At 34.5% G+C, this 1,033,269-nt stretch overlaps 85 protein-coding genes, 6 long non-coding RNA genes, 1 other non-coding gene and 2 pseudogenes across 254 annotated transcripts in view; 42 read left to right on the top strand and 52 right to left on the bottom strand.

Moving 5' to 3' along the window:
- Tlk (Tousled-like kinase) overlaps nt 1-23,245 on the bottom strand; it is a 43,305-nt gene extending 20,060 nt beyond the window's left edge. The window contains exons 1-3 of one of the 3 annotated variants that reach the window (XM_083047310.1): nt 22,149-23,245; nt 19,986-20,403; nt 16,070-16,155 (exon numbers count right to left, since the gene is read on the bottom strand). In XM_083047310.1, coding sequence (XP_082903436.1) covers nt 16,070-16,155; nt 19,986-20,016 — 117 coding nt within the window. In that variant the 5' untranslated portion in view covers nt 20,017-20,403; nt 22,149-23,245. The remainder of the gene's footprint in view (nt 1-16,069; nt 16,156-19,985; nt 20,404-22,148) is intronic. The other 2 variants (XM_083047311.1, XM_083047313.1) reach the window with 2 other exon arrangements.
- LOC145941271 (late secretory pathway protein AVL9 homolog) lies at nt 22,750-33,845 on the bottom strand. The gene is made up of 14 exons (XM_083047309.1): nt 33,734-33,845; nt 32,576-32,832; nt 32,089-32,153; nt 31,763-31,943; nt 31,503-31,690; nt 30,118-30,247; nt 29,825-30,022; nt 29,506-29,734; nt 29,229-29,418; nt 28,626-29,157; nt 28,409-28,543; nt 27,835-28,223; nt 27,623-27,711; nt 22,750-27,277 (listed from the first exon to the last, which is right to left on the bottom strand). Exons 2-14 carry the CDS (start codon nt 32,618-32,620, stop codon nt 27,069-27,071), a joined length of 2,580 nt encoding a protein of 859 aa, XP_082903435.1. The 5' UTR covers nt 32,621-32,832; nt 33,734-33,845; the 3' UTR covers nt 22,750-27,068.
- On the top strand, nt 33,145-38,229 carry LOC145941268 (VPS35 endosomal protein-sorting factor-like). The gene is made up of 18 exons (XM_083047297.1): nt 33,145-33,315; nt 33,472-33,559; nt 33,681-33,893; nt 33,966-34,125; nt 34,257-34,465; nt 34,560-34,690; nt 34,816-34,992; nt 35,064-35,408; nt 35,493-35,593; nt 35,680-35,861; nt 35,932-36,075; nt 36,173-36,336; nt 36,454-36,616; nt 36,703-36,895; nt 36,983-37,122; nt 37,184-37,345; nt 37,470-37,736; nt 37,823-38,229. Exons 1-18 carry the CDS (start codon nt 33,299-33,301, stop codon nt 37,907-37,909), a joined length of 2,943 nt encoding a protein of 980 aa, XP_082903423.1. The 5' UTR covers nt 33,145-33,298; the 3' UTR covers nt 37,910-38,229.
- A 152-nt stretch (nt 38,230-38,381) lies between these two features.
- Nucleotides 38,382-42,285, bottom strand: LOC145941274 (4-aminobutyrate aminotransferase, mitochondrial-like). Its single transcript, XM_083047321.1, has 10 exons — nt 42,156-42,285; nt 40,906-41,033; nt 40,469-40,636; nt 40,139-40,225; nt 39,857-40,052; nt 39,612-39,784; nt 39,349-39,489; nt 39,103-39,260; nt 38,754-39,022; nt 38,382-38,679 (listed from the first exon to the last, which is right to left on the bottom strand). The coding sequence occupies exons 1-10, from the start codon at nt 42,217-42,219 to the stop codon at nt 38,567-38,569; spliced, it is 1,497 nt and encodes a 498-aa protein (XP_082903447.1). The 5' UTR covers nt 42,220-42,285; the 3' UTR covers nt 38,382-38,566.
- A 408-nt stretch (nt 42,286-42,693) lies between these two features.
- Nucleotides 42,694-78,267, bottom strand: LOC145941269 (4-aminobutyrate aminotransferase, mitochondrial-like). Of its 15 annotated transcripts, none has more exons than XR_014426154.1 (19): nt 76,725-78,267; nt 70,877-71,097; nt 70,696-70,792; nt 70,558-70,608; nt 69,468-69,574; nt 69,253-69,369; nt 69,098-69,169; nt 68,089-68,283; nt 67,826-68,001; nt 67,656-67,729; nt 67,448-67,577; nt 67,139-67,360; nt 66,771-67,052; nt 66,511-66,567; nt 64,801-65,114; nt 64,458-64,710; nt 64,018-64,386; nt 48,582-48,803; nt 46,945-47,072 (listed from the first exon to the last, which is right to left on the bottom strand). XR_014426154.1 is itself a non-coding variant. In XM_083047301.1 (18 exons), exons 2-18 carry the CDS (start codon nt 70,946-70,948, stop codon nt 63,789-63,791), a joined length of 2,628 nt encoding a protein of 875 aa, XP_082903427.1. In that variant the 5' UTR covers nt 70,949-71,097; nt 76,725-78,265; the 3' UTR covers nt 58,713-63,788. The 15 variants fall into 15 exon arrangements, 8 of the variants coding, with proteins under 8 accessions (XP_082903433.1, XP_082903429.1, XP_082903430.1 ...); XR_014426153.1 differs by having other exon boundaries at nt 69,468-69,577; nt 76,725-78,266; XR_014426155.1 differs by lacking the exon at nt 48,582-48,803 and adding an exon at nt 45,091-45,258 and having other exon boundaries at nt 69,468-69,577; nt 70,558-70,792.
- On the top strand, nt 49,893-56,635 carry LOC145941280 (uncharacterized). The gene is made up of 9 exons (XM_083047330.1): nt 49,893-50,116; nt 53,112-53,177; nt 53,598-53,724; nt 53,861-53,991; nt 54,188-54,297; nt 54,373-54,518; nt 54,590-54,788; nt 54,870-54,986; nt 55,113-56,635. Exons 2-9 carry the CDS (start codon nt 53,118-53,120, stop codon nt 55,228-55,230), a joined length of 1,008 nt encoding a protein of 335 aa, XP_082903456.1. The 5' UTR covers nt 49,893-50,116; nt 53,112-53,117; the 3' UTR covers nt 55,231-56,635.
- Nucleotides 58,582-117,003, top strand: Mical-like (MICAL-like protein). 3 transcript variants are annotated; one of them, XM_083047294.1, is made up of 12 exons: nt 58,582-58,719; nt 98,438-98,692; nt 103,679-103,857; nt 106,939-107,027; nt 113,011-113,334; nt 113,429-114,756; nt 114,836-115,061; nt 115,463-115,804; nt 115,914-116,055; nt 116,133-116,361; nt 116,482-116,594; nt 116,667-117,003. In XM_083047294.1, exons 2-12 carry the CDS (start codon nt 98,541-98,543, stop codon nt 116,843-116,845), a joined length of 3,303 nt encoding a protein of 1,100 aa, XP_082903420.1. In that variant the 5' UTR covers nt 58,582-58,719; nt 98,438-98,540; the 3' UTR covers nt 116,846-117,003. The 3 variants fall into 3 exon arrangements, with proteins under 3 accessions (XP_082903420.1, XP_082903421.1, XP_082903422.1); XM_083047295.1 differs by lacking the exon at nt 58,582-58,719 and adding an exon at nt 90,327-90,781; XM_083047296.1 differs by lacking the exons at nt 58,582-58,719; nt 98,438-98,692; nt 103,679-103,857 and adding an exon at nt 109,871-109,924 and having other exon boundaries at nt 106,942-107,027.
- A 44-nt stretch (nt 117,004-117,047) lies between these two features.
- On the bottom strand, nt 117,048-118,477 carry LOC145941281 (protein-lysine N-methyltransferase EEF2KMT). The gene is made up of 5 exons (XM_083047331.1): nt 118,379-118,477; nt 118,169-118,312; nt 117,890-118,078; nt 117,279-117,777; nt 117,048-117,180 (listed from the first exon to the last, which is right to left on the bottom strand). Exons 1-5 carry the CDS (start codon nt 118,469-118,471, stop codon nt 117,074-117,076), a joined length of 1,032 nt encoding a protein of 343 aa, XP_082903457.1. The 5' UTR covers nt 118,472-118,477; the 3' UTR covers nt 117,048-117,073.
- Nucleotides 118,478-118,735: 258 nt separating this feature from the next.
- Nucleotides 118,736-121,537, top strand: LOC145941278 (uncharacterized). Its single transcript, XM_083047327.1, has 7 exons — nt 118,736-118,890; nt 119,390-119,787; nt 119,916-120,133; nt 120,217-120,272; nt 120,355-120,577; nt 120,650-120,858; nt 121,227-121,537. Exons 1-7 carry the CDS (start codon nt 118,817-118,819, stop codon nt 121,303-121,305), a joined length of 1,257 nt encoding a protein of 418 aa, XP_082903453.1. The 5' UTR covers nt 118,736-118,816; the 3' UTR covers nt 121,306-121,537.
- Nucleotides 121,538-121,902: 365 nt separating this feature from the next.
- Nucleotides 121,903-147,932, bottom strand: Centrocortin (cerebellar degeneration-related protein 2-like). Of its 3 annotated transcripts, none has more exons than XM_083047319.1 (7): nt 147,719-147,932; nt 127,076-127,188; nt 126,693-126,841; nt 125,905-126,091; nt 125,487-125,755; nt 125,164-125,317; nt 121,903-123,788 (listed from the first exon to the last, which is right to left on the bottom strand). In XM_083047319.1, exons 1-7 carry the CDS (start codon nt 147,789-147,791, stop codon nt 122,511-122,513), a joined length of 2,223 nt encoding a protein of 740 aa, XP_082903445.1. In that variant the 5' UTR covers nt 147,792-147,932; the 3' UTR covers nt 121,903-122,510. The 3 variants fall into 3 exon arrangements, with proteins under 3 accessions (XP_082903445.1, XP_082903444.1, XP_082903446.1); XM_083047318.1 differs by lacking the exon at nt 147,719-147,932 and adding an exon at nt 142,448-142,583; XM_083047320.1 differs by lacking the exon at nt 147,719-147,932 and adding an exon at nt 128,111-128,453.
- On the top strand, nt 127,063-147,838 carry LOC145941283 (uncharacterized). The gene is made up of 3 exons (XR_014426157.1): nt 127,063-127,200; nt 139,345-145,044; nt 147,708-147,838. It is a non-coding gene; the product is annotated as an uncharacterized LOC145941283 (long non-coding RNA).
- An 869-nt stretch (nt 147,933-148,801) lies between the features above and the next one.
- Nucleotides 148,802-162,997, bottom strand: Ip3k1 (inositol-trisphosphate 3-kinase-like protein). Of its 3 annotated transcripts, none has more exons than XM_083047324.1 (9): nt 162,857-162,997; nt 162,100-162,223; nt 161,682-161,841; nt 161,286-161,506; nt 154,277-155,080; nt 150,618-150,978; nt 150,313-150,521; nt 149,746-150,217; nt 148,802-149,602 (listed from the first exon to the last, which is right to left on the bottom strand). In XM_083047324.1, the coding sequence occupies exons 5-9, from the start codon at nt 154,306-154,308 to the stop codon at nt 149,399-149,401; spliced, it is 1,278 nt and encodes a 425-aa protein (XP_082903450.1). In that variant the 5' UTR covers nt 154,309-155,080; nt 161,286-161,506; nt 161,682-161,841; nt 162,100-162,223; nt 162,857-162,997; the 3' UTR covers nt 148,802-149,398. The 3 variants fall into 3 exon arrangements, with proteins under 3 accessions (XP_082903450.1, XP_082903448.1, XP_082903449.1); XM_083047322.1 differs by having other exon boundaries at nt 148,810-149,602; nt 150,618-150,962; XM_083047323.1 differs by lacking the exon at nt 161,682-161,841 and having other exon boundaries at nt 148,810-149,602; nt 150,618-150,962.
- An 85-nt stretch (nt 162,998-163,082) lies between these two features.
- On the top strand, nt 163,083-168,588 carry Ntf-2 (nuclear transport factor-2). 3 transcript variants are annotated; one of them, XR_014426156.1, is made up of 5 exons: nt 163,083-163,218; nt 163,319-163,390; nt 163,856-163,954; nt 165,437-165,641; nt 168,182-168,588. XR_014426156.1 is itself a non-coding variant. In XM_083047333.1 (5 exons), the coding sequence occupies exons 1-4, from the start codon at nt 163,111-163,113 to the stop codon at nt 164,546-164,548; spliced, it is 393 nt and encodes a 130-aa protein (XP_082903459.1). In that variant the 5' UTR covers nt 163,083-163,110; the 3' UTR covers nt 164,549-164,555; nt 165,437-166,093. The 3 variants fall into 3 exon arrangements, 2 of the variants coding, with proteins under 2 accessions (XP_082903459.1, XP_082903458.1); XM_083047333.1 differs by lacking the exon at nt 168,182-168,588 and adding an exon at nt 164,435-164,555 and having other exon boundaries at nt 165,437-166,093; XM_083047332.1 differs by lacking the exon at nt 168,182-168,588 and having other exon boundaries at nt 165,437-166,093.
- Nucleotides 163,973-170,054, bottom strand: Hpd (4-hydroxyphenylpyruvate dioxygenase). The gene is made up of 13 exons (XM_083047329.1): nt 169,940-170,054; nt 169,629-169,655; nt 169,479-169,541; nt 169,036-169,140; nt 168,752-168,877; nt 168,447-168,536; nt 168,238-168,338; nt 167,877-167,954; nt 167,418-167,652; nt 166,870-166,992; nt 166,673-166,789; nt 165,419-166,529; nt 163,973-164,792 (listed from the first exon to the last, which is right to left on the bottom strand). Exons 1-12 carry the CDS (start codon nt 169,940-169,942, stop codon nt 166,455-166,457), a joined length of 1,143 nt encoding a protein of 380 aa, XP_082903455.1. The 5' UTR covers nt 169,943-170,054; the 3' UTR covers nt 163,973-164,792; nt 165,419-166,454.
- A 1,200-nt stretch (nt 170,055-171,254) lies between these two features.
- On the bottom strand, nt 171,255-178,006 carry Hps4 (Hermansky-Pudlak syndrome 4 protein). Its single transcript, XM_083047308.1, has 12 exons — nt 177,560-178,006; nt 176,558-176,792; nt 176,240-176,470; nt 176,050-176,144; nt 175,829-175,898; nt 175,530-175,697; nt 175,017-175,417; nt 174,767-174,928; nt 174,366-174,685; nt 173,683-174,233; nt 173,183-173,409; nt 171,255-172,854 (listed from the first exon to the last, which is right to left on the bottom strand). The coding sequence occupies exons 1-12, from the start codon at nt 177,565-177,567 to the stop codon at nt 172,680-172,682; spliced, it is 2,643 nt and encodes an 880-aa protein (XP_082903434.1). The 5' UTR covers nt 177,568-178,006; the 3' UTR covers nt 171,255-172,679.
- Nucleotides 178,007-178,479: 473 nt separating this feature from the next.
- E(bx) (nucleosome-remodeling factor subunit NURF301 E(bx)) lies at nt 178,480-201,227 on the bottom strand. 3 transcript variants are annotated; one of them, XM_083047284.1, is made up of 24 exons: nt 198,784-201,227; nt 198,029-198,311; nt 197,489-197,697; nt 196,915-197,262; nt 195,566-196,711; nt 195,225-195,415; nt 193,573-195,040; nt 193,286-193,421; nt 191,957-192,258; nt 191,651-191,788; nt 191,319-191,429; nt 191,002-191,201; nt 190,595-190,819; nt 190,011-190,233; nt 189,394-189,693; nt 189,113-189,301; nt 188,695-188,904; nt 187,986-188,316; nt 185,616-185,820; nt 184,683-184,942; nt 184,188-184,355; nt 183,676-183,871; nt 183,362-183,446; nt 178,480-183,198 (listed from the first exon to the last, which is right to left on the bottom strand). In XM_083047284.1, the coding sequence occupies exons 1-24, from the start codon at nt 199,859-199,861 to the stop codon at nt 182,996-182,998; spliced, it is 8,205 nt and encodes a 2,734-aa protein (XP_082903410.1). In that variant the 5' UTR covers nt 199,862-201,227; the 3' UTR covers nt 178,480-182,995. The 3 variants fall into 3 exon arrangements, with proteins under 3 accessions (XP_082903410.1, XP_082903412.1, XP_082903413.1); XM_083047286.1 differs by having other exon boundaries at nt 191,319-191,426; XM_083047287.1 differs by having other exon boundaries at nt 191,957-192,225.
- On the top strand, nt 201,215-204,071 carry LOC145941277 (uncharacterized). Of its 2 annotated transcripts, none has more exons than XM_083047326.1 (4): nt 201,215-201,675; nt 202,716-203,018; nt 203,174-203,381; nt 203,611-204,071. In XM_083047326.1, exons 1-4 carry the CDS (start codon nt 201,247-201,249, stop codon nt 203,982-203,984), a joined length of 1,314 nt encoding a protein of 437 aa, XP_082903452.1. In that variant the 5' UTR covers nt 201,215-201,246; the 3' UTR covers nt 203,985-204,071. The 2 variants fall into 2 exon arrangements, with proteins under 2 accessions (XP_082903452.1, XP_082903451.1); XM_083047325.1 differs by having other exon boundaries at nt 201,215-201,690; nt 203,611-204,068.
- A 239-nt stretch (nt 204,072-204,310) lies between these two features.
- Nucleotides 204,311-239,410, bottom strand: Sdk (sidekick cell adhesion molecule). Of its 4 annotated transcripts, XM_083047288.1 has the most exons (35): nt 238,709-239,410; nt 238,223-238,608; nt 222,725-222,820; nt 221,512-221,691; nt 221,214-221,427; nt 220,790-220,963; nt 220,469-220,677; nt 220,054-220,204; nt 219,567-219,694; nt 218,884-218,994; nt 217,949-218,068; nt 217,588-217,743; nt 217,121-217,247; nt 216,641-216,942; nt 216,027-216,212; nt 215,560-215,865; nt 214,963-215,289; nt 214,517-214,713; nt 214,141-214,350; nt 213,580-213,834; nt 213,216-213,444; nt 212,793-213,095; nt 212,381-212,561; nt 211,883-212,098; nt 211,605-211,801; nt 211,019-211,215; nt 210,471-210,710; nt 210,072-210,269; nt 209,700-209,841; nt 209,102-209,380; nt 208,723-208,743; nt 207,385-207,542; nt 207,011-207,173; nt 206,551-206,873; nt 204,311-206,459 (listed from the first exon to the last, which is right to left on the bottom strand). In XM_083047288.1, the coding sequence occupies exons 2-35, from the start codon at nt 238,314-238,316 to the stop codon at nt 206,217-206,219; spliced, it is 6,633 nt and encodes a 2,210-aa protein (XP_082903414.1). In that variant the 5' UTR covers nt 238,317-238,608; nt 238,709-239,410; the 3' UTR covers nt 204,311-206,216. The 4 variants fall into 4 exon arrangements, with proteins under 4 accessions (XP_082903414.1, XP_082903415.1, XP_082903416.1 ...); XM_083047289.1 differs by lacking the exon at nt 208,723-208,743 and having other exon boundaries at nt 238,223-239,410; XM_083047290.1 differs by lacking the exon at nt 218,884-218,994 and having other exon boundaries at nt 238,223-239,410.
- A 638-nt stretch (nt 239,411-240,048) lies between these two features.
- On the top strand, nt 240,049-250,379 carry Mus101 (mutagen-sensitive 101). Of its 3 annotated transcripts, none has more exons than XM_083046378.1 (26): nt 240,049-240,364; nt 240,836-240,975; nt 241,150-241,282; nt 241,367-241,474; nt 241,647-241,853; nt 241,927-242,140; nt 242,520-242,657; nt 242,747-242,823; nt 242,907-243,076; nt 243,364-243,505; nt 243,792-243,918; nt 244,097-244,282; nt 244,644-244,825; nt 245,310-245,476; nt 245,906-246,111; nt 246,313-246,455; nt 246,706-246,930; nt 247,006-247,068; nt 247,260-247,459; nt 247,820-247,944; nt 248,038-248,102; nt 248,695-248,817; nt 248,890-249,090; nt 249,553-249,782; nt 249,852-249,915; nt 250,193-250,379. In XM_083046378.1, the coding sequence occupies exons 1-26, from the start codon at nt 240,254-240,256 to the stop codon at nt 250,349-250,351; spliced, it is 3,906 nt and encodes a 1,301-aa protein (XP_082902504.1). In that variant the 5' UTR covers nt 240,049-240,253; the 3' UTR covers nt 250,352-250,379. The 3 variants fall into 3 exon arrangements, with proteins under 3 accessions (XP_082902504.1, XP_082902503.1, XP_082902505.1); XM_083046377.1 differs by having other exon boundaries at nt 241,147-241,282; XM_083046379.1 differs by lacking the exon at nt 240,049-240,364 and having other exon boundaries at nt 240,863-240,971; nt 241,147-241,282.
- LOC145940990 (uncharacterized) lies at nt 250,034-259,584 on the bottom strand. The gene is made up of 13 exons (XM_083046716.1): nt 259,488-259,584; nt 258,607-259,178; nt 257,641-257,865; nt 257,261-257,535; nt 256,060-256,240; nt 255,210-255,373; nt 252,998-253,455; nt 252,587-252,825; nt 252,138-252,371; nt 251,735-252,015; nt 251,432-251,621; nt 250,930-251,090; nt 250,034-250,309 (listed from the first exon to the last, which is right to left on the bottom strand). Exons 1-12 carry the CDS (start codon nt 259,544-259,546, stop codon nt 250,933-250,935), a joined length of 3,036 nt encoding a protein of 1,011 aa, XP_082902842.1. The 5' UTR covers nt 259,547-259,584; the 3' UTR covers nt 250,034-250,309; nt 250,930-250,932.
- Nucleotides 259,585-262,331: 2,747 nt separating this feature from the next.
- Dom (domino helicase) lies at nt 262,332-294,999 on the bottom strand. Of its 9 annotated transcripts, none has more exons than XM_083046373.1 (34): nt 293,325-293,505; nt 291,477-291,679; nt 290,241-291,045; nt 289,133-289,264; nt 287,238-287,479; nt 286,672-286,998; nt 285,908-286,118; nt 285,056-285,279; nt 284,559-284,696; nt 284,348-284,435; nt 283,902-284,098; nt 283,630-283,728; nt 282,448-282,763; nt 281,959-282,133; nt 281,266-281,452; nt 280,948-281,084; nt 280,416-280,602; nt 279,986-280,319; nt 279,553-279,633; nt 278,637-278,897; nt 278,218-278,537; nt 277,676-277,968; nt 276,991-277,363; nt 276,489-276,685; nt 276,175-276,289; nt 275,514-275,873; nt 275,164-275,385; nt 269,112-269,147; nt 268,486-268,648; nt 267,730-268,217; nt 267,241-267,534; nt 266,243-267,058; nt 265,740-266,087; nt 262,332-265,437 (listed from the first exon to the last, which is right to left on the bottom strand). In XM_083046373.1, exons 2-34 carry the CDS (start codon nt 291,666-291,668, stop codon nt 265,021-265,023), a joined length of 8,775 nt encoding a protein of 2,924 aa, XP_082902499.1. In that variant the 5' UTR covers nt 291,669-291,679; nt 293,325-293,505; the 3' UTR covers nt 262,332-265,020. The 9 variants fall into 9 exon arrangements, with proteins under 9 accessions (XP_082902499.1, XP_082902501.1, XP_082902500.1 ...); XM_083046375.1 differs by having other exon boundaries at nt 266,243-267,040; XM_083046374.1 differs by having other exon boundaries at nt 267,250-267,534.
- Nucleotides 295,000-295,220: 221 nt separating this feature from the next.
- On the top strand, nt 295,221-298,064 carry Rad51d (Rad51 recombinase D). Of its 3 annotated transcripts, none has more exons than XM_083046382.1 (6): nt 295,221-295,350; nt 296,072-296,257; nt 296,510-296,619; nt 296,753-296,963; nt 297,310-297,486; nt 297,735-298,064. In XM_083046382.1, exons 2-6 carry the CDS (start codon nt 296,114-296,116, stop codon nt 298,056-298,058), a joined length of 966 nt encoding a protein of 321 aa, XP_082902508.1. In that variant the 5' UTR covers nt 295,221-295,350; nt 296,072-296,113; the 3' UTR covers nt 298,059-298,064. The 3 variants fall into 3 exon arrangements, with proteins under 3 accessions (XP_082902508.1, XP_082902506.1, XP_082902507.1); XM_083046380.1 differs by having other exon boundaries at nt 295,287-295,427; XM_083046381.1 differs by lacking the exon at nt 295,221-295,350 and adding an exon at nt 295,458-295,834.
- A 1,514-nt stretch (nt 298,065-299,578) lies between these two features.
- LOC145940154 (U6 small nuclear RNA (adenine-(43)-N(6))-methyltransferase) lies at nt 299,579-302,525 on the top strand. Of its 2 annotated transcripts, XM_083045055.1 has the most exons (7): nt 299,590-300,116; nt 300,393-300,609; nt 300,848-300,988; nt 301,098-301,455; nt 301,653-301,851; nt 301,950-302,111; nt 302,188-302,335. In XM_083045055.1, the coding sequence occupies exons 1-7, from the start codon at nt 300,012-300,014 to the stop codon at nt 302,200-302,202; spliced, it is 1,197 nt and encodes a 398-aa protein (XP_082901181.1). In that variant the 5' UTR covers nt 299,590-300,011; the 3' UTR covers nt 302,203-302,335. The 2 variants fall into 2 exon arrangements, with proteins under 2 accessions (XP_082901180.1, XP_082901181.1); XM_083045054.1 differs by having other exon boundaries at nt 299,579-300,116; nt 301,950-302,525.
- Nucleotides 302,526-302,603: 78 nt separating this feature from the next.
- Clu (clustered mitochondria protein homolog) lies at nt 302,604-317,357 on the bottom strand. Of its 4 annotated transcripts, XM_083045051.1 has the most exons (19): nt 315,942-316,512; nt 315,481-315,743; nt 315,246-315,397; nt 311,422-311,699; nt 310,649-311,071; nt 310,147-310,513; nt 309,209-309,345; nt 308,754-309,034; nt 308,539-308,665; nt 308,051-308,225; nt 307,749-307,951; nt 307,493-307,631; nt 307,081-307,286; nt 306,783-306,989; nt 306,541-306,639; nt 305,960-306,304; nt 305,408-305,680; nt 305,019-305,144; nt 302,604-304,912 (listed from the first exon to the last, which is right to left on the bottom strand). In XM_083045051.1, the coding sequence occupies exons 4-19, from the start codon at nt 311,497-311,499 to the stop codon at nt 304,256-304,258; spliced, it is 3,843 nt and encodes a 1,280-aa protein (XP_082901177.1). In that variant the 5' UTR covers nt 311,500-311,699; nt 315,246-315,397; nt 315,481-315,743; nt 315,942-316,512; the 3' UTR covers nt 302,604-304,255. The 4 variants fall into 4 exon arrangements, with proteins under 4 accessions (XP_082901177.1, XP_082901178.1, XP_082901179.1 ...); XM_083045052.1 differs by lacking the exons at nt 315,246-315,397; nt 315,481-315,743; nt 315,942-316,512 and adding exons at nt 312,827-313,687; nt 314,214-315,239; XM_083045053.1 differs by lacking the exons at nt 315,246-315,397; nt 315,481-315,743; nt 315,942-316,512 and adding exons at nt 312,827-313,687; nt 314,219-315,239.
- Nucleotides 317,358-317,725: 368 nt separating this feature from the next.
- Denr (density-regulated protein) lies at nt 317,726-319,058 on the top strand. The gene is made up of 5 exons (XM_083046342.1): nt 317,726-318,000; nt 318,261-318,345; nt 318,419-318,601; nt 318,687-318,826; nt 318,897-319,058. The coding sequence occupies exons 1-5, from the start codon at nt 317,899-317,901 to the stop codon at nt 318,939-318,941; spliced, it is 555 nt and encodes a 184-aa protein (XP_082902468.1). The 5' UTR covers nt 317,726-317,898; the 3' UTR covers nt 318,942-319,058.
- Nucleotides 318,969-320,448, bottom strand: Crcp (CGRP receptor component). The gene is made up of 4 exons (XM_083046343.1): nt 320,177-320,448; nt 319,592-319,725; nt 319,261-319,525; nt 318,969-319,168 (listed from the first exon to the last, which is right to left on the bottom strand). Exons 2-4 carry the CDS (start codon nt 319,597-319,599, stop codon nt 319,061-319,063), a joined length of 381 nt encoding a protein of 126 aa, XP_082902469.1. The 5' UTR covers nt 319,600-319,725; nt 320,177-320,448; the 3' UTR covers nt 318,969-319,060.
- A 163-nt stretch (nt 320,449-320,611) lies between these two features.
- On the bottom strand, nt 320,612-320,683 carry Trnaw-cca (transfer RNA tryptophan (anticodon CCA)). Its single transcript has one exon. It is a non-coding gene; the product is annotated as a tRNA-Trp (tRNA).
- Nucleotides 320,684-320,861: 178 nt separating this feature from the next.
- On the top strand, nt 320,862-328,179 carry Glu (structural maintenance of chromosomes 4-like protein gluon). 4 transcript variants are annotated; one of them, XM_083047061.1, is made up of 9 exons: nt 320,862-321,278; nt 321,718-321,964; nt 322,034-322,225; nt 322,318-322,497; nt 322,648-322,940; nt 323,046-323,325; nt 323,472-324,068; nt 324,639-326,927; nt 327,577-327,714. In XM_083047061.1, the coding sequence occupies exons 2-8, from the start codon at nt 321,719-321,721 to the stop codon at nt 326,925-326,927; spliced, it is 4,077 nt and encodes a 1,358-aa protein (XP_082903187.1). In that variant the 5' UTR covers nt 320,862-321,278; nt 321,718; the 3' UTR covers nt 327,577-327,714. The 4 variants fall into 4 exon arrangements, with proteins under 4 accessions (XP_082903187.1, XP_082903184.1, XP_082903185.1 ...); XM_083047058.1 differs by having other exon boundaries at nt 320,868-321,278; nt 324,639-326,923; nt 327,577-328,179; XM_083047059.1 differs by lacking the exon at nt 320,862-321,278 and adding an exon at nt 321,392-321,489 and having other exon boundaries at nt 324,639-326,923; nt 327,577-328,179.
- A 190-nt stretch (nt 328,180-328,369) lies between these two features.
- On the top strand, nt 328,370-337,338 carry LOC145941165 (putative inorganic phosphate cotransporter). The gene is made up of 7 exons (XM_083047083.1): nt 328,370-328,718; nt 332,179-332,312; nt 333,519-333,819; nt 334,141-334,397; nt 334,702-334,848; nt 335,360-335,731; nt 336,053-337,338. The coding sequence occupies exons 1-7, from the start codon at nt 328,460-328,462 to the stop codon at nt 336,227-336,229; spliced, it is 1,647 nt and encodes a 548-aa protein (XP_082903209.1). The 5' UTR covers nt 328,370-328,459; the 3' UTR covers nt 336,230-337,338.
- Nucleotides 329,231-334,267, bottom strand: LOC145941172 (uncharacterized). Its single transcript, XR_014426140.1, has 4 exons — nt 334,127-334,267; nt 333,510-333,801; nt 332,100-332,292; nt 329,231-329,960 (listed from the first exon to the last, which is right to left on the bottom strand). It is a non-coding gene; the product is annotated as an uncharacterized LOC145941172 (long non-coding RNA).
- Nucleotides 335,344-345,723, bottom strand: LOC145941168 (GPI alpha-1,4-mannosyltransferase I, stabilizing subunit). Of its 10 annotated transcripts, none has more exons than XM_083047094.1 (11): nt 345,458-345,723; nt 345,260-345,389; nt 342,861-344,776; nt 342,576-342,677; nt 341,471-342,503; nt 340,454-340,695; nt 340,159-340,302; nt 339,599-339,771; nt 339,331-339,437; nt 337,650-337,921; nt 335,344-336,545 (listed from the first exon to the last, which is right to left on the bottom strand). In XM_083047094.1, the coding sequence occupies exons 1-3, from the start codon at nt 345,589-345,591 to the stop codon at nt 344,321-344,323; spliced, it is 720 nt and encodes a 239-aa protein (XP_082903220.1). In that variant the 5' UTR covers nt 345,592-345,723; the 3' UTR covers nt 335,344-336,545; nt 337,650-337,921; nt 339,331-339,437; nt 339,599-339,771; nt 340,159-340,302; nt 340,454-340,695; nt 341,471-342,503; nt 342,576-342,677; nt 342,861-344,320. The 10 variants fall into 10 exon arrangements, with proteins under 10 accessions (XP_082903220.1, XP_082903216.1, XP_082903217.1 ...); XM_083047090.1 differs by having other exon boundaries at nt 340,159-340,695; nt 341,471-341,661; nt 342,052-342,503; XM_083047091.1 differs by having other exon boundaries at nt 340,159-340,695; nt 341,471-341,661; nt 342,372-342,503.
- On the top strand, nt 337,783-343,722 carry LOC145941166 (putative inorganic phosphate cotransporter). The gene is made up of 7 exons (XM_083047084.1): nt 337,783-337,927; nt 340,176-340,309; nt 340,378-340,678; nt 341,479-341,717; nt 342,048-342,197; nt 342,865-343,242; nt 343,510-343,722. Exons 1-7 carry the CDS (start codon nt 337,783-337,785, stop codon nt 343,720-343,722), a joined length of 1,560 nt encoding a protein of 519 aa, XP_082903210.1.
- Nucleotides 345,724-345,992: 269 nt separating the features above from the next.
- Fand (Pre-mRNA-splicing factor SYF1 fand) lies at nt 345,993-353,573 on the bottom strand. Its single transcript, XM_083047063.1, has 17 exons — nt 353,445-353,573; nt 351,250-351,394; nt 350,933-351,084; nt 350,664-350,812; nt 350,248-350,569; nt 349,780-350,079; nt 349,553-349,694; nt 349,272-349,423; nt 348,973-349,193; nt 348,676-348,838; nt 348,143-348,256; nt 347,886-348,048; nt 347,702-347,811; nt 347,323-347,526; nt 346,757-346,979; nt 346,539-346,685; nt 345,993-346,184 (listed from the first exon to the last, which is right to left on the bottom strand). The coding sequence occupies exons 3-17, from the start codon at nt 350,984-350,986 to the stop codon at nt 346,108-346,110; spliced, it is 2,541 nt and encodes an 846-aa protein (XP_082903189.1). The 5' UTR covers nt 350,987-351,084; nt 351,250-351,394; nt 353,445-353,573; the 3' UTR covers nt 345,993-346,107.
- Nucleotides 351,351-354,791, top strand: Non1 (nucleolar GTP-binding protein 1). The gene is made up of 9 exons (XM_083047080.1): nt 351,351-351,555; nt 351,672-351,946; nt 352,053-352,290; nt 352,363-352,605; nt 352,679-352,933; nt 353,020-353,304; nt 353,378-353,656; nt 353,847-353,990; nt 354,248-354,791. Exons 1-9 carry the CDS (start codon nt 351,508-351,510, stop codon nt 354,401-354,403), a joined length of 1,923 nt encoding a protein of 640 aa, XP_082903206.1. The 5' UTR covers nt 351,351-351,507; the 3' UTR covers nt 354,404-354,791.
- A 54-nt stretch (nt 354,792-354,845) lies between these two features.
- On the bottom strand, nt 354,846-357,168 carry LOC145941161 (fidgetin-like protein 1). Of its 4 annotated transcripts, XM_083047078.1 has the most exons (4): nt 357,101-357,138; nt 356,724-356,891; nt 356,219-356,640; nt 354,846-356,131 (listed from the first exon to the last, which is right to left on the bottom strand). In XM_083047078.1, coding segments are annotated over exons 1-4 (1,857 nt in total). In that variant the 5' UTR covers nt 357,103-357,138; the 3' UTR covers nt 354,846-354,866. The 4 variants fall into 4 exon arrangements, with proteins under 4 accessions (XP_082903204.1, XP_082903202.1, XP_082903203.1 ...); XM_083047076.1 differs by having other exon boundaries at nt 354,846-356,640; nt 357,039-357,168; XM_083047077.1 differs by having other exon boundaries at nt 354,846-356,640; nt 356,981-357,153.
- A 258-nt stretch (nt 357,169-357,426) lies between these two features.
- On the top strand, nt 357,427-362,207 carry LOC145941171 (uncharacterized). Its single transcript, XR_014426139.1, has 2 exons — nt 357,427-357,686; nt 362,017-362,207. It is a non-coding gene; the product is annotated as an uncharacterized LOC145941171 (long non-coding RNA).
- LOC145941164 (coatomer subunit delta-like) lies at nt 361,158-365,627 on the bottom strand (annotated as a pseudogene). The gene is made up of 6 exons (XR_014426138.1): nt 364,558-365,627; nt 364,056-364,279; nt 363,584-363,972; nt 363,329-363,499; nt 362,936-363,230; nt 361,158-362,842 (listed from the first exon to the last, which is right to left on the bottom strand). The product of XR_014426138.1 is annotated as a coatomer subunit delta-like (transcript).
- Nucleotides 365,628-365,794: 167 nt separating this feature from the next.
- Rae1 (ribonucleic acid export 1) lies at nt 365,795-367,916 on the top strand. 2 transcript variants are annotated; one of them, XM_083046415.1, is made up of 7 exons: nt 365,795-365,916; nt 366,034-366,334; nt 366,483-366,656; nt 366,741-366,812; nt 366,891-367,172; nt 367,275-367,469; nt 367,550-367,916. In XM_083046415.1, exons 2-7 carry the CDS (start codon nt 366,077-366,079, stop codon nt 367,634-367,636), a joined length of 1,068 nt encoding a protein of 355 aa, XP_082902541.1. In that variant the 5' UTR covers nt 365,795-365,916; nt 366,034-366,076; the 3' UTR covers nt 367,637-367,916. The 2 variants fall into 2 exon arrangements, with proteins under 2 accessions (XP_082902541.1, XP_082902542.1); XM_083046416.1 differs by having other exon boundaries at nt 365,818-366,334.
- Nucleotides 367,917-368,223: 307 nt separating this feature from the next.
- On the top strand, nt 368,224-375,459 carry Oseg6 (intraflagellar transport protein Oseg6). The gene is made up of 20 exons (XM_083046414.1): nt 368,224-368,520; nt 369,234-369,613; nt 369,707-369,917; nt 370,010-370,122; nt 370,216-370,633; nt 370,713-370,943; nt 371,029-371,151; nt 371,246-371,543; nt 371,656-371,854; nt 371,934-372,031; nt 372,105-372,387; nt 372,594-372,822; nt 372,904-373,156; nt 373,256-373,566; nt 373,646-373,795; nt 373,907-374,003; nt 374,096-374,302; nt 374,386-374,672; nt 374,760-374,836; nt 374,925-375,459. The coding sequence occupies exons 1-20, from the start codon at nt 368,506-368,508 to the stop codon at nt 375,040-375,042; spliced, it is 4,098 nt and encodes a 1,365-aa protein (XP_082902540.1). The 5' UTR covers nt 368,224-368,505; the 3' UTR covers nt 375,043-375,459.
- On the bottom strand, nt 374,490-376,514 carry LOC145940822 (uncharacterized). The gene is made up of 3 exons (XR_014426077.1): nt 375,991-376,514; nt 374,758-374,974; nt 374,490-374,629 (listed from the first exon to the last, which is right to left on the bottom strand). It is a non-coding gene; the product is annotated as an uncharacterized LOC145940822 (long non-coding RNA).
- Nucleotides 376,515-376,757: 243 nt separating this feature from the next.
- On the top strand, nt 376,758-380,745 carry Msbp (membrane steroid binding protein). Its single transcript, XM_083046417.1, has 3 exons — nt 376,758-377,446; nt 378,129-378,278; nt 378,694-380,745. The coding sequence occupies exons 1-3, from the start codon at nt 377,104-377,106 to the stop codon at nt 378,858-378,860; spliced, it is 660 nt and encodes a 219-aa protein (XP_082902543.1). The 5' UTR covers nt 376,758-377,103; the 3' UTR covers nt 378,861-380,745.
- Nucleotides 380,746-386,994: 6,249 nt separating this feature from the next.
- On the top strand, nt 386,995-405,732 carry LOC145940818 (histone lysine acetyltransferase CREBBP). Of its 7 annotated transcripts, XM_083046410.1 has the most exons (25): nt 386,995-387,134; nt 388,877-389,020; nt 391,188-391,396; nt 391,487-391,861; nt 391,949-392,237; nt 392,384-392,644; nt 392,812-393,129; nt 393,819-394,034; nt 394,249-394,612; nt 394,712-394,884; nt 395,091-396,910; nt 397,016-397,173; nt 398,377-398,490; nt 398,576-398,710; nt 398,944-399,420; nt 399,549-399,714; nt 399,964-400,140; nt 400,260-400,490; nt 400,569-400,799; nt 400,889-401,008; nt 401,101-401,402; nt 401,614-402,084; nt 402,258-402,564; nt 402,681-403,122; nt 403,216-405,732. In XM_083046410.1, the coding sequence occupies exons 1-25, from the start codon at nt 387,056-387,058 to the stop codon at nt 403,695-403,697; spliced, it is 8,061 nt and encodes a 2,686-aa protein (XP_082902536.1). In that variant the 5' UTR covers nt 386,995-387,055; the 3' UTR covers nt 403,698-405,732. The 7 variants fall into 7 exon arrangements, with proteins under 7 accessions (XP_082902536.1, XP_082902535.1, XP_082902533.1 ...); XM_083046409.1 differs by having other exon boundaries at nt 398,410-398,490; nt 402,681-405,732; XM_083046407.1 differs by having other exon boundaries at nt 402,261-402,564; nt 402,681-405,732.
- A 6,454-nt stretch (nt 405,733-412,186) lies between these two features.
- LOC145941088 (uncharacterized) lies at nt 412,187-445,490 on the top strand. Of its 4 annotated transcripts, XR_014426121.1 has the most exons (10): nt 412,187-412,282; nt 412,362-413,047; nt 413,510-413,638; nt 413,719-413,899; nt 413,974-414,255; nt 414,325-415,053; nt 415,135-415,277; nt 415,375-415,621; nt 419,320-419,999; nt 445,430-445,490. XR_014426121.1 is itself a non-coding variant. In XM_083046906.1 (9 exons), the coding sequence occupies exons 2-8, from the start codon at nt 412,967-412,969 to the stop codon at nt 415,618-415,620; spliced, it is 1,791 nt and encodes a 596-aa protein (XP_082903032.1). In that variant the 5' UTR covers nt 412,188-412,282; nt 412,362-412,966; the 3' UTR covers nt 415,621; nt 415,730-417,633. The 4 variants fall into 4 exon arrangements, 2 of the variants coding, with proteins under 2 accessions (XP_082903033.1, XP_082903032.1); XM_083046906.1 differs by lacking the exons at nt 419,320-419,999; nt 445,430-445,490 and adding an exon at nt 415,730-417,633 and having other exon boundaries at nt 412,188-412,282; XR_014426122.1 differs by lacking the exon at nt 412,187-412,282 and having other exon boundaries at nt 412,308-413,047.
- A 3,275-nt stretch (nt 445,491-448,765) lies between these two features.
- LOC145941087 (uncharacterized) lies at nt 448,766-482,914 on the top strand. Of its 6 annotated transcripts, none has more exons than XM_083046899.1 (10): nt 448,767-449,507; nt 453,002-453,230; nt 454,489-454,639; nt 456,300-456,386; nt 456,820-456,903; nt 457,416-457,451; nt 458,276-458,341; nt 478,171-478,231; nt 478,988-480,405; nt 480,691-482,914. In XM_083046899.1, the coding sequence occupies exons 1-10, from the start codon at nt 449,186-449,188 to the stop codon at nt 481,126-481,128; spliced, it is 2,892 nt and encodes a 963-aa protein (XP_082903025.1). In that variant the 5' UTR covers nt 448,767-449,185; the 3' UTR covers nt 481,129-482,914. The 6 variants fall into 6 exon arrangements, with proteins under 6 accessions (XP_082903026.1, XP_082903025.1, XP_082903031.1 ...); XM_083046905.1 differs by lacking the exon at nt 448,767-449,507 and adding an exon at nt 452,453-452,525; XM_083046900.1 differs by lacking the exon at nt 457,416-457,451 and having other exon boundaries at nt 448,766-449,507.
- Nucleotides 482,915-483,201: 287 nt separating this feature from the next.
- On the bottom strand, nt 483,202-486,390 carry Gcs2beta (glucosidase 2 subunit beta). The gene is made up of 2 exons (XM_083046908.1): nt 485,309-486,390; nt 483,202-485,132 (listed from the first exon to the last, which is right to left on the bottom strand). Exons 1-2 carry the CDS (start codon nt 486,234-486,236, stop codon nt 484,465-484,467), a joined length of 1,596 nt encoding a protein of 531 aa, XP_082903034.1. The 5' UTR covers nt 486,237-486,390; the 3' UTR covers nt 483,202-484,464.
- A 1,757-nt stretch (nt 486,391-488,147) lies between these two features.
- On the bottom strand, nt 488,148-490,283 carry LOC145940989 (anaphase-promoting complex subunit 2-like; annotated as a pseudogene). Its single transcript, XR_014426109.1, has 5 exons — nt 490,173-490,283; nt 489,439-489,620; nt 489,128-489,359; nt 488,894-489,040; nt 488,148-488,758 (listed from the first exon to the last, which is right to left on the bottom strand). The product of XR_014426109.1 is annotated as an anaphase-promoting complex subunit 2-like (transcript).
- Nucleotides 490,284-491,331: 1,048 nt separating this feature from the next.
- Rnf11 (Ring finger protein 11) lies at nt 491,332-494,198 on the top strand. Its single transcript, XM_083047098.1, has 2 exons — nt 491,332-491,813; nt 492,320-494,198. The coding sequence occupies exons 1-2, from the start codon at nt 491,682-491,684 to the stop codon at nt 492,701-492,703; spliced, it is 516 nt and encodes a 171-aa protein (XP_082903224.1). The 5' UTR covers nt 491,332-491,681; the 3' UTR covers nt 492,704-494,198.
- Nucleotides 494,199-494,337: 139 nt separating this feature from the next.
- Nucleotides 494,338-557,596, bottom strand: Lin (protein lines homolog). 2 transcript variants are annotated; one of them, XM_083047082.1, is made up of 4 exons: nt 557,148-557,596; nt 555,965-556,431; nt 555,631-555,675; nt 494,338-498,070 (listed from the first exon to the last, which is right to left on the bottom strand). In XM_083047082.1, the coding sequence occupies exon 4, from the start codon at nt 497,999-498,001 to the stop codon at nt 496,124-496,126; it is 1,878 nt and encodes a 625-aa protein (XP_082903208.1). In that variant the 5' UTR covers nt 498,002-498,070; nt 555,631-555,675; nt 555,965-556,431; nt 557,148-557,596; the 3' UTR covers nt 494,338-496,123. The 2 variants fall into 2 exon arrangements, with proteins under 2 accessions (XP_082903208.1, XP_082903207.1); XM_083047081.1 differs by lacking the exons at nt 555,631-555,675; nt 555,965-556,431; nt 557,148-557,596 and adding an exon at nt 498,408-499,324.
- Su(w[a]) (suppressor of white-apricot) lies at nt 499,702-505,268 on the top strand. 5 transcript variants are annotated; one of them, XM_083047070.1, is made up of 9 exons: nt 499,820-499,958; nt 500,196-500,317; nt 500,928-501,097; nt 501,197-501,399; nt 501,484-501,706; nt 501,970-502,049; nt 502,856-503,026; nt 503,135-504,435; nt 504,524-505,268. In XM_083047070.1, exons 3-9 carry the CDS (start codon nt 501,088-501,090, stop codon nt 504,681-504,683), a joined length of 2,148 nt encoding a protein of 715 aa, XP_082903196.1. In that variant the 5' UTR covers nt 499,820-499,958; nt 500,196-500,317; nt 500,928-501,087; the 3' UTR covers nt 504,684-505,268. The 5 variants fall into 5 exon arrangements, with proteins under 5 accessions (XP_082903193.1, XP_082903192.1, XP_082903196.1 ...); XM_083047067.1 differs by lacking the exon at nt 500,196-500,317 and having other exon boundaries at nt 499,702-499,958; nt 504,527-505,268; XM_083047066.1 differs by lacking the exon at nt 500,196-500,317 and having other exon boundaries at nt 499,704-499,958.
- Nucleotides 506,578-511,434, top strand: Miox (Myo-inositol oxygenase). The gene is made up of 6 exons (XM_083047085.1): nt 506,578-506,737; nt 508,715-508,895; nt 509,097-509,305; nt 509,809-509,945; nt 510,518-510,748; nt 510,936-511,434. Exons 1-6 carry the CDS (start codon nt 506,720-506,722, stop codon nt 511,042-511,044), a joined length of 885 nt encoding a protein of 294 aa, XP_082903211.1. The 5' UTR covers nt 506,578-506,719; the 3' UTR covers nt 511,045-511,434.
- Nucleotides 523,203-554,139, top strand: Mav (TGF-beta domain-containing family member maverick). The gene is made up of 3 exons (XM_083046104.1): nt 523,203-525,060; nt 543,363-543,483; nt 552,092-554,139. Exons 1-3 carry the CDS (start codon nt 523,942-523,944, stop codon nt 552,886-552,888), a joined length of 2,037 nt encoding a protein of 678 aa, XP_082902230.1. The 5' UTR covers nt 523,203-523,941; the 3' UTR covers nt 552,889-554,139.
- Nucleotides 557,597-557,675: 79 nt separating the features above from the next.
- On the top strand, nt 557,676-558,739 carry Rpl36 (ribosomal protein L36). The gene is made up of 4 exons (XM_083047099.1): nt 557,676-557,759; nt 557,950-558,076; nt 558,216-558,350; nt 558,588-558,739. Exons 2-4 carry the CDS (start codon nt 557,951-557,953, stop codon nt 558,675-558,677), a joined length of 351 nt encoding a protein of 116 aa, XP_082903225.1. The 5' UTR covers nt 557,676-557,759; nt 557,950; the 3' UTR covers nt 558,678-558,739.
- Nucleotides 558,740-558,863: 124 nt separating this feature from the next.
- Wdr24 (WD repeat domain 24) lies at nt 558,864-565,591 on the bottom strand. 3 transcript variants are annotated; one of them, XM_083047074.1, is made up of 13 exons: nt 565,564-565,591; nt 564,259-564,366; nt 563,913-564,029; nt 563,438-563,660; nt 563,039-563,252; nt 562,494-562,742; nt 562,252-562,412; nt 561,971-562,154; nt 561,711-561,879; nt 561,461-561,608; nt 560,784-561,288; nt 560,425-560,586; nt 558,864-560,079 (listed from the first exon to the last, which is right to left on the bottom strand). In XM_083047074.1, the coding sequence occupies exons 2-13, from the start codon at nt 564,353-564,355 to the stop codon at nt 559,951-559,953; spliced, it is 2,358 nt and encodes a 785-aa protein (XP_082903200.1). In that variant the 5' UTR covers nt 564,356-564,366; nt 565,564-565,591; the 3' UTR covers nt 558,864-559,950. The 3 variants fall into 3 exon arrangements, with proteins under 3 accessions (XP_082903200.1, XP_082903198.1, XP_082903199.1); XM_083047072.1 differs by lacking the exon at nt 565,564-565,591 and adding an exon at nt 565,147-565,174; XM_083047073.1 differs by lacking the exon at nt 565,564-565,591 and adding an exon at nt 564,529-564,593 and having other exon boundaries at nt 559,188-560,079; nt 564,259-564,454.
- L(3)80fg (dnaJ homolog subfamily C member 16 l(3)80Fg) lies at nt 565,334-569,830 on the top strand. The gene is made up of 12 exons (XM_083047071.1): nt 565,334-565,916; nt 566,015-566,081; nt 566,169-566,362; nt 566,439-566,719; nt 566,820-567,010; nt 567,095-567,429; nt 567,677-567,980; nt 568,080-568,228; nt 568,482-568,706; nt 568,847-569,060; nt 569,131-569,238; nt 569,326-569,830. The coding sequence occupies exons 1-12, from the start codon at nt 565,654-565,656 to the stop codon at nt 569,449-569,451; spliced, it is 2,457 nt and encodes an 818-aa protein (XP_082903197.1). The 5' UTR covers nt 565,334-565,653; the 3' UTR covers nt 569,452-569,830.
- A 2,347-nt stretch (nt 569,831-572,177) lies between these two features.
- Nucleotides 572,178-576,081, bottom strand: LOC145941155 (sorting nexin-25). The gene is made up of 11 exons (XM_083047062.1): nt 575,681-576,081; nt 575,272-575,582; nt 575,031-575,200; nt 574,552-574,946; nt 574,049-574,472; nt 573,653-573,954; nt 573,330-573,587; nt 573,118-573,251; nt 572,808-573,044; nt 572,340-572,622; nt 572,178-572,262 (listed from the first exon to the last, which is right to left on the bottom strand). The coding sequence occupies exons 1-11, from the start codon at nt 575,915-575,917 to the stop codon at nt 572,191-572,193; spliced, it is 2,823 nt and encodes a 940-aa protein (XP_082903188.1). The 5' UTR covers nt 575,918-576,081; the 3' UTR covers nt 572,178-572,190.
- A 503-nt stretch (nt 576,082-576,584) lies between these two features.
- Nucleotides 576,585-578,980, top strand: Rsf1 (Repressor splicing factor 1). Its single transcript, XM_083045630.1, has 3 exons — nt 576,585-576,805; nt 577,531-578,125; nt 578,812-578,980. Exons 2-3 carry the CDS (start codon nt 577,542-577,544, stop codon nt 578,837-578,839), a joined length of 612 nt encoding a protein of 203 aa, XP_082901756.1. The 5' UTR covers nt 576,585-576,805; nt 577,531-577,541; the 3' UTR covers nt 578,840-578,980.
- Nucleotides 578,981-581,601: 2,621 nt separating this feature from the next.
- Zw10 (Zeste-white 10 kinetochore protein) lies at nt 581,602-586,037 on the bottom strand. 2 transcript variants are annotated; one of them, XM_083045627.1, is made up of 10 exons: nt 585,636-586,037; nt 584,956-585,158; nt 584,062-584,866; nt 583,840-583,988; nt 583,669-583,769; nt 583,318-583,493; nt 583,037-583,243; nt 582,821-582,958; nt 582,613-582,746; nt 581,602-582,166 (listed from the first exon to the last, which is right to left on the bottom strand). In XM_083045627.1, the coding sequence occupies exons 1-10, from the start codon at nt 585,670-585,672 to the stop codon at nt 581,954-581,956; spliced, it is 2,163 nt and encodes a 720-aa protein (XP_082901753.1). In that variant the 5' UTR covers nt 585,673-586,037; the 3' UTR covers nt 581,602-581,953. The 2 variants fall into 2 exon arrangements, with proteins under 2 accessions (XP_082901753.1, XP_082901755.1); XM_083045629.1 differs by having other exon boundaries at nt 581,605-582,166; nt 584,500-584,866; nt 585,636-586,035.
- A 915-nt stretch (nt 586,038-586,952) lies between these two features.
- Cyck (cyclin K) lies at nt 586,953-589,376 on the top strand. Its single transcript, XM_083046152.1, has 8 exons — nt 586,953-587,120; nt 587,370-587,636; nt 587,756-587,887; nt 588,038-588,143; nt 588,246-588,303; nt 588,393-588,565; nt 588,642-588,788; nt 588,868-589,376. Exons 2-8 carry the CDS (start codon nt 587,418-587,420, stop codon nt 589,269-589,271), a joined length of 1,239 nt encoding a protein of 412 aa, XP_082902278.1. The 5' UTR covers nt 586,953-587,120; nt 587,370-587,417; the 3' UTR covers nt 589,272-589,376.
- Nucleotides 589,377-589,625: 249 nt separating this feature from the next.
- Psmg1 (Proteasome assembly chaperone 1) lies at nt 589,626-590,902 on the bottom strand. The gene is made up of 5 exons (XM_083046154.1): nt 590,627-590,902; nt 590,447-590,526; nt 590,196-590,356; nt 589,919-590,111; nt 589,626-589,812 (listed from the first exon to the last, which is right to left on the bottom strand). Exons 1-5 carry the CDS (start codon nt 590,722-590,724, stop codon nt 589,628-589,630), a joined length of 717 nt encoding a protein of 238 aa, XP_082902280.1. The 5' UTR covers nt 590,725-590,902; the 3' UTR covers nt 589,626-589,627.
- Nucleotides 590,903-591,801: 899 nt separating this feature from the next.
- On the bottom strand, nt 591,802-597,339 carry LOC145940472 (uncharacterized). 2 transcript variants are annotated; one of them, XM_083045661.1, is made up of 5 exons: nt 596,147-597,339; nt 594,840-595,007; nt 594,194-594,572; nt 592,350-592,530; nt 591,802-592,115 (listed from the first exon to the last, which is right to left on the bottom strand). In XM_083045661.1, exons 2-5 carry the CDS (start codon nt 594,886-594,888, stop codon nt 592,044-592,046), a joined length of 681 nt encoding a protein of 226 aa, XP_082901787.1. In that variant the 5' UTR covers nt 594,889-595,007; nt 596,147-597,339; the 3' UTR covers nt 591,802-592,043. The 2 variants fall into 2 exon arrangements, with proteins under 2 accessions (XP_082901787.1, XP_082901786.1); XM_083045660.1 differs by having other exon boundaries at nt 596,156-597,339.
- A 29-nt stretch (nt 597,340-597,368) lies between these two features.
- On the top strand, nt 597,369-600,408 carry LOC145940471 (juvenile hormone epoxide hydrolase 2-like). The gene is made up of 6 exons (XM_083045658.1): nt 597,369-597,633; nt 597,736-597,928; nt 598,945-599,293; nt 599,388-599,590; nt 599,695-599,935; nt 600,178-600,408. The coding sequence occupies exons 1-6, from the start codon at nt 597,451-597,453 to the stop codon at nt 600,401-600,403; spliced, it is 1,395 nt and encodes a 464-aa protein (XP_082901784.1). The 5' UTR covers nt 597,369-597,450; the 3' UTR covers nt 600,404-600,408.
- Nucleotides 598,841-601,216, bottom strand: LOC145940473 (uncharacterized). The gene is made up of 2 exons (XR_014426016.1): nt 600,908-601,216; nt 598,841-599,167 (listed from the first exon to the last, which is right to left on the bottom strand). It is a non-coding gene; the product is annotated as an uncharacterized LOC145940473 (long non-coding RNA).
- A 245-nt stretch (nt 601,217-601,461) lies between these two features.
- LOC145940407 (protein HID1) lies at nt 601,462-608,654 on the top strand. 2 transcript variants are annotated; one of them, XR_014426008.1, is made up of 13 exons: nt 601,462-601,635; nt 602,044-602,403; nt 602,544-602,597; nt 602,681-602,904; nt 603,094-603,335; nt 603,778-604,008; nt 604,375-604,500; nt 604,887-605,143; nt 605,431-605,674; nt 605,807-605,955; nt 606,022-606,191; nt 606,591-606,870; nt 607,271-608,654. XR_014426008.1 is itself a non-coding variant. In XM_083045522.1 (12 exons), the coding sequence occupies exons 1-12, from the start codon at nt 601,570-601,572 to the stop codon at nt 606,811-606,813; spliced, it is 2,346 nt and encodes a 781-aa protein (XP_082901648.1). In that variant the 5' UTR covers nt 601,462-601,569; the 3' UTR covers nt 606,814-608,654. The 2 variants fall into 2 exon arrangements, 1 of the variants encoding a protein (XP_082901648.1); XM_083045522.1 differs by having other exon boundaries at nt 606,591-608,654.
- A 150-nt stretch (nt 608,655-608,804) lies between these two features.
- On the bottom strand, nt 608,805-613,052 carry LOC145940410 (uncharacterized). 3 transcript variants are annotated; one of them, XM_083045525.1, is made up of 6 exons: nt 612,616-613,052; nt 611,700-611,923; nt 611,198-611,344; nt 610,571-610,817; nt 610,146-610,344; nt 608,805-609,996 (listed from the first exon to the last, which is right to left on the bottom strand). In XM_083045525.1, the coding sequence occupies exons 3-6, from the start codon at nt 611,283-611,285 to the stop codon at nt 609,646-609,648; spliced, it is 885 nt and encodes a 294-aa protein (XP_082901651.1). In that variant the 5' UTR covers nt 611,286-611,344; nt 611,700-611,923; nt 612,616-613,052; the 3' UTR covers nt 608,805-609,645. The 3 variants fall into 3 exon arrangements, with proteins under 3 accessions (XP_082901651.1, XP_082901650.1, XP_082901652.1); XM_083045524.1 differs by having other exon boundaries at nt 611,198-611,326; nt 612,616-613,050; XM_083045526.1 differs by having other exon boundaries at nt 611,198-611,326; nt 612,819-613,050.
- Nucleotides 613,053-613,127: 75 nt separating this feature from the next.
- Nucleotides 613,128-614,880, top strand: LOC145940408 (GTPase Era, mitochondrial). The gene is made up of 3 exons (XM_083045523.1): nt 613,128-613,675; nt 613,897-614,334; nt 614,451-614,880. The coding sequence occupies exons 1-3, from the start codon at nt 613,445-613,447 to the stop codon at nt 614,811-614,813; spliced, it is 1,032 nt and encodes a 343-aa protein (XP_082901649.1). The 5' UTR covers nt 613,128-613,444; the 3' UTR covers nt 614,814-614,880.
- Nucleotides 614,881-615,344: 464 nt separating this feature from the next.
- On the top strand, nt 615,345-622,287 carry Dnalig1 (DNA ligase 1). 2 transcript variants are annotated; one of them, XM_083046062.1, is made up of 17 exons: nt 615,345-615,431; nt 615,633-615,692; nt 615,871-615,954; nt 616,081-616,175; nt 616,257-616,561; nt 616,660-616,870; nt 617,014-617,137; nt 617,217-617,389; nt 617,539-617,762; nt 618,151-618,279; nt 618,334-618,473; nt 618,604-618,805; nt 618,951-619,157; nt 619,321-619,773; nt 619,944-620,141; nt 620,415-620,631; nt 622,154-622,287. In XM_083046062.1, the coding sequence occupies exons 1-16, from the start codon at nt 615,412-615,414 to the stop codon at nt 620,583-620,585; spliced, it is 2,796 nt and encodes a 931-aa protein (XP_082902188.1). In that variant the 5' UTR covers nt 615,345-615,411; the 3' UTR covers nt 620,586-620,631; nt 622,154-622,287. The 2 variants fall into 2 exon arrangements, with proteins under 2 accessions (XP_082902188.1, XP_082902187.1); XM_083046061.1 differs by lacking the exons at nt 615,345-615,431; nt 615,633-615,692 and having other exon boundaries at nt 615,710-615,954.
- On the top strand, nt 620,992-624,919 carry Tsp2a (tetraspanin 2A). The gene is made up of 5 exons (XM_083046075.1): nt 620,992-621,340; nt 622,154-622,351; nt 622,811-622,987; nt 623,114-623,299; nt 623,444-624,919. The coding sequence occupies exons 1-5, from the start codon at nt 621,254-621,256 to the stop codon at nt 623,546-623,548; spliced, it is 753 nt and encodes a 250-aa protein (XP_082902201.1). The 5' UTR covers nt 620,992-621,253; the 3' UTR covers nt 623,549-624,919.
- Nucleotides 624,920-625,001: 82 nt separating this feature from the next.
- Nucleotides 625,002-645,830, bottom strand: LOC145940662 (uncharacterized). Of its 3 annotated transcripts, none has more exons than XM_083046058.1 (10): nt 645,710-645,830; nt 633,222-633,303; nt 632,646-632,819; nt 631,250-631,488; nt 630,612-630,755; nt 628,252-628,636; nt 627,610-627,766; nt 626,820-627,417; nt 625,805-626,610; nt 625,002-625,711 (listed from the first exon to the last, which is right to left on the bottom strand). In XM_083046058.1, the coding sequence occupies exons 1-10, from the start codon at nt 645,716-645,718 to the stop codon at nt 625,384-625,386; spliced, it is 2,922 nt and encodes a 973-aa protein (XP_082902184.1). In that variant the 5' UTR covers nt 645,719-645,830; the 3' UTR covers nt 625,002-625,383. The 3 variants fall into 3 exon arrangements, with proteins under 3 accessions (XP_082902184.1, XP_082902183.1, XP_082902185.1); XM_083046057.1 differs by having other exon boundaries at nt 625,004-625,711; nt 631,250-631,491; XM_083046059.1 differs by lacking the exon at nt 645,710-645,830 and adding an exon at nt 644,754-644,917 and having other exon boundaries at nt 625,004-625,711; nt 631,250-631,491.
- On the bottom strand, nt 645,712-654,950 carry Dare (NADPH:adrenodoxin oxidoreductase, mitochondrial). 6 transcript variants are annotated; one of them, XM_083046067.1, is made up of 6 exons: nt 649,052-649,191; nt 647,534-647,708; nt 647,303-647,459; nt 646,504-647,178; nt 645,986-646,140; nt 645,712-645,879 (listed from the first exon to the last, which is right to left on the bottom strand). In XM_083046067.1, exons 2-6 carry the CDS (start codon nt 647,699-647,701, stop codon nt 645,712-645,714), a joined length of 1,323 nt encoding a protein of 440 aa, XP_082902193.1. In that variant the 5' UTR covers nt 647,702-647,708; nt 649,052-649,191. The 6 variants fall into 6 exon arrangements, with proteins under 6 accessions (XP_082902193.1, XP_082902192.1, XP_082902194.1 ...); XM_083046066.1 differs by lacking the exon at nt 649,052-649,191 and adding an exon at nt 648,248-648,339; XM_083046068.1 differs by lacking the exon at nt 649,052-649,191 and adding an exon at nt 648,117-648,248.
- Nucleotides 650,888-654,786, bottom strand: Aft (cap methyltransferase 2). The gene is made up of 3 exons (XM_083046063.1): nt 652,573-654,786; nt 651,921-652,467; nt 650,888-651,519 (listed from the first exon to the last, which is right to left on the bottom strand). Exons 1-3 carry the CDS (start codon nt 653,995-653,997, stop codon nt 651,425-651,427), a joined length of 2,067 nt encoding a protein of 688 aa, XP_082902189.1. The 5' UTR covers nt 653,998-654,786; the 3' UTR covers nt 650,888-651,424.
- A 2,024-nt stretch (nt 654,951-656,974) lies between the features above and the next one.
- LOC145940661 (uncharacterized) lies at nt 656,975-753,146 on the top strand. The gene is made up of 5 exons (XM_083046056.1): nt 656,975-657,149; nt 657,810-657,871; nt 741,724-741,972; nt 743,968-744,726; nt 747,191-753,146. Exons 4-5 carry the CDS (start codon nt 744,574-744,576, stop codon nt 750,620-750,622), a joined length of 3,585 nt encoding a protein of 1,194 aa, XP_082902182.1. The 5' UTR covers nt 656,975-657,149; nt 657,810-657,871; nt 741,724-741,972; nt 743,968-744,573; the 3' UTR covers nt 750,623-753,146.
- Nucleotides 657,707-668,211, bottom strand: Gasp (Chitin binding Peritrophin-A domain-containing protein Gasp). Of its 2 annotated transcripts, none has more exons than XM_083046072.1 (4): nt 668,035-668,211; nt 664,364-664,765; nt 663,215-663,428; nt 657,707-657,961 (listed from the first exon to the last, which is right to left on the bottom strand). In XM_083046072.1, exons 1-4 carry the CDS (start codon nt 668,072-668,074, stop codon nt 657,901-657,903), a joined length of 717 nt encoding a protein of 238 aa, XP_082902198.1. In that variant the 5' UTR covers nt 668,075-668,211; the 3' UTR covers nt 657,707-657,900. The 2 variants fall into 2 exon arrangements, with proteins under 2 accessions (XP_082902198.1, XP_082902197.1); XM_083046071.1 differs by lacking the exon at nt 657,707-657,961 and adding an exon at nt 660,184-661,407 and having other exon boundaries at nt 668,035-668,209.
- Nucleotides 687,763-691,247, bottom strand: LOC145940327 (uncharacterized). The gene is made up of 5 exons (XM_083045280.1): nt 690,869-691,247; nt 689,896-690,282; nt 689,430-689,572; nt 688,002-688,738; nt 687,763-687,841 (listed from the first exon to the last, which is right to left on the bottom strand). The coding sequence occupies exons 1-5, from the start codon at nt 691,020-691,022 to the stop codon at nt 687,838-687,840; spliced, it is 1,425 nt and encodes a 474-aa protein (XP_082901406.1). The 5' UTR covers nt 691,023-691,247; the 3' UTR covers nt 687,763-687,837.
- Nucleotides 704,073-714,976, top strand: LOC145940328 (protein obstructor-E). The gene is made up of 3 exons (XM_083045281.1): nt 704,073-704,267; nt 711,761-712,165; nt 713,225-714,976. Exons 1-3 carry the CDS (start codon nt 704,219-704,221, stop codon nt 713,533-713,535), a joined length of 765 nt encoding a protein of 254 aa, XP_082901407.1. The 5' UTR covers nt 704,073-704,218; the 3' UTR covers nt 713,536-714,976.
- On the bottom strand, nt 714,954-719,163 carry Cpap3-d (cuticular protein analogous to peritrophins 3-D). The gene is made up of 5 exons (XM_083045283.1): nt 719,024-719,163; nt 717,765-717,983; nt 716,676-716,943; nt 715,553-715,687; nt 714,954-715,312 (listed from the first exon to the last, which is right to left on the bottom strand). The coding sequence occupies exons 1-5, from the start codon at nt 719,076-719,078 to the stop codon at nt 715,297-715,299; spliced, it is 693 nt and encodes a 230-aa protein (XP_082901409.1). The 5' UTR covers nt 719,079-719,163; the 3' UTR covers nt 714,954-715,296.
- On the bottom strand, nt 720,683-724,399 carry LOC145940331 (protein obstructor-E). The gene is made up of 3 exons (XM_083045284.1): nt 724,117-724,399; nt 722,673-723,090; nt 720,683-722,278 (listed from the first exon to the last, which is right to left on the bottom strand). Exons 1-3 carry the CDS (start codon nt 724,370-724,372, stop codon nt 722,251-722,253), a joined length of 702 nt encoding a protein of 233 aa, XP_082901410.1. The 5' UTR covers nt 724,373-724,399; the 3' UTR covers nt 720,683-722,250.
- Nucleotides 726,388-729,996, bottom strand: LOC145940329 (protein obstructor-E). The gene is made up of 5 exons (XM_083045282.1): nt 729,805-729,996; nt 728,659-728,853; nt 728,000-728,184; nt 727,012-727,244; nt 726,388-726,574 (listed from the first exon to the last, which is right to left on the bottom strand). Exons 1-5 carry the CDS (start codon nt 729,851-729,853, stop codon nt 726,538-726,540), a joined length of 699 nt encoding a protein of 232 aa, XP_082901408.1. The 5' UTR covers nt 729,854-729,996; the 3' UTR covers nt 726,388-726,537.
- Nucleotides 731,291-735,245, bottom strand: Cpap3-b (cuticular protein analogous to peritrophins 3-B). The gene is made up of 4 exons (XM_083045417.1): nt 735,096-735,245; nt 733,381-733,698; nt 732,802-733,198; nt 731,291-732,449 (listed from the first exon to the last, which is right to left on the bottom strand). The coding sequence occupies exons 1-4, from the start codon at nt 735,130-735,132 to the stop codon at nt 732,332-732,334; spliced, it is 870 nt and encodes a 289-aa protein (XP_082901543.1). The 5' UTR covers nt 735,133-735,245; the 3' UTR covers nt 731,291-732,331.
- On the bottom strand, nt 737,075-744,300 carry LOC145940981 (sodium/potassium-transporting ATPase subunit alpha). Its single transcript, XM_083046689.1, has 10 exons — nt 744,205-744,300; nt 742,358-742,597; nt 741,711-742,023; nt 741,179-741,307; nt 740,490-740,896; nt 739,812-740,081; nt 739,176-739,490; nt 738,390-738,813; nt 737,917-738,205; nt 737,075-737,645 (listed from the first exon to the last, which is right to left on the bottom strand). Exons 1-10 carry the CDS (start codon nt 744,298-744,300, stop codon nt 737,075-737,077), a joined length of 3,054 nt encoding a protein of 1,017 aa, XP_082902815.1.
- Nucleotides 753,147-755,270: 2,124 nt separating the features above from the next.
- LOC145940667 (aquaporin AQPAn.G) lies at nt 755,271-763,245 on the bottom strand. Of its 2 annotated transcripts, XM_083046074.1 has the most exons (6): nt 762,926-763,245; nt 758,125-758,382; nt 757,102-757,386; nt 756,572-756,781; nt 755,568-755,607; nt 755,271-755,447 (listed from the first exon to the last, which is right to left on the bottom strand). In XM_083046074.1, the coding sequence occupies exons 2-5, from the start codon at nt 758,380-758,382 to the stop codon at nt 755,569-755,571; spliced, it is 792 nt and encodes a 263-aa protein (XP_082902200.1). In that variant the 5' UTR covers nt 762,926-763,245; the 3' UTR covers nt 755,271-755,447; nt 755,568. The 2 variants fall into 2 exon arrangements, with proteins under 2 accessions (XP_082902200.1, XP_082902199.1); XM_083046073.1 differs by lacking the exon at nt 755,568-755,607 and having other exon boundaries at nt 762,926-763,243.
- A 6,191-nt stretch (nt 763,246-769,436) lies between these two features.
- LOC145940959 (aquaporin AQPAn.G) lies at nt 769,437-800,274 on the top strand. Of its 3 annotated transcripts, XM_083046644.1 has the most exons (7): nt 769,437-769,764; nt 770,086-770,260; nt 772,177-772,303; nt 783,381-783,574; nt 797,254-797,397; nt 798,510-798,891; nt 800,172-800,274. In XM_083046644.1, the coding sequence occupies exons 2-7, from the start codon at nt 770,159-770,161 to the stop codon at nt 800,180-800,182; spliced, it is 960 nt and encodes a 319-aa protein (XP_082902770.1). In that variant the 5' UTR covers nt 769,437-769,764; nt 770,086-770,158; the 3' UTR covers nt 800,183-800,274. The 3 variants fall into 3 exon arrangements, with proteins under 3 accessions (XP_082902770.1, XP_082902769.1, XP_082902771.1); XM_083046643.1 differs by lacking the exon at nt 800,172-800,274 and having other exon boundaries at nt 769,446-769,764; nt 798,510-799,547; XM_083046645.1 differs by lacking the exons at nt 769,437-769,764; nt 770,086-770,260; nt 800,172-800,274 and adding an exon at nt 771,893-771,952 and having other exon boundaries at nt 798,510-799,544.
- A 426-nt stretch (nt 800,275-800,700) lies between these two features.
- Nucleotides 800,701-806,074, top strand: LOC145940957 (protein-lysine N-methyltransferase SMYD4). 2 transcript variants are annotated; one of them, XM_083046641.1, is made up of 7 exons: nt 800,701-801,144; nt 801,393-801,948; nt 802,285-802,607; nt 802,893-803,101; nt 803,315-803,439; nt 803,731-803,940; nt 804,209-806,074. In XM_083046641.1, the coding sequence occupies exons 1-7, from the start codon at nt 800,835-800,837 to the stop codon at nt 804,528-804,530; spliced, it is 2,055 nt and encodes a 684-aa protein (XP_082902767.1). In that variant the 5' UTR covers nt 800,701-800,834; the 3' UTR covers nt 804,531-806,074. The 2 variants fall into 2 exon arrangements, with proteins under 2 accessions (XP_082902767.1, XP_082902768.1); XM_083046642.1 differs by having other exon boundaries at nt 801,016-801,144; nt 801,379-801,948.
- LOC145940960 (RNA-binding protein 1-like) lies at nt 805,086-813,319 on the bottom strand. Of its 10 annotated transcripts, XR_014426097.1 has the most exons (8): nt 813,005-813,317; nt 811,844-812,059; nt 811,517-811,609; nt 810,156-810,203; nt 809,889-809,936; nt 807,121-808,249; nt 805,886-805,972; nt 805,086-805,542 (listed from the first exon to the last, which is right to left on the bottom strand). XR_014426097.1 is itself a non-coding variant. In XM_083046649.1 (7 exons), the coding sequence occupies exons 2-7, from the start codon at nt 812,050-812,052 to the stop codon at nt 805,539-805,541; spliced, it is 489 nt and encodes a 162-aa protein (XP_082902775.1). In that variant the 5' UTR covers nt 812,053-812,059; nt 813,005-813,315; the 3' UTR covers nt 805,086-805,538. The 10 variants fall into 10 exon arrangements, 8 of the variants coding, with proteins under 8 accessions (XP_082902775.1, XP_082902777.1, XP_082902779.1 ...); XM_083046649.1 differs by lacking the exon at nt 807,121-808,249 and having other exon boundaries at nt 813,005-813,315; XR_014426096.1 differs by lacking the exon at nt 805,086-805,542 and having other exon boundaries at nt 805,829-805,972.
- Nucleotides 813,320-814,046: 727 nt separating this feature from the next.
- On the bottom strand, nt 814,047-821,388 carry LOC145940962 (RNA-binding protein 1-like). Of its 8 annotated transcripts, XM_083046656.1 has the most exons (9): nt 821,035-821,166; nt 819,878-820,093; nt 819,450-819,542; nt 818,234-818,281; nt 817,987-818,034; nt 816,209-816,777; nt 815,765-816,067; nt 814,846-814,932; nt 814,047-814,497 (listed from the first exon to the last, which is right to left on the bottom strand). In XM_083046656.1, exons 2-6 carry the CDS (start codon nt 820,084-820,086, stop codon nt 816,693-816,695), a joined length of 483 nt encoding a protein of 160 aa, XP_082902782.1. In that variant the 5' UTR covers nt 820,087-820,093; nt 821,035-821,166; the 3' UTR covers nt 814,047-814,497; nt 814,846-814,932; nt 815,765-816,067; nt 816,209-816,692. The 8 variants fall into 8 exon arrangements, with proteins under 8 accessions (XP_082902782.1, XP_082902784.1, XP_082902781.1 ...); XM_083046658.1 differs by having other exon boundaries at nt 815,765-816,777; nt 821,161-821,388; XM_083046655.1 differs by having other exon boundaries at nt 815,765-816,777.
- Nucleotides 821,389-821,581: 193 nt separating this feature from the next.
- On the top strand, nt 821,582-823,062 carry LOC145940431 (uncharacterized). The gene is made up of 3 exons (XR_014426013.1): nt 821,582-821,735; nt 822,419-822,659; nt 822,924-823,062. It is a non-coding gene; the product is annotated as an uncharacterized LOC145940431 (long non-coding RNA).
- Nucleotides 822,164-823,619, bottom strand: Med18 (mediator complex subunit 18). Its single transcript, XM_083045582.1, has 3 exons — nt 823,336-823,619; nt 822,979-823,238; nt 822,164-822,842 (listed from the first exon to the last, which is right to left on the bottom strand). The coding sequence occupies exons 2-3, from the start codon at nt 823,182-823,184 to the stop codon at nt 822,383-822,385; spliced, it is 666 nt and encodes a 221-aa protein (XP_082901708.1). The 5' UTR covers nt 823,185-823,238; nt 823,336-823,619; the 3' UTR covers nt 822,164-822,382.
- A 317-nt stretch (nt 823,620-823,936) lies between these two features.
- Nucleotides 823,937-828,285, bottom strand: Usp30 (ubiquitin specific protease 30). 3 transcript variants are annotated; one of them, XM_083046145.1, is made up of 7 exons: nt 828,269-828,283; nt 827,389-827,892; nt 826,837-826,989; nt 826,448-826,611; nt 825,823-826,254; nt 825,386-825,721; nt 823,937-825,006 (listed from the first exon to the last, which is right to left on the bottom strand). In XM_083046145.1, the coding sequence occupies exons 2-7, from the start codon at nt 827,486-827,488 to the stop codon at nt 824,755-824,757; spliced, it is 1,437 nt and encodes a 478-aa protein (XP_082902271.1). In that variant the 5' UTR covers nt 827,489-827,892; nt 828,269-828,283; the 3' UTR covers nt 823,937-824,754. The 3 variants fall into 3 exon arrangements, with proteins under 3 accessions (XP_082902271.1, XP_082902270.1, XP_082902269.1); XM_083046144.1 differs by lacking the exon at nt 828,269-828,283 and adding an exon at nt 828,209-828,224; XM_083046143.1 differs by having other exon boundaries at nt 827,389-828,285.
- A 13,869-nt stretch (nt 828,286-842,154) lies between these two features.
- On the top strand, nt 842,155-892,863 carry Mhc (myosin heavy chain). 31 transcript variants are annotated; one of them, XM_083045864.1, is made up of 27 exons: nt 842,158-842,277; nt 845,147-845,543; nt 849,988-850,131; nt 851,826-851,982; nt 852,268-852,500; nt 852,936-852,999; nt 853,641-853,739; nt 855,730-855,833; nt 860,870-861,007; nt 861,459-861,728; nt 865,816-865,986; nt 869,642-869,821; nt 870,035-870,453; nt 872,148-872,265; nt 874,177-874,440; nt 877,660-877,869; nt 882,320-882,693; nt 882,940-883,168; nt 883,521-883,804; nt 884,952-885,030; nt 885,485-886,214; nt 886,485-886,846; nt 886,975-887,370; nt 887,468-887,812; nt 888,059-888,307; nt 888,872-888,936; nt 891,947-892,863. In XM_083045864.1, exons 2-26 carry the CDS (start codon nt 845,337-845,339, stop codon nt 888,908-888,910), a joined length of 5,865 nt encoding a protein of 1,954 aa, XP_082901990.1. In that variant the 5' UTR covers nt 842,158-842,277; nt 845,147-845,336; the 3' UTR covers nt 888,911-888,936; nt 891,947-892,863. The 31 variants fall into 31 exon arrangements, with proteins under 31 accessions (XP_082901989.1, XP_082901982.1, XP_082901983.1 ...); XM_083045863.1 differs by lacking the exons at nt 849,988-850,131; nt 855,730-855,833; nt 865,816-865,986; nt 872,148-872,265; nt 888,872-888,936 and adding exons at nt 849,776-849,919; nt 858,320-858,423; nt 867,465-867,635; nt 873,022-873,139 and having other exon boundaries at nt 842,155-842,277; XM_083045856.1 differs by lacking the exons at nt 855,730-855,833; nt 865,816-865,986; nt 872,148-872,265; nt 888,872-888,936 and adding exons at nt 858,320-858,423; nt 867,465-867,635; nt 873,022-873,139 and having other exon boundaries at nt 842,156-842,277.
- Nucleotides 892,592-898,041, bottom strand: Cyt-b5-r (Cytochrome b5-related). 9 transcript variants are annotated; one of them, XM_083045870.1, is made up of 6 exons: nt 897,922-898,041; nt 895,616-895,863; nt 894,920-895,187; nt 894,346-894,637; nt 893,873-894,088; nt 892,592-893,638 (listed from the first exon to the last, which is right to left on the bottom strand). In XM_083045870.1, the coding sequence occupies exons 2-6, from the start codon at nt 895,838-895,840 to the stop codon at nt 893,362-893,364; spliced, it is 1,278 nt and encodes a 425-aa protein (XP_082901996.1). In that variant the 5' UTR covers nt 895,841-895,863; nt 897,922-898,041; the 3' UTR covers nt 892,592-893,361. The 9 variants fall into 9 exon arrangements, with proteins under 9 accessions (XP_082901996.1, XP_082901995.1, XP_082901992.1 ...); XM_083045869.1 differs by having other exon boundaries at nt 897,813-898,026; XM_083045866.1 differs by lacking the exon at nt 897,922-898,041 and adding an exon at nt 897,080-897,226.
- Nucleotides 898,042-982,030: 83,989 nt separating this feature from the next.
- On the bottom strand, nt 982,031-994,018 carry Yellow-b (L-dopachrome tautomerase yellow-b). 3 transcript variants are annotated; one of them, XM_083046801.1, is made up of 6 exons: nt 992,428-994,018; nt 986,120-986,395; nt 985,353-985,765; nt 984,786-984,963; nt 983,731-983,942; nt 982,031-983,251 (listed from the first exon to the last, which is right to left on the bottom strand). In XM_083046801.1, the coding sequence occupies exons 2-6, from the start codon at nt 986,391-986,393 to the stop codon at nt 982,937-982,939; spliced, it is 1,392 nt and encodes a 463-aa protein (XP_082902927.1). In that variant the 5' UTR covers nt 986,394-986,395; nt 992,428-994,018; the 3' UTR covers nt 982,031-982,936. The 3 variants fall into 3 exon arrangements, with proteins under 3 accessions (XP_082902927.1, XP_082902930.1, XP_082902928.1); XM_083046804.1 differs by lacking the exon at nt 992,428-994,018 and adding an exon at nt 990,156-990,353 and having other exon boundaries at nt 986,120-986,428; XM_083046802.1 differs by lacking the exon at nt 992,428-994,018 and adding an exon at nt 990,156-990,350 and having other exon boundaries at nt 982,032-983,251.
- A 964-nt stretch (nt 994,019-994,982) lies between these two features.
- On the bottom strand, nt 994,983-1,010,953 carry Bugz (Bub3 interacting GLEBS and Zinc finger domain protein). 2 transcript variants are annotated; one of them, XR_014426112.1, is made up of 7 exons: nt 1,010,745-1,010,953; nt 1,009,399-1,009,525; nt 1,008,794-1,009,194; nt 1,008,108-1,008,468; nt 1,007,479-1,007,959; nt 1,006,282-1,006,363; nt 994,983-1,002,671 (listed from the first exon to the last, which is right to left on the bottom strand). XR_014426112.1 is itself a non-coding variant. In XM_083046799.1 (6 exons), exons 1-6 carry the CDS (start codon nt 1,010,783-1,010,785, stop codon nt 1,002,559-1,002,561), a joined length of 1,524 nt encoding a protein of 507 aa, XP_082902925.1. In that variant the 5' UTR covers nt 1,010,786-1,010,952; the 3' UTR covers nt 994,983-1,002,558. The 2 variants fall into 2 exon arrangements, 1 of the variants encoding a protein (XP_082902925.1); XM_083046799.1 differs by lacking the exon at nt 1,006,282-1,006,363 and having other exon boundaries at nt 1,010,745-1,010,952.
- A 184-nt stretch (nt 1,010,954-1,011,137) lies between these two features.
- On the bottom strand, nt 1,011,138-1,014,150 carry LOC145941033 (PR domain zinc finger protein 5). Its single transcript, XM_083046805.1, has 6 exons — nt 1,013,660-1,014,150; nt 1,012,844-1,013,036; nt 1,012,634-1,012,773; nt 1,012,381-1,012,543; nt 1,011,976-1,012,221; nt 1,011,138-1,011,732 (listed from the first exon to the last, which is right to left on the bottom strand). Exons 1-6 carry the CDS (start codon nt 1,013,737-1,013,739, stop codon nt 1,011,604-1,011,606), a joined length of 951 nt encoding a protein of 316 aa, XP_082902931.1. The 5' UTR covers nt 1,013,740-1,014,150; the 3' UTR covers nt 1,011,138-1,011,603.
- A 474-nt stretch (nt 1,014,151-1,014,624) lies between these two features.
- Nucleotides 1,014,625-1,018,543, bottom strand: Dx (deltex E3 ubiquitin ligase). Its single transcript, XM_083046800.1, has 6 exons — nt 1,017,997-1,018,543; nt 1,017,150-1,017,342; nt 1,016,797-1,017,066; nt 1,016,432-1,016,723; nt 1,015,874-1,016,192; nt 1,014,625-1,015,642 (listed from the first exon to the last, which is right to left on the bottom strand). Exons 1-6 carry the CDS (start codon nt 1,018,164-1,018,166, stop codon nt 1,015,291-1,015,293), a joined length of 1,596 nt encoding a protein of 531 aa, XP_082902926.1. The 5' UTR covers nt 1,018,167-1,018,543; the 3' UTR covers nt 1,014,625-1,015,290.
- Nucleotides 1,018,544-1,019,556: 1,013 nt separating this feature from the next.
- Nucleotides 1,019,557-1,031,076, top strand: LOC145940464 (ubiquitin-protein ligase E3B). Its single transcript, XM_083045650.1, has 16 exons — nt 1,019,557-1,019,723; nt 1,021,103-1,021,255; nt 1,021,335-1,021,662; nt 1,021,760-1,021,948; nt 1,022,032-1,022,223; nt 1,022,297-1,022,486; nt 1,022,715-1,022,957; nt 1,023,045-1,023,216; nt 1,023,292-1,023,410; nt 1,023,776-1,023,891; nt 1,024,004-1,024,206; nt 1,024,421-1,024,721; nt 1,025,036-1,025,428; nt 1,025,768-1,025,932; nt 1,026,081-1,026,192; nt 1,026,603-1,031,076. The coding sequence occupies exons 1-16, from the start codon at nt 1,019,557-1,019,559 to the stop codon at nt 1,026,773-1,026,775; spliced, it is 3,216 nt and encodes a 1,071-aa protein (XP_082901776.1). The 3' UTR covers nt 1,026,776-1,031,076.
- The last annotated feature ends 2,193 nt before the right edge of the window (nt 1,031,077-1,033,269 follow it).

The following is a 1,033,269-nucleotide window of genomic DNA, read 5'->3' as shown; positions in this document are numbered from 1 at the left end:
AAGCAGTGGTATCAACGCAGAGTACTAGCAACAAATTCAATTTCTTATTTAATTAGTTAGTACATTGTCTGTAGATTATATTTATACCCAAAACTGCCGAGCAACAAATTATTTTATCACTTTGATGGTATAAATTCGCGCGACTCATATGTTCCGCGGCGACAAAATCTCGTTTTTAATTAGTTTAAATCGAGCAACAAATTCAATTTCTTATTTATTTAGTTAGTACATTGTCTGTAGATTATATTTATACCCAAAACTGCCGAGCAACAAATTATTTTATCACTTTAATGATATAAATTCGCGAATTTATACCATTAAAGTGATAAAATAATTTGTTGCTCGGCTGTTTTGGGTATAAATATATTCTACAAACAATAAACTAACTAAATAAATAAGAAATTGAATTTGTTGCTCGATTTAAACTATTTAAAAGCGAGATTTTGCGCGACTTATATGTTCCGCGGCGACAAAGTCTCGCTTTTAAATAGTTTAAATCGAGCAACAAATTCAATTTCTTATTTATTTAGTTAGTACATTGTCTGTAGATTATATTTATACCCAAAACTGCCGAGCAACAAATTATTTTATCACTTTAATGATATAAATTCGCGCGACTCATATGTTCCGCGGCGACAAAGTCTCGTTTTTAATCAGTTTAAATAGAGCAACAAATTCAATTTCTTATTTATTTAGTTAGTACATTGTCTGTAGATTATATTTATACCCAAAACTGCCGAGCAACAAATTATTTTATCACTTTAATGATATAAATTCGCGCGACTCATATGTTCCGCGCCGACAAAGTCTCGTTTTTAATTAGTTTAAATCGAGCAACAAATTCAATTTCTTATTTATTTAGTTAGTATATTGTCTGTAGATTATATTTATACCCAAAACTGCCGAGCAACAAATTATTTTATCACTTTAATGGTATAAATTCGCGAATTTATATCATTAAAGTGATAAAATAATTTGTTGCTCGGCAGTTTTGGGTATAAATATAATCTACAGACAATGTACTAACTAAATAAATAAGAAATTGAATTTGTTGCTCGATTTAAACTAATTAAAAACGAGATTTTGTCGCCGCGGAACATATGAGTCGCGCGAATTTATACCATTAAAGTGATAAAATAATTTGTTGCTCGGCAGTTTTGGGTATAACTATAATCTACAGACAATGTACTAACTAAATAAATAAGAAATTGAATTTGTTGCTCGATTTAAACTAATTAAAAACGACACTTTGTCGCCGCGGAACATATGAGTCGCGCGAATTTATATCATTAAAGTGATAAAATAATTTGTTGCTCGGCAGTTTTGGGTATAAATATAATCTACAGACAATGTACTAACTAATTAAATAAGAAATTGAATTTGTTGCTCGATTTAAACTAATTAAAAACGAGATTTTGCGCGACTTATATGTTCCGCGGCGACAAAGTCTCGCTTTTAAATAGTTTAAATCGAGCAACAAATTCAATTTCTTATTTATTTAGTTAGTTTATTGTTTGTAGAATATATTTATACCCAAAACAGCCGAGCAACAAATTATTTTATCATTTTAATTATATATTTTCGCGCGACTTATGTTCCGCGGCGACAAAGTCTCGTTTTTAATTAGTTTAAATCGAGCAACAAATTCAATTTCTTATTTATTTAGTTAGTACATTGTTTGTAGATCATTTTAATACCAAAAACAGCCGAGCAACTAATTTTTTTATCAATTTTATGATATTTTTCCGCGCGACATATATGTTCCGCGGCGACAAAGTCTTTAATTAAATAGTTTAAATCGAGCAACAAATTCGGTTTTGCATTTATTTAGTTAGAATATTGTTTGTAGATCATCTTAATACCAAAAACAGCCGAGCAACTAATTTTTTTATTAATTTTATGATATATTTCCGCGCGACGTATGTGTTCCGTGGCGACAAAGCGTCGCGTTTTGATAGTTAAAATCGAGCAACAAATTCAGTTTTGCATTTATTTGGTTAGTACACTGTCTGTAGATTATTTTGATACCAAAAACGAAGGATCAACACATTTTTAGAGTTACTTTTACTTGACACGGCGCGGAGCATTCTATATATTTTTTTCATTATGGGGGGGGCTAGCTTAATGTCACTTTAAACGTTAATTCCTGCTAAACGGTTTGAGCGACAAAATCCGGACTACGGCAACAAATTAGCACATAATTAGCACTAAATTAATTGATAGGTGCGATTTTTTTTTCACTATGGGGGGGGCTAGCTTAATGTCAAGCCAGCCCCCCCACTTTGAACATTAATTCCTGCTAAACGGTTTGAGCGACAAAATCCGGACTACGGCAACAAATTAGCACATAATTAGCACTAAATTAATCGATAGGTGCGACTTTATTTGGCGTTGGTGGTGGGGCCAGCTTAATAGGGGTTTTTTTATCAGTGAAGATTTCAAATTCTTTCTGCTCCAATATCTCCTTCCTTCGAGCTATTCTACTTGAGATCTTTTAATAAATGTGTCGTCATCTGACTATGAGTGAAACATAATAGCATCAATGATACGACAAATTTGATTATAGAATAGAGAACTACCGAGCCATCTCTGACCAATTATATACAATGGGACAAGGGTATACCGGAATTTTCACGATGCGAGTCATTGAAAATTCGCAGTATCACTCCTTGAATCGTTAATGTATTGTATTATGTACGAGATACACCTAATATCAAGAAGTCGATATCGATACTTGGACGAGCATTCCTATCTGCCATATCGCTGACGGAACGGCGCGGCGCGCGGACGGAACGGAGCGAGATGACACGCGAGCGTTAACGAAACGTGGGGCTGAGGGGCCCAGGAGGGAAAGCCGCGACAAGTATTTTCGCTGTCTGCTTCGCTCCACTACTCAGGCGTCGATATATCAGCAGTCGGCGAAAGAAATTCAATGTGGCGGTAAAAGCGAACGGCGGTAATGCAGATTGCGGGGCTCTGGGCGTCTCCCGTTACCGTGTTGCACGATGCAACATCTCTCAAAGTGGCCTGTCGTCCTTTCGCCCCCGTTCGTTCGTTCGTTTCGGCCGTCTCTCTTGGTCGCCGCTTCGCTCGCCGCGAGGATACCTCGAACCGATTAACTCTCTCTCTCCGACTGCTCTCGGAAACCCGGGATCTTAGCATGCGAATTTTTAAGATATGGTCCAGGGATGCCTTGTGTCTGGTCCAGGGTCGTCATATAATTTATGATGACACGCGTCTCATTTCCAAATGCATCCCTGAAACTTTAGTTCGACGAGAATTTGATTCTCGCAGAACTCATGTACGAACGACTGTTGCAGTATTTCTGAATGATAGAATAGCCAGTATTCTCTAATAAAGACCGCTCTTTCAAGCACGACAACTACTCGATTTGAATCGTCAGGGGTGTCAGCAAAAAGGATTATTTTCCCAATATTCGTAGAAACTCGTAGTGAAATATTCGTAGCGTTACTCACAATATTTTCGATCGACTTGCGCAACAAAAGTCTTGTCGAGGCTTGAAATTTCTATTCTATTGAGACACTCGGTAGACACATTAGAAGGCGTTGCGCGGAAGGATGCGCGGCGATTCGTAAAAAGTCTGAGAGAGGCAACGATACCAGTTTCGAAGTTCCAAGAACCGATGGTCCGCCGTAACGATCATGGGGAAGACTGGAAAAACACTAACCGCTCTCACATACACGTATAAAGAAAAGAGAGAGAAAGATTTCTCAGGAAGGCACCGGGAGAGTTCGCTCGTCGCTTATACGCTGCCTGTATGTATTCGGCGTTCCCAAGGTTGGTAGGTAGGTATGTAGAAACCTTCCATACAATGCGCGTAGTGCCCACTTACTATCGAAAGGATCAATACGGGGGACATGCACCGAGTTGCTTGCTTGCTTGCTTGCTTGCCTGTCTGCCTGCGTTTATGAATCTCCCTCGCTTGCGAGACTGTAGGTCACGTAGCGCCTTTGTGGGATATACATTTCGAAGGAAGCGAGAATCCTTCTCGAGAGGGGAATATTATTTGAAATATATCGATTTGCAATTGACGCAGATACATTCATCATACGATTTTCGACCAGTGATTATCGAACATAATAAATGATGTAACAATGCTTTCTTTTCCCGGACACTTCCAAACGAAATATCGTATCCCTTGAAAGAGCGGTCTCGTTTTGATTAAAATTGAAAAATTGATTACTAAAGGGTTGATGAAAAATTCTATTCGAAATCATAAGTCCCGATATAAGATTAGAATATTTTTTCAGCTTCTCAAGGATCTATTCGCGCGACACGAAGCTTGATATTCGCGAACAGCCGTTTCTCTGGGTGTCGCGTCTTCGCGCTCTCAAAAAGCGAGAGCTCAGCCGAGTCGCGTTCAGCTATCGAGTTTCTTCGAAGTGCGGAACGGGGAACAAACGGAGGTCACCCTACCAGGGGTGTAGCATCGGGACAGTGCCCTTCACCCTCCTCGGTCAACCGCGTCCCGTAATCGGAGGAACTCGGCAGCACTCGTGTATTCTCGCAGGACTACAACACGACGAGAGAGAGCAGAAGGACGAGGAACGATCCGCAAATTCATACGCACCAGCGTTGCCAACCGTATAAGCTCTAGAGCTATATAGTATTTGCATTGCAATTACATCATGGCGAATGGAATCACGAGCGTTAAGAATGCAAATAGCGTGTGGAATTTTTAGAAAAATGTACAACTTGCTGATTTATCTTTTTACAGATAAAATATTTATCGAGATTCAAGGGGAGAAGTATATGAGTCATTGTACAAGTATATTCATATCTATGTTATTCTTAGAAAATAAGATATTAATTTCCGTGAAGAAAATAAAACACGAAAGCGTAATGGTCGAACGAGTTCCTCCGGTATATTTGCCGAGTCTTCTCGCGTCTCGCGTCCGATCCACTCTACACCGCGTGCCAAAACTCCCTGCCGGATAAACAGATTAATACGCGCGGTAACGGCGCGTATATTATCCGCAATGAATTTTGCTGGCCTTCGCCCGCGGAGGAGATTTCGACTCCCCTTCCTCTCGCTCTCTTTCTTTCTCCCTATCGATGCTCTCGCGCTGTGTCGCCCCGCCGTCCGCTTCATTGTTCAGTCGGCCAATCACGCCCACGGCTAAGAAGAGCTTGCGGCATCGCGCGTGGCGTTCGTGCATTCTCGCCCGACAGACGAGACGGCCCGATTAGGCCGAATTCGCACGAGTGTTCGCTACCGAGCACAAGCGAGGGGGTGGAGAGAGAAGGGGGTTAGAGAACGATGCACAAGGCAGAGCGAGAAAGATGCGAGCCGCGAACAATAAAGCGACGAAGAAGAAAGGGGAGAAGAGTCTTCTTTCGATGAGAGTCGAGATGCGACGACCTATCGAGGCAAAAATGCGCAGCGGGCAGAAAAGAATCGAGGGCAACTTTCAACCCCCCGGAAGTAGGCTATAGGAGAGAAGTGTCCACTCGATTTCCGCGTGTCCGCACGCGGGGGATGCAAGTAGCTCGTGAAAAGTATGTTTTCAGTGCCCTTTGGCGTGTCCCGGTGATTAATCGATCGCGGAAGGGAGGGGGAGAGGAATGTTTGCCTCCCGCACTCGGCTAAACGGTCGCGGGGTCAAATCGAAGCGCGGATCATTTCGCTTTATTACGATAAATTAAAATCTCGGACATGTTATTTCAGAAATTTCCATTTGCATTTCGTCAAATTATAATCTCGCGAAAATACAAGTTAATATCGTGGCGTAACTTCTTTAATCTTTAGAAAAACAACCCAAGTAAAGTTTGAGCGCGCGTTAATTACGCCGTGGAATATTACCGGTGTTTCTATACGAGCCAACGAAATGTCAACGTGTGCTAGAGGGATCTATCACAAAACTGGGGCAACGACGATATATCGAGAGAGAGAGAGGGGGGCAGGAAATCGCTAATCGGGCTTAATTAACCAAGGTTGCCGGTGCAACTGATCCTGCGCGGACGGTGAACCAGATACTCCGTTATCGTTGCGCGCCAGCGAACAAACGCAGGCATCCTGTCGCACAGCAGCTGAGCCGGGAACGCGAGAGAGGAGAGGCGCGAACCGTCGCCCTCGGCGGCTACGTCCCAAGTGGCGAATGAGTGGCGGGTGGTGGCGGCGCGCGGCAGGTGCAGCTGACGGCGCGGGCGGACGGAGAAGAAGAAGGGAGTGAAGAGAGAGAGAACGAGCGTGCTTTCGGTTCCTCCCGACACGAGACGACGCGACACGATCGTCGCCGCTCGACTGGACGGCGGGCGCGGAGTGTATATAAATAGGCGGCACGTCGACCGACCGTCTGGTCTCTCACCGGTGTTACGCTATTGCATGCACGCCACTCGTGCGGTACGCGCGCGAGAGGGGTGGTTTTCTCATATCGACTTGCGCCACGAGTCTCTGCATTACCGACTATGACGACAATGTTGTTACGCGGTGGACGGCCGGGGCCTTCGGGAGAACTCATCCACGGGAAGAAGGGAGAGGGGGGGGGGCGGTTTCCGGCCGGAGATACTCCCGGAAAGTTCGTACAACGCGTATCGCTTTCGGTAACGTCGCTTCCAATATTTGCTCTCGTCACACATTTTCCTCGGGCATCTTATAATCGGGCGATATATGAAATCAGTTTTGACGCGAGAAAGAGATTGCAAGGACGCGATGTCTATCAATAAAATCGTGCTATTCTTTTGACATTTTGCGAAATAGATTTTTTTTCAAGGTGAGATGCAATTTTGCGATCGAAAATCATAAAGATGTTTTGTTTTCACTTTGAGAAGCAACGAAAAAAAAATATCGCGGTTTAATAAAATATTAGCAATGCATTTTTCTCGTAGTTTGTCGCTGAAAAAAAATTTAGAAATTTTTTTAATTAATTTCTTTTTAGTGCACGCAATTTATTTCGTGTCGCGACAAAACTTTTCTCATTAATAAATATCGCGCAGAATACACAGTAATTTCTTTCGAAACCCTATTGGTCCAGCGGGAAACCTACGGCGACCAACAGTTTGCCGCAGAGAGCGCGTCACATCGATCGCAAAACCAGAAGCTTCTCACGGAATTCTCTAGCGCATTCACGAAAGAGCACCAAGCTCATTTCACTCACAAAATCAGCTGTTATTCTGTCAAAATAAGACAAACGTACAATTTTTCCCCATTCATAAAACCTAGCAATTAGTTCTAAATTATATATCAATACAACAGATCAGCTCAATTATACTCGAGAGAAATGAAGAATAAGCAAATCAAAGATAAATGAAAATTTGATAGAGTTTGTCATTAATTCAATTAGATAAATTATACCTATATATCAATTGTCAAAATTTTAAAAGAGGTCTTCGATTTAGGGTCGAAAAATTAGTGTCATCGCAAGATAATTAAATGTAATCGTAAGGGGATGAAAAGAGACGAAAGATGAGAGACAGGGAAAGAGAGTCGCGATTGACGAGCCCGATAATGCGCGGGGTCCAATTAGCGCGCGTAACGCTCGTGCCCAACTCGCGGCGACGCGACGCGAAGCGGCATTATTACGAATATGCGGAGGGACAACCACGGTACGCGCACACGCTGTTGCCAGATTTTTTTACATCACGTGTCTCCGCGTGCTCCGATTAATCGCGGAGAGCGACGCGGCATGGTGCTTGCTTGCTTGCTTGCTTGCTTACGTACGCCTTAAAAGCGCCCGAAGGCCATTACGTAAGCGTCGACTACGTTCTCGCCATGTCTCGTTCTCGCGATACCTCGTCATCGATCGGCGATTTCCATTTCTCGAGGTCTTGAAGTATTCTTGCTACGAAAAGACACAGAGAATTGGTCTCTCGCTCTCTCCTAGGGATAAATTTTCGCTTTCAAAGTGAATGTAGACCAGAATGTTGCTTATAAAGGTCTATTCATTCATGAACCGATATAAAAACGAGAAAGTTTCTAATAATTTTATTCAATCGTCTACCTCGATGCACGTGGCTCTTCGTGTCGAGGGAAAATAAATACGCCGTTAAATATTTCGTTGTATATAGAATCAACGGTAAAATTAACCGAGTGTACCACGTAGCTTAAAGGTAAAGGTCGATTCAATGTTATTACGACCGATGAAAATTGGTGTCGGAATCTTTCGTGGCAGATAATTTTTTTTTTTTCTATCCTTAACCGACAACACGCAACTCGAGTCGCGAAATCTCGCTTTCCGACGATGACCCGGCCATAGTGTTCGCAGCAAAGCGGAGCCTGGACATATCGTAGTGATTGGGATCAATACGTTTAACCACACTACCACGCAATAACACCCCTGCTCGTCCCCTTTCGCCTCCATCGACCTCACTCTCCTCCGTCCGTCTCGCCCTCCGCCTCTCGTTTCCGTTCCTTCCGTCCGCTTCGCCTTCGTCGACCTTGCGGCGAATTCTTTCGTGTACCGCGAAAACCCGCATTGAGAGAGAGAGTCGCGTCCAAGTAAATAGTACACGGTAAATAGTAATAAGTACACGGTTCCGTCTAGATTCTCTAAATGATTCTCGATCGTTTTAATGCATCTCGGATGAACATATGATCTGACAGGATATGTAAATGAATTCCGAAGCCAAAGTTAACACGTTGTTCTTAATCGGATGAGAATTTATGTTAAAGAAAAAATTTAAAATTTGCAGAATAGATGGACAAAAATTCCGTCTAACTATTTAGTATGAAAATACGAAATATGCTTGAGGGAGAGATTCCGTTGTTAGTAGGGAAATTGCGTTTCCCTCGTACCGCAGTCATAACACGACTTATAAATAGAGGATGCAAACGTGCAAAGATACGGAATAAGAATATCAATGGGGAATTCGTAACGTCGTTACTCGATTCATTTCAACGGATTCTCCGTTTATTCACGCAGTTGACTAAACTGATGTTGAATTAAAAATCAAAGTCAAATCGCGTCTACGCGATTAAATGATGACGCGATGACAATTGAAATGAATGCGATAACTTTCGATTTTCCGCGATTATGTCAGTTTTCAGCTTTACCTTTTGTATCTCGCTCTCTGTAAATCCGGATTTTCGGATCGCGCGCCGCGATAATTAACGCCATTAACGAGCAAACAGATAATGAGGATGTTAATTCGACTGGCATTTCAGCGACCGCGACTTATTATCCGAATTTCTTATTTACGACGATATCGAATCATCGATGTACACACTGCAACACATGGCGCGGGGCCCTCATTAATGAACGCGATTCTCTGATACGTTCTCCTAATCAGTGACTATCGTATATACTAGTCGTATTTCCGGTGCGATATATCGCTTGCCGTTTTGCTAGTCGATTAATAAAATTCCTGCGAGCGCGATTATCCGGGCTGAGTTTCGCGCGTAATTAATTGCGATTAATTCACGAGACGTTTAACTTCTGTCGTTTATTCAATTCTTCGATTTTAACGGCGGCTATAGAGAAAATATAATAACATAGTTTGCATCAAAGTGTCCATTCACACATATATATATATATACATATATATTTATAGATTAAATATGCATATATTAATTATATTTTTAATATACATATATGCAAATCGCTCTCAATAATTTTTTCATCGAAACAGAATGGAAATGGAAACATTCTGTTTCGATGGAAAAATCGAGAGATTGATTCTTAAAGTTTGAGAGAAAATCATCCGCGGGAGTATTTCAAGGCGATTGGAGCTGCCATATTGTTACTGGATGCATTTGCCAGAAGACACCGGGCCACAGGACGCTGATATAACACGCCGACTCTAGACGCTAACTTTATACCTATTAAGGTCTGAGATCGATAGCAAGTACGTACACTACGTATACGTACGACGCGCGTATATACTAAATACTGTATTGCATTCTACAGGGTGAACGAGTAGTTACAGCTAACTGGAAATCTTTAACGATGTATAGAATAGCGTATCTTTAAATGATTCCGATTTACAGCGAATGACGAGATACCTCGAAATACCAGGAGGAGACGCGTCTGCAAAATTACTGACGATCAAGTGACTTAATAAGTGAATAATCGAACCGATAAAAATCGTAAACTAGCATCGCATGTGCGTAACGTGAATTTGCTCGTACGAATAAAATACACATACATACATATGCATGTACGACGCAAGCAAGCTCTTAAATCATTTGCTATTATGCGATCATTGATATCACTATGCAACCGCCATGTATTGAAGGAGCGGCAACACAATGCGACGAAAGCTCGCTCGATCATTGCCAACCTGACAGTCTCGACTTCAGCAACTTCTTCTGTTTGTGCAGTTTTACTATTATTGTAAGAGCGTGTAAAATACAGCGAATTATTGAGTAAATTTCGAGCAAGTTTGGTGAATCTTTAACGGCTCCGATTGAATGAAATAATATCTCGTATATATTTCTTATGAATCTTATCGAATTAGTTGAAGGATTAAGACTTTTATAAAGATCTAGGCAGTGACCGAGCGAAACGTCAGTTTTGACAGTTGCACAATAGCGAAATGAAAGTATCATAATTAATTGATCGGAATGGACCGCAGATAGCGAAGCTCAGCGGGATTTAGACTCTTCATTGGATTACAATGGCACTTATTAAGAAAGTCGATAGTACCTACGTCGATAATTCTCGCCACCGTTATGACGTCCAGGACGAAAAAAAAAAGAAAAAAATAATCGTGAAAGCTATTATTGGACATCTGAGATATCTAAAATATTTCGACAATTTTGTGTTAGGTCATCGGATTTTATATATTTCAACTCTTAAAGTCAGGCTTTTGATTATTCGTACTTTTGCAATCTGTCTCGGCGCGAATCAAATCGGAGATTCGATTCAGAATCTAAAGGGTTAATTACAGACCGTTTGGATACAGGATACGGCGGACGAATGCTTCTACAGCGATATCTAACGCTGTAACTTACATGGAGAACGTCGGGTTTCTATGCGGACTTTGGGCAAATGGAATCGACAGGGAGTCGAAAGGGGGGAAGGGGGGAGAAAGGGGTTGGAAATGGATATATATACATATATACAGAGTGCTGGGCTCCTCTCGATCGATCCTCGAAGGATGTGGAGACCAACAGAGGTGACTCCAAAAGAGAGAGAGAGAGAGAGAGGGGGGGGAAGAAGAATGAGAGTATGCAGGGAAGAGGGGGAGGAATAGAAGAGAGGAGAGGAGAGGAGAGGAGAGAAGAAGAGAGCGAGAGAGCGAGAGACTCGTCGAGAAAATAACTAATAGGGGTGGGGTTGCAAGAGACGCTGCGGATGTGAGCGGATGTGGCGAGGAAGGCAGAGGGGAAGAGAGGGGAAACGGGAGGGATGAGTTAGATAAGGATGAGAATATTGGGCCAAGTGGAAGGGAAACGAAGGGATGATGCTCGCGCTTGGAAACTACCTATGCCGTCGTCACGCCGGTACGAACAGTACTGCAAAATGTCGGGTACCTACGGATTCCTTCCGTGCTCGCACGCATACATCGGGTGTCCCGGAAAGAGACACGACGTATATGAACCAAGATTCGATGTAGTTCGACGAACGGACAGAAATAGTTGGATATAGAACGATCGTGGCGTGTCATTCGACTCATTTCGAGACTACTGAATTAACGATATACGAAATTACAATCATTCTCGAAATAATACTAACAAATTCAAACATTCGCAGTTTTAAGCCTCGACCTGTCTTATCCAAATACTTTGGAAAGAATCGATCATGTTTCAATCAGCTTACGAACGATCTGCGAACAGTCGCGATTACGAGTCAACGCGATGAGACAATCGTATAACGAAGACGCTACGAAGGCTTGATTCGACATTGTATAAATAGCCACAAACCTTTGCGGCCTCTAGGGTCTCTACAAATAGGGGAGACTGCGTTGTATAAACGGTTAGTAGACAAGCAGTACTAGTAGAGGAGGGACAACGACTTAGGTCTCTCACTTCCAACGGGCAGGGACAGACAGGTATAAATCTTTGCCGTTGGACGGCGGCCGAGCGACCGATGCGTAATTTCTTTCCTCCTTTGCCTTTTATAGGAGACTGTTATGGTCAATATACAAAATACGAGGCAAAGATAAACGGGAACTTTCGCGATTAATAGATTTCGACCGAAAAACCGGTTTTTATGCCAATAAAAAGGGAACGCAACCGTTCCGATTAATTTCCAACTGCAGGTTCACATAAGGAGAACGATATTTCTGCGATATATATAGTTTAATATGGCTTCGAGATGCAATCTCGAGACGCGCATTCCCGTTGAGAGCATACGAGAACGGGAACAAGTCTCGATTTTTGCCACGACGCAAGAAACCGTGACATTCCTAACCGCGATGCAAGAAGCTCCGCCGAGTTTCGGTCGCACGCCGGTGCATGCTGCATCATCGCGCAGTCGCGTGGGTGTAGGTAGATGAAACTGCGTTTATGCGCGCACGCACATTTCATTTGTCCTTCGGCGAAAGGACGAAAAAGGACAACCGACCGTGAACAAAGAGATATATGCATACACGGGATACGAAGCGGATTCTGTTTCAACAATGCCGAAGGAGAAGCGGAAGGTAGCGAAATAAAGATAGTAGCAATTACATCTTATAAATCTAGCTTACGTTCCCTATTATCGCGAAAGTAACGTTCTCGTTTATTCCAACGCGAAGAAAATCGATGGCGATTCTGGACAAGTCGCGGGCGAAATATATTTGAGAGATACGTCGATACGTCTTACTTAAGGCGCAGCCACTTTACAAGTTTCATCAAGCGACTTTCACGCGTAGCGATCGTCGTCACATTTATCTCGGCGATCCTTGGACTAAAATTAGACATCGTGTATAAAATCAGGATCTCGAGAAGGGGAGGAGAGAGAATCATATCGTGTACAAAGTGCGGCCGAAAAAGGAACAAACGCCGATAGTAGGTCTGTTCGTGTTGACTCAACTGGCTGCACTAGTTCAGAGTCTATCTTTTTTCCTCGACATTGAAAGGAAAAAGATAACCTCTGAACTAGTGCAGCGAGTTCAGTCAACACGAACAGACCTAGTAACACGGCTGTAACTGTGAACACGGTTGGTAATACGTTGACACTGAGAGAACACGAGAGACAAAGAGGGAAAGAGAATATCAGACGTGACGTCGTCAACCATGTGAGAGCACCCTTAAGCCCTCCCTCTTACCCTCCCGCAGCGCGTCGGGCTCGCGCACTTGACTGCCGTGCTCTAAGTGAGAGCGCCACGTGACGTCGTCGCGCTCGACCCCAGCCGCCTGTGCTTCCGATAGCACGCGGGCCGATTGCACGGTGCGCCGCGATTGGCCACACCTTTTCGTGTCGGCCGCGCCGCTTCGGATGCGATGTAACGATAATAACGACGAGCGGAGGCTCTCGGTGACTCTCGACGAAGGCTCAAAGCCGGAACGGATGACGACGACGCGGTTGTGACGGATGCAAAATGTATACGTTACTCCGCTGGATCTTACGTGCGAGTGACCCGGCAACGTCGCTGATCGGATGTATACGGAGTGTCAGGGGAACCGATCCGCTTTTACTTCTTGCCCTTCTTCTCGACGAGTCCGAGAGATTCTTCTACTTTTCGCGCATTCAGAGAGACGTATAGGGACGTACGCGAATGCATCGATGCAACTATATAGGATGTGTATTATACTCCGCTAGAGTAGTTCTGCACGCATTTAACTCTCATCGATCCCGCATGATTCCATTTCTGGGACAACTAAGTATTATTATTGAAATCCCGTTCCCGATGTGATATATCTGATTTAGAAATAAGAGCCAATCACGATTGTGCCTGGCGTTCCAAAAATGGAGATGTACGGGGACGCGCGAACTATCGCGTATTTAATAATACCGCTAAAGCGTACACAGATGATGATATTCGCTTGTCAATACTTCTTTGTCGACGTTACGTCATCGTGAGACGCGAATACTCAACGTCTGAATAAATGCAAACGCGATCGATATAGGCGGATCGTTGTAAATATTGCATTATTCGCGGAGCAAGTTTTTACACCGAGCACGTAATGTATCCCCTCTGTGCAGGATATTTTTCCAAGTAGTTTCGAAGAAGTAATTTCGAACGAGCGAAAGCTCTACACGCTCGATATCGAGAAGATTTTTTTTTTTAATTCTATCGCGTTAAATCGATACAAGATTACGATTACCACTGTGTACGAGACGTATCTCCCTTCAGTTTGTATTATAGTTTATTCATTTGGGACACTCTGTATACATGATGTCGTAATTTGCCGAAAATAGAGTCGACGTGTACACAAATGAGTCGTCTCTTCGGGAGAAAAGAATTAGACTCGTAATGTGCGATCGATCCCTCGCGCGCAAAGATTGTATTATATAAATTAATTTGGCCGAGAATGTTTAAATTTAACAATGTCATGGAATAATGCAAATATCGTACCAATACGAGCAAAAACATCGATATCGACAAATAATTATTTCATTCAAACAATTGAATTTTTAGAATCATTTTTGGACATTTTTGTACATAAATACTTTGTAAAATTGTGTAATTAAATAATTAAATATAAAAGAGCAAGTTGCACACACGATTTGATGATAATCAAAATGATTTCGAAAGTTCAATCGTTTGGATAAAAGAATTGTTTATCAATGTCGTCGCGTTTTGGCTCGTATCGATCTTATCAATCCACATTTACGTTGCTTTCGAATCTACGAGAGAGTTACAAATTTGATTGTATCGATACCTTTTTCGGAGAGAGTTTATCGTTGTTCGAGAAGCGAGAGTTATTTTCAATCATTATCAAAGATAATATATGTCGTTTTCCAGTTTCGCTTTATCCTATATAACGGATAAACATTTCTCTGTCGCATAATTTTTCGATGAGCGGTAAAAACATCTTACAATTTTAATTATATTCCTTTTTAAAGAGAAAGGGAGAAAAAGAAAAACAAGAGCAATTACGTTGCGACAACATGCGTGACAATTTAAACGCCGCGGTTTCGTCATAAGAGCGTCGAGATTAGAGTTGATACATAGCCTACCCCGCGAATAAACGCGCGACAAAGCGATAAAGAAAATTTGCGGACGAAATCTAAAGCTCCAATGTGCGACAACTACTACACGATCACGTGCGTCAGCTAATTACTCGTTTCAGTTGACTTCGAAATCGATAAGACGATAGTATGTCAATAGAGTAAGCGATAATCTACTAAACGAATGTCGCTTAGCGGATGATCTGTCATCGCGTAATGTCCACTTGTTTAAAATCGCAAGATGCTTCCATTGAAAAAAAATGCTCATCGAGAAATCGTGCGGTAAAAAATATGCTCATTGCGAAATAAAACAATCGGTGATAACCATCGTGAAAAAAAAGATTAAAATTGCAAAAAGAACATACAATTTAAAGACGGTTGACATTAAAAAATTCGCGACGCGAAAGAATGACAAAATCAATGCTCGAAATAGACGAAACAATAATAAGGATAACGATCAAACACATGTTACAATAATCAGTAACAGTGGTTTGTGTCGGAACAATAGCCTTTCGCGCGTAATGTGTCATCGAATTCACGATGGCCGACCGATTTTTTTTCAAGCTCTCGAAACATACGAGACATGGTTCTCAAGATCACGATGATTGTCAAGATAAGATTACGACTGATTTAAAAAATTGATCAAATAAAGGGCACGAGTAGTCAAGCAGTTTAATATTAATTGCATATAAACATCACTCAGCATCCATCTCACAATTTCTTCGCGTTTACCTCGCATCGTATTTTTCTCAAAGTTGTTTTGTCGCAGTTTCGCATCGGAATTGTTTCTAGTCAACTTTTGCAAATAATGTTTTCCATATATATAACATATTAGTAATTAAATATACTATTTATTGTTTATGTATATGTATGTGTGTAGTGAGCAAGTTATTCGATCGTTTGATCCTCGCTATATTTTGTAATATCGACTCTCTTCGCGTTTGAGACGACGTCGACGACGACGAAACGATGAAAAGAAAAAATATTTTTGACCGGAGGTTGGGGGGAGGGGGATAAAAGAATAGAAGAGAGAGAAAGAAAGAACGCGTGCGCGTCTATAGAGAGCTCACCCTTGCTCCGAGAAAGCGGGCCTCCAATAATTCCTGCTTCCTTGGGTCCAGGGTGGCCTGAAAGTGCTCCATCTTGACGCCAGCGCCTGGAACAACAAGTCACAGCGAATTACACTCCGACCTTTTGCCCGTGGCGTTGGTGGAAAAACACGGAGGAATCTACCGATAAGAATTGGAGAAAGATATCCAAGGTCTAATATATCGCGTGTGCGGATGATGCGCCCGAGATGCTGATTGATTCGAAATTGATGCGATATTAGAATAAAGAGGAGAACGAGGAGATATGTGTGTGTAAAGAGCGAGAAAATCGAGTAAATCGAGAAAGAGATTAAGCAAGAATCGGTCGTGTGAAAAAAAAAAGAAAAAACGGAAAGAGAAACGGAATATCGCGAAAGCTTTTCCCGAGTATGCTTGGTAGCCGATATTAAATATCGGGTGGCGCTATTATATAGACATATATACGCCGTGTGCAATTGCAGGAAATCGCGATTTTTACTATTATCGTCTCTTCGCTCGATTCACACGAGATCAAAGAAGGAAAAAAAACTACTTGGCGAGAATTTCTCGAAGAGGAATGTCTTAATCACGATCGTGTTTTCCTTCCCTTCTTCGGATTATATCACAAAAGGGGATGATCTATATCTCTGTTGCGTATCCGAACAGAGGAAAGGAAGGGGGGAGAGATATTAATCCGTTCGATGTCCGATATTACGAATTCGAAATCCTCCTAAATGCTACAGGAAATTCGCGAATAGAGAATTATCTTCCGTCACCTTTGGAACCATAATTATCCATGTTTCGACGTGCGGTATCGCTGGCATCCCTGACTACTGCGACACTACTGGTATAAAGCTCACCGATGATCACCGCGCGCGCAATAAACTGGACATCCCACGGCTCGTAAACGGCGCAATCCGAGTGCTATAATTAGCGTTGCGGGGCCACGTTATGCTGGCCATTATCTATATTTCGATCAAACGGATTGGATTTAACTTGCGCCGGTCTTCTCCGCGAATAAACCACGCACCATTGTGCGATCTAGAGTCCGTCTCATAAAATAAATCGACTCGAATAAGCGATATATATATAATTCGCGCTTGAAATAAAGAGACTCGTCTCTCCTCTCTTTTATCCGCGAAATAAGATTATCCGAGAAAAGAAATTTCTCCTCGGGGGATTCAATTAACCTTTTATTCCACTTTTTTTCGAAGGACATAGTTTCTCGGAAATATAATAACTGTCGATTTTAAATGCCGCTCGCGCAAGCTTGCGACCCGTGGAAATTTACTATTTACGACTGAAACTTTGAGCAATAAATGGTATAAAATTCTTTAGAAAGTAGCTGGTTGCATATATACGTACATATCGCAGGATGCTCGCCCGCATGCGATGCATGGAAGGAAAAAAATATATACCGCGCGCGTCTACAAGTTTCCATCGGTCTCGTTTTTAACAGAGACTCTGTTATCAACGCGCACACGACCGAATGAGTCGCACTGCTCCGCCGTTACTTTCGAGAATCACTGCAATCCGTTAAAGACATTATACACGTTCACGACGCGTGACCGCGGCCGTTGCGGCGTTATATACCAACCACGTTCTTTTATATACCGACGGTTATCGATCTTTCCGTTCCACGGATGGGATCCGCGGGAATATTCGCGGTTCTCGCGGACAAATTGAGAAAGTGAGACGGGGAAAATTCGCGTCCCTCGCGGTGGGATGGACAATTAAAAGCCAGACTCGAAGATCGCGCGAAAAAAGAAAAGAACGATGCAACCAACTGCTTAATAAACCCGAGCGGGTGAAGGCGCGTGAAGAGCGCGCGCGAGTGCAGTAGCGCAGTCATTGAACTCGTCGTCGGCCACAATTTTCATGTAAAACGAGGGCAAGGCTATTTTATTCGTAGTGTGGCTGCCTGGGATAGAGGCGAATGGACTCGCCGTAAGAAGATAGATGCGGTTCGTTGAGGCGCGAGTTTAATTGTGCAACTCTCAAAACAATGCACTTTTACGACATAGCATGTAAGTGGCCGCCGCCGACTCGCATATACCTATGGGATAGTTGGAGGATACTCGGATCTCTTCGCGGGAAAAATTTACGCGTCGTTATTATCGCGGTTAATTTGACATTTCGCGTAAAAGAAGTCCCTTCTCGATCGATCCGAAGATTTCGATCCGTATTTTCGTTTTTAAATCCCCAAGAGAATTTTTTTTTGTTTTTCGATTCTTACGTGATGCCGATGTTACGTCGAAGAAGAAGTGTCACGACGAGCGCAGCTGGAATTTCATTCGTTCTACAAAAGGCGCGGAGAAAGCGAGGCGAGCTAGCAACAATGTAAGACGCGCGTTGCTCAGGATATTTCGCGGGCGGGCGAGCTTACACGAACATCGAGGAATTACATTATATTACATTACACATGCTTGCGCGAGCGCGCGCGCGCGCGCGTCTGTCAATCGTCGTCGCTGCATCTGTGCAGCTTCTGAAAAAGTATGTCATCGAATACTTGGATCTCTGTCAGCGAGATGCTGCGCTGCTGGTATCGAGAAAAACATCCACATTTCACGGCGGTGTATGTCGGACTTTTATAAGAACGCGATACCGAATATATTACGCCGGCTGCCAGAAGGGAGCGACTTTATCGTCGCTTTTATCACGACTAGCAGTATTTATAGAAAGATGACTAATTAGACATGATTTCGCAAGAATCTAATATACTTTAGCGTTCTTTATTTCGTATATATTTTCGTCGCGATGCAAGAAAATGTCGCATTTTATCGAGATCAATGAGCATGCAGCTTTTACGCAAGGTGCAAGATGCGAAAAAATAAAGCGTGTTGCGCTATAATTTTCGCTTTCCTACAAGTTTTTGTAAAAAAAAAAAATAAATAAATAAATAACAGGTACTTCGTTTCCGGGATACGGAGTACTTTTTCTCGACATATCGATACTTGCGCATTTTTCGCCGCGATAAAATCGAAAGCTATTAATCTATTGCATTAATTGTTTAACGTAATATTATCGGAAAGAGAGAGTTCAGAGTTCCCGCGAGGTTTATAGACTTAGCGGGGCTCTTATTCCGCAGAAAGTTCCTTCTGCAGGACTTTGCGCTACAAGATAAAATTATAAACTTGTGACAAACTCATCCAATTTGTGTGTCACGGATTGTAATCTTATAACAAACTTATATTTATTACATAGAATAAAACATGGCCGAATATACAGGAGAGCCATAACTGAGACCTTCAATATTATATCTCAGTGAATGAAATTCGGTATAACACGAGGTTTACTAAACTACGTTTAGCACGAATGAAACGTACAAAGATTAAAATGAAAAAATGAGAAATCTTTAAATAAAATCTCTTCACGGTCCATGTAAAACTATTTGTAAGAACGCGCGTCGTGTGTACATGTGTGTTTAACCTTCATAACAGTAAAAGATTTCAAAATTGTATTCTTCCCTAATATTTATGCGAAAGAGAAATATTCTCAAGGCTATTTACGCACATTTTCACGTTCGGGTAGATGGATATAAAAGTTAGCAGCGGTATATATTTATATTACGCTTTACGTACAAAGATAAGTTTTTGCCGCAAAGTTTTAGCATTAACATCTCGTATATTCATATTTATGAGATCATCTACATCTCGCAATAAGAGCGATCGATCAGTCGACACGTGTCGGCCAATTAATTCTCGCGTTTTACTCTTAATCATTGTATAAAACCGAAATAACATTAGTATTTTTGCATCAGAGTGTCGGAAAATTCCCAAATTATCGATTCGCGTGACATCTGTCACTCTCGATCGCTCAAATTGTTTATCTATCAATGTCCCTCGACATTTTTTTCTTTGCTAATTTTGAAAGAAGATAAATAATCGCTAAAAATGAGACACGATGATATGATACTCACCACCACCAGAGTTCCAGCAATTATCAGTCATCCCTGTTTATCCATCTGCAAAGTTGGCACTACATTATAATAATCACACTGATCCAACAACTCGCTCGAATGTCTCGCGACGCGGTGGTCCTTGACGGCGACGTTACGCACACCGGATACACTTTTCATGAGCCCTAGAGTGCCGCCCGACAAAACTCTCAGCTCCGCCGCATCGCTTTACACCAATGAGAGCACCTGTCTCATTATTGATCTCACACTACACACTCTCTCTCGATCGCGATGTACCGGGTGGGCCGCACCGCGGTAGCATCCGTGCAATTTTTCGCACTCCCGACTTCCGGGGAGGCTTCCAAGTTCTCCTCCTCGTCGTCGTCGAGCGCCCCGTGGATTCTCTCTCCTCTGCAACGACCCGATGTCACTCGCGCGTCTACAAAACCGCCGAGAGCGTTTAACCCACTTCTTTAATATATCGTAATGTCAGTTTCGTTAATTAATGTATCATCGAACTAATGGTTTAAAGTTTAAACGATTAGCGTTTCCCCTTAGGATTCGTTTCGGATTCATTCTCTCGTGTCTGAAGAAAAACTGGAGAATATGTCTTTTGTATGATGACATTAATATTATAATAAAATGAATAAAAGTCAAGAGCTGAAACGAATCAATCGATCTTTAAATTTAGTCTCGTCACGTAAGCTTTGTTTACTCGAATTCATTTACAACGGACGCGATTCAAGTAACGACCAACGTCTGAGAATACATGAATACGCGATTACAAGGCACAATGAAACCTGGGAGAAAATGGTCAGTAATGATCAACATGCATCGATGCACGCCAGCTTCGCGTCTTCGAGAATCTTTTATCTATCTAGGTTCGAATATACACACGCTGAATTGAATTTCTCTCGGGAATAATTTCTCCATTTGTTCATCTGGCGTAATATCGGACAGAAAGCCGCGAGATGGGAAAACTAATAGCCACGCGATACAAGTGTAAGTATATAACAGCAACGCGCATAATGGCGGCATGCCTAATAAATCAGGGATCCGATCCTGTCTGTATGCAAACTTCGAACCTTGAAAAATATCATGTACGACGTTATACTTTACTTTGTTTTCCGACGTTGCGATTTTCTTCTTCTCCACAGCGCGAGCATGCGTTTGTTTACTTAGAAAGTAAAAAGTACGATCGAAAAACAGACAACACACTCTGTTGTTAGTCGGTAGTTGGCGATTATCCGAATGAATCCTAAGGAGAGTCGCTGAAATGAGGTTATACGCCGACGTAAATCAAAGATGCCGGCTTCGACAGCTGTACGGATTTAAGCCCGAATTGCACGACGAATACATATGATTATTAATCGATTCGAGTTAATTTTCAAGTCGTATAGTATATTGTAGCGTAACAAAGAAAGTTAAAAGATGTCGGATAAAACTAACCTTTCGATGACTGAAATCTTATCTTCATCTCTATCCGTATTTTAAACACAATTAAAGATACACGTATCGAATTTTAAGAATTGTTGACAACTAACGATCGTATAATCGGAATATCCCGCGGTGATATCTCACTGTAAACTTGACGATGCGGTATCTATTATTATTTTCTTACAGTTCGTCGCGCCTGTTTGGCCCTTATTGATATCGGTGTCGACAAAATTACAGCGCAACAATACCGACCGCGTAGGTGCCGCTTTAGTCTCAAAGAGAGCAAATTGATCGAGACAGCGAAGCGTACAGTTGGCACAACCGGCCGTTTAATCCGCGGATCGATCCGATCCTCGGAATCGGTGAATTACATGTTACATGTTACGCCGTCGTGCGATTCGGGTCCCACCGCTGTCGCCGGCCGAGCGCGAATTATATCGGGTTGCGATTGGCTCGCGTGTATCCACGCGACGTGCTAGCGCGAGCAACACGCTCGCAAAAAAAATATAAAAAATAAAAAAAATAAAAAACTCGGTTCAGTAGACGCGCGAGAAGAAGCAAACGAAACGCGAAGGCGACAAGGCGATGGCTCGGATCGCCTTCTCTCCCTCCCGGCCGCCTCCCAGTCTCCTCGCGACGTCCAGCCGGAGACTTGGAGGTTACACACGACGAGTAATCGATTCATTCGCTGACAACGCACTCCTCGGGATCGTAGAGACAGACGATGTCTCGAGAGACGCGACTCACTTCTTTTTTTCCTTCTTCTCGTTCTTCCTTCTTCTTTCTTCCTTCTTCTTTCTTCCTTCTTCTCCGCTCCTTCTTCTCTCACGCTCGCGAAAACGACGCGATTACGAACAAACGCGCGGTAATAGGGGGTCGCCTCTCCGTGTTCGCTTCACCTCCGCACGACTTCCGTTTTCTTCCCCCGCGCGAGCGGTATGTCTCTTTCTCCGTCTTCCGCTCTGGTTCGCTTCACCGTGTGTCCCTCCCTCTCTCTCTCTCTCTCTCTCTCTCTCTCTGCCGATCTTCTCTTTCTCGCACGCGTGAAAGAACGCAAACGTACTTCCTAATACGTTTCTGTTTCTGTTTCTCTCTCTCTCTCTCTCTCTCTCTCTCTCTCTCTCTCTCTCTCTCTCTCTCTCTCGTGCGGTTGTTTCTCCTCCTCGCGCTCACGAGCGAAAACTGGTTGTGTTAGCGGCGACACGCGCTCGTGAAATTTCGTGACTCCGCCGAACAGCACGCGCCGTTCACCGCATCTCTCGTTGCATGATAGAACGCGTATATAATTTCCTTCCTTCTCTCGCGCTTTTTCTCTTTCCCTCTCTCTCTCTCTCTCTCTCTCTCTCTCTGTCTATCAATCGGTCTCTTACGATCTCTCTCGCTCCCTCTGGCTCCTCTCTCTCACGACATAGCGCGCTCGGTTTATCGGAAGAAAGAAGGAAAAACTCATCTGGAAGATGGCCGCCGCCCGCCAGTCACCGATTTATCCCTCTCTCTCATGGCGCACTTCTCTTTCGCGAAGAGAGCCACCCGGGGCTAATTCGCTAAACCGCGTTACACTCGTGGCCGTTAACTACGACACTACGAAACAACGGAAGGACGATTACAAGGAGAGATTAACGGCGATCGAACGACGGGCGCGACCGACTACAACGACGAAGACTACAACGAAGACACGACGAGCGAGAGACCCTAGAGATACCGGTACGCGGCCACACTCTCGCCCGACAGTACTCGTACTAAAAAGCTCACCTCGTAGGAACCGTAACGCACTCTCCTCTCGACGTACACAGAAGCGCAAACACACGCACATACACACGTATACAGAAGGGGCACTCGCGCTACACACGCGAGCGCGCGCGCACGCGGCCTCGTACGTGACACACTGCACCGCACGGCGCGGCGGCTCGGCGCGGAACGGAACGGAATCGGTCCGATATGCTGGGAGCTTGGGATACGATACGGTGGAGCGGTGCTTCCGCGCGGTGGACACGCGCGCGCCGCGGATACGACACGGGACTTTTAAAAACGGCGAGACGCGAGACTCACTTCGCGTCTCTCACTTTGAATAATATGTGTATCTATCTGTCTTTCTTTCTTTCTGTGTCCCTTTCTCGCTCTCACCTTCCTCGCGATCGCGATCGACACCTCCTCGTCGAGAGAGGAGGAGGAAACGCGGCCGGATATCTTTTTCGCGTCGCGACACTCGCGAAATTTTTAACGGCAACGACGACGACGACAACAGTGACGTAGCCAGTCACCACACACCATGGCGTTCGCACGGCCTCCTCTATCTATCTCGCTCCCGCAAGCCGAGCGGCACCTTACGGCGCTTCGGCTATTATCGGTGAGCTACGATGTTTATTCGGCGGCGCATCGGCCGACCAGTCACGGCTCGCGGCGAGATCATCCCCGGTTCTCGCTTTCGTTTCCCTATACTAGCTCTCTGCCGCCGTCCGCCACCCCGTTCCGCTCTCCGCGTCGAGCCGCGAGATTTTAAAGGTGCGTTCACAGCCGTTCGGCACGAGCGCGTTACATTAAATATAATATAATACAGTCATGCATGCAAAATATAAAAGATATCTACGTAAAATGATACGTCAAATTGTCGATCTGTCAAAATCACGTGGCACATATACTTTGATAAAAATATATAATATAATATAAATGTAAGTCTAATAAATATATACATAACACAACCCATATATACCTATTATATATAAAGAACTACGTGACACATTCAGAATTGGATATATTATTTCTTCTTAATATTTTGACAAATGACACGGTACTACGATTATACAATAGAGTATAATACAGTATAAGTAAAATGTTTCTGATTACGACGCTTTAACTCTTTACATCTTGACAAGCTGTACAAAAACTTGTGTTATAAATATAAAAAACATATTCAATTATCCAACAGGAAATTGGCCTTAAATAACTTTCTCTCGCGATAATGTAACATCTAAAGCTGTGCAAGCATCGTCGAATCATTTTATTATTTCATTCGTCTGTCACTTTTTTTGTTTCAATAAGTTTCAAGAGTTAAATAGCATTTACATTTTAGTTGTACATATAGAGCACATTACATATTTTACATTTGTAATTTTATAAAGAGAGAAAAAATCTTGAAAGAATTATAAAAAAATATTGAAAATAAAATTACGTTAGAAGTCTTGTGACAGTTAATGAAAAAGAATGTTTTATAATAAATAAAAGAATGTATATATACATAATGTGCGTATTATAAATATAATCCTAAATAAAAATATCTACATACATCTTTCACAATAAATATTTTTTACCTAAGTTTTTTATAGATATAATCAATGCGAGAGTAAAATTAATTGTCAAACTGTAAATCTATCTAAACATATATTATAAAAAAAAATCAATTTTTAAAAGAATGGAAAACTCATTATATAAAGTTAAACGTTTTTAATGCGCATTCTGTTGACTAGCTTGGTCATTTTTCCACTTAAACTTTTATCGCGCCATTTAAATTGCAAAATACATTTCGCCCATACATCGATTCTTTACCTAAAAATGTATACGTTCCACATTTGGCACACTATACTTATATAAATAAACATACTACAATATATGTATAAATGTCGAATTTTTAGAAAAAAATTGATATATAACATTCGAGTTGTAACAAACTAAAAAAAGAGAGAGAGAGAGAGAATATCACAAAGATATACTTAAAATAACTTAAACTAGATTATGGCATGTGAACTGTTTATTTTGAAAAAAATATTTTAGTTATATATCTTTAAATATATATTTAAGTAATATAAAATATCCACTCTTGATTGGATATTTAATCATTTTCGAAATAAACAGCTCAATATATAATTGCTACATATCGCTTTTTATTAAACAATGGTTGAAGACAAATCTAACATAGATCAAAACTTTATACTACTCCGTTGTAATGTGTATGTGTGTGTGTGAGTGATTATATAATTAATATATTAAATTTGTAAAATTATATTTATACGAAATTAAAAATATATACATATATATATATATTTTCTAATTCTAGAATTTTATATATATATAATCACTTTTCATTTATAACATTTTTAACAAAAGCTTCATGTTCATTTAGCGCCAAATGTGGCCGTTTGATTTTGAAATTTGTTTAACACAAAAGTAGTGTAAAAATAGAGTAAAGTATCATGCTCCAAAAAGGAGCGAATAAATTAATATCATTACATAATTGTTACAAACATTGTGTTTTTTTTATATATCTCTACGAATATTGTAACGAAGAAAAGAATTTCTTATCTTAATCGGATACGTATATTATCGTAACTGACTACACTAGTAGCGCTATAAATGCTCTACACGTGCTCTAAGTTTAATTAAAACGTAATTCTGCTACGACTAAAACAGCAGCTCTCTTCGTTCTACGAATGATCGTCCACGATCTTCGTAAAGTTAACAATTTATTCCGAATACAGAGGATACAGATTCAGTTTAACAACTATCCGTCCGGTTTGGATCTATTACTGGATCTATCGAATCGTATAGATATCTTCATGTCGTATACGAAACTAATACGTACGGTGTAATCTCGACAATAAATGGAGGTAGCAATATTGTCAATAACAGGATTAGCCCTAGTGAAATGAATTATGGAACAATGTACAATGTTTACGTTTATGTCGGATACCGGTTGTGTTCTAGTTCCGAACTTTCCATACGTTCTACGTATATATAATCCACACTATTCGCGACAATACAAAATACTGAAACCCTATAAATGGAAATGATTTATTACGATCGACAATCTGTGATTTGACATATGTCAAATATATGCCAAATTTTCCTCCCATGTTTCTTTATGCTTTTCCTACAGGAGATTATTATACTCCTCCTATCTGAGCAGTAAATTAAATAACACCGTTGAAATAGAACGCGAAGCGTGAAAAAAGGATTACTTTAATAATAATAATCGAGATGTACGCGTAAGTATAATGCTATTTTTATATGTACAAAGAATACAAGTACTTCTTAAGCGAGAGTATTCCTATATATAAACGCGAAACGAATAATATTTCCAGATACACGATTGCTCTTGTCAAGAGCGGGCAAGATTTACGATCGATACATTCTGTAAAAAAAATGCTTCGTTACTTAGTAAAGAATTATAATTAATTAAGAAATTTATATATATATATATAGCATTGCTTAATTATGCAATGTTGAAAACTATTGTAACGATTGTATCGTTTGTGCAATAAAAACTATATCACATATTTTATGGGCATATAAATCATATGGAAATTATATACAGAATATTCGAAAAAAAATTACAAAAGCTTACACTCGAGCAAGATATTTTAGCTTGCAATTTGCTTTAGTACTTTCCCACACAGCAGCTTATAGATCTAAAGAATCTCTCCTCCATAAAGATGCATATCACATTAATAAAGTCTATTGTACATATGCGGTTTTAGTCTCTCTTAGTTCTCGCTAAAACTGAGATCTTTTAAAAAATCCGATCATTTAACAAGTATGTCCTAAGTGTGTCTTGCAAGAAACTCTTTGTTTCAATTTTACGTATCTTTACGTTATGAATTATGCTTTTCACGGGTGCCCTTTACATTTTTAGTTTCGATCGTTCACGGTTCTTGTATTAATATATATTTTATATTAATCAAAATCTACGGCAATATCCGCGTTATTGGTAGTGGAGACGTTCATTTCCTCGTCTTCGATAGACTCTTTGTCCGTGGTGTTGGATACCGTGTGATGGTTGTTTGCCGTTTGATTGTCGATCTTTGCTTCATCGACCGGCTGAACTGTCGTTAGCGTGCTCCACCAGTTCGAGAATGCCCCTTTCGCTTGTGATAACGCTCCCCCTTTGTACATTATTAGTTTCAAAAGTAATATACGCACGCAAATAATATTCCGACCGCATTAGATTAATTTAGACACACACACAGACGCTCTGATAATATTTACGATTAAACAATTTCAATACAATAATTATAAATATTAAACAAATTTAAACAAGAGAATATAATACATCAACTTTTAATTATATTACCTTTCTTCCTAAACATATTAATGTCTAATTTTTTCAATGTATGAGAAAAATAATTGGATGTAAATGCATAATGTGTATATATATTTAAATACTTTCTATATATTATTGTATTTTTTTTAAACCAACTTGTATTTAAATCAGTAAATTGTGTACTTACCTACGGCTTTTCCGGTAGTCGCCACTGCGCGTCCAGTCGATGCCATTGCTTGATTCAACTTCCTTCCGCTTTCTGTATTTTGCATCGTACTGCAAAACATATGAAATAGATTTTTATTTTCCATATCTTACAATTAATTAGAAATAAAATAAGTATAGAGCACACATTGCAAATTGAAAATATTCTCATATTTTATATAAGATCTTACTTACTGTGACAAGCGTAGTTTCATATCTTGCACTGACAGCTGACCAGCAAAGGGATGACCAGGCTCGACATTGAGTATCTCCGATTTACTCGCGTTGCACCACGCCTTATAGTTGTTCGTAGCACGCCACGCGGACACAAACGCTGCGTTATAATGATCCGACTGACGGGTGTCCTGCTGCATAGAGGTACGCAGCATGCTCAACAGGTACACTCGAAACTGCGTTCTGATCCACTCGTCGCCACCTTCCCATCCTACTCCATCCAGAAAGATATCCTTCCGAGGTTCGGCCACGTGCCTCACAACGTAATCGGCGAATCTCAAGTCCTCGGTAGTAAGATGCAGCTGTCGTCTCAGTTCGGGATCAGTTGCCTCTATCCGCGTATTTTCAACCTTTAAGTAATACAAAAAATTACAAGTCAAAATCGTTTGTATTTAATTCATTAATATATAATTCAATAAAATAATTAATATAAAATAATAAAATAATTAATTATAATATATAAAATAATTTATATATAATAATTCAATTTCAATTAAAAAATATAAAATTTTTTATGTAATTCTTTTACGCTTACTTCAACTAGCACATCAATAAGCTGCTTCTTTTGTTTAAACAACACATTTGTAGCACCCACTATATATCCTCTAACATTCACATCTCCCAAGAGATCCAAATAAGGTAGAGACAGATAAGGCAAGCAGAGATATCCCTAGAACAAGTATATTTTTTTTACAATATGTAAAATACTCTGATATGTATAATAGATATAATAATGTCAAAAGCATTATTACCTTTGTAAATAACTCCAAAGGTAGGCCGCATAATTCAGGATTAATATGCGCGATTTGCGTGATGTTGTTCGTTAATCTCGCATCGGAGAGCGCATCGTTACTCGTGTCGCGCGGTAAACTATTATCCGTATCGCCCGTGTTCAACGTGATTGCGTTTACACTATGCACTCTGTGTACGTTTTCGTTCGCCTGTGGCGAGTATTTGGAGTTGCCCCCCTCCAAATAAGATTCCGTGCATTCTTGCGCCGACTCGATCTCGATGACCTTCATATTAAGATTTTCATTATCGTTGTTATTTTTCTGCAGAGTTGTATGTTGCAGCCCGTCCAAGCACTTGCCCTCCATGGATTCGATAGTCTTGTTATCGTTGATGCACAAGGAGTTTCTATTGCTATTATCATTACACTGCTCATGGTTCGCCTTAGATATATTATCTTTGACAATACAGGTGGACGATAAATTAGAATCGACATTGTTCGTCGAGATTTCTTCTTCGTCAAAAGTCGGGATTGGAGACATTGGCCTAGATGGTCTGAAAAGATAAAGGATTACTCAATCAATTGATCAATCTTGAGAGAAGATTTTTTACTTCAATTGTAATACCTGACACACGCTGCTTGTTGAAGACCATGCTCGATCATACCAGGATACAGTGACAATAGAGTCAATATCGTAGCGCACAATGGCTGTACAGGTGATTGATAAAAAACTATCCTTTTTTCAAGCAAGAGTAATTTAAATAAGAGCAATACTTTATGACGAAATTGTAGTATAAAATCTCTTGCAGACAAACCTATAAACAAAATGAATATCATAAGTAGTGTAGGTTATAACCTAAATTATATATAATTTCATTGATTAAAAATTTGTTTATAATTACCAACAAAAATTTGTGGCGGAATCTGACTATCGCCACTCATACATGAATTAAGGTGATGATAAGTATCCTCTAATAAGGACACTTTACTAAAATCTCCCTCATCAAAATATGCATGCGTTATTAGAGCCATTTTTACTTGAATGTGTCCATACAAAGGTAAAGTACTCAGCACGCACACTGATTTTTGAACGGTGCCTCTTGTTATATCAGAAGTACGATTTTTTAGTTTCTGTAACCATAATAAAAAGGAACTTCAACTCGATAATCAATTAAAATTAAAACTGAATTAGTTTTAGCACTCAAGATACATTTTACGTACCTCTACTGGTATTTGTCGAAAACACGAAATGCCATATATCGTGCGTTTTGGATCGTTGAGACTAGGTAAATGGAAATAGACTGTGTCTTCGTCGTAGTTGTGAGAACCATCGGGTAGGGCGAGCGTAGGCAGGTACTTCCATCCTAAGGGACATTCGTTAGGCGCGCCAGGCACCAAAGGTGGAAACGAGTATTCAACCTGAAAAGTAACGTTACGTTAGCGCGATAAGATGTGATTGAAAGGCAGAAACGAATGCGGAATTGGAAAGCAGGTTAATCGACAGATTGTTTTACCTGACAGCCTTTTTTGTGATGAAACCCGACGACGATGACGTGAAGAATCGGCCCGTTTGATTCCGCCATCCTTATTTCGTCTCCGATTGAAAACAACGCCACGGCACTTCCAAGTCCCAGATGCTTCTTCCTACGGACAATTCGCCGATTTCACATTTCAGAACTACAAAAAATATCTTTCTCGACAGAGACGAGCCGATGGAGCGGCAGACACGCGCGATTTGACATGGGCCACTACGTATACATATACACACACACATATATATATATCTCGTTATCGCATAGCGGAATGGTTACCAACGTAAGCGATGTAAACCAATTTCTGATACATATTTTCATATTGTTTGATTCAATTCTGAAAATATATCCCGATTTTATCCTATTTTAACTTTCATTTTTTTCAAAAGATCCATACATATATATATATTTTTTTTTTTTACATAAAAATTCTATGCTACGTGTATTTAATGTAAATCAACCTTAAGCTTATCTCATATTGGATACATTATCGATGTCAAATATACATATATGATGCAGTTATCTCGAGGGATACTATTTAAATAACTCCGATGAATCATCATCGTGCTCTAATCCCCTCATACTATTCTAAGCATGATTTAGAAATATGTACTAGAAGAGTAATATAGATGAATGATTGCAATATAGTTATAAAAATATATAATTTTTTACACTTATATCTTATTAATTAAGCCATAAAAGATTCATTTAAAAGTATCTGATTTAATAACAAAACACTCGGCATATTGCATACACTGTTGTCACTTATATATGTATGTGTGTATATATATATATATATATATATATATATACACAGGGAGTTTTTTATTACACGGTTCAAGGGTACTTATTACACAATCCATTAGATTTTTACTTTGAATATTTTACAAGTTTATGAATAATGCAAACAAATATTTTTATTTGCATGTGACGAATCCACGCCTCCGTCCCATTGCATCGCTCGAGATGTAACTCTGGTTTATTTATATATATATATATACATATATATATATATAATTATCCTTTTCTTTTACATTTACAGAGAAAAGGATAATTATATATATATATGTTTATATATATATAATTATCCTTTTCTCTTACATGTACATCTTTGCTTCGATAAGTCCATTCTCTCTTGATTCCTGTGTCCACATACGCATGGTGACTTTCGGGATAGAACTTTGAAGATCTTCCATTCTCTCTCTGTTCTCTTCTCAGTTTTACACTCTGTTCGGAGTGCAAAACTGTTTTACACTCTGTTCGGAGTGCAAAATTGTTCCGATCGGCCTCATAGCCGTTCTCCTTTCCCGTGAGTAAGGAGAATAGGAAAAAGGTGGGTGAAAAAAGTCGATTGGAAGACGCGCTACCTGCGTACGTTGAAGCCTCGAGTACCGTCCGGGCCAGCAGGCATGCGAACTACATTGCTAGGATAGTTGTTGCCATTTGGTGCGCTCGACTTTGACTGAATTCTGTTGACTTCCTGGATCATTTTTTCTTCCGGACTTTTTTCCTCTCCCAAAATCCTTCTCCGAGCCTCTGCATATTCTTGCTCTCTCTGAAATAATTTGTTATCTTTTTATGTGTTCAATAGGACAAGTAGTAACTTAAACGAAACAATGTCGCATACCTGTTTCAAAGTTTTGATAGGTTGCTTAGGTTTATCGTCATTTAGTGGCCCGTCACCACTTCCACGTGAATCTCTAGTTGGTCTCTTCAATATCTTTACCATGGGCTTTGGAGGTACATACTGAGATCTGATACCATCATCTCCCAAAATAATCATTCTCGTGTTTGTGTCGTTACTAGACCTGTACAAAAAGTTATTTCATAAGTAATAACATACGTATGATACATGGTATCAAATTGCATATTAGAAATATATATATAATGTTTAATGACTCTGACAAAAGAATAAAGCAAAAGAGAATGTAAAAAATGTTTGTCTAAGCCTACCTAGAAGATTCTATCTCTTCATCTACTGCGTCCAATTGAAGGGCCTCCAATCTTTTATCGAGAGTCTAAAATCCATTATGATTTTACGTTATTTTTTTGTATAACATGCAACAATAAATAATTTCCAAAAATAATGGAGCGATAAATTCGACTGAGAATGTATTGACTTATTAAGGAAAAAAATTGATTGTACGCAAGCTCAACAACTTTACATGTTCCAAACAAGAATGTATCCTTATGGTAATGTGAACTATTACTACTGCAATCTGCCAAAAAAATAAAATAAAATAAAATAAAATAAAATAAAAATACAAATATAATAGTGAAACGATAGAAGCATCTTAGTAGACAGGAAAGAATTTTCTCGTCGCGTTCCAAAAAACTTTGCACACGAAGGAATTCGCGCGTGCATGGATATAGGTTAACACGAGATTATATCGTTCGTCGTTTAATTTGGATAACGAAAATTCAGACGCAGGTATCTTACACTGGATTCTTCTATTTGCTCCCAGCTCTCGAGAACATCGTCCATGGCTGATGTGTCGCGAATTTCCTCGCGGAAATCTTCGAATTTCGCGAATCGTGCGCGATCAACAGCGTGCAGAGAGAACTGGAGAGAACGAAACTGCGATATTAAAATTGAGGACGGTGTCGGTGCTGCCTCAAACACATTTAAGGCCGAATTGGCGGTTCGTTAGAATTGTCTTTCGTTTCATATTTCGCGAGATATAACAGCTGTTCAATCTACAAATTGAAATTCACCGATTACGCCAATCTCCATTAATTATAGTTTAAAGATTTCGAGAGACGCGAAAGATATATATATATATATTCCGATGTTGAAAATAACTTTTTACGTTGCGTCATTAATTAAATAATTATATGAATGGAAGCTTATGAAATAACAGGGTTCGAAGAAATCTTTACAAGAGGTTTGTTCTTTTTAGCTGCACTGGTGCACTAGTAAGTTCATCAGTGCAGCTAAAAAGAACAAACCCAAGTTCCTTATTTAGGCAACCAATGAGCGCGACGAATGAGATGTATCATGTGATACTTTACGTGAAAACAGAGTCGAAAGTTATTTGACATTTGGCTCGACTCCGCGAGTGTATTTTCTAATGTCAAATTTGGAAGCCGCATAATGAATTGCGATACATTGTTATAACAGATTATATTGTCATTTAGAAAAAATATTTCAGGGAATTCAAATATGACAGAGATAGAGTGGTACAGGGCACAATTTATTTATATCAAAATATCTGTGTTGTTACTTTATATCATTTTGATATATTTAATCTCTTTGATCTCACAAAACACGAGCACAAGAACATGCATGAGTATGCTTTAATGATTTTTTATATTATAGAAAAATCTTTGTTATAGGATCTCAAAACCTATCAAGTATGGAACTGTAAAGTTTGCAAATCTAGAGGAAGTTATAGATCATCCTTTGAAACCAGTTGTAATCACTGTAAGATTTAATTTTAGTATTAGAATATATATATATATCTTTGCTTAAATGCATCTCTTTAATATTATAGATTAAATTATAATTTTTTAAGTAAGAATTTTGTGTTTCTTTTTTTATATAGTTAATTGATGGACGCAACTCAACTAGACGCAATGCATTACGAAGTACAAGTACCAGTTCCTCCACCGGAGTATCAACACCAACACACACACCGGTTCCTACGAATCCATTGAGCGATCCATTGCTAAGCCATCCTTCCTTGGATGGTTCTGATCCTCTTACACAGTTTGCTCGAGAAGAACTTGATCCTCTTTCCAAAATGGCTGCAGATGAAGTAATATATATAATCTTTTGATACTTCTATAAATATTTGATAATTTTTACATATTTATTATTTATGTTGTAGTGGGATTATTCTAATGTTGTACTTGTTAGTAAAAAACTGAAAGATACTGCAGAAGAATTGGTTGAACCATGGTCTGTTAGACGGTCTGCTATATTAAGTAAATACACAACTTCTGAAAAACTATCAATCGTTACTAGCTTCTTACCAGGTGGAGAAAAAGGTGCTTACTTTTTCAAGATAGTTTTAATTTAATTTTATGAGAAAAAACCTATATTATTTAATAATTAAATATAGAAATTTAAATGTACATTCTAATTTTTAATTTAAATATATAATAGTTTTTTATCACAGTTGTAGTGAAAGTCCAGCCAAGTGGCTCGATGGTTGACAAAGTAAAAACGCGATTGGAGCAATTGGATGATTTTGAGGAAAGTCCTGTACGACAAATGTTGGACTTATCACAGCAGCAGTATACTGCGCGAATCGAGCAATTAAATAATGAACTAGTACAAGCATGGCATTCCGATCAAAGAGTAAAGGCGCTCAAAATTGCAATACAGGTTCTTATTTCGTTATTTAACGTTTATAATATATATAAAGCTTATGAATAAGGGAATATATATCAAATGGAATTAATATCAAATGATTTTTTAGTGTGCCAAATTGTTAGTAGATACATCTGTAATGGCTTTCTATCCAAGCAAGTTTGTTCTCATCACTGATATATTGGATATCTTTGGAAAGCTTGTATATGAAAGATTGAAAATAAAGGCTGAGTACTACAAGTAATTATCATACAAAAAGATTCTTATTTTTTAAAGTTGCATGTATTTTATATTTTTTTTATTTCATTGTCGCACACATTATGTTAATGAATTTTGTTGCTAATGGTAACATTTTTTTTTCTCAGACCAGGAAGTAAAGTACCTACGAGTTTACCCGACAATTTTACGCCTGATATGGTTCCTGAGAATGCAAAGGAAACGTGTCGTAATTGGTTTTACAAGATAGCATCTATACGTGAACTAGTGCCTCGTTTGTATGTAGAAATGGCGATAATAAAATCTTACAGTTTTCTAACAACAAGGTAAGATTCTCTCACTTGTAATATCGTGAAAAAGTCTAAACTATTAAAATTACGATTATATTTTGTTTCAGCGAATTTAATACTGCTCTATTACGTATAACTCATATGATAAGAGGAATAGGAAATCCATTGATAGCGGTTTATGCGAGATGCTACTTGTGTCGCATGGGATTGGCATTGAACAAAACATCAGATTTTGAGTTTGTACGGGAGAATTTCTACGGCTTTCTTTTTACTTACCAGCAGCTATTTGGACCTGCTGTGAAGAATGAATTAACGAAGCAGAATCTCACTCTACATTCCTATTTGAATCTTTATTCGCCGGCGTTGGATTGGATCGTACAAGTTTTGGTGGTAACATCGCCTGAGAGTCTTCTCGAGGAAGTTTTGTCTCGCTGTAAAAAACAAGAGAATGGGTAAATAAAAATTTTAAATATTTTTTATTCATCCTTAAAATTTCGCTTTTAGTTGCCTTTATACATATATAAAACTTTTTTCAGATTATTATTATTGAATACAGTATTGACTGCATTTAAACCTACGTATATTGCCGCACGTGCTATGGACTTTGTAAATTTAATAGTAGCGAGCGAAGACGATGGTATTGAGATTAAAAGATTAAGCGATAAATATAACGATATATATATTTAATTGAAAAGGTGTTAATTTTTTTTCAACAATTGACAGGGTATCCTCAATATTTACTGTATAGAAGTTTAGGAGAGTGTCTTGTGCGAGAATCTCCTCCGAAAGAAGACTGTCAATCAGTGCTTAACATAATATGGAAATATATAACGGATCTCACAGACCCTAACAAGTTTATGCATTGCATCGAGATCTGGATTCAATTCACTGTTATACATTTTTCTGTAAGTTTATATAATAATGCTTTATTATTATATAATAATGCTAGATTATTATAATATGCATGTATTACAGGTAAATGAGCTCAATTTATTTTTTGGTAAAATAATAGATCATCTACGGCCAAACAAAGCTTTCGAAAACTATTATCCGCAATTGCAAAATATTGTTGAGAAGATAGTTAGTCACACGCAAGATTTTGAGTCACTGCTTGCTATGGTAACGTGTGCACTTTAATCATTCGTTTATATTATTCGTATTTATCAAACCATTTTAAAATATTGAATTAAAAATTTATTTCACATTTACATTTTAGGATAATTTTTTGCCTCTAATTGATTTGTTTCACAAGGAAAGTATTAAGGTTGAGGTTTGTAAAACTGTTATAGAAGGATTGAGTGCGCAGAATGGACCCATTACAGATCCTATTATTATAAACGCTCTCATGTTTATCGCAAGGATTATGCATGACTCTGTTAGGTATGTCAATTTATTTTTGTAAATTTTATTCTAATTGCTAAAATTTATTAAATAAATTTATTAAATTAAATTTCTATAAATTTTAATAAATAAATACAATTTAATAAATCTATGCAGTGCTTTGACTGTCGAAGATGAGAAACGACAGATTGGACAATTAATATGCGGCTTGGTGCAACGAGTAGATTATGGTCGTGATTTTGAGAAGCAGCTTAGCTTCTATGCAGAAGCTAGGGCGGCGTTTCCTAATCTTGACAGTGTTCATATACAACTTGTACAGGTATATATTTTACTAGATTGTCCTCTCTATTTTACATTTCTAATTTATATATTGATTATACAGTAATTTTCTGTATTTATGTTTAGTGTGTAAATAGATTATCAGTAGATACTAGAAAGATAGTACGCGGTCATCACACGAGGAGAACATCGGCGTTTGTACGTGCCTGTGCAGCGTTCTGTTTCATCACTATACCATCGTTAACTTTAGTCCACACGCGTCTTCAATTATATCTTTTATCCGGACAAGTCGCTCTCTTGAATCAATGTCTAGGTCAAGGTGCGAGACAAATTAATCTTTCTAATATTTAATATATTGCTTTCTTCATCTTTTGTTATCTTATGTATGTAAACGGGCATTTTTCAGCCGATGCCTGCTTCAAAGCCGCCTTGAGTTTAGTTCCCGAAATGCCAAAAACCATTGATATCGATGGAAGACAGAAAAGTTCGCAGCCATACTTGCTCTCATACTTGTCGAATTTCTTGTCAACATTGTTGGTAGTTCCGGTACGTACATCCACGTGTTATATGTTGATTTTATAATTGAGAGATTGCTCTGCTATATTAGGATAGCCCAGAGCACGGCGTCTTGTATTTAATGAGAGGTTTGCTAAATGCAGTTCAACGTTGTTTCGAAGAGAATACCTTAATCAAGCCATATTTGTATTTACGTGTACTTGATCTTCTCTCAACGGTAGCACAGGAAAATTATCCTTATCATATCGACAAGGTAATTTTATGCTTTTGTACATTTAAAGAGACAAGTAAATAATCGCAACATTTTATTTCTTCTAAAGTTAGAGAAATTAAAATGAGAAACTAATTGTAACACATTACATGATATGGCATTTTAGGTTGATTCAAATGATAAATTATATGGATCGGATCAGAAATTTATTGGCGAAGTCAATAAAATTTGTTCCAAGATCGTCGAGGAAATCTTAAATCATCTAAAGTATCTTGGATCCACAGAGCAATTCGATAAACAGTCGGCTCTGGCACTTGAGCTGTTTAATTGCTTTGTTATTCGTGCAGATTTACGAGATCCTGCATTGGCAAACATGGCTGTAAATTTGTGGAACTTATCACAACGACATGGTTCAGTGGATCCTAAAGTGACAGTAAATATATATTTGCAATAATCAGGATTTTATGCATAATTTTGTGCTACCGTGCGCTCTTTAATTATTTCGTGAATTTTTTTTAGATGAGAACGAAAGCTTACATGACACAGAAGAGTCATCATCGGGAATATGGGCATTTTGCTGAGATACTCAGGAAAATGTCAAGATGAGTGATATTGCAACTTATCGACAATAGAACACACTTTAAACATTTTTTATTAACAGTTTTTTTTCGAAAAACAATTTATTATTGTGCAATAAACTTTCTAGCTACCAAGTCGGTCAATAAAATAATTAATAATAACGTCAAATAAATAATAGCGAACAAAAACGAATAAGCTATAATAATTAAGTGTTAATTTACCATTATTTTATATTATCTTTTCTAAATTATAGCGAAATATTGTACAAAATATGAAATGTTTAAATAATCGACATAATTTATATTCTTACATAGTAAAAATATCGCTCAGTGAATTCCAGAATAATCAAAGAATACATTCTTGCTTAATTGTTGCATATTTTTTTGAAACATTTTATATGCATTGTATATGTATATGCATGGATTAATATGTCTGTGTGTGTCTGTATGTGTATCATACATACACACATACACATTAATAAAAAATAATTAAATTGATATAAGAGTCGTAGTATTATTAATTCATCACTTGTCATTTCTATATAAAGTTATTTTATGCTTCTAATTCATATAAGAATATAAAGTATATAAAACTAATAAATATTTTTGTACACATACATCGCAATACATCGATTCTAAAGATGTCTGATTTAAAGAACACAGTATACCGTTCAATTTACCTTTATTATTTTAGGACAGATCGAAGCGCATCCAAAAATATATCAGCATGATGCTCTGTAAAAGTTAATGCAGGCCTGAATCGCACAGCCTGATTGCCACATCCACCTGCTATGATACCTAAAAACATAAATACAAATATGAAAACCTAGGAGATATTCTTGACGTTTACATTTTACGTTACGATCACACACCTTTAGTTGCAAGTTTTTTGATGATTGTATCTCGCATTTCAGGAGAGGCGCAATTAAACGCTATGAAAGTTCCACGTCCACGCACTGCGCTAATGACACTGGAATGATCGTTTTGTACGTTTGTTAAATGCTTTAGAATATAATCACCAACGCGCGTAACTCTATCCAAGAGATTCTCCTTCTTGATGATCTCCAAGATCGCTTCGAGCAGTATCACTTTACTTGGATCGCCCATCCAAGTATTAAATATGCGATACGGTAATTTCGGCCTGCCATGTGCAGTGCACAATTAATTGTTAATAATTTTTTAATATTAATGTTTTTGACATGAAATTGACAAAAAATTTACTTCAAATCGTCCGAATGATAATAACCGCCTAATTGCATTTTCTTGCTAAAAGTCATCACGTCTGGTGGGCTATCTAATTTGAAATGTTCGTGACACCACATTTTTCCCGTTGGTCCACCACCAGTCTGGACTTCATCGATAAGCAATGCTGCTCCGTGCTGAAATATTTTAACGTAAAAAAATCAAAACATTCTTTTTAACGCAAGCTGATTGTGAGATATAATTGTCTAATGAGCTATACTTCACCATTTGCGTTATCCGTTGAAGTTCCTGAAAGAATTCCGGCGACGCGTGATTGTCACCACCTTCTGATTGAATGGGTTCGATTATCACACCAGCCACTGGTACCTTCTTTTCGTTTTTGTATTTTTCAAATAATTCTTCGACCTGAAATATTTGTTAAATTTGAAAGATCTTTTCTTATGTGTAAAAATTCATAAAGCTATTTAAAATAATTGTGATCAATTATAGATATATATATAATTATATAAAAATATATATAATTATACCTCTGCGAGGCAACGTTTATCTTCCTTCTGATTTTCTCGCACATTCTCATCCGAAGGATATTTGTATTCTGGAAAGGAGGCGATGGGCCAGTCGAAGGCTGGTACATCTATTTTGTGAATGTACTTGCTGTGAGTCGTAGAGAGACAAGCTAAAGTTCTTCCATGGAAACTACCTATCGATATGAAATAATTTATAAGTAACAAGACTTGCTCTTGCACAATTGATTGATTGATTTATATTGTACCTTTAAAGGACATAATGGAGTATCGTGGCGAACCAGGGATTTGATTGATCATACATGTCTCCAGCTCTTCTTTCGTGAATGGTTTACCTTGTCTTTGTTTCTGGGCATACCAAATAAAGATGTTTTTAAAAGCATTTTCATTAGAACAAGAACCGCACATCATTGTTGCAATGTGTGATAATCCTGGTGGAGCAACCTGTCGACAGTAATAATTTCGAACAATTAAAATCAAACAATTAAATGTACGGAAAATAAATTATAGTTGAAACGTTTATCAGATACCTCCTTTTTAAGTAGAATATTTCTTAATCTGTTAGGCCAATCTTTTCCCGGAAAGGATCCTAACGCAGGTCTATTTGCTATTATTTTCTGGAAAAAAAAAAGAAAAACAAGAATTAAATATTTTTTATATAGTTCTAACATTGACAAAATAATTTTTGTAAGATATTCTAAGAAAATTTAATTATTGAAAGCTTATCAAGTGTACTGTAAGAGTGATGTAGATTTATAATTTAAATGTGGTATTTTGTGGAAAAGATTAGCATGCTAATTGTACACGTATGTATGGAAAAAATCTCATGTTTTGCGATGGAGCGGTTTTATATTACTCACTTGATTAACGGGATCGGCAAGAGCCTTCAGCATCGCCGGATGATTGTATCCTAAGGGCATTGTCGAGATTTGCATATAAACGTCCAGCAACGCGTTTCCGTCTACATCTATTATGTAATTACCGGAAGAGTTCTCGTAGTCTGCGAAGAATTGTACGGAAGATGCTTGCTAAAGTCACAGATTTCAACATTGTAACTTATTTCATTTTTGCTGAACATATTTACAAAATATTATATATTATTATCAATGTATATATAAGCTTTAATTCTATATATATAGATATATTCAGCAATATTAAAATATATTTAAATCGCTATTCTGAAATAGCGATTTAAATATATTTTGAATAGAAATTCAAGGCTCAGCTTTAAAAGCATATTTATAAGTTAAATTATATGATTATATTTTATTGCTGTTTTAGATTAATAGTGACATACTTGCATCGTATTTAATTCTTGTAACAAGCTGCGCGATCGTGGACCCGGTATTTCCGTTGTAACCGCTGGCTTTTCTGGTTCTCTCGACACTGAACTACTCAAGCATCTCTTCCACGTTATTGCAACGCCTGTAGTGATATTATATATTCTTATTCTTTTTTAGCATCTACATTCTCTTATTTTTCTATATAAATGTATGTATTTCTCTCTATATTTTTGATCTTGCCATGTCTACACAGATTGCTGGATGTTTACATGCAGGACGACAATTTAACTCGCTGATTTGTTCAACAGCTCTGACGATTAGCTTTATTGACACCAGTTAAAAATGATTGGTTGACATATTACAGCAATTTTGCATTTTAACCCCTCGTGAATCATTTTGTTACAATGGTGTGAGATACAAGATACGAGCGACAATGTATAACACAAAATAAAAATAAGAAATGTAGAGATGATATAATATCTCTTTCTCTATGTCAAAGAATATTCAGAAATAAAAACTTTCAAATATTGAAATTATTTTAAAAGGAAGCAAATTTTCGATATTCAATGATATATTTGGTGTTCATTTATGTTACGTCGATCATAACAAAATCTATAAATACGAATATTTACGTATTAATATCTATTAATTCTATTAAGATAAAATCATTAATATTAAGCGTTAGAAGTTTATATTTTTAATTAAACTTTACTATAATAATCATCCATGAGTTTATTTATTACATCAATTAAAATTTTAATTTTTGGAGAATTCTGTTTGTTCTGTTTTTAGAATTCTGAAATTGCATATAGTGTAATTTAAAATTAGTATTGCAAAATTCAAGATTGACACGAAAATATCTACAAAATTAAATATTGTTTTTTATATAAATGAAATTTTAGATAAGATAACGATAAATACATCGAGATAAATGATACGCGCAAACATGTTATGTACTAAAGATATAATGTCAAAAATATCAAAGAGAGAGAGATACAACAAGAATCAATATATAATGATTCTGCTGATATTTTTAATATTTTGTGATCGCTGTTCTGCATATAGAACTTTAAAGCAACAAGTACCTGAAATTGAAATTTATATAATAAATTTTATAGATTTTGTTATGATTTATATTGTATAACATCCGCAATGTGTCAAGCGGCATCTCCATCTGATCAGCTTCTATGATCTCTGTGTCAATTTATATTAAAGTTCGATAACGGAAGGTACACGAATTAAATACCGTTATTAAAGTAAATACCGTTTAACAGCTGTCGAAGCGAAGTCCGTGCATTCAGTGCACGATGACACTTGTTAACGATCATCTTCGTTCGAGATGAGAGGATACAATGGCTATTCTCCGTGATGTTCTCTGCGAAAGAGATAATGTCGTACTGACCACTGATATGCACTGATAGCGCACGTTTACCTAACGCAAAGAGCTGACAATTCTGGAGAAGGGGGAACGAGAGTTTATAGCAGTTTCTGCTCAGAGAAAGTTCTGTTTTCGTATCGTTCCTCGACTTAAAATTGCAAATTAATTAAAATATCGAGTACTACAAGTATCGATGTACTCAGTTGATTTTAAAATGAAAATAAATATGTATTTACAATAATCAGAATTTAGATATTTTACATATGGTTTTGTTTCTGTGCTCTTATTTCTTTGTAAGATAAGAATAGAAAGACTTACAAGAGTCATCATCGGAAATATGGATATTTTAATAACACAGGATTTACGATATATTCAGGAAAATGTTGAGATAAATAATATTGGAATTTATCAGCAACACACAGAATATAGCTCAACACTTTTTATTGGCAGTTTTTCGGAAGACATTTTATGATTGCACAACAAATTATCCGGCTACGTCAAGTATCGATTAATGAAATAAATAAAAGCGAAAGAACAAAGTCGCGTATAAGTTGCGTATAAGTAATAATTAATTGTTAACTGTGCATAATTTTAAGCATCTTTTTTTAAATTACAGAAGTACTATATGAAGTACTGTAGTTACTGTACGAAATGTTTAAATAATCGATAACAATTTAGATCCTATACAATAAAAATATTAATCAATTCTAGAGTTGCCAGATAATACATTCTCACTGCAGTTTTGTACTACTTCATCATTTTTTTTTAAGTTATGTCAGCCTCATAATGCAACTGCCATATAAAAATAATGAATATCTTTTTAACTCCATACACATCGCGACACATCTCCGTAACCATTATTTAATACAAGACATCTGATTTGGAAGACATTTAATTTGGAAGACATTTGATTTGAAAGACACGAAGAATCGTAAAGTTTACCCTTATTCCTTTAGTACAGAACGAAGCGCATCCAAAAATATATCAGCATGACGTTCTGTGAAAGTTAACGCAGGCCTCAGTCGTATAGCTTGGTTACCACAACCACCTACCTGAATACCTAACAAGAATACAGAAAACTTGAATAAAATTCGAGTGATATTCTCAGTATTTACATTTTATGTTACGATATCACCTTACCTTTGGCTGTAAGTCTCTTAATGATGGTGTCTCGCATTTCAAGCGAAGTACAATTAAACGCTATAAAAGTTCCACGTCCACGTATCGAGTTAATTATACTGGAATGCTCCTTTTGTATATCCATCAAATGTTTTAAGATATAGTTGCCAACGTAAGTGACCTTATCCAAGAGATTCTCCTTCTTGATGATTTTCAAGATCGCTTCGAGCAGTATCAATTTACTTGGATCACCCATCCAAGTATTGAACACACGATACGATTGTTTCGGTCTGCAAAAAAAGCGCAACGAGCAATTAATCGTTAATGGTCTTTAATACGTTATCGTTTTTGTCATAAAAAATTTTTACTTGAAATCTTCCGAGTGAAAATAACCGCCTAATTGCATTTTCTTGCTAAAAGTCACCACGTCTGGTGAAGAATCTAAATTGAAATGCTCGTGACACCACATTTTTCCCGTTGGTCCGCCACCAGTCTGGACTTCATCGATAAGTAACGCTGCTCCATGCTAATAATATTTTAATGCAAGATCATAACATCCTTCTTAATGCAAGCTGAGAGATATAATTACCTCGTAAGCTGCTAATTTACCTTTCGTGTTATGCGTTGAAGTTCCTGAAAAAATTCCGGCGACGCGTGGTTGTCACCGCCTTCTGATTGAATAGGTTCGATTATCACACCAGCCACTGGTATCTTCTTTTCGTTTTTGTACTTTTCGAATAATTCTTCGATCTGAAATGTCCGTCAGAGTTTTAAAAATTTTCTCTCGCATACGATAAACTCAGAAAGATGCTTAAGAATTATGATTGAACGATACCTCTGCAAGGCAACGTTTATCTTCCCTCTCATTTTCTCGGACGTTATCTTCTAAAGGATATTTGTACTCTGGAAAGGAGGCGATAGGCCAGTCGAAAGCTGGTATATCAATTTTGTGAATGTATTTACTGTGAGTCGTTGAAAGACAGCCTAAGGTTCTTCCATGAAAACCACCTACCGATGTCAAATATTTCGTACAGAACATTTATAATTAGATCTAGATTTGCTCTATTAATATATCGCACCTTTAAAAGACATAATAGAGTATCGCGGCGAACCAGGAATTTGATTTATCATGCATGATTCTATCTCATCTTTTGTGAATGGCTTTCCTTGTCTTTGTTTCTCAGCGTACCAAATAAAGATATTTTTGAAAGCATTTTCATTAGAACAAGAACCGCACATCATTGTTGTGAGATGCGATAATCCGGATGGAGCAACCTGTTCAGAATAATAATTTCGATTCAAGCAGCGTGATTTAAGGTAAGTTATAGTTAAAATAGGTTTTTATTAGATACCTCCTTGTTGAGCAAAATATTTCGTAATCTGTTAGGCCAATCTTTTCCCGGAAAGACACCTAATGCAGGTCTGTTTGCTATAATTTTCTGAAAAGAAATATAACTGTCAAATATTTTTATATAGCTCGAATATCCTGTATATAACGCGAAATAACTCGTACATATATTTTTAAAAATATGATTCTTGAAAGATATTCTAAGAAATCTGGATTATTCAAGGAAGCTTATCAAGTTGTGTAAGCTATGCATTTAAGGTTTAAGTGATGTATCCTGTAAAAGAGATTAGCATGCAAATTGTGTATGTGGAAAAAATCCAGTGCTCCGCGCCAAAGCGGTTTTATATCACTCACTTGATTAACGGGATCGGCGAGAGCCTCCAACATCGCCGGATGATTGTACCCTAGAGGCATTGACGAGATTTGCATATAAACGTCCAGCAACGCGTTCCCGTCAACATCCATTATATAATTACCGGAGGATTTTTCGTAGTCTACGAAGAATTGTACGGAAGATGCTTGCTGAAGTCACAGATGTTAACAACATTGTAACGCGTCTCGTCTTTAGCGTACATATTTATGAAAGATTACGCATTATTTTCAATATTGTACATATGATCTTCAATTTTCGACATATTCAAGTAATATATGAATCACTGTTGAATTAAAATTTAGGACGAATTTGTTAGAAGGATAGTCGTAATAACATGCATATTATTTAAAATATATTATTTTAATTTTTAGAACACATTATTTCAAAACTTAATTAGGAATTAACGTTTTAATCAACTGATTTCTGTCAAAAAATATTAATAAAATGTTAATTTGCTAATTAAATTATAAAATAATAATACGTTAAAAATAGTTATATGTTGTATATAATATGTTATAACACCTTATCTTCGATTATAATAATTTTTGACAGAAATTAACAAGGCAAATATTCTAAGACTTATAGTTTTTTACATTTTAGAATTCCAATTTTGAATGTTATTCGCGAAAATTAATCAAACTATAAGTCGTAAAGCAATGGGCATATGGGCGGGTTTTCATTTTAAAGGTTTTTTCAAGGTCTACAAAACGAGCCCACAAAAAATGTTCTAGGCCTTATAGAGGCCTTAATTTTCGGTAGGCGCGTTTTGAAGTCTCTTCAAGGCCTACAAAACGAGCGTACAGAAAATGTTCTAGGACTTATACAGACCTTAATTTTTGCAATCAAAGTTTAAACGTTTTTTGCAAAAATTAAGGCCTCTATAAGTCCTAAAACATTTTCTGTAGGCTTATATATATGTATATAGAACATTTTTTGTAGGCTCGTTTTGTAGGCCTTTTTGACGTTAAATGTAAAATATCTTGTAAAATATTCAGTTTTCGGTAATCATACTTTAATACTTTTATGGACGGAATAAAGAGACAAATCATAATTGATGTAAAAAAGCACATGGTTGCTTTTAAGAAAAAGTACGCAGTTGCATGTTGCAAATTACATAAATTTTTTTAAAACAATTATTTACAAGAATATATGCATATGCTTATCATATAAGAATATGAAATTAGAAATAATAGGTTCCATTTAAGAAATTGAAGGTGATCTCTATTTGATATTCAAACGACTATCCAACGTCAAACCGATGTCACCATCTTATGTCCCCCTTAAGGTCAAAAAACTTTTGTATAAAACATTTTTCTCTATGACCGCTCCCTGCAAAGTTACGAGGGGTGATAGATTAAAATTGAACATTCCGTATGTATGTATATATATGTATATAGATAATCGTTTGAAGATCACATAGAAGTCACCTTCAATTTCTTAAATGGAACCTATTATTTCTAATTGCATATTCTTGTATATGTTGATAAGCATATACATATTTTTGTAGATAATTGTTTAAAAAATTTATGTAACTTGCAACATGCAACTGCATACTTTTTCTTAAAAGCATTGCAACTATGTGTTTTTTTTACATCAATTATGATTTGTCTCATTATTCCGTCCATAAAAGTATTAAAGTAAGATTACCGAAAATTGAATATTTTGCAAGATATTTTACATTTAATGTCAAAAAGGCCTACAAAACGGTGACACGATCTTCGATATATGCGAGTATCGACTTTACATCTTCTTTTTAATAATGGATAAATTATATGATTATTATATTATATATCCAATAGATTTTTTATTAAGTCAAGTCAGCATCTGAGACGTACTTGTATCGCATTCAATTCTTGAAGCAAGCTTCGCGACTGAGGACCCGGTATTTCCGTCGTAATTACCGGCCCTTCTGGTTCCCTCGACATTGAACCGGTTAAGCATCTATTCCACGTTGTTGCAACGCCTGCACAATAATAATATTATACCCTTATACTTAGACATGTATATTCTTATCTTTCTATAAATGTCTATATACATATGTATCTGTATAAATAAATTTCTCTCTTCGCTTTTGGATCTTGTGTTAGTGTGATATGGAAAATATTTATATAATAAAAACAATTTAACTGTAGCTAATACATTTCAACAGATATGATGTTTAGTTTCATCGACGCCAATTAAGAGAATGTCTAATATATCATTGTCATTTTAAATCACTTGTGGGTTATTAGGTCACAATGGTATAAGATACAGGATCCGGGTGTATGAAATAAAACCTAAATGAATAGAGAAAAAGTAGATTGTAATTCTTCCAATATCAAATAGATAAAATATTTGAAATATAAAAACTTTAAACATCAAAAATATATTTAAAAAACAGATTCTGTATGTTCAATGAAAAAATCGATTACAAGATCGATGTTTTCGAATAATAGCTTTGATTTGTTTTCTGGAAATAAAAATATTTTTTAAATATTTCTTTCTCTTTCTCTTCACATATACAACCGGTAACAAAAAATATTTTTATACATTCCATCTTATATTTGGAATAATTTTATACAAAACAGGAAAAAAATATAATTGCCAAGTATTTCTATCAGAATACATTGTGTATTTCTGTATCAAGCAAATGTCAATATATTCATTTTCACAACATGTTTACAATATGCTTATCTGTATATTCGTATTACATATATTGAATAAGATACTCTGCAGCATGTTCTTCGTGCAAAATTATTTGAGAAAATAAAGTGTGCAAACTTGTTTTTATCCATTTTATTTATATCTTGCTGACTTTAATTTGTTGTTGAAAATTCGAAACAGCTCGTTCGATACTCGTATATATTTATATGAATATATTTTGCTCATCAATATTTATTAATTCTATTATCAAGATTAATATGAATATATATCGTTAATTAAGTTTTGTTACAATAATCTATAAATTCATAAAACATCGATAGAACTTTCGATGAAATATATTTAAATTTCAATTTGAGGGGCAATTCTTCTTGCTAAAGAGAAAATTCATAATTTTAGAACACATTGTATAAAACCGATTTAAAATTAACATTGCGATATTCAAGATCGACACGAAAATATCTTCAGAAATAAGCGTTTTTTTTTAGCTGAGCGTCACTTAAAATTTCAGATAAGATAAGAGAGATGTCGAAATTAATGATACGTGTAAAAGATACATTGTCAACTCAGTACTCTGATTAAAGATGTAGGAATGAGTATGAGAGAAATTAATTCTATCAATCTCATTTATTACTTTTGGATCGTGCTTTTATATGTAGAGCTTTAAAATCTGCTAGCAGCTGAGCAGTTGGAGTCGGAACAAATTTATCGATTTTGTCGTGGACCATGCAGCATCCGCGACAGAGCGGCATGTTTCCCGATCGGTTCTCGTAGAGAGAGCAGATATGTGAGTTTATACAAACATTCGAGGGAAGAACGAACTGATAAATACCGTTTAGCAGTTGTCGAAGTGAGGTTCGCGCACTTAGCGCACCATGACACTTGTTAACGATCATCTCTGTCCAAAATAGGAGCACGGATACGAGGGCTGCTCTCCGCGACGTCGTCACTGCGGAAGGGATGGTACCGTACTGGCCGCTGATACGTGCTGATAGCGAGTGAAAAGAGAGAGCCGAGAATCCCGTTGAGGGCGCGAGTTACGCACGAATTGCTTCTGCTCAGAAAGATTTTTTATCCTATCATTGATAGAATTTGGAATTTATTGGAATGTCAAATGTCACAGAAATTCCTTCCGACACTTTATTAAAAAAAAAACAGATTTTTTAATGACAGATATTCAGCAGTACGTAAAAGTTTGAAGGCAAAAAAATGTCGACGTCTCTTCGCCAGAGAGACCTAACTGCGAAAGTATAGTTGCTGATTAATGCGAGATATCAAATTGTCGTCCTTGCTTACACAACTGTCTGTCTATCTGTTTGTCTGTCTGTTAAATCACCAAAAAATACCGTTGTGCTTCGTGTCAGGAATTGTACTGCATTTTCAGCGATTCCATTCGTGGCGCGGTCACGAGATTCGGTGAAAGTGAAAGTACAATTTCGGACTCTTTTTTCCTCATTGGACATTACCATTTAAATGTGTAACGAGCTAATCATTTCCGACTGTAAATTTTTTTTTCATTATTTATGTATATTATTATTTACGTATATCTATGTTTTTTTTTATGTTATCATAAATATTCATTTCATATTAAGTCACGCAGAATAATTAATTTGGCATTAATTAAAGACAAGAATCATTGTTAAATTTTGGCGATTTTAACTCTTTTTTTTCAATTGTTATACTAATAACATACATACATATATATGTACATATAAGCATGTATATATTATGTACATACGCTTGTGTGGGCATGTATTATTATTAATATATACAGTTGAAAGTACCATAGTGTTTGCAGTGCACTTGACCTCATTACAGATGACAGAAGGCAAACAATCGATTATAAGATCGCTGTCGTCTCGAGACGGAGAGTATAAATAAATCGGACAGGTTTTCGATGAAAGTAATGAATCGATCTGGTCGTCAATCAAGAGATACCTTATTCGACCTAAGAAAATATCTTTTCTCGAGTCTCCGACAGATTCGAGATGCAGGCGGTCGTTTCGTCAGGAAAAAATATTTTCTCGATCACCTGGACGAATTAGTAGATTGATTTTCCAGTTTCCGATGGGGATTCGTCCCCACTATAATGCGGGCCCACATCCGACTTACTTGGAAACCACGCCTCGAGACCTTTTGCCCACAAGGTGGAGAGGTGGCCGTGTTTTTGGGCAGCTCGAGCCGCGCGCAGCTCACGCGCGTATTGTCACTCGCGCGAACGCACTCGAGTGGGCCCGTTCGATCTCTCGACCGCGGAATCGTCTCTTCCCGGGTGACATCCGCGACAGAGAACGCTCTTTCGGAGCGACCGAACTTCGTCTACCTGAGCACCCTCGATCATCAGGCTGAGCACGTGCACTCAAGTGTGTGAGTATAATTGCTTTACGGTACACTTTGTGTGCATCGTCATTCGTAATTCCGTTAATGCGTTCCGGAACGACGAAATAGATATCGAGGGTACGATCTATCGTGGATCTGGGTCAATGTCGCATATAAATTCCCGAAATCTATGCAAAAATTCATGTCTAATTACCGATAATTACGTTGATTCCCTGTCGCATCTCCAGTTCCCGTAGATCCCTATCAAAACAATCATGCAGATGATGCAGATCGCGATATAAAATACTCTAAACTTATTGATTACCGCATTTCAACCTTTTACTTTTAGACGAATTCTTTTGTTTTGCCTTATCGCGATCTTGATGGAACAGAAAACTTTAATCTCATTTTTCCTTTCTCTTTCTCTGTCTGTTTTTCTTTTACCTTGCGATTTTCGTGATGCTGGTATTTCGAAACCGGCGGAACCGGAACGATAAATTCGATTTTTGACAATTAACGATTAGATATAGGCCACCGATCCGCGATTAATTTTTTTTTATTACTATCAATCTGTACGGTGCTGCGATTTATTTTTCGATTATCAAAGTACTGTTAAGTGTCCATTGTTCGGCAGTAGTTTTTTATTCATTGTCTATTGTCGTCTCACAGAATACCTTTCGTCCGTGTCTCTTCGAGACCTATCGTGAAATCAATAAGCGTTTTCATTTCTAATTCTCCTCCATATCCCCCTCTTTTTCTCTCTTGTTTAGCATAATAAAATTTATACTTATTTCAAGGAAGCGAAGCTTTTATAAATATTTATTCACGAGTTTATCGTCCGATAGAATAGACTGTACTTGAATGATCGATAATTTATGACTGCAACTTTCGAATCGGGCGATTGACCCAACATATGAAGAGGAATACGAGGATTCACGTGTATTAACATGTCGATAACTTATGCGCTCGTACTTATTATTAGCTTATCTTTACATTTCTTTTTCGTTCGCTTGACATATTTATGAATCGAGATAATATAAGACAGCCAATAAAAACGTCGTTAGGTCCGAAATATAAGTTCGGTTACGAGAGATCTTACATAGTTGGGATATAATTCAGCGGAGATAGCCAGAGAGCTATAATATAATTCCTATCCTATAATTCGAAAAAAGTCTAACGGAAGAACGGTTCGTTACTAGACGTCCTATAAATCCGTAAAAAAAGGTTTCATTGTAACGGGATGTTTGCGCACTTATGTCATATACTTGTGTATATATTTAACGCAAGATTTTTGAATAGATTCGCAAGTCCCTTTATGCGCGGTCATTCACTCCACGAAAGAATTTTAGCACGTTATTCGACTTGTGTTTCTTTCAAAAGTCAAAGCTCCATTTACCTCGGGTTTTACGATCGCGATTAGTATCGTTTCTTCTAAATCCGCCTACGGCATTTATGCGGCAAACGGTCCTCGATTTACGTTGGAGAAATTCCGACGATGAAGATCGCGAGGAACGACAAGAAGATCGTAGGAAGAAGTAAAGAACATTGTTGTCAGAACTAAACGGTCTTGGTGTTATTAGTGTCAGATTTATGCCTCCGATCGTCACCTTGCGACGTCGTTTTGAATTCCATTATCTTCGCCTATTCAAACGTAAATTTCTCGAGACGACCCTTGGAGCGAATCGCTCGTTTCGTTCTCCTTCGTTTATCATTGCGCTTTAATAGAAGCGAGATAAAAGCTTTGCTCTCGGCGAAGGTTAACCGGCTGCGGCTTAACAAATTTTTCGTTTTATTTGGATCACGAAACGAACATGTGTCCCATTGTGACTTGAAGAATCCTGTTGCTGCGGATCCACTTTCGACCTGTTTAAACCTACCTGTCTGAGCAGCAGATTTCGTTATACGATAAAAGACCTGAGGGACTCGAGACGGAGAGACAGGAACATCTATGTATGTGTAATGAATCGAGAGGGTTCGTAAAGTAACGCGATAATTAATGCTACATCAATCATACGCTACGCATTGATTATTCACACACGTTTGAGAGCACGCACAGTTATTTCGTCGAACTCAAAAAAATTGTAAATCAAGTACCGTTATTTTCTTTCTAAATCAAGTTTTGCATCTGTCGTGACTCTACAATATTATTTGTTGAAATTACGACCCACGAATTCGACGAATTGTAATCAGAAACTGATTGAGAATTGAGAATACGATATTTTCAATGATTCATATTAAAGTCTCACAATCAGCTTAATGGAGGCCATCTCTTTTAAGTCATCAGTACGTATCTGTCGCGTGCTAATCAGCTGTCAATGACACGTGTGCGCATGAATGTCAACGAATTCTCGTTCAGCCCGATGCGTTAATGGACATGTTAAGAATCGATTGACAACATTCATGAATTTTAATGTATAATCGACCAGAGAATAGATATCAAAAGTTTATTTAAAAATTGATGTGTGAGTGTCCTGCGAGATTGTATTAAAAGGACGTGTCAAACGATCCTTGGCGCCGATCCTATTCCATGCTACGTGTACCGCCTAATAATACGTGTGACACAAGTGTGTCGACGACACGTATACTTGTCATTATTGTCGTAACAACACAATACGCGCCTCGTTTTCTTACGCAAGAATTGGCTCCTACCAGCTGATTCAAGGACGTTCACCGCAATTTTCTCACCCCCGTCTTCCGAAACCGGAACTCGTTATTAAAGTTTTAAATATATACGCCTAAGTATAAATCCGAAATAGTGTTCTCGTGTTTCTTAAGTGCTCCTGAAAACTTTCCTCGACGATAATGAAGAGTGCGAGGCTTTATAATTCATCGAGTTAATTCAATAATTAATATTGCATTGTTTTGTTCGTTTTGCAATGGATTTATCTGTCGACAGCGTGAAGAAAAGTCCTCTAAATAACTTTTTCAAACTATATGCTATGAATATTGTATATACATATAAAGAAAATTGCTTCGAGCACAAATATTTATTATTAATGAGCAAGAATATTTTACTAATAATTGTAATATTTATTTTTTACAGGAAAAGATGATTACCAGGCATCGACAAAACGATATTCTGTTTGTGATATTATATCTCTTCATGCAAGTAAGATCGCTTCCCTTACAATAATTATACGAACAAGATTAAAATTGTAACAGGCTTTCCGTTTTCTTTATCACGAACGTCCGTATAATAACGAATTCAGACATTTTACGGACTTCCGTGCCTCACATAAATTTTTATTTATGCCAATGGCAACGAAAGTCCAACTCGTTTTTCGATACATATACCCGTTCGATAGCCTCGCACAGTTCTCCAATTTCACAACACTTTCCCGCGGACGTGCCCTTCTTAATACTTTACACGCGAGTAAAAGTAAACGCGAGGCCGCCCATTTAATGATGTTGTACGTGAAAGAAAGTGTATCGAAGAAAGGTGCAAAATACATGACAGTTTCATTCTCTTACGCAACATTTTTTGTCTCTTCCCTCTTTTAATCTTCTATCATTTGCGTGATTTAAAAAGGTGCCCGATGCGATCCACGGGCATGGAAGATTAATGGATCCGCCCTCGCGAAACGCAATGTGGAGGTTCGGCTATCCAAATCCCGTTAATTACAACGATAACGAGCTTTTTTGCGGAGGATACGCAGGTTCGTTTGCACAAATTCGTTTACGGGACCAGAGAACCCTCCTTAATTTACCATAACTTGCTGTAACTTTACTGTAACTTAATTTATTATAACTTGCTACACAATGTTGAAGATATTAATGGTAATTATTTTGTAGTCCACTGGCAACAGAACAAGGGTAAGTGCGGAGTGTGCGGTGATGCCTACCATTTAAGTCAACCGCGTCCGCACGAAGCCGGCGGCGAGTTTGCTAAAGGAATCATCGTCAGGCATTACACTGTTGGCCAAGTAATGTAATCTGCTAATTTCTGACACTTTCGTGCATGCGACACGTTTAAAGAAAAAAATCATTATATCTTACAACCGACATTATTACATTTTACAACTGACATCATTATTTTCTTCGCACACTTGCACGCAAGAAAAAAAAATTTCTAAAAAAATATTCTAATAACGCAGGTTTAAAATGACACAATTTGTGTAGGAAATTGATGTGGAAGTCGAGCTTACGGCCAATCATTACGGAAGATTCGAGATGTATCTCTGTCCTAACGACGATCCATCGCGCGAGGCGACTCAAGAGTGTTTCGACTCGTAAGTCTCTCTTTTTCGCGCCCATTTATTTCACAATCAGTATAATTACTTGAAAGCAATATATTTTAATTGCAGTTATCCCTTGTACGTATCTGGGACGCAAGACGTTCAATTCGAGATTCCACGCGATACCGGAAAGAAGGGCATTATCAGATACACGGTGACGTTACCGCCGTATTTGACGTGTTCGCAATGCGTCGTTCAATGGAATTATTTAACCGGTTAATTTTACATTATTTTTCTTTTTTCTCCCGTCGCGACTTTATTTCTCATTTCGTCTGTTGTTCCGTAGGCAATATGTGGGGCACGTGCGAAAATGGCACGGAAGCGGTCGGATGCGGAAGACCGGAAACGTTTCGCAATTGCGCCGACGTAAGGATCCTCACCAGCACCGGTGGGATACCGCCGCAATTTTTGTATCAAAATACTATTTACCAACTGTATTCCATAGCTCCGAAATTCACGAGCGCCCCGCTAGCTCGGCCACTTAGGTGAGAATCGATATATTAAGAACTGAAGAAACTTTCGCGCTCGTGCGGCATTCATGCACGATGGATATTTCACAATTTCAGGGTTCAAGTGTGCGAGCCAACCCCAGCTTATCGATACAGGCAAAATATGAGCAATTGGTGTCAAGTGAATTGCATACGTATTCCGTCAAATTGCCCGTCGGATGTCTGTCATTGTCTGTGAGTATTTAAATCGATCAATGCATACAAGTTTAAGTAATAAATTGCGTAATTCTTAATGCGATGTATCCGTGCATTCAATTTTTTCTAATTCTTATTTATCGATACCTATATATATGTTTACAGAAACACGTGCGACGCTATTGGAGATATCGCTTACAAACCCGGCGCTGATCAATATTGCCTTAGACGTTGCATGCGTTATCCATCGGATTGCCCGATTGATCGTTGCAACTGTTATTGAAACTATTGTAAACCGTAACCGCGGTATTGACATCCCACATGTAGCGTTAAATGTGAGATGTGAATACGCGTAACTGCGCCGAATAGAGATTAAAAAATATTCAATTATATAATATTCTGCATTTCACACCTTTCGACAATTTTGCGAAAAAAATTTTCCTATGAGAAAATTTCTCTTACCTTTTCGTAGACGTTCTTTCTCTGGAAAATTGAAAAACAAAATTGTTTCTACAAGCGTGTAATTATAAAATACCTTGTAAAATACAAAAAAAAAAAAAATGATAAGCTCTGAAACGTGAGAGAGGTAACAGGTGAGTGACAAGAAGCTGCGTAATGGCACTATGATATTTAATATTAGGACATTCTCTATTGACAGCTTAAAATTTTTTTTTACGCGTATATCACATATTATATACGTAACCATCAACGCATCTCCGCGATCTTACGTACGATATATTATTAATTAGTATGCAACTATGTTTTAACGAAACGACGGTTTTACCAATTTTTTAATTTGCGCTTCCAATCGCCACATAATGTGAATTCATATAATAATTAATCATACCAGTTGGAAAACGTATGCGTTCGTACGTTTTCGCAGCAATGTACTGTATATGTATATGTATATTTATATATGTATATTTATATATATTATAGAGACCTCACTATAATTAACACTTTACAAAACTATATACACTAAAGCCTTCTCTCTTATCGTTTACAACGCTATAGTAACATTTTTTTCTTTCCTCCTTTTCCTTCATATCTCTCTTCATATACAACATATTCTTTATATACATACATATATATACATACACACACACATATATATATATATATATACATATATATATATATTTATATTTATATCGTCACCAAAGTGCGTAATATTAGCGCGTCAAGTCAAAACTCGTGCTACGCCAAATTCTAGCGCGAGGTGTACAATAATACAAAGGTATCATCTGTTTGTTACTTATTGCTAATCGCTAAGCAACTAATTAACGTCCGCGGCCGGTTGCGGTTTAATTATTTGAATACTCTCCCTCCCCTTTTTTCTATATTTTTTTAATACGATTCTCCCATTCTATTATTAATCCTCTCATTCCCGCTTTAAACGTATAATGTTTGTACTATTTTATTACAAGTATATTACTTTTTGTTTCGTTGGATTATTTAATAATGAGGTAAAATAAAATACATTAAATTATTGTTTTTGTTTCAATAATATTTAAATAGAGTTCATAATAATTATAGATATCCACATACATATATTATACTGCAGTATTAAATCTAACAAAAAATATTTAAATGTTTTTAATAAAATTATTTCGAAGGAGTGAGAGGATTAATCGCGACACGCAGACAATCGCGTCGATTTTTTTTTTTTTTTTTCGATCATGGACGAACAGATTGAGAACGCTCTTGGTATGCGTCTATCGTTTCAATGAATATCGTCCTCAGGACGACGCGATTGCGAGAGTGAGCGAATGAATTGCACATTAACTTTTCGCGTTAGAATGTGTAAAGAAATTATTCAAGGTTAGAACAAGTCCTACTCAGGAAAATCATGGGAGAAATTTTTTTTATGATTTTGTGTAATATGCTATCTCACAGAACTGCGAAACGAAAGAGATAGAATCTCCGTATGTGTACTGTACATATTCTTTCGCACAATAACCTCGAATCATCGCGAATATAAAAAATGACGCAATTATTATCCTTGCACTCGAACACACAATTGATGAATTTACTCACCGATCGATGCAGCGCCGTTGTCTCCTCATTGTCGACAGCTCCATTTTTTCCGCGAGTGTCGCAAAATCGCGACTAATTAAAGCAGCTCCACGATCAGCCCACGATCACTTTATTACTCGCACTCCCGACTTACTCTATTTACGCGTCATACACTCGATAATGCACTTGGAACGAGTAAATAATACAATGCAATAGGAAATTGCTCGTCGCGTCGCGTCACTTTGCACAGTACTCTCGACATGACGGAAGTGTGCGATACATATATCGATATAAACAGTAGATCGAAACTCGCATTGGCAACTTCGCGTTGATACGTGGACGCAAAATTTCAGAAGCGCGATGAAAAGAGAAAGAAAAAAGAGAGAGAGAGAAAGAGAGAGAGATTAAATATATATAAAGAACATTAATATAATTATTATATAACGTTAATAACAGTTCAAACAAACTTTAATCGCAACACACAAATACGTGTATAACAATATAATCAGAAATATGAAATATTTGTTTAAATAAGGTTATGTATGTAACACACGTTTGTCAATCATTTTAATTTAAGTATGATAATGATCCACGTATCAACTCCAAACTGAATGTGCAATTATATTTTGATACTAGAATACGAAAGAGTATAAAGTTTTCTATTTTATTATAACTCCACTCACACACACAAACGATGTAATACGTGTCTATAATCTCTATACATATGTGCGCTCAGCTGTCTACGTCCCACTCCCGCGACGGTCGAAGGTCGAATCAGTCACTGGAGTGGGGGGGGGGGATCGTGCGCCGCTGCGTCGCGCACCGAGTCGGGAGTGGGGGAGTGGGGGAAGGATCGCGCGCGTCGACGCGGCGGTCACGTGGTCGAGAGGGTGGGGAGTGGGGATAGGGGGATCTGGCGTCGCAGTCGCGTCGAGTGGGGGGATCGTGCGTCGATATCGCTCTATACTTGTCCTTGCATGTTGTGTATTTTTTGCGGTCTAAAGTAAATCTTGCGTGTGCGGAGTGTGTCGGATCGAGCGATGCAACTGGCAATCAATCGTGGAATGTTATAATTAAAACGCGCTCGCTTCGATTAACAATATAATTCCCGATTTTCGTTACTGTCGCCGTCGTCGCCACAATCAGCGTGAATAGAGCGAAGTTGCCTTCGCGTCTCTTTTCGAGGAAGCGCAAACTTCTCGCGAAAGTTGCCCCCCCTGGATCGGATTACGTATACGTATCGTATGACGTCGCAGTCTTCGCGTCAGTTACTCGTTCAAATCGTGCATTGTGCGTGTCGGAAATGAAATCGGACGATCGAGCGATGATTTGAGAGTGATTATTGGGTACGCAATGGTGATTAATAGACACCTCGATATTCGTAAACGGTTTAGTGTAACGGACAGTCGTTTTATCGGTGCGTCGATCAATTTATGACTGTAATTGAGTGCGTCTTCACGATCGACCACGAAATGGAGGAGTCGAAACGGACGTTTATTCGTTCAAATTGTGCATTGTGCGTGTCGGAAATGGAATGGAAGGATCGAGTGATTATTAGCCGACGCAATCGCGATTAAGACACTTCTCGATATTCGTAAATGGTTTAGCGCAACGGACAGCCGTTTTATCAGTGCGTTGATGAATTTGTGACTGCAATTCAGTGCGTCTTCACGACATCGACAGCGACAACGAAATGGAGGAGTCAACGGACGAGAAAACGACGGCGTCGACGAAAAGGCGAAAGGATTGCTGCCCGGTGAGTGATTTCAATCATTATATCTGTGTTCATTCACTTTATCCTCGACGATTCGATGTCGTTGCGTTGTGCGATAGCGATGATATATACGCATCACGCCATTCTATGTAGGTGTGTGTTGCGTTACCGCATTTATTAAATAATTAAAAATATGATTCTGATTTAACTATCGCTCGATTGGCAGTGCAATTTAAACATGACATTCTGAATTCTAAAGCACATATTTTAATTATTCTCTATTTAATGTCGAATAATGTTACGAGAGAGAGAGAGAGAGAGAGAGAGAGAGAGAGAGAGAGAGAGAGAGAGAGAGAGAGAGAGAGAGAGAGAAAGTTGAAAATCCTAAGATTAATGAAAAATAAATCACAGTGTTTACGATCAGATTTATTCAAAACTGATCGCGATAGTAATTGCGATAATAAAATGGAATAATCGAAACGACATCGATTCGGTTCCAACGCGACAAGTTAATTAAGGAACAAGGGAGAGGAGTATAAATTTTGAAAATGATTTTTGTTTCTACGTAATTCGTTTTCATTTTTCTTGTCGCAAGTTTAACGACGCAACATATACTATTGTCACTAGCATTTTCATTTTAGGCTCTGTAAATATGGCACCATACGCGTTTTGTGCAAAATGTTTTTGTAAAAAAAACAGTAAATGTGTGAATCTCTCTTAAATTTTTATGCTCAATACATCGCGTGAGAAAAATACAATTTGCTTTTAATCGCGCGATTAAATCGAAATTTAAAATAAATTTAATTAACAAGAGATTCGAAAAAGTTCGAATAAAATTTTCAGATCTTTGGACCGATATATCTCAGATCCTTGCGTATATTCGTAAGAGAATTCGTTCTTTAAAATCAAGCATTCTGAACCAACAGATTCATACTAAAAGACATAGATGTAAAGTCCTTAAAATTCCGAATCCTCAGAATTAATTAGGGAACTCTTACGTCCATAGGTAATTAAATTCTAAGATGCCTGGGGATCTTAAATCTAGTACATAGATTCATACGCAAAATTTTTCACTCGCTTATCGATGGCATTTACATCTTTAGGCTGTGTGAAAATACACACTTGAACAATTGCTTCACGTTTATGCGAATATGCGAAAGTTCGCATTTTGGCGCAAAATAATATCGCACTCGACTAATTACAGAGATTCATGGCAAATGGAATAATTAAATGTTAATCCAGCGTAAAAGCAATGGTGCGCTGGGTTTTAATTGGTGCATATTGTTGTCTAAATTCCGTAAATTTTCGTTAGATCGGACAGATCCACGTTTAGAGATTTTTCTAATAATAAAAATATTCTCTACATTTTTTTTTACCAATTTATGGAAAATCGCGGTGTATTTTTTTTCTGAATAATAACAACAATTATTTTCGGGGGAATTGTAAATGAAAATTATTTTGCGACAGTTTTTTTTCCAACTTCGTAATAAATGCAATAAAAATATTATTGCGTTTATTACAAAAATGTTACTTACTCGTTATATCTAGATAAAAATATAATCCATAAATGTATGACGAAAATATATATAAATACTATTTTAACAATATATGTACAATTCTGTGAAAACATTCTATAAAACGAAACACTTTGAAACGTTGTATAAAGCAATGTTACAATATATATTGTATGTATATATATATCGTGGCACCGGATCTTACAGACTTTTTTAAAAAAGTGCAACTTGCAAAACACGAATAATTTATGCAAGTTTAATCTCTTTCATTACGTAATAATATTTTAGCAGTATACATTATATTTTAGAAAGATATTCTAGACTTTATTCATATAACTATAATCATTTTGCCTAGATACGCTAGTTATGCGAGCGCTAATCACATTTCGTTCGTTATATTATATAAGTGCCATCTCTGCCAGATTATAATTATGCTCGAAATAATTGTAACGTCCTTTTCTAACGCTGAAGAATTAATTGCAACCGCGGAATAGCAAAGGGATTGTTATCAATGTTTCAGAGTGTGTTTTATATTAAACATTATTATAATCTCTCTCGACATAACTTTTCCCGAGCTAAACCTGCAGTTCTGATAAATGGCATGCTAAAAGTGTAATCGATGTACACCAGGCGTCGCGGTTTAAAGTTATACAAAATGCGATATGTGAGGGATGCGCGCTCAAGATTGCAACGATCCATCGGCTCTCTTTTTAATTATGCTAAACGATCGTCGACGAATGGAGTCGAAATCCTCGTTTGATTATACAAATTGCAGTTAAACAGTGTACTAGTAATATATAATTAACATAATTATTAACGTTATTAACTTAAAAATATATATATATATATATCATTTATCTTACAATACGGGAAAATTGCCGTACAAATACGGGAAAATTTTCACCTCGCGATTCTAAGCACACAGAACACGAAGGGATACCTTGTGAAACTTGCGCGCGCCCCCGCGTTGTACGACAACAAGGTCTTTGGCTTGCGATGAATATTTATATCTTTCAAGACACGAGAAAAAGTGCGACGTATACGCGATGATATTGGAAATTATTTACACAGAATAGCGTCCTTAGGCGAGTAATATTTTTTTTTTGATTTGCTCCGTGGCTCGTTCACTGCTTAGATTTCGCGTTTTTTTCCCCAGCACACATCCGAGTTTTTTTTTTCCGAGTCCTCCGTGCGAGTCCTCTTAAAGTTTTCACCGTAGTGCAATTCTCATCAACTCGTACAAGAAAATTACGCGGGCGAATGGAAAGAAAGCAGTTCGGTGATTCGCTTATGCGATTGCGAACGAAATCGCGCGTACGGTAGTATTATTATTTTCATTTCCTCCTGTCGACAATCTCGCGCGGGACGTGTTTTACTCTAAATCTTATTATTGGCTAACCTATCATAAGAACGTTATGATACTTAAGTTGAGCTGCTGAATTAACAGTACGATCGTTTCATGAATACTTGTTTAGAGTCCTTATGATTACGCTCGCGTGTCCAGACCAGTCGTACGCGACTCGTTGCACTTAATTAATTACTTAAAATCGAGTATATTTCGTTTTCGAATGCTTCACGCGTTTGCTATTGCGTATAGAAAATAATTACAAAATCGATAATCGAAGAACTTTTACATTGAAATAAATTGAGATATAAAAATTTAATATTCAGTCAGAAAAAAAAACTATGGCAAGCATATTAAAATCCATCACGTATTCTGCATTCGTTCTTCCATCTCTTTTTTTTTCTTCTTTTTTAAACGCGGCATAATTGGGCGATCATTCTTCGTTTCCATTAGCTAAATTCGATTTTTCCCATTGCAGAAAACGAGGAATCGGCCGTCAGATAATCGTCATAAAGTTCGCGATTGAATATGAGACAAACGCGTGTTGTCAGTAATTAGTGTAATAATAATTCTTTCGTTCTAAATTTAAAACTAGACACGAAGAAACATCGAGGATTTATGTAACTTTTTTTTTTTTTTTAAATAGCCTTTCTCTCTTTCGGTTTGTAGCGTCGAATCAAAGTTCCTGGGGCAGTAACAGGACCAGAGATTCGATAGCGAAACGGACATTCCAAGAATTTAACACATGCTATTCTGAAAATTCGCACGGATATTATATTTTTATTTTTTTTTACTTATTTTTTTTTGTCAATTCGCGAGCGCGATTCGCTCAAGCGAGGATCAACGAGTGAAAACGCCGTAAGGTCGCCGCGATCGCTGTCGATTATTATCGATTAATCAATTCGACGCGATTACGACAAAGTGGCGTGTATATAACACGAAATATTTGTTATTTAGACACTTACGATATATCAGGTCACGATAAATTTGTCAATAGTTAATATCGAACGCTCGTAAGACACAATGTAAGACACGCTAAACTCTAGGCGGTTACTCTAACAATAAGTAAGACGAAAACGTGTACATCGATGCACTTAAATTATAGTTACGCGCCACGCATTGGGATGCAATATCAGTAGAATGTATATTTTTCTGAGGAGAATATTTGAAAATCGCGACATCTCTTTGTTACGAAATTCTTAATCAAAATCCGGTGAATTTGGGGTGGGCTAAACGAATCATGTTTTTTATATACTGTAACGCATAACGGGACATATCGAAACGTAACGTTTCGCGAACGCGTGATTCGCGAAGAAGCGAGTATCCGGGAAAAGCACGACCATGGAGAGCGGCCAAAGGGCTCAAGTTTGGCTAGCACCCTACGAGCGCGCGTTTACGCGAGATACTATGGATCGAAACGAGAATAACGAGTTCCCAATCCGCGCGCATTAGTTCATTTGCTAATTATCCCTGTCTGGCGATTGCCATTTACTCAACACAGAATGATACGATCTATTACGTATCTATCTACTTGTTGTGTCTCACGCGGCACATTTCTTCTATCAGATTCCCGATCTACGGTTTAAACTACGGTTTAATCTACAAACAACGTTAGAGACTACAATCTCTACTGTCTCTATAAACAACAGCGCCCGTCTCTCTTTAACGTTTTGACAAATAATTTTTACGCATTCCCTAATTTGGTTTGCGTAGGATGATAAATAGTAGTAGGTTAATAGAAGTCGGAAAAAGACGAAAGAGATTTAAATGGATTCATACATGTTTTATGAATCCTTGTGACTCTCCGAGCAAACGAATCGGATCGTTAAACTACAGATCGTTAGGCCATACGTGTAAATATTAATAGCGACTAGATGCCGATGTATCGTTCTGCGACGTATATATATTTTCGCGTCGAAATATATCTCGATTCTATCGAGCAAATTGCTCGCGATCCCTTTACTTTGCGGGCAAAACACCGTCATTTATCCATAGTTGCATAGCATTTGAGTGCTCGTTTGATTAGTTGATCCTTCAACACTTTCGCAAGCTTTATTCCAACAAAAAAAAGAAATACTTATCGTTTAATTAACGCGGTGATAATCGAAGCTTCGCCGCGTAACGAAACGGTCTGAACACGCGAGCTCGGTAAAGTGGATCAAAGTGAAAATCGAAATCGAATTTGTGTGAATTTGTTGTAAATGTAAAATGCAAAGATACTTTTTTTTTTTAATATCAACACGACACAAAAATTACAGGTAACCTAAAGTCGCATAGGTTTTTACATAGGGCGCATCCACTCTACAGTTTTCCCTGAAACAGACAGTGAGCTCCGTACGAATAAAAAAACATTATAACGTGAGATGAGATTTACGTGTGTGAGTACGGAGAGAATTTTTTTTTTTTAACGATGAATATATTCTCGAGGGGAGAGCAAGCGTAATCCTAAGGTTAGGTCGGATCAGGTCATCAGGTACTTACTCGTCCTCCCACGGGCATACTTCGTTAACATTATTGTCACTCTGCTCCCGAGGCGCCGCCTGCGCCGTCGCCGGTCGGTCTTCCTGTCGGGTGTCCGGTTCCCAGACAGGGACGACCTGCGCCTCGTCCGGCGGCTCCTCGGTCGTCGCCGGTTCCTCCTCGGTCACCGGCGACACGTCCGCTCCGGTGTCGGCCCGCGAGTCGACCTCGGCGACCATCTCCCCCGCGTCCTTCGCTGTGCAGCTCTCGCTCGCGTCTTCGTCGATGTTCTCCATCGTCGAGTTGTCGCTCGGTAGATCGCCCACGATCGCGCTTATGCTGATCAGAGGCGCCTTCGTGCTCGTCCTGAGAATAGAGGAAAATAGGGCTCTTTCGTTTTCGATATTTCATGATTCGTTGAAAATATTTAGTGTACGAATGTATGACGTATTAAAACTTACTTGGGACTCGGCTGGCTTTCTTTAACGACGACGGGTTCCGCGGGCGTCTCCTCCTCGGGCACGATTTTTTCCAGGAACGATCTCTCTTCCACCTTCTCGACGACCACATGGGAGTACTCGAATGATTGCTGGGGCGACGGATAGTTGCAGGATGACACGGACGCGCGACTCATCTCCGACAGCCTGATACGGCCGCTCGCCGAGCAGGTGGAATAGTTTCGCGTTATCGTGCCGGGGCCTGAAGTCGCTGTACCTGTACATTCCGAGAGAAACAGTTATAGTTTAATTAAGAATTTCCCTCAATCCTCCCTACCGCGGATGTCTGCCGAGATTGCGAACCGACCTATGCTACCGCTATGTTGCAAGCTACACGACTTGCGCAGCCGCTCGGAGACTTCCGCGATGGCGAGGCTGACGTCCGACGACGAGCTGCACGAGTCCAGCTGCGCCGAATTCTTGCGAGAGGCACGCGCTGCCTCGGCGGCGTGAGCTGTCATATGACCGCCGCTGTCCCACACGTGTCGGGCCTGATCAGCTGACGCTGTCCCTCCAGAGGCAGCGACGTCCGCACCGTGCTCGGTGCTCGGACCCGGCACGGATTCCCACGGGCATACGTCGTCCATAGGGCGAACCGCTGCTTCCGTCGCGCCAGCATCCCTGACAACAGGAACTTTATTATATTTAGTTTTCACCGTTTGCTCTCCGCGGTGTATTACACGTGTTTTTGCGTCTGTGCGTGTATCTGTCTGTATGTGTCTGTACGCGTGTTCTTTTTTTTTCTTTTTTTCTTTTTTCAACTCAATCGGTCGATACATGCATGCTGTGGTACCATTCAACGACTAGGAAAAGTATGGGTATCTCTATACATACGTGTGCGCCAGGTGTCCCGGAACTATCCTGTTGGAAAAATCCGTGGTCCGAGCAACGAGTGATAATTCCGGGACATCCTATGACGGATCTGGACGGTTCGCGTGTTTTCGTGGAGTTTGAATCCTCAGAGTCCTTGTGTCGCGCAAATTGTCGAATACAACGTAGCTTTTCGCGATTATGCGAAAAAAAATTCTTTTTTTACGGGATATTAAATAAATTATCAGAAAAGGAATTGTACGACATATATAAAGAGATGGATACATATCTTTCTCATTTTGTGCAGATTAATGTGCTTGACAAGTATCGCATGTGTTGCATAAAGTATATATTACAGATATAGGAACACAGAGAAATAAGTAAGTCTGATACGGACAACACAATATCAACATTAATTGTACAGAGTGTCTCAAAAAGAAAAACAATATATATTTTTTAAATTATTTTAATTATTTTCTTCAGCACGCGCGTATATATATTTCGAGAGAATAATTAACTACTATATATAATATATATTTTTATAGACAATATAATTTTATATATAATATAAAATTAAATATTCTCTCAAAATACATATACATACACATAGGGTATATATAGTAAATTATTTTCTCGAAAAAAAAAAATATATATATATATATCAGTGAATAATAATTTAATTATTTTCTTCAGCACGCACGCGTGTATATTTCGACAGAATAATTAACGCAGCCTTTTTGAAACACTCGGCGCAAATATAGGACAGTATTTGATAGTATTCAAAAACACTGAGATTTTTATGAAAGAGGATCTCAAAGACAACAGGGCATCGTAATATCGCCAATACAATTAGGGTACCAATGATACTGCTTTACACGCATATTTTAGTGAGCTTTCCATAAACGCATATGATTTCTTGGAGAGTGCGAAAGTTTTTCAAACACACACCGAGATAAGAGGATTTGCCAAAGAGTCTGGATGTACGAAGGTACGGAGTGGAGCGTGCGTGCGCTGGAGCGCGTTAATTAATCACTCGAGCCGCGTTCTTCCTCGTGTCATTCTCGAGATACGTGAAATCGGCATCCGGAGAGACGACAGAGCAAAGGAAGCGCGAACGCAGATTAAGAAGGCGCGCCTCGCGTTTGCCGCCCGCTCCCACACTTAATCGAGAGAGAGAACCGTGATATGCATCGGTCGTGTGACTTACTGAATACTACGTGGACTAGGCCTCGAAGGTATCTTTATGAGTCGTGGTAGATCTCCCCTGAAAATACGACGCGCACGGATAAGCCTATCGTATATCGGCCACGTCCCACCCGCGGTGTCGCGCGAACGAATAAGAGCATGCTAAAAAGCGCATATAGAGTATACCGCCGGAGAACGGCGCGAGGGACAGATACGCTCTCTCCTTTTTTTGTTTTTTTTTTCCGGGGACCGCTCTTCCGGGGTCCCCCAAGCACCGCGTACCTGTATGGGATGTCGGTGAGGTTCGATTGGCTGTGTGAGTGCGGCACTCGCGGCGCGGAGGATACGTCGCGGACGCCGCACACGGTGAGCTCGTGAGCGCTTCCGGATAAGCTCCGGTCGCTTCCCCTTCGTCTACCGCCGCCGCTTCCGCTTCCGCTAACGCCGCCGCCGCCCCCTGCCCCTCCCCCGCCGCTACCTATATTAGTGTGCTGTAAAGTGCTAGACGTCGGTGTCGAAGTGGAGGAAACTTTCTTCTTGGCTTGGCCGCCGAAGACGAAAAATCTGTGGAAAAGTCAAACGGAGATTTCGCTTTAGTTTCGAAACATTTTTATAAAACGTTTATATTATGCAATAACGAGAGAGCCTACCTCTTCTTTTGTAAAGGTTGCACACCAGCGGCTAAGAGATTACGGTATTGATCGGAGCGAATAAATCTAGGATAGCAGTCCTTCTTCAGGAGTAACGTATATACATGCTCCGCGGCGGAATCAAATGTAAATCTGCTCGGATTTTTCATCTCCTGGTGAACCTTCTCCATAGTTTTCCCGTCTATGTTGATTTCGCAGGGAGCTCCAGGCGCCAGGAATTCTCTGCTCGTTTAAACGCGTCATAGATAGATTACTTTTTTTTCTTTCAAACAAATTAAAGTATTAAATAATATGTAATAACGCGCGTACCTAAAAATTTCGTTGACTTTGTCAGGTATTTGTGCTTGGAAACTGTGCCTGAGATCTTTCACTGCCAGCCAAAATCTGATATTCTCGTGGCTGTACTCTTTTCTTAAATAATTTGTGAATTCTTGTAAACCTGTTGCGGGAGAACGTTGTTTATAAGATTCGCTAACGGGATGAAGACGATGTTGTATTAATACGATTAAAATTTTACCTGTAGAATCAGACATAAGTTCTTCCATCGACAGCGCCCATCGTTTAACACGTTTCTCCGTAGGAACTTCCACTCTGAACGCGCGATCAAGTTATTATATTATTATTATACAATAGATTCGCCAACGATATTAGATAACATACATATATATAGATGTCGACATTACTTACAAAGGGCTATTCGTTTGCCAAAACATATGATCGTCGGTGATCCATGGATTGGAAGGTTGCGGCTGTACGAACATCGGGTCGTATTCCATGTACGTGTTGAAGTATGATTTCAAATTTTCGACCGCAGTCGAAACCTTTATCCTCGTGCGTGTCAAACTGTTCCGTAAAAGGTCCACCTAAATGAAGAAGATTAACCCGCACGTGTGGTAGTTAAGTCGAGACTTTAAACAGGGATATAAAAATCTTAATCGACGCGTTCTCACCTCACGTTGCAAATCGGTAAGGGTGCGTTTCCGTGACGGTGGTCGTGGAAGTCCAGGACGAAAACGAGTAGGTACAGGCACGACTTCCAGGCTACTGAGACAACCGGGTGGCGGCCGATAGACCCTCCAAAATGCTCGTTCCTGCGAGTCGCTCACTATCTTGTCCCCCTTTTTGCGCTCCTTGGACAGGCGTATCTGAATCCACACAATCATTTCAAGGAGTCGCGTGATCGAATATGTGAAATTTCACATTACGTGGAACCGCATATATGTATGCGTGTATGTGTGTTACTATATAAAAGATACTAGAATACAGACTAATACTACCGTATTCCTTGTCAAAAGATAAACATCTTTTTTTTTTAACAGATTTTCCAGAAATGCATTGTTTTCGAAATATCTCACTTTAATATGCTAATATGTATTATACATATTAATTTTCGAGATATCTCACTTTTTAATATGCATATTGACAATGCATTTTTAATATGCATTTGCTATTTTTTGATTTTTTGTGTAAATAATTTTTTATTTAAAAATTTTGATAATTTTCTTATGATTATTCAATATTTATATTTTTATAATGACACTAACATTTGAAGAAATTTGATTTGAGTTGATATAAAATAAATAAAAGCAATAATAGCAGCAAAATGTGTTTTCTCGCTTTTATATAAAAATAGATGATAATGTCTATGTATAATGTAAATATTAAACTTAATTGCAACAGAATCAAAATTTTATACGAAGAATCATTTACAAGAATAATAAAAAAGCAACAGATGTACTATATTGTCATATTTTAAAAGTGAGATATTTATATGTAGATAAAAACGATGAATATTTCTGAAAATTTTGTCAAAGAAAAAAGATGCTTATTATTGATAAAAAATATGATAGTACTGCTTTGTATTCTATCTCTATAGGACACACTGGTGCGTGTATATATGTATATATGCGTGTATGTATTGATGAAAAATAATTGCGCGATAGCGACGGAGTTAGTCACCTGCTCTTCTGCTTGTAGTTGTATTATATCCCATTTGTTCTGCAAGTTCTTGCGCAGGCTGTTCAAAGCTTCCTAAAGACAGTACGGTTTTAATTTTACGAGTGTCCTTAAATGGATATGTCAATTGCTTGTTTTATTGCGATATCATTACGTACGATCTCATAGTCCTCGAGAGCGTGGCGTTGTTTGTTCTTCAGAGTTCGTTTAGCCAGATAGATCGCGTACTCGACATTGTCAGGGGTTCTGTGTTGCCACGGCCAATAATAGGGTGTCTACGCGCATCAATTTTGAAGATAAGCAATTAGATAATTCCGAACGAAAGAATTAAAAAATTTTTTTTTTTTCTTCATTCTCGGAAGCTGTATCTTACCTGAAATCTATACAGAGAGCTATCGTCCTTTACAGTGAGTGTCTTGGAGTCATTCACTGGGAAGAAGTAGCCATACTGGCATAGTTGATTAGCAATATGGACCGCCTCTACTGTCAAACATAATAATGCACTTTGATATCTGAAGAGACGCTTACATCGACAAAAGCCTCTAATTGTCGTTTAGGGTCGTGCAGGTTCTCTCAAACGATGCGACATTGCTCTGTGTGTCGTATTTCTAGTACAATCTGTCTGTTGCAATTCTTTCCAGCGAACGTATGTATATATATACGTCGATGTCCACGTATTAAATTATAGTTTTGCTATCTTTAGGAAATATAATTGTGCGCTGCTTTGACGTCGGTGCTCTCGTCGGGGAGGTAACATCAACTCGAAACATTTTTTTTACTTATCGAATAATGAATTCGGTTTCAATTAGATTTACCTGTCGCGTACGTAAATGTGTTCTCGGTATTTCCATAAATACTATCCGCGACTTCCTCAACTATCTCACCGAGAGTTACGAGGACATTAATTCTCGCTAAATTCACTCGAATTATACGTTCGCCTCGCGCGGCGAAACGGAACCGTAATCAAACGAAATTTACATTTCTTTATTTGCACGCGGATCGTCGCTCGCATCCGAAAAGAACCGCGAGAAATATTCAGTCCGTCGCGGAAGAACGCTTGGCGAATTTTCTCGCGTGTGTAAGATCATCGTTATATATATATTTTCGATAATCAACGATATATAAATAATTGATATTCGACTCGAACGAAAGAGTATACCATCTCCTGCGTATATTAGTGCAATGTGTTAATATGTAATCGATACTTGAAAGGCACCAAGCGGAAAGTATCGATGCAAATGCGGATCGGAAACGGCGAAGCGAGAGAGAGTATCGATGGTGTTGGTCGTTAGCGTATCCTCGGGCAAGAGCGGTTGCGGTTGCGCGTGTTGGCTGCGGCGTCGTGGCGAGACGAGTGACGAGTGTATACGAGCGAGCGAGCGAACGAGCGAGCGAGATAAAAGGGGAAAGGGGACAGCTGACACGATCACACAGCGCGGTAGTAGACACATACGAGCCCGTACCTGATTCTTCGATGGCAAGCCGCTCCATCAGCCACTCGATGAGGTCGTAACCTGCAACACGCAGGCAGCCTACTGTAGTGTCCTGGCCGTGATGGCCGGTTACGTTTACTCCACAACGCAGGTACCGATGGCACTCACCCATGAACGCTGAAGGGATCGAGGTGAGAAATTGTTTTTGGCTGCGCACGGGTACCCCGCTCTCAGGGTCTTGCATCTCCCGCACCAGCCCCTCCATCTGCGCGAGAAAGATCAACGCGACGATCGATTATTAGACGAGGGAAACATTTCGTTAGCTATGTGTCTTATCAAGGGATAATACCTTGTCGAAGGCGTAAGGCCTGTGAATGCGTGGCTCCTTCTCTTTCTGTTGTTGATTGCTAGAGGCCTCCATCGCGATCGAGGCGGCCCTCTGCGTCGCTGGCAGGAGCGGTGTCGATATCGATGGCGGAGGGGGCTGGGGAGCTGGGCCGGAGACGGGTCTACCCGAACTCCATGGGGCTCTGGCCCCATCCCATCACTCCAGTCACCCCCGCACGCCCACTGAAACATCCGGTAAATCGCCCTCTCTTTATCTCTTTTATATATATCATATGTATATAGACACGAGAGAAATTCATTATAAACTGCAATAAGTTTTTGCGTACAATATTTTTCATAAAAATCGTCAATTATTAGGGGGGATTTCAACGTCGATTTCTATTGCGTTTAGAGAGAACGCAACTCGTATATATAATTTTCAATTCACCTCTATATATAGCCTGTCATTTAATTATTCACGTTTCTCGTTTACGCATGTACAACCCACAATTAGTTGACGTAGAGAAGCGGTTTGTAAATAGAGTCTCGTTCTCTCGATTAAATAACAGTCAAACGGTGGTTTCTGAATTATTCCACATTACGGGTTGAAATGAAAAATAAAGTCTTACTCGAAGATGTAATGGATTATCTCACAGATTAATTTCTCTTTCCTATTTTCGAAACGCAATTTCACGGATACTTGTGTATCCGTTTAGTTTTATAGATATTTCTTCTGGATACGTTCTTATATAAAAATAACTACCTTCTCGTACATCTTTATAGTGTCGTCAATTTTTAATTCTTTGTCTTTTGATACACTTTATCGACGAGAATGTGCATTGGCTCTCATTATTTATGAAGGCATATCGGATTAAGAAAACTGGACAAAAATATCGAACATTTAATTATCAATAACAGAGACATTCGTATTAACACGTATATTAAGGCACGTTTACGTATTTATTTTTATACGTTTACGTATATAATTATTTTTACACGCGGTCGCTATTGATAACAATACATATTATATTTGCCGAATGTCGTTGGCATTGATTGATCGACAAGCAATTATTGATTGATGCGCGGTAATAAGAAACCATATGAGAATCTAGCATACCTATCTAAGTATAATACATTTTTCAACTCATCGATTTGCCTCTTTATTTTCGCCCGCGGCGAATCTGAGGCGCTAAATCTAGTGCATATACTCTCCGTACGTACGAAGCTCGCAAATGAATAAGGGCATTTTATCTTCGGAGAGAGATCATTTAGCTCGAATAAAAGAGAACCGGGCGCTGATGCATTGCACTTCCGCCTCTCAACTTCCGCCATTCCGCATCGTGTAACAAACTCCGGCAATAATAAACGACCGTCACGGAGAAACGGCAAAATGCGCCGGGTCGACGCTTATGAACGCTTCCCTTTCAGATTTCGCGGATGAAGATTTACTTTATTATCCGCGCGCGCCACGCCTTCTTTCTTACTTCTTAGTCGAAATAAAATATTTTCCCGACAATGCTTGTCCGTAAATTCGGAAGGTATTTCCGCTGAATATATATATCGGAGAATTCGCAAGACAAAATATAATCTGTTATTTACGTTCAATTTTTTTGCGCAACATTTTTCACACCCGAGAACCCCGAAGAAAATCGAGACAAAAAGAAGAAAAAAAAGCTCCTCCACGCAAAAACTCGTAGAAAAGATATGGTCAAGCACACTTAGCGTTAAAAAAGCGCGACGATACGGATCGTCCGAAAGTTTTCTCGGTAAAACGCGAACTGTTTGCGCGAAATCGGAATTTCGCTGAGTTAAAAATGACGCTATATCGCGTTACTGATGATATCGCGTTACTGATGCGCTCGCGTTACCGTCCGAACGAAATGCAAGGTCGACACGAATCGTCATCAAGGTCGCGACGTATCGATGGGAGAAAAAGCGAGTATTGTCTTGAAAATGGAGATCGGGCTTTGTGCATGTATGATCTGGAAGTCGGGCATCCGGATAAAGCCGCGTCGTCGATATATCGGTGTATCCCTGGGTTAACGAACCCGGACCCATTCGACTGGCGATAATGGGGTAGTGTTCTCGTCTAGGCTAAAGGCAGACGAGAACATAGGAAGAGAGAGAGAGAGAGAGAGACGAGAGAGGAAAGAAGAAATAAATACGCAATCATCCGGGTCATGCAAGATTATACCGAGAGATATTTCTGGTCCGATCGAAAGTTCTCTCTTATCTCGTATTTTAAATCTGTACCGTGTTTTACCCTTTCGTGTTTCTTTCTACGACGTCGAAGTCGAACGTCGAATCTTTTCATTTTGGACGAAGCAAGTTGTTAACTCGGCCGTTCTACGGCATCTGTTGCAAAACTTTCGTTCTCCCTGCTTCCTGTGAGCTTAAAATTGGAATCGATCGGAAAAGGAAGCCTCGATTCTCGATGCTCGGCGATCTTCAGGGAACCATAAACGAGAAATTCAAAGGCGGGTGCACTTTCAGGAAAGTACCTTTCGAGAAAGGAAAAGATAGAAAGGGGGGAAAACGGAAGAGGCCAAATTTTTCGATCAAAGAACGCTGGATATAGAAAGAAAGGAAATAGCGAGAATATCGGAACGAATCCCCAAATGATCTGAGGACAAGCAGATGCGTGGGCGGAAGCACGTTTCTCTCCTCCTCCCTTTTCCCTTCCTCTTTTCTGCAGCCTCGCCAAGCTTTCATCCTCCCTCTGCCTGCCAATTTACGTGCTAATCTGAAATCGATAAGTTCTACGGCACGTCCCGAGACTTTGGGACGTACGTTTGTTCGAATTATTCAGTGTGCGGAGTTATTAATGTCCTGCTCAATTACAGGCGAGCTTTCAGCGACTGGGGGAAATCAATTAAGCACGCGCGGGGGTGGCGGATGTCCTCGTCGCGTATCGTTAACCCTCGTCGCTATCGACTTGAGATTTCAATGGGGACGTCTCACTTTCTCATTTCATCCATAAAGAGTTTGCGTTAGGCGTCATTACGTACCGAAGTATCTGAATCTGAACTTTTACCGTATCATTATGTATCACACATTATATACCATTTTATTATATTTATCGAGTATTATATTATCAAGTTTATTATATTTAGCAGAGATAATTCATTATGTTTGATATATTTATTAATTATCTTGTCCGCGTTTGCATATTTATTTAGAAGATTCGTCTTTTCGTTCAAATTAATAATGCAATTTTTGCGTTATCTTGTATCATCGATAACTGACGCCAAAATGCGAAACTCAGTTTGCCATTTATTTAGCGATTAGAGCGTTGCTCTATCAGAGAAACATATTACTGGGCAACATGGGTTGATTGTGTATTCCATGTAAACAAGATGACATTTCAATATATACCGGATGGTTTAAATTAATTATGTTATTTTATATAGAATTTAATTAGAGTTATTTCGCAAATAGGTGAATTTAAATGAATGTGTGTGTGTATATCTATAGAAATAGGCGCGCAGTTATGTACGTGTATTATTTTTCTGCTGAATTATCTTTTTTTTATTAGATATTTTCTAAAGGAAAATTGATAGATTATGGAGCATTAATTTCTTTACATAAAATCTTTATAAATAATTAACAAACTTTTATATATGTATATATATTGTATATAAAATATCCACTTTAGCAAGTATGCTCAACTATCTAGATAGCATCTGGATAAAAATATTGGCAGTGACATTAGCTATTTCTTCGTGTTTCTTTTATGACAAAAATCGCCATCGTAACGAATATTATCGAATGTTGCCAACATTGGCAATGTATGAATATAAGTTGGCCATATGTGAAATTTATATACACGATATTACCGATAGCATATGTACATGTGTATGTCGTGTTCAGCCAGCTTTGAATGAATAAGAAACACCGACAGATTTCGATTGCAACTCGAAAAAGAGAGAGGCTTGCCTTTTTTTATTTTATATATGTATATCATATATATATTTGTTTGTTTACTTTAACAAACAAATATATTGTTTATTTTCTCACACATACATTTTGCGTTGTTTGTATTTTGTATTTTCACAATCGCCACATCCGCGAAACGATAAATGTCACTCGCTAGTTTTATACGGGCCATTTCGTATCGTGAGAAACGCTATTTGCGGAATCGCAAAGAAAATCCAGAAAAATCGTGCGTTGGACCAATCCCGAGAAGAGCTTGAATAAGTAATATCAATGGAAGAAATCACGGCCGTCATAAAATTCCGTGGGAAGCGACACTAAGCTCGCCTTTCTATGGGATTAACTCTCGCGGAATTCTCTCGGCAGGACTCGTTTCCCGAGAAGCTTTGTGCGGCTGATAACGAATTTCCTTGTTTCCTATTCAGACACGGGACATTCAGCAAACAGGGGGGGGGGGAAGGGAGAAGCGTGCGCGGCATTAACCCTTTTCAATTGAATGAGGAGACGACTTGTCTGAATTTCTCCAATTTTGGATCGAACTCTCGAATTCTTTTTTATCTCAGATTCGAGAATCGCTATATTTGACGAATAATTGAAATTATCGATTTTACATCGAATTGTCCATCAATTAGATCGTTGTAGATCGTTAAAACCATTTGGTTTATCGTGCATATAATTCCGAGAAAAACGCCGGTATAAAAATATACATTTAATCGCGATCGACAGTAGCTGACGATAACCGAAATAATAAAAATAAACACGGTTTGCGCGTCCTTTGTTTTCTTCCGGCTCTCCCGGAATATAATCGGTCAGTTTGTCTAGAAATGACGAAATCGGGGGCGAGTGTTACCCCGAAATAGCCCCTAAATTGATTGAATGGATGATTCCGCGGAGACGACACAATTTTAGTCGACGTCCCCGGGTCGCCGTGCCGTGCCGTGCCGTGCCGTGCCGTGCCGGCTAAATAAAATCAGGTAAAATCAGGAAGACAGTCGAAGGCGCCCAATCTCGCACCTCGCGGAACAATAGCTGCGATAGATTGAAATTTTAATGAAATTTTCCACACACTCTCTCCCTCTCTTTTTTTCTCTTTCTCCACTATTTTTCTCAGTGAAAGAAAGATCGAGCTGCTTTGGATCGATCGAAAGATTAAGATTTTACATATATCATTTAACAATCGCGTAATATTTTTTTCATTTCTGTTTCGCGCTATCGTGTCTTTGCGGTGTATATTTTCGTTCTAGAAATAAAGAGGAAATTGATTAAGCATTTAAAGGCCGAAAATGCGATGGGGACTGAAACTCGGTCGACCAACCCTTAATAACGGGCCGCGCGCTTAATCGGTTATGAATCATCAGCCCTTGAAAAGCCACGCACCAGACAGGTGGATTTCCAAAACTGAACGGGCGCGTTCAGTACTGCACGATAAGATGAATTCCAATTATCATCCCTCGAACGCGCGATCGACGTTATCGTACTGATATCATCAAATTAAAGTGCGCTCGCACGGCGAGTAGAGATCGACATCTGCCGCGGGATATCTGCCAATTTGATTGTCATACATTGCATCGGAATATCAATCGCGATCGAATCGCTTACGCAATACGTTAGCTTTAAATTCCTGGAGATACGATACAATGTAAATATGTAATACGTTTGGCATGTATATTAGTCACAGTGCATGCGTAATAAATATTAAAAAAGTATCGATATAAAACGATAGGAATTTTAATATCGGCAGGATCTTCCGCGATACTTTGCGTCATTTGACAATAAAATATTTCTCTCTAGAAAAGGTTACCAAACTATGTTTACGACACGTAAAGAAACGCGCTAATTGTAGTAGGCAATAATCGTCACAGTATTATTTGAAACACGCTCGACATATACTTCGTTAAAGATAAATTATCGTTAAAAGGACACTGATGTAAACGTACCTTAACATGTGCGGTAGAACATCCGAAAAATGTAACGGTCGCATGAGCACTATATATGTGTATCACCTTACACTATCACTGCATCGGCATTGCCAAGAATGCATCATTGTATTACTATATATCAGCGATTTCCGGAACCGCGCGGACCGGAATATCATCCATTAGTCGAAATTCCGGGGAAAAAATGGAGAGACACGTTTCTAAACTTGAATATTTTTTTCTCTAACGCACTCTACTATAAGAACGACCCGTCGACTATCGTTCAGTATGATTCATGATACAGGAACTATACGGAGAATTGATACTATACATTACCGACATCTCGATACGCTACATTTCATAGTGTTGGGCATCCTATTACAAAAGACGCACCCTACGTATATCTTTTTGGGCTCCGAGAGAGAAAGAAAGAGAGAGAGAGAGAAGACAATCGCTTAGCATTTTTCAACGGATGGATCATGTAAGAATCGCCACACTGCACACTCAATAACGTTCGTCTAATCCGCGAAGGGGTCTACTATAGCGAATCCTCTGGCGGGCTGCCGCGCAGAGAGCGCAAACATGACGAGAGCCTCCCGCGCCTAATGCTCACGAGTAGCCAAGCACGAGCCACCCCCTCCGGGAACGTGCACATGTCGCGATCGTGATACATCTCGCGCCTTTTCGCGGACGCGTGCGACGACGTTGCGCTAGGAGATATGACGTGGCCCGATCGAATGGTCCACTTTTCGCATCGCTAAGCCTCCACTCCCGGTGGTCGATATTTATTGCGCCTCGACCGAGGCTCGCTCGCGGCAGCTCCGAAGAAACCGACTCCGATCGTCTCGCGTCCCTCGGGCCAACTGTTAATCGGCCTCGAGGAGGAAGCGCTCTCTCTCTTTCTCTCTTCTGCTATTCCCTCCGCCGGCTAAATATCGCCTCTTCCTCCCCCTACTCTCCTCGACTCTCGATCGACCCACGCCGATTTAACGGTCGCCACGAAGGAGGGACGGTCGGAGTACGACGTTCCTGGTGGTGTCGTCTGTTCTCGAGAACGCGGACTCGCTCGTCGTCGTCCTCGTCGTCGTCCTCGTCGTCGTCCTCGTCGTCGTCCTCGTCGTCGTCGTCGTAGGCTACCTTCGTCGTCGAGCGATTCATACGGCGCGGAGAATATTCTCTCTCTCTCTTTCTTCCTTTCCCACGTACGAGAGGAAGGGAGAACGAAAACGTGGAGAAGAAGGTGCACGAGGGGTACCGATACGCGGCGCGTCCGCGAGGACTTTCTCCCTCCCTCACCCTTCCTTCGCGTTGTTCACCCCTCGTCGTTTCGTTCGGTGATCACCGCGGCACAAACGAAATGTCACAAACTTGTACTACTCACTCGACGAGTCAGGGCAGTGGAGCTTCATGAATGCGTTCCGCAATATGTATCAGGCCATCGGAACACGGCCGAGCTCGCGGCCCTTCTTCCGCAGCTTCGAGTCTAAAGCCACCGTCCGCACCGATACGCCGTTAAGGCAGCACCGCGCGCGCACGCACCACCAGCAGCAATACCGCCGCCGCCGCCACCACCACTATCATCATCAACCACCACCATCAGCATCGCCACCGTCGTCGTCGTCGTCGTCGTCGTCGTCGTCTTCGTCGAGTATATTTTCGCGGGGGTGGGAGAGACGAGACGAAGAGATGCAAATGTAAGGGAGAGAGACATAGGACGTTAAATAGTGGGGAGAATACGATCAAAGCGTTTGCGCGAAAGAGAGTCCGAGAGCGGCAACGGGGGCGACAAGAGGAGCGGTATACGTGGAAAACATGCGCGCGGGAAAGAGAAGAGTGCGAGAGGGAGAACTGGAGCGAGAAAAGGACCTGATGCAATGATGGAGGGGAATTCTGGTGGTGGTGCACCGGGTCCCTTCGCCGGTGCCGAGTATGTATACATATGTGTATGTATACATATGTGTATGTATACATACATATCATATATATCATATATATACATATATATTCGCACGGGACTTTATGTACGAGTATCTCCCTATATATATATATACATATGCGCGTGTGTGAAAGGACTGTGGTTGTCTCTCCTCCTCGCGCGCTCCCTTTCGGGTCCCTTCGAGGTGCGAGCCCCACGGCGCGCTTCTCTGATGTGTATACAAACGTACGCCGTGTGCGTGACGCATGTAACGTTAGTGCTAGGAACCGAACCGAAGGAGCATTAGAAGGGGAGACGGGTGAGATGATCGCGAAAATACGCTCTCTTCCCTCACATATATATTCTCGACGAAAAAACTCTTCTCGCTTGCCATCGATGATCGGTCGTAAAAACCACGGACATGTCGTCCTCGTAAGCGCTCGCCTCGACTCTTTCCCCCCTTCTGCCCGCATTCGGCCGCGCCCTCTCCGCTGGTCGCACCCCGGTCATCCCTGTTCGCCACCCACAGAGGGTTGCGCGCGGCCGATCGCTCGCGGAGATAGCCGAAGGCGAACGAGCACGGCCAGGGTAGGTAGGTAGGCGGCGGGTGACGGCTGAGGTCGTCGCGGACACGGTGGTTCGTTCGCAAGGGTGAGTTTCGAGTTCCATCGGTGGAGGCACAAGTTTCGATACGGTTCCTCGGTACTAAACTCTCTCTCTAGCTAGCTATTGTCTTTCCAGTCGTCGGACAGGCCCGGCGGCCAGAAAGAGACGGGCGAATATAAACTAGTATCGTAGTCGATACTGTCGGTTACAAGATGCACACACGAGTCGCGAACTTTGCCCGAAGCGCAGATAATGGAAAGCGAATCGCAAGTAGATCGACGTCGTATAGCGTCGACGTATATATATTACATACACGTATATGTACGCGCCTACGCAGTTTGCAAGTCTCTCTCTTTCTCTATACGTCTAATTTAATTGAATATTCCGGTCGTATCATCGAACTGTTGGAAACCCGACAGTTCAGCAGTTGCCCGAGACCCTCGACGAATACATAAGCACGAACATTATGTCCTTCTTGATGCCTCGCGCGCGTCTTTTCCCTCTCGCCCGACACCAATTTCACCGAGTCGTCTTTTCATTCCTCCTCCTTCTCATCCCTCTCATCCTGCCACGCTTCCCCGACGTTTGCCTCGTCGTCCGGATCGCGAACAGCGTATGTTTAATTCATGCGCCGGGTGTTATGCACGCGAGCCCGAGAGAAGAGCTCCCTGTTTTCTCGTCATCTTGTCCTTCGTGTTTTGATTTCCCCGCGCGATGAAGCTCGGCCGCTTCATTCGACCGTCTCTCTCTCTTCCTCATCTCCTCTTTTCCGTCTCTCATTTTTCCGCAACCTCCCTCCGGTCGACGAGATACATCATTGTGCCTCAACCGTTTCCATTTTCTCTGCCAGAGGAGAGTCTGAAATTACTGTGCGTGCATAGCAAAATCCTCGTTTTTTCCTCTCATTCGTAGAAAGGACTCCGAGGCTCGAGGAGGCTCCGAAATTTTCGTTGGACATTTCCGAGAACGAGGTTTGCCGCAATTTAGGGAACGCACGGACGGCGGGAATGTTCTTTGATGTTGAGATATTTCCTAGCGGGTCGGTTTCTCTCTCCAATCGCGTGACCGACTCGGAGCGGAAATGCTTGCGTGCTGCCGAATCGCGTATATGTATATAAATGCGAACCGGAATATGCATATAATTATACGGTGCGCGGCATTTGTGGATTATTTACAAGCACGCCAGCGGTGATGGTTACGCTTGTATTCGCAATCCTCTTTACAGCGCTCGTCGTGGCTGGAAACCACGACAAAGTTTTGAGCTCTCTCTCTCTCTCTCTCTCTCTCTCTCTCTCTCTCTCTTTCCGTTCACTGTTCGTTGTTTGAATGTGTTTTAATTGTGTACCGGGGTCGGTCGCTATAAAATATATCTGTAACAAGAAAATGTTCCTCGCCGCGCTATTAATTGCCGCTTTATTAATGGCCCGGCATTTTCGCGAAACTTTCGAGTTTCGGCTTTCCCAACTTCGTAACGATGCATATAATACATAATTTAAACGATGAGATAACTTTATGCATAATCGTCTATGCATTTGTTAGGGCAAGTATATATGAAGAAGTGGATTAAGTCTCGATAGATACGGTTAAAGTAACAATCCTAACTGTGTTTCAAAGTATATATATGTAAACTGCGACATATACTGTATTATCAATGAATATTATCAGTTTCAACTTAGGATTAGGAATATGTTGGTAACAGCGATGTCTCTTGTTGAATTACTTTTTAGTTTGGCGGAAGAGAGAACGAACCGGGAGAATACCGGATATACAGGGAGAACAAGAGTATATATGAGGACTAGAGGACTCATATCGCGAAATAATTTACGACGTATATATAGTCGCTCAGATAACACGTGCAATTCAATATTATCGATAGCGATGTTGCTTTATGGGAATCCCGTTATTGTCGAACGCTCTATTGTATTGTATATTAAAGCGTCGAATCGAAATTTTGCCGAGACGAAATTGGCTTATTAGAAAAGCGCACGATATCTCGTTTAAGACTCGAGGAAGTCCCGAACATGTGCCGTTCTCGTTAGAGAACGTCGCAATAGTAGTCTATTCGTGGCGATTGACATAGCAGCTCGACCAAACGAGATTCTTGCGCGGCTTCGCGAGTGATAATTTAGATCTTAATTAATGAATCCTTGCACGGTCCGCTGGAGCGATCGATCGTGATCTCTTGATAATCGCTGAGAATTAATTTTCCACCGGGTTGGGCTTCGGCTTGCACGAGTTGATCGATAACACGAGACCCGTATGTGAAATTCAGATTAACTTAGTGTAATTTAGCATAACTATTTACAGTCCCAATCTCTCTCTCTCTCTCTCTCTCTCTCTCTCTCTCTCTCTCTCTCTCTCTCTCTCTCTCTCTCTCTCTCTCTCTCTCTTTCTTTCTTTCTCTTTAGCTTTTAATTTCATAAATATATTGCAGAGAGAAAGCATAACAAAATATTACTTATCGAAAATAATAATCTCCGGCCTCTAATTGGTATTATTAACTCTTGTTTATCACGAACGCAGAAAAAAGAGCCGTTATGCTTTTTTGGGGGGGAATTGGTAGATTAAGGATTCTTCCGTCATCACATTCGAACATATCTTTCCATTTTGTCGTCATAGGAACAGTGACGAGGGGAGATTTCTCTCCGATTCGACTTACTTAAAGAATACTTAGCGATATCGCGCGCGTTGAGAAGAATGATATTATAATCACAATTTGTTGAAATCCGCGATCGACGCCTTATTCATATCGTTAATGCTGATCTTGCCGATTTCTTCCGCTCGCCTCCTTTTTATCGAAGAAACAAAATTTATTTAGCGAAATAAGTAATAAAAAAAATTTTAAGTGGCGTCTATTATTTTTTTATATACAAAAGTGAAATTCAGGAACTTTCTCGGTTATAAATCGAGTTGTAAACCTCGTAAAGTTCACTCGATCGCTCGCCTTTTTCGGGAGATCATAATTTCGTCGAGGTGAAACAAAATCGATGTCGTAATCGACCGTAAAATGTTCGCCGATCGCTAAAAAATCGTCACATAACGGGGCTCGAAATATGGTCGCGGTACGAGATGGCGAGGATCCGTTCGGGATCTTCTCGCGTTTGACCCATTTTTGCCGATGACGCTCGCGATTATTACTTCTTTGGAATTTAATTAATTTCTCGCTTCTTTTTTTTTTTTCGTCAACTTTTTCGACGGTTCTCAGCCTAATGCCTCTCGCTCTTTTCCTCCCCTTCTTCTTCTCTTTCCATCTTCCATCCTGATATCGCATTCGTGATTATCTCTCTTGATCGAAACAGAACTTTCATTCGATTAGCTGCACGAATTTGAGGAAAGGTGAAAGGCGTTTATGACGACGAGAGTATATATATACACGCTAATTGTCACGAACTCTCATTTGTTCGTTGTGCAATTGTCATTTATTACAATGGCCTCGTCGTCACCCTTCTTTTCTCTCTTTCGCGAAAGACAATGGCGGAGATAATTGACGATCTAAACTTACGACCTGCAAGAAACGTTTCTGAAATGTAATTGCATCCGTAGTTTCGTGCGCGAAATACACGAATAGCATTATGCATTGTTTCGCGCTCAAGTTTTACTTATTGTTAGTGTATCCCGCAATGTGCCCGCAAGCGTTACAGGAGCACTAATTAAATTTAAGTCATTATATCGTATCTCCGCTTGAAGGTGCAATATCATTTTCCCGCAAATAAATGTACCCCACAATGACACCGTGTATAACGATAGTCGGGAGATAGCCGTCGTTATACGGACACGCGGAAATGCAACAATGGCCTTTTGAATTTACTTCCGGAACGTACCGGACACACGGGATGAGCTTAGCAATTACAACGGAAAGAACAAAACGCATAAAAATAAAAAAAGAGAGAGATACACATCGCGAACGCGGGGTGAAAACACGACGAATAAATTTAGATATGCGAATGAATGGCGCACTTAAGGGAATATGTTTTTTTTTTTTCCTTTTTTCTCTTTTGTTTCAGTCCGGTATTGTTTAGTAGTCGCGCGATATCAAAGTCGAAATTATATTTTCGTACTTTTACAATCTAAAATTTCAACCTATCATATATCTACTTTAATACTTTAAGCAGATTACTACTCTCTTTTGAAATTATTTAATCTATAGTTTCGCCAAAAGAGCTTCTCTTTCGAACCTCCAAGTGGAAAATTATTCGTTTACCGCTCATACATGAGGTATAAATAAGGGGTTCAATTATCTTCTATCAATTAAACCTGTGGAAATTCTGTGAAATTCATAAACGAGTGAGATAATTGAGGCTGAAAATGAGAGGAAAGTTTGAACTCGGCAACTCGTGGCGGAATAAATCTCGAGAAAGATTTCGGAAATCTCGATAATGAAACGCGTCGGTCGAGAGAGGCGGACCCCGCCTGCGAATTAGAAAGCGACGCACGTGGTTGCACGTGATTTTTTTTGTCGTTATTAACGCACGTACATGTACACGCTCCGGTTTGCTCCATTTTGCCCGGCTCGGAGCGACCGACATAAAGATCGACCAGCGATAACGATCTTATTCGCCAGCCAGTCGACCGGTCGGTCACTTCCTCGGGTACGTTTACTCAGGCGGCCCTTAATAAATTATGCGCCAACTGGAACTGGATAGAATCGGGACAACTATATCGGGCTTATTAGCCTAGCGCGTTGGACGGACGCATGATCGATTAAATTGAGAAATATACTTGACAGCCAGCTTCATCCACTTTCGATTCTCGTTATATGCGTGAGCTTTGCCTCCGATTACGAATCGATGCTCTCTTAAATCCCCGGTGAACAAATGGCGAGTCCCTCCACCATCCACGGCTCTCTTTCTCTATCTGGGTCTGGAGATCTCGAGGAAAAGTACGCCTCGGCTTTCGCAGGCCTCGGAGGCCCGGAATAATGCATGTCTTTATCTATCGTGCTATAGTCTTACGCAACCCTGGCCGATTTATTCGTGGCTTTTCGTTTCGCCGCGATTAGGTTTATCAGATGAACGTCGCCGACAATGCCCGATCGTATTTCTCGGTCCTTAGTGGTCGCTATTTTCTTCACGTGTAAAGTGCATTCTATTACCGTTATAATCGCTATCGATAAGCCGCTTTTACACCGCCTATGATTCACGCGCGGTTAGATTTAATTAAGATTCGACGATACTCTCGCTTGCAAATTATTATTATGTAATTGTAGCTCGGTATGTTTTTATTTTTTCATTTTTTTTTTTTTTTTTTGTTTAAGCCGAATGGGTTCCGTAAAATCTTCAACATAAGTCGGGCTTATGTAGATTTTTATTCGGGATTAAAAAGGACAAGCGCGAAACATTATCTGGAACAGTGTGCACATTACGAGAGAATATGAGCAGCAGCGCACCGGGATTAATGTACTTGACGTTTGCAAGACTGTAACAACGTCAAAAACACACGTGGTGACTCTTATTACGACTACGATAGAGCAAGAAGGCCGCGTTACAGAGACTTGCACTACCTTTTACTATCGATTCTGTCGACGTTTCCGCGAAGCGTGTCTGCTCGTCTCTTCTGACCTTTGAGAACTTACATGCTAACAATACCTCAAGTTGTCGAGAGAATCTTAAAGAACGCAAGGCCCTCTCGTTTTTGAAAGACTTTGCGAAAGAGAAGAAGAACGAATGTTCTCGTCTCCTTCGCCATCCAAAAAAATCAATTGTTATATTAATAGTTTCTTATTAAACGTGGTTTATGCAGCTCTAAATTGTCTCAAATAATCATACATATAATAATTAATATATACAAATAAATAGAGAAAGAAAAAGATGAGCAGTGTGTATAAGTAAAGTATGATTGATAAAGATCTACTCAGTAAACGTTTAAATAATACTAATGTATACAAAGATTTTTGAATTAACTTTCTTGCATCAAATAGTCAATTTGTGCCAGTATTAGATGGCGGCATCACGTACTAGTAAGAGACTATAGAAGTTTGCCCTAAATTCCTTGATTGTGCGATCACCGCGAATCTTAGACGCGATGTTGCTTCAAATTGATCTTTCGGAAAATTCAGTGCGACTAGCAAAACCATTATAATTGATCAACATTGACTTTGATCTTCCTGGTTGTCACGCGAAATTCAATTTACCTGTAGATCCGGAGAGGCAAACGAGATTGAACGATATCATACAAGACAGATCAACAAAATAGATTCTCTTGACATCCGTTTTCAATTAATCGATGCTTGCGCGATAACAGAGTAATATAAATAAAACGTCATGTGTCGTTCACGTGTCTCTCCAAAGAGGAATATTACGAGTGCATTGCTAGAACGAGGTAGACGAAAGCTTTAGAAGTGTGTAAGTAAAAGATATTTACGCAACTTTAATTGATATAGTATGTATATATCTTTTTTTTTCTCTCGTTCATCTGCTTTTTTCTCCAAAAAATGTGCTTGCAATAAATTACTTTGAGAAAGATACACAACTTGAAATGTTGTTCATCGCGATGTTGAATTTAAAATAGAATTGATGTACATCCGGATGTCCGAATATAAATTGATAGCTTGAGTCTTTGCAGAATTTTAAGTCAGATTATCAGTAGTATTTTAAAAGAGAAATTTAATCGTTAATAAAGAGGCTAAATCTCTCTCTCTCTCTCTCTCTCTCCATCAAACTCGGTAAATTATCCCAGATAAATTAGTTTTATTTATCTGGCACACATGTATTTTTTTGATGCGCACGAATATATAACATAAACAAGAAATGTATGACCTTTTCTATATGCGACTGCATGATCTGCATATGAACAAATTACAATCCGTTTGTAAATTTTAACCGAGTCGGCTTTCGTTTAGCGATCCGTTCCTATTTATGACATGTTTTCTGATATTTTGTTTTTCACAGAGAAGAGGTGAGAAAGAGAAATCTTTTTTTTGATAAGGAAATATTTGAATACTGATTATGTAACTTGATTTTTTAAGTCAATTGTGTTTGATAAAAAAAATCTATATTGCAAAAATATGCAATTTGCGATTACCTTACTTATATCGGAGAATAATTAAAGAAATGGTATCGACCGACGACGACCGGATATTAATGAATCTGCTCAACTGGAAACATGTTATCTGCTTGGTTAATTGCTCTTATCGTCGATTACTTTTTAACGTTCCCGATATACTTGCGCACTTTCGAATCTTAGCAGAGAGAAATCAAAATGATCCATTTAATATTCTCTAAACTGATGTAGTACAACGGCAATTCTTATTAATTATCAAGAGATTATTTCTTCTTTGTACGAGAAACGCAGAATTGCTTTAAACATTTTTTTGACACTGAAAAGAGAAAGTTTGATACGGATGACTTGACGAGGAGTGATTTGGATTCCTCTAAATTTTACGTACACCTTGATATACGAAATCGATACGCGGTACGCGTACCAGAAACTACATGCCGAGCAACGAGCAGAGAATTGTTAGAACGCCTGAAATAGCTATGGGAGGCAGGAATTAGAACATCCGAGCACGAACGTATCGTATATAATCGATTTATGCCGGTCGTATAAAATCGAAAGACTCCGCGATAACGAACCGCGGTCGAATAATACGTATCGTATATATTATTATGCGTTTTTATTTTTTTTCTCTCTCGTTTAATTTATCAAAGCTACAAGATATTTCGAAGAGAATAACGCGATTACGACGAATTCGCATTTGTCTGCGAGCCATCCAGAAACGAACGTAATTAACGTCGAGTTGTCGACGGGGTTAAGTGGTCACGAACCTAGTAATGAGCGTCGACAAACGGGCAAATTACGGATGAGATATTCGAGCAATTGCAACGAATTACGAGCGTCATATGCGGACATGTGCTGATCCGAAGGGATCGGCAACGAGCGACCGAGTATCGCGTTGTGTCTTTGTATAGAAAAATTTCTGAATATAATTGAATAATCTAGTCCCCTAAAAAATCATGAATTCTCGTTGGAAAAAATTAAAAAAGATTGTATAAATTCAGATCAGAAATGTAATATTTTATATTAGAAACGCAATTTTTAAAATTTATAGCGAGAATATAAGCGAGAATCTCATTTGCTTTCTGTAATGGTTTTTTGTCAAAATTCTTTTCTGATTTTTATTCAACATTACAATTAGTAGAATATTTTAGATACTTTGTTCAGATAGAGATTTATAACAGTCCACAATTAGCATTGGTCGATATTTAATTTTCGTTATAGCTCCGGATTGAAATAAAGTCAAGAAATCACTTAAATATTCTGAATTCTTTATAGAGATAGGATCCGTTTTTTTTTTTTTTTAATAATATAAGAACAGACATTAAACATTTTTTAATCTTATACGATTAATAGCCATCCTTTATATCTAATCCGCGGCGGAAATTAAAATGCGAGAGAAAGTCAATACATCGTATAAACAAAGAAAGAAATATATACTTTTATTTTATTGAGATTTTATTTAATAGCTGATATACAAAAATGGGATTTCTTATCTGATTCCCCATAAAAGTATATCAATTTTATCTTAATCTAATCTAAACGAAAAAAATTGCGTCTATTTCTGTTTCGATTCTGTTTCGAGATTAAAAACCTGTATTTGGAATAAAAATAGGATTTCTAATTGTGATATCGTAATACGAAATATTTATTTGAGACAATTTTGGACACTTTAATCGAAATCTATGCTACGTCTATGCTCCGCAACGGAAAAATCTTGGAAAATTTCTATGCGAAGCATTATGTCGAAATCTGGGGCGCGATGCATGACAAGAGTCTCCTATTTTCCCGAGAAAACACACGGCGATCTCTCGTCCCTCCTTCGTTTCTCTACCGTTTTTCTACTTTAGCAGTGAGATTTTTAAAACCACTTTGCGCGGTCGTGTATCCGATCGCGGTCGCTTTCCTTCGCGTGCAACAAACAACGCACGGTTTATCGAAAGACACTATTCGCAGCGCAATAAATCACGCTGGATTTCCGGGTAACGACGTTTTCACGTTAACCTTGTTATCTTGTCCAAGGAGCTAATCGACCTCGTTTCGATTTAGTCTTTCTCTTAACATACTCTACCGATTACGGTCTCATGTTGCAAGAAAAAGAAAATCATTCTCTGTGTGAAAAGAGTTAGCATTGGCAGTATTAGGATCGAAAATCCGATCCAGTCCGCTCCTCGACAAGGTTAATCGCTTCCTGTGAGAACCCAAGAAATCGTCGAGAATCTCAGCAGAGTGCCAGAGGTAGCTGGGAATTAGAGCGACGTAGGGTCACTTTTATCGATCCCACCTGGTTGGAAGGTCTCTAAAGCCGGGTACTCACTGTGGCCTGCAACGTGCAACGCAATGGTTGCTGTAACCTAAAGAGTATTGTTAAACTCGAGTTTAAGACGTACTCATTAGGTTACAGCAACCGTTGCGTTGCACGTTGCAGGCCATAGTGAGTACCCGGCTTTAGGTTGATTTAGCGGCTCCGATTCGCTCGTGCGAATTTCAAGTGTACTCGCTCGACGAAGGTGCATCGACGAAGGTCGAAAGTCATAATATATCGTTTCGCCACCTTATATGCGCGCGAGGCGAAAGGTGACACGCGCGCGATGCTTCTGAAAGATCTATATACTGAATGATTTCTGCCGGCGAATCGGAGCCATGCGAGGTCATTGCGGTGATATTTCGGAGCCGACACTTAAACCGAGAATATAACGCGAGGGTAACTTTCCATTCGATCGTGCCTGACGGAACGCAACTGTCAAACGCATCAGCTGATCGCGCGCGATTACGATTATTACGATTATTACGAGCGAAGGAACGCGGGGGATCTACTGTTAAAATTGACCTCGATCCGCGTGCGATCGATGACGCGGAATTCTTATTAAGCAATTTTTACAACGACTAGTTCGACCCACGCTTGACATCGCGATAACGAGGTATCACGCGAGGTGAATCTTGATTGCGGTCAAGATCGCAGGAACCAGATTAGGTGTCCGCTATATGTTCGACTCCCGCATGCTCGCTACAAATGTATATCGATGATGGCGAAAGTGATTTGAATACAATAAACCCTCGTCCCGAAACTGGTTTCGCGTGTTCCTGTCGGAACTTTTCGTGCTTTTTGTGTAAAGGACCCTCTTCGTTCTCTCTATTTTCGCATATAAAAGCGCCGCTATACATTCGGAGCACCTGGTCGACACCGTAACAAGTTTCTGCCAGTTTACGCGAATACAAAAGCGCCTTCGATGTGGAAATCCGATCGGAGCAGCTGAAAAATTTCTGTTTCAAAGGCAGGTCAAAAATTCGCAACATCAAGCTATATAACGTCATTTTTATGTATAAGAGAGAAGTAGAGCATCGCGTTATACATCGTAAGTGTTACATCATTTGTATGAAAAAGGTAGTAGGCAATAAATGTGTATATACGCGTACACATATATACTCATCTCGTATCTTTGCGTAAGATAACGCGCGAAATACGAGTATTCATCGTGCATCGGACACCGGTAGATAGATATATATTATCACGAAGATGCGCGAGGTTTCCGATTCGCCGATAATCAAATATTTCCGAGAATCGAGACTCCGCGATATCGATATAATTGGAAAGTTTCGATTTAAATTAAAAATTCAACGTGAGCGGAAAATTCATAAAATCGAGTCCAAGTTAGATCGAACGAGCAAATTTCAATTAATAATGGATTCAATTAATTCAGTTATTCAATTGACAATACTAAAAAAAAATATATTACTTTGTACAAAAATAAAAAAAAATAATAAAATGAATACTTTCTCACGCTCGCGTTCACCGACACTTGTTTGCGCTCGCTCGCTTAATCCGGCTTCGAGAAAGACGCGAATCTATTTGAATGCAGCATCCAGAGATTAGCATATAGGCGCCTATTTATCTTTAATAATACATTGATAGAACTACTGGTCAGGCGAAACGAGCATGTCTCGCGAGAGTGCCTATTCCAGCGCTCGTCTCGCGAACGGGCAGGGCACTTTGCCCGCTTCGCCGCAACGTGAGAGCGAGAGCGAGAGCGAGTCGCGGCGCGCGCGAGAGGGACAGCTGACGCGAGGCGGCCGTGTAAAACCAAGCACGCCGCGCGCGGCGTCTCAGTCGCAGCACCGCGCGCGCGCCGTAATGTCGTGTGTTAAACACGCCGCGAGTACAACCTAAATCGCTAATCTTGTCGCGCGTTCGATCAACGAGAAGGTCGAACGTAGTACGGTCGTTTCCGAGGGTGTGACAGTCAATTCGCGCTCGAATACAGGAATACGGACGAGAACGTGTACCTATATCTTGTCGCGTCGCGTCGCGTCGCGCAATCGCGAGGTTGAGGTTAGGGGACGTCACCTGTTTGTAGTGTTGTAGTCTAGATTTACGCGTGCGCGACGACTCGAGTTAAAGTGTGCACACGCGGTTCGCGCGGCTGTCAATTTTCATATTCAGCTGGTGGTCAGAGATACTCGCTGGTGCGAGCCTAATGGCGTAACGGCGACACGGTCGTGGACAACGCGCAGCAGGGAAGAAGAAAGGAGCGGAGAGCGAGCAGGTTGCGCACAGTGACGTAAGGTAACGGATCTCCTCGCGAATGCGTAACTTTCGTTGAGATGGAAGGGGAGAGAGAGAGAGAGAGAGAGAGAGAGATGCCTCGCACGGATTGGCATTAAATTAATATGTAATCGGTTTGATATACTTTTCCCCCTTGATGCGCCAATTTCATGCATTTCGCAACCAAGTACAAGCGTCGATCGAAACGATATTTTTTTGCCAACTTTGCGATTACGTACGATACTTGATTTGTTTACATATTTTTTGACATACATGTTTGTTACGAAAAAGCGTCTTCGTATTACGCGTCTGTCCTTTATTTGTTAAAGGACAGACGGAAATTTCACAAATTTCAAATGTTGAAATTATTGCATACCTATATGTAGAAGTGAGAAAAGATGCGTAAAATTCAATGAAAGTCGATACTATTCACACGCACACACATACACGCGTGGATGCACTCTGGTGGAGAGCACAACTTGGAAGAGACGCGGCTGTCTTACTACCTGTTCTGTCGGGGCTCGTTCCCACGGTATCCTCGCCTTCACGCTTGTGTGCGTACGTGCTCGCGCGCACGTGTATATATAGATGCACGCGAGGGAACGAGGAACAAAAAGATAGAGACGTGCACCGCCGAAATATTGTTTCGGGCTTTCGTGTATTCGTGATGCTCGCGCGCGACCTTGCGTTTGTATACGTATAGATATGTATATGTGTGTTTGAAGAGAAGTACTAAATATACCGGTTCCTTTCTTTTTTTTCGTCTATGTAGACGCACTTTTACGATGCTTGTTTCCTTCTCTCGTTCTACGAGTCGTTAACATCTTTTTTTTCTCCTATTCGGTGATGCCGCGTCGCTTCTTCGCCTTGTTCCTAGAAACAGATCCACTCGTCTTTCCTTATTGTATTGTTGAATGTGTCTTTCTGCCTCTCGTATTCCTTTGGCAGAATTTCCCTCATCGATAAATCCATTAGCAGCCACTCCGAAGCACGTAATCGGTTTTCCGGGGAAATAAATCTTATCGAGCAGAGACACGGCCAACTGCGCGCGTATCAGTTCCATTACGATGTACCATACATATTCATACGTGTGCTCTATGCCAAGGAGTGTGTTTGTATGTACACAATCGTTTCTACAGCTAAAAGATTACCCGCGCGTCAAACAAACGAGGTCGCCGTCCTCGCGACGAATAAACGAGCGAGATGAGACATCCATCTGGGCGTTCGCGCGTTTCTCGCGAGATAAATCCCGTGAAAAAGATGCGACAATCTTTCCCTTTTCTCGACGTCGACGTAATTTAGAGATGAGAAATATTGCGAAAAATGTCGCAATATTTGTTTCTCGACAGACACAATTTTTTAAAATATATCTCTGCCCTTTTTCTATATATCGATATAGTGTCTTCTCGATTTATTCATTTTTTCTCAGAGAAATTATCTTGTAAATCTTGCTCTCGAGTTTGGAGAGAGCGAGCGCGATGGAGCGATATTTTATAAAGTCTCATCTATTTTGACTTTCGGCATCAGATAAGACTCGAGCCTCGCTATTTCAAGAAGTAATAGAAAAGGGGAAGATAACTTGCGATCTTCAATGAAGCGAGAAATCTTTTTTAACGTAACGAGAAGGCGCTGTATATATCTAGAGAATCCCTGCCGGGTTAAGAAAAGCGCGCTTGTGCAAAGAAACGCAAATTTAAGTACACTTCCTCCCCCTCGTGCGAGGTCAGTCTCGCTTTATCGAGACTTTTTCACGGTGACCGGTCGAATCTCGTTGGACGCGCATCGGAGCGGAGAAGAAGAGGAAGAAGAAGAAGAAATGGTGAGTCACGCCGGCTAAAAACCCGTCTAAGGCTCGTTTGCGCGAGCAAAAGGACGAGGAAATCCCGGCCAGCCCCGGTGAAAACGAGAGATAAAAGGCGCGCCCCGGAGGGCACCCTGCGGTTTACCATCTCTGCGACGGACAGGTTTGCGTATCTGCGTGAAACCGCGTGAGTCACCACTTCTAAAAGCGTTCGTTGATAAATCGTCCCTTTTACGGACAAGAGACCGCGATAATAGAGATCTTCAGGTTAGAGTTTGGAGCCTGCTGTGATTTTGGTCGCCATTCATACAAGTCTTTTCTCTATACAGCATTTTATTATATATATACCAGTTTCGGCGCTGAAATTTTCAACATTTCTGATCAATTCGTTTTCTTTTATTAAACAGAATCTTGACCAATTAGTACATAATCCAGACTTTAACTTAATTATGCGATAATACCGCACACAACACCCTGTTTTGATGATCTCGCGGGAAAACATTAGAACCAACGGAGCTAGATCTTTCGAAGGGGAGAAAAAACGGCTCTTCAAGCAACTCGACTCAAGGAGACTCGACAACGCCGCTTTCGGACAGGTAGTCTTTAACTTTGGCCGACGCGAAGGATCGGTACTCTTTGAGAGCTCTCCTCCACCACGTGTAAGACGCACAATCGCGTGACCACCTACCCGCTAACTTGAAATTACTTTCCTGGAAGGTAAAGATCGGCGTTCCCACCGACGTGCCCGATTGCCCCTCGCAATCATTTCGGCTCTCCGCCTCTCCCTCCGGGACCCCCTTCGCTCTTTTCGGCGAGTACGCCTTGGCCGAGTCGCAAGGTTACCCTTTCTCTCTCGTGAATTCAGCCTTGCAGCCTTTCGATCTTTTGGTCCGCGAGAGACATACACGAGAAAGTATAAAATCTTTTCTTTCGTACAACGAGGAGAAAAGTGTATGTAATCTCGGCGAACAATGGAGCATGAAGCATTTGACAGAATCAAGGTCCATTTTCTCCTGCACAATCCGGTGACTCGGGGAAGAGGGGAAAAAAGATGATCTCGCTGAATCTCGCGTGAGATTTCGCGAGAGAAATAGTAAACGAGCGCGTTACGCTTTCATAAAAGCACGCTTGTCGTAAAGTTGCTCCGGGATTTACGGTATATACGCGCGTCATCGTTAACGTTATATTATACGTTCATGCTACGTTGTTTTCATATCGTTTTAAATCTAACGATCGCGCATTACTCAGCTTTACGAGGGCGGATTTAACCGCGGTCTTCATCCGCCGCGCCGACCTTAATTAAGGCTCGTTGATGAAACGCTCGCGTAGCAGAGAATAAAAAGTGCGTTTCTTCGATCGATCATTTTCCCGAACTCTACTTTGGCCCATATTCTGGATCTTCTTTTTAGATAAAAGAAGATCCAGAATATGGGTCTTTGCATATGAGATGTAACGCAGGATCTTAATACGAATGAAATAAACCTTGGTGAAATCTCTTCTTCCGTGACTTCTCTTCGCAACATAATGAGATGCGTATATCGTTGTAACATTCGCACGTCGTTATCGTTTAATTCGCGCCGCGACACGGTAATAAATATTACGGATTGCGCGCAAAGCCGGCTTCAAGTGGAACTCTTCTCCATCGTTCTTTCTTTCTCTTCAACTATATTTCCAAGCGATAGCCGCTTTTAGCGATCGGGGCGATTGCGCACGCTCGTTAAAGTGCGATCCTTAATTACTGGAAACAAACACCGCGAGTTTATCAGCGAGTCAAGTATCGTGCGAGAACGCATTTTCAATCTTAAGGATCTGCATTCGGAGAGAGAAAGAGTGAGAGATCCTCCATATCGAACTTTTCAGGAATTAAAGGAATTTTAGATCCGCGACATTAAATCAGCGGACGTCAGGGAATTAAGTAAGAATAAAATTACTATATATTCATTACTTTTCATTCTGGAAAATATATGTTTACACGCTAGACCGGTCGATGAGCGTTCATTTTTTTTTAAAGCGCTTTAGATCGAATAGATTGATATATATCGGTTTCTCTAGTCGTGTAATTCAACGTAAATGGACGTTAACGACAAGGAGGTGGCGGCAGATGTGGAAAGTCTCTTCTCTCGACGCAATTCCTTCTAATAGTCTCCGACTCCCCTGGCGCTTTTCTCGAGGAACAGGACCGCGTCCGTGGGATTAATCATGAGCACGTTGAAATATTAACACGTAAACATCACGATATACGCTTGCTTAACTATACGCTTAAACGTTTCGTGCTGGATTCTACATAACAAATTAGCCATGCATATGAGCCGGAGATGTTTAACGTTTTATCTAGGCCGCGACTCTTTCGATAAATAATAAAAAAAAAGATCGTTAATAGTTTTTTTAAATATTTCCATAGAGTACGCGAGAGAGTCTACAAATCTCGAGAAGAGAAAATCAGTGTGTAAACAGTGTACGTCTGCACATTTTCTTCCGCAGGTCCTAGTTCCGCGAATGCTTTTGCGCGCGCGCTTTCGTGTCAAGTCACCTGAAACGTCAAGTGTCACTCGAGACTGCAATGCGACGGAGCGACTATTGAAACGTAAGCTTCCCGAGCTCTCTGTTTCGCTGCGCGGTTTGCGGAGAACCGCGAACAAGACTCGGCAATGTCAGACGCTCGTGGAACGCCAGAAAGATTCGTCCCTCTATAAGAGATTTTCTCGTAACGACGTCCGAGAAGTAGAGCGAATTAAGAAGCGCCGTTTATTATATTCTCGTCTCGACGTTAGGAGAGAGAGAGACCACCACCACCATTTTCTCCTCCTCGAGAGAAAGGACAAATCTCTCGCGTGTTCCCGGCCCGAGTCTACGATGATATTTAAAGCTATTTTTAGACCACCAGGATTTCGCGCGCCGTTACGTGTCCGTCGATCGAGGCACGTAGGGTGTTATCGGGTTACATCGGTCGGAAGTGACCCGCCGGTGTTGTCGCCGCGTTTCCTCGATTCTAGGACGCGACGCGGCTAACTGTAAAAATATCGAGGACGTCCTAATCGCCTCGTGAAACTCGCCGTGCGGAGAGGTTTCCCGCAGGTGTCTCGCAACGCCGCGGGCCGTCTTCCTCGTCGGCATGAATCTTTCATGAGGCCTCCTTCTCTCTCTCTTTTACTCGGGGCTCGCCTGCTGGGTCACATTAGATGCACCTTCACTTTTGCCGCGCGGCCAAAGGCAGTCGATGTCTTTGGAAACGACTCGCCGCGAAGAGTCTTGGTGTCTTTGGGGACTCCAACCTCCTCGCGGGCACGTTCAATATTCTCTTTTCTCTTACCGTGGCTGTACAGTAGATATCATCTCTTGAAATTGCGCAAGGATATTACCTGATCGAGTGTTTATTCGGTTTCGTGATCGAAGTCAATTTATTTAACGTTCGCTTAATAACGATTTTCACTTTTTATCCGTTGCGTTTTTTTTTTTTTTACTTTCACTCCAATTGTTTTCGCCAATTCTCATTCTCATTTTCCTAGAATGGCTCGTAGATAATTCTCCGCTCCGGTTCTCACCTGATGATGATTTTATGGCTGGCGTTAACGATAATCGTGACTCGAGAAAAATGCTGCTGAAGATGTTAATTGCCGCTAAATCAATTTCTGTCGCGCGCATAACTATGAAACGAAACCGTTGTTACCGTTTCTTCTAGAAGAAGGATCCTTAACGAAGGGGACTCGCGTTGAGACCCGCGAAAAGACAATGGTGTCGTTCATTCGCTTGTTCCCGCGCTTAAAAAAGAAACATCCTTTCCCTCCCTCCCTTTGTCTCTCTCACGGGTGTCTCTCACCTGTAAAACGGCCTTTACAACCTCGCGCTTGTTGTTGGCAAACGGTGAACAAGGCCGACCACTTTGCCGCATGTAACTTTTACTTATTTCTACGCACCTATGTTTCACTCACGGCCCGCTCTCGGCAGGATCATTAATCACGGTACGCAACGTTGCCGGGGATACCGTTGTAACCGCAGAACTTGACGACTCCTAAGCTAGGAGGACACGTCGATGCGCCGGGAAGCGCGACGGAAACTTTGAAAGCTTCCTCCCAGCTTAATTGTATCGCGAGTCTCGCATATAAAACCGCTCGTCGCGCGCAAAGAGCGCATCAATCTTTTTCTCCTCCGAGAACGGAAAGACGACAGCGTGAAACGTGGCTTACCTCTTTTTTTTATCGATTATAAAAACGCGACGATTTTTGTTCGCCGGTGAAAGCCGACGACGAGACACAAGTGTGTCGCAAGACAACCAAAAAAGAGAGAGACAAAAAGAAGCAGCGGGAATAAGCTACGTGTGTAGGTTTTGTTCGATGAGTGAAAAAAGTGTGTTGACAATAAAATAGGCCAGCCTTGTAAACAAGGCTTACGCTACAAGTACATACATAGAATTCGTCGTCGAATAGGCGAATAAAAACTGGAAGCTGATATGCGGTTTTACCGCGACGGAGACCCGTGGGATAGTTTGGCGAGTCTTTATCCGCGTTTAGTAGAAAACCGGTCCGGATTAGACTAATTGTAAATGCGGGAGCGCAATCAAGCACTTTCCCGTTAACTGCTTTATCCGTTCCACTTTTTTGCGTTTGCGCGCGATATATTGCAACTTTATATTGCATCTTGAAGTGATCTCGCTTAGACGTGTCGCTGATCTACTTTCGTATTTTACGTACATCAAGATGGAAAAAGGATCGTTTATATATAAATCTATGCATCGAGATAAATAGTGGAGATGAATTTCGAAGAAGCCGTAACTGGCCTTTTTCTCGTTCATCGATTCGTGGTATTCGGAAGTTTGCGAGGAAAAGGCGAAAAATAGAGCCAGCTTTTCGTACCGAATTGGTCGCGCGTGCCATCACCTCGTGTCTGTTCGCTTATTCGCGAAAAATTGCTCGTCAATTGATCGATTCGAAGCCGCGCGAGAAACGTCGTCGATAAATATTTCATGCCGTATCCTCGACACTTTCATCCACAATCAGATGAATCCCGAATCTATCGAAATATTATAACCGCGTATACCTATTCCTTCATCGATTCCGCGACATAGTTCGCGGATTCGTCTACGACGAGAGAGTAAGCGTAGAATAATAATGATACTAGAAAGAGAAGCCAGGGGAATAAGAAAGGAAAGGAGAGGTGGGAGGAAAGAGGGACATTGTGAATGCAGCGAGTTTATCGGGCAGAAGCCGCGTGCGGCTCTTCGTGGTTGACCCGAAGCCGAGCGTTAGCTCTTCGCAGCCTCCCAGCTTTCACGTTGCGCGAAATATCATTCTGGTCACCAACCGAGACGGTCAACGCGATCGGCGTTCGCGATTTACTACGGCTTGCTTTTCCCTTCCCTTCCCTTCTGGATTCGAGAACGCTGCGTTATGCGCAGCCCGTTACGACAAAACACACTCGATCATCCTGAGAGCGCCGCCGATTTGCGGTGACACTCTTCACTTTTTTTTTCTCTTGTTTTTTGTCTGTGTTTTCTCTCTCTCTCTCTCTCTCTCTCTCTCTCTCTCTCTCTCTCTCTCTCTCTCTCTCTCTCTCTCTCTCTCTCTCTGTCTCTGTCTCTGTCTCTGTCTCTGTCTCTGTCTCTGTCTCTGTCTCTGTCTCTGTCTCTGTCTCTGTCTCTCTCTCTCTCTCTCTCTCTCTCTTTCGACATTGTCCGCGCGAACAACAGTGACACATTTCGTCTATTTTCTCGAGGGATAATATCGAGGGAAAATACGGCCAATCGCGGGTCTATTTAACCTTCTACTGAATGTACACATTCTGATATTAATAAATTCCGATATCATGTTGATGTCGTTAATGAATAATGTTATGCATCAGCTGTAAATCACACTGAAGAAATTTTTGCTTTTGTTTTTCAGAAGTCAAATTAATTGAAGAGACGTCAACGATATAAAGGTCGGCGAAATTGAGGAAAAGGTGTTCGTGGTCGTCTTCTAGAGGAAGAAGGAAGCCGCGAGCGAGATGGGCGAGAGACGCGGTACGAAGGCCTTGGAGCTTTGGTGCCGCCGTATAACCGACGGTTATCCGGGTGTAAACGTGCAAAACATGACCACCTCCTGGAGAGACGGACTAGCCTTCTGCGCCATGATTCATCACTTTCGGCCGGATCTCATGTAAGTCTATCTAAGCGAGTATGTAATCGCAAGTCGTAACACGGTGAAAGATGTTACACGGATATAATGATGCGAAATTCTCGTTCTTCCGCACGTTTCATTTCGGTCGAAAAATCCGTGACGCTGCTTCCTCGTGTAATATGGAATTAAACCCTTATATGACCGATTGCGAGAACCGGTCGTTTTCTTGTGCTCTTAAAAGTGCGACTTAGTCCCCGATTCCTGGCGCGGCTCCAAATTGTCCTCGTTAAAGTCGACTGTCTCGTAAATTAAGTAATAGAGAAGTCGAGTCCGTGCACGAGTCTCATCGTTTCCACTCGGTTATGTGTGCTCCGTCTTAATTACGTTCGGTTTGTCTCGATTACTCGCCCCGAGAAGATTTGTGTGATGCGAAGAGTGTCGCGTATATCATCTTGGTATATAGTATTTTAAAAATTGGGCAGAATATTTACAGAGATTAAAAAAGTCAAAAATATATTCAGAAATCGAAATGTTCAAGGATTTTAAATGCGCGTCAGTATATACTCTCGCGAGAAATTATTAAAATATTTGGGAATCTCTGAGGATCTCTCAAAGAGATGCAAAAGATCCAGAAATTCCGAGGCATCTCCGATGGATTGTCCCCTTCATAGTAATCCCAGGATTTCGCGTCGTCGTCGCTCGGCGACGAAGGAAGGTCCTTCTAAAAATAGAAGTTCAGTGAATTGACGATCGATAAAGCAACAGCAGCCTGCACCCATCACACAGGAGGAGATGTGCGTCGGTATTTTATAGGTGATAACGGAACGTAACCGGAATTGTGTCGCGTTATGCAATATGAGGCCAGCGGCACTTTTCTGCCATCTTCATTTAAAGATTTTCCTCCTCGCTCCCTATCTAGTATTCTCAAACTTTATTTTTCTTCAAATTAAAATGCCGACAATCGTATATATTTTAATCTAATTCCATATTACGTAACGCGATCCAATTTATCCTGGAGTAGAATTTATTTTCCTTAATCTCTGGCAAGAGAGACGACAATGTCGCCGAGAGTTGCATTTCTTCATTTTCGAATAATATTTATTTCAGTTTCAATTTTAACAAATAACAAGTCGAGAGAGTCCAACTTTTAATATTCGAGAATTAATGAGGACATTCGTCTTTTTTTTCCTCCCGCATACATGTTCGGTTTTTTTTTCGGCGAATAATCGATAAACCAGGAATAAAAAGATGAGCAACATCGCGGAGATTTATTTGTCTTCAATTATTCATGAAGACTAACGACACACACATCTCGACTTTTCTTGGCGGGCGTTCAAATAAACATCCCTCTGATGGATCGAAAAACATCTGATAATTATTGCAATCGTTTGGCACTTTGACGCGGATAAACAACGCGCGCGGAATATTTGTTGGAAAAATTCGTCGTCGCGCGGATGCGCACTTATATAGAAAATCTTTGAAAGGAAAATAGCACGTGAGAGAGAATCGTGTGCGCGATTAATATTTCAATAATTTTACGAGGCGAAACATTGAGGCTAAAAGTTGATGTTGCGGCTTGGATCGTTGCCCGTCGAATCTCATACCGCAAATGAAAATGTTCTATTATAGAATGAGCGATGTTTCTTAAGAGAAACGTGCTCCTGTTCGTGCAGAGAAGAGAGTTCTGACTCTACTTTGTTGTTAAAAAAAAAAAAAAAGTTTTCTTTGTCCCGACTTTCTATCGACTCTATCTTACTCTCGCTCGATTGAGATCTAGTAAAATTAGAAAGGTGGAATTAGATTTTTCTTTTTTTCGCCGTTTGAGGCACGAAAACGTACGCCTTTATCTTTATTTCGATATCTCCGTAATTGAATGGAGAATTGTTCTTGACAAAAAAGTTATTTAAAAGGATAAGATGTAAATTTGTACACCTTTCAGAAAGTGTCTCAAAAGCAAGAGACGATTCTCTTTTCTCGTAAGAAAAAGATATTCCATTACAGATATCTGAATATGCGAAAATTTCCTTCAGAATCGGCGCTTTATAAGACTCAAGGTCTCGCGACGAAGGGAATTCGCTTTTTATCGCGGACGGAAGACGTCGTAGCGAGGCTATTCTTCATTTCTCCTTCTTATTGTTCTCGACTAGTCCGACAAAAATCTACTCGAACGTAACGGCGGAGGCAGTAAAACGGTGAGAAATTTTCTTTTTACTATCTTCCGTTTTTTTCGCGCTTGAAACGAAATTTTCTCCCTTCGCTTCTCGTCTCGTTCATCTCTCCCTCTCTCCACCAAAACAAACCGAGTTAATTCAATTTTCGACCAAGATTTCACGCTCGATGCCTGCGTAACACGTGTCTTGATTCAAGTAACGACTTATTAAAGTAGAAGCGTATATGATTGAAAATTACAGTCAGTCGATTTGCGACCTTTGTCATCGAATGATCGGGGCAGAAGAGTCGTAATAGAGTATCCCGGAAGAGAAAGAGTATCTTGTGAGAATATCTTGGGGATCTCTCGAACGAGTGAAAGTGAAACCGACAGGTGTGTCTCTCTAAGGAGAAGAAGAGAATCTCGCGGCAAAGGGCAGATTTTTTTCGCGCCTTTAACGAAATTCGTGGGATCACATTAATTCGCGACAGAAAATTTATCGGCATCTCTCGTTGGAAGCCGTGGCGTCGTAGATTTTTTTTCTTAATATTTGCACAACTGTGTTGTTTTTCCCTACCTTTTGACAGATATTCCGTCAGAAGAGACTCAGACTCGCGTCGCGAATTCACATTCGACGTCTCGTTCCCATGTTAGATCCCCATCGCGTTCCATAAGAAGAACGGAGATTTCGCGAAGGAAGTTTCTCGCCCGCGAGATGATATACGGCGATTAGCCGCCTCGAATGGTACGGATGAAATATCGCCAATAAGCCGAAAGACAGACGTAGTCAAACTCGCGTGGGTTTTTTGTGTCTGCGATAGCGAGAGGAAAGAGAGAGACAGCGAGAGGGGGGGATGGGAGGAGAGAATAAAAGCGGTGGGTGTGGCACCTCGGTCTCCGCTGGAATTCTGACTCATCGTGACCTCGTCCGGGACGACCGTCGTCGTCGTCGTCGTCGTCGTCATCGTCTATCAGATCCCAAATTTATCGCGCGAGTCCGGGCGTTATCGCGATTATTAAAAAAGGGAAGAAATATCGGAGAGAGGAAATAAGATATATATGTATATACTTTTTTCCGATATATCAATACGGCCGACCGAGGATAATCCGGTGAACTGTGAGATATATAGCTACGAATTTCGGCCTGCTTCGATTCCTTCGACAATCGTCTTTTCGCAGTGCTAGAACTTCCCCGAGATGTTTGCGCACGATGTATGCACACGAGGGATGAGGGAACGCGTCGATTTCACGCTCCACATATAAACCGCAACAAGGGGATTTAACATCCGCGCGGGTTGTTATCGCGCTATCAATCGAGCAGTCGAACAGGTGCTCGTCTTTCGACCTAGAATTTCAAGTATTACTCTCCAACCGCCGAGCAATATGCACCGATGCGGCTCATGCATATCGATTCGCCTAAAAGTGGAGCACTCGTAGTAGGCAGTCTCGAAAAAGTGTGCGTGCGCGTGTATGTGCATATACGACGGCACGCTATATAAAGGAGGGTGTTTAGCAGATTATAATTAAAGCGTGGAATAATCGATTGTGAAAGAAAAAAAAATCGCAGAAAAATCCACCGTGATGAAAGCGTGATATCATATATTATTCTCGGATTTTCTTTTCTAGTTAGCTCTTGCGACGACGCTTAAGCTCTCTTTTCAGGATACTTGATCCTAGAATCCACCTCCTTTGAGTCCGTCTGAATCCCCGGGATCCCTAGGATCTGCTGGGAAAGTTTAGTCGGCAATATCGCGATTTCATCTCGACAAGTTGTGGCGATTATTTACATTGACAACTCGTTAGTCTCGGTAGCAGCGGCGTCATCATCAGCTCTTGTTTTTGCAAGTCATAAAAAAATATATAGCGAAAAATTTACGTCAGAAGAAGGATAATGAAATGTTTTTTTATTTCCATTCAATCAAAATTTCATCGAGTTTCCATGTCTTCATAAATAATTTATGTTTCAATGAATCGTCTATCTCAGGGGCAGGTCGCTTGGCCCACACATCGTACGAGGGTAAATTATACATTTGCGGGACATTTTCAGTCATGCGGAAATTTAACCGCGCAACGTTATTCTACAACGACGACGCAACAATCCGATAGACTCGCCTATACGTATTTCCGGTATATTCCGTTGTATATACGGCATACACAATGACACGCTACACCGATTTCAATACACGCGACAAATAACATCGACGATTGCGGCAATCGTATATTTCAACGCATTGCAGTTTGATTTCTCACGATTTTTTTTGCGTCCGTACTCGGGACATTTTTTAATTCATTATTCAACCGAAATGACAAGCGATGCGCATTTTAGATTATTCATACAGATGTTGCAAAAATTACGAAACAAGAGTGTCCGAGTTTTATAAAGTATCATTTTTTTTCTATTTTAAAATTTCCTCGCGCATTCTCTCTTCAACATTCAGCGTCACATCCGTTGCCAGTTGGCATTATTTAAGAGAGATATAAGTGTGACGGATTTTTCGCGAATGTGTGTCTTGAATATTCCCTTGATAAAGACCGAGCGTACTTAACCCGCGTGGTCGTTTGCGAGTTACATATTCAGCGGTTAGCATTGTGCCGGTTATTTATGCCAGCTTTAATGAAAAAAGCGATTCACGCCCCCACGAATGAAGCCGACAGTGTGATTAATTCAAGGAATCCTTTTTACACACATTCGACGTTTCATCGGGTGGCCTTCGAAGCGAATAAATATGAAACGTGGCCGCGGGGTGGATATATGGAAAAATAACGTGAAGTAACGAAGATTGATATACACTACTTAATAAAGAATAAAGAAAGAAACGGATAACGGCAGGCTCGAGTCGTTTCATTTCTTTTTTTTTTTCTCTTTTTTGTTACAGTGACTTCAACGGCCTGAACAAGGACGATGTGTACAGAAACAACGAGCTGGCTTTTAGAACAGCCGAGCAGCATCTCGGGATTCCGGCCCTCTTGGACGCCGAGGATATGGCGTCTTGCACGGTTCCCGATCGATTGTCGATTCTCACCTACCTCTCGCAATTTTACCAAACCTTCGGAGGTGAGTCCTTTTGCGCGCAATCAGCCTGTCAGTAAGTGAAAAGAAAGCAATGTTTGTTTAGACGTCTCTCTCGTCGCGCGAGAAGTAAATTTAGACGCGTTGAAAGATTTAATTAAAATTCATTCTTCGCTTCATCCATTGTCTCGTCTCGTCGCTATATTAAACAGACATCGAATCCATTAGTGCGAGTTGCATTCGGCAGCCTCATATTTTTTTCCAGACCCTCTGACCCAAATAGGTCCATTGCGGATAGTCTCGGAGAATGCGCGATGATTCCGGTGCCAGTTTTTTTTTGTATCCAATCTATCGATCGATCGCTTTTTTCATCCCTCTTTCCTAAACAGCTCCATCGGATACAGAGTCTCAGCGAATCTTCCTTAAAGAAAAAAAACAAAAAAAACACGATTCAGCGCAATATTTCTTTTATCATTCAATGCGAATTTTGCGCGAGAAGTGATTTTTCGATAAAACTCTAATTTACATAATTCACTTTACTATAGAAAATTTATTTCCATATGATTTCGATCGAAGCGGTGCGATCGAGAGTAAAATCTCGTATAAATATCGGTTTACATTTATGATTACGTATATGTGTTTCTTCCTTCAACCCGATTTCGTGAAAACTGCGGGAAAAAGAGGAAAACGATTTATCAGCGCCACACATCACGTTCGCTTTCAGGTGGAAATCAGGCTAGTTCGATTGACAGGTGTATGACATTTCGAAACGTCGCAACACGTTAACACGTCTCGTGCACTCGACATCCGTTACTAAATAGACCGAATAGGTGACGCCGATCAGGCACGTGTCAGCGATTGGTTTCCCAGCTTTCTCCCGATGCATCTATCTCTATCTCCCTTTCTCTCTCGCAATTGTCCCTTCGATTAATATCTCGCGAGTGACATTTGTCGCGGAAGTTGCCCTACACGAGCACAAGGTTGATTGTCTGTCATTCGACAAGGTGAATTTCCGCATGCGAAATACAGATTGTCCCGCAACGATCTCGTTCGCTTTTTCGTTAACTTTGGACTCCCGAACAAATTTGGAACTAACTCTTCTTTCTCTTTAATATATTTTTGTTTATCTTTTCAAAATTCCTCCTGTCTAAATATGTATTTTCGCGATGACCCAGTTCTCCTTGGCACGACCGGTAGAACGTCTCGCAAAAAGCGAGAGAGGAAAGTTTCGCGCTACGACAGTCTATTTAATTTTTTGTTTTTATCCAGCCGCTCGGGGAGCCTCGCTGGTTATCAAGAGCGCAATTACCGCCTTCTCTGTCCGACCGCGAGGTTGGCTTTGAAAATTTGAGTAGCCACTTGTTGAGCACGCGCGCGTCGTGCAAGATTTGCATTCTTTTCCCGCGGCTTTTCCGCCATTCCCCATCTCGCGATCGAAAAACAGCTACTACTACTACCGCCTAGCTAGACGGCATCGACCCTTTGCGTTATCGTTTGCAACCACTTGTTGAACGAATTATCGCGCGTCGTCGTCGTCGTCGTTGTTGCAAAAATTTTTATCCAGCGAACGAATCAAATCCGTCTCACGAAAAAAAAACGCGAAAAGAATATTTAATTTTTCTTCTCAACGCGTATTTAAACGACATTAATCGTAATTATCGAAGAGGTGAAATTAAATTTCTCTCCCTCCTCGTGCAAAATTGACAATCCCGTTAAAGTTTCGTAATCTTTCCTCGGAGAGTTTGCGCGCGATATAAATAAGAATGTTGAAACTCTCTCGACGGCTAAACTTTAATAATAAATTCAAGTGTGTTTTACACACACACACACACACACACATCGCAATCTTCCTCCTTTTCCTCGCCTTTTCCGCGCTGAGAAAAGATTGCGGCGTGAATTATTCGATTTCTAGCTCTCGCTTTGAAACCCGGCGGCGTTTCGTTACGCAAAGCGTCGATTTTATAAGGCGTGCGATTTTTTTTCTCTCGGCACAATTTATCTCTTGCGATCGCACGCGTCATTCGCCCGGAGAATATATCATTCGCGAATCGCGGAGCTCGATTATATATAATAATATAGTAGATGCACGTAAGACGAAGCCGTAATCTATTAAAAGTCCACCCGCGTTCTCGACTCCTATATAATGTTATAGAATTCTCCGTAGATTAACCGTCCCGTTAACCTTTGAACGACGGTTAATCTCGATCTTGGGGCACGAGACCCTTTCTTCGGTCTCGGCCGTAAATGCCCGCACGGCTGCAAATTAACGCGCTTCGTGAGGACCTATCCCGTTTCTCAAATCACTACCTGCAACGAGGAAATTGCCACATTGCTCGCGGTAGTCGACGTCCTGTCCGCTTTATAGCTACATTAGGCCGCGCCACTCGAGATAGAGTCGACGCGATCTTCGTCTCCGGACGAACGATAGCGTCGCAGACCCGCATTAGTACAAGTAAGCGGAAGGTGGTTGGAGGGGTTTCACGTTTATCGTATCTACGAAGGGTGATGTCGACGTGTGTATGCGCTTTTTACACAGTACAGATATCATCCTTAACGGTGTATCGCGCAGTAATGGGGAAAGGATAAATGCACACTTGCTCGAGAAGTCTAGGGGAAAGAGAGAACAGGGAGATGAAATTATATTCTTCTTCATTTCTTCCTTTGGAAGTTTCACGTAGATTGATCGCGACGCGCGGTACATAAGTAAGCAATTTTATACGAACGAGTTGAACAACTTCTCTTCGTACTGCCTTGCAAAAGAGTCAATATTATTGTTCAAACAGAAATGTATTTCCGCTTCCATTCCGCTTGGACTAATACCAGCCCGATAATAGCGGTACCTTCAGCTTCTCGCGCATAAATATTCACGCCACAGAGGAAAGTTCCATAAACCACATCAGCATTTCATCGATCTGTAACTACGACGGGCAACAAGGGGAATTGCTTCCGCTTTAAGTTTCTTCCAAAGAAAGCAAGACGTTGCTTACATTTTAATAAATATATATATCTTTCCCGTAAAACTTTAACTATATTCTTCCCACCGGAAAGGTTATTCCTTCGATAATGAAACGAAAGAGGAAAATTAATGAATGAATGATTAATGGAATATATTGCGATTTGTTGCAGGATCGTCGCCAAGTCGTCTAGCAACGACCAGAACAACCGAGACCGCCGACGAGAGGATCGCCCCTGTTCCGGAATCTCCTAAACAAAAGGTAAGACATGATATTGTGGTAACAATATCAATCGATCGACCGGAGGCAGACACGCTTTTCGTAACTTTCTTTTGCCGGTTCCCTTCTCCCCCAATTTTTGTCAGTATAAAAGTCATATAATAATTTGTACACGGTAGAGTCGCGGGCTTGAAAATTTCCTCAAGCTTTCCCAGAAACGGAGAACCATCGTCTTGTAAAACGAGATTATCGAGTCACGCTCTAAAATTCATTTAATCATCTTTATACAAAAATACGAGAAATGTAATAACTTGTGCGAATCGCATTTTATCTCGTTGCACTTTTTATTTTTTCTCCGTCTTTCTTTTTTTTTTCGTGTCTATCTAATTAAACTATCACGAGACCATTTTTGTCGTTCACTTTGAGACTCGGGTTTGCAAAAGGTCGCGAAAACGCGCGGTTCAAGTAGAGCCGAGGTCAAGTAACAGCCTCCGTGTGTGTTTGGATCTTTTCTCGCAACAAAGAGAAGAATCTCTCGAGGAGAGTCGCTCGTTCGTTCACGGTTCACCTTGACACCCCGGTGTCATCCCGCGTTGCAACAACAAATATGCCGTCATATTGCGTTTGCGCAATCACGCAAACGCGCGCATTATCGACACATAGGCGTCCGTCTCCCCTTTTTTCTCATCCTTTACTTTTTTTTACATTCGCCCTTTTTCCATTATCTCTCGCTTGGCGACCGGTCGAAGATGAGTGCGTAGGCGAGACGAGAGATACGCATGTTAGTCACACATACATACATACATACATACGTGCACCCCGCACGAACGATCGATTATATTTTTGTGTCATCTGTACACATCTGTATTTACACAGAATCCATCAACTTTATGTGCGCTCGATAAAATTAATAACAATAAATGGACGTGATATGTTACGCAATGTGCGATCAAAAATGTGACGTTTGCCTTAACGAACATACATACATACATACATACATACACACACACATACGTACGTTCAATAGCTTGTGTGAGTGTGCTTTCTGCGAATGATTAATTAACGAAACGCTCATCGATGTTTTTCTCAAGATGTTACTCTTACAACACGTATAGATCTGTCCTCGTGCAATATGTAAACAGGTTTGTGTCGCGTTTTCATTTTCGTTGATCTCGCGCGATTAGAGTTACAGAGATGAGACTTTTTTACACCGGTCGTCGGATGAAATTTGCAAATCGCGGATCGTTACGGTCTCTTCCGCGTCGTAGAGAAAACGACTCGGGGAAACACGTCGCGAAGGTCACGAAGGCGAACCTCCCGACGCGAGGAAACGCGCGGTTGGCGTACATGCGGTTATCTGTCCCGAGGATCCATTTAGCCGGCGATTTTGCAGCCGACAATGACCGCTTCTGTCAGTCACTACGTGCCGCCTTCGTGATCTCGATTCCCGGACGCTTCCTCGTCTTCCCTGCTTACCGGTACTCCGCTAATGCTACCTAGACCGACACGGACGACGATCGTCCTTAATAAGCGGCCGGGAGAACGTTTGTATTCACCGATGGCGGTGCATAAAAGAGAGAGAGAGAGAGAGAGAATGCGCGTCGAAAAAGTCGGACGAATTGCGGAATTATTATTATTATTTAATTACACCTGTCTCTACTTGGCTCCTGAACAATGTTCATATCCGCTTCGTTTACTAATTGTTGAAATTTTATCATTAATGATTCTGACATAATTTTGAAACATTCTTTAAATAATAAGCTCATGTTAATTAGATTGATCGGGTCATTAGTTGTATGATACATTAGAATGAATAAAAATTATCATAGGACGAATTGCGAGAAAACACGTTGGATCAACTTCTTTACAAGTTTCGACAACACATACATACTGACACAATTATCCATTCGCTCATGGAAGGTACCTGTGTACCTTCGACGCTCTGGCTGGATAGTCGCGCACAAAGTTAACACGTTGTTCCGAAACTAGTTTGCTCGCGAATTTCTTCAAGATCCCGTGGATAGACTTCGTTGATCTTCTCCACGTTCTCTTCACGTTGTTTTCAAGCGACTCGCGGGTACAATCGACCCTCCACGGGGAACCTTACCGAAAGAACCTGAAAGTTATTGCTCGAGGCAGAAGTCACGCGCAAACCTAGATTAGATCCCGTTACTACAAAGCTGCGACAATCCCGCGACGGGGATAAGACTCCCTCCTGGCAAAGTTGTCTATATTTTCGTCGACGAAATTATTACGACGCTCCGCTAGCTAGGTCGAGATATCGTCGGACACGCTAATTACTCTTATCGCGAGCACGACTCGTTATCGAAGCTCGATTCGCCGCGACTCGAGAACTCGCTGGTCTTAGTCATACTTGGGCTGATTGACGAAAGGTCAAAACGTAGAGAGACACGTTGTTCGCCAACGTCGGCGGTATAACACTCGTTTTATACTCGAGTCGAAGAGGAACGAGAACGGATATACATGATGAATACGTATCGCGCGTGGGCCAAGTTTCGTCCATCATGGTTCGCATAATCGCCTGGTCGTAGTTTAAAGCTGCCACACGTGAGTCACGCGGCGAACCTACACGCACTCGTAGGCTTACGCACAACGACGGACGTCCATTTCGGTTGACGTTGGATCAACGAAAGGTCGAGTTGTCCCCAAAAGCCGCTCGGTGGGATTATCTAGAGTCACGTGAAAAAAAAGAGGAAAAAAAAAGAAGAAAGAGAAGGAAATAAAGCGAATGCACGCGGCGTAAATATATAATCTGTAGACAATTCGTCGAGTGAAATCTCCTCCGGAAATAGCCGGGAATAATCCTCGCGTATTGTCAATCTCTTCTCCCCCTTCCCCTCTCATCGTATCTTTTTGTTCTCCAGGAGGAAAGCTTGGACTTAATGGGGCAATATAAACCTGAAATATTCTGCTAGAAGGTAATTTCGCTTTGTCGTTATTGTTTTGCTTGCTTGTGGTTGTTGGGTAAGCTGCATGCTCGCATGTCTCGAACACACGCTATCCGTTCTACGCATAATCTTTCGATAACACGACGCGTGTGCTGTGATTTACGAAGAAAAAAATGAGACATCATTTAACGTTTTCCCGTTAACGACTATGTAAAAGTAGAACTAGCGCGCTTCGCGGTTGATTTCCGCGAGAGAATAAAGAATGAAGAAAAGAGAGTAAGTTTGTAAGACGCCAACCTGGGGATTCGAGGCTCGTTTCTTGCACGAAACGGCCGGGGAATGTCTTTTGTTACTTGTTACTCGTAGAAATTGTTACATTTCCTCGTGTCATGCTGGCTAACGACACCGAGGCGAACCGCCACGTCGTTATTATTCACCGTACGTTTTATGTATATTTTTTTTTATGATAATACGAGTCTTCGTCGTCGTGTCCAGTCGTTGTTGATTCGATCGAGGATAATAATTCTACGTCGCGACGTATTTTCCGGGCGGAATGGAAAGCGTTGCGAATTTACGACAGGCTGCAGAATCTTCCGAGGCAGCGAAAATTCCGTCACGACCTGGACTGGCTATCGAAATAGACGGCTCGGCCCGATTGTGTCTTTCCGGCGTGAAATACTTACTCTTGCACGTCGTGGTATCGCCTATACACCGGCTGAAAGAATCGACCCGGGACACGATCGATCAATCCTCCTGTCTCGCGCTCTTCCAGACGACACGTCGCCCATCGGTCTCGCCACGCTTCGCGCCCGGTATACCTTCGATAGAGGTAGTTGATCGAGTTTGACCAATAAACCCCGTCACCCGGAAGCGGCCGTCCGTCACTTGGTGGCATTTTTCGGAACCGATTGCGAGCAGGCGAGAGAAAGAGATATATATATATATATATATATATATATATATAGACTTTTGCATCTCTCGCGTGACTTTGATGCGCGTTTAAAGCGAGAGCTTATATTTGCCTTATTTAGTTTATATTTATTGAAGTTTATAATCGTATCTATACCACCGCGGCGTTACATAGTCCGGGTAAACGTCGAGGAAAGTAATAATTAATCATGTGCGGAGAGACTCGGTGGAGCGCGACGTTCTATTTATATGTCATTGCCACTCGTTGCGTGTACTCGACGTGTACATATGCATGCACGCAAGCACGCGTTAGCTCGCTTCGCTCGTTCGTTCACTCACGCAATAGAAATCGGACGCGCGGTCAGCAGCCTCTCTGTACCTCTCAGCTCGCTACGAGAGTTCCACACAGTCGAATCGTGACTGTAATTCTATTTCCTGTCCAGCAAGACTACGGTAAGAGAAAACGTACGACGAAAATTCGCGTTGCCTTTGATCTCTCTCTCTTTTTTTTTTTCTTTCTGATAGGGTGGAGACTTTATTAAGGAGTCGCGATCTCGCGATAGTTGTACGACGTTTGGAAATATTTTAGAAGATTGGCAAAGTGCGTCCTGGTTATTTTTATACGTCGCTTACGTTTAATAACATTTCGCGTTTATCGTCGATTGGATTAATTAATTGCGCGCTTAATGTCCCTCGACAAAATCGATACGTCAGATGTTTGTGCTCTCTCGCCGTATAATCGTTGGGAAACATCGCTCGCGAGAGAGAGCTCGACGCGATACGGCGCGTTTTCGTTCGTTTAATTAAATTAAATCGCGATTAATCAAACTACACAACAGTGATGATACTGTAACTCTCATTAATACGTTATATTTGCTATAGACGCTACGATAATTCCGATGCGCAGAGGAAGAGAAAGAGAGAGATCCGCATTGCGGTTCTATAATAGAAATCTCGCGACAAAGAGCGAATTCTTTTTTTTTCTTTTTTTCTTGTTGTACCAACCCGCGATCGATCGCCGCTTTATTTAACCGCCTATGTAAAACTCATGCACGTGGCATTCGATGAAAATTTAATGGAAATTGATTTTGCGGTTAGCAACCTATCATCCATGCCATTTTTCAGCGAGAAGGATTAGTATATACACCGATCTTTTACGAACCCGCGATACGACAAAAGGAACTCTCGGAGAGAGAGGGAGATATGGTTTGATTACATGAGTCATTGGTTTTTAATCAAATCAGTTTTCCGTCACAGAGCACACACCGTCTCATTTGCATACGTATATGCGATAAAAATAATCGGTGATGCGAATCCTCTTCGAGACGATCTCTCTGCGCGTCTGTAGAAATTTTTCCTCGACCCTGGTAGAGTCTCTTTACGATCGAACTTTTAACTTTTCCGAACGAAAAGAGCGAACGCTCGATTGAACGTCCATAAAACCGGCAAATCATCGTCCAACTTTTCTTCAACGTATTGTCGAATAGTTTGCGTTGATCATAGATTGCGAGGACTCAGAATTTCGCGAAGAATTCTTTTGTCGATCTTGTCGAGAAAAATCGAAAGAAAGAATTTCAGAAAAAAAGAAAATGTCGACGCTCATCTGATTTTTTCATAAAGAAGATTCCCGCTTGCAAAAAGCAACGTCCTCGTTACATTACATTACAGTCGTATGATATACACGTTTGACATATAGAAGTCGCAGCTATTCGATGTATTATTATTGAATTCACCGGGAACGTTAGATGCATGCCGCGATAATACCGCGGAGATGTATGGCCGACCGGGTATTGTGGAAATTCGCTGGCTGGTGTATAAAAGCCAGGGCGGCAAAAGGCCGACGCGAGGTGCTCGTCGATATCCAATGGCTCGTTACAAATGCGACCTACAATTTGTCAATATTTATCTTCGGCTATACGCGTGCTCTTCCAGCCGAGAGGGAAACAATATTTATAATGTCGAGATTTGGCGCTTTAACATTCAACACTTTCCTCAATTTTTATCGCGAGAATTGTTTCATTAACGTAGATGCACGTTAGGATTAATTTGACGCAATTATCTTTGATGAAAAAGAAAAAAAAATTGATGGTGACGGTGGGTGACAGCTGTCTGCATAAAATTGCTTTGTTAATTCGCTCGCTGGAGAACGAAATGAAAGGAAAATAATGGCGACAGTCTCGATATGTGTGTCCGACCTGATAACGCAGGTGGGGTCGCGTCTGGGGATGCGGAGGGATCCGTGCACCGCATGCGGGCTGCCGGTCTTCCTGGCGGAGAAGCTGCTGATAGCGCGCGCTCCTTATCACCGTACCTGCTTCCGGTGCGCACGCTGCAGCAACCAGCTGACGCCGGGCAACTATTACGAGACCGAGAAGGGCCAGTACTGCTGCGAGACGTGTCCGGACGAGGAGATATCCGCCAGCGTACGTTGCAAATACGTCGAGTCGACAACGATGTCGGACACGAAGAGCAAAGAGAGGAGCAGTGAACCGTCGAGGCCGCTCAGCGATGAGGAGAAAACGGAGAGAAAGGTCAGATATTTTGCTTTTTCTTCTCTTTTTGACAAGATCTTTTTTTTTTCTTTGCGCTCGGAATAAGCATATTAAGCAAACTTGTCGTACACAGGATGTGCAGAGTCTGTTGGATAAGGCTATGGTGCCCGATCTGATCTCCCACACATCGCAGATGCGCAAGAGTTTCATGGCCGGCCACCTTCTCTCCGAGAAGATCGACGAGTCCACCGCGAGAGACGCGAATACAAAGGATGTCGAGGTCGACTCCGATTATCGCGAGGAGGGGAAAAGCAGGATCGGCTCGGCATTCCCAGACGACGACGAGAATGAAGAGGAAGAGGAGGGGGAGGAAGAGGAAGATGAAGATGAAGAGGGGAAATCTCGTAGCTCCGCGACGGATTCCCCAGACGCGGAGGAGCTTAGCGTCGAGCGATGCAATGTACATAGCATGTTAAATAGCTTAGACATTAGGAGCGACGAGGATCAGCGATCGACTGCCATTTCATTCCATGACATAGATAAGGAGAGAAGAGATAAAGATACCAAAGAGTCGCCAGGACGCGCCAATGAACGAGCCAATCCCGAAATGAGACTGTCCTTGGTACAGAAGAGACTCCAAATGTTCGAGACTCGGGACCAAATAGATTATGCCGCGAAAATGGATCGAAGCAAAGCGGGAAGTCCGGTGGCTCAGGGCGATTCCTGGGACCTGGAACCAGACGTTCTTCGAGTGAATCAGGAAGAACGTTCGGAAAAGAGGCTCGAGGAAGACCCGATAATTAAGAGTACCGATGAACATAAAAACAGTTTTGAGAACATCGACAAACAACAAAAAGAAGAAGATTCGACGATTGCAAGTTTAGAGAAACGTAAGGTAAGTTTCTCGAAAGACGTTGTACGAGCGAATAACGAAGAACAACATATTATCGATAACGCGCGACTCGAAGAAAGCTCGAAAGTTGAAAGTATCGAGAGAGGAAAGGAGGGCCTCGCAAAAATCGAACCAAGAGAAGATAATGAAACAGAGAAATCTTATGAGAACGTGGGAAGCAGTGTGCTAACCGCGAGAGGCATCGATTTAAGCGACCACAAGGATTATCCGGAAGACCTAAATCCCTTCAAGAGCGATGAAGAGGATAGCATGACGGAAGGCAAAGTGCGGACCGCGATAGATAGCTCAAGGAACAGCAAAGTGTCGACTAATCCGTTCGATAGCGAGGACGAAGATGTCGGAGAACCCGAACCACCGAAACCAGCGGCTAGGAGTAAACTAGAAAATCGGGGAACCGTAACGGGAGCGTCTGTGACCAAGCGGATTCTGGCTGCGCCGCAAATCAATCTAAATCCATTTTGGAGCGACGAGGAAGAAGATAGCGACGAAGAGGGACGAGGTACAAAACAGCAAGGAAACGTGCCTGTACCGAAACCGCGCATTATCAAGTATGTCGTACCTTATTTGAATATTATTTATACCCTTTCAGCGAATACGAGCATTGCGAATAATTTTCCTATTATACAGGACAAGTTCCGAGGTAAGCGTCACACCACGAAGAGCCGATTTGAATCGTGGAAGCATGTACGCGTCCAATAGCTCTTTAACCAGCTCCGAATCGACTACAACTCCTAGCGGGACGTACAGGAAGAAGAAGCCCGCCCCCCAGCCACCGGCCGCGAAGGAACTGTTTCCGTCCGATCAGCGTGAATTGTCCATGCTCAAGTGTAACAATACACTATCTTCGTATCACGTACGTTTTAAAATACTTAATTTTTTAATTCGATTTATTTCTTCATCTCTATCTTATTTCTTTGATCTCTATTTTAAATAAAATTTGTATAAATCTCGGGAGGGAAAAAAGATTTTCATGTTAATCTTCCACATATTAAGATAGACTGCTTATGAGGCAGTGAAACCGGGAGTGAGGGCGTCCTCCTCTGAGGGAAAAAGATAGCATGAATTGACTTGGCTTGCTGTCTTTTTCTAGTGGACGTGGCTTATGACGTAATCTGCGCACCAGTATGCGCAGTATACCATTAGAAGAAGATAGAAAGCCAAGTTAATTCGTGCTATCTTTTTCCCTCAGGAGGACGCCCCTCACCACCTTATTAGCAGTCTAGCTTAATATGTCTATGATCTTCCATTATAAAGAATTCCTCATCGCCTCGCACGACGCCACGTGCTCGAAAAATCAAACCGGCACCTCCACCGCCAATGCCGACCAGTACACCTCGCAACATATCGATTGGTAATGCGCCAACTTTTGACGAATCTCCCATAATCAAGCCTCGCGGCGATGATCGCAGTCTAAACATGTGGGAAGATCAGAAAACGAACAAAGACGAGGCGAATCGAAATAGGCAGAGCTTGAGCGGCATCTCGTGCACCGACAGTTCCTCCTACACGTCCTCTTATACTGACAAAAGCATCCAAGGAAAATGGAAGAGGAAAAAGGGTCCCGCCCCACCGCGACCAATTCCACACAGGAGAAAGGTATAATTCTATTTTTTTTATCATACAACACGTGTTATATCAATGCAATTTCCGAGTTTCGATAATTAGATAAGATTCGTGATTTACATTAAGGTGATTTTATTTGCAGATCAAAGTAATATCTATGAAAGACGTGAAATTAGAATTAGATAAAATAGAATTGCAACAACAAGGTTTAGAAAGACAAGGTGTACGATTGGAACAATTGATACGAGATAAATCCGAATCCGGACCAGAAGGTAGAACAGAAGGTAAAAATCGTGTATATCATAATTGTGTATAAGCTACTATAAAGATGTAATTGATGATTAATCCGTTCAATTGACAGATTCATCGCTCGGGATAGATGTAGAGGAACTGGTTTTGGAATTGTTTGCATTAGTAAACGAGAAGAACGAACTGTTTAGGAGACAGGCCGAATTAATGCTATTAAGAAGACAGCAAAGATTAGAGGAGGAACATGCTGAAGTGGAATATCAAATACGATGTCTCATGTGCCAACCAGAAGCTACTAAAACGGACTTTGACAAACAGAGGGAAGAAGCATTGATACAAAGGTATTCTAGAAATATCTTATTTATGTAAAATATTCAAAAATATTTAAAAAATAAAGAATATTTAAATATTTAAAAGATGGCGCAATAAAAATGTACATAATGCTTTTCTTTGTATTGCAGATTAGTAGAAATTGTAGAGAGACGGAACGAAATTGTTGAATGCTTGGAGATGGATCGTCGAAGGGAGGTGGAGGAAGATAAGAGCATAAATAAACATATGGGTTTATTCGCTGGTAAGTGAACAAGATAATAGGTTTATTAATGTAAAATTTAGTAAGTTTTCGTATTCATAGTAATCTTTCTAGCGAGAAATAAGAATGAACTATCGGACAGAAATAACGATTCTTCCAACGCGGAAAAAACAAAAAGGGGGAAAACAAAGGAGAAATTAAAAAAATTAAAAAAAGTCGTGAAAAAAGACGCCGATAAAGATGTGGATGAGACTGAGGTAAAACTCAAACGCCATAAGAGAAAATGGTTTTGAGTCGTGTGACAGTGTTAACAGTTAACAGTTATAAAATTAGATATATACAAAATATATTTCATATTTAATACTTTTATACATATATTTTTAACATTTTGTTATTTATGTATGTAGGAATTTACGCTAAGATTATTAATAAATTCGCCCGTTTAATTGTCCTCCTAGTCTGATTATCTCCCAATTGTAAATAAATCGATAACATCAATCATTCGATATAAAATTGAGACGTCAAATTTTCCGAAAAATCTTCAATATTCGAACAGGCGAATTAATTGATTGTATCAACACTGTACATTTTGGTGCGATACACTCTTCGAAAGCAAGATTGTGATTTCCTAAAATGAAAAAGACTTTGATTTCTTTTGACATTAGATTCTCCTCGTGTAAAGTTCTCAATGAAGTTTTTTAATTTTTAGCATTAAAAAGATGATACCTAAATGCTTTAAAAACTGCGAAATAGTATCCTCATTGCGAACTGTGGCAGCGAAAACAGCATAATTATTTGACGTTAAAAGATGTTTTAATCCTAATGTCAATGAATCAAACGAATCGCTTTCGTAGAGAATATCGGCGGCAATAATTATGTCAGGCTGCGAGAAATTCTCTGTCACATATTTATCAATATCCTCCCATTTCAAATCTATTATTTGAATGTCAGTTTGTTCATATTTTAATTGCAATTTTAGCCTTAATGATTGATCGCACATGTTTGATAGTTTATGTTGTTTATTCAATGGAAAATTAAGTTTTACATTTTCACAAAGCATATCTAGTACTGTTGGATGACAATCAGAGAAAATATATTGCTTTGGAGAGCATACACTAATAATGCTCATACCAGTCAATCCAACTCCGCATCCAAGTTCTAATATATTCTTTTTATGAAACTGTTCTATATTTTCTGCACACCAATCGCTTAATACTACAGCACCCTATAATTATATCACAGTACATGCTATGCTTTAATTTTTAAATATATTTGTAAAGTAATTTATGAATCATAAATGTTATTTAAAGATTTCTGTCGAACAAGGAGATAAATACCTGCCAACTACATAAACCTGTAGTTCCTTTAGAAATCAGATTTGTACTTTCCTTTAACGTGATACAACTTAATGTTCCATTTTCTATTAAGAAATGGCGATAATGTTCAGATTCTTCATTTTGCAATGATATTAATCTACAATATGCTGTATATAAATCGTCATGAATTTCATTACCGCTTTCTTCTATCTGAATCATGTAATAGAAAATATTTTTGTATTTTATTAATTTATGCAATATTATACTATTCTATATGAAATTTACACAAAAAATATGTACTTTTGCCATAAATAATTTTAAAAATGCTTTTTGATATGACGTTTTCACTGGATATTGCTTAATCAAATCGCTATTTATTGTACTATCCAAGACTTGCTTCTGGATATCTAAATCGAAAGGATAATCCTTACTTTCATCTAGAGGCTGTAAAATATGTTTTCTTAAATTGTCAAATTGTCATTGTATAAAATTGTGTATTTATATACATACCATAAAGTTCATTTTAATTAACGCAGTACAGCAAAGAAACTGTTTCGTTAAATATTTCACGATGGAAATATCACGTTGCCTGTCACTATCCATCTTATAATTAATTTAAACTAAAAGTAAGACTGTATCAGCTGTCACACATTACTTTGCGACTTGTCAGATTAGTTGTTTGACATTTTTCTCGAATTGTCAATTGTCAATTGTCAACATTCATGGCGTGACCAGTTTCAGCGCCTCTACTCGGGTTTCGAGTGAACTAAAATCAGTCACGTGACGAGAACACTACGACGCTAATGAAAAATTCCCTAAATCGGCAGCCAATCAGCTTCCATTTAAACTGGGAGTCATATTCATATCCTAGTAACTGTAACCTGAAGTTGGAACTCTTCAATTCGGTTGATTCGCTTGTGTGTATCCGCGTAATCGAATTTTTACGGTATGGCTGATATGGGTTTAAGTTTAGATGACATTATTAAAAAGTCGAAATCATCAGGAGGCAGAGGCAGAGGAGGGTGAGACAAATTCATCTAATTGCCCGTCTGAATTAATTCTCTCTTTAGCTTTGCTCCGTTATAGATTTATAACCTTCACAATCGCGTTTTCCTCGGTCGAAAAAAATTGCCATCTCGTAACCCGAAATCTTGGCTCTCGGCACTTTTTCCCTTTGAATTAATCTATTTAATAATGTGTTAACGGAATCGGGGTTGAATAAATTGGCACGCATATAATGTACGACGTGTATTAAATAGCTTATGTCGTAAATACCTCAAAAGCAAAATCTGTGCTGATCGAACATCTTTGAATGATAGTATAATATTGTTTACATGGTTTGTATAATGATATGATATATTAATTGTATATATGTACGAATTTGTATAAAACACATGATCTTAACTTTGAATGAAATTCATGAAAATATGTTTATTGATCTTCTCGCTGTTTACTTTAATACTGCTGGAAGAAGTGAAATTCGGAGAGAAAAGCATCAATTTTATATTGTTGAATTTGCAGAATTCGCAGGGGATCCAACAGAGGCTCACGCGCGAATGGTCATATGAGAGGACGTGGCTCACACGTAGTTACGGATGCACGATTTAAAATAATACAGAAGAATCGTGAAAAGCTGACCGACGCCAGGGACAAGCTTGCGGAAATAGCAAAGCAGAGCGATGCCAGACTCAAGTTGGACAAGATTCGTGCGTCTCAGTATAAAAAGATGGATGTGCAGCTTTCCGGAATTTCGCGTAAAACCGGCCGAAATGGCAGGCTTTCGTTGTCGACGAACAAGGTACCGCCTCTGATGCCGCACGTATTACCACCAAATATACCGGCTCCCACGAGGGTGGTAGGCTACAGACCACCTGCTCTCTCCGAACCGCATTATTTAGGAGATATGGATTACACCGATGGTACGTGAACTAAAATATTAATATAATTTTAATGATGTATTTATATATCATACATAAATATTTTTATGATGTACTTTAGAAACATTCTATGTGAAAAACATATTAAAAATAGCAATTTACTTTTTCAGATTATCTAATGGATTCCCCTTCATTGAGAAGAACTGTGAGTAACGAATATGCACCAACACCACCACCTCCACCCCCTGTGTTCAATATTCCAACATCTCCGTACAGTTGGGTAAAGCCTACGAGCACTACGGTGACAAGAATTCCAGCTCGAAAATCTGATATAGAAAGAGAACGAGAAAGACAGAGAGATTATAAACTTGTTCCACGTTCTTCGATGGTAAGTAACTCTGCGGCAAAATCTTATAAGAGATTCTTGTAATTTGTGGCTAACTTTTATAATTTTTGGTCTTTTTATTATAGACTAAGACTGCTTCGCCTCCTTACAAGGAAGATTGGAGTTTTGGAACAAAGTCAAGGTAAATATTCCAGAATCATATATAATTTAAGGAACGATTATTGACAGATGTATTTATATGTTCTTTATAATTTTGGTTATAGAACAATTCTAGCGGAAGAACCCGCAGATTCCAAGTACTATGATTCCAGAAGTCTTCGAGACGTAGGAATTAAATCGCGTCTTGATTCATCTGTGAATAAATCGAGATTAATGGGCGCTTTATCGCGGCCGAAAGCAAGTTCGTCGAGTTTATCGACGCAATCAACGGGCTATCGAATTGTAGTATCCAATTTGCAAGCGAATGTCACGCAAGAGGATATCAAGGTGCAGTATAACAATTTTTTTTTAAATTGCTTGTGCTTGTTACAAAGTATCAATAAAAATTGCATTTTATAGGAATTATTTGAAGACGTTGGGGAACTGCTGGTATCGAGATTAGTTCGTCCAGGCACGGCAGAAGTAATTTATAAGACATTGAAGGATGCGACTAAGGCAGTTGAAACTTACCATAATCGACAGTTAGATGGCCATCCGATGAAATGCCTTCTTGTTAATCCACGACCAAAAAACAATCCAACAGGACCAGCAGTGCGATCTCTGACAGAGTGAGTAGCAAAATTTTTCCATATATATTAAAACCGCACAGTTTTTATGCCATACTCTATTCTGACATCTTACTGACAATGAATCGTGATGACGAAACCCGAAATGCAATATAAACTCATTTATTTCGGTGTCATATGAAATAATTTTTATAATTATTTGCATCTAGTGTTACAATTTATCGTGGCTGCAGTGACTAGTTTAAAGTTTTATAATGTATAAGAGAATAATCTTAAAATATTCATTTGAAAAGTCAATTGAAAAGCCATTTGAAAAGTCATTTGAAAAGCCATTTGAAAAGTCATTTGAAAAGTCATTTGAAAAGAGGCAAGAGAGCTCCCTTTTCTTCACGACAATTTCTTTCCTACAGATCAAGACGCAGCGTCAGCTCGAGCTATGTACAGCCGAGTTTAGGAGCGGTGCATCGCGCGTTATTTGACGATTCTTAATCGAATATATTACTGTATTAATGAATATACGAATGCTTTTGATATAAGAAATATTAAGAAGGGAAATGTCATACGTATATTTAAGACATGATCAATGCAGAATAATCTTAGAAAAAGGGAATAGAATGAAAACAGATGCAGATTACCTGCGCGCTTACACGTGCACGAATCCAATTCCCATCTGCAATTGTATCGATAAAATAAACTTGTACCATTCATTATCTTCAATCTATATACGATCTTTATGTTTGACACTGGAGCGCCCGCGGACTCATCTCCTTGTCACTTTTATATATTTTATATATTAATTTTCGTTTCTTCTTTTATAGCATATACAATGGCATTTCTTTTTTACAACTGTTATTTTAAGAGCGTACAGCATAATAGCATTTTTAAAAACATTGCATTAGATTACGGTTTAAATATTACAGGGATTTTGAAACCGTCGTTCGATAGTGATTGAAAATAAGAAAACAAAGTTTAATTTTATTTATATAGAAGCGAACACAAAAGAAATAAACTTTTGTTTCTCATTGACTGGGAATCATTGATTTTATAGGAATTATATATTCGATAGAGCGCAAAGCAGAACGCGACTTGTGATACGATAAAGAATTTATTTATATACGTACAACATCATCATCACAATATATTCATACCTACAAAATACAAAAGCTAAGACCGCGCGCATGCTGCTGCTGCTGACATGCACTAAGGGTCACCTCCTCTTCGTGGGGGAAGTAGGCATACGTTATCGCGAAGAGTGGTGTGAACAGTTTTAGTATCGGAAGTCGGATTTTGACACGAGGAGTAAAATGGCACATAAATAGGTTTCTTCTCTTCTCTGTAAACGTACGCACGGCACCATAAATAGCCATCGATAATCGCCATCTGTTCTTATGTAGGAAAAGGGATATACAATCAGGAGATATACGAAATGTCGAAACTTAAAGCTAACGCCGACGCGTCAATTAGTGCCTAAAAGTAATCATTGCCACGCTACACGTCCGCGTTTGTCGAATATTTACAAGTACAAAACAATACTGAATCTTCATCGTGGAATGAATAATGTGGACTAAACGCGCGGGCTCTATCCTAATTCGAGAGAGAAAGAGAGAGAGTGAGAGAAAGAGATATAATCAAAATTCAAATATAAAATTCTACATCTTGCTTTACTTCATTCTATCCGCTCATAGTCGTCCGATTTAACTCTTACGGTGGTGATGGTGATGATGATGATGATTGTTATTGTTGGTTCGAGACTTGTTGTTCGGTGTACGGAGAACTTCTGCGTAAGACATCTCCAGCCGCTTCAATCGCGCAACCTCTTCGGACGCCGTGCTAGGTTTAAAATCCCTGTACTCGTAATTGTTATGCTGCTGCTGCTCGCCCGAACCGCGCGCACATGTGTGCTGCTGCCTCCTATTGTTATCCCTCGACCGCGTCGTCGTCGAGTACGCGTTGTTCTGGCCGTTCCACGTCCCCGGGTGCTCGTGCTCGGCTGGATTGAACGGCTTGAACCTCCTTCGACCACCGCCGTTGGGTTTGGGCGGCACGAATTTCGGATTCGTCGTGGGGATGATGTCCGGCGTGACCGACCCATTGAAGAGCGCCCTTTTGACAGTGTTCTTCTTCGCCGAAGGCTTTTTGCGCATACGCAAGTTGACAGACACGTAGTCCATCCTGCAACCCGCGTCCTTGCCATCAGGCTGCTTCGCGCCGATGTTACCGGATTTGCTATTGGATTGTTGGCCGTTGCTGGGTGGACTGTTAGTCGATAGCACTCGACTGAAGACCGGTTCCGAGACCACCGATGACACCATGGAGGACATGACGCTCTGATTATCGTCCGTCGCCTCGCTCTGAAGATCCTCCTGGAACGTCTCGCACGTTGCCTGGGACGTGGTGGAGTCGTCCAACAACGGTAGTTTTTCACCCTCATCCTTTGCCTCGGCCGCCCGCTTCAAGACGCCAAAGATCTCGCTGAAGAGTTGACGATACTCGGGTGTTTTGCGGAACCTGCTCTCGAACGTGCTGTTGTCGTCGTAGATGCTAAACTTGCAGTCTTCGCCATCAGCGATAGAGCACAGGAACGAACCCGGCCTGCCGTCCGTCTGCGTCGCCTTGTTACTTGTCTCGTCTGAGAAACCCGAGGACGACGTCTCGGCTTCGGAGAAGTCTGTCGGGGTGGCCGAGAAGGGTTTCTTGCCGGAGTTCTCGGACACTTTGGCTCGCGAAGCAGCAACCTTGTTCGATTCCGGTCCTGCAGCAACGGCGCCTTCGGTGGGATAGAAATTATTGAACTCTCCGGACATCTCCAACTCCTCCTGCAACGACATGCACGTCGCGGGATTCGGCGCGTCCTTACGACGGGGTTGACAGTGTCTCTGCACCTCCAACAAAGCCTGATACTTCTCCACCAGGACTCGATAGGGATTCGCGCTCTCCAGCTCGTCTGTACATTCGTTCTTGCTGGCTGTATCCTGCATGCAAGGTAATTAATGTATGTGCAGTTGGAACTATGCTGAAGAATTTTTCTACGTGTTGCGTTTATCGGAATTTAATTGAAAATGTTATTCGAAAAACAAGGTAAAAGCGATCAGCATTCAAAAATTATTTGTCATTTAAAATCTGTTATAAATGTACTATTTTTGTACTATTTTATATCATTTATTTTATATGTACTATTTTATATTGTAAACAGAAAGAAACACACACACACACACGCATGCCAGATTTATAGGATATTAAAAACTACAACAAAGTTCCATGAGAAAAAATATTTTATTTAAAATCTTATAAATCTGGCACTTATACATTGTACACAAAAAGTAATCGGAGAAAGTAAATTCGACTAGAAACGCAGTGATTTCGATACAAAAGCTTTGTCATGCTCAAGACAGCGATAAGCACATATATTTACATTTGCTTACACTAGACTCGTAATGTTGCCAAAGTATTGTATATATCGAAAATTAAATATAGTCTTAATAATTTTTGATAATTTTTTAATAATTTTTAAATCGAGTAAGAAACTTGCCGCAGTGACATACTCGAGACATCATAAATGTCTTAATATTCGCCAGGGGAAGCAAATTAATAAAACTTTAATAATTTTTTCGTAATTGTAAAATCAAATTTCTTTAATAATTAAGTAAAATAAATAATATATTTTTTTCCTCTATATCACATAATACATGCATACTGCTATACGTAACGTGTTATTTTAAATATACATAAATAATCGTCAACATGATTATTTAAATAACTATTATGTAATAGCAAGGAACTACATAACTCTTTAAGAAATTGCAAACACCCTCCCTTCCATTGTTAAGATTGATCAATAAAATGTTTTACGTTCGATTAATAAAATTGCTTGCGCATTTAGCATGCTGCATTAAAGGATCTTCGATTTTCGATGTCTAAACAGCAAAAGCCTAAAAACAACCAGTGACATTCTACGGAAAATAAATGACGGTATTCGGAGAGGCGCGAGCGCAATCGAAATGATGAAGCGGGCGCTAACGTAGACAATCGTTTCGGAAAAATGAAACAACAACAACGGCACTCTTGTACAAGCGAATATCTTCCACAACAGCGAATTATACCATATACGAGCCGTCTTTGGCTCGTATTTCGCAAAGTTTGTCATTTCCTAAAGCAGACAAAAGAGAATTACTATGGGAGTTCTAAACAAGCGCTGAGAACCGGTTGAAAGAAGCGACATGGTAGCGATAGAAACACAAGGAGATTCATTATACATGCAGACACGGAGTTTACGGGAGAAAGAGAGAGATTCGCGAGAGTGAATCTCGAATACAAGAAAGAAAGGGAAGGGAAAGAGAGAAGAAATACCTGCACTGTCTGCTCAGAGTCGCGCTGATTCTCGCTGATCAACGATTCAGCCACGCTTATGTCATCGTACTCCTCCTGGTCCAGCATGATGGAGAGCTCGTCGTGCGTCCTCGTGTCCATACCGCGCAGACATCGTCCGCATAATTGACCTCGTCTATAAAGACAGATTGACAAAATCTTACATCAATGGATCGGGACGGATCAATTGTTTTTATTGAGATCGTCTTTCATCCTTTTTAAGGTGCGTATGATTTTATAGATGAACTCTATCTTTTAGTTAGATGCTTGGAGAACGAGCAATGTGTATAGAAAGAGAAGAGTACCTGACTTCCTCTAACGTGTTAATTTCGTCCTGCAGGCTCTTCACATCATGCGCCTTATTACGCAACTCCGTCAACTGTTCCTCCAGCGCGCTGTTCTCCTGCAACAAGGTGGTCAACTGCTGACTGAGCTCGGACACCTTCTTCTGCTCTCTGGCTCTTTGGCTGCGAGCGTCTTGCAGCTGTCTCAGCAACTCGGTCATCTCTGCGTCATTTGCCGCGGTCGCGTTGACAGTCTCTTGGGAGGACTTCGGCGAACTCGGGGCAGCTCTCTGAAGGAGAAAGCGTATCGCATTGTAAACCCTCTCGAGAAGCCGAAGACATAATCTACGATAGTCTACGATCGAACTAAGTGAGTAGCTTAAAATATACTTTTAAAACGCGATTCAAGATGAGCTGTGAAATATTTGCACGCTCTTACCTGTTTCTCGCTGCCACCTTGCGTATCCGAAGTTTCCCAATCGGTAGTCTCTTGTTGTTGCTGTTGCTGAGCATTATTATTCCTAGACGGGCTCGCAGTCCGCTGACGTAGCTGTCCGGCCAAGTCGTCAATCTTCTTTTGAAGTTCCTCGCATCTTATTTCCAGATTCTCAATAGTCACGGATTGGCTGGATGCGCAAATCGATTATTATCATTATCGTGAAATATTGCGGTTGCACAATCATTTCGACAACATATGTTCGAAGTGGCGCCTCGCTTGACAAGAAATGTGCAGCGAGGTGACACTTCGAGTCCGACTTAGTCGAGAATCACGTGAACGCATTTCATTTAATTTTAATACTGAGAAACAGAAAACTTATTCTCGGGAGAAATAGATTGCGTCGAAAGATTAGAATAATGTTAAATAGGAAAATAATACTTAATGACTCCGCATGGATTATAATTGTATCAGATGGTAATGAATTATGCATTTAGAAAGGTGAGCTTAGAACGGTTCACATGGCCGATACAATAAGAAACCGGTAAGATATAATAACAGATATCTCTCGCTGGTGCTTTTCAAGCGATATTTTCCACGGTACTTCCAGCAGAATATTTTATTCCGAGTTTCAAACAGTATCTCTTGAATAAGCGCGAGCAAAGTCATCAATTTTTTCCCCTCTTTTTTGCTACATAAAAGCGTTTCGCGCCTAAGAGAAGTTAAAAAACAAGAAACAAAAAAAACAGAAAAGCAAAACGAAGAGAGATATCGCGTTGTGAGATACCTACCTCTTGATCAATTTCTTATCGCTCGTGTTCTCGATCACCAGGTGATGATTCGCACGTTCCAGATCCTGCACGCTAACTTCCAGCTGCTCGTAGACTTTCAACCGTGTATTGTTTACCTCTCTCAGAGCGGCGGTCTGTTTTTTCATGTACTTCAAACAAATAAACAACGCATACATATTTATCGCATATTACCATAATTTCGAGATTGAACTTGACTTTGTCGCGGCTTGAATTCTCTTACCGATTCATAAAAAGTAACATACATAAACGAATATTAATGATTTAAATTAACAGAAACTATGCGGTTTGTGTGTTTCAGGTGATAATTAGTCTTCGAATTATTGTAACAACTACACACAAGTTACTGCGAGATGTATAGTCACCTCGATCTCCTGTGATTGCTCCTCCACGGTAGCTTGGTGCAGCTTGATGATGTTCTCCAGCTCTTTATTCCGCTCCAATAGAGTCTTGCCGAGCTCCGCCGCCAACTGAAGATCTGCGCACCAATGTAAGTCGTATTTTCATATGAATACTTCTTTTATCTCGGATCAGAAAATATTTTTAGCGCACGCAAACGAATCTTCTTTTATTCGATTTATCGGAAAAAAATCTCTATTCGAAAAAAAAAATCATAATGCGCTAAACAAGCTGATGATAAATTATGTATCGAAAAATTTCACGGTACATTTTATGCGCTTTCGGCTCATGTCCGTGAACTCGTTGGAAATAGGAAAGAAATACCTAATGTCGACAGAATCGAAATCGACTTGGCTTGGTTCGGAATGACAATGAATCGCGAAATGCTAAGCGCGACCGCGATAGCTGCAGGTTATTGTTGCTTTCCGAGCGAACGCTCCGGTTCGCACTCCCTCATTCTGACACCGGCCAAGGGCCAAGGACCTTCGTGGTGAGCAAACGACCGCGGTTACCGTTTACTCGCGTTTCGCTGCGAAGCGACCCGAGGAGAGTTCACAGAATCACGACGAGACGCATGACCACAGAATCGTGATGAGATATTTACAGATTCGATTGGCGACTCGAATCGATTGATTTGCGCGAGAAAATAGATTCGTAGATGTAGCTGTTTCTATCGTATGGGCAGAGTGAAGATATCTTTTATCTTTTATTCACACCAATCATAATTTATTACACGATAACGATATATTTTAATATTATCACTTATCTTATTATCTTTTAATATTATCCGGAAGATGATGAATTTTAATATTATCACTCATCTTTTTTTATTTTATTATCTTTTAATGTTATCACGAAGGCGATGTCTCATAATATTATCACTTGCTTCGCATTAAACATCATGTCACTTTCGCAACATCATCGATACGTTGACAGCACCGCGAATTCTCTACGCACGCGGATCCCTACGCACCTTTTTTTCCCCCCTCGCGCTTACTTACTACTTTCGGAAGAGGAGCCCTTAAGACTCTTGAGATACGCGAGCTCGATGGAATAATCCCAGCCCTCTAACGAGTTGGTTTGGGTCTGCGGGTCCCAGACCACATCCACGCTCTGGCCGCTCATGGCTCGCTCGTGATGGGCCTGCCAGCTCCTGGACTCGTTGCCCCTTTCGCGACACACGCGCAACCGGTTCCTTCGGAGGCGGCCGGTCTTCTGCGGTTCCGCGGTAGCAAACCCGACGCGAACGCGGTAATCCAACTCCCTCCTTCTCTCGCTCTCGTCTCCCTTTCTCTGCCATCCTCTCGCTTCTGGGCCCGACTTGTGCCCCGTTTCTCTCTCTCTCTCTCTCTCTCTCTCTCTCTCTCTCTCTCTCTCTCTCTCTCTCTCTCTCTCTCTCTTTATCTCCTGAAAGTTCTCATTTTACGTCGCCACTTTCCAGAAGTGCTTTTAAATTTCGGATAACGTGCCCGGTATGCGCGATGATGTAAATTGGACCACCTACGGTAGAGAGCATTGACCCCTCCTCGGGTGTTTGTGTGGAAAGTGGCGCTAAGTTTATCGTAAAAAAGAAGTTCATTCCTGATTACGCACTTTGACTTTGAAAAATAAATCAGTTCCTTTGGTCCCCTTTTTCAGGGGGCACTCGGTTCCCTGACGCGTTCTCCAGGTGTATGTACTCTCACTCCGATATGCGCGATCCTCTTCCTTTCCCTTATACGCCTTTCTACGTGGTTCATTTCCGTGGTTTGCGAGACGTGATAAGAGAAGGTGTCCCACTTGTGTGGATCCTTCATCGCACGTGTTGGAGAAAAGAGGGGCTGTAGGTAGGTTGACGATGAAGGGTGATTTGACGGGGAGAGAATCTTGATCGCTTGATAAAAATTCAGGGAGACGAAGTCTTTCGTTCTATATTCGCGTGCCTCGCGTATATTCGCGTTTTTCCACCGAGAGATCAAAATGCAACACCGCTAGATTTGCTTCGTTAAAAATAACTCGAAGGATCAAAGGTAAGGCGAAAAGGCCAAGACCAGCTATAGTCATTGTTTCATTGTTTTCGTGACTATAATATGAATTAATTGGAGTGCGCGCGTGGCTATTGATCAAATAACTGTGATTAAGCCTGGCAAGCTTGCTATATCAACGTTTAGTTACGTTGCGTTAATAGTTGACGAAACCTTGATCCACTTGAATATAATGGCGACAGTTGGATGCAACACCCGATACACATGTATAAAAGAGTTTCATTCGACATCACTTAACGCATTCGCTGTCCGCGATGAACATTGAGCATTAAACATAAGCATTCATACACGTGTTCATTGTGCACGTGCATATGCGATATAAAGCTTTCACCTGTTACACTGCAAGGTAGATTTTTTTACGTAAGATTGAATTTACAAAAATATATTGCACAATTTGTAAATTTGTATATATATAATAATTTTTATAATTATCTGGCATTCGAGTGGATCTCTGCAATTTATCGTTTTTAATCAATCTATAAATTCAGATTCGATTTCGCGCTGCAACGCGATTTCCGAAATCATAATGTAAAATATTGGCCCAGTGGCCTCGTTATCCGTACAGTCATGAAAGACGCACGTTATTATAAGACAATGTAATAACGAACAGACCAACATAAAATTCTATTCTTTTGCATTTGATGATTCGCCGTTACATCGACGTCTCGGTTTAATGACATGGTCAGTGATAAACCAACCGTTGCGAGGGGAAATACACGAGGTTTATTCCAAGTAAACCAACGATAAATTCGCGACGTGTTTTGTTAAAATTTAAGTTAAATTAGCGATTCGTAAAACGAGGTAGTTCTCGAGCGTTTAGGGAGACATGTCAGGTAAGGTAAACTAGACGTGAATCGAATACTAGTTTCAAATCATTTGCTATGTGTATTTTTGTTAATAGCATCACGAAATTCTTGATCTCTTTTTTAATCTTTAACAATCACCATTTCTCCTTTCTTCATCGAGTACAACGACGTACATTATAATTATGTATAAAATATAAATTAAAATATAAAGTTCTTTAAAAATCCATTAAAGATGAAATGTGAAGATTATAGTCTCAAGGCTTTTTAGAATAGAAAATATATTAAATATTTTTTACTATAAATTCTTATTAATTAATTTTGTCATATATTTGACATCCTTTTGGGTACAAAAGTAATTTTTATTCTATTAATGATCAAGAATTTATCTCTTAATATAAATACATACACGGGGAAAGTGATACGATAACATCGAAAAATCGATGCTTCGTCTAGAGAATCTTTATTCTGCCTTCCTTCACACTACTCTGTACATTAGTCACGAAATAAGCATCTCTCCTGTATTCGGGTTCGCGGGGTCACCGACGGAAGCGAGTAACAAGGCTCATCTTTTTCTCATCATTCGCGAGACTTCATTATCCGGCGTGACTTGGGGGGGACTCGATTCGCGGCGTAAATATCAGTCGCCAGCTGTCAGTGAATATCGCAGATGTTGCGATTAACCCCCGCGGTTTCGCGAATCGAAACGCGAATGAATCGCCAGGGACTTTTGCGATTGCTAACGATTCTCGATTTGTTACGTTCGTCGCCCATCGACGGTGAAAGTGGTTTTTACGTCGATCCTTGTAAAATACGAAGAGGATTGCATAATGGTATATTTAATATTTGAACGTCGTCGAGACGGTATAAATCATACGTTCGAGACGGAAGCGCGTTATCGTTATGAAAAAAAAAAAAAAAGATAAAAAGATCGATAAAAGAATCTCCTATACAAATTCAAATAAGAAGGATAAGTGCGAAACTCGTTCGACATCTCGAATATACAAAAAGGGATAACGAAACGTGACGTTTCGCGCCTGCACTTTTGCTATGCGCTCGAAAGGTCAAACCGATGCACCTGCGCTTAAATCCCAATAACAATAGGCGGTTTTGTTTCCCCTTCCTTTCTCTATACCCTTTTCTCTTCCCTTTCTCGCTCCTGGTCGGTGGTCGATGAAGAGATTAATAACGCGTTTCGCCGGAACCCATTCTCGGGAGAAAGTACGACGACGAGAGGGGTTTGGGTTTATTATTCCGAATGACGTCGGGGTCGTCGGGGTCGTATATTATTGCAGTCGAAATATCACGCCGATCGTTTTCCGTCTTTCAAACACTCTCCGAAACGGAGAGAGAGTATTTTGCGTCTTCGAAACTTTTGCAATTAGTCCGACCGTCTTCTAAAGATCATCGATTGTCAAATCAACCTTCGCCTACGCGTCTGGATTCAAGCGGAACGAAGATTAGGTCTCGTCCCACCTCGTGATAATCGATCTCTCTCTGACAGTGATGTAGATGACGTTCATTGCGTCTTCGAATGAAATGAAAGGAGCGAAGACTGGTAGGTGGCTCTCGAGAAGCAATGACAGTCGACAGGACCGATTCAATTATCTCTCGTAGCTGGAGGTAGGGAATCCGACCACTGTCGAGGATACACGCGATCGAGGGTTACTCCGGAGAGCTTTCCTCTCCGACTTTCGCGTTTCTCGGGTGATCGCTAATGCGACAATTAAACCGCGCGTCGAGCAGTAGTAGTAGTTGTGGTATAGTCTGACATGAGTGGGCGGAGGAAAGGCGAGCGTGACACGCGAGATTCCTGTCGAATGGCTGTCGCCGTTGAAACCCGGTGGCACAATACGCCATTCATGTGCAACATTCCCTCTTTTCCCTCGCTTTTTCGCCGGTAACCGACGCTTTGCGGCTCCAGTTAAAACGTCCCGCGGACCTCTCGCGGTTTCCCATCATTGTCTCGCGCCGAACATAAAATACTCGCGTCGTGTATTCGTGGATGAAAGCGCGCCGGAAGAAAGTATATATGTACTCGCCAAGGTGTGTAGGCTTTTAATAAATTGAAACGCTCGTAGCGAAACAGGTGGGGATTTTAAACTCAGCGATCTGTGGCGGATCCTTCCGTTCTCTCGGCCGTATATATTATGTATGTATTTGCGATTCGGGGAAACAAGAAATCCAAGGAATCGAAATAATGACATAACTGTGAATAATTTATTCGTAATTGCGTTTACATTAGTGCCGCGATAATACACGGGCGCGATAATAAAATATACCATGTCGGTTCAGCATGGAAGGAAAGGAATTCCAAAGAATCAACAAGCAAGCTGTCGGACTTGCACGATATCTATCTGTTGCGGTACGCAATTCCGTTGCACAAAACAGAAGCTACGAGAGGCGAATGGAAACTCGATATAGGCGAGAGTATCCGTCCTCTCTTGCGCTCTGCTCACATCAGTCTAACAGCACACACTTTCCAGCTCTCCGACTTGAGTTTCAGCCCGCGGCTAACACACAAATCGACGTTCTTCCGAGGTAAAATGTACCTTGGGAAAAGACAGGAGAGTCGCGAAGTTGCGAAAGCTTTTTCTCGAGCGAGCACCGATGAAGTGCAACCGGTTGAACTCTTTCGAACGCGTGTTGTTATTACTGTCGCAGGAAGTGGAGTGAAAGTATCCCAGGTACTTTCAATCATCGCCGAAAGAACGACCGACCTTGCCTATTTCGCACCATAATTATCGGTCATTATGCCATTATTAAGACGTAACGCCGGCGATATTACGCGTCAATCTTGGAATGATCCCAATCTCGCCTCGCCTCGTCTCGGCGAGCCTTAATATCGATATTACCGATCTAGAACGAGTTGTAACGCGCTAACCTGATTTTACGACGGAATTAACGGAGTTATTATAACAAAAGCAAAGAGACGCTAAATGGACGTTTAATCTCCTCTAATCTATATGTACATAGGAATAGAGATCTCGTAGCTTCTCTTCAAGGCCGCAACTGGTCTCGTTTCATCTCTGTTTCACCTTCGTTAATTAGGAAAAAGTGGCATCGCATTAGCAAGACGAGATAGCGACGAAAGCGAACGGAATTGTCGCGTGGTTTTTGCCCGGATTTTCACGACAGAATTTCACATGGCCTTTTTCTGCCGATGTATGTATGTATGTATGTACAAGCGTCATCGTCGACGTCGTCACTCCGAGAAACGTCAATTTCATTCGGTGCATGCGTGTGCCTAAATAAAGTTGCAGCGCGAAGCGATAAGATTTTATTTTTCCCAAAAATTAACGAGAAAAAGGGGAAGACCTCTCGGACGTTGCGATTCCGCTGTGCATACTAATGTGGGCATTCTGCGAGAAATTCCGGACTTTGTGAGCTTCGCCTTTATATACCTAATAGTATAGGAAGGAAGAAAATTATTATAGCGAGGAGATGAATATTTATGTTTTGCTCTGCGATATGAATCCTCTTGAATAAATTCACTTGTTAGATTTTGAAAAGTCATTTCGAGGACTCGAAATCCCTGGGAAAGGAGTTTGTGCGCTTGGAAAGGAAGCGGTAAACAATTCTGAAACGTAGTTTAGAGATAGACTCGCGGACGATATAAGGATAGGATGTTCAGTTGCCGTAAAATATAATCGTCGCGGATCATAACGATAGCTATCTAAATGCGATATGCTAACTTGATTTTCACGTCAGGCATTAACGTTCGCGCGCGGTAATTAATACGAGCGGATACCCTTGTTTTTTTTGCTTATAAACGTACACAGGATGTCCTCTTACTCGCTTGACATTCTCCGGGGCGAGATTGTTAGATTTGAAACGTACGATGTTGTAGCGGAAATCTTTAAAAAAAAAATCGACGCACTTTGCGTCGTTTTACGATAATAAGATTTTAATTTTTTTTGTTCCTTTTTTTACGAGAAAAAAAATTGCTTGAAAGAGAGGATAATGGGCGGAGTTCTCGAGCAATACCTCGCGCAATTTGGCGCCTCGTTACGGTTGGAGGTCGACGAAATGTCTCGCAATAAGGAGAGAGAGCCTCGTTAGCGGCGCCACATCCTCTTCGCACGAGGCATCTTCCCACGACACGTCTCGCGATTGCGAGAAATAATAACGTGCGTATAACGAGCTATCCATCTAGATCACGCGCGATTGTTTTCTATTTTCTTTCGCCTTTTTTTCCTCTCTCTCTCTCTCTCTCTCTCTCTCTCTTTCTTTCTCTCTCTTTCTTTCTCTCTCGTCAGTCTCTATTAACGCGACGTGTAACGTTCATCCATCGTTGACGCTGCCAGGAGGTCGATGGCGCGTAAAATCGAGTCAGTGTGCCAAACGTGATTTTCCAACTGGCTCCCGTCACTCAGGCTGAATTCTTCGCGCTCGGTCTTTTACTTTCACAAAAATTCACGCAAATCTGCGTGGGATGAGCGATCTCGTGCCGGCCAGATGGGGACCATATGGGCAAATCGAACGTCTTAGCGTTTTAAAGCTTAGAATCGATTAGAGTTTATATAGATCGAACGAGCATATTGTGCATACATCGAGACACTTACAGTTCCGAGATTTATGTACGATCGTAATATTGTGCTAATCTGTATCAAACGCATTTTTAAATCACGATCGAATGCTCCGATAATAGGCGAATCAATCACAAATTACCGTCATTTATTATTTACGAGGAAAAAATACGAATAATCATCAAGGAGATAGACATCAAATATACAATTTTAATTGTTGAATTATTTAGTAAATAGTAGATGCTAAATAGTGTTTTGCTTTTTACGGTCTTCGCCTTCGAGTAAGATTCTTCTCGTACATTTTAGATATTTGTCTCCGATATTAAATATTTTATTTGACGAGCAACGGTATCTGCATTTGAATGTTCGATGTTATCATCACGTACGACGGGAGAGGAGAATCGTGAGACTCGTCGCGTGCGTGGAAGTCGACGAAGATTATATACGCGAGTGACCGCGTTGCGTGCGAAGATTAAAAAATCACGGGTAACGAGGGAAACGGGCGTAACAATGCCCAGGGATTATTGAATATATGCGAATTACGGATGTCGAACTGCTTTTTGCACACGCGTAATCCGAGAATGTTTTCGATCGCATCAGCATTTGCGGATGAAAAAAATAGCTATGCACAGTAGATGAATGACCTTTGCGAGGAGTAATCGTCGCGATCGGCAAGGGATCAAGTAACGTCACTTCGATGATTTATTTAATTACGACGATATCGTGCGTGACGGGAAGGAGAGTCGAGAAAGAAGGACATTACCATTCCGTCCAACGCGTCAGCCTGGATTTTTTCGCGATTCTCGCACGAGCTGAAACGCGTCAGCTGATCGATTGACAGTTCGGCGACGCAATCCGGATCTGGCAAAGATTTCGACTGATTGTGAGCTGGATTAAAAAGAAACGCGCCGAGGCCAGGCTTCCTTATCCTTCCATCTTCAGGAATAATAAATCTTGTGAAAAAAAAAAATACGAAAGATATATAATATATTGTTAAATCCATTATTTATCCATCGCGTTACGATGCTCGATTTTCGTTGGCGCAACACAATCTTACGCGGTACGCCGAGCGTGACCTTCGTACACATATTACGAGATTTTTAATTCGTTCCACGTTCCTCGCGCTGACGTAATCGGCGAGATATGCGCGTGCCTCGCGATGGAAACACGAATATATGTGTATTCGGGGAGCCAGCAGGTAAAATTCCACATCTCTTCTTCATCGCGCGCAAAAGAAAAAATCCTTCGCTCGTCGACTCGGACACCCACGGGAATTAGGTATGTGGGAAGCGAGGAAAGCGCGCGTGCACCAGGGTACACCTCGGGAATGCAATAAGCCGCATACCGTACGCTCACCCAGTGAACGTCGTTCAATAGGTGAGAAAAAAGAAACACGCGCTCGCCTACACACGCGGATAACAGAATACACGGAGAGCAGTTATCGTATAAATAGTAACGAGGGAATTTTGCGCGCGATACGGCCGAGAAAAGAGAGAGATGCCGTGTGATGAATGACGAGCCGACTCCGTTCTCTTCCGCGAGAAGGATTCCGCGCGAGGTGGAATAATGGCATCGCCGCGGGTCGATGGAAGTGCACGGTCAACGAGAGAGGCAACCGGCCGGTGTATTTGGGTCAGAGATCGCGAGGGAGGCGAGGAGAGAGATATTCTAATGAGGCCACGCGTGTAAGAGGGTTTAAGGAAGAGATTCATTCGGAAGACGAACGGACATCCGAGTCGAAATCGCTCTCCATCTCTCGATCCAACATCTTTGATACGTCAGGTACAATCGGATCACTCTATTCGATCTATAGTTTCGGCGAAAGCTCTTTCTTTTAAACCTTCAGGTAGGAAACTTGGTTTATTAGCTGTTTGAGGAGTACAAAGTATATAGGAGAGCTCGATAATTCATATCATAAATTCAGAAATGAAAGAAAGTTGAGATTGAAAATAGGAGCAAAATTGCAACGCGGAGATTCACGTAGGATATTATCGTCGTAAAATAATTCTCGCACCGCGAGAAGAATCACGATGCTACGGAACATCCTCCTCTCGCCGGTTCCTTACTTATACGATAACATCGATGCTGGTTTATCGCACTTGTCGGCTTAAGAGACGAATAATTACGCGAGATATTGCGAGTTTTATACGCGCCAATCAACGGAACGCGCATCAATTCGCGCACCTGCATCGCACTTTCTATACCATTACGGTTTGTCTCACGAGCTTGACTTCCTCTCGCCAGGTTTAACCGCGTGCGTTATCTGCATTAAATAACTTTATCGGTATTGTAACGGTTACGTTATTCTGTGGCTGCGCGAGATACGGAGAGAGCTTTTTATACAGCCATTCCATCGATTAACAGACGATCGGCAACGTATATATATGTATATATACATCTATAATAAGCGAGAAGAGTATAGGATATCTCGAGTTGGGAACGACTCTCGAGTGTCGGAGCCTTTCCGTTCCAGGTCACGAAGATTCGCCGGCTATACATCTCTCTACGCGAGGATAGGCATCTCTCTACGAGGGGCCTCCTCTCTCGGTCATCCCGAATGCACCGCGTCGAGTGCGCGCTGCACCTTGTACCGTTACCGGGCGTATAATCGCTCGACCGTATAGCAACCTGGTCGACGATCGGATTCGTGCCGATCGTCGCTATTAAAATCCAGCAGGTTCCGAGGTATAATCGGTGGATCTCTATCTTTTCTTTCTTCCTTTTTTTTTGGATCGATACCGACAAAGTTTTTGTGTCGCTCGAGAATCAAAATGATCTTCGCACCAGTCAGTTCTCACGGATGAAATGTATCGCGCATGGGAGCCGGTCGGACTAATCGCCGCGAGATCGCCAAAGTGTTACACGGGATGAGAATCCGCGAGTTTTTAGCCGTTCGACCCCCGGGCAGGTCGAGAGCGTGAGCTTTGCACGAGACGGAATCGCGCGTGTTTCCTTAAAGCTAAACGCTTCGATTAATCGAGTCGTCCCGTCCACAGAACCGGTCGATGAGTCCTGAATGAACAAGTTTTCTTTCTGCAATTTATTCGATTTTTCGTGGACTTTAGTAGAACGCGAGAGAAATATTTCAATAGAAACACAGCGAAAAAATAAATAAGAATTCTTGTATAAAAACTCTTTAAGCTCCTCTATACTTATTTTGTATACTTATTTAACACCTGAATTTGTATTTATATATCAGAGCCTTTTCGATTTATTAATTTCAATAAATAAGAGTGTAATAAATACATCTCAACCGGTTTGGAATACCTTATCGGACGCGTTTCGAAAAAAATCACTAGTCAATACACTTAATAAACGCTCGTATAATCTTGATAATCCCGTAAATTAACGAGCGCGCGCTAGATAAACAGATATATAGATTGGTTTTAGAATCGACGAGTCTCTCCCTTTCTCCCTCTTCTTTCTCTTTCTCGCGCGCAAGACAGGAAGCAAACAACATTCACGAAGGAGAGATTCCCACCCTTCGCCTTCTATTGCCCCGAGGCAATAATTATAATCCAATCAGATTCTCGTCAAAGAAGCACGCGCGGGCGACTTTCCTCGTGATTAGACGAACATCGCCTCGCGCGTCCATTAATTGTGTCGCCCGACAAAACTCAATCGGCCGTTTTAATTAATGGTCGAACGATAAAGGGTGATTGCACTCTCGACCGACGAAATTAGCCGATATATAAATACATGTTCGGGACGTGGCTCACACGGGCACCGGTTCCGTTCTGTTTGGCCGCGAGGTGAAACGGAAGGTGCGCGACATTGGAAAGTTCGTGGACCGATGTACGATGCATTGCGTTAACGCAGCCGTGTTTTCTTCTCGCAAAACTCTCTCTCTGTCTCTCTTTCTCTCTGCGATTTCAATAACGCACGTCTAGACACCGGAATTCCGGTTTAACGCGCAGGTGTCGCGGTGAGACTTGAACCATACGTCTGAGAAACACGGATATATCTCTTTCGTATCGTTTATAATATGTTTATATTTCGAGAAGAGCCGTATGTACTTAATAGAAAGTAGAAATGTATTTCTTATTTTCCTTTTCTTTTTTAACAATCGAGTGGACAAGTGTCTACGACAAATTTTGAGATATGCTCCATGTATTTTCTAAGTTCACCTCAATCTTCATACAATACGTGCACGGTTCCGTTCTCGCATCAGCTTCCGCTGACAGTCGAAAGTATACATAACACGCAAGTCGATTTTGATCAACGATTGAAACCCTTTTCCAAACTAGATCGCCTGCCCCGTCCTTTCACCGCGCGGATAGCGCATGAAAGCCGTAATTCATTATCAACGTCGCTATCGATACCATTCAATTAATTATAATTCCAAATGCCGAAGGTGACGTACAATTTTGATACTTTCTATACAGTGAAAGGATTTGTCTGCTGCAAAACGTTCGTCAACGTTTGAAATGTTAAAAAAACAATTCGCTAATCTGTAACAGCCCCTTATTAGGGTGAAAACAGTCTTATCAGAGACCGCTTTCACTACAAGAACGGAACGGTTGAAACTAATGAAAACCGTCAAGCTACGGTAAATGGAATCGGACTTTTATGCGGATATTGAGAAATTAATTGGAAAACAAGGCAATTAATTCGGATAAAAGAGATAATCGGAAACGGGAAGAATCGGGCAGACATCACCATAGTTTGCTTTAACTCTCGTATCAGCTCTTGTTTTTTAATGACGATCTTGAAGTTACTCTATAATTTATGTTAAAATTGTATGTATGTACGAGAATAATTTTGGCGAAACAAGTTTCATCTCTATCTCTATCTCTCTTTTGCGCGCAAAAGTCAACAAAAGATATTGCAAAGCATAAATGCAATTCATAAGCAAGCGTGTATAATATTTTGATTGCAGGCGACGCGCGACGAGAAAGTTCGATTTCCTTTCTCGTGTCCCAGGATTCTTTCGCTATCCGGCAACAATAGAGTTATTCTTATAACCAATCTATTGAAATATCGACGGGGAAGGTGATCGAAACAACGATGCCATTACTAACGGAATAACGCTGATATTGGACGATATTGCCCTATTTAGAGGTATGTTCTCATCAAATATCTAGCGGCAAAGTGACTTGTTTACAGAGAGCGACTTATCTCAGTTCGATCGCGTATTTGATAGATGGAAATCAAATCAATTTACGATGATACGGACGTAATATATCGCTATTTTTATCTCTAAATTGCTATTTAAAAGGATCATCTATATTCCTGACGATTAAAGTGCAAAGTCGATTCGCCCATTATAAATGTATATCCGCGATAAGATAATTAAAATTCAAGTGAACAAAAAGTTAACGCGCGAATCATACGTTCTTTTCCTTTTCCAACTTGACCGCGTCTCGTTGGCATAATCGCCCATCTAAATATAGAACACCGCGTTAGAACAGAGAGAGAAGCGAAGGGGGGAAATACATTACACCAACGCGGTGCTTTCTCGCTTTTTGTTTCTCCGATACACTCTTCACCCCGAGACTATTATCGTTGGACTCGTTGGACGCCGGGTCAGAAACCACCGCGTTAAGGCGATCGATGCGCGATGTATATATGGGAAATAACAGGGAGGGTGTTTCATGGCAACCCATCCACCCGAGCCGGGGTTTCACCCTTCGGAAGGGGGAGCGATAATTATAATCCTTGAATTTCAAAGATCCGATCGATGCGTTCACTGTTCACTCTTATACTCTCTCCAGAGTACAACCCTATATCTATTTTTTTTCTTGTACAATATTTTTCTGGCGAATTTAGCGCGTTCTTGATTCCGCGACACCTTTTTCCGAAGGCGCTACAATTATCGATTAATCGTCTGTCACTACCGCGAGCGCTCAAGTCGGTCGCGCATTATCCGCTCGCGCCCCACATACACGTTGCATTTTTACGGTGTGCAAAACCGCCTGCATGCGCGAGTGCCCCGAGAGCGTGGATCGTAAATATGCGCAACCGTCCTTTCTTTGCCCGGCACGATATTAGGCACGCCAGTCTCTCTATCTCCTCGGGAAGTAGCAACCAGAACGCGACCGGCAAATGGCGCGAGTCGTTTGCATAAATCATCGTGCTTTATTTATTTTGTGTGCTCGCTCTCTATTATTGTATATGCGCTCTATTACGACGACCGATTTTTAATAGCTTTAATTATAGCCATGTGCAGAGACGAACGACCCCCTGAGCAAGATTCGACTCGAGGGCGATGATAATCGCGCGGCTTTTGCAAGATTATTAATTAACGAATCATCCCCGAATTTATTTCGAAATTTGCACAATCAATCTCTTCTATTTTTTATTTTTTTTATACCTCTTTGCGAGTCGCCAATCTCTTTCTGCTAAATTATGCGTTCAACCCTTCTGTCAATGAACAGATATCCAAAGCGGCTTTAAATATTAAATTATAATATTAATTTTTAAATATTGAAAATGTGTCGGAACTCTTCTGTCACAATGTGTCGGAAAAATGCGGTTGGTACCCGGGTATTCATTGATGGAAAGGTGAAAAACTATGCGTTGACAGAAGGGTTAACGCGGCGCCAGACTTGCTCGCAGACTCCACGATATGTAAACGCGTTTCATTTGCCGAGACTTGCTCTCTCTCTGCGCAGACTCCACGATCTAAAATATATTCCTGCCGATCAATATCCGCAAAACTCGCGTTTCCGGCGTTACATGCCGGTTTATCTCGTACACGCGTTAAATGCGTTGCACGGGAATCTCGATTCGTGGCGTAAAATTAAGCAGAGGAGCGTATCGTAATGATGCTTTGATGACTCGAAATGAAGGCTAATCACGTGCGCGAGCTTTACAAGCTAAATTACAAGTCTAATCTAAATTCGAGATGAAGGAAAAATTCTATTATACTCCGTCCCGATGATGGGAACACGTGTAGATCTCAAGTGCCCGGGAGCTATCGAAAAATCGCACGCCGACTGATTACGCCGGCAATTGGCGACGGAAATAACAGTAAGGTCGCACTCGCGACGATAAAATTTAATCGCGCATAATCGCCGCTTATCGCGCGCCTCTCTCTTTTTCTCCCATCCGTCTCTATCATCTGTCTTTTACCGGGACGCCATAATTAATCGCGGAATCAAAGGGCAAAAATGATATTAAGCGATATACGTCAAAAATAAAAGAATATAGAAATTTAAAAAAAATGATCTCGAGCACCTCGTCGATGTTCGAGATGCTCCGATGAAGACGCGACCACGAAGAAATACTTTCGAAAGCCCTTTCGATGCTTTCCACTCATGGTGCCCACCCGGACAACCGGGTGCGCGTACTCTGCGCGACAAATCGATGAGTCATGCTGTCTCGGCTACGGTCGTTTTGTCCTGATGTAACACGCGAGGCCGATCTTTCATGTTTCCAACGCGCAAAGAGAGACACGACTGGATTAATCGCGCTTTTAAAAATTTCGTGTGTTATAATCTCCGTTGCATAATTATTATCCGGCGCGGAAGATACTTTGTCACGTAATAATGCTGACTGTTTGTATAATATTCAGCTGATTTGCATTTGCATTGAAATTAAAAAAAAAAAGAAACGTTATCTACCGCGGACTTTGAGCTCGCGTCGATTACGAGGTCATTTCTTTACTAACGAGCGCCTTGTTTTCCAACGTCAATTATACACTTTCGGACGACTCTTATTCGCACAGCCTCTCTCATCGACCGGTCGCGCCTCGTCGGAAAGTCTCTAGATTGACCTCGAAAAGGACTCTCGTATAATTTTAACGCCCGTTGCACCTGCGCATCTTACGCTAGGCAGCTGCGGCCTTGACATCAACGAGATGCGCGAGGAACGACGCTTATTCCACCGGACTCGCGAATAATCGATGTCTCCTACCACACCGTCCTTGTTTTTCTCAACGCAGATGCAAATTTAGATTAATATCCGTGATATCGATCTCCTCCGCGAGTCCGGCGAGGGGGGATACGCGAATCTCGAGATGAGAGAACCGAGAGATTTACCCTGGAGCATGTTGTGGTCGGCGTCCTCGTCCGCGTGGAAGCGAACGCCGCCGATGGAGGATGACAGCAGGCTCATCTTCTCTCCGGCCGGCAACGACGACGACGACGATGACAGATCCGAAGGGGGACCAGGAGGGCCGCCTGGCCCGTGAGCTCGCGAGCACTATTGGCTCGCGCTCGCTTCGCGTCCTCTGGACGAGCCAATCCCGGCGAGCGAAGGCCTCGAGGAAACGAGGGGCCTCACTCACACGGGGCCTCGAGATAAGCCGCCGGCCATGGGCCGCCGACTCCGGAGAACGTCACTTTCTCCCGGCGGCGACTACTCTATACTCCCTGACACGCCACCTGCGAGCACGACGTGCGTGTTCCTTTCGCTTCCCGGGATCGTTTCGATTCTTCCCGCTGGACCAGGCGGCCGAGACGAGGATCCTTACGCTGGCCTCGCGTCGATCTTCCCTCGAAGGATCTTCTTTCTTCGCGCACCACGACGAGATGACGACGACGACAACGATGACTGGTATCTTGACAAACAATTCGCACGCGGTGTCGCTCCGGCCTTGTCACTCTGCCTGACTGACGGACACCGCGGGGACTGGCACTGCCCCGCGTCCAGGCAAACGTCCCGCACCGCGCGTTTTGCCGTAAGACACGCGACGGCGCATGACACGCGACGACGAGCGATCAATAACAGCCCGCGTCTGCGCCATCGCGATATAAGGTGGAGAACCTGGTCCCCGAGACTGATGGTCCCCGAGACGCAAGACTTGATAATCAAATCGGGGGGACCGATTAGCTTTTTGTGTCGAAATGTCTAATACGTAAGTGGATTCGTCTGGAAGAAGGTTTCTCGAATGACTGTGCAAAGTCCGAGGAAGTAGGCTACTCTAGGATGTACATATTATTATTGCGTTTTCTTCTTGCGCGGAGAAATTACGACGTTTCGTGCAATGAAGAACTCTCCTTTCGTTCATTCGCAGAGTGTCGATGAAGTAAGTGAGATATAGAAATGTAGAAGGCTGGACGTTACGTCGATTTGTTGTTATACGTCATATACACTTGGTTGTGGCATAATTAACGGCGATGTTACACGCGTAACTCCTCGTTACTTTGAAATATTTCTTCTCCCGTTACACGCTTTAATTCCCGTAACGTACGTAATCCAAAATCGGAGAAAGTCTACCTTATCATTGTTTACAATGTTTCGCACGCAAACACGTCGCACGTATATCGTCCTCTATTAAGTATATATAGATGCTCGTTTCTTCGCTCTAGTCTTCGCACCTGTACTTAACGTTGCGTAATAGCGAATCGTTCCTACTGTAATGTAAATTAAGATCCCAGCATCGAGCGTTTCGAGAAATCTCGATCACCGCGTTACAATGCAGAGAGAATAATCTATAGACTCTCTCATGTAAGGGCACCGAATTCCCATGCTCGGGAATGACGGAATCGACAGTTTTTTTCGTTATTCGCTGACATCGCTCGCACTTTGCGCGTGCATTCATGCGCGCGTGTCCGTTTCCGACCTGCTATAATACTCGGCGAATAATTCACCTGTCCCGTTACGCTAAACGGGATAAATCGTCTCATTATGCACCGGCGGATGTTTCGTCCGCGCCGCGCCTAATTCCGGAAGAACGTGGGGGGGCTCTTCTTTTTCCGCATTGTTAACGCAGGGAGCCGATTAATTTTCCGAGATTTATCTCGGGACATCTGTCAAACAAATAATATTTATCTCCGTCTCTTCACACATTTTTTTCCCCGAAAGTCCAACACCTGACGAGCAAACGTGGTCGCGGAGAACTGGATTTTCTTACGTGATTTCCTGAAAAATCGACTTTCCAACTCGACGGAAAAACGTGTATCGCCGCGACAGGTATAATTTTGCGCGTTAACGGTATACGCGCGATTTTATTCCCGTTTGGCGAGATAACCCATGATAACTTCGCGATAGCCGGGCTATCCGGTGATTAACTGCGCGGCCTATAAATAATTAGCGATCGTCATCGCGCGTGTGCGAACAAATGTGAAAAAGGAAATAAAAGAAAGAAGGAACCCGTCGCGATCCTTTAACGCCGAAGACTCGTCGGGCCTCTACGATGGGAACGGCAATTAATCGTCCCTCTACGAAAACCCGTTTTCAGCCTCCTCCGAACTCGACGCCGATGTATCAAAGTATACGCATATTTAAATTGCTTGACGTAAAAGAAATAAAAAAAATGTACGCAACGGTCCTTTAGATTGGAGACAAATTTGTGTGCGGTTATTTTCCATCGAGAAATTTGACATTTGGAATTTTTCGCGACGAGGAGAAAGGCGAATTCTACCGATTATCGGTCGACCTCCGGTAGGACGATCCGTAATTGGCATCCACATCCGTCGGCTTCAGAGAGCCGAAATCATTATCCCAGCCTAATTTCACCGCGATATTTTTCACGAGACGTTCCCTCTTCCGGTCAAACGGAACGAATGGAGCAAGTTTCCACGCAATCGTCTCTTCGATAAGAGTATCTCGCAGCTTCATTTTCTGCAGCTGGGCGGGAAGCTGAACCGGACACCGTAACTGATATTTACTCGCTCGCTGGTTCCTCTATAAGGTGATTACACGTTTTCGCAGGCGTATATCATTTTGCGATATATATAATGAAAAGGAGAGAGAAAGAAAGAGAGAGTCTCTTGTTTTACTCGAAAAAATTGCCAGTCTCCAAAAGTAATTGAATCTATATTATCTATAAATATTTATAATTATATTAGCTGTATATGTTTTATCGTAAAATATATTCTTTTCCCCGCGCACATCGATATTGGTAACATATAATCAGACGCGAATGGATGGACAATATTTCCTTCGAATCGAACGCACTCTACTTTCGCGATTTTCCAGGATTCCTCGCGCAAGAGGAATTCTTCTCCTTCAAGAGAAGACGTGACTCTTCGTCAAGATATACGAGAAAGAATGCGCGCTCTCTTCCTGTTATTAATAGAAATTACTATTCCGGAGGGGACTAATTCGATCGAAGCTCGATTTCGCATCTCGACCTCTCAGGATCGGATTAGACAAATTAGAATTGTGATAGAAATGAAAGGGAATTCCACTTATGAGATACGCTGTTTTATTTGTCTCGGAAATGATACTCTCCGCGAACCCCTCCCCCGAGATATTAGAAACTCGACGGAGCCAGAAGAGAATGGCGAGCAAAGATATCGTTTCTTTCGTCAACTCCCCGATAAGAAAACGGCAATAGGAGTCGATCGTCCACATTTCCATCTCGCGTTCGCGATATCGCGCGTAAGTGAATTAATCTTAATTCGCTCGTGCACTCGCAACCGCGGAAAAGTCGACCTTCTGCGGTTAGAAAACGATCATCGCGATTTCACACCGCGACCACCATCATCCATCCGTCCATCACGCGAGCCTTTACGCGAGATACTCGTCTCTCTCATCTCTCGATTCTGCTTCTCGTGACTGACAAGATCGGGCTGGATTTTTTTTTTTCAGCAGCGAGAATCCGCGCTCTGGAAAGTTTTCAATTTGCCCGGAGAAAATCGCCATCTCCTCCCGTTATATTTGCATTCGCGAGCGCGAGATACCCTCTCTAGTCGCCTCTTCTTCTTGGCGTTCCCTCCCGTTCGATGCGAGACTAATCGACATTTGCGAAGACTGCCTGGTCTAATGACTCGTTGCGAACCGATACCGTAATGTTGTTGTCGCGTCGTTTACCCGAGTAAAGCGCGAGTTTGTCTACTCGTCCGTATCGATACTCATCATCCGGAGATCGTCGCGTTCGATTATTCACGAGAAAAACGGAGAAGTTAGATAATAATTAAATGTAAAATTATTGACAGGATTAATCCAAACAAATAATGCACTTTTTATTTTATTTTATCTATGCATCGCGAACGGGATCCAAATCCATAAAGATGGTTCACACCGTGAAATCACGCGAACCCACGCATTCTAATCGATCTCCGCAAAACGAGGCGATTCGCGAAAGGCTAAACCGTATAGTCGATGAGAAAGTACGTATCAACAACGCGGTGAATTTCGATGAATCGACGAAACGAGGCAAAGCACTCGTTAACCGATCGCTGTCATTCGATCTGTCAATTACGCGGCTCGATACGTCGTATAATATGGGCGAAGTAATTTAAAGTCTGTTCGCGCAATTTCAAAACGGGAAAGAGATTGAATCGAAAGAGTGACATTTCGCATATTGCGAAAAGAACTTTTCCCGCAATATTTTATAATTTTAAATATGATTTTAAATAAGAGACATTACAAATATAAAGATATATTATAAAATAGAGATACTTTGAAATAAAATAAAGATATTGTATATGGAATGGAAAGAAAAAAGCATGAAAAAAGTGACCGCAAAACGAAATATGCTGTAGAATTTCCACTTTCACGCGCGATAATGCACGCGAGCGAAAATGAGAATTGTCGATGCGGGAAGAATCTCGGCTTTAATAACACCAGACGGTCTTACATAATCGCTCGTAAGCGGCATAATTTTCGCGACGTGTCCACGACGATGTCGAACGCGTGTAATGCGTTATACGTTGGATTTATTACACGCGTGTAATAAAGGAGATTTCGACCGATGCATATATATGTACCTCTCGCGACTTTAAATACCTCACCGACTCGTATAAGGATTCCCATAGATTTTATTTTTTTCTTTCTTTTTTGCTTAGGCGCGAAAAGGAAGAAAAAGGGGAAACCACATGTCTAGCTTGACCGGTCGTATCGCATCGCTGCGTTTACAACGTGAAATTCCTCGCGCGAACAACACAACGGATCCTCCTTCTGTTAATCAGGAAGAAAGTTAGGAGCCGAAGGAGGCATTCAATTCTTGTATATCTTGTAAACTCGTTTATCTATTTTTTTCTGATTAGGCGAGATCCTATCGTACAACTCTGGTGGATTCTAAACATACCGAGAGACAAAGCGGATACTGACAATGAGAGATTTATTTATTTAGTATTTTTCTCGGAAACGTGCTTGCTTTTCGTAAAACGCGTTAATAAATGAGCGAAGTTAATCTATTCATCGATATTCTCGTCGAGTATCATTAAAGTGTCACGAGTCGTTTGCGTGGTATCTTTCGTAACGAATATCGTATAAGCGGATACTCATAACTCGGATACACAATAACATTTCACCTTCGAAGAGAGAGACTCGCGATTGTTTTATAAACTCGAGACTTCGGTCTCGACTCGATGAAATATCGCTTAATATTTCATAAACGTTATACAGAGGAGACTCACCGCTTTGCGTCCAACTGTCGGTGTCGTGGCAGAGCGTGGACCAGTCGTCCTCCAGGTCCCGGGAAGTCGCCATGGCCGATAATCGAAGGTACCGTCGTCCTCGCGTCGACGCCACGTGCCTCTCTTCGAGATCGCGAAGAATTCGCAATCGGCGCACACAGGCACACCAGCCTATCTTCCAGCCTGTCTTCGGTGAGAGAGATCCTTATTGGAGTCCTGCACTACGCGTTCCTCATCGGAGAATCGCCAGCGATTTTACATACACATATATACGTGGATCGCATGGGTGGATTTGATCGGGAAATCGCGGGAGGGGACGATTTCTACTCGGATATCGACATAATCGCGCGAAAGATATTATACATCGGTACTCTCGGTTTACAGAATCGCGACAGGACACGAACCTAAGCCGGAGCACACACATATACTGGGCGTTAAAGTAAAACCGCCGCGACAAACCCGGTTCCACACGCACGATAAACATACACATGGATTTCTTCCACCTCTACTCACTGTCGCCTTTACCGCTACGAAGAGCCGCGCGATTTTCACGCTGTTTATTTTTAAAAGAGCGGTTAGCCTGGTATGCGTGTGTGCCAGTGATGTACATATATATATACTCCGAGAGACGCTTACTGATGTAACTCGTTACCGTTGTTTTTGTTTCGTAATGCACGATAAAGGTAAAGCTTTTTTTTTTGGCTCGTTCTCGACTTAGCTGCAATTATCGTTCTTGGAATAGATGCTGACAATTTTAATTAGCGATAATAGTCGATAATTGATAAGCATGCACTTGTTGACTCATTAATCTCATCATATTATTATTACTCTATTATATACAATTTCTCTTTTTCTCCTACAAATCATGAATAAATAATAAATAAAAAAAATGTGTCTTAATATATTGTGTGAATAATTCGCAAACGCAAAAATTGTACATATTAAAAATTGTAAAGACGCTTTAATTATACGACACTTTAATCATACAAATGTAACAATCCAATGTAACTATCGAATTTACGACTTTTTTAAGGATACGTTAATGTATCTAAAATAGAAAAACTAATTTACATAAATGTATACGAAGATTATTTATTCCTTACTACAAGTTCAAACACACGAAGCGATCGAGGACACGACGAGTACTCTAAAAAAAGTAAGAACGTATTATTATTGTTCGTATAATGTATATAAGCACTCCTCATAAATAAGTTTCGTCTAATTTACACGCGTTGGGGTTACTTATCGCTATCTTAAACGCTACTTTTGTACATTATACGATCGTTTGTACACAGAGTAAATGTGTTGCGAATTTCAAGATATGTCTCTTACAAAAATGCGCGCAAAATGCAATAGAAAGCAGTCTTTTATGTTAAAATACCAATATACATGTATATCGATGACATAAATAATGAACACGTCGGAAACTTGCTACAGGACCAGAAAGTGAGCGAAGCAAGTATTGGTACACCACTTTTTGACTGTCAACTTCTTACTTATATAAAATATACTCTTCTTTTCGAGTTTGATGACATTGATAACTATTGAATCGAAGACTATTTAGACAGAAAGAAAAATGACGGAATACAAATACTTTTTTCCCTCGTTACACGTACAAGAAATATTGTTTTATAGCGCAGAGAAATGTCTCTGAACTTTGCGGTGCAATTTATTCAGTATTTATGGAGAAAGACGAACTTCTTCCATGGTCGAAATTAAATTGTCCAATCCAAATAGGAAACCCTCTTCGTGGTTGCCTTCCTCCCAAGGACGCCTGTGCGTAAGCTTCCGTCCGTCCGGTACTTCGCGTGTCTTCGCGAAATCTATTAGCCAAACGCCCACCTTTTCGCCATCGTAGATCATAAAGATACTACTGCCGATTACCTGATGAAAGATACAATAATAATGTCATACATCATTACAATCAAGCATATATAATAAAATATTCTGAACCGAATAAACGTATAAAACTCAATGATGATCGATATTCAGAACTAAAGGAAAAAAAAAAAAAAACAATATAATACCTCATGGGTTTTAAAATACTCGGAGTCCTCGACCTTGATTCGTAAAGTTTTGAGGCGTTCAAGGATTTTCTGACGGGTGTCCTCGCGTCTACCAAGAAACAGTCTTATGGTATCGAGTACTTCCGAGTGCGACTTGACCTTTTTGAGATCGGTAATCGGCGGCGCACCCGGTAGTTTCATCGCCTCGATGCGAAAACCGTGGCTGCAGGTCGAGCTCTGTTGCTCGCGGAATTGCATATACCGTAACTTAGTTACGGCGCGTTGCTCGTGCTCCAACTCGGTCGGCGCCTCCGGATCAACGGCCATCATCTTCTCATAGAGATCCGGCCTGGCGGTGGTTTTGGATACCTCGGACTCGAGGAAGGTCCGCGTGCCCATCTTGATGTCCATCACGTGGGGATCGTTGAAACCGAACAGCAAATTCTGCAGTTCGATGAAGGTATCGCCATTGTATTCGACCTCTCGATAATATCTGCGAAGAGCGACGACGACACATTGAATCTCCCAATGTCTACGCTTTATTACTTACGTTACTTTAATAAAAAATAAAATGAGTTTCAGATATACCTCGGTATGCAATCCCGCAACGCTTCCTCTTTGCTCAGGATCTCATAAACGCTGCTCTCCGTATTTTCGATACCGCCAGTCTTCCTCTTCCAGACAGTGCCAGGCCCGGCGGGCGCGAAACCATCCGGATGGCCTGATAATTGAAACCAGGACTTTAATCGGTTCTTCAGCAGCACATCGCTCGCCGGCGCCGTCAAGTCCAGAGCATTCTGCAACAAAGTCGCAAAGTCGTTTTGAGCCAGTTTTCTATATGGAGAACGAATCCGTATAATGATAAACTAATCGAATCTATCGTATATACACACCAGGGCGAGAAATTTCAGAGAGAGATCGGCATCGTCCGGCATCGTCGCGTCGGACAGGACCAGGGGGAATTGTTCCATCTTCCGGATGGTGGCCGGATCATTGGGCAATTTGGTGAGCAAGTGGGACGATCTGGAGCCGGCGCTGCTGGAGCGGCTGTTATGAGAGCCCATCGGGGTGTTTCTTCGCCATTGACGGAAAGCGCTATAGGTGCTGCTGCTGCTGCTACTGCTGCTGCTGCTGCCGCTGCCGCCGTTGCTGGACCCATCCTTCTGCCGACGGTGATCCTTATTGCTGCTGCCCGTCGAATCATGATTACTCAATCGGGTCTGCTCCTTGCTCGAGGGCTGCAACCAGAGAGGTCTACTAAGAATTTAATCCAACCGGGACACAGTGAGTCGCATTACGTAGCCTCGAAATTTCAGTCGTCCGGAACCGGGAACTCGATATCCGCGACGAAACAATATCCATTGTCTCGAGGAGACAAGATCTCTTTGATCGCGATTAACGATTCCAAGACTGAATGCCCAAGTTATCCCGTCCGCTTTTCGATGAAGAAATCGCGAAGGTTGTTTATCATTATTCGCGTTAAGTCGCGTTATCGTCGCTCTTCGAGATGCGAATGCTCGATTTCGCGATACGCCGTTCATTTTAATCTCCCGCGACAAGGTCCGCGCCGGTAATTCGACCGTGATTTCGGCCTCCATCATCCGGTGTTTCACGAACGCAAATACCGATTAAACACGGGAGAAATTAATCGAACGGATTATTAGAGACGGTCGATCGTACCAGACAGTTGTGAACGAATCGCACAATTTTATCTCTCATTTATGCGCAAGAAGAGACACAACAAAGAAGAAGAATAAAAAGCATATGTGTTAAACGCAGCTGATATTCGCGCGTGCCTCGCGGAGAGATCGCAGGAAAATACTCGAAGAGCGCGATATCGCATATATGTATATTTCGCGGATCTCTCTCTCTCTCTCTTTCTCACGCTACCTATTGACGTCAGTCAGACTTTTTCGAGTTACACCGCGCGCGAGTTGCTTGTCGCCGCGGGGCCGAATCGCGGTCCCGGATAAAGTCAATCGCCCCGGGGAACCGATCGAAATGTCGAGGCTCTTATAATAACGAGATACGAGAGGGGGGGGACGAGAGATGCGGAGACGACTGCTAATTATACGAACCTGCGGATTTGACATTTCTCGCATGCAAATTACTGTTTAATTAATTACACCTCTTTTGATGGTTGGCGGGCGTTTTTCTATATTTACTTCGCGCATTTGCCGTTTCGAAATTCCAGGGAAAGAAAGAAACACCGAGAGAAATGCACTCTTCTTTTCTCGCCGTCAATTATAAAGTCTTCTTCTACCTTCGCCCGCGCTTTTTCACGACAGACTCGAACGAGAGACGTTAGACAGCTCTAAAGGTATACTATTCGATACAATGCAAAATTGGAATTGCATGATGTCTTTATCGCATTCGCACGCGAATGGAAAATTATCATAAATCATCGCAAATTACTCAAAGATTGCTCAGTAACTGAATGATGAGTCATGAAATTGTCTGCTCTACACGTATAGCGCGAAAATTTACGATCGATTCCACCCGCAAGAAAATAGATGAAACATCAGTAACGGCAAAGACATCGCGGAGGATGAAGAGAAAAATTAGTTGAAAAACGCGATTGTGCGTACGGTAAAACGAGGGTCTCTCGCGGACGGGACGCGCGTATAAATACATCTGCATCATTTCGCGAGGAAAAAAATACACGAGAGCGTTAATGAATGTTAATTGTGCTAACAATAAGTCGAGTCTCTCTCTCATCGCTCGCTCAAGTTTGGCCGAGACGGACACGCGCGCTCGCCTTAATCGCCCATTCATCGTGTCGCGAATCACCGTAATGCGGCTTTTGTGGCAAAAATAACTCGCATAAACACCACCGTATATATACATACATATGTATACGTGGCGTCTCCCCGAAAGAGCCTTTCGTCTCGCCTCTTTTCGCGAAGCCGCATACATCAGGTTCCACAGGCGCGCGACAGCAAAACAAGATATTATCGAAATCTTACGCACAGTCTACAGATCTACGTCAAACGCGGCTCTTTAATTTTCGGTCGTATACATGGAATTATCACGGGGCAATTTTCAGCGAAGCGAGACGTGATTCGTGGCGTTTCGCTCGGCGGTAACAAGTGTATCCGTGCTCGAAAACTGTGTCACCGTTGCGCCTCGAGCGATCTCTCGCAGTCGCGTACCGCAAGACCCCCGTAGGGTCATCAACGTCGAACCGGGTTTTCGAACCCTGGTGGTTGCGCACCCTTTCGAGCTCTCAAATCGAACGTCTGGTCGGGGACCACGATTTTCTCGCGTAATCGATCTGTCAATTCGAAACGAAGCGCGGAATCTGTACGGAATTTTGCCGGAGTTATCGCTAATGACGGAGTCGTTTTTTTTTATGTTTTTTGGTTTTTTTTTGCTCTCATGTGCGTCGTAGTAATAAAAAAAAGCCTTTTACATTTATCAAGGCGTCAATGTATCTTCGCATAACATAGTCGATCGTAGCGCTCGTGCGTCACATGTGTAATAACATGAAAAACATATTATTATTTTTTACACGTATATCTCTTCGTATCAAGGTCTATCAATGATTCATTACATCCGCCTGTGTCTTGCGATATCGTAAGATAAGACGAGAATTTCCTCGTAAAGGATAGTCGCGCGAAAAGAAGATCTTATTAGATTGTATGTATAGCGAGGAAAGTCGAAAGGCTTCGCGAAAAAAGGCGTACGTCACTGGCTCGAGCGACCTCCTGTTGCGCCAGTCTGTACACACACACACACACATACAAAGAACACACAAATATACACTTAAGTATGTCTCCTTCGCGTGGCAAAAAATTATTTTACGCGCAAACCATAATATTTATGATGATAAATTACCTCCATCGAAAATACAAACGTCTCATGATATTATCTGCCAGCTCTTTGACGAACAAAAACTCGGTAACCGATTACATAGACATTTTATTACAGACATTTCACGCTACGAATTCCGACCGACTTTTTGGGGAACCGAATTAAGCCGCTCCGATTACGCGCGAACGCGTTATCACGTCGACATATCTATATGTTTGTTTAGAACACCGTGCATGATATATATATGTTTGTTCGCGCGTCGAGCGAGATGAAATCGTGGACACGGAGCAATGGTAAGTGGGGTGGATACAACAGGTCAATGATCTTCCGTTGGAAACCGGGTAGTCGAACGATTCGAATCGGTGTTGGATGGCATCACGTTTGAATCTCGTCAACTTTCTATGTGTATACATGTGTCTGCGTATGTGTATGTGTGTATGACCAACGCACATATATACATACCGACGCGGCGAAATATTTCCCGGCACAAATATTTTGTTTAATGATGGGATTTCGCCGTGTCGCGATTTATAATTAATCCAAAGCATATATAAACAGCTGCGCTCGCGCGCGATGTAACGTCGTCGTATTCTCATATTTCACATTCCATTGATACTCGCAATCAATGGCCGAATTACGAATTAAACTGATGATATTCACGATGAACCTAGGTCTAGGTAATTCGCGTCCCCTTCTCCCTCTTCGAGAGAACGAAGGGGATCTTGGAGATGGGGCATACCTTGTGGAAGTGCGTCTGAAGAAGCCGCTCATACTGGTCGACCGCACGCAGGCAGAGCCTCGTGGTGAACGCTTCCATTCGGGCTGGCAGGGGCGCGTGGCACACGCTGCTTGACATTTTATTTACTCCGTTTAGGGGAACGAGGTGGCTTCACACTTGGCGGTTCACGATATTCGCGGATTACACTGGCAGTCAGTTCTAGCACTCTACCCTATCGCCGTGGCTCGAACGAACCTAACCTCCATCGAGCGTACCGTATACTCCTACTCGTCGCCGGCCGATGCCGATGACGAATGCGGCTCGAACGAGACCTACACCTACGCCCTACGCCCGCAGGCGTCCGATCCGCCGATTGGCCGCTCGCCACGTTCCTCTCCTTGTCGCTCCCGTTGCATTTTAATCACTCCCTCCTCGCTCTTCCGTTTCTTCTCTCGCTTCCGCCTTGTGTCGTCGCCGTCCTTCTTCTATACTAGAAATTCCTGCTCTCCTTCTCGCTTCCTCGCTTCTGCGCGCGACTAGTCGTCGTCGTCCGCTACTCGCTGCGTCGAGATCGGAGCAGCGCGTTGTGCGTTGTGCCTTCGCCTCTGACGTCACTACGCGATGCGTACACCGTGAGTAGCACTGAGCGACGAGAGAGCGCGAATGTAGTTTTATCGGTGCGCTCTCCCTCTCTCCGGCCGCCGAGTACCCGACGTAAGTTGCTGGCAATTTGCGTTTAGCAGGAGACTGCGGAATAAAGCGGACCCTCTTTTTCGGGCTCGAGGGATCCCTGTGTCAGTCGTCTTTGCGCTGAGAAAGCTCGTCCTAAAGACATTTATCAACATTAGCAAATATTCGATTTATATTATACTGATAATGAATAAAATAATTTTTAAAAAAATGAAATATATCAATTAGATATTTTTTTTACTATTTTTAAATGATATTAGAGGCTAATTATGTATTGTACATATAATATATATGATGTAATTATATTAGTTATTAAATGTAATATTAAACAATGTTCTTCTTTTATATCCATATAACTTTTATTACTATAATCTGAAAACTATAACGTAAAACTTTAGAGTTTTTTAAGAATGTTGTCTATTCGATATAATTATTATTTACTCAGAGTTGATATAAATAATTTTGAAATTAATTAATATATTCGTATACAATACTTTAAGTCGATATATCGACATTACTATATGCATTTTTATTTTCTATTCGGACAGTTTTATTTCATTTAAATATATCGATATATCAGGCTTCCACACAGACTCAAATCTTTTCTTCTTCTCCCTCAATTTTTGCATATAATTTCCTCATATTCTATAAATATGCATATATAATTGATATTACAATTTACAATCGATTTATATCTATGTTTCACCTAAGATTCCGCGTCATCTTGGCGAATTATTTAAATCGTGTTCCGGATTTCGATTCGCAAAAAAAATAGCTTTCTTCAGCACGTTTTTCCAAAATTCATTTCGACGAACTCGCAAATTTTCCGATCGATTCTTCCTCGAAATCCTATTGCGTTTCGTTTCGCGAAAAGCTGCTCGCATCTTTGCGTGATTAAGTCACCGGACCAGGATGTTTTTCCATGAATATGATGCCAGAAGTCTCCACCGGATCCATTTAACATTTTTCGAGTTTGACGCAAGCTCATTTTCATTCAAACTGGTAAGAACCGAGCTTTTCGGAATTTGTGCCGTGTGGGAGAATTTGCGTATCAACTGATTCACTTCCGGTTACGCACAATAATACATAATACGCCCGCGATCGCGGCGATGAATCAGGATAGAGATCCCATTAATTGTAAGAAAGACCCGCGTTCCCCGGAAACGCCAAGAAACGCGTCACGATGACGCGTGAAACGAAATGTCAATTTTTTTTTCCACATAAAATCTCGATGAATTTACGTCGACGTTATGCGTTCGAGAGACGATTATCCGTTTGTTACCTCGCTGCCGATGTAAACCTTTTTCAACAGCCCGTATATATAATATCCCGGTCGATCGATGCCGTTATCTCGCGTGATTCCTCGGCATCTGCGGTTGTGCGCTCGTTGTATACTCGCTGACGTAAATCGGAGAAGTTTATCACGGAGAAAGTCGACGTCCGACTATCTTTTCTTTTTTTTTGTAGGCTCGCCTTGCTTCGTAAATTTTGAGAAATCGGAGAATCACGACTCATAATTTCGCGTCTGCGAATTTCACCGGCGACGACGACTAATATAAGAGATGGATCCTGATCCTTATTTCGGACGTCGCGAGAAACGTGACGATCGCTTTTATTGTACAGGGGCAAGATTGACTGCGAAAATACGAGGTGCGAATGTGTTATTCGTGTCTTTTCCTCGCAGCGAGAACTCGTAAATTCAAACGAATATATGTATGCATATCGAAAAATCGCGTATCAAAATCGCGCGCGTCAGAGATATCTTAATATGACGCGCGAACGTTGCAAGAGTCGCGTTTATTAGAGTCGCATGTGTCAAGATGGATATACGAACAGCGAATGCGAATATTTGCTGTTAAAGTTGGAAGATTGCGAACGATTGCGAACGATTGCGAACGATTGCGAACGGGAGTTTTGTCGGCGTTTGATTCAATCCATTCGTTTCTCGTGTAGCGGTACATGAAGCAAAACTCTTGTGCAATATGGATGAGAAGGCAATGGGAATGTTCAATATACACGAACGCGAGAAGAAAAAACAAACACGAATATTCAAAATTTTGCATTCGTTGTTTCTTCGCTTACTTAGTGTACCTATATCCATCTTTACAAAATATCGATAGCTTCACACGTATATCCTTATTTTTACGAGAGGCTACTGACTTTATCAGATCACATCAGGAAATTCACATATTACGGACATAAGTTATTCCAGGATCGAAGAAAAAAAAATCGTCGAAGACGTGCTACGGTATAAAGTATATAAATAGATATAATATATAAACGCATCTATATTACTTGTTTACATCATTAATCGCGTTAATATCATATCCGCTTCTGTTGCGATTTATCGGTAGCTAAAGACGCGCGATTACATATATCCCGAGACTTAATTAAGAAAATCGCGTGTACAGTTTGCTTAATGACTCGCGAGTCATCTTTCGAGATACTTTTCGAATCTTGCATACGGGTCTACACAATATATGTGTATTTGTCACTCGTATTTCTTGACGCGTTAGCTGATACGCAAAATGCAAAACGCATTTGCGTGCGTGCGAAGTTGACGAAGCACGTCGACGACGAGTGTTTCGAGTCTTCGAGGCCTTCGTTAAAACGACATTTCGGTCCAAGATATAATTTAATAAAGCATCTTTAACGAGATTGCTCCCTCTCTTAGCGTTAATCGAGCGCGATTTCGCTCCTCGAATCGTCCTTGGACAAGTACACGCCCACACGCGAGCTACAATAACGCGATAACAACGATGTCGGATGTACCGTGTCGCGAAAATGTGCGCCGATTCATCTCCCGTGCGAAGCTGTCGTTCGATTTCGCGAGAGATTGTTATTTTTCGCGATATTAAAAAAAAAAGAAAAAAGATACGAGCTATTTTGGTGATCGAGATGTATCTTAGGCCGGTATTCATAGTCCGATCTTATATTTAAGATTGCCTTAAGTCCGAACTTGAGATGCCACGCAGCCATTTGATTGGTTGAATGGGATCTTAAGTCAACCTCTGACCAGACTTAAGATAATCTTAAATATAAGATCGGACTATGAATACCGGCCTTAGATCTTAGATATGTTTCTTCGAAAAATATCGCCCATTTCTCTCTCCGGTGCCGCAAGTAATGACGTCAAGCGACGAATTCGAATAATCTTTGTTAGGTATCGCGAAAACATCGGGCGAACGCTTGTTATTAAGACGAAATCCTTGAGGGATTAAGAATTTAGCATATCCTAGATTGCAAGAGAAGAATATCGCGTGAATATATACATAGTTTAAAAAAAAAAATTAATTAGGTCGACCGGAATTCATTCGCATCCACCATGACGACTGCTTCATTAATTAACCGCGATAATAATTATGATCGTGCATTGCCGACCTAGCGGATAGACCTCGTATATAGAGATGCTAGAGCCTGATATTTTTAATAGCTTTTTTTTTTTCGTCAAGTATACGCAAATATATATCGCGAAGCGAGGAGGAAACTTGTAATTTGTAAATGTGATGTTACGTGAACGGCGGCCAACCGTGAAGCACTCATTCTCTCTTCATTTTCGATAATTGTTATATCGCATTGTATGTTTACATATACGTGTCCGCGACAAATTTATCTTCCTTTCGCCTTCCTCTTGTTTTATCTAATCCGAACATACGACAACGGAAAACTGCGATAAAACATTTCCGCGCATAAATGTCGGTATTTCCGTTCTCGCGATGAGACTCTCTCTCTCTCTCTTTCTTTTTTTTCTTTCTCCCTCTCTCGCGCGTTAAAATGCGAGATTTTTATATTATAATAATATATGTTCTTTCTTGGACGGTCACGCCGACAAATGTAATATACGATTCCGAACGCGCCTATCGTTATTCTCTGCGCGTTAACGCATACGATTAGCAATTTAAAAAAGCTTCAATGTATAGTTGTATATCAAAGATGTTTAAAAATAAAGTCCGGTAATTTGCGAAACAGGTTCCGGAATCCTGCCGAGTCTGTTTGCAGGTTTTACCCTTCCACGTGTCGTTCTCCAGGATCAATTTGGCGAATTTTCGAGATCATAAAGACATAATAATAATAATAATACGGCCACTCTTGATTGCATTGAATGTGGACAACGCGACGCTGATTATTTACGATATTATTTATAGATACATGATACACGCACGCAGAAAAAATCGATAATCGGTATCACTGACAATTCTCTGTCGTCTCTGATAGATACGCGACTTTTCGATACCGCGTGTGACAAATACGCGAATGCGTCGGTGAAATAATAACGCGGCTGCGAGAAATAAAAGCATTCCTGCCCCGTTTTCGTCGCAGCAATTACATTCATTGACGTTGACCGGTTACCAGGTTTTCCTTATTTTTCACGACAATGTTCTATTGTTTCTTTCACCTTCCTTTTTTCACCTTCCATGTTTCACGAGCCGCCAAACGCGGCGATAAGCGGAATCCGTTTGACGATCGAAAGACCCGAACTGTTCTCGATGATGGCTTGAAAATTCACGCTCGTCGATGCTGAAGACACGAAGAGATGATACCGCGAAGGCGCTAACAAGAGCCGCTACTTGCCGTGCAAATAGATGTTACTAAACGTGGAAATTTTTGCAACGATCGCGTTCGGGTCGACGAACGGCTGCGTAAACTGCATCGCCGAAATTTTCAAGGAAATAGTTGATTGGTCACTTACTGTTTGCACCAGCAAACATTATACATAAATATTAAACAGTTTTATACATATATAAATAAATATAACATAAAAAACAATATAAAAATTATATTTATATATGCATAAACGTATAATTTTCGACTATGAGAAAAGGTTCCCGAAGAAAAAAAAACCAACCGAAAAACACTTCCGTCTCGATCTTTCTCTCTCTTTCTTTCGTTCGCTCGCAGTTCTCTCGTCGACGGTCCCACGCGTGCATGTACGCGTGCACAACAAGTGTGGTATGCGTGGCCGCGGAGGTCACCATTGACGCAAATCTATCCGAGTGTCACGTGAGCCCGGCCGCTGAAACACAATATATACACGCGATGGACGACACGGCACGACCGGTCGCACTACACCATTAAATCCATGCCTCTTCCATCCGTATGTATATATATATATTTATGCGGCTGCTAGCGATGGGGTCGAGCCGACATCGACAGATAAAAACCTTGAAAACCACGCTTCGGTGAAAACTATGACGTGCGTCGAAACAGGTTTCTCGTCTCTTGGAAGATATCCGAAGGGAGGAGAACTGCGAAAGATTTTACAAAGATATACTTTTGTGCGCTAATACTAGAAGACACTTTTCTGACATCTCTTCCTGATCATTTCCCGAAAGGAATCCCGCGAATTCCGCGTGACATCGACGAGGATATTGTTCCCATCGCTGCTCGACGAGGACGTTCGAGGTAGATAGATGAGGGAGGGAGAGGAAGGAGCGATAGATATTACTGCACTCCGCGGCCCACCCACGTTACGATATAATGGGCAATTAATGGCCGGTGGACCGGCCGATCCTCGCTGAATGCCAATCGGCTACGGGAAGCGCCACGCTTGAACGAAGCCTGTTTTGTTTAACCCTTCGCGCTCTCTGCCCGAACGTGCTCCATATGGCAACGCCAGAGAGGTCTCTTGGCTATAATTAGAACGCCACACTCGTGTAAAGCATTAAGACTTCTTTAATACCGTCAATTCTATTCTCGATGCGCCTTTCGTTCTTGACTCTATCAAATCGCGTCACTTATACGTACATTTTATTCTTTAGAAGAATTTTTTCGGATAATCGTGGTATTTTTAAAAAAAAAAGCGGGGGGAGAGAGACATCTCCTCGAAGAGGATGAGCTTTCTCTCTCTATGTGTGAAACACTCTATATATATAACGTCATTGCAGTAAGAACCTTGCACTAGCCTAGTTTCAATCCTATAAGATAAAACCGTGTATACGAAAGAGAGAAAAAGAGAGAGAGAGAGGAAGAAAAAATCTTCTACTTCTTATCACTTTTTAATTAGGTCAATGTCACCGCGCGACGATTCATTACTTTCTTTAAGTAGCCTCGTAATGTCGTGTTGTACTTGCTGACCTAAAAGTCGACCAATCGAAAATTTCCCGAACTGCTTCGACATTCTAGAAACTCATTTGTATGTTTAATACGTTTTTTACAATGCAGATAGATTATTATAATGTGCAGTTTAGATTTATATTCCTATAAAGCGCGCGCGTTTTAAATAAGAGGCTTAATTATCTATCAACTCGTTTGATGTCACCGCGTATTGGTATAATGCCAATTTATACTATTCGAGATATATACTTCTCTCGAGAAGAAAAAAAAAGGAGAAAAAACTTACGTTCTATTCATATCCTCGTCTGCTTGATTCGCTCATCACGATGGAACTCTATTAAAATTTCATCCTTTATAGCTCCAAGAAGAATGCTCAAGGCGAAAAACAGGCGCGATGCAACAATGCCTTCGGCATTAATGGTACAATGGTGTTGCAATGCCGTGGGATTATGCAATGATCAACGCTGTATACACGCAACTGTCGATGCACTATGCAGGCATAGTCGGCTGAAAACGAAACATTCCGTAGTAATTGATTGCAGCGAGCATAACAAAAAAATAAAAAAGGCGAGAGAGAGAGAGAGAGAGAGAGAGAGAGAGAGAGAGAGAGAGAAGGGAGAGAGAGATTTACTAATTAAGTCTAAAAAAAAATGTTTGCACGAAAATGCATATCGAGTCTTACGTTGTCGTTTTTCTTTTTCCTTTCAAAGAAACGCGATTTCGAATTGCATCAACATAGACAAGTCTGTTTGAAATGTCTGTCGCATCGCGGGATGAGTGTTACTCGCCCGCGTCTCGCTCATTGCAGAAATTAAGTCGTATTATCTTCAATCGTCGAACGCCTGCAAATAAAAACCGAGGACCGCGCGCGTGGCGAGAAGGGAGGGCCATTATCTTATTTATTCGTGCTTACGTGCGATTGTGCGATACGAAAGCATATGCGGCAGTAATATTTGTAATATGTACATATATATATGCGTACAAGCCGTTAGACGAAAATATAAAATGGCCTTTCGAGGCTAGAGTATAACGTACCGTTCGTTCAACTTGAAACTATGACGAGACATATTATTGTATTAATTGCACGTATATAAACATACCTGTCGTAGGATGAGAGAGGAGCGATGTAGAAATATGTATCTCCTTGCGTAGAACCTCGTTGTACGATTAGATTTTCGAAAATGAAGCGCAAGTGCGAGACTATACAAACACACAGCAGCGTCTCTGCGAAAGATAAATCATGGGTCGATAAGAATCGAGAGGGAAGCCCTCGCGAGAAGTTTAGTGCAATCGATAACAATCGAACGACTCGGATCGATTAGAATCGAATTTACTTCGACTCGAGAAGAGAGCCGAAAAATGGCGGGTGATTCAAACGCTAAATTTTCACGGAATATACATGTAAATATAATATAATAAAAGAGTAATATAATATAAAATATAATATAATAAAATAAATATAATATATAATGTAAAATAAAAATATTATATTATATTATATAAATATATAATAAAAGAGAAAAAAGAAAGAAAATAATAATACTTTTATATAAAACTCTATCAAAATAATAAAATGCAATATTGTCGCAATAGATAGTGATAAGCATATAGATTTATCTTCGTAGAAAAAGTTTCAACAGCGTAAATAATTATACATTATATATATAACCTATCGACATGTATAACCTATCGATACAATTCAATTCAATAGGTTATAATAGCAAGCTGAAATGTTGGATGCGGTTTTTCAGCGCGGAAGATTGCATTCTCTCTTTGCGGAGAGCAACGAGGGGAGAAAGAGAGAAAGTAATAAGTGCAATTAAAATATGAATAATAGGAATTTTCCACACAACTTACGTTTTACCTTCGAGAACCGTGCGGGATGTTCGATATATCGCATATCGCAGTGGCTTCCTGCTCCCTCGCGACCACGAGGGATGTCGAACGGCGCTGCCTCACGGTCGTAGGATCTATCGGAGTCGGCAGGACTCAGGCGAGTGTCGCGGACGAGGAAGAGAGAAAGAGGAGAGGACGAGGAAGGATCAGGAGCCGCGCTCCATTCTTGACGTTTCTTTTCCGTTGCCCTGCTACTGATCCACCGGTCGCAAACCATGGCGATGAACGTGCCGTACGAGGCGATCGGCAAGGGCTTCGTCCAGCAATATTACGCGCTCTTCGACGACCCGGCGCAGAGGCCGAACCTCATAAACATGTACAACGTAAGCGGTGCCGAAATTCCTTCCACCTTTCAGCCGCCTTCCTCGCGCGCGCGCAACCTCTCTCTTAACTTGCGCTCCGACTGACATAACCTTCTTGCAGACGGAGACGTCCTTTATGACGTTTGAGGGCCTGCAGATACAGGGCGCTATCAAAATAATGGAGAAGTTAACTGTGAGTAGATTAAAGTTCGCTCTTACGTCCAGAGAATCCGCATTTTCCATTTTATATATACATATGTATCTATATATTATTCCCCGCCTTTTCCTTCCCCCTCTTCCCCCTCTTTTATCTCTTGCCGCTTCTTAGGCATAGATTAGTTGCTGAATTTTTTTGTAGGCGAGTCAGCCTGTCCTTGTAACTGATTTATTTGTAAATAGAGATTACATCGTTTTGAGACTTTTTTAAATTAAAATAGGGAGATAAGCCAGATGGAGAACATAGATACAAAGCTAAAAATATACTTACGAAACTTATAATTTAAATACTTTAGACTTTGTGCTCTTACGTCTGCATATATTGTTAGACATGCTTTCGATCCCTCTACTTTGATCGCAGAGTTCTTTTATCCCTTCGTTGCTTTTATTGTAAAAAAATGATTTATTCTATTATATATTAACTTTTTCTTTTGTTTTGCAGAGTTTATCCTTTCAAAAAATAAATCGGATAATAACAGCAATCGATTCGCAACCCATGTTTGATGGTGGAGTTCTTATTAACGTATTAGGAAGGTTGCAGGTAAGAAAAGAATCGTAATGACAAATATTCTTTGATTTCTTATTAAGGGTTGTCTCCAATGCAAGAGATGCGAAACAAAGTATATGCAATCCAGAAAATTAATTGTGCAACAGACATAATATTAAGTATTGGAAAAAGTCCTATTCAAATCTTGTACATTTTCACATATGATATCTATGTTTAAACCAATTGGTTCAGTAATTTAATTCTCGTGCCTTTTCAATATTTAATATTTAATTTCTGTCAGCTTGATTCTAATATAAATAATTTTACGAAAAAAGAAAGTATTATTATATATACTAGATGTGATATAGAGTTATTGTAGAATTTTCTTGTATGAAAAATAGTGATTTTTGACTCAATTTATAGATAGATATTAAGTGTAGATTGTAAAGAGATGTAGAACAAAAGTCTATAAGCAATTTTTAGTTATTTCAAGTTATAAAGAATATTTAGTGATTATTGTTGGTGATCGGGCAGACTGACGAAGATCAGCCCCACGCGTACATCCAGACATTTGTCCTGAAGCCGATTGGTACCAGCTTTTATGTGCAGCACGACATCTTCAGACTCGCATTACACGACACAGTTTAGGCATCAGGTATCGCAAAATCTCCTTTGCGTTGCTCTGCGTATCGCATTGATAGGCAAGCTTTATTCAATATTTCCGATCGCAAGCATTCTGCAGAGATCGCTTTTCCGCATAATGTACAATATGAGTTGGCTGTTGTTGCGAATGTTAAGATGTATATCTTGTTCACCAACTTTTTCATTATTTACACAATTTCATGCATTACTTGTACAATTTGCTTTTACTTTATCCTGGGATAGCACGCAGCTGCAAACATGTTTACAAGATATTCTTACACACTAATCAAAATTTGCATTATGATTACAATATATGATTATTAATTGTAAGTAATAATCTGAAGTAGTTTTCTTATTCTTAAGTAGAGAGAAACATTATATTTTCCACAATTTATTTTTAATCAACATTTCTTAATTAAAGGAGATGTGCGTTATTTAATCTAAAATAATTGCCTTAAAATAACACGAAATAATTTTGTTATATTTTGTATGTTTTCAAAAGTGTATAGATTTGCATGAAAAATGTGTATCTAATTTTCGGAGGTCTCAGATAAGCGTGACCTGCCAGGTCACAAGCAGGCTCCTCCTTTATTCGTGTGCAAGCATATAGGTTTGAGGCCACTGCTCTAATTGTGATAGAAAGCAAGTGACTTAACATAGTATAAGATTAAATTGCTGAACAAATTGGAATAATAATGGTGCTGGACTGCAATGATTTACAAATTAATATTTGTCATTTTTACATCTTCTCTCAACTCATCGAATTGTATTTTATATTATTGCAGAACATCTAATCAGCACCTTAACATTAATGTTATTTAATCATCACATGTTCCGCAATATCTATCGTTATACGTATGTATAAAATATACTAACTTGCGTTTTTAATTATAGGCAGACGAAGACCCACCGCACGCCTTCTCACAGTGTTTTGTGTTGAAGCCGTTGGGAAACTCATACTACTGTCAGCACGATATCTTTCGCCTTGGCATTCATGATTCGGCATGAACGAGGATGATCGGGCTGGTTTCCGCGACAAGTGTGTGATCGACAGACGGGTTGCCGAGCGACGGAGACCCTGGAGATCGCGAGCTAATAAGTGAGCCATCTAATCTCATCGATAACCCTCTCTCATCACGATCACATACCTATCCCCATTCTTTCTAGATAATATCACGAGTTTTATATGAAGAATATCTTTCCGCATATATCTTGGCCACAAAAAAAAACAGAAAAGAAATCGGAAAACATCCAGATAACAGTTTAAGTAATTGCGTCGCTTTTCTTCGTACATATAAGTACGTTGTCTCGCGAAAACAAATCTACATTTCTTAGTTATACGTAACACAACACGCATACATACAGTACATATACATACGGTACATACACACATAGATGTCTCATTGATCGGCAGAGTTTGATTTTTGACGGCAGGTAATATATTTGCATCACTACGCTTCAAAATGTATTGTAACATATTTTACATTTAATGCTGTGTATTTTTGTAATACAAAAATGTTGGCCATTAAATATACAAGAATACGGAATTAATCGGACAAATTGATTATCTATTCCACAGACGCGAAAAAGTAAAACCTTGACATTTTTGTCGATCACGACAAAACACACAGCACTATTGTGATGTGCGCAAATTATTATCATTGATTGACTATACGTGGCAGGATATTTAGCTGTTGTGACCGTGCCGAATGAATTTTGAAGCGGAGAAGTAGCATAATACATTTTTAATGTGATATTTCATTATAGAAAATTATAAGAGTAGCTATATAATTATAAGTACCGAAAATACTCATTTTTCGCCTTTTTCTAGTATTACTTGCTGAGAGAGAGATAGAGAAATAAAGGTTTTATATATTATTAATTCTACAAATATATTAATAATGTTAATGTTTTATAAATTTCCACGTTTTGCCTGCTCCAATTCGATAGCTTCGAACAATGCTTGGAAATTGCCAGCGCCAAAACCCTGAAATGAGAAAGTCAATAAATTTTCAATTATTTAAATATTAACGAGTTTTTTTCCAAATTTAAATATTAATATATGAATATATGAAAACTTTTACAAATTTAGAGACAAAATATGCTTTATAAATCGTTTTCTATACATACATTATGATTGCGCCTCTGTATAACTTCTATGAACAGCGTCGGCCGGTCTTGCATATTTTTCGTAAATATTTGTAGAAGATAGCCGTTCTCGTCGTAATCTATTAATATCTTCAATTTCTACAATACGCGCAATGGAATTAGTAGTACACGTAGCGATTTAATGTATTACAGGTTCAGTCCGCTATTAATAAAGGTACCTGCAATATATCCAAGTCTTCCACGATTTTCGTGCCACTGGCGTTCAGGCGGTTTCTGAGCATTTCGTAGTAACTGTCGGGCACGTTAAGAAACTCCATTCCTCTGGCACGCAGATTCGTTATCTGCGAAATGAAATGATAAACTGTGAGCGACGTATTTTTTTAGAAAATATATTAATTCAGTAAATTAATTCACAATGAAAAAATTGATTGTTCGTTAATTTGGAAAATTTTATTATTATTAATAAAAACTATATATTATTATAAAATAAATATAGTTCCTAATTGCAAAACGTAGTAGTGTAGTAACAATATAATAATTTAGCTGCAATAAAAAATGGACTTTTATAAAATTGCTTATATGTAAATGGCTATATATTCTGATATACACTTGTCAATACTAGTCTATAGTTCACGTTGCACATGTTATTCTACATTTTCTGTACTAGCAATGTATATCGGAACATAGTATCTATTGCACAATTTCATCTCAGCTATGCATGTTATGCACAAAATGTGAATTTTTTTTAGAACGTTTAATTTTTTACCGCTGTAATAATGTTGCTCGTGTTGAGAGCTATGTGTTGTACGCCAGCACCGCTGTAATACTCGACGTACTCTTGGATCTGGGAACGTTTCTTTCCGGATGCGGGCTCGTTGATCGGCATCTTCACCGTCTCTTCCCAATTCGTCATCACGATGGATCGTAGTGCGGAATACTCCGTGTGCAACTGTGTGTCGTCCACCGACCAGAATCTGTGAAACTGCAAACACTCCTCGTACCTAAGAGACAGAGAAAGAGAGAAAGAGAAAGTCTTCATTATTTAATTTGATATTTTATGTTTAGCCGAAGTTTATCACGTATACTAATTTATTCTAATATATTTTATTAATTAACTTATTTGCGTAACACACACAAAAAAATAATTTAAAAAATACACGTTGAGTTATGACTTCTCGTTAGCATAAATGTGTTTACACGTTCAAGAGTAGATACATTTGCATACCATTTCGCAACGGATTCCATCTGTTTGTCGGGCTGATTACCCACCACGTGGTCCACAAAATCCAAATGTGTCTGTGGCCTACAATTATTTGACAGAAGTGTGTCAATATATAGAGAATAAACATGTTAGATTATATGATTATGGAAGCTACTTTCATCATGTTCTATAAATCTGTTATGTTTGTATATTGCAAAGATTGTTCTTAGGATATATATCTTGAAATATATAATATAGGATATTCTTTGAAATGTTTTGTGAAGTATATTAAAATATTATTTATTAAAATATTATTGAATCTTTTATAGGAAGGAATAATCCTAGTTTTACTTCTATGCGAGATTTGGCGATTTTGCATACGTACAAATGTCTGAGGAGAACATCTTCCGATGCCTTCACAAAACCTGGTAGAAAGAAGCCCTTGTACTTTGTCCGGTCGATGAGCGTGTGGAGTGTGTCGCCGTACTGTGATGAAAATGACGAAGTGAATTAAATGAACATCTAGAAGACGTCTGATATGGTTCTACGCAATAGAAAAGTATTTTTAAATGAACGTTTTTTTTTAATACTTACGGTTTTAACGGTAGCCATCCTGACGATGCCGTATTCATCACTTTCCTCCCATATATTGCGCACTATTTTGGCGCCTTTCTCTTTGGCTACCTACACGATATTAATTGATGAAGGCGATTGAGAGAAAGAAAAAAAAGAAAATGTGTGTTAATATTTATTAAAAATGACTATAATTTTGTTTGATAGGATTAAAATGTTTTTCTACTTAAATCTCTATTTTTCTTAATTCCAGAAAGAAGTATTTTATCTTGCAATATGAAAATTCTGCTCACATGGAGGAAACTTTGTTTTAATCTTTCTTTTACCTGCACGATTATATCGATGTCTTTGACGCTGAACGCTACATCCCGCACGCCGTCCCCGTGTCGAGAGAGATGTTTCGATATTTCTCCATCGTCAGGCTCATACGGAGACTCGAACACGAATATGATCTACGAATACGATTGAGTGATTAGAAGACTATGCGCCGCAAGATCAACGATTTCAAGCACTATTTCTTAAATAAATCATAAATTTTTTAATTAAGGTAAACCTGTTGAATGCTAACATTATGTTCTATTTCTTTGTTTGCACTTAAAGTTATACTCACTTTGTTCTGTTTCACGACATGCGCGGCTGTTTGTCTGGAACCAGTTTCCAAGCCACGATATCCCAATGGCTCGAATCCCATCCTGCATCGATAGAAACTGGCGGCCTGCAAGCAATTGTTTTATTTTCACGTGTACGTATAATCTATGTGATTATTATAATTTATTTTATACAAGATTTTTCAGTTTCTTTATATGTAAGAAATACTATAGAGATAAATTGAAGGCGAGAAAACAATAAGATAAAATTCGTGTAAGCATTCGTATGTCTAATATGATATCGCAATGAAATTCAAGAAGAGTAATTCAGGAAAAAATTTAATTGAATGTACGTTTATATAAATTTTTGTTATATTTTCGGATCACAAATCTTTATCCTTATAGCTCATATACCTCTCATACAAATGAAGAAATATCTTGTAGAAAATATTCTATGAAAATCTACCTGCTTTGCATTTCCGACCCAGAATCTTATGTGGTCGAAACTGAGGAATTTTCCCCCAACGGGCTGAAAAATGCAGACATCGGGTCACATACATATTAAACGTAATTCCAAACGAAAAGAAGCTGAACTCTTGTAAGAGATGACGCTTACCTGAGGCCCTTTATCGATGTAGCTGGTCTGAAAACAAGCGGAAAAAATTTACTGTTTTAGATGCATACATATAAATATTGAACAAATAACTATTTCAAGAAATAAATGTAACAATTACAAATTTTTTCTTTAAAGTATATCATAGAGTAGGAATAGATATCATAGAATAGAAGAAAAATGTTCATCCTCATATAAGTTACCATTGTTATACAATTTTTTATCAAATAATCAATTGTATATTTTATCTAATCACAATTATAAGTAAAATTGAAAAAAAACTTCCAGACGAAGGGGCAATTTCTTGATCTTACCATGATGCCTTCTTGGAATTGAAGAAAACGGTAAAAGGAATCCTCCTGATGATGACAGTGATTATTGCGGACTGCGTATCGAGTTCGCCTTTAAATATCAATCTGTGATCGGTAGAACCCACGTTGTCACGCGATTGGTTCATGATGGGGGCTTGTTTGCGCCTAGTTTTTTGCGGTTCATAAATCAGATCTGTGACGCGATAGTAGTTTTTTTTTAATTGGGTGTGTCGTAAAGCTGCCACACAACTCGAATGACATTCGCGCGCTAAGTGGGCTCGCCTTCCTAATGACGTTGAGCATAGTTTTCTGATTAAGATTCCTAAGGCATGTAAACAAGCTCTTTGAAAGTCTAATAGTATTGCATATGTATAAAGAAATGCTATTTATAAGATAAACATATTTCGACTAATCAAATATTACAACACTATGTAATATGAGCTCGCAAAAATATATCTCGATTTTAGTGAAATAATTTTTCATGATTTTTCAGTTTACGATGAATTTATGGAAACGTAGAGAGAGAATTGTGAAATTTTACGACGTTAACACTATAATTTTAAAGGATTGGATGTATAGAAACAGATTAAAGAAAGTTTTCCTATACATTTTTTTATATAAAAAATGCTATGACAATTTTTTTCCCAATTTATCGATATCGACTGCTTCAAAGAATTCAGCATATTAAAATAATTTTTCACATATCTCTCTCCACATCACAAACATATTTATGTCTGATTTTCCGTGTACACACCCTCTAATGCATTATGCATTTGTACTACGTAATATTAGATCGAAATATATGTTTTCTGCTGTTTACATTATATGCTTCAATGAGATGATTATATTAGCGCGATGATTACAATAAATATATAGTGCTTATGCCAGAGATATTCATTAAGATTTATCATATTTTTTATATAGTTTTCATTGCATTTATAATTTAAAATTATAAACTGAATATGTATTATAAAGCTCTCTCTCACAGGATTTTGTTTTGGGAGACTGAAATTCTAGACACGCGATTACATTAAAACAAATTCATATTTAAGCAACGGACTGTAATTTTATTTGCTTAATAAAACAGTGCTCTATAAGTTCTTTTGTGAAAGTATTAACAACTTAGTCGGTTAGATTTTGGATTTCGGTGGGGAGGAGGAGGAGGAGGAGGAGGAAGCCTGGTAGCTCCTCCAATCTCCAATGATTATGTCACTGGCTTTCAATATAATTTTAGTAACATAAATTAATAATTTCAAGTTAATAATGCTGCACGAAGGATCATAGAATGCGCTGGAAAATATAAGTTCAAGAAATGGACTTAAAAAACGATGAATCTTTATTATAGTTTTCCTTTCAAATAAAGGACAGACAAGGAAAACTATAAAATATAGAGAAAAAGTCACTGTGCAATGCGTGCGGTGATGCAATGCGATTCAATTTTGTGTGTGTGTGTGTGTGTGTGTGTGTGTGTGCTCGCCAAAAATGCAATATATTAACATAACGTTTAAATCGCAATATAAAAATTTGAACATAGCGCATTATTATTCGCATCATCGTTATTGCCAAAAACTTGTTTTGCGAATGATTATTGATATTTTGCGAGATCATCGACATTTTTATTCAAATATCGCGAGACGAATTTAACATCGAGACGTCGATGACGCAAAAAAATAGTGCATAAAATATTCTTACATTACAATTGACAACTCAGACGATTCTGACGAGTCTTATATATGTATATCACTATCGTTTTTTTTTTCTATCTATAAAAGCAATTCGAATGACTATAAATACTGGACGCGCAACATATTAACTGAATACTGATCTCCGTCTCTCTTTATCCTTTCGCGAATATATTTTTAACTATATTTTCGCTCTACGAAAACTGGACGCTTATCAATTAAAGTGCAAATAATTTAATGCATACAGATATGTATGTACAATGTATCAACTAGATATAGGATGTTTGAGAATTGATGGACAATGAAGATAGATGAAGCGTTATTTTTTGTGTAATAAAATTTTGCAAATGAAATTACTTAATAATATAATATTACTTATCTTTATTTCTAAAGCTCTTTATTCTGATTTTCTAGAAATTTTTGCTTTTTAATCATTTATATAGCTATTGAAATGCCTCAGAATACACATTTGTCGATCAAAAAAAGTATTCAAAACTGTCTTTCCCCCCAGTTTTAAACATGATAACGCTGTGCATCTACTTTCCGTCGATTCTAAGACATCTTATATACAATAACATATATAATACAAATAACGTTCGATATGATATCTATACAATTAATGAGATGGTAAAATATAAATCGGGAAGAGTCGACAATTATTATTATCGTAGAAAATTTCTCGACTCGTGCAGTAATAGGAATACTATAAGTACATATTGCAGCGATATATAAAAAAACCTATTCGATTATTCTCTCCTTCTCATAGCCAATTTTCTCGAAATTACACACTCGGCACGGTGGAAAATCACAGATTACAAAAATACCCGTAGAAAAATGTTCAGCATATCCTGTTAAAATTATCTTATCTCGATTTAACTGACGGAATGTTTTCCATTCTGCTTTCTTTATACAGAATACGAACTGGATTTAAATTCATCATTTTCTCTGCCGAGGACAAATAAGCGAAATTGTAAACGCGTATGTGTGTAAGTGTTTTTATACATCTATATGTTACTTTTCTCACTTTTTCTGAATATGGGAAGCGACGTACGTTCTTGGATTTACAGTAACACAATCCCGTGATCTCTTTCTAATCGGCGCTTCGCTTTGAGTGCCACGATCCCCATCAGATCCGCCGGAGTCGGAAGAACCGCAAAAGCGCCCGGTGCCACCGCTTGCTGATAAAACACTTCTATTCCTCCAGACTGGTTACCGTAAACCACCGTATCCTCCGTTCTGTTTAATAAAGAGATTTTTTTCTTAAATCACGGAGCATTCCTAATTAGATTTACGACCTTCCTCTACGATCATAAACTTTGCTTCACTTGCCGATATATAATTTTTTAATTTTGAATTTATAAATTTATTGTTGCGAAAGAATTGGCAAGTCTTATTAGAAGACATTTGTTTGATAAGAATAGTTCACAAAATTAGAACTGATTCATGAAAGAAACTAGATCAAATATGAGTGTGTTTTGAAAATCTAATATAAATTAAATAATATAAAATAAAAAATAATTTGATTTTTTTTTTATTCGCGAAGAATTGATGCAAACGTAATTACCTGACGATGATGTCCGTCAAATTGCTCGCTTGCGTAAATCTGTCGTGGAGGCAAGACACGATGTCCAACTCGGTAACGCCCCAGAGTCCGTAACGTTGCACTGTGTCCCATTGCGGGTCTACGTTTAGAATACTGTACAGTTCCTTGTTTTCTGTCGATGGCAATGGTTCCAAACATTGCTGTAGCCGCAACTCGAGTTTACCCAACGTGCTCACGCAGGTATGCCACTACATATCAAACGATTTATTATTCTTACAGTCACATCTTTGTATGTATAATATCGACATGAGTGAGAGAAGCGCGTTTGTTTCATATTATTTTTTTCTTTTTTATTATTATAAAGTTTTGTTTCTACTATATTATTATTTATTGAAAGTAATTCTTTTCACTCTCCGTTGCTTTATTCTTTAATGCATGCGTTACAAGCTGTAAACTGTCAATTCAGACTTTTCATCCCTAAATCTAATGAATTTCGTAATACGTATAATTTTCACACTTACCAGAGCGTGTATTAAATCCGGATTATTCGCGGTACCATTTTCCATCAACAGCACCAACACCATATTTTGATAGCCGCAGAGAAAAAGCTCGGTCTTCTCGAGGCAGTCGGCCGGATCGTCCTTGTTAACCCAGTCCTCATCCAGCTCGTCTTCGCCGTCACTGGCCTCCTTCTCGACCGATTCCAGCTTCTGTCTCATCAGCTGATTCATCGTCGTGGTCAACGTCGTTGTTGCATTGATGGCTGTGGCTGCACCGCCGGAGAATCCGGAGAGATCGCGGAATTCGCTCGGCGTGGTATCGCGGCTGCAAAAACCGCTGGTTCGTTCGTCGGCCAGCAGGCTCAGTTTCGACATCAGCGGTGTTAGTTGTAGACCATCCAGCTTCCGCCTTTGCGGGAAATCGAACGAGCTGCCGCCACATTCCGACGTCGACCTTCGCCGATCGTCGCCGTCTTGCACCTCAGCGACAATGTTAAGCGGTTTCAGCGGTAGACTCATCGATCTCTTGTACGTCTCCTGTTTGCTCTTGTCGTAGCCAGGATTGGTGCGTTCTAAACATTTAAAAGAAACATTTAAAACGTACATGGAAGATTTTTCTACTTAACGTATCTTTTTTTTTTTTTATATATTTTAGAGTTTCTTGGAAATACTTTGGTCTTTACAACACAATTTAAATCACGTACCTTCGCCAGCATCTTTGGAGATCGAGCTCGAGCTGCTATTTATCGACAATTTTGCACTCGTCAAGTCGCTCGATAGGTTCTTCAATTGCAGATTGTCATCGTTGTTGCAGCTTCCATGAATGCCGCTGCTGTTACCGTCATCGCGCAGCTCCTCGCAATGCGAAGCGATGTGTTGCTCGTATAACGACTGCGAGACCGGAAAACCGTCGCATCGGAAGACGGGGTAACAGGGATCGGTGATGGTGCGCGAGTATCGTTTATCGTTTCCGCTGAGTTTCCGCCGAGATGAATTCGGATCGCGGTCGTCAGGTGAAGTTTCGCTGTTACAGTAATAGAATTTAATAGAAGAAAATAAATTGTAAAAGTTATATTTAATAATATTCGGACTATTATTTAATTACATTTTGTCCAGCTCCGGTCGATAAGTTCTAGGAATACCGTTCAAGTGCGGCTTAACTGATGACGTCAGGTCTGGCAGGCTCACACTCTTCCGGTCGGGATCCTTTCTTTTCATCAGCTTCTTTTTCGAGGTAGCGTTTTTTAGTTTGTTCAGACGTTTGCATCTTTTATACGATCAAAATTGAATTACTATTTAACATGGAACATTTTTTTAGGCTTTTCACAATTTCTAGAGATGACTTAGAGATATACCTGAGCGCCTCTTTGACGACATCGGGAATATCATCGTCATCATTACTTTTCGACGAGCTTCGATGTTCGTCGTTCTCGCCACCGCTTTCGGACGAGCAGATGAGCATGGCGTTTCCGTGCAATACTCGGTCTACGTCCTTCAACGGCGTCGCGCAGACGCTGGGCGTCAGAGGATTGACGATGGTACCGCTAATCTTGGGACGCTCTGGTTTGACCTCCTGCTTGCGTCTGATCGGCGATTCATGATTGATCGCGAGCGGAACCGATGAAACGTATTGCAATGTCGGCGCGTAATTCGTGGAATCCAGTTCGCCTTCCTCGGGGACGGTGAATATTCGCGAGGTATCCCGTTTCATGGCGGACATGGTGGGCGGCTCCTTGACGCCGCTCTTAGATACGTTCTAAAAGTTTACCGAATTAAGCATTAATAGTGTCGATTACATCGTTTTAATCGATAAACCATCCAATTTAATTTAATTTTTGCATTTACGTCTTGCTATCGCGTCTATCTACCTTTCTCTGTAATATCTTCTTAGTCACTGTATCGAGACACGAATTGTAATATCGCTCGTTATTCGCTTCTTGCATCAGTTTCGTAAACTGTTTCCGTTCTATGTACACTTGTAACAATTGAACACCGATCGGCAAATGAAATTCTGTGGGTATCCTTTCTGCAGGAGCCTTTAAAAATTTGATGAATTATGAGTTTCTTGCAAACAGAAATGATAAAAGTTATAATGTACAGAGAATCATTATTCTATTTGATCAATTACATTTACATTTAGATAAATCTAATTAATAATGAAAAATACCTTTATCCTATAAGGATCAGTTATGACAATTTGTTTCGTTAAATCCGCTCCCAGTTGTGTTGAGACTATCCTGAAAGGAAGAAAATGAGAATAAAATAAATTAAAGAAAAGGCAAATAATTGACAATTGGCAATATTATTAGTACATAATAATAATTAACATTAAAATTTTAAGACAATATCTATGCATACAATTTTACTTGTAAATGTTTGTTTCATTACTTGTTATTGTAGAATAATGCCCCTCCTAAAATGCCGTTTATTTCTTGATAATGCTGCAACATTTGCATCCCTTCCAGAAATATGTTGCTGGCACTCTACGAGAAACACAATGTATGTTAGGATTATATTCACATTTTTATATTCACATTTTTGTATTCAATATCATCTATTTTATATTTTCTGTACTAACCTTTGGAAGTTTAATTACAGGAATGCTGGAAAATAGATTGGCACTGTGTTGAAGAATTGGCAGATAGGTCTCAAACATCTGATATAATTTCTCGGTAAATCTGTTGCAATCATTGTTGAGGGATTCCAGTATCTTTACGAGATCGCAATGGAAGAATTTCAATAACGATTCCAGAGTGTCGGCACGTCTTTCGAGTATCCAATCATGTATGTTTCTATCAGTCCCTACTGCCTAGAATAAACCAGCACAGACAATTTATGAGAATATAACAAAGATTTTGTAATAGCGATTTGATACTCCATAGCAATATGAACTCACCAGCACGTACTGCCCAAATTTCTTCAACACAAACTTTCCACCTTGCAATGTAATAGAACGTGGTACTGAGAACGATGTTGCCAGGAAGTGATATACGCCCATCAGCTGCCCTGCCAGAGCCAGTCTTTGCGTGAGAGATACCCAAGCCGGATGAAAATACATGACTGCATCGGCAGGATCATCCTCCTCTTTACAACACTTTGCAGTGTCGTAAATAAATACTATCATCATCTCTCTGAAAACAAAGGTATTATTTTGAATTCTATGATAAATAGATTATCATCATTTATAATATAATATATATATAATTAAATAATATAATTAAAAAATAATATAATTAAATATAAAATTACATAAACAATAAAACTCTCTTTACATAAAGCAAGTAAGAAGCTTTGATGAATTAGATTATTACGTAACTTTCAAAGAAAGACTTACTTTCTGTTCCTGATTATAAAATTTGTGATTACAAAGTTTATCCAAGCTTAATCTATCTAAATATTTTGGCAGCGATTGCAAATGTATCTTAAAGTCTTTCATTGTAACAAAATTGTTCTGCGTAACGCAGAGATTCTGCAAAGTTCTGCGAAACGTTTCAGTTTTGGCGCATGACTGAGTGAATCATATATAAGCAAATAATCGTCGTATTTAAGCGGTATCAGTAACCGATACAATATATATCCGGACAGATAAGATTAAGCTACAAGTAGGGTATATATCAGTAGCTCGCGAAGCGAGAGTCTGAGCCTGTCTGAGCTGTAGAAACGAGTTCCAGTGGTAGCTTAATCAAGACAATTTTGTTTACAAAACATTCTCTTTCGCGAAGATCCAAGGAGAATCATTATACGCAGTTGCATGCAATTACTAAGTCGGAGAAAAACGTAAACAGAGCGTTTATCGCGTACAGAGCTGCTGCATGTTTTCTACTGGCAAAGTGTATGTATGTGTGTATGTGTTGCATATATAAGTTTACTAGATAAGCCGGCAATTAAGCGATCGTACTTCGCCATGATGATCGTTAATCGCTGTACGTCGCGTTGCAAAGTACGTAGTTGTCTCTCGATAGGTCTCGCGCTGTCAAGTCCCCAGCTGCTCTTCTGTCAAACGTCAAATCGCCCGTTTGACATTAACGTGATCCTCGGTACTTGATCGCCGTACGATTAAGACACCTCGTAGAAGTACACCTTTGTCGCGTCGTCCATCGGTGAAAAGAAAAGTAGCGTGTCATTTTCTTTCCTTCCTTTTTGTTTTTAATCGTCACGAACGATTAAAAACGAAGCCGCTCCTTCCTCGCCGCCATCCCGATATTGATCTCTCGACGCGATTTCTAGGCGTACGTGTGTGTGTGTGTGTGTACACAAATTATATCGCAGGGTACATTTGCGCAATCTCCATTTCGCTTCCTTTCTTTTCCATGTGATACTTTGACAGATATTTTTGTGTGTGATATATTTATTAATAAATTACATCTTTACGCTTGAGTTATATAATAAGCACTTTACACACATATAATGTTCCTTTACGGACTTTTGTACGAAATGAATTTAGCGCCAATTTTCTCACTATCGATCACTCGTTATCGATTTTCTCACTATCGATTCTCACGTGACCCTCTGCCACTTCCGGGAAATATGAAATATTTTTTATTATTTGATATTTGTAATTTTTCTTTTCTCTCGTAATTCTTTATAATTCACGAGTCTCAAAATGAAGAAAATTAACGAGACTCGGAAATGACAAAAAAATATATTAAAACTAAACTAAAACTCTCTGTGTTTCCGTGTTGTACAGTATAATTTATTCGAATATCGGATTTCAGACAAATTTCATGCGATTGTAATACGAAAAATAAAAATTTACGGAAAATTTCGAATCTCCTTTCCTCTTTCACGTTTCATTAAAGTCATCTTGCCATTCAGTAGTTTTCTTTTTTTTATTTCCGAAGCAATTACAAATTAGAAAAAGTTAACATATATTTTCTCTTTCATTTTTTAATCGAATATACAGTACAATAAAAACAACAAAGTTTAATGGAAATTAGTACAAATATATTTCATTATAAACTGGAGAATAGATTATATTAGGTTCTCCCACAATATGCTTATACAATCACGCTTTGTTGTTATTGTTGTATTCTCTTTCTCTTTTCTCAACAAAAATGAAATATCTTATTACATGTTTAATCATATCGAACAGCAGAGAAAGAGAGCAAAATAGCGTATAGTCGATATGCAGAAAAAAAGAAAGAAAAAATACAGCTGCATCTTCTTCACCTGGTTTGTACACTATACATTCAGAGTGCGTTATTTTGACTCACGTAAACAAACGATCGGTGTATTACCGTTTATTTTGTAATAAATTCCATTTAAATTCACGAAGTGACGTATCTGAGCTGCGTTATTCATTATTTTACACTTAATTAAATGACAATTGCTGAGTTAATCGGGATAATCGTAACATCACAATCTTATATCTTACAAATAAAAAATGCTTTGTGCATAAATTCACATTATTAAATAATTTATATTTATATAAATTCATATGTTCATATTCATATCTTTAGAAGAATTTCCTGAGAGACTGAATTCTTAATCCTATCATAATATTTCAATATTATCAATTCTATCATTTCAGAAAAATGATAGAACTGATTGACACGTTAAGATTTTTACTATTTTCCAATGAGATTATAATGATCAAAAAAGTTGTTAAGCATTGATAATCGTTGAATGGATCATCATAAATTTTTGTTGACAAAATATTCGTTATCTTCATTGTAATTATTAAAGAATCACTATTTTGATTATCGTATGTCACAGTGTTACACAATATTGGCGTCACGATTTTTCCGATTAAATCTACAGATCTCGCTATAGAGAAGCTTGAAAAAAAATAATTGTAGACGACTTTCTCAAACTAAGATCGATAGCGGTATAACATTTCATTCAGGTCAATTTCCGATGCTTTGGATAGAAAATAGATTGGTACATCGATCCTAGAAATTATTTTTGCGTATCTGTAGCATAAAAAATTTCACATGACCTCAACAAAATTGTATATCATTATATTAATATAATGTTGTACAATTATATATATATATATATAAATATATAATACCTCGTTTTTTCTTTCTCAACGCTTTCGGAAATATCCTGCTAATTATACAATTTTGCGAGTCTAATTTACTGCAATTGTCAGTGTATAAACCTGGAGAGAGTTTGTAATCTATATACTATATATATGTTTGCATAATTACTCTCTCTTTCTATAATCGAACGTTAAAGATACATATAAAAAAGGAAAAACAGATCAGTGTGTGTCCCATCAGAATTAAAAATACTGTACAAGCGTTACACACACATACACACACACTCTGGCGAACAATTTACAACCTGTTTTCTTCTTTTCCTCTTGTTTTGAGCGCTTTTCATCTTCTCTTCACGTTTCACAAAGTAAACCATTTGCGATTTGCCGACGAGTCGATTTCGTTTACACGAAAAAATGCACGGCACAAATGTATAATACAATATACAGCGAACGTATTCACAAGATTCGTTCGGGGAACTCTTTCTAGAGTGGAAATTCGCATTTTCTAGGACCGATAATTTAATGTGTGCAGGATGATTTCAGTTTCTCCCCTATTAACTTTGTCGACTTATTCTACGAACAGACAATTAAAAGAATTTGAGTTTAAAGAATACTCTTTCTTAAAAAATTATAAACGATTATAGATCTTATAGACTTTGAAATTTATTAGAATTGTATATGTGTGATATGTATTTACTATTTTTCTTTTAATCAATATAAAAACTTAAAATAATTTTTGCTCTTCTATATTTTTCATATTTTTAGAAAGATATTTTTATTATAAATATAAAAGTACAAAATACGATAACTTTTTAATAAATATAAATACTTGAAATTATTTTCTCTTTCTTTCATATCTTTTAGAAACATTTTTATTCGATCTCATTTCTGTTTGTAGAATTTGTAAACAAGTTTATACGAGAAAAATTAGCATGCTTTGCAAGATACGTTGTTTTCGCTTTTCCGTTATTACATTATCCAAGTTTCGAAAGTATAGTGTATCTCCTAGTCCTTTAATCATCTAATACTTATGTATATACGCATATAGCTCTGCATATTTATATATATTTATATATTCGCCTTTTAACACGAAGGAATATTCGTGTATTGCTAACGCTCTCTCATATTCTTTTAAATCATACAGAATCGGAGTGTTCTTTTCAAACAAATCTTTACAACAGACGTTATTTCTTCCCTTCTTCTTTTCTTCTTCCTCCTCTATTTCTCTAATACAGCTAAAATATACAAAAACAATACTTTTTATTGTTTCATTGAAATAAACTCCTCTGTACTTTTCATTTGCTTTTTATTTTCTCCTTACTTGAAAATCAAAGAATTCTACAATTGCCTCTTCTCGAGAATCTTTCTTTTCTTCACATATGTGTAATTGTGTGTGTTGTGTATATATACATAGCAGACTTCTCTGCTCGTTTCTTACAATCTAAATGTCTAAATGTGAGTTGTCGATTATAAACAATTTCATAGAAAATTTATTTATGTGATTAAAATAACGCATAAGTAAATATAATCGTAATCGTTAGAGCTTTGTGAGCACGAGACGATAAATGAATTTGTACAATTTATATATTATGCGTGTAATTCTAAAAAATAGTCTTACAGCTATATGGTGACACAATTGTTTATCCCTTTCTTTTTCACACTGAGTACGCTATAAAAGAATAGCAGTGTGGCGGAGTCTTTTAAACCGTCTCGAGACTACTTCTCGAATAGTCGATTGTATTCCAGTTTTTTTCTTTTTCTTTGCATTTCGGACCATATTTCACTCGCGTGAAATCACGATCGCGTATTATATGTACAGACATAAATAATAGCGTAACGTGATGAATATCGCATGAATTCTGAGAACCACAACTTACAACTATTGCATAAACTCGAAATAAACATGTGACGTTTGCTCATCTATCTATGATATATGTGTATATATTATATATATATATATATATATATATATATATATATATATGTATATATAGAAAAAGATTTTAATATATAAAAAACACGAACTTGTCTATTGCACTTTTTTATAATTGAAATATAATGTGTGCAGATTAAATCAGTCCTGAATTCGAGCTATATTCTTAACTTAGATCGATCTCAAATTAATATATTAACAGTCTCTCTGTCTGTCTACATCCGAAGGGATCATTATATCGTATAAAAAGTACACTACACATATTGGCTACATTGAAGAAATTTATAGTAACAAAAATAAATAATTCTAGATGCAATTTAAAATAAACTTTCAGCATCACGATTTTATTTCGTTGGTGGTACTCGTTAAATTGGATAAATTCCTTAAATTAGATAAATTCGTAATTTAGCAATTACAATTTCAGATATCGCTTCATCATTTAAAGTTGATCTCTGAAAGTGATACAAACTTATTGTTAGCTAATTTCTTTTTTTAAATAAATTTTTCATTTTTCATAGAACATACAGAGAAAAAGTTATTATATAATAACGAGAATGAAGTAAATTTGTATTTCGTAAAATCCATTTTGTATTTTTATTTTGTGTTTAGCATTCACTATCTATATGACTCGTGAATATTCTTCTTGTATTCATGAGACATATGCGATAACTAAACAAAGACAAAAAACTAAACATTACTTTCTCTTCAAAGAGAAGCGTGATGCGAGTATTTAAAGTGTTGCAGAAACTGTAGGGAAGATTTGAAGAAAATACTATGCTCATCATCACAGCTGCAGAATTAAACCAAAGCGGATCTTACGATCTATCAAACCCTCTATTTCTATGGGTCAAAAAAATAATGAAGAATTAAAGAGGCTTTTTGTAATAAAAACAAGAGAATTATATTACATAATTATATTTTAATACGAAAAATAAAAGTTAAAAAAAAATAAAATAAATGTTATTTTATTAATTAAATTATATTCTATATGGCTTTCTTTCTGATTACTTAGTAGCAAATAGCGAAAAAATCTCGCAGATAAGATCTTACGGCATAAGCTGTAAGTTCTGGTTTAAAATTCACGCTTCTATAGCATAATTGGAACTCAGAATTCGCAAATTGCAAAAGATAAGGGAGGGGAGGGGGCAGGAAAGAAGGTAGAGGAAGGGGGAAAGGAGAATGTTCACACAACTATAATAAATATAGCGGAGACCGGTGCGTTCTCTACTTTTACATACTTAAGCCTACTCTGAGAGAGTTTCAGTTTTTCTATGTGTAGTGTACTGTACTGGCACAAACTATGTTCCGTTCTGTTTTGCGTGAAATGCACTGCACAGTAAATTAATTCTCGTGCACTTCCACTTTGAGTCGAATTTCACATACGACTACATCGGGTTTATGTATTTATTTTGATTGATTTACTTCCCTTCGGAAAATTTCTCTCTCAGACTCTTGATTTTGTGAACAAAGTAAGTTTCCAGGGACTCGGCGCATTTGAAGAATGGCGACTCCTTGGGATTATAATAGCGACAATTGTCGAATATTTTCGTCATATCGCCGATGAATTCGCTCAGTTTTTTATAGGATCGATCATTTATTCTTAATTCAATAGTTTGCAAGTCTGAAACAATGAATAATGCATATGAAAATAAATATATGTAAAAAAATTATATTATATTTGTAAATTTACACTATTTAGAATAAGATATATATTCAGAAAGCTGCTTTTATAGCAAAATGATTCGAAGAGAAATGAAGTTGTTGAAGTCATAGTCGATACTTACCCATTGGTTCTTTTATAACTTTATAATAATCTGGTGCTTCATTGGGATCCACTGGTTCCATGAAGGGCCATGCACTTTTATGAGCCTTAAATAAGTTAAATAATTGTAATGTAATTAAATAAGTTACATATATAGCGTGATTAAGTATTAATTCTATTGAGTTGATTTTTGAACTCTTAATCAAAGAGTTAAATAAAGATAGTATTTCTTGTACTTTATAAATATTCTATTTTATACTTATATAAGTTTATATAAAAAGCTTTTTTATAGTTTATAGAATTATCGATATTTCAATAAAGAGAGAGTATATATACCTGTATTTGTTTAATTAATTTTTTTAACAGATCGAGATCTTTTGCATTGAGGTTCTTCATATTGGCAAAGTTGACAGAGGAATTCCGTTGACAATTCGGACAGACATATTCGTCAATGTTGTCGGCCTCTGATTGAAGAATACCGACACATCGACCGTGGAACCAGTCTTGACATTTGTCACAACATATATAAAATCTTTAAACAAAGAAAAAGATACGTTACTACAAGTACTAAATATGCAATTAAATCGATTGTACAATTATATATAATTTTTATTAATTTTGCATAATATCGATTTATATTTAAAAAATATATATCAAAATCAATTATAAACAAAAATTAAAAACTAAATAGAGAAATTAATTTAAGTATAACATTAAATATGTATAATATGTATAATAAATGATTCAATAATTTAATTATATACTTAATTATAATATTTTTATTATTTTTATTTTTTGCATTACAATGTTAAATGTATAATTATGCTTTTACATTTTAATGTACTTACTGAGATTCGTCGTAAGGTTGCTTGCACAGGCAGTATAATTCCTGCGTGTCTCTCGCATGTCTGCATTCTGTACAAACGAATTCCGACAGAGATTTACTCATTTCCTCCGTTATGCCAACGCAGTCACCGTGGAACCAATTGTTGCACAAGTCACATCCCACATAAAATCTTTAAAGAGAATCAAATTATTTATAACTTTCACGAGAATATTTTATAACTGACATCAAAGTCTCGTCGATCAATCAAAAAATTAAAATACAATGTAATTATGTAAAAGACATATAATTAGAGAATTACTTTGCTTTCATTTTGCAGCATCAATTTATGAATTTATCAGTAATATCTCATAATTAAAATAAGAATTTCAGATTGCTTTTAACTAAAATATTAAAATATAATATAAAACGCGAAAATATAATACGCGATTCTAGAACACATAAAAATCAAACCGAATCTTGTACGACTTCGAGGTCTTGCTCGTCTTAAAGATCTTACTTGGTCTCGTCGTAGGGGGTTCTGCACAAGCAGTACAGTTTCTCTTTCTTGATGCGAGACGCGGATGTCGAACCGCCAGGTGGTGTCGTGCTGTTACCCTGGGTCTTGTGTTTCTTCGGTCTGCTACCACTCCGGCTGGACGGGCTGACCTGTTGCGCTACTTGAGCATTTGCTTTTCGCTTCGCGCTGCCTACCTTCACCTCGTCCTGCTTATGCCTCTCTGCTTTTGTCCTGGTAGCGAGTTCCGTCGACAGATCCTTCTGCAATATATTTATTGATGCATTATCGAAAAACGCTGATAATTACAATCCCTCAAAAATGATATAATTAAAGAGCTCATCTCTGAACTACATATTATTTAATCGAATTAAAGGAAAAAAACAGTGATTATACATACTCTTAAAAAAATATAACTTTTTATTATTTTAAAAATAAATGTTAATATGATTTAAATAAGTTCTTCATTAAGTTTTCTCTTCAGCAGTCGACTTTTTGCTGCCGCAATGTTATGAAGTGAGCTTTAGGCTTAAATGGCATTGCAAGCATTTTTTTAAATTGAGTATGTAGATTACACAACTAGAGTAAAATATAGAAAATGCTCGTAAAGATACGAGAGAATATTCGACTCAATAGAAATTGTACATGTGTTTGCGACGGTGTTAAGCTTAAACTTGATTAATATAGCAGGACTTGGTGTTATTTTATTATTATGTTATGTATTTTTTTCATTCTATTTGAAAATAATTATAATTTGATAATAATTTGACAATAATAGACAAAAGAGATAAAAGATATCTTTGTCCTTAATCAATCAAACGATTTTTAAAGCATTTGAAACATCAAGCATCTTCTATATAAAATTGTATATTATATTTCATAATTATATATTATATACTATTATTCTCTTGTAACACACTGACACGTCGTATTTACCTGTATATCGATTTGAAGCTCTTTCTCGAGTAAAGCTCTCTTCTTAAGAATATCCTTTTTAAGAAGTTCTTTATGCCGAAACAATAAAACCTGCATTCGAGAATGTACCTGTTGTTTCCTTCGCTGCTCTTGTGTATCTTTAAATTTCGCAGATCGATTTTTAGGAGATGACTCGTTATCTAATGCCTCCGATAGCTTCAGCACTCTGCAAGTAATGATTTAAAAATATATATGATACAGTTTAAAGTTTAAACGCATTGATAAGATACATCATTTTGAGATAATTTATTTGCAATATAAATTTCTCATTTGTTACCAAGAATATGCGACATATTTATTTCACATATATATTGTTTAACATATAACATATATAGAGAAGGAAGTGTATGTGTTTATCTTGAAATTTTCCGAACTTAAAAAAAAAAAAAACATTTATTATACATATACAAGACATTCATACACACACAAAATAAAAAACTTGATTGCAAAGTAATATCAATCCACATCAAAAGATTTATTAATGAATTATTTATAAATTATTCTTATAGATTTATTAATGAATTATTTATGAATTATTCTTATAGAGAGCGTGCACAAAATCAGATTGAGTTTAAGAAAAGTATGGGCGAGATAAATGTATGTATGTATGTATATATCTGTAATATCTTTTTATTGAATTATTTCATAAATATATATATATATATATATATATATATATATATATATAAAATATATATATATATATAATATATATAGAGATAATTCATATAGAAGGAATAGTCAATACAGAAAAAGAGTCATTTTATATGCCATCCTATTTTTTAAATTTTGAAGAAGATAAGCGAATGTTGAAAAAAGATGAGCAAAAATTTGAGAGACAAGCAGAGAGAAAATCAACTCAGTTACTGAGGATGAAAATTATGTGAAAAACGAAGGAAAATGGAAAATTACAGATATATATATATATATAAAATATGAAATGTGATGAGTTTCTTTAAAAATTTTGAAAAAAAAAAAAAAAAAAAAAATTATTTTTAAATTTAATATAGAAGAAGCTATGATTAAATATCATTATATTTTAAAATTTCATCATATAATTCAGACTTGATACCAAACTAATTCAAATATCGATAAAACGAAATTAAACACGAAAATGAAGCTTTATCATGCTTTCTATATTTTTAAGAACATTACATATATTTATTAATATTTAATAAAAAAATGAGAAATTTTTTTATCACAAATATCTGTATATCACAAAAGTATATTTAAATACAATTAATTATAAGTCCAATGTTCATTTTATACACATGTTATGATTTTAATTAATTTTCATTCGTAATAAAAAAATTTTACATACATAACATGACATGCTCACATGATTTCTACGATATTGGTTATTTGTATGAGTGAATGTCTGTGTGTGTGTGTGTGTGCAAAGAATGTTGAATTCAAATTGAATTATATTTAAAAATACTTTTGAATAAATAGACATTTAAAAAGATACACATTTGTGATACAAAATTTCTTATTTTTTAAATTAAATATATGTAATATTTTTAAAATATAGAGAGCATAATAAAGTTTTATTTTTATATTTCAATGTCGCGCACTTGCATGCGCACACACACATACATATAGATACACATATACAAATATTACAAAAATTGAAAATAAAAAAATATTTAATTTTTTTTAAATACTAGGAAAAGCAAAGCCAATAGACCCAAAACGCATATACGTCTATGAAAAAGCCAACAAAATTTTAATAACATAGTATAATATAATAGTACAACTTCGCTCTTATTTGAAAGATGAAAAAAAGAAAAAAACGAGAAAACATAAAAAAAGAAAATCAAAAACAGAATAATATATAATATGATTAATAATTTAATAATAACAATAATGGACAATGATGAGTATTTGAAATTACTGGTATATGTATTTTATATATTATATAAATTCCAGACCTATATACATGCAATTAAAAAATCTCGAAATATTTTTCTGTATTTAATGAATTTTTCTACCAGATTTGAATTTAATTGTTGATTAATTTGTAGAATAACATGAAAATTTCTATAATATATTTACATTCTATTATATTTTACATTGCTAAAAAACAAACATAAATTTCATCAAATTCCGATCTGATTCTCAAGTATTCTCTAATATATCTCTAATTAATTAAATATATTTTGAAAATTATAAAAAATATGAAATTATAATTATATATTTAAAAAATTAAGATATATGAAAAAATGACATCTCTCTTTCCATATTCATATAAAAGAGAAGATGCCAACACGAAGTTGCACTACTGTGTTATACTACGTTAACATTCCACCTATGTTTGTATGATAGGCTTACTTTGGGGTCGTATCGCGATTTTCCTGCTTCAGTGCTGGTCTCTTTCTGGGTGTCTCTACCCACTCTTTGTCGTCAGCGCCGCTAGACGATTGCATGTTCGTCGGCGTCGTCGTTGTCGTTGCCGAAGCTGGAATGTTCGACGAAGGTGCCGGTCGTTTGCGCGATGGCGGACGCGGTGTCGTTGTTGCGGATGAATTGTGATGAGTCTGATTGCTTGTTACAGAATTCTCCACGCCGCCCTTCATCTGCTTCTCTTGGTAACGTTGCAGTTGCAACAATTTCTCTTCTATCTCCGGATTGAGGTTCTCTTGTTTCAAGGCATTTTTAATCGCTACAATTACGAAAATATATATATAAATATGAATGCATCTAGACATATTTAGTAAATATTACTTATAAGAAATATTTGCAAGAATCTTGTTTCATAAGAAAAAATATAAAAATATATATAAAATATTTTTAAGAAAATTGCATTGTATAAGAAATGTTTCTTCAATTTTGTAATAGAGAAAACTTTTTTTTTTTAATCGTTTTATAAGCAATATTTTCAAAGATATATTTTGTATATAAAAAAGATACAGAAAGTTATTTATATATTTAAGAAACATATTTAAAAGAACTATTTTTCAACTCAAAAATATTGCAAAATATATATTTTGTATATTTTTGGTATCCTCTCCTTTAATTTTTATATACTAAATATACTAACTTTGTTGGATGTAGTCTGGCGTTAGTATGAATTTATTTGACGAGTCGCTTCCTTCTTTCTGCGATGAAGGTTGCTGTCCATTAGCTATATTTGTCTTTTGCGTATCGTCCTCCGTTGCGTTCGTCACGCGTCCCACTTGCTGAACGACAACTTTCGGTTTATCAGTCGATTTTGGTGTGGTTTCTGGAATGGTTTCGGTGGCTCCTTGCTCTATTAAAAAAGTTGTATATCGCAAAATATTAATAATTATTTTAACTTTTATTGTAAATATATCTCTCTAAGAATATTTCTATTACTAAATATTTATTAGAATATTATATAAATATCAACATACACACATGTATGTATACACATTTATCATTGCATATCTCATTATCTTAGGTAATTATAGAATATTAGAATAAAAAAAATGATGTACCAGTAGTAGGCGGTGGGGAAACTATAGATTGTTGCTGTTTCGAAGGCGATGTCGCGGAGGTATTTGTCGTCGACGTAACTTGCGAAGTCTGCTGTTGTTGCTGCTGGTTGTTGGAAGGTTGAACCGGCTGTACAGCCAAGTAAATCTTCGTAGGTCCTAAAACGCCTTGCTTGCCGGTTGTTGCTTGCGCTGAAAGCGATATAAAATTTTTAATTCAATATCTGGCGAAAATTTGCCAATAGATTTTTTTTTTTTTTTTTTTAATATCTTTAGACGCTAACCTTTGAGAAGTTGTTGTTTCACTTGCTGCTGCACCATATTTAATTGCTGCGGTGTGAAATCCGCGCTTTGCAAACCTTGTAGAACGATCCGCGGACCTTCGGTTGTCTGTATCACCTGCGCGGTCACACATTTGATAATCGTGCCGGGTGGTTGTCCCGCCAACAAGGAAGCCTCGATGCTTCCTGTAGCTGGGGAACTCTGAATGGTCGTCACCGGCGCAGTCGAGGTCACGGTAGTTGTCGTTGTGCTCGCATTTGTACTGGCGACGGATTGTGCCGTAACTGGCGAAGATTGCGTGACTAAAAAAGTATAAGTTTGTCTCGTCAGTACGTATACTACTTTAATACAGTAATATTATATGAAAGTAACATCACTATAATTCTCCGAGAAATATGTCCAATCAATAAAATATATAATCTATAGATTATTATATTGAAAATTTTGCTATTGACAATTCTGCCCCAGTTGATTAATTATTGATTGATTAATTATTAATTAAGTTTGCTCAAAATGCCTTTTAATCTAGAGTGTTTCTTCAAAAATGAATTTTTCGATGAATTTTCAGTTGATCTTTTCTTCATAAAAATGTGCAAATAATCATTAAAAAATTACTAACCTTGCTGCTTATTAGCAGGGACGGTACTTTTTACGATTATACCGCTGTTTGTCGAATTCAGATGTACAATTTGATTTCCAGTGGGCGTGCTACGTATGACCACCTGATGGCCTCCGATTGTTGTCAATTGGGCTTTACCCGTCGCTACTAATTGCTGGGCGAAGTTTGCATTCGTAACCACTATTTGATTGCCACTTATCACTTGTCCACCGGAAGATATTACCTATAATATTTTGTATATACAACATATATAATATAAAAATAAATGTGAATATTATAAATGTAATATTTGTTATAGTTAAGGCTCCTGGGTGCTCACCGCGGCCATATTGGATGACATGGTCAGAAAGGAGCCAGGAGCCTTAATTCTAGGATGTATACGATATTCAAAATCTCGTAGTATTTATTTATTTCAATATTTTCAATCAAATCTTTTCCAGGCAATTTCTAGAAAAATGTTATTTTCTTTTTTTTTCGACATTTGATTTAAATTTAGCGATATTGAATCTATTTTTCTCGCCAACTTTTATCATTAGGAAATTATATATTCAAGAATTAATTTTTAATGTCGAGTCAATCATTACCTGTGCGGTCTGTCCTGTATTGGCGACCACAATAGCATTCTTTGTCGGTGTACCGGGAGTTAAAGTCGCAGATTTCACACGTTGGACAGTTTGCACGACTTGCTGCGGCGATTGTTGCGTTTGTTGCGTCGTCGAATTCGCTGTTGCTTTTGCACTCGGACTAGTTTTAGTCGCAGAATTTTCGGAAATTGCCACCTTGGCAGAACTAACTGCAGTCGCAGCCTTCTGAAATATGTAATATCACTTATAATTTCCATTATATAGACATTAGTCAATATCAGTCGGGATTTTATTATATCGTGATTAATTAAATTATGTATATTTATGTTACACGTCTCATTTTCCCAATTTTCTATTTTACAAAGTGAAGAGAGGGTCACACAAATGTATTTTTTCAAATAAATTACCTGTGGAGTGCTCGTAGGCGTTGTCGAGTTTGATTGTGTAGATGGAGAACCCACTGCTTGGCCTACATTTAGTACGTGTAATTTCCCATCGGGCATTTGGATCAACTGCTGACCAGGCAACAAACCACGCACTTGTAACTTTCCGTCTGGCCCTCTAAGAATTTGTACTTTCTGTTGCACTGGCATAGGCGAATTAGTACCTAGAAAGATACGATTGAGAGATATATATTAGATTATATGATTGAAGATATATTAAAAATGGCAAAAATTTGTCATCGTTACATCAACTGCTTTAATAAAATAATAGATAAACTTACCTGTTTGTGTTATTTTAATCAGGGATGGGGATTGATTTAATGTCTGGGCTTGCGATGTTTTCGGTAAAATACTAGTTGGACCGGTCACTACTTTAGTGGTTCCATCAGCTGCTGAAATAAGGCGATAGATTAGTTCATATAGTTATGGGTGCTTTTCAGCAACGACACAGTGCGACACAGTGTGACACAGAGTATCATTCTATCTTCTTTCAATATCAGTGAATAACAAAGATAGAATGATACTCTGTGTCACACTGTGTCGCGCTGTGTCGTTGCTGGAAAGCACCCCTTATCATATAACATGCTCGGAAATGAGAATAAATGATATTTACATTTCGTCATGTAGATTCGCCGTGTACCGAGGAAAGTTTTATTCTGCGTGGGAGTGGTCAAAAGAGAAGTCAATTGTGACTTTGTGCTGTTCGGGTTCGCCGGAATCGCAACTTTTGACACTAATTTAACTGTACCATCTAAAAACAAAATTTCATCATTATAATGTTTTATTTTAATCGGTTTTATTTTTATTAATATTTTATTCCATTCTTCAAGTTATTCACCTTGCAAAAAACAAAATTTAAAAAATATCTCTATTTGTATTTTTCTATATCGACTCATAACATCTTCTGTAATCGACTTACCATGAGAAGAATTAGCTGTAACTTTGACGAGCTGGGTGGCAGGTGAGGTCGAGTTTGCAGGTTGATTCTTGAGGGTCTCCAGGGCACGCTTTTGTTGATGAGCCGCTCGTTGCATACGCAACTGTTGCTCCATCTTCTCCTTGATCTCTTCCGGCGTCGCTTTGCCGCTTACGAGTTGGTCGCCAGACAAGGTAGTCGTGCCACCGGTGGTGGCAACGGTGGTTCTACCACCGCTGACGACCACCGACTGCGGCGCTCCCGAGCGACTCCTAGTAATAATCTGGGCATTAGCCTTCTCTAACCTGGAGACAGGACAGACACACCAAGCGAAGGGTTAGTTCCCGGTGAGAAGAAAGCAAGCGGAGGGTTAAAGCGGTCAGAGCAAACATCCACATTTAGGACGAGATTCGGCGTCATCGTTGGCGAATTTAAAAGCGAAACAGAGACACGTTTCACACGAATTCCTTATCCTTGAAGGAAAATTTTTTTAAGTTTTTTCAATTTTTGGAGCTTTACATTAAATGATGAGAATTAATATTTAATCGCCAGTGAGAATAAAAATAAAAAAAATATATAAAATTCTTATTTTCGACCAATAACTGGCTTAAGTTGCAGATGTTCCTTTATTAATTAAAAAACACTACAGTATGTGACTAGATGTCCTAATGACATGTAAAGAATTTAATTTTGTAAAATTAGTATTTGTGACTTATGAATTATTAACAACACTTGAAAAGGACCAAAATTATGGTCGAAACGTAGTGTTTTTTAATTAATAAAGGAACATCTGCAACTTAAGCCAGTTATTGGTCGAAAATAAGAATTTTATATATATTTTTTACTTTACATTAAAGTTAGAAAATTAGAAGATTATTCTGTTGAAGGAAAAACTTGTATGTATAAATTTATATACATATTTTACCTTATCTTATTTTTATCTCTTATATTTAATAAAAATTTTTATAATTTCCAAAATTTAATAAAGCCAATATTTTTACTGTAATTACAAACTCTAATTATCATTTTAAAATTAATCTTATTAAAATATTCCTATTAATAATCCTAAGTTTCATTTCTATTTTATACTTATTCTTTTATTTGTATGCCTATTAAATTATTTTATTTCTGAATTTATTAATAACATAAGGATCATCGTTTAGTATTCATTGAATTAGAATTCGAGTAGGCTCGATAAAATCGGTCAATGGCATAGCAACTGCATAATAAGAACATTTCAGAGAGAGAATTTCACAAACATCTGTGACGCGAAATAACATGCAAATAATTTTCGTCGTCAGATACGCGCAGCAAATTTTAATCGTTATATACCTGTCACCATACTGCTTAATCTCCCACAACTCTAACTTATCCTCGTCGACCCATTCTTCGGTGACTTGTGGCTCGGTGCTCTGCGGAGATTCCGGACGCTTTCGTTTTCTTAGTCCACTCCTTATAGATGTAACCTCTGTAAAGAGAATGAATATATATATGTAGAGCAAATTAAATGACGTAAAAGGCGATATATTTAAAAAATTAAATTTTATTAGTCACAACTATCGACCAACAAATGTAAATTTTATAAGTATTTTATTAAGTAAATGATTTCTTATACAAACCTCTGACTTGCTTCGGAAGCTCGAGCGGTATTACGACCTTCCTGCGCAGATACTGCGTCCTGTCGAGAAACTGCCCGACGTGCCGATGCTTCAGTATCTCTAGCGACATAATTTCCGTGTCGGTAGTGATCTGATTCTTGCCATCGGTAGACAACGGCTTAGCCGCCATGTCGTCCCACCTGAGACACGCCCAGAGTACTCTCAGCTGAATTGCGGCAGCGGCCAGTGATTTTAAACCGACCGTTCTGTACAACCAGCAAGTCTTGAACAAGGGTCTGGGACATTGGTACGGCCACACCGACATATTCGCCTTGGCCTGATGATGAAATCCTTGTACGGGTGTTTTGCCGCCGACGCGAGACATTTTCCTCAGTTCGTGTTGAGGAAGCACTGTAATACTGCGATGCTTGTTCTTAGTGCAAAAGGTCGAACATAGCGGATACTTGACTGGGGTGCGTTTTTTCCTACGATCGGCCAACGAGATGGCCACCTTCTTCAAGTATATCTTGCCCTTCGTCGACATCGCCGTGTAAATTCGCTCGCTGCCATCGGCGTTTAGTTCCTTTGTAATCGCAGTCCGTTGCACTGTCCTTCCTCTACGGTTCACGATTATTATCGTTTTCGCACCGCTCTTATTTGTCGTAGTGGTCGTAACTTCCGACGAGACAGTCGTGGCATTACGATTCACGGTAGAATGTTCCTGCATTGCACCATCCGAGCCGCTCTTCGTCACTGTCTGTTGACTCGTCGTTATCGTCGTGGTAGTCGTGACGACGTTGCTGGTAGTCGTGACGATCGTCTCTCCCTTGTCGTTCTCGATTTTGATCTTTTTCAATGGCGGTGAAGTGACGTCTTTCGCTGCTTCCTCGTTGCAGTGAGTCGCCGACGCCACCGCGGACTCCAAATCTCGTCTGATCGCATCTTTCGTCTCGTCCGGATTTTCCGTCTTTATACTGATGATTTGCGATAAGGAAGAGGAAGGAGACGACTGTTGATTGTTGTTGAGAGCGTTTGCCTTGCGCGCCAGCACGATTAGCTCGCGCTTCAGACGCATCTTTTTAATGCACAGAGGCGAGTAGCAAGTATCGGCGATAGCCACGGCGATAACCTGCGCGGTGTTAGCTTGCGCGACGTTGTTCTTACCGCTGGCGTTGTTCATGTTGCAGTAGTGCGAATAACAGCTGATATTTTTGCAAAGCTTGGCGATATTCGCGTACTGCGTGCGCACCTGTTGGATACGCTTGCTGATTGCCGTCAACATTTCCTTCGTAGACGCAGAAACGACTGCTGTTGCTCTGCTTGCTTGCTGCTGTTTACCAACGGACGATGATAAGACAGAAGAACCATCTCCGGCACCGCCACCGCCATCCGCATCGCTCTCCTCGTGGTTTTCCGTATCGACTTCCGAAGAATCGCCGCCACCTCCGCCCTTTTGATTTGGCGTCTTGCTTGCTTCTTTCGCTTTTTCCTGCAAAACGATATATTTCGATATATTTACAAGCTGTAAAAATGATAATGTAGAATTTAAAATATCGACACTTTTGCCATTTATAGAATACAATACTGATTATCTTAAAATAAAATAATCATCACAAATCAAATGATAAAAATGATAAAAGATTGCATATTATTCAACAATGAGATATACTTACAGATTGTAGCAATCTTCTTTCTTCCAAAAGCTTCAAATGTGTTCTACGTGCTAAGAAATCGTCGACTCTTGTCTTTTTTGCAATTTTTGGATAAAGCAATCTTCCAGGACTGGTTAGCGCCTTAGTGATGTCAATCTCTTCAAATTCGGTAATCGGGGTAAAAACTTTTTCAATTTTCATGCCAGCTAAAACTAAAGAAGATTTTCTGTCATTAGTATTTTTTACAAATCAAATGTAAGTTTAAAATATTATTTATAATGTTACATTATATTTTCTCCAAAAGAAGAACTCTCTTTTAATTATATTCTAAATTTAAATCATCTACTAAATTTGATACGTACACGATAGATTCATCTTTGTTTCTTGTTTGATTGATTGGGATTCCGACTTTGCTAAAGAAGAATCAACACCATTTGTTGTAGGCTCCTTTTTTATATCTTCTGAATTGCATTCCTGTTTGATCGCATCATTTCCAGTATCTTCCTCCTTGATCTCTTGCTTTACAATGCCATTCTCCGTCTTGATCGGGCAGTATTCCTTAATCAGGAATTCATAGGTCGGTGGATCGAGCGCGAGAATCTTTAAACCGCCCTGATCTTTAATTTGCACCATGATCTTTTGAGGACCGGCTCGCAGGCCTAGCTTTGTCATCTCCGAGAATCTGTAACGACGACTGGCTGATACCCAAAGCCAGCCGCCCTGTCCATGAAGCCGATATTCTTCACCTTTTTGCTTCCACACTTGATGTTTCATGCCAAGAGTGTACTTGACGAAGTTGAAGAGCCGATTACGTTCCTCCTCGTCTTCCTTCTCCTTCTTTTCTTTCTTGTCTTGTCGCTTTTTCTCTTCGCGCTCAATTGCGGTCACTCGTTGCAGTTTCACATGACCAAGTTGATCGTGCCACACACTCCCGAACACAACGGATTTGATGCACGCTTGTAAAACAATGAGAGTACGTGCAAAGTCACGCGGATTTACACACGCGCTCACTGCCGCGGTCCACGGTTTGCGTAGCAACGGCCAATTTGAGTGCATGAACGGCGCCTGAATGTTGCTCTCGAGCTGCAGAATTGTCTGACGTAAAGTGCTGACCAACAGGGCACGGGTGCCCGTTAGACTACCCACCCATTTAAACTCTGACACCTGGGTGAGTGAGAATTTGTGCGACAAGTGTCGTTTCTTGTCACGTTCCTCGTTCCTCTGTGTTTTATTCAACGAGGTAGGATTGTTACTGTACTGATTGACATACGACTTAAAGTTGTTGTCCATGCCTAGTTTGAATAAATGAGTGCCGGATGCGATCTGATGTGCCTTCTGACGTGTTAATCTAGTACCGTCGCCCTCGGAATCCTTCAGACTTTTGTCCAGTTTCTCTAGCTCCTCCTTTGACAACGGTGCCATACTGCGTCTTTTCAAGTCATCCATGTTAAAGGTTCGTGGCTGTAGCGATCCGGTCTTTGACCTCGTGACGATGGTATGCTTCTTGCCTAAAAAAAATAAAAAAATAAAAAGATTATTATTATAAATATGTATATATAAATGTCATCATGTATATTATCAATCTATAAAATCTATACAATAAGTCAAAATGTATATAGAAATATTTGTTCTACAGAAAATAATGTTTATTATAAAAGAATAATAAAAAAAAGAGCTAGCTATTTTATTCCTATTGTTCTGTAAATTTTACCGTCTTTTCCGAGCTTCTCTTCTCCATCTAATGCCTCTTCATCGATGTCCTCGGACGATGACGTAGAAGTGCTAGTTTTTGCAGCAGTTTTATCCATATTCGTCACAGACGATGACGTATCAGCGTCGATTTCGACAGTTTCTCCAACCACTTCAGGTATTTGAGAAACTGACTCCTCACCGGATGCCTTGGTCTCACCCTGATTTGCCATACGCTCCTCGAGAGAGTCAGTATCTTCGTGCATTCTACGTATCATTTCCTCCGCCTCTTGCCTCTGTTTCTCCTTTTTTTCTTCCTCTTCTTTTTCCCGTTTTTCCTGCCGTTCTTTTTGCATCTTTTGTATAAGACCTGAAAAATATTTCAATCAAAACAGAACTGGTGATTATTACCGGATAAATTTAATATGTTAAAGATAGATATAAATAAATATAAATACTATATTTTAATATATATATTATAATGTTGAGTATTAATTAATTATGCAATAGAAACAAGATGATGTAAATTGTTATCCTTAACGCTTGATGTTGACAAAAAAGATTTGAAAAGTAATGTTAATTAGAAAGATTCTTACCGTTCTCTACTTCCAAGTATGATTTCTTGTTTCCTTTGAATTGATTAGTGATGGTTTCCGTGAGTTCCATTTGACGAACTATTTCATCCTTATAATCTGACAACTCGCGACAAAGCGCTACTTCCATTTCATTCGAATCTAACACAAGCATTAACTCTTCCAGTTGTAATGGTGTACTATAATACCAAATTTCACCATTTTCGCTTTCGCTAAAAAATAAAAAAAATTTTTCCCAATAAATAAAAATGCTTTATATGCTATGTATATATATTCATAAATTTTCTAGAATTTTTTCCAACTTAGATATTTACTTGTTATATTTTATCCCTCTAAAGATTTATAATTTTTTATTAAAACTAAAAACTCATAAAAAATATATATAATTCTAAATAATTTGTATAAAATGGAAAATTTGAAGTGTGTTTGAATATAAAATTACTGTCTGTATCCTTATATATGTTAATGCGATGAGTGAGGAATAATTATTTTGCAAGTCTTAATCAATCTAGATTTGATTTATAATATTGAAACGTGTCTTACACAAAAACTCTTCTTGCCAGGAACCAATATTTTCTGCCGTATCTGTCGAATCCTAAATGCTCCTGTCTACACAATGATCCGTTCTTCTCAACATCGGGAATACAATCCACGACGCCCATCACTTTGTGAGCTTTACACGTGCTACACTGCCAATCATCGGTAGGAACATCGACTAATGGGGGCTCTACGCATTCCAAGTGAAACACAGCCGGGCAAGTCTCACAACACAACAAATCTCCCAATCGATGGCACACTCTGCAGTGATCATCGTAATGCATACTCCCTGCAAAACATAGATATTGTCCCTTCTATTTTGTGTCTCTCGACAAAGTTTCTCTTAATTGTAAAGTTCGAGAATAAAAGAATAAATAAAAACTTGTACAGATTCTTTAAAATATTTATGCAGATACATATACAAATACTTAATAAAAAAAGTGTCTATCAAATATAGAAACTAAATTGTTTGCAAGCAACGATTTTTCAAAACTCTTTCTATTAGCAATATTAAACTTACATCAAATTTAAAAAAAAAACAAAAAATATACTTTATTGAGTATATTTTCAATATAAAAAGAAAGTAGAATTTACATTTAGTCTAATTTATTCTTGACTAAAAAGTATTACATAAAGTATAACAACTGTTACATCAGCATGGACATGGCATATTTTCTCCTGCTGATTCTGAATATAATTATGCCTCTACAAAAGCTACGAATAAAAACAATACATTACATGCAGAATGCATTTCACTTTACCTTCATGTAATAAATCTTCTCTCACAGGATTGCTGATTAAAAATTGATCTGTTAAAAATTGTAGGACCTTGATTCTATCCTCGATGGCAGTAAAAGGATATTCGGTTGTAGTTAATATCTGTAAAATATTCTGATCGAAACCCTTGTCGCTTTCTACATAAGAACGTAGCACCTCTGGCCACGTCATAGAGTCCACAAAGTACAAGCTAACGTTGACTGAATCTTTTTGATCCAGTGGACCAAAGTGCGTCTGCTGCGAGTCCTCCTCACGTAATAGCGCCTTGATCAGCATAATGTGAATCTCTGCCAACAAGTTAGTCTGATCCTCGCAAATGAGAGCGGCGCAAAAGTCCTCGAATCTGAAGGAGGACAGACGTACCAAAGTACGAAAGTGCCTGAGCACTTCGTAGACAGAAAGCAACGACATAATCAGTTCTTTAGGAACCAGCAGATCGTCCGAAGTCTTTGGTAATACCAACGGTGACAATTGTCTGTTCTGTAGCCACAATGGCTCCGGACTGGGTGGTCGCTGCTGACCGAGGAGGGTTTTCCTGGGTGTACCACTAGTGTTGCTGTAACTGGATAGGGAAAAGTCACTGTCGCTCGAGGGATCTGGTTCCTCTATACTCCCGGAGGACTCCACGTCGCTCGGGATCGGGTCTTCCTCCGGTTCGCTCTTGTCGCTGGACTCGTCCCCGAAATCCGAGCCGTAGTGATACTCGGAATCGTGATAATCCACGTTGGGATTGTATCCGCGACGTTGATAGGCACCACCTGCGGATCCGGAGTGACCGCCTTTGCGAGAGTGTCTCTCGCGGGGACCTCGCGACTTACGTTGGTTCCTTGTGCTGCGTTTATTGCTCTCCTCGCTCTCGATGGACGGCGACGTCGGTCTCGACGCCGTAGGCGTGCTCGGCTGCGAAGCCGGCGTCTCGGCGCCGCCACCTAGAATCCCCGATACCGTTTTGTTTTGCAAGTACTTGGGCTTCTTCATGAGATGATACTGGAACTTCTTCGGACGCTCCATCACCACGGACTTGGGCGGGCGCCCCCGCCTCTTCGAGCCCCTGCCCGTCATTATTGCTGTCAGACGCCGTGGTCCTCGGTTGCCCCTTGGATCACTGTCGTTAATGCCGGCACCGGCGCTGTCAATAACGCTTCGAAATTACGCGAGGGGGTCCTAAATAGGGGGAGGGGACCGCTGTTGGGGCCTGCCTGGCCCGTGCCACCTGCCTTCTCACCTCTTTACGTCTCTCTCGCCTCGCCTCTCCTCGCCTAGCCTTCTCACTCAGCACGTGGCGCGCGTGCTCGCACGCTTGTAAACAAACACAAGTGACATCGCCGCGGCAACGAACTGGATCCATCCATGATGTCCGATACACTCTGATCTTTGCGCCATTTCTCACGGCCCACGGTCGGTTCTGCGCGGTCACGTGATCAAACACAATCGCGGACTCGGGGTCCTCGCGTCGCGGTAAACTCCGCGTCTCGTCCGCTGGCTCGCCGTCCCGGACGCGTCTCTCTCTCTTACCCTCTCACGTTCGCCGCACCGCGTACGATCGCGAAAAAAACACTCGTCAAAATTCGATAGCGAGATCGGCGAGTGACGCGAACTGCGCCAGAAGAAGGGGTCACTAGCTGCGCGCGGCGGACGGAACCGACGTCGTTGAATGGCGGAGCGCCGAAGATGGCCGGAGAGAGCGGCCTCGCGATTGGCTCATCGCTCCGCCGCCATGTCGGCCGTACGAGGGCCAGGTACGACGTAAAAGGGCGATCCTGGCGCGTCCGCCTCGATCGCGTCGACCCGGGGATCGTCCGCGAGCGGCCCGGCCTCGGCGTAGCGACTCGCGTCGCGGAATAAAGCGCGGACTCCCGATTCGAGCGAGACGCTCGCGTGCTCCAATCGCCTTCACCGTAACTTCCTGCCCTCGTACCTGCTGTCAGATCGACGTTGCGCGATAGGTGGCGGCACTCGCGCGTTCGAAATAAAAGAGAGAAAAAACGCAGATCTAACCGCAAATTTATAAAACGTCGAGCGACTCGCGGGGATCCTCGAATTCGCGGCACTCGGGAGTCGGAGGTCGACGGGAGACTCGTCGGACGTCGCGTTTCGATCGACCGTACTGACACTTCTCGCCTCTCGGCTTTCCTCGTATACGTCCTTCCTCGTATACGCACTCCGACCGTTACCCGCGAGCCTTGTTACTTGTTAGACACGAGTCTGAGCTTGATACGTGCCAGAGGACACCACTGCCGAGCCGCCATTTTAGCTCCTCTCGATCGATAATCGTAACACGATTTTATTGCGCGTATCAATTGCGATGCACAATGACCTTGATAGTACGAATCACGTGAATCACAGGATTTTATTTATTTCGTTACGCGAATTGTTTCATCACACAAATTTCCAAAGCGTCTCATTTGTTCTCGAGATGCACTCGCGTTTTCCAGTTCGACTCGAAGATGGAAGAATTTCCTTACCGACAGAAGCGGTGGCGCCATCTAGCGGCGCGCGGTCTAACTGCGCACTATTCTGTCACCAGATGTCGCGCGAGAGAAACGTCGCTGTTGAGCCTGCGCCGTGGCGGGGAAAGAGTGTATGAGATCGTGGACGAGATTCACAGAAATTTTTCCATTTTCCGAGTGCGGAGGAGTAAAACAAATCGGTCTTCCAAGATGAGCAGCCCCTCGACGACGAACGAGATGTACGTGATGCGACCGATGGTGTCGACGACGACGTTATTCATGCAGGAGCAATTAATGTACAAAATGCAAAATTTTCACGCGGAGGAGTTCGCGTGTGTGAGCCAACAACGTGTCCTCAAGGATACCGTCGATACCAACAAGATGCCCGACGAACCCAACAGCGAGGTCGAGTCTTTCAAGAAGCAGGTTCTACGTCTGGAGGTTTCCGTTTCGTCCCTACGTCTCTTGACACCGCGATTACGGCAGCCTCTCGTCCGCGCGCGCTCGCTCGCGTCCGGAGCGCGTGGACACGCGCGAAAAATCGCGGCCGGCAACGATAGTGCGGACGAGACATGACGTGACTCCTCCCGAAAATTTCCGCGAGCACACTGATCCGCGATCGACCGGGAGTGGAGCGGGGGAGCGACGTGCTGCGGTTCCTCTCTCTCTCTCTCTCTCTCTCTCTTTCTTTCTTTCTCTCTCTCTCTCTTTTTCTGTCCTGGGGCTTGATCGATGTTCCTCCTGCCCCTCCCTGGGATTTTTTATTTTTTTTTCCTCGGACGAGCGAATATATGAAAATTGATCCGGAAAGAAAAGGCACGCCGTGTGGATCTCGTGGGGCGGAGAACTATTTAACTCGCGCGCGCGAGAGACGCGCAGCTCCCGATCGTTGACTGCGACTGTCAAAAGCGAAAAAATTTCGAGCAAAATCTTGCCGAGTGGCCGTTAGAAACGAGGAGGGTTAAATTTGCCGAGATGTGATAACCTTATTATGTTGTTACAATAATATTGAATTTGATTGAACTTTGTATCTTCATGATCGGCGTAAAAAACGTGTATGTGGCACATAATCGGCTTGCTAATATATGAATCAAAATATCGTTTGTTCAGAATTTATGCTCAGAATATATATCTTACATTTAACGATCCAAGTCTCTGACTGCTGAGATAAATTTGTGTAAGATAGTTTTCGGTGCTTAGTTATATGTACATAAATCTAGCATAAATATTAAATTAGTTTGACATTTTTTTATATATTTATTATATGATATCATCTATCTATATTATAGCACATTTCAATATTAATTTAATTATGATGTAGAATCTTTGGTTCTTTCAATATTTATATTTTGCATATCAGATTTGTCATATCGTAGAATAAATGTCAAACATATAAAATCTATGTAAATCCATGTTTTATGATGTGATATAAAAGAGCATGTATTTTATAATTAATATTCTTTTAGGGAAAAGAACCTTTACCGGAATACCATGAATTGGAGGCTAGACAGAGCAAAATTCTTAATCAACTGGCTGATCTCAAAAAACAAGTTTCTACATTGTGTCATTTTTTGAAACAATCAAATGACGCAACTAAATCGAATGAAAATGAAATAGAAGCTGCAACAGATTGTGCAGCACTTCCACAAGAACAAGTAAAAGAACTGACAGATTTTCAGAAACAAGTCTCTACATTGAGTCATTTTTTGAGACAATCGAGTGAAAATGATGGAGTAAAAGCTGCAACAGATCGTGTACCATCTACACAGGTATAAGAATTATATATATGCTATTTGAAAGCATTCTTAAGTTAATGTTATTGGATATTATATCATCTATGCTAAACTTAAATTTCTAAATAACTTATTGCTTATAAAAATATCGATTTAAAATCAATTATTAGATAATTTTCATACATTTGCAGAAATCAGTCATTGAAGTGGTAATGCATGCAAATCCAACTTGTCCACCATATGCAACACTCGCTTTGCAGAAGCTTTGGAAGGACGTTGATATTAGAGTGACATCATATAAGCATTCTTCTACATCTAAACCATTGATACAAGTTTCCCCTGAAAAAAATATTAATTCTGCTTTAACAATCATACATTTATCGTTGATATGGAAAGACAGTAAGACAAGATTAATTTTTTCGTCCATCTTAAAAAAAAGTTTTTTTTACAATAATAATGAATAATCTATTCGTTATCGAATAATTCAAAATATCAGGAAAATCGATTTTTCCTTTGTAACGAATTTTTAACTACTTTCCCATTATTTACTTAATACTAGTTAATAGAATTTTTACTTATTTATTTGAATATTTGATATTACTAAATGCTTTTTTTTTTCTTTTTTCAGCTAATGACTTGGAAATTGTTACAAGCCATACAAGTACCATAGTCGGCGAAGTTAATTTCCTTAGATACATGAGTAGGCTGATAAATATACACAACTATGAAAATATACACAAGGAGCCACACTTATTGGATACAGTACTCGACTGGTGTTATAAGACGCGCAAACATCTTGAAACAAATGGTACATACGATGGAGTAGAGTTTCGTCCCATAACTCGTCACATTGATGAATGGTCTAATCACAAGGAAGAACCTAATATCGCGGACATCGCACTATGGTCTCTGTTTAAACAGTTTCCCCTAAAGAACAAACCACAGATTCTTAATGAATGGTACGATTCGTGTGTAAAGACTTTTATGAATATAAATTTATAGATGCATGTAAATGTTACATTTAAATACTTTTATTTTTAAATGTTGCTACTTAAGAAATGATCATAAATAAATATTTTTTTGTATAAAAATAAGCAAATCTTAATTTATATCCTACATGCATCCATTTAGCATAGGTATTCTGTATTGTTTCGGGAGGTAACATATATTCCAGATTAATTTTTAAAAAATTAAGAATTACTAAATAATATAAAATTATATTTAAAAACTTGTTAAAATATATCGGTTTCTAAAGTTATGTTTAAATGTATAATTAAAGAAATTAGTCATAGAGAAATTAGTCAATATAAGTTTTTAATAATAAATCAGTTTGTCATTATTAAGTTCTTCCAAAACAGCATAAATCTTTATTAAAAAGATTAACAAGTTTTTAAAAATGTCCTGTATGATTAGACATTACAGTAGGATTTTTTACATCCTTTATTATAAATGCGCGCAAATGGAAGTGTATAAATGTTTTAAATTTGCACTAAACATATTCGCTGGCAGTGTTGCGGAAACATTTAAGCTTCCGTAAATACAGTATGGAAAAGGATTCGCTGCGTTACGTATCGTTTGTAAAAATTGTTTTTCAAGAAATTAATAAAATTATTATCTAAATAATTATAACGAGTATAAAACAAATGATTTTATCGGATATGCATTGATAATAGTCTTACTACAATGTAATTACTAATTAGATTAGGCTTCTCTTTGTTCTGTCTCTTATCCAAGTGTCATTATTCACAGTTGCAATAAATGCGACATTATGCAATTGTAATTATCAGTTCGATATCCGGCTTTGGACGTACATTAATAAAATGAGAATGTTTAAGAAGATATGTGATTATTGTAGATAGAATATATATATGTATAGTAGAAGCTCCATTTTTGCGTATCTCATATATTTACGATTTAATTTTTTTTAAGAAGGTCCGGTTGAGAACTAAAACTTCATTTATTTTTTTTTAATATAAAATAAGTGAAAAACTATAAACAATTCAAAACATCTTTTGTTCACATGTACTTCTTTCTTATTATATAAATTATATTTAATATTTTTATATGCTTCGCTCTTGAATCATCGCGTTTTCTATATTCGCGGCAGTTCGGTAGAATGTAAATCCCGCGAATATGGAGCTTTTACTATATATCACAAAACGCGAATACAATAGATATATTATATTTGCTGATTAGCAGCATTATATAAAATCTACACTATATTATAATGGAAAATATACAATATATTTACACGTGTCTGATGTAGCGTAAGTACATCAGCATAAGAACGGATTTATACAGAATATCCCATAATTCGCAGCCTTCAATTTAAAAATGTTTCACGGATTAATAAATTGATATGACAGGCTCGAATAATTGGAACATTGGGTTGATGAATTTTATTTCTTCTGAAAACAATATTGCAAACATCCGCGAATCGCATATCTGCGATAAATACCTTCGAACATCGTATCAGAAGAATGTAAGATTCACTTACGACTAAATTATATATGTAGTCGTGTATCTATAATCGCGTACCTGAGAAGCAGAACGGAGGAATTCAAAATTATTTGGAATTATGAGTTTAAATGTTTTATATCATGTGGAATCTTGTAGAATTGTATATAAATTTTCTAAGTTAAAACAAAAGAAAAATTTCTGGCTATTTTCTCGAATTGCTATGCGAAAATGTAAAGTTTTTTAGTATAATCACCTATCATTTAATAAAATCATATAACGTTAATACGTCCCATATGAACAACATTTAAGTTTTATTCTAACTGAATTTGTTTGCGATTATTCATTTAATGGATGATTTCTGCATCATTTGCAGATTTTTATTGAGAATTTTAAGCTTATACTCTGCTCCGCAGGCGCGAAAATTATGCAATATGTCCATATGAGATCTGTATATTATCTTTAAACTAATCAGAAAAAATAGAAAAGTATCTATTAAATGCACGAAATGTCTTATAAGAAATTATAAATAATAAGTATGTATATCAATATATCACAATATGAAGATGCCTCAAGCTTCCTATAATTCATTATAAGTTTGCTATAAGTCTATGTCGTTAGCACGTTGTGTATAAAACGCACATGTTCTCGACGTAAGTCTTTCGCTCTATATATATATGTAATGTAAAAAAGACTTCGCTCGTAGTATGACGCGATAATTTTGATATCGTTATTAATAAAAAAAAGTCTTTGTGTCTAGATAGAGTGTTAGTTTAATTACACGAACGACGAGAAACCGGGCAACGGCGCCCTCGATCTCGCCATATTATTCATGATGATCTGACCGCCATTCAGACTGACAACTGCGCTGCCTTCCGGTTCGGAGTCCGTGTACGACGAATAATTTCGGACGGGTTTCTGCCGCTTCCACGATTGTCTCAACGAGTCGTTCACGTTCGCGTAGTGATTCACGAAGGAATGCGGGTCGGATTGCACACTTTCGTTCTCGCTCTCAGAACCCTGCGATAAGTGAAAACATAGTTAATACAATAATAGATAATTTACAATTTAGAAATAAATGCAATCGTTTCTTTTTCTACGAAGAAATTACCTGAGAATCGGTAGAACTGATTTCGGAGGGCTTCTCCGTAACGCTGCTGTCGTCGGGATTCTCATCGTATCCCTTGAGACTTTCCTCGTCACTGTGATAAGCGACCAATGCAGGGGAGGGTCTAGGAGGTGATTTGCCCAGCATCGCCGGCGGCGGAGGATGCATAGCCTTCCGGGCCAATGTGTTCCTTTTACCTAGAGTACCGCTCGCCGCGTTGACGGTACCACCTAGGCCTTGACGCGATCTGTATAATTCCAGATCCGATTCTTGCCTGTCGTCCGCATCCATCGCCATTGACTCCTCCAGAGTCTTTTGCGCCTCTTCTGTAAGTATATTACAAATCTATAATTCTTCTATAATTATATTACATAAAGTTATACATTAATAGGTAAGTATGCAAATATACTAATCTTAATTTTTCATAATTAAAAATAGCTTCATATATATTAAATCGACTTACGTTTGTATTTGTAACTTTTACTCTTTACGCATAACACTGCTATGACCATAATGATGATTATAATTGACGTAGCTGCCAAAGTGACCATAAACCAAGTCTGTCTATAAAATGGTCTGTGTTGCAGATATGCATATTCCAAATACAATTTCGATGGCGTCAAAATCTGTCAAAATACAATTTCATTAGTAAAACATGTTAGCTATATGCATTGTTTTTTTTTTCACAAATAAATATAATGTATGCAAGTATAAATATTTAAATAATAAATAAATTTAATACAAATGGATAGATGTATGCAAATTACGATATTTTTTTTAGTAATACAAATATTTTAAATTACATTAACAATTATATTTCTATTTAATTTTTCTTACCGTGTCGGTGGAATATGCTGGATAACTGATTCCATAACGATTATATGATATCACTCTGAACAAGTACGATGTAGATGGCAACAAATTTTGATAGGATACAGTATATTCCATCAGTGGTCCATTACTACTACGAACTATTGTCTGCCAGCGCGAATCATCTACAATTACACACATAAATCGCATTATAATCTTTACATTAGTATTAGAAAGTACTTCTTAAGAGAAAGGAAAAAATGTTTTTTTATTTGGAAATACATATCATATTGTATATAATCACAAATCTCTTTATACTTATTTCTACAATGTTATTTTTCAATATATTCTTTGACCAATTTATATATTTAATTTTATCTCAACAAAAGTATTCAATATCGTATACTTTATAATAACTATATAAATCAAATCCTAGAGTATAAAATCCATTTTAGAATATATTAATCTGATGTTAAAGTAAATTCCCAATATATTATTTTAAAATAATTAAAATGACGTATTTTAACATATTTAACGTATTAACTAATTTTGTCATTTCTTTTCTTTTTTCAAACTTAATTTGTCAGAGAATACCTTTTCCAATTAATTACTTGAAAAAAAGTGATTTGATATTTTCTCTAAGAAAAAATTAATTTCAAATTGATAAAAAATCGTTTCACAAACAAATAACGCAGTAAGAATGGAATATATTCTTTACATCAAATGGTTTGGGGTTTATATTATTTTGATGAAAACTAATTTAACATTTTGAGTGCAATATACATCTATTATACATCTAATGCATTTGTTGTTTCTTGATTCTTAGGGAAGAATTATTTACACAAAGAATCAAAAAATGACAAATGTACACTGTAACAAGTTAGTAATATAGAACTATATACTTTACAATTAGTTGTATGGAATATCTTGTATATATATATATATACATTGCACGCAAAATGTTTGCAAAAACGCGAGATTAGTTGCAGGGGCTAAATAATGAAAACTGCGACACTATCAATCAATAACAACTAATACAACAAATCATCGTCAGTATAACGATCAATCACTGGATCGTTTCTTTCTCAGGACGATATGTGTTACAGCACTAGACGAAGTTAATATTCAATAAAATCTCGCACGAGAATATCTAAAATGGGATTTTTGGCGATGTCATGCTTTGACATTATCATGCAAATTGTTGCAAACGATCAAACGACTATACGACTGTATAGTAATATATAATATATATAACGAATTGTTGTCAAAAAGCGATATCATTTACGCTAACAAGGAACTCGCTATCAAAAACCATATCTAATGCAATGATTGACGCTCAACGTAATTACGTGCGTTGAAACTTACAATGCTGCCATTCTTCCTTCGCTACACATTTATAAAAAAGACGGTATTAGTGTTAGAAGAACAGATAATTGGTTCAACGAATATGCGAGAAATTATAACAATAATTTTACGCGAAATTTCTGTAAATTACTTTATAATATTATATATTCCCCTGTTTCTTCAAATTGTAACATCAACAGAAATTCTCTAAATTAATTTCAATAGTAAAACTAAATTAGTTACAATAAGAGAGATTAGTCAGCTTACTGATTTTCTGCCATTGCAATTTTAATAAACAATAGTATAAAATGATAAAAAGTTTGAATTTTGAACAGATTCTCTCTGTTATTACAAATATTATAACGACACGCTACAGAGTATAGAAAACAGATATACTTGCCTTTACGACGAGTCTCGATGTAATAACCAAGTATAGGTCCTTTCCCGGAAGCACCGTTGGTCCACTGTAGTTCTACACTGGAGACGGTCTTGGTCACGCCGAGTTTACTAGGTGCCATCGGCGAACCTTCTTGCGGACCGGTCGTAACATTGCCGGATATCGGCGGTCCAAAGTCAATCGTCTGCGCACGAACCATAAAGGTGTACGTCACTTCCTCCTCCAACGGTTGTATAAGGAGACTCGTCTCCGTCACTTTTTGCTTGACTTGTTTGCTGAAACCTTGGACAGAACACATCGGTTAGTGAGGGAATGGAGATGTGACAAATGTACCATAATATCGCTGTACTTCGTGTATGAATATTTCTCCAAAATAACATTATAGCGCATATATATTGTGTTTATTTATATATAATAATATATTCAATGTGTGTATACAAATATTAATATTTGTGTATTAAAATGCAAAATACGTCTTGTGACTTATAATGATATAATTTAAAAGATAATGATTCGCGAGAGAAGATCTGTTGGAAAAATTAAATTAAATTTTTTACACGAAGTACTGCAATTTTACCATCGGGATATTAATTTGTCTTACGATCATTTTGCTCCGCTGTTTCATACGTGACGATGTAACCAATTATCTCGCCATTGCGTAATTTTGGCGGGTCCCAAGACACGCGCAAGCTGGTCATGGTAATTTCAGTAAATTGCAAATTGTACGGCGGTCCCGGTATGTCCTGCATTTACATATTGCAATTTATTATACATAAAATGTTACAACAAAACTTCACAGTTTAAGATTGTACGTTTCAGATAGTTGTTATATGATTAATTATTGTTTTAGAGAGAGAGGGGGGGGGAAAGAGAGAGAATGCATAGTTTAAATATTGTTCCTTAAATATCTATTTTAACTTAAATTAAAACATTGCTATTCAAAGAATGATTCACAATATTTATAGAAAATTACCTGTTTCGTCCTTACGGTAATTGGCGGAGATCGTGGACCATCTCCGGCCGGATTAAACGCTAAGATTTGTATACGATATTCTGTATACTTGTCGAGGAAGACTAAGCTGTGCGCCAAACAGGACGCCGGGACTACCTCTATTTCTTCTTCCTGTTTCTTCTCTAAATTTTGAGGAGAGTCAGTTACTAAATAAAAAATCTGCAATAAAAATAGAAATGTCAAATACATATATACATATAGACTTATAAATCAATGAAACAAAAATCTATCAATATACAACAATTAATCTATTATACAATTTTATCCCAGAATAATGAGTTAAAAAATATGTCAATATACACCATCATGAATCTGTTGCTAACATAACTGGACGTGAAAAAAATTACTGAAAATAATTACTTTATATCCTAATAAATCGCCATTTTGCATATTGGCTTGGGGAGGCTTCCAACGTAAATGGACCTCGGTGGAGGAGATGGATTCGGCTATCAAATGTTGAGGCTCTCCTGTAGGAACTGCTTCTCCTACATATACAGTGACCGGTGGACTCGGTGGACCTTCACCTTCTGAATTAAACGGTAGCACTATAATCTCGTAATATCGATCCTCCGTTAAATCGCTTAAAACCATTTTAGTTTCCTGAAATAAAATATAGAAATAAATTAATCATCTATTTTGAAAAATGTGCAATCCATATTATATATATATATATAGTTGAATTTATATCCGTCTTGAATAACAAAACGATTGCGATATGCCAACATTTTGATAGCTAAATTTAAACGAATCTGTTGTTAATTAAAGAGTTAATTATTGTACGCATTTATTTATTATGTGAATTATTTAAGAATTACATGTTTTGCTTGAATATATTTTTGGATTGTGAAATTGTATAAAGACCATTCTGTATATATAATATATTACGTTTTAATGAAGATATATCTCACCTTAATTCCCAAGATCTCTTCTTTCGGTGTCGCCTGCAGTGGCGTCGGAAAATCTGATACCGGCTGATAAACGACACGATAACCACCTGTTTCGTAATCTCCGCTCCAATATACCTCGTCGATCATGTTCCAGTGAACTTCGACACTGGACGTTGTTATTGGTACGACTTTCAAACCAGTAACACCTTTGGACGGTGCTGTAAGTAAATGTGAAACAATGTTAATAAAAGATTAATTAAATCGAAAGAAAGATTTAATCAAAGAAAAGAATAAAAAATACCAAATGTATCGATACGATGTACCAAGTTAGTATAATATGCGCATCAAAAGGACATATTAAATCCATGATATGTATATTAAGCAAATGTGTGACGCTACAAACTTTCACATATTAAATAGATTATTTACTTAACTATTTTAGAAGAAAAAATTAACTGTTTTGTTTATTCTAAAAATTTTAATTTGGATTTTTATATTTCCAAATAATAGAACAAATATACAACTTTGACACAACAACCGAAAAATGCAAAAAAGTATACGGTGTAAATTATTTTGCCAATATCTTGCAATGCTGTTTAATACATACCTGCAGGCAAAGTTTGCACTTGAGCAGACTCGGTACTCCATTCTGAAGGACCTATGTCGTTGGTAGCCTGAATGCGAAACTGATAGCGTGTGTAAGGTTTCAAATTGTTAGCCGTGTAAGATGTCAGAGTTGGTTCTACTCTCTCCGGTATAGTTTGGAATGGTCCAGAATTTTCCGATTGTTGCACCGTATAATATCTGTCGGAGTAAAAAGAGAGAGAAATTAATATGCAATTTTTCAAGAGGCCTGAAATTGACACCTGCGAAAGATATTTGTACCTCAATGGTGCAAAACCGTCTCTGCCTGGTGTCCAGCTAAATGTTATCTGACGACTCTGGATTTGAGATTTGCTCACTTGCGGCATCGATGGTGCCTGCGGACGTTCCCTGTTGTTTGTGGTGAATACAAGCACGTAAGCTGTCTTACCCCAACCCAATCTTGTCTGCGCCGTCACAGAGAACATGTAATATTTCTCCGGTTCGAGACTGGTGGCTCTGCAAGCAACAATATCGCCATATTTAATTCGAGAATCTTTTTTATATTGTTTAATCGTTTATTTCTAATCTTAAAATAATAATATATGGTCATAAAATATGCGGGAAATCTTGTACATAAATTGTAAATTTCATAAATTTTGACTTTGAAATTCTAGATTTCTTATCTATAAATTGAAGATAAATGTATGTACAAAATATAATTTTTTTCATACAATATATTGAGTTTAAAATTCTCTTTACAAGTGTGAAACTGAATAAATAGGAAAAAATTCTTTGTACCTAAACGTTCTATCTGACGCCGGGAATTCTTTGGAAAATTGACGATCTTGGCTGTTGTTCAAATGAAACACAACCTTATACGCAAGAATTTCCCCATTGGGATCCTCTGGCGTATCCCAGATAATGCGTGCTGTGGAGAAGCTCACGTCAGGGAAAGACACGTTAGATGGTGGACCAGGAGCTGTGATATAGAAAATAGAACATTTTAGTATTACGATTATTATAGAAATTCTGTCCTTTTTAATTCTATTATGTTGCATTTCCTTGGCTTAAAACAAAATTTTTGTGTATTTATATATTATAATAATTATATATCGCAAAACACACAATATCAAGTGTCATATTCTACGTTACAATTATCCTGATTGTCTTTTGATAAAAAGAATTAAATTGCAATAGAAAACCATCTTACTGTCTTCGAAGGTCTGGACTCTCACGGGTGGAATGCTCAGGGCCCCGTCGCCGAGTCTCGTGTAAGCTAAAACTTGCACATGATATTGAACAAATTTGCGTAGCTCAGTTAGGGTAGTCGTAAAGGTGGTGTTGCTGGGAATATTCTTGTATTGGAAAGACGATCTGGTATTCGCGCCATAGTAGACTTTAAAGCCTTCGATCTGTCCATTTTGGTGTTCCACAGGAACGTCGCCCCATCGTACCAGAATGGTCGTAGAGGATGTCGCGTTCGCCTCTACGTTGATCGGTCCCAGAGAAGGAACTGAAAGATTAAGTTGACATTATATATCTTCGAATTTAAAAAAAAGTTTAGACTGATTTAATGCCACTTTTCACAAATTTAATTTTTCACCATAAATAAATTAATCATGGACAGTCTTACCTGATTCGCGAGTTCGTTCGATGGCCTTTGGACTCGCCGCTGAAGAGCCGACATCGTTGAATGCCTGCATCATTATCTCATAGTCGGCATATTCCTCCATATTCTCCAGAACGTATGAGTTTGCAGTAGGATCTTCGATAGCGACACTTTTCGAAATGTTTGAACGCACTTCCGTGTACGTAATGTTGTATCCGCGTGGATTTCCGTTCCACTCTATTTGTTGCAACGGCTACGCAGAAAATTATATATATGATTCTTATGTTCACATCTTAATTATTAAGATATTGTATTAAGACTTAATACAATATCTTTTCAGTAATAATGATTGATACAAAAGTTATATATCGTATAATGTATCACTTACGATCCATCTGACGCGTAATTCGGTGGCGTTCATCGCGCGAACTGTCACGTTCTTCGGAGGATAAGAGGGTGGTGCTTGAATCGTTTGGAATTCCTTGGTCGATTCGGAAGGCTGCGATGCACCAACAACGTTGTTCGCGATTAAACGAAGCTTGTATTGCATAAAGGGAGTCAAACCGTCGACAGTGACCGTACTAGCGTCAGGATCAGATACCTCGTAGATATTGTACCACGTCGAGTTTCGCGCCGTTTGTGCCTTCAAGGAATCGAGAAAAATTAATTTCTTTCTTTTAATTTATCTTTTATCTTTTATCAATCGCATAACTCTAACACGTTGAATATCTTCCTGTCTGATTGTTATCATAGAAACATATCTTATAAAATTAGAGCTATCAAAAATGAAGAACTTTTCAGATATTAAACAAATAAATAACGATATCGTCATACGACTTAAAATATCTTTAAAAAAACAAATTTCATGAAATGTTGAAGCAAAAAGATGTGGCAAATAATAATTTTCCTTGACATTTTGAAAACAAGAGTTAATTCTAAATAGACCAACCTGCACTGTCCATTTCGTGATAGATGAGTTGCCATCGAATCCCGGGGTGAATTGTAACACAACGGAGAATGCATCTATGTTGGACAATGCTAGTTTTGTAGGCGGTTCTGGTAGCACCGGTTCTACACCCGATTGTATGGTGGCTATTTTCGGTTTTCCTGGTCCAATTGATGTCCACGCAGTAACTTCAAATTTGTAATGGGTCAATGCCTAAAAGAAATAATAATAAATAAGTTAATTTTACTTCTTTTTAAATTTAATTTTTCTTGTTCTTTTCGCAATTTATTGTAATTCTTAGATTTGTTTTTTATTTTGTAATTAGATCTCTTTTTAAATTTAGAGTAATTTAATAATGTTGCTTGGAATCGATGGTTACCTGTAGATGCTTTACTTTTGTCGACAACACATCGGCTGTGAAGTTTTCGACACGCAAAGAATCCAGAACCTCTTTAATCATATATTTTAATTGGTAATGTGTCAATATGCCATTAGTCTCTTTAGGAGGACTCCATTTAACTGTCAGCGCGCGATCACTGATGTCTTCAAATTGTAAATTCTCCACTTCTTCAGGTACTAAAAAATAATTAATAACAAATATTTAAAAACAAACAACAATTGCATACGCATACAAGAATAATCCTTTTTTTATTCCTTTAATAAGTATTTGTATAAAAAGAAATTTCAAAGATAAAAAATATAATATATTCATTTTTTAAATTATAATTATTTTTAAATGTTAAACAATAATTATTAATCTGCTTGAATTAATTTCATAAGTCAAATAATTAGCTATTAATTAATTATATCGTAAAGTAAACGTACCATCTTCGCAAGTGCGTATTTCAACGGGCGAGCTCCTTTCACCATCACCCGGATCGGTGAAGCAAAGCACCGTAATATTATACAAGGTGTACTTCCTTAAACCTGTCATAATAGCGCTCTGTTCGGCGAGCGGATCAAATAAGCTGGGTGGCACGGTCATCGATTTATACTCAGTCGCTTCCGTAAAATCGCCACCGAACCAAGCTTGCAATTTGTATCCTTGATTTATTCCGTTTATCTTTTGCGGATTCGGTGGCTTCCACCAAACTTTCACCGCCGTTGAATTAACCGCTTCCGCTTTTATGTTTGTGGGTGGTGCTTCCGGAACTATATAGAATTATTTTTAACCAATTTATATTTATATAATATTTCTCTCTCTGAGAATACTTAAAAATTTTAATATTCTAATTGTAATTTATAATATTGTAATATTATATATCATTTAGTTTCGTATATATTACAATATAATAATTATATAAATTAAAGTGTCCCCCTCCTTAAATAAAATAATATTCCTGAATTATAATGGTCTAATTAGTTTTTAATGATAATTTAAAATCATATTATTAAACAATGCTTTGTATATCGATTAATTACCTCCTTCCTTGGTTTTGATCTGCAAACCCTTGGTGTATACGCCTACACCTTTGTCGTTGTAAGCCGCTATCTGTACCTCATAATCCTTCCACGTGATTAAATCGGTAATGAGATAATTTCTTTGCGCTTCATTGGTGATATTCTGCGTCGTCCACGGACTGTCATTGTAGCCGTGCAGCTTGTATCTCAGTATATATCCCAAAATATGACCGTTTCGATATTCGTCCAACGGAGGCTGCCACTGAGTTATTATTTCCGACGACGAACGTGCTGAACCAACGAAGCCGACCGGTGGACCGCTAGGAGCTGGTTATCAAAACACAATCAAATTAAATCGATATATATATATATATATATATATATATATTATAAAGAACCGATTCTTAGTTTATTTCGACGAAAATAAGATAGATATTACATCACTGTTTCCTATCGAATCGTGTCATTCTTTTCCTATAATCACTTACGTTCTTGGGGTAGGACGACGATGTTACTAGGTGCAGACGATGGACCTTCGCCGACGCTATTTTCAGCGCTGATGCGGAATTGATAAGCTGCCGCGGCTTTCAAATTATTCAATAATACCCATCGGCTTGTCGCCGACACATTGTCGCGTTCAGTGACCCAGTTTAATAACGGGCTGGTTATAGGTCCTATTTGTAATAAGATATTACATAATATCGATACATAATTATATAGAGTGATCCTTATAACGATCGCCACAGTTTTTGAGTACGATAATCTGACAAAAAGGGCAGAAATATCAGTTTCTTTTGTGGCGATCGTTACAAGAACCACCATGTATATAGCAAATAAAAATAAAAATAAAAATAAAAATAAAAATAAATATAAATATAAATAAAATGTGTCAATTAATTTATATTTATTCTATTTTATTTTCTATTCTTTTGCTATTATATTTATTCTATCGTAAATTTGTAGTCTCTATTTCTTGAATATCTAATAGCAAAATGTTTATAATTATGTAATGCTTGTCCATAAGAAATACATATTTTATAAATCAGAAAATATAAACATGACCACACTCTTGCATGTCATCTAAATTATTAATCACACTTACCTAAATCGGATACTTCTAGTCTCTGAATTATGAATTTCTTCGTGGGACTGTTACCGTCGAAACCGGGCACCCATGTGACGTTGATTGTGCGCGGTGAGATCCGCTCAACTCGAGTAGCCACAACGTTGATCGGCGCGAATGGCAATTCGATTACACTCAGACGAGCGGATCGCGTCTCGTTTCCGCCCGGAGACACCACAGAACACGTGTAGTCCCCCACGTCGGAAGCTCGAACGGCGACAATCTCAAGAGTCCCGTCCGGCCGCATTTTCACTCTCTGACTCGCTTGTGTGTTTATTACTCTGTAATAACAAATGTATCATTTTGAAATTTTTAAACGAAAGAGTTATGTAGAGAAAATCTCATTCATGTTTTGTAAAAAATTAATTCATGTGAGACTTCTCCTGATTTTCAAATTTATAAATCATATTAAAGTATTAATATTGTAAAAATATATAGTATTCCTCGTTATATACATACTGTCTGTTGTGAAACCATGCCATATCGTACACGACGCTCGGATCGTTCGAGATTTTACACTGTAATTCGGCAGTGTGTCCGAGAAGCACGGAAGTATCAACAGGTGGTTGGATAATTTGCGTCCGAACTATAGCAGAGAAAGATTATATATATAATAAATATATATACATACACAATATAGTTATAAATGGAGTTCAAACGAGAGTTTATCAACTTTTATTTTAAAAGAATTTTTATATAGGAAAATTTTCTTTATATATGAATACGTAAAAACTTATTATTAACAATTTAATAACATATAATAGCGTACAAAACTTAAATATTTAAATTTTAGGTATATACAATTATTACATTATTTAATAATATAATTATAATTTTAATTATAATAAATATAAAGATAATTTTTTGACATATATACAACGTGATGCAAGTCTCAAAACTATTTTAATAATTATATTAATAATTACCCATAACAGTCAAGTATGCCGATCCGTTGACAGAGCCAGCTTCATTCGCACGGATACAAGTATATTTTCCCGCGTCGTACGACTTTACCGCTGCGATTAAAAGATCACCATTGTCCAAGACTTGTACTCTCCCGGCGATCTCCACAGGTATCGTGTCTGTTGCAATTAGATTTTCATGTTACAATTTGTTGCAATATATAAATAGATGCTTCTTACAATAATATATAAGAACCAATCTCATTTATTTTAATTTTATAAAGAATAAATAATTTTTTAGCTACAGAATAATAATTTTATATCAAAATATAAAATAATGTATACATTATATAATAATTAATAATTAAATTTTTGATTTAATTACCATTATAATACCAGGTAATGTTTGGTTTAGGCGCCGCTACCGCGTAGCAAGTCAAAGTCGCATCTTTGCCGTCCAATACTGTTAAATCACGTGGACCGTTTTCCATAATCGGCCCAGATGCTGCAAATTACAGAAATTTCGTTATTAATGTCGAATCGATTTCCGATGTTTTCTCACAACGTGCAAATGAAAAAAGGGTGAACAATCGTCGCTTGCAATATGTATTAAACCCATCCGTAATTCTCACTCCTTTTCTATTTCTTTACACTGATTTTCGAAAACAAGCTTATTTCTTTAAAGCAAAACACAAACACATATTCAGTAGCAAAACTACGCAAACTGTGACTAAAAGTAAGTACAGGCTGATTGACGATAAATGCTATGTAAAATAATCACTATAAATGCTTAATATGATACTTATCATTTCAAACATCCATAACTCAAAATAGATATTATTGAAAAAATATATTTCTAATATATTTCTAATCTAATAACATATTTGGGGAGAACAAGACGTGCGTGTTGATGTTGCTTGCAATGTCGCAGATATATATGCGTGCCAATATGACTGTATTAAAACACAATAAGTCGTTTTATTTGATAATTCTTCTAAAGTATCATGTCATTCATAATTTAAAAAGAAAAACACTAAACTAATTAAGATCACTAAATTACTAATCACATAAAGAAAGAGCTATAGATTTTTTAAATGTTTTTCGTTAAAAAATTCAAAACTCTAAACAATTAAAATAATAACAAATCATCTAAAATATTGTTATATATCCTGTATGGTGCGTTTGTCTTATAAAAACATTTATTACTAGAAAAAGCAAAAAAATTGTGAAAAGTGAAATTTTATACGCAGTCTTCACAAGCATGTGCCGAGAAAAATAATGGGAAAGAAAAGTGAAGAAATTTCGCAGCAATGTTCTTACTGTCTGGATAATGAGAGAACATAAAACGGTGGTCAGACTGGCGAATTCTGACTACATTGTAACCAGCCGCCCAGCGGGCAACTCTGTTTCTCAATCCGCTTCCTAATCCTTCTGTGCCGCACACAAAAAACACGTCATATGTATTAACTTTGTTTGCGACATTATTTCGCGAAGCGTTCGCGAAAAACGCTATTCAAACATCTCTTTTTTTAATATTGCATTTATTAGTTAAAATATTTATATGCAACATATTTATATCACACTTCTAAATAGCTAAACAATTTCTATATATTAATAAATTTTATCTATATATTAATATGTTAAATAATTTATATGTTAATGAACAGAAAAAAGACAAGAATTCCATTTTTAATAACATATTCAAAATCACAAATTGTATATTTGCTAGCATTATTTATGATAGTTGGTCATCTTTTCTTAAAAAATCGTATAATGTATTGTTTATAAAAGTCTTGCGACTTACTAATAATAAGAAAAGAAAATTATAGGGTAGTATTTTACCTCTTATAAAACTATCAAATTTTTTTCATTAGTGTAAAAAAAATGATGCCAGAGCGGTTTAATCGCATGTTTCGCGAACAACTTTTGTGTACGGACTGAGTAATGCTTTTATTTGCTATTAAAATATCGCGATGCAATATCAAATTCTAGACTTTACTCACTTTTCGCCTTAAGCCATGTATAACTGGATGATTCTCCGGCATCGTTAGACGCGAGACATTGAAACATTCCCGAGTCATCCATAGTTAATTTTTTGATTGTCAACGAGCCATCCTCCTCCATTGTGTATCTGCAAAGCGCGCGCAACAAGTGTTCAATTAACATAATTGTCACCCTATAAATTTCGAATCTTTAAAAACAGATTTAAACATTTTTTTTAATTGTAAAATACTCTCTCTAAATATTTTAATCTTTTTTTGCTTTATAAAAATATCAATTTTAATATGTAATTCTTTTTTAATATTACGTAGGTATATATTTTAATTTGTAATAAACAAATTTATTAAAATAAAACCAGCTTATATAACCGGAAAACATATCTTTTATGTAAAAAATGGCTACTATTTCTTTACAGGAAAAAGTTAAAATGGGTAAAATACACATATTCACTTTCTTTCTCTTGAATTGTAAATATTTGCCAAGACATACCTGGTTCCCAGTAAATGATCGACGGGCTCGGCATTACGGAACCAACTGATTATAGGAGGCGGTACGCCGTTAGCGTCGCACGGTAACGTTACTGTGGATCCGTAATCGCTCAGGGTCTCCCTTTTTAATTCCGTTATAAACGTTGGTTTTTCTAAAAATATAGAAAAATATAGCGTGAATTTCATGCAAAAAAGAAGAAATTGATTGTGCTTGTTAAAATACTTTAATTCGTGACTCTGTATAATTTATCTTAAAAAAAAAAAAAAATTTTAACTGTGTAATTATAATTGATATAGTGTGATTAATAATGTTGTATTATTTTTTTTAAGATGTGATGAATTTATATTACGATCGCTATTTCATCAAATTATTTACACATTTATCACATTACTTATTTGCACTGGATTATACTTACCGTATACGACAACCTTGGCGCTCGCATTTACAGTCGGATAACCACCACTCCTCAAATCCACATGGCAAGAATAGATCCCCGTATAAGTTATGTTGGCTGAGATTAATGCGAGGGTTCTGTTCCACGAATCGTTAAAGCTATACGATATCCTAGAGTTCTCGATCGGAATGCCGTCCTTCATCCACAAGGTTCGTAACTCATGAAGTGACCTAAAATAGATGTAGTTTCGTTTAAATCTTTCCGAAATGCGCGATAAACATCAAAAAGAAAAAAATCGTACATATAGCATGATAAAGGTAATGCAGAAAGATTTTCAATTACCTGGCATTTGCGATGCAGTTTATGTACGTGACGTCTTGATCTTTGATTATCTGCGTGTCCTGCGGCTTGACGATTATGGTAGGGGCCACTTCCGCATATGGATCGCCGGTGACTTGCAACTTGAAAAACGGACTATTCTCCTCCTTGCCTAATTGGGTGTTGATAGCCTTCGCTCTGTGCACAATAAATCGTTAGAAAAACTCAAGTTTCAACTTGTCAGAGTTCATTAGAAATTTCTTAGCTCTCGAACTTTCTGCAACTGCAGATCATGAAGTGAAATCTTTAAATCTAATGATTTGCAAAATTTTCAAGTTTTAAAATTGAACAAAAAGAACATTCTTTCACCTATAATTTCGGAATAATTCTATGTATCGAGGAATAAATGAAGTGAGAGCCATTATTGACTGTAATAAATTATACGAACCTATAGGAACCTTCGTCGCTTTCCGAAGCATTTAATATTAGCAGCGTGTGATGGGTCGTTGCATACTTAATACCGTACAAAAGCGTCCCGTCCGAGGAGAACCACGTTACTTCCGGGGTAGGATGGCTCTCGATCGGGGGTAATTCCAGAATCGCAGCGCTACCCGACTCGACGGTCACCACTTTCTCCGTGAGATCATCAAACACTCCCATATCTAAGAACAGATTGAATATCGTCGTGATCAGTAATGTGAAAGAGTTTGCCAAATTAGATCTGTACGATTCGTCGAAATACTCACAGGCTACGGCGAAGGCGAGACGATCGCTGAATATGGACCCCACGTCGTTCGTCGCGACGCAGTGATACACTCCGGCATCCTCTCGTCGCGTACTCTGTATACGGAAGTAAGGCCCGGAAGTGAGCTCGTTGCTGAGGGGCACCCCGTCTTTGAACCATTTGTACTTTGGTTGAGGATTCCCTGTGGAAACGACGATATGAAATTTTGCTTCTTGCTACAAATAAATAATTTTTCTTTTAAGTTTAGATTAATCTAAAATTTAAATTTGCGTGAAGAATATCGAGATGTGTAGGATATTCTTTTGTCACTTTTTCGACAGATTCTTTATAATAAAATAGTTATTCGAGAACGCGGTTTTTCTTGTACTATCGCGAAGAAATGATTTAATATAAACGTGATTCTCATTCGCAAAGTCACGGACGACGATGTTGGACCGCGAGCCATCTAATATCATTAGTACAGGGTCATACGATCGAATTACTTGGTGCAGGGCATCGGCAAGGCTTCATCTGGTCACCGTCTCATCCGTTATTCGATATTTCTACAGGACAATGGAACGCCATACGTGGCGAACTTTATCCTCTCATTGTTGTGGTTCTTTTTTATATATATATTTCTTTCTTTCATTTCTTTCATATTACTTTAGTAATATTGAAATATTCTTAAATAACGAGATTCTGAGATGATTTTTTGATAATTTATATTTATATTAATCGATAACATGATGGAATAATTCAATGATAAAATTAGCAAATATTAATACCAAACAGAATGAAAATAATATCATTTTGTTATTTCTAAAATATATTTTCATTAAAGAAATAAAACTTGAACTCTTGCAGTATTTCTGAATCTCGTTGTCTAAAATTTTAATATAGAAATAGAACAGCAATTTATTTCGCAAGAAAAAAATCAAATGATAAAATTACACGTTTTCATTAAAGGAACACAAAATTTGAACTCTTGCAGTATTTTTAAATTTCGTTGTCTAAATTTTTAATATAGAAATAAAACAGCAATTTATTTTGCAAGAAAAAATCAAATGATAAGTTCAAAGATAGTGCTAGTGTAAAAGAATGTGCGATATTTTTTGAAGAAACAGAGTTGTTACTAAAATTTACTCGCAAACTAATTTTCGAAAACTTATTCTTACGTGAAGAAATCATCAAATACGTAGTTGGAGAAAATTTTCATGTTAGATTGCGATTTTTACCTCTTGCTTGGCATTGCAGAAACTTTGTGCGATTCTCGCTAAGTATATTGCCACTGCTGGAAGGCTGATTGGTGAAACGCGGCTCCTGAAGTGGTTCTGCGAACAAAAAGATGAGAAAGATGTTTCGGCGATTCTTCTTTTCTTTTTCAGATCAATCTCGTTGAAAAGTTCTCTTTTCAACGAGATTAATCTGAGATAAAGTTGCGCAAGATTTGTACAAGTCAAAAATTCGTGAAAATTTATATTTTGTAAATACAATAAATTATATACAAATATATTTTTTCTCATATGTGAATTCGGGTCGATCGTGTTATTACACGTGAATTCCGTATGGCTGACTGACATTGTGAGTCACTGCGGTTGCGATAACGTGAGACGTATAATAATTTACGGTGCTCCAAAAAGTCCGACGAATGAGAGGAAGGAATGCGAACGAACAACCGTGGATGCCGAGGTGCCGAGTCACATGCATGTATACCCTCCTCCTTGTATACCTACCGGACGTTCCACGCTCCGATGATCCTGGTGCAACGGGCGCACCGCCGGTGTGCCACAATCTCTCGTTTCCCGTGAAACGACTATTTAATCGAGGGACATTGCGAGCGAGTTAAAATCGAAAAGTGGAGCGTTTGAAGAGAAAAATATACTTAACAATTTTAAGGAAGTAAATATAATATGAATGTATATGCAATCAGAAATAGGATCTTTGAATATACACAAAGTATATTCAAAGATCCTATATCTGATTAATAATATATTAATAATAATTAAGATTAAAAATATAAAAATATTTGCGATACGTTTGTGCACAAATATACCTATAATACAAATTTACAATATCATAATTCTGCAGGTTTATTTAAAATACAATATAATTTATAAAATCGAGTATCTCCTGTAGAGAGAAAAAAATTCCTAGAATGTGTAAATAATGACGATTTACGGATCGATGGTTATCGCGAGCGATGAGTAGTTTTCCGCCCGTTGTTTACCTTTCAGTCAATAATTCATTCCGAGCCGATGCACACCGCATGATGCACTGGTCTCGCTTCTAATCGCGTGCATACATGGTGCACAATCAGTCACGCCGTATCGTTGGTGGATCGTCCTAAGAACCGACTATCGTGTGATTGTGTCGCACCTGAGTCGTTATAAATATCGATTCGGCTCGATAGGCACTATCGACGAAAGTACAGACTGCTGTTTATATAGTGACGCAATATTCTGTGGTCTTTGAACATCAACATTTAGTAATATGTTTCTTTTTTTAACCAGTCAATCGATTTTTCCTCCACGAAATATATTTCTGATTAACGAAAATGACGAATTTATCGCGTAAACTTAATTTCATCGATATAAATTGATAATCTTCGATTAATTCCAGAGATTTATTTGCATAAAATCGGCTCGTATATTTTGCTCGTATGCGTCTATCATTATTCAAATTTTCCTAAAAACAAGTTAAAATTTTTCTCTTACAATACTGTAATATCCACATCATTTTCTTTGGTACATATTCGTTAAGGAAAATTTCACATTACATTGTCCAAAGTACGTCCTGTGTAATTAGTCTCATGTTTCTCGCGTTCCTTCAGCTCGTTAGTATAATAGAACAATCTCGTCGTTTTTATTAAACGTAAAAGAACGAATTTTTTTCAGGAAGTGAACCAATTGTCCACCTTTATTTCGAGGACTTCTTTCGCGAGAAAAAAGAAAAAAAAACAAAAAACAAAGTACGTTTTATTTAATCTCGTCAACGCTCCAGGTATCTGGCTTGCAAGTGAAGAGTTCCAGTTCTCGAATCAGTTATCTCCTTATCTCGCGGTACCATGAGATTATGAGATGACACCATAACGCTAACAGGGCCCAGCAGAATGTGAACACGCGTGAAATGCGCGTGTAAAGGAGGTTGTTGAATACCAAAGCCACGACAATAAACTCTACATGTTATATATGTACTTCTCGTTTATTACCGTTGTGTATTTTAGGCTTGTCGCAGCAAGCGTTCTTCGTTTTGCCGGATAAAGGGTCTTTAAAACTAGAATAAACTAGAATAAACTAGAATATGAAGAACGCCTGGAATTTATGCATAAAGCACATTATACATTTTTTTTGTTAAGGTTTCGTTAAGCGCGAAGAAAAAGAAAAGTGTTAAATGTGAAAAACGGTACAAACGAGACTCTCATTTGCGGCTGACTAATTACCGCAAACGTAAGCTCCTGGAGTATTAACAAGTGCAGCTACCGCAACATGTATAACATCGCTTAGTACTTAGCGTTTTAGATGAGATCTAAAATGCTAAGTATTAATGTTTCGTGGATTTGTAATTCTCTGCACGCGTCCGAATAATCTTATCTCGTAGCTCGAATTTTAATGGTTAATAACAGTAATGAATCCTTTCTTTACTGTAAATTTTTTTTGATATTAAAATTTAGTTATTAAATAAATTGATTTCAATAACAATATTTTTTTAAATAAGATTTTAAATTAATAATTGTAAGGAAAACTAATCTTTGTCACGAGAGGACTGGATAATCCCTAATGAAAACTACCAAACCTGAACTTCATTGATGAATAATATGTTATACATCTTCCTTATAGCATATAAACGTTGATAATTTTAAATATACTATAATATATTTAATATAAAATATATACTGATAATCGATAAATTTATAATCATGATTAATATGCGAGAAAAAGGATGTATATCGATTTTAAAGAACACTAATAAAAAGTGCATTGCAATATGCTTTTATGTTTGATTTTTTAATAAATTTCTCATTTAAATAATTCTTTACTTATTTTTCTATTTTTGTAAAAAAAACTGTCTATAAAATATTAAGTAATACTCATGTTAATTAATTCTTTGTATAGTTTTATAATAATATTAAACTTACTAATTAAATTTAGCCATATTCTTGATCAGTTCTCTAAAATAATTAAAAGTCACGAAATAAAAGTATACAGATGATATAATTAAATTAAATCTTAATTATATAATATTTTATTAATATATTTTATAAATATTTAATGAAGCAGAATGTAGATTCAAATTAAATATTCCATTCTATGGATTATATGTAAAACGAAGGTTTAGACGTCGCTATAGTGACAATCATTGCGTGATTCGTTGAACATATGCTCATATCCACATATATACATGCAAGAAGAGTCCGCTAAAGAAACCCCTATTTTAAACGATGCAGCTGTCATCAAGGGTGAAACGGGGTGGCACGTTTACAGAGGGGCGTGAACGCGGTTCGCGAACGAAAGGCTTTTAGTTGTCTAGTAAATGAAGAAATTCTTCTTTCGCGCTCGTGACCCAGAATCCTCGGTCGGTCCATTCATCTTTTAAGCGACCGAGCCGGTAGAATTCGGTTGCTGACAACGCGTTGCGAAGGACGCATATATGACAAACGATATCCTTACGAGAGAGGAATAAAGCTGGCACGTTCTGCTTATTGTTAGCAGGAAAGTGGAATTTTGTGAAATAGATGTTTGTTGGAAATAATTTAAATGCTTGAAAATAAAGAATATATACAGAATAGTAAATTAAATTTTATATAAAAGAAAAAAATAAATATATAAAAATTAATTTAATATTATATAAATTATAAAAGTAAGAATTAAAAAATTATAAAAAGAAAATATTTTAATTTTTATATTTTATTATAATTATATATTATATTTTATAACGCAAAAAATGTTTTGTAAGTAATTTTTCAACTATAATTGAAGTGCAACGAAATATACGAAATATACGTTGAGAAATAGAGAGTTTAGAATACATTGAACCGTAAATTAAGTGTTATATAGTAAGAGAAATGAGTATAAATCACGTATTATGTAATAGGAGATGATTTTGATGCATGCAATTTTTTGTGAGTGATTTTTCAGCGCGCAACTGGAGCGCAACGAAATATGCATAGAAAGAGAGAGTTTGGGAATCAAGTGTAGTGTGTAAAATTAAAAATTTTGAAAATGAATCTGGCGCATTCGAATTCGAACGAAGGTATCCGGTAGATAAGGGGCGGGGCACCGCAAAATGTTGCGCATTGCGTCTTACTGCACGCAGCCACAGCTATATTGCAGCTGAGGGGTGCATAACTCCCTCTTCACTGCAGTCTGCAGGTGGTCAACCCCGAGTTCTTCTGGGACGCGTCACATTGCAGATGTTTTTCGGCGCCGCTTCACCTCTTATAGGAAGGGATTCTACCGGAAACTTTCTTTTCATTTTTTCCTAATTTCCAAATATAATTTCATGTTATGCCTTACTTTGCATAAAATAAAATTGTGTAAAATTCAAAATTTGGCAAGATAGTTTCCAAATTGCGATAAGCAGTTATGAAACAAAAAAAAATAAGTCCTTCGTAAAAACGATTTTGAGTAAGACGACTTTCTAAACCGTGATATATTTTTTTCTACTTTCAAGGAATATAAAACTCGACTCAATATGTTGCGTAAAAGGAAACCTTTTGTCGGACTCACCTTCGTGTTAAATCGATACTGAAATTATGCTCGCGTGTTCTGTCAAATAGTAAAGAAGGACAAACACGTGGATGTAAAAATATAATTACAATCATGCAAATCAAGGTAGAGACTTGCGAGTTTCTAATTAATCCCTAATCAACTATTATTCCAGCTACTATTATCCAAAGTTCGCTCAAGCGGCGATCAATCGATTTAAATGACATAACACGCGATAAGCCTTCCTCGTGCAACTTTCCAGACACAATTTACATATATAATATTAAGGAAAAAATACACGTAACGTTATTTCTTGTCAAGTTTCTCGAGTGAATTTTTCTTGACGAAGAATGTCTCGCCTTGTGAAGTTAACATTTTACAATAACAATTTAATTTTGATAAAGCTGAAATAAGCGTATTTTTATTTTTCCATGACACTCGTTATCTTTGCAACGTCTATCTACGAGACATCGCTCGATGGAATGTGCTCGAACAACTAGCTTGTGTACGAAAAGTCGGTGGCAGTTGAGACCAGGGATATTTGGCTGTTCGCCAATAGACCGAGACGCGAAACGAGCGAGTTTCACGGTCGAGATTGGAATTTAGAAAGAGCATTGGCACTTGCAGAAGGCGAGGCCGTGACCCCACATTAAATTAACCTTGCGCAAGTTTCCTCTCTTTTATATTTATTTCTACGTACACAACTCTCGAAATGCAATAAACGATAGAAAAACGTTTCATGATTTTTCAATAAATACCGTAAATACCGTAAACCCTCGCAAATTATGCAGAGTTCTAGCTTGCAGCATCTGTCACGCGTATCATTTACGAAATCCTTATTGCACACACTATTGTTCGCCGTTGTCGGGAAATTAGGACAACCGTAGCCTTCGAGACTGGTTGCGGTTATTTCCTTTGTTACATCGCGTAGAAAGGCTTACGGGGTTTTGCAGCGCGAAAAGAATCACGCGAGATTTCGCCGAGATTGCACCCATAAGGGTGCGAAAGTGGTTTTGATCGCGGCGTTGCATCTCAAGCTGCATCTCGAGAGATTTAGAACGTTGACGAGGAAAATATTTTTCCTACGAGCATTATGTTTATTTATCCCAAAGACGCCATAATACCCTACAATTTCGGAAGTGTCGTTCAAATAAATGCATTGCGTCGTTCATCACGTCTTTATCTAATCCTTTCTCTTTTCTCTTGTCTTTAGATTCCTTTAGTTTAAAAGTTTTCTTCAATTTTCTGGTAAAATAGTTTCATAAATCTGTTTTAAGAGATTTATCTTGAAAACGCATTTTGATCAAGAAATAAATGGCATTGTAGCATTTTACAATAAAAAAGTATATATATATTCTTTTTATAGAATAAATTAATAATTAATAAAAATTATATTTTATAAATACATATTAAAATGTAACAGACATAATATATTCATTAACATACTTTGTTCTCGTAAATTATTTGAAAATCGTGGATTCAAAACCAATATTGCATATACGATGCAATTAATATTGGATTAACTTTCATTAACAATGATAGCCGAATTGATCAATCCGAACATTGAAGAAAGAAGTGCACTTTCTCTTTTTTAAGAAAGTTTATCTGGAAATAACTATTCGCCGATGAACGTGCATTTACTAAAAAGTGCAGTCTGGATCGCATATGGTACCGGGCAAGAGCTAAGGCACGTAAACTCGCACGAAATTACTGCCACGTGTTGTCAGCGGGGTCGACGCACGTTCGGAACCTCGTAAAAAAAAAAAGGCGAAAATTGAGTTAGTTCGAGCATGCTCTATTGAGCGTAAACAGCCCGCGTCGGAGAATGCGGTCGACTTTAACGAGCCGTCAAAGAGATTTTCTAATCCAATGAAATTTTTTTTCAACCACGATCGTTTACTTGAATCCTGAACGAGTGACTTGTCTTCCCAGCATCTAATTTATAAGCGATAATGTGACAGAAACCGATATATGTAATTTGTGGGTGGATATATTATCGTGCGATATAAATAAATATACAATTCAGCTAATAGTTAAGGAAATAAAATATACATAAATAAAAAAAAATTCACTAAAATGTTTCTCAGAAGCCACTTTCTTAATCTCGTTTCGATCTAATACACAAAACAGGAAAAGAAATAATTGTTCTCTTCGGTATCTTATATTTTAAGCAATCTGCATAATCGCATGACGTTAATATCTGTTCTTCTTCGTAAGTATACACACCTTCGGTTCTCGTTGTCTAAGCTTTGTCTTCGCATTCTCCCATCCGTACGTCGGCGATTGCGGTGATTAATAGTTAAAGACGCATCGTTGCGAGAAATTGCAAGTCGCTCATATGCGAGTAGCGCGTTGGGCCTGTTCTGTTATCGCAACAACGGTGCTGGCCGAGCGTTTAAAAACCGCTTGTTCAACGAGGCACAACTCTGAATTAGCACACGCAGATTCCCACCGGAGATATATTCCCATAGACGGAATCCATTTATCTAGCCGTACTATATACATCCCGATTGTCGAGTTTCCTATCTCTCTTTGTTCATTCTAATCTAATTATTTCTCTTTTAAAACTTTATTCATTTATCGTCAATATTTGGTTATCGCTTTCATTATTTTATAAATATATATTTTTGTTATTTATAAATAATATATAAAATATATATTTTATATATTTTTATATATATTTTTAAATATATATAAAATATATATACTCTTTATACATTTATAAATATATACGTATGTCTCCTAATTTATTTTGAGTATGTCTAGAAGTGATTTCCTTCTTATTGTTTCCACATGAGAAAATCAATATTGTCGAAACATATATGTGGTAGGTAGATTGTTAAACAATATTTCATATCGATCGTCGTACATTTTCGAGAAATATTTTTCTCATCGTGCGCGGGAAAAAGAAAAAGAGAGAGCCATCGGCCCAAAATTTCCGATTGAAGAAAAGTTTCATAAGGATCACATCGCGCGCAAATGCAACTCGGATATCCTTCCACGTGCGTTAGTCAGGCGAGTGTTAAATTCACACGAGCTGATAAATTTACGCTGTAAAGTGCACCGCGACGCGCTGCACCGTAAAGTTTTCGGCGCGGATGCATTCCGTCCCTCGATCTTGTTATGCACGCGCGGATGCATCGAAGGATAGATAGAGGGGGATGGGGGTGGGCTCGAAGTTCAGTGAACAATCTGGAACAAAACGAACGGGGCAGCTGTGTCGAGAGCATGTGCGTCGCGGGGTTGTAAATGGGGTTTAAAACTTATGTGCAGTACAAGTGTGATGCACATAGGGATGCAAGGATGCTCTTTGAAGGGTGGTCCTTTAGCGAGTACCCCAATGGACATACTAGCGATGCGTTAATAACAATTGCCCAGCACCCCTTTTCGCAATCATGGAGGTAAAAATGTTTCAACCAGGCACAGACGGCACGGATCTATATTTTATCCTTTATTTATTTTATTTAATATTATATATATATATTTATATTATATATTTTTTTAATTGTATATATAATATATACATATATTATTTATTTTCCCCTCATTTTCTGCTTAACGCGGGATAAAAAATGAGAGACACACGCCCTTGTTCTTCATCCCGAATATTTAATTAACAATGCGGAAGATCTCCATTTATTTGCGCCTGATTAATGACGAGATAATAAAACAGCTGAGGTAAACTGTACTGAATTAAAGTAAACTAGTGGTTTGCGATACACGCAATGCACTCTTGAAAAAAACCATCCGTGTGTCACGAGGCCCAGTAACTTTATTTCTGGTCGTGCGTGCACTGAATGCACACGTGCAGTGTCGAGACAGACTCTACACTAGTGGCGGAGTATTATGCGGACGGTTTCTGTGCGTGGCTCATTTTACGGCCTTGAATAAATCCTGCTTTACCCTGTCATCGTGACTTGGCATTGCGTGAACGCATAACAACGTGGAGTAAAAACGCGTTTACGAGAATTGTACTTCACCCGCAGTGCGGGTTTCTTTTTTTCCGTCTCGCTGCGCCGTAAGAAATAAAATTGCAGCGGGTCAAAGTGTCCTTAATATGCACAATATTCTGCAAAATATTTGTACGTTGTATAATAATAGTTGTAACAAAAAGAAATTTAAATTATTACACGTGTTAAGACACTTTTAATAAGAGACATTCTACGCGATTCGCTGATAAATATTATATTGCTTTCAAGCGAGTTCAAATGATGGATGATTCTCTGTCTCGAGACAGAAATTTATTTATGATTTATTTATAATTTTATGCGTCGCATATTAGAGTATAATTTATTTCTTCAAAAGGTTTCTGTATTATATACATGTAAAATTTTAAATAGAATTCGATTTAATATTATGTCGTATTATGTCTACATATCAGTTATTCAAAAAATGATTTTCTACTATTACTATCTAAAATATTGAAATATTAACCCAAAATAAATTAACAAAAGAAGAGTCTTCGGATTGCAATGCAGACTTATGTTTAGATCAGATCGTGATCCCGAAGAGCGTTCAGAGCAATTTCTCACAGTTCTGTCTTTCGCGTGACGTTCTTCATCTCTCGCCCTTCGTCCTCTTTACGGATCTGATTCTCGTCGTAAGGGAAACTCGTCTCGCGAAAGGACGTAGAAAATCGCCCGAAGGGACGCCGGAGATCGCGAACGATTTAGACACAGATCGACATTGATTCCTCTCACACGAAACTCACAGGAAACCGCGGTCAGGAACAACAAAGGAAAGACGCGGAGAAAATCGAAGAGAAGAAAGGAACCGTGCGAACCTGAGAGGATACATCTCGACACACTGCAGCATCCTTGACAAATTTATTTACGCGATGATCTTGTATCTTTAAAAGATAGATTCTCATCAGAAAATATTAAAATATCTTGACATTCGCTTAAGATTCTCTTCGCGACTCAAAGTGCGAAGTGCAAAATAAATGAAAAGAAATGAAAAGCTTTGGTACCACCTGGTACCAGGTACACTGAGAGAATTTTCTTTTAAAATTTATCTTGAAAATCATGGAACAATCGTGGAACAATCTGGTATGGAAAGAATTTTATGAAAATTTCTCTGATTAATATTTATCACAATAAAAATAATAATATCTATCACAATAAAATATAAAACATGTTTGATTAATTTTATTAAACTGCATAGTAATCAGAGAAATTCTCATAAAATTCTTTCCATACCATATTGTTCCACGATTACCATGATTTTTAAGATAAACTCGGATAAATTTTAAAAGAAAATTCTCTCAATGTACCTGGTACCAGGTGGTACCAAAGCTTTTCATTTATTTTCATTTATTTTGCGCTTCGCACTTTGAGTCGCGAAGAGAATCTTGAGCGAACGTCAAGATATTTTTTCTGTGTACCAAAAGGAAAACTCAAGAAGCTACTAATAATATGCAGTTATTTCTCGAGATAAAGGTAACTCGGTGGCGCATCTCGAGGAGAGTCATCCGTTGCACAACTTATAAATAAAGCGTGACGCAACCATCGATGATTAATTCGTTCGAGGAATGCAGGATATATCGGAACCAGATTAAAGTTATGCGTCTCTAATGTCCTTTCGCGCTCGTGCTCAGGTGAGCGAGAATTTCCGTTACCGATATGGACCTTGAGCGAGAGTTGCGCAAAATGCAAGCCAGAGAGAGAAAGACACGTGCATGTGCAACGAGTTTACCCGATATTTTCACTTTCCACCGACAATTCTTCCGCGATGCGTGGTCAACGGTGGAACAAAGAAAACGCGGAAGAAATAAAACATAAAACGCACACATAAAGACGAAAAAGACGCGCGAGGAGAATCGCAAAGCGAGAATGCACTTGCTTCGATTCACGTTGGGAAATAATGCAAAGAACGACGAACAGAGACAGCCGTATATAATTTGCCTACCTCTGGGCGTGACAGAAACGTATGCCACGCGTTTCGCAATTTCTTTCCACCGCCTGCGCTCGACGAAGATATTACATTTATCGTGAGACGAAGAGTGTTCTCCATGCTGAAGAGTTATGAATTGAATTCATCTCTTGCATCTATATATACGGTTTTTTATTCCTCTCTGCATATCGTTACATTTTAAGCTATATTTTATGCACATCTGTGTCTAAATAAATAAAAAAAGAGAAAGAAAAGGCACAATATAAAATACTAATACATTTACGACTGCGCGAGTATGAAAGGAAAACGAGAAAGAAGCGAGTTTCTCCCGAGTCTCTTCGCACGGGTAATTTGCTGGGAACGTGATTACCGAGCTCGCTCTGGAGTAATCGGCGCGGCATCGGAATGAGCTCTTCAGGTATCTAACATTGGCGAGCAACCAAAAAAAACGAAACAATTTGCGGCAAAAGGGACAAAGATACTCGAGAGCTTCGTTGGCGAGAATTCAAGCTACAATTATTAGATTTAAAATTAAATATATTTGAGAAATTGTTGCAAATAGAAGGCAAATTTCGCGAAATATAGAAGCGAGAATATATTAAGCTTGCGTCTACTGTAAGTACTCTGCAGTAAGAAGTTCCTATTTATGACGCGATGCGGTTGAACTAAGGGAATAAAACCGAGAAGAACCTACGAAAGAAGATGAAGAAGGGAGAGGAGAGGACGAAGGAGAAGAAGAAGAAGAAGAACCCATGAAAGACGAGAAAGCCTTGTCGGGGGGGACGGTCAGTGGCCCCTGGTGCACCGGCTACGCCGCGTTCCGTGGCGTCGCTTCGCGTCGACGAGTTTCCATGGCGAATAATAATGGGAATTACATACACAGACTCATACACACATGGAGGACCTGGGGCCCGATGCTTTTTGTCGTTGCCGCGACTACGCGGTAACGAGGTCGAGACAATAGCGGTGAGAGCAAACAAACGCTTCTCCTGGCATTCCGAATGTTCCGCCTCTCCTTCGGAGAGAAGCCGACGAGGAAGGCCCGATGAAGAGTTTACCGCCGTGAATGACGGGAAACAAAACGGTGGGTCAGGAATTCAAAGGCCTTCCGGTTTGCGTGTCCGATATATTTCTTTTTCTCTCGTATGTTCCTTCTTTGTTCGCTTGTATATAAGCTTCTTTCGACATAGTTAAGTATATTTTCTATCGAGTGTCTTTGCGCAAAACTCTTTGACAAAATTGTTTTCCTTAAAAAAAATAAGGACGCATTTCTATGAAAATATAACAACGTGCACTTGATACTTTTTATTGCTCGTTTATATTCTTCCCGTCCCAATAAAATCACTCGAGCATACTATAATCGGCAAAAAGGAAGAAGGAAAGTAAGAAAAATATATAAGAAAGCAAAATGCGCGCGAGAGAAAGAGAGAGAAAGGAAGATATCAACGACGAGAAGAACAGGTAGATGATAACGATAATGAAGATGACACGGTAAAGATGGAGAAGTAAAAGCAAAACGGATGGTCGGCACATCCGGTCGCCCGAAGAACGGCGGCTCTGAGCTCTGAGAGGATAACGGCCTAAGGCCGCTCGAGACCGGTAAAGGCCGCGAATCATCTCCACCGGCTGTCGAGTTTTTGTTCGTCACCGCGACTCGCAGAAATCATTAACGTGCCGTCGACGACGTTGCGTCGAAAATGGTGTAGCGATAAAAATATTATACACGGTATCCCTCACTAAATGCATTTTTTTCACAAACCTTTCTTGTTCATTTTGAGTCGATTTTTCTTTTACAAAAATGTCAAAAACACACGTAAAAAGCGTTTCAGAGATAAAATTTTCAAAAAATCAAGCTTCAGAAAATGAAAATATATAGATAAATATAAAATAGATAGAAAATAGATAGAAAAAAAACGAAAAATAAAAAATAAAATATAAATGGAAAATAAAATAAATATAAAATAGATACATGAAAAAAATTGTTTCGGTTAATCTCAGTAGACTTTACTTTGATAAAATTTTAAAAAGCTTAGGAAAATGTGCAATATTATAAATTACGATGATGATCTTCAAGATTTTCGTTATGAAAGAAAATAAAGAGATTAGCTGGAAATCTGCAGTTAGTAAATGCAATTTTGCGTTTCTTTTTACCACTTTAGTCTCTTACGGAATTCGTCACGTTTCTTTTCGAGCACCTAATCTAGAGAGTTTGTTCTCTTCAAGGTTTGGGCTCAATAGCCTTACCTAGCCGAAGAAAGGTACTCGCGTTCGATACAGTGAGTAAAAGACTATAGAAAGGTGGAGGACTTATTCTACATGCGGGTGAGGGGGGCTGAGAGAAGGGACTTGTGTGGAGGATCAGGTAAAGACCCTTGTCCTCTATTGTACCTTGGACAAGCTGACGCTACAATGATAGATACCTTTCATAGTACACACGTACGTGTATACGGTTACCATTACTGGCAATAGCTTTTATTACTACCGGTTTCTACTTTCTGACTTTTATACACAGGTTACTGAATGTACGCATTTTTTATATACTTTTTTCAATTAAGTTCATTAGATAATAATGATGATATAATGGTATAATATAATAATATAATACAAAATACAATTAATATTTATTTTAATATTAATATTAATTATTTTTAATATTTTGTATTAATATTATTTTATTATTGTATTATATATCGTTGTGTTTTACACACGTTTCGAGGCATGTACATACAGAGCTACCTGCTAGAAATCCAAGTAGAACGGATATTTCGCGATTTTCTGCGGTTATCACGAGTGTCATCAAGCAAGACTGTCTACGGCGCGAGAATTTATATTCTGTCGACGAGACAGAAAAAATAGAATATACGATTCGACGAAAGAACGAAGGTCCTATATGTATCGCGGCTCTTATCACCCTTTATCTGTTGGGCGACCGGTATCAATGCTCGACGTTGTTTAAGGGAAATTTAATCAATGACGGTCTGTCCTCATTTTAAGACGTAGAAACGCGTGCCAGAAGCAAAATGAAGACATTGTTTTTTCTTCTTCTTTTTCTTTTGCTTCTGTATGTATCAAAGACAAACCGGAATGGCACGAGCGACTTTTAAATTCGGAACAAAAGAGATTCAAACAATTCAAAGTAGAAGATTCAAGTTCGACCAATTTGTACGCTTTGAATCTAAATCAATGATCAAACTGTTTGACAGAATCTCAATTGCCTTAAGATTTGGCTGTTCGACAATTCAGAACGTCAAGGAAAAGATGCAAAATATTTCTCGCGAATAGTAAGAACAGCTTCCGTTTGCTCTCTTCCACTTCGTTTAATTTTACTTTATTACTTTATCTTAATTATATTTATTAATACTTAATATTTTTCTCTATAATATATTTTTCTCTATATATAAAAATTCTCTATAATATTTGTTATATTTTATAATTCTCTCTCAGATGCCACGTTCAATCTACACTGAACAAAAAATTTGTTAACTTAACTAAACCTTTCAACTAAATTATTATTTTGTTAATTGAACATATATTGGTATTTAAGTCAAATATACGTCTTGTTAGATTTAATATGTTATATTTAATTTAAATATTTCTATATGTTTAATTAACAAAATAATATTTAGTTGAAAGGTTTAGTCAAGTTAACAAATTTTGTTTTCAGTGCAGCTTCGCGGAAATATATTTTGCATCTATTTATTAAATTTGTATTGTGCACATATGGTATATTATACTTTTTAAACGTGAGATAAAACGTGAAATATGAATGGAAAGGGTTAATTCGGAATTGTCCTCGTGCGGCACGTGCTCACAGCCATCCTCCCCGACAATCGAGACGAGAGGTCAACGGGTTTAACTTCGTTCGCACAATTGCTCCGGATTAACGTCGTAATAAATCTCAATTAGGGTCGCTCCTACGCCACACTCGACCGCTGCAGGGGAGATTTCGCAGATTTTCCCTCGACGTGCTGGTCCATCGGGGGTTTCTAATGACGTTTATTGAGAAGTAATCATCGTGCGAGTCACGTGCGACATAGCGTTCACACACAGCATTCATTAATGTGTTTACGTAAACTGGATTATCTCTTTTGTAAATAAATTCCATATATTCTCTTCAACAAATATTATTTCCTTAGGCTCGATTGCACCAACGTTATTTTGGCTTTAACGAGACTTAAATATATATCTATCTTTATCTTTCTTTCGAAATATATAGACACAAACACATATTTAAGTCTCGCTTAAAATCAAAATGATGTTGGTGCAATCAAGCTTTAATAAATAAGTTCCTTAATAAGTTTCCTTAATAAGAGAAATGATATAAATTATTATTTTTATATATAATAATATTTATTATAATTATTTTACGTTTAATAAAATATTTTTTAAATATTATAAATATTTTCAAATATATCTACTATAATAATATTCTAATAAATATTTTTATTAAATATTTTATTTAATTAAATGTAAAAAATTTTGATTATATTATTATTTAAATTATTTTTGCTGCATAAATTCGAGTTTTGAAGCAGCCTGTATATAAAGGATTTAAATGTAGTTACTTGAATTGTAAATCTCTTTAAATTTTCTCTTTTGTAACTCTCTTATTTTGTAAACATTAATCTCTTGTAATTTTGATTCGTATTACATTATTAGATGTTTGGGGAAATTTCATCAGTCATTGGTTTTATTTATACTATAGTATTATGACGCGTACGACACTTGAGAATCTTTCAAAGCGGATGCTGCACAAAGCAAAAGAGAGAGAAAAAATGATCCAAGACAGATGTTCGATCTCAAACTCTCAGGCCGGTGGATCTCTCGACCTTGCTTTCCCCTTCCTCTTTTCCCTTGTTTCTCGAATATTTTCCATTTCAATTTTCGCAGAAATTTTCAAAGATAGCTTCAGTAAAATAATATTTCATGTCGTTCGTCTATCACAATTTTCCTAATAATCATTGTGACGACGTTCAGAAGACGCAACAATCGCTTATGATCAGCGCAAATAAATTCGCATTTATCAAGACTTGAAATCTGATTCAAATCATATTGTATATATATATCGAAACGCTTTCGAACGCAGGTTATCGAAAGGATCCGCGAAATCAAATAAATCGTGCTCTCAGGACTCACCAGTAGCACAGATGCTGCCGATGATCCAGACGAGGCAGAGGCCGGTAAGAAGGCTGCGCGTCCTCGCGGAGGTCGCCGCCGGTCGCCGCTCCATCCTCTCGTTGACCTCACCTCCCCCCTTTATTCCTCTTTCTTCTCCGCCGTCTTCGCCTGCACCTTCTTCGTCACTGCCGCACGTAAGAGGCTCCGGAAGGAGCGCAACTTTACGAGTTACGCCAATCACGGCGAACCGCGGCGCGTCTTCGTTTCACGTACACTCGCGTCCCGCATTCCGCGCGATACCCGCTTCACCTATTCACCTCACCTCCCCCCCGCCCCGCTGCTGCCACCTTTTTCGTCGAACGTGTCGATCTCTGGTCGAAATATGCGCTCTGCCGTTCACCGTTCTAACGGAAGAATGTACAAACACGTATAACTATGGAAAAATCGTGCCGCACCACCCATAACTTGCTTGCACTTTTTTTTGTTCAAAAAAACAATATTCACGAATCCGCTGTGCATTCCTCGCAGGGCGACGCGGATCGTCTCGTGTTTTCCCCTCCTTTCTCTTTTCTCTCTTTCCCACGTACGTGAGAATCCACAGACACGAGAGGGATCTATCGATCGAGATGTCTTTTTCTCATTCACCTCCGATCGCCATTCACCATTCTTGTTCTCGGCGTTTAACCGACGCGGGATCAACGAGATCAACGATATTCCCAGAGTTCAATTCGCGTTTTCACTCGCGTCCTCTCGTGACGCGAATGACGCGATTCAAATACGCGGCTAACTTCACAGCGCGAACGTTACGTTAGACTTGGTCGAGTATAGAGTCTCGCGGGGAAGATTTCGCGAGAGATAAAACCGCACACCTCGTCACCGTCGCGATTTCTTCTTCGCCCCGCGGGAAGGTAAACGCTCGCACATTCACCTGGTAACACCTGGCAACACCTGGCGAACACAACACCGTTAAATCCCGCTTCGGCGGGGTCTCGTCGGAAGTTGGTCGTAACGCAGGGAACCCACGCGATCGTTCGAGCACCAGGTTCCGGGCGAGTTCGAGCTCTCTGTCCCCGCGTGCTGACAGGTATCGCCTGCGACCGACCCGAATCCACGACTCTCGTTGGTCGGCGCGATGCACCGCGTCGCTCGGCGAGCGTGTTCGGGACGACCTTGGAGCGTCAACTTGAAACCGCGTGCACGCGCATGCCCGTCCGAGAAGAGACTGACCGGCCAATCACCGCCGAGCGCCGCCTGCGCTCGCTCGGCCGCCTTCGGTCGCGCTCGGCCATGCTCGGTGACGCGTCGCCGAACGGCAGAGGGGGGAGAGAGCACGTCACTGCGAGGGCAGCCTGCAGGGTCATTTACACGCGGCGATCGCACGACCGACCAATGACATTTCGTTCTGGCTAGGGAAATTTCGTTAATTGACAAGATGATCAGACGAATCGTAGTTTTCAAAAAATCATGTCGCGACATATCACCTGTTGAATATATGAAAATTCGTACGGCGCGGAATTTTGCAATCGCATTCACGATTGTTTATAAAGAAAAGTGGTAAGTTATTTTTTATTGCTTTCGCTCACTACTTACGCTAGATTTCCAAAGAAACCGATGAGTGTAATTAAAATTAAAGTAAACTGTGTTTGTAGAAGAAAAATTTGTGAAATATATTTGATATTTGATGTGACTATTTACGGTATTTTGCAAAGATTTATAGCGATATATGTTTTGTAAAAGGAGTATTGTACAATTTTGTTCGTAATATATCTAAATACCTTGCCTAAGCAGTTTATACCCATCTATGTATTTTACATAATCTATGGTCCCGCCAATATGACCGATCTGTTTCCGCATCTGTTTTCTTTACATGTTGTGTGTCAAATGTGATAGACAAGAAAAGTGTCTCCTTTTTTGCAAATTTTTCGAATATTTGTGCAGTATGCTTGGAATGCTTCTCCAATTCGTGTATATTTTTCCGTTTTGTGTTTATTTTGTCTGCAAGCCGAGTCTCGGGTGTAATTTACGTTAAAACATAACTCAGAATTCAGAATGACGACACAGGAAAGTCAAGTCGACTGCGACGTAAACATTCATTTTGTCATTCCGAATCATAAGGAGTCTGAAAATGATTGTAGCGAGGAATTGTGGCTGGCCTTCAATGTTCGTATACATTTCTATTTTCCTCTAAATGTATTGTTTCTTTAGTATATCCTTATTTTTCTGAATATCGAAATAATAATGATACAGAAGCAAAATTTACATGCTCCAATATCTTTTGATTATAAGTTTGTTTCCTTTTTCATTTTTTCATAAATATAAATGTTTAATTGAAAGCTTAATTAAATGAACAATGATTTTTTATAAAAGTATGCAACAACATTTTTAAACATTTTGTATTGAACTGAAACAAAAAGAAACTTGAGCAATTTATTTGATTATGTGAGACTCTTTCTTAATTGTACCATTTTATTGTGAATTTTACTCTTACATTCCTTTCATTAATATTTATACTATTATCTAATCTATATCTTATGTAAGATTTTGTAAGTTTTTTTTCAATATCTAATAGTATACTCTAATGAATTACACAAACAATTGTTTAAACAAAAAGTTTTATTTTGTTTACATTAGAAATGTAGTGATCTTAGCTTGGAACCAAATTGGGTTACCGAGAAGATTTGTGACCAGATGAAACCATCAAAAAGTGATATATTTATTATAGAAGAATTCGATGGTTTTTTGTTTGAAAAGCTAAAAAATTTTAAATGTTCGTAAGTATGCAAATAGCTTATTTTTACTGTTATAAACAAAATTAAGATATATAATTACTTATTATTTGTATTTTATAATAAGAAATGTATACTTTATTTTGATGTTATATGAAATAATTCAAAAGAGCTAAACAAAAACATTTATATTGTTAATTTATATTTATATTTTAGCAGAATAGTATCGCCAAAGTGTCTGCTTATTTGTTTTCTAAATGGAGAACCAATTCCTGAAGGAAAGAGTCCTATATATACAACTGCTATGAGGGGAATGTGTATTTGCGCATCGGGTTTAAGTCCAGAAATTAAAGTACAACCATCGTAATAGTTTCTATGATATAAATTATAGTTATTTCACACAAAGTGTCATTTCATGTTTTAATTGTTTTTGCAGAATCGGATACAACAACGGGTTGAATATATGGGAGGCTTCTTCACAAAGCAATTAAGAAGTTCTGTCACACATTTAATAGCAGACTCTGTAATGTCTGCAAAATATGAAGTATGTATATATATATATATATATATATATATAATATACTTACAAAAAATATTCAGTTATTCAAATAATTTCTATTATGACACTACAATGCTATAATATATTACTTGCTTGAAATCGAATACATTATTTAGGAATCTACATCAATATCTATATAATCTCTGTTCTTTTCAAGGCTGCTATAGAAATGAAGATACCAGTTATGACAAAGGAATGGATAGAAGCTGTTTGGGAAGCAAATTTGAAAAATGTGATTCAGGCAAATGATACGATTTTTGATAAATACAAATGTCCAGTTTTTAAGAATCTAATAGTTACTTCGACAAATCTTTCCAAACGTCAGAAAGAAGAAATCAAACATTTGATACATAATCACGGAGGAGTAAGTTAACTCTTACGTAATTAACATCCGAAAAACATCAGCAAGTAATTTAAATTACATTTGTGTTTTGCAGACATTCATGGGTCCTCTTGATGGAACAAAAGTTCGAGTAGTTCTAGCTTCCGAGAATGGCCCAATAAGTGATAAGTTGAAGTATGCGATGGAAAATGATATCGCTTGTTTAAAACCTGATTGGGTGTATGAGAGTATTAAAGTAGAATACGCTCTACCTTTCCATAATTTTATTATTAAATCTGTGAAAGCATGTTCAACACCGGAAAAGCATGGTATGTAACATATTAATGAAGAGTTATTATAATTTGTGTTAAATGTATATAAGAGTAAAATCTCAATTTACAACTTACAAATCAATTGCGTTTTTTCTTTTTCTTTTTATTTCTGTTTTTTAAAAATTAATAATTTGTTACCTCATTAATGCAATGAATTTGTTTAGAATCAATGATATTATAATAACGTTAAGGCTGTGATGTCTTATTGAACAGTAAAAATATTTATAATTTTTTTTAATAATTATAAATAATTAGAAAAGAATGTATATTTTGAAGATTGTGTAGTATATTAATATAATAATTAATTTATATATTATTAGTTTTATATAAAGATAATGGATTACAATAAATTATATTTTCTTCATATATTTTTCAGCTCGAGAAACATTTACCTGTTCTGAAATCAGTTCTATAGCACATGATAAGTATCAGAATAATTACATAAACGAGAGTCATAATTCGACAACATCAAATTTCTCTATTGTGGACGCAGTACCTAATAATTTCTCTAACAGTAAGAGTATTAATTAATTTTCTTAATGTAATCCGTGTTTTTTTATATTGATTTCAAATCGAAGTATATTTGTGCTTTTTTCTATACAGATGCTATGTTAAACGTTTTGGATCGACTCACTTTTAATGAAGTAAAATCAGCTGGACCATTTCTGGATGGATGTAATGTAAATCTTTCTTTACAATCTTTTTTAATACATTACACTCTTTTTATTGTTTTAATTTTACAATTAATGCGTTGTTTTTGCAGATTTATCTCGCTGGATTTGCGGCAAATATCAAAGATAAATTGAATAGAATATTAAATGTAGGCGGTGCAACACGTTTCGATGACATATCGGATGCTGTAACACACGTAATTGTTGGCGACGAGAGTATAGCATCCGCGAAATTGAAAACAATGAAATTGAAAGGTTTATGGTACGATAACAAATAAAATTTTATTATTTATTTGCTCTTTAATTCGCGAATAAATTTTTATTTTCAATTTCTCTTAATTAAAAGATACACTTTTGAAAAAGAACATTTATTTCAGATCTAAATAAGAAGTCTGGCTTCTTAAATTTCACAAGTTGATTATTCATTACACACACACACACACACACTTTGAATAATAACTTATAATATATCAATATTTAAACCTTTTCTTTCGTATCAGTTAGTTTTTTTTTTTTATATTTACAATTGTTTTTATATCTTTTTTGTAGCCCTTATGTATTGAAGATAGAATGGCTAGAAGAGAGCATGAAACTGAAACGACCTGCACCGGAAGATCGCTTTTTGCTCGAAGTAAAAAGCGGAACACCTAAGAAAAATATTGAAACACCCGCTTCTCCGCTTAGTCAGAAGGTCAGTATAAACGTTTAATAGCAATTTAAAATTTATAATATTTTCAATTATCGAAAAATTTCTCATTAAAACTATTTTCTTCTCTCTGTAATTATTTTTTTGTGCCGAAAAAAAATTAACGAGAAATTATCTTCCAAATTATATGTGAATTATATAGTAAAACACACGATATTAATAAATATAATATATATACATAAGATTTTCGCTGTTGCTGTATTTTTTGCATTTTTTTGCATTGGTTGACATATTAACAAGGACTAATTTAAACGTTTGTGTGCTATTTTAGAATTTACAAATGTTGCAACAACCAAAGAGGCCACCTATACCACTTTTCAATTTGGAAAAAGAAGTTGCACTTTCGAATGAAAAACAGCAATCTGATCTCGTGCAGCAATATCTGCAAAAAACCAACGGTAATAATACAAACTGTCATTTGATGATATATTTGCGATACACATTACATGAATATTTCATATATATACTGCTAATTAATTAGAAAAGAATATAATTATTAGTAAGAAAATTTTTTCTGAAAATTGTATAGATGTTTATGGATATTTCTCATTATAATTGCAAATAATTGGATTACAGATTGCAGCGACGTGATGCAAGAATTCACAAAGCCTCATATATCTATTACGCAGGATAAAGATGCAACTAATTCAAATAATACCAGTGAAATTCGCTCATCGGATACCACGCAAAATAAAAGAACGGACGACGACAGCTCTGTGCCGCTTAGCCAAAGCTGCACAATAAACGAAAAGTTGCTCGGAGGTATGATCGAAGATTTTACTCTTATTTTCATATTTTAAAAAGCAAATAAAATGTTTATGTATGTCTATATATGTGTCGTATAAAGTGTGATTACATTCTTTAATAAAATATTGAAATTGATGCCTCTTAATGGCTATTGATCAAGAGATCACATCGAGAGATGAAATATTTAAGGATATTTTTTATAAGACAAAGTATATTTTTCTGAAAATAATTATATATTGTACAAATTCTTCATGTACCATTATATAGACCAATCTTTCTTAAAAAAACTAGCAACATCAAAGAGATACATTTTACAGATTTAACTATCATAATTATATATTGTGATAATACTTATTTATTACAATGGTTTGCGCAGGCTTGACATTTGTTGTGGCCGACTTCGATAATGAAGACAACAACGTGAAAGAAACGATCGAAATGTTGGGTGGACGCGTAGTTTCGAAAACATACAGCGGTATCCCGGATTACGGCGTCGTGCCTGTGCAAGGAGCACCATTGAAACACACAGTCAACGAAATCGTGACCGATTTGTTTATCGTATGTATCTTTTAATTTCTCTTTAAAAAAAGTTTCTTAATAGATTTTAGTTCTCTCTATAAAAGTTTTAAATATATATTTTTTTAGAAAGATATATATATAAATGAATATGTATATATATGATTATGTATATATATGTATATATATGAATATGTATATATATGAATATGCACTGGCGGATCCTGGGGGGGGGGGGACCCCTTCTTGCAAATTAAAAGAAACAGTTTTGCTGAATTCGTTTAAAAATTATAATAAATAAAGAAAAACAAACGTTAAAGAGCTATATCGACGTCGTTGATCCTGGAATAAAAGCTAATCATGAAACCAAAAATATTAAATAAAATAATTTTACAAAATCCCCCATTATTGACGTCAGGATCCGCTAGTGTATAAATCTATAATGCATTCTTCTTTTTACAATAGTAATATCTTATTAATAACTGATAATTAATATTAATATTGCTAATTTTCAATCTGTTAACAGGAAGATTGCATAAACCAGGAACGTGTCGTCGATGTTGAGTATTATCACAAGCCATTCTCTATTAGAAAACCTTGCAGTCCGCTGTCGGGATGCGTTATAACGATGAGCATGTATACTGGCACCGAACGAATATACCTTTCGACATTGGCTAAGAAACTTGGCGCCATGTAACGTATATTTATCAATTTATTATATGTATAACAAAAATTCCGAGATTAAATTTACTGAGATGGATTAGAATTCATGATTGGGTCTATTTTCACGAAAATAAAGTAAGTTCTTATTCTCATATTATTGTGCAAAATTTCAATATATTCGCGCCTGCTCCGCTACTCGCTGTAACAACTGTATTCTTAGTTATGCTACATTTGGGCCGTTGACTCAGTTGTATAGTATATATGGGTGAATGAAAAATATATTTACGAATCGATAGTCATCACAGCGAGTAACAATGATAAATTCAAACTCGGAATTTGATTGTATAACTAGTCACATCAAAATCATGTGTCAGACTCTAGTCATGCAGGATGAGTCGGAAAGTTGGGTGATTCTATGAGCAAGCAAGTCGAAAATAAATACTCTTTCGATATTTTCAGATGTCAAGATATGTTTGCACGAAAAGCCAACGCGGAGAAGAATACGCACGGCAGCACGCATTTGGTTTGTCCAACCCCGGAAGGAAATAAATACAACGCGGCCGTAAGATGGAAATTGCCGGCTGTCACCACCGATTGGCTGAAAAGCTGCGCTGATCAATTAACGCTCGTAGATGAAACTCCGTTTCTTGTCGGAGAAACAATAGGTAAATTGATTTATACATATATCAATATTTTACATGTGCTCTATTCTTTTTCTCTTTTTAAATTCCTTTTTTAAATTTTACCTTTCGAAATATCCAGTATAAAATACAAGCATCAGTTTTTAAACAGGTTTCTGATCTTCTTGATTTATGTTTCAATCTCTATTGTTGCGTTTGTATATAATTCTAATATATGTATTAAAGCGCCAGATAGATTGAATACTACCACCAACGAAACAAGTCTCAAACAAACTCCATCGAGTGATCACGAAAATAGAACAAATTTGCCAGAGGAGATCACAACACGGACTGTTCTTACACCGAAGCGTCATTTACCTCAAGTCAAGGTATGTGCAATATTATATATATTTGATATTTCACTTATAATATCTATATATTATAATATTTAACTTAATAATACTCTCCGATTATATATGTGTACATGTGCAATATAAATTAAATATATGAGGTCAATGCAAGTCAAGTATGCTTAAGAAAATTCGAAAAATTATTTATACTTTGTTTTTAAAGCGATCTGCTTCCATTTTGCTTCAACAGAATTCACATTTAGGATTGCAATTTTTTATAACATTACAGGAGATGATCACTGTCGAAACCACATTAGTAAACAAGAGACTCAGTCTCGTAATGAACCAGACACCGCATTCGCCGTTTCATGTGTCCACTCCAGACACTCCATATGGACAGGTTTTTAAAGCTGATCCTTCACCAGACACGCGAAAAGGATGGGTCAAATGGGTAGACAATTTTCCGGATTTGCAAGTGGCGGAACCGCCGTTAAAACGACGCGCACCTAGCACCGTGAGTATTACGATTTTCATGATCTCTGATTATGTATTCAAATTAGTAAGCTATAATGAAGAATTTCATTTGCAGCCGCTCTCAGATTTGAAGAGACAGCTATGGGACAAATTGAAGAACGCGGGTCAATCTGAAAAAGTAAGACATAAATATCTTTAAGAGTCGCACGTGCAATCTTGATGCAATATTTCATGTAGAAACAGAATAAATTTAACAGTGTAACAGATAGAATAAATCTAGTAGTAATGCAGTTAGTTTCTTAATATCGTATCATTTTTTTATCATAATATCAAGATTGCTTCGATTAATTTTATATATTTAATTACCAGAAAGATGCATCGAATGAATCCATAATGGAAGATCACAATATGAGATCGAATGATGATTCTCCTGCGAAAAAAGCTGAGGAAAGAGAAACTGATCAGGTTAATATAAATGCTGCCTCAACTCCTGAGCCCATAAACCGAAAACTCGACTTCAACGAAGAAAATAGTCCAACGTCAAATAAGTCGAGTAATGAAATAAACATGTAAGTTTCGATTTATTTTGAATAATTAGAATATAATGAGCGAGATAAAAAATAAGAGAAAACAAATAACATTAAGAAATAATAAATATAATGTATAACATATATATATATATATATATATATATATATAAATATATAATATTTATAATATTATATGAATATATATAAAAATATAATAATTATAATTATAATATATAAAATATTTCGAATGATATAGATTGGGAATACTCTTTTTTTGTGTATACTATAATATTATTAATTTTATTATTAATATTATATATTTTTAAATATATATAATTTTATACATAATAATTTATATTATTATATTGATGAAATTAAATTTGAATTTTATGTAAATAGGCAAATAGCGAAGTTGGATCAAATGCTTCAACAAACGTCGCGTAGTTCTGAAAATAGATACTCGATATCTGGAGAAAATGCAAATAAATACAACGTGGAAACTTCTGATGATGACATACAAAAATGTGAGTATTCATCAAATAATATCGGATACAGAATCGATTTCCAATTTCGTATTGTTTTCTGATCATCACTGATTAATCATTTTACAAATACAGGTATAATAAAAGATTCGCAACCTATCGACGCTATTGTATGGGAGGATCCGAATCATCCAAAGCGGGTATGTGGATTGATTACTTATATATAGTTTTTTCTAAGTAATTTCTATACAATAAAATAGAAGCTCTGTTCTTATCATATGCATTTAATTGCTTTTGCGCTTGAAATGGAATAAATATAAAATGTATGCCCTATAACACGATAAAGAATATAAAAGACCGAAGTATAAAAAAATATATAAATATGTACGACATGAAAAAGTAACACTTTAGACATTTGATGCAATAATAAAATTCTGTAAAAATTCGATTTGAGACAAATTAAAGTTGAATAGATTTTACTAATTACTGTAATATTATAGCACTAATACATGTTATACTGAGTTAATGAGTTTTAAACAATTTTTTAAAGTAATATCTTATTTTTTTAGAAAATGAAAATATGAGCTGTTTTATTGCAGGAAATTGTAAATAAACTGAAGCCATTAATTGATACAAACAATTTTGTTTTGTGGCCTATTTAGATTTTGTTATTATATAGACATTGTTGGATGCGATGAGCATCTAATTTACGTTCTTACGTGTCCTTTTTTTATTTTTATTCAATATTCTTTCATTTATCAATCTATATTTACACAGTATTCATATTTACAGCTAATTTTAAACAAACAAACAAGTGGAGATGTTCATGTCAATATGATCGAGGAACATGGTGAAGAAGATATCACTGAATATCAACCGGCAATAATACGACGGTTTATGCTCTCCGGTATAAAGGTATAACATATTCAAGGAGGTATGTAATTAGCTTCAATATATTGATTACTACACTTTAATGTATTTTAACAGGATAAGAAAGCATACGAACAAGTGATACTAGAACTCAGCGGAGACGTGTCGACGGATCCGAAATATGATAATAGCGCCACGCATCTCTTATGTATCAGGCTGTCCAGAAATGAGAAGATGCTTGGTAGCATAGCTGCCGGGAAATGGCTCTTACATTGCTCATATTTACGTGATTGCGAACAAGAAGGCAGATTCCTCGATGTTAGTATATTTGTTAGATATATATTTCACCGAAAAATGCTTAGTTATATATTTTTCGATCAATTTAGAATACATTTTTTTATGTAAATTGAAAATCGAAGGACATAATCATTTATTGCCAACTAAAGTATAATATCGTGTCTATCAATGCAGAATTAAATATACTAATAATCAAACGTCAGATATATTTATTTATATAGTGGAATAAACTTGTAATTGATTTTCGAGGAAAGAAAACGTTATTCAACGTTATGTTAAAATTAAATAGAGATATTTTTAATGATAACATTTAAAATCTATTGAACAAGGTAAAATTTAGACAACTGCGATTTTTTAATTGTTTAAGCAAAACGCTAATTTCGAATGTAGTACAATTAAATTTCTTAACTCATCGAGATCAAGCAAATTCTTTACATTCTCAACATTTTTGTCAATCAATTTCTATACTTATATGCGTATTAGGAGGAAAAATACGAATGGGGCAATCCAAAGAGCAAAGGTGCGATCCCGGAACCGAGCGGCGAGATCGAGCAAGCGATCGCAACCGCAGCTTATAAGTGGCGACTGAGATTGCAGAAGGAATCGAACGGCCCATTTTCCGACATGGTGGCACTGTTAATGGTTTCCGAGGACAAGTACGATCAATTCAAGAGACTGATCGAAGCTGGTGGCGGTTCGGTCACGCAAGCGAGGTGAATGTCTCGATCAACATTTAAAGAATTCTATTATACATTATCGTGACATCTTCGATTTGATTACAGGCCGCCCTATGATGCCAGTTCGTCTGGACGCAGGATCACGCACTGCTTCGTCAATGTAAAACAGGTAAACAACTTTTCTAAAGTAAACTCGAAGCAATATAGCTAAAAGTTAATGGCTTTTTTCTTTTTAGTAATATCTTTAGTATTTTTATAAAAAGTGAATATGTAATTTATGTGTAATGTATAATTCAAAAAAAATAATTTATGTATATGTATATGTATATACTGAAATTTGAATGTAGTGAGAAATACCTATTGCATTATGGTACATGTATATATTTATATATGTAACTGCTCATTTTTTGCGAAAAGAAGATATATTATTTTTATTATAAACACAGATGAATCAGCCTGTAGACTGGGCCATGTTGGCTAGCAAGGGTATCCTCTGCTTCTTGCCGCAGTACCTGAGTGATTATCTGATGGCGGTGGAGCCCCTCAATCCGCGGGACTGTGTACTTCCGGAATTCAAAAAATATCTAACGTTATTGCCTAAATAGTCCGATCAGGATTACAATCACAATTAAATTTATATAAGGGAAACGTCATCGTATAATATGTAGACCACAATATAGTGTACATAGTGAATTCAGTGGTGTAAAACTTGATACACACAACGCCAAATAGCTGAAATAAAGCTAACAAATATCTTTACAGAAAGTAATCAAATGACTGATCTGTAGATCGATTTATATATGTCTATTATTTTTATTATATTTACTGAATTTAATTTTTATTTTTCTAATTTTGTAAAAAGGATAATTGTTAAAAATTCTTATTTTTTAGAAAGCGAAAAGAATATATAAATAGAATTAAGAAAATTGTATATATATTATTAATGCCATTATTATATAAACTATATAAAACAATTTTATATATACTATTTTTGATTACGAAAAGTCGATTTGTGAAAGACATTCATATTCTTTGAGCAAAATATTCTTCCAATGTTCTCTCAAATAAAATATTCTTTAATTAGATTCAATATCGAAAAAAACATACATTAAATGATATATCATTAAAATGAGAGTATTACGAGAGAGTATGATTAATTTGTATGGCATAGTAATATAAATACCAATTATATCTTCTTCAAGTCCAGCAGGAATCCTGTGGGTGGCGTAGTGAACACATTTCGCGGATCCACGATAGACATCCACGAAGGATTCAATGAAACCTCGTAATCGCGTAGAATCGCTATCAACCCCACGGCGGTTTGTAAAATGCCTAATCGTATACCTAATAATCAAATGGAAAATTAATCTGGAGAAGATCGAGAATTTAATGGAAGGGCAGAAGCGAATTCAGAATTTTTTTGTAATAGAATATACAACAGGTAATTGAAATTATACGCCAATAGATCTCTTAATACATTTGTTTTATAAATAATATCAAAAATTTGTTTGATTGTATGTTTGTCAAATGTTTAATAATCATTTCTCTAATTTGTGTTTTGCAGAAGTAATAAATGAACAAATAGATCTATCGCCTGAGAGATATCGAAGAATATTCGCTGCAGCAAAAGTTCTACAGTCTATCAAATCCATTCCAAATCCGCCTGTAGCCAATGATTCACCAACCTATACAATTTCGTGGACCTTCGCCGAAAGGTAAGAAAGTGCAGGGTACAATCTCGTTCTTCCTCTTGTCGCTAAATCGTTCGGGATCGAAACGCTTAGGATCCGAGTAGTATCTGGGATCGCTCTGAATGCCACGTAATGCAACATATACCGCTGTGCCTTTCTCAATAGTTATCTTTGTATTGGGTAACTGTAATTTACTTTTGTCAATTGAGTGCTATTATTCTTTTCGTATAGACACTTTAATTTGATTAAAAAATCTATCATTGAAAGAAAAAGGATGATCAAATATCATGTACATACCGTGTAATCCTCTAAGGGAATTCTATCCAGAACTGGCGCTGGCGGATAAAGTCTTAATGTTTCGTTTATCACTTGATGTAGATATTTCATATTGTGGACCGCTTCATACGTGACACCATTTGCGGCTTGGATCTTCTCAAGGATTTCTTCTCTCACGCGTTTCTGCATTTCCGGATGTTTGGCCAACTCGCAGAGGGTATAGGTCATAGTGGTGATGCTAGTCTCGCGACCAGCCACGAAAAAGATCGCCGCTTGAGCAAAAAGGACGTCGCCCTCGAATCCTGAGAACAGCAGATCTTTATTTTGTGAGTATTAATTTTGAATTTATTTCATATCAAATTCAGATCACGGTTTTTTAACATTTAATTCATTATCGTCGAACATATACACTTTGAATACTCACGGAAATCTGAATCGTTTGAATTTTCATCTTTTAATTGCAAAAGAGAATCGATCAGATCTCCCCGTTTCGTCTTTGTTATGTTCCTATTGTCCATAGAATCCCAAAAGACCTTGCGGAAGTAATCCGTATAGTTGCCCAGCATCTTGCTGCCCACATACTTCCCAATTTCCGGCAAAAAGAACAGGAAAAAGAATTGCAAGGTCCTCAAGAAGGTCGGTTGAGCTGCCTTACGTGCTACATTAGTGAAAAAACAAAAGGAACATGTATGAAATAAGAAAGATTCATCGCGATACATTTGCTTTAGATATAATATAACGTGATATTTTTAAACTTGATATATATCTTGAAATTTTTCATTGAATTGTGGTTTTATAAAACCCGCTTTAAAAGATTTAAAATTCGCGAAAAGAACAGGATTCTCCATTTACATGTTTTTATATTTTACTTACAGTTTTCGAAAAACTCCGGCGCCGGTGTGTCGAAACAATTCGTCCGAATCCCAAACGCCACGGAGGATATCACAACGGTGGTGTATTTGTAGAACAACTCCTTGAGAGGCATCGACACGATCTTGGAATCGTTCGCGAACTGATCACGCAGATATTCCCTCATCATCTCCCCGGATTCTTGCATAAGCAAGAAGAGACTCTTTAGTTTACCGCTCGTAAATACCGGTGACATTTTTGTCCTGTATAGCAGAGTCTCTTGATAATTATACCGAAAAACGATTGCTTTTTTTAACTTGAGTTTGATATTAACGTGAATTTGAGAAAAGCAAAATAATAGGAATAATTTTAAACAAATAGCAAAATAAAATAATTAAATATTTTGAGTCTATGATGCAAGTACGTGTCGTTTACCTCAAGTGCTTCCATTCGGGATTCTTAACAGTGAAGAGACTCCAATTACTAACTTTGTCAGAGTTGCTTCTGCCATCGAAATGATGATTCGGGAACACATGAAAGTCCTTAATCATAATTTGCTTGATCAGTTCCGGATTTCTCACCAGTAAGAACGGCTTGTGTAGGATGTAGATTCCAATTACGTCATCCTCATCCGCGGCTTGCCGATGCAACTCGCCGAGGACCACTGCTGCTGGTTTGCGCATAAGCATCACATCCTTGAAGTGACCGAAGAACCAATGTGCAGGTAAGGTGCGCACACCACGTCTTTGCCAATAGGTGTGTTTCCATTTTAGCCACAGATAAAGCGTCGCCAAAAGTGAGGAGAATATTAAAAGTGTGTCCGAGAGAACGCAGTCGGTCAATATCGCCATTTTACACAAAATCGGTAAAACACTTTGTATAAATCTTGCGTGCTACTCGCTTTAGATGCTGCGTAAGACTAGATAAAGAAATTAAAAATATATACATGATCGTTACAGGTTTGCAATTTGACGAGTCATTTATCAATGATAACAATATTTTCTTCTCACATACTAGGTGTCACACAAAATTATAAAAGCATTGCGACAAAAATGAGCGAATGATTCAATCGTAGTTCATGATTGGGCGAACTTTGAACTCTCACATACAGAATTATAAAAAATATAAGAAACCTATAAGCAATTACACACCTTGAATAATTCTTTGCAAGCTTTTCTACTACAAGGTTTTTCTATACTGGAGTTTTTTCATTCTATATATATTTTATTTGATAATTCAATTTATGCATCTAATGATATGCAGATAGTAAAAGGAAAAAATATACATCTGAGTAGAAAAGAGGAATGCGCTTATAATGGCATTCATCAGTAATGGAGACAAACGTGTTGCTATAAAGACCATTTTTTTTAATCACCCGTTAAATAAGTCTCCCGTTTATATCGTAATAGCTTATTATGATGTCTTACTTATTTTGCATCCAATGGTTTTCAAGTAATCTCACTGCTTCAAGTGAACACGCTGCAATCATTCTTTCGTGAAAATAGATAATATTATCGAACCATTTTTTATCTAATCAAAAATGCTTGTGTTTTTCGAGATAAAAAGATTATATTATTTGTTTAGAATTGCTTTAAATCGCGTTTTAATATTTTAATTTCTCTGTCTATTTTCTCTCTCTCTATTTTTTCTATTTATTCTTTTATGATGATAAGTCATCGATCGTTTGCAGAGTAATAAAAGAGAGCGAAAATATAATAAAAAAAGTAATATAATATCAAAAAGTAAGACTGGAGAAAATGTGAGAAAGTTCTATACTCTAGATTTCTATACTCTTTACTTTATATACTTTTTATTAATATTATATCTTTTATACATTTTATGATTTTTTATAATTATGTTATATTTATTTATTTGAGTACATTGAAGTACGTATATAGTGTATATAACAAGTGCGCGCGATACAGTCGCTTTTAATCCACAATTATTAATAACAGATAACGATATTATATACATATTAATTAATTAATAACAAATAACGATATTATATACATAAAGCGCAATTCTTATAGATCATATTCGCTATAAAATTCGTATAAAATCGTAAGCTAGCAATTCCAGATTAAAAAAAGTATAGTGGAGAAACACTAATTCGGACTTACATCTATACAAAAATTATCTAAGCCTTTTACGATTACAATAGATTCGTAGATCAGAGGTAAAGGCGATTTCGAGAGTTGCAAAAAAATACTCTGCTCTAGAAACGTAGTTTTTTCGTAATAATAATGTGTTATATTTAATGGACTCAACTATTCTTTTAGCACTTGATACGATCTATCTTTCCACAGATTTAGACATAAAAAATGATTAAATATTATTTTGGAAACGTTGACGTTGAAGTAAACGAATTGTCCAATAAATATTCCAATAACATTTCAATCTTCCCGACTTTTTATAGCTAAATATATGTATTATAAAATTATACTAAAAATCAATCATCTTAAAAGAGATTTTTCTATCGAAATCATTTTACGCGACATTTTTACAGATGTCTTTATAATCCTGTTTTGCTATATAAGCTCCAACTTAGTCTGTATTTTTTTGGAAAGATTTATCCGATTCTTGTAATTCTTATCGATTAATTTTTATATAACTAAATGAAGAATTTTTATATTCGGCACACATGTTATATTTGCACGATCCTTCTGAAATGCAGCTTAATTCCATTACCTGCGGCCGTGAAAGTTGATCGTGAATCCAGAAAACTCTCGTTGTCTTTGGTTTGCCAGATCTCATAATCGTGCAATAGCAACGCTAAAACAATTTTAGCGTGTAACTGGCCCACTCTCATTCCTGCGAATCAATAAAGAATTGATTTCAATGACAAAACGATTATAAAATCCTAATTAAAACGATGATATTCGTATCTTATTAAATAGAAGATATAAACCGAAGTTCAAGTGAGATAATACTTTATTTAATTTTCTCTTTAAAAAATTTCAAATAAAATTTTAAAAGAAACGAACATATCATTAAACTAAAATAATTATAACATTCAAGATTATTGTTTTTGAACAATACAATCATTCGATCATATATATTCTAGTTTTTTTTATTCTGAAATGATTTTCTTTATCCTGAATCATTTTTATATTACAATTTAATAAATGAATCCATTATTGCATAATTAACTGATTGTGAATTTAGCTTTTATATATCGCAATAATTAATCGTGAGATTTTTTGTTATCGATGATAACAGTAGATTATAATCAAAAAGAATTGAGTAAGAATTTCATTTATATAATCAGTAAGAATTTAATTTATTTTAATATCAACTTTGATGTCATCTTAATGACTCATTAATTTTTTCTTTTTTACTATTAATATGTTATTTTTATTAAAATTTTGAACTAATATTAATTAATATTTTTGATGTATGTATAATATTTTTGATCTTAAGACCGTATATATATTTTTAAAACACACAAAGACTAAACTATTATATTTTCATCTTTTTAGATATTATCATCCGCCTACCTACGCACATCCTGGGACCAATTCCGAATGGCATATAAGCGTCGGTGATGTGATTACTTTCGGCGAATCTATCAGGATTGTATATTTCCGGTTCATCCCAGAATCTAGGATCTGTCCCGAATCCATATAAGGAGATGTATATCGGTGTACCTTTCTCAATGACGATATTGGTGTTAGGTATCTGGAATTTTATATTTTTGTTAATATTTAATTAAACTCATTAATGTGTGACGTGTTTAATTTTCGTCATAGTAAATTTTATAAGGAGCAAAATTACTTTATGTTCAAGTTTTCAGTATATTCAATCCTTAAATATGTAAAAATGTTTTAAAAGATTACCATATCTTGTTCAAAAATTTTCGTGTTCTTCAAAGAGATCAAAGAAATAGAGAAAGTGAAATTAACCGAATGCTAACACATTCTCTCTACTTTTCTTTTTACTTTAAATAATTTTATAATAGTTTTTATGCGGTAATTCTCTCCTTTTGTTACGCGAAATGTTGTAAATTGTTACACACGTTGCTTTAAATTCACTGTATTCATTTTTCTTGTCTGACGGTCTGTTATTTTACCGCAGCACGCATAATTTTGCGCGCAAAAGTTACGTTGACAAAAACCTCTGCACAAATAAGAATCACAGTAAATCGACGATAAGCTAGTTTTATTTGCATTTAAACGATTAATTTCCCAATCCAATTTTTCTTCTGAGTGCTAAAGATTTTTCGATATCAAGTCGTATGCAAATATAAGTATGACTTTGTATTAGAAAAAAATTGTATCTAAGGTATTTAAGATAATTATATATGATTTTTTCATGACATTGCAATTCTTTGAATGCATTTGAATATATTATATATATATGAATTTTAATATCATTTTAATATGAGCGAGTTATCCTGTTTACGTTTATTATATATAGATTTTAATATGAGCGAGTTATCCTGTTTACGTTTATTATATATAGATTTTAATATGAGCGAGTTATCCTGTTTACGTTTATTATATATAGATTTTGTAGTGCCATTTATATTTATATTTTAATATGACCTCAAAAAAGAAAAAATAAGTTTTAAGAAAAATTCTTCATTCGCGATGTTATACAAATTCGAAAATTTTGATATATTCCGGATCGAATTAAAAAAATATATCGTGAAATCACAATCAAATCTTTGACAATTTTATGATCGGTTTTTAGATATACCTTGTAATCTTGACGAGTGTATCTGTCGATTGTGGACACGGGTGGGTGCAGCCTCAGACCCTCGGCTATCGTTTGATCGAGATACTTCATGTCCTGAAATGCTTCGTACGTCCAGCCGTGCTTGTCGATTGCCCGGTTAATATCCTGCCTGGCTAATTTCTGATACTCGGGATGATTCGCCAGTTCCATCAGAGTGAAGGACATGCAGGTAGAACTCGACTCGAAGCCCGAGAAGAAAGTTCCGGACTGGTGCAGTAGATTTTCACCTTCGAATTCTGCGGTAAATATTTAATCTTTATCATTTCTCTTTATTCAATCTTTTATTATCATCTACGAGTACGTGACTTTAGATAATAAAATCGCGATTCAAAGCCACTTACTGTAATTGGGATTCTGTTTGTCATGCTTCAACTGAAGTAGAGAATCGATAAAATCGCCTCGTTTTTCGCCGGTCTTTTCGCGACTTTCTATAGCGTTCCAGAAGATTTTCTTTATGCAAGAGTAGTTTGCAAATATACTCGTACCAATTATTTCTACCAGTTCGGGTATGAAAAACACCGTCACGAGGGCGACCATCCTCCTGAATCCGTGAAAGAATTCGTAAACTGTAAAATCATCCTCGAGTTATTACAAATAAATCGATAATATTTAGAATCTTCGATCGCTATTGGAATATTAATTGATATTTAGTATGTATCTTGATAATCAGTGTCTTTATTTAAAATTTTATATATACATATATATATATATATATATATATATATATATAACTTGTATATTAATCTAGATTTCGCATTATATTTCGCTCGAATCGAAATCATTGAATTAATGCGAGATTATATAATTGAATTATATAAAGTTCGATGATTTTATTTCAACGTGCGATCACAGAAATGATATAAAACTCATATCAGACTATGCAATTTGAAAATTAAAGATTAAAATTTAACTAATCAGAACAAAAAAACATTTCTATGTCATGATTAATCAAACTTCAATCTCAATCTTCAATGCATATCTGATACAGACTTAAGTATATTTTCTTCCCCCCGACTTTTCTGACCTTACTGCTCTTCTACTATTGGTTTACAACGATTCCTATATCCCAATTGATAGACCTACCGCAAAGATAAATTATAAAAGGCTGATCAAGAATCCTAGGAGCCATATGTTCAAGAAATTTCAATGCAAAGTATACGAAACAAGTATATCATGTTGACTATTTTTACGTGGATCGTTATAGTGACAATACTTTGTTACTATAACGAGCGACTTGGTCCGCTTTTGCTATTAACTCGATCTTATTTATATGCATATAAATGATACGTTAAATTCAAAGGAGGTACCTTCCGTAGAGAATTCTTCATTCGGATAGTGGAAAGAGTCCATCTTGGTACCGAGTGCAATCGAAGCGATTAAATCGGTCGTATATTTGTAACTGAGTTCTTGGGCATCCACCAGTTTCACGCCATCGCAATCCGCTGGATGACTTTTGAGATAATCCATCATTGGCTCTCCGATCTCTGTCATCAGCGGAAACATCTGTTTCAGTTTGCTTCTGGTCAGTGTAGGCGTGATCTTGGTTCGCAAGTATTTCCAAGCCGGATTTTTCAGACCGAATAGATTCTTCATGCCGATGCTGTCCCTCTGATTAGAACTGGCAAAATGGCGATCGCAGAAATTGTCGAAATCGCGGATCAAAAACTGCTTTATGATGTCCGGATCGCGCAATAGCAGGCATGGCTTGTGAAAAATGTAGAAACCGACGAAGGGTGCATCCGTACGGGCCGCCTTATACAGCTGGCCGATGTGCCATCCCGGCGCGGAACGGAAGAGCACAGCATTCTTAAAATTGCCAAAGATCAGATCGCCCGTGAGAGATTCGACGCCGCGTCGTTTCCAGTAGCTTAATTTATACCTGTAGCAAAAATATACAATTTTTCATAAGCATCCGCGCGTGCAAATAATAAAAATTACTTAAAAATTAAAATTTTGCAATTAAAATATCTTGCAATATAAATACATATGTCAAAAAATACAATTAGAGATTTAATAGGTCTTGGGAGATGAGATTCGATATATAGTTAAAATTGTTAAATACACACATCTGACCAATAAATTAAAGTTAATTAATTATATTAAAATAAGTGAACAACTATATTAATCAATCTAATATTTTAAATATTATTTTAAATACTAATTTTATTATATTTTTCTTTATACTAACTTGGCATATATCCAGAAAAATATTGTTACTATAACGATCAACGCAAAAATAATCAGCATGATATACTTGTTTCGTTTGCATTGAAATTTCTTGATCATATGGCTGCTAGGATTCTCGATCAGTCTTTTATAATTTGCAGTAGGTCTATCAATTGGGATATAGGAATCGTTGTAAACCAATAGTAAATGAGCAGTCAGGTCAGAAAAGTCGTGGAGGGGGGGAGAAAATATACTTCAGCTACGTTCTTAAAAAGAGACAAAGATATAGTTTAATCGGCCGATTGAGTTAATCAGAGATGGTAAAACCGGCCCATAGAAAAGTTTTTTTTTGTTCTGATTAGTTAAATTTTAATCTTTAATCTTCAAATTGCGTAATTTGATATGAGTTTTATATAATTTCTATGATCGCACGTGGAGAAATAAAATCATCGAACTCTATATAATTCATTATATAATTTCGCATTCATTCAATGATTCCGATTCGCGTGAAATATAATGAAATCTAGATTAATATACAAGTATATATATATATATATATATATATATATATATAAAATTTTAAATATGTATATTAGGGTGGTCGTTATATGGGTTTTTTCAGAATTTTAATGTTGGATAGTCGTAAATCGGCTTTAAATGTGAAAAAAAAAAATCTCTAATTTTTTCAGATTTTTATTTTGTGTCCTGAGTCTCTCTGTTGGCACGTAATTTTCTTTTTCATTTAAAAAATATTTATTTAAGTTAGTTCTAGTCTAAAATAGCGACATTTTATGAAATACGTTTCATTGCCGTGAAAATAGTGAAACATTGTATATGAGGTATTTCACTCGAGTTGTGTGTTATACTACACACAAATCGAGTGAAAAAATTTAAATTATTATTTTACGGAGTAATCAATATATCGATTAATTTATTATTTTCCATTGATTTTTTTGAAGATATAATTTTTTTTGTATTCTTTTTTAATACAGCTTATTTTCTTGTATTGGTAGTCCTGATGATACATTGGGCTTTTGTTTTAGGTATTTCACATGAGAGCTTAATATCTTAACACCACAGTTCTGCAGCTGCTTCTGTCATCAATTTTTTTTTCTGTTATCAATTTTTTTCTAAAAAAAAAAAAAAATTATCGAAAATTTGCGCTTAATCATTGAGCACTGGAATGGAATTCCCTACACAAAGTGTCAAAGAAGTTTAAAGTTCAAGGAAGATTCAAAAAAATATAAGATACGTCGTTATATTGCTTGAAAAATGGATAAAAAATGATTAACTGAATTAAAAACACCCACGACTCGTGTGGAATAGCCCATATACTATCTTTTATGAAAAATTGAATAATTTTGTTCACTACTTTTGCAGCTGACTCCATCTAGAACTGAAGTAAATTAGTATTTTTTTCAAATTATTAAAAAATATATAAATAATATTTAAATAACATATAAATGAATAAATAAATGAATTGATATAAGAATATAACATAACACACAACTCGAGTGAAATACCCCGTATACAATTTCATGCTATACCTCACAGCAGCGAAACTTATTTAAATCAGGTTTGTTGATTCTATTTTTAATCTAAAAATTACTTAAATTGGTATTTTTTTAAATGGAAAAAATCCACGTGCAAACAGGGAGACTCAGAGCTGAAAATAAAAATCTGAAAAAATTAGAGAATTATTTTTTCTACATTTGGAGCTGATTTATGACCATCCAACATGATCTTCCATTTAACGACCACCCTAATGTATATACATATTTCTTATCTTAATCAAACACGTTTTCGTCGTTCTGGCTTCGGGTTCTTTTGCAATTGCTGTCTTACGTTTTGCACTTTGAGTCTTACAGTTAATCTTTCCGTAAAACGCGGATTTGCGTTAATCGGAGAAGAGAAAAGAATTGTGAAGTCTACAGGACGTAACATGATTTTTTATCATTATATTATTTTTATTTTTTATTATTATATGTTCTCATTAATTTATTTTCAATAAACTTGCGATTTAAACTAATATTTAAATGCAATATGTTCTTTAATCACCTCTAAATTATACTTGATTAATAATACAGCATACATAATGTATGCTGTATTATTAATTATATATTACAAATTTTTCCTTATATTACAAAAAATTTTGCCCGTCTCACAACACTGGTTTGTACCCGAGTGGTAAAGCTATACTTTAGTATTGGTACATGTGGTAACGCATAATTATAATTGTGAATTTACAACAATAATAGGGAACAGAGAAAAAAAAACATTAAAAACAAAAACAACAGACAAAATAAGTGATTTCAAGAATGGGCAATGCTAGCGAGAACAACAAAGAAATTTGATGATGTTTGTCAAAAGTCGTCAAATGATGACAAAGCACTGCAGGTAAAATCTCGGTATCAATCAAATACTACTAAAGGATCGAGATGTTATAATTGCAATAAATTCGGTCATTTTGCGAAAAACTGTCGCAGCAAAGGCAAACCGAAATCAGTTGCTCATGAGGCAAAGTCATCAAAACAGACTGAAGACTGAAGACACTACCTTCTTCACAGGTCTCACCGTAGGTAATTTAACTCTTCAGATTGGTATATTGACTCAGGTGCATCCGCACACATGTCTAAAACTTTGTGTGATTCGTTTTCGCCCAAAAACTCGTTTAATTCACAAGGTATTGTAGCTAACGAGAGAATATCAGTAGAAGCAATGGGCGACACACAGGTTGATATTCTTGCCAGTAATAGAATGAAGAGAATAAAATTAACGGATGTTCTTTATGTACCTAAATTATCTTCAAATCTGCTTTCAGTCAGTAAAATTCTAAACTCAGAATAAAAATCTCCATTTACAGCTGTTTTTCGTTGCTTGATGAGATTTATTTCAGCATTTATAATACACAAATTATACATACATATATACATACATGTCGCACACACGTACGTACAGGGAACATAAACAGTACTGTACATAAACAGGAAAATAAGAATACTTAAAAAAAGGTATTACGTGCCATATCCAAGATTATATCTTTTTTATTTAAATCTTAATTAAACAGAACGAGACATTTAATTGCAACACTTATTAATCATTTTTTTGCTTTTGCTTTTATGTGATATAAGGATTTTTTTTCGAGGACGTACATGTGATTATCATCTAAAACGGTTCACACTGTACGGAATAAAAACCCTGTATCGTATCGCATGTAACTTTACAATGATTCTAGTATAAACATTGCATTCGCAGAATAACTTCGCTATTCCTACGGGCAATCATAAATACAGAGATACAATTTAGTATAAGTCTCCAAGGGACGTCAAATAATATTCTAATTTCTCAGATCTCATTTAAACATAAAAAAGCGCTCTAAAATTTCTCAGATATACGGAGAAAACATTTTTTAAATAAACTAAAAAAAATTCTAGCTTTTTCATGTGTAAACATTCTTTAAAGATTTAAAGAACGTCTTAATTTTTTAGAGATCTTTTAATTATCGCAGATGTCCTAATCTTTTCCACCTTTGTATAGAAGACGTCATAATGTTTCAATTTTTTTAAAGCACCTAGCGACGTCTTAATTTTCTACCCGATTTTTTTAAATAATTTTTAAACATCTCTTGAAGATCGTTGGATTAGTTGTTTTGTAATATCGTAATTTCATTGACGATATATTAAGTATTTTTCTTTGTTATAATCTATTCCTCCATCCGAAAAAAAAGAAAAGAAAAAAACTATTATATATATATACATACATCACGTTAAAAGTGAATCATTAATTTTAAACAATTAATTTTTAAAGTTGTTCTTATGAACAAAATTAACGAGATCTTAATTTCTCTTTAATTATTAATAAAAATTAAATTCATTGAAACTATGCTCGTTTAAAGTACTCTCACGAGATTGAAATAAAGCGCTTTGTTTTAGTGTTCGAAGAAATTGTCACAGATAAGAGACGGCAAAATACTCTCACGCAATAGAAATAAAGCGCTTCGTTTTGGTGTTCGAAGAAATTGTCACAAATAAGAGACAGCAATCGGTTCAATAATTTATTTAATCCGCTGGCCGAATTCAATTGATTTTTGTTCGTAGTAAACATTGTAAAAGCTGTTCTACATACATTACTGAATTAGATTATTTTCATTTCGTCTGTTAAGTTCTCACTATGTGAAATATGCGAACGCTACATTGTATATGTAAGTTCATAATAACTTTAAAAATTAATTGTTTAAAATTAATGATTCACTTTTTTCAAACTTTCTAAGAATTTTTTGCTATAAAAATCGAAATTATTTGAATTTTTAGTCATGAAAATAATATTTCTTGCTATATTTACTCGCCGTTTAATGCTTTTTGCTCCAAAAAATTTCTCTGCGAAAAACATCGCACGTTGTACTAAAAAATTTTTAAAGATGGAAAAAAAGAACCTTATGTTCTCTTCGTGGTTTAGACATTTGTTTCATAATAAGTAAATAATAGTTTAACTTAATAATATTCACAATTGATACTAATTTTCGCAAGCGTTTGGACCGTATCAAGGCGTTTATAACATAAATTTGAAATAATATACACTACGCTTTCTTTCTCGTAATATAGTAATAATCCAACGTTGGTGGAAACTGATAAACAAATGTCTTTGGAGTAATATTTTACTTTTTGCTTTAATCAGTTTTTTCACGCTCTGCACCGAACATCGTTCGGTATTTATTTATTTTGCCATTGTTTCAATATATTATTAAAAAATCCTAAAAGTTTTAATTATTAATTCTTTGCAAAGGCAAAAATAAAATGGCGATATTAGAGCGATGTATGTACGAATAAACCGATTCTATCATCTCCATTTGTAATATAATTTTTACATTGTGACACAAAATGTAACATCAAGATACAGCTGTTTGCAGCAAATCTTGGAATGCTTTATATTATATTTTTAATGTGTGTACACGTTATATTATCAAACTTCATAGTCCTATCTATATTAAGATTATAATAATATTAAAAGGAAAAAAAAAAATAAAAAAAAACCAACTCGAAATTGTTCAATGTTTAATTGAATCGAGAAAATCAGAAACTTACATATATATCTAGATTAATAATTATTTAAAGAAAATAACATTTATTTTCTTTATCTCTTTCAATAATAGATAAGAATAAAATATTCTTGGTAAATTAATCTTTCTTTTTTACTAATAATCGACTCAAAATATTCAACAATATTATTCCTGGCAAACTAATATTTTCTATTTTGTCTATAATCGATTTAGCATATTTGAACTAATATTTTCATTTCTATTAGCAATCAATTGAAAAAAATGTTCAAACTATATTATATTTAAAATTAATATTTTTTTTTTTTGTTAATAACCACACGCAATATCGCAAAATATTTCATATTTAATTATTCTTTTTTATGCATATTCCAAATAAAAAGCTTCTAAGATAAATCTTTAAATCATAAATATCTGCAACATTTCTTAATACGTACGAAACCACACAATACACTTTCTGAATTTCCCAATTCAATTTAAAGGATCCAATTATGACACAAAGCTATTTTGGTAGTGTGTCCTGTTGAGACGGTTGCTGCTGCTGTTTCTGCATTTGCTGCGAATGCGTTATGGTTTGCAATCTCACTTGGCCAAGGCCGGGTGAAGAAGCTAGATTCGGGACGGCGGATGAAGAGGCGGAACCTACACCAGGACTGGCACCCGCACCGGTGGTAGAGCCAGAAGTAGCGGAAGCCGAGCCCGGACCCGGGCTGGAACCTGGACCAGGACTTCGTCTTACCGCACTGGCGATCGGTTTTCCTTGGATAGGCATAGCCTGCCGCAGTTGCGCATTGTTAGCAGTCACTACCTGGATGGTTTGTTTCAGAGATCCAGATGCGACTGGTATAACGCGAGTTGACAGCGGCGACTTAGCTAATACTATCGGATTAGCCTGAGACACTGTCTGTCCCGTCGAAACCTGCGATTATAATATTGTATCATTTTAAACAATTCGTCGTTTTTCATGGATCTCGCTCAGAGATGTTATAATCTTTGCTCTAAAATTTCGAAAATATTTAATATTTTTTCATCTTTTCTCAGATTCTAATAATAATCAAAATCTTCAGCGATAATTTACACGACAGATCTTCGAAGAATTTAAGAGTAACGAATCAGCAGGTTTACTAACAATTTTTTTTCGTGGCAACGGCACAAAATGGATTGCAATATTTAAAAATGATAGAAGAAAATGCTTTTTATTTCTGTAAGTATTTTACGTACGTGGGGAAATTGTTGCACCGCCGGAGGTTGCACTTGCTTTATCACTTGCTGGATCTGTTGCATTGATACGGGCAGCGATTTCGTCGGTTGCACGATCAATTGCGTCTGCATACCTCCCTTACCGAGCTGCGCAGCGACTTTCTGCCCAGCGAGTTTCCTTTGAGCGAGAATCTGTGGATGAAGTGCAAGCTGACGAATCTGTTGAGGCGTCCCAGTACGAACACCCGTTACGTTGGCTGCCTTGACGAGAGTCGCCACCGGAGTACCACTCGCAGAAGTACCCATTTGTTGTACCTGTAGACCGGCCTGAGCAAAGATCTGCGCCGGTGTGAGTCCTGTTGAAGGCATCTTCAACAAAATCGCAGTAGATTACTTTCGCGAGTTAAGCATATGAAAGAGTCGCTGCTCAACATGCAGAGTGAATAGACTGAACACTTTATAATCTTTTTGTCTTGAATTTTATATTCAAAAAATATATCTCTTTTGTATCGCGAGACACTCACCTGTCCAGCTGCCGCGGCCGCAGTCTTCGCTTGATGTAGCGCCTGTCGCTTGATCAAAGCCATTTCTGTCTCAGACACCGGTCTGGCCATTGTTTGTTTGCTCACACCGGTCTGCGCTGCCGCACCGCCTACCGCGGGGATACCCTGCTGTTTCATCAAAGCGGCCGCTGTCACAGTCCGCTGCTGCTGCTGTTGCACCGCCGCTGTTGCCGTGGTCGGTATCGCGACAGATAACTTTTGACCACCGGTATTTTGCGTCTGTAACACCTTATTGAGTTGTTGTTGACGCAGCAGTACTTGTTGATGTCTATAATACTGCAACTGCGCCGCCGTTGGAGTCTTGTTTCCCGTCGTAGCCATCGCGACGCCCACTAATCCAGCCTTTTGACCACCCGCTGCATTAGCGGAAGCTTGACCAGTGGATGGCAAACCGCCTGTGGCGATTCGTTGAGCGGCTTGTTGCAAACTCGCGACGTTCGCTGACGTTGTTCTTGTGTCCTGTATGATTACTTGTCCACTTCCACCAGGTCGAGCCTTCACCGTCGTAGTGACCACCGTCGTGGTTGCCACGTTGGTTAAATTTGCCGCAGCCTTCACGTTGGTCATAGCGCCAGCGCTGTTCACAGTTGGAATTGCTTGAGTCAGCTGATGCATTTGTGATCCAACAGAGTTCGTGGCCACTTGCTGTCCAGCCTGTTGTTGTTGAGTCTGCTGCTGCAGCTTGAGTTGCTGCTGCTGCTGCTGGGCAACTTGTTGTTGTTGCTGCTGTTGCAAGAGCCGCGCTGCGACCTGTTGTTGCTGTTCCGAAGTAAAAACCTACGAATTTAATTAACGAAACCTCCTTGGATGTGTTAGTATAGCAAATACAAAAGGTTAGTATTGATTCTATGTGTTTTGAGTTTGAAATTCGAAAATATTAGATGCTGCTATGTCGAATATATTGTTTTTCTTTGTCAATTCTGTTTAAAATTTATTATTTTTATATAAAAATATCTTACATTACTAACCGTATGCTTCATCTTTTCCTTAGCGATTCTCTCTGCGCGTCGCGAGGCAACTTCCACTGGGTCTATCGGATCGTCGATTTGTATACCGCAATCGACCAGGGCAGCCGCGATGGTGGGAGTCCTTAATAGCGGATTCACCAACAATGGTTTCACAGTAGGTGTTCGCTTATTGGACACAGACTTTATGGTCTCATATCTCTGGATGCCCATTGATGTGAACGAATTGTTCTTGTCCTGATTGTGTAACTGCGATGTCCTCATCGGTCTGTTGCTCTTACTCTGTTGCTAAAAGAAGTGAAATAAAAGATGTTGTAGTTCTGTTGTATATAATTATTTTTTATTTAATGTTTTTTTTAATCATGTAATTGATAAATGAGAAACAAAAAACAATCGTACAGATAAATCTTTTTGTAAGATTAATTTTGCAATTACACACACATTTTCCTTATCAATTTTATTGATGTTACAGTAAACACCTACCTCGGAGACTTGCGGCGTTTTGTAAATGCTTGTCTTCTGTTTCTTCTGCTTCTTCGGAGGACTATCGTACAGCAGCTTACCCTCTTCCCTCGGTATTATCACAGATTCGTATCTGCCTCTGCAGTGCTTGGGTGATCTATGCAATCGCGTACCGTTATTGACACTATCAGCCACCATGTCCCAATTAGGCGTATGACCCGGCGAGAGGATTACCGTGTTCAACGGTAAGCCCTGATAGCTTTGGATGGAATGCAGCAGACCCCATTCCTCGTAGATCAACCAGTCTATCGCATGATCCGGTTCCGGCGAGCTCTTCGTGACATGCGAGGAGTTCTTCAACATCGTCACCGGTGGACGTACGATCGCGCGATACTTGTGCAATTTCATGTCGCGGCGCATCTTCATCAACGCCGGTGACGGTCGATCAAAGAGAGATCTCGGCGCATACACGGACTCTTCCTTGTGTCGCATCTTGACCGGTCGACAACCTGTGAAGAAAGCAATTAGCAATTGAAAATTACAACTTTCGTTGATTTATTAAACAAATTATAAGGTAACAGCTTTGATTAAGTTTTCCTTGAATTTCACGTCTTGTCATTGGACTCATTTATATTTTTAATACTTTGTTTTTAACGCTGATAGATACAGATTTATATAATATGTAATGACAAAAATAATTTTTTATTTTAAAATGTTTCTAGAAAATAAATAATACTTGAGGTATCTACGATCTATCTATGAATAAAATAGACTCACCATCATCAGTACCGGCCTCGATCCTGCTTCTGTTCCGTTCCTTCTTCACATAAATTGGCGGTAGCTGAGCCTCTGTCATAGGTACATCCTCGTAAAGAAAGCTCATAGAGTAATCAATATATACATCATTATCCGTCGTAGGAGGAGTTGGGGGGCACCACATCTAAAAAAAGTAATTTAATCATATTCGTCTGAAAGCGAATTCAATAATATCTCCATTGTATTTCATTCTATTCAATTAGAGACAAAAATTTTATTTCCTCTACAAATCTTCATATATATAATCGTACACTATTTTTCTTTAATTTTCAAATGTATGTATATTATATTTATTTAGCAATATCTTTTTTCAACAAATAAATTGATTTTTTTTGTCTCTAAACAAAGTCGTGTTGAATTTCTTTCTTTCTCAATTTATATTTCAAAAATATTAATAAAACTTAATAATTAATAAAATATATCCATTATAATAAAAAAATAAGTTAGATATGTACAATTCATATTTAATAATCATATTTCTCATTTTTTGTTTAATCTTTAATACAACTTTATATAATAAGGCGTACAATTTAATTAACTGTTCTAAAAAATTCTTAATTGTTAAAAATTAATTGTTTTGAACTCACCGGCATTTGTTCCTTAGTATGTTCCGATAACCAAATCTGCAAGATATTAATCCTTTCAGTCATTAATAAACTTGCTTAGAAATTTTGTTTAAATCACGAACGAGACTGAAATTTTCTAACAATATACATATAATATATATATAAATATAATATAATAAATGATAATAGTTCTGTGAGACCCTACAGGACAGACTCGATGAGCAAATTTTTAACAAATGATAAAAATAGAAGAGAGAAAAAGAATACGCAAAAAAGCTATTCTCTCTTTCCCATATTTTCATTAATTTTCATATTTGAGGCATAATTCTCTACGATTGTAATATTCGAAGCATAAAAGTTTTCAAGTATATAATTATAATAAATTATATAATTTTCATATATATATATATATATATATATATATATATATATATTTACATTTGTAAAAATTCATCTTTAGTTACTTGGAAGTTCTTCAAGTTATATTCTTTTTCCAAAGAAATTTAATGTTAAATATAAAGCCGCAATAAAAAAATAATAAAGTTCTCCGAAATTTTTTTCGAAGAGAAATCAACCTCGAATTCAACCAAAAGATTCATAATAAGTTATATGTAGGACGCTGGTTATGGGATATCCTGTAGACGCTCAAAGGTTCTCGTTCCTCTCATCCTAAGAGAAAGAGTTCTTCACGATATATTCCTTTACTTCTATTATATTATTATCATATATATAGGATGAGATACATGTGATGTAGCGCATAGATAACGTATCTCACTCATGTGCCTGCTTATATCTTGCTGCGGACTCCAAGTTTGGAATGGCAAAGGCAGTGTTTTGGTGCCATTTTACGAACAATTTTATTTGGAGCTCTTTTCTTTTTCTACGCATTATACTAAGGTACATATTTCTTCTCGAAAAATGTGCGGTCATGATAGCCTTGCCACACCAAACCGATATCAAGAGAGAAAAAATTCTATTAAATCGCGATAAATATATAAACAAGCACACTGAGCTGAGAATGATTTGACACCAAAACGGAACTGAACCTTTGATCGACACAGACTTGGAAACGCATCAAGAAATAAGGGAACACATTTCTATATATAGATATATATATAGCAAGGAATATCTCGTTTATTTTTTTTTTTTTCTTCTTCGAACTCTCGCTCGATCATACAAAATACAGGCACGCAACTTAAATATTACAGTATGTGCATGTGTGTGTCAGGAGGAGGAAGAGGAGCAGGGGGAGGCAAGGTGGAAAGAGCAGAGGAAGGATATCTCCTTATGCATTCGATAATACGTAATATAATGTTCTGTGACTTACGTAGTTTAAGACGGCATGACTGAAATTTTTTTTCTCGCGAATAAACCAGCTAAACCACGCAACTCTGATCACTATTAATTAAATCCTCGTCATATATCAAAACTCTTCTTCATATTCAATCATTTAAATTCAGACTTAACCACCGAAACAACCAATTAAAGTAGAATCGAATCACGCACTTTATCTCGTACACTTCTTTATATCCTTTTTCCGTTTCTCGTCTGTGTATGTGTGTTTGTATGAATAGTTTCGTATGGCGCACTAAAGAATCGCTCGACTAACGTTTTACACTAGTTCGTTTCTCCCTAATATAATACATACGTCCGTTTCACTTGTCACACCGTTTTATATAAATCGTCATGCACGCGCGCCTAAAAATCCGCCTTTGCCGTCTGCACTTTTCTATTTTTTTTTTTCTTTTCTTCATTTTTTTTCTTAATTCAATACGATATATTCAGCGCAAATGAGAGGCGAACGCGAAACAGATCAGAGATTATAGAAAAGTGCAGTCAGAAGAAACAGATCCTACCTTTAAAAAAATTAAATAAAATACAATGAAATAAAATAAAATAAAATGAGATAAGAGAGTAGGCAGACGGGATCGGAGACACACAATTTACAACGCTACAAATATTACACATGTACCCGTGGTACAATCCGAAAAGGAAACGCATTGTTTATCGTAATCGTATTGTGATTATGTACAAAGATGCGTACTCGTGTCTCATGTTAGCGCTAAACGTGTTTATTTGTTTTCTCTTTTATTTTTAAGAGTCTCTCTCTCTCTCTCTTTTATTGTATGAAGCTTTTATCGCAATTATATATTTTATACTATAAATGTTGTCTCTCGATTATGCATTTCGTACAATTTTCTTTATTCGAAATTTTAGTCTCATTTTGAATTTTATTTGTTTATGTAATTTAATTTAATTTGATTGTATAGTTCATTTAGAGCCTTTTACTCATGTATATGTATATGTGTTTCTTGTATAGTTTTCTCTCTGATAAATATTGCCATGTTACTTTCAAAGTAAAAATCAAACAATCACTAAGCGCTAAGTATGAGATAAGTACGAACAAAAGACGCGTAATCAAGTCGCGCGTATAACGCGCAGGCGTCTCTAAGATGCCAGATCAAGATATTTTTCAAACATTTATCCCATGATATTTTGCATCTCTTATTAATCTCTCATAATAATCTTGAAAATAATTGGCGTTATTTTATAACATAAATAACAATAATTTACTTCTCTCTATATCCTTATTTTACTATTTGTTTCTCGCATTTTTATTTCTTTATAAGAGAAATGAGTTCTCCGACTAAAATTCGATAAAAAATATATATAATAACAAAAGAAATCTAAGAACTTTTTTGATGAAATTGAAAAATGCGTCGATTAGATTTCTCCAAACTATCACAAATTACGATTTTTTATATTTTTTTCTTACTTTTTATTTTTTTTATTTTTTACGAAACAACAACCGTTCCTTTCTTGAGTCATACAAAAGAAAAATATATAAAGAAAATATCCATCCGAATCTACAAGAAATGCACTTTCAATTTTATCTCGAGTCTCAAAAACGTAAATATACATACATATATGTATATATATATGAATATATATGTATATATATATGAATATATATGCATATATATATAAAAATTATCTTTTTATCTAAATATCTTTTTATATAACGCAAGAAATGCTGACAATTCCTCATATACATATATATCACATCAAAAGAGAATATTAATAAAAGAAGCATTAAGACGAGAAAATATCATGCGACAAATATTGAGCGCGAAACCGGCATCACACGCGCAATAAGCGGACTGAATAGTAGACAGTAGTAGCAATCGACTACATGACCGAGTAATCGAATAGTATTCCCGACTCGAAAGACACTCGGGTCTTCGACGACGACTACCCTATCGCGACAATACTTTAGCGAGGCTCAAGATATCGTGGCGTTCCTCGGTTTGTCAGAGCGCGTCGCCGCGACGGCGGAAGAGGAGGAGGACGAGGGAGAGATATGCGAGCGAAAGGACCTCTTCTGCATCCGTTCCCTGTCGCTCTCATTGTCGGAATTAGCCTCCTCGTTTTTCGCGCGTTTCGTTTCCCTGCGCAGTCTCCTGGTTTTGGCGTCGGACAGATCGCTTTCCTCGCGATCGGCCTCTTGATTCCTCAGCGATAATCGCGGTACGAGAAACTCCTTGTCCTGGCCCTTCGTCTCGCAATTAGCAGCAGACTTGGGCTGACTCGAAGTCTTGTTACTGTTATGATTTCTCATATCCATAGTGAGAATAGCCACAACCTTGGCGGTTCTCTGAGGTTTCTCATAGGGCGGCGATACCAAACTCGTGGGAGTTTCATTTTCGCTGCTCGTCGGCGAGATTCGCGACTGCTTGACGCTGGTTTTAAGCGCGGAAGCCGGGGGAGGAAACAACGATGACGACGCTGACTTCGTCGAGGTGGCCGAGGAATTTAAAGTCAATCCCGAGCGCGTCACTCTCGAAACTGGTTCGTTGTTGTAATTGGGCACGTTAGGTCGTGGAGTGTCTGGACGGCGTTTCGCCGAAACGACCGACGCCGTCTCCTTGGGATCCGGTTTCATTGGCGGTATCGATCTGCTGCGTCTGAATATCATCGGACTCACCAGGCCATTGTCCTGACACTGCTTCGAATTTCGCGTTACGTATTTCTCGCCCCGACTAGGCGAAACTCTCGCAGGAGTGTTCACAATTACCGCGGATTTTTTGACCGACCGCGGAAAAGGAGTATCGGGTCGTCGTTTCGGCACCAATTTCGAATTTGTCATCTCGTCACCGCCAGTTAAAGGTGGAGGAGGCGTCAACGGAGCTGCTATCGATCGCGTGATTCTGCTCTGTTCAGCGACTGAGTGCTGCGAAGCCGTCGAATCAATTTTTCGCGTTCCTTGACTCGTTTTCGTTTGCGACCCGCTTTTAATTTCCAATAACGACGAATCAACTTTGTCGACCTTGTCGTCTGCTAACCGCACATTACTCTCCTCGGAATGATTACTGATAACCGAAGGATTTTTTGAGCTACGAGTTATCACGCTACGCGGAATCGTGACTTCTAGTCTTCGTATCTTATATTTGCATTCGTTCGAACTGGCTTCACTTTTTACCGAGGAAGCGACTAGAGAGTCGGATACGTTCGATACCGGATCGCCTGTTCCCTTTTCCGTTTCTTGCAACGAGGCAACGCTTAAATTCTCGCGTGTATCACTCTTCAAATTGTGTCTCTGACTAGTATACTTTCGCGTTGAGGATACTATCGATTCGGCATTGTCATTAGCATCACCGCATGTGCCGTTTTTATCTTCATCCTCGACCTGGTTACTACGAGAATCATCGGCACTCGTTTTACAATTTCGTTGCGCGATTGAAACGCGAGATAACGCGACCGATTTGGGAATCTTATCAACAATCGCGTCAGGACTTGCGTTTCGTAACGTTTTCGATCGTAAGAGCGGAACCGAACGGCTCGAAGATGATTCGACGCTTCCCGATTCTCGCGACGTCGCGGCGGCTACCGGTTTTCCTCGCGCGTTGTTGCATAAAGAATTGGCTGACACGCCAAATTCGGACTTGGACTTGGTCGTCGACTCTTTTGAACGTTTCGAAGTCGCGTCCGGTTGTATCGCGCTCGGGGAGGACCGAGAATCTCTCGCGCTAACATTTACGTTAAGGTTCTCGGCATTCTCGTTGCGATTTACTTCGGGTTCGAACTTTTTATGAGTAGTGGACAACATTTTCTGCGAGCACCGCGTTACCTGAACAGAGCAGACGGTTATTAAATTAGTGCCGTTGACGATTTTCTCATCATTTTTCTCCTTGATACCTTTCTCCGCACTATCCGAATTCAATTCCGACGTTCTCGTTTGCTCCGATTGCGTTTTAACAACTGGCGTTATCGGATCTATGTGATCGTCGGCGGATCGCTCCACGTTAGAATTAGCAGTTCGTTGCTCGGCGCTATTCGAATCGATCGAGTCCGCATCATTTCTCGTCGAATCTCGCTCAACCTCCGCAACTTCGAAGATTTTCGCGTTCTGACAAGAACTGGCGGACTGAACCTTAGCGTTCATGTTAATACGTACGCTTCTCTTAGGACAGGCGTCCGACGACGGCGAGAATAGAGTTTCCTCGGATTTAGCGCGGTGAAATTTCTTACGCTGCCGACGACAATTTGGCTTTACACCGGGCAGAATGGGACTCACGTCCAGTGTCCACAAATTGATTTGGACGTTTCCGCGAGACCTAGTGCGAGGGCTATTCAGATCAAAGTGATTTCGACTGTAGGAACCGGATCCTGCTAAACGACCCTTTCGCCTCGAGAAACCTCCCCTTCGCTCGGAATAATCGCGATCGTTTGCCTTCCCGTCTTCGCTTTCCTCGCCGGCTTCTTCCTCTTCGTCGTCCTTCTCTTCCTTTTCCCCGCCCCCATTTCCCTCTCCCTCTTCCTCCTCATCCCCCTGACTCTGACTCTCCGTGTGACTCGATTCCTCGTCGAGACTATCCTCGACTATGTCCTCTTCTTGCGACTCCGAGTCTGATTCGGTGCTGGTGGTTTCGTTTTCGCTTTCGGACGAAGATTCGAGACGCGCGCGACCTACCCTACTACCGCCACGTCTACGCGAACTCCTTCTACTCGGTACCGCTAGCCTCTTACTGACTAATCGCTTAGAACTGCCGCTCTTAGTGGTGATGCTATTGACCTGATTCTGCGCATCCTCACGGCCGAACGTGAGCGGCTTCTCGTCGTCGTCGGCCAGCCGCATCCGCCGCTCTTCCTCCTCGCGCAGCGCCCGCAGCCGGTCCAATTCCCACTCCTTCTTCTGTTCCTCAAGCTCCCGTTCGGCCGCGGCTAGCTGTGCCGCGGAGAACGCGCCCTCTGCCTCCTCGACGAATTTCATAGCATATCGCTCAATTGGAGTAAGCTAAATCAAATATTATAGAGTCAAAGGGTTAATACACACAAGCATTAAAAATGGCAATAATCGACCAAATGAAACAAATAAAAGCGACTCGACTGACCCAGCGAGTCAACGAGAAACGTTTATCCTACCTGAGCAACTAGATTCTGAACCTCCTGCTCCGCTTTGCTGACCTGCGTCTCATCTTTGTCGGCGTCCTCCAGCGGAATGTTCTCGTCGAATTCGGCCAGATCAGCGACAGCTTCCGCTTTCGCGGTTCTTGCAGCTTGAACGTCGAGATCTTCCTCAGCGGCGGCAAGAGCATTTTCGAGAGCACCCATGGCAGCTTTCTCCTCTGTATGCTGATTCGACATGCCGCTCTGAAAGGGTCCTACTACCGCTTCCTTGCTCCAAGCTTTTTCTCGTTCTCGATTCTGTTCCAATACCTCAGCCATTCGGGTCGATGCATCGTTCTCCGATTGATCGATATTGAATAGATCTTGAATTGTGGACTGAAAATAATTTTATCATACAAAAGGTAAATGGGGAACAATTGCGAGTATTTCATTTTTATGTAATCGAAATATATTATTTTCAACATCGATACAGGATATCGAGAAACACATGTCAATCTTATTATTGTAATTCAAAGGTCAAAGTTTTTAAACTTATAATAAATATAAATTAACTTCAAAATTTCGCGTTTATTTTTAATATATTGAAATTGCTAGGTTTTGATTATAAATTTTTCTATATTAATAAATACGAAGAAACAATAATTCGTGCGTCGCAAATTCTTATTGAAGTACTTACACTTTTGAAGTATGCCGTAGTGAAGTTTCCGCCTTCAATCGCGAGATCGCCTAACAATCTCTTCTGATTCGCCTTCTTTAGAATGTTCTCCTCCACAGTCTTCTCACTGACTAATCTGAAATATAAATCGTTAAACTATATATTCGCTATCATATTGTTAATTAGAATTAAAAAATATATTTTTTCTAAATTTTTATTCTAATTGTTAATTATTCAATAATGCTAATAATACAATCAAATATATTTATATAAATAAAAATTATTAAAGTTATTAAAATTATTTCTTCATTATTGATATTAATTCGCGTATGTACCTGTAAATATGTACATCTCGCGTTTGTCCGATTCTGTGACATCTGTCCTGCGCCTGGGCGTCCATCGTGGGATTCCAGTCGCTGTCATAAAATATTACTGTGTCCGCTCCCGTAAGATTTACACCGACACCGCCAGATCTCGTTGACAGGATAAAGCAAAAAATTCGCTTATCACCATTAAACCTCTCCATCAGAATCTGCGTGTCAAATCGTTAGCATCATTAGCATCGTTAGCAATTCCATTCATCATTCTTTTAAACATTACAATATAAAATTTCACGACAAAAACATGTCTCATACGTTTTAAATTTCATATGCTTTTGTTATACTTTTAATTATCATCTATTTATATGTACAATATTTTTCTTTTTTAATTTATACGAAAGATTAATATGCTTTCAATGACTACTGTCCATTTAAAATCCCAAGTAAAATCAACATTTGAAAAATTTAGATGTGTGTTTATTATAGTATCTTGTTAATGACATAAATTGATCACTACCTGACGTTGATCCACTCTAGTGGTGCCGTCCAATCGTAGATATATGTGTCCGTGGAAATTCAGAAAAGCTTCGAGAACATCCAACATCCTAGTCATTTGCGTGAATATTAGAATCCGATGATTTCCAGACTTTAGCTTCTTCAATAAACGATCCAACGACTGTAGTTTGCCGCAATCGTACTGAATGAGTCTGGGATCGGGGAATTGTGTGAGCATGAGACTCGAGATCGTATGAAACGGTGCCAATTTCGGCGACAGTTGTCTTTGCAGTTCGGCCCGCAGCTGACGTTCGCCCCACAACTTGTGAGGCGGTGGATGGGACACGTGGAACCGAGGCGTCGGCGCGCGCACAGCAGGCACGTGGACCACAAATCTACGCATATAACAAGAAAATTTATCTTGTTGAGAAATTATATTAAGAAAATAACAAAATAGAATGTTTATTTCTCTATCAATTTAAAGCGGCTATTGACAGAATTTTAATTTGCAAGATATTTAAACCAGACTATTTAATATTAACAATTTAAAAACTTTGAGAAAAAAATATTTAATTAAGTTTTTGCCACAAAAATATTGATCAAAGAAAATCTGCCAAGCATTAATATTAATTTAAAAAGAATTGATTCAATAATATTTAATTTATAATTTATAATCAATATTAATTTAAATTGTATCGCATATTAACCTTTCAAAGACTTCCTTTAGCTCTTCAACAATCTGCTCTGTGCTCTGGATGGCTTCAGCGAGCGCCTCCGTGCGTGAAAAGAACTCCTTGCGAGTATGAATGTTCTTTTTAGCCGTCGCGCAATGCACCCAACCGTTGTGCCAGCGACAAGCCGTCGTAGGCTTGCCAATTCTCAAGGCCATGAAAAGATCTTCGCCGTAAAGTGGACATGCCGCGCATCTCCGCTCATTGATGTTTGCTGTAAGGTGCAGTTTGGCCTGTCTTCTCTGCCGTCTTTCTTCCTCCAGCTGCGGCTGTAAAGAGCAACCAGTAACGTTAAAGTTTCTATTATCTAGATACCACCTAAGGGAAAATAAATAAAATAATTTTAAAAAATCCATGAAGTAAAACTTTCATTATTCTTGAAAAACAAAAAAAAACTAAACAAAAAATCATTTAAAGGATAAAGTTGACGTGAGTACTCGAGAGTTAAATCACTGATTTTCTAGTCCTAAATTACTCTGAAAAAAATCAATATCTTATAAACATATGTATTTAATTACCAAATGAAATTCGGATTTGGGCTGTTCAGATTTGCTCTGTGCTTTATTGGCCTCCTTCTGAGTCTGTCTGGTGATGCGTATCGCTGACGCCTGTTGTTGACTGGTTTGCTGTTGGCTACTTCCACCCGATGGTGACTGCGAGGCAGTGACGTTCAGAGGAGGCACTCTCATAACGGGTCGCCCGCTCGGCGTCGTCACTACACCGCCGACAACCTTGTTCACTGTCGTGGCAGCTGAAGTGGATAGACCCATCAGCGATTTGGTATTCAGTACTGTGAAACGAGCAGGAGGTCCGCTGGAAGTCATGACTGGAAATGAAACTGTTGATACAAAACGTGTTATTCATTTTTTCCTTTTTTATCCATCTATCACTGCTATAATAATGGTTTAACAAGAATACGCGAATTGCGAAGACAAACCTGTATTGGTATTCTGTTGATTCGACGTTAAAAGGATATGTCCGCCGGTAGAGGTTCGAACCAGCTGTGCAAAACTAGTAGGCACCGCTATTCTCTGGACGGAATCGCCTTGCTTGACTGTGACGGTCTGCGTCGTTAGTCGTTGAATGCCATCTCTGAGGCTAGCGTTCCCCACTGTGATTCTTTGCGCGTTTGTTCCTGCCGTGGTGGACGTTACGGTGGTACTTTGCGTATTATGTCCCAACGTTGCCACGGGGATGGCTATTTTTAGGAAAATTTATATTAAATATACACATATGTTTTAAATTATAAAACATATATACATATATAATCGCGGATAAATTTGCTGCCGTTTACGTTAAAATTAATAACGATTATTCTTTCAATTTTTCAATCATCTTATTTTTAGCAAAATGTAAGAAAACATAATTAAAATATAAATATGAATATAAATGTATTCAGATATTTTGCGTTTAACTACAAGTGCTGGTTCTGAATAGTTGTATCCTTAGCTTTAGAATGCTTATAAATGGAAAGATTATAAACAAGCTGGTATAAGGAACTATTGATATAGCATCACTGCAAAAATGATTGCCTAGCGAGAAACAGCAGCAACCACTGATTAATGATGCACACAATAATCTTTTTCTTTTCGAATTATAAGCAATTAAAAGCTTTCCGTAAATTGTTTTATACAATCAATAAGATGTTTCGTGTAGAAAGTTGAATAAGAAAAATTAAATATTTTTTATAGAAATTGAAAAAAATACGTGATAAAATTTTTGAGAAATTTCAGATTGTTTACAAAATATAATTATAGGTGACATACTTCTAAGTTTGGAAAATGCCATATAATTTAAAGATAAGTTACTAAAAAAGTGAAAAAAAAATTAATAAAAAAACAAGAATTGCTTACCTTTCACGCTACCCTGATGTGGCACTAGTTGTACGGAATATCCTTGCAATTGTTGACCACCTGCGACTCTCAACGTAACACCTAAAAATAAGAATTATTGTATTTAGAAATAGAGAATAAGAAATCTAGAATAAGAATTATTTTCGCATTTTAAAACGAGAATATATATAATAGTTTATATATAGTATATTATATAAAGACACATACTATAAATATACAAGATTTTATTTTCACTATAGTATTAACGGACGTTTATTATTATCTTAGATATTATCTTTTTGTATTTCGACTGTTTTGATTATATTTTGACATTAATTTTTTGCATCATTTTTGCCTCGCAAAATAATTTTGCCGTTAATGATTCCGTGAAAATGTTAATGAGACCGCCAAAATGTTAATAGTGTAAGATATGATAGCACCGTCCTAAACTTACCTCGTCCCGAACCAGCCTGGCTCGTATTTAACGATTTTATCGAAAGGGACGTACCCACTCTTGGTGTGGGTAATATTCCAGCAAGATTCTTCAGCCTAGTTGGCGTTTGCTGCTGATGTGTATTCGACGGCTGCGTTGGCTTCGCTTGATTCGACAATCTAACATTTATCTTAAACCGGCCGGACGGACACCTCGGCATCGATTCTGGCTGGCTATCTATTTCCTCTATAAGCTTTCTGGGTGTTTGCAATCGCGTCACTTTGTGCGCAACAAATGCACTAAGCTTCAATTCCAGATCTAACAGCGAAAGGTTCAGGCTAGACAATTGGATGTGCTGTAAAAGTCAAATTACAATTTGCAAAAATCGAGTAATGGTTGTTTGAATTTCAATAATAAAACAAGCGAATTGTGAACACGGTTATTGTTTTACCTTGAAGGGATCGTAATCGAATACACTCCAAACCAACGAGGCGGTAAAAAACTCGAGTGCCTCCATTTGAAACGGCGAAACAGTCGGTCGTACCTCGAACAAGTTCGGATGGTTGCATACTTTTCGTAATTGCATTAACACATTAATTACACTCAATAGATTTCCGCTGGCGAGCGTTTCCTTCGTCCTTTAACAAAATACGAAATAAATTGTTGATAAAGATATAAACAGTAATTAATAATTTTAATATCCTTAAATAACAACATATAACTATATAACAAAAATTAATTTTTGTATATAACAGATTATTTTCTGTTATACAGAAGAATACAAATTATTTCTATGTATCTTGGATTTTTGGATATATTAATAATACATTTTTATTTACTCGTATTACATTTTACTGTATGATAAAAATACAATATTTTGTGGACAAACAAAATGAAAGGAATATTACTGCACTTTCAATTAGAAAAAAATTAAATATTTTTTTTACTTTGATCGCTTATATGGCATTAAAGAATTCACTTACTTAGCCCTCGACATAAAGTCATCGTACAAAAATCTCTGACGCTTTGACAAACGACACATGACCACATGTTCATATTTTTTTGGTAATTGTTTTTCCACCTCGGTTTTCAATCGTCGTAAGAGAAATGGCCGCAACACCTACGGAGTATGTTGTTTATATTAAATATTATCATAAAAAATTTAATGTATGTGATAATATATTTCTATGCTGAATAAAAATAATTTTCTTTTATAAAATCAAATTTCTTTAATAATGTTACAAATTAAATCAAAAAACATGAAAAAAAAAAAGAGAAAAGATCAAAAACTACGTACAGACCTTGTGCAGACGACGGATTATATTCTCGTTGTATTCGCTATTGCCTTCGATCATGCCTGTAACAGGATTGCTAAACCATTCCTTAAATTCACGATGAGATTGGAATACATTAGGCATAAGGAAGTGCATGAGAGACCACAGTTCCATTAAATTGTTTTGAAGAGGTGTGCCAGTAAGAAGTAACCTCCTACAATGAAAGCGATGCAATAATGCTTCAGATGAAACAATTTCTATTACTTTCAATCGAATGAGTTAGTGCAAGAGTGATTCAATTTATTTTCTAAAATCTCAAGCAAATAAAAATAAAATTAATTTTCTACAATTTATCTAATATTTAAATCTAATTTTTTCAATTTTAAAATTAACTTTTATGATGTCAGAAAAAAATAACTGGATTACTATTAAATCAAATATTTCCTGGCTGAAATCAAACTTATGCAAACAAACATATCGCTCTAATAATCATTATTGTTTTCTTAAAAATTTGGAAAAATCAGTAAAAATACTTCTTAAATAAGTGGATTAAATGACTGTTACTAAATTTTTCAATTAATAAACTCGATATATATAAATGTATTTGTTATTTTAAATTTTATCTCATTTTTTAACTGTATATGATTATCACAAATTATAAATTAAACTACCACCTTAATTAAATATGAAAAAATGTTATAATCTTAATAGATTAATTACCGTTGTGTCTGGAAGTTTAAAAGCAATTGCCATCTCTGTGATTTGAAGTTTTTAATATTCTGCGCCTCGTCCAAGATGAGATATTTCCACTTCTTTCGTCTAAAACTTTGGTGATCCTGTATCACTAATTTGTAAGATGTAATGCATATGTGGAAAGCGTTCGGTTTCGTCCAACCTGTAAACGCAGAAAAATAAATTTATACTTTATATAATATAAACAATTAGTTTACATTAAATATTATTGATTTAAATATTTAATTGTTTCTCCGGACAGGATTCGTATGTCAGAATGTCAGATTGACGTTTGACACGCGAGTTTTAATAGAGAATTTTACTATTTCGCTGTACTATAAAACAGATATCGGTCATATCGAACTAATGTCTGTTGTCGGCAGCGATTAATATCAATGAATCATAAGTCAAAGGTAAATAAAAATATAAAAATTTTATATGAAGAAAAGAAATCTTATATTTTATAGTGACATATACCTGTTCTTTTTTGTTTCCTTTCCTTTTGCGTCCCATAATACGTCAATATCTTGAATCCGGGACACCACTTTTTGCATTCCATTTCCCAATTGAGCATCACGGAAGTCGGTACAATTATAAGATGCGGTCCCCAGTTTCCCTTCTCGCAAGCCAAGTGCGCCAACAGTGCGATGGTTTGTATAGTTTTACCTAGACCCATCTCGTCTGCCAGAATGCCATTTAACTTTCTCTCGTACATAGTGACAAGCCAGTCCAATCCTATATGCTGATACTCGCGAAGGAAATGTTTCAAAAGGAAGGGTATCTTAGTGACAACCTGAAAAAATAAATATAATGTTAATGAATATACAAAAGATGATAAATAAGAACTAGATTCTATACAAGATGTAATTACAAAAAAGCCACAAACTTAATTTTATTAAGATTTTCTGAGCTATGTTGAGAGAATTTAACATTTATATGCATTTATTTCAATTTTTTAGTATCTATTTGCCCATTTATATTCTAATTAATAATTTGAAGTTTATTGCACAAAAATTGCTTCTTGTGTAATGAGATTGTGTAAAAAAGATTTATAATTCTGAAATTGTTGATATTTGGACATTTAAAAAAAATACAGTCAAAATCTATTTAAAAAATTGACGTAATATAGTGAGATAATCTATTAATAATCTTGTAGTGATTATTTTCTAAAATAAAATAGACATTTATTCATAAGAAAACGATCACTATTAATATTCCTTTCGTAAATAATAATGAGCAAAATTACTGCTTCATCACTTTGGATTGAAAGGATTATTTATCATTTTAATTTTTCGATACAGAGTAAAATAATTGAAATATAGGAACAATGTGCAAGATATATTCTTGTATAAATTATAAAACTCTTGGAATTAGTTTCACCCTGCTAAAAATTATTGAGATATTAACTATTTTTGTAAACAACTAAAAACAAACATTTCTGAAATAAGTTTTAGAAATATACATAAAAAATAAAATCTTATGTTTTATATAATTTCGAGTAGGCCACATTGTAATAAGCATAATTTTAGTTTTAGACTCCTTATTATTAAGATATCAAATGTTGAACAATGATATAAAATGTAAACCAATTTTTATCTATATTTTTGATAATAAGATTTAACGAAAAAAAAGTAAGAACATAAATTTAAAAAGACTTACACTAGTAGTAAGCAATGTGTTTCCCTTAGGCTGGATACTCTCGGCCAACGCGGCAACGTTATCCATCTCGTTACGAGCGTCCGAATGATCGTCTGCAATCTATAATCAAAAGTAATCACATGTCTTGCGAAAGAACTATAAGAAAACATTAGCATATATATAATAATAATAAAAAATTGATTTAAAAGAAATAACTCACTACAAATCCGCTAATTTGTAGAAGAAAAAATTAAAAATTTATATATATAACAAAAAAATCTTTCATAACTCACTCTGCTATCCGATTGTTTTTCAGATGGATCTTCAAGGAGAGATTGAAGTCCCACATCTGCTTCGGCATCGCTCCGAGTCCAAACCTCTTCCTCTCCATCGCTTTCGCGATCACTCTCTTCACTCTCGTTCTCGCTACTGCTCGTTTGGTCCTCGGTTTCCGGTGCCGCTTCCTTGTCGCTGTTCTCTTTATCCGTACCTAAAGGAAAATAAAAAATAGTATTTGATTATTAAATTCGATTTGTTTTTAAATGCTATATAATTATATAATTTTTAAAATCATCTCAGACAAATGCCTCAATTTACAGCACGGAGGGTAATCGAAATAAATGAAAACCAATATTTCGCACCGTCAGGATTGGTAGTATCATCACTGTGATAATTTATACAAATAAAAAACTATAATGACAAAGCTTTTATACGTATAATGTAGTACAATTATAATTACCTTCGGCCTCCACGTCCACGTCCATCAACATGTCCGACATATTTGCATATTTGGCTGCAAGTTCTTCAATAGACATTTCGTTGTCAGCCTAAATGAAGACGAGCATATTTTTATTCTACATCTAACAATCTGGCAAAAAAAGAATTACAATCGTCCATTTATTTCTTAATATTAGAACAATTAATGATTACAAATCAGAAAAACTGTATACCTTAAGCTCATCGAGTTCCCGTTTGTAATCGATCTCTCCCTCGAGCCTCTCCTCTTCCATAATAGTATCTTCTTCATCCGAGGATTCACCAGATGCTGCGACGAAATCTGCATCCGCATCAGCCGCTTCCTTGCTGTCCTATAATAAAAATTGTAAAATTTCTTTAATCTTTCCTGCAGCAAATTAACAATTAAAAAATTGCTATTTTAATCAATTTTTTTAAAGAGAATTTAATATTTTTATATTAAAATGTTATATTAATAGATCTATCCATTAAAGTAATTTAAAACAATTTTCCAAACTTTCATCTTTTTGAAATAATTTTATAGAAAAGACAAAATTATTATCGCATAGTGTTTCTATATCAGAATACATTGATGTTATTAGTATCAAATAAAAAAGTTTGCAACAATATCTTTTTCCTTTGTATAAAATTAATCTAAAAAAATGGAATATGCACAAATACTTTTTTTACCCATATCCAAATGTAAACATACATTTAGCTCAGCTTCGTTCGTTACGTTTTGCGGCGATGAACTTCTGTTGCAAACCTCCAAATAATCTGGCGGCAAGTCCTTCAGAAGATCCTCCAAAGGTATTTCCGATTCTCTCTTCAATAATTCCACTTCTTCCTTGTGATTAGTCGTTAATTTCATTTCCTCTTCGGCCTTAGCTATAGTCTCCTCATCATCGTCTGAACTCTGGTTTGGCTGAAATTCCTCTGTAAAGTGCAATACATATATTGTACAATCTAAAATAATTTATATAATATAATATTATAAAATCACACAGTAAATTCATAATAAAATTAAACTAAGATTTTAATTTAGTAAATAGTACATATAATTTGAAAGTAAAACAGTTTATACAACACAATTAAAAATAAAACCTATTATATAATTAAAATAATTTACACAATTCATTGTTATGGAATTATTATTATTATAGGAAAAAGATTGAGTTAAAATAATTTATATGCAATTCAGTACACAATTTAATTAAGTTAATTTATGCAACATATAAAATTCAAAAGCTAAACTCCGAAGTGTCTTTTATAAATTATAATAGTAAAAGCCATTAAATTAGGAATTTATACAATATTACTGCACAATTCTATAGAGTAATTATACAATATCATAGTTAAAAAGTTTTATGCTTTAAATTTTACTGTCATAAAATAACTTTATTAACAATAATTGCATTAAAATAAATGTCATTATTGTTATATTAATGTTATTATAGTCAATTATACATAATATTAATGCATTTTATTTATTATATACCATCAATAAAATCAATATAATTAACCAATAAAATTAATTATGCTTTATAATAGAAATTAAACATACCATCGGAATGACATTTTCCTTGTGGAACTGGCGAAGAAATGCGCGAACTATTTATGGAAGCTGGAATACTTTGTGGACCATCGGTCTTGTTGAGACCTTCTGTCAACCATGTGGAATATTTCTCTGTTTGACCCACGATGAAGTTCAAGTGCTGATCCAATGCCTTCTTTCGTTTTTCTTCCAGTCTTGTTTGCTGCTTATATTCCACCAACTGTCAACAAATTGTACAAGAATTTAATAATAATAAAGATATCAATGACAATGTAGAAGCAATGTCTTATATATTTCAATCACAATTTTGCATAATTATTTTTATAGAAATTCTATCTATATTTATCTATATATATCTATATTTATCTAATTTTATTATTGATAACTTTTATCTGCTCAAGTCTAAAAACATATGCGATATATCGTGTTTATACTATCGATTATAGGAATATAATTTAATAATAGATGTCCTGCACTAATTCTTTGGTTGAATTTAAGGAATCACACAACCATACACAATGCGCAGACTTTGCTGTTCCCACAACGAGCGCACGCTTCTGATAACGATACATCGAGAAGGTCGGCTTAATTAGTGTGGGGTAATAGGGAAGAGCAGAATCAAATCGCGTGCGCGATTTATTTTTATACGAGAAAAAGAATATGATAAAATAGTAATAAAATTTAAAATAAATTGAAACAATTTTTTCATGGATTTAAATCGATAAATTATGATAAATTAATTAAATATACATTTTAGCTTTCTTCTAACTCACCTTCTCGACATTCGTCCAAAAAGTTTTAATTTCTTTGGCGACGAAGCTAGCGATTTTCTTCAATCGAAGTTCTTGCGACTTCTCAGCCTTCTGCGCCTGAATCGCCTTCTCCTGAAAGTACTTTTGCACCATACGTGCACATTTCTTTGCCGCAGCCTTCTTCCATTTACGCTCCTGGGCAAAATCGGCAGCCAACCAGACCATCTCTTCTAGCAAATAATCCCAATGGGCTTTGGTTCGAGCCGGTTCCTGCACTTTGGGTAATCGTCGCTCTGACCATAATCCCTCACGTTGCAATTCAGCGATCCTCTGCATCACGTATGCTTCCTGCATTTCCAATAATCATGATCATTAGCATAAAATGTTCAATTTTGAATATAAAAATGATGCATCAAATAACAAAATAATAATTCAAAATAATTAATTTAAAGAATTTAAATAATAATTTAAGTTATTAAAATTTTTACATATTCAATAAGATGTTAATATCTTAATTGATTTATATATGCATTTTATACCGTGAAAAAATGGTATGCAGAATCAATTACTAAGAATATGACAATCACCTGTTTAGCCTTTTCCACAATTTGCTCCTGATTGTTCGTGATATCAGAAGAAGTAATTACGGTAGTAGGTGCAGACAACTTAACGAGCTTAACGACAGGTTGGGGGTTATTGAGCGCGACTGTCGTAGGCGTTTTCGGAGTGACGGTGGTGGTTATCGACGACGATGGCTTTTCCACCACCGGACTCGGTGCGGTGATCATAATCGCCGGCTTCGATGATTCCGCAACCACCGGTGTTCCACCTGTAACACGGTTGAAAAGATTGTTATGATATATATATATGACAAATTTTATATATAGATGTAACATAAATGGAAGAGCTGGCAAATGCGATATATAGCAGCGTATATAACACTGATGAATAGTAATTTAGTTGAAGAAGGGAAAAGTGAGTCATTGGTTTTTAGAAGCAATTAATTTCAACAATCAATGTGCCACTCTTTGCTAAAAATTTCAAGTTACAAGTAGAATAATATGGCGATTAAAAATCTTCTCTAAACACCCGCATTTTTCTATTTATTTACGAAATTATATTGATCTACAAGCTATCTTAATCCACCATTCATCACGTTTTCTCTTTAACATATTTACTCGCGTAAGATATATATTTTCAATGTGATAAATTTTTTTGTATTATCATATTTTCATAACTTTCTAATTTTTGTTTAATTAAATAATGATTGCTAAATATATATTTATAATATAAATGGATATTTATGATAGAAATATCCTATTACATAACTCAGACGTAATGAAACAACGTTTTATATTTCTTTTAGATGAGAATAAATACGTGAGTTTTAAAAATGTAAACTCAATAATTTAATATTTTTATCCAATAACTTTCCCTGCTTTAAGGTAATATTGCTAAATTAAAATAATATCTCTAAATCTCAGTACTAAATTATCCAAAGTATTATACACCTCACGCGTGTAATAGCGATAGTAATAAATTTTTGGCGACATTAAAGAGAGATTCCGCAGGCAAAAAAACGAGATGATATATATCTACAAGGTCAACAATAACTACCAAAGTAAGAAATAAAAACTGTCATGAAACACGCTAATTAAGATAAAATAAACTAATCGCTTCCATTTACATCTGAGAAAATATATGTGTATGTGTGTGATACAGAGACGATAGGGAATAGATGTACATTATTCTTACCAAGCTTAAAACAAAAACATGCGTTTGCGTTTGATAACAATCAGGTCGATCGCCACACAAAGCATTGTTGTAGATTTACATATAACATGTTATTTATTCTTGTCTAACTTATCCTGTATAATTGGCATAAAGTAACATACAGTGAAAAAACATATTGTTATATGTGATTTTGGATACATAAGTGTATTCAGATAAAACTTATAAATTTATTTAGTAGATATTCTGGTAAAGAGATTTTTTTACAAAACAATTATTCTTTTTTATATTTTACTTTTAACTAGCAACATTTCTTTCTATTGAGAGCTAAATATCAAAAGGTTTTATGATAAAAATAATTTAACAATATTAAAGAAAAGCTTCTAACAAAGATATATTAAGTTAATAGAAAAACCATTTGAGATTTTTCACATAAAAGAAGAATCGGTGATTACTTTCTGCCAATTCTTTTATATTGTGTACAATTGACTTATTCAAAGTGTGAATACAAATTTCTACCTTTCATATTTTTAATAGCAGTAGGCGATGTGTCTTTTTTGGCGAATGTCTCCCAATCATCATTCAAACGGTTCAAGAGTATAATACAGAAGTATAACGCAAGAAAATAATCGATTTTCAATGAGAACTCAAGGATATGGAGCAACTAACGGATTGCTCGAAAGCGAAACCAATATATGGAGCGACTTAAAAGACACGAAGAAACAAACGACAGGCGACCTGCGGTAATCACCTATAATGAGCGTAGGTGCTAGAGTAGAAGCGGATGGAGGGTGAACGGTGACTGACGGTGAAGACTGGATTGCCGCTCGGAAGGCAAATACCATGCCATGGCGGCCCCCTTGAGGCCTACCTGCTACTTGTCCTAGTGTGCAAATGATCATTTATTCGGTACACAATAACCGGATTTTTTTTATCCATGGTAATGAATAGTAGCTAAAGTATAACACGAATTAAGGAAACGCTTATTAAATAATTAATGTTTAAAAAATACTTTTTTAAGATAATGATAAAGATATCTTCGAACGGGGGAGGGGAGAAAGACTTGTAATTACATTAAAGACAAAGTCAAATAAGTCTGCAACAATATTCGTCAAATAAACGTCTTAAATTATATATGTTGAGAGAAAGAGCGAAAACTGATCAACAAACGCAAGTTTTTGCTATTAAAGTGCAGGAGATGTGTATGCTGTAATTAGTAACTACAAAACATTCATCAGGATTCGATTCACGATTTGGATCGATTTGTTCATAAGGATTAATGTGTGACATCTAATATGATTTTAATGAAATATAATCCTTCTTCTCTCCACGTGTCTCTACATTATATACTCTTTTAAAAATAGTATTTTATAAAAGTATAATAAATCCATTAATAGTTATTAACTGAAATTTTTTAAATAAAATAATTTTACTAATATCCTCTCTTTTTTAATTGTAAAAAAATGTCTAACATATTAAAATATTTTTCGAAAATTTGTGATATCTAATGAAATAGATAATCTAAACATCTAATAGTTATTATTTGTTTAATATTAGCATTGATCTTAGATTTTTAAAAGCTTTTAAAAAATAAAAGCAATTCTAATTTAACTAAAATTATTAATTAAACTGTCACGATTATTTAAAGGGAAAATTCAGCACCGTCTCAAATAGGGATCCGCCGCAAATAACAAATATATACAAAAGTAAAAGAATGATATCGTGTAACTTAATACACAAACGTAATGCCATTTTCGAAGAATGCATTAAGAATCGAAGAAAATAACGAGTCAATATTGCTCGAAATAAGAGCGAGGAATTAGATTTTCTTGCTGCTTTAATTATTAGACGATATTTACCTTGCTGGCTGAGCTGGGCTAAAGCCGCAGCAGGCAGGGTGGTGGCGAGCGCTATTGGCGTGACGCCGGCGCCGGAGATCTTAACTTCCGCGCTCTGATTCGGGATTTGTACCACCGTGGAACCGGCGGTAACTGTTGCAACGGTGGCGGTGACAGCAGCGGTGGTAGTAGTAATAGCAGTAGCGACGGTGGTGGCGGCAACAGTGGTGATAGCGGCCAACTGCGAGAAATCCGATGATAACGGCGCTGTCAGATCCTCGTCGTCGTCATCCGGATCGAGCGGATGCTGGCGTAAAAAGTGCAAATATTGCGGCGTCGGGGGCCGTTTCAGCCAATTGTGATAGTCCATCATGTTGCCGCCGATGTGCAAAAAGAATAACTCTGACGCATTATCTTTGTACTTCTCGCGTACGATACGCATCCGCCGTATCTTGTGCTCCATTATCCGTCTACAATAATCACTAGCGTCGAGTGCGACCGCCTTTTCTGTTGTCTCCGATAATTTCAATCGTTTTCTCGCCGGCGGCGACGGCGACGGCGATTGCACCCGCGTCTGTGGCGATGACGCCTGCGACGACATCGGTGTCACGAACATGTTGCCCATTGAGGTGCGTACGAGTTTCGGCGACGTCGCTAACACTACCTTGGTGGAGTTCTGTGGCCGCGACACGACCGACGGCGATGTGCCGGCAACACTGACATTCCCAGCCGCGTTACGCGGTGGCGTACCCGCAATGTTGACGATTCTTGTGACGCCGACTTGTTGCGTTCCGCTCGCATTAGTCGTGACGTTATTCGGTATGACCTATGAATAAAAATACGCAAGAATTAATAAATTAATAGTTAATACGATTACAGAGTAATCCATGATTATATTAACAATGCTCTTAATGAATAATAGAAATAATCAAGATTAAAATAATCTTGGATATATAATCATTGCTGAATATAATTATTTACTAATTAAATTAATGATTAGCTATTACAAATATTTTATTAAATAGTAATAATTAATAAATAATGTAGAAATAATACTAATTAACATAATTGTTGATTGTAATTAATTTATTAATTACTAATATATATAATAAAATTAAATAAAAAACATTCTGTATTTCATGAAAAGAAGATGCATTTGTTTTTTTATTTAAACAAATCTAAATTATAAATTATATAAATATATTTTTTTCACGCAACACATTTCAACTTGAGGAATGTGCAAGCATAGAGGCTCACCTGTGTAAGACCAGGAACTTGGCTTGTAATGACAAACTGTTGCCCGCTAGTAGAAAGCACATTGAGGCCTTGAGTAGCGAGAACCTGTTGCAGACTGACAGTCTGTTGAGCTGCACCTCCATTATTTCCGCCATTATTAGTTGCACCCCGATTAAGGGGTGGTAAAATAGGTGCACCTTGCTTATCACTCATTGCACGTTATGCTGAAAAAATAAAATGTTACACTGTACAATCATTCACAGTGACTTGCACCACATAAATATTCATGTCTTATTACGTACAAAGTATAAATATTAAAATATTAATCCTTTGAAAAAACTCTATTTATTTAAATAACATCAATATATATATATATATATATACTTTGTATATACTACAACAGAATTCATTAAAATATATATTATATTTTTAATATATTTTCAATATAAAGATTCTTTCTCGTGCATGTCTTTAAATATCTTTCAATACCATCGATACATAAACTCGCATGAAGCTTTTGTTATACTTGTATAATTTGATATAATTCTTGAAAATTTTCTGCTAAAAATCTTACTAACACATCTATGTTCTTAAAGGATTAATACTATATATAATTGTTTCTGTATTCTTCTTTCTTGAAAAAAAAAGAAAAAAAAAACCTGAAAAATAGAGTTTAAAAAAGTTTAAAATATAGAAGCAAATTTGAGAAAACAAAATTTAGAGATATTCAATGCATGTAATTTTTAAATATAAAATTATTAAATTTTAATAAGAAAACTGCTTGTACATGTATTTATTTAATTTTCTTCTTAATATGAAATGTTTGAATATGTTTTTAAACTATGAAAAATTACATCCAATAAGCTAAAAGATTATTAATTTAAAGAATTAAAACAAGAGTAAAAAAAATAGAAAAATGCTAGCAACAATAATCTGTTAATAACAAATATTTGAAATAATTTAATAAAAAATAGAATTGAATAAAATTTCATTAAATTTTAAACGATATATATCTTCAATCATTAAATGTATACTATCATAGACAAAAATATAATAAAGAAATAGGACATGTGTGCGTGTGTAAAATATTCAGATTACAAAATATACATTGAAAATATACCTAGATAAACATGTATATTAAACAGACAAGCAGTTCCGCAATGTAACAAAAGCTTTGATCTTTAAATAATGCATAGAATACACAAATTCTTATTTGATATCGTAAACTATCTAATAAACAAAAATAAACGGAAATATTCCAAAAGTAAATAAATAAAAAAAATAAAAAAAAAACAGTAACAATGATCTCCAATAAACGAGCTCATTCGTTTGTCGATGGACGGTAGTACCTCGATTGTTCGTAAATGCAAATCGAAGGAAAAAAAGCGGTGAATTTGGAGGAGTTGGGCACGGCCTCGTCGATTCGTTAAACAAAAAAAAAATTAAATAAATAAGAATAGATATTGCGCAGAACGCGACGAATACATACGCGAAAATCGGTGTCGCGCGTGACGACGGGATATCGGGGATCGGCGAGTGTCGGGAGAAGAGGTGTGTCATCGCGGGTGTCGCGAGATCCCAGACCGGCAAACGGGACGATAGTCCGAGATCTGGTGGCTACCCGCGAGCGTCGTGCGTCGAGGAAACGGTGAGCGCTATATCGAGGCGAGGGAGCCGGCGACGGAAACGCGGAGAGCGGAAAACGCAAGTCGGCTCGCGTCGACGAAGGCTGCAGACGCGCGAGGAGGCGACCTCGTCGACGGACGGGGAAGCCGCCCCGACGCGGGACAAGACGGCGCGGCGCGGCGATACAAAGGAAATCTCTCGTCCGCCATGTTGGCGTTGGCTCCGAGATGACCGCGGACTTACCATAATGTAATCACAAATTTCCGCGACGTAGGCGCGCCATCCACGGGAATGATCGTCACGTCCGCGATCCGCGTGGGTCAAATCGCAATTGGGTACCTCACGTAACATACGACGCATGAGATATATCTAATATTTTACGATACATCGTCACACCGCACGCCCAAGGACGCGTACGCACTTCTAAACATGGCGACCGCTGCGAGACAAATTTCAGCCGCGGCGAGAAGCGAGACGTTTCCCCCCAGTCGCGCCAAGATGGCGCCGCGCCGCTCTCCCATTGGTCGGCCGCGATCGCAGCGCGCGACAACGTGGCATCGACGGACGCGCGCGATTGGTCGGCCGGCTCGTACGTTCGAATCCATATATCCCCGAGAAGTTCAGCACCGCTCGAGAGAATTGTTCTTTGTAATTCAACTCTTTGCACTTTTTTTTATTTCTCCTCTCTCCTTCTCGCCGATTTTTTAATGTATTATCAATCTCGTTTTTAATTTATCCAGTTCCCGGAAGTTCACCTACGAGGAATAAATACTCATGGGGCCGTTTCACCATCTCCGATTAACTCAATCGACCGATTAAACATTAAACTATATCTTTGTCTTTCAGCTACGTTCTTAAAAAGAGACAAAGATATAGTTTAATCGGCCGATTGAGTTAATCAGAGATGGTGAAACCGGCCCATATTCGAGCACAATTAAGCTGATTATAAATAAAGCTCGTATCGGATTACGCATATTGAATATTAAAAATTGGAATTTGACTAATCAGAAGAAAGAGCTAAAATCTCTTTCTTTTGATTAGTCAAATTTAATATATTTTAAACTAACTAACTATAATTACATGCTGTATGCTGTGATAGATTTTATAGTAATTTATTAAATCGTGCAAAATGTAAAGTCTAAATAAGCTATAAATAAATTACTAGAAACGTTTGAGATTATGATTAATCAGGATAAACTTTTTGCTTCTCTTAACTGATTAAATTCCAATTTTTCAACCTTTCTATATTCTGTATAATTTTCTCTATAATAAACATATTTCGATGCTCTTTTCGTTGGCACCAAATTCCATTTTTTGCACTCGAAATGAACACGCATGCATTAATTAAGCATCTAATATGAAATATGAATATATACAGATATATTATATATTACAGATACATTATTTTCACTTTTATATAATTTCCTTCTCTCGCAAGAAATGTGAGAAAGAACATATCTTTTTAGCTTCGCTATATATATTATATATGGCTACATATGTATCTTCGAAATAAAATAATACATATTCAAAGATATTGAAGAAAATTGAGAAAAAAAAGAGGATGAGAAAGAGAGAAAAAAATGCTTGAAAATTCAAGTAACAGAATAAATCTCAGCATGGAAGACGATCGATAGAGCCGAACTGCACTCGCCACGTGGCGTAGAGAGAATCTCACGTTCTTTTGCCTTATTCAAATATTATATCCGATTCTTTTAACCACTCTGGCGCCATAAAATACAAGGAAGAAGAATAAGAAATATTATATCTCCTCGCGTACGTACCTGGTGCATCGAGCTCCGGGATCACTCTCTCGTCGGCGGTGTCGCGCGACTCATCGCCGGGGCTTCGGTGCCGACCTGTGTCTCGGGGGCGCCGTTCGATCGTCGAGCGCGCGCACGTGCGTCCTCCCTCGCGAGTGAGCACCGCGTGCCGCTGCCTCCTCGCGGCATCCTCGCGCGCGGTCACCCTCGTCGCCGCGGAAACGATCGTCATTTCGACGAAAACGATCGCGCTCCGGGATCTCTTCCGGGAATTGGAGGTAAAAGTATAGGCAGGAACGTCCAACGGATCTCCCTCTCTCTCGCTGGATCTCTCCCCCTCCGACGAACCTCGTCCACGGCAGAAGTGAAAGTGAACGAGTGCGCGACTTGGATCTCGATCGTCGTCGATGAACACCGGAAGAGCATCCCGGAATTTGCGTCTACGTGGTGCGCGCGTTTTTGAAATGCCGCGCAATAAAATATCGGTGCACCTGGAATTTATTATTAAGGTAGATCCGCATTCCGATATCGCCCGGCAACCAATAGGAACATTTGTTTCCTAGGAAGAAAAATGTCGACGAAAAAAGTTAAGTTACTAGATAAAGTTACTAGATTTTCTGAAAGTCACTAGGTTTCTCTAAAGTCGCTAGATTTACACTAGATTCTAAAGTCACTGGTGACTTTAGGTTTTTCGTTCGAGTGCATCATCTAGATGTTCGTACGTCATGACTGTTGATTTGAATAATTCGGAAAATAACATTTTTATATGTTGATTAATTTAACATTGCTGAGAAAGTTATTAAGTATTTTTTATCTGTTAATCTTACGTTTCATCTTCTCATAGCAGTAGTAAGCAAAGGTTTGAATCGTTTCTTTGTTGTTAAAAATCTGTTATTTTATATGTTGATTAATTTAACATTGCTGAGAAAGTTATTAAGTATTTTTTATCTGTTAATCTTACGTTTCATCTTCTCATAGCAGTAGTAAGCAAAGGTTTGAATCGTTTCTTTGTTGTTAAAAATCTGTTATTTTATAATATATGTAAATTTTTAATCGAACGCTCATACAGTACACTATCGTACAATTGTTGAAACTCTTCTCACACATATATATATATATATATATATATATATATATATATATATATATATATATAACACACAAATTCATTGTAAACTTTTTTAAAAAAGCAAAGTCTCTTCCGAACTTTAATTCTTTTTTATTTCTTAGATATTCAACGTATGTACATGCATACATTCAGAGGATTGAAGAATGACTGAATTGAAGGCGAGCATTCATCCGAGTTTGTCGGAAATGGTGACAGAGAAATTGCGACGAAGAAATGTAATTACAATCGTGGATTTTGTCACGACGGATCCGATTAAACTGGTGACCTTCACTGGTCTATCGCATACGGTATGTATTAGTTAAAATAAAAAGAATAAATGAAAATGTGTGTTGTGAGTATCGCATATGTTTAGATATTAAGAATCAAAATTTGAATGGAACACAATCTAGTTTAAAAATTAGTTTTTTTTATTGGTATTAATCCAATTAATTTTTTTCATTTACTTATAAACAAATAGAATAAACTAAAAAATTAAATTTTGATAGGAAATAGATTCACTCAATATTTACACATTCAGTATAATATTTTAACATTTGCAGGAGATATTGCAAATAAAGAAACACATATTGAAGAATCATGGTGGCACAAAAATGAATGCAATTGAGCTCCTCGAAATAGAACGCAGCTATATTTCGACCAACATAAAATGGTATTTTTAAAACACATTAACTCTTAATCAAAATAATTTCAATAAACACAAATATTTGCATGATGTGTCTAAGATTTCAAATGTTACAATATAGAAGATACAGATATTTAACATCTGATTTTCGTTAGAACAGTTTGGATGAGTTACTGAAAGATGGCCTGTATCCTGGACAGTTGTGCGAGCTATGCGGACCATCAGCTTCTGGAAAGACACAATTATGTTTGACAATAGCTGCTAATGTTGCTGTTCGATCAGACATCATTGTGTGGTACTTGGATACAAAAAGAGATTTTTCCAGACTTCGATACGAAGAGATTCTAAAAGCGAGAAACTGCAGGCAAGAGGTAATAACTTTAAATGTTAATCAAAACATCGACGCGTTAATAAATCGAATTAATGATTAGATCAGATTCTAACTCAAATTTGAATCGGATATAATTAGCTTATACATTAGAAAACCGATTATATGTCAGTACAATTAGAAAAAGAAATAATTTTCTAAGAAAAAAGAATAAGATTATATTTGTGTAGATTGTGAAAGCTTTATATATGATTATGTTTATTGTCTTTAAAATATTTTTATGCATTGATAAATTTCATACCGCATTATACGAATAAAATTTATCAAATCAATTTCTATTAACTTTGATTATTAAATTTTGGAAGCATAAATTTTGTATTTTTTCCCAGGTTATAGAAGACATACTGCAACGTACAAAAGTTTGTTTTATGAATTCGTCTGGTGAATTAATACGAGTTTTGCGCGAATTAATAACTATCTATAAAACGGAGCGGAATAATATGTCGCTCGAAGGAAGAAGATTTAATCTCGTGATTATTGATTCTTTACCAGCAGTTATCTTTAAGGTATTAATAGATAAATCTCTATCGATGATAATTTATAAAATACTTTGATTATATTTTATACACGTATTAATATAATATAATTAGAGAGAGTATCGTATTTAATATTATTAAGAAATAATATTTCTTACCAATTTTTATTATATATAATAATTAATTTATAATTAATTTTACATTAACTAGTATATAAAATTAGGAATTATATAAGCTTTCATTTTTTAACAATCAATTATTTTTTTATTTCTTTCAAGATAACGCGAGAAGCAGATCAGAGTGATCTTGAAACGACTTATGAGCTCGACGATTTGGCCGAGGCGTGTCGATTTCTCACGGCAGAATGTCAGGCAATCGTGATCACGGTGAACTCAGTTACTCAATGGAATTCCTCCGATCAAATAAACCCTTCCACCCTAACACCGGCATTAGGAAGACACTGGGCGAGGGTACCAGTCACGAGATTACTGATAACAAGACAACACGGTGAAACTCGAAGAATTACTGTTTGGAAAGATCTAAGATCAGAGAAATCGTTTTGCAGAGTGACGGTAAGCGATGTCGGGATCGCGCCGGCATAATAAGCCATCTATAAAGTCAATCGTTAAATATTCTGATTTATTGTTATTAAGTATTATATGTCATAAAACTTTGTTTATATTATTACACATTTATTTTGTTATACATTTCTCTTTTTAATCTTAACTTTTAAAGGATTAATAACAGTTAATAATGGAGCTACATTCAATTTTATTTCATCTATTCAATTCTTTTGTCCACTTTGAATATGAATGTTCGTATCAAAGTGGCTAGTGTATAACTTTTTGTTACACAATGAACTTTGATGGTTCTTATGTGCTCCATTTCCTCAATAAAATTGTAGAGCTTCTCACATTCACTTACGATCATATTTATTATAATTTATCAAGATTTATCTCATTTCTGTAATCATAAAAGATACAAAAAAGATTGATTTAGTAAACAAAATAGTATGATTAAAAATACAATTGAATACATACAGTTAAATGAATTGAAAATGAAATGTTTATAAAAAAATTTAATATTTAAAATATGTTTCTTACATGATTTAATTTTTTAGAATGGTTATTAATAAGATGCTTGCAGAGATTTATTATGCAAACATAATTTTCTAAAGATTTGTTAAATCCAATATATTTTCTCGTTTAAACAGCATTAACAGATAAGGCAATGTAATAATAGGTATAAGCAGTTTTCTATTAGTTTTTATTTTTTGCATTTTTGAGTTTTTTGTATGTTCAAATCTATTTTCTCCATAAAAAATAAATATTTCATCGCGGAAAATATAAAAATCATGGACGTAAGAATACCTGGACGGAACGTAAAGTACCCTTTTAGACGCGGGGAGTAGTTCCTGAGGAGTGACAGGTCTACGGTTGCGTCCATTTTAGATGCCTCAGATTTAGCGTCTATTTTCACGTCGCACGACGTTAATCGAGACACACAGATTTGTATAGACATCTGTGTTGAGACATTTATACACATTCACAACGATAACATTCCGTGAAATTATCCGCCGCCGCCATCTTAGATGCCTTATATCCGTGTCAATAGTTTATAGCATGGTCACAAAGTTTATAGTTTATAGCATGAACAGTGTTGCCAATTTCAAATCGCGTAACCATAGAATATATAATATATAATATTGGAGCGCGTGTCGATGTGCGCGGTGCGTTCGACTTTTAACCTTCAAGTGGCGCCGCGTCACGCGGTCGGAATTCGCGCGCGGAGTGGGGGGTTGGGGTGGGGGGTGAGAGTGGGGGGACGCGCGCGCCGGTGCGCGCGTCCCCCCACTCTCACCCCCCACCCCAACCCCCCACTCCGCGCGGCGCACAGGCGCGCGCGTCCCCCCACTTTTACCCCGTACCTCAGCCCCCCCACTCCGCGCGCCGAATTCCGACCGCGTGACGCGGCGCCACTTGATGGTTAAAAGTCGAACGCACCGCACACATCGACATCGACACGCGCTCTCTCTCTCACTCTCTCTCTCTCTCTCGTCCCGTGTTGCGCGTTGCGCATAGAACCAAGTATTATTCAAGTGAAGATATCTCTTTCTTCATTCTGTGCCTGATGTTCATTTTAGCGTGATAATTTTTTATTGGTGCTCCGATCCGCGATATGTAATGTCTGAAAATCTATTGGTTCAGTGGAATTAGTGATTAGCCAATCAGGACAAAAGTAACTAGAGCTTGTGGAGCTATCATTTCGCGTATCTTCTATTTGAATTATTCTTAGCCATGGACGTAAGAATACCTGGGACTCGATTCTTGAATTCAACAAATATGACGTCTTGTGCCTATATAATCATAATTGGACTAAAAATTGGTTGAAGGGACATTAAATATTCCCAAAATAAAAAAAAAATATGACGTCTTATTTTGAACCTGGCTCATGTGACTATTTGCGAACAAGATCAATTAGCTCAAATATGATCGAATGACAATTGTAATTAATCATATTCAACGAATAAGCAGGTCTTTTCGATTGATATCAGGATGAACGTGAAAAGATATATTCATCCGAGGAATAAATACAAGAAACCGCCAGACTACAAGCAACTCGCAGTCTTGTATCCAGAGTTTCGCGAAATTGCGATCATGGTATGCTACAATATCTTTTGCAATTCACAGAGTAATATTATGCAAGTGTAATAAATATAATATTAGTTCCGCGGCTTAATAAACAAGAAAGAAGGCAACATAAAATAATATGTGTGTGCGTCTAAATGATATATAAAAGTATAGAAGAAAAGAAATTTGTATATACATTAAAAATAATTTTTACATTTAAAGGAATATAAACACAATGCTCTTAAATGGAGCAGCGTGAATAGGATGCTTTCCTACAGCTTTCTATTAACATTCGCATTATTTTAGGACATTGTGGGAAAAGTCAGAATTGACTTTCAAAATAAGAAGAGCCTACGTGTACTTACAGAGACACTTTTGAAGCACGATTTTGGTCTACATGTGAACATTCCACCAAACAACCTGAACCCAGCAATCACTCTGCGCATGAATTACGTTCTATGGATAGAAGATTTGATAAGGCACTCCAAATTGGAAATTGATAAGATTACAGGCATTGATATTGGTAAATACAAAAGCTTCTTTGAAGCACTTTGTAAAACATAGTTGAAGCTTTCAAATATTATATTTATAAAGCAAATAAGAAATTATTAATATAAGAGTAATAAATGTCACAAAATCATAGCTGTAACAGATAGCTTTGTAACATCCTGCTTTTTAGAATGTAATGATAATATTTTAGTAAATGTCTTTTATTCTTGCAGTTTAATGAAATGTTTTTTTAATAATTTTATTTTAAATAGGAACAGGAGCAATTTGTATATATGCTCTGTTGCTGGCAAAAATCTATGGATGTCACGTAATTGGCACAGAAGTGGATAAGAAAAGTGCAGAGTATGCAGAGAAATGCATAACAAGAAACAACTTGCAAAATTTAATTAAAGGTAAGAACTATTAAAACTTTTTTCATTTAAAAAAAATAACGAGAAACATGCTTAAGATATTAAAACTAAAAACTTGAATCTATGTAACGAGATATTTTTTTTAATGTAGTAGTTACAGTAAATTCCGATAGAATTTTTAAGGACGCAATGGAAGATGATAAAATCTACGACTTTTCGATATGCAATCCGCCATTTTTCGAGAGCGAAGGCGATGCTGAAAGAATCGCAAAAGTTTTGCCACCGAGAAACGCGCCTAGTGGAAATGATAGCGAATTGAAAACCATAGGTGGTGAAGTAGCCTTTGTGACACAGATGATCGAGGAAAGTGTCGATTTAGGAAATCGAATAAAGATCTACAGTACGATGATTGGCAAGAAAGCCGATTTGTTCAGTCTTAAAAAATTAATAAGATCGAGAAATATAGAGAACATGACGTGGACGGAGTTCTGCCAAGGTCACACAACACGGTAAATATTATATAAATTAATAAATTTTTAAAATTTGGCTTATTCAATTTTATTATTAAAATTTTTTGTTTCGATACGTAAGTTATTAGAACAAGTTTACGTATAAGTTAATTTCTTAATTAATTATATTATTGTGTACTAAATTATTTAATAAATGAAGTATTGCTTATAGTGATTAAAATTACATTTGTTGATAGATGGGGTTTGGCTTGGAGCTTCTTACCGAAAAACATTGTGGACCTGAGTACCGCACCTGTTATCAGAAAAAGTGGAAAATCCATCGTACAGTCATTAAAGAAGGATTGTAAAACTTCGATAACATTTCCTATAAATGATAAATTTTCTTGTTTAGACGATTTAATCAGTTTTTTAAAAACGACGGCAGAAGAATTAAACGTAATTATTTCTTCTAGTGCTGAGTTTATTTATTACATAACTAATTAAAAGTTATATATAATTTAGTCAGTTTTAAATTAAATTTTGTATTGTTACAGATTAATTTAAAAGACCTATCCATTCCTGAAGACAATTTCGACAGTTGGTCCTGTCGAATAATTGCTAGAGAGAAATCGTGGGAGCATGCGCGCAGAAAACGACGTTTAGCGCAACAGATGAGGCTGAAAAGAATTAAGGATGAAGAATGTATCGAAACGAATGTAGGAAAAATTTCCAATTCTATACCTATCGTAAAAGAATCCAATGATATTGAGCAAGCTAATAAAAATTCTTTAGATGAAACGTCAATAGTTAGGACTGAAAACGAAGAAAGTTCTGATAAAAAAGTATTTAAACACGTTCCCTTGCTTACTTGTAAACTCTGGATAGAAGTTGGAAGTTCTGAATACGAAGAGACAATTGTTCAGGATGATGTATTCAGGATATGGATGATATTTGAAAATGGAAGCGGCGGTTTAAACGCATTACAGTCATTACGACAGTATTTGATAAACAAATTGGACGTAAGAGAAAAGATTCTTCCTAATTCACCAAAATCTGTTAAAAAAAAGAGAGACAGGAAAAGAAAAATTTCCAACAAAGGTGTCGCTATTCCATCGGAATAATTATAATCGGACGATAGCAAAGATCTGTTCGGATAATAAATAAAACGTGCAAAGTTTCAAAAATTTTTAAATTAAATCGACGCTGTATTATACATATAAAACGATTTATTTCATGCAACATGTTAAAGTCTGCTGTAACAGGATGATATATGTAAATCAAGTTTGTAACTTTTTTATTTGTGTATAATATAATAAACCTTATGATTATTATATTCTTTTTTTATAGTACAATTTCGCTAACAAGTTTTTGCAATATACTAATTTATTATGATTATTATTGCAATGCGAAAATGAATCTGTTCGAGGCAATAGTAATCGACGCGATCATACATCGCTTCGTTGACGATTGATCGGTCGTACTTTTACTATCTACAAAAAGAAAATATTGATGCTATCTCATCTCAGGCCTAAAATGTTTCGCTTAAAATCTACAAAGACTGAAACAAAATAATTGGCGCTATTTCGATAATTAAAAACCTCGCGTTTACCGCTACTATCACTATTGCATATTGAATTATCAATCGCTATATCGTTGATCAAACCGCGACAAGAGATTTCGACTCGGGCCGCGAATAGATCCGCGGAACAAGCGAGATGAACAAAAATTAATATTAACAGCACGGTAACAATTGTTTCTCGTTTACTTACGATTCTAATCGCGAAACTTGAAATCTACTACTATACGATCGCGGTGATTTGATTAACGATCAATTATTGTGTCCTTATGACGAACATGGGAGGTAATAATGCTATTCGTATTCTTATCATCACTGTCGAAACTGAGTGTTAAAGATATATATTGTAGTTGTATATTTTTTTTAAGAATAAAAACCTAATATAATTCAAAATATATTCGTACAAGAGGAAGCACTTTCACGCGATTGCTGTAATGAATGATGTAAGATGGTGGATTATACGCGTGGGTTTGGATATTAAGGTGCTTTCTTCTTTTTTATCGATGGCGACTAGACCAATGATGACAACGAAGGCCAAAACAACACATGGTGACACAAAAAGGATTAATAAAACACACGGTATACATAATAGAGAAAAAAGAAGACAATTTTCAAAATTTACTACGAATTCGATCGATTTCCCAACGTTACTAAATCGTTTCAACAAATTAACAGCTGGTAAGCGTTATATCACCTTCATTTATCGTTATATCACGTCATTGGGACGAATAACTTGAACCCTTAAAAAAAAATATATATATATATGTATATATATGATCGCGCACAAGTGTGAAGAAATCACATTGCTCTTTGATTTCGTGATGCGAAGACGGCACAATACCTCTTACATCTAAGACGCTCGCATCGAAGATTGCTTTTTAAGCGACATGGCACTTTCTTATCTTCTTATTGTTATATACATTTGGTATAACAAATAAGTGTGCGTTTTTCGCGTGAAAATTCAATCTTTCGCGCGAATGTGTAATGTATTCTTCTCTCTTTCTTCGTAAACACATCATCGACGACGACATTGTTTTGCATCTCGTCTCTTTTCGAGAGTCTCCAACTATTTAGACGATATAACGAAACAGTGCAAATATCAAATATATATACCGTATATATACATATACATATATATACATATATTATATATCGTATATATACCGTATATATATCGTACACATAACAATCCTCGCGCGAAATTGTTTCCACGAGGAGAGGGACTAGGGCTCAAAAAAAGAGAAAGGAAAGACTACTAGCGTTCGTCGTCGACAAGCGAAGAGTTCAGCTCTCCGCTGCTACGACCGGCTCCAAGCTACCGGCTTTGCTATTTTCCAGTTTCTTCATCTCTGCCTTTTGTTCGACCTTCTCGACTTTCTTCTCCGTCGTCGTGGATATTTTCTTGATCTCCTTGTCGTCTACCTTTTCGATCTTGACGACCTCGCCACCATCCAATTGCGACTGTTCCTTCTGTCGTTTTTCGATCTCCGCTTTGAAATTGTCGATGTCTTGTTGACTAATTTGCACGAAGAGGATGCCATTGATGACGTTGAGCATGTCTAACACCGAACCCATGCTAGGCGGCTGTACCTGAATCGGTGGCAAACTCACGCCCGACTTGCCCGTGTAGATCTCATTCATCTTCTTCTGCAATACAACCGCCTGCTGAGTCAGGTGACGTAAACAGTCGCTGCTTTCTTTCGTCTTCTCGTGCTCCTCGCCCAGCTGTTGCTTGTAGATCGCGTACGTCTCCTTCTCGTTGTTCAGTGCCGCCCGGAAGTCACCCATACACGACTGCGTGCGCGCCACCAAATGATACGACACCGCGACCTTGAGCGAACGCGAACCGTGATAACGTAAATTCAAAGCTAACGCGTGTTCCAGGAAGCGCAGTGACAGCTCATATTCGCCGACCGCGTGTAAGATCAACGAGATGTTGCTCTGAAATAATCAGACACATTGCAATTTAAATGTGTAAATTTAATTTATAAATTAATTAAGAGTTATACATTCTCTCATTCAACTGGGGCACAATTTTTAGACTTACATCGAGCAAGGCCACTTCCGGATGATCCTCGCCGCAAACTAATAACGCTAGATAACGTGCTCTGTACAGTAATCTTAATGATACAGATACTTGGCCATTGGCAAAGGAGTATAAGGCGAGATGTATCTATATAGAGAACAAAATATTATAAATTATTAATCATACATTATTATAAAGAATTGTTGTTGAATAATCATTATACTTTTTTATTTACTTATTAATATTTTAGTCTTAATATAAATTATTCTTTTATATACTTTATTTATATGCGTTATAATTTATTATAATATATTATTTCTATAATGTAATTTATATAAAACACATAAAGAGAATTATTCTTTCATTTTATGCTATCATCATTTGAATTATAAATGATTGGTATAACTTACGTATTCTGTGATGGTGTACGGATGATCAATACCATTGACCCTCTCTGACATAAGAACTGCCTTTTGCTGAGTAGCGAGTGCCTCCGCATGATCGCCCATTATATAATTCAGTCTCGCTAGCATTCTGAGACACTGTGCGATTTCGGGATGCATCGCGCCGTAAACATTATTCAGTAGATTCAGTGCCTCACTAATTAACTCATATCCATCTTTTAAGTATCCTTGCTGAATCTTGCTTTGGCCGGTTGTGTAAAAATTGTACGCATCGCTAGCCTGAAGAAAACCAAGTTTAAATCAACTCATTCTGTGTAAGCCATCATTTTTAACTTGAATAAAAATTATTCTTTAGGCTTTTTAATCTCCATAGAAAAATTCAACCGAATATTAGTTTGGATTTTAAAAAAATTTTCTTCTAGAATTAATATTTTTTAGCTATCTGAATTATTTCTATAATGAATTATTTCTCTATGAATCAATTACTTCCTCTAAAATTTCTAAATTATTAGATCTTTAATTAAATTGTCTTATTTTTACTCAAAATTGGCAACTTACTCTAGGATTGATATGCTTGACGACGGGAAAAATGTTCAGTATGTCATCTTCGAAAAATGTCGATCGGTTCTTGTTCTCGAAGTTGTACTCGCGCAGCAGTATCTGAATACCGGTCTTGATGCAAAAGCCACGCAGCAGCGAAATCTTTTGCAAATGAAAGTGCTCTATCGTGGCGTCCAGAGACTCCGGACTCGGCGTTTCCCAGTCATAATAGGCCTTCAAATCACCTTTAATTTGCTGCCACAATGATTTAGGCGTTAACGATGCCCACTCTACTTCTGATTGTTGCGGCCCGTTGATTCTACCTTTGCGTTTGTTGCGGCGTTTCGCAGTTTTGCTTTGAAGCTGATACAGAAAATTATATCTAATAATTTAATTATGTACAAAAAATTATAACTAATAGTTTAATTATGTAGAAAATATATAATCTTCTCTACAATAATTGTTTCTATACTCTTCATTATTTGTTGTTAACTTGTAATTAATAAAATTTTGATTCTATAAGTCGCGCGAGCGCGATTATTGTATCGTTAAAGAATTTCTTATTAATTATAAATGTAATTTAATTGCATATGACTAACTTCTTCTAGATTTTGTTGCGGATGTATTATTTGCGCCGAGGACAGGAAACAATTCAGAAAGTGGCTGACAGCTGCGGATAGACCCATCAGCTCCGTACCCTGCAAAATGGACATGTTTGTACAATTCTGCTCTACGATACATATTGAGAAGATGTAATTTTATTTTTGGTAAGATAGATAAAAACTAAATTTTGTATTTGAACAATTTAAGGTTGTATACATACACGCACATACACACACACCTGCATGTAAGATGTGAAAATGTGTTTGGCCGATCGAAGAAGCAGTTCGGATACAGCGATGCGATTAAGATACTGCAGCTGCGGCACTGCGGCTAACATGGCCGCTAATTTACCGAGATAGCGGACGTTGATGCCTCTACCATGAAGAGCCTCCACCAACGTACTACCATCCATCGCGGCCGCTGTGTGGTCCAAGCACTCTCGTATCTAAAATAAGAATTTAATTAGCAGAGAAAAATATAATTAAATATATTAAACCAATTGCAGGAACTTAAATACAACTTTGCAATGAACTTACGAACGTAGGCAGCTGCACTGTAAGCAAGAAATCCGCGGCGTCCTTCACTAATTGCTTCTGTTTTTTCAGTTCGACCCCATTGAAGTCCGGATGTTTAACGCCGGGCGAGAACACATCTGGATTGAATCTCACGTCGAACTCGGCATCTCGCAGACTGCCCACCGCCGCCGCGGCTCTTCGCACTATCTCCTTGGTGCTCTCCTCCACTATCGTTCAGAGGTAAAATTTTAGATTAAATTATTATTAATTAAGATTTTTTTTACAAAATCAATTCCTTTTTGTAACAATTTCTTTATCATTTTTATTATCAGATCTCTTCTTTTGTTCTAATATTCACATATTCACTATTAAATGAATAAAAGATAAATTTTTTCAATGTTAAAAAAGTTATTTTATATGTTCGAATACATACGTTCCTGTTTCTCGCCGCCTGTAATCGAATCAGTGATGCTCTCGACGATCTTCTTAGCTTCGTCAGCCTCTATCAGCGATTGGGCGCAGTCCTCCTTGTTACTATCCACAGTGACGATCGAATCCTCTTTTTTATCTTCCTAAAATAAGAATAGTCAATTCTATATCATTTCCTATAACTTTTATTTCAAATTGTCCGCAATATTTTAAGTAATAAATATAAAAATATAAAATATAACAAGTAGAGAAGTGTTTACTTTGGTAGTTGTTTCTTTTTCCTTCTGAGATCTTCTAGTTGATGTGAGCTGCTGAAGATGAACGGCCGCATGCTTGATGAATTGAACATATCTTGCCTCAACAAACGAGTCTATGAGCTCCTGACGCAGACAGGCCAGTCTGTGTTTATGCTCCACCGGAAAACCCAAGGCTCGCGCTTCCTTGCTTAGCTCCACACCTTCCACTGAATAAAAGAAATGAATTTTAAAAAGTAAAAATGAAGCACATACACACACAGTCCCTTTTGTAGGACCTTCGTAGAATCAGCTGTTCTTCGACTTACGTTTCAAAAAATTCACGTCGGGCGGAAAAGTCCTCAACAGGTCTAGCACATAATGTCGCGAATCGTTACCAATGATACCCTTGCATTCAACACTGCTGCAAAGTTCGATCTCTTCGCCAGCATCGTTGATCACTTTATGAGGAAGAATCTTTAGCTGTTGACCAGCTTTATTCAGCTAAATATTGAGCATCAAAGATACTTGAGTTTCAAAGTAACAACAGAATTATATTCATAGCAAAATTATAATGACAAAAGAAGTCGATCGAGATGATTTTCTTTAACAAAAATTAATTAATTTTGTATATATATATATTTAATTAAAAATAAGATTAATTAAAATTAGAGAACTTAATTAATGATTCTTTTATAACTTTTAAATTGTCAACACAAAAAAAGATAAGGAGAATCTATATTATTTCTATCTTTATTATTTCACTATTTGTTTTTATTATCACTATATAGATTCTGTTTATATAGTTTGTTCTTACCAATTCAAGATACTTGGGATGCGTGAGAACTGTCTTTCCAAAGTCGATAGACCCATAGACCACCGATTGTTCCTGTTCGCGTTCTAGTATACCTGGTATGATAGATTGCGCAGTGACGCGATAGCCTCTACGAGAGAAAGGTCACGAGAAACAAGCTATTAATTTAAGAAATCAATAGAAAAAAATAAAAAAAAAACGAAATCCAAGAAACGCACCTGTAATCGATGACAACAGTGCCGAGAGTATAAAGACCGGGCAAGTCCACGGCTGCATATACCCGGACACCTTGTAGATCGTTGCGAGGCGCGACAAAAGCTGCGGCGTCGCCACCCAACTCTTTATAATGATCGCGTACGTCAAAACCAAGCGAAAAGAAAATGTTATTCCAGATAAACATCTGCATTTTGGCTTCCTCGCCGGGATTGATCGCCATTACGTTGCCATCGATCACTGCCATCGCTCCACGAGTCGCTGCGGCCACAAAATCGCTGTGAACCTAAATCATTTTAAAGATAATTAAGAGAAAATTTATTATGTAAGAATTATTATTTATTATTAAAGTTATTATAGATAAAAATTAGGGTTATTATTAATACTATTATTTTCATTTTAATTTTATATTGTATTATTATGCTAATGTATTTCGTATATAATGTATGAGACAGCGTACCTTGAAAATAGCACGTTCCCGTAGCAATCTCTCAGGAAGATTTTTACGCGGCAATTCCCTCGTAGTTTGCAGTTCCTCGTTCCAGTCGCGAGTTTGTCCTGGGATGTGTTCTTCGTAGCCCAATTTGGAGGAGAAAGCTAGGATAAATAAAAGAGAATTGATTATCTGATTTATACAGGGTGTCCGGTAATAGTCGCATCAACCGTCGTGTGCAGGTAGAGCTAGTTAAACCGAGTAGAAAAGTCTTCTACCATTTTGCGATATTCTCAATAATAAGAGAGAAATAAATTAAAGAAAATCAGCCAATTCGCGCGATGATAAGCGTGCGGCGAGAAGAGACAGCCCACTCGGGGGTCCAGAGTTAGCGCTACTCGTATGGAGTTACTGTCTTTTGTAAAGCGCTCCTCCCCGCTTCATCGCGCGCTTAGCAACCGTGTAACATTATACTGTTTCTTTTCGCCGCATGCTTAGTAACGACATAAAACTGGACTGTCTCTTCTCGCCGTCGTCACGCGAATTGGCCGATCTTTATTAATTAATATCTCTCTTATTATTGAGAATATCGCAAAATGGTATAGGACTTTTCTACTCGGTTTAACTAGCTCTACCTGCACACGACGGTTGATGCGACTATTACCGGACACCCTGTATATATAATCACTAATCTATTTAATTTACGACGTCTCCTATAAACAATTATATCCATTAAGCTCTCCAGATAATTAATACTAATTGTTTAGTATATGTGTATATGTGTGTATAGTGTTTTATTTTAAACACAAATATAATACATAATCAGTTCTTATTATTAAGATTTTTTATCATAAAATGAGTACTATCTGTCCTAATATTTAGATATATTCAGGTTCTGATTATGGATTGCTCCTTTTTATTGTTGAATATTGTAGAAAGTTTTTTTATTTTAGTTTAGAACTTACTGTCTTCCGCGCGAATGGCGTCGATGGTGTGCTCGATTTGCGGTGCACTCCAGGCATATAGTTGATAAGGCGTTGCCACTCGCTCGAAAGGATGCCTTTGAGTCCTGCGTCGTTGCATAGCGGCGAATCCTCGTTTAAAGGCCGGACTAAGTTGATTTAACAGCTCAATCAAGCTGTGGCATAAGTGGCTAGGCGTAGCCGGTTTAGGATTAAACACTTCTTTGGTCGACTGATTAACAAAAAAACCTCTAGCGCATGCGGTCAAATAATACTGCTTGTCCTCCAATGTGACCACGTGCAGATATATCAGATCACCGTGAAGCTTTCTGTGACCAGGCGGTGGATTCCATCCTGACGTCGTAAGGACCTAAAAAAATGCAAAAAGTTTGAAAGTTTAGTTTGTCTCTCTTTCTTTCAAATAAGAGTTCAGTTTTTAATATTAAAAAACGTCACTAACTTTCATAAATTAAATTATTAATCAACGAATTAAAAAATTGCTAACTTTTAGACACGGCTGGCACTTCTGCTCCTTTATCTGCGGCTGGAGAGGAAACAAGGGCCTGTCCCTACAACCGGGTATGATGTAATCGGGCGGCGTGCAATCGACCGAATCCGCTCGGGTTTTCTTCTTCTCCAAGATATCGCCGTTCGTAACAGCATTGAGAAACGACAGACTGCTGCACTCGACGCCATTGTAAGCGTCTGCGGGATCCACAGACTTGAGAAGATCGCGCACGTGTCGCACGTGTATGCGCGCCTCCCGCATCGTATACGGCTCTTCCACTACCTTGATGATCGAACCGTCCTTCAGGCCCTCAATATTTTTCAGCTCGGCGAAGTTATCCAATGTGTTGCTATCCAGCTGCAGTGAAAAGCATGTGCGATGGCACGTGTCTTCACGGTCCATGAGTAGCTGATGGATTTCCTGTTAAAAAAAAGAAAAATATTAGTAAATTTTGAATAAAAATTTAAATATTAAATTTAAATATTAAATTTTTTTAATTTGATACCAATCAGAGTATATCTTAGGAATTTCGTTATAAATTTAATATAAATATAATGCAAAGTAATAAATATAAAATAATATAGTGACACAGACAAAATTAATTAATAAGATAAAACAGAATAAATAAAATTAAATTCAAAGGAAGACAATATCTTGGAAGACGATTCGTTAATAAAATAATTTATTATTAAATAAAATATAAATTATATTCTTCTCTATCAGACAATATATGGACGACAATATTTCATCATCGAGAGGCGAACAATTACCTGCACAAGCTCCATGCTGGAAACTTGTATGTCGAAAGGTTCAGAACCCGGGCTGACGATCTTGACGGTGAAGCCCATGTCCTGAATGAAGACGACCTCCTGCTCATTCGCGGGATCCTTCTCCTTATCAGCAACATCTGCTTCCTTCTCGTTCCCGTCATTATTCTTATTGTCCTTCTCCTTCTCGCTTTCCTTCGTCGCCTCGACTTCTCCCTTCTCCACAACGTTCTCGGCAGCAGAGCTCGTGCTTCCGCTCTCTTCTGCTTCCTGTTTCACTTCTGAAAATACAATACATCGTCTATAAGGAACAATTCAGCAAATATCAATTTAACATGCGCAAGAGTGATTTTATCGAAGTTTATATCTTTACAATCTAAAAGCATTATCAAAAAGTTACATGATAAAAAAACATGTTAAATTCAAATTTATAAATTTTCTAATATTGTAATTTCTTTCTAAACTTTTAAAATATAACATGTATAGATTCACACAAAAACTTCTATTCAATATGTTTCATGATAACGATTCATACATATGTACATAAAGAACATGTGATTTTAATTGCAAGATATAAATCGATTAAATCAGACTGAGAATAAATTACAGAATACATAAATTAGATTGAGAATAAATTACAGAATAATACATAAACTCGCTCTCGCCCTGACACTGAAAGAGAGTTGCGACGCGTTCACGAAAAAGATATAAATACATCGCAGTCTCCAAGTGGTCTCGGATGCGCTTTCAAAATGCACTCTCTCGGCACTCGCATTCACCAATGCGTTTACAAAATAAATAGTACGCGCCGAAATGTCGTCCTATTTATGGATATCGGGACACGTGTTTGCTTTATGCATCCATTTCGAAGCGGCAGAAAAGATTTGCGTCAGAAAGATGCCCATTGCATCATAGGAAACAATAATCTCATTGAACTTTCTTTTCTATTATTACAAAAATATTTAACATTCTCGATTTGACTCATTGATCAAAGTGCATCTTTTTCAAACAAAAAGTTCCTAAACTAACGTTTTACAATGCATAACAGAAGGAATGATTTTACAGATAATTGAAATTAAAATTTTGCATTTAGATAAGCCACATTTTGCAAATATATCGTAGACCTCGTACAATTGTAGACGATGGTCGATGAATCACGCAACTGATAAGAAAAACTGTCCTATAATTCGAGTGCCAAGAATTAAATAGAATTCGAGATAAAAATTTTCATTGCGAATAAAAAATTGTACAGTTTAGCTCCTTTTATGTGTTTGATAATATTTAGATCAGACAATAAATTAAGCGCTATCTTTGATGATTGGACAACATTTTAGAATTTTAAATATTTATGCATAAACATTTTTTTTTTCACGTTTTTTTTCAGTGACACATAAATCGTCTACTCAGCTGTTTTATCACCGTGTTATCGGTGTACCCTTCTACTGTCACTCTGTGTGGAATTATTGTACTCCTGTTACAACACGGGTATGTAATTGGATGTAGATAAGGCATCTTATCACAAAATAATGTGAGAAAGGTCTGTAAATACGGAGAGAAAAACCGCGACGATTATATATCGCAGAGAAGTCTAGTTGTGGAATAACATATATGTAGAGTGTTGTAGAAAAGTGCCACAAATTTTAAAATAATGCTTCCTTAGAAGTAACATTTATAATCGCGTTTATATATCAATCTTTCTATTTTTTTAAAACATAATAACTATAATTTTGCTGCAAATAAATAATGTTAGATATCTTGCTAAATAAAGACAAAGAATTAACTTCGCAGAAATTTTTGTAAAATCATGCACAAACGCCTTTCGATAAAAAAAAAAAAATAATAAGTTATTACACTTATCTATATTATTACCATATACTATATAAGTACTAAGTTTTGAAACAAAAAGTTATTAAGATAAGACGAAGGTAACTCGGCTCATAATGACTAACAAATGAAGTGAGTTAAAAACTCAACGAGCTCTATTAGGCTGTATCTACTATACAGTACAACGTTATTATTAATAATTATCGCAGATAGGCGCGATATTTGTGCATCTGTCGCTAAAGCGGAGCAAATTGATGAATGGCATCATCGGTTTCATTCACGCGGTAACGTGAAAACGACATTATATCATTAATAAAACGTTCGGTTGAAGAATTATCAATCTTCGCAAATCGTCGCGCTTTTCTTCTCGCCATTAAACCGCCGATTAATTTGATTAACGGGTACGATGAATCGCATCGATATGATATCGTATCATCCAATAACCCTGAAAGAAATGAAAAAGCGATCAATTATTCGCGTCCTTAAACGATTTTTGATGACAAATTTATCAATTTTTCTCGATAATTTTTTTTTTTAATTTAATAACATTTAAACATGCAGAGTACCAAAACTATCAGATAATACTTTGAAAATTTTTCGATAAATTTGAAATAAAAATTTAGAAATATATTCATATCAGAAAATTAAACTTAAATATATATATGTGTGTGTATTACTTAATTAAAGACTTTTTAAATATATAAAATAAATTAAAAATATATATAATATATTAAAAAATAGATAATCAATTTAAATATAGAAAGTTAAAGACTTTTCTAATTTTACATTTAACTTAAATATGTCTTTCACATCATTTTTAAATTTTACGACTATATAATCTATTCAAAATTCAAATTAAGTAACTAGAAAAATAGATATGAATATTAACGAGGACTCAAAGATAAATATGCGATAAAAGAATGACTATATAGTATTTACAGCTAAATATAGAGTGCAAGCGACGAGTTTACCGTACGAGAGTTATGCGGGTTCCCGACGCATCGGAGACACGTGAAGAGGATCGATTTAAACACGCGAGCTCAAAGGTGAAAGTACGAGCTGCAATCGTATTGCAATCGTCGCGCCAGTTAGCTGGACTCAATTGTCATCGAGGGATGTCTGTTTGACGTAGAATATCGTGTAAAACAGTATAATAGTCGGCGCCGATAACCCCCGTTATCGATAGGTCCTCCTTCATTGCGATTCCGCACCACAATTGTTTCCTCAAGACACGTGAATGAGAATGCGCTAATTGTATGACAAAGTCTTTTCCTCTTTCGCTTTTCATTAAACTTGTGAAAATATACAAATGATTATAGATAGATTGATCACTTTTTCGTCCAGTCAAGTTTCTCGAATGCTCCCGATTTTCTGATGCAACTCTTTATGTTAATATTTTATAATTTTTATATTTATGAAATTTTGTTATATATATGTATGTATCTATATTTATATATACACATATAATTATATAATATATATTATATATATTTACGTATATATAAAGACAGAATTTACAAGATTGAAAAGATATTATATTGAATTTGTTTTTATATATATTATAATAACGCAAATCATAAATTTTCAAGCCGATCATTGACACGTGCGTTTCATCTGTTCCATATCTGTTGAGGAAAGACATCCCGCGGAGAGAAAGTCTATACGAGTCTATATCCTTCGAAAATGCACATTTCTGTCAATCAAAGTCAATCCTTAGAAGAGAAACACGTGTTTCGTTATTTCATTTCTTCCCTCTATTGTATCAATAAAAGAAGAATAAAAAAACGATAGAAAGATGAGAGAAATTATTTGCGCTCTCACGCGAAATCGATTCCAGAGGATTGTTGAATCGCCTTGTAGTCAAGGACATCCCATTATTCATTTCAAAGATCGATCTTACGCTGAATTGAAGTATCTGCTGGCCTTCTTATTAGAATATTCTCTTATTCGTCTCGACCATACATTGACGTCACTCGCAAGTATTAATGTTGCAACATACATACGTCGTTGTTTATCCTAGAACGTTTATCCCGAAGTATTACGCTGAGATCGCGAGATGTCACATTCACCGATGAAAATAATTTTACGTCGATGTGTTGCATCATACATTATCATCCTAGACAACGATGTTGCGTCATACAGTCGCTGCTTCGCCCTAAAAATCGAGATTTATTTTTAAAATATCGACATTACACAAATGACAATTTTACATATCGATTAAGAAAAGGAGAAGAAAACCTGATCCAAATTTTCATCCGAGGCACGAGCATAACGAAATAGATTGTTACGTAAACGCGATCGGAGCACGTGTGTGCGTGCGTTTAATCTTCGTCTCGTGCAACGATCCATAGATAATCATAGTAACGAGTCCACAGATAACCATTGGCCCTTTCTTAAAAAGCTCGAAGAAACCTTGAAGAACGTTCTCAATATCTAGACACTTAATTATCACGTTGTGCTTCACGTTGTGGGATTATAACAATCAATTAACCAGGAAATTCCTGAAATTTTCACTTGTTTAAAGCATCTCTCGTTAATATTTCGAAATTTATATTAATTTTAAAGGCGATTTATGTTACTTATATTTATTACACAGATTTATTATTGCGTGACAATTGTAGAATCTACATATAAAAGCTGAGGAAAATTTAGTATCATTCTATCCACCAAAGTTATCTTGAAAAATATCTATAAAATACCTTGGTGCGATTCTAGGTCGAAGATCTCGATGAATCCTTCGCCGAGTATAAAATTTTGACAATATTTTAAATACACACTGAGATTATTCTCGAAAAATTCCGTGAATAGCTCGACATTTCGAAAGTGTTTCTCACTTGCATCTTAATGATCACTTCTCTCGACATTTGGATACTTTCACAAATTAGACAAGTTTGTCCTTCTATTAGTATCTCTTTCGAGAAGACTCTCGCGAGAAAACACTCGGAAAAATATATCTCGAATATTACGGTTAATAATTCATCAAAGATGGGAGCAAAATAGAAACAGACACGTTTAACATTCTATTCAGAGGGGGAAGGGGGAGGAGAGGAAAACATACTTTCGCACAAGAACTGGACAGACTGGTTGCACTTGAAAATCTCGATGAAATAATAGAGTAACGTGTTTGATTGACCTATGAGGCACAAAGAGCAAAGATTATCCCAATTAATCAATGAAACGCGTTACTCTACGAGTAGATCTTCGAACGCAACCCTGGAAAAGATTCGTCCGTTGGCGCCGCGTTGTGCGTCTTCTGCTAGACCCTTCTCCCACCCCCTTTTTGCCACCCCCACCGTCCATGGGCGACTCACATGACCCCGTGCGTGGAGATTCGCGCAATACGTGAGGTTACGTAACGCGCCTCGCGCTCTCCTCTCTCTCTCTCTTTATCCATCTATCTGTCTCTCTTCCTCTCTCTCTCTCTCTCTCATATCCCCTCGCTCGCTCGATCGAGGCCGGCTTTTGCGCTCGAGGAGCTCGATGAAGCGATGAAGGACGAAAGCGAGGAAGAATCTCGCCGAGACATCGTCGACGAGAGACGAGACTTGGACGCGACCTCGTCCTCGTCGGGGATTACATAACCGCGAGCGAATTGAAAAACGGGACAAATTTTATCACACGCGATTAACCTTAAAGAGGACCGCGGGCAGCCTCGTGCGCTCGTTATCGCGCGCGAGGATGCGTGTTGTCGATACTAACCGGTCGTCTTTGCAGCCTCGCGTTTCTGATCGCCATTCAGCAAAGGGATCGTTGAATCACCGGTGTCCCTCTCGGACGTGTCGATCTGCGCGCCGACTGCCATTTCCGCGACCATTTAGGCGACGACGATGACCGCGATGATGATGACAATGACGACGAAGAGGAAGAAAACGATGAAGCTAAGAACCGGGGTGCAGATGTATACGAGCGCTTTTTTATAGATCTTCTAGTTTTGCTTCCGCAGTTTACTCCTCTTCTTCGTTCGTCCTTTCGCCCTCTCTAGCTGCTCCTCGTTCCGATTTCTTCGATCACGCGCACGCACACCCTTTTGAATCGTCCGTTCGGTGCCGACCGAGACGGAGAGCGACGACGACGTCTGACTTTTTCACGGGGCGACGCACTACTCGAGCGCGCGCGGTCCCGCGGCCCGCACGTGTGTTTCGAACAGGGTACAAGGCGCGGCCGCGATTGGTCCGCCAAGACGAGCCGTGATTGGTCCGCCGAGGCGAGCCGCGATTGGTCCGTCAAGGCGGGCCGCGATTGGTCCGCCACGGCCAGTTATCCACGTGCCGCTCTAGGGAGTATTGGATGCTCCAGGCTCGAGCGCGGAATTATTTTACATAGAGGGTGAACAACATGTCGGGATCCGATCGATATATCGAAGGAGCAACAACATGGCGCGACCAATGAGAAATGAGATTCCTTTTGTGGATCAATAGAAACAAGAAGAGGTGGAATATCGCTATCTATGTTATTTTATTATCTATCGCCTTCAGAAAGCGCTTTCTTCTTGGCGGTTCCCTAACCTAAGAGCGCGCGATATATTCGATAGTGGATGACGGAGGTCTTGTGAAGCTAGAAGCGTCGCGTTTCCAGGACACAATAAAAAAAACTCATTAGCTATTCCTGGTGGAATCATCCTGATTCAACCGTGATCTAAGATTCGACGTTGCAAAGATGTTAGCAGAAGAACAACCGGAATTTCGATTAGGACCCGATCCTAATGTTACTTATCCTATTCAGGTCAAATATTGCGGAAATTGTTCGTTACCTATCGAGGTAAATTATAAACAATTTTTAATATTAATTAGTGTGTACGACAAACGAAAATATAGAAGTATATATACTTAATAATTAAAATTAATTTGTAACTGAACTTTGCTTTAGAACCCTTATTAAAAAAAGAGTCGTAATAAAGAATTATTTAGTTTTTAAAGCTGAGAATTTATTTTCAATGAAGACACATATGTTTTATAAAAGAAAAGAAATTGACACTGAAAGTTAATAATAATGTTTAATATTGAATCATTGATTTACAGTATTGCGAATATTATCCTGAGTATGACAAGTGCAAGCAATGGCTGGAGAGGAATCTACCTACTGAATTTGAAAAAATGAAATTAGGTAATTAGAAAACTGAGAAATATTTTTTAATAAATTTTGCGCTTTTTTAACTGAAGAATTGTGCTTTGAGCAGCTACAGAGGATGGCTCCGCAGAAGCTGGTGGAGGAGAGGATGAGAAGAAGCGGCAGAAGCGAGGTGGCAAGGGTATGTTGAAAACCAAAAAGAAAGAAGACATACCACGATTAATAACAGTTTCTAGAGCACCTAGAGGAAAGAAGAAATCTGTCACAGTTGTGACTGGCCTCAGCACTTTTGGTAATACTGTCGATTGATTAATTTTAATTATAAATACAAATAAATGAATCAAATGCTTATAATAAAAAATATTTTCAATTTACAGATATAGACCTGAAAATAGCAGCAAAGTTCTTTGGCAGTAAATTTGCTTGTGGGTCCAGTGTGACTGGGGATGATGAAATTGTCATACAGGGAGATGTCAAGGATGATCTCTTCGAAGTCATACCGGAAAAATGGCCACAAGTAAGTTATAAAAGAAAAAAGATATTAAATACAAAAATTTTTTAATGGAAAATTCTATAATTTTTTTTAGATTGATGAAGATTCTATAGATGACCTTGGAGATCAAAAGAGATAAGGCTACAGATATTATGTATTTACACAATTGTATTTAATATACTATTTCCAGTCATGTTTTATTATAAAATAAAATGTACATATAAAATATATTTAATAAGAGTTATGTTAAGATCTAGATTAAGTCTCTTCTTCTTTATATTCGTAATCTCCTCGTACATTTGCGACTATCTGCAACACAGTTTCAACTTCCTCTTCTGTTAGACGTTCCTCGCTTTCTTCTACCAACTGTGTTTAAAAATACAAAATAATTATTTCAAAATATCTAATTGTTAATCAAACTCGAAGACTCAAAGCTTAAAGAAAAAAAGATACCGTACCAATTGTATTTCGATTGGTCTAGTAGGACACAGGTTGAGAAGAGCAAGCTTTTCAGCTTTAGTCAATTTGATAGGCTCCATTGCTCTTAAAAACTCCCTGATTTTCTCTGGATTTTGCGTCTTGCACGGCATGTTTTCCAAGTACCTGATTGTCTGATAAGTGATGGTCGCCAATTGATTTGGTTTCTGTTTATAAGATTTTGTATTTCGCAAGATATCCAGAACCTCGTAATTGCTCAAAAGAGTATTCCAATTTCCTTTTATACTGTAAAATATAAAGATTATTTTTGGGATGGAGCAAAGAAATTTAACGAATATAAAGACAACTTACACTTTCATGTCGTATGTTTTCAGATGACAGAGTTTTAATGCCAATTTGATGTATCAATGTTTAGAATTTCCAAATTATGATGCTAAATTAATTATTTTCGAAGCGTCCACTACATTGACTTCATTCAATACAATCTGAAAATTAATGCATAGAAATTAATAAGAATGTAAAAAAGAATTAAAAGAACCTTATTAGATTTAAATATATATATATATATAAGATATTTAAAAGATCTAAATAAATGGCAAGGTGTCTTTCATTGTGTGTGATTTTTTATCATATTTAATTGAATATTTTTAAATGTTTAAAATTCTAACCTATTTAATCTCCTAACCCTACTCACCTAAATCACTAATGTACGAAAATTTACGTGCTGATACTATTTTAATTATATATTAATATTATTTTAATTATGTGAAGAAATAATAAAATAAAAACTAACAAATAATTAGAAATAATAAATTATAATTTTAAATAAATGAATAAAAATATTTATATGATAAAAATATATATTGAGACCAGACAAAGCACACCATGTGTAAATTTTTTATATCGATAATAATATTTATAAAAATATTTACTTACTTTATTAAGATTAATGCGTTGTATTAAAGACTATTTATTTTCAATTTTTTTGAATATCTTGAGAGAATACCTTTGTACCTTGAGAGAAATTGAGAGAGTGAATGCATCTAACCTAATCTCCTTTCTTTATTTAACATGTCAAAACGAATCTGCAATTATCAATATCACAAACTTAAATCATTCCTACTTATTCTTGTATATTGTGTAATTAAGTTCGAATGTGCATTTTTATATTTTTTTATTGCTATCATATATACTAATCCGAACTGAATGTATTTACATTTTAAGTGCAGAAAGTGCACGAGAAAGTGCAAGCTGAAAAAATTAATTCGTAATTACATTTGACATGAAAAAATTTAGTTTTTATTATATTTATTCAAAAATGGTAACAAACAATAATATGCTAAAATAAAATTGGAGGAAAAAAAAAAGCATTGACCCCGACGTGATTTGAACACGCAACCTTCTGATCTGGAGTCAGACGCGCTACCGTTGCGCCACGGAGTCATACGATTATGACAACCCATTTGCGCTCACTTCAGTCGTACTGCAATGCAGGTTAGGCAAGCTTCGTTTTCAACGGAGCGAAATATATACGAAAAGAATGCGAAAAGTATAATAATGGTCGATATTTCGAAAAATCAAACGGAGAAAGTTGTGAAAAATCTCGAAATAACGAGGGAGACCGTATCGCAGTTTGAATTTTTACATTCATAATATTTTGCGTCCACAACCTGTTCATTTCGCTGCCATTTTGAACGTTCAATTCGCATTCAACGTCTTTCTAAGCTCGATCTTTCGTGAATAATTTTTTATATCGCCGCGGAAAGACCGAGAAAGTTTGAAAAAGTGACAATTCTACAGGGATAGAAATTTCGAACGTAATCGAATCTTCAGATCGATTTAAAATTATCGCGCAATTCGAGATTAATAATGCGGATGATTCGTTGTTCGAGCGGGATTTTGAATTCGCGACGCTTCCCCTGCTCAACATAAATGGCGGGCATTGAAAAATATAGTAATTCGGTGTGATTAATTTTTATCATTCATTCGGCGATTACTCTCTTCATTCGGAATTATTGCAGCCCACGACACATATTAGGTATAAATTTATTGGTTAAAATTTATACTCTTGATACATTAAGGCGTAATAATATTTATATTGTCGTATATAACCTTATATCTCATTGTTTTCTGATGTTTAACGTAAAAAATTGCGATTACGAGTAAATATTCAGCTTGTTACTTGTTACATCTCTGTGCTATCTCTTGTCATCGCTCACGTGTCCTTTATTTGGCTCATATTTTTGAGTGTATGTAAATCAATTATGTGGTTAACCTGTTTTTGAACTATTTCAACTATTTTATGAGTGGAATATCTTAGCTACCCGGTACTAACTAATCTCTAAGAAGAAGGAGAATAAGAATATCTCTATGCTTAGATCAGTCAGGTCGATCCGATGATGAAAACGATCCTCGTCGACGATATTATTGATGAGCTAACCTCGAATTTCAAAGTGAGAATTATTGGCTTATTTCAGAATGGTCAGTAACTCGCAGGACAGAGTGGACACCTCTGCCGACGATATGGAAGTCGACGAACGAAATGCGGAACACAATATGGACGAGGAGGATGGTTTGAGAGTCGATGACGAGATATACATCCCACCGCCACTGAGAACTTTCAGCGAGGTTGATACGACTGGTCCTAGACTTATGATAACTAAGATCGTCAACGAGAATTTCAAAAGCTACGCTGGCACAACGATTATTGGTCCTTTTCACAAAGTAAATTTCAATGTTACGTATGCATACTTGTCTGTTTAATGTGGCATTTAAATTAATTTTCTTCTACAGAGCTTCTCGGCAATAGTAGGTCCTAATGGTAGCGGCAAGAGCAATGTAATAGATTCTATGCTGTTTGTGTTTGGCTATCGTGCCAGTAAGATCAGATCAAAGAAGATCTCTGTCTTAATACACAATTCCAACGAGCATTCAAATCTGAATAGTTGTACCGTCTCTGTACATTTTCAAAAAATTATCGACAAAGTAAGTACACAATTTTTTTTAGGTATAGAAATATATATAATAATGCTTTTGATAAAGTTATAAAATTATTTTTATTTAAATAATTTCTCAAGGAGCTCGGAGGAGATTATGAAGTCGTTCCAGATAGTGAGTTTTTCATATCTAGAACCGCATTTAAAGACAATTCATCATATTATGAGCTTAATAAGAAGAAAGTACAATTTAAAGAAATTGCCAAGGTTCTCAGGTCTCATGGAGTCGACTTGGATCATAATCGGTTTTTAATATTACAGGTAAAGCCATATATGTATATATATATTTTCTTTTTGTTCATTAAATTTCACTAATTATATACTTATAATCAACATAAAATTAATTATATAGGTATTGTATATTATATAATATTGTATATTAGTAAAAAATGTGAGAAATATTTTTTATAGGGCGAAGTAGAACAGATTGCAATGATGAAGCCTAAGGGACAAAATGAAAACGATACCGGAATGCTAGAATTTCTGGAAGACATTATTGGAACTTCTCGCTATAAGGAACCTCTGGCAAAATTAGCAGACAAGGTTGAAATGTTAACTGAGCGTAGAATAGAGAAGTTACATCGTCTCAGAGTTGTGCAAAAGGAAAAGGAGAGTCTGGAGGAGCCTATGCAAGAAGCGGTGCAGTACCTGAAGATGGAGAACTTAATAATCAGATTACAGCATCAACTTTACTACTGTAAAAGGTGAGCTAAATAAAATTTTATATTGTTTTACATTGTTTTACTATCAAAAATCTTTAAAATGTTATGGCTGCTGAGATGTTGAAAATTACGAATATTTTTTTTCAGGTCCGAAGCAGTAAAGGAACTTGCCGAGCATGATGCAAAACATTCTACTCTAGACAAGGAACACATCGCGCTGATGGACGAGATGAAGAATGTTCATGAACAGAAGGAGGAAAAGAACAAGGTTATTAAAGAGAAGAGCAAGAAATGGGACGCCTTACAGCGACAGAAGGATGAAGCTACAGCAAAGTTCGACAAAGTGCGCAAGCAGGATGAGTCGTTACACGCCGAACTGGTCGAAACGAATAAACGGCGGAAAGCCAACATAGCATCTGCCAAGACGGTAATTTTTTATACTATCTCTATTAAAACGAAAAATTACATTGCATTTATATATAAATTACAATAAATATTATAAAGCTATATATATCTTGTTTAAATTAAGATTGTATCAAATTATACATTTGACAATTGACACGACGATGATAGGAAAAAAGCAAGATGGAAGAACTGCTGAAGGTACCAGAGAAGAATGCAAAAGACATCAAAGAGTGCGAGAGTTTAATAGAGACACACGCGATCCAAAAAGAAAAAGAAGAGACCGCATTAGCGACTTTGATGGCGGGTCTGCGAATACAGACGGAGCCGTTGCTGAATGAGCGATCCGAGTTGGAAAAGGAGTTGATATGTCTTAGAAAAAACGTAGATCAGGCAAAAGGGGCATACGATATTGCGCAATCCGAGCTGGATCTTTATATGTCGGTGGAGAAGACTGAGAAAGAAAAGTTGGAAAGTCTCCAAGAATCCGTAGAGAGGACTGCGAACACTCTTAAGGAACGGCAGAAGCAGCTAGCATCATTCGAGCAGAGAATTCCGGCAACCGAAAACAGCTTGAAACAGGCGCAAGGCGAGTTGAACGAGACAAAAGCACGCGAAGTCGAGAAGACCGCTCAGTTAAGGAAGATGCGAATCACTTTCGAAGAGCAGCGTTCTGCCATGCAAGCCAGGAAATCGTCGAATCGTGTCCTGGATGCGTTGATGAAAGAGAAGCAAGAAGGACGGATACCTGGAATATTAGGAAGACTGGTAAATATCACAGATTTTTATGATATAATGAAACATAGTTGTATTAATTATCGAGATAACACAATCTTTTATATATATTAATTCACCAAATGTAGTTAAAAATCTCATTTAATTATCTCAAAATCTGGGATTGTATAATGTAGATATATTATAATTCACTGTACTTTTTCCATAATAAGATATAAATTGCTTCAATTTATTCGCTGTTGAGTGAATATATAGCAAAATTATAATTAATAATTTAAATTTTAGTGCTTTTATATTACATCTTTTACTTATGCTCTTAACTCTTTTCTCAATGCATAATTTTTCACTTTTTCATTAAAATATGAGTACAAACTATGTTTTTATTGCAGTGCGATAATTTTTTTATAGCAGCGCTACTGGGCATCGAATATTCCCGTCATATTTAAAATGTTTTTGAATATAATGGTCTTTTCTATTTTATTTTGGACACAAAAGTTTCGACATATTTTTAACATTTAAAGTTGTTTTGGATATCCGGATATCCATTCATTGATAGAAGGATAAAAAGAGTGTTTTCATACTAGTTTTTCTTTATTTATGTAGGGCGACTTGGGTGCCATTGACGCAAAATATGACATTGCCATATCAACAGCGTGCGGTCCGCTAGACAACATTGTCGTGGATACATTGACCACAGCGCAGGAATGTATTACATATCTGCGGCAACATAACATAGGACGCGCGACATTTATACCATTGGAGAAACAACAGCGATTCCTGGCCAAGTGCCACAGCAAGATCCAAACGCCGGAAAATGTGCATCGACTGTTCGATCTGATCAAGGTAGAGGATGAACGGGTGCTACCGGCGTTCTACTACGGTTTACAGGATACTTTGGTAGCGCAGGACTTGGAGCAAGCGACACGCATTGCCTATGGCAGGACGCGTTTTCGCGTGGTGACGTTGAAGGGCGAACTGATAGAATTGTCTGGTACGATGAGTGGTGGCGGACGCACAGTACTGCGAGGTCGAATGGGCCAGAAGGTGGTGAGAAGCGAACCGTCGAGCGCTGATATCGACAGACTGCAGTCACAGCTAGATGCCATATTCGAAGAGTGCAATAGTCTGAGGGCAAAGCAGCAGCCACTGGAGCAGCAGATCCATGTGTTGACGACCGCTTTGCGAGACATGAAAATCGACAAACAAAAATTTAGCATCGAGGTACAGACATTGAGGGAGCAGGAACCTTCGTTGCAAGCACAGCTTGAAGTACAGAAAAAGAAGACTGTCGATTCGAAATCGGATCCGAGAAAGGTTAAATATCTGCAGCAGACGCTGGACGCGACAAAGTTGCACCTGGACGAAGTCAAGGAGAGTTCCGCTTCGGTGGAAAGAGAGGTAGAGCATATTAACAGTAATATAGATGAGATTTCTGGCAATCGGGTGCGGGATCAGCAGAAAAAAATCGCACAGCTGACCAAATCGATAGACAAGGCCAAGGCGGAGATATGTCGTCTGCAGGTATCTATCAAGACAGCTGAGAGGAACGTCAAGAAGACGGAGAAACACATTGAAACGCTGGAGAACGATGTACACGCTTGCGAAGAGAGATTGAGAAACATTCAGAAAGAAAAATCTGAGCTGGAGGAACGTGCCAAAGTAATTTTGGATGAGTTAAAAGAGTTCAATGAGGCATTGACGAAGCGGGATGACGCCATGTCGTCCTTAAGAGACGAATTGAATGAGCTACAGGCGCGCGAGAATAAAATAAAAGCGACGAAGATTGACCTGGATCAAAAACTACACGAGACCAAAAAGTTGCTAAAAGAACTTCAACAGACAGTCCCCGAATACAATCGGAAGATAGCGAATCTAAAGTTACGAGCAATTCCCCGCGAGACTTTGGAGCCGCTTAAAGAATGGACAGAGGAGCAGATTGATCATTTCGACGCAAAGATGGTAGCGCAGAATCTACAGAAGGCTAAGAAGAGGCTACCCGAGCAAATACCTAATATGCAAATCATTGCGGACTATCAGGAAAAGGACGCATTGTACATACGTCGCGCCTCCGATTTGGAAGAAATGACCTTGATGCGCAACAAGATGCGTGATATCTATGAAACCGCTCGGCGACGTAGAATTCAGGAATTCCAGGATGGTTTCAGTCTGATCACCACGAAGTTAAAGGAAATGTATCAGATGATTACGTTGGGCGGCGATGCGGAGTTGGAGCTGGTGGACTCGTTGGATCCGTTCAGCGAGGGTATCGCATTCAGCGTGCGTCCGCCGAAGAAATCGTGGAAGAGCATCGGCAATCTCAGCGGTGGTGAAAAAACTCTGAGTTCATTGGCGCTGGTTTTCGCCCTCCACCACTACAAACCCACGCCGTTGTACTTCATGGACGAGATTGACGCGGCACTCGACTTCAAGAACGTCTCGATAGTTGGCAACTACATCAAAGAACGTACGAAGAACGCGCAGTTCATCGTTATCTCACTACGCTCGAATATGTTCGAATTGGCCGACTATCTAGTGGGTATCTATAAGACGTATAACTGTTCCAAGAGCATAACTCTCAATCTGGGTCGTTACTACCAAAACAACAACATCTTGCCGCCCACGCAACTCACCTCCAAGACCTACGCGTCACAGGTTACGCAGAGGTCACAGGAGAGACACTTGACACAATGCGTCCAGGTCGGTTCGCGCAAGGAGAACACTGCACCCGCGACGAATAACAATGCGAAAGAAACACAGTCAACTGAGGAGAAGACGTCAGCGAAGGACAATAAAGCGAAGAGAAGGTCACCAAACATGGAAAAGAGTCCGACCGCGAAGAATGGAAAGAAGACACCAAAAAAGGAACAACCGGAAGTCGATCGATTGAAGTAGGTATTGAAATGTTTCTTAAAAATTATAACAACTATCTTATAGCTATATTGCACTCTAAAAGATGAAAAATTATATAATTTATTTTTCTCGCGCTGTGCATAAAAATAAATTAGTTTCTTTACTTATGTGATACGTATTCATAGATGATACATCAAAACTTTTTTTAAAAATAATTTCTTTCATTAGTGAATTAGTAAATCATGCATGATTATTATTTTTTTTTAAAGAGAGATGATTGTATTATATCTTTATGTACTCGTTATATCTTTTATTATTATAATAAGTTAGTATTTTTTGTACAATGAAACAAGATATTAAATGAATATATATGTTCTGTATAAATTATGTAGAATATTTATCATTACAAAACAATTTCTCTCTATTCGAGATTCCATTTTATTTGATGTAAAATTATCTGACTATATTTTATACTTATTTTAAAATGTGATTTCTTTTCAAGATTATAATCAAAATAGTACTACATAAGAATATTATGTTGAGATTCTTTTTTAAAGTTAGAAAATATAAGTGCTTACTCTGGCAATTATTTGGAACATTAAAATTCCACATAGCAGAAAGATTTAAGGCGATTTTATTATTTATCTTTGTATTTTGCAATTGAAATTTATTGGATGTTAATTGTTCGCAGTCTTCCGGATTTAGCAGTGTGTCCGACACCACAAACACCAGCTCGGCGCTCCAGCAGACTTGCAAGGAAGAGTACGGAGACACCAGTGAGCGTCAACAAGGAACCGGTTAATAAGAAGCGAAAAATGACGAAATGATGACTGAATGATTTTGCGAATGAGAGTTGCCATCCTCAGAGGTTGGTGCGTACAAATGCGGGACGTTTCAAGTCGGAAACTAGCTTCAATTCTTCTTGTGTAAAAACGTTCGTATAACGTATATTATCACTAATTTATAAAACTATGTGTTCTGAAAACATATTTAATATTCTTTTTAAGAATATTAAATATATTTTCAGAACATATAGCTTTATAAATTAGTGATAAGATTGAGACAAACATTATATTAAACAAATATAATTAACATTTGATAATTATAGTTTTAGTTATAAATTTAATGTATAGTGAGACTTATATAGTTTTATATTGTAATGATATCACACATGCACATATGTAAATTGTCAGTTTCTCTTGTAATTGAAGATCTCTGCGAAACTATAAGATACTGAAAGTTATACATGTGTGTAATTATAAGATATAGAGTCTGTTTTATTTTTCTTGTAATTTTCCAGAGTAAATATATTATATATTTCACTTTGAAAAGTGTAACATACATGTTTAATTAAAAAGAACGGACTCATATATGAATACAAAGTGCAAAAATATTTTTATATGTTTATATATATATATATATATGTCACCAGTTGCTGTAATTAAAACAAATCTGTAACTGAGATATATTTTATTCTATTCTCTGCGCTATAAAAGCTATATAAGCGCCGCTATGATTCACGCGCTGATGAAAGGAAAAATCGAGTAAATCACCTGTCCTACCGAACGACGACGATGACGACGATAACGACGATGACGACGATAACGACGATGACGATGATGACGACAATGAGGAGAGGGAGAAGAAACGGGACAGAGAAGGAAGGGGCGCATAATATAAATATCATCACAACGTGTGAGATTAAGATTTTAATGGTACGAAGAGGAGACGCGACGCGCGAAATGACGGCTATCAAAAAGGACGATGCCGACACCATCGAAAAGACATCGCCGAAAATGTCCACCGCAGTGTCCCCGACTCTACAACAGAACTGTAAGAGAACCGCCAGTGCTCGTGCTATAATGTTGTGCGAATAATGTCGAATTTGATATTTGAACAAGAATTTAATCGGCGATGAAAGGATTCATAATTAAGGAATTTATTTCAAGTATTTTCAGATTAAGAATTTTCCGAATTTCTTCTGCGCACACACTTTTTTCCTACAAATTAATAAATTTTTTATTAATTAAAAGGATTATTCGAGCAAGAGTGATGCAGATCCGTGATTTATTACTAGGTACGAATTCGAAATTAAATTGTGAGTTACGGATTTGGACCACCCAGCATTTTTCGAATGGTTCTTTAGCGAATATGGGGATTTTAATCAAAATTTCATAAGCATCAATGTATTTTTTAACTTTGTATCGTCGAATTTAATTAACCGATTTCTAATTTTTTGACGTGATTTAGTGATCCATAGAACTTTGAACAATTATAATTGTTGGTGTCAAGTTAGTGATGGTGAAGAGTTTGAAGAGAATGCATAAAATTTATTTTTGTATTTCTTTCGATATAACATTTTACAAAAGTGCAATTAAGGAAGGAAATTTAAGAAGATTTAACTGATTGTGAATTTAGACCGGTTGTTTATCGTGTTTATGATGAAAATTTTAAAAATATATTTGTATGTAAATCAAATTACACACACACACACACATTGTCGAAGAGAAAGATTTGCAAGTTTGTTTTTTTTTCTTATTTTTTCTGTAACAGAGCTGTCACGTTTTAGCAAAACACAAAAGCACGGAAGCGTTTCGCCTACGACGCGATATAAGCAAGCACCTTGGAGATAACGTGATAATGATATATAATTTGCTTTTTAAATGCGTAAAAAATTATTTTCTTAAAAATACAATTGAACAATCAGCAAATACATATGTATTTTTAAAAGTGTTGATAGAGAAAAATAAAATAGTGATAATAATAATAAGAATCAAGCTTTAATAACAATTTCAAAAATAAGAATAACGATAAAAATATATAAAATAATATATTATTTTTTTAAATTAACGAGAAAGGACATTTGATAAAATAAAGGAAAGTTGAGTCTGAAATTTTTTTCTTAAAATTTAGTTTTTGAAGTTCTTCATAATTGATCCCCGATTGCATCGCAATCTGATCTTTCATTTTATAATCATCGAATGATGTAGAAAATATTTTCCAAGCTGTTTGATAACTCCTACTTATCATTGGTCGTCTTATCTGGGATTATCACGCGCGTAAACTTCACTTCCACTGCAATAAAAAATGATCGAATTGTATGGAGCTATCTCTCGCGAGATTCAGAAGCGCGCGATCGCTATGTATTATTTCACATTAATAAATAATCACATTATGAGACTTTTTTCTTATATACATATATCACACTGTGTGTGTATAAATTTCTATTAATCACATTATGAGAATCGCGTTGCGGTTTATCATCATAATTACCTCTGTATCTTATCGAATCGCATTTGAATTATCGAGCGATGTATGAATCGATATTATTTTTTTATTTAAAAATTTATATAAAAAATTTTGTGTCTATGAATCGAGTCTAACGATTCACATTTCTTGTCATTTCTAACAAATATAAGATAATTACTCATGCTGATAATATATATTTTCTTTGCAATTGTGTTGGATATAGCTGTGCAATGTCTCTCTTAAGATTTTATAAAACTTTGTATATTTATTCTACATCCTTATAGTTGCTTAATATTTTATTTGATGAAATTTACAATGACGCGATAAGAGCGAATTGATTAAAATAATTAAATCAAATTTTTATATTAATAAAAATAATAATATTAATTAAAATAAAAATATTTGTAATAAATCTCAAGATGATCTTTTCTCGAAGAAAGTATTTTTTTTTTTATATACACGGAATGTAAATTTTTTAAATATATTTAATATTTTTTGTTTCTGTATATCTCTCTAGGAAAAACTTATAATATAGCTTCTTACGCGTTATCCTCGCATTCTTTCTCTCTTCGCTTTTTTTATCTTATTATCTTGTCATCAGACATATCATTGATACATTAACACTCGCGTAATTGTACGTGTCCGATGCAATTACACGACGATTAACAATGACTTTTGTTACGGCGAATTAGCATACGGAAATTTTAATTTTAATTGAAATTGTGACACTCATAAACAAAATCTAAAGATGATACCAAAAGATGCAAGATAAAAAATTTGTTACAATACCTCTCTCCTTAATTAAAAAAAATTAATTATATGAGCTCACTTTTTTATCAGGTGCTAAATAATTGATATTGATAAATAATTAATATTGATAAGTAAGTAATTAATATTGATAAGTAATAGATATTGATAAGTAATTGATATTGATAAGTAATTGATATTGATACTATATGAATCTCTCGATGCTTATCTCTTCAATCGAAGAGATTAATATATTATACGTCATCGCAAATTGTTTTTATTTCATCGGAGAAATCTTCTATCTCTTCTAAATAATGTTAACAATTTATGTCCAAAACATGACCTTTTCATCGATCTTATTAATAATATAAATCGAGTCTTTAGGAAGTTGAAACTGTAGTAGTAAGAGGCTATAGATATTTCAATCCATTCTATTTGACTTGATATCATTCAGTTTATAGCTATATTTGTTTTTCTGTATATAAGATGCCATGTCATAGTTTGACAGTTACACACACATTGAAAGATAAATTAGCTGTGAGTCGAATGATACAGAGTCAAACCGAATGGATTTGTAGTATCTCTTTTTCCCTAATATCAGCATATCCTCTCAATTGACAATTAATATTCTTATTTATGTCTAGCTACGTCTCGATAATTGTCAGGATTGATCCCGACATTGCAATGACAGTCATTTTTATCTTAATGATATTCTAAATGTTAATATTAACACAAAAATAACGAGCTTTCGATTAGATTGAACTTCGTTTTATCGGTTTTGTCAGAATTTTACTCATTGTCAAGCAGTCAATAAAATTTACAAACAATCTTTGTGTGTGTACGTACGTTCTTAAGAAATTAGATTTTAGAAATTTTATAAAATTTTGTGAAATATAAAGTTATATAAAAATATTTGTAAATTATAGTATTTTGTCTATAAGTATATTATGTTTCATTTTCATTTATTTCTTAAATTAAAATAGAAAATCAAAGCAAAGAACTCAAACATAATCGAACTCTGTCGTAAGAATTATTTTTTTCGTATGATTAAATAAATTTTATTGATCTATTTAAAATCTATTTAAAATTTAAGAAATAAAAAAAATGACACTCTCTTAAGAGAGACAGAGCATTTTATATTATAAAGTTATGTGGTGTTCCTTTATACAGAGGCTGTAATAATAATAATAATAATAATAATAATAATAATAATTTTACCAAATATGAGCGATTAGAAATTCTCAAGACGATTTCACGAATGACTGATGCGTGAGATAAAAGGACGATCTCTCCGCAGGTATCCTCGGGATCAGACACGTACAGGCGCTGTTACTGTTCCTGGGCATGACCATGGGGTACAGTCTCAGGGTCGCGATGTCGGTGGCCATAGTAGCGATGACAGAGGCGAGTACTGCAAATCCAGATATCAAGGTAAATTATACAATTCTTTATTTTAAGCGTATCTTAAACAGTTCGGTGCTCAAACACCATATGAAACACTTGAGAGTACATTCTCGTTTAATTAAGCGTCAGATAAGCGTATCAAGCATGCTCATTATATAACAACAACGCGATGGACTCATTATTGTTGCTTGGGAAAAATCTACGCATGCAATATCGTATATCGTAATTCCTTTTGCACTTGCGAAATACCGTTTAAATTGCGATCTTGCGTTTGATATTCGATCGATTTACGTTATTGCGTGCCAAAATTGTTCCTTTTTTATTGTCTGATCTCTATTAGCGCTATTTAATAAACGCATTTAACGATTAAATTATAACTATAATATATTAAATATATATTTAATATGAAATATTGAATATCAAATTCAATATTGTATTTATAATATATGTCCAACTTTTCATATTTAATTTTACATTGCTGGATAATTTTTTACATATTATACATGATAATACATTATAGTATTATAGCATACATTTGAGACTATTTAAAACTGTTGAATTATTCAATGAAGCGGAACGGCTTGAATCGATAGATCAGTTTTTACTGATGCGCAGACTGTGTTCCATAAATTCGCGATCGTGTCGCCAGAAAAAAATCTGGAATCTATGTCAGGGCAAGGAAACTTTCCTCATGTTCGCGGAATCAGGGGAGTTAAAGTGCATCGGGTCGAACTGCGGCGCCTGGTGAGATGCTTTCCTCGTTGTATGTTAGACAAATCTCATTCGCGCGTAGTTAACGATTTACAATATTTTTCTATTGTCTCACCCGAGAATATAGCATAAGACTGATACGCTGATTCATTCTCGTTCGATTTCTTGAACGTAAATGCACAATGATCTCGAGTGCAGATAACTCTTATCGTTGTCTTTACAAGGTCACTAATGAAAATCAATGGATAATATCCTGTCAGATTATAATTACTGTCAGATCGCGATGTTGCAATAAGCTCTTCACCCGATTCATGTTACAATATTATATTATACATAATTATAATTTTGCGTTAGTGTTTTAATTTAATTTTATATATATATATATATATATATATATATATATATATATAGAATAAGCAACAGTCTAAACTCTAAAATAACTTTACGCTAGTTAAACTTTCACTATGTATGCCAAGAGATTTTATACGATTGTTATAAGAAACTATTGATTACCGTCATCAGATTTACGACTGGGATCTGGTACAGAGGAACTTGGTGCTCAGCTCATTCTTTTGGGGCTATGTGATAACGCAGGTGCCGAGCGGCTACATTGCCGGCATCTGGAGCGGCCAAAAGCTCCTTAGCATCGGGATGCTGGTGTGCGGCATCTTCAACGTTGTGATACCGAAGGTCGTCAGCTCGTGGGATTTGGCGGCCGTTCTGGTTTGCAGGGTGGGCATGGGTCTTACGCAAGCTTGTCTGTTACCTTGCGTTCATACCCTTCTCTCCAAATGGGCACCACCCTCTGAAAGAGCAAGACTAGGTGAGAATAAAATAGATTCAAAACTCGCGTCAGAGGAATTTCGATTTAATCCTAAGTTTTTATATATTGTCATAAATATATATGTACATATAATATTTAATATATAATATAAATATATAATATAAAATATATATTTATGTTATGCATGATTCTATTTAGTTTATTAAAATTTGTATTGAATTTTACATTGTCTCTTTCTCTTCATAAAATTTTTAAAAAACCAATCGAAAGACGAAAAATTTGATGGAAAGTCTACAATAATTAATTATTTTGCTTATAAGAAATGGTAAATATATTCGTTTTTTACTTTTTGATCGTCAGGAACTTTTGTTTATGCGGGTGCCCAATTCGGTACGGTAATCACATTGCCCATTTCCGGATTTCTCGCTGAATCGAGCATAGGTTGGCCTAGCATCTTTTACATATTTGGTGCATTAACGATCCTCTGGAGTATGGTTTTCTTCTACTTCGGGGCAGATTCACCAGCCGAACATCGTAGCATTTCCCAGAAAGAAAGAGAATATATAGAGGAAAGTTTGAGAACCACAGAAACAAAAGATGAAGATGAACCCAAACAGGTAAAAAAATAGCACACACACTTTATATATACTTATATACATATATATAACATTATAAATCTCAATAACTAATTTAGATATTACATATATATCTTATTTGCTTTTTTCCTGATTATTCTTAATATCGTGAATTAAAGTGAAATCTACTTTTTAATCTTAAGCTACCATTTTTTTATTATTGCATTGTAATAACATGAATCATTACATAAATTTTTTAGATTTATGTAATGATTCATTAATAAGCCACACATATACAGATAGAATAATACAACGCATTTATTTGCGATTCTATATCTTTTATTAGAAATTGCGTATACCATGGAAAGAAATATTCACCTCGGTACCCATGTGGGCTCTTACAATAGCCCATTGCAGTCAAAATTGGGGATATTGGACTCTACTGACGGAAATGCCTAGCTACATGGCGGGCGTAATGAAAGACATTAAAATGGTAAACCATAAAATTTTATAAAACAAGGAAAAGAGAAAGGAGATGTCTTCCTCTTAGTTTAAAAATTACGTACTGTTTCACGTTATTTTAATTTTGTTTTATTTTCGAAATTTATTTATTGCCATTATCACATCACATTTCAACATCTATTTAATCGAATAAAATGCATTTATGTCGAAGACATAGTATTCTTATAAGTTTTCTCATCTTTACGCTAATTCAACTGATCTTTTGAAAAAATATTATTCACTCAGTAATACAATCACATATTTCGATATGTAGAGCACGCAAAAATTCCTATTGCAATTCTCATTGCTCCACTTTTAAGTTTCAATGCGAATTTTCTCACGTTCTCGCGAAGTCAGCTGATTAATGTCTTAAAATATTTTGTTCTTGAAAATGATTGCGTTCGTCCTATTTTTTTTATAAATAGTTTCTTTTTGAATTTTATGGAAATAATTCTTGTAATTAATAAATTAATTAATTAACACGTACCTTTTCTTTTTCACAGAGCGGTGTATTTTCCGCGGTGCCGTACTTGGTCATGTGGATTCTCAGTTTTCCCATCAGCTGGCTGTCCGATTACGCGCTGAAGAAGGGCGCGTCCAGAGGCACGGTCAGAAAGGTTTGCAATACAGTGGCCCATTGGGGCCCAGCCATCGCCCTGGCGTGTATGAGTATCACTCCTGATAATTACACCTGGGCCGTCGTCATTCTTACCATAGCGGTGGGTCTGAACGCCGGATCTCTATGCGGTTATCAAATCAATCATATCGATCTCAGTCCGAATTTCGCCGGCACGATGATGTCCATCACCAATTGCGTTGCGACCATTACAGCCATTGTCGCGCCGCTGATATGCAGTCTGATCGTCACCGACCAGGTAATTATTCCTTCTCGTTTGCGTACTCAAGAATATTATACGCGAATAACAAGTTTCGTCTTATACATAAATGCTTTCAGTTTTAAAATTAAGTAAGTGTAATATGCATTTTCGACAAAATCTTTCAATTATCTATGAAGTGATAAAATTAGATATAAAGAAATTATTAAAATCAAGTAATTTTAATTTTTTAAATTTAGCTTGGTGTTTCTTAAGGTGAAAGTGAAGAGCGACATTTATAAATTCTAATAGTACATTTAAATTACTTAATTTCGGAAACGACGAGAAAAATCATTATCGGGAGATCTTCCATTTTTTCAGAGCAACGTGTATCAATGGAATATCGTATTCTATGTCTCGGCGGCGATCTTCTTTTTGGGTAATCTGATATTCGTGATATTCGGCAAGGGCGAAGTGCAATGGTGGAACGATCCTGAGGAGGTCCAAGCTCGACGGCAAAAACGGAACGGAGACATAGAAGATAAAAGACAAACTTGAAATTCATATAGATTGTGATGTAGACTGATAGGACTTTTATTTTTCAAACTTACCAGCGGGACTGTGTGATTTAAATCAGACTTGAGTTTGAAGTTATACACACATAGGACCAAAAAAACTGATCTATATTAAATTTGACTTTAAATGAATCTTCTGAGATCTCGAAGTTGCGATAGATCAGTCTGTTTGTCGTCGTTGCTGTATAAGTGTTGCAGTACATATTATTATTGCTCCATTCTGAAGTATGATGATTTTTTAACTCTGTTACATTAGTGCGCTCGTTATCTCCTTTTTCCACTGGAGGACAACCGTTAATCTGTGAGATTAGAATATATTTTTAATCACATTATTATATAATGAATTTCTATTTTCTATTTAAGTCGCGGTTTCAGATAAATACTACAGAATTTTGAACATTGTACATACACTTGCTCCATGCATACTAAACAAGATAAATTTTTCTTCAAATGGAATAAAATTTTTTGGATTACTGTAAAAATTTGAGAAACAAAATTTATCGCGAAACAGATATCTATATTATAATTATTAATTATAAGAATATTTGTTATAAAGTACAAATTTTTATATAATCAAATATATCTCTAAAATATCATTATATATGTATAATCAAAAAGTAAGGTGCCTTTAAAATAATAGACATAAAGGATAACTAATAATTTATCTTCGTTTTAATTTTAAATTTCATTAATCATATTGACCCTCTTTCTTTATCTCGGATTGTACGACGCGTATATAGATTTATATATATATATAACAATCATTTGTTATATATATATAACAATAGATACATTTTCTTCGATGAATTCACTTCGAATATTGAACGAATCTTTATCTAACAAAACGCATACACCATGCTCGCGAATCGCAAACGTTCGCATTAAACGTGTTATCTTTGTAGGACGAAAGACAAGAAAGTGATTATTTATCGAGGCACGATCTATTCCGATGCTCGTCACACAACTCCCGTATAAATGAAAGAACGTAATTAGGGCACAGAGTAGATATTATTAAATCACCTTTCTTTCAACGAATCTTGAATTATCTTTAAAAAAATGTATCCATTTTCAAGATAAATCATATTCAAATTCTGACAATAGTATATTTTCTAAATAAAAAGAAAATTATTCCTCTTTTTTCTTTAGAATATTTTTCTTTCCTTCTTGTTCTTATAATGTTCTCTATGTGTTATGATCATTTTAAAGATATATTTAATTTGTAACTTATAATTTGTAGCTTATAGCAATTAGTATATATAATTGATTCCTTCCAATTATAGTAAATGTGCCATAATTAAATGTTAATTTCGTCCGACATATAAGTTGAAGAAAAGACAGATTAAAGGAGGGAACATTGAGCAGATGTACAATTAATAATGCAAATTGATTACATCCTGTTATACCGTAGTGATTCCAATGCTCGAGGATAATGTAACAACGTGATGTACAGCGTCGTTCAAGTATGCGTTTGAGCGCGCAAAAGGGTGGGAGAATCTGTTTTCGGTGATGCAGTATAAAACTACGTGGATATGATCGATGGATTGTAGTCGTTTCTGTAATTTGTTCCCGTGTCTGCTTTCCGACGAGAGATTCACCGCAATGACGTCGTCTGTGCGGAAGAAGAGAGTTTCCATCGTCTCCCTCTCAGAGAAGATGAAGACTTCACTGAATAAACCTAAAGGTAATTTATTATAAACATATAATTAATGGTATATTTATACATTATAATTAATAGTACATTTAATATACACTATATATTTAAAAAAAAGAAAAAATATTTTGCAAATAAATCTGTTGAAAAAGAAATTTTAATGGAACTCTGAGTTATTAAAAAAGATGCTTTAATATTCTCTAATTTTGCAAGATATTTTATTTTTTATACAAAACATTGCTTTACCTAAAAAATAAAAATTATTGTTAAAATATGGGGAATAAACGACAACTCGTAACATTAAATTTAATTACATTTATAGATAAATTTAGGAGATAGATTTTTCCTTAAGAAAAATATGAAGACATCAATTAGTTTTCTAGTTATAAAACAATTTAAAAAAAAAGATTTTCTTACTAAATTTCAGCACATATATTGAATTCATATTTCTAATTAATTTTAAATAGACTTTAGTAGAATTTTAATTTGAATGTTAATTATAAATATTTGCAATGTTAAATATTACAATAATGAAGATTGCAATAAACGCGTGGGTTCTTTCTTTCTCAATATTTTCGAAAAACTTAACTTTAAATCTGTCATTATAATTAGAGTCAGAAATAGTAAAACATTCTGTATAATAAATAATACGTGATATCGTAAGATTTACAATAAAATGATTGAAAATTTAAATTAGAGTATCTATTCATAATTTTTATATATATATAAAATATATAAAACATTTAAAAATGATTTATAAAATATAAAAATATGAAAATAGCATATATATAAATAATACAGTAAATAAAAATTATAACATATAAAATTAAAATTCTGTTTTTTCTTTCATCACATATGGATATTATCTGCAAAATCTGATTAACATGACATATCATTTTTATAAATATGTAGCAGATTATTGGATAATAGCAGAGTATTATCGATTACACATTCGATAATGATAACGTTAGATAGAATTATTGAGAGAAAAAAACTCACAATCATTATTCGACAGTTAAATTGCAGATAATATCGATTACGGAATAATCATTGTGAATTATGTTGATGCGCGATGTATATTAACATCGAAACACGCGTGTGCTTCTTATCATTCATTAATATACAAAATTCATAAATATACAAAAAAAGTTTCAAAATTTATATTTATTATTTACTTTGCAATTTTTTGACATAAATATTTTATTTCATATTGGCACTTCAGATTTTTAAAACGAGTGATATAAAGAGTGTTATCAATATATCATTAATGATTGTGTGAGTGTATAAAGGGTGTAAATGAGTGATAAGAAGAGCAAACTTGGTTATTGATTTGAAATAAATAATATCAATCAAATTTAACGATAATAGTAATAATAACATTGCGCATCTCTTTTTATGATTTATTACAAAATTTAACAAAAAAATTATCTTACTTTTTCTTGCATTATACATTTAGAGTTTTCCGCATATCATTTTAATTTATTTTTTTGTATAATCCATCCTTCGTCAATTTTCTCCTGATCTGTATTTCGAAGCGAATCTGGAAGAAGACACATTTCACAAATGAAAGCAATATGTTATGCAATTATCGATTGAAATTAATTTACACTCTGCGCGTTCTTGGATTGAACGTGGAATAAAATAGAAGAGAATCATCGGATAGATGCGATTACTAAGATTTTATCGATCGCACTCGCATACCGGTGATTTCTCTGACGTAATAGGCAATTGTTGCTGGATTCCAAGTACAAACACCGAGCGTGCGAGCTGATCACTGACGCAGCGTGGTCTTGATGACAATGACATAATTTGTATTCGATTCCGCGTTTATACGTGATGTCCATGTAAACATAATTATCGGCATTACAATGAACCTATCATTATAAAAATTAAGAAATTACAACCAAAAAGAACTATAAACGTTTTTGTATTTTTCCATTAATTAAAAATTTTTTAAATTTAAAAATCTTTACGCGTTATTTATTATTATATTAAACTTATTATATTATATTAAAAATATAATATATAAAAGCAAAATGCAAATATTGATACAAAACTTTATTTAATAAAAAGTATAATGATTTTCAAGCCTTACGTGCAAAATTTTATTATTAAATATGTTGTATGTTATATTTTTCAAAAATAAATTATTTAGAGCCAACAAATTAATAATTTGAAAATACTTTTTAATAAAAAGAAACTAGTCTTTTGCACGTTCTCGTTCAGATAATTAGAGTATATATAATTATTATATCATGTACCATATAAATCCTTGCAGCATGGTACGGATGCAGACACACGCAGATGCTGCTCATGTGCTTCGGCTTCTTTTGCTGCTACGCCGTCCGGGTGACGACCTCGGTGACCCTGGAGGCGATGACCAATGCGGACAGCGCTAATCCCGACTTCGAGGTGCGTATAATAACGATATAATTACCTTCACAACGCTAATTCTAATAAACGTACGGATCTCTTTAAAGGAGTTTGACTGGAGCGAACCAGTCAAACACTTGATCCTTAGTTCCTTCTTCTGGGGCTACACTTGTACGCAAATACCTGCCAGCATTCTCGCTCAGCGATGGAGCGCTCAGGGATTATTCTCGATGACTCTTATCATCTCCGGTGTGCTGACCCTCTGCAGCCCGATCGCTACTCGTTACGGAGGTTGGCAGGCGATGATCGCCACCAGGGTGATCTGTGGCCTCGCTCAGGGTGCCGCTCTACCCTCTCTTCATACCCTGTTGTCCAAGTGGTCGCCACCGGAGGAGCGTGGTAGACTCGGTCAGTGACTATTTTATCTGGTAACGCATAACAAACATATATACTTTTAGTCTAATCCAAGCGAGTATATATATGTATAAGTATCATAAATGCCGAAAATTTTCAATATTTTGCGGAAATTACGTACTAGAGTACTTGACAAATTTTATTTGCATTTGTCTACCACACATTTTTTTTATTTAATATGAAATATAACAGAAATTGGAGACTTTTGTAAGATATTATCGCGTATTAAAATTGAAATCGATATTCTAACAAATTGCTCCAGAATTGTACGATGATTCTATTTCGATTTTTCTAATGATACTGTAGTATGCATATTCTAAATTGCTTTATGCCAAGTTTTATGCTAATGCTTTTTTAATTACGATTATATCATATAAAATTAGTAATTTTGATTTAGCATTCTTGGTTGATGAATTGTGATTTAATTAGCAGGCACGTTTGACGCAGATAAATAGAGAAAAAATTTTTTATCGCAGCCTGGCAATGTCGAATTGATTGAGCACGTCGAGATTGTTGTAGTTTTTTACAAAAGATCTTTTCTTTTCAAAATTAATATCACGTAGTAAAAATATTTCTGCAATTCAAGCAAATTATACACGTTTTTTTATTCTCTTTTCCCAGTTTTTTCATCGTTAAAATAAATCCTCGACATTCCCAGGTTTTCCAAAATAATCTTAATGAAAACAAATTTCATAAAAAGAAATATACTCGAAATTTTATGCAAGATTTAAAGAGATAATTGAAAATTTATTTTGATAGGTCATACTTGCAATATATTTTTCATACTTTTTCAGCAACATTCGTTTATTCCGGCGGTTGGATTGGAAACGTAGTATGTTTGCTAAGTACTGGCTTTCTCGCAGCATCATCCATCGGCTGGCCTAGCTGTTTTTTCGTTTGGGGAACTGTCAGCATTATAAGCGGCGCCGCTTTCTGCATATTTGGAAAGGATTCACCCTCTGAACATCCCAGGATACCTTTGGATGAAAAGGAGTACATTGAGATGAGTCTGGGAATAACAGAGATCGATGAGGTGACATATTCCTTCAACATTCTATATCAAAAAAAGAAGTAAATTCACGTCAATTTCATCACTTTAAACTTGTTGATTTTAAATTTAATTCAATTTTAAGAATCTTTTATGATTTAATTAAGAGAGAATAGTTTTAAATATATAAATTATAAATCGTTGTTGTAGATACTTGTGAGTGAATTTACATAAATAAATAAAAAAATACTTAGATTTTTTGATTTAAGGAAAATCTTAATTCTAACAATAAGTTTTTAAATTAAAACTTTCAAGCTTAAAGGAATTTTGCAATTGCGGGATGAATTTTTTCTATAATTTTTTTCTTTTTTTTAGAAACCTTCCACTCCATGGATATCCATATTCAAGAGTCCACCGGTTTGGGCATTATTAGCGACGCAATGCGCGCAATCCTGGGGATTCTGGATGCTGCTAACAGAAATCCCGTCCTATATGACTTCGATCATGCGTTTCGACATCAAGCAAGTGAGTTTTTTGTAATCTCGGATAGAATTTAAGTATTTGTTCTGTATATATATGCTGCGCTCTTACAAAATTTAAGAAAATAAACCTTGAAATTCGGTCGAGTCGCGCGCGTGTTTCGATTGCGAAAATCGCGCACGATGCGTTTGGAATATTAAATAATAGTTCAATGCATACGTCGATGATGGAAGAATGATTAATATGCCAAACTCGGGTCAATCCGAGGCTCTGGTCGGTGGATCATCACGGTCAGTGGATCATCACGGTCGTCGTGGACATTAGTTCCAATACCGTTGTCAAAATCAATGACTGTAAGAAAATAAAAAATAAAATTTAAAAAATTAACGAATCAATCAAATCGAATTTAGTGATATTGATTACATTTTAATTATATATTGTCATATATTTTAGTACATAAGATAAACTTCATGAAATATTTTTCAATTTCTCTTCAATTTCGATGTTGCAAAAAATCCTCTCTCGCTGTAAAAAAAATTTTAAATCTTAATGTTTATTAACATATATCAATTTATAACATAAATAACGCAACTTTAAATAATATCACTTTAAAATCAAAGCTAATGAATTAGAGTTAATTGTTATATCAATTAAATTTGAATATGAATTAATATTCTGCATTCTTCTTTTTTCTTATGCGATAATTACACAGAATGGTTTGATGACCGCATTACCGTACTTGACGGCGTGGATCGTCAGCTTCCCAATCAGCTACGTGTCTGATCTCTGCATCCGGAAAAACATCGTGACGACGGAGAGGTCACGGAAGATCTGCAACACGATCGGCCAGTGGACACCGGCGATCGCGTTGATCGGATTGGGATACACGAGACAGGACCAGCCGAAATTAGCTGTGAGCATCCTCGTCATCGCCGTATCCAGTAACATCGCCGCTTTCTGCGGCCACAACGTCAACCATATGGACCTCAGTCCGAACTTTGCCGGCACGCTTATGGGATTCACGAATGCCATCGCGTCTGCTTGTGGCATTCTCGCACCGTTAATCGCTGGTGTCATCGTCAAGGATTCGGTTCGTAAAATCTTTTATCTCTTATAATTATAGAGTTTAATAAATCCTTCTCTTAGAATTTATTATAGCTTATAAAAATATAGTATAAACATAAATCTCTTAATATTCGAACAACATATTCTAAATAGCTTCTTTTATAATGTAATATATAATCTTTATCCAAAATAAGTTTTATTATTATTTTGATTTCATTGTTCGTTGCTCTTTAATACATTCTCTTGCTTCATTAAAGCGTAATGAATTTAATCACTTCTTTTTCTTGTTTAGACTAACATTTTGCAATGGCGAAGTGTATTTTTCCTGTCGGCTGGAATATACACCTTGGGCAATCTAATCTTCATCATATTTGGCACTAGCAAGGTGCAAAAGTGGAATGACGAGATTAAAAGCAGGCGAGATAACATCGTACGTAAAATATCGATGACACCGGCAACTGTCGCGACGATATATGAGCAGAAAGACATCGAAAAGATTCCATGACTATAAAATTGCGCAACATATGACACTTGTTTTCCTTTTTATTTTTTAAACTGTGTTCATTTTAAGTGTGTGGATATGTGGTTTTGCGTGCTAACTTCTAAATGACTTTATCTAAATGACTAGGTGGAATACGATATCGTCTTGAAGATATGCATACGACTGTTCATTATATCTATTAAAGATTGACTTGACTAGAGGCTACATATCTGCATTGAGTTCAAAGATACAAATATATATAAAATGTAGATATATAAAGAATGTTGATCAAGTCAAATGTATAGATAAAATGTCCTTTAATTAAATTATTAATGATTAAATTCGAATAGACTTTGCAATGAAAATGCTGCAATTGAATTTAAACGGAACTTAGAATTTAATTTAGTTTAATTTAAATAAATTCAAATTTAATTTCTAATAATTTCTTATTTCTAATGAATTTAATCTCGAAACTATTTAACATTACAATTGAAAAATTTATAAGACTATATCTTTTTAAATTTTCATATAAAAACAATGGACATTTAATCTATTTGAAATAACCATTAATAAAAAATGTCTTTAGTTGTAAAATTATTTGTATATTAAATCTTAAGCTACCTCAGTCATTTTTTGGATGATTTTTCAATGTATTGGTCCGAATGGCACGCGCGATGAATATTGCGCCGATAACTGTTGCCAATAATGTGACATAAGTGACGAACGTCGAGAGGGATGAGTCTCCGACCGGGATCGGCCACACGTATGTACGATCGTTCGACATACGATACGGAATTTCACGCCATTTGACTGCCAGACTGACACATGGCTCACACAGATCCGTCTTGGACACTCTATGATCTCTGATCCTCTCCCGACATCCCAGTAGCAGCTTCGGTTCGGGCACTATCGCGTCGACGTAGCCACCGGTCTCATGGGCGTACCGATAACGCTGATGAAGCGGGATCATTAAATTTGACGATGACGAACTTACGGATGCACAAGCCGTCACGTTTTGTCGACCAGCCTTCTCAGTAAATAGCTCGACGTCAGTCTCACCTACGGAACAGATTGTACTCTGCAATGTTATCAATTAATACAATTAATTAATTGGGCCTTTCAAATAGCAAAGACATCTTTAGATTTTTTAATATAAATCAATAAGAAATATAATTATTAATATAAATTGTAAAAAACTAGTTGTCGAATTAATGTAATTAATATATATAGTTTACAAGATTTATATACACAATAATCAGAAATGGCCTAGTTTACATCGAGCACTTGATACGCGTATCAAATAGTAAATAACTAGTACATTGATTCAGTTATTGGCTGATCAGCTCAAATTCACTACTTGATAAGCGTATCAAGTGCTCGATGTAAACTAGGCCAATGTTATGATATATATTCTTTTGTATTCAAACCCAAAACTTATTATTTAGGAGACTTTAAACAATGTGCGACAATTTTAAATTTATGTAAATAAAATTAATATTTTAAGATTCAAAATTACAATTTTGTCTTCAAGTTAATTATTTAATATAATTAAGGCACATACCGCGCCCCTTCTTCTCAATTCAGCTATTTCATCAACATTGACATATAATGCTGATGGTAATTCCATGTAAATGGCAGCTTGACAGTTGTCATTGATAAGATCCTTGAAATACACACGATAAACCAATGTTCTGCAAAAGATAGAAAAATATTAGAATTCTACGAGATCATCGTTCACTCGTACTCCAACGTTCCTAACCTATGAAATCCGCGTCCTTCCACATCGAGCTCGATTTCAGCCTCGATTCCCTCGCAAATTCGTGCACATCGCATCCATAGAATCAATGCTGCGACAATTCGCGAGTAATTTGATCCAGATACGTGTACTGTCATTTTTGTACGTCTAACTCGCCGCTGGTTGCATGATTCTGATGTTTACACTTACACATCCACGTGAAATGTATCTATACCTATTTGATAGAGAGAGAAAGAGAGATTCAGGTCTATAACCCCCCACCCCCCCAAATGAATAATCTTGTAATTTTAAAGAGTACCTTGCAATAAGAAACAATAATATTATATATAAATCACATATTTTATTAAATATATAATTTACTATATATTTAATAGTAGAGTTTACTATATAATATATATATATATATATATAATTTCGTATTTTGTTACTTTTTAATTCTGCAAGTAAATCTTGCAAATGGCATAGACAAAAAATCTTCATATTTATAAAATACTTTAAAAATGATAAATATACTAATATAATTCTAGAAATATCTTGAAAAACTAAAAAATAGTATTTAATGATTTTAAAAAATACATTTTATATAACAAAATTTATATAACAAATAATTGTTATATAAATGTTGCTTAATTAGCATACTGCCTACTAAAATTTTAATTATCTTCATCTTCAACTGTTCTCAAACTACCAAATACTTGTGACGGTATAGTTCGTTTTTCAATTGGTACATCTAAAAATAAATAAGGCATTATTAAAAAATAATTTTGTGTATGTGTGTGTGTATGTGTATGGCGCATGTATATACATATGTGTATATCTGTGTGTAATTTTTATTTTCGCCACATTAAATTTTGATGACATACTTATTAATCTAATTGATTTTTTCTTAAAAAAAATTGTCGATATAGTAGCTTTTTAAGATTACTGAAGATAGTAATTCAACTTTAAAAGATAAAAAGAAAATCTTATTCTTCATCTGTTATTTAAATTTGAATTACAATTAAGAGATAATTTTAATTATAAAAGTATTTAAAGATAAATATATATTTCAATTTTAAAATTACTTTCAAACGTGTCAATTTACCTTCTTCTATTTCTTCATCATTTTCACTTTCGTCGTCTATGTCGATATCAATCTCATCTGGATTATTCACATAAGATTCTGGTTTACCATCTTTTTCTGTTACACCACGTACGAATTTAATACCTTTTTTGATATCAGCAGCATTATCTATAATTAAAAATTTGTTAAAATATCTTGTGTAAAAAATAAAAAAATATAGTACTAATTTCTAATTATACCTGTATGTGATGTAATTTTACTATCTAATAAACGCATAGCATCCATTGGAACATCTAATATTTGATTAGATGCATTATTCAACATTTGTGCAGACATCATGTTTACTTGAGTATTATACATAGCTTGCACACTACGCTTAATTCGAAGCATTTCACGCATTGTATCCTCATTTCCATGCCTAACTTCAAATTCTTTCCAAATTTGCCAGAAGTTTGATGTGACCTATAGTATTTTAATTCAATACATCAGAAGAATTATATGTATATAAATATGTGTGTGTGTGTGTGTGGATAATACAAATAGTGTCAATTTAATCTCATGTAAAGATATGTGATTACCTCCAAAATCACTAGTTATTAAAAAAATATTTCAGAAATTTGTTTTATTAAGATTATCGTCTTCTCAACAGCATAAGTTTCAACTGAAGTTTTGAAATGACTAGTAATTTCAAAGATAATTGCTTGTTATTATAAATATTATTTTAAATTAAAATAAATATATGTAACTGTATGTGTAATGATGTTAATTTCATTAAGATATATTATAAATATGTATCACATCATACCCTTGGATCACATATTTGACTACAATGTGCGTATACCGCTCTCGCTCTATCTACTTCTCCTAGTTTGGTCTCCATTTCTGCGAATCGTAAACACATTTCTCTAGTATTTTCATCATTTAAGACTTCTATGGCCTTTTCATATATCTGTCGAGTTTTCGGTACTCCATATATGTCTGCTGCTTTCTTTATATATATGTTGAACATCTATAAATGGAGAAATTAATTTTAAAGTTCGGAAATTAATATGTACATGAAAGCGATTAATAAAAAATTGCAAAATACATAAGTAGATAGCAGCACAAATTCATTTATATAAAAATTGTTTTAAGATTTTGCATAAATTATTAGCATATATATAAGATATATATATAAATATTACATCAAATTTCTCTTCCGGAAGAACAGCATTTGTCGCTCGTTCATATACAGACATAGCATGTCTCGCTAAACCATGTTCTTCTTCTAATTTTGCATACAATAAATATAAGGCTGTAATAAAGGAATTAGTTATTCTTTTTTTACATAATATTGATATAAGATAATCTATAAGACAAATTATATACCTTTGGCGAATTTTGGTGGACAATATTCTAAACATTGCTCAAACAAATCTCTGGTACGTTCTAATTTTGTACCGCCATAACGAATCAAAAATTTTGTGAGATATGTGTTCCAAATGTCATAAACATTAGGCCATTTAAACAATGCAATACCTTTTTCATATGCCTAAAATAAAATGAATTTTGTAAAATATTATTAGGTTTTATATAGTATATATATAATATATGTAATTAATGTATGTAAAAAATATGTAACATACTCTAAATGCTTCTTCAAAGTAGTTATTTTCTTCTAGAAATAGTCCATAATTAATGATAATTTGAGGAGTCGCAATTTTCAAGTCGATTATTTTATCATATACCGCTTTACAAGTCTATAATAAACATATGTAAAATTAAAAATATATCGACAACAATTTATAAATGTGTACATAAATGTATATACATATAAATGTGTACATAAATGTATATACATATAAATGTGTACATAAATGTATATACATATAAATGTGTACATAAATGTATATACATATAAATGTGTACCTAAATGTATATACATATAAATAAGTACATAAATGTATATACATATAAATGTGTACATAAATGTATATACATATAAATGCATATAATATATATACATATTCATATATGTACATATATATATATATTCGTATATGTACATACATATTCATATATATACATATTCATATACATATTCTGGACAACATAATTAAAAACTAAATGATATTGTAAGTCATGTACTCGTGTACACACACATATAATAATAATATACCTTAAATGTTCCAAAACTTTCTTCTAAATCTGCATACATAGACCATACTTTTAAAGATTTGTATAATCTCATTTGCACTGTTTCTGTTTCATCATGATATGCCACTTTTCTAGCTGGCATTGTAGTAGCACGATGCATGAGTTTTAGAGCTTCTTTACAATTTCTGTATATACATAAAGAACATTTATTTGAATTTAATTATACTTTGTTTTGATAAGCAATTTTTCACAACATTTAAGCCATTTGTATGTTGATTAGAAAACAAACATGTTAGTTAAAAGAGTAAATCAAACTTACTCATGTTTAATTTCTATTTCTGCCCATTCACACCATACTGAAGCAAGATCATCTACTTTAGTATATGGAACATGAGTCGCCTTTTCAAATACCACTCTAGCGTCTTCTATTTGTCCATTTTCCTCATAAAATTTACCAAATGCAACCCATAATGTATGTAATTTACCAACTGCCAATTGTGGTTGCACTGTCTGCACTGCTTCTGTATATGTATTAATTATCTATACAAAAATATATACTAATTAGTAATATAAAACAGATATTTATTCATCTATAAATTTTGTATGTTATTTTTTTACCTCATGTGGTTGTCCTTCATAAAGTTTAACTCTTTTATGCCACTCCGCTACATTATGTGGATTTTGTCGTAATAATACAGAATTAAGTAATAATAATCTTCTTTCCATAAGATGTTCCAATCGTGCCAATCTCAATTCTAATTTTATATCATCTAATACAAAAAATATAGTAAATAATTAAATTTATAATAAATATGTAAACATATATATTGTAAGTTATTAATAAATTAAAGTTATACATAAATAATTATTAGTAAATTAAACTAATATACATTAATTACCTTCTTCAGTGGGACTTTTTGCTGCTTCTTCTATAAGTTTTTTAAGACTAAGTTCTTCAAATTGTGCATAAGCATCAAAAACTTGAGTAAAATCTCTGACTGTAGTAACAGTTTGTATAGCTTCTTCATAAATATCTCTTGCCTAAATAATATTATATATACATTTTAATAAATAATATACTAAAATAAAGTGTGTTAACTATAAATATTTACAGCTGATAATATACCCTTTCAAAAAGACCACTTCGAACATAGTAATCTGCTAGTGAATTCCATAAAGGTCCCAATTGATCCGTATAACGTCTTAAACCACCTCTAATAATAGCATCTACGTTCAGAGACTTTATTTTAGCAGGATTTTTTGATATTAAATCACATAATTCATTCCATAATTGATGATTCGATTTTCCATGTTTTGATACAAAGTCATCTTGATTAACAATCTGTGCAAGTTTTATAGCAGCCTCATCAAGTCTACCAACTGATATCAGATATTCTATATATTCTTCTGTATCTTCTGGTGCCAACTGTACATACATATATATAAAATAAATAAAACTTTTGCAAAAAAAAAGTTCTTTTAAATCTCAAGTTTTTATACTAATAAAAAATTTGAAAAATATATAAGACATAGTATTAATAGTAATATAAGTTATTACAAACAAAATATTAGTATTATTAAATAATAATGTTACCTTTAGATATCTTCTAAAGACCCTAACAGCAGTCTCATAAACATTATGTTTCTTTAAGAAATTTATATATAATGGCCATATACGATGATGTTGTGTAATGGGAAGTGCTCTAAGAGAACGATCAAATACTTGACGTGTTCGTGTTATATAACATTGTTCAGTCATCAATGTACAATAGTCCATCCAGATGCGTGGCATTTTATGCATAAATACCAAAGCACGTTCAAATGCATTATTAACATCTTCGTACAATGGATCTGTTATACATCGATCTTTTAACTGGCTTACACGTTGTCGAAGATAATTATACCATAATTTATAACTGTAATAAATGATAAATATAATAAATAATATTTATAGTAATAAAGTAAATTGTACAAGCAATTACACACAATAACATAAATAAATTGCTTTACCTGCCTGGGAGTTCTTTCAATGCTCGTTCATACACCACATTTAAATTCTTATTCTTTGAATTTTTTAGGTGATCGATATAGCGTTGCCAATGTTTGACTGAATATGGATTTCGTAAAATTTCTTCCTCGTATGGTAAATCCTCCTCATTCTGTTTAACAAAATTTTTAATATTACATACATACACATATTCACACATATTTATGATTGTACATACACATTTTTTTGGTTATAAAAATAAAACATTTTAATAAATTATAATTATACTTACAAAGGCATATAAATTTGCTTCGTCGTGTGTGTCTTCAGAATGCACAAGTTCCATTTTCTTTTTTCTTTATTGAATTATCACGTTATTCGCAAATTCTGAAAATTTTTCAGCAAGAAACACAGTTATTAGCTTTCAACGCCGTTGAACCTAAAAGGCTCATTCAGACAGGACGCGTCAAGCGTCAAACAGCGAGCAGCAATCATTCAACAACCAATAAGCGAGGTAATATTAGCAATGGCGTAAAAAATATTGCCTCGCTTATTGGTTGCTGCTCGCTGCTTGACGCTTGACGCGTCCTGTCTGAATGAGCCTTTAAAGCGTAGTTTGCATGATGCATTAGCAGCTAGTAAAGTTGAAATATTTCAGGGTTGGCAGAAGAGATTTGGGTTGGTTGGCCTGGTGTATATTGTGTGTTCCGGATATTACTTTAGAACACGTGTTTGCATTTGCTTCTTGATATTTCTGAAAAGAGAAAAATGAATCGTGTATAATTGTATTTCCAGACAGAAATATCCATTAAAAAAAAGAAGAAGTGTTTTCCTAACGCTAAGGGCAATAAATTAAATATTTAAAAAATGGCTTTATATAATTTCAAGAAGATTGCGGTTGTGCCATCTGCGAAGGTAAATTTTATTGTGAAATCTGAGTATTATTGATCGCACGCATATTTTATATTTAATTTCTTGTATTTTCTTATAGTATTGAATATAATAATCGTATTTTGCATTTTTTCACACAGGACTTTATCAATATAATTTTATCAAAAACACAACGCAAGACACCGACAGTTGTTCACAAGCAATATAAAATCACGAGAATACGTGCATTTTATACGCGAAAGGTCAAATTTACTCAGCAGAATTTTCACGATAGATTATCGCAGATAATACAAGAATTTCCTAAGTTGGACGATGTTCATCCTTTCTATGCTGACTTAATGAATGTTTTGTACGATAAAGATCACTATAAGTTAGCTCTTGGACAGATAAATATCGCTAGGCATCTAATTGACAAGTAAAAGAAATATTTTATATATTATAAATATATATACACAATATACACACATATATGTATATATACATATACTATACAGTGGAACTAATAAGACTTATGATTTTAGTGTGGCAAAAGATTATGTTCGTCTATTAAAGTACGGAGACTCATTATATCGATGCAAGCAATTAAAGAAAGCTGCCCTAGGTCGAATGGCCACTATTATGAAAAGACAAGCGGCCAATTTAACATATCTTGAACAAGTTCGTCAACATTTAGCTCGATTACCAAGTATAGATCCTTACACACGCACGATAATTATATGCGGTTTTCCAAATGTTGGCAAAAGCAGCTTTATTAATAAAGTAAGTGACTGTTGTAATTATATTTCTTATGTAAGTAGTATTTTATATAATGTTATATGATTTAATTTATAGATTACTCGAGCAGATGTAGAAGTTCAACCATACGCGTTTACGACAAAATCCTTATATGTGGGACATACTGACTATAAATACTTGAGATGGCAAGTAATAGATACACCTGGAATATTGGATCATCCGTTGGAAGAGAGAAATGTTATAGAAATGCAAGCAGTGACCGCTCTTGCTCATTTGCGAGCTGCTATTCTTTACTTTTTCGATTTATCCGAACAATGTGGTCATAATTTAGAAGAACAAGTAAGTTGAAAGTCACAAGGTGATAATCATGATATCTTAACATAACGTTATAAGAATCGTTTTGTCCATATAGGTAAAATTGTTTGAATCCATAAAGCCTTTATTTACAAACAAACCCCTGATAATGGTGTTGAACAAAACGGATATTATACGTTTAAATGAGTTATCCCCGGAAAAGAGAGCTGTTTTAAAATCATTCGAAAACGATACAAACATGCCTATGCTAGAAATGAGTACTGTCACCGATGTCGGTGTGATGGAAGTAAAACTGGAGGCTTGTGAACGACTATTAGCCTTTAGAGTCGATCAAAAAATTAAAACTAAAAAGGTAATTTGTCTCGAAAAATCTTTCTTTGCATGTTAGAGAACTTTGATACACAATTTCGTAACACAATAATTTACAATAATTCATAGGTTGAAGGGCTTCTTAATCGATTACACATTGCTCAACCGAAAAAAATAGATCCCAATCGCGTCCCGTGTATACCAGAGAGTGTTTTAAAGAAAAGACAGATTGCCGCAGAGAAAACTGAGAGAAAACGCAAACTGGAGAGGGAAATAGAAGAAGAGATGGGAGACGATTATATGCTCGATCTGAAGAAGAATTACGATATCGAAGGAGATCAAAAATACGACATCATACCAGAGATTTGGGAGGGTCGTAATATAGCGGATTACATAGATCTTGATATATTCGAAGTCAGTCTAAACTTAATCTTATCAAGTTGTGTGAGTTGTGCAATTGCCATGATAAAACGTTCTTGTTTTTCAGAAATTGAATCAATTGGAAAGGGAAGAACAGTTGAGAGAAGGGGCCGGTATGTACGATTACAAGGTACCTGAATTGTCGGAAACGATGCGCGAGATTAGACAGCTGGCGAAACAGATTCGGGACAAGAAGATCATCATGAAGGACGAGGCGCGGATAATGAAAGCTTCCACGAAGCCAGTTATGCCGCGTACAGCCGCAGCCAAGGTCCGTGACCGATCGGTCGCGAAGCTGAAGGGGCAGATGGAAGATTTGGGTGTGGATATGGAAGACACTGAAAATGTAAGTGTAACATATATATATATATAGAATTTAAATAATTATAAAAAAAAATTATTTAAAATATATTGTACGTAGCGTTATTCAAATTATTATACACAATATTACATTGTTATCGATACTATTGTTTATGCGTATTTTCATATTATAGATTATATTATATACTATTTGTTGTACTTTTTTCTTTTTATAGGCACACTTTAAACGAACGAGAGCACGATCCAGATCGCGTTCAGAACCTGCTAGCAAACGCATGCGTTTGGAATCAATGTCACAATCACGTGCCCGTAGTATGTCAAGACCACCACGAGATGAAATGGGTGTTAAAGATGTAACGGTATGTTAAGAGAGATTTAAAAACATTTAATTGGACGATATATTGACCCTATTCATATTCTTAAAAACTTCAGACAATTAATCTTAAAATGAAAAAATTAAACTTATAGATTGATTTAATTCAATTTTTCTTAAAAAAGTGAAATAATCATTGTTTAGTTCAATCTTTTATTTTATAATTGCTTTCTAATTTATGTGAAATTTCTTGTTTATTATTTCATCTGCTATAAATAAAAACGTAATATTATTTATTTACAGATGAAGACCAAATTGAAGAATATAGCGCACAAGGCATTGAAGAAAAAGATAGCAAAGAAGGGTCTCAAAGGCGAAGCTGATCGTTTCATCGGCAATAAAATGCCGAAACACTTATTTTCCGGCAAAAGAGGAGTCGGCAAAACGGACAGAAGATAAAGTTAATTATTTGTATGTCACATATTGGCTCCTCTTTATATTGTATAAAAATTTATTCAAAAATAAAAGAATTTATCAATGCAGTTTTTAGTTCAGATAGATACTGATTGAAAGCATCGTCTTTGAAATGTTGCATGCACAGTTGGATATTGTTGTTCGCCGATGTGTAATTTATGATTATGATAAGATCAATATGATTATGATAATGAATTAATATATAATTATTAATCTATGAATTCATCTTAAATTAGAAAATGAGCAATTTCTTCAATTCTTTAATTTCTTCAAAACATGCCAGCCGAATTTCATTCATAGATTATAATTGTATTATTAATCATAAATTTCAACAAATCGTCTAGCAACAATATCAAAGAGTGTGCATATAACATAGCAATAACAAATCATGTAAGTTACTTGTATGAAATAAAATAGTACCTTATAATTGATTTGTTTGTTCATTGTATCACTTTACATAGTTTTGTGCAGTACCAGATCCATAAGTGCGATCCCACTCGATATAAATATTCAGATCCGACTGAGACACGCTAGGTCGCACGTTGATCAGCGCTTGCTCAAAATCACAACTCGTTATGTGCCTCACTTCTTCCATTCTGATATCTTCCAATTGACTGAAGGGGATACTTCGAATCGGCTCCATGCTCGCTTCCTTGCATAGATTCGTCATATCGGCGCCGGAATATCCTGCCGACTTTTCCGCGATCTTCACGATATCCGCTTCATCAAGATTGTGGCGCACCGATGATAATAAATTATTAATTATCTGCTTGCGTGCTTTGATTTCCGGCAGAGGAACGTACAGCCTCTTGACGAGACGCCGTCTCGCCGCCTCGTCTAATTCCTGAGGTCGATTGGTTGCGCCGACAATTAGAATGCGATCGTCGTCCGAAGTCGTCGCGCCGTCTAGCTGCACCAGAAACTCTGTCTTCAGTCTCCTGGAGGATTCATGCTCCGTTTCCGAACGTTGCGTCAACAGCGAGTCGATCTCGTCGATGAAGACAACGGACGGCTGATGAACCTTAGCCACCGCGAATAGCGCGCGAACCATCTTCTCGCCATCGCCAATCCATTTAGAGGTCAGGGAGCTCGCCGAAATCGAGAAGAACGTGGACTTGCTCTGTGAAGCTATGCATTTGCCGATGAGAGTCTTTCCTGTTCCAGGTGGACCAAAGAGTAAAATTCCCTTGGGCGGACGACGAAGACCAGTGAAGATGTCCGGTCTCAGCATAGGAAATACCACCACTTCTTTAATGATCTTCTTGATGTACTCGAGACCGGCGATATCGTCCCACGTTATCGTCTTATTTGACTCCATGATTTCGTTTCTAATCAACTCGATCATATTTGGATCGATATTCCTTAATCTCTCGTCCTCCACCTCTTCCGCATTTGTTTGGTTTTGCAGCGGATTATTGTAACTCTGCACCGACTTTTCTTTATCTCGCTTAAACGGACAGACGAACCGAGAATTGGCCGCCGGACGACCACCTAGAGTTTTTTTTGGCACCGACTTGTTCCTCTTCATTTCTTGAATATATAATTCGTCTCTGGCGCTCCTGAAAGAGTCGAAAGCGCTCTTCTCTGTTTTATTATCCTCATCGTTAAATTGTGAAGAAGCAGCTCGTTTTAATTTTGGTACATGTGGATTTGTCCATTCGTAGCCTTTAATTGTGTCCTTTGTATTATTACTGCTTAATATAAGTCTCCTTTCTACAAATTTATCCAAATTCTGATAAGAATGTTGCCTGTTTGATTGTATTTGTGATGCACTCTGTTTGTTATAACTTGTATGCTTACTAGAATTGTCATTTCCTTGGATATTTGTGAAATATGTTGATATATTTTGCTCACTGTTATTAGGCTTTAACAAAAGTTCTTTATTTGAGTTGTGACTAGAAGATGCTTGTAATTGTGAAGAAATTTTTCTTTCTTGTACATCTTTACTTCTTCTTGAATTATTTACTATTTTTTCTATGTCTCTATCATTATAAGATCTTTCTTTGCAAGATAAAGTATTAATTTTTTGACAAGTCAAAGGCTTTATAAGATTCAGTGTAACATTTTCATCCTTTAATTCCGATTTCCATTTTAACGCATGATTTTCTATATCTTGCAATTGAGATTTAATCTGTCTCCAGTAACTGTTTGTATCCATCATTAAAGTATGATAGTTTTCAAGGTCCTTTCGTAATAACACTGCTGCTGTATCCTCTGAATCACTGGAATATTTGAGAAAGAAATAAAAATGTTTTGTATGATAAATTTTTAATATGACAGAAAAAACTCACAATATTCAACTTACAATAATTTAGCTGTGATATTTTTCATAGCAAGAGATCTGCATTCAATGTCTGCGATATTAAAATCTTTATCTTGCTTTGAAAATTTCAGCGTATGAAATGCGGCCAAAATATTATTTTTTTCCGTCTTCGAGTTTTGTGTCGCATTATTAGAATTCATGTCTGGATCCCTAATAAATAAATTCAATAAATTTTAATGAAAAATATATTTAACAAAATATGTAGCTTGTCTCAAGATAAGCTTGGCCATTATTATTACTCAAGTTTCACATATTTAACGAATTTATTTAGGACTATAATTCAATATTCTTTTATACGTTTGACAATCAGCAACAATTATTCCTTGTCATAATATATAATATTGAATATTTAAATTTACATTCCCAAATACAGTATTATGATTTCGATAAACAAATTTCTTCAACGGAACTTTTGTGCGCATGCACGTAAATTCCATAAACATATAAAATACGTAGATGAGCTTCTTGACAAAATGCGAGACGGGCAATAAGCAAATCGACCAATCATAATCAAGCATCTCTTCGCTCTTCACTCCTACTGCACTCCATTTTTCTTCTCGAATAAAGAAAAAGTGCAAGAGAGTACAAGTAGGACGAGCAGATCAGCGAGTCGCGTATCGACGCTGCGATTGGACGCGGTATTTGGCGTTGACCAATCAGGACGAAGAACTCTTTAATCCTCGCGTTCCGATTGGTCGAGCAAAGCGTCTCTTCCGCTCGCAGTCTAGAGATGCGCTCGAGGGTTTCCGTACTACATAAATTCTTCTAGTTCGTGACGAAACATCTTTCATCATGGCACACGTCAGCACATCGCGCCCTCTGTTCGCCTCCTTCGTGTATTTGTATATGTAATATGGAGAGAGTGGATATACAGCGGTTCTCCCATGTGAGAGAGTACGCTCGAATTTCGATCACCAGGCGTTTCGGAATTAACTCGTTAAAATGGTGATTGATCAAGTTTCTCTGGATATCCGTCTACCGAATCCTCGCGAATCGAAATCTCCGGCGAAGGCGCGTCTTTGGTCGCTGAAGGATCGTCGACGGATCCGCGACGTCGCATAGATGTCATCCATTAATCCAGCCGAGCCTTATTTTTTTCGGCGTGAAAATGTGAAAATGTGAGATCACTATCCCGGAAGTGCCTAGTGATCTCGCAGTTTCACAGGGTGCCGTCACATGGGACGTAACTTGCGTAAGCGTAACCAGCGGATCGCCAATCACCGAGTTATTCCGATAGAACTCGACGAAGGGCTCTATCGGAATAACTCGGTGATTGGCGATCCGCTGATTACGCTTACGCAAGTTACGCCCCATGTGACGGCACCCTAACTCAGTCATATTAACGATAACGAAAGGGTGTGGTACATATTACGATACGTCTATCCCACTGATAACATATACATGTCAAGCATACACATTAAAGTTTGTTTAGAAGATTTATGTTACTTTTATCTTCTAAAAAAATATAATAAAAAAATATGGAAGAGGAGCAGTTTACAATGAATGAAAAATTGCGTATTTACAACGCTTTCAGCTAATTATAAAGCTTGAAACATTCTTTAAACAATTTTTATAGAAAAATATTTTTTATGCTCAAAAATTATATAAAGTTTGTTTAAAATTAAAAGTTTTTGTACGTTTTGAAAAAACTCATCGATAAAATTCTCCAGCGAAAATAAGATTTGTTAATTTAAAAATCAAACCTTTGCATTAAGCAATAAATCTACACATACATATATGTATATATGTATAATAACATTTAATAATAACAATAAGATTCTAAAAAAATGATTGACTTTTCACATTCTCATCTCACCTGACTTTGTTCGCCCAATTACGGTTGTGTCGAGTGAGGGTGCCGTCACATGGGACATAACTTGCGTAAGCGTAACCAGCGGATCGCCAATCACCGAGTTATTCCGATAGAGCTCGATGAAGGGCTCTATCGGAATAACTCGGTGATTGGCGATCCGCTGGTTACGCTTACGCAAGTTACGCCCCATGTGACGGCACCCTTAGAACAGCAAAAGAGCAAACCCTAAAATAAATTGAGTTATCGATAACTTTTATCTACTACAATATGAAGAGAGATGTAAGATATTGATAGAACATGCATATTACAATTATATAATTTATCTTTTTAAAAAAAATTAAACATTTTTGTTGATATTTTTCCGTGATAATATTCGATATTACTTTAATAAAACTATAAATATATAATAAAACTATAAATATATAAACTTCAATAAATTTTAATAGTATTAAATATATGATAAGATTGTAATGCAATTTATGCTTGAGCTAATAACATTCGATTTTGATTAGCCTTTCTCATTTTCAGCCTTTCACACACACACACACTTGCTTATACTTGTACCTGTCAAAAGACTTTTTAACATAAAGGAGCAAGATGGATTGTATATACACACATATACTTTGACAAAACTCATATATGCATTATTATATTTTTATTATTATTTTGTTATGTATTATATGACATAAATAATTTATATTACAGAATTTACTTCTATTTATATATTTTCCCATTTATATTTTCTCCGAGAAAATTTGTTTATTAAATAATTAAAATAATTATAAAATTTATATGATTATATTTATATTACTACATGTACATATATTACTATTTATATTATATTATAACATTTTATTATTATTATTTATATTATATATTTTATGTTAATGCATCGCATTTAAGCATCATATTAATATCTTAATATATTGCATTTTCAAATAATATTGCATATATAATAATAGTTAGATTTTATAATTGTATTGTATAGTTATGCAGATTTAGTTGTCTGATTCGGAAATCAAATAAAAGATGAGATGTTGTAACATTTCATTTTTAACTACGTAATTATATGCTGGCAATTCAAAAATATATTGTTTCTCGTGTCGGAAGTACACGCGAAATACATCTCCAAACCGGAATATATTAGTCTACAATAGCTGTGTTGCGCTATAAACCACCGACTAATTATCGGCTATTACGTCGGACTGATGGCGCGGTCCTCGTTGCATCATTAGTCTATTTGTACGATCGCTCGTAAAGTCAAAGAAAACTTTCAATGTGTGTGTAGGAGCAAGGAAGCCTGAGATTCAAGGTCGTGTAAAATATCTTGATGAAATGTTTATGTTCGTAAGTTCGTGTTACTTATTTCGATTGTGTCTAAGGCTAAAGCCTAATCTACAATGTGCTCTTGTCTTCTTGCTTTCTTGCTTCTTCGTGCTATGTTTTACCGACAATTTAGTGTTCGTCCACTTTTATCTCAGGCAACAGAAAGAGAAGAAACATCATCGTGAAAGGGCAAAGAACACGAAACAAAACGCAAAGAGCACATTGTAGATTGGGCTTAAGGGCGTTGAAAAGCGTTACAAACATTCATGAAACGAGAGATTATTTCTATTCTGTATCGTGACTATTTTTAATTCTTGTTTTAAGATAATAGCATAGCAGAAACTAATTTTAATATACATATATGTAAAAGATATATACAATATTTTATTTTGTAAATTACATAAATCATAAAAAACAAAAATAAAAATTTTATAATTTCAATTTAAATACAATTTCAAGTAATAATTACTAATACGAGCCTTTGGGCACTACTACATTTACTATTTATAGTATGCTTCTCGTATACTTTTCGCTTGATAAAGAATCTCTACTTTAACTAAAAAAAAAATTTAATTACATATTAAGTTACTTTTTTACAGTCGATTACACTTGACATTCATTGATGCTAACAAGGGGAAGCTCCGGATGTGTCCTCTCCGATTTTAATAAGCTTAATATATGTTACACTACTATCCTCCTACTAATCATAGTTAAAGCCATTCGATGCAACTCTCAAGCATTTGCTGGAAAAATTAATTTAAACTTCTTTTTTATTAATAAAAAAATTTTATTTTTACATATATTTCCATTCGTCCTCGGAATTATCAAAATTCTGGAAAGGTTTACAAACTTTTGGATGATAATTATCATAAAAACATTTAAAGCACAATATTTATTTACAATGTGAGCACATTGTATAAAACCGACATCGACTCCGGATTTGTTCTCTCCGATTTTAATAAGATTAATATATGTTACATTACTACCCTCCTACTAATCACTGTTAAAGCCATTCAATGCAACTTTCAAGCATTTGCGAGAAAAATTAATTTAAATTTATTTGACCTTTTACTTTTATTTACTTTTATTACTTTATAAAACTTTATTTTTTATTTTTATTTATTTATTTGTCATATAAATATGTAGTATACATATATACATATTTATATATGCATTGAAAAATTTTATAATATAAATCTTATTTTTTATGATAATAAGAATAAAAAATAGGAAGACACATCCCTGGTGAAAATAACTTTACAATTTTTTACACGAAATTATGTGAAAACTATGATTTTTTATTATATAATTACAAGTTTTTGAATTATTTCAAAGTGATTTTTACGTCAAATCTACGCGATTTGACGCGATTTGGTCCATGTTTGTAGTTTTTTATAAATTTACGTAAAAAGTTATAATTTTCTACGACCACATTACGTAATTTAGTTGTATAAAAGCGTAAATTTTTAGGTATTAAACTCAAATATTATATTGTTCACAGAAAACATGGAGAATAAGATACATAGCTGGAAGTGGCTATATTTTATACGAATGACCAACTCCAGTAATATAAAATGCCGATCGTGCCCAAAAATGTTTAAATTAAAAAAAGATTATACGCATCTCAAAGAACACATCAAAAATCACAAAGAAATATCAACAGAAAAAAAAGACATTTGGTTAAAATATTATAATGAAACTGACGAAGTGCAGAAATTACAATGCACATTCTGCAAAAAATCAGTTAACATTATTTTTAAGTTTGCAAATAATGCAATGCTACATTTGAAAGAAGACCACAAAATAAATAGTATCGAAGAAGAGCTAAATTACAAAATTATTCAACCGTATATAAAATTTCTAGACAATGGCAGCATTAAATGCTGCCATTGCTCGAATATATATAATGATCCAATAAAATTAAAGGATCATATTCATTTAATCGATGAAACAGTAGTAAGTAAATAAAGTCGTAAAGTCATAAGTTGTAAGAAATTAGCCAATCACAGTCGATTATTCTCCTCACATTCAACTGTGATTGGTCAATTTCTTACGACTTACGACTCTATTGTAGACCCCGCAGAAAGAAATAGGAAAACTTTCTTTTTACTAATTAAACCGTATAAAAACCAACAGAAAAACTCGGAACAAGAAGTTATAGAAGTTATAGAAATATCGTCAGATGACGAAGATGTACCAAACAACGATGGACCAAACACGACCAGAACAAACGACGTACCAAATGAAAATAACGAAAAACCATATCGTTCAAAATTACGTTCCTATAAAAAGGAAACAAACTTGGTACGTATTTAAAGTTCTAAATTTTCTTAAATTTCTTAAATTTTCTACAACCACATTACGTAATTTAGTTGTATAAAACGACTCTATTGTAGACAATTTGACGACAAAGAAATCGACCAATAAAATAATAATAAAAAAAAAAAAAAAAAAAAAAACAATTTATTTATTTAAAAAAAATTTATTTATTATATTTTTATTGATTATTTATTATATTTTTATTGATTATTTATTATATTTTTATTGATTATTTATTATATTTTTATTGATTATTTATTATAATTATTATTAATAAATTTTGGAGTTGGATATAATCTTGTAATTTGTGCAATAAATTCGTATTCTATACCTTGATTTTGGCATACGGCGTTTTAGATGTAAACGAAATGTGAAGTGGGAAGAAATCTGCGGGTGTAGAAGAAGGGGCCGAAAATTCCATCGAGCCAGATTTTGTTGAAGCATCGATCACCGGTAAGGACCAGACTAACGTGTTTCGTCGTCCCTCGTGCGTGTCCGTCGCATTCGCTAACAATACAGTTGCATCCGATAGATAGAGGAATGTTTATCTGGACGTCGTTCAATTCGAGATCAGCCTGCTCCAATTCGTACTCGATATTCACGTCGCATCCGCCCTCTCCGTTTTCAGAAGGCCAACAATTTACTGTTACAAACGATATTAATTAAATATATATACTCTTTGATTTTTACAAACTTAACAAAGTTGATTTATGGGTACAATTGATGAATCTCTTACTTGAAATTGGTAATGCTGTCTCGTCTTGGGCTTGGAAACACCATTTCAACACACCCACGTCAGTGTTTAACGGAAATGGTTTTGTGGCCCATGCGCTCTGAATAATTCCTTGTCCATTCCTTGTTTGGATGAGTCTGTAACTGAATGCCTCTCGTGTCCTTGTTCTCAACTTGCACGCGAATACGTTCCCATTTTTCGTCAGAGATGTGTAAAGTCACCGTGCAACTCGAAATTCTGTAAACCTCCGTCCCGACCGACACGTACGTTAAGTCTCTCCTCTTGCCTCAAGTGAACCCTTTTGATGAAAATGTGTTTGTTTAAATCAATTTGTTGCTGTGTATGAATATTTAAAATTTTTCTTTTATAAATGCATGCATTTATGAAATTACATACAATTCTGCGTTCATTATTTGAGGAGTGATTGGTGTCAATTTCGTTCCAGGAGCAGCAAGAGGTCCTGATACAACATTTTCACCCTCCTCCTTCAATTGATCAACAAAGGAATCAACATCTCAAGATTTGCTACCCAATTTCATTGCACCCGGTCCAGCGTTGACTGGTTTTCTGAAAAGAAATCAGATATAATACAGAGAATGAAAATAATTGCAGTATATAATTTACAGTCTGGTAAATTAGAATTGATCATACTGTTTGGGCTTATAGGAAGGTCTAATTGGTTCAGGCACAAAATTAGCTGTATCACCGACAGCAGGAGTAGCTGGGGTGCTACCACTTCCATATCCTCCACCAAATCCAGGACTTTTACTTCCACCCTTCTTGTTAGCTTCTATCATTCTTTGCCTCTGCAATTCCTTAGCTTTCTCGCGCATCTTATTTTTAGCTTCGCGTTCCTGCGTCATTCTTACTGCTTGATAAACCTTCTCCTCATGCGAATCCATTTCTACAAAAGTTCTGATTTGTGCTAAATTAACATTCTCCCTATAGCCTAGTGCAACTATCTCGTCAAATGCAAATATCAAATTGAACGCATTCTCCGCTATTTCAAGTTCGTCCATCGAGTTGCAATATTCTGGAATCTGAAGTTTTATTTTATGTAACGCTCTGGCATAACAAAACTTTTTGATGATTATTTGTGTCCACAATGGATCAATCTACTTACCACTCTCGCAAAGAGTCTCAAAGTTTCCAGATCCTCCAAAATATTGCTAGCCTTGGTTGTGATAAGCAGCATATATACTTTCTAGAGAGGCTGATAAACATATCTGACGGATTCAGTTTCCACGAATGTGTGCTGTTTACCCGAGCTCATCAGTTTTGGGAACGCAGCGAGTAGGCCTTCTATTCTCGCCTTTGTCATCTCGACGAACTGTCGAGAAATTATGGCTGGAAAAATGAACAATCGCGAGTGAGCTAATCTAGTTGCACTAGTAAAAAAAAATTTTTTTAATTATAATAAATAAATTCAGCATGACAGAAATTTTTTACACAAGTCTTGTATACACAATCAACACCATCCGACACTTTGTCTATTTCTTCGCGAATAGAAAGCAAAGAAACATCACGATATAATCATGTGATTATCATAATCGAGCTCCGGGCGATCTGCTATCGAAACGAGACACGTATACGGATACGTCGAGGATAGATATCGTTTCACTTACTCTTTCCGGCTTTGGTGCATACCGCAGCAGCGATGAGTACTTGGAAAGAGAAAAGATAACACTGAATATTCCGAATATATATATATTCGGTGACATTTGCGGGATAATCGCGGCTCGGCTGGATTAATGGATGACATCTGTGCGACGTTGCGGATCCGTCGACGATCCTTCGGCGACCAAAGACGCGCCTTCGCCGGAGATTTCGATTCGCGAGGATTCGGTAGACGGATATCCAGAGAAACTTGATCATTCACCATTTTAACGAGTTAATTCCGAAACGCCTGGTGATCGAAATTCGAGCGTACTCTCTCACATGGGAGAACCGCTGTATATCCACTCTCTCCACATCACATATACTAAAACACGAAGGAGGCTTCTTCTTCTTCTTCTTCTTATAAATTACTGGCAACAGGATGACAAAATGATCCATCCATCAAGCCATAAACTGGTAGAAATATATAAATCCAATGGCACAGCGTCCAAAATAAAAAGTCCTCACAAAAGTCCTAGTCCATCAGTCCATGACTTACAATCACAAAGGAGATACCAATTCAAGGAACAGGATCAAAGGTTCACAGCACAGTCCAACATCGTTCGACGCCGCCCTCTTAGATGTAGAAGAAGTTTCAGAAGATTTTCCCGCAATCAAATTTCTTTTTAAGCCCCTCGACTTAATATGCCGAGATGATGTGATCCCCAGAGCTCTCCTTACCAGCTTCATTCAAAGGTACAACACAGATTAGTCCTCTAACTTCTTGAGAAAGAGAATTTAATGCATCTAAAACCTCTTGAGGCTCAGAGTCAATGTCCATGCATTCATTACGCATCGGCCCAAAAATGCAAGTCACGGCAAACACCGAAGCAAAATGGCCGACACTCTCACGAAATTTTAACACGTGGCAATATATCCTCTTTTATCGATATAATTTCAATTCACAACAAACAGCTAATTCAGCTCGCGACACTATGAACAATAGATTCCATCAAAGGACGCGCAACTTCATCCAAAAATATCGCAGCGTCGATACGCGACTCGCTGATCTGCTCGTCCTACTTGTACTCTCTTGCACTTTTTGTTTATTCGAGAAGAAAAATGTAGTGCAGAAGGAGTGAAGAGCGAAGAGAGTAGCTTGGTGGCTGATTGGTCAATACGCAAACGTCACATCCAATCGCAATCGAGTTCGCAAACCCGTAGTGTGATACGGCCTTAATATTTGGAACAAAGTCAGTTCGTTAGCGCATGCGCAAAGCGCAAATTCGCACTTTGTTTAGTTACAATTCATGTGTCGCATACATAATTCGTATTTGTAATAAAATATTTGAGTGTTTATTCGGTATTTTCCATCTCTTTGGCATAATGTAATATTTTTTCACGTGTGATATGAATATTTAAACAATTATAGACATTTTGAAAGAGATAATTCGCGATAGAGAAGTTAACCTTTTTTCATGAACACGGTTCGAAATTATTTACAGAGAGATTGCGAGAAATAAGGAATAATAAGGGCGTTAATTAGAAATGTTCAATCAGAACAACACATTAAGGACGGGAACGTCGAATACGTCGAATCCCATGCAGGATTTCGAAGTAGTTTCGCCACCGGATGATTCCGTCTCCAGTCTAGCGTTCAGCCCGGCGTCCATCCAACAGAATTTTCTCGTAGCCGGTTCCTGGGATTGCAATGTTCGCTGTTGGGAAGTCGAGCAATCCGGCAAGACTGTACCGAAATCAATGCAAAGCATGGCAGCGCCAGTTTTGGCTGTATGCTGGAGCGATGTAAGTTTCTATTTCATCCTATATTCTAATGACATTGTGTGTATGTATAGTAAATCTTCGTACAATCCTAATAAAATAAGTCACCACGAGATATTTATATACTTTTTAAATTAATTTTTATACAACATCAAATTATATAAATTGTCAGGATGGAACTAAGGTGTTTATGGCAGGATGTGACAAAACGGCAAAGTGCTGGGATCTGGCCACAAATCAGAGCATGCAGGTGGCAGCGCATGATGCACCTATCAAAACGTGTCATTGGATAAAAGCATCTTCATATTCATGTCTAATGACTGGTTCCTGGGATAAAACACTAAGAGTAAATATTTATCAAATTTCTTTACTTGACAGTTCATTAATTTATATCTTTTAATATTTTTATTAAAAAATGTTAAATTTTCAGTTTTGGGATTTACGCAGTCCTAAACCTGCAATGACTATCAATCTACCTGAAAGATGTTACTGTGCTGATGTGGTAAGTAAGGCATATATATATATATGTACAATGAAATTTGTATAATATATAAAATTATTCACATTAATAATATCACAGGATTATCCAATGGCAGTTGTGGGAACAGCTGCACGTGGATTAATAGTCTACCAACTGGAAGGCAGTCCACGCGAATACAAACCAGTTGAGCTAAGCTTAAAGTACCAATATCGTTGCGTAGCAATTTTCAGAGATAAGAAAAAAGTTCCAACTGGTTTCGCGATTGGTAGCACAGAAGGACGTGTAGCAATTCATCATCTGAATCTTAGTACAAAGGAAAATTTTACATTTAAATGTCATAGAACTAACGGTACACCAAATGGATATCAAGATATTTATGCGGTTGGTAGATACTTTTTAAATTTTTTAATTTAAATTTATCTTATAGAAAAAGTTTAGTTTCTTCTAATTGTAATAATATTTTGTTTATCAATTTCTGCACAGGTTAATGACATTGCATTCCATCCAGTACACGGCACTGTAGCAACTGTAGGTGGTGATGGCACTTTTGGTTTCTGGGATAAAGATGCACGTACGAAGTTAAAGTCATCCGAAACAATGGAACAACCCATCACACGTTGTTGCTTTAATCACAATGGACAGATATTTGCATATGCTGTTTCTTACGATTGGTCAAAGGTATTATTATTAAAATACAATAATCGAAAAATTGCATATACTTGATATGATTATTGACAAGGTATATATTTATATTTTAGGGACACGAGTATTATAATCCAGCAAAAAAGAATCAAATCTTTTTGAGACCATGTTATGATGAATTAAAACCGAAAGCTTCGCCCTAGGCTTTGATTCTTAAGTAAAATTTTCACCAGACGATGTATGAATTCAAATATAATCATGAGGATTCACGCATTTTTTCAGTAAACACATAACATTTTATTGTTTTTTTTAATTGTTAAATAATTAACATTGCGTTACTCACATGATTTTATGTATTTATAAATTATATAGAGTAGTATACTATATGAAAAAAATTTTTTTTTCTAACTAATTTTTCATTAAGATATAAGATGATTAATTTCCAAAATATATATTGACAGGCATATTTTCTTTTGTAAAAACGCTAATATTGAAATACACAAATTTATTATATATATTTTAATAAACAAAAAGCTGTGCGCGCGCAATTGTTTACATTTAACATCCTCGATATCTTTTTACTCTTCTATGATTGAATAATATATTTCATAATTTCAAGATTTTTATAAATCTTTGTGTATTTCTAAAAAGTCTTGGAAAAGGATAATTTTTTTTACAAAACAATTTTATTTTTATGAATCTGTATTTCGGACATGCAATCCATTTTATGATAAAATTAACAATTTCGTTTATTAAATGCGAATTTGAACTGTTGTGTGTATTATGGTTTGTTCTTTTTAACTGAACTTTTTGCACTCTTCGTGTTTTCTCTCTTTCTCTCCAATATCTAAAAATATATCTATCTCATTTTTTTCTGTTCCATTTTAGCTAAAAAGAACAAACCTGCAAAGGTAAACAATATGGCCGGTGTACGAGGTACATTGGTACGAGGAGATGGCACTGTCTAATAAATCAATATTTCAGCTATGAACAACGTAATATTATATAGATATGTTATTTAAATACACAGATTAATTAATTTCTCCGTCAAAACCAAACTCTCCGCGTTATAATGTCGTCGGAGAAGGTAGGTTATGTGTCATTGACAGTTGCATTCTACATGTACACAATTGAAAAATTTGTGTTAAATTTAACAAATATCACATGTCCCAAACGGTCCACAGAAATTTTTGTGTTAATTTAACATAATACGGATATGTTAAATGATGACACGAATATTGTGTTAATATTTTAACATAAAATTAATGCAAACTTCAAGTAAACAAAATAAATTTTGTGTTAAATTAACATAGTTTTAATGTAAAAATTAACTAAAAAAATTGTTAATTTTACATTTTATCATCCCCACTTATATTATAAAGTAAAATTAACATTTTTTTTCTGTAAATTTTAACAGATAAATCTTGTCACTAATAATATCGAACATATTTATTGTGTAAAATTAAAAGTAAATACACATTGTGTTATTTTTACACTTTCAGTTATTTTAATAATTTAACATTTGAGTTCAATTAACACAACAGCAATATGTTAATTTAACACATGAATGTGTTAAATATTTAACACAAAAATTTTAACGGGGATCATTTTTAACAAGAAAATACAAATTTTCCAACTGTGTAATTGTTATAATAATAATATCAATGATAAAAGAGGAAAAGATTCGCATTGATTAATAAATCTATATGTCTGATCGTTTCTTTCAATCTATTTCGCTATGCGAACTTTATTCTGCTCTTTTCTGTCATAAGATATTTAATTTGATCTATTTAATGACAGGTTCTCTATCGACTAGATCAACCTCATAGCACCGGCAGTGTTTATATTTCTTGGCGTCCTGGAAATAGTACACATCTAGCCACAACAGGTTGTGATTGTACAGTTGCCATTTTTGATAGACAAGGAGATATTCAGGAACGAATACAAATTTCTGGATTATGCACTGGCTTTGGTTGGGACTCGGATGGAGATCTGTTGGCAATAATATCGCAGAATTCATCAGTTATAGTTTTATGGGATGCCACAACCGGCAAAAAGTCTCAGATAGACGCGGGTGTAAGAGATGGGCTGACCTGTATGATGTGGGCGAAGAAGAGCTGTTTGCTAGCAATAGGAACGCAGAAGGGAAATTTGGTGCTTTACGATCACATAAATGCAAAGTATGATTAGACTATCAACAAAATATTTATGTAATTTAAAAATTATAAAATGTTTAATTTTATTTAATTATTATTTTCTGTTACATAATGTAGACGGATACCTATCTTGGGAAAACATAAAAAGCGTATCTTATGTGGCGCATGGTCGATAGATGGTCTTCTCGCTTTGGCAAGTGAGGACAAGGTTTTAACCATTAGCACAAGCGAAGGAGATACTCGCCGAGAGATAGCTCTTCAGGGTGATCCATCTCATATACAATTTAGCGAAATGAAAATGGATCACAGGATAGGCGGAGAAAATACGGTATTTATGAACACTTATTGTCAAAAAATATTTGAAAAATATTCATATGAATTTGTTTATTTTATATATGTAAAAATATAAAATATTTTTAGGTGTCCCTTATTGTCAGCAAAACGACTTTGTTTTTATACAACATTTTGGACCCAGAGAATCCTATTGAATTGGCCTTTCAGAAACGTTATGGATCAATTGTAACTTACAAATGGTAACTATTTATAGAGTAATACTTGATTCACAATATACAATACTTCATTTTAATATACTGTATTGAATATGTACATACATTTCTACTTTACAGGTATGGTGATGGCTATATATTGGTAGGATTCGAAGCTGGCTTCTTTATAGCAATATCAACGCATATAAAGGAAGTTGGCCAAGAATTGTTTCAAATTAAGAACCATAGAGATTCTTTGACAGATATTGCATTGAGTCAAATGGCCGGAAAAGTAGCTACTTGCGGTGACAATACGTTAAAAGTACATAGTTTGCAAAATCTCGAGGAAACCGACACAATGATTTCAGTGGCCGGCGAAAATGGAATTAGCAGTATTGAATGGTCACCAGACGGAACAATGCTGGCAGTTGTGACTTACGTGGGCAATATATTGATATATTTGATAGAAATACCAAAATTAACCAGTGTTTGTGGTAACAGGATAGCATTGTTAACGAGTTTGATGGAAGTGGCTGTACATCTTTATGTATTGGACAAGGTATTAATAAGATTTTTGGTGACAAAAAAATTAAGTGATAAGGTAAAGTATTTTTCACTGAAATTAATTTTTTTTTTAGGAGAAACCAAGCCCGCAAATAATTAATACTATAATAGAACCAACCATATTAGCAGTGGGTCCAATACATTTAGCAGTAGGATTAAACAATAGAGCTCTTTTTTGGGATTTGTCTCTAAATCATTACGACAGGATACATTTTGAGAGAGATTATTTGGCGACGATAGATAGTATTCGTTTAAACGAGAGATATGTATCCACATTATTTGATGGAAAACTGCAGCTGCATTCGGTAACTATGAGTTTTGAATATAAAAGCATATATAAAAAATATATGAAATCCATAAAATGATTTTATTAATTTATATTATACACAGATTAAATCTGATGAAGCATTGATAAATAATGAGAAAGATACAAAAATGTTTCCAGATTCAAACTCTCATAGTAGAATAACATGTCACGCTCTCTGTCCGGATTTTTTGGTTTATGGTAACGATGTAAGTCAATTTGAGATTAAACTTTGAGATAATATTGAATAATTGGTTATAAATAAATGAATTAATGTGTACATCTGATTTCTTATACTTTTAGATGGGTCATATTGTATACTTTTATTTGGAAACATTTAATCAATGTACCGAATTTATGCATAACAATGGAATAAAGGAGTTATATTTGGATGCGAATGGAACACAATTGTGTTTTGTTGACAATAAGTCTGATGCTTACGTATTTGACCCGATAAATGAAGTGGCCATTGCAGTGCCTGATTGTCCTGATAACATTGACAGCATTCTCTGGGATCAAAATATATTCGAACGTGCTATGTTTGCTATATACAACAAAAGCATTATTGTAACATACAGTTTTGTAAAATATTTTGTTGAGGGTAAGCAAATGACATGATTATATGTATTATCACATATTATATATATATATATATATATATATATATTATAAAATTATATAAATTTAATTATCTATAATTATGTATATAACAGGTACTAAAGTAGTAAAAATAAATACCACAAAGTTGCCATCAGACTCAGTGCCTTTATTGATGTATTCTGGAGAAGTTACATTGAGTACAATAGGTAGCAAATTAATACAAATAACATTAGCCTCCCATGAAGAGGTAGGGAATATTGTGGAATTAAAAAAAATTAATGAAATTTTAAATAATCAAATTCTGTGCAGACGGTAAGTATTATACAAATTATAATTAAAAATAAAGAAACTTGTATGAAATATTTCAAAAAATTTATTTATTATATTTTAGATTTCAACAAGCTTGGAATACTTGCGAGAAATTAAACGAAAAAGATGCATGGCTAAAATTGGGCCAAAGTGCTATTGCAAATTTAAATGTCGAATTTGGTAAGAGATAGCAATATTTAATTTCATATTTTTATTAGGAACATTATAAAATATTTAAGTTATGTGTTTACAGCCATTCGTGTATATCGACAAATAGAAGATGCCTCAATGGTATGGACATTACAAAATATGGAAAATATAGATGAACTAGCATTATTATGTGGCCATGCTTGTATATTATTAGGAAATTATAACGAAGCTGAAAAATATTTTCTACAATCTTCCGAACCTGTGCAAGCCTTGTATCTAAGAAGAGATTTAATGCAGTGGGAACAAGCGTTGAGTCTAGCGCAGAAGTTAAAACCTGACGAAATTCCTTTTATTGCTAAAGAATACGCCCAACAGTTGGAATTTACGTAAGATTTACAAATACTATTAAATATATATGTCATTGTTTTAAGAAGTGATTAAAAACAAATAAGATTTTTCATAGCAATAATGCATAAGTATAACCATTTAGCTACTTATTTTTAAAAAGTATTTTAGAAACATGTATGTTATAATAATGTTTTTGTCATATACTGCAAATAATTATTCAACAAAAGCATCTTTTGTCCTATAGAGGAAACTACCCAAAAGCTTTGACAAACTACGAACGCGGTCTTATCGACTCCAATATTTCGTCTGTTTTGGCTGCGCAAAATCCTCATCATCGAAGTCAATGTCTAGCGGGAATAGCAAGAATGTCTATAAGATGCGGCGATAGTAGAAAAGGCGTTGGAATAGCCATGGATAATGAAAGTTCAAGATTACTAAGGAAGGAGTGTGCAGAGATTTTAGAATCGATGAAGGTATAGTCTTATATTTATATTAGTTAGATCTCATAAAGGTAATTATATCTTTTTATTGCATAAATTTACATATATTTTTAGCAATTCAGCGAAGCTGCACAATTATACGAAAAGGCTGAATATTTCGATAAAGCTGCCTCTGCATATATAAAGTTGAAAAATTGGCACAAAGTGGGACAACTCCTGCCGCAAATATCGTCGGCAAAAATTAACATACAATATGCAAAAGCCAAAGAGTCGGAAGGTAAATATGAGGAAGCTGCCAAAGCATATGAAACAGCAAAGGACTATGATAACATAATCAGAATTAATCTGGAACATTTAAATAATCCTGGTAAATACATTTTGTGTTTATTTCTCTACATATAAGATTTAATCTAATAAAAAAACATTAATATTTAAATAATAATACTTTATTATTCTATTTATACAGCTCGTAGCGTTGAAGTTGTTCAAGAAACTAAAAGTATAGAAGGTGCAAGAATGGTCGCAAGATATTTTCAAAAGATGAATGACTATAATTCAGCTATTAAATTCCTAATTTTATCGAATTGTCACGACGAAGCTTTTCAATTAGCTAACCAACATGGTAAAATGGAATTGTATGGAGAGATTTTGGTGAACACAATTGATGACACTAATGTTCGTAAAGAAGATTTTAGAAGTCTTGCTATGCATTTTGAATCGCAAAAAAACAATCTTCTAGCGGGAAAGTATTATTTCCACGCTAAAGAATATCAGAAGGTAAGTTTGCAATGTTTTATTTCTAATTATGTATAATTAATTAATGATATTTCAATGATTAAATAATTAATATTTTTAGGCTTTGCGACATTTATTAAAAGCTGCACAGTTGGTTCCAGATGATGACAGAGCGATCACTTATGCCATAGATACTATTGCATCCGCTAAGGATGATAAATTAGCTAATCAATTAATAGATTTCTTACTAGGTAGCGATGGATTACCAAAGGTTATTATTTATTTATATTTAAATAATCAGTTGAATATGAATATCTCAGGAATATGCTTATTTTTATAGCACTCTTTTTGAATTATAAATATAATTTATGTTTTTTACTAGGATCCAAAATATTTGTTTCGATTATACATGGCTAGAAAACAATATAAAGAAGCAGCTAAAACAGCGATTATAATTGCAAACGAGGAACAAATTAATGGTATATATTAATTAAAAATGTGTAATGCTAAATAATAATAATAATAATAATCTTTTTTCAATCTTTTTAATTTCTTTTTTTTTCAATTTCAGGCAACTACAGAAACGCTCACGATGTTCTATTTGGAATGTATCAAGAATTGAAGAGAAACAAAATCACGATACCTTTAGAGATGCAGTCTAATTTAAGACTTTTGCATTCTTATATTCTGGTGAGATTACACGTGAAAAGAAGCGATCATTTACGAGGTGCTCGGATGTTGATCAGAGTAGCTAACAATATATCAAAATTTCCCTCACGTTAGTACAAAAAAAAGTAATAGCAATTAACGCGAATTAATGCTCGACTTATATATGTGTAACATGTAATTTATATTCTTTAGATATCGTACCGATATTAACTTCAACTGTAATAGAATGCCACAGAGCGGGCTTGAAAAACGCAGCTTTTAATTTCGCCGCTATGCTGATGCGTCCCGAATATCGGGGACAGATAGATGCAAAGTACAGCAAAAAGATTGAAGCGATTGTGAGGAAAGCACCGAGAACGAAGGATATCGAAAATGACGATGAACCTTTGACACGATGTCCATACTGTAAGAGTAGAGTTCCCGAGACTAAAGTGACCTGTGATAAATGTAAAAACACCATACCTTTTTGTATTGCAACGGTAAAAACTTTTTTAATGCTATTTAAAAAATAAGAGAAATCTACAAATTTTATTTATTTTTATTTTCATTAATGTATTTACTTACAGGGACGGCATATTGTAGAGGATGATTTCACAGTATGTCCCCAGTGTGATTTCCCAGCCATCAGAAGTGAATTTCTAAGGTAAATATTGCGCATATATTGTATATGTAATAGTAAATAGTAAGAAAAGCACTCAAGTATCTATAATAATTTCTTATCTGTGCAATAGGATTATCGAATCTGAAGAAACTTGTCCAATGTGCTCCGAGAGAGTTAATCCTGAAATTGTATCGTCCATTACTGATATCCGTCCATATCTTGATTATCAAGAGGAAAAGAAGGCGTAATTTTTACATATTTAAACATGGAGAGTACATTTTTATTAATGTACGAGAAACAGCTTATAGTTTACACAAATTAGGGAACAAATATTATTTTATAGATATTTGCATCTACTTGTTGCACAAATCAAAGATGCATTATCGTATGCCTTAGACGAATATGATATAATCACGAGTGCAATTTAAATTTGCAAATAATAGGGATAGTAAATAGTAAATATTCCGATCGAGTTGGAAAAGACAAAGCGTCAGAATTCTCGATGCAACAGTGCCGTCCATTACAAGTACAATTACTCGAGTACAAGTAGATTACATTAGTAATATAAATATATATAAGAGAATCAGTGCTATTAGCTACGCAAGCTATGCATTTTAATATAGATAATTGCCACAAATAAAATGATTGACACGGACAAATATTAATATTTGTTGGTAATTAATGTTATTTGTAATCGTTACAGCTTCATTATCGTAAAAGTTTTCTACGAGAAATCTTAGAGATTAGATTAACAGATAAGAAGCTACATTCCGCGAGTTTCCCATTGCGTAAAACGAAAAAAGAAAGCTAGAACGAGCCATCATAATAATCATAACATATTCAGTCTGCTCGGTCTCGTAACATCGTGACTGCGATAATTAACCTAACCTAACCTAACCTAAGAGAACACGTGACTGCGTAGCATGACTTTGAAGAATCGACGTGTATGACTTTTACTTTTTCTTTTTTTGTCAAATAAACTCTTGGATAGATATTTCGCAATATAGACAAAGAGATTTAACGATAAACAGGATAATAAGAAAATAGGGGTGCAATTTTTATATTTTATTTTAAAATTCCAAGTCTAAAAACCAGAGAGCTCCGATCGACTCTCAAATAATCACAGCCATTTCTTTTTTACTTTCGCAAAATAACTGTTCTCGCTCTGGAGGAAAAAAAAAAGCTGCAAACGGTACCTTGGAATTGTTGGAAAAAGGCCAATAGACATAGCTGTATAAATATGCGTAAGTTTGTATGACGATTTGCAGCGAGTTTCTTCAAAAATTAATGAGCCACGATCGATTAAACTTATATACATATAGGTATGTAAATGCTTGACGCATAATTATATATATATATATATATATTTTGACATTAATTATATGTTAATTAATATTCAAGGACACGATGAATTTTAAGATATCAATTTTCTATTTAAACGTAACTTCATTTAGAGAAAGGTCTCATTATAATTATAGCTCGTCATTAATAAAATGCGCATTAACAAAATAACAAACATCAGACAAGCGACTGATGCGAAACCTATATCACGTAACATTTTTTTATACATGTCGATTTCTCGCATTATGTCAATAGATAACAATTGTACAGTGAAGTATCACGCGAGAAGGAGAGACAAACATTTTCATTCGGAAATAATTTCATTACATCGTTGATGCATTTCGATATCTTTTCGCATAGAGAAGGAGAAATGTTGAATCGAAAATTATTTAAATATTACACCGTTGACATTTCGATATATTTTTCTGTATAAAGAGAGAGAGAGAGAGAGAGAGAGAGGGGGGAGGGAGGAGGAGGGGGGAGAGCTTTAGTGCGAAGTTTGTCGCGAATCGCGAAAACTCGTCCTCCCAGAGTGCATTACGGCCCTGAAGACGCACCACCACGGTGCGGCCACGTAGAACGATATAGCTGGGTATAGCTGGAGGAGAATCTCGCGCCGCTGCGCGCTATTAAAATATACGACGCGACTCTACGTCGAGCTCGCGACCGGCACGCACGATCGGTATCGTTTTATTTATCGTGTCGCGCGCGCCAATAGTCGGCGTCGTCACTCGGCAGTGATTTCCCATCGTCGTTTTCGTTATTTCCGGTATTTCGAGGCCCGCGTCGTTGGCAACGCCTTTAATAATACGCCTTTTACGGTATATAGTCGAGGTCGGGGACACGATACGTAGAACCGAGGTGACCGAGAGTGTTGAATCGGCGCGCGCGAGACGTTCGCCTAACTCCTCGTTTTCTTCTCGATTCGCGGTCCCTTCTCGCCCGCTCGGCAGCGAGGTCTCGTCAAGATGGCCGAGAAGAGCGGCTCGCCGGCCGCCGCCACGGCTGGCACCCAGGAGCAGCAGCAGCAGCAGTCGCAGTTCCTGTCGAGCTTCGTCACCGAGATCGTCAAGAGCCCGGTGAACCTCGCCCTGGTGGGCGTGATCGCCATCCTCGTCTACAAGATCGTGAAGAGCCGCACGAGGACCGAGGAGCCCGTGCAGGAGGTGAAGAAGCTGCCGAAGCTGCGACGCGACTTCGCGATCGAGGAACTGACCAAGTATGACGGCAAAGGTCCGGATGGCCGGATACTGGTCGCCGTAAACGGCAGCGTTTACGATGTCACCAGAGGCGCCAAGTTTTACGGCCCTGGTGAGTTTTCAGACTTGGCTACGACGATGTAAAGTTTTTTCTTTCTTTTTTTTTCGGTCTCCGCGCTCCGGAGATTGTTGGACGATTCTACGAGCGATATCAATTTGATGAATCAAACCGATTCTCTCACTCTCCGGCGCTTTATTGTGTAGTTCGTTTTATTAGTTTGCGGCCCAAAGGAACGCCCGTTGATGATATCATCGCGTGGTGCGCGCGCAAAAATAAAATCGCGAAATCGCAACATCGTCACGACCAATTGTGCCTCTCTGTGTCGCGAGACTGCTTAGCTGATGACGATGATAGCTGCTTATCGCGTTGCCTGATGTATGTCGGGAAAGAAAGGCTCGCTTAAATACGTATAATGGGTGAATAAATGGTCCGAAACTATGAAATCCATTTTTTCCCTGAATCTTAAATAAATTGATCGAGTTTTAGAATGATAAAACTATTAGTAAATAAAAGATAATCGTGTAGTTGTATATAAAATCATTTTTAGATTATTTTGCACATATTTGATGCGGAAGGAGATTACGTATGTACATGTTAAAATTTTCTTTGCTTTTTAAATTGTTAATAATCTCTGATAAAAATAAAGGAAAGTCGATTGTACGCTCTTTATTTATGTAACTTTGTTAGTAATAATTTTTTGGAGAAATTGTGTGCTATCGTTTCTTTTGCATAGGTGGACCGTATGAAGCATTTGGTGGCCGAGATGCCAGTAGGGCACTGGCAAGGTTTGCAGTAGACGCAGCAACGGATAAATATGATGATTTAAGCGATTTGAATACTACAGAAATGAATTCTATCAACGAATGGGAAGAACAATTTAAAGGTGAGTGACTTGGCACATGCAGGCAGAAGTTACAATGATTTCTGATTTATGCATAATGTAAAAAGTAGATATGTACAAAAATAGACATTAATATTAATGTGCGCATTAATACAAATTTTTATGTTAATATGTTATCTACATCAATAAGCTACATGAGAGATAAATTAAAAAGAAACAAGTTTGCATGTAAATAATATTTTTTGTACTTGTCCATTTGAAATAGATTATATTTAAGTCAATGCACAAACGCTTTGAATCTCATGAATAATGAATGAGAGTACAGTTCAAGGATTTTTTATTACATATGTATCTTTGTTTGAGCTCGTCAAGATATAGGAGTTTAAATCTATCAAGTTATGATCAAATAATACATACATGTATGTAATTATCTATTCTTTTCTTCTTTTTGTTATAGAGAGGTACGATTACGTCGGAAAATTATTAAAGCCTGGCGAAGCACCCACAAATTATTCGGACGAGGAAGACGAGGGTAGCCAACAGGAAACTGAAGTAAAATCGGAAAATGAAACAGAAACAAAAACAGATAACAGTGAGACTGCGGGAAAGTCAAAGAGCGATTGACCACATGATTGTACATTGGAAGAAGCAGAACTTTTTCGGAAGCACATTACGCATACATTGTTGTTACAGAAATTTTTGAAATTATCGCTCATGAATATATTTCTGGACGTTCAACCGAATATTTTATTACTTCATAACGATAATCAGATAAAGAGGCGAAATACTGGCTTTTAATCGAGTTGGAAGTACATAAACATTTTGAAAAAAGCTGGTGATTATGATGCAAAGACTTTATTTGAACGTCTAACTTCTAATCAGACGTTCTCTCGTGTCTTTTAATGTTTTTATATATGTACAAAAGATTTTCTACAGATTGCTAAGCTGAATCAATGGCAAGTAACAATATAGTATATATTCCATTGTAGTTTTTCATTGAATTAGTTGTATCCTACTGTGCAACATGCAGTAACGATACACTTCGTACATGAATAGCAGTACGATAAAGTTTCTGACATGCATTTGGAATTTAGTTTTAAGTTTATCTATGAAATATCTTTACGCCGCATTTCCATGATTTAAAGAAATTTACAATACCGAATCGTCGGAAAGAGTGGAATTATACAAAAACATAAATTTTGAAACAATTCACTTGTTAATTATTTCCGATTAACGCTTATTAATCGGAAAGCGTTAATGGTTATATATTTATGTTTATATTTTTAATACAATCGAGCGATATGTAATTATTATGCATGGTATAAAATGTGGTATCCCAATACGGAAACCTTTTTCTCACTAACGTTGAATAAAAAGAACCATTTCAAATTGCATATTTTGTGCAAAACTTTTAATTGCTAAAACAGTACTAGGAGTCGGGTGTATAAAAATACATATAAAATCTAACGATTTATTTTACATGAAAATAATCAATATAAAAGTTTTGTAGATTTTAGCAGCATATAATTTTGTTATAGCGCTACAACAATACAGTGAACTGTATTTGTGTACTTCCGTGTAATGTTGCCTTTCGGTAGAAAGGCATAAATGCTACAGAGCATCAATTTATTAACGCTATTTGATGACTTTATTCATTACAATAAAATAAAAGCATGGTTTGGGTAAATAGTTACATCTAAATAAGTTTATGTGAACAAAAATAAATTAGAGCTATGTTATACACATATATATTTCCATACATCCATACACATATAAAGGGTTTGCATGCATTCCTTGTATAATTTAAAACTCTGTCAATGTATAAAAATCGAATTGTATTTTATATCTTGTTGGCATTTAAAAAATAAGAAAATTATTTATTGTATACCACACATTCTGTTAATTACATGAACATGGTTTATATAACTTAACATGATTAGATATAGTATCAATTATGGCAAATAAAGTTTTATTATTGTTTATATCAATTGAATAGCAAGAATGCACAGTTATATACATACATACAGTTGATTTCAATGTATATGAATATATAATGTATACTTCCATTTTTCAATTTATTATTCTAGATAGAAGACGTATCTTCCGTTGTGTGAAAAACATTAATGTATTATAAAGCGAAATGCACATGTTGATGATACTATCAGAAACAAATAGATTACAATTTTAATGAAACAAGTTGTGCTAGGAATGCAGAAAAATTGAATACTTGGAATAAAAATTGGAATGTCGTGATAGACTTATACATATTTCAATTCACACACATTATTCGAAGTAAATATAAATACTTTTTGACATTTTATAGTATAGCTCGTTTCTACCAAACAATGGCGCGAGAAAGTTTATTGTTATTTGATTTCTATTTTATCATCAAGACCTCAGAGATGAGATGTATAGGAATGGAAATCTATTTGATAACGTGCAAAGAATTACATTTTACATTTGATTCTATTTACTTAATAATGGTAATTATATGCTTTATTTGCGTTTATATTGCAATGTCATTTAACAATTTCTATTCTTATTCTAGTCCTATGTAACAAACATTATATATGCGATTACATATAATTAGATCATAAGATACTAATATAATGAACTTGCTGAAAAGATGCTCTTAAAATATCAACAATTTCACAATTTCTGGATATTACACAAGGCCATAATTATCTGAGCAAGCCATAAATCATAACGAGCAAGTATCACTGTTGAATAATCCAAAAATTAAAAATGTTTGTCAGTTTTTGAAACATTTATAGAAGTAGTATAGGATTGTTCAACTCGGGAGTATCCTCCACGACGGATATAGGAGAAAAAGAGAAAGAAAATGAACGGAGGCATGTTTGATTTACGAGTACGAGCTGGTTGGACGTTTATCTCGCCTCAGTAATGGTCTTTTTGGAATGCGCGACGCGCGCCTATCCGAGCTCGAGGATCGACCTTGCTTCTTCAACCCGATGTAGCGTAACGAATGCATCGTCAAGATTATGCGCCCCCCACGTCATCGTTTCATGTTATTAAATAAATATATCTTCGAATTCCCCTTGCGTGGCGAAGGATCGATGCTCGACAGACGAAGGCGAAGCGTTCTATTAATTAAAGCGCGGTGGCTAAAAACAGGAACGCATTATATAAGGGAGAATATTATTCCGAAAAGCTATATTTTTAGAGTCGTTATTTCATCTCACACAAAAGATACGCGCGTTTAGATACACAACTCGATTCTCGATATAGCTTCTGACAATGAGTACATTTTCTAAGAGATAAGATAAAAGAGCTTAGAATACATTTTCCTCAAAAACACACAAGGTTTTTATGTTATCTTATGTTATCCAATATCTTTGGATTTTTATGACGAGAGAGAAATATATATAGCATAATTATTTTTTTGACAGAATACGGAATAGATCGAGTTTTTAATAGAGAAATGTCATCCGAATGTTTTTATATTTATGTGTGAAATATTTTCAATTTTTAATAATTAGTTAAATATATATATTTATATCCCCCGCGCGTGCGCGAGAATATATTTTAATAGAAAATAATTGAAATATATATAATTCTAATCAATTTCTCACTGGATGCGCAAAATATGCACAATAATTTTCAGCAATTTAAACATTCGAGATGTTTCAATTTTTAAATCATTTTCAATTAAATAGATCGCCGAATTCTTTGATTTACGAGCCGATATAATAAAGATCAAGCTTTTTTGATATTTTCGAGATTACGTTTTATATAAAAATTTTGTTCGGAGATAGATGGCCAGACGCTTAAAACGTTTATCCAAAATTAGTTGAGTTGATGCTTAAAATATGTTTCAAACGATTCAAAATTATCTCTTCTCTTTCACACAAAACGTATAAGTTAATTTTAGTTTACTTTAAAACACAGAAAATTTCACTCAAAAATTTCAGTCAAATGCATTTCCTTTTCATTATTTTATAATTTTATACTAAAGATGGAATATAATGATATTATGTTTAATTATGCAAATATTTATGATTCGTTTGAGGAAATTGTAAAATCGTCGATTGGGTCTTGTTTATTTCGTGATTCGATGACAAAATGAAAAGGATGAACGTATCGGTATATAGACGTGATTACGAAAGCTTTACTTTTCTTATCGCATCACTAGTGATATCAACGGCACAATATTGCGTGAAAATAATATAGTGTATAGCCGTTCCTCTTTGTATGATATATATATGATCATGAATGCGATTCATTTGCATATATATGTATATATATAATGTAATTTTACCACATTTTTAGCTACTTTCTTTCTCATAATCAAAACTTGGGAATTATATATAATCTCTTGCGCTATTTATATGCACACTAAAAGATAGTTTTTTAAGATCTTTTATTTAGACAAAAAAATATCTTTTTATGTGAAGACCTGGCTGAATAGACAATACGATTCTCATATGAATTTAACTTTATTGCTTCTTTCATAAAAAATATATAATCATAAATTAATCTGTAGCAGAATGTTAAATGAGATTTTCTTTCGAAAACTTCGGACTTTGCATTTTTCTATTATTGTTTGTCAACATGTGCTCCATTTCGAAATCTAAAGTATAATATATGTAATAATCTTTAAAATTACGTTTCCCGAAAGTCCTCTCCGAGGAAAATTTTATTCTTCGATGGGGGAAAACTAATCGGAAAACGCTAAAAAAAAAAAAAGGTTTCAAAATCATCGATCGAGCGAGATCCTCGGAGAGGATGACGTTTCGTAACCTAAATAAAGACACGCGAATGCGTGCAACTACGACACCCTGTATGATAACTTAATGAAGTTTTTTCGTTAATGTCCAGCGGGGGGGAGGAGGAGGACAGTTGAAATGTTCTTTATGGCGCACTCCGCTCTTGCGTATGTATATAATATATACAAGTACATCGCGAACCTAAAGAGAGATGGGTCGTGCACGCGACACTAGACATAAATCGTAGACTGCGAAGCGACCGAGCGTGCTTAGCGAACGATCGATTACACTTTTCCTGAATTCGTGCGGCGTGAAGAGGCAGAGCAGCGAAAGAGAGAGATAGAGATAGAACGCTTTGCGTACATCGGCGACTCTCCTCCGCCTCCCAAGTGTTTGGAGCGGACAACGCAGGAGTTACGTAACTGTCATCTCTCGAATAATAAGAATAATAAATGATTATTATTTTCCCCTTCGCCCCTCGAGTCTCTCATTCCTACCAAGTATCCTACATCATTTAGCCATCGATCTATCTCTGTCCCATCGAGATTATCGCCAGGCAAAATCACGTGACAAAGAGAGAGAAAGGTCGATCTCTCTCTCGTTTTCAAGGATCGCCGCCGCGAGAGTCTCGGCGGGATCTTGATTTATGTATTTTTTTCTCTTTCTTACGAGAGGATCGAGCGACGAGAGCGCGGCGATTCTGTACAAAGTATATCGGTATACAAAGAGCCGCTGTCACACAGCACACCCGAGAAGCGGGTGGCTGCTGCCACGCCGTCATCCGCGATTCCCGTCCCATTTGCAGAGAGAGGCCCCTCTCCACCTTCCTCGCGAGCGTTCACCCGTTTCTCTTCCGCTCTCCTCGTCGCGGTCACCGACGAGGATAGGCCGGCGTCGCGCGCGAGACGAAGACACCGACAGCAGGTTGACGTGCGTCGGGTCGCGTGCCGTTCGCACCTCCCCGAAGACGAGCAACAACGTGCCCTCTTCCCCCCCGTCGACCGAAAGAGAGATCGCGCGACCATCTTGCGCGACGTCCAATATCGAATATATATATTCTTTCTTCCTTTAGGCGCTCTTACGAGGATCTCGAGAGATATCGTCTACTCTATCTTCCCGCTCGCGTGCCTCTCCATGCTTATATTAACTTTGGGAAAGAGAGGAAGCAAAGTCTCTCGCAAGGACGACACGACGTATCGCGGCGGCGAAAGTGATTTGATAAAAAAAAAAAATGACGCGTGCCATACATATATACTTTCGCGATGATACCAGAAACTATGTGTATGTACACAAATATGACATAACGTTTAGAACTGGGAAATTAATATATATGAATGAATATATAGGATGCATTTTTAAAAATCACTTTCATTTTTTTGATATTCTACCTTGAAATGTATTTAATATTATTTTAACTTTTAATGTTTGTTTTTTTATGTATAAAATGAAACAGTAGAATATATTTTAATCTTTTCTTTTTCTATTTATGTATAGGTGTATGTATTAATGGTAATGAGAAGAGGGTAACGTACTACAAATTCATTGATTGTAAAAGTATTTTTCATCATCGTAGGAGAATAACCTAAAAATAGAAAAAAATACTGATTAATGAATTTATTTTTTAGCTCTATCTTGTATATTCCTGGTATAGTCCTGATGATAAATGATAAAGTTAATTTTAGCATAAAACTCATTGTCAGATATTTCTATATTGATTTTGTTGTCAATTGTAATTATCTTGATTATATTATTGTATTTATATATAACTGCAAGTTATATGATATAACAAAGATGGATATGATAACTTTCATAATATTGATAATAAAGAATTACATGTAAATATACAAATACAACACAGTTTGCTCCAAAACTTTACTATGACAGTTTTATGTTTGTATTAAAAGTTAATTTGATAAACTTAATTGTTATAATGTAATGTGTGTTTTCTATATTTATATATATAAAATCTAAATCTCACATATTCATTCTCTTCTAAAATGACAGAAAATGAGTATATTCTTTGATAACGATGACAAACAAATGGAGCACAGACATGATACAAATTACAAAACTTGAATAACGCAATAGTTTAGTAAACAAATCAAGATTAAAGACAATTTTACCCTAGTGACAAATGCATGCAGTGGAGACTCGAAAACGATAAATACTTTTTTATGACATATACTTATTACTATTTTTTATGAAACTTCTCTTGAGATTACTTTTGAAAAAAAAATAGCAAAAACAAGAATGCATTCACACGATCCGAAATTATTTCGCTATAGCCGTCTCTCCACGTTTTTCATCTTGCCGTCACTCTTGCTCCGAAATACGTAAATAAATGTCTCATTCTCGGGCGATGGTATACAACGCGATCTCTTCAAGATGGTAAATGGCGCAAGATCCAGCCGATCCAGGGTTCCAGTCCTCGGATTCGCACAATTCAGCACCGTCGAGAGCCTTCTCCTCGGTGCGCCCGTCCGATCCGTCTCTAATCGGCGCGGCGCCATGATGAAGGATGAACGGCGAACGGCGTGACGGAAACGAACGATCCGCCTCGGCAGGCTTCGGGCCGCGACGTGACGGCAGCCGCGGCGTTCCTGCTGGCCGCGCGGCGGCCAATGAGGCGCGCCGCCGCGGCGTCACGTGACCGGCTCGGCCAATGAGCTTGGCGGTCTAGGCTCACGTCCGTGGTCGCCGAGTCAGTAGTCGGGCATATTCTGACAAGCGTAGAAAAAGTCGTCAACAGCGGCCGCCATTTTACGTTAGCGAACGTTAGCCGTGACTCGTGCGGTACGGTGGATCGTTTTCCCGTGCGAATTTCTGTAGCGAGCGCGCGTTGGTCGCCCCGGTGTCGATACGCGGGTACGCGTTCGCGTCCTTGGATCGCGTACGGATGTACGGGGATAAACGTTGCGATTCCCGCTGAATCGTTCGCGCGCCCCGTGTGTCGCAGTGTGCAGAGGCGAGAGAGAAGAGGAGAGAAGAGGAGGTGGTGGAGAAGGAGGAGAAGAAGAAGAAGAAGAAGATGGTGGTGCCAGAGGGCCTCGGGAGCGACATCGTCGCCGTGAGCTAGCGCCGTGCGCGCAGCCAGTCGTTTGACGAGTCGCCTCGCGGAGAGAGCACGTATACACGTATCGTCCTCGTCCGCGATATTGTGGTGTATCTTATTATTATTAACGAGAGTTACGGGGATACGGTGCGCGCGCGATCGGTCGGAGCGAGTGTCCCGCGCGCGATCCGATCGGGGTCTTCGTGTCGCCGCGAATCGAATCGAGTATCGAGTATCGAGACGACACGAGACGACACGAGACGAGTCGGGGACGGGACGGGACGTGTCGTGTCGATATACCGAGCCGAGAGACAGTCCGCGCATCGCGCGCTCATGCCGCTCATTCATCCTCTGGCGATCGGAGCGGCATAGTCACGACTCATCGTCCAGACTCGCTCGTGGTGGTGGTCGTCGTCCTCGTCGCCGTCGTCGTCGTCGTCGTCGTCGCCAGCGACGCGGCACGGCAGCCTTCTCGTCATCGGACAGAGAGCAGCAGCAACAGAAGAAGCAGAAGAAGCAGACATTACTTGGTCGTCGTCGTCGCTGTTGTGGTGTGTGTTTCCGCGTGCGTGCGTACGGACTCCGATCGCCGGGGTTCGACGTACCCCAACCCCCTACGATGCCCAATGGTTGACCGTGCACCGCGATATGCTACACGGGGACGCTTCACGCGCCGCGGTTCCCATTGTTATTGTTATGCTCGCGAATACGATTGCGGTTCGGTGAACTTGTTACGCGGCTCCATCGGCGGTAGGGAAGAGACGGCAGCGCTACTATTATTATTGACGACGATTATTATTACGCGAGAGTTTATTATAACGGCGGCAGCAACGACAGGGTCGAGGACGGCCCCCACGACCACCACCATCTTCTAGTAAGAGAGCAAACTAACGAGTCCCTGTTGCCGAGCGCCGTTGCTCTTTTTTGACGCGCGTTGCCGTCACTGACACACAGGGCGATCGGGGGGAAGCGAGCTTCGAGGGAAAAGGAAGAGGTTAGGTTTTATTACGGAAGAAAGATAACAGGCCCGCGGGGGAGCCATGGCCGACCACCTGGTGGACGGCCCTCCGCCGAAGCGGCCGAAGCTCGATCCGTTCCAGGGGCCCTCGGATACGACGGGTAAGCCATCAATTCGAGTATAATAAAGTATCATCTCGACGCAGAATCGCGCGATTTCCTTCATCCATCCCTCTCTCTCTCTCTCTCTCTTTCTCTCTCTCTCTCTCTCTCTCTCTCTCTCTCTCTCTCTCTCTCTCTCTCTCTCTCTCTCTATCTATCTATCTATCTATCTATCTATCTATCTCTCTCTCTCTATCTCTATCTCTGTTCGCGATTTCTCTCGTCCCGCATTTTCTCCAAGTTCCTCTGCAAACCGGAAACAACCCCCCGTGTCCCGTGACTAACTTCACCCCCCGCGGAAGGCTCTTCTTCCTTTTTTTCCTTCCTCTTCTCGCGAGACGCGCGCTAACGCGCCCGCGCCTCCTCTCGCGTGTTTGCACGCAGGCGGAGAAAAAAAGATCCTCCCCTCTCTCTTCCCCTCCTGTCCTGTCGCTGTCCGACCGATCGGTGCACTCGACGGCATTTTCGCGGCACGAACGGCTGGTCCTTGTTACGTCGCGACGAGACGTCCTTCTCCTTTAATTCCTCGCTTATTATGCGTCTCTATCCAGCACCGTCTTGGACGCGCCAGCCGATTCTCGCAACCTCTAAGCAAAATTGTATATATACGATACGGCACGCGAGAAGTGACGCGCGTCGTCGAGCGTCTTCGCGCGCGTTCCTGGTCCTGCGTGTCCCCGAAGATGCTCGGCGTGCAAAGATCGGACGCGAAAGTGGTAATTCATTTCTTTTTCTTCCCCTAGTAATTTTTTCCCAAGTACATTTTTTTTCAAGCCTCAGTGAAGGGTGCATTTTTACCTGACGCTGTGAAAAGACATGACCAAACTTAAAGATACCGAATATGTCGAATTTTGTCCTCTAAACGTTTTGGATTTCTCAGCGGTCAGATAAAAATTGCCCAAACTCTGTGTAATTTTTTGTGAAACATAAAGCAAGGAAAATTCGCGCGCATCTCAATGCGATGGTGTAAAAGCAAAGATTTGACATTTTGACATTTTTCTTTTTTGTTAGTAACGATTTCAACGCGCTGCGTGCCGAATTTTGTTCAGAGATTATTTCGATGTGTGCAAATATTAAATGTTCATGTTTTAGAAGAATAAATATATGTGATTCTCTCCGTCTTACTGCACCTATCATCTTTTTCTTCTTCTTATGTTTTGAATCGCGAGTGTACTATATCAATATATATACATATATACACGGTTTTGTACAATTTTCTAGATGTATTTAGATTTAAATATAGTTGTGATCCTGTAGAAAGAGTGCATGAGTGCATGACATGTTAAAGATTATATTTTGCTGGCATGAACAATGCGCTGTAATAGATCTCTTTACTATTTTTTTTTTTTTTCTCTGAACACATTTTAATCATCTCTTAACAATTTCCAAACTTTGAAAATAATGCACATAACGCTATATACATTATATTGACTATAATTACATTTTACTCAGATATAATATGTCAAGTATCAAAATTGCTTATTGTGAGGGTACTAAGTCGCAGAAACAAAATTGCAGAAACAGTTTGCTCCTTTAGTTTTCACAATCGCAAAAAAAAAAAAAAAAAAAAAAAAAGCATAAAGTTTTGACAGCGTAAAACCAGTCGTTGACTATGAAAAACTTAGCGAAAACTGCTTCTCAAACTGTTTCTATCACTTAGATACCGTAATCCAAAGAAAAAGAAGCCTAAACAATTTTTTCTCCTTTATTCTAAATTAAACAAAAAACTGTGATATACGTAGTGGGTATGGCGCCTTTAATGATGCACCATGCTTATACGAACTACGGGGGAGGTGGCAGTAACTTGCAACAAATACAGGGCCCATCGCAACAGCTACATCTGCAACAGCATCCACTTCAACAACATTGGAACAACCATAAAAGAAGTAAATATCATTATCAAATCAAAAGCGAAAGATTAAAAACAGAATAAAAAAAACAAACATTAAATTTAGCACTGCAAAAAAATCCGTTTGTCCGTCCAATCATCTCACATAGTGATACCATACATTTTCTCGTAAAGTTACTCGTCTCAGTCTCTGGTTTTCAGTGAAATTGATACATCTTCCAGTTGCCGGTACTTTCTCAGAGAGATGCGTGGTAGTTTTGGCATATTGTCACTATGGTTCAGTAACTTTAGTCTCTATTGTCTACATTTAGAGAAGAAAATTGAAAGAAATGGATGTCACACGGTAATTTATCTTTGAAAATATGGCAGAGCGCAATAGAGCAACACAATATGTGGATATGTAAACTTATCTTACTTTGAACACGGACTGATTCACTTTACATAGCAATGGAGAAAAATTGGATTGGTGTTGTTAAAGGTACATAAGATTCAGATATAAGCCAGTTCCCCTCTTTCTCTAATGAACGTCATGAGACATTTTATGTATAATTTGAATCAAACATAACATAACATAGACATGCGACACACACGCGCGGAGCTCGTAGACTTTTGCAGAAGAATTGCAAATGAAATTGCAGGTGAAATTAAAAATGCATATACCTATGTATATACATATACATATGTGTGTGTATATATATATATATGTATATATATATATGTATATGTATATATGTATACACATACACTCTATATTTATAGCGTAAAGTTTATAATACAAGTGATAAAATAATTTAATTGCGGGGGGCCGGTCTGAAAGAGAGAGAGAGAGAAGCCTATATATCGATAAAATTTTTTACAGATATTAAAAACGTAAAATATAGAATGAAAAACTGCGTGCACAAACACATTTTTTTTATGCAAGTCTCGAAATATTTTATTTTATTTAATTTTAGGGTGAAGAAAATAGGCGCTCTGTAATACATAGCGTCAAGAATATGATTCGCTTGAACAGATATTTTCTAGAGTGACTGATTTCTTCGCATGACTCTCTTCTATAAAGTTTGGCATCAGGTAGCTTCGCTGGTTGCTTGTTTAGTTTAGCACTAATTTATTGTGCCGAAAATTTTCATTCTGCTGTAGAATAAGGCTCCTTTACGTTATGCTCATGCAGTGTATGTCTCATGTCTTATTTTTCATGTTTGTTTACATCCATGTATACAGTTTTCTGTATTTTATTTTTGTTTTCTTTTTAATATAGGATTTTTCTGCATTTGTATTCTCCTACATAATATATATGTACACCCTTTTTTTCTCCGTCAATGTATGATCAGTCGTGGATAGATAGTAAGTAAGTTTTAAGAATTTCATTTACTAAGGCTCGATTGCACCAACGTCATTTTGGTTTTAAGCGAGACTTAAATATATGTTTGTCTTTATTTATTTAGAAAGAAAGATAAAGATAGATACATATTTGAGTCTCACTTAAAGCTAAAATAATGTTGGTGCAATCGAGCCTAAGAAATGTTATATGTGTGAATATTTTTCAAAGATATTAATAGCATATTAGAAGTGTTTCTTGTAATATATTATAGAAAACAAATTAAGCGCTTTCTTTTGATATATATGTCTCTATATACATGCATGTATGTATGTACATATACATATATTTACACTAGTGTTTGTATATATGTGTATACACATATATTTGCAATAGTAATATATGTACATGTATATAGGGATACAGTACTTACATTAGGCACATAATGATATATGCAACACATATATTTAAAATATCAAAAATATATATTGATACTCTGCTAAAATTTTGATGCTAAAAGCTATGGTGACGGCGCTAAAATCTTACCTTTGTAAAATTACTAATGATTTCTTGGTATCTACGGTACTTATATCATACTCATAATATTTGAGTCTGTAAACTGGTTATTTCAGAAAACACAGTACATAATGTATTTTTGTCAAGTTTGGTCTCAACAGTTTATGAAATATTAATGTGACTGTTTTAATGTGCAGTGATGAAGTATTAAAGTAATGCGAAAGTAAAATACAAAAGATACTGTACTTTATTTGCACAAGTGTTAAGGATGTACTTTTCTGAATAGCCAGTATCCATTACCACGATAGAAACGTGATGGATATTTTTTACAGAAATGTAATTCTTAATTTTCCTTTTCGTTCATTCTCAGATTACATTACAAACACAGAAATGTTTGATCTTGAAAATGATCTTCCTGATGACTTGCTGTCGTCTGGATCTTGGGGTTCTGCGACCGAGAGCACTAAACCACCGGCAACAGGTCCTGGTCCAGGGCAGCAAAATGGTGCTCTCGACTCAGAACTCAGGCAACATGTACAGCAACAGCAACAACTCTCTCATCATCTCATCCAACAGCAGGTACGTGTTACGTTACATTTACGATATATTTAGATATTTTAATTTCGTCCATGGCACGTTATATATATTTTACAAATAATCATTGAACAGGGCAACAAGAACCTGGTGGCGAATTCCTTGGTAATGGCTGCCGGTACACTAGGCAATAAAAGTCCAAATATGCAATCGCCACCGAATGTTTCCGTCTCCAAGGGAGTAGTCGATCCGCAAATGGTCGTGAGTCTCGGTAATCTGTCGAGCAGCATAGCCAGTTCATTGGCAAATAATCAAATGTCCATCGCAAATTCGATGGGCGGTCTACAATCATCCATGAGTATGGCCGGAAGTAACCCCGCGATGTCGATGCCGGGTGGCATGAATTCCGGATTAGTGATGACTAGTACTGCTAGCGGGAACAACAATATGGGGGGAATGGCCGGGGGAAGTTTGATAGTAACCAACAGTTTGAATAAACCTTTAAATACAGTACGTTTACGACTTTATAAGGAATGTTATAATAAAAATTAAAAGCTGGTAAAAGATATTTGATTAATGAAGAATAATTTCTTGAAGGTAACCATGATGAATCCTAATACTCAAGCGATACATCATCCAAGCGGACCTCATGGAGTCACGCCGATGCAAAATGGTCCCGGCATGATAAACACGAGGGCCGTGACGATGCAGCAGCAACAACAAGCGCATATGGTCGGTCCAGCAAGAGGACAGAGTCCTCACCAGCAAGTGCATCAAGTTGGTATCGTTGGTCCCGGTCAAGGCGGTCCCAGAATGCAGGCTCCTCCTAACATGACGAGTTTACCGAACATGGGACAAATAAATGCATCGAGCCCATACAGCTACGGTATACATTATATATTTTCTCTCGTCTTATGTATAAGAAGAAGTAAACTCGATAAATAGAAATAGATTTAAAACAGAGAAAGTGAAATTTATAATATACAGGTTCTGCAAATATTGGTGAGTTAAGAGTAGTTGATAATTTCGTAGGTGTTGTCAAGCCGCAACAAAAGGCTGTGGGAACAAACATGACCGCCATGCAAGCAGCAGCAGCCGCCAACAGATTCACCGGAACGGCCGGCCCTATTGGTACTACGAACGTTGTAGGCGGTCAGGAAGGTGGAACGGCAGCACAACAGACACAACCATCCGCACCGAGTCCGGCTCAACCTCAATCGGGAGGATCGTCTGGAGGAGGACAGCCAGGTCCACAGCAAAGTGCTCAAGGACAAATGGCTCCAACCCCAACGAGTAAGTGGGAGATGATTAAGTGGAAGATTATCGAGAGCTTTATTTCATATTATCAAAGTATAGGTAATTTTTTTTTTTTTTTTTTTTTTACAATTTGTAAGTCTTTTACTGCTTGTAATAATCTTACTGAACACAACCTTCAGTCGTTTTTTTTCTGGAACTTTTAGATCCAAAATCGACGCCCGATCCAGAAAAATGTAGACTTATTCAGCAACAATTGGTTTTACTTCTACATGCGCATAAATGTCAACGTCGCGAAACTCAAGCGAACGGCGAAATGAGACAGTGTACCTTGCCGGATTGTAAGACGATGAAAAATGTTCTGAATCACATGACGAATTGCCAAGCCGGAAAGAATTGTACTGTGCCACACTGTAGTATGTCCAGACAAATAATCAGTCATTGGAAACACTGCAATCGAGGTGACTGCCCGGTCTGTTTACCGATAAAACAGGCCAATAAAAACAGGACTAATTCTGCGCAAGGTAAAGAACTCGGCATTAATTTTATGTAAAATTAATTTTTATTAATTCAGCTGGTTTTGTAATATGTTGTGATTGAAATTATGATTTGCCGAACAAAAGATGTAATAGCCTCAAAACTAAATAATGGCTAGTTACTGAGTTGTAGCCAGTCAACTACCAGAATCTGAGTGTAAATCGGTAACTGTCTACTATTTAGTTTTGAGTCTGTCATTTCTTGTTCAGCATAATCTACAACATGTGAACCAGCTGATTTTCCCAAGATTCAATTTTATGTACGATTAGTACAGGGTTTTTGAACCTATATGAAATCCTAGATGAAATAGAATCTTGGTAAAATCGACTAGTTTTCTTATAGATTGTAGTTTTTGATCTGCTGAACGAAAATATAATAGACTCAAAGCTAAATAATAGATACACAGTTACTGATTTACAGCCAATCAAATACAAAAAACTCTGCGAGTTGTTTGACTGGCTGTGTCTCAATAACTGTTATTATTTAGTTTTGAGATTATTATTACATCTTTTGTTCAGGCAGATCATAAGATATGAGAAATCCAGCTGATTTTAACCTAAATCCATTTCACATAAGATTAGTGTGCGGGGGTCTTTTTTTATAAATTTTTTTAATAAACTTTTTATAAAAATATAACATTTCTTACGCGATAGTTTATTACATTTTTTTTTATTAGCTTCTCCTGCAATTCAACCAAATAATCAGCCAAATCCGAGTCCATCCGAGATGAGAAGGGCTTATGATGCTTTAGGAATTCAATGTCCGACAACAACACCGGGACTCTTACCCGGCCAAAGTGTTGGTAGAGGCGTTAGAATACCAGCGCCTGGCATGGCGGGTCCTCCAGGTACACTGGGAAATGTTAGATTAGCAGCGCAACCTCAAACACAGAGTGAGTTTACGATATTCTACTTAGAAAATTTGTCAATTCGGTTTTTTTCAAGCGTAAAATATTCTATTAAATTTATATATATATATATATATATATATATATATATGTAAAGATATTTTATTTATTTTTTTAGATTTTCTTAAAAACATTAAATATGTGACTTGTAGTCTAGATGTGAAAAGAAATGTGCGATGGCCGTTCATGTGTGTTCCAGCTGCACCGGGACAGTCCGTAGTCGGTGCTGGGCAACAAGTGGTCGCCCCGAACGTATCTCTTCCTTTAAATTCCGATCCTAGTACGGTCGGGGTAGCCGGTAATCAGACGGTATCGACGACTGGACCTACGTCCGCTGCGGCGGCGGCCGCTGCCAATATACAACAGTCCGTCAATATGCAAACATTGTTCGGACTAACCGAATCCGGACAACCCGGTGTAATAGGTGGAGAGAATAGATTAGCTAATCTGCAGATTCCAGCCGGTCTTCAGTCTGGTCAAGTCACAGCGGCACCAGTTCAAGGAACAAAGGAGTGGCATATGTCCGTCACTCCAGATCTCAGGAATCATCTTGTTCATAAATTGTAAGGGTTTTATTACACATATTTTATTATGCATATTTTCGTTTGCAATTCGTTTTTTCTCCTGGCAAGTAATAACATAATCGTTGTCTCTTCTCTCAGGGTGCAAGCAATATTTCCAACTCCTGATCCTCAGGCCATGCTCGACAAAAGAATGCACAATTTGGTCGCTTACGCAAGAAAAGTGGAAGGCGATATGTATGAAATGGCTAATTCGCGGTCAGAGTATTATCATTTGTTGGCTGAGAAAATCTACAAGATTCAAAAAGAACTAGGTAAGTGGCGCTATTTCAATGACTTTGAAAATTTTATTAATTTTTTAAATAATTTTTAAAATCAATTTTCAACTTAAAATTATATTATTTAGTTTGTCTTTTTTAATTTGAAATATTTATATTTTGTCAATTTTTCGATAAATAGGTACAATTTTTTTCAAGTTGAATATGCCGATGTTATAAAAAATCTTTCTCGAATCAAATAGATGAGAAACGACAGAAACGGAAGGAACAGCAACAACAACAACAATTGCAAGCGCAACAACAGCAGCAGCAACCGCAGCCAGCGGGTACATCCGGTCCTGGATTAAGGCCATGCGCACCTCCAAATGTAGCAAACGTAATACCAGGGACATCAAAACCTGTCGGAACGGTACCACCTAGTCTACGAAGTCACTCACCCAGTATGAGTCAGTTGGGAACGATACCTGCAATGGCCATCCAGCATAACAGAATGCAATTTCCTCAACAACAACAGCAGGCCCAGCAGCAGCAGCAGCAGCAGGCTCAACAACAACAACAACAGCAAGTACAAGCTCAGCAGCAGATACAGCAGCAGCAGCAAGGGATCCTAGTCGGTCCTCCTGGTCCCAGTCCGAATGGACAGTCCACATCCAACGCTAATATGGTGTCGAATCCCGGACTTAGTCCATTTGGACAACCTCAAATGTCTCAAGCTAACCTCACAACCACCACTGCATCTAATAATGCAACGACTAGTCAATTCCCGACGTCTAACGGTACGGCTTCCGGTTTACCCAACAGCTCCCCTATTCAGAATCAGCATCAGTTTCCCGATCTGATGAAAGTCAGACTAGCGCAAGCTCAGGCTCAAGCGGCGCAACAACAACAACAACAACAACAGCAGCAGCAGCAGAATCAGCAGCAGCAGCCACAACCGACGAGCACTCCGAATCAGGTTGGCACTCCGGCGACAATTCCACAAACACCATCACCATTCAGCGGAATGCAACAACCGAGCGCGCAACAACAGCAACAAAATCAGCAATTTCCTACCCGGCCATTGTCAGCTTCTACACCCAATGACAACGGTATCGCTACATCAACACCGCAGACGATACCACCACCTGCATCCAGCGGACCGAGCCCAACGGGCGGCGTGCCTGTAACGACGACGACGGGTACGACAAACGGACCTCAATCGACCACCTCCACGCCGAATACGCCGCTTGTACCGTCGTTAATGACACCAAATCAAACGGTCTCGTCCGCGTCCAACCAGACGCCACCTCATTCGGGCACGACGCCGTCCCCCGCCGGTCTTGCCAGTCTTGGCAAGGGTATGACCTCGCAGGAACGCGCTGCGTTGAACACTCCGCGCAACACGTCCATGTCTTCACAGATGGCCGCTATCACGGCAGCGCTGGATCGTGACAATTCTCCCAGTCCGCCGATGAACAACAACAAGGGCAAGCTAGATTCCAAGGACGAGACGACTATAAAGATGGAAATCAAACAGGAGCCGGAGGAGTCGCAGAATCACAGGATGGACGGTGGTAAGAGCGTGAACAATGAGATTAACATAAAAACGGAGATAAAGACCGAGCCGATGGAGGAAGGTTCGAATGAAGCGACTGTGAAGGAGGAACCCATTGGCATCAAAGAAGAGAGCATGACTCCCATCTCCGATCAGGACGCGACTACCTCCGACATTAAACCCATGGTGCCGGAACCGATTCAACCGAGCGGCACATCTACCGACAAGAAGAAGTGTCTGTTCAAGCCCGACGAGTTACGCCAGGCACTGATGCCGACGTTGGAGAAACTATATCGACAAGATCCTGAATCCATACCATTCCGACAGCCCGTGGATCCTCAGGCGTTGGGTATACCGGATTATCCGACCATCGTGAAGAAACCAATGGATCTGTCGACGATTAAGAAGAAACTCGACACGGAGAAGTACAGCGATCCGTGGGAGTACGTCGATGATGTGTGGATGATGTTCGACAACGCCTGGCTCTATAATCGCAAGACTTCTCGAGTCTATCGATACTGCACTAAGGTAACGTTTATCCATTGATTTAATATCTAACAGAATATACTTTCTATAATTTATGTATTTATGTATAATTCATACTATTCTCGGTTTTTTTTTCATTAAATACAGCTCTCGGAAGTATTTGAGCAAGAGATAGATCCTGTGATGCAGGCTTTGGGATACTGCTGCGGCAGGAAATATACATTCAACCCACAGGTGCTCTGTTGTTACGGCAAGCAACTCTGCACAATACCTAGGGATGCAAAGTATTACTCGTATCATAACAGGTCAGTATGCACTATAGTATATGCATTAATTTAGGTAGAATTTACTTAATTAACGAAAAAGATAAAATGTTATTTTAAAATGCTAATAGTTAAAAATGTTGATGTTGCATATGTTATAATGTTAATATTTAAAATATATATTTTAATTTTAAATTCAAATTTAATAATATTACTAAAGTTTAATAACAGTACTTTATATTAGTTTAATTAATTCAGATATATTAAATGTGCGTGAAAAAATATATTTTAAGTATTGCATTTAATTCTAAATTTGAAATATGTGCACAATGAGAACACATTTATAGTATTTCGAGATGTCTAGTAAATTAACAACTAAGTAAAGTTTTATTAAGTAGTGATTTTATAAATCTATTTAGTACCTATTTATATAAAGAGTAGAGAGAGAGTATATATAATTGCTATATATTCCGCGTATTCATTTTGTTTGGGCATTTTTTATTCAAGTGCCTTGTCGTTGAATACGCTAGATTAAATTGGCAGGTTAAATTAACCTGCTTTTGAAAATACGTGCAAAAGCAGGTCAGTCCCCTGACCTACACTTTTTTTTAAATAAAAATTTTATACAAATTATTTATGCAATTTTTTTTATATATATACTTTTAACTTACACTTAAAAGTTTATATATGAATCGCGCATATATTTAAGGGATATGTATTCTATTGAGAGTCATAATTGTAGCATTTAAAGCAAAAACTATGAGGAAAATTACTGTATTATGTCATATCTTATTGATTTCTGGGTGTTTTACATAGCCTTTCGGTATATGCGATTAAAAATTTAAAAAAATGACGTTTAGATACGCGTCTAACATTGGCACTGTTCTCTTCTTTGTATGTTACCTTCGCCCATGGGCTGCGCACGCGCACATAAATCCTTGTTTGCCGCTTTCTTCTTGTGTTGCCTGCGCCCTTGCTTCTTTTCGACTCTACTGCTGCGAAAAAATTGATACTTGGAAAATGCTAATTGAAAAAAAAAAAAAAAAAAAAAAAACGAACGATTCTTTGAAACGAAACTGAAATCGAAAAATGAAAACAATTGGCGATACCATTGCATGCATGTGTAATTGCGAAAAATCGAATATATACATATAAACACTTGCCGAAATTGGATACACCGAGTAAATTGGTCGTCGTTCATCGTTGTTCATGTGATAAAACGCACGCATGATGCCGATATAATAGCAGTCTAAAGGGAATTGGTCTTCTTTCCGACAGATACACCTTCTGTCAGAAATGTTTCAACGACATTCCTGGTGACACAGTGACGTTGGGAGACGATCCAACGCAACCTCAAACGTAAGTGTACAAAAAGATGAATGAATGTATTCTGTGTAATGTGTTATTCCAATTCATATGGCATTTTTATCTTCTTCTTTGACAGTGCCATCAAGAAGGAACAGTTCCAGGAGATGAAGAATGATCATTTAGAATTGGAACCTTTTGTGACCTGCACAGACTGTGGTAGGAGGGTACACCAAATTTGTGTACTCCATATGGAAACGATCTGGCCGTTAGGGTAAATAACGATAATAATACTTCAATTTCTTATTGAATAAGAATTGGAAGAATTAAAAAATTTACAAAACGAAGCTCTAACGCTCTGGGATTAGCGATAAGAAATTTAAATTTCGCAATTAGATCAAATTTATTCACATATTTATTATTCGTATTTTAATTCTAAAAAAAGTACAAATACTGCAAAGTATTTCGCACATTACTTAGAAAAGTTATTCTTTCCCTTTCACACAGGTTTACTTGTGATAATTGCTTAAAGAAGAAGGGACAGAAACGCAAAGAGAATAAGTTCAATGCTAAAAGATTGCCTGTAACGAAGCTCGGCACGTATATAGAGACGCGCGTGAATAATTTTCTGAAGAAGAAGGAAGCGGGTGCCGGCGAAGTCGCGATCAGAGTGGTCGCATCCAGCGACAAGGTGGTTGAGGTCAAGCCCGGTATGCGAAGTAGATTTGTCGAAAATGGCGACATGCCTGGCGAATTCCCTTATCGTGCGAAAGCGTTATTTGCATTCGAGGAGGTCGACGGCACAGACGTATGTTTTTTCGGTATGCACGTGCAAGAGTACGGAAGCGAATGCACGCCACCGAATACGAGACGGGTTTACATCGCTTATCTAGATTCTGTCCACTTCTTCCGGCCTAGACAATTTCGTACGGCTGTATATCACGAGATTCTTCTTGGGTATCTCGACTATGCAAAGCAGCTTGGGTAAGTTTGACAAAACAATTATATTAACTAGATATAATATACAATACTTTGTATCAGTACGATTGTAACGTTTTAATATCTTTAAATATGATTTTATATTTAAAAAATATGATGGGGCGTTTTTGCAGATACACTATGGCTCACATTTGGGCGTGTCCACCTTCCGAAGGGGACGATTACATCTTTCACTGCCATCCTGCAGAACAGAAAATACCAAAGCCTAAAAGATTACAAGAGTGGTATAAGAAAATGTTGGACAAGGGAATGGTCGAAAGAATCGTACTTGACTATAAGGTTGGTTAAAAAACGTATTTTTATTTTTTTATTTTATTTTTCAAGATATAGTCTCTGTGTTGCCAATAAGTGTCGCAGTATCATATTGGAGTCAAATGAGACTTAAATAAATGTCTACTGGATAAGCTAATGTTCTTGTTATTTAGAACAACGAACATAGGATTTGTAGACGACATTTTTTCTCCCAAATATTTTTTATTATTTATGCGCGTTGAGAGAAAGATATACAAATGAAATTTTTGTATGCAGGACATTTTGAAACAAGCCATGGAAGACAGACTTTCGTCCGCGGCGGATTTGCCATACTTTGAAGGTGACTTTTGGCCGAATGTGCTGGAAGAAAGTATTAAAGAATTGGATCAAGAAGAAGAAGAAAAGCGCAAGCAGGCTGAAGCGGCCGAAGCGGCTGCTGCTGCGGCAAACGCAGTAAGTTGTGGATGATAAATTTTTCGTTATTTATTTTCTCTACTAATTAGCATGTAATAACTATTTTTCTCGTCTTATATATTTTTCTTATATATTTTGCCGTTTTATTTCTTTTTTAGATATTTTCACTGTCTGAAGATTCGGAAACTCCGGACGGTAAGAAGAAAGGTCAGAAGAAAGCGAAGAAATCCAATAAATCCAAAGCGAATCAAAGGAAAAATAGCAAGAAATCGAATACGCCTCAGACTGGCAATGATCTTTCCGCAAAAATCTTTGCAACCATGGAAAAGCACAAGGAAGTATTCTTTGTAATAAGGTTGCACAGTGCTCAAAGCGCGGCTAGTTTAGCAGTAAGTTTGTTTTTATTATACTTTATGATCAAAAGTTTGTTACATGTGATTATTAATTTTTTATTTAAATATTTTTAGCCGATCCAAGATCCCGATCCCGTTATCAATTGCGATTTGATGGACGGTCGTGATGCGTTTTTGACAATGGCGAGAGAGAGGCATTATGAATTTTCATCACTGAGAAGAGCAAAGTTTAGTTCCATGTCCATGTTGTATGAATTGCATAATCAAGGCCAAGACAAGTTCGTTTACACTTGTAATAACTGCAAGAGTCATGTGGAGACCAGATACCATTGTACAGTTTGTGATGTACGTAGTAGATTATATATACTTTGAAAAAAATAATTTTACTTTTATTTAAATTTTCATATGTTTACTATAATTTTATTTAATTATAGGATTTCGATTTATGTGTGAGTTGTAAAGATAAAGATGGTCATCCGCATCCCATGGAGAAACTTGGCTTTGATTTGGATGACGGATCATCGCCGGCCGATGCTAAACAAACAAATCCACAAGTAATTTACGAGCTTATTCTACAAATATGTTATTATTACAATAAATCTGTTACATTCATACATTCATTCATTTTCTCTTTTTCATAATTTAGGAAGCCCGGAAATTGTCGATACAGAGGTGCATTCAATCATTGGTGCATGCCTGCCAATGCAGAGATGCCAATTGCCGTCTCCCGAGTTGTTGTAAGATGAAGAGAGTGGTGATGCACACGAAAAACTGCAAGAGAAAGACGAACGGTGGCTGTCCGATTTGCAAGCAACTGATCGCGCTATGTTGTTATCACGCGAAACACTGCCAAGAGACCAAGTGTCTTGTTCCATTCTGCTCCAACATTAAACACAAGATAAAGCAGCAGCAGCTACAACAACGATTACAACAGGCGCAACTACTCAGGTTAGTAGAGCATCTTCGTACATTATGACTCTAATGTGATATTACGATATTTTTAATAATTCATATCAACTGAAAAACAACTAATAACCTCAGTAAATTTTAAATAAAATGGAATTAATCTTTTAGTATCTTTAAATATATTTATCAAGCTTTTATTTATTGGAAATTTTCATATTAATGTATATATCGCATAAAAAAACTTTTTATGTAGGAGACGAATAACTGTGATGACAAGTACGAGACCGAGTGTACCTGTGGGGATGCAGGCCACTCAGCAAACTTCAAACGTCGCTATGGCGACCGGAGTTGCAATGAAGCCCGGCGTCAGCACTTCGAATCTACCGTCGCCACATCAGCAAGGCATTGGACTGAAGCCTGCCGGGCAGACACCTCCTGCTCATGTGTTACAAGTAGTGAAACAGGTGCAGGAGGAAGCTGCGAGGCAACAAGCACCGCACGTCGGATACGGCAAAGTGACACCAAGTGGTGGTGTTGGCGTCGGCGTCGGCGTTGGCGTCGGCGTCGGCGTCGGCGTCGGCGTTGGTGTCGGTGTCGGCGTCGGCGTCGGTGTCGGCGGTCAAACGGGCGGCGTAATGCCGCCACCGCAAATGCAACGGCCATTACCGGTCCAGATGCCGAATCCTGGCACGCATCTCATTCCGATGGATCAATGGACGGCAAGGTATATATTATATTCATTTATGTTATTTTTTTCATATACCATTGATTTTTTTTTTTTTTTATTACTTATTATTAAGTTTGTAATTAATACATTAATAAATTATTGAGTTTGACTAATAGGTTCTGTCAAATAAAGAATGTATCTTTCAACCGTCGCGCATGTTCTCTTCTTAGCAGGTATCAGTCGAACACGGTGATGCAACAAAATCCCAACTTGGCGCGACAGCAGACGCCACAGCAGCTGATGCAACAGCAGCAGTCGCATCAGGCCCAACCAGGTATGGGAATGAGTGCACAAATGCCGCGGCAACCGAGTGTGATCGGAGGTCAGGTTGGTCCGCAGACGACCAATATGCAGAAGCATGCACTGCAACAGCTGATGCAGACCCTCAGAAGTCCGCATACCCCCGAACAACAGAACCAAATACTCCAAATACTCAAAAGTAATCCGCCGTTGATGGCTGCGTTTATCAAGCAACGGGTAACTCTATTTTTTTTTTTTTTAAATAAATATTTCTATATTATAATGTGCACATATTTTATACTGCTATTATATTATCTTTTTAATAATATTATTTAATCTTCTTGAATAAAAAGGCGCTTGTTTCGCATCAGCAACAACCGGGTCAACATGGTGGGGGAGTCGGCGGTCCAATGGGGCCTAATCAACCTCAACAACAACCTGGTTTGCAGCATATGATGTCTCAACAGCAGCAGCCGCAGCCACAACAACAGCAGCAGCAACCGCAGCAGCAACAACAGCAGCAGCAAGGCAGGCTGCAGATACAGGCAATGCTGACGCAACAGGCGCAACAACAACAACAGCCGGTGCAGCAGCAGCAGGCGCAATGGTACAAGCAGCAGATGATGTTGCAGCAGCAGAGGCAACAACAACAACAACAGGCGGTCCAACAGCAGCAGCAGCAGCAGCAACAACAACAGCAGCAGCAGCAGCAGCAGCAGCAGCAACAACAACAGCCATTTACTCAACCACCAGCGCCGCCGTACGGTCAACAACGACCCATACGGCCGCTTCTTGGTAATCACTCGATCCCTCGTAATTACTTAGAGAACGGGGAGGCTGCATTACGCAACGTCTTTTCTCGACACCAACACTTGCCCAACTTCCCAGGTTATGGCGGTTTCAACGAACAAGGCTATGGTCAGCCGGGTCTGAAACCCACTCCGCCGCCTGCGCCCTCGCCGCAAGGCGTCATGGGGCCGCCGGGGATCTCCGTGCAGCAACAGCTGATGCAATCAGTCCGTTCGCCACCGCCTATCCGTTCTCCACAACCCAACCCTTCGCCGCGACCTGTTCCTTCTCCTCGTAATCAGCCAGTACCGTCGCCGCGATCGGGTCCCGTGCCGTCGCCGCATCACCATCCACCTCATGGCACGCCTACGCATTCGCCGGCACATGAACTCGGTGGCGGTCCTAGCGAGATGATGCTCTCGCAGTTGAGCGGTGGACCTGGTGCGCCTACCGGCCATCCCGCCGCTATGCCTCATCATCCCTCGCCGGCACCGGCGCCCACGAACGGTGGCGCAGACGTCAATGAGGTGACACCGATGACGCCGCAGGACCAACTCTCCAAGTTCGTCGAGGGCTTGTAGTGACTGTTACGGACGATCACATCGGTCGATTATGTAAGTGATTCCTTTAACTCTCCGCCGGCGGGGTCCGGGTCATTCGTGACCCATATCTTGATACTGTTTTATAAAGTTTATATATAATAATTGAAGCAAATATTTCGTGCGTATAGAATAACGCAACATAACTATTATTTATTTTTTTATTTATAATTAAAGTATTTTCTTTTTTATGCTTCAATCATATATAAATAATATAGCATTTTTTTTTTTTTTTTTTTTTAAGAAACAATTTAAACGTATAACATTAAAATTCAATATAAAATTTTATTCCGAAAAATATGTACAAAAGAATTTTCGCTAAGGGTCAAAATTGACTCATGATCCGCCGTGCGCGCGATTGTTAGAGAATTAAAAGGAGATGGCGGCGGAGTTTGGACGACTGCGATCGTCTACATCGCATGATTTATAAATAATACGAAACGTTTGGTAAATGATGAGGTCGCTAGATAATTAATTCTGATGCTGTTTTGTGCGCATACAGATAGAGACTGAGAAAGAGATAGTCTGTGCGTTGCGTCGAGTTTTCGTTGAGTGATCGAGCCACGTGTTTCGGCTTGGAATCCTCAGGACCGGAGAGAGCGAATTCCGATTTTGCGACCCTTGACTTCTGCTACGAGAGATTCGGCTCGGGTCGCGCGCGCAAGTATATCTTCTCTTTCGATCTTCTACGTTACGCGAGATATCGAGAGAAAAGAGAGACAACGCGACGTTGGTGCTTTTCAATATTACTCGGCCTGGCTCAGATAGACTCAAAATTGTTTTCGTCCTTGGTCAAGAAGGAAAGAGATAGAAAAATCGGTAAAACGATTATGTGGAACGAAAGACTAAAGCGAAACTATCGAGAGACTATTATTACGTATTTCCCCCTTCGTACCATCCGGAACCCCTTCGATACTATCACTCTTCCACGCTACTGCTCGTGCAGGATGAGTGAAATCGTACAAATATATATATATATACATGCATACATATATATATACATATATATATGTTGTGTATATTTAACGTTAATTAATTAATAATTAATAGTTCAAATACTATTAGATCATAATTAGTACGGTATAATTATATGCTAATTATTCTATAAATCGTATGTAAGTAATATATTCGTTTAAGGAAGGAAAATTTGTTATTAAGAGGATATCTAACTTAAGCGCCGCCGAAAAGGTTGTATCTTAGCGCCGTGAAATTTTATGAAAATTAGCAGAGAATCCACATTTTCTCGAGTGCTGACTAAATCGTTAGTCGTATTGAATGACGGCGATTCTCTGGATAGGATGTCGTTGCTCCTGTCTAGAGAATCAGCAATGACGAATTAATGCTGATGCAACCAAAAAATAGAAATTCACAACGGGCTGCTAGTGTGCGCAGGAGGGTTTATATAAAAACGCGTTAATTTTGATGAAGGAAAGGAGAATGAAGTCTTTTCCAGTTGAGGGTCTACAAGCATGTGTACAGTTCAATCAAAATGTAACTATGAATGCGTATTCGATATCGGGCCCTCAAATGTGAAAACCATGTAAATATTAGGTTATTATTACGATAACGACATTATTAATTTACCTGCCGAGTATCGATTAATTATTATTAATATTATTATATTATTATAATATATTATTATTATTATTATTAATATTAGTCTATTACTATGATCAATTCGTATATACATATATAGATATATTGTAATATTTGCATAGAATGAGAGAGGAATTCACACACGCGTTATTACTATACACACGGGTTGGCAAATGATCCGCGTACAAAACACACCGAACCACATTACATGACTATGCCAGTGTTGTATCATAGCAAAGAGTTCTAAGTGTAAGTTCCTCCTCTCTCCAAAAATCCGCGCACCCTCTTCCCCTTTTCATTTTTTTCTTTGCCACAACTATTTAAAATGACTTAAAATAATAAACGGGAATGCGTGAGCATATGTGGTTCAAAAGATCCGTGCCCTCGGATATTTTTGAAGTACATAATTTGTATATGTAGCTATCGTGTAAAATTAAGCCAAGTGATGATTAAAAAACAAAAACGTAATCGGAAGCAAGGAAAGATTACTACACATATGCACACACACATAAAACATATACACCGGCATAAAGTGAAGCTAAAATAATGTAAAAGAACAAAATTTATATAGCGATTGTGAGAACGATTGCGTTTTTCGAGACACAATTTCGCGAGCTAATTATAAATAAAAGAAATGTCATCGATAATCAAGCTCTAACCGAAAAATGCATGTACACACACACACACACACACATATGCGTGCGCACATCTTTACATACATATACGTTCGAATAAATTGTACATCGATGCGCTACGAATTCTCGTTTGAACTCTCAGCAGCTTCTTTGATCGTGTTTCTCTTTAAATTTAATTCTCACGAAACAAGATTAGAAAAAAAAGGAAATACGATCAAACTCGTTGGAACTTGATTAAGGTCAGCGGTCGACCTTGATTGGGTGTATCAATTTTTTCACGTATCGTTACACATGCAATCGAATCCTCTAAAATTCATTGAATGCCTGATGTCAATGTCGATCGTCCATCCGTCTTACCGCATTTTGTGAACGTTGATATTTCGCAGATTGCAACGCACATTGCGACACGATTCTTGCTTTTCGTTTCTGAGTATCGAGAAATCTTGATGAAGCGGTAAAAAAAGCTCGGGGCACATTCCTTCTTTTAGATTACGTTTCGTAGAAAGAGAGAGAGTGAGAGAGAAAAGCGCGCGTTTATATATATATATCATTTTGACGTTTTGCTTCTGTAAAACAAAGAAACGAGTTTCCTCCAGGATTCACAAGTTTGCTCCTTTTTCTCCTTTATTAATTGGACTCGCTTATTGTTATTTATTGGCTCGAGCTGCTAAGATCTCCAAGGTTCGAACGAAATCGTGAGCGCATTTGGTGTACGCTGTGCTTTTCTCTTTTCCTTCTTTTTTTCGGTTTATTTTTTTATTGAACAATAGCGAGAAATTAGCGAGGATTGCTAGCGAAAGAAACGGATAATCGAGTGTAGATTTAAATAAATGATTTTACTATATACATATATATATAGTAAAAGAAACGTATGTGAAGTAATCGTGTAAACGACAAAACCCAAAAAGTATTTGGCTTAGTATGGCTGTGTTTTTAGGGCAATGTTGTAAATCTGAAAATGGCGTGTACCTTCGTGCTAATTAAACTTTTAAGAGAGAGAGAGAGAGAGAGAGAGAGAGAGAGAGAGAGAGAGAGAGAGAGAGAGAGAGAGAGAGAATGAATGTTTGAATGCTGTGCGTATCAACGCGTGCCGTACCTGATTAATTGTTCGAAAATTAAATATACAGTCGGTCTCGCAATAAAAAAGAAAAATAAGAAAGAGGAAGAAATCGATCGTGTATAACTTCTTCTCGAGGATGACGTTTGTAACCGATATATTGTCGATATTCTTACTTTTTAAGCAAACAAGATCGGTTGCAATAAGTCTTTTGCGACATCACAGTACCAACAAATTGGTGCTTGCAATCAGACGGCATCGTAGAGATTCTCTCTTCCTTTCTCGTGTAGTTGTTTAAATATCCTGACATGCGAAAAGGGGAAAAAAAGGTAGCGCGTTGGTACGTGAAGTATTCGCAGCGAGATTTACTACACTTATAAAAAGTGAGGTGAATTGTGTATATATATACACATAATATATATATATATACATAAACATATTATGTATTACGATTTTTTTTTCTTTTTTATATTTATGAAACGTATTCGAGAGATGAGTGTGGGCCGCGGTCTGTATACGCGCGTCGACGATAACATTATGAATTAATTAATTATCCGATTTATAGACGATAAAACTACAGACAAACCTATTGGAATATAATAATTATTATTACAATATTATTATTGAAATATCGAATATATATATAGAGTACTACTTTTTATTATGACTTTTCGTAAATAGTGAATTAATTATCTAATTAAAGAGTAATGAGATGCATAATGTAACGTTTCTCCTCCGCCCCTTCCGCCCATCAAGAGAAACACCCTGAGCGAAAGAGAGGGAACTCTGTCTCTCTCTCTCTCTCTTTCTCTCTCTCTCTCTCTCTCTCTCTCTCTCTCTCTCTCTCTCTCTCTCTCTCTCTTTCTTTTTTTTCTTCCTCGTGTCGTGTTGCATTCTCGTCCTCTCTGATAGTGCATTCGTGATAAGAGTTGCACAATGACATGATGATGCGTGCGTTTCTTCCTTTTACTCGATGAAACTTCGCCCGTTTCCGCGATTGAATGACTCGAGATCGTGTTATATGATTTATGAAAAAAGAAACACCTTTACCTCCCGAAATGATGAGAAAAAGAACCGCAGAGTGACTTAGGAAAAACTTTAGTTACATTTATGTATATATATATATGTATATCATCGTCGTCCTTTTTTTTTTACCTATCGTTTTTAGCGTTAAAAATAATCACCGCCCGTCAGATTCCGAAACTTTTGCTATTCGTCGTTTTTTATAATTTTAGAAAAAGAAACGCAAAACGCGGATATCTTTTTTATGTAATATTTGCAACATAGATAAGTAATGTATGTTAATCGTGAATATAACGAGTATTGTTACATGATTATTAAAAGAAAGAGTTTCCAAAATACATTCCATTTTTTATTTTTTTGCCGGCTTATAGATTATATTGATGCGCAAAATGTGGAAGGGTGAAAGAGAGGATTATTTTTTTTAATAGCACTGTTTTATAACAGTCCTACATTCGTTAAAACTTTACATCGAAACCTACAATGCGATTTTGCAATTTTCTTTTTCCTCTATACGTTTGCATTCAACTAAAGTTTTTCTATATATACTCTGTTTTTCTACAAAGACGCGATCTGATTTATATTCTCACATAATTATCGAGATTACAATCCCAGCTATATCTTTAGTTCCGGTGGAATATTTTATTCCTCCTTTTGTAGTAATTAAATTCAAACTTACGAAAATCATATGGTAAATACGACGATGTTTTTTAATAGTGTCTCGCGAAAGAAATCTATCATAATTATATATGAAATATATCCACATATATGATCTCTTTCTCTTATCCACTCTCTGCCCGTTTATGCGAGAAAAATAATAAGAAAAATAATTAGAAAAATAATTTTTGTATTTTTTTTATAGAAAAAGTTAACTAGATTATACAAGTCTATTATATAATTACATATATATAATTTTATACATTTATATAAGATTATAAATAATTATATATAAAAAACTATTCTCTTTTCTCAAACTTTATTTATTTGTTTTTAAAAGATCATGCAAAAGTTATTCTTCTAAATTATTTTTCAATTCTTATTATTTTTCCTGTACATGCGGACAAAGATGATATAAGAGATAGAAAAATTATATATGTATATGAATTATTTCTCTCGGGGTGTATTGTTATTAGAAAAATTAGTAAGAAGTAGTATTGCAAAATTACTGGGACAAAATGACTATTATATCATAAAAAAAATTTATCATTTAGATGTATTATCTTGTGATTTATTTTAATTAAAAGAAAAGGTAGAGACGCAAAGATGTCTGTAACAAAGAGACTATACAAATTTCCACTCGATTTCCGTAGACTATAGCTTCATCCAAAACTCGAGCGCACTTTGGTCCTGGTCGTGCTTCTTATTCTTTAATTGCATCTTCGATTTAATCAAGGTTCCTCGAACTTTTCCGCCTTGCGGGCATTTTCTTGAAAAGCTTTCCACTGCCTCGTATGCGTACGAAAGTTCCATTTATTGCGGCAACGCGAGAGTACGAAACAAAAACGGGACCAAAGTTCGCTATATAAGTAATAAATATATCTCGCTAGCTCATTTTTCCATCATGCGAGCCTCGCTTTTCTTCCCTCAACTTTTCACATAGTTTGTAAAGATTTATAACACACGCGCCTCACATTCTAATTGCAGCGTGTAATTTATAATATAACGTAAGAGAGAGAGAGAGGGGAAGATATGCCGTGACGTAAGGGTTATACATATATGTGTATATATTTATACATAAATGCATTACCATTAACGCAACGTGAAAGAATCTGACGAAATAAAGTAAAATAAAATTTATGTATCATTATTCGAGAACACTGCGTGTGTACCTGTGCGTTTTCAGACACCTTTTTCACGAGATTGACATTTTTACTGTAGAAAGAGAGCGAGAAATTGAGAGATTTTGTGTGTATGTGTTTGTGTGTATGTGTGTGAGAGAGAGGAAGAGAGAGAGAAGCACACTTTGTAAAATGTGGATTTCCAAATAACAATTAATCCCTTTCACTACACATAGAAATATAGTAATTAATAAATATTGAATAAAGAATTATTGGATTTAATTATACATATATATAATATACAATCTCTCTCCTGCGTATATGTGTGTGATTACAAAAATACATCTATCGCTCGTTGTCGTTAAACAATCGTCCCTCGATGCGTGAGGTGATTTAAAAAGGAAGAAGACTAAAAGAGAAGTGTATAAAAAAAGAATCGATATTAGAAAAGGTACGCATTCTCTTCGAGAATGATCAAAGTCCGAAATGCTCGGGATTTCCTTTGTTTTATTTATATTATTTTCATATACACCCACTTACACACACGCATACACACAAACACATGCAACACACGAGTTTTTACATGGTATGATGACGAATGGCGCCAAAGAAGGGAGGAAGTTCAGAGTTCCTCGAACATGTGCATGCATTACATATGTAAACGATACATGTAACGATATTGTCACACACATACACCCTATGATCGTGAAGAGCATCACGGCGATACCTCTCTGACGGATGCGCTCAATGTATAAATATGTACGATAGATTAGAATTTGTAGTACAGTTTCTCAGTTATAGCGATAACGATGAACGAAGAAGGCTCTTTTTAGAAAGGGGCGTTTTTGGTATAATATAGGAATTGTACACGCATGCGGCGCGGATTAATCCCGCCGAATTTTGTATCGCGTTCTTTCTCGCGTGCGTTATTCCTGTGCGGAAAAAAATCCGCACGTTTTATTCCCCCCCCCTTTCCCCCCTCCCCCCCGAAAAGCGGCAAGTAAATTAATAAATCGGAGCGATTTGTATTAATCAACACACTGGCTACAGCTTATATATGCAATAATAATTTCTACGTTTCTCATCTGCGAGACAATGAAGTGGTTTCCTTTTTCGGGAATCTCGCGACGTCAATATAATAAAGAAGGAACCGCGAAGGGAGAATATAAAAATATTTAATATATATCAACAGATTATCCTGGCTTTTTCGTTATCGTGTCACTCGTTTTTCTCCCACGAAAAAGAAATCGATAGGCCACACGCATATTTTATCCTCTCACCAATTAAACGACATTGATTAAATAATGGCTAAGATACTTAGAACCTCTTACAATTAATTTGTTTTGCATGTGTATATATTTATTATTAGGCCTCCATGTTTTTTCCTTTCCTTTATGTTTTTCTTTTTGTGTATTTTTTATATATATATATATATATTCTCTTTTTTTATGTATATAAAATGTATGGAATAGAAAAGGATTATGAAATAAAAAATAAAAGGATTCTTTTGTATCTCTGTACCCTCTGCACATATAAAGACGTACCTTTAAACAATATATATACGAATCTTAACGTAATACATTTTTATTTTTTAAATCTTACCGATAATTTTCAATGACGCGCGCGGTTTGTTCTTATAATCGGTTGAATCAAAATGATTGATCGATATATCGATGTAATCGATATAATCGATATAATCGATATAAAATGTGTCGATTACAAAGTTATTATTTGTGCAAGAGGAAACGCTATTTTTCTGTACACTTTATTACAGTTGACGTTCGTTTAGGATGCCAGAGCGCTTATTCGCGATAAACGAGGACTGGATTTGAATATCGATCGACCTTTAGTCTATGGCGTTGACCGATTGAATTGCAAATTAAGCGCTATTCACCGTATTATGCGCACGGCTTTGCCCTTCCGAGAATGCATTGCGAATGTCCGCGTTTTCTCTTTAACGTTCGAGAAAAGGATTAATAAGACCTAATAATGCCGCATAATAATCCCGCGTATATATCCAGATGAAGCACTCTAAAAAAATCTGTAAATTTATAAAGCTTTCGAGCTCGCGCATTAACTTTTTCTCGAAATCACGAACGCTTTGCTTAGAGATAAGCTGACAATTTTATGTATAAAAATTTATATCGTTTGAAAAATGTTATATGTTTATAAAATAAATATCGCGCGGAGAAGAAGAGGAAATTCATCATTTTAATATCGTTATGATTGACGCTATAACTATATATGCGTTAAAAAATGTGTCGTGCATTTTCTTCCAAGACGCGCGATGAAATAGATTTAAACGCGCTATTCGAAATTTATCGAATATCGCGAGCGAACGCGTGCGATTAATCGAACGTGACGCGTGAACGATCGCGATGGCGGCGAAGCTGTTCAACGAGCGGAGGAAAGGAATCGACCGGATGCAGATGCGATGGCACGATATATATACATGTATATCGCAATTTGCTGCATTATCCCGTATGTATCCCATCCTCCTTAGCAAAACTCCTGTTGCAATCTTTTTTCCGTATTTATTTTGACAAAATTGTAATTAAAGGGGAATACTATAAGAGAGGTATCGAGAAAGAAATAGAGAGAGAGAGGCACGCCTAATTAAGGATTCGGATAGCTGCGGGCATGCATATACGTCAGTGCGCTGTCATCGGCGAAGGGCCCCGGAGAGGACACGTTGTTGTGTGTCACTCCTTGGCGCGCGTGGCCGCGAGGTAGTGGGGCGATAAACGAGGAGAAACGATGCCCGCATCTCTCTTTGTGTGCCGCCTGAGTGCGCGAGCGAGAGGTCCGCAGTGTCCCGTTGCCCGTTGCAACCTGGTCTCGTCTCTCTCGCGCTAATGGTGATTGATAACCAGAGAGAGAGAGAGAGAGAGAGAGTGAGAGGGATTGAAGGCTGAGGAAAGGAGAGGAACGGTATATATGTGTACGTGAGGGCAACCGCAGCTTCTGGAGTCTACTCCGTGCCGAGGCCAAAAATAGACGGATGGACGACGAGCGCGGCGTCATCGTCGGAGTCGTCGTCGTCGTCGCCAGTGGTGGTGGTGGTTCCTCGCGCGCGTTTCTCTCGGCGATGCCCTCGTACCGCTGAGAGCAGCGTAGATCCGCGATCGCTCCGAGCTGCCACCGTCTCCGGAGAGGGGAAGAGAGATGGAGGTACTCAAGACGTCCCAGGAAATCGTCCACGAAGGCTGGCTTATCAAATCGCCGCCCACGAAGCTCTGGAGAGCGGTTAGTATACGCGGTGTACATCCCTTCGTCGCTATTTATCTACGTACCAGGTCTCGCGAGATCTGGCCATTGTTTACGTTCGTCGTGGATTGTCAAGTTGACTCCCTGACTCCCTACCCTTTTGAGAAAAGTCGATTCTACATTCCGAAGTAGTTTGGCTCGTCTATAACTTCTTTTTCTGAACGTTCTTTAGTTTGACAGCTACAGTTTCATCTGTTACTTTTACGAAAAATATCTTGACCTAACCTAATTTCAAGAGAAGCTTTTGCGTGATTTCATCATATACTCTTTTAATTATTTTGAGACGCTTTCGAAAGATAATGCTCGCATTAAGTGCAATGTTTGCTTATTCGAATATTTATCTCAGTTTTAGAATTTATTAGGTATCGTAAGATAATATAGTTTGTATCGATATGAAAATGTAGACAATAGTTTGATCAAAGCTTTATATTTTTCTAATAGCGTTGGAGAAAGCGATGGTTTGCCCTTCGTCACAGTGGTGAATTGCCTGGACAATATTTTCTGGAATATTATACAGACAGACGCTGTCGTAAACTCAAGGGTCGAATTGATTTGGACCAATGTGAACAGGTATCGATCGTGTCACATCTTTGCATGTTTTATTCTTGCTAACCAAGTACTTATGTAGTAATAATAATAATCTATTACAGGTGGACGCGGGTCTTCGATTTGAAAATCGTAAACAGAAATATCAGTACATGTTTAACGTTAAGACACCTAAGCGGACTTATTATTTGGTAGCTGAGAACGAAGCAGATATGAACAAGTGGGTGGATGCGATATGCCAAGTTTGTGGTCTAAAAGCTTACACTCAGGACGAGGAACAACATAGTAAGGATCACATCTCGCGTTAGCCTTTTGTATATACGTTTTAATGATAACATGTTGTAAATTATTTTTTTTAGTGTTTCAATACGAGTCTCAAGAATCCCCGCCAACTTCGCCTACTAGCACGATCTCTGGTCCGTACATTCCTATTAGCGAGTGCATTTCCGGTCGTCGGCTTAACGATACCAGTTCTCTGAATTCAACGCTCGGACAGGGACCCGAGCATTATGATGCTCCGAGAAGATTGGCGCCTTCGCCGCCTCGATCACCCACGACGACGGACGCCGAGAGTGTCTTCACCGATGACGAATGGACAACGCCTGTGCCCGGCGTAAATTGGGACACGCTTCCCTCAACTGGTAAAAGTCTAATAATTAATGCGTAGTGCTTCAATTTATTTCTTTGTTAACAAATCGTCTCTGTAACAGGCGACTCGCGGCATCACGAGATCGGCTCGTGGAGCGTCAGGAAACGCTTCGGCAAGCTTAGGATTGTCGATTCGGCGGTGCCACCGGCTGTGGAGAAGTTACCAGTTCCGCCTAGGCCGCCAAAACCGCCTCATATGTTACCCGAGAATCCAGGTCATAATTATCTGAATCTAGACGGTGCTACCGAGAGCTCGAAACCGACCACTCCGGCGACGCCAGCGTCAACGTCTGCCGCTACGACGACGACGACTGCGGTAAGTGCTGTGACCGACGAGTCCTATGATTTTCCGCGATCTCATCAACCGCAAACGACGACCGAGAATAGCGTGGCGGTCGATCAATCGTCGAAACATTTTTATTCGAACGCCGCGCCGAGTACCGTCAACGATGAGACGACTACGCCCAACGTATTCCGCTACGATTTTCACGAGGACGAGCCGCCGAGTCCGCGCTCTGAAAGCTCCACCACGGCGACGTATTCGAATCTACCGAGTCCTCTCGTGCGAGATGGTTCAAGCGCTGTACCGACCACCATGGCGCCGCCTCCGCCGATGGTGTACAGAGAATTAAAACCTGGCCGAAAAACCAGCGATTCGATGTCTATTATCAGCAACGAGCCATCACCGGGGCCGATAGTACCGGATGTCAGCTCCGCCGAACATTCCCCGGCCGAACCGCCAAGCATCAACAGAAAGCTGAAACCATCTTTGAATAAATCGCCGGTGGAAGGTAGATTTCTTCGTACTCCTTCTGTCTCTCTCTTTCTACATTGATGTAAGAAAAATATAATCTTTAATTTTCTTCTCTCAGCACCTCATTTGCAATTAGCATCTCCTCCTGGCAGAGGAAGAATGCGAGCGGCGCCTAGTCCGACACCTCCATCGCATATGCATTCGACACGTCATCAGTCTACGTCGGATGAAGACAATAACGCATTCGAGGATAAAGAGGAGGTTCGTAAAACACTTTACAGTTCTGAGAACCGTGCATTATCTTAATCGTTGTATGTGATACGTAATTTTATTTCATTATGCGTAATTCGATTTCCAGATATACTATTACCAAGATAACAACACATTTATTCCGGCGTCCAATCGTCGCTTGGTGGTGCTGCAATATCTGGATCTCGACTTGGAGGCGACGGAGAGCTTCAGTTCTTCGACATTACCGCCCGCACAATCGCCGCCGAATACGACGGTGTACAAAACTGTGGATTTTCTGAAAACCGAGGCTTTCAATCGCACTCGGCAACGAGTAGAGGAGGAAAGAAAGTTGTGCTCCGACGAGTTAGCGTAAAGTATGAACATATTTTTTTTTGTATTTTATATATAAATAGATTACACAGATGTTAAATACATTTAACACACAAGAAGTTACATAATGAATTTTTTACTCTGTTATATAGATGAAAGCGGGTCACGTGAGACCTATTCTATTTTAAGCATTAGAATTAACATAGAATACAGTACTGTGCGAGGATATGTATTCCTCTCAATCGAAAGATTGCGATATCAAACGCAGTACTTACCAAAAAGACAGCGTTTACTGTTTTCGCAAAGTATGTCGTTTTATCGTTTAACTAGCGGCGGTTTGCTTTAAAAATTGGCTATGCGGTTAAAAGAGGCAATCGAATGTCGAAACACGTTGTATAGCAATATAAAATGGACCAAAAATATAATGTAAATAAGGAAAGTGAGAACAGCGAAGTGATAAGCAGAAGTGACACTTTTGCGTCAATTGTGACGCTGCATCGAGAAAAAAATTTTTACGAAAGAATTTTTTAATTAGATAAATAAAATATTCAAATCGTAAAGATTCTTATACTTTGATACAATTATAATTCTACATGGTTAGTTTATATTATAGGGTTAATGTGTGCAAGATATTTTTATTAGTGTTCGGAATTTTTAAGTGATTGAACAATTCGAATTTTAATAATGAACTTTAAATTATTCGGCTCGAATGCTGAAGAATTAAAAGATTTTCAGTTTTCGGAATTTTCGTACTATCATCGTACAACGAATAACTAAATTTGTAGTATTGCTTGTTTTAAGATATTCTATTTTTAGCTTTAGGTAAAATGATATATAGTATTTTTTTTTATCATATTGTTTGACGCAAACTGTTTTACGAAGGTGATTAGAGGTATTTTTAAAACGTATTACAGAAATAGTCGCTTACTGCATTAACAGGGTTATAAAACAATATCGGATTTTATAATACATGTTACATAGATCTTTTATCTTTTATCAAAAACTAGTCTGATATAATGACTATAGAAATTATTGCATGCCCCCTTTCCCTTGGTTACAATCTTGTAAAAATTGTTGAAATAAGAGTGATCTTGAATGTATATTGCCATTTTACAGGTTACGTTTTAATTTAATATTACGAAATATTTATAACTGATTTTCAATTATTATTTGACACTTTGCAATATATTGCACTTGTATAATCTGATAACGCAAGGATATAATTAAGGAAAAAGTGGGATATGAGAAAATATATGTTTTATATAGTTAATCTCTAATCATTTTGAACTGTACATTGTGCATGTTTATAATTGTATATGTATATACATATGTATATACATATATATATGTGTATACATATACACACGCGCCTCTATATGTGCAGATAGCGCAATTTTATTTTTATAATTGATGATAACGAATTGTAATTTAGAAAAAAATGGTTATTAAATCAGTTGGAATGGTGGAGTTATACAATCGTGTCCTTGAAAAAATATGTCGAACTACGATTATTATAGCTATGTTCATATTTCAGATTGAATTTTATATGTCGTAACACATATTACGCAGAATATGAAATGCATGAAATTTTCGAGATTCGAGGGCAATAACCATAATGTAGTTGTCGACAATAGTTGCTACATATTCTCATTTTTACATTTTTTATGTTAAATATATGTTCATCGAACTTAGAAAAAATTGATATGTTTTTAAAAGTCTTTCAAAGATAAGTGGCTTGTATGATTTATATATGATATTCTCCAAATCGCTCAAGCATTACCACAGTTATATTTTATTATGTCGGCGTTGTAATTGTATATTTCTTATTGTAAAAAAAAGAATTCGCGTGATCTAACTAAGCGATATTTTAGGAACATGTCCTGTAACATTTCATATCGACCAAATACTTGTGTGTGTCACTCTGTGGTACGAATTGTATCCCACCAATATTTTATACAATAGATTTAAATAATTGCTTTATCCTCTTTCTTCTTATGTATACGCATAAGAAGCGTATGCATACATCGCATATCATTAAAGAGAGATACAAACCAAATGTAAACACATTTTAATATTTTATTCCGCAATATGTGAAAGAAAAGAAAAATCTATTTTCTTATTATCAAAAGTATTTTCTCTTAAGATCTTTTTAAACGATCTATAATCGCAACAAAATTCAAGAATTCAAGTCGTTTATTTTGAAAGTTGTGTAAGTCCACTTTTTTGTTTTGAGAAGGATTTGCATTTCAATTTGTTCAAAAATATTGATAAGCAACTTTAAAAATCTTTCTTTGGACTTATGCCATTTTTAAAATAAATGGTTTATTTATAATTTTATGTTTGAATAATGTCATATGTTTTAATGTATATCTTACATATCCTATATATGCGTATACCTATATATGCGTATCCTATATATGCGTATACCTGATCTTACATATCTTAATATGTGTATATCTGATTTGATTTTTACATGTTTAAATGTTTTCTGCACATTACGTAATACAAAATTTATAAATAACTATCTTAAATTTTGTCGCAAATAATAGATCATCTAAAAAGGCTTTTAGAAGTATAAATCTAAATCTATGTATTATAAATTAACTAATTTAGTTGTAAACTTTGAAAATTTTATATTTTTTTTCTAGAGACAGAATTAGAAAATGACATTTCAATATAAAATTAATTTAATTAAAATACACACACACCAGCAAGGACATACAAGTTCATGTTTGAATGTAAAACCGAATAGATAAAACTTTGATACATGATATAATAGTGATTTAATAAGAGTCAGAAAACAAAGCGCAAACAAAAAAAATGTTTAAGAATGTTTTATTAAAGTATGTTTCTGCTCCCTTTTTGGCTCAATTTCAACAACTGTCAAAAATTACATATTATATAATTAAAGAGTTATAAAATTCCATATAGAAAAAGGTAGAAAAAAGCTTGCATATAGAAAAAATACATATTTAAAAAAAGAACATGCGTTTTGATCTTCAATGACTCTTACAATTAGCCACTTGTCGAAAGTATTTGAAAACATATCAATTAATTTGTTAAATATTAAAAACACAAACTTTTTTAAAAAATTTATATATATTTTGAATATTTTGAGATGTGGAAATTGAATCTGAAAAAAATTGTCATTCTCATCTCGCTTTTGTATAATCACGTTTGAACTTTGAACACAATAATTTCATATACATATCGTTGACATATACTTTTGCTTTCTCATAGAGGAAGCTTTGTTTTTTTATTACAGAGACTAATGTTGATACTTATAAATTATTAATTTGAATAAAAATTACTTATTGGAACAAAATGTGATTTTAACAAAAATTAAATATTAGAAAAAGAAATTAATTATGTACTTAAATAATTATAAAAAATGTGTTGTAATATAGTTATTAACATATTGTGCTAAACTAATACTTGAAGAGAAACAAAGACTCGTCGTGCTTTATTGTTTATAAAACGTAAATTTACTTTGGAAAATTTACAGCTATGTTGTGCACTCATAATGTTCAAACATGATTATTTGCAAAAAGGAAATGAGAGCGATGAACTTATTTAAACGATGATTCAATTTTTAGGTCCCGAAATATATACATAAATAAACTATATATACATACATAAATTTAAAAAATCGATAATTAACACATTGAATGTTTGCGACACATTGATTTATTATTATAATAATTTTTGTTAATTTTGTATATATATTTGCTTATTTTTGCAGAGAAGGGAAAGAAAAAGAAAAGATCGTAAGGATTATAAACAATATTCAATTGTTAACAACACAGACACCAACGATGTTATACGCACTGCATACCACTACGTACTGCGCGATTTTATCGCCCAAGCCGCCCAAGGTTAGGGAGGACGGTGACGTCAGCACCCCCACCACTACCCGCCGCCAGCGCCGCGGCGCTGCGCGAGCGGGGCGGTGGAGTGGGGGGCGATGGTGGGGAGTCGGTCGGCCGCGTTCGTGCGTCGTCGTCGTTATTCGCTCAACGACCGCCAAGTGCGCCGCGTGGTGTGTCTGCGTCGCTCTGTCTCGCTCGATCCCGCTTTCGTTTCGTCATCGTTCGCTCTTCGTTCGTTTCGTACTCCATATCGCGCCGTCGCGAAACGCGTCTTGTCTCCTTTTTCACGCACACAAAACGTCCGCACGACAGTCGCGCGTCGCGAGGCGACAAGTTCGCGTGTGTCTATCATCGTGTGGTTTTCAGTTACTATACATATCGTGTGAAACGTTTTTTGTGCTTCAAATTCTGCCGAAGGAAGTTCTTGTTTGGAGTGACGCTACTCGCGAGAGAGAGCGAGAGAGAAGGAAGGAGAGAGAAGTTGCTCGCAGATCTCGGAACATACGCAGCGTCGAAGGATATTCGCCGTGCTGAGATTCTTCAAATTCTCAAGGTACGTCTCGTACATTTTGTATACGAATCTGTGCGTGTGTATATATATGCGTACGTGTGTGCGTTGTATTTATCGAATCCCTTTTGGCCGCGTTTCCTCGCAGAGCGAAGCCGCCACCACCTGTTGGCCATGGAAAAGTGCAACGACTCGTGACCGTTGCCTCAAATCGTACCGGCTTGTTTAATCGCGGATATTTTTCATGCTGTTTTCATTGCGAATTCAATCTCATTTTCGCGTTTTCGATCCGAGTGTGTACGATTACAATCAATTTCCATGATTTCGGCTCGCGCAAGAATGAATTCGTTGGTTTGTCCCGGGTGTAAATAAGTGTTAAGGGTGCAAATCTTTTTGAACCTGGAATCCATTTCGGTGAAAATAGAGAGAGAGAGAGAGAGACGCCACGTTGATAACTAATAGATTTTTAAATGACATTTTTTTTACATATTTATTGAAAATTAAACGAAAAAAGATGATTTATTATTTATTTGAAATTTATTTCAACTTTTAAAAGTTTCTTATGGCGTTAAAAAAGTTTTACTTCCAATCTATTTATAACTATTAACAGAATTGATTCGATAAAAGCGACGCACATCGTACAAGACAAATATATATTTGGTATTTATATTATACTATATAAATATTTAATTTTATTATATTATATATAAATATATAAATATTTATTTAGTATTTATATTTATTAAATATATATATTTTATTTTTGTTTAATTTTTAAGCTTATGAAAACTATCTTTTTTAAACAAATGTGCGCTTTTTGCGCAGAATAAGAACTCGCAAAAATTGAATTTAATTATACTCGTTTTGATTAAAATGGATGTGAATACTGTTAAAAATCAATGATGACGAATATAAAAACATTCTTGTGTGCGGTGAATGTTATTAGACTCAACGTATCTATTTAATTTTCCGACCTATAAGATCTATCGAAGATTATCAGCTAAGAGAATAAGATACACAATCGACGAAGGAATTTCTCCTTTACCCCTCCCCTCATTAAATCGTATTTTATTTATACTTTATTCCGCATAATTGTCAGAGAATAACGGAGCTCCTCGAAAGCACTCGCGCATAAATTCTCGAAAATTATCCGGAAATGAATTAAACAGTCACAGGAATAACAACGTGTAATTATGAATTGCATGGCAGTAATATATTCTTTATAATACATGTACATATATTTTTCTACATATATTTATTGAAGCGTAACATTTTTATACTCCTTCAATTTAAATAGATCTTAGAAAAAAGAAAACGTAAACACATCGCTCGCGTTTGCTTTTATCTCGTTCGCCTCTTCGTGGAATTTTTCACTCGATATTTTCGACGAATCTCTCGTCCACGTTTCTCTCATCTGCGACATACACTGTAAAAAAATTTTGTGTAAAATTACAACTATTATAGTGGGTAATTTTAAGACCCACTATAATAGTTGTAAATTTTCACGCGTTTGTAAATTTGCAGTATATACAAGTAAAATTAATTCCTTCATTTGTAATTAAGCTGATTGCAAAAATAAATTTACAATATGTATGTAAAATTATAAAACGATAATATAAAAATATTTTTTATAATTGTATTATTAAACATATTATTAAACACAATATATTATTAAACATATTATTATTATACATATTATTAAACACGATATATAGAATATTACTGTTGTATTGAGTAATATTACAAAAATTTAGATAATTACATAAAATCTTTAAAATATCATATTATTTCGTAAGTTTCCATATAAAAGAAGATATATTTACATAATAAAAGACAAATCTACATAATTTTGTGGAATTACATAATTTCTGTATAATTACATGATTTCTTATATTTACAAGACTAATCATGTAATTTTTACACCTATTATTTGTGTAAATTTACTAAATTTTTTTACAGTGTATAAAATCTTCCGAAATATAAACAAAGTTAGATGCAGTTTTGCAAAGTTTACTCGACTAATTTGAATTAAATATAGCCAGCATCTTTCGCGTTTTTATTTTTCCCTCGCGATTATTATTTTTCGATATCGAAAATATTTTTCGCCGAAACACATAAAGATCGATTATTTTTCTCTTTGAGTCGTCGATTATAATTCTTCGAATATCATTTTCGAGATATTCCGGCCGATACGGGGGTCGTGTTTACAAAACACGACGCGTTGTAAAATTATGCTTCGTCGATTTCGCGTTGGCAAAAATGTTTTACACGATTGACCGCGAAGATTGTAATGAGGCCATTAAAATCGCGTCAACGATAAGGTTAATTCATCGCAGGCGGTGCGCGTTTTTTTACGAAAATATTTGCTTTCATCGCGACAAAATATATATCTGTAGATACGTCGATATAATTTCGTATCGCAAAACACGACACATCGTTCGACTATAAAGTTAATTATTATATCAATTAAAAGAATAAATATCGACGGCGATTTTAAAGAACACACGAGTGGGCGCAAAACTTCAACATTGTGAAATAAGAGCGAATATTTATAAACGTGCGCGTATAATTTCAACGGGTCGAATAAATTGTCGAATAAACGTCACAAAACGGAAGGCCTACATAAAGTACAGATAATTGTGGCACGTTAATCACGTATTACGGTAGGCATGGTTACAAGGTTACATGATCACTCCTACGTCTGATAATAATGAATCGTTACGAAATCAACGATTTGCTGGTATTGTTACTAATGCGCACAAGCATTTGTTGATCGCGCAGCTTTGATGCGCTGATTTTTATTATGACATAAATTCTGGACGTCATTTCAAGCATTAGAAAAAGACAGAAAGAGAGAGAAGAGGGGAGGCATTATTTGTATTTTAAATGTGCGGCATTATCAAATTTATATTTACAATCAGACACAATAATGTCGCGACTTCATACATTTTCTTTTTAATTGTACGAATTGTAGAGAATTGTTGAGAAAAAAAATAGTACATTGATACATGATGAGATTAAGTACATATTAGAGTTTACTTTATTTATCATATAAAGTATTTAATGACGTGCGCGATTTCAGTCAATTGATAAAGGAGGAAGATAAAAATTAAATGACAAAAAATCTGGCGCAATATTATTTCTACGAAAGACTTTGGAGCACGAGAGATTTAATTTTTTTTTTTTTTTTATTTCTCGCGTGGGGGTGAGATGAGTAAAATCCCGGACGTTGATGAAACGTGAAAGCGGTAGCCAACCGGCTCTTTTAGGTCTTCGGCATGGATGGCGCGGGTGTTCTCGTTGTGTTGCATCCGAACAATGAATTACGCAACGCATAGCGCGTTGGAAATACACGGCCACCTTCCTCTCTCTCTCTCTTTTCCTTTCTGTCTTGCGCGCGCTCCTCTCCTTTCTTTTTACAAACAAATACACAGGCATATACAGGCGCGGTTTCAAACCGATATTACATAGTATTACGCGCGCGCGTTGCATTAGCAGGCAGGAAACGCGAAGAAGAGTCGTTCTATATATCGCGTCGACCCGGTTTAGGCGCGCCCTGCGATATAAACCGAAGAGAGAAAAGCAGAACGCGCTTCTTCAAATGTCAGATATCGATGTCGGTGAACGGATACACATCTCTCTCTCTCGAGCGCAACAACGATATTCCACCGTGTACATATAGTCGCGTCGAGAATATGGTGGAACTCCGTTCCCTTAAACGTTCCTTCGGTACTTTGGATCGAATACTGATAAAATAGGATGCTCTGCAAACCTTTGGTATCGCAATACTGTCGTGGTTCGGTAGTATACAGAGTATCATTGAGATCTTGGATATTACGTAGCCTTGAGTACTGTAAGTCCCTTTTCCTACGAGATGCTTCGATATTATAAATTTTTATTTAACATTTTCTTGGACTTGACATTTTCTCATTTGCGCGAATTTGCGCATCTTCTATATCTTTAATTTTATACATTTTTATATATCTATATATGTGTTTTGCATTTCGTACACTGAGAGAATTTTCTCTTAGAATTTACCCTGAAAATCATGGTAATCGTGAGACAATATGATATGGAAAGAATTTTTTATGAGAATTTCTCTGATTAATATTTATCACAATAAAAATAATAATATCTATCACAATAAAATATAAAACATGTTTGATTAATTTTACTAAACTGCATAGTAAAATTTACTAACTATATAGTAAAATTAATCAAACATTTTTTATACTTTATTTTATTGTAATAGATATTATTATTTTTATTGTGATAAATATTAATCAAAGAAATTCTCATAAAATTCTTTCCATATCATATTGTCTCACGATTACCATGATTTTCAGGATAAATTCGAAGCGAAAATTCTTTTTGTGTAGATTTTTGGTACCGCAAATTAATATTGTGTCTAGCAATCTTTACTTTATAATAGAAAGATTTTAATATAATAGAAAAACTTTATAATAGAAAAACTTTATAATACATATTTATTTATATAAATATATTTAATCTCACAGATTTTTGAATTCAGTATGAATTCTATTCTTTAATTATATAATTTTTATTTCTATATATTTTTAATCTCTTGAAGTGAGTTTTTTGTATCGCAGATTTTGCGATCTTTGTTTCAGCATATTTTCATAAATATTTTCCAAATCTTTGTGAATTCTTATATCTACTATTTTTTGTATTTATATTTAATTTAATATTTTTTTATATTAAATTTTTTTTTACATATTTTGTATCTTATAATATCTCGGCATCACGAATTTTTACGCATTTATCTTTGCTTCAATAAAAGTTTATTTCTTAAATATTTTTAATCTTATAAATATTTGATATTACGAAATTATATTACAACGCTTTTCGCAAATTTAATATTAAAAAATTATTTCCAATATCTAAGAAATTCAGAATATAAGATCTCCGATAAATCAGAGAAATTCGCTATATGGATTTTATTATATATACATGCTGTCTGCCTCGTAGATTTCTGGCGCCGTTTACGCAGATTCCTGCGTATTTTAGATTCACGATAACATAAAGCTTTACGTATATAAATACAGATGCGCGAGTATGTCTAAACTTTATTCAGTAATCAACGTTCGAATTTAGAAGCAGGCAGTCGATATACAGATGAGAACATTGTCAATAATGATCATCATCTTGCGTACGTTTTTCGTGTGTCGTCGTGTCTTTAAAAAAAAATATTGTCCTTTCCGTATACCGTCATTTTTACTAATGAAGATAGAAGAATCAAGATCAAGTGCACGTTTTTCGCCAATTATGATTGATCATATTTTTGTCGCAACTATGAATTTTGCAAGATTTCCATTTACTTTTGCGGCAATAATTTAGCCTGAACATCAGGCAAGCTTTAATATCGTGCAATCGTGCATCGCTTCGTTCGATAACGATCATAATTGAGGAAATTAACGTCTCCATCGCGATTCAATAGCAAGTGAGAAACATGTTATTACATTGCAGTTGTATAATATACAAATTGCGGTTTAAAAAGAGCGTCGCGCAATTGAAAGTATTCACAATTGTCAATATATAAAGCTCGCAAAGTTTAGAATAAAAAAAACACAGTTGCGATGAACATAGAATTTTGTGCTGTCAACATAACATGAATTTTGTTTACCAAAAATTATTAAAATAATATTTTATGCATTTTGTTTCATAGAAAAATTGTATTTCAATTATTATTATTAATGCAACGAATTTTACTTTATTTTTTGGATGAAATAATGTTCATTCATATTTAATTTGAAAGCGCTGACTTTGACTCGTAACGCACATTTTTTCTCAAGATGCTATGTCGATGGCATTTTCCTCCGCCATGATTTCGTCTATCACAAATTGAAAGCATTAAAATCGTGATGATGATTTCGTCTAGGCACAAATTGACTCGTCTAAACGGCATTTATTTAATGAGCGTGCGCACTTTAGTAGGTAGGAGAAGCCTCGGAGATATCTAGATGGATTCATTGGAACGGCGTCATTAGCACGATGAGTAAAATAGAGCATCTGGTCTAAAGAAATTATCGTAAATCGCGATCGAACCGATTCAAAGATTTACTATGTTAATACAAACACGTACGCATACACGCGCATATACCCTCGTCTCGGTAGTACATGCTTTTCTTGTCGATCGAAACTGGTTCGCGGATAAGGTCTTTAACCTTACGCGTCGCTATAGGTTCGTTGCTAGAGGTAATTCTAGGCGAATGAAAGAAAGAAAAAGAGAGAATGAGAAAGAGAGAGAGGGGAAGGGAGAGCAATAGTACGGAAGATACCGATGATAATGATCGTGTATTCGTTGACGTACACGCACGTGCTTTTGTCAAGTTTGTCGTCATTGTCATCGGGACGCGAAAGTGCATGATTCTGGATAATCTTCATTTGCATCTTGAGACACGTGAAGATAAGAATCTATGGAATAAATAGGTCATAGAAACAACCAAGACTCTCATAGTATCACAGATTTCTAATATAGAGTTATATTGAAATATTAAATATTTGTATGATGTTGCATAATAATAAAGGATCTAACAAATCGAAATAAAAATAAAAACAAGAATAAAATAAAAATAAAAATAAGAATTTTTGATCGTGATGTTTGAATGATGCTTGATTCACACATAGATATAACGCGATTAAAATTAGATAAATAATAAAATAATATATAAATAAATAATACTTATTTTGTAAAATTCTGTAATATTTTACAAAACATTAAATATCAAAAAATAAAACTATATAATATTATATATTAGAAGAGATCAATTTTAATCAATTAAGTTTTGACATATGAGTCCATTTAGAAATATTTTTTTCAAGCTTTTCTTTAATTTTTATTTTTATTCCCTTTATCGCAGATTTATAAAAATAGTTTATAATAATGTACTATTGTTAATTTTTCTTACACAATGCTATATGTATGCATTACATTCTTTCTTTCTTTTTCTCTCAGATTACTTCAGAAACGTTTCCTAGTGCATTAATTATTGCGGGTCAAAAAAACTTTCTCGTCGTAGCTTCTCTTGTCGGAAGGGCATGATAATATCAGGGAAACGGCTTGCGTAAACTCAGAGGAGGTTTTCCTCTTTATTCATCTTACGAACTTAATTGTTTTCTTATTCTAATAATCGCAATTTTTAATTGCACGCATATGCGTTCTCGTGCAATTATCTCGATTATACAACATAATACAAAGTAATCTGTATAGAGATGTTCGCACACGATTATTCTCATATAAAAAATATCTCCCGCTATATGTTCTGATCTATTTATTATCGGTTGTTAATATTTCATTAATATATTAACTTTCAATTGATAATAAGTGAAGCCAACAAATAGTTGAATCTTAAATTTTGTATAACGACACAGTTTTTTTAGAATATTTTGTATTTTATGTGCTTTTATACATATATTAATTTTCACAGAAATTTTTATATACGTAAAATAAAACTACTAATTATAAAATAATAACTGAATTAATTAAACGTATAGCAATTAAGTTTTTAATTTATAACTATTATATTTTTACGATATCTTTTCACATTTGAATGTAATTAAAAATTATTTAATGAATTTTTTTTATCGTAAAATTCCGACAAACTTTGTGAGAAATATTAGATGGAACGTTCCGGGATTAACATCACAAGGGTCAGAAAAATCGAAATTAAAATAATCCACGCGATCGGTACCTCAGGCTTCGCTATCTAAATACGCACGCGAACGAGCTGAACGCAATGGGAGAAAGTTCTCTGGCGACGTTCAAACGCCGGAAATGTCGGTAGTTTAGGCGTAAGCCGGAGATTTCGAGAGATCGGTCTTCGTTTTCACTGACGGAAGACCTCGCACGCGCGCGCTTTATATCCCCTCCTTTTTGATGTCACAAGGATTCGTGGCCACTAAATTGCGGTGAAATCGTATTCGCGTGTAGGCGTTTCGACATTACGCGCATTAATCCCGCAAAATATGTCTTGTGGAACATAAAATCCAAGATTGAAACTCAATTGAATTTTTACTCAGAAAGATTAGAATTTAGAATATGCGAAAAAGTGACGATAGTTTTGAAGAATTTTATATAAGATTTCTTCCTTTTTTTAAAATTTAATTTTAATTTGAAAGTTTTAATTTTAGATCAAAAAATTTTGGAGTAAAAAACTTATTTTGAATTGCTCCAAAATATTTCAGATTTCTAGATTTATTTATCTTATTTTTAATTTTCATACACTGAATTTTTTTTATTTTACATATGTTTTATTGAATAAGGCAAGAATGAAAATAAGAGTAATTTGTAAAATTATTAAATAACTACTCTGGGAATTTCCTATATTTATCGAGGATACTTCTCAAATGAATTATGCATTGTGACAAGTGGATTTTAATTTTAAATACAAAAATTTGGAATAAAAAATTTGTTATTGAGTTGCTCCGAAATATTTAAGATTTTTAGATTTATTTATTTATTTATTTTTTTCATACATTGAATTCTTTTAATTTTACATATGTTTTATTGAATAAGACAGAATGAAAATAAGAGCAATTTGTAAGATTATTAAATAACTTCTCTGGGAATTTCCTATATTTATCGAGGATACTTCTCAAATGAATTATGCATTGTGACAAGTGGATTGATCACTTCGAGATAATGTAAACGAGCAGTTTCTCTTTTGAGATGTCTCTCTTTTTCTACAATGCTGCTCGCAATACAGCAATATATCATTGTAGCGCAACAGGGAAATAGGCAAATATACACGGATTAAGATCGTTAGTATGCACTAGACGTGATTTATTGCGTTATGCCTACTTCGATTTATCAGCCGTGACGTTGTAATAAGTTTGAATAGAATTAGAGTAAAAATCGAGTAATACTTATTTGTTATGATTACGCGCTGTCTATATATGATACAATTATGGTATCTATCAATAAAATATTCGAAGATATATGTATGTTGCAATCGCTTCTTGTGATATATCGCAGTCTTATTTTATTTCAGAATGTACAATATATAAATTTTAATTTACATTTTTGATCGCTATCATTTAATCAACATTTCACGCAGCGAATAACTTCCTCGTTTCATTCAATCAAATAATCCATAAAATAAATGTGATTTTTAATATCACTTCTTAATTAAAATTTATATTTGTAAATTAATACGTTGCCACAATCTATAATTTATTTGATTGGAAATAGGAGCACGCAACAAACACACACACACACACACACACACACGCGCACACATTATATGGTAGAGATCGCATTTGAAAGGATCGATAGAACATGCATGGCAGAGTTGAATGCAGTTTACGAATGCAGGATGCAGGGAGGTTAATATATGTTCAACGCTATACGCGATGTGTTACCGGTCGTATCTACATTTTTAACGCGATTCTGGGGCAACACGGTAGAGATTCGGGCGCATCGGAATCAAGCGTATTTCATTAGCGGATTTCATTAAGCTAATTAGGATCTTTCGTTACGCGTGTCCGTTTTGTAATTACGGCCGCGGAAACGCTTCGCGGAATCTATGGAAGCTGGAAATGTTGCGCATTCTATGACTTGAGTGCTCCACTTTTTGGGGCCTCGATATGCTTTGATGGAAAAAAAATCGCCTCGACGAGCACGTTTTATTTTTCTAATGCATCGCGATAAACAAATCTTTTAATTTTCTAGGATTACTGCCTGTATTATTATTTTCATCTCTGCTAGTCGCATCCATACACTGAGCGAATTTTCTCTTAGAATTTACCTTGAAAATCATGGTAATCGTGAGACAATATATGGTATGGAAAGAATTTTATGAGAATTTCTCTGATTAATATTTATCACAATAAAAATAATAATGTCTATCACAATAAAATATAAAACATGCTTGATTAATTTTATTAAACTGCATAGTAAAATTAATCAAACATATTTTATATTTTATTGTAATAGATATTATTTTTATTATAATAAATATTAATCAAAGAAATTCTCATAAAATTCTTTCCATACCATATTGTCCCACGATTACCATGATTTTCAGGATAAATTCGAAGAGAAAATTCTCTCTGTGTAGAAATATTAGATTCTTCAAAATTCTTACATATATATATTCATCTTTTTTTCTATTTGTAATTCTTTTACATGACAGTTTATTTAATTTAATACTTTACTCATATTATAATTAAAATTATTTTGATCGCTATATAGTTTCCAGATTATTCGAGAATTTTGGAAATAGATTTTAGACAATTAGTCGCGACATTTAGTCGAATTATCGCGACGCGGTGACAACTGTCTGGCAGCTCGTTTATTGTTGCTCGTTATTATTTCGCGCACGGATCGAAACATCGTTGTCATCGTGGTTTGCCGTCAATTTACATCGGTATATGCTCGCTACGCAGGTGCAGAGGCGCGACACATACTGGCAGGTGCGAGACAGACAAGTGATCTAACCCAAATTCTCCGTTGGCAATTACAGCCCGGTTTTCACCGTGACTCGCGGTTTCCCTCTCGCAGGCAAATAGACCGAAAAGATAACAGATAAAGAAGAATGCGACGACCGAAAAGCATCTTCTCACACAGACGTATGTGTAACAATGCAATTAACCGCACAATTAACCCGGCCATATCTCATCGCAACGTGGACAGAATCAGTTTTTCGCACGGACAATACAGATTCCCCGTAGATCTCACACATATCAGCTAATTTTATTTTTTACGTCTCGAAATTGAGATGGTTTAATTTTAATCGGGATAATCGCGGTTGTTTGTCCGTGTTTAGAAAGCGATTCGCTTATATACCTGCATCCCTGCCCATTTTCTCTCATAACAATATAGTGCTTTCGAGTGCTCTCGATGTCTTTGCAGACATGCTAAGACGTTCTCTAAAATAAACTGCCTCAATTTTATATATATATATATATATATATATATATATATAAAAGAAAAATTAATATAAATTATTTTATCATACACACATACACACAATTTATATACATATCTATTTTTAAATCTATCAAATACATAAAGTGTGCGCGCGTTACTTGTTCGAAAAATTATCAATGTTCTTATCAACGTTCATCTTTGAGCATTTACGAGAGGTATGGTTTCCTCGCAACTGCGTGCGATAATAACGCCATCATTTTCGCCTAACCGCTGCAATAACACGTTATAAATAACCGCGGCCAAACCGGTATTGAAGTTAGGTGGTGGCAACGACGTGGATCCTTCATCCCGAAAAAGCGATGATTTCAGTCAGAATTATACGCCAGAATTATTCGGTTGCGGATTCCGCGATGTTTGTTACGACTGCATTTCGTTCGCGATGTGCAAGATGCACATATATGTGTACGAGAGAGAAAAATAAAAAGAGAGAGAAAGAGACGGATTATGGTGAGAGATGGCGGATGTGATCGCGAATGCGATGTGCACTGGCCCGCTCCGACATGCTCTGCTTGTCTCCGCAAAACGCGACTCATTATGAAGCACCTCTCCTCTTTCATCTTTCTGTCTTTCTCTGTCTTGCTCCTCTGTAAATGTTACTTTGTCGATATCCTTCGCGTATATACGGAGCACAGTGTTGAATGTTATCGCATTTACGGTATTTTCTTCATTTTTTAATTTTCGTCTTCATTATATATTTATACTTATTTTATAAATATTATACACAGAGAGAATTTTCTCTTAAAATTTATCCTGCAAATCATGGTAATCGTGGGACCAAAGAATTTTATGAGAATTTCTTTGATTAATATTTATCACAATAAAAATAATATCTATCTATTACAATAAAATATAAAATATATTTTATATTAATTTTACTATGCAGTTTAGTAAAATTAGTCAAACATGTTTTATATTTTATTGTGATAGATATTATTATTTTTATTGTGATAAATATTAATTAGAAAAATTCTCATAAAATTCTTTTCATACCCTATTGTACCACGATTACCATGATTTTCAGGGTAAATTCTAAGAGAAAATTTTTTCAGGTAGAGATGGACATACTCTCTTTCTCTCTCAGATAGTTTTGACATGGTTTTTTAAATTAAAAAAAAATAAGAATATAAAGTTGACTCATGAAAAAATTAAATTCAAATACAATAATTCAAATAATTTTCGGAGAATTGAAAAATCACCGAGAAACTTTCTCAATTTTGTTTTTATCGAATATAAAATTGTCTCGTTTGCGAGTTTTATTACGCTAGTTTTTCACTCTCTATCTCTTTTTTTCGTATCTTTGTTGACTGAAATAATCGATATCGGAGATGAGTTTCCATGTTAAGTTAACATGTTTATAACAGATAAGAAGTTCTTGTATATTTTCTCTATAATTTGTCTTTTTTTCGATCTATTATTTCGACGATACTTAATGTCGATCACGAAAAATATTGCTAGGAATGCTTTTTTCTTTTCGAATCTCGTTAGATCTCGTGGGAGGTATTTCTTATCGGCCCGCAAATTTGCCGCGTGACTTTAGCAGATTTCCCACGAGAATCGATATGCTCTTGAAAAATAGAGAAGGAACAAAAGAAAAAAAAAACTACCTGAGATGGAAACATGACGGTCGAGCAGTTGGCGCCCGCTTTTCCGCAGGATGCTTTTCTTTTTCTCGCGGTTCGAGCTGCATAAATTCTGACACGTACGCCCGCGATCGTTAAACTGTAAGATGCAACGGGTTTTGTCGGCATCGTAGGAGGAAGCCCGACGAACCGGGCTTCCATTACCGTTGGAAGAGTATGGCTCAGGGCTGTATTACGCAAGAGAGCCGGTCCGACGAACCTGATGGTTCGATCCCTACGTGGATCTTTCCCCACTGTGAACGTGCTCGACCGGATCTCTCTCTCTCTCTTTCTTTCGATCACGGGATCGTAGCTCATTCGAGGGTTCGCCTTGAATTCGTCGAAAAATACCTGAACAAAATATCTATCGCGGTCAACGTGATAAAATTCATTACACACACAAAAAAATTACACACTTATTTTTAATAAGACATATAGAAAGAAATATTTAGATATTCAGATTTAAAATAAAGCTCCAATTGAATTAATATAATTTCTCCGCTTTCTATAATGTTCTTAACAAAATTAAGAAATAAATAAATATTAAAGTGTTTGAAATATTCTAATATTTTTATAAAGAAGTAAAGTTTTCATTCTCTATTCACGCGTCTCTTTTCTTCTGGTAAGATTCAAATAAAATATTTTTCATGAAAAAAAATGATGTTTTCGCGATTCCCTAAAATATTGGACAGAAAGTCGATGCACGCGCGTAAAAGTGGGGCGAATTATCGCTTCGAAGGGAAATGAGATAGTCGAAAAAAAAGAGGCGGAAAGAGGAGGAAAAGTCAGTATATCAGCCGGTCGGCTTGCTTCCCGGACATCGTCGGTGTATATAGTACGCCCACATTCCGATGAGACCGAGAAGCGAATCTTTTCATCTTCCTTACGTGTCTCTTGTATAGCCTGCCCCGATGTTTACCAAGGCGATCCCGCGTCGTGTTCTTTCTCGCAGGACATGTCCGCCTCGAGTTCCCTTTTGCGAAAGATCGAGGTGAGCAACGTGTGAAACGAATTAAAAATGCAGACGATTAATTTGCGGGTGTCTCGATATGCAGAAAATCTGTTGACCACGGCACTTTAACTCCGTTTGAACTGATAATATTATTAAGGAGCTGATTTATTATGAAATGATTTTCAAAATGTTCTAATAGACAAAACTTATCTTATTTTATTTTATTTAATTTTATTCTGTATTTTTCGATATATCCACAGATTTTATTTTAATATCATCTCTTTATTATTTAATTTTATTTCTGCGTACACAGTTGAAAAATTTGTGTTAAATTTAACAAATATCACCTGTCCCAAACGGTCCACAGAAATTTTTGTGTTAATTTAACATAATACGGATATGTTAAATGGTGACACGAATATTGTGTTAATATTTTAACATAAAATAAATGCAAACTTCAAATAAACTTAAAATAAATTTTGTGTAAAATTAACATAGTTTTAATGTAAAAATTAACTAAAAAAATTGTTAATTTTACATTTTATCACCCCCACTTATATTATAAAGTAAAATTAACATTTTTTTTCTGTAAATTTTAACAGATAAATCTTGTCACTAATAATACGGAACATATTTATTGTGTAAAATTAAAAATAGATATACATTGTGTTATTTTTACACTTTTTTTTAGTTGTTTTAATAATTTAACATTTGAGTCCAATTAACATAACAGCAATATGTTAAATTAACACATGAATGTGTTAAATATTTAACACAAAACTTTTAACGGGGACCGTTTTTAACAAGAAAACACAAATTTTCAAACTGTGTACATATGAGCTTTTGCATTAACTTTGATTTCGAAGTTTAAATCATAATGAAATTTGACCCAGCAGAAAAGATAGATCGTTTTAAACGTAAACATAGGAAAATAATAATGAAATATTAATTGGTCGAGACGTCGAGAGACCGTAATTCCGACCACGATCTCGTTGCGATCTCGAAGCAATCTCAAAGCCTGATTTACCCAGCATAATATCGAGACGTCACGCGTCTCTCGAAAGGCAGGCGTGTCGTGCCTTGGAAAGGAGGTCGACGTATTATCGATCGGTGAAATGACCGCATGATCATTATCAAATTTTGATTTAGCCGGATCTATATACAAATACATAGTACATGTCCCACGCGAGCTTTGCGGTGAATCCCGAGAGTGTCCCGAGAGAGCTAAAGTAATCGCTAAAAGCGGTTTACGCCGCTTACAATGGACAAGCGTTGTAAATTAATTGGCAGGGACGTATTTTACCACCGTGAAGAGGCCGGTCGTATACTATCGATTGGCGTGCAACACTGCAAAGGACGTCGACCTCGAAATTCTACCGACTAGCTAGAGTACACGAAGAAACGATCGATAGTCGTCTACCTTTCGAGCGTTGACGTTCTCGCTACTTCCGACGCCGTAATTGTCCTCTATATATAGTTCCGCGGACTCTAACTCGCGAAGATTTTCCATTCCATATAAAAAAAAAAACATTAATGCTAAATTCATTTTTTACTTAGGTAAACACGTTTCCTGAGCAATCTCAGATTCTAATCAAACTCTCATGCTTTTAATTAAGATTTAAAATTGAAATTTATTAATTAATTGATTTAACAGACATTATGAAACAATAATGAATTTAGTTATAATTAATTTTGTCGTTTAATTAATAATACATTAGCGACAAGTTAATAATCATTTTGGTAATAAATTGAAGTAGGTGTGTGTGTGTAATGTTTATTTCGCCCGCACCTCGCGATATGGCATTATTAATATTTTATATGTCAGTGCGATGCATCGTAGTCGTTATGGATTAATATGATCTTATATCTATGCGTTCCGAACGCGGAATGTCATCCTACGGGATATCTCTTGGTACGGATGGAAGCTCTCTCAGTTGGGTGCAACTTAGATCGGTAAGGTTCTTTTGCGCCGAAGATAGCCACCGCGAGTTTCAGGAGATTAATGACTTCCTTATGGCATTTATGTTCGTGCATATATTCACGCGCATCCCGACTTAAGTGAGGACTGTCCGATGCATCCGATGCATCTGATGCGTCCAAATGTTCGAAAGTGTTCGTAATAAAATCTATCTAAAATTCATTTTGATAGCAGTAGGATATAGTTCTAATATAGCAATAAAATTCTTCAAGGATATATATTCCAACAATGAGTTTCGAATTATTTTTATCGGTTCAATTCATTTTTTTATTTTTATTATGGAATATATTACCTACATAAAATTCTCAAGTTAAAATGTTATTTGATTTATAGCACATTTTGATATAATACACATTAGTAAATATAGAATGTATACTGTGCGTGCAAGATTATTCAAAATGATTAATTATTGAATTTTTCTAAGTTTCTTTCTCTCGTTCTCCCCATTGAGTTTTCAATTTTTATTAAATATAATATTTAACATTCAACGAACCGCTTGCGCCGTTGTTCTTAAACGAATTTTATTCATTCTTCATAAGCACAATTGATAAATCACGATCATGTGGTCCAGATGTGATTTATCATATCTCGTACAATGATATTCAACAATCATCTCCCTTCGCGTTTCTACGACCCAGGGGTCTCATCTAAATGTACCAATTATTCCTTATTTAGCATATAACAGTGGAAAGGCGTTTTCACCAGAGTCGTAGATTGCTGTTTTGTATGGCGATACGTAATGATCGCGCGGCGAGATTCTTCTCTCGTAGGTAGAAGGTTGTAAGACGAGGAAAAGATTGAGGTGGACGCGATAGCGAAATTCGCGCGCATTATCCAATCGTCGGGAGTGTTCTTGGCGGCGACTCCAAGTCGTGACCGATCCTCCGGTGGGAATCCGCCCTGAGATCAACTCTCATACGCCTCGAGAGAAGCTGTGTGTTTCCGTATCTCTCTCTCTTTCTCGCTTGCTAAGGCTTTTTCCTATTCCCTTCTCTCTGCTTCTCTCGGGATCCTTGCCGCCGTTTCTCTTTCTTTCTGCATCTCATCGCGTCTCTATCTCTCTCTTGCAATTTCTGCAGCCTATGGTACTAATAGTGCACCATCGACTCTCGGTGCACACAGCACGAAAGAAACGATCCCGTACAATTGGATTGCACACACTATGTAACACTATTCTCGCGTTATGGCACAGAATCGCCTTAACTGCATTTCACTCGATCCTGTTGTTTAAATTTTGACAGTCGAAAGTATGATGCAAAGCGAAAAAAAAATAGATTTTTTATGAGCGACAATATGACAATGAAAATCTATTTCTCTATACATGTATAATCACTAACTTATTAATATATAAATTAATACATAACATTTTTTAAACTTTGAAACTTTCATAAAATTTGCACAATTTTTATGCAGAGATTGTGTTATGAGATAGATCGAATATTTATGTAAGAGTATTAAAACAATGAGACATTCTTATACGCACTTTTATGATTTTTTATTGATACATTTATTGAAGTATCAAGTACACTGGTTATATATATATGCTTGCAACGCTATAACATCACGAAAATACATGTCAATGTTTCAGGATTAATTTAATAATTTTTCTACCGAGATTTTTGATTGCAGATGTTGTATTTTTATTATTCAATCTCTTATTCTACTTTTAATTATAATTAAAATTTATTTACTTTTACTATGGTTTAATTTAGTTTTTTAATGAGATTTTTTTTAAATATTGTTTTCCTGTTATGTTTGTGTATTCTTTTTCTGTATTATTGTTAATAATTAAAAGACAATTGTCTACATGGATATAGATATTCAGGATGTTACGTCATTGCAATTTGGCTTTAACGTAACTGAGAGGACGCGTTAAATAAATTGAGATTTTTTTCAATTGACATTAGTGGGCAGCCACTCGCTCGGCGTGAACAATCTTCCGAGGAATTTCGAGATTAGTAAAAAGTAAAGAAAGATAATAGTGACTTGCTTTGAGAGATTTGCTTTGAGAACGCATTGAGAGATCATAAAGAATCGAATCACTTAATTGCAAATTAGCATAAATCAGATAATAAGAGATATATAATTATAGATATATTTGAAAGAATAAAAATTATATATATAAATATATTAATAATAATTTTTACTAATTATTGCGAGAAGATTTTTTTTATTTTATTATAGTTTTTCGAACTTAGTAAATAATTAAGATTAGTGATTATACAAAAAATAAAGATAATATTTAAAAATTGTTTCCGCTCAATTCTCAGAGATACTTATAATTGTGAAATAATTATTGAATACGTTGGATCGCGCATACTCGCATGCGACAGAAAAGGCCTTTTTACATCATGCGATCTTTCGTGCTGTCGGAATATTTCCGCGGGCAATCACATCGAATTCCAATTGTACGATGCATCATTCTGACGTATGTCAGATAATTGCGTCCGTGATGCAATAATATGTACATATACATCGTACAGAATTGGTGAATGTGTTTCCTAATGTAAAGTGGCAATGCACACTTTTTTGATCGCTTAAATTATTAATTATTAATTTTATTCAATCATTCTTGAGAGATATATCAAGGATAAATCTTTATAAATTATAAAGAAAAACTTTACACATACACATACACAGGATGTTTAAAAAAATCACTGTTCTTCTTAATAACTATATAATTTTCAATTTCGAGATGATTTTTTTCTCAGCGAAAATGTGCGCAGGGAGATCATAATTTTTTGCAAATTTCCAATTTTTTTATTGATGCTGTGACATTTCCGCTAAAGAGAAATGATCCTTAAAATTGAGAGCATCTATTATTAAAAAAATATCCGACGATTTTGGGACACTCTGTATAATATATTCATTATCATAAAGTTAAATGACTTTATATATATACATTAAATTATATGTAATTATGTCTCTATATTATATTATTTAAATTAATTTTCTAGAGAATAAAGTAATGAATGAATATAGAATATAAAACACAATGGATTAAATCATCTATATATAAATATTTATTATATATAATTTTGTATATTATCTCAATGAGATTAATAAGTGGAAAGCTCAAATTTTTACAGACGTAACTTGTCTGTTTAAATTTTATCTCGCTTCCTCCTCGAAATTGTAGGTAAACAAGTTCGGAAGTCTCATTAATTGCCATCCTGTATTAGGGAAAGAGGGGAGGAGGGTAGGCTTTCGATGTCACGAGTAATCCCGAGCGTTCCGCTGGCGGAATTGGCGGCTCGTTGAAAGCAATTAACGTGTCAATTAGCCAAGTAGTAGGTGGTCGTTTGTGAATTCGAGCATTCTATCGTCGGCGACGGAAGTTAATCGTCACGTTTCGTCAGTTTTCCCATATTTCCTCTTTGACAATTTTGAGAAGAAATGCGCAGAGAAATAAATTTTACAATCAACTTACAAATTTTACAAATTTCTTTGCGTTGTAATTAAACTAACATTTGAACATTATTTTTTTATAAATATATTTGTTTGTTGCAATATTATACTATTTTATAACGTACAGTAAGAATTATTACATTAATTTTTATTACACTAAAACAGTAGTTGAATATTGTATATAATAATTGCAAAATAGTTTTTTTGTTCAATAGACTCTTGTTTGCTTCGCTATTAAATTTATTGAATTGATTATTCGTAATAAATTAAAGTGTACATCTAGTCTTTATTATTATACATATATTCTGCATCCCTCGGGTGCATTAGCGCATAATAAGCGCGCGATATCGATTCAATACATTCATCGGGTGTGTGAAGTTGGCACTCTTATGTTATGCTATCATAGTTCTGTTAAGAGTTCTGAGTTATTTAGAACCATAGGAAGAGTTCTTGATAATTTTTAGAAATAGTTCCGGTCATTACGATAACAAAAATCAGTTTCAAAAAATAGGGATGCCAACTTCACATTTTTTTATACATCGAGTTCTAATAGTTTTGAGCAGAGTTTTAAGGTTCTTTTAAATAGTTATATATAGTTCTTGATTATTTTTTGAAAGAGTTCTGCAATTTTTAGATAAAAAAACGTAATTTCAATATCGAAGATACTTCTCAAATATCTTCGATATTGAAAGTATATTTTTTTATCTCTATAAAAATTGCAAAACTCTTTCAAAAAATAATCAGGAACTATGTAACTATTAAACAATTTAAATTTACTCACCTCACGGTTGCTCCTTTGTTGCCCGATGCCTCCCCGGGCCTCCTTCTCGTACAAGTTTCGAAACACTTGCACTCGCGTTATTTTTTTTTCGTTCGCGACGCGCGGCGACGCCCGGGTTTTAGCTATCGCAATCTTCGACGCGTTTCGGTAAAACGCGAGACTCGCGAGAGCTGATTTTTCCGATGCTTTCCTCGCGTAGATTACGTGAGTCTTATTTCGATTCGAAACGGGACGATCCCTTATCTTATAAGATGCGCCGCCGCTGCTCATCGATTAACCATATCCTACCGGTTTTCCAAAGTACGGTCATACCTACGTAAAGTAACGGTCCATAACTGGCGACCACCGAGGGTTCGGTGACAATCCGAAGGACCGGTTGCTCGATTCTCGGTAATTCAACGTCAGGCTTTTATAGAAAAGGACATGCTATTGTAGATATACGGTCGATTTTAGTTTAACCCTTTCGGATCTGTATTTCTTTTGTGCTTTGGCTTGATATTTCATCACTAAATTATTATATTTATACATATAGACAGATATCTTTTGGAGGATTATATTTAATTAATGTTTTTTCTATATTTTTAAACACGCTCATTTTTTAATGTTTTACTCAGCGGCGATAATTAGTATTTTTTTAATCTTAAAGTCGAGTATGTACCTCACGTTATATATCATGTGTTTTTTTCGAAATTTTATATTATATACATTTTAATTGCAAATATATTATATATTATATGGCATTAAATTTATATATTTATTTGTTTGATTTTATTATGTGACATACTATTAACACACACTAAGACTATATAATTTTCTTTTTAATAAGAAAATGAAGTCTTATGCAATATTATATAAATTTAATATATTTATATAATTGTGTGTGTGAATATATAATTTAGTGTGTGTAATTCAATATATAATTTAAAAATTATATTTTATATAATTTAAGAAAGCCATATAAGCACATAGATTTTTAGAGATATCGCGATTAATTTTGTTACATTGTCTGATGTCTGTTTCTGCTTACGATTTACGATTGCATTTTAAGATTGCGGTTTTTTTTTTTTATTATCTGCTGTTTTGTATACCAAGAATGATGACCCTGAAATAAATAAGGGATCACCGGGGCGTGACGTAAATTTAATTTTCGTTGATTGATGCAAAACAAACGCAATGAGCCATGATAAATCGCGATAGGACCGTCCGATTAAATGCGGAAATCCGTGTGCATCTCGCAATCAATCTGTGGCAAATCAGTTTTTATTTGACAAAAAGAAAATCAGTTGACAGTCTAATAGAACACCTATGGTGTTTGATTGCAAGTTATATCGATAAATCGAAATGTCATTTTTGTCGACTCGAAGGTGGGTTTCATCTCCGAGGCGTCCAAGGACACTTGAATAACGAATGATTGTTTCATTCGCGATGTAATAAAAGACAACGTTTGATTCTTGAGATGCAACACGCTACTGATTACACTATACATTTGTATAAACAAACGCTTCGTACTATCCCGTATGTAACACGAGATCATTGAATGAATCACTGATGAGCGAGGCAATGGCAGTCAGTCGAACTGAAATTGTACGTATGCGCCGCTGCGAAATGCACAATTAGATCGTGTGTATTTCACGTTTACGTGCCAGATTCCCGCTTTGTCCAAACGAGAAATCCCGACACGCGTGTGCAAGTCGTTAATTTGAACGAAGAAAGGCACGAAAGAATGAACGAGGATGGACAACAGCTGATGTGAGTCACGCGGCTCGTGTTTATCTTTGTCGCATTGTCATCGTTGCAAATCATACTTTGTTTTTGCTTGTAAAACCGGATAGTACTCTCAGTCTTCGACTTGATTCTGAATAAATTAAATTTTTTATTTCTCTTATTAAATTATTAATTTCAGATCTTAATGGTATTATCGATATAAAATATCGCAAGATGAATTAAAATTTAATTAAAATGATCTAAATATAAATCTAAAATATATAATTATATAACTTTATATAGAATTATATAAATAACTTAAACAGATAATATAAAAAAACTTATTTATATTAAATATATATATATATAATTTTAAAGTTATATATTATGTATTACTTAAGTTATATTATCTCTTTTGATATAATATTTTATTTAGTATAATATAATACGAATTATAATTAATAATTACATTTAATCTATCATTTTTTATTATATTTTTTTGTCATATAAATTTCACAATAGATCAGTTAAATATGATAATTATGAAGCCATATAAGCACGACGCCTCGCGAATGGAAAAGATTTGATGATTGATGGTTATTGAGATTAATTTTATACATATCTATGTTTTCCAAAATTAAAAGAATCATCTGACAACTTTGTCATTTTGTATATTAATTACAGTGTTCATGTAAATCTTTAATTACGACACTAATGATGAACGTACGGCTAGAAATCGCTATTATATACTTTCCAAGTCTTGACGCATCGTTGTTAAAACGCTGAACTACCGATAAATTATTATATACCGATAAATCACGCGAAAAAAGAATGTTCAATAAAACGCGCCGATTCGCCTCATTTGTTTTCACTTGGTCTTAGGTCATTACACCAGTTTATCTCGTTTTCGCGCGTGATATCATGCGTGAGTGTGTGAGATATACAATAACGAGACAAATCAGTATATTAAAAAAAATTGGCGTGGACAGACACGTTATTCGAAATAAAAAAAAAAACAAACTCTCGTGATATAAATATTTTTTTCTGGGATTGTAATATTCATCATTGAGGAAAAAGATCTTCCTACGGAACATAAATGAGAATATACCTATACGAAAATCTTCTTTTTTTTTCGTTATATCGTGATTAGTAGGGACGGGTCCATTATTCGCGAAAATTACAGTCGCGATCTTTATTACGATGTAGAGAGAGATGGAACTAGATGGCAAGAAATGCAAAGAAATCCTGGAAAATCGGTCGCCTGTTTTTTTTTCTGATTAAAAGACCCTTTGAAGCGCTTGAAAAAAGGAAGAGGTGGAATAGTCGGATTACTATTTTTCGCTACTTTTTCATTCCCTATACGGGACGAGAATACACACGATGGCGCCCAGTTTCAAAGCAGACGGCGCTGGAAATAAGATGCGGGAGGAAAAGTTTTTGAAAAAAGAGACGAGAGAAAGAGCGAGAAATATAGGGAGAAGAGACATGTGAACTGAGAGTGAGAAACTGAAATGAGAGACACACTAATCTCGTGCACTACTTCCGGGCTCCCTCTTCGTAACAAGCCCACCTTCTCTCTGTCCGTTTTTTAAAGAAAATTTCCACGAGAGACGACCGCTAACAAAGCACCGAAAGAGTAACGCTATGTTCCGTAAAGTTAATCAACACGTTCGCAATTTTTTTTTTCACGTAGTAACACGAAAGAAGAAAAAAATAATATAGAAAATATCAGGAAAAATTTGTTCGATAAGAATTTACATGAAATAATGAGTCTTTTTTTTATTAGACTTTATTATAGAAAAAATATTATCGTAATCCGAACTGATAAATTTGTAACAATAAAATTATTAAAATTAAATAAGTTATAATGTTACGTTATTAATACAAGAGAGATAGTAATACTACTAAGTAATTGAAGTTATCAATGTTTTTCGCTGTTTAAATTTAATAATTTCTGTTTTTTTTTCTTGTAAGAATAAAGATTGTAAAGTTGAAGTAGGAGGTAAAAATTTAAAAACATTATATTTATATTTTAATTGGCAATTTACTAGTCATTTTATATTGTGAAAAACTTCGGTTTTAACTTTTAAAAAATCTTGGGGATTTATATTTTTACCATTGGTTCCTTTTTGTGAATATATCAAAAGTATATAAAAATATATTACATTTAATTATTCCGTGACATTTAATATCGAAATGAAATCCGTACTGCATTAATTAATACGATGTGGAATATTTCGGAAGCGTATGTCTGCATGCGTGCTCGCGTGCAAGTGTGCGTGCATTCTGACCCGATGCGTCGTGTCGGGGCTGCCATTGCGTTCGTTCACTCTTTATAAATAGAAGCTTTAAATTCTGTCGCGAGACTCGGGCGTGGCAGGCCACAAGAGGAGAGATCTACGATGATCCTAGTCATGAAATACATACATACATCATTCATCGCGATCCGCTCGTTCTTTCCTCTTGTCTCGCCTCGCCTCGTCTCGCGCGGTAATTTTCTTTTATCTTGTTATTTCACATAACATCCACCGTCGAAAATCTCATTAGCCCCATAAGTGGTATATGTATAAGTGGCGTAGTAATGTTTTACATTATCATCAACTCGCGATTAGTAGAAAGAAATATTCTGTTTTTTTTTCCCCTTTTTACTTATCACGAAATCCAGATTTTTAAAAATACATTTTAATAATTTTCTTAAAAGAAAGAAGAATACTTATAGTATATATAATTTTTATTTTATTCTTTAAAGCCACTCACCAGTCTCATTACATTAAAGCAATATTAATTATGAAATAAAATACAAGTTAAAAATATTTCTTTTATAATTATTTAATTGTACAATTTCATGTTTAATATTCGGTTTATAAATTTCGAAGATTGGCGCACGCACGCATACACAGTTGAAAAATTTGTGTTAAATTTAACAAATATCACATGTCCCAAACGGTCCACAGAAATTTTTGTGTTAATTTAACATAATACGGATATGTTAAATGATGACACGAATACTGTGTTAATATTTTAACATAAAATAAATGCAAACTTCAAGTAAACTTAAAATAAATTTTGTGTTAAATTAACATAGTTTTCATGTAAAAATTAACTAAAAACATTGTTAATTTTACATTTTATCATTCCCACTTATATTATAAAGTAAAATTAACATTTTTTTTCTGTAAATTTTAACAGATAAATCTTGTCACTAATAATATCGAACATATTTATTGTGTAAAATTAAAAGTAAATACACATTGTGTTATTTTTACACTTTTCTTCAGTTATTTTAATAATTTAACATTTGAGTTCAATTAACACAACAGCAATATGTTAATTTAACACATGAATGTGTTAAATATTTAACACAAAAATTTTAACGGGGACCGTTTTTAACAAGAAAACACAAATTTTCCAACTGTGTATACATACACATAAAAAACACACACAGAAGGTTTTGTAATCGCTTTAAATCGAATCCTGCGGTCGATTTAGCGTCTTTGAACCAAGCGGCTTTGAATTGGCACGTTTGAAATTTAAGCTGGGCATAACTTCTGACAAAAGTTCTTTGTCGCACGTATCGGTGTTGCATAAGTCAGGCAGGATTCGCGGAACGAGTAGATATAGTAAATTAAGCAATATTAATTATGAAATAAAATACAAGTTAAAAATATTTCTTTTATAATTTAATTGTACAATTTCATGTTTAATATTCGGTTTATAAATTTCGAAGATTGGCGCACGCACGCATATACCTACATACACATAAAAAACACACAGAAGGTTTTGTAATCGCTTTAAATCGAATCCTGCGGTCGATTTAGCGTCTTTGAATCAAGCGGCTTTGAATTGGCACGTTTGAAATTTAAGCTGGGCATAACTTCTGAGAAAAGTTCTTTGTCGCACGTATCGGTGTTGCATAAGTCAGGCAGGATTCGCGGAACGAGTAGATATAGTAAAGTTCACGATCGCTACGCAAGTAGGATATCATTCGTTGACCTCGACACTCGCATCGTTTCTACGTACTTATCTTTTTGTTATTTCTCGCCCGTGCACTTTCTATTTTAACAGACGTCTTCTCTTTACAGACATTCGCCGCACGTGTATACGAGAACCATACTGACATGCCGATCCTACTGTTGTAAGGTAAGATACGAATATTTTATTCAGCTGATGTACTTAATCCTAGCAGAACTGAAGAAGGCAATGAAAAAATTAAGAAATGTCCGGCTTTTTTGATTTCTAATTTTTATTCAATTTTTATTGTGATTTAAAGAGCTTATTAATATATTTATTTTTTGAAGAAATAATTAATTTTAATTTTGTTAAAATCTTTTTACGCACACATGTTTTTATGTCACTATTTTATTATCATTATATATTCTATTATACAAATAATATTATATGATTTTGAAAAAACTAGCTTGCTGAATGTATAATTTTTGCGATATCTTATCTTATAATTAATTCATTTATTTATACTTTATTTAGAATTTAGAATTTGGTTCTGCTATGATTGATATATAGTGAAAGATACGTGTATCTTTGTCAGAAATTATACCTTAAATTGTCTCGTAATCGATATAATCATTTGACGGTTTATCGGGGGAATATCGAGTGAGATTTATAGTAAAAAATTTAGAGAAAAAGCCTGGAAACATTTTTCCGAGCACGAAAACAAAAGTGCGCAGCAGGTGAAGAAAGTTCTCTTGTAAAAAAAATTCGCATTTTTTTGTTTTGCTCCGAAATGCATTGTGTCACAAGACCATACCGATTCATCGTATATTCTAACGTATATAGATTTTGTTATTTCACATTTTATCGCTTCTCAAAATGCCATCGTTATGAGAGAAAGAAAGGAATGGGGGGAATAAGAGAGAAAAGAGAAGAGAATCGATGACTCGTCGTCGCGGATGGTCGACTGTAATTGTTCCGAGAAACCGGAAGCGCGTAATTACTCCACGTATCGAATGGAAAATTGTGCGACTTTTGCATGCATTCCAGGATGCGTACCACCCGAACTTTTGCAGCGATTCCAGCCAAATTTACATTCCACGCGATTAAAAAAAAATGCGTTTTTATATTTGCGAGCCGACAACGGACGTGGTTATATTATATATCTCGGTGGAGATGATGATATGGATTTTCTAATGTATGGAATTAAATAACCACACGCTCTAAAGCACTTAAACAGCAACTATATTATTTTTTTATATCTCGTGATTAAATAAAATATATTTTCTTTAACATCTTTTAAATATAGAAGATAATTGTTTAAGTTGAAATTCACATTGATGTAATTATCATTTTAACTTACAATTTTATTTGCTATTTATCAGCGGTTTTAACTTAATAATTTTGATAACAAGTTTACATATACATATATGTATAATACTTATTAACAAATTCTCGATATAATTAAATTAGGAAAACAATTTAATGAGATAGTATATTAATTTAACAAATGGACATGATATGGTTAATAAGTCTGTTATCTTGCTGCGAAGCTGATTTACGATTGTTGAATTGAGTACGCCGATATCCGCTCCGATATTCTAACGTATAGATTTTCCCTCGAAGCCTCTCCTGGAGAATGTCAGAAAATTACGCCGATTGCATTCTCAAGCGTGACATTTGCATGCGCGATTCCTTAAATGCACGAGTTACGAAACTAATTCCGGGTAGTGCGCCTCAGTCCTGCAAGAGAAGCCGTGTCAAGGTCGCATCTGTTCTTATTATTGATAAAACTATTTCACGAACTACGCAATCAATTTCTCAGAATTATCATTCTCGCGAAGATCGTTTTCTAAAATTACAATAATTCAAAATTTGATAATTTTGAACATAGCATTTAGCGTTAAACGGTGAAATAAAATTTAATTTCTTTTTCTTTTATTCATTTTATTTTATATTGAATATCGAATGTCTATATATAACATAAAAATATAAAATATTACATATATTTTTACATCACAAAAAAATAAAACTCAGAACTAGAATTAATCTTTGTATTACTATCAATCAGAGAGAATCGAGCAAAATATAATCAAATCAACGATTATTACTATCAAATTAGCAATTTCAATTTACAGTTATTGAGTAATCAATAATCATAATTAAGGAACTAAGCGGAGCGGAAATAATTATATCGGTCGTAACTTAATGTATCATTTCAGTCATTAATCAGAAAATAATTATGCTCTTAATTATGATTGATGCAATAAATTAACGGAATGTTAAAAAACGATGTCGATGCCCTTTTATGCAATTCTTTTACAATTTATTACAAAAGTGTAAGATTTCTAATAATTTCGTGAAAAATAATTATTTATATCATAAAGTAAAAAGTAATCGAAAAAATAATTACTGCTTAATAAACTTATCGCGATTTTCGTGCTACCAAATTTCTTTACGATGTGGTGCAGTATTTTAAAATTCTACGTCAGAGCTTTTATTTTATTTTCTCCAAATTTAAGAAAGAAATTTAAAAAATCCCGGAGTGAATTCCGCAATTGTTTGACGCGCATAGATTTTCGACATCGCACTTTATTTGACGCACTTTAACGCCGCGTTAATATCCGACGACATACCTTAATAAGAACCGGCAGCACTAATTCTCGGCGGGCTTCCCTACGTTCTCCCGGTCCGTCGTCATCGTCAGCTGTGCGAAGGTCAGGGTCGCGTTTGCGCGCACGAGAGGGTGCAATCGATGCAACGCTACATCGAAGCCCCTCGCGGGATGTAGTTACCATGGCGACCGTCTCTCCTGACCCCTATTGCCTAGAAGAGTGAGGATGCTAGTCTGTCGACATACGAAGAGGGACTGAGAATTGGGTATTAGAGTTAGACGTGTGAGAGAGTGAGAAAAAAGGAGACAGAGAAAGACAGAGAGATGACAGAATGCGGCGACGCGTTTGAAGCATTCTGCGTCCTTTCGTTCTTTTTCCCGTCCACGATTCGTTAAAGGCGACATTCCGCACGAGGAGTTCCTTCCGTGTGTTCCTTTCCACTTGTGTCCCAACGCGCGATTTGTTTTCGGGAAAAATTCTCGGGTGCGAACTTTATCTCTGCGAATAGTGCACGCGTATAATTGTGTCCTCCAAGTGACGTTTTCTGCGTTTTTCTCCTTATATTTTGTGTGATGATAATTATATTAATCCGTGGTCAGTGGAGGAAATAAATGAAATAAAAGTATGTGTAGAATAAAAAATACACACACAATAATAATTTTAATTAATATTTTAAACCGCTAATGAATGCTAATAAATATTGTAATAAATTAAAATAAATAAAATTGATAACAAAAACTTCAAATAATCTGAATTAAACAACGCTTAATTACACTGTAATAATTAATAATTGTAATTCCTATCATATAAAACTAAATGTAAAAATGTAATATCTATCTCGCGCGTTTAGAATTCTTTCGAAATAATTTACAATGACAAGTTCTTTTTACGTGTATCTTCTCACGTTGAAAAATTATTAGAATCCAACTATTTTACTTTCCTCTAGAGACACGTACAATATATTCAATCGTCGTAAAAATAAATTATAGCATGCTAACCGCGCGGGGTATCATTCACATCGAATTAAGTTGCGCAAGGTCGCCGCGCGAGAGACGAAAGTAAGGTCAGCTGATTCCAAATCAATATCTCCCCGAATTGTGCCTGGTCGCATCAAGACAGCACCTTTGTCCTCTGATTCCATTCGCACGCAAAAGAGGCGGCAAGAGAACTGGAAAAAAAACTAAATATTTTTTTTATCGCGCATTAAATATCTGTCTATCTATCTACCCATCTATTTATTACGTCCGCGATCTCGAGACGAGATCTTGAGGAAAGATGGATGGCTGGAAGAGCTGGAAAAGATCGGAAAACTGGTTTTTCTCGGCGTGGTACCATCGCGCGAGAGAGTCCTACGCTGCAGCTTGGCTCTTCGGGGTGTTTCAGAGCAGTAGGACAATGTCGACGAGCACCGCCTCCAGCGGTGGAGGCGTCGGCGGTGCCCTCAGCCTGATGGGTTGCGTAAGGGAGGCCTCGCCACCCCCTCAGAACCACCATCCGCACCATCATTATCATCATCATCATCACCATCAGCAGCAGCAGCATCGCGCTTTCGGCGAGTTCCCGGCAGTCCAGCACAGCATCGATCCTGCGCCCAAAGGTCAGTACTAGAGAACTCTCGTCATACTTTAACGTTATGTATTTATATGCTGGAAATTAGTCTGGATAAAGTTTTAGGAATTATCGATTTAATTATAGAATATAATATAAATACATCACAATATTACATATAATAAATACATAATTTTCGTATATAATTCTAATGATATTAGAAAATTGCGAGGCGTCTTATTATTTTTATTTTCTTTGTGATTCCCAACTTTGTAAATGATTGATATACTAACATTATTTATTGATGATATTGCGATAACGCTTAGTGCTGTTAATAATGGAATATACATGCACAATATTTTTTTTTAATAGAATAAAATATATTAATAAAATTAAATGATTACCGAGCGTATTTTCCGATCATCTGTCGCATTATTAAGGGGAAAGAATTCTCTGGGAACTGCATTTCTGTTGGATTCCAGAAGATAGTCTAAATACGACGCTTGAGGCGACAGTCTTAGACGAGCTGCAAGAAAAATTGTTTTTCTTTCTTGAGAATCGGATTCTCTCGGCGTCGCCTTTATTCGAAATCGAGACGCATATTATATTTTCGAGACGTGTATTAAAATAAACGAGGAATATGTGATAAAACATATACGGATTTGTCACGTTTTCCACGCGGAGCTTAGACGATATCCTATAAAAATCCTGCATTTGAAAATAAAATTGTTTTTTTAACGTTGAATAGTATTCGCTACTCTCTCTTACATATATATAATTACGGTTTTATTAGTTTTATATATGTTATTTAATATATATTTTATTTACATTTTACACGCGTTATAGAGAGGAATTAACTTTGGAAGAAAAATTATAAATTTCGATCCAATAATTTTGCAAGTTGGCATCTCGTTCGATATAATTTGTAACTTGTTATATTATATATTTCCGGCGCGAGGATGTCCTCGTATCTCGAGCAAAGAAATAGTAATCGAGGACGTCGTTAACGGTAGTAAAGAAGCGTGTACGTTTAATTAAGAACGGGCAAAGATTAAAACAACGATGGTAGTTATGATTGTGACAGGCGACGAATCATATGATTTTTTTTTTTCTACAGTGCAGGTGCTCGGTGGCACCATTTTGTTCGGAAGATGTCCGTGTGTTATGTGTCATTACGGATGAATTTCCGGGTCAGACCAACAAATCTCTATGATTTAATTAATTCTCGGTAAATTGCAAAGCTCCGAAAAATCGGAGAAATTAACTCGGGAGCTAATTTCTTAATCTAGAATACAAAGAGCGAAGACAAATTTGAATTCTCAATCATTTAATGTTTATCTTGATCGAAATCCTTGTGTTTTAATACACTAACTTTTGAGAGAATTTAAACCTAATCTTTCTCGTAAAAATTTCATTTACTGCTGCATATTAAATATTGATTAGAGAAAAATCTATCGGATATATTAATAAGAAAAACAAAGTTTTATTTTATCTGATCTAATAAAAATCTTAATTTTTTAAAAAATGCTTTGTATAACTCAACTATTTGACATATTTATAACATGTAAAGAATTCTAATTTTTGTAATATAAATTATCTGTCGAATAATTTTGTTCTCATGAGAATCCACCGTTTTTCTACGTGTAGTATTTTTAGATGACAGGAATATCTTCGAGACATGTTGCATTAATCCTCGATATCGCACAAATAGACTGTTCTCGTTATGTGTGACAGGCTGCTGTGAACGAGCGACTCGGGTGTAGCATTATTTTTTTTTTTTTCGCGCTTCAACGATGTCAAAGCTGTCGCTGAAGCGTGTAAAGTGCAGTCGTATAGAAAGTGTCAAGTACACAGTAAAGATCACTTCCGATCAAGCATTTATTCTTCTCCCCTCTTGTCTCGTTAAAGCTGATATTTCATCGAGAGATGTACGTAGATCGACTTTAAGTAGCAGCATTATATGGTATCAAAATAAGATTGTGGTAGATCGACTTTAAGGACATCATCACGCTTTAAAATTGGATGCGCAATAATAGATTGGAATAGATCGACTTTAAATATTGATTGTTCTTTTCATATATTATTATATATAGTGTATAAAGTTAAATAATGTTCAGGATTTATTTGATTCTTTAAAAGTTAACAAATATTAATCATAAGAAGAGATGGTATCATAAATACATTAAAATTGTATATTCATAATTTTAATAAGATCGTTTATATTTTATTATCATAAAGATACTATCATAATTTATTACACGGAAACATTACGGGTCATACTTTTGTACAATTGTCTTCATAATTTTGCGAAGCGGTAATTTTTTTCATCATTACTTTTTTCATTTACTCTATCATTTTCATTCATTTATTTTCTTTTATATCAGTTCCTCATGATTTCTCTATATCAGTATTTATTATACATTTAGTTATTTAACTTTGCTGTAATTGCATATTTTATTCGAGCATTTGTTATCCATTTAATGCTGGTTTAATCCGCATAATCTGCATAAAATGCGGCACAGATATTTTTAAACGGCGATTGCATTTAATTTTCTGATACCTGTTACGTATTTCGTCGAGAGAATCTACCCATGTACTTGCTAAAGAATCTCAAATCCGTGTATTAACGTCAAAGATGTCGTGGCTCTCTCGAAAACTATCGGCGGATGCGTCACGTCAAGTGATAAAGTTAGTCTGCTCGTGAGAAATAAGGATGGAGACTGGTAAGAATGGTGGAGGGGTATATATTATATATATATATGTATAGGAGAAAGTCATTAGAGAAAGAGAGAGGTTTACATTGGCGCGACGCTAGGCCCATACCTTATAAGGAGAGGCTCTCCCAGCTCGTGATAAGTCGGTCGAGTTATCAAGGATTGAGTTTCTAATCTTATCGTCATGATGATATGTCACGTCATGACACCGTTTTCATGCATGTATATCGCATGCATTATCAAATTCATAAGGTCAGTCAAGTGTGTATAGTGTGAATGGAATATGTGAATTCCAAATTTCCAGCATACCTGTGAAAGGATGCCTTCTCTCGAGTCGCTCGAAGACTTTCTCGGTAAATATTGCTCGGTCGCATCTCGTAAGAATCATGAAATTGTCAATCTTGATTAAAATAATAATGCAGATATAGATTATAATATGTAATACGCAAGTGTTGCGATTTAATACCTTTTAACGCGCGCGGATGCTAAGTTACTTTATTATTCGTCTACACAATTAATTTCAAATATATTTCTATAATGTATATTAAATTTAATATAATTATAAAAATTAGTAAATTGTACATTAAATTAGTATATATTATATATATATTAATATAATATAGAATTATTATTTATTATTATTATACATATATTAATATATTAATCTAATATATTAATATATATTAAGAAATATTTTTATCGGCTCTCAGTATTTAATAACTAAATGTGATTCTTAAATTTTTTTAATAAAATAAAAAATATTAATATATATTATAATTGCACGAATTTTAAGTTATGTAATTTTTTTGCGAATGTTTTCTGTTTGCAGAACCAAAGAAGCGCCGTTTTCATCCCCTACGTGGTCTCCGAAAGATTTTTCGGCGAAAGAGTCGTGGTGCTGCCGACGCGCATCTCGTTTCCAATTCAAGTGATCGAGATGCGGAATTGGCGCGCCTCCCGCGGGAGGAGATCACGATGAGACATCCTGCAGGACGCCCCGAGGAAGCTCGGAGCAGAAGCGCCAGCGAGCTCCTCACCGACGTCTGCGACCGGGAAAGGTAAGAAACATCTTCTTTCGACCTCAGCAGAGTAGTTGTTTAGAACGTATTTAACCCTAGATTGTCAATGTATACATCAATATTACGTGTATATGAACATTTCAATGCAACGGTGTCTATTTTGTTAATTTTGTGTTAATTGTCATCTTTGAAAATAATTTTGACAAACATAGGTATAATGAAAATATAGTCATGTCAACAAACATTAATTACTGAGAGTAATTAATTAATCAGCTTATATTTCAATTGTAAAATTTAAAATAGAGAAACTGTCAAGAGTGCAATATTCTTTATCTAAGTTTGAAAATTAAACTAACAATATATTAGGCTGTAATCTTATACACACAAAAGTATTAGAACTTGCATTAGTTATAAGATATTATGTTTCTGTTGATAATAATAATTATTGATATATCTTTTTTAATATACGAAACTTTTCTTTTTAATCTATTTATTTTAATACTTTTTATGTACTCTAATTTATTTCTCTTATATAAAAATATTTTTTTTAAAAGATGGTGTATAATATAGTAATAATCAAATAATAATCTCGTCTCTCTCTTTAAAAGAAAAAATAATTTTATGCTCTTCTCGCAATACAAATCGAATCGTAGTTCGGTTCATCATTAATTTACGATCTTTTGACCTCATTTTCTTGTCCCGTTTTTATTTTTAGCTTTAGTACTTCATAATACTTCGTAGTTTACGTAATAGTACGTCTTAATATGAAAGTGCGTCTTATGTACAGCTATATAATTTCCGTTGCGCGATATATATTGTATCTGAATATTATACGATGATGACACGGTTTGCTTTTGTTCAAATGATATAGAACTTAAGCGTTTAAAACTTCACATAAATACAATTATCTGTCATTGTTGATTCGTGTTACTTGGTAAATCACTCATTGTTTTAATTAAATATTAGTGACAACGAATAAATTTTATGCTAAATGTCACGTCTGTTTTCTCGGTTTTCTCGATCAATGTAGAGTAATAGTTGCCGCATATAGAAAGATATGAAATATATCTTATGATTATATCTTTAATTATTATTATGTCTTTGTATTTCAGACTCCTTTTAGATTGATTTTACATTTTATTTATATTAAATTTGAAATATTTGTACACATTTTTTATATGTTTCATCGGTGTGCAAATCTCTCTAATTTAATTTAAAATAATACTTTAAAATAAATTTTTATTTTCATATATAAATAATGTTAAATAAAACTTTATATATTTTGTTGAACTTTTAGCGCATTTCTCCGGAGAGGAGGAATGGAGGATAACTTCGTCAAGTTACGAGGAGGCGCCGGCAAGTTGTCAGTGTCGCATGATAGCGTTTTCCCGGGAGAAGTTCCTTGTACTCGGCCTCTTTCCTCGCTGGCCAGCTTGACGACACTCGAGGTCAGTACTTTATTCTCGTATTCAGATGTCACAGATGTAATATTGTCGAGTTGCTTTTAGAGCGTATTTCTCAAGGAACTGGTACATATCTCACAGAGACCAGTAAATTATTTAAAGCGAAACGTGTGAAATAAATATCTTTTTTAGAAAAATATTAAAAATAAAATTTTTTAAATCCTCGCAAAAATTAAGACAAAATGGGAAAAAAGGATGTTACGATTTTTCCAAATTTTAAATCAATTTTTAAGTTTACATTATTTATGTTGCAATAGCGCAATTACAGATTTCACAGTTGTTATAAAAAATTAAAGCGATTATTTGAGCATTGATAGATTAATTTATACTTAAAAGTTACATTCAATCTTAATCATTCACATAAGGACATAAGGAATACACGAGGAGAGACTCGTAAAGTTTTCCTTTCCGTCAGCTAGTGAAACTCGCGACAACGCGAATAATTTTAAGAGCTCATTAATTGTGATGCAAGTGCACGGGAGAGTATGTATTTTCTAGTATCATTTACATATCCGCGAATTATATACACGAGCGTGTGTACATACACGGAGATTCGCGAGTCGTGTTCGCTACCGCGTGAAGCGTGAACAGCCGCAAAAACGACGATGCTTCTCTCTTTCTCTTGTCTCATCTCGCTGACATCTCGGGAGAGTCGCGCATTCTAAGCACGCGCGAATCGAATTACGCGATTACACATGTCCACGATTGACTCGTGACTTGTCTTCTGATTTTTTCAGGAGCGCGAATACGGTACGCACATGTACGTATATAGGTAGATCAATCACCGTTATCGCGGAGTTGCATAAAAATGACAACACGCCGCGCGGATATATAATTGACTAACGAGGCTAATTAACTCGACATTTCGCGTTTCTTCGAATGAGCGTGCGAATTACTTTTTCTTGTTCTTTCTCTCATCGCGCACACCGTTACTTTCCTCCATTTGATATTCCGTTTGCGTGAATGAGGATTATTAACTTTTTTCCTGTTTTTTTATGTATTCGATGTAGCACATATCGTTTATCATATAATAGTTACCTTAAAATATTATTAATTTTTGTATACTAATAATAGGAATGGTTTTTATATAAGAAATATATCTGATTTATAGATCTATTCGTATATAACAAATGTTGATTCTATTTTGCGAAATGTAATTTATTAATTTAATTAAATTCTATTTTGTATTCTTCAAACCTCTTATATATCGGCAAATTATATTTCATTTCTCGATGATGATTACAATTTATCTGATGTACATCTTCGTGATACAAGTATTAATTCGATTCTGGAAAGTATATATATAATTTATATTATAAGATAAATTCTATTTCGAAATTATATATTCCGACAAATTATATATCTTATGCTTCGATTAGTATCGGCGAGAATTACATCTCGGACGCATCTCAACTGCAATTATTTCAATTATTGCAATTATTGCAATCGATAATTATCGGATGACTCGTATCAGAATGCCACGAAATGTAGGACGATCCTTTCTATTTTCGAGAGAAAAAAAATGAGATGAGCACGTTCCGTCCTAATACTTGTGTGGAAAGTCTTCTCGAATAGTTTTCACGTTTCGTGGAAAATCTTGGCATGCAAAACTCAGTTTCATTTTACGAACGTTTTCTTTTTCCAGCGGAGACAGGCTAGGAAGAGTAACGAGATTATCGAACACAAGGAGTGCAATCATCACGCTGCACAAAGGCACCGGATATCCCTGCGGGTAAATTCGCGGAAGCTTTTAACATACTTTTTAAAACACGTAAATCGATGCTCGTAAAACCCGCGGCTGCTCTCGGACGCTTTTAACGATAAACATTTCACGCGCTAGACGCATAACAATCTTTATCGTCGTATTTTTTTTGTCAAAAACATATTTTCTACCTTTGATAGAGCACTAAAATAATAATGTGTTTTATACGTATATATGCTAAACACATAAAACAAAGAAATACTAAATATATTAAAAAAAGAAGATTTTCGTTTTTCAATATACGGCGGAAATTTTCCGTTCATCAGAAAGATAATAAAAAAATAGATTTCGCATCTTTTTCTCGAACTTATACATTTGTCAAATTATAATTTTGACAAATGACACGGTCGCGTATAACAACACGTGTGTAACTATTGATCGCTTACACGTGATTTGTTTGCAGGTACTCGAACAAATCAAGACGGTCATAGAGAACCGGAACCAACTAGCCTCCGCGACCTCGCCAGATACGGCCAGTATAGTGCCTGTAAGTATCTAGATTAATTCGTTAGATCAAAAGCGCAAGTCACAATCTTCGCCGACTTGTTGATCTCTTGAACGGCAGATATATACAGCTGGATTGTTTTTTTGTCGGGCAAATCTTTTACTTAAAAAAAATTTCTTTGCGTTCAGTCATTTTGTAAAAAGAAATTTTCTGTCACTATTATCGAGAGTTCCATCATTTACTATAAATTACAAAATCCTTCTTAACTTATTATTATGATTATATATTTAATGCTATTTGTGTTAGTTACCTAATTGCACATTTCTCTTATTATTTGTCAAATTATAAAGCTTGACGAAGAAACTTGATTATTTTTTTGGTCCGGCGACGAATGGCGCGAAAGAAAGTCGGCGCTCTTTAATAAAGACAGAAAGCACTTCGCGCAGTGATAGCCCCGATGCGCATAATTACCGCGCGTTTCACCCATTTTTCTAATATGTTGTATATACGCTCGGTGTGTATAAGTGACGTCACGTTTCGCTTTTGCGTTTCAGGCTGCTGGCGAGCGGTATCAGCAGGAAACCACCGAGGTGAGATAAAGTATAGTATAGCGCGAGAGCGTGCTTTTTCCTCGCGGTATCGGCGCGTTAGTGCGCGCGTCGAGCGCAGTTTCGATCCATCGTGGACTAGTATCGCCTCGTGCGTTACGATAGTGCTAGTTAGAGTGCCAATATATATCGCCCTCGATATCGTCGGCGATTGCGTTGCATATCGCCCGTATATATTCGCACTACTTATCTCGATATCCTTCAGTCCTTTTTTTCTTTTTTTTTAATTATGACGTATCGCTATAGCGATTTATCGCGGTGGGAAGACACGCGCGAGTGACAAGTAGTGTGTAATTTCTGTCAACATGAACCGCGATGCCGCAAGTCGCCCAAAATCGGTGCGGAAGATTCTTAATCGGGTATTGCTCGTGTCTTCGATCGTGTCAACCTTAAGGACCAGAATCGGGGTAAGAGATGGAAGAGTAGTGCCATCTCCTCTCTCGCTACTTCTTCCCTGTGAACTTTCTCCGTTCGCCAAAAAATCGCAATCTCGCCGCCGCGGTGACAGTCTGTCATCGACTTTCATTCCTTACGTCACAACGTCACAACATTCGCGCTTATAGTCTCTCGCGCGCGGTAAAAGTACACGCATACATACATATATTTCAGCTCATAAAATAATCCGTGAATAATTTACTGGTATCTCGCTCAGAAATTCGAGGCGCATTTTATGATTCGCTCGCGGTATCGAGATTAACTCGCTGACATTACTCATCGGGATCGAATGAAACACGCTTCGCTTTAACATACGATATTCCCATTGTGATATCATAGTGAATAATTAGAGCTTCGTTCTCTTTTTTTAGAATCGCTTTGCCGTGTTTGACAAGCATGGAGAGAGGAACAGCGCGGAGGACTGTCAGCAGGCAAAGGTGAGTACACGAAAGAAGTATTCCTTTGTATTTCTCTATCGTTTTCGCCTCACTGTACGTTATAAAAAAAAAAGAAAAGAAAAAGCATTCCTCGGACTAATGAGACTTAAATTAATCGGTAATCGAGAAATCAACCGAATTTCTGCAACAGATGGCGAATCCGATAAAGAGCCGTCAATTTCTTTTACCGCATGGGATAATATTTTGTGTATGCATTGCCAACGAATCGAAAACGTGAGAACAATCGCTTGCGTTGATTGCGAGATATGACTCACAGTCGAGTCGCATTATCACCTCGGATGCGGGTGCACTCGTCTTGTAACGGGAATTTTTTAAGGTCATCGCTCGACCGAAAAAAGCTGTAACATCCGCGCATACGCGCGAAATTGTGTCTACTGATACTTTTGTTCAACACGTTGAATACATAGGACGTCTCCGTTAAAGTCTGTCGTTAAAAAAAATAATGCGCGGCTTAGAGAACCGGAACACGCGTCATATATAGTTATTAAAATTCTGGGAAAGATAGGAGTGCGCGCTTTCACGGTCGTAATCGCGTTACAAAGAACAAAGATGTGGGTCCATCTGAAATGAGAAACTATTAATAGAAAGCTCTTTTTTATATTTTTTTTGTGCTCTTCGTGGCTGCATTAATATATTTCTTTCATTGTCCGCGCTTCTATAAAATCAGATTGGACCTATCGTTATTGTATTACGCGTATAAAATGTTCTCTATGATATTTTTTAAAATGTAATTATACATTTTATTATTGTTATTTTTACTTGAAATGAATACGTGTCATATAATTTATGAAAATTCTCCATATCGTTTTTTAAACGATCAGAGTATGATAATTTTATAGTCAATATATGAAAACTACATTTCTGCAATTTTTATAAAACTCCTTTTCGTATATCGATAGTAAAAATTGGTTGTTATATCTTAGGTAACATTGTTACATCAAAATTACAATGAAATGGTTAATGTTGCCCTGTTTGCGAAAATTAATTTGAACCGTAAATTATTATGTATATTAATAATAATTAATAACTAATAAGATAATTAGGATTGAATAATTAATAATCACGTTTATTACAATATTAATATCATTTTACTATTGATATACAACTCTCTTCAAAAGATTTTATTTTCCAATGTGAAGAAGCAAATTTATTTTTATTCATTTTTTAAAGAACAAAAAAAATGACCAAACGCGCAATGAATAAGGGGGAATAAGAGGGGATTGTATTCTGATATATATATATGTATCTATATAAATCCCCGAGTTTATCATCGTCTAACGGGAGATATTTTTGGATCGTGACACGTTTGCGGATCTGTCGTCACACAAGAGCGAACGTTTTATAAAATATAAGACAATGAAGATGGGAAGGACTTTGTGAGAGAGCGAAAAGAAATAGGGAAGGGAACCGACATGGGAATGTGTGTCCCTTTTACGGTATTCTATCGCGTTTGTTTCGACTACTCTCTCGTACGTTGCCTGCACCACCATTATTTCCATCTCGGTGATGAATCTTCGTCGGTGGCTATTATTACGGACTTGATGACGGACGACAACTGTTTAAAACAATATACTCGGTTTGTATTGTCCCGAGTCGCTCTTCGCAAAATCACGTTCTCCGTTGTCATCACTGACTCAGTTTTCGAGCTATGAAAAACACGCCTCGCGCTCTATTTTAGCTTCATTTGCTAACGCTGCATTGTTGTAAAGTTGTTAAAAAGTTAGTTTTTTTTTTCTAAGAAAAAGTTCATTATAACGAGCAATTAAATTGTTGGCAAAAAATTTTTCCTTATATGCGATTTTAGAATTTATCGATCAATTAAATTTTAAATGCCAAGTTTTTTGAAAGTAACATATCTATCATTAAAATAATTATTAAATAATCATCATTTTACATGAAATTCGAGAATCGCAATAAAATAGCATAAAAATGCCATTCTCTCTTTCTTTTCTTTTCGCGACTTAAAAAATATATATCTATTAAAAATAAGCACTAAACTCGCATAAAAATCAAGATTCGAATTAAAATTTAAATAGATTGGCTTGCAGTGAAAATGTGAACAAAAAACAAATTTAACATCAGAAAATCTTAAATCACTACAATAAACATTACAGTCGCATACATTTCATATTGGTCACAAATTGATCTAACGACGATGTATAAGAGATGGAAATGAGAAGACAATAGAATATATCAAAAGATGCAAGAGAAAGGGACGCGAACAATGTTTCGATAGTAAATGTATAGGAACAAGTATATAGAAGCGAGAGACGTGAGGTAGGAAGGGGCGCGGATACAAAGTTTACTGTTACTTGGCCCGTGGTCTGTGCACAGATCAACAGGCCGAACGTTCGGTCTCGCCTGCTGCTGTTGGTTTGTTGGCTCGCTTTCATTGTCATCGTTGGCAGATCGATGGACACGGACAGATTGACAGGATATGATGTAAATTTCTTGTATTCCAGAAAAAAATTTGCTACCCGATAGAAACGTATTAATGACATAGATCGAAGGTATTTAATGCCATCATTTATCAATTTGAAATCGATTTTTATTTCTTAATTAATAAATAATATCGATATGAGGTATTTTATTTATCTTTCACATACATTGTTTAATTTCTACGAGGAATTATCGTTCATTATTTGCAGTAAAATTTAAATAAACGTAAGAGAAGGTGATACTTCATATTTTTGGTTTTTTTTTTAAATTTAATTGCGAGAAAGATTTATATCAATCAAGATTTATAAAGTGTGCGTAATCTTTAAATCTTTTATCATTTGTTTGCAAAGCGTAACGTGTTGAGTAATAAACGCTGCTAGTATTCGATCGATTAGAATGAAGCTAATTAGTTGACAGAAAAACTGTTAGACAGAATCATCTTTGAGGATTCTTCTCTCTTTTTTTTTAAAGCAGCAGTCAACAATTTAGAAATAATCATTAATTGAAATGAGGGGAGAAGATGCCTTTTTCAAAGATGCTTTTTGTCGCATATTTTCTCTGTTATTATACAACTTTACATTTTCTATAGAGAAACTATGAATACTCTTGATCTAGATATATATATATACTATCTAATGTGATCGCGGTAATTGAAAATATTAATAAAGAAACGTTTTTGTCAATGAAATGAAAATCTCTCAATGAATTTTCTCAATGAAATGTCGGTAAAATGATTTGAGACTATGATTATACAAGGTGATCAGAGTTGTAGCTAGCAACTGTAGATGGCGAAACTCGTACGTTCATCAGTCGTCATAAATTTAAAATTAATTAAAATATTTGTGAAAGAGAGAGACGCGTTAATTCATCTTTATTGTTATTTATAATGTGCAGTGTTTCGCTTAGATAATCTCGAAATCAAAATAAAATATATGTAAATATATTTCAGATGAAGATAGTTCTGCTTGAAATTTAAGCTTGAAAGATGAAGTAGAGAATTTTAGATAACATTATAAGTTTTTATTTTATAAAATCAAGAATTTGTTAAATATATCATCTGATAGATAATTTTCTACTTCTTATATATGCTTATTATCTTCATAACTAAAAAAGCGCTATGATTTAAAAGTTAATTATTTAAAAAATTAAAATTTTATACAAATATGATACTTAAAATTCTCTAAAAATATATTTACATCGATGTAGACTAAATTTGTTAAATATTATCTTAAATGATGTGAGGAAAATAACATTTCTTTTATTTAACAATAAGATAAAGATGCAGATGATATATTTAAGATAAAAAAAAAGATGAAGCAACGCTGATAACGCGTCACTATTTTGACGCAAATATATTTTATATTTTTCTATTGAACTGTGTTATTGCTCTTACCACAATTTTAATTATTACGCGAAACAATATTAATTATTACAGATTGTATGCATTAATAATAATATTATAACAGTTATTGATCTCCGGGATTATCGGTTGTATAGTTTATTCATGATACTTTTTTTTTAAGAAGTATCTAAACAGACTTTCTAGACATTACGTGAAGCATCGTAATGCTAGCGATGATGTCTCGGGTGCATTCGAGCGTACTTGTGCAAGTAGAAAACGAATGGAGCAGTCTTGTTCTGCTGTCGATCAATGGATTAATGATTACACGCGCTTAATAATACATCAGATTCTTCTTCTTTTTTCTTTTTTTTTATAACTACTATCGTAAATTTATGTCTCCTTCGCCACAAGATTTGATTCAGAATATAACGATTTTTCGCTGGCATTTGTGAATATTTATATAGGTACATGTTATATATATATTTATAATTATATATATAATATATATATATATATAATTTATATCTATATTTTAGTATATTTTTTTATTTAAATTTAGGGAATGAGATATTATAATGAACAAAGGATGAATTAAATTTTGAAGAAAATATTTATTATTGAATATTTTTAAAAGTATAAAAATAATATTTAATTAACGATGGCACGCGATTCTATGTCGTTCAAGCAATGCATGAAATGACGCATAAATTTGTTAATCCAATGCAATGAAACATTTTATTCGAAAGATTTACAGTGACGCGTGCATCGTTTACCTTGTTTTGCTTCATATGTGCACATGAAGGGTACTACATGTATACGTACCTCGTTTTTATATTTCTCTCTTTGTTCAAATTATAGAGACAATTTTGAATAATTCGTCAGGAGATTTATAGAAGTTACATGGCCTCTAATCGCGGCTTGACATTTGCGACACGTACCCACCAGATTGTCAATCTAAGCCAGTTTGGTATTTGCTTGGCATTTGTTACATTGTGTGGTTTATTTTATAGCATGTCAGTAAGGCCGAGGAATCCTTACAAGTCCTTACGAAGGACTAAGGTGTATCTAGTTATCGCCTACTTGTCAAATATGATCTTAATTGATTGCTATAAATGTCTAAAATTAAAAAAAAAATTGGATATAAATTTATTACATATCAAAATTATTCGCTGAAATAATCTAATATTTAGAAAAACGTATACTTTACACTATAATTTATTGGAATTATATATTATCGGAAATAACGATCTTTTGGAAAATTGAATGGAAAAGAGTGTGAGTAAATGATTCTTTAAATTATCGATAACTTATCATTTTTTTTTTTAACAAAATAGCACTAATATATTTAGATTTTATTTGTTGCGTATTGTAGTAACTTTTTGCATACGTTTAGCGCGTACGTACTTTATTACCAATTTATATTAATTGGCGCGCATTATAAAATTTATAAATTTCTTAAGAAATAAAATTTATTAATTTCTTAAGAAATTTTCCACGGTAAAAAATAATACTCTCTGCTGAATTTTCTATCTAAGATTTCTAATATCGATAATGGATGCATCGCGGATTTGTTCTAATAAGCTAGTAGACTGTGATTTGTGTCGTCTACGCCTTTTTCGGTCACGATTCTTTTTTTATTTCGTGATGAAGGAGAAAAAAAGAGCACGCGATTGCTGCACGAAAGTGATGGCGTTTTCGCGATTGCAAATTATTGCGCCGCGACAATTGCACTATGAAAGGCCCTCATTTAACGTCGAGAAAGGAGGAGGAGCGGTTGTGGATGAATGGCGACGATGGAGAGAAAATAGATTGTTTCTCAGAATAAATATGCACTTGCAAATATCAATTGCAACAGGAATGACACGCGCATCGTGTAAGGCTTCGTATCAGCTTCTAACATTAGTTTAAATTTCGCTCGAGCGTAAAAACAAACGGTGACACAATTCTTTTTTCTAAATAGTCGAGAGATACGAAACTCGATCGGTTCTGATTTGCTTAAAAAAAAATCTGTTTTCGAGACAAGTCACAAATGTTAATAAACTACTGGAAATTAATAGGCGATATAAGTCCAGGTTTCTAATTAAGTTTCAATATTACGGTACATTATCTCGCCGCGTTAAATTACATTCGTGATAAGATATATATATAATAAATTTCGTAAAATGATTCGAGGCTTCAAAAGTTTCATTATATTGGTATCAATTTTTTATAACGAGATTCTTTTTACTCTCTTTTTCTCTTTCGTTATTGTATCGAACGCTATTAAGCGAAAGATAACGAATGGAAAAAGAGATTGGAGACACAGAGGAGCTTTCCTACTCTTGCTTCAACAGCCAACAGCTGGCAAGCAGAGAGATGGATAGCACCGTTAGCACGCGGCTCGTCCGATTCCTCATAGATCAGTCTTCTCGATCCTTGCCTTTCTTTACTTCTTGTCAGAGGCCATTAAAGTTTTCAGGGACGTACGGAATTTGATCCTCCGACGTCGAGAAATCACATTGAAATATAAGCATAATCAATATTAAGGATCAATATTGAAATAATCGACCAAACTAGCACAAATTTTTTACTTTATTAAAAGTTACGACGTTTCGACCATATGGTTGTGGTCCTTTTCAAGTACAGTTATAAATGTGAATAATAGATAAGCATGTTCAAAAGATTCGCTCACAAATTTATTGACAAGGTTTCTTACTGACTTAACGTTCTCGCCTTTAATATTGACAACATTTGTGAGCGAATCTTTTGAACATGCTTATCTATTATTCACATTTATAACTGTACTTGAAAAGGACCACAACCATATGGTCGAAACGTCGTAACTTTTAATAAAGTAAAAAATTTGTGCTAGTTTGGTCGATTATTTCAATATTGATCCTTTGATTAATTTACTAGCGATATTTAAAGAATTTATTGTATCAATATTAAGCTTCACGTTACTTATACATGAAATTGATTTTTTAAGAAAAATTTTTGCCACAACAAAAGCCACAAATGTTTTGTACTTTTATATTGAAATTAATAGCAATAGTTTGTTATATTAATTGAAATATTAAGATTTAAATTTCGAAAAAGACTACTTGGATTTAATCAAATAATAAGATAATACCATTTAACTGTTGACTAAAAAATTAATTCTGTGGAAACTACATTGTGAAAACTATGTATCATTATATATGTCACATAAAATATAATTACATGATATATTATATTCGTGGACTGAAAAGATTGAATCTGAATTAAATTGTGAAATAAGACTTAATTTTTATTATAAATTTCTTAAAATTATTTTATAAGTTTTGAGATATCAGTAATAGAAGCAATGTTCTGCTGAGATAATTTCTATTATTTAAAGAAGATAACATTTTTTTAGCTCAAACAAATATGGTGATAATATGTATTTTGATAATTCAAATAAAGATGAAGCAATTATTTTACCTAGATATTTTTACTCTAGATAGTAAAATACTTATTAAGAGCTAAGACAAAAAATCAATTTCATGTAAATCATTTTCCAATAAATTTCGGAGATGTAAATTTCTAAAAAAACGAGAAAAAATTGCATGCTATAAGTAACGGCGCGTCGTATCTCTGCATACGTTCCTGGGACCTCTCCACTACCTTGGTCTGATCGGCATTTGCCACTTCTACTGCCGTCCAGGTTCGGCGGGACGAGAAGTCAGGATCCGCGCGACTCGACTCGATTCAGTCGGTATCGTGCCGCGACGCGTTTTCCGCACGCGTGACAACGAGTAAAGATACGCGAGTAGTCTAGAAAATTATCGTATTCACCCCGTTCTCTGTTAAGTGAAGGGCTTCTCGTTATATAAATCTCGATTGATCGCACCGACCTTCGGCGGTGCGAGTCGTTCAGAATTATTGACCGCGGGAACGGAACCGTACGCTCCGCTTTTTCGATGTATCAACTTTGAATAAGTTAATTAATAATCCTAATAATTAATTATAAAGTGCTAAAAGTACTAAGGAAGAAAGAAATGTTAGTGCCAGAAGAGCAGATGTGCGCGTTTTCGTCGAATCGTTAATACTCCGAGAAGCGAAAAGTGTCTCGGGAAGGACTTTTATCGAAGTCCCACTACTCTTGGTATTTGACGTGTGTAAAATAATTAATTTGTGATTTTATACATATATACATATATGTATATGTGTTTCAGACATTTAAATGATATCTCAATTTTATTTTATCATCGAACTTAGCATGATCACCAATTAAAGCAATCGTGTCTCGAATAAATTATATATTTGTCTTTTCGTAAATTCGAAATTCAATTTTTCAACACACAACTTTCGATACTCAAGTTCCCTCAAGTTTGACATTAATGTTTGCACTTAAACATTTGTGGCTCTTACGATCATATTAATTTATATAAATTTGTCCCGATAGTACAAGGATTATTTTATTATAAACTAACATGATTATAATTTATGAATCATATTTATTAGATATTATACGCGAGCTGCAAATGAAATAGAGACTGCGTTTAAGATCATCTTTAGTGATCATCCTAGTGATCTCTAAACAACAACTCTCGTTGTCGTTACGAACGAACGATGAAAATTAGCATGTACTCCGCATTCTTGTACTTCCTCTTTTCTCGCGTCGCTAAGCGTACGCATTCATTGGAACAAACTCACGCTCTTTTTTTCTTCTCACTTACTATTACAGCAAAACTGATATTTCAATTGCAGGAATTGCAATCTCGCGTTTCCTGTACTATTGTTTAATCGATCGATCGAACACACTCGGGGGGGATATCTAGAATTTAATCGCCGCGTTTCTCATACGAAGCAGAACTCCTTCTTTTGCACTCTCACCCTGAAAAAATTCTAATGTAACTCAAACATTTTAATTTAAAAAAATTAAAATTAGTTTGGATTAAGTTAGAATTTTTTCGAGGATATAGAGATGCACAGGAGAGGCAGAGCCCCTCTTCCTTTTACGCTATACTTTGCAATAAAGTAAAACAATAGAAGACAAGTTTCTCTTTGCACTCAAAAAGTCGCATATCGAAATCTGTTTAAGAACTGGCAGAAATGAATGAAATGCATTAACGATAGTGTAACTCATACTGAAGACAAAAAAATAGCACAAATAATAAATATCAAAGAGGCGTGAATAATACGTAATACGAAAAACTAAACTAATATAATTAACAGGGTAGTTGTAAATATAATTAAAATACAATATTTTTAAGTATCGTATCTCAAAAATTAAAAGAATTTACAACGAAAATATGCGCGACTCATCTATCGACTATAATATATGAAAATCAAAGTGAATCGGTGTAATCTTTTCGCAAGTTTTATCAAAATATTATTAAAAGTAATGAATAAAGTTAAGTAATAAAAAAACTTAACGTTTTAATAATCACTTAACGTGATCAATTTTCTGCAAAAGATGTTAGGCAAAGAAAGGGTTCGTCAGAATAAATTTATTCTTTAGAGAAATTTATTCTTTAATTCTGATATTCTTTTATATTTATGATATAATGTAAATAGTGCTAAATTATAATTTAAAGTAATATAATAATTGCTTCACATTATACATAATATTAAGGGCAATGCAACGACAATGCAATGACCAGAAAAATCTGCAAAGTATCTTATATTGTTTTAACTTTTTGCATTTCTTATTAATTTACATTAACGAACTCTTGCTTTGTATGTATTTCTTTTTATCACTTTTTCATTTCGTGTTTGAAACGATCGTTGTTAACTCGTTAATTCTGTAATTTCTTACTTTTCTGGATTGAGAATTGCTATCATAAGTCTTCTCTGTATTCAATAATACACGTATCTTTCTCTTTTTCTTTCTTTCTGTGCATTGCAGATAAATTGCAATGCATATACATACATACGTCATATGCAAATTCAAAGTGTAATGCGGTTTTCTTATAATCTTTCTTTCGCCTTTCTACTCTGCGCAATCTCGCATTTATGAGGACTACATTTGAATAGTTCCGCACCCATCTCTTCACACTGTATCTCTCTTTCATAAAGATAATTGCAACCCAAGAACAGATTTATCTAAAATCTTTCACCGATCTGTTACATTATTTAAAATTTTTTCTAAGATATTACAATATTTAATATTGAATGAAAAATTAGATAATTGATAATACTATTTCATAAAGATTGTTTCAATATTTCATTGATAATACTATTTCATAGCTATTTCATAAATATATAATATAATTATTCATTAAATAATAATATTGAGTAAATATTAAAAAATAAGATTTAAAGATCTAACAAAAGTTTGCATATTAATTAAAAAGTTTTATTTATTGCTCGTTAATTAAAATTACAAACTTTTATGCAAATTTGAAGAAAGGAGGCAAACATTTTTAATTTGTTTCTTTTTTTTTTATCAAATATTCAGTACTATTTGATTAGTTTTTTCGATGTTTCTGTTACCATAATTACGAACTGTTAATCACGGTTGTTTGATGAATTTTTTCTCATTCTCGTAATTGTTTAGGTATGCGATTAGATTAGACGGAATCCATAAAACTCGACTCGGAATCGAGCCTATTAAGAAAGAACACTACCGATATTTTTTATCATCGCGTCGTTCGCAGTATTAATTAAAAAAATGTGTAAAATGAATTAATTATTGAATAGGTATAAGCTCGATTTGATCGAATCAATTTGTCTCTTCGCATTCAACATTCGTGATCGTACAATACAACAATTCGCCTTTGCTTATACAACGTTGTTTAATTGTTCGTTCGTTTGTGTTAGTCGTATCCGAATTAAACACCATGTCCGCAAGGTATATAACGAGCAGCGGTTCTGCTGGTATCTCACTCCGCGATCTATCATTTACTTTCTTTACGCGTACATACATGTGTCTCAAGGGCAGATGCAGTTGCAAATGCAGAATACAATGCTTTTCTCGAAAATCTCTCCTTATTCCGCGGTGTCTATTAAATCACGCGAATCTTTCACTTTCATCAGCTGATTCTCTTTAAATGTATGCTACTAACTGCAGCATCTGTATGTATATATACAGCAATATATTGCAAAATAATTTGACATTTCTATAACAAAGCTGTATATAAAATGACTGACTCAATTATATATGCATAATTTCCAATATATTTAAAATACACATGTTGCGTTGCGCGTTGGTGATAAAATAAAAGAGAGATCTCGCATAAATCGTCAATGGAACGTGTAAAAAAAGTATCGATGTACGGCGTTTGACGTATAAATCGAAGCTGGACAACACGAGATGAGATTTTCTTTTTCACAAGCGTGGTCGTAGTAATACAATATCTCGGATAACTTTCTCACAGCGCGCCATCACATCGCTGCTTCCATCACGGTCCTCTTCGGGATCTCTCGGTTTCTTCTTGGCCGCGTTTAATTTCTCCAAATCACGGACGCGAGTCTCGCGAACGCCTTCGATTTCTCGCCGATGATGAAAAGTATCGGAAAGCTGAATCTCTCTTGTGTATTCACTTTTTCCTCGTTCTCTTTCTCTGATTATCGTCGTCGAAAAAGCGACGAGAGAACAAACGACACTTCATTTTTTTTTTTTTCTCCTTTTCCCCGCTATCTGCTCGCTATCTGCTCGCTATCTCGGGCTAATATGTTTACGCGGCGAACGGATTTTAATTTCGTAAAAATGCAGGAGATTCGAAATGTAAATCACATGAACCGCGATGCGGTTATTTCGCATTGTTATCGCGATTGTGCGATCTGCAAGAGAGTCAGTCACTTTCTTCCTGCGGATACGCGTCTCGCGTGAAATACGCTCGTTGTTTATGCGCCGGAAAGGCTAACAAACCGGCCGGACCGCGTGTGAATTAAAAATCTGCCGGTTATGTTAAGCGGCTGTTTGAACGCGAGATTTTACGAGATTCGCCTTCGTTCAATAATCTCGTGCGTGATTCTGCGAGAAGTTCTTGAACTCTTGTAAATCTGATGTAATTTAAACTCTCTAATCTTTATCTCTGATATTTCAATCTGATATATTTTCTACATAAAATTTCTGTGAAGAGAGAATAATAAGATAAATAAATCTTAAGAAACAATAATTTTTTAATCTTGTAAATTTGCAAAAAAATGTTACACAATTAAATTGTCATATAATATTATGTTATATTTTAATTGACTATAAAGAACAGAATATATATGCATATATATTATGGAAGTTTAATTATATTAATATTTTCTTGCAAAACGTACGAAATTAAAAAAATTATTGTCTTAAGATTCATTTATCTTTTATCGATACAGTATTGATAATTTATCTACAGACATTGATTACTCTAAATTGATTTTCCAGATTGCATTACGATTTTTAAAATTAAATTGTTTAAAGATTAAAAATCATGCTTTATTATGGAATGACCCAACTTAATATATAGCTGTATATTTCTCAATATATTTCTGTATACATTTCTGAAAAGAAACACGTGAAATATGCATACATTTCTTGAGAATCTGAATATATAATTTATGCAAATGACGTTGTTCGATATTAATATATGTGTGTGTGAGATTTGGCAAATATATTTTATTGCGCATCCATATACGATACATCAAAGATACTTCAAGTGATACGTTATCAAAACGAGACTGATTTTCGAATAGAGATAACTGTGTTTTAGTATGTTATTTCTTTATTTTTAATTGCGATTTTATCGCAAATTAAATATTTGAATTTTGCGGATTAATTTTTACTGAAAATATTAATTTTTATATTAAATATTTTTAACATAGTTTTACAATTTATGAAATATAAAAAATTAAAAAAAGCATTGTCAATATATGCATATACGAAACTTTCGAGAATAACTTTACTATATAATATTATTTAATTTTTGAATTTATTATTATTACATATCAATAATTTTAATCATACACAATTAAGAAATACAAATAATTCTATCAAATTAATTAATTAAATAAATTTAAATAAAAGAAAATTAAAAGAATCGAGTTAGATGGAAATATTTTATAAAAGCAATCGTAATGTGTGCGTCATAAAAATTAACAGTTAATGAAACATGTCTTTCGGCGCGATTCAAAGAAACCATTTACTCCAACATTAAATCGACAAATCGAAGTAAAAGGAGAAATCATATACGTTTCATAGAAAATAAGTAGAAACTGTCAGGTTTATTAATGTCGCACTAATTTTGGTCAGTTAAGGAGCATGGTTAGAATGTTGATGGCAAAATGCGTCGTGAGAACTAGGTGGACCTTAAAACCGTATGTCACTTAGGAGCAAGTTCTCTTTCTTTCGAAACGGGTTTCTCGGAACGTGCTAGAAGCGTGACCGTGTCTGTAAAAGAGAAAAAGAAAATACCCATTTGGCGCAAGAATATGTAATCATCGTTTTTGTTTGCCTATAAATTATTATTATTATTTTATTTTCGGATGCATGTTACATTTGTAAAATCCACGGCAACTCACAATTTCCGACAAGCCGATTGAGAATCTCGGTAATTTATACCATATTACAATTTTTAATAGTATAATGTATAATTTCTAAACAGGGAGAAAAATGTTTGTATATCCGTAATTTCTTATTTCTTAAATTTGAATATTGATTTATTATTAGTTAATTATTAGTTATAATTTATTATTAGTTTATTATTATTATTATATAATAACTATGACAATCATACAATTGTAATAGTCATAAAAGTTGAAATAATAGAAGAGAAGTTCCGTATAATATTAATATTAATAATCGTAATGTTTGTCATTGTTTTAAACGTAAATTCGTGATTTAGAGTCTGCAGATTAAACATCCGACTTTTCAGTCTTTAACGCGCGTTTGTTTAACGACCTTTCGGCGCAATTGACCCGCATAGCTACATTTCCCTTCTATTTTACTATTCTCTTTTCTCCCCTCTCTTTCTCTCCCTCTTTGTCCCCTCTGATTTCGTATCAGCTGCCTTTTACAATGCCGCGGAAACGCGAGCGTTGCCTTTGCGCGTGTCGTGCTAGATTTCCAACATCCTCTTCTCTGTGACGCAAAATTGCGCGCACAATTCGTTGTACGCGCATTCATCAGTACGCTACTATTTCGCGAAACTGCGTGAAATATTGGCGAAATAGGGAAAGAAAAAAAAATTGAGTCGAAGAAATCATTCGATGCTTATCTTGGCCCGATTGCATTGCGATTTTTCATTTCGTTGACCAACTCGCGAGAAAACACGGCTATAACGATGTTGATGTTGTTGCTGGTCCTCCTTATTTCTGTCGTTTTATATATATTCCGAATAAATAAATGCCCGAATAATCTCGCTCTTGATGCGACTTTCACGTGGTTGTTGTTTAAAAAATTCAGTATCACTATCGCGCAATGAGATCTCTCGCGATTGCCGACTCGCGTGGTTCGTAATTATTTCTAACGATGCACAGACGGCGAGAGAGTACTATATATGTATCTATCTGAGCATTATTATTATCTCGTACTCGTTCCTGCAAATAATACATTTGTGCAATTAATAATGCATCGTACAACGGCGAGATGCGGCTCGCATCTGTCAAGTGCATTCGCAGCTGTGCGAGGCGATGCTGCGGTCGCAAATTGCAACCGCGATTGCACGGAGAAACCGAGTTCGAACTGGATCTGACATGGAAATAGAGGTCTCGATCAAGTCGGTAAACGAGAGAAAAAGTTACAAACTCGTCGGAGCGTAAAACGCAGTTTCTTTATCTTTTGCCTTTGGGCAAGTTAAGCTTCGAAAATTAATTTAGTTTTAGATTATTACGTTTGCGAACAACTTAAAGGAATTTTTTTTGAAGTGATTTTAATTTTCGAAAAACTTGTTTTTTGAAATTTAAGTGACTTTGCATTTTGGAAACATTGGCTGGCATTTACGACGAAAGAACTATGTAATAATTTTAAAAAATGAAATACACGCATACATTTTTTATTTTATTTATCTTTTTAATATATACAATGATAAAACAATACGAAAATATTTCATTGATATATATGTAAATTCGATATAAAAACTGATGTTACCAAGTAAAGGCACGGATGCTTAAAGGATTAACAGACATTGAATTACGCAATTGCCGTAATTATTGATTGCAACACTAAAACGGTTCTGCCTTGTTTAGTCCGTTTCCTTGGAGTTATCGACTCTACTTTCTCTCGACTACGTAAAAAATTATTGTATTCCGCAACATTCGTTAGTTATGACATGTACAGGCGCGTTACTACTGTCTCTGCTTAGAACTTAAATCGGTAAACTAAATGCTTATTGATAGATGTGACCAAATTTACAGAATACAATAATAGATAGCTTGATTATTTAGACGATAAAATTTATATTTGTATATACATGTGTTAAAACTGGATCTGAGATTTAGATTCATTTACATTCCCTTTATCTATATATTTAATTAACGTCACTATCGATATATTTTATAAGTAGTGCGTTGTCTTTTAAATATATGCTTGAAAGCTTTATATTTTAAAATTTTTATTTATGAATATAATAATATAAGATACTATCACGTTTATATTTTTATATGCAAATGATATCATCGATTTAAAAAAAAAAACAATTAAGTTTTCGATTCGCAAGAGATAAAGACACACTAATATCGCGAAAATAAATTTTAATTAAAGCGAGCTTATTGTTTCAAAAGCAGAGATATTCGGAATATAACTGACATCATATATCGAGGTCGAGGCGGTATTTTGATTTCTCTTTGTGTCACGTAGCGCGATGTTCTAACAAACGTAAATGTACGACGCGGTGTTTAACGATTGCGCGAAGAAGAATCACGATGGTGATTGAGCAAATATCGTGGGCGATTCGCGTGGGCCGATCCCTTGATCCGAAACGACGCACCATCTATCTCTTGGTACGAAATCAGCGAGGAAATGAAGAAATTGAAATTTGACTTCTTCTCACGCTCGCTCTCTCGTTGCCAAATCGAAACGCGCTAAATTGGTGCTCTTAATATCATTTAATGATGAAAAAAAGAAAAAAAAAATCCGCGTGACTTATTTAAGCCAAGCGGCGGGCTCTTTAATTGTTTTTGCAAATTGGAGAACGCATTTTAAAGTTAATTAGCGGCACTTTAAATTTCACGGAGTCGATAGCGACTTATACGAGGGAGGAGAAAGAGAGGGAAGAGAAAAGAAGAAGAAAAAGACAGTTATTTATACAATATTTTGAGGTCAGCGGGGAATGCACGACCTCAACGAAATCGACGTACCAATTTGACTTATGATCGCGAAGACGAAGACGGGGCGACACGAGAGAAAGAGACGATTGCGTGGGAAGCGATCGGGATCGCGCGGATCCTTGTAGGTCGAGGAAACGAGGACGAGGTGCTGGCTGGCCCGTGTGAGAAGTTCTGTGAAAGGGTGCGCGTTAATTGCGAGAGACAGGTAGCCCGGACGGTGATAGTGTTTATTCGTTAATGTACTTAGACAGGCTGTCGTTTGTGTATGTTTTCCCGGTTTCCCTCGAATCAATCCCGCGTAGCATTTGAGCATTCAGTGGAAAATCTCATTGACGATCAAACGGAAAAACCAATATCGAGATGGAGAATAAATTTACGGTACATAAATTTACACTAATCCGAGAATGGCGTTTCTATATTTCTTCCAAGACGCACGTGGAAAATTAAATTCTACGCGTTTAGAGAGTCAATCGAAATTACGAGTGAAACCGTAGGAGCTACGAATTTGGAATAAATCTGAAATAAAAATTGGCGTGATGTCACACTTTTTTAAGGCACGCATAGAAAATGTTATTGATACTTGAATGTACTGATCATTAAAATTGCTAAATATGTATATACATATATAATATATAATAAATTAACAGGAAATTTAATTGACATAAAAATTTAATCATATATATAATTATATATACAATTAAATTTTTGTGTTAATTAAATTTATATATATATTTTTTTAAAAATTAATTATTGCACAGAGAGAATTTTTTCTTAAAATTTACTATGAAAATCATGGTAATCGTGGGACAATATGGTATGGAAAGAATTTTAAATTTTACCATACTTTTAGTAAAACTAATCAAACATATTTTATATTTTATTGTGATAGATATTATTATTTTTTATTATGCTAAATATTAATCAGACAAATTCTCATAAAATTCTTTCCATATCATATTGTTCACGATTACTATGATTTTCAAGGTAAATTCTAAAAGAAAATTCTCTCTGTGTGCGAATACAAAAGTGAGAGATATCAGTTTGTTATAAATTTTGGCAATTGGGGAATTATCGTCACTCTGTTTTGACGATACACGTGTTTCCAGCCGAAAGCTTCGTATGAATCACAGAGGACAAATCTACCACGTGCACGTGTAATTACGTGAAGAGAAACCATTGCGATATCCAATTACACGTTTTATTACACGTCATCATGGTGATGTCGCATCGCGAGTCTAGCATATCGTCAAACATACGGGCGATAATCGAGCAGCTGAACTTGAATCCGGTGGAAAGGAGACGACTGATCAACAAGACCAGGCAGGAGAGCAATGCGCGATGCAAGAGCCTCCCGGATGGTATAGTGATGGAGTCGCAAGCACCTAAGATCAACATCGGTGTTTACGGCTGTAAGGATCGAAGTACCGAATTCAGGATACCAGATCATCCGATTGCAATGCGCAAGATCGAGATCGAGCGATCGAGATCGAAGATGGACACGCGACAGAGGCTTCTGACGCAGAAAAAAGAAGCTCTTCCCGCATGCCAGATAAAAATAGAAGCGCCTTCACAAGTGAAGAGAGAAGTGAGAATGGACCACTTGACCACAAACGAGGTAAATCGATAATATTCATCGCGATCGCGCGGTCGAAGCTCGCTGTACTCTTATAGAAAGATAATTGCAATTTACTGCTAATTGTAATTTATTTTGATTTTAACATTCACGTGATTGTGCGTAATTTCGTCGTTTTATTAGCTTTTTATATACTTTTAATTTTTATATAATTTAGTATTTATGAATCGATAATAGATATTTTTAACTGCTAGATACAAGATGTCTATATCATATTTGTAATGTAAAATATAATTGTTTTAGATTTGTTTTTTATATTTCGGGATTTTATTAAACACATCTCCTTTTAATCAAATCAAATACGAACAAAAACACATGATCGATCGATCGTGTACATACATACATGAAAACGCGGATAATAATTTAATCCGAATTGTATAAAAATTCAAGGGCAAGTTCAAGTGTCGATCGATAGTGTCTATCGGATCCTTTAAAAAGGATACGATCCTTACCAAGGGTGACAACCGAATAAGATCAACGCTGCCAATGAAGATGCTTCCGACAGATCAACAAATTATCAAGAAAGAGCACACTATTCAAATCGACTCCTGCACGATCGAGGTAATCGATCGAATAAATAAAAATCGCGGGATTTCTACCGCGATAAGCATATGTTTTTCATGCGTGCTTAATTAAGCGCGATTAATAACAATTATATAATCGATCTGTATATGTACCATCTATCTGCCTAAGGACAAGGTCGCGGACGCATCAACAGTGTCGATCAGACCATTGTACAAAATTGAAAATCGTCTCAGATTGAAGCAGCCAGATACGACGATGAACGTCAAAATTCTCCGAGCTACGAAGGAACAGATGATTGTCAAGGAACAGGACACGATCGAGGTAATCGATCGATCGATATCGCTCATGATCTCTTAAATATTAATATAACGAAGGGGGCAAATCAATTATCATTATCATTCTCTTCGAATCTTAAATATTCTAATGTTATAATTATGAGAAAAATTAATTAATAATTAGATGTTTGTCAAATTAATATAGATTCTGTCTTACATTTTTATGAAATAAAAATAATGCGAGTTTTTTCGAAATATTGTTTAAGGAATTAAAATACAGTCTCATTAATTTAATAATTGACGCTAAGAGCAAATGTGCTGATTGTTTATATTATATAATATTAAAAATAATTAGAATTATAAAGTAAGATTATTATATTGTTTGTATAATATATAGATTTAATTTTTATATCTTCTTTCTCATTCTCTATATCGTGTAATACTGTATGAGACATCGTGTTCAGCGTATCAAATAATTTTAAGGGGTTTAGGTTTAAGTTTTCATTGCCATCTCGTACTACGCCCGCATGATCGAATCGCGTGAATCGCGCGATCGCCTACAATTACTTCGGTTAAGAGAGGACGATCGATTCGAAAGAGAGCTCACCTACATCTCCCTTGCTCCCCCGTTATCATACTTTATCCCCTCGCGTGATAGTTCTCGCATTCGGGACCGAAAGCAAGTGACGACGCACCTGCGACCGGTTTCCGAAGCCGATCGCGGTTAAGTGGCCGCGCTCGACTCTTGCACGGTGGTCAATACCGTTAGAAAACGATTGGGCGACTTGCCTCGCTCTTTCTCGCAGCCTGGTCGTCGAAAATAACGTCAGTAACGGCGTCTGGAATTATGTTACATCGCATCGGGCGCCAAGTCTCTATCTCATCGCGTACGACGTAGATCGATCAATAAATCGAAAACGATGACTTTAAAAGTCTCTGGAGATGAGCGAGAGTTGGAAGGAACGTCTCTCTCTCTCTCGACATCCTCGGGAAATCCTTAAAGTTATCAAGATATATTTTGACAACAAAAAAATAAATTAAAACGAGTTCAAATAGAGAGTTTTTGATATTAATAAAATATGATTTGACAAAAGAAAATAGCTCTCAAAAAGAAAATATTAACAAGTTTTATTTTTTATATTTATTGAGTTTGTTATATTTATTTTATTTAAATTATGCATTATTTATTAAACACACACACACACACACGCTCATATATATTCTATAAGAATCTCCTTAGAAGATTCTCAGGTCTCACTTTTGAGCGATTTATGAGTTCTCAAAATTCTCAAAATCAGAACGATGCGAAAAATCACGGGTTAAGATTCGTTGGCATTGCATGATCTAATAATTATAAGCGCAATCAGATCGATTAGATAATAAATGTGATTTTCTTACGCAGATTACGAGATCAACGAAAAATACGGTTGACCGAACCGTTCTGGTGGCCAAGGAAGACTTACGTAAGTTTTATAATGTTTTTTGCACAGTGTTATTGCTTCACAACACTTTAAATTATACAACTAATCGCGGTTTACAATCTTACTTATCTAATTAATTATTTCATTAGCATTTAAATTTATTATAAAAAAATAAGAATTTTTAAATATATTTTTCTCACAAAAAAGTAATATTCAGAATTAAATTCCAATCTTTCTAAATCTTACGAAACAATCTGTCAAAATCTTTTGTTAATCTTACCGTACATATATTATTTATAACTACTCACTATTGAAATTTTTTATTTGTTATATTTATCTAGCAGTTGATTTATCTCTGTAAAAATAAAAAATTTGTTTATCAAGAGACGCGTCTCACCGACAAGTACATGAAGACAAATCGATTGTAATTTAGTTCTATTGATATCTACCGCTATTTTCTCTTTATCCGGAATTTTTTTTGTCAATCATATTTTTAATTAAAATATTCCTCTGCCTTTTATAAGAATCTCCGAATTACGTAGATTGGAGAAATCCTCCGACCTAAGAGAGGAGAGATTTCGAAATTCTTTGATGAGACAAGTAATCTCTAGCTTGTTCTCCATTCGATCTCGCTCGCACTATCATGACTTAGGAAAGATAAGCAGACCTTTTTGTATCACTAATGACTCCCGGTTGTTATATAAGCCATATTTATGCACTACATCTGTATCACGTTATACGATACTTGGCACAATGAATAGATTCAGTAAACGCAATTTTCTTTTTTATTTATAACAGCACAATTGGAAAGCGCGAGCTTGAACCACACGGCGGCGCATCACAGGATTTCCGTGCGTCCGAAGAACCGACGTCCACCACGTCGTACAGTACCGACGACGACGTCGTCCGACCTCGGCGTTTCCAATTCGTCATCGATACCACCGACCATTGTCGAGGATACCCTGGACAGTTTGGAACAACAGAAGCAGGAGCAGCAACTATCTCAATCGACGATCAGCAATAGTAATTCGTCACCGATAGAACCACCACCCAAGACTATTGGCGTAATCAGAAAGTCGTCAAGCCGATTGTCTCGCAACTCCGACATCTTTGAGGAGTTAGAGTCAAGGTTGCCGAGGAAGATGAGCGCGACCTCGTTGTCGCCAGACAGTCTGGACGTAACGACGATATCACGGAGCAGCGCGGAAATGCCTGTCACTGAAGAACAGCAGCAACCGGAGATCAAATGGATTAGTAGGAAACTGTCAAACCGGATATCCAAGCCCGACGTATTCGAGGAACTGGAGGCAAAATTGCCGCGCAGGAGATCTTCGTCGAATCGATTATCCAAATCGCCGGACAGCCTGGACTCTGCTCCCGGTTGCTGGTTCTCCAAATCCACCGAAGAGGTCTTCGACAAACTCGTGGAGTATGAAGAAATTGCGAAGCCGGTAATTTCGGTCAGACGAGCGCTGCTGAACCCCATCTCGAAGTCCACCGATCGCGTCTCCAAATCATCGGACAGTCTAGAGGCGATCGAACCGTTGGTAAGTGACGATTCGATCGAACGGCGACGAAACAGTTTTGATTTCCGAGCGCGCAAGAGCTCGAAATTAATATCTAAATCATCGGAGAACTTTGACGTGCTCGAGCAAAGCGGCTGCGTTGGAGAAGAGATCAGCCAGGAGCTGCTAAAGAGGAGTAGCGTGTCCGATATTAATCTGTCGCGCAGTCAAAGACTGTCGAAGAGCATTTCCAAGTCGTCCGAGAACTTTGAAAGGATTGACATGAGCGACATGAAGGATGACGTCGATATAGAAGTGCTGTTGGAAGATGATACGCCAAAAGCGGGTGGCGGACGGTCGACCAAGAGAATGTCCTCGGAAAGCTCGGACAATCTAGACGTGGAGGATAGGCTGGAGAATAGGAGAGTCAGAAGGACACCCAAGAGAATGCCGAGCACCAGCATAGTGGACATGATAGTTTCTGGGGACGATCACGAAAGGGAGAGGCGACCGACTCCTACTAGAAAACCGTCAAGGCTTCAAAAGTCTTCCGAAAGTTCGGAACTGGGTAGTACGGATACCCTGGACTCAGAGAGAAGAAACAAATCGTCGGAGAGCACCGAGACGCTGGACAGTCTGGAGAAAGACTTGGAACAGGATAGAAAAGACGAGGAGATTACGGATAACGTGGTGGACAAGCGTGAAAAAAATGTAAGATATGTGATTAAGATAAAGAAATATATAATTATATGTATAATATAATTATATAATTTATATATATAATATAAATGATAAAGATATCCTTCTATTCTATCTATAAGAAGAAATTACGTTATTCTTTAGCAGACTTAACATGATACTAAAGAAGAAATTTATTTAAATCGAGAGATGTTAGTTTATCTTATAGAAAGAATTATATAAATATATTAACTAGACTAGTATATTCTAGTATGTTTTCTTAATAACAAAAATATATATCCCGATGATCTCTTTCAGGATTCTTGGTCCAGCAGAAACGCGGCAGTGACCGATTCCGATCAAGCATCAATGGGAGATGACACTGAGGACTCCAAGTCGCTTATTTCTGCCGATAACAAATATTATTGGCGCCAGTCCTCTGAGCCAGTATCCAAGGAGAACTTGGGTATTCAGCAGTTATTAGCTATTACAATAATGACCAGGATGGCCGATAACGGTAACAATCAACGCGGTTCCGTCATTTATCCGAAGAAAAGACAGCAGATGAGTACATCACAACCGACATCGCCGGTAGCCAAACAAGAGGACACGAAAATGTTGTTCGATAATCTGCTAGTGAGCAGCAAAAACGATGAAGACCTGCAAAACATGCTCAACGGAAACATATCGGAAGTGTCAACCGACACTAAAAGTTTTAAGGAGAAACTAATCATGTTTGAGAAACTCGGGAAATAAACGCGCGACAATAGAACGATGTAAAATCGTTTCCACAATTTCTTTTTTGAATACCACTTTAATGGTGGTCGAAACTTAATGCAGAGAAAGAAGATACGGGAAACCTGAGAAGAGATAAACGATCTCGTTTAGTACTTGGTAAATGTACACATATTGTTGTAGTAGAGTACATCTAGTGGAATTATATTTGGATCACGAAGAAGTAGATAGAAAAGGAAATCAAAAATTCGATTGCAGATAATTATTTTTTGCAGAGAACTTAGTTTGGTCATCCAAAGTTATAGAATTGAAATAAAAAAAAATAATGAAAAATAGATTCGCATGATGAGCGTAATTATATGTATAAAAATAGTAAATTAAAATATATTCTATAAATACTGATTTAGAGAAGATAAATTTTTGAAGTATTAAATAAATTTTGTGAAGTATCAATGTGAATACTTGATATTTAAATTATGTCTAAATAATTTGCATGTTTTGTACATTAATTCGTGTAATTATAAATGTAATATAACGTCGCGGAATCTATGTAACTCCAAAAATCAAAATAGTATCAGTTCAGGTAGCTAATACCTGGATCTGCTTTGTCGTCGATGCATTTATGAGGGTAACAAAAATATCAACCCGGCGGCAATTTTCTCAATTTTCGCGCTCGGATTTTTCTACATCATTAAAAGATAATACTTTGTTGAGATTATATCTGATCGTGCATTAATGCTCATCACAAAGAAACGTATTCGCGAATGCACGCGAGCGCGCACACACACACACGCGCGCGCAGCACACATCCACACACATATATACATATGCATATTCTCGTAAAAAAGCTTTAGCGTTTATTCGCAGATAATTGTATAATACGACAGTTTAGCAATATATTATGTGATTCTCAGTATGTGACACATTTATAAATATCGTGTATTATCTCATATCGTGTAAATATGAAAAAATATGTGTGCGTTATCATTTTAATTATATCTTGCAGAAAAAATATATAAAACTATCTATGTACATACTATATACTATATATATATAAAGTATGCAAAGTGTATCGTAATTCGCTCTTCGAAGCGTTATTTCTTAATGCAAAATGAATCGGAAAGTTCCAAATCATTCTTTATCTGTGATATTTAACGATTAAGATGAATTATTAGAGGAATTGTATAATTATATATATAATTCTTTTATAATTCTTCTTTCGTTAAATATCGCAGAAAAAGAATGCTTCGGGACTTTTCGATTCATTTTTCATTAAGAAATAATTATTCGTGAGCAAGAATTATGATGCACTCTGTATATTAATGTTGATAATTGTAATAGAGTCACGGGGTATAATATAAGAAATGTTACGTGTGTGCAATTGTATTTTTTCGATGCTCGAAAACTGTTTATTCTATATAAAAGTATATATTATTCTTATACAAATTGCCTACGGGTTGCCTAAAACGTATAATCACGTTAAAATAGGCCTACAATTCTCTTGGTCGATAAAATGTCATTAAGTGATATTAAGAATGTTGGTCTCAATTTAATTAAATGCCTCTAGAGAATTGTTGAAAAGAGAAATAATGTATAAAGAAAAGAGAAATTGCGATATTTTGTCGATAGTTGAAATATGATTATATCCCCGAAACTCTCGTTTCAATGACCCAGAAAGCGCTGTATAATAGCGTCTAATTGTCTTATCACCGCCGAATTTTCACGAGAGAAAAATGATTTTTGTAACCTTTCAAGTGCCTTACCAAATCAATCGAAGAAACTGAATTAAACTATCGTCGAACATAGAGAACCCAGAAACGTTATATCGTCTCATCCTCCTTTTCCCCTTTAGTTATTTAGATAATAAATGTGCGTTTTTTTCGGAAGTTTTCCCGAAAGAGATGCAAAGATATTGTCTCTTAGAGTAAATAGATAAAAACTGGATTTAACTATCAAATCTCATTGTAATATTATGTAATAATATACAAGGAATAACAAGAGGAATTCCACACGCAGATACACATACGCATATACACAAAATTCACACAAAAACAAATCTCTTTTCATTGATGTAAATAAAGCTGCCATCACAAATTACAGTTACAACAGAATCTTTTTCTCTCTTTATTACATGTATACCCCATAGCATAGCGCACACTGTTAAAAAATTACAAAATATCCGACTTAAATGCTGGACACATGTAACTAATCGAATCCCAGAAATGGTGTATAATTTTTATCCCCTATTATCATTTCTCTCGAGATGCAAGTATGATATAAAGTATGTTTCATTTTATTTCAGGTTCAGAGATTCTGGCATTTAGCCTTGATCTCGATTTTATTTTTAAATCACATAGAAATCACTTCTTCGTGTACAAAAAGAGGAATGTGTAACAGTCAGTTTTAATATAATGACTTTGCGCGTAGTAAATGATCTCTTTATCGGAACGAGATTAACATTGCACGGTTATTATTAACGAACATCGTTCAATACTGAGTTGACGGACTTTCCGGATGCAAGGATGAATAATTGATTGCGATCGTAACGTTGTACTTCGTATATACAGCCGACGCATTCTAATTACACACGCACACAATATATTTCTTTTTCCGTTCAAAAAAATTATTTAAGCATTGTCTTTTAAATCATCTTATGTCATGTATTGCATCAGATTTCATCAAAAAATTCTTTTCGTCTTTCCTTTTTTTTTTTTATTAACATTTTCGACTAATGCATATGTAAATTCACATAATCCAAAGAAATATATACAGTGGGTTTATTTCTATTCTGATATATTAATAATTTCGACCCGTTTATAATTTAGAATATGTGAGAAAAAACGATAAGTATAAGAAAAAAACGATCAATTTTTTGATCAACACAATACACGACCAGACTCTGTTGACAATATGTTTTATCCTTAATATTACAATTTTATCTTCTTGAGTTAAAACAAAGTATTGATACTAAAATATTATACGCGATAGCACCTGAAAATTTTTACGAACTTTCTTATCACCTTTAGATGCTTACGTCAATTATCACTAGTTGTTATAGAAAAAAAAAGAAAAAAAGAAAAAAAACCGTGTGATGTATGTCTCAATTAAGGACGACTCAAAAATGTCTATTAAAATAAAGAGAAAAATTAAAATTATTATGTAAGTGCTATTATATAATATTACTATTGCAATTGTGGAAATTTTTGCGAAACGGTTTGTCCAACGTTGCTTTATCGATCCTTGCAACACGTCTCGCAATCCACGAAGAGCTAAAATGCTTGACAATTCACATGGTACGTGCGACTGATCACGTGCGCGAGCGCTTTAATTTTTTTTATACTAAACGGAGTAATAACTTTACAGTTCGTCGTGCTTGTCCGCGGCGTCCACCGAACTAGGATTACAGAGTGTCGGCGTGGAGAATTCCATCGCGTATTCGCAACGACTCGGTTCCGCCACCGAGATGAGCTTATTCTCTATCCCGCACGTCAGGGTGATAATCGTGGAACGCGCCGGACCGTTCCAGCAAGTGAGACCTCGATCGTACTTCATCTTGGTGTACTTGTTATCAGCTGGTCCCGCCCAGTCGTACCAGTGACCCAAATTGACGTCACTACCGCCGGATTTGGACTTCTGCGTCGTTTTGCCGAATAAACACAGCTTGTAGATGTATTCTAAATCGGTGTATTCGAAACACTCGCCGTCGAGCGACGCGAATTCTTCTTGTGGCCCGTAATCGCGATCCAGCTTTTCCTCCAGCTCTCCAATCTCTGACTGCAATTCGTTGACGGCTTTCACGGTTTCCTGAAAACGTTCGCGAGCACTATTGGCTTCATCAATAAGTGCTTGCGTTTCTTCGTCGTATTGTACTTCTGGTTCCTGGGGTTCCTTCTCCTGTTCCTCTTCAGGAGCAGCTCCTTCTTCTTCGTCGGTGATTTCTTCTTCTTCGTCTTCTTCCCTCTCGTGATCATCCAAAGGCTGTTGCTCATCAGTCTCCTTTTTATTATCTGCCGTTTTAAACATGCCTGCAATTATATAATAAGATTTCAAAACAAAGTTTACAGACTGTAAAAGAAAAAAAAAAGAAACAAATTTCAATGTTATCTGCCGCTTTAAACATATTTGCAATTTTATAAGATTTCAAAACAAAAAAGTTTACAGACTAAGAAAAAAACAAACTTGTTATCACAATGTTATCTACCTTGCTCCAACATTAAGAAAGGTTTTATGTTTGCCCATGCAGTATCCACAAATTCTTGCAGATTGACTTCCTTCTTATAATTGAGGAAGTATAGTGCTTCTTCCTCCGACACAACTCCATCCCTATTTTTATCAAACGTAGCCCTGGTTTGCAATTCCGCCAATGTTATCGTGTCACTTGAATCTGAATCCAGTACCTTAAAATAATCCTCCGCTTCTGAAATATTCAATTCCTCTTCTTCCTCTTCAGTCCTCTCCTCTGTTGCAACTTCTTGTTGCTCTGGTTCAACAGGTTTGTACTTTTCCAATGCCAAAGTCTCCCGTTCTTCTGCCTGCGTCTTCAATATCTCCTTCTCCTTCTTCATTAATTCCGCCTCCGCGTAGTTCGTCCTTAGCTTCGCCAGGCGCGACTGCTGCTCCGTTTTAATCATTTTACCCCTTGTGACTAATTCCAGGCGCAGCTTGTTACCATCTCGCGCCAACTGCTCCGCTTTCTGCTGCTCCAACCGGGCCTCCCGGCCCAACTCGCTGCAATTGTTGACACAGCGCGCCTTGGACGCGTATTCGTCGTTCGTGTCACAACAGTCGCATACGCCGTCATTTACCCACGATGACGGTATATAGACCGGCTTGTGTCCGGCGTTCTCGCAGTAGAACGAGCCGTTGGCACACGCTGCCGTCCCAGGTTCATCGCTGCTGTCCCCGCAGTCGCAGTAATCGTCATTGACCCACGTGAAGGGTATCAGCCGGCTACCGTCCAGACACTCGAAGTCGCGGTCCGGTCGATACAACGAGTTCTTCGCCACCGGGATACCGCGAATCTGAAACACCCCTGAGCCGGCTACGTGGCCCAGAGTGGCCAGGAGAAGGAGGAGGCTCGCCGACATCGCGAGCATTAGTTTACGCAATGCCTGATGATGATTATTCATCCTCTAACCCGCGAGAAGAAGTCTCTTTCTCTAAGTAACGTCGCTCACTCAAGAGGAGTCACAGAAGCGGAACCCTTCTTTTGAGGTTCGAGTACGAAACGTGACACGACACCCCGCACGTTCATTCCTTTGATTGTCCGTGAGATAACAGAATTAAGTATTGTCAACTGTCTAAACACAGTAATCCCAGACAGGGATTTATAGACATACACCTATCTAGGGAATTTTAAAAATCGCGATTTAATGTTGTCATCTTTTTCTCGATCTTATGGGCTACCGCACACAGTACGGCTGGTTAATTCTAGAATTTTTGAAAATATAACGCGAGTGATTAATTTTTTATAATTCCATTGTTCTGATATTTCTGATTATCTTATATTAGAAAATATATTGTTACCTGAAATAAATATTTTATTTATTAAATATTACTCGAAATAAATATTTTATATTTAATAAATATATTTTCTAAAATTCAATATATATATGAATATGTAATATAAATTCCACGCGCATGCGCGAGAAAGCCAATACACGATTTATTAAAATTATTATTGATTAATAATAATTACGTAAAAAATAATATAATAATGAATTTTATATTTTATTTATAATATAAATATATATCTATTATTTATTTTTATTATTTATATTTTTTTATTGTAATATATAATTTAATTTATTTTTATTTATGCAAGACCGTGATTACAATAAATTGTACAGATAACAGAAAAATATACATTTAATAATAATAAAACATCATTAATTCTATTAATTTCTTACTAATTCTATTTTTCATTTAACGGCTTGTCGATTAGCAATTTTTATTTATTTGATTTATAATCTCAGGACTCTTGCGCTTATTCAGTGGCAGAATCTGCGAGAAAAATCAGTTTTCATATATTTTTGTTATTAATTTACAGATAATTATTAATGCAATTAACGTGCAATAATACGAATCTTTTAATATCTTCGATAATTCATCTAAATTAATAGATTATATTTTGCGAAGAGATAAATAGTTAACGAGCAATAATATAATTGCGCTCGAAAAATCGTCTGAGTTAATAGGGGAACATATTTTGCGAAGAGGTATAGTGTAGCAATATGTGTCTTTTCAGGTCCGAAAAATCGTCTGAGCTAATAGGAATACATATTATGCAAAGAGGTAGATCGAAGTAACGTCGGTAATAAAGGTTGGTAAATTATCGACGTTATTTTCGATAAATTAGCAACCTTTATTACCGACGTTATTTTCGATAAATTAGCAACCTTTATTACCGACGTTACTTCGATCTACCTCTTTGCATAATATGTATTCCTATTAGCTCAGACGATTTTTCGGACCTGAAAAGACACATATTGCTACACTATACCTCTTCGCAAAATATGTTCCCCTATTAACTCAGACGATTTTTCGAGCGCAATTATATTATTGCTCGTTAACTATTTATCTCTTCGCAAAATATAATCTATTAATTTAGATGAATTATCGAAGATATTAAGACTCGTATTATTGCACGTTAATTGCATTAATAATTATCTGTAAATTAATAACAAAAATATATGAAAACTGATTTTTCTCGCAGATTCTGCCACTGAATAAGCGCAAGAGTCCTGAGATTATAAATCAAATAAATAAATAAAAATCGCTAATCGACAAGCCGTTAAATGAAAAATAGAATTAGTAAGAAATTAATAGAATTAATGATGTTTTATTATTATTAAATGTATATTTTTCTGTTTTCTGTACAATTTATTGTAATCACGGTCTTGCATAAATAAAAATAAATTAAATTATATATTACAAAAATATACTAAAAAAATATAAATAATAAAAATAAATAATATATATTTATATTATAAATAAAATATAAAATACATTATATTATTTTTTACGTATTATTAATCAATAATAATTTTAATAAATCGTGTATTGGCTTTCTCGCGCATGCGCGTGGAATTTATATTACATATTCATATATATATTGAATTTTAGAAAATATATTTATTAAATATAAAATATTTATTTCGAGTAATATTTAATAAATAAAATATTTATTTCAGGTAACAATATATTTTCTAATATAAGATAATCAGAAATATCAGAACAATGGAATTATAAAAAATTAGTCACTCGCGTTATATTTTCTAAAATTCTAGAATAATAATCTTAGAAAAAGATATTTAATTTTGAAAACAAGCAATAGAAATATTTTTCTTCCAATATAATACTTTATATTTAATAATATAATTTAATAATATAATATTTTATATAATATATTTATATAATATTATATATAATATAATATAATTTTATATTTATATGATCACACTTATATTTTGTATTTCTTAGATATTTTATGTATCTGTTTTGCTTGGATTCCAACTAAGATAATCGAGTTGAGTTGCAGCTTGATACTCCTTCACTAAATTGTGCGATACTCATTGACAAATAAATCCTGACTGCTGTACACCTTCACCAGGGTAGATATTATGTCAGACACTTTGCTGCGTTGTTTTAGCTGAAAATACAAATTCTATGTTTAATACTGACGCTATACAATACTGAGGCCAGCCAGTACAACACACAGCTGCTTTTATAACACGACTAATTTCGCGGTTTACTGGGATTAACGTTGACAGGATCCGGCATTCACCTTTTCCAATCCTCAGTCTCGCTGATCGTCCAACTGTTGTTTAATTGCACGTCCTTTACCAATTCGTCGGCCAATTTGCTCGGCGAATCTTCGAGCAGACAGTTAACGACAGAACGTACGATGTCCTCTCTGCTTTCCAAATAACTCCTGAAGAAATAAACGTATTCGACAAATCAATATAGATAACAAACGGACACATAATAATCTATATGCGATAAGCTGTAGAGATCTCACTTGATAGGTTCCATTGACAGCTTGACAGCTTCCAGAAGAACTCCCGTTAGATCGAGATACTTGACAATTTTTATTTTATCTTTTTATAGCGGCGATCTATATTCGGGGTGTTCACCCCGGTATGTAAGAGTCTCGTTTTAATTGCTTTCTGAAAATTTCTAAGATCCTTCCATTGAGCCGTTTCTCCCAGGCAAATTCAGATCATTCACCGCAGGTTGTGACTCGAGATATTCTGGAAAAAAGTATAGCATGCAAATACATGTTTTTATGAATAAAATTTATAAATATATATATATATTCGACATTTGTACCTATTATTATGTTGAATAGATGATCGATCCATATCTTGGTGTATGTTTCATACAGGAAATAGAAATAATTTCTGTTTAAATTTATTTATGGCACTATGGATTTCATCAGTTAGTGCAACCGTTTTCGAAAAACCACCAAAACAGATTCTTACCCGCTAAATTATGACAACAGTTTCGAGCCACTGTAAAAAATAAAACATTACATCATAGATATTACTATCATTATTATAATTATTATTATAAATTATATGAGATTAATAAAAAGAGAGATAAAAACGTTCACATACGTTTACTAATGAAATCTATTATGACTTGTCAAATGTTGTCGCATGTTTTTTGAATCAGATGATTCTTGATACAAATATAAATTAATGATATGTGAGTGCAATTTCCTACGAGTCTCTCCAATAATTTCAGATCAACTAGTTTTCTATTAATTGATATATCTGATTTAAGACATATATTTCTGTATATATCTCATAAGCATTAGATAAATCACAAAGTGATTATATTAAGATAAATATTTACCTTGAGAAGAGTTGTCTGAATTACAGAATACATTAAAGGCAATTTTATAGATCTGGTCTATAGTAATTCGTGACACAATAGTAATAATTGTTTCAACAATGTAGCTCTGACAATGAGCTTGAATTGTGCCTCCATATCATTTTTGGTGCTTTATGGATCCGTAGCCGCATACTTGTCCTTCTTATATATTCCAACATTTTTAGAACAGGTAGAAACTCCGTAAACATAATGTACAGATCATCCACAGCATGCTTGAACAATTCCCTGTTGGCTGTACTCTGTATTCTCGAACTTTTCCCAGAACGCTGATGCCACATGCCAATAGATGTATTGTTCTACAATTCTATGATGAATAATAATGTTCTCGACAAATTATGACAGCTTTAAAACTCTCTCATCTTCGGTAAGATTCGCAAACTCTTCCTCAGTGCCTTCTTCTTCAGTCTGCGAAAGAGAAAATAATAAATTTTCAAAATAAAAAAATAGAGAGAGAGAGTCATCAAATTATTCGGTCTTGTTATCAAACAGTAGTTGAGTGTTTGACGAATCCTTGATCAAGTGTTTGATGAAAACAATTGTGTCTAAATCCAGTGAAAAGAAAAGCGAAAATTGTTAATATATAATATTAATTACATGCAGCAGCTTCTCGAAAAAGCACGTTCTATGCGGACAAAATTAATAAATGCACCCTAATGACTTCTGCAGCCAGCGCGATTTCGCGACACGCGACGCGCGATATCCAATGAGCGTACAGCTTTCTCGAAAAAGCTGTACGCTCATTGGATATCGCGCGTCGCGTGTCGCGAAATCGCGCTGGCTGCAGAAGCCATAATGGCGTCAACGCGTCAACGCGTCCTGTGTGCAGTAGCCCTATGGCACAGTATATACAGTTATACTATAGTAGCGCAACTCGAAGCTAAACGAAGACTCTCTAGGGAATTTTTAAAATCGCGTCATCTTTTTCTCGATGGCATCGGCGCTTCCTAAAAAAATTCGTGCTTTAATCTAACCTAAAGGTCTGTTTGTTTCATGACATATATAAAATATCCTCGATTCATCTAACAATAAATTCAATTATATTTTGTGAAGTTATAATTATATAATTATTATATAATTATAATTTTATACATCGACAAAAACATTTCTTTTTTCTATATAATAAGTTTGGGATTTTTTAATTGCAATCCTGTATAAAGAAAGTCATGAAATGTCTGAGTAGTTGAAAATTTTATTAACACGTTCTTATATTTTTAAAAACGTCTTTTCATTTTTTAATGAATTTAAATTAGCGACAATAATTTCTAGTATATATATATATATAAATCGACCATTTTTTGCTATTATGCGCGGACGCTTCGCTTTCTTGTTTGCGCATCATGGCGACGCTCAGCTGGTAGTGACTAGTAACTTGTCTGACGATTTCCAGTGCGAAAGATATGTGACGGATGGCCGCGTCTAGTGCATCACGGCCGATATCTCGATCGTGTTAGCCGAGCTTGATATCTGTGTCGGATTTTGTGACGAATGTCATCGCATGACAGTGGACAATGGGCTACAAAGAGCGGCGATCTAGCCATTAAAATGGCAACGAGTGAACGGGCGTCAAACGTCGTTACGCTGCACAGGCTCCTGTAATTCTGCGCGGTGGGGAGATCGAGATCGAAAGATCTTGCACGAATGCGACACGAAGGCGACGAACAAAGCTGATAGCAAACATGGGCAATTGCTTGAAGCGCGCAGGCGGCAATCAACAGGACAATACGACTTTGCTGAGTAACAATCCCGAGCCCAACGTATCCACCAGTGGATCTTCGCAGGAGGGCCTTGGACCACCGATTCCCTACAACGTAATAATAAGCGTCGTCATTCGTGTATAGTCATTCTTATCAGCTGGGAAAACGCGTTGTTTCTTTTTCGGGCGAGCGTTTTCTTCAGCTTTGTTCTGTCGTTAGCGTTTTGTTTTTTTTTGCTTTGTCCTTGTTCGTTTCTTGATTCTCTTTCTAATCTGAAAATATGCGTTTACCTGATTTTAAACACAGATTCTAATAAAACGTAATACAACTGGAAGAATTAAGGCTCATATTTTGACATTTGTTGAATTAATTACGTTAATATAATTCAGTCTCTATATTTTCTTCATTTTATTGCTGTATTTTACTAATGATTTTGATTTTAACTGAAATAGAGTTAACGAATAGACATAGTTAAAGATTAACATGTTAATTCTTATTGATATGGAATAAAATAACAAGGTCTTGGAGCAAACATATATTTCTCTTCAAGTTTTAAAGATCTACATAAATAATATTGGAGATGAAATTGTTAGATTAATTGATTTTCTGATGTTTTACAGCAAGCAACTTATTATCCCTCAATTGCTACAAGGGAACGTCACTTGCAGTCCACCAACTTAAACATTGGTCGTGGAATCGGAGTCAATTTAGTGCAGAGTAGTGGCTCGGGTGGTTTGAGCGAAGAGGAACAACAGATGAGGATCGCCAAGCGTATTGGACTGATACAGCACCTGCCGATGCGAGAATACGATGGTGTGAAGAAGGGCGAGTGCGTGATATGCATGATGGAGCTGCTGGTAGGCGAAGAGGTTCGCTATCTACCCTGTATGCACACCTACCACGCGATCTGCATCGACGATTGGTTATTACGCTCGTTGACTTGTCCATCATGCATGGAGCCGGTGGATGCGGCGCTAATTAGCTCATATCATCCGACTACTTAATACCAGAGTGACTGAAATTTTATTTGGTTCGGTCGATCGGCGAATCGGAATTAAATTATCAGGCTAAACGTGAAGCAAGCGAGAAAGAGAAAGCGAGAGAAAGAGAAAGAAGGGAAAAAAAAACTCGCTACTTTTACTAGAGCATATTAAAGGCTTCAAGGTTAGTAGAGAGATCGTGTGTTAATGGCCTGACTATATTTCGCCGTTACACTCGATTTATACATGCGTGCTGTTTAATAATAATCTCTTTATCTCAATACACACCTATTACATCTGCAAAAGCGGATTTTTTTTAGATCGTTTCCTACGATATAAAGGAAAGTGAAAAAGTTTTATTTCAATTATATATATACATATATATATATAAATTCTATGGAAACACATCACATCCCAAAATACTTTTCCTCGTAGTGAATTAATCGCTTGTACATTAATTTCTTATATTAGACGAAGCAGAGAGAGAAAGAGAGAGGATTAAAGAAAGCAAATTGATATAAGAGTGCAATAAAGGAGTTCAGTGTGTGTGCGCATATACACATATACATATATATAAAATATATATACAGAATATCTTATTTTATTTTTGACAGTCAAATATCTGGAAATTACGAGGGGTTTTAGAAAAAAATATATGTTTTCAGATATTTGACTGTCAAAAATAAAATAAAACATCTTGTATGTGTATATAAATATATAAATATATATAAATGTGTATGTATGTATATGCATAGTAACAAGATAAGAAGTACGACAAGATATGCAAAAATTACATAGTATCCTTTGTATGTGCGATGCTACATCTTCATGTATATTTTGGTGCAAATATTTGACAAACTTATGTAAATTCTCTTCTTTTGTATATTGTATTCTTTTGATCGCATCGTTGAATCTGTCAGGTAAAATAAAATTAGTCGTAATAATTTTAAACTATTGATGTAAAACTTTGGATGCCTGCATACTACGTGTGTCTGCAGACACTACAAATGAACTTCTTATTTAACAAACTGCGAAAATTGTCGAACGAACGACAATCTGATATATTTTTGTGACAAAAAAAGGATCTTTCTAATAATATTCGCGATATTTTGATTTCTTTTATGCCTCGCCTATATGTCGTAATTAAAATCGCTTCTCTGCCGCTGTTGCGCGATCGACATTGAACATTTTTTTATTCAGATAACATGTACAGAGAAAAAATGCTTCATTGTATGCTATGGACAATTAGCGGTTTATTATAATTAATAATCTGGTAATATGTGTAGCAACGAATAAATCGGCGAAAGGAAGAAGCGGAAGGAAGAAGAGAAAGAAGTCACACACACACACATATACTTTTGAACTCGCCGTTAACAATGGGCTACGTAACTCAGATTCTGTTGTTGATTTAGTAGAGCTTGTTAAACTAACTTTTGCTGCAGTTATAATAAAGCAGTTGGACATTTCCTGTTTCGCTGAATAAAACTGTTTACAGATATGTACAGTCTTGCATATAGTACATCAGTCAGTGTATAAAAAAATGCGATAGTTTTAATCGATTTGGAGCAAGGCAACATTTTGCGAATGAAGGGAGAACGCAAATAAACGTTTAATTTATATAAAAGGAAAGGAAGAGTATGGTACCGCTAAGTTTTTTTTGTTTTAAATGTGACAAAATAAAATGCTGTGAAATAGTGATTTATTGACGAAGTACAGAAATATATAAATAATGATTTAATATGCAAATATAAATATTTAGTAAAAAAATTTTGTGTTTTTAAAAATTATCCATCTCGACAAAAAGTTTTTCGATCGTACTCCTATCGAACGCGTTTATTTAAATAATTAGAGCTATATTTGCAAATTCTAATTAGAGAGTAGCGTAATTTTATAAAGAAAATACGCCGAAAAACCGCTAACGTTACAAACTTAATTCTATTATATCTGATCTTTTTAAAATAAAAGAATCCGGACACTTTGTCCCGATAAGACAAGCGCGTTACATCGCTCTAATCAATGTATCAAATATTTGCATGATTAATCGCGGGGCATCAGTGACACAATCTGCCGGGCTATACATTATAATAGTAACTCTCGATAATGACAATTGTATTTAACTTGCGTTGAGAAAGATAACAATAAATTTTTGGTTCGAAAAAAATATCTTTGAAATCTCTTACAGTCGATTGATCTTTCCGCAAAAGTAAAGTGGAATTTTTAAGCCGCTGCTATATCGAAAACGATCCCGCACGATGTCCCGAAAATAGGTCGCACTTAATCACGAGATTGAATTAAACGACACCACATTATAAAAGTACAAATATGAGATTTTGTCTATTATACATACTTCTGTAACACTTACAGAAGGAAATCTGTTATCTGAGTACGTCGCGCGCGTTAATCGTTAATTGTTAATATATTTACTATTTACATACAAGTATTGGTTTATCAGAAAATCTCGAAATAATTTCTGATAATTGTTCGGTTCTTCTCTTCCATTTAGAAGAGGCTGGAAAAGAAAAATTAGTTTCTCGTCTGCAATTGAATAATTCTTAACGAAGAATATTCGTAATATCAAATGTTTGCCAATTAAATTTTACTAATTTTATCATGTTCTCGTGATTCTTTGATGTGATCTGATAAACGTGATTTGATAACAATGTAACATATTCTGTGTATTATATTTATTCTATTTATTGCGTTATACTTTTTTATGTAATATTAATTATAAGAAAAGATTTCTCTTTTTTTTAATTTCTTCGAAATTTGACGAAAAAAAAAAAATAAAATAAAGTTTCATTCAGAAAGATTGTATTACAAAATTGGCAAAGATGTGATTACGAGATATGTACATATTTCTCAAGAATTATTACCGAAATACGAAAAATAAAAATTACATTTACAGATGTGACTGGCAGCAAACTGTACAAATAGTTCGAAGTGTACATATAAATATTATCCTAGTGGTATACATCAACATGTGTCTTCGCGATGGTGCTTTGGCAGAGGTATACTTCATTAGCACCACACAAATGCAGTTTCGTTTTGAGATGATCGATACGAATTTCGCTATTAATAATTCTCTTTTTTTTGCGTACTAGTCCATGATGACGTAATAATTTCTCTCAAAACTTCACTGATTCGTAAACAAACGAAAGCATCACCTCCGTCTCGCAATTTCAATTACATTCGAAAATTTTGCTAAGGATTAATAAATAAAAAACGCGCTCGTCTCTCTGATCTCCTTTAGGGCTTCAAAGACGGTTGACGGCAAGTCGATTCAGTCACTTTTTTTTCTTTTGTTATGGGACGAAATGCGGCGATCTGTAGAGCTACACGCGAATATTTTACAGATGACAAAATCTAGCTAACATTCGGAAAGAGATTCGTACAATTTGTACATGTTTGATTGACCTCTGGCGGCTAATCGAATCTCTCGTTATCTTACATAACAGACGCGTTACCGTTTTCCACGTTACCCTCGTAAAACGATTCGCATTTCTCCAGCAAACGGAGAACCGGATTAATGTTGTACGGGAATAGCTCCTTGATCACTAATCGATTAAGCGTAAACCGTAGTCTTGTCAGTACCGTCATAGTGTCGTCTAGCTCGCGACCGCAACACTCGACGAACTCGCCCCAATTGCGCCTAATGTACTTGAGGAATCGCAACAGATACAACAGAAAGCAGGTCTCGTTGCTGACCAGCAGATCCAGCAACACATCCGGATCGTGCGACACGACGTGGATAAATTGCACAAAAGTCAACGTGGGTCTGAGGGGGCTGAGCATCGACCTGGAGACTGGACCGTTCTGCGGCGATCCACGGTAGAAGAGACCCACGGCGACGTCCAGGCAGCAGACCATACCCTCGATCAGAAAGTCGTCCTGGTCGTGTAACATCTGCACAACCCACTGAGACAGCGGCATCTCCGGATGGAAGGGCATCAGCGCCTTCACGCATTGATCCAGCTGACGCAGCACTTCCCGGATACTCCTGTCGATCACCGCCATATCCTCGTCAAGATCTTCGGCCTCGGAGCCCAGGGACGAGTCGCTGGAATCGCTGCGCGTCTCCCGCACCGTTACGGCGGCGCTCTTCAGCACCAGCAGAACCATCTTCTGCAACAGAGGACGATCACCGTCACCAGTGCCGCCACCGAAGCTGCCTGAACCGTGACGATAAGGTAATGAATCGAGCAGTCGATGATCCTTGACGACGCGCACGATCAGGGTCGCCAAGGAACATGGTTCGTCCGGCAACACGTCTTGGAGCGCTAGCGTGCTGCCGTAGCACAGCACCTCGTTGAACAAACCGAGCAGATGTCGCCAGATCACACCCGGCAGATTGCTGTTGAGCAACCACACGAGATCGTTCAGCTTCGAGTAGAAGGGCTTGGTGTCGATAACGGATAGATTAGCTTTGACCGAGATGATGGTTTCCCACAGATGCAGGAAGGTGATGACGACGGACGCGTGTTGCGGCGTATAAGTCCTGAGAATGGTTTTGAACTTGGACACGAGGATGGTCCACTTGGACTCGAGGGCCTTCACACACATTGCCTTGATTTCCGTGCTATCGAAGCTCTCTGGATCGGAAATGACGTGCGCGTTGCAGCCAGAAGGCAACACGGACGCGTCTGCTTCCTCCAGCGGGTGTATACTGCAGTCCTTGTGCTCGACTACCCTCTTGACCACGTCCAGGGTGAACAGCATCTGGCTAGTCGTCGAGTGCATGTCCACCAGAGATATCATGAGCCTCTCCAGCCAGGCAATCTCCACGTTATCCCTCGTGAGGATGAAGAACGACGCGAGCACGCGACTCCCGGCATACGATACGAATTTGTTGGACGTATAGGACAGATCGATGATCTGATCGATAATGCCGTGCTCGTTTCGCGCCAGAGCATCGCAAACGTCCACCACTCTCTGGCACATGACACCTCGGACATTCTGCTTGATCGCCAAGTCGAACAGCAACTGTAGAGCGCTCAGAAACTCCAGGGTCTGATCCATATGCCATTCTGACAGAACGGCAGCACGGATGCTACCATCAGCTTCTTCCACTGTAGTATTAATAAATGGTTTGCGCAGACTGCTCTCTGGGATGTGGCACAAACATCGCGTAAGCAGGCTACTTTGCAGTTGCTCGATTTCAATAAGCCTGTTCTTGGCGTCCTCGCAATTTTCAATGCGTTGTTTCTTCTTAACCGGTTCCTCCATTGTATCAACAGAAAGATAAAGATGACAACGTGCGGAAGCACCATCAACTTTTATCAAGTTAACTCTCTCATGTGGATGACGCCGTAGAGAGAAGAGCATCTGAGGAATACTAAGCGAGTCGTAGTCAGCCCATTGCAGTTACCAGGTACGTAAGGCCATCGGAAACACCTGTTGCAAAGAAATATATTGTATGTAATAAAATGTAAACGATTTTGTATAAGATTGTGTTGTTAAACAATAAAATTAGAATTTATTCATGATTTGCAACAATAGTATCATTATATAAGCAGTACTATGATTTTAATTTCTTCAAATAAATTTTTCTCTGTATTTCTTCATACAATTCTTTTATTACGTACTACAACACGAACTTAAACAATTGTACAAATGTTCTTGTACAAGTATTAACTAATTTAATACCGCTAACACGGCAGGATATAGTAGACGACGACTCTGTGTGTAATACCAGAAGCTGTCGAGAGATAAAGCCAACAGAGAAACTTACAGCATTAAATTCCCACCGAGGGGGGACGAACGAGAGTGTTTCCCAGTTTCCAAAACGACGTGCGAGTAAATAACATCCGCATTCGCGCGTTACGCATGCATTCCTCGGCGAAGGCTACGAAACCACGCTCCCGCCGAGTCGGGTCCCGCGGAATCGACGAAATCGATTCGCAGGTCGGCGTCGAACGAAACTCGCGGGACGATAAGGAAATCAGCGTCGCTGACCGAGGGAGAGCTCCGCGTCGGCCGAGAGATACGTGCTCCGAGGTGGCTCGGAACCCTGGACGGGAGCCCTCGTCGCGGCGTCCCTCGTTCGGCGAGGACTCTTCCGGGGCGAACGACGTCACTCGGTCGACCAGCCAGCCAGCCGCCGCCGACGAAATTCTTCCTCTTGACTAGGAGAAGTGACGGAGGCCCCAGGATGGGTCGCGCACTGCTTTCGCACGGCAGGGCAGCACACACGGCACAGCAGCCCGAGTCGAGTGGAGCAGCCACCACACACGCTCTGTTGCCACGTATACGACGTGCTACCGACGACGACGTAGGATACGGGAGCTGGTGCTTTCGGTGGCGAACGGCGTGGGCGACCAGGGGTCGACTTGGGCACCGTGGCCGATGTCGGGCGGCGAGACGTCAAGTCCACGGCCGCGTCGCACGGGATTCCGGTCTGTTAACGGGCATTCTCGGCCGGGCATCGTGCAGAGCCGCGTAACTCGGTAGCTACCCGTCGCGCATTCCATTACGTACTGAGGGGGGGCGGTACGCGCTTCTCTCCGCGCGAGCGAGCTGCGCGCGGACGCGCGCGACCAGCGAGAAATAATATCCGTTCGGCGCCTGTAATAACGCCCTTCTCGCCCGGATTTCAGTCGCCCGGATTGAAATGTCGTGCGATAAATATAAGCGCGCGATCATCGGCAACTCAGCATCGACCGGTCGCGACCCCCCGCGGCCGGCCCGGAAACCTCGAGGCGGCTAATTCGAATCCTCCCTTGCAATATTTTATTGATTATTCATTTTTCTTCTTATTATAGTTTTTTATATTATATAAAAAATTGTACAATAACAATATAATAATATAATATAATAATTATATTATTATATTATTTTTATTATTATTTTTTATATTATCTCTTATTATTATTAGATTTTTTGTGGATAGCATAAATAGCGAATAATTGATAAAAATACGAATACGCGAGTTATTATTAGCTCTGGTTTCTTTATTTAAGGAAAATCTGCAGTGCATCCGGATAGAAGCGACGCTGGCGCTGTGACGTCATCGGGCAACGCGCGGCTTCGCGTTTATCGGAGGGAAGTGATGTATGTGGTATGTGATCTCATCTCGCAGTCGGAAAATGGCGTCGTCGAAAAACCAACGGTGGATGGTAGACTCGGGCATTCTGCGTAAAAAGAATACCGACGAGGAACCGCAGGAGCTGTTGGTGTTTGGATATAGCTGCAAATTATTTCGCGATGATGACAAGGCGAAAATGATTGATCAGGGAAAACATTTGATACCATGGATGGGCGATAGCGCATTGAAGATAGACAGGTCCGTTTCTCTAACCTAGACAAATTTCTCATCTAGGATATTTGTTCTCATGCATACGTTTCTCCGATGAAAATGATTGACCTAGACAAAACAAAAAAAAAAAAATCAATTTGAACCAAAAGTCAACTAAGCGCCAAGTGCTACATTTAAAAGCGAAAAAAAAAGTCCCTCTTTCTCTCTCTCTTTCATCATTAATCTCTGGATAAGCAAACTGGAGACTGTTTAAGGCTTCCGCAGGTGTTGTCTCGGCTGTGAAAAAACGCGCAGTGTGGCAGCGCGATTTATGCGCTCTGCACGGGCGCAGAATCAGGTGCTCTCGTGACGCGGCGCTTATGGCTGGCCGTCTATGCAACAGCAAGGTGAGACACGGTGTAGAGAGACAAATGGCAGCTGACGGTTGTAGGTATTATACGACCGCTCAGCATGGTATGTATTAGAACATTAGACTCGGCTTTGTCTCAGGAAGCGCATAGGTCACTCTTACGTACTCACAAGTATGCGGTATAAATTTGTCGATGCTATCTATACACATATGTATACGCAAGTTTATTTGTATCGATAAAAAAAACTGGAGTAATATTGAACAATATTCATGTTTTATTGTATTATTGATTTTTATCATACTATATATATATATATATGTAAATGTAAAAAAAATCTGCATACGTTTAAAGATGTCAAATTTAAAGATTAATATAAATAATCATATATTAGAAACGATATACAAGATATTTTTAATATCGCAATATAATTTTTATATATCAAATATATATTGTTATTTATTTTAAAAGACAGCGACGGAAAAAAACATTGCGCAAGGTGTCCTCTACAACTCTATTTTATTTCAGAGAAATTACTTTGGTGGAGTTTACTCCTTGATTTAAATTTACAGATGCTGTGGCCAACTGTCTACATCAATCTAAAACACTATCATCTTCCTTCTCTAATGATTGTATTGTATGTGTATAGATACGATGGACGAGGGGCACTGGCTGACTTACGGATTCATGAACCACCACCAGGTGGTTTCGATCAACGAACGATACTTACCGAGGAAGAATTGAAAGTAGAGCAACTCTGTGACGAGGAACGCTATCAATCTCTCTACAACAATGATGCGGAAGAATCCATGTATCATGGTAACGTATCTTTTTTTTTAAATCGTTTTGATTACATTTTAATTGTTATGATAGTTTAATATATGTATATAATAAAAAAAACGTATCTATATATTGCAGAAGAGGAAATAAAAAGATTACATCAAGCATTGGATTCTGAATCTTCGTACAATCAAGTAGGATTTAATTATAATGAAGACGAGAACAATCAGAAGGCTTCTGGCGAGGACTCTCAAAGTCCAAAACAATCGGAGGACTCGCAAGAGGAAGATCAGGCGTTTGTGCCGCCTCCCGAGCTGGAAATTCCCGAAGGAATGACTGTGGTAAGATTCTATTTTACTTATCGATTACGTTTTTATATCAACATGATATGTTTAAATAAACATATGTTAATTTTATGTGTTTAGCCGGAAACACAGAAATTGAGTGCCATTATAACAAAAACGGCGCTGTTTATAAGTCAACACGGAAGCCAATTGGAAATCTTGATAAAGACGAAACAGGCAAATAATCCGCAGTTTGCGTTCCTATCGATAGACGAGCCGCTCCATCAATATTACAAGTTTGTCCTCGATGCTATCAAGAATGGAAAATATAATCCGGAAAAGCAACCTGAGAAAGAAGAAACCGGTACGCATTTTATTTTCTATAAAAGATGTGTCGTATAGTAATTACATTGAAGTTGACGTTATTGAGTTGAAGTAATTGAAGCGACATAAAGCAGGATTTGATTACCCACACCTACTTTGATTCTACTTAGTTTTTCTTGCCGTAAGTATTGTCATAAATTTTTGTTAATACTTTAATTGGTAATCAGTATGTATGTATAAATCTATTTTAATGATTCTAAGATGTATGCGATTCTTATTGTTATCTTTCTTTTTCACTGATAGAACCTGAGGAAGAATCAGACCAAGATGACGAATCGTACCTGCATCCAAGTCTTGCGTCGTCATTTACCAAGATTGAAGCGGTAAGTTTGCATACATGTGCGCAAATTATTTGCACGCTGTACATTAATCTGTTCTTAAAAATGCATAAGCGATTCCTGCGGAAGAATTTTGCGTTTGGAGTAGTTCGAAATGTGGAAGATCTTTGCTGGACCACACTGAATTACTTTTAGAATGATGCTCTCGAAATTCACGGATCAGAATAGGATGAAATGTTAATAGTACTCTGCAACACTAATTTATGTGTCAAATATTTCTGCTTCCAGGGCTGATTCTGGTATGCATTGGACATATGTATTCTCATACATTTTTATTTACTCATTTACTACACCATTTCTTAAAACGTTTAATTCCGCGCGCGTATAACTTGTCATTGACGACATATCAAAAATACAGTAAATACATATGTAATTAGTATTTTGTAAATGTGTTGTTTTAACAGAGAAATAATGGAGTGAATAGAATTTAATCAAATCAAATTTCTTTATGCATTATATAACACAGTATATAATATTAATATAATTATGATTATTATATATATAGCTAAAAATATTCATTAATGGCTGTTGTAATTGCCGTTTGTAATTTAGAAAAATAGGTGTTTTTTAATTAAATAGGTTTCACTATCTTTTACTGTCTATATATAAATTATTTAAAAAAATTATTTATAAAAATATATTTATATATATATATATATATATATATAACTTATAGATATCAAAAATGAATTATGTATCGGTTTTTATTTTGATAGGTATTGTACGAAAATAGATCTAGGATGAATTAAATGCAGAATTATTATAAAAACACAAACTTTTCATTTTTATAGGCGCCTAGCATACCGAGCATACAATACAAACCATCAGCGGATTGCGCGTATTCCATGCTCGTGAATAAGATTACGGGAAAACCACCGCCATCCAAGGTACCACAGATATTAGACCCAACGATGCAGCCAATGCCGCCGTCTGCTGGATACTATCATCCAATGCCACTGCAGGTACATATAATTTTGGCTTTTTTTGGATTATCTTAATAATATAAAATATGATTGATAAACTTTAGCGGAATATTCAGTTATTTTTTCATCATATAATTTTGTTTCCAGAGATATCCTCCTTATCCTACGCCTATGCAGTATTCGCATGGTCCAGTTATATATGGACCAAACGGACAGGTGCAATCGTCTTCGCAACTCGTCAACATGCCAACCATGTCAAACGACGCGGCTACGACACAAATCACACCAGCTAAAGAAACACCATCGCCCTTGGTACCGTACGGGATACCTACGCAAAAGCCACTCAGTAGACCCTCCTTTATTGTACCACCGGCGGACGTGCAAATAATCATCGACAAGATGGCGAGTTACGTGGCGAAAAACGGTCGTGATTTTGAGACAATCGTTAAAAACAAAGGAGATTCTAGATTCAACTTCTTAGAACTGTCACATCAGTATCACGGTTACTACGCGCACAAGCTCACAATGTATGAGGGTGCGATAAATCCGAAGGTGTTGACGGAAGAGGAACTGCTGCAGAAGCAAGAACCGCAGGAGGAAAAACAAAAAAAGCTAGAGGAACTGCAGAAGAAGCAGCAGCGAATGGAGGAGGTGCAGAAGCGGGTGAAGATGATACAGGCGAAGAAAAAGAATGGTGGCGACACAAAGACGAAGCAGAACACGGGATCCACAAAACAGATCACCACCGTATCGTTTTCTATCAAGAAGCCAAAAGACGGAGAGAGTACGGTGATCGAGAAGAGAAACGCGTTACCGTTGGAGGAGAGTGACGAAGAGATGGACGACGACAAGAAGGACGCGAATTCTAAACCCAGTTCACCTCAGAGTAGCATCGCCGACGTGAATGCTTCGATTCCCGCGATCGAAGACAAGGATCCACCGAAATCGGACAAAAGATCGAAGAGCGACGACAAAGAATTGGTGGATCTGACCGACGATATTCTCGAGGATTGTCAGAAGGAGATCAGGCACAAACAGGCGCAGGAAGACAGACTCAAGGACAAGTTGATGGCGGCTGCGCGAGATAAGCTACTATCCAAAGAACGACAGTTGCAACTGGAGAGGAAAAAGAAAGCGGCCATCTTTCTTAGTCATATCCAGGCACCGACATCCAAGACTGGTTCTACCACTATCACGGTGAATCAAAACTCTCGAAAAGATGACTCGGATGAGGTGACCTCCGTACCGTCGCCGCTTCTTGCCGACGAAAACAAAGATAGATCCTCGCAAGGTACGAAGACATGCGGGAATTCCTTGATGGATCGGCTAAAGAGCGCAGACTTGAGCGGCAAGAGATCGCGACAACGTTCCCGGAGTCGGAGCGGAAGTCGCACGGACCGGCACAAACTGCATAAAAAACACAAGAAGAAGAAAAGTTCTCATCGAAGGTATTTGAAGTTGTTTGATTTTTCACCTTTCAAACATGTTTAAAATTGTATTTCAGTTTTATCAGAAATTGTACGTGTATGATTTCAGCAGTTACGATAGCTCCAGCTCCTCGCGCTCGCATCGTTTCAAGAAGAGCAAGAAATCGTCCTCGCATAGATCGCGATCGCGCAGTCCCTCGCATAGACACCGACATAATATTCGACGGCGAGGGAGCAACACGAGCTACTCGGACTCGAGTTCGCCCTGATGACATCTCTCCGCTTGATTCAAATAAGTTTGTATCAAGCAATGTTGTATATACGTACACAAAATAAATATACATATTATAATTGCGTGCATATTGTGACGACAGCGAGACGACGCAAATTTGATATAGTTTTTGTCACAAAGTAAACACAAGGAAATTTATTTGCTTCTTGATTGCCATTCAACGTGTTTGTTACGAACTATACCTCTTATGCCATTTATATATATGTACATCTCTTTCCATCTCTCATTGATCATATCTTTGGCGATGTATCCTTTCGATGAAAATATCAATTATTTTCAATGTCGCTTATTTATCTATGTCTCAAATCAACTTATCATACTTTTTCATCTCCAAATTTCTCCTGAATTCCAAAGTACGTAATGTATAAAGGTTTCTTATTTTTTTTTTTTCCTAAACCAATGATTTTAACGCTTTGTATGACGTAAAATATGCATTAATATAGGAGGATAGATGCATAATTGTGACAAAGATATAATAAAATAGAAATTGTATATATTCAAAATTGCTATTCTAAATATGACACATTGTGAGAAAGACATAATAAAATAAGAATTATATGTATTCAAAATTGCTATTCTAAATTTGATACGTATGAAAAAGTATTAGATAGTTCTTACAAAAATTCTAGTCGTACACATTCAAACGTAAATTTTTCCTGATTGTAGTATAGAGCGATTATGCAATATCAAAAGGGTTATCAAATCGGACTTTTCCACGCATCATGCTTGTTTTGAATGTTACGTTTATGAAATATAAATATTGCTGTTTTACTTGCGTGAGCATTTACTACAACACTTATGTGCGATATCAAAGCATCAAAAGTAAAGTCTCTAAAGAGTGAAATACGTATTTCACGCGTAACATGTGTAGCAATTGAATCTATTTGCAGTGGAACGACGTCAATTATATTGTATATATTTGATATTATTTGCACGTTTTTTGTTGTTTTGCGGTTGTGCGCCAAGTATCAACAGATCATCGTGGCAAATCAGTTCAGTTTAACACGGTTAAGTGAACAATTACTATTATCGATGTAATAAATAGCAAATTTATGGATGGACGATTTAGAAGTCTATTTTTGAACACATGTTATTCTCAGCATCTCTCTATTTCTTTCGCTAAATGTATCTTATTTTATATATAATCAAAAACAAATCGTTTGACTTTTCTAAAAAAAATCATTAAAATTATCAAATTTTTGTTAATATTTTCTTCTAGAAATATTTTTAATTTTTATTTATTTATTGTTTAAGACTGTTTCATTATTGCAAGATAATTTTTCGCAATCAATAAACGAGTGAATAAAAATGCACAAGACCTTCATTGAAATTCGATTTATTGGAATAAAGAAATTTCAGTCGTAAACTTTTTTTCAAAGCGCTCATAGAGAGATACGCGCCACAATTTGGTATATAAAGAGTGTCATTCATAAATACGACGATAAGTAATAGCCTTCTATTTTAATACCAATCCAATTTCTGCATTATCACGATAATTATCATTATTTTTAATGTTTTTAATATGTGATAATATTTTAATTATTCATTTAAAAAACTAACTTTAATTTCAATTGAGATCAATTTCAGATTGCCAGATTGGCTAAGAGCTATACAGGAAATTCGGTGAAGACGTCAAAAAATGTTTTTTGACTCTTATGCATAATATATTATGTATTATAAATACAAGCTGTATTTATGTACCAGACTACTTTGTATAATACATAAGTCGAACAAATTCTGTATTGGATAAAAATATTGATAATAAATCGCTCATCTTATTTGCATTTGACAATGTATTTACAGTAGTATGAATTTGTAGCATAGAGAAGAGGAGGAAAGGGAAGATTGTGTATATGGTATAACTATGATGATTTGACATTTGTGCGTGTGACCAATGACCACCAGTCAGGCGATAAGGGGATCAAGGGTGAATTGTCTTCGACTTTATAAGTCAGTTGTAAGGATAGAAGCCGGCAGTTGTATTTTCATTAACAACCGATCAACAGCTACAGGATGACCGCTGCGACAGCTGTAAGTATCCTGATTGTACTTTTGATGGAATTTCGCGGCAAAAATTCAAGATTGTAATAAAAAACAATGTAATATCGCGATATTAAAAAACTTTTCTTTTAGATACATATATTGATTATTTTATAAATTAAACGAATATTTGCTCTTGTACAATTATCGTAATTATCTCGTTTTTTTAAATTTTATCGTATTGAAAATTTGAATCAATCTTATTGAATAAAAATTAGTTGGAATTATTTTTAAATATATATATAAGGTAAATACATATAATCTTTAATAATACAAAATTATTTAATGCCTCTTTAAAATACATTGTAAAATTTCTCCTCTTTTGGCTGTAATTTTAATTGTTTTTGCAAATATCGCATGAAATTCAAACATATGCTTCATGTGTCACATTTCGAAATTCTGGCTTTAATAAGAAAAAGAAAACTGATAAAATTATTGCAATACGTGATATGATATCAACATTTGTTCGATACCACGGTTTGTTCGCGTCACTAAATCATTATTTTTACATTCGATTGTACGTAAAATTTTCATAAACATATAATAGCTATATTGTTCCATTTTTTATGTAATAAATAATTAAGTGTTGACGCAGTATAATCGAAGCAAATTTCTTTTTCTTTTGATCTTTCCGTTCTATATTAATCGCTAACAATAAGAGAGATTAGAATTATAGAGATACATATATAATTAAAGCGCCTTTAAACAGATCAGACTTTATAGAAGCACATTTTAAACATTTTGAGATTTATAAAAAGAAAGCGAAAAAGGTTCGAAAAGAAAGTCTCTTTTTCTGAATTATCTATAATATCCCAGAAAACAATATGTTATCAAAAGGATTTCTAAAAAAGGTATCACATTTCTGAACCTGATAACTTAGAGGCTTCTGAAGGATCACAAAGAGATATCACGAAAATGATGTCTAAAAGGTTTCTCAAATCGGATGTCTTTAAGATATCTAAATTATGTCAACATATGGAGTTCTTATTTATGATATCTGAAAGAGATCTGACATATGTTAACATATGAGTTTCTTATATCTGATATTTAAAAAATAATATTGTAAGGGTGATTGTCCCAACTTCTTGATAAATTTTACCCGACAGATAGCATGTTCGTCTTTTTTTTAACTTATCTGAAAAGAGACGAAGATATGCTATCTGTCAGGTAAAATTTACCAACAAGTTGGAACAATCGGTTTTAAATATTTATATAGATAAACTTCGGACTTTTTGCGACATATATTTTATGATTTTTGTTACAAACGGAAATTATTACTTGATTATTATTAGACTTTGAGAAGATACACTAATAAGAATGTATGTTTTGTGCGTCATTTGAAAATATACAACAAATATTTCATAAAGCTATCACCTATGAACTTCTAAAATCATTAATCTAATCGATTACTCTAATCAATGTTGATTTTAATTCATTTATGAAAAACAGGAAAAGTATTTTAAATGACATTAATGTGAATAAGTTTTCATTTGTAGTAGGTATGGAAAATCACAATCACATATTTTCATATGATATATTACTATTTATTGATTGCACAATATGCTAATAAAGAATAAAATTGTAAATTTATTTTTTACATATGTAAAAATCAAAACTGTATAAATAGATATAAAAAGTTAATTTCCAAAGTGTAATTATGAAACAGAAAAAATATAGTTACATAAATAAGTATGGTTAATAAAATAAGTTTTAACACTTAAATTTTGCCAAATGACCAAACCACACACACATACATATCTGTAATTATTTTACAATACTCATATATGTGTATATATGTATATTGTAAAATATAATTAAAAATTAATTTATAAAATAAATTCTGTGACATATTTCGAAGATTTTTTTCGTACAATAACAATTTTTAGTAGGCAAGAATATATATAGAAAATAATTATAGATGTTGCAAAATTGTTTGATGGATTATTAAGAGCGATTAATTTGCTGCAGCAACAAAACCATGCTAAATTGCTGGATCCATCGGAACAGTTTCGGCCCGAGCCGATATATGCTGGAAAATTGCAGAGAGAGTTCCGCAATTTCGAGGAAGATTTCGAAGATCCTATCAAAGAACGTGTTCGCAAAACTTACGAGGCGATGCATTCCAATCAAACCGTCGAGTTTGTGAAATGTTAGTAAAAAAGTTATATCATCATCTTTACATTGGATTATAAATTGCATACTTTATTTGCCTTGAATGTTGATTAATGAATGTTCGCCTCTAAATAATTTGAACGATTGATTAATGTCTTGTAATTATTTATTGCTTCGAATATAATGAGAAAGACAGAAACAAGATAAAAGAATAGTAAAGTCATTACTCTTCTTATAGCTCGCATGAAAAATTGGCTGCAGTTTAACAAATTCAAGATGACGATAAAGGATGCCCTGTTGAAACTAAATGATCTCATAGACGAAAGCGATCCGGATACTAATCTGCCTAATATCGTTCATGCATTTCAAACTGCAGAGTCTATCAGGAAAGAACATCCAGATTTAGATTGGTTTCATCTCACCGGCTTAATTCATGATCTTGGAAAGGTAATGCAGACTATAAAATTAGAAAATGCACATTCTAACAAATATATAATTTGTCATAATAATAGATATCTCAAAAAGATAAAATGTCCTCTTAACAACTTTTAAATTTGAAATTGATCTTTCCTTTATGAAAATTTTCGAATTATAAGCGATTGAAAAAGGAAGATTATTTCGAAAACTTAATTATTCTTTCCCTTCAGATGAAAATAAGTAACAAATTCTTCAGCTATACTCTCAGGTGTAATTTATTATAAGAGAATTTTAATCTAAACAAGAACAAACACTGTGTGAAAAGTTGTAATAAATAATTGATATTCTCAAATTCAGATCGGGTGCAGAATCTATATTCTTAAAAATTAATGCATAAAGAAACATTATTCTCTTTGCATAATTTTAGAATAAACTATTAAACTTTTTATAAATTCGTTTAGAATAATATACGCTTGTCAAATCATCATTCTTTCAATATACAATCGGAGAGCAAGATTGATCATTCATTGCAGGTGATGGCGTTTCATGGGGAACCTCAATGGGCAGTAGTGGGTGACACATTCCCTGTCGGTTGTGCCTGGGGTGATTCTATCGCGTACAGAGCAACGAGTTTCGACAATAATCCCGATGGCAAAGACTCTCGCTACAAGTATGTTTTAATATTATGGGTATATGCTATGTATACATATATTATATATATATATATCACCTTGTTTAGAAATTCACTGCCAGTGCTGAAAATAGATCTTTACGTCACATATATAGATTTTCAGTACTGGCAATGAATTTCAAAACACAGCTCTTATTAAGTTGAAATCACGAGTCGTTTCTAATTGAAAACAATAACAAGTAAAGATAGTTGAATGATTTGTGAAATTCTTTCATTTCTTATATTTACTTTTTTTTTTATCGAAGTGTGCTCTTTTTCATTTCAATATTCTCACGCGTAGAATATGAATGAATTATTTTCTATTGTCAATTGTAAAAGAGATACGATTCGTTTGAAAGACATATATGAGTAAGAAAAATATATTTATCATAGAGCGTTTAAGGAGAAAAATTCTGAACTAAAGTAAAACTCTAGAGTCCACAGAATTTTAATTATTGAAAGAAAAGGCAGGAAATATATAGGATAATTTAAATATATGAAAACTAAATATATAGGATATAATTGTAATATAGGATAAAATCGTACTGCATTAACATTATTTTTTGTTGCAGTACAAAATATGGTATGTACAAACCCAAATGCGGAATATCTAATTTAACGATGTCGTGGGGCCACGACGAGTACTTGTATCGCTTACTTATACACAACAAGAGTAAATTGCCGGAGAAGGCTTTGGCTATGATCCGTTTTCATTCCTTTTACCCTTGGCATGCTAGCGGCGACTACATGTATTTCTGTACTCCGGAAGACACCGAGATGTTAAAATGGGTCATGGAATTCAAGTAAGTATCAAATATATCATGGCGATATGGAATGCAGTGAAATATAAGAAACATAAAAAGTTACTAATCAAAAAGTAATCCATAAAAGTTATTAATTACTATCTATATTTAATTTAAAGTAATTATTGAAAATCTAGAGAGGTAGGAGATCGGAGTAATTAATTTAAAATAATGAAAACTTTTGCAGTAAATTCGATCTTTATACTAAGAGTGACGGCGTACCCGATATTGAGCAATTGTGGCCTTACTATGAAAAATTGATCGATAAATATATTCCCGGGGTGATCGAGTGGTAAAGAGTTATATACCTTCTTGTTTCTATTATACATGTTTAGAATTAATTATTTTAAATGACGACGTTATACAAATAATATGAAATTATTTTAACGTTAAATATGTACATGATACAAAGAAGTTTATAACTTTTCTATTATTTTTTAATGAATAGATTTATGTTTTATTTTATATATTTTAATGAAATTAATATATAATTATGTCAGTGTTATTTACCGATAATATCATGTCACAATTATATACGCATATATTATGTAATAATACATATATATATTTTTCTTAATGTGAGATTTTAATTAAAAAGATCAATTAAAGTATAATGTAAACGTTTAGCCTATAAGCAAATCTAAACTATATTTAGAAATAAACAAATATATAAACATAAAGTCAAATCCAATCGTATATTTAATTTAAGAACTCGTTGAATCTTTCGATATATTTGAATTAACGAGACTACGAAGAAATGTATATGACATTATTCGATCATGAGTAAGTTACTGTATAATAGCTCGTTGCATTCTTCTGCGGAAGGAATTCTTCTCCATGCTTAATATGAGTTCCAAGATTCTGGTACACAGTTCGCAGAGCGAATTTTAAACTCACGCGTAATTCACTTCCGAAAATTCGTGTTCGAGTTTTTAGTTTCGTAAAATTGATTAGGCCTCCGCGCTGGCTGGCGCGATGATGAAGTTCGCGGTTATCTCGATTAGGTGAGTAATCCGTTGGTTAAATGATATGCGCGAAGGGGAGAGCTTGATTCACCCGGGTCAGGCAATACTTCGAACAAAGGATTTGTTCTCTCCAGGAACTGGTTTGTTCATTTTTATCAGTGTGTTCGCGCTCGCAAAATTATTCAATCATAATTCATTCATTAGCTTAATTAAATATGATATAAAATTAATTTGAGGATACATTATTTCGATCTGAGGCAACAAATTATTTTATTGTATATGATTATATGTAAATCGCTTGTTTTAGTAGTGGCCGTAATATAATTTGACGAACATGGTGATACATCTTGCTAAAAAAATCTGAAATAATATTATTTTTAACTAAGTTAAACTTGAAATTATATTTTTCAACTAGATCTCTCATGAGATATTTTACAGTTTTTTTTTTTAATTAACTTTAATTTTGCTTTCCGCATATAAAAACGAACTGTATTACTTTCGATGACTTTTTAGTTTATTCTTATTATAATTACAATCACTAGAGTGTTATCTAGAACGTTACAGTTAGCAAAGTCCTGGTGGTACAGTTAGCGACACAAGCTTTCCCGCTCGTTGTCACACTTATCACGTAATATGAATGCGATAAAAGCTAAAGTTTTGGCATACGCGGTTGTCTATCGATGTGTGAAGATGCCTGGGAAGTTTTCAATAAACCGGACACAATCTATTATGCTAAACGACACACCGATATACTGACAGTGTCACACTATACTATAATAGGGCGCAGCCTCTTTATCATATGTTTCCTCATATAGTCACATAATATAATAACTCATCTTGTAGTTATATTTTCGCGGTATTTGCTTTCGCATCCTGAGAATTTAATCGAGAAATTTTTAAATTGCGCGACATTGTATGTAATTAATAAAATACATGAAGGTAACATGGCGAAATGAAAACAACAACGCAGAAGTAAAAGGTTGTTTAGGTAACGTTTTAGAGATTGCAGATAATTATACAAAGCTGAAATTAACGTATAAACTAAAAGAATTATAGCTTAAGATCTTATATTACGAAGAGCCTTGGCTTACGAAAAAAGCCTTACATTCTCGTTACTTTTTAAAAAGGCGCACTTGTAATTATTTTTTAGTTCAATCGCAGTTTATTAATATATTTTTAGCAATTCTATAATTTATTTTTATATTTTAATTTTATATTTTAAACTGTTTTTAAATTCCGTTTTTTTACTTATTTTGATTATTGACTTTTTCTATTATTTTTTTATTTTTTGTTTATTATTATTTTTATTATTAGTTTAGTTTATTTTTTAATAGTTTTTAGTTTTAATTTTTCGTTTGTTAAAATGTGTGTTTAGGACTAATTATTATTTGATGAGAGGAAAGAGAGAAGCCTTTTATTAAAAGCGCCACTTGTAATTACAAGATACAATTCTTGTAAATATATGTCTTTTAAATCATTTATATATAAGCATTATATATCCATTTAAATCTATATGAGATAACCTTTGTGGACGAATATCTATATACAAAAATGCGTTTAATGCACGATAACCTTTTGATAAAAGTTATAAAAGAAATTAATTCAGGGGTTCTCTCTCGTAGAGTACCTGTGTGCGAATCTTGTTAACGAGTTGATCGATCGTAAACCGTTGTTTTGTATGGGATAATTGTCGGTTATGTTTAACAAGCGAGTGTGCACACATAAGATATATGCGAAACGTGCATTCTAATTTTATTGTTTTGCAATTATACCGTTGTCGATCTTTCGCAAGGCGTTTAAAAGCACACGTATGTGTAAAATTTTTATCTATCTTAATGTCATATATCATTTTATTTGGATCTCGAATTAATCTGTACTTAATACGTGTCAGAAATTGATCGTGAGAAGTCTATATCTGTGTGTGTTTAGAGGGAAGGGGTGTAATAAATATTTATTAACTGAGTGACATGTGTGATTCATGATTGCTTGGAAAAATTCATCCTAAATTAAAAAGTTTATCTTTCTTAATAATAGGAAGACATTTTTCATATTTATTGCGCATAATATATATTATTATAGAATTGTGAACTTTCATACTATGATATTCTCAGTTTGATCGATCTCTGGTCGCCGCGAAATTAGAGATCCGAACAACAGTTATATTATCTAATTAACGACTGTGCGTCTCGTTAACGAGGTGAAATTATTTCAGTATAAAGCTGCTGTGCGCGGCAATTATTATATATGAATCGACCCGCTTCGAGAGTAATTGTCGGTTTTTTGTTCTGCATTCACGATGTATATACATACTTTTGTAGAGGTCGCGAAGGGAGAAGGGATTTGGTCCCTTCACCAACCTGGGATATGTGCAATGTAATAAAAGACCAACAGGTCGCGTATAGCCATGTAATTACTCAACCTGAAATGAGGTTACATCGATCTTTCAATGCGTGGAGGCATCCTGGAGTCGCATTTTCATCATAATATATATAAGATGTAGGTAATAATCGCCAGACCTCTATATCGTACTGAATATCCTCTGTATAAGAGAAAAGATTTACGCGTAAATGAAGAAGATACGAGATCTATTTCGCTAATTTTTTTACATTAAATTTGCACTATATATTTTTTTATTTTTATTATACTCTATCACAACTTATATGTTCAAAATTTTTCTTAATTTTAATTTTGTTAAACTTTTTTATTGCACATTATAGATTTAACAAAAATTGGAATGGTTCTATGAGAGCTTATTGATGTGTTTGCGAAAAGATAATTTTTTTGTTTTACACTAATTAGTGTAGTAAACGATCACTGTTCATTTCGTTGCAAAAGACAAAAAAAATTCTAAAACTAATCGAAGAACACAAATCCTACACGAAATTAAAAATTTAGTTTTATGCATGTAATTTTTTTCAATTTTTTCAACATTTTAATAATCTTGACGTGCAAATAGCTTTTCCGATGATAGAGGAATGTAGAGATCGTAGCAACGAAATGTATACTCCTGCGTTTTCTCACGGCGGTCCCTTACTTCGAAGATGCGATCGGCCGGTCGAGTTCGTTACCATTCTCCGGCGAGAAAGGGCTTCTTTATTTTTAGTGATTCATCGAGGCATTTGCTGCCGCGGCGCTCCTTCATCTCTACCTTACAGGATTCCGATATTCGCAACTTCACATGATTTCCGCCTCGTGGCTTCGCCACGGCATTACTTCCTTTCATCAGGACCACCGCGCAATTCGTCCTCTTCGAGATCTCTCGACGGTACGATTCGATCTCTCTGGTCCTGATTAAGCTTGAACAACTTTCATCATTTCATTTTTCGAACTAGAGCAAAATTCAGTAATATAATTAAAGAATATTTTTTATTTTTTATATTTAATATTACATATCTTCATAATTACGTTGACTTGTAATTCTAATTGCAGGTGATAAACATAATTATAATACACGTTCTATCATTATGATTTGTATGCGTGTTTAAAGAGCTTTAAAATATAATCTCTCTCTCTCTTCTAAACTCTCGTGCCTCTTTCGGCAGAATTGCGATCTCCGCGTTTGGGGTTGATCAAGCGACCAGGAAGATAGGAATCGTGACGAAGCGATAAATCGTTCCCGAGGCGTTCTCCTACAGGTGACTTACCGAGAAGTTCAATTAGCGGCGATTCCGCGAGGAAGAACGAGCGAGCGCATATAAACGCGAGGCGCGTTGATTAGAATCGCGAAAGAAACCCCCTGCTAAGCAACGTTGGAGCTGCGTGTCGACGAAATTGGCTTAGTCAGCGGTCGTATTACAGGGCATTGCGGAACATTAACGGGACATTATTGTGGCAGCATCAACTCGCATCGCCATTCGCAGCTCTATATCCATGTGTGCGTTCTATGACAGAGAAAGAAAGAACGGGGTAGAACGCTATAGGTCACGTAGCTCGTGAATCATGCAACCTTACCTTTACCTGGTAAGCGATCGCGACTTCTGGGAAATATTGACTCTACATACGCAAACATAAACGCCTACGCGACCTCACGTAACCGAGACCCACACGCGGGACATTCAATTCTTCTTCTCTCTCTATCTCTCCCTCTCCTTCTCCTTCTCGTATAATATCCAGCAATCTCCAGATAGTCAACTCATGCCGAAGGTCGCGAAGGTCTTCGGTATAATGAGGTGCAGCGTAACTGATGCTGGGGCACTTGCTATGATATGGGATTAAAGTTCGTGGAAATGGCACAACAGAGATTCGTGAGATCTTAATTCAGAGTTTGCAGGAGAAAATTTGTGGATTATTAAGATTCGTAGGATTTACATCCAACTTTCAGTTTGAATTAAGTAATGAGAAGATTGAGCTACTGTTGTAAGCAATGTTGATCGATAATTTGCAATATGAAATCACTTTTCAAATTTTAAAATTATAGAAGAGCGATAAGGGAGAATAAAATAATCATCAATTATATATCGTTTGAGCGAAAAAATTAATTAAAAAAGCCATTGAAAAGGAAATCGAAATCATCTTGCACCATGACAACAGCTGGCCACACATTGCTTCCGCGACTAACAATGAGAACCAAGAATACCTTACTCGAGCTTGAATGAGAAGTCCGATCACACTCGGTATATATCCCTTCCGGTTTTCATCTATTTCGGTCAATGCAGAATTATCTCTCCGCTATGCGATTTAGAAACGAGGTCGAGGTACGAAAATGCTTTGACGAATTTATCGCATCGAAAGGTGTACTTTTCAACCGAGGAATCTGTTTGTTGCCTAAAAGATTTGTTGTCTAAAATTATAGCAAGCGAGGCAAAATATTTTGATTAAAAGTTTTCAAAAAACTCCAGGAACTTATGCACCGACCTAATATATGTATATATAATATTTTATACATATACACATATGTTAATAAATATGTATACAGATATGTAGTTACAAAATTTTGGGAAATGCAAATTTTTTGCACAGGTGTCGTAAATTCATACATAAAATTTGCAATGATCTTAATCTACAGATAATTTACGGCAATTTGCCATTTGTCGTCCACTTTCTACTTAACGGTACCGCGACTTAATAATCTGAGAATGTAACGTAAATAAGGCTCTTTTTGACTCGTCCTTGTTTGAAGAAATTCGAGATAATCGTCCCCGCTTCTTTTTCCGCAGCGCTTAACATGAAATATAATGCGATGATCGGAAGATAATGTGACAGGTGAAATTTGTGTCCCAGCTAATGTCAAAAAAAAAGGAGATCGAAACTGATATAAAAAATTTGAACATTTTGCCCGGAAGCACGGAACGAATTTTAGCAATTTTTACTTGCAATATCTACCGTTAATATATTTAATGTAAAAATTAATAATTTTTCGAAAAAGAAAATAGAGACATTCTTTATTTTCTTTTAGAAGAATTTATAAGTATAATATATTGTGATATATTGTAATATATAGCGTTATATATTTATCTTTATAATACGTGATTGTAAAGATAAATTATTTTATTATTATTTTTTACAGAAGATATCCCATTTTTTCGTGGCACTATTTTTTATGGTATTATATATCAAGTTCTCTCGTGGGTGATTAAGGTGTTTCTCTTGTCAGGGAATAATGTGTTTTAATTTAAGAGAAAGGTGAAAGGATATGCGGAATCAGGATGCGTACATATGGGGGTGGTGAAATATGACAGTTACAGTTCCACACATCGGGGCTGTTCTTCTTTGTCTACCTGAGAGCGCGATTACTCTTCACGTTCATTAGCCGTCCGTTCCAGGAATTCGTAGGTTTCTCCGTAAAATGCGTCATAGGATCAGTGAATTACCGTCGCGGGAGAAAATGTAACAACCCACATTTTTTCCTCATTTGCTTTTATTAATTTGACGGTTCCGGCAAAGCAGCTCTCCAGGATATTTTCCCATGAACTGGTTATATCTTTGTTGCAAATACATGGCGATAAGTCTCGTAGCTTTTTATTAGTTTAAATTTTTTCAAAAAAAAGAACAATGCGAGAATTATTCTACTAATAATTATTTTTTCAATTATTCTTCCTTTTATTTTTCTTGTACGGACAGAGATTGCTACAAAAGAAATAAAACATATATATATCTATATATATGTATATCGATTTTTTCTCGGTTTAATATATATTTGTATTTATATCTTTTTAAATTATCTCTCCATATCATCACGCCCATTACATTTATTGTATTCGTATTATACCTCTCTTATCATTTTCCAATTTAGATAATAGTGTAAATTAAAACATATAATTATAAGCATATCAATTCAGGTTTCATTAACTAATGCTTCCTCGGAAGTGCCTTTCGGGTATCGCCTCGGCTCTCCGTTTCATTATTTTAACATTCGCGTTACCGCAATTCGTGATAACACGTCACATTGCATATCAATCTTCCGCTCTCTCTCTCTCTCTCTATGTCTGCTTCCGAGAAACACTGTATCCTCTGCTGCGCAGACTGCATACCGGTGCAACGGGTGCGTAAATACGCCCCAGAGAAAAAGCAGTGAGTTATGACATATTTGTGGTCGAGGATCCCTCTTATCCACCTTGGATGGTGTAGATGAGAGGCCTTTCGGCCGAGCTCTTATGAAGACCCTACCACGCACTTTATGCGTCCCAGACGCCGCGCCGTGTAGTCGTGAGCATGTATTCTTGATGTCTTCCTTACGAGCGGAGCGTTGCCTTGTATTAAGACCACTCCCACAATGTTCGGCGCCGTTAGCCCGCAAACTATAAACGATGGGTATACGAGGTGTCCAGGTGTTACTCGTCACCGCAAGTCTTGTCTTGAACATCATTATACTTTCAATGTTATATTCGCGAGATTTCTTATACAAAAAACTGGAGATTTAGTCGATTTACTCTGTGTGCAATTTCGCATTTCGAGAGAAATAATAAATATAATAAGAAATAATAATAATATAATAAGTTATAATAATTAAAACGTGCGTCGATTAAACTTTAATGAGGCCATTGAAATAACTCAATAAATTTAAAATTTATGCAAACAAAAAATTCATCAATTCTTATTAAAATTGGAAATTTGTTAAATTTATTATGTCGTGATATTTTATGAGTGGCAATTAATTTTTTAACGATACTTCTCTCGTATATCTTGCATTGCATTTTCAATTTTTCCATCCCGCGGACAATTCGCTTGCAATCGTTATGAATTATATGTTCGTGACTGCATGCAGTACACGAATAAATTCTGACATCCTGAGAGAAAGAGGAGGCGGCCCAGGAGCAACGACTGAATAACTTTGGGGTAATTCATTTTTTATTTGTATATTATTTTTTATTAATCGCACATATACGCGTCTCAATCCTGTATTTATTTGGTTCGTTTATTTGGATGATTTCAACAAAAATGAGAGATAAGATTTTTATATTATCCTATAAAAACTTGCATTTAAAAAGAATAGTTTTTTGATGTAAAATTAAATATAAAATTCAATGCATAATAATTATAATTTTTTTAAATATCCATTATGTTTTTTTGTTTTATACATAAATAAAATTTTTAGCCTTATACTACTTCCTGGTATTCTTACTTTTTGTATGCATCTTTCATTGTCAGTCTCTTATGCAGCTCGATATGCATCCGATAGTGGACAGAGATTCTTCCTCGGAAAAGTATTATCAATTTAACATTTTCTCCCTTTTCTCTCTACAAACGCGAAACCGATGTATGTAAAATGAATAAATTCGGCGAAATCATCGGTTGCGATGATGAAAGTTTTATAGTCAATTCTCATCTGGGGATTTCCGGGAGGTGGCGATTGTCTTTCTCGCTTTTCGCGATATATTATCCATATTATCAGGAATCTCGCTAATGCATTTTCGAGATTAACGGATTATCACGCGAAAAGCGTTGTTCCACGAAAAAAGGCGAGGAACTCGCACGTGTGGTATTCGCGCGACCGTAGTGGCAGCTTCCCCGAAATCGATCGGCTTCCGGGAGGTGACTTCATTCGGGGATTCCGTCGCGGTCACGCTTTTATTTCGTTCGATTTCTGTGTATGTGTATATGTATGAGCGAGAGAAAGGAAGATAGAGAGAGGTGGAAAACACTACCTCGTCCAGGTAACAGCACCCTACTATTCGTTCCTCTATCACGTGCACACGTAAGAACTTCGATCCCTGTTACGAGGACGCGCGTAAAGCCCGAATCGTCACCTATTCAAGCCGATCGATAGACCAGTCGCTCCGTCCACATTTTTTTATGATTGATTTTCCCGCTGACTTTCTTGATGATTAACAACTTGGATTATTACGATGTACGATATCTATCTTACAAGCCAAAAATTCGCGAGAATTTATTTAAAACTTGGAGCGTAAAGTTTTGGAATTAATTTCTTTATTCGTTTAAAAAATATGAACATTAAAAGATGCATTTTCGTGAAAAGTCTTATATATACTATGTTTATGTATTGGAATAAAAATGCAGCTATTTCTCATCCGAGAAGTTGTTAATGTGAATCGTTTTAGGAGCGAAAGTTCTCATTTACTATTTTCGACATGAATTTCATTCTGAATTACATCATTTCCTGCATCTCACAGAGAAATCGTTATAATTCTAAAAAATTATTTCTTATCACACTACGTAATAATTGTAAATTCAAATTTCAAACTTTTGAATTATACATTTTCTTATTCTAAACACTCTAATAAAAATATTAAAATAGAATTATATATATAAGAAAATTTGTTATATAAGTAAATTACTATTTTTTGGTTTCAAAATTACTATTTTTTAATTTCAAAATAGCTCTCTAGAATAGTCTTTGTACATTGGATTTAGATCTCACTCGAAATACGAGGGAATCTAGACGTCGCAAGACGTCAACGATTATTCTCTTCTCTCGATGGAATATATTTTTCATAATTAATAAGAAAAACAGTTGTCAGCGCAGATAAGTGATGGGATTTGACGAAAGCCGAGAATGTGACACGATGCTCGTTATCACCGGAAGAAAAGCTAAGTGGGACGCTAACGAGAAAATCGAAGGCGCGGGGTTATGCGATTGGAATAATCGCGGGTCAGAAGTCACAATGCGGATGTATAATTTTTATTCCGTACCTCCGTGAACACGCGGACAAGATTTATATGTAAATACGAGGACGCATTACCCTGCGATTTTTCTACTTAAATTGTCGCGATTCCAATAAAATTTCTCATTTTTTCCACATCATCTTTTCTTTTCAAATATATCATGCTGAAGAAGATGAAAAATTTAAATCATATATATATTTATCAACTAGATTTTTTGTTCTTTCGTTCATATATTGTTTGCTGTGTTACGTTCCTGTATTGTCCAAGAATTCTGACAGAAATGAATTTAAAGAGCAACAAGAGATATAGCAAAGTATGCATTAGAAAAAATAAAAGATAGAAATTATAATATCGACCGCGTTCGATTGCCAGCTGATTGTTTTTGTGCCCGGTTGCGATCTGTGCATCGTTTAAAAAAAATCTCGTTTACGAATAAATGCGATGTCGCACTCTTGAGAAACTTAATACATGAAGCCTCGTCTCGCCGTCGAAGGATAAATCAACAGAAGGTCGCCGTCGAGACTCGATTACACCTCGCAATTAAACTTCAAACGGCAAAGATGAATTTAACGATTACAGGACGACAGGGGGAATGAAGGGGGTGGGCGACGAGTATTCGATCACTTTATACTTCGTCTCGTGCGTAATTGAACTTCAGACGCGTTGCACTCAAAGTACCGCGAGAAAGTCGTTCGCGCTCTCGGAGAAATCGAGACTCGATGAGAATCGAAATTTGACGGTGATCGACTCGATGGAAATCATGGAGATGAACATTGGTTACGAGAAAGTAGCGAAACCTTTCGCCTTTTTCTTGCGACAGAATGACCAGGAAGTTTGAATTATCCCATTAAATTTACATTTTAAAGTTAGATTTACTCTAGGCTTTTATAACATACAATTACGAATAGAATCTTTTAAATCTTGAACCCATACAAATTTTTATACATAAAAGTCAGTTTGAAATATATATAGATTTATATGAAAATAATCGCATGCAGTCTCGGAAATCAGAGGAGTCCAGATTTGTTTGTTTAATTACACTTTCTTAAACTGTATTTGAGAAGCTAACATTTTCTTTCATTAATATATAATTATTATATATTATATATATATATATAATTATTAAATATAATTAATATAATAGCGATATAATTTTGAGCGAAAACTTTTATGTCAGATGCAAATCTCGCGCGAAATAAATATTAAATGTAAGCTTAATATTAAGCATGTGCGACTCAGCTTGTGCGTATATTTTAGCAGATTTTAGCTCGATTCGTTTCTTCGAATCTAAAAACAAAAAGTTGCATGCACAGGTCGGAAAGACAAGTTGGCTGGAATCGTTCTTTCGAATCGCCATTCGCCGACTACTCGGTTTGGTACCTGAACAGCTGACCAGTGCATGAAATTCTGAGAAGTGCCAGCCCTTTACTTAACGCAAAAGGATGAGTTCGGAATTGTGTAAAAACGTGAAACACTCGAAATGCACACGGGAACAGAGGACTCCGTTAAATGTACGCCGAATTTCTCGAGGTATAAATTTGACGATCGAATCCTTTGTTGTAATTTTTAAAGAACTAATCACACTACACATACAGATGCACGAAAAATTATGTTTTTAATTTTAACGAAATTTTATCTAAAATTTTATCTGAAATTTAGACATTATTTTTGATTACGATACATATATACAAATGCCAATATATTATTGCTATGGAAAATATGTGTCATTTTTTCTTTTTGAGTGACATTTACAAATATTTCTATATCTTTCGTATTATTTTATAACGTGTATAACGAATTAAAGATTTTCTTTCTTTTATTTTAGAATCAATTTTTCTAAAAAAATAATGTACTTTTAATAAGCTATAATTTTACACGTAAAGATGTTTAATTAATTAACGTTTATATCAAATAAATTATCTTGTCACAATCGCATTATTTTTTTTGCATGCAATGATATTTCGTTTATTATAGATAGTGTATAGATGTAGATATCTTTTGCCAACTTTAAGACGATCGAATTCATAAAAATTGTATAACAATTTTAATTATAAGGATGATAATTGCTGTCATTTTCAAAAAAGTATATGAAAAAGTACGAATTTACATATGGACACACAATAAAACATTTTATCGAATTACATTCTTTTCTTTATAAAAACTTACAGATATAAAGTACGAATGTCTTTCGGAAGATTAAAGATTAGTACATGTTACGCGTATCATGTGTTTTACGTGGAAGAAGAATGTGCTGTTCCTATTTACCCCATTCGAGATGACAGCTTTGACGTTCGCGCTCAGACTTTCTCTCTCTCTCTCTCTCCCCTGTTTCCCTCTCACTCGCTCTCTTCTTCTGCGCACTGCGCGACTCGCCGCGGCGGGATATATACACACGCAATATCGCGGTGGCAACCAGTCGACGCGCGACACTCGTACGAGGTGGGTCTTGTCGCGCTCTCTTCTTGCGATTGAGGGGGAGAAAGAAAAAAGATAGCGATAAAGAAAGAGAGAGAAGTGAATCGTGAGAGAAGTGTTTTATCTTGTCTTGATATAAAATCATCGAGAGGAATCTCCGTGAATGTTATAATTGGAATTGATTACCTCGCCATTAAATCGTGGTCGCTTTTTGTTACGCGATGATTTCGTCGTTGTCGTTCGTCAATGGAAAGAAGAAGAGGTACGTCGCGACGAGATTTCCCCGTCGAGCATCCGGCTCGCGTACCGATTTTTTCATCGCGAAGAGCTCTTAGAATGCCACGTGCCGGCATCTGAGAGAGATCGATCGGAGAACCTCGCTCGATCCGCGAAACAAGACCAGACTTCCCTTTCTCTCTCGGAACGGTCTGAGCTCGTAGGCTCCAAACTTCTCGAGGACAACGCGCGAAGGAACGATGATTACAAGTGGAAGTAACCGGAATTAACTGGATTTTACAAATCGAGGATATTATATTTTGTCGAAGAGGATTTATCTTTCTTCGAAGATACCAAAGGCGAGCGAGGGCGAGAGTTACATCCGGTAGTTCGGTAGATGATATCGAACGACTGGTAGCGAAATAGAAAGAGAGAAAGAACGAGTGACAGAAAGTTAAGGACGCGTGCAAACCTCGCGCTCCTATAACAAGTTAGCCGGCGTGAGACCGGCCGCGAGAGACCGTGTCCCTGGCTATGGGCAAGCTCTTAATAATCCCGCCGAGTGATACTATTCGCGACAACGCAAGGGTGAATAGCGCGGAAGAGGAGAGAACGACGGCAACGGCGGCGATTGTCCAAGGGTCCAGCGCGACGAGTGGCGCGATCGCCGATAGCGCTGCCGCCGATCGCGATTACCGATTCCTTATCGCGTCGATCGGGCGCAACGATGGCGTGCCATCATCGAGGGGAAAGTGCCGCGAGCGTTCGGCAGTCGCGAGTCGCCCGATCTCGGAGATCGTTGACGGGCAAAGAATTCCGATAAGTGATCATCTGGTGAACGCGCGTCAAAAGCACCGGGACACCGGCGTCTCGAGTGTCAGGCGACTGCGCGAAAAAGATATCGCGCGGGATAATGTTATCGAACGGACTTGTTGCACCTCGAGCGACGTCGCGTCTTCGTTTCTCGCGTGGAGACGAGCTCGCGATCGAGCGATCCGCCGCCAAGATCTTATCGGACGTCATTCATCGTCGCTCGTCGAGCGACGAAATCGTCGACGAGCTGTCAGTGCGCCGATCGACGTCGCGGAAGACGTCGAGAAGGAAATATCGCCGAATATAGTGGATAATATTGCGATCGGACGGGAAGACCGAAATCGATTCGCCGGTTCGCTCCTCGGTGTCACGGACCAAGTTTCCAAGTGCGATGGACGTATCTTAGACAACGGTACCAGTAACGCGTCTAGACACGTGGACATTAATACGAAAAACAATAATATCTGCAATTTTGCTAGGCTGATTGGTCTCGTCAAGTCCTCGTGTATCTTCGTCGAGGAGATAGCACGTCGAAGAAATACGTCGTCGTTGTCGTCGCGATTCCCGGCGAGAACCGATCATCGACAAGTCTGGCGGATCAAGACGTATAGAGGATTGCCAAGAGCTTTTCTACTGGGACTACTCATGATGAGTTTGCTCTGCGACCTAGTGCTGGCCGCGCCGTCATCGTCGTCGTCGGCTTTGGACATCTTTGAAGATGGTATCGAAGAGGAGGAGCTGGTGATACCAAGAAACAAACTCGGCGAGGACGAGTTGGAGATTATCAGAAGGAGCATTGTGCAAGGTCTCGGACTTCAGAGAATACCCGATGCTTCGAAGGTGAGTCTTCATAATATTCAGCGAAAATAAAAAGCGTTATATTATAACTGCACTTTCTTGGAAAAAAGATTATAAGAATAATATAAATTTTATTTTTTATTATATTTATGTGTGAGAGAGCCTTTACATTTTGATATTGTTTTTATAATAATCTTTCCGAAAATTGTTTTATCAGTTAAAATATAGAGAGACAATTAAATCATATGATTACAAATAGAATATTTTTTAGTATACTATACTGCTAATTAAATAGCAGTATATTGGAAAACTTGATCAAAACTAAAAGTGCAATTATATATATATATATTTATTACGAAAATATATAACACGAAAAGATATCATAAATAAGTAGGAACAACTCGTATGTGTATTAGAATAAAAAACGATCGAATGCGCTGTCTTTCTTGTCTGAATCAAATCAAATCGATCACATAAAAAACAAGACCTCGCCTCATTTATATCGATGATCCCAGGCGGTGGGAAAAAAGTCGATAAATTCTAAATTATTACAGTGATGATAAGAGACGAGAACGCGGTGATGACGTTGCTCGTGCTTATTCGCGCCTTCGAGTTCGTTGGTCGAGAACAACATTGGTTGTTGAGATTACTCAAATATAAAAGTTAAATCAAAGTTAAGTCAAGTATAATAAATATTTATCTCTCGTTTCCGGGAAAAAATGCACTTTAAATATTAAATTATATTTAAAATATATATATATATATATATATCTCTTTACGTCTCTTGCGTAAATAGTATTATTATATTTAAATTGTCTGGATTGAATGAGCTAGACTTATTGTTATTAGCGATTCGCGCGTGCGCGCTTTATATATGTATATGTATATATATCGCCTTTTATATAGATTATAATTATATCTCTTATGATATAGATAAAGGAAGAGGGTTTTTTCTTGCTCAAAGTCAGCTTTAAGCGCAACGATGATCCGAAAATAAATCTTATATAAATTGTGAACGTGATGCACATGCAGTGTTTTGCTTCGAAATTCTTTAAGGGTAGGTGGTATAAATTCAGATGTCCTTGCGCGGCGATATTTGCACGTAAACACGAGTACTTAGTGCTCATCGATTATTCGCATGCACCGGATGTATTCCGGTATCTAGAGATAGCCGTGTATATCATAGGGTAAATCGCTCGAACGAGCGACCCGAGATCACGAGAATGATCTACGTCCACGAACGGACTTGAGCGAGGCTCGCCGAGCCTCCGAGGTTCGTTGACATCGGTTAGACTGAAAAAGGTTTGCACACGTAGGCTCTCACTCGCGTTCTATCCGAGCGATGAAAAAGCACGACAATGCCATTCCAGGGGAACACGTGACACGTCGCGTGGTCGGTCAGATCATTAGTCTCATAAATACTCGCACGAAATACCCCCGCGCGCTTGGAAAGCCGAGATTCTTAATCCCTCGACTGCTTCTCCGACTATACATTTTTATGACACGCTGAAGACCGCTTGATCTCGCGTGTCTCGGTTTAATTCGATTTTTATTACACTTTATTTCCCATGCGTTATATTGTTAATAATGTAGAAGAGATGTATGTACAAGTTCTGTTAAATTATCGTGAATGTTTAAAGATGCCATAGAAATATTATAATCTTAGAGAGGGAGAGAGAGAAAATATTGTTTAAAATATTGTATTAGTATAGATATGCTTTCGGAAAGTTGGCATTCTCTTCGCACAATAATATACGCGATAATATGTACCGTATATCCGCGGAAACGCGCGATCTGGCACATGTATGCACGCTATTTGCTATGTAGACGCGACTAATAATCACCGTCCCTTTGTCAAGTGCCGACCAAGGTAAATAGTCTTACGACTGAATGCAGTTCCTGTCGTAGATAACGTCGCCGTTGAATTATATGTGCGAGCGATTTTTATCTTCGCACCATGAACGACCTCATCTCGTCTCTATTGCGTACGGCAAGAGTCCCTCGATATTATATACGTGATGTACGCAACGCCGGTCGTAACTTACAAGTTGATTTACGTCTCATTAAAAAACTTGCCGTTGCCAGGGCTCATCTGTTTAAAGACGCGATTCGAAAAAGCGAATTAAGCATGCGTCCCGGGAGAGTTTGATCTTAAAACGTACGGAGTGTTTTATATAGATAGGGTATAAATCAATATATTGTCACATTCTTGTCTTTATTCTTTGTAAAAAAAAAAATACTTTTGGTAAAATTTCTTCAGAAATGTATCGTTTTCGAAATATCCCATTTCTTACATGCGTCGATACATTTGCTGTTTTCTTGATTTTTTCGTGTAAAAATTTTGCCAGTTCTACTGTAATTAAATTTAATATTTATGTTATGTACATCAAAGCCGAAAAGCACACTTTTCTCTGTCATAAAGAAATTTATTTTACAACTATTTAAATAAGATTTTTTAAAATGTTTTGTTATAAAAATAATTAGATTTAATTATAACAAAATTTTTGCACGAACACTTAAGAAACAGAAAATGTATTTTATAATATATTGATATCTTAAAAAATGTGAGAGAGTTTGAAAACGATGCATTTCCGGAAATTTATCAAAGGAGAAATGCTTTATATATTTTGAAATATAATAGTTTGTATTCTATCTATATAAAACATCTTGTATGCTGTCGCAAAATTACCAGTTGAATGAAAATAAAAGATATCATAACAATTAAAAAAAAATATGTCTTAAAAGATATTTTGTAAGGCTTTAGAGGATACATTTCGGAATAATGATTTTTAGAAGAATATAATTCCAATCTTATCATGAATCCCCATTCTTTAAATTTTGAAATTAAATACTTTAAAGTTAAATGCTTTAAGGTTAAATGCTTTAAGGTTAAATGCTATCTCGAAAAAAGAGATCGTTCAGGATATTATCTTGCGAATATTAATTAGCATGAAATACTGAAAAATTATGACATCTCCTTTTCAAAAAGATACATTTTCGGAACCTTATTCTTGCGATCTCAGGATTAAATACTTGGAAATGACAATCATTCGTCGAATGAATTATATTTCCAACGTATCATTTGTCTGATTCTTTTCTTTGGATGTTGATTTTTGAATTGCACGATAGCGTTTCGTCGAGAGGACATAATTCTAGGACATTGTCTCATATTCTTTTGATCTCGTGGACGACTCTCGCGTGTCTCGATTCGTTTCGAAATCTCTGTGAAATCGCGACCGAAGCGACGATTCGTCGGCTCGGCGAAAAGATACGCGTGTCCGCTAAAAGGAGCATAATGAGTTGTACAAAAGAGTAAAAGGGAGAGGGAGAAAGAAACCAGAAAAGAGCAGAGGTGAAACAAAGAAGGCAAACGGGGGCTCGACCTCTGTCAAGAGATTTCTTCGCTCTCTCTCTCTCGTCTCGTCTCTTCCACGTCGTTTCGCTCGAACGCTCGTCTCGAAGGGTCCGCTGCTGACGCATACGCGGCTTTTGTCCTGCAAATGCACCCGAACAACGCGCGTCGACATCGACGGCGGCGGCAAAAATGAAAAGAGAAGCCGAAGACGCGAGAAGTGTCATTACCTACTTACTTGGACGCAGGCAGGCAGACAGGCGCTTGGCATCTCTATGTCGCGTATATTATCGTGGATATATCCCATCGCGTAATTAAGTGTGTCAAGGAATACGCCTAGGCGTCTCCAGAGCTCGGATCGAGGACCGCATTCCAGGGAAGACATTCGCAGAGAGAGAGAGAGAGAGGGAAAGAGGGGATATCGTGGCAGGTATCCGCGAGAGAGGCGCAATTAACTAACGCTACTTTTCGTGCGGGGCTCGCGCGAATAATCAAGATAACGATAAATCAAGAATGCTCTTGGAGAATATTTTTTTATTCCGGTTCTGGACTTTCGAGCATCGCGGCATCTCGTTCTCTTTGACAGTGCAAATTAAACAATTTGATAAACACCGTCAAAATAACTCGAGACTTGCACTGTAATCAGTTTCACTTACTTTAATGTCGTCTAATTGGTTCTAATGTTGGCTAGGAATTTGTAGACTAGGTTCTAATGTTAGATAGAAATGAATGTAATAATACATTATAACAGATAGAGAACGATAGATTTAGATTTTAGAACAAAATTTCATTAATATGATAAAAACGGAATTGAACGATATTGAAAAATCGCAGACTTTTAGCTCCTTTTTGCATTCTATCTTTCAATTAATAATTAATATCGAACCGCCGACTTCCATGATTATATCTCCATGAAGAATATGGCTTTCTCACGTAGAGAGATTTAAAAAAAATTGAAGCTTTTTTTTGTTAACACTGTTATTATGCGGCATCGCGGAAAGTCGCGGTGATGACTTCAGTACATCATTGCGCTTAATGGCGTTTCTTCGTGCCAACCGCGGCATGCGGTAGCATGTGTTGACAGATCGTAGTATAAGTCCTCGCCTTCTGTGAAATTACCCCGCGAGGCGGCTTGTCATTATCCAATCCTGGGCGTTTTACTCGACCCGACCATTTCGTGCCGATGCTGCCGAACGCGTGCATTGAAAACGAAAGCGGCGCATCCCACCAAGTCTTTCCCTCTTTCACTAACACGCATATCTCTTATATCAGATGGATATGTGGATAATGGACGGCTTCAAAGTATTTTGTAGATAGGCGAATCCTTTCCCAGAAAATCGACGAGACGCGTACGTGAATATTAAAATTCTTTAATATATTAAATTACTATTTTTGATAGAAATTATTCTAAAAATATTTAATTATACATTTAGATTTGTTTGCTCTTATTATTTTGCTTTTATTATTTTTTCCAGAATAATTATCGTGTGTGTTACTTTATAAATATGGAATTAGCATCCTCGTCTTAAATATCATTTTTCTAATGGCTAGAAGCAATAAATATTCATGCTTAGAATACTAAATTAGTAACCAATTAGCATTTAATTATGCAATATATCCGAATCTGATTTTTTATGAATGTGGGGTGATTCAGATTAACGGATAAAATACGAAGCTCTGGCGCGACGTCTATTGACGTGCAACAGGTGTCACGCATCCACGTGGTTACACCGTCTTTAGATAGAATTAACTTGTTACTATCAGTTCTGACGTAAGCGATGCAAGAGTGTACGTATACGAATTTAAATTAATTCTGTTGAACAAAATTACCTAGTCAGTCGTGTCTATAGATAGATACATCGAAACATAGGCAGTTTATCTTGGATGTAGAAAGTATAAGATCGAAAATATGCAAATATTACGAAACGAGATATAATTCACACCTCAGAACGATTTTGCAACTTTATTAAAAGTTAAATTTTTGAATAATATAGAAAAGAAAGTCTAAAAATATTATTATTGATTATTAATCGTATATAAAATATATACATAATACATATTTTATAAGTAGTTATATACTTATATTAATTATTATATTAATTCTTAATTAAGATTTATTAAATCTGGAAGTTTGTTTTATGTGTATATAAGAAATATTTTAAGATACTTTTATCGTTGAAATAAACTCTCTTATACTACATCTAATAATAATAATAATATTAAAAGATAAATTGAAAGATTAAAAACAAAAAAATTTTTTCAAAGTTGTTTAATAAAAACGTAATATATGTGAAGTATTTAATCATTTGATTTCGGATCTCAAAATTATTAAGACCCTCGCAGATTATGTGTATTTGCGTTTTTTTTTTTTTGGGTGTGTGAAGTTGGCATCTCTATGTTATGCTATCATAGTTCTGTTAAGAGTTCTGAGTTATTTAGAACCATAGGAAGAGTTTTTGATAATTTTTAGAAATAGTTCCGGTTATTACGATAACGAAAATCAGTTTGAAAAAATAGGGGTACCATTGCAACTTCACATTTTTTTACACATCGAGTTCTAATAGTTTTGAGCAGAGTTTTAAGGTTCTTTTAAATAGTTATATAGATCCTGATTATTTTTTGAAAGAGTTGTGCAATTTTTAGATAAAAAAACGTACCTTCAATATCGAAGATATTTCTAAAATATCAAGTTCTCGTGAAAAACGCGTTAGAGTTCGTGATTTTCTAAATGTTTCGTAAAAGTGTGTTAATTTTAAAAAATCAATCTCTTCGAAACTATAATAGATAGAGCCATGCAGTTTTCACGTTTTTTCTTGTCTTATCGAGTACGATTCAGAACTCTAACGTCTTTCCCCAGAACTTGATATTTTGAAAATATCTTCGATATTGAAAGTATGTTTTTTTATCTCTATAAAAATTGCAAAACTTTCAAAAAATAATCAGGAACTATAAAACTATTAAACAATTCAAATTTACTCACCTCACAGTTGCTCCTTTGTCGCCCGATGCCTCCCCGGGCCTCCTTCTCGTACAAGTTTCGAAACACTTGCACTCGCGTTATTTTTTTTCGTTCGCGACGCGCGGCGACAAAGGGTTTTAGCTATCACAATCTTCGACGCGTTTCGGTAAAACGCGAGACTCGCGAGAGCTTATTCGCGCGCGAATAAAACCGAAGCTCCATTTTCGCGTCGCCGCTTTTTCCAAGACCCACTTTTCGCAGGGGCTTATCGAACGAAGATGATCAAGAGAGCGCATTGAAGTCGCCGAAGGACGCAAGCGAGACGAATATTGAGCGAGATTCACGGCCGACGAGATCAATCTCGCGCGTGCGATCGCGATTACGATATTAGTACGTGCGACGCGACCGGATTTATACGATAATTAACCACCAAAGACGCTAATCAATACACTCGTCTTTTCACGGACCAGCAAGAAGCGCGCGATCGTTCATCACGAAGAATCGAAGAAGAGCACTGGAGGTGGAGCTAGACTGGCACTGCCAGGTTCGGAACGCGCAACGATACGTCGCGCCGAGTCGTAGTGGTGGGGCATTGTAGGGCTCGCGACGTGGGAGCTCGGCGAATCACGTCGCGACTACATACCCTCACCAGGTCGTAGTGGTGGAGATATGTAATCGCGACGTGATTCGCTGAACCTCGCACGTACGTTGCGTCGCGAGCCCTACAATGCCCCACCACTACGACTTGTCGCGACGTGTCGTTGGTCGTTGCGCGTTCCGAACCTGGCAATGCCAGTCTAGCTCCACCTCCAGTGCTCTTCTTCGATTGTTCGTAATCAACGGTCGACGCGAAAATGGATGAGCTTCGATTTTATTCGCGCGCGAATAAGCTCTCGCGAGTCTCGCGTTTTACCGAAACGCGTCGAAGATTGTGATAGCTAAAACTCGGGCGTCGCCGCGCGTCGCGAACGAAAAAAAATAACGCGAGTGCAAGTGTTTCGAAACTTCTACGAGGAGGAGGCCCGTGGAAGCATCGGGCAACAAAGGAGCAACCGTGAGATGAGTAAATTTGAATTGTTTAATAGTTTTATAGTTCCTGATTATTTTTTGAAAGTTTTGCAATTTTTATAGAGATAAAAAACATACTTTCAATATCAAAGATACGTTTTTTATGTAAAAATTGCAGAATTCTTTCAAAAAATAATCAGGAACTATATAACTATTTAAAAGAACCTTAAAACTCTGCTCAAAACTATTGGAACTCGATATGTAAAAACATGTGAAGTTGGCACCCCTATTTGTTGAAACTGATTTTCGATATCGTAATGACCGGAACTATTTCTAAAAATTATCAAGAACTCTTCCTATGGTTCTAAATAACTCAGAACTCTTAACAGAACTATGATAGCATAACATAAAGGTGCCAACTTCACACACCCTTTTTTTTTATTTTATTGAAAAATTGTTTCGTTGACAAATCAGCACGAATAACGAATCATAAATGCAAATTTGAATGTTCTCGCTATACTACACGAACTGTATACGAATCGCGAATAGTGTGGCGCCAGTTTTACTGTGTAACATTCGCGAAGATTGATTTCGCGGCACGGCTTTTGCCCAAAATATACTGTAATTTAAAATAATATTTGGTGAGATAACAAAACCGTGAAGATTCAGTTAAAAATTGACGCGGTGCGACTGCTGTCAGCTGATCATCGGGGCATATTCGCTCTCTATTTTTATTATGCAGCCATATATAATATAATTAGCTACAGATTTAAAAAAAAAAATGTGAAAAACGAAACGCGCCTATAGGACACACGTGCGTGCGGGTGGTCTGTCTTGTTGCTTCACTTTCGCTTACGCATGCATAAGCATATGCGTGCTGCCGGGCTACGCCATTGCTCCAGTTGCTCTCGCAGAATAATAAATGAAACGAGCTCTCCACGTGCGCGACCGTACATACACGCATTTTTGCGTGCACATTTCGCTGCGCGAGTGCGTGCACAGCAGGCAGCAGCTCGTGTAAATGATATTTAATACACACAGCCAATCTCCAGTCCTCTCTCTCCGCGCGACACGTCTTCCTATTGTGAAACATGAAAGCCAAAAGACCGCAGTCAGCCACCATCTGTCGCACCGCGCAACTTGAAGAATTATGATGGAATGAGATAAACTCAAACTTTACTCCACGGTGTTCCAAACGTTTTACACTGTAATTCGATATGCGCGTGTATAATCGCAAAACAGGATAATTTCATTTTAAATCAATAAAAACTTAATTAATTGATTGCTGCATGATTTTTCATTTTGACAACTTTTTACGTACTTGTATAGCATATGCTTTCTACAGCACACACAATTTTTTTTTTTTTTAATTATTACCCTTAATTATAAGCAATTTTATGCGATACAATAAGATTCAATTTTTTAGACTTTTTTAAAAATATTTAAATATTTGTAGTTTATTACATAATAAAGATAGAGAGCTTGGGCTTAAGCAACATATTTTAAAACTTAAAAGTTAGGATTTTAAGCATGTATGATTTTTTAAATAAAATTTAAAATAGTGTATGATATAAATATTGTATGTCTTATATGTATAGTAGAAATGTTCTTTAGATATATACTAAATATTTTATTTTTTTTTATTAATCTGTTTTCACGCGTGTTATAATATTGTAATATTATAATAGTTTAAGTTATATGAATATATTACAAGAGATTGATATTAATAGAAGTGTGAGCGTATTTACGAGATATATTTATCCAAAGAAAAGTTCAATCGAGTCAAATGATTATATGTAAGAGATTTAATGTCAAGATATACTCGGCGCGTTTAGCATTAATTAAACGTTGAAATATTTTGCAAGGAAGTCTGGCTCTTTATACAAATACAAATGTTACACGTGACATTATCGAGAATTACACGACTCGAGATTCCGCTATCAAGGCTTACAACAATCCAGTAATCCTGCAAACGCATGTCAGAGATAGTTACTTCGTCTATGATTCCGTGAAAAGATTAACCTTTAAATATTACTCAACGTTAGCGTTCTCACGCCGTTGACATTGCATGCACGCGTGCAACGCGTGTATGCGCGCTTAGAAGAGAAAAAAAAAAAAAAAAAGAGAGAAACGTACCCATTTTATTTCATTTTGTCAAATACGGGCCGAAATAAGCCTAACAAGAACAATAGCAACGAGGTGCGAAACGTTTTACGAATTTCGGTGTGTCAACCGTGGGATGTCGTAATCGTGAACCGTAACTCTTTTTGTAACTTGTCGTCGACTTCTCGATGGGTGTTCCCCCCATTGCTGACGCAATCGCGTTATCCTAATAAGATATAGATTTGTAAGCAGCTTATTGAAAACAATTTGAATAAAGGAAACACAAAATAATATATAGAAGTTCTTTTGTGTGTCTAACAAAACGAGACGTCTTTATTAAGTACGTAACGCCAATTTCACAGGCGCGACTTACAGTTTTTATTTTTACACAGTGTCTTCTATGCCCGATTCTATAACACTTTGATTTTAATGCTTATCTGATTCTCGATTATCATTATAAAGCTTTCGATGCGTCCTTATCGCAGTTAACTTCTTAAAGTTCCTTCAATAATTTTTTATAATTCGGTTTTAATAATTCGGTATTTTACTATTATGTCAGCTGCTTACAGATCGTTCATATATTATAATTCCACGTGTCTCTCTCTCTCTCTAGAAATAGAAATAAATTACATATTTAATGTAACATGTTGTAATAAATTATGGGCGTGTAATGACAACGATTTCTTAAGGATTCGAAAGTCTCGACCATAATTTTGATTATAAATATAGAGACATGTTCGTATAAATAATATCAGATATCATATGTCAAAATCATCCATTTCGATCATTAGTTTGAACAAATTTTAATAAACGGATTCTCAATTTAAAATCACATCGTTCAAACATTTATCGTTTGACCTGAAATTCAATCTAGGATCTTCAACGGGAGACAAGAAAAGTGAATTTGCATTTCTATGTTTCTCAATGCTCAATCGGCAGGATTAATTTTTTCTCTCTCATCATCGATTATTAATTATATCGCTTTTGAACTACGAGTTTCACTCATGTTATCTGTCGAAGGTAGATGAATAGAAAGATTTATGATTGCAGGATGCATACATTGAAATTGATCCCAAATTCAATCCGATTCAATTATAAACAATTCTTAATTTTTTGTATTACCTAATTATTTAATTTTTTAATATTTTTTTATCAATATAGAAATATTTCGAATTTTATGTAGGTATATCAATTTGAAAAAGAGAGAAAGAGAGAGAAAAAGAGCTTATTTCTATAATTGCAATCACGTTTGACTTGTACTTATTATCATCATTTCAAATTATATTTCTTGCCAATCATTCATTCTCTGGAATTTTCATAATTATATGTTACGTGCCACGCTAAATTTTTCTGAACTTATCGAAATGACGACTACAAAAATAACAGTCGTGAATTTAAATGTCGCGGCATAAATAACGATCGGTTTCGTCGAATTATTTAAGTTTCGCTGTGCGTGTATCGCTTTCTCCAAAAATTCTTCGCGCTTACTATATAAAATTCCGGTTTACATCGGCGCGATTCGTCACAATGGTTGACGTAAGGACAACGTATCCCGGCCGATTCGAAAATATCCCCGAGTGATGATAGTAAGATTTCGTCGGCTGAATCGAAGAGCGATTTAGTCGCAGGTGAGATCCGAATGTCGCTGCGAAATTCCTAAATATTATTCCTTGTGAAATCCAAGCGAGATGGGACGGAAAAAAGTAGACCCTATTCGAGGGGGGTTCCGGATATAGATATTTTGAAAAGAGAGAGACCACCCGAAGAGAATCGCCCACACGAGAGAACACCTATCGTCATCATTGCGTAAACGCTGCATGTGCTTTTCGTTGACGAAGACTGACAGAGAAATTAGGATTGACTCGAAATCGATTAGTGCTCTGCCTTTTCGTGGAAATAATTCATTACGATTTTTTGTTCTATATCTCATTAGAAACAAAAACGGATCTTTAGCATCGTCGCTGAACAAACGACATTTTTGCATGCAATGCCTGGTAAAGCGCATAAAATAATTAATTATCTTGTTCTTAAATATATAAATACGACAGCATATGACAGTACTAGAAAACAGTATGGTGTTTCTACAAATATTAATATAGCGCTATATTGTATTATGAAATCTTCTTTGATCAATATATAATAATACTATTTAGATAGAGAAATCTATTCATATACATTTGTACGGGTTTACTGCATTATTTTTTATCGATAAATTCTAATGACTCAATGAAAATGTCGAAGCATCAATAATCGGGTTAATCGAATTGAAATAGAAAATGACTTCTCGCGAACTAAACTTTAGGGAATTAAATTTTTTATTTAATAGAATTTTATAATGCAATGATTTTATATATATATATATATATATATATATATATATGAATATAATTGACAAATGATGACAGTAAGAAAAAAAACTAAATTAGTAATAGAATCTGTCACTAAAAGGATTTTTTAGGCTGTATGATCTTCAGTTTATATAATCTTACAATACAATACTGTATATATGATTAATATGCTAATGAATAATAGTTGAAGCATATTCAAAGAAGAAAACAATATATCAATACAATAAATACATACTTGATTACGGAATGTCAAAAAATTACGCACATGAAAAAACTTTGATGAATTATTGTCAAGCGAGACTTACAATCAGATAAGATAACACGCGAATACAGAGATGAATTAATATATTAGCTATAAAAAAAACTTCAGCTTAGAACCATGAATAACAAGGGATCTCGTGCCCATTCTAAGAAAATACATATTTTTCAAGCATTTATTTATCGAAGAAGCAAACGCTTTATTAATTTTGTAGCTCAGAGGCAACACACCATCATTCAAATCAGCGAATGGATTAAAAGACAAATTTTACGATGTTTACCAGCTGAACGAGGCAATATCGCCACCGTTTCGAAGCCTCGAGGTAAAATCCGGTCGCAGAATCCTTGACGCAGTTCCGTGATTAAAGCAAGAGTACACAGAGAACCGCGGCAAATTAGTTAAGCTGGGAGATTAAATCTCGTGGGAACCGCTAATCGGATCTCTGGTACAGATTGTCTTCGCGATTTCGTTTTGCTTCGCTCCTTCACGGTGGCCGATCACAAGTAAACCGGTCGATCGCGTCGGCCGTTAATTGTTTCTAGTTATAAATTCCTTTTCTTACAACGTATATATCGTTTATCACAGTTCATCATGTCGTTTGCGATTTATGTTGTGTAATATATCCCATTATAGACGTCCTCGTGCATATGTTGTTGGAATTTACAAACGTCATATGCAATGTTGTTTGCAGGAAAAATTTAATTTTAGCGCATCATACAAACGTTGAATATAATACGTCCGGGTAATACCCATGGTAAATTTATTATACGTAAGACTATCATATTTAATAATGTAATATAGCTAAGAAAAATTGTGTGCACATATTATATTAGGAAGATAAATTTAAATGTAATTAAATAATATAAACTTGATAACAATTAGAAAAATTAATTTGAATAAATAAACTTGAAAATAATTAAAAAAGATATAGATACAGCGGAACGCATAAATTTTCGAAAGATAAAGCCTAGCATACAATATGAATACACACAATGTTTGTGAGAGTGAGTCGGATATTTATGGGATTTCTGGGACGATAATTCGGCGACATTTATTGTCGGATTTATCAGAAGCACTTGAGCAATTGCTATGTACTTCTCTCTCTTTTCCTCTATTCTAGATCTTTATATATAAATTAAATAGAACTCTCTGTACTTTTCAACTCGCGTCTTATTTTCAGCTTTAAGAGTATTAAGTTATCAGCAAAAAAGTTATCGGACGTTGAAAAAAAATTGTGAAATCTCTATCATATGACGACAATTCAAAATAATCCGGAACACACGTCACGAGATTCGTATGGAGTAAGATAATACTTAAAATAATTCAAGATAATACTTATATAATTGCACGAGGACAACTAAAATAATTGTGAAGTAATTCTTGCGAGAGAAGCATAAGTTTGACACTTTCGTTGCATCGCGAGAGATTAAATATATATAATATAAGATATATATTATATCTTAATCTCGATGGAGATTGAACGGGGAACAATACGGTATATCTATGAATTTAAGGATCCTCTAAAACCAGAAATCTATGAATTTGGAGAATGTCAAGAGATTTGTTCGCACCTCGACACAGAATCGTTTCGATATTTATCGAGACGGGCTCTGAGCTCTGACGAATAAATTTTCGACGCTTTACGGACGAATGAAGGCGGAGAAGAACTTTAACGAGCCTAAACCGTTATTTACAGCCTGGCTTACAATTAGTGCATCACACGAGAAACTTGCGCTACAATCTTTATTGTATGACGTCTTTCTCGATAACCCCGCGAATCTATCGATCGGTTCGACATTTGAGTTGTCATTCAAAGTGAATTAGCCTACAAATAGACATTTTTTTTTCTTCAAAAAGTTCTCGATTAAAATAGCCAACACACCGGTAATTTTATTTTACAATCATGTAAAATAATTAGTAGTTACTTTAGTTACTTTAACAATGCATCAGTATATTTTGTTGAATTAAATTTATTGTGCGAGAAGATAAATTCTCTCTATATAATATTTTATATTATTAAATATTTATAATCTAATATAAGAGGATAAATCGATGTGTATCGTCGAAATTCGAATTAAATATAAGTTAACATTGAGTTTCTCAGAAATCTCTTACGTGTTTCACTTTAATTCAACTCGCTAACAAAATATACCTAATTTCGATACAGTACAATAAGCCATAAGTTTGTCAGCTTGACGCCCTTGTTCATGAGAGAGAGAGAGAGAGAGGAAGAGAGCTTGCCTGAAAACCCGACGCCGAGAAAATGATACAAAGGCGAGCCGAAGCCGCTCCGCGACAACAAACGCCATGATCGCACGGTTTGAATCGACGCTAACGAGATTTATGATTGGCTTAAATTTTAAGAGAAAGCGACTTTCAACGACGACGACGACGACGACGTGCCGGAATCTTGTCTGGACGTACCTAGAAGCCTCAAAAATGCACGCGCCCAACGCATTAATCTCTGCACGGCTAAACGCGGTGCTGATGCATTCTACATCTTCGTGTTTATTCTCAAAACGCCGTCTCTCGTACGTACACGCGTGTTTCCCCGAGGCGCACACGCCTATATAAGAAATAAAAAAAAAAAAAAAATAGGAAGGGAATTGACGTTCATTATTGCGTCACATCGACTGCGTAAAGCGGACACGTGAGATTGCGTGAACAATTCTCACGCCTTTTTTTTTTTTTAACACGACGGAAAGCATCGGACGTCAGTAGCCGATAATGTGGAAGGACTCGCGATTAAATGAACGCTGATGAATCGAGATGAGATGAGGATAAGAATAATTTTTTACCTGCGATAATTGCAAATTAAAACTACAGACTGACGAGCGCGGATTAGACAAGCCGCATTTTCGATCTATATATATCGAAACTCTTTTGTCTCTTAAATTTTTATTTATAAAAAAGCGAATGTCACACTTTCTTTTATAAGATAAAAATTAATTTTTTATGCAAAATAAATATTTTTTGTTCGGTTTGTTCTTAGAAACCGTGGTGTTGTTTTCCGCGGATAGAATCATGCGAGGCCCCGCCTTCATGTTTTTTTACGATCATTAACAGTATAGTAACAGTATGTAGAAACAGTATAGATAATAGCTTAATAATTTTCGAACCGTAAGGCACATACGATATCTGCCGTGTCTCATTACAATTATCCGCTGCATTCGGAACGTTCGACGCGCCTCTGAAATATCCGACATCCGGATATCTGTCATTAATCAATCAGGAGGCCCCGCAATTGAAGACATCCGGGACATACTTGTTGCACACAAAATTGAGACCTGGCTCTTGCTCGGAGATCCCAGGACGAAAGCAGACGCTTTGCTCGCATCTCGAGATCCACGAGATTTTCTTGTATTTTGTGCGAGTAAAGTAAATAAATCCGATCCGTCAAAACGCGTTCGTGCACAATGTTCCATGTATTTCAAGTATTCTAAGTATGCTTCGCGAATATACTCTTCAAATTCTTTAGGTCTGTGCATAATACCAGCATAATCGAGAGATAAACATAGTATACAATATGCAAGATGATCAATTATTCGTTAAAATTTCAATAAGATATTCTTAGCTTTCTCTCTTTCTTTCTTTATTTTTTCGTGTTCTCTACTTAAAAAAAAATTGATCGAAAGTATACGCAGCTGCGAGCTGAAAGTCTTTTCTCGAAGATGAGCGCCTTAGAAACATTCTCTATTATATTGCAGAGACGTGAGAACTGGCATTGATAATTTGCACATTGATTGTTGCACAATGTCGAAGGGCTACCGTGAGGAATTAAATACTATTGCATAGCCATTAATATTGATATGCGAATATTTACGGTACAATATTGCAAGTTGCAATTCGCATTAAGTACACGCAACTTTTGCTTTCACGTAATCGGTGCATAAATAATTTACAATCTGTAGCTGAAATAACTTCGAAGCACTAGTAGTATTAAGAATTCGAATTATAAGCGATTAATAATGAAATATTTTTCGCGGGAAATACTAATACTCTGCGAAATAAATTTATCACTTGTAGAAATATTTATTATATCGAGTATTAAAATATTTGTAATGGAGATTGTATCATTCTTCAGCTCTCTCTAGAAATTTGTCACGAATAAAATGTAAAACTTTTTTACTTAAAGCGTTTTCGCACGATTCTTGACAGATACTTATTTCTTATTTAAAATGTATAGCTAGTAAGCAATTTTAAGAATGCGCTTTCTATGCACGATCATAAATTGTTTTATTTATTAGCATTTATAAAAAGATATGTGCAAAACTCACAACGTTCTCACATGATAAGTCTTTGAACTGTATAATTTCGAATTTTTACGGAGTAGAAGAAACGATAAATCATTCTGTAATAGTGATTTTTTAAATCATTGCGGTATATGTATATCGCGGTAATTTTACATGTCTACGTGAGTATTAGCATAAAATTTATAGCGATATCGAATGGTTACACCATCAAGAAACACACGATAGTATTTTTATTCTCAATTCGCGCATTTTTTCACATCATTATTTTTGTAGAAAAGATTTAAGCAATAACATATATATTGAAGCAATGCTTCTTTGTAAATTTTTTTGGGGGAGGACAAAATTAAAGAAATATTTTTATAACAGTTTTTTGTAACGTATTTACATATGTCACGCATTGACGAAGAGAGACGAGATACGCTCGATTAATATGCCGAACGTCATATGTAATTTACGATATATGATTTATATAATATTTATTATCTCTCTTTCTCTTTTTTTCTCATTGTTAGTAGACCGCGTTTTGCGCGAGTTGGTAGCCGCGATATTAGCATATAATACGCAAGATGTTCGATAGCGATAAAGATAACTCTCTTTTTCTTCTTTTCCCATGTCGCTGATTCACAGCGATATTCCTCGTAAACGAGATGTGTCGATCATGAAAATTAATTCGGCGATTTGTAATAATTGAAAAAAATTGAGGTCGTTAAAGAGAGGGAGAAGCCCCTGACCATTTCTCGGATTCATGACTCACTTCGCGGTGTAATTTACATCTACCTTCGCTCGCATCATCGCGAGCTACAAATTTGTTTTCTGCGCGTCAATTGCAACCGGAACCGACTACCGTCTGAGCACAGTTTAGCTGTTCTTAAAAGAGTAGTTAAGTAATTTTAAAGAGACTGCGGAGGCGCCGCATCGTGTCTCTTCTAGATCATGATGATTCATCGCGCGCGCGTCGTTCCCTGCTTGCTTCGATGCCGCTACTTCCGGTTGTCACCGCGATGACTATGCAATTCTGTGTTTGCCATCTCTCCGTGTTGGAGAGATTCTTTACGATATCATAATATTTATATTATTTACTAGAAGAGATTTGATTAAAGAGTAATTTAATTTAACGCACAAAAAATAATTTATTATATTGTATATAAATTATTTAAAAAAATATATTAATATTGCTTATAGTTGAAATGCACACAATTTTTTTAAATATTAACTTTTTTGAGTGAAGAATTATATATTTTAATTATGAGATCGTAATCGAAGAAACCTTTGATTTAAAATTACTTAAAAAATTTTTTTTGGACACCAAAGGTGTCTCTACCATTGATCTCAACTCTTGGAGTTGTACGAGAGGCTTACGAGAGAGTTCTCACACCCTCTAGTGGTCCATTATCCCTCGTCTGCTAGAACCGCGTCAATGGTCATGGTTTCAACAAGCTAATTTTACGAGCGCCGACTCGTCATCGTCTGGTCTTTCTCATGGTTATGGTGAGAAGAGAAAAGAGTATTCGCCAGTTTCATCGCCGTGAAACAGTAGCCGAGAGTGGACTCGAAGGAGCAGATGAGCGAGAAAATAATTAAAATAGAGAAAAGAAAAAATCTTGAAGAGAACGAGAAAGCAAGAGAAGAAACGAGGAAGAACTGAGCCGAGAAGCCGACATGACCCCAGAAAGTTAGATAAATTCGATGTCACATCTGTGCAGCATTATCGCTCTGAATTCGACCTCGTTGGATCTTAATTGAAAAATCGAATTAAGCTAATCGAAAGTTGAGGCAACAACACTCTGCCTTGCTATGTTTTTTTAAAATTGTTTTTTTTTAAATATTACGAAAATGCAGAGGACAGGGAGGGAAGAAGGGGGGACTTGAACGAGAGAATGTATAGATGCATGCTATAAATTATTTATCTGCGTAAAACTTTTAAGAAGAGTAAGAATGCATTTCCAAGATACTATATTTACCGTATATGTATATGCGTTATTATTCTGCCGCTATTATATACACGCAACGTTACATAAATGATTGAGTCTTTAAAGAAACCATTATGATGTTTTGTTTCCAGGCTAACGTGAGCCAGGCCGAGTATGAAAGAGCACATAGAGAGTACCTGAAACAAGTGCAGCTGTCGCACGACGGACAAGAGTCTAGAAGACGGCGGGATCTTCACGTATTTCAAAACGCAGGTATAGTCACTTCAATTTTTGCTAAAATCGTCAATTTAAAAGTCAGATTCGCCGAAATTTAGTTTTGCTGATGCAATTAAGAATTGAAAAATTACTTTTATATGTAGCAGAAGAGATATATTTATGGTATCTTAATTTGTACATCTGATCCTTCATTTATATTGTTAATTAATTAGTGCCAACATAACGAATAATTATATAATAGAAATTTATATTATGAACATTTTTTCAAGACGAAGATATAATTTCCAATCACGCGACTTTGATTGTTTTAATATTTCCTAAATTTATTAGATTTACTGAGAAAATAAGCTAAGTCTAGGAAATCGGCGATTTCGATTGATCGAATAACAATTCCGCGTTTTTCCGCTTCTACGAATTAATGTTTGCTCATAGACGAGCCGATTGCGTGCGAATGTACCGCATATACATATAATATACGAGTGAAAAACCTTGCGCGCACGCATATATACATTCGCAGTAGTAGTAGATCCAACAAAAATAAATGCGAAAAACGAAGTTGTACGGAGATGAGGGGGGTTGGAGAAGAGAGAAGAGGGAACGCAGTTATCCGGCGCTGCGACCTGTCGATACGTCACTTCGACGACGCGTACCTACTCGCGGTGGAACGCATTGAAGTCCCGCGTCGCGGTTTCACAGAAGCGGCGACGAGGATCGCGGAGCGAGAAGCTGGATCGATCGGTCGAACGGGCAATAAAAGTCGCGCTTCGAGGAAGAAAGGAAACGGCATCTCCTCGCCGAAGCGGGAGGGCAAAAAAAGGGGACGCGCGCGATCGGTTAATATTTATTTTTTCCAAGTCGACGAACTCTCCGAAGCTCCGAGAAACTTTTCCGCAAATTCGTGTCTCGCGCGTCTAAAGCACGATTTTACGAAACGAGGAGCCGCAGCTTGACATACCGCAATCGGTCGATCGATCGATTGATCGTGCACGATCCCTCACAGTAGGAGGAAAAAGAAGCTTGCCGGAAGCGAGATCTAAAAGCGTGTTTCTTCAAGGATTCTGGGAAAATATACGTGTGCTATTATTGGCCGTTTACCTAATTTCTCTCGCGGCATGGCTGATAGAGAAAAGATACTTCGCCGATCTATACTTGGCGAGGAGTGAAAGAATGAACGACGGCATAATTTTTTAATTAAAATGGATATAATTTTTTAATATCTTGCTGAAAGATTCCGTTGGCGGTCTTTCAGCAAGATATCTTGTAATTGAAGCTGCCGGTGGAGGAGGACGTAACATTTAGTGTGCTTTAAAGATTGTCAATCTTGATCAATCAAACTTGCCGAACTGATAATGTAATACATAATATTGAATTTGAATCACGTGTCATTTACGAATTATTTATTTTAGATTGATGTTGTGTGTTGATTTTTGAGATTAATTAAATTATAATTTTTCTTTCTTTATTACAAAGGCAGATAATGAGAAGAGGAATTTTCTCTTCAATAAGTTATTCCTATTAATATAAAATAAATTTTAATAATGTCTTTATTTTTGATTTCAAATGATCATCAATGGGAATTAAAAGAGCCAATCAAATTAATAAAACACATACGAGATAATGCATGATCTAATAATTCGCGGCGTATCTAAATTTAATTTTTCCAGATTAATCTTTCCAAGTCTTGTACAAGATTATCCTTGCATCGACCCGTTCTACTTATCCGACTTGCCTCCTATAAAGATAATAAGTCTCATTGTCAGTAATAAGACTCGACTTCGCTCCGTTCAATTGTGTCAAGCAATTAGCCGAGTCAGATTCATGAAATCTGAACAATACAAGAGCACCATATATACTGATCCGACAAATTAAGACGTGAGTCTCGCTAATGAATTTTGCGGCGACTCAAGACGGCGCGGGACTTCGCTCAATTACAGACACCCTGAAAATAATGGATCAAAGAGATAAAAGTCGGCAGATCTAGACAGAAAGACAGAAGTCGGCGACCACTACGGCTTTATGTTGGGTTTAGCTTTAACACACACACACACACACACACACATATATATGTACATCGAGTGTACTCGAGTTCGTCCATCGAGTTTGTCCATCGAGTTCGTCCACCGAGTCGAAACCAGTCTGAAGTGGGCACTCGTCTAAAGGTGCGCTACACTAGGCTAAAGGTGCGCGAAGCAAAAGAAGATAATTTCTTCTGGTGGCCTCTCTCTCTCCCTACCTCTCTTTTTCTTTCTCTTTCTCTCTTCCTGGAACGTGCGCGCCAAACTCCGTCGTACACACGGCTGTTATTATGAAATAGAAATTCCGACCGCGGCGGAATGCCGAGCGACGAGTTCCCGAATGCAATAAGAACAAATCGCAGAAACATACCGCGAGAAGTAGTCTGCCTTGCTTTATCCGCGAAACGCGGACGAAACCGTGAACGGTATCGTTGCGAGTATAACCGATACATGAAGGATCGTGAAAAGCCCTCCCGCTCGCGTCCTCTGGATCTCTTGAGGACCCCGCTCTTCGGGATTTATTTCAATTATCCGACCACCGAGGTACTCTCGCCGAGTACGCTCATTAGTCGTGGCTATTAGAAAGATGCGCAAAAAGCTCGTAAATGTAAAGAAAAAAAAATTCAAGTGAAGATTATAGGCTTTATACGATCAAGAAGTCATCTATAGAAATCATAAATTTGTGAGATTATCTCGCGTGTATCTTCTCATTTATCTTTCGTTATCGGTAAAATATATTCTATAGATGAGAGAGAGAAAGAGAAAGAGAGTTTTGCTTTCGAAATGTTAATGACATTGACGAAGTGGCCCCGGTTAAATATATGGTCACTGAGAGGTGCGAATGCAGCCAGTTATTTTGTCAAAATATTACGAAATGTCAAAACAACCCGGCTAATTTTAGATTTTCTAGCCTGAAAATATCATTGCTTTCTATTACATTCCTGCTATTTTTAAATATTACGTTTCGCTAACATGACAATACAATTAAGACAATTTTAGCTGTTAGTCTCATTTAGTCTAGTTCAGTTTTGATAGCATTTCAATTTTTTTATACGAAAAGAGCTAAGATTCTTATCAATCACAATAAATTGTTTGTCCAATTATTAATTGCAACATATTATATTTAGTTTATTCTATTTTTTGAGATTAATCAGAGCTTTTATAATAACAGATTTTATGGAAGAGACATAGAAGCAAGATCAAAGATCTGTTTCATAATTCTTCTGTACACCAGGAAACATTCTTTCTTTGATGCTAGCGTTAAAACTAGTAATGTTCAATCTAGATCTCAATTCCGAGCGAATCATCTCCCAATTATGCATCCTGAATTTAGCACGCGCGGTCCAAAGTTAACCCACTTTAACTCGGTGTGTTTATCGGATTCCGGGCGCGATTTTAGAGAAATTCCGCGGCTATATAGCGACGGTGGAGGGTCACCTGTGCGTATACATCGCGGCGTGCGCGGCGTTTATTTTCGGATGCGTGTGTCGAGTCATAAAGCCTATAATAAGCACGGCACGCGGACCAGCTGATTGACGGCCGCGCGCGTGGCGTTATATTTGGAGGAATATATTGCAAGGCGATTCCTCTGATTCCTCTCTCTCTCTCGCGCACGCTTTCGCTGTCGAATTCTCATCGAATGACGACGAGAGCATAACACCAGGCGCACCGCCTCCGTTCCGGGACACGCAGAAATTGTCCGGATTCCTGCGCGCTTTATACTGACCGGGTTATTTTACGCGCCGATTATACCTGGTCAATCGCCAAGCGAGAAACCGTCTTCGGGTGTATATTTTTGTCGATTCATTGTCGAGAGGCTGATTGAATGAACGGTCGATGCGTCATCCGCCCGTCGTACCAGGATGCGACAACAGGATTGAACTGTTCTGAACAGGAGGCGTGTGCTAAAATTGACGTACTCTCGGAAAAATGCGCGTGTAATCCTCCGGATATAGAAGTCCATTTTCTGAGGAATCATTTGCGGAATAGGTGCCTTGCATTCGCGCGTATTCTATAGTCGGACATTTCATATATACATTCGCGATTATTTGATATTTACGACTCTTCTCCGCACGCTTAATTTCATTAGCTGCCTCGATCGCGAAGAAAATAAAATAAAAAGAAAGAAATAAAGAGGAAAGAATTTTTTTATATTTTTATTTTCAATAGGCTTAAGAATCTCTATAATTTTTATTTCAAGGCGCGATAAATAATATGGAAGATAAAAAATGTGTTTTGTATATTTTTGTCATTTTACGATGATGAAATCTTAAAAGTCCAAAGATTTCTTGCGGGATAAAAATCGAAGAATATAAAAGAAAGATCCGTATTGCGATATTTCTTTTGTCTTAATTAAATGTAAATTAAAATGTTTAAATATTATAATAAAAAATATTTAAACGTAGATTTGCTGTGATAAATACTTATGCAGCATTTTTCCGGTCACATTATTTTGTTGTAGCAATAAATTTTCGACTTGCAAAAATTTTCCACTAGTTTTAACGTTTCTTGATAACATAACGTTACGAAGAAGATATTGTAAATGAGCGCCACATCTCGAATTAATGAGCGAATTGCTTACTTAACTGAATGAAGAATTACTTGATGTGTCTAATTAGCGGAGATAAATAGTAGACACGGTTAGTGACATTCGCTCTTTCTCAATTGAGCCATCATTCACACGACATGCATCACACAAACATGATACTTTAAAAGTATCTACATCTCTCTAAAAGTAGATTTTTCGTTCTGCCGTGCCTTGAGAAAACAAACCCGAACGATTTCATCGAAACGCGAGAGGGATGCACGTACGTTGAATTATTCGACGAACGTGTTCGTTAAGAAACATCTCTAAGGAAACATTTCAGTATGGAATGATAGATCGATTTGTCGATTGATATGTAACATAAATCCAATTAATTTTCCATTTACCGAAAGCATTTGATTTTGAAAGAGTAATGTATAAATTACAAATTTAAAAAAAATAAATTTTCAAACAATCTTACATTTCACACAAATGCTTCAAAATCAAATATTCTTTTAATTACACATTTTTCAGAGAAGTAATTCTAAAGAAAATAAAGTTCTTTCTACAATTTTTTTAAATAAATAAATAATGACATAGTTGAGTTATATTTTATGTTATAATTAACGTTAGGTAGATATTTTAATTTGCTGCAGTATACAGAATTTTAATTTGTTATAATTACAAAAATATAAAATCACAATCTTCTTCCACTTCTCTGTCTAGAATTCGTAAGTGAGAAAACATCTGGTAGTTTTAGTATATTATACGTGTGTATTAAATGTTTACAAAATCCGATTTTTCATTCGATAACGTGAGGAAATTTGCAGAAATAGACGTCGATCTATTTGCGGAACGGAGGATTAAAAAGTATTGTCCTCGTTCTCTAAAAATGTAGAGAATTCCGTGATGCCACGAAAAACAGACGGAAAAAAAGAGAGGAAGAATAAAAATGGTAACAGACAATTCTACCGAACATGTGAAACGACGCGGCGGTGTGTTGGCTCGTCGTCGGATAAATTATTCGAGGAACGTGATAACCGGTGACCGGGGGAAGAGTATGTATATCAGGCCCTAAAAGTCGAGCGGTGTCACGAATTTTCTTTATGCGCGATGCAGTCCCTGCTCCGCCCCTCTAATTGTGCGACACCATAAATAAGAGCGTTAATCAGTGACGCATTCTGAGTATGCGGCGAACCGTGTGAAAAGGTCTGTACTTTGTTTTTTACTACCTAATTTTTTAACATTTTTACATGCAAAAGAGAGTATATTATTATTAAATAATATATAATTTAATTATACTATATTACCATATGATTAAATCGAAAGAAACTATATATTTCTACAATCATATATCTCAGTTGTATACATTAATAAATTGTGCGTATATTATTGTTGAAATAAAAATGTGTACGTCGAGAAAAATTTTTTTAAAGTGTCGCCGATTATTTATTTTTGAAATTTCACAAAATGCGGATTTTGATGAATATAAACATTGTTTTCCACAAATCGTGCCAATTGTTTATTCTTGTGACTATTCAAAAAATTTCACGTGAAAAAAATTGTCAAGCTACACAATTTACCGTGTGTTTGAAATAAATAAATAGAACATACATTTCTGTAGATTCTTCGTTTTAATTTATATATATATATATTTTTTTTTACTATTGAGATAACACTCTTAATATATCACTAAAGTTATAAATTTAAATGAAAAACAGATAACCCCCAACAGATAATCACACTTATATTATTTCGGACGAAAGTGTGGCGTAATCATGCTATCGCGTCGCTTTAATTATAAATATATAGCACTTCCTTTTTCTCACAATGCACATGAGGCTCTTCCGTCCTTTATGACGCCTAAAATCCTTGTAATTATCGCGGCATCCGTAATACCGACACAAACCAATTAAACGTGCCGTGACAATAAGCTCGGAAAACGCGGTGTGTGATTGCCGGTGTACACGTACATATATCGTGGTGGATAATTAATGACTCCGCGAGAATTTTCCTAAGGAGTCGCCCGGCCCTCATAAATAAGATTTAATCAGTGCCTAGAGAGAGATAGAGAAAGAGCGACGAAAGAAAGGGGCGATGTGAGAGCCGGGTTTCTTTTTTCTCTTTTTCTCTCTGAAACATTTATCTTTTCCATCCTATTTTAGATTCTAGATTCGATTCTCGCATTCCTCGAATGTGACTTTTACAGCCGCCGAAATGCGAGCGATTTACAAATTCTAAATTCTTTTTTGGAGCAAATCTCATTAGTACGTTCGTTCGAAGATGTGTTTACAATATATCGGCTCGTGATTAATTTTTTCAACGATATATTTTAAGAAGAAATAAAATACGCGTTATAAATGAGGATATAGCATTTGGGATGAACTATCGTGTTATTGTGAAATTCATATTCGTAAAGGATTTTAAATTATTCTTGACGAAATTAAAGTTATTTCTCACATAAACGATCAGAAGCGAAGTTAATCAGGAACAGAAAAAAAATCAACAACTTCGATAAATAAATTTTATACTTAAAATACTTTTTTTTACATTATACGCGAACGTCAAAAAGGATTAAATTTGGGTTTTCTCTGTATCATCTCTAAAATATCTCTGCGTGATCGGCAATAGTGCTTCTTACATGGCCGATTTCGTCGGAAGGCCGAATACCGAATAGTTTGGTGACTCATTGTCAGATCGCGACCGTTTGTTTATATGCGCGACGAGTATTCCATCCGGTAGGCGATTTGCGAAAATATTCCTTGCCAATATACGTGGGCGATTATATCGCAGATATCCTAGAGCAGGAATGCGTCGTTGCAGAATGTGACGGGTGCATCTGCAGTCGCAAATACGCGTGAGAATTGTTACATGCTCGCGCGGTCGAGAATCGACGGGAATTCAACAGTTCCTGTCTTATTTAAGTAATACGGTTTTAAATAGCCCTGGCTCTTAACACAGCGTAATTTCTGTTTATTACTCCCTCATTAATTGCTTGATAGTCACGTTCCGAGTTAGTTTCAATTTAGTTCGAAGAATTTGTATAATCAATAATTATTTATTTCTTGTTATATTTATTATATGTAGAATTTGTATATAATATTATATATTAATACTATATATATATAGTATATTATATATATATATATATATATATATATATATATATATGTGTATTATTACACTATAGAGATCCTTTATACAGAGATTTTAATTTTATTGCAAAAATATTTATTAATCATTCTCACTTCAATCTGAAATTTAATATTAAAAAATAATTCGTGAATTATTCCCCCCCCCCCAAATTATATGACTGTATGAACGTAAAGTTTCTCCATAATTTCGATTTTGAAAAGTTTGGAAGAAAAATCTGGGACGATATTTGTAAGAATAAGTGTTACATCTTCTCGATTCGAATTTAGATTGGTTCATGTTTTTCTCTCTATCTTTTCTGGATTTTTATATGCAAGGGTCAAGGAAAGATTCGTTTCCGTTGTGGCGGTATAAACGGCATCAGACAATAGGCGAGATATAGAACTGTTGTTCGCTTTCTAAATTTACCGTCGATATAATCTGTAAATCTCAAGGTATAGAAAGAGCACAAACGTTGACAATCGCGACAAAAAGAAACTGAGTCACGCTTACGAGCAAAACTCTTGCGCAGCCTTCCGTATCATTGTTGCGAGAATTAAATTACAATCTAAATGCGGATCAAGAATGTTTTCTTCGTATCAATTAATAGACAATCTATTATCCTGTATGATTCATTTTAAATATTTTATAGCATTTTTTAAAAATTATGTTATGATGTAAAAGATATAAAATCTACTATTGTGATTGAGCAAAACTAAAATTTTATTCAGTGTCAATAAAAAATGTTCTAATGACTAATGTTCTTGTGTTCGAAAAAAATTATTCTTTGCTGAACTGCATAATTTGTAATTTTTATAGTATTTTTAATATGATATCGCTATTAAAATTCTCTAATAATCATACATATAAATTCGGTATTCAGCTTAAAGTAATCGCGTAATGACGCGAATAATTTTTCATTTACGTAATACTCGTGTATAATACATTAATGGATTTGCGTTTCTTGTTACAGAACATCCGGGGAACAGATCAAGCGTAAACTGGAAAGAAGGGAATCACCGTCATTTCCTGTACTTTCCTGTCACGGTTTCTCATGACACCGAAGACGTCACGGTCGATCACGCGTCTATGAGATTCCTTCTTCAAGGCGATCATAGACGCCCACGTGATCTGGAGGTGCTGGTTTATCTCCGCACACCGATCGCCCAGCGTCTTCTGCTGCGGCGCAAAATTTCTCAGAGACATACGACAGACTCCCGATGGCTCGAATTGGATTTCACCGAAGCTGTCGCTAGCTGGCTCGAGCAGAATCTAGATAACTACGGTCTCGAGCTGGAGTTCCTTCACGACGGCCGCCCGACTCGGCGCGATATCTCCTACACAACCCTGAACGTGTTCACCACCTTTGAATCGGGTGGCAGAAGAAAGAGATCCACCCCCGAGGAGCTGATGTCGCTGCATAAGGGGCGACGAAGCAAGTGCAAGGGCGACAATAACAAGAAGTGCTGCCGGCACGAATTGACAGTGATGTTCAAGGACTTGGAGGGCTTCGAATTCATTGTGTATCCGAAAGGTTTCGATGCCGGATACTGCAAGGGCCGTTGCCCGCCTCGCTACAATCCGGCGCATCATCATGCGCTATTACAAAGCCTGTTGTGGAAAGAGGACCGGAAGAGGGTACCCAAGCCGTGTTGCGCACCGAGCAAGCTCGATCAACTGATGATCGTTTACTTTGACGAAAACGATGCGACGCAGCTGAAGGTGTCCTACTGGAAGAGTATCCAGGTGCTAGAGTGCGCCTGCTCGTGAGGAAGAGGAAAAGAGCGAAACGGTCTATAATCTCTACTATAGAGTCTACACTCTACCATCACCGAGGACTCACCAAAGAATTGTCCGAATTACGGTTCGGTGGTGCCACATGTGGTTGCATCAAAATACATATATACATATACTAATAATTATTAATAAATATATTAAGTAAAGGCGAAAATATAAATATATTATAATAATTTGAGTAATTTTCGAATTTTTGTGTATCTTCGCGATATTCTTTCAGATTTTCGTTTTTTTTTTCTTTTTTTTTTTTTCTTTAGACTCGTACGATGATTCGAGGCATTACCGAACACGTCAGACTCTGTAACTCGTTTAGGGTCTCGCATTGACTGTGATACTAACGATATTTACTCATCATTATATTCCTTATTACGCAACGATCGCGTATTTTATATCATTAGCATATCTTTGCTATGTTTGGACCTGGTTTAAAAAAAGGAAAAGCAAATCGCTGTAACGAACTCTCATTGCATTTTTGCATGCTTAATATTGTTGACAATTATAACGATGACGACGATGTTGATCACGATAATCATGTTACTTCGTTTTTTGGGAGAGTGTCCTCTCCGTATGAAACGCCATCAATGTATATCTATAACGTCTTATATCTTATATAATATCTTTTATCTGTTAATTTATTAAAATCACGCAGATTTTTATGCGAAATAATTTGTAGATTACAAGTCGATGTCTATTAATATAAAATGTGACAGAGTTAAAATTCTTTATTCTACACCAAACCTATTTTATGTATTAAGGTTTTATTAGTTCCTATATAGTATTACGAATAAAATCTCGAGTATCCTTTAAACCTTTCAATTCTTCCGCGAATGTAACTTAACGAATGTTTGCGAATATATATGTCATGTTCTTTCAAAATTTCAATGTTTTGTACAAAATCTCCGAGTTAATTGATAACCGCCGTAAATAAACTCTATGCATGTTGTAAGCATTTCGAGCTCTCTATCTGTGAAATAATATTTATTTTAACTACGAAATATAACATATCGTGTATATTTATCGAGCGCGAAAAAAAATCCATAACAAATAATAATTTGTTATTTACGCGTGTTATTCAATATCAAATTGTGTAAAATTTGTAAAATTGATAATACATTCTATCCGTATTATATAATGCACTCTATTGTAAATTATAATCTAATTAACCACCAGCGGCGTTATATTATCGTCATTATTCCTCTGTCTTTTAATCGATTATCAACAAAATATCTGATGATGAAAATCTATTTATAGCAAAATCTTAAATATATATAATCTGTCAGTTTTTTCAATAAAACGTGTTTATTTTTTCTCTTCTACTTTGCAGTGGCATTTATAAATAAATTATAATTAAATATAAAATTATAATATTAATATAATTAATACAAAATTATAGTTAATTTAATACTCTTAGCAAAAACCATCAAAGGAAGTCATTACTTTCCACTTTTGCAAATTTTATCTTAAATTTGAAACTTTAATATCGATATCTCAGTAATTAAGTCTTAATTAAAGTGTGTGTGTATGTATATATGTATATATTTTATTATTTTATTGTAGATTTCTGTACAATAAAATAATAAAATATATACATATATATACACACACACACACACTTTAATTAAGACTTAATTACTGAAACATCGATATTAAAGTTTCAAATTTAAGATAAAATTTGGAAAATTGTGGAAAGTAATGACTTCCTTTGATGGTTTTTGCTAAGAATATTAAACTAATTATAATTTTGTATTAATTATATTAATATTATAAAATTAATATAACTAATATAAAATTATAATTAATTTAATATTCTTAGCAAAAACCACCAAAGGAAGTCATTACTTTCCACAATTTTCCAAATTTGATCTTAAATTTGAAACTTTAATATCGATATCTCAGTAATTAAGTCTTAATTAAAGTGTGTGTGTATGTATATTATGTATATATATTTTATTTTATTGTATATACTATTATTTTATTTTGTTATATTGCTTCTTTGTATTTAAAATTATAGAATTGTACAACTATAAAATCACACTTCGAGTCAAGTGTTACGATTTTATGAATAGGATATGTAAACGTGAAATTTACTGTCGGCGCAAAGGGTTATCTCGCCACGATAGTAATAAAGTTTCATTGAGTGTGACGCTGCTTACCCCGTTTGGGTTCGAAGGTTACCTTGTATGCATTATGCAACCACGCGCATTTATGCCGGGTAGTTATAAAAATACTATTCTTAAATCGGTGATATTTGTTTAGTCATCGTAACGATTAAGAAATGGAAAATGTGCGAATTCTTTATCTTTCTTTTTTAACAAACATACAACCGAAATGTCCCATAAATTTCACAAATTATAATCGTATTATTAATCATAATTAACAAATTGGTCAGCAGCAATATTCAAATGTGAATGCAGCATTCTAAGAAATGATTTAACTACCACTGTCTTGAACCAAGACCTACTGCATTTCCAAACATTTAATTTTTTCCTTAAATAAAAATATATAATATAAAAGGACAAATAATATATGAGATATAATAATTAACTTTATCATCTGTCTGTTTCGCCAATTTTCCTTTTATCAGAAAATAAATGTTTCGACATTTTATTGTCAATGAAGCAATCAGCTTCGCTCTTATAGACAATCTCCTTCAATGCCCTGTTCTATATTTTTCAGTTTCGTTTTAATATGTATATATACATGCAATACACTCACCGATACGATGCGCAACAACGGAGCTCTGTAGTACAAAATGTTGATCTACAACATATAAAAGACACAAATATTATATATATACAAATATACAAATGTTAGTTTTCAAAATAATTAATATTTGAAAAAGTCAATAAAGCGCAATTAAACTTTTATTCGTATCGTAAAATATATTTAATAAAATTACGTCTAATTTATTCTATCTAATTATAATAAAATTTAATATAATATTTTTTTTTATTTTTCTGTAAATTACTTTAAATATTCGTATTTATTTTTTTTCAAATTATTTTTTTAATTTTATTTCAAATTTATTCTTATATATAAATTTGCTTACCGCATGGTTGCTCTGCCGATGCCCGATGCCTCCCCTGGCCTCCTCCTTCTCCACGTCTTAATATAGCGTCTTTTTGGCACTTACACAGCACACGCGCGCGCATTAATGAGCAAAATAAAATAATCGCACGACAATTTGAACGACACTCCCGACGCGTAAATATACGTTAATCGTACGCGACTCTATACGGCACTTGCGATTTTAATCGCGCGATACTTTGTGCGGAACTCCCGACATTAATCGTACGTGCCTTTTCATACTTGGACACTCCCGCTTTTAATCGCATATTTTATGCGCTTTTGTTAATTATATGCGACGCATATTCGAGAGAACAGCACGCGACAATTATAATTATACGAAGCTACGATCCGCGAGGCGCGACGCAAGAAGTTTACGCGGGAATGCGAGATGTCGGCGCAGTGATGCCAACTGAGAAAATACGCGGCAAGTCGCCGCAGTGATGCCACCTGTAAAAATAATTAAGATTAGAATCTCTTGCGATTAATCGAATAATAGAGATTAGAGTCTTTCGCGATTAATCGAATAATAAATTATATAAATTATATATAAATTATATTTCGTCGAATAAAAATTAGATCTAAATATATATAAAATATGATAAAATATAATTTTCATATAAAAATAAGTTGCGTGTATTATTATGAGAATTTTATTATAATTTATTTATTAAAGATTAGTTAAAAGTTTTGAAAAATTAAATATCCAAGATCCATCCTATGCATTACATTATACATTTATATATAAAATGAATCATTATCGCGAAGATGAACGAGTAATCATTATAATCTTACAAGTAATAAATAATAAAAACGAAATAAGCTTTTCAGCTACGTTCTTAAAAAGAGACAAAGATATAGTTTAATCGGCCGATTGAGTTAATCGGAGATGGTGAAACCGGCCCTATGTCAATCGTCGATATAGAGGATAGACTGCGCCATCTGTCTTAAAAGAAATGATCGTCAGAAGTGAGAGAGATAGAACACGAAGACGCAGCTAATAGTTTCTATCCTTCTCTGTTGAATACCATCGCAAACAAGAGAAAATAGAAAGAGATGGAGATAGCCGTCTTCACGATCTACCTCTCTCACTTCTGACGACCAATTCTTTTAGAACGGATGGACTGTCCATGCTTTATGTCGATGGTTATAATCTTAATACTTACGACAAGATTATTGCTTGTCGTTTCCCGATGCCTCCCCGGGTCTCCTCTTCCCTCTTCCTTCTCCTCTTTTGTCCGTACTTATATATAGCGTCTTCTCGGCATACGCTCGCGAAAATACGACCAAGAATGAATCAACAAGAATGAATCAACAAGATAAAGTAATCGCACGACAATTTGAACGACACTCCCGACGTAAATATGTTAATCGTACGCGACTCATATACGGTGTGTACTTCCGATTTTAATCGCGTGATACTTTGTACAGAGCTCCCGACATCGCACGTCATTTATTTTCATACTTGGGCACTCCCGCTTTTAATCGTACGTATAGTTTATGCGCTTTTGTTAATTATATGCGACGTATATTTGAAAGAACAGCAACAATTATAATCGAACGGAGCTACGATCCGCGCACGCACGAAATTTACACAAAATGTCGCCGCAGTGATGCCAACTGTCTAATTGGAAATTATCGGTCTTTCGCGATTAATCGATCATTGAGAAGATCGATTAATCGCGAAGCGTCGACGTCACGTGATCAATTTTCGCTTGTATCTGAAAAGAGAGGTTAGCTTCCTTTCCAAGAGAGAACTTGCACAATTTATCGTGAAGGTTTGTGAGATATTGAATCCTAAAATATTCTTATAATCCGTGCAAAGTCGAATAAATCCGAATGATACACTTATTCTAGCAATTAAACTAGATTTGTAATTTGTGATATTAAAATGCAATTAATGATTGTTTAAAAATTTAATGTTACTTACAATAAGATAACCTATAAAAAGAATTGATGTTCATGCAGGATGGCTCCAAGATATGAATTGGCTGTTGGCCTCAACAGGGGTCACAAAACAACCAAGATTCGTGTGGCGAACAGCAAATCTGAAAAAGAGAAAACTGTCTGTATTCGGCCAGCCAGATTAAAAGGGGTTAGTACAGTGTAAATGTATAACTCGCATTTTTTTTGTTGTATGTTGTAATACTTTCAATATGTAGGTATTTTATAATCCATTAGATAAAAATCTCAATATTCTTTTGTGTGTACTAATTTAGTTTTTTTCATTTCAGAAACAAACCAAACACAGCAAATTCGTGAGAGATTTGATCCGTGAGGTCACGGGACATGCTCCTTATGAAAAGCGTGCTATGGAGTTGCTAAAAGTGTCAAAGGATAAGCGTGCTTTGAAATTTTTGAAGAGAAGAGTAAGTGTCTACAATTTTTTACTTTTTAGATAAGTAATTTTTAAGAACTTATGGAATGTCTTATTTTTCATGCAATTTTACTTTATAATCTGAATTATTTTAGAGATCGATATATAATAGTAGGAAAAAATATACATAAGAATCTTTATATAGATTTGAGATTTTTAGAAATTCTTTTTATATGAAAGAAATCTCCTATATATTTATATTCTTACAATTTTTTCTATTGTTTTCTAGTTGGGAACACACATCCGTGCTAAGAGGAAGCGAGAAGAGCTTGGAAATATCCTGGTACAGATGAGGAAAGCAGCAGCAGCGCATCATTAACTTTTCTTAAATATGTAAAATGCTATTCATTAAATAAATCAATATTTCAACAAAGAGATAAATTAGTTCAGGAAGATCAAAATCCTAAATATACTCCTTTTATCATCTTTAAACAAAATAAAATTTGATTGTAATTACTCATCTCGTTATTGCAATCTATCTTTTATCGTATGTATGTAAGAGTAAAAATATATAGGATGAGATAAATAGTAAAATTAATATTTTATAACTGAAACACAGAAATAGATATGACAAAGCTAAGAGGATCAATAATCTGATTATTATATCATATGTAAAAGTCTAATAATCCTGTTTTAAAAAAACCGATAAGAAACAATGAAAATAGATTATAATTTTATTTTATCATAAGCTATCATTTCAAACAAATATTTGCAAATAGATCACAAGATTACTAGTAAAATGTTATTGTCTTTGTATATACATACGAAGTATTCTAGATCCTCTGCGTAAAATCTTAATATTCTCTAATATATCCAAAGAATTTCATATACAATGAATCACTAGTGAATTATTAATTGAATTATATAATATATATGTCTGACAAAATCTTATATTAATTATAATACTTCATAGTATTATAATATATGTATATAACAATATTATTTGAATAAATAACATTGATATATAATGGTATAACATGGATATTATAATATACTTACATGACAATATTGAATACACCATTTACATTTGTTTAAATTACTTATTATAATTAATAACAGTAATATCTGCAGATGTGAACACTTGTGTCAATTCTGACATGATAATCTATCTAAAATCCAGTCTTATGTTCCTCCTGTACTCTCACTACAATCATATTAAATTATGAAGTCAAAAGCAGAAAATTGTTTAATTTTTTTTGTTATTGAATTAAATTAGTTCTTTTTTATGCTATATACTATTGGTATTTCGAAGTATGAATTAGTAAAATATAATATTGAAAACTTCTTTTCTTATTATTTAACATTAGTAAATGCATATTTTATTCAATTTACATGTTTCCTTTATTTCCAGCAAAAATTAATTTTATGAAAATCGATCAAGATTTATAGAGAACCGTAAAATATAAAAAAAAATCTGCAATATATTTTATCAATGTCTATATATCAAAAAGATACGAAAAAAATTGATTTATTTCAATGTCGCAAAAAATTTACATGAGATCCTGCCTCTGTCATAATTTAATATATTTTGTAGTAAGACACATTATTTACAGTAAATTACATATTACTATTAACAACAAATATAGAATTTTTTAATTGTATTCACACAAATGTCCACAACCAGCAGGACATTGTCGATTGCCATTAAACCACTCCCTCATATGATTTATATGGCCTCCATGTGCACAACCTTGACACCACACATATATTCCACGTACAACCTGTGTATAAAAAATTAAAAAATAATCGTATAATAATTCTTTATCACATCTCTTTTCCCCGAAGACGTTTTATTATTTGGTTAATATTTTGTATTAATAGATTGTTGCAATATAAACTATAAGAAATTTATAATTAAGATAATATAGACTTTTTTAAAATCAAATGTAAAGCTTGTTAGTATTCATATGATAAACCAATTAAATCATTAAAAAGGATTAAAGAAAGTACATAAATGACCATAATTGATATTGTACAAGAGAAACGAAATATTTAATGACAATAGCAAACAATAATAATCTTATATATTTCTGATTTATTTGTTTAAATTTCAAACATTCTCTCACCTGATTACAAACAGAACACAGAGCATGTTCGGATGTATGACAATGATCGCATAACCATGCGGAGCGTTGCAATTGTTTTGTGCATGCTGCACAAGATACGTGTATCTGGGTTGATTGTTGATTCAATTGCGATATAGAGGGAATCCATGCCAACTGTATTATCTATGCGAATAAAATTTTTTATAAAATAAAATAAAAACTCTTATGCCTAATTTAATTTTATTTAAATAAAGATTGTTAGTTATCAATGTGTATAATAAAATCGAAGGAACAAAATTTCAGATTTTAACTTGCATTTTCGCAAAGAACGTAAAAAATATCGTTTATTAAGAAATAATATCCTTCAAATATAAACAAACCTGCGTAGCTATATGCCAAAGCTTAAATTTGCCAAGCATGTCCAAGTACTCCAATATCCAATGTTCTTGTAAAGCTATCGGAAGCATCAAATTTTTCCTCTTTTCTCCCAGGGCAATGAGCATCGACACTGTTGTCTGTACGTCTCTCACTGCCGAATGATATTCCAATGCTTCAAGGATCACAGACGTAAAATCAAACAGCATTGGCTTAGGTAGAACTGGTACTACTAATTGAGGTTGATCCTCGATTATAACAGAAGCTGGATCTTCGCCGAGTTCAGGGGGATGATTAGGAAATTGTTCCGGCGGTGGAGATCGATCCTTTATCTCGTGCCGTAAGGGGAAAGCTTCTTTCTGCAATTCTTTGGTCCATTCGTCATCCTCCATACGCATAACAGTATGCCTATTTTCGCCAGGATGTTCTAATGACACAGGCTCATATTCAGTTTCCCCAAAGATAAAGTCACCTTTCGACGTTGAAGGTACATCACTGAGCAATGGTCTTCTGTAATTGTTATCAATTATCCTCCAGATAATATCGCAAAGTTACATTATAATTTTAACATAGAAATCAATTATTCTTAGAATATAAATAGAAAAAAATTAATTATAATAATATGACGATATACAATAAGGAACATTACTTTTCAACCTTGTAAATAACAATCATACAAAACCTTGGCAGGACAGTTGTTAAGTTAGTCGATGGTCCTGTGATATTTTGATTCTCCGGCGCGTCAGTTTCTGTTTCGGTTTCGTCATCGCCACCGCTGGCAGCGCCAGCCGGATTTTCCCCCTGAAGAGACTTTGCATCGTGTTCATGACCTAAGAAAAATAATAACTTATTATTGCAGTTAAACTCGTGACAATAGTATAATAATAAACTAATGTTATTAGTATTATATTTATCATATTTCTCTCACTCACTTGATTGTTTGCTTGCATTTGAGTGTTCCATACCAGAATTCTTTGCTGCTCCCGGTACTATGTTTGAAGTATTAGTTATATCCTCCTTGGGTGCCATCGGTGACATTTTTAAAAGCAACTCGAGAGGATCTCCATACATAATTTTCAGAACTTGCCATGCTATACCAAGCTGTAATAAGTGTATAAGATTGTTATTATCAAAAATATATTATTATTATATGTATATACATATACATGCAAGAATATAGATATATTATTACAGTTGTTTTGCCAAAACCGATTGCGACACGTGCATTGTGATCACAGATATCATTTAAATTCCCAGAAAGCAGATAACCTTCTGCAGCTATCTTGAACCAATTTGGTTGACGATTATTCAAAGTGAATCTATGTGTTACACTTGAAGCCACACAAAAAGTATCATCATTTGTTATAAGTGGTCTTCTATAAAGGAATAAAGAAAAAAATAATTTGATTCATTACTACTAACAAGAATTTATCTTATAAATATATTATCTTTTGATACAATATAATAATTTACCTCATTATGCTAGTCAGTTGTCTTGCGGTAGTCGCTGGTTCATACTTTACTTTACAAGCATATGTGATTTCGCCTTTTAAACCTAATGCAACACTTTGTGGATTTGCTTTACTGGCTGGTCTTACTGCATCGTCAAAAATATGATGGTACAAAGTGCAATCCTAAAATAATGAAAACAGAATTGATAATTGTATTGCGCATTCTAATTACAATAAAGTGTTATAAAAAATTAATAGTATTACTCTGCTTGTCGATAGAAATGACTGTGGATTGCCTCTCCATGCTACACCTGTGGGAACATCTTTATGCTCATTGAAACTTGCAAATGGAATGTACGGTCTGCGAATGTCCCATACATTTATACTGCAGTCAACCACTAAAGCACAACTTGCTATATGATACTTTTTCTGAGGTCTCCATTTTATGCGTCCCACTGATGCAATAGTGTGTATGGCATAATCACAACTTGGTTTACCTGATAGATCCCAAACCTGTAAAGTTAACACAAAGAATATACAATTATATATCATACATAAGAGTCTTTATGCTAATATAAAATGATATACAAATCAAAAAAGTTTTAATATATAAAAATTAAATATAAAGATCCAAATAAAAAGTAGGCTAATAAGAGCCAAGCAAAAGTAGATGCAATTAAATTATGTATTGAAATCTTCTTTAATTGTAATAAACGTTTACTTTGTTTTCTCAGCTCTTATTAGCCAAATTCCTATTTGAATTTTTATATAAATTTATATATATATATATATAATTTAAAATAATATACCTTAATAGTTTTATCTCTAGATGCAGTAGCGAGCCAAGTAGCTTCAGGATGCCAATCACAAGCAAATATCGGACCGCTGTGTGCAGTAAAATGTTGAAAATAACGATCTGGCTTTCTCATGTCCCATTGCTGTACATGTCCGTTTTCAGAGACAGCAGCAAAAGTGTGTGGTTGTTGTGGGCAAAATTGAACATCTCTCACTGATTCTGTATTACTAAACACATGAATGTATAAAAGTAATACAAAATTAGATATTAAATTAAATCAAATATTTCATCTATTATACACAATAGTGTAAAATAAAATTAAATATGCAAAATCTTAAAATCCAAAAAAGCATTTTACATATTATTTTTGACACTTACACTAACTATTTACATATACTATAATATAATTTACCTATAGAAGGTTTTGATGGCTTCTTTTATTCGTAAGTCAAAACATTTCATAGTACCATCTTGTGAGCCAGAGATCAACCACATAGGTTCTGTCATATGAAAGCTTACTTTATTCACAGTTCTTTTATGATCTATAAATACATGCTCCTGTTTTGATCGAGATTGCTTGTTTAAGTTCCAAACAACCACTGCACCATTTGTTGCTGCTGTTGCCAATATATGATCTATAAAATAAAATAATGTTGTAATATGAGGCAATCAATATAGTATGTTAATACAGAATGTTTTATATATATAATGTATAATATATAATACTAAAGATTAAATAAATTAAATATATAAGTAAAGTTGTGATATAAACGAGAAAAAATTCAGACATCTATTTTTTATAATATTATTATCAATTCTTTCTCTTAAAATATATATAATAAGTGTATAACATATATAAGTTTATATATATGATAAGATTAAATTACCATCATTGAGGTTCCAAGCAACATCATTGCAGGAAAAATTAAGGTTCAAATTTTTTCCAACCCGAAGATTGCAGGCTTCCTCAAACTTATCCTCCAGCAGAGTAAATATCTTAAAAACTGCAATACAATATTATATTATAATATAATTCTATATAATACAGTTATGTCAAGAAATATAAAATTTTATTTGACAGTATTTTATAAGATTCAAAAATTAAATAAGAATATAAACTATGTAAATTTATATGATTTTATTTAAAAATTATAATAAAGACTCTATTATATCATAACTATTAAAAATTAGAATATCCTCCAAAAAATAATATACTATGCTAAAAAAACACACCATTACGACCGGCTATCACAACCTGGCTATTTTCTTTATTAAGGGCTAAGGCATTTGCAGGTCCTTCTTGAGTAATGCATATAGTTTTTGATGTCATACTGCGTGTTTCTTTGAAGCAATTAAAATGAAATTATTGTCATAATAATTTATAAAACCATCAAAGTTCTAAATTCAATCTCTCGTATTCTTTTTCGTGCTATAAACACAATAATAAAACATACATATGTAAAATGTAAACACAGTTGTTTATATAGATATATTTGTGCATACAAGACGTGTCACATGTAAGGTGCCTTTTCATGCTGACGCTCGACGCTCATTTTTAGCGTCAAAAGACGTCACGTGACCAAAAATAAAGATACCAATTCGTCAATTTTGGTCACGTGACGTCTTTTGACGCTAAACATGTGCGTCGAGCGTCAGCATGAAAAGGCACCTTAAAGGCTCATTCAGACAGGACGCGTCAAGCGTCAAGCAGCGAGCAGCAACCAATAAGCGAGGCAATATTTTTTACGCCATTGCTAATATTACCTCGCTTATTGGTTGTTGAATGGTTGCTGCTCGCTGCTTGACGCTTGACGCGTCCTGTCTGAATGAGCCTTTAAGTTGTTTTCACGCCAGTGTCAACAGATGCTAGCGTCATTTTGTTTTTATCATGGATGTAGGAATAACTGGATGGAGCATATGAGAGGGGAAGTGAAGCCTGAGAAATGAGGGGAAATTGGATCAGCCATCTTGGTTGGCAAAATTTTCGTCTTTAATTTATCTTCGCAGATACTCTGTAGCCATCTGAAATGATCCGCGCAGCATCTTAAGATTAATTTAAGATAATTTTAAATATCAAATGACATTCAAAAATCATCTTATTCGTTTAATCACTTTAATCACCCGTAGTCGCCATCTTGGTTGGCAATTTTCCCCTCACTTCTCAGGCTTCATCCCCCTCGCCTAAAAAGGTACCTTACGCTCCATCCAGTTATTCCTACATCCATGGTTTTTATTGATGCTTGACGCTGAAATCCAGCGTCATGGCGTTAAGTGAAAATGCACCCTAAAGTCACAAATCGGATCACGTGATCAGTTAGACGCTAGCAGCAAATTGATAGTGAAATTGCACCCTAATGCTCCGGCTATAGATTTTATAGGTCTATGGAAGAAGATGTGAAACTTTCGCGGATACGTATCAACGCCCCACGTGACGACAAGTGGACGATGATCCGCGCAAAATATGCCCGCTAATTCCGAATGCGACAAGTACGCGAAAGCGACAGTCCGAATTAAATAAATCGATTCATACACACTCACGTAATATATATAATCACGAATAATCGGCTCTCGTGCACACAAGGAAGAGACCCCCCTCCCGTGGGAAGAATTATCGCTGCGTCACGGATAATGTTATTGATTGATTTTTTAATGACTCACGCGTCGACAAACAAACGACAACACCACCAGGGCAACTTTACGTGGGATAATAATATCGCTCTCTTAATGAGACACGCATTCTTGCTTCTGAGCCTTCTTGTCATTTTCCAATCAGCACCATCAGCCGTTGTCGCGGTTGAGTCCTTGGGGGATCCTTACAAGATCTTAGGCGTGTCAAAACATGCGACCGTACAGGACATTCGAAAGGCGTACAAGCACCTTGTCAAGGAATGGTGAGGAGTGACATTCTCTATTTTTAGATTAGAGACCATGCATGTACGCAACATTATAAAATGTTTCAATACACAAATATTCTGCATGTTTATTTTAGGCATCCGGATAAAACCGATCATCCTATGGCCGAGGATAAATTTGTAGAAATAACGAAAGCTTACGAGGTATGAATTGTCTGTCTTGTTTAAAATATTGCTCGACGCAAGAAGTAACATTGAAGGATTACTATTAATTGTATTGAATTATTGTAGCTTTTGACAGATCCAGAAAGAAGGAGGAAATTTGATAATCATGGAATCACAGAGGAAGGTATCCCTAGACAAAGAAGGGACAGTAATCACTTTAATGTTCTTGATCCATTGGAAGAACTATTCACTAGTAATTTTAAGTTCCATTATCAAAGTAGAGACATCACGCTGTTCCACAAAATGAGTATTACTTATCGGTTTGTATATTTTCTTGTGTGCAATAATTTATAATTATTATTGTGAATATTCCATTAAATGTCATATAAATTGCAGATCGTTCGAGAATGTGATAATACCCAAAACTTATCGTATGCCATATTTAATTTTATTTTATTCTGATTGGTGCTTTGCGTGTCTACAAGTGGAGCCCACTTGGAGACGATTAATCGATGAGTTGGAACCTTTGGGACTTGGCTTGGCTACAGCCCATGCCAAAAAAGAATCCACCTTGGCAAGAAGACTCGGCATTCACTCGCTTCCATGTCTTGTTGTTGTTCTAGATGGACGTACTAGCGTCTATAAAGAATCTTTATTTAGTATCCAAAAGATTGTTGGTATGCACATATTCTTCTTTTATGCTATATCTGGCATCACGTTCACTATCTCTGTTTCATAAATTCTTAGATTTCAGATTAATAAATAATTTATTTGCAGAATTTGTACGAAGTAGACTACCATATAAATTAATAAGTACTATTGATAATACCAATGTAGAAAATTTCCTATCGGGATGGACAGATAATAGAATTCGCGCATTGATATTTGAAAAGAGGGATTTTATTCGTTTGCGGTATTTACTGATGTCTTTTTACTACAGAGATCGAATAGCCTTCGGTTTTGTCCAGGTAAACATTAATTTTTGACATACATATATACATATCTTACATATATATTTTTTTTTAAATTTAATATGTTTATTATTCTTACAGGTTGGCATATCTGAAACTGAGAACATAACGTCGAAATACAAAATCTCGGGAGAATTAGATACTTTACTGCTTTTCAATGAGAACTCTGAGAAGCCTATGGCATCCATTAGTATGAAGGACATTTCCAGTGAGACCATGCATAATGTTATCGCCAATAATAAGTTTCTTGTATTGCCAAGACTTTCAAATCAAGCTATGCTGGACTCTATATGCCCGCCCGAATGGTTAAGGCCACAAAAGCGTTTATGCGCTGTTTTAATATCACAACAAAATAGTCCTCTGCACGATATGGCCAGGCACAAATTTAGACAAGTCGCATTAGAGTCTTCTTATAGGTAGGATTCCTTATAATTAATAATATAAATTTTTATTTTTTATTTCATATATATACATATTTGACCATAAAAAATTCTTTTTAATACATATTTATAATTTTTAAATAGTTTTTATACATTTTTAAATAGTTTTAACATCTAATAATATTAATTTATTTAAATACTAATAATATTAATTTACTTAAATACTTTTCTATATATGTGTGTATCTAGAATATTTTATTTATTAGTAATATATCATTTACAGCACGGACCGCGTTAGATACGCATATGTATTCAAAGATACGCAATCTGAATTTGTATCGGCATTAGCAGCCGGTGAAGGTAGTCCACTGGAACCTTTATTACATATTGTCATCATCTGGAGACGAGATGCTAATCACTTGAAATACGAATGGCTTCCTCATGGATGGGTCGAAGCCGCTCAGGATGATCGTATATGGAACGAGACACGTAGACATTTAGAAAAAACCATACAAAAATTATTACGCGCAACTGAAGCTTTACCTTATGCTGCTGTTGTAGGAGAACTAGCGGATGAACATGCACAGGTGTTTATTCTAATAATATATAATCTTTATATATTTTTCTCATTTGCAAATTGTTACATTCTTTATATACTGATACACCTTAATGTTCTTTTGTCACAGGGTACGGTAGACAGATTGATAGGAAGGGCGTTATTAGCAGTAGATTATATATCTGATAATCTGACAAAAGAACAAATTCTGCCTTTGATATCAGTCCTAGCAACTCTCATGCTAATTGGAGCTGCAGGGTACGGAATGTCATATCTAGTGTGAGTAGAATTAAATATAATATAATCTAATTTCAAAATGTTACAGCATAATATTAATTATTTGAAAATCAAATGCTAATATTAATGGATCATTAATAAACAAATAAAAAATGATAATTAATAATTCTTTTAAGCATGTACATTAAGCACATACATTAAAAATAACTTAATTACTTAAATAACACTTTGTATTATATTGATTTGTTAATAAATGTACATGTAATTTTATATATTTTTTACTTTTGATATGCAGCAAGCTAGAAGAGGCAAGTGTTCAGGCTGAACGTACCCAATGTAAAGATAATGCCAAATCACTTCCATTGCAACCGCAACTACGATTACATGAACTACGTGCGGAGAAATACAATGGATTGGTTCGACTTTTAAAACCAGGATGCAGAACTGTTATTCTGCTGGTTGATGCTCAAAGTCGATTAAAATTATTGCCAGCTTTTCATAAAGCTGTGTGGCCTTACAGGTATGTCACATTTTCTATTATTTAGTATTCTACATTATATAACACAACTATATAGCAAATTGTTTTATTTATTAAAATTAAAGATACAATAAACTGGGCAGAAAATATAATTAATATGATAAATTATTTTTCATTCTCAGAAAGAATAAAACACTCATGTTTGCACATATGTCATTAGAAAAGGGTCTCGATTGGTATAAGAAACTGTTGTCACTCACTTTATCTGAGCAGAAAGATTTAAACATAAATGCCAAGAATTGTGTAGGAACTGTCCTGTCTTTGAATGGACATCGAAAGTATTTCTGTATGTACCATGCTAAACATCCAGAATGTATAAAGAGTAAAGGCTCTAAGGTATGTATGGATACTTTAACAGCTAGTCATGAAAAATTGTTAATACATATATATTACATTATATACACAGCGTATTGAAAAGATGACCAAGCAGCTTGCCCAAACACCAGATGATCCGGAAGCTGGCGCTTTTATTGGTTTCGACAGTTCTAACGAATCCGATTTGTCACAAGATGAGGTATATAATAAAATACATGACTCTGATTTTTAACAATTTTTTCGACAATAATTGTATTTATATATATATATATATATGTTTTTGCAGGGTGGAAACAACGTTTTATATCAGGACAATCTTTTAGATGGTTTACCGATGTGGCTCGATAGATTATTTGAAGGATTAACGCATCGTTATTATATAAATTATTGGCCCGAGTTCACTGCCAAGTAAAGAAAGAAAGAGATAAAACGGTTCTTTTTTTTATGTGTAAAGGAAATTATGTCACCTAGGGACATATATCTTGGAAAACATGCTATCTACTTTTGTAATACTAGCAGGTATTTGTAAATTTGGCAGCTTGGTAATATTACTTTAGTCGTTGCTTGTTTATAATTTAATTAACTACATGTTTCGCGTAGTTGTTTAATTTTCACAAAAAAAAAAGATTCCTTTCAGACCTAATTTTTTTATATTTTTTTTTAAATAAATTTTTTACAAATAGTTTTAAATATTGAGAGATTCTATATATAATTTTTATTATATAATTATTCAATATACTTACAAAACTATATTTCAATAGGCGTATATTTTTGAGTGTTTATAGATGCATAATATACTTGTATCTTTTTTTTTTTTTTTTTTTTTGTAAATTGTGTTTCACATAGAAAACAAGAATCTTCAATTAATTAACCAAAGATTAATATGTGATGATTAAATAAATATACTGATTAATATATGCAAGATACTATGGATTTGATGAATCATATCTATTTATTCGTATATTATTTTATGAATATATATCAAAAATAGAAATATAGGAGGTATCACATCGTACTGATATATTTAAAAACATCTACTCAATCAAATTATATTTGTTTATTGTGCTCGTTTACTGAGTCTAGTTTATTATATGCAATACAATAACATACTATCTCTAAAGTCATAGAATAGAGATATAAGATTTCCAAGTGGAAAAAAATAGATGCAGTGATATAAAATGAGAAGCAGAACTGATATTAGAAGTTTATTCTTATTTGATTAAACGAAAAAATAAAAATGAATAAAAAGAGGATTAAAATGTCATTTTAAAAAACTGCAAGATATTACTTAAGTTCTACGAGAATGTTTGATATATATATATATAATTAAGTGGCCAAAAATTATTGAATCAAAAATAACATGCAAAAAGAGAGTTCCTAGGTTTCACACAATCTCCTCTACATCTATATTCTATATAAAAATGATAAAAAGAGCAAGGTTTGTCTAGTCAACACAGAATATCGCTATCAGGATATACTGTAATTTGAATGAATGCAATCTTATGTAAAGACAAAACATATTCATTATTTATTCTAAATATTGTTTATATATATTTACTGTTTCTTGCATTTTAATGTTTTTAGATTGATCTTTAAGTATTGTTAAAAAAAGTCAACTATAAAAAAGTTATATAGCAAAGAAAGAAATATATATTATCACCAGATAGTGACTCGATCTGGACATAGATCAACATTTTCTGTATACTACTTCGTCTGTTCCTATAACTATCAGAATACTCTTTTTCCTCGAAATTGCTTGTAATTATCTAGTCAAAACATTACTGAGAATTTAGCAATATTTATATTGCGCAGTACAAGTAAATAGAATATTTATATTTCCGCAGATAGGATAACAGAATCGTGATCGATCTATCGCGATTCTCTTTACGTTCGAAAATATTAATTTTACATATAAAATCGCTACTTTTAATGTCGTAAATAAAAAAAATCTGAATAAGTCCATATGTTTACATACCCTCTAAGAACTCGTATCTCTATCGCTTGTTCATACTATGTTTATCACAATGTTCTCTTATTGAATACATTTTTTCTCGAATCCGAATATATATTAATAGCACATATCTCTACTTACAGGATTTATATTTCATCTATATATAGTTACCCTAAAATCGATATTCGTAAAATCAAAACATATATTAGTGTGAGAATATATATGTAAAAAAAGAGATAATTGCCCTTATCAAGATTTATATACGTCCATTTTATTTCAAATTCTACTTTTGTGTCCACATTTATATCATCGGTTATTCAGTATTATTTAAATAATACGCATATAGTTAATATGTATTATTCTTAATAATATATATAGTTCTATACAATATTATTTAAATAATAAGTATTCAGCCAAATAATTTGTTTTAATTCACTCGCTGGTATTTATTGTCTTCAGGCTTTTTTTTTTTTTTTTTTGCAAAAGTAACAGGTATAAATATTTCGTATTACTTGTATAAGATATATGCCTGCTATGAGAAGCTATTAGAAAGTATATTGAATACATATTATAGAAACATGAGATATCGTGTGTTACACGAGATAATGCTGTTAAAAGTTATATGCGTTAACTCAATTGTTTATACTTTATATCCTTATATGACGATTAAAAGATGAAATAAATACATACAGTTTAATAACTTCTACCTTAATGATATTAATCTCTCATATTATTTTGCACGATTTTTCATATGAAGATTTACATTTAAGTAGACTTTTAACAATGCTCTCCTAGATACAGTGATATTATTAATTTTGCTTACTTAAAATAAAACTTTAGATTGTTAATTATTTTTCTTCAATATTTAATTATGCTTTCAAATTAGTTTTTCGAAATTTTAGAAATGTGTAATATATGCATAATATACATTTGTTGTATTTGTATTTATATGTCTTGTAAAGGCATTTTGATTGCGTGTGGAATAATAATAGATTTAGATTATATAAATAACGCGTTTAATTTATCGTATGTTGTCTGCATTATAAATATGTATATGTATCTTTCTCAATATTGATCATGCACTCAATCATTATCTAATTTATAAATAATTTTATTGCATCTAGAAATTAGGATAAAATCCTCTTTAAAAGGAGAGTAAAATGGGTAAAACTTACATAGTCAATATGTCACATTGATGATTTATTTCGTTAAAGAACATCGTTTATGCTGCAATTCTGGAAATACTTCGTACATTAATACTTCAAATATATCCTGTAAAAAAATATTCAAAATAGAAAAGCTGAGACATTTACACATACATTTAAAGATGTAAGAATCGATCGACTTACATAAAATAACTGTTTATTCAGATTCACATTTTGTAGAGAATCGAAAACTTTAGTCGCGCCGCGTTGAGCACTCTGCGCTCCGACTAGATTCGTCAATACTTCAGGTACGTTATTAAGAAATTGCCTACGTGCCTCGCCTCGTGTTTTTAGCTTCTCCTCGTCAGTTCGAAGAATCGTCTCTGACACAAGTTGACCATTCGGCCACCACGATTTCATAAACAATTGTATGTAGTAATGAAGCATCGGCTCGGAAAACACCCAAGCTACAATATCTCTGATTTGTCTGCGAATCAAATGAATATGCTCTATGATAAATATTGCTTTATAATAATTCAAGCACAAAATATTTAAAGAATTAAAATTTAATCTTTCTCTATAAAATATTAAAAAAATAAAATATTCCAATCTTATTCTGTGCAGATTTATAGTTTTATTTAATATAAAGAAAGTATTTTTTGTATACTTCACCTATTTATGGTGCGTCCATAAGTAATTTGTACGAAGGTAATGAGGGATCGTCTGAGCCAACGAAATACTCCTCGCAAATCGAAAACTTCTCCTAAAAGCGTGTACAATGGCTCGGCGATCGCATCCTTGCTAGCATTTAGATAGCTATCCGTGCTGGTACGGCCTGTCTCACTATCGTCCAACAACGAATAATCCTCTTCATCTTCTTTATCGCATAGCTCGTTACTACCGACAGATCTGCCATAGAAATGTATTCACACATCAACAAATAGATTAATAATCATGTAGCGAATTTAATGATATTCCATACGTTTTGAATAACGTAGACAAAGAAAAACGATATTTCTTGGGAGATGGTGCCACGGCTTTAAGATGCTCCGAACTTGGACTAAGAAAGGAGTATAGTGCCTCGCTTTGATTAAGCCTTTCATCCTCCAAGACAAACTGCAAGAATTAATAAACAATGATTAATATGTGTTTTTTCGTAACTAAAAAGAATGTAAGTTGCATCGAGACATTTACATTCAAATATTTTTGTATCTGCATCTTAGCTTTGTCGAGGGTGCTCTTATCAGATTTCCCGAAAAACTTTAAAGGCTGCGACGGTAAGTCCAAATTTTTAACATCAGAACATAACTGACGTAGTTTTCTACGGAGATCTTGAAAGTCTTGTAGCTTTCTTAACACCACCCATCCACTGGATATACTTTCGTCGTTGTCTTCATCTTCCGCCATGTGGACAACCAATACAAATTGCGGAGGATCCCCGTTATCAGGCATCTACTCAAGGCATAAAACCATTTCGTTTAAATATATACAGATAACAAATTTAGACAGAATCATACTTCTGCGTTTTGCACGTCGGCTCTCCAACGACCTAAATGCTCGGCCCACATTTCTGTATGATTTAAATGCGCTTCCAATTGTCGTTTCTCGCCTTGCAACCATTCGACCTCTTTCGCCAATATGCTCAGTACTTTGCTTTCGGGTTTCAGGGAAGATTTAAGCGCCTGTAAAGCTTGCATCTTGTTGTTCAATTTTTCCTGGAGTTGATCCAGTTTGCTGCGAGCGTAATTCGATCGTTCGCCAACGAGCAAAGTTGAAGAGTCCGATGTACCATCAACGATTCCATGATCTTCAGCTAAACCTGAAACATACGATATAAAAGTTTACAATTAATCACATCATAATTTTTATCTAGATAAAATCTAAAATTCTCTGGATTTTATATATACACTAACCTTCTGCTCTTTCATTGAGTAATGCTTCCTGCATGTTTTTATATTGCTCGCTAACAAGGAACGATGGATAATATTTGTCTTGGAGCGTCTTGACGACGCTATCTTGAACCTCGTAAAAAATACTAGGTCCAGTATCGCCCAACAGAAACCCTTCCATTCGCTTTCGGACATTCTTATCTACTTTAATCTCGGCGGTGGGTGATCTGATATAAGTATAAAAAATCTCAGCTCCCAGTTGATGCCAGTTGGATCGATCTGTAGTGCGTAACTCTTGCACCGCCGCCCAGTAACCGATCAATCCTTGACTAGCCACCTGTTCTAAAAATTGAGATAGATATCGTCGGCCAGTCACATTATCCAGAACTACTTGCAGCGGAAGTATCCTGCCTTCCGCAATTTCCGCGGCATCGCAGATCTCCATATCCTAAAAGATAAATAATACGTTTATTAATTAAATATATTAATTAAATAGAATTCGCGTAAGGGATATATTTCTATGTAACCTGTTGAGGATATCCGTCCCATCCCAACGTTTCCATGTGACATTCGCATGTCTTCTTGGCATATGTCAACTGATGAATGTATTTTTTAAGTTTTCTCGCTCGAAAAGCATCGGAATTTCCGAGCGTGTTATTCTCTGGATCCAAGCCTTGAGCTCGTTTAACGTTTTGCATCGTGGTGGCTTGCATGATTTCGGTAACGACGTTATATCTGATATGTTTGAGGACTTCTAAATCCTTAGTACTCTTGATCATATTAATAAAGTCATAGAAGGATTCTGCGTATTCATACGTTTTCCTGTGCATCGCTTCGGCGAGTTGCTGTTGATCGATATACGTTAAGATCTTTTGATTGATGTAATCGGGATCCGTGATTAAATCTATCGCCGGTTTTAGGACTGGAATATAAAAAAAGATAAATAAATATATATATAGTAAATTAAATATTGAATTATTTTCATACAAGAATGTTAATAAATTACTTTTGCATGTGAGAACTTCTCTTAAAAGAAACTTGACTGGGGAAAGAGAGTAACTGCGTGGTAACAAAAATAAGATGTAAAGTTCACTAATCTTCCTTAAATATTCCAATTCAGCTACAGGTGACATCAGATGTGCCGACAAAATAAATACAGGATCTTCTCCTTCCAACCTAAGTGCAACAAATAAATCAAATTGTTCATCTTATCTTATTCCTTAAATATGTCAGAAAAAGAGACTTACGAAGCTGCTTGAGCTATCCTGATCTTTTCGAAGTGAAAGGTAAGCTTGTTCACAATATTACAGACCACTAATTTAGTATGATCAACATGTAACAAGCGATCGTGGAGGCTCTGTATTGCACCCCATACATCCTGTTTCATATTATTTATCAACTGTTCCGAACCAAAGGCCAGATCATTCAACCAAGAACCGACAAAGTCCTGAAAGACTAGATCTAGAAGATTCTGTAAGGCACCATCCACCAAACGAGTAAAAATCACAGGATAACGTATATGCTTTTTGCTGGTGGATGATCTAGGCTCATATCCTTTCTGAAAAAAAAAAAAAATAAATAAACGACAATAATAATATCGTATTACAATGCTATTATAATACTATATCAATTGTGTCGCTTGAAAAACATATATACCATCAGCATGTTGTGGAAGGCATCCATCTCAGCCATAATTTTAATGGAACCAGAGCCAGTCTGGTGTTTGGGGGATAGGGCTATGTTAATCATTATCATAATTAACGGGCCGACAAGCAGACAGGAGCAAGTCAATATAACATAAAGAAAACAACATTGAACGCAGGTCCAGCCCGTAACAATTCCCAGACTCATAACGGCTAATGACATAAAGCAAATGACAACAAGGGAGACCATGTTTCTCTTTAGTAATATGATAATAATTTACAGCGAGACAAAAATATTTATATCAGCAAAGATATATTCACAATAACACTCTTTATTCTCGCCGCGTTAACGATACAAAACAATACCGAGTGCCTCGCCATTTTCAAATACCGGACACTCGAATAGTCATATAAATAAAATTAATAAAATATATAATAGACGAAAGAGTCTATTCCGAAAAGAGTGTATCAATATGGCCGCCAGAAAACTTGTCCAGAAACAACAGCCAATCAGAAACTCATATCTTATAGCACAAAGCGCCAATATTTTCTATATAATTTGCTCATCTTACATTTTTATTCAATCCAAGTCCATAGTCAAATATCTATGAATGGCGTTTATTGGCGTATAGGCAAATTCCCTAGGAAGCCTAACCAGCCATATAGATAAGAAGAAGAAGAATATCTATGAATGCTTGCCTGTGATTGGTCGATTTGTTTAGCCGATCTTATAATTACGGCGAAATTAAAATTTTTCGCATGCATGACCCTTTTTTTACGTAGTCTTAAAAATTTTTTTTTTCCAAATAATTTTTTTATTAATTTCTAAAATATTTAAAAAGAAATTCCAAGTTTCCGCTCGAGTTTCCACTCTGTTAACTCTTCGCCCGGCATCTCATGTACGCGGCGAGGAGGATCTTTTGGCGTCTGGGTTGGAGACACGAATACAGCCGACATGGTTTCTGTGGGCTGTGAACCCCGGTAGATTCGCTCCTATTGATTGCGCGACAGTGTGTGCACATTCTTCCGAGTAAATCGTATATCGCATAGCGGTTTTTTCTTTTTCTGTGTTCGCTTTCGAGAGCGATTACGACGATCGGTGACGCGCTGCGAGAAAATCTACGACAAGCGGGAACAAGTGAGTAATGTAGCGATAAAAATCTTTTCTCTGGACGGCCCTCGATAGCGTCCAAGCCGCCTGTGTGTTTATCTCGGTTTCTACTGATAATTTTGACAAATGATATTTCACGCCGTTTTTTGTGCCGCGAAACGATTTCGAATACTAGAATTATCACACGAAGTGCCTCCCCTTCGCGAGAACAATTTATTTGCATACAGCTTTGTCACGGAGATGAAAATACCGCCATAGCGTTGTTGTGATGTCGTATGTGACTTGTCATATATCTTCGTCGAGATCGTGGGAATTATTTCAGCTATTGTAAGATTAGGGACGCGTTTATTTCACTTAGCTTAGCGAAGTACAAATATCAGTTCTGTGACTGAAATGTAAATTATTTATCCTTGTAGATGGAAAATTTATTGAAATATGTATTATAAAGACAATAGATATTTCCTAGCTCTACCAAGCTTTGCAAAGAGTATACATTATAATCACAAATGATGACTTTTCGTTCTATTTATAACAAAGTTTGAGCAATATTTGTTATTTTATTTAAATAAAAATAAAATCTATATCATCTCTTAGGTTTTATTTGATTAATGTTAATTATTATAAAAATTATAATTAATGTAGATCAACTGAAATCATTAATTGGCTGAATAATTTTAGAAATTGAATAAAAATTTTTATATTTAAAAAATGGATGTATTATTACATGCGAATAAAATTATTCTATTCTTTAGGGAAGAGCAAGATGACGCCGGAAGGATATACACGTGTTTACGTGGGTGGATTGAATGAGAGCATCAAAAAGGAAGATCTGCAAATGGAGTTTGAGAAGTATGGCAAGCTGAACAAGGTGTGGGTAGCCTTCAATCCGCCAGGCTTTGCCTTTATCGAGTTCTTCAACATGAACGAGGCTGAATTAGCATGCTGCAATATGAACGGCATGGAAATCATGGGTGCAAAATTAAGAGTAGAGATTTCACGGGGTAGAGGTCGTGGCGGTGGGAGGGGTGGAGGTTCAGGTGGTTTCAGAGGAAATCGGGGAGTCGGTAGTAGAGAATTCGGTTCTCGAGGCGGTAATTCCGGTTATAGAGGCAATAACTACACAGATTATGGAGGCAGTTATTATGCAGGCAGGAGTGGCACAAATAGAGGCAGAGGCCGTTACGGAGAAGACTATATGTTCAATCGCAGCAGTGGGTATGTTACGCGAGACGGATATACGCAAGATGTCTATAGTGGTAGTAGCGGAGACACTGGTGCCGACTACTACACCGGGAAGGATACAAGTACAGCGAGGTATCGAAGCCGTTCCCCCGCTGGCCGTGGCAGGTATCACGATACCTATATATCATCTGATTTTAATCTCACATGACCATTATTAGCAGGATTATTAATTTGATTGTAATGATATTTGAGAATAATGTAAATTATATGCCTTGAAAGGCTTCTTACGATATATCATAATTCTACACAGTGCTATTTTCGCTCACGGGTAAATACAATCTGAAGATATTTGTATTTTCACATTTAAAAAATCGTATCATTTATAAGATTTTCAGAAAAGAAAGTTTTTTGAAGAGATGGCATCTTTACGAGGAGAAGTTTAAGAATATTAATAATTATAATAAACAACTATAAGAAAAAAACACAATCTGTTTACATGGAAATGTATCATAAGTAACGGACAAAAATTTGATTAAATATTCAAAACATTTATCTAGTTCAAGTAGAAAGACTGGATCAATTAATTTACAAAAAACAATTGGGATGCAATTCCATATATTATATATAATATTGCTTCATACCTATTATGAATCATAATCAAATGAATTGCAGAGGAATTTTATGAATTATAAAAAAAAAATGTTTTAAGTGTACGAGAGCCCATTGCTATCATTGAGTAAATTTCTTTAATTGCATGCATAAAAATATCAAGCTACTATTGGCTCTCTTAATGAGAGTTAAAAGGGAGCGGAAGTAATGTGACATCCTATTTTGCATTTCCATGTTCACAGTCATCGTCATCTACGTGAATGCACATAAAAGAACTACGCTGCGTCTTGCCAATCTGAACTGCGGGCCGATCAGCCACCCGCCTCGACGACTTCATTTCTGTCCAATCTACACACAGCGACCTGTATATAGACAAGAACTACCATTGCAGTTTGCGCTGTGCAATATTTTCCCTGCATTGTACCACTTCCATGCAACTTGTGGTCGCTGCTGAGATGCTATACTTTCTATGATTAACAGATCCGAGAGTTCCCTTAAATAAAAGCGCTCTTACACGAAGTGAGAAATGCGATAAAATATAGATCGCGGAATAACTTCGAATAATTAATATTTAAAAAAGTAATTAATATAGGGCTGTAATCTATAGAGAATATAACACTATCTACAATCACCGTTTTACGTTTAGCTGACACCTTATTAGGTTGTTTTAGATCTCTTTATATATTTTCGACATGCAGAATTTTTGTGGCTTTTGATTTGTGATTATACGAGATTTTTCGAGATTTGCTTATGTATATATAATACGTTTTATGTACGTATTACGTATTATGTATTACTTATATAATAGTCTTGATTTTACACTAAAAAATTATCTTGTAAAGTATTTTCACTGATTTATTTGGTTTAGCTTTCATTGTTTTCAATTTTCTGAAAGTTTAAGACTATAATATAGCGGTCCATAATCTTGTGAATATCATTCTCGTGTATTTAGATAAAAACGTGTTCTCGCTTACACTCTATGAATAGTAATGATTTTATATGGGAATTGGAAAGAAGAAATAGTAAATCGTGCGCAATACTAGCCGAATGCAAGTTGCTCGCATATAACAATTAATTTATTGCGCAAATGTATGAAAACAAAGCAGTTTTGCTTCAAAAATTTCGATGCACAAATGAGATCAAAATCATGCAAAGCGAAAGCGATGATATATCTTCTATATTTTGTTTTTATGCTGTATGTGCAGTACTGCATTTGGAAAGAGACACGTTCGAGCATTTGCTTTTATCATTACAGAAATGCTCATAAATAAGAAAGTGATAAAGTAATGGTAATGATATATATTACCTCCACTGTAAATGATATGGAATTGGAAATTAAGACATTAAATGATTTGCGCTCAGTACTGCCTGCCACCCTGCCTGCCTGTCTGCCTATCTATTTTTTCACAGTTTATCATGACTGGTATTATAATCCGACGTCGTTTTTATTTAAAACAAATTATTTTTATCAAATATGGTTGCTTATTTAATGGTTTTTACAGGTATTTCAAATTCATACAATATCAAGGCTTACAGGTAAATTTCAGTATTATTAGTATTATGTTTAATATTATTATGTGTTACTCTTTTTTTTTTAAATAGTGCTGACTTATTTTAATTTTTTAATTATAAAAAGCTTTTATACACCCACAAGTCTTTAGTATGTGTACATGTGTGTTTCATCACCCAAATTCTGAGTCGTGACAGAAAATGGAGTTATAAAAGGCAAAGAGGAAAAAAAGAGAAGGTATAGAAGAAAGGAAGAAGAAATTGAATTATATTGTTGTTTAACGTTTCTGATCTCTTTGCTGTCATCATTGAATTATGACATTAAAAACGAAAAATCGTATGAATCTTTGTCTTGTTAAATAATATGTCGAAATAATTTTTTTTTGACATTTACATTTGATAGTTTGAATTGATAAAATACATTAAAAAATTATCTTCTCGATTTGTAAATTAATAAATAGCTGTAAATCTTGCTTATATATAATATATAGTTGTCATTGAATCTATTTTCATTAAAAATGTAAGACGCATGCAAATGAATTTTATGCACACTAACTAATGCAAGATAACAAAAAGGAGAGATTTTGTCATTTTATCAATTGATACAATTGAATGCAAAATACAAAAAAAATTTATTATGCCATGTTTTATCAAAAAATTCAAATAAATTCTGAATAATTTAAATGTTTCTGACGTCATATATAATGTTTTTGAAAAATCTTAATTTAAAATCTCAATAAATTTTTTCTTTTTTTGTAAAATAATATAAATTCTTAATCTATTCTTGTAAAAAAAATAACATTATTATTGCAAAGAGAGAGGGTAAGATTATTCTTACTTTAATTTTTAAAATAAGTTTTAAAACAAATAACTTTTAAAGATTAATAAGAAGTAATAAATTAAGTATTTTTAAAGCAGCAATGCATCTCCGGTACTGTCGCGTTTCTCTTATTTAAGAACGATGTATATATAAGTTTTCGAAAATGAATTCAAAAACGAAAAAGTTCTATATATGAGAATATTATCTCGCATATAATGAATAGTTTTTTTAATAGTTAAACGTATTGAAATTAAAAGCTAATACTTCCATCAAATTTTTAATGAAGCGAATATCTCGAAATTTAAATTTGTTATTTCAATCCTGATATACGATTTAAACACAAGCAAGTTTACTGTAACTTAACAATAACGTAACAATAAACATATATTTGTGTTTCAACAAACAATTTAGCATTACGTCTAACATTAATTACAGAATTCTTTAATTTTAAAAATTAAAAACTGAATTTTCACACAATTTCTATAAATAAAAAATTTAATTGATTAGAATGTAATTTAAATTAGAGATTGAGCATTTATATTGTAACATATATATTTTAATTATTAATATTAAGTATATTTCGATATTTCATTCTTAATTCTATATTCTTCTGCTAATTTTGCTCTTTAAATTTATTTAAAATTAAGCAAAGAGATAAAATAATTATATTGATTATATTAATTCTATATTAAATTTAATTTACTTTCTAATATACTTAAATTTTAATTTTTTTATTAGTATAAAATATATTTATACAATTAATATTTCATTTATAGTATCAAAATAAAGTATTATAAAATTATCTAATGTACAATATATAATACAATTTATAATAGAATATTATAAAAATTATACTAAGTTATCACAACAAATATATATATATAGATATATTTTACTGCTTATTTTTAATAGATGTGTTTCTTACAATATTATTTAACATTATATGACTATCTTTTGAATAATGGCCGTTTGGAATTTTGAGATTTTATATGTTAAATTTGATGTTGAATGATACAAACTTAATTATTGATTATATTTTTATATTTGATATTTTTTTATCTTATAGAGGCTAAAAGATTAGATCTTCGATCAGTATTTTGAAATAACGCTCGAATCAGTTGTTTAACTTGTGGAGCAGTAAACTCCTGTGCCAATATTCCTTTACCATTTCCCCATCTAACTTTGATTTCTTTCAGTGATGTACCAAGTATCTTAATTAGTTCCAAAAATTTTCCCCATTTTTGTACATGCTGTTGTATCTGTTGATCCTATTAATGAATTATACATCTACTTCATTAAACAAAATTAACATTCTCATTTAATATCCGCAGATAGAGGAAGCAAGCTAATCTCTCAATCTATGTATTTTTTGACAATTGCTTGATGATGGTCCACAAAAATCTGGGATCGAAACGTTCAATAAACAATATTTGAAAAAAGAAAAAATAATTTCCATCTGATTCTCAATTAGCCCACTTTTCCTACCTGCGGATATTCAATATCAGAGCCTTCTATTTCATCTTTAATCTCATTTAACTTTTAACGTTTAACTTTTACAGGGACCAGTTGGAATACTGCTACCTTGAACAAGTTTTCATCTTAAATGTACTTTCATGATATTAAACAACAATAAAAATTTATATTGACTTAAATATTTTTCTTTTTTTTTTCTTTGTATCTTTATATTTTGTTATGTTATGTTCATTATACTTACAGGAAAGATCTGTGGTGTTCGTTTTACAACCATATTGAATAAAATTACCAATTCTGTCGCTACATCAGCTGGAATATCTTCAACAGTTATGACCTTTGTCACCAAATCGTCAATCATAGAATTCGTTATACATCCTGTGATATTAATATAAGAAATTAAAAAATATATATGTGTTGAAATATAATAATAAAACGAAAAATTCACTAACCAACAGCTTTGCAATATATATTTATAGGTAATACTTCTATCCAAACAGTCTTTAATAATTCCAGTTGTCTGATGCATTGTCTTAATGCACGCTCGGTGCTAGGATGTAACTCAGATGTTTGTCCCAATCCCGAAAAACCTATTCATAAATATAAAATATTTTTGTTATATTTGGTTAAATTTTTCATGTATAGCTAATAAGTTAATAATTATAAACCTGAGTCCTTGATGATGTCAAAGATTATATTCTTTTGATACTTCATGTGTTCTAAAAAATATTGTGAACCTACTTCTCGGAATATCGTGACTTGATCCGAGAATGTTAAATTCAATTTGTGTAGATTTTTCGGGAATTTGTCTCTATATTCGTGTGCCAATGTAAGTAGATGGTGGGCAAGGTACATACAATTATTATGAAACAGAGCTGAAAAATAATAATATAATTTTTATTTTATTTTTATGATAAAATTAGTTTATTTTGTTATGTAACTTTCTTACCAACTTGCTGCGGTATTGTTTCTAAAAATTTTTTATGATGTTCCGGCACCAAACCGACATACATTTCAAATATATTTCTACATGTATAAAATAATCTAATGGCGCAAGCATCTGAACTATTGCAAGCTTCATCTAATATTCTCCTTGTTAATTCCAGTATTTCTTGTACACTTTTGCTAAAATGCATTAATAATAATTATATTTAATTTTTTTATAAGATTATATATATTATGCTAGAAAAAATTAGCAGAATTTATAGAATTAATAAATTCAACGATATATAGAATTATGAGAAGCAAGAAGTCATATGAATACGAAGAAGTAAGAGATTTTAAATTAATTGTAATGTACCTGATTTGACACTTCGGTAAATGAAACGACATATCCCTTAATGTTTTTTCATTCAATACATAATTATTGTCGAATGCTTTATTCATAAGTATAGGTGATTCCTGCAAAAAAAGGATAATTAAAAATCAGATAAAGTCAGATACTTTGCTCTTCTCTTAATAAAATAAGTACCTGTGGCTCATATCGAACAGAATCATGCAGGTCTTTCTTCATTATATTTCTACCTTTGACTAATAAATCTTGACACATTCTATCGATGAAAAGTTTGTCAATATTGTTTGTGTATTCTGATAAAAAGAGCTGATCCTTAGAAAGAAATTCTGGAATTTTACATTGTTAAATTATTGGGTATTATAAAACAAATTATTTTATCTTGAAAATAAAGATAAATACCAATTTGTACTAAATAATCTTGAAATTCATTAATCGCTTCTATAACAGGCTCGAAATTCTTTAGATTTGCGTTAAAAGTTGGAATGATGTACGAGATACAATCTGTTGTTAAAGAATGTGATAATTGTTTCAGTAAATATGGTTGCATTCTTTTCAGAAATGTTTCGTTATCCGTAATTGTCAGATTCAGGTTTTGATGAAGGAATTTGAAGAGCAATTTCAAATTGCACAATACACTTTTGAAACATGGCTTCTTTTTTTTCTCCAATATTTCGATGGTAAATACTCTGTCCTCGATAACATACACTGAACAGTGATCATGAATGATGGGATTAATTATATGATTCATCAAATTCATTAAAAATGTTTGCAAGAAGTTCTCAAGATTATTGATGATATGCAATCCTTGTATTAGTTCCTGTATATTATCATATTCACTTTTGATAATAAGAGAAGTAACCATTTTGCCATCTTTCATGTCATTATTCCAACAAATGCAATCATGTAAGAGTCTGGACACTTCTATCGAGTACAAGCGGAAGAGATTGCAATATTCATCTTTGATAGCCGCATATATTTCAAGATCTTGCAGAAAACTATGAGGATTATCCAATAAAGATTGCATTTGCGACAGAGCCTTTGCAGTATCAATATATCGTTTTTCTTCTTGCATCTCTTTTATAGATTTTATATATTCATATAAGTTTATCAACTGATGGGACAGTTTCAAACTAATGTTTGACTCTTTCAATTTTTGAGAGAGAGTTTTCAATTCTTTTGTCAAACTAGGTAACTCTATTTTGACCTGTAAAAGCAATAAAATTTTGGTTTATTAAATCTGTTTTATATATTTTAATAAATATAGTAGATACTGATAATATAATGATTATATACTTGATCATTTATCCTGCTTTGCAAAATGTCCATCTCTTGCAGTAGCTGCTCAGTCTTTTTAACTAAATACTCATCTCTCGTCAATTTTGCATTGAATTCAATATAATTGTCATCCATAAAATCTTTAACTTCATATTCTAATTTTGTTATTTGTTTTTGTATTTCAGCAATGTTTTTTTGGAAATTTACCATTTCAAGTTTCCCTGTGTAGTAAAATATTATTTCACAATCATTACAATTATATATTTATTAATATTATAAGTAATATAAATATTATAATCATAGTTTGTTTGAGCATATATAATTTTTCTAAAAAAATATGAAAAAAATTGTAAATTTATTAAAAATTATATAATTGCAGACTTGATTGCTTACACTTTTGGGGGAATAATTATCATAACTCTAATGCTATAAACATTGCTATTCTAAATATTATATTGCATTGAGTAATAAATTGTTTTTATTTGTTTTAAAAAATTATATAAGTTATTTCTTATCTTTATTAGTTTAGAAAGTATAATTTGTTAAAATTTAGTTTTTGTAGAACTTTTAGAAATTGTCGTATATTATATACATGTGACATTTTCAATAAAAACACAAAGTAAAGCACTAATGACATTTTCACAAGTTTTTTGGCAATTTATTAAAATAATACACACATCATTATATGTAAACATTACCTGCTGTAGTCAGCACATCTGCTACGAACGATGTCATATTCGGTATATGAGAAATTCGATACAAATATCAAATATCAAACGCTTAAAAATGCGAAATAACCATAGGTTTCATGAATATGGACTAGTATATAATTGCTATATTTTTTATTAAGAAAAGGAGAAGGAACTGTCAATCTTTCCTGCATCAGCTGATAGGCCATAGAACACCAGACTTCAAAGTTTTTCCATCGACGAACAAATTTAAAATTGATAATAGCATGGACGTAAGAATACCTGGACGGAACGTAAAGTTTATAGTTTATAGCATGAACAGTGTTGCCAATTTCAAATCGCGCAACCATAGAATATATAATATATAATATTGGAGCGCGTGTCGATGTGCGCGGTGCGTTCGACTTTTAACCTTCAAGTGGCGCCGCGTCACGCGGTCGGAATTCGGCGCGCGGAGTGGGGGGCTGTGGTGGGGGGTGAGAGTGGGGGCTTGTGCGCGGCGCACCGGCGCGCGCGTCCCCCCACTCTCACCCCCCACCACAGCCCCCCACTCCGCGCGCCGAATTCCGACCGCGTGACGCGGCGCCACTTGATGATTAAAAGTCGAACGCACCGCGCACATCGACATCGACACGCGCTCTCTCTCTCTCTCTCTCTCTCTCTCTCTCTCTCTCTCTCTCTCTCTCTCTCTCTCGTCCCGTGTTGCGCGTTGCGCATAGAACCAAGTATTATTCAAGTGAAGATATCTCTCTCTTCATTCTGTGCCTGATGTTCATTTTAGCGTGATAATTTTTTATTGGTGCTCCGATCCGCGATATGTAATGTCTGAAAATCTATTGGTTCAGTGGAATTAGTGATTAGCCAATCAGGACAAAAGTAACTAGAGCTTGTGGAGCTCTATCATTTCGCGTATCTTCTATTTGAATTATTCTTAGCCATGGACGTAAGAATACCTGGACGGAACGTAAAGTACCCTTTTAGACGCGGGGAGTAGTTCCTGAGGGGTGACAGGTCTACGGTTGCGTCCATTTTAGATGCCTCAGATTTAGCGTCTATTTTCACGTCGCACGACGTTAATCGAGACACACAGATTTGTATAGACATCTGTGTTGAGACATTATACATATTCACAACGATAACATTCCGTGAAATTATCCGCCGCCGCCATCTTAGATGCCTCATATCCGTGTCAATAGACATTTCATTCCCTTCACTCTTTGTGCTTCACCCCCGCAGTATTGCGTTCCGTCCAGGTATTCTTACGTCCATGAAAACTCCCGTCTCATGATGACCAACCCTGAAAAATAAATTTTTAATCTAGTGTGCTTTGACTATAGTCAAAATGGAGTATCATAAGGGAAAATCATACATATGTACATGTGTATTTTTCTTTGCGTACATGTGTTTAATGCGCTATAATAATCAATTTAAATTGTGTGTTTAATTAGAAGAGGAAAGACAGTTATTTTATTAAATTAATAAAATATTTCTCGAGTAAGTGTACCAAAGAAATGCCGATATATGTCGGGTGTTGCTGAAGATTAAAGTGTATAAAGCGTTACACAATGTTACACACAAATTAACAAATTTAATATTAACAATATAAACAGTTCCAATTAATGTGTGTGTGTTTGTGTATCAACCGCAGCAATCACGATTTTACTTGCTATCGTTTTATATTATATAGAAGTCTGTGTTTTAAACGCTATTATATTTCGAATAACCCCAAATTATGTATTTCAGTGTATATCTATTAATATTGAATTCCTATACATTGGAAGTGGTTTAAGCATGCCTTGCTGGTACTATGAAAAGAAAGAGCTACGCAATACACCATCTATTCAGGATGCTATTGATTATGAGACGGAATGTAGATATCGAAAAGAAGGTGCACGTTTCATAATCGACACTGGCACAAAGATGGATTTAGGTTACAATACAATGGCAACTGGTGTCGTTTATTTCCATCGATTTTATATGTTCCATTCATTTAAAAATTTTCCACGATATGTAAGTACATATACAAGTGATGTGTGTGTATATATGCATACACATACACACATATATATGTTAACGATCTTAAAATATTGTATCGTGTATTAATTGTATTGTATTACTATAATATATAGGTAACAGCCTGTTGCTGTTTACTCTTAGCTGGCAAAGTTGAAGAAACTCCAAAAAAATGCAAGGATATTATACGGACAGCTAAGACTTTAGTGTCTGAACAAAAGTTTATGACATTCGGAGAAGATCCTAAAGTAAGTTATTTATCATAAAAAAATATTCCATTGTATCAGCAAGTATAAATATATTAAATTATAAATATATACATATATTAAATTATTATATATATTTTATTAATAGTACAATAATATAAATAATATATTATATATATTATTTGTTCACAGGAAGAAGTCTTGACTTTAGAAAGAATTTTATTGCAAACTATTAAATTCGATCTGCAAGTTGAACACCCATATAGTTATTTATTAAAATATGCAAAGTGTCTTAAAGGTAATCTATATTGTGTATATTATAGAGTTATACAGAACCCCTGTATTAATAGTGGATCTTGTTAATGAAATTGTGAATATTAAAACAATTTTTATTTCATAGGAGATAAAAACAAACTGCAAAAAATGGTTCAAATGGCTTGGACATTTGTTAATGATAGGTATGTAATAACTTTATAATGTGTGAATTATTACTTAGTATTCTAATATATACATATTTGAAGAATAATTTATATTATTTCTCTTTTAGTTTATGTACCACTCTGTCACTACAATGGGAACCAGAAATAATAGCTGTTGCTCTAATGTACTTGGCAGGAAAGCTAAGTAAATTTGAAGTGGTCGATTGGGTTGGCAGACAATCAAAGCATTTACGCTGGTGGGATATGTTTGTTGAAGATGTAACTATGGATCTTTTAGAAGGTAAATTGCAAAGTATTTTATACCTTATTATTATTTATTATAATCATATAGTCTAATATGTCATGTATATTTCTAGATATTTGTCATCAAGTTTTGGATTTATATTCGCAAGCTAATAACACAAAACCACCAGATTCGCCACCCATGATACCATCTAGCGAGGTGTGTAGAGAACGACCCGTTGCTACTACTACCACAGAATCTGCATCTAACACACCAAATGGTAAGTAGTAAATGTAATTATCAAGTTGATGTGTATTAGCACATATTTAAAAATTAATGAATGATTGACGATGCTATAGTGACGCCTGGAAAGTCTTCTAAGATAGAAACACCAGTGGTTTCTGCAAACGGATGTCCAACCACGGACATCGTGGAGACGATAAAACCAATAGATACTTCAACGGCACATTTTCCCACATATCCAACGAATTTCGCAGCATCTAATAATACAAACTATCCGCCAGCGTTTCCACCTACGAACGTTTCGGTTCCACCTCCTCCTGTGAATACAATGAATCATATTGTACCAACGATGCATCACATTGGATCCTCCGCTACCATTCGTCCTACGCCACCGCCTGCACCAGCTGCTAATCAAACTGCTTTCCAACCATATTCCTATCCGACAAATGCGTCATACTTCCCAGCGAATAATCCAATTCCACCAACTGCACCACATAGCTATTATCCACCGCAGCCATAACAAAAGGCAATATATCATGCATTCAATAAAGATTGTATCAACTTGAACATTATCTTAATTAATGAAAAAAAACTTAGCAGAATATATTATTAATTTAATTGTAAATTTTGTATATATGTTGTACTTTTATATTTACTGTTATCATACACATGTACTTATAAACTTTTTTTCTACTATAAACACTGTTTCCTCTATAATTTTTTTTCTGTTCTATCATTGATATATATCAAAGAAAATTAATATTTGGTTCATATTTAATTAAATTTTAAAAAAATTTATATTTGGTTCATATTTAATTAAATTTAAAATTTAAATTTAAAAATCATGTACAGGAAAAAATGACAAAATAGAACATTTTACATGTAAAGATTTCCTTTACTAAAGAAATTTTCTGTAGATTTTGGATGCTGTAATTTACAATCTATTTCATTAGTTAAAACCTGCAAAAGTGGTTCTGCACATTTGGAATCCAGTACAAAATTGTCAATATATAACACATATAATTTGGCTGATATGCCTGCAAGTTCAGCATAAGACAAAACTGAAACAAATAGATAATAAGTTTCATCAATTCTCATAGAATATCTCTTGTATCTGATATGTATCTTACATATATATTCTAAGTCAATATTAACATAAATACCAACCTCCTGCGCCGACTCCAAATACAATATTTGGTTGTTCTAATCGTTCAATTTTATACTTGGAAACATTTGCATTTTTGGTAGCCAATAATCTTAAAAATGATGGCGTTTCTGGAATATTTGTACTCTGAAACTGTGATACATGACGGCACACTATTGAAATTGTGCTCTCTGTGTTTAATAATAAGTCAGATATCTGTAAAAAATGTAGATACATATTCTTTAGTATTAAAATATTAAAATTAATATAGATGAACATTATAGCTAACAAATTACTTGCCTGGTTTACAAGTATCCCTGCATCTTTTGTATCAAACTGTTGTAAAATTATACACAGATATATTTGTTTATCAATGTGATAAATGACAGAAATTTTCTTATGATTTTCATTTTCAATGATGCATACTTCTGTATCATGACATAAGCATTGCTTTACAAAAGCTAAAACAAAATAATCAAGTTTAACAATTACAAGCATGTCTATAGATAATCTAAAACTAGATTACGTTAATATTGCAAAGAGATTATTACGAATTAATGGATCTCCCTCGATTATGATGAACTTTTGCATACGTTCTGGCTTATCTTTTAGCCAGCAAACGTGTAATTTCCTAAAACCAATAGTTTTGTATTATTTTATTTCGCAATAATAAGAACATAATGTATATTTGGATTATGATAATATGTCTGTATCATAAATTCTTAACTTACGGACGATGTTCTAAATTCTCAACTGGTTCATATTCGTCTTCGTCATCCCAAAATGCTCGTGATGATGGAAATATTACCTCCCCAAAGTGACTAACCATTTTAAATTAAACCTTTTATAGAAAAAAATAAAAATGCAGATGTCTAATTACAATTTATAACTATTGGTTAATCATAAAAATTTGTCTTATGCTTTTTTTTACGTTATTATGTATTTTATTTCATTTTTGTGTAGTCAGAGTCAGTCACAAGGAATAAACTATATATAGAGAATCAGGATTACCAAACTCTTATAAAATATCTAGACTGAGCAGTCATATAGGAACTATAATATTTTACTACGTTATGAAAATGCTTGACAGCTATAATTGTTTACAGTTTCCATATGAATATGCTTTGCTTCATTATATACAATATATATAATGAATTTCAAATATTGTTTTTTTTTTGTTTGCGTTCATTATATGAAAATGAAAGAGAACCTCGAAATAAATTTATATCCAAAGTTAGATATTATTATTCTCTCCATGTTTCATAAGAGGTTTTTTACTGAAGAAATTTAAATTTTTTAATTTTTAAGAATATATTATTATTAATAAAACTTTTTACTTCGAAAAACAATAGTAACATCACACATATAGCTTTGTGTATCGCACATAGTATAAGTGTGACTACACTAAAAGAAAAGTTTTTACATTTATCTTGACAATTAAGAAAATAAAAGATTTTATTTGAAAAAGAGAGATATTAATGTATATATATATATATATATATATATAGCCTTTTAAATTATATTTCTATAATAGTATATAAGGCGCACAAAATAAAATTATTATTGATATATTTTATATATATTATATTTCCAAAAATCTAACACAAATATATATATATAAAATCCATAAATATATATTTATATATTAATATATACACTTGTATTAATATTAAGTTGATATACATATATATATATATATTTAATGTATTTAAATAACATATTTATGCAGGAAGAGGCGATGCGAGTGTCAGATTTTTAAATATTATTAATATTATTATATTAGTATTATTAATTATGATTAATTAATTATAATTAAAATTTTAATTATCTTTTAATTAATTAGTATTAAATTTACTTTAAATAATTTTAAATAACTTTAAAAACGTTAAATAACTTTAAACGCCGATTTTTCTTATCGTTAGACAGTAAAATTTGTTAGAAAAATACTTTATCTTATAGACAGATTGCATTGTTTAGATATGTAATTTAAAGTGAATCGAGTTTACACTATACATAAAATATATAAATATGTATAACATTGTAATAAATATATACAAAATATAATAAATATAAATAGAAAATGTATGATAAAAAAGGATAGTTGATGTGATATACAGCTTGTAATAAAACAGTAGTATTGTCATGTAATTATATGGTTTGACGTTGTTGACGATTGCGATTAAACTCCACATTTTCATCCTTAGATTCTTGAGGCACAGTCTGACGAACAAACAATTAAATTAAAAGCAGTGTATCTAGTAAATTTAGTTGATAAGCATATTATTAATACATGTATGTATATGTATGTATAATGTATATGCGTATGTAATTATTATATACATATATATGCATATATACAATGCATCTCAGATCAGCAATATTTTCTTCGAATTCACACTTCTTTGTGATATTCGCAAATATTTTATACATTCATACTTTATACATTTTACTCACATAATAGCGTATCATTCTCATTGCCTGCCGTGTTCTGCGTCTTGCGAGCATATTATTGTACGCCTGTCTAGCATCCCAAATACTACCTGCTTCAATGTCGTTTGGAGTCATTATATATTGACGAAAACGTATCTGCCGATAGTATTCATGTGCGGCACGAAAGAGATGATACAAATTGATTCTAAAGATGACAGAAAGTTCCAACACTTAATTACATGTGAAGTGATTTTTACGTACATAGATAATCTAGTATAATATTGAAAGAATAAAAAATAAGTGCAAAAATATTGTCAATGTAGCACAGCTATGAAATGAATTTGATTAATTAAAAAAAAAAAAAGATAAAAAATATAATTTTTAAAACATGTAAAAAATGATTAAGAACATCATTCATCTTTATTAGAGATGTTTATGAGAAATTTTTCCTGCGTAAGAATAAATATCAAAATTAGAATTTTTTCTATCTCAAATAAAGCAATTTCATTTCCAAAGCAAATTCATCTGTAATTACGTACAAATTGTTTAATGTTACTGTCGAAATTACTGAACGATGAATAAGGGGTTGTTTTGATTCAGAACAGAATCAAAAGTATTTTTTATCTTGTTTTAATCCCAAAGGAAGATGTCCGGTTGTGTGAATTTATTTATTAAGATAACTCGGTTTACTCATCGATGATTGCAACGAGTAGAATGTACAAGTAGATATATAATTATTTAGCTGTGATTATCGATATTGATCGTTTTCCAAATTTACTTGAATATATCCGATTAAATAAATAATTTAACTAAACAGTTAGGACTATTCGAAATTATCGATAAATTGAAATATATAGTAGCAGCAAATTTTTGCTGAAATTCAATGCACGTTATTAATGAGAAAGATACGCAGTACTTTTACATCAGCTAAATTTCAAGATCACTGTGCAAAAGAAGATATTGTATCAGAAGATAACATTATGTTATTATCATGATTGAAGCATCAAGAATAGATATGAATTGAGCGAATAAATCGCAAATTCTTATCTTGAAATTAGCGCGTTTACTAAATTAATGATATAAAAAAAATAGAAATTAAATGCAAAGAAATTTGAATAATATTTATTAAAATGGAAATTTATATGATACACACGCATAACTTTAATTGGTACAGAAATGAATGTCACATCGATACCATGCACAGTAATAACTTTGATAAAGCAAGCTATTCAACTTGAAGAAGAAACATTTGACTTTAATAATTCAATAACTAAAATGTATTAAACATTCATTATAGGAAAATCAGATATATCATGATGAGAACTTTAAAGCATCTTCGGTCTACAAAGGTGATAAAAGCGTATCCAGTTTGATCTGAGATGAATTTGAATTGAATTTAAGATAGATAAAACATGTTTAAATCTTCATATCGTAATACAAGTAGAGCGAAATAATTGATTGCATGATAATCCACAGAAACAAATTTTTCGATTGCCAAAAATAATAGAATATATATAGTGTATGATTTAAGAGAGAGGCACGCAATGATATGATTATTATTAAATTAAGAGATTCGAGAAAACAAAAGAGTAAGGCAAATAAATTTTGAAAAGAAAAAACAATTATGCTAATTTTTTATAAGTACAAGTTATAAATATTTGTTCGAAAACAAATGTGTTTGGCGGATATCTTGTGAAACATGCGAAGTAAGTTTCCATAATTATCATTTTGCATATTTCACTTTTTTCTTAATTTTGTAATAACTTTATAATGACTCGCTATTTAAAATCTTACATGATTATTTTAATGTACATAATTAAAAAATATAATTTAAGCGTACATATTATATACACAAAGAATCGACTTACCTCATATAATTATGTTTGATACACACAATGATGACGATCATTAGTATAACTACTACTAGTGTATCCCGTACTATAGCTTGCGTTACAGATGTACGTTTTTTCCATATTTTATTTAAATCTTGTATGGAGACATTTATTTCCGGCAGAATATGATGAGTGCGATTTTCATACTCTATATTTGTAAGATTTAATAACATATTGTGTACGGTATTTAATTCTGTAATATTTTCCGTATTGTTTGCGGCATTTAATTTTGTATCATTTTCCCTATCGTATACAATACTTAATAAATCCATATCACATATCGCACTTAATGTAACTGTATTGTATTTTGTACTATTCGTTGATAATGTTTTCACACTTCTCATTCTTATAATGTCTAGAAAAAATAATTAAAAAGTTTAAAAAGATAATTAATAATGCAGTATATATTTATCATTAATTTTGTTGAGTAAAAATTTATTAAATAAACGTTTATTATTGGATATAAATTAAGATTATTAATAACAAATTAAGTTTGTTAATAAGTAAAAAATTATCATTAAAAATTGTAATTAGATCAATTTTTCAAGTACAAAACTTTGTTAATAAATTAATTTTGTTTATTAGTAAATTTAATTTTGAACAATATATAATATTATCTTACCAGGAAATATTCTTAAAATTATAAAGATGATAATCCACACTTTTTGCATTGTAATGTGTATTAAGTATAACTTAACTTTCTCTTTAAAAAAAACTTAAATGAAAGACAAATTTGTACTTTTTTTAAATTTGATTGTTATTGTTAGTATTGCGATACCATATCAATAGTCTGAAATTAAAGACATAATCGTTATATATTGAAATTGAATGCATAACAATTTTACAGTTCACACAAATTTTTTACGAAAAATGAATTAAGAGATATCTATCATAAAATATAAAATAATAAAATATAATAAAATATATATTAAAGAAAGAAATAAAATGCAATTAGGTTTAAACTGATATTCTCTCGATGTTTGGCATATAAAATTAATTTCCGGCTAAAATGATGCAGATGTTGAATGATAAATATTTAAAAATATTCAAATAAATGTACAAATAAATATTTAAATAAATATACAAATCAATTGAATGAAAATAATAATGTTCGCAAATTTTTCTTTTAAATATTATGAATTGGAAAACTTTAATTTCTATTTTATATTATTTTATATGCTATTCTTTAAGTTCTTTAGTGTTTTTTCAGACAATTGTTTATTTTTGTTATTTTACATAAATTTTTTGCGTCAGCCTTTCGATATTTTAATTACCAATATTGTATATTTCTCTCTTGGTGTTAAAAAAATGGCAAAACGAGATAAATTCTCGGTTATATGAAAAAATCAAGATGTTTATATTTTCTATACGAAGATCAAAAACTTCGTGCAATAGCACGTCATAAATTAATAATAATCCAATAATATAAATAAATTAATAATAATAGTAATGATCAATATATGCAAGATTAAAAAGAAAAAGACTTTATCAATATTATTTTACTTTTAAATTTAACTTTTAAATTTAATATTATTATATAGTTGATAATTATACTCTTTAAAGATAATCGATTCTCTATTACCAATTTTATCAAATTATATATTAACGTAGAGAAAATGTAAAATTACAACATTTAATAAACTTATCAAAAATATCATGAATGCAAAATAATACACGTATATTTATATAATGATGACTATCAATGTCGTTCAGGAAAAACAAGTATTTTATTGTAATCTGGATAGAATGCGGTGTTCGGAAACGAGTAGCAATTTTTTATCGCATGAAAAATTATAATAAATAACACGTGAATTCGCGGCATAAAAACTGAGGCACTCAAGTAAACACAAGGCAACATGTTTAACATATAAAAAAAAAATAATAAAACGTTATCCATCGAAGCGTTAAGATTTAATATCAATTATGCACATTTTATACCAAAGAAGATGCACTTGAGAGGTCCGTGTCCTTCGACTTATACAAGAAGAGAGCAATAACAGGCGTTCATTTGTAAACACGTGGAAAATCCTCGGTCTCAAATCGGCACATAAACTCTAACTGTGGCTCTATTAGTGGCGGAATTACTTTATCCTTAAACATGCTCAAATTTTGCTCTTACGTCCTGCTTGCACTCTTTATTTTGCGATAGATCTCGAAATTGTGCGAAGATTCGTTCCAGCTGTAAGCCGGATTTTCTTAGTTTGGACGCAAGGCTAAGTCGCTTTTCCGTTTCGCAATCCGATTTGGAAGCTAACTGATTCACTCCCGAATTTTTTTCAGCCAATATCCCGAGCGATACCTGAGTCAAGACTTGGCCCTCTATGTCGCCTATTGTTATTGTGTACAAAGCTGATGTCCTGCCGAATGCGGCATTCATTTGCGGATTCACAATCGTCCTCCTGATCAGTATTTTCTAATTTTTTTTTACGTTAGCGAACATTGAATAATTGATTACTTTACATTGTTAACATTTTTAAAAATACATGATTGCTTATGACCTCATAAATAGAAATTAAAAGGGATAAGATCTCTCTGAAAATCTTTTTTCCTTCCCTCCCTCCCTCTTTCTTTCTCTCTCTCTTCCAAATTATTCTTATATTTTTCATTCAATAAAACATTGAATGTTTTATTCAATAAACTTTAAATTTTGATATATATATTTTTAACGAAATTTACCATTATATATAAAATAAAATGTAAGTTAAAAAAGTAGAAGATACATTGCAATATATGTCGCTAAATGTGTACTAATTTACAAAATCAAAAGTCAGATAAAAATAGCAAGTTTAAGTCGCTTAGTCATTTTACGTGTATGATCACGTGATCACGTATAGTATAGTATAGTATAGGAACACTTTCTTAAACCATACTTTACTACAATGTATACTTAAGTACTTTATTATACTGTTTACTACACATGACGCAGCTGGAAAAGATATATAGTTCTGAAAACAGGTCCTCCCTCCTCTCTCTCTTTCATGTTTTCTATTCAGGCTTTCTCTATACGAGATATACATTTTGAAAAATTGAGTAAAAAAATGTTAATAATACGGAAATTAAGAATATGAAATGTTAAGAATAAGGTTGTTGAGGATACGGGGGCTTCTATCACTGAGTTGCACAATATTCGCAAGGCAAAGTACATCCATTACATATCAGTATATATTGAGATATCACACGAATGGTATCTCACGATTTTCCGACGTCGAAATTGAGTAAAGTTCGTCAGCGAAATGGATTATCCTCTAATAATTACGATTTCTGTCGGTTGCTGTTCAGTTGTCTACGCTTTAATAAGATACTATTCATCTAAAAGGACTAAACTGATAGAGTTATCGGAAACTTGGTGGACGCCCGGTACCGAAAACTCTGTCAGCAACGATGTCAGACCATACGGGATCATTTTCTCCGAAGAGGTAATTCGTTGTTAATCAATATTCGATTGGACACAATTACAAGCTGATTTAATAGGAAAGCTCGAATTAATTAAGCGATTAAACAGAAATTATTATTTCTAGCTAGTGAAAGATTTGAAGTATCGATTAATGCATACTAGATCTCTGACACTGCCATTGAAAGATGTTGCCTGGAATTATGGCACTAACACGAATGCTTTAAGCAAATTTTTAAATTACTGGGCAGATGATTACAATTTCCAGGAACGTCAAAAATTTATAAATCAGTATTCACATTTTAAAACTAATATCCAAGGTAAAGAATACACATAATTATTTTAATAGAAAAATTAAAGTAAATCATTCTTTTATATCAGTATTTTTTGTATAGCTTATTGTTTTCAAAATTTAATCTTGAAATAATGAAAATTAATAATTACTAATGTCTCGTATTCAAAATATTATTAAGATATAATATATATATTTTACATATATATTTAAAAAAAAAATATATATATAATATATATTTGAAAACTCTCCAAGAGTTGGTCTCTCTGAGATTTTATGTGGAAAATCAATGAGAAAATAATATCTATTCTAAATTGACTATTCTACTAAAGATATGTAATATAATAAATATATTCATTTGCATTTGGAATGTATTTTTTTAATATTGGCAATATTTAATTAAGAACAAAAAGCGCGCACGTAACATTATAAATATGATCGTACTACTATAAAAAAATATTATATAAAATAGATTTTAATTTTATTCAAATAAAATAATTTTAATTGCATGAAAATTATAGTGGAAAAATTCGAACACGAAAATATTAAAGCTAAAATATTCTCAAAGTTATATAAGCGTTTATTATAAAGATAAATGTCGTTCAATCGTAAGCAATTTAAATTCGTAAAGCAAAATGGACGGATTTTAAGGCCGTATATAATTATACATCTGCGTTAATTGTGCCAATTACATCATTAATTAATACAACTAATTTTGATTTCTCTATTGCATGACTAACGTTACAATTTTCAGTTCGTTATCAGTAAAAGCCGCGTAGCAATAAATTAGAATTTAAATCTTCTATGTACATACTGATAAAGAGAGAGAGAGAGAGAGAGCCTAGTGATATAAAGTTAATGACTATTCAAAGATCTAAGAAGGACATTCTATATATAAATACCTCGTCTTACTCATTCGTCTATTATCGCTACATCATGATTGTCTTTCAACATTTTATTGAACTTTGAACTATATAAATTATATTATAACTACATTAAATTATATATGTATAAATTACTATTATTCTGCATTTAATAAAACAGGATTGGATATACACTTCATTCGCGTAAAACCTAATAATGCGGGGGAAAAACGAGTTTTGCCGCTGCTACTCTTACACGGATGGCCCGGATCTATAATGGAATTTTATAAAATCATACCTTTATTGACGACACCGAGACCAGAGTACGATTTCGTATTTGAAGTGATAGCGCCTTCCTTGCCTGGATTCGGTTTCTCCGACGCAGCTACGATACCTGGCCTCTCCTACATACAAATGAGCATGGTTTTTAAAAATCTCATGTTAAGGCTCGGTTTCGATAAATTTTATATACAGGGCGGCGATTGGGGCGCGCTTATTATCACCGCTATGTCGACTCTGTTCCCCCAACAGTAAGATAACGAATTCTCTCAAATTTTATTCATTAACAATAATAAGCCCAAAGATTCCCAGCATCGATATATGAAAGTATTGTGTAATTTGTAGCGTGCTGGGTATGCATTCCAACATGTGCACGGCAATGAGACATGGAGCTATAATAAAACAAGCGGTGTGCCAGTATCTTTCTTCCTTTTTGCCTTGGACAAATAAAACACAACAAACCGAGAAAGAACGAATATTTTCATACAAAAGTGTCCTATTAGAAACTGGATACTTCCATATCCAAGCTACAAAACCGGATACAGTTGGTACGTATTGCAATGTAATTATACATACAAAAAAATAATTAATTTTTTATATATTTTGTTGAATAAAAATTATCTTTAACATTGTGTTTGTTATCGTGTTTCAGGGGTAGGTTTAAACGATTCACCAGCTGGTTTGGCAGCGTATATTATCGAGAAATTTTCGACCGGTACGAATCAATCTTATAAATCCAGGGAGGACGGTGGATTTTTGGATAAATTTACATATGACGAGTTGATTGATAATTTAATGATTTATTGGGCATCCGGTAGCATTACTACAGCGATGAGAATATACGCCGAAATGTTTACCAAGTCGAATTTACTATTGGGAAAACTCGTAAATTCGTACGTATAACAAATATGATTATTTTTCTCGCGATCATTTATTAATATAACAATCCTATAGTTTTTATATCGCTATATACTGATATCATTGTAACACGATGATCTCGTAATAAGCTGTAAATATTAAAATAAGTTATAGATATTAAAATTAAAAATATCAAAATTAATTAATAAATTAAAAGGAATAAATAATGAATTAAAATAATTAAATTATTAATATTAAAATTAAAATATTTTTACAGAACTGTGGTAAAAGTTCCCGCTGCGTGCGCGCAATTTCCTCAGGAAATTCAGGAGCAATCTCCAAAATTACTCAGAACGCGATACGTGAATCTTTTACGCGTTACTAAAATGCCTCGAGGTGGTCATTTTGCAGCATTTGAGGAGCCTGAATTGCTTGCAAATGATATATGGGCTTCTATTGATGAGATGGAAGTGTGGAACAAAAATCATAATAAAAATTTGTGATTTCATTTATCACGCATATACACTTCAAACTTGTATTTTCGGATTTTTGGAAAATTTTTAAAAAAGAATTAAAAGAGAAATGAATATAAGAGATTACTATATGTAATAAAAAAGAAGGAACAGCGTAGAGAAAATATCAGAGAAAAGTCTGTATCAAAAATTTATGCAATTTGCCATTCATGTTTTTCCATAGATAGATATATATGGATTTTCATAAGATATATATATATATATAAACTATATATATAATTATTCCTTATATATGTTAGTTGTTAAGCTTCTACTTTCTATTTTATAAAATAGCAACATGCGTATATCTTGTAGTATAGGTTATTAATGTAGTATAGGTTATCTAATGTTTTATATGCAGAATATAAAAATAATATACCTTTTTAGCAGGGAAAAATTATGCATATTTGATGAAAAACATGTGTATTAATAGAAAACTATGTTTCAATAATTGGAATCATAAACAAAAAACTGAATAAATAATGTTATACTTACATGCATTTTTGTAGTACATCTCATTTTGGTTTTGTATGATTTTGTATGATTTTGCTATTCTCTTCTCCAATTTTGTCTATATATTCTATCTCTAATATGATATACGTCTGAGATATATTTTATATATATATATATATATACACTTCAAAAGTTTTTTCGTATTATACACAGCACGTAACATTATAAACAGAATTCTGATAAAAATTATCAACTTGATAACGATAGAGAAAGTTAAAAATATGTATAAACTTGATAACGCGATAAGTCAAGAATGTACAAATCTTATTAGAGCGGGAAACGAGAAACCAGCCAACTAGCACTACGAACATAAACTATAAAAATACTAGTGCGTCTGTGGACACTATTTTTTGTACATACTAGAGTGTGTTCGGAAATCCTACCCCTAGAGTAACTAGCGTTTAATCGACCAATCAGATTCCACCCTTTCTCGTGTGACGTACGAGAGATAGAGACCCTCTAGGGTCTTCAATGAGAGATAACGCAATGTTGGCAGCTCTGCCTTTAGCTGTCAACAGCTACCTATCTGTCACAATACAAACATGGCGACGATGATGCCCGTTTAAAGAGATAGCGACGCGTTTTTACTACCCTTTTGCTACGACTTGAAACTTTATTGTTATCGGCGATAACGGAAGTGAATCATGGGCAATGCCGACACAAAGTTGAATTTCCGAAAGGCCGTGGTGCAATTAACGTCGAAAACTCAGGTAAACAAAAAAAAAGCTGCTTGTTTATCTGCCTGATCAGATGATCGGTTGACAGATCGATAGGGGAGCAAAGTTCTTTTAACGAAATTGTCGATCAAAGAGAGAATTGTCATGAATTCAGCTAAAAAGTCTACATTTTTATCATTACGTTTATATTAAGTTTGTGATTGAGCTTACGATTAAAAATACTAATTAGTGGAAATATATTACTATTTTCTTCTACAAGAAACAAAAAATTTAAGAGGGCATTCTCGAATATGGCTATTTATTATTAGTAATATATTAGAAAAGTTCTATTTCTCTCTTTTAAAATATTTAAATTATATATATATATATATATATAAAATTATATAATTTTTATTTAAAAATTACAACGTATCAATATTTATATCTATTGTATATTAATAGGTGATTGATACATCGGACGATATTTTCTGGGATCAGTTCTGGTCTGAAAATGTGACTAACGTTCAGGACATCTTTACTTTAATCCCAGCTCCTGAGATTCGTATATTAAGAGAAGAAGCGCCTTCTAATTTGGCCACTTTATGTTACAAAGCAGTTGAAAAATTAGTTCAGGCAGTGGACAGTAGCTGTAGAACTCAACGGGAACATCAAACCGTCTTGAACTGCTGTCGTTTGCTGACACGTGTATTACCTTACATATTTGAAGATCCTGATTGGAAAGGCTTCTTCTGGTCTAGTTTACCTGGCAAAGATGATGACGAGAGTTTGCCACTGGCACATTCTCTATTGAATGCGATTTCTGTAAGAAATAATTAAAGTAGATAATTGAATATTCTATAAAGTATATATATACTTAAAAATTAATTAATGATAAATTTGATTAATATTTTTTTACATGATATACGAAAACTTATCCTGAATAATGTATGTTTTTGTTTTAGGATTTGTTGTTTTGTCCTGATTTTACAGTAGCTGCAAATAGAAAATCAGGCCCGGTGAGTCTCTAATTAGTTGTTGGAGTTTCGATAATAAAAAGAAAAGGCGGAATGCATCGATTACGCACCGCTTATCTTTCCAGGACAAAGTCGACGAATTGCAATCGATAGATAGCTGTGAATATATATGGGAAGCGGGAGTGGGTTTCGCGTACTCGCCACCGAGATATCCTATTCTGGACTCTAATCGCACGGAATTGCTAAAACTCTTGTTGACATGCTTTAGCGAAACCATGTACAATCCGCCGATGGATTTGACAGTCACGCCGAATAAATGGATTCAACATTTGACCAGCAGTGAAAACAGGTAATTCATCTCTCTGATTAATTACTAATTATTACACTAATCACATAATATATTTAATGTACATACTCTTATTATCAGTTATATTTTTACTTACAATATATCATAGTTTATATTATATATATTTTTTATTGATATATATTTTTGTTAACAATTAACGATTATTTATCAACTTTACATGATTGTTCGCAGACACGCATTGCCGATGTTTACCTCGCTGTTAAATACGGTATGTGCGTACGATCCTGTTGGTTATGGGGTACCATACAATCATTTGCTGTTTACCGATTCGCTGGAACCGCTGGTCGATGTCGCGCTACAAATCCTGATTGTAACATTGGATCACGATACTACTGGCGGGGCACCATTAGAAGAGGGGGTAGTTGGAGACAATTTGTTCATTAATTATCTGAGTCGAATTCATCGCGATGAAGGTGAATTTTGTAATATTTTATCTAGTTTAATATATTTATATATTCTAGATTTTTTTTATTTGCTCCAATTCTTTGCTCAATTTAGAATCAGTTTTTCCATAGCAAAATTATTTTTCCACAACACTTTTAATATCCAGTTTTTCCAATATTTCTCTGTGAGATTAGACAGTGAATAGTTCTATACAAAATAATACATATCTGAAATTAAACGAGAAATAAAATGTTGATTTCTTATATTCTAAAGATTTTGTAATTTACATATATTACGTATTTTCACAAAGAAGATTTTTAATTATTCATAATTAAGAAAATTATTAAAATTTTGAAACTTATAAAGTATAATCAACTTTTAAATGGAGAACGAACTTGTACAAATGCAAAAAGATGCAGAGAGATTTGAGTGTATTATAAAAAAAAATGGAAATATTTTTTTCTTTTGTAGATTTCCAATTTGTCTTAAAGGGAATAACCAGACTGTTGAATAATCCACTGATGCAAACATATCTGCCAAATTCGACCAAGAAAGTGCATTTTCACCAAGAATTGCTGGTTTTCTTCTGGAAGATGTGCGACTACAACAAGAAGTTCTTATATTATGTATTAAAGAGCTCGGACGTTCTCGAAGTCCTCGTGCCGATTCTTTATCATTTAAACGATTCGCGCGCCGATCAATGTAAATTTTTATTCTCTATTTTTTTTCACTTATTTATTTACATCGATGATTCAATTCAATATCAAGGAATTTTAAAAATAATTTTATATGAAATATGTTTGTAAGAAATAATATTCTTTAAAGATAATATATATAATACGAACAATATCTTTGACAAGTATAGAGGCGTAATTAATTTGATTGTTTTTTTAAAGTTATATTTTAATTATAGATAAATAAAACATTAATGTTTTCTTTGGAGGAAATATTTTTAAAGTATCTGAAGATTGAATTGAAGCAGCAATTTGTTAATGTGAATTATATCATTTTTAATTTTTTTTAATTAGTTAACTAATTGTCTACTTCTTAGTTTTCCCAATTTTTCAGCACGAGTTGGTTTGATGCACATTGGTGTGTTTATCTTGCTTCTTTTGAGCGGAGAACGCAATTTTGGAGTGAGGTTGAATAAACCATACACAGCTACAGTGCCTATGGACATCCCAGTTTTTACAGGTATGACAACGTGTCATTCGTATTATATTATCTTCGATAATTTTAAGAAATAATCAGATTTTTTAATTGCTTTAGTGTAAAAATGCATAATAGTGTCTGATCATCTTTTCGATTGTAGTGTCAATCATTGTAAATATACATTCGTTTTTTAAATTTAATTTCTTTATCAAATTTTCATTATCTTTATATTAAGTTTTTAATTTTTTAGTTTTTTATATTTTACATATAGTTGAATGCATATACAATATATGAAGAACATATTTTTTAACATTTTTTGTTTCGAGAATAATTTTTTCACGCAATTTCTAGCTACAGTTTTGTAAATGAATTTTATAACGCATTTAAATTGTTAATGCCAAAGAATGCAATTTTTCTCTTTGTTTCAGGAACGCATGCTGACCTTTTAGTTACTGTATTCCACAAAATTATCACAACTGGTCATCAGAGACTGCAACCATTATTCGACTGTCTACTGACAATTCTAGTCAACGTTTCACCGTATCTCAAAACCTTATCCATGGTGGCCAGTACAAAACTGCTGCATCTCTTGGAAGCATTTAGTACGCCATGGTTCCTTTTCTCAGCACCCACCAATCACCACTTGGTGTTCTTTCTGCTCGAGATCTTTAACAATATTATCCAGGTAATGTGTTCGCATATAAAATGCTCTTTTACTAAACATATACAATCAATTTTTCTCAGTCGCATATAGAAAACGTTTCAAAATAAGTAAAATCGATATCATAGCTAAAATTTGGAACAAACCTTTCTTTTATTAAGTTTGCAATTCACTTCTCAACACACTAGCTTATAATTTTCATGTATTCTTACTATATGGAATATCAGTATATCAAGAAAGAAGGTGATGTGTATCGGAGTTCTGTATGGCATATTCTATTCTATCGTTTACGTTACTTTCTGGGTTTTCAGTATCAATTCGATGGGAACAGTAATTTAGTCTACACTATAATACGCAAGCGGCAAGTGTTTCACGCGCTCGCAAATCTACCCAGTGATTGCAACACGATCGCAAAGTCTCTCAGCAAGAGGCAACGTCGTCACATGCCTGCAAGTACGTCCAACGAGAACGTCAGCGAAACCACGATGGAAGGATCGCATCCTGCGCAACCCGCCGAACCTGGTACTTTGAAGGCGTCTCTATTGGAAACTCCTGGTGAATACTCTTCATTGTACCTAGTCTCGCAATTAAGTTCAAATGTTTTTCAGACTATTTACGATATATCATATATGTAAAATTTAAACCTTCAATCTTCATATATTATAATTTCAAACGTATTGATCGCAGGTATCGAGAACATGACGGAGAAAGAATCAGCGCATCCATTGAGCCCGTCAGCCAGCGTTGATATTGATAAATCTATCGGTAATCGATCGGAAAGCAAGACGGATATCGCGGAGGAATCGATGAATGCGACCAAAAATTCTGTGGTTCCGGTAAGAAATAGAGAAACAAAAATTAATATCGATAATGATATTAATAAAAGGTTGCTTGACGCGCAGAAGGGTGGCATCCGGGTGGCCGAACAAGCGAACGCTAATGTGGACAACATGAAACAATGGGTGCCGTCCAGCGACTGGGTCTGGCAATGGAAGAGCAAGCTTCCGTTGCAAACTATTATGCGACTGCTTCAAGTCCTTGTGCCGCAAGTCGAGAAGATCTGTATCGACAAGTGAGTATTTATTAATACCTTTTAATCATACACTTGACTTATTATCAATAACTATTTAATTTATTCTTTTATTTTCCTTTTTTATCTTGATACAATCTATTTAATTCAATAATAAAATATAGTCAAATCTGAATTATATATATATATATATATATATATATATATATATATATATGTATATATTATCTTAATTATTATCCTTTTACACAAATATGTCTCATATTCTTTTATCATATATTGCGAATAATTAAAACATTTGTAAATTAAATAAACATAAATCGAAAATTGTTTCAAAGTTTAAGTGCTTTCTCTCATTAATAGTTAGAGAATTTTCGGTCCAAGAAGCAACGCTTGTATCATTTTCACTTATATATTCTCTTTTATTGATCTTATTATTAGGGGACTGACAGACGAGAGCGAGATCTTGAAGTTCCTGCAACACGGCACCCTGGTCGGCCTATTACCAGTTCCGCATCCTATCCTCATCAGGCGGTATCAGGCTAACGCCGGTACGACTGCATGGTTTCGCACGTATATGTGGGGCGTTATATATCTAAGAAATGTTGAACCTCCTATATGGTACGACACGGATGTCAAGCTATTCGAGATCCAGAGGGTTTAGGTCAGCGAGAGATGCGTTTGCGCTCGAAATACTATTTTATTGGCAGTGCGCAGAAAGGTAAGTCTCGTCGAACTCATTATTATATTACGATACAGAGTCGTTCCTATAAACATTAATTAAATTTTCAAGAATAAAGAGTGTCACTCGCTTTTGTGTAAGAACTCGAAGAGATATCAATATAATTTTTTCTCATGCGTTTAAAATAAATGAGTTAAAGTAAAAAGATAAGTAGAAATTTAAAATATAAATTTCTTCGAGATCTTAGAAAAATATTTAGAGACCATTAGAATTTCAATTGATTGAAATTCAACTAATTTAAACTCTTTTGAAATTATTTAAATGATTGGATTTAAATAATCTCTAAAAAAATTGTAACAATTTTCTCAAATACATTTTTATATATAATAAACAAGAAACGGAAAGAATTAGAATTGTCAACTTGTGTTTATGCAAATAGACAACGAGATAAAGAGCGGCGAACATCAGTGCACGCTTCATCTCGTTTCTGATTACTTTTTACACGGCAAGAGTCTCCAAAGTACTTTCATCTTGATGTAACATATGTGAATCGCAAGATTGTAAGCGTATTTACAATCGACACATCATATGATTTATTCTTATTATTATATCCAGAAGACTGTAATTTCTCGTTTGTATCATAGTAATAATATGTACCGTTAGTTATAGTGTGGAAAAGACGTATATCGTCGGTCTTAAGGAAAAATACACTAATTAAATTAGTCTAGCAGATAATGAGAAAAGCGCGATGACTATAAATAAAAATTTATATTTTTAACTTTGCTTTTGCATTTGGCATTTTTAAATATATTTATATATATATGTATATACATTTCGCAATTATAAATTATTTATACTTTACATTCTCTACATGCTTTATCTCATTAATATTCTGAATGATGAGAAATGAATATTTAAAAAATATTTTATGATTATTTTCAAGAAAAGAATCTTCGATACGATTGTTCATTAAGACCAACGATATCGTAAGACTCAATTATCATTAACGGAGCTGGCTAATCCATATTTCGCGATGTGTACATAAAGTTACGTTTTACGGGGGAAAAAACTTTTATTCGCATTTGTGCACATCGTATATTCCGCTATGTACAACTGTAAAGATAAACTGATAAGATAAACGCGAAGATCACACGTTTATTTATAATTGAATGAATACTTGAACTTCACTTCGCTTTCGCGAAAAATATAATGTATCTGTAACCATAAGTTGAGCGAACACTTTCGGGTTTGCTCTTATTATACTCATTACGACACCACGTGGCCTTTCTTCTTTCTTTCACGAGCGCGAGTTTATTTTTAGAAGAATGTAAATAATAAGAGCAGGCCCAATGTGAAAAAGAAAAAATGATTTTTTTGAACTTTTTGAAACTTTGTGCGCGGCAAATCGACTTGCGATTTTCTTAAATTGTAACGCAGAAAACTGATTTTAAATCTATCTGCTCTTTCTAGTTGCACTCTCTTAGACATTCCATGATTCGAGATAAAATGAATGGATATTCAGGCATGCGAGATGATAAATCCAAGAAATGGCCATAAATATCATTTTAGGAAAAAAGAAGAAAATAGCAAGAGAAATAAAAATATTCGAATTTTTAGGATTTTTAGAATTTACTTTTAAATAATTTTAGATAGAAACAGGAAGTTGTTTTCTCAAGTGCAGTTAGAAAGGACTATGATTTTTGTACATTATAGTACAATTATGATTTGTAGTAACGAAAAACGTTCACAAAATACGAGATCTCACATCAGTATGTATTATATGTACTTGTCCTTAAATATATACAGAGTTATGACATAAAGAATCATTTACAGGCGTGCATACACACATTTTCTTTCTTTCTTTCTTCTCTTTCTTTCTCTCTCTCTCTCTCTCTCGCATTCTTGGGGGGAAAAAGAAATATAAAATCGTATTACATTTCACGCTCGTAGCTTGCTAACATTGTCATAAATTATCGCGAAACGCCGCATGCTTACGTATTGTTCGTCGTGAAGCCACGAGATTGAGATCGTACGTGTATATGATATTCGGTAACGTTCGTGCACGTTTGATGAACAGGTCGTTGAACACCTGCTTGAAAACTGAAACTTGTACGTCAAACGTGCCTATTATTAGCTGCTTATTGTAAGTAACGGCGATCGAGTCGTGCGTTTTGCAAACTCGATACGTCGACTCGAATCGCATGTTTAAATTTGTGCGCTTCTCTTCTTTCATATCGTGAGTGTCTGTGTGTCTGTGTATGTCTGTATGTCTGTACGTGAGTAACAAGAATAGTCCTCTCCATCCTATAGTATAAGTGACTCATGAAAGTAACGAGGTAATCGAACGTAATGATTCAGCGAATTCTTGGAATAATTATATGTATTTAAGGAAGTCTTAAGAACCGGAAGAATCAATAAAATCGATAAAATCAAATAAGATCGATCGAGTTTGCGCTGTGTGGCGCCAAGCTAAAGCTAAGCCAAATATATCACACAGTATCTCGTAGTATAAAAAGATTAAAATACAGTTTACCCGCACCAAACGTAATTAAATTCGGTGGTGGAGCGCGGCTCCTCTCCCCCACTATAATGCCCACTAGAAAATATAGCTACGCGAACTTCTTTTTCCGAATCTCTCGATCTCCCGTTGTGTTGTCGATGTGTTATCGTCGATTGCATTCCTATCACAGACGTGAAAATTAATCCTAATCCTAAAGAGAATCGATTTGCGCCGCCTCTTGCGAGTGTAAGCGGAGACACGAGAATGTCGCGAAGGAAGAAAGATATTTTGGACGAGTCCGTCCTTGAAGAATTTCACGCTGGTCCGGCGATTTCATCGCATACCTTGTCGTAACTGGGCGGCGGCGCCTCGTCCGAGAACGTAGGTGGCAGCGGCGGTATCAGGATGGCGATGTGATAAGGTGGCGGCGGTGGGTTCTGTCTCACTGCCGTCGTCGTTGTCATTCTGCCGACGACGGTCTCGCCGATACCGGACGCGTTCGTCAAGGCGGCCAGGTGGTCCTCCTGCATGCGAGCATTGTGCTCCGGTCGACTGCCGTGGTGATAATGGCTTTGATCGTGGCGCCGGCAGAAGATCGAGTACAGACATGCCGACAGCAGTAGTATCAGCAGCCCGCAGAACATGAGTATCTCCAAGCCTGGCCCCTGATTAACGCAGAAATAATTAATTAGCAAAAAAAGTAAAAAAATGGAAAAGAATTGTAAATCGCAAATTTCTTTAAAAAATTTACATAATAAAATTTCCTAATGAAGCTTTTCGAACTTATAAAATTCTTTTAATATAAGAAGCTTACCCTATAACCGAAGTAGAACTTAGCGGCCGCCACGAAACCCGTCGCTAAGACGAACGTGATCCAGACGGCACAACGCAGTCTGTAGCCAGCCAGTTCAGCGTCGCTGAATTCAAAGAAGCCCAGTAGATTTCTGTTGGTGCCGTTCGCACCAGTCGTGTTAGATAGAATCAGTTGATTGTTGCTGGCGTCGGTGACGTTGCTGCGAACAATGCGTTAAACCAGAGACGGTTTAATACAGCCAGCCATAATTTCATTAAAACTCAAAGGCAAAATCGAGGGCGAATCTCTTATAAGTGATCTTTCCGCTGATAGATATGTATAAGTGAGTCACCCTGTGTATAAGAAGAGCATGTTCCTCTCAGAATGTCTCCTCTCTTTCTCTCTCTTTTTCTTAGTGTAGACCTTTTTGTGTTTTCATTAATTACTTGGGGATGTTGTTCAGCTGAGCGAGTTGGGCGGCGCTGAGCGACGACGACGAACGGTTCTCGTTGTGGATTCGCGCGGATGACGTCGTCGTCGTGGTCGACCGGGCGACGATGCTTCGGCAGGAATTATTGGTATTACTAGGCCCGGCTGACGATGCGTTTCCGGCTGCGAAGTTACCTGTGAGGCCCTGAAATCGACGCACCGGAGTCACCATTTGCCTGAGCTCGCCGCCGCGCCGACATTGGCCTGTGAAGATTAGTAAAAATAAATGAAGCGATTGATAGAGAAATAAATCAGTATAGATATGCGATATTTTCTGAAATTTTTTCTTAGTTTTTCTTCAATTCGTTTATTCATTAAAGCTTATCTTTATTTAATTTATTGTATAAAATTATCTCAAAATGATTCCTAAATTGTTCCTGAATGCGATATGATGGGGATAAAAACCCTTAACATAATTAAAGTAAGATTTGTAATACACATATGTAAATCAGAATTATAATACATTATGATCGTATACTTTATCGTTAGCATCTCTTATCTTATACATATTCCTTTATTAGTATATTTTTGGTAACAGAGAATGTTGAATTTATACTGCTTTTTAGTTGTAATTATACACTTACTGCGTGTTTTGGGCACAGGTGTGGCGGGGTATCGGCGGCCGGTGAAGCCGTAGTACCTGCCCGCCGGTTTGTTGATCCAGAAGTGCATCAGGATATCGCTGTGCAGCGAGCTCAGAGATTCATCGTTGCCTAATAACAATCATAAACCTGATCATGTAGTCACAATACAGCTGTTTCATAGCTTTTATGGAAGAAGAGAGACAATTTGATAGAGACAATTTGATTAATTAGTGCACGATATTCCAAATTGTTGGCAAAGAAAGGAAATAGGATTTTTAAATTGCGAATCCTCTATTGACTCTCCTTGAATAAAATGATATCAAATATGAATATATAAGTGTCTTTTTATCCCTGCTATGCTCAGGAAAATCTTTGGGAAATATTTTAACAGACATGAACATTTTCTTTCCATCAAGACATCTCTTCTCCATCTTTATTTACATATGCCTAAAAATTATGATTTAGAAGAATTTTAGAATCAATTCTATATATAATTATTTACCCGGTGATGCTTTCGAACTAATACGCAGTTTATGCAAAATGCTTCTCCAAGATCTTCAATGCACTTTCCTGCATTTCGAGATTAGCTCCAGACCTCATTGCACATGTATCTCGAGTAGATGTGTTGTATTGGCCTCTTATATATACTGCTCATCGTCTTTTACGAGTGTTATCGTCATTCATTAGATCCATTTTTCATCTTAAGATTGTCACGCTTGTTGTTCTCTGAAAAACAAACCATTTGTTAAATAAAACAATAAAGTGACTGATGTTTTTTTCTCAAACTTGGAAGCAAAATTTCTGAATATTATATAGCCAAAAATAAAAAATAAAGTTAATGACTCGAAAAATATACATTATACATATTTATTTGATATATGAAGATATTGCAAAACATATTGTCATATCTAAGTTATTATATCCAAGTATTATTTCTATTTCAAATTTTCGTTTGATAAAATTTTACATTATATGTACATATATTCTTGTGGGAGAGAGAAAAATATTTCAAAAGAGAAAGATAAAATATAATGAAAAGATGTAGAAAAAGAAAAATAAATTTCTCAGCAGTTATATTTAAAATATAATTGCATATTTAAAAATGCTATCGAGATAAACAATATGCAGACATATTCAGAGAGAATAAAAGTTATAAGAGGAAAATATTAGAAAGTGCAAAGAGAAAGTAAAAAGAGAATATATGGACCTGATACCGTCTATTACTTGATCCGTTACTTTTCAGCCAAACTTTCTGCATTAAAAATAAAAATAATTCAGAGATCCTGACTGAAGAAAGAGAGAGAGAAGAAAAGGGAGAAAATTCCTCTATTAATAGAAAATATACAAAAAAAAATAAAAGCCGAGGAAGACACGCTTGCTTCGCTTTCTCGAAGAAAAAGCGTACACTTGTCACTCACTTGTGTATCTCATTCCTCATTCAACATTTCCTCTCCATCAACGTGTCACGGGAGAAATCAAACATCTTGTTTGTACATCGAACTCTTCGATCTACTTATCCGTTTGACATTTCGGAGACGCGACGAGATACGAGATGAAATCCGTGCTTATATACGCATATGTGTGTATATATATACATATATATATCTTTCTACGCTCTCACTTTTTCTCTCGTCCTGTCGAAACTGCACATCTTCGCCTCGTCCCCTTCGCCTCTCTTCCTCATCACCTTTTCGAGGACCGCGAGAGACCGCTCTTTTTCGTATAGTTTTTAAATTGGAAAAACACACTTGAGACGCAGACAGCCGCGGAGATGACGCGCGTCAATAATAGACACCTATTTCTCGCGCGAGACTTGACGCGAAGCAGAAGCTGCAGCAGACGCTTGTTCGCCGGCGACGGCGCGTAAGTGCGCGCGAGCACGAAACGTCACGATTTTGACGGCTGTGTATCGAAATGGGAATAAAAATTACAACAACATGGCGCGACCAATCGGACTCGTCCATTCTCGACGTGTCTGTTCCTTTTCGCTCGCGCTTCTTCGCCTTCCGGGATCCACGCGACATTCGAAAATATAAATAATATATCTATCTCTCGTTTTTCGAATGTCAAAATTTATGTAAATTGCAAGAAAAAAAAAAGAAACGAAAAAATTCAATGCCTTGTGCATTGTCATTAATTATTTTCTTCATATGAACGATAAGAAGTATATGGATGATGACATTAGGTTAGGTTAGGTTAATTTTGTGGAGGCATAAAAATTGCTCCCTAAAAAGGGGCTTCGAGAAAATGTTATTCACGATCGAGAGATATATGATTGGCACAGGTTCGCGATACTTGCGACGATGTTTTTCGAAAACTGTCGATGCTTCGAAGCTTGAGTCGCAAGAATTTATGCTGCATTCCAATGACAGTTTTACATCGATACGTCGAGAAGATCAGAAATCTCTGAAGATCGCCATCCTGGGTGCACCGAATGCTGGGAAAAGCACCCTCGTTAATCAACTTATTAAGAGATCGGTAAACAAGCATCACAAATTATATTTTTGTTATCTCTTTCTTTCTATTTGCACGAGGAAGATTTAAAGATTATCGGATCTTATCAGAATTTATTATAAAATAAAGTATATTGTTTCTATTTTTATCTTATATCTATTCGTCTATTTTATTTTTTATATTATCTATTATTATAATTTATAATTTCTCTGTATATCTCTTTTTCTTCATCTTTTTTTAAATAGATATGTCCTACATCTTCCAAAGTGCATACCACGCAGAAGAAAGCAGATGCAATTTATTGCGAAGGTGATACTCAATTAATATTTATGGATACACCTGGTGTGGTTTCCACGACTGAATCTAAACGATACAACTTATCCGGTACGTTTATAAACGATCCAAAAGATTCCTTGGCAGCAGTGGATATTGTGGGGCTTGTGCAAGATGCACAGAATGTATACACTAGAGACAAAATCAATCCAAATATATTGGAAATATTGACTGAGAAGATATTAAAAGAGACTCCCATGATTCTGATTTTTAATAAAGTGGATAAATTGAGAAAGAAACAGGTGCTACTGCAACTTGTGAACACTGTGGCCAAGAAGAAGGACTCTTTGAAGTTCTCCGATATATTTATGGTATCTGCTTTGACCGGAGATGGCATCGATGACTTGAGGGTAAATACATTTATAAATGATTAGATGCATATAATGTAACATAAACAATTATTTTTGGTAATCAACATGTTTTAATTACTTAAAAACTGTAAAATACAAACCATTGTGTTTTGCAGACTTATCTACTGGATTCGGCTAAGCCGCGAAGCTGGCAATATGAAGAATACATATACAGTGATCACAAGTGCGAGGATATAATACAGCAGACAGTGCGTGCGAAACTGATGGACATTCTACCACATGAGGTTCCATATTCCTTGAATGTGAAATTAGAACATTTTGAGCCAGGACCTGACGATAATATTATGGCAATGGTGATTATTGCATGTCCCAAAAAGAATATCGGTAGACTCTTATTGCGCAACAATAAAACATTTGGCAGTAGAATAAAACAAGTCGCTGTTATGTCAGAACAGGAATTGCGTCATGCCTTTCGAACACCAGTGAGATTGAGGCTAATCGTGAACTTCCCAACATAATTCAATCTGTATTTGTAAAATAAAGTTATTTGTAAAATAAAGTTGATAATTACAGAGTCGAATTAAAGTATAATTTTCATTAGCTTCATTTTTTCCATCTAAAAGAAGGTTTTTCCATTTTCTTTTTATGAAAAGCTTAATAGCTAGTGAATCAGATTAGTCTGAAACGAAATTTAATAAATAAATAATATTTATTAAAAATGATATCTATTAAATGATATTTATTAAAAATAATATCCATTTGTAAAGGGAATTCTTTAAATCACGGTATAAAGTTCTCATCATTTTTCTCGATTTTATGGTTAGGGAAAAAGAGCTAGACGGTGACTCTTTAGGGATATTTTAAAATCGCTATTTGATGTTGTCATCTTTTTCTCGATTTATGGCTAGGAAAAAAGAGCTAGACGACGACTCTCTAGGGAATTTTTAAAATCGCATTTTGATGTTGTGTAGTTTGCCATCTAGATATTATTTTTATCGTTTGTGGAGAAAGGTTATATTTTTTCGTGCCTTTTCCTTTCTATATTCGTTCAAAATTCTATGATGTAAGGTTATAAACGCGGGAAATCTGTCAAATGTGCGTAGAAACGGCGCGATAATGGCGCAGCGTCGTATAGAGTGAGTGAATAAGCGGAATAATTGTTTGAAAAAGAATCTAATAAAGTATTTCAACCATCAATAAGTCTAATAATCTAACATAATTCGTCCGATAATGTAAAACTCATAATTTCATTACATATAATTGACATATAATTTGACAATGTTTTCTTTTATACATGTGATCTCTCGAGTATAAATCATCATGTTTTTTAATTACAGCTCCTTCTTCACAAAGATATCGCCCAAGAAGGAGAACTCTAGCGAGGATAATTCAGAGAGGTACGTTACGTTGTAAGTCGTTAATAAGTCTGTCTCTAAGTAAATTCATTATGCTAAAAATCCTCGCAACTTGCTCGCGTTTGAGCTCGCTGACTTTACCAGTTCGACGTTTCGAGTTCACGAACGCGATAAATAGTCGATTTGTTGTCGTTTTTAATTGGATACATACAACCAACAGCAACAACTTATCCGACAAGGAGAAGAATCAGGATGCACCGGGAAGCGGCAAACGGAAGAGAGATAACAGCAATGGATTTGCTAGGTAATTAAGTCTAGCAGTTTTTTCTATTTGTTATTAATATTTCGCATTTTTAAAAGAGGATTATTTTATAATTTATCTTTCTATTTTCTTTCTTATTAATATTTTTTTAAATTGTTATTCTTACAGTTCTCCTCCTTCAAAGAAGGCGGACAACAAACTTACGAAGCCAAAAGCAATTTCCAAGACTCCTTCCCCAGGCACAAAGTCTCGTGCAAAGCTAGGTAATTATACTGCTGAGCTATTGTGTATTGAATATTAAGTATATTGTATATTGAATCCTATATATTCTTATTTTTTTTTAGAAACCACTCCAAAAAATAAGTCAAATAAACTTTCACCTGGAGCATCCAATAAAAAGAGAAAATTAACAAATACTCCGAAAAGGGAGAAGAAAGATGAAGCTAAAAATGTGAATGGAGCTGAGATAGTGAAAAATGCTGAAGTAGAAAATGATACAGCTGAAAGTGAACAAGAAAAAGAAGAATCTATTCCTTCAAAAACAAAATTTGCCTCTGATAAGACAACAAAAACGAAGAAAACTGTGAAAAAGAAACGAGCCAGAATAATTGAACCAGTTGATTCCAGTGACAATGAGGATCACCTACCGGTAAATTTGAATTATTCTAAGATTGATAGTTCTCTTGCAAAAGAATTTACATTTTTGATTAAATGTATGAGTTTATATCTAAAAATAATTATTTATAGTTACCTGAAAGTCCAAAAAAATCAGAAGTTAATGATGAAGAAAAAAAGATTGAAAGCACAGATGAGAGTAACGAAATAAAAAAAAATACATCAGATAATGAAACAAATCAAAATATTTTGGATAATAAGGAGAAGACTGAAAGTCCGAAGAAGGAGCCTACGCCAGAAAAGAAGCCACAGACTACTTCTAAAAAAATGCATAGCTTTTTTAGTAAGTATTAAAAAATATAAGTATTTTCAAAAGATTATTAATTAAAATTTGAAACAGTATATTTAAATAATGTAAAAGTATAATCTTATAAGCTTTATTAGAGTTTTATTATTAAATATTTATTTAAATCTATTGTTAAACAGCATCTAAGCAAAAAGATACAAAGGACAATAAAACAGGCGATGTAAAAAGTAGTAATCAATCTTATAATCCCAGCATATCTGGTTACCATCCGATAAACGATGCCTGCTGGAAACGAGGAGACAAGTAAGTTAGAATTATTATCGAAACAGAAAAAAGCTTGAGAATATTTAAAATTCTTTCTCTTTTTGAAATTTATTTACAGAACTCCATACAGCGCCTTCACGCGTACTTTGGAGCTTATCGAAGAGACGAGCGCGAGATTGAAGATAATAGAAATATTGTCAAATTACTTCCGATCTGTCATAGTCTTAAGCCCCGTAGATCTATTGCCAAGTGTGTATCTGTGCCTTAATCAGTTAGCACCAGCATACGAAGGTGAGTAACTATGAAACTATGTGCATTATTATATTTTTAAAGAAAGTAGTATTTTAATTTGTATAAAGAGAGATATAGTTATTTAAATTTTATTATTTACAATTTACATGATTAGAGATTATATAATGTTTAATGTTTATTTATCTTAGGAATTGAGCTTGGCGTCGCTGATACGAACTTAATGAAGGCGATAGCGCAATGCACTGGTAGGACATTGGCGCAAATTAAAGTCGATGTCCAGGAGGTTGGCGATTTGGGAATTGTGGCAGAAGGTAGCAGATCCAATCAGAGAACTATGTTTCAGCCTGCACCGTTGACAGTTTCCATTGTGTACTCCAAACTAAAGGAGATCGCACAGATGACGGGTCACGCGGTAATTCACACAACTATTATAATTAGATTTTATATTATTAGTAATATGGATATAAATTAGAAAAAAATTTGCAGAACAGTAATATATAATAAAACATTTTTTTAAAATAATTTAGGAAACTGATTTTTAAACTAAATTAATTTATTATATATATATATATATATATATATATATATATATATTTAACACATATAGAATTATATAATTTACATCTAAAAATTGAGAATTAAATATATTTAAATTTTAAATAAGAATGAAAAAGATTGATGTTTATATTTAGATTGAAATAAAAACTGAATAACACATTGAAGAATGTAAATTAGGATATTGATACAAAAGTAAAACTTTGCGTCATTTATACATAATAAAATTTGTTTTTTTTATACAGTCAGTGTTAAAAAAATTAGACAAGATTCAAACATTGTTTGTGGCATGTCGCAATACGGAAGCAAGATATCTTATTAGATCGTTGGCTGGAAAACTTCGCATCGGTTTGGCTGAACAATCTGTTTTGCAAGTAAGTCATTCGTGATATCGCTTTGATCGATATTATTAATCTACATTTTCTTAGGCATTGGCTCTAGCTTGTGCTAGGACACCGCCAGAACAGGATTATCCACCAGAAACCTTGAATGCGAGTAAGAAACTGTCGAGCGATCGGTTTAAAGAGAAATACGACGAAATAGCACTTATACTAAAAACAACATATTGGTAAGTTATTATTAATTTAATAGTTACTTTAAAATAAAATTTTATTTCTTTTTCATTTAAAAAAAAAAAAAAAATTTAATATTAATTTCTTATTTTATGGCTAATTGAAATGGCTTACATTTATTTGTAGTGAATGTCCGAATTACAATCTCATAATTCCCGTTTTACTGGAGTGTGGAGTCAATATCTTGCCAAGCAAGTGCAAGCTCACTCCTGGAATACCTTTGAAACCCATGTTGGCGCATCCTACCAAGGGTGTGCAAGAGGTCCTGACACGATTTGAGAATTTAAAATTCACATGCGAGTGGAAATACGATGGAGAGAGAGCACAGGTTCTTATTTACTTAGCTTTGCAAATTACACGATATATTAGATAATCGTATAATATATCATACGAAAAGAATATATTAGAATCTATTAATTGAAATTGCGACAATTTTAAGATTCAAGTCCAATTATAATATTACAATCCAACAGATACACGTCGCGGACAATGGCACCGTGAATATCTATAGTCGAAATCAGGAAAACAACACTAGCAAGTATCCGGACATCATTAAGCGATTCAAGAATACTCGCGGTGACTTGGTGAAGAGTTGCATACTTGATTGCGAGACGGTCGCCTGGGATAATGAGCAAAAACAGATTCTACCGTTCCAAATACTTAGCACGAGAAAGCGAAAGGTAATACAATTATTTTAATTACCAATTTAATTTAATTTTAATTTAATTTTAATTTAATTTTAATTATCAATTTAATGTAATTGTTAATATCGTAGTTTTAATAGATACTATTGTGATTGTAATTGCTGTAATTGCTCATTTCGAAATAATATTTTGTTCTTAGGATGCCAATGAGGAGGATATCAAGGTACAAGTATGCGTATTCATGTTCGATCTATTGTACTTAAACGACGAGCCGTTGGTGAAGGAACCTTTTGCAAAACGTCGCGAGTTGTTGAAGCAGCATTTCAAGGAGGTAGAAGGTGAATGGAAATTTGCTAACAGTATGGACACTACAACGATGGAGGAGGTCCAAGTCTTCTTGGACGAATCTGTGAAGGGAAATTGTGAGGGTCTAATGGTGAAGACACTGGAAGATGATGCAACCTACGAGATCGCGAAGCGATCGAGAAACTGGTTGAAGCTGAAAAAAGATTATTTGGACGGTGTGGGTGATACGCTCGACGTAATTGTAATCGGTGGTTACATCGGCAAAGGAAAGAGAACGGGCACTTATGGTGGCTTTCTTTTGGCTTGTTATGATCAGGAAAACGAGGAGTACCAGAGCATCTGTAAGGTAGGTTTTTATATTTTGTCGATGTTATGAAAGTGAAGAGGAGCGGCATGCAATTAATGAAAATTTTTCTTATGTTGAATAATTACATATTGTGTCATATTAATTTTTTTTTTTTTTTCATTTGATACCGTATTTTAGTATATTAATGTACATTGTTTCTTCATAAATAGATCGGCACAGGCTTTAAGGAGGAAGATCTTGAGAATCACACAAAGTTCTTCAAGGATCATGTGATATCCCAGACGAAATCGTACTACCGTTTTGACAGCAGCCATGAACCCGATCATTGGTTTGAACCGGTTCAAGTATGGGAGATTAAATGCGCCGATCTCTCCTTATCGCCGGTTCACAGGGCAGCTATCGGAATAGTGAGTTTCAAAAGTTTTAAATTCTCTAAATTGCATTGAACAAAATTAATATATCGCATGATAGAAATCATTTAACTTTAAAAGTCTCGATTTAATAAATGTTTTATTTGCATGGAAGAATTAACATTATTGCAGAATTTCGTTATTGCAAAATACATGTCCTTTTTCTATCAAATAAATTGAAATGATATCACGATAATCGTTTCTGCAATTAAATATCCTTTTAGTTAGAAATATGATATCGTTACATATTAAATTTACTGCTTTGTTTAGGTTGATCCGGAAAAGGGTATATCCTTGAGGTTTCCGCGATTTATTAGAATACGCGAGGATAAAAACTGTGAAGAAGCCACTTCCGCTCAGCAGGTGGCAGATATGTACAATAATCAAGAACAGATCAAAAATAAAACATCGACGAAAGCTACAGAGGAAGATTTCTATTAATTTTTTTAAATTTATTTATCTACATATTCAAATTAATCTGGTCTTGGTATGTATTTTTTATAATTATGATTTTATAAGGGCTATTATATAAATAAAATACATCATGGTATGACGTGGCATCAAAATTATGTGAATATGACTGTACAACATTTCATTATCTTATCTCATCTCTGATGTTCATTTCTAATGAAAATCTATTGAAGAATTATAATTTATATTCATATTTTATTTACATTTAAAAAATCTCATGTATATTAACAACGTTTTATTATTATTGCATTATACATCAATAACTTTGAAATGTTTTTGAATTAAACGAGTTTTGTAATTATAATCAAAATATTCATAAATAATTAAAAATTGATCGCATTAAGTAAACATCACATTAGCATTCTGTGCTGATTAACAATTAATAACAGTCTTTAATAATTTATACATTTATCTCGATACTGTGAAAGAAGTGATTCACCTCGGCATTCTTTATCTAGGGCTCTTATCCAGTTATCTTATATTTGTCATGATAAAGTAGCGACTAGGCGATACTCAGGGTACCTCGACGTTCACGATCGACTAATTACGTTTTTGTCTGATCGCGCTCTCAAAATAGCGTCTCGTTCATCGATAAGTGAATTCGTAACGGAGGATATTTTCCGCGAGGTGACAAGGAGATGGTCGTCAAAAATTCCGCATTGCTGCTGACGAAGCAGATCGGTTGCATCAAATTCACGATTTTTTGCTTGAACATAATAATATGGGTGGGTGCACGAAATTATCATGATTGCGTCGTCTTGTGAAGTTAACTATGTACTAGTGAAATCATATATGACTTATTTTAAGCGTGAAATTTGAAAAGAACAAATAAATGAAAAAGTTAAACGAGTGAGCAGTATTGTATATAAATAAATGCATTTATTTTGATAATTTTCAAAATAGAAGATTTGTTTTAATTTTATTCTACTTTTAAAAAAATGTTGCAATTGATTTGTTCATGAAATAGTTATTAAAAAAAGATTAGTTTTATTCCTTAATAATAAACAAGTTTTTTTGAGAGTTAAATACGTTCTATTATACTATTAGAAAGAAATTTAAATCAAGTTAAAATTGAATTCATGATTACAAAAATTAACTATGATTTCGCCAAATAAATAAATTATTATTAAATAAAGTAATATAAATTTAATATATACTTGTAGAAATAAAATTTATGTATTTATAAAAAAATATAATTTATATTTAAGTCTGGAATAATATTGTATATATGTATATGTATATATTAATATATATGTATAAATATTATATATATTAATATAAATGATTTTATAATATAAACTATTTTATTTCTCATCTTTAATTGTGATATAATTTTATAATTAGTTTAATAAATTTTAAAAGTCACATTGTCTTTGTGCTATCTTGTTATTGCATCAATATAGTTAAGAAACGAAAGATTTCTCAGAGAAAGAAAGCATTATCGTAACACATAATATGTTATTTTAATTAATACATCGCGTTAATTAGTACATGTATATATATTAATGAAATTTTTGTGTGTGTCTGTGTGTTTAAAGATCCTGGGTTGTGCAATGTTCGGCCTATCGATATGGATGAGATTCGAACCAATGTTTGAGGAATGGGTGGAATTTCTGGACATGTACGAATTCTACATTGGAATTTATGTACTAATTGCAACTTCAGTATTCGTCATGGCTGTTGCCTTTATTGGCTGTGGTGCTGCTCTTATGGAGAACGTAATGGCTTTAAACATTGTAAGAATGTTTATCGCGCACTTTAATCCAATTCTGATAGATATTATCTCTGAAGAAACTAATTTTCAAAATTGTTTGATTTCTTTTTAATTATTTGAAACTATTTCAATATTTTAAAATATTGTTATTGAAATTCTTTCAATTAATAATATAATACAACATTTGAAAATTATAGAAAATATTTTATAAATAATTTTGTAAATTAATTGTTGCAAATTAATAATCTTCATTGAAAATTTAATTCAAATGTTAATTTATAAAATACATTGCCTAGTGAAAATTGTTATTTTTGTTATTAAATAAAATTCAATATCTCTTCAGAAAATTAATTTTTCAAGATATTCTTTTGAGCAGCAATTCTTTTCTCGTCAAATTAAATTTTTAAAACTGAAACAGAAATATTTCTCTATTATTATTAGATTCTTGATAGATTTAACAAAAAAATTTTCGTGATTTTAGCACGTGGGCCTTCAAATAATTAGTTTCATCTGCGGTTTATCTGGGGCGGCGGTAATTCTTGACTACTCGACATACGACAGCAAGATTCAACCTATCATTGAACGATCCATGTATAATCTTATCAGGAATTCCCACCATGAAACGCCAAGCTTTATCTTAAAAATAATTCAGGAAACTGTAAGATGTACAAAATATCTCCGAAATTATATATATATATTTTTAAAATTTAAAATTGATTTTTTTTCAAGAAGTAAAAATAAAAGCACTGTAGAATTATGTATCTTTTTGATTAATGTTTAATAGGTCGGATGCTGCGGAGCTGACGGACCCAGGGATTATACGCAACTGCATAAACCGTTGCCCACCGAATGCAGGGATACTGTCACCGGAAATGCTTTCCATCACGGCTGCGTCGAGGAACTGTCCTGGTTCTTAGAAGCGAGATCGGGATGGCTCGCTGGTCTGGCGATGGCGTTGTGCATGCTTCACGTAAGAGAAGCTTTGATTCTTTACTTTTTTCTTTACTCTTTTCAAGAGGGAAGAGTATTACGCACATAATTTTATGATTTAACTATGAAAATATAATGATAATCTATCATCTTTTTCAAGTTATCTATTTCCTAATTATTGCAGGTGATTATAGCTGTATTAACGTTGACGCTTGTTCGAGCAATCAATAAAGAAAACGAGCAGAATCAAGAAAGAAAACAAGTCGGATCTGGATATTTTGTCCACTGAGGTAACATTAATAATTGGCGCCTGCCCTCCTCTACACACACAAAACACAAGCATTATATGTTAAACATACTTTGGATGCAATAGTACATCAGTTATTGCTAGTATTATTTTCGAATTTTTCTAAAAAAAAAATTTTCTAAAAAATTGTTTAATTTATATATTTCCTATGCCTTCAAGCGTTAGATGTTAAGAGCCACTTCGACTAACTTTGATTAACTTTAATCAACGATTAAACTATATCTTTGTCTCTTTTTAAAAACGTATCTGAAAAGAGACAAAGATAGTTTAATCGTCGATTAAAGTTAATCAGAGTTGGTCGAAGTGGCCCTAATTTATTGATTTATGAGAGGTGGCAGTAAAATTATTGTAATTGTATTTTTCATAAGAAAAGAGAAAAATTGTGTACATTCTGTGTTGAATTGCAAATTTTTCATCGAGCTTACATCTATTTCGAGAATGACATTTATCTGAAATATAGCGAATATGTACGTAGTTTTTAGTACGCTTGTAATTTTTTAATTTCTAGAGCTTTCAAGTTTTAAAGATGAGAATTTATTTTTAATCACATAAGAACTTTTTAATTATAATTTATTTTTAATTTTTTTAAAATAAATTCTTTCTTGATTCGAACTTCGATTTTTTCTAAAATAAACACAATATTCATATCACTAATTTATCACAAATTTTAATTGTTTTTAATTTGCGAAAATTTCATCCATTTTGCTTGAATATCACGTTTTGTATCATTTTATCTATATCATCTCATCGATCTTGATTATAATATCGTCTCATATCTATATCTATAATCATTCATTTAATCTTCTCATTTTGTAATTTTATATATATCTTATATTTACAAAATTTACGTTTATAATATAGTAGCTACTTTTAGAAAATAAAGTTGAAGTTCATTGAAAAGAATACGTTAAAATAGTGAAAAGCAGTGTAAAGCAATTGAATTGTTATTTCTAATAATTATAAAACAAATATAAATAATCGAATAATAATTTTCCAAGGATGAGATTAACTCTGATATTTCACGCACAAAAATTATTACACTAATGTATCATATTAATAAATCAACAAATAAAAGAAATATTGAACGTATAGAAAACATATCAAATGTAAAATACATAATTATTTAAAATTACATTTTAATAATTATAAATATTAAAAATTATCACGAATAAACATGAAATTTTTACATTTTATATAAACAATAGCGCATAATAAAAATTAGTGTTTTATTTTGTGCTGGACAAAATTTCAAATTTTTTTTCAATTCTCGCTAGATTATTTTAATTTCTCGTTTTCATAAACTTATATATTGAATTATTAATTTCCTAAACTTTTAAGTTATATTATACTTAATTAAGTTATATATATATATATATATATATATATTATTCATAAATGTATGTATGTGTGTGTGTGTGTGTGTGTGTGATATTACCAATAATATTTCGTGTTCAAAATTTAAATTTGTTGCAATACAATGAGAGAGTGGGAGATTTTACGTTTTTGTGTTATTTATTTACAAAATACGCAGTATACATACAATATACGATATACAATATTATAGTTAATAATTTATTTACAATAATTTTTGATGCGGTCCAATTAAAGAATAAATAAACTGAATAAATAAAATTGTACCATTTATGTTTACAATATTGCATTGTTCATAGAGTTTATTATAAGAACTAATATTATCATGTATGAAGAAAATTATTTAAAATTGTCAAATTTATCAAAATTAAAATTTAGTAGCAAAAGAACAAATCTACTTGGTGATAGCAATTGAACCGCAAAAGATTCGATGGTCAGATTGAAATCTAACCGAGGAAGGGGAAGGGCGGATAAGGCACTGGCGCTGGATAATAACCTGGATACGCCGGTACTGTTGGCTGTACTGGCACCGTGTTAGTGATATAGGTGGTGAGCTCCGTGGGTACAACCCTCGTGGAGAAGAGGGTGGTATAAGCGGTCTTAGCGCCGAAAGTGAGTTTTAATACCCGCGAATCGGATATGGTTGCAAGGGTCTGAGTGACCAGGGGCGCGCTCGTCACCGTGAACTGTGGCTGCTGCGGGAAGAGCGGTACTTGTGGCACCTGCGGTTGCAGCACCGGGCTCAGAGTAGATGTGCCGTATTCGTACGAGGTCCTGGAGGAAGCAGAAACGCGCAAAATATATGTAAGATGATAATAAATATATATAATTAATGCGTATAATTTATTAAATATATCTTATACCAACCTAGGTACAGTGCTAACTGGCCTGGACAACGTCGAGTAAATGGTATTTCCCGCGTTCACTACGGGAATCACATGCGATTCGTACATCGTTTCCAAGACGACCACCGGCCTAGATGTGGTGATGACTTGGGGTTGCGGCTGACCGAAATATTTTAGCAGGGCCAACTGTTGGGTCTGTTCCGGAGTAAGTTGGGGTTCGGTGCTGCTGCTGGTCGCAACGTCGCTCTTGACCTTGGACGGTATTGTGGACTTGAAGATGTCTAAATCGGAATCGGGATCGTTGCTAGGCGCCACCACTCTCTTGGGCACATCTTCGTCATCGCGATCGTCATCGCCGAAGTCGAGTTCGAGATGCAGTTCGCTACCGGCTTCGTCGAGCTTCGAGTTGAACTCGTTCAGCGTCTTGCTCGGGATGAACTGGTAGATCTCCATCGGCGGTAGCGTTTTCGTCGCCGTTACCACTCGGGCGATGTTGTACGTTTGCACCAGGGTCAAGCGGGTGGTACTGTTGCCACCATAGATCACCGGTAACATGTGCGTCTTCAGCAACGTCTGCGTTGTCGAGAACGTCTCCGTAAGCGTCTCTAACGGCGGCGTCGCCTGGTTGGCATCCAAGGAAATTGCTGGTAGCGTCGCGACGGACGAGTCGAGTGGCAGAGTCGACTCGTAGGCGGCCGCCGTGTTCGCCAGGATATTCTCGGTAAGCGGTTCGGTGGGTGAGATGGTACTGGTCGGCTCGGCCGTCGCGAAGGTCTTCTTGATGGTGGAGGTCACTGTGATGTAGCGGGTGTTCCGGAGTGTTCCCACCTAGAGACAGAATATTTTAGTTATTGCGGTAATAAGAAAACTCAAATGCACGCTTTGCTGATGTACAGCTATTTCAAGCAAAAAATTTAACAAATTAAAAACCATTTATTTTCGGCATAATCAACTTTATTTATAAAAATGAGATTTTATCAAATTTTTTGCTCAAATATTATAAATAAATATACCAAGGTAGAATCGAGAGAACGCACCTGGAAGGAGTACGGCGACTTGATAGTGGCGATCTCGAAATACACGTTATCGAGATCCGCCGCGGTGGAGATTTCCACATTGAGCGTCTCTATCGGGAGGATCTGTTCTGCAACGTGCTGCTGCTGATCCAGCTGCACACTGACGCTGGCCACATCCTCGCTCTCGCTGGGATCCAACTCGTCTTCCGCGAAGAACAATTCCTTCCTCTGGGCGACGTTGACGATGCCGCCGGAGGAGATCGCCGCGTTGCTCGTCGTCGCCGTCGTCTTGCTCTGCTCGTCCGCGATTACCACGAAAGACGACTCCGACGTATTCGCCTCGGTAGTCGAAGACGTTCGCAGATCCTCCTCGTCCGCCTGCTTACGGATCATGATCCTCGGCTTCGGCGTGGTCTTGTATGACCAGCGACCTTGCGTTCTCGGTAGCTTCATCTTCGGTATCGGAAGACTGGCCGTCGGTGACGGCTGCTGGTCGCTGCCCTTCGACTTGGTCGACTGCTTCGAGAACGAGCTGATGGGTTGACTGCTTGGACGGAAACCGCTTCGACGGCGACTGATCGGCGCCTCTGTAGTGCTGGTGGTGGTTATAGGACGATTCCTGAAGAGAAGTGAATTTCTTTATTGATGGAAATTGTACCAAGAATTGCTTCGCACGAAAATTTATCTTTGTATTTTACGGGATGATAAGACAATCGTGATGAAATATATGACTGTTTTTTTCGTAAGATATAATAAAATCACAAATTTTAATTAATCCTTCTTTTCTGATAGTCTCTCACGAGACACTCACTTATAATTTGGACGCGTCGTCGTCGCGCGATTTTTTCCGATCCTCGTTTGCTGTTGTGGTTCGTTGTTCTCGTAGTCATCGGGAATCTTGTTTCGGAATTTGGGTCTGGGCTGATTGTTGGAGAGCGAGTGTCTTCGCGTCGTTCGCACTGGGGTGCCTAATTCGATAAATCAAGTTTCTCAAATTAATCTTTTCAGCACTATGAGAGAATAGAAAATTCCTCAAACGATATAAGAAAATGTTATCACGAATAAAAAAATAATATAAATGTTATCACGAAATAATAAAAAATTAACACACAAAGAATCTTTTATGTGTGTCGTAAATTAATAAGACAACTAAAGCTTCTGATAAATATTTTTCATTAATTATGATATATTATTAATTAGATTATTATCTTGAAACTGAAATAAATTAAGACAAAATTAATAGAAAGAGAGTAAAATATTGAAAGTCTTTTGCGTCTAAAAATTCAAACATTTAATTATGAGAAAATTTTATTAAATATAAAACAACTATATAATTTATATATTTTGTAAAATTTATACTATGTGTATATATTAGACAGATTTAGATATAAGATATTGTTACGTGATAAATTTTCTAAAATTCATTAAAATTGATCCTAGCTGGAATACTCACCGGAGGGTTCGTTGAAGAGAGCTTCTAAGGGCAGCGAGGATTCTTCTTGCTGCTGATAAGCCGGAGTTGGCTCCAGCTGAGGCTTGAGCTTGCCATGCTGCGGGCCTATGGTCTTCAGGATGCGATTCGTGCTGGACGGGTGTATCTTATCTTCGATCACTGGCACGTACGGCTCCGTCAGGATTCTGGACGAGCTCTGCAGCACTTGAGCGTACTTGCCGTTGATGTAGGTGCCGATTACGCTGGTCTCGTGTACAGTGGTGAGACCATCCTTTATGACGGTGCCACCCAGCTTGGTCACCAGACCAGTCGGGTTCTCCTTGTCCCTTCGGGCGGTGGCGCGTGGCTTGTGATGAGCCTTCGACGAGGGTCGCAGGTTGATCAGCTACAGAAACCATAAAATGAACATGGATGAAACATGGTTGGTTCATCGTGAGATCTATTTAGATAATTATATACAGAAGTTAAAGATATATAATTCATAAACAATATTAATTTTAATTTGACAATAAGATACATTTTTTAAATTTTACTGTAGAAGACATTGAAAAAAAGAAAGGCAAAAGATATGATAAAAGTCATAAATATAGCAAAATATTTAAATTATAATTGAAGTAATAATTATATGCGTGAAATAATAATATAGTACAATAACAATAATTCTCTAAGCTTTCGATAAGATTAAGAAAATAAATAAGTATTAAATTATATAAATAATTATTTATTATATAATATTTATTATATAATATTTATTATATAATATTTATTATATAATATTTATTATATAAATAAAGAGAAGTATTAAATTTATACTATATTAGTGACAATTTCCAGTGTTTTTTAGCACAAAAAAGAAAGCTACCATGTGTAGAGTGTCGATTTTAGATTTCCCAATTTTTGTGATATTTTCCGACGCATATTTTTATGGAAATTATAGTTGGAAAAACAACGCGCGTTCGTCGTGCTTCGCGAGTGAAACCGATTTATCGGTGCGATCGGATCCGGACTTTCACGCCGATCGCCGTCTCTAAAACTTAGGAGGGGAGTAAAGGCAACCTGGAAAGGATCGGCTAGGAAATCGATTACTGCACGCGGAAAATTACGCCAACGCAATTATTCCGAACAATTTTGTGGTGGTTTCGCGAGAGTTATCGTGAAAGTTGCTTATAAAATGTAGGCAATTGCGCAATTTTATGGGAAAAACTACGAATAATTTTATATCACGATGGTTTTTCCATTCCGCTGGCCGGATAACCCATTTTCCATCAGGCATTCGATTAAAACGATCAACATTTCGCTAAACTCGTTTTAGCATGTAATAATCGTTCGTTAACAACGCGGTCCGGTTTGGCGACAATCACAGATATTGAAACCAGATCCTCGATTTTCGTATTCGCGACTCTCGTTCATGGGTGAAGATCAATGTCGCTTTTATAAACTGGATATTTGAATTTTTTGCTTTTGCGAATTAATCGCGAATTTCGCGAACGTGAGATCATTTCCATGATTGAATTCCAACAGAGGCAATAATGACGTGTTATATTTTTTATCTTAAATCGAGTTAAATATGTTTTCTATAAACTTGAATAGTATTATATGAAATATATATTATAAAATTCATAAAAAATATATCTTTCTAGAAATTTTATCTTATATATAATGCAATTATAAAATTTAAAATAGGTATATGACAATTATTATATAAGAAATGTAATTATGACATTTATAAAAAGAATGAAAAATTATATATATATGTAGATAAATTATAAGTATACAAAAGAATATATTATAAGTATACAAAAGATTATAAGTATACAAAAGAATATATTAAAGATTTTATCGCATTAAAAAAGTTGACGGTAGCTCTTTTAGAATTAAATAAATTTATAGCGAGAATTTCCGATGAGTCTATTGGTCAATTTATGGAATGACTAATGCATTAAAAATATCACTCTGTCTTTAAAATATCACTGATAATTTGAAAACAAATATTACCTACATTTATATAAAAAAAATATTGTATTATACATATTATAAATTAAATAATATATACATGAATTATAACAGGATCTTATTTTTTTCTTCGCTTATCCTATAGAGAAAGTAGAACCGAGATATTGATCGATCTAGTTTCAAGATATCAAAAAAGTCGAGAAAGCCATTAAAAAAACATAAAATATAAATGATTACGATAAGTGAATAGGATCTGTGAAAAATTAATACAAAAATAAGATAGAAGATAGTGTAAATGATGAAACAATTACATACTATGAAACATGTTTCTAGAGCGGAAAAATAATAGTGTGGCATTCATTTTTTCTAATATTAGAGTTATTTCTTCGATGTTATGTTTTACTTACCCTGTAGGTTTCATCGATCACTTCTGTCGGCTGTTTCGAGAGAAAATCGTATTCCGGTTCGGCGAGATTATTTTTCACACCTGGAGTTTCATCCTTGGCACGTATCTCAACGACTGACGACAATACTGGTGTCTTCGTTGTTGCCTGTTAATTTGAAACAATCCCGTTAAATATTCATTTTTTATCTATGTGTCCAAAATAATGCCTTTATTCACCCAGCTTTATCACATAAATAGATACATCTTACAGTTTGTTAATCGTTATATTATTCCATCATTCGGAAAGAGATTAAATTATTATATTAATATAATCATTTAATTTATTTCCAAGAATCAAACTGTTATACATACAGAATTATATGTATCGGATTTATAGTTACAATTTTAATATAATTATAATAATTTGTTAAAATATACACATATAATATATAATATATAATTTCTAATTTTACATATTATATATATTATATGTTAAAATTATTTGAAAAATATTTCTCACACACATAATTAAACTTAAAGAGACTAAAACTATTTAAAGAATAAATTTCATACATAAATTAGTAAACAAATTAGGTGTTACTGTAATAATGTACAATGTTACATATATCTCCTATATAGCGATATATCATTCTAATTTACCTGGTTCTTCGTCGCCTTCGCTGCAGTATTCTCGGACGGATTCACCACGTTCTGCTCGACCACGGAATTCACGACAATTTTTGTACCCTTTATCTGCTTCTTCGTCTCGCCATCCTGTGTCTCGACCTTGTGAGTCTTGCTGGGCTGGATGTTGGGGACATTTTTCTTGTGCTGCTGCTGTTCCGTTGGCTTCGTATGAATCGGTGGCGTGGAGGACGTGGTCTTCTTACCGGAGTCTCCTTCTGAAAACAAACGACACATTTGCATACTCGACGACTGTCGAGAATAAAAATCGCGATTCCGCGAGGAACCTCAAGGATGGGAAAAATGGGAGTAGCACTTCTTGATGGCCAATTTGTGCCGAACATTTTTCGCTAATTTTTTTTACCCTTTAGAAGATAATGAAAATGTATAAGATGCGAAAACGTATCTTTTCTTGATTCAATATTAATTATTTATATGATTTAAATTTAATTATATCAATTTTAATTATATTTTTTAATTGTAATACGTTGGGATCATATTATTTTAATTATACTGGTCAAAGGGTATATTATTTTATTTAATTTTAATTTTAATATCGACAAAATAAAATTTTGATTAATTTTTGGTTGCTATGACAGATTTTTGTCGTAATTATTTTATTTATAACATCTTCAAAGTATTTCTTTGCATTTAGAGAAAAAGGAACCACTATACTATACATTGAGTACGTAGTTTAAAAAGTCAAGGAGAGGTGATGACAGGAGAGTCATAACGAGTGAACAATGGGCATCATTCCGTATGTAGACGCGGACGACGATATGCAAAAGAGATTGGTCCCTGATACCTCGTCAAGGTCCACCTCGTGAGTGTACGGATTCTTCAGCGTTTCAAGGTTCCGTCGAATAATCAAACTTGCTGTGAATGAGCACAGCGTAACAAAAATTGTCGATTGCGATTAGAAAGTAATTCCTGGCTTTATTTTCATATTCACATGACACTTCATGGCTAGGGTCATTTGCGAATCCTCTTGTTGATTGCGCAATAGCTTTCGCGATATCTTATTCTCATTGCTTAAAGATTTCAACAAAGCTCTCTACTAAACGATGATTGTTAGCCGAATGAAACGAACATTTTATATTTAATGTAATTATGTTTATAAATAGATACAAATCATTTCTTTACGTTACTCGCACTTTGAAAAAAAAATTTGATACTATATATAATTATATTGACAGTTGAGAGAGAGAGAGAGATGAGAAAGAGAACAATATATTCAAAAATTAAAGTTTTAAATTATAATTTATAATTTTACTATTTATTATTAATTGTAATGTATTTTAGAAGTCCGATATAATTATTGAGATACGTGTGTATATATAATTAATTTCGGAAACTTTTAAAAAATTCTTACCTGGGGGAGCGCTTTGAGGACTGAAAACCATCACCGTGTTGCCGATTGTTGTGGTGAAATCCAGAAATCCGTAGACTGTCTGCGTGATGAAGTCATTATTCGTAGCTGCTGGTTCGATCGTTGCAGCTGGGTCCACCGAATAACTCTCGTAAATTTGTGCACCAGACACTGCAACTGCATAATCGCGATCTCACAAAATCCTTCTATTTCATCTTTCCATTTATATATAATTTCTTTACAAAAGAGAATCGCGATATAGAAATAAATATATAAAATAAATTATTATACACACAACTGCAAGTATATAAAATTATATTATAAAATAATATAAAGATATAAAGAAAAATATATTGCAAAAGAATTGGTTGATTTCTTCAAGAGATTAATTTTATGCCATTCATAATATAATTTAATTAAAAATTAATGAAATTGATAAAATTGTTATATCTTCTTTATCGATAAAATCTGTTTGCGACGTGGTTGATGAAAGATTTCTGGCTAGAATAAATCTTAAAGCGAAGAAGTTCTTTTTATCTAAAGTTCTGCATTTATTAGCAATAACATCACTTAACTCACCATACGCTAAAGCTACAGCAAACACGAAGTATCTCGATGTCATTGCGCTCAATCTGATCTCATCATATGGAATCTGGGAAATCTGAAAGTATAAATAAGAATAAAAAAAAACATACAAAAATTATCTTGTTATATACATTATCTCTTGTATGTGATAATCTTACATCTGATGTAGAATTTAATTTACATGTAGTCATTATTCAACTTCGATTTTTTCACGTTATGTACGTCATACGAATATAGTATTTATAATTTTTAACGCAACAAATACATAAATAAATAAATAAAAATATAACAAATATAAAAATAAAAGAAGAAACAGTGCAAAAATATTTTGTCATATTAGTCCGTGTAATATAACTTGATTTATGGAATTGTTATATTTGTCACACAATATGAAGTAATTTTTTTCTATGATCGTGGGAGAATCAAGCGACGATTCTCAGACGATTACGCAATTATTGCAGTTGTACGTGCAATCTACCATTTATAGCTATCTGCTCGAATGAATAAAAACCGCGTGTTGCATCAAACGCGCGAATATGACAAATTACTGTGTTATTTCGCGAAGCACCGTTATTTCCCTTCTCCCCTAATAATTAACAATCATATATAATATAAAGAAATATTCTGCTTCATTAAAAATGTCTTGTCTACTATCTCGCGCTTGTCTTCCGACGAGAATTGCTAATTATCTGTCTCCTATAATTATCTATCTCCTACGTGCCTATACGTGAGAGATCGTTCTCGGATTTACATAGAGTTACATCTCGATTTCTCTACGAAGTAAATATTCAAATGATAAAAAAATTGTCGTCACTCGCGCATTTTTTATACACGGATCCGGATATTTTATAATATCGAATAGTAATAGAAATAGCTATATAATAGCGTAATCATCTGGAAAAGTAATTTCCACGCGTTTTCCACGAGCGAAATGTTAACTTTGTCCTTGAATGTTTTCACATCGACTCGATAAGCATCGTAAATCATTGTTAATCATTTTTCTGCAGATAGATATATGCTAAATAATTTTTATTTAAAAAAATCTAAAGAAGAAAATTAAGTATTTTAAAAAGATAAATTATATAGAATTAAAAAAAATATACTGATATGGTATTTTTTAATTGTTTTATTCTTTCTACGATGTTAATCCTTTGTATAAAAGAGAGGGGGATTTTATTACTATAAAGCATTGACATTGTCAATCAATTCTGATTCACTGCAATTCAATGCCGACAAGTCAGAAGGACAAAAGGAGCGATACGGTTTCACGATATGCGTGAAGCAATCAAGTGTCGCAAGTATAAAAAAAATTTCCTTCTCGCTCGATCGCTATCTGTCTGAGCATGAAACATTATGAGGCATGAGCTCGTTCGGGAAACATCCCGTGTGAGACAAACGCAACAAGACAATGTTAACACAATCGCGGCGCGTAGAGCTGAAATCGAGTTGCGTAATCGAGTGGGTGGGTGTCCGTAATTGCTTAGCTCGAGACAATAGAAAAAGTCGCCTTCAGAGAAAGAATAAGAGAGAAAGAGAGAAGGAGACAAGATATGACTGGAATCTGTAATTGCAGATCGGATCGGTAGCTCAAACACGCAGTAGTGCGAGTTTCTCTAGTATTCCCGAGAGTCGCATGCCGCTAAAATGTGCGTCTTTACTACTGCCAATCGCTATACGAGGTATCTCGGACTTTCGTTTAATCGCAGCTTCCTAGAACAACTTGAGGAATTTTATTTAACAAAAATGTCGAAAGAGAATGCTATTTGCCTTTCTGTAATTAAGCTTCGAATTAAAATCCTATTAAAGTAAAGCTCGAAATTAATTGAGGAACATGATTTTATCATCGATTTTTTCTACTGAAGCTCAGTTCGCCAGGAATTTTTCGAATTCTAATCTTATTAATAATTTATATATATTTTTATTCGTGAAATTTTTTTGAAGGTTTTTTTCTTCCCGGAGAGGAAGAAAAAAACCTTATATATGCAGAATTGCAATCGAGAAATCCGATAAGCAGCATCACGGAATCTGCTCCTTTCACCCGTATTCTCTCACGACTGATTTACCGGTGAGTCGTATAATGATTGCGAGCTGTAACTGAAAAGAGCACGAACACACGACTCTTCTATCGTGAGGTACTTCTATAATGATAGGATACGCGGTGCATTACAGCATTATGAAGAATATGGATGAGAGTTCGCGGATTATTGCACAATCTGTCGATCGGCGAAACCGACTTCTCATTACAGGATTAATCGATATTAATTCACCGTGGCCACCCCCGTCGTATCGATATTTGTATATTGCGCGTGAAGGAAAAAATAATGAATAACGATATAAACAAAAATAACAAATGTGTAGAAAGCTTTTCTTTGCTTGAAAAAAAGAGTAGAGATAATATTGACAGTAATATGCAGAGCAATAAAATTTGTGTATTTTCAATCGAAAATGATGTTGATATTAAATTTTTGTTTGACTAATAAAAATAATTAATAATAATGTTAATAGCATTATAAATTTTAATATTGTTATTAGCGGATGAGATAAATTAATAATGTAATTCTATATTTTTCTGTGTATGTCTATTAACAATATAATAGAAAAATTTGTGCGGATTTTTTTTCTTTTATGAAAATAACAAAAGCCAAGACAAAGCGGTCAAAAATAATTAGCGCAGAAATTCAAGGCGTACAAGATAATAATGATAAGTCATTTCTCGAATCATGCGCGAAGGTAAAAAGGAGTGGCCCTATTCTTTCGTTCTATTCTACTATCATATACACATATATAAAATATATCTTATGTACACACACATATATATGCGCATACATGGGCGGAAAGTAATGACCTGAAAAAAAATGCTATGCTGCAACGCGTATTAAATCTCGCTCAAGCATTCTAGTGAACTCTTTTCCGCACATGCGATTCGTTTTTCTTACGTTTTTCAAGCTGTGTTTTCTTACGGAAAAAAATAGAAGTCAGTCTACTGGAGTAGTAGAATATACTGTATGTTTAAAAATAATATGTATCTAATAAATCAAACTTTTATATTTATTTCGCACAGCATGCGATTATCTAATATTTTACGACACTTTAATTTATTTTATCTTAATAAAAAAATTACAAATTATTATAAATATAAATGATAAACTGTCTAAAGCAAATTTGTAGCAAATGGATGCAGAATGTTTGCAATCAGAAGGCGGAGATGCGTTTTATTTCGTTGAGTTTCTGATTATGCGTCGTAAAAGTCGCGAAGTTTTGGCGAAAATTAATCACCGAATCAGTCGAAATGGCGCGTTGAAACCGACTAATTTATTACGTCCATGAGAGTAAATTTCATGGTCAAGAGTAATGATCGAGTCCGTCTCGAGAAAGATATGCTAAAAACCGGTCATCAACGAAGAACGGTATTCCTCGATCTCTCAAGATCACGGTCAGTTCCGAGACCCATGAGAGACCATCAACCGTACCCCGAAGATCAGCTGCCTTCGCATCTTTACGGTTTCATTTTCGATATTACTTTTCCCTGTGTTAATAATTGATACAGTTTCGTTGCTCCTCGAATCCTTAGATTCCCCTTTAACTTACTTTAGACTTTAATCTAAAATGAAAAATTTGTTTAATTCTTTTTCTTTCACACATGATCAATATTTTTTAGAATTAATCGATACATTTTTTGACGAGTGTCATTTTTTAATTTGCGATAAGGCATTTTTTATTTCCGATAAATGATCAATATAAATAAGATATCGATGTTTAATATATTTTTTCAATAAATATAGTTACGTAAAAAAAATAAAATCTAATGAAAGTTTATATATAAATATAAAGAGAGTTAATATACGAAGGAAAGATACGAATTTTCTCTATCTATGTTAATTTATTTAATATTATAGTCTTATTTGCGCAATGTCATGCATTTCAAAATCAAAAGAGAGTGGAAACTTTTCGTCGTCGATATATCATGGTACTTTTGTCGATTCGTCATAGTATATAAGAAGTTCGCTTCGCTTTCGAACGACTCTCTTCGTTTATCATTCAAACGACGACATATGCTAATCAGTATTCGTTCATCATTTCTCCTCTTTTGGAAACACCATTGTGCGATCATTGAACGATAATGTCGAAAGCGGTATGGGGAGGTATTTTAAGATTCCAAAAAACGCAAAAAAAATCATACGATGATACTTAACATAAGTAACAACGTTGAAGAACATTAGCATATTCGCGTCTTCTAACGCATAATGTATTCTTGAACATCATGATAGATTACATCCGCATATTTGTTCGTTTGAATTTGCGTAGCGGCCATGAACTTCGTGGATTCGCGAATGATCATGATAATAATTTTCTGCCAATAAAATAAAATTAATTGAATTAACTAAAATAGTTGAATTAAGTTTGAAGAAGTTTAAAAAAATCTACACTCTTGTGTTTGCTAGAACTAAGAGCATAATGAAAATTAACTGAAAGGTGATAAATATTTGCGACTTAGACATCTCAGTGGATGTCTCTGACATCCCCACGCGGTGATTAAGTTTGCAAAGTGGACGGTAATTTCGACGCGAAATTTACGTATGTCTGACGCAAGCTAGGCACAATCTACTTGTGCACGCGTCTCCTGAGGCAATCCTAGGCAACCCTAATCATAATCTAGCGGTTAGGCGAACTCTGAGAATTCTCGGAAAAGCACTTTCCCAGCAGCGTGTGACTTTATCACCTCTTCTTTTTCTTCCTCTTTTCTGTCAGATGAAAAAACTTAATTCTTGTATTTTACGCGAAACATCATTTTTCCTAGGAATAAAAAATGCTGCCGGTATTAATCCACCCGTTTGTATTCCCTCGAACTATGGTCAAGTTTCTTCGTTATATCCAGCATCCAGCCGTGTTTGCTTCGCGAATTTTTCTTTCCTTCGGGGGATAGATATATCCATTGCGATAAATCGTCGACAATTGAATCATAAGATTCTCATTTCGCTTGGAGTACAATTAAAATTAAATAAAGGGCCAGATTTCATATTGTGCGCTCTTAGAGTCGTGACAAATGGTGAACGTTGACCCTAACTTCTTTGCATATCTGGCAAGGGATCACGGTCGTTCGCGAAGTTTCGTTGGTTTTATTGTAGCGACTTTTCGCCTTAAAAATATCTGAGGACGGGCATTTTTATAATTGGACATCCCGCATCGCGCGACCTTCCAGCTGATTCCAGCTGCGAGATAAAGGAATCCAGAGCCCTTCTCTCGAAGATCTATGGTCTGTGTCTGCGGTTGCTAATTCATCGCCTGTTAATTTATTCTATACAATCCGCCTTCTATTATCTTCTCGATCGACTCTTTTTATGTCTCGAAGCTCGATGAGTGTTTCTTCAGTTGCAGCAAGATATCAATCATATTGTTTATAGCTGATGTAGTACCGAATTATTAAAAAATAATTGTTTAATATAGTTTTAAAAAATTAAAGATTGTCAATTATTAAAAATGACTATATTAAACTTTAATAGATTATAATATATTGTTATATTAAATAAAGATAAGTAAATTCTGATACTAATATTCAAAGGAAACATTAAAATTCGCTAACGAGGCGTGTTGCAAGTTTTAACACTTTCTTGCCCGTAAGTCTAATCGTCCGATATTCGCTTTGGAAATTTGCCGAGTTCACCGCAAAACCGCGTCGAATTGAATTCCGTCATTAGATTGCCGCACTTGCGAAATCTGTAAGAATCGTTTGCAAGAAAGAGAACGCGAAGCTCCAGCAACTAAGCTGGTTTTATATCGACTCCCTTGCGTGCATATCGAGCTCGCAAAACGGGAACGAGTTTATTTTTGCAGATGACACAAAGTGCTTAAACGCATTATGCGAAATCCTTGGAACACGATTTTATGTTTCTGGTTTCGGTTATTTGTTTATCGTTTATTGCAACGGAAGGAGTGTCGCCGAGTCTTTTACTTTTAAAATAACCCATACAGTTGTTCACCAAGCTATGAGAATTTTTGCAGTAAAGTAGTACTTTTTTTAAACAAAATAGAGAGCCAATGTACGTAAAAATATATACAGGGTGTCCTCTGAACTCAGTGTCAAAACTGATGCAGCAGCTTTAGCACATGAAAACAAATCGAAAATGTTAATAAACATATGTCCGAATCCGATGGTTTCAAAGTTATAGATTATAGTGTATTAAAGTTGCTTTCGTAAGACAATATAAATTGAAATAAATGTTATTTAATGTTCTTATTCTGTTTAAATCTTTACAAAAAGTGCTCAAAAATTCCTTTGTCGATTTCACACTTTTTAACACGAATTCATGAATTATTTCAAGCTTTTTGAAAAATGTTTGGAGTTTCGTAAATGACATTTTTCAAAAAACTCGAAATAATTTATTAATTTGTACTAGAAAGTGTGTCAAAGTCGACAGAGGAATTTTTGAGCATCTTTTGTGAAAATTTAAACAGAATAAAGAATATTAAATAACATTTATTTCAATTTATATTATCTTACGAAAGCAACTTTAATACTCTTCGGATTTGGACATATGTTTATTAACATTTTCGATTTGTTTTTTCATGTGCTAAAGCTGCTGTATCAGTTTTAGCACTTCAGAAGCAAAATAATAATTATAAATATAACATATAAGAGCTTAAAATGATATTAGATTCTTCGGCAAATTAGCAGTTAATCTTTCTTCAACAAAAAGGTCTCAATTTATTAAAATTTAATTTTTCATCAATTAAAGAATATGTTTTGTTATCTATTTACTATGTAACTTAGTTTATTAGAGCAGGATATCCCGCATGACGATGGTTCGTTAAAAAAAAGGAAAGAAAAAACGATGGAAATACATATGTATTGGATAATACAGCAAAGTTACGGTTTAGCAACACAAGGTGTATAAATTTTCCTGTAATTTATGGCAAAGCAGCGTTATTTCTTTTGATTGCTTCCTGATCGCGCAGCATTCGCAACCGATCGACCCAGATTTCTTTTCTTCTCACCCCGCGGATCTAAAGCGGATCCACGAGATACGGGAAGAACAAAGTCGGCAGGGTCGGAAGCGGAAGCTTGCGATTTCACACGGAAGCGCGTATTCTGCGCGAATTTATTTTACTTTCCATCCAGCGTAAGTGGATACGTAACATAATGTACGCGCATATAAAATGTACTTGCACGCTCCGGTTCCTGCGAGATCATCGCGCTGAAAATGCACTCACCGCAATCTACTAATCACACTTACCGTCTAAGTTTCATTTTTCGAAATAAAAGAATGCCCTTCAGCAATATTAACTGTAAAATTATAAGTTAGCTATAGTTAATTATAATTAATTATAGTTTCTCAGAGTTACACATGAAATAAGTTTTAGAATCATGAATTGTACGATTATGAATTATACGAATCTTCTTTAAAGCCAAGAGCTATTAATATTATAGATCTATAATTATAAATTATATAAAATAATATTATAGATCTATAATTTTTAAATTATATAAGTTTTTTTCACTCTCTCTCTCTCTTAGAAAATTTAATATATAATAAATTAAAATTAGAATGATCAGCCTTGATATAAATTATAGAAGATTTAAATTTACAATAAAATCACATCATAGATTATATGATAATGCATATATGAAAAAGAGAAAGAGAGAAAATAGAGAGAAAAAGAAAGGGAAGAGTTATAGTGTGTGTATGTGTAGCATGAAGTATTATCTTTGAAAAAAAGGGAATATTGCAGCGCGCTTTTGATCAAAATAAGCTAATGCTATTAAATTGTATAACAATCAGTTATAAAATTAATTAATAAATTTATCAACTCTATATAAAATTGCGCATTACGTTCAGGGTTAATAAAATTGCGAAATTCACTGTTCTATAATTATGCCCTTCGCGCCAATCATACGGTACATTAGCACGATTACGTTGAGTTGAGGCTGTGGCAAAAATATATCGAAGTGCGAGCAAAACGAGAGCGGTGAATGTGCTTTTGCACATATGTGCTGGTCACGCGTGGACCAACCATATAAAATCACGAGCGGACAAGCGGTTGCACGTGTCGGATCAGAATTATCTGCGCGAACTGGGGTCTCGTCGCACGTGACCGGGGACCTCGCTTAGAAAGCAAGCCTAGGGTTTCTCACAGGAATGCTCATTTAGCAATCATTCTACTCGTTGGCCCCGAAACGGTCGTCGCGATCGAGTAAGCGCGAGTAAGAGTTGAAAGAACGAAGTCGGGAATAACTACGAACCGCGAAGTATATTTCAAACTTTTTGTAGGACACCGGGTTCAAATTTAATCCACAAGTTATACATTGCAATCTATTTCCGCTTGTTATATTTAGAAATAATTTATTAATAATAATAATTAACAGCTCTATATATCTTCTATATGTTATTCTCTCAATATTCTATTCTATATAATTTATTAAATTTTATATTATCGTAATATATAAAATTTTATATAAAAGCTTTTGTTTATAGTTTAGTAAATTTATATGAAAATAATCTAAACTATATCCAGAAAAAATGTGAAATGTGTTGTTTAGAAGATCTATAAATTTTTCATCATAGAATTATAATTATTATTAATAAATAATATATTTACACTGAAAAAAAAAAACTTGTTAACTTGTCTAAATCATTCAACTAAATACTATTTTGTTAATTGAACATATGTAAATATTTAAGTCAAATACACGTTTTGTTAGATTTAATATGTTGTGTTTAATTTAAATATTTTTATATGTTCAATTAACAAAATAGTATTTAGTTGAACGATTTAGTTAAGTTAACAACTTTTTTTTTCAGTATATCTCATTTATCATATATGGAAATTACCATCAGCAATCATCATATTCAGACGCATTTAGAAATTTTAAATGGTAATAATTAAATAATTTAAAAATTGATTTTGAAATATTTTTATGGACAAGAGAAAGCTTTTTCACTTTTTCTTTAACAGTGATTTAGTTTGGGGGACTTAATAATAAAGTTATTTCATGTAGAGAAATTTGCGAAAGATTGTGAATTAAATTTTCTTATATATCAAATATGAAGGAAATTTATTCTGAAATATACTTCCGAGTGACTCTCTTTTTTTTAAGCATACTTCATGTACCGAGCACGTAATTTGTAACGCAATAATATAAGCGATATCCCAATTATACAAGCAGAAGTCAGTACAAGGATGCCGTAGGGAACGTATAGACGATGCAAACAGTTATACACTTTCACTTGAATCTCGTTCAGCTTTACAACTAAGATATACAGGGTGTTCGTGTAATCTTTTGTTGAGGTCACGATGCACGAAAAATAATAGCAAACTTTTGTGATTTTAATTATAAATGATAAATAAAATAATAATTAATATGTACAACAATTAATCAATTCCTAGAGTGCAATTCCTGACAATCCTTAATGCCCGATCATTTAACATTCGTTCGAATCTTGTTTTAAAGATTAGAAGATATTAAATATAATTTAATAATCATATGTATATAATATAAAAAAAAATATTGTAATATAATTAATTGCATCCTAATATCTTAGATTAGTTTATCTTTATGATGCGTAAGACTTAATTTTTCAATCAAGTTAGTCAGTTGGTCAATTGAACGCAGTTATGCAATATGGGAAACCAACCACCAATTTTTTCGATTTCGAGATTTTTATTGCAAATTGTGCCTGATACATTCAGGCACAATTTGCAATAAAAATCTCGAAATCGAAAAATTTGGTGGTTGGTTCCCCATATTGCATAACAGCGTCCAGTTTGTCTTGGGAGTTTTTCTTTCCCCCTGCAATGACAATTAAAGATTAACACGATTGAATTAAAGGTTGAAAATGACTGTCGAAATTTCGCTTCAGGTGATTTGTGATTTTGTTGTTGCCGGCAACAAGATTATTCATCGTTGTGCACATCGCCTTGGATGCAACTAAATTCCCAGGCGTATCGTGAGACAAGGATGACATTCACTCGTCTATTTACGATGCGCAAAGCGTTTATAAATTATATTTCTAAGATATATATATATATATATATGCGTGTCTTGCATAATCTTTTCACGTCGACGTTTATTTTTTTAATTAATAAAGCAAAACTAAATTTTAAGAATTACGCGTTTCAGGATACTATTCTTATATATATAGTATATAAAATAGAGAATACTTTTTTGATAAGATTCTCTCATCTTTTATGTGTATACTAGATCTTTCTTAATTAATTTTAAATGAAGCAGATGACATACGAGATGATATACGAGATTGGAAATTTATAGAACAGTTTTCAATATTATAAAGTTAATGAATATTAAATTATGTACTATAATTAAGATTTTGAAAAGTCTATTTTTACCGTGATTCTTTTGAACATTTAGAATTAAAAAATTAAACCACAAAAATATTCCTTTCTTAATCCGAGACGATTACGATTGAGAAAATAAAAAGACAAGTTTGAATTCATTTCATTGAATGTTAAAAAAGTGGACTAAACCACATTATTGCATGGATGCCCTCAATTCTATCGAAAGTTTTTATGAAACGCTAGAAATTCGTTTCAATCTTTCTCTTGCAACTGGATTCAAATCAGAAGATTTCGTCGCATCATCTCTCTTCCTGTAAATTAAGCGCAGATACGGACGAACATTCTCTCGCGAAGTCGCGCTTTCTCTCGTGTTCACCTATATGAAAGTGACACAATTCCTTATTCATTGATTGCTTTGATCGTTTGTTTGTTTTTAAACATCTCTTATGAATCAGAAGATACAAAATGTATATACATATATAGAATAATAAAATAAAATAAAAACTTTATTTTTTATTCCTGAATAATTTATGATTAAAGTTCCTCGATTTAAAAATATTATATTATGATAGATTAAAAATAAATAGAATTATGTTACAATTTAATCTTAAAAAATTTTATAAATAAAACATGAAAAAAACGTGCATTTTTTAATCCTGCATCATAAATACAATTATGAATTATTATATAAAAAGAAAACTATTCTAAAATATTTTCATTGAATTCATCTTAGGACTTTTCTCATAAACACTTCAAATAAAATTAATTATATTTATTCTGATTTCATGATTTTTTTATAGACGTGACTAGAGAAACAAAAGGAGAATTATTTCAGTAATTTCATTAACTTCATTAACTAAAATTAAATTGATGAGAGAACGATCAAAAATATATAACTTTTTATTTTAAATTTAGTAGCTTTATAGAAATGTTGTAAAACAATATTGCTATAAATATATCAATTAAATTGAGATCTTTTTGTGAGAGAATATAAATCAATAAAATTTTTATAAATCATAAAAGACAGAAAAAAATATTATTGGAAAGTATCTATGTTTAGCTCTTATTAAAAATCAAAATACTATTATATATTTCGCTAAACTATATATATATTTAGCTAAACACGTAGATTTAAAAAATGACAAGCACAAAAACTTTTGACACTTGTACTGTCACATGGGGCAGGATTGACAGGAATTGACATTGAGGAATATCCGTCTATTCTGTACATACCGGATCGCGCGGGACGGGCGATTATCCCGGGCTTGCGTGATTTAGGGATGCTGACAACTCACTGACAACTCGCGGTGCACGGCACTCGACATGCCAGCTCCCAGCTCACCTCAGACTGACTGCACGGGGCCCAAAGACCTGGGACCACCGTTGCGGGCCCTCGCGATCGCTGCTTGCTTTCACTTGGTGAGTACCGCAAGCAGTACCGACGCGTGAATCGCTGATCGTTGATAAAAGACACGGATTCGATACGGCTTAACGCGCGCTGCTACTCGCGCGATGCTTTGTACAAGATTCATATACCTCGTGAATCAAGTTTATATATGTTTATGTAGTAATGTTGTTCAGTTATGTCATAGATATTATATGTATTTAATTGTATGTAACATTCAAGTATTCTTGATATTTCCTATTCAATTTCTAGTTTTCGATACTGATATTTCATTGCTAAAAATATCTTGATATCTCGTAATAATTTCGTATTTTAATATTGACGTCTAATATATATAATCGAGAAATTATTTCTATTATTTTAGAAAGAACGTTGTAATATCTTCTACACAATTTTTTTGTATTATAAAAATAATACATATTATTATTGCATTATTATAGAGCATACACAATCGATGATTACTACGACATGTTGTAAGATGTGAAAATCTCCCATACGATTATATCGCGGGATTGAGGAGAATTGCGAATTTATTTTAAGAAGAAACTTTTCTTACCTTTCTATGATGAGATACGATTACACGCAATCCGCGTGTTACGTTTTAATGCAACGTGTATATATATTTAAGCTTTTCGTTAAAAGAAAAAAATATATATATACAAGCGCAATATTGCGCGCAATACGGTAAAAAAGTTGATATAAAATAATATCAACAATATAGATAAAAATAGAGAAATATTGTTGTGAAAAAAATTTCTAAAATATAAAAATATTTTAAAAAAACCTTTAACATGAATCCTCATCTTCGGTTGGAACGTCTTCACGATGTTGTTTCGGATTCCATCGACGCCAAAGTAATTCTCTAACTGTGAATTCGGAAAGTATTTCAGGGCTAGTCGTACTAGTATCCTGAGGCACCGATGATGGCCATAAAACTTGTGCGAAGAGTATCTCCTGTTGACCAAATAGTAATTAATTAGAAAATGAGTAAGAAAAATGACATGTGACTGTTTATTTATATCTTTAAATATTTTTTAAATAAATATGCAATTGCTTATACCTTGGCAGCGGTTTCGGAGAGCCTTTGCAATCCAAACAAACTGTCCCATGTGGATCGCATAGAAAGAGGTTCTATAATTAAGGAGTCCGCATCTGCTACTTCCACTATGACAATATAAGAAGCGTGAAAGAAAGGTGGTCCTTCTTTATACAGCACTGAAAAATTTAAGAATATATATCAGATAACAATATTAAATAAAGTTTTTTCTTTGAGCTATATATTATATAACTCAAAGAAAAACATTTATATTATATATATATATATATATAAAAGTGTGAATAAAAATCTTTTGAAAAAGATATTTGTAAAAATATTTATAACTAACCAAAATTTTGTATTCATACCTCTCTAATATAAAAATAATTAGCTATTTTTACAAGAACAAATAAAAAAAACCAACGAACTAACATTATACGTATATGATATTTTTAAGTAGGAAAAAATATCATATACGTATAGGAAAAATTTATAGGAAAAAAAAAACTATTCAAAAATATTTTCAAAGAATGAATACTAACAAAAGTCGCCACCGTATTTCAGGCCAGGCTTGACGACCCATCCTTTACTCCTGTAATAATGATAAACCACATATTTCTGTACGAAATCTGGCTTCTCCTTGCAAAAGTATAACCATGCATTATTAATGTCCAATAGACTGCCGTCAAAGTGAATCACTTGAAGGCAACCTAATCCAAAGAGAAGAAAAAAAGTCTCCTCGTAGGTGAGATGAAGAGCCTCTCGAATGGGGAAACCTTCGTTTTCGATTCTTGGTTTAATATGTTTTAAATAATTATCAGTATCCGAGTCACTGTCCGGCAAAACCAACAGCTTTCCGTGCTGATTATCATCCTCATTTGCACAATCGCTTTTGAAATCATAATAGCTTAATTCGCAAGGTTCTTCCTCCTCTTTTTTCTCTTCTGAGTAGTTTTTATCATTGTGAGTTTTTGGTGAACTTTTTGTATTGTCAGACTCTTGATTATTAACAATGACACAAACATCGTCTTCCTCCGCAGAGTCAAGAACAACCTCATCAATTTCTATGTCATTTATGACTTCATTTCTTTCTTTATTTTCATTGCAATTCAGTGGAATCTCAACGACGTCTCCAATATTTTCTTCCTTGCTATTCAAGATATTTTCTTCTTCACATTGTGCACTTGTTTTAGCATCTTCGATATCACAGATTTTCACTGTTTAATGATATATATCATTTTATATTTTCATTTTACCTTATATTGTATATTAATATAATTTACTATATTAATTTACAATCAAATTTTATGTATCATGAAATGTAATTATAATATTGCGTACCTTCATAGTTGGAAGAAGCAGAATTCAATTCCTTGACTTCATTCAGCCATTCTTGCCTATGAAGCCACTGTCTATTTCGAACTACTGGCGGTGTTCCATATCTTGCTTTACCAAAGGATGGATAACTGCGTGATAATGATCCTTTACCAAAGAATCCCTGCAAATAAAAATATTATTTCTTCATACACATTGTCACTTATATTAAAAATTAATATTAAAACTTGTCCTCACCATAGAATGCACTGCATTGATTTCTTTAGGTTCAATTATGCACGATCCCACGTCTGTGAGATGTGCTGTATACACTGGCCATTCCTGAGTTTTATCCAATGGAATGGGAAATGGAAACTGTGGGTTCAACTTTGTTCTTTTTTTCTTCTTTGGTTCTCGCAAATTCATGTTTTAACTGCATAAACAAAAACATAAAATTTTATAGTATACATTTGTTACAACTTCTAAACATATTGTGTAATATCTAGAGTAAATCCTGAAATCTTGAGCAGTGTTTCGATTCTTATTAACAATTGAAATTCAAATTAAGTTTGAATTAAAAATCAAGATTATAATTTTTTTAAAACGTTTTAAATAATCTAAAATACACTAAAATTAGATAATGTTGTTAGTATTATAAGTATGTTGCATATAATTATTTACATATAAAATATAAATCTAAAATACTAATAAAATATGTATATATATATTAATTTGTAATTACTTATAAAAAACCGAAAGTTATACAAATATACATCATTTTAACACCAAACATATATAATTAATTATAATTTTTCGTATATAGAGAGATAAGATACTTAACCTATAAAAATAGACAATATAACTTTTGTGCACAGTATTCCTCTTATATATGAATTAAAAATATATTTTAGATACAACATAGAACGAAAAAAATGTTTCTCTGCATAAAAATTTGTTTATATTATTGATTACCAGTCATTAAAAGATGTATTTTGTGTCAGCTAATGATCTTTTGACCGATGTTGTCCAAGTCAAGTCAGGTCATGTTAGGTTGGATAAGTTAGATAGTACACGCGCACACATCAGCATTTAATTGTATCATTTGATAGAATTTGTTTTCAATCCATTTACCTGATCTATTTCCCACAATTATAACAATAATTTACAGTAATAACAATGATAAAGTGCGACCTTAATATAAAATATATAATTATATTATAAATATACATATATTTAATTTTATATTCTACAAGATTCGAAGATACTTTGGAGAATTTCTCTTTCTTTTTGGTCAAACATAATCTATTTCTCTATTCATATCCCATTATAAATTCATACCCTAGTATACATATAAAAAAACAATATACATATTTTGTTATTATACGATAAATAATTCATAATATTCTGCAATAAAGAAATTGGAAGATTTAACATAATTTGAATAGGTTTATTAAAAAAAAAATAGCTTAATTAAAATTAACTTCAAGTTAAAAAAAAAAATTAAATTGATTGTATCCTTTACAATTTCAATTATATAATTAGGCCTACATAATTTTTATTATGTCGATTCTCCTAAAATATGAAAAAGCATATAAACGACATGACTTAACATGCCTTTAACATGTCATAACATATTCGACATATAAAAGAAATCTTACTCTTTTGAATAGTTTTTAAAAATAAAGACATATCCTGCATTCCTAATAATTATGCATACATTTGTATAATTTTCGGGATATTTATAAGTACATATGATAAAAAACATGTTTTTCATACCTAATTGTTCACACATCCTTTAAATATTTTTTAGATTGCTCATTTTGCAGCGATGTCGAGCATTTCCGTCACGTCGACAATCTTCTCCCGTGTCTTTCCTAGTTGTTTACCTCGCTCTTGTTCAACACGATCGATCTTTTGCCAATCCTGATAAGATACGATCTGGATTCCCTTGGAATTTAGGATCTCGCGCACACCGTTCGACCCCGCTTTATTCTCGCTCGGAGATGCCAGTTCTTTGCACACCAGATTGCCGACTTGGAAAGCGTTCGTCATGGTCGATAGGATAACGCCGACCGGTCCGGTGGCTGCCCATCCAGCGCTGTAAAGATTGCCGTCGACCTTACCGCCCACGTTCACCACTCGTCCCTTCCTCGCATCAAACGGAATCGAACTATCTATTTGAGCGGATTTGTAACCAATGCTACGCAGAGCTAGACCACATGGGATCGTCTCGAATTCGTTAGTCATCTCGGCTACCTGATCTTGAATCGTATCTCCTCGCAGATGACTCACTGCAAATCTGACGCTTTGCAGCTCATCGTTGCCGTGAAATTCGACGGGACTCCGCAGGAAGATCGGATTTAGCTCTTTAGCGTACGTCGAGTCGCTCACGGATTCGTCCAAAGACTTCAACATGAGCTCCGTCAGTCGTTTCCGCGGTCTGGCTAAGGTCGGTACGATATCTCGTACGCCCGCGAAGTCTTCCGCTCGCCAGAGTTTTTTGCAGTTCTCCAACTTGAGGAGCTCGCGCAGTTCCGCGATTGTAAACGCGGCCTGCAAAGGTCCTCTTCGCCCAACCATGGAGACTTTTCGCACTCTACTATGAGATAAACGTTCCAGGGCGTACGACGTGATGTCGGTGTTCTGAAATAATCGAAAGAGATAGTTTAATATTTCAGATTAAAAATTAGTTTCATCTTGCAATCGATAAAACTAAATAGATATTTTATATTAAAGTGTACAATTTAATTTTAGAATCTGTTTTTCATGTTATTATATTATCGTAATTAATCATAGAACTTCTAATTTAACAATAAATCATTAAGAATCGAGAGTTACCTTAAGCTTATCGATAGGTGTCAAAAGAATTCTCGTGATATCTATGGCTACGTTGCCTTGGCCTATGACAACCACTTCCTCTACGTCTAAATTAATGTTCAGATCCTTGTCGGTTGGCACACCATTATACCAACCAACGAAACGTCGACCTGATATCACATTGCTTAAGTGTTCACCCGGTATATTGAGCAGTCGGTCTTGTTGAGCGCCGTAAGTCTGTAATAGAAATAAAACAAAGAATTAATTAAATTAAGATATTACGCCAACTTATTATATAATTAATATAATTAATAAATATAGTATAAGATACGTACCAATAATATGGCATCATAAAAATCACGTAATTGATCAACGGTAACATCCGTGCCAACATTAACGTTACCTAGGAACTGAACACGTGGATTGTTCGCGGTTTTATGGAACGTATTAATGACATTCTTCACTTCTGGATGATCCGGAGCAACCCCGAAGCGCACAAGACCGAAGGGAACAGGCAGTTTCTCCAATATATCAACTTTCACGCCTGAACTCTATTAATCAAACAAATATTTCATGTAATTTTATTTTTTGTGGAATATTTGAAGTTTAATAAATTTATTTTTTAAACAATTTATATATATATTGTAATTGATTATAATTAATCTATTGTTATTACCTTCAACAACTGCTGGGCTGCGTAAAAACCTGCCGGACCCGAACCGACAATGCATACCTTCGGCATGTGTTGTCCAGTGGACAGGAAGCGAATGCAATTCCTGATAAGGTAACATTTCATCTTCACGTACGGTGGCGTCGATCTAAAACGTGGCCAGATTTTTTACACAGTTACAATACGCCTCTGCCAAGACTTCGCCGAGACCTCGCACAACGCCGCTTTGTTATTCCTATGAAGAAATCGCCCTTTTCTACAAAGCGAAATCTCGGTCACCACGTTCTATACATCAAACATGATCCCGAAACATCGATCATTTCGTTGTTACAAAACAAACGCGATCCACAAGTGTTGACCTTGACTCTGGAACTATTTATTAACCGGTATATTATTTATCGTTAAGTTATTATCGCGCGAATATCATTTTTCCAACACCGTATTATATTGCATATTTTACAAAATTTTGCATACATGTGTTATCCATAATAAGGATGAAATATTTACAATGTAAATGATATTTATAAATTTACAATTATTTATTTACAACTGTCTTCAAGCATATAATTTTCATTATAAATATAAATAAATTTATAATGAATATAAATATATTCATAAATATATTTATATTATATAATCACGTGTATAAAATTTCTTTGTTGCTACGTTTTATTACACTCTATCATATTAATGTGATGAGCGTATAGTTTGATCATCAGGTGATTAAGTTGTACTATCATGGAGAACTGGTCACATTCTAGAAAAAAATTGTGTTGTAAATAACCGAGTGTTAATAAGTACAGATAAGTGTATTTGATATGATTGGCAATTTTTTATTAAAGATCGAAATAATTTCCTGTTAATAAAAAAGTTAAATAGTCGTTAAAACTTGCAGACCTAAATATATTTAATGCAAAAACTTTAATAAAGAATTAAAGATTAAATATTGACTTCAAATTTGTTTTATATATATGCATGTTAACTTTTAAACAAAGAAAATTGTCATTTATATTAAATTTTAATAGTAAAGAAGACGTTTCACTTTTAACTCATAAATATGCTTGTGAATATCTTATAAATATTAATGAGAATTTGTAACACACTATTAAAATTAATGAAACTAATGTTTTCTTATTTTTATGTGTTTGTAAATCTTACCATATAAAAATGTTATAGGTAATATCGACCAGATTGTCATATTTTTTTGACGTATATTATTCGACGCCGTGAGTATTTCACGCAAATTACTCAATATTTTGTCATCACGTCTATACGTCTCCAATTTAATGCGATAGCCTTCGTTATCACGAATCTCTACAGTGATCTTATCAAAGAGACCACCTAGGACATATAAGAGTCCGACGTTCAACTGCGTTAGCAAAGAATAGCCGATGAGAAAGAGTGTTTGTCCGATCTGTAGCTGTCCTAATCGATCGTAAATTTCAGCAATCGTCCGATGACTATCGTAATCGCGAATGAATTGGAAACTCAGTATCTCGTGAGTTGGATCAATTTGCTGCTCTTTTATCATTTCTGCCGATGGAAAACACAAAGCTTGATAAAGCGCGGTAGAGCGCGTGTCTCGTAGTATATCGTCAATTTTGTTTAACATCTGCTGAATTCTCGAGTCACAAAAGTGCGAGCTGCGTACTTTGTTAAACGATCTTCCTCCTAGTATCTCTAAAGTTGGTGCCCGTAAATGCCACTACAAAAGGAAAATAATCATGTTGTAGATATATCCTTTTTTTCAGAAAATGCATGAAATAAAAATTTATCATCTTTTCAAGCAATAATATACAAATTTGCTTACGGTGTAAGATTTTTCCGCCGGCGATTCGATCTCCTTCGCTTTGTTACATATCTGCAATAAATGTTCTTGCGGTGTTAAATCTTGCTTCTTGCAACGTTCGTTGTAAGAATCGACACGCCATTTTTTATTTGTAAAGCAATTGTTGCTCTTCTCTAATATTTTCCGACCGACTATCTCGTTCGCGGAATCTATTCGACTCAATCTGCACGTGCTGAGATACCTCTTAACAACATCCCGCTTGATGTGTCTCAGCTCGAAGAGGATACTGCTGTATCTTTCCGCGCGAAACGTGCTTATGTTCTCTCTAATGACTTGGCATTGATAACGCTTGAAAAACTCGCTGCATTCTTGGAGTCTCCGCAGAAAAGCGTCCGGAATATCTCGCAAATCAAACATCGCTTTTGTAGGCGACACGTTGCTACAGTAATGCCTGAGTATATTCAAATATGGTGCTACGTAATCTCTGCCCTTGAAATTCGTACAGAGGACGTATATTTCTGAATTTCCAGCTTTGCTAGATGCCGGCTTCGTTGCGATGACGTGATGGAAGGAGCAGGAAAGCAGATACATCAAACATACGGATTGATGCTCGAACAGGGTGAAGAGCTTCAGAAGAAAATTACCGCCTTTCCGCAAGAGGTGCATACAGGCCACCGTTTCGCACAAGTGCAATTGCGCCACAGCGTTTTCTTGTTCTCCCGGTACATCTGTGCAATCTATACTTCCATCCGCAGTGACCAGCAGGATATCTCTGTCCAACTGTTTGAATCTTTCTACCAGGACGTCTAGATTTCTAAGATTCATGATATCGCCCGTATTGTCGGCGCCGAAGCACCAATGCTTCAGAGTATGCCTGATGAATCTGTCATCGGGTATCATCCTGTCGTATGAATGTCCCTCGCAGTAAGGATTCAACGTGGTGGCCAACCAATTCCATTTTACATCAGGTGCGTTCGTCTTCAACCAGTGATTCAGGGCGGCTACAAAGGCACCTGGTGCTTCGCACAGATGCACGGAAGTGAAACTGTTACCGTTCTCTTCGGAACGAATCTCGGGCAACGGAACCAGGTAAAAGTTAGAAGCAATCTCGTAGAATTTACACCAGGCTTGAGTCACGAGTTCTGCTTGTATGTTATTTTTCACAGTGTTCACGATGTCGCCTGCTTTGTTCATCTGTTTCGTATGCTGCTGCCACTCGCATAGATCGAAGTTGTTGAGGCGACTCTTCATTTCGTTTAGACTGGCCTTCAACTTTTGCAAATTTTCCAGCTGCCATGGCGGCTCCTTAAACATCGATGTGGGGTTGGGTAACGTATATGTCTCTATTTGTCCTTGTCTGTCCGAAATTAGGAAATACTTATCGAACAATGTGTTTATGTTATCATCAAGCAGTGGGTTTCCAGTAAAACTGTTTCCCTTCTTCATCGTTATGTAAAATGTGAAATTAATTCAGAAATATAACAGAATGATTGCAATGCACTTTGACCCTTGTTTATAATTATATAATTTTCTATAATATACATTCAGTCTTCTTCGTGCGGGTTATTATCCTTTCTTTTTTCGCTATCTTGATCCTGGAAGTTGCAGTTGTTTCATATCAAGGTTCAGTATACATTTGTTACAGTATGACATCAAAAGCTGGGAAGATATTTTGTTAAAATAACTCTGTATGTACAATATCCAGAAAATAACAATGACGTGCATGAAAACAGTGTTTTTCTATTCAAATGAAGTCATGTTAAACATACATGATAGAATTGATAGACTTATAAGGTTGATCAATATTATAATACATATAATACTAAATTCATTACGTAATTAATGTTAAAATTAATATATTTAACTGTACATTGTTCTCCTGTTGCATTTTTACACTTTCAATGTCTAAAATAAATGCGTTTATATGCATTTTTTACACCTCGTTTCTTTCCTTCTGCTTATTTTTTTATTAAAAAACCGATTATGCTCTTGTCTCGAATTCAACAGAATGCGAGAAGATACATTCTATCTCCAACAAGCTGATTTTGTGTTGAAAATAGAAAGAGAAAATAATGCACGCGTAGAGAGAAAATGCAACTAAAAGAGATCAGTTAAATCTCACGAAATCTCATTCAAGAGTCAGAAGAACCTGTTGCTCAAATCAAAGATTATTTAAAGGTTAATACCGGCGTTGTCTCGGCTGGCGAACGACAAGAAAATACGACTCACCGTATCAGGAAAGTGTCGCCATATAAGCGCAGAATATTTCTTCTAAACTAGGTCGGAATATTATCGTCTTCTACCTCGGATAAATATGCAAATACTGTATTATACACATACTATTTAAATAACTACATTTGTTATCGTCGCCATCATCTCACCGCGGCTACTTCACGATGTCAGACGTCACGAACTCTGACGTCAGCTGGAAGATGGTTGGTCAGAGTTCTCGCATGCGCAGTGGCGTTGGGATGCGTTCGTAAATTTACTCATCGGGTGAAGCAACGCTCTGTCGACCAATCAGAACAGAGGACCATTTGTTCCCTTCGAAGACGATTTCCGAACACGACCTCATATGCGCGGCCTTTTCCATGCAAGATGGCGACGATGATAAGATACGTGAATTTTACGCAGGTACGATTTAATCAAAAATATTAGCTAATTATGATAATGGCGCGCTAATTATGTTCGATAATCAATCTAATGAGATATATCTTTCGTTTGATATTACGTGTTTGCGTATAATTTTCGCGATCGTCGCGATAAATGTGGATATTCGAACGACAAGAATAGGGGGAGGGACGCGAATTTCTTCGTCTTTTGATATTAGTTTTCGGATATTTATATCGCGTGTTCCTAACAAATATGATTTCTAAAAGTATACTTTAATGCAATTGTCATATGTTTTGTTCATATTTTTCGTTTTGAATGCAAGATGCTTGTAGTATTATGAGATGTCGGTCGTCTCAATTGTCGGTTGTTTCAAAGAAACGTAGGCGCCTCTTGCGTGAAGGTAGAATCTATTTCTGAGGGCCATTCCACAATAGGTTGCAAATGCTCTCGTTGCCAGTTGATAATTGCGGATTGACCAATCGGATTGGTCAATCCGCAATTATCAACTGGCAACGAGAGCATTTGCAACCTATTGTGGAATGGCCCTGAGAATTCGAGAGCGGAAACCGGAAACTCGAGATCAAAATGGCGGCTCGAGTGCGGTTTGCGAGTTACGGAGTTCCGGTATATATTTCAAAATATCTCTTTAATTTTATAAGAATCGTGTATCTAACCTATTCTTGTAATATATATATGTATATATATCTTACAGGAATTTATAAATATTCTGTATCTATCAAAATATCGCGTCTGCAATGAATTATTTTCGCTGCTCAAAATTCAGCGCGTCGGTTTCGATGATACGCAAACGCGAAATATTAAATAAAAGATATATATATTTATTGCGTTTCTAAAAAATATGATTCGATGAAAGACATTAATATAGTGCCGGTTCGCGAATGCTTATAATATATATATTGTATATATAAGCATTCGCGAACCGGCACTATTAATGTCTTTCATCGAATATATATATATATATATATATATATATATATATATAGTTGACTGTAATGTATATTGTGTATTAAAAGTATTCGATTTGCGCAGGACGATCATTGTCGACAGAGCTTTTTTGGTAAGGAAGTGGGGCTTCTTGAAGATCTTGAGGACTTCACCAAAAGTGCCAGCGTGCCACTGCAAGGTGCGTAAAGATTATTTTGTAATTATGAATAAGTCTTAATTTGAAATTTAACACGAAGTTATACTTACTAAAATGAAGAAAGTTATCTAAGAAAGCTAATTAAAATAGCTATCAAATGAACAACACTGAGCATTATTCAATTTTTTAATTGACTTTAATAATTATCTTATTTTTTACCTAATTATATTTACTTACATTGATTTATTTCACGCATAATTATATTTTTTACTTAAAAAATTCTTAAGTCTTATACAAAAATTATATATTTAACTATTCAATTAAATTTCTATATATAATAATATATAATATTAATTATAAAAAATTCTTAAGTCTTATACAAAAATTATATACATATATAACTTTTTAATGAAATTTCTATATAATAATATATAATATTATTATATAGATAATTTAATTGCATTGATTACTATTAAAAATTATAATAATATATATAAATTAAAATTATATTTATTATATTACATTTTTTATCTTAAAAATGCTAATTAAATTTTAAAATAATATGTTATAAAAATTAAAATAGTATTATTTTATTTTATTTGTTACAGGTAGCATTGCTGATAAGCTGTGCGCGAGTTTGACTGCGATCGAGATTCTCGAGTGTCGAACGTTGATTCGTGCGATTAGTTTTCGTATCGTTATTTCTCATTGAGTAATGTACGCGAAATACGCGTGTGATTCACGCGTCGCGTCGGGAGTGCCGTGTAAAGTATCGGGCGATTGTAATTTTTCATGTTTTCGCGAGTGTCGTGAGTGCTACCATGGACCAAGAGAGGAGGAGGAGGTCCGGGGAGGCATCGGGCGACAGCGGGGCAACTGCGAGGTATGTAAAATACCTAAAAACATTTTTTTTAACTGCATTAAGATATTCGACCGTCGAGAGTCAGTAATTTGATAGTTTGTTCAAAATAAAATAAAATAAAATAATATGTTTTAAATAATATGTTATATAATACTTTAAACTCGATTAATATTTTTGATAGTTATCAGCTGATTTCTATCAAAAAATATTAATCGAATTTAAAGTATTATAACATATTATTTACAACTTATTACTATTTAATATTTTTAACATATTATTATTTTAAAATTTAATTAACAAATTAACGCTTTATTAATATTTTTTACAGAAATCAGTTGATTAAAGCGTTAATTTGCTAATTAAATTTTAAAACAATAATATGCAAAAAAAAAAAAATAGTAATATGTTGTAAATAATATATCTTATCAGCGATTAGGCTAATTATAATATATTTTAAAATTTTATATATATATGACTCTTAGTATTATATATAAGTACAATATTATTTAATTTGCTCTCAAATTGAACAAACAATTAAATTTAAGGATAATAAAAAATTCAACATACAACATATATTTTTTTTCGACTATATTTTGAATGTTTTTTGCGACTTGCGATCGAGTTATTTACATGGCGATCGGAACAACAACGATCTAATATAATTTTATGGAATATTTGCAGGAAGCTCATCGTTGATCTGGTGTTACCTTCCTGCAATGGCAGATGCGCTGTTTTCATCATTGGTAAGTGCAATGCTTGCATGCGAATGCTTCTATTTTCTGTAGCCCAGTTTGCGGAGGGCCTTCAGGTCCACGTTTTTGTAATAATCTTGGCTGAGAAATGCATAAAAATATTGAGCATGACTTAATCGTAACATATAAATTGCCTTCAATCGGAATTTTACGATCTTTGAATAATTTATTATGATTTTAATAATGTAATTAAAATTATAGATTATTACATAAATTTGCACATTAATTCTTTATAATTTCTTCTTTCTGGATAAATAAATTCATTGAATAATTTCAACTTTATAAATTGGGAATTTCAGTTGAAGGTTGTATCAAAAGTAAAATAATTTAGCTTTGTGAAGAGAAAGACAAGCAAATAATAATTTTGTCATATTAATTACATAAAATTTATCACAATTTTTTTTCTTTTTATATCGGATAAGATTTTACAAATATTTAATTCGCGAAATTTAATTTGTATTGTTTATTTCTTGATAAGATATTTTAATTTAAATAAAATATGAATAATAAAATATAAATAATAAAATATGAAAATATATAAGTAAAGTGAAAAATACTTATTACATACATACATATATACATTTCTTTTATTCAATCGTTGTTTTAATTATGATGATAAAGTTAATGTGATTTTAATGTGTGTTAAGATGCCATTTTCTAGTTTTTAAATAACATTGCATATGTTACGATTAAGTTACATATATTGTTTTAACATGCAACAGATAAGTACAGAGAATGTGCTAAGAGACTAGTACACTACTCACTACAAGAATTAAATGGAAATTAAGTGTTAATGATCATTGATCGATAGAGATCGATTAGGGAACAGGACAATCAAATAAAAATTGCCTATATTTTCACCACATATTTAGTACTAAACAACTATTTGATTCTTTCCTAATATATATGTAAATATAATTATAATATTAAACAAGTAGTATTAAATAAATAAATAAGTCTCAAGAAGAGATTATAAGTAATTTTAATATTAGATCTCAGAATCAAATATAATTTCTCTCTCGCGCTTTTATTATTTCATATAATTATATAGAATTATTAAATATTAAATATTATATTGGATTGAAATGTTATAAATGCATTTTTTAAATATTAGTATCAATTAGCATTAAATATGCGATGAAAATACGAGCAAAAATCTTGAAGAAATCTTTGAAGAATTTTCTTTTTTTATTGTACGAACTTTTCGCTTTACTTAAAGATACATGATAAAACGCCGATCGTGCTTACATATTGACGCCAAGAATCGGACGAATTTCCGAATTGCAAATCGTAAATTGAATACGAGTTTATAGACTCGATCTCACTTGACATAAAATCGAATACATTTTTTTTCTGTTTTAATCGTGCATCTTATATAAATGTCATATGAAATGAAAATTTTATTGAATTTTATTTCCTATGCTATACATGCAGAAAAATTAGCCTTTCTTCTAATCAGCGTGGTCCTTATAAAACTGAATTTTTAAGACTGAAAATTTTCAGGAAATACATTTGATTCATTATTTGATGTAAAAGTACATTATTGAGAAATGCATTCAAACTGTATGTTATTCAAATGAATTAATATATGAGAAATAATCAATACAAGATATATATAATTTTAGACGAGGTATAATCAGTAGAACATATTTTTAGAAAATTTTTGATCGCGCAAAGATGTATTTTTTATCCTCATTTATTTCATGTTTTTATCGTCACAAAATTATAAATTTTCAATCTCAATCTTTATGGTGAATAGAATTGAAAAAAAGACAAGATAGATTTAAAAATAGATAAAAGTATATATATAAAAAGTATTTATAAAAGAGAAGAGAGAACATTTTTAGAGAGAAAGAAAGAGAGAGAGGGAAAAAGAAGGAGAGAAAGAGAGAGAAAATAAATTTTTAGATTACAAAAAATTGCCGATGAGGCGTCACGATTAACATAGATTTTGTATATCAATCGTTTGAGCATTTCTCAGAAAATTTTCTGGAAATACGCTGTATTTTATTATATTAATCAAAACATTATTATTATTGATTATAATAAAATTACAACGTATTTGATCAAAGATTATATATATTAACACGCTGCAATTAATTTTGCGCGTTATATCAGCAACGATAGCAATTTGGGTGGGATTTTAATATATGTATATATATATTTGCATGTAAATCATGATTAATTATATACAGTATATATATTAGAAAAATTATAGGAAAAAGAAAATTATAATAATTTTGAGATTTTTTAGAAATCTTGCCAATTTTTCTAGAAAATGATTTTAATAATTAAAAATCGCATTATTAGGTTTTTAAACAACGATACATGTATTTATTGCAAAACGAGATTTACATATGACGAACAAAGAGTTTCACGTAATTTTACGAAATTCGCGATTACATTATTTGTTATGCTATAATCAATAATACCTTCGTCCTCTTCCTTCTATTCTAGTATAATTACAAAAATAACGATACGATCTGTGCATTAAGATTGCGTGATTAGGATGACAAAAGAGAATCACGCGAAAATTCTCAGGCACGAAATTTACGACAGTTTGATTACACCGCTCCTCTCGGAATCTTGCGAATTTTGTTTCGAGATTTCTGTTTCGAGATCGAGCCATATACTTATATATGGAACGCGAAGTAGAAAATCGGCAGGTTTTAATAACTCTTTTGAGGGCGGATTTCTTTTTTTTCTTTTGGCTCTTTTGGTTTTCGGCGCCGATTACTTCTTTTCCGGAAAAATCCTTTTTACGCAATTAACTGGATTTTCCTCCATTATGTATGTGTGAGTGTATGTATGATAGAGGAAATAGAGATATAGAGAGACAGAAAGAGAGAGAGGGATAGAGCGAGTGAGTGTAGAAGATAGAAAAAGAAAGAGAGGAAGAATATGAGAAAAGAAACAGAAATAAGAGATGAAGAAAAAAAAAATACTTTGATACAATTTATTGGTGTAAAATCGATATAAATTTAAATAATACAAAATAAATTAAAAAAGAGATAATCAAAAGATACAAATTTTTGCAAACGTTTTTATAACTAAATTATAAAATTAAAGTGACATTATAAAATTGAAAACTTATGTAATTTATATTAAATAATGGAGCACGATTTTGTTAATTTTTTAAAAATATTTAATTAGGATCTTCATTATTAAAAAGAAATATATTATAATTCAAGATTATTATATCTAAAAAGATCTCTGTTTTAATTCTGTATTTCTATAGATTTTATAATACCAATAACTTGCATTAAACAATAGAATTCAATACAATTAAATGAAAGTAACAAAGAGAAAGACAGAAAGAGAAAGAAAGGGAGAGACAGTGAATGAATGAAGGAGTGAGGTAAATTAGCATTTATTCCTGGAGGGGAGAGGAAGGCCTCGCGGGGCCTGCTGAGGGCCTGGGTTTTAGGGGTGCCTGGTTCGATGGTTTTCTGTGCTCGTTCTGGATGCCGGCTAGTAGCTCGCTCTTTCGGATGCTCTTCAGGTCCAGGTCGCCATAGTAATCCTCACTGCGAAGCAGAACCGAGAAAAACCCAAAAGTTAGGACATGCTCGGTGCGCGCTACTTGGCGTGCTTTTGTCATTATACTTGCAGATGAGATACACACGCATGCACATATAAAAAGGCTATATTTGCACTTATTGTTAGTCATGAATATTTGCAGAGTACACGGATTTTTTTTTTAATCTCTTGAATAAGATATTGGCAGAGCAAAGAGAAATCTATTTTTGTCATATTATTTAAGTTTATCCAAATTTTCATATAATTTAGTATTTCTCCTTAGATTGCCAAGCAATTAGAATAGAGTCCATCGAAATCGAATTTTGATATTTACATGTATCATAAATTCTTTGTAAATACGTGTAAATTACAGATATATTCTAAGCTTTTTAATATTTTTAGAAAAATAGAAATCTGAATATAAAGCAATAGTTGATATTATACCAAAATATTAGAAACAGTGAGAAAGTTAACATAGACATTAGCCACATGTTAGGAGATCATCAACATAATTATTAATATTAACACTGCACTAATTAGCAGACATAATCACTTGCTAATTCGCGATCAAACGTATTAAAAAAAAAAAAAAAAAAAAAAAAAATCGGCCTTTATAGGAAAACATTGATTCACGATGCGACTCTTCAATTTTTGTTGTATGACAGAAATTTCTCCGGTTAGATTACTTTTTATACAATAGTTACGCAAAACGTTATTAAGTACCGCGAAATCGTACTGCAATGCGAATATCTCTTTAATTACAGATCATCCGCGAAATGCAATTGCGCAATATTGTATCCGAAATTGTCTCGAATATAGTTCCATCCTCAGGAAAGCCTGAAATTTCTTGCTGACAACTATAATTACCGAGATAATCGAATTCGAATATTTTTATAATTATTTGTTACACAATATATTGCGCCTACAATTATTTATTACACAACGTACTCTGTTCATTTTGCATTCTCGCCGACTTTTCATAGCGCGTATTTTATCGCGACTTGGTAATTCAATAATAATTTTATCTAATTTTCGTTCTGATAGTGAAAAATAGTATGAAGAAACTATTTTCCATGAGACGAGTAAAAAATAAAAAATTGATTAAAAAGAAAATTAGATTAAAATAAAAATAAAATTTGTTATTTTCTTGTTAGAAGAAATTCAATTTTGAGGAAATTAAATCAGAAAAATGTTTATTGCAAGAAAAATTACTTCTATGAAGAATTTTTTTAATTCTAGTTTTAAGATAGAAATAGAAAATGCAATATTTTTAAAAAATTTTATATATATATTTTAAATATTTCTTAATTTTTTTAAGAGAATATTTTATATCTAGTTAACAATTTACAGCGATATTTTCAAACTTTATTTGCTCTTAAAGCTACGATTTCCATAGCGATCAAAACTTACAAGTAAAACTTTGGTTATTCATTGGCATTCATCATAATGTAAAATTAGAAATATAGACTCACATAATCTCACATGACTTGTATTAGAATTTAAAATGTTAAACATGATATAACAATAATCGTCTCGTCGAAAATAGGCTGTGCAGGAAGAAGCTAACTAGTTCGAGGAAAGATTATATTCATAAATACAAAATTAAGAATTTTTAAAAATATCTTTTAAAAAATATTATCTCTCTCTTGTCCCTAAAAAATCCCTAATAATTTACTCTTCGTAAAATATCTTATTGCTGGTTTTTTCAACAAGATTTTTTTATGCAAAATTTCGAAGTTTATCCTTTCTTGTATGTACAATTGGAGTACAGCGGCTCCATGGTAAGATCGTATATATATTAAAGACGATACTCACCATCCGGGAACGTCCTCGGGGTCCTCGCAGGCGCCGCTACCGTCGGCATCGCCGATCTTAAAGACGGTGCCGATCGGACAGCCGTATTCCCTAGCGATGCCCTCAAGGCATATGTAGTACTTTCTGCAGTCCTCTGGATGGGCGTGTCTGCTGAAACTGCCGGATGCACCACTCACTTCGCCCGCGGCCGGACACGTGAAACCTCCGGCGACCTCTGCGTAACGCAATAAATAGGGTACAGAATGTTGAAAGACACAGAAAGAGAGAAAGAGAAAGGGACAGAGCAAAGAGAGAAAGGCATCTTGTTTCTTCGTGTTACTGATCGGTCTAGAGTTAGCAGACGGAAAAAAAGAATATGAGATATACATGAAACATGTAGATAGGTGAATAAAGTATATATTTAAAATCAATATGTAGCAGTTCAATTGCCAAAAAGTGTAGAGAAAAACGAGCTCGTCTTTTATAATTAGTGTGTATAAATTTTTTCATAATATATAATTATATAATATATAATTTTATAATATAATTTTTTAGAATAATAGAAAGAATTACAGTTTATATTCTAATGAATATACATGTAAGTGAGAAAGTCAGAATAGTTTGAGAAGAGAAAACGTTCTCGTTTCTGAAATTATATAGTGAATTTATTGATCAGTTCAATAGCGAATTATAAATTGTAAATAAAAGGAAAATAAAATCGCGTAAAAGATTAGCGTAGGCAAGTAGAAAGGAGGGAGAAGGATTTGTAGCAGTTGTATTGTAGAAAGACTAGTTCGATATTATCACGTTCTATGCATGTTCTATTATCCGTGTCAAATCACGCGTGACTGGACCAGGAATCTACATACATAAGTCTGCCTTACAATGTTTGATCTAACATAGGATTTAATAAAAAAATTAAAACAATTTAAAAGAAATAAATCATAACAATTTTAGGCTCTCTCTTAATCAAGAAAATTTTAAACTACGAGAAACTAGAAATCCTGAATAAAATATATAGTTATTATATAAAAAAATACTATTGTCATTTGAATATAATATGTTTTCGTTCAAATTTTTCCTCCAACTGAATTTATTTGAAATTGATCGAAACTCTTTCGAGCTTTAATGAATTAATTAAGCAATTCGCAAAATGAAGACAATCGGTACCTTCGTTTCTGCATTCGGGCACCTGGTCGGCCCACATGCACACCCTAGCTTCACGATCGTAGGCCAGTCCGGGGCTGCACTGATAGCGGGACGCTTCGCCGTTCCAGCAGTTCCAGAAGACGTCGCATTTCTTCTCGTCGGCGAAGATGCCGTAGAGGCGAGAGCAATGCGGCGTGCTGATGGGTGGCTCGAGCTGCGTGCGTTCGCCGCAGTCTACGTTGTGCAGGTAGTCGCAGTTTTCGGTGAGGAACTTGCTGTCACTGGCATCAAACGCGAGACCGTTACCGCACGTCTTCAGTTCCCCCACGTTGTTGTCGCATTTCCAATATTTGTCGCACGATAAATGATGAGGATAGAACCCGAAGTCGTCCGGGCATTTGAAAGATTCCTGACCGCTCGTTCCTGAAATCATCGAGTAAAGATTATAAATGATAGGAAATATATATAGATTTTTAATCAAATTTCTTTGTGGACAATTCTGATTTTCTACTAGATTTCGTGTTAGATTTTTGTGAACAATCTGGTTTTGAAAGAGCTTTATTTACAATTACAATAACTTTTAACTAGTATCTAATTTATATATGTATGTCCTATAAGCTTTTATGATAATGAACATACATCCATACATTATAAATAAAATACATTATAAATTTTGTTATTAAATAAAATTATGAATATATATACATTATATATAATCTAAGTAATCAATAAATTAAATTTGGATTAATCAGCATTTTGAATGAAAAATTCTTGTTGTTATCATAATTAAATTTTTCATAAAAAAAATATAATAATTAATAGTCTCTTAATAACTATGTTTCTCAAAGAGAAACAAACAAAAAATGCACAGCCATATTTTTTCTTTGAATTTGAAGATATGACAGAAAATACAGAAAAAAATAAAAGATAATTTTGTTTTTCAATCTTTTTACTACGAAATTAGAAAGAATATTAGATTGTTTTCAAATCCACGTATTGCTACTTCAAGTTTCTCGGATTGCGGTTAAATGCAACTCTGATTTTAGCTAGATATCACCGTTCTCCGTAGGAAATTACAGGCTAAAATAAATTGTTGACCGCGAGAGAACCTTTTATTTCGGGATTTCCTCTTTCCATTCCGCCCTTCTAACAGGCGAGCAGCAAAAAACCGATCGACGTCATTACAAAAAATTGGGGAAAAATAGGGGGTAGATAAATAAAGTCTTCTCTTTTTCATCCCTCTTTTACGCGCGCACTGATCCGCATTATAATTAGGCGTCTTTCTTTTTCTCTCTCACGGACGCACGTGGCGAATATGACGACTGAATAAGTTAAGATGTCTTATGTAAGAGGCAGTACGGGACAGTAACTTTCGCCGGGCGCTTTCACTTTGGGCCCGCGGCCAGGCCCCGGCCGCAGCCGTTCGTAACTGGGACCTCCCAGCATCCCGTTCACCCGGTTCGCGTCGTAAGTCTCAGCAACGAGTCTGTACTTGAGTATGTCTGTGTGGAACCAGCTGTATTCACTTTCGTTTTCCATATAGGACCGGTCCCGAAAGCGACTTCGAAATATTCATGGATCAGAAAACTGCAGATCGCAGTTCTTACCCTCGCCCCCGGATTTCATTTGCGTTTGACTTGTTTTTGAAAATATGCGCGACATTAGAGTCTTATGTAATTACTCGTTTGTAAAGATTATGCAAAGTATCTCGAGAAATACATATAAAAATATTCGTATATAAAAAAAATCAAAGTTTTACGATTAGACCGAGAAATTATTTAATTATGCTTAATGATACTGATTTAGATAATATTGAATTTTATTTTTATTTTATGTGCGTTCATGAAATAAAGAATGTATCATATAAAGTTAGAGATATTTGATCTGCTTTTTTAATTATATTTTTGTTAAAAAAATAATAGATATTTAAATTTCTTTGAAAAGATTTCTAAACATTTTGAAGATAAAAAAAAAATATTTTGTTAATTCTTATATATATAATAATTCCATATGTCTCTCTGTGAAGTTGGTTGATTAAAAGATTCATTATGGATATATATATTTTCGTTATATATAATAATTGATTATGTGTTTGAACTATTATAGTAAATGTTTTATATATAGCACATTTATATATTGTATGAAAAAAGAAAGATTTCTTTTTAACACAAATATGAGATTTTAATATGAATTTCTTTACAATATTATTTTCATTGAAAGTAGTGTATTTCTCATAATTATATTAACATAGTTGTTCGATTGTATCATTAATTGTTCGTCATAGCATTTGCATACAAAAATTCTCCTTTTATCGTTTTATAGCATGAATCCGAGCTTTACATTTTATAATTAAACTGAATATTAAATATAAATATTTTTTTAATTATCTTTTAATAAATTTCTCGATTAAAATAATATTAGTATTTCTTCATTAAAAATTTGGCTTTCTTTTAAATTTTTCACGCGATTAGTCATGCGTGTGGAAAGTTCGATATTAGTTTATATTATCAGGAAAATATTGACATAATTTTTGTCGCGTCGAATCGCATCCTTGAACCTTCTTTTGATGAAGAGTGAATAAAAAAAAGGGTCAAGATCTGGGCCAAGGTTATACCGCAACGGCGAGAAAGCATGACTAAAATTTTCAAGCCAGAGGCGGATTTTAATTATCGCGTTGCTTAATTAACGCGGTTGCAAGGAGATTGATGCGTTGGAAAATTTATATATTTTATTCTTAGAGATAATTAAAGAATGTGTTATTTAGAAATATTAAATATTTTGAAGAAAAAAAATTTGAAACACAATACTATAAAAAATCTTGGAGTATTCATATAGTTAGAAAATATTTTTTATGCGATTTTGAGAAGAATAGTAATACAAAATTTTATTTAATTAAGATTGTAGTTTTGTATGAATAATTATTATATTGTCAATGAAATCTACTAGTTACTTCTCTGCATTTTCTTAAGACACACATAAATAAAAACTTAACGTATTATTGGCGCAATATATAACTGTATAAGTAGAAGACATTTTTAGGATTAGAATATTTTTAACTTAATATGATATAAAAAATATTTTCAGTCTAAAGAAGTGTATTTCATAATCTTCATAGTTTGATTTTAGTCATGCTTTCTCTCTATTAAGAATATCTATATGAATCTGTATAAATCTTCTATTTTAAAGTCCTTTTTTTCGAAAATTATGCGATTACTTTCAACAACCACATCAATTATTGATCGATATTTAAACGCGATCTAAAAATTATATTATAAAAATTAGATATAAAAATTATATCTAAAAAATTATATTATATTTAATTGTGGAAAATGATACAGCTATAATATTTTATTTTTAAATGGAAAACTCGCACATGTGACCACGCGGGGATGAATCAATTCGCGAAATCGAATTTTAAAAGTCCAAGAATTATTTCCGCGGATCCTTCGCCCTCCGGCGAGATTCTGGCTCAGGGGGACTTGGTCTCGATTAAATCCTGCTCTCGACGCACGTAGGGCTCACTGCTCTACTCTACACTACGCGCATGATCACACACTGAGATCCCGTCCACTTTCCATTAATTTCGTTTGAAGTTGAAAACATCTCATCTCACTCGCGACCTTCTGCATTAAACCGGCCCAGTTTAACTTCACCACCCTTGTTGCGGTGAATGGATTTTTTTATTTACGTACCGGCGATCAGTATGGCGGCTATTATGAAGTACGTCCTCATGGTTCCACGAAAAGGTCAACTGTGTGACGCGGAGGTGAACGAAAAATTAACGAGAAAAAAAAGGATCTACAGGCACACTTTTAAAGACACCGCCTCCGCTTTGCCGAGAGATAGAACTCTGTGTTTGGGCCCTGTCGTTCGCCACCTTTATATAAGTCATTGGTCACGTGTCTATATTCCTCTCCCCCCTTCTATAGTTACCACCTCTTCTTTCGGATACTTCGAGAAAAGGTACACCTCTCTACTTTTCTCGTATTTTTCTGTCTCCTTTCTCTCTCTCTCTTTCTCTCGTTTCTCTGTCTCACTTTGGGGCTTTCCGTCTTCTTTCCTTTTATAATGTTATCCCCTCTTTCATCTCTCTGTCTTTCGCTCTTTTCTTCTTTCTCTATGTTACGAGGCAATGAGATTCCGCATTGGGTGTCCGATGCGTTTCCATTCTTGTCAGCCTCGGTTGTTCTATTCAAATTCTTGAATGAAGGAATTCATTGCATGAAAAAGAGCGTGATTATAATAACGGTATTTCCAGAGAGAATACATTTTCAACAATAAGAGTCGAGATGAATAAAAGAGTTAAAAAAATATAAACCACATATATAAAATAATAATCTTAAATTATATAATTGTTACAACGAGAAAAAAGTTGAAAGATAGAAAGTGATAAAATAATAATTAGTTATAAAATATCATTTTTATCGGCGTGTAAAACTAGATTTGTTTCGGTTGCCGAGTTTGTTATGGTATTGAATTAAACTTTCCTCTACGCAATTTTAGATGGTTTATTTCTGCACCTTATTAAAAAACACTTTAAAACTATCTAACATCAGCAAAAATAATCACACATTAAGTAATGAGTTTTCTACTTACATATATAAAGTATATGAATTATTATCTAAGATGCCGGCTACATTCTTTTCTTACTATAGTGCAAAGCTGCTTTTATAAGAATAAAATAATACCATTTTAGATTATTATATAGTACTCTGGAATTTAATCTGTTATATAGAACAGAGTTTCAAGTAGTATATCTAGAGAAAGGGAAAGTAAAGAAAGAAAGATGTGGTCAGACGAAACGAAAGATGTGGTCAACTTCTCCTTTCTTTCTTTTATATAGACCTTTAAAAGGAAACCCGAAAAGAAAAGTTGTACTTTCCATAATACCATTTTACATATTTTCTTCCGTCAAAATATACATATACTCATTTTATTTTTAATAAATTTTATTATTGTTTTAACATATTCATTTTTTATATAAAAATTTTATTTACTATTTAAAAATCTTGCTTTTAAGAGTAATTAATATTTTAAAAGCATTATTATTATTAATATATATTAATATATTTTAATTTACTTACATATTATACAGTATACACATCATAATTATTTATTTGAATCTAATTGTAAGAAAGTAAGAAATTAAGGAAAATTGACCTAAAATTTCTTTTATTTTACACCTTAGCTTTCACGATGTTAAGTCTATTGAAAAATAAAATCACTTTTTTTTTTCGTCTATAAATGCCGAGTTTAAATCCCGAGACGCCGACGAATCCTGAAAAATTGCTAACTTTTAGTATCTTAATGCCTATGGGCCCCATTCGTTTTTTTTTCTTATCCACGTTATCTATCACGAGTCGCAAGACCAGTTTTGGTCGGCTGGTTTTCGCAATGATTTTGCCGAAGAATGTCTTATCCCTTTCGAGAGTCGCAAAATTCCGCGCTAAAAGAAACAGAACTGTTGGCCTTTTGAAATAAAAGGAAGGTTAAGCCAGTAAAAATCTTTTGCCTGATTTTGTCGTTTATATTCTCAAAAGTATCTCTTTGATACCTTTATTTTTCGAGGGATAAATCAGAATTTACTATTTTGAAATATTTTTCCGCATGTTCCTTAATTAAATTTCCGAAATCCTTGGAAAATCTTCGATAGACTTCAGTTTTAGGAGATATATATATATCGTCGATTACAGAAGCAGAAAGCTGCATATAATTTTATTTCTATAAGCGCAATACTTGTATTAACTATATTACACAAGAAAATGGGCGCGCGTTTGCATATCGATAAATTCGTCGAACTGCTTTCGTACGCGCCCGGCGTGTGCTGGTGGCCATGGTCGCGCGATTTGCAGAATACCGGTCGGCTCGTGGCTATAATAATAATTATACAGGACTACGATACGTGGCTATAATGACGATCGTAAGGCCACGATCGATTGCGGTGCGATATATTATAAAATAACGGGGAAGGCCGTGCTCGCGCGAGAGACCGGTGAGTCATCATCCCACTGAGACACCACCCTCTTCGGGATTCTCGTTCAAGTCCCACGTCCGTTATAAGGTCATTCGTTCGATTATATGCTCTTAATGCGTTTCCTTAATACGTTATCGTATCGATATGCGGCCTTAGTGCTATAAGAAGAAACATTGAAAATATAGCAAAGTAATTTTTTTCTCAAATATTTCTTTTACGAAAGAATATCTTTTAGAAATGGAAGAATTGTTGAATTTATAAGGGAAAAAATATTTATTTTCTATATCTTTCTTTTTTCAAATTAATACTTGCATAGAGATATTAATATTATGAATTACAAAAATTAATTTTAATTAATTATACATATATATAAATATTATTCGTAAAAATATAAATTTTAATGACAAATTATATTAATTTATGATACTTTAAATATATAATGTAAATATATATAACAACAAATATGTATATGTGAAATTCGCTTGACTGAAAGTAAGCTATACATGTTTAAATGTTTTCGTCACAAGTAATCACTCTCACCGACTCTCAAGAGTAAAAGTTTCAAATTTACATTAATATCGCGTGCATGCGACACGAGAGAAAAGAAATTTACCTAGATTTAATTCAGCTTTGTATACTTGATTTTGTTTTCTTGCTCAAACTTAATTCTCTTCTAAATACTATTTTTCTTAAACTTATCTCTTTAATTTTTAATATCTTTTTGATTTACATTTTTAATTTTGCTAAATTTAGAATATTAAAATAACATGTATCTTATAATACATCGATATTATAATGTTCTTTTTTTAAAAAAATAGCGAAATATCGCGTATTCTTTTAGACACCAATGAGTATAAAGTTGTTTTCTTGTGATGTAAAAAAAAATTGAATGCTTAGCTTTAAAAATAGAATACGATTAACTGCAAAAACGGATTGTGCAAGAACCATGCTTCGTATGAAAAAAAAAAAAACAGTTTTATGCGAATTCAATTTGTAATTCTCAAGGCGTAATTTTTTTTGAAAAAAAAAAAAAAATATTAAATGAACGGTAATATTGCAGCGACATGAGAAAACAGTGCGCGAATGCAAGAAGCCATGAAAAGGGCAAACAATTAAGTAAAATTCGACTCGCGACTTTTTCTTCGTTCTGTTGTTTCTTTGCCGATAAAATTGATTTATTATATTCTTCATATGGAACGTAGAAATCGCTTTACTTGTGTCTCGATCCCAATAAAATGGCCATTTGAGATTCGCCTTGGAACCCAAATGGTATAAATTCTGCTAGCGATTTTTTTTTTTATTTCTGTTTTTAATACAATTTTTTATACACATATATATGTTGTAATTTATTCAAAGCTATTTTTTTCTCTATTTACTATTTTGTAAAAAAATATCTTTTATAATTATTGGCTTTTTATTAACTTTTTTTACTTTCTCATACTTTTAGACATTTATTTTTATATTATATTAAAAACTTTTAATAAGATAGAGTTTTATAATTTAAAGTTTTTATTTTTTGAATGAAAAGTATAGAAATGAACTTATAAAGACTAATGGGATTAATATCTTTTCAGTTTATTGATTAAGATTTTTTTAGTAGTGTGATGAGCTCTAATAATTTAGGCATAATTAAGATCTCTTGATATAATTAATGGAAAATTTTAAATTATTTATCATTTATATGAATGATACATTTTATCTAAGATTTCTATTCGTGGAATTTATGCAGAATTTTAAAACTTTTTCTTCTAGTACTCTTTTAACTCGAACACTGTGAGATCACTGTGAGTTTTTGCAATATTACGAAAGGTCGCATATCGTATCGATAAATCGGATCGTGCTGTATTGATTTACACTTATACCATCCGTTTACATTTCCGGTATCTATTCGTCACGTAAGAAAGCAGTTTTGCAACGCATTTCGCCACTTTTCGCGACAATCTACAAGTTATTTCGTCATATATGAAAGTCTTTAGATAGGAAGAAAAGAGTTTAAAAAAACTGGAAATAAAATAACAATTATAGAAGATTTATATGGATTTGAGATTTTTGTTAGAGTTTTCTTACAAAAATCTTTTTAAGAGAGTTTGTCATAATTTCACGGAATTATTTAAAAAGAAAAATATAAAATCTAATTAAATTTAAAATAAATGTAAAATTTTATGTATATATTAAAAAAATATACTTTTAGTTTTGAAAAAATTATATATTAAATTTTTTTTGTAAAGTATGAATAATATATTATAATAAAAATTCTTATTGTCTCATTAAAATTCAGCACAACGATATTTATTTTATTTTATTCGCGAGATATTTTATTTTATAAATTTTTAAAGTTTAAAAATTTATTATGCTCTATTTCTTGAATACTATGCAACTATGTAATTGACAATCTGGAAATCTCTTAAGATGCCTTCGAGAATCGATCCGTGTGTTTCTTCTCGAGACCAAGGACGATTTCGATCCAAGGTAGACACGCATGTTAATACAAAACGCTTTCGACAACGACGACGACAACGGAACTTTCTCGCTCCGTTTAATCCAGTTTCTCGAATAAATCGTATCACCGCCACCGCTTGTCCGAGTGAGGTAACGAGCGTGCACGAGATTTATAAGTACGTTCAATGAATGGCTGCCGGCTATCGAGCAACTCTATCTAACAATAAGTAATAGATGGACGTGACGTCTGCGTGTTTTTCTCCGAGTGTATTTTAAATGTAAATTTATGACAATTTTTCGTGGTCGAATAAAAATACGGTCATAACAAAAATTAATATAACACACAACTCTATACAAAAAAATATTATGCTCAGTATTAAATATATTATTTACAACAATAAACTATACATAATTAAAAAAATAATAATTTAATTAATAAATAAAATTAAAACATTGGTAAATATATAATTCTTTTGATTGTAATTAATCGCGACGTAATTTTAATTATTATCGATGCTCAATTTTTTCCACATCATTAGCTTTCTTGTGTTATTTTCTTTAAGAAATTTGATTGTTAGTTAGTTGATTAAAATCTATAATATATAATGCATACAGTGCACATTCCATACATTTTTCATGTACATTATCATGCGGCACTTCCGGTAAAAGCGATTTGATTTCCAGCTACCCGAGCGAGTTTTCGCGGCGTCGAATAACTTTCACGTCTTACGAATTGTAAACAGTATACCTATTGTATTCCGAGTTAACAATTATTAGATCGCTAGTCTCGAAGATATTATCATATCAATGCAATTATCAAACTTACTTTTTATGCGTTTTGCACGATGATTCAAGTGACCGCAAATTGTCATTCTGTGTTGTCGCATTCTAAATGAATTAATTAACTAAAAAACCTTCATTTTTTCTCTAAATAAAATACAAAAGAAAACTCGCAATTCTTCGGAGTGGAAAACACGCAGCGCACATGCATTAAATAAAATACGAATCACGTAGGTATTATTATGATTGACGTCGGTGGGCCGTGAAGAAAATATTTCGTTACGACGAAAAAGGCGAACCCTTTTCCGCATAACGGTAACGTTGCGTCGAATACGGTAGTGTATTATTGCGGTACACTGATCGGTATTACGTGTTCAACGTGCCAAAGATGTTTATGCCACACCTCGATGCGATTAATATTCGGCTTGACCTCTCACCTTTTTTTTTTAGAAGACTTGTCGTCCTTCCGCAGGATCGCCATCCTCTTACTCCGTCCGTAGTCGTCGCTCTTTTCGTTATTTTTTTTTCGTCTTGCGAATTATCTTTCTCTCGTAAGAATCTCATTGAAGGTTCAGATTTTTTCATAATAGAATACGCTCGAGATTCTGATAATAGAACGTTTGATTATAACGTAATTGAAATGAAAGTGTTATGATGAAACTTAAATCAGAAATTGATTAAGTTAATTGCTGCGGTGATAAATCATTCGACGTGTTTACGAAACTGCTTTCTTCTGCGGCTATTTATCTTTATGAAGCATATTAAATTTGTTTTTTTTTTAATTTTTCTTTATTGCCTGCTTTTCTATATCTTTCTATATTTTTTTGTGTTATGTCTAAAATATTATAATTTTGTTTTCTCTTTCAATAAAATATATCTAATGAAATCATATGTTAACAAAGACTAAAAGATAAATCTTCGTCACTATAACCTGAGACACACGAAATAAATCGGCCCATTTTCGCGCAGATAGATAGATTTCGTGGTTTCTTCTTTTTTAATATGCTATGAAATTTAATTTCCGAATCTTCTCGCTTATTAGCGATTTCGTGCTCAGTGCGTTGGCGGCTTCTGCCGACATCAGGATGAGGTAATATCTCCTGGCTTGCATAATAGCGTCATTCCGGAGGAGAAGAGCTGGTCGATCGCGCTGCGCCAGTGTAGCTTTTATGATTTTATCTGCTGGTATCTGCCGCGGCATGTCTATCATATACGCGGGAGTGAAAGTGAGGCGCTCCTCGCTTTCGACGGATCCTCTGCAGCATTCATGTCTGCACCCTGCTCGCGCTGTCTCTAGAAGATCGCGTGACTCGCGGACGATGTCTAAAGAACGAATCGCGAATTATTTACTATTGGAGTACTTTAAAATAATTCTATTAGAAAGCTAATCGTGTGTGTGAAAAATATATATGTCATAAATTGTATTATAAATATATTTAAAACACAAAATATATAATATTCGCAGCAGTCAAAAGCAATTAAAAATGTGCCTTTAAAGAAATAAAAAATAAATGATTTTAATCCTCTTTTGGTTCTAAGAAATAATACATATATATATATACACTGAAAATTTTAAAGATTTTTTAGATTACTTACTGAAGGCGAAAAAAATTGTTTAAATCTGGACAAGAGTATTATTTATATAGCGAGTTAAATTGATCGATAAAATGAGATCATTGGATGTTGACGACTAGGAAATTTTATAAATATTTCAAAGAATATTAAGAAACTTGTGAAAGGTTGCTCAGGCACAATTATAGCTTCGGTCGGAAAATTAGGTCGAAGGATATTGAAGAGATCTTTACTTAATGTGAAAGGAGGGTAGGAAACCGGGCCCCGCTGTCTCACGCAATCACGATTCAAATTTATTTTTATTCATAAAATTAGACCGAGTGATTCCGAAATGATAATATAGAGCTGGAAATATTACAGCTGGAAAATCACAAATTGATTTTATTTATTAATAAATTTATATAAATTTAAGTTGAAAAATAAAAATATTGAAAGTTTAATCAGAATTAGAAACAATGCAGTATTATTTTTTAAAATAAATAAAATGTTATTTAATTTTTTCTCCTTCTTTCTGAAAGGTTTTTTAATAATTTTTTCATAATTTGTCTTAGTTTATTCAAATATTTTAATTAAAGATTTTTGAAGAAATACTTAAAGTGACGTTTGTTCAGTTGTGTGTGAACTTTATCATAGTGACGCAGAAATGAATATTAGCATATGAATGTGATTTTTTTATGTGCATAAATTGCATAATTTAATTGCCTGTTTTTTTTAAATACACATAAATTTGGACAAATTGTTTTATGCATGAGAAGAACTTCACATAATTATTTTTGCATTTTACAGTTACACAATGTCTTACGACAATTACGTAAATTCAATCGAAATAATTGTATAAATTTATGAATTTATGTTTTTATAAAATATAATTTTAATGAATATATTTCAAAGTTGTAACGCGACAGCAACATTTTTTATTAAAAAGATAGTATTACATTTTATATAGTTATATAGCTCAATATTTAAATATTGATATACAATATTTAAATTTTAACAAAATACTTGTAATATTTTTTTAGAAACAAACGTAATTGCTTTTATATAAGAATATATAGAATATGAAAGAATTTGATTCACATTCTTTTTACAATACAATGATCAATCATCATGCGTTTCTTGAGAAAAGTCTTTCAAAGAAGCTGTTTTTTAAAAAAAGCTCCCTCTTGCGCAATAATTTTTTAAAATCAATGAAATTAATTGCATTAATCGACTCATAGAAAGATCGATGCACTCTTTCTGTGACGAACAATTATACATTGCATTATGCCGATGTCTAAAAGGAGCTTGTCGCCGAGTGGATCGCGTCGGCGATGATATGGTGTGGGAGGTGGGAAAAAAGGCGCAGGTGGAGGAGAGTGTCGCGAGAGGTTGTTGACACCTTCCTCCTCGCGCATATATACATTTCTTCGTGCGTTTTGCCTCTCGCGTATCGCGGTACGTGCGCGATGCACCGCGAATGCCAATCAGCTGACTGCTCCTTCAAACGCGCGCGCGCACGCGAGACTTGCATTCCCTATTTCGCGTCGAACATGCGATCGGCCCGGGGAATTGCGCCCATAGATGAGATATCAATGATGCATCCGTCGCCGCTCCAAGGTCCTCACTTCCGTTCTTCTCATTTTTTCGACGCCGATGCATTTGCGTCAAGTACATTCACGAATGCGAATTTTCTCAAGTGAACGAGCTGATACGATCGCTGACTGAAAATCACAGCGAAAGAAACGCGATTGTAAGTCGCAAGACAAATAGTATAAAAGTTTACGAAAAAAATATTATATTATGATTCTAATTTTAAATTTAAATTTTAAATTTCAAAAATATTTTACGAAATATATTAATTTTATTCTGAATCTTTTGTTCAATTTTATAATGTATCGACAAAATTTATTCAATTTTACAGTATATGTATTTTCATTTTCTTATATAGTAGTTATAAAATCGTGTGAATAGTTCATAAAATAATAGTTAATAGATTATCTTTGCTAATTTTTCGTACGATGGCAAGCGTAAATTTTTCTAAAATTAGTTTATTCACCTGATTTCATCTACCTAAGTCTAGGTAGAGCAACGTGCTCGGTCGAAATTGACATCGTCGGTCATTCGTCGTTCCAAAGAAAGCGATTTCGAATTCAGCCAGATGTTCCTTTGTCAATCTTTTTCCTTTTTGCATGGATTCGTGACTCCTTTATTCAGCAACGCACCTCTCGAGAGCAGTTTTCTCTCTTCCTTGACGACTTGACGCGACATTGCGCGCCGCGACTTTTAAATGCCGCCTAGTTTTTTGGAGGTCTGGGCTCCGTTGGATTCCGTTTCGCATATGGGACAGACGACAGACAGATTGTCTCGAAGATTGGCACGTTGCTTATATCGTACGTGTATGACAAAGAGTGAAGATATTCGAATTACGAAATTTAATCAAATCAGCATTTTTTCAAATTAATATCGCGATTTTGGACTAAAATGTATTTTTGGGAAAATATTTAAAATATAATTGCGTATGTTTTAAAATATGAGTGCAAAAAGAAATTTTCTAATGTGATTAATGTAATTGAATTGATATCGTTAATATCGAAAGATTAAACAACGCAAAAGAAAATAATAAGAGCGTAAAAAAATAAAAAAGAAACCGACCTACAATACATTTGAAGAGCATCTCTGTAGTCAATATTGCTGGTGCATCTTACCGTGAATTTACAATATATACATCTGTGCAATAGACACAGTGGTTCTAGAATCATCGATTCTTTGAACAATCGCTTCTTTGGTTAATTTGAACTTTGTCTTGAAAAAAATATTTAGAAAAAGTAATTTTTAATTTTTCAATATTTAATATACCTATTTCTTCACACTCAAATCTTAAATTAAAATTTTATTAAAATATATAATTTATTTCAAATTAAATTTATATAATTAATTATCCATTATAGTTTTAATCTTAAAGCTCACTGTTTAAGTTCGTCCGCTAATTACGAAAAAAATTGACTTCTCAAAAAAATATTTTTGTTCAGGAAAATTAATTCTAAACTCATTAGAGACTCTGTCATTAAAGTAAATTTAAGGCTGTGGGTTACCGTGTATTCGCACGCGAGATGGGTATTATCACATAGCACCGTGAAACCGTTAGATCTCATATGTGGGTAGCGTTGAGACAACATCTTCCAAATGGAAAGGAGGATTTCTTGCGAGATGGATGCATCAACCGGTCGGTCGATCGTGCCGCAATCTCCCTCGTTGCATTCAGAACGGAACCGAGATATCGCCTGTTGTTTTCGGGATCACATCTCCTCGCCTCCTTTCGCCTCTTATTCCTCGCGGATTCTCGTAAGGATAATAACCGGATCTCACTTCAACATGTAATCTCTCCGTACTTTATAATTTCTAATCTCTTTCTGTAATGATTTATAAAGTATTTCTGAATAAGAAGCAATTATTATATAGAGGAAAATAAGAACGTATGCGACACCTTGTTTTGAAATAAAATTAATATATACTTATGGTAATTTTCTCAACATTTGATTTTATTATTCATGTGTGTTAAAATAGATTTATCTAATTAATTCATTTATATTCGAATTAATTTGTGTTTTGCGTTGCATCAAAAGTATATAAATGTATTAAGAAATTAGAGTCTAGATTAATGATAATGGTAGAGAAGCGAATCTCATTAATAAGATACACGAAAAAGGGGAAGAAATTTTGACAAAATCGTATTACAGACATTACAAAGATAATAAGGAAAGTCTCATGCAAGACTCCAGTCTCATTTTTCTCAAAACGAGTCTTCCTCGTTAGGCTCGTTTATATATACTCGAATGACCATAAATTGTACTCAATGACGGACACGTCATCATCTGAGGAAGGGGTGGCGTGGGGAGAAGGGGTGCAAGTGTGTTTAGCGGTAACGACGAGATCCGTTTTCCGTCGCCCACGTTGTAGTTGCGGCGCGGAAAAAAGCCGCCGAGAGAGGAGATGCATGCGAACCGGAATGCGGCACCGAAGCCCAAGGAGAACCACTTCTCGCCGCTGCACCCTACATATATTCGCCGGCTATCTCCTCGATTCACGAGCCTAACTGCAACCGGTCGACCGGTAACATTGTTGGCCGATGGCTATTCTCGCAAACGCGAAATCGCGGTAATTTCTTTTTCCTTCCTCTTCCCGTCAGCTTCTTTTCCTAGTACTGCGTTACTCAGAAGACTGATTCTTCTCTGATTAATTTGTTGCCATTTTCGTCAAATAGATTTATTTAATTAATATACACATTTAATTCGCTTAATTCACGTATTTAAACGGAATAATTAATTATGGGTATATTTTGGGTTAATTATGGGTTAATTATGGGTTAATTTTAAATATAAAAATATTCTTCTTTCGTTATTCACCTTTCTATGTTTGACAAGTTTTCCAACAAGTTTGTAATTCTTTCGTGACATTTGAAATTAAATGTTTGATCCTTGCACTCGCGGGCCTTCGTTCGCAATGTCGTAAGAAATTGCAGACGTAAGGCCCAGACACGCGCAAGCGAGCGTGCACGCGTAACTACACGAGTTTGCTTGTAATGCACCGAGGAGACGAGCCGTTCCTTCCGCGATCGAATGCTGCGCGAAACATGGGCAAAAGCTTTTCCAATTTTCTACTTTTCTTTTGCAATTACTAATTAAATTCTGCAATTTCTAATTTAATTCTGCTATTACTCAATAATTACGGTAGTACTCAAGTGTAATTCGCAAAAGATTCTCTGGAAACTTTATTAGTCTTTCACTTTGATTGCTTACTTATAGAAAATGACATTATTTTATACTTATTGATTATTTCCTTGGATGCTAATAACGCGTTCATTATATAATAATAAATTTTTCAATATATATATATATATATATATATATATATATTGAAAAATTTATTATTATTAGCACTTTTTCTTGCGTTGCTTCGAAGGTGGACGGAATGTACTTCCTTATACGGTGCATAATAACGTGCAGCTCGCTCGCGCGTCCGAATAAAAATTAAAAGGAAAACCTCGGAAGAAATACAAGCAATGCATTTACCAGGCATACATTTACATAGATGGAGAGGATTATGCACCGCGTCGTTCTTATTTTTGAACGAGTTTCTCGCTTTCTCCCTAACGCTATTTTATCGCGATACTTAGAAATTTCGCCGATGTGTGTGTGACACGCAAAACTATAACAAATAAGATAAATAGGTACTATCACCAAAGATTAGCTTTATTCTAATTTAGTTGAACTATTTTTCTCTTAGGTGACTAATTACGCCATTTAATTTCTTAACATTGCACTGTTTTGCTGAGACATGATAAATTATGCATTTGTGCAATGTAAAATTAATTAGAAGAATTTATATAAAAATATAAATAGAATTTATATGAAAATATAAATTTTTCGGTACATATGGGAATATTATATTTCTTTATATCTATATTACAGTATCTATAGTATATATTAAGAGCGCATAAAATAGATATTTGAAGTTTTTTTGCAATGTTTTTGAACTATATTTTGATCTCTTGGACTTCGATAGTCATATTTTTCTCTAATTATCGCGGAATTGGGATCACGGTTGTGCAAAGTCGCGAGGGTTCCGCGAACTACGTATTGCGCGTAAGTAAGTAGTAAGTACTATTTTGGATCAGACTTATAGTCGCGGGCCGCGCCCTAAACTATTCGCACTCGTCGTCGACGACGACAACAACAACGAAAAGCCGAAGAAAGCAGCCGTCCCGCAGTCGTGCTCGCACGGTGAAAGTCGTCCAAAATGTCATTGGAGTTTAACCTTTCTGCAAATATGTGCGCACGTTCGTTGATAAAGAGAAAAAGAAGGAAAGAGAGAGGGAGAAAGAAGGAGACATTGGGCGCGGTATAATCTGTCATTGCATAATTCACCTTCTGGCAGTTGAAACGCATTAGGATGATCGACGCCATTTAAGCGAGGCTGCAACCGCAGCCTTGATCGGCCGCTTGATCCTCAAATTTAGGGCAACGTTGATACGTTGATGGCCGCAAAAATTTCGCTTAAGTTAAAATTCGAATGAAAGTTGAATGTTCAAATACTAAACACAAAGCAAGCAAATGAAATATCTCGGTATTAAATATTCTTTCTATTAGTCAGTTTTCTTGTCAATGTGAAGACGATATTTCATTAACTAATATATGTTATTTTAATTTAATTGATTCGCGCTAATAGCGATAGTCTTACATGTGATATAGTTGGCTGTGTATTTTTTTAGACATACATTATCGCTTTTACAGAAATATTTTTTTACTCATTTTTTTTTATATTAAATCATGAAGATGTAATTTTAGGAAGATTAAAAAGAAGTCTTATTTTAAAATAGAGATCAACTGAATAAAACGGAGAATTTACTGATTATTTCTTCTATATCGCGTTATTAATATCATGAAATGCATTATCAAAAGATTTATCGAGAGACTGTAGCTTTCTTTCTGGCCGTCGTTCAGATATCACGGTGACGTCCTTTCTCGAGTCTAAAATTATACGCGTCGAGGACGGTTAAGTGCGTTCCGAGAAGTCTGAGAAGATGGCTTATATTCTTCGCTGCATAAAGAGCCCAGCCCCCAAAGACTTTGCTGGCAAGGACCCACCTGAGATCTCCCTTTGGTTGTTTTCCCCAAACCGGATTTTCAGGCCGCATTTTGTTCTCTGTTTCGTTTTTTGAACACTTATCTGTCTTGCAAAGTTGCAAAATCTTCGACAAGGTGACCCAGTTGTATCTTTGATTCAATCAGATAAAAAAAAAAATCGCCGAAAGGTTTTATTTTGATTTCTCGATTCGTGATTAGTTCATGGAAGAAAAAAAAATTTATAGGAAAATTAAAAATAAAATCTTTAGGAAAATTGAAAAATGTAAATTTGACAAGTTCTTGAAATAATCATACTACATATAACTGAATTGGTAATAATGGAATTCTGTATTTAATTTTACTTTATTATCTGAGTTAATTAATATTTTGCAGAAACTTGATCTATACACACACAAGTATTTTACTGAAAATAAATCGGTAATAGAAAATATATATTTTGAAGCAGCGGTTTAATAATAATACTTGTATGAAATATTGCATTCTCTCTTCTTTAAGAAAATGGTATTTTTTTATTTACATGACTTTTGCATATTAATAATAAGTTAATAATTATTTTAAAAAGTAATATATTTTAAAGAATATTTGATTAATTACTTTATTTATAATATTTAATATTGATAAACAATTTTTGATATTATTATTAAAGTTTTAAAAGGCAATAAGAATTTGTTTTATAATTTCTTATAAGAAATGAAAAAATGATAATATATCACAGTCAAAAGAAAAACATATGTTCTATATACATTCTAAACACTCATACATTTGATAATTCTATCTTAAAGCTATCTTACTAGGATCTTTCACTAGATCACCTTTCGCACTTCATTTTTTCTCGCAACGAAACTCGCGGATTTATGAAGATGTATAGTCAAGTGTATTGCAATAGGAATAATATACGTTCTCTTTCTCTTGGGTGCAGTCGACCTGTGGGAAAAGTATAACGAGAGAGACAGAGACAGAAAGTGACAGGTCGAAGAATTCGAGTCACACCTAGAGGACCTTCCCTGTCGACGCGAAAAAATTGTGGAACGCGATGACGAAACGTAGGCCGAGAATGCCTCCTCCGGGTTCCTCCTCCGTATTTTCTTCGTCTTCGACGTGTAATTTTATATTGTTGATCTCCCTCCCTCTCTCTTTCTCTCTCAAGATAAATTTTTTAAATATTTAATATCTAAAGGAATTAAAGTTCTGTGTGTAAGAAATAGTTAATTATGAAAAAGTGTCACACACATTTACGTGATATTTGTTAATTCGTGGATTTATACAAATTTTATTATCCGAATGAAGCATACTTTTAATAAATCGTTTATGTCACATGTACGCGATATACAACTTGTTATTTCGTTATACAATATTTAAACGTAAAACTTTCTGAAAGACAGTAAGTCTCGTTCTCATATACACGTTATGAAACTTTTCACCGACGCGTCGTTTCACGACATTTCATGAATGTTTCGCGGATTTTATATATTATCATTACATTATTCTTTGCATAACGATAACGTAATGAGATTTTTCGACGGCGTCATGTATTACCTGGGGGAAACTTGCATAATATTCTATTTATTGCACCGATTACAACGGGTATATAAATAGAATAAAGTCTTCGACTCGCACAATTCGCCATTATCGACACAGATGTGAAAAGGTCCAAGCGGAAAGGTCACCGAGACCTTTCGTTGAAATTGTTCGCTAATCGGTTCACTTGCATAATCGCGAAAGGAGAGCATCCGCGACAAAATTAGTCGTCTGCCTGGAAAATAATTGATAACTCTTCGTTTATTATTTTTATTCATTTTTAATTTTTCTCATTTATAATAATGCGAATTACAAGGTATTTGTAATATCTTGTCATTTATAAAAAATTATCAATGCAATGCAATAGTGTAATTCTCGACTTTAGATTCTAAAATGACGATAAGGAGGATTGAGAAATATAAGATCAAAAAAATATCTTTCTCACATGAAATAGAAAATTAATAAAAATTTCGTAAAACGACAAACTTTATTTTGCTGGAATATTGCATGACGCATGTTAACATTTAACCATGTGCTGCTTTGTCACCGAAAGGACATTGTCCTTTGACAGTCATTAAGATGAGAGAAAGGCGATTCCTCGGTGACGGAAATTTCGTAACGATGCACTCTGATTTTCTAGCAGACTAGTTGATAATTGTAACTATCATTTATCAACTATCATGACCTTATAACTTATTAAATTTTTATCAAAAAATCTCTCTTTTATTTATAATATTTTCTAATTAATTATTTATATTTTTTACTAATATAAATATTTAAAAAATCGCACTTGTACAATTATCCTTATACAGTTTTAGATGTTTATGCATCGGTATTTTCAAATTTTTATTTTTCATAAATTTTTATATTAAATATTTTAGAAACACATTATTTCACTTTTAAAAATTTTTTATAGTTTTCTGAATTCATGTTTATATTTCGAATATAAAGAAAATACATTTGTTCGCGCGCAATATACGGTGGCAGATTGGCACAGATTGGAGATTGACACGCGTTTGCATAGCACGTGGTAGCCCCGAGCGGAAGGCGTTCATCGTTGATCTTTCACGCGTGCCTAATCGCAGGGCTCGTTGACGGGTTTTTCTGAAAAGGTCGAGGCCGTCGTATAGCTCGCGTGGCCAGCTCGCAAATACTTTCCTTTCTAGACTCGGCGAGCCTTCCGTAATACGGGAATTATCTCTCTCTTTCTTTCTTTCCCTTAACGCTGTTGCCGCAAATTATTATTGCAATCATTTCACGAATGCGTGAACGTTTGTGATTCAATTCTTACCTTATTTGTTTTACATGTTATCACTTTATTGCTTCTTTCGCGATTGAATACTAATCAAATAGGTTTTACGCGACGAAGATAGAAACACGCAAGCATTTACTTCAAGTATATTTAAGTAGCTACATTTTGTACTTTTCGTTTTGCGTTCATCACATTTGAAATCGAGCGTTCCTTCGATCTCTCGCAGAATCGCAAATATAAACGGGCGTGGCAGTAGGAAAGCAGCACGACAGCAGCGGGAAAGTGATATCTTTTCGCCGTCTCATTCAGAAACGAATTAATTTTCTCGGTTACTCTTAAATTTTGAACAAAATATATTTTAATATTTAATTTTTTAATATTATAAAATATTTTAATATTTCGAGAATGGAATCGACTTATTTCGAATTTTTGAATGACAATATGATATTATTATCTATTTTTACTGTTAGAAAAATTTCTTTAATTTATTTTATAAACAATAATTTTCGAGCAATTTCTAAACACAAAATAGTATGTTTAATTAGCAAATTAATTCATATTTTTATATACTTAATCAATACTAATATGTGGAAGAATATTCTGAGAAAAATATTTTTTATATTTTACTTTTTCTTTTCATTTTTTACTCGTTCGAAATTTTTAAAAAACTCATAGTTATTTTCGCTATATCCTCACCAGGAATAGCGATTCTTTTATCATAATAAAAGATTTTTTTCTTAAATCGTAATGCTTTAATTGCATTGCCGGTGTTCGTTAGCCGTTTATGTATGCGATGACTTCCCCACTTCTCGTCACAATCGATCCGTCACGCTTTTCACATTTCACCGGGACCTTTTGCCGCTTCACATATCCCCTCAACGTAACACACACGTCGCGTATTATTACGTAATTATCAAGTTTTGCGCCACCGACTTCGAGTGAAACGTACGAGACTCTCCCTGGCCTCTACTTTCGATGCCCGATCATCCGTTTCTAAACGATTTCACGAATTTTGTTTGGTCAAAATCATCCGACATATTCAAATAATTTTTTTTTGTTAAAAAAGATTAATATCACAATTAACAACAAAATATTTCGAACTCTAACATTCTTCGAAATGTTTTAAGCGTAGAAACATTGACGACAAAAATCTTGCAGTTATATTATTTATATATTTACATGATTGACGTCTAATCTTACGACAGTTATATGATCATTATGTTACAGCTTTATGGCGTTGCCATTATATAACATCATCGCGTGATTACATAGTCATTTGTTTATATAATTGTTACACAGTAACTTGAATACATATGTTTCAATTTTATAACTTATTAAGTATATTGTGATACATATGTATGTGTGTGTGTGGATATTCGAAAAATATTATAAGATATCTGAAAAGTTCTTTTTTTTCTTGACGACATATTTTTCGTCATCGATTCTTCTGCGCGATCAAGCACGAAATTCCGATTGCGAAAAAAGACCTTAAGAAGATCGTTGCGGTTATAGTTCTCTCTTTAACGTGTCATCTTTTCTTCCGACAATGCTCCATTGAGAGGAGAGAAGAGAAATTGATCACGCAATAAATATTACTTTGAAGCATTGATCGTAACATCAACTGCTTAATTTTATTTTATTAAATATTATTAAATAAAATTACTAAATTAACTAGATATTTATTAAATATTTACTAAATATTATTAATTAAACTATTAAATAAAATTATAATATAGAATAATATAGAAAGATATAATGAGGTGTGTATGTGTGTGCAAAATTAATATTATTAACACATACGCCGATATTAATAAAAAATTATATCAACGAAAAATTAAAATTAACACATCTTAATCAGATTTGCAAAATATTTGCAAGTTATTATATTGCTTCAAGAACTTCTACTTTTCTCCTCGCAGTCATTTGAAGCCTTTGACATTAAAATCTTCGATGAAAATTGAAGATGTCGAATTCGAGACATTGAAATTCTTAAAGCTCAATTTGAAAAATTTTTATTATTTTAAAAGATTTCAGGTTTTTTAGAAATTTATATTTATATAAAAAATATCTCTACATCATGAGTTTCAAAAGCGAAGACTGGAATGCTTGAATAAGCATGATGTCGAAGTAATATATTAAACATATATTACAGATATATCGAATTATTAAATATGTCATATATTAAATTATATATGCTATTTAATTCTTAGTTCATAATCATAGACATTATTATTGATGATGTACATTAATAATCATATAACATGAAATAATGCTGAGATTGTGATAGTTTTTTTTTACGAAGGCGTGAAAATTAGGGCGAGCTACTCGACGTTAAAAACGTGTAGTATAGTCACGATCTAATAAATCTGTTAAACGGTGCAGAAGATCGTTTAGCGGATCGTTCGAAAAAATTGGAGAATATAATGTCTTGGCGCACTCTCTCTAGAAGTAGAAAAATGCATGTTCCAGTTACGTGCTGATATGTCGAGCAGTGGGAGCTCGTCAGCCATTTTAACGCCGCCGCAAGGTGTCAAACGTATGTGTACTCTGTAACGAAACATTTCTCTTCGTGAATTGATCACGCTCTAATTCCTCATAATGATCTTCTTCGAACGCTAGAAATGTATTCCTCCGACCTTCCCCCTCGTTCATCATTCTCTTCGACTCCGCTCTCCTTGTTCTTTGGGTAACTTGGAGAACATGGAGAACGCGTGCTGCAATCTGGTGACTTCGATATAAACCGTCAAAATTGCATGATTATTGCGAACAATTTACCATCGATGGCAATTTCCCATAAAAAGAATTTCTCGGTGAGACTCTTGAGGCGATTTAATTTTATGTTATTATTTTTTATTTACTCTTCTATTGAAATTTGATTTTCTATTCAAGTATCTTAAATTTAAATCAGATATTTTTTATTGACTTATATTTATCTAAGCACTAAATAGGATAATCGGGATTAAAATATAAAAATATATGACAGAGTCTATATTTATTTATAGCTTTAATTATAGGTTTAATCGAAAGTTATTTTAATAACTTTATTTATAGGATTAAGAAGTGAATGCAAAAATTGCAGAGTATAGAGATATTAAATATCGTTAATGATTTATTTCTTTATTTATCGTTTATTTATTTTATATTAAACGCTTCCATTATCTTTAAGAAATTGCTTATTGATAATTTTTGTCAGCTATTATTTGAACTCGGATTTTTAATTGAATATTGCACAGAAACTTATAGAAAATAATTAACATGTTGCTTTAGTAAAAATGTTATACTTTATTGAAGTTCGATCGATACGCATCCTTAGCGTGAATTCTATAGAGCTCGTTAATTAGCTGAAACAAAAAGAAACATATTTTCTCAATTTAAATCATTGTTTCAAATATCTATATATAACATATTATACTTCATTTTTGCTAGTATACGAGAGTTGTTAAGTATTTTAATATACATATTTTAATATACATATAATACATAAAAGAAGAGTGGTCATACCATTTGGCAATGCTGAAAGGCTTGCAGGAGTCCGACGGCTTATCATACGAGAAACCCGTTGAACATCTCACTATCTGAGGCTTATTATTTCTGCAAACTATAACATTGGTGCAGGCATCATTGAGTTTATGCACGTCGTCGTTATTACACGTAGCGTTCATCAGTTCGCTTGGTATCACCTGGAACAGAGTCCACGGATTTACCAGACTGGATGTTTCCGTCGCGACATGCATGGGCTGATTGTCTAATAATTGATCATCGAGTGATATCGCTTCCTGTTTGTTGTTTTTTTCTTTGTTGATCTCTAGCTGAGACGTTTGCGATCGCTGTTGCCAGGGATCGGTTTCCATCTTGCTCAGCCAAGGATTCCCGGGATACGAGGAGGGTGGTGGTGGATAAGGTTGCGGCTGAGGATAGATCGGCGGTTGAGATGGATAAGATGGTTGTTGAGAGGGGTAAGCAGATGGTTGAGAGGGATAAGTAGGTGGTTGAGAGGGATAAACAGGTGGTTGAGAGGGATAAGTAGGTGGTTGTGGAGGGTTGGTGGGAAGTGGTTGCGAAGATTGAGTTGGTGGTTGCGAAGGTTGAGTCGGTAGTTGCGAAGGTTGCGTCGGCGGTTGTGAAGGTTGAGTCGGTGGTTGCGAAGGTTGAGTCGGTGGTTGTGTAGGCTTCGGTGGTTTCGGGGTGGCTAAGCCTTTGCAGTCCACGTTGTATGTATAATCGCAAACGTTCAATATCTGACAGATAAAATTATAATTATGATACATTTTAGTTATTTTTCCCTCGATAAAAATAGATTTATTATATAGAAATTTATAATAAGTTTCTATATAATTTTCTATAAATACATATTTGTATGAAATATATAAATATATTTTGTATATATATACATATTAAAAATTTTTATATAAAAAACGTTTTAAATATATTTCAGTAATCTTTATTTTATTGAGCTTTAATATTTTTTCAAAATGTTTTGTATAGTTATATAAAATTTTAATAAATAATGAAACATGTAAAATATATTTTTCTTCGCATTTCGTAATTAAACTATTTTTTTAGAAATTGATGTAGCAGAAAGTATAAATAATGATCATCTAAAACTATGAGAAAATTTATAACTCGTTTATATATATATATATATATATATATATATATATAATAATAATAATAATGTATTAAAAGATATGATATTTAGACAGTTGTTATAATGTCGAAATAATAATCATAAAAAATCTAGCACCCATATTGAGCTTATATTTCTTTAGTAAAATTTTATGTTAAATAATTTTTTTTAATGTTTCAATATAAATAAAATTAGTAAGATTTTTTTCGCGAAATGTTATTTTAAGCAGCACGTTACAGTGTCATTTCGCGACTTAAAATTCCGCAAGTGTTCACGTCGCATTATTTAGAATGTATTCTTACGTCATTGTAGACCAGACCGTGAGGACACCAGAATTTGATGGGTTTGCCCGTGACGCACACGTAGAATTCCGAACAGTTAGTCGAGCTTCTGTAACGTCCGTTCGGATCCGGACAACGTTTCGATCCCGCTGGCAATGGCGGTTCTGCCAAATAATAGAATTATTTCTTTACTTTTCCAATTATTGTTATTATTAATTTACTGTTTCTTCTTTCTTTTTTTTCTCAATTGTAGCATTTAAATGAATTACAAGGCGATTACTGTAGAATTTTTAGCAAGAATATTAAAAAATTTGATATTTAAATTATTATTACGAACGATTGACATTATTTTTCCATTTTTTTATTTATCGCAAATAATTCTACTCTGAGAACTATTGATCTTAAGAATAGAATAGACAAAATCGCGAAAAAGACAATCAAAATTAGTGGTTGTAAATCATTTGTGATGATTATTGATCGCACTCACTCTGCGTGGCGGGCGGTCGATCGCCGCAATTGACGTTGGAAGCGAAATCGCAGTAACCGGTGACTTCGTTAAAGAGTAAACCATCCGGGCAGGTCTGTTCGACTACCACGTCGTCCCAACAATTCAGATAATTAGCACAGCTTTTCGGACTAGAGTACTGGCCTCTCGAGGCCAGACAGCCCGGTAGAGGTTTATGCGGTGGTGATGTCGTCGGCGGTGGTTGCGCCGGCGTCGAGATAGGACTCGGAAGTTCGTTCGTGTCTCCCGGATTGATTGGAAGTCCCGGGTATTGCCTGGCTTCGTCATGATTTACCGAGACATTCTTCCAGAGCTCTGAACGGCTGTCTAATTTCTGGATGTCAAAATTATCCCACAGAGTCTCTATTTCTGAAATTTGATGTGGTGCGCGAAACTTTTTCAACGACAGTCTGATAATAATTATATTAGCTTGTGCGGAAGATGAGAATTAAAAATTGGAGATTAATAATAAATAGTAAATTGAACGAGTTTTGCAAATATAAGGATAGTAAAGAAACAAGAAAATATAATATTTAATTTGTGAACACAGTAATAAATAGGTAAATAGCTATAAAAATGTTATCGTAATTAATTCTGCAAAAGCAGCATTTTAGCAAAATTAAGAAAATAAATTATATATCAATAAAAAATAATAATTATATGTATATATAATTCATATTTTTTTAATACACACGCAAATATAATTTACATACACAACTCTGAAAAATTAGAATAAAAATGAAATACTTGAGAGAGTAAAACAGAAAATGTATTTTAAAAAATACTTAAAACTGTTTATCCGCGAGTCATCTGAAAAGCATTCTTTATTACGTCTATATTATTAGGTCTTTGATATGTTAACGTTGACGTAACACATGTAATGTTACGTTATCGTTACCACAATCACGCAGGAAGCTCTCGCGAAACTTTCGACCCTGAAACCGTCAGCACTGACCTTCGGGCTGTTCGGCGAAGGCGAATTGTCTACCGATGAACGACGCCGGCGTCGTCTTCACCACCGTCGCCGTCGTGGACCTAACTCTCCTTCTGGCCGCGTTAACGAGTCCTAGAGTAAGGAGCACAACGACTAACGTCACGTTCACTTTCATCTTTCTTATAGTATAATATTCTTTCTTTGTTGCACCGACGAAAGTTGCGAGGGGTCGGCACCCTCCACCAGAATCAAAGAATACTTTTCTTGAAAATTATTTTTTCCGACTTTTATCTTCCTCGCGGATCCGAATCGAAGGATAATCGATACTGACAATCGACCGCGCGAGTCCTGACGCACGGTGGAGTCCCGATGCTGGATGGGCTGGACCTGGTCGCTTCCAGGGCCTTACATAGGGCAACCCCCACCGCCGCTACCACTCCGTAGGGTTCGTAGGACCTCAATTACAAGGTGGTGCCGCCGCGTAGGACCCTCTTCTTGTTGCTCAGGAAGTGCTCACAACCGTTGCTTTTGCACCGATCTTTCGTTCCTCCTTCTCTTCGTATCTCCCTCCTCTACTTCTTACTGGAGAACTCCTCATTGGACGAGATTTAGGATGCACCCGAAGGATGCATGCACATTCGCGATGATCATTCGTCCTGTCCCCGGAGCTGGTTTTTTTTTTTTTTCCTGTTGGTCCTTGCGGGTAGGATAGGTGCTGGATATTGTTACCGGACGCGAATTTAGGACTTTAACCCTTCCAACTCGGCTGTTTAATTCATTAAACATGCATTCCAAAAGCTCGGCCGAGGTTTTAAAAAATCTTTGTGACATATTGTCATGATGAGCTCAACAGTATTAAAAATAGCTCGATAGCTTGCTGGCCATTTGTTTTTTCAATTTATTAATCTTATTTCTTGGAAAATGAAGAAAGAATGAATATTAAGCGAAATTGAAGACCTTGTGGATACAATCATTGTCGACTTACTGAGGCTAACTCATTTGTCTTACTGATGAAAAGTTTTACGCGCAATTGCATAATCTTTTTTCTATAAATTGATTTTGATTCTTGAAACTTTATTTAGCAATGAATATTATCATTTTCCAAGGAATAATTATTATAAATATTTTAGCAAAACACTCTCTCAATTAATTATTATTTTCTAAATGATTTGACAATATGATATCATTGATTTCTATATAAAAAATCAATGACGCGGATTAGTTTCATTTGTCAATCGTAGCGATTTGACTGCGAGATTTTCTATGTGACCAAGTATCTTGCCGTTCAGAAGAGAAGCGGAAAAAATTCCACACCTGCGAAATTCGCAGAACAGAAAGAAAAGAAGGGATGAGGCGCCGGTATGCAAAGGTAGACGCACTCTCGAGAGGACTTGTTACGCACTCGTTACCCGAAAGTGTTCCGCGAGTGGGTCCTGCGTATGGATGCTGCGGGCCGCGTGGCATGTAGGAGGTCCCCATCGTCCCCCTTGGGAGGGCTCATCGTCCTTTTTATTATCCGTTTGGATAAGAGATTCGGCGTATTCGGCAATAAGGAAGAATCCGGTCGAACGGCGAGAACGGCGGGTGAAAAAAAGAAAGGGTAAAAAGATGATCGCATCCACGTAATCCTGGAATCCGAGTTCTCGAATCTCCTCCTTTGAATTTCACGTTGTATTTCCTGAGTCACGCGCGATGACCTCGCAGTTGCCTTCTTCAACATGTCAGCGAGATCTGCGATATTTGAGGACTCACGTAATCGTGCTTATCTTTTTTGTATGCATAACATCGAGACTTTTACGAGATTGGAAAAGAATTAAATGTTTCGTGCGCTTTTAATCTGGCTTAAATATTGATGGAGTTTTAATCGTCTTATTCATATGCTTTGATTAGAATATTATTTTACTTTATAAGCAGCATATACTTGAATACAATATTAATTTTAGTCAAATTCAGGCTTCAAAATTTAATAATGATCGAATATATCATAACTATTTTTCAAACAATCCAAGAATTAAATATACATATATTTAATAAGATTAATTTCTCTTTGTCATGTCAATCTTTAATGCTAACAAAATCTTGGTTAAGATACTTGTACACATATAGACTAATAATAATTATTATTCTAACTAATAATAATTTAGTTAGAATATAAATAATTTAATTTATTTAAAAACAGAAAATATTAACCCGATTTAATTTCCAATTAAATTAAAAAATTTGCATTAAAAGTTTTTTTTGAATTTTTTGGAGAATTATTTTATATCTTTTAATTTGAACAACTATTTTTTATTTATTTTGTTTTTTTATCTGTAGCATATTTTTACACGTATACTTGACTTATCATGAAATGATTTTATAAATTAAATGCTAAAACAATTTTATAAGTTATTTAAAAAGATGCATCTAATTTATAAATTATTGTTCAGCAATTTTTGAAATTGATAGAATTTTAATAAGAATCTAGATTTCTCACGATAGTCACTCGCAGAGACATACGACCTTGCGATCAAAGTCACACGAGAATGATACCCAATATAATCCTCTGTCTAATTCTGGCAGAGCTGATATTTACATCGCGCGTTCGACGAAGCGGTCACTTCTTCGCTTTTCGTTGTCTTCATTGTTCGCGTTCGGTCGAGTTCTCGTCGTTGTTTTATCTCGAGCGATAGTTTGGTTCAATATTAAACCGCAGGTCGACAGATTATAGGGGGATCTAGGATGGAATGTCGACAGGGGAGAGAAACGAGGCGGGAATTCCCGTCTGCTGAATCGCGAGATTGATTCAAATGAAAAAAGAAATGATTAATCCTTAACTAGGCCGTCATACAAAATGCAATGAGAAACGAATTATAAATTGCAAAACAAAATAAATTATGAATTATGAAAGTATTTCATTAAATTACTATCTATTCTAATTTAGATTTAATTTTCTTTTAATAATAATTATATTTAATAATAATAATATTATATAATAAATAATATTATTATTATAAGATATAATTCCTCTGTGCTTTAATTACTATGTTCTACTATCATGACCTAAAAATTATTTTTATCCTTGTCGAATGTTGTGAATAGCGTAATAATGTTTTTCGTATGCGATGCTGAATTTAATATTAAATCGCTTCCATTAAATTTAAAGTTATTTACACAATACGCCACTTAGTTAGGATCAAATACAAGGGCGATATTTTTACTGAGAACATACGTACACGCTTTCTTTTCGTAAGTTTTTTAGTATTAAAGGAGATATAAGAAATTTCTCATATTTTCATTACGATTTTTATTTAATTCAATTCTTTTTTTGTATTTTTTGTTTCTAAAAAAATGTTATATTTTTAATATTGCTATTTATTTAATTGATGGATTCGATAATGTTTAATTACAATACGAAATTTCAATTTATTGTTAATACAAATAGAAATACAATATATAAGAGAGATCTATATCTCATATTAATGAATGTAATAAAATTAATATATATTTTAAATCAATTTTCTAGTTTGAATAAATTTTTTAAATAAAAAACACATTTTATCTGCTAAATATGCTTAGCTTCGATAAATTCAAATAAAAATTTTAAGAAACTTTTGACGCCACAATATTTGTTTAAAAATAGCAAAATATTAATTTTTTCTAGAATTTTACTTAAGCTTCGAGCATTGAATTGAACTAGAGCTTTGTTTCGCTCGTGCCGAATGGGTTTTGCTTGTGCAATTAAACTAAAAAAACAGGTTGGGAAACACGGCGTGTATTAAAACAGGAAATATCCGAAATAACGTTAAAAATGCAGGCGCTGACACACAGAGTGTGTCTGACATAGGTGGTCTTTTACTACTCTTACGCGTTCATAATTCAGCGCTCAATGATAGAGCGCAAGCCGGAGGATTACAAGCACTTAGCGCAATCGTTTGGCGATAACTGCTTTAAACGGTGTTATTGCTATCGAAGTAAAACGCATGCTGGGCAATCGTCCACGCGATTACGCTGAATAATTTTCGCAATTTCTTACGGACTTTTTTGCGATAATTTCGATATAATGACGAATAAAAGTCTTACACAATTATCATTAGATTTTAAATTAAGCAGCATATTTTCAAAGATTTTAGAATGTAATTGTACATTAATTATATATATAAATATATATTGTACATACACAACCAAGAAAAATATCTTTCAATTAAAATATTTAAAATCAATGTTTAATTTTTTTCATAACAAAAATTGTATAATTTTCTCTATATAATTGATGCAGAGATTAAAAGACATATTACGCTAAAACTGATATATTTTTAGTATTAGTTTGTTTAATCGATAAGTAAATTTTACTGAGAAGATCAGTTTGAAATGCAAAAGATAGTAAATGAAGGATTGAAGGGAATGATTTCAAGGGATCGAAATGAGAGAAAAACACAGAGGCAATCTGGGAAGATCGTTTATTCTTTCCCTCGCAACCAGTTTTTTTGACTAATGTCGGGGCACAATGACGTCAAAATCTGTTCGGGGCCCGAGGGCCAAATTTGCATAAATAACACAAGTGGTAAAAAACGAACAGCGCGTTACAGGATTGAAGATAAATATCGTCCGTAGGTGGGATTTAAGTAATAAATTCGCGTAGCTCTCGTTATTTTTGTATGAGATGCGTATAGAATGACTTAAAAATCATTATCCTGGAAATGAGAGTTTTTAAAAAAACTTAATTTTATACATTTATATCATTTATATGATTCATTAAGTATTATCTTTTAAAATTGTTTTTTATATAATTTATCACATTTTTATATACTTTCTAATTATGTAAAAAGTATACCAATTGCTATAATTTTTAAATTACATGAGATAATTTTTTATTCTTTTGGAGACATGCGATTTATTTCTTTGGTTTTTTCTTCAATTCGCAAATTTTGTTTTTGATACATCCTGCATTGAAACGGCCCTTTATTTTGCATTTAGATATTTGTACCTCGCGAAGATTTCCGACGAAGAGACCGGCTCGTTAGAAGTATCCCTTTTAATTGCGATACGCACCCTCTTGTGTACGTGCTCAGGAGATATACGATCAAATAACGATGTATAGGCTACTGGCGGTGATGTAGGATGCACATTTTAAGATACGCACTACATCGTCGTAGCTTACGTGTCTCATCAACAACGAACACCTTTCACAGACTTTGTCATCAATTTTTGCACTTACGAACTTGTTATTGGCATATTGAATAATTATTTATCAGATATTTTCAAACTGGAAGATTAAGGAATTTTATTTTAAAAGCTGGAATAAATTTTGAAAATTTTCAATTCATAAAATAAAATAAAAAATAAATAAAAACCACAATAGAAAATTCACCAACTAAAAGAAAATTTCAAATAAATAAATATAAGTAAATAATATTGCGCCTAGAAATATTTTTAAAAAATTACAGAATTTTATTTTAAAATTATAATCTGAAATATTATAATTGTTTCAATAGCAATAATTTATGGTATTTCTTCTCTTTCGATGAAAGATATTTTTAGAATCAATCAATTTATATAGCAATATATAATATAGTGAAGTTTTTGGAATTAACTTTTTGTTAACAAAAATCATTATCTTGTATTACTTTGTATATTTCTTAATTTACAATTTTTTAATTATAACTTTCAAATTTAATCTTTGCAATATTATATAAATAATAATAATTTTCTCTATTTTCACTCATGATATAAAATATTTTTAGAGCAGGTCAATCTCACATAACTTAAGAAAATATGTTTCGCAATAATTGAAAATGCGCGTATATCTGTATAAATTATTTAAGAATAATCAATGTCCCACGTAATTCCCGATATGGGATATCCGCGGGCGTTTATTGGCTAAGAGCCCTAATGAATTGAGTACATTTCGAGGAAATCGTTGGAGGAAAAAGCGTGAAGGCAAAAGAGGGGAGGGGGAGAAGCGCGAGAGAACGACGATAAAACAATTAAAAAGGATCCAAAGAACGGGGCAGGATGAGACACAGCCGCGAGAGGGTCCGACAAAAAAGGACGATGCAACAGGAGAAAATAAAGGGGAAGAAGAACGCGGTGGACTCGAACGTGGGTCCAAGGACCAGAGGTCCTTGCTCTCCGGGTCATAGCGGCTTACAGACTCCTTGCAACATCTTCCTCGGGTCCCTTTCAGAGGCTCTCATGTCTGGCCTATTCGGATCCGCGAATCCATCAATATCAATATGGCCATATCGGGTTTATAATGGACAAGAGAATACTTGTAATGAATATTATTACGAATGTGCGACATAATTACATGATAATATTCATAAAAGAGAAGGATTACTGATGGATATAAATATTTACTGGATTGAAATATTTATTTCACATTGAAATTGTCCATCTATAAAAGCAATGACAATTTCTATAAAGAAAATGAGAGAGAGATTTAATTTATATTTTAATTTGAAAATATTTTAGATGGTTTTCTGGAATTTTGAAGTATTACATTTTTATCGTAATATTTTTAATATTTCTTAAATTTTGATCAAATCATGCTTCTACTTATTTTAAGAATTTAAATAATATTAAATTTGGATTTGATTCAAAATTTTGAATAATTTCATTTAAAAAATATAGAGGGTTAAAATAAATATTTTTGTAAGATTTATAGAAATATAAAACAATAATCCAAATTTTTAAAATTTTAACTTTAACATTATATTTCTCTTGGTTGAATGAGATTGTTAAATACACGAAAGCGTAGTGTAATTTTTTAGAAAGTAATTTAGTCCTGACATTTCATTTAATTTACATAATCGCTTAATGTATTATATATAAAATGTTTTATAACGAAAGATTTGCCGCGCCTCAATTAGAGATATTAGAAAGCACGAGACATTTCTTCGTTAATTACTTTCTCGTCGGGACCTAGAACATTTTACGTGATTACATGTGACTGTAACTTCTTCGCATTATGCGCAGTGTTTCGTAATTTTGCGTCGTAAAAAGTGTTCGCGGTTTTAAATAAGGTTTTAACCTTTGTGACACTGACATACAGAGTGCATATATTCTTAATTCGAAACTTAATGTCAAAAGTATACATATATGTATAAGCCTTAAATTAAAATTTTATAAAAGTAAATTCCACTTAAAATTAATTAAAGAATGTAGTTGCGTTAATATTTTAACTCAACAAAGTTTAGTTTGCAAAAAGCCTTTCTTTTTCAATTAGTTGTAATTCGAAAATTATTGATACCTTAACACATTCGCTGAGAAAAAATAAAAAATTGTTTCTGAATTTGTTTAAAAATAATATATATATGTGTATATATATTATCATTTATTTTATAATTTATATTTTACAATATTTTGTCTTTATGTTTTCTTTATAGTTATGTAAATTGGCTAGAAAATCTGCTTTTAAAGGAGGTTTGGAGAGAGAGATTCTGTATATATCTTGAAATAATATATTATAGTACTAGAACAACACAAGCGCGCGCTTAAACTCGATTAATATTTTTTCACAGAAATTAGCTGATTAAAGCGTTAATTTGCTAATTAAATTTTAAAATAATAATATGTTAAAAAATTAAAATAGTAATATGTTGTAAATAATATATTATAATACTTTATTTTCGATTAATATTTTTTGACAGAAATCTGCTGATAACTGTCAAAAATATTAATCGAGTTTAAAGTATTACAACATATTATTTAAAACTGATATTATTATTTTATTTAATTTTATTTTGAACAAACTATCAATTTGCTAACCCTCGCGATGACAGCCTCTCGATGCTACAAATATACCATACAACGCGAATCTTGACAGCCAATGAGCATCGTGGAAAAGCGACAACAATAAACTTCGATATATGCGAGTATCGACTTTACATATATTTTTTAGAAAAGGGGGGAATAATCTTTTTCTTTTTCTATGATTTATATTATAATTGTAATATTCTTGAAATGATTTTTGAGACTTTCTTACTTCGATATACTGTTAATTACGTAAGTACGGAAAAATAGAAATTTCTGTTGGCACTCATCGTGCTGTTGCTGCATCCAATCAATTACAGTGATGCGCAACGCGTTAATGCGATTGCATTGCAGAAAGTTTCACTGTCATGGAATTTTGAGGCCAAAGTGTGTGACTAATCTTTAAACTTATATTTTTTCAATTATATCGTCGTTAAGTCTTAATCGACGCATTTTAGTCTTATTTCTGTCTTATTTCTTTCATACACACAAATATACAATAGCTAATAAACACACGATAGCTTTATAAATATAATATATCAATTAATTCTTACTTAAGATTAAAAATTAAATTCCATTTTTTATCTAAAGTAAAATATTAATCAATATTAATTACAAAATTAAATACAATCTTAAATTGCATTTGGAAAACAATTGATTGTTTTAATAAAAATGAAAAATAAAATTAATTTTAAATTAAATCAATGCTTAATAGGAGAATAAAGAAAGATTTATATAACGAGTGTTATTATATTATAGTAAATTAGATAAATAATGTATCTATTTTTTAGTTAGATAAAATCTCTGTCAAGATGTAACCGGTTTTACTCCAGTGCAATACAGCTTGCCACTGCTTAGGCGTTGGGATATTTAAAATAATCTTGAGAGATATTAATTTGTGTAAGAATTCAGAAATAATATCATTTAAAATTTATAAGAATCCCGCTTTACGTTTTTATCATTATTAATCTATATTTAATATTTGATTCATTCGTATTGTAGAATAATGTATATTATATTTGACTCTAAGCATTGTCAAAATATTTTACGTACTATGATATATATATATATATATATATATATATATTTACGCGGAATATTGAATTATGCAAGTATTTTAAAATTAACACATTAATTATTTATTAGATGATTAATGTATCACGCTTATTACTTGATTCTGCGATTCGATCGTTATTTAGATCGTCGAAAAGTCAAACGCATTAGACGAAAGCATCAGACAAAATATATTTATCGCTCTAATTATTATTAAAGAAATAAATATCTTACATAAAGATCGCAACGAGAAACGATAACTTATAATTTGAATTCCTGTTACTTCGATTTTTATTTGATTAAATGACGATGAATTAATTAAATTACGCGAAAAATGCGTCGAGAAACCTATCGTCGCGATATATGTAGTCATATACGTATATTAATTACAAAAGTCAATTACTCATTAATAATATTATCAAAGCAAATACCTTTCCGATATTATTCGCGATCGCAAATGAAATTCGATGGAGCGTCTCGTACTTACAATTTTACTATTCGAGTCGGCGCGCGAATGTTTACAAAGCCGAAGCACGTCAACAATAGCGCGCTAGACGATACCAAGGTCGAATCATGTTATTGATAATTTGTTGCCGAAATATTTTACGCACTGTAACAGGGTGGGGATAGCGCGCTGGTGGAAGATAGTCTGCATGATACATTCCACGAGAAGGTAGTATAAATATCTATATATTATCGCATTATATCATGCGAAATGTGCGATCATTTTATATAATTATTTAAAATTAGCAATTATCAGTCCACGTGATTGATTAATGAGTAATTGACTTCTATAATTAATGTGCGACTACATACTATATCGCGGCGATAGGTAATTTTACTCGTATGATTATATTTATATAATTTAATTTTAATTTTAATTTTAATTTATATTATATATATATATATATCATATAAAATATTTCGACAATACTTATAGAGTCAAATATAATATTATACATATACATATCTTATGTTTTTATAATTTTTTTCACACGTTCTTCAAATTTATCTAATTTAAATTTGTTTAAATGTTAGATAATATGAATATGAAATTTAAAAAAGAAATTATATATATTATTATTATATGTAAAATAATTTTACTTATTTATTTATATTATTTTTTAAAATATATAACTTTGCTCTTTTTAAATTGATTTTTAATTAAATGTTTTCTTTTAATTTTTATAAATCTGTAGAGTTTAATTACGGGATTTAGAACACAAACGTCCGCGTGATCGTGTAATTTGATACAATTGACCTCTTCTTTTGCGAATTGAGGGTGGGATTGCGAGAGACTTGCGAAACTGTGGGTTCTCCATTGTTTTATTCTTATGTGTCTCGTTTCCTCTTGTGACTATTCCCACCGAGCATCGTGATAATTTTATCCAATAAACGTCCATTTTTGTCTCCTTTGTCGTTGCCTTCACTTGCATAATAATATCCGATGAAAATCCTTGAAAGATTATGCCAGATGCCTCGAGCGCTCCCTTATTCTTCCGGAAAGTGCCGTCGGTTTTGTTTAATGCAACACTTTTATGTCGTATATTCCGGGCGAGAAATCTAATAAACTATTGTCTCTAATATTAATCAGCATTAACTTTCATTCTGGCATTCCAGAGCCAAGAGCATCTTTTTTTGCGTTAATTAAGCGGCTTTCTATTTTCTAAAATTAGGAGATTCTCACTATTTGCAATTCAAACAATCGATCTGCACTCTGAATGCGCTGTAATTTAGCATTGGAAATATAGTTATTTAGTTAAGTTTTGAAATGAAGGAAAAATGTGCTTGACATTTTCAGAAAGAATTTCTCTCTAGCTCACTAGCGAAATTTCTGCATCATTGACTTTATTATAATAAAGCAGTGTTTCGATAAAAAAAACTTTATTTGTCCTCGAAACAAGTCGAATTCTTTCAATCTCAAATTTCCGTCGAAATTGGAATGTTGTTGCGAACAATCAGGATTCTTTAATGGTCAGGATCGATGCAACGGGTCTGGGCGCTTTTGCAGAAATTCGTGAATCGCGAGGAGTTGAATAAAAAGTGACAAGAAAATAACCGCGCGCGCTACTCCGTTATATTTCTTTCTACTTAATATTATAATTAATTATATTAGTATGTATATAATCTAAAACATTTTATAAATTTATGTGTGCTATAAATTCTGAAAAAGCAGAGTGAACAAAATTATGCTATTTGTATTGAAACATTTTGAAGTTAACCATTACATCTTGTTAGCTGATGTTCTTTATCGAAAGAATAGAATTATACATGTATAAATTACTATATTATTAGTTATATAAACGTATATTGTCACATCGACGTGACACATTTTGTATGAGAAGTAGGAGACTCATCGAGAATGTTTCTTCTTTATTTTCACCATCTCATCGCGTGAAGCTGGTCGGCTGGTCATCCGGAGAGGGAAAGAAACCGTGAAGGCCTCTTATGCACGCGAAATAAACGTTGTGGCTAACGGTGGCGCTTTAAGATAACGGAAACGATAGGCGCCACATCTTTTCGAGTGCTTTGATTCACAAAATATATCGCGATAATTATAACTCTAATGATAGTACGCGTCATTTGGGATAAAATCTCGATTTAATTTTCCGAGTATTGTTCGAAGTTTAGATGAAGAAAGTTTACGAAAACAATAGAAATTTAATCGTAATAACTGATGATTTAAAGTTATAATTTTAAAAAATTAAAAGTATAAAATTATATCGAAAAATAGTAATAATATTTAAAAAATATTATAAATTATAATAAAATATTATAGATTAAAAAATAAAATTTAAAAGTGGACTAAATTATTATAATATTATACAGTTCTTATAATTCTTACTCATTTTTCAAAATTTACATATATCTCTTCAAATATATATGTATATATATAATATAATTTATAGAGAAAAAATGATATAAAAACGTTTTCTTTCTCTCTTCTATATTGACAAATTAATTTTTTTCTGAATAATTTTTCCTTTTATTTATCCTTATAAATTAATTTGTACTGAATAGAATTTTCTATCAATTATCGAGCCAAATTTGTATCGTTCCTCGTGACGATCTCGTTTTCCTCGGAACAGAATTTCACTTTCCCTCTTCGGAAGCTTCTTGATAGTGGAATACTTCTTTTATCGTAAAAGAGTTTGCATTGCAAGTTGAAATCTCGCCATTAATTAGTTCTGCTTTGTTGAACCTGGCGATGTTTTTTTATTCGCGGGAAATTTATATCTAATGACTAATTAGACAGCTATAGAACATGCCAGCTATTGATACCAATTTGTAGTGTACCGATTTATTAATAATTGATTTATTCAAGTTAAAGCATGAAATTGAAATTATTATATTTTTAGGCGATGAAAGTTTATGATTTATAAATTTAACATTTTCTAATGTTCGTGGTTAAGTGTTGTAAACACTTGTGACATGGCATCTTCAAATATTTATTCCTAAAATGATAATTACTATTACTTATTATTAAGCTTAATGGAATTATATTATCATTTACAAATTTAGACAACTGATTAATAATTACCAAATAATTATAACTTAATATACAATTATAAATATGTAAATCTATAGATTAATCAATTAGATATACTATTTTTAATTAAATACAAAAAAGATTTCTTTTTTTTTCAATTTATTTATAGAAAAAAGTTAAAAAATATTTTTAAAGCTTTAAAACGACGATGTACGTGTATATATTGTATAGATATATCTCGAGCTATTAATGTTGCTTAATTAAGTTTCTATCGAATCCAAAACGACTTATATGATTATAACGACTTAAAGATTATTTTTGATACGACATTAGGTTTATTGACTAATGTATAATAGGGATCAATAAAATATTTTAATGAGTTTTAATTGCCAATGGCAATTTTGTAAAATATTTATTAATTTAAATGTTAGTGCACTCATATAGAAAACACATTTGCATTTTCTTAAAAACAAATAATATTTAAATATGATCGAAGCTTAATTCAATTATAAACGACGAATACCAATGCAAATTAAACGGTAAATAAAATCGTCAGTCGTGCAAGTGCCGTTATTCCCAAGGAAACATTATCCCATTGACATGGCAAACGAAGCGTTAAGCGCACGACTCTATTATAGTGGCCTTCCTCAGTACGTAATAAATCGCGGAGTGTAAATATGTTATTATTGTTATTACTATTATTATTATAAGGACGTGTGTCGCCTCTTCTGTGAGTCATGCGTAAGGAAATCCTTTCTAACGGGTGTGTTTTATGACGGTATCATCGGTCGAGTATCGCGGGCTATTAGCTAGAACTCTCGATAGACGAAACCAGGTGTGTTCTCCAGGTAGAACCTTCCTATGCGGCCCCGGAGATCGGCCAAAGACAAAGAGTGGGGAGCTCATATAAGACACCGGGCAAACGCCTCTCCCAGTGAGCAGTCTCGACACGAAAACTCATCAGCCGAGCTTCCTCGGCTCTCACACATCGAGAACGAGAGAATATATATTCTTTCCAGACATATATCGGGATATTTCGCTGACTAGGGATTGACACATTTCGAGTTAAATCCGTCGCACGACGTTTTCTCAGAATGTCACAGCAGATCTTTTCGCTCGTCCTCGTGTTCCTGGCTGCACAGGGTGAGTCTTTCTGCTTCTTCTTCTTCTACTTGTTTAGATTTTTCTTCGTCTCGGTTTTTTCTTATCTCGCTTCTGAGATTCTTAGAGATCGATCGATTGATTCGTATTGACTGTGCAGGATAATGTTTATGTTAATCTGTTTATTGATATTGAATATATATATATACACACACATATATTGATATACTTATATATACTTAATATATTTTTAGCAAGATAGATATTTTGGGAATTTTTCGAGTTTTCTGTTGTCTCTTAATATTTTTAATAAGTAGTCTTATCAGGTCAGATTTATTATATTTAATAAAAATTAAAATGTTTAATTTTTTTTGTATATGACTGATAATATAAATTAATATATATAAGTTAGTTAATATATTTTATTAATATATTATTTAAATTTTACATAGGGGAAATATGGGAGGGATATATTATGTGGATATATATTTATATAAGATAGTCCATATATAATCATAAGATTTTTTTTATAAGAAATGAGTTACATATAATAATTTTTCAAATTTTATTGCAACAACGTATTAGTAATAACGTATTAATAAATCTATTTAATTTTTGTGTAAAATATATATAAGTATTTAATTAAATATATATATTTTGTTGTTTTTTTTTTAAATAAGTGAATTATTCTTTTTGTGGATAGTGACAATCGTTTATTATTTTATAACGTATTAATATTCTTGATGATGATATCTGGATTTAAAATAATTTAATTGTTTGTGCAAAATACAATGTATACATGTATCCTATAAATATTTATTATTTGCCATAAAAGTAGATTGTGATAATTGTCGTACTTTCTCTAATTATGAGAGATTTATATTAATTATATGATAATAAATCATACATATGAATTTATACATACATGAAAATAAATCTTGATGATAATTAGTTAACTTTTATATTAAATAATTATATAAATATATAATGCAAATAATTATGTATATAAATATATAATGCAAATAATTATGTATATAAATATATAATGCAAATAATTATTTCGGAGCTATTATCAACGACAAATTAAATTTACTTAATAATAATTTATCTTGATAATGGCTTTCTAAAAATTAAAAGTTTTTATCAAGAAATATTTATAAATTATTTGTATAAATAAAACTATATCTTTTATTTCGATAATAAAATATTTAGTCAATAAAATATTCAGTAATATTATTTAAATAAATGAAGAATATATCGATCGATTTTAATAGGAGAATCGTCTTTGATCTTGATTTGATCTAGCAACCGTTCGGCTTTCACTTTCGAGATCGGCACGTATGTGGCTATATTTATAAATAATAAGAGACGTTCGATAAAAAAACCGAGTCGAGTTGAGCGAGCGAGGTGCGAGAATGAAAACGGTGAAATTTTCTCGCAGCCGTCGCCATTCGCAGTGAAACTGAAAAACAGTGCGAACCGTTCTACTTTCCTTCGTGAATCTTCGCAATGATCGCGGACATCGTATCGATTAAAGCAATCTTCTCGTGTCCTACGCGAAATCGATGATAATTTACAAGAGCAACTCATTCCGTTTTCACGCTCTAAATGGACGGATTATCTCGTTTCATTCTAATGATGCTTATTATAAATGATAAGCACGGTTGTTTATTTTTTACAATCAGAATTATTTCGTTTTTAGCTGTATATTATCATCGATGTACACAAATATAAGAATCCAAGTAATCACTGTATAATTATTCAGTAATCACAATCTTTGTGACAGTGAAAGAAATTAGAGAATGAATTTATTTTATGGGATAAAATTATATAATTTATTATTATTCCTATAAAAATGTGATAATAATAAATAAATTATCATCGATGTACACAAATATAAGAATCCAAGTAATCACTGTATAATTATTCAGTAATCACAATCTTTGTGACAGTGAAAGAAATTAGAGAATGAATTTATTTTATGGGATAAAATTATATAATTTATTATTATTCCTATAAAAATGTGATAATAATAAATAAATTATATTTCATTATGTAAATTAATACTATTCTCGCGATAGTAAAGGAAACTTTAATTATAAATTCGATTAGTTTCGCACATTAAAATTACATAACTACTAATCTGATAAAGAAGAATAGGTAGAATAGTCGTTGAGAATTAGATAATGAGTTTGATTACAATTTTCGTTGCACAATTCTCGCGACATTCGTAGCGCAGAATCTGTAATAAGCAGCAGGTCTTCTGCTCCGTAATTATTACACGCATCTTCGTAAGAACAATAGTGGCCATTCACCGGGTTTCACACATCTCGAGAACTTTCTCTCGTGTGTCAGGAGTGAAAATATGAAAGTAGCTCAGCCTGTGCAGTTCACTCTTTTTCTCTCTCTTTCCCTCTTTCTCTCTGTTTCTCTCTGTCTTTCTTTCGATTTCTTATAACGATATAATTATTTACGGACACCTTTTATAGTAAGAGTACGCTCTTTAAGTCTCATTATTCACTCAAATTTCTAAAGTCTTGATCTTCAAATGCAGAAGCGTGCCAAAGTATTCGCTCATTTTCTACTGAAGAAGAGAAACGATATTATTTCGATTGTTATACACGAATCAAATATTCTTATCTTTATTTTCTTACTGTACGAATTTTTATTTATAATTATATAGTTTCAAAAGTTTGTCAGTTTACTAAAATTGAATTAATAAAATCTCTTTTAATATTTTGATTTCTTTCTTTCTGTTCAATTTTTTTTTGACTATATTTTTTATCAATTTTTTAAATATAATTTCTTTATTATTCTATCTTTATTATTCTAATTTTGTTTCTATATTTTATTATTTTATCATAATTTAATATTTGAATTTTTCTCACATATTGTACTCGTTCTTACTGCTTTCTCTTCTCGTTTGAATGTAAAAAAAAAGAACTTTGCTTTATTGTATTATATTTGTTCGTGTATGACATTTAATTTATATTTTCTAATTATGTATAAAATCATTCAGCTTTGTCATTCTGACAAAATTTACAACACTATGATATTAGGTAATAATTATATTTTTCAATATTCTCTTTCTTTTATCGCGATTCGAATAGATTGTGGATATCGATAGCGGTGTTTTTGAAAAAATATAATCATCGATAACTCAGTTCTGCAATGCTTACGCAAGAGATTCTACTTTCTACGGCGACATTTGAAGATATTAATACTTTGAAACTAATCGGTTGTCACTGCGCGTAATATCTTTGCAGAGAAAAATTTATTCATTCGTTTATTTCTTCCTACTTCCTATGCCCGCTTTCGCGAAACGTTGGCCGGTTCCGGAAGTGACAGTATAATAACGAGAAGAACGCTGGGCGTTCCGCTTAGCTTAATTTATCGATCAAACGATGCAAAAACGAATGCAAGAAAGAAAAGGGGAAGAAGGTGTTATTAACACACTGCATTCTTGTGGCGGCGCAGTGGGCTTTTGTCAAAGAACATTGCACGTAGCAAAGCCTGAGTTAAGGTGGAATCTCGCCTCGGGCTCTACCGGTCTCGGGAAGAATCGAGAAGGCGGGCTTTATTCATTTATTCGTTAAGATTAAGAAAGAAAGAGAAAGAGAGACAGAGATAGAAAAAATTAATCAAATGCACATTTTTTTATTTAGTCTAAATAAATTTACGCGACATTCAGTCCGAACAGATAATTTATCTCTGAAAACTTTTTTTACTTCAAATCTAATACTTATCCATGGGAAATTTATCTGGAAAAAAAAAATATTAATGACAATATTTATAAATAAACTGAAATGTATCGAAAAAGAGAGATTGCAAAACAAAATTAGTGTAATTCAAAAATATTAATTTAAAATTTTTCCAAATCAATCATAGCCTACTTTTATTCTTCAATAATTTTTTGTTCCGAAAAAAAATTATTCTTTCTAAATGCAAGCAAGGAAATTATAAAGGAATTTTTTTTTGCAAACTAGAATATTATATCTATCTGATGCATTTTTATAATTTAACGTAATTTTTAAAAATCGATAAACTCTCACTGTTCCTCTTCTTCGCTACCAATAAATGACTATCATTATGATATGAGAATTTCTCCTGTTAAAAAGTCGATTCTTCGTAAATCTCGAAAGCGAGAAATTTCCCGAACTGTCATTTGTTCGAGGCTTCGTGTTTTCCGCGGAACGTGAACTCCTCGCGAAGGTGCAAAACGCACCGCATCGACCGCACCTGCTTTCAGTGACGAGGAGAGTAACGGCCGCCGAGCCATTACTACTCAAGACTACTTACTCTTTACGAGGAGTCATAAAGGAAGGGAAAGTAACCGCGTGTTAACTAAGCGTCTCGCTTGCATAATCCGCTACGACAACGTTCCAGGGATGTCTCCACCTTATTCGCGGTGCCGTGACGACCGCCCGCGCAAAATCGATTAATCGCGCCGGTTTCGCGAGACTAATCGGATTTATTTTTCTTCGCTCTTCATGCGCGAGATGCGCCCTTACGGGTGGTCACGGGTTCTTACTACTGGTTCTCGACTGCATTTGCATAATTCTTTAGGAATCGTATCAATGAATACATCGCAGTCATCAACATCATTGACTTAATGAGAATTTTATATAATGTATATGACATTTAAATTAATAATATAGAGAAATACAAATAGCATTTATATATATTAGAATATATATTAGAATATATTAGAAAATATGTTTTCATGAAATTGAAGAAACATATACATGTACTTAAAAAAAGTACATACAAATTTCTTAAACTATATTTAAGATTTAAATTTTTAGAATTTTGAAATTCAAAAAACAAAAAACTTACTGAAACCTGTAATTTGAAATTTTAAATAGAAAGAAACAAAATAAAAAAATATTTTTATACTTAAGTAGATTAAAAAGAAAATTTTTTAAAACACAGTTATGTCATTGAGTGCTATATTTGTCTATCCTAAATATTATTACGATATTCCTGTTGATAATTAAGGCCGCGATTTTACGCAATTCCTGCCTGGTGGAAAATCGCAATCTCTAGACATTCTTTCTCAAGACGGGCGAAGCTCGCTTCCCCACGAGATTATCCGTATCGTGAGATCAATCGTGCTTGGCTTTCCTTCCCTTATCCGTTCGGACCAGTTGGCTAACAGCGTGCAATCTTTTCGCGAATAAAGGCCTCGTAACATGAAAGCATATTTACAGTATATTAACCGTCACGATCACTGATATAATTATCTTCCAGATTGTCATATTGTTTGATAGAAATTGATCTTGGTTGTTTTATTTCTACGTTTTTGCAAATTCGAAAAATTTTTTTGGAGATCCAAGAAAAGAGTTCTATCTCATTTCTAAATACACATTTTGTATTAACTATATCAAAGGCTATCGTAACATACAATGATTTATTTCTAGCATTACATGATTAGAATTACTTTAAGAATGTAATCAAGATTGAGACGAAAATAAAGAATTTGAAACGTGATATCATTAAGAGTTCCTTGCGAAATGATCTTAGAGATACGATCGTGACTTCTCATCTCGCTTCGAGCACCGAGAAATAATACCTGTCGAAGATTTTGGTCGGTCGCTCTTTGAAGATATCTTATTTTCATCTCAATCTCGATCTACGGATTGAAATGGGGTGGTTAAACAAGAGTGAGGGCTTCATTTCGTTCCCGGATTAAATCTTTCGGGAATGAGTAGGTGGTATAATGTAGCATACTCAAGTGCTGAAAAAGGAAATAAGAGAAGAGAAAGAGAAATAGATAAGATTGAAATTCTTGGCACAAGGTCGATCATATTGAGACAATTAGGAATTCGTGCTTGTGTTTTATAAAACAAGATGAGTAGAATCAGTAGCCTTTTTTATTCGAGAATTTAAAATAAATTTTTGTTGCCGCAAGAATTTTTATGACATAATATCACTTCTTGTATTACAAAGATAACTTGAAAAAATTTGCTACTAAAATATTATATATAAATTAAAGATAAAAAATAGAAATTAAATTAAAGGAAAATTAAGAGAAGTTTATAACAGTTTCAACAAACTGAAAGAATTCGATTTTTTTAAAAATCGAGACATAAAATGATAGAATGACATTAGACGAATCAAATGGTCGATCAAATCTTTCGTGCACTCGAGGGGTCCAGAAAGGTGGAGCAGGGGTGTGGAACAGGACTGCCCCCGAAGGTTGCAAGTCAAGGCTAGGCACTTTCACTCGAGAGCCGTCTTGGGAGCGCGTTTCATGCCGGCTTCCCACCTTATTTTACTATTTGCTTTTCCGATGAACGTGCGCGGGCCGTCGAATCATTAGCGAAACGATCGGACGGATTATAGTAAACCGGTACCAATATTGTATGCATACCTTTGAACAGTTCTCGAATGAAAGTCGAACGGTGATTTTATTGCAATTTTTATTTTATTAAAAATAAAAATAGAATTAAAAATAGAAAAAAATAAATTATTTTTCTTCGATGCTTTTGGAATATTCTTTTTTGAAACTACAGATTGATCGAATAATTTGTATCAATCACGAACAATATTGAATCTTTTAAAACGCTTATATAAGTTAAAACATTCCTTCTAATTTTTTTAAACTTTACACATTTTTACTATCTCATAAAATGAGATAGTGAAAACAATATTGCCATATATTTTCGGAATAGAAATATCTCGAATAAAAATATCTAGAAAGAACGACGTCATCGGCATCTAGTCTTAACTTTCCACTTTCAATGTGTACAATCTTGTGCAAGGAGTCACGCATAATTACTTGCGAATCGGCGAAAGAAATTGATGACATCATATCTTGTTAGGAATATTAAGCATATTTCTTTGCGGAAGAGGGATATGCATTCTAAATATTTCGCATCGGTCAGTCGGATGATATCTTTGAACAACGATTTAATTCCGCGCGTGCAAGGATAGGCATCGTTTTACGTCATCTTGACTTTCGAATTGATTTGACAGATTTCGACTCCGAAACTGCACGCGTGGATAAAATCAACGATATACACAGGCATATCCTTGATATTCGTCTCTCCACTTAGTGTCCTTCGACGAGAACACGCGCAGATGAAAATTATGATTTCGATACGTCAATCTCGTGCTCAGATATTTCGTAATCGCCGCTCATTCAGATACGAACAAGAGGGAAAGGAGAAGATAATTAACGCGGATTGGAAGGGGATAATGACGCGATAAATTGATAGCAAAGCTCATTAAGAAAGATAATTAGTATTCTAGTTTGATTAACGTCGAGAAAGTAGAAAAGCAGATAGATAGAGGAAATATTTTTAATAGTCGGCCTAATTATCGTCCTTAATTAGACGCTGATATACATAAGAGAAAAAAAATGAATCTCCTGCATACGAAAAAATTCAGCGCGGTCAGAAATAATCATCCTAATTCTCCCGAATAATCTGGCTTCCTTACCGTCGTCCTGATCACTCCGGAGGATCCTATCCTGAGAAGAATGAAGGATAAAGAGGAATAGAGAAGGAGCGTTCACGTTTACGCGCTTACAGGCTCGCTGGGCCAGAAGCAGGAGGATCCGTGCCAGACCAAGTCGCGCGTGGTGGGCGACATCGAGTATTGCGATCGCTATTGGGAATGTGTGAACGGTCGACCGGAGCTGTTCGATTGTCCGAACGGTCTCGTGTTCGCCGGCAAGCACCGGGGTGTCACCGAGGGCTGCGATTATCCGTGGCGGGCCAACTACTGCGATGGCAAACGCCAAGCTAATCCGCCGATCCCGACCGAGCACTGCGACTGGCTGTACGGTATCTTCGGCCACGAGACCTCCTGCACTAGGTACTGGACCTGCTGGAACGGCACCGCCACCGAGCAGCTCTGCATAGGCGGTCTGCTTTACAACGAGAGAGCCAGATCTTGCGACTGGCCCGAAAACGTCGAGGGATGTCAGAAGCATCGTGAGTACCATCGTCGGATAGGGAATGGATTAGGAGATTGAGAGATTTATTAGAGTCGGCAGTCAGAGATTATTTGAACAATCATGAAGTGTTTTGAAAAATAAGTTTGCCAATTTTTAGCGAACAGTAGTTAATTCGTGAATTTTGAACTCTCGATTGGATTTTTCGATATTTTCTATCTATTCTTGCAACCGGAATTGACTGTGGAATTCGGCTTGAATTTTAATCGGAGCATCTCTGAAGATCTTCGGTGTATTTATCGATCGGTAGATTTAATCGAAGATCATTTTCACTTTCGAAAGTGGACAGACAAGACGCGCGTTTCCTCTTCGATCTCTTCCAGGAGTTAGTACTTCGAGGAAAAAGGGGCGAGGCAATTAGCATTTTATTAGCATAAGTGAATTCTCGTCGTGCCTTTCTTCCCCTCTTCGCTCTTAGAACTTCAGATGAAACGCTTATTATTAATTCGCGATAACTCTTTGATCTTTAATATCAAATATCGCCCGATGCATTGTGATCATAGGCGAGATTAAATCTCTTTATCAAAGTTGGAAACATGATAAAACATATTTTATAATTATATATTTTTTTTGATAATTGATATTCAATTAATAATTAGGAAAAAGTCTTAATGTTTTTGGGACTATTTTAGAAGTTTTAGAAATAATGTAGTAATAATTTCGATTTATATTTTTAAAGAAAAAGAGATCCACGTCTGTAGATGCGTGTTTACTCTGCATAATTAAATATCAAGTCAATCTATCATTAGCGGATCGAATCCGAACGAAAGTTTTCGACTTTCACCCGTTGACTACCGCGTCCAATTCGTAACGCAGAGATTCATTATAAAATCGCGTTTGATGAGAGTTCGCAATCTCGACATGCATATTTTTCAAATATCTTATCTTGAATTTTAAGCACAAAATATCATCGTCAGGCGTAGATGAAAATTTTTTACGTACAAACAACGTAATGAACCTTACATATCGCGATTATTATTTACGAGCCCCTCGAAGGCTAGGGACGTTGAGCTCGCCGTAAGACGCAGCCTGCTTACAGCTCTTTGCAACGACGACGCCAACGGCAATGTGCCTCTCGGCAAGTCGTGCAATCGTTATTGGCAGTGCCAGGGTGGTTATCCGCGGCTGCAGCGATGTCCAGCCATGCTGGTGTTTGACAGGCGGTCGCTGAGGTGCGTGGTGCCGCCGACGGAGGATTGCGATGTTCCTACGACGCCGCCGCCCACCGAGGGCGAATTGTCCGAGGGTCACAACGAACAGGAACCTGAGGAGGAGAATCTGCCACCTGGCGTGCCGCCTCTACCGGCAGGCGCGTTGCCGATTCATCTGCGCACTCGAGCCCGAAATTAAAAACGGTGATCCGGAACGATTCGGATCACGTCCAACCATCAGGAAGGACGAAGGAAATGTCAGAAGGTCCCTTGTGCGACGAGCGAGATCCCGGAGATCGAGCTCGTCGATCATCGATCGGTTGGGAGAAGTTCTCTAGTGATCTCGAGTCTCTCCAGAGATCTTTCCATCCCTTCTGTAATTCTATTATTTTAGAATTCATTGGTTGGTATCGAATTCGAGATTTTTAGAGGTCTATAGATTTTAATGTCTTGAAATTATTCTCGATATTGGAGAAGCTAATGTGTTCTGCGATTCTTTGAGAATGTCGATAAAGTTTTATTCTCTTTTGTAACGAATAAAAGTCTTATTTTATTTTATTTTATTTTTTTTTTATTTTATCTTTATCATAAAGATTTAATTTTTAATCATGAAATATAAATTCAAGCAGAAATGTTTGAGTGTAATTATGTTTCAGTTCTTTTTACAATTCTCTCTTTTTATGAAGAAGCAATTTATTATTTTAATTATTTTACAGTTGATGGTGAATATATTCGATGAAATAATTAAAAATATTATTAATTTAGGATATATGAGATAAGTAAAATAATTAAAAAAAACTCTTGAGAAACCGAATAACATTTTTCAGCTGTTTAATCGTGAAAGTTCTTAAAAATATATAAGTTAATGGAAATTAATATAAATCAATTCAAATACAAAATAAGAACTGATTTAAAAAATTTCAAAGGACATATATGTATAAGTCTTATGAGGGAATATAACATATGCATAAATGCAGGAAACTATTAGAAATAATAAACAATGTAGAATATCTCCAAGGATCGAGACTCGTCGATATCGATCAATCCGCCTATGTCTTTGACCGATCAAGTTCTCAGGCCTTCCGAAAATACAAAGAGATCCGTATTTTAATTAATAATAACGTTCATTATGAACATCTCGTTTTTCCGTCCCAGGATCGTTCACCATTCGCATTCTGTCACATTGATCGAGATGTAAATATCTTTCCCTCACTCTTCCCTTCCCCTCTCGTATAATCGTAAGACTTGTATCATTTATGTGTAGATCGATTGCAATAAATTGTATGTTGTATATTTTTATACACATGTTCAAATTTTATTCTACAAGTTGCCGGACTGTACTCGTACATTGTTCTATTTATCATAAATACACACACGTTGTATTATATACTATATGTATTACATATCGTACTTGCTCTTCACGCGCTATACATGAAATTAGTCCTCTTTAACATTTATTATTAATAATAATTTATGTTTCATACTTTCTATCTATTAGCAACGCTCAACAAAAATAGAACTTGGAAAAAATGTTTACTTTTTATTTCGCCTTGTTAATTAATTTCTTCTGATTATTTCTTCTGATTATTTTCTACTTATATAAATGTGCGGCTAATTAATAAATAATGTCTTGTGATTTATGTTTTTATAATTTTCTTTATTTTTATAATTAATTTTTTGTTTTTCTCATTTTTCTCTTAATCAATTTCGAAAAATTAATCTTGCCCTGTAATAACTCAATTTTTTGTTTAATATACAATTTGAATCTTGTATACATTTTAATTTTACATATAAATCTCGGGCTAATATTACGTTATATGTCTTTTATACATCAAGATGATTTTTAATTTTTAATTATTATCAAATGTATAGTTTTTTCTTATTTAATGTTCGTTATTTTTTTTCGTAATTTGTTGTTGATGTACGATACCAGGATTGATTGTCAGGAACGTTTCTATTCTTAAACACCGTTAGAACTGAAAAAAGACGTAAATATATATTTAGAAAATTAAGTTTTTTCTTCTACATATTTTTTTATATTCTCTTTAGTAAATTAAATTGTTTAGCAGTATTTCGCGCGCGCGCGCAATTTTGATAAATATTTAAATTGTTATCAAAAATGTTCTCTTGTGAAAAAGTTAACTAATAATATTTAAATTAATTAAAAATCGAGATAATTCAAGATCTTGTACTTTTAAAATGCAAAATATACAAACCAGTGAGGAACTTCATCTGGATCCAGGCAAGTTAAGCTCACTGAGTCGAATAGTTTTCCATCTCCGCAGGTGAGAAGTCGTGGATTACCGTCCACGCAGGTGATCAATCTTCCACAATCACCTGGTACAGAGAATCTAAAAATTGCAAACACGGATTTTTATGTTTCACATGGATAAATAGAGAGAACAAATTTTAATTTTTAATCTTTCCTATGTATATATTTAAATAGTGAAAAAAATACTCACTCTTTACTGCCTTAAAAAACTTTATAAATAATTAAATATATTTGCAACTCTAGAGTTAAAAAATAATAGTAAATTATAAAAAAAATGTCCCTACTTTTTTTATCTTACAATTAAACAATGTTCCTGCTAATTCTTAAAATACCCAGCATACGTTCTTATAATACCTAGCATTCATTAAAATACCCCAGACATCCCATTGAATCCGTTGGCATGAAATATAAAGATAAAAAAATAAAAATTAAAAATATATGGCAGTGTATGTCATTTTGTTAAATTGAGACAAGCATCAGTCGATTCCCGTTTAATTCCAAGAAAAAGCTAACAAGATACAGCTAATTATTATTGTTAGTTATTGTCTAAATATTGTCTAAACTACGTATTGTTATATATGTAGATAGAAAATTAAATATTTGAATAAAATACGTGATGTTGGCATTCATCACGTATGTTTCTCTCTCTCTCTTTTATTTCTCTTTCTCTTTCTCCCAGTCTCTTTTTGGAAGGCGACCGGTTCTTAAATCGAGATACTACGCATAAACGCGAACGATCTGACATTTAACGGCATTGACTCCTTTTACTCTTACAATCTTTTTCACATTACTAAAAAAAAGAAAGAAAAAGAGACGTAGCAAAAGATCGAGATAAAGAATTTTATTACATCCTGCGACCGTATAATAAAAAATTGCACACATAAATCGATAAACATGTAACCGGAAATTTACAGGAATCGTTCGTTGAAATCTGATATAAATGTTTTGAAAGAGAAAATAATGCTTGCCCGGGGTGCATTGGTCCCGATCCACCCAGCCAGTTTTATTTCTGCGTGATTTCTCGGAGAGAGAGAAGTGTGTGTATCTCGTATAATTAAATACATTACCTCGGATAGGGCCAGAACTTGGCAGCGGGGCTGTTGTGGGGTAGCTTATGCGGACACTTGAAGCCTACTATAGTCTCGGGGTTGCAGAAGGGGATGAGCTCGTCAGGCCAGACGCACGTGTGGGTCTTGGCGTTGTAGACCAGACCTGGATCGCAGGGAGTCTGATGTGGCTCACCATAAACGCACTTGATATAACTGGTGCTACAGCTGTCGCTGTCCGGATATATGCCGAATTGATACTCGCAACCCGGACTGCCAATAGGCGTGTCTGCAAAAAATTTGCCGATAGATCATTATTATCTGATAGGATTGAAAGCTGCAAGGTGGATTTGAAAATAAATTAAATGCATATTATTCAGTAAAAAAAGAAATTTTCTAAATTGTGTTACAATAATAAAAGTAAAAGATTCTAAAAAAGATTTTCTCTCTATCTCAAACATATTTCCAACATGTTAAATTAGCTCCATTATTAGTAGTTTTATTTAACATTATTCTACATTTATAATTACACTGGTGTTTTTTTAGTGGAATAAAATATATAAATATATGAGAATTAGGAATATGTAAAATTGGAAACTGGAAAGTCGCGCAATTATATCGAAACGTTGAGTTGATTGAGAGATATGCCATTCAAAGAGATTTGCTTGAAGGCGAAATTATGATGATTGGCGTTAACGCGACCTACTAAACCGCCGCCAAAATCGTTCGTTTCTCACGACTTTTACTTTCACAACAATGTTTCCTTCATACGAGAAATGCGTGATTTTTATTTTTACATATAATAAATTACACGGTTTGACGAAAAATTAATGATATGAAAAAATAATAATGTAAATAATGTTAATATTGTGGTAATTATAACAAATAAAATTGTATCAACTTTATTTTTTATTTTATTCAATTGTTATCTTATATTTTATTTTTTTGTCATTTTTATTTATACTATACTATATTGTGTATTATTATTTCAGACAACATTTCGATTACATCATTAATTTTTCTCTCAAACAAAGTAGATAAAAATTTAAATATCAATAAATAACGAATAAATAACGGATTCACGCGAATATCCAACAATGTAATACTTACAATCGGCCTTACGATTGCCGCAATCGACAGCCCAATTATAATTGCAATGATTGTGGACAGCACCGTGTCCGTTGAACAGAAGTCCGTTTTCGCAATACTCGTAGCTTAGGGTACCGTTCGTACATAAAAAGAAGGCCCCACAATCCTCAGGATGGGCGTAAGCATGAATCCCGTAAGGATCGGGACATGATGGGGCATTGAATAAAGTGACGCCCTGAACTGCAAAATAAAACAGAGTTTTTGCGTGACAAATAATTTTTAATTAATAATAAATTTTTATTTCTTAAAATGGTAATTTAGATAATGTTGATATTGAGTTGAATCTAATATTTTTTATGCTATATTGTTTATATTATTTAAAATATGATATAATTTATATTCATATATATTTTGATAGTATAAAAATAGAAAAACGAAACAGAAATATATTTTATTACAACATGCAGACAATACGTCAATAAGTATAGCAAAATTATATATTAAAACTATAATCAGTTTTTAAAAAAGATAATGCCTTGTTTCATGAACAATGATTTGTGTCGATAAGAAACTCGATCAAGTTTGGTTGATTCGATCGTTTTTGATTCAAAAATACTTGATTCGCATGAGGGCTTCGGGAATGTCCGCTTTTCCAAACTTTTCCAATAAAGTGAAGCGAAGTGTAACAAGCACCGCACTTGTCTCTCCGTACATTTAGAAATGCAGAAGAAATATGGCAAATAAAGTTCGCCACGCAGAACCGACTTACGAGAAAATTAGGTTTTTCTATAAAGTGCGAACAGTACAAAAATTCTCTGAATAATATTATATTAAAAAATAAACCGTCAAAAATAACTGATAAACGCGGATCAAGACACTCAAATATTAAAAATAATGTCTAATGTCTTTTTTTCGTAAAGAACTAAGTGGCAAAAAGAATTAATCGTCCTGCTCTACGGACAAAGCAACGTCCAGATTGCAGTCTCATTATATTTCTCATCGATCACATCTCCCTTAATGTCCGCCATTATGTCACACACGTCGATCTTAACATATGGTGCCTCGGCGGTGAAAGCCTTGCGAGTCGTGGGTGATGTCGCAATCCTTTAGAGTCCACGGGAAAGAAGAAGAAATCGTTTATGCCTGCGAAGAGGCAGTCTTCGATGCGCAGAGGAAGAAGATGAGCGCATCTGGGGCGGAGATGCGTAGCATCGGGACGTGAGGTGTAAGTAAGAGACGAGGTGAAGGTGAACCTTCGCGGATGATGGTGGTGGACTTACCACGTGCCAGGATCGCCAGGAGCAACGGCACGGTCACGCTCCTCGGATAGCTCATCTTCTTCCGGCACTCTCGTCGGCTTGACTGTGTCTCTGACTACTGACGGCGAAGTTGGCGATTGGCGCGCACTTTAGGTGTCGGCCTCGGTGTACCTCGGGGACGGTGTCTCTCGTCTCCCTTCACTCCCTTCACCGTGACTTGACCGAACCCCACCAGGATGTCCCCCCCGGTCTTGTCGTTGGTCTGCCTACGTGTCGGCCTGTCGATCAGCGGCGTCGTGCTTGACGAATTGTCTGGGAATTGCGGTTGCATTCTTCGGTAGCGATGTCTCTTAAAGTCGATAAATTGTGAAAATTGTTCGGGAAAAGGAAAAGTTTGGAAAGCTTTTTAGAATATACATGGAATCTATTTACGAATTTTATTAGCAAACAAATTCTGAAAGAGTATTATGAATTAGAATAATGAGAAGGCTGATTCTACGAAGATTATAGAGTAAAAGACAAGAGAAAAATTTGTCGCATCATTTAAAGCATTTTTAAGATGAAATTAATTTTATTGTCTTTTTATATATATTAATTCGGAATAATGTCGTACTAATTATAATAGACATACTATAATTATCCTACACACAAGAACTCTTAAAAGAACTTATATTTAAAAAGCTAAAAACTCTATCTTGCGTAATGATGATTGGACTAAGAAATGATCATTTTTCTAATCGTTCTAATCTCTTGCGACTATCGTAATGTATCGTGTATGTATAAATAATGTTAATATCGAAGCACGATCGGCGGTTTACACTCTCGAAATGTCTAAGGATGCAAGTCTCGAACGCGTATGATCTGCAACAACTATGTTGCACAAGTACGCTTATTATTTTTCCGCATACTTAATACCATGTAACATTTCTGCGTTCTCGGTGAAGAGAACGGCTGCGCAAATGTGGAATGGCTATCTTTCAACGCGTTTCGCGTCAACTGCGCAATTCGAGGAATCACATTCAACAACGTAATTATAATAGATGTACTTGAAAGATATTACTTTGATTGAAAGACTGTTAATTAAAAGACTACGATTATAGTAAAGTTTTTATTTCGGCCCAATTAATAATTGTCAAATTTAAATAACTATATATTTATGATTGTTTATTGAAATTATCATAATTATAGGAAGAGAGAGTATTTTCTTCAAATTCTTTTAAAATTTTAATTATCCAATTTCTCTTGCGCACGCGGCACTTTAGCTAGTATAACATATACTGACTGCGTCGTCGAAGAGAAAAGCGAGTTTCTTGCACAATACGATAATTTAGTAAGGACATGTTGCATTTAACGGTTAATGCCAAGGTACGATCCTTCTGCGGCCCGTGACATCATCGGCTGCAATGTAATACATACTCGCCTCTAAGTACATTGTAATCGATGAACACGTGTTATCGTATAACCGAAACGTGTACGCATTTAGGTAGACAGAGGTGTTCTTCATATATCATTAACGCAGTGCGAACACGTGATTTCCTGTGCGAACACCAAGGCATGTTAGTGCGGCCCCCGGGGTCTTACTGGCCTTACGCAAGACCCATCATGCTGGTCCCGAAGAGGAGGGACCAGATTGTCGGATAGTGAAAGCAGTCGAGGCGAACAAGTTGATAGATCGATCAGACATTCGAAGCGGATATGTTATGATGATAGTTAACAATTTCAGTGGCAATTGCTAACTTTCTACCAACAATTGTCCAAAATATATAATAGCAGAAACATGATCGATTATTTTAAACATAATTTGTGATATCTTGCTTTATTTCATTTGCACTTAAAACAAGAAAAGTATTTTATTTAAATTTTAAAAAAATTTTATGAAAATACTAGAAAATATAAGTAATTCCAGATTTATTTCAAACGAGTTTATTGCCCCACGAACTAAGTACAAATTAACAGTTGAGATGTATCTCGTCGAGCGCATCGCGGATTATGTAAAGAGAAAGGTTGCTATCAGACGGATAAGAAGAGAGGAGAAATTGTTTGTTAGGAAGTGTTAGCTAGGAAAACCATGTTGTTTTATTGTCTACCGTAAATCCACCAAATCGCGAAACATGTACAGCTTGCTCTGTATTTTCGGCATTTAGAAACAAATTCTTTAATAAAATACGACGAAAGTTAAGAGAGTTATATGTATTACCTATATCAAATAGTAGCTATAAAAAGATATGATATTATTTATAAGATGAAACTTTATGTAAATGAGATGCAATGCAATTTTATAACAGATAGGTTAACTAATTCTTATGCTGACATTTGATTTACCGAAGTGAAATCCCGTCGAAATGTATTCAAAGAGATGCGATTTCGCGAACGCATTTCGCGATGCATTCTGAAACATTGTGGGGTGAGGAGATTTTTGACGTCCAATCTCTCATGTCAGAGAAAGTCACGTTCATCGTAACACGCGATAAATATTAACGATCTAAATTACAGGTTACGAACGTACAGCAGTATAAGATGCATTTTATTATGAAAAACTTAACTCAATGTCGTTTAATTAACGCTTCTGAATTTCTGGATTTATTATTTGAATGAAGTATTTTCTTTTGATGTTCTTTTTATAATCTTATTTATTTTATATTTTATATATATTTTATATTTTTTGTCTTTAATATTTTACATTTTAATATGTATACTTACTGAAACATATATAGAGATTTTAAACTTCTAAATATTTTATTTAATAATTGAAATATTTTATTTGTTTGAAAATATTTTTTACAACAGTGCGAAGTACTTTTGAATATATTTTTGATTATAATAAATGATCTCGCGAGTTATTTAATCGCGGAATTACGAGTTTATGTATACGCATGTTTTTACAATAAAATTCTACCTCGCGCGCATATAATCGTTAATTACATAAAATTGGACCGGTTCAAAGGCGGAGAGTTTATCTAACACAAGTTGCCATATAGTCGATATTTTCTTTTCGTGGGTTAGCGACCGACGATTGCAATTTATATTGCGGATTTTCCGAAGGCAAATTCGCGTTTACGTAAAAGGAGAAAGGGGATAGTATATGTCGCGCGCGGACAGAGGACGAAAGCGCATACACTCTCTCGTAGGAACCACGTGGCGGCTTTTACGTAAGCGTGCATATCACATGCGTTTATTGTCCGCATTTAAAAAAGATGAGCGTTACACATGTAGCTGCAATTACTTGCGGCGCCTTCGGTTCGTCTCGTTTAGTTCTTCTGCTTGTAATAATCCTCGCTGAAATGTTGAATTGCATTTCGTCATGAGAGATACTCCAGTATTTTTCAAAATCAAAAAAGATAAAATAAGAATTATCATTAATTCTTTTCTAATAGCTTTTTAGATTTTTTAAATATTTTTCAAAAATTAGATTTCTGTTCATTTTAAATTTCTTAAAAATTAAAAATTTTTTTTAAATTGTTCTTTTTTCAATTAATTGTATATCTACATATTTTTTTTTGTTTTAACTGAGAATGAAATGACAAACAATGATTGCCCACATGGGCAATAATGATTATCAAAATCATGCAATTCTAAAATTAAACTCAAAATTATGTCAAGGAGAGAGAAAGGGAGGTCTAAAAAAAAAAAAAAGAAAAAAACAGAGAGAGAAAGAAAGGGATACACTCACCATCCCGGTACATTTTCCGGTTCAGTGCATCTGAAAATCTCCTCATTATACACAGTACCGGGGTCGCACTGGCCTTTTTGCGGCACCACGCCGTTCTTGCAGATGTAGAACTTGGCGCAGTCCTCAGGATGCGGATATGTAGGATGCGGCAGAATCCTACCGGACGGTCCAGCAACGTCACCGTCCGGGCAGACGAAGCCGTCATCTAGAACGTCACGTTTTACATTTTCGCACAGACGAGTGGCATCCACCGGCCAGACGCAACTCGACATTTTAGGCTCGTAGATCAGACCGGGTGGACAAGGTACCACTTGTGCTACTCCGTCGATGCAATTGACAAAGCGGTCGCACGCGGTCGGATCTTCGTGGTTAAAGATGCCGTTTGCACGCGGACAGCCCTTGCTAGGCTGTGGCTCCTCTGTAATAATCATTGTAATAATTATGTAATATGCATTATAATTATTTCATATATAATTTTTATACCAATTATATATATTAATTCTTATATATAATTGTTATAGTAGATTTTTATATTCTATATAGACAGACTTTAAGTTTGATTTAGAATTTATAATAAAAATAGAGTCTATAATATATACATTAATTATATAATAGAAATATTAATTTTTGCAATGAATATTTAACAAATTAAATTTAAATTTATTTTCTATTTAATTTTTCAATTAAAATTTCTTTGTGTTTTATTATGTGTGTATGTATATTTGTCCGTATGGATAAATATTATTTATCAAAAAGAGTGAAATTGATTTGACATGATTAATGTATCACCGTATCCGAGAAAGAATGTGATTGTTCGTTTGTTGAAAAACCGGTTCGCACCAAGTTCTATTTTCGTGGCACTATCTAATCGACCATTCTTTTGGTTTGCCGAACTGCAAGAGCACAGGATATACAAATAAAAGAAAATAAAATTAAATGTAACTTTAGCATTTATATTATACATATATGATTCGAAAAAGTTTCTCTGCCGAATATAAATTTTTTAAGCCCAAAATTTTTTAACTTAAATAATATCAACAATACATATCTCTTTAATTAAAAATACATATGTCTTTTTTTTAAATATATAAAATTTTTTTACGCATGAACATATTTAACTCTGTTGATAGTCTCGAAAAATCTAATTAATTTCCCTATTAATTTCTCCATCTGAAAGGAGAATCTTTAATAAGATAAAATTAAATATATATTGCGCGTAGAAGAATTATAATAATTTTAATTATTTTAATTACAATAAAGACCTAATAAGTCTGGGGAATGATTTGAAACTTTTTTATTTATTGCTATTTAGGCATAAGAAATATTTTATTTCGCGAAATAAGATTTTTCGTCTGCGATCCTATAAACTATAAAAAATAAAATATTAAATATATATTTTTTGCTTTCTGTTATTAATATTATTAGAAATAGATAAAAAACTTACGCAAATGTGTGCGATCGCCGCAAGGCACGTTCGCCGGAATGTCGCAGAATTCCTTCTTGGGATTATCATCCCTGAAGACGAGTCCGTCTTTACAAAGTTTCTCCTCGGGCTGATTGTCCACGCAGGCATAATAAAGATCGCATTGTTCCGGGTCGGGAAAGAAGCCCTTGGGCTCCGGACACCGGAACTGCGCCCAACTCAAGGTCGCGAGGGTCAAAAATGGCAGAAGAGAGCGAAAAATCATGCGCTTTCCCATCTTGGATATCCTGAAGGGAATCGCGAAGAAAAGTCAAAATTTTTCAAATCTCAATTTTAAAGTTCTGGTCCCAAAAAGACTTTTTTTTCTTCTCCTTTTTCTCTCTGCCCTTTTTGTCTGCTTCTTCGACTACGTCGACAGCAGCGCGTCGCGACGTTGATAAAATGTGACTGCGGGGCCCGAAACGGGTCCTGTTTCGTTCACTCGCAGCCTCACCACCACTTTAGCGGGTCCTTGTTGCTGCACATTTTCCGATCCTCCCTTCTCTTAACTTCGCCCCTCTTTTTGCCGAAAGTTCTCTTTCTCTCTCTTTCTCTTCTTGATCAGACCGCAATCTGACTGCCCTCTTTTCTCTCAATGCAAATGCATTCTAATGGGTGCGCGGACGCAAGTTTCATTGCACTATTATCGATACAGAAGAGATATAGATTTCAGGTACACTTCCGGCAACTTGTTGTTGCTGCTACTACCGTTTCGTGTTTTACAGTTCCCATCTAGTTTCAAACTTGCATTGCAAACGCGATCGCAGCATTACGTTTACGACTTAGGTGTTTAATTAATTCTAGATCGAACCGAGATATTTCCGAAAGCGGAACGAGAGAAATTTTTTCATGGATTCATTGAAACAATTATTCATTTGTTTCTTTAAGTGTTATTAAGATTATAAAAAGCGACCACACGCTAATTAATTGTCTCAAATTATCTTTCTGCATTTTGCAACGCTGGAAGCAAAACGAAAGAAATGATCTCGTGTATATTATAAATGTGTAGAAACAGATATGTATCAAACAATTATTTGTTCAAAGTGTTGTGCATCTCAATTATGTCCCAATTAATCATCACTTTCGTTAACAGAACGTGAGAATTATAATCTCATAAATTGCAAAATAATTAAAATAGGTATAAAAACGAGAGTAATATTAAAATTATTATTTAGTTTCACAAATAGCATCAAAATGTGCTGCTGTAATGTTAGTTTTATATTAGTCTTATGTTATTTAAGATCTTATCTATTAGAAAGGAAGGAAACACATATTGCGATTCACATAATCATGATAAAATTGAATATCGTTAAAAGTTGCGGAATCTTAGATTTGCAAGATATAGATTTAATTTTTAAAAATCTTCAGCAAGTGACATTTGTAATAAATGTTCATGAATTGGAAAGTTGAATGAAAAAATACCGTGCGTAATAATTCTCAACGTTCCTGTCATGCGAAAGAAAAAAATTAGTTTTTTACTGAAAAATAATAAATAAATTTTTTTAGTTTGATACGTGTTACGTGAATAAATAAATATTTATTTAAAGAGAACGTATTTTTATACAGTCAAATTTTAATCTGCATATGTATGCAGATGCAATATGAGAGAGAAGAAGAAAAAGAGAAAGACAGAGATAATGAATCGTAAAACAAGAAACAAGCAAGCAGTTCGGGAGAAAGTGATAGTCGGCCGATCTCGTAATGAGAACGATTCAAGGCCTTTACACGATGTTCCTCGAATGTCGGTTCGAGAACTTATCAAAACTGAAATCTTATTAATTAACTTCTCTGAAGAAGATTAAAACCACTTAGTCACATATACTGTGTATCAGTTAATTAATTTTAATAATCTTACAAATGAAGTATCTTTCTCTTTCTTCCTTTTTTTTTCCTTTTATCTGCCATTTAATATCAATTAAATTTTAATCAAAATTAATAATTTATAATGATTTGATATATATGGCTGAAATAAGTAATACTATTAATTAATATTTTGAATACTTTTATATGTTTTCCGTGAGAAAATATATTTTCAAATCACAATTACAAATCACAATTGATGTAATTTATAATTATTGATTTTTTTTCATTAACGACACATTAATCAAATCGAATTCAGGATTACCGATTTTCTTCATCAATTACATCAATTGATAGATATTTTATCGCGAAAAGAAATGATCTTAATTCGCCGCAGTTCGTTTTAATAGATTGGAAAAGGAGGATCGGGATTTGATTAAACAAAAAATAAAAGACATAAAAATAGAATGTATTCCAAAACATTCAAATGGCTAAACACACACAATGGGATTACTCGTTGAGTGAAGGGGGTAACACGTAATTAGAGCGAAACATGGGACGTCCCGATGCGGGACAGATGAGCACTTGATGACATCTTATGGCTTATGGCTTCTTGTCGTCGTCTTTGTACCAATCCTCGCTGTAAAACAAATAACAATTATTAAACTATTTAAGCCTTTAAATTAGGCATAACAATAATAAAGTTAATAATAAATCTAATTAATTCAAAGTTATACATATATAATTAAAATATCAAAAATTCAACAAAGTATAATAATAATATAGTTAATTTAAATAACTGTTTATATATATAATAAGATAAAGATTGAAAATAAAATCTCGAAATCTCGAAAACTATGAATTAAAAATTAAAAATTAATTAAGCTTATTAGCTATATCTAGAAAACATTAACAAGATTACGTACGTTTCGTTCTTATCGAATATTATTGAACGATTTCAGAATATATGGCAGTGCAATTAGGTATTTAACTTTTGCTAATAATTATTTACTATGTATCAATATATGAATAGAGGATAACGTAATAATAATATAACAAATGACGAACGACTCGTACCATCCGGGAACGTTTTCGGGCGCGTCACATCTCTGCTGCTCCTCGTTGTAGACGGTACCCTCGCTGCAGCCTTGCTCGCGCGGTGTCACACCGTTTAAGCATACGTAGAATTTTTGACAATCATCGGGATGCGCGAATTTAGGATGATCGACTAACATACCCCTGCTGTCCACCTGGCCCTCGCTCGGACACTCGAAACCGTCCTGCAGCTTCTTACCCACGACCCCGCAGCCCTGCATTATACAATTTAACTTTGTGTTAGCATCATTAATTAAAGTGTGCATCTTTTTAATCATTAAAATAATTAGATTTTATTTGTAGATTTTACGAGATAAATTTCTACTCGAATTTTCGTTACATTAGCATTAGATAATGCTTTGATCTTCTTTCTTTTTTCATTTTGATTTTTAATTATTTATTTTTATTATATGTAGTAATAGAACAATTTTAATATATTAAATACAGAATTAAAATTCTATCAATCTCACATCTTGTTAGCAGAAAAAAAAAGTTAACGTACTAAGATTTTATTATCCGTTCTTTTAAATATAATTCTTAAAATTAAAATTTAAAATACTAACTTTAGAATTACATTATTAAATTTTGATAATTGGGGGTAAAGAAACATTTGAGATTTGTCGGAGAATCTGTAAATGTAATTGAGAGAAAGTACATACTATCTACAGATGTATTAGAGAAATGCGATGTACTTTCTCCCAATTAAAGATTTAACGGATAAGTTTGCAGCTTGTTCGAGTTTTGAATATGTTCTTTCAAATTTCTGTCAAACAGAACTTTAACTTTTCATATCACGTTCTTATAAAAAATGTTAAAAATGTATTTAGAAAGTTTTCGCTCTCCTTTCTCTCTTTCTTCGAAATTTTCCATATATCAATTAACTTTGTAGATATCGTTAATACGTTTGTTTTTCATAATAGCTAAACACAGAAAATAAAAAAAATAAATATCTAACAAAAGGCCTTTTTACCTCGCGACCCGCGCTATCAGGCCAAACGCAAGTTCCACTGTACTCATCAAAGTGCAACCCAGTAGTACAGGTAATCTCGATCGCTTCTCCATCGATGCAATTGAAAAAGATATTGCACACACTCGGATCGGGATGCGCAAAGAAGCCGTTTCGTCGTGGACACTTTTTCGTCGGTTGTGGGGGTTCTATTAACGAGAATCATTAATTAAAAAATAATCCCAATTTTATTATGATGATATATAGAATTATATAAATTAAATTATATTTAATTTATTAACGTAAATATTATGTTTAACTTTTAAAGCCACGATGTGTAAAATGTGTAAAAAATGTCTGTTTATTTTAATAAATATATTAGAAAATATATAGATATAATAATAAATATATATGTAGATATAAAGTAAATATAAGGATTATTTTTGCAACATAATTAATAAAAGCACAAATTTAGAATATAAGACTAACAATAAGAGTGTTCGACGAGATAAAATTTAACCGAAAACAATTAAATTAAAATAATATTATTCTATATATCATAAATTAATAATTATTAAATATATTTCAAATTTTATTTAAAACGCTAGCAAATTTCGAACGGGCTATTTATTCATTCTCCTCCAAATATTTCTTTACGAAATATTATAATTTTATCGTCTTACGTAATTCGAGTCTATCGCCGCAGTCGACGTTAAATACATGGTCGCACTTGTTGACCTTGCGATTGAGAGGATCGAACACGAGACCATCTGGACACAATTTTTCCGTGGCGAAGCCGTCGTTGCATTTATAAAACTTGTCACATTGCTTGCTGTCCTCGTATTGGCCGTCCTTGCTGGGACAATTAAATGCAGCGTCTGTAACATTATGTAGATATTAAATTTTTACGATTTTTCTCTGGAAATCGCGCGGATTTGCTAAAGAGTGCCGGCACTTCCGGTAGTTGAAGGCATTCGAGCCTCCGTTCGATATCGAATTCTTGGATCGGCATTATTATATTTCGTCGTTATGTAATTTTGTCTCGGCCGCGCTCGACCGCACTTATGCAATCCACCGATTGAAAGAGAACTGACATTTACGCTTTAGAAAGTTCGCTCTCTCGCACTGTCTCCGCACTGTGAGTTCTAATTCTAATAGACATTTCTACCGAGCGTTGCTCTCTTTCGCATTCTTTCCTCTTTTCTTTCGATTCTATCAAGGAATAAATAATTCACTAACACATACATACATTTGATGTTTGAAATAATTCATAAAAATGTAAATAATAGATTTGAATATAATCTTTAAAGTATTCAGTCTTCTTCTTGCTTCCGAAATTATGTTATACTGCAATAATTATTATATTTTAAAAGTAAATAGAAATTCAGGGGAAAATGTCTAAAGAACAATATCTATTTTATAGAGTTTTACTTTTCCAAATTTAAAATTTTCTATAAAAAACATCAAATTATAATGAATAAAATAATTAATTCAATAATATTTTGTATCAATGTTAATATTCTGAATCAATAATATTTTATAATGATATTGTATATAATAGAATGATAATATAATAATGACAATGACATAGTGATAATGTAATAATAAAAAATAATATTTAAATAAATAGATGATATTGATATCATAATATATTTTACGAATAATTTTATAAATTTTAAAAATAATAATAATTAATTTTTTAACAACGCAAGAAATTATATAAGTTTATAATTTTTTTATAATAACGCGATGCAAAAATTAATTTTTATTATTTTTTTAGAAGGCTTTATTTGTTTCCCCCATTTGATAATTCAATAATCGATACTCACGTGTCAGCACGATCACGCTTAGCAACGTGACAATTCCGGTCGTGAACATTCTTCCGGTCTTATGCTTTTCTATCGCGAGATGATCCTAGACTGCACTGAGATTCACTATAACGGACGTACGAAAATATTAGGCTATCTAATTTTTGGCCCCTCTTTGGAATGACGTTGCTCTCGCGAAACTGCAGTTCTTCGGCTACTCGCCGGCTGGCTATACCCGATGGATCCCCACTATATTACAGACAAATCCCACTTTCGCCATCACATTTCATCGACGGACACTGGTCGAGAATGAAAATCGAGGAGACAAGAAAGGGAAGGGAAACGAGAGTGAGAGATAGAGAAAATATACTTTTAACTTTGCTCTCTCTCTCTCTCTTTTCGGCGCTCTCACCTCGACGTCCTTCGTCGCGTTTTTCTTCAAGGAGAAAAATGTAAATCGCAATACCCGACACTGACGGATAAACGGCCGGAAGTAGCGTTAAGTCAAATCCCAACGGAGAAAAAAAGCAATTTTGCCAATATTTCAATCACACTTTTTTACGAGCATCATATTAATTTTATACAAGTCAAATGGACAAGTAGAAAGAACTTTATTATACTCTAGTAAAAAAGTATCTTAGACAAGTAAGGATATATAGAAAATATATTTAATATTTGAAATAATATAGAAATAAAACAAAAAAGTTTTATCTTTTTAAAAATATCATTTTCCTGTAATTTCTGGAAAAATAAAAAACGCAAAATGAAGAAAAAACAGTCCTAATATTTGGAAAAAGCATTAATATTTGGAAATATCGTTTCCTCCCATTTCTAAATGACTTCGAAAGAAGATATTAACTACGCATCGTTGATTGTGGTTGACCAGGAAACAGCCTTTTGTTAGACTTTCTTCTCTTATAACTACCGTTTAACATTCACCTTCACTCTCGCTTTGATTGTTCTGAAAAAACTGAGACATTGTTATTATTGTCTGTTAGCCGAGATATTAATCGAAAATTGTTAGTGTTACACTAAAATATTAACAATAAATTAGAGCTATATGCATCTATGTGATGATATAAAATATTAAATCTTAAAAACATTTCATGTGTAAAATGTCAAAAAAGTAGAAAATTTTATGCAAAATTTTTTAAACATGTTTTACAAAATATATATTTCACATAAAAATATAAAATATTAAATATGCAATTTTAATTATTTGCTTATTTACATCTTTTTCATTACTTTTAATTAATGCCTACTTTCTTATTTATTAAAAAATTATATTAATGAAAAACAAACCAAACAATTTTGTTTTTCCTCTTTCTCTTTTCTCTCAATTATTAACATATAACTATCTATTTCCCATTGATTTACTATGAATCATATCAATTAGAAATATTATATACTTATTTTAATTATTTTATATGATAAGAATTAATGATTTTTGGTGGGATATATATCGTAACTACAATATTTTATTGCAACCATAATATTTATTGCAACTAATATTTTATTGCTACTGTAATATTTAATGTGTTTTGACATTGAATTACATTTTTTGAGATGTATAGCAATCTCCACTCTTTCTGTTTTGCTCTCTACAATGTTTTCCGATGTTTTTCCATGGAAAAATAAAAATTGTAATGAGATTCGCGCGATAATTGATTCGCTTAAAGTTCATGAGATTTTATTTTAATTATTTGCTAATGAAACAAGTAGTATAAAACTAAATTTTATTTTATAGAAAGTTAATAAAATAATATGTAATATATAATAATAAAATATACCGTTTAATATTTATTGTTATTATGTTTAATATATAGCTATTTATAAGTATTTCCTTGTCTATAGCATTTCGCTCGCAATTAATGTCAATGTTTTAACATGCTCTTCGGTTTACGTAAATGATTTTCATCTCACTATCCTTCGTGCTTACGAAAGCATTACGTTAGAGCTGGATTTCGGAAACGTTTCCAATGTGAGAAATGCAAGGAACGTCGGTCAATATCCCACTTTCACTGGTCACGCAAATTTAACATGCGATCGGAATTTATTTATTTACGGAAGAATTCTGAATTCCTTGATTTTATTATCTAGGCAAATGGATTTATTAGCGGAATATCGATTTTATGAAAGAAAGAAATAAAAAAATATTTTGAAATCGAAAAAGTAAATTGCTAGAGATATAAATATTACAAATATAATAACTTTTATAGACACATAAAAACATAATTATTTGCAAAATATAATTATAATTTTCATGTATAAAATTGATTCCAATAAGGACTTGAATAAATAATCTTTGTTACAATTATAATTGATATATCTTAAATTACTTGCAGTACGAAGATCATGATTTTCTTTTTAAATGAATTTTTCAAAAATTTAAGATTTATATAGGATTAAATATGTATATATTTTGAAAAAAGCGAATTTATATAATATAGTAAAGAGTTTAATAAGTTTATCGTACAATGAAGCGGTTTAAAGATAAAAGGACTTAAAGACCTATACAAATATAATCTAAGGACATAACACTCTACTCTTAGGTTGGCCTGCTGCCTTTTCTTCTACTTGGTCCACCAGTAGGTTTAGGCTTCGGCGGTGGATTCTCCAAGGCGTCTAGTTCTTCGTCAGTCAGTTGATCTTTATACCAGTCTTTGCTGTAATTGAATTATATATATGCTTATTTATTATATACGCCTATATATAATTAATTATATGCGCTTATATTTTTAGCAATAAGAAAATGAGAAATATATGATTAATTACAAGCTTAATTACAAAATTGAAGAATATATGAAATATGTTTGTTAATTGAATTAATTAACTATTTTGAAGAGTTTAATAGAGGTATAGCTTCAAGAGCGACAAAAATAGAGCGATTTTTTTATAGAGAAAGAAAGCTCATGCTTATATTTTGAGCTACTTTAAATTATATCACATAGTTTAGGATCATCTACTTTTGTTACTTTACATGAAAGTTAAATTCTGTAGAATATATAATTCAGATACCATTCGGGTATCTTCCTGGCCCAATCGCATTTCCCGGTGCGTTCGTCGAACGCCTGGCCGAGCTTGCATCCGCTTCGTCTCGGTATTTCACCGTTGATGCACACGTAGAAATACTGACAGTCCTCGGTATCGGGATAACGCGGATGCGTCGCGGCCACGCTGTCGTCGACCTTTGGACAGGTGAAGTTGAAGAGTTCGCGAGAACCGCAACCCTTCTTCTGCGCCTCGTCCGGCCAATTGCAAATGCCGGTTTTCTCGGAAAAGACCAGACCATCCGGACAAGTGATCATATTGAACTTGCCCTCCACGCAGTAGTAGAAGGTGTCGCAATTCCTAGGATCCTCGTGAGCGAAGTAACCGTGCATGCGGGGACAGTGTGCCGACGGTTGTGGCTTTTCTATGAGACGGATGAATATATAGAAATGGAGTAGTAGTTCTCTGGTAGAGATACATTTTTTTTAAGTAAGTATAATTACAAGTGAAAGTCAAATTTTTATAGCTTGTATATCAGCATTAAGTGTGTTGATCTATTTCGCGAATTACTATGTATTATAAAAAATAAAGTGGCTCGTAGCTTACGTAGCTTAAGCCTCTTCGAGCAATCGATACCGAAAGGCAGATCGCACTTCTCGTGTTGCGGGCTGAAGTCATTGAAGACGAGACCATCGGGGCAGAGTTTTTCCGTTATTTTGTTGTCTCTGCAGTCGTAATACTTGTCGCATTGTTCCGCATCAGGAAAATAACCATTGGGCTCAGGGCATTGATCTAGAAGCTCTTCATCGTCCTCGTATTCCTCCTCTACGGTTGGTTGCTTTTTCTTCGTCGTCGTTGCCAAAGCGGCTGTTCGGCGACTCTGCTCTGCAGCTTCTTGCTTTCTCGTCAGAGCAGTAACGGCCCCTGGAAAGAGAAAAGAAATGAACAAAAATATATAATATAAAAGATATCACAGAACAATGAAAAGTATTGTCGACTGAGGTGTTTAAAATTGTTTAAAATTATTTTTTAATGCTACTTTATATTAATATGCCGAAAAATTAGACTGTAATCCATGTGATTTACATTATTGTTTGAAATATTTATTAAATGTACTATTTTTATTGTAATTGAGGAAAACAAAAAACTTTTGAAAAAAGAAAAATATTATATATCTCTTAAAAACTAATGATACATATATAAAATTAGCAAAAGAAGATGATATAAAATTGAATCTGATTTTTGTCAAAACAAATCTATATAATCTATAGAATCGAACTATTATTGATCTAAAATTCTTCAAGATCTAAGTTCTTCAAACTCTTCGAATCTGTTGACTGCTTTGTGTCACAAGTTGTTCAATAAAAGAAAAATAAAGGGGAGTTAAGAAAGAAAAAAGAATGTGAATGTTAAGGTAGAGGGTCGACTGGTCTCTTGGCGCGTTTTCAAGGCGGCACATCGTCTGCGTCCCTGAAGAAATGCCGGTCGACCTCGCGAGCTCGAGCGAAGAAAGCGAGAAAGTGGTCGGGCTTCCATATGTACATTCAATCGCCCAGAACTTTAATGTCGCTCAATCGGTTCAGCTTGATAGCTTTCGAACGTATCTCTGGTAGATTTCGACTCGACAAACATTTTTAACCAAATAATAATAGTCAGTGAACAATTCTGAATAGACGCGTCTATTCTTGAAAATCTCTTTTCCTTCATATCTTTTTATTTTTAATTAAATTTCATAAAAAGATCTTAAAGCTGCTTTAAAGTTATTTTATCAATAATATAAAACACACCTAAATAAAATAAAAAACAAGAAGAAAGTATAAAAATAATATAAAATATAAATAGAAAATATTGTTTGCTGTTTTAATATAATATATAATATAATAATATATTTTATATATATTATTTATATTGTTTTCTGTTAACTGTTAATTTTTTATCGTAGTTTAAAATTTATATTTACCAGATATATAAATAAATATACGTGAAATAATTTATAAATTTTTATATATATGTTCTACATATGGCACATGCTAAAAAATTTCAAAATTAATTATTTTAAATTAAATATTTTAAAATTATTAAATAAGTAAAGATAAGACATGCAATCTCTTTTGCAGAGAGGTAAACAGATGTTATTGTAACATTTTTATGTACGCTTTCATAGCAAGAAAAAGGAATTTAAACAGTTACAAAAAAATTAGTTTTGTTTCGAATTTTAGCAATATATAATAAACAGTATATAAAGTTTTAGCAATATATAATATAATATCATAGTTCGATTTCACTTGAACCCGATGACATAAATCGTGATAAGAGCTCACCAAGACAAATCAAAAGAAAGAAGATCTTCGTCTTCATCCTGACGAAGGATGACGTTGATTAAGAGAAAGAGAAAGAGTGATGTCACTTTGTGTGATGATCCAGTCGTGGTAATGCGATTGAATTGATGACTAGAGACTACTGGGCCCACTCGGACAGCCGTCGGGGCCTTATATGCGGCCCCCACTTTACCCTCCATGAAGTTACAACACTTGGTGACTACATAGAATTCTATGGAGAACTGCCAATCTTTTATACGTACACATACATATACGTATATTTGCTAGTACATTAAACTCTGACACACTAATCACTTTTCAGATCATCTTGTGAGTTGTATATTATGTACAAATTATACATTGAAAGCATTGGCAAATATTTGATCGACTATATTTTTACTGACATCAAGTTTAATCAATAGTCATCTCAAAATAAACATTTATACATACACTGACTTTTGTATATCATACATCAACAAAGTGTATTCGTGAAATATTTCGCGAAATTGTGATGATATTGACAAAATCTTTATCGATAATTTTCAAATGTAATTAATAATATACATTTCTATAATATTACATGTATATAAATTAATTAGAATATATTTTATATATTTTTTATTTTGCTAAATTATTTTTAATTATATATACGTATTATATATGTAATTCGTACTTTTATATAGGAAAATATTCAGTTAAAAATTTTATTAAATCTAATTAAACATTGAAAAATATTAATTTGTGTACAATGCAAATTCACAAAGTAAAATGTAAACAACGCATATCACACGTGGAGAATACTCTATAGATTATATCTATATATAAACAGTATAATCTCGAAAAAGATAATCTTAGCATTCATTTGCCTCTAAGATATTTTTAGGATGCAAATGTCTCTCGAAAAAACGACATGAAATTCCAGTTTCTTCTCCTCTTGCTTTCAGTTTTCGTATTCATATTGTTACTTGTTATGTAGCAATTTTGAGATGAACGAATAATAATACTACTGAATCAATGATAATAACGTTTTTATTTATTGCTTTACAAATTAAGCTTTGTTTAAGAAGTTTTTATTCTTTTTTAAATTTATTTAAGCAATTTTTATTAACAATTAAGGTCGTAATTATCAATTCATTTGTTGTCAAATTTATTGAGCTTTTAATATCAATAGATGAATATAAGATAGACATAAAATATTAATCAATTAATTTTTTTCATTTTTAAATTATTTTCAAATGAAAAAATGGAATGAAAAATTATTCAAAAATATATTCTGAAATATATGTTTAGTAATTTAATAAGGCAATTCACTTAATTGCGTTAAATATTCGAGATATATTATTGTACATTTATGTATTGTAATGTATATTATTAATTATACATTTTGAAATTGTCGATAAAGATTTTGATTTTGTCAATATCATTATAATTTCACGAACACATTTTGTTGATGTATGATTATTATTTGCGGTAATTTATTTAGAAAGGTGAAGAGTTGCTTTCATCGTAATCTCGAGTATGATCACGACTATGGAAAATATAGAGTCGCGAAAGGTTGCCATTTAGAAACAATTATTTTTTTTGTTTGATGCATCTTGTCAGAGAATGTAATATTGCAACATCTTTCTTACATCTCTTTCAACAACATAAATAGATCTTATTCCTTAGATACTATTTATTTGAAAACAACTTGTAAAAACAAATATTTATATATCCAAAATATTATATTATATTATAATTGCATCAATATTTCAAAATTAAACAAATATTATTAAATTTGTACAGACAAAAAATTTTGCAAATTAAAAATTAAAACGTAACATTAAAAAATAATTCTGCCATTAATAATAATTACTTTTTTAATTATATTTATCTAAGGTTTCAGATCAATATGTTCGAATTTTTGAAAAGATTAGATTAATCGTTTCTTTACTCTTTTCAATCTCCATTTGTTTCTTATGCGGTATTTCTCTCTATCTCACCTAGTATGAGGTTTCTTTATCCCACCAGCCGTCCGGGTTTCTTCTGATCCACCACTTTCTCAGTTCCTCGTAAATCAGAATGATGATAGCGTATGGTATTCCGGGTAGCCACCACTCCAGTTTTAGAGGGTACGTCTTCAGGATGCGGTCCATGTAGGGCGCGTAACACACCAGGCAGGCCAAAATGATCTCAAGGAGCAGACCTAGATTCAGAGTCCAGTTGTTCATACCTTGGCGCAGCAATGAGTTGCGACGAGTCTTGCAGACCATCGCGTTTGTCAATTGGACGATCACGATGCTGACGAAGAAGGCGGTATGGCAGGTGTATTCGAGAATCTTGCGTTGCTCGTAGGTCCATTCTTGACCGAAACTGTCCTCCAGGTCGTTCACTGCTGGACTGTCCCACTGCGGTCTTAGACCCAGTAATCGTTTTGGTAGAAAACCATGTTCCGCCATTACCACGAAATAAGTGAAGAAACCCGCGCACGCCTCGATTACGCCAATCTGGCCGTATGCCATGAAAATCAAACGTCGGCTGACTAAATGATCGCTGTGAGGTATCCTAGGTTTTCTGAGAAATTAATAAGAAGAGAGAGAGAAGAGATAAAATTAGATAATTTAATATTTAGGTGTATCTTATTTGACATTTAATTTCAGAGACATTTTTATGTAATTTAAATCTTGAATTAAATTTTGATTAATTTAAATTTATTCTGAATTAAACGAAGAATAGAATTTTTAAGGAGTTTTGTAAAATCTTAAATGTTTATAACTTAAAAATACTACTAATTCTTTAATATCGAAATAAATTTTGTTTTTACATTTGATACATAATTTAATACCTCAACATAATGTCTGATTCAGACTTTTCGTAAGCTAAAGAAATCGCGGGCCACATATCCGTTCCCAGATCGATGCATAAGATACAAATCACGCCAAGTGGCAAGGGAATTCCGAAGACGACAAACGCTAGAAAAGGCGTTATTTCCGGCACGTTGCTCGCTAACGTGTACGCGATGCTCGATTTCAAATTGTCAAAGATCCGTCGGCCTTCTTCGATGCCTGTCACTATGGATGCGAAATTGTCATCCAATAATATCAAATCCGCCACCTGTTTGCTCACATCGGATCCTGACAATCACAATTAAAGTTAGATCACGTGAGATGGTGCGATTGTTGACTAGAATTAAAGAATTCAAACGCGTGATTCTCTTTGAACTCTGATAAATTTTCAATGATACTTTCTCGCATCTTAATAGAGACATTTTTATATCTTCTGTGCATCTATATTTTTATGAAAAATACAAATTAACACCTGCGATGCCCATGGCGATGCCGATGTCGGCCTTCTTCAGAGCCGGGGAATCGTTGACACCGTCACCGGTGACCGCAGTGATCAGATGCAATCGTTGACAGCTCTCAACGATCTGTAGTTTCTGCACTGGCGACGTTCTAGCGAAGACAATTTCCTGATATCTTTTGATCAGCTGGTCCAGCTGCTCCGGTAATAGATCTCGCAACTGGGAACCCGTCACTACGATGTGGCGTTTTCTGGAATCGTTGTTGGGACTGTCATTGTCATCGTGGTCTGTGATGATGCCAACGTACTTGGCGATTGCCTTGGCGGTGTCGGGATGATCGCCGGTCACCATCATGACCTTGATGCCGGCGCGACGACACTTGTACACGGCATCAGGAACAGTTGGCCGCGGTGGATCCATCATGGAGATCAGGCCGATCTAAAGAATGAAATACATTCCGTTAATTAAGAAAATTTAAATTAAAGATAAATTAGAATTTTTTTTTTCCAAGAATTAGATTAAAAATTTTTAGATAATATCAATATTCATACAAAAAAGTTTAATCCTCGAGATATTTTTAAGTACTAAAAACACTTCTGATCTTAAAAATCAGATTTCATTTCCTAAGATTTTTAAATATTCAGTCTTTCGGTTTGAAATATTTCTTGTTGCAAAAATAAGATTTTATTATTCAAAGACTTTTTATGTTTAGGTTTTATAATAAAAAATTGTTTCAAAATAAAAAATTTAAAGTCCACGCTTAGTAAATTTGTTAAAAGGATGCGAATTGAGATACATACTAATCTCAAGTTTTCAAGCGGAAAATTCGGAGTATCGGCTTCAAAGTGATAATCTACGGGAAAGATTTCGGTCGAGAGTTCGAGATCGGCAAAGCCGAGAACGCGTTCTCCATTGTTCGCCAGAATGTAGCAGGATTTTGTGTACGCTATTCTTGTCTCCTCGTCCAGAATCTTAGTTTCGTTACCGAATGCCACAGTTGAGCAACGCTCCAAAACTCGTTCGGGAGCACCTTTGAAACACACGAGATGTTTGCCGCGAAAGAAGTGCACGTTCGCTTGGAACTTGTCTGTCGAATTGAAGGGAATCTCCAATATCTAAAAATTCATTTAAGTCTCATATCATAAAAATATTAATAACCATATATATATAAATTTTTTATTTTAATTGCGTAGGATTTATTAGGATTAATTATAACTTAAAAATTCTAAATTAAAAATAAAATTTATTCAAATAAATCGAAAAGTCCAATTTAAAATCTCTTTGAATTAAATTGAAAATGAAAAATTAATAAAATCTATTGAATTACATTTAAAATTTAAAGAGCTGACATTTGTTATATATTTTAAAAATATTTACAATTATGATATTTTAAATAATAATTTCAATTTCTTGCGCAATCGATCGGGCATGTTCACCTTGACATAATCCTTCCTGAAGGAATTAGCTCCCCCTTTCACGAGGATCTCCATGCATCTCAGCAAAGCCGCGTCTGAAGCATCTCCCAGGATCTTCCTTTTATTCAACGCCAAAAATTTGTCTTCATTTGGCATCGGTGCCCATTGCGCGCGATTACAGAGACTCGTCACTCTGGCTAAATTCTCAAAACCCGGGCTGCTGGCATATTTCCGCCACGTGTCCGACGCCATCACCTCGCACAGCTGGCCGTCGTACCACACGTGTCGTACCTGAAGTCGCGCAATCGCATGATGAAAGAAATTCGATCGTACACTCGAAACATTAAAAGATGGATGTCGAGGCGAGAGAAACGTTGATTACATAAAGAATAACACACCGTGCAATCTTTACTCGTTGCAAAGAGAAACATATTCAAAATAAAATATAGATAAAACAAAACGCAGGACTAGTAAAAAATTGTGTCTACTGTATAAGAGTGCAGTAAAAAAAATAAATAAGACGTGAATGTGTGATAATTAATCTAATAGAATATTAATTGATTACAAATATAATAGAATAATTATATAACATAAATAAAATATATGTTAATCGTAATATGTAAATGATAAAGAATCACACATAGATATATTTCTGCAAAAGATTTTTTCAATATAAAAAAAAAAGAAAATCGATCGTACAGTCATCTTATTTTGCGTGAGGGTGCCGGTCTTGTCGCTGCAAATAACGGCGGTGCATCCCAGGGTTTCGATAGCCTCGAGATTCTTTACCAAGCAGTTCTTGTTGGCCATCCTCTTGGCGGTCAAGGTCAGACTGACCGTCATCGTGGCGATAATGCCCTCCGGCATGTTCGCCACGATGATGCCGATCAGAAACACGACCGAGTCGACCCAATTGTAATTCATTGCTACGGATATGGAGAAGAACGAAACCCCTAGAAAGACGGCCCAGCACGAGATTATTTTCATAAAACGATGAATCTCCTTGGAGAGCGGCGTAGGTCGAGATGATAGTCTCGAAGTTAGCTTGGCCACTCTTCCCATCACGGTATGATCGCCGCAAGCCACTACAACGCCTTTTCCGACACCTTAAATAAATGACGACTAACTTGACAATGGTGAAAATTTATTTGAATCGAATAAAAACTTTTAGCGGTGTAAAAATTGCCCAGCGAAATTTTTTAGATTAATTATTTAACACACTTCTTAAAATAAAATAAAAAATAAAACAATTTAATTGAATAAAAAATTTATCAACATTCTGTATATGCTTTGTGCTATATGTGCTTGTATATTTTTACAGATTCTCTTTTTTTCTCCTTAAATTGCATTTTATTTTAGTAAAAAGCTTTTATTTCTTTATACAGTACCTTCCACGATGTTTGTGGAGAAGAATACCATATTTTTCGCGTGAATAATATTTCCGGTTTGAGGAATATTAGCTGTTCGTATCAATGGTATCGATTCACCCGTAATCGATGCATTGTCGACCTTCAAACCTTCGTTAAAACGAAAAGTATTTAATTAATGAATTAAATAAATATTTAATTAAACGACAAAATTTAGAATTTTATGCTATATATACGGTATACTATATTAAAGCGAAATTCTAGAAGAGTTGGTTAATTCTTTTGTATTGCGATATTTTATCAATAATTAGAAGAATATATTAATTCTTTAAAAATTGAATTTCTTCAATAATATACAATTTCGCGTTTATATGTATATATGTTTTTTCCAAATAATACTTCTCTATCTTTTTTCGATAAAAGATTGAATAAAACGAGAAATCGACGCGAGTGTCGATCGAACGAGGAGAAAGGAGATTCTTGTTTTTTTATTCACAAGGAAACAAGAAGTCTCATGCTGTCTGTGTGGTGGCAGAATCTCACCTCATCTCACCTTGACATTCCAGGATTCTAATATCAGCGGGCACCCGGTCACCGGTCTCCAGCAGGACGATGTCCCCGACCACCAGCTCGGTCACTGATAGCTCCTTTTTCTCGCCGTCTCGCAAAACCTTGGCCCATTGCGGTACCATTTGCAAAAACGAGTCCATGATGCGTGAGCTCTTAAAGTCCTGATAATAACTAAACATGCCGGTAACCAGGATCAGCAGGATCAGGACCAGACCAAGCCAGAGATGATACTCGGACGCTTCACCGTAAGTTTCCAACTCCAGAAAATAATTGCCAAAGCATAAAGTCGCAGCCACCTTGAAATTTGTCACATTTTGATGAATCTTTGAAAGTCTTTCTTTAAACTTTAGATTTAATTTTTACATAAATAAGATTTTTACAAAATTAAGAAATATATTTATATAATAAGAATGCAAAAAAAAATAAAAGAATAGAGATGAGATATAAAGATTATTTCAAAAAATAAAAATTTCTGTGACTCTTAAACAATGCGCGAGACAAGGAAATTGCCAGAAATATATTTGCCAAAGATATTTTTTTTATTTCAATTTAATTTCTTTCTTCTAAATTTAATTTCTTCTAAAAATACGCGCTTGCATGAGATAGTTGAAAATTTCCGAAAATTGTCACCCATGTTAGCAAAGCGAATCCTCCGCAGCAGTGATGCAAAATCTTTAGGATCTCCGAGGGTCTCTTCGGCGGGGTCAGTGCATTTAGTCCTTGATCTCGCAAACGATCTTTCGCAATAATCGTTGATAAACCCTGTGTAGGATCCACTTGCAGACTTTCCAATAGATCCTCTGCTGGTTGAATATGCACGTTTGTGTCGATATCTCGGCGAAGAGCATCCAAATCGCGATTGTATTGTCGCTGCGATTTACATAAAAATCGCCACATATTTCAAACCGCGAGTAAAATCATGTATTAAAAATAAAATGTCTTTAAAATTTAATTAAATATAAAAGAGTACATATTGTCAAAATTAAAATATGCATCTTTAAAACGTGTAATGAAACAGACACGTGCGTGAAGTTAAATCGTAGCAAGCTTGATAATCGATTTGTCTTCAATTGCTATCTTCTGGAATCAATGAAAAGAAAAGAAAAAAAAAGAGAAAACCTTTTACTTTTTTCTATTTTATCATAAATTTGTTAAATAATTTAATCGATAACATAATGAAATGGACACTATTCTTATGCTTAAAAATACACAAAATGATACAAAATTAGCAGAATAAGAAATTATAGAAAAATTATTTTTATATAGATTAAAAATATTTTTATATTTTTATATTTTAACATTAACACACAATTATTCATTTAGTTGTCATAATTCTTATGAATAATAATTTATTCATTTTTATTTCGTTCAAATAATTTGAAGTGAGACACATTTACGATAGAAGTTAATTAATTTAATTAGGAGATTTTTTTTCATTATCTATGAAAATGTGCATTATTTATTGTATTCTATTCATTTATTCATGTTAGTTGCATAACAGTTATACAAAATATTGCGTCTTTTTTTCCTTAAAAAATAGATATCTTAAATTTAAATATAAGAATATATATATATAAGGCGATATATCTGCACACAGAGAAATTTTCTCTTAGAATACCTTAAAAATTACCTTAAAAATTATGATAATCGTGGGACAATATAGTATGGAAAAAATTTTATGAGAATTTCTCTGATTAATATTTATCACAATATAAATAATAATATCTATTACAATAAAATATAAAATATGTTTGATTAATTTTACTATGCAGTTTAGTAAAATTAAATATGTTTTATATTTTATTGTGATAGATATTATTATTTTTATTGTGATAAATATTAATCAAAGAAATTCTTATAAAATTCTTTCCATACCATGTTGTTCCACGATTATCACATGATTTTCAGGATAAATTCTAAGAGAAAATTCTCTCATTGTCAGTGTAGATATAAAAGATATATGTCGCTATTATATATATATATATATATATATATTACGTAAGATATAAATTATATAAAAATTTTTAGATTTATATCAAATAATAAGTAATTAAGAAATTAATATAATATATAAAATATTATTGTTATTTTAATAATTATTTAATATTTAAATTATTTAATATTTTAATAATTTCAATAATTAATAACTATACATAAATAATTAATAATCATATAAAAAATCTTTACTACATATTATACAATTCTCATTATTAAAATAAAAGAAAACAATTTTATTTCAGAAAGAACGTACAAATAAAATTCGTATGTGCATACGCGCAATAGCGCGAATACACTGGTCCGCTACAATCTTTCTATGCCACAAATAAGAGTATGATCGCGCCATCTCTTGTCAAATAAACTCACACTAATCGCCCTGCTCGATCGATCGGCGACAAACGTTTCCTATTTTATTGACCGCGCAAGTTTTTCGCTCCTCGCTATCCGGCGACGTTTGCGCGGCGCCACTGGGCAAAGACCCGCTGTCCAGAGTCAGACGGCGTCTTCTCTACGCAGCAGCAGCAGCAGGAGAGGCACGCGACTTTTGGCCAATCTGTTCCGCGATTGTCCGCCATTATATAGCGCCGTGGCAGCGATACTCGCTATACTCCGGTGAGAAGAAGTGCGCGACGCGACGCTTACCGACGCTCGGCGTCGTCGAGCGAGTCGAGCGAGCGAACGAGCGAGCTGGCTGGCGAGCGAACAAATCGGGGGAGTAACCAGCCGTGAGTTGCCCGCGCGAAAACAAGTACGCCAACGTTCCCCCGTGGCTTTTCCGAGTAGAGTTGCGAGCGCCGAGGGAAGGCGGGCCACGCCGTCGTCGAAGCGGAGGAGCCGCTGCTGAAAACATGGAGAATAGACCGTCGCCGCTGCGCTCGCGGCGCGTCTGCCGTTTTTGCCTGACGGAAGCAGAGCCGTTGAGCTTCATCTACGAGCGCGACCACAACAAGCCGTTCCAGGTGCCGCTCACGTTGCAGATCATGTCCTGCGTCGCCATCGAGGTGAGTGCCCCCCCCCTCCCCCTGCCCCCCCCTGATATATAATCTCCTCCGCGACATCGAGTCGATATCTCGATTTTTTATGACCGCGCTTTTTGCTGTCCCAAGTCTCTCATCCCTCTCCATCCTTATATCGAGAATTTCGAATTTAGAAGCGATGAATGAGAATGAGATAGGGGGTTATACGAGTCGAAGGGGGGTGTTTGTTGTGTTGGGAGGGAATAGAGGATTGAGACTGCGTGGTGACATCGGTAACGTGGACAGTAAAATTGCCGGCTGATCTGGCGTCTTGACGTCAGAGTTTACGAGGAGAGGACGCAACGCATGATCGACTCTTCCCGCGCTAAATTCTTTTTATCTCCTTTATCTGGATGTACTCTTATTTGTTCTTCTCTACCTTGCATTTAGAATTCTTCATGAAAGTTTACATTAGTAAGTAAACAGTTTAAAAGTAAAAATGTTTATTTTATTCAATGAAATTTTTATAATTTTTATAAACTAACCTTATTTCTCACTGGTCCTGTTAGTAAAGTATATTATTTTTATTATTCATGTGTTTTTTAATTCATTTTATTTAATGAATTTTTATAACTTTAAATTGAGCACCGATTTAATGATAAAATATATTTATTTATTCATATATTCATCGCTTTAATACTTTATCTAATAATTTGTTAATGAGATATTTTATTTATTCTTATAAGTAATTTAAACCATGCATATTTCTTACATTTTATTAATGTGTGTTTACTATTGTATATGTATCTGTTAATTGAATGCTGCAATCTCATTTATTCATATATTCATCACTTTATGATATATATTTTTTATATCGAAGTGTGGATATTGAAAATTTGCGCACAATAAATAGAAAATCATATTTACTTTATCTAATAATTTGTTAAAGAGATATTTTATTCATTCTTGTCTCTAATAATTTAAACCATGCATTTCTTACATTTTATTAATGTGTGTTTGCTATTGTATATGTATCTGTTAATTGAATGCTGCAATCTCATTTATTCATATATTCATCACTTTATGATATATATTTTTTATATCTAAGTGTGGATATTGAAAATTTGCGCAATAAATAGAAAATCATATTTACTTTATCTAATAATTTGTTAAAGAGATATTTTATTCATTCTTGTCTCTAATAATTTAAACCATGCATTTCTTACATTTTATTAATGTGTGTTTGCTTTGTATATGTATTTGTTAATTGAATGTTGCAATCTCATTTATTCATATATTCATCGCTTATGATATATATTTTTTATATCTAAGTGTGGATATTGAAAATTTGCGCACAATAAATAGAAAATCAAATTTACTTTATCTAATAATTTGTTAAAGAGATATTTTATTCTTTCTTATCTCTAATAATTTAAACCATGCATTTCTTACATTTTATTAATGTGTGTTTGCTATTGTATATGTATCTGTTAATTGAATGTTGCAATTTCATTTATCTCTATATCATTTTTTAACTGCTGTATATGTTATATATTTTACTATATTTGATTATTGATATACTATATTTGATTATTGAAATGATACTTGATCTTTAATATGATATTGATTTGATTTTTGATGTATAATTTAATGAAATCTCAATAATATAATTGATTTTTTAATTTTTATAATATTTGTATAAATTCTTATATTTTATATGATATATATGATGTGTAATTTATATATACATAATTTTTTAAGAATTACACATTCGTATATTCTATACATATTATTTATTTACAATTATAAAAAATTTTATCTAAATAAAAGTTTTATAAGGCAAATAGGAATTGTAGATGAAAAGAAATTATAACTATTATTTCTTTTCATCTACAATTCCTATTTGCCTTATAAAACTTTTATTTGATATACTAAATTTGTTTTTACACATAAAATTAATTAGATTTATTTTACTCCATTGATTTGAAAAGATATTTTATTTGGAAAAAATTGTAAGAGAAATAACATAATATGTATTATATCTAAACAAAGATCATTTTCTTATTTAATCATTAAAGAATAAAATAAATAATAAAATTTTTTATTTATTTTATTCTTGAATGATTAAATAAGAAAATGATCTTTGTTTAGATATAATACATATTATGTTATTTCTCTTACAATTTCTTCCAAATAAAGTATCTTTTCAAATCAATGGAGTGAGATAAATTTAATTAATTTTATGTGTGTATTATACACATATACAGTTTTAATATAATTCTGTACGTTTGTATATTATATATCACATAACTTTAAATTTATAAGCTTTACGAAATTGATATGCTCAGCAATGAAACCTCTCCTACATCTCCTGAAATTTATAAGCTTTACGAAATCGATCAGCAATGAAACCTCTCCTGCATCTCCAATGCCGAAGAAACTCCTTTCCGGATTCCCGACATATGAAGATCTCATCGTTAACGAACTTTCGCAAACTTATTTTCGACAGGTTTACGCCGCGGATGGGATGCCACAAATGATTTGCAGCATGTGTCGTTGGAATCTGGACCGCTCGTATAAATTCAAATTGCAATGCAAGAAGGCTGACGAAGCGTTGCGAGACTATCCTCTGTCTGGGGTATTGCCCAGACCCTTTCCACCCATCCCCAACGATCCACCGGTAGAGATCGGCACTAAGAGACCTGCTGAAACTAGATCGCCACATGACAGCGCCAAGAAGCCACGTTCTGATAACGATAACCAGAGAGAGACCAGAGAGAGACGCGAGACTAGAGAGAGGGAAAGAGAAAGAGAAAGGGAAAGACAGAATGAAAAGAAAGAGAAGTCTAACGAGCGTCATGATCTTTACGAAGAGGAACAGGACGGAGGCAGCGAGGGTGAGGAACAGGAAGAAGAAAGGGCAAACAATACCAAGGAAGAGAGGAAACTAGAGCCCGGAGAGATCAGAGTGCACGCGTGTGATCAGTGCGATCGCACATTCCCCCTGCGTCAAGCTCTGGCGTTGCACATTCAGCGCGCGCATCGCGATCGCAACTACAAGTGCACCGAGTGCGAACGGCACTTCTTCACCAAATATGACCTTGGCAAGCATATGAGTACACATTCGGAGGAGAAGCCGTTCTCGTGCTCGGTCTGCCAGAAGCAATTCTCGCGGCTGAACTTGCTGCAACGTCACGAGAAGGTGCATCGGGATGAGGCTCGCTACGCTTGCCAGCATTGCGATCGCGAATTCTTCACTACGGAGGAACTCGAGAAGCACGAGGATGCGATGCACAAAAAGGATAAACCGTTCCAATGCAACATCTGCAACAAGCGCTTCCAGTACAAACAGGGCTTGGAACGGCATGAGATGCAGCACAGTGAGGATAAGACATTCGTTTGCGACTACTGCAAGGAAGCCTTCCACACTAGCACTAAATTAGCTCGACATCTATCCACGCACGCCGGTCACCGGCCATTCATGTGTAAACTGTGCCCGCGCACGTTCTTGCTGTCGCATCATTTGACGAGACACATGCGCACCCACTCCGTCGAGAAACGTCACGTGTGTGAGGATTGCGGTAAGGCGTTTAAGCGTAAAGAGAGTTTGGAAGTGCATCAGCTGACGCACACGAAGCGCACGGGAATGGGTCTCACATGCGACGTCTGCCAGGAGTCCTGTCGTAATCGCGCCGACTATGTCACTCATATCAAGCAGCACATTGAGGCGGGCGAGAAGATGGGCCCGGACGGTCTGCAGCCCGACAACAAAAACAAGTCCATCGAGCTAGATTCGGAGGAAGAAGAGGACGAAGAAGAGGATCAGTACTCGGACGACGACTACACACCGCCGGCATATATTGCGAAGAAACTGCCGAAGCCGCCTAGACCTTCGGAGAGTGAAGAGGAGGAAGAAGAAGATGATGATAGAGAAGAGAAGGAAGAGAAACCCGAAAAGCAGGAGAAGGAAGAGCGCAAGGAACACCAGGTGGTCTACGTCCGCGGCAAGGACGGTAATATGGTGAAGAAGACCATCAAGACTTTGATGCCGATCCAACGTCGAGATATTCAAGAGCAAAAGACCGTGAAGCAGGGCGCTGCTACCGGTTCTCAGAGCAATTTGAAAGGTTCTTCGTCACAGAGCAAGGATGATAATGTCAAGAGCGGCCGCGTAGACGAGACCGAGGAGCAGGTGCAGAAGATCGTTGCCTCTGTATTTAAGGAACACAAGATTCCGTTGAAGCATCAGCAATCCCCCGGTCAGGATCAGTCTAAAGACGCATCATCACCAGTGACGAGATCGCAAACTGCATCTCAGGAGACTCGCAAGGATAACGATAAGACAGAGATTGTTACGTCTACTCCGAAAGCCGTTAATACGGTTAAAGTGATTAAAAGAATCGTGCTGAGGAAGCCAGCGGGAGGAAGCAGTAGTGAAGCAACACCGGTCAGCACATCCGGTATCAAGGATGGAGACACCAGCATAAGTGGCACTCCGGGCTCGCACAAAGTTAAGCGCGTGATTGTTCGTAGAATCATTCGGCAGGGCGATACTACCCGCGAAGTCATCATGAATCCGGACGGCACGGCGATAGATCCTGCAGAATTGGCGAAATTACCGACTGGCAACGTAGTGAAGAGAGTAGTGGTGAAGCGACCGTACGACAAAAATCAAAGCAGCTTGATGCAAGCGGTACTGCAATCCACGGAGCAACGTCAAAAAGCAGCCGATACCAGCATTCTGAACGAGAAATTTGAGCTGAAGACCTCCACCTCGCCCAGCAGCGGAGCTATAAGCACGCCGAAGAGCTCGATCTCTTCGCAGAAGACGCAGGTGATTTCCTCAGGTCAGGATCAGGAGACCAAGGAGAAACTGGAACAACTGGAGAAGCGAGTCGAGCAACAGAGGTTGAAAATCGAGGAGCTTCAAGCAAGGAAGGCGCAGCAAGATTACGAGGTGATTGATGAGATGTTGCCGGAACGGCACGATGAATCCGAAGATGAGCAGCAGCTGCCGCTCAAGAGGGTATTCGTGAAACGGAAGCAGAGCATATATGACGAGGAGCGAGAATACAATGACGATGTGGAAACAGAAACGACGAAGATTAATCCGACTCAAGAAGTAAAGAATGACGTTGAGCAAGAATCAATGAAGGATGAAGAGAAATCTACCGTAGAAGAGACATTGGAGAATGTTCAGAAGGAAATCCAAAACGCGTCGAAAACAACGACGACAATCACCACCAGCAGCAGCGGCAGCAGCAGCTTCAACACTACTACCACAAACAGCACACCGGCCTCGAAGAAGGGTCCGACGATTTCGAGCAACAAGGTATATTCGAACAAGCGTTACATGATCGTAAAACCTGGCGAAACGTCGGAAGTGGAGGAGATGAGTCGCGAATTGTGCAGCATCCTGGAGACTACCGACAACGTGGTGAAGATGCAAGAGACTGTGCTGAGCAACCTCACGCAAATTTCCGGCATCGCGGCATCAGATATAAACACATCAAATGTGCCTGCGAAGCTGGAGACAACCGACTCACCGATGGAGGTTGACGAGCAGATTGGCCAAGACTGCGATATGCAGATGGATTGTAACGAGGACAGTGTCAAGCAGGAGACTACGACGGAAGTTGAGGTCGCGCAGGAGGAAATTAAGTTGGATCCCGAAGTGGAAGAGCCTGTACAGGTGAGCATTACGCAAGGAGAGAATCAGTCTGAGCCGTCCGAGGGCGAACCTTTGTCGCTGGACACCCAGGATCTTTCCGAGACGATTTTCGAGTCGTCGAATGACGTGCTGGAGGTGCAGAAATCGACGAGCGATAACCTGAGCGATTCTGTTATTGAGCTGTCGCAAACCAACGACACCATCAATCTGACCGATGCCAACGACAGTCAGGACAGCCTGGAAGACAAACTTTCGCAAATGGAAGGTTAAGAGAGGTTTGATTCTCTATTTTACTCGTTTGTCTATTTCATTGAAATGCTGCGTCAAATAAAAAAATCGTACTCTTGAATTTGCTAGATGTCCGAAGTCTCTCGCATTATTGGTAATTAATTTTGATATTATCAATAAACAATCGCGTTGTTTAGTTTGTTTGAGTAACGTCAATATTAACATCTCGCGCGATTATGGCGCGTATTATTGCTGGATTGATGTTGTTTATATAATAGTTGTACCAACAAAATACAAAACAGATAATATAATATTGCAGTTATGAAGCAAGTAATATAACATTGCAATATAATTAATTTTGTATGCAAAAGACATCTTAAAATCACTTTATTAAAAAATAAAATTTTAAATTATTATGTTTAAAAATACTATTATTATTACGAAATTTTTTAGGCTCTCAATGTGAAATACAAATTTAAGTTTTAATGGGCTAGAAAGAGTACGTAATTAATTTAAAGAGATTTAATTTAATTGATATCGAACTAAGAAAAATTTGTACACAACTAATTAGTTTTAATGACAAATTAATTTTCTTTGAAATTGACGCATACCTGGCTCTTTCTAGCTCGTCGAAATTTCAATTATTATTATTATCTAATTATTAGATAAATATTGATTTTTTTAAATATATAGCAATTACAGCGTTATTACTTTATTATTACAAATTATATAATTTTATCTTTATAATTTAATATAATTTTCTCTCCGTGTCTGCAAAATGTTATGGAATATTGATATAACTTTACAATAAATAGAGTTCTAAGAATTATATTTAAATTTTTATAAAATTTTTTGAAGAATTAAAGTCATATTCGAGCTTACGAGAATCGCTTCACCTTCATGAAGTATAAAGTCTAAAGTTTTTAAGCAAAAAAATTAAAAATACTACAGAAAAATTTTGACAATCTTAATGGAATTGACACAATTATTATCTTTCATTCGCGATTACCGAAACGATCGAAACAATCAAATTATAAAAAGTGATATACATATGTATTTGATTTAAAGAAATACGAGATTCTTCTGTAAAAGTGTCTTTACATAATTGATTCGCTTTGTATACATATATAAAATATTAATATTATCTCCATGATGTTATCGAATATTATAAAATGTAATTATAAAATTATAAATTTAATTATAAAATTTTGTTATCAGTCCATCTTTTGCACGATGGAAAATTAGAATTAAAAATAAAACAGATGATTTAAAAAAAATTTTATAGACTCATAATAGACTTATAAAAATTTAAATATAATTTTCAGAAGTATTTATTGTAAAATTCGATATTCTCTAAAATTTTGCAGGAACTGAGAGAGAATTATAATAAATTATAAAAATAAAATTATATATTTTGTAATAATAATATTTAAAGTATTAATAGAAAAACATCATCAATAGAAATAATTATTATTATATAATTATATAGAAAAACTTAATGTTTCTCTAATAATTATGTAGTAATAATATTTTTTAAACAGTGATTTTTGCAGGCAAAATAAATTTTATTTATTACTTGCTTCGTAATTGCAATGTTATATATTTGTTTTATTTTTAATTCTCCATCGTGCACAGGATGGATTGATAGCAACGAAAATTTATAACTGGTAATTAAACATCAATATTTGAAAATCGAATTAATCAGGTGAAGATGCTTTTACAGAAGAATCTCATCTTGCATTTTTTTAATTCGAATAAATCACTTTATTCGAATGTATCACTTTTTATGATTTTGTTTCGATCGTTTCGATGATTGCGGCCGGAAGATAATATCGTGTCAATCCCATTAAGATTTACGTCAAAATTTTTCTGGCGCAGCGTGTTTTTTTTTTTTTTTTTTTTTTGCTTGAAAATTATAAAGAAAATTATAAGAAGGTAAAGCGATTCTTGTAAGTTTGAGTCATTTATTTCGAGAATGGCGAATGTGTTAATATTACTTTAATGGTTTGACGCATTAGCATGTCAGGGGATCTATTTTAGAATTCTATTTTATCTTTTTTCATAATTGTATAATTATTTTTCTAAAAGAATGGTTTGAAAAGAGAATTTCCACTCTTTTAATGCCTTCTTGATCTTGTCTCTTATTTATTTCTTAAACATATCTCGATTTTTCAAAATTGATTTATGCTGTTTTCGAAATAAAGAGATCTCTCTAGATTAAAAAGAACGCTGATCACACTTGTTAAGAGTGTTACCCTTTAATTCGGCACATTTGCAATGAGGAAATGTATATAAATATATAGACAGCCACTGGATGGTTTTATCGGTCCCCATTTTCGAAAACTAAAGTCATGAGAAATGTATACATTATATATACAATATTTCTTCTTTTTTGCACATTTGCCTTGGCTAACGAAGAAATCTCATGGTTCTTACATTCGACAAATTCGTCTTTGTTTTAGCATTAAAGTTCAGTATGCAACCAGTTGTATCAACCGGTTGTTGTTCGTCAATATTTTTTCCTTTAAATTGATTAAATCACTTTTTTTCTATCATTAAGAATGATCAATATATAATTCATTTATAATCCACAATATATAATTAAGATATCTATTATTAATAAATGAAAACGTGTTAGAATAATTTATATATAAAAGAAAAATATATTTCAGATCTAATTTTACTATAATTTCCAAAACACGGCGACAAAATTGCGCTAAGCAGATTTTAGTGCTGACTGAAATTAGTACGAATCGAAGACAATTGATTCACATTGTCTATTAGCATAATTAAACTGATCATTCTTTTTATTCCGTTATCTTTTTGAGTATTATAATCACAATCTTTTTTTGTAATACACGTTATTGATGCAAATCAGCACATTTATAACGTTGGGAACATAAAAGATAATGAAATATTAGATACATATGACGACAGTGTAATCATATATTCAGAATTATTTCGATAATTAGTTTTGAAAACGATAACATGTAGGTTATCCGATACTCTGTGCAAGATATTTGAAATGTATGAAATACAAAGTATATGGTGTGTAAATGTAAGAAGAGCCCTCGACGATTTGGTACGCCTGTCCTCCATCCTTTCTCTTTATCTTCGTTTAAATAATAAATATTCTAATAGGTAAGAGAATAAAAATAATTACGTATATATACACAGTATAATTATCTAATACATACATTATGATATTTTATTAGTTACAAGAAGATGAACATATAATTAGAAAAATTTATATAAAAAACAGACTTTATTCCGCACACATTACATATAATTCTTATATTTAGGATAATACATGTATTCTGGATCATTATTATTACATAAATATATAATCTATTAATTAATTACATATATATATATATGTATAAAATATGTTATGCAGTAACTATACTTTCATTTATGGAAGAAATGCATATTGTTGCGACTATATATTAAATATATATGTAGATGGATTAAGGATCACGTATGCGTGATCATGCTTGAAAATTAGTCATATTTTTACGATGCGCTTTTACGAGATTAGTGGCTTTTAACCAAATATTAGCTCTCATGCATGTAGCTTTGAAAGATTTAGAGAACATCCGCGGTGAACAATATTTTGAAAATTGATTATAAATTTGCGTGTAAACTTGCGCGAAATGGTTACGAACATGCATTTGCATTAATTTAACATTAAGCAAAATGATCGAAAAGTCACGCAAACGCATAAATTAATTAAATATATCAATGAAAATAGATATGGTTTATATATAAAAATATAATGAATAATTCCATTGAGGCGAATCTTTTTTATCCACACATTGTTTATTATTAAATATTTTTATATATGTGTGATTAAATTAATTATTATTAAACTATTAGAGAATCATTAATTATTACAACATTGCGTGGTCAGTCTCAATTAAACAAGAATAAAAATTATTAGAAATTAAATTAAAACTTGATGATTTTTACTGATGATGAGAGAGCAATAAATATTTAAAAACAAATTAAAATAAAAAGTTTGAAAACTTTTGACTTATGTTTATATCAATGAAGGGAGGCGCATATATACATTTACTGAAGTGCTCTGATTGTCATAATTAAACATAAAATCAAATATCAAAATATTAAAAATACAGTTAGCAAATTGCGTGATTTTTCAATTTTATTAATGAAGCGCGGTGGGAATTTAATCGAATGTTCCATTTAATTATCGAAATACATGCAATTGTAATATCAACTGCACACATCGCCCAATGTGGCATGAAATGTCGGTATTGTAAAATATTTTATAGCAAAAGATTTCTTTGGCTTTCTTCATATATTCATCTCTATTTTCATTCTTATACGATTCGAGAGACGATCTAAAAATTGTATTATATAATTAAATTGTAATTATATAATTTATATAACGACAATTTTTATGAATTAGTAATATTTTATAAAAAGAATTTTCGAAAAAAAAATTATATTTTACAGTCTATGTTTTTTAATTGAAATTAAATTAATGCTTTAATTTCAAGAGAACAAAAGGCTTGTTAACAAAGCCAATAAAAATGTGAAAATTTTATAAAAGAAATTTTACTTTTTATTTCAAGATTAATTGTGATTGTAATAAAATTGCATTTCTAGATCGTCTCTCTCCTTAGCAATCATTAGAAACCGACATTTTTCTAAATATATTTTTTAAAAAAACAATACAATTTTAAACTTCGGTTTTACCATTTGCGCTTCGTGCTTTTTACAATAAAAGCCGTCTAATAATTCTTATCATATTATCGATAAGACAATTGACGAACTGACAAGATTGTTAAAGTTGATTAGAGCATCAAGCGGGACTGACGTGTTTCCTGGCAGTAAGATTCTGCAGCTGCAAAACAAGGACATTTTGATGTTCGGTTTTCCCTTTTTTTCCATATATACGAAAGTGTTCTCTATTCTACAAACGAATTATTAAATCGTTTTCGTGTATGTCTGGGCATCTTCGTACCTTAAAGTCCGTTATGTCCGCTGTCAATATACTCGAACCTCTGTGGGACAGAGACGATCGTGTACTTAGAATGAAAATATTCTTTTATTCCGAAAAAAATTGTGCAACCCAGATTCAATAAGATAGTTGTGAGATTTTGTAAAGAATAAATAGAGAATAGTTAAAAAATAAGTGAGAAAATTCTATTTGAAAAAAGCAGATTTGACTCTTGTATTTCATCATTTCTTACAAAATTTGTGAATAATTATTGTTTTGACTTTAAGATTTTTTAATGATATGAAAAAGATTATAAAAAAAGTTAATAGATGAAAAAAGTTATATAAATATAATTTTTCCTCAAGATTTTTAAAATTTTAAAAATAAAATCTATCTATTTATCTATCGTATTTTGCCATTATGCATTACGAGGATACATGCGTTTGCTACATATAATATGTAATATAGATACATTCTGTCCCATAAAAAAATTAGAAAAATACTTGAGTTTTTAAGATTCCAGAGTTCCATTGATAATTAAAAAGAAAATTATAAATTATAGCAAATATCATTTATAACAAGTAGAAAGTTAATGCGTGCGTCAGAGCGATTTTTAAGCGAATTAAATCTTGTTAATGCATAGGAAGATGCCAGACTTACATTATAAATATATATTTATAAAATTAGAAAATTGTATTTTCAAACCATTTTTTCAGACATATTAAAAGTTAATCAAAAAAACATGACATTTAATTTTTACTAATTATCGGGAACTTTTTTATATTTCATATAAAGAAACTTATAATAAAGTAAATTTTACTAAGAAGAAAAAAATTAGAAAATTAAATAAAATTGAAAAATCTAATAAATTAAGAAATTTATCGAAAATGAATAATTTTGAAAATTAATGAATTCTCTTTTTTTCTTTGCTGAAAATTGAGAATTAATTACAACATCTTTGATTGGCAATTGAATGCTTTATATTCGTGTCTGAAAGTATGGTTTCACATTCTCGTGGTATAATATACCTCTTTCTCCTCGTTGGCAACGGAGGCATAAGTCCTGGTGGGAGCTTCCGGTTCCTTGGCGGGCCCAACTGCGTGCACATAAATTAGCGCGCCGGCGATGCCACCCATAATTGGGCCTACCCAGTAAACCCAATGATCATGGAAAGCGCCCATCACCACGGCACTGCCCAGTGAACGCGCCGGATTCATCCCGGCGCCTGTTCGTGGCACCTAATTATTATAAAAATATTGTTATAAAGTATAAAATAATTTAATTTTAACGAAAAAAGAAGAGGAAGAACTAATTCCCCCCATTATATGTATCTATTTTTTTAATATTGTTTTATTAATTACAAATTTTGCATTTTAAAATATATAACTTTAAAGTAAATTTTACATTAGTATTATTGTATAAAAATACAATTTTAGAATACACATTGAAGTGGAATATAATCTTGAATAATGTGAATTAAAATTTTGAGTTCAAAGATTTAGTTTAAAAATTAAAAAAAAAAAATAAAATGCGCGTTTATAATTATCGAAACACTTACGCCGACAATATGACCGACGGTGACCACCAGGCCGATTATAAGGGGTGCGATTCCCTTGCTGTCTGGTTTTCCGGCGTCGCACGCACCGCAGATCACCAGGACCAAGATCAACGCGAGAAAGAACTCCACACCGAGCCCTTGGACCGGGGTAATCCCGTGAGAGAGCTTTACTACACCCAGGGCGCTTTCCATCGTATCCGCCGAAAGGGCCCGCAGAATCGCCGAGCCTGCGATGGCACCCGCACATTGCGCAATGATATATAGAATGCCCCTGATGATTGGTACCTACCGAGAATGTATTAACCGAATGTATTAATCAGAATCTTATCAGTGTGATAGATAACAATTATTCAGAAAAAAAAAACTTGAACACAACATCAAGATTAAACGAATTAATGTAATAAGTATTCGATCGAAATTCAAGATTTGTCAGTGATATGATTATTAATTATTATTTTATCTAATGCATAATTTTTTCATGCAAATTAATTCTAGATTTATAAGAATTAATTAATTTGAACAGAAGATGATTGTCGTTTTTTAAAATTTTTTTATTTAGACGATTCCACTTTGTAGACGATCAATTTTCATCGTGTAATATCGAATTCCTCGGATGAGTATTAGTTTCATTTGTAGAATAAAATATAGCTGATTCTCGGTTACACCGAGATTTATATACATCAGATTTATAGCAACTTAAAACGCGTTCCAAAGATCCTAAATAAAACCATATTAAAAAAAAAACTCAAATTAAAAATAAATAATGATAATGAAGAGCAATCAATAGAAAACCGAAAAAAAGTTTTGACAATTCTCAATTTTATTAAATTATAATTTATTTTTAATGAATTATAAGTTAAGTATAAAATTTATTATTTTGATAATGATAATAATTGATTATTAATATATAGCATTTATGACAAATGTTTTAATATTTTGTATGTTTTGATATTTTATTTAGTTTTTATTAAGGGTTAAAAATTTTTATCAAAGTATACAAGTATATACGATGTATCACTTTACCTTGCCAATGATGATGAGACCACATGTGACCGCCGGATTGACGTGACCTCCGGAAACGTGACCTATCCCTTGAATGGCGCTCGCCACCACCAGACCGAAGGCCAGACCGATGGCGACAACATTTTCGGTTACCACGGCGCCGCAGCCAAAGAAGTTGAGCAGCAGGGTGCCGAGAAATTCTGCCAAAAGACCACGAGGGAGATCAGCCTTCTTGTCGGTGAGTTCATCAGCGCCCAGGGCGGTTTTTACATTCACCATCTGCGCGAAAAATTTAAGATCCTTAAGTAGAAAATAAATACAAAAATGAAGTATAAAGAAAAGGAAGTAGAAAGAGAGTATAAAAAGAAATTTCACAACAAAAACATACATAAAATCATTATCTCCACTGAAAAAAAAGATTATTTAATTCAACTAATATTTAGTTCAATACGTTCAAATAAATCATTTATTTGAAAGTAAATAATATTAATTTGATATGACAAATATTTATTTGATATAAGAAAATCCTTTTCAAAACAAATAAATATTTATTTGTTTCAAATAAATGATTTATTTGAACGTATTCAACTAAATATTAGTTGAATTAAATAATCTTTTTTTTCAGTGTTGAAGCAACCAAAGATTTTAATACAAATTTGAAATGGAAAAAATAGTAAATATTTGATTTTTATTATAGAAAATTGATACAACATATGCACAGAGATGTTCTCTTGCATGTTTATTTACTAAAAGTTATTACTAAAAAATTAATATATATCTTAATAATTTTTATTAAGATATATAATTGCTATCTATCTAGGTAGCACGAAAGATAAAATTGAAGATATTCTTTTTGGATAGATACTAAATGTTTCATTTATATGATCTTCTTTACGCAATATGAATGAATGAAAAGCATTCTGTACGGGAAGTGTTTGTTTTTCTTTCTTTACGGATTCGTATAAAATTTGATAGACTTTTATTTGTGTTGTGTAACACTTCCTTAGCGATGTTTAGCGGTTCCGTCGATCAACAGATCTAGCGGATCTAGATCGAGGACACGCGTTTTACGAGCATAGCCGCGACGAAAGTTTTGACAGGCTGCATTACGTATGCAGATCGTCACATCCTCGTCTCGAATTACTTGATCGTTTTAAAGCTCGTTGATTATCACCCACGCGCCTTAATTAAGATCAGCTTTCCTTCTGTTATCAAAACAGCGAAATCAAAATAAATTTATTGCTTAATGAAATATTTCTTATTTCAATAAACATTTCATTAAGCAACAAATTGTCATCGTAAACGATTACGTTTTCTTAAATATTACATAAAATCACGAACATATTATTTTAATCATATATTAATTAATTTATTCTAAAGAAAAACACTATTTTGTGTTTTACACATAATTTTGAGATATTAGTTTTTCTCATTTGGGGGGGATTCTTGTGCGCTCTTTTCTTAATATCTATCCGTGATTAAGCATCAGAGAGTTTCTCAAACAATCATTTGTTTTCCAAAAAATGCCATATGGCAGAGGGATTACGTAATTTCATGGTCGTCATTACTAAAGTCGTAAGCTGAGATGATCGGATCCTACATACATGATGTCACAGTTCCAAGATTGTTCCTCCTTCGCATATCCGTCCGTATATGTCATAAAATTATTTGTCGCTTTTATACGACTGATTTGCTAAATCGCGCGTTACGAAATCACGATAAATATTAAAGAAACCGGATTTATTTGTTGACTCATTGATGCGATTCGCGCGATCGATATTTTGTTTTCTCAACCCCTATGTGTATTTTCGCGAATGTTTAGATTGTAAACAGCAGTGAAGCTTAAATTAGGGACCTGCAGAAATTTTAAGGTCGAACAGTATTTTTACATAATTTATAGTAATAACAACATTGATTTTATTTAAGAAATATTTTGCAAAATTTATGATATTAGTAATTACTTTTAATATTTATTATATAAATATCATATAATATTAATTTTATAATCCTAAATTTATTAATATTAATATAATTGATATAAATGTTTATAGCAAATTATAATTGTAAAATTTTTTATATACAAGATATTTCAAAATTCGACATTTTAAAAAGAACAAATCTTTCAACATCAATTTTCAATCAAATTTTTTTTAGCTAGAAAGTTTGAATATTTTGAATTTATTTCTGAAATTTCCCCTAAAGTTTCATGGAATTTTCTGTCATTAACTTTGCATTTTGCTCATACAGCGTAATTGGCTAAATTAATGAATTCCGCCTGGCAATTTCGCGGGATCGTAAAAGTGGCAATGTTCGCACATTAATACAGTGGGCGACGTGTGTACGACACCGTCGGGAAATTCTGTGAAAGTACGACCTCCAATCTTTATTTCCATCGTTTATTTACCTTTGCTTCCATTTATCCGATTGCTTTTAACAGAATCGCCGCACTAATTTAACAAATGCAAGTGTTAATCGGGTTACAAATATCATTCCACGTTGTTGTTGAGAAATCGTCTCTGCTAATGTCTCAAACAATTATTTATTATTTGCTCTGGCAAATCTTTACGTTAGAATTACAAACGCTTTACAAGAACGTGAATCGTGAAAAGTCAAAAATTTGATAAATTTTTTTGAAAATTATTACTTAATTTCAAAAGCACAACCAAGCGTGCTCTTATTTATTTAATTTACGTAAATTATTACGTAATATTATTTTGCAACTATATTATTAGTTACATATGTTTCTTATTATATTATTATTATTTATTTATTTGATATCACATATTATATATCAACATATAATTTTGATATTTCGTAAATATCCGCGATGATTTTTTTAATTCGAGATATAATTTGTATTTAATCATAATGTATGATTATAATTACTTAATTAAAAATTATAACTTCTTGTTGTGTATGTATGAAATTATAATCGATCCAACATTCGTGACAAAATATTCAAACTTCTATAAAATAGCATTCTAATATTAATTATTTAAATTAATTTCTTAACAATTGTCAAGTGATTGCAATTAGAAATGGTGTAACATGAATAAATTGTGAATTGCAACAAAACCTTGAACTTTTACTAAAACACGCTTTTATATTCCTCTTTTTTTCTGTCATAAAAAAGTTTTTTATATTTCTATTAACGCCCTACTTGCTTTTCGCCTGCTTTGCTACATTCAGCAACGAAGAAAAGAAGGTCGTCCTTCGCGACGCGGTTATCGATATCGGTGTTCCACCTGGCAGCAATAAAACCCCCTCTTTCTATCTCACCTGAGAATCCACCTCGGGTTCCCTCCTCTACGATTGCCGTTGATCGTTCCGCGAAAGCAAAGACCGGTCGATTCGGAAACATAAATCGTCCGTTAGATCCTCGGCGATTTATCGCCGACCGTTAGAGAGATCGTTATCCCTATATGGTCTCTCAGGATTTTTCCTCTCCATTTATTTTATTTTTCTCATGTGGACACCGTACAACTTCTTCTCGATCCCTTTAAAGGATCGCTCGGCCATGTCGGACCGGCAATCCACTCGTTCTACTTTATAAGCCAATGGTTTTTTCAATGCATCGTTAATCGTCTCATAGGTTTAATTTAACTTACAATTAAATTAATTTAATGTTAGTTACATTTATATAAATCCCCATAGATATACAATTTAATATTCTTAAATTTTATTAAATTTTATTTAATTATAAAATACTTTTTAAAATTTTAAACAATTCTTAAGTTAGTCTTAATTAAGATAAAAATCTAAATTTATATATAATTTAATCATCATTGTGTATTATATAATTTTATTATACAAATTTTATTATATTTTTATCTTTTTATTTTGACTTTATTTTAATGATTGCATTTTTTAATCTAATTTAGATTACTATTCTAATTTAACTTCTATATACAATTTAATCCAAATGCTCATTTATTTCTTCAACATTTTGTATAATTTATATGTTAATAATTGCGTTGTCTGATAGAGATCAAACTTATTTAATTATTCATATTATAAAATAAGATTTTTAAAGAAAGAATATAATAATTTAATAATAATAATTTTCATATATTTATATCAATTAATATATTTAATATTTTCTTTCAAAATTAGGATCTTATTAATTGTATTTTAAATGTCGAGCATTGTGACACGTGTTTATTCATATCGTATATCGATGAAAAAAATATCGGGAGCGATGATCAAATCATCACGTGGTTTCTGCAAAAGCAGCACGCTATAAAGGCAAAAATAGTTCAAATGTTTGCATGAATGTCACGTATCTACTAAAAATAATCACAATTTGCATACGCATCTCGCATGCATCTCACATTAAATTGCTCTGATTCGAATCGTAAAAAGCTTGATTTCACATCTAACGCAACGCGATTGCATTTCAACCTTTTAACCGAGATAACAATCTAAACATGTTTATTTTGATTGGAAACTCTTTCCACGTGTTTGTTACCATTTACATTAAGCTTTTCCGACAGATTTTGCTATTTTATACATTTTTGAAACATTGAATACCGATTTATTATAGTAAATATTATTGAATTTTTAACATGTTATATTGTGGGTTTAATTTTAACAATCAGCTACGTTATTATTTTTTTTATTATATATTACCAAATCTATCGTAAGTGTATAATTAACAAGTAAAAATTATAAACAAGGTTAAGAATATTTTATTGAAAAATTATAAATATATACGCGAATATATATATATATATATATATATATATACAATATATTTAAGTAAATAAAATTAATGAGGTTTAAATTAATTTTAATAATGAGGTGAATAAAAGTCTTGACTCACCCCGAAATCTCGTAACTCTGACGTTGATACTAAATCCCTTCTAGTTCTGCCAACAGCTGCTCGCGAGCTTCTGAGAGTCCAGAATAGTTGAATGGTTCCTTGATAAATACTCAAAAGTTTGTTAATTATTACTTAATAAAATTTCTTTGAGAATTATTCAATAGTTATTTGAGATTCTTTCGAATACTCTTGAAGGGTTTTTCTAAAAGCCTTTCAAGCAGAGCTGATTTACGATGAAGCCGAGATGACTCCTTGAGAGCGACCGAACGACAACTGTCGCAAGTAAAGCTCTCAGGCCGGTCAGGCCTCACGTAGGTAGATATCTGTTCTGGTACTCTACCGGCTGGCTGGCTGACAGTAGAGTAGAAGGGATATCGCGGTTAAAAGTGGTAAATGCAGGCGCGTAAACAACGTAGATGAGTCCACGCGCGAAATGTACGCGGATATTGTGATGAATATAGAGCCTTACGGGTTAAATTCGAAAATGCACCATTGATAAGATTGTGATAAATATATCTTGACACACATTAACATTTTAATTTCGACTATGTGTGTGATTTTGAGATTTTATGAAAACAGTTTAAATCGAAAAATTCGGTATTTAAAGATGCAATTAAAAATTCTGCGAAACTATAAGTATTTAAAAAATTTAATGGAAAAAAAGAAAAATCTTCAAAGTCGAATTAAAAACTTTAATTATGTGCTTTCTCTTTTTCTTTGTTGTTTTAAACTTTCTAAAACATACTTGGATTTTTCTCAATTACTGTAAAAGTTAACTGTTTTAAAGAGAATGCATTAAGGACAATTTATTCCGTGCTTGTACTTGTTTCCGACTTACCTTTTGACCCCTGTGCTGCAATCTTTTCTCTCCAATCTTCTATGCAATGCGATTGCTTTAGGAAGTTAGAAAGCAGACAAGAAACTCGTTTGAGCGAGGATATCGTCTGAAATAATCGATAATCATTTCATTTAAACTGATAAAACTTTAGAATATTATTTCTACAAAAATATATTCTTATATAGATATATTAATGAAATTTTAATAATCTGTAAAAATAACCCATTCAGAATACAAGAGAAATATCGTGACGCAGTTTTTCTCGTAGAATAGTTTTTTCCCTTCGAACTTCTTTCGATTGTAGTTTTCCGAAACGTGTAATCGGAAATGGCAGTTTCCCGGTAGGAAAAGAAAAGTTTCAACGGTACTTCCTTGCAGAGCACGCGATGCATAACGAAGGGGGAATCATCTAACCGCAACGACTACTCTAAGGACGATGAATTCATTCTAGCCTTTGCCTTTGCGATTAAACGCGTTCTACGCGCGCGATTTATAATTTTTCTTTTCATTTATTTCAATAATTTTTCTTCATTTCGATTTAAACTATTTTAAAAACTGTCTACAATAAATTTATTTTACAAAAGTAACAAAATAATTCTTTTATGTTTCAATGATCTTTATTTATCTTTTTTTTTATTTTTATTTAGAAGTGTTCTTTCTTTTTATCTATTTTACTTCTCTTGTTTTAATTTTATTTTTTTATTTAGCTTGTATTTTTATTTATTACAAATATATTTTTATTTTTAATTATCTATTTTAATTTCTTTCTTTTGTTATTTTCTTGCAGATTATTTTTTATAAATCTTTAACTCTCAACGTGCTTGAATTTACTCTTCTAGATTTAATTGGTCGTATAATTTGCATAAAACATAAAATCTCAAATGAAAAAGATCCCAAATTAATATGAAGATTCGGCGGTAGTTGCGCGTTAATATCTTTAAATATGAAATATTGGTCCTGCCGTATAATATTGTATAATCTTATTTTTATCTTGTTGAACCCATGGCACAAGTAAGTCGAGTGTCATCACGACAATTGTATAAATCAGTCGACGACATTCAGAAAATGCGGAGGCGGAATCGGAGGCGAGCGACGCGAGAAAATGTTAAGTAGTCGTTCGATCAATTCGTGTAACCCGAAACGCGATTCATCACGCACAATCATGCCTATATTCAATGATGATGAGTCTAGCGCTCGCGGATATAATAAATGCATGCAGATAAAATGTGAAAAAATACTAGAAAATTACTGGATATTGAGCTTAATGAATTTTTCATATTATTGCACAATAAATTTATAAAATATTTATGACACTTCTAACAAATATTTTTTAAATTTATTTTGCAATTGGCGATTTTTAAATATCTATCTCAAAAAAATATATAGTTGCAAATAATAAAAATTAGAAATATTTAATAAAAAAAAAATAATGAGTTATATTTATATATAAAAAAAAGAATTTTTTTGCACACGATATTATATGATTAATGCAATACAAGTACGACAATAATGAAATATATTGCGTTTTATCTATTTATTTTTACTATATATCCTGATGCACAAGGCTACTAGCCAATTAACTTATCGGACGATTGGACTAATGACAGCTTTAGACAAAGTGTTCTTCTAGTGTAATGTTTTGTTTAGAGTAGAACTATAATTATACCACATGCTGGAAGTTATCATAATTGTGTAACAATGAGCATCCTTAGAACTACAAATGCTTACGGCGCATATATTGCGGAGGAGAATCCTATTATTAGAAGATTATTTTCATTGAAAATATAGCTGAGCTCTTGGCCACGTTGTTATTTGGATGACTGAATCGTTGTTTACGTAATTTAGGTACAGGTATGCATATTTATTGCATATTAGTTAATACTCATGCCTTTTACTGTAATGAAGACAATTAATATATAAGGAGAATAGTAAAAAAATATTGAAGAATTTTATTAGATAAGGGAACGAAAAATAACAACATATATACTCATAAAAAAAATAATTATAAGAAAAATATTATAAAAATAAATAATTTAAATTTTTTAAAGAATTCTTTGAGAAAGAAAAAGAATTAATTATATAAATATTACAAAAATTTATTAAAATTTAATTTAATAATTTTTTAATTAATTAATTTTATCAAAGAGAATTATTCATCATAAATTCATTGTACAGAGATAAATTTGCATTTGTTATAAATATAATATATTCGAATTTTAGAAAATTTTGAACAATATATAAGATGATAACGCGGGTTCAATGACATAGAGACAATCCTGATTTGTCTCGCCAAAAGCTGATGAATCATTTCGTTCTTTGAAACTGATTGTGAGTTATGCCACATAGCAGCACAACAGGATCGTCATTGCCAAGTCATTATCGCTTTTTTCACATGAAAACGCCGCGTGCTGTCAACTACCTCGTCGCTTTGTCCTTTTGTTTAAGAATATGCATGAGGCGTATCAACGTCTCCATATACATATTTAGCAGTAAAAAGTTATCTATTTAAAATATTCGTTATAACGATAACAAACGTTTAGAAGAAAAAAAAAACATTAAACTCTAACACTAATATTTAATTCTTATGTTGTAAGCCTTTCAGCTCATATTTAAAAATATTTGTATATTATCAAAATTATTTATTTATCTTTCTTTATATTATTATGTATTTTATTATTTAATTATGTATATATAGTTTAAGAAATAATATTAAAACTATATATACATAATTAAATAATAAAATACATAATAATATAAAGAAAGATAAATAAATAATTTTGATAATATACAAATATTTTTAAATATGAGCTGAAAGGCTTACAACATAAGAATTAAATATTAATGATACATTGATATTGTATATGTATATGATAAGAATAAAAGATAAAGCGACATTAAAAAATCTAGTAACTATGCTATAACGTGGATCATTATTAATTATTACGCATTATTGCCGATCATTAGCGCCCATAATCGCGTAGACGAACAGTTTTCTTGTTCCACTTTTATTTAACCTCGTCACATTGTTTAAGTTTCTAGATCGGCTCGGCGAAAAAAGTCGCCTTGATCGTAATAATAAGTCCAAGATCGACATTTTTTCGTGAATTAAGTCGTATTATAGTTTGTTATTCGTAGAGTGTGTCCCGTTACGAAATATTTAGAATAATATTTTATTAAAAAATCGTGAAATTTAAATAAATTTATTATCTTGCTAGTTTTGGTCGATCATTTCCACTACTCTTATTAAATAATATTTTATTAAATTTTATATCCATAATAGACAGAGAATAATAATCATACTTATTTTTAAATTTTTTGACATTTTTATTATATGCTTACAATCGTTTTTTTTTTTTATGAGCAAATTTGTGATTTATCTGTATAGTATTTTTTTCACATTTAGTGGACTTTAAATTCGTAAATTTGGGTATCTTGTGTATAACGTAATTAATTTTTTCCATTTATTTTATTTTTATATTTAGAAATTCTATGACTATTAAATCGCGTTTCTAATTCGGATGTTGACGCAGATTGATACAGGTACAGATTAATGCGGTACGAGAAACAGTTTCAGGTACTGTTTTATGTTAGATTTCAAGGAGACACCGGAAGAAAACCAGACATTTAAGCATATGTCAATTTTTGTTTTATCTCAAGTAATAGACGTACATAATCGATAGATCGATGCGCATTATTCTCTATTAATTGCATCAACAAGAGAAATCTAACTAATTTTAAAAATAAATTTTCCAATTAGAGCGGTACAGAGAGAGATTTGTTTTTCCAACAAAATTCATGTATTTTATTATAATATTTGAAGCTATATATGTAGATGGATTTAATTTTTATTTAAATGTGCCCGGAGAAACAATAATAAGATATTCTATACTAGAACGTTCGGTATTCTAGGATATGCATAAATAATTCCGCAAAAATATATAACTAAAACATTTTAACGTTAGATACTTTATGATATCGAAAATTCTAAATAATGTTATAATATAGTTTCAGAATTTGCATTATTAATTAAAAATTATAATTTTTATATCAAATATAATTTCTTTTTTATAATTTTTTTATTTGATGTTTTAAACGTTTCTTGTGCAATAGAGTGTCTCTAAATTTGTCTCTGAAAATCGACAAAATAAATCAATTTTAGCGAGTATTTAAAATTTTCTCTCGATAAAAAACTGACACATAGCATTTTTAATAAATTGATATATGCGATTATGCAAATTCTGCGACGCCGCACGTGGCAAGTCGATCGTTACGAACGGGCGAGTGCAAGAAACTGCAGATATGACGTTCCCCCATGTTCATCGCGTCCATCGGTTGACCTCACGTATGCTAATTGTTGCGGTTTTATCTGCACGCGAGCTTACCATCGTCGTAACATCAGTTAACTACTGCGAAATAGAACACTAGGAGGGATTGTGCCGAGACGGGGGGAGGATCGAGGAATTTGAAATAACAAATAACTTAAGCAAATTATCTGACCGGTTTTGGACATAAATTCCGTAAAAAATAGAATTTAAATAAATTTTAGCTTGGTATAATATCAACAATTATTTAATTAATTAATTTTCATTATTTACAAGGTATTACAAAGCGGATAAAATTGATAGTTTTGGAAGAAGACGTAATCCTCTATGCGCGTGAAATTAGATTAAATTATATTAAATTATAATTTAATAACTCAATTAAATTACATTACGATAATAACTAGTTAAATATTTTGATATAAGTACTTTGTAATATCGTAAATTACCATCAGTTAATTAATTTTTGCCATTTAAAAAATATTACAAAGCAGATTAAATTGGTAGTTTCGAAAAAAAGATGATGTAATCCTATGTGAAATTAGATCAAATTAAATTGAATTAGATTAACTTTATGACGCTATATAAATTAAATTATATTACGATAATAATTTGTAATTATTCGCAGATCAATCAAGATAGTTTCGCATAATAGCTATCCAAGATAATAATATATAGATAATAATAATAATACATAGATATTAAGACAGAATTCTAGTATTTTGTACAAGATTCTAGATAATATTTAGTTTTGTTTGAGCAAGTTGCTTCCGTATTATTAACAATGCGAGAATCGCGTAAAACTTTCGACCCAATTGCAAATAATATCACACACGAGATCTAATTGTAAGTAAGCTGCGGGAGAGTAATTGGTCGTTGCAAATGTTGACCGGAAGTCCTCGGTCAGAGATTCCCGGTGTAAAATCTCACTAACGAAATCTTATCAGCGGCCTTGGCAGTACCCACTGTATGTTTATATCGGTCGAAGATTTATATGAAAAGCTAAAGGTCATAAGATAAAAAGAGAAATGTAAACTAAAATCTTTAGTCCTGTCAAATCTCATCTGGATTTATAATTGTGAAAAAAGAAGATAAAATAATAAAAAAAGGAAAATAAAAAGAAAAAAAAGAAGGAATGAAGAAGAAAAAGAAAAAAATAGAAGAATAGAGAAAAAAAAGAAAAATTAAGAGTTGAGAAGATGAAAATAGAAAAAAAGAAGAGAAGAAATTATATAATTTATTTGATTACAAAAAGATGAAATTGTAACAATTTCGCAGAAAACTTTATTCGAACTAAAAATCATTATCCAATTCTCGAGAAGACAATATTACTCTTTCGCTTCAAATATTCGAAGATGATTTTTTTCGGCTTTCGATTTATATCGGCTTGCTCGGCTTGAGATTTTTATAAAACTGATTGTGTGACGACGACAACAATATCGAGGATGGCTGTAGCAGACCGATGCAACCGGAACGTGCAGAAGTATCAGCGTCACGCAACTCGACGAGGTCGCTGCCAAGGTCGTCGTATGCTCTGCTACCACCACCATCACCCTCACTGGATCGACGGGGGTAAATCGTGGTGAATCCTCCAGTGATCGTCCGCTGGTCGTCCGCTCGTCGTCTTCGCGGGGTTAGTCCTGGCGCTCGCAGGACGTGTGAGGGTGATCCAGCAAGTCTCGGTAGGTCCAAATCGATATTAGCCGATATTAGGCCAAAAATGAAAAAAGTCATAAGAAAAAATGTTTTATTTATCATGTCAACATTAATTTTAAGTAATCACTGTACACTGTTGAATTATTTTTTGATTGCTTAAACAATGCTAAATTATAAACTGAGTTTGATTATTGATATTTCTCTCGAACAATTATATATTTCACTAAAACTTTCATTTTCATGTTTATTTACTTATTTGGAAACAAGAAAAATATACATGTTTCATTAAAATTAAAAATTTGATTTTTTTTATTTTTGACCGGCCAAATATCGATTTGGACCCACAGTGTGGCAGATTGATGGCCGACGAGGGGGTCGCAGGTCCTGGCTCGCAGATTGCAGAGCCTGGCCGCCACTGGAATGCCGCGTTCCGACGAGAGGACCTCCTACTTGAACCTGTGGCGCGAGTTCCTCGTCTTCAACACGGCCGTCAAGAAGTTCGGCTTGAATCGCCGTCCGGGGGTGAGTCTCTTTTCTTGTTAATTTTTTGAGAGTTGATTCGTAAGAGCCTTAAAATTGACGATAGATCCTTTAATATTTGTCGCGTGTGAATGAGAAAAAATCTACGGTGTGTGATTTTTAAATTATGTTATATGAGTATCAACACAATTTTTAAAGCAACTGCAGTTTTTTTTAAATTTTAGCCTATAAGTTCACGAATAAAATAATTAAAGTCTTAAAATAATTGCGAATTAAATCTTAGGAATTATTTAAGAATTCGAAAGAAAAAAAAATTTTATTTTAAAGGATATGGTGTTTAAATATCTTTTGACATACGTTTGGCGCTAAATAAAACACAATTCTCTCAGTTCGTGGTAGTATATCGTAGATTATAATTTTGATATTAAAAGATATGGTTCGAAACACATATATTTTCAATTACACATGTTTACCATTGAATGTGTAATTATAAATATAACTTATCTCATATCTCGTCATATAAAATATTGCTTTTATCAGTTTTTTATTGTTACGCAGTTGGGTGCAATTTTCATTACTTTCGCAAACGAAAGATAAGTTACCCTTTTGTTCGAATACCGCTTTCGTAAGCTATGACGCTGCCGAGATAATTATGATGCAAAGATAAGAGCAATATATAAAGTATCTTATCATCATACCGGAATCGTGAGTCAGAATTTGTCGCAATATATGTGCAGAATTTGTCATATGCTTGATTATTTGCAGCCGCGAAGAGATTATAAAATAAGCCGAGGAAAGTATTTTCTTGGCAGACACTTATGCAAATTTTCAACGCAATTAGTGTAATTTTTAAGATTTACACATTTATGCAAATTTTTGATTTTCTATTTCTCATACATTTCATGATAGAAACGAAAATTTTTGAATTAGAATATACACGTTAATTAGATTTTCGCCAAGCAACTGATGAACTCTAAAGTCAGTCGAGTGTGGATAATAATTTTTGTGACAATAAAGTGGAATAAGGACAGTATATTTTATGAGGACAGCATAAAAAGTTTTTCCAATCATTATTCTTTATTAAATACTCTTTACTATTAATAATAATTAATTTTTATGTTAATTTTGCAAATTTTAAAAATTTCTTTTTATTAATTTATTAATAGAAAAAAAGAATAAAGGAAATTAATAATTTTATTTCATGGTAATACATCTATTGAAAAATAAAAGATAATAAACTCGTTGTCACTGAATTAATATGGAAAATTACTTTTCTTTTAAATATATAATTTATTTTTCTGTCTTCTTTCATTATAAAAAATCCTTCAATCTTTTATGACGAACTTATTGATATATGAGGATTGGATACATACAAGGTTGACAGAGGCGCTAATACGTCGAATTTGACGACGAATTAGCAACTATTCTAATATGCGATCGAGACCTCGATAAAGAATGCAGTTGCACCGCGAAAGACGCAACGAAATAGTCGAGATCGTCATTTTGATCGTTGTTTAAAATTCCGATTGTACATACGTGATAAGTCTAAGAAATAAGAAAAATTATATATATTATTATATATATATTTAAGAAATCTACGGTTTCTTGTTAATTATTTATACCGTTTTTGTATTTTTGTTTGCATCATTAATGTATTGTTCATATCCGTACAACATTTCGCATTGCAATATGGACGGCAATTTGAATATCATGAATCGCAGAAATGAAAGATTGGTAATGACATATGATATATATTAAGGGATAGTAATAGATAATATTTTCAAGTTTTTCTATACACACTCTACACATAGAATGTCTGTTTTAATTTTTGTTAAAGTGAGAAATGTTTATCCTTGTGAATAATGTTTGTAATCGGAAAAAGATAAGAAAAACGCTCGAGAACTGCTGACTCAAGAGAATTATGTATTAATAATATGTATTAAATCTTAAAATTCCAGAAACCTAGCGGGATGAATGTGTCTACGGTGTTTCCCGAAGGATACGTGGAAAATCAACGAATACAGCGTCATGGAACAGCGGCACCTAAGGAAGAGGAGGGACGCATTGATATGGAACGATATCAACGTAAGTACATTTTGATATTTAATTTTATATATTAGCTTTTCGAATATAAAAGATATAATTATCAGAGGAAAAATAAATAATATACATTTCTTAAAAAATAATAATTTAAATTTAATAATTTTTTTTTATTCTAACTTTTAATTTTTTTATTATGTTCGATTTTTATTTCACTTAAGTCACGTTCTGCAAAATTACGTATTAAAAAAAAATATCATTCCTAAATAAATAAATTATGAAATTATCTGGTATTACGCTTTTACATATCACTAAGTTTTGTCTGATGTATAAACCTATATAAAAAATTATATTTTTAAAAATATTACTTTATTTTATGTTTTATACAAAATAAGATACTAAGTCTGCGTTTAAATTAATACGAATATATGGATATGAATTTTGTTCATCTAATAGCTATAATATCTGACAGAATTTGAATATATGTTTTATTCTATTTTTCTTCAGAAAATTATATCATTTATTAAATTTCCGCGGAAATTTTTCGAATCGATTATGTGCATAACTTTATCAAACAAAAAGCGCATTTTCGTTGCAGAAATATCTTGTAAATGTTGTTTGATATCTGCATAAATGCTTCGCTGCATATCGTTATGCAATTATGAAAATAAATAAAACTAAATAACGTATTGTATCGCGTGTCATCATGTCGCGAGAAAGGGATCACGAGGCAATTCGCTGTTTAATTAATTTCTGCGATCATTTCTGCTGAGGAAATCCTAACATGCAGTATAATGATTGTAATGACATTTATTACAATCTTGCTGAAATCCTTAATTCTTGCAATTATATATCGAATTATGACATTAAAATAGGGACTCTATTTCTATAATTAATATTTAATGAAAAATATAATATCAAGTAATTTTAATATCAATCTTTTTTATAGTTATGCGTATTATTTCTCGAGAAGAGAAGTAACGATGTTATTACTTGTAAAATATACTTCGAATTTTTAATTACATTACAATTACACTTTTTTAACAATTTTTTTCTGAATTAATGGGATGAAATTTCAACATTTTCTTTTGCAATAATTTTAATTATTTATTATATGATTGCAATAAATTCCTATTTTATCGACGGAAAGGTATAACTAAAGATATATCAGCTTTACACGCGTTTAATTTTATATTGCTTTAAATCGCTCTCGATAGATTGCGACTCATGAAAGGAACGCGAAAACGTATAGGATATAAACGTATACTCTATTTGAAAATTGTTTAATATAATTTAGTATAATTTTGTTCCTTGTTTTTCTCAAAATGAAATCTTTAAATCATAATTTTTTAAGTAAAATAGTCTTTCTACAAGTTACAAATTTGCAGCGTTGAATAATAAAAAGCAAATTTAGATTTTTAATACAATGAATTAGAATATACAAGTAATTATTACATTCCCAAAATACATGGAGAATTCAGATTTTTTCTGGATTCTTTTATATTTTTTATTTAAAAAATTATTTTATGAAATTATTGCCTGTTATTTTCGAACAAAATTGACGGCTACAAAGCGAAAAATTCTGCATTGTATTGCGCATTGCATTCTAATTATCAATAATTATCTGTACTTATCGCGCATAAAATTTGCTTACTTCATATTTTGCAAACGTTACAATATAGGTATATATTTTTTATTTTACTTAAATTTTCCTCGAACTTTTAAAAATATGATAAATTTATTTGACTTAATGAAGATTTCTATTCTTTTTTTGAATATCATATAATTTCATTTTATACAAGATATATCGATCATTTCTAGTATTTTTAAAAAATTACAGATTGCTCATTTTACTTATATTATTAAAAATTTTATATTTCTTTCTCTTTTGTTTTCATCTCTCTCGAAATTTTTCAAAAAACAGAGATTATTTTTATTCGATGAAATAACCTCGGATCGAGTTGAACGGAAATAAGCGAATTGCATGGAATGGAAATTTTTGCATTCCATGGCTTTGTTGACGTGCCTCATTTTCTATTCGTCGACAATTATAGTCTTCTCGGCTGTATAACTCGCGGCGGCGGCTTCCGCGCGCGCGATTAGCATCTGCCGTTAATGTTATCCGTTCGAGAAATTGTGCCCTAACGATCTCCACATGATCGCCACAATAATGCGATGATCGACAATACGTGTTTACGAGTCGTTGATTCATCATTCAATCATTATGCGCAGAAAGAACGCGCTCTTTAATCGCGTATTGCACACCAGCTATTCTTCTCGCCGACATACTATTAATTATCTCTCTGAACAACCGACAGGAATATTCTTAGAACGTTACGCCGACAAAATTCTTTTTTTAATGAATTCGAAATTTTTTGCATTCTTGCGTAAGTTCGTATTACTTTGTTAATATAAAATTTAAAATCCTTAAAAATTTTCAAAATTAAATTAATTTTTTCAATGGACTCTCTCCTCGACTTATTGCGTTATACTTACCTTATTATTGATGTTTTCCCTATTCGCGCATAAACTTGAGTGATAGATGCGAAACTATAATTGTCGTGCAAAATTTATTTTACGAGTCTTCCGGGGATGCAATTAAGTTTTATGCATTTATGGCGAAACGAAGAGTCTCGCGACAATTCTCACCTTGAATTAAAATTTAAAATTTTTGTGAAATTGCGCACGAAAAATAAACTGTCGTTATTTAACAGCCGTCCCTGAAGCGTAATATTTGCTAATAACGTATACGTATAATAAATTTATAAATAAAATTAATTAAAATAATTTTTGTAATTTTAAAATTATGATAATATGTGTGACCTCCAATTTAAAAAAAAATTAATTGATACTAAGATTGTATTGTTTATTATTTAAAAGTATTGTAAAAGATAAGACTAATGTTTGTTCGAGTAAAAATTCTCATAAATCGTGACATCCAAGACAATTGTTTATTCAATCATTTTTTGTCATTACATTTTTCATGCTTTACTCAGTCTTTTATTATAAAAGTTGTATTATGACATATTAATTCTAGGATTCATATTTTAATGATGAATACTTTGAATATTCGTAATACTTTGAATATTCGTGCGTTTCTTTAGCAAAATTTGATTGAACATATCTTTTCATAATTTTTCAATATTAATAATTAGACGTAAAATTAAAATATATAAAAAGAAAGTTTGCTTTAAATCTTAAAAATTTGAACTTCTATCAAATTGTATTCTATATCTTATATATTGTCATGTACAAACTTATACCAAATATATTTAAATCAATAGTTAAATTAATTTTTCTTATCTTAAAATTTATATCGAATTTATTTTAAAATTACATTTAATTTAATACACATAATTTGCACGGTTTAACACATCACAATGTTTATTATTATACCATGCATAAAGCATGAGCTTGTATTAGTTACGTTAAGAAATCGAAGAAACATAAACATTATTTGTTTACAATGGATTGGAATTCGAATCGATCCGTCAACTACCGGGGTGGGACGTGACAAAACATTAGGGAATATGGAGAGGTTCATTCAGTTAGTTATCAACTTTCGTTTAAGAAGGATCTATAAGTAAAAATTGAAATTAATTCAACTACGGAGAACAACTCGCGCTACGTAAACTACGCGAGATGTACTTCGACTATATTAGCACGTATGAATGTGTGGTTCGTACTCTTATCTTTATATTATTATTAATATACACAATCTTTTTCTATTCTGACAATTTTATTGGAAGATTTTGTCATTCACGATCGATCTGATAGAATCGAGACATCTTTACCCAAGTCAAGATTATACGGATTTTGATGTTGACATCTACGCGATAAATGTTGTTTTTATTCTCAGGCACAATAAAACACGACATATTTAATTCACGACAACAATATTTATTGCATATCATAAATAATTAAATTGCTACCGGACTATTAAATATTCTTTCCTGCTTTAATTATATATCAGGATTTATGTATACATTTTCATATCTCAAAATTAATTTGAATATTATTGAACGTTATTATATATTAAAAATCGTATAAACATATCCGATATATCTTATGATAATTGCGTGCAAAGGGAAAAACTCGAAAGCAGTTATTAGAAAAGATCTTTCATCCGTCGTTAATTGTAAATTATATAAAGATCTATCTAATCACCTGAATGATTAAGAGTGATTATGAATGATTTTCCTTTAGATCGGTTGTACGTCATACTTTTGCAACGCTAATAAGTCGCGAAGAGTAATTGATCAGACTGGCCGACAGTCTGATTATGTGAGATACAATTTATAAATGTCGTGCGCAAAATATATGCGATCCGATTCAATTAATGAAACTTTTCCATATGGTATGCCGATGATTAATAATAATATACATAAATTGTTTATTGCCTTAAGCGAAACAAGTCGTTTTTATTCACACATATATATCGCATAACTCGCGTAAATACAAGCTATATTATCTCATCTGTACGTAGTTAACATACGTAGTTATCATACATTACTTAACATTCTCTTTCGAGAATTTTAAATAAATTAAAATAAAATATATCGTTTTAATAAGTATCCCTCAGGAAATATACTGAAGATACTCGAGTTGAATAAATCACCCTTATATATATTATTATAATTGCTTCCGAATTTAATGGATTTTTTTCCTTATTGTGTGTACGCGGTAAAATACATATACATTATTGAGAGTCTTGTTGTTAGAAGTTATTACGGAAGGAGTTAAATGGAAAACAATCAATGATCTCAGCTATGCTAAATCATTCTTCAATCGCGATGCCTTGTACCCGGGCATGTCATTAAAGCGTTGTAGTATATTTGCATTGAAATGTCATGATTTCCGATCCTGCTAATTCCCGAACGCGTATTGCATAATCGTGCGCGTTTTTCCGTTTCTCAGAAACAACGCGTAATCGTCCTTCATTCGCGCTATCGCGACGAATCTACCTAACTACTCGCTCGCCTAATTTTGCATATACGGTAGGACGATTAAATAGAATTAAACGGGTTACTATTTTTCATCATTTGGCTCATTAAAGAGATCTCTTTGCCGCGGAGATGCAATCACAGTTCTTCTATGTTACCACACTACTGCACTCGAGCGATCCATTATATGCGTAATAAATCTAAATGACTTATATTTCATAATTACTAATTATGAGAATAATCATTAAAGTAGCCAATGTCTATTAAATAATAATCCGCGTAATTATATTAATTAAGCATTTTAATTATTCAAAAATTTGCAATTTCTTGTTTATAATTAATAAGTGTTTTTTTATGTTTCTTAAATTGCAAATATTTCTTTTCATTTGATATATATAAAATCTCTTATGTTTATTGCAATTATTTTCTCTTCTATGAACAGGTTGTCTAATGAAATTAATTCATATTGAATTAATTAAAAATAATATTATTAAAGTTATAATAAAATAAAATTTTTTGATGAAATTAACATTAAATTAAAATAGAAATGTAAAATTTTCTTGTTAAGTTTTCTATCAAATTTATATTTTGTATTGTATTATATTTCTCATTACATTTTTATTATACTTATTATTATATTATTTTTTATTCTCTCTCTCTCTCTTTCCCGAATTATTTAATTTTATCTATTAAATTCCTGAGCTCAATAATATATAAATGAATATATGTTTTCGATTTCTAGAATGATTTCGATAATAATTTCGATATCAAATTCGCTTAAATAATGATATTGTTGAATAATGCAATAAAAGGATGAGAATTCTTCAATAATTGATAACATTTTTACATTTTTGAATGTCATTTAAATTTCGAGCCACACTTTCTTGACTTTAACAGCAATTTCCGCGAGATATCAAATGAAACATTAGATTCGCGTGTTCGCGATTGATATCTTCGATCAATCTTCAAACTAATGTGTGAGACTCAATATTTTATTTGTTTTATTATCATTTTAGTGTTACTATAATTTTTTAAATTATATTTCCGTTGTGTTAAAATACAGTTTAATCCTACATTTATTTCCAAAAAATTAATAACATAAGAAGTTAAAAGGAAATTTTCAGATTTTTCCGCTCTATTCGTATTATTTTTTCGCAATCGTATATACTACGCATAAACTGCGATAAAATAAAATACATTTGTGTAGTTCACACATTACAGAGTAAATATACTCTTCCGATATTGTACAACTATCTTCATTATGTTCCTATCACAATCAACATAGTATAAAGAAGATGTAATATAGCGTGTAACGTGCGCGCATTTGATGTGAATTCTTTTCGCGGGTTACGTATATGTAAGCAACACAACAGATGTAATTATTCTCTCGTTGCAAGAATGCAGCGACGACGAATGCACAACGCTAATTGCGGAAGCTATTTACAACCGAGTCGCTTTGCTACCGCGTAACGACCCAATTAATAGCGTTTAATTACCGTGTCTGTTGACACTGCGTTCTGACGAGAGGACTGAGAAAAGAGAGAGAACGCAACTTCTCGACGGCGTAATATTTATCTGCCTCAGGTAGCGTTGATAAACATTGATAACGCGCTGATGTAAAAATACGCGACTCTGCATGTCCTTTATTTTCAACAGGGCCATAAAAAGACACTAAAAGGAAAAGATGACTTTATTTTGTGGGTGGAATAAAAATTGGAAAATTTCTTTAGACAGCGTAAAAAATAATTATTTTATTTTTCTTAAATTATAAAGAAATTTGCACAATGTAGAATTCTCAAAATTTTTACGATTTTAATTTTTGTTGCATAAATATTTTTTTGATAAACTTTATATTCAAATTATTTATATCATATAAATATAATAAACAAAGGTGTGTAATGTAAAAAATTATTTCCATGCGTTCTAGCTTTTGACTTATCCAGTATATTTATTTTTTCTTTATCTCGAATGCGCCAAGGACATGATATCGACAAAGTTTGCAGGCATTTTTATATCGCTCCGTGCATTACAGCAACTCGTTGACTTAATGTACGTCACGTTGAATTGAATTTTTGTAACGAAAGAGATCGCCTCTCGTCACGCCCACGCGAGAGCGATTTTTCAACTCGGGCGTTAAAAGCGAGTCTTTTTATTCGACGAAAATGAAAGTGAAGAAAGAGAGAGAGAGAAGAATCGAATTGCACGAAATCGAATTGGACAGTTTACTGACACATCGTACTATTCATAATTTACTAACACACAGACAAGTCTCTATTTTTTAAATTAAAATATGCAAATTGATTTATTATTTTATATATTATATATATTTACACATATTAAACTGATTAATACTTGTATACAAAATTTGTGCTTTAGTTTTGATAATATTTTAACATGCAAATTGCTAATTCATTATCTCTCTTAATAACATTTGTATATATATATTTAATTTTTTTTGTTATTCTGTTTTTTTTTCTTTTGTTCTTCTCTTCTTATTATTTGCTCACACTTTTAATTTTTCAAATGCACTAATTCGTCTCGTAAAATAGCTAAAAAAAATTTCGATAAATAATTATAAAAATGAAAAATGGCTAATAGAAAATCGACGATGACGAATCTGGAGCGAATTGAAAGCTGCTTCTCTCGAACGTGTTTTCTATAAATTCTTATAATTATAATTTCAATGAAAATTATATAAGAATATAAATTACAAATTAGTATTGGCCGTTAAAGGTCATCTATCTGCTAAATGAGATTCGCGAATTCATGAATGACACTGTCCACACGCGCGTACGGGGCGACGCACGTGGGTTACACATGTCAAACGTTTTTGCATGGCACTTACGAATGTTGTTTTACCACGTACAACACGTATTATATATTTCTGCAGTTTTCGAACCATTGCTCGATAATGTAGCTTTCGATGATTAATTAGATAATTAGTGATAATTAATTAGAACAGATACGCGCCAACAGAACTTGTATTAAATAAATCTGAAATGCAAAAACGCATTTTTATCAAGAACTTGTTTAAACAACGTCGAAAGGACATCGTGAAAAAGTGTTGGAAAGATATTCTAGATTTGTTAAACAATTCTTAGACGACTTTGGACGCAAAAATTCCGAATCTAATAAAAAAGAAATCTATAAGTAATTTCATATATGTATAAATGTCCCATAAGCTTGAAATTTTGCAATAATTTTCTTGGTATATTAAGAAAATATTATAGAATTATATTATAATTATATTATATTCTGTAATTATGTGTCTCTACAACAGTATGTATATGTAGGATTATAATTTATTTAAAAACATTTTTTTACTTTTATAAAATACTATCAAATTATCTTAAATTTAATTATTTGTATTAATATCTTTCACAGTTTCTAACGATATTCCAACGACAATCTTTCACAATTTAATAATAGGACTTCTATAATAAAATTTCTTCGATATTGTAATTTATATTGAAATAATTGAATTAAGCTCTCCACCGCGTTGTCAGGGATACGCGATGATAAACCGAGAGTTTCGCTGACAGATCCTAATCCTGACAGATCGAGAACAAGAGAATTTCATTGTACGTTGTACCCCGAGCAATTCTCGACTTCTTCCTTCCTCAAGAAGCTTTCGCCGCACGTTCGGTGGGAGGCCCTGAAGAGGTGACAGGAGGGCGGCAGGGAGATCCGCGCGCGCGCCCGCGTTGTTTGGGAAGAGGGAGGACCCCGTGGTCGGCGAACGCAAGCGATATATGAAGGCGAAACTCGCGCGCACGTCGCCCAGAAACTCTCTCACGTGGTGTGCACTCGCGATAGCGCAGGAAGTGCCGGTCCTCCGCTCTCTTCGCATTGTTTTTTTTTTCACGCATAAACATATTTTGATTTTCCAAATTTTCTATCCCGTTTCTGATAGCGTCTGATAACGTTGGAAGTTAGTGACAAGTTGTCGAGGAGATTTCGGCCTAGGGAGATCGTCGAATGCGATCGAAATCGATTCATTTTCGACGTGTTCAACTTCCTTGAAGAGATTTAAAGGAAATTCGAAGGGGTGGTAGAGGGTGGTGAATTGTGTTGGAGAGAGAGAGAGAGAGAGCGAGAGCAATCATGAGCAAACAATGGAAAGGTATGTGGCAGAGAATTATTGAATGTCGACGAAGAGATTGAAAAAAGTTTGGGGGGAAACAGTATGTTGATGATTAAATATTCTTGTTAAATATTCTTTGCTTTTTATATCTTGAGAATTATATCGAGAGTTGTGAATGGAAAGAGATGGAAATTTACTAAGCAGAAAATTGACCACTACTTATCTTTATAATATCTCTATTAGAATTTTTCAGATTTATTATATCGTAAATTATCTTGTTTTTTTAATTGTAAGATATTTATCTTATTTTTCTAGATTTATTATATATCGTAAATTATCTTGTTTTTTTTAATGCGTTATTTTTTATACTATATTTTATTCATAAGCATTTCTCTTGGAATATAATCAAGAAGAGATAAGATTTCGCTAAGATATATAAGAATAAAATTTTTTTTAAGTCAGTGATTTGAAGAATTTAGCAAAATATATTTCTATTCTATATAAATAAAATATACATAAATACAAAATACTTGTTATACTAGATAAGTAATATTCGCATTTCTCTCAAAATGTACTAATGACGAATGTCAAGGAATGTCGTGGAATCAAAGTTTTTTAAAGTTTTTTAAAGTATTTTAAGGATGCGAAAAGATTTATTAACATAAACGGTGAAATTTTTATCCCGATCACACACATAGAAAAAAGGAGGAAGTAGTTGATCAATGAAAATGATAAGTGGAGGAATGCGATTCAAGGTAGTATTTGTCGTGACGATGCATGCAAACGAAGATATGCGTCGTTTGTTGACTGGCTAGTAAATTACATAGGCAAACCGCACGCTCTATTATTACGATACAAAAATATAATCCGTATACGAGGTGTCGTGAGAAAAAAAATACCCACTTTTGTTTGTTTAAATCTTATAAAATGATGATTGCTCTACGAACATTTCATCAGTTATATTACATGTTAAAATTTATACAGCGAAGTAAATGATGCTACCGATCAAATAAATAAAATTGAAAAATCAAATATTAAAAAATAGGATTAAAAAATTAGAGAAATACATATGTATATCGAATGTATAAAAATAAACTCTTTAAAAAATATATTTTTGAGATTAAGGACTAAAATCTAAAAACTCTATAAATAGATAAGTATTTAAAAAATATTAACATTTAACAATTAGAATTTAATAAAATGTATTATAACTTGTAGATGAATATTGTTTCAGCAATAGTCATCGATATATTTAAAAATGTTCTTCGGCACTCAAAGATATTCGGGAAATTACTCATGACAGTGAGGACACACTTAACTTGCATCTCTAATTTATATTGTACGTTTTTTGGATATATTATCACGTAAACGCCTTTTAATCGTGCCTTTTAATCACAACTGTGTAGTCCACTCCACCGCACTTCAATAGGCGATCAGACACATGTTTCTTACATATCGTTTGATATCATGATAAAAAATTATTATAAAAATCATGATAAAATGTTCCTCTGTCGTAATTATCTTTTCAATCTTTTTCACTCAAATTTTTTAATTTAATCACAAGTTAATATAAACTGAACTGTTTATGAAATAAATTAATAAACTTTAAATAAAAAAAAATTTAACTACGAAAATCTTGATTGATTAAATAGAGATTGAACTAGATAAACAAATTAATAAGTAAATTAAATATTTTTATAAATGTAGCGAAAGCTCTCGAACGACGTATAAATGACCACGTAATTAAGAGAAACACTTTCTTTAATATATTTTAGTGAGTTTCGACAGGTTCGCGATACAAAAAGAAATATACTTCGAAGCGTTCTAATCAGTCTCGCGATTAACAACAAACAAAAGGTACTAAATGAAATAATAGCAAAGAAACGATATCACTGAAATTATCTCTGCCATACGTGACTGCTGCTTATGGCGGACTGCCTATTGTTTCTTTGCCATTATTTCATTTAGTACCTTTTGTTTGTTGTTGATTAAGAACTTTCGCTACAATTGGTGTCCCACATTGGGAACAAATTAAGGTTTTTAGAAAAATAGGATCGCGAGTTAAATTCAATTCTTCGATATCTTTTTTTTGCAGGTGTCAAGGAGTTTGTCGGTCTGGAGGAAGTCACCAAGCTCGACTTCCTGGTGATGCTGTTTGCCGAGATTCTGGGCACGTTCCTGTTGGTCCTTCTAGGCTGCGCCTCCTGCATCACATGGTCATTGGACACGCCGCCGACTGTTTTGCACATTGCGTTCACTTTCGGTCTCGCCGTGGCAAGTTTGGCACAGGTAAGTGCTATTGTCCTAATTGTAAAAATATAAAATTTTATTTGAACATGTAAAATTGAATAATTAAAATTCAAGGCACAAAATTTTAAATTTGATATTCTTAAAATTATTTAAAATTTCTATGTTAAAGAGAAGTTTAAATTTAGAGCAATTTATGCAAATATAGAATTTGCTTGTCTATGATTTAATTAATTAGTTTTTGAAATAAATTAAAGTAAAATAAAATAGTAAATTTAAATGAAATAAGAATAATCAGATTTAAATTATTAAATTGAATTTTAATCCTGATTACGATAAACAACACAGACAAAACGATACATTATTTATAACAGACAGTTTTGAGAATATATTTCGCGATAAAAGAAAAATATTGATAGGTAAAAATATTTTTACGCAAATTTAGAAATGGAGGACACGAAATATCTATCTCATAAAAAAAATATGACGACTTCTTTTTTCTCCTGTTTTGGGGTGTTTCCCCTGTTTGGGTATAACTGCCGAAATAAATTCGCGAGTTTATATACTAGGAAATTGTGATATGAATATATAACGACACGCATACGAACTAAGATTTACTCGTCCAGAATATTTTATTATGCTCGCGCAAATTCTTATCTTAGCGATATCTCGTAAAAAGCGTGTTGATATATATGTGAGCATTCTTCCATTTTGCCTTCTCGAATATTTTCTACTCTCTTTTGATGCTTTATCTTATTATTTTATATTAGTAAATATAAGTAATTTAATATTTAATTTGTATTGATTAATAATTAATTTATTCGCATTTCTATACTTTCGGTATTTTCGTTGCACGCATGATAATTAATAATAGAAAATTTAATTTACAATTTTTACATAATTATATCAAATCCCTTGGGCAATGCAAAGTAATGCAATCTGCCCATTATTTGTATTTATACACAATTAATTAACTCACAATGCATAAATTTGTGAAAAGACAAATTCTCCCATTCAGTGAGGATTAATATATAAGATAAAGCGATAGTTTCGCAAAAATGTTCACGAACCAAAGGATTTTGCAAAGATTCTAAAAATTCCGAATAAAGAGGAATAGCATTATCCTCTCGACGATATTTTAACGATCCGCTCGGATATTTGCATTCAGCGAAGAGACGCACATACGAGACAGAAGTGCGTTTTGTCATCTCATCTGTTACGTCATGATTAATAATTAATTAATATCTTGTGTGAACCGTTTTTTATATAGCATCTCTCGCTCGTAATGCTCTTTGCGTCGCTAAATGAGCCATATCGATCACGATTACGTTTCGGATACTCGCTGAATGGATCGGAGACACGCGCTTCTTAAAAGATCGTGTGTTTGTAAAGATATGTATATGAATTCTATAGAACTTATAAAACGTGTGTGCCAACTTGTATTTTGTTGTTCCAACAGCAGTGAATAACAAATGCAGTAACTTACGTTCTTGTCGCTATCATAATTTTGCGATTGTAAATCTGTGAGATTGACAACTGCATCATCATTCATTCTTTCTACTTAAAATTGCACAATTTTATAATTGTGATTGGATTTTATTATTCTTATTTAAAATATCTGTTACGCACGAAATAGCCATATAATTGTAGATACTTTTTTTGAGGGACGCCCTGTCTTTCAAACAGACAGAACACTCTAGAGAGAGAGAGTGGGGAGTCCATTCACTTCGCTGAAGTTTTGCGACTCAGTCACCTAATCACTCTCACTCTCGTTTTGTGAATCGATTTTTTCCTTATGGAGAATAAGAAATTCAATTCGCCGCGCAACGACCCGTTTGACCTAACGCTTTCATTAATATATTTTAATTAAATATCTAAATAGTATTGAATAAAAAAGAGAGAGGATCGCGGTTTGTATTGTTTGATTCATTCGAGCATTCATAAAAAAATCGTGTAAGATATTTTAGCGTAAATAATTTCTCGTGTGAATCTACTTATCTAAAATGTATGAGATACGTTTCCAATCGAAATCACTGTTCCGCAAAAAGGAAGGATTAAAGGAAGAAGAAGATAAGATAACCAGCCGTAGAAGTGATTTTTAATCGTAATTTAATTGAGATAAAAGATTAAGATCAGATATCGTAGGATACTCGCCACATAGTTTCGATACGATCCGATATTCGCGCGTGATTAATTCTTATCAGTGGTGATCGCTTAAATTGCCTCATTACAAAATTGCACGATCGTCAAATTGTGAAAATCTCTCTTTCTTCCACGATACGTAATTTTCTGCAATTTTCTCCGTTTAGCATTTTATGCACACGTTGCTCTATTATCTTCTTTTATTTTCCTATTTTATCTTTCTACTACGAATCACGAAAGAGAAAGAAATAAATTTCTATGGATAGAATTTATAAATAGAAGAAGCATCCGGAATTAAAACTGAAAATTTTTGCCTTGCAAATTTTTGCAAATTTTCATTTTCCATTCATATTTCTAATATGAATATGCACTTTTTTGATAAATGATTGCGCCGCAAAAGGAATCGTTTGTGGAGACGGTTAAATAGATGAGAGGGGGGATCTCATCCTTTAAATCACGCTCGTCCTTTCGAATTCGCAAACTGACCTCGTCCTCGAAACAATTTATAGCGCACTGCTCTGTCGACACGCGAACTTTCGGCGAACGGCCGGTCGATTTGCGAAGAGCGGCCTCCTTTGTATCAATCAGAATTCGCGCGACGCGATCACGAGGAGATGAATGGTCCCCTCGTTGACCGGCTTGAACATTTTCGATGACTTCTATAGTCAAACGTTGGAAGTTTGGAACGAACTATCGAGCTTCGCACGTGAATAAGATAGAAAGGAAAGGAAAGGAAAATTAATTATAGTAAATAATTTTCATAATTAGTATTATATTAACGAACATTGCTATTTGGACGATATTATTTATGTTTAGTTCGCCAGTTCTTCTTTGAAAAGAATTTAAATCAAACATATACAGTTCATAAATATTCCATATTATGGAGTTCATATATTAATGGTATCTATAAAAATGGTTATTAATGGTTTTTTCAAAACAATATTGATACGAAATAAATCAACAAAATAATTAATAATATCGATCAAATATAAGTGAGCAAAATGTACACGTATCTGTGATGATTTCCATCTCATTTCATTAGAATGTCTATCGCGGTGATTACCATAATAATTAAACGCAAATTTAATTCACTCCATTTTTCGACATTAATATTCTCAAATAAGAAAAACTTAATTACTCATCTTATGTAATGATAATTTTTGCATTTCCAATCTGCGTTTTCCGTTTTCTGCACTTTTTTCTCGTGAAAGGATCGGATCGTGAACTTCGCGCTTAGTCGCGGTAAACACGTTTTAATTGAAGCGTACACGCGCGTGCACGACGTATACGTGTGGGCCGTCCGGGTCCAGTATAGTGGAAGGGTAAATAAGGCCGCCGGTTCGCCCAAGGGGGTCTAACTCCGTCCGGAGATGGTGCAACTGTGCCCCGGAGGCTTCTGACAACCTACTCGAGAGCTACGGAGCTGGGGAGCTCGAGAGACTAGCGTTCACTCTTATTCGCCCTTTTCATACTTCACTTTCCGACAGCCCGCGGCACGGATGTGAATGTCTCTGATGCTTTAGAGAAGTCGCGTAATTTTTACTTTTCTTTTTTTTTTTATTTTTTAAGGAGAGGGGGAGGAGAAGGGAAGGACAAATAACGAGATCTTAAATCAAAGAGATTAATTGTTTTCGGCTATCAAAATTTTGATTGAATAAATAATAATGGAAAGATAACAGAAGTCTAGTACTCTCTACAATCTTAAGCAATTAATAATGTCAAAGCGTTGATAACATTATATCTCTGATTATAATTACATATATTTATGATAATGATCATTTTTTTCAAATTTCTTATTCTAGCAATTCAAATTGTATCTTTGTTATTTCTTTAAATTTTTTAAAAAAGTGGTATTACATTTTTTAATTGTAGTACATTAATATTATTATACATGTATATAAAAATTATATTATTCATATTAAATTATAATTGTGTTTTTTATATGTCATTGCTTCTATTATTATCTATTTAATATACGTAATTTGTGCGATTATTACAGATTCAGAATTTTTAAAACTTGTCAGATATTTTTTTGGAGCTAATTTTATATTTTACCGCTTAAAAAAAATCTCTTTTGAAAAAAATTTTAAAATTAATTAAAATTATTCGTTTCTTTCACAAGTTAAAGATTATTATTATACGCATTTTTCCGCGAGATAATTCACATTTTCTTAGATAATTGTTCACGCTAGACATATCTTTTCTATCGTGGTAACAATTACGTTCATAAGATTGCAATTAATTGATATTTTGACATTAGAATTGAGACATCACGTGCGCGGTTTTTTTTTCCTCTATCCAATTATACCTCAATTGTAATATAATCGTTCATAAGCGTGTTTGACCACGCGTCATCTCGAAATTAAGACACGGTTCAATCGAAAATTCTTCGCTCGAGATCTAAGACACGTCTTCGACTCGACGGTCCCATTCAGGCGAAAATTGAATGCTAAGTCTCTCTTTAACGTCTCATTCGTCTAACGAACGGGCAATGATAAAGATATTGTCTCTGGTGTTGACGATCGCGCTTTATTGTGCCAGTTGCTTTGCACAGCCGGTGAGAGAAAGAGACGAACGCATCCCCGGATGACATCTGTAGTCGCATTATTTATAGATCCGACTATGTCCCTCTGTCCCGGGATAAAAGTCATAATTTATACAAGTGGGCACACACGATCGCGTCTCTCAATAAAGCCGCTATTGATAGGGAAATGTCAAGTGACTTTTCTCTCGATGATAGAGAAAGAAAAAGAGAGACTTGGGGACAAAGGAGATATTATACGAGTAACGGTGGAAAAATATTTGAGAGACTCCGCCGCGCGTGTTTATCTAGATGAAATAATTGTCCAAGATAATTATCGCGGATCTAGTGCGCGACAAGAGATGTCCTCATAACGGTTGCGCCAACATCACACTGGATGTTCTCACTATGCTCTTAGCGTGCCTGTGGTTATTAGGCAGATTACGCATTAATAAGAATTATTAAGAAATTTATAACCTTTTATTATAGTTTTTATACGCAGATAAAATTTAATAGAAATCTAATGTAATAGATTTAATAGAATTTAAATTTAAATATTGAATATATGCGATCTCTCTTAACACCAATCGAGTATGAATTTAACGTTAGCCTAAACTGCAATTTATGATTCACATAGAAATTTTTAATTAAATATTGACTTATAATATTAATACAAAGCGATACAAAGATTTTTTTCAATTTAAAGATAAATGTAACCTACGAGAATTAAAATAAGGTTTGCATCTTTTGATACGTCACTTTAATTCATACATTTAAATTTAATGAAGTATAAGTTTGAACATATTTTTAAACTCTCTCAAACTACTCAAACATTTCCTGTCGGTGTAAATTCATCTTAGATCGTTTGTTCGTGTACGTGCTGTTATTTTTTAATTTTTTAATAAATACTCGTAGAAGAGATGTTATTTCTTCGACGCGACACGACTACTGACAATGAGAGATCTCGAGATGCAGGCCCGACAAAAAGCACCAACACCGGACGCGCATGTCGCACTTTTCATTAGCTTGCGAAACCCGCAATTCGCCGCGATTAAAATCGTGCAACCTTGCGTCGTCGGCGACACAATCGTCTTTCTCTTCTCCCCTTCATCGTCTCAAATTTATTCAACAGACATTTTACGTCGATTCTTTTTCTTCTTTCTAAATTTTTCCACCTCTCTTATAAACCAAATCGAACCAATTATTATCAATTTTATTTGTCAAAACTTTAAAATCCTCTAATCTGATCTCAAGATAATTAAAATGTGATTTTAATTAGAACTTTAATTAAATTTAAAAACTTGTTTTCTAATCATGCATTGAAGCATTTTTATTATCTAATTTTAACTTAATAAGGAGGTTTATTAAGGTTCTTATAGTTTAAAAGGAATTATCTATATAGAAAAATTTCATTATCTATTAATATAATATTCTGTATATATAATTATAACATAACACTTATTACCAGTGGCATTTTGATTAGATCAATTTTAATCAATCTAAAAAAAAAGAATCTAAAATCTATTTAATACAATGATTAAGAATTGAGGAGGTTATTTGAATTCAATTTGGAACCTGGGCTTTGTAAAAAAACGAGTTCAAAGATAAAGAAGAGCAACTCGCGAGTCGAGCTTGCGCAAGTGTTATTATAAAAAAATCCTCCCGTGCACTTGCAACTTTGTGCAGTTCGGTCATTCCTCATCTCGTATTCTGTCATCTCTTTTTCGCGGGCCGGTTAAGGATGACGGTATTAAAAATAAAAAGAAAGGGAAATTTATAAGGGAGGAGGACGAAGAACTTGAAGCGAGATAGCGCAAAGAGCAAATGGGAAGGGCGCGAATAAGATGGAAAAGGAGAGAAAGGGAAGGAGAGAAGGGAGATGTAGATGTGCAAAGTCACAGTCGATCCTGTTTCGAATGCAAATCGCACGCATCTCGCCCTGCATTATACGCAAATGCGCGGCTCTTTAATATGCGAGAGCAAGAGGGGCGAGAGTGCAACGCTTACGCAACGCGAGATGCAACAAGAGATGATCGTTGGAGAACATCGGTTGTTGCGCTGTTCTCCAACGATCAAACTAGAGGGGAAGATCCTAGAAAGGTTTCAACCTTTCAAATTAATTCGTCAACAAGATCTTGAATAATAAATGTAAGCATGTCTGCGTGTTTGCATAACTTTCGAAATATAGAATGTTTCGAAAATTCTCATTCACGAAGTCTTTACAATTTCCAATTTGTCTTATTAATTTAATTATTTATCAGGTACTTTAATCAATAAAATTTAAATTAAAATTTTATCTACTTACATAAAACGTTGACTCCCACATGCATATTAAATTAATATATTATACACACGTTTTGGCAAAACATTTTTAAGTTTAAAGAATATTTTCCTAAACCGCGTATTTATGCAATATCTCAATAATTTAGATAACAACGAATGGGGTAAAAATATTAATTAGAATTTTATGATTGAAGACATTTTTTGTCAACTTAGGTATGAGTTTGTCATTCGGAGCGATGGCAGTTATACGAATTAATTACGTCTCACTTACAATTAGTTAAATTGATTATCACCGTCATTAAATTTCATATTCATTTAATTTGTCAACGTAATTAAATTAGTGAATGAAAAATATGAAATGGGAAGCGATAATTAAGTGAAGTAAAGGCAAGGGAGTGTCTTATTAATCATCCGCGCACGTGAGATAAACATCTGGGTTTGCTCGCGTAATCGCCACAAATGTCTTTGCTACCATCTCGCGTTTTACAATTAGATCACCCTGTCTCGCGATTTGCGAGCGCGAGATAAATGAGTGCACGACTAGAGCGCATTCTTACTCGTTCTACGTTTATGACGTTGAATTAATAATCGTTCCTCGCTGTACGACGAACGCTAATTGTTTCGTTGAAAGATATTTCTCTCTACTAGCATTTTGCTTCGCGTAGTCCCCTTCATCTCTTCTCGCGGTTTTACCAGTCCTACCAGTTTTGTGCAATATGTACCGCCTGACGTGCCGCATTGTTTTCTTTCGGAAGAATTTGCATAGAACTTGTGTGCTCGCCAATATTGATTTTAGAGCCGGGCCAAGGCTTTCGACAGTTTTTTTTTTTTTTTTTTTTTTTTTTTCGATACTTTATTTTCTCCCGAGCCTAAGATACTTACGTCATTTTTATGCGACTTCTTTAGTCAATTCAGAGCTTGCTATGTTTCCCGAAATTTTATGTGGGACGATTTTAGAAATATTACGAGCAACAATGAATTTATGTAAAATATACAAATACATTACATTGACGTTCTCGTGAATTAAGTGACATCTTTTAAAATTATTTTATAAAATTAATATTAAAAACAAGAAATTTGAATTCATATAATATAAAAATATAAGAATAGGTATAAAATAATATAAGAATATATAAAACAAAATATTTAAAAAATATAAAATATAAAATTAAGAAAAATAAGAAGAAGCTTAAATTTCGATAAAGTAATATTAATATTCGAAATTATACAAGCATATAATATTTTATGAAAGTATATACATATATAAGTTTCGCGTCTTATCTCTTGTTTTTTTTGTTACCCAAGATTTTATATAAAATAAAAAATAAGAAGTTGATAAAACAATTTTTAAAAAATAGCCAATCTATCTCTCTTTCTGAATGCGTATGGAATATCTATAAAAGAAAATTTATCTAAGACAAAATCGCTTCTGCGGTAAGAGTGGCGCGTATCCCTTGGCAAACATTAGAGTCATCCTGCTGGGGGCCTTTTCGGGACCCAAGAGGTACCGCTCCCTCGTGCACGCGCTGTTACGCAAGCAGGCCCACAGGCGAAAGATCATTGTCCTATGTCTTGTGCAGCTCGTGTGCGTCACGCAGCCCAATTATGTCTCTACACACAGGCCCGCATTGGAAAGGATAAGGACAGATTGATGGGCACTAGAGATTGCGATGGGCTCGATATTCTTCGGTCAAGTTCTTAAATTATTTAATCATGTTTGATGCATTATACTTGAAGAAATTTAAAGATGAAACATATAGATATGTGTCCCCATATAATTAAATTTTCAATTTATACCGCCAAATAATTAATTACTCTGCATAATGATTATTTAATTTAAAAATGTAAATTATTATGTGTGCATATTAATTATAAATTATAACGTAGCTAGAAATAAATTTGACAGATGCAGATTAGTAAAAAGATTAAATCTTTCCACGTTCTTGTTAATTAATATTTATTAATTAATTATAATATCAACAAGTTTCAATGTATTTCTAATTGCTGTGTTATATTTGGTGAATAGCGAAATTTCAATGCGTTTTATATAAATTGGAATAAACTCTAAAGATTAGGCTTTCTCTGGGGATTTTGCAAATCCGATCCTGCGTCTCCGCTCTGCAGGAGCGCCGCCGACAACGTGTACGAATTTGTAATGGCACGACGAGCCGAGACACCTTACGGTAATTACTGACAATACGTCGACAAAGCCCATTATTTAATGCTTGCTCACAGTTGTATTTAACGCTTGAACGAGTCGACGGACAATGACGGCTCGTCTCGAAAAGGAGGAGAGGCGTAATTTGCGTCACAAACTGCCCGCGTCTCGTTAATCCTGGATCCCGATATCCTTTTCGTTTTATTAGCGTGAAATACTTTCTCAACATCTTAATCCCATTTCTTCGCTATTATTCATTATTGCTTTAGGTTCCCACAAATCGCTTGTCACGATTTTCATCCGAGTTAAATGATTATTTCGACATTTGATTTACATTAATCGCTTCGAATATATCTTAATTGCTCTCCCTAACATTTTAATTATTTTTTAAATATATTTAGCTAGAAAATTAAATTTTTTATATATAGAACACAGCTAATTAAAATGATTTTATTTCGATATAAATTTTGTACACATGTGAAATTTGTCAAAAGATTGACCGATAATTATTATTCTCTATTTAGTCTTATAATCATATATTATATATGTCATCATATATTACATGTATTATAGAGATATATATGTATAATACTATATAATAATTAATTTATTATTAATTAACATTGCTAGTATTACATCACGGTTTTGTTATACTACCAAGTTTTCTTAAAAATAGCAAATAAAAGATTAAAAAAGGAAAGGTCGGCAGCTTTTGTAGGATTGGACACTTTTCTCATTTCGCACGCGTGTAATTTCGAAGGTTCACGGTTTTACTGCGATTTTTTACTGCCGAAACAAGAAAAGAAATCTTTGGTAGCCTTCGGCTTACTCAGTAATATATGGATAACAACAAAGATGATCCATCTGAAAAGACAGAAAAATGATTCAAGGCGATCAACTTTATCTATCGGGCGAATTCTAGAACAACTTGCTGCGCGTATATGCGATTCTTGCACCTGTTGCCGTTAATTCGAGATGAAGTTTCAGCAACGCGTATGACACGTGCACATTCGCTCGCGCGAAAAAGGAGCGCGGCACGTGTGCAGCAAACGTGCATCTTCAGGTTCGGATTTATTCTGTTCGTAATAAATTTTATTAATGAGGAACGAATTTATTTTTGGCAAAGTATATGACATATATTTTCTAAAATAATACATTATACAATAATTTATATTTTTAAATTAAATAATTATTATGCAAAATGTAATTGATGCATTAATATACTTATTGGCTATACATACGGGGTAAATTCAACTGCAATATATATTTTTAGCTTAAACATTTTTTTATTTCATTAATTTTTTTCTCCTTTATTTTATTGATCATTATTTATTATATAGAATATTCTCTTTGATAGGCGGTATATTGTTTCCTTCGAGTCCGTTCCTGCGCGTTTTGCACGCGGGAACGCGTATACGTGGCTTATGACTGCAGGCTGTGGGTCGTAAGACCCCGAAGGCGCGAAACGGCGAGATAATTCGAGATCGTACGATCTATCAGCGAACCGGAACGGATGTTGAAAATTAATTTTAATTTTAATTTTCTGTTCGGACGCTCGAAAGAACGAAATTGCGCGTAAGATTCACGAAGGACCCATCTCGCCAAAAAGAGAAACAAGCTTGTCACACTGTTTGTTTAATTTCATTCGAAGATAAAGATTTTTAAAAAATCTTCGAAATTAACACGCGAAGTCTGCGCTGACCCCGCGTCAACCTGAAGAAAAAAAAATACGACATTTCGGCCCGAAAATATCGCGATTGCTCCGAGATAGGATCGCGCGCGAGTCCCTAAAAAGGAGACTCCTGTCGAGATATCGCGCGCGGGCGTCCGCGGGGGCCCGTTTATTACTTTTCTCGGAACAATGTTGCGAACGAAGGCCGATGAGTCGCGGAAAGTATGCATAACTTTCCCCTTTAGAGCCTGCTCTTTATTATATACATATATGTATACTATATGGATCTCTTCTCCGAGACGGACATACGTCGCGCGAGCACGTGTCAATTAAAGTCCGTGCAACAGCCCGGGGATTTTTCATTTCACCTGGCAAGCCGCAAGGCCACGTCGCTCGGTTCTCTCCCTCCCCGAGAGATCGACACAAAAGAATCTGTCTCTCTCGATTGTCGATCTCGCCCGCTTCAATTGCCCGATTCAAAATTTCTTCGACCAAAAATCTTTCATTATGAAATCTGTCATTAAAGAGGCTCTCTCATTAAAATTATGATAGGTGTTTCAAGGATCCTTCTTCGTACATTCATTCGCGATATCTTTTTCCGCGATAAGATCGATTTTTACACGAAGTCTTCGATGAATTTTCGACGAATTTGACGATTGCGCATTTTGACCGGCAATTGCTCGTTCAGGAAAAAATCGATACGCGGATCGACGAAAATTGGCGAATTAACGAGCGCGAATTGACGAGAGACGAGAATCGAAGGGGAGAGATAAAGGGACAAAAGGAAAGAGAGAGAGAACACTTGCGTAATCCTGGTCGGCGCATATGTGTGCCGATCGCCCGCGGCGAGACGAGACCTTGCCGGCGTGCATGAGAACTGGGCCGCGATACGTCGGGCCCAACGAGAGCCCAGACTCTGAACCTAGACGAATCCTCCGACGCCGTGGAGTCTGCGCGAACTGGATTTCGCGTGCCGGATTAATTCGAATGATTCTGAGATCGAGATACGTGTGTCGTGTCAATGTGAGGAGAGGGGTACTTTATATCGATCGTGTCGAGATAATTATTGACATTACATATCTGATATGCATCGAATTTTATTTAAAAAAAAAAAACCTCTACGATTATATAATATATTTTATTATATATATATTTTTTATAAAATCTAATTAGTTTTATATACCGTAAAATAAGTTTAAAATAATTATATAAAATTTATTATTTTTTAAATAATCTAATTAATTTTATCGTACACACATAATAAAGCTAGTACAACTTATATCGTACACAATTTGATAGATATAATTATAATAGAAAATGTTTGCGCTAATATTATATTGGATCTATATTTACCAGCAGTTTGCAAAATGAGTTTACAAGCAATTTGCACAGTTGAATTAAATCGATTTACTTTCGTTTATCGCGGTCATCATCAGCTGTCGATGAACAACCATTACATGCAATGCTATTATGAATCAAACATTAACTGTTCTAGATGCACATTTGCCTCAATTTAGAAAATTATATATATTAACAAACGTCAAGCTATCATCGGTTTGTAAACACATAAAATTTATAAAATCACGACACATAAGAAATATTGTTAAAAATCTACATTAATTAAAATCGTAAAAAATAACAAATAAAATTGAAAAACAATATATATTGGAAAAAATTGTGAATAAAGTTATAAGATAAATAGAGTTGATTTGTATCATCTATAATTTATATCGCGTGCATTATTTCATACACGTGTGCATTTATAAATTGCATAATTGCGTATTTTGTAAATAATTTAAAAAATAGCTTTTTATGTTAATTTTAAAACTCTCTTTCATAAAATTAAATATCTTTCATAAATGAACTTGCTTTAACAAGTACAGATTAATAAATCTTTCAATTTATAAAATTATATAATCTTTGAAATTCAGTAATCTCTAATTATTTTTATATATTATTTATTTGATTGTCCAATTATTGTTCGCCTCATTATTTGAATCAATTTAAAAATAAAATATGTTGTATCACATTATTTGTATATTAGTAAAATATATATTTTCGTATAATATTCTTAGAGATGTTCTTTTAAAGTGAACACAGATGTCACCTATCCGCATTTATCTACGAGAAGGTCGAACGTTTCGCGAGATCGTTCCGAATCGTTTATGCGATCTCCACGTAATTACATGCCGGGTACGTAAGGGGAATTTACAAGCAGGCGTTACACGCAGTGACACGCTGCGAGATTGTCAAAACGCCTGCCGCGGCGGCGTTGATCGTTGGGAAATCGTTCGAGATAAATCCGAGAAACAAATTTCATCTCTCTTTCTCTCTCTTTCTCTTTGCGGTAGGCGTGGGACCGCATGATGATTACGAAACAGACTTTAGAAATATTCTCACGGCCCAGACTTTTATTAGTCACAAGTTCGCCGATCGAAACTCGAATCGTACTACGCGTTCTTCTAATAAGAAATATAATAATAACAGTAGAAATGTAACAACAAAAAAAAGTAATAAAATTTTGGAAATTTTGGAATTTTCACAAAAAACGTTTAAACTTTGAATTAAAAAATTAAGGCCTGTGTAAGTCGTAGAACATTCATTGAGGGCTCATTTTGTAAGTCTTGAAGAGACCTTTAAAACGCGCCCAAGACGAATGTTGTACGACTTACTCAAAAAATATTATTCGAGAGTTTAAAGTATTATAACATATTATTTATAACATTATTATTTTAAATTTTATAACATATTTTTATTTTAAAATTTAATTAGCTGGTTAACGCTTTAATCAGCTGATTTCTGTCAAAAAATATTAATGAAGTTTAAACAAACTTTATATAAAAATATTATTCTCTTTTATATAAAATTGAGGAGTGACTCTTGTGTTGTTTTAGTTATCATAAAAATTTATTAACGGTGCTTTATAATAATTTTTGAATTTCCAGGTTTTAGGTCCGATTTCCGGCTGTCACGTGAACCCGGCTGTGTCACTCGGTCTGATGGTTAGCGGAAATTGCAGTTTTCTTAAAACCGTTAGTTATGTGGTCTGTCAATGTTGCGGTGCTATTGCGGGAGCCGCTGTTCTTAAGGTAAGACTACAGATTTAATTAAAATTCATTTCAACGCTTATACTCCACTTTTTCTTTAAAGTTCAAAGAAAATTAATCTAAATTTAAATTAATTATTATCGGTTTTTATAAACTTCTTTGATTAAAAAGAAGAGAGAGAAAAAACTAAATTTGACACGCACCTTAAATTAATTTAATAATTATTTAATCGAGTGTTGAAGAGAAGAGATATCGATAAATCAAATTTTTTTATTGTCATTTTTAAGAGATTTAATCTTCTTAAAATTAATTGAAATTATCGCGAATTTATTGCTGGATCGCATTGTATAAGTAATATAATGTACTTGGGGAGGTCAGCGGATCATGTACTCGATATTTTCATTTGAACGTACCTTGCGTATACGCACGTACGTTCCCTTACATACGCGTGCAATCGTAATGATCGTCCGGCCGAAGCGTGAAATCGATCGTTGATAGGCTGTCATTTCGATTTGGCGCGGAGATACGTCTTGTCCGTATCAATTAAATCGCCGTTGAGCAAGGTCAAGATTCTCTCCTCCTTCATCATCAATCGCACGGATATACCCATTACATCAAAAACTAGTCGCGCAACCGATCAATGGTTGGGCCACGCATGAGAGAGCACGTGCGTGTATGCGATACTATTTTGCGTATTCTTTACCATTCATTAATTTGACCGAATAAGCCAATTAATTACTAAATTCCTCATCGTCATCTTAATGCTGTCAACGTTTTGTAACGTAGCTGAATATAGGAAAAATTATGAAATTCTCACGTATTCGTGTGTGTTACACCTATACATGCTGCGATTTAGCAGTAATTAAAAAATTGCTTTCCATATGGCTAGTAAAAAAATATTATCGGTTTACAATAAATGGTTTAAAATCACACTAAGAATATTATCCATAATGATAATAATGATAATAACCAATAATCTATAATATAATATAATCTTATATATGAGAGAGTCTTGGAAAAGAAAACTAATTAACTTGTAAATTTGATCAGTTAATTTTTTAAAGAAATTTATCATATATCGAGCAATTATAAATACCTTTCCTTCCTCGCAAAACCTCGAATTATCTAATCAAATCGCGTCGATTTCCGTCCAGCTGATAATACCCGGGACACAGTCCGCCAGCGGCCTCGGTGCCACCAATCTGGGTCATGGCATATCGGTGTCTCAGGGTGTCGTGATGGAGACCATCATCACATTCCTCCTAGTGCTCGTAGTCCACGCTGTGACGGATGCCAAGAGGTCCGACACGAAGGGCTGGGCCCCGTTGGCGATCGGTCTGACGATCTCGGCGGCCCATATGGCAGCTGTACCCATCACTGGTAGCAGCATGAACCCCGCCAGGACTCTGGGTCCGGCTGTGGTAGAGGACATGTATCAGAACGTATGGGTCTACTGGGTGGGTCCGCTTCTCGGTGGCTGCTTGGCCGGCGGTGTGTACAGGATGGGCCTGAGGGCCAACAGGGAGGACGACGAGGGTTCGTACGATTTTTGAAAGGGTTGCTTAAAGGGATCGTAAAACGTGAGACAGATCCTAATAATAATTTCGCGAAGAACTCGAAAGTCTCCCAGATGTAAATAAAGAGATAAAACTGTAGTAAAGATGATGATATTTTTATTATCTTTGTTCGTTGCAAACGTATGACAAAATTGTCTGTGAAAGGATAGAATTTTGCAGGGAATATATATTTGTAAGTAAGATATATATTGGATCCACTGCAGATTAAAGAGGATCGAAATGTTAGAAAAGTTCAGAAAACTGGGAGCTATGATATTTAAATCAAAACTGTTTGATAATATGTAAATGTATATGTGCTCAACATATGCACACATACACACGTACATACACACATTATGTGTCTTTTTTTAATGTTTTATTTTCTTGAAATGTATTAATCTTTATCTATTTATACATGAAGATCACTTCTCATCGCTTATCATTTATTGAATTGTATTTGTCTAATTGTTTTTTATCTTTAATATTTAGAATCTTTATAGCTGGTGGTATATAATAATGAATCGGAAAGCATAATCGAAAATATATCGACATTATTGTATAATACTGTATTGTGTTTTCTTATACAAAAATAGTTTTAGTTTATTATATTAATATTAATTGATAATGTTATATTATTAATGATATTTTTCATATTATATATATATTATATATATATATATATATATATATATATATATTATATATATATATTATATATATATATTATATATATATATATATATATATATATTACGGAAGATACTAAAAGATACACACATATATATTTATTATACAATAATATGTATGATATCGAATCGATGTCTTTCCTTAAAAAAAAAAAGAATCACCTTTTTAAGAAAGTAATTAAATGTATTCTCCTTAGAATGTGCATAGAACAAGAGATAATTTTTTCAGCTATAATTATCAGCTATTATTTTATCATAATTGAGGATCATTATCAATCGCGTAAATTTTATATTTGTCAGTTTGTATATCGCTTTCTACTGACTCTGAATTTTGTATATATTGTACTTAATAAGTTAGCTTATATCGAGAGATCAAATTTATTAGCTTTTATCGACCTATAATATAATTTAGCATTAATCTAGAAATTAATTAGCTCATAACACACAGATACGAATGAAAACATTAACAAATATATTCTTTTATCATCGGTATTATTCGCGTATTTTATGTTTGCTAAATCTTCCCTCTCTCGGTTCCTTCTTATGATAATAATAATAATTATTTAATTTCTAGAACATGTATAATACCAATACATCTTTGAAAATCTACAAGGATTGTAAATGTAACAACAAATGATCTAGTGGCAGATGATCTAGATACTCCAATCCGAACATAGGTAAATTTATATTGTCACTTACGAGAGATGCATTACAAGTACACTAAAACCAACTATCTCAAAATAGCGCACGCCAAAATAGTCGTGCATAGTTTTCGCTGCAGCCAGACACCACCAGAAGTTAGTGCCTTTGAGTTGTCGAGCGGCGACGTGCGACTCGAACGTGTTCTCCAATTAGTTAATCTAATTAATTTCTATTTAATTTCGTTTTTTAAAAGTATAATCGTTTGTACGATTATTTTTTGTCATCTGCTGAATGATTTTGCGGTGGAATTAATGTAAAAATTAATTATAACGGGAATTAATTCCAAAAGTATATCATATCGATGTTACTGAAATAATTTAATCGCTAATTAATATCAAAATATGTGTTTTAATTAATAATTCCAATCAACGACTGTTATATAATTTTGTATATTTAAAAAATAAATAAAAATACATAAATGTATATTACTATAAAATCATCTAAACACTAATACCGTTAACTACTATTATGTTTCATTAATTTTTAATTACTACACATTTTTAAATACTTACACACGTAAAAAAATACCTTTAAAATGTCGGAAAGAGAATTGGAACCGGAAATCGGCGGATTTTTCCGTTCGAATTTGCTGGCTGTGCAAAAGGCGATTCGCCAACAGGACTTCAAGAAATTCGTCGCTCTCGAATCGAATGCCGAGAGGGTGGCTTTCGTCCTGAGCTACCCTGAGGCTCACCAATTATCCTTGGCTGTGGAGAAGCCTATGCTTAAGGATAGCAGTGGTGCTATTCAACTGAAGGAGACTGCAAACAAGCATTTCGGTCGCAGCGAATTTGCAATGGCCTTGGAGACTTATTCGAGCGCGATTCTTTTAGCACCGTCAACAAGTAAATATTATGACGTCTATCATAATATTTATATATTATTTAATTCATATATATATATGCAATAAATTAATGTCTGCAATTAATTAACATAATGTTATAATGTTTGTTAGATTTTTTTCATTGTTTCTCCATAATGTCATTTATTTGAAAATTCTCAGAGTATATCGTAATTGTTCGATCGTTATGCTATCAATAATAATTACGTCGCTTAGTAATTATCTCGATTGAATGCAGGTGTAAATGTTTAGAATTAAGCGTCATCCTGGCGAATCGTTCAGCCACGTTGTATCACTTGGAACGTCACGAGCACGCGTTGGAGGACATGGAGGAGGCCTCACGACTCGGTTATCCAAAAGATCTCTTTTACAAACTCGAGGAACGACGGGCCAGATGCCTGCTGGCCCTGAAGAGACATGACGAGGCGGTCGAGGCGTTCAGACGGGCTCTCCGGACTCTGGACGATGCTAGGATACCGTTGGAGCGCAAGCAGAAGTTCGAGATGGACATCAGGATGATGCTCGCGGTGATGGACAAGGGTAAACGGCTCAACGAAACCGTCCCCAAGAATCTCCCGCGAGTTAATGGCAAGCAAAGTCTGTCCAGTCAGCGTTCCGAAGAGAATAGCGGCAAGTTTATTCCCGAGAAACAAAGGAATCCTCGGTATCCCGCTTGCAGTAGCGCGATGGAGATCAAGAACAACGGAGGTGATGCGGGTAGACACGCTGTGGCGATCAGAGAAATAACACCCGGAGAGATCTTAATCGTGGAACGACCACATTGCGCGTTTCTGCTGGCGGAGAACAAGTGGGTTCATATATTTTCTCTCCATTTATTTCGTTATTGTTAATGCTTCTATATTTATTATATTATATTGTATTATTATAATTTTATCACATCAACAGTTAAGGGTGCTGTATAAACTTCACATTAAGAATTCATATGAGAATCTAATTTATCACAAAAATGTTTTTTTTTCTAATTATGATTGCACTTTTTATTTTTTTTATAATTTTTTTTTTTTTTTTCATTTTAATTTTCTCTTTAATCAAGGTTTATTTATCATAAATCGAAATATATTTCGATTTGCATTTTAAGTGCACGAAATTAAACCGATTAAAATATATGATATTCAACTTACAGGTTCACACATTGCAACTTGTGCTTCGCGAGGATATTCGTGCCAATTCCAGCGGCTTGTTATACTTGCAGCTGCGTCGCGTACTGCAGTCGTCGTTGCAGAGATGCGGACGCCCAAGTGCATCTGCGGGAATGCAAGCTGCTACCGATCTTGTGGCATTCGAAGGCTTCGGTGACGTGTTTTCTAGCTCTAAGGGCGATCACGCAGAAATCCTTCGAGGAAATTATGAAGCTGAAGGACCAGCTCGTGGATTCCGGAAGAGCGTTGAACATCTCCGCGAAGAATCCGTATCGAGGAAATGATTACATGACTTTCTACAATTTAGGTTGACTAATGGAATAGAAGTATAAAAATTTATAATTTAAACAAAATTATAAAATAGTAGCATTTAATTTAAAAAAAATAACTTTTTAATTAGGTGAGCACTCATCACATTTTACATAAACAATTGCATTACGTGCAATTATTATTTACGTAACAATGTGCTAATGTTGCTAAATTTCTTATTTCGAATTATCGCATAAAATTAAATTATTTGTTAATGACAATTTTTGATATACATATAATCTTTTTATTTTTACACTGAAATTTTTTTTTGTATTTTGGATAGTGACCCATGAAGACAAAAGATTGCCAGAGGATATTTTTCATAGAGCTTATATGGCGGCCTGGTTGTTCAGACTGCTAAAAAACGGCGAGTACTTACCGGAAAGTGTGAAAACCGCTGATACGGCGGACAGCAGATTGTCCGAAGAAGAATTGTTCATCGCGGAGCTGCTGTTACATAATTTACAGTTGCTGCAATTCAACTCGCATGAGGTAATAAAACCTAATATATATTATAATTTTGCCGCGCATAAGTGCGATTAGTAGTTCATGTAATTGTTATCGAAAAAAAATTATTTTTATTTATATTTAAGCATTTTTCATATTAATTTTGCGTAATAGATTATAAAATTGTAATTAAATTAGCATTATTATATAATTTTCTCTCGCAATTACTGACTGCTGACTGTAGAGTTTGTTTTCTAGATTTCAGAACTTGTAAGACCGAAAGGGGAGAAGACACTCGCTAAGGCCAAAAGTATATTCATAGGGGGTGGTGTTTATCCTACGGTAGCGATGTTAAATCATTCGTGCAATCCTGGCGTCATACGGTAAATAATTTAATTAATGACTAATTAATGTCATGTGTTTTACATATCATTAAAATATTGTTATTATTAAAAGCTAAATTATTTTTCTAAAAATATCAATTTTTATATATATATATATGTATATAATTTATATAATTGAATCATGACTCTTTTAATTTTATTAAATATTGTTAACTTGAACTGATTTTTTTTAATTGAAAATATCTATTATAATTCTTCATTAATGAAAAAAATTATTTTATTATTAATAAAATAAATAATTTAAATTTGATGTGAAAAATTGATTATTAGATATTTTATCGGCACGACTATGATTGTTCGTGCCGCTCGTACAATCAGAGCAGGTGAAGAGATCTCTGAAAATTATGGTCCAATCTTTACAACTACGTCCGAGAATGAACGAAAACGAAAATTGAGAGTGCAATATTGGTTCGATTGCAATTGCGAAGCGTGCTCGGGACACTGGCCGCTTCTGGAAGAATTGGATCCTACAATACTCAGGTATTTAATCAATACAATCAGATGCTAATTAAGCTAAGATAATTAAAATTAAATGAAAAATTAATAATTTAATCGTGGTTATAATAATTATTAATAAAATTGTAGTAATAATTAATAAAATTATAATTATAAAGATACCGCGTGTTAATTTATAATGTATAATTTGTAAAAGTACATTAATATATTAAATTAATAAAATTATCAAGTTATTCATCCAAAAATATATTGATGACATCACATTAAATTGTACGGGTTTTGTTTTTTTCAGATTTAAATGCGAAACCGGACTGTCTTGCGGCAACGTGCTGCTGGTTAGAAACGACACGAACGAGTTTATGATCGGATGCGCGAAATGTGGCAAGAGCACGAACATATTAAAGGGCTTGAAAGCTCTCCAAGATACAGATGCACTTTTCAAAATTGCATCGATGAATCTTGAAGAGGGCAAAAACGAACTAGCATTAAAAGCTTACCTAGAGATCTTGAAGCTACTAGATGAAACCCTGGCGTTGCCTATCAGAGATTATCACATCTGCCAACAGGGAGTCAGATTATGCGCCCTTGCTTTAGGCAACACAGCTCGTATTTGATCATCATGGATTCCTAAAGAATCTATATATATTTTTATTGTAAATTTTTCCATGTGTTTTTTGAGTTCAAATTTTTATTATAAAACTATATAATCAAATATCCTATTAGCCTAATATATGTCTCTTAAAAAAATCTTCTCAAAGAATATAAAATAACTCATTTTTTCATTGTTCAGAATCTTGGCCTATAAAAGATTGAATTTGCATCAATAATTTTTTGATTGTTTAATATGAGAGGAAAAGTATATAAAACATTCAAATAATACTGTTTATTACTATATATATATATATATATATATATATATATATATATATATATATATATATATATAGTGTTCACTGCTAACTATATTATATCCATTACCGAAAAAAGAAAAGTTATTAGCATTGCAATTTTGTATTTGCATTATCTACAGATTTATTTGTGTCGCATCATAAATTCCAAAAACAAAATACAAAATGATTAATATATCAAAGCAAAACTAAATTTTCGCTCTCCTCGTATTTTCACCACATAATCGATAATTATTATTAATAATAATAATAATTAAGAACTTTAAATTATGATCGAATTTATTTTATAGATAGCACAGTTTGACACAATTAATCGATCAATTTGACGTACGCAATTGTTCGTGATATAATGTACGTAAATTATATATGTATGTGTAGATGTGCAATAGATAATTCGGCTGTGTATATGTGTTTATATGCTACATATATAGTAGTGAAATTGTATTAGAGGAATACAGCTTATATACTAAATCGCGTAATTCACAAAATTCATCCAGTGTCTTGTTTTGCTTTTTGTCACATTTTTATTATAATGTTCATTATCGATTCTGAACGCAAGTGCGCACGTGTGTGTGTGTGTGTGTGTGTGTGTGTGTGTGTGAGTAGTTAACAATTGATTTTTATATGACACTGTTTCTCTCGCTCTATACCTCTTTATTACTGCTTTCCGTCCGGTTGATCCATTTTTCTTTCTCTCTCTCGAACTTTTAGCATCTAACTGTAATTAGATAAAAAATAGAAAACTTAGAACTGCTTTTTCGTATCTTTTTTCTCTTTTTTCGTTCTTATTGCGAAAAAAAGATGTTGCTGCCTTCGCGATGAATTTTGATCACATGAATGTAGAACTGTCGCTGTATCACACAATGACAGGATTTTTTTATCCCTCTATCCAATCATCAATTCCATACAAAAGCCCTCATCCCTTCGAATACGTATTCGAGCGTTGTAATCTTTCTTTACTGTTGCATGAATTTTTTCTGGTTTTCTTGGTTTATGTTTATTGAAAAAAATAATTTTTTTTTTTTTTTTTTTTTAAATTAGCTGGATTAATATATTAATACCGTCTGTCGCGGGAGTCTGAACGAGAACGGCGATCACGGCTGCGACTCCGAGTCAAAGATCTCCTGCGCGGGCTGCGAGATCTCGATCTAAAAGATTAAAAACAGTTTAGATATCATTTTCATCTTAAGATGGCAAATGAGATTATTAGAACACGCTTCTCCGCCCCATTGCGACCTAGTAATAGCAAATCACCATATAATAATCGCTATAAAAACAAATAGTAATATATTAATATTATTATAAAATATTTAACAAAATTTATATTAATATAAAATAATTATAAAATGACAAATAAACAATCTTTAAAAATATAATTGATTGTAAACTAATTTTTCTATGATAAAGTGTAATATTTATAAATTTTTACAATTATATTAATAGTAATTATTTATATATAACAATTATTTTCATATACTGATCTTTCTTTGAAGAATTATTCACATTTATTAATTTTCATTACTGATTACTTTTATTTTAAATGTTGTTAAATTGCTAAAATAATCAATGAAAATTATTTAGTTATATTATTTGATATTATTCGAGTAAAATGTAATTCTATTGCAAAATGATTGTTTATTTATCGCTACACTTAAGCAATTAAAATTTCTAAAAAATTAATGTTGATTTCTGTTCGAAATGGAGCGGAACGACGTAATAGAACACAGATACGAAAAATTATCGCAAGGAAACTGCAAGAGAATTAGGATTATCTAATTTCTATTTTGCCTATATATATTTATATATAAAGGGTGATAATAAAAATTATATAGTTAGACAGGATTAATAATGAATTAATACAAAATGATGGCTCACCAATCGAATATGAAATTAATTAAAGAAAGTAGAGAATTAACTTTAGTAATCAAAATATTAAATATTTATCAGTAAATGTGACATCTCTCACTATATATGTATATATATAAAAGAGATGTAACAGATACATCGCGTTGGATTTATATTATATGTGTGTCGGCTTGGAGTTCTCAGATTCAATTAAACATTGATTATATTCATTTTTAAAAATTCGATTAAGAATAATTCGAAAACTTCATTTATTCAGCCTCAATAAAAGCATTAATTCTTCACCGAAGCAGACAGAATTCCTCACCGAAACAACAATAATAAATCCAAAATAATAGCTATATATATAATTGAGAAAATAAGAAAAAAATTAACAATAAAAAATAGAAATAGAGAGATAGAGATAAAAAATCTTTGAAAATCGGTGAAATACCAGGCAACTGTGAACATGTAGTGGTGGTTGGTTGGTGGGTGGTGGTGGGATGGTGTGTAGTAGGTGGTGATCAGTTCGTTTTTGCGTTCGCTCTCGAGAAGATCTCTCGGCAGCCAACTCTCGCGCGTTCAGTTGTCGTCGTGGCTAAACACATGTCCCTAAGTGATGGTCGACGAGTAGGAGCAGTAGCAGTAGTGGTAGTAGCAGTAGCAGTAATACTAGTAGTAGCAGTGGTGAAATAGAAACGTCGGTATCGAAACGACGTACAGTCGAGAAGACAGTCGTTCGTGGTCGAATGGAGAGACGCGTCGATGGATAGAATTACTGTGTAGAAAATCTTTTTTTTTTTTACATCGCGTGATTAATTCGTTCTAGATGGTGGCGGCCGATGAGTGGCGGTTTTCTCACGGTGGCGGATTTTTTTGTGGCGTTTAACTCGGTGCGTACCACTGCCCCCCCGGGCTAAAGCTGAGACGAAGAGTCGAAGAAGGTAGATCACAACAACACCCGGTGATCGGTCGATTGGTCGGTTGGTGGTTGGTAGTGGTGATGGTGGTAGTGATGGAAGAGTAATAGTAGTAATAGTAGTAGTACTAGTAGTAGTGGTGGTTATCGAAGGGGAGAATCTCGTAGTAGAGCGACGGACGGTTTGTTTTTGCGGTGCAACGATGGCGAACGGGGGGACAGCAACAAAAGAGGTGTTTTTTTTTCTTTTTTAAAGATGGCATATTCTCGGCACTGACGGTACTCCGGCAGCACGCGAACTGTTGTTTCAATTGTTGCATCATTGTGTGCTGTGTGCGCGTTGTTGCAACACCACAACGCACAACTTCGACGGGCGACGTGACGTGACGTGACGTGACAGACGTACGGACGGCTTCCTATATACTCGGTGACTTGGTGGTGACTGATGGTGACTTGGTTGATTGGGAAGTTAGTGGGCAGGCAGGCATATATATTTTTTGTTCAGTTTTGTTCGATTGGCGACGATTGCGAGATTGACAATTTTGCTTTTTTTTCGCGTACGAATACGCTTTTTCACGGTGGCTGTAGTAGTGGTAGTAGAAGAAGTAGCAGTAGTAGTAGTGGCGGGGAGACGAGCAGAGCTAGAAGCTGACGCTGGTAGAATCTGCAAACGTCAGTTTTAGCAATATAATAATCAACGTTATCATACTCCTGGCCACTATATCGGGTATTTTCTTTTTTTTTTTTTTTTACTTTTATCACTTTGAGAAAAAAGAGCTTTACGAATCGAGAATGAAATTGCATACACATGCTCGCCTTTCGCCGTTATCACCGATTAATTTTTGTTTCTCCTTTGTCCTAGACTGCCCACTCGAATGCATACGAAAAAAAAAAAGAAGAGAGGACCTCTCTGTGCTTCGTGCTCATCGACTCGGATCTATATGTGATGGATCTATATCGCTCCGGTATACACGTTCTCGTCGCAACGCACCGAGCATATGTTGATTTTTTTATCAAGTATAACTGCAATTTTGACAAAATAAATCATTACTGAAAATTTTGAAAATTCTTCTAAGAATCTAAGATCAGTGATTATACTTCAATTATAATTTCCTCTTTTATTTATACTACGATACGTGCACGACGAGAAGTGACAAAGACACGAAGTGTTTGTCTTATTCGGCTAACATCTCTCGGTATCAGAAGTCCCAAGTACAATAATCGCAAAAATATAAAATTTCAAAATAATTACTGTTCAATAGAATCAAAGTACTTCAGAGAGAAACTTTCAATATATATAATATATATATATAGTAATTATCAGACACCAAACAATAATTCAGAAATTAATTCAAGAATGGATTTATGAAACGTATTATTTTGCATTAGTGCTATTAAGAAACTATTATTCATTATTAGTTATTATTACTAGATAATAATTTTTAATCTTTTCGCAATTTTAATTCCTTTATCATGGTATGTATCATTGAAGTAAATGCAAATGCAACTTTTTATAAAACTGTCACTCTCGACTCTTTAGATACCGAAGAGATCCCTCCTTTCGAAGCACTTAACATTTATAATCGATAATGATGATACGGCAAATTTACGAAATGCAGAACTCTGCAAGTGCAAATTACATCTCTATTTCTCTCGAAGATATCACGCGCGCTGACGTTCCTGAGATTCTCTCGATTTCGACCCTTCCTGTGCTTTAGTCTATTACATTATTTCTAAATCTTCCTCGTTTTCATTTACCATCGCATAATTTGTTCACAATCCTATCCTATCCATCTAACACTCGATTGTTGATTAAATACTATTTATTTTTTTTAACATCAATAGTGTCTACAATCAACTACCTTCCCCCTTTCCAATAAATATCTCTTATTGTTAGCCTTTTAATTATAAGTTTCAAACTAAAAGAGAGAACGATGATGAAATTAATTATTTAGCGAAAATCAATTTTCAGAAATTCCAAGAAATTTTATTAAGTTATATAAAATGTAAATGCTATTTTTTCATAATCATTGATTTAGTTTACTCATTAATTCGTTTCAACATCGTACTCCAGATTGTACCTCTAAATGTTTTACCGATTATAGTAACTACATATCTTTAATGATACAAATAATGCGTGCAGTATTATATACATGTGTATGCTACGACGAATACAAACTCGCGAAATGTGTATACCTACTGGTTATCATCTGATTTCTTTTGCCAGATCCATCATGTAGAGTCTGAAAACTTTCACGAAGCGAGGTACGAAAAATAGGCAAATAGCGAGGAGAATCAATTACCTGGAGTAGCGATTACTCGACGATCTCCGCGGGCTTCTCGACCAGGATCTACAAAAGATTAAAAAGATATATGTCTACCAAGTGTTTTGCTGGTGGTGGCCTCACGTATTGAGTTGTTTTGTTTAATTTTTTTTTTTTTTTTTTTTTTAATAGTACCTGAAAACTGATTAACTTTAACAACAAAGAGAACAAAAAAAAGAGGTAGAAAAAGTGAGATGGCGGTTTTTTTTCGGGATGACGAGGGGAAGAGAAGCGGAAAAATCTTACCTCGGATGACGATCTAGGGATTTCCTATAGAGGCTGCACGATCTGGACCTAAAAATTTGTTAAAAAAAAGAAAGGAAAAAAAACATATATTTCACATGTGAATTCGATTTTTTGCTGAAGCGTACACCCAAGACATTGGGAAAGAGAGAAATAATAGGAGAGAGAAAAAATAAAAAAGCTAAATGATAATCAAAAATAAAAATCGTTATCTCGACTTCCATCGTGCTAAGATAAAAGATTGTAAAATATCTTTCAAAAAATTGAGTGTAATAATATAAGAAATATACGCTTTATATTTTGTAAATATATATAATTAATATATATAATTAATATAATTAATGCACACACATTATAGAAAAAAATTTATTATAGTTTATTAGCAATGGCAAAAAAAATCATAAATTAAAAAATTGAAATAATTCAAGAATAAGAGAAAAGATAACATTTAGATTATTTAGATAAATTTGTAAAAGTGAAAATATATATTTTATCATTTTTTATTATCATATATTTTTCTATTATGTTTCTAAAAATAGATTTAAAACAAGAACTTTGTTCTATGAGTGTAATAAGTGTATTAAGTTATTTAGACTTTGTTGGCATTTAAATTCTTTGCAGAAACAAAGAGTATTGCTGATATTTAATATTATAATTGTAAACAAAATTAATATTATTTGTGTTTAATACATTTAATAAATTCTTAAAAATGGAATAATTAAATTTGATTTATCTTCTCAATATCTTTTATCTTAGTACATTGGAACTAACAATAAGTTCTAGTGTCCCCAATATCTCTCTGTCCGCACAAACATGCAGTGTGGATTTAGCCACGCTGATTAATTCCCGGTATTGTCCTTCCACCATACTCATGCATACTTAACAATCTAATCCTGATGTATTTCTACACAACGTATTGCGCGACATATTTGAATCGGAATTATTGACTATTTTAAACTGCGAACTCGCGATCGTAAACGAGGAGGAAGATTAGCCAGACATATGACGTTCAAGACAGAAAGAAAAGAAAAAAAAAAAAAAAAAAAAACGAACACGATGTATAAATATATAATACTAAATATGTTTATCGGCATTCCTACACACAGAAACATAAGAAAGGAAAAATATCGAATATCATGGTAATTGTGCATAAAAATATTTAAAAAAAAAAAAAAAAAAAGAAAAAGAACCCGTGCTTTAAACGTTTCCTTGATAAAAGCGCCTATTAGAATAAGAAAGAGATGTTTATCTCCATCATGAATACCTATGTTGTCAAGGGACACCTAGTCAGTTTCTGTCGCAGCCCTAACACTTTTCTCGCTGTAAAGTTCGCGGATGCTATGAAACGGCGCAAGTTTCCTTACCTGGAATATCTAGGACCAGGTCTGCGACCACCACCGCCTCGTCGACTTCTCCCAGATGACATTTCTACTCGCACTCTGGTACCACACAAGTGTCTGAAAAAAAACATATACTTAATATTTTCACTCATCAGAGCTTTTTGAATAATAAATAATTATATAATTTATTCCATTGTTTATAATCTTGCTTAATGCTTACATCTCATTATTATTATATTTAATATAATTATTAGTATTGGTATAGTGTTATTATTGATTTAGTATTTATATTTTATTATAATTAATGATTTATATATAATCATAAAAAACTTGATTTATTAATTAACTTACATTCCATCGAGTCCTCTCACCGCATCTTCAGCATCTCGTGGGTCCTCAAATTCCACAAATGCAAAACCAGGTGGATTTCTTGCTACCCATACATTTCTCAGTGGACCATACTTACTGAACTTACCCTCTATTTCATGTTTGCTTGCACTACTACCCAGGTTACCAACATACACTTTACAGGACAGATCCCACTCACGATAGCGCGACATTTTTTACCTGAAAATTTATTATCAAGTACAACATAATCTAAAAATTCACAACATATGTCTGTACAATATATACAAATACAACATAAGACTGTATATAAAATAACTTCCTTTGATACAAAAAGTTATAGTTAACTTTTGGTCCAATTAGATAAACGTATCATATGTAGAATGAAAGAATTGAAAACTTACAATTTACTTGAAAATATTTAACAACAAAGTTTCTATTTATTATATTACTATAAATAAAACAAATATAACGTAATAATTTAACTTTAAAAGTGTAGGAATACCAAAAAACTGATACGAATATTTTCATTGATATTCTCATTAATATGTAATTAAAATAAGACAAGTCATTCATACTAATATATGCATGTAATTCGCAAGCTTATTCTCTAGCACGCTCATGCTCATTAAAATGCAATTAGAATAATCAAAATATTTTATTTATAAATAATGAATACTCCGTTGTTCTACGTGTTATCAACAAGCGCGATAATAATCGCTCTAGAAAAATTCTTAAGATAAGAATTCTACTATTCCGTTCAATCAATCGAAAGCCGCGCAATCGCGCTCAAATTCATCAATTATTATTGAGATTGGGAATTATAACGCCATGTCGTTTACATTGTCGAATATTCGTTTTTTTTTTATCTGCTCTGGCCCTTCTTTGAAAAGCGGTTTTTTCACAGATATACATGTAACGCTCGAAATTTCAACAAACATTTTTAGAATATTTAAAAAAAAAAAAATAAATTCTTTCCGAAACGATAATTTTCTTTTCCGTTATTTTGATTTATCAGTCATGAAGTGGCGAAATGGCGCACCTTTTCGTTACCGAAAGGACGCTTTGAGAAGACTCGAGGGTCTTTTCGCACCCGCAACTTTTCCCTGAACAAGTCAAACGGACGAATATAACCTACAAATATCTTCGAAAATGATAAATCCATACCTTTGCAAAAGTCGCCCCTTAAAAAAATCAGCACAAGCTGGTGATGTCTACCTCTACGACAATGCGTAGAATGCCAGCCACAGAACGGCAACAAAATGGCGTTTAACCAAACGAGACATCTAACCCACCTAACTCTACCTTAACCGTTCTCTCCCATTCGGCGCGGCCATAGACATATAAAATATAGACTAGAAACTATAACTGCAAGCGAGATGCGTCAGAATACGTACTCGACGAGTAGATTTTAGAACGTACCCCAAATACGAATGCGAGTCAAACAAAAGTTTGATATGAACACTATTTGATAACAAATTATTCTTAATAAATACTTAATTTTTTAAACTAATTATGACAAAAGTGGAGTTGAATCATATTTTTTTATTTTATATATATATATATATATAATATATATCTCAACTATTATATATATATATATATATATAATATATGTGTATATCTCAAACTATAATATATATATATATATATATATATATATATATATATATATATATATATATATCTCAAACTTTCACTTGATCTGTAATCTGTATCTATAAAAGGAAAAAATAATATATTTCATTTGCAATATATATATATAATTTATATAATTGCATATATATATATATTTATATATATGCTCCTCCCTCCTCTAAAGTATTTTAAAAATATTTAAAATACTTTAGAGGAGGGAGATAATATACAGACTACAAATGGCTGAATTTTGTCATATATTAGAAAATTGAATTTGCACTAACAACTTCTTGAATCTATAACACAAGAAAATTTATATAAAACATATATAAGCGTAAATTATTCATTGGTACTAATTGTATTATATTCATTGCCAATAAATAAGGAAGATGAAAATCATGTTCGCAATATTCAAAAAAAGCTACTGCAAATGCATTACAATTTTGCATTTTATAGATTTATTTGTGTTGTATCTTAAATTCCAAAAACAAAATATAAAATTATTACTACATCAAAAATAAATGTTTGTTCTCTTTTTTCATTATATAACCGATTATATAAATATCAATCATGATTTTCACAAAAGTAATGATCATATTTATTTTATAAATAGCATACTTTGACACACTTAATTATTCCATCAATCAGATGTATGCGCAATTGTTTGTAATGTACATAGATATTATATGTAAGTGTAGGTGTGTCACAGAAGATGTGCAATAGAATAATTCATCTGTGTATTTATAAGCTACGTATATATAATAGTGAAACTTACAAAAAAAAATTAGTTTATACATTAAACTCGTGTAATTCACAAAATCCGAATGTCTTTTGTTTTGCTTTTTTTATCATAGTCATTTATAGTCTCAAACGTGAGCGTATGTGTCTGTGTATATATGGATAATTAACAATTTTTGTTATGTACATACAAAACTGCCTCTCGCTCTACCTCTTATCTTTCTATCTTCCGTCCAGCACGTAAAAAATCGGTCCTTTCTCTGTCTCGAACTTTTAGCATCTAACTGTAATTAAGTAAAGAATATAAAGCTTAGAAAAAAATATTTATCTTTTTTTTTCTCTCTTTTCATTCTTATCGCAAGAGAGGACATTGCTGTCTTCGCGATGAATTTTGATAGAGAAAACGCGGAATTTTCGCCTGTCGCACAATGATAAAAAAATTTTTTTTCTATCTATCTATCCAATCATCAATTTCAAAGCCTTCGTTCCCTCAGGAAGTGCATTCGAGAGTTGTTATTTCTCTTTGCTGATGCATTAATTTTTTTTCTTAGTGGTTTCTGCGTTTTCTTTTTCGTTTTGTTTATCAGAGAAATATTTTTTTTTTTAATTAGCGAAATGAATATAATTAATACCGTCTGTCGCGGGAATCCGAACGCGAACGGCGATCTCGGCTGCGACTGCGAGTCAATGATCTCCTGCGAGGACTGCGAGACCTCGACCTAAAAAAATTAGACAGTTTAGATATTATGTTCATCTTGAAAAGGAATAGGCGAGACTATTAGAACTCGTCTCTCCGCCCCATTACGATTCGCGAATCATTACATAGTAATTGTTACATAAATAATAAGTAATTATATATATCATAGAAGTGTATTAATATCGTAGAAGCTTATGAATGCTTATTTATCGTTATAATTATGAAGCATTGGAATTTGTAAAATTATAGTGTCGTACTCTCTGTGCGAAACGGGGCGAAGTGGCGTGATAAAACACAAATATAAATAAAAATATCATCGCAAGACTGTAAAAAGAATTAAGATTATTTAATTTCTATATTGCTTATATATATATTAACAGTGATAGAGAAATTATCCAGTTAGATTAATAAAAATGAATACGAAATATTCATTAAATTGAATGCGAAACCAATCAAAGAAAGTAGAAGATTAACTTTAGTGATTAAGTTAAATCTTTTATCAGATAAATGTTATCTCTCAAAAAAAAAAGAAATATATATATATAACGCTTTATATTAAATATCAATATTAAATCTTATATTAAATATTATAATATAATCGATTGAAAGTTCTTCTGATTCGATTATATTTATTTATATAAAACTCTATTAAGAACAATTCAAAGGCTTCATTTATCCAGTCTCAATACAGCATTAATTCTTTATCGAATCAGACAGAACTCCTCGTCGAAATGACAACAATAAATCTAAAAGAATTGTATATAATTGTGAAAAAGAAGGAAAAACAAACAAAAACAGAAAGTAGAAATAGATAGAGATAGAGATAAAAAAATCTTTGAAAATCGGTGAAATACCAGACAACTGTGAATATGTAGTAGTAGTGGTTGGTGGGTGGTGATGGGATGGTGTGTAGTAGGTGATCATTTCGCTTTTTGTGAGTTCGTTCTCAAAGAGTCGAAGGTCGAGAAGATCTCTCGGCAGCAATTTTCACACGCTTAGTTGTCATCGTCGCTAAACATATGTCCCTAAGTGATGGTCGACGAGTAGGAGCAGTAGCAGTAGCGATAATACTAGTAGCAGTGGTGAAATAGAAACGTCGGTATCGAAATGATGTACAGTCGAGAAGACGGTCCTTCGCAGTCGAATGGAGAGACGCGCTGGATAGAATTACTGTGTAAAAATATCTTTTTTTTTTTTGACATCGCGCGATTAATTTGTTCAAGATAGTAGCGGTCAATGGATGGCGTTTTTCTCACGGTACCAAACTTTTTTGTGACGATTAACTCGATGCGTATTACCGTTCCCCCAGGCTAAAGTTGAGACGAAGACTCGAAGAAGGTGGATCACAATAACATCCGGCGATCGGTTGGTGGTAGTGATGGAAGAATAGTAGTAATAGTGGTGGTTATCGAATGGGAAAGTCTCGTAGTAGAACGACGAACGGTTTGGTTTCGATTCAAGACGGTTTGTTTTAGCGATGCAACGATGTCGAACGGGGTGACAGCAACAAAAGATGGCATTCTCGGTTTTGGCGATACTCCGGCAGCACGCATACTGTTGTTTCGCTCGTTGCGCTGTTGTGCGTGTCGCAACACCACAACGCAGAACATCGACGTACGGACGGCTTCCTATACTTGGTGACTTGGTGGTGACTGATGGTGACTTGGTTGGGAAGTTAGTGGGCAGGCAGGCATATATATACTTTTTTGTGTTCAGTTTTGTTCGATTGGCGACGATTGCGAGATTGGTAATTTTGCTTTTTTCACGTATGAATACGCTTTTTCACGGTGGCTGTAGTAGTAGTAGAAGTAGTAGTAGTAGTAGTGGCGGGGAGACGAGCAGAGCTAGGAGCTGACGCTGGTAGAATCTGCAAACGTCAGTTTTAGAAATATAATAATCAACGTTATCATACTCCTGGCCACTATATCGGATATTTTTCTCATTATTTTTTTGTTTTTCAAACTTTTATCACTTTGAAAAAAGAGCTTAATGAATTGAGAATAAAATTGCATACACATGCTCGCCTTTCGTCCTTATCACCGATTAATTTTTGTATTTTCTTTTATCCTAGACTGCCCACTCGAATGCATACGGAAAAAAAAGAAGAGAGGACCTCTGTGCATAATTCTCATTGACTCTACATCTATATCGTTTCGATATACATTACGTTCTCAAACCAATGCATCGAGCATATGTTGATTTTTTATCGAGTAAAACTGTGACTTTAACAAAGTAAATTAATACATTTTATAGATTCTCTAAAACAAAAATTTTAATATAAATTTCTTATTATTTTTAACTTTAAATATCAAAAAGATCCTTTTCCTCGAAGTACTTGAAGAATAAAATCGATACGACAAATTAGCAATAATTTATGCAAAATTCTGTAAATTCAATTCTGCTTCTTTCAAAGCTATCGCGCGCGCTATAAATCTCACGTATTTTTGGAAGTTTCGATCCTGATACACTCTCTGCTTTTATTTTATTAAATTATTTCTAAATCTCCCTTGTTGTTATCTATTATCGCACAGTTTGTTCATGGTCCTGTCTTCTTCCTGCACTCGATTATTAATTAAACACTAATTGTTTTTCGAATTTATCGCCTTTCGAATGCATACGATTCATTTCACGCAATTGATTATCATCTTAAGACATCTCTCAACCTTCCAAAGTTTCGATCACCTAAGAGAACGATGATAAAATTAATTAACGAGAATCAATTTCCATAAAAATGTTGTTAAAGTAGATAAAGTGTAAACTTTGTTTGTTTGTTTTTTTTTTTTTTTTTTTTCCACGATTAATTTGCTCATTAATTCATTTTTAACATCATCCTCTGGATGTTTCTTGAAATGCTTTTAACGACTATATAATAACTATCTATATATTTATCTTAAGTGATGTAGATAATGCACACATGCAATAGATACATATTTAAATATGCTATGACAAATACAAGCTCGCGAAATATGTATACCTACTGGTTGTTATCTGTCAGATCCATCACATAGATTCTGAAAATTTTTACGAAGCGAGGTACGAAAAAAAATCAAGCAGCGTGAAAAAGAGGATCAATTACCTGGAGTAGCGGTTGCTCGGCATTCTGCGCGAGCTTCTCGAGCAAGATCTACAAAAGATTAAAAAGAACTAATATACGTCTGCCAAGTAATTTGTCGGTAATGGCCTCACATATTGAGTTTTCATTTGTCTTAGTAGTTCCTAAAAACTGGTTAACTTTGACATCAAGGAAGATAGAAAGAGTAAAAAAAAAGCAAGGCGGATCTTTTTGCAATAGGGGGAGACTAGGAGAAGCAAGAAAATCTTACCTCGGATAACGACCCAGAGATTTCTTGCGGGGACTGCGCGATCGGGACCTACAAATTTGTTAAAAAAAACAGAGAAATATATAAAGAGAGAAATATACATAAATCCGATTGTTTGCTGAAGCATATACATGAGGACATTACAATGGGAAAGAAAGAAATAATGAAAGGAAGAGATTGAAAAAATAAGCGCTAAGTGATAACCCAAAACAGAGATATCCGATTGTTATATCCGACTTCCGTCGTAGTAAGATAAAAGACTACAAGGGATCTTTCAAAAATAGATAATCATATTGAGATAAAATATATGTATATAATATAGGCTACTAGCAGCATGAAAAGTTAGCAGAAAAATTGCTAGACAATTGAAATGATTCAATTAGAAATTTAGATAACAATAATTTAATTAAATTTTTAAAAAGTGAAAACTTATTCCTGTGTTTTTAAAAATTTAAAGCTTAAACTTTATTCTATTAGGAATGGTTTAAGTTAAATAAAATTTATAACGTTAACATTTAATTTCTTTAAACTTTAAATTATAACAGGACATACTTACTGACATCCAATATTATAATTGTAAATAAAATTAAAATTTGTATTTAATATATTTAATAAATCATTTAAAATAAATAATCTGATTTTCTTAGTGTCTTTTATATTAGTACGTCGGAATTAAGTCTTAATATCTTAATATATTCCTGTTCGCCAACATGCAATGTGGATTTAGCCATGCTCTGACTAATCCTCGGTATTAATCCTTCACCATTCTCATGCGAACTTAATCTAATTCTGGTATATCTCTATGAGACGTATCGCGCGATATAATTTAAATCAGAATTATCAATCATCTCAAACTGCAAATTCGTAATCACGAATAAGGATTAGTCAGACATACGACGATCAAGAGAAAAAGAGAAAGAGAAAGAAACACGATATATAAATATATAACCTAAATATGTTTATCAGCATTTCTACACACAGAACATGAGAAAGGAAAAATATTGAGTCTGGTAGTGATGTGCAAGAAAGTATTCTTTGAAAAAAAAAAAAAAAAAAATAACGCTTTGTTTCTCTGAGCGCGCTATTTTTGAGGTAAAAGAAAGATGTTCTTCTCCATCACGATACCTACGTTGGCGATGCCAAGATGTCAGTGTCTGTTGTAGCACTAACATATTTCTCGCTGTAAAATTTACAATTGTTACGTTGTGGGTTTCCTTACCTGGAATATCTAGGACCAGGTCTGCGACCACCACCGCCTCGTCGACTTCTCCCAGAAGACATTTCTACTCTCACTCTTGTACCACACAAGTGTCTGAAAGACAGAAAATAAAATATTAATATGTTCAGCTGTAAAAAAATTACAATTACACTATCTTGAATTATTTTTTTATTACTTTGTAAAGGCAAAAGGTATGAGGTAATTATATACCAATTGTATAAAGCAATAATTAGCAAATAAATATCTGATGCTCAATAATTATTACTTATCAGAGCTTTTTAAATGATAAGTAATTTTTTATGTTTATAATTTTACTTATCTTAGTGTTTATCTCTCATTATTACTATATAGTTATTGGTTTACATATATTATAAAAAGATTGCGTTTATTTTTCAACCATTATTATAAAAATTAATTTTTAGACTTACACTCCATCTAGTCCTCTCACTGCATCTTCAGCATCTCGTGGATCCTCAAATTCAACAAATGCGAAACCAGGTGGATTTCTGGCTACCCACACATTTCTCAGAGGGCCATATTTACTGAATTTACCCTCTAACTCATGTTTGCTAGCACTGCTACCCAAATTACCAACATAGACCTTACAAGACAGATCCCATTCACGATAGCGTGACATTTTCTACCTGTAAGTTCATTACAAAGTACAATATATTCTAAAAATTCATGACATTATTAATATATAATATATAATATACATGTACAATACATTCAAATACAATATAAGACTGCAATATTAAATATAAAATCTTTTTTTTTGTTTCAAAGAAGTTAATTTTATTTAAAGCTTATTTTTGGGAAAATTAGATAAATATGTAATATTATATATAGAATGATACATTTTTGAAAACTTTCAACTCTTTGCTTGGTAATATTTAATAGCGCAACACATTTTATCATACTATAATATGTAATCATATTATCATATAATCAAAATAATAATTCATAATTCAACAATAATATGAATACTTTTATCACCCTTATTACCAATTATAACTCGCTTCAAATATATACAATTCTAAAGCTTATGTTCCAAAGGTCATTAAAATAACTGGAATAATGAAAAAAACTCATTAATAAATAATGAACTCTGCGTTCTATTGCGTGCTATATTCAACAGGCGCGATAATAATGGTCTGGAAAGATTTTAAAGAAAAGAACTCTACCATTCCGTTCAATCAATTGAAAGCCGCGTAATCGGGTCCGAATTACCGAGAATGAAAATCGTTGAATAGGCGCCATATTGCACTTTACAATCTCCGTCTTTTTTTAAACTTCCTTTCCCTTCTCGTTATTTAAATTTTCACAAAAATAATCATCTCAAAATTTTGTCATCTTTAATTAAAATGTTTGATCCTCCCTCCCTCTCACGATAGCAATCTTTTTTCCCGCCATTTAGATTTATCAGCCGCGACAACGAAGACGTTTCTTTCCCGTTTCACTGAAACGACGCCATGGAAATTTCGGGAGTTTTCTTACAACCTCAAACTTTTCTTTTGACACTAAACGCACGAACACAACCTAACAATTGTTTCGCTTAACAATCTGTCAGTTAAACGACTCATACCTTTAAAAAGAGTTATTGTTTAAAGGGTTGAAAGGATTAGCTCGACCAGCTGTATCTTCTACCTGATGAAACAACACAAGAAAGCTCGCAAAATGGCGTTTGACGAACTACCTTACTCAACCTTACCTTAACTGTTCTCTTCCATTTTGGGTTGTGTTCAAAAATCTGACTGTCAGATACAGCACAATGGACCAATCAGGATAAAGAATTCTTCTTTTTGATTGGCTAACGAAATGCTACTATCTATACTGATAAATAAACTTTTGAACGTAATCCTGCTACACCAAAAATCAGATAAGACAAAAGCAGTGTTATCACGGAGCGGGGGAGAGAGCAAAGAGCGCGTGTCGATGTGCGCGGCGTGTTCGACTTTGAATCGACTTTGCGCTCTGCGCGCGTCGGAATTCGGCGCGCGGAGTGGGGAGAGAGAGTGGGGGCTGGGTGGTGGGGTGGGAGCCGGCGCGCGCATTCCCCCACTCCGCGGCCCCCACTCCGCGGCCCCCACTCCACGCGCCGAATTCCGACGCGAGACCGCGTGACACAGCGCCGCGCAGGTCAAAGTCGAAAGTCGAACGCGCCGCGCACATCGACACGCGCTCTCTCCCCCGCTCCTGCCTTCGTGTCTTATTTGATTTTTGGTGTAGCGGGATTACGTTCAAGTCTATTTACTTAAATTTAAATCAATCAATTAACTATGAAAGGTATTTAATAATGAATTATTTTTTTATAAATCGGTTCTTTTCTTAATGATTGTTGACCTATTGCGAACAAATTTTATGACATTTTTATGTTGAGAGAATTTTTAGATTGAATGCAAAAACATAATTTTAAAACATTGATATAAGATGATTCATCTATTATTTATTCACATATGAATTAATTAATGTTTCTGAATAGGTAATAAATTAAAGATTATGAAGATATAATTGAAGAATATAACCAAGGAATTTAAATACTTTCAACAGAAAATAAATAACTATATGATTTGACTTATGTCGCGTGCGCGCAATATTTCCGATTTTTATCTTGACATTATTTTTATAAATTTAACACTATTATTGTATTAGTTATGTAATATTAGGAATTTTAAAGAAACAAACTTGAAGAAAATTTAATTTGAATTGTGTAATTATATTTCTTTGCTTTTTATTATTCATTAATTTCTGAGATATTTATTTAAACAATATCCTATACCTAGTCAACTGTTTTGAGCTTATATTGATACTATGCAATTTATAAAAGATAAAATACTAATTTTTCATACTAAGTAGAGAAATCATAATGAATGAACATAGAGAGAATTTTAAATAAATTATACTCTATACTATAATATTAGAAAATCCTACGCCTAATGGACCAGTCTCTTATAATCTATCTTTTCCAGTTGCACCAAAGGCCGTAGCTGTTCAGCAAATACCCTCATGTCCTCTGCTATGGCGTCTTGTCCACTGGGAGCCAGTACACTCAGCTCCACCAAATAACTCTGCGATATCATTTCTGGTACGCCTTCTGGCACCTTACCTTGATTCACCTTGAAGATCTTCGACACCGTGATCTTCATTCTGCCTTTACGGAACATGTAACCACGAGTAACATATTCAAAATCCAGCTTGCAGCCCAGCTCGGTAAGAAACTCTACCACAGTATTGTTAGTGGCAATATCAATGCTACTGCGTACGACTGTTGGCCGAGATTTATCACCTAGTTCAGGTTGACCAATATATCGTAATTGCCATGGCATATCTGCATGAATTGGATCTAGAGCACGTCGTACTCGCAGTAGCAATGGTTGTTCCTGCGGTGAGCCTCTAAAAACCAAACAAATTCTTACAATTTGGAGCAAATTGATGTGTAATTATATTTTTCTCACAATTATCTTATTTTGTTAGAATTAGATCAGAGAAAAAGAGAGAAAGAACAGAAAAAGAGGAAATAGAAGTGTACCTTCGGATGCTAAAACACATCTCGTGATCATAGAAGGGTTCTGGTCCAGTGTCTACATTGTCGCATAAACCACGAAGTCTGTGCAATAATACTTCTACTGAAGTATCTAATACGGAGCCTTGCAGTAGATATTCCTGGTTGGGAATAATGTTGGATTTTAGAGCAGCACTCAAACTATCCATAGCTGTGCTGATTGGAGCAGTCATGCTGGCTTGAGGGTGAGGATTTTCACGAGAAGTAATCAATTCTTGGAGCTGATTCTGATAAAACAAGATATAATGAAATGCTTATAATAGGTGACATTATTAATAATATTTATAATATTTCTTTTATATGATTTTTTACATATACACGTACCTCTCCTCTTTTTATATATTATTTACAATACAATGAAACTTTTTCATATAATTTTTCTCAGTAAGCTGTGTTTCCTATATTTTTCGTCTAACCTCAATGAACTGTTTTTTCTTCTAATTTATAGATTTCTGTTTTCCGTTTTGAGACACAATATGACATTCTATAATTCTTTACATTTATTATCACTACTTCACATTTTTATCACTCGATCATGCATATGAATTATGATATGGAAGTCAAAGTACCCATATAATGTTTGTGATGAAGTTTGGAAATCACATAAAATAAAGTAAGGTTAAGTTTTAACTTGGATTAGACTTGATAGTTATATATTGGATTTATCTATATTTTTTCAATTTATAATAAAAAAATGAAGTATAACAGTTAAATAGAAAATCATAAATATTAAATATTTTTAATTAAATTTATTATTTTAATGAAAATATATTTTGCAAAAGGAAAATAATATTTTAAATTTTGAATAAGATTTATCTTTATATCTGGCATTTTTGTTATTTTATTTCAATTTGATACATTTTCTATAAGATTTTAAATTACATACATTACGTATTTTATATTAGTTCTTAAAGTAAATTTATTCTGGTAATTAGCATGTTCATTTATGCCAACCAGAAAGAAAACAATTCTTTAATATATACAAAAAATAAGATTTACAGTCTTTATAATTATAGTAATATTTTTAACAATTGCACATATTGCAAGAGCTTGAAGAGCTCTTTAAGATATAAACTATAATAAAAAATTACAAGATTTCCCTTATCTCTCTCAATAAATTTAATTCAAAGAGATTTTGTTCATTGGCACAATCCCAGTCCTCATTAAAATGAAGTTTAACGATGATGAATTGATCAAAAAACGATTTGTAAGAATTGACAGTCTCTTCCGATAGGAATATACTATCACTATGTATTAGAAGCAAGAAGTTTCTCTTTCACAAAACTAACTACACTGTTAGATTTGTCAGCATTTAATAATGGCAATTATTATCGCATCTGTTAAAATGCTTCTGAATTTTGGATTAATTGGATATACTTGATATATTTCGCCACTGCTATAAAATATCACCTAGGGACGCGCTTTATAGTCGCAGATTATAACAAAGTATTATCGCAATTACACGTCGCGAATATCGAGCGTTACTATAAACTAATTATGGAAAATTCGACAGTCTCTTGTATTTTGCAAATCTTATCCCTGTTCTTTTTCCAGCTACACTTTCTACACGCTTATTTGCAAATCTGTAATTCTACCTTCCATTTTACTTCCGTCAATGATCTTTATACTTTCAATACCGAAAGCGTGAGAGAGCGTGGCTAAAAAGAACGAGCTCTCATTACTGATCATCGACTCGCAATTATGTAATTCCTATAGATTGCCTATCACCTCGAAAATTTATTCCTAGCTAGGACAAACGCTGCTAATGCGCTCGTAAAAAAGCAGGTACGGGCTAGCAAGCAGCACCTGCGTTAGAGACACGCTCTCGACAACGATGTCGGACGTGTACAGCCACTGATCCGTTTTATTTCCGCGTCTAAAGCAAACAAAATGACCGGAATCCACCGGGCCGCGGTGTTCGATCACCGCGCATAATCGATACTTATGTTTACCCTGTATCGTCGTAAAACCACTATCGAGAAACTTCACATCACCCTATAAATATAAAGATTTTAAATTAAATTAATTGAATTATGTATTATCTATAGAAGTTTACGCTGAAGATTATACATACATATGAATTAACTACAGTTCCCAATTACAAATTTCAATTGAATCTTTTCAATTATCTTTTAATATTTTAATTTTAATTACATTATAATAATTTTATTATGATAAATGTTATTATAATAAATTTAATAATTTATTATAATAAATTGTATTGTAATAAATTTAATTTTATTATAATAATTGTAATTTGATAAACTAAGTATCTTACAGTTGTAATCAATAAAATGTTTATTTTTATTTTTTTAATTATAATAAATTCAATAAAATTTGTTTTTATTTATTATAAGAAAATTATCAAACTTACCTGTGCGCTTCTCTTTTTTGTTTCTGTGTAAGTGTAAGGATCTAGCACCAGAAGTTCGGGAAACGTAATCTGGTCGTCCCTTTTAATTGGCACGCCCGAGGAACTCCACGTAGTCCTCGGGATGTGCAAGCATAAGCACTTGGGCAATTTTCCGAGAGTGAGGGTCTTGACGGCGGCACAACGCGACGAGCATCCATCGCATTGCACGTCGCGTACCATCTCGCTGTCCACAAAACGTGACAGCAGCCACTCCAGAGTGTGGTGTTGCGGCATGAACGAGGTGAGCGGTGGTAACGGTAACGATAAGGTCTCGAGCTTGTCGTAACGTACCGAAGACTGAAAAAAAATCAGATTGATATTAAAATCTAGTACATAGAAATGTTTAATTCGATAATTTAAATTTGAAGGCAGAATTTATCTTGCACTTTTTTGTGTACCTTCCAGAAGCAGCTGCTGCACTGAACTTGGCTGGTGATCAGACCTGAGAACGGATGCGTCTCTACTGAGACCGAGGGAATGTTGACAAAGGGCATGGCACATAGAGATTTCCACGATCTGAAGGGACTCTTATAATCGCCATTGCTTTGAATGCTTCGCGACAGCAATTCTGAAGATCTGGCAAGGATCATACCGGGTCTGCACCCAATGCTCGGAGACATGCTGGATACAGACGAGGTCGAGGTCATCATTTGATTGTTACAGTTCTTGTCGAAGCCCTTTGGAGTATCGGTCTCAGTTTTCACCGATGCAATATCATTGCAGGATGCGCTTCTGAGATTTAGAATTTGAGATTCAGGAATGTCAGCCACTCCTCTCATGTTTGACTCCATATTCGGACTTGGCGGCAGCGCGTCAGACAAACAGCCTTTCTGAAAGCGCGACAATTAATGATTAATTAGTAGTAAGTCTAATAATTAGTAAGTTGAATCATAAGAGTCAACTTTTATCAATTATAAAAATCTTGGAGAAATATATAAAATTTTTTCTTTTAACTTTGTGACTTTCAATTGTCAAACAAATTATGTTACAGACAATACTGAAATATTGTTTAATATCACATACTCTATTTGCAGGCTGCATTTCAGCGTCTAATGCGCTAAGAACTACATGGAACAACTCGTGAGCATCTTGATGACCAGGCCCAAAATTCCACAGCGAACCGACAGAAGAAATGATTTCAACGGGTGTCACATTACCATACAAGTCATCCGCAAAACCATTAATCTCTGTAAGGTAAGTACAAGAAGTATAAAAAGATATAAAAGTGTAAAGAAATAACAGTAATATATATGAATAATTTCCAAAAATTTGATACGAAAAATGCTTTAAGATTAAAGATTTCAAAGCTGTCGCAAAATAAAAAATAGTTTTGAAAAAACTACGAGAACTTGCAGTTTAATATATTTAGGGATGGGATATTATAATTTTAATATCTGATCAAAATTTCATACTCTTGAGGACAGAAAATAGTGTATCAGCAAAATTTCTGTTCTTTTCCTGCTGTCTTTGAAGCCAGAAAATAAATGTGGGGCAAGCAGCCAGGGCTTGCAAGAGAGAATTCAGAAAACATGTATATCCCAAATTATTGATCCCGACAACTTGGCCTAGAACACAAATAATATTATAAGTATCAGAATGTTGGCTCTATTAAATACAAAAATATCTATAATTAGATAAAGTTAATTATAAAAAGTATTAAAAAATTTAAAAGATATATAAAATTGAGAGAAAACTACAATGAAATAAAAATACAAAATAAATAAATCTCTGATAAAAGATCTAGAAAAAACATTTTAACTTTACTGTTATTTTTAACACTGTAGCTAAAAAAGAGAGAAGATATAATTGACAATGCATAATTAATATTAGTCTCGTAATAATTTTATTGGAAATGAAAAAAATAAACACAAAAGAAAGAAAGAAAAAATTAGAGAGTATGACAAAGAAATAATCTTGATTTTTGCTTGATATAGATACTTGGAGTTTTGAGGCTCGGGCATTACCTTTTTTTCGGGGTTTCGGCGACGGGCCCCAGAGGACAAATAGGCCGACGGCGATGGCGAAACCGACGCCGGCGAACATCGCGATTCTCTCTACATCCATTACGTATGAAATCGCTTTCCAGACGGGGCGATCTTTTAACTTACATACATTACAGCTCGCGTAATTCCCTCTCCTATTTGCTCGAGCATGCTTCCGAAACGACCAACGCTGCCCGATGAAAACGCCGAGCGAAAAAGAAACTCGACGTGGACGGAATCTAACTTGGACGAGAAATTTCCAAGTGACGTTACTCCTTGGCGAGTCGCGCCGCTCGAGTATAAAGCGATTGAACGCGAGCGATTTCTAGGTTACCCTCGAATGACAAGTGTAACGTGACGAAAAATAGAGGGGAACGAATAGGAAAAAAAATAGAAGATAAATATTTATTAAATTCGGAAAGAATGTATGAGGCGCGTTTTTTTATTAACAGAGATCTCACGCGACCAAGTCCAAAGTATGCGCAGCTGCAACGAGAACGATAAAAAAGTGTATAAAAACGCATTTGTACTTGCAGTATCCTAAAACGAATAGAATGTTTCTTTCAATTGCACTACATAATTCTCTCTTTCTCTTGAAAAAAAATTGTTTATGATCAAATTTATATTATACTCGAATAATAAGTACATTTACATTTCGGCGCGTTAGAGAGATATAAAAATCGCGAGAGAAGAGTCAAAATTTCCAAGTGCAACAAGTGCAGTTAAAGAAGGCAAAGGCGTACAATAAATGCCTGTTGCACAGAATGAAGCGGGAATAATCCAACAATTTCTTTATTCTTACGAAAATAATTTTAAAAAACAGCTGTCAACGTCGCGTTGACAGCCATGAGCGCGTTTTTACTTGTCACTCGCGACATCATCTGTCCTTGTTTTCGAAACAAGAGATGCGTTCGAAAATTCTATCCGCAGGAGTAGCGTTTAATCGACCAATGAGGAGAAAAAAATCCTTGCTCCTGATTGCTCACCTAAACATCACTTTACCCTAGGATTTTCGAACGCACCCCAGAATGAGGCCGATATTACATTGGTCGTACGACAAACTTTTTAAGCTCATTGATTGGCTACAAAATAGAGACTTGAGAAATTTTCTATACTGCAGCCAATCAATGCGCTTAAAAAGTTTGTCGTACGACAAATGTAATATCGGCCTGAAATGAATGATCACGAGCGTCGAGTGGAACGATTTAAAAATTGTGACGTAACGAGTGTATATGGTTTGAAACTTTGCCCGTACAGTAGCACCCTCTTCAGAAATATCAGTGAATTAACGTATATATTTAAAATAAACACGCAGTGTGATGGCGAGTGAATTTACGGACGCAAAATTCGAAAATACAATTCTACAAGAAGAAAAAGGAGGCAAAAACAATAGGAAATAGGTACTATAGTTGTCTACGAGATATTGAGGTTATTGTTAGTTGCAAAATCGATGGAGAAGTGTCGATTAAATTATAACCTTTTTATATATCATGCGTTGCACTCTCTTTGTACATTTTGTACTATTCTCAATCTCGCACAATGTTTTTGAAAAAGAGGAGAGTATTGATATTCGATTTAGAGATACCGGAAAAGTAATTTCGCGTTCTCTGATATCTTTTATAATCCTATTATAATTTGTCGGATTACTGTGCACACACGTATATATATTGCGCATGTGCTATTACATTATTATTATGTTGCAAACGGAATCATTTTACTTATGATTGTGACATATAAAAAAGTTAATAATATAAGTGTGCAATAAATAAAAAAATTAAAGTTAATAATACTTAATATATTTCATAAAATTTTTAAAAATAATACTTCTGACAAATACAAGAGAAAATTGATAAAGATTGCGCAAGATTATTTCGTTAAATTACTGCAATAATTATATCCTATCGATGTCAAAATGTCGTATCTAAATATTTGATTTATATGTGACAGGATTATACGAGTGCAGAGAAAGATGCCACACGCCAAAGTGCATTGCTGACGAGTGCATCCGGTCTTCAACGCCCACACATGCACGAAAAATACGTCAGCGCATATCGATGACGACGAGGATGGCAGGAAGGTCGTGCGATTCATCTGCTTCCCCTTGCCCACAGGGCGAGGAAGAAAGGAAGGAGGGAAAGGAAGACGCATTTCGCGAGAGGGTGAAGGAAATTGCATCTCTCGACGATGACTGTATTTGACGTCATCCGCTCGTGAGGCGAATGCGTGTGCGTTATATGTAGATACGCAAATACGCATCGCGGGAACGCAAGAAATACACGAATAAGGCGACGCTCACATCGCGAGATCGGCGGTGATCTTCGAGAACAGAAACTAAAAGGTAAGTGGAATTTTTAAATAAAAAAAATTTGACACGTTTTGTCCTAAACATTTTTTACACGTTCTACGTTTTAATATAATTTTTATAACGAGAATTATTCAAAATGCGCCTGTAAAATTCACCCAAATTCATTTTGGGTAACAGGATAAGAGAGATAAACAAACGTTCATATAAATTTTCTTCATTATAATAAATAAATACATAAATAATACTATTTTTGGCGTGCTCGTTTCGGAGATTGTACTCAAATTTAATAAGACACATGAACAACTATATATATATGTTGTCGAGTTGCCTAAGCGTTTTATACATCATCATTAATTAGTCGGTATCAATAGAGTGATGATCGGAAAGGGGCGGTAGGAAAGAATAAATAATTTCAGCAGAGATCTTTCATAAGAAATAAAAATTCTTTCATTTTATATTAAAAAGAATATTATTAAATAGATTATATAAAGTTTATTTAAACTCGAATTATATTTTTTTTTAAATCAGCTTATTAAGATGTTAATTTGCTAACTAAATTTTAAAATAAAAATATGTTATAAGAATTAAAATAATAATGTTGTAAATAATATGTTATAATATAATATCTTATTTTCGATTAATATTTTTTGACAGGAATCAGCTGATAACTGTCAAAAAATATTAATAGAGTTTAAAGAACTATAACATATAATATTATTAACACTTTAATCAGCTGATTTCTGTCAAGAAATATTAATAAATCGTTACTTTGCTAATTAAATTTTAAAATAACAATATGTTAAAAATATTAAAATAGTAATATATTGTAAATGATATAATACTTATATATGTTATTATACTTATGTTATATGTTATAATACTTCATTTTCGATTGCTATTTTTTGACAGGAATCAACTGATAACTGTAAAAAATAATAAACAAATTTAAAATATTATAACATGTTATTTCAAACATATTATTATTTTAATTTTTATAACATCTTATTATTTTAAAACATAATTAGCAAATTAACGCCTCATATATTTTATAACACGAAATAAAATATTATATTTTATATAATAAAAATATAAAATTTTAAATATATTTTATTTAAAATACATAATATAAATCTGCGGTGTTCGCGGCGACTGAACAGAGTTCATGACGACATAGTGCCGATTTTTAATTTTTTAAAACGAGTGAAATATACATCACTTATATATTTCGATATTACAATGTCTGCGGATTATTTTTGTACAAAAAACATACGAGTGTACAAATTATTTTATTTAATATACGTAATATAAGTCTACGTTGTATAGGGTCCGTGGTTACAAAGAATCAATATTTAAAATTTTAAAAAAAGCCAAAAATTCATTGCTTGTATATTTCGATACTACACTGTTTGCAGATTATTTCTATATCTTAAACATGCGAGCGTACAAATTCTTTATTTAATATACGAAACAAAAGCACCATATAGGATCCGCGGCTATAAAGTATCGATTTTTAATATTATAAAGACAATCAAAGATTAGTCATTTGTTTTTTTTAATAGTACATTTTATTACTTTTATATCAAATAGATTCGAGCGTTCAAATATTTTTGTTTAATACACATAATATAATTCTTAATAGTTGTAATTTGCATACACTATGCTATTAAAAAAAACAAACAATTTATTTTTGGCCTTCTTTAGAATATTAAAAATCGATACTTTATAACCGCGGACCCTATAAAACGCAATCTTTCATTATGTGTATTAAATTGAAAAAGTTTGTACGCTCGATTTTTTTGGTATAAAAATAATCTGCAATGAGTATGCTACTGAAAAAAACAAACGATGAATTTTTGGCTCTTTTTAAAATATTAAAAATCAATAATTTATAACCGCGGATCCTATAAAACGCAATCTTTTATTATGTGTATTAAATTGAAAAAGTTTGTAGGCTCAAATCTGATTGATATAAAAGTAATCTGTGAAGAATATATTATTGAAAAAAAAAAACGATGAATTTTTGGCTCCTTTTAAAATGTTAAAAATAAATACTTTATAACCGCGGACTCTATAAGACGCAACTTTTATTATGTGTGTTGTGTTAAATTGAAGAAGTTTGTACGCTCGATTCTTTTTGGTATAAAAATAATCTGTAATGAATATACTACTGAAAAAAACAAACGATGAATTTTTGGCTCCTTTTAAAATATTAAAAATCGATAATTTATAGCCGCGGAACCTATAAACCGCAGATTTATATTATGAGTATTAAATTGAAAAAGTTTGTAGGTTTAAATCTGATTGATATAAAAGTAATTGGCAAAGAATATACTATTGAAAAAAACAAACGATGAATTTTTGGCTCTTATTAGAATATTAAATATCGATACTTTATAGCCGCGGGCACATTAAGACTCAGACATATATATTATATGTATTAAATAAAAAAATTTGTAGGCTTGAATCTATTTAATATAAATGAAGTTTGCATATAATGTACTATTAAGAAAAATAAGCGATTAATTTTTGGCTCTCTTTAGAATATCAAATATCGATATTTTATAGCCGCGGACCCTATATACCGCGAACTTATATTATGTATATTAAATGAAGAAATTTGTAGGTTTGAATCTATTTGATATAAAAGTAATCTGCATATAATGTACAATTAAAAAAAACAAAGGATTAATTTTTGGCTCTCTTTAGAATATTAAATATCGATATTTTATAGCCGCGGACCCTATATACCGCAGACTTATATTATGTATATTAAATAAAGGAATTTGTAGGCTCGTATTTGTTTGGTATAAAAATAATTTTTTTACAATATACTATCAAAATATACAAACGATGAATTTTTGGCTTCTCTAAATATAGTAATATACGTAATATAAAAATGCGCCGCATAGGATTCGCGGCGATATAGTATCGAGTCTTAATATTTTAAGACGAGCCAAAAATTAATCTTTTGTATATTTCGAAAGCACATTGTTTGTAGAATATTTTGGTACCAAGCACACACCAGCGCACAAATTTTTTTATTAATTATACTTAATATAAGGATGCGCCGCATAGGGTCCGTAACGACATAGTGTCGACTTTTAATATTTTAAAAGGAGCCAAAAATCCTTTTCTTATATATATCGATAGTACATTGTTTGAAGAATATTTTGATACCAAGCAGACACCAGCGTACAAATTATTTTATTATATATACATAATATAAGAATGCGCCGCATAGAGTCCGCGGCGACATAGTGTTGATTTTTAATATTTTAAGGCGAGCCAAAAATTCATCGCTCATATATATCGTTAGTACATTGTTTGCAGAATATTTTGGTACCACGCAGATACCAGCGTACAAATTTTTTTATTTAATATACATAATATAAGAATGCGCCGCATAGGGTTCGAGGCAACATAGTGTCGACTTTTAATATTTTAAGACAAGTCAAAATTCAATTACATTGTATTACGTTACATACGAATAAAATTGTTACCGTGTCCGGGGCTATTGATCTTACAGAAAAATATGACACGTTACCATTTGTAAAATGTTTCAAACAAATTATGAAATAATTTTTTTTGATACAATTGATTAAGTATAGACAGACTAATCTAAAGAGATAATGCTTCATCGATACTTTCGAATAAATAATTATTTCTCTCAAGCATCTCATTTATTCCCTTATATATATCTAAATAATAAATTTTTCCCCAAAATTCTACTCTTATTTTCATCAACGAGTCTTCGGTTGAGTGGCAAAAAAATGTTCCCCAATAACTCAACACCTGAATCAAGAGATATCATTTTACAAATCATTATTTTTATTTATTTCGAGAATTCTATTTTCGATGCTTATTTTTTTTTTTTCATGAGTCATCGAGCCTTATGTATGATTATATGGATTTTTATTGTGTCAAGTTTTCAATCTCTCTTTCACGTGATGCCATAATAACGCGCAGCAGAACAAATTTCGGGACTCGAGGCTTTGAAATTCGAAAAAGAAGAAAAAATGAAAAAGTAGCAGAAAAAGACGAATTATGTAATAAGTTCGTTCGGCCGGGTTCTTCATTCCAGATCCCACATAACACCCTCATTCGACTCGCTTCGTCGTCGCGTCTCTTGGTCCCACCTTCTTCGTCGTCATCGCGCACTATGCTACCTTAGTTCTTCATCGTCACCCCTCTTCGTCCTCTCATCGCTACAATTTGCCTCTGAGGCTGACAGCAGCTATTTTCGTTTCCCAGCGACAATATAGCAGTCACCGTTTAGGTCGCTCTTACTAACTAAGTCGAGCTTTGGCTCACCTCTCTTTTTCTACCCGATAAAAAATTTTTTTATATACATATAATCAGATATAACAATATAAAATTATATTGAAATATATAAAATTCCATATAAGTTATCTATAATTACTAGAACAATACAAGCGCGCGCCATTTGATTTTATGCAAAAAAGAATGATATTTTTATATAAAGTTTGTTTAAACTTTATTAATATTTTGTGACAGAAATCAGTTGATTAAAGCATTAATTTGCTAATTAAATTTTAAAATAAAAATATGATATAAAAATTAAAATAATAACGTTATAAATAACATGTTATAATAATACTTTAAACTCGAATAATATTTTTTGACAGAAATCGGCTGCAAACTGTCAAATCAGCTGAAAATTTATTATATAGAAATGAGATGCTTGAGAGAAATAATTATTTATTCGAAAGTATCGATGAAGCATTGTCTCTTTAGATTAATCTGTCTATACTTGATCAATTGTATCAATCAAATTTATTTCATAATTCGTTTGAAAAATTTAACAAATGCTAACGTGTCATATTTTTCTGTAAGATCGACAGCCCCGGACACGGTAACAATTTTATTCGTATGTAACGTAATACAATGTAATTTAATCGTATGACTTATCTTGTCGCCGTGTCGCTCGGATGCCAACAAAATTCACCCGCATAGCCGCATTCATTGAGCCGTCATCTTCCGACAGGATTAATTATCGCAGTTTCGCGAGACTCTCGTCCAAATATCTTCGCTCGAATTAGATCCCGGCGTCGGCTGAATTACCGAATATACACGCAAATTACACAACATTGTAACTCGTAATTATTATCGTGGCGGGACGTGGATGACGGATGCCAAAAGATCCTCTCGAAGAAGGAAAAGCGTCGACGTTTCGACGGCTTTTTGTGACGGCTAATTAATAATATCAATTGGTAGTACAGTCGCGAACTTCTCTCTAGTTAATTTCCGGTCAGGTGCGTCCTAAAAGAGAGAGAAGAGTGCAAACGAAGAAATTAATGCACACGCGGTTCCGGTGAACTTGCACTTGATTTTTTTCGTGGAGGAAAAAAGCTGGCGCGCATCGCATCTTTCAAACTTCTTATTAAACAAACAGCGAAAAGATTCATTAATCATATACCAATTTTATTATTATTAATTATTAATTAATTAATTATTAATTTTACTATATTTTAATTTTCGAAATCTGCAGATAATTTTTCTGTATAAGTACAAATTGATTCTCATTCCGCAAAGTGTATTTGTCATCGCTTGAGCTGTAAATATTCGCGTTCGCGAGATATCTTTCTGCTCTTTTCGCATGATTTTTTCGATCGAATAATCGCTTACGGTCCATTCGCTTTTTTCGCGTCGAATACATCAGCGACCGCGAAATTCCTCTTCTCAAAATTCCGTTTCGCGTCACAGGCGGCCTTGCTTTTCGATCACCGTTCACCGCACGACCATCCCTCATCCGGTGCCGTCGTCGCCTCGGTTGCCTCGGCGCCGATGTGATCGTTCCTGGCGCGAGATACCCACCAGGGTATAGAACAACAGCCGCGAAAACTTGGCATCGAAACGGAATACCAGCGGTATACCCGAGTACGTTCTATTCGTCGTCGTCATCTCCTGGGAGATGATGACTCGTCGCGGATCATCGTGTCGCGTTTCGAATGAATAACGATAGTCGGGGGAGTATCGATTTTGTATACCGCGATAGCGATAGCATGCATTCTCGAGCGAAGTTTTGGACCGAAAGCCGAGAGCCATGCCGGGCACTTCGCGGATGCTGCTGATCGAGCGATGGTATTCTTGGTTTTTCATAAACACTTTTATAGGTCGTTGTGCGAGTTTTCTCGTAGAAAGATCGGAAAGCTAAAGAAGTTTGAGCTTGAACAATTTTTTTTGTTCCAGTGAATATTGACATAAATTCAAATATATTTTTATGTGCTTCAGGAAGAACATTAAATTATATATTCCGACAGAGATTTTTTTTTTTAAATAGATATTTAATAGAAAAAATTATATTTGTTTATATATAATTTTTCTATTAAATATGTATTATTTAAAAAATGTACATATAATTTTTTATTAAATATCTATTATTTTAAAAAATATATATATAATTTTTTACTTATATATATTCTATACATATATTAAGCCTGTATATTTTGAGTTGACATTTTGATGTTTCTTTTGGATAGGATATTTAGGAATGAAAGGAATATAATTGAAAAGAATTGGAATTCGTAAAGACGCGTTGATCATCGTAGTTCGAATTTTGAATCTTACTTTTGTAAGTTCTCCAAGTAAGTGCGAATCGTTTAACAAGACATGGTACAACAATTTCTAATAATTTCCCAAGTCGTTTCGTTTCACGTTTATTAAATCGAGCTGCATCGTAAATTCTCAGACGCTCTCTTTTATTGGTGAGCGAGGCATTCGCTCGCTCAAGAGCTAAGATCATCAAACGCGAATATAGCGGAAATATATGAAACGCGTAATAAATTAGAGCTTGCATATGGAATGACTTGCGATTGACTAGTAAAACGGCTAGTAAAGCGCGTAAAACGTTAAGAGAATTAATCGTTTGAATCCGAAAACGTCGCGAGATTTCGCTCCTTTCAATTTAGATTTAATGAGATGAAATTCGACAATCGCGGAAAATAATAATAAAAATATTTTAGCGGTAATAAAAATACTTGTCGGTAAATGGGTCGTGTATACATATGTGTAATGCAAACTGGTCGAGGGAACACGTAATGCACTTAACATGCAATACTAACCGACCATTGTACCTCTTGTATTGCAGCCAAATCATTCTTCGCGATTATAAGAGTTTCTTTTGAAGAAACCATCTCATAGAGTAAGTTACTCTGTGCTCTCATTATGAATTCTTGAATTGCAATTTCAGTTAACGAACGAATGACTCGAAAACACTTGCAGAATTAATCAAAATATAATAAGAAAATAAAAAATATTTTTGCACACAATATAAAAAATAAGATATATTTTTGTATATATTACAAAATACATAAAAGAAAAATTGAAAAATAAAAATTATAATATTAGGTTTATTGTATATATCTATATGGCATCTTATATAATTTCTTAATTGCTGCATTTAAGAAATTCAGAAAACATTGTTAGGACTTTAAAATTTATATATATATTTAGTTTATTTTTTAAATAATTTTTACATTATATAAATTAAATTAAATAATTTTCCTCTATACATCGTGTACAAAAAAAGAATATCCGTTTCTATAGCTTTTATTGCTTTAGATTTATTTTGTCGGGTATTTATACGTTACAGAAGCTTTTAATATCTTCTGTCCGTAATTGAGAACGATCCAAAATTAAACGATGCAATAAATAAAGCACGGAGACATCTCAGATTAATGACGAATTATTTGAATTTAATTCAATGTATTCATCTGCGATAATTTTATGTATTTTCGCCCCCTTTTGGTGTATTTAAATTTACACAAAGTGTGCAGAAACAAAATAATAAATTAAATAAAATGTATATATATAATATATAAATTTTAAATAAATAAAAGTTGAAAGGATTTCTCTCACATATATTCAGATATTTTTATACAGTGTAAGAAGTTTGCATTTAAAAATCTGGTTAGAAATATTTGTTCTTTACAAATATAATTCGATATATATATAAATACAGTATGATTCAGACAATATACTATAAAGAAAAGAATGCGACTATCCAGAAATTTGGATACGCTCGTTGTTGTTACGTGTCGCTTGTATAATATCAAATTCATAATTGTCTCGACGATGACGATGACGGTAGGATGATGATGACTCAAGCTTCAAGGCTCACGTCGGTGAGGCGAGACGAGGCTCGTTTCGTTCGTGTTCCATCTCGACGTTGGCCCGGTTTATCTCCGCCGATCCCGAAATAATCTTAGATTCGGTCTCTTCTGCTCGCACTTCTCGCGCTTCAGGTCTCCGCCGAACGCGTGTGTGCACGCGTGTTTCGAGAACTTCCCCTCGTCTCTTTTTCTCTTCATCGTCTTCATCGCGCATACCTACGATCTTTGACTATAGAAGTGCGCACTGTTAGAACATCGGATCAGCGGCCAACATCCGCCGACGTCATTTGGACCGATCGCTTGTACTAGAGTAAAGTGAAGCAAATAGCCGAAAAATTACGAAAGATATCAAATAGAATGTGAAAAGTAGAGATTTATTTTAAATACACGTGATATACACTTTTAAATTTTCTGAAAAATAACTGTAAGAATTAAAAATATAAAAGTTAAGCAAAAAAATTCATTTCATCTGCTCGTTTATCAGAAATAACGTACCGGGAGATAAATAAAAGAGTACGAAAAGAGATAAAAAATATTAAAATAAAAAAATAGACTTAGACTTTCAGAATTAAATATTTTGATGATTCGGCGTCGAATTAAATTTTGATAAGATCCATCTAAAATTAATTTAAAAAATAAATATTGTTATTTATATAAATAATTATCATATATGTATCATATATTACTATAATTGAAAGAATAATTGTAAAAATAGTCGGTACTTTTGGGGTATTCTGTACAACTGGATCGTTTTACGAGCTCTGAGTCGTTTCCGCAATTTCGGTTTTCCGTTTCGTCTGTCGGGTATTTATTTAGCTTCGACCGCGAAAAAATGTATCGCGCTAATTTAACGGGTGGCCACCGTCCGCTCGAAACTTGCTGAGCCTGTGCCAAACATCGCGAGAACACTCATCGATAAATTGCACCTCACGCAAATTGCCGTTCGTGAGATGATTTAAGGTCTTAGTTATGCGAGACTCTAATTATGTTTATTTGCCAAGCGTGGATGATGCTATTTTTCATCATTATCAATTGAGTTTTGATACCAAAGTGGATTTTAACTAACAATAAATTTAAAAAAATACATGCGATGTATTTTTGTAACAAAAATTGTCACGAAAATCGTAAAACGGAATTGAATTAAATAAAGTACAGCATAGATTATAATTATCTTTCTTCGAAATATTTTCCACTCTTAAAAAAAAGATATGTCAAAAACAATATCCGAATGTATCAAAGTCGTCTTGAAAAATTCTTATGCTTAAACGATTTATTCGTTATGTCACTCAAGCCTGCGATTGGTGTCTTACTGTTTTTTGCTAGAAAATACGTAAGACGATGTGTGTGCTTTATTCGAAATAGAAACTTATGAATTCCTGTGCTATCTTTCGCTCGCTAATTTTGCACGTCTCCAGATAAGTCATGCGACAACGGGATGATTAAAGGGAGCCGGGGGTGGTTTAAAATTTTAAATGATTCAGAGGCTTCGATCTTTTCGCCTAGCCTCGCCTAACACATACGTTTGGCACGCACCGGCTGTTCGATCGTAACTATCGTGGTTCTCTTGGCACACTGACATGGGTCACCCACGCCCGTGGAATAAGTGCGTCCTAATGATGCGCGATCAACCGTAATAATTTTTACGTAATAATCGAGCGATGATAAGCACGTGAATGAAAATTTACGGACCAAATAAAAATACGTTCAGTATTTTATAAATTAATTTTCAAAAAATACTTCTTTAATTATAGTATATCTCTTTTAAATATGCTTGAGTTAACATTGTTTCAACGAGAAAAAGTATTTTATTTTTAAATACCTAAATTAAAATTCCAAAAATAAAGTTTCACTGAATTATACAATCTTTTAATCTTTTAACACTGAGCAACTTAGTTATGTATTTTATGTTTTACGACATGTTCTACTGGCTTTAGTAGATCATTACAAGTTGAAACGGATAAGACGAGTTTTCTCAATCGACTCTGTAACACATACTGTACGACACACGACATACTGTTTGGCCGAAGAATCATCATCCTCCGCGTATTTCTTCCTGTCATTAAAGAGGACTGGAAGAGGTCCAATTTCTCCGCGAGAAAATTGCATTGCTATATGTATTGCATTACGCTGACCTGTTGAAATCGTACGAATAAGAAAAATCTCGCAGCTCACCACGAATCAGCAAATACTAGGATTTTTTGTTGTACTAAAATTTATTAAATTTATTTAAATTTATTAGATAATGAAAGGATATGTTTCTTATTCTATAAAATATTTTAAAATTAAAGCAAAAGATAAGAATAAAATTCTAAAGAATCTGTGATTTTAGTGTAAAAGAACAAAATTATCAAATTTTTTTTCTTAAAAAATAGGAAAAACATTTTTAATGAAACAAACAGGATTTATATAAATATTAAAATATGATGTACATAAATAGAATAATATTTTATTATATTGACATTAATAGAAAACAATTATTTTGCCTATATCTTCGATAGTATATAGTAGTTTCTAAAAAATGATGATAATTTTAATATTAATATGACATATGAAAAAATAATTTTTCAATTGTATTATTTGACATTTTCTAATTTTCTAATCTCTATGAACATTGCAATAATATTATACATCAGCGGTGTCGATGAAAAATTCCATTCGTACTGCTAATGTTTGCTTCCCTGATATGTATTCCGTATGGCATCTATTTCGATGCACTTGGTATGCAACGAGAGCGTATTACGGCGATCGTCTCGATGACGAGATGGAATTCGTTTTACGGCGCTGTTCGGCAAGCGTAAATATTATTTCTACAGCGATTTCGAACGCGAAAGATCCGTGCGCCGCGCCTTCGTCTGACCATACGCTCGTCCGCGACCACTGCGCGTATACTGGAGCGCGTTTGGAGGCTCTCTCGGAAGGGAGAAGCGTGCCGTTTGATCTGTTCGATTGCGTATAAATAAAGATGCCATGCGCACCAAATTCTCATCCATCGATGATCTTTTGGTGTGTGTATATATGTATATATCAGCGATTTTTTAAAGAAAACAGAAAAGAAGAGCAAGATTGAAAATAATTAAGAAAAATTGTGTTATATAGGTGTTATGTTCTGTCGATTATATTGTATATTATCGATACAATTTATACATATATAATTAAATCCGACATATGCAATAAAAAAATATTTTAGGTAAGTATTAAATAGGTATTTTCAGATACTACACAAAGAAAATTTTCTCTTAGAATATACCCTGAAAATCATGGTGATCGTGGGACAATATAGTATGGAAAGAATTTTAAAAACATGTTTGATTAATTTTATCATACTTTTAGTAAATTTTACTATATTTTTAGTAAAATTAATCAAACATATTATATATTTTATTGTGATAAATATTATTATTTTTTATTGTGATAAATATTAATCAGAGAAATTTTCATAAAATTCTTTCTATACCATATTGTCCCACGATTACCATAATTTTCAGGGAAAATTCTAAGAGAAAATTCTCTCTGTGTATGATTAATAAAACAGGAAATATTTATATAAAGAATCGAAGATAGATTCTTCTAGTCTGATCTTATCGAAACAGAGGAAGAAAAAGAAAAAGAAAGAGAGAAAAAGCACTATATCCGTTCATCCTTTAAGGAATCGAAGATTCTTAGACTTGAGAAATTCGAAAAATTTTTAGGCATCGATAATTCAATCAAACTTAAAAAAACATATTTTTTATTCAAATTTTTAATTATTCAGAGAATAAATAATGGCGTAAGGAAGATATCGTGAGAGGTTGCTTAAAAAAATCAGCATTAAGTACAAGAATGATGCATGAGGCTAATATGAGAAAGATATATCCATCGATCATCTATCTATATTCCAATCAACTGTCCAATCTGTTTTGACATAACCGGACGTGAGCGAGCCATCGGTTACTGACGCGCACCCCGAATAACGTTCGCGACCACGTGCGCCCTCCACGTGGCGTATTCCTCCTTCCCCTTTTCTCTTCTTCTTACTTAATCACTCTCTTCCTCTTTTTCTCGACGATCACCGCGAAGGAACCGCGCGAGGTGAAGAAGCGAGCAAAATTCCGCCACCTCTTTCTTCCATTTCGAGGTCCGCGACGTTCGCCACGACCGGGGGTAGCCTCGGGGTACCAAGCGGGGGAAGTCTGAGATAGAGGGGACCGACAGGCATCAGCGTCTCGCTCCGATGTCTATTTTCATCTCACTCGGCGGCGTCGCGGCCACCCCTTGTCGCACCGCGTTCTCGGTATCATCGTCCGCCTAAAAAGGTAGATTGACCGTGGAAGTAACGCGATCCGCGATTGGTCGTCCAGGTCGACGAATCGGTCGTCTCGTTATACCTCAGGATCACGTTGCACGCGCTTATATTGGGAGCCCCCGCGCGTTTCCCCGACAGAACGGCTCTCTAACGTAAGTGCACCACGTCGTGTCCATCGCGCGACGCCTTGTTTCTTTTTTTTCACTTTTCTCTTTCCTCTTTCGATTAAGACAAAAAAGACGAAAGAAAAGAAAAAAAAACGGTGAAAAGAAACATCCGGATATATAACATCCGGGCGCATCAATACGCATCATCTATCGGATCGCACATTTACAGAGACCAACGAATACGCAGACACACGTGTGTACACGCCATAGAGGATATTGGTGATAAGGAATAGATTTATCGGCGATGTAGGGGGTGAAACTTAGGTCCAAAAAATTTTGTGGAACTCGCGAGACCGAGTTTGGGTGGTCAAGAAAGAATTCTTCAAGCTCTTCTTCGGTAGGATCGCGTGTGCGTCTGTGCCGAATCTGTCCTGGGAAGGAAGTCATCCCCAGGTGGGCGAAAAGTGATTGGCGAGGGTGATTTTCTAAGGGAGTGATCTTCTGTCTTCGATCTTCATCCTTAGTGACGTACTTGTGTGAGAATCCGACGAGGTGCGAGGGAGGATGTGCCAGGATCCTTTGGAGAAGCCCTTTATCTGTGTGTGTTTATGATCCTCCGAGACTGTCGGTGAACGGACATAGTGTGCGCTCCCTCTTCGTTTTTCTTCTTCTTTTTCTATAACTTCCGTCTTCTTTTTCCTCTGCCCCGATTCGATCAAATTGGAAGAAAGAGCGAGTTTCCGGTGTCGATTAAATCGATCTTCAATCGTGTTTTTTTCTTTCCTCTGGAGCAACGAGGTGTACACGTCAGGAATATATCATTGTGCGACTAAGTTTAAGTTCTAGGCATTCAACTCATTTTTTAATGAGTCATCGAAACGTATTCGCATTTGTGCTATTGTCTCAATCATATTTATACGATTTATAATTTATATGTAATATATAATATTATAAAAAAATATTTTTAAATCTCAATAGAGCAAGAGAATTAATTTTAATCGACACAGAATTAACTTTAATCAATATAGATATTGATTAAAAAAGCATTGATTTATTTAGAGCTGGTTTTCATAATTAATATTTGTTAGTTAACTTTACATTTGCAAATAAAAGTTCTATTTAATTTTCTTAGATATGATTCAACAAACTGTAAATTATAAAATACTTAATTAAATTTTTTTGTAAGTGATATCTTATTGTAATATTAAATAATTTCTTATGCGAATTATATTTCGCCGAAAAAATTGAGTAAAAAAGCAGAAAAAGTATATAGAAAAATCAATTTGATTATAATTATTTTTTTATCGATGAAAGAGTAATGAGATTAATTTTCTCTATACGAGTTAAATTTCTGCTTAGAAAATTTATTTTATATTAAAAATTGCAGATTTTTCTTCATCTATTAAATTTTAATGAATTCTTTATTATATTAGATAAAAAATTCAGTAATTCTAAATGTAAAGTTTGCATTTTCTTCTTTATTATATATATTTATATTTATTGTCTTCTTTATTATCATCTTTATTATTTATGTTTTTCTTTGTATTTATTCTCTTTTTAAAGCTATTGTTTCTTTCTTCTTATTAATATTGTGATTTATTATGATCGATATTTATGATCGACTTTATTTATCATTTAAAGTCGATTTTCCAACATTTATTAAGTCAATAAACTTATGAATGTCTTCTATATATATTACACATTCCTTATATTTGTTCAAAGGAACGAAAATATCAGAGATCTTGTAATGCGATATACATCGCTCTTTTTGGTCCGATCGCCAGTGCTGCTTCATGCCTGCTCTATTTTGTATTCTTATCTGATTATGCAATCCCCTATCGCGTTCTTCTTCACAACTCTTCTTCGTGATCCACACACAATCATCAAGTATTAGTGCCAGTGACATTGTAGCAACATCATATAAAATTGATCGGAGGTGAAGCGTATTGAATAAAATAAATTTGTATTATCATTAAAATTTTTTTTTTATATTTGAGTGAAATTAGAAAAGAGAACAATCGGCGGTTGTTGACGACAATCTTAAATAATTTTCAATTAATTTTTCGCATTACGAAACTACAAAACTTCTAGCATTAGACAATAGCTAAGAAATATTATATCACTCGATTAATTTTATTTTTTTTAAATCTTTTATTTAAAAACTAATTTTTTAAATATTATAAATAGGTTAAATAATAGAAGAAATACATCCAATTGTTAATAGATGTTAATATTGTTTTCGGATATTTTACATTATTAATAGAATACGTCTCGGATATTTTACATAATTATAAGTACTTCAACTAATCTGATAAGAATATTACTTTTTTAAAATAAATATATTGATGATCTATTATTTTTAAATTATAAATGTTTGAAATAAAAAGTTTTTGAGCTTTGAGGACAGACGTACAAATATATATATATATATATGTTTTTTATATATTTTATTATATTTTTTTAAATATTAAATAAATATTTAAACAGAGATTTTTTAATTTGAAAAAATAGCTATTAAAAAATTCAAAAACGTGACAAATATTTAACATTTTTATTTTAAGAAAATCAACTTCAAACTTAAAATATTTATGCGGAGTTCGGATGTATCAATGAGAGATCTGGGACATCTTATAAATATATTTTCTTGGCTATTGTTTATCGTTATTAAATTGACACACAAAAGTGTTTATATTTATTTAAAAAAAAAAAAAAAAAAATGAAGTTGAAAATTAGATTATACAGTTGGAATAAAAGTGATCTTTATTAATTGATTCCTAATTATATATTCTTGAAAGATATAAATGGAAAAATATATTAAATATTTTGCATGAATAACTAATTGTAGTTTCGTAAAGCGGACTTTGGGCAACCGAAAGCAATCGAGATTTTTTAATCGATTTTAATTGTTCCCCAGGGCCGCCCGGAACGTGCCGCCAGAAGTAGTCCGTCCGCCGCCGAACCAACAACAAGCCCCGTAGGCAAACGACAGGAAGAAGAGGTGCAGTCTTCCCCTCCTACCGAAAAAGAAGTGAGACCTCACGAGATAGCCCGTGAGTGCCACAGCATCAGTTTACCGCCAGTAGAGCCCAGAGGAAGCACCGAGGATGCCAGCCCCGAAGGCCCAGGAGGGAGAGGATCCCGATCCGACCCCATATCTCTTCGTCTCTCTCGAGCAGAAGAGAATCGACCAGACGAAACCCTATGATGCAAAGAAGGCGTGCTGGGTACCCGACGAGAAGGACGGCTACCTTCTCGGCGAGATCAAAGCCACCAAGGGCGATGTCGTCAGCGTCGGCTTACCTGGCGGCGAGGTATGTCTATTACTTGGGTGCAAATGACCCCTTTTCAGCTTTATTATCCTAGAATTATATATCGAGTTGTTCGGTAAATAATGCCCAACTAAGAGAGAGATTTGGTTTTTTTATGGAAAATCTTATATTTTATTTTTTTCTAAAGTAATTTTTTAAATTTTATATAGCAAATGTAATTTTTTAAACAAGAATTTAATAAGAAATTGAAATTAAAGAAGTCCGTCGTTATTGGAATAATCGAATGTTTAAGATATCTGAAAATATGATGAAATTGTTTTTAATATTAAGAATGCAAAAGATATCAATATTTGTTTCATGATATTACCAGAAGTGATTATACCGAGGGTTCAAAATTTCAGTATTTTGAAATCTTGGATATAATTAAATTGGATAAAATTAATTTTCTGCGGTCGCTTAAAAATAATTGGAACATAACGACATTTATGATTCTCTTATAATATCTACTATTAATATCTACTTTAATAATTTAAATATCTCACTCACAGTCAGATATAAGAGACTAAATAATTTTTCAATTTAAATTTTGAATGAAAATTGTTCAATTAAATATATAATAAAAATCATAACGTTGACTATATTTGCGAGTTTACTTATGATATATATATTAGAACTTTTTTATATTTTATACAATGAATGCATTCACATTTTATTACTCAATCTAAATATTTTGCTAATTCAATATTTTACTATATTCTAACATTTTAAAATTATATTTAAAAAAAATGCTTTATTGTTTTTATAATTTTTTTTCTACATTTTCAATAATTATTAATTAAATAGTACAATTACATTAGTACAATTACATTAATCATAAGTTAATTAATCTCGCGATTGAACGTGCCATATCGAAAGCGTAATCGGTCTGACCATACGTCTACCTTCTCTACTGTCCGTCATAGAATGGTTTTTTCTACTGTGCAACTTTCTTTAGCGAAGAAATTCGTTCTTTAACTTTTAAATATGTAACTGTAGCTTATTGTTTGAAAACGTTAACAAATTTTTGCACTAAAAATAAGTCTTATAATAAATATAAAAAAGAAAAATACAAATTTATTTTACATATCAGTAAAGACACATAAATCATTTCTATCTAAAAATATATAGATTTTAAATAATATAAAGACTCACTCGAAATATTTGCCAAATGTTATTGTAATTGCTGTCTCTTTCTCTCTCACTCTTTCGAACTAGACCTCGAAAGTGACGTAATACTTTTTGAGATTACGTCGGGCATCCGCCCGAGTTTTTGATTACGCACGAAGAAGGCGTCGGCGCGAAGACGCGTTCCGATTCCGCCGGATAAATCCGTTCGCTCGCATAAATTTTTAGGGAGGGAGAGGGAGGGGGAGGAGGGACCGTCTGTTTACAGAGCAATTTCCGCACAGCAATTTCTATCGATCGCCATGGAAGGATCGAGACGCGATCTCTGCCTTGGCGATTTTTTAGCCGACTCGGCCGACCGAGAAAGAGAGAGATAGAAAGAGAAAGAGAGAGGGAGTTTGCTCGCTTCTATATATATATAAAAAGAAGGGGGAGAAACGGGGATCTTGCTGGCGATCTATTTTCGGAGAACAGAATACCGGCCGCGAACCGCCGCCATCGAGCAGTCTCGACCTTCTGTCACTCGATCGCTCGAAGGCGTAGGCTTTCTCTTTGAACGAAAATAAAGTCCCTTTCCAGCTTGAAATCTGTCAAAAAATGCATTATGTAAAGGGCGATTTTCTGTCTCTCTCCTGCTTTGAAAATCCCCTGGTTGAAAATAAATAACGACAATATAAATCTGTCTTTGAAACAAGCCGGATAACACTTCCTTGTCTCTTCTCATGTAACGAGAAAGTATTTGTAATCAATTTTAAGAAAATTGGAATTTTCAAAATGATTTCAAGTATGTAATTAGATTAAAATTCTCATTTTATAGAGAATATTTAAGTGTATAAATTTTAATTTTGCATACAAAAATATATATAGCAATAGTAGATAGTGTCAACTGCTACTATGTGTCATATCGAATAACAAATATAGAATGAGTAGAAATATATTAATTAGCAAATATCATAAAATTAGAAAGAAGAAGTAAGAAAATTTAGAAATTTTTACTTTTTATTCTAGAGAAATTCTAATTAATTCTTATAAATCTCCGATTTTACAATTTAGTATTATAATTATTTTTGATCGAAAATTTTGTGACAAGTTTCTTTTATCCAAAAATCATAATAAATAAAGATTTCTGACAGCAAGTAGAAGGAAGATGTATGATCAATCTTATTGCTAGAATATTTCTCTTTTAATTCAAATTAATAAAAATTTTTCTCGATGAATTTTGATTAATCAATATATTATTCGATGACTGAAATGTTTTCTTATAATTTTCTTTATCACAAAAGTGAAAGCCGAAAATTGGAAAGTTTTTCGAAACTATCAGACTTTTATATGAATTTGCAATATTGCTTTAAAGAGAAAATTACAAACACAAAATAATAAGTTTGAAATTTATCAAATTTTATCCTTTCTTTCTCTCTTTCTTTTTCTTTTTACAATGTAGAATTTTGTAATACTATAGTTTTCAAAAGCGCTAAACTTTTGAAATAACTTAAAATTATATTATATTATCTACTCCTTCTCTCTCTCTATTCTCGCCTCTTATCTCTCATTTTTTCTTCTGCCAATGTATTCTGCGATTAAAAATTAAATAAACTTTGTGCCGGGTGTTATTACTGTTCCACTGATCGTATATCAATCGCGTAAGTTATTTCACTTACAATTATTGTCTATTAATCTTATTCGCGCTTGATTTCAAATGTCTCAAGCGCGACGTCGCGTTATGAGATCGCCGCACATTTTCCATACGATTTCGAGGAAAGTGCGCTATTTTCGCTCACGAAGGCCCGAATTCCGCACTCTCGAACAAACTCTCGGCCCCGTTATCCGTGTTCCCGTCAGTTACATAATGGTTCAGCAAACCCGTGCTGCCTCGAGCATCGCCTCGTTCCGACAGTAAGCCTAAACGCTATTGTTAGCACCGTCGTCGCTAGCGCCTAGCATAATAATAAGTCGAAACGCCACTTCTCGAAACGCGGGTCAACGTATTTTTAGAGCAGCAACGAGGCCCGCGAAAAGAGGAGAGAAAGAAAAAAAAGTGTCACCAGTAGTTGCCAAAAAGCCTTCTTACGTGATCGTCGAGAAAAAATGCTTCATCTCTTTCCGTTATGCTGATTTTTGTACCCCTTTATCTTTCCTTGTATTGTGATTAATCTGTTAAAAATTTTTTTCGATTCTAATCTCGTAGGAGTTCATTTTTTGGAGAGTAATAAAGTTATATTGATGTATCCGTTGATATTTAAAACATTTATGATAATAGGATAATATTATATAGTTACATTATTATTTTAATTTTCTCGGTACTGTTAATCTCATCGATAATTAAAAGTTGATAGTAGAGAAATAATTATATCCATTAAATATACAAGGATATGATTTCTTATATATAATTCATTGAGCTCTTTCATATATAAATTAATTATATAATTATATAAATCTTAATTTTTAAGCGTTAGAGAGTATGGTAGAACGTAAGTATATTAAAGATAACAATCATAGAAAAGATTTTTGTTGTAAAGTGTTGAACGCTGTTATATTTCGATACATGTTATAGATATTGTACATTTTTATAGCGTAAATAATTGCAGTAAAATAACACTTTAAAAAAATTTACACTACAGGATTGAACGAAGAGTCTCCGAGATAGATTATATACAATTATGAAGCAACTCAATTATTTAATTACAATGCGTTGATATAATACAATTTTAAATATTTTTATTTAATTTTTAACTTTTATTTGTGTGAAATTATCACACAAATATTTTCTATTTAATATTATAAATATTTTTTATTAAATTATATTGTATATTATAAACAATATCACATTTAACTTCTTTTTATCTTTATCTTCAAAAATTTAAATAATCGAGATGAAAAATTCGTTCTTCTTAATTTAAGATGAAAAATATATTTTTTGAGTAAAAGTAATATATTTCACATACAAGAACTTCGGAATGTTTTTTAATTTTTTTTTTTCGTACGTAACTCTGGGAAGATCGGTAAAATTATTAAATTCAACATGTGATTGCAAAATCGCTTAATCGATACGTGTAACAATGACGGAATGTGAAAAAGAAAGAAAAAAAAAAGACTTTGCAATGCTCGCGCAGACGAAACAGTTCCGCAAGGACCAGCTGTCCCAAGTGAATCCACCGAAATTCGAGAAAGCCGAAGACATGGCCGATCTGACCTACCTGAACGAGGCGGCGGTGTTGCACAACTTGAAGCAGCGTTACTACGCCAAATTAATCTACGTAAGTCGATTATCGTGATCTATCTCCACTAATCGGTCCTTTCTTTCTCTCTCGGGGCCCAATGACAGACCAGGGACTTCAAGAAGGACCAGCTGCAGCAGGTGAACCCGCCCAAGTATGAGAAAGCCGAGGACATGTCCAATCTGACCTACCTCAACGATGCTTCGGTTCTCCACAACTTGAAGCAACGTTACTACGCCCAACTCATCTACGTAAGGCAGTGACGGAGAGATGCTCGCCTTCTTTCCTCGCTTCCGAGGACGAAGAGAGCTTTGTCTAGCTTTGTCTGGTCTCGAGTGTTTTTCTTCTGTTTGCGAGCCGTCACAATCTCGCATTTTTCTTTCAGAATTTTGCCGAATGACGGCGTTTCGAAGGATCGACTCGTCGCTCAAAACGCCAAAACGCGTCAAGCGATGTTCCTAGGAGATCCTTCGAATTTTTATTTTATCGTCCATTCGCCATCCGCGATAAAGAGCTCGCCAGGATGAGTCCTTTAGGAACACGTCGTCGTAAAGCACGATGACGTGCCGCGACGTCTCCTAGTTTTTTTTATCTCCATCTTTTATCGATTTTTATCTTACAAGGACAATAATCCTTTTTCCATTCATTGTTTCAATTTCTCCATCAAAATCCCCATTATTGGAAAATGCATGATCTTTTTTTTACCTTTTATTTATTTTCCCTCAAGGACAATTCGTGTATACTCTATGCTTTAGTCACCGGAGGATGCATGAGTTTTTGTTTTAATGAGAGAATTACGTCGTTACAAAGCACAATGACGTGCCACGATGTTCTGTGATTTTTTCAATATTGAAATTTTTTCCTTGGATTGATAATGATATATATATTTCATAATTTGATCGTCAATTTGACATTTTTCTTATGTTAAAAAGATATGAAATAAGAAGTATCATTCTTATTTCATGTTTTGTCAATTGTTGCTGAAAAATAAATTCTTCACGACATTTTTTCCTTTTAATTCACACAAAATATGCGATATTTCTGTCGCTCTACGTCTATTTCTTCTCTTTATGAATGTTCTATCCACTGTGTTTAACTGAGTGCTCTCCAAGACCTCCAAAGTGCTCACAAAGCGAAGGTCCCCAAGGATGCTCTCGTTTCGAGACGCGAGTTGCATTCACTAAAAGGGAAGATGGACTGTTCCTATATCAACCTGTGTTTTTTTGTTTCTACTTTGATTATTTTATGTATCTTTCGCTAGTGTATCATCGATATTGTCTATTATTGATCTATTAAACTTCTCGATTTATATAATTAAAAAATATTATACGTATATTAAATTAATATAGATGTTCTCTAATTTTTTTTCCATTTAAATATCATATTATTAATAGATACTAATTTATTCATAATTTGGTAAATAAAAATTTGTCAATATAAAAATTTTCATACAGATTTTGAATGCAATAATCAGACATTATCGATATTATATTTTACAGACAAATCTCCGCTGTCCAAAATTTAAATAAATCTGAATTGTATTATTATAAATAATCCTCTATTTGATGTTAAATTTTATAATATTATTTTATTAAATTCGTTTAGATTTAAATCTATCTATAAATTTTTATAACACATTTGAGTTTTATATTTTATTAATTAGATCAAAAATTCATGCATAATTTGCGATAATTGAAACAATCTTTTTTATCGATTTTGGAATTTTGCGGACAGCAGAAATGTGTCAATGATTTTGTTGTGCACATTATCAGGATGTTATCCTTTTTTTCGCGACAGCGAGATGGATCGCACGCTCGGGATCGAGAGATCTTTGTTCTGGCAAACCGCAGGGATCGGTTGAGCCATGAAACGTTGTTCGAGGTCCCGAGCTGTCGCGTTCTACTGATAAATCTTTAAACGGATGTCGATCTCTCTACTTTTACAGACCTATTCCGGCCTGTTCTGCGTGGCTATCAATCCCTATAAAAGATACCCCGTGTACACCTCGAGGTGCGCCAAACTGTATCGCGGTAAGAGGCGTAGTGAGGTGCCGCCGCATATTTTCGCCATTTCCGATGGAGCTTACGTCAACATGCTTACCAGTACGTAAAAATATAATTATGCAAGACAATATTAATTGCAATAAATTCTCCAGTTGGAAAAAGTTGTATTAGTTTTGATATTTTTGATAAAAAATCGAGACTTTTAAATTTTACTTTAACGATTAAGCTAAATTAATTTATCTTTAAGTTGATTGATGGAATTATTATGTAAGAAGAGCGCTTTTTCTTAATTTTTAGAGACAGAATAATTTTTAAAAAAATGTCTATCAATTTTTGTGTCTATCGTGCGTTGTGTAAAATCTTTGTGTCTCTTACTCCCAACAGACAGCGAGAACCAGTCTATGTTGATCACTGGTGAGTCTGGTGCCGGAAAGACTGAGAACACGAAAAAGGTAATCGCGTACTTTGCCACCGTCGGTGCCTCGACCAAGAAAGAGAAGGAAGATCCGGGTCAGAAGAAGAAGGGCTCCCTGGAGGACCAGGTCGTACAAACCAATCCCGTCCTGGAGGCCTTCGGTAACGCCAAGACCGTCCGTAACGATAACTCCTCTCGTTTCGTAAGTGCTTCTATTTTAACGCTTAAATACGATGCGTCCAATAAGACAAAATAGCCATTACTATATTTGGCCAAGATAAACGATTGCGTATATGCAAGGAAGTCTATAAAAGCATCTTGGAAAATATAGATGAGATGAGAGGAAGAAGAAGCTGCTATATGGAAATTTTATTTTAAAACTCGGAAATTTAATATTCTTTTTTATTATTAAATTTAAAATTGAAATTGTCAATTAATTTCTTGTTTTGCTTTAATTATTAAATTTATTTTATGAAATAATTTTATGAGATAAATTTATTTTATGAAAAACACATAAGATTGGAAGTTGAGAAAGACACATTTTAATATGATTGATTTTTCTCGTCGAGTGTGATTGAGAGCTTAATAAAGTTTGATTATTTCAGCAGATTAATTAATTATATCTTTTCTTAAATAGGGTAAATTCATCCGTATTCACTTCGGTCCCTCTGGAAAACTGGCCGGTGCTGATATCGAGACTTGTAAGTATCGATTTATTTTCAAATATCGCGAGAAAGAAATTGCGGTTGTTAATTTTTGCGCAGTTAATCGCGATCGGTGTTTAGTAGTCACGTCAAGGTGACGGAGGAGGAACGCGTTTATTATCGTCACGACCTAACACATATGTAGAGATGCAGTTGGCTTCGATTTGCATGTGCATCATTCGAGCTGTTCTTCGATTGCATTCGGTTATTTTTGCACGACCGCTCCGATTCGTTTCATTTGGCATAAATTTCACTCGCGTCATCACATAACACAATTTCCTTACTCAATTTTGTGCTATAAACAACAATGTATCATGCTCATCTTTTTTTTTACACAACTGTGTTTGAGATGAATTTTTGTCGGCAGAAAAAAATAATTATATTATTTTTATTTATAAAGCAAGTCAAATTATTATATTAAATCAATTATTTTAATGTGACCAAATTTTCAATTATCATTGCTATTTTTAATGATGCGATTGAAATGAACTCTTTAAAACATTTTTTTAAATATGCAGTGCAGGCACTTTTATTATTCATCATAAAACTATTATATTAAAATTTATTCGATACTTTTGCTAAAATATTTTGTTCATGGTATACGCGATATATTTAAAATGATCTTTTTTTTTGTATAGATCTGCTGGAGAAGGCTCGTGTCATCTCTCAACAGACTCTGGAGCGTTCCTATCACATCTTCTACCAGATGATGTCCGGATCAGTCAAGGGACTGAAGGGTAAGTTCATTAATGTTTCCGCGAGAAAATAGAAATTCGAAATTTAAATAGGGTTCATGCGTCGATTTTTATAAATTATATTTTCCTTTTAAGAATCGTATTGATAAATTATCGCTGCCTCGAAAAATTAATTAAATCCACATACTTCTGAAATATAACGAAAAATTAATCAAACTAAATTAATTTTGGTTAATTAAATTAATTAATTTTAATTTAATTCAATCTAATTTATATATAAGAAATTAATCGCAAATTATTATACAAGGGAATAACGCTTTTGTGCTATAATATTAAAGACAACATAATTAAATCTAATAAATTATTTTCGAGATGAAAAATTAATTTTCTCGAGGTAGCGGTGATTTCTGGGACGGGTTTGCGATCGCTACCCCGATCCCGATAACGGGATTAGGTCAGGATGAGGCAGGTGCTGTGAAAGCTGGAGAGAGAAAAAGGATCCGCACGTAAATCTGAGGCGTGATATCGCCCGGAAGGTTGCCTTTCTTCCTCTCACGCATCTCAGTAAAGTTTCTCATTGCATTCAAATTATATGTCCCTCATTCCATGCAGACATATGCCTCCTCTCGAACAACGTCAGCGATTACTACTTCGTATCTCAGGGCAAGACAACGATCCCGAACGTCGACGACGGCGAGGAGTGTCTGCTGACTGACGTAAGGACCTGACGATGACGAATATCGCAGGGTTCTCGTCTCTCGTTTACTTTTGCCAACCTCTTGCCCCCCCCGCCCCATGTATATGATATCTTAGACTCGATTGCTAGTCAGTCGATAGTTTTCTTGAATTAACCGTATATGATTGCCTGAAACAACTGTAGCAGGCAATTAATAATACCTCTAAAACGAGGTCATCATGGGAGAGACGTGTTTATTGAAATCGACTTTCTTTCTCAATCAAATTTTAGATGGCGCAATTTAATGTTTACATATAAGATATTAAATTATTTTTTAATTATCATTAATTCTTATTAATGATTTTAAATAGAAACAGATTTTTATTCGACGTCTTAATAATTTTAAAGTGATACAAATTTTAATCGAGAAAAGAAGATCAATGACCTTAAATTGAAAAAAATTCTAATAATAACAATGAAGACTATAAAATTGATTGGTTTTTATTAGTATAATTTAAAGAAATTTTATTTGATTAAATGTTTTATTTGGAATAATCGTTTGCTTTTATTTTTCTTAAAAAAAAAATTAGATAAAATTATATTTTTTCAAGAAATTTGATGCCGACAAATACGTTTCTCTTGTGTATTAGTGTGCTGGTAGGCATCTTTGCTACGAGAGCTGGGACATCTTGTATATAATATTCTCCTAGCGCAATCCGCAGAAGGAGTAGCGACATTTTGCAGAGCTGTACTGTAGAAACATATTTTGAGAGAGTAATTTAGTATCGAGTTGATATCGTAGGCGAGAGAACCATCTCAAACTGTTTAGCTTTTTCTCAGAAGCTTTCAGAGAAAAAATGCGCGCATTAAAATAATTTACAGATAATTGATGTAGACACAATTTATAAATAATTAATAAAAAATTATATTAGAATAATTTACTAGAAATGTCTTAATGCGAGACAAAAGGCAAATTCTTAGATTTTTAACGAGTTTCTCTCGATTTTAAAGATTTAAATTCATGATTTAATTAAAAATACATGTTCTTATAAAATACTTAAAAAAAAAAATAATAAAATTTTGATGAAAAAATGCAAACGGTTCGGTGGTTTCCTCGTCGAGCTAATCCCTGATGAGTACAGGTAGCTCCATCTTAGAATTGTTTGTCTTCCCCGGTATGTCTGTCTTTTTGAGACGCAGTTGAGAGAACCTACGAACTCATAAGGGTTCACAGATTCCCTGTAGATAGGACCCCCCTTTGCCCCCTTCGATGTAGCACGATGGAAAGCCAGCAGGAAGCATGGTTCACCATCGGCTGTTCTAACCACCCGCATGTTTTCTCCGGTCATCCTGTAGAAATGGCGCTGCTGTCCAACAACGTCCGCGACTACTACTTTGTGTCGCAAGGCAAGACGACGATACCCGGTCTCGATGACGGCGAAGAGCTTTTGGTTACCGATGTAAGTGTAACGACCGGGCAGGATCAGCCGGCGTTAATGATCGCGTTGAGATAAAAGAAATTTTAATTGTTTTTATTTAGACTATTTATTTTTATAAACAATTCTATATTATTTAATAACGTAAAAAATATGTATTTCTTTCTAGTATATTTTTAAAGTTTTTCACAGAAGCTTTCTCTGTGAAAAAAACATCTTTTCTCTTGTCTATCGCTATAAGTAATTTTATCGTCATTTCTTAAAATGATTGGTTCTGTTAATCGTTTCACTTTCTACTCGAGATCCGACTCTTTAAACACCAAGTCCTTCGTACATATAATTGTCGCCTTTCCGTATGTGAGAAGTGATCGCTTCCGGGAAAGTATTGTCGCTTATTTGAGTACTACACTGAGCGATGATTCTTTTTCATACACTTTGAACCTTTTGCATCAGCTTTTGTTTGCATATTTTGTTTCTTGTGAAATGTTATTGTATTATTATCTCTCTCTCTCTCTCTTTTTATGTGCTATTCTCTCTATGTGTTATTCTCTTTGTATTTCTCTCTCTCTCTTTATGTGTTACCTGTATCTCTCTTTATGTGTTATCTGTACTCTCTCTCTCTCACTTAAATGTTTCTTTCTTTTTCTCACTTTCTTCCTTTCTTTATCTTTTTGCTTTTCTACATTTTCATTGCAGCTCTTCAATATGTCACATGATTAATACTAGATACATATTCTTACAGCATCACATACGGACATCTGTGTTAACTTCTCTTCTCTTTTCTCTCTCAATTTCTCTCTCTCTTTCTTCTTTATCGCTCTATCAGTCTTTCAGCGAATACTCGCCGCCAAAATAACCTTCTATGTCTTTTCTGCAAATCGTCGCGAGCACCGACGACTTTGATCATTTTTGTCAAAAGTATTTAAATTAATTAATTTTTTGATTATTCAATCAATAGTAAATTATTCGCTCAGTTTGTAATTTATAGCAAAATTAAAAATACAAATTTTTGCTAGTCAAATTAAGAAATATATTTTCTGAAAAAAAGAGGAGGATAAAATCTTGACGATGACAAAGCGACTCAAAGTGTCGACGGTGATCGCTTGCGATCGCTCGCTTGCCGATTATAAGATCGAGTGTTGAAAAAAGAAAATGTGACTAATACAGAACTGACCATGCTGAGCAACCGGATCAGCAACTACTCGTACATTAACCAGGGTAAGACCAGAATTCCGGGAATCAACGACGGTCTGGAGATGGATGCAACGGATGTAAGTCCAGCCCCCAGGGTGTCTCTGAGCCTCGGTAAAATTCAGACTCCCTTGGCATCTTGTGAAATTATTTAACAACATTAATTTACATTGTGGACCATGTTTTGCCACGGAAAAAATATAAAAAAGTCTTAGAAGAATAAATTCTGTTGAGATCTGTCAGACGATTAAAGTTGAATTTTATTTTTGTGATTATTTTTAATTAATAATATAGTTAAATATTTAATTAATATATTTTAATGAATTTATTTGATTAATATAAAGTTACAGTTGTGTTTTTTTAATTTTATTAAGTGACAATAGATACTCTTTTTTGTCCAGTTGGTTCACTTTCTGTAAAAAGAATTATTCTTCTGTTTTTCCATCTTTTTTTATTTTAAATAATAATAAGCAAAGTGGTGCTGAGGTTTGCCCGAGGATTCGCCACCCCCTCGCCCCCCGCCTGCGAAAGCTGCCTGCCGCCGCAATCGGGGTGCGGGGAGATTGGGGGCGCGAGGCTTTTTCATACTAAAGAAGTATTCTCTTTTGTCGAAATACGATAGTAACTGATCGCCCCGCTCCCCGATATGCCCACCTCAAATTTATCGTCCATCCCGTATATGTATGTGCCAGTTAGAAAATTAGGCTGTTAGAAACGCGCATTCGCAAATGCCAATGATAATCTCTTCGTTTTTCCTCCCTTTTGAGACTCAATTGTCTTCCAAATAATTTTTCTTAGAAGTGTCAAATTTTCTTTCTGTCGAATAGAATTTAAAATTCCTTTCTTAAAAATAAAAGAAGTAACTTTTAAGTAAAAATAATATTATAGAAAAGAAAGAAGATAAATTTCTCTCTGACATATTTTACAGATAAATTATCATCAAGAAAAGAAAAATTTTTCTTGTAAACTACTGCAATAATTAGTTTCTCAGAATTGCTATGTAAACTCTTTGTAGAGAAGAAAGATATTTTCGAGATAAGGCTTATTCTAAAAATTTATATTATTATTAGATATTTTTTAAATTTAAGATGACATTCTTAAATATCTTTCTGGAGATAATGTAGTCACACAAAAGCTTTGAGTCCCAAAAATTGACAGCATAATATTGATCAACAATCGAAGTTCGACGTCGCAAGTCGAAGGCCGCTATTAGATCAAGGACGAATCGATAATCAGATCCTCGAATCAGAAACGAAACTGAACGTCGAGATTAAAATAATTTTTGAAACTGCAATTTTGTTCTTCGAAATGCTTCGCAGACATATGTTTCTTGTCCAACAACATATACGACTATGCCAACGTATCTCAAGGAAAGATCACGATCCCCAACGTCGATGATGGCGAGGAATGTCTCCTGACGGATGTAAGTTTCCTTAGTTATCACCCCGGTTGTGGAGAAACGTTGCTCCCCCTCTCATGAAATTTCGACCCCGTATCTTTAGATTATTTGAATATATGAACCCGTCCCTTCTAGTACAGCGATGTCGATCACATCAAGAGATTTTATCAAATATTTAATTAGTAGATTAAAATTGAGATAATCTTATAATAAAAATTAATTATGAAATGATAATAGTTTAGTGGCGAAATAAAGATAATTGATCTTTTGATGATTGATGTCGCTGTTATTTTTCTGTCTCAGATTGGTTTATGATCTCAAAGAATACATATAACACGAATGATAATAAGCAACAATAGAGTACATTTTTTATATAATTTTTTATAAAATTATTTCTTTAATATTTTTACTCAATTCTCAAATTATTTTATTTTATTTACTATCGGATTAATCTTATGTTAAAAATTAATTATTAATTATTAATCAAAATTAATTATTTAATTGTCAATCGAAATTTACTTATTAATCTTTAATTTACTGTTTTTAGTGTTTCACATTTTTTTACTTTTATTTTTGTATACGTCAATATAAATAAATTTAAACAATTTATTTTAATCTATCAATTTTTGTAGATAAATCTAAAGATCCTATAAAAATTAATGTAATACTTTCAAAATATAATGTTGATACTTATATTATATTAATCTTTTTTTTATGAAAACATTATTATTATTTTATATATTATTATCATATATTATTTTAATATTAATTAAGAGTTGAAAATAAAAATTTTAAATATATAAAATTAATTAAATATTATATATATTACATGTTACGTGTGCAGATATACACTTATATATACATACACGTATTATATACATATTAAATACACGTATTGCATATATACATATATAAGTACACATAATTTTGATAGAGATATTGTTGCTTCATTATCGATTTTTATAACTATCACATCGTTCACACGACTACCATGTATATATTAGTATGATATTATCATCCATTTCCGGTAGTACTATTGTTCCCCCTTTGGTACCGAGACTCCAGTTCTTTCATCTGGAGAAACTTGTATTATCTTGAGAGAAATTCTTTTCTACCCCGATTGAGAGATTCAACGATACTTCGAACGTTACGTCTCAGTAGTTAATGACCCTGTTGATCTCCCTGGTAGTTACTTTCCCCCTGTTGAAAGTCCCTCTTCCCCAGGTTGAAACTTTGATAAATTTGGAAACGCAGCCTCGAGGAAGCGATTCTTCATCGATCGAGGGCGACGTCGAATAAAGAAGAACGATCCGAGTTGCCTCTCAGAAACAGAGGGGTTGAAATCGACGAGGAATCGTCCAGGCTGACCCTGAAGGGCGATCTTATTTCTCTTTAACAGAAAGGAGGCACTTTGCGACGAACGCGATCTAGAGATCCAGCTCGCAATCTCTCGTCGACTCTTCTTCAAATTTTCTTCTTCTTTTTCTTCTTCTTTTTCTTCTTCTTTTTCTTCTTTCTTTTCTTCTAGCAGAGTAGTCCTGAGAGCCTACATTGACACCTAGAGCTTAGAGAAAAGGGGCTATCGCCACGTAACACGAGCTTTGCTTTTGCTTTTCGCCGTTGCTGCAAAAACGCTTCCGACCAGTTTCACCAATAATCAGCTGATTTCAATCTTAGGTCCGATTGATTCTTCGCTTCCTTTCTGAATTAGAAATGAACGAGGAATTGATTGACCCACGATTGATTAAAGCTGAATTCTTACGGTCATTTTTTCGATCAATGTCCATTAAATTTAATTCTGGTTTAATTGATTAAAGTTCAATTAATCTAGAATTATATTGATCGTCGTTTAAGAGCTTAAAAGAACTCCTTTCTAAATCTTTTAAATATATAAGAGGGAAGTAAGTTCTTCAAGATCGATCGTCAAATAAATGACCTTAATTGATAATGTGATGAAATCGCGCTTAACGCTGCGCTCTAGCTTTCTTTCTCTCTTTCTCTCTTCTTTTTTTACACAACTTCCAACGTGCGAAGCCGAACGATGTATGTACAATGTAATAAATTACATCGATCGTTTGTCGTGCTTGGAAGTGTAACTATTTGTGTCGTCCTTGTGTGTTTTTACTAATTGTCGCTTTCGTCTATGTAAATTTATTGAAACTGATAATAAGAATCACGTCAGAGAGGTTTAAGGATTATCACCCCTTTTTTAATGATAATCATTTTTTTGAATTCAATACATGATAAAGAATCAAATTAAATTATTCCTTAAATCATTAAATGTATACATTTTATTATTTTTAAATTTCTAAAATATTTCAAATAGTATAAGAAATTTAGAAAAAGTATAAAGCACTTTCGAGAAATTTAGAACATCTTTTGCAAATCAATTCCTTCGTGATTTTAAACGATCTCTGATGTGAGAATGTTGGTAAAATAAAGATTTTAACGAAGCTTTTCTCTATAACAGCAAGCCTTCGACGTGTTGGGCTTCACCCAGGAAGAGAAGGATAACATCTACAAGATCGTCGCGGCTGTCATGCATATGGGTGGCATGAAGTTCAAGCAGAGGGGTCGTGAGGAACAGGCCGAAGCCGATGGCACTGAGGTGAGAACTTCGAATAGCTACTAGAAACTATAATTATAATATTATATTTATAATATAATGTTTTTTTTATTTTTCATTATTTTTGTCACTTTTATTAATAATATATAAGATTATTTCAACATAAAATAATTAAATTAAATTTTACACTTATATAATCTTTAAATCCCCGTCAATTTTAATGCATTACCTATATTTATTTCTTTGTTTTTGGAAATTTTTTAAAACAATTCACAATTTAGAACATCTTTTGTATTTTTGTGTGTCATCGATATTTCTTCAAATATTTGCTCTATACTTAAAATATTTCAAATATGTTTCTCTCTTAATTAAGAATTAAAATCTATTTCTCTCGAAAACTGAATACTATTGTTATATGATGTTTCTCCTCAGATTAATGAGATCAGAAAGAACATTGCGGGAAAGAAAAATAATGTCACGCTTCACATTACAGGAAGGTGAGCGCGTGGCCAAGCTGCTTGGTTGCGACTGTGCCGATCTTTACAAGAACTTGCTGAAGCCAAGGATCAAGGTCGGTAACGAGTTCGTCACCCAAGGTCGTAACAAGGATCAGGTAGCCTACTCTGTGGGTGCCATGTCGAAGGCGATGTTCGACAGATTGTTCAAGTGGCTGGTGAAGAAGTGTAACGAGACCCTGGACACCAAGCAGAAGAGGCAGCACTTTATCGGTGTACTGGATATCGCTGGTTTCGAGATCTTCGACGTAAGTTTCCAAGTCACGATTCACAAATATACAAACACATATATACTTATATATATCAACACGTGATTGTCGACAATTTTTGTGTAAAATTTTTAGCAATTGATATTTTGTCACCAATTATATATTTCGTGTATAGACATTAACACAATATTTTTAGTAAAATATTGCTGTTGTACAAGATATCTCGAAAATTTGTATAATAATATTTTCTATCGATATATAGTTGGCCGATTAAAGGAACGATTAAATCGTATAATTAATAATTATTCCGTACTAAGATAAATTTAATTTTAAAAAGAGATTGTGATCGAATTTTTTGCATTTTAATTATTAAATATTTAATGTCAAATATTTTGATAAAAAGTAAACATCGCTTATACTGCTTTTTCGGCGCACAATATCGAAAAGAAAAACAACAGCTTTATTTTCTTTATTTTTTAAATTGTCGACATGATCGTGATAATGAAATCGATCGCACAGAAAAAAATAACATCGAAGATGCAAAGAATTCACGCCTTCGATCTTCACACGAACTCACTTTCTCCTACGACAAAGTCGAAAATAGGAAAGAAAGAGACTCTCGAAATCGAGAGTCACGAGAAGTAAATCGGGATTCGCATGAATTTCGAATCAATCGTATCGAACCAGTTGTCGAAAGATTCTCCTTTAGAACCCATAATTATACCTCGGTATCTCGCAGTACAACGGCTTCGAGCAGCTCTGCATCAACTTTACCAACGAGAAGTTGCAGCAGTTTTTCAATCATCACATGTTCGTGCTCGAACAAGAGGAGTACAAGAAGGAGGGAATTATCTGGCAGTTCATTGACTTTGGCATGGACTTGCTAGCTTGTATCGAGCTGATCGAGAAGGTGAACGATCGGTCTGCCCTCCTTCCCCATGCCTTTCGCGATCTCTCTAAGAGATCTATAGATCTTTGTAGATCCCTAGTTAATCGCACGATAATCTTGTCGTTGACCATTAATTTCGATAAAGTATGAATTTCTCTGAGGATAATTTAAATCTTCATAGACTCCTGGATTCCCCGAATGTTCTTATTCTTTTGGAATGCTGTGACATGCGTTTAGATATCTCGTTATCAATTCTTGAATGGATTATCTAGAATAATATATTGACAATTTTTTAAATATTTTAATGGATAATTCCTTGAATGGATAATTCCTTGAATGCCCGACTTTTGTTAAATTGTAGTAAATCCCAGCGTGAATTTAGGCGTTACGTTAATCTCCTGAAGGAATTTATATTATCCGGAATGGACTCGAGAATGTTTATTGAATTATTTTGTGATTCCTTAGACGTTCATTGCCCCTTTTCAGGTGTGCTGTAAACCCAACATAAATTTTAATGTTTTGTTAATTTTTTGAATAGTTCTGTATCATCCTAAATTGCGTCTTTAATGATTATTTATTTTTATTATCATTATTCTAATTAGAATAGTATCATTTTTCGATAAAAAGAAACGCATGACTCCGAAAAATCCCTTCTAGTCGCCCCGAATTTTTCTTGAAATGCACGTCTCGATAGAATAGCAGAATTTCTCCGATTAGGAGCCCCAAATTTTTATTAAAATGTCATGATTTGATAGGAATTGCTTTATCGAAAAGCATACTCTTAGATTTTCCGAAGAACTCTCATTTTCTCTGGTCAAAGATTCGAAGAGAGGCAGCATCAGAGGTAAAGAGATTAATTTTTCACTCAACGAACGAAGGAATGTCCAATTGTCATTATTGTCATCACCGAAACAGTGGACTTCACGTAAAGTAGACATGGTGGTTTAAAGATGATTAATCCGTCTACCGCCTTATTTTCTTGAATCAACTACATACGATGTTCAACTGTCCATTGGCAAACAGGACAGTCAAGATTATTCAAAAACCCTCTTACGTTGGTTTCCTTCCTTGATATAATTGACACAGTTGATAATTAGTAGTTGTTGGAAGTAGACTAATATTGTTGGACCCCACAAATTTGGTACTTACAAAGATATATTCCCTTTGTGAGCAAACATTTTACGTCATCCGAATCACAAATCTATGTTCAGAATAATCGATGATACTTCTCAGTTTGTATAAAAATAAAAAAATGTATATTCCAACAATTCTTCCAGTGAAAATAATTTAATAGCATAAAGTTTTAATTAATTTTGTTGATTTAATATTATGAAATATTCTTTAGTATTTAATAATTTCAAATTTTAAATTTGACTTTGAATCACTTTCTTTGTGTTTTGTGGATGTTTATGCATAAATGTATCGATTGATATTCTGTACATTGAAATCGAGACACTCTAGCAACATACAAATTTTAATCCGAAAAAGCGACCTCGTGCTAGGTCGTAGTGAGATTGAATCAGTCCCATCGATAAACGGTGCGCTATACCACCGATTCGTATTATGACACCCTATGGATTTTCGTACTGAGACCTTGATCAGCCTGAAGTTTCGAATAAATCGAAATGGTAAAATATGAATATTTTACGTTTTACGAATCTGATTTCTTATCTCATAGAGTTCGACAATTTTAATAGAGAAAAGTTAAACACAATATATACCAATATAAAAATTCAATGATAAAAATAAAAATAGATAGAACAAAATTATTTTTTCAGTCTGAAATATCTTGATGAAAAAAAAGAGTAATTTTTACGCGCGTAAAAATATTTTTAAAAATTTGATCGAGAATATTTTTATATATACATATTAATCGTTTCGAGACGAAACTTGAGGTAACTTTACAATTTTGTAAACGTGTGTAAGAAACCCTTTGTAAGTTGATCCTCGCGTGTGTAAGAAAGAAACAGGACGGCAAAATCACGAAAGCACAAAAAAGATGTGCCAAGATGCGGAGGAAAAAAAGGGAAGAAAAATATAAAATGACATATACACATATGCATGCCTATTTCTTGCTCTCGAACAGTTCAACAGCTTCGAGCAGCTCTGCATCAACTTCACCAACGAGAAGCTGCAGCAGTTCTTCAATCACCACATGTTCGTCCTCGAACAAGAGGAGTACACGAAGGAGGGCATTGAGTGGGCCTTCATTGATTTTGGCATGGACTTGCTAGCTTGTATCGAGCTGATCGAGAAGGTACAATAAGACGACAAGCGACGGATCGATCCTGGCCAACAAAAACCCGACAGACGGGTGTTCGGCCGGAAGTAAAAAAAAAATAATTCAGAGCTGAATAATGAACGAAATAGAGGATTGAGTTATTATTAGGCAAGCGGAAGTCCCTGACTATTTATCACAGATCAGAGGAAACCGCCATACTAACGCTTATTCTCTTAAAATTCAACAAAGTGATCGTCCACTGTTCTTCTTTTTTTGTATGATCATCAGCCACTTCTATTCACTTTGATTTTCCTCATCAACCATTTCTCATCCCTTGATCCTCTTCTTCCTTTTTTTCTTGTCGTCTATGTCGTCGATTTCTGATTTCGGCCGCGTGTGTTGTTTCGATGAGCGCGCATTTTGCTTAGGCTAGTTCTATTTATACATCAAAAATCAAATTTATTTAAAAAATTTAATATACTGAGGTCGTATAATTAAATTTTTACCGAGGAAATATTGACTGTAAAGCTCAAGAAAGTATAATTTGCTCTTTGCACATACTTTTTTATTTATTCAATATAATTTTATGAAAATTTGTAAAAATTGCTAAGAATTGGAAATCTTAGAAATTGAATAAATATATATAAATTGTACGGAAATTAAATTATTTAAATTATATTGAAATGAAACTTATTTGATTTATCTAACAAATTTATTCGCAGAGATTAAAGTTAAATTGAATAAAATGCATATTTTATATTTTACAAACATAAAAAAAAAATCTACTTTCTTTTAAATTAGATTTCTCAGAACTTTGAGATAAATTGAAAACGCCAGACTCTATATACATATGACACAAACATTTATATAATTTTGTAAGAGCATTCGTCTCATTGATAATAATTTTTATCTCTTTCCTCTTTCCTCCACCCTTTACCTTTTTTCTGTTCGTTGCTGTCTATCCACGTATTCCTGTCGCACGCCTATGCACATACGTGCAATTGCAAAAACGACAGTTCAACGGCTTTGAGCAACTCTGCATCAACTTTACCAACGAGAAGTTGCAACAGTTCTTCAACCATCACATGTTCGTACTCGAGCAAGAGGAGTATAAGAAGGAAGGCATCGATTGGGTGTTCATTGACTTCGGCATGGACTTGCTAGCTTGTATCGAGCTGATCGAGAAGGTATTGTCAGTTCCCCGTGAATCAAGGTTTAAAGCGGCAATTCCCTAACAGCCGGTTCCATGGACGGCGAATGAGCGAGAGATATCAAACCAAGACTTGAACGAGGAGCCGATTTCTCGCAAGGAATAGAACCTGTCAATCGCTGAACCATTGATGTTGCTTCGCCATTGACTCTTTAGCTGATTTTTCATGCTTTCACGTCTGTCATAATCTTTCTTCGTCGGCTCTTCGATGATGACGAAGAAACGCCGATCGAACTTTCCAAGGTACTTAGTACGGGTACCTAAGCCACTTTTCCCCTTTCGTCTTTTCCTCGTGATGTCTCATTCCCGTAACGGCACTGATTCGTGTCCGTGAAGAATACTCCTTCAAGATCGTTCAACGATTATAAATATTGAACGGTAGTCAGGCATTCATTATGTCTTCTTCGACAATTCACTGGGTCCGGTTCGCAATCCTGAAGAAACTGGAACGAACCGTGAAGTGAAACTTTTTTTTGGTATAACATTAATCAATGGGTTTCGAAAAAATTAAATGCGAAGTTATCGCAAGACTGAAATTAGCGAGAAATTAGCTTTGCTAGAGAAGTGAAAAGTGAGAGTTAATTTATATAACATAATTAGTGATAATTAATGACCCAGTATAATTGCGTCCCTTACCTTGTTACAAAAGCACATAGAGTGTCAATCCCGAAACTCACCCTGGAAATTTGTCCAATTAATAAATTTAATTAATTGGATAAAATTAGCTAACACGACGAATGTCGATATCACGTTAATTTATCACGTAACGGCACAAGCGAGTGTCTTTTTTCATCGAGTCATGCGACGAACTTGAAAAACATTCATCTACTTCTATTCCTTCATTATTACATAATAATGTCAATTAAGATTTAAAAATTTTACGATTAATTATCTATATTTAAAATATTTAATTGAAGATGTTTTACATGTGTATAGTTGATGTACTTTTGGAGTTGTAAATAAGAGACTTCACTCTAACGTTTCACATGTGTATAGTATTTAATTGTGATATATATTACATGACATAATTTGGTAAATAATTTAAACATATATCGCTATTTAATTTTAAAAATATAATATATAAAAATTAATCTTTAAAATATCACAAAATCTCAATTTTCTTTAAAATATATTAATTTTTGAAAATCTTATAGTTCTCTGAAATTTTTCAATTTCGACGCACGTTCGAAGATAAATTGCAAAGGTACATAGAATACACCTTATCGATGCCTTTTTGACTCGGTGTCGATTAATCTCCTTTTAACCACCCTCCCCCTTATACCCTCCGTGATCGAGCGATGAAAGTTACGAGTCGAAGTCATCGGTCGAGCGTTCTCCTCCCGTGTCATCAAACAGCATTAATGACAGCTGTTCTTCCCTGTTTTTTTTTCTCTGTTCTTCGCTTAACCCTCCCGTTCGCATGGACTCCCGTTGCTGTACCACTCGGTCGAGCAGTTCAACAGCTTCGAGCAGCTGTGCATCAACTTCACCAACGAGAAATTGCAACAATTCTTCAACCACCATATGTTCATCCTCGAGCAAGAGGAGTACAAGCGCGAGGGCATTGAGTGGACATTCATTGACTTCGGCATGGATCTCCAACAGACTATCGATCTGCTCGAGAAGGTACCGCCAGGATAGGTCGACAGATCGCGCGAGCCTGAGAGGAGGCTCGTGATTTCTTCAAATCACACACGCATACATTTTCGCTCGAGCGGCATCTTCGCTTCCTCGTCTTGCTTGTCTGCTCGATTCACTTCCTGTTCCGTCACACTTTTACTCGAGCACTGTTGTTCGTCTCTCGTGGCATCAGTCGACAGGTGGAGCACGATTTGCCGGCGCCGGGAAAATTCGAACAAACGATCAGCTGTTTAATGTCAACATATATTACAAAATATAGTTTTTTAATTTTTTTTTAAATTGATCAATTGTGAAATGAATCTCATTCACTCGACGTCACCATCTTTCGACTGTGCCGCGAGAAGTTTCAGGATCAATCGAAGGACACGCCCGATTGGACACGGACGGTGTCCTGCGCACATCTTGTTTTTTGTTTCTGTGTTTTCTCTCTTCTTATTTTTCTTTCTTTCGCTATCTTTTTCTCTCTATCTCTTCGCTGTGTGCCTGTGTGCGGCGTGGTGCATGAACAAACTTGGATGCAGTACAACGGTTTCGAGCAGTTGTGCATCAACTTCACCAACGAGAAGCTACAGCAATACTTCAATCATCATATGTTTGTGCTCGAGCAAGAGGAGTACGAGCGCGAGGGTATTGCTTGGACCTTCATCGATTTCGGGATGGACTTGGAGCCGACGATCAATTTGATCGAGAAGGTAAACCGGTCCGCGCGGGACACGGACTCGAGTCTGGATCATCAGGCTGTTGATCCAATAACTTATCTAGCAAACTACCGCTTGAATCCAGCTTGGCCGTGATTGTTTGTCAACGTTGTGTTTTCTGCCAATGTTGTTTGCCTGTGTGTATTTAATTACGTACGTATCATCTTCTTTACATCAAGATATCACGGATCTAACGCGTAAAAATACGATTAGAAATCTTTCGTTAACTCCAGAAAATTATTATTTTTTCTTTTATTTATTATTATTTTTTTATCTTCTATTTAAGAATTTGTATAACGTTGAATGGTAATTTAGATTAGAAGAAATAAATTTACTTAATACGGTTAATGAAATAAATTAAATAGTTAAACGATTATCTAAATTAAATAAATTAAGAGTCTGTATTTTTTCCTTTGTTTAAATAAATTTTGTTCAAATTATAAGTTTGCTTATCAAGTTACAGCTAAAAAATATATGTATATGTATATAATATGTTTCTCTTAAAAAATTTTATATATAATTTAAATATCAGTATTCTCTCTCTCTCTCTCTTTACGATTGTACAAAATTGCGTGATAGATCCAGCACATCATATATATCGCTGTGTACAGTGGAGATTTCGATGTGTCGGGAAAAGATGATTGCACTTTCACAATGCAGAAACATTAATAGAAATGTTAGTGAAGTGCAAAAATCATTATCGAAACATCGCTCCAAAATATATCTTTATTGTAGAATTATAGATAACGCAGTACTAAGAGTAGCGTCGAAGTTTTTTGTCTTGTACGTAGTTTACAAGATTAATTATTAATCGGCAATTAATCCATATATGAATCCATATGTATATCTTACATATATATATCCATATATCTTACATACATATATCCATACATCTTCAAGAAAGCGATTGATTAACCGAGGTAAAAGTATATTAATGACACAGTATCAAGCAAGTAGATAACAAAGTATATCAAAGAGGCATTTAGTAATTTGTTTTCAGTAAAAGTTGAGCCACTAACGAGATTTGCTGCGTGAGATATATTTTACAAATATTTTGCAGACATTTCGAAAATATCCTCTTTTTTTATAATTAACTTTGGCGTTAAATTTACCACGATTTAATAGAAAAAACGTTTACACAATTAATTCGACGAGAAAGAAATTATTATTATTATTATTATTATTATTATTATTTATATATCTATTTGCGTAACGCTACTCTTGGAAAATGCGAATTTTTCAAGATATAGCGAATTCTAATACATTTCTTCGTTTCTTTCTTCGCGTATATAGCCTATGGGTATTCTCTCCATCCTTGAGGAAGAGTCTATGTTCCCCAAGGCCACAGACAAGACCTTTGAGGAAAAGCTGAACAACAACCATCTCGGCAAGAGTCCCAATTTCCTAAAACCCAAGCCGCCTAAACCAGGCCAGCAGGCAGCCCATTTCGCGATTGGCCATTACGCCGGCAACGTATGCGACGTTCTCTCTTATTTTTTACTTTATATAAAAAAATGTTTAACATACATATATAAAAAAAAGAGAGATTTACATTATTATCTTTGTTTAACACAAGTTAATTTTGTAAAAGAATTCTATAAAATCCTATAAAAAAATGTCATTAGACTCAGCAACAATCGTATCGATCTCGATATCGATGAAATAGAAAGTTTCTTCGGGCTTCAGGTACCATATAATATCACCGGCTGGCTGGAGAAGAACAAGGACCCGCTGAACGACACGGTGGTCGATCAGTATAAGAAGTCTACCAACAAACTGCTGATAGAAATCTTCGCCGACCATCCTGGTCAATCTGGTGATGCCGGCGGCGGCGGCGGCGGCAAGGGCGGACGTGGCAAAAAGGGTGGTGGTTTCTCTACCGTATCGTCCTCCTACAAGGAGCAGCTGAACAATCTGATGACTACCCTGCGTGCCACCCAACCCCACTTCGTCCGTTGCATCATCCCCAACGAGCTGAAGCAGGCTGGCGTGATCGACTCTCACTTGGTCATGCATCAGCTGACTTGTAACGGTGTGCTTGAAGGCATTCGTATCTGTCGCAAAGGTTTCCCCAACAGGATGGTGTATCCTGATTTCAAACTACGGTGAGAATCTCTTTTTTTCAATTAAAACATTTAAATTATCTTTGCGGAAAATCGAGAAAAATCGACGATTCGAGGAAGTGAATATCTTCTAGCGTTTAAAATATTTAAATGTCTTTTATATACTATTATATATGAGCGTTAAAAATATTAATTTAATATTTTTTATTGCATTATAGATATAATATTTGTAAAACTTCTTTAATTTTTTTTAAATAATTTAAAAATAGGATTTTAAATTTTATTTTAAGAAATTTAAAAAATAGTCATCCTCAGTTTCGTCGAGCATTTGCAATGATTTTTGATTTAGAAAAATCTGCTATTTGTACTTAATCATTTCCCTGGAATTTATATTACAGAAACTCAAATTATTGAGTTACAATCTTTTTCATTAGAAAGAAAGAAAGAGAAGAGAGATGAATCTAATTATCATTATTAGATTTACTATAAAATCTCTTCTTAAACATAATAGCAGATTTTTTGACAATTATTAGATAATTTTAAAAATATTTTTATTAGATGGCTTAGTGAGGTCCTTTATTTAATTATTATTAAATGATACAAAAATGGTAAGTTTCGAGATATTTTATGGAGAAATAATTACTTATGAAATATATTCAAAAGAGTTTAAAAGAAAAATTTTTATAATTTGAGTTCTCTGTAACGTGTCATAAATTTTTCGATTAACTTCCCCAAAAGCACCAGGAAAATTTCTTAAATCGGACGTACATAGTAACTGAATTTTTATGTTGTATACCCCATGTAGTTACATGATCCTAGCACCGGCCGCAATGGCGGCCCAAAGCGATCCGAAGGTCGCTGCGGCTAAGTGTTTCGAAGCGTGCGCTCTTGATCCGGACAGCTATAGGATCGGTCACACTAAGGCTAGTTGATGATAACCCCTTAGGAATGAATTTTTGACGATTCTGTCGTCCTGTTATTTTTAAACAATATTAGACTAGAGTCACTCCACATTCAAAGAATCAATAATAGATCTCTCCACGTGGATGGTCTGAAATTTCTCGCTTTAGAGCGTCGCAAAAATATTTTTAGCATCTATAAAATGTGTGTAATAAATGGCATATTAACTGTGATTTTCAACTCTGTTGGTTTCAAAATAGTAGCATAATAATTTTGCGACAATTTAAATCAAAAGCCAATATAAGTTGATTGATAAAATTATTAACTTTTTAAATATAGAGTTGGATCTTAACAGTAAAACTGTATAATAAAAATTTATAATCAAATCAAGATTAATTTTAAATTAGTGAGATTTAAAGATGATCCACGCTGGAATCTATAAATTCAGCACGTCGCCCCCTTCATTGAATGTGACATTATTATCATATTTGATCGTGTATTCGAATGCCACCCGATTGATCGTTCAGTTTTTTCCCGTGATTCGTCTGGTAAAAGCAGATTAAATCGATAAGATTTTTCCGAATCCATTGTTTGTTTGGTACCCGATTAGATTAGAGTATCAATGTTTTAGAAAATAATACTGGATGCTAAAGATGGACCTCGATCCCCTTAAAAACATAATTTGGCGATTAGAAAGAAACGAGAGCCGATTGGAACGACAAGAAGATGTATATAAAATCTATGAATATTCGTATCTAGAACCCCTGGTATTAATTAGTTTGCACGTTTGCCTTTTCCTCCCCCTCCCCTCTTGCCTTGTATACCCCGATACCTAGGTACAAGATCTTGGCTCCGGCGGCGGTCGACAAAGCGAAAGAACCTAAGGATGCGGCCGGCGCCGTTCTGGAATCTACCGGTCTCGACCCTGATATGTACCGTCTTGGACATACCAAGGCACGTTCTCCTCCCTTTTTCCTTGCCTCCAACAATCGCAATCGTCCGACGATTAACAACGACCATCTCGAAACGCGAGTTTGAACGCGATCGACGACGATCGACGATCAAGACTATTTTAATTCGGATCGTTTTAGAATATCTCAATAGTAAATATAATAATTGATTAAAATATAAATATCATCTGGCGTGATGTAATCTTGATTACACGAACATCGCGTCGATCGCAAATAATTGTCGTCTATTGTCATTCATAATGTACTCTTAACTCATGATACGTCAATGTTCCTGGATGGTAGAATGACGTAAAAATGACGATATTAAAGCGCGAGAATTCCGAGAGAAACACTATTTCAATATTTTGATTTCTTATATTATTATCTTTTTTATTTTTAAAAATAATTTATTTGAAGATACGATAGTGATGTTTTTTGTCGAGCTTTTAATTTATGTTAAAATTTTACAAATTCTCGAAAAAACTGGCGCTTTAATTCGTTAGAGATCAACACCGTGAGGATCTCCCTAATTAAAGTACCCTGGAAAGATATTATTCATTACCCTTTGCTTCTTGCCCTTTTCTCCTCTAAAATATATTCTCGATTCTACAGCAACGAGAACCATAATACAATAAGTCTTTAACCTGGCGTGGTTCTTTGTTTTCTGTCTGTTTTTTGTGAACACACACATGACACCATCAATATGTATGAATACACCAAACCACATATACTTGACAACGATGGTCGGCCACGAACGCAGATACAAAATTCTGTGCGCCAATGCCGTCCCAGAGCCTTGCGAGCCGCAAAAGGCCACCCAGATCATCTTGGACACGATCAATCTGGAGAGTGATCAGTACCGCTTGGGTCACACTAAGGTATCAGACACCTGTTGTGGTCCACGTTGTGACAAAAATGTCACGACGCACTATTGCAAACTTACGAGCAACTTACAAATGTCACGAAGACGCCCGCAGGATGTATCGGATATTCTGCGGATATCTTTTAGACTATAATCTGGTTCTTACATCGTCGACGATTTATTTGCCAACATTAAACCAATAGGTAAAATTAGATATTTAAATTTTTTAAATTAAAAAATTTGACAAATTGTAATTTGAAAATAAAAAATTCAACAGAGTACAGAAAAATATTTAAATCATTAAAATTTTAAAGTTAAAATAAAAGTAAATTTTAAGATTCGATGCTTCGAGATTCCAGGAATCTCAGAATATTTTCTATATTGATATTCTTTCATTTTGTTGTATTTATATTCTTTTCGAATAATTTATATGGACGTTGGCTATTAAATGTCGCCGAAAACTAATTTAATATTACGCGGCTTCGGCAATTAACCATCTTACAGCCTCATTCGAGTAACGACAAGCTAATGAGGAGCTCTATCATCAGTTACGCTAACAAAGGATACCTTTGCCAAATCAATTTTCAGCGTGGTATAATCCCTCAACAAGTGTGAAGCAATCTCTGTTCACCTCCTATCGTCGAATAACGATCCTCTTTCTAAGCTAAAAGTGGCATGGAAGGCCAGTTTGTGGAATTAATTAAGACGATGTACCATGATTATCTCTCTTTCAATAAGATATCATAAAATAAATAAAAATTAAATCATCTATCCGATGAGATTATTTAACTATAATATTTGTGTAACTATTTGTAAAATTTTTAGCTAAATCAATTTTTTGAATTTTAATTTAGATCATCACAAAAAAATTTCCGAAGAGATCTTTACTAGATTTCTTTAAATCGACTACTATAAATTTCATTGATTATTACAAATTATAGATCGGTTATTACTCATGATATAGGATCGATAATCGAGGTACATCATCTCGAAGGATCGTTACGTTGAACAATATCTCAATGTTTTATTTTCTTTTTATCTCTCAAAAAATAGGTATTCTTCCGTGCTGGAGTCCTGGGTCAGATGGAGGAACTTCGTGATGAGCGTCTCAGCAAGATCGTGTCTTGGATGCAGGCCTACATCAGAGGTTATTTGTCTCGTAAAGATTACAAGAAGCTCCAAGAGCAACGCATCGCCCTCCAGGTCGTCCAGAGAAACCTGAGGAAATACCTCCAACTCCGCACCTGGCCGTGGTGGAAGTTGTGGCAGAAGATCAAGCCTCTGCTCAATGTCACTCGTATCGAGGACGAGATGGCCGTAAGTGTTTCTTCGACATATCCTTTGCACATGAATTATTTAGCTCAAAGAAAATTATTATTAAGACATTGAGTTTGATTGATTTCTTTTGTTCAAATTTTTGCAATTTTTTGTCGTTAAAATACACCTATTTGATTCAATTTTTATTTATCTTATTCGGCTAAAAGAAATATTATATTGAAAAAACAAATTAATACTTGATTTAATTTGAGAAAAATCGAGTTCTCTTAAAAAAATCTCATAAAGAGTTTTTTCCAATGTATTTACGTAATTAATTAATTACGACAATACATTTTTTATAAACTTGATACTATATTATATCTAAGGCAATAAATAGCAACTAAGGTACTCGATCAGCACTTTAAGGATTACGAGAACGATAAAGATTTTAATTTTTTCTTATACATTGTTTTCTCGTTATATTAAATAGTTCAGAATAGATGCTATTTGTATTTTTTCTCATTCTCAGTTTTTAATATCTCTATTTTATTTTAATTTTATTTTTATATACAGTTCTCAATATATTCGCCTTGATTTAATTAATTTCAATTTAATAATTTAATTGTTTTTTTTTCAAGCATATTATTTATAAAGTTTCTTTTTGGATGCTTTAAGTGAATTTTACGAATTATGAACTTTTTCTCTAAATTATGCAATTCTTACTCTGAACTTTTTAATTATGTAGAGGAATGATAAATTATGGTTAATGGTTGTTAACATTCACTACTTCAGAGAAAGTATTGCAAAAGAGAAACGTTCGTTCTGCGAAAATCAATAATTCATTGAAGGCTGCTAGAGTTTGGCAAAATAAAGCTTCAACTTGATGCTGATTTACGACTGGAGTTTCGTGCTTAACTGTGCCACCTTGCGCTCCAATTCGTCCGTGGAATTTGTTTCTTCTTTTGCTCGGCTCATAACGACTCCAGTTTCCAGACGTACGCGTTTATTTATTCGCTGCCTGGTCTTCCCGTTTTCGCAGTTTGCCTTCTCGCGCAAACTCACGATCAGCTTCAAATAGGCATTTCTTCGAAATCGAATTTTTTTACATACTTCGTTTACTCTCGTAATACTTCGTAATTCGGATTTACAGCATACTTTTTTCTTTAAATTTTTTAAATTAAATTTATATTTATAAAACACGCGATATATTTGTCTTTTTTAATTTATTTTTTAGATGTAATTTTAGAAGAAAGGAAAAAAGTTGTGTCGAATTTAATATTCTGAGATTTATACTTAAAAAATTTTACATTTTTTAATATATATATATATTTTTAAAAAATTCAGAAAAAAATTGGCCACATAAATTCATCTTTTCTTATTTATTTGTTTAAAATTATTAATATGCCGTTATTTTTTTCGAGTTTTATTTATTTCTCAAAAATAATACTTGTTTTGATAAAAAAATAGCTTCTGTTAAATTTTTTTAGCGAATTTTATTTGGATGTCAAAGCGTATTATACTTATTTTATATTTCGCGAAATCTTGGCAACGAAAAATTTCTCTTCGATCTCGCAAAATCTGCAAAGAAATTTCAAGCCACCCTTTTGGAACATCGCTTCTAATTTTGTCAACCTTCTGGTTTTCCTCTACTTCTCCTCTTTGCGTTGTGTGCCGAACTGTTTATATTTTCAACTCTATAATCCCGAATTAACGAGAAGATTAGAAGAATCCGTGTAGGTTTTCGTTCTCCAGTTCAGTTCACTGATATCGCTAAGATCCCGAATTAGAAGCATAATAAAGGCAACCGGCGGTGAATCAACGTTCGATCATGTTACCGGAGCGGTTTCTTATTAATAGACACGGCTCTTCCGAAAAGAATTACACAATTATTCGTCCTTCAGAGACGAGACCTAGGATACACACGATCACCACATTGACTCCTCTGGAATGCCGTCGTTTCTAATTTCGTCTAAAGGTGCATTCGTTCTTATATCTCTATATATTTGAATGTCGATTCCTTTCCTCAAAATTGAATTTCAAGTCAATATTAAATTCAACATTTAGCTTAATATTTTGCTAATGAATTCTTCTGTGAATGAATTATATTATCGAATCTGTTTCGCTCTTTTTGGACTTTTACAAAAACGTTTAATTTTATTAATTTTTTAATAATTTAATTTAGATCTATTTTCATATAGAGTATATTAGTACATGTATATATTATTTATACAACAAGATTTTTGTAACAATTATATTTTTTTTTTAAATAAAATTTTTATTTTTAAAAACATTGACAGAATCTGAATAAAAATCTTGTGACAAAAGAAATTTGAAACAGAAAAGTTATTATAGAGACTCAAAGAACTTTTCAATTCTAAGTGAGCTCGAATGTACCTTCGGACATCTTCGCTCACACTCGGTGATCCACTTATCCACTTTACACCTTCTGGAGCCGCCAAAAAGGGGATGGCCGCTGGAGAGAGTGCGCGGCGGTCCTTTCAGATCGCTTCTAATTCCGTCCAAGACCGATCCCCTTCTCGACGTAACTTGTTCCCTTCCTCTCTTCTATCCTCACCCCTCAGAAATGGTATAGCGAATCGGTTATAAATATTTTTACGCGTCAGTGTGCGTGTGTATATGTGTGTGTGGCGAGGCGCCACTGGAGTGGGGACGCCCACGATCAGGATCGTCGCTCTGATCGCTCCTTACTCGCCGGCGGAAACGGTTACGGGTAGAGGGACACGGGTAGAAAAGTTGGGCTTCGACCGATGCCGGGACCAGTTGGACTCGCGACCTCGCGCCGACCCCTTCGAAATTACGCGAAGTCCATCCGACGACGAACAAAGAGGGAGGTAGCCTCGCACCCTCTCGCATGCCCCACATTCTTATTCGCATTTGTCGTATAAATTACACATAGGTGTGTCCGGGTCTGTCTCGATATCTCGAGATACGAAAGTAGGGACTCGCATCCGAGTCTCGCGTGCTGTTTTTCCTTTCGTTTGTTCGAGCAATCGAGCCTCGCCCTCAATCTAGATCACTCACTACGTTCGATCGATCGAATCTTGTCGGGGATCCTTCTTGCGCGACGAAGATCCCCGTATTTTTTTTCCCATTCCGTATCCCCGCGAGAATAAAAATCGAAATCGACTGTAAATCGCGTGTGCATTCCTCGGTTCATTTCTCCGAGGGTGATCAATTATGGGCGACACGGTGCTGATCGAGAAACCAAGCTCGCTGGTGAACGGCGGTACATACGAAGATAAAATGGCCTCGTTGCAGGCGCTGGAAGAGAAAGCCAGGAAGGCCCAGGAAGCTTTCGAGAAGGAGGAGAAGATGCGCAAGGAGCTGGAGGACTTGAACTCCAAGCTCCTCACCGAGAAGACCAACCTGCTGCGCCAACTGGAGGGTGAGAAGGGCTCGCTCTCCGATTACCAGGAGAAGTCCTTGAAATTGGGCGCGCAGAAAGCCGATCTCGAGTCACAGCTTCAGGTGAGAATAATTCGTATCGATTTTTAAATGAAAATTTCTCGAACAACAATTATTTATTCACTAGCAATTTTTTCACGAATTATCATTATTAAAATTTATTAACAATTGTAAACTCAAAAATCTTCTCTAAAAATTATTAACTTTAATTATATTGCAATTTTTAATTATTAACTTTAATTATATTACAAACTTGAAAAGCTTGCTATTATAACTGTCGTAAAAATTTGTGCAAAATTTTAATTTGCATAAATAAAAAATCGGAAAATATATTTTGAGAGAAATAATGATAGAGTTTTTAATACAATGAAATTTTTTCATTATGATATTTTTAGTTTTTGTAATTGATTATTATAATTTTCGACAATTGAAGACGATATATAGAAAATAAAATAATTTTTGCTTTTTTAATTTGTATAAAAAGATAACATTGTTGAAAATTATTAAAAATGATTTTATAATAATCATATTTTTGTTAATATATCGATAATGTATAATTATTATATATATAATAATTATTATATATAATAATTAGCATAGTTATAACTGTTAATTAAAATAGAAATTCTATATGGAAGAATTTGTCGAGAATAGCAAAAAGCGATGATTAGTTATAAAAATCACGAATAAAATTATTTTTGAGTTTATTCGCGAGTGGCGCAAGCTATAAGTTAGTTAATTGCGAAGGGCAGAAAGTAATATAATTAGCGGCATAATTAGCACAGTGGCGCAAGCTGCGAGTAAATTAATATCGAAGGGCGAGAAGCCATATAATTAGCATCATCGCACATAGATGACTATAATTCATTCAGTTGCATCTATTAAATTATATTCGATTAATAAATTTCAAATTAAATTAAAATACTAAACAGTATTATAATATTATAATAGTAATATTAATATTATATAGACAAAGTATGACGTTAATAAAAAAGAAATTTTATTAAAGAGAGGAACTCATAACTATATATATATGTATAGTTTAAAAATGTTTTCTGTTAAGAAAGATATATTAGGGAATTTCGAAACTTGATAAAAAGATTTCGTATATGTGTTCATATTCTTACGATTGAAATTTCTCCCTTTTTCTCCGCGGAATTCACAGTTGTATTAAATTACCGCGAGTCACTCGTAGATCCTTTCTAGAAGACGAAGAGCAGGAGAGATTTTTCAGAAGAACGTAGTTTAAATCGGGATGCCATTAATTGTCAGCGGGAGGGAGTGTTTTCGTGATTTAAATCGGCTCGAATTACGCGGCGGATTACGGTTTCCACAGGCGCGCGAGGCAGCGCGACAAAGTAGTGGAGGCGCGGAATTAGTCAGACGCGCTATTTTTCTTCGTGCTGAGCGCGACGCGTCATCCGGTTACGCGGACGCTTATATATATTCGGTCATATCGAGGCTGCTAAAATTATTATAAACGTACGTGAGCGTTTACGCGATTTTATTATATCTTTCCGTCATTTAACATCGCGTACAAACGACACTTGTCGAGAAACTTTAACAAATGTTCTTCCTTCTCACATCTTTCCGGAGATTTCAACGCTAACATTTTCAATCTCCTCCGAGATAGAGGAATTTTTTAATAAACGGTGAATCGCTCGTGATACATTTCTTTTGACTGTGAAGACTTTTTTAAAGGAGCTGATTAAAAATATTAATATTTAGAAAATTGTATAGAAAGTAAGTAGTGCAATTTTAAGTATAATAATCATATGGTTTTTTTTATTCTTTTGTGCGATGAAATTTACGACAAAATTTGAATTTTTGAAGGCACATGTCTGGTATTCATTTTTCTTTCTTTAATTGTCTGGTATTCATTTTTCTTTTGACTTAATTAATTCGCTATCTTAAATATCTCTCCTTGCAGTAATTAGAGCTCGAGCTTTAAATAATATATGATCATTTTGGGATTGGGTTCCCGAGAATTTCCTCGCATTACGTTCCACGATAATTTTATATATATTTTCCTCGCTGTTTCTCTTCGTTGTAAATACACGTTAGAGGAAGCTGAGAGAACGCCGAAATTTTGGACGATCGCGTCGGAGTGGAAACGCAGTATTTATATCCTATAGTAAGCACGCATACAAACGCGTGCTGGAGAAGAGGTCATAACTTCTTGAAGGCGTCGCTCGCAGAAAATAGACGAGTCGTGATCGTGACTAGAATTTCAGCTTCTCTCTCTCAATCTCTCTCTTTCCTTGTCTCTCTTTCTCTCCAGCCGGATTCCAGGCTGACTATTTTTAACGATGCCTTTTAAACATTCTCTTAAGAATCGCGGTTATTCCGACCCGTCATCGCCTGTCATCGCGACGCTCTTCGACGATTGTCGTTGTTTCTTAACATCTATCGTTCGTCGCTCTTCAACGAGTGATTTAATAATCCATCTCGATGAAATTAGATAGAAGAATATTTAAAAAATAGAATATTTTAAAATCACTAAAAATATTAAATAAGAAATGTGAGTCATAGTTATTTGCAGATACAATGTATATAAATATAGAAGTGATATCACAATATAATCATGATAATTGTTTATAAATTATAATATCTGATTATGTATTATAAATTATTAGAAAATTATAAAAGAATAATTTGTTTGTTAGAGATTTTTCTTACTCTATCCAGAGTATTTGGCATTTATCGATTCATCGATTATATTATTGAGATTATTATAAGCATTCTTTACCATTTATTTATGCTTAATCTCGATTTATTTGTCTCAGCTTATTTAATTTTTATTCTACTTTTTAAAATATTTTGTTAATTTATTTTTATTGTCATTACCAATTTAAATGTGGTTTTTGTTTCTTCGGCTCGTCTCTACTTCTATCAAATTACCATAACTGTCAAAAGCGGCTGTTTCACTTTCGTTAAGCGAGCTAATATCGCGATCGCGCGTGGCGCCTATTAAAAGCTCGTACATCGAGTTCATCGCGATTGACCTGGTCGATGTTGAGAGAGATTCTCTCGCGATCATAGAGGCGGAAGGCTACGACCGCGTTATGTTCGACACCATTTACGGTTAGGCGATGCAGGAAGAAGGAAGAGGGGAAAAGAACGAAGAGAGAAAGAGAGAGAGAGAGGACACGTGCAGCAAATTTAGCAGATCCCAGATTCCAGGTTATTAAAAGTGGGCGGCGGCTTTAAAAGCGCGCTGGAGAGTGGAGATGAGAGAAAACGAAGGAGGTAACAGGTGTACGGTATATTTATATGCATGTTACCTCGTGCATACGCGTGCGTCATAATCATGCAGCCGTATCTCCTTCACTGCCCGTGATCTCTTCATCATCGCCGACGAGGCCCGTGTCATCATCATCAATTTTTCCATCTTGCCTTCCACGTGGTCGATGCGTTGCACCAGATTATTTCTTAAGTAGAAGAAGAGATAATTTCTTTCGATATTGTGGCATCTTTTCTTTCTTTTTTTTTTCTTCCTTTGTCTTCTCCTTTATGAACTTCTTTGCCAGACTTAATTAATTAGTTAAAATGATTGTTTCTCTTTCCCAAAATGTATGTTTTAATTTTTCCTGAACATCGATTAAGAAGACATGAACATATGTTCTTCATTTCCCATCATCTTTTTTTTTTCTTATTCATCAGGTTTTTTTCTTGAAACGTCCGTACTTTGGCAAGAAATATGTAGAAGAAAGAAATTTGTGAGAAATACCAAATTTTTCTCTCGACAAATATAGACTCGGCTAGCCGAATCAGCTAACGGACTGAACGATGAAGAGATAAGCGCGATGAACGAGGAGATTGATCGCATCGCGTCGGCCGGGACGTCGTGCCAATATTCTTTGCCCCCGCATTAACTAATATTAGGCGTTTGTATGTGTATAAGCCCTGCAATTGCACGTCATTGCCAATTAATCGCGAACCCGTACACCCGAGCAAGAAAAATGCATTCTTGATGAAGGGGACTTGGCGCGCATCAAAGGATGTTCCAGCGAGATAAATCTTATATGTAAATCTGTCATCGACCTAAATACTGCTTTTGTAAAAAATCTTGTGATTATGTCATCTTAAAGAAATAAAATAAAATTCACTCTCTGATAGTCACATAATCTTTTTAAAGACATCATATCTATAATACTAATATTAACGAATAGAAATAAACTAAAACGTTAATGGAACATTAATAAATAGAATGGAATAATAATGTGTGCAAAGAATAATACTATAAAATAAAATTATTTTAAAAAATAAAGAAATAAAGTAGAATATTAAATAATAGAAGATGCGATATTAAAATATTAAAATATAAATATAATATATAAAATATAAATGAGATATTTACAAAATAAGTAAAATCGAATATATCTAAAAAAATAATTTAAAACCTGGAAATATAAGTACATAAAATCATACATATGTGTACACTAGACAATAATACATAAAAAATATTTAAAGAAATACTGTCAATTTATTTAAATATTTTTCACTTGCATAGGATCTCAGCGAGAGATTCAAGGAAGAGGAAGATGCGAGGAACAACCTCTTCCAGAACAAGAAAAAACTCGAACAGGAAGTGTCTGGCCTGAAGAAAGATATTGAGGATCTCGAACTAAACCTGCAAAAATCCGAACAAGATAAAGCGACGAAAGATCACCAGATCAGGAATCTAAACGACGAAATTTCCCATCAGGACGAGCTCATCAACAAGCTCAACAAAGAGAAGAAGAACCAGGGTGAAGTCAACCAGAAGACCGCCGAGGAGCTCCAGGCCGCCGAGGATAAGGTCAATCACCTCAACAAAGTCAAGCTCAAGCTCGAACAGACTCTTGACGAACTCGAGGACTCCCTCGAACGTGAGAAGAAATCACGGTAAGCGAATTCAATGCATTTGATAATCAAAAATCTCTCTACAGAATGTTCAAGAATCACTATAATTTATTTTAATTTTTTAATTCATTTTTTTCTTAAAGAAAATTTAATTAATAATCTATTTTTTACGCGCGCAAAATTAATTTTGTAATAATATATTACAAAATATTTTTAGAAAAAAAAACAAAAAATATTGCAGTGATAACAAAGATATTTATATAATTCGTTGAAATTTAATTTATGCAGTGCCGACGTCGAGAAGGCAAAGAGGAAGGTGGAAGGCGATCTGAAACTCACACAGGAAGCCGTCGCCGATCTTGAAAGAAATAAGAAGGAACTCGAACAGACTATCCAACGCAAAGACAAGGAACTCTCATCCTTGACCGCCAAGCTCGAGGACGAGCAATCCCTTGTCGGCAAACTGCAGAAGCAGATCAAGGAACTGCAGGCTCGAATTGAAGAACTTGAGGAAGAGGTATGCCAAGAAAAATGTACTTTACAACTTTCCAAAATTTTCAGCTTTGAAAAAAAAAAACGAAAAAGAAATATCTTAATTCACTGAATCTTTTTAAGTTTATATCTTTTAATTATTCTTGAAAAATTTTATAAAAATTAACATTCTCTAATTTATCAAATTTTTAATCCATGTAAAAAATACTTCGAAAAAAATTGAATTTTGAAGTTGATTACATCAAATTTTGGGAATTAGTTAAAAGATATTAATTAAAAAATAAATCAGATTTTTGTCTTTTATACGATGATTTGAGTATATCACTCTCGCCGTAACTATGGAAGTATAATAACGTCTGAGCATTTTTCTCTTCAAGATCGAGGCGGAACGCGGTGGACGTGCCAAGGCCGAGAAGCAGCGCAGCGATCTTGCTCGCGAGCTCGAGGAACTTGGTGAACGTCTGGAGGAAGCCGGCGGTGCTACTTCCGCTCAGATCGAGCTGAACAAGAAGCGCGAGGCTGAGCTGAGCAAGCTCCGCAGGGATCTTGAAGAGGCCAACATCCAGCACGAATCTTCCCTGGCCAGCCTGCGCAAGAAGCACAATGACGCTGTCGCCGAGATGGGCGAGCAGATCGACACCCTCAACAAGCTTAAGGCTAGGTGAGTTCATCAGACTTGATTCCCTTCCTTTCTTATGAAGAGAAATAATAGAATTTTTGAATTTTTTTATCTTTATCAATTTTTTTATCTTTATCAAAATTTTATTTCTAAATTTAAATTTGACGGGGAGAGAGATTGGGAACAACATGGTTTGATAACAATAATTATAATTTAAAGATTTTTTAATTTTTTCATTCGACAAATGATAATAAAATTTAGAATATTTTTATTGAGAGAAATTTATACCGCATCGTAAATGGTGAATGGAGCAGTTTTAATTTTTTGATATTGACGACTATTAGATCTTCGTTGAAAATAAAAATGTAAAAGCAAGAACGGAGGACTTTAACGTAATATTTGCGATAGAGCCGAAAAGGGTCGACACGACATCCACTCCGAGCTGAACAATTCGCGCGCTCTCACGGATCAAGTTTCGCGAGAGAAGGTATTTGAAAATGAGAAAGAGATATGAAGAGAATGTTCCTCGTGCATCTTGTCGAATTTTTAGATAATTTCTAATCTCGGACTTCTTGTACGCCCCCCTCGTGATAATTTTCTTGATTTATAAAACATATGTGATTATCCAAGTGGAATGCTATATTTTAGAAAGATATGTCTTGTTGCCCGAATTGTCATGTTGTGTCACGAATGCTGGATTAAATATTCAATGTCTATTAAAACATGCAAAAATATATTAAATTTCAGTTAACAATCAGATGAAAATAAAGGAATAAATAAAAATAAATTAAATTAAATTAAAGGGGAATAAATAAATTATGAAAATATAAATTCGTTATCTTTTTAATTAGACAAAAATATCTGTACGTCAAAAAACATTGCAGATATTTTCAAATAAATATATTTGCAAATATATTAGTAATTAATTTCTCGAATTTGGATTAAATTAATTAAAAATTTCAATTTTAATCCAATTTTAAATATTGAATTAAATTATGATTCTTATTTATTAGGTATTCATTTTTCATCACTGATCAGATTACTTATATATTTTATATCTTTGTTACGAAAAATAATGACGAATTACAATAAGATAATTTGATCTGGCATTCCGGAATGTGCAAATCGAAAATTTGCGTTATTGTCATTCATCTGTGATCCCTTCAATTGTTTCCGTGTCGATTGTCAGGGTCGAGAAGGAGAAGGTACAATACTACAGCGAGTGCAACGACTTGCGCACGTCTTGCGACCACTTGAGTAACGAGAAGGTAAGGGCTCGATCCCGTTAATAATATCCGGATTAACGCGACTAATAGCTTCCGCTAGGTGCAGAAACGCAGCCACGACAATCTACTTCCGGATCTATCTCTTTTCCCAAGATCATTCGTGAATCATTTATTTGACGAGTGACGAGTGAGTCGATAGTCCCCGCTTGCTCAGCATCGCTTGCGTATATGTGTGTAAAAGATGCGAGCTTGCCTTTCGTGTCTTATTCATCGTATTATCACGACTGAAAAAATAAGGAATTTTCGAAAAAAGACATTTTTTATATTAGAGAAAATTGATAGACTAGAGCGTTTTTTTTTTCTTTGAAAAATTTTTTCAGAGAAGAGTTTCTTTTTACTTTTGTAACTTATATAATCAAGACACTATCTAAAGGCGAGCTCGATGTAAAAAGATTTTAGCGATCGCTCGGGCGCTAAATTTTTTTTCGAAATCCAGGCTGCTCAAGAGAAGATTGTCAAGCAGCTGCAGCATCAGCTGAACGAGACCCAGGGCAAACTTGAAGAAGTGAACCGCACCCTGAATGACTTCGACGCCGCGAAGAAGAAGCTGTCGATCGAGAACAGCGATCTGCTGCGCCAGCTTGAGGAGGCCGAATCGCAGGTCAGCCAGCTGTCGAAGATCAAAATCTCTCTCACCACGCAATTGGAGGATACGAAGAGACTCGCGGACGAGGAGTCGCGCGAACGCGCCACTCTGCTCGGCAAGTTCCGCAATCTGGAACACGATCTGGACAACATCCGCGAACAGGTTGAGGAGGAGGCGGAGGGCAAGGCCGATCTTCAGCGTCAGCTCAGCAAGGCTAATGCCGAGGCGCAGCTGTGGCGCAACAAGTACGAATCCGAGGGCGTTGCCCGGGCTGAAGAGCTCGAAGAGGCAAAGAGGAAGCTGCAGGCTAGGCTTGCCGAGGCCGAAGAGACGATCGAGTCTCTCAATCAGAAGGTCATCGCTCTGGAGAAGACTAAGCAACGCCTGTCCACAGAAGTGGAGGACTTGCAGATCGAGGTGGATCGCGCAACTGCCATCGCCAACGCTGCCGAGAAGAAACAGAAGGCCTTCGACAAGATCATCGGCGAATGGAAGCTCAAAGTCGACGATCTCGCTGCCGAGCTCGACGCCAGCCAGAAGGAGTGTCGCAACTACAGCACCGAGCTCTTCAGACTCAGAGGTGAGAGGAATCGGATTCAATTTTTCGCTTCGAATTGTCAAGTTTGTCAAGATAAAAATATACGAAAGCTAAAATTCGAAAACTTTCTAAAAGATATAAATTAAAATTATTAATTTGCTATCTCTTTTCAAAGTTGAAATTTCCGAAATTTAAAGAAATACATTTTTTATTTATTGAAATAAATTCTTCTAATAATTGCATAATTTTTTATTTAAACTATATTAATTATACTATTTCACTTAATAACAAAATTAATTGTTGATTGAGTAGGCGCTTACGAGGAAGGTCAGGAACAGCTGGAGGCGGTACGTCGCGAGAACAAGAATCTCGCCGACGAGGTGAAAGACTTGCTGGACCAGATCGGCGAAGGTGGCCGCAACATTCACGAAATCGAAAAGGCCAGAAAGCGCTTGGAGGCTGAGAAGGACGAACTGCAGGCCGCTCTCGAGGAAGCTGAGGCCGCTCTTGAACAAGAAGAGAACAAAGTGCTGCGCAGTCAGCTCGAGCTCAGCCAGGTCAGACAGGAGATTGACCGCCGCATCCAGGAGAAGGAGGAAGAATTCGAGAACACCAGGAAGAATCACCAGCGCGCCCTCGACTCCATGCAAGCTTCCCTCGAAGCAGAAGCCAAGGTAAGCCGTGCTGAAAAATCTATCTCGATATTGTATTTACGCTCTTATGAAAGAATGATGTAATGATGAATAAATCATGAATTTAAAAATTTTGACGCTCTGATCTTACAATAAAATTCGATCCTCAGGGCAAAGCTGAGGCGCTGCGCATGAAGAAGAAGCTGGAGGCGGATATCAACGAGCTAGAGATCGCGCTGGACCACGCGAACAAGGCGAACGCCGAGGCACAGAAGAACATCAAGCGATACCAGCAGCAGCTCAAGGACGTGCAGACCGCTCTCGAGGAAGAACAGAGAGCGCGTGACGAGGCCCGAGAGCTCCTCGGCATCTCGGAGCGTCGCGCCAACGCTCTGCAGAACGAGCTCGAGGAAAGCCGCACCCTCCTTGAACAGGCAGACCGTGGTCGTCGCCAGGCTGAACAAGAGCTCGCCGACTGTCACGAACAGCTGAACGAATTGAGCGCCCAGAACGCTTCCATTTCTGGCGCCAAGAGGAAACTCGAGGCCGAATTGCAGACTCTCCACGTGAGTATTGCACGATTAATATCTATAATAATTTAATAACTTTTTTTTAAAGAAAATACACAGGTCGCATATTTATATGTATAATTTTTTCCGTTAGTCCGATCTGGATGAGCTGCTGAACGAGGCGAAGAATTCGGAGGAGAAGGCGAAGAAGGCAATGGTGGACGCGGCCAGGTTGGCGGACGAACTGCGCGCCGAGCAAGACCACGCTCAGACCCAGGAGAAGTTGCGCAAGGCTTTAGAGACGCAGATCAAGGAACTGCAGGTACGCCTGGACGAGGCCGAGGCAAATGCGCTCAAGGGCGGCAAGAAGGCCATCCAGAAACTGGAGCAACGCGTGCGCGAGCTGGAGAACGAGCTCGATGGCGAACAAAGGAGACACGCCGATGCTCAGAAGAATCTGCGCAAGTCCGAGCGTCGTATCAAGGAGCTGAGCTTCCAGGTAAAGTCTCGTCTTGGAATAAATATCATACTCGAGTTGTAGTTTATTAATATTTTACGATTAAAGAGAAAATTTAATTTGTATTGTCTGTTTTATATTCACGTAAATTAAATTAATATTTTATAGTCAAAAGAAATATTTTTATTCTTGTTATTAAATTATTAATCTTATTTCCAATTTTCTTTATCTCATTTTGTAAATCGAAATTTTTACTTAAGTAGCCGCGTTTGTCGTTCTCTTTTTCAGGCGGACGAGGACCGTAAGAACCACGAGCGCATGCAGGATCTAGTCGACAAGCTACAGCAGAAGATCAAGACATACAAGAGGCAGATCGAAGAGGCGGAGGAGATCGCCGCGTTGAATCTCGCCAAGTTCCGTAAGGCACAACAAGAGCTGGAGGAAGCTGAAGAAAGGGCGGACCTTGCCGAGCAAGCTATCACCAAGTTCCGCACCAAGGGACGTGGCGGAAGCGCCGCACGCGGACTCAGCCCAGTGGTAAGCTACCAGATCTCTTTATCGTTATCTTAGAAATCTTGAATCTTTAATGCTCGATATCGAAATGTATCTCTCTTTTTTTTTATTTTCTTATTCTTTAATAATATCAACGGAGTATTTGTCGAGTAGCGTTTGGTTTTAATTTGATCGATATTATTACGAAAAAAAAAAAAAAAACTTAAGGAAGAGCTCTTAGTTTTTTTATTTGAAATTATAATATATTTTAATCTTAATTATAAATTTTGCGATTTTACTTGAGTGATTTATTTCTTAATACATTGCAATCTCTTAGATATGAAATATATCGCATCTTATCAGATCGAAAATCATATCAGGCTTCGGCTAATTAAGCATTATGACAAAAGTAAACTTCGTAACTCGTGAAAATCATTAGAAATCATCAATCGCGCTTGCATTTGAGTAACACATTGATATCGCGCGTTTGGGAACTCGTTACGTAAATCGCAAGGAAATCGTTCAGGAATCCGAATAAGAGAGCGCGCTGCGAGGGTGTGAAATTTGCGGATGGTGTCTAATTAGCGATCTGTGTATTCCTGTGTGCAGCTGCAACAGAAACGTAAGGTGCCCTCCGCGTTGGAGTAAACGCACACACGTCGCGCTTGGTCCATGTAAGTCCGTGTAAGCACGTGTCGTGAGGCGCGTGCGTGAGGTGTGTGTGACGATTATCTTCTAGACAGAGAGAAATTAGAGATAGATACAGATTAGAAAAAGAATGGGATCAGGGGTTTACGAAACGCGAGAGGAACACGCGATGATTGATTATATGACTCCCCTTTCCCCTGCATCCATCAGTGTCACGTTTGCACCTGTGTAACGCACCGATAACGCTCTCTCGAGTGGTTCCGAGCTTGTTCTTCGTCATTAACTCTGTGTATCGCATCTCCTCGAACCTTCTCTCTTGTAGACACTGCGAATTAGTAGACGTCGGTGTATAGACGACGTTAGAACAATTTTCTCGAGCTCTATCAATAGCGATTGGAACCGGAAATTATTTCCCTCCACAGGTACAATCTGGTATCGCCGTGAAAAAAGTGACTTCTGAAATCATTCAATACATAAGAGAAAAAATATCCTTAATTGGTTATTCATTGAGCCTATTTATTAAATTGATAATTGAAGGGAGAGTTAATTAATTTACATAATAAATTCCTACAAATTATTTTCGATATTCTTGCCTTATTTTCTTGAATATGTATCCGATATTTTTACAGTTAATTTTTAATTTACGCAAAATTATTACACCGGTTTCAATCTCTGGCCTAGTAGTGTTTAGCGCATCTTTTGCACTTCTCTGTGATCTCGCGCAGGAATCAATCGCGAAATTTCACGTGGATGAGCATTATAACATATTATTATTTTAAAAATTAATTAGTAAATTAACTCTTTAATCAGCTGATTTCTGTCAAAAAATATTACTAAAGCGTTAATTTGCTAATTAAATTTCAAAGTAATAATATGTTATAAAAATTAAAATAGTAATATGTTGTAAATAATATATTATAATACTTTATTCTTGATTAATATTTTTTGACAGAAATCAGCTGATAACTGTCAAAATTATTAACCGAGTTTAAAGTACTTATTTCTATCAAAAAATGTTAATAAATCTTTTGTCAATAAAATCGTAATTAGTTTCGATGTTGTGATTATCTCGATTATCAAAAGATTCTTGTAGAAAATTCTATTTTTTTGATTGCACTTTCTGTTTTATTGTTAGATTTAAATATTGAATTTTTATGCATTGCATAATTAATTAATATATCTTAATTAATTAATATATCTTATGCATTGATTGCAATGCATGCATAAAAATATGTGAATTAATTATGCAATGTATAATAATTTATTATTTAAATCTTTAACAGAGAACAAAAAACAATATAATTTTCTACAAAAATCTTTCGATTAAAATATCTATAATACGCTTCCATTAGATTCGCGCGTCTTTGTACACATTCATCACGCTGCACGTCTCGCGCGAGACTGACCGCAAGACTCTGAGCAGCACTATCGCCAAGCGCAGCCCACACGTCCGCCACGCTGCGCGCCTCGCGCGAGACTGATTCTCGAGATATCGATTGCGAGTTGCGAGACTGATCGTCAGTCCGTCAGTCTCGCGCGAGGCGCGCAGCGTGGCAGACGTATAGGCTGCGCTTGGCGATACTGCTGCTCAACTGCTCACCAGAGTCTTGCGAGCAGTCTCGCCCGAGACGTGCAGCGTGATAATTGCATTGCAATTAATGCATAAGAAAAAATATATATTAATTAATTATGCAATGCATAAAAATTCAGTATTTAAATCTAAAACAGAAAGTGCGATCAAAAAAATAAAATTTTCTACAAGAATCTTTTGATAATCGAGATAATCACAACATCGAGACTAATTACGATTTTATTGATGAAAAGATTTATTAATATTTTTTAATAAAAATTAGCTACTTTAAACTTGGTTAATATTTTTGATAGTTATCAGCTGATTTTTGTCAAAAAATATTAATCGAGGATAAAGTATTATAACATATTATTTACAACATATTACTATTTAAATTTTTATAACATATTATTACTTTGAAATTTAATTAGCAAATTAATGCTTTAGTAATATTTTTTGACAGAAATCAGTTGATTAAAGAATTAATTTGCTAATTAAATTTTTAAATAATAATATGTTATAAAAAATAAAATAATTATATGTTTTAAATAATATATTATGGTACTTTAAACTTGATTAATATTTTTGACAGTTATCAGCTGATTCCTGTCAAAAAATATTTTTTTTTAAATATAATTCTTTTTAATACAAAACCGAAGAATGGCGCGCACGTAGCACGCGCTTGTGTTGTTCTAGTTTTTTTTTTTTTTTTCGAAAAAAGACATGTTAAGTCAATTCTCGCAAGTATTGTTGCCTCTTTCGAGAATCGACTTAACATGCCTTTTTTTAGAAAGAGATATTCCCTTATCTTATTCAAATTAAAGTATTTTGATTATATTTATAAATTCGTTCCCCTCTCTTCGAAGTGATTTATTTAATTTTCTTTTATCTTACAATGATATACGATGTTTGCTCTGGTTCGAGAGAAAAAAAAGAGAAGTATAAAGTCGTTTATTTTATTTTCTTTCAATCCGGAAAGATTTCTTCCTTTTTTTCCCCAACATACATTATCATATTATTGATTTTTGTTTTTAACAGTTCAGTATTAACAAGAACTGCAACTATATATATAAATCGTGATTTTCCGCAAAGAGATAATTGTAACTAATATCATGAGAGAGTTACATGTCTGAGATAAATCCTCTCTTTGTAAAAATAATTGCCAGACATCGTGCTGTTTATTCGTTAGCAAAATAGAGGTGTCACGACCCTTGTTACGTCATCTCGATTCTATTGACGCATTCGGGTGCAAATGTTTAAAAAAAAATAAGAAAAATTGGATCACGAGCAGGAACGACACAGAGAACGTGTCACTCGTCCTCTATCCCCACGCCTTATCGTATCAATGTTTTCTAAATCCGTGAGGAATTATACATTTTTATATTTATTAAAACCCGCAAATACACTCCTGCATATTTATAGTTATTTACAAGAGATTAACGTTTCGCGTGTTTGTCTTCTTTCAGCCACACCGACCTGCGTATAGACCCCTATTAGATGGTTCCGCATTCCCGCCACGCTTCGACCTGCAGCCCGATGGTGATCTGTAAAGCTTCTTCCGAGGAATTCGCGTAAATAATTATAACAAAAAGAATAAAAATTTAACAACAGAAAACTCAAGCAAAATAAAAGAAGGGTAAGAGGAGAAGAAGAAGGAGGAAGAACATCATCGTCCTCATCGAGTCCATCGTCGAACGAAGACACGAATATAAGCAACGAACCCGAGAGCTCGCTCGGAGCTCTCAACGGCATCGTCATCTCGCAATCGAGCGACCGATCCATTATCACATCCAGAGAATTCGCGATCATCTTTTTTGACAGTAATTTTTACGTGTTTGATCAATAAAGAGAAAGATAAAATAAAATTAACACTCGCTCGAGAAGATCAAAGGAAAAGATGGGGACGCGAGAGAGGGTATGTTTTGCTTCACCACGCGAGCTGACGATCGAGGAAGAGAGAGAGTGGCAGAATGAAAGCTACATCGAGCAAGAGGACATGCGAGCGGACGATGAAAGGGTGAGAGCCAGCGAGAGATATATTAATACACATATACACACATACACGCAGAAAAATAAAGAGGAAAAATAACAGAGCGATAAATACACATATACACATTTACGTCCTCGTGAAATGCACAACATAACAAGCAAAAGTGTTGAAGGTAAATGAGAAAAAAAAAATTAAAAAAATTATATATATAATAAATACTCGCGAGGAGAAACGCGAAATCGCGAAAAACGTTCAATCAACAGCGTATCATTACATGTGTCATCCAAATGATATCGTATCCTATAAACTTAATTGTAATTTATAAAGAGAGATAAAGTATGTATTTATTAAAGTAAATAAGCAATAAATAAAGATAAGAATTAAATCACCTCACTTATATAGAATTATTCGATCGTGAAAATTAGTAGAGATAAGAGTTTGCATTATACTGCATTGCACTATATATCATAAATGCAGAAGCATTATTTAATGTCAATCTAATTGTCAAGTTAATTTTTCGTACAATATAATTTACAGCAATACGAAACAATGATAAAAAGCAATTTTTTATTTTGAGCAAAATACATATCTTCTCTTGAATTCTTTCTCTTTTCGAAACAGAAAAATCTTTATTTATTTTTAAATTAATTAATTTTTTCCCCACATGTTATATTTAGATTAATTTTTAATTTAATTTTCAAAAATTTAATTTTAAAAAATTTAATCTTATAAAATCTTTTATTAACTTACGTTACGGTGAAGAAAATTTAATTTCAGCTTATTTCACTTATCATTATTCAACTGAGATGTTTATGTCAAAAAAGATTATGTGAAACAATATATAAGAAATTTCTTACAATCGAATGAACTATCTCCTGTCGCAGATAAGAATTATCTGTGATTCTTCTTTGCTTCGGTTCGCGTGAGTTGCCTGAATTGTCCCTTAAGGAGCTCCCACTGCGTCCATTTGTCCGAATTGACGTGAAATTCCTTGCACGTTTGCAGAAAAGCGGGCACGCATAGTTGCAGGTAATGATGGTCCACAGTGGGCAGCAGATGATGCAGCGTGTGCGAACCAAAGTTCGTGACCGCCAAGAAGGTCGAATCATCGATCACTTCGCGATCGCGCACTGCGTCCACCTCGAGCAGACCCCAGTCCAGATCATTCCTTCAGAATATTAGAAAAATTATGATATAATATAAATAATTAAAATTTTATAATTTAAATCTATAATTTAATTTGTTTTTAAATTAAAAAATATTGAACCCATATAAATTTAGTCAAAAGTTAAAAAAAAAATGTTTTTATTATTATTATTACTTATTTATAAGAAGAGCAATATAAGACTAATCAATAGAGCGGTTCAATAATTAATGAAGCGAGAAACAAATGATATATAACCTGTAGATATCACCGTCGTGGAAAATATCGGGATGATGATGGGCCGCGTTGAAACCAATTAAGCCAAACAGAGCGCTACTCATCAGCAGCATTACTAGCCATAGCTTGAATGCAACGAGAATCTTGGGCGCCAACAAACTCATCGACAAAGGCAGCAGAAACGGGATGAAGTCGCGAAATTCAAAGACTTGATATTCCTTGAATACCGAGTAGTATCTAGAAAATTAAAGCCTTTAGTGCAATATCGAGATCATAAACGGAGTTTTGAAATTTTATCAGATAAATTTTTAATATCGAAAAATATCGCAAGTATGCAGTTACATGTATAATAAAATTAAAATTAAATTCTAAATTAGAATCAGAATATTAAAATTGGAAAAAAATTAAATTAATGTAAAATTCAAAATCTAGATTTCAAGAAGAAATATAAATTAATTCTTTTTTTATTTCAACAAACATTAGTGGATTGTTACCGTTTGAAGCCTTCAGTGGTAAATAATAACATCCAGACGATAGGACTGATGATTTTGCTTAGTATTCCCGCAAAGTAGGATTTATCCTTATGAGGGATCCACTGAAGAAACGGTTCGACCACGTATATCTCATAATCCCACATAGTATTAGTATACATGTGGTGGCTCATTATGTGCGAGATGCGCCAATTCTTCGAGGATAATATACTGAGATCGAAATAGTACATGCGAAAGTTGTCTCTCATGTGGAAGTAATTGTGTGCAGCAACAGTCGTCCATGCCAGAAAAATGCCTGGAATTAATTATCGTCAAATATAATTAAAGAGATCAATATATAATTATTTAATATAATGAGAAAAATTAATATAACATTATACTAAAATTTATATACACATATACATATACGTATACTCACATTTATAACAATTATTTTAATATTTATCTTATGTAGAAGTTTTTATTAAATTTTAGTATTGCGTTTTACTCTTTGATTAACGAAAGATTTTAATCATATTACGTTTTTAATCATATTATATATGTTTTTAATATTATTTATGACTTCGAGGATGCTCACTGGCGAAAATGGCAATAGTGTAAGAATTGGCGAAGGCACCCGCGAGACTCAGTGCAAAAGTCGTGGCCATCAAAGAGTCGATGATGAGATTCGTCGTGGTGGATGGCCGATGAAAATCGACGCTCTTTAAAGCCTCGGCGGCCCGTCTCTTGAATGTACGATAAAAGCCATCCGATAAGAAGGTCAATGGTACAGATCGCGGTACCGTAGCTTCACGAATATAGAATTTCGGCAGTAGCCGCTCGGCCTTATCGGTGATGTGATGGACCTACAATGTTAAAAATGGGGAATCTCAATTAAAAGTACAACAGTAAATCGTGGATTTTTTTAAATATTATATATTATTTATAGAAACACGTAGTGTATATACATACATATATAATTATGATTATTAAAAAGTAATTATATAAAAAGGGAACACATAATAAAAATTAAATTAAATTTATATATTTAATATGTTAAGAAATAATAGAAACAAATCTAGTAGTTTTATTTTTTCAGAATATTCTTACAAGCTATCCTTCTTGTTATAAAAATAACAAAGTCAAACTAAATTTATTTAATTACAATTATTAAAATTAATCTTAAAAAAATTAATTTTTATTTTAAAATTTAATCAATTTAATTGAAGATTTTATTATTAATATATGCTACGATGTCGCTTTAAGATGAATAATTTTACTCGTGATTTATTACCTCGAACAATTCGGTAATGTCGGTTCCTTTTGTGAGCTGAATCCATTCTGCGCCACCCGGATGCGATTTTGCGAAATTCTCTAAATCATAGAGTTTATTTTCGATTCTCCACAATCCTTCTGCACCGTCGATTTTTCTCCTAGCCTCCAGAAAATTAGCCGCAGTTTTCGAATTTTCTCTCGCTGGTAGATAAGCTAATCCAGGCACTGTACTGGTTTTTGACATACTGAAAGTTTTCTTAATCTCGTCTATAAAAAAAACATACGAAAAAATTTGACACAGCAGATCTGTCAATATGTTATTAAAGTTTCCATCAAATTTTTTTTCAAGAAACCAAACTAGAAATTCTTCTTCAATTCACAGTCTTTAATTCAAATTCTTTTAATTTGAACTTTTTTTATTGAAATTTCAATTTTAATTTTTATTATGACACAATTTTAAATCATTTTCAACCAAAAAAATTCTTGTTTCTACTTTAACTCATACTTTTGAAAATGTTTTATTATTCTGTACGATAAAAGAAAATAAATATAGTTTCTAATATGTAATATGCAAATAAATGATATTTAAACATTATACATATGTAGTAATAATTATACATGTGTATATACATATATAATTATATAAATATTATACATATACATATAATTATATAAATAATAAATATATAAAATACGAACGTATATGTATAATGAATTAAACGGAGCGTGTCTGCTATCATTGTCTGCTGTATCAGGAATGGAGAGATAATTGATATTATATGACGTTGTGATAGTCATTCCTCATCCAACATGTTTCTAAGTATTCAGGTCGAATATTTATCGTCTATCAAATACTCGTATAACTTAATAGTAATATGCAGTAATGCGTTTCTGTCAATAATTAACAATTGCATCTAAGCGGATATTTAATTTTAAAAGTATTTAAAAAATCATAAAAAGGTAATAAAATTATTAATTTAATAATTGTTAATACACACTATTTAATGACTATCTGTCAACGAGTATCATTGTAAGATATCACACTAACGCGAAACTATTCCGATTATCATATAGTTGTCACAAAAAAGGGTACTTATTAATTTAATAATTGTTAATACACATTTAATAACTATCGGTTAAGGATGAGTCGTATGATATCACAATAACGCAAAACTGTCCAATTATTATAATTTATTATTATCACAGTTTGACCTCGCGGACCTTGCAAACAAAAGAAGAGTCTTATTTTTTTTCTTTTTTCGTACATTTGCCCGCACTTATTTATGATAACAAAACGCGTTTATCACCGTATATTTTACTCATTGCAAAATGCTTTGACGATATATCCATTTGATTTTAACGGATCCATGTTTCGAGTGTTGCGCGCATTACGTGATCTCTCGATCGAATAAATGATACTTTTTCACATTTTATCCTTCAATAATTCGAGACACGGTCGATGCAAGGATATCGAGATACGTACTATGGAAGGGATTGAATAATGAACGGAGAAGTGTTCTCTTTCGCATGCGTGCCTTTCACGGTAAACAACAATTATCATTGATAATGACGTCGTGTCTTGATATCATGATCGTGGTCCATGAATACGAGACTTTATAGTTCGACTCTGGTAGTCGCAATGGATGCGCCACATTTAAATAATGGTCGTATAATTTATGTTAATGATACAATAAAGTAGATTCTTATATATAAGAACCTCTATAGAGGTTTATATCTTTAAATAAATAAATAAGCTCTTCTTAATATCACATACATGATACTAGTATCATTACTTTTACATATCTAATACTTTTCTAAGAATAGTTTTTAAAAAACGACAATATTGCGGATGCCGGATAATAAATTTGATTAGTAATGTGAGATAAAACTTTTTCGTCGAAAATAAATATTTTCTTTAGAAAGAATTTGATTACAAATATACACAGTCAGAAAATATATCATTAAACTCTTAAAATTTTTTTAAAAATATTTTAAAAACTATTCTTCTTCCCAGCTATTATAAAATATATAAATAAAATTCAAAATAACAAAATGACAAATTATTCATTTGATATCTACTTTTCTGTATTATTTTATGTTTGTTATAATGTTTAAAAAAAAATAACAGCGAATATTTTCAGCTCGCACTGTATATCAGATACTTATATATCACCTCATCATAATAATCATTTATCAAATGAAAAAAGCACACTTACGTATGCGCGCAGGAATAAAAAACTTTAACGAGATGATGCAGGAAAATTCCTGTTTTTAACTTTTAACTGCGTCGATATTGCTTTTTTTTCGCCTTACAACAGCACATACTTAAATTGTAATAACGAATGAATTTTCACTGTCCTGAAGACGATGGCTCGTTCAAGCGTCGTGATACTAATTTCGTCGATTCTTTCGAAAGACTGAAGGAAACTGTTTTATTCGCTATCAGAGAAAGTGATAATTTTAATGTTTATATATTTATATATGCGTATGCGAGGCACGATAGCTGATTGGAGTCGGATTAAACATTGGATCTGCTCTTTAACCCTGAATTTAATCAGCAATTCATAAAGTATCAAGTTTATTATTTATGTATCGAGCGAATGCTTTTATACATTTTTAGTATCGACGACTCTCTACAGTTGTATGTTTCTATTTTTTATTTAAAAAATTGGCGGTTTAAAAAAATAAGAATATAGAAAAAATAGCGAAATAAACGTTGATACAAAAGAGAATTTATGATTAATCAAGAAGATTAAGATTATAATTCCTATCGCGCTCTTTCTGCACTGCGATATCTTTATGATTCAAATTGATCTTACATTAGATTAATATACGATTATATAATATTTCTTTGCACCATATCATTCGCGGTACAATTATGTAGCTACATTATTTTTCTTTTGCCAACAGCAGGTTTAAAATGAAAATATATTGATGGAATAATTGATTATTTCGTATAAGCACCTTTTTATGCAAACATATTGATTTTTTCTTTGACATTTATCGATAATTATATGCTGATTTATATTTTACAAATCCTATATCAATATGTTCATATTACATCTTATTCTTTTTACAATAAAAATTTAATCGAATTGTTTCATAGCTAAGTTTTGATTTGAAATACTTTGGTAAAAATAAATATTATAGAGGCTGTACAATTTAATTTTGTTGTTAATAAAATTTTATGCGGATAATACCGCTCGAGTTCCAATTGCTCGCAAAGAGAATTTGAACTGTAGTTAAAAATAGAATTAAAAGCTTAAAAGAAAATTATACTCATTAATGTGTGTCAGTTTAGATTTTATTTTTTAATATACAATTCGTCGGGAATAGAGTTGTAGTACATCCGGATTCGTTAGCAGTTATGATATTTTGCCGAGGAATGGCATAAAAATAAAATTAAAATTTTGTTTAAACAAAGATATCTTGAAATTAACCGAAAGAGCATTTTCCAATATGATTGATTTTATTTTTTTTAATAATGTTCGATATAATAATAATTTAATAATATTTAATTGCCAATCACACATACATATTGTTATATGTATATATATAATAATTTAATATGAATCAAATAATGCTAAATATTTAATATTCAATATTGTTCGAATAATTGTTACGTGATAAAATTTAATAATATATTATATCAAGATAAATAAAATAACATTCAACAAGTAATTTACAGTAAGATTCGGTTTTCAATACTTAATTATAATTGTGCGTTGAAACAGTATCTAGAAAAAAAGAGAATATTATTTTTCCTAAAAAAATAGCATTTTCTGCTGAAATTATCTAATGGAATATTGAGTACCATGGAAGTGCGTTATGATTCGTTCCTCGGAGATCTGTATTCACGGAACGCATCTCGAGGAGTGCAGCTGTAACAGGTCGACGACTACGCATCAGGTGCGTGATGACTCGCACAAATCATTTCAATCGTCAGCCGATCTTCAAGAAAGATTCTTAATACTCTTGCAAATGTCATCGCACAGCAGGGATTTATCTCCACGTGTCATTTTTTTACGACATTCAAAGAGATACCGATTTTACTAGTTTCTAGTAATCATCGTATACAACATATATGTTTTTGTAACAGCTTGCATAATACAACTCTATCGCACGGACATCCAAGATGCACGTGACAAATTCATGGAGCAATGACGCAGAAACTAGAATAGAGATGCCAAAATCAAACAAATAAAGTGAGCAACATGTTGATGAAAAACAACATATAAAAAACATAAAAAATATAAGACGTTATAATCATAGTAATTAAAACTTAACGATGATAATGACAAGTATAAAATTGCATTATCCCCTTTCTAAAAAAGGCATGTTATTGACATTGTTGTCGCTTTTCCGCGATGCTGATTGGCTCTCTGTCGATTCGCGTTGTGTGTTATATTCGTAGCATCGAAAGGCTGTCATCACGAGGGTTAGCAGTTAGCAGTTTGACAGTTAGTCCAAAATAAAATAAAATAAAATAATAATATGTTTTAAATAATATGTTATAATACTTCAAACTTGATTAATATTTTTGACATTCGCCTTATGTGTTATATTTGTAGCATGAAGAGGCTGTCATCATGAGGGTTAGCAGTTAGCAGTTTGACAGTTAGTCCAAAATAAAATTAAATAAAATAATGACATGTTTTAAATAATATGTTATAATACTTTAAATTTTGATTAATATTTTTGCGGAAAAGAGGCAACAATACTTGCGAGAATCGACTTAATATGTCTTTTTTAGAAAAAGACTAGAATAACACAAGCGCGCGTTATGCCATTCCTCGATTTTATTAAAAAAAGTATGATGTATTTATATAAAGTTTGTTTAAACTTCATTAATATTTTTTTACAGAAATCAGATGATTAAACCATTACATTGCCAATTAAATTTTAAAATAAAAATATGTTATAAAAATTAAAATAATATATAATTCCTTAAACTCGATTAATATTTTTTGACAGATATCAGCTGATAGCTGTTATAAATATTAATCGAGTTTAAGGAATTATATATTACATTATTTAAAAACATATTATTTTAAATGTTATAACATATTCTTATTTTAAAAATTAATTAGCAAATTAACGTTTTAATCAGCTGATTTCTGTAACAAAAATATTAATCGAGGATAAGATATTACAACATATTATTTACAATATATTGCTATTTTAATTTTTATAACATACTACTATTTTTAAATTTAATTACCTTACTATATTAATATTTTCTAATATATTTATTTAATTAAGAAGTAGTATATTTATTAAGTTAAGAATAGAAGTGAGACATGAATACAAATTTACAATTAAGGTTTCGTAGATATAATTTTTAAAACAAAAATTATTTTCTTAATTAGAGTCACAAATATATTTCGTCCGACACTTTTCGATAATCTTGATATAATTCGAATTCCGAATCCGCAGTAGAAATGAGTTTCGATATACATTACCGCGATATATGCATGCAGTCACGAATAATTCGTAATAATGTGCAGATAATGTACTGTTAAAATGTATATAAGATTAATTTTTTGCACGTTTTGAAATATCGAAAATTAAAATTTTTAAGCCGCAAATCCCATACGGCGCAGATTTATATAACGTATATTAGACCAAAAAGGTAATACGCTGGTATGCTTATGGTACAAAGATAATCTGCAAACAATACACTATTGAAATATATATACGATGAATTTTTGGCTCACCTTAAAATATTAGAAATCGATACTTTTTTACAGTTGACCCTATGCGACGCATCCTTAATTTATGTATATCAAATGAAAAAGTTTGTACGCTGTTGTCTGCTTGGTACCAAAAGATTCTGTAATCAATGTACTATTAAAATGTATAATAGATGAATTTTTGGCTCGTCTTAAAATATTAGAAATTGATACATTTATGCCGCTGACCCTATGCGACGCATCCTTAATTTATGTAAAGCAAATGAAAAAGTTTGTACGCTGTTGTCTGCTTGGTGCCAAAAGATTCTGTAATCAATGTACTATTAAAATGTATAATCGATGAATTTTTGGCTCGTCTTAAAATATTAGAAATTGATACTTTTGTGACGCGGACCCTGTGCGACGCATATTTATATTATGTATATCAAGTTAAAAAATTTGTACGCTGGTGTCTGCTTGGTACCAAATAATTCTGTAATCAATGTACTCTTAAATTGTATAATCGATGAATTTTTGGCTCGTCTTAAAATATTAGATTTTGATACATTTATGCCGCTGACCCTATGCGACGCATCCTTAACTTATGCATAGCAAATGAAAAAATTTGTACGCTGTTGTCTGCTTGGTACCAAAAGATTCTGTAATCAATGTACTATTAAAATGTATAATCGATGAATTTTTGGCTCGTCTTAAAATATTGGAAATCGATAATTTTTACCGCTGACCCTATGCGACGCAACATTATTTTATGTATATCAAGTTAAAAAATTTGTACGCTGGTGTCTGCATGGTACGAAAAGATTCTGTAATCAATGTACTATTAAAATGTATAATCGATGAATTTTTGGCTCGTCTTAAAATATTAGAAATCGATACTTTTTACCGCTGAACCTATGCGCCGCATCCTTAATTTATGTATATCAAATGAAAAAGTTTGTACGCTGTTGTCTGCATGGTACGAAAAGATTCTGTAATCATTGTACTATTAAAATGTATAATCGATGAATTTTTGGCTCGTCTTAAAATATTAGAAATCGATACTTTTTTACCGCTGACCCTATGCGACGCATCCTTAATTTATGTATATTAAATGAAAAAGTTTGTACGCTGTTGTCTGCTTGGTACCATAAGATTCTGTAATCATTGTACTATTAAAAAGTATAATCGATGAATTTTTGGCTCGTCTTAAAATATTAGAAATTAATACTTTTTTGACACGGACCCTGCGCGACGCATCCTTATTTTATGTTTATCGTATTAAAAAATTTGTACGCTGGTGTCTGCATGGTACCAAAAGATTCTGTAATCAATGTACTATTAAAATGTATAATAGATGAATTTTTGGCTCGTCTTAAAATATTAGAAATTGATACATTTATGCCGCTGACCCTATGCGACGCATCCTTAATTTATGTATAGCAAATGAAAAAGTTTGTACGCTGTTGTCTGCTTGGTACCAAAAGATTCTGTAATCAATGTACTGTTAAAATGTATAATCGATGAATTTTTGGCTCGTCTCAAAATATTAGAAATTGATACTTTTTTGACGCGGACACTGTGCGACGCATCCTTAATTTATGTATAGCAAATGAAAAAGTTAGTACGCTGTTGTCTGCTTGGTACCAAAAGATTCTGTAATCAATGTACTGTTAAAATGTATAATCGATGAATTTTTGGCTCGTCTTAGAATATTAGAAATTAATACTTTTTTGACGCGGACCCTTTGCGACGCATCCTTATTTTATGTTTATCATATTAAAAAATTTGTACGCTGGTGTCTGTTTGGTACCAACTGATTCTGTAATCAATGTACTATTAAAATGTATAATCGATGAATTTTTGGCTCGTCTTAAAATATTAGAAATTGATACTTTTTTGACGCGGACCCTATGCGACGCAACCTTAATTTATGTATAGCAAATGAAAAAGTTTGTACGCTGTTGTCTGCTTGGTACCAAAAGATTCTGTAATCAATGTACAGTTAAAATGTATAATCGATGAATTTTTGGCTCGTCTCAAAATATTAGAAATTGATACTTTTTTGACGCGGACCCTGTGCGACGCATCCTTAATTTATGTATATCAAATGAAAAAGTGTGTACGCTGTTGTCTGCTTGGTACCAAAAGATTCTGTAATAATTGTACTATTAAAATGTATAATCGATGAATTTTTGGCTCGTCTTAAAATATTAGAAATCGATACTTTTTACCGCTGAACCTATGCGCCGCATCCTTAATTTATGTATATCAAATGAAAAAGTTTGTACGCTGTTGTCTGCATGGTACGAAAAGATTCTGTAATCATTGTACTATTAAAATGTATAATCGATGAATTTTTGGCTCGTCTTAAAATATTAGAAATCGATACTTTTTTACCGCTGACCCTATGCGACGCATCCTTAATTTATGTATATTAAATGAAAAAGTTTGTACGCTGTTGTCTGCTTGGTACCATAAGATTCTGTAATCATTGTACTATTAAAAAGTATAATCGATGAATTTTTGGCTCGTCTTAAAATATTAGAAATTAATACTTTTTTGACGCGGACCCTGCGCGACGCATCCTTATTTTATGTTTATCGTATTAAAAAATTTGTACGCTGGTGTCTGCATGGTACCAAAAGATTCTGTAATCAATGTACTATTAAAATGTATAATAGATGAATTTTTGGCTCGTCTTAAAATATTAGAAATTGATACATTTATGCCGCTGACCCTATGCGACGCATCCTTAATTTATGTATAGCAAATGAAAAAGTTTGTACCTTGTTGTCTGCTTGGTACCAAAAGATTCTGTAATCAATGTACTATTAAAATGTATAATCGATGAATTTTTGGCTCGTCTTAAAATATTAGAAATTAATACTTTTTTGACGCGGACCCTATGCGACGCAACATTATTTTATGTATATCAAGTTAAAAAATTTGTACGCTGGTGTCTGCTTGGTACCAAAAGATTCTGTAATCAATGTACTATTAAAATGAATAATCGATGAATTTTTGGCTCGTCTTAAAATATTAGAAATTAAAACTTATTTGACGCGGACCCTGCGCGACGCATACTTATTTTATGTTTATCGTATTAAAAAATTTGTACGCTGGGGTCTGCATGGTACCAAGAGATTCTGTAATCAATGTACTATTAAAATGTATAATAGATGAATTTTTGGCTCGTCTTAAAATATTAAAAATCGATACTTTTTTACCGCTGACCCTATGCGACGCATCCTTAATTTATGTATATCAAATGAAAAAGTTTGTACGCTGTTGTCTGCTTGGTACCAAAAGATTCTGTAATCAATGTACTATTAAAATGTATAATAGATGAATTTTTGGCTCGTCTTAAAATATTAAAAATCGATACTTTTTTACCGCTGACCCTATGCGACGCATCCTTAATTTATGTATAGCAAATGAAAAAGTTTGTACGCTGTTGTCTGCTTGGTACCAAAAGATTCTGTAATCAATGTACTATTAAAATGTATAATCGATGAATTTTTGGCTCGTCTTAAAATATTAGAAATCGATACTTTTTACCGCTGAACCTATGCGCCGCATCCTTAATTTATGTATATCAAATGAAAAAGTTTGTACGCTGTTGTCTGCTTGGTACCAAAAGATTCTGTAATAATTGTACTATTAAAATGTATAATCGATGAATTTTTGGCTCGTCTTAAAATATTGGAAATCGATACTTTTTATCGCTGACCCTATGCGACGCAACATTATTTTATGTATATCAAGTTAAAAAATTTGTACGCTGGTGTCTGCATGGTACGAAAAGATTCTGTAATCATTGTACTATTAAAATGTATAATCGATGAATTTTTGGCTCGTCTTAAAATATTAGAAATTAAAACTTTTTTGACGCGGACCCTGCGCGACGCATCCTTATTTTATGTTTATCGTATTAAAAAATTTTTACGCTGGGGTCTGCATGGTACCAAAAGATTCTGTAATCAATGTACTATTAAAATGTATAATAGATGAATTTTTGGCTCGTCTTAAAATGTTAGAAATTGATACATTTATGCCGCTGACCCTATGCGACGCATCCTTAATTTATGTATATCAAATGAAAAAATTGTACGCTGTTGTCTGCTTGGTACCAAAAGTTTCTGTAATCATTGTACTATTAAAATGTATAATCGATGAATTTTTGGCTCGTCTTAAAATATTAGAAATTAATACTTTTTTGACGCGGACCCTGCGCGACGCATCCTTATTTTATGTTTATCGTATTAAAAAATTTGTACGCTGGTGTCTGCATGGTACCAAAAGATTCTGTAATCAATGTACTATTAAAATGTATAATAGATGAATTTTTGGCTCGTCTTAAAATATTAGAAATTGATACATTTATGCCGCTGACCCTATGCGACGCATCCTTAATTTATGTATAGCAAATGAAAAAGTTTGTACGCTGTTGTCTGCTTGGTACCAAAAGATTCTGTAATCAATGTACTGTTAAAATGTATAATCGATGAATTTTTGGCTCGTCTCAAAATATTAGAAATTGATACTTTTTTGACGCGGACCCTGTGCGACGCATCCTTAATTTATGTATAGCAAATGAAAAAGTTAGTACGCTGTTGTCTGCTTGGTACCAAAAGATTCTGTAATCAATGTACTGTTAAAATGTATAATCGATGAATTTTTGGCTCGTCTTAGAATATTAGAAATTAATACTTTTTTGACGCGGACCCTTTGCGACGCATCCTTATTTTATGTTTATCATATTAAAAAATTTGTACGCTGGTGTCTGTTTGGTACCAACTGATTCTGTAATCAATGTACTATTAAAATGTATAATCGATGAATTTTTGGCTCGTCTTAAAATATTAGAAATTGATACTTTTTTGACGCGGACCCTATGCGACGCAACCTTAATTTATGTATAGCAAATGAAAAAGTTTGTACGCTGTTGTCTGCTTGGTACCAAAAGATTCTGTAATCAATGTACTGTTAAAATGTATAATCGATGAATTTTTGGCTCGTCTCAAAATATTAGAAATTGATACTTTTTTGACGCGGACCCTGTGCGACGCATCCTTAATTTATGTATATCAAATGAAAAAGTGTGTACGCTGTTGTCTGCTTGGTACCAAAAGATTCTGTAATAATTGTACTATTAAAATGTATAATCGATGAATTTTTGGCTCGTCTTAAAATATTAGAAATCGATACTTTTTACCGCTGAACCTATGCGCCGCATCCTTAATTTATGTATATCAAATGAAAAAGTTTGTACGCTGTTGTCTGCATGGTACGAAAAGATTCTGTAATCATTGTACTATTAAAATGTATAATCGATGAATTTTTGGCTCGTCTTAAAATATTAGAAATCGATACTTTTTTACCGCTGACCCTATGCGACGCATCCTTAATTTATGTATATTAAATGAAAAAGTTTGTACGCTGTTGTCTGCTTGGTACCATAAGATTCTGTAATCATTGTACTATTAAAAAGTATAATCGATGAATTTTTGGCTCGTCTTAAAATATTAGAAATTAATACTTTTTTGACGCGGACCCTGCGCGACGCATCCTTATTTTATGTTTATCGTATAAAAAATTTGTACGCTGGTGTCTGCATGGTACCAAAAGATTCTGTAATCAATGTACTATTAAAATGTATAATAGATGAATTTTTGGCTCGTCTTAAAATATTAGAAATTGATACATTTATGCCGCTGACCCTATGCGACGCATCCTTAATTTATGTATAGCAAATGAAAAAGTTTGTACCTTGTTGTCTGCTTGGTACCAAAAGATTCTGTAATCAATGTACTATTAAAATGTATAATCGATGAATTTTTGGCTCGTCTTAAAATATTAGAAATCGATACTTTTTTACCGCTGACCCTAAGCGACGCAACATTATTTTAAGTATATCAAGTTAAAAAATTTGTACGCTGGTGTCTGCTTGGTACGAAAAGATTCTGTAATCAATGTACTATTAAAATGTATAATCGATGAATTTTTGGCTCGTCTTAAAATATTAGAAATCGATACTTTTTTACCGCTGACCCTATGCGACGCATCCTTAATTTATGTATATCAAATGAAAAAGTTTGTACGCTGTTGTCTGCTTGGTACCAAAAGATTCTGTAATCAATGTACTATTAAAATGTATAATAGATGAATTTTTGGCTCGTCTTAAAATATTAGAAATTGATACATTTATGCCGCTGACCCTATGCGACGCATTCTTAATTTATGTATAGCAAATGAAAAAGTTTGTACGCTGTTGTCTGCTTGGTACCAAAAGATTCTGTAATCAATGTATTGTTAAAATGTATAATCGATGAATTTTTGGCTCGTCTTAAAATATTAGAAATTAATACTTTTTTGACGCGGACCCTGTGCGACGCATCCTTATTTTATGTTTATCATATTAAAAAATTTGTACGCTGGTGTCTGTTTGGTACCAACTGATTCTGTAATCAATGTACTATTATAATGTATAATCGATGAATTTTTGGCTCGTCTTAAAATATTAAAAATCGATACTTTTTTACCGCTGACCCTATGCGACGCATCCTTAATTTATGTATATCAAATGAAAAAGTTTGTACGCTGTTGTCTGCTTGGTACCAAAAGATTCTGTAATAATTGTACTATTAAAATGTATAATCGATGAATTTTTGGCTCGTCTTAAAATATTGGAAATTGATACTTTTTATCGCTGACCCTATGCGACGCAACATTATTTTATGTATATCATGTTAAAAAATTTGTACGCTGGTGTCTGCTTGGTACCAAAAGATTCTGTAATCAATGTACTATTAAAATGAATAATCGATGAATTTTTGGCTCGTCTTAAAATATTAGAAATTAAAACTTATTTGACGCGGACCCTGCGCGACGCATACTTATTTTATGTTTATCGTATTAAAAAATTTGTACGCTGGGGTCTGCATGGTACCAAAAGATTCTGTAATCAATGTACTATTAAAATGTATAATAGATGAATTTTTGGCTCGTCTTAAAATATTAGAAATTGATACATTTATGCCGCTGACCCTATGCGACGCATCCTTAATTTATGTATAGCAAATGAAAAAGTTTGTACCTTGTTGTCTGCTTGGTACCAAAAGATTCTGTAATCAATGTACTATTAAAATGTATAATCGATGAATTTTTGGCTCGTCTTAAAATATTAGAAATTAATACTTTTTTGACGCGGACCCTATGCGACGCAACATTATTTTATGTATATCAAGTTAAAAAATTTGTACGCTGGTGTCTGCTTGGTACCAAAAGATTCTGTAATCAATGTACTATTAAAATGAATAATCGATGAATTTTTGGCTCGTCTTAAAATATTAGAAATTAAAACTTATTTGACGCGGACCCTGCGCGACGCATACTTATTTTATGTTTATCGTATTAAAAAATTTGTACGCTGGGGTCTGCATGGTACCAAGAGATTCTGTAATCAATGTACTATTAAAATGTATAATAGATGAATTTTTGGCTCGTCTTAAAATATTAAAAATCGATACTTTTTTACCGCTGACCCTATGCGACGCATCCTTAATTTATGTATATCAAATGAAAAAGTTTGTACGCTGTTGTCTGCTTGGTACCAAAAGATTCTGTAATCAATGTACTATTAAAATGTATAATAGATGAATTTTTGGCTCGTCTTAAAATATTAAAAATCGATACTTTTTTACCGCTGACCCTATGCGACGCATCCTTAATTTATGTATAGCAAATGAAAAAGTTTGTACGCTGTTGTCTGCTTGGTACCAAAAGATTCTGTAATCAATGTACTATTAAAATGTATAATCGATGAATTTTTGGCTCGTCTTAAAATATTAGAAATCGATACTTTTTACCGCTGAACCTATGCGCCGCATCCTTAATTTATGTATATCAAATGAAAAAGTTTGTACGCTGTTGTCTGCTTGGTACCAAAAGATTCTGTAATAATTGTACTATTAAAATGTATAATCGATGAATTTTTGGCTCGTCTTAAAATATTGGAAATCGATACTTTTTATCGCTGACCCTATGCGACGCAACATTATTTTATGTATATCAAGTTAAAAAATTTGTACGCTGGTGTCTGCATGGTACGAAAAGATTCTGTAATCATTGTACTATTAAAATGTATAATCGATGAATTTTTGGCTCGTCTTAAAATATTAGAAATTAAAACTTTTTTGACGCGGACCCTGCGCGACGCATCCTTATTTTATGTTTATCGTATTAAAAAATTTTTACGCTGGGGTCTGCATGGTACCAAAAGATTCTGTAATCAATGTACTATTAAAATGTATAATAGATGAATTTTTGGCTCGTCTTAAAATGTTAGAAATTGATACATTTATGCCGCTGACCCTATGCGACGCATCCTTAATTTATGTATATCAAATGAAAAAATTGTACGCTGTTGTCTGCTTGGTACCAAAAGTTTCTGTAATCATTGTACTATTAAAATGTATAATCGATGAATTTTTGGCTCGTCTTAAAATATTAGAAATTAATACTTTTTTGACGCGGACCCTGCGCGACGCATCCTTATTTTATGTTTATCGTATTAAAAAATTTGTACGCTGGTGTCTGCATGGTACCAAAAGATTCTGTAATCAATGTACTATTAAAATGTATAATAGATGAATTTTTGGCTCGTCTTAAAATATTAGAAATTGATACATTTATGCCGCTGACCCTATGCGACGCATCCTTAATTTATGTATAGCAAATGAAAAAGTTTGTACGCTGTTGTCTGCTTGGTACCAAAAGATTCTGTAATCAATGTACTGTTAAAATGTATAATCGATGAATTTTTGGCTCGTCTCAAAATATTAGAAATTGATACTTTTTTGACGCGGACCCTGTGCGACGCATCCTTAATTTATGTATAGCAAATGAAAAAGTTAGTACGCTGTTGTCTGCTTGGTACCAAAAGATTCTGTAATCAATGTACTGTTAAAATGTATAATCGATGAATTTTTGGCTCGTCTTAGAATATTAGAAATTAATACTTTTTTGACGCGGACCCTTTGCGACGCATCCTTATTTTATGTTTATCATATTAAAAAATTTGTACGCTGGTGTCTGTTTGGTACCAACTGATTCTGTAATCAATGTACTATTAAAATGTATAATCGATGAATTTTTGGCTCGTCTTAAAATATTAGAAATTGATACTTTTTTGACGCGGACCCTATGCGACGCAACCTTAATTTATGTATAGCAAATGAAAAAGTTTGTACGCTGTTGTCTGCTTGGTACCAAAAGATTCTGTAATCAATGTACTGTTAAAATGTATAATCGATGAATTTTTGGCTCGTCTCAAAATATTAGAAATTGATACTTTTTTGACGCGGACCCTGTGCGACGCATCCTTAATTTATGTATATCAAATGAAAAAGTGTGTACGCTGTTGTCTGCTTGGTACCAAAAGATTCTGTAATAATTGTACTATTAAAATGTATAATCGATGAATTTTTGGCTCGTCTTAAAATATTAGAAATCGATACTTTTTACCGCTGAACCTATGCGCCGCATCCTTAATTTATGTATATCAAATGAAAAAGTTTGTACGCTGTTGTCTGCATGGTACGAAAAGATTCTGTAATCATTGTACTATTAAAATGTATAATCGATGAATTTTTGGCTCGTCTTAAAATATTAGAAATCGATACTTTTTTACCGCTGACCCTATGCGACGCATCCTTAATTTATGTATATTAAATGAAAAAGTTTGTACGCTGTTGTCTGCTTGGTACCATAAGATTCTGTAATCATTGTACTATTAAAAAGTATAATCGATGAATTTTTGGCTCGTCTTAAAATATTAGAAATTAATACTTTTTTGACGCGGACCCTGCGCGACGCATCCTTATTTTATGTTTATCGTATAAAAAATTTGTACGCTGGTGTCTGCATGGTACCAAAAGATTCTGTAATCAATGTACTATTAAAATGTATAATAGATGAATTTTTGGCTCGTCTTAAAATATTAGAAATTGATACATTTATGCCGCTGACCCTATGCGACGCATCCTTAATTTATGTATAGCAAATGAAAAAGTTTGTACCTTGTTGTCTGCTTGGTACCAAAAGATTCTGTAATCAATGTACTATTAAAATGTATAATCGATGAATTTTTGGCTCGTCTTAAAATATTAGAAATCGATACTTTTTTACCGCTGACCCTAAGCGACGCAACATTATTTTAAGTATATCAAGTTAAAAAATTTGTACGCTGGTGTCTGCTTGGTACGAAAAGATTCTGTAATCAATGTACTATTAAAATGTATAATCGATGAATTTTTGGCTCGTCTTAAAATATTAGAAATCGATACTTTTTTACCGCTGACCCTATGCGACGCATCCTTAATTTATGTATATCAAATGAAAAAGTTTGTACGCTGTTGTCTGCTTGGTACCAAAAGATTCTGTAATCAATGTACTATTAAAATGTATAATAGATGAATTTTTGGCTCGTCTTAAAATATTAGAAATTGATACATTTATGCCGCTGACCCTATGCGACGCATTCTTAATTTATGTATAGCAAATGAAAAAGTTTGTACGCTGTTGTCTGCTTGGTACCAAAAGATTCTGTAATCAATGTATTGTTAAAATGTATAATCGATGAATTTTTGGCTCGTCTTAAAATATTAGAAATTAATACTTTTTTGACGCGGACCCTGTGCGACGCATCCTTATTTTATGTTTATCATATTAAAAAATTTGTACGCTGGTGTCTGTTTGGTACCAACTGATTCTGTAATCAATGTACTATTATAATGTATAATCGATGAATTTTTGGCTCGTCTTAAAATATTAAAAATCGATACTTTTTTACCGCTGACCCTATGCGACGCATCCTTAATTTATGTATATCAAATGAAAAAGTTTGTACGCTGTTGTCTGCTTGGTACCAAAAGATTCTGTAATAATTGTACTATTAAAATGTATAATCGATGAATTTTTGGCTCGTCTTAAAATATTGGAAATTGATACTTTTTATCGCTGACCCTATGCGACGCAACATTATTTTATGTATATCATGTTAAAAAATTTGTACGCTGGTGTCTGCTTGGTACCAAAAGATTCTGTAATCAATGTACTATTAAAATGAATAATCGATGAATTTTTGGCTCGTCTTAAAATATTAGAAATTAAAACTTATTTGACGCGGACCCTGCGCGACGCATACTTATTTTATGTTTATCGTATTAAAAAATTTGTACGCTGGGGTCTGCATGGTACCAAAAGATTCTGTAATCAATGTACTATTAAAATGTATAATAGATGAATTTTTGGCTCGTCTTAAAATATTAAAAATCGATACTTTTTTACCGCTGACCCTATGCGACGCATCCTTAAATTATGTATATCAAATGAAAAAGTTTGTACGCTGTTGTCTGCTTGGTACCAAAAGATTCTGTAATCAATGTACTATTAAAATGTATAATAGATGAATTTTTGGCTCGTCTTAAAATATTAAAAATCGATACTTTTTTACCGCTGACCCTATGCGACGCATCCTTAATTTATGTATAGCAAATGAAAAAGTTTGTACGCTGTTGTCTGCTTGGTACCAAAAGATTCTGTAATCAATGTACTATTAAGATGTATAATCGATGAATTTTTGGCTCGTCTTAAAATATTAGAAATCGATACTTTTTACCGCTGAACCTATGCGCCGCATCCTTAATTTATGTATATCAAATGAAAAAGTTTGTACGCTGTTGTCTGCTTGGTACCAAAAGATTCTGTAATAATTGTACTATTAAAATGTATAATCGATGAATTTTTGGATCGTATTAAAATATTGGAAATCGATACTTTTTATCGCTGACCCTATGCGACGCAACATTATTTTATGTATATCAAGTTAAAAAATTTGTACGCTGGTGTCTGCATGGTACGAAAAGATTCTGTAATCATTGTACTATTAAAATGTATAATCGATGAATTTTTGGCTCGTCTTAAAATATTAGAAATTAATACTTTTTTGACGCGGACCCTGCGCGACGCATCCTTATTTTATGTTTATCGTATTAAAAAATTTGTACGCTGGTGTCTGCATGGTACCAAAAGATTCTGTAATCAATGTACTATTAAAATGTATAATAGATGAATTTTTGGCTCGTCTTAAAATATTAGAAATTGATACATTTATGCCGCTGACCCTATGCGACGCATCCTTAATTTATGTATAGCAAATGAAAAAGTTTGTACCTTGTTGTCTGCTTGGTACCAAAAGATTCTGTAATCAATGTACTATTAAAATGTATAATCGATGAATTTTTGGCTCGTCTTAAAATATTAGAAATCGATACTTTTTTACCGCTGACCCTAAGCGACGCAACATTATTTTAAGTATATCATGTTAAAAAATTTGTACGCTGATGTCTGTTTGGTACCAAAAGATTCTATAATCACTGTACTATTAAAATGTATAATAGATGAATTTTTGGCTCGTCTTAAAATATTGGAAATCGATACTTTTTACCGCTGACCCTATGCGACGCAACATTATTTTATGTATATCAAGTTAAAAAATTTGTACGCTGGTGTCTGCTTGGTACGAAAAGATTCTGTAATCAATGTACTATTAAAATGTATAATAGATGAATTTTTGGCTCGTCTTAAAATATTAGAAATTGATACATTTATGCCGCTGACCCTATGCGACGCATTCTTAATTTATGTATAGCAAATGAAAAAGTTTGTACGCTGTTGTCTGCTTGGTACCAAAAGATTCTGTAATCAATGTATTGTTAAAATGTATAATCGATGAATTTTTGGCTCGTCTTAAAATATTAGAAATTGATACATTTATGCCGCTGACCCTATGCGACGCATTCTTAATTTATGTATAGCAAATGAAAAAGTTTGTACGCTGTTGTCTGCTTGGTACCAAAAGATTCTGTAATCAATGTATTGTTAAAATGTATAATCGATGAATTTTTGGCTCGTCTTAAAATATTAGAAATTAATACTTTTTTGACGCGGACCCTGTGCGACGCATCCTTATTTTATGTTTATCATATTAAAAAATTTGTACGCTGGTGTCTGTTTGGTACCAACTGATTCTGTAATCAATGTACTATTATAATGTATAATCGATGAATTTTTGGCTCGTCTTAAAATATTAAAAATCGATACTTTTTTACCGCTGACCCTATGCGACGCATCCTTAATTTATGTATATCAAATGAAAAAGTTTGTACGCTGTTGTCTGCTTGGTACCAAAAGATTCTGTAATAATTGTACTATTAAAATGTATAATCGATGAATTTTTGGCTCGTCTTAAAATATTGGAAATTGATACTTTTTATCGCTGACCCTATGCGACGCAACATTATTTTATGTATATCAAGTTAAAAAATTTGTACGCTGGTGTCTGCTTGGTACCAAAAGATTCTGTAATCAATGTACTATTAAAATGAATAATCGATGAATTTTTGGCTCGTCTTAAAATATTAGAAATTAAAACTTATTTGACGCGGACCCTGCGCGACGCATACTTATTTTATGTTTATCGTATTAAAAAATTTGTACGCTGGGGTCTGCATGGTACCAAAAGATTCTGTAATCAATGTACTATTAAAATGTATAATAGATGAATTTTTGGCTCGTCTTAAAATATTAAATATCGATACTTTTTTACCGCTGACCCTATGCGACGCATCCTTAATTTATGTATATCAAATGAAAAAGTTTGTACGCTGTTGTCTGCTTGGTACCAAAAGATTCTGTAATCAATGTACTATTAAAATGTATAATAGATGAATTTTTGGCTCGTCTTAAAATATTAAAAATCGATACTTTTTTACCGCTGACCCTATGCGACGCATCCTTAATTTATGTATAGCAAATGAAAAAGTTTGTACGCTGTTGTCTGCTTGGTACCAAAAGATTCTGTAATCAATGTACTATTAAAATGTATAATCGATGAATTTTTGGCTCGTCTTAAAATATTAGAAATCGATACTTTTTACCGCTGAACCTATGCGCCGCATCCTTAATTTATGTATATCAAATGAAAAAGTTTGTACGCTGTTGTCTGCTTGGTACCAAAAGATTCTGTAATAATTGTACTATTAAAATGTATAATCGATGAATTTTTGGCTCGTCTTAAAATATTGGAAATCGATACTTTTTATCGCTGACCCTATGCGACGCAACATTATTTTATGTATATCAAGTTAAAAAATTTGTACGCTGGTGTCTGCATGGTACGAAAAGATTCTGTAATCATTGTACTATTAAAATGTATAATCGATGAATTTTTGGCTCGTCTTAAAATATTAGAAATTAAAACTTTTTTGACGCGGACCCTGCGCGACGCATCCTTATTTTATGTTTATCGTATTAAAAAATTTGTACGCTGGGGTCTGCATGGTACCAAAAGATTCTGTAATCAATGTATTGTTAAAATGTATAATCGATGAATTTTTGGCTCGTCTTAAAATATTAGAAACTAATACTTTTTTGACGCGGACCCTGTGCGACGCATACTTATTTTATGTTTATCCTATTAAAAAATTTGTACGCTGGTGTCTGTTTGGTACCAACTGATTCTGTAATCAATGTACTATTAAAATGTATAATCGATGAATTTTTGGCTCGTCTTAAAATATTAGAAATTGATACATTTATGCCGCTGACCCTATGCGACGGATCCTTAATTTATGTATAGGAAATGAAAAAGTTTGTACGCTGTTGTCTGCTTGGTACCAAAAGATTCTGTAATCAATGTACTGTTAAAATGTATAATCGATGAATTTTTGGCTCGTCTTAAAATATTAGAAATTGATACTTTTTTGACGCGGACCCTGCGCGACGCATCCTTATTTTATGTTTATCATATTAAAAAATTTGTACGCTGTTGTCTGCTTGGTACCAAAAGATTCTGTAATAATTGTACTATTAAAATGTATAATCGATGAATTTTTGGCTCGTCTTAAAATATTGGAAATCGATACTTTTTACAGCTGACCCTATGCGACGCATCCTTATTTTATGTTTATCGTATTAAAAACTTTGTACGCTGGTGTCTGCATGGTACCAAAAGATTCTGAAATCAATGTACTATTAAAATGTATAATAGATGAATTTTTGGCTCGTCTTAAAATATTAGAAATTGATACATTTATGCCGCTGACCCTATGCGACGGATCCTTAATTTATGTATAGCAAATGAAAAAGTTTGTACGCTGTTGTCTGCTTGGTACCAAAAGATTCTGTAATCAATGTACTGTTAAAATGTATAATCGATGAATTTTTGGCTCGTCTTAAAATATTAGAAATTGATACTTTTTTGACGCGGACCCTGCGCGACGCATCCTTATTTTATGTTTATCATATTAAAAAATTTGTACGCTGGTGTCTGTTTGGTACCAACAGATTCTGTAATCAATGTACTATTAAAATGTATAATAGATGAATTTTTGGCTCGTCTTAAAATATTAGAAATTGATACTTATTTGACGCGGACCCTGCGCGACGCATCCTTATTTTGTGTTTATCGTATTAAAAAATTTGTACGCTGGGGTCTGCATGGTACCAAAAGATTCTGTAATCAATGTACTATTAAAATGTATAAAAGATGAATTTTTGGCTCGTCTTAAAATATTAAAAATCGATACTTTTTTACCGCTGACCCTATGCGACGCATCCTTAATTTATGTATATCAAATGAAAAAGTTTGTACGCTGTTGTCTGCTTGGTACCAAAAGATTCTGTAATAATTGTACTATTAAAATGTATAATCGATGAATTTTTGGCTCGTCTTAAAATATTGGAAATCGATACTTTTTACCGCTGACCCTATGCGACGCAACATTATTTTATGTATATCAAGTTAAAAAATTTGTACGCTGGTGTCTGCATGGTACGAAAAGATTCTGTAATCATTGTACTATTAAAATGTATAATCGATGAATTTTTGGCTCGTCTTAAAATATTAGAAATTAAAACTTTTTTGACGCGGACCCTGCGCGACGCATCCTTATTTTATGTTTATCGTATTAAAAAATTTTTACGCTGGGGTCTGCATGGTACCAAAAGATTCTGTAATCAATGTACTATTAAAATGTATAATAGATGAATTTTTGGCTCGTCTTAAAATGTTAGAAATTGATACATTTATGCCGCTGACCCTATGCGACGCATCCTTAATTTATGTATAGCAAATGAAAAAGTTTGTACGCTGTTGTCTGCTTGGTACCAAAAGATTCTGTAATCAATGTACTGTTAAAATGTATAATCGATGAATTTTTGGCTCGTCTCAAAATATTAGAAATTGATACGTTTGTGACGCGGACCCTGTGCGACGCATATTTATATTATGTATATCAAGTTAAAAAATTTGTACGCTGGTGTCTGCTTGGTACCAAAAGATTCTGTAATCAATGTACTATTAAAATGTATAATCGATGAATTTTTGGCTCGTCTTAAAATATTAAAAATCGATACTTTTTTACCGCTGACCCTATGCGACGCATCCTTAATTTATGTATATCAAATGAAAAAGTTTGTACGCTGTTGTCTGCTTGGTACCAAAAGATTCTGTAATAATTGTACTATTAAAATGTATAATCGATGAATTTTTGGCTCGTCTTAAAATATTGGAAATAGATACTTTTTACCGCTGACCCTATGCGACGCAACATTATTTTATGTATATCAAGTTAAAAAATTTGTACGCTGGTGTCTGCATGGTACGAAAAGATTCTGTAATCATTGTACTATTAAAATGTATAATCGATGAATTTTTGGCTCGTCTTAAAATATTGGAAATCGATACTTTTTACAGCTGACCCTATGCGACGCATCCTTATTTTATGTTTATCGTATTAAAAACTTTGTACGCTGGTGTCTGCATGGTACCAAAAGATTCTGAAATCAATGTACTATTAAAATGTATAATAGATGAATTTTTGGCTCGTCTTAAAATATTAGAAATTGATACATTTATGCCGCTGACCCTATGCGACGCATCCTTAATTTATGTATAGCAAATGAAAAAGTTTGTACGCTGTTGTCTGCTTGGTACCAAAAGATTCTGTAATCAATGTACTGTTAAAATGTATAATCGATGAATTTTTGGCTCGTCTTAAAATATTAGAAATTGATACTTTTTTGACGCGGACCCTGCGCGACGCATCCTTATTTTATGTTTATCATATTAAAAAATTTGTACGCTGGTGTCTGTTTGGTACCAACAGATTCTGTAATCAATGTACTATTAAAAAGTATAATAGATGAATTTTTGGCTCGTCTTAAAATATTAGAAATTGATACATTTATGCCGCTGACCCTATGTGACGCATCCTTAATTTATGTATAGCAAATGAAAAAGTTTGTACGCTGTTGTCTGCTTGGTACCAAAAGATTCTGTAATCAATGTACTGTTAAAATGTATAATCGATGAATTTTTGGCTCGTCTTAAAATATTAGAAATTAGTACTTTTTTGACGCGGACCCTTTGCGACGCATCCTTATTTTATGTTTATCATATTAAAAAATTTGTACGCTGGTGTCTGTTTGGTACCAACTGATTCTGTAATCAATGTACTATTAAAATGTATAATCGATGAATTTTTGGCTCGTCTTAAAATATTAGAAATTGATACTTTTTTGACGCGGACCCTGCGCGACGCATCCTTATTTTGTGTTTATCGTATTAAAAAATTTGTACGCTGGGGTCTGCATGGTACCAAAAGATTCTGTAATCAATGTACTATTAAAATGTATAAAAGATGAATTTTTGGCTCGTCTTAAAATATTAAAAATCGATACTTTTTTACCGCTGACCCTATGCGACGCATCCTTAATTTATGTATATCAAATGAAAAAGTTTGTACGCTGTTGTCTGCTTGGTACCAAAAGATTCTGTAATAATTGTACTATTAAAATGTATAATCGATGAATTTTTGGCTCGTCTTAAAATATTGGAAATCGATACTTTTTACCGCTGACCCTATGCGACGCAACATTATTTTATGTATATCAAGTTAAAAAATTTGTACGCTGGTGTCTGCATGGTACGAAAAGATTCTGTAATCATTGTACTATTAAAATGTATAATCGATGAATTTTTGGCTCGTCTTAAAATATTAGAAATTAAAACTTTTTTGACGCGGACCCTGTGCGACGCATCCTTAATTTATGTATATCAAATGAAAAAGTTTGTACGCTGTTGTCTGCTTGGTACCAAAAGATTCTGTAATAATTGTACTATTAAAATGTATAATCGATGAATTTTTGGCTCGTCTTAAAATATTGGAAATCGATACTTTTTACAGCTGACCCTATGCGACGCAACATTATTTTATATATATCAAGTTAAAAAATTTGTACGCTGGTGTCTGCATGGTACGAAAAGATTCTGTAATCATTGTACTATTAAAATGTATAATCGATGAATTTTTGGCTCGTCTTCAAATATTAGAAATCGATACTTTTTTACCGCTGACCCTATTCGACGCATCCTTAATTTATGTATATCAAATGAAAAAATTGTACGTTGTTGTCTGCTTGGTACCAAAAGATTCTGTAATCATTGTACTATTAAAATGTATAATCGATGAATTTTTGGCTCGTCTTAAAATATTAGAAATTAATACTTTTTTGACGCGGACCCTGCGCGACGCATCCTTATTTTATGTTTATCGTATTAAAAAATTTGTACGCTGGTGTCTGCTTGGTACCAAAAGATTCTGTAATCAATGTACTATTAAAATGTATAATCGATGAATTTTTGGCTCGTCTTAAAATATTAAAAATCGATACTTTTTTACCGCTGACCCTATGCGACGCATCCTTAATTTATGTATATCAAATGAAAAAGTTTGTACGCTGTTGTCTGCTTGGTACCAAAAGATTCTGTAATCAATGTACTATTAAAATGTATAATCGATGAATTTTTGGCTCGTCTTAAAATATTAGAAATCGATACTTTTTACCGCTGAACCTATGCGCCGCATCCTTAATTTATGTATATCAAATGAAAAAGTTTGTACGCTGTTGTCTGCTTGGTACCAAAAGATTCTGTAATAATTGTACTATTAAAATGTATAATCGATGAATTTTTGGCTCGTCTTAAAATATTAGAAATTGATACTTTTTTGACGCGGACCCTGCGCGACGCATCCTTATTTTATGTTTATCATATTAAAAAATTTGTACGCTGGTGTCTGTTTGGTACCAACTGATTCTGTAATCAATGTACTATTAAAATGTATAATCGATGAATTTTTGGCTCGTCTTAAAATATTAGAAATTGATACTTTTTTGACGCGGACCCTGCGCGACGCATCCTTATTTTGTGTTTATCGTATTAAAAAATTTGTACGCTGGGGTCTGCTTGGTACCAAAAGATTCTGTAATCAATGTACTATTAAAATGTATAAAAGATGAATTTTTGGCTCGTCTTAAAATATTAAAAATCGATACTTTTTTACCGCTGACCCTATGCGACGCATCCTTAATATATGTATATCAAATGAAAAAGTTTGTACGCTATTGTCTGCTTGGTACCATAAGATTCTGTAATCATTGTACTATTAAAATGTATAATCGATGAATTTTTGGCTCGTCTTAAAATATTAGTAATTAATACTTTTTTGACGCGGACCCTGCGCGACGCATCCTTATTTTATGTTTATCGTATTAAAAAATTTGTACGCTGGTGTCTGCATGGTACGAAAAGATTCTGTAATCAATGTACTATTAAAATGTATAATCGATGAATTTTTGGCTCGTCTTAAAATATTAGAAATCGATACTTTTTACCGCTGAACCTATGCGCCGCATCCTTAATTTATGTATATCAAATGAAAAAGTTTGTACGCTGTTGTCTGCATGGTACGAAAAGATTCTGTAATCATTGTACTATTAAAATGTATAATCGATGAATTTTTGGCTCGTCTTAAAATATTAGAAATTAATACTTTTTTGACGCGGACCCTGCGCGACGCATCCTTATTTTATGTTTATCGTATTAAAAAATTTGTACGCTGGTGTCTGCATGGTACCAAAAGATTCTGTAATCAATGTACTATTAAAATGTATAACAGATGAATTTTTGGCTCGTCTTAAAATATTAGAAATTGATACATTTATGCCGCTGACCCTATGCGACGCATCCTTAATTTATGTATAGCAAATGAAAAAGTTTGTACCTTGTTGTCTGCTTGGTACCAAAAGATTCTGTAATCAATGTACTATTAAAATGTATAATCGATGAATTTTTGGCTCGTCTTAAAATATTAGAAATCGATACTTTTTTACCGCTGACCCTAAGCGACGCAACATTATTTTAAGTATATCATGTTAAAAAATTTGTACGCTGATGTCTGTTTGGTACCAAAAGATTCTATAATCACTGTACTATTAAAATGTATAATAGATGAATTTTTGGCTCGTCTTAAAATATTGGAAATCGATACTTTTTACCGCTGACCCTATGCGACGCAACATTATTTTATGTATATCAAGTTAAAAAATTTGTACGCTGGTGTCTGCTTGGTACGAAAAGATTCTGTAATCAATGTACTATTAAAATGTATAATAGATGAATTTTTGGCTCGTCTTAAAATATTAGAAATTGATACATTTATGCCGCTGACCCTATGCGACGCATTCTTAATTTATGTATAGCAAATGAAAAAGTTTGTACGCTGTTGTCTGCTTGGTACCAAAAGATTCTGTAATCAATGTATTGTTAAAATGTATAATCGATGAATTTTTGGCTCGTCTTAAAATATTAGAAATTAATACTTTTTTGACGCGGACCCTGTGCGACGCATCCTTATTTTATGTTTATCATATTAAAAAATTTGTACGCTGGTGTCTGTTTGGTACCAACTGATTCTGTAATCAATGTACTATTATAATGTATAATCGATGAATTTTTGGCTCGTCTTAAAATATTAAAAATCGATACTTTTTTACCGCTGACCCTATGCGACGCATCCTTAATTTATGTATATCAAATGAAAAAGTTTGTACGCTGTTGTCTGCTTGGTACCAAAAGATTCTGTAATAATTGTACTATTAAAATGTATAATCGATGAATTTTTGGCTCGTCTTAAAATATTGGAAATTGATACTTTTTATCGCTGACCCTATGCGACGCAACATTATTTTATGTATATCAAGTTAAAAAATTTGTACGCTGGTGTCTGCTTGGTACCAAAAGATTCTGTAATCAATGTACTATTAAAATGAATAATCGATGAATTTTTGGCTCGTCTTAAAATATTAGAAATTAAAACTTATTTGACGCGGACCCTGCGCGACGCATACTTATTTTATGTTTATCGTATTAAAAAATTTGTACGCTGGGGTCTGCATGGTACCAAAAGATTCTGTAATCAATGTACTATTAAAATGTATAATAGATGAATTTTTGGCTCGTCTTAAAATATTAAATATCGATACTTTTTTACCGCTGACCCTATGCGACGCATCCTTAATTTATGTATATCAAATGAAAAAGTTTGTACGCTGTTGTCTGCTTGGTACCAAAAGATTCTGTAATCAATGTACTATTAAAATGTATAATAGATGAATTTTTGGCTCGTCTTAAAATATTAAAAATCGATACTTTTTTACCGCTGACCCTATGCGACGCATCCTTAATTTATGTATAGCAAATGAAAAAGTTTGTACGCTGTTGTCTGCTTGGTACCAAAAGATTCTGTAATCAATGTACTATTAAAATGTATAATCGATGAATTTTTGGCTCGTCTTAAAATATTAGAAATCGATACTTTTTACCGCTGAACCTATGCGCCGCATCCTTAATTTATGTATATCAAATGAAAAAGTTTGTACGCTGTTGTCTGCTTGGTACCAAAAGATTCTGTAATAATTGTACTATTAAAATGTATAATCGATGAATTTTTGGCTCGTCTTAAAATATTGGAAATCGATACTTTTTATCGCTGACCCTATGCGACGCAACATTATTTTATGTATATCAAGTTAAAAAATTTGTACGCTGGTGTCTGCATGGTACGAAAAGATTCTGTAATCATTGTACTATTAAAATGTATAATCGATGAATTTTTGGCTCGTCTTAAAATATTAGAAATTAAAACTTTTTTGACGCGGACCCTGCGCGACGCATCCTTATTTTATGTTTATCGTATTAAAAAATTTGTACGCTGGGGTCTGCATGGTACCAAAAGATTCTGTAATCAATGTATTGTTAAAATGTATAATCGATGAATTTTTGGCTCGTCTTAAAATATTAGAAACTAATACTTTTTTGACGCGGACCCTGTGCGACGCATACTTATTTTATGTTTATCCTATTAAAAAATTTGTACGCTGGTGTCTGTTTGGTACCAACTGATTCTGTAATCAATGTACTATTAAAATGTATAATCGATGAATTTTTGGCTCGTCTTAAAATATTAGAAATTGATACATTTATGCCGCTGACCCTATGCGACGGATCCTTAATTTATGTATAGGAAATGAAAAAGTTTGTACGCTGTTGTCTGCTTGGTACCAAAAGATTCTGTAATCAATGTACTGTTAAAATGTATAATCGATGAATTTTTGGCTCGTCTTAAAATATTAGAAATTGATACTTTTTTGACGCGGACCCTGCGCGACGCATCCTTATTTTATGTTTATCATATTAAAAAATTTGTACGCTGTTGTCTGCTTGGTACGAAAAGATTCTGTAATAATTGTACTATTAAAATGTATAATCGATGAATTTTTGGCTCGTCTTAAAATATTGGAAATCGATACTTTTTACAGCTGACCCTATGCGACGCATCCTTATTTTATGTTTATCGTATTAAAAACTTTGTACGCTGGTGTCTGCATGGTACCAAAAGATTCTGAAATCAATGTACTATTAAAATGTATAATAGATGAATTTTTGGCTCGTCTTAAAATATTAGAAATTGATACATTTATGCCGCTGACCCTATGCGACGGATCCTTAATTTATGTATAGCAAATGAAAAAGTTTGTACGCTGTTGTCTGCTTGGTACCAAAAGATTCTGTAATCAATGTACTGTTAAAATGTATAATCGATGAATTTTTGGCTCGTCTTAAAATATTAGAAATTGATACTTTTTTGACGCGGACCCTGCGCGACGCATCCTTATTTTATGTTTATCATATTAAAAAATTTGTACGCTGGTGTCTGTTTGGTACCAACAGATTCTGTAATCAATGTACTATTAAAATGTATAATAGATGAATTTTTGGCTCGTCTTAAAAAATTAGAAATTGATACTTATTTGACGCGGACCCTGCGCGACGCATCCTTATTTTGTGTTTATCGTATTAAAAAATTTGTACGCTGGGGTCTGCATGGTACCAAAAGATTCTGTAATCAATGTACTATTAAAATGTATAAAAGATGAATTTTTGGCTCGTCTTAAAATATTAAAAATCGATACTTTTTTACCGCTGACCCTATGCGACGCATCCTTAATTTATGTATATCAAATGAAAAAGTTTGTACGCTGTTGTCTGCTTGGTACCAAAAGATTCTGTAATAATTGTACTATTAAAATGTATAATCGATGAATTTTTGGCTCGTCTTAAAATATTGGAAATCGATACTTTTTACCGCTGACCCTATGCGACGCAACATTATTTTATGTATATCAAGTTAAAAAATTTGTACGCTGGTGTCTGCATGGTACGAAAAGATTCTGTAATCATTGTACTATTAAAATGTATAATCGATGAATTTTTGGCTCGTCTTAAAATATTAGAAATTAAAACTTTTTTGACGCGGACCCTGCGCGACGCATCCTTATTTTATGTTTATCGTATTAAAAAATTTTTACGCTGGGGTCTGCATGGTACCAAAAGATTCTGTAATCAATGTACTATTAAAATGTATAATAGATGAATTTTTGGCTCGTCTTAAAATGTTAGAAATTGATACATTTATGCCGCTGACCCTATGCGACGCATCCTTAATTTATGTATAGCAAATGAAAAAGTTTGTACGCTGTTGTCTGCTTGGTACCAAAAGATTCTGTAATCAATGTACTGTTAAAATGTATAATCGATGAATTTTTGGCTCGTCTCAAAATATTAGAAATTGATACTTTTGTGACGCGGACCCTGTGCGACGCATATTTATATTATGTATATCAAGTTAAAAAATTTGTACGCTGGTGTCTGCTTGGTACCAAAAGATTCTGTAATCAATGTACTATTAAAATGTATAATCGATGAATTTTTGGCTCGTCTTAAAATATTAAAAATCGATACTTTTTTACCGCTGACCCTATGCGACGCATCCTTAATTTATGTATATCAAATGAAAAAGTTTGTACGCTGTTGTCTGCTTGGTACCAAAAGATTCTGTAATAATTGTACTATTAAAATGTATAATCGATGAATTTTTGGCTCGTCTTAAAATATTGGAAATAGATACTTTTTACCGCTGACCCTATGCGACGCAACATTATTTTATGTATATCAAGTTAAAAAATTTGTACGCTGGTGTCTGCATGGTACGAAAAGATTCTGTAATCATTGTACTATTAAAATGTATAATCGATGAATTTTTGGCTCGTCTTAAAATATTGGAAATCGATACTTTTTACAGCTGACCCTATGCGACGCATCCTTATTTTATGTTTATCGTATTAAAAACTTTGTACGCTGGTGTCTGCATGGTACCAAAAGATTCTGAAATCAATGTACTATTAAAATGTATAATAGATGAATTTTTGGCTCGTCTTAAAATATTAGAAATTGATACATTTATGCCGCTGACCCTATGCGACGCATCCTTAATTTATGTATAGCAAATGAAAAAGTTTGTACGCTGTTGTCTGCTTGGTACCAAAAGATTCTGTAATCAATGTACTGTTAAAATGTATAATCGATGAATTTTTGGCTCGTCTTAAAATATTAGAAATTGATACTTTTTTGACGCGGACCCTGCGCGACGCATCCTTATTTTATGTTTATCATATTAAAAAATTTGTACGCTGGTGTCTGTTTGGTACCAACAGATTCTGTAATCAATGTACTATTAAAATGTATAATAGATGAATTTTTGGCTCGTCTTAAAATATTAGAAATTGATACATTTATGCCGCTGACCCTATGTGACGCATCCTTAATTTATGTATAGCAAATGAAAAAGTTTGTACGCTGTTGTCTGCTTGGTACCAAAAGATTCTGTAATCAATGTACTGTTAAAATGTATAATCGATGAATTTTTGGCTCGTCTTAAAATATTAGAAATTAGTACTTTTTTGACGCGGACCCTTTGCGACGCATCCTTATTTTATGTTTATCATATTAAAAAATTTGTACGCTGGTGTCTGTTTGGTACCAACTGATTCTGTAATCAATGTACTATTAAAATGTATAATCGATGAATTTTTGGCTCGTCTTAAAATATTAGAAATTGATACTTTTTTGACGCGGACCCTGCGCGACGCATCCTTATTTTGTGTTTATCGTATTAAAAAATTTGTACGCTGGGGTCTGCATGGTACCAAAAGATTCTGTAATCAATGTACTATTAAAATGTATAAAAGATGAATTTTTGGCTCGTCTTAAAATATTAAAAATCGATACTTTTTTACCGCTGACCCTATGCGACGCATCCTTAATTTATGTATATCAAATGAAAAAGTTTGTACGCTGTTGTCTGCTTGGTACCAAAAGATTCTGTAATAATTGTACTATTAAAATGTATAATCGATGAATTTTTGGCTCGTCTTAAAATATTGGAAATCGATACTTTTTACCGCTGACCCTATGCGACGCAACATTATTTTATGTATATCAAGTTAAAAAATTTGTACGCTGGTGTCTGCATGGTACGAAAAGATTCTGTAATCATTGTACTATTAAAATGTATAATCGATGAATTTTTGGCTCGTCTTAAAATATTAGAAATTAAAACTTTTTTGACGCGGACCCTGTGCGACGCATCCTTAATTTATGTATATCAAATGAAAAAGTTTGTACGCTGTTGTCTGCTTGGTACCAAAAGATTCTGTAATAATTGTACTATTAAAATGTATAATCGATGAATTTTTGGCTCGTCTTAAAATATTGGAAATCGATACTTTTTACAGCTGACCCTATGCGACGCAACATTATTTTATATATATCAAGTTAAAAAATTTGTACGCTGGTGTCTGCATGGTACGAAAAGATTCTGTAATCATTGTACTATTAAAATGTATAATCGATGAATTTTTGGCTCGTCTTCAAATATTAGAAATCGATACTTTTTTACCGCTGACCCTATTCGACGCATCCTTAATTTATGTATATCAAATGAAAAAATTGTACGTTGTTGTCTGCTTGGTACCAAAAGATTCTGTAATCATTGTACTATTAAAATGTATAATCGATGAATTTTTGGCTCGTCTTAAAATATTAGAAATTAATACTTTTTTGACGCGGACCCTGCGCGACGCATCCTTATTTTATGTTTATCGTATTAAAAAATTTGTACGCTGGTGTCTGCTTGGTACCAAAAGATTCTGTAATCAATGTACTATTAAAATGTATAATCGATGAATTTTTGGCTCGTCTTAAAATATTAAAAATCGATACTTTTTTACCGCTGACCCTATGCGACGCATCCTTAATTTATGTATATCAAATGAAAAAGTTTGTACGCTGTTGTCTGCTTGGTACCAAAAGATTCTGTAATCAATGTACTATTAAAATGTATAATCGATGAATTTTTGGCTCGTCTTAAAATATTAGAAATCGATACTTTTTACCGCTGAACCTATGCGCCGCATCCTTAATTTATGTATATCAAATGAAAAAGTTTGTACGCTGTTGTCTGCTTGGTACCAAAAGATTCTGTAATAATTGTACTATTAAAATGTATAATCGATGAATTTTTGGCTCGTCTTAAAATATTAGAAATTGATACTTTTTTGACGCGGACCCTGCGCGACGCATCCTTATTTTATGTTTATCATATTAAAAAATTTGTACGCTGGTGTCTGTTTGGTACCAACTGATTCTGTAATCAATGTACTATTAAAATGTATAATCGATGAATTTTTGGCTCGTCTTAAAATATTAGAAATTGATACTTTTTTGACGCGGACCCTGCGCGACGCATCCTTATTTTGTGTTTATCGTATTAAAAAATTTGTACGCTGGGGTCTGCTTGGTACCAAAAGATTCTGTAATCAATGTACTATTAAAATGTATAAAAGATGAATTTTTGGCTCGTCTTAAAATATTAAAAATCGATACTTTTTTACCGCTGACCCTATGCGACGCATCCTTAATATATGTATATCAAATGAAAAAGTTTGTACGCTATTGTCTGCTTGGTACCATAAGATTCTGTAATCATTGTACTATTAAAATGTATAATCGATGAATTTTTGGCTCGTCTTAAAATATTAGTAATTAATACTTTTTTGACGCGGACCCTGCGCGACGCATCCTTATTTTATGTTTATCGTATTAAAAAATTTGTACGCTGGTGTCTGCATGGTACGAAAAGATTCTGTAATCAATGTACTATTAAAATGTATAATCGATGAATTTTTGGCTCGTCTTAAAATATTAGAAATCGATACTTTTTACCGCTGAACCTATGCGCCGCATCCTTAATTTATGTATATCAAATGAAAAAGTTTGTACGCTGTTGTCTGCATGGTACGAAAAGATTCTGTAATCATTGTACTATTAAAATGTATAATCGATGAATTTTTGGCTCGTCTTAAAATATTAGAAATCGATACTTTTTTACCGCTGACCCTATGCGACGCATCCTTAATTTATGTATATTAAATGAAAAAGTTTGTACGCTGTTGTCTGCTTGGTACCATAAGATTCTGTAATCATTGTACTATTAAAAAGTATAATCGATGAATTTTTGGCTCGTCTTAAAATATTAGAAATTAATACTTTTTTGACGCGGACCCTGCGCGACGCATCCTTATTTTATGTTTATCGTATTAAAAAATTTGTACGCTGGTGTCTGCATGGTACCAAAAGATTCTGTAATCAATGTACTATTAAAATGTATAATAGATGAATTTTTGGCTCGTCTTAAAATATTAGAAATTGATACATTTATGCCGCTGACCCTATGCGACGCATCCTTAATTTATGTATAGCAAATGAAAAAGTTTGTACCTTGTTGTCTGCTTGGTACCAAAAGATTCTGTAATCAATGTACTATTAAAATGTATAATCGATGAATTTTTGGCTCGTCTTAAAATATTAGAAATTAATACTTTTTTGACGCGGACCCTGTGCGACGCATCCTTATTTTATGTTTATCATATTAAAAAATTTGTACGCTGGTGTCTGTTTGGTACCAACTGATTCTGTAATCAATGTACTATTATAATGTATAATCGATGAATTTTTGGCTCGTCTTAAAATATTAAAAATCGATACTTTTTTACCGCTGACCCTATGCGACGCATCCTTAATTTATGTATATCAAATGAAAAAGTTTGTACGCTGTTGTCTGCTTGGTACCAAAAGATTCTGTAATAATTGTACTATTAAAATGTATAATCGATGAATTTTTGGCTCGTCTTAAAATATTGGAAATTGATACTTTTTATCGCTGACCCTATGCGACGCAACATTATTTTATGTATATCAAGTTAAAAAATTTGTACGCTGGTGTCTGCTTGGTACCAAAAGATTCTGTAATCAATGTACTATTAAAATGAATAATCGATGAATTTTTGGCTCGTCTTAAAATATTAGAAATTAAAACTTATTTGACGCGGACCCTGCGCGACGCATACTTATTTTATGTTTATCGTATTAAAAAATTTGTACGCTGGGGTCTGCATGGTACCAAAAGATTCTGTAATCAATGTACTATTAAAATGTATAATAGATGAATTTTTGGCTCGTCTTAAAATATTAAAAATCGATACTTTTTTACCGCTGACCCTATGCGACGCATCCTTAATTTATGTATATCAAATGAAAAAGTTTGTACGCTGTTGTCTGCTTGGTACCAAAAGATTCTGTAATCAATGTACTATTAAAATGTATAATAGATGAATTTTTGGCTCGTCTTAAAATATTAAAAATCGATACTTTTTTACCGCTGACCCTATGCGACGCATCCTTAATTTATGTATAGCAAATGAAAAAGTTTGTACGCTGTTGTCTGCTTGGTACCAAAAGATTCTGTAATCAATGTACTATTAAAATGTATAATCGATGAATTTTTGGCTCGTCTTAAAATATTAGAAATCGATACTTTTTACCGCTGAACCTATGCGCCGCATCCTTAATTTATGTATATCAAATGAAAAAGTTTGTACGCTGTTGTCTGCTTGGTACCAAAAGATTCTGTAATAATTGTACTATTAAAATGTATAATCGATGAATTTTTGGCTCGTCTTAAAATATTGGAAATCGATACTTTTTATCGCTGACCCTATGCGACGCAACATTATTTTATGTATATCAAGTTAAAAAATTTGTACGCTGGTGTCTGCATGGTACGAAAAGATTCTGTAATCATTGTACTATTAAAATGTATAATCGATGAATTTTTGGCTCGTCTTAAAATATTAGAAATTAATACTTTTTTGACGCGGACCCTGCGCGACGCATCCTTATTTTATGTTTATCGTATTAAAAAATTTGTACGCTGGTGTCTGCATGGTACCAAAAGATTCTGTAATCAATGTACTATTAAAATGTATAATAGATGAATTTTTGGCTCGTCTTAAAATATTAGAAATTGATACATTTATGCCGCTGACCCTATGCGACGCATCCTTAATTTATGTATAGCAAATGAAAAAGTTTGTACCTTGTTGTCTGCTTGGTACCAAAAGATTCTGTAATCAATGTACTATTAAAATGTATAATCGATGAATTTTTGGCTCGTCTTAAAATATTAGAAATCGATACTTTTTTACCGCTGACCCTAAGCGACGCAACATTATTTTAAGTATATCATGTTAAAAAATTTGTACGCTGATGTCTGTTTGGTACGAAAAGATTCTGTAATCATTGTACTATTAAAATGTATAATCGATGAATTTTTGGCTCGTCTTCAAATATTAGAAATCGATACTTTTTTACCGCTGACCCTATGCGACGCATCCTTAATTTATGTATATCAAATGAAAAAATTGTACGCTGTTGTCTGCTTGGTACCAAAAGATTCTGTAATCATTGTACTATTAAAATGTATAATCGATGAATTTTTGGCTCGTCTTAAAATATTAGAAATTAACACTTTTTTGACGCGGACCCTGCGCGACGCATCCTTATTTTATGTTTATCGTATTAAAAAATTTGTACGCTGGTGTCTGCATGGTACGAAAAGATTCTGTAATCAATGTACTATTAAAATATATAATAGATGAATTTTTGGCTCGTCTTAAAATGTTAGAAATTGATACATTTATGCCGCTGACCCTATGCGACGCATCCTTAATTTATGTATAGCAAATGAAAAAGTTTGTGCGCTGTTGTCTGCTTGGTACCAAAAGATTCTGTAATCAATGTACTGTTAAAATGTATAATCGATGAATTTTTGGCTCGTCTCAAAATATTAGAAATTGATACTTTTTTGACGCGGACCCTGTGCGACGCATCCTTAATTTATGTATAGCAAATGAAAAAGTTAGTACGCTGTTGTCTGCTTGGTACCAAAAGATTCTGTATCAATGTACTATTAAAATGTATAATCGATGAATTTTTGGTTCGTCTTAAAATATTAGAAATTGATACTTTTGTGACGCGGACCCTGTGCGACGCATATTTATATTATGTATATCAAGTTAAAAAATTTGTACGCTGGTGTCTGCTTGGTACCAAAAGATTCTGTAATCAATGTACTATTAAAATGTATAATCGATGAATTTTTGGCTCGTCTTAAAATATTAAAAATCGATACTTTTTTACCGCTGACCCTATGCGACGCATCCTTAATTTATGTATATCAAATGAAAAAGTTTGTACGCTGTTGTCTGCTTGGTACCAAAAGATTCTGTAATAATTGTACTATTAAAATGTATAATCGATGAATTTTTGGCTCGTCTTAAAATATTGGAAATCGATACTTTTTATCGCTGACCCTATGCGACGCAACATTATTTTATGTATATCAAGTTAAAAAATTTGTACGCTGGTGTCTGCATGGTACGAAAAGATTCTGTAATCATTGTACTATTAAAATGTATAATCGATGAATTTTTGGCTCGTCTTAAAATATTAGAAATTAAAACTTTTTTGACGCGGACCCTGCGCGACGCATCCTTATTTTATGTTTATCGTATTAAAAAATTTGTACGCTGGGGTCTGCATGGTACCAAAAGATTCTGTAATCAATGTATTGTTAAAATGTATAATCGATGAATTTTTGGCTCGTCTTAAAATATTAGAAATTAATACTTTTTTGACGCGGACCCTGTGCGACGCATCCTTATTTTATGTTTATCCTATTAAAAAATTTGTACGCTGGTGTCTGTTTGGTACCAACTGATTCTGTAATCAATGTACTATTAAAATGTATAATCGATGAATTTTTGGCTCGTCTTAAAATATTAAAAATCGATACTTTTTTACCGCTGACCCTATGCGACGCATCCTTAATTTATGTATATCAAATGAAAAAGTTTGTACGCTGTTGTCTGCTTGGTACCAAAAGATTCTGTAATAATTGTACTATTAAAATGTATAATCGATGAATTTTTGGCTCGTCTTAAAATATTGGAAATCGATACTTTTTATCGCTGACCCTATGCGACGCAACATTATTTTATGTATATCAAGTTAAAAAATTTGTACGCTGGTGTCTGCTTGGTACCAAAAGATTCTGTAATCAATGTACTATTAAAATGAATAATCGATGAATTTTTGGCTCGTCTTCAAATATTAGAAATTGATACTTTTTTGACGCGGACCCTGTGCGACGCATCCTTAATTTATGTATAGCAAATGAAAAAGTTTGTACGCTGTTGTCTGCTTGGTACCAAAAGATTCTGTAATCAATGTACTGTTAAAATGTATAATCGATGAATTTTTGGCTCGTCTTAAAATATTAGAAATCGATACTTTTTATCGCTGAACCTATGCGCCGCATCCTTAATTTATGTATATCAAATGAAAAAGTTTGTACGCTGTTGTCTGCTTGGTACCAAAAGATTCTGTAATAATTGTACTATTAAAATGTATAATCGATGAATTTTTGGCTCGTCTTAAAATATTGGAAATCGATACTTTTTACAGCTGACCCTATGCGACGCATCCTTATTTTATGTTTATCGTATTAAAAACTTTGTACGCTGTTGTCTGCATGGTACCAAAAGATTCTGAAATCAATGTACTATTAAAATGTATAATAGATGAATTTTTGGCTCGTCTTAAAATATTAGAAATTGATACATTTATGCCGCTGACCCTATGCGACGGATCCTTAATTTATGTATAGGAAATGAAAAAGTTTGTACGCTGTTGTCTGCTTGGTACCAAAAGATTCTGTAATCAATGTACTGTTAAAATGTATAATCGATGAATTTTTGGCTCGTCTTAAAATATTAGAAATTGATACTTTTTTGACGCGGACCCTGCGCGACGCATCCTTATTTTATGTTTATCATATTAAAAAATTTGTACGCTGTTGTCTGCTTGGTACCAAAAGATTCTGTAATAATTGTACTATTAAAATGTATAATCGATGAATTTTTGGCTCGTCTTAAAATATTGGAAATCGATACTTTTTACCGCTGACCCTATGCGACGCAACATTATTTTATGTATATCAAGTTAAAAAATTTGTACGCTGGTGTCTGCATGGTACGAAAAGATTCTGTAATCATTGTACTATTAAAATGTATAATCGATGAATTTTTGGCTCGTCTTAAAATATTAGAAATTAAAACTTTTTTGACGCGGACCCTGCGCGACGCATCCTTATTTTATGTTTATCGTATTAAAAAATTTGTACGCTGGGGTCTGCATGGTACCAAAGGATTCTGTAATCAATGTATTGTTAAAATGTATAATCGATGAATTTTTGGCTCGTCTTAAAATATTAGAAATTAATACTTTTTTGACGCGGACCCTGTGCGACGCATCCTTATTTTATGTTTATCCTATTAAAAAATTTGTACGCTGGTGTCTGTTTGGTACCAACTGATTCTGTAATCAATGTACTATTAAAATGTATAATCGATGAATTTTTGGCTCGTCTTAAAATATTAAAAATCGATACTTTTTTACCGCTGACCCTATGCGACGCATCCTTAATTTATGTATATCAAATGAAAAAGTTTGTACGCTGTTGTCTGCTTGGTACCAAAAGATTCTGTAATAATTGTACTATTAAAATGTATAATCGATGAATTTTTGGCTCGTCTTAAAATATTGGAAATCGATACTTTTTACAGCTGACCCTATGCGACGCATCCTTATTTTATGTTTATCGTATTAAAAACTTTGTACGCTGGTGTCTGCATGGTACCAAAAGATTCTGAAATCAATGTACTATTAAAATGTATAATAGATGAATTTTTGGCTCGTCTTAAAATATTAGAAATTGATACATTTATGCCGCTGACCCTATGCGACGGATCCTTAATTTATGTATAGCAAATGAAAAAGTTTGTACGCTGTTGTCTGCTTGGTACCAAAAGATTCTGTAATCAATGTACTGTTAAAATGTATAATCGATGAATTTTTGGCTCGTCTTAAAATATTAGAAATTGATACTTTTTTGACGCGGACCCTGCGCGACGCATCCTTATTTTATGTTTATCATATTAAAAAATTTGTACGCTGGTGTCTGTTTGGTACCAACAGATTCTGTAATCAATGTACTATTAAAATGTATAATAGATGAATTTTTGGCTCGTCTTAAAATATTAGAAATTGATACATTTATGCCGCTGACCCTATGTGACGCATCCTTAATTTATGTATAGCAAATGAAAAAGTTTGTACGCTGTTGTCTGCTTGGTACCAAAAGATTCTGTAATCAATGTACTGTTAAAATGTATAATCGATGAATTTTTGGCTCGTCTTAAAATATTAGAAATTAGTACTTTTTTGACGCGGACCCTTTGCGACGCATCCTTATTTTATGTTTATCATATTAAAAAATTTGTACGCTGGTGTCTGTTTGGTACCAACTGATTCTGTAATCAATGTACTATTAAAATGTATAATCGATGAATTTTTGGCTCGTCTTAAAATATTAGAAATTGATACTTATTTGACGCGGACCCTGCGCGACGCATCCTTATTTTGTGTTTATCGTATTAAAAAATTTGTACGCTGGGGTCTGCATGGTACCAAAAGATTCTGTAATCAATGTACTATTAAAATGTATAAAAGATGAATTTTTGGCTCGTCTTAAAATATTAAAAATCGATACTTTTTTACCGCTGACCCTATGCGACGCATCCTTAATTTATGTATATCAAATGAAAAAGTTTGTACGCTGTTGTCTGCTTGGTACCAAAAGATTCTGTAATAATTGTACTATTAAAATGTATAATCGATGAATTTTTGGCTCGTCTTAAAATATTGGAAATCGATACTTTTTACCGCTGACCCTATGCGACGCAACATTATTTTATGTATATCAAGTTAAAAAATTTGTACGCTGGTGTCTGCATGGTACGAAAAGATTCTGTAATCATTGTACTATTAAAATGTATAATCGATGAATTTTTGGCTCGTCTTAAAATATTAGAAATTAAAACTTTTTTGACGCGGACCCTGCGCGACGCATCCTTATTTTATGTTTATCGTATTAAAAAATTTTTACGCTGGGGTCTGCATGGTACCAAAAGATTCTGTAATCAATGTACTATTAAAATGTATAATAGATGAATTTTTGGCTCGTCTTAAAATGTTAGAAATTGATACATTTATGCCGCTGACCCTATGCGACGCAACCTTAATTTATGTATAGCAAATGAAAAAGTTTGTACGCTGTTGTCTGCTTGGTACCAAAAGATTCTGTAATCAATGTACTGTTAAAATGTATAATCGATGAATTTTTGGCTCGTCTCAAAATATTAGAAATTGATACTTTTGTGACGCGGACCCTGTGCGACGCATATTTATATTATGTATATCAAGTTAAAAAATTTGTACGCTGGTGTCTGCTTGGTACCAAAAGATTCTGTAATCAATGTACTATTAAAATGTATAATCGATGAATTTTTGGCTCGTCTTAAAATATTAAAAATCGATACTTTTTTACCGCTGACCCTATGCGACGCATCCTTAATTTATGTATATCAAATGAAAAAGTTTGTACGCTGTTGTCTGCTTGGTACCAAAAGATTCTGTAATAATTGTACTATTAAAATGTATAATCGATGAATTTTTGGCTCGTCTTAAAATATTGGAAATAGATACTTTTTACCGCTGACCCTATGCGACGCAACATTATTTTATGTATATCAAGTTAAAAAATTTGTACGCTGGTGTCTGCATGGTACGAAAAGATTCTGTAATCATTGTACTATTAAAATGTATAATCGATGAATTTTTGGCTCGTCTTAAAATATTGGAAATCGATACTTTTTACAGCTGACCCTATGCGACGCATCCTTATTTTATGTTTATCGTATTAAAAACTTTGTACGCTGGTGTCTGCATGGTACCAAAAGATTCTGAAATCAATGTACTATTAAAATGTATAATAGATGAATTTTTGGCTCGTCTTAAAATATTAGAAATTGATACATTTATGCCGCTGACCCTATGCGACGCATCCTTAATTTATGTATAGCAAATGAAAAAGTTTGTACGCTGTTGTCTGCTTGGTACCAAAAGATTCTGTAATCAATGTACTGTTAAAATGTATAATCGATGAATTTTTGGCTCGTCTTAAAATATTAGAAATTGATACTTTTTTGACGCGGACCCTGCGCGACGCATCCTTATTTTATGTTTATCATATTAAAAAATTTGTACGCTGGTGTCTGTTTGGTACCAACAGATTCTGTAATCAATGTACTATTAAAATGTATAATAGATGAATTTTTGGCTCGTCTTAAAATATTAGAAATTGATACATTTATGCCGCTGACCCTATGTGACGCATCCTTAATTTATGTATAGCAAATGAAAAAGTTTGTACGCTGTTGTCTGCTTGGTACCAAAAGATTCTGTAATCAATGTACTGTTAAAATGTATAATCGATGAATTTTTGGCTCGTCTTAAAATATTAGAAATTAGTACTTTTTTGACGCGGACCCTTTGCGACGCATCCTTATTTTATGTTTATCATATTAAAAAATTTGTACGCTGGTGTCTGTTTGGTACCAACTGATTCTGTAATCAATGTACTATTAAAATGTATAATCGATGAATTTTTGGCTCGTCTTAAAATATTAGAAATTGATACTTTTTTGACGCGGACCCTGCGCGACGCATCCTTATTTTGTGTTTATCGTATTAAAAAATTTGTACGCTGGGGTCTGCATGGTACCAAAAGATTCTGTAATCAATGTACTATTAAAATGTATAAAAGATGAATTTTTGGCTCGTCTTAAAATATTAAAAATCGATACTTTTTTACCGCTGACCCTATGCGACGCATCCTTAATTTATGTATATCAAATGAAAAAGTTTGTACGCTGTTGTCTGCTTGGTACCAAAAGATTCTGTAATAATTGTACTATTAAAATGTATAATCGATGAATTTTTGGCTCGTCTTAAAATATTGGAAATCGATACTTTTTACCGCTGACCCTATGCGACGCAACATTATTTTATGTATATCAAGTTAAAAAATTTGTACGCTGGTGTCTGCATGGTACGAAAAGATTCTGTAATCATTGTACTATTAAAATGTATAATCGATGAATTTTTGGCTCGTCTTAAAATATTAGAAATTAAAACTTTTTTGACGCGGACCCTGTGCGACGCATCCTTAATTTATGTATATCAAATGAAAAAGTTTGTACGCTGTTGTCTGCTTGGTACCAAAAGATTCTGTAATAATTGTACTATTAAAATGTATAATCGATGAATTTTTGGCTCGTCTTAAAATATTGGAAATCGATACTTTTTACAGCTGACCCTATGCGACGCAACATTATTTTATATATATCAAGTTAAAAAATTTGTACGCTGGTGTCTGCATGGTACGAAAAGATTCTGTAATCATTGTACTATTAAAATGTATAATCGATGAATTTTTGGCTCGTCTTCAAATATTAGAAATCGATACTTTTTTACCGCTGACCCTATTCGACGCATCCTTAATTTATGTATATCAAATGAAAAAATTGTACGTTGTTGTCTGCTTGGTACCAAAAGATTCTGTAATCATTGTACTATTAAAATGTATAATCGATGAATTTTTGGCTCGTCTTAAAATATTAGAAATTAATACTTTTTTGACGCGGACCCTGCGCGACGCATCCTTATTTTATGTTTATCGTATTAAAAAATTTGTACGCTGGTGTCTGCTTGGTACCAAAAGATTCTGTAATCAATGTACTATTAAAATGTATAATCGATGAATTTTTGGCTCGTCTTAAAATATTAAAAATCGATACTTTTTTACCGCTGACCCTATGCGACGCATCCTTAATTTATGTATATCAAATGAAAAAGTTTGTACGCTGTTGTCTGCTTGGTACCAAAAGATTCTGTAATCAATGTACTATTAAAATGTATAATCGATGAATTTTTGGCTCGTCTTAAAATATTAGAAATCGATACTTTTTACCGCTGAACCTATGCGCCGCATCCTTAATTTATGTATATCAAATGAAAAAGTTTGTACGCTGTTGTCTGCTTGGTACCAAAAGATTCTGTAATAATTGTACTATTAAAATGTATAATCGATGAATTTTTGGCTCGTCTTAAAATATTAGAAATTGATACTTTTTTGACGCGGACCCTGCGCGACGCATCCTTATTTTATGTTTATCATATTAAAAAATTTGTACGCTGGTGTCTGTTTGGTACCAACTGATTCTGTAATCAATGTACTATTAAAATGTATAATCGATGAATTTTTGGCTCGTCTTAAAATATTAGAAATTGATACTTTTTTGACGCGGACCCTGCGCGACGCATCCTTATTTTGTGTTTATCGTATTAAAAAATTTGTACGCTGGGGTCTGCTTGGTACCAAAAGATTCTGTAATCAATGTACTATTAAAATGTATAAAAGATGAATTTTTGGCTCGTCTTAAAATATTAAAAATCGATACTTTTTTACCGCTGACCCTATGCGACGCATCCTTAATTTATGTATATCAAATGAAAAAGTTTGTACGCTATTGTCTGCTTGGTACCATAAGATTCTGTAATCATTGTACTATTAAAATGTATAATCGATGAATTTTTGGCTCGTCTTAAAATATTAGTAATTAATACTTTTTTGACGCGGACCCTGCGCGACGCATCCTTATTTTATGTTTATCGTATTAAAAAATTTGTACGCTGGTGTCTGCATGGTACGAAAAGATTCTGTAATCAATGTACTATTAAAATGTATAATCGATGAATTTTTGGCTCGTCTTAAAATATTAGAAATTGATACTTTTTTGACGCGGACCCTGCGCGACGCATCCTTATTTTGTGTTTATCGTATTAAAAAATTTGTACGCTGGGGTCTGCATGGTACCAAAATATTCTGTAATCAATGTACTATTAAAATGTATAATAGATGAATTTTTGGCTCGTCTTGAAATGTTAGAAATTGATACATTTATGCCGCTGACCCTATGCGACGCATCCTTAATTTATGTATAGCAAATGAAAAAGTTTGTACGCTGTTGTCTGCTTGGTACCAAAAGATTCTGTAATCAATGTACTGTTAAAATGTATAATCGATGAATTTTTGGCTCGTCTCAAAATATTAGAAATTGATACTTTTTTGACGCGGACCCTGTGCGACGCATCCTTAATTTAAGTATAGCAAATGAAAAAGTTTGTACGCTGTTGTCTGCTTGGTACCAAAAGATTCTGTATCAATGTACTATTAAAATGTATAATCGATGAATTTTGGCTCGTCTTAAAATATTAAAAATCGATACTTTTTTACCTCTGACCCTATGCGACGCATCCTTAATTTATGTATATCAAATGAAAAAGTTTGTACGCTGTTGTCTGCTTGGTACCAAAAGATTCTGTATCAAAGTACTATTAAAATGTATAATCGATGAATTTTTGGCTCGTCTTAAAATATTGGAAATCGATACTTTTGTGACGCGGACCCTGTGCGACGCATATTTATATTATGTATATCAAGTTAAAAAATTTGTACGCTGGTGTCTGCTTGGTACCAAAAGATTCTGTAATCAATGTACTATTAAAATGTATAATCGATGAATTTTTGGCTCGTCTTAAAATATTAAAAATCGATACTTTTTTACCGCTGACCCTATGCGACGCATCCTTAATTTATGTATATCAAATGAAAAAGTTTGTACGCTGTTGTCTGCTTGGTACCAAAAGATTCTGTAATAATTGTACTATTAAAATGTATAATCGATGAATTTTTGGCTCGTCTTAAAATATTGGAAATAGATACTTTTTACCGCTGACCCTATGCGACGCAACATTATTTTATGTATATCAAGTTAAAAAATTTGTACGCTGGTGTCTGCATGGTACGAAAAGATTCTGTAATCATTGTACTATTAAAATGTATAATCGATGAATTTTTGGCTCGTCTTAAAATATTAGAAATTGATACTTTTTTGACGCGGACCCTGCGCGACGCATCCTTATTTTATGTTTATCATATTAAAAAATTTGTACGCTGGTGTCTGTTTGGTACCAACTGATTCTGTAATCAATGTACTATTAAAATGTATAATCGATGAATTTTTGGCTCGTCTTAAAATATTAGAAATTGATACTTTTTTGACGCGGACCCTGCGCGACGCATCCTTATTTTGTGTTTATCGTATTAAAAAATTTGTACGCTGGGGTCTGCTTGGTACCAAAAGATTCTGTAATCAATGTACTATTAAAATGTATAAAAGATGAATTTTTGGCTCGTCTTAAAATATTAAAAATCGATACTTTTTTACCGCTGACCCTATGCGACGCATCCTTAATTTATGTATATCAAATGAAAAAGTTTGTACGCTATTGTCTGCTTGGTACCATAAGATTCTGTAATCATTGTACTATTAAAATGTATAATCGATGAATTTTTGGCTCGTCTTAAAATATTAGTAATTAATACTTTTTTGACGCGGACCCTGCGCGACGCATCCTTATTTTATGTTTATCGTATTAAAAAATTTGTACGCTGGTGTCTGCATGGTACGAAAAGATTCTGTAATCAATGTACTATTAAAATGTATAATCGATGAATTTTTGGCTCGTCTTAAAATATTAGAAATTGATACTTTTTTGACGCGGACCCTGCGCGACGCATCCTTATTTTGTGTTTATCGTATTAAAAAATTTGTACGCTGGGGTCTGCATGGTACCAAAATATTCTGTAATCAATGTACTATTAAAATGTATAATAGATGAATTTTTGGCTCGTCTTGAAATGTTAGAAATTGATACATTTATGCCGCTGACCCTATGCGACGCATCCTTAATTTATGTATAGCAAATGAAAAAGTTTGTACGCTGTTGTCTGCTTGGTACCAAAAGATTCTGTAATCAATGTACTGTTAAAATGTATAATCGATGAATTTTTGGCTCGTCTCAAAATATTAGAAATTGATACTTTTTTGACGCGGACCCTGTGCGACGCATCCTTAATTTATGTATAGCAAATGAAAAAGTTTGTACGCTGTTGTCTGCTTGGTACCAAAAGATTCTGTATCAATGTACTATTAAAATGTATAATCGATGAATTTTGGCTCGTCTTAAAATATTAGAAATTGATACTTTTGTGACGCGGACCCTGTGCGACGCATATTTATATTATGTATATCAAGTTAAAAAATTTGTACGCTGGTGTCTGCTTGGTACCAAAAGATTCTGTAATCAATGTACTATTAAAATGTATAATCGATGAATTTTTGGCTCGTCTTAAAATATTAGAAATTAATACTTTTTTGACGCGGACCCTGCGCGACGCATCCTTATTTTATGTTTATCGTATTAAAAAATTTGTACGCTGGTGTCTGCATGGTACCAAAAGATTCTGTAATCAATGTACTATTAATATGTATAATAGATGAATTTTTGGCTCGTCTTAAAATATTAGAAATCGATACTTTTTTACCGCTGATCCTATGCGACGCATACTTAATTTATGAATATCAAATGAAAAAGTTTGTACGCTGTTGTCTGCTTGGTACCAAAAGATTCTGTAATAATTGTACTATTAAAATGTATAATCGATGAATTTTTGGCTCGTCTTAAAATATTGGAAATCGATACTTTTTACCGCTGACCCTATGCGACGCAACATTATTTTATGTATATCAAGTTAAAAAATTTGTACGCTGGTGTCTGCATGGTACGAAAAGATTCTGTAATCATTGTACTATTAAAATGTATAATCGATGAATTTTTGGCTCGTCTTAAAATATTAGAAATTAAAACTTTTTTGACGCGGACCCTGCGCGACGCATCCTTATTTTATGTTTATCCTATTAAAAAATTTGTACGCTGGGGTCTGCATGGTACCAAAAGATTCTGTAATCAATGTACTATTAAAATGTATAATAGAGGAATTTTTGGCTCGTCTTGAAATATTAAAAATCGATACTTTTTTACCGCTGACCCTATGCGACGCATCCTTAATTTATGTATATCAAATGAAAAAGTTTTTACGCTGTTGTCTGCTTGGTACCAAAAGATTCTGTAATCAATGTACTATTAAAATGTATAATCGATGAATTTTTGGCTCGTCTTAAAATATTAGAAATTGATACTTTTTACCGCTGAACCTATGCGCCGCATCCTTAATTTATGTATATCAAATGAAAAAGTTTGTACGCTGTTGTCTGCTTGGTACCAAAAGATTCTGTAATAATTGTACTATTAAAATGTATAATCGATGAATTTTTGGCTCGTCTTAAAATATTAGAAATTGATACTTTTTTGACGCGGACCCTGCGCGACGCATCCTTATTTTATGTTTATCATATTAAAAAATTTGTACGCTGGTGTCTGTTTGGTACCAACTGATTCTGTAATCAATGTACTATTAAAATGTATAATCGATGAATTTTTGGCTCGTCTTAAAATATTAGAAATTGATACTTTTTTGACGCGGACCCTGCGCGACGCATCCTTATTTTGTGTTTATCGTATTAAAAAATTTGTACGCTGGGGTCTGCTTGGTACCAAAAGATTCTGTAATCAATGTACTATTAAAATGTATAAAAGATGAATTTTTGGCTCGTCTTAAAATATTAAAAATCGATACTTTTTTACCGCTGACCCTATGCGACGCATCCTTAATTTATGTATATCAAATGAAAAAGTTTGTACGCTATTGTCTGCTTGGTACCATAAGATTCTGTAATCATTGTACTATTAAAATGTATAATCGATGAATTTTTGGCTCGTCTTAAAATATTAGTAATTAATACTTTTTTGACGCGGACCCTGCGCGACGCATCCTTATTTTATGTTTATCGTATTAAAAAATTTGTACGCTGGTGTCTGCATGGTACGAAAAGATTCTGTAATCAATGTACTATTAAAATGTATAATCGATGAATTTTTGGCTCGTCTTAAAATATTAGAAATTGATACTTTTTTGACGCGGACCCTGCGCGACGCATCCTTATTTTGTGTTTATCGTATTAAAAAATTTGTACGCTGGGGTCTGCATGGTACCAAAATATTCTGTAATCAATGTACTATTAAAATGTATAATAGATGAATTTTTGGCTCGTCTTGAAATGTTAGAAATTGATACATTTATGCCGCTGACCCTATGCGACGCATCCTTAATTTATGTATAGCAAATGAAAAAGTTTGTACGCTGTTGTCTGCTTGGTACCAAAAGATTCTGTAATCAATGTACTGTTAAAATGTATAATCGATGAATTTTTGGCTCGTCTCAAAATATTAGAAATTGATACTTTTTTGACGCGGACCCTGTGCGACGCATCCTTAATTTATGTATAGCAAATGAAAAAGTTTGTACGCTGTTGTCTGCTTGGTACCAAAAGATTCTGTATCAATGTACTATTAAAATGTATAATCGATGAATTTTGGCTCGTCTTAAAATATTAGAAATTGATACTTTTGTGACGCGGACCCTGTGCGACGCATATTTATATTATGTATATCAAGTTAAAAAATTTGTACGCTGGTGTCTGCTTGGTACCAAAAGATTCTGTAATCAATGTACTATTAAAATGTATAATCGATGAATTTTTGGCTCGTCTTAAAATATTAGAAATTAATACTTTTTTGACGCGGACCCTGCGCGACGCATCCTTATTTTATGTTTATCGTATTAAAAAATTTGTACGCTGGTGTCTGCATGGTACCAAAAGATTCTGTAATCAATGTACTATTAATATGTATAATAGATGAATTTTTGGCTCGTCTTAAAATATTAGAAATCGATACTTTTTTACCGCTGATCCTATGCGACGCATACTTAATTTATGAATATCAAATGAAAAAGTTTGTACGCTGTTGTCTGCTTGGTACCAAAAGATTCTGTAATAATTGTACTATTAAAATGTATAATCGATGAATTTTTGGCTCGTCTTAAAATATTGGAAATCGATACTTTTTACCGCTGACCCTATGCGACGCAACATTATTTTATGTATATCAAGTTAAAAAATTTGTACGCTGGTGTCTGCATGGTACGAAAAGATTCTGTAATCATTGTACTATTAAAATGTATAATCGATGAATTTTTGGCTCGTCTTAAAATATTAGAAATTAAAACTTTTTTGACGCGGACCCTGCGCGACGCATCCTTATTTTATGTTTATCCTATTAAAAAATTTGTACGCTGGGGTCTGCATGGTACCAAAAGATTCTGTAATCAATGTACTATTAAAATGTATAATAGAGGAATTTTTGGCTCGTCTTGAAATATTAAAAATCGATACTTTTTTACCGCTGACCCTATGCGACGCATCCTTAATTTATGTATATCAAATGAAAAAGTTTGTACGCTGTTGTCTGCTTGGTACCAAAAGATTCTGTAATAATTGTACTATTAAAATGTATAATCGATGAATTTTTGGCTCGTCTTAAAATATTGGAAATCGATACTTTTTATCGCTGACCCTATGCGACGCAACATTATTTTATGTATATCAAGTTAAAAAATTTGTACGCTGGTGTCTGCATGGTACGAAAAGATTCTGTAATCATTGTACTATTAAAATGTATAATCGATGAATTTTTGGCTCGTCTTAAAATATTAGAAATTAAAACTTTTTTGACGCGGACCCTGCGCGACGCATCCTTATTTTATGTTTATCGTATTAAAAAATTTGTACGCTGGGGTCTGCATGGTACCAAAAGATTCTGTAATCAATGTATTGTTAAAATGTATAATCGATGAATTTTTGGCTCGTCTTAAAATATTAGAAACTAATACTTTTTTGACGCGGACCCTGTGCGACGCATACTTATTTTATGTTTATCCTATTAAAAAATTTGTACGCTGGTGTCTGTTTGGTACCAACTGATTCTGTAATCAATGTACTATTAAAATGTATAATCGATGAATTTTTGGCTCGTCTTAAAATATTAGAAATTGATACATTTATGCCGCTGACCCTATGCGACGGATCCTTAATTTATGTATAGGAAATGAAAAAGTTTGTACGCTGTTGTCTGCTTGGTACCAAAAGATTCTGTAATCAATGTACTGTTAAAATGTATAATCGATGAATTTTTGGCTCGTCTTAAAATATTAGAAATTGATACTTTTTTGACGCGGACCCTGCGCGACGCATCCTTATTTTATGTTTATCATATTAAAAAATTTGTACGCTGGTGTCTGTTTGGTACCAACAGATTCTGTAATCAATGTACTATTAAAAAGTATAATAGATGAATTTTTGGCTCGTCTTAAAATATTAGAAATTGATACATTTATGCCGCTGACCCTATGTGACGCATCCTTAATTTATGTATAGCAAATGAAAAAGTTTGTACGCTGTTGTCTGCTTGGTACCAAAAGATTCTGTAATCAATGTACTGTTAAAATGTATAATCGATGAATTTTTGGCTCGTCTTAAAATATTAGAAATTAGTACTTTTTTGACGCGGACCCTTTGCGACGCATCCTTATTTTATGTTTATCATATTAAAAAATTTGTACGCTGGTGTCTGTTTGGTACCAACTGATTCTGTAATCAATGTACTATTAAAATGTATAATCGATGAATTTTTGGCTCGTCTTAAAATATTAGAAATTGATACTTTTTTGACGCGGACCCTGCGCGACGCATCCTTATTTTGTGTTTATCGTATTAAAAAATTTGTACGCTGGGGTCTGCATGGTACCAAAAGATTCTGTAATCAATGTACTATTAAAATGTATAAAAGATGAATTTTTGGCTCGTCTTAAAATATTAAAAATCGATACTTTTTTACCGCTGACCCTATGCGACGCATCCTTAATTTATGTATATCAAATGAAAAAGTTTGTACGCTGTTGTCTGCTTGGTACCAAAAGATTCTGTAATAATTGTACTATTAAAATGTATAATCGATGAATTTTTGGCTCGTCTTAAAATATTGGAAATCGATACTTTTTACCGCTGACCCTATGCGACGCAACATTATTTTATGTATATCAAGTTAAAAAATTTGTACGCTGGTGTCTGCATGGTACGAAAAGATTCTGTAATCATTGTACTATTAAAATGTATAATCGATGAATTTTTGGCTCGTCTTAAAATATTAGAAATTAAAACTTTTTTGACGCGGACCCTGTGCGACGCATCCTTAATTTATGTATATCAAATGAAAAAGTTTGTACGCTGTTGTCTGCTTGGTACCAAAAGATTCTGTAATAATTGTACTATTAAAATGTATAATCGATGAATTTTTGGCTCGTCTTAAAATATTGGAAATCGATACTTTTTACAGCTGACCCTATGCGACGCAACATTATTTTATATATATCAAGTTAAAAAATTTGTACGCTGGTGTCTGCATGGTACGAAAAGATTCTGTAATCATTGTACTATTAAAATGTATAATCGATGAATTTTTGGCTCGTCTTCAAATATTAGAAATCGATACTTTTTTACCGCTGACCCTATTCGACGCATCCTTAATTTATGTATATCAAATGAAAAAATTGTACGTTGTTGTCTGCTTGGTACCAAAAGATTCTGTAATCATTGTACTATTAAAATGTATAATCGATGAATTTTTGGCTCGTCTTAAAATATTAGAAATTAATACTTTTTTGACGCGGACCCTGCGCGACGCATCCTTATTTTATGTTTATCGTATTAAAAAATTTGTACGCTGGTGTCTGCTTGGTACCAAAAGATTCTGTAATCAATGTACTATTAAAATGTATAATCGATGAATTTTTGGCTCGTCTTAAAATATTAAAAATCGATACTTTTTTACCGCTGACCCTATGCGACGCATCCTTAATTTATGTATATCAAATGAAAAAGTTTGTACGCTGTTGTCTGCTTGGTACCAAAAGATTCTGTAATCAATGTACTATTAAAATGTATAATCGATGAATTTTTGGCTCGTCTTAAAATATTAGAAATCGATACTTTTTACCGCTGAACCTATGCGCCGCATCCTTAATTTATGTATATCAAATGAAAAAGTTTGTACGCTGTTGTCTGCTTGGTACCAAAAGATTCTGTAATAATTGTACTATTAAAATGTATAATCGATGAATTTTTGGCTCGTCTTAAAATATTAGAAATTGATACTTTTTTGACGCGGACCCTGCGCGACGCATCCTTATTTTATGTTTATCATATTAAAAAATTTGTACGCTGGTGTCTGTTTGGTACCAACTGATTCTGTAATCAATGTACTATTAAAATGTATAATCGATGAATTTTTGGCTCGTCTTAAAATATTAGAAATTGATACTTTTTTGACGCGGACCCTGCGCGACGCATCCTTATTTTGTGTTTATCGTATTAAAAAATTTGTACGCTGGGGTCTGCTTGGTACCAAAAGATTCTGTAATCAATGTACTATTAAAATGTATAAAAGATGAATTTTTGGCTCGTCTTAAAATATTAAAAATCGATACTTTTTTACCGCTGACCCTATGCGACGCATCCTTAATATATGTATATCAAATGAAAAAGTTTGTACGCTATTGTCTGCTTGGTACCATAAGATTCTGTAATCATTGTACTATTAAAATGTATAATCGATGAATTTTTGGCTCGTCTTAAAATATTAGTAATTAATACTTTTTTGACGCGGACCCTGCGCGACGCATCCTTATTTTATGTTTATCGTATTAAAAAATTTGTACGCTGGTGTCTGCATGGTACGAAAAGATTCTGTAATCAATGTACTATTAAAATGTATAATCGATGAATTTTTGGCTCGTCTTAAAATATTAGAAATCGATACTTTTTACCGCTGAACCTATGCGCCGCATCCTTAATTTATGTATATCAAATGAAAAAGTTTGTACGCTGTTGTCTGCATGGTACGAAAAGATTCTGTAATCATTGTACTATTAAAATGTATAATCGATGAATTTTTGGCTCGTCTTAAAATATTAGAAATTAATACTTTTTTGACGCGGACCCTGCGCGACGCATCCTTATTTTATGTTTATCGTATTAAAAAATTTGTACGCTGGTGTCTGCATGGTACCAAAAGATTCTGTAATCAATGTACTATTAAAATGTATAACAGATGAATTTTTGGCTCGTCTTAAAATATTAGAAATTGATACATTTATGCCGCTGACCCTATGCGACGCATCCTTAATTTATGTATAGCAAATGAAAAAGTTTGTACCTTGTTGTCTGCTTGGTACCAAAAGATTCTGTAATCAATGTACTATTAAAATGTATAATCGATGAATTTTTGGCTCGTCTTAAAATATTAGAAATCGATACTTTTTTACCGCTGACCCTAAGCGACGCAACATTATTTTAAGTATATCATGTTAAAAAATTTGTACGCTGATGTCTGTTTGGTACCAAAAGATTCTATAATCACTGTACTATTAAAATGTATAATAGATGAATTTTTGGCTCGTCTTAAAATATTGGAAATCGATACTTTTTACCGCTGACCCTATGCGACGCAACATTATTTTATGTATATCAAGTTAAAAAATTTGTACGCTGGTGTCTGCTTGGTACGAAAAGATTCTGTAATCAATGTACTATTAAAATGTATAATAGATGAATTTTTGGCTCGTCTTAAAATATTAGAAATTGATACATTTATGCCGCTGACCCTATGCGACGCATTCTTAATTTATGTATAGCAAATGAAAAAGTTTGTACGCTGTTGTCTGCTTGGTACCAAAAGATTCTGTAATCAATGTATTGTTAAAATGTATAATCGATGAATTTTTGGCTCGTCTTAAAATATTAGAAATTAATACTTTTTTGACGCGGACCCTGTGCGACGCATCCTTATTTTATGTTTATCATATTAAAAAATTTGTACGCTGGTGTCTGTTTGGTACCAACTGATTCTGTAATCAATGTACTATTATAATGTATAATCGATGAATTTTTGGCTCGTCTTAAAATATTAAAAATCGATACTTTTTTACCGCTGACCCTATGCGACGCATCCTTAATTTATGTATATCAAATGAAAAAGTTTGTACGCTGTTGTCTGCTTGGTACCAAAAGATTCTGTAATAATTGTACTATTAAAATGTATAATCGATGAATTTTTGGCTCGTCTTAAAATATTGGAAATTGATACTTTTTATCGCTGACCCTATGCGACGCAACATTATTTTATGTATATCAAGTTAAAAAATTTGTACGCTGGTGTCTGCTTGGTACCAAAAGATTCTGTAATCAATGTACTATTAAAATGAATAATCGATGAATTTTTGGCTCGTCTTAAAATATTAGAAATTAAAACTTATTTGACGCGGACCCTGCGCGACGCATACTTATTTTATGTTTATCGTATTAAAAAATTTGTACGCTGGGGTCTGCATGGTACCAAAAGATTCTGTAATCAATGTACTATTAAAATGTATAATAGATGAATTTTTGGCTCGTCTTAAAATATTAAATATCGATACTTTTTTACCGCTGACCCTATGCGACGCATCCTTAATTTATGTATATCAAATGAAAAAGTTTGTACGCTGTTGTCTGCTTGGTACCAAAAGATTCTGTAATCAATGTACTATTAAAATGTATAATAGATGAATTTTTGGCTCGTCTTAAAATATTAAAAATCGATACTTTTTTACCGCTGACCCTATGCGACGCATCCTTAATTTATGTATAGCAAATGAAAAAGTTTGTACGCTGTTGTCTGCTTGGTACCAAAAGATTCTGTAATCAATGTACTATTAAAATGTATAATCGATGAATTTTTGGCTCGTCTTAAAATATTAGAAATCGATACTTTTTACCGCTGAACCTATGCGCCGCATCCTTAATTTATGTATATCAAATGAAAAAGTTTGTACGCTGTTGTCTGCTTGGTACCAAAAGATTCTGTAATAATTGTACTATTAAAATGTATAATCGATGAATTTTTGGCTCGTCTTAAAATATTGGAAATCGATACTTTTTATCGCTGACCCTATGCGACGCAACATTATTTTATGTATATCAAGTTAAAAAATTTGTACGCTGGTGTCTGCATGGTACGAAAAGATTCTGTAATCATTGTACTATTAAAATGTATAATCGATGAATTTTTGGCTCGTCTTAAAATATTAGAAATTAAAACTTTTTTGACGCGGACCCTGCGCGACGCATCCTTATTTTATGTTTATCGTATTAAAAAATTTGTACGCTGGGGTCTGCATGGTACCAAAAGATTCTGTAATCAATGTATTGTTAAAATGTATAATCGATGAATTTTTGGCTCGTCTTAAAATATTAGAAACTAATACTTTTTTGACGCGGACCCTGTGCGACGCATACTTATTTTATGTTTATCCTATTAAAAAATTTGTACGCTGGTGTCTGTTTGGTACCAACTGATTCTGTAATCAATGTACTATTAAAATGTATAATCGATGAATTTTTGGCTCGTCTTAAAATATTAGAAATTGATACATTTATGCCGCTGACCCTATGCGACGGATCCTTAATTTATGTATAGGAAATGAAAAAGTTTGTACGCTGTTGTCTGCTTGGTACCAAAAGATTCTGTAATCAATGTACTGTTAAAATGTATAATCGATGAATTTTTGGCTCGTCTTAAAATATTAGAAATTGATACTTTTTTGACGCGGACCCTGCGCGACGCATCCTTATTTTATGTTTATCATATTAAAAAATTTGTACGCTGTTGTCTGCTTGGTACCAAAAGATTCTGTAATAATTGTACTATTAAAATGTATAATCGATGAATTTTTGGCTCGTCTTAAAATATTGGAAATCGATACTTTTTACAGCTGACCCTATGCGACGCATCCTTATTTTATGTTTATCGTATTAAAAACTTTGTACGCTGGTGTCTGCATGGTACCAAAAGATTCTGAAATCAATGTACTATTAAAATGTATAATAGATGAATTTTTGGCTCGTCTTAAAATATTAGAAATGGATACATTTATGCCGCTGACCCTATGCGACGGATCCTTAATTTATGTATAGCAAATGAAAAAGTTTGTACGCTGTTGTCTGCTTGGTACCAAAAGATTCTGTAATCAATGTACTGTTAAAATGTATAATCGATGAATTTTTGGCTCGTCTTAAAATATTAGAAATTGATACTTTTTTGACGCGGACCCTGCGCGACGCATCCTTATTTTATGTTTATCATATTAAAAAATTTGTACGCTGGTGTCTGTTTGGTACCAACAGATTCTGTAATCAATGTACTATTAAAATGTATAATAGATGAATTTTTGGCTCGTCTTAAAATATTAGAAATTGATACTTATTTGACGCGGACCCTGCGCGACGCATCCTTATTTTGTGTTTATCGTATTAAAAAATTTGTACGCTGGGGTCTGCATGGTACCAAAAGATTCTGTAATCAATGTACTATTAAAATGTATAAAAGATGAATTTTTGGCTCGTCTTAAAATATTAAAAATCGATACTTTTTTACCGCTGACCCTATGCGACGCATCCTTAATTTATGTATATCAAATGAAAAAGTTTGTACGCTGTTGTCTGCTTGGTACCAAAAGATTCTGTAATAATTGTACTATTAAAATGTATAATCGATGAATTTTTGGCTCGTCTTAAAATATTGGAAATCGATACTTTTTACCGCTGACCCTATGCGACGCAACATTATTTTATGTATATCAAGTTAAAAAATTTGTACGCTGTTGTCTGCATGGTACGAAAAGATTCTGTAATCATTGTACTATTAAAATGTATAATCGATGAATTTTTGGCTCGTCTTAAAATATTAGAAATTAAAACTTTTTTGACGCGGACCCTGCGCGACGCATCCTTATTTTATGTTTATCGTATTAAAAAATTTTTACGCTGGGGTCTGCATGGTACCAAAAGATTCTGTAATCAATGTACTATTAAAATGTATAATAGATGAATTTTTGGCTCGTCTTAAAATGTTAGAAATTGATACATTTATGCCGCTGACCCTATGCGACGCATCCTTAATTTATGTATAGCAAATGAAAAAGTTTGTACGCTGTTGTCTGCTTGGTACCAAAAGATTCTGTAATCAATGTACTGTTAAAATGTATAATCGATGAATTTTTGGCTCGTCTCAAAATATTAGAAATTGATACTTTTGTGACGCGGACCCTGTGCGACGCATATTTATATTATGTATATCAAGTTAAAAAATTTGTACGCTGGTGTCTGCTTGGTACCAAAAGATTCTGTAATCAATGTACTATTAAAATGTATAATCGATGAATTTTTGGCTCGTCTTAAAATATTAAAAATCGATACTTTTTTACCGCTGACCCTATGCGACGCATCCTTAATTTATGTATATCAAATGAAAAAGTTTGTACGCTGTTGTCTGCTTGGTACCAAAAGATTCTGTAATAATTGTACTATTAAAATGTATAATCGATGAATTTTTGGCTCGTCTTAAAATATTGGAAATAGATACTTTTTACCGCTGACCCTATGCGACGCAACATTATTTTATGTATATCAAGTTAAAAAATTTGTACGCTGGTGTCTGCATGGTACGAAAAGATTCTGTAATCATTGTACTATTAAAATGTATAATCGATGAATTTTTGGCTCGTCTTAAAATATTGGAAATCGATACTTTTTACAGCTGACCCTATGCGACGCATCCTTATTTTATGTTTATCGTATTAAAAACTTTGTACGCTGGTGTCTGCATGGTACCAAAAGATTCTGAAATCAATGTACTATTAAAATGTATAATCGATGAATTTTTGGCTCGTCTTAAAATATTAGAAATTGATACATTTATGCCGCTGACCCTATGCGACGCATCCTTAATTTATGTATAGCAAATGAAAAAGTTTGTACGCTGTTGTCTGCTTGGTACCAAAAGATTCTGTAATCAATGTACTGTTAAAATGTATAATCGATGAATTTTTGGCTCGTCTTAAAATATTAGAAATTGATACTTTTTTGACGCGGACCCTGCGCGACGCATCCTTATTTTATGTTTATCATATTAAAAAATTTGTACGCTGGTGTCTGTTTGGTACCAACAGATTCTGTAATCAATGTACTATTAAAATGTATAATAGATGAATTTTTGGCTCGTCTTAAAATATTAGAAATTGATACATTTATGCCGCTGACCCTATGTGACGCATCCTTAATTTATGTATAGCAAATGAAAAAGTTTGTACGCTGTTGTCTGCTTGGTACCAAAAGATTCTGTAATCAATGTACTGTTAAAATGTATAATCGATGAATTTTTGGCTCGTCTTAAAATATTAGAAATTAGTACTTTTTTGACGCGGACCCTTTGCGACGCATCCTTATTTTATGTTTATCATATTAAAAAATTTGTACGCTGGTGTCTGTTTGGTACCAACTGATTCTGTAATCAATGTACTATTAAAATGTATAATCGATGAATTTTTGGCTCGTCTTAAAATATTAGAAATTGATACTTTTTTGACGCGGACCCTGCGCGACGCATCCTTATTTTGTGTTTATCGTATTAAAAAATTTGTACGCTGGGGTCTGCATGGTACCAAAAGATTCTGTAATCAATGTACTATTAAAATGTATAAAAGATGAATTTTTGGCTCGTCTTAAAATATTAAAAATCGATACTTTTTTACCGCTGACCCTATGCGACGCATCCTTAATTTATGTATATCAAATGAAAAAGTTTGTACGCTGTTGTCTGCTTGGTACCAAAAGATTCTGTAATAATTGTACTATTAAAATGTATAATCGATGAATTTTTGGCTCGTCTTAAAATATTGGAAATCGATACTTTTTACCGCTGACCCTATGCGACGCAACATTATTTTATGTATATCAAGTTAAAAAATTTGTACGCTGGTGTCTGCATGGTACGAAAAGATTCTGTAATCATTGTACTATTAAAATGTATAATCGATGAATTTTTGGCTCGTCTTAAAATATTAGAAATTAAAACTTTTTTGACGCGGACCCTGTGCGACGCATCCTTAATTTATGTATATCAAATGAAAAAGTTTGTACGCTGTTGTCTGCTTGGTACCAAAAGATTCTGTAATAATTGTACTATTAAAATGTATAATCGATGAATTTTTGGCTCGTCTTAAAATATTGGAAATCGATACTTTTTACAGCTGACCCTATGCGACGCAACATTATTTTATATATATCAAGTTAAAAAATTTGTACGCTGGTGTCTGCATGGTACGAAAAGATTCTGTAATCATTGTACTATTAAAATGTATAATCGATGAATTTTTGGCTCGTCTTCAAATATTAGAAATCGATACTTTTTTACCGCTGACCCTATTCGACGCATCCTTAATTTATGTATATCAAATGAAAAAATTGTACGTTGTTGTCTGCTTGGTACCAAAAGATTCTGTAATCATTGTACTATTAAAATGTATAATCGATGAATTTTTGGCTCGTCTTAAAATATTAGAAATTAATACTTTTTTGACGCGGACCCTGCGCGACGCATCCTTATTTTATGTTTATCGTATTAAAAAATTTGTACGCTGGTGTCTGCTTGGTACCAAAAGATTCTGTAATCAATGTACTATTAAAATGTATAATCGATGAATTTTTGGCTCGTCTTAAAATATTAAAAATCGATACTTTTTTACCGCTGACCCTATGCGACGCATCCTTAATTTATGTATATCAAATGAAAAAGTTTGTACGCTGTTGTCTGCTTGGTACCAAAAGATTCTGTAATCAATGTACTATTAAAATGTATAATCGATGAATTTTTGGCTCGTCTTAAAATATTAGAAATCGATACTTTTTACCGCTGAACCTATGCGCCGCATCCTTAATTTATGTATATCAAATGAAAAAGTTTGTACGCTGTTGTCTGCTTGGTACCAAAAGATTCTGTAATAATTGTACTATTAAAATGTATAATCGATGAATTTTTGGCTCGTCTTAAAATATTAGAAATTGATACTTTTTTGACGCGGACCCTGCGCGACGCATCCTTATTTTATGTTTATCATATTAAAAAATTTGTACGCTGGTGTCTGTTTGGTACCAACTGATTCTGTAATCAATGTACTATTAAAATGTATAATCGATGAATTTTTGGCTCGTCTTAAAATATTAGAAATTGATACTTTTTTGACGCGGACCCTGCGCGACGCATCCTTATTTTGTGTTTATCGTATTAAAAAATTTGTACGCTGGGGTCTGCTTGGTACCAAAAGATTCTGTAATCAATGTACTATTAAAATGTATAAAAGATGAATTTTTGGCTCGTCTTAAAATATTAAAAATCGATACTTTTTTACCGCTGACCCTATGCGACGCATCCTTAATATATGTATATCAAATGAAAAAGTTTGTACGCTATTGTCTGCTTGGTACCATAAGATTCTGTAATCATTGTACTATTAAAATGTATAATCGATGAATTTTTGGCTCGTCTTAAAATATTAGTAATTAATACTTTTTTGACGCGGACCCTGCGCGACGCATCCTTATTTTATGTTTATCGTATTAAAAAATTTGTACGCTGGTGTCTGCATGGTACGAAAAGATTCTGTAATCAATGTACTATTAAAATGTATAATCGATGAATTTTTGGCTCGTCTTAAAATATTAGAAATCGATACTTTTTACCGCTGAACCTATGCGCCGCATCCTTAATTTATGTATATCAAATGAAAAAGTTTGTACGCTGTTGTCTGCATGGTACGAAAAGATTCTGTAATCATTGTACTATTAAAATGTATAATCGATGAATTTTTGGCTCGTCTTAAAATATTAGAAATCGATACTTTTTTACCGCTGACCCTATGCGACGCATCCTTAATTTATGTATATTAAATGAAAAAGTTTGTACGCTGTTGTCTGCTTGGTACCATAAGATTCTGTAATCATTGTACTATTAAAAAGTATAATCGATGAATTTTTGGCTCGTCTTAAAATATTAGAAATTAATACTTTTTTGACGCGGACCCTGCGCGACGCATCCTTATTTTATGTTTATCGTATTAAAAAATTTGTACGCTGGTGTCTGCATGGTACCAAAAGATTCTGTAATCAATGTACTATTAAAATGTATAATAGATGAATTTTTGGCTCGTCTTAAAATATTAGAAATTGATACATTTATGCCGCTGACCCTATGCGACGCATCCTTAATTTATGTATAGCAAATGAAAAAGTTTGTACCTTGTTGTCTGCTTGGTACCAAAAGATTCTGTAATCAATGTACTATTAAAATGTATAATCGATGAATTTTTGGCTCGTCTTAAAATATTAGAAATTAATACTTTTTTGACGCGGACCCTGTGCGACGCATCCTTATTTTATGTTTATCATATTAAAAAATTTGTACGCTGGTGTCTGTTTGGTACCAACTGATTCTGTAATCAATGTACTATTATAATGTATAATCGATGAATTTTTGGCTCGTCTTAAAATATTAAAAATCGATACTTTTTTACCGCTGACCCTATGCGACGCATCCTTAATTTATGTATATCAAATGAAAAAGTTTGTACGCTGTTGTCTGCTTGGTACCAAAAGATTCTGTAATAATTGTACTATTAAAATGTATAATCGATGAATTTTTGGCTCGTCTTAAAATATTGGAAATTGATACTTTTTATCGCTGACCCTATGCGACGCAACATTATTTTATGTATATCAAGTTAAAAAATTTGTACGCTGGTGTCTGCTTGGTACCAAAAGATTCTGTAATCAATGTACTATTAAAATGAATAATCGATGAATTTTTGGCTCGTCTTAAAATATTAGAAATTAAAACTTATTTGACGCGGACCCTGCGCGACGCATACTTATTTTATGTTTATCGTATTAAAAAATTTGTACGCTGGGGTCTGCATGGTACCAAAAGATTCTGTAATCAATGTACTATTAAAATGTATAATAGATGAATTTTTGGCTCGTCTTAAAATATTAAAAATCGATACTTTTTTACCGCTGACCCTATGCGACGCATCCTTAATTTATGTATATCAAATGAAAAAGTTTGTACGCTGTTGTCTGCTTGGTACCAAAAGATTCTGTAATCAATGTACTATTAAAATGTATAATAGATGAATTTTTGGCTCGTCTTAAAATATTAAAAATCGATACTTTTTTACCGCTGACCCTATGCGACGCATCCTTAATTTATGTATAGCAAATGAAAAAGTTTGTACGCTGTTGTCTGCTTGGTACCAAAAGATTCTGTAATCAATGTACTATTAAAATGTATAATCGATGAATTTTTGGCTCGTCTTAAAATATTAGAAATCGATACTTTTTACCGCTGAACCTATGCGCCGCATCCTTAATTTATGTATATCAAATGAAAAAGTTTGTACGCTGTTGTCTGCTTGGTACCAAAAGATTCTGTAATAATTGTACTATTAAAATGTATAATCGATGAATTTTTGGCTCGTCTTAAAATATTGGAAATCGATACTTTTTATCGCTGACCCTATGCGACGCAACATTATTTTATGTATATCAAGTTAAAAAATTTGTACGCTGGTGTCTGCATGGTACGAAAAGATTCTGTAATCATTGTACTATTAAAATGTATAATCGATGAATTTTTGGCTCGTCTTAAAATATTAGAAATTAATACTTTTTTGACGCGGACCCTGCGCGACGCATCCTTATTTTATGTTTATCGTATTAAAAAATTTGTACGCTGGTGTCTGCATGGTACCAAAAGATTCTGTAATCAATGTACTATTAAAATGTATAATAGATGAATTTTTGGCTCGTCTTAAAATATTAGAAATTGATACATTTATGCCGCTGACCCTATGCGACGCATCCTTAATTTATGTATAGCAAATGAAAAAGTTTGTACCTTGTTGTCTGCTTGGTACCAAAAGATTCTGTAATCAATGTACTATTAAAATGTATAATCGATGAATTTTTGGCTCGTCTTAAAATATTAGAAATCGATACTTTTTTACCGCTGACCCTAAGCGACGCAACATTATTTTAAGTATATCATGTTAAAAAATTTGTACGCTGATGTCTGTTTGGTACGAAAAGATTCTGTAATCATTGTACTATTAAAATGTATAATCGATGAATTTTTGGCTCGTCTTCAAATATTAGAAATCGATACTTTTTTACCGCTGACCCTATGCGACGCATCCTTAATTTATGTATATCAAATGAAAAAATTGTACGCTGTTGTCTGCTTGGTACCAAAAGATTCTGTAATCATTGTACTATTAAAATGTATAATCGATGAATTTTTGGCTCGTCTTAAAATATTAGAAATTAACACTTTTTTGACGCGGACCCTGCGCGACGCATCCTTATTTTATGTTTATCGTATTAAAAAATTTGTACGCTGGTGTCTGCATGGTACGAAAAGATTCTGTAATCAATGTACTGTTAAAATGTATAATCGATGAATTTTTGGCTCGTCTCAAAATATTAGAAATTGATACTTTTTTGACGCGGACCCTGTGCGACGCATCCTTAATTTATGTATAGCAAATGAAAAAGTTAGTACGCTGTTGTCTGCTTGGTACCAAAAGATTCTGTATCAATGTACTATTAAAATGTATAATCGATGAATTTTTGGTTCGTCTTAAAATATTAGAAATTGATACTTTTGTGACGCGGACCCTGTGCGACGCATATTTATATTATGTATATCAAGTTAAAAAATTTGTACGCTGGTGTCTGCTTGGTACCAAAAGATTCTGTAATCAATGTACTATTAAAATGTATAATCGATGAATTTTTGGCTCGTCTTAAAATATTAAAAATCGATACTTTTTTACCGCTGACCCTATGCGACGCATCCTTAATTTATGTATATCAAATGAAAAAGTTTGTACGCTGTTGTCTGCTTGGTACCAAAAGATTCTGTAATAATTGTACTATTAAAATGTATAATCGATGAATTTTTGGCTCGTCTTAAAATATTGGAAATCGATACTTTTTATCGCTGACCCTATGCGACGCAACATTATTTTATGTATATCAAGTTAAAAAATTTGTACGCTGGTGTCTGCATGGTACGAAAAGATTCTGTAATCATTGTACTATTAAAATGTATAATCGATGAATTTTTGGCTCGTCTTAAAATATTAGAAATTAAAACTTTTTTGACGCGGACCCTGCGCGACGCATCCTTATTTTATGTTTATCGTATTAAAAAATTTGTACGCTGGGGTCTGCATGGTACCAAAAGATTCTGTAATCAATGTATTGTTAAAATGTATAATCGATGAATTTTTGGCTCGTCTTAAAATATTAGAAATTAATACTTTTTTGACGCGGACCCTGTGCGACGCATCCTTATTTTATGTTTATCCTATTAAAAAATTTGTACGCTGGTGTCTGTTTGGTACCAACTGATTCTGTAATCAATGTACTATTAAAATGTATAATCGATGAATTTTTGGCTCGTCTTAAAATATTAAAAATCGATACTTTTTTACCGCTGACCCTATGCGACGCATCCTTAATTTATGTATATCAAATGAAAAAGTTTGTACGCTGTTGTCTGCTTGGTACCAAAAGATTCTGTAATAATTGTACTATTAAAATGTATAATCGATGAATTTTTGGCTCGTCTTAAAATATTGGAAATCGATACTTTTTATCGCTGACCCTATGCGACGCAACATTATTTTATGTATATCAAGTTAAAAAATTTGTACGCTGGTGTCTGCTTGGTACCAAAAGATTCTGTAATCAATGTACTATTAAAATGAATAATCGATGAATTTTTGGCTCGTCTTCAAATATTAGAAATTGATACTTTTTTGACGCGGACCCTGTGCGACGCATCCTTAATTTATGTATAGCAAATGAAAAAGTTTGTACGCTGTTGTCTGCTTGGTACCAAAAGATTCTGTAATCAATGTACTGTTAAAATGTATAATCGATGAATTTTTGGCTCGTCTTAAAATATTAGAAATCGATACTTTTTATCGCTGAACCTATGCGCCGCATCCTTAATTTATGTATATCAAATGAAAAAGTTTGTACGCTGTTGTCTGCTTGGTACCAAAAGATTCTGTAATAATTGTACTATTAAAATGTATAATCGATGAATTTTTGGCTCGTCTTAAAATATTGGAAATCGATACTTTTTACAGCTGACCCTATGCGACGCATCCTTATTTTATGTTTATCGTATTAAAAACTTTGTACGCTGTTGTCTGCATGGTACCAAAAGATTCTGAAATCAATGTACTATTAAAATGTATAATAGATGAATTTTTGGCTCGTCTTAAAATATTAGAAATTGATACATTTATGCCGCTGACCCTATGCGACGGATCCTTAATTTATGTATAGGAAATGAAAAAGTTTGTACGCTGTTGTCTGCTTGGTACCAAAAGATTCTGTAATCAATGTACTGTTAAAATGTATAATCGATGAATTTTTGGCTCGTCTTAAAATATTAGAAATTGATACTTTTTTGACGCGGACCCTGCGCGACGCATCCTTATTTTATGTTTATCATATTAAAAAATTTGTACGCTGTTGTCTGCTTGGTACCAAAAGATTCTGTAATAATTGTACTATTAAAATGTATAATCGATGAATTTTTGGCTCGTCTTAAAATATTGGAAATCGATACTTTTTACCGCTGACCCTATGCGACGCAACATTATTTTATGTATATCAAGTTAAAAAATTTGTACGCTGGTGTCTGCATGGTACGAAAAGATTCTGTAATCATTGTACTATTAAAATGTATAATCGATGAATTTTTGGCTCGTCTTAAAATATTAGAAATTAAAACTTTTTTGACGCGGACCCTGCGCGACGCATCCTTATTTTATGTTTATCGTATTAAAAAATTTGTACGCTGGGGTCTGCATGGTACCAAAGGATTCTGTAATCAATGTATTGTTAAAATGTATAATCGATGAATTTTTGGCTCGTCTTAAAATATTAGAAATTAATACTTTTTTGACGCGGACCCTGTGCGACGCATCCTTATTTTATGTTTATCCTATTAAAAAATTTGTACGCTGGTGTCTGTTTGGTACCAACTGATTCTGTAATCAATGTACTATTAAAATGTATAATCGATGAATTTTTGGCTCGTCTTAAAATATTAAAAATCGATACTTTTTTACCGCTGACCCTATGCGACGCATCCTTAATTTATGTATATCAAATGAAAAAGTTTGTACGCTGTTGTCTGCTTGGTACCAAAAGATTCTGTAATAATTGTACTATTAAAATGTATAATCGATGAATTTTTGGCTCGTCTTAAAATATTGGAAATCGATACTTTTTACAGCTGACCCTATGCGACGCATCCTTATTTTATGTTTATCGTATTAAAAACTTTGTACGCTGGTGTCTGCATGGTACCAAAAGATTCTGAAATCAATGTACTATTAAAATGTATAATAGATGAATTTTTGGCTCGTCTTAAAATATTAGAAATTGATACATTTATGCCGCTGACCCTATGCGACGGATCCTTAATTTATGTATAGCAAATGAAAAAGTTTGTACGCTGTTGTCTGCTTGGTACCAAAAGATTCTGTAATCAATGTACTGTTAAAATGTATAATCGATGAATTTTTGGCTCGTCTTAAAATATTAGAAATTGATACTTTTTTGACGCGGACCCTGCGCGACGCATCCTTATTTTATGTTTATCATATTAAAAAATTTGTACGCTGGTGTCTGTTTGGTACCAACAGATTCTGTAATCAATGTACTATTAAAATGTATAATAGATGAATTTTTGGCTCGTCTTAAAATATTAGAAATTGATACATTTATGCCGCTGACCCTATGTGACGCATCCTTAATTTATGTATAGCAAATGAAAAAGTTTGTACGCTGTTGTCTGCTTGGTACCAAAAGATTCTGTAATCAATGTACTGTTAAAATGTATAATCGATGAATTTTTGGCTCGTCTTAAAATATTAGAAATTAGTACTTTTTTGACGCGGACCCTTTGCGACGCATCCTTATTTTATGTTTATCATATTAAAAAATTTGTACGCTGGTGTCTGTTTGGTACCAACTGATTCTGTAATCAATGTACTATTAAAATGTATAATCGATGAATTTTTGGCTCGTCTTAAAATATTAGAAATTGATACTTATTTGACGCGGACCCTGCGCGACGCATCCTTATTTTGTGTTTATCGTATTAAAAAATTTGTACGCTGGGGTCTGCATGGTACCAAAAGATTCTGTAATCAATGTACTATTAAAATGTATAAAAGATGAATTTTTGGCTCGTCTTAAAATATTAAAAATCGATACTTTTTTACCGCTGACCCTATGCGACGCATCCTTAATTTATGTATATCAAATGAAAAAGTTTGTACGCTGTTGTCTGCTTGGTACCAAAAGATTCTGTAATAATTGTACTATTAAAATGTATAATCGATGAATTTTTGGCTCGTCTTAAAATATTGGAAATCGATACTTTTTACCGCTGACCCTATGCGACGCAACATTATTTTATGTATATCAAGTTAAAAAATTTGTACGCTGGTGTCTGCATGGTACGAAAAGATTCTGTAATCATTGTACTATTAAAATGTATAATCGATGAATTTTTGGCTCGTCTTAAAATATTAGAAATTAAAACTTTTTTGACGCGGACCCTGCGCGACGCATCCTTATTTTATGTTTATCGTATTAAAAAATTTTTACGCTGGGGTCTGCATGGTACCAAAAGATTCTGTAATCAATGTACTATTAAAATGTATAATAGATGAATTTTTGGCTCGTCTTAAAATGTTAGAAATTGATACATTTATGCCGCTGACCCTATGCGACGCAACCTTAATTTATGTATAGCAAATGAAAAAGTTTGTACGCTGTTGTCTGCTTGGTACCAAAAGATTCTGTAATCAATGTACTGTTAAAATGTATAATCGATGAATTTTTGGCTCGTCTCAAAATATTAGAAATTGATACTTTTGTGACGCGGACCCTGTGCGACGCATATTTATATTATGTATATCAAGTTAAAAAATTTGTACGCTGGTGTCTGCTTGGTACCAAAAGATTCTGTAATCAATGTACTATTAAAATGTATAATCGATGAATTTTTGGCTCGTCTTAAAATATTAAAAATCGATACTTTTTTACCGCTGACCCTATGCGACGCATCCTTAATTTATGTATATCAAATGAAAAAGTTTGTACGCTGTTGTCTGCTTGGTACCAAAAGATTCTGTAATAATTGTACTATTAAAATGTATAATCGATGAATTTTTGGCTCGTCTTAAAATATTGGAAATAGATACTTTTTACCGCTGACCCTATGCGACGCAACATTATTTTATGTATATCAAGTTAAAAAATTTGTACGCTGGTGTCTGCATGGTACGAAAAGATTCTGTAATCATTGTACTATTAAAATGTATAATCGATGAATTTTTGGCTCGTCTTAAAATATTGGAAATCGATACTTTTTACAGCTGACCCTATGCGACGCATCCTTATTTTATGTTTATCGTATTAAAAACTTTGTACGCTGGTGTCTGCATGGTACCAAAAGATTCTGAAATCAATGTACTATTAAAATGTATAATAGATGAATTTTTGGCTCGTCTTAAAATATTAGAAATTGATACATTTATGCCGCTGACCCTATGCGACGCATCCTTAATTTATGTATAGCAAATGAAAAAGTTTGTACGCTGTTGTCTGCTTGGTACCAAAAGATTCTGTAATCAATGTACTGTTAAAATGTATAATCGATGAATTTTTGGCTCGTCTTAAAATATTAGAAATTGATACTTTTTTGACGCGGACCCTGCGCGACGCATCCTTATTTTATGTTTATCATATTAAAAAATTTGTACGCTGGTGTCTGTTTGGTACCAACAGATTCTGTAATCAATGTACTATTAAAATGTATAATAGATGAATTTTTGGCTCGTCTTAAAATATTAGAAATTGATACATTTATGCCGCTGACCCTATGTGACGCATCCTTAATTTATGTATAGCAAATGAAAAAGTTTGTACGCTGTTGTCTGCTTGGTACCAAAAGATTCTGTAATCAATGTACTGTTAAAATGTATAATCGATGAATTTTTGGCTCGTCTTAAAATATTAGAAATTAGTACTTTTTTGACGCGGACCCTTTGCGACGCATCCTTATTTTATGTTTATCATATTAAAAAATTTGTACGCTGGTGTCTGTTTGGTACCAACTGATTCTGTAATCAATGTACTATTAAAATGTATAATCGATGAATTTTTGGCTCGTCTTAAAATATTAGAAATTGATACTTTTTTGACGCGGACCCTGCGCGACGCATCCTTATTTTGTGTTTATCGTATTAAAAAATTTGTACGCTGGGGTCTGCATGGTACCAAAAGATTCTGTAATCAATGTACTATTAAAATGTATAAAAGATGAATTTTTGGCTCGTCTTAAAATATTAAAAATCGATACTTTTTTACCGCTGACCCTATGCGACGCATCCTTAATTTATGTATATCAAATGAAAAAGTTTGTACGCTGTTGTCTGCTTGGTACCAAAAGATTCTGTAATAATTGTACTATTAAAATGTATAATCGATGAATTTTTGGCTCGTCTTAAAATATTGGAAATCGATACTTTTTACCGCTGACCCTATGCGACGCAACATTATTTTATGTATATCAAGTTAAAAAATTTGTACGCTGGTGTCTGCATGGTACGAAAAGATTCTGTAATCATTGTACTATTAAAATGTATAATCGATGAATTTTTGGCTCGTCTTAAAATATTAGAAATTAAAACTTTTTTGACGCGGACCCTGTGCGACGCATCCTTAATTTATGTATATCAAATGAAAAAGTTTGTACGCTGTTGTCTGCTTGGTACCAAAAGATTCTGTAATAATTGTACTATTAAAATGTATAATCGATGAATTTTTGGCTCGTCTTAAAATATTGGAAATCGATACTTTTTACAGCTGACCCTATGCGACGCAACATTATTTTATATATATCAAGTTAAAAAATTTGTACGCTGGTGTCTGCATGGTACGAAAAGATTCTGTAATCATTGTACTATTAAAATGTATAATCGATGAATTTTTGGCTCGTCTTCAAATATTAGAAATCGATACTTTTTTACCGCTGACCCTATTCGACGCATCCTTAATTTATGTATATCAAATGAAAAAATTGTACGTTGTTGTCTGCTTGGTACCAAAAGATTCTGTAATCATTGTACTATTAAAATGTATAATCGATGAATTTTTGGCTCGTCTTAAAATATTAGAAATTAATACTTTTTTGACGCGGACCCTGCGCGACGCATCCTTATTTTATGTTTATCGTATTAAAAAATTTGTACGCTGGTGTCTGCTTGGTACCAAAAGATTCTGTAATCAATGTACTATTAAAATGTATAATCGATGAATTTTTGGCTCGTCTTAAAATATTAAAAATCGATACTTTTTTACCGCTGACCCTATGCGACGCATCCTTAATTTATGTATATCAAATGAAAAAGTTTGTACGCTGTTGTCTGCTTGGTACCAAAAGATTCTGTAATCAATGTACTATTAAAATGTATAATCGATGAATTTTTGGCTCGTCTTAAAATATTAGAAATCGATACTTTTTACCGCTGAACCTATGCGCCGCATCCTTAATTTATGTATATCAAATGAAAAAGTTTGTACGCTGTTGTCTGCTTGGTACCAAAAGATTCTGTAATAATTGTACTATTAAAATGTATAATCGATGAATTTTTGGCTCGTCTTAAAATATTAGAAATTGATACTTTTTTGACGCGGACCCTGCGCGACGCATCCTTATTTTATGTTTATCATATTAAAAAATTTGTACGCTGGTGTCTGTTTGGTACCAACTGATTCTGTAATCAATGTACTATTAAAATGTATAATCGATGAATTTTTGGCTCGTCTTAAAATATTAGAAATTGATACTTTTTTGACGCGGACCCTGCGCGACGCATCCTTATTTTGTGTTTATCGTATTAAAAAATTTGTACGCTGGGGTCTGCTTGGTACCAAAAGATTCTGTAATCAATGTACTATTAAAATGTATAAAAGATGAATTTTTGGCTCGTCTTAAAATATTAAAAATCGATACTTTTTTACCGCTGACCCTATGCGACGCATCCTTAATTTATGTATATCAAATGAAAAAGTTTGTACGCTATTGTCTGCTTGGTACCATAAGATTCTGTAATCATTGTACTATTAAAATGTATAATCGATGAATTTTTGGCTCGTCTTAAAATATTAGTAATTAATACTTTTTTGACGCGGACCCTGCGCGACGCATCCTTATTTTATGTTTATCGTATTAAAAAATTTGTACGCTGGTGTCTGCATGGTACGAAAAGATTCTGTAATCAATGTACTATTAAAATGTATAATCGATGAATTTTTGGCTCGTCTTAAAATATTAGAAATTGATACTTTTTTGACGCGGACCCTGCGCGACGCATCCTTATTTTGTGTTTATCGTATTAAAAAATTTGTACGCTGGGGTCTGCATGGTACCAAAATATTCTGTAATCAATGTACTATTAAAATGTATAATAGATGAATTTTTGGCTCGTCTTGAAATGTTAGAAATTGATACATTTATGCCGCTGACCCTATGCGACGCATCCTTAATTTATGTATAGCAAATGAAAAAGTTTGTACGCTGTTGTCTGCTTGGTACCAAAAGATTCTGTAATCAATGTACTGTTAAAATGTATAATCGATGAATTTTTGGCTCGTCTCAAAATATTAGAAATTGATACTTTTTTGACGCGGACCCTGTGCGACGCATCCTTAATTTAAGTATAGCAAATGAAAAAGTTTGTACGCTGTTGTCTGCTTGGTACCAAAAGATTCTGTATCAATGTACTATTAAAATGTATAATCGATGAATTTTGGCTCGTCTTAAAATATTAAAAATCGATACTTTTTTACCTCTGACCCTATGCGACGCATCCTTAATTTATGTATATCAAATGAAAAAGTTTGTACGCTGTTGTCTGCTTGGTACCAAAAGATTCTGTATCAAAGTACTATTAAAATGTATAATCGATGAATTTTTGGCTCGTCTTAAAATATTGGAAATCGATACTTTTGTGACGCGGACCCTGTGCGACGCATATTTATATTATGTATATCAAGTTAAAAAATTTGTACGCTGGTGTCTGCTTGGTACCAAAAGATTCTGTAATCAATGTACTATTAAAATGTATAATCGATGAATTTTTGGCTCGTCTTAAAATATTAAAAATCGATACTTTTTTACCGCTGACCCTATGCGACGCATCCTTAATTTATGTATATCAAATGAAAAAGTTTGTACGCTGTTGTCTGCTTGGTACCAAAAGATTCTGTAATAATTGTACTATTAAAATGTATAATCGATGAATTTTTGGCTCGTCTTAAAATATTGGAAATAGATACTTTTTACCGCTGACCCTATGCGACGCAACATTATTTTATGTATATCAAGTTAAAAAATTTGTACGCTGGTGTCTGCATGGTACGAAAAGATTCTGTAATCATTGTACTATTAAAATGTATAATCGATGAATTTTTGGCTCGTCTTAAAATATTAGAAATTAAAACTTTTTTGACGCGGACCCTGCGCGACGCATAGTTATTTTATGTTTATCGTATTAAAAAATTTTTACGCTGGGGTCTGCATGGTACCAAAAGATTCTGTAATCAATGTACTATTAAAATGTATAATAGATGAATTTTTGTCTCGTCTTAAAATATTAAAAATCGATACTTTTTTACCGCTGACCCTATGCGACGCATCCTTAATTTTGTATAGCAAATGAAAAAGTTTGTACGCTGTTGTCTGCTTGGTACCAAAAGATTCTGTAATCAATGTACTATTAAAATGTATAATCGATGAATTTTTGGCTCGTCTTAAAATATTAGAAATCGATACTTTTTACCGCTGAACCTATGCGCCGCATCCTTAATTTATGTATATCAAATGAAAAAGTTTGTACGCTGTTGTCTGCTTGGTACCAAAAGATTCTGTAATAATTGTACTATTAAAATGTATAATCGATGAATTTTTGGCTCGTCTTAAAATATTAGAAATTGATACTTTTTTGACGCGGACCCTGCGCGACGCATCCTTATTTTATGTTTATCATATTAAAAAATTTGTACGCTGGTGTCTGTTTGGTACCAACTGATTCTGTAATTAATGTACTATTAAAATGTATAAAAGATGAATTTTTGGCTCGTCTTAAAATATTAAAAATCGATACTTTTTTACCGCTGACCCTATGCGACGCATCCTTAATTTATGTATATCAAATGAAAAAGTTTGTACGCTATTGTCTGCTTGGTACCATAAGATTCTGTAATCATTGTACTATTAAAATGTATAATCGATGAATTTTTGGCTCGTCTTAAAATATTAGTAATTAATACTTTTTTGACGCGGACCCTGCGCGACGCATCCTTATTTTATGTTTATCGTATTAAAAAATTTGTACGCTGGTGTCTGCATGGTACGAAAAGATTCTGTAATCAATGTACTATTAAAATGTATAATCGATGAATTTTTGGCTCGTCTTAAAATATTAGAAATTGATACTTTTTTGACGCGGACCCTGCGCGACGCATCCTTATTTTGTGTTTATCGTATTAAAAAATTTGTACGCTGGGGTCTGCATGGTACCAAAATATTCTGTAATCAATGTACTATTAAAATGTATAATAGATGAATTTTTGGCTCGTCTTGAAATGTTAGAAATTGATACATTTATGCCGCTGACCCTATGCGACGCATCCTTAATTTATGTATAGCAAATGAAAAAGTTTGTACGCTGTTGTCTGCTTGGTACCAAAAGATTCTGTAATCAATGTACTGTTAAAATGTATAATCGATGAATTTTTGGCTCGTCTCAAAATATTAGAAATTGATACTTTTTTGACGCGGACCCTGTGCGACGCATCCTTAATTTATGTATAGCAAATGAAAAAGTTTGTACGCTGTTGTCTGCTTGGTACCAAAAGATTCTGTATCAATGTACTATTAAAATGTATAATCGATGAATTTTGGCTCGTCTTAAAATATTAGAAATTGATACTTTTGTGACGCGGACCCTGTGCGACGCATATTTATATTATGTATATCAAGTTAAAAAATTTGTACGCTGGTGTCTGCTTGGTACCAAAAGATTCTGTAATCAATGTACTATTAAAATGTATAATCGATGAATTTTTGGCTCGTCTTAAAATATTAGAAATTAATACTTTTTTGACGCGGACCCTGCGCGACGCATCCTTATTTTATGTTTATCGTATTAAAAAATTTGTACGCTGGTGTCTGCATGGTACCAAAAGATTCTGTAATCAATGTACTATTAATATGTATAATAGATGAATTTTTGGATCGTCTTAAAATATTAGAAATCGATACTTTTTTACCGCTGATCCTATGCGACGCATACTTAATTTATGAATATCAAATGAAAAAGTTTGTACGCTGTTGTCTGCTTGGTACCAAAAGATTCTGTAATAATTGTACTATTAAAATGTATAATCGATGAATTTTTGGCTCGTCTTAAAATATTGGAAATCGATACTTTTTACCGCTGACCCTATGCGACGCAACATTATTTTATGTATATCAAGTTAAAAAATTTGTACGCTGGTGTCTGCATGGTACGAAAAGATTCTGTAATCATTGTACTATTAAAATGTATAATCGATGAATTTTTGGCTCGTCTTAAAATATTAGAAATTAAAACTTTTTTGACGCGGACCCTGCGCGACGCATCCTTATTTTATGTTTATCCTATTAAAAAATTTGTACGCTGGGGTCTGCATGGTACCAAAAGATTCTGTAATCAATGTACTATTAAAATGTATAATAGAGGAATTTTTGGCTCGTCTTGAAATATTAAAAATCGATACTTTTTTACCGCTGACCCTATGCGACGCATCCTTAATTTATGTATATCAAATGAAAAAGTTTGTACGCTGTTGTCTGCTTGGTACCAAAAGATTCTGTAATCAATGTACTATTAAAATGTATAATAGATGAATTTTTGGCTCGTCTTAAAATGTTAGAAATTGATACATTTATGCCGCTGACCCTATGCGACGCATCCTTAATTTATGTATAGCAAATGAAAAAGTTTGTACGCTGTTGTCTGCTTGGTACCAAAAGATTCTGTAATCATTGTACTATTAAAATGTATAATCGATGAATTTTTGGCTCGTCTTAAAATATTTGATTTTGATACATTTATGTCGCTGACCCTATGCGACGCATCCTTAATTTATGTATAGCAAATGAAAAAATTTGTACGCTGTTGTCTGCTTGGTACCAAAAGATTCTGTAATCAATGTACTATTAAAATGTATAATCGATGAATTTTTGGCTCGTCTTAAAATATTAGAAATCGATACTTTTTTACCGCTGACCCTATGCGACGCATCCTTAATTTATGTATATCAAATGAAAAAGTTTGTACGCTGTTGTCTGCTTGGTACCATAAGATTCTGTAATCATTGTACTATTAAAATGTATAATCGATGAATTTTTGGCTCGTCTTAAAATATTAGAAATTAATACTTTTTTGACGCGGACCCTGCGCGACGCATCCTTATTTTATGTTTATCGTATTAAAAAATTTGTACGCTGGTGTCTGCATGGTACGAAAAGATTCTGTAATCAATGTACTATTAAAATGTATAATCGATGAATTTTTGGCTCGTCTTAAAATATTAGAAATTGATACTTTTTTGACGCGGACCCTGCGCGACGCATCCTTATTTTGTGTTTATCGTATTAAAAAATTTGTACGCTGGTGTCTGTTTGGTACCAACTGATTCTGTAATCAATGTACTATTAAAATGTATAATCGATGAATTTTTGGCTCGTCTTAAAATATTAGAAATTGATACTTTTTTGACGCGGACCCTGCGCGACGAATCCTTATTTTGTGTTTATCGTATTAAAAAATTTGTACGCTGGGGTCTGCATGGTACCAAAAGATTCTGTAATCAATGTACTATTAAAATGTATAAAAGATGAATTTTTGGCTCGTCTTAAAATATTAAAAATCGATACTTTTTTACCGCTGACCCTATGCGACGCATCCTTAATTTATGTATATCAAATGAAAAAGTTTGTACGCTGTTGTCTGCTTGGTACCAAAAGATTCTGTAATAATTGTACTATTAAAATGTATAATCGATGAATTTTTGGCTCGTCTTAAAATATTGGAAATCGATACTTTTTACCGCTGACCCTATGCGACGCAACATTATTTTATGTATATCAAGTTAAAAAATTTGTACGCTGGTGTCTGCATGGTACGAAAAGATTCTGTAATCATTGTACTATTAAAATGTATAATCGATGAATTTTTGGCTCGTCTTAAAATATTAGAAATTAAAACTTTTTTGACGCGGACCCTGTGCGACGCATCCTTAATTTATGTATATCAAATGAAAAAGTTTGTACGCTGTTGTCTGCTTGGTACCAAAAGATTCTGTAATAATTGTACTATTAAAATGTATAATCGATGAATTTTTGGCTCGTCTTAAAATATTGGAAATCGATACTTTTTACAGCTGACCCTATGCGACGCAACATTATTTTATATATATCAAGTTAAAAAATTTGTACGCTGGTGTCTGCATGGTACGAAAAGATTCTGTAATCATTGTACTATTAAAATGTATAATCGATGAATTTTTGGCTCGTCTTCAAATATTAGAAATCGATACTTTTTTACCGCTGACCCTATTCGACGCATCCTTAATTTATGTATATCAAATGAAAAAATTGTACGTTGTTGTCTGCTTGGTACCAAAAGATTCTGTAATCATTGTACTATTAAAATGTATAATCGATGAATTTTTGGCTCGTCTTAAAATATTAGAAATTAATACTTTTTTGACGCGGACCCTGCGCGACGCATCCTTATTTTATGTTTATCGTATTAAAAAATTTGTACGCTGGTGTCTGCTTGGTACCAAAAGATTCTGTAATCAATGTACTATTAAAATGTATAATCGATGAATTTTTGGCTCGTCTTAAAATATTAAAAATCGATACTTTTTTACCGCTGACCCTATGCGACGCATCCTTAATTTATGTATATCAAATGAAAAAGTTTGTACGCTGTTGTCTGCTTGGTACCAAAAGATTCTGTAATCAATGTACTATTAAAATGTATAATCGATGAATTTTTGGCTCGTCTTAAAATATTAGAAATTGATACTTTTTACCGCTGAACCTATGCGCCGCATCCTTAATTTATGTATATCAAATGAAAAAGTTTGTACGCTGTTGTCTGCTTGGTACCAAAAGATTCTGTAATAATTGTACTATTAAAATGTATAATCGATGAATTTTTGGCTCGTCTTAAAATATTAGAAATTGATACTTTTTTGACGCGGACCCTGCGCGACGCATCCTTATTTTATGTTTATCATATTAAAAAATTTGTACGCTGGTGTCTGTTTGGTACCAACTGATTCTGTAATCAATGTACTATTAAAATGTATAATCGATGAATTTTTGGCTCGTCTTAAAATATTAGAAATTGATACTTTTTTGACGCGGACCCTGCGCGACGCATCCTTATTTTGTGTTTATCGTATTAAAAAATTTGTACGCTGGGGTCTGCTTGGTACCAAAAGATTCTGTAATCAATGTACTATTAAAATGTATAAAAGATGAATTTTTGGCTCGTCTTAAAATATTAAAAATCGATACTTTTTTACCGCTGACCCTATGCGACGCATCCTTAATTTATGTATATCAAATGAAAAAGTTTGTACGCTATTGTCTGCTTGGTACCATAAGATTCTGTAATCATTGTACTATTAAAATGTATAATCGATGAATTTTTGGCTCGTCTTAAAATATTAGTAATTAATACTTTTTTGACGCGGACCCTGCGCGACGCATCCTTATTTTATGTTTATCGTATTAAAAAATTTGTACGCTGGTGTCTGCATGGTACGAAAAGATTCTGTAATCAATGTACTATTAAAATGTATAATCGATGAATTTTTGGCTCGTCTTAAAATATTAGAAATTGATACTTTTTTGACGCGGACCCTGCGCGACGCATCCTTATTTTGTGTTTATCGTATTAAAAAATTTGTACGCTGGGGTCTGCATGGTACCAAAATATTCTGTAATCAATGTACTATTAAAATGTATAATAGATGAATTTTTGGCTCGTCTTGAAATGTTAGAAATTGATACATTTATGCCGCTGACCCTATGCGACGCATCCTTAATTTATGTATAGCAAATGAAAAAGTTTGTACGCTGTTGTCTGCTTGGTACCAAAAGATTCTGTAATCAATGTACTGTTAAAATGTATAATCGATGAATTTTTGGCTCGTCTCAAAATATTAGAAATTGATACTTTTTTGACGCGGACCCTGTGCGACGCATCCTTAATTTATGTATAGCAAATGAAAAAGTTTGTACGCTGTTGTCTGCTTGGTACCAAAAGATTCTGTATCAATGTACTATTAAAATGTATAATCGATGAATTTTGGCTCGTCTTAAAATATTAGAAATTGATACTTTTGTGACGCGGACCCTGTGCGACGCATATTTATATTATGTATATCAAGTTAAAAAATTTGTACGCTGGTGTCTGCTTGGTACCAAAAGATTCTGTAATCAATGTACTATTAAAATGTATAATCGATGAATTTTTGGCTCGTCTTAAAATATTAGAAATTAATACTTTTTTGACGCGGACCCTGCGCGACGCATCCTTATTTTATGTTTATCGTATTAAAAAATTTGTACGCTGGTGTCTGCATGGTACCAAAAGATTCTGTAATCAATGTACTATTAATATGTATAATAGATGAATTTTTGGCTCGTCTTAAAATATTAGAAATCGATACTTTTTTACCGCTGATCCTATGCGACGCATACTTAATTTATGAATATCAAATGAAAAAGTTTGTACGCTGTTGTCTGCTTGGTACCAAAAGATTCTGTAATAATTGTACTATTAAAATGTATAATCGATGAATTTTTGGCTCGTCTTAAAATATTGGAAATCGATACTTTTTACCGCTGACCCTATGCGACGCAACATTATTTTATGTATATCAAGTTAAAAAATTTGTACGCTGGTGTCTGCATGGTACGAAAAGATTCTGTAATCATTGTACTATTAAAATGTATAATCGATGAATTTTTGGCTCGTCTTAAAATATTAGAAATTAAAACTTTTTTGACGCGGACCCTGCGCGACGCATCCTTATTTTATGTTTATCCTATTAAAAAATTTGTACGCTGGGGTCTGCATGGTACCAAAAGATTCTGTAATCAATGTACTATTAAAATGTATAATAGAGGAATTTTTGGCTCGTCTTGAAATATTAAAAATCGATACTTTTTTACCGCTGACCCTATGCGACGCATCCTTAATTTATGTATATCAAATGAAAAAGTTTTTACGCTGTTGTCTGCTTGGTACCAAAAGATTCTGTAATCAATGTACTATTAAAATGTATAATCGATGAATTTTTGGCTCGTCTTAAAATATTAGAAATTGATACTTTTTACCGCTGAACCTATGCGCCGCATCCTTAATTTATGTATATCAAATGAAAAAGTTTGTACGCTGTTGTCTGCTTGGTACCAAAAGATTCTGTAATAATTGTACTATTAAAATGTATAATCGATGAATTTTTGGCTCGTCTTAAAATATTAGAAATTGATACTTTTTTGACGCGGACCCTGCGCGACGCATCCTTATTTTATGTTTATCATATTAAAAAATTTGTACGCTGGTGTCTGTTTGGTACCAACTGATTCTGTAATCAATGTACTATTAAAATGTATAATCGATGAATTTTTGGCTCGTCTTAAAATATTAGAAATTGATACTTTTTTGACGCGGACCCTGCGCGACGCATCCTTATTTTGTGTTTATCGTATTAAAAAATTTGTACGCTGGGGTCTGCTTGGTACCAAAAGATTCTGTAATCAATGTACTATTAAAATGTATAAAAGATGAATTTTTGGCTCGTCTTAAAATATTAAAAATCGATACTTTTTTACCGCTGACCCTATGCGACGCATCCTTAATTTATGTATATCAAATGAAAAAGTTTGTACGCTATTGTCTGCTTGGTACCATAAGATTCTGTAATCATTGTACTATTAAAATGTATAATCGATGAATTTTTGGCTCGTCTTAAAATATTAGTAATTAATACTTTTTTGACGCGGACCCTGCGCGACGCATCCTTATTTTATGTTTATCGTATTAAAAAATTTGTACGCTGGTGTCTGCATGGTACGAAAAGATTCTGTAATCAATGTACTATTAAAATGTATAATCGATGAATTTTTGGCTCGTCTTAAAATATTAGAAATTGATACTTTTTTGACGCGGACCCTGCGCGACGCATCCTTATTTTGTGTTTATCGTATTAAAAAATTTGTACGCTGGGGTCTGCATGGTACCAAAATATTCTGTAATCAATGTACTATTAAAATGTATAATAGATGAATTTTTGGCTCGTCTTGAAATGTTAGAAATTGATACATTTATGCCGCTGACCCTATGCGACGCATCCTTAATTTATGTATAGCAAATGAAAAAGTTTGTACGCTGTTGTCTGCTTGGTACCAAAAGATTCTGTAATCAATGTACTGTTAAAATGTATAATCGATGAATTTTTGGCTCGTCTCAAAATATTAGAAATTGATACTTTTTTGACGCGGACCCTGTGCGACGCATCCTTAATTTATGTATAGCAAATGAAAAAGTTTGTACGCTGTTGTCTGCTTGGTACCAAAAGATTCTGTATCAATGTACTATTAAAATGTATAATCGATGAATTTTGGCTCGTCTTAAAATATTAGAAATTGATACTTTTGTGACGCGGACCCTGTGCGACGCATATTTATATTATGTATATCAAGTTAAAAAATTTGTACGCTGGTGTCTGCTTGGTACCAAAAGATTCTGTAATCAATGTACTATTAAAATGTATAATCGATGAATTTTTGGCTCGTCTTAAAATATTAGAAATTAATACTTTTTTGACGCGGACCCTGCGCGACGCATCCTTATTTTATGTTTATCGTATTAAAAAATTTGTACGCTGGTGTCTGCATGGTACCAAAAGATTCTGTAATCAATGTACTATTAATATGTATAATAGATGAATTTTTGGCTCGTCTTAAAATATTAGAAATCGATACTTTTTTACCGCTGATCCTATGCGACGCATACTTAATTTATGAATATCAAATGAAAAAGTTTGTACGCTGTTGTCTGCTTGGTACCAAAAGATTCTGTAATAATTGTACTATTAAAATGTATAATCGATGAATTTTTGGCTCGTCTTAAAATATTGGAAATCGATACTTTTTACCGCTGACCCTATGCGACGCAACATTATTTTATGTATATCAAGTTAAAAAATTTGTACGCTGGTGTCTGCATGGTACGAAAAGATTCTGTAATCATTGTACTATTAAAATGTATAATCGATGAATTTTTGGCTCGTCTTAAAATATTAGAAATTAAAACTTTTTTGACGCGGACCCTGCGCGACGCATCCTTATTTTATGTTTATCCTATTAAAAAATTTGTACGCTGGGGTCTGCATGGTACCAAAAGATTCTGTAATCAATGTACTATTAAAATGTATAATAGAGGAATTTTTGGCTCGTCTTGAAATATTAAAAATCGATACTTTTTTACCGCTGACCCTATGCGACGCATCCTTAATTTATGTATATCAAATGAAAAAGTTTGTACGCTGTTGTCTGCTTGGTACCAAAAGATTCTGTAATCAATGTACTATTAAAATGTATAATAGATGAATTTTTGGCTCGTCTTAAAATGTTAGAAATTGATACATTTATGCCGCTGACCCTATGCGACGCATCCTTAATTTATGTATAGCAAATGAAAAAGTTTGTACGCTGTTGTCTGCTTGGTACCAAAAGATTCTGTAATCATTGTACTATTAAAATGTATAATCGATGAATTTTTGGCTCGTCTTAAAATATTTGATTTTGATACATTTATGTCGCTGACCCTATGCGACGCATCCTTAATTTATGTATAGCAAATGAAAAAATTTGTACGCTGTTGTCTGCTTGGTACCAAAAGATTCTGTAATCAATGTACTATTAAAATGTATAATCGATGAATTTTTGGCTCGTCTTAAAATATTAGAAATCGATACTTTTTTACCGCTGACCCTATGCGACGCATCCTTAATTTATGTATATCAAATGAAAAAGTTTGTACGCTGTTGTCTGCTTGGTACCATAAGATTCTGTAATCATTGTACTATTAAAATGTATAATCGATGAATTTTTGGCTCGTCTTAAAATATTAGAAATTAATACTTTTTTGACGCGGACCCTGCGCGACGCATCCTTATTTTATGTTTATCGTATTAAAAAATGTGTACGCTGGTGTCTGCGTGGTACCAAAAGATTCTGTAGTCAATGTACTATTAAAATGTATAATAGATGAATTTTTGGCTCGTCTTAAAATATTAGAAATTGTTACATATATGCCGCTAACCCTATGCGACGCATCCTTAATTTATGTTTAGCAAATGAAAAAATTTGTACGCTGTTGTCTGCTTGGTACCAAAAGATTCTGTAATCAATGTACTATTAAAATGTATAATCGATGAATTTTTGGCTCGTCTTAAAATATTAGAAATCGTTACTTTTTTACCGCTGACCCTATGCGACGCAACATTATTTTATGTATATCATGTTAAAAAATTTGTACGCTGGTGTCTGTTTGGTACCAAATGATTCTATAAAAAATGTACTATTAAAATGTATAATCGATGAATTTTTGGCTCGTCTTAAAATATTAGAAATCGATACTTTTTTACCGCTGACCCTATGCGACGCATCCTTAATTTATGTATAGCAAATGAAAAAGTTTGTACGCTGGTGTCTGCATGGTACCAAAAGATTCTGTAATCAATGTACTATTAAAATGTATATTCGTTGAATTTTTGGCTCGTCTTAAAATATTAGAAATTAATACTTTTTTGACGCGGACCCTGTGCGACGCATCCTTATTTTATGTTTATCATATTAAAAAATTTGTACGCTGGTGTCTGCATGGTACGAAAAGATTCTGTAATCTATGTACTATTAAAATGTATAATCGATGAATTTTTGGCTCGTCTTAAAATATTGGAAATCGATACTTTTTACCGCGACCCTATGCGACGCATCCTTAATTTATGTTTAGCAAATGAAAAAGTTTGTACGCTGTTGTCTGCTTGGTAACAAAAGATTCTGTAATCATTGTACTATTAAAATGTATAATCGATGAATTTTTGGCTCGTCTTAAAATATTAGAAATTAATACTTTTTTGACGCGGACCCTGCGCGACGCATCCTTATTTTATGTTTATCAAGTTAAAAAATTTGTACGCTGGTGTCTGTTTGGTATCAAATGATTCTGTAATAAATGTACTATTAAAATGTTTAATCCGCGGACCCCATACGGCGCGGATTCATTTTACGTATATTAGATTAAAAAAGTAGTACGTTGGTATGCTTATGGTACAAAAATAATCTGCTACCAATACACTTTTGAAATATATATACGATTAATTTTTGGCTCGTTCAAAAATATTGAAAACTAAACATTTTAAGCCGCGGACCCCATACGGCGCACAATTATATTACGTATATTGTATCAAAAAGTTTGTAGGCTGGTATGCTAATGGTACCATCATAATGTGTAGACAATGTACAGTTAAAATATATAAAAGATTATTTTTTGGCGCGTTTTATAATATAGAAAATTAAAATTTTTAAACCGCGGACCCCATACGGCGCGGATTCATTTTACGTATATTAGATTTAAAAAGTAGTACGCTGGTATGCTTATGGTACCAAAATAATCTGCTACCAATACAGTATTGAAATATATATATACGATTAATTTTTGGCTCGTTCTAAAATATTGAAAACTAAACATTTTAAGCCGCGGACCCCATACGGCGCACAATTGTATTATGTATATCATATCAAAAAGTTTGTAGGCTGGTATGCTGATGGTACCATCATAATGTGCAGACAATGTACTGTTAAAACATATGAAAGATTAATTTTTGGCGCGTTTTAAAATATTGAAAATTAAAATTATTAAGCCTTGGATTGCAAACGGCGCATAATTATATTACGTATATTATACGAAAAAGTTTGTAGGCTGGTATGCTGATGGTAGGATAATATGAAAATGTTGTTAGGCTTGTATTTGTATGATATATAAATAATCTAAGTACAATATAGTATTGAAATATGCAAACGATAAATTTTGTGCACGTCTTTAAATATTAAAATTTGACACTATAACGAAAAACAGCTTATCACTGTTAAAAAATATTAATCGATTTTAAAGTATATACTATAACATTATATACTATAACATTTTATTTAAAACATATTATTACTTTAATTTTTATAACATAATATTATATTAAAATTTAATTAGCAAATTAATGTTTGTATCTTTAATCAACTGATGTATGTCAAAAATATTATTAAACCGTTAATTTGCTATGTAAATTGTAAAATAATAATATGTTAAATGTATTAAAATAGTAATATGTTGTAAATAATACATTATAATACTTTATTTTCGACGAATATTTTTTGACAAAAAATAGCTGATAACTGTCAAAAATATTAACCGAGTTTAAAGTAGCTAATTTCTATCAAAAAATGTTAATAAATCTTTTCGTCAATAAAATCATAATTAATCTCGACGTTATGATAATATCGATTATCAAAAGATCTTTTAAAAAATTCTATTTTTTTGTTTGCACTTTTTGTTTTAGATTTAATTACTAAATTTTTATGCATTGCATAATCAATTAATATATATATATTTTCTTTATGCTTTGATTGCAATGCATGCATAAAAATATGTGAATTAATTATGCAATGCATAAAAATTCATCATTTAAATCTTTAACACAGAACAAAAGAATAGAATTTTTTAATAGAAACTTTCGATCAAAATATCTGCGCTTCTATTAGATTCGCGCGTCTGTACACATCCACCACGCTACACGTCTCGTGCGAGACTTATCGCAAGACTCTAAGCAGCCGTGTCGCCAAACACACCCCACACATCCGCCACGCTGCGCGTCTCGCGCGAGACTGACTCTTCGCTCTTCGATTGTGAGACTGACGATCTGACGATCAGTTCCGCGCGAGACGCGCAGCGTGGTGGATGTGTGGGTTGTGCTTGGCGACACGGTAGCTCAGAGGCTTGCGATCAGTCTCGCGCGAGACGTATAGCGTGATAAATGTGTACAAATACACGAATCTAATGGAAGCGAATATCTTGATCTAAAGATTTTTGTAGAAATTTCTATTTTTCTTGTTCTCTCTTTTAAAGATTTAAATAATGAATTTTTATGCATTGCATAATTAATTCACATATTTTTATGCATGCATTGCAATCAAAGCATAAAGAAAATATATAATTAATTATGCAATGCATAAAAATTTAGTATTTAAATCTAAAACGGAAAATGCGAACAAAAAAATAGAATTTTCTAAAAGAATCTTTTAATAATCGAGATAATCACAACATCGAAACTATAATTACGATTTTATTGACGAAAAGATTTATTAATATTTTTTGATAAAAATTAGCTACTTTAAACTCGGTTTATATTTTTTACAGTTATCAGCTGATATCAGCTGATATCTGTCAAAAAATATTAATCGAAAATAAAGTATTATAACATATTATTTACAACATATTACTATTTTAATTTTTATAATATATTATTACTTTAAAATTTAATTAGTAAATTAACGCTTTAGTAATTTTTTTTTATAGAAATCAGCTGATTAAGGCGTCAATTTGTTAATTAAATTTTTAAATAATAATGTTTTAACAATTAAAATAATTTATTTTAAATAATATGTTATGGTACTTTAAACTCGATTAATATTTTTTGACAGTTATCAGTTGATTCTGTCAAAAAAACATTATTATTTTAATAATATTATTTTTTTTAATATAAAATTAAAGAATGGCGCGCGCTTTATTGTTCTAGTATTTATAAAATTTGCATGAAAATGAGGAGAATAAGGAAATTACTGTATTCGATTAGAGAGATATTTCTTTTTTTTTTCATGGTATATATTACATTCCATTTAATACATAAATATATAATGGCAGTTCCAACATGAGTATAATAGTAATACATATACGTGATCTAAAAGAGGGAACCATTTCTTTGAAAGGGATTTCACGGTAAAAATGCGAGGAGAATATTTATACCTAATTTAAAAAAACGATTGTATTATACGCATGTGCAGGCTATATCCAACTGTTTTCGAATCCATTATTCATTAACTCGCATAAATCGAAATTTCAGACAATCGAAGTTGCATTTAGAACCGCCTCTCCGCAGAAACGTTCAATTAATCAATTTTTTCTACAGGAACACTACAAGAGAAGATTATTCGAAAAACATCTTGACATTATTACCCGGAGATCATTCCTAGTCTAAATAATTTGTAAAACATTCTTTTACATAATTTTATGCAATCCTTTATGCAATCCTTTGCATAATCTGTTTTTTTTCACCAATCCAAACTTTTAGAGAAAAAATATATTTAATTATAATCTTAAAATAATATTATAATTATAATTATTAATATGATTATATACTAATACATTTTTTGGAAATTTTTACAAGATAGGATCAAGCGAAGCAATTAATCGATGAGATAATAAATTTCCAATATTAAGACTAATAGCTTTAATTTTGTACTTGTAGTTAATTAACTAAATATTCATCTTTTACAACAAATTCTGTTCTTGATAAAACTTTATTCGATTGTTCCAATTACTTCACTTGGAATTATTCTAAATAATGTAAATTAAAATTATTAGAAAATACTGATAACGTTACCTCGAATATTCATATCTTTCTCCTTCTTCTCTTTCTTCCTATTCGTATCTTATTATAGATATTTTTATTTTGTCTTTAATTTTTTATTATTTTTCAAATTCTACTTTTATATCTTCAAATTTTGCCGTTCCTCAAATAAAAGCTTTGATTAGGAACATCGTTATCACGAGGATGCTGGACTCGATCTTCTTGAAACTGGCAGAATTGAATCTCCCGATCCTGGGTGTCGTGCTCATCATGTGGTCCTTATGGCCCATGTGATCTCTATGATCATGCATCGTCGTGGAGTAAATCGAAGATGATGTTGAGGCGCAGACCGTACCCATGATAAGTTCTTCAGCCGATCCTGTTAGTATCCTAAAGTTATAGTCGTGCAGGTCCAATTGTGAGTACATGAAGATGGGCAATTTGTCCGAGAGAACCCACAGATTGCCATTCCGATCGATCTGTCGAGGCGAAAACGCAATATATAAAGCGATCAGAATTGAATTTAATGACGAACGTCAAAAATTATGTCTACAAAATTAAAGAGTTCCATTAACAGCTCTTATATTCGCATAATAGATCGTAATCTTACGAGCAAACAAGAATGTGAAGAGCAAGAAAATTATATTTACTCAATTACTGTTTAATTAATTAATTATACTTTAGAAATAAAAGATAGCAGCATAAATTATTTCCATTTTATGACTTATGGATATTTTTTCCTAACTTTATTAAAATTGCTTAGCGTTACATTTTAATAAATTATTATAGTTTTGGTATTGCTGTTTTATTGACATTTAATATACGATGCTGACGTAAAATATTAAAATTTACATTTGTATAATATATAAATATAAATAATTTTATAAAACGACATAGAGAGAAATTTTTAAATAACTAATTAATAATGATCAACACAATTTGATAAATTCGCGATTACCTTGAGATCATTGGGGAAAATCATGGTCACGTTATCTTGATATACGTAACCTTGCTGTTCTACAGTGAATTTATTTTGCGGCCTCCAGCAGGCGATGGTGTTCAGATTGGTGAGTGCGTAGAAGAGAATTCCGGTTTTCGGATCCAGGAAGCTGACGCTGCTCTGGCCACTGGGACCACGCGAGCCCAATGTTTGAAATTCGTGAGACGTTTCTGGAACATGTGTGTAAAATAAGTTAAAACCTCGATAAACGCCTCACGTAAAGTTTGTCCTTCAGATGTACAAGAAATTTCCGACCATAAAGTTGTAATGGCTGGTTCTTGAAATTCTTTAAATCAATCTTTTCGCTGGAAGGTCGAGACAATAATCCTTGAATAGAATTTGAGATCAAAAATAAAGTTTTCAACCAAATAATAAAAAGAACTTATCTTCTTGATTAAAATTTTTTTTTTTATAATTATAACTTGAATTGCAATAAATAAAATATTCAAGGTTTAATGATAAAAGAAGCATTTAAAAACAAATCTTTAATTACCTTTAAATAATCTGCCATTAAAAAATTAAATTTATAGTTTTATATATTGTAAATAATTTTCTAATTTTCTTAGAATATATAATTTGTTTAAATATACTCTTAATAAAATAATTTAGAGAGCAACAATCTCAAGTAATTAATTATAATTTTGAAAAAGATGAGAAGATTTAGTTTCCAAATATTTCAAAATATTTACATCAAAGTATATTAAACAAAAATCATTGATATGATATACAATAACAAATTAAAATTACATATGACATATGCATATGATAATATAAAATTCTTGTCGTGATTGTTCAATATTATTAAGATATAATTTAATACGATTACGATTTAAAATCCAGACATGATAAATAATTTTCAAGGTCCTTTCTACGATCCTTTACGCAGAAGATAAACACACATATAAGAAATAAAACTTGCTCATTATCGCAACGCGATGCGTGTGTTAGATGATCGAAGGATCAAGCTATTATTGTATTTTTTCACACGCGAGCATAATTCTTTTCAAACATACCCGCAGTACTGACACGCTGAGGATCGCGCAGCAATCTCGTAGTGACGGAAAATTCCATGCCACTGGAGAGTGGATGATAATACATGGTGCTGTAGCCGTCACCGGTCGGTGCAAGACCCATCCCGAACAAACCATCGTTCCATTGGAACGATATTCCCGACACCTTGAACTCGCCGCCCTGAGAAAGACAGTTCACCGTTCAAACTCGTCAAAATTTTGCTCAACAATAATAAATCAAAACTCTTCATAATATTTTTTTTAAAAAAAGCATCTCTCCCAATTTAATTGACAGCCAACTAACATATAAAATTAACGTTAACAAGATAATGAAAAGCTATCGAAATTAAATATTATTCCCGATACCTTGAACTCGCCGCCCTGAGAAAGACAGTTCACCGTTCGAACTCGTCAAAATTTTGCTCAACAACAATAAATCAAAACTCTTTATATTTTTCTTAAAAAAAGCATCTCTCCCAATTTAATTGACAGCCAACTAACATAAAATTATTAACGTTAACAAGATAATGAAAAGCTATCGAAGTTAAATATTATTTAGCTGTTGGATACCATCGGATCTGGATGGAAGGAGTGATGCTTGACGAGCCAAGAAGAGTGAAGGCTCCAGGAGTACACGACGAGCCCCGGCCCACCAAGATCGCCCAGGTAGCCGTACGAATCCTCGCACGAGTAATCCTCGACGGCGATATTGGCGAACAGGGAATCGGGGGTTCTCTGATCCGTTGGTATCACGTGTTTGCGCAGCATGCGATCGGTCGTCAGGTCGTAGATGATCAGTGCCGGCGGTGCCTGCTGCTCGGGGCTGCCCAGGATGTCCGTGAGTCCCGTGTCCAGGACCCACAATCGATTGCAACGATCGGCACGCACCCGAAACGTCGAGACGATCTCCGGCACCCCGGCGGCACCGTATTGATGAGCCTCCCAGGACGGGTAAGGAATGAGGGGTGGCGATTCGCGGGTGTCTGAAAACCAACCCCGATACCGATGACATTAATCCCCGAAGGGAAAGAGAGAGTACTTTCAAACTTAATCGTCGGCTGTATGAACGATCAAGGATTTGTGTTTGTTTCTTTTTTTTATTTAAACATTTCTCGAGAGTTGAGAGTTCTCGCATATATTTGTAGCTATTTTTATTAATTGGTAGTTAAATATAAATCAATGAATAAAAATGGAACCCTGGCTTAACAGAAAATCGAAAGAATAAAACAGTTAACAAGAAATATATTTAACAAAAAAAAAATATATACTAAATGATTATTTTTCGATCTTTTTACGGAGCAATTTTTCGAGAGAGAGGAAGAGGAGAGACTAATCACCGTTGAGTCTAATGTAATTGAGACTAGCGGTGACTCCTTGTCTCCATCTCGGCACGGTGATGAAGAGCCGGTCGTCAGCCACTTCTAGACCCAAAGGCAGGTTGTCTTCCTGCTTGTAATCCGGGAATAATCTCTTGATGTCATTGCTCGGCCAGTCGTAATCGATTTGCTTCCAGCGGTAGGCGACTCTCAGTTTGCCGATTGCGCCGTCCAACAAGACGATCAGAAGCGCGATCACGATGGCGATCGATGACACTCGGTACCGCATTGTCATTTCTGATATAAGAATATCGATTTATCTCGTTATATCTACAAGGGATGTGGATAACTCTTTTAATGAGATGTTTTATAATTCGTGATATTAATTTTAATGACAGATTCTCGAAAAACACAGAAAAAAATTAATTTTCTGTAAAGAAAAATATTAGAAATTTTTTAAAATTATATATATAGTTTGTCAAATATTTTTCTTTTTTTAAAATAAAATTTTGATTACAGTTATACATATAGATTTATAAATGAAAACTTAAGCTCGCTAATTACTGGAAGGCTTATATGTTAAATGTTTTTACTGATATCTATATTATTTTGTTTAATTTTTTTTTTTATTTTTTTTAAGAAAATCGTGAGACTTAAGAGAATTGCGTGAGAGGGGTAGATTATCGCGTATTGTATTTCCAACCGGTTTTTCCTTGAAAGCCGATGGCCTTCGTAGTAACCACGGTTCGCTAATTAATTAATATGCACGCGTGACTCTATTGCAAAATCGCGGAAACATGGTCTCCCTCTGTCTCTCGTTCACATGAGAACTATGCCGCGAGATGAAAATAAATAACTTATTAATAATTCATAATAAATAGTAAGGTAAAAGTACTTAAATGCGAGTAAAGTAAATGCGAATTTAATTCGCGTTTATTATTGAGTTTTACTTCATATTTATCTATTTAATATTTATTTTTTTGACTCATTCTATCAAAATTAATTTGTTTGTATAATAAATGAGTTTGTTTAAATTATTTTACAATATGCAACTTTTTTCTTTGTAGAACTTATTGTTAGATTTTTAAATATTGATAGAACATTGTTATTATATTATATTATACTTTTTTATTATATTTATTGTTGTTTGTTTTGTTCTAAGTTTAAGATTTAATTATTTATTCAATTCATTATTTAAGATTTGACTCATGCATATTAATGTTAGTTTTATTTATTTATTTTTTTTATACATTGAAAATTCTTTATTATTCTGACAACGGATCGGTGATCCCACATATGTTTCGCAAGTGTCTCAACTCTTTTCAATGACGTAACGGGTCGTGGAAACAACGGTACTCATGTTGGTACCTATAGAAATTGGGAAGTCTCCAAGTTGCGAGATATATTATGAAAGAGTATCAAGAACTGTATACCGAAACACGACTATTGAAGAAACTTCTGTGACACAAATCGTTCAATTTTTACGGTTTATTCTTCATCAAATTCCAACTGTTTCAATATTACGTAAAGTGTCATCAAAACCCTAACTCCATTATTAAAAGGAAAGTTTAAAATAAGTGTAGAATCTGACGTTTCTCTTTCACAAAATATTAAATAAAAATAATTAGATTTCAATTACACAAATTTATTTGTTATTAAAAAATTAAATAATATTATTAGTTAAGAATCGAATTTAATTTCTGATGAAATAAATAATCGACTTGAAGTAAAATAAATAGAAAGCCTAATTATTTTAGAAATGTAAATTATAAAAATATTTATAAACTTTCAATCACTTGAAGATAGGGTACGCTTTGATATTCAATTACAGGAAAATTTGTATCAAATTAATTAAAGCACGTAATAATTTTTTAATAAACCTACTTGTCTCCAATAATTCCACTTCAAAATTAATCTTATAATTAAAAATAATAATCTCGATACAAAAAGTTAATGGATTTTTTCGAAGTTTGTTACCTATTTTATCTATTTACCAAGGTATCTCTTTAACATTAATACACATAAAAGAAAAAAGACTATTCGATGATGAAATACGTATAAAATGATTTAAACCGGGACATGCCATTTATACTCGAGAAACTGACAATTCACTACCGTTGTATTTGCCATCATCGAGTGACGGGATCTTCGAAGGTCGCTATTAGAAAATAGCCCGCACCGGTTTACATAGCTCATCATTTATAATTTTAAATAACATTACATACTTACATAATAACAGATAAGAAACAGATAACTATTGTCATCGAGAATCATTCAAGCTTATCGTTACTAAAATTAAAATTTATGTGAAATTAATATAAATTTAGAAATTATAAATTAATATAATTAATATAAATGATTTCACAACGTTATATAATAAAAACAATAAATTAGATAAAACAAATAAATAGTAATTATTACAACTGTCAATTTTTATTATAAACTACTCTATTGATATATTTATATCTAAATTTATATATAAAAATAAATTCGTAAAATAATGCCACGATATACTTGTATACGATAAAATAATGGATTTTAATCGAGACGAAATTACTCGTATTCTATCAAGAATACGAATTCGATCTCTTCGAGAGAAGGCAATTTTGTTTTAGTGGAACACGGCTTAAATCACCGAGACAGATTTTCTATGTTTAACAAGCGGCTAATAGCACGTAACACGGTTAACGGAAAAATAGAAAGCAATCAATTTTTCGACCGCTTTATACTTGACCCGTTAAATGAGACAGCAACAGTACAGTCTTTTATATACCGAACAGATATGTATATTATTACACATGTGCGTTTTTTTCATACATGCTATGCTTAACATTATATGTAATGTTTTAATTTGCATAATTATTATAATTATGCGCATGCGTATTTCATTCAAAATAAATTCAATTATCCACCTACAATCCGATACTTCCGAATATCAAATTTATATTTAATCGATAAAAAATAAATAATTGTATAATTTCATTATCGATCTAATTTCTTTCAATATTTCAATTTCATATTTTTATTCTAACATTAATTCGTATTTATTTATAGTTATAAATTATTATTAAATAACAAATTAATTTTTCCTATCGTATTTTTTAATATATCAATTTTAGCATAAATACTAATAATTTTTGTTAATTATTATTGTAATTATTTTCATCTAGCAAAAACTTTTGGCACAATCGCGAATTTTCTCGATTATCGTAGATTGCTTTCTTCGAGAAAACTCGCGCGTATCGAACAGCGGTTTCACGTCGCTTGCATTTCTTCAAATCACACGCGCAATTTCTGTCTTGAATAGAAAGCACGACAACGATGCACGACTATAATGGTATCTCCTTGTAAGGCAAAATATTCGCGATGAAGTTTTCTGTCAAGTCACAAGAGTTTCCCCGAGAAACTGCATATCTCTGCATATCTTGCGCGCAACAAAAACGCGCGGTTTCGCAAACTCGTATTCTGAACTCTAGACATGCTACTATACTAATTAATGCATTACGCCAATTAAGCTTGTCCCATTTCTCGGAGGAAATAGAGCGGATCGAAAAAACAGAGAAAAAATCCATCGAACGGAGATTATTTACGAGGATCCGAAACGTGGCAGTCAGACGAATCAAATAATTCATTTAATTACTTTTAAGTAGATGACCGAAATGTTAGAAAAAAATTATTATAATTACATATAATTAAAAAAAAATAGAATTGAAATATATTTTATTTTTATGAATTTTTCATTCAATACAAAAGAAACTTTGTAAATAAAACTGAAAGAATTTTATTTGCAAATATAAATTATTTTTTTATATAATCATATGTTAGTTTTTCTAAAGGACATATATTTTAATTGAGTGTCGTTTAAACAATTTTTACACGTTTAAGCATTGTTCGAACTATCTTTACACGTCTTTTTTACGATGCTTTACGCGCGTTTTATGGCTGTTTTACGAGTCTTTTAGATTTTTCAGTAATTTTATTCTAACGTTTTGAAGGAAACATCACGCGAACGTAGATAAGGATAATCAAAATGATGGTTCAAAGATTGATTATTTACACTCAATCTACTTAATTCTGGATCGCACACCACAGCTCGACGTCGATCTCGTCTCGGGAGAGAGCAGCGCGACAGGTCGGACCACGCGCACCGGTTAAGCGCGACAAACTGGGATTTGGTCGGCGTGGCGACCTGGCCGTAGCAGCTTTTCCCCTAGGTACATACGCTGTACGGTACCGTTGCAGATCCGGTCGACAAACCTGCCAGCCACGTCGATTCATCGTGACAATTGCGCAGAAAGAGACGAGGAACGAGAGCGATCGCAAGATCTGTCGGGATGGACTCTAATGGAGAGTCCGCAAAAATAATAATATAAATAATAATATCCCTTGTCTCAGATACCAACGCCTTTCCATGAAAATTCTATTGTTCTAGCTAACGAACGAGGACAATAACAAGAAGGGGAATGCAAAAAAGTCAGTCGAACGATGATGAAGAAATGACATAACTGTATAAATAATTTACTTATATTCGGTCGTTTTAAGATACCTAATTAGTCGTTTCTTTTAAAAATCTATTAAAGAATAATAAAACACATAAATGATTAATTGCCTTTGAAATCTTTTAAATATCTCTCTCTTTTCAGAATAAAAATTAGGAATTTTTTAATAATGCTCAAGTTCAAAAAATATATAACCATTAAAGATATTTCTCCATAAATAATATTGATAATACCTAATTTATATCAAAATTATAATTAACAATAGATTTAGAAATAATGTGTATATATGTATAATATATAAAATATCTCTCTCTTTTTCTATCATATTATTTTTTAATAGATTATACAAATTTTTAAAATATTGCCATAAATCATAAACACACAAGCAATATGCTTTATATATTATATGCATACTATGGAGAATTATTTATTAATAACTTTAATTAATAATTATTTTTTTAGAAATAGTGTTATATCGAGAACAAGTAGATTTCATCAAAAATTATTAAGCCTTTCTTTAATTAATTTGATACAAAATAATCTTGTAATTGAATTATCAAAGCATACTCTTATCTTCAAGTGATTAAAAAAATTAATTTTTCTAAATTATATTTCTAAAATAATCAGACTTCTTATTTACTTTACTTCAAGTCAATCGTATTTCATCAGAATTTAAATTCAGGATTCTTTATTTTACGATTAATATTTTAATTCTTTTAGTAATAATTTTTGTTTATTTGGTGCTTTATTCTATATTCAAGAAAATTAATTATAATTTAAATTGTTTATAAATTGCAATTTAAATTGTTTATAAATTACAATTTAAATTGTTTATAAATTACAATTTAAATTGTCTATAAATTAAATTTAAATTAAAAATTTTGATTAATTACAATTTAAGTTGTTTACTTCTAAATCTTAATCAAAGAACCATTATATTTATTCCTTCCTCAATCACCCAGCTGACCACGTTTTATTTAATAAAAAAAAAATTGCTAGAATAATATGAACGAATAAATAGAATTTTAATCACAGACAAGACACGCGAGCAGATGTGCGATTCAAGAAAGTCTCCCGATGCGAATCACAATGCCGTCGTCTTCTCATCCGGGTGAGCGAATCCACGAACGATTATCCAAGAATACAATGAAGAAACGTCATCCTCGTCGTGCGATTAGCGTGTTATTTGCATTTTGAAGCGAGCTAGCGAATCGACGAGGCGAGAGTATATAAGCGAGAACGAGAATTGCCTCTCCCGGTGAACCGGGCATTTTTCTAGTCTCTTGTATCATGCAATCTCTTTCTGCTTGTGCCGCTATGAGAGTGTTACACGTTTTCGAGGTCGATTGGCTGGTAGGTAGGTACATTACACCTAGCTTTCACTTTCGTGATTTCCAGTGCCGTATAATCGTCATTCTGTGTCTCTCTGTCACTTTATAGTGTTGGTAGACATTAAAATTAAAAAAAAAAATTGAAGAATTAAAAACAGTCACATAAGATTTAACGTTAATCTTAATAAGTTTGTCTTTGATTGAGATTCGTTATTATAATTCAATGCTGGAAATAATTTAAACTCTAATAAATGTCTGGATTATCTGAATCTTAAAATTATCCGAGACTCTCTTCTGAATAAAATTCTGATGTCAAATTTTCAATTTAGACAATTAAAAGAATTTTACTTAAAAATATAGTATATAATTTGACTTGACTATTCTATATCATCGTATTACAAAACAATTTATAATATTATGAAAGATGATGTCAATTTCGGATGATCTTTTCTTTATGTATAAGGAAAAAAAAAAAAAAAAAAAAATAGATAAGTTTTACCTGAAGATTTGGCTTCTTCCTCCGAGATGATTGCTGCGAGACAGAACGTTCGATACGATACTGCTGATTAGCTCGTCCTGCCGTTCACCAGTGATCGATTGGTTCACCTATTCACCTGAATCTGCCTTGTGAATTCCAAGACCTTGCTCGTGCTCTTCCTTTCGCGAGTACTTTGTTTGCTGGTCTCATTCGATCTTTTGTTATTTTATTCAATCTTACTTTATTAGTTTGAATAGAGATTAAACTTCTTTAATCTCTTTATTAGTTTATTAATTTTCGACTCTTTTAATTAGAGAATATTTTCTAATTTCATCTTCGTCGTAGAATGTGACTCAATCAGTCTAAAAAGTCTGAGATTTCAAAAGTGGGCCATAAAATTCTTATCAGTGATATCCGGGAAAAGCGCGACCGCTATTTCAAGCATAATTATATGATGACTTTGTCGGTAAAAAACCGATAAATATCAACCGCAATTACGTCATTATTTATGCAGATAACCGGTTTGCTTTGCACGGTGGTAGATGATAAATATTAATCAAAACTGAAAAGTAATTCTCTCTTCTTCTCGCAGCTATATAATTAATGCTGTCAATGTCGTCGCGTTATTTCGATAATTATCGCAATCGAGTTGTTTTCGCGAAAGATATCGTCATGAAGCTAAAAGCATCATTTTACACTCGTTACGAAACAGAGCGGAGTAAACATTAATCAAGATACACTCAATTAATTATATAAATAAAAAAATTGAAAAATTGATAACGCAGGAAAGTATATAGTCCAGAAAGAAAAGGCATTCGAGAATGTAATTAAAATTAAAAAGAATAACCGACGAATAGTTTTTTTTCACAAAACGTTGAAGAAAAAAATTCGAATAAATTTAACGCAAAAGAGAGATTTCAACGATCATTAAAGATATCAATTGTTCTCGGAGAAAGCCGGAAAACACGACTTCCAACAATGTAGTACATCGCGCGACGATAAAATTACACAGAAAGCAACTCTCATACGATCGCTTTTATTCGCGTTTATTGCAATTTACGACGCGAGCAGACGACTGCACACGAGAATGATGAATATGCGATATCGTTCTATACTATAATACTAGATATCGTTCACGCGATCGATGGGTACTGTATAATCGCGTTCGTTGACCCCTCGATGTTATTATGTAGGGCGTGTGCGCGCTGAAATTACCGGATGTCTATTTAACCGTAGCTTTCGGGCCCATCGAGGTATACATATGTTTAACGATTTATATGTGCAATCGCGAGGGCTGTTTCGAGAAAAAATTCGAAAGAAAATTGATTTCGCGCCGCGAAATCGACCAATCGATCCGACGACTTTCTCGACGAAGCGGCTATTATTATTCACAGAAAGGGCAACGCGACGTTTGAACTTTCGAACTATGCCATCGGCATTCGCAGGTGCGCCCGAACGATTCGCTCTTGCCTTGTAGCTAGATCCTCCTTCGATCGTGATATTAATTTCCGATTAGAGTTAAATTTATTTTCTGAATCTCTCGTCCTAAATCGATATTTAATATATGTAGATTATAGACAGCGAGATTTAGAAAAAGATTTGAAAATAAGCTCTTCAATTGACTGTATTTGTAAAATTATTTAATTATTTCGTCAATTTATATTTTGGACTGCTTAAGCTTTTCGTATATAAATTCTTTTATTTATAATATTTCTAACTTTTTAATTTCTTCGTGATTATAATTAAATTTGTACGCAAAGTATAAATAAAATTCGCGACATATATCTTAAAATTAGTAGTCAGAGTCGCGGCAATGAACGAAATTATAATATCCCATAACTTTTTCGTAATCGCAGAGATTATTTTCTCTCGAGAAAGGAAAGGAAATGAACGCGAAAGCGATGAGAAACTACGCTTCATAGAAAGTTACTGGTGAACCAGTTTTCGCAAAGATAATCTATTTAAGTTATATCAAGTCGAGTTATCAGAGAGAGAACGATCTTTTTCCCGAAGCTCCGTAACAAATCCATGTGCGAACTATGCAGACTATACGTAATAAATATTTTTATCCGTGCGAAGATAGACCTGAGTCATATGAAATTCAATTCTTGTAATTACAAGTCTGATGTAACTCGTTCGATTGAATTCGATTTTATCAACTATAAATTCAATTCAATCTTCGTATGACAAATACATGAATATTTATAATTAATTTTTTCACATTAGATTAAATTAAATTCTCTCTTAATTATAAATGTAATTTTAATTGTTGCATTTAATTCAGTTTTCTGAATTGTAAATTTAATTCGATTCTCTATAAAACTATGGTGATATCACAGATCACTTTTTCTGTTTCAAGGATTATATACCTAAAATAAAATAGATAAGCGTTGTCACAATCTAAGTCATAGCTCAATTCTTTTTTTTTCTAATTATTTTTATTTCAATCAATTTCTTTTTTTTTAACACTAAGAATTTATTATTCATTTTTTTTTTGTTTCTATCTTTTTCAATCGACTATCAATTCCCGATTGCATGACTTCGATTGTGACAAAATCGCTTCGATGATTCGACACTCTCGTTTTCGAACGACTTTATTTAATCAATCTGAATGGATATACACATTCGTGTCACTTTTCGCTACTTTCTTTTATCCCTCTCTTTCCTTCCTCGATCATTATTGTCCGTTCTGCTCGTACGCAGTCGGCTGAAAACAACAAGGTTGTAGAAGGATAGAAGCTACGTCTAGTGTACCCGCGTTCGGTCCTCGCTTCGGAAATAAAGCGGCGGTAAAAACGAGCCCCTCATCCGCGAGATCGCCCTCCTCTTGAAAATACGATCGATCGCGTTCGCGAAAAATCGGTCTCGCTTTCTTGCGAGGCGTCGTTTTTTTTTTCTAGCGCGCGTTAAAGGTTTTTTTAGCGGTCGTTAAGACGGCGTGTAGTCGACGCCCTAATTGTCGTATTCATTAAGCGATAATCACTAAGCCATGTCTAATTAAACATCGTAACCGCCTCGACGACGCGCGTCGTTAAGTCTTAAGTCGAAGGAAATTCGCACCCGCGATTCGCGTAAATCTCTTATTTAAATCACGAAAGAAGCAACAAAAATATCAAATTTGTTATAAAACATTCATTAAAATTATCTATAAAGTAATACAATAAAATTGCGCGCAAAGAAAAACTAAAACTTTTTGCAAAAATAAAATTATATTGAATTGATAAATATTGAAGTGGTAGATTATATAATAATAATTATTACCCAGACAGAAAGTATTTATTAATTATTATAAAAGTAGTGAGATTAAATGCTTAATCGCGATAATACTAAATATTTGTATGAATAAAAAATCCGAGATGAAACATACTCGACGAAGGATCTATGAATGGATCGCTATCAGATTCTGATTTATTTTGAATTTTGTTGCAAAATAATTGGCCCAAATCGCTGTAACGCTAAGATTTATCAGAAAAGGGAAGCGTCGAAGCGCTGCCGTCGAAGAGGCACGCTTTACTCCCGAATGGACCGAACCACGGGATGATAGTATTAGGATGACAAAGAGCGACCGTGTTACCGGTTCGTCGAGCAAAAGCGATCCCCACGAGAGCGAATATCGTGCATCCGCTGTCACCAAGTGTAAAGACATTATTAGCGTAAAGGGGAATATGAGGATATTAAGAGAGGAGTGGGATCAGGGCGGAAGAGGCAAGATCATTGCGAGCGAGCGCAAGAGATAAGGGACGATATTTGGTATACACATATATATGTATGTATGTATATATATATATATATATATATATATATATATATATATATATGTATGTATGTATATATATATATATATATAGAGCTAAGCATTCTACGATACGATCGAACTGTCGAAGACGAGAGGCGCGATGTTCGGTCTCACAAATTTTGTCGTCAACTGAACAAGAAAAAAAAATGCACCGAATGCAGATAATTTTGAAAATACTCATCGTGATTACTTATTCGATGATACAGCTGTAATCGCGCATGATAAAGCAATTTAGTTAACCCTTTCCATTTGGGAGACAATGCGATAAAAAATTTGATAATAATGAAAACATTGTGCGACAAATTTTAGGATATATATTAATTTTTGAATTAATATACATAAATTAATCAATAAAAAAAAAAGAATATCCTCGACTTCAAGCACAAAACACATATTATAACTAAAATATGATAAAATAATATTTCTGTTAATAATTGTGCCAAGTCGTTGGTGCTCGAAATAATTTTAATCCTCGAACAACGGAATGTTTGATATTTTTATAAATTTATTTATGAAACTAATGTTAATTGGTGTTAATTGGGGATGCGTGTCTCTCTCTACAGAAGCCAAGCAATCAGAAAGCATTCTGAAAGGATCAAGTTTCATAAGAGAGATACGTATTAAATCGCATCGCTCTACATATCTGGCAATCTTCTCTCGTTTCGACCTTCCGAACGATCGATCGGTTAATACGATTTACCCACGATTCGTTAACCGATTATTATTATTAATATTGTTTCTCGGTCCAGCCACGCGTCCACCGAGCCGAGAATTGCCAAACTCCCAGACTTTTTCTCCCATCTGGGTGCCTATTACGGTTCTTTGGGTGAATTTGCTCACGGGGTGAAAATTACAAAAGTGAGGGATTCACTAGATTTCGACAAATGAAATCGTAGATAATCTAGTGAATCTTTCACTTTTGTAATTTTCACCTCGTGAGAAAACTCACTCAAAGAACCGTAATAGGCACCCTTATGTGAAACTTCGATAGAAAAATATTTAAAATAAAAATATGAAAAATATTTGTCTTATAAAAATATTTGAAAAAAGTTACAATATATAATACGAATCGATATAATGTAAAATAAAAAAATGCATCGATACGATAATTAATAATTTAAGTGTCAAGTAAAAAAGTGCACTTTCTAATATTAATTTTAATTAATAAAAAATATAAATTTATTAAGAAATAAAATTTTACTTATAACGCGATTTTTATTTCTTTTCTCGTTTTCTAGTCATCGCTTGAACTTCAAAATTAAAAGATACAAAAATATCAGACGATAATTTATTCGCTTTCCTTTTCATTGTTTCGACTCGGATGAAAGAAAATTGGGAGATCGCGACTTCTCGACTCTAAGAACGGTAGGTCCAAACAATCGCCTGCCTTGAGGCAAGGGACCGATTAGGTCCAACAGCGATGAGATTGCTGTGATTGGTTGAAACAATATGTGGCTGTCGCCCGCAATTCTAGGATACGATCCCAACGATGACGTTCGAGTTTAATTGCACTGTTTGCCCGAGAATCAAATTAATGTATATCTATATAGGAATGTGCGTATAATTATACATATATCGAGACATATAATTATAAAAATAATAATATATATTTATATTATATATTATAAATATATTTTAATTATTTTAATATATATATTTATATATTTAAATATTATAATTTATATAAATTATAAAAAATTTTTAAAAATATCATCGAAAACATGAAATCGTAGAGAAAAAAAATATAATTGCGACATCGCTACGATGATATATCCCAGAACAGCAGACTATGCCCAAAACTGTCGAACTTTCCACAGAACGTCTTTATTCGGAACAAGTCGATAATATGACACTCAATAAATAACAGAACTTCTACATCTCCAAATTCTGCCGTCAGATTGTCCTGCCGAATCGCCGAATGCGAGGTTTCGCGTGAAACATGCTTCTCTCTTGTCACGAGTATATATAAAAAAAAAGAAAAAAAAAAAAAGAAAAAACTTCCGGAGTTTCGATCACGCAATTATCAACGCCGTCTTATCCTTATCTTGAAAAAAAAAATTATAAAATTTCCAAATTTTATATTTAAAAAATCCTCGCTTTTATTTTTTTTCTTTTAATATTTTTTCCTCACTTTTTCAACAGAAAATCGTGCGATCGATGCTCCAGCTCGATTGTTCTTTCGGTGAATCGATTAATCAATAATCTTTTCGATTTTTTCTTTTTTTTTCTTTTTTGCGAATCCGAATATTATACCATATGTAACCAGGCATTTGAAAAAAAGAGAAATCGTTCTTTTCGGATAATTTTAAAATTTTTTGACTTTACTTGTGTGTTTCCTTGAGCGTCAACGATCCTTGGAGCCCTCGGAAGAGACGTGAACGAAGCGCTGTAATTGCGAGAGAGTAAAGTAACGGAGTGTTCGCGGGGGAGATTCGGAAAGACAACCCCTGAAAAATAAAGGAATTATAATAACGATGCGTAGATCATTTAATGTAGGTACGTACACGTGTTGTACGGCGCGCTCTTTCAATGCTGTTTTCATTTCATTTCATTTCATTTCTTTCTTTCTTTCTTTCTTTTCTTTTTCTTTCGTGTTTTTGTTTGTCGAGAAGATGTCGGTGGTAGATGGTACCACGGATGTAGATGGTAGCGGGCGAGAGTGGTGGTCGAAAGAACGGAAACCAGCAGCAGGGTGCCTACTGAAGATAACAATACAGGAAGCAAGCAATCGAGCCTTTCGTCACCGCGCTAACCACACACACCTCGAACAATAACGACGCGTAAACAACGTATCCTCACATATATACGGACGTCCTTTGTCATTAACTTTAATACTAATTCGATCGATTTTTCCTTTTTTTAGTCCAATCGATCGAACTAGAACGAAAGTCAACCGATTTCGGAAAACAACACAGTGTCGAATTCTGCTAATATCCATTAATTCTGATAATTGAATCTTTTTCTCTCTTTCTAGATTTAAGAAACAATTCATTCGAAAACTAAAAGTGAAAAATTCATCGACACCGGTGAAACTGACCGATAAACGACACGTAGCCGATTTCGCCGATGTCAATCAATTTTATATCTCAATTCGATCGATTCATTCTCCCGTTCTATGCTAATTTCTAAAAGAGACAAATAATCATCTAAGAACTAGGGTTTAAATTAACTGACATAGTTCGAATCGACAGAGATGAACGATACAATCGACTTTAGCTGCTCCGTTAAAACGACACACAATTACTTTCAACTGACTACATTAAAGTCAGGACGAGCTCTTAGCTTCTAGGAACAGCGTGTCTTACAGGTGGACCTAACGATAGAAACTATAGTAGACACGTAAAACAGATAGTCTGAGTAACAATATCAATAGACACCCTGAATAGAGATTTATAAGAGCGTAATACAATAGAGATAGAAGGATAGAAGGTACAGTAGATAGAGATGTTAAGTGGACGAGAGATAAATAAAAGAAATTCGGGAAGTGCCAAAAATTGAAGATAGGACAGTTCGTTCAAAGTCTCGTACAGAGGGCAAAAAGAAACCGAGCGTGTCCGATCGTAGAGCAAATTGACACAGTGCGATATCAAAACGCTATACTACCAACAATCCACAAATTGCTCGAATATTTATAGACGGAATGACACAGTAGTAGGAAAGATTTCTCAGAAATGATTGCGCAAAATAGAAAATCTTCTATGAGATCGAACGCTCTACGATTGGCGCGAGGATCGGCGAGACGTAGTAAGGAAAGAATGAAGAAAACTGCACGAGTCAAGAGTGCAGAGAGTTTGTGTTCAATTCCGTGAACACCTTCTCGTACTTACCACTCACTCAAAGAAGGAACTTCTTTTGAGCCGAGTCGATTAATCTAGCAATTTATTCGCACAAAATTTTTATTCTTAAAAATTTACAAATATATAATAATTTAATCCTTCTGTATATAAATTAATTTAATTATTTCACTATACATTTTTTAATTTAAATTTATCGCGTTGAAGATAGATCTTGAAATCAACACGCAAGGTTTAATTTTCAAATTAAAATTTTACAAATTTATAAACATTTTTTAAATATAATTAATAGCTTGAGAATTTCTTGCTAAAATGCTAATTTTGTTAATTCATAAAAATAATTTTTTATTAAATTCCTTTTTTGATAACTTCACGTGTCTTTACAATGCGTTGCTAAACTGTGCATCGACTCGACTCGGAGTATTAATAAAATAAAATTTGTGACAAACTGAGGCGAACGAATCTTCACACTGCGGCTAGTATACTTTATAAGTAACTAAATATATGTACACTCGATCTCTTTTTCGAATTGGATTGATTTAAAATAAAAAAAAGAAAAGAACAAAAAATGAAAGATAATTTACCAACTAAAATATAAAACTCATTGGTCATTTATCTGTAAATCTTTCGAGAAAACTACTTTTTATGAGAAAAAAATCTTTTCATTTATCATATTTTTCCCAAAAATTTTAATCAAAGACTTTTCTCAATTATTTCTTTTAGAAAAATTTAAAACAAATCTTTTAATCCCTTCAAAAGTTTTACAGTAAAGTAAATGTTATCTTTCGCTGGCTTCTTCGATCGTTCTGGATTTTTATTTGAAGTAGTGAAAAAAATGTCTTATATTACAAAAACAATCTCAAGAACGATTTTTCGTCTCAAAAATTCTATTCAGTCAAATAACTTATCATCCAGCTGCAGCGTGAAGCGCTCTCCAAAAGAACATTGCAGATGCGCAAAGGCTGAGGAGAATAGCGCGATGATTGAAACGGTCTACTGCGCGAAAAAGGGGGAAGAGGAGGAAAATCTCTGTCTCTGTCTAAGCGGGGCACTTTGTCATTGTCGAAAGTATAATCACTTCCCGAAAAAAGTGCAGGGTCGATCATTAATTTGATGACATTACGCGGCAAATGTGATCTTATCGGATTTTTCAACGATAGAATTCGCTCTCACGTATTTCTGACTAGAGAATTTTTTAAGATCGTAGCTAATATCAATAATATTATTACTAATAAGTTATATGCTGGTAACAATATATATTTCTAGAAGTATGTTTCATATGGATTTTGTATTAAAATAATCTTTTTTTTCTTCTGTAATTTTTTTAAATTAAATATATAATCCCGCATTTTGAATGTGTCTCGATAAATCAAATCTTAATTTGTGACTATCATTAAGTATGAGATAAATATAAAATACGAGATATTGCTGCATATTTTATTCAAACACACTTAGAAAAAAAAACAAAATTAAGATTACTATCGACTCAATTAGTGAGAACTTATTTTTATCATTGAAATTGTCCTGCAGTGTCATAATTAGCTCGCTGTCACAATTAAAGAATTCGTTGCAGGAGATTACACAAATCCATAATTTATATATATATATAATATATAAAATAAATATATATATATATATACATTTATGAGTAATTTTAAATTACTTTTTATTTAAAGTGACTGTACAAATTAATAGAAGTGACTCACCCAAATTTTGCACCAAATTCTTGAATTATCCAACTGATCGACCCTTTCTGGAGGAGGAGCGGGGAGGAACGTAATTGCGCGCCGCAAACGACGTTGTCGTCGCGACAAGAATGAGAAACGCAATCTCTCAGTGGACATCAGCAACGCGATATAATGGTTGTTCGGCGAAAAAGAAAATTGCGTGGGGTAAGTCAAGTAGATAAGATAGTCGGTTCGCACTGGCGTTTTCACGCAGAGCAAACGACGATGTATTATTACAGAGCGACGAGTATTATTTTAGCTTCATTCCGTAGAAAAGACGGCGATGAAATTAGCTCATAGTTGTTGGCTCACCTGGCACTCATGACCAACGTAGCGTGGCGCGCACATATTCGTAGTCGATGCAAACAATTAGTGTGTTTCGTGTTTGTATTTCTTTTTTTTTTGTTTTTTTGTAGTAGCGTAAAAAGAAGAAAAGGGCGATGAAAAAGCCGACCGTTTCCAATGCGCATTCGATTTCTTCGAAAAAATCCTCTCAGGCACCGATGACATGTGTGTGTTTCTATCTCTCTTTTTCTCTATTTCATTCTTTTTTCTTTTTTCTCCCTCTATCGTTTTGCTTCATTCAACAATAAAATAAAATAAAATAAAAAAAAAAAAAAAACCGTGAGAGAGTGCAAGTTTTACGGTGTAATTTTCCCGTTTTCTCTTTTTCTCTCTCTCATTATCTCTCTCTCTTTCTCTCTCTTTCTCCCTTTCTGGTACGTGTGATTTTGTCTATCTCTTCCTCAATCAGGTCCAGACCCTACGAAAATTAGGGGCGGGCCCACAGCACGAAGTGCAGCGGCGGGGGGTTGGGCCCGTCCATAGGGGGTGATCATCTGAAGCGCGGATGCATCATCGGCGCTAACATCGGCCCCGGAAAGCCCATCGGCGCGGCGGCAAAGGCCGGATGCATCGCGGCGCCTGGTGGTAGGGCTCCTATCATGCCTGCAAAGTAACGCAGCGTCAGATTAGTTCATTCCGCGACCGAGTATTTGCGGAGGAAAAAAAGAAAAAGTACATCGGCCAACACGTGCTCTAGACACGTGCTTCTTTCATTATCCGATCTTGACACCGCGCGAGACGGCGTCACAACATTCACGAGATCCCTCATAGGATCACTTTCTGTCTCTCTCTCGCTCTCTTTGGTGTTCGGGGTCCCCGATATACTTACGTTGCAAATTTATATTCACGTTACAAGATAAAAAAATTAATCCTGCATGTATTGTGTTAACGCGCAATTTTAATCTTTCGTATATTTTTTTGTAACTTTTATTATCGTATTGTATTATGCTCGTTTTTGGAGAACTACGTGTCCTTCAGCGTAAAATAAGTCATGAATGTGATTGAAAGATTTCTAATGGTTTAAAAAAAATAATTCTGATCCATAACAGTTTATGCAATAAAAATAAAAATTGAAAATTAAAGCTATTTTCAAGTGAAAATTGATTTTAATATCAAAAGTAGATATTTCGATTTTTTTATTCGATTAGATCACTGTTGAATTAAATTCTTCATCTATGTGAAATAAGTTTCTAGCAGCGTAGTTTTAATTTCTAATTTTTTATCGTTGGATCCAAATTTTGAAATTTATCTTTGAAATTGTATGCCTCAAAAATAATATATTATTTAATCTTTACAATGTAAAATATCTTGAAAAAATCATATACAAAGTTCTTCAAAATAAATATGTACATAAAAATTATTGATGCGCAGTACATATACAATTACATTCAAATTCAAAGTTACCATGATTCAGACTCATTTTCCGCCGAAGAAAAAGTTACCTGACAGCCAAACGATTCCTCCACCGGAAGAAATTCATATCAGATTAAGTGTTCGCGAGATGTTATTAATTTACTTCGAAGAGCACTTTTCAGCAATCTATTTCACCGAGATAAATGTCAGTCGGTCGAGGAAGAATTTTAGATTTCTAAGGAAAGTGCGCTTCTTTGCGAGATGACGAATCTTTCGTTGTTCTCTCTCTAAATATGTCATGGCACGTATACGAAATCTGCTCATGACAATGAATGTGCTACGTACTACCCAGCAATCTCTGATTAAATGCGAATTTTCAAACTAGATATATGTATACGATAGGTATATATATACGAAGAACTCAGCTCAGCATGCAGTGCGCCGCATACGCAATACAAGTCACAAACAAAACTGACAAGAAGGTGGTACCACACAAAGAAAACCTCACACCATACAAAGAACGAGTCTCGCTTGGGTACACGCAATCGATATTTCGTCAATATCGTATAATTATTTGGAAGCCCGCAGAGATCGCTCAGCTGTCAGCCGATCTTCCAAGACGCGTCGCTCCAAAAACGCGTTTATTGTTCAGTCCAAATCAGAGATCTTTAAATTTTATAGCATTTTTGTAATACCAATCGAAGTATAAAAATATAAAATAATTGGCTTGAAACTTTCTTAAGCATCGCGACGCGCTAAATAAATCGATAAAATTAAATTGCTCGACACAAGAAGCGATATTTTTTTCGCTCTCTCTTTCGTTACATGATTAATTAGTTGTGCCGCGTAACATAATAAAGAGAAAAATATCGTGTTAATCGAGCGGACCCTCGGTTGAGCGCAAGAGTTATTATAGTATACTAGATAACGTGGTCTTTTACTTACTGTTTTGTTTGGCTCAATTTATCTAAAATCTTTTGATTGTGTAACACAAAAGCTAGGCTATGGTGTGAGGGAGATACGTTACGTTCGTTCTCGTTGCTAGTTTCTCGCGTTTTCCATGAGAACAAAAATAAAATAAAATAAAATGCACCGAGTGAGCACGGTGAGAATATCATTCGATCCCTTCCCTCTTCAACTCCATTATTGTCTTATTTATTGTACCTTGTTTTAGTCCCGGATCTGGCGATCCACCTTTCATTTGTACTTGTTCTTCGAGTAATTTAAAAATCAATTTTTCCATATATAAAGTAAAAATATAATTATCATGCGTGATTTCTTACTTTACAAATAATTTCTTTCGAATAGGTTTTAACAAATAATTTTTTATTTTAAATTTAAAAAAATTTCTATTAGTTTTCAAAAAAAAATTTCTTCTCGAGAAAAGAGAAGACGCTTAATCTTGTTTATTCATAACTTAAATTTTATTACTGCTTTTTTGCGTTATTAAAAAAAATGATTACGAGTTAATCGAAAGATAAAAAGGTGGCTCGATAGATCCGCAACATTCTGTGTAGCATCGAAAAATAAACTCGTCGAAAATTATAGCAATCTCAGATGATTACAATGATTACTTTAGCAAAATAATCATCAATCGAATGCGAAGAAGGAAGGGACAGATCGCGAGAGAAAATAATTATTGTTGCATAATTATATCATTTGTTTCTTTTCTCTATCTTTTTTTTTTTCTTTGGAACGACAACTTCGAACGACTGTCAGTACCGTGCCCAAAGAAGCAATTTCTTCACTACTATATCACAACACCAGGATTCCAAGCTATATATATAATATATAAGTAATATACTGAAAAGAGAGACAGGATGGTAACACGGCTGCTGGCGAGGTAAATAATGGCGTATGTGAGTCGTAAGAAGAAGTAACATGGTTAAATCGAGAGAATGTGAATAAAGAAGCTGATGAGAACGTAAAGGAAAAAACAAAGAAATCATACATGATGTAAAAATAATGTAACGGTCGAGCGGCCGGAAATATCTCTTTCTCTTGTTCTCTAGTCAATGAACTGTACTAGAAATTGTATAGAAACTGTACAGAAATATACAGATAAAGAAAAAAAAAAGTGTATAAAATTGCGAAATTATAAACACGAGAAGAGAATCGTTGTGAAAAGTATCGATAAAAATAACATTAATTTAAAAACGCATAATGTGCGAGGGTAGATGCATCCCAATGAAAACAAAGAGAGAGAGAGAGAGAGAGAGAGAGAGAGAGAGAGAGAGAGAGAGAGAGAGAGAGAGAGAGAGAGAGAGAGAGAGAGAGAGAGAGAGAGAGAGAGAGAGAGAGAGAGAGAGAGAGAGAGAGAGAGAGAGAGAGAGAGAGAGAGAGAGAGAGAGAGAGAGAGAGAGAGAGAGAAGAGAGACCGCTCATGTATTAGAGATCGATAAAAAAATTCTACATATTTTATCAAAATCTTTCTCATTACTTTAATCTCCAGAGAGGACGCATTTTCAGGTCGGGATGCGTGTCCAAATTACAATTTTGGCAAATTAGACGAAAAAGTTGGAATCCAGAAGGAAGTGTCATTGGCCGCTCGACCCACTTTCGTCCAGTGATAATATACGAATATACAGAAATATATATACGATGGCTTGCGAAAGCTCCCAGTGTTTTCTACGACCTAAATCGCCGTTGAAAGAGCGCGCTTTCGTGCCACTGTAGATATATTATACGTATATAAGTACGCATATAAGTATACATATGTAGGTGTATTAATGACAATGATGACAAGATTAATCAACAATGTAAGAATAATAATAATAATAAATATAACAAGATATATAGATATATATATGTATATAGATATATAGGCCATGTCACCGCATGCTAATTGCTAAGGACCAACCTTGTAGCGCTTGTATTGTAAAACACGGTTTTAGTAACCAGACTGGGTTCGTTCGACACTCACCGAGGAGTGACCGGGCGCCCTGCAAACGCACCGTTAAAACGTATAAACGCACAAGAACTACAAGACGTTTGTGTCGTCGAGATTCTGTGGCGTATCATTCGGTCGAGAATCTTGAGCGTGATCTATACACCTCTATCTGAATAGTCATGTGACATTCTTATCGCCTCTCTTTCTCTTTGCTGTGTCGAGTCAGTAGTAATATTCGCAATTTCGTGTACCTTGTCAACATTTTTGATCCCTTTCCCCCCCATCAAATCTCCAGTCTGTTTCTTATTCATCTGTCCCATCGCAATTGCTGTCTGTCTTTATCTCTCTAAGAATATAATTGTTATATTCAAAAAATATAAATGGCTACTATCACAAATAATTGGAGTAAATATTGCACTGTAATGTAGAGCTAAATTTAACTAAAGTCTGTCAAATTAATTTTTTATATTGGACTTATTTGCTTTCCACGTAAAAAGAAAAAATTTTTCCTTTGGTTGTCGACCGAGTAGAATCGGGTAAGGATGATAAATGTGAGGACCGTGTTTACAGAAACAAAATGTAAGGATATAGTGCATTGCATTCTCGATGGAATCGTAAATCCATAAAATTAAAATAACGACAGAAAAAACTTAAATCATTGCTTGAAAAATATTTACTCCGTGTGAGATATTATAAACACATTTATAATTAATTGACTTAGAATCGCTATAAAAAATTAAATACTCCATCGGAAATGCTAGTTTTTCTTCTACTTTAACAAATCGATATTGTTATATTACAGGTATACATATGTGTCCTCGAAGCAAGAGAGGTTCAAGAGAACATTCCTACAGATTGTTTCCGATTCGGAAAGCAGCACAAGATTCATTCAAAATGCTTTATCTAAAGCTTCACGATAAAAAAAAAATTAATCATCGATAAGATTTATCCACGTACATCGATTAACCGTTACTGTTTGCAACGGCCGGAGACGGCAATTGGAGAAAAAATCGATAAAAAGTACTAAGGGAAAAATTTCGAAATATTTCAACGAGATAAAAGGGAATAATAAAAAAGACAATACGGCATCTTGGTTTTACAGAAAGGAAAGAGGGAAGAGGAGAGGGAGTAAAGTCTTTTGCAGAGCTCAAACTCGCAGAGACTTACCTGGTGGCAGGCCCATGGGGGGCGGTCGCATCATGTTACCTCCATGAATGAGAGCAGGCGCGGCCAGGGTCATGGTGGGTCGCATTAGAGGCGCCATCAGCGCAACTGAACTGACCGGCATCGCCGCAGCCGAGGCCGGCACCATGACAGCCTGCGGCGGTCGCGGGAACCTTTGTTGCTGTTGTTGCAGCGCGTTCAGCGCCGCCGCTTGCTGCTGTCGCTGCTGCTGATCCGCCTGAAACGCGGCCGCCGCCACGTTAGCAGCCGCCTGCTGCTGCTGTTGCTGCACTTGTTGTTGCTGTTGCACTGCTTGCTGCTGCTGCACCGCCGCTTGTTGCAACGCGGCGACCTGCTGCTGTTGGCTTGCCGCTGCCGCAGCCGCCGCCGCAACTGCCACAGCCGCTGCCTCCGATTGCGCCGACCGCCCAGACTCATCGGTGTGTCGACGTTGATACTTAGGCAGCCTTGCCCTAATCTCCTCCTGCAAAACAAATCATTCATTTAAAATCTGCTGTGCACCGTCTTACAAAACTTTTATCAAATTAAACATGCTAGAATGACATGGATCACAATTAGAAAAATAGAGCCGCGATAATTGAAAATAAGAAGAAATAAAAATAAAAACTTACTAAACTGAGATCCTCCGGAGGGTGAATGATTTTACTGGCGGCTCCGGTAGTTGCGATAAGATTTACTTTTTGATCGCCACCAGAGAGGCTGTTCGCCGCTGCGGAAACGCCGGCAGCTTCGCTGGCGCTACTGTAAGCGGGGAATGTCGGCTTCATCGGCCCTATAGAACCGCTGGCCACAGATGTAATCGGCTTAAAGTCTGTGCCCAGAGGTGCGGAACCGGTGACCGACACAGCCGTCGATGCCGCCGTTGATACAGCCGCGGCAGCAGCGCTAGGGAATAGTGGACGCGACGGAATTGATGCACCCGAAACTGGCGGTTGCATACCAGAAGGCATGCCCGACATGCCAGGCATCATGCTAAAAAAAGAAAAATAAATTGAGTATTTAATAATTTATTATTTCAGTGAAAAAACATTTGTGTTAAAAAGATTATAAAAATTAATCGCTATATAGATATTTAAAAATATAAGCACAATACTCGACTAATTGTTAAAATCGGAATATAATTAAATATCTAAATATATGTGATATAAATTATATATATTAATTATATATTATATATATTAATTATATTAAATATTAATTATTAGAGAAATTAATAAATAAAAAAATTAATATAGTTATTTTATTTCACATTAAGATATACTTAATACAAGATTTCTTTGAATCGAGAAATACATACCCTGGGCCCATGTACGGAGGTCCCACATGGCTCATCGACATCATAGGATGCATAGGAGGCATGCCGGGATGCGGTTGCATGCCAGGATGCGGTGCCATGCCATGATGTGGCGCCATACCAGGCAACGGTGGCATACCAGGTTGCGGCTGCATTCCGGATAATCCAGTTGGCATACCGGGCATCGCACCTGGTGCGGAACCCAGCAGACCTTCCGGTTTCGCCTTCTTCTGTACGGGTTCGTCCTCACCAGACGATGGTGTGCCTGGCCTACCACCGTTTCGCTGCCTCTCATGTTCCTTCGCGTCATTTGGCGGTATGCCTTCCATTCCATAAATTTCTATCTCGATATTGCTACGATTTGGCAATGAATTGGGTACCTTGTCTATTGCCTCTTTGTGAACCTGCAAAGAGAAGAGAGAATCGTGTCAGTCTTAAAATAATATTAAATTAGTGAAACATAAGATTTATTCTTTATAATTGTTGTTTATTTTTGTGCATTCAAAATAAAATAGATAAATAATTATTAAATATTGGAGAGAAAGAGTACAGAAGATACATTTAGAAAAAAGAGATATTGTAATGATGTAATATATAATTATATTTACCTGCATACAGTGTATACTAAGCCCTGGTCCCGTATATAGTTTCTTGTGACAGATATGACATTTAAAGTGCTTTGCCTTTTGATGTTGAATGAGAATCTTCTCATCTTCAAATTCACGATTGCAATACCTTTTGAAGAGTGTATTAAGGAAATCATAGAAAATTGTTTACATATAATAGCTTGTGTATTAAATCAAATCTGTCAACTGTATAATTAATAAACTTGTAAGAATATTAGGTGATTTACTGCAGAAAAATAGAAATATGATGGAATATTAAAAAAATAAATTAAAAACATTAATATTTGTGCTATGTGGAATTGGATTTCTTTGAAATCTTTTATCTTCAAAATCAAAACAGTTTTAAAAAATTTGTTTATGGAATAATTCAGAAAATATTACTGTTTAATTCAAGTTATAAACTATTGTAAATGAAATTATATATATACATATACTCCTCTTTAAATTTCTAATTATTCATAATTCAAACAGACAGACAGTTAGATAAATAACTTCAAAATCAGTTCTTGATTTGACACAAAACATATTGCAAATCATCTTTTTCAATGCAACTATTTGCATGTAAAAGATTATTAAATTAAAAAATTATTGATTAAACACATGCGAGTCACAATACTAAAGAAATTTATATTCTTAAACTTCTTGTTATAAGAATCAATAGATTTATATAATTTCACAAAACAAATCTTACTGACTCAGCTACTTCTTTATGAAATCTTTACATTTAATTCATAACTTTTTCATCATCAATTCTTCATAGTTTTTATCACTCGACTTGAAAATATCTAAATAGGCAATTAGATAACTGAAAAAGAACTTTGAAAGATCAAATGTCAAAAGTTTAAGAATAATTTATAATTTTACGAAACAGATTTCAAATCAATCCTTTCCAATTCATCCGCTTTCGCGTGCGGAAGCCTTGACGGCAACTTTCGTTACATCATCGTGTAATAACGCGCCGCATGTATATACGCAATGACGACGACGAGAAAACAGCTGCGTTTTCCTATACACACATATATATATATATATACACGCGCATACACACACACACACGAACACGAACAGAAACGCGTGTCATGGTGGCGCGAGGAAATCGCGTATCGATTTCCCCGCCTTCCATGGACACCTCGTTGAATCAATTTCTTCAAACTTTCCGGGTGAATCGTATCACCCGATATAGAGATCACTGTTGACCGATCGATTCCTCGTCGTACGATCGCATAGCTAACATCGTTGGATCTAAAAATACGGTTACGTAAAAGCGACTACTGCTGTCCATCGTTGTGTCGTCGTTGACGTCTTTCCTCGGCAAACAAAAAGGATACCAACACCAGGGTCTCGACTGCTTCTTCTTCTTGCGTCCCATCTTCCCGCGGGATTATCAGAACGACTGATTACAATTAACGGGACGCCCTAATAATCTTTACGTATCGCTTCGCACTAACAAGTATACGCACCGCGGATTTCGGTAGTTACACACTGTACACACGCACACACGCGAGAACCGATAATGCAAAATGGCCGCCGCATCTTTTCCGTACGTCGCAGCGGAAGTCGCCAACGTGGCGCGTTACAAGATTCTAGAGGATCTAGGGAATTCTCTGACGTTAGACTACCGTGGGGGCGCGATTTTTGAAAATTATTAAATTGCTTAATCGGAAATCGAGTCGAGATATAATTTATGTATATGTATATTTATATCTTTTTTTACACAAAAATGTTTGAGATATAAATCGCATGTATAATGATGGCCGATAAAAACAAAATATAAAATATTTATATTTACAATAAAGGTGTTGCTGTAATGGAGATATAAAATAAAATTAGATTAATAAATCACGTTCAGGATATATACAGGATATATAAGTTATTATATTAATGTATAAAAGGATATATCAAATTGTGTTGCGCAAAGATTATATATAATTAGCAACTTGTAATCATAATTGCAATTGTTGTGCTTCCTGAACGCGATTTGCAGAATGTGAGAATACACATTTGTCTTTCTACCATTACATATCTAAATCTCTAACACACATATATGTATAACAATTATAAAAGGAAAACTCTCACACAAATCAGCTTGATTAACCAGGATTGCAATAGTTTTCGTAAACTTATCTTACAACAAAGTTCCCTCGAAACAGGATAGAAAATCTTTCATGATTAGATAGAAAACCTCTGTTAGCTGGCGATTCGTTGCTCCAATGGAATATCGCTCTCGGAATCGCTGGACTCGTTGGTACCAGCAGGATCATCTGAAGAGCTCTCGCTCTTTGTCCCCTCTGTTTCTGTCTTCCGCATTTTATTTAACTAAATTTACATTAATAAACATTACATTAAATTATTATGTCATGATTAAATTATATTATTTTTAATTTAATTATACTTTAACATCCCTTATATATATATATATATATATATATCCCATGTATTAAATTACTTGAAATATTTCTTTACAATATATATTACACATTTAATATTGTATTAAATTTATATTATATATTAAATTTTATTGGCAACAAGCAGAAAAGTAAAAATAAGACTAAAGTTTACCTTTGTTCTGTGCTTGAGCGGTCTTTTAGGTCGTGGTATATATTTATCAGCTACAGCTTCCACTCTTCTAATGTCAAAATCCTGATCGACTTTAGTGACCGTCTGCACTCTCTGCTGTTCAGAAGTTACATATAAATCATTCGGCTGATGATAAGAATTGTGAACGTTATAGGCCTTTTTGTTACAAAACAATGCCGAGCACACTGTACACTTGATCAAATCTTCCGGCATAGTCTCTCTTTCCTCCTGCAAGATTAGAGAATATTTCAATCTCTGAACATATATAGAATGTCACACAGAATTATCGTTTTTATCTTTTAATTAACTCTTTTAATTTATTTCGTATATTTAAAAAATAAATGATTTATATTATAATATAATTTTATATATATTTGTTGTGCTTACTCGAGTATGCGCCTTCTCTAGATGCTGTTGCAAATTAAACTTCATAACATATTCAGCGCCACACAAATGGCAATAGTATACACTTAGGGCATCGTTCATAGAGTTTAGTTTGATTTTATTGCTAGGTGGAGGAGTGGCTATAGGTTGAAACAAATATACCATTCTGAAAAAAACAATCAATTGCATAAGTAACTGTAATAATAAGTAATAATAATTGAATTCTCCCAAGATGAATCAATTGATAAATCATTACCTTTTATGAATGGAGCGATAATGATAATCCAGAGCTCTTTCGTTGTAAAACACCATATCGCAGTCCAAGCATTTCTTGTGTTGTTCTATTTTTTCACTTTCGGATGAATCGTGTGAAAGTTGATGATTATCCCTATGAGTCTGAATAATGGAATTTTTATAAAGTTATTACAAAAATTATAAAGAGAAACAGAGATATTAAATTATTTACCCGTAAAGGAAATTGTTTTCCGCAATAAGAGCAATAAAATTTAGTTGGTGAATTAGGATGCATTTTAAATCTGTGTCTTATTGTTGCAGTTATTGTATCAAATGATTTGTCACATATGTCGCATTGAGTGTCAGCATTTTTAGAGTTCTTTACAGGTCTCCCTCGTGTGTCTATCTCTTTATTCGCATGTTTCCTATACAAAATATGATAGAGAACATAAAATATATCTATTGTGAACCCTGTTAATCATGTAATATTTATCTAATTTCTATTTCCTTTATATGGATTATATATATATATATAAAACTTAAAATCTAAAATCACACAAAATATAAAATAAGTAGTTTAATTAAGATTAAATTAATAAAAATGACAATAAAAAATATACAATGTGTATACATGTGTGTATATGTGTATACATTTGTGTATGAACATATAAAATTTAATTTTTTTCTATAATAAATTATTTTAGTTTTTTAAATATATTTTTACTCATTTCTAATTAACAATATCATCTAGTCAATATATATTTTCCTTTTTTTAATACAAATTATGAACTTTGTATTAATATAAAGGACGCACACGTATATGTATGTCATGTGTGTATGTGTGTGTATTTGTTGCGTCCAATGTTTGACTCGAAGGATTAAATCCTTATCGTGAATTGTTTTTGTTACCTAACATACTTTATTCGTCGAAAATGATCTTTAAAATTATATGCTTACGATGTGATAAAAATGTCGTAAAATTACAATTAATCGACTCATTATCAAATAACCGATTTAGAATCAACTTGGTTATGGTAACTGAGTGTACCTAAAATGTTCCTGCAGTGCTTCCTTGGATCCCAATTTAGAGTCGCACAAAACGCAGTTGTGTTGGCCTTCGGTACTCATTTTTATAACACGCACGAATTCATAAAAACGAAGAAAATATCGAAAAAGTCCACGAAAATGTCAGATCGTGAAACGCGCGAATCACTATAAAATTCGACGCGAATTACGACTAATTGTCATTCAACGTGGAAAGACGAACACTGAGTTATTGTTCATGATTATTGATCTTGTTATTATATTACAATTTCATTTGCTTGTAGAAAAATAACTCGTTTCACGAGACATAATCGTGTTCAAGAGACGCGACAAAAAATCAATCATCGGCCATTTTAGTTGTATTGAAATATGCGCCATCTAACCCAACCTAAAGCGCGCTCAATAAATTTGCTATCAGAAAATTCGCAATTTTAAACAATTTATCATAATTAAAATGTTTAGATATTTGCTGTTTGAAATAATAGAATCTCTTTGAAAGAGAGATTTCCTTTATGTTATTCTATATATTATTTTAATATGTATAGGATTAAAAATTATTAGTTTAAATATTTTAATAATTGACACTATTGAAATTCTTCAGAGAATTATTAACAAGATCTATTGTATAATTAGTATTAAAATTCTAATGAATAAAACATTTTTCTATCTAATTTCAAAAAATTATAAATATATAATTCGGAATACAATTAACATAGTATTTAATTTTAAACATAGAATTTAGAATAACTCTTTAAAAAAAGTAAAAGCATACACGTCAAGTAAGCAAAAAATATCTAAATTTATATGTCAACTTATACATATGTCAATACAATCTTTATATACTTGACGTTTTGACTGCCACATGTTTTAATCTTTATCTTTTTTAAAGAGTTAAGTTATATTACCAAAATGTATAATATAAGTAAATAAAACAGTATTATTCGATAAATCTCTATTATCGTTTTACCATTGCATTATAATTGAATTTTTCGAATTATTGCTCAAAATATCTAATAAAATATTAATATTTCTTGACAAGTTTCATGGAAGATACATTAAATATATTTTTCTATAAAAGTATATATAAAACTACCTATAAATTCAATATCTTTATTTGACGCGATTTCTCCCTTAATCGCAATATAAAATACTTTTCTCTGGAATATATATAGAAAAGATACATATCTAAGACTTTGCTTTTTAGAATATATCTATCAGTTCCTTGCACGGAATAAACATCAAGTACAACATTTCAAAATATACATTTCCAATTCAGCATGTTGCTGCTTTTTCTCTGCTTTTAGGCCGTAAGTTAAAATGTTAAGTAAAACCTTAATGTTTATTGCGCATATTCTCTCCTATATTATTATGCAAAAATAAGTCAATCTATAAAAAAAAAACTAATTAAAAAAACCAAGTTAATAACAAGGCTCTGAAATGTTAAACCTATTTTTCTTTAAATAATTATTTTTAGTTCTAATTGATAATTTGAATTAAATTAAATTTATTAATGAATTATATATATAATTAATTTTGAGTAAATTGAATTTCTTCTTGAAGTTATGTTCTTTATAGATCAACTTATTCTCGCAAACACATACAGATAATAGAGGCTGTCTATTTTTATACGTAGTGTTAATGCAGCTGTTGATATATTGGCGATGATTGTCCGTCAGTCACACCTTGCGCTGCCAATTCCGCGAGCGTCCTTTCGAGATAACTCTGGTCAGGATAACCGTGGCCGGATGTGGACGGGCCCAGCTCGGTTTTGTGATGAATCTCATTCCATGTAATGACATCTTCGCGACCAGTTGTGACCGATCGGCCGATCGTAAAGATCAGCCTGCGCTCGAACGCGATTTGCAACAATCTTAATACTCGACGGCCAAGATTGTTGTCCGGCAAGTAACATACCCGGGGAAAGCCCACGGCGTAATACGCCTGACCAGGATTCGGGTGTTCGTTAGTCTGAATCCCGGATGGAATGCTTGAGAAAAGATTAAAATTAGAATTGATAAAAATTGATTTTTAATTAGTCTGAGTCCTAATTTTAATTGAGTCTTTTTTTATTCCCCTCAATTGATCCAAATGCAAATTATTTCAACTATGGCCATGTAATAATTATAATATATAATCTATTTTTGTTATCAAATTTGTTTCAAACTTAGAAACTTAGCTTATAAACTTTCACGATTAGTTCTTTATCTTTGACACTTACTCGTAAGTGATTTGTATAGTATTGGTGTTCGGAAAGCCTGGCAGCGCCCGCAGTATTCGCGTCCAATTCATCGTTCCTGGCGGCTGATTGCCTCTCTTTTCGCCGTAAATCATACGACAAACCGGACACTGTACGTACATGGGTGGCTGTTGGCAGCCAAGCATCGCATTCAGACATGCCAGATGTAATCTGTGTCTGCATCGCGTTAATTCGACTGTCAACGGTTCTGGAGTGCCCAGACATACCGGACACGAATCGGATCCATCGCTTTCAACCACCTTCACATATCGAGATATCACGTCCGATCCTGCATCCATTCCTGCGAAATTAATAATGACATTCAAATATTACGACACAAATTTTGAAAAACATTAAAATTTAAATACAAATTCACAAAGAAATATGTAAATAAATTATCATTTAATTCATTAAATTTATAAATTTATACATAGTTATTTTATTAAATTACTGATACATATTATTGCTAAAGGTAATATAGATTTATAGAAATTATTAAAGAAATAGATAAACAAGCATATATTTTTTTTAAACATGTACCAAGAACAGAATCCTTGAACGCGTCATCGCTTCCCACGCTGCTATCTAGTAAATCTATCGGATTTTCGTGACTTAAATACGTAGAGACGGTATCCACGCTAGGCCTGCGACCGCTCTTGGTGCTACTAGAGTCGACGTCCAGCACCGTGTCCCACGTTTTCCGCTTCTGACAGGACTCCGTGTTTGTTGTCGCGGAATTGTTCTCGATACCATGTTTGCTGCTGAATATATTGAAGTTGCTGAGAATAACACGCGCGATATTTGTCGGCCCGTTCGTATCCCCGCTTTTGCCCTGAAAATAATTTTGAATTTCGTTATAAAATTAGTTCATACAGCATATAATATTGCGATAAAACGGAGCTCACTTTCTTGTTGCTCTTCTTGGTGCTTCCGTTAGATGATTTCTTATGCGTAACCTTGACAGTGGAATTCTTGACTGTAACTGACACGGATCTTTTTCCAGAAGTGACTTGCAGTTCCTCCAGCGCGACTTTGACTAGTGGATAAGGTGCTTGTTGTATGCGTCTAATTGGTCGCACATAGCCTGTACAGCATCTCACTTGTGTCAGATTGCAGAAGTTGATGATATAGGGAAACCCCAAGTAAGTCTTGGAAATGTCAATGGTTTTGTCACCCTGAAAAAAGAATTATAAAATTAAGATTAATTTAATTAACCCAAGTGCGATATTATTTATCTTGTAGTGTTTTTTCCACTTACTCTTGCCCATGCTTCTTCTATAAGGCATTGAACTTCCATATCATAAGTGTGCCAATCATCCGAGTCACCTGTCCATTCCCACTTAGCGCCTTTGCCAGCTGGTGAGCCCGGTAAATAAAACTTTCTTCTTACATTGTATGTCTCATCGCCATCGTCACTACATTGTGTCTTGGTCCTCAAATTTATGTAATACCTAAATTTCAAACAATTTTTCATGTTTCACTATTTTAAAGTTCAAAGATTGAATTAAAATGCATAATTTAACTTATCTATTTTATCAGATTTTGACATATCATTGATTAAAATTGTTATTAATTACATAAAACAAATATTACTTGCTCTAATAAAGTTATGTATTAAACAAAGAAAAATTTAATTTTTATTGTATTTTTTCTTTCAGGCTAAACACATAAATTTAGATTTCTGTATTCTTATTAAAATTTAATAATTAATGATCACTCTTTTTCTCTCTTATCAAATATAAATATAAATAAGTATATAGATACTTATAAAAGTATGTGTGTAAAATAAAAACTTTCTTCCAACAAAATATTTCAGAGCGATCTAAACTAGATAGCTAAATAATCAATGAATAAGCAATCGATAAATGATCAAAATCAATTCAAATGGATATTAAATAATAATGAAATATAATTTAAATTATCTTCATCATTTAAGATCCGCATGCGTCTATTTTCTCTCGCGCTTTCTCTTTCTCTCTCCCCAAAGACCCAAATAACATACACCTGCTTCATCTTAAATGCGCAAAATGCAAGGCAGGGCAATTACAAAACGGACAGACGCATAATGTATATACGCGATAATAAATTTTCGCGCATATCCCGACCTGTCGAGGGTGGGATCCGCATCGTTGAGAAACACCCGCGTAAGTTTCTTGTAATGGGCCCGTTCGAGATGCTGCGACACAGCAGGACTGTAGGGCCTCCATCGTCCGTGACGGTTCTCCCACTCCCACACGACCACCGCGTGTCCGTGCTCCTGCCCCTGGGCGCTCATCCTCTTTTCCTTTCCCTCCGCCGCTCGCTCACCCACCTTCCCTCCTCCCTGTGGAATTTCACACGCACGCGCGACATACACTCGCAGCGTAGCGGGAGCGTGGGAACATTTTCGACTTTTCCCACGGTCGACGATCCCGCGTCGTCGTCGACGTCGGCGACGACGACGACGACGAATTCGCTTTTCCTTCGCACGCGGGATTAATTTGCTCGCGAAATTTCGCGCGACCTCGCGAAATCCTCGAAACGTGCGGACGAAAAAGCCACGCTCGAAATTCCGCGACTCCTCTCCTCGCGTCGAGAGACAAACAACGTTGTTATACACACGCGCGTCAACGCGCACACTGACCGCTGGCGCTAGTCCACATCCACATCCCATGCGCCACGAGAGAGGGATGCCGAGGATACGCGGCAGATGCGCGGACCGCGATAACTCGAGGCGCACTTCGAGCGATCGAACGAGGAGTACAAAAGTTTATAGATTGGATACGACTAGGCTTACGATTCTCTTCCATAAGCATAAGAACGATATGTAGATCGGAAACAAGAGACAACTAATAAATAATAATTTGTAAATAAAATCTTTATATATATATAAAATTATATATATATTTTTGGTTGCAAATTATTTTTTATACATTTATTTATTTTACAAAAAAAATCTTTATAAAACGCTGGATCTTTTTAGGACAACGTTTTTATAATCATATATATTATTTTGTATTAAAGAAATCTCTTGTTTCCGCACGCGTTTATACATATATCAATAAATTTAAAATCTAAGTTTTTTGTAAAAGATTAAATACAGAGTTCACGATACACATAAAATACATATATATATATATATATTGCAAATTGTATAAATACAATCCCAAGATTTTCTTTTTAGATTTTATCTATTGTAGTGAAGAAAATTTATATCGAAAACTATTATCATAACAATTATTGAATTTTATAATCTACCTGATTTATCTAAATCGACTTTGAGTTCTTTGATCTCTTCGTTATTGTTTTGAGAATAATCTTTTATGAAGAGAAGAGAAACTTATATAAATATTTGTCAGCTGATTAGATACCTCAAGAGAATATATATATATATATATATATATATATATGTATATATATCGGAGAATACATACATTTAAAAAGCCACTAATATCTATGGAAAGGGTGACGCGTAATTCTAGAGCCGACATTGTCAAGTGATATCTTACGACTAGGAGCGAAGAGGAGGGAGACTCTGTAGATACCCGTCAGCTGACGAGGATGCTTCGAAGATGTCTCCTAGTTAGCAGCGAACGACGACGACGACGACGAAGACGAGGAGAAAAGTAGGTGTCCGGAGGGTTGTTCGGGCCCTACGGGGGTGAGAGACGATCAAAGATTCAAGGATGTTCTGCGCGGAGGGCAGCTCGTCATCGAAGGGCAGTTTCCTGCAGCAAAAGAAGGCCGCGCGCGAGGATCGAGCTCACGAGAAGCGCAGGGAGACCGCGGCAACTCTGATCCAGGCTCATATTCGAGGTTGGCTGGCACGCGTCCGGTTCACCAAACGGATACTGTAAGTACGAAACATGAATAAAGATGATTTTTCTACACAAAGTGGCTTTTGCAAGCTGTCAATAATAAGTGTGTGTGTGTGTGTGTGGCTAAATGAATGTGTATGCGTATGTGTATAAGGGTCGATTCAGACACATATCCGTTTTGTATCCGTTCCGTATCTATCAGTGCAAAGTATTCATATATTTCAGTACTTGCATTTAATCACATGGAATCGAATCTAGCATCCATGCACGGACGTGTACGACGGATTCAAAACGGATATGTCCGAATCGACCCTAAGCCAGTGTTTACATACAAAAGAGGGCTTATGTACCTCTAGGTGTAAATAAAGATTATTTTGACGATCAGTCTGATTAACAGAATTTCAAACAAAGGACTAAATTGAATTATTATACTATATAGAAATATAAAGAGTGTTTTAGAAGGATTTATATTAAAAGAAAGAGAGAGAGAGAGAGAGAGAGAGAGAGAGAGAGAGAGAGAGAGAGAGAGAGAGAGAGAGAGAGAGAGAGAGAGAGAGAAAGAAAGCTTGTGTATCCTTATAGGTATAAATAAAAATTGATGATAATTAGTCTGATTAACAGAATTTCGAATAAAAAATAAATAAAAGATAAAATTGAATTACTATACTTATATAATGTTCAGAAAGAATTATACATATTAAAGAATTTTATATATATTGGATTTTCCCTGCAAATGTCATTAAGAGAAAAAATGTTTTATTAATTATATAATTTTATAATTGTTGCGGACCAGTCTCAATTATATTACGATTCCGCTGGATTATCTCTTCATATTTAGCTATCATTTATAATATCAAGATTTAAAGTAAACAAGATTATTCGCCAATTGATAGCGATTGAGAAAGTACCAGGAGGATTTCTTGTTCATGTTTTGAGACCTTGACTTTACCCCCGCGAGAGACATCCTCGACACCTCACCTATATGGATTACTGCTCTGTGTAGTGGAAGTTTATTACAAAAATTGTATCATATAGATTGTTATATAAACTTGATTAATATTATATAGAATATTATGATTAATAATATATAGAATATATTGTATAAAACGCAGTGCAAAATTGTGTAGTTATCTTTGCGATGTAAATAGATACTGTTGATAAAGTCAGATTAGTAGAATTCCAGACAAAGGCTTATCTTAACTTTTTATATTATAGCAATATTTTATTTATATAGATTAATATAAGACGCATTATTTTTTTTTACTTGCTATTTCAATAAATAAATTGAATTAAATTTATGTCTATTGCAAGAATTGAATTATATAGATTAGTGTGAAAAATAAATTGATAATTGATATAAAATATTCTATGTCAAATTTACATAATTGTCACATTGTGCTTGTTTAATTTCTAGAGAGGAATTTGATAACAATTTTCTTGATGATGCCGGTACTGACAGCACAACAGTGGAGTTAATACCTGCTCTTGAAGTGTACAGAACTATTTCTAGATTTTTGCTAATTTATAAGAAAGAAAGGGATCAAGAGAGAATAGAAAGAGTATGTAGGTGAGTGTATATAATGTAATTACTCTTATATTTCTTCGAAAGAGATTTAGAGTGTGATTTAATCAAAACAATCTTTTAGATACCTCGTGTTGACGCTCGATTCCGAATCTCCAAAGATATCCTACGTCGGAGTGGCATTCAACAAAGATCACTACATATCATGGATATCGCAAATGAAGACAGTTCTATACCACTGCCTATCTGGCTTGGACAGTCTGAAGCCAGAGAGAGTGTCAGATCACAAATCCATATTGCTGCGACTGCATACTCTGGTGAGTTTCACATCACCAGGAACGTGGGCGATACAGAAGGTGAAGGGGATGGAGCAGTTGAAGACCGGCATGAGTCAGCTGTGTGCAAACATAATGGGACATTTAGTTAACAATGGATTTTATGGCACTATGCAGGTAATGATAACAGTGATATCAGACAAATAAGAAAAGGCTTTGTGACAGTTTGAGTGTTCCTTAAACCATTTTAAATTATTTTATTTTTATATTGCAGGCTTTGTTAATGAAGGGACTAGGTAGAGCAAAAATCGCACTGAAACCAGTTACGCTTTCAGCAGCAGTCACTTTGACACTGAGACCACTGATCTCTTCGCAGATGTCTGACAAACTGGTGTCCCTGTTTCTAATTAACATTTTTAGCGTGCCAGCTCTGGTCTATCACTTGAATGTTTTATCACCAGAGGTAGAAGAAAAAGAAAAAATATTTATATATTATCATTATATCTTTCATCTAAGTTTGTAAAGTTTTTAATGATGTATTTACAGTGCATTTCATCGTTCATAACGAACAATCTGTTTGCGAGAAGTTTAGAATTGCTAAATTCCGAACAGAATTTAAGGATCGTTTTTAACGCTCTAGAAGGTAGTTATGCGCTTTGTTTGCTCGCTAATTTGATACAGCTGGCGAACATCGAAAGAGAAGAGGTACTGAGAGAACTCTGCTTTCCTTCTTTTACGGTAAGTTATTTTAACATTTATGCAGAATATATCGATATTCCGATTTATGATATATTTTATGAATCTTTTACAGTTTGTTGTGACAAGGATGCTGGAAGCGTGTCAACAATACGTAGTCGCGAAACGAAGTAATTTGACACACTGGCATCCTGTATTAGGCTGGTTCGCACAGACGATCGACACCTCGTTGCAGGACGCGACCCCTTCAGTAAAATTACAAATGGCCTGTCTCTGGGCCGGCAGAATCGTTACACATTTAATCGGTGAGTTATTAATCTCAGAGCTTCGATATTTTCAAAAAATTATTACAAAAAATTATTTAAATTCACGCGCAGTATTCGAATTAGCAAAAATTATTAATTATATAATTTCATTATTATCATATATTTAATTATATTACAGCATGTAACATAATTCTATCTATTTGATTTGTATCACAATTATTACATTATTTACATTTGTTCTTTATCTATTTTTTACTCTCTCTTCAGAGCAGCCACTGACTGAATTTGTCGAGAAAGAAGTACCGCCTCCGGTAGAGCAGCAAAGTACCTCTTCTCTGGGTGCCAATATCTTTCGACGTGCATTCCTGGAGGCTCGCACCAACAGAAACAACAGCACTAAAAATTATAGGAAGCTAGGCAGTCCGGACGCCACTAAGATAGCCTTGATCTGTTCGCTGTATCAAACTGCGCTGCACACGCTCACGCAAATGAAGATTGAAATACTGACCGGTATATATTATAAATTAATTGCGTACAATTTGTACATGCGAATGACATTTTGACTGATGATGTGTACGTGTACGCGCGCGAAAATAGGACTCTGCTACCAAGGCAAAATTCTCTATCACATGTGGTTATTTTTGACCACACTGGGACCGCACTGTGGATTGAAGGCATTTCTAGACCTCCTGGCTGCCAATACTAAGTGCACGGCACCCGAATTCCAGATGTTGATATTGTTTGCCGACTGTATGACGCATTACGTTACGTAAGTGAATTGTGAGAATTAAATTTAAGGATTAATTTTAAGGACACGTCGATCTTTCGATTTCTCCGATTTCAGCATTCTTGACGACATGGAAATGTACGAGCAGCAAGATCCCTTCAAGCTCACGGACTTTATCACCATGTCGTACTTTTTAAATCAATTTTTGTACAAAGCAGTTCTCACTAATTTATTCGGTAAGATTTCTGTTATTTCTAAATCAGCAAATCGACGTTTTCATACGTTGTTTTAATTCAAGAAACAGAAAAAAAGAACTATATTATGCCCGGATATTTTGTTCTCTCTTATTCAAATTTATTTCTTAATTGATTTTGTAAATATTTATAATTTTATATAAATTTAATTTGATAGGTATATTTATATAATTTTATTCAATAAAAAAAAGTTCTAATGTACTGACGCGTTTGAGATTTAATTTGACTCAATATATTCAAAAAACAAATCTCTTGTATTAATTATTAGATTATTAATTATTTTTAAGATTAAAATGCGAAGACGCGATATATCGCATCACCAGACTTTAAAATTTTGAATGTTATAGACGTGAAATCGGTGTCTAGCAATCCTCTATTCATCTCGCTTTACATTCTCCTGATGGCGATTTATCGACGTGATTGTCGCAGAACGTTCTGCCCGGAAGGTCACTGGTTGGCCAAGTTAAGTATCTTAGCTTATTTTAAATATAAATAACTCTTGTGTCATATACATTGTTTCGAAAGAAATGACGAAAAGGAAATATAATTGCATGGTTTTTTTTTTCTTAAAATAGGAAGTGCGAGTGTCCGGTTTTTTGGCCGATTTGGAAAAGGGTCGTCGCGGCGCGGCACTTTTACTCTCAAAGATGCCTCACGTCATCCCCCATTCTGAGCGGGTCGTATTATTTCGCAAGCACATAGCCGATGAGAAAGCGGTGATGGGTTTGACCGAGAGTGCTTGTAACAGTCCGCCGACCACGCTTATTGTTGTGCACAGGTCTTTTGACACGTCTTTACGATGTAAAAATATTTTTAAAGATTTAAAGATTTCCAAAAAAAAGTTTTTTTTACTTTCGTCAAATTTTGATTGAAAATTGTATGCTTATAAAAAAATCTCTTTCTCACTGTAGAAACGATTCTTTGCACACATAATATATACCATACACATAATTATTACTTACTTGATATAAATATTGTTTTTTATGTTGCAGAACACGTATAGTAGAGGACGGATACAGACAACTGGCCATGTTGCCATCGCAAGCGTTGAAAGGCGTGATTAGGGTACGTTTCGTGAACGAACAAGGTCTGGCTGAGGCCGGCATCGATCAGGACGGAGTCTTCAAAGAGTTCCTGGAAGAGACAATAAAGCGAGTGTTTGATCCGTCCTTGAACTTGTTCAAAGCTACCAGTGAGAACCGGCTTTATCCGTCACCCACGTCTTTCATGCAGGACAATCACTTGCAACTCTTCGAATTCGTGGGGCGGATGCTTGGCAAAGCGGTTTACGAGGTAAATTATTTTTCTATTGTATCTACAATCGACTAGATTGATCATAAATATGATACATTTTAAAAAAATTTGTATTATAAATAATAAAATATTAATAATGAATATATATCGACAATTATTAGAATTAGAATTTTTTATATGAAGATAAATTTGGTATTTTATAATTTATCTTAATTATTCGTTATTTAGAAATATTATTATCTATTATTATCCATTTATAATTTCGTAAAATTTGGACGAGCGTGTTAGAGAAAGAAGGAAAAGGAAAAAAAAAATAATTTTAAACCACTTTTCTTACTCGATCGTTTCTTCAGGGCATCGTCGTGGATGTGCCTTTTGCGTCATTCTTCGTCTCGCAATTTTCCGGACAAACGGGCGGCGCGTTGTACAGCTGGCTTGACGAGCTCGCCTCGCTGGATCGCGATCTCTACCGCAGTCTGACCTTGGTGAAGCATTACAAGGGTGATATCCGGCAGCTGGAGTTGACGTTCTCGCTCGATGAGGACGTGCTCGGCAAACTGGTCACGCACGAGTTGATCCCTGGCGGACGCACCAGCGCCGTGACCAATCAGAACAAGATTCAGTACATCCATCACATGGCGCACTACAGAATGTATCATCAGATCAAGGAGCAAACGACCGCCTTCATCAAAGGATTCCGCTCGATCATTAATCCCGAGTGGCTGTCGTTGTTCTCGACGCCCGAGGTGAGGATCTGAAAGTACATTTTCATTCATTTACACTTACACAATGTAATTGCATTGTCGAAATTAAACAGAGAGAAAATTCAACTCTATGTGCAGTCATTAATTTAAATGTAAATCCAATAGTTGAATGTATAATTTTAACGATTAAATAATTCCTTACATTATTTAAATGACTATTTGATTAATTAGAATTTAAACTCTATATTGCAAGAAAAATAAAAGGTGCCCTAAAGAAAGCGATAAAAGAAAATATTGCAATATTAATATTGTTATGTACATATATGTATATTGTGTTAATATTTGTAATTATATATTAAATTAATTAATCGTGCTTTATAGTTGCAGAGATTAATTTCGGGGGATAATGTTCCTCTGGATCTGCGAGATTTACGAAGGCATACGCAATATTACGGCGGATTTCACGACAGTCATCGAGTAGTATGCTGGCTGTGGGACATCTTGGAGAAGGATTTTACGGAGGAAGAAAGAGGCTTGTTTTTAAAGGTTTCTCGAGCACAATATCAAATATGCGACTAACAGTTTCTCTAATAATTAATAATTCAAATGATTTTTTAAAATGTGTCTTTTATATAATATATCTTGATTTTGCATCAATAATTTGTTTCTAATAATAATAATTTTTATATGATAGTTCGTGACGAGTTGCTCAAAGTCACCTTTGCTGGGTTTCGCTCATTTAGAGCCGCCTTTCTCCATACGATGCGTGGAAGTCTGTGACGATGAGGACACCGGCGACACAATTGGTACAATTATTACAAATAATTTTTAAAAAAATTGTTTTTTTTATAAGCAACCATATATAAAATCGAGAAACTGGAAGGATCTTCGCTTTTTAAATTCTTGATTTTTTAAATGTTTTGATTTAAAATATTCGATTGCATCGTTTATTTAGATCTCAAAAAAATAAGAAACTAAATTCTAAACTTTTTAAAAGTTTTATATATTTTCAGATTTCATAGAGATTTTTGTAATTATCAGCTCTGATAAAAATGAGTGATATCAAGCTTCTAAGTTTTTCAAAATTTTTCAAGATTATAATTTTTATAATTAATAATATAAATAATTATAAAAATTGTCAGTCTCAAGTTTATAGATTACATCTCGATTATATTTTTTCGTGAATTTAATTTGTTTTGAATCTCACACGAATTAGGCAGCGTGATCAGAGGTTTCTTTACGATTCGTAAGAAGGATCCACAGAACCGATTGCCCACCTCGTCCACATGTTTCAACCTGCTCAAACTGCCAAATTATCAAAAGAAGAGCACACTACGAGAGAAGCTGCGTTACGCCGTCACCAGCAACACCGGTTTCGAACTCTCATAAGTCCTACCGGTTGTGCAACTTCAATCTTGAGATGTGAAAAAGTGACAAACAAATTTATCAAAATATCGTGCGTATTTTTGAAACGAGGTGAGTTTTGATCGGACACGCGTGAGATTCCGCAAGGTCCGGAAAAAGTTGGCTGATACGACCGATACCTCAAAAAAGCCGATTGCGTATAAAGTGATGTCGAGTGATGCCTAAACTGCTCCCTTATCCCCATTTAGTGCATAATTTACAGACCGATTAAACGCGTCGTCGATTAAAATATTGACTTTCAGACGACGCTCTAAGTTTAAGAAAGATCATTCAAATGCATTGCAATCCAAAGACGATATTGCGTTGTTCGGAAATAAATACGAATGGGATTTCGTAAACGTGAGAAAATGTACAATATAAGAATACATAATAACGAGAGATAATTAGGCGCATACATATATATTTAAATAAATTTCTTGATACGATGAGAGCTAAGTATTTTAGGAAATAATTTTGAAATCTACAGAATCACGACGTCCGTTTTCGCGGTACATATACATAGGCACACATTACTGATGCGAAATACACCGTACCTCATGAGCTTAATCATCGCTGAGATAATCGTGCGCTTGTTAATGAATAGCATCGATGATCATCATTACATTACGATCAGGAGTGACGGACATTAAAATTTATTTTTATTATGAATTATTTCACTGAGATTAGTGGGCTAACTGAATCTCAAAAATTGAATCAGTAAGTAGAGAAAGAGCTTAACTACGCAGAGTTGTCAGATATCAGCCGATTTCTGTCAAAAAATATTAATCGCAGAAAAGGTATTATAACATATTATTTGCAAGATATTTCTATTTCAATTTTTATAACATAATTATTTTAAAATTTAGTTAGCAAATTTTTACTTTATTAATATTTTTTGACAAATATCAGCCGTTTAAAGAGTCAATTTGCTAATTAATTTTTAAAATAATAATATGGTATAAAAATTAAAATAATAATGTTTTAAATAATATGTTATAATTCTTTAAACTCAATTAATATTTTTGACAGAAATCAGCTGATTTTTATTGTATTGTTATTCTTCACAGAATATCAACATGGAGAAAAATTTCCAAAGTTGCAAGTGGCTTTTTTATATATCTATTAATAACACTGATGTTAAATGTACATTATGTGATAACATTTTTAAATTAAAAAAAGATTATACACATGTCCGGGAACATCTAAATAAATATCATCAAGATATTTCTGTAAAGGAAAAGGAAAAGTGGTTAGAATGTTTTAAAAAATTAGAAAATTCTTCGAAATTAAAATGTTTGTTATGCAAAGATAAATATGTCACTGTAATTTATAAATTTTGGAATCAAATAATGGACCATTTAACAGATAAGTATCAAATAAATGCAATAGAAGAAAAAATAAATTACCAATTAATTCATTTCATTCGAGTTTAAAGTATTATAACATATTATTTAGTGTTTATAAGTTTTGTTAAAATGTTTAATCCATTTTTCTTTTTCTTTTACTGAAATATTTTTATGGTATTTATTAACATGTTCATGCACATGCGTATAATCCTTTTTAAATTTAAAATTGTATGTTTTTTAAATTTTGAAATAATACATATTTTTTAAAATTATTGTCTTTATCTTTTAAATTTTATCGTTAAAAAAATTATTATTAATTATTAATAATTATTAATTAATTATTATACTTTTATAAGGTATCACACATTTTCGAAATCACAACTGTACGTAGATAAGCTCTTTCTCTACTTACTGATTCAATTTTTGAGATTCAGTTAAATGCCCACTAATCTCAGTGAAATAATTCATGATAATAAAAATAAATTTAAATGTCCGTCACTCCTGATCGTAATATAATGATGATCAATAATGCTATTTATTAACAAGCGCATGATTATCTCAGTGATGATTATGCTCATGAGGTACGGTGTATTTCACATCAGTAATGTGTGTCCATATATATGTACCGCGAAAATAATAATAATTTTGATCTCTTAACACGGACATATAATAATAATTTATATAATTAGTGTAATATATATATATATATATATATATATACACAATGTGTGTGTGTGTGTGTGTGTATTATAAAGAATGACGCGCGCTTGTGTTATTCTAATGTTGTAAATAATATTTTAAACTCGATTAATATTTTTGACAGTTATCAGCTGATTTCTGTCAAAAAATATTAAAATTGCAGATAAAATATTATAACTTTTTATAACATAATTATTATTTCAAAATTTAATTATCAAATTTTCATTTTATTAATAATTTTTGACAGAAATCAGCGAATAACTGTCAAAAATATTAATCAAGTTTGAAGTTTTGTAACATATTTTTTAAACATATTGCTATTTTAAAACATTACTATTTTACAAGTTTTTTCCAATACGAAGAAAGAAAAAAATAAGTCGGGCAAAGGAGACCGTCATTTATTTTAAAAGCTACTTTCTCAAGATTTTTGTACAAACTATTTGGCGGAGCGTGCCATCAAATCACAATTTAAAGCACAATTTAAAAGTGCAAGTCTCACGGGCGCTCGCAAATAAAAAATCCCGGAGTTTATTCCGCTCGAAAGAGATTATGATGGGAATCTCATCGTACTTTGCGCGGAATAGAGATTGGAAAGAAAAAAAAGAATTCTTCGAATATCCGTGTTAAGAGATCAAAGAGAAAAAAGAAATGTATGTTTTTTTTAACTTATATATTTCTTTTATTATTATCTTCTTTATCTTTTAAATTTTATCGTTTTGATAAATAAATGAGAAAAGATTTTAATAAAAAAAATTAAACGTTAGAATTTAATTTAAGGCAGCCAAATAAACTCTTCAGAACTGTAAACTTAAAGAATAAAATTTATAACTTCATAAAAAATTTATACATTACGACTTCAAATTTCATTGTTTTACTGTATTTTTATATATTTACTGTGACAATTATTATCTATGACAATTGTTATCTATGAGAAGCTCCAATAATAAACTCAGTTATTTTTACAATTTTATCTTGTTCAATTAAAATTAAAAATAACTTGGCACATTTTCGACTTTCGGTCACGACATAAATTTTTGATATTTAGTATCCAGAATTCGCCATTAACGCGTGCTGCGAGATATTCGCAGATGTTTATAAATATCAAAAAAAAGAAGAGGGCACAAAAGAACTACAATATCTTGAGTGAAGAGTATGAAAAGCGAAGTCTAATAATGTAACATTATTTTCTCGTGTCTTTCGGGAGAGATAGAGATAGAAAGAGAAAGAACAAGCGTTCTTCTAATAGATGATAATGCGAGAGTGACAGAGGAATTCGATGATAGACCAAAGATAAAAGCGAACGATTCGAGATGTAATCTTTGCATATTTTCCTACGTGATTTGGCGCATGTTATAAGCCCGCGAATCTGCGCTCACACAATCAAAATTCAAATTAAAAAAAAAAAATTAAAAAAAAAAGGGAAAAATTTCGAATAGTTATTTTTCGGCAATTAAATTGTGTGAAATTTAATTTTGCCTCGTAATGATTATGTTATTGTAGCGGATATCGTAAAATTATTAATTTTGATCGAATGTGCAATATATAATATTGTAATTTTAATCTTGTTATAATTATATATAATATTTATTACTTTCGAAGAACTATATACAATTTAATTAGGCCTTATTATATATTTATGTAATATTTATATCTCGATATATAACGCAATATCATTGTGTGGTATAAATATACTAATAATTATTATATTCAGTTCTAGAGATTTTGTATGGGCACAGAATCGCGTATATTTATTAAACCAGAGCAGAGCAAAATACTCTGGTTCTTGGATATACTCGTTCATAGGAACAATAAGTTTAAGGAACGGCTACTAATGTGTTAAGTATAGAAGCGTAAGATTGACGTATTCGAACGAAAAATTTGCGATTGTAAGACGAATTTTTCTCGCAATAACGTACGTGAGTTTATGAAGTTTTGAAGTTCTTCGCTTGAAGAAGAAAGCGATATGATGATAGCTGTGACGTGAGTTTCTCTTACAATTGCAAAGCGAACGAAGACACAGGCATTGTGTAAATCGCTCGTTTCGATTATGCAACGTCCGTTGCACACGTTCGTTTATAATCGATGGTAAATTATTAAGATTCTGTATAAGAGAAAAAAGGAGATGTTGTATACAGGCGAGAAAGAGAGAGAAAGATCCGCTAATTTCATACGATGAAGATTGACAACAATCGTGAAAATATATACACACGTCGCAAAAGCTCTTCGTGTTTTTTGCGTTGATATTGTATTCCTTTATTACATAACCTTTCCTCATCGCATAAAAAAAAAAAATCTGGCGAAATCCGAATACAACAAATTTTTTAAATTTTATAGCTATCAAGCACGACAAATTTTGTTTTTAATTAACAAAAATCAACTATATTTTATAATAGAAAAAAAGATTCTATTTTATTATTTGTTAGATTAAGTATCCCATTTAGCTCCACGTATAAAATGCATTTGAGATAAAAGAGGAAAGTTATGAATATTACATTTCAATGGTATACTTTTATAATAATTACACAATTGTATGAATTTATTTCGAGATGTATAATAAGACCAGAAAAAAAATACAAATGCAATCCTGCATTGTGATCTTATTGTGAATCAGTGAAATAATTCGAGAAGCGATCGTTTCGTCTTACGTTGCTCCAACATAATCCTGTTTCAGCGCGAAAGAACATTGCATTAAGTGCATATATTATTAGAATAAGAATAACGGAAGGTGCAGAGCTTTGCAATAAGAACAAACGCAATTAAAACTTAATGAAAGCGTAAAAAAAAGAAACTTTACCCCTTTTCCCGATCCGTTGCTCGTCTCGTTTGAAATATCGAAGAAGCATGAAAGAAGGAGTACGATGAGAAGATCGAAAACGTTCGTGAGAAACTGTGTCTGGGTTGTGTTCTAAAAATTTACTCCTCGGAGTTGGAGTAGCGTTCGATCGACCAATCACGACAAAAGAGAAAAAAAATCCTTCGTCCCGATTGGTTAATTAAATAGTACTTTACTCGAAGAAGTAAATTTTGGAACGTGACCCTGCGCGGTGGTCCACCGCGCAGGTCACGTGACCGCCTTTGTGCGGGACGCGGTGACGTAGAGCGGCGCGGCCTGGCGGTCATCAGTCAGTGGCCAGCAAGCCTTGACTGCGAGCAGACGTGCGCATCGTCGGCGGAGCGCGGCTCGATCTCCCGTCGCGGCTACGCGAAAGACTCTCCTTTTTTTTTCCCCTCCCTCTCTCTGTCTATCTGTGTGTATGTGTGTGTCTCTCTCTCTCTCTCTCTCTTTCTTCCTCCCTCGCTCTCTTTTATCCGTCTCTCGCTATCTGTCACTTGGTCTCGCGGCGTGTATCGCGCGTGTCGTCGAGTTCGGTGAAAACGAGTTTCCTGTCGCGTGTGTTTCCTGGTGCTTGTGCTTTTTCGCGCGTGTGTGCTTTTACCGAGTATTTGCTCCGCGAGGGGCAGGCGATACCGCACGCAGTGGCACCACAGTGGCGGTGGCGGGGATCGTGCGTGCGTGCATGCGTGCGTGCACGACACATCGAGAGAGAGATTATCGCTCCGTGCGTTCGCACGTATACATAGCGGTGGACTCGTCGACAGAGGCGTCGTGGTGATTGTGGCTGTCCGGAGCAATCGCGGCCGCGGCTCCACGTTTCAACCTTCGTCGTCTGTCTTCTAGGAACAAGAAGAGCGATTAGCTTCCCATCGCTCCGACACATCTCTTCCACGCTCCCGTATCCAACCCCTGGGGAGCAGCCCCCGTAACGCTGTTATGAGGCCCGCCGCCGAGTGCAATTGACGGACGCGCGACGAGTCGGAGAAGAGTGGTGGGGCGGACCGTGATTGAAGTATGTACATACAGTGATACGGTGGATGTGTACGTGTGTGAACGCGTTGCGTACTTACGTACGTACGTGCGTGCGTGCGTACGTGCATGCATGCCTCAAACATAACCTAAGTGTCGCTAAGCGCGCTAAGTGCCGTTCGCTGTCGCGTTCGTGATATCGGACGTGACGTAGGGATATATATATATATATATATATATATATATTACGTATATTATATCGAGGATACACACGCGGAGGGGTTTATCAAACATAGGATCAAAGCTCGAACAGAAGTAGCAATAATAAAGGTGTCCTTGTCGATGAGAAAACAAAGGAGGAATACGTCGTCGCTTATCGCGGTGTGACAAAGGACGTCGTTTTCCGCGCGCATTTTCCTCCTTCCCCCGGGAGAGCCGCACAGCTGATACGTCAAGAGAAACCGAAAGGAAAAAAGGAGTACAGCGACAGGATATTCTCCTTCGAGGAAAGAGAGACAGAAAAGGGAGAAAAAAAGGAAAGAAATTATGCTCATCGCGTGAGAAGACTCCATTCCATCGATTCGTCGATCGATTCGTCCGTGGAGTACTCTGCGTTGATACCACTGCTT

This window comes from Prenolepis imparis, unplaced genomic scaffold (assembly GCF_030444845.1).
Source record: "Prenolepis imparis isolate NDT839.2.m4 unplaced genomic scaffold, iyPreImpa1.0 SCAF_9, whole genome shotgun sequence".
NCBI lineage: Eukaryota > Metazoa > Arthropoda > Insecta > Hymenoptera > Formicidae > Prenolepis > Prenolepis imparis.
This window is presented reverse-complemented; position numbering and strand designations above follow the sequence as displayed.

Bases quoted from the DNA above. Each gene is read 5' to 3' on its own strand.
- LOC145941271 (XM_083047309.1), bottom strand. From the start codon at position 32,620: ATGGACGATGTTCTCGAGAGCTGGGAGCAAATAGAAGAATCCAGT. The intron at 31,691-31,762 runs GTATGCGACATT...AAATTATTTCAG, and splicing joins CTATCAAAACTTTGAAACAG to AGAGAGCAAGAATATGCAGA. The intron at 29,735-29,824 runs GTACGTAAAATG...TTATGGTTACAG, and splicing joins TTCGACAAATACCAGTAGAG to AAACTAAAAAATCGTACTTC.
- LOC145941268 (XM_083047297.1), top strand. The intron at 34,126-34,256 runs GTGCTTACTTTT...TTTTTATCACAG, and splicing joins CTTACCAGGTGGAGAAAAAG to TTGTAGTGAAAGTCCAGCCA. The intron at 37,737-37,822 runs GTAAATATATAT...AATTTTTTTTAG, and splicing joins CAGTGGATCCTAAAGTGACA to ATGAGAACGAAAGCTTACAT.
- LOC145941274 (XM_083047321.1), bottom strand. From the start codon at position 42,219: ATGATCGTTAACAAGTGTCATCGTGCACTGAATGCACGGACTTCGCTT. The intron at 39,490-39,611 runs GTATAATTATAT...CAAATATTTCAG, and splicing joins ATAAACGTTGCCTCGCAGAG to GTCGAAGAATTATTTGAAAA. The intron at 39,023-39,102 runs GTAAATTTTTTG...TGCACATGGCAG, and splicing joins TATCATTCGGACGATTTGAA to GCCGAAATTACCGTATCGCA.
- LOC145941280 (XM_083047330.1), top strand. From the start codon at position 53,118: ATGATTACCAGGCATCGACAAAACGATATTCTGTTTGTGATATTATAT. The intron at 53,992-54,187 runs GTAATGTAATCT...CAATTTGTGTAG, and splicing joins GGCATTACACTGTTGGCCAA to GAAATTGATGTGGAAGTCGA. The intron at 54,789-54,869 runs GTGAGAATCGAT...TCACAATTTCAG, and splicing joins CCGCTAGCTCGGCCACTTAG to GGTTCAAGTGTGCGAGCCAA.
- LOC145941269 (XM_083047299.1), bottom strand. From the start codon at position 70,948: ATGGAGGCCTCTAGCAATCAACAACAGAAAGAGAAGGAGCCACGCATT. The intron at 68,284-69,097 runs GTGACTAACTCC...GTGTGGATTCAG, and splicing joins AACTACAAGCAGAAGAGCAG to ATACGCCTGTCCAAGGAGCG. The intron at 65,115-66,510 runs GTAAGTCACACG...TCCTGTTGTCAG, and splicing joins CCTAGTCCACGTAGTATTCA to GGATGCTGGCGCGACGGAAG.
- Mical-like (XM_083047294.1), top strand. From the start codon at position 98,541: ATGGGCGAGAGACGCGGTACGAAGGCCTTGGAGCTTTGGTGCCGCCGT. The intron at 115,062-115,462 runs GTACGTTTTAAA...TCCATTATAAAG, and splicing joins ATACACTATCTTCGTATCAC to AATTCCTCATCGCCTCGCAC. The intron at 116,362-116,481 runs GTATTCTAGAAA...TTTGTATTGCAG, and splicing joins GAAGAAGCATTGATACAAAG to ATTAGTAGAAATTGTAGAGA.
- LOC145941281 (XM_083047331.1), bottom strand. From the start codon at position 118,471: ATGGATAGTGACAGGCAACGTGATATTTCCATCGTGAAATATTTAACG. The intron at 117,778-117,889 runs GTATTTATCTCC...ATATAATTATAG, and splicing joins CAGGTTTATGTAGTTGGCAG to GGTGCTGTAGTATTAAGCGA. The intron at 117,181-117,278 runs GTATCATCTTTT...TTTTCATTTTAG, and splicing joins GCAGTTTTTAAAGCATTTAG to GAAATCACAATCTTGCTTTC.
- LOC145941278 (XM_083047327.1), top strand. From the start codon at position 118,817: ATGGCTGATATGGGTTTAAGTTTAGATGACATTATTAAAAAGTCGAAA. The intron at 118,891-119,389 runs GTGAGACAAATT...TTGAATTTGCAG, and splicing joins GGAGGCAGAGGCAGAGGAGG to AATTCGCAGGGGATCCAACA. The intron at 119,788-119,915 runs GTACGTGAACTA...TTACTTTTTCAG, and splicing joins AGATATGGATTACACCGATG to ATTATCTAATGGATTCCCCT.
- Centrocortin (XM_083047320.1), bottom strand. From the start codon at position 128,234: ATGAGCGGCCAGAGCGTGGATGTGGTCTGGGACCCGCAGACCCAAACC. The intron at 126,842-127,075 runs GTGACTATACAT...ATTTGTTTGAAG, and splicing joins AGCAATCACAGGAGATCGAG to TACATGAAAAAACAGACCGC. The intron at 123,789-125,163 runs GTATTTCTTCTC...CCTTGCATGCAG, and splicing joins ACTCTGAGCAGACAGTGCAG to GATACAGCCAGCAAGAACGA.
- Ip3k1 (XM_083047322.1), bottom strand. From the start codon at position 154,393: ATGTCAAGCAGCGTGTGCCACGCGCCCCTGCCAGCCCGAATGGAAGCG. The intron at 150,522-150,617 runs GTGTGTATATAC...ACTTTGTTGCAG, and splicing joins CTCTGAAATTTCTCGCCCTG to AATGCTCTGGACTTGACGGC. The intron at 150,218-150,312 runs GTATATCTGAAA...CGCTCTTCGCAG, and splicing joins TTGCGGGATTGCATACCGAG to ATATTATCGAGAGGTCGAAT.
- Ntf-2 (XM_083047332.1), top strand. From the start codon at position 163,111: ATGGCGATGAACGTGCCGTACGAGGCGATCGGCAAGGGCTTCGTCCAG. The intron at 163,219-163,318 runs GTAAGCGGTGCC...ACCTTCTTGCAG, and splicing joins ACCTCATAAACATGTACAAC to ACGGAGACGTCCTTTATGAC. The intron at 163,955-165,436 runs GTAAGAAAAGAA...TTTTAATTATAG, and splicing joins ACGTATTAGGAAGGTTGCAG to GCAGACGAAGACCCACCGCA.
- Hpd (XM_083047329.1), bottom strand. The intron at 167,653-167,876 runs GTATGCAAATGT...TCTGTCTCTTAG, and splicing joins ATGGAATCCGTTGCGAAATG to GTACGAGGAGTGTTTGCAGT. The intron at 166,790-166,869 runs GTACCTTTATTA...CGCGTATTGTAG, and splicing joins AAGACTTGGATATATTGCAG to AAATTGAAGATATTAATAGA.
- Hps4 (XM_083047308.1), bottom strand. The intron at 175,899-176,049 runs GTAATGAAACAA...TCTTCCTTTCAG, and splicing joins GCATTATTCTACAATAACAA to GATAGTCTCAACACAACTGG. The intron at 174,929-175,016 runs GTATATCTCTAA...ATCGTATAAAAG, and splicing joins GTCGTCAAAGAGGCGCTCAG to ATGCAAACGTCTGAACAAAC.
- LOC145941277 (XM_083047325.1), top strand. From the start codon at position 201,247: ATGGAAGAATTTCCTTACCGACAGAAGCGGTGGCGCCATCTAGCGGCG. The intron at 203,019-203,173 runs GTATAAGAATTA...ATACATTTGCAG, and splicing joins ATCGTGTACCATCTACACAG to AAATCAGTCATTGAAGTGGT. The intron at 203,382-203,610 runs GTAAGACAAGAT...TTCTTTTTTCAG, and splicing joins ATCGTTGATATGGAAAGACA to CTAATGACTTGGAAATTGTT.
- Sdk (XM_083047288.1), bottom strand. From the start codon at position 238,316: ATGGAGCGGCGACCGGCGGCGACCTCCGCGAGGACGCGCAGCCTTCTT. The intron at 213,096-213,215 runs GTAAGACTGTCC...TTAATCTTTCAG, and splicing joins CGAACGAACTCGCGAATCAG to TTCCTTCTCTGGGACCGATC. The intron at 212,562-212,792 runs GTAAGATGGTTT...TCTATATCACAG, and splicing joins AGTCCAGACCTTCGAAGACA to CTCCTGGTCCACCATCTAAC.
- Mus101 (XM_083046377.1), top strand. From the start codon at position 240,254: ATGACGACACAGGAAAGTCAAGTCGACTGCGACGTAAACATTCATTTT. The intron at 240,976-241,146 runs GTAAGTATGCAA...TTTATATTTTAG, and splicing joins CTAAAAAATTTTAAATGTTC to CAGAATAGTATCGCCAAAGT. The intron at 248,103-248,694 runs GTATGTGGATTG...TCATATTTACAG, and splicing joins ATCCGAATCATCCAAAGCGG to CTAATTTTAAACAAACAAAC.
- LOC145940990 (XM_083046716.1), bottom strand. From the start codon at position 259,546: ATGCTGATTATTTTTGCGTTGATCGTTATAGTAACAATATTTTTCTGG. The intron at 252,826-252,997 runs GTAAACGACACG...TCTGCTATACAG, and splicing joins CCCGAATGGAAGCACTTGAG to GACAAAAATGTCACCGGTAT. The intron at 251,622-251,734 runs GTATGTACATGA...AGTAAATTACAG, and splicing joins TTCCCTTAGAGGATTACACG to TTACCCAATACAAAGATAAC.
- Dom (XM_083046369.1), bottom strand. From the start codon at position 291,668: ATGAGTGATAAGCAAGGTGCACCTATTTTACCACCCCTTAATCGGGGT. The intron at 280,603-280,947 runs GTAAGTGAATTC...ATTTTGTTAAAG, and splicing joins GACTTTATGTCGAGGGCTAA to GACGAAGGAAACGCTCGCCA. The intron at 277,364-277,675 runs GTTAATATGCGA...TTATATGCGTAG, and splicing joins CTAAAGGAAGTCTTTGAAAG to ATTTGTGGTCCACGTGCCTG.
- Rad51d (XM_083046382.1), top strand. From the start codon at position 296,114: ATGACTGAATTGAAGGCGAGCATTCATCCGAGTTTGTCGGAAATGGTG. The intron at 296,258-296,509 runs GTATGTATTAGT...TAACATTTGCAG, and splicing joins TCACTGGTCTATCGCATACG to GAGATATTGCAAATAAAGAA. The intron at 296,964-297,309 runs GTAATAACTTTA...ATTTTTTCCCAG, and splicing joins CGAGAAACTGCAGGCAAGAG to GTTATAGAAGACATACTGCA.
- LOC145940154 (XM_083045054.1), top strand. From the start codon at position 300,012: ATGAACGTGAAAAGATATATTCATCCGAGGAATAAATACAAGAAACCG. The intron at 300,117-300,392 runs GTATGCTACAAT...GCATTATTTTAG, and splicing joins TTCGCGAAATTGCGATCATG to GACATTGTGGGAAAAGTCAG. The intron at 300,989-301,097 runs GTAAGAACTATT...TTTTTAATGTAG, and splicing joins CTTGCAAAATTTAATTAAAG to TAGTTACAGTAAATTCCGAT.
- Clu (XM_083045049.1), bottom strand. From the start codon at position 317,056: ATGGTCGCGGAAATGGCAGTCGGCGCGCAGATCGACACGTCCGAGAGG. The intron at 309,035-309,208 runs GTACGCTGTCTC...AAAATGATTTAG, and splicing joins GGGAACGTGCTATTTTCAAG to GTTCACAGCGATTTTGTGGC. The intron at 308,666-308,753 runs GTGCGTTTCTTG...TTTCTCTCGTAG, and splicing joins ACTGTTGTCATCGATTACAG to AGGCTATCGCGTCACTGCGC.
- Denr (XM_083046342.1), top strand. From the start codon at position 317,899: ATGTTAGCAGAAGAACAACCGGAATTTCGATTAGGACCCGATCCTAAT. The intron at 318,346-318,418 runs GTAATTAGAAAA...TGCTTTGAGCAG, and splicing joins ATTTGAAAAAATGAAATTAG to CTACAGAGGATGGCTCCGCA. The intron at 318,602-318,686 runs GTAATACTGTCG...TTCAATTTACAG, and splicing joins GACTGGCCTCAGCACTTTTG to ATATAGACCTGAAAATAGCA.
- Crcp (XM_083046343.1), bottom strand. The intron at 319,169-319,260 runs GTACGGTATCTT...TTTTAAACACAG, and splicing joins GACCAATCGAAATACAATTG to TTGGTAGAAGAAAGCGAGGA.
- Glu (XM_083047058.1), top strand. From the start codon at position 321,719: ATGGTCAGTAACTCGCAGGACAGAGTGGACACCTCTGCCGACGATATG. The intron at 322,498-322,647 runs GTAAAGCCATAT...TATTTTTTATAG, and splicing joins ATCGGTTTTTAATATTACAG to GGCGAAGTAGAACAGATTGC. The intron at 324,069-324,638 runs GTAAATATCACA...TTATTTATGTAG, and splicing joins CTGGAATATTAGGAAGACTG to GGCGACTTGGGTGCCATTGA.
- LOC145941165 (XM_083047083.1), top strand. From the start codon at position 328,460: ATGACGACGATAACGACGATGACGACGATAACGACGATGACGATGATG. The intron at 328,719-332,178 runs GTAAGAGAACCG...ATCTCTCCGCAG, and splicing joins CCCGACTCTACAACAGAACT to GTATCCTCGGGATCAGACAC. The intron at 335,732-336,052 runs GTAATTATTCCT...CCATTTTTTCAG, and splicing joins GTCTGATCGTCACCGACCAG to AGCAACGTGTATCAATGGAA.
- LOC145941166 (XM_083047084.1), top strand. From the start codon at position 337,783: ATGGATTGTAGTCGTTTCTGTAATTTGTTCCCGTGTCTGCTTTCCGAC. The intron at 341,718-342,047 runs GTGACATATTCC...TCTTTTTTTTAG, and splicing joins GAATAACAGAGATCGATGAG to AAACCTTCCACTCCATGGAT. The intron at 343,243-343,509 runs GTTCGTAAAATC...TTTCTTGTTTAG, and splicing joins GTGTCATCGTCAAGGATTCG to ACTAACATTTTGCAATGGCG.
- LOC145941168 (XM_083047095.1), bottom strand. From the start codon at position 345,591: ATGACAGTACACGTATCTGGATCAAATTACTCGCGAATTGTCGCAGCA. The intron at 345,390-345,457 runs GTTAGGAACGTT...TATCTTTTGCAG, and splicing joins GAAGGACGCGGATTTCATAG to AACATTGGTTTATCGTGTGT. The intron at 344,777-345,259 runs GTATGTGCCTTA...ATAACATTGCAG, and splicing joins AATTGAGAAGAAGGGGCGCG to AGTACAATCTGTTCCGTAGG.
- Fand (XM_083047063.1), bottom strand. From the start codon at position 350,986: ATGGAACTTGTGCATTCTGAAGACACACACGACGAAGCAAATTTATAT. The intron at 348,257-348,675 runs GTATATTATTAT...TGTTTATTATAG, and splicing joins AAAGTTTTGGAACATTTAAG to ACTTGTAAAGCGGTATATGA. The intron at 347,527-347,701 runs GTAATATTTATA...CTCCATTTATAG, and splicing joins TTCCGGAAGAGAAATTTGAT to ATGTTCAACATATATATAAA.
- Non1 (XM_083047080.1), top strand. From the start codon at position 351,508: ATGGCTTTATATAATTTCAAGAAGATTGCGGTTGTGCCATCTGCGAAG. The intron at 351,947-352,052 runs GTAAAAGAAATA...TTATGATTTTAG, and splicing joins GCTAGGCATCTAATTGACAA to TGTGGCAAAAGATTATGTTC. The intron at 353,991-354,247 runs GTATGTTAAGAG...ATTTATTTACAG, and splicing joins TGGGTGTTAAAGATGTAACG to ATGAAGACCAAATTGAAGAA.
- LOC145941161 (XM_083047075.1), bottom strand. The intron at 356,641-356,723 runs GTAAGTTGAATA...CAAATATTCCAG, and splicing joins AATATCACAGCTAAATTATT to TGATTCAGAGGATACAGCAG.
- Rae1 (XM_083046415.1), top strand. From the start codon at position 366,077: ATGTTCAATCAGAACAACACATTAAGGACGGGAACGTCGAATACGTCG. The intron at 366,813-366,890 runs GTAAGTAAGGCA...ATAATATCACAG, and splicing joins GATGTTACTGTGCTGATGTG to GATTATCCAATGGCAGTTGT. The intron at 367,470-367,549 runs GTATTATTATTA...TTTATATTTTAG, and splicing joins TTTCTTACGATTGGTCAAAG to GGACACGAGTATTATAATCC.
- Oseg6 (XM_083046414.1), top strand. The intron at 369,614-369,706 runs GTATGATTAGAC...TACATAATGTAG, and splicing joins TACGATCACATAAATGCAAA to ACGGATACCTATCTTGGGAA. The intron at 374,303-374,385 runs GTTAGTACAAAA...TATATTCTTTAG, and splicing joins TATATCAAAATTTCCCTCAC to ATATCGTACCGATATTAACT.
- Msbp (XM_083046417.1), top strand. From the start codon at position 377,104: ATGGCCGAGAAGAGCGGCTCGCCGGCCGCCGCCACGGCTGGCACCCAG. The intron at 377,447-378,128 runs GTGAGTTTTCAG...TCTTTTGCATAG, and splicing joins CGCCAAGTTTTACGGCCCTG to GTGGACCGTATGAAGCATTT. The intron at 378,279-378,693 runs GTGAGTGACTTG...TTTTTGTTATAG, and splicing joins ATGGGAAGAACAATTTAAAG to AGAGGTACGATTACGTCGGA.
- LOC145940818 (XM_083046406.1), top strand. From the start codon at position 387,056: ATGGCCGACCACCTGGTGGACGGCCCTCCGCCGAAGCGGCCGAAGCTC. The intron at 398,711-398,943 runs GTAAATAACGAT...CCTTTCACACAG, and splicing joins GAAACGATCTGGCCGTTAGG to GTTTACTTGTGATAATTGCT. The intron at 399,715-399,963 runs GTTGGTTAAAAA...TTTTGTATGCAG, and splicing joins GAATCGTACTTGACTATAAG to GACATTTTGAAACAAGCCAT.
- LOC145941088 (XM_083046907.1), top strand. From the start codon at position 412,967: ATGGAGGTACTCAAGACGTCCCAGGAAATCGTCCACGAAGGCTGGCTT. The intron at 413,900-413,973 runs GTAAGGATCACA...TATTTTTTTTAG, and splicing joins TCAGGACGAGGAACAACATA to TGTTTCAATACGAGTCTCAA. The intron at 415,278-415,374 runs GTTCGTAAAACA...TTCGATTTCCAG, and splicing joins CATTCGAGGATAAAGAGGAG to ATATACTATTACCAAGATAA.
- LOC145941087 (XM_083046899.1), top strand. From the start codon at position 449,186: ATGGATGGCTGGAAGAGCTGGAAAAGATCGGAAAACTGGTTTTTCTCG. The intron at 456,904-457,415 runs GTAAGTATCTAG...TTTGCGTTTCAG, and splicing joins ATACGGCCAGTATAGTGCCT to GCTGCTGGCGAGCGGTATCA. The intron at 457,452-458,275 runs GTGAGATAAAGT...CTCTTTTTTTAG, and splicing joins ATCAGCAGGAAACCACCGAG to AATCGCTTTGCCGTGTTTGA.
- Gcs2beta (XM_083046908.1), bottom strand. From the start codon at position 486,236: ATGAATAATCATCATCAGGCATTGCGTAAACTAATGCTCGCGATGTCG. The intron at 485,133-485,308 runs GTAGATAACATT...ATATAATTGCAG, and splicing joins TTTCTTAATGTTGGAGCAAG to GCATGTTTAAAACGGCAGAT.
- Rnf11 (XM_083047098.1), top strand. From the start codon at position 491,682: ATGGGCAATTGCTTGAAGCGCGCAGGCGGCAATCAACAGGACAATACG. The intron at 491,814-492,319 runs GTAATAATAAGC...GATGTTTTACAG, and splicing joins GACCACCGATTCCCTACAAC to CAAGCAACTTATTATCCCTC.
- Lin (XM_083047082.1), bottom strand. From the start codon at position 498,001: ATGCTCTTCTCTCTACGGCGTCATCCACATGAGAGAGTTAACTTGATA.
- Miox (XM_083047085.1), top strand. The intron at 508,896-509,096 runs GTTAGTAAAAAA...CTCTTCTTATAG, and splicing joins AACCGTCGAGTTTGTGAAAT to CTCGCATGAAAAATTGGCTG. The intron at 509,306-509,808 runs GTAATGCAGACT...CATTCATTGCAG, and splicing joins TAATTCATGATCTTGGAAAG to GTGATGGCGTTTCATGGGGA.
- Mav (XM_083046104.1), top strand. From the start codon at position 523,942: ATGGGCAAGCTCTTAATAATCCCGCCGAGTGATACTATTCGCGACAAC. The intron at 525,061-543,362 runs GTGAGTCTTCAT...TTTTGTTTCCAG, and splicing joins GAATACCCGATGCTTCGAAG to GCTAACGTGAGCCAGGCCGA. The intron at 543,484-552,091 runs GTATAGTCACTT...TTCTTGTTACAG, and splicing joins TCACGTATTTCAAAACGCAG to AACATCCGGGGAACAGATCA.
- Rpl36 (XM_083047099.1), top strand. From the start codon at position 557,951: ATGGCTCCAAGATATGAATTGGCTGTTGGCCTCAACAGGGGTCACAAA. The intron at 558,077-558,215 runs GTTAGTACAGTG...TTTTCATTTCAG, and splicing joins GGCCAGCCAGATTAAAAGGG to AAACAAACCAAACACAGCAA. The intron at 558,351-558,587 runs GTAAGTGTCTAC...ATTGTTTTCTAG, and splicing joins TGAAATTTTTGAAGAGAAGA to TTGGGAACACACATCCGTGC.
- Wdr24 (XM_083047072.1), bottom strand. The intron at 562,743-563,038 runs GTATATTATTTT...TTAACTTTACAG, and splicing joins CTAGAGATAAAACTATTAAG to GTTTGGGATCTATCAGGTAA. The intron at 561,289-561,460 runs GTTTTGTATGAT...TAACAATTACAG, and splicing joins TTAACAACTGTCCTGCCAAG to AAGACCATTGCTCAGTGATG.
- LOC145941155 (XM_083047062.1), bottom strand. From the start codon at position 575,917: ATGGTCTCCCTTGTTGTCATTTGCTTTATGTCATTAGCCGTTATGAGT. The intron at 573,588-573,652 runs GTATGATTCTGT...TGCCTTGAGTAG, and splicing joins CCGACGTGCAAAACGCAGAA to ATGCCTGATAACGGGGATCC. The intron at 572,263-572,339 runs GTAAGTCGATCG...ATTTTTTTACAG, and splicing joins TGAATAAACAGTTATTTTAT to GATATATTTGAAGTATTAAT.
- Rsf1 (XM_083045630.1), top strand. From the start codon at position 577,542: ATGACGCCGGAAGGATATACACGTGTTTACGTGGGTGGATTGAATGAG. The intron at 578,126-578,811 runs GTATCACGATAC...CCATGTTCACAG, and splicing joins TCCCCCGCTGGCCGTGGCAG to TCATCGTCATCTACGTGAAT.
- Zw10 (XM_083045627.1), bottom strand. From the start codon at position 585,672: ATGACATCGTTCGTAGCAGATGTGCTGACTACAGCAG. The intron at 584,867-584,955 runs GTATATAATCAT...TTGCTTTTACAG, and splicing joins AAAGCAGGATAAATGATCAA to GTCAAAATAGAGTTACCTAG. The intron at 583,989-584,061 runs GTATTTATCTTT...GTAAAATTCCAG, and splicing joins AGATTATTTAGTACAAATTG to AATTTCTTTCTAAGGATCAG.
- Cyck (XM_083046152.1), top strand. From the start codon at position 587,418: ATGCCTTGCTGGTACTATGAAAAGAAAGAGCTACGCAATACACCATCT. The intron at 587,888-588,037 runs GTAAGTTATTTA...ATTTGTTCACAG, and splicing joins CATTCGGAGAAGATCCTAAA to GAAGAAGTCTTGACTTTAGA. The intron at 588,144-588,245 runs GTAATCTATATT...TTTATTTCATAG, and splicing joins ATATGCAAAGTGTCTTAAAG to GAGATAAAAACAAACTGCAA.
- Psmg1 (XM_083046154.1), bottom strand. From the start codon at position 590,724: ATGGTTAGTCACTTTGGGGAGGTAATATTTCCATCATCACGAGCATTT. The intron at 590,527-590,626 runs GTAAGTTAAGAA...TATTGGTTTTAG, and splicing joins GAGAATTTAGAACATCGTCC to GAAATTACACGTTTGCTGGC. The intron at 590,112-590,195 runs GCAAGTAATTTG...CATTTTTTACAG, and splicing joins CAGGGATACTTGTAAACCAG to ATATCTGACTTATTATTAAA.
- LOC145940472 (XM_083045661.1), bottom strand. From the start codon at position 594,888: ATGCAAAAAGTGTGGATTATCATCTTTATAATTTTAAGAATATTTCCT. The intron at 594,573-594,839 runs GTAAGATAATAT...TATTTTTTCTAG, and splicing joins AATTTTAAGAATATTTCCTG to ACATTATAAGAATGAGAAGT. The intron at 592,531-594,193 runs GTAAGTCGATTC...TGTCATCTTTAG, and splicing joins ATCAAACATAATTATATGAG to AATCAATTTGTATCATCTCT.
- LOC145940471 (XM_083045658.1), top strand. From the start codon at position 597,451: ATGGATTATCCTCTAATAATTACGATTTCTGTCGGTTGCTGTTCAGTT. The intron at 597,929-598,944 runs GTAAAGAATACA...TTAATAAAACAG, and splicing joins TTTTAAAACTAATATCCAAG to GATTGGATATACACTTCATT. The intron at 599,294-599,387 runs GTAAGATAACGA...TGTAATTTGTAG, and splicing joins TCGACTCTGTTCCCCCAACA to CGTGCTGGGTATGCATTCCA.
- LOC145940407 (XM_083045522.1), top strand. From the start codon at position 601,570: ATGGGCAATGCCGACACAAAGTTGAATTTCCGAAAGGCCGTGGTGCAA. The intron at 602,905-603,093 runs GTAATTCATCTC...GATTGTTCGCAG, and splicing joins TTGACCAGCAGTGAAAACAG to ACACGCATTGCCGATGTTTA. The intron at 604,009-604,374 runs GTAAATTTTTAT...CCAATTTTTCAG, and splicing joins CGATTCGCGCGCCGATCAAT to CACGAGTTGGTTTGATGCAC.
- LOC145940410 (XM_083045525.1), bottom strand. From the start codon at position 611,285: ATGCACTTCTGGATCAACAAACCGGCGGGCAGGTACTACGGCTTCACC. The intron at 610,345-610,570 runs GTAATTAATGAA...CATTGTTCGCAG, and splicing joins CAGCTGAACAACATCCCCAA to CAACGTCACCGACGCCAGCA. The intron at 609,997-610,145 runs GTAAGCTTCTTA...TGCGTTAATCAG, and splicing joins AGTTCTACTTCGGTTATAGG to GGGCCAGGCTTGGAGATACT.
- LOC145940408 (XM_083045523.1), top strand. From the start codon at position 613,445: ATGTTATTCACGATCGAGAGATATATGATTGGCACAGGTTCGCGATAC. The intron at 613,676-613,896 runs GTAAACAAGCAT...TTTTTTAAATAG, and splicing joins ATCAACTTATTAAGAGATCG to ATATGTCCTACATCTTCCAA. The intron at 614,335-614,450 runs GTAAATACATTT...TGTGTTTTGCAG, and splicing joins ATGGCATCGATGACTTGAGG to ACTTATCTACTGGATTCGGC.
- Dnalig1 (XM_083046061.1), top strand. From the start codon at position 615,743: ATGCTAAAAATCCTCGCAACTTGCTCGCGTTTGAGCTCGCTGACTTTA. The intron at 617,390-617,538 runs GTGAGTAACTAT...TATTTATCTTAG, and splicing joins GTTAGCACCAGCATACGAAG to GAATTGAGCTTGGCGTCGCT. The intron at 620,142-620,414 runs GTGAGTTTCAAA...TGCTTTGTTTAG, and splicing joins ACAGGGCAGCTATCGGAATA to GTTGATCCGGAAAAGGGTAT.
- Tsp2a (XM_083046075.1), top strand. From the start codon at position 621,254: ATGGTCGTCAAAAATTCCGCATTGCTGCTGACGAAGCAGATCGGTTGC. The intron at 621,341-622,153 runs GTGGGTGCACGA...GTGTGTTTAAAG, and splicing joins GCTTGAACATAATAATATGG to ATCCTGGGTTGTGCAATGTT. The intron at 622,988-623,113 runs GTAAGATGTACA...AATGTTTAATAG, and splicing joins TAAAAATAATTCAGGAAACT to GTCGGATGCTGCGGAGCTGA.
- LOC145940662 (XM_083046057.1), bottom strand. The intron at 627,767-628,251 runs GTGAGTATTCCA...TTATCGAATTAG, and splicing joins TCTCTTCAACGAACCCTCCG to GCACCCCAGTGCGAACGACG. The intron at 625,712-625,804 runs GTTGGTATAAGA...TGCTTCCTCCAG, and splicing joins CCAGTTAGCACTGTACCTAG to GACCTCGTACGAATACGGCA.
- Dare (XM_083046065.1), bottom strand. From the start codon at position 650,888: ATGAAATGTTACCTTATCAGGAATTGCATTCGCTTCCTGTCCACTGGA. The intron at 650,644-650,768 runs GTAATAACAATA...TTTGATTAATAG, and splicing joins CAGCCCAGCAGTTGTTGAAG to AGTTCAGGCGTGAAAGTTGA. The intron at 650,330-650,427 runs GTACGTATCTTA...TTTCTATTACAG, and splicing joins TTTATGATGCCATATTATTG to ACTTACGGCGCTCAACAAGA.
- Aft (XM_083046063.1), bottom strand. From the start codon at position 653,997: ATGAAGAAGGGAAACAGTTTTACTGGAAACCCACTGCTTGATGATAAC. The intron at 652,468-652,572 runs GTAAGCAAATTT...TTCCTTTTGTAG, and splicing joins CGGCGGAAAAATCTTACACC to TGGCATTTACGGGCACCAAC. The intron at 651,520-651,920 runs GTAAGATTTACA...ATTTTTTTCTAG, and splicing joins ACCTATAACATTTTTATATG to AATGTGACCAGTTCTCCATG.
- Gasp (XM_083046071.1), bottom strand. From the start codon at position 668,074: ATGAGGACGTACTTCATAATAGCCGCCATACTGATCGCCG. The intron at 664,766-668,034 runs GTACGTAAATAA...CGATGATTTCAG, and splicing joins AGCCGCCATACTGATCGCCG to GAACGAGCGGTCAGGAATCT. The intron at 661,408-663,214 runs GTGAGTATCGTC...TCTGCTTCGCAG, and splicing joins CCCGAGGACGTTCCCGGATG to TGAGGATTACTATGGCGACC.
- LOC145940327 (XM_083045280.1), bottom strand. From the start codon at position 691,022: ATGAAAGTGAACGTGACGTTAGTCGTTGTGCTCCTTACTCTAGGACTC. The intron at 690,283-690,868 runs GTCAGTGCTGAC...ATCAAATTTCAG, and splicing joins CTTCGCCGAACAGCCCGAAG to AAATAGAGACTCTGTGGGAT. The intron at 689,573-689,895 runs GTGAGTGCGATC...ATTATTTGGCAG, and splicing joins TCGACCGCCCGCCACGCAGA to AACCGCCATTGCCAGCGGGA.
- LOC145940328 (XM_083045281.1), top strand. From the start codon at position 704,219: ATGTCACAGCAGATCTTTTCGCTCGTCCTCGTGTTCCTGGCTGCACAG. The intron at 704,268-711,760 runs GTGAGTCTTTCT...ACGCGCTTACAG, and splicing joins CGTGTTCCTGGCTGCACAGG to GCTCGCTGGGCCAGAAGCAG. The intron at 712,166-713,224 runs GTGAGTACCATC...GCCTGCTTACAG, and splicing joins CGAGGGATGTCAGAAGCATC to CTCTTTGCAACGACGACGCC.
- Cpap3-d (XM_083045283.1), bottom strand. From the start codon at position 719,078: ATGAGCTATCCGAGGAGCGTGACCGTGCCGTTGCTCCTGGCGATCCTG. The intron at 717,984-719,023 runs GTAAGTCCACCA...TTTATTTTGCAG, and splicing joins CCTGGCGATCCTGGCACGTG to TTCAGGGCGTCACTTTATTC. The intron at 715,688-716,675 runs GTAATGTATTTA...TGCAATTTTTAG, and splicing joins AAGTTCTGGCCCTATCCGAG to ATTCTCTGTACCAGGTGATT.
- LOC145940331 (XM_083045284.1), bottom strand. From the start codon at position 724,372: ATGGGAAAGCGCATGATTTTTCGCTCTCTTCTGCCATTTTTGACCCTC. The intron at 723,091-724,116 runs GTAAGTTTTTTA...TGATTATTACAG, and splicing joins CGGCGATCGCACACATTTGC to AGGAGCCACAGCCTAGCAAG. The intron at 722,279-722,672 runs GTGAGTGTATCC...TCAACATTTCAG, and splicing joins CCGGAAAATGTACCGGGATG to CGAGGATTATTACAAGCAGA.
- LOC145940329 (XM_083045282.1), bottom strand. From the start codon at position 729,853: ATGTTCACGACCGGAATTGTCACGTTGCTAAGCGTGATCGTGCTGACA. The intron at 728,185-728,658 runs GTAAGACGATAA...TCTCGTTAATAG, and splicing joins CGGCGATAGACTCGAATTAC to AACCCCCACAACCGACGAAA. The intron at 726,575-727,011 runs GTACGAGTCGTT...TTTGTTTTACAG, and splicing joins CCCGAAAACGTTCCCGGATG to CGAGGATTGGTACAAAGACG.
- Cpap3-b (XM_083045417.1), bottom strand. From the start codon at position 735,132: ATGAAGACGAAGATCTTCTTTCTTTTGATTTGTCTTG. The intron at 733,699-735,095 runs GTGAGCTCTTAT...TTCTCTTTCCAG, and splicing joins CTTTCTTTTGATTTGTCTTG to GGGCCGTTACTGCTCTGACG. The intron at 733,199-733,380 runs GTAAGCTACGAG...TCCGTCTCATAG, and splicing joins CTCGAAGAGGCTTAAGCTAC to AAAAGCCACAACCGTCGGCA.
- LOC145940981 (XM_083046689.1), bottom strand. From the start codon at position 744,300: ATGGCGGACAATCGCGGAACAGATTGGCCAAAAGTCGCGTGCCTCTCC. The intron at 742,024-742,357 runs GTGACAATTTTC...ACAAATTTCAAG, and splicing joins GATTCGCTTTGCTAACATGG to GTGGCTGCGACTTTATGCTT. The intron at 738,206-738,389 runs GTGTTAATTTGT...TGTGATTGTCAG, and splicing joins CATCGCCATGGGCATCGCAG to GATCCGATGTGAGCAAACAG.
- LOC145940661 (XM_083046056.1), top strand. From the start codon at position 744,574: ATGGAGAATAGACCGTCGCCGCTGCGCTCGCGGCGCGTCTGCCGTTTT. The intron at 744,727-747,190 runs GTGAGTGCCCCC...TATTTTCGACAG, and splicing joins TGTCCTGCGTCGCCATCGAG to GTTTACGCCGCGGATGGGAT.
- LOC145940667 (XM_083046073.1), bottom strand. From the start codon at position 758,382: ATGGTGAATGTAAAAACCGCCCTGGGCGCTGATGAACTCACCGACAAG. The intron at 757,387-758,124 runs GTAAAGTGATAC...CATTCTCGGTAG, and splicing joins GTCTCATCATCATTGGCAAG to GTACCAATCATCAGGGGCAT. The intron at 756,782-757,101 runs GTAAGTGTTTCG...TATAATAATTAG, and splicing joins CCGTCGGTCATATTGTCGGC to GTGCCACGAACAGGCGCCGG.
- LOC145940959 (XM_083046643.1), top strand. From the start codon at position 770,159: ATGCCGCGTTCCGACGAGAGGACCTCCTACTTGAACCTGTGGCGCGAG. The intron at 783,575-797,253 runs GTAAGTGCTATT...TTGAATTTCCAG, and splicing joins CCGTGGCAAGTTTGGCACAG to GTTTTAGGTCCGATTTCCGG. The intron at 797,398-798,509 runs GTAAGACTACAG...ATTTCCGTCCAG, and splicing joins CGGGAGCCGCTGTTCTTAAG to CTGATAATACCCGGGACACA.
- LOC145940957 (XM_083046641.1), top strand. From the start codon at position 800,835: ATGTCGGAAAGAGAATTGGAACCGGAAATCGGCGGATTTTTCCGTTCG. The intron at 801,145-801,392 runs GTAAATATTATG...GTAAATGTTTAG, and splicing joins TCTTTTAGCACCGTCAACAA to AATTAAGCGTCATCCTGGCG. The intron at 801,949-802,284 runs GTGGGTTCATAT...TTCAACTTACAG, and splicing joins TTTCTGCTGGCGGAGAACAA to GTTCACACATTGCAACTTGT.
- LOC145940960 (XM_083046647.1), bottom strand. From the start codon at position 812,052: ATGTCGCGCTATCGTGAGTGGGATCTGTCCTGTAAAGTGTATGTTGGT. The intron at 811,610-811,843 runs GTAAGTTAATTA...GTTTTTTTTCAG, and splicing joins GTGAGAGGACTCGATGGAAT to ACACTTGTGTGGTACCAGAG. The intron at 809,937-810,155 runs GTAAGATTTTTC...AATCTTTTGTAG, and splicing joins TCCCTAGATCGTCATCCGAG to ATCCTGGTCGAGAAGCCCGC.
- LOC145940962 (XM_083046658.1), bottom strand. From the start codon at position 820,086: ATGTCACGCTATCGTGAATGGGATCTGTCTTGTAAGGTCTATGTTGGT. The intron at 819,543-819,877 runs GTAAGTCTAAAA...TCTGTCTTTCAG, and splicing joins GTGAGAGGACTAGATGGAGT to ACACTTGTGTGGTACAAGAG. The intron at 818,282-819,449 runs GTAAGGAAACCC...ACAAATTTGTAG, and splicing joins CCTGGTCCTAGATATTCCAG to GTCCCGATCGCGCAGTCCCC.
- Med18 (XM_083045582.1), bottom strand. From the start codon at position 823,184: ATGACTGCTCCAATCAGCACAGCTATGGATAGTTTGAGTGCTGCTCTA. The intron at 822,843-822,978 runs GTACACTTCTAT...TTTGGTTTTTAG, and splicing joins ATGTGTTTTAGCATCCGAAG to AGGCTCACCGCAGGAACAAC.
- Usp30 (XM_083046143.1), bottom strand. From the start codon at position 827,488: ATGGATGTAGAGAGAATCGCGATGTTCGCCGGCGTCGGTTTCGCCATC. The intron at 826,612-826,836 runs GTATGAAATTTT...CTTACCTTACAG, and splicing joins ACTATTTTCTGTCCTCAAGA to AGATTAATGGTTTTGCGGAT. The intron at 825,722-825,822 runs GTACACAAAAAA...ATTTTTTTTCAG, and splicing joins GCAGCAGCTGCTTCTGGAAG to TCTTCGGTACGTTACGACAA.
- Mhc (XM_083045863.1), top strand. From the start codon at position 845,337: ATGCCAGCCCCGAAGGCCCAGGAGGGAGAGGATCCCGATCCGACCCCA. The intron at 877,870-882,319 runs GTGAGAATAATT...TCACTTGCATAG, and splicing joins ATCTCGAGTCACAGCTTCAG to GATCTCAGCGAGAGATTCAA. The intron at 883,169-883,520 runs GTATGCCAAGAA...TTTCTCTTCAAG, and splicing joins TTGAAGAACTTGAGGAAGAG to ATCGAGGCGGAACGCGGTGG.
- Cyt-b5-r (XM_083045866.1), bottom strand. From the start codon at position 897,125: ATGCGAAAGAGAACACTTCTCCGTTCATTATTCAATCCCTTCCATA. The intron at 895,188-895,615 runs GTAATAAATCAC...TTAACATTGTAG, and splicing joins ACATTACCGAATTGTTCGAG to GTCCATCACATCACCGATAA. The intron at 894,089-894,345 runs GTAACAATCCAC...TTAATTTTCTAG, and splicing joins ACCACTGAAGGCTTCAAACG to ATACTACTCGGTATTCAAGG.
- Yellow-b (XM_083046801.1), bottom strand. From the start codon at position 986,393: ATGACAATGCGGTACCGAGTGTCATCGATCGCCATCGTGATCGCGCTT. The intron at 985,766-986,119 runs GTGATTAGTCTC...GTTGGTTTTCAG, and splicing joins CAATTACATTAGACTCAACG to ACACCCGCGAATCGCCACCC. The intron at 983,252-983,730 runs GTAATCGCGAAT...TCGCCTCGACAG, and splicing joins TTTTCCCCAATGATCTCAAG to ATCGATCGGAATGGCAATCT.
- Bugz (XM_083046799.1), bottom strand. From the start codon at position 1,010,785: ATGGGACGCAAGAAGAAGAAGCAGTCGAGACCCTGGTGTTG. The intron at 1,009,526-1,010,744 runs GTATCCTTTTTG...ACTCTTCAAAAG, and splicing joins CAGTCGAGACCCTGGTGTTG to GTATTGCAATCGTGAATTTG. The intron at 1,007,960-1,008,107 runs GTAAGTTTTTAT...TTTGTTTTGCAG, and splicing joins CTCCGGAGGATCTCAGTTTA to GAGGAGATTAGGGCAAGGCT.
- LOC145941033 (XM_083046805.1), bottom strand. From the start codon at position 1,013,739: ATGAGTACCGAAGGCCAACACAACTGCGTTTTGTGCGACTCTAAATTG. The intron at 1,012,774-1,012,843 runs GTAAATAATTTA...TCCATTATTCAG, and splicing joins GAAAACAATTTCCTTTACGG to ACTCATAGGGATAATCATCA. The intron at 1,012,544-1,012,633 runs GTAATGATTTAT...TGTTTTTTTCAG, and splicing joins TATCGCTCCATTCATAAAAG to AATGGTATATTTGTTTCAAC.
- Dx (XM_083046800.1), bottom strand. From the start codon at position 1,018,166: ATGAGCGCCCAGGGGCAGGAGCACGGACACGCGGTGGTCGTGTGGGAG. The intron at 1,016,193-1,016,431 runs GTACATGTTTAA...TTAATTTCGCAG, and splicing joins GTTCAAGGATTCTGTTCTTG to GAATGGATGCAGGATCGGAC. The intron at 1,015,643-1,015,873 runs GTAAGTGTCAAA...TCTTTTCTCAAG, and splicing joins ACTATACAAATCACTTACGA to CATTCCATCCGGGATTCAGA.
- LOC145940464 (XM_083045650.1), top strand. From the start codon at position 1,019,557: ATGTTCTGCGCGGAGGGCAGCTCGTCATCGAAGGGCAGTTTCCTGCAG. The intron at 1,024,207-1,024,420 runs GTCTTTTGACAC...TTTATGTTGCAG, and splicing joins ACGCTTATTGTTGTGCACAG to AACACGTATAGTAGAGGACG. The intron at 1,025,429-1,025,767 runs GTGAGGATCTGA...CGTGCTTTATAG, and splicing joins CGTTGTTCTCGACGCCCGAG to TTGCAGAGATTAATTTCGGG.